Here is a 1,153,433-nt window from a genome sequence, read left to right on the forward strand (position 1 = left end):
AGTAGCAGTGGAATGGAGCCAGCTGGAGCCCGGGAGACAAGCTGTGTGCGCTGCAGAGGACGGAGCTGGAGAGGGCGGAGCTGGAGAGGTGACCCATGCCCTCTGGAGGAGCTCAGAAGACGGTGAGTGGATCCCAGCTATTAGAAGCCCAGCTGTTTGCATTGTTAGAGTTTGGCTTTGCTTTGATCTGCTTGTGCCCTGGTTCTTTCCTCTTGAAACAAGCAAGTACTAAACCTTGAGTTTTTACAAGAGCCCACAATTGAGAGATTGCAAATTTTGAGGGAGATTTTGGATTTTTAAAGAGACTGGATATTTTAAAGGGGCTAAACTTCAATGTGTATGAATTTATAAAGACTGTGGGACGTTTAAAGTTATGTTTTAATGTGAGATTTCGGGGATGAATGAGAAAGGAAAAGTTGTAGCTTGACGGTGATGTGTTTGTGAGTCAAGTTGGCAAGGGAGCAATTGTCCCGTCTAGTTCTGTGTCAACTGGATGCAAGCTAAAGTTATGTGAGAGGAGAGAAGCTTAGTTAAGAAAGTGCTTCCATAAGATTGGGTCATAGGCCGGGCGTTGGTGGCGCACACCTTTAACTCCAGCACTCAGGAGGCAGAGGCAGGTGGAACTCTGTGAGTTCGAGACCAGCCTGGTCTATAAGAGCTAGTTCCAGGACAGCCTCCAAAGCCACAGAGAAACCCTGTCTGGAAACCACCCCCCCCCAAAAAAAAAATTGGGCCATAGGCAATTTTCTTAATTGGTGATTGATGGGGGAGGGCCCAGTTCATTGTGGGTGGTATCCTCCTTGGGCTGGTGGTCCTGGCTTCTATAAGAAGCCCCCCACCATGGCCTCTGCATTAGCTCCTGCTTCCAGGTCCCTGCACTGCTTGAGTTCCTGTCCTGACTCCTTTGATGATGAACAGTGATGTGAAGTATAAGCTGCATAAACCCTCTCCTCCCCAAGTCGCTTTGGTGGTGGTGTTTCATGACAGAGATAGTAACCCTAAGATAATGGCCAATATGGAAATTCCACACATGCTAAAAATATTATACAAAAGTACCTTCAGACTATATTTAGAAGCCGTATATGAGGCATAATGGTCTCACCCTAAGTTATTACACAGTGTATCTTCAAATAGCCCCATATCTGGGAAGCAGAAAAGGCCAAACATTTCTGATAAGGGATTCTTCATTCGACACCATTTATTCTCCTAAGGATAGTGGGGGTTGGGGTGGTGGTGGTGGCGCATGCCTTTAATCCCAGCACTCAGGAGGCAGAAGCAGACAGATCTCTGTGACTTGGAGGCCAGCTTGTTCTACAGAGTGAGTTCCAGGACAGCCAGAGCTACACAGAGAAACTGTCTCGAAGAAGTAAATAAGAGATGCTAATCTGAACGCGTATTGGCTTAGTTAGTAAATGTCTAATGCTATTGGGAAAGAGGCCCAGAAAGCCTGTGGTCACTACTCCAGACCCATGGTGTTTTTGCAGAGGATGTTTGTCTGACAATTAAACCACGCATTCCCAATCAGTGCAATAAGAGTCTTTAGCCTCTAAGACTTAAAGAGACACACAGAATGGGATGTAACATAACAGCATAGGGTGTGTGGAAAGCATGGTGGTTTTTTTTTTTTTTTTTTTTTTTTTTGGTTTTTCGAGACAGGGTTTCTCTGTGGCTTTGGAGGCTGTCCTGGAACTCACTCTGTAGACCAGGTTGGCCTCGAACTCACAGAGATCCGCCTGCCTCTGCCTCCCGAGTGCTGGGATTAAAGGCATGCGCCACCAACGCCCGGCTGCATGGTGTTTTAGAAGTAACTTAACATTATTCTCCTGAACAATGAAAGTAGATAAATTATATAGGTAACACAAACATTTTATTATTCCAATAAGCAGTGTGTATGTGTGCCCAAACGCAAAGGGTGAGTTTTACAAGCTAGACTTGGTGTCTTGTTAAAGACCTTTTCTGTTGTTCTTTAAAAATGTAATACAGTAGCATCAGGGTGCCAGAGGCAGCAAAAGCCTGTGCTAGGGAAGCCGGGGTAGTGTTTGGAGATCCTGCTTTGAATTTGTTTGCTGAGTATTTCATCCCTCTACTGAATTCTAATTAGGCAACTCTCTCCCTACTTTTTTCAGCCTGAGGGATCTTTGCAGGACCCCAAACCAGAAGCTGCTTGAAGTCAGTGCCTCTTCTTCCTCTTCTTCTTCTTCCTCCTCCTCCTCCTCCAGGAGTGGGGGGGGGGCGAAAGGGTACTGAGGTACAGGGGCCTCTCAGAGGCTGGGAAAGAGCAGGTTGGCAGGTTGAGGTATGAACGGGAGGGGCTAAGTCCACGCTCTCCGTGCCTCTGTGACAGCTTAGGGAGTTGGGTCCTCACAGCAGAAGGGTTTGTAGCCTCATCAAAGAAGTGACAATCAGTATGGAAGAATAGGTAGGTCGGGCTTCTGTGGTTCATGAGTCACTCAAGAACTTGGCCCAACCATGGGGTTAGAGTTAGCACCACAAAGCCTCAGTGAGTATTAAGACTGTGTAACAGATCATCAGTACTAGAGTGTTTCACAGGCTTAAAAGAGGATATGGAGTTGCATTTCTCTTCCCCATTGTGGGATGGACTAAGTTATCCTAGCCACAGAAAAAGATTTAGGCCTAAGATGAAGGGTTTGCTATGCTGTTAGCCCCTTGTCGGGGAGGGGGTGTTATTTGGTAAGTGCTAATTATTAAAATGAACTCAATCCTGCTTCAAGATGCTGGAAAATCCCCTCACTTTCCTGGGCCTTGGTTTCTTGTCAGGCCATGAGATGCTCGTGGGCTCCTTTCCATTATATGGAGATCGCCATCAAGAATCAGCAGGTGCAGAAGGGTGGGGGGGGGCAGGAAGAGTGCCAGACTTCCGCACCTGTTCCTAATTATTTCAGAAACAAGACTTACAAAGCTGTTTAACAGGGAATAAAGTCAGCTTGGTCATTAGAGGCGAGCCTGGGGCTCTGTGCAGATGCTTCAGCTGTGAGGATCTGGCTTGTGGATAGTGAGCCTCTCCATGCTGGATCACTCTTGACCCTCTCTGATAGGCAGTTCCCCCGTCGCCTGGGGTCCTCAGGGTTGGGGACAAGTTTCTCTCATCCTGAAAATGGCTATTGTTCTTATTTGAAACTTCCAGTGTGTTTTCCATAACTTAGGGAAGGAAATGGTGGCCAGAACCTGACCTACAGCCCAGTTTGGGTCCAAAGGAGACTGCTGTGTCATGAGTAATCTTGCCTCGCTGCAAAGGGCTCAGTGGGCGGTCAGACCTCTGGAGCTTGGTGCTCGCCGATATTTTTCCCTGTACGTGGTTCTTGTTTATGCGTGGGTGTTCTCCTTGCCTGGGTGTCTGTGACCATATGTATGTTTGGTGCCCTTGGAGGGCAGAAGAGGGCGTCAGATCCCCTGGAACTGGGGTGATGGGTGGTTGTGAGCCACCGTATGGATGTTGAACAAGTGCTCTTAACCACTGAGCCATCTCTCCAGCCCCCATTAAGCCGCTCTTAAGTGGTGGGTTTTTATAATATTTAGGATGCATCTTTATTACTCCTTACTTTTGCAATCCCAGTTTGAAATGCCATCCAAAGAATTACAGTAGACCTAGTTCAGCCTTCAACTTGGGTAAAGTGCAAGGTCACTCTGCAGTGACCATTTATCATTGCAATTGCTCTTCTCGGATATGGACCCTGTTTTGTCTTTTTTCTGTTTTGCTATTAGTCTTAGTGTTTCTATTGCAGTGACGAAACACCATGACCAAAAAGCTAGTAGGGGAGGAAAGGGTTTATCTGACCTACTCTTCTGCGTTGCTGTTCATCACTGAGGGAAGTCAGGACAGGAACTCAAACAGGGCAGGAGGTTTGTCTATTAAGGCCTTCACAAAGATCTGCACGTTGACATTCGCTTGCTTGCCTTGTTGAAGAGAAGATAAGCCCAATATTTCTTAAATATTTATTTTATGTATATGTGTGTCCATGTATGTATGTGCACAGGTGTGTGGATACTCTCAGAGGTCAGAAAAAGCAATCCAGTTCAATCCTCCCCTGTAGATAGCTGGAACCAAATCCTTGTCCTTTTCCCAAACAGCCTTATTTCTTAACTTAATTCTGTTTAAAACATTTTTTTTATGTGTAGGGGTGCTTTGTCTGCAAACATGCAGTCAGTGCCCATGCAGGCCAGAAGTGGGCATCTGATTCCCTAGAAAGACAGTTGTATATGGTTGTGAGCCACCATGTCGGCTCTAGTCATTGAACCCAGGTTCTCTGCAAGAGCAGCAAATGCTCTTAACCACAGAGCTATGGCTCCATCACCTGTATCCAAATAACTAGACTATAAATCTGTGGAGTGGATTTAGGGTGAACCCCTGTGAGGCAGGCTAGCAAGTGGTTTTCGAGGCAAGAGGATATTTTCAAGAGAAAAGGCCAGAGTAGCAGAAGCAGAGGTCTAGGAAGAGGGAAGAGAGGGGGTAGGGTCCTTGGGGTCAGCAGACCCAGATCTTGGAGGGTCTGAGATTCTAGGGTGATGGCGATAACAAGGAATTATAAATCTCAGTAACCCAAGATAACACAGGGGGTAGGGGGAGAGGTTTACACACTTGCTTAATCCAACAAGCCTGGGAAGACAGACTTAGCCACACTTCATAAAGACCAACTGTGAAATCTGAGCCTGGAGTCATCATGCATCTTTTTCAGTGTCGCTAGGATGACTGCACAGTCCCTGGTGCGTGTGCTTGCCTCCCTAGTGACAGCAGCATTCTTTAGTCTAGCCTTATTGTTTAACCCTAGAGCACATGCTTCGCTGGTCTCTTCTGTCGAGTCAGTCAACATTTATAATCAAAATAGCTTTTTCTCACTGGCAACAATATTCTCTTCACTGATCATCCATGTGCTCTCATGTAACATGGGGACAGAGTCTTTTCTTTTAATGTCTGCATTATTTAAACTGGCTCTAAGAGGCCGCACCGCTAAAGGGACTGGGGGTTGGGAGGCTAGGCCAGGCAGGGGTATTCAGGAATCAGAAGGCACAAAGAACTCAGTTGAGCACACAGGAGAGCTGCAGGCAGGCTACAAGCTAGAGGCCAGGCCCTGACCAACCCAACTCCACCACCGGCCTCAGCATGAAAGCTTGCCACACTCTTCTTGAAGTTGCCCTTGGCTGGGACAACCGTGTCAGGATGTAGGCTTGTTTGGTTGTAGTTAGTGACCTCATAGGAGTGATTCCAGATTTCCTCACACTGGGCAGACTGTAGAAGGAAACAAGGGAAAGAATGGCAGGCAGTTCCCGGGTGCAGTGTTTGGATATGACAAGGTCGAGTTCCAGCCCTTGTATCAGCTGCTCTTGACGGTGAAAGACGTGTCACCAGCACTGATAGTCCTTTCTACACAGGGTCCTTTGTCAGTCAATTAAGTGGTTAGATGTAAGCCGGGTGGTGGTGGTGAACTCCTTTAATCCCAGCACTTGAGAGGCAGAGGCAGGCGGATCTCTGTGAGTTCGAGACCAGCCTGGTCTACAAGAGCTAGTTCCAGGACAGCCTCCAAAACCACAGAGAAACCCTGCCTTAACCACCCCCAAAAAAGTGGTTAGATGTAGGGTCTGGAGCTAGCAGAACACTCATAGAAGTTTGTGTCCTGTGTGAGCTATCATTGCTTTCTAATGTCATCTCTCCACAGTGGTCCCTTCGGGTCATCTAGGTAGAAATGTCCTTGCATCCTTCCTGGCTGGTGCTGATGGAGTGGCAGGAATTCTTCCAGAGATGGCACTGTTCATTTGAATTGTCCTCAACCTTTTTCTTGATGCTTGCTTAGCCACAATGCAAACAATGAGATCAGTCCTGGGCCCAAGCTGGCACCCTAGTGGCCACCCACACCAGAAGGAGCAATAGCTATGTTGTCATCAAGTAAGCTATGGCAGATCTCACTAATCTTCAAGTCCAGGATAAGGAAATCAGTCGGACTGGAGCTACAGGTGATCCTTTAGCACCAGTTCTAGGGGACAGAGTCTGCCTGCTGTGTGTGGCCCCAAGGAAAGGGTCCAAGTTGGACACAGATGTGGGAACCGTAAGCCTGTGTGTGTGTGTGTGTGTGTGTGTGTGTGTGTGTGTGTGTGTGTGAGGAAAAGTTTAGAGATAGAAGCCAATACCTAGGTGAATGCCAGACCGAGGGGGAGGGGGATGGGGAGGAAGAGGAGAAAGGGTCTTACTTTGCATTTATCCTTTGAACCTGTGTTCCCTGGTCAAGTTACTGGTTGGCATCATCTTTTGTGTTCCGCAGGGACTTTATCAGGCAGAGATAAAGTCAGGCAGGCCTGAGCCTTTGTTGGCTTATAGAGACTTACAGCCACACTGTTGATCTGGTTCCAGCTTTACTCTTATTCTAGTGTACATTTTTAAGTCTCTTTCATAATTATAGCATAAAGAATTTAGTACTAAGAGTTAAGAAAGCTTGGTTGAATTTTTGCTCAATCACCTACCTGCAGTATGACTTGGGGTGAGCTTTAGAACCTCTCTGTACCCGAGATTAGCTGGATCTTTCAGATCATTATGGATATTAAACGTAACATAAACATGGATTTATGATTTGGGATGTTGTAGGCATCTTGTCTGTGAACCTGTAAGGGTGGCCACACCCATTTGGGTGTGGCTTCAGGCGGATGGAAGCGGGAAAGAGGGAAGCACAAGGCGTTAGGTGTAGTTGGTTGGCTTGCCTGGGTCTTTCTGGTGGGTCAGAGGATCCGTTAGGAAGAGCAGGGAAATGCTCCAATGGTTCTTTGTATCTTTCTGTGTAATTGTTCCCCAATAAACACCCAGCTATCATTTATCTTGGGTCTAGTGAAATAATTACCCCCCACCTTCAGGGCTTCCTTCCAGCTCGCTGCTCCCCCTTCTCCCTCCTAAGTAATACCTGTCTTTCCCTGTCTCCAGTTCATCTTTAGTCCCTCTTGGACTCATCCCGTGCGGGCCTCATCTTTGTGTGGGAAGGATGCTCATCGAGGTGAGGCACCTCTGTAGAGAGAAGCCTTTTCCTAGCCAGCCGCTTGGTTTTTCCCCACCAATTGCCTGGGCTCTGCTGTGTTGTAGTCCCCAAATAACACACAAGACGCTGTATTAATTATGAAGCTGTTGGCCTTGCTTGTTTCTTACTGGCTAGCTCTGACTTAAGTATTTACTCCACAATTGTTAATCTAAGTATTTCTCTTACCGGAGAAAAGCTTCCGGGCTTCTTACCCCTATGGTGGTTACATCTTGACTCCCTGTGTTTCTCCTACCTAGAGTCCTCCTGGACTCCTAGTCCCACATATCTTGCTTCCCTATTGGCCAACAGTGCTTTATTGACATATACACAGGACTTACCCATCACACCTCCATCTCCCGTCCTTCGGGAACCAGGTCCCGCTCTGTCTGCCAGCGCCGGGCTCTTACGCTGTCCTTGGGAGTCTCTGGCTTTCCTCTCTGGGACTTTGTCTCCACTATGGTCTCCTTCCCACTCTGTTCTATACTCTTTTCTTCACAGCACTCATGTGGCTTTCCCAAGGCTGCTATCACAGATGACGAAGACAGCAGCAAGTGAGTCCACGCACAGTTCTGGACGTCAAAAGATGAGATCACTTCCTCCGGGCTGAGTTCTATTTATTTATTTATTTATTTATTTATTTATTTATTTATTTATTTTTGCCTTCTCCAGCTTGCGGTGGCTGCAGACATTCCTTGCTGTCTTGTTTCCCCAGTTTTGCCCTTGTGGTCACAGTGCCAGCTCTGCTGTGTGCCTGTCTCAGACGGTCCACGATCTCCTTTCTACAAGGATACCCAGCATCACGTTCCCGGATTAGTGAAGATAGTATCCCTTCTCACGGTCCTTGATCCCACCTGGAATCTCTTGTTGTAATACACGGTGATATTGGTCAGTTCCAGAGGTGGTGGGGGGATAGTTTGGAGGGGAATATTTTTCAGCTGAATGTCACACATAATTCAACCTTAACATTTATTTACCTTTATATGTGTTTGTGTGTGCCTGTGTGTACACATGTGTGCAGGTGTGCATCCCCATGTGGAGGCCAGAGGCATTTCCCCCTATCGCTGTTTGCCCTATTTTCTTTAGTGGGGTCTCTCACTGGGAGCCTGACAGTTTTAAGCTAGCCTAGTGGCCTTAAGTCTATGATTCTCTTATCTCTGCTCTGCTCGGTGCACAAAGACACATCCGACTTTTACATGGGTGCTGGGGATCCAAACTCAGGTCTTCATGTTTGCACAGCAAGCGCTCCTACTCACTTAGCCATCTAGCCAGGCCTTCCTAGTACATTTCATACTTCTTCACGATGGTAAAGCTCATGTGGGGAGGGTTTTTCTTTCTTACCTTAAAAATGTAAGATAGTTTATCCTCTCTATCTGCGAGAACTGTGAGATGGGGAAGCTCACTGAAAGTCTTTTTGATTTAAGGTGGGATTTAGTACACATGAAGAATATTTTTGCTGCATGTGTGTATGGCTTTTCTGTTCCCTGATTTCCCAGGAGTTATGAAGTGTAATGGCTTGTAAGTCTCTTTAATTGGAAGACTTGTTATACAATTGTGTATGCTACTGTTCATACCTCATACTCCAATAAACTATATTAATCTATCGCCTTCTAAGGAAGCAATGCTACTGAGCCACTTGGCAGTATATGGTTACCATGTAATAGATATTTAATTGTCACAAACCCAGAAGGGAGCAAGCTCATTAACATTTGTGTGAATATTTAACATTTAAACATTCAAGATGGAGGGCCTTGCCAGTTGGTTTGTTTCCTATTATTCTCAATTTGTTCTTTTGATAAGAGGGTCTCAGTATGTTTTCCAGGCTGGTCTTGCACCCCTGGGCTCAAGTGATCCTCTTGCTTCAGCCTCTTGAGCAGCCAGGACTAGAGAGAGTCATGACTGTGCTCTCCATCTGTTTGTTTTGACTTGAGAGCACTGCCCCACGGGCCTTTGTTTACATGTGGCTTTTCAGCACTCATTGCAAAGGTTCATATTTAAAAAGGACTCTCACTTGTGTCTCCCCATGGAGAGGAGAAGAGAGTGGTCCACAGAGATGTGCTTCCAAGCTGGAACAAACATCTCCAGTCTCTTGCAGGCCCTCCATGGTTGATTCACACTTTAATCTAATTGTGGGATGGTATCTCCAAGTCATTTCCCTGTGTGTTAGTCGGCTTTCCAGCACTGTGACAAAATACCTAGCAGACAACCTGAAGTAGGAAAGGCTTATTTTGGATCATATTTCAAGGTTTCATAGCTGGCCTGGTCTATCATGGGAGCAGAGGTATGGAGCAGAGGGGGAAGGGGGAGAGAAGGGGGAAGGGAAGGGGAGGAAGACAGAGAGGGAAGAGAAAGAGTCGCTGAAGTCCCAGCATCCTCTCAATGGCACATCCCAACTGCCCTGCTTCTCCCATTCCCCCCACCCCTCCTCTAAAGATTCCTCTGAAAAGCGCCACAGGCTCTGACCAAGCACACAAGCCTTTGGGAGATATTTGTAACACGCACTGTAACACCCTTCCTGTAGGTTAGATAGTGTTTGAGAAACTTGAACCTCACAGCAGTTTATTCTTCAGAAAGGGACTTCAACTAGAACATCACCCCCTAAGTAGGAACGTTTACTAGAAGCTGTGGTATGTGAGCATGTGTTCTGAGAGTAAGCATCCATTTGAGGGTTGAGATGGGCGGGGCAGTGCCGGGTCTTCTATAAAAGAGAAAGACTTTGTGAATGATAAGATAAGTAAGTTGCAAAGCACCGCTGGCATTTGGATGGTTTTATTAATCACTGTATATCCTTAGGGCAATCTGTCAGTTCATTGTGTCACATGTTTGTATTGAAGGAACTCTATGCAGGGCATTAGATTTGCTATGAAACCCATTTTTTTCCCAGTGACTAAAGAGCCAGTAAGAGAAAAATCAAAACCAAATGATCTTCAAAAATTCTACAACTGATGATTCTATTGGAAGACAATCTTGTCCATCTTCTTCCAGCCAAAACCTCATTGGTGGGAAGAACTTCATAACTTAAAACAGCTGTTTTAAGAGTCCCCAACCCCCACCCCACCTCCACCCCTGGGCTGGGTGGTGGTGGTGCACTGCTTAAATCCCAGTACTCGGGAGACAGAGGCAGGTGGATATCTGTGAATTTGCCGTCAGCCTGGTCTACAAAATGAGTTCTAGGACAGCCAGAGCCGTTACACAGAGAAACCCTGTCTCCTTGAAAAGCCAACCAAACACAAAAAGTCCCGCACCACGCCTGTGTATAAAAACCTTCTCCTCAGTATGGGCATCTGCCAAGTCTTGATTATACACAATGCGGGTATGTTAAAGATGTGGGATCTTGGCGTATGCCATCCCTCTTGTTATTAGCACTGAATAAAGAAGATTCCATGCATCCTGTGGCCATAAGAGCTGCATGTTCCTAGTTCCTGTAAGTGTGGGCGAACGCCCAGATGAGAACCCAGCCTTTAGGAGAACCGAGCCCTGGTGGACATCTTGATTGCTGTCTTGTGGGATTAGGTCCCTAAGTTTTAGAACTAGTGAGGAGGCCGGGGAGATGGCTGAGTGGGTAAAGTGCCCACTGTGCAAACACAAGGATCTGTGTCCCCCACCCCCACATCCTGTTTTTTGTTTGTTTGTTTTTTAATGTAACTATGTTTATGCATGTGTATCTGTGTTGGTTCAGTTGCCTGAGAAGGCCAGAGGCTTTGGATCCCATTGAAGCATGAATTATAAGCTATTGCAAGACACCCAAAGTGAGTGCAGGGAACTGAACTTGGGTCCTCTGCAAGAGCAGTGAGTGCTCTTAATCACTGGGCTGTCTCTCTGGACCGTCTAAGTATTTTTTAATCCAATCAAGATGACAATGGATATTAACTGCCGTGAAGGGGTATTTGTGAGGGCAAAAGTTATGCCTTAAGGTTTAATTACTGTGCTTAAGAGTTCTATTAAAAAATATGCCTCTAGTCTTGTAAGCCCCACTTGCCCAAGGGCAGATAACTTCCTGGGATGCTGGGGACTGTTTATATAACTGGCCATGAGTTTTCACTTATGTAAACAAGGTTGGTTGTCCCAACTGCACAGGATGTGCTCGATCACGCATAGGTGGGAGGCATGTGAATGGGAAGTGTGTCAGGATGCCCTTATTTGGATAAATGTAGGAAGTATGTAGCCTTTATAAACTCCTGTCTCATGGAATTCAGTGCCATTCTCAGGGAATCCCAGGTATGGACCTGGCCAGGGTCCATCGTCCTGGTCAGTATTTAATAAAGCTTGCTTCAAATTTTGGCTCAAAACTTGTGGAAGTGGTCTTATTCTTGCCCAGTGGGATTATCGTATCAATGAAGGGATGATGTGTTTTAGATTTCTTAGCTCCAATTCTCTAGATGAAGGTGAGAAAGGCTTACTTGCCCAGAGACAAAGTAAATGCCTCTATTCACTGCTGCCTCTTCCCAAACCAGGAATTGCTGGCTTGAAACTTCTGATTTTCTCAACCACTTTCCAAGTTGGTGAAGACAAGTGGAATGAATACATTGCTGGCTCTTAGGAAATTGGCTTCAGAGATAATACAAACAAAAACCTGCAGAGTTGCGATCTTCCATTTGAGTCCTTCAGGGAGCCAGCATTTGATAGGCAAATGAAGCTTCCGGGTGGGCAAACGCCTCAGGCGCACATGCAGCTGTTCTGGCCCGGGTAACTGGTCTATTCAAATGATCTATTTCTGTTATTGCCAGTGATCTAGCCTCTATTCTGACAGACACGTTTTCAGTAAATCTGGGAGAGAAATACATTCTTGTTACACCACAGTGTCACTTCAACACTTCACCCATCACGGGGTCCCTTTGTTCCATTCTTTCTTGGTGCTCTAAGTCCTTTAAATGGTTTGTGAGGGGGAGAGTGGAGGGGACCTCATTTCCCAAGCCCAGCGTGCTCGTAGCCATTGTGCTCAGTGTTGTGTTTTTCAGGCTCCTGGCTCTCTCTCTCTACCATTTTCATTCGCTTTCACTGAGGTTCGCTTTCTGTTCCTTATCTTACCCTTCCTTCCCTAGACTCAAGGCTGTATCTATGCGTTCAGCCAGTGGCTGGTGAGCAGCCACTCTGAGGGATACAGTGAGCATCAAAGTGAGTTGAGACACTGTTCCTGTCCCTCGGTGGCTAACAAAGGGACCAAGAGACCGAGTCACCAGTACAGTTAAAACCTTGCTCACCTAGTTCCCACTGAGCTGTTGACAGCTGCTTCATGGCGGCCCCACACCCTGGGCTCACTGAGGACATTTCTGGCCATTGTCCTGCCTCCTAGATTTTCTCTTTTAACAGATAGCCTTGCTGTCCATTCAGTTCTACACCTGAACCCAGGAGCCAAATTCCTCCTTTCCTCTTACCGATGAGTCAACTGGTCTCGTCCATTCTGTGTCCTTATGGTCCTTATCGCCCCCTGTAGGACGACAGAATCCAGGGTTCAGTACCCTGTGCTGCTGGGCAGCCTTGGGAAGTGAATGCTAACCGCTTGGCCTCTCCACTCCTCTTTGTTCGGCTCCCTCTTCACACACCAGAGTCACAGGGTGAGGGTCTACTGTCCTTTCCCAGATTAATCCATGCCTGCTATCCAGCACCCCATGCAGCCTTGAAGATGCAACCACAACGACAAGGAAACAGAGAGCACCCTGTTAGAATGGCTTTTGCCAGATTCCTAGCTTTTCCCTGCGGTGCCAGGCAAGCCAACACCTGCTCCCACAAGCAAGGCTGAATCTTCCTTCCTTCCAGTCCTCCTTTATTTCGTTTTGAAAACAGCGGAAGATTTGGCTCACAAACTGTCTCCCGTTAAGGATATAGATACTGCAAACAAATAAATAATAAAATAAAGTATGGAAAGTCTTCATGGGAACCAGGGCTATAGATACATCATTAAAAGCTTGTGTTCTGGAGGGACAGAGTCTGGATATCAATCCCAGATCTCTCTGTTGGGCGTGTGAACTAGGAAAGTTCTGTAGCTGCCTTTCTGGAGGTGTAATTGTGATAGCCATTGTCTGTGTTGTTGTGTAATTCAGGTTAGAACCATGGTGGGGGAGGGAGACAGTAAAGTTGACGTCTCACTGATTTGTCTTAAGGATGAATTGGGTAACAGCATGGCATATGGCATATAGAAAGTCCTAGGCAATCTTAGTTGTTGTACATCATTAACGTTTTAGTGTTTTGCTGTTTGTCATGTGTGTCTACTGGCATGTGCACCTGTGTATGTATACACGTAGTGGTCAGAGGTCAACCTCACATGTCATTCTTCAGGAGCTATCCACACTGTTTTTGAGGAAGGAGCTCTCTTGGGATCTGGGCTTCCTGATTAGATAAGGCAGGCTGGTATTGATTCCCAGAGATCTTTCTATGTCTTCCCAGGGCTGGGATTATAGGTGCCTGCCTGTAGACAGATATTTCCTGTCCTGCCCATCAGTTCCCAATTAGCCTCTCAGAAACTTGATATTAATTGTACATGCTTGGCTGATAGCTCAGGCTAGCTCTTACACTTTAAATCAGCCCATACTTCTCATCCACCTTGTTTTCTACATGCCCTGTTTCCTCTGCATCTGCCGGCATCTCCTCCAACCCCACCCATTCTTCTTCCCATTGTTCTCTCTACGCCAGGCTGTCTTGCCCAATCCCTTCCTGCCCAGCTATCAGCCAATCAGCTTTTTACTAACAACGAGAGCAATACATATTTACAGTGTACAAAGACTGTTGCACATCACACGCCACCACGCCTGGTTCGTCATGTGGGTGCTGAGGCTTGAACTCAGATCCTCACACTTGGATGGCAGGCACTTTAATGATGAGCCGTCTCTCTCCAGCCCCAGTGTTTGTCTTTTCTTACCTGTAGCTGTGGTTTGATATGAATCTAATACTTGCTTTTATCCGAAGCACTCTTTTGATTTTTGAGACCTGGCCTCTGGTACACATAGTCCTCTATTTATTTGTGGTCCAATTAGTTATTGCTAAGAGGGCATGGTCATGTGACACAAACTTGTAGCTTAGCTTGGGCTACCAAGAGACTGCATTAATTCTTTGGAGAGAGTAAGCAATACTAAATAAAATTTGCCTCTGAATCCTTATTTATTTCCTATGGTCCTTTACAACATTACATAAGAGGTATTTCATTTGCCATGTTATGGAAGAGGTGTCAAATTCTAGCTCAGTAATGAATCGAGTCAGCTTTTCTAACGCTTTTAATTGCTGGGTCTTGTCTGAGTCGATGCAGCCTATATTGAGCACCTACTACATTGTAGCTCCTAGGCGTACATAAAGAGAACCTGTCTCTTGCTGTTTCCAGAGGCAACACCTGGGAGACCAATAGCTTATACAACCATGTTGTGAATGGTGGATGTAGTGGAATCCTCAGCCTAAGAACAGTGAGCACATGGATGAGAAGGAATTGAGCTCCAAGGAGGGCAGTGGAGGGGTCTAGTGGAGACAGCAGTTCCTGGGGGAACACGGAAAATGAGAGCAGGACGCAAAACCTTCAGATCTGTGCCGTGTGCCCTATGCTTGTTGTGTTCAAGTTTATAAAGCAGGAGGGGATACACAACCAGATGAACTTTCTGACAGCAGTGTGGGAGGTTTGGAGGATCACCAGAACCAGGGAACCAAATAGTAAGCTATTGCAGTGATGGGGGATGGTGAGGCCACGGCCTGGGCAGTGGGGGTAGGTGGGTCTGAAGTGGGGAAGCTGGGACCAGTTGGGTGTAAATGTGAGTGGGACCGAGTTGTTACTATGGTGCAAGATTCCTCATTGGCCCAGGCTGACAGTTGATGAAGGGCTCAAAGAGGGCCAGGCTCGGACGAAAGATAATGAGCTCCAGTCGACATGCTAACGGTGATGCAGCTGTGGATGTCCTGTGGGAAGTGTGGACAGATGAGGACCTGGAAGTCAGGAGGTCACTGTCTGTGATTTTGTGGGAAGGGCCCAGGCCTAGAACACCCCCAATAGGTGGGTAGACCATTTGTCCATTGCACCTGAACTCCAAGTCTCATTATGTCTGGAACCCTGGCTTGATATTGCTGGTTACCCACTAGGCCTTGGTCCTCATCCCCCCCCTCCCCCCCACCCCACCCCACTCCCCTGATTGGTGTGGCTGCTGCCCTGCAAACCTTCTCCTGAGGAGTAATTGACCAGGTTTTCTCATTGTAAGGGTACCCTGGTACTCACTGAGGGCTGCCTACATTGAGATAGGCTAGCATATGCAGGGACTTCTTGTTGCTGATAATCATTATGTCTGTGGATCCTTCACTCTGCGACCACAGCCTACCTGTGCTTAGAACTCCCTCTCTGACCTATGGGAGGCTTCCTAGAAACTAGTCTTCATAGCGGACACTCACCTTGCCTGGTTCAGAGGAGAGGGGCAAGTGACTGGATTTTAAATAAATAAACATGTAAAAATGTCCAGGGCTCTCTGTAGCCAGGCAGGTTGGGGGTTCCCTGTAGCAATAGCTTTCAAATTAGCAGCTTCTCCCATCCTTCAGAAAGCAAACAAAGGTGAGAGTCTCAATAAATCAAACAGGAAGGTGTTGCCCCCAAGTGGCACAAAAGAGATTAGAGTCCAACTATCAGTTTCTATTAATGGCTCCTGATGGTTATAGAAGTAGTATTTTATAAAATGACATCAGTGAGTTGCTGAGTCTATCCTTTGGGGAACTCATCTTTACGGTTATTGGTAAGTTAGTGATGGCTCTTATTCCAACCCAGTGTGGCCTCACCTCTGCTCCAGCACCCATATTCAGGCCCTGCCCACCTGCCTCAGTACCATCTTGGGGATTTTCACTGGAGTCAGATCCAGAACACCGGGGAACACTTCTCACTTCCTTGGCCCTGGTTTCCTTATCCACACAGGAAGGGAGATGGCTACACACTGGCAAAGTATTCACCTCTCAACAAGGTATATCATCCTGCTCCCTTCTGCTCATCCTCATATACTCCCTTTTCCACTGTGAGGGGATCCTACGTGCGTTGGACAGTTTCATGCTACCTTAACACAGGCTGGAGCTATCTGGCAGGAGGGAAACTCAATTGAGAAAAGGACTCCATAAAATCTGACTTGTAGGCTACTTTCTTAATTAGTGACCAGTGCGGCAGAGCCTAGCCCATTGTGGGTGGTGCCACCCCTGGGGTGGTAGTCCTGGTTTCTATGAGAAAGAAGGCTGAGCCGGGTGTTGGTGGCGCACGCCTTTAATCCCAGCACTCGGGAGGCAGAGGCAGGCAGATCTCTGTGAGTTCGAGGCCAACCTGGTCTACAAGAGCTAGTTCCAGGACAGCCTCCAAAGCCACAGAGAAACCCTGTTTCAAAAAACAAAAACAAAAGAAAACAAAACAAACAAAAAAAAAAAAAAAGGAAAGAAGGCTGAGCAAGCCATGGGGAACAAACCAGTACACCTCTCCATGGCACCTGCATCAGCTCCTGCCTCCAGGTTCCTGTCCTGTCTGAGTTCCTGTCCTGACTTCCTTCAGTGATGGACTATGATGTGGAAGTGTAAGCCAGGTAACCTGCCCTCATCACAGCAAAAGTAGGATACCAGGCTGGTCCACGTGTCTTACTGTCCCAGCAATCATGTCTCACACCATGCTGAAAGACACTCCCTCTCTTCCCCCTGACTTTACTTTGTTGGCTCAGGGGTGGGGTTGTGATACAAGAGCAGTTCCTTTAGTTTCTATGTTAGCTGGTTCTGCATGGCCACACTTAAAACAAACAAAAAACAAAGAAAGAATCTTATTGAATCTCCCCCGTCCCCAACCCCAAGATAGGAACAAAGATTTGGAAAAAAAAAAAAAAAGACCTGTAAAAGTTCTCAGTTAATGCTAAGGTCAGAATGGAGTGCAGATTGCTTAAGGCTCAGATCAATTTCTCTCCTGCTGTTTATTCAGTGTTCTCTGTCAAGCAATGTTCTATCCATACAGCAACCCCACTGTCACAGAAAATGGATGTTGACTAGGCTGTAGGAGAAACATTTTCTGATTGTGAAAGGAAGAGCTGTAGCATGAGTTCTAATTGTCTTAATAATAAGAACCCAGAGTCAGATACTGGGGTGAAAGCTGTAAGATCAGAGAGATGACGGAATAAGCCACAGCCTTACCTTACCTCCTCAACTTCCCAGCTGAAAAGATACTGAGCTCCTGTCTTCTCCCAACTTACCAGTTCCTCTCTCCATCCAGCCATATCACTTTTTGTCTGTCTGTACAGACCTCCAGACCTCTACTGTTAACTAGTGGCTAGCTCTGCCCTCTGACATTCAGGCAAGCTTTATTTGTTAGTGTACAAATAAGATATCATGACATTTCCTTTTTTATCTAAAATAAAAATTATAAGAAAAGCTATAAACAGTAAGTGCAATAACTGTATACAATAAATACAGGTAATAAATACATCAACAATGTCTAATCCATTAGCAACTGACAAATTCAGAGAAAATACTGCATATCTATCCTATCCTGGCCAGTTCAAAAGATTGTGCTTAACTCACTTTCTATCTTAACTTGCATTACCAACCCCAAAATTATCTTTTTATGTCTCTCAACCTTATGCATTTTATACCTCTTGGGTGAATTTCTTTTTTTGAATTTGGTAACATGAAAAACTCTAACTCTAACTCTAAAGTCTTCAATTCTATCAGAGACCTAAGAAGGTAATAATATTACCTGAGTAAGTAGGACATGCAAGCAACTTCCAAAAACTGTGAGTAATGACAAAAACAGCTGGCTGCCAGGACAGTCACCTGAGGTTCCTCTGCAACATTGGGGCATCCATCTGTGGCCTACAGGCCTAGCATATCTGGCAGCCTTTTCTGTGAAGCAGGATATAATATTCTGAAGGGTTGTCCTACCTTGTCTTGGCAAAGTTAAGCAGTCCTTTCTTTTGTGTCCTGCTGGTACTGTCAACAGTCGAGGCAAGAGCACTTTCTTGCCCAGTGGTTAACTTTTGCCACAAAGTAAACTCCATGCGGAGTTTGTTTAATGCTCATCATCTTCTCTGAAGTAGACTGGTACCACCAGGAGCAGACATGTCTCATAATCATAAAAAAAAGGCATTAGGATGTTATTAAAACATCCTAAATGCCATATTCTGCAGATCTCTGAATTATTTGAATATGACCTGTCTAAAATATATCTCTGTTTGACCTTGAAAACATACCTAAAATGACTACAAGGTCAATTGTAATAGGTGACTAATTGCTAACCTGCAATTCCTTATTATCCTAAATAGTTGGTAATAATAACTTTCAAGGCTAAAAATTTGTATTGCATTGTTAAATGAGTTGCATAGTCCCATAACTTGAACAAGATTAGAAATGTATATACAGTATGTTCTAACAAAAATAAATCCAAGCCAATGTAAAATATTTAAAATTAATAGTTGCTTCTTTTGGTCCAAAAGTAGATTCAATAATATACCTTTTTTATCCTGCTCCTATATCCCTCTTTTTTCATTTCAGAGTAGATTCAATAATCTACCCTTATATCCTATCATATCTATATGCCCCTTTGTGCTTTTCAAAATGAGAGCTCTCAATCTAGTCTCCTTTGCTCAGTTTTCCCCTCACTGTAGCCAATAACAACTTGTAACCAACTTCCTTAAACAATGACAGATATCTATAACCCATTGAGTGATCAAAACCCACCCATCCTACCTCTTGGGAATGTGGGTGCTATATTCTTAAATTTACTTTCTGGGGGCAATGGCGTCTTTAGGGGGATCCTGAAAAGAAAAATTTGAGTTAATTGTTAAGTCTTGGGAAAGGCAGCTGTATCATTTGTTGTCCAGTCTCTGTGCATTGGAAAAGTACAGGGCTTGTCTCAAGTTTTGGCTAGAGTAGTCTGTGTGGCTCAACTAGCCACATCAAAATTGTCCTGAGCAATTTGTAGTTCAAAACTGATCTTTAGGTGGTATTTTTCAGCTTAGTGGTACTGTCATAGTCCTGGTGACCATTATTCTGGGGCCCCATCAACCTTTTGGAGACTTCAAAGGTCCCTGTTTGACATAGTTATGGTTCACTGCAGAAAACTTAAACATTTTAAATTTCATATGTGGCTAACCTCAAAGAGGTTAAAGGATCAATATTTGTTATGTACATCCAGATTATAAAAGCTTAGTTTCTAGTTACTTGATAGAGATTCAAACTCAAAATCATGTACAAGAAGCTAGATGAAGCCTTATTCCAGAATTAGTATGCTATATGACCATTAATATCATGACAAAAGTTTAAAGTACATTTATTAATCTTATACATTTTGAGATAATATTTATACCTTAAAAGAAAAGCTGTTAGAGTAAAAATAAAGCTAAAGGCAATAAAACAGTCCTTAAATATTTGTTTTTCTTCTGTTTCATATCAGGTGTCTCTTCTGACATGCAAAGATTTTGGGTTTTACTTTAACAAGCATGCTTGGGTTTGGAGAAGGAGAGAGCCACACTCCAACTCCAAAGCCAGCATTAATCTTTAATTGGATTAGGAAAGACCATTTGCATTCTATGTCTGTAGAAAAAGACAGAAACAAACATTTGGGAAGATTTATGAAATTTTATCTTGTTGGATATGTGATATATGAATTGGCCAAACTACTTTTTTTTCTTGGGACATTTTTTCTAGATGATTTACCCTTTTTCTTCACATGTCTTTATATGTCCAGTGGTCTTCAGATTCCTTAGCTGGGTGCCTTCGTTCACAAAAACAAAGCTCTTCCCCAACCCTAGTTTTGAGAAGGTTCCCTTATGGCAAGTTATATCTGACCAAATAAAAAGTACTTGTTAGTTTAGTTTGAACATCCATGCTGTTTGATTAGCTAATCAAGAGGTATCTCTTGTTCAAATCTAATCTTTATCAATTTTGATGGTACCCATAGATATTCTTCTATGGAAGCAAAAGTAAAACCCCTTCCCCAATGTAACACATATCCTGGTTTCCATTCTGAGGCCTTCAGGTCAGCACATCTTTAAAGTATACAGGCTGATCTTTTTTTTTTTTTTTTTTTTTTTTTTTTGAGACAGGGTTTCCCTGTGTAGTTTTGGAGCCTATCATGGCACTCACTCTGTAGACCAGGCTGGCCTTGAACTTCACAGAGATCTGCCTGCCTCTGCCTCCTGAGTGCTGGAATTAAAGGCATGCACAACCAACACCAGCCAATATGCAGTCTGATTTAATTCTGTAGTTTTTCTATTATCCAATGTCTCTCTGAAGTTGTTGTTCTTTTCCCATTAGCATTCAGAAAATTCAAAATTAATACAGCACTATGAAATCCTTTCTGTTTATTTAGCATTTCCTTTACAGTTCAATTTGCTCTTTCTCTGTCTGCCCTGTAGGATTGTGTGGTATACCTGTAATATGCTTTATATTAGAATGATCAATAATCTGTTTCATTTTACTAGCGATAGATGCTAGAGCATTGTCAGTCTTAATTTGTACAGGTATTCCCATGATGGCCATAATTTCTAACAAATGTGTGATTACAAAATCAACCTTTTCAGAACTCAAAGCAGTTGCCCATTGACATCCTGAATAGGTATCAATGGTATAGTGTGCATATTTTACTTTTCCAAATTCTATAAAATGGAACATATCCATCTTCCCAATTTCATTCCCTTGAGTACCCTTTGGGTTATTTCCTGATGGTAGTAGAGTTTTGTTGTATAAAGAACAAGTAAGACATTTCCTTATAATTTCTTTGACTTGTTATCAAGTGATGGAAAAATCTTTTTAAATCTTTGCTATTGATGTATCTTTTTTAATGAAATTCTGAGGCCTCCAGTACATTCCCTAACAATAGTTGATCAATTTCTTCATTACCTTGTGCTAGAGAGCCTGGTAGACCCATATGGGATCAGATGTCGGATGTGTGTTTTATATATATAGGATGATTCCTATTCATGATTCTTTCTCTTATTTGGTTTTTTGAGACAGGGTTTCTCTGTATTGTTTTGGAGTCTACCCTGGAACTCGCTTTGCATACCAGGCTGGTCTCAAACTCACAAAGATCCACCTGCTCTGCCTCCCAAGTGCTGGGATTAAAGGTGTACACCACCAATGCCTGTCTATGATTATTTCTTGTAACTGAATAATAAAGTCAATTCCATATCAATCTGGTATAAATTCAGCAGCCTCAATATGCAAAACAACTCTTTCTGCATATCACAAATCAGTATCTATATTGAGAGTTTCCATAAAATCCACTAATACTAGGAGAATTGCATATAATTCTGACTTTTGGACAGAATCATAAGGGCTTTGAGTCACTTTACTTAAATCAGGAAAAGCAAGTTACAAATCAGAAAATTTATTTGTCACAGTGTAGAATGTAGGGGCTCCAGATATTGGTGTTCTTCATACAATGCAAGGAAGTATCTAGTTAGTTCTCTTTATAAACTGAATTCTCTTGCTTTTGGGATATTTGTTGTTAATCTCTCATAAAAGATTACTGCAAGCTCTTTGCCAAGGTTCACTTTCTGCCCATAATTTGTCAATTTCATCATTAGTAAAAGGTGCTACAGTGTCTGCAGGGTCTATTCCTGCTAATTGATGAAGTTTCAACTTTCCTTTTAGAATAAACTCAGAGTCCTTTTTCCATATATGCTTTTAATTTTTTACTCTCTTTATGTGGTAAAAAGATCCATTCTAAGATAATATATTTTCATTAATATTCTTGTAGGAGAATGCTTGCAGGGTTAAAAAACTAAAATGCAATCAAGCTTTAGACCTAAATGATCTTCATGTGCATCCCATAATTTCTTTTCTACCAAAGTCAATTCTCTTTCAGCTTCAGCTGATAATTCTCTTGCACTATTTAAGTCCCTGGCATCATCTAAGGTTTCGAACAAATTACTCAGTTCATTTATGTGTACCCCAATAGTGAGCCACTGATAGGAAATATCTCCTAGCAATCTTCGAAAGTCATTAAGAGTCAACAATTGATGTCTCCTAATTTGTACCTTTTGGGATCTAATTTTCTGTAGACTTATTTTCTATCCTAAGTAATTAATAGAATCTCCTCTTTGTATTTTTTTCTGGAGCAAATTGTAATCCCCAACAAGGCAAATTTTTCTTTACTTCTTCAAACATTCTAAAGTACCTACATTTGAATTAGATAGTAAGATGTCATCCATGTAATGGTAAACTATAGATTGAGGGACTTGCTTCCATATCATTTCCAATGAGTGTTGTATGAAATATTGGCACAGGGTGAGGCTATTTAACTTTCCTTGTGGGAGAATCTTCTATTAATATCTCTGAATAGGCTGAGAATTATTATAAGTAGGCACTGTGAAGGAAAATTTTTCTGTCTTTTTCTTGTAAAGGTATAGTGAAAAAAGAATCTTTTAAATCAATAACTATAAGAGGCCATTCTTTAGGTAATAAATAAGGCAAAGGAATTTTGGACTGTAGCAAGTCCATTGGCTGAATCACCTTATTAACAGCTCTTAGATCTGTTACTATTCTCTATTTTCCAGATTTCTTTTTAATAACAAATGCAGGAGAATTATGAGGACTGGCTGATCTTTAATATGCTGATCATTTAACTACTTCTGTACCAGCTGTTCTAAGGCCTGCAGTGTTAGGAATAAAGAATAACAGGTTGGGACCAAAGGTGGCAGGTCCCGGTCCCATGCTGGAACCTCAAGGAGTTGGGTCTCATGGTGGGTGATGGATGGTGGGTGGATGGGAAAACAGAGACCTGTAGATGTGACTCATATTGGGAGTTTTATTGAGGTGGAGGTAAGAAAATAAAGTAAAGAGACACAGAGACAGAGAGAGGACAGAAGAGAAGGGGAAAGACAGGAAAGATTCTGGTACTTAGGAGAGGAGGATCATTAAGATGAGGGAGGGTCCCAAGATGGTAGAAGGAAGTCCTGGGACCAGAAAGGTTGAATGGTATTTATCTGGAGTGAATCTGACCTGTTTGGGTAAGTCCAGTTCAGCTCCCTGGAACTTACAAGAATTCTTTGTGAGCCGGGCGTTGGTGGCGTACACCTTTAATCCCAGCACTTGGGAGGCAGAGGCAGGCAGATCTCTATGAGTTCGAGGCCAGCCTGGTCTACAAGAGCTAGTTCCAGGACAGCCTCCAAAGCCACAGAGAAACCCTGTCTCAAAAAAACAAAAAAAAAATTCTTTGTGAAGATAAATTTTAAACACATTAGCATTTCACTGTTTGTAATTTGTACTGAAATTTGCATTGTTGAAATGGCAGCATACTCATGTAAGAAATGATCTTGATTGAAAGCATTAACACTCTTTCTTCCATTTGGAAAACTGACAGATATTTTTGCGCAATGAAAAGCACCTTAACCTTGACTTTGAAGTTATCATATAGTGGTATAGTTCTGTGTTTTGTGCTCTGTCAGAGTTGGATTAGAAGCTTATTAAAACTTTATTGATTAATGTTAAAACTATGGATAGTAGCATAATGAAAGAGAAAGAAATCTGACAACTTGCATTTACACCTTAAGTTATTTTGCTATACCTTAAAACATTTTTAGATATGAGCCAAATGTTAGAAACTGTGGTGGATTCTATGGTGGGCAAGGGTGGCCGAGGGGGGGCAAACATGCCAGGCAGACAGAGCTTAAGTGAGAAGTTTTATTAGAAAGGTGAGGGAAGGGGGGAAGGAAAGAGAAAAGAGGTAAAGAGACGCAGAGACACAGAGACAGAGAGAACAGAAGAGGGAGACTTTTGCTGATGGTTTCTTGTCTACCAGCCTGATCCTGCCACCATTCCTAGTCCCAAATAAACACACAGACTCTATGTTAACTATAAAGCTGTTGGCCAAAAGCTAGGGCTTCTTATTGGCTAGCTCTGTCTTAATTATTAACCCATTTCTATTAATCTAAGTATTTCCCCATGGTCTTATCTTACCAGAGAAGGGTCTGGGCCTGTTACTCCTTTGGCAGCCTACATGGCATCCCCTTCTGGCAGGCTTTCTCTACCTATCTTTCCCAGAATCCTCCTCTCTCCTAGTCTCATGTATCTCCCTGCCTCTCTATTGGTCACAGTGTTTTATTCATCAACCAATAAGAGAAACATATATACAGAAGGACATCCCCCATCAGGAGACAGGAAAAGTCCTTCCCCAGGGGAACAGTGAGAAAGAGAGCATAAGTGGGTGGGGGTCTGTCTTTTAAAGGGGTCCTTTGCACCTGTGTGCAGACTATGTGACTATGGTACCCTGGGCTGATCAGGGTACTGTATGACTGCATTCTGCCAGGTAACAGGGGCAGGCCAGTATAATGCCTGAATCCTTACATGCAGTTTCTCTGTTATTAAAGGCCATTACTCAACCCATACAGGTTTATCCATCAACCATTTTAAAGGTAGGGCTGTTAGTGCCTTTGGAAGATTAGTAACTGTTGTGTCCTGTTCTTGTACAGCCTGAATTGTCCCCATAAATTCATTGATATGTTCACCACATATGACTTTATTTTCCTATCTGTCCTTCTGACCCTATGCATATAACCCATCTTGTGCTCTGTTTTACCTTAGATAATGTTCTAGTACCTAAAAGCTGAACACTACTTACCTCCTGCAGAGGTCAATTTGGATGTCAAGATTCTGGTGCAATTATTGTTACATGTGTACCTGTGTCTAAAACTTTCAATGACAAAGACATTTATTTGTATTTTTAATTTTGGTCTTTGGTCATTTATACAAATTTGTCAAAATATTGACTTTATGGTTTCTCCTGAAATTTTTGTTGTCTCTTCTATAGCTTTTCTATCATCCAGAGCAGTACAATTTCTTAAAATAGGCATTATGTTCTTTAATTGCTCTGGGAAGGGATTTCCTCTATGGTTACAGGAAATAACCAAACAAAATTTGAAATGGGGGCCTGAGAGAGGCCCTTCAAGATGTTTCCTGACAGCAAAGGGTTACCTTGACTGTCCCTTGTTGAGCTACATTCATTAATCCATTAGCCTTTGACACACCTTCTGCATAATCCAGAAGGGAAGGGAGTTCCATTTGATTATGCTTAGGAATTGCCTGTTTACAATCCCTTTTTAGGTGACCCTGTTTACCACAATTAAAACACTTGACATTTTGATTTTTCTTCAAACCTCTGGAAATCACATCTGCTATTCAAGTATCAGCATAGTCATAAGATTCAATATTGATTGTATCTCGGATCCATTCCTCCAAGGGTGATAATCTTGCGTTTAATGGCCTAATTACCATTTTGCATTGTGTATTAATATTTTCAAAGGCCAGAGATTTAATTATTATTTGTCTAGTTTCTGAATTTTGTATCATTCTGTTTACTGCTGAAGTCAGTCTTTGTAAGAAATCTGTAAAGGCTTCCTTTGAGTCCTGTATAAATTTAGAAAATGACTCAATTTTTCTTTTCTATTTCTCCAATTCTGTCCCAAGCATTCAAAGCTGCTGTGTAGCATAAAGCCAGGGTGTGATCAACATATAGAGATTTCCTTTGTACATCAGCATAATCTTCTTCTCCTAGAAGGAGAAGGAAATTTCCATACCTCTAGTCCTACTTTATTGTTCAATGGTCTTAGACCCATATTTCCATCAGGTCTTCCATTGTAATTGAGGACCAGGCTCCAAAACTGCTATAACCAAGTCTCTCCAGTTTTGAGGGAAAATTCCGTTACAAGTTGACCACAAGTTTAACATATATTTCACAAAAGGTGAATGCATGCCATATGAGACTATTGCTTCCTTGAATTTCCTTAAATCTGACATTTACATAGAAATCCATTCAACTCTTGCACAGCCTTGGGGATATCTATCATTTGGCAGTTGATCTTGAAAGGTGACTGGGTAAATCAAAGTTGGTTGTTTGAAAACCTTAGGGCATTTCTCTCTAACCTTATAATGCAACATTGAAATTGGTTCTCCATTAAATTCTTCTGTCTGGGTGTGAATATCTCTATGATCTGTTTTATTAAGGTTTTCTAGATCTTGTATCCAGCACTCATATTAACAAACTTTTTTAGTGATAAAACAAAAATGATGTTTATAATTTGTGTTATATAAGTCCCATCTAAATTATTTATCCTCTCATTTAATTGTTCCATTTCAAACTGTCCAGTGTATTATCATATAGAGACCTAAATCCCTCCATTGTAATAGTGTTTCCCACTTTTTAATGTGGGGAAAAAAACTCACTCTCTTAACTAATTCCTCCCTTTAAGAATTCCCAATTGTCTTAGCAAATCTGCCAGCAATGACAATGAACTGGGAGGTGTAGCATGTCTGAGCAGATAACACAGACAGTGAACAGCTGAGGACAGCTACAGCTGCTGGCATGCATTCGTTAGCTGAGAATGGCAGCCTGAGGAGAGTGTGCCTGAGGGAAGCCTGCAACCCACAGTGCACGAGAGAGCTGGATGTCTGAAGCACGCACATGGGATTGTGTGGAAGAAGCTTGTCTAGGGTAGGTAAGTCCTATGGCATTTGGAGCCCATTTGCCTCTGGAACGTGGGGCCTGTCCAGTTTGTTGCAGAGAGACTTAGGGAAGAAAGAAAGAACCTAGCCGGCAGGGTGGTGACTTTGTTTGGAGCCCTATGTGCTACTGCAGCCTGTACTGTACTCCACTCAGGAAGTGGCTTTTCATGAATTCGTGCCTTAAACTTGGGTGCCAAATCTTGCACGAGTTCTAATTGGTTTTAATAATAAAACCCGGAGTAAGATATTAGGGGGTGAAAGCTGAAACATCAGAGAGACAAAGGAGTAAGCCACAGCTACCTGACCTCCTCAGCTTCCCAGCTGAAAAAGAGACTGAGCTCCTGTCTCTTCCCAACTTATCACTTCCTCTCTCTGCCCAGCCACATCCCTTCCTGACTGTCTGTACACACCTCCAGACCTCTATGGTTAACTCGTGGATAGCTCTGCCCTCTGATCTTCAGGCAAGCTTTATTTGCTAAAGTACAAACAAGATAATCATTACAAAGCACAGTTAGAAAACCCATATCCCCTCTCCCTCCTCACCCCTCCACTAGCTGGTGGTGCCTGCTTAGTCTCCACACCAGCTGTCCTCACACAATACTGAAAAGTTGGAGTACTGATTCTACATGTGTCTTTGCTGTGTGACGTTAATCAAGCTACTTCAGCCTCCCTGGGTATCAGGCACAACATCTGCACCAAGGGACAGTTACTGTTATCCTCTATGATGTGTCGGGATTTCCAAGGTGGTCTCATGCTCTGCTGTACAACAGCTTTGAAATGTGAATGCACCCAAGGGAAGGTGGCTCTTCCTCACAGCGCTGTGGTTGCAGTGTGGGGCTTCACAACAGGCAGTTGTATAAGTAGAGAGTGTGGCTGCTCTGGTGTATGGACGAAGGGAAGGTTTTTATTGTGGATGCGAGGGAGAGAATGGCCAGAGGCATCTGGAAAAGTTCAGAGCAGGGAGAGAAAGAAGTAGGCCGAACACGGCCAGTGGACTGGACCAGGCTGGGGTGGGGGTGATGAGAGAGGAAGAGGGTGCAGGCAAAGGAGACTGAGAGAGGGGGACAAGAAAGGGGGGATGGAGAGGGTGAGGGAAAAGAGAGGGAGCACAGCTGAAATACCAGAGTCATAGGAGAACTAAAACCTGGGGAAGGGAAGCCAATGAGCTGGAGAAGTTTAGGGTAGGGGGCGGGGTTGCCTTTGGTCCAGATAGTAGTTACTTGAGTGGTTTGGAATATGATAGAAATCGTTGGAAGAGGAGCCTGCCCACAGCACATCTGCCTGGAGCTTTTGTCTTTTGGTACTTAGCTGTGTGACAATGTATGACCATGTATGTGCATATTTGTTGATTTCAACATCTACAAAATAGCCACCACGAGCTGATAATCCCTCCATAGCATAATGAGTGAGAAACACCCCCCTCCAGAGGAGGAAGGCAAGGCTTCAGGCATAATACATCCCCGGCTCTGACAGCTTTTAGTACTTTCTGCCTGGATGGGGGGAAAAGGTGAATAAATAATAACTAAATAAATAAAATTCACATTAATCCAAGAATTACCTTACAGTTTTTTTTTGAAAGGAAGAAAAAGGGAGAGGTTGAGCTAGCAGAACTATTTCAAGATGATTTAGCAGGTGAAACGGGGGTTAGCTGTGACTGTTTTATGTCTCGTCTATTAGGGACTGTACGCTGCGACAGATCCATTCTAAGTTATACAGTTGTTCAGCAAAACTTTTGTGGGTTTTTAAATTGACTGTAATGTTTAGCAATTGGAATATAAATTTATTCAAGCCTCTTATTTGGCCGCCTCAATGGCGCATTACGAAGTATTTTATGGTGTCTGATCTGCTTAAGTTTTACAGCCAGCTTCCGTTGGGCCGCTCTCTTTATGGCTCGTGCTGAGAGTGGGCTGGGTGCTCTGCTTCCTGTTGGTCCCTAGGCTACTCCTGGGTACTGGGGAAGGGGCTCAGTAGCCAAGGCTAGGGTGTAAACAGGCCTCTTTTCCCATCATGCTTGTTCTTTCCCGGATCTCTGTCAAGTGTCTGTGGTGCGAGGCAACCCGGGGACTGTTTGTGCCCAACCCCAGCTGCTGCACCTGCCTGCCTGGCCCTCCCTGTGGCTGTGAAAGCTGCGTTCTCAAGCCTCTTTACATTTGTCTTTGCTAAGACACAACAATTCTCCCCACTCCTCCTCATCTTCCCTTTCTCTTTCTCCCCTCCTCCTCCTCCTCCTCTCCCTCCTCCTTCTGCAGCAGTGTCTGACTATGTAGCTCAAGCCACCCTGGAACTAGACCAGGCTTGCAGAGACACACCTCCCTCCGTCTCCTGAGTGGAGTGCTGGTGAGCCCCGCTATGGCTGCAGAGAATGCATTCCTTGAAAGGATAATGGTTACAGTCACTCTTCACCTTCCTACAACCCACTTTGTCCCCTCAGCCTCCACCCGTCTATAGATGCTGCTTTCCCGGTGGGCTCTGGCTATCGGATGTAAGTGTGTGTTTTCTGGATGTCTGGATGTTTAGCTGGCACACACTTCTGTGCCTCGATTCCATTTCTCCTGACCCATCCCACAGGCTGTTACACCCCCCGTCCTATCCTCCTCCTGATCCCTGTCTTCCCAAGCAAGAAGGCAACAGCCACACCCTTCCTTTCTGTGTCTGCCCATGGGCCTCTTGGCTCCACTCAATTCTTCCTTCTCGAAGGCCCCCAGGAGCACGTCTTACAGCTGTCAGTGCCATTCGGCTTAACATTGACGATCGTGGTTGTGTCCCCTCCTGTGGCTGCACTCCCCTTCAGAACAGGGAGCTGTGACTGATTCAGCCTTCAAGTCCCCATAGTGAATGTCATACAAAGAGTTTGAGAGGCATATGCACCGAGTCCTGGGCCATAGCAGGTAAAGCACTAACACTAAGCTACATTCCCAAACCCAGATGTATTTTGTGACATGGATTTTGAGATGGAAGGAAAAGGATTAATTTTTAAAAAAGATTTATGTGTGTAGGTGGTGTGTGTGTGTGTGTGTGTGTGTGTGTGTGTGTGTGTGTGTGTATCTCCACAGAGGCTGGAAGAAGGCATCGGATGCCCTGGAGCTGCTTGTCCTAGGTAGTAGTTGTGAACTGCTCATTGCAGGTATTAGGAACTGAACTCTGGTCCTCTGAAAGAGCAGCAGGTGCATGTAAAGAGAAAAGAAAGGCAGTAAGAGTGCTCTAGGAACTTCTGATTTCACTGCACGGCTGCATGGGCACGGATGTCACTTCACTATCAGAGTCTGTGGGAGAAGCAGGCTCATGTGCAGAGAGGGGTGCTGGGAAGAGTAAGCAGCTTTAGCTGGGACACAATGAGCCCAGGTGATGTTCAGGTGTCAAAGTGGGCCATAACGGGCACAGAGAGGGAGACTGGATCCTAAGGAGCAATAACAGGTAGATTAGGGAGGAAGGTCTTGGAGCCTGGAAGTTCCCAGTATCTGGGCAGAGACAGCCACAGACATAAGGATAGTTTGTGCTGTGGCACCCAAGGGACACTCATGCCAAAGCCCCTCACTCAGAAGGTCACCATCACGGAAGGTCACGCAAGAAGGGAAATGGAATGGACCCTACCCGACAGACAGACAGACGGAGTGCCTGCCAGATGTTAGGGTGCTTGACACACTACGGAGAACCTACGCAAAGCAAGGAGAGCTGAAATCGATGTTGAAGGAAAGGGGGCTATTAAGGAGGTTCTTGTCATTGTTTTCCTTCTAAGACAAAACAGGCTCAACCCTATTTATGGGATGTAAGGGGTGGGGCGGTTGGGTAGGTGGAGGGAGAGATGAAGGGGTACCATGGGGTGAGATGAATGGTGATCAACAACATCAGGTTCCCAGAGAAGAGGGGAGGATGTGGACTCTGGGTTGGCCTTTTGTCTGGGGAAGGAAACTTCCTCTTCATTTATAACAGAGGAAAAGGAGGTGATGGCTGGAGTGCGGGACATTTGTGACAACAGGAGGCAAGGCGACCTTTCGTATGTCTTTCACTTCTCAGTGCTATTAATGCACAGCTAAACTTCTATTCTCACAATAACCGTTACGGCAGCACAGGGGCCACTAAGAGTGCTAACCGTAGCTGTCTGTTGTTAACCACTCGCTTGATGCCTACCTCCATCCAGCATCTCTTTACAGGTGAGGAGACTTATGCTCATGATGGTTAAGAGACATGAGCAAAGTCACAGTTGCTGAGTAACAGGCCAGGATTTGCGCCTTTGGCTGAATCCCAGACCCTTGTTATCGTTACAATGGTGACTGAATGACTATTATTGTCACATGGACGTTAGGTTGTAGGTGTTTCCTCTTTTAGACTGCACTGTATAGTTCATGAATGGTTCTAAGATAGATACCAAACAAGGTCTAACCATCACCTCTTTCTTGAACTGTGTGAGGCTTTGCAATTCTGAGAACAGCAGAAGTCAGTCGCAAGGCCTTTCCCCTCACTGTGGTTTGAGATGCAGATTTCAGGTGTCACATTCTGTTCTAAAAGTGTGTGTGGGAACAAGGCGAGTATTTGCTAGCTCTGGGCTGGTTTAAGGAGACCTGCAATTTGCTGCCTCTCACAAAGGTCTAGCCGTATTTTTGTGGCAGTTGCTCAATGCACACCCTGCCCCCTAGTGGCCAAATGCTCCCACAATCCGAGGGGTGTCCACTCCAGACAGTCAGGACAGTGGTGTAGGAGTCGTTTTGCAAGGCAAGCAGGCAGTCTCTGCCCAAGGCATCCCTGTGTCCTATTCGGTCACTCCTCTTTCCCAGGCCCCACAAGAATGTAGGGGACAGCTGAAAACTCCAGCGAACCCAAGCTCTAGTGCCAGATGCTAGGCTTGAAGCTTTGACAGGCAGCAGTGAGTGATGGAGCCTGGGGTAGGAGCATGGCTTTGAAGGCTTAGAAGCTATTGTAGGAACTCACCTGCATAAAATGTTCGCATCTTCCCTTAGGAAGTAGGATAGAAGTAATCACGGGAGGATTGAGTAGGGAAGAGTGTGTGAATGGCTCACTATCTCCAGATCAGTCAGAAAATGCTGGTTATCTTCGTCTCTGGCTTAAGATCATGAGTGAGTGAGAACTGCCTCCGAGAACAGTTTGGTTGAGTGGCAGTTAGTCCTCACTGGACAACTTGCTTTGGGGCAGATAGAGATCTCCCTGGCGTCCTCTTTGTCAGTCATTCAGTAAATCTCCATCAAGTGAATAAAAACCGTGTTAGTCTCAAATGGAAAGATGGCCACTGATTTCTGAGCTGGAGTGGATTTCGAATTTTTGTTTTGTTTTGTTTTTTTGAGACAGAGTTTCTCCATGTAGCTTTGGAGCTTGTTCTGACACTCGCTCTGTAGACCAGGCTGGCCTCTATCTCACAGAGATCCACCTGCCTCTGCCTCCCGAGTGCTGGGATCAAAGGCGTGGGCCACCAATGCCTGGCTTGATTTCAATTGTTTAAAGATAGGGTCTTGCTATGTAGTCCTGGCTGACCTAGAATTCTCTTTAAAGACAAGGTTGGCCTTGAACTCATAGAGATCCACCAGCCTCTGTTTCTTCAGTGCTGAGATTAGAGGCATGTACATCTGGTTTGGATTTTTATCAGTGCTCCAGCAATCACAGTTACAGGGATTCAGTCTTGGATAAGACTTAATTTGAGCCCTATTCTTAGTCTCTATAATTTGCTTCCTCTAGGGAGACTTTCACTCTTAGGTGGAAACCAAATTCATGCTCCGCCATTTGATTCTTGGTGGGAAAGGCTTACATATGTATCTACAGACCAGAGTCTGATTTAATGCGTGGTGCCGCGTCCGCTGCGCAGCCTGTGTCCGAGAATGTGCTGAGGGTGTGTCGGGGATTGACAACATAGAGACTCGTTCAACGATGTAAAGAAAAACTTTTAGCAGGCCCCAAAAAGGCTCAAGAAAACTTCCCAAGAAAGGCCTCCCTCCAGAAAAGCTTCTGCTCTCTCTCTCCCCTGGCTGGTTGTGCCCTGACACCAGAGACTGATTTGGGTGTGTCAGAAGAGGCGGTTAGTCTTTGGACAAGGTCGAGGTCAGGGCGGTTCCTGTGGGCCAGCCCTTTTCAGGAACTTGTTGCCCCAGGCATTGTATTGTTTTTAGTAAACATGTTTTTAGTAAACATTGTCTTACAGCTGCCTACTCCCAGGCCGATGGGGAAGTGGGTCTTTGCTCAAGGTCTGGTGTCCCCACAGCGTGGGATGCTTTTTTCTAAAGATTTAAGTGTGTGTGTGTGTGTGTGTGTGTGTGTGTGTGTGTGTGTGTGTGTGCGCGCCTATGTGTACATGTGTACTAAATGCATGCAGGTACCCATGGAGGCCAGGGGAGGGCACCAAATTTCCTGAAACTGATGTGCGTGTGCTCTGTGAGCTGCAATGTGTGTATTGGGAACTGAACCCAGGTCCTCTGAACCTAGGTCCTCTGCCAGAGTAGCAAGTGCTCTTAACCTCTGATCCATCTCTTCAGTCTGCCTTTCATTTCTTTTTTATTTTAAAGGATTTAAACATAGTTTATGCTTTAACACCTCATCAACTGGCTGTGTGCTATATGCCCAAAGTCTTTCTAAATTGACCTTCTTATATATTGGAATATTTCAGGTTGCTGATCTGTCTCCCTGCCTGTCCTTCACTGAGCCAAGGTCTCATTAAAGGATGACCCTGAACTCGCAGAGAGAGTGCAGGGATGGAAGGTTCGCACTGCCATGCCTGACCCAGAGTTGTTAGTCTTGTCACTGAAAATGGTCCCTTCCGCTTCCTTTGTTCCCCTTGACTCAGTATTCCCAGGGCTTCCAGAAGAGCTCATGAGTTGATCTGGTTTGCAGCGTACACGACTGCTTCCCCTGGCCCCTTCGCACATCCGTTCGTATGAAGGCAGGAATATAGCACAGGCTTTCTCCCGAGGTTGGGTTGCGAGTATGCTTTTTGTAGCACTCTTAACTCCAAAGAGAGCTACCAGTGTGGCCTGCCTCTGGGAGGGTTGCAAACCTTTCACGGATGCCCCTCTTGCAATCCTTTTCCTCTACTTTAGTGACCTCAGTTGGGAAATTGCAAACACTTTGTAATGCAGAACCTGGCGTTGTCACACACATATGCAGTGTGTGAAATGGTCACCGCCGTCACGATGGCTAACATAGTCATCAGATCTGGTAAGAACACGTATGATCTCTGAGCACTTTCCAGGTGTCCCATACACAGTTGCTGACTGAGGCTATCACAGTCGTACGGGGCCGTAGGTCCCCAGGTTGTACTCAATCTGTGAGCAAAGTCCCCGCAAAGTCCTCATGTGACTTTTTGGATATTTAAATTTCTGAAACTCTAGATTCCTCCCTCTATTAAGGTTAAAAAGCAAAGGATTCACTCTGGCTCCAGTATTCCGGTGAGAAAGGGGGAGGAGCCACTGAGCACTGGGCTGGGCTGGCTGCATGGGGGGGGGCGCTGATGACAGCTGTGAGGCACACAGAGAAGCTGTTACACTCTGGGTGCTATACTAATCGCCTTCTGGACCACATATCCACCATGATCTTCACAGCACATGTTCCGTGCTTATTTATCCCCACTAGAAAGGGGAGAAGCAAGTGTATGTCTGAGAAGTGACTTGGTGGTCACCATGCGATCAAACCCAGGCCCTTCCGTGCCGCCTTCTTAGAAACTGGCAATGCCCCAGGACATCCTTGCAAAAGCTACATCCTGGAGAGAAGTTGGGTGGTGGTGGTGGTGGGGAGATTGCTAGATTGGAGCTAACGAGGACTGTTTGCTCTCTCAGAGGACCCAAGTCACCCACAGGATGCTCACAGGTCTGTAACTCCAGTGACAGGGGATCCAATCCCCTATTGTGGCCATCTTAGGCACTAGGCATACACAGTCACATACACAGACAAAACACCTATACATAGGGCTGGAGAGGTGGCTCAGAGGTTAAGAGCATTGACTGCTCTTCCAGAGGTCCTGAGTTCAATTCCCAGCAACCATACAGTGGCTCACAGCCATCCATAATGAGATCTCGTGTACTCTTCTGGCATGCAGACATACATGGAGGCAGGCTGTTGTATTCATAATAAATAAATAAATCTTTAAAAAAAACACCTATACATAAGCTGGGTGGTGGTGGCACATGCCTTTAATCTCAGCACTCAGGAGGCAGAGGCAGGAGGATCTCTGTGAGTTCGAGACCAGCCTGGTTCCAGGACAGCCTCCAAAGCCACAGAGAAACCCTGTCTCGAAAAGCAAAAACAGAAACAAACAAACAAAAAACCCAAAACAAAAAACAAGTATACATATAAAATAAAAAAGTCCTTTTCTTTTTGAAAAGGAAGTTGTTAGTGTAGAAGTAAAACCTTTGCATGATCCCCATTTCCTAACTTTAGAATATAAGAGACAAAATCTGGTATCATACTGATGGTTCAAATGGAGGAGACTTATTTTCAGAAGACTTTCATTTGGGATAGTTTACAAGCCTTAAATGATTCTCAAAGGTACTTAATGGTTATGTCCCTTTTTTTTTTTTTCTAACCTGTAGCTCTCAGTAGCTGACAAGGCCTCATTTGCATCTGAGCTGACAAGGCCTAATTTGCATCTACACAGACACCTTTGGGGGTGGGGCCTGCCAAAGCGGCAGGGCAGTTCCCTGAAAAAAAAAACCCTTCTCTCTCTCTCTCTCTCTCTCTCTCTCTCTCTCTCTCTCTCTCTCTCTCTCTCTCTCTCTCTCTCTTTTAATTGACTGGCTCTGAGGGCTTAACTTGAATTTTTTGTTAAAATATTAACGGACTGACTGGATGTTTCTTTTGGCTATATCTTAATCGATTTAGGTAGTTTTTGACTGTTTGAAGGGATTTAAGTATCCCTTTAATCATATCCAAGGCAGTTAGAACGGTTGCTTTTGTCAACATTCACGCATTTACATTTCACACTTCATACATACTGACGTGGCCACGTCCACACACACAGACCATGCATACATATCTCTCCTTTTGCCTAGGTTATGATTAGTTTGTTGAAATGAAACTTCTTTAACAGAACAATTCCAGTCAATCTTTGAATTAAAACAAAAGGTTGAAAAAGTCCTGTATGTCCCTCATCATTTCTTCATTAGAGAAGTTTTGAGCTCCACTCAGGGCTACAGCCATACCCACTCCTTGTAATTCTGTAGGTGCAAAGTGGAAAGGCCAGGCTTTTGCCAAAAGATTTTAGAGATGACTCACAAAATTGACCTTAAATTTGTATCAATAACCTACCCCATATAAATGTAACCAAACATTTTTATTTTATATACCTTTGCCTTTTTCTTTACTGAATACTAATACCTCATTTATTAACTGTTACCAATTTTTTTTTTAATTTACCCATCTTAATCCATTCTCCCATTGAGAATGGTCCCTTTAGACAAGGGCCTGGAAATTTAATCCAATCCACCTTTCAACTGAGGGCAACTTCTTAGGTTCCCCTTTTCTTTCTTGACCTTGTATTAGGTGAAGGCCTAGACGTTTAATCCAATCCACCCTTCAACTGAGGGTGATCTCTTAGGTTCCCTTTCTTTCCTGACCTTTGTCAGGCAAGGGCCTAGACATTTAATCCAATCCACCCTTCAACTGAGGGTGATCTCTTAGGTTCCCTTTCTTTCCTGACCTTTGCCAGGCAAGGGCCTAGACATTTAATCTGGTACCCCTAGCTCGGTACCCCCTTTTTAATACATACTTATAGCCTTACTTATAGGCTATCCTTTTAGATCTCTGAGTTTTCCTTTACTTTCCTGACCTCAGTGGATCAGGTGAAAGACTGGAGATTTTTTATTTTATTTCTTATTTTACCCTCCTTTTTTTTTTTTGACTGGGTTTCTCTCTATCCTTTTGGAGGCTGTCCTGGAACTCGCTCTATAGACAAGGATGGCCTCCATCCTACCTACCTCTGTCTCTCGAGTGTTGGGATTAAAGGCATATGCCACCAACATCCGACTCTAAAGATCATAGCGAACATCCTTCCAATCTGGGACATTTAAGCCTCCCCCAGTAATGAACCATGGACTGGCTCGTTCGATCGATTTTAGAAAGCCTTCTAAGGTTTTAGACTTTACTGTAGTCCCATGTCCTTCAAGTAACTTTTTAACTTGATACTGTAATTCAAGCTTCCCAGAACTATTCCCCATGGTTTCTTTTCTTTTTTCCCCAATCTGTCCCTGGCCAGAAAAAGAGACGAACCCGCTCACTTACCTCGCTTTCACAATCTCGGTGGGATCCTCCAATTGTCGCACCTGCTGTGCAGCCTGCATCCGAGAATGTAGCGAGGTGGTCGGGATAGATGACACAGAGACCGGTCGGTTGCTTTAAGAAAACTTTATGCTTCCCAAGTTGGCTTAGGAGCACCCCCCAAGAAGAAACACTTCCCTTTTTAAGGACTTCTGCCATCCATCTACATACAATTCTTTCCAGACTTCTCACCCTCCTGGCTGGTGGTTTAATCTCCAGGCCCCAGAATCGGGGAGACACAGCAGGGAGCAGGAAGAGGCATCTAGCCGTAGGGGGGATCAAAGTCATGATATTTCAGTGAGCAAGCCCTTAACGGAGCCCTATCAAGAACTTTACAGCACTGAATTGTTTTCAGTAAACATTATCTCACAGCTGCCTGCTCCCAGGTTGAAGGGGAAGTGGGTTTCTGCTCAAGGTCTGGTGTCCCCACAACTTTCTCCCTAGCAACGGACAAAAAGTCTACAGGCTTGAAATGAACTGTTTTGTACAGTCTGGAAACTTGATTTATAATAGCCATACTTTCAGTTTGAATGAGTGAATTTATTAAATGGATAGCAAGCCAAAGTGAAACAGTTAGCAAGTAGCAGAGAGAAAGAGAAAGAGAATATAGATATAAATAGATGATATGGATAGATGTACATAGATGATAAATATACATAGATAGACATACATGGACATGACATACATGGACATGACATACATAGACATGACATACATAGACATACACAGATAGATATACATAGATATACATACATGGACATGACATACATAGACATGACATACATAGACATACACAGATAAACATACACAGATAGATATACATAGATATACATACATGGACATGACATACATAGACATACACAGATAGACATACACAGATAGATATACATAGATATGCATACATGGACATGGCATACATAGACATGACATACATAGACATACACAGATAGACATACACAGCTAGATATACATAGATGACATACACAGACAGTCATAGATAGACAGAGATAGAGATAGACAGACAGAGATGATAGAGATAGACAGAGATAGAAAGACAGACTGACAGACATAGAGTCAGTCCCAATAGCTAGAGTTCCAGGCAGAACAGTGTCCTCTCAGGTGAGGCTTCCAACTAAAAGAACAAGTAGCAGCAGATAGAGATAAGTTCCTCAAATTGGATGCTCACAATATCCAGTGAAGCTGACTGGGGGGAGCAGGCAGTCAGCTGATGTTCCCAGTTGAGCTTTCTCTCTATGGTTGAGCTCCCTATGACTGACCATTCAACTGCTCTTTCCCTCCGCAGACATTTTTGTCTGGGGTAAGCTACAGTATTGTATGCATGCTTTAGCTTCCAGCCTGGACATCTGTAGTTGCAAATCTGTTGATTTTAACCAAGAGTGTGCTCCACACAGGTGGGGCAGGTCTTGAAATGCAGAATATGTGTTATGGAGATGCCCACACTGCAAGAGAGGAGCCAGGGCTCTCAGTCCATAACCATCTGAACTACTAACTACAGTTGGACTTCCATCCCTCTTGACCCATCTCAGCAAGTGATACTAGTAAGAGATTGGGCACAGAGAGGTGATTCTGGGGCAGCTTGCTTCCCAGTGGTATTTAACTTCTCCAACAATATGCAAATGAGTGCTCAGACCTACAAACCCCTCTTCTTACCTTTCCTGGGCTTGCCTTGGGTGTCGGCTTGCATTCTGTTGATTTTGAGCCAGTTTTTGTTGAGAACATCTTCTAGAGTTTGGGCTCTAGTGTGAGATCCATAAAGAAGACTGGAAATATTGTGCTCTGCTTTGAGATGACTTCAGCTTTCTCTTTGCTGTGCTGGCTGTGCAGTTGCTTGAAGACCCACCCTTCCCAGCAAGCCCATCTGGGTACCATAATTGCCCAGCTATTATGTTGGCTGGTGATAGCTTCTTAGTTCACAGGGAAGAACACGGAGGCAGGAGGCATAGGGTTTCCAATTCCTGTCCAGAGTCTCACAGCTTATTTTAGTGGTACTGCTGGTTCTGAATTTGGACGCTCTACCTCGCCCGAGGAAACTGGAGGTGGGAAGGCAAATGTGTGTTCTCCCCATGCTGTTAACAGACTAGTGGGAGCAGATAGATGCCGCCTGGCTCAGTCATCTCCCGGTCTAGCCTGGCCTCAGCCACACATCCCTAGCTCTTGGAGTTGTACACATGCTTCCTGATGGGTCTCCTTGCCCAGCTCCCGCCATTGCAGTTGGCAGCTTCACACTCTGTAAATTTTATTTGCAATCAATGAATAAGAAAAGCTATTATCACCAGGGCTTTGTATCCTCTTCGTACATCTCAGCTGTCATACACCCAGCATCTCCCCAGCATCTTTGTTTGTGGGTCGGGGACTGAGATACAAACAAAGAGCTCAGTTTTGAGTCAGCAGCAGAATGTCCAAGCATTAAAAATCGCACTTGGACATCATTGTATTTGAGATTAGTGCCAGGGGAGAAAGAAGTCGTTACCTCACCAGGCTCTTTGTACTTATTAGAGGTGACAGAGGGTTTTGTTTCCCAGCCAAATGTGACAGCTCTGATGGGAAGGGAGTTTCCATTGAGGTGTTTTTAGACTGCCGTGGCTTCTGGCCATATCTGCCAGCTTTGTGGGAGGCACCTGATCAGAGTGAGCTTCGAGTTGGCAAAGAAGTTAGGGTCACAGTTCCGCATCATTCTGCAGGGAGAGGCTGCACAGTGCTAGATGGGTAATTAGAAGTCCTGGCTCCTGGCTGTTGCTTCACTCCTTCATAATAACAGACATTTCTGATAGATTATATGGTTGGGAAGCCTAGCACTCCTTTCCTTGGATGCCATATAGTCCAGGAACTTCAATTGTTTGTATGTGTGTGAGTGCAAGCTTGCGGCTATACACGCAAATTTGTGCATGTGGAGCCCAGAGGTCAACTCTGGGGGTTGTTGTTCCTCAAGAGCTGTCTTCCTTGTTGTTGTTTTGTCCCAAGATTTAGTTCACTCATTTTATGTGTATCTATGCGCACTCCTGGAAAACCCCAAAGGTGCCCAGAGTGCAGAAAGGGGGCCTTGAGTTTCCTGGAACATGTTACAAGTGGCTTTTGAGCCTCCTGATATGGGCACTAGAGACTCATCTCGGGTCCTCTGCGAGAGCAGCAATGCTCTGAGCCACTGAGCTGACTCTCCAGCCCCAACCTTGTCTTTTGAGACAGGGTTTCCCACTGGCCTGGAGCTTGCCAAGTAGGCCAGCAAGTCCCAGGGTCTGCCTGTTTCCTCACCCCTGCCCTCGGTACCGGCACTACAAGTATGTCCTGTCACACCCTGCTCTCGAAGTACTGGGGTGGTACACTGTGCCTTCCAGAAGACCTCTAGGCAGCAGCTAATGTACCCATGCAGCTCTGTCTTGGAGGTACCTTCTGTTAAAATCCCAGTCAGACAGAGATGAAGGCGGCGCTGCTCCTGGCTGCCCAGTGCCTCATCATCAGGCAGCTCTATGGGGAGGCAGCTCAGACCCAAAGGTGAGTTCCACAAACTAGTCAGGACCATAGCAGAAGGTCAGGGTGCCGGGGGACATTGGTCATCTTGATACTTGGGGCATATATGATGATAACAGTAGCATTTATAGGTCAGCAACCCTGCGGGTCTCCCTTAATGTTCTAAGACCCAGGTGAGCTAATACTTGTGCCTGTGTCACCCCCACCCTGTCCTCATGCCGCTGTCCCCCCCACCCCCAGTTTACTGTGAAGGAAAATGAGGGTGTGACAAGTTAAATAACTCGGTAGGTGATGCAGCTGGAATAAGACCCAAGTCGGACCAAAAGCATGTATTCACAATGGAGTCTTGAAGTTCCCAGAATGCTAAGTGGGGGGCACTGGTCCTGGCCTTGGGGAGAAGTTTGTTTCCAAAGCATGGATGTGACTTTTGTTTGTTTGGTGATAAGTCTGAAGGGTGGTGTTCTTTTCTCTGCTCTTTACTCTTCCTGACTTGCACAAACTGCTTAACTGAGAAAAAAAAATGTTATTTTTAATGGTGTGTGTGTGTGTGTGTGTGTGTGTGTGTGTACCTATGTGTGAGCACAGATGCCCTCTGAGGGTAGATGTGTCACCTTCCCTAGAACTGGAGTTACACGTGGTTATCAGCTGCCTGATATAGGTGCTGGGAACCAAACTCAGGTCCTCTCCAACAGTCCAGGAGCAGTAAGTGCTCTTAACTTCTGAGCCAACTCTCCAGTCTGAATTTTAGCTTTTTAAATACTAGACTGCAAGACTAAAAACAAATAAGAGAGTTGAACCTAGCTATAATCCAACACCAAGAGAACGTCATGTTACTGGTGTGTATGCGTGGGTAGGAATGTTGGGTCTTGGACTGTCTGCATTATATATGCAAGGTTCTGTCACCGAGCTACAAGGCCCTGAATCTTTCTCAGTCGAGTAAACCACGTACATAGTCATTGGGTAGGCACTCTTTGGGCCATTAGAGTTACTCCGGAATGAATGCCGTGGTGAGAGAAACAGTGTCTCAGTGGTGGATAGAGGAAGTCTAGTAGGATGAGACACGGCAGGAGGTTGGATAAACACAGGGTCAGGAGTAGCAGGCACTGGCTTTCCAGTAAGGAGAAAGGGACCAGAATCACTTCCTGCAGTCAGAGTTTTGAACCAAACTCCAATAGTATCATTTTGGTAATTTCTTGATGCCTCAATTTCTCCATCTGTGAAGTTGGACTACTAAGTGAGGTCAAATCACCAGGATATGACTCGTAGGAGTTGCCAGGAAGCTGATTCTTGCTTGCACGTGCTAAGCAGGAGGGACGGCCACTCCCTGGGTGTGTTGTGAGCAAGAAAGCATCTTTGGAAGATCAGTGTCTAAGGGAGACCATTCAGCTGTGTGGTGTATCTTGCTACTGACTTCTTTCCAAAATAAAGCGCTACTACAGTTAGTGACAGCACTCAGTATAGTACCTGGCCAGGGCAGAACTCAGCAGTACAGTCATTTCCCAGCATGTATGAGGCTCTCTCTCTCTCTCTCTCTCTCTCTCTCTCTCTCTCTCTCTCTCTCTCTCTCTCTCTCTCTCTGTCTCTGTCTCTGTCTCTCTCTCTCTCTCTCTCTCTCTCTCTCTCTCTCTCTCTCTCTCTCTCACACACACACACACACACATTAAGAAAATCACCTTTACTTTCAACACACTAAATCAACTACCATAGTATTTGGGCCAATTTGTCATTATTTTAGAAAGTTAAAATTTTAGGAGGGGAAAAAGGCTAACTCTAGTTTTGAAAGTATTTATTGTATAGAATTCAGTAACATAGAATATATAAGGATAAATACTCTCAAATTCTACTATGCTATTCTCCTCCCCTTCCTGGTTTTGAGATACTTACTGTCTCACTATCCGAGCCTCCCAAGTGCTGGGATTGCAGACAGGTGTCACCGTGCTTAGCAAGGCTTACAGTCTTAGTCACTTTCTATTGCTTCATGGTGGAGAGACATCATGACCAAGGCAAGTCTTATAAAAGGAAGCATCTAATTGGGGACTTGCTTACAGTCAGAGGTTTAGTCCTTCATTATCATGGTGAGGAGCATGGCAGCACATAGACAAGTGTTGGAGCAGTATCTGAGACCTTTACATCCTGATCTACAGGCAGGGGGGGCTTTTGAAACCTCCACTTTCAGTGACACACTTCCTCCAACAAAGCCACACCTGTTCAAACAATGCCACACCCCTAATCCTTCTACTCCTATCAAAGAGTTCCACTCCCTGATGACTAAGCATTCAAATCTATGAGTCTATATGGGCTATTCTTATTCAAATAATAATAACCCCAGAAACCCAACTATTGTATCGTTTTTTCTGTCATGGGTGGGGAGAGGATGTAGACTTAAATTCGTATGTGTATACATATGTAGCACATGAACTAAGAATGGAGATGTTGAAGGGTATGGTGAGGTCTAAGGGAAGCAGTTGGAACATATGCAATTAAAGCAGACGATGGAACTATTAGGGTAGAGACAGACCAGCAGGAGCCTGGAGACGGCTGAAGAGGGAATAAGAGCAAAGATCGAGATGTATGAAGGTGTCACCAAACAGCCTGGTTCTCTGTGTAGAAACCATAAAACTATTTTCAAAAGAGACAAGTTACAGGAATGTATGCGTGGTTGGGGAATAAAACCTGACCAGTGAATGTTAGTGCCCACCAAGTTAGATGGTGGGCTGCTGTAACCCATGTGTTCAAAACATGGCTTCCACACAGCCAGAGGTGGGTGGGAACCTGAGGGAGTGAGTCTAGTGGGCGAGCTTGACCCATTGCATGCCCTTGAAGGAGCTCATGGGAAACGGTCTTTTCCTCTCGGGCCCAGAGCAGGAGCTCTTTCTTCTTTCACACACTCTGAACACACGGGGACCTTTCGGAACCACGAGGCAGAAAAGATCTCTTCCCTTATAATCTAAAGACTCAGGGCTTTTGCAGTTGCGGCAGAAAGCAGGTGACGGTGTGGGTATATGGGGGCTCATTATAGAGGCTGTTTGAAAATTTTCAGATCTTAAGAAATCTTTACAGACATGGAATACTAATAGATTCTTTCCTATAAATACTTATTTCAAGTCTGCTGAGTTTAACAGAGGCAAAATATACAAACAAGACTAAGTGGTGTATCTTGAGCACATTTTTTTTTTCTCCTAGAGATTGGTTTCTAACGGGTCCCTCAAAGGCTCAAAAGTAATCAGAGCATGGTGCACAGGTTATAACTCAAGTTCCACAGTAAATGACACGTAGAGCAGAAATAAGAGGAAGTGGTGCCCCGCCCTCGCCTCTCCCCACCCCACAGCATCTGTCAGCTGTCTTCATTTTATTGTATAGGCTGACAAGCTCAAATTAATGACTGCAAAAGTATTGATTTGCTGTTTCCATGGGTTTACTAATTCAACATCTGATCATCTTAAGGCTGGTGTTTCTAAATTAAAATTTCTTTAATTGTTTAAGGTTTAAAAAATTTAAAATTGCCTTTTTGTGGGCATGTGTATGGTGTGTATGCATGTTTGGGTCTCTTGGGTGTGTATGCATATTTGATCTGTGTGTCTGTGTGTTGTGTATATATGTGCTGTTGTGTTTGTGGTGTATGTGTGGTATGGTATGTGTAATCTGTGTTTGTGGTGTGTAGGCTTTTTGTGTGTGTGGTGTGTGGTCTGTGTGTGTGTATGGTGTGTGTGTATGGTGTGTGTGTATGGTGTGTGTGGTGTACGGTGTGTGTGGTGTATGTGGTATGTGGTCTGTGTGTGTGTGTGGTGTATGGTGTGTGTGGTGTACGGTGTGTGTGTGTGTGTGTGTGTGTGTGTGTGTGTGTGTGTGTGTGTGTGGTGTATGGTGTGTGTGGTGTGTGTGTGGCCTGAAGTTGATGCCAGGTGTCTTTCTAGACTGCTCTCTACTTTTTATTTTTCATCTGGGGCATAGTCTCTTGTTGGTCCTGGGTCTTGGCAGTTTTGACTATTCTGATTAGCCAGTTTGCTCTGGGGATCCCCATGACTGCCTGGCTTTTGTGTGGGTTCTGGGGACCCTCACACCACATAGCAAATGATTTATCCACTGAGCCATCCCAGCACACAAATTACAGTTTCCATAAACATGTAGTAAGCATGCTCAGAATCTTTCAGTCCAGAGCTTTAAAGACGGTCAAATGTTGTCTTTCTCTTCTTAAGGTGATTTTTACTTGACTTTCCAGATGCTGCTGAAGTCTCTATTTTTAAAAATTATTGAATTGTAATAAAATTATTGGGATTTGCCTCCATTTTGATTTCCTGTGTAGCATCACTAGTGAGTAATGTTGCTTATGTTTCTCACCTCAGAAGTGTTCTCATGTTTGATCCTCCAGAATGCATCTGTTCCCTGCTGTGGGCAGGACACACCCCTCAAACCTTGTTGATTCTTAGGTTGATACTCTCCTTAAACTACTCCTGGTGTATAACTAACATATGAATGGGCTGTCACATGCAGTATATATATACTGAGTACATAATGCATTTATGTATATCATTAATTTATTTACCCCTAGCATATAAGCAAGTATCATATATTTAATACCTTAGACTAAGGACACTTTTACAACTGGGGGAATGGGATGGTGACACATCCCATTAATTCTGTTACTCGACATGCAGAGAGGCAGGTGAATCCGCTGGTTCAGGGCAGCCTGATCTACATAGTGAGTTCCAGAACAGCCAGGGCTATATAGAGAAGCACTGTGCACACCCTCTCCCAACCCCCCCATGCCTGTCAGATTCTTTATAATATTCATGTGTATTTAGTGTATTTATCCTGAGTCATTCCCATTTCTGGAATACATTTTCAGAAGTAACTAATCTGTTCTTCGTAGCTCTGATTTTTGCCTTGGTTTTATAAGGTTGCCGTGGGTTTGAGTTCACCTTCTTTGAACTGCATCCCCTTTCAGGCCCATCTGTATTTATTTTATCTCTAAGATTATTCGTGCGATTCAGCACTCGTTTTTTTTTTTTGGTTTATTCTGCTTTGTGTCACAGTTTACGTGTTGGCTTCTATTTTTCACTGTTACCGATTGTCTCTGCTCGGGAGCTGCGTGCAGATGAGTCTGTTTGCTCTAGTAGGACTTGGATGACTTTTAAACTTCCCCACCCTGTAATACCTCGCTCCGTTTTTCCCGTAATCTAGAACGTGAGGGAGGTTGTTGCTGCCTTCCCTAATGTGTCAAAGGGACAGGGTCTTGGGTGTGAGCTTGGAGTAGCGAGAGCTCAAGTGTCTTGGTGGCTGTCTTTGCTTTCTGTTGCTGAGATAAAACACTGACCAAAAGCAACTTGGAGAGGAAGGGGTGGGTTTCATCTTCCGTCCTGGAAGGAGGTCAGGACAGGAGCCTGAAGGCAGGAGCTGCAGCAGAGGCAATGGAGGAGCACGGCTTCTTGGCTTGTTCCCAATGCTTGCTCTGCCTGCTTAAGAAAGAATACCACCCAGGACCACACCCAGGGGCGGCACCACCCACAGTGACCTAGACTCTCCATCATCAATCATCAGTCAAAAAGATGTCCATAAGCCAATTGGGCGTTGGCATTTTCTTACCTGAGGTTCCCTCTTCCCAAATGACTCCAGCTGTGTCAAGGTGATTTAAAACCATTGCACTGCCTGTCCTGAGGAAGGCATGGTGTCTTTCCGATAGGACAAACAAACAGAGTCCTCATTCTGCTCCTGTATTTTTGTCTTGCTGCGACAAACATGTCCCCAAAACAAGGTCCTTGTCAGGAAGGTTTGTTTTGCTCACAGACACCCAGGGGAAGGCATGGCAGTACGTCTTAGTTCAGTGCCATAGATGGTCAGGAAAGGGATGACGCGGGCTCTCACCGACTTCCTCTTTTGTCCTCTTTTACTATCTTCAGGCCTCGGCACATGGACGGTGCTGTCCATACTCGGGGTGGTGGCTTACACGCCCTCCCTCTATCCCTGCCGGTCATTCTGTCCTCTCTGAACACATCCTCACAGACACACTCAAGGGTGTGCACACTCAGGGATGCGCCTCTGGCCACGTTAGAAACGAAGATTAGCTTCCATAACTTTAGTCACCCCTGTTGTTCATTTTCTCACGTTTGTGTGTTTCGTCCAGCTGCAGCTGGCCCGAAGAAAGCTAATGTTAACCATTCAGTCTGCTTCTCTCCAGGCGGGAGTTGCCATGACCCCTTATTGTGTTGTTCTAGCAAAATACCCAAGGCTAGTTTCTTTATAAAGAAAAAGAAAAGCAAAGACCCTCATTTAACTTTGAGTTTGGAGGTCGCAAGTCCAATTATTTTTTTCTTTTGACTCTTTCTTTTTTCCTGGGTAGAGAAACAGACAAGGGTTATAGCTGTGAGGGAAAAAAAATAAAGCAAATACTTGGGGTAGGCTCACTTCATAACAATCTACTCTCTCTCATTCCAAGGACAGTATTGACCCCTGCTGATGGCAGCCCCTGTACAACCTCATTCCCTCACCCCTGAAGGATTGTCCTGTCACCTGAGCCACTGACGCACAGGGAACCTGTTTTCCATCTGGAGTTGAGAGACTCAGTGAATGAGATCCACTTCATAACATGAAATATTTACACTTTGAGTTCTCAGTATTTTATTAAAGTCAGTGTAAACTCTTGGGCGGGGGGTGGTGTTAGGATTCTGTTTGTGCTGTGTCCCCACCCCCTTGCTCCAATATGCTCTGGTATAAAGCTTATGAAGTTAGGCCACTTGTGTGTTTGCTTGTACAGATCCCGCGTCCCCCGCCCCATTCTTTAGGTATCGGGATAAGAATCTGTATAAGACTGCCTTCACTCTTACGTCTTACCATTCCCAAGGAAGTTTATAATAATTCTACATACTTCACTTTACTGTGGCTTGAATAGTTTCATTTTAAGAAGGTTAAAGATGAGATGAGAATAAAAAGATTCAGCTCACATTGCAGTTGTGGAGTTGTAGGCCTACAACGTAAGTTATTAAGAATCATTTTGGCGTATAAATATTGAACATGTCCATTTAAAGTCCTGGAACAAAATGCTTTGGCAAAACAACAAATTGTGATGAATAAGAAAATGGGGAATTTTTGCTGTTGTCATTCTAGAATATTTAGATTTGTTTATCTGGGAATAAACAGGCTCCACCGGAACCGGTTAAGAGGGGATCTTTTCTGAATCTGCATTTCTAGTAGGCCTGCGGTCTCCACCACACTGTCAAATGTGGGTGGTCCTTGGGAAGCTCCCTCTCCTAGAAAGCAAAACAGCCGTGAGGCTGCATCAGACAGTCAAACACAGCAGAGAAAGATGTGTGCAGCTGCCTGGAGGAGACAGGCCAGTGTCTCAGATGGTGGCTGTGTACCTTGCAGGACTGTTAAGACACTTAAAGAGATAACACACCCAAAGGATAGGGCGTGGCTGTCTGTGGGACCGGAGAGACAGGAGGCTCATTGAGGTCAAACCACAGGCACTGGAGAATTCACCAGCAGAAGTCCAATGCATGTGTGTCCCTAGTGTGTCAACTGAGTCCCCTTCCAGTCCCATGAACCCGAAGCAGTTTTCTGGTTCCAGCAAAGGTGCCCTTGTATTGACAGAGACCGCAGAAGACACAGGTTTAGGACTTCTGAGTCTTTCACAGTGATTTCTCATGGTAATGAAAAGCCCTGATTACCATTTGATTTTTCCCTGAACACCATGAGAAAAGGAGATTGTTACGCCAACCTGAATAATTCCAACCCGTGTGACAATTCTATTTCTCACTTTAAATTAACGTATTGCCACCCTGATGCTTCCTCAGGTCCTCTGGACATTTTAGTTAGTGCAACTCAGTGTTTTCTCATCCGATTGCCCCTAGACATTGACAAGCATAAGCCAGCCACCTTCCAAAAAACTCTAATTTCCATCTCACATCCTCTGTTTATTTCTACATCAAACACAGTTAGTGTTTGGTTAATTCATCTGTATGAAAACGTGTTACAGCCAGATAAAATTCAAGTCACCTAAGAAAACTGACAATAAACTTTTTCAGGATCTCCTTTTATCTCTACTTCAGAATTTTCAAGCAGGAAGGGTAGCTTGGGGAAACTGAGGCAGCGTCTTTTAATAATTTTTGCGGGGATCATTTAAAGTTCAGGTACAATGCATCCTCATTTGAGGTGGAATGCCCTTTGTGCTACATTCCCTGACCTGTCTGAAGAGGCAGAGAGCACTAGGAGAGGTAGAAGGAGGATCAATCGGGCAGTGCCTGGAAACTGGAGAGGAGAGCTAGGGTTTGCAGTGCTCTGCCTTGGACGACACAGAGCTTCCTCCCTGCCCTGAAAAGCCAGGTATGTTGACAGGACACTCAGATGCTAGGAAGAAAGAGCATCGGAGTCTGCACCTTTGTTTGTTTGTTTGCTTCCAGAGGTTGGATGTCTCCTATAAAGATCACTCTATTCAGTTCAAATGAGGAGAACCCCAATTGTGAGATTATGGAGGGAGCTTTTGTTAGCTAACAGCATCGGGACTGATAGTTTAATCAAAAAGTTGGATGAAGCATGAAATTTGTTAAAGAAGCGGCCATGAAAGCAGTCCCAACGCATATGTACCTGTAACATTCTGCATTGAATCAAGATGTCCAAACGTGCTCATTTGCATAGAATTGATAGGCCTCCAGGCCTCTATTTTGAGGGCAAGTCTACCAGTTACATACAGCCTTACTACAACCTGCCTGTGCAAATGACCCTCCCTGTGCTGTCTAAATGGAGTCTATTAAAAGAAGGAAAAAAATTAAAGATGACTTTGTGAACCTAACACTCCCCCACCCTGGTTGTTACATCAAGCTTTCCCAGTGAGTCTGAGAAGCCGACTTTAAAGCACATGTGCTTGTCCAGTTAGAAGCAGCAGTGCTCTCCCATCCCCTCTTACGTTTGAATATTCAAATGAGACTGTTACAGCAATGGGCCACCAACGTTGTAAGAAGTGTTCTCCAGAAGCAGGACACTGGGGCAGTGACAGCCACCGAGTGACCCACAGTGAACCCGAGACACGCCATCAGCAAGTGGGGGCAGACTGTGACTCCATCTGCATGCTGGGTGGAGGTCAAAGAGAACTGCAAGGCACAGGCCTTGGAGGTCACCTTGTCCAGACTTAGTGCATTCCAGAGTTAAGACAGCTGAATTCCAGAGAGGTCAGATGAACCACAGCAGGTCACAGCGAAAGCTCTTAATGTGTCTATTTCCCAACTTTTATACTAGGTGTACTTTTGCAGTGATTGCTCCTCAATATCAAGTTTCCCTCCTGTATTTCATCTAAATACATTGGATGTATCAGTTGGTGGGGGTGCATGTGTGTGCATGTGTATGTGTGCACACATGTGTGTTAAGATTTGTAGTTAAGGTAGGTGTGATTTTTTATAATGTTTAGTGACAATGACAAATTAGTTAAATTGGTACCTTCTCTTGTAAGACCCCGAATTTATAGAAATAAAATATAAGCTTAAACAGGGAGGGCACCCCACTAGAGAACTTGGGAAGTGAACAAAGGACCCCATCCCAGGAACCGGCCATACCACAGAATGGAATGTATGGTTTAGAGACCTTAATTGCAGAAGGGCTGTAAATCCACAAAAAGCCAATTATGGGCTGCCACCTGTGAAGAACTGACCAGGGCAAACAAGACTAGTGGGAAACAAGGAGATAACACTATTTACTTAGGGAGAGATAAATTAACTCATGCCAAGGTTTGATGTGAAGGACATCTACTTCCCCGGGACAGGAGTCACGTACCCCCTTCCCCCGTCACGAGATAGGGACCCCTCCCAAAAGCTTGTGGTTTTTGTCTTTAAAAGCTGATTGTAACTGAACCTCGGGGCCAATCGGTCTAAAAGCTGACCGAGAGGCCCATCTGCAGATGCCTAATTAAAGCCTCTTGTGTGTTGCATCAATTGGTGCGTGGACTCTTGATTCTTGGGGTGACGAATCCGGCTTGGGGACCCCTCCTCAATTCGGGGTACCCCAACACTCTAATGAATAGATGTGGGCATTCTTTAATGTGTCCTTGTGTTGGTCAGTCATAGAAACCACTTTCCTTCCTCTATTTTTAGGTGCTTAGCTTCTCTTTGTATTTTAAAACCCGTGAGGTATTATCAGCACCGACTGGAGTTGATGCTTATCTAATACTTTCTGTGTATTTCTTATTTTGCTTTTATTTATAACCAATATTTTTTGTTTGTTTCTATCTGGGTTTAGGTTTCCTCTTGGAGAATATATTTAATGTTTGTTATAGTTGTGCTGGTGATAATTTTTTTAAAACCTTGTATATAGATATCCTTAGCTTTCTTCATTTTTGCAAGGTAAGGAGTTTCAGACCCCTGTGTATGGGGGGGGATGCACACACACATATGTATGTGTGTATGTGTTTGAGTACTTTCTATTTCTCTGACAAGTCTCACTCTCAACCTCTTAAGAGGTCCTGCTGCTTCAACCTCTTGAGTGCTGAGATTACAAGTGTGAGCCATTATATCCAAATTTAATACGGCTTTTTTATTTTTATTATTTTAGTTTATTGAGACAATATTTAGCCTAGAACTTTCTATTTGGACCAGCCTAGCCTGGAACTCACTTGCCTCTGCTTCCTGAGTACAAGAGCTGGGATTAGAGGTCCAGGCGAGGCGTCCAGGCGAGGCGACTGTCCAGGCTAGGTGACTGTTCCTGGATGTTACTAAGTTTCTTTCAAGCCCTCCTGTTGTTCACAAGCTTTCTGCTTTGTTTTGGGACTTTGGAAGTTTTATGACAATGTATCTCTATATTGTAACATGTATGATTAAAGCATTGTTCTTGCGTTTGTATCTGTAACTGGAATCTTACACAGGTTTAGAAACTTCTCAGCCGTTGTGTCTATGTTTCTTTGGCACTTTTCTGCGCCTCTCACCCCGGGGAACCTGGGAAGCTAAGTCCTTTCCTGTTATCTGTGTGTCTTTGTGCTTTTTCTGGTGGTGGCCTTCCCTTCTGTCTCTTCATACTTTGCCACACGCATTGTCTGTTCTCTGAACCACTCCTCAAATATGCCTAATTTCCAAGTAAACCCGTTCTTCGTGTTCTTAATTTAGTTATAAAATCTGGGTCACAAATTTTTCCTTTCAGCTCTTTTAAAGCCTTCAATTCTCAGTACAGCCTCTTTGTTTCTCCAGCAGTCCCCATTGTTATCTGAAGGTCCATGTTTGGTGATTCCCTTCTCTGAAGTTTGCTTGGGCTTATTTTTACTGTATTCTGCCTTTTTATCTTGCTGATATCATATGAATGGTCAGTTTTGACTGAGGCTCCCCAGAGTGTTTAAAATTGCAGAGGTAGCATCAAGTCTTGGTTGATGCTTTCCCCCCAGGGACATTGCATTTGTTTCTAGCTGGTGATGAGGGTGGGTGGAGAAGAGCCTTCAAAAGCATGCACTGACGTGGTTTGAAGCCAGACTTCCAGCGCTGCATGTCTGTCAAACCTTCCACTCCCGTTAGCGGTGTATGCATGTGTACATGCTCATGCGTGTGTGATGCATGTATGTGATGCATGTATGTGTATGTGTTCATGGATGTGGAGCTGGGAGTTCGGACCTCAGGTTTCTTCCTCCATTGCTCTCCACCTTATTTTCTGAGACAGGCTCTCTCACTGAACCTGGATTTGGCTAGACTGCCTGGCCAGCGAGTTTCAGAGATTCATTCTCCGGTCTCTGCCCCTCTAGTGCCAGGATAATGGGAGCACCCCAGCACACCCAGCTCTGGTGCTAGGAGCACCCCAGCACTCTGGTTCAGACACAGACCTCCAGTCTCTCATGACAAGCACTTTACTGACTGAGTCACCTCCTCAGTCCTCAAAGTTCTTCATCAGTTGATTTTGGAATTCTAACAAAAATCATGAATTTCCAGCAGCCTAGCCTCGGCAGTGAGACCTGGAAGCTATGAAGTGTCTCCAAAGCATTTAGCTTCCTCGCCTCTTACTTGCTCCTGGAGTTAACCATGACATCCAACACTGTGGGGACACCAGACCTTGAGCAGAGACCCACTTCCCCTTTGACCTGGGAGTAGGCAGCTATAAGACAATGTTTACTAAAAACATGTTTACTAAAAACAATACAATGCCTGGGGCAATAAGTTCCTGGAAAAGGCCTGCCCACAGAAACCGCCCTGGCCTCGACCTTGTCCAAAGACTAACTGCCTCTTCTGACATGCCCAGATCAGTTTCTGGTGTCAGAGCAGAACCAGCCAGGGTAGAGGAGAGAGCAGAAGCTTCTCTGGTGGGAGCCTTTCTTAGGAAGTTTTCTTGAACCTTTTTTTGGGGCCTGCTTAAAGTTTTCTTTATATCGTTGAACGAGTCCTTGTGTTGTCAATCCCCGACACCCTCCGCAAGTTCTCAGACACAGGCTGCTTGGTGGATGCGACAATTGGAGGTCCCACCGAGATCGTGAAAGCGAGGTAAGTGGACGGGGTTAAGAAACTATGGGGAATAGTTCCGGGAAGCTAGAATCATTACAGTATCAACTAAAAAAGTTACTTAAAGGACATGGGACTGCAGTCAAGTCTAAAACCCTAGAAGGCTTTCTAAAATCGATCGAACGAGCCAGTCCATGGTTCATTACTGGGGGAAGCTTAAATATCCCAGATTGGGAGGAGGTTCGCCGTAATCTTCATAGACTTTTAGGAAAAGAGGGATCTGAGTCCTTGCCCCCTACGACATTCTCCTTATGGAGATTAGTGAGGGGAGCACTTTTGACAGATAAGGTTCGTCACTGCCAGGTAGTTCAGGACACAAAAGAGGCTTTTTTTAGAGTTACAAGAGACTGAGACTCAAGCCTCCTTGAGTTCAGGGGCAGAGAGTGAGGATGAAGAGACCCTGGCTGAAACTAGAAGCTCCATTGTTAGTGAGGATGAGGAGGAGTCTCTTAGGAACAACAAAAAAATGGGTAGAGGCCTCCGGGCAAAACCCAAGAAAAAGGGCTCCAGTCAGAATCGGTTATATCCTTCTCTATCAGACCTAGAAAATGGAAGTAGCTCAGACTCAGACTCATCACAGTCTGAAAAGGAACGGTTACTTGCTGAGATCGCGGCCCTTAAAAAAGAACTAAAAAAGATTCGAATTAAGGAAAGACAGGACAGGGAGAGAAACCCTTCTCCATACTCTGAAAAAAGGGACTCCTCCTATGATATAACCCAGTCCTTCTCGGACCTGGAGGAAAGAAGCCCTTCGCCCCTATCTCAATAAAAGTCTAAATGACTATATCCGGATATGTAGGGACATTGATGGGAACTTCATCCAGGGCCAAGTGTTAGCTGCTGCCATTCGGCCCCAAGTGGGGAAAGAAAGACCTACTCTGGGAGGGAGAAAAACATGTTTCAGCTGTGGTAGGGAGGGACACTTCTATAGAGAGTGCCCTCAAAATAGTACTATGGGTCTCAAGAGACCTGGTTTATGCTCCTGTTGCCGAAGGGGATATCATTGGGCCAATGACTGCTACTCCAAAACTGACCGGGAGGGAAATTTCCTTCCTGCTAATAATAATCAGGGAAACAGGAGGAGGGCCCCGCCCAAGGGCCCGAAAACCAATGTGTACGGGGCAATGACCCCTGCTCCGGGCAGTGGCAGGACTCATTTTCTCCCCCAGAGCAACCCCTTCATATCTCAGACCTCCTTAGAGCCACCTCAGAGAGTGCAGGATTGGACCTCGGTCCTTCTGCCCGGGCAATCCTAACACCGGAAATGGGGATCCAGGCCCTCCCTACTGGGGTGCATGGGCCATTGCCCCCAGGCACGGTTGGACTACTCTTGGGACGGTCCAGTACTATTCTTCGAGGCATCCAGGTACACCCCGGTGTTATAGACCAGGATAGTGAGGGGGAGATTAAAATAATGACATCAGTGGGCAGTGGGGTTGTTGCCATCCCTGCAGGAGAACGGATTGCTCAGTTACTCCTCCTCCCTACAGCTCCTTGTGAGGCCAGAAAAATTAAAGAGAAAAGGGGCAACCAAGGTTGTGGAAGTACCATCCCAGCAGCATTTTTGGAAGCCACTATGGAGAACCGCTCCCAGCTTACATTAAAGATAGAAGGCAAGTCCTTTAGGGGCATCTTAGATTTTGGGGCAGATTTTTCTGTCCTCTCAGATAAATTCTGGCCCCCCGCCTGGCCAAAAGAGGAAGGGACAGTGACCCTCCTGGGAATAGGACAGGCTGTGCCCCAAAAAAGCCTCAGAATCCTAAAGTGGCAAGACTCTGAGGGCCACACAGGGCTTTTCCAGCCATATGTTTTGCCTGGCCTCCCTATTAACCTCTGGGGACGGGACCTCATGCAAGAAATGGGAGTGGTCCTTACCACCCAGGCACCCAAGTCCAAAAGCAGGGGCCCCCAGATGACACAAGGGAGGGGCTGGAGCCCGGGGAGGGAACTAGGTAAACTAGAACAGGGAGAGGTTTGCCCGGTGGCATCCCTCCCTTTGGAGACCAGGGCCCCAGGGGATAGGAAGGGTTTTGGTCATTTTTGATGAGGGTCACTGTTGTGCCGCCAGCCCCCATACCCATCACATGGCTATCAGATGATCCAGTATGGGTGGAACAGTGGCCCTTACCAGTGGAGAAACTAAGGGCGGCTCACCAGCTAGTTCAAGAACAATTGGAGGCAGGTCATTTGGTTCCTTCCACGTCCCCTTGGAATACCCCTATATTTGTAATAAAAAAATCTTCAGGGAAATGGAGGTTACTATAAGACTTGAGGGCCGTGAATGCAACCATGCAGCCTATGGGGGCTCTCCAGCCTGGCTTGCCCGTGCCTGTGGCCATTCCTAAAGACTGGCATTTGATTGTCATTGACTTGAAGGATTGCTTCTTTTCTATTCCCTTGCATTCTCAAGATAGTCCTCGGTTTGCATTTAGCCTTCCTGCGATTAACTTTAGGGAGCCTGCCCTTCGCTTCCAATGGATGGTGCTCCCCCAAGGGATGGCTAATAGTCCAACTATATGCCAGATTTATGTAGCTGCCTGTTTAGATCCCCTCAGACGTAAGTTCCCTGATCTTTACATTATCCACTACATGGATGATATTCTTTTGGCTGCGGCCGAAGTGGCCGAAGAAAGACAATGTTACATAGCCTTTGCAGAGCTACAGGAACTTCTGGAGGCCCGCGGACTTATTTTGGCTCCTGAAAAGATCCAAAAGAGACCCCCTTATACTTATTTGGGTCATCAAATTCAACAAACTGGCCTCCGGCCACAAAGACTCCAGATCAATTGTTCAAATTTAAAAACACTTCATGATTGGCAGAGATTTTTGGGAGAGGTGCAGTGGTTTCGCCCTTCTCTTTCTATTAAAACAGGGGCTCTTAAAGCCCTTTATGATATTCTTCCTGGGGATTCTGCTCCAACTTCCCCTAGACAGATTACCCCAGAGGCCAGGGAAGCCCTACAATTGTTGTTCAGAAGTATAGAGCAATCCCACCTTCGGCATATAGATTATGGACAGCCCCTTGTTCTGGTTGTACTTTCATCTAGCTTTTCGCCCACTGCCGTGTTTTGGCAGACTGGTCCTATTTATTGGATACATTTGTCAGCCTCCCCTAAGAAGGTAGTGACCCCTTACTATGATCTCATTTTACAATTGTTGTGGAAGGCACACAAGTTTAGCATTCAAACCTTTGGAAAGAGTCCTGATAAAATTATCTTTCCTTATGGTAAGGAGGAGGTGGAACATCTACAGGTCTTCCATGATGGGTGGACTCTGTTTAGTACATCTACAGGCACCCAGTTTGATAACCATTATCCCAATAGCCCCTTGATGTCTTTTTTTAAACAACACCCTGTGATCTTTCCCAGATTTTAAAGGAGAACCTTCTAGTTGGAGCTTGCTCAGTCTTTACAGATGGCTCCTCCAAGGGTGTCTCGGTGGTGGTTTCTTCTCAGGTGCAGAAGAGGGTACCCATAGGGCAGATGTCAGCACAAGCTGCCGAGTTGTTTGCTTGCTTGATGGCTTTCCAAATGTTTGAGGGATAGCCCTTTAATTTATATACTGATAGTGTTTATGTTGCCAACATTGTTAGACCTTTAGAAACTTCTCCATATGTTCTTCCAACCTCTCAGGTTCATTCCTTATTAGTTCAGCTCCAACATCTTATTTGGCAGCGCATCCACCCTGCTTATGTGGGATTTATTCGTGCACATACTAACCTTCCAGGACCCCTTGCCCAGGGCAATCAAATTGCTGACTCCACCCTAGGGTCTTATTTACTCAGGAGCAGCTTGCCCACCAGCTCCATGAGCGGTATCATCTAAATGCCTGCTCCATTAAATTTCACACTGGGTGCCCCTTATCCATAGCTACACAGATTACCTCTCAATGCCCTGATTGTGCCCCTTATCATAATTCTCCCAATGAGGGGGTAAATCCCCACGGCCTCAGGGCCAACCATCTCTGGCAAATGGATGTCACTCACCTGCCGCAGGCAGGGAAATTAAAATACATGCATGTCTCGGTGGATACGTATTCTAAACTGATTTTTGCCTCACTCCACTCAGGAGAGATGATTAAAGATGTTATTTCTCATTGCCTGCAGGCCTTTGCCTACATGGGCGTTCCCGATGCCCTAAAGACGGACAATGGCCCTGCCTATGTCAGCAATCGCTTTGCTGCCTTTTGCAGGGAACATCACATTGTCCATTCTTTTGGTATTCCTCACAACCCCACAGGACAGGCTATTGTGGAGCGCACCCATGCCACTCTCAAACAGTATTTTAAGAAAATAAAAAAGGGGGAGTATGTTACCTCCCCCAATATTCAGTTATCCACCATACTTTACATTCTAAATTTTTTGACCATAGACCGTAATAATTTGTCTGCTATGGAGAGACATTGGAACAAACCTTCCCAGTCCTTGGGATGGGTCAGATGGAAGGATTTGATTACAGGAAAATGACAGCCACCCACTCTCCTACTAGCTAGGGTCCGAGGGGCTGTTTGTGTTTTCCCTCCAGGAAGTGAGAAGCCCGTTTGGGTCCCCGAACGGTGCATCAGGCATATTGACCCCAATACTACTCCGGATACTAGGAATGCTCACCATGATAAAGATGATCCAACCATTGCTGAACACTCAGGTAAGGGAAATATGGGCGTTGGTGAGTATCCCCCCCCCCATGTTGATACCAGTTAGTCATTCCAGCTCCCTGTTCATCAATTTTTATAATACCAATAATACATTGGGAGCGGCTGCTGCCAATGAGATTAAAAAGTCAGAAACTAGACATTCTGAGTTTCCCCCTCCTAAGCCTGATACCAGGGTCAGGAAGTAGGGGAACCCAAGAGATTCCCAGTGGCAGACGCCTTTAATCCCAGTGGCATACGCCTTTAATCCCAGCAGCATATGCCTTTAATCCCAACACGCCTTTATGAGGGATCATCCCGGGTTGAAAGTTGGATTGAAAATGGGTGAATAGCCGGGCGTTGGCGGCACACACCTTTAATCCCAGTACTCGGGAGACACAGGCAGGCAGATCTCTTGAGTTCAAGGCCAGCCTGGTCTATAGAGCAAATTCCAGGACAGCCTCCAAATAGTACAGAGAAACCCTGTCTCGGAAAAAAAAAATTGGTAACAAGCTGGGCAGTGGTGGCACACGCCTTTAATCCCAGCACTTGGGAGGCAGAGGCAGGCGGATCTCTGTGAGTTCGAGGCCAGGCTGGACTGACAGCCTCAAACAATACAGAGAAACCCTGACTCAAAAAAATTGGTAACAGTAAAGAGGTACTGGTATTAAGTAAAGAAAAAGAAAAAGACGAAGGTATATGGAATGGAAAATTTTGTTTACATTTAAGTTCTATTTTGTGAGTCATCTCTAAAAACTTTTGGCCAAAAGCCTGGCCTCTCCACCTTGCATCTACAGAGTTACAAGGAGTAGGTACGGCTGTACCCCATGACTGTAGCTCAAATGGAGGAATGATAAAGAACATACAGGACTTTTTAACCCTTTTAGTTCAAGGATTGGCTGGAGTTGTTCTTTTACATAGATTTCAATTAAGGAAGCTTCATTGCAACAGACTAATCATGACCTAGGGAAAAAGGATGACTGAAAGATGCATGTATGTTCTGAATGTATGGTGTGGCCACACCGGTATGTATGAAATGTGATTGTGAATGCGTGAGTGTGAACTGCTTATATGATTAAAAGGATACTTAAATCCCTTCAAAAATAGTTCAGAGGCTACCTAGATTGCTTTAAATATAGCCAAAAGGAACATCCAGCCAGTCTGTTAATGTTTTAACAGAAAAATTTAAGATGCAAATGAGGCCTTGTCAGCTAGTGAGAGCTCTACAGGTTAGATTGGGAAAGACTGCTCACAGACTTCAAATAATTTTCAAAAGTTATTTGGACACAGTATAGTTTACAATCTTTGAGTGATTTTCAGAAGTTTTGGGGAAATATTTAAAGGATATGTCCTTTTTAATGGGCATCTACAAATAATCTAAGTAGGGACCCCAATTTAACTAGATAGCTAACCAAGGAGGGTAGACAAATCCTTCTACTGTTATGGTCCAGCTTCAACAGTTCAAAAAATTTTTTTTAGAAAATAAAAGAGGGAGAATAACGTCCCCAGTCCCCACATGACTCATCAAATAATACACTCCTCATTTAAAAATTTTATAATGTGAATGCCAGTGAGCTTCAGACAGATTCTGGCATGATGGAACTTGAGCAACCATTGCTCAGGTCAAATGGGACATCCATGCACTAGACAGTGGAGAAGACCCTAATTTGGGGTCGAGGGCATGTTTGTGTTTTCTTGCAGGAAAAGAATAAAGCTTCGGCAGCTGTCAGACCAATTAGTGAGATGCATGGAGCAGAGAAATGCTGGACCTGAGACCATGGGAGCCTACCTAAGCCAGTTTGAGTGAGATCTCCTAAATCAGTGTTCCTGACCCTTGATGTCATCGAATCTAGAGCCCAAGAAAGAAAACAGTCGGTTCGAGATTTCCAGTTTCTCAACAGGCCTGCTGCATCAACCTTCCGGACCCATGAGTTTTCATCGTGAAGCCAACAGAGAGAAAAAAGGACCCATTTAAAACATTTGGACATTGGTATGGACTGTGATGAGTGGCAAAAGCCTCTTTTCAGTAATTGAACAGGACATGGTCACTTGAAATATAAGACTTGATGGTTCCTGTTTCTGGAATCGCGCCTATACCAGTGTATTTTTCTAGAGAAATGCAACTTGTCCTAATGCAACAACTATTGTTCATATTTTTCATAATGCTACATGTGTAACATCAATGATTGTACCTAATGTATCTGTGCAAGTGCACTTTCTAAATGCTTTCCTGAGCAGATCTTGGAACGATTGTAAACTTTATCAAATTGTAAATGTAAATCACATGCGGGTTACCCTTGTAACAGAATGTAAATCACGTGCATGTTACCCTTGTAACAGGTGAAGGCTGGTAGAATGTTGTGGCCCAGATCTGGTGATGGGTACGTTCTCGGACACAGGCTGCGTGGCGGATGCGACACAACACCAGCCTCGTTTCCCTCTTAGGATCAAGTCCACATCGCTGATGTAAGGTTGCTAACTGTTCCTTATGTTGTTCTTTTGCCTGTGAGCCCCAGGAATCTGCCTGTCTCTGCCTCTCCAGGATCAAATTATAAACATATGTCACCATGCTTGACTTTTTTTTAAAGATCTGGGCTTTGGGGCTATGACTGAGATCCAAGCATTTCTGTTTATGTCTCTAACCTTTGGACAAGTTTTGCTACAATGAGGTTGGCAGGAGCAACTTATCTGGTGTGTTAGTTACTCTTTTGTTGTTGTGATAAAATACCATTACCAAGATAACATATAGAACCGTTTATTTAGACGTGTGGTTCCAGAGAGTCAGAGTCCATGATAGCGGGGAGAACATGGCAGCAGGTGACCGGCCTGGTGGCAAGAGCAGGAAGCAGAAAGCTTACATCTTGAACTACAGACACAAAGCATACCTCCCTCAGCAAGGCTGCACTTCCCGAACTCTCCCAAACAGCACCATCATCTGGTGACCAAGTATTCAAATGCCTGAGACTAGGGGGAGTGTTTCGTATCAAACCAGTTCTCCAGTATTCCATCAGGGTCTTTATAAATTAGTACCAACTTCATCCCCTTTCTGTGGAATAAATTTCACTCATCCACTTTATTAACTTCCTCTCTTGGAAAGAGTTTCTAAAACAAACAAACAAAAATGATCAGAGAAGAGCCACAATGTATTCACAAATAAGTCTTCCAGCCAAGTTCCTCTCTCAGGCAAAACTGAGAGGACGGAAAGTCCCCAACACTCGCACAGTGTCATGTGTGTTTGGCCTTAAGGCACACACGGTACAATCCCGTGATTGTATTCCTTGTCCAGAGCCCCAGGCTGTGGGTGGATGGAAGTGATGTACATAGATTGAAGGTGCCTAGGGATTCCACAGGGGCAGGACTTTGCCTCGGGCCCTTTAATTCAGATCTATTTAGTGTAAATGACAGGGACACTGTGGTTTCTTAGAGGTTATACCAGTCAGTGCCCAAAAGGAAGCTCTTCAAGGTGGAAGCCTGTCCCTTGTCCTTTCATTGTCACATTTTGGTTTCTGTCTGCTGCATCATTTGATGCATATTTCTCAGTGTTGGGAGTGTTGACTGCTTTTGTCTTCTTAGAGCTTTTTTTTTTTTTTAATGTCAATTCTCTTCTCCCCTGGTCCTTCTGTCTGTGGCTTCTGCTTTGGGCTCTTATTCCTCAGATAACTAACACTCCTTCTTGGCCCTTTTAAAAGTTTTATATCCCTCCATTTGTGTGCATGTATGTGTGCATGTGCATTTGGTGTGCCTGTGTGTGTGTGTGTGAGAGAGAGAGAGACAGAGACAGAGACAGAGAGAGGGAGAGAGAGATATTACTGAGACTATTTACTCCTCCTGTCTAAGTGATGACTTCTCTGATACTAACTTTAAACCAGACTTCTCTCCAGAAATCTAGAACTGTTTTTGTAGCCACTAAGTGGATGGCCTAGATTTTCCATAATCATGTAAAATACACTACTTAGAAGACGGGTTCTCAAAGTTTTGCTTATTTCTATGTATCTTTTTCTGTCTGTATTTTATCTGGATTTCTCGGGGATTGTCACACTCTCAAGGCAGAAATGAGAGTCATTATTTACTCCTCTCCATCATCTCCTTCCATGTCCTATCTGTCACTGAGAACTACTTCTCAAGCCTTCCACCTTCTCCTGCCATCCCTACCACTGGTTTTGCCCTGACCTCAGCCTCAAGCTCAGTAAATAACCCAGACTGGCTTTTGACCTCAGCAACCCTCCTCTCTCAGCATCCAAGATGCTAGAATTATAGATGTGAATCTAAATCAGATCCAGAAGACCATCCTTCCCTGTGTGATATGGCTCTGGATGCTAGTCTCTCCGTGTTGCCTTTCCCATATAAAAGTATGTTATCTTTATGATTAGAATCTCAGTTTGCTGCCATCTGTAGGATACTTAGTTATGTTCTATTGCTATGATGAGGCATTATGGCCATTGCAACTTACAGCAAAAAGCATTTGATGGTGGGGGGGCTTGCTTACACTTCAAAGGGCTGGTCCATTGTCACCACGACAGGCAGGCATGGTGTGAGAGCTTATATCCTAATCCAAAGTTAGCAGGCTGAGAAAGAGAGACACTGGGCCTGGAATGGGCCTTTGAATCCTCAGAGCCCACCTCCAGTGTCTCCTGCCCTCCAACAAGGTCACACCTCCTAATCCTTCCCAAACAGCTCCACTAGCTGCGGACCAAATATTCAAATGTATGAGCTTGTGGGAGCTGTTCTCATCCAGACCTCCACAGAATCCATAACCCTCAACTAACATTTAGCGGGTAGCTTCCTCCCAGGTTCCTTTGCATGACCAACAGAAAAGGTGTCCGTTCAGGCATTTGTCACCCAGAGACTGTAGCGAGTAGGTGTGGTGAGTGGGTTTAGGCTTTGCCTTAGACCATGACATTTCTATTGGGACAGAGAGCCCCATCCAAGGGGGCAGACTTGGACTATCAAAGTGTAGGTTAGGTGCCGTGGACATGGCATCTGGCTGTTCCACAGCTTCTGATGTGGTGGCATCACTTTAGCCTACCAAGTGACCTGCAAACTCTCCTGTCTCTCTAATGCCTCCTCCCCGCTTGACTTCTGTGCTATGTCCCAGTGCACTCTTCCACAGAGGACACAGGTTTGTCATGTCCTGTGTAACACTGCTGTAATGATCAACCTTTACTTTTTTGTTTATGTTTAATTTCGAGGCAGGGTCTGAAGTTGCCTAGGCTGGCCTTGAGCTTGCTTTGTACCTGGGGATGACCTTGAACTCCTGATTGTCACACCTGCACCTTCCACATGCTAGAATTACAGATATATGTGCCTCAGTGCATGGTTAACGTTTAGATTTTGCCTCCCTTTATATTCTGTGAGTGTAAGGGTACAGGATTGTGGGAACAACAGACCTTGAGCAGAGACCCACTTCCCCATCAGCCTGGGGCAGGCAGCTGTAAGACAATGTTTACTAAAAGCATGTTTGCTAAAAACATGTTTACTGAAAACAATCCGGTGTCTATAAGAAATGTTTACCGGAGCAATAAGTTCCTGAAAAGGGCTTTCCCAGGGGAATGCCCTAACCTCGACCTTTCCAAGGACTAACTGCCTCTTTCTGACCCACCCACCACAGTCTCTGGTGTCAGAGCAGAACCAGCCAGGGGTAAGGGAGGGAGCAGAAGCTTTTACAGAGGGAAGCCTTTCTTGGGAAGTTTTCTTGAGACCTGCTTAAAGTTTTCTTTACATCGCTGACTAGTCTCTGTGTCATCAATCCCGACACCCTCCTAACATTCTCAGATACAGGCTACACAGCGGGTGCGGCATTATTCATCTTTATATTCCTGGTCTGGCATAGATGGGTCATCAGCAAATTAACTGTAGCCTACAGTTAGAAATCAACAACCAGGTGGTGGTGATAGTGGATGACTTTAATCCCAGCACTGGGGAGGCAGAGGCAGATGGATCTCGTGAGCTCCAGAACCAGCCTAGCCTGGTCAAAAAGCAAGTGCCCAGACAGAGCTGGAAAAACCAGGAAAAAAAAAGTCAACAAAACTCCAGATTCCAGATTTAGACAGAATTATGGAGCTTTTGTTTATTATATAAAAATATATACGCATAATAGTCCTATTTAGTGATGCAAAACCATTGCAAAAATATGCCGGGAGGAAACCAACATTTCTTATTTACAGGTAAGAACAGGAAGTGAAGACGCTGACTGCGGGGCAGGGAGAAAGGAGTGGTAGTCTTTCAAGGAGCATGCGAAGGGCCTTGAGGCGGAATTTAAAGGCGGCAGCAGCGTGTAGGAGGCAGCTCTGATGTGAATGGGGCAGATGAGCTGAGAACAAACTTGAATTAAGCCTTGGAGCAGATCGGGAGCCTCTTTAAAACCCACGCTAGCAATTGACTGGCCGTTTGACCTCTGGGCAAGCCATTAACCTCTGGGTCTTAGTTTCCACATCTGTAAAGTGGAGATAATAATGTTTCCCTACTTCAAAGAATTATAGATTAATCAATGTCTGAAAATGTCTCTAACTTGGGCAACTCTATGTAAATATCCAGGACAGCGCGAGGGAAGTCAGGTGGAAACTGTAGGGAAACAAAGCAGAGACCCCTTTTAATTTATTAAAAATGCTCGAAATGAACAATAATTGTGAGCGTCCTCATTCTAGAAAACGCTGTTAAGGGAAAAGCAGTTTCATTTGTACTTTGGGAAAATATCTTTCAGATGATTAAGGTTTCTTACTTTCTATGCCTCCAAAGCAGAGGTGTGTGTTGGGGACCTGTGAATTTGGGCAGTGGGGACCAATGCCTCTGGAGGGTGTGGCCAATGATGGCTGTCACTTTCCCTTTGGGGGAGGGTTAATGTGTCGCCTGCTTGCTTCTTCATTTCCTCCTCTCTTCTCCCCACTGCCCAGCCTCCCTCCATCAGAGGAGAGTACCCAGGCAGGAATAAGCAGGGACTTACTCAAGTCCAGCTCGGGACTCTGGGCTCTTGGCTGGGGAATTAGAGATTGGAGAAGGAAGCCTCCTGGTTTATGTGCACTTTAGATGGTTTCATGGGATCCAGCATGAACAGTTGTTCCTCTTTTAAAGGGTAGATTTCCTGGAAGGACTGCTTTATTGGCTGGTTTTAGGGCCGCCTCATGATGAATGGGTGATGGGTGTAGATGATGATGAGGGTAGGGTGGCCAATAGGCCCATGACCCCCAGAAAATAAACTGACATAGAACCCCAAGGAACGCTTCTGGTACAGAAGAGAGGCGAAAGGGAAAGTAGGTGGAGATAACCAGGGGTCAGTAGGGAGAGTACCACTCTTTTTTTTTTCTCTTTTGTAAAATGATGCATTTTACTCATACAACCCCTACTAAAACCCAACCAGTCACAAGCTCCCTGTTTGCTATCCCTTATTAAGAGACCCCACATTTTCATGGGACTCCAGCCAAATCAGACAGGTCCCCCAAATATAGCAGAGGGCCTGGAAGGGGAAGGGAACTGGAATGACTTAGGATCCCGGAGAGTACCACTCTTAAGATGGAGACTTTGTGAACAAGGAAGGATGGAGAAGGGCAGAGACTTGGAGCACTTCTCATGGAGAATGATGCTTCGAGGGAAAGGGAAATTATATATATATATATATATTTGGTTTTTACGAGACAGGGTTTCTCTTTATTGTTTTGGAGGTTATTGGTCCAGCCCAGCCTCGAACTCACAGAGATCCACCTGCCTCTGCCTCCCGAGTGCTGTGCGCCACCACCGCCCGGTGAAATTTAATATTTTTAGTGGGCCGCTGTCTTGGTTTCTCCTCTTCCTTCCCCCTCCTGTCTTCCTCCCTGTGCTCTCCTCTTCCTCTCTCTGCTACTGTTGCTGTGGATGTAACTCAGGGGAGGAGGCTTATTTTGGCTCCAAGTTCCAGGTTACAGTTCAACATGGTGGAGAGGTGGCAGCAGCAGGAGCTTGGGGGCCTGGTCACACTGTGTCTGCAGTCAGGCAGCAGAGGGAACAAATGCTCCCTGGTGCTGGTCCCTCTTTCTCCACTTTAGATGCTCTTGGAGCTCCTGCCAAGAAGAGAGGCACAGTCAAGACTGGTCTTCCCATGCGTGCTGGCTTGTTTTATGTCAGAGTTATCTGAAAGGAGGGAGCTTTGATTGAGAAAATGCCTCTACAAGATCTGACAGTAGGGCATTTTAAAATTAGTGATTGATGGGGGAGGGCCCAACCCACTGTGGGGGGGCACCCTTGGGGTGCTAGTCCTGGCTTCTACAGGACAGCAGGCTGAGTAAGTTGTGTTGGTGAGGCAGTAGGCAGCATCCTCCATGGCCTCTGCATCAGCTCCTGCCCCCAGGGTCCTGCCCTGCTTGAGTTCCTGTCCTGACTTTGTCAGTGACTGACGCGTGGAGGTATAAGCCCAATAAACCCTTTCCTCTCCAAGTTGCCTTCGTTAGTGTTTCATCACAGCAATAGAAACCTTAACTAAGACGCCGCCACATCAATAAATATAACCAATATAATCCCCCACCGGCAGGATGCTTTATAATGTCTAGGCACAGTCAAGAAATCCCATGATTTTAAAACAAAAAGCAATAGGGAGGGAGGAACAATGCTTCAGATGACAGAGAAAAGTGCAGGGAAGGCCTCAAGCTGCCCCTGGGTGGTTGTGATACCGAAGGCTTATGAGGCTGGACTCAATTCCTCTCTGTGAGAGGTGTTCTCCTAGTGCTCTCTAGAGTGTAGCCGCCCACCCTTTTCCTGGTCACGTTTTAATACCAGGGAGGAGATCATCTGACCTAAGCTCAGGACTTCCTATAGGACTGGATTGTGTTGGATTCTTGGATTTCCTGAGACAGGGTGTTATGGTGTAGCTCAGGCTGGCTTTGAACTCACGGTTCTCTTGCCTCAGCCTTCTGGATGCTGAGATTACAGGTGTGTGCCACTGCACCTGGCTCTGCTAAGACTTTTTAATCTTCTCTCTATTGCTTGTTTCAGCGTACAATGCTTCACAGGCGCCGTTTGTCAAGAGGCAGAGACAGGAGAAAGCCCTCCTGCATGTGAGTTGATGGTAAACACTGCCTGTTGCTGATTCGGCCTGGTGGTGTAACCTTGTATCTCAGCAGGGGAGTTTCTCCACATTGCTTTGTTGTCCTCCTCTTTTCTTCGGAATTGTGAGAAGAACGGGTACCCAAAGAAGAGCCCTGTGACCTTAGCGGATGTGAAGCTGCAGTAGCCTGCCTGAGAATGTCCTTGTGCTGCTAATTTGGGATCATTAGCCCATGGTAGCATTGTAGAAATGTGGCTCAGACCAGACCCAAGCTTTTGTCAGCTCCATGGATGATGAGTATGAAGACTTAGTTATGTGTAACCTCCCCAGTGTCTGGTTTTGCTTCCATTTGCCTCTTCTATGCTCAGAATCTGGGCCAAGCTTTTTATACGAGTGTTAAGAAATGCATGCCTAGCGGCACATCGCTCTATTCTCATTTTCCTGGCTTTCGGAGACCAACTCCTTTTGTTTTATTAGTATTGCCTGAAACGGAACAAACCTTCTGTCTACTTTTATCTCCGGAATAAAATCTTTACAGATAGCCTCTTTGGGGGAGGCTGGAATAATTAATTACCCTCCCCCCATCTTTCTCAATACATTTAATTTGAACTTTCTTAATGAAAACTCATTTCTCATAAATGCAGGGCTGGCCCATTTTGTGTGTCTGCTCTGTCCCCCTTTGAGTGATGTGTAAATAAGAGGCAATCTGGTGATGAGTTTTGCTTGTGCCGTGTGGAAGGGTGGAGAGGGAGGAGGGTTTGATGAATAGAGGCAACCAGAAAACGTACTTGGTAATAACATGGCCATGATTGATGTTGCAATTCCTGAAAAATTATCATTGTGATATAATTATTTGTTTATGAACTGTGCCCTGAGACTCCCAAGTTTTAGATTATTCATGGTACAGATAAAACTCCAAAGTCAATAATTCATCAAGGGCATAATGGTTTTGCTTCAGGGAGGTTGGGGGGTCACATGGTTATTACATCCTGTTTCTGACACTTCCACTATAAATCTGAGCACCTTTGCAGTATGGGGAGTGTCACCTCCTTACCTTCTGCCTTCTTTGTTTCCTTAGTTTTAATAGTTTATGCACATTATTTCTAAAGGCCCAAATTTTTTTTCAGAAAAATCCTTCTGAAAAATAGTGATTCCTTCTATTGTTTTGTGACTCCAAATAGGAAAAAATGAATGTCATAAGTGGCTGCAGGTGCCCAGAAAAGTTTAAGACAAAAGCTGGAAACTGGGGTGCTAAAAATTGTAATTCTCTGAGGAACAAGCAGCCTGTGAGTGTATTTTGACTATTATTCTTGATTTGATCAATAAGAAGGATTAAGGAGCCTCCCAAATGTTCCAGAAAATGAGGGGTTAGAGCTCATAATTCTATCTCAATTTTGAGTAGCTTCTATACATATGTGCCAAGAGCACTGGCGTTTCTACCTTGATTCTGGGACATTAATTCTGACACTTTAATTCCTCCAAGTTCCTCCTCAGGGTTGGTTTTCTCTTGCCTCAGTTTACTTACAAGGGAGCCCCCCCACAAGGGTGTGCGTGCAAAGCACAATGAGAGCGGAAAGGTCTTCTCAGAGGGACCCGCCCTTGCTCACCTCTCATTCTTAGTGAACCACTTCCTTTCAGTTAACTTACCACAGCACAGGCCGACACAGGTGAGGGCAAAGCTCCCGCAGGAGGAAGGGAGACCTGCTCTAACAAACTCTGTAAAAGGGCCTCGGTGTTCTGGTGCAGTAGAGATTTGAGCTGAGCCGAGCCAATCAGTTGATATATCAGCTAACAAGGGAAGGCAACCACAAGAGCTAGAGCCCCAAATAAAAAGATGGGACAGGCCCTCTATACCACACAGACATTGTTTACATCTGCAGCTGAGTGACATGACCGATCACACACATGAATATATGGGCTCTTATGAGTGAACTTGCTCCCCCCAGGAAAAAGTTTTCCTATTAAAATTTATCTTATTTATCTGGGGGGAGAGGTTGTAAGGGCAGAGGGCAGATCTGAAGGGACTCAGAAATGAATAGGATCAGGATGCACTATGTGAAAGACACAAAGAATAAATAGAAAGTAAAAAAAAAAGTTGAAGTCACCCAGCATGATTCTTTACACACACACACACACACACACACACACACGAGAGAGAGAGAGAGAGAGAGAGAGAGAGAGAGAGAGAGAGAGAGAGAGAGAGAGAGAGAGAGAGAGAGAGAGAGAGAGAGAGAGAGACTGTAGCTGGGTGTTGTATCATAATGGAGTAGACAAGGTCCTTAACCTAATGAGATTGGTGTCTGTAGAGAGCAGAGGAAATCCTGAGTAAATAAAGTCCTGAGTGAATGTATGCTACTGACATGGCCACAGCCTCAGGCTCAGAGGGATGGCAGAGCCTTCCTTGTGGGGTCTGAATGTGAGTGTTGGCAGTGTCTACAGAAAATGTCTACCCTACCTTTTTCTCCCCAGATACTTATGGCCTGAAGATGGCTTTCCTACAGAGACTGCCCCTGCTGAGATTAGCCAAACCTGTCTCTTTGATGTAGCTCTACACCATAAACCCTGCCTCCTAGTTTATCTGCCATTACCCCACTTCCTTGTTCAGCTGTGTACCATAACCCTGCCCCTCTGCTCAACTGTATATAGTAAATAGGCTACACTTTGAGGATGCTACGATTCTTCGGACAAGAGCCCAGATCACCCCATCGCAGCTTTCTGTGTGTCCATGTGTCTGTCTGTCTGTCTGTGGAGCTGCACTGAGTGTGGCAGTTGTCCTTAGAAAAGAAAGGTGTGTAACAGGAGAGCTCTGTGTGAAGACATGGGGACTCGGATGGGGATTAGCATGATGTGTCTATCAACTAAGGGCTGTTAAGGATTGCTGGTAAAGCCCGAAGCTAGGAGAAAAGAGTGGAGCCCAGTCTATCTCTTTGCTGCCACCTTGGCTTCAGACTTCTAGCTTCTAGGAGCCATGGCAGTCACCCAGGTTGTGGTAATCACGTGGTCCTAGGCACTCTATACAAAGGAGTTGACGAATTCTGATATACTTGGATGCCTGTGACTAGAGTGTCAAAGAACTCAGCCAACAATTCAATGGGGTTGAGGGGCAGACTAACCTTCAGCCTACAGCTTTATTGTAAATTTGACATCCATCTTCAAATCTTTGAAAGCCATGCAGATGGAAGAGTTTAGACTTTGTCAATTTGACAAGAGGAGGAAGATTTCAGCTCTAATCTTTTATTGTAACTCTCCAACAGTGGGATAGAAAGACCCTTAGCGTTAGAATTTCTACAACAGGGATCCCTCTCCATTCCTATTCATCTCTGGAAGACTCTGTTCATCTGGGAAGCTTTTAAAATAAGCTTTTGAGTTAACTATTATGTAGCTGGCCACAGGATATAATGTCACAGTGTACCCAGTCAGGAACTGTTTAGATTCTACCTCTCTCTATTTACATAGATGTTGGATACAGAGAAGACAACATTGTAGACACACACAGCTAACTATCCTACATTTTCAGTGGGCCACTCTGCCAGCCATGACACAGGAATGGGTGAACATGTTGCTGTATCCCTTTTGAACCTCCTCTCTTGATACAAACTCAAACTGTCCTGTCAAACATGAGTATTTTCAGTAGAATATCTGCCCTTTGATGGGCCATGCTATGTATTCTTATCTCCTATGGGCACTGTTTAGCTGGTTTTCACAGGGTAACAATATTTGCAAATCATAGTCCTAGGCACTCTTGGAGGCCATGAAGTTGAACAGACAATGGTTCATATCCATGGGGAGTTTTCCAGGTCAGCATTTTTTCTTTAGGATAGTTTCCTAGGAGACAAAAGAGAGCAGAAGGCAACTGTGGGTGTCCATTAACCTTAGTGTCTCAGAAAAGTTTGCTGTTATTGTTGTTTGCGGTCTTTGGGAATTATGCTGTCTAACACGATCTATGCTTTTCACTGACATAAAGTGCTGGCAAAGGTGTTTTTCCTTGTTTGTCCTTGTCTTCCGAGACCTTTACACTTCCTATGGTTTGGAATCTGGAGAAGAGCGTTGGCTTGAACAGGCCACTTTCTGTGTTCATCACATTATTGCCTGCCCTCATGCAGTACACAGGGTAGCTTGCTTCCTAGTTAGTTGATTAAACATTCACATTGTAAATAGACTCTGCTTAGGAGTAGGGGAAGATGAATAAGAATTACCATCCACGAGGACTAAATACAGCTTCTTCAAGCTCAGCCAAGGGAATTTCTTCCATCTTGGCTTTTCTGTTGACTGTGTGTTAAAAAAAATTGTTTTGTTTATTGCTGACTGAATTTTGTCATTGTCAGCTGGAAGACCTGAGGCAGTACAGAAACTGGCTTCTGCCCCCCATCCCCCCAATCTTCTCATCAACTCTAAATTAGAGCCCTGACAAACTCACATGCTGCCAGCCTGGCAGAGGAGAGCCTCTCCACTCGTGCAGAGCTGGGGACTCTGGGTAGGCTGCCAGCCCTGGGGCTGGGGATGTAGTCCAGCATCTGGATGGGCAGGAGTCTGATCCTAGAGGTCACTCACCTCTGTGGCTGAGAAGGTATTTCAATAGTGACCTATTTTAACATTGATGCTGAGGATAAGAATCTAGAACTGCGACTTCCTGCAGAAGGGCTGAAGACAGGGAGAACCTGGTCTTAGCCACCATGTCTGGCTTTCCCATGTTAACCCTCACTGCTACCACTTCCGGATCACAGGGCTGAATGTCCAGAGGCAGAGTGCTGTGGCTGACCGCCAGCATCGCCCACGGTCACTTACACAATTGTCCCCGTCCCTTGAGGAGACCTTGCCCCATACAGAGAGTCATCCCTAAGAGTCAGCACCAAAGTTTCTGGCCCTGATGTTTGCTTTCTCAGTCTAACTATATAGTACTGCTCTGACTTTCAGAAGCAAAGGGGAAGAAAGCAGTTGGGCAAACCCAGCTGTTTACATCTGAATGTAAACACAGGAATGGCAGAGAAACCTAGAGCAATACGACCCTACCTCCACTGCCCCCATTAACGACAGCTACCTGCAACATGACAAAGGCCATCGAAGACTTAACTTAAAACTGGGAAGGTGACAGTTTCGTCAGTTCAGTCCAGTTGTTCCCACCTTTTTGTAGTGTATAGAGAGTTAACTAGGCATCTGCCTCATCCTTACCTTGTAGATAACAGCCGGCCCTTTAGAAAATACTTCATATAACCCGCTTTAAAACACAACAGGCCACATGTTGACTTCACTGTAACACAGCCCAACCATGACTTCCTCAGCCTGTCCACAAAGTAGGTATTGAGGATAAAGAGAGGACATAAGCAATGAAACAGTTGGCTATACATTATAGATTATAAGAAATGAAAATACGGAGTGCATTTTAAATGATTAATGTATGAAAACTGTCACCACTTACTGTGCATTAATCAAGAAAAAAATGCACTCTTCCACAGAGGTTAATGTTGCAGGCCCATTGTTCAGCTTTAGAAGCCTGTACAATAGATGCTCACTATGACAATGAATTGGGGTAACTGGAAATTCAGGATGGTTGCAAGTTCCGTGTAGTATTTGGATTAGCATTGTAATCTGTGCCTTGTCAGCCTTATCAGGAAACAAGCTACATATATATGTATTTATTTTCTCCAAAACTAGCAAAAATATGGATGCAGTTTTTTTCATTTTTTAAAAAATAATAATGACCAAGGTACCTGCTTAAACAAATACTACCAGCATTCATTAGTTAGGATGATTACATGTGAAAGAAATGATGCCAGATAGTAACAAATCCAAGAGAAGTTTATTATGAAAATGGCACCTGCGGATGAAAAAATTAAGTTACATAAAGACAACCATGTATGTGACATGTATGAGAATCTACAAAAGTATAAAAAGAACCCTGTTGTAAATGAAGTATGTACACTTCCGATTTGCAGCATTATCAATGGTCAATGAAAAAAAATGTTTCAAAATAAGCCAGGCACTCAGGAAGTTAAGTCCGGTTAGCTTCACACAAAACAAATGTGGCATAGCTGTCGCTTTGTAACGTTTTAATTATTTATATATTTATATATATATATTGTAGAGTTGGTAACACTGCTAAGGGCTTGACGAACAGAATATCCCTTTCCCCATTATTCAGCTATGTGGCACCAGTCTCCTCATAAAAGTTTTCATATATTTGTACAAGAAATAGTTAAAAACACAGACACAGTCTTCACAGGTAATGAAGTGGTATTTTTTTTTCATTTTGCAATTTTAAACACTATGGATTTAGACAGCAGCTGTGATTATCTGTTAGTTTAAATCACCAGAAATCATTTTGACACAACACAGAAACATTTATAAAAGAAAAAACCCAGCTGTCTAGCTGTTCTTTGTAGCTGATAGGTGCTTTCCCTTGATTGTTCGATAGCTAGAGTACGGCTTCCAAAACTAATCTTTAAATTTCTCCATTGGCTTTCTTCATCTTCCAAACTGACTTAAGTCCTTCAAGGAAGCTCAGTGCTAAGATTTGTGGCATTTAACTTCCTTCTGTTATCATTCCATCATGGCTTGGGCCCAACTCACGGAATCAAAAGTTCTATAGGAATCCACTCAGCACGGTGATAATTCAAAGGACAGCCGAGTTACTATATTAGCATTGCACGAATAAACAAATATATATGACAATTCTATATTCCATTAACCCCTCCCATTTTGTTTTAAAAAACAGTTGGTTGACCTTTGAAATCATTTTCTGTCTCACTGGTAATTGCTTTATATACTGCTCCATCAGCCAACCTGAAAGAAACCAAAGAAAAGCACCCCACTGCTTTATAGGTAGAGCACAAGGGACCCTGGGAATGTTACCAACTGAGGCTGTATGGCATCAATTTACTTAATACATCTGAGCATTATTCTTCATGGCTCTGTGTAGCACTCCAGGAGAGTCACACCCAGAATTCCATTGTGGGAAAAAATGGCTCCATTAACCTTGAGCTAGTTGAGTCTTTTTTTTTTAAATCTCTGAGAATGCAATAGATTTGGGGTATCAGGGAAGGGAAGCAGAGGAGCGAAAGGGGTAGACCAGGAGGGAAAGACAGGGGAGCCGGGAGAATATCCAACAGCAAAGCAACAGCAGGGATTTGGCAAAGGAAACAGGATTCACAGACAGTAGAAGCAGTATAGGTGACGTCACACAGAAAGGCCACCACGAAAAACCACTAACCCCCAAGAGTCACTGATTCACTAGGACTGCAGGAATGGGACTGTGCCACTCCACTAGAGACAGAGCACAGAGAAGACAGTGGACAAAACGACTACGTTAGCTTAGCATATGCTGCATATAGAAACACACACTGAATCTGCAGCGGGACCCACGGCCAAGGACACTACACGTTGCACACATTACAGTTCTCACATCTGATATTGGATGCCTTAACAAACAGCTGCCAAAAACGAAGTGGGAGAAGAGTCTATACTGGACAGTCACTTGGAGTGTTTGACACCACACTGATTTCTGGCAACAAAGACAACATAGGCTATTTTTTTCTTTTTTTCTTTTTCATTGAATGTGCAGTTTTCAGTTGCAGTTATCTGTCTGAAGCTCATTAACCCATTTTTTTTTAAGTTTTAAAAAACTTGTTGGTTTTAACTCAGAAATAAGAACCGAAGGGAAATAAAATCCATCAAATCAGCCCCCAATACAACCTGTTTTTTTTTCCTTAACAAGAAATGAAAACAAAAAATCTCAAACAAACGAAAACCATGTTAAATAGCTCTCCTTTCCCTTGCTTTCCTCTGAAGTGTTACTGACGTTGTAAAATCAGCCTCAGTTAGACTGAGTAAGGGTAAAAACAAAAGCTCAACAAAAGGCAGTATGTACTTAAACTGCTCCTCAAATCAGTCCGCGTTGTCCAAAAGCCCCCTTTAACAGGGCTTTACTGACCCATTAAATTGAAAGTGGGGCTATGCTTGTTAGTTGGGAGGTAAATTTAAGTCCTGCAGCAAATGTTAATGAGGGCTTTGTCTTAACTAACCAAGGAGACTGTAGCAACGGGGCTCTGGACCAGGACAGGACACAGTTTCTTTTCCAAAACCCAGCCCGTGAGCTGTGTTCTGAATGAAGACATTACAGATTAATAAATGATAGCACCATGGTTTTAGAAATTAAGTTAATGTTTCAGTAATTACCACTTAGTCCAACTTTTTTTTAAACATTCTAGTCACAGGCCAGAAATTAAGTTTAAGAACCCAAATTATTTTTATGTGCAAGTAAGAAAAATCTTAAAATCTTAATCATAAAAAGAATTAAATTCTGCATAAAATTCTAAAATACTATTCCCCTATTTTCAAAGGAATTAGGGACAGGAAAACTAAAAACACCCACCCCATTTCATTTGACTTAGTCAAACAGGGCACAATCATTAATGCTTGTCTCTCTCCATCTTGATCATATCAAGATCTTTAGGAAGAAAAACCCAATGGTTGTCACTTGAGAAATCTCTTGACCAGAAGACTGAGTATTCTATGGCAGAGGCATATACACATTAAAGACATCTTAGTAAAGATGCAAAGGAAAGCCAAACAACCCAACACACATCTTAGAAGACAAAACGGCAGGCAACCGGTCCTCTGACCCTCTGAAGGCAAAAAATAAACATGTCTTTACAAGAAAGAATAAGTCCAATGAAAGAAAGAGAGGGATGGAAGGGGGCCCGCCGTGTTGCGAGAAGACGCTGACCTGCTCGAATTCAAAGTGCTAGAATGAAAGGTCTAAACAAAAAATGCCTACGATGCCTCCGAGTGCCCCCCCCCCCCGCCCCACTCAGTCCTCCTTGCGCTCCAGAGTCTGTGCAGCATGGATGCCATTGCTGTAGACCGGGAAGGGCAGCGTGGAGAAGAGTCCCTCAGCCGTGGTGAACACGTTGCCACCGGGCATCTGTGTGAGGCTGGCTGCGCTCACAGCGCCGCCAAATGGTCCTGACATGTTGAGCCGGTGCACGTGGTGGTACAGCATCTCCATGGGTGTCTTGGGGTCAAGGCCGAAGCCGGGGCTGTTAACGTCCACGAAGTTAACAGCATGCGCGTTGGGTAGCAGGTTGCCCTGCATGGCCAGGGTCACCTCGGCAGGCGCGTAGCGGATGGTGCCCGTGGTGTAGACCCTCTGCGCGGCCGTGCTGGTGGCCGCCAGGGTCCCTGTCACCCGGTGCACAAGCGGAAGCACGACGTTGCCTGCTTGCAACCTCTGCAGGGCCTCCAGGTCCCCAGTGTACAGCAAGGAGTTGGACGCACCAGGGCCACCCCCGCCGCCCCCCGCCCCGCCCCCGGGGTGCTTGTCTCGCGGGGACGCCGAGAGCGGGGGCGACAGCGGGTCGGAGGCCACTGGGGCCGAACCACTGAACTGAGTCTTGCGGCTGGCCGTGCCATCGGCTCCCGGTGGGGTCAGGACCGAGTCGGGGATGGCCACGTGCAGGGCTCCCCCGCTGCCGCCACCACCGCCGCCGCCGCCACCACCGCCACCACCCTGACCCTGCGGGGACGGGAAGTGCTCAGAGTTGGGGGGTTTGGTCATGCTGTACGGGGACTCATTCCTGGAGATCTCCCGGTTGGGCGGGTAGTTCCAGATGCTGCTGTCGTTGTCGAAGTTGATGGGCTCCGCGATCTCCGTCTTGATCTTGAGCACCGAGGCGCTGTGCGGCGACGACAGCAGTCGCGGTGGCTCCACCAGGCCGGCATCCAGGCCCGGGCTGGACGCGCTGGACAGGCGCCGGCGACTGGCGCTGCCACCCTTCTGCCTTTTCCGCCGCCGCTTGCGCTTCTGGTGCTTGCTGGACGCCTGCGCGCCCGCCTCGCCCGCGCTGTCCGAGTCCTTGGCGCTGTCCGACGTGAGCGACTCGCAGGGCTGCAGCCGCAGGTCCGCCTCGCTCTCCACGTAGCGCTCCACTTTGATCTGCATGGGGCCGAGCGCACCGAAGCCATCCTCGGCCGCCTTGGGGTGCTCGAAGTCGGAGTGCTCGAAGCTGTCGTCGCTGTCGCGGCTGTCCGGGTTGCTGGAGCTGTGGCCGTCGTCGTTGCAGTTCATGTCGTTGTCGCACCCGCTGCCTGACTTCTTGCGGTCAGGTTCCGGGTCTTCGCTGTTCTCCGACTGATTGCCCTTCTCGTCGGACTTGGAGTTCTCGTTGTCCTCTGAGGGACGCCCGCAGGTGGCGGGGGTGGGGTGGGCAGGAGGGGGCAGAGAAGACATCGGGTTAGTGGGGCAGCAGCATCAGCATCTAGGATCCAGCATAGCATGAACCACACAGAGCCCACCTAGCAAGAAAGCCCAGGCTTGGCTGAAGCTTAGCGGAAGGGGCGGGCTATGGCCTTCCACAAACAAAACCCCGCACCTGGCACTTAGGGAGACCTCGCCCCCCGACTCTGCACTGACCCTCCAGGTCAGATACTGCTTGTGAACAGGTGACTGTTAGGTACAGTCAAGTGTGGGAAATCCCGTGGACACACCCAGGGAGCGAGATTAACATGGAATGTGGCTTAGGGACACGGGAGACAAGACAGTGGGGTGTCAGGTGACTGCTAGAGAGCTTTGTGCTTTCCATAGACGATCATCTATTCATTATTGGAAACTACACTCTGCATCTGTGGTTTTCCCTCTACCATGCTACCATTCACTATTGGATTCCTCTGTCTTATTTGGGTCTCTCTTCAGCTATAAGACAGTAAAGGGTTTTGTTAACTACTACAGAAACAAGAGACAGAAAATTCTAGAACTTCAGCTGGGGGAGGGTGGGGCGACAACGACAAAACTTTCAACACATTTTAGGGACCTAGAAAGCAAGCTCCACCACAAAGTGCGCCCCCCCACATCCCAAACCGTGCCTGGCATACAGACATTGCTTGTCCACAGCCCTGGAGTTCAGGCGCTCTAAGGGGGCAGGGAGGGGGAGGGGGGGGGCTGATGGAGGGATCTGCTTTCCTCATTGGAGGGAGAACAGTCACAGAGGGGATGTTGATTTCTATGGTTTTGCCCCAGCAGCGTGGGCAGCAGACTGGATTGGAACCTTGGGTGAATCCTGTACCCACTCTGGCCTTCATTTCCCCTTCTTTAGCGTTTGTGCAGCTCTAATGGAGAATACATTCTGGGCTCACTGTTTGTCCATGGAAGGGGACTGTAAATGGGAAGAAGACTAAACGTCCCGTAGCTTCTGGAATCTTTCCTGTATTCATATCACCTAAGAAGTCCACTCCCTCAGATCATCAGAAAAGGGGGAGCACGGACTTGCTATAAATACTGCCAGAAACAGAAAGTTGTTACAGATCAGCACCCCAGAAAGTGTTTTACTGTATTAGTATTGTATTGTGCTGAAAGTTGTTTACTCTGGGGCAAAGAAAGGTTCCAGGAAAACTTCTGCCGCTTGTTTACGGATAGTATGGAGCAGTGAACAAAACAGATGAAAAAGTCGCAAACCCATGGATTTATATCCTATTTTAGAGGCTCCATCCCAGCTTGGTGGGGACTGAACCTTGACCATCCTGGGCCTAGCAGAGCTATTCCTCTTACTTGCTTCTAGCTGTGGAGCTATGGGATGATTAACGATGGGAGGACTAACATTAAGAGATTAATCTGTCCTGTATGTTTATGTAAACTACATATACACACATATGTCATAGCATATCTATGCACATATGTGCACATACATAATCTGGATATACACATTGGTGTGTTTTGAGATGTTCAGTCAGGAACAATTTCCTAGATACAGCTTGTTATACGATTTGGCCAGTTGCTAGGTATCTGACTGTGCCCCCCCCCCACCGCCTCTTGTGTTTGGACCAGCAAGCCTTAGCTATAAAGCATGGAGAAGTAATACCTGTTATACCTGAGGTATCTTTAGAGTCTGATTCAGAGTCGGATGTCTCAGAGGATTCTGACGTTTTCTCTGGCAAATGCGGGAGCTGGGCAATGTCCATGGGTGTGTCCTTGTACTCAGGATTACTGCAGGAAGGAAGACATCGGTCAGGAGGGCAGGCATCCATCATCTCCTGAACTTCCCTGCCCTACACTCCCAGAGTTGAGGAAGTTGAGAGGACTGAATACAAGTTACTTCTCAGCTGCTCATGGGGCTTTTCACAGAAGCTAGGCTTGTTCCCGCCAGGGCACAGGTGCGCCCTGCCACAATGATTGAATACCGAGAATGCTGCACGAAAGCCACTGAAAAGCTTTTAAATAATCAGGTACCACCGGGGGCCGGAGAACCGTGCCGCTTGACGCTCCTCCAGGCATAACACCTGGGGGCTGGGCCAATGAGAGGAAATCTCAGCGATTCATTCCCATACCACCTGGTGTGGCCTGCCTTCCCTCGGGCTTCTAATGCGTTCCTTGCCTCAGTACCCTGGCCTTGGCCCCTGGATGCAACTTCTCAGCTGTTCGGATGGTTCCAAAGCTATCTGGGGGCCGGGGGAGGGGGAGGGGGTTGGCAGGCCCTTGGTGCCTAACGATCTGTCATCCGCACAGGTGCATCTTGGGATGCGCGGCTCCTGAACTGTCAGCACACCCATTACAATCACAGTTTCATCTGCTCATGTGGCGCACACCTGTGGCTTGTTAGCTGGGACTCTGATTGCAGTGGGAGAGGCCCAGTGTGAGAGAGGCCCTAACAGGGTGGAGCTAAACCCCTGTACACAAATGTGCTTACTGTTTGTAAGAACGAGCCTCTTCTGGAAATGAAATGCTTGGTCAGTTTGAGCTAGCCCGCCTCCTGGAAAAGCCGCCCCCAGGCTGCCAAATTTAAGATCAGCTTCTGCATCCTCGAGGCACAAGGGAGGCACCCCGCCTCCAAGTGGGAAACGCCTCTTCTGTCTTGTACACTGCTGGCCAAGGCGGCAACAACGCGCGCGAGTGCGGACCCGTATGCTTCTGCATCCCCCATTTTAAGAAATCACCGCAAACGTCCCCGGGAGGGTTAGTTCACTGAGATGGATTGTCAGGCATTTACTCCTCAGTGTGAATTTAGGGTTAGCAGCCACAGCTCTCTGTAGCTAATCAGAGGAGACTAATGGTAGGAAGGCAGACTTGGCACTCTGCAGTCTCTGAGTGCCAGGGGATGGGCAGAAGACCCAGGGCAGTGCTCTGAACAGTGCTCTGAGCCTGCATAGGGCCCAGCAGGGGAGTATTGCTCGGGAAAGAATAATCCCTTTTGGCTAAGGAGGTGGGAAAGAAAAGCCAATCTAGGAGTTTTTCTTGTGCTGAGGAATGATGTTATCACTAGGTCTCCAGCCTACAGAGGGGCACCTATGAGTGGCTGCCCTGTGAAGTGGCTTTTGTCTCAGCCCGCTGGAATCCTGTAGTCTTGGTGCCATGGAGGCTCCGTGACGATTGGTCTCTAGTTCGATGTCAATTATTAGTGATCTTAAGGCCATCTGTAAAAGGCCTACCACACATGAGACCAAGGCTCTGAAGCCTGAAGGCTGGCCTTCCCTGCCCAAATGGCTTTCTTCCTATCTGTATGGAATTTGATAGAATAACCAAGTGCTTGCGGGCTGGTGCTGTTCGACTCCCGGCTAGATTAATGGAGTTGATCCAATGTCTTCTATTCCTTGCTGCTGCTTCTGCCATTTCAGGCAGTGGGAAGTCATGTGGCTAATGAGGTGGTCTAAAGTCAACAGTAATCAATAAAATAAAGTAAGCAATATTGCCAAGGAAATAGATAATAGCAGGTAAATAAATCCCACAGGCTATGAGTAACACAGATGACCTCAGAGCCCTTCAGTTCATTAACGTGGTAGACAGACACTATCTAGCCTTTAGAAATATTTGCCAGGTTTTATTTCTTCATGGCAACACCACCACTTTTGCCTAGCAAAGGAGCATGCATATGTGGTACTCATTCTATTTTCTGTATGTCACAGGAACTTTCATGGCTTTCTGTGGTAGAAATAATGACTGTTTCATGGAACGACTTAAAAGGATTTCTTGATGTCAGAAACTCCATGGTGATATCACAACCACCGGGGATTGTCCTCACAATTATCAGGCCTTGGAGAAAGCCACACTAAACTCTCTCTCTCTCTCTGTCTCTCTCTCTCTCTGTCTCTCTCTCTCTCTGTCTCTCTCTCTGTCTCTCCTTTAGAGAGAATTAATATTGAGCAGAAGAGGTCAAAAAAGGAAAAAGAAAAGTAGATAAATGAAAACTCTTGTAAGTGGGATCCATTAAGGCCCTCTCCAGAGCAATAATCATTAGTGTCTGATTGATATGCTGTGGGAAGCAAACACATTCATGCCTCCAGTCAAAGGCCAAAGTCTGGGAAACCCTGAAGGGCCAGTGTGCTGATGAGCCACGCTGGTTAACATCTCATCTCCATTTGGCTGTCTCTAAGAAAAATGGGACTCAGGTAGTCTTTGTCAAAATTATCAGCCAAAGGGCACCAACTTCCATTCATTAGCTCTACTGGAAGTTTCCCTACTCCTGCCTGGTGCCTTTAGGACAACAGAGGCCAACGACTAGAAAGATGGTGGTGGGCGGGAGCTTTGTGACAGGACTGGTAGCAAACTTTCCAGAAGGCTTATCCTCAAACTCAAACCATCCAGGCTGTTGGAATCCCAAAGTAGAACAGACACAGGGAAAGAGAAAGAAAAGGTACCTCACACCGCCATTTAGGAAGCACTTGAATTTGGACTTCCATGGACACAAATTTTAAGAGCATAAAACTTATCTAAGAACTTAGAGTGGTAGGCAAAGAGATTGTTTTTGTTATTATTTTTATTTTTATTTTGGTTTTACGAGACAGGGTTTCTCTGTATTGTTTTGGAGGCTATCGGTCCAGCCCGGCCTCGAACTCACAGAGATCCGCCTGCCTCTGCCTCCCGAGTGCTGGGATTAAAGGCATGCGCCACCACCGCCTGGCTATTATTTTTATTATAACTATCATCATCATTATTATTTACAATGAGATTGCTAGTATTCTGGCAAAGTGCTCCATCTTGCTTACCAAAATTTGAGTGCCCAGAGAACAAAACCCTATGCAGAAGGCTGAGGGGATGGCACACTATCTCGCTGGCTCTGTCTGCGTGCTTTGCCAGGGGTAGGAGTGCAGAGGCCGAGGTGTGGAGGAGGAAGGAGATGCTTTCTATCTCCATCCTTCCTGGCTGGTGCATGGACCAGAAAAGTAGGCTGGTTTCTCCAGAACTCCCCAAAGACTGGCAACCCAAGATTTACTGGGCTGTGTGTTCTCCCATAGATTTTTTTTTTAATTTCGGGAGGGAGAAGAGCAGAGTACCCATGTCCCTAGAGCAGACGGCACTCAACGACGCGTCACCTACTGACCGCAGTGTGCAGTTTATAGCAGAGAGAGAAATGAAACAGAAAGGGTACCTAAGGAGATAATTCACCCAGATGATATTCTTCTCATTCGCGTTCTTGGCGTTGATAGCGATGGTGGCACTGGACTGTATCCAGATGTAGCCTCCATTCTTCTGCATCCAGCGGTAGTACTTCGTAACACACTGACCCTTATTCAGCACTGGGGTAGGGTAAAGGGATGGGGGAGAAAACAAAACAGAAGGTATAGTATTAAGATTGTCACAGAATTGATTTTCATCTCCGCCCAACCTCAAACCGAATCCAGCGGGGTCCAGCGTGTGCCCAAGTTAAGATGTCATCAGCAGCAGCTTCCCAGCCAGGGTCACTGGCATTTGTAGTGAGCCTCTCTTCCCTTCTGGGCAGCCATGGAGTAAAAGGACTACTAATCTTTTTGGCTCGGAGCACACCTAGTGTGGTGTGGATATTGTCAGTGGGTTTAACATCAGATGGTAAGAAAGGCAAATCTGTGTATGATTTATGCACAGCTTCAAGTTGCCCTCTTTGAGAGTCTGGATATTTGAATGGTTCTGAAGATGCCTAACCCCCTCTGTCTTTGATCATTTCCCTTCAGCCTGAGCAATATCAACCCGTGTCCTTAGCCATCTGTTCCTTTTGATCTTGTCTTACAGAATTTATAGTCCTTGGGTGAACTAAATTTACATTGGTCAGCCGGGGTAAACTGTGGCGAGACGGCCGAAGGTTGGAACAAAATTAATCCCCTCTAGTCGAGTCAGAGAGAAACTCTGGCTCGGGAGGCACAGCGTTGGCTAACCCTTGAGCCAAACAGAGTGACAACGCCACACAGACACAGAAATATGGCACAAAATGAAGGGACAAGTGGAAACGTTCAGCAATGTGAACCTGTGCCTTTAAATATGCCCTGTAAGAGAGCTTTTAAAAATGCAGATGCTAAAAAACGATAGTTTAACCAGAATCTTGCCAAGTTGAAATAGATTTGATTTGTATCTGGGTTCTCCTGAGCTAGTAAAAGGGGAAACTGCAGTAAATCATCCCCTGAATAAAGTGCTGTGGATGGGAATGTTTGAGAGTATGCAGGGTCTGATGGTAGGACTTGGAGACTGCTGCTCACCCCCCCCCAAAGCTCACCAGCTTGCAGCCACTAGAGGGCAGTGCGCGCTCGCCTACATGACCCACTTTTGGCATGTCCTTGTCTCCGTCTGCTAAAATGAAAAACCTCTAACTGCTGTAATAAATTTGGCTAAATTAGCTGCTAAATGGTTATCTCAAGTAATATGTATTTGCATTAATCATCTTGCTCTAAACCAGAACAAGCCAGAGTCCTAAAGATGCAGTAAATTCATATTGTCCATTTAATTACGGCTAATAAGTGCTTCATATACAATAGTTTCATGAAGTACATTTTGATTTTTTTGGGGGGGTTACGGATGGGGAAATGGAGTCACTTTGGAAAAGAACAAGGTTTTGGGCTACTGAGGCTCTTCCTGAAAGTGGCCACAAATCAAACCGCCACTGACTGTGTCTACAAGCAGACAGGCTTTCATGCTCCCTCCCCAACTCTTCCCCCCCTTTTTTTTCTCACAATATGCTAAATGGATAGCTGTACAATTTAATAATTATGTCTTCACCGTTGCTTGAAGAAGCCGTGATGAGTGTTTCACACCGTGGCAAGTTTTGTCCTAAAGCTGCCGCACCGCACAGGGTCCTGGGAGGTCAGGGACTGTCACCTTCCCTCGGTGGCCAGCCTCCACAGGTAGCATTGTGTGCTCCTTTTGTTGGGGACTGTGAGTTCTGCCACCCTGCATGCATGGATTCCCAGGCTACAAAACTCCTAGCTGAGGCAGAAAGCGGTGACTTGCCAAGCGTACAGCGCGGCTCTCCTGTCACCGTAGCATCGTATACAACACGAAGTGCCTTTATTCAGATGCTCTCAGCCTGGTTAACTATTAATGGAGGACAGTGGCTTCTGCGATTCTTCACAGAGGAAGTCACCATACTCCAGTCTGGTTGGTGATACAATTCTATGTGCTTTGTAACCAGAATAAAGGATACTTCCTAACAGTTTTAGCATTTTTTTTAACAAAGACAAAAAAAAAAAAAGGACTTCTTTTTGCAGAATCACATGAAAAAGAAATGTTGAGTTAGCAGCTAGACTGGCATGGCTTGGGTTAGGATTCTGGACCAGAGTGGAACCCAGAACAGGCAACAAACAAACAAACGAACAGAAAAGCCAAATCCAGAATATAGAGGTCTGAAAGCGGTAAGCGATGCGGTTTCCTTTTAGGATGAGGCAGGACGGCCTGGTCTGCTTAAGGGCCTTTGGTGAGAAGATAAATACAAATTTATCAGGGTCCATGAATACCTTAACCCAGTCTTTCATTAACGCAGGCTCAGAAATGTCAGCCAGGAATGAAGCCCTGAATGAAAAGGAGGCCCACAGGTGAGTTTTGACATAGCAGCTGCCAGGGAGGGGCTGAAAAGCACAGGGTTTCCTCCTCCTGGAGCCAGGGAGTGGTGTGAGCGCCCCTGGATCACTGTGGGAAATACTGAGGAGTGGGTTACAGAGTCCCTGGTGCATATATGCATACAGACATTCTCTGGGCTGTAATTGTTCCCTGGACTATAGTCTTTAACAAGCAGAACTTTTCAAGGGCCATATATTCACATGGTCTTCAACCATGATTTATAGATTGGTGTTTTCTGAATGTGACCTCCATGTGTCCTTGGAATTCACAGAGAAGACAAGATGTTAGCTCTGATGAGGGAACAAAAAGTTGACCAAAATGTTACCCAAGTTGCTTTTGCTTACAAGTTCACATAAAAGAAGTTACCACGACATCGTCTTTGTACTGAATCAGGAATACTTTTTGCTCACATTTTCTCACAGAATATAAATTTATAACTTTGAGATGAAGCTTTTTCTTGAAAAAAAAAAACCATACTGGCAAATCAGTTGGATCATTCCAGCTGTGCCAGAGGCAGGATCTGACAGCTTTTCCTGAGCTCATGTGGTCCTAATCAGCTCAAGAAGAAAAGCCACATTGGTGCCAGTTTGAAAGAGATTTTTAGTGTGTAATAAATTAGAGAACTTGAGAAATACAAAAAAAAAGCCCCTCTTTTGATTCTGTTATCTAGTAGCTGCTGTTGTTATTTTTGAGGTGTAGGTTTGGATAACAGGGAGAAATAAAGGAATACTTAGGTCAGTCCTCTTCACAAAGTCCCATTTGTGGAAAAAAAAAACTGAAATAAGTATGATATAAGATGGTTGATATGGCAATTCTTAAAATAGTTACCTGGGGGCTGGAGAAATGGCTCAGTCAATAAAGGCTAGGCTCACAACTAAAATAAATACATAAATAAAACATAACTGTCCCAGCAGTGGTGGCACACGCCTTTAATTCAGCACTCGGAAGACAGAGGCAGGAGGATCTCTGTGAGCTCGTCGAGGCCAGCCCGGTCCACAGGGAGAGTTCCAGGACAGCCAGGACTGTTACACAGTCTTGAAAAAAAATAGCTGTCTTCAAAACAACTTCTCATCAAGCCAGTGAACCACTAGTGTTCTATGGGAATGCTCCCTGTCACCTCACCCTCCTTCTACACTGAACGCTCCTTGGAGAGAGTTACAGACTGCCTTGAGACACAGCTGGCCCTGCACTTGGGTGAAGAACACTGTGGGAACAGACTTGAGTCCTGGTTGGTGCCTGCCAACCTAGTAATTAAGAAACCACCATTGAGGGGATGTTTGACTTTTAGTCAAAAAACACCACCTGTGCCTAACTGGGAAGGGAGTGGCAAATAACATACCAAAGCCAACTGTGAAGTGCTTAGATTTAAAACATGTGACCTGCGATAGCAAATACCTCCCCTAAATGAAAGACAGGATGATAATCTTTATGGAACACCCTTTTTAAAATGCCACTTGATCTCTTGACGCCACCACAGGCTGAGTACAAGAATGTTCTGTTTGTAAATAGTAGTCGCTTTCCTCCAAACCCCACACACTTGGTTGATGTGGGCTGCGCCTGTGTTCCTGCACACAGTTCCCAACAGAAGAATTTAAGTTTTTCTTCAGGAAAACTTTGTCCCCAGACATAGACAGTAACTGGAAAGATACAGAAGAAGCCAGTGTCTGAGGCAGGGATATCATTCTGTTAGTAAATTCAAATAAATCAGTACAAACTTGCCTTCAGAAATGATATATATATAGAGAGGGGGGGGGATGTAGTTGTCTCTTCCTTTTGCGATGCTCTACAAAACCAAAGCCAGAGTCTAAATACATAGAGTTAGTTGTGTCTCAGGAAGAAGGAAGCGTGGAATGTGGTCTGAGGAGACGAAGAACTGTATCAAAGCCATCATTTAGCCGGGGCCTCACAAAAGGACATTTAGCAGTCTGTATACGCATTAAAAAGCTGCAATGCTTGGTGCATTCAGGTAAGTGTAGAATAACTAGGAAATGGTGAGCTCATTGGAGAGGCCACACTTCACATTCACACAGCTGAACAAAGAGATCCATTGTCATCTTGGTGAGAGGAGGGTGCACACATCTGCAGGACCCTTAGCCCCTCACTGGGCCACCATCATCAACAGCTGTGGAGCAGAGACTGGCGCCTGTGCCAGGAACTCAAAGATGATTTCTGAACGCATTCAAGTGTGTGGGGGGAAGACAGAGACAGAGACAGAGGACAGAGAAAGAGACAAAAGAGGAAGAGACAGAGAGACAAAAAGAGGCAGAGAGAAAGACAGACGGAGAGGCAGAGAGAAAGAGACAGACAGAGAGGCAGAGAGAAAGAGACAGACAGACAGACAGACAGAAAGAGACAGACAGACAGAGAGGCAGAGAGAAAGAGACAGACAGACAGACAGAAAGAGACAGACAGACAGAGAGGCAGAGAGAAAGAGACAGACAGACAGAAAGAGACAGACAGACAGAAAGAGACAGACAGACAGAGAGGCAGAGAGAAAGAGACAGACAGACAGACACAGAGGGAAAGAGACAGACAGACAGACACAGAGGGAAAGAGACAGACACAGAGAGAAAGAGACAGACAGACAGAAAGAGACAGACAGACAGACAGAAAGAGACAGACAGACAGACAGGCAGAGAGAAAGAGACAGACAGACAGACACAGAGAGAAAGAGACAGACAGACAGACAGATACAGACAGACAGACAGACAGGCAGAGAGAAAGAGACAGACAGAGAGGCAGAGAGAAAGAGACAGACAGACACAGAGAGAAAGAGACAGACAGACAGAGAGAAAGAGACACAGACACAGAGAGAGTGTGTGTGTGTTTAAGTAAGGGGGTGTGTGCTAAAATCATGCTTTCTATTTAATGCCACAGTTGGGTGCTTAGCTGTGGCCACTGGTTTTCTTTCTACATTCACAAAACTGGCAGATGAAACATGAAAAAGAATACTGACTCTTTAATCTCTGCATCTTCACCCAAGGCCCAAGGCAGGCTGACAGGGAACTTCATTCTGGAAACAGACTTTTTGAAAAAAAAAGAAAAAAGAAAGAAAAATTCTGGATTACTTTTTCCTCTGCTTTTGAAAACTGTAGGCTACCAGAGAATGAACCCGATACAGGTTTAAAACAAGAACAAATTTCTTTTCCTAAAAAGTTATCGTCCTTGATGCTTATAGGAAGGTCATTGTTGAAATCCATGGGTGATACAGCATTGTAGTTGGAGACTGTGCTAAAAGCTTGATTTACTTGTGTTGGGACAGTCTTTCATTTAGAACTGCTCTGAGGGTCACCTGAGGGTTTGATGCCAGGCACTCTTTCCTATAGATTTTGTAATTAGTGAGCTGGCTAAGTCTTAGATGACAAGCATCTACAAATTGGTTATTTTCTTCCCCTCTTTTCTTTTTGTAAATCTGTGTGCCGAGCAATATTTGGTAACGTTGAATGAGGTTTGATATTTGATGGGGGTTCCCGGCTTAGAGACAAAGGACCTGTGGATGTTCTGTGAAATGAGTATACATCAAATATGGATTCCCTCTAACATACTGAACGACAGACCCTGCTGAGCCACTATCTGTGGCTTAAACCTTAGAAGAGGTTTTTGTCCTCTTGCCCTGCCAATTGATAGATCTTTATTAACTGCTAATATCGAATCAGGCAGAAAACTTTCCATTGATTTAGGACATGTCAATGTGTTCAGTTTAAAAAGTAAATTTCCCTCTTCTTCATGATAATGTACTGAATTGGAGTCCAAAGCTTTTTAGAAACTGACAGCATTGTTATGGTATTCTCAGACAGAATGAATCAAAGGAATGATGGTATGAGTGACCCCTGAGATCTTAGAGTTTAGTTTTTAAATTTTATGTGTATGGAAGTTTTATCTGCATGCATGTGTGTGCATTACATGTATGACTGCTGTCTGTGGATCACCAGCAATTGAAATTACTGATGGCTGATTGTGATCCGTCGGGTGGGTGCTGGTAATCCAGCCCCGGCCCTCTGGAAGAGCAGTAAGTGTTATTAACCTTTGCACCACCTCCATAGCCCTCAGGGCTTTTTAAAGCTTTTTTTTTTTTTTTGTCCAACTAGAGAGCTTCAGTCATTCCTGCCCCTTACAACCTAAAATAGTGAAGGGTAGTGTTTTTCTGGCCTCTAGACCTTCTGTTTTGAAAAGACTCACTGTATAAAGGAGCACCTGCAAACTCTTCAGCATGCCATCAAGAAAGGATTCTGGCCAGGAATGAGGGGAACGGTAGATATCTCCAATCACCCAGGAAGATTGTTTGTCTTTCTCTTTTCAGTGCTTTACTGTGTGTTAGGTGGTAGGACATCATGGTAAACAAACTCTGTCCATGGGCCCGCCCCCAGCCGGGCAGTGGTTCAATCAGTGCTCCTTGATCTCTGCCTCCAACTCTGGGCGACTCAACTGGCAGAGGAATCACTAGCTTGAAGGTGGCTGCGACATTTTCTCCAGTCTTCAACAGGGATTTCTCTCCAGTTGCCTTTAAATGGAACGAGGCTTCTCACTTTCACTATCAGCGTATAACGGTGACAACTATGCAGGAAATGGCATGCCCTATCTGCTATGGTGACATAGGCTGGGTGAAGTCCTCCCCTTAGAAACTTACAAGGAATAGAGGCTTAGAGACTACAGGTAAAAGGGGCTGAAATGGACCTGTCTATCCTCAGTGGATCCTGCATTTTTGGACATAGTCGTTTTTGTTGAACCTTAACCATCTTTATAAGGGAACTTAGGTGTCGGGGGCGCAGATGTTTTGCATTACAAGCCGGTCGTAATTCATTTATCTGATACTTTCCCATGACAACATTGTCCCACGTGGCAGCCGTTGCTAGTTGTCTACTGAATGGACCCTGCCTCTTCTTTCTAGAGAGTAGAACTTCGTGCTTTATGTCTTCACGGCCTTCTCCAAAGGGTAAGGGTAACGATAAGCCTTGGTTGTTTAAGCCATAAATGGTAATTCCATCCTTTGGCCAGTGTGTGGCTTAGTTACAGGCATGCTAGACAAGGAGACCCAAGGGTGCTTTCCTCCACTGGGTGGGAGGCTCTGGGAATGCCCGCCTTCTCAGAAATGAACACAGCCAGTGATTAGCCATTTCCTAAAGTAATGCTTGGTGGGTATGGGAGCTACTTGATCATGAGGACACAATTAAGACAGTTACCATGAAAGTTTGTCATTCTGCTTGTGTTTCTATCACATGCAATGAGGTATGTTTTAGTTGATTATGCCCCACCCCCCAAATCTCCATGAAGCTATGCATTGATTGGGAGGGGTTAGTTAACCTCACAATGGTAGACAAACTGTTGTATATGGTAGCCACATACATGAATTAAGTTCTGTGCTGCTCAACTAGAACTCAAACACATTTGAAAGGACCCTTTCCCCAATATGCAGGCTATTGTTTTAAGGAAGATACAAAGAAAACTCACACAAGACCAAGAATAGGTTGTATGATAAAACGGTGATGGAGTTGATTCTATTTAGGCTAGGTGACTTAGGTGAAATGGATGACTTAGAAAGTATTGATTTTTTTTTTCTGGATCATGTTTTATAAGAGCAATGGGCTATTTTTGTTGTTGAACTAAAAAAAACCCCACACAATAGCAGAAGTAGCTATTTGAACTGGTAATAAAGGACGGGAATCCACTGGAGAAGTGAATTTATCAGTCAAATCAAAACTGTAGCTCACTTTCTGGGGAAGGAGGTTCTATATCCCATGCCTCCCTATAGTTTTCTGCTCTCTCCTGCCATCATCCTCCCAGGGCTGGGGAAGCATGCCCCTGGTGCCTCCTCTTCCATTCGGAAGCCTCTACCTCTGGGGTCTCTATATTTTATTCATACGCCTTACAGTCTTCACTTTGTATCATGGGTGGAATTGGTAGTTTCTTGATGTCTTCCCCACCAGTAGGAGAGCTCTGTGAATACCTTATTTTTAACTTCCTAGTAATACCACAGGTGTTGTATACAGTAAGAAGTCAGGAATGTTACCTGAAGGTGAACAGGGAAAATATCCCCACTCTCACCCTCACATGTAATAAAGTATTCATAGGAAAATAATACCCTGGGGAGAAACACCCAAGATCTCCTCCTTCCCAAGCTAGATATCATTACTTTTAATATAGCATGGATGCTTTGCCTGTACACATGTATGTGCACCGAGAACATGGGATGCCTACAGATGTCAGAAGAGGACACTGGATCCCTTGGAACCGGAATGACAGATGGTTGTGAGTCACCATGCACGTGCTGAGACCAAACCCAGGTCTTCTGCAAGAGCAGCAAGTGCTTTTAACCATGGAGTCATCGCTCCAGTCCCCGTTTATAATGCTTTTTTAAAAGCCAAGCTTATCAAATAATTATATACTCGTTTCATTAGAACACTGATTGAGACACCATCAGAATCACTCCACTGTCACCAACAAATTTGCTGCAAATCTAGAGGGAAGTGAACTTATGACAGCTAGATGTTTGGGATTTATTCCTTATAAAATAGCTCTTTCTAGACGCCAGCATGGCGAGTGACTGTATACTTGCAAACCCTCGATTCTGATTCAGCAAGTCTGGTGTTGGCCTGAAGTCTTGCATGTCTACAAGCTCTTTACACATGTCCACGCCGCTCCTGAACAGGGTGACAAGTGGGACAAGCACTAGGCTCGTGAGCAGGCTTACTTGCTGGTCTTGTTCTCTACGTTTGCCTGCCGTGGACTTGAGAAGCTCAAGGCAGCACTTGTTCCCAAAAGAAAGATACAAGAATCCTTAGCCTATTTCATTCCTTCTATAAATCTGGTTTTCTCTTGCTGCCTGTAACAAGTCTCTGCTGCTAACGCACAGGTGATGGTGTAGGCTGAAGGGGCTTCTGGAAGAAGGGCAGCTGTGACAGCTATTCGATGTATTTTCTTCCATGGGAAATTTCATATTCAGAGGGGAAAAGAGGGGAAAACTCTTCTGCTTTGGGAAAGAGTCTAGCCGAAGACCAGGTTGTAGCAAATCTCCGAAGAAGCCAGCCCGGAAGCAGCACTGAGATCAGAGAACAGCAGAAAGCCCCTGGTGCAATCTGTATTTGGTCCACCCATCAAACTTTCTTTCTTTCCTTCTTCCCTCTCTTGCAGCTTCCTTTAGTGTGAGCCGTGGCTGCATATCCAAATCAACAATTAAATCCCCCCTTTGTTTGTGTGGCAGATGACAAATGCATGGAGGACATCTTGTGTTGCCTAGGCAGGCAGGGCACTTACTTTGATTGATGCTCAGTTGTAGAAAAAAATGAGCTGGGAAGGAATTACAATGGAGGGCCTGCAGACTGGAAGGGGATATACTAATTAGTCCTGCATTAAGCAGTCTGCTTGCATTTGGCGATGAGATGCCTTCAGGAGGGAAGTGTAGGGGTTATTGATGCAAAACAGCACGGAATGCATTATGCCAGGTAGCTGTATATTCATTTTGCTAAAAAATGTGTTAAGAAGCAAATACTTTGGCTACCGTGTATTTTTGAAATGCTCACTCTGAAGTATATTGGGGTCAGTCAATATACTTGGTCCTGTAGGCAACAGGGCAGCCCTTTTGTTTCTCTGGAAATATTTCCAGGGTTTTTTCATCCTGGGTAAGGTACTGGGGAGGTGAAGCTGCAACCTTATCTACAGTTCATATTTCTTTTTGCTGAATCCCCCTGCAGAGTCTTGAGTCTTGGCAGAACACAATGGCACGTGTGAAAGACAGACACACCCCTTTATAGGGGTTTAGAGGGTTGTTGATTTGACCCAGAAAGAACCCGAGGGGCAGGGTGTATTAAGACAAACAGCTCAGACTCTAGGCAAAGTCTTCATTAAATAGGAATAAAAACCATGCAAAGCACATGCCTGCATTTGGCTCAGCAGTCCATGAGTTTAGGTTATAGGTAGATGGAGTGTTTTGTGGTGAAACATCTCATAATTCAAGGGTGACCCAGATACTCTGGGTAGCTGGAACAAGTGATCTAGGGGACATGAATGGTCATCTCTAGGTCGTTGTCGCCTGAGCAATGCAAGACTAGAGGGCAGTGGAGAGAGAAAGGTCCCCAAATAATCACTATCATACGCAGTTTAAAATTCAAACCTTGAAATGCTGATTTAGTCTATTTGACCTGAAGAACCAATGAAACTGGGCATAATGAAAAGAAGTCATAGAGGTCTTTTGTCACAGTGGGAAATAAACAGACTTGAAACTTGCTTGACTTTAAAGCTATGATCACTAGGTAAACTAAACTAGAGCTCCTGGTAATCCTCCTGCCTCAGCCTCTCTGCAGGGATTATAGGTAGGAGCCACCCAAGTCCCGCTAACAATGTGACTCTGTATGCTGAGATCTGTCTAGCTCACACCAGGCACCTTGAACTTGCCCAGTGGGAAGCAGATGGCCCCATATCCTCAGCTCCTTTTCCGAGTCCATTTGATCCTGGTACAGCCGAGATGTGTCTTCACTGTTGTGAATCTAGGGACAAGTTCATTTATGGATTTATAGATACCTACACTGAGAAAAGATGTCAGTGATAAAGATAGGATTTCTAGTCCTCAAAGACGGCTGAGCCCCCTTTTCCTTAAGTTTTATCTATGACTCAGAGCATAAGACAGATATGAGAATATCTGAAGTATGATCAAGAAGTCTAAAACCCGCCTTGTGCAGACAGACCAGGAACTATACCAACAGCTCTAGGAAGAAAAGCTAAATAGTTAATGTGGTTTATTTTTTAACCATCCCTTTGTTTTAGAATTCTATCTCATTCTTGAACTGATTCTATGTCACTGTGACCTTCTCCTCCAGGAAGGCACAGTTGAGGCCTCCTTCAGTAATAGCCTAGGGCTTTGGACGAGCAAGATGCTGTGCTGGCTCCTTGCCTTCTCCAGTGTTTACACAACCAAGACTTATTACATGCTCTGCCATTTGTTACTGGGCTGGCTTTGGTCTGAGAATTAGGTAAACATCAGACATTCCATCACACAATTTTAAACTCAATCTTACTTTATAATGATGTTAATGTTTATTGTACCAAGCGAGATGCATTTGTGTATTTCAGCATCTTATTTCAGACACAGAATGCAAAACCCGACATTGGAATCAGCTTGATTTGTGTGTGTGTGTGTGTGTGTGTGTGTGTGTGTGTGTGTGTGTGTGTGAGTGATTGAAGATATTAAATGCTACAAGAACATTGGAATTTCAATCTGATTAGGATCAAAATTCTGCAGGATCAAAACACTCCTTTCCCTCCCCCTACAGTTTGACTAATTGTGCGCTACTTGACATTGTGGGGTTACTCCACAGCATGATAGCTAAGTATGTGAAGTGTATTTTACTGTGTGGAATTATCAGCTCACTCTATTTGTTTTTCATGTATTTAAGGTTATTAAAAGAACTCAAAATGAGAAGTCATGTGTACGAGTTGAAAGTATGAACTCAATCATTGTTAGTAGGCTAAATCATAAAGCAATAGCCAGTAAGTCAATATCAAGTAATGAAAAAAAATCACGGAATTTGAAAGCATACTTTCTCTGTTTATTAGCTGGCACGATAGCAGGGAAATTAGAACTGCATAATGGTAGTATAGTTTATTTTCCAGCACTTTCAAATTATTCTGGCTACTGAAAATAAGGCAAGAGTAGATGGGAAAGGATGACATCAGGCATATTTGCTGGAGACTTTTGCCTTTTGGGGAGACATGAGCTGCATGGCCTTGCATTCCCTCAGGAATTGTGTTTCCTCAAGCTGTGTATCAATTCTGAGAGAAACAACATGGCATCTTCAAATAAGGTCCAAGGATGACAAAAATCTCTTAAAATTACCATCAGGTTTCTGAATTTAGACCTTAATTAAGGCTGGAAAATGAGAAAGCACTCCTTACCCCAGACATCACCTAACACAAGAGGCTAGTAGTGTCGGGGGCTAGTGTCTTGAAAACAATATAACCATTTCTAAAAGGTCTGTATGCCTGGTCTGTGGCATTCCAGAAATACACCCACTGGTCCCTTCAGTGATCTGTATTTTCTACATTTTTCCTGAATTCCAAGCAACAAAGAACCTGATGTTCCTGCTCAAGAAACAGAATCATTTTCTTCCCCAATTAATTGAAGAGCCATCTGCTTCTGTGATACATAACACCCATTCATTCTTAGCAACAAGTGTGTTCCCGGACTCCCCGGTGAGCAATATCAAGGCACGTGCCCAGCGTTGGGAGTAGACTGTGTTGGATAGCAGCCACCATCAGGTTGTGCCCAGAGACACATAGACAGACTCTGACGTTGACTTTGGTCCCATGTCAGTGTTGCTAACGTAGAGTTAAAAATACAGTACCATGATGCTGACCACGTAGAGACTTGGGCTAGCTTAGTCTCCCTCAGGCTTTGAAGAACATGAAGAACTGATTGCAAAAGGCTGGATTTCTGGGGAATAGCTCTCCCCAACTGCGTGATGAGAAGGGGCAAAGACTACCATGCTGGTCTTTGCGACACAAAGCCTTCGCCTTGCACTGGACTATGTCATGGGTAGCACCTTGTATGTATCGAAAATTAGACTTCTGAAGTGTATAGAATCTCCTGAGAGTGTGGCAGGAAGTCTGTGGAATGGTCGTATACTCAGAGGAGGGAACTTCTACCAGTTCACAGCTTCCTGGACCTTCTCTGTGCATGAAGAGTCTCTGAGAGAAACTTGCATGCTGAGTCTGTATGTGAGTTGTTGACTAGACTCTACCAGAGCGAGGCTGCTCCTGACTCCCATACTACAGAAGAGCCCTGTGAGTTCAGTCTAAGGAGAGAAGCTCAGAAAGACTTGAGGAGTGAACACCAGTTTCTTACTCCCAGGTGTGGAAACGGAAGCAAAGGCTCCTCTGTGTGAGCCTCTCTCTAGAAAGACATCGCTGTTGACAGGTGCTGCCATCTTGCAATGTGTTCTGTCCTCGCCCCCACTGGACTTTGTCCTTACCCAGTTTCTGTGGCTAGGCCAGTAGGCATTTTTACCAGGCCCTGGCCTTTGAACTTGTCTTCACCCATGTATGGTTTGAAACCGAAACCACAAATTTCAAAGTGGAAATTGCTGACGAAAGGGTCAAGGAGGCATTTAAGACAGAGGTTCCTTCTACCTACTTCCTGTGAGAGAAAGCTCAAGGGACCACACAATTCTAGACGAGGGCCCAGAAATCCCAAGGTCCAGCTTTTGATACAATACCAGTGCCAGCTGGAGTTATTTATATCTCTCTTCCTCCCACTGTGTGACAGTCATTTCAGATATAGACAGGAGCCATGAAGAAAAGGTCAGCACTGAGCCCCATGATGTCAGAGAGAGACAGACAAGTGACACAAGCCCAGGCTACCCCCCACAGGGGTACTTACAGCCCAGGCTATCCCCCCACAGGGGTACTTACAGTCCAGGTGACTGTGTCTGATGCCCTCCACATCTTCGGCATGAATGAAGTGGTAACATCTTTTCCCTACGATGTCTACAGGGGTCAGGTCCATGTAGTCACTAATCCTGTGAAGAGGACAACACAGATTAGAAGTAGGAAAATAGAGAGGGAGAGAGACTATCAAATAATACATGACGTTGATGGAGCAACGCTTTCATCATGCTGAGTACCTGAGAGGATGAAGTACTCGGTACGAATGCTCTCAGCAGAGGGAGAAGATTGTTTCTGTAGCAGATAACAACACTTCTCAAAATTTGGATATGTACTAGATCACGCAATTGCATTTAAGTAATTAGGTAGGTTTCTCCTTGGCATCAGAATGCACATTTAGACGACATAATTCCGTGACATTATTGAGGAACTGTAACAATGCAGGATCCTCATTACAGGCCAAGATAATTCAAGGTTACATAATAAAATAAAAACATGTTATGTTTATACCAAATGATTAGAGACACCTTTCATTTAAGCAGATTGGTCTACTGTTGGGTATTTCCATGAAAAAGGGATTCAACTGCTTCTTGGCACAAAGTCCAAATTGGCATTTCAAGGGATATAATTTAAATGCCGAGACATACAGATGCCTGGGGGTATTATCTTTTTTAGTCTCAGTCATTTGGGAGCTCGGCTTTCACTCCTGGCTCTTTTAACTGGTGCTTTGTGGTAGATGCTACACAGAAACTTTTAAACCATTTCAGCAGCTCGCCTGGGCCCCCACTTGACTGTGTGTGTGTGTGTGTGTGTGTGTGTGTGTGTGTGTGTGTGTGTGTGTGTGTGTGTGTGTGTACCAGTGTCTGCCTAGTCTCCTCAGGCAGGGCACAGAAAAACAGAACCCAAACTGTAAGATGCATAGGGGGAATCTGCCTTGTTTATACAGACATGGATAAAATGCTTCTTGACTGCTGCATCTTTCATTTTGGTTGGTAAAATAACGTAGATTTTGTTTTATTTTATTGACCCTTTAAAATTACTGATGACATAGAATCTATTCAAATGTGAAACAAATATCTGGAAATATCACCTTTAAGAGACATGGGATCAGTAATGGGGATTGTGGCTGACCCACAAGACGGGAGCTAAGAAGAAATGCTGACACAAAAATGCTACAGAGTTAGCTGGACATGGTGGCACATGCTGGTAAACCCAGCACTCACTCTGGAGGGAGAGGCAGGAGGTTCTTCGTGAGTTTGAGGACATCCTAATGTACATAGTGAGTCCCAGGACAGCCAGAGCTAAACAGTGAGACCCTGTCTTGAAAAAAAAAACTAACCGAAAAAAACAAAATAAATAAATAAATGCTCTGGGGGGTATAATTAAAATATACTACTCCATGAGGTGAGTAGGTTTCTCAGTGTCTAGTGATTGAAATAACCTTTCTGGCTAAACCAGAATTCATAGTAAGAGAAGATTCTTTGGGGAATGAAAAGATCTTGGAGGCTTTGTGATATAAAACATATCGGTTGTTCTGTTTGTTAGCTTGTTTTCCAAGTACAGTTAACATCCCTTTCTGCAAAAATAAAATAATACAAAACAAAAACAAAAACCAAACAAATGAACAACAAAAACACCAAGGGAGGCAGTGTCATTAAAAGGCCCTCTCTGGTTTCTGTGAAACCCGCCAACTCCTGAAAGCATTAGATGTTAGCTGTGTCCTGGTCCATCCTAAAGACTGCAGAAGACTTGCCAAGGAGCAAGCTAGTTCCTGGTTAATAATTCCCTAATTGAAAAATAAACCCTGGAGGAAGCCAAGCCATTTTTTGGGGGAAGGCATTCTTTGGTTAACTCTTTATTTGAAAGACAACCTTAAAGAAATTCAGGATCAAGCCTCTTCAATAGACCAGAGTCTGTTGAATGCGACCAGTTGAGGAGTAAAGCAGTTATTACTAAATGGTCAGGAGGGCAGGCTGGAAGTGGAGCTATCCTTTCCTAGACCTTGTTCCCTCACCTGTAAATAACTTCAGGACTTAGTGAGAAGGGTCACGAATGGAATGAAATTAGCAATGCCCAGAGCTTGGCCCATGGCAGCGTTTCTGTAAACTTAATTTGCAATTATGCCTCACTAAAGGACTTTTTCAGAATTGCTGTCATCTTCTGTTGGGAAATAATGGTGCATTGCATTGGTCAATGGAATTTTTGTTGTTGTTGTTTTTGTTTTTTAAGGAAAAAAAATCTAAGAGCAGGTCACAGAAAATAACCTCAATTGCTAGAAGAATAGCATATTGGGAGCTTGTTAAAAAATTAGTCACTTGATCACAGCAATGAAAGCTAGTGACATTTTGGGATAGGACAACTGTTGGAAGTCTGGCAAGGGAGGCGGGATTTTGGAGGGTGTGGTGATGGAGCTGAACCAAGCCTGCGGTGTGTTCATCTTCTGGCGACAGGTCTCCTTTTTTTGTTGGTCTCCTCTGTCTGTAGCATCTTAGCTTGGAGACTAACGGCTTTGTAAATGCTAACTGCGCTCATCTACTGTGTGCACATATAAAAAGATTCCCCCCAGGAGTTGTTTTTCACTCTGCCACTAAAGAAGCCTGGGAGAATGGGAGATCTCCCAGTATATTGCTAAGTCAGGGGCTTGGGACTTCTCCCTCTTCCCATCAAAACTGCCCAGGCTGACAGGAGCAGTGGCAGTACTCACCTTAGGGAGTAGAGTATGGGAAATGGAGCTACAGGGTGACTAGCAGACCTGTGGCCACTGTTAGTAGACACCCATTCCTGCTAACCCTTCCCTCTGGCTAACTTGTCCTTCCTGACCTCCCAAGTGTCCTCCAGAACACTCGGGACACGCTCAAGTGGACAGTCACAAGGAAGATATTTTTTAAGTGGCAACAGAACTTGAGCAGATTTAGAATTACTTACCGCCTAACAGTGACAGGGTTGAGGTACTGTCTGTGCTCCTGAGCCACAGAGCTCAGGTAAGTGCTTTAGGAGTCTGTTCCTAAAGTGATCTCAGCTTTCGGCTGTCGGAGCCCTTCCCAGTGGACCCGGTGGACGCACCTGCTTTTGGACTTCCCCTTGGCTAGACTCTGGAGAGGTCAATTACCCAAGCCACTTGACCATTCTGCTCCCCCGTTTCCCCTTCCGAAGGCATTCACAGGGCTCAGGGGACGTGCACTGCCTTCAAACCTGACAAGAGTCTATGGCCCCAAAGCTTCCTCACTCAACCACCTCAGTAACTCTCCCTGCAGCGCCAGGGGATAGGCAGTTTTGTCATGCTGCTGATACACGGGGGGCCCCTGTCCATCCCTCTCCCTGCATCCCTGTTGTCTCTCCACCAGTCAGATGGGCTGGTGACTTCTAGGTGAAAGGCCAGTAAGGTGCACCAGCTTCCATCACTGTCCCTTGCTTTGTGTGTAATGGAAAAAGTGAACCTTCAAAGCAGAGGCTAAAAAGTCCTTTTTGTAAAAGCTCAGTCTTGGGGAAGAACTGCCAACTCATTTCTAGGATGAGTCATCTTCTTTTAACTTATAAAAGAGAAATCCTCAGGATGACAAAGCTTTATTTAATAGTGTTGCAAATTCCTTTTGCAGCAGATTTCCTCTGGGGGCCTCAGATGCTCATTTGTCCTGGGCTATGTGTCTGTGGGGACACTGCCCATCTGATGCAGGGCCCTTGAATTAGTGGGAAGCAGGTCACCCAGGGGCATAGGAGACGCCCTTTACTGCACCAATAACATCTCAGCCCCGCTCTCTACTTGGGTCCTCAGCCAAAATGGGCCTGGGCCTTTTTTTTTTCTCCATGATAGCGGATGGATGTCTGGGTATCCCAATTCATTCAATTGTCCCAAATGTAAATCAGGGAAGCAATGTAAATTTTAAATAAAGAGCATGTTTGGTGTCAGTCCAAGCAGCCATTAAAAACAAGATCAGTATTTATAATGAGCCTCGCTGGGAAAGTAAAATCTTTCAGGCAGCCGAAAACAAACCTTCACCAATGGGCAGTGTGCAATGGACAAATGAAAGTGGAAGAGGTACCTATTTTCACAGTAAATGATATTGAGGTCCATGTTTACTCGAGTGACGAACATATGGCAGTCAATTCTGACTTCATTGATCGTAGGGGGAGGCAAGGCGTGAGCCACCACCACGAGTCCCATGATTTGGCTGGGGACTGTCCTCCCGTGGGACAACGACACTCTGAGGCGAAGCCGGCCTGTTATGTGAATCACCTGAAAAAAAAAAAGTACAGGACACCAGTCAGATGTGTATCTCAGAAATAAAGGTTGATTCTTCTACAGGAGGAAAGCTCTCATTGGGAGAACCAATGCTATGGTATAGTGGCTGTCAGCATGCCCTCATGGTGAAGCACGGAGAATACATACTACTAGACTTTTTCAGGTAGCTTATTATAGGGATGTGCTTTTTTTTTTTTTAAGGGTGCCCCCTTGCACTTATAGAAAATTCATCATCTCATCATACAACTAAGATGGTGCGCGCTGAGCTGGCTACAGAAGGAAGTGTTTAAATTATTCGCCCTTGTTAGTAAAAGATGTCCTTCTCTCTCTCCGATTTTGGGGTGAGAGAGATATTACATGCCCACCTGCTTGCTGGAGTTTGTGGCTCAGAGATTTCTTTCATTCAGAACAAGTCCGTGATTTTCTTTTTTTTCTTTTTTTTCTTTTTTTTTTACAAAAGTCAGATTGAGGGCTATGGCATAAATGGACTCTTTGGATTACGGACATTTCTCACTGGGCAGTCCTGGGTTACCAGGAATTTTGTGATTGGGGCTGGGGGGTGGCAGTTGGTCTGTGATGTGTTCCTTGAGCTCACATGAGCTCAGTAGAGTCAGAATGACGCACACCACGTTTGTGGCATCTCAGATGCACCTGTCTAGGAACTCCAGGAGGACTATCAGGCTGAATTGTTTGGTTTAGGAGCTGAAGTATATACACCACCCAGAACCACAGGGTCCGCTTCTAGAAATGATGCAACAGACAAACAGAGCCATAAACGGCGGTGAAAACCATGCAGGGTTTCTCTGGCTGTGCTTTGAGAAGACAAAAATGGGGTGTGTGTGTCAGGGCTTGGAAGTGCCTGTGCCTGCGCATACGTGAACTCTAGCTGCATTGTGTGTGGGATCATCTAAAACAAGGCCAAACAAGAGACTCCTGGGGTTCTCTCTACAAGGAGCCCTGTTTAGTGGGGGGAGTTTCCACGTCTGCTTTGCTCTCCAAATCCATCATGGAGCATCTTACCACCTATCAAGATTCCGAATCTGCTCCCTCAGCATGAGGAAGCAAAGTGGGGAGTAGGTCCCCCTCTCCTTGCCTTGCCTCTCCAGAACAATACAAAACCATCTGGAGTCTGCTCTCCTTCCCAGGGGCTCAACCAGTGATTCCTTTTCCATTTTTTTTTTTTTTTTTGCTTCTCTTAAGTTATTCTGTTTTCCAAAAGCAATGCACACTCCTGTCAGTCAGGAAGCAGGATCAAAGCTTCCGGGGCTGCCCTTCAGAGTCCTGGCTGTTGTAAATAATACCTCCCCTCTGTCACCCTTCACATGAGCGCCCAGAGCCGAGGAGGAGCGGGAGACACCAGCCAGGAGGATATTTCAGCAGTGGCTTTTCGACCACCCACATTTGAAGTTGAGTAAATTCATACTTAATGCACCTTTGCTTTAAGCTTTGGTCAGATGAGCCATTTTATGAATATTTGAAACCATTCCTGGAGGCAAGGGTGCTAAAACACCATCAGAGACATACACTTTTTTTTTGCAAGACCTCATTAACTAATAAAGAAATAGCTAAAAGAAACAGGATTAACTTCACAGGAGGGGTGTTACAGCCCCATCCTCCTCCCAGCTAGGCTTACATAGATGCTCATTTATCATGATCTGTCTTGTTTTATCAGGAAAACTCAGTTTCTTAGAAACAGAGATCTATAAATGCTCAGAAAAACACACCCAGAAATGATATGCCAAATAATCCCTGCTTGATATTCTACTCTAAAGCAATTTCAGGGCATCTGGGCTGGAGCGCATTTAGGGAAGGCAGATGAAGAGGTGTTTCTGCCCTGCCTTTGCCTGTCCTCTGAGCTCTAAGTCTGACCTGGCCATCCTGCTACTGGAGAGCAGACAAAGCAGGGTCCAGCTGGATCTAGTCTTACAATTTTTTGGTTCTGTTACCAGAGGCAAGCCATGCAATCTCCCTGTGTCTCATTCCCCCCGCCCCCAACCGTGAAATGGGAATAACAGTGACTATTTTACAGTGGAATTCTGAAAAGAAAGGCAGCCATGGACGCAGATGCTCTATAATTGGCAAAGGATTCTCTGACAAAATACTATCTTTGTCTTTAACATCAAGCAAGAAGGACCAAATATCTATTTAGTGTTGAACAAATAGCTTATTTTTTGGATAGTTTGTAACATTTCATATCTGGATAAAAACGTGAATTTTTCCACTCTTTAGGTAAGGGTCTGAGAAATCCACTGTTTTTGCCCGGTTACTTGGCTTAGAAATGGCAAGTTGCCTGGAGGCTGGGTTTCTGGGTTTTGTGCAAGCGTCATTTGAGCATTGTTATGCCTGATGGTTATTGTTAATGCCCATCCTCTTACTGAATGAAGCATTAGAATTATATGCCAGATGGCAGCTTGCTGATGCCCTGAGTAAAGTCCATGGTGAATCTTGAGAACCATTTCACTTAGAACCCAAAACTCAGATGGTTGGGAATTTCTGGGATGCTGTACAAACTATGAAGGGAAAAGAAAAGAGAGAGGCAAGACTGAAAGGGTTCTTTTGGGTCACATGATTAAATTTTAGGGTTAATATATTTTCCCAAACCTGTTTCATAATGCTTTTTTACCTGCACGTGACAGGTTATGTTCAGATTCAGAATGAGTCTGATAGCATTTATACAAACATGTAGAATACTTTTTAAAAATAAGTTAGTTGTTGCCTTTAGGCTTAAGAGGTAAAAGAACGAGAATTGTGAAGAGGGCCTGGGTTCAAATCCTAGCTCTGATATTTAATGATATCAAGAGAACCAAAACAACTCAGTCACTAAGTATTAAAAGCCTGTCATAAAGAGAACAAATGCGTCTATCCCTCCGTATCTGAGGCATTGAGTCTAGGGCCCCCTAAAATACTGAAATCTGTATGTAATTCATAACCCCCCATTTGAAGTGGTACAGGCTGACCTCAAATGCACTATGCCTTGGCCTCCTGAGTGCCAGAGGTTACACATCAATACTTGGCCCTCTTTTCAAGTTCTTTGTAAAATATTTGCACAGACCCTGTGCGCATCCTCCTGCTAAGCTAGGCCTCGATTACTTTTAGTATCTAATATAAAACGACAAGGGGAAAATCTGTACATATTCAGTGCAGATGCAATGCCTTTTCCCCACATAGTTTCCCTCTGTCAATGGTTGAATCTTTGGGCGTGGGATCTACAGATGTAGTGGGACAGCTGTCCTTGGTGAAGATCTCTGTTTTTTTTTTTTTTTGGTGAGGTTGAAGAAAGGTGTGTGTGTGTGTGTGTGTGTGTGTGTGTGTGTGTGTGTGTGTGTGTGTGTGTGCATGCTGGGTGCCAGAGAACAGACCACAGGGATTCCAATATGACCTCATCTTCAAAGAGTTTAGATGGAGGCAAGGCAAAGCACATGTAATTTCTTCAGCATGTTCATAAGCAGGAGATGATGTAGTGACTGACAAAGACAGAGGCCCTCAGTCCTAGTTATGTGACACCGTCACCTGTAGATTCCCAGTCTTTCTCCCTGGGACCTGGCTGAGACCCGGCATTTCTGTGAGAAGCTTCAGAGAAGATGCTAACAGCTAAAGAACACTTGGCAGGTGCAAGTCTCCATCGCTGTACCCAAGGTCAAGTAAACCAGGGCCTCAGGAAGTGGGCACTGGCACCAACATTTGCATATAGGTCTTCCAGACCACTGAAAGGATTGAGTGGAAATGTGTATTAATTTATGTCTGGTCTAGTAAGTATGTTCCTAAGAAAACGATGAAAATTTCTTTGTGAGTGCATGCCAGGAAGAAAAATTTTCAGCTGAATAGAATAGGAAGACTATGTGAAACTGATATTGTATTGTTGACGTAGGTAAGATCATGGGACAGCGAGATAAAGACACCAGCAACAAAGCACAGAAAGAGGGAAGCTGTGGGGAGATCTCAGGGCTCCAGGGATATTTCAGTTGGCATGGCAGAAGGGACAGAGGTGAACCCCAAATTTCAGTAGAAGTTGGGAAAGAGATCATGCCACCATTCATGTTTGTGTGTGTGTGTGTGTGTACATATGAGTGCGCATGCCCACACGTATGTAGTGTGGTGGGTATGGCATGTGTGCATGTAGGCACACATTCATACACATTCATATGTGTGTACGCTATGTTTGGAGACCAGAGGTCAATGCTGAGCATCTTCCTTCACTGAAACTGGGACTCAACCATGCAGTGAGGTAGCTGAACTCCAGGGACCCTCCTGTCTCTACCCACCTAGAGATGGGTTACACACCCGTGCTGCAGTGCTTGACTGGCTGAGCTGTCTGCCATGTGCCACACCATGACATTTGAGCCTGTGTCACAGCACAGTAATGACAATGGCAAGTGGGAATGCAGGAACATTTGACCAGTGTGAGGACACACATGATTTCCCTGGGATCAGTCTGTGTTTAACATCTTGGGGAGATGGAGAAGGTGCCCGGGAGTTGGTGAATGGTAAGAGATGGGTATTTAAGTGGTGGTGACAATTGAATGTATTGTTCTGGAAGGTTCTTTTCCCTTGGACATGACAGTTAAAACCAAGAGACCCAATGAAATTATTAATGGGGAAAACACAGGTAGGAGGAAAAATGCCAAAGGCAGTTTTTGGGGTCCCTTTGAGTACCTGAAGCCTAAGGCAATGCATTTTTTTTTCTAAGCAGAAGCTCCCTTGCTCTGTAGCAGTTGGAGGGTCCTCTCTTCATCTGCAGCCACATTTAACTGTGGTCAGGAGATACAGCATGATGAGAAACTTGGAGAGAAAGAGCAAGAGAATGGGAATGGGTAGAGAAGAAAAAGGAGGGAGAGCATTCATGTAGCTTTTATGGCAGTATATGGGTATACTATATATTTTATAATGAGTTATGCCTCTGTATAACTTATGCTGGTATTCATAGGAAGAGCACAGCACACAATGGTTTGGTGCTATGGAGGTTTCAGGTACCCACTGGTGAGGTTTTGTTTGTGTGTTAGGGATCAGATTGAAGCCAGAATCCTGTGCTTAGCCACTGAGAGTCTTGGACTATATCTTGGACTGTATCTCTTACTGTAGATAAGAGGAGAATATTATACTTTTGGGGGAGGAAGTAAGGGAGGGATGGAGAGAGAGAGAGAGAGAGAGAGAGAGAGAGAGAGAGAGAGAGAGAGAGAGAGAGAGAGAGAGAGAGAATGGACCTGGAAAGACGGCTCAGCAGTTAAGAGCACTGGATTCGATTCCCAGCATCCACATGGTGGCTCCTAACCATCTGTAACTCCCATTCCAAAGGAACCAGCACCTCTTCTGCCAATGGGAACACTGAATGTGCACAGACATACATGCAGGTAGATACCCACACACATAAAAAGTTCCTGAAAGATAGATGCTCTTCTTTTCCATTAATAGTGACATCCTAAAATAATGCAGGCTTGTCAGAGCATCTCCAGTTCTTGATGCAACTTTCCAAAGAATGGCTCTAGTCTCCGTGTAAAGTTGAGGACATGACTAGGAATGATTATGAATATGGATATACCGGCTCCATTTCTAATGTTATGTTGAATATTAGAAAAATAACATGATTCTTTAAAATGGAAGGGATATTACGGGGTAGAAGTATCAAAATTGGAAGCAGGCCTTTAATTTCAGTTCTTATTCTGGTAACCATGGCAAGCCGTCCATCTTGGCTAAAGTGGTATTTCTTCAGACAGAGAATGGTGAAAGAAGCAGTAGATGCAGATGGTCTCTAGGGAGTTCTATAGCAAAACCCCCAATGCAGTGTCCTTGGCTTGCCACCTCTGCCCGCCAAGTACCCCAATGCTATCCCCACTAATGCCTTCTGGGAATTTCCAGAGGACAGCTGTGGATCCATAAATGTAGCTTTAAAAAATGTATTATAAAAATTCGACCCTCACACTTCCTCTCACCATTCTCATCACCAGGAGACTCCCAGTAAGGCCAAAGTCCCTAAAGTTCCTCAGCTCCTTAAGCAGCACTGCCTGGAGGCCAGGGATTTCCGGGCTGAAATCTCCCACCCTCACAATAAAATCAGGCAAATCTGCATGACTTTCTTGTCCCAAAGTAAAGAAAAAGTCAGGGTCTCACTTGTAGTTTTCTCTGAGTGTGTGTCAGATGCTGTGAGTGTGTCTCCAGGACACAGGAGAGTGCCTAATTGTAACAGCCCACACTGCCTGGACACATTGCGACTTCTTTTCCTGCTGCTACCTGCTCCGGTCACTTGCCTGCTAGTGACACACTCTTAGATGTGTTTCTCAGTATTGCCTCATTATAAACAAGCTCGTCACAAGACCTTGATAAAACCTTACTGCTGATACTCAAGGGAAGACGGTCCACAATGGGGACCACATTTGGGAGTTAGCAGTTCATAATGGGGACCACATCTGGAAGTTAGGCTCCTTTCCTTCAGAAAGAAATCTTGGTTCTAGTCTTCGGGAACGTTGACATTATCAAAATGAAATGCTGACATTATTTGCCACATGATTTAAAGCACAGCATAGATTGAGGGTGGGTAGGGGACAGACAGGGCTATAGGCACAAAAAACTACAGATCTCTGAGTTCAGAACATCTTCAGAGATATTTTTCTTGTTCTTTAAGGGTGCCTAAATTTATCATAAAAATTAAGCTTCCTTCTGGCATTCTGGTCTCTTTTCTTTTTTTTTTTCCTTTTTCCCTTGTAGAAGTCTGGTTCAGAATACAGATTATATCAAACTAGTAGCTTAAGAGGGAGAGTCAGCTGGTTATTTAAATGATGAAGGTTTTGAGATGGCCCAACACTTGGGGAAGATAAGGGCTTATCTGGGTTTTTAGAACCAAAATAACTAACCTATAGCACAACCACTTAATTTACATCAGGATAATAACAATTAACCTTGTAGATGTTATTTCAAGCAAATTCTTCTAGAATGCTTTTTTGAGTATTTAGACTATATTCATAGGTTGGAAACTACTTGAGCAGATTTTCTGTATCGCTGGCTTCTACCACAAGATCTTTGCACAAGGCCTGAAAAGCTGTCAACCAACCACCTCCCTTCTGAGCCCTGGGTGAAACCAAGTCCCTTTGTAGAAGCAAATAGCTTGGAGAAGAAAACTCTGAACCTTCAGCCTCTCTGAGAGGCAGGAGATAGCATGCTATTTTTGCTAGCACTCAGGCATTAGGCTGGCCTGCCCTCAGGGTCCTCAACTGCAGCCATTAAGAATTCTCCTTGTGCGCATGTGCTTGTAGTACTCAGACATTTACACTGGCATTTACAGGGTCCTGACAGAGTATGTTATCAGCTGTTATAGCTATGCAGAGTTCTCCCTGTGTGCATGCACTATATCCCCCTATAAAATGTAGGCTCCTTCTGCCTGCCTGCCTGCCTGCCTGCCTGCCTGCCTGCCTCCCTCCCTCCCTCCCTCCCTCCCTCCCTCCCTCCCTCCCTCCCACTCTCTCTCTCTCTCTCTCTCTCTCTCTCTCTCTCTCTCTCTCTCTCTCTCCCCTCCCTCCCTCCCCTCTCTGTCCCCTCTCTCGGCTTTCATCCCAGAGGCTGCCTCTGCACTCCCCCCACTAAACCTCCCATTTGAGTTCTGTTGTATGGTGTTACTTTCTTCCCCGCTGCCAACAAACACCTATTTCCCCTTTCTTTGCAATATCTCAGATTTTAGCTGTAGAAGCAGACTCTAGAGGTAAAGCTATAGGTCTGATGTAAGTTACAGTGGGACTTCAAGTGGGGAAGGCTGACTTCTCAAGGTGGTGGCCGTGTGGGGATGATTCAGGGGAAATGGATGGGGAGGACATGGTAAGGCAGGTCTCTTCCAAGGCCATAGGAAGGTGAGTTAGAGGACAGGTGGTCCTAGACTGTTCAAGGTAGGCATTGGGGGAGGTGTCTGTGAACTTAGGGGAATGACAAAAGTCTGTCCTAAAGAATTAACTTAATAACAGGGGTACCGACATTGGGTAGAGAATGTAGGGAGAGTTTCAGGTGGGCTCAAGCATTTGTGGGGCAGAGAGGAGCAAGTCTGGGTATAGGGAGAGATCTGAGCAGCCATGAGAAAGAACAACTCAGGCAGAGATTGTTCTTTTGGGTGGAAGGGCTATAACTATGTGGCAAGCATTGGTTTCCAGGGACTCTAGAGCATCTCTTGAGACTTGGATGGAAACAAGGTGGAGGCGTGATATCACAGGAACATACAGGCTTTATCTGATTGCTGTGAGCCAGAAGGGAAGCAGATACAGCTGGAAGGCTATAGGACATCTGAGGCTGGACATCTGAGTAAAGGATAACCCACTCAGGCGGAGATGTGGGTGAGTGCGGACACTGGTACTCTTCACAGTTGGAGTTCCCCAGATAGCTCAACACACCTAAAATGATTAAAAGGGCCCCGTGCAGAGGAAAAGCACATTGAGCTCTTCAATTAGAAACCATAAAATATCTGATGTTGATATCGGGATTTTTTTAACCAAACCAGGAAAAACAACTTCTAGGATCGGTGGCTCTTAAAATTGTGTGTGCACAAGAAAGGAAAGCCTGTAAGGAAGGTGGATTCCCAGGTCCCAGCTCTACAACTTTAGATGCTCGGCCTCTCAGGAGGACCTGGGCATTGACCCTCACTACTGCTTGGAATGGCAGCGGTTGGCAGGCCTTACCGCCCACCCAGCGGCAGCCAATCTCCTTAGAGAGATGGATGAGCCCATGGAGCCTGATAAGTGCCACCCAGGGGCACGTCATAGCCTGCCTTCCAAAGGAGAAAAGCATGTATTGACAATGAACTCTGTACTGAAAAACAGTCAGACCTGGTGTCATTTGGTTCCCAGACAATGGAGGATTGGCACCTGATAAGCAGGAGGCCCGGGCTGGAGTGGGCTGGGGACATGCTTCCGTTGCCTGATCTTTTCTTTGTGAAAGGGTCTGCCTTCTCAGTGGCTAGACCACAGTGAGCTGCTCTGTTGTGCTGGGAGCCTCCTGGGGGAGGCTGAGCTCTGCCAATCCCCTCCCCCCTCCCTGGCCTGCCCCTGGCTCAGCTCCTGATTAATTCAGGGGATCCAGGGTGGTTAACCCTTAATTTGATGGCTCCAGAGGGGAGTGGAGATTGCTGGTAATTCATCACCCTTGGTTTATTTTATTTTATTTTATTTTTTAAAAATAGAAACATCTTCTAAGGCAACAAGTAAAAATTCACTTTTAAAACCCACATTTAATATACATTAGACAGAGCATTCTCTCCTTACATGACTGTGTCCTCCCAACATAACAGTTACTACTCATTCATCTCTTTTAACAAAGTTCAAATATATAACATGAAAAATAGGACTACAATTACAGCCAAAGTTCCCAAAAATGGGCCCAGACCTCATATCTGCTTCGTGTTCCCTCTGGAGAAAACAGTCTTTCTTCTACCAAAGATAAGATTTTTTATTGGGATAGTTTAACTAAGCTGCTGAGATCTCCTTAACGAGATTATGTAAATGTATGCCAAGGATATAAACCACATTTTCTCCAAGAGTGGAACACTTCAAATATCATTTAATAAAACAGGACCGTGGTAGGAACACCTCTATAAATGGCAAAGGGAGAAGGCTGAGCTGTACACATCTGATCAAATTTCACCTGATTCAGTTACTTTATTAAAGTCTCCTAGAGAAGGACAGAGGACCATTGTGCCACAGGAGAGGGCAACTTTCTCATTCCCTGTCACTTGATGTGGAGGATGGCATCACCCTTCCTGGCCCCCCAGAACCCCTTGTGGCTTAGCGCCACTGACAGGGCAGAGCGGCAGTTCTCAATATAACAGGCTGCAATTGTGTCTTCTAACGGTGTCAGGAAACAAAGATGACTCGGAACAAGTCTCACGCCAGGCAAGGAATAAACACAGGCTCCTACTTCCTTCTCCTGCTCCACTTCCCAGAAAGAAATGCTGTGGTATGAGATACACTGTCTTTGGAACCCATAGGATCATAACTTATTAGGAAAGTTCTAACACAAATCGACGTTTGGCTAGAAACCAAAATGCACGGGTGTGTTTCCAGACTTTGCTTAATACCCTTGTGCATTTTTACATCAGTTTCCCGAGTTGGACAGCCAGTCAGTCAGGTTCCAAGCCTCCTATTTTTCTCTCAAGTTTGCTAGCAGAATTTTATATGGATGCTCTAAACGATACCAAATCCAACAAATGTTTAAAGCCAGCTGTGAAGCATGAAACCAAGTGCTCCCCTGCACGAAGATGGCAGTCCCAGCCAAGAGGAAACAGGAAGGTGGCCCCACAAAGGGGTGTGCTGATTCACCCTAAAGAACTATGGGGTAATCATCGCTGTGATCACTGTGAAGGGAGGAAAACTTGGAGAAATGTATTAGGAGTCAACCCCTCTCCTCCTCAGCTACAGGGGCTGAAGAATTAAAAGTTGCCCACACACCCGACAGCCACCCTGATCAGCAGTGAAGGGCAGTCTCCTGAGGTGGAGCAGGTTTCAATTCTCTTTTTAAGGGAAAACAAATAATATTATTTCATTAAAACTGTTTTGATGATTAAAATTGTTTAAAGCAAATAGACAGGCCATATACATTTTAGAAAATAATTTTAAACTCCAGTAGTCCATGATCCTTAAAGATCAAACCTAAGAGTGATCACATGTCCGTTGCTTTCCCTGCCATTCAGAATGTTATTGTCAAAGGACATTTTCCCCTCTTTTTCCCCCTAAACGTGTACATCACGTGTGTGTGTGTGTGTGTGTGTGTGTGTGTGTGTGTATATACAAGCACGAACACGTATACACACACATGTCTGCCTGCCTCCGTGTCTGTGTACATACATAAACGAATTGATCAAACTTAGGACTTTTAACTTTCCAGAGAGCCACGCGCTGACAAGGGTCATTATCCATTCAGCAGATGCAATTCCAACACTCGCAGGCCTTCCTTGCATGCCGCCAGCTCATCTGCTGCATTTGGTTTATTCAGCCATGATTAGAGAGAGTCATTTACAGTCACACATTTGGAAACTCCTTAACAAGCTTCTAGCAGTTTCTGAAGCTGTTTAAATAGATGAGGGTGTAGTGTCAGCAGCGCCAGCACTTTCCTCAGGCCTGCTGGTTCCCGTTGCTATTTCTATGTCTTTATCAGGGTTTCCATTTTACAGAAAGGCTTAAAACAAGGCTCGGGGCGCAGAGATGCATGGCCCAGAGCCGAAGGGAGTTATCACTTTGGGAAGATCGATTCTAAAAATTAAAATAGAAGCTACATTCTCTAACCTGAAAGCGCCTGTAAAAAAGAGAACCCCCTCCTTTGATTTTCAAGAACACTTTCTGAAGTAATTGGCGCAAAGATGGCGCTAGTGCAGACTGCTGCAAGTGTGCTCTTGGCAATAACATCATACACACTGGCAAAACCTTAATATGCTCAAGATGCCAAATACAAACTGACACCAGGAACTCAAGTGCGGGGACAAACAGGGAAAATGGAAAGCATCTCAATTTAATATAAGCTTACAAAGAGAGGGGGCAGTTCTTACTGCTCACCGGTTAGCATACAAGGCAACCGCCCTCTGAGTGAATACAGAGCATACATAAGATGGTAGATATCAATGGGGAGTTTCTCGGGAGTCCTTCTTCTGCTATGTAATACCACAACTGTAATGCCTAAGAAAGCAGACATTATTGCAGTCAGGGAGATCAGGGTGAGGCCTATCTAAGAGAGGAGAGCTTGAACTTAAAGAATTTGACCTGTGGGACAGAACTTCTATAGGGCATTATCAGAGGAATGGCTTCCCCCTTCCAGTGACTGGGCTTTCTGCTCTTTAAAAAGTCACTGTGAATCCAGTAACCCAAGGGCAGGGAAAGGGATCATGTGAGATACCTGTCCTGTGTGGAATGAAGAAGGGAGAATTTGTAAACTTGTGGCACACTGAAGATGTGGGGAAAGTGTTCAAATTTCCCTACTGAATCACATATAAAATGAAAACTTGTTTTAAAAAGAATTCCTTCCTCAAGTCATGATCTGCTTTGCTATTTTATGGTGAACATTCAAGGATTTGGAGATTTTCTGCATCTTTCTCCATCCACTTTTCAAATTTATCCCTGATTGTGACCAGCACATTCTTCCCCCCCCTGAAACTGAAAATATGACTCCATTTTCACAGTCTTGCTAAGTGAGATTTCTCTGGCAACCCCCCGGAGTTCAAACGTGCTGTCCTTCTTTTTTTTCTTGGGGAACGTTTGAAGTCCCCTTTAAAAATAATGCCTTGAGGATATTTTTCCCTAATACCATTTAGAGAAACTTGAAAGCATATGGCCCTTGAAGCGCAGAGGGTTCTAATGAAGCAATCAGCAACAGTGCTCATATGCAGGCTTCACCACAAGCGGGCGAGTGTTCACACCCAGCTCAGATCAGCCTTCTGCGTGAAGAGCAGGTCTGCAGAAACCCCGTATCAAGGCATAGTGAGCCTGGGTAGCAAGTGGTGATGGTCAGCCTTTGAAGGATGGAAGTCGATGGAAAGGTTGTGTCAGATCACAACTGTCAGTGGCCAGACAAACCAGTCTTGTAAACTTGTAAGATACAGCAGAGCAAGTATTCCCCTGTAGTGTAGTCCCTACCAATGGTGTGGGAAGGGGAAGAGAAAATTTCTTTGTACGGCTCTATTTGATGTAGTCCCCAGAAGCCCTCCCATTACCTCAGGTGGTTCTCTACACGGCCAGGAAAGACTAAATAAAACAAAAACATGGGATATTAATGCACTTCCCTCAGATCAGGGTGGAATATGCTGCTCTCCTGCAGTTTTTCAATGGCTCTTCCAAATCTATTATAATTAAAAACACAGTTCTTTGGGTACAGTGTCATTACTGTCAAAGTACCACGTCTTTTGCTGTTTCCTTGGAATTTTAGCAAAAAAAAGATTCTTTTGATTATTGGAGCCTATGATGGTGGAGAAAGAAGGCAAGTGGATTCAGCTCCTATTTCCTTAGTTCTGCTTTAGTCTAGGCAGGCGTGGCCCCCAAAGGAGAGGCTCTAAGAGGCGCTGGACCTCACTCTTCTGCAATGTCTTCTTTTCCATTAGCAATTTTTGGAGGGAGATATGAGGTCAGTGGGTGTTTGGCAGGTGTGTGAATTACTTAGATTTAAAGGGGGAATGCCTTACACTTTCCTGGTTTCTATGTGGTCAGATAATGCTTTTCACGTGTTGGATGTTATATTCTCCATTCAAGCCACATACTTTCATTCATTCATTCATTCATTCATTAATTCGAAACTATCACAGAGATTAATCCACTGACTGACACTGCCCTAGGTTCTTGTGATACAGTGTCGTGAAGGGCTGACCATGGGGAGTGATGAAATCTGTTGCATGTTCCTGGCTAGTTTACATGGCTGTTCTGTAGATCTGTTAAACCATGAAGGACAGGTAGAATACTACCGTAGAGGTTCAGGCAAGGGAGAAGATTGTAGCTCAGGAGGAGATGGTGCCTCTTTACTGGGTTTTGGATAAACTCTGAAGGCAGAGTTGACAGCTTGAATACCATTTGAGTTTCTAATGTATTCTATGGTGTCTGAAGCAGGGCAGTACTAAGTAGTAGGCCTGTGTGTTTGTCCGGAGCCTCAGGATGGAGGGTAGTGCCACTTGCAGAGGTAGTAAGGACTGGTGGAGGAAACAAATGTCTTGAGGATGGCTTTTATTTGGGCTATGTTACATTTGAGAAACTGTCAGCATTCAAATGAAGATGATTCAATTGGGCATCCCATTTAAATGTACTTCTTGTATGTCAACATTTTGTTTTGTTCAAAAGCTTCTATAATGCTAAAATGGAGACCTTCTAGAAATTTTATACATAACCATTATGATAAATGCCCCTGGGGAAAAGAGGGGAATTATGCTCTATATATTGCAAGGCCTGATTACTTTTTCAGTCTATGTCTGATATGACAAGGAGGAGGTTTCTGATAATATATACTTGTTAGTCAGACTGAAGACAAGCCCAGCAAGTCAGGCAAGTCTATCAGTGGACCCCAGTAAGGAGGTCCACACAGCCCCAGGACCTTTTGTCACTCAGAAAGAAACATATTTCCTAAGACATTCTCCTTCCCATGTGTGGGAACTGACTTCAATACCTAGAAACTGCATCCCAGGCTCTTGTCAACCCCAGATATAATGACATGGCTGGCACTCTGTTTAAGAAGGTTTGACTTGGATGCTTTAAGAAGGTCAACAGTTTTCTTAATTCCTGCCACTTTTCATTTATGCCCAGGTTCTTAAATTTATCTGAGGAAGACAATAGACTGCTTTCTGGCAGAGGGTGCTGGCTAATATTTGGAGTGCTGGTCTACCTGGCAAAGGTTCCTCTTTAGGAATCTGTGTGCAGAGTGCACCTTCCCAAAGCAGTGACCTTCTCCCAGGATACTGGGGCACTGACACTTGTGTTTAGTTTCCTTAATGCTGCTACAGCAGTGAGGAGCGCTTAGGTGGTAATTTATTTATATGAAAGTATAATAAAGCCTGGGCAACTTGAATGCCGCGCAGAAAAGTGGGAGGTGAACTCTACTAAGGCAGGCAATCTCAACTTAGCAGTGAGCAGTATGACAATCTTATGTTTTATCCACCCTTGGAAGCAATTTTGTCATTTTTAATTGACCGATTTTCCCTTGTTTGCTTAACGTTTATTAATTGATTGTTATGCTCATGCAATTAATTCAAAAGCTGGCAAGTTTAATGCAGGGAAATTAATTTTCTTTTACTAACATGCCACTTAAAATACATTTTTTTTGGAAGCCAGGGTTACCAGGAAATTACCTTCAAATTAATCAACAAGGAAATTAGATGGTAGTGTCCCTTGACATCTGTCAATCCAAAAGATGTTAGTTTCTTTCTTTTGTTTGCATGAGCTTTTCTGCTGAGTAAGGAATAAGAGGAACCCTAGATTTTGAAGTGCAACCACCCTGCATCTTAATAGGTAGAGGAGGGAGGCAGTCATTAAAAATACGCTTAAATGATTCTTATTTTTCACTAAGAGAAACTGAAGGGGTCAATGATACAAAAGAGAACCTGAAGATTAAGCCCATGGCCTTTCCCTAAATAGCTCCTCCGCCACTTTTCTCTATTTGACTCCTTACCAGGGATGACGCTCAGCTGGGCCCCATTGCAGCAGACTTTCCAGGTAGATGGACATGCCAGCCTAATACTGAATGACACCTCTGGTACAGGAGGATGCCAGGCATAGTATAGGGAAGAGGGGAGCCAGCCCAGGAGCACTGCATGGATTTCCATGGGGGAGGCAGCATTAGCATGGAAGTTATATGGTAACTAGGACTCATAGGTATTTAGGCTGGAGAATTACCTATAAGCAAGCACAGAGATAAATGAATTTTGTGCTAAGTACCTGGGAATGCACGGACCAGAGTGGCATAGTTGGGGGATGCTGGGAAGCGCAGTGCTGGCTAGGACACAGAGTGATAAATTCTATACAAAGGCATTGTGACTTTGTTTTGGAGACAAAAGGGAACCACTGAGGAGTGGAAGGAAGGATTACATGAGTTGACCCCAGAAAGAAACCCCTGAAGGCTTGCATGAGTTCCATCAACTAGTGTTTCCCTCTGTCAGGTACTGTGTTAGGTGCTGAAGTCATCATAATTACTAAGGAGTCCACAATCCATCCATCTTTACCTACTTCAAGAACAACGAGGGACAGAATGGAAAAGTGAGTAAAAGGAATGCCCAAGAAAGAGCCTGACCTGGTAAGGGTAAAGAATGAATATGGGTAGGACTACTGTTCAACTATGCAGACTTAAACCTTGGATCACTTAGGCGTTTGTTGTTGTGATAAAATACCCTGACAAAAGCAACTAACAATTCTAGGTTGTGGTCATCATTAAGGGGAAGCCAAGGCAAGAAACTGAAACAGGTAGTTCCATCCACGGTCAAGAATATAGAGAACAAATTCTCTATACTTAGAGTCTAGACCCAAACTCGGAGAATGATACTACTCACTTTCAAGGTGGGTCTTCCCTAGATTAACCCAATTAAGGAAAAATTCCATATAGGCATATCTACAGAACAATCTAGTCTTGGTATCACACCTCCACCCCTTCTTAACCTGACACACAAACCTCTTACCTCTTGTCTCCAAAGTCTCATGTTTATCTCATAATGTAAAATATAGTCCAAACAAGCCCTCCAGTCTTAAAAATTCCAACATTTTAGGTGGTGCTGACACACATCTTTAATCCCAGCACTTGGGAGACAGAGACAGGTGGATCTCTATGAGTTTGAGGCCAGTCTGGTTTACAGAGTAAATTCCAGGATAGTCAGGGATGTTACACAGAGAAACCCTGTCTAAAAGAAAAATCCAACATTTTAAAAGTCAAAATTCTCTTAACTATAAGTTCCTAGAAAATAAAAACAAGTTCCAACATATTGACACAGAGTAAACATTCATATTTCAAAAGAGAAGAAGCAGGAAATCACCAAATCATGCAGCTCCATGCCAGCATCTAGGACTCATAATAATATCATCTGGGCTCCAAAGGACAGAGGCATTGATGTCCCTCCAGCTCTGCCACCTGTGGCACACACAACTTCCTTCATAGACTTAGACTCCCATCCATCACACTTGCAGTTACTGGCAGATGTCCCATGGTTCTGGCATCTCTAACATCATGGGATCTCCAAGGCAAGTGAGGCTTCACCTTCACAGTTTCATACAATGGCCTGGTCAAGGCCTCCCCTGCATGGACTCTGACCCTGGTACATGGCTCCTGGCCTCAGCTGCTCTACAGGGTACCCTCTAACTTTCATCCTTCATGCCTTCAAATCCAATACTATGTGGATGGTGCTTACATTGCCAAGTTCTGCTGCCAGCTTGAGTTGTAGGAGACCCACTTGGACCGTGGCCATGTCTGCTTTTTGTGTGCTGACCCCAGGGAAACATTTTCCTAAACAGTCGCTTCTGAGGAGCAGAAGAACCCTTTTCGCTAGGCATCCCCACAAGATGCAGCCTACAAAGTACGAGTGTGTCTGTTTGGGACACCCTTACGTTAGTTCCAGTGCTGCACACGAGATGTCACTTCCGTGGCACTGATCTCTTTACTAATTAATCTCTGCTTTCTTATCCACAGTCTGAACATGTTTCCATTCTGAAATTTCCTCTGACAAACAAACCGGTCCATCATCTCCCAGTCCAACTTCACTTAGGTTTTCAGGACATGGGCAGAATGAAGCCAGAAAGGGAACTAGGGACAGACAGGTACTGAGGAAGTGCTGCTGTCGTGATAACCACGTAGTGATCACATGTTAGGCTGTAAAGGTTATTTTTTTTGTTGCTGGAAACAGAACTTAATCTTACCTTTGGAGATAAGAATGCTGAGAGACTGCAGAAAGTGGAAGCCAGGTTCATGAGGTTTCAGAGTGGAGTAAGGAGAGGAGCCATTCATTCCCTTTCTGTTGCTGTGATAGAACACCCCTGACAACCACACCTTGGGGAGAAAGAGCTCACTCTGGCAACAGTTCCAGGCCACAGTTCATCACAGTGGAAAAGTCACAGTGGCAGGGGCTAGAGACATCTGCTCATATCACACCCACAGTCAGCGGCAGAAAGAAGTCAATGAAGGCAGGCTTAGCACTAGGCCCGATCTCTCTCCTCTTAGATAGCTGAGGGAACCGAACCAGGACATAGCACCACCCACTTTTGGGCTGGGTTTCCCCACAGCAGTTGGGGCAATGAAGACAATTCCTCATAGACATGTGCACAGGCTAACCTGATCTAGATGGTATCTCATTGAGACTCTTCCCGTAAGTTTATCCTAGGTTGTGTCAAGTTGACCAAACAGGACTATTGCATGGCTGGAAGAAATGAGGAGGACAATATGAAAATTGAATAAAATAAAGAGTTAGAAATAGTAAATAAAATCTAAACTGAAATGAAGCTGGAAGTTAAAAATTCAGTAATTCTAATAAAAAGCCAAGAGGACAGCTCACCAACAGAATGGAGCATGTAGAAGACAGAGTAGAAAGGTTTGAAGATGAAGTAGAGGAATTGGGTTATTCAGTAAAAGAAAGTGGTAAAATTCAAGAAACCTATGTGAATTAAATACAAGAACTTTGAGACACCACAAAAATGTCAAATCTATAAATTGTGGGCATAGCAAGATAAGAATTCCAAGTCAAAGGCATTTAAAACAAACAAAAATGTCTGTTGACATTACGCTCATTTTCAACAACCTCATTTTAATACAGACTGTTGAGATCTCACATACAGACTTCTTGATGGAGGTCTTTTATCTCGGTTTTCATTTTGGTGCTGGGGTTGGACCCAGGGCCTTGCATAGACTGAGTATCTACTCTATACTGAGTTATCCCCATCTTCAGATCCTAATTTCCACCATGATAATCTTGCCTTTTGCTACTAGACTGCTGGAGTTTTAAAGTATCTATTTATCTATTTTATTTATTTATTTATTAATTTTCCTAAGCAAAACAGGACAGGAGTCATAATGATCCACTTCCCTTGTGTAACACTGGGAGCAACCATGTGACCTTGGTAAGCCTCACTTTCCTGTGTGCCACCTTTTCATCCCATCTTTAGAATTGCCGAAAGAACCAAAAGAGGCGATGGCATCTGATAACTCCTTAAGAGCACAGCACCATGCGGTATAAGGTGTTACCGACAATCTCACTGTGAGAAACATCTTGATCACTTTCAGAATGTAATCCAGATCACTGAGCTTGTCATGGGAAGCCTCCAACTTCCCAGCGTGTTCATCTTCCATGCTTCCCTCCCGAGTCTGCCTGTGTCCTCCTCCATCCCATCCCCATTCCCTTGTTTATTCTACCTTTCAGGCCAGGGCACCTTCATTATTCCTTTCCCTTGGCAGAAATAACATGTATTCATTAAGTTCTATCAAATCCCCTTTCCCCTGGGCCACTCAAGCCCAACGCTATCCTCTCCCCATTGCATTCCTCTCTCTCAGTGAATCAGTGCCAGTCACCTTCTCAGGGGCTGCTTTTCCCTTTGTCTTCCCCCTAGGGGCACAAAGTACATCTGGTGTCCCTGTCTGTCTCACCAGCTTAAGACTACAAGCGGGAGGCTGGCTGCTGCTGAGATGCTCTGGTTCTACTGCAGGGGACTTCACAAGTTCTTAATTTTATTTCTTCCCATCCTCACTCCAGCCTCCGAGACAACGAGCCTGGATATCAGTACCTCCATTCCAGAAATAAGAATCTGGAGGCTAAGAGACGGAGCGATGGGTTGTGATTGCACGGTTGAAATATGGGTCAGACATCCCTCCAGTTTAGTGCTCTTCCAGTTTAGTGCTCCAGTTTACTGTCTGCTTTTGCCTCTTGTCATGCAGCTTTCCTATTTTGATCCGTCCATGCAGTTTAAAACTGTTTGGCCACCCCTTGCATTCAGACACTTTTCAAGATAGATTTCTCTTTAAACATTTATATTACTAAGATTCTTCTTGGCAATTAGCTATTCTTTGAACACAGCTGAGTACTCTAAGAAGCCAAGCTATCAGAACTACAGAAAATATCAGGCAATAGATCATATAAAAGGTATATTTGGCTTACTTTGGGCACCGAAGAGAGTACTGTTACCATGTCTACTTCTTGGCACCTAGTGTCTCCACAGTGTTATTTAAATACTCTGGTAAGTGATTACTCCATCTCAAGAACAAAGAGGACTAGATATGGGCTTAGATTTGGGCTTCAATCACTAATCAACAAAATACCAAATTCAGATCTGAATAATATGAACAATAGCTAGGTAATCTCCATGAAGAGCTACTCAATTTCTAACCAAAGTAAGTAGCAATGGGAAGGAACCTTAAGGAGCTCATGGTGGCCTATAGCATAGTCGATTTACATTAACTTTGACTCATTGTCAAATCCTTCACTAATCCTTCATCCTGAGCGCACACAGACTGTACTGTGGCACACAGCCATGGTGGAAACTTCTATCTGTTCATTCTCTTACTTCATCAGCATGCTTTCTACCTTTGCTGTCTTCAGAGATGGACCCTCCAACAGATTTTATTACTGATTTTTTCTTCATATGCAAAAATAAATGATCCAAGGCAAAAAACATCATGAAGAAGAGATAAATTTCTATTGCCAAACATATGTTAATTCATTACCTTCCAAAGCCTCTGAAATCCTAGGACTTTATAGTTAGAATCTAATAAAGACAATATTGGATGGTCACTACACAGTCACTTTGAGTTCACAGAATATTTTCACTCTAATGTTATACATTGTGGAAACTCTGTGATGTTTACAGCAATAGAGTCAGACTAAATGAGTCCCTAAGGCCAAAGACATACCAAGGGAAACTGGGACTCAAATCTAACTTGTTACTAGCAAGACCAGGCTAGCTATCATGACAATGAAAAAAATTTCTTAATTATTCAACATATGCACAAAAGTTACACTACCCACAGGAATTATGTATTGTAATCATTAATTTCAGCTTTTAATTTACAGGGAGTTTGTTAATTTCTTTGGTGGCTCTAGGTGGGGTGAAGCAGTTAATATTCACACTGCCATCAGCTATTGAGTTCAAGTTACAAGGATATGTGTGAATCAACTTTGGTTCAAATATTTTGCTACCCAATTAATGGTCAATTTTTATGCAACTCACCAAGTGACCCTGTGGTCATCTTAATTGGTCATAAATATGCCTACTGAATTGTCTAGTTATTTCCGAAAGACATATGACCATGCTTCTCTTTGTCCATAGACAGAATTTATATCTTTGCCCTGACCCCCAGAAGACAACCCAAAGGGTTCTGGAAGTTCACTAGCATTTCAATTCTCTTAATCATTCTAATTTTCTAAATGGCATGTTCAGATTTCAACTTGGTCACTGGAACTAACAGATTGAGCTGAGTTGGAGATGGCCTGTGTGCCATAGCCTTCTGTGCAGCCTGGGGCTCAGTGTGAAACAAGTTCTCTATGAATGGATCTAATCTTAGAGTCTTTCAAAACTCATCATTTTCCCTTACAAAGCAGGATCCATGGCAGGACCTTGTGGCTGTTTTCATTGTCACCACTTGCTTTCTTCATGCTGTATCCATGGAGCAGGACCTAACGATCTAGGAGGGAGACTGATCTCCAATACTATGGTCAGTGACAAGTGACTCATGGGGAAAGTCTTCTTCAGGGATGGAGAGATGTCCTCTGAATGTGGCACTCTGCCTGTGTTGTCTAGTTCTTCCCCACCAGTGACTATAGCTTCCCCATGTAGCCAACTCTTTGTGCTCGCATGATTTCTTCAGCAAGACACGGCATGGTGATCTCAGTGAGGCAAGTTCATGTTTCAAAGAGGTTCCCAGTGGCTCATTCTGTCAGCTCTACCTCACATTAGTCAGACAACACAACCTCTGTAGACCTCCCATCTCTCCATTTCTATGATGTTATAGGGGAATAGGGAAAAGAATATATGAGATATCAGAAGAAGCTGTGGTATTTGTCTTTCGGGCAAAAAAAGGGGGGGGATGCGGCTGATGCTTAGTAATTTTCTGAAATGGATATTCTATTTGTGTCTCTGTCTTTTATAAATTCAGTGGGATGGGATGGAGGATACGGATTCCAGAACTGACACAAGGTGTTGCTAACCTACACGTCTACTCAGCCATGACTTTCCTCTGCCACTTTCACTTCCATGAAGCCAGCATTTTGGGCTTGGCCCTAGCCCCTATCCAAGCATACCAGAGTTGGGAGGGAGCTGGGCAAGAACGAAATGAACGCTTTTGTGGTTTATCTGATAGGTGGAATATGACTTTAATGCTATCTTTTCCCTATGTTTCCCTCCTTTTTTTCTGCAAAGACCACCCCCCAGTGCACTCTATCTCCACTGGTATTTATGAACACAAATTACACTCTGTGCCATTCCTCTCTACTCTCTGCCCCTTTCCTTAGCACTCACTTTGAAGGAACAGCAGGAGAATTCTTCCAGTATGGGATGGAGATGCTTGCATGAAGTACGTGCTGCCATGGCTTTTCTCTAGTCTAAATGTGTCCTGAGATGCCCTTGAGTCAGTGTCCTCCAATTCCTATAATTTCTACACAGGTTCAGGAACCAGCTTCTCCAGGATAACTGACTTTCCTTTTAACAAATATCTGAATGGAGGGCTGGTTTAGCCCAACCCTTGGGAACCTCCTCTGTCTGAGAGTCCATTTACCCTAGGTATGTGACACTGAGGTCAAGCCTCTCTGAAGTGCTCATCAGCTTTCCCCTACTAGAGCACACATATGAGGTTCAGTTTATACAGCAGCAGGGTTATTCTGGCTCTCAGTTATAGGGTTTCCATTCCAGTCCAATCCAGGAGTGTCTGGCTCTGTTGCTTTGGGACTGTCTTGGCACAATCTGGTGGGATTGCATGACAAGAAATAAAAGAATAAGGGGGGTCCCAAGGTCACACAATGCTCTCCATGGCTATGCCATCAATAACCTAAAGCCACCCACTAGGCTCCACCCTTTAAAAAGTTCAGCTGTGTCTCAGCAGTATTATCCTGAGAACTAAGCCTTTAACATGCCAGCCTTTGGGTCCCATTTAAGATCCAGACAGCAGCACCTAGGAATGGAAATCTTTTTCCTGATTCATGGACATCTGATGGTGGCAGAGTGGAAGATGAGAGGGAACAATTTTGGGAAGGGACAATAAACCATTTCTCCCTCCCCCCAGGAATATTCTCATTGTGTTGCTGTTGTAGTTGACTGAAGCCAGATCAAGGACCCTATTGATGTTGCTGGATATATGCTTCCTTGCTTTGTGGGCATTGGCTGCAGGATCTGACAAAAGAAGTAACTAAATGATCCCTACTGTTTGTATTCTCACAGCCATGAGAGTATTGGCTATCCCTCCATTTCTTCTTCCCACTCTGCTGTTGGCTTTGGAAGGTACATTACTTACAGTTACTGCAGAATCAATCTGAACTGGCCAAAATCAGTGATGGAATTTATAGCATAATAAATTCCCTGCCACACCAATATAGTCACGCATGAAAGGCTTGGGGGGTGCTCTTTCGAACAATCTTTCTACATCATGGAGAAGTACAAGCCTGATAGCAACAGAGCTGATTTTCCCTAAGGCAGATATTATTGCAGAAAAGAAATCAATATTATTGATGAAGAAAAAAATCTTAGCATATTGGAATTCGGAAGGGAAATGATACACATCTTCATTATTGTATCAGTGTGGTTAAGCTCCATTTATAGTCTACTCTCTTTGTAGAGGGTTTTTTTTTGGTAAAAACTATGTTAGTGTGCATTGAGAAGTATTACAAACTTTTTTATATGAAAACCCAGTCCTACCCAAGTTGACTCCTAGATCAGGCAGAATCAGAAGTACACTCAAACGACCAGATATATTGCAGGTTCAATGATGTCCCTTTTAAAAACCCTGTAAGCGGGCTGAAGACATGGCTCAGTGGTTAAGAGCACCTGTTGCTCTTTAGAGGACCTGGGTTCAGTTCCTAGTACACACATCATGACCACTGAAATCCAGTTCCAGGGAATCTGATGCCGTCTTCTGACCTTTATAGGTACTAGGCATGCATATGATATATATATATGCACATATATGCAAAACATACTTATACATAAGTAGCTATAAAAAAGTATCCAACTCTAAGAATTACAAGAGTGTACTGGTGTCAGTTCTTGTGTGCAAACCCTGCTTTACAGCAGTCTCATGCATAACAGAACTTGAGCACAAACTGCTGAAAACAAAATCAGAAAGACAGATGGTAGGCTGTCCTCCCCAAAACTCAATTTCATATTATGCATGTGATTGCTAATAGGCAGGCACTAAAAACCATTTTCCTTGACAGAGAAGGGCTGATAAATTGTAAACACGGAGTTACACTGTGGTCGTGCCAGGGATCCAAAGCTCATCTGTGAGTCTGGTCCCAGCAAAGTCGGCTTCTTACAACCATATCAAGATTTATGAATGCGACTGTCTATAAAGTGAGTGAGTGAAAATAACCCATAATGCTGTTTGCTTATTGTGTATCAGCTCTCTGTTGTTTTAATACATACAAAGAAACCACACACCCCAAACCCATTTGTGTCCTGTTCACTTTTCCAGTCTCTGACTATGGAAATGAGAAGGAGCCAAGAACTACTAGGGATGCAGTCCCCCTGCAGTCCTGGGAGCTGACTTATGATGAAATTTCTACTTGGAGGGGGTTTTTCATGGTTTGAGATTGTACTCTGAGTCAGATTAGCTTTGTGATAGGAGAAGAATCATTTGTGAGCAATTTCGAACACATTATCTGGAGAAGAAAAAAAATGTTTGAAAACGAAAAATAATAAAATCAGTCAGATAAAAGCAACTTAGTTGATGTGTAACATAAAGACAAAGCCTAAGGAGACACTGCAAGAATAGGGACAAACAGATCTCTTTAAGGAAACCCTTGGAAGTTAATTATTATTTTTTTCATGGAACGCCTAGTGTGGTAGTGCATGATGATACCTTGGCACTCAAGAAGTTGAGGCAGGAGGCTCATGGGTTCAACACCAGCTTCGATTACATTGTGAAACCCTATCTGAAAAAAGGTGATTATATATTCAATTCCAGAAAAGAAAATCCTATTTTCTGGGGAGGAGAATGAAAGGATAGCAATTTGCTCATATTGAAAATCTGATAGCCATATGTTATGTTTGCTTTTGAAAGACCCAACAATATTACTATTTGTAGGTATAAAGCTATTTTCTTTCACCAGTTGCTTTTCACCTGAGAGCAGTTTATTTGCCGATGAGTTGTAACTGATATGACATGCACAGATTTTATAGGGACAAGGGACTGGGTGTCAGATGACACAGTTGAAAGCCTGGGACTTTACTAAGCCTAAAGGCATCTCCTAGAGCTAGACCCAGAGCTCTGACTAGGGTCTAGCTATGACTTTATGCTCTGATTCATTTTGTAACCTAAGACTTCAGTGAGTAAGATTTTTCTGTTAATTTGCTTTTGCTTTGACTCTAGGAAGATCAAATTCCTCCTTTCAGAATGTCTAGTTATATGAACAATTTGAGGTTCAGAAAAATTCATGTACATGTATTGGTAGGATGGCAAAAAAGGACCAATGATGTGAGAAATTTCTAAAAGGAATTTCCCAGTGACTTACTTAAATCTACATACTTAGTCTCTTGTCCCATAGGCAAAGAAAAACCTTCATGGTTTCCTTGTTACAGAATTATGTCCGTCTCCCCCCACCTTTTTTATAATGAATCCAAGACACTTTGTTAACATGAGCTATACCTAATTTCCATTCTTGTTACTCTGAACACTGAATATGGAACTGTATGAAACCAAGGCTCCTAGTCCTGTCCACATTTGCTGAGTTCTTTGAGATGTCTGATTCATTTGCCAGAGCACCCCAGTTCTTTCTCCACAATGCCTTTGAATCTCTCAGAGCTTTGCCAGTACTCTCCCTCTGTGTCATGTTTCCTTGTCCAACATCTCTTCCCCGTGACCTTGTCCATGAAGAGCTGGCTAAAACGATGCTCTCTTTGAGATCTATTCTATTCCATTACTCACTTTATCCCGTTGCCCATCACGACACCTCTACAGTGGCGCGTGGCAGTTATATCATAATCCTTTCTTTGTGTATCTGTGTAAGTCTAGCCTCTGTTCTTTGGACCAAGGACTTGGTCTTATTCGTCAGTTGTCTTCCTGATGTCAGCACAGTCTGTACTACACACAAGAACACAATCAGTACTGACCACACGACTGAGCAAAATCAATTGCTAAATACTTTCAAAGTTGAAGGAGGGCAATGAGGCCATTCTTGGTTACACTGGGTTTTCCTTTGTTTTCTCTGGTTCTTAGAAAAGAATAATTTTCACAATGTTTTCAGTACGTACACGTAAAGCTTTGGCGGGCGGGGGCTACATCCTGGAACTAGCTGGAACAATTAAAATTAGTGATTTCATACCACTCTGCAAAGAGCTGAAGTAGATAAGCTCTGGGGTCAGCATATGCCTTGTTCAGCTTTCTTAAAGGCACGGGGAGTAATACAGCTTTCCATTTTATCTTTAGTGAAATGATGTTGCTGAAATATCACCTCATTTTTTATGCCAGGATGGTTTCTTCTTACCTCCATGATGTCAAAAGGGAATTACTCTTATTAGAATGACAGATTACTAATGATGCTATATGAAAGAAAGAAGAACTAGCGGAAATCATTGTAATCCAAACAGCCGGCATACCCCTTCTTGACGGAGCATCCCTGCTTGGTACTTTGAGCAGAGTCTCTGCAATATTGCCGCTGCGTGGAAGTTATTCTAAGCGGGAAGGAAATCAAAAGCAGGTGTCCATGAATTTTCCTTCCAGAGCACCCTGCTTTAAAAGGCTTTAGGACTGGATGGCATGATTAGGAGGTGTGATCACCGAATACAAAAGGGAGAGGAGTTGCTGGGGACTACAGTGTCTCACAGGCTCACTGCCATTAAGATTTTCTCAAATGGAAGGACCACCCCTGTGTGTGGGGAGGTCTCTCCAGACCTATCTGTTCGTTCTCTGGAAGAGTGACAGTGTAGTTGGTGTGTCTGAGTTCCACTCGCCCTTTCTCTTATTGAGTACCATCTGCCTATCCAGGTCTACTTTTGGGCATTGCTTCCAGTATGGTGGAACGACAGTCATCTTTGAATGCCCAAGGATCTGCAAGTGCCTGGCATCACTACTACTTTTGTACCTCAAGGTTCAAATCCACAGAAGTTAACATTCTTCCATTACATCCGGGTGTTTGGGATACAGTCACTAGGTCTTGGGTAAACTGTAATCTCTTCTAGATCTTTCTCTTGTATGAGAGAAAATATACCAGGGAAGATGGTAGTTTATTAATAATATAAGTCAAGGATATCAATGTTAGGCCCAGCATGGTGGTGGATGCCTTTAATTCCAACACTTGGGAGACAGAGGCCGGCTAATCTCTGTGAGTTCAAGGCCAGCCTAGTCTACATAGTGAGTTCCAGGACAGCCAGGGCAACATAGTGAGAGAGACCCTGTCTCAAAAACCAAAAATCAACATTTTCTAGTTCAATGGTGTCTTCCCTCAAGAGCCTTAGCATTTATATTGCTAATTCCACTTACACTAAACATTTCCCCATGACTCAATAACTGTAGCTCCCAGGAAGATTTAAAGTTTCAGGTTCTTTCAACTGGAAACTTAAAATGATCTCAGACAGTGTTGGCATATGTATGCATCAGTCATCTAGTTCCTCAAAATTCAAGGTGGGTGGGGTAGTGATACTATGTGAATGTTGCTTGGTGTAAAGGCAGGGTTGAGTGTGTGTTATGACAGGTTAGTGAAGATATTTGTCATTGCTCTTAGAATTAGACAAGAGGGGATCCCTCCTAAAATCAACATTTTATTTTTTATTTTTACTAAGAGCGACTTCTCTGAGTTTAGTCCACCCATGATCCCTCTGAGGACAAGGTTCACAGTTCACTGAGACATTCTTAATGATGAGAAGCCTCCAAAGACCTTCACCCGCCTTGCAGCATTGATCTGGTTAAAGTTCTGGGATATTTTTTGTTTGTTAACTACCTTTGGATACAAAGCCACACAACAAATTAGATTTCAGCTTCCCTCTTGTCAGACATCAGGGCTACATCTCTGGAGGCAGGTCCTCTTCAATACTATCCAGAATGTCCCAAAGGGGCCACACCTTTAATGTATAGAGGACACTACCCAAGACAGTCTCAACCACCACTGTCTAGTGAGGATCAAAGGGAAGTCCTATCATTTATTTTTTTAAACTAAAGAACTGGAAAGCCAGAATAATTAGGATGCTTGCCTGCCATTTCAGAGGAAGGAACAAAGTGCTGGGGGGTGGGTGGGAGGCGTGTAGAATTTTCTAACTTGCCCCTATTAAGCCACTCTGTGTTCATGACTTCTACAAGGACTCAAGAGTTTGAAGGACATTTGGTAAGGGGATGTTGAGGAGTGTTAATGTATTCAGAACTACCAAGTAACAATCAAGTATCTCTTGATGATGCTTCTAGAGCTCTAGCCATAAGAATTGGGTACAAGTGGGGTTTAAGTTAAATACATATTAATTTTTAACAACCAGATATGACAGCATGAAAAATACCTGTCACAAAGTGTGTCAGCCATTAGCACAGCCATTGAAAAGGAAAAAGAAAATGTCAACTTAAATTCATCAGGGTCTGGAAAGTTAAAAAGTTATATGTCCATGGGAAACATATTCTCAACTCTAAGTCCCTTGTAAAGAGCTGGTATGTGCCTTGAATATGATTCCAGAGAGATGATAACAAATCACAGTGATTATTCTTCTACTTAAATGGGAGTCTTACTACTCAAAGAACTTTGTACTAAAGTTATCCATTTAGGATGATGGTGGAGTTGGGCAGGGCATTTACAAAGACGGGAAAGGTGTGATTGGTATCATGTTCCCCAGGCAGTCAATATATGAAAATATCTGAAGGCCAGGATTCTGGTTACTTTCTTCTACTTGGAATGAGCAAACAGAATCTCCCTGGAGGTGCAGGGGGAGGGGTTAGGTCACAGTAGTGGTTCAATTTATGATATGCAGACGCTCTAATCGAACTTGGAACCCTGTTCTCTGCAGACCCTAGAAGTCCCATTTATTCCAGAGATCAACATCATCAAATTAGCCCTGCCTCTACTACATTTCTTACATTAAAGGGCTGTATTAGTCTTGCCATGACGCTAAATCAATTCCCAAGAAAACCATTTGGTATGTGCTTCTTTTATTAAAGGGACAGATGACGTATTTCAGTCATATTTTGTCCCTTATAATCAAATCAATATTCAGGACACTAAAGCAAAGAGAAATTTCCCAGAAATAAATGCATTTTCTATATTCTGGAGAAATCATTTATTATTCTGGAGCTCATACAACTTCTAGGAGATAATCTGAAGAGGTCTGGGTGCATTGCTGTCTTATCGTTACAGGTGTGCATGCAGAGGTGTAGAAGTTAAGGTTTCAGGTAGTATAGACCACCTCTGTCAAATGCTCAGTGAGGTTCACAGATGGGAAACATCTCCTATGGACTTTTGCCATGTACTTCCCAGGGCCAGGGGCCTTGGTAGGCACTTTGCTTTCACGCAGTTTTGTTTTGCAGTAGCCTCACAAAGGAGGTTCTGTTGCCATTTTCTCCTCAAGTCGCCAAATAGTCTACTTAAAGTCAGAGTCGTGAATGCAGGACAAAGTCAAAATCCTTGCCTACCTGATGTTCAGCCCTGGGCTTAATCACTGTGCATTGGGGGGAGGTTTTGAGGTCCTAAGTGTCAAATGAAGTAATTTATTTTTAAGCCCTTAAAATTAGCAGTTAAGGAAAAAAATCCTATTATTTCAGGCCATTGGATCTTAAGATTATTTTAGGGAAGCAGGGATTGTGGGGTAGTACTGACGTGTTTAAGGCTCTAAGGGTACTTAAGTGTTGGTCTGAAAGAAATGATGAACTGTGAGTGTTTATGTTTTAGTTCTCAAGTCCATTCAAAAACTGATTTCTGTGAACCACCATCTATAAAAGGGACAATTATATAAACCTGTTTGTGAGACTGAGAGTATACCGAGGAAACCGTTGTCATTTTTGAAGAGTATTAAAGACATCTTTTATAGAAAAGACTTTTTTCCCACCCAGGGATGTCACAAAAATCAAAATGACCATCATTTTTGTTATTTGTGTTAGCAAATGCTAGAAGCTAACCAGAGAAGATTCAACACTAGCCAAAGAAGGGCTATAGTTATTTCCTCTACTTTCTTTCTTATATAGTGCAAAATGAAGAACCTGTAGGTGAGTGGCATATTTAGGTTGTAATCACTGACATACTTGGACACACCACAGAATGGCTAGTGGTTAGGTCGTATCTCTGGTTGGTAAAATGGGTTAGCTTTTGAGTACTGGCAAAAATGCCACATGCCAAGCTGGAATGATTGCTATGCGTTGGTAATGGGAAATGCATGCTTTCAGATTAGAAACAATGTCAGCTGTACTTAAAATGATGCTGGAAACCATGCTGTAATGGACAACCGTGCAGAGGTGAGCAGAGACAGAAATGATTTCAAAATCTTGGATTTTATTGGTTCTCTGCTCTTTGCATTTCTCACTAGGGTAACCCCTGCCTCTGGAAAATTTTTCTTCTTCAATTTATTCTGGTGTCAGGGTTGATTGAAAGGCAATAAATGCACAGTCTTAGAGAATCTGAGTAGATTGACAGAATTTTTGGTCTCTCTGAAAATTCATCTATTGATTTGACAAGATTGTCCCATTCCACACAGCGTGGATGCTGTAGTCATCATTTCAAGACAACATGGAACTGAAGCAAAAGATTCAGGAGTAGTATTAGTACATCCAGAGTTCCTCTCTGACCTCAGATTGAGAGAAACTTCTAGATGGTGGCTAGTATTGTCCACACCTGTCAGTGAGAAAGAGCAACTCTCTCTCTCTCTCTCTCTCTCTCTCTCTCTCTCTCTCTCTCTCTCTCTCTCTCTCTCTCTCTCTCTCTCTCCCTCCCTCCCTCCCCCATCTATCTGAGACAGGGTTTCTCTGTGTAACAGCCCTGACTGTCCTGTAACTTGCTTTGTAGATGAGGTTGGCCCCAAACTCATGGAGATCCACCTGCCTCTGCCTCCTGAGTGCTGGGATTAAAGGCGTGCACTACCACCCAGCTGAAAAATCAGCTTTCAACTGATGAATGCTCTGTGAAATCTCTAGTGAAAAACCACAGCCACACTGCACCCTCGACTCAGGGCTGGGCACACCTCCATGCAACACTTCTCTCTGAATGTAGTTAGCTTCTTGGGCAAGGACAGAGCCAGATTCCTGTGATAACACTTTGTATGTTCTTTACAGTTTCTGGGGAGTCATAGAATTGTGCCACAAGGCAGGGTGCAAATATTCTAATAATTAGAAATAAAGCCCTTAAATTGGGGGGGGAGAGACAGACAGAGAGAGAGCGAGCGAGAGAGAGAGAGAGAGAAGAGAGAGAGAGAGAGAGAGAAGAAAGAGAGAGAGAAAGAGAGAGAGAGAACGAACACGAGGTTGGGTTGGTGAGATCCTGGAGGGGTTGGGAGGGAATAAACATGGTCAAAATATAGTGCATGAAAAATAAAAAAATTCAGAAAAGCACCCTTCAAAGATTGTTTAATAGGAAGAAAATGGTGATCACCATAGACTGATATGAAATCACACTGAATGAGAACATGTGTCTATAATTTTATATAATGCTAACATGTGTCTATAATTTTCTGAATAGACTCCTCAACGGGTGTCTAAAGGAATATTGTACACTTTGATTTGAGTAATGCATTGAGAAAGATTCAAAATATCCTCGAGACAAAACAGAGAAATGGGAGCCAGATTGTGGTACAGTTCATTTGGGTTCATAGCTGTTCCAAGAGTTACTCTCAATCAGTGGTTCTCACCTTCCCAATGCTGTGCCACTTTGATATAGTTCCTCCTGCTGTGGTGACCCCCAAACATTAAATTACTTTTGTTGGTACTTCATAGCTGCAATTTTGCTACTGTTGTGAATCATAATATAAATGTCTGTGTCCTCTGATGGTGACCCTTGTGAAAGGGTCATTTAACCTTGAAGGGACCACGACTTACAGGTTGAGAACCATTGCTCTAAATGATGCTTATATCAGATTAGCAAATTGTATGGCTAATCTTGATTGTCAACGTGATTGGACTTAGAATCACCCAGGATGTTGAGGCGGATCTTTCTGTATGCCTGAGAGTGTTTCCAGAGATGACTAACGGGAGCAACCCTGCCCTAAGTGTAGGTGGCATCATCCCATAGGCAGGCAGCACAGATGAAATAAAAGGAGAGAGAGGAGAAAGCCAGGGGACATTGACATTCCCCTTCTCTGCTCTCTGGTCCACTGTGGTGTGACCTCAGCTGCTCTGCCATGCCTTCTCTGCCTGTGCTGGATGGATTTATGTCAACTGGACACAAGCTAAAATCATTTAAGAGGAGGGAACCTCAACCAAGAAAATGCCTCCATAGGATCAGGCTGTAGGCAAGCTTGTAAGGCATTTTCTTAATTAGTGATCAGCATAGGAGGGCCCAGCCCATTGTCGGTGGCCTCACCCCTGGGCTGGTGGTCCTGGGTTCTATAATAAAGCAGGCCAAGCAAGTCATGAGGAGCCAGCCAACAAGCAGCATCCTCCGTGACCTCTGAATCAGCTCCCGTCTCCAGGTTCCAGCCCTGTTTGAGTTCCTGTCCTGATTTCTTACAGTGATGACTACTATGTGGAAGTGTAAGCCTAGGTCTCCTAGGAGCTAATTTGGAAATGTCTCTCAGCTGATCTGGAAAAGAGACACTCAGATTGGTGGAGTGGAACCTGAAGCAGGAAGATCTCTCCAGGTCCAGCAGTGTACTGACAGGAGAGGGGATCAAATGGAAAAGGCAGGTGTCTTAGTCTTATGGACCTCACTGAAGAATTAACCCAAGAACCAACATCCCAAGTGATAGATACAGCCAGTTCTCTGCCAGGATGCAAGCATCCTGAAACCCATCAATAGAAACAGCTGATCAAGACTCAGTTTGTATACAAACATCCTTCAACTTTTAAAATTAGTTGTGATTTTGAGATTGACGTCTCTTGACATCTACTTAAGTAAACAAGGAAGATGGACCAGATGCCATCAAAAGTGATTCTCTTTACATTGCTTTTGACATTTGTATATTTACTCCAGTCATCAGGCTTGTTTGCAAGGGACTTCACCCACTGAACCGTCTTCCTGTACCTGAATGATTTAAGTATAATATTTCTAAAAAAATATTTTGTAATGGTTCTGTACTTCTTCAGGCTAAGAGCCATTGCTTTTTGGTGCCGGGCTTCAGTGTCTTCTAATACTGGGAATTAAATGGGTGAAGCAAAGGGTGATAAAGCATCTTCTGGAAGATGTAAAATCGTTCTTTTTAGTAAGTTCTGAAGGTGGCTTCAGATTAAATGGGATGTTGTAACTTGAGATAAATGGGTAAACCCTGAGACTTTAAGAACCCACAGATGTAAAGTGAATTTACCATGGGGAAACGCTCCATAGGCTTCTCTAAATCTATGACATCCAAATGAAATAAACCACTATGAAAATTATATGAGGTTATTTACACCATGGGACAGATGCTACTAGGGACTTTCAGAAATGAACAAGAGAAATTTGTACTTGAAAAGACACATGCGTGCTTAGGAAAGGCAAGGTTTTCTTTAGCTAAATTCCACACCTCAATTTATTGCCTTTGTCACTCTACACTCAGGACTAGAAATTCATAAAACTGAAGTCGTCTGCAATCCTAATAAACCAATGAGTTCATCAGTTTTCTCTCTGATATTTTTTGTATCTTAAGGAGGCTGGATGGCCTTCCAGTCATTTAGTTCAACACTTGGTACCCAAACCATCCCAGATGAGAGTTGTTGGATTTTAAAAATCCCCTGAGTTCCCCCAGCATCCCTTAATGATTTCTGAGTACATGACATGGCAAGAATTCAGTCACCTGCAGATTTTACCCCAGTGAAGAACTCAAAGACACTGTTAGCATTGCATGAAACAGGACAGGAGCGCGCTCTCTCTGTTTCCCAGAATATAGGCTGCCATTCTCTGCTATTAGATTAAGGACATTAAAATGTGTGGGGATAAATATTCCAGAAACGACAGAGGTGCTGGTGGGCATGCAAGAGCAGATTAGAAAGCTGGAAGTCCCACGCCAAAGGAAGCTATCCTCCAAAGACAGGAGCTAAGGAGGCGACCCAATTAGTGTTCCTTTCCATAATTTCCCTGATTACATATCTCCTTTTGCCCCATGTGCTCTACCTAGTAAGTTCCCCCAGACATAGACCTAATCAAGAAGGCAGAATACTGATGCAAGGCAATTTAAATGAGAGCTGTGCTATGCTAAGATATGTGGCCAACAATGAGGCCTAAACAACAGGGAGGCCCCTAAGGCATAAAAAGTGGCTGGACCAGATAACATGCTACTGTGGATTTCAAAGCAGACGAGGACAGAAAGAACAAAACTTCATTAGAGCAATTCCCTGAGGTCTAGGGTGTGGTAAGCGAGGCCCCCACAATTGATGTTACATTCCATTCCTGAATCAGGGCAGAATGGACACTTCTTGGCTGGAATTCTTAATTATGAGGTCAGGGTTATGAGGTCCAGATAAGGGTCCAGGCCCTTATCTGAAATGCTTGGGGCCAAAAGAATTTTAGATTTCAGAATTCTTCAGATTTTAAAATATTTGCATACATGACCTGATATTTTTGGGCATGGGACCAAATTTTAAACAGAAAACTCATTTATTTTTCATATATACTGTATGCACAAAACCTTAAAGGCAGTTTCATGGATTACTTTTAGTACCATCTCTGCTTTGACTATGACCTGCTTGGCACATGAAGTCAGGTGTGGAATTTTCCACTGTGGTATTATGCCACTGCTCAAATGCTTCAGACTCATTTAATGATATGTACATATTGATCATGTATGTACATGTATATGCATATGATCCTATATATGGTCATGTTTATGTATGTGTATATGTATATGATCCTGTATCTGATCATGTGTATGTATATGTACATGTATATGATCCTTTATGTGATCATGTATATGTATATGTACATAATCCTGTATGAGGTCATGCATATTTATATGTACATGAATATGTATATGATCCTGTATGTGATGAGTATGTACATGTATATGAACCTGTATGAGGTCATGTGTATGTATATGTACATGTATATGTATATGATCCTGTATGTGGGCAGGTGTAGATATATATACATGTATATGACCTGTATGTGATCATATATATGCACATGTATATGTATATAATTATGTGATCATGTGTATGTATATGTACATGTATTTCTGAATCAGGTCATGTGTATGTATATGTATATGTACATATACATATATATGATCCTGTATGTGGTCATGTATATGTATGTGTATGTGTGTATGTATATGTACACGTACATAATCCTGTATGTGAATGTGATGTATAGTATATGATACTGTTTGTGATCAGGAAGAGGATCTGGACTGAACTCACCACACCCTAGTGCATTTCAACAGTGGGGCATTATAAGCTACACCAGGGAGGTCTTAGGCAGGAAGCTCTCCCTTTAAAAATGTAGGTGGTTGTATATTGAGGTCCATCATATCAAACGGTCCCTTCTTTGGACTAGATTACAGAAGGGTTGGAAGGGCAAGTTCTGAAGCTTGATTGCCTGGCTTTCCCTCTGATTCCCCAGCAGCCGTTTAAGAGCTGCAGCAACATGGGGAAGTAGTTCACTCATGCATGAAAGCCTCAGTGTCACCGCCTGCAAACCGGGCATAACAACAATGCAGACTATACACAGATGTTAACACAACGCTCTTCTGTGGACTAATAGGTATAAAGTGTTAGCACACTTCCGTGCACGCAGTCAGTGAATGCTGACCTGACTACAGCAAGAGATGAAGTCTCAGAGAAAGTTAGAAAGGTCAATGAAGACATAGAATGACCCAGACAGAGCTTTGTGGACCTTTATGGGAAAACCAACATGTACGTGACGACAATAAATTACAAGGAATACTGGAAATACAGAGAAATTATCACTGCCGATCCTTTTTATTTCTGTTTATTGTGTGGTGGTGGATGATTACCAGTTTTATTGGAATGTTTTATAAGCTGCTAGATTTACTCACTGAGAACGAACAGATACACAGGGATATGCCATTCAGCTGTGTTGTGTCACAGACTCTCATTGGGTCTTCCTCTAACTTTCAGACAAGGTTAATTAATGAGGAACATTTGTTTCAGAGAGGGGGAAAGGCTGGGCCTGCTGGTGATTCATCTTCCTGGGGGATGGGGGAGCTGTGGGTAGCAGTCCTCAGGAGGGGGACACAGCACTGGATGGAGAAGTTTCTCGAGACAGACTTCCTGACAGGTGTGCCACAGTAATATGGACACTCTAACATTTCATGAGTTGACAGACTCTAGAACCGCTCTTAAACGCTTGACAATTCTTTCTTGTTCAAGGTTGTGCTTTTGGAATTTTCTCTGCCTTCATATAGTAAGGGGTCTTCAATCCCAAGTTCATGTTGTTTCAGGCCCCCATCCCCCCTTTATTTCATGCTAGTGCCTTGTAATCCATGGCTCACAGGTGACATGCCACCTACTTGGGGGGGCCTCCAGTGTCCCATCTAAAGTGGTCTCTGGCTCTCACATTTCCTCACTTCACTCTGCCTTGTGAAGGCATGGGGTATAGGGTCTGACTTAACAAGTCTAAACTCTCTTTCTTCAACACGTGACCCTGGGTAGGCTAACTTATCTTTCCACCCCCAGCCTCTTTGTGTCTAGAAAACGGGAATGGTACAAGCATTCTCTTCTAGGACGGTTCTGAGAGCCAATCATGCCCAGCCTATCACAGGGCTCTGAGAGGATGGCTGCTGGTCCTTGAGTTGGCATTCCTCTTGAAATCACTGCTTTGTTACTCGCCATAGTCCTCTCCCTGATCTGGAGTCCAAACACTTGGAAAGCAGGGACGCTGGGATTTTAGACTCTAAAACAAGTCCCATACTGGGAGCTCAAACATCTCTCCCGAACAGATGATGTTTAAGCCTAATTTCAGTTAGACAGCAAGAACAGCTCTACTGAGGCACCTGAATGGCCAACCACACCCTAATGAGATGATTAGTCTGTTGCATAGACCCACTATTTATCATGGTTGTTATAGCCATAGATCCCACTCTTCTCGGCAGATCAAAAACCCAAAGAGCTTTGTAAGCTGTTTGTAGTAGAAAATAATTTTGCTTTTGAAAAAGTTAAATCATCCAATGATATTGGGTTATACTAACTTTTGCTCTCCACTTGTGATATGCCTCCTGACAACCGGCAGAAAGGAAAGGATGCCGACATACAGAAAAGTGTTAAGAAGGAAGCCCTAGGACTTTCAAATCTGGAATGCAAAGAAGGACCCTTTCTAGTGCTTAAATAATGACTCACATCTTAGTCTACTTAGGGAATCCAAATGTGCTAACCCTCACACTTCATAAGGAGCAAATGCACATGGTTCACTAAGACAGGGAAGCGCCCTAAACACTAGGTCTGTCTTTCCCGTGATACACTGACGTATAATAACTGTCTTTAGGGGGAAGCTACTGCCAGAACTAACCAGTTGCTCCCTCTTTGCTTTACACCCCGCTAAAGGTCAAGGTTGCTTCTCCTGTGCCTTTCAGACTGTAGGACAGCTGAGCTAAAGGTCGTCTTTGGAAGGGTTTTCCACCTCCTTTCTTCTTCTTAAAACATCTTTTCCCCTTAAAGAATTAATGCCAACACAAGTGTGTGCCTCTGACTTTATAGCACCGCTAGCATTTTGATGACTTACATAAAGGTTTTAAGCCCTGTCAGTAACGGTTGTTAGCACCACCAGCCATGCTGTTGTCACCCGAAAGAACAGGGCTAGTGGAGCTCTAAAGTACTCAGCCTGGAACAGGTATGCTGGCACAATTTGTTTGTGTTTGTTTTCCTATGTACAATAAATGCTGTTTAAGAGATTGGTTGGTGTGTCGTTAAATAGTGAGACTCAGGTTTCCAAAGGCATTTCATAAATTTCCCAGGTCTTAATTTTATGTTCTATAGTAACTAGAATGTTGGGATTTCATGTGATTAGAAGGCTTTTATATCCTTAACCTTAAAATGGTGATAATGTAGATTATGGCTCCAGACTTGACCAAGAGGAATATATATAATCTTGTAGTTCTTGTAGTTCTGAATATGAACATTCTCTGGATGTTAAAGTATGATTAATGGTCCAGGAATTGTAATTTCAAAATGAAGGACTCTACGATTCAACCTTAGAATTCAACGATGTGTGTGTGTGTGTGTGTGTGTGTGTGTGTTGACCTGAGGTTGTTGGCTAGTGTCTTCCTTAATTGCTTTTCATCTTAGTTTTTAGACAGCTTCTCACTGAACCTGGAGCTTGTCAAGTCTCCTGATTGTGCTAGTCGGGGCTGGCCAGCAAGCTCCAGGGATCCTCTTGTCTCTGTCTCTTCAGTGTCACTCAGTCTGGCTTTTCAAGTGGGTGCTGGGGATTCAAACTTAGGGTCCTCATGTTTGGAAGCAAGCACTTTACCATCTCCCCAATCCCACAACTTGTTTTTTTTTTAAACTGACATGTATGAATCTAGGTGATAACATTATTGACTGGGATAGTCATTTCAGAGAATGGGCATATTTTAAGGGGAACATGAAAGAAGGGATTCTCTTAGCAGCTATTCTAGAACGCTTGCCTTTAGGCCAGAGAGGAATCTGGCTCACTGTTTGTGCCAGTGTGAATCTCGAGCAGGTGCCGAGGCACTTGGCATATTAATAACTAGTGGCTTTAAGAAAAGACATGAGCTTGGGGCCATTTGGTGCACCAGCAATGTCTGAAGTGGTAAGGAGGAAGCATAAAGATGTCCCCGTTGAGACAGAAAAATGGCCAGGGAGCTTATGCTGTGCAACATTCAAGGTCCCCTGTGTTAATTATATGGACCCAAAGCAGTCGGAAAACTCGGTGCAAATGGCCTCGGACTGGATGTGTTCCCTCCCAGAGTCCAGCTTACCTTATATCCTGACGACTTGATGTGTACTCCGCGTTTGGTCAGGGTGGATTTCATTCGGATGAAAAAGGACCGCTCAAGGGCGTTGTCAGTGCTTAGCAGACTGGGGCTGGCTGTCTCCACTGAGGAACAGAAAAAACATACACACGCATGGGATTTCAGCCTCTACACAACCCCTCACAGCTACTGCTCAGGTGCAACCCTGGAGCTCACTAAAAATAAATGGCTGATGGGTGCTAAGAGTGTAGTAATCAATTTACCTCACTTAGAAAATGTTTACTTTGCAGAAAATAAAAAAAAGAGAGGAATTAAGGTGCCGAAAGACACTCCTTTCCTGTTTCTAGCAAGAGCTTTTCAGTTCTTTTAATTTGCTGCAGTTCCCTAAGTGGGGCCTAATAGTCAGTAATTGCTGCTTCCTTTGGGGGCTGGCTGGTGTGCGCAGACGGCAGTGCTTTGAAAGGGAAGGCCCAAGTGTTGATGGCATGAGCCAGCCATGGGCAGAGATCTGGGGCAGCAGGCACAGAGGTCCCACTCCTTGCTGTCTCTACACCTTTCTCAGTGATTGTTTTCACTGTGAAGAGGAAATATGAAGTCTTCTCAGCCGACTCCAGATGGAGAAATGAGAATGGGATGTACAGGCAGAGGGAAAGAAAAATACCCAGATATCACATTCCTATCACCATGGCTTATTGCCCTAGCCATCAGCCAAACAGCAGTTCTGTTTTTCTATTTCTCTGATTTTATTTATTTTATTTTTACATTGTGTGCCTCTTGTCTGTGTGGGGCTATGTGCATGAGTGCAGTGCCTACAGAGGCCAGAAGAGGGTGCTCAATCTCCTGTGACTGGAGTAACAGGCATTTTTTTTTTTTTTTTTGAGTTGCCAGGTGTGGATGCTGGCCAGTGAACCTGGGTCCTCCGCAAGAGCAATACGAGTTCCTAACTGCTGAGGTATCTATCTCTGCTTCCACACTTTTTTTTTTTTTTTTTGGTTTTTCGAGACAGGGTTTCTCTGTATTGTTTGGAGGTTGTCGGTCCAGCCTGGCCTCGAACTCACAGAGATCCACCTGCCTCTGCCTCCTGAGTGCTGGGATTAAAGGCGTGTGCCACCACCGCCCGGCGCTTCCGCACTTTTTAATACAGGACATTTCCTCTCTTATTCAAAGTAGTCATTCTTTCCTGTTATATGCTTTTAGGCCGAGTAGAATATATTTTTACTTGTGTAACTCAAGTGGTGGTTGGCTGTCCGCTGACCTAAGACCTTTATGCAAGCAGGTCAAAGGGCAATATAAGTCAATTTTCTTTTAAAGCAAATTTTGAAGAAATTTAAGTCTTTTCCTGCAAACAAATAAGATTGGGAATTTTATATTAATAGATAGTCTAATCTTAGTCTTCTTAGATATTAATATTTTCCCACTTGAAAGTTGAAAATATTAAGTCCATCAACAAACTGGATTTCTTTTGACTAGCTTTAGTCTAACATTAAGTTTTCTTTTTTTCTGGAGTGGAGTTTGAAAAAACATACATGTAATAAAGATCTGTAAGAGGCTAGAGAACTCTGGTTCACACCTTGAGTCCTGGGAGGCAGAGGCAGGAAGATCTCAATGCTTTCAAGGCCAGCATAATCACACACTGAGTTCCAGGCTAGCCAAGACTACATAGTGAGACCCTGTCTCAAGAGACAAAGAAAGGAAGGAAGGAAGGAAGAAATGGGGGAGGAGAGAGAGAAAAATAGCTGTAAGAAGTATAGAATAAATCTATTAAAAGATTAGAAATTGGAAAAACTTCAAATTGTGATATGCTATTATATATTTCAAAGAAGTAATCTCTATTTTTTATATTAAATGTGATGCTCATATGACAGAATATACATTATTCTACTCTCAGCAACCATGCTATTTGTAGTTCAGGGATTTTCATATGTCATTCATATCTCAGCAAGTCTCAGTCTCCTACACTGGTAGCATTTCTACTCAGGGGTGATGAGATGGTGGACAACTGCCCCTTTCTTCTCTCTCTCTCTCTCTCTCTCTCTCTCTCTCTCTCTCTCTCTCTCTCTCTTTCAGAGAGCATGGATCTGATGTCATTTTAAATGTACAGCTTTTTATCACTCGAGGGAAAAGCAGAGCCATGTTATATTTAGTACTTTCATTTCTTCTGATTAAATATGAATTACTATGAAATTTTTCTCATCATCTAACACGCCATAATACGCCAACAGCTTTTTAATACACTATATAAGCACAAACTTCTGCTCTAAGAGTTTAATTTGCCCCTCTAATCCAATCACATCAACCTTATTTCTCTTATCAGAGATTCCCATTTTGAATTAAATGAGCTCATTAGTTTTAATCAAAAGCAGAGAGATCAAAACTTAAACGTAAATGCTTCAGATCAGAGCTGTCAGTCAGCCGTGCGGTCCTATTTTACTAAGACACAAGATCAGAGACCCTTAGAACCAATTTTTTTTTCTCGTAAGGGATGCCGAGAGCTTGAAGATGCTGTATCCTTTTTTTTTCCTTCTTCCAAGGACAGATTATACATTTAAGGTTAGACTTAATTTATAGCAGTTTTCTATCCTGCTGGAAATGGGAAAGTATGCCAATCTCTATTGTCCCTTTCATTTTATTGACACTGACTTGAACTAACATGAAGCCATCAGAACCACACCCCAAGCTCAGCCTTTAAAAATTTAGCTCTGTTCAGCAAGATTGTGTTTGCAGTAGCAGAGGGAGAAAGAAGAAACTTCTCAGAGGAGAAATATGTTTTTCAGGGCTTTAGGGATAGGGTTCTGGATATCCTCACCCCGTCAGGAAGGAATCGCCTCACAGTAGAAGTGGAGGTAATTCAGGCATGCTGTGAAATACTTGCTGTTTTCAGGATGGGAACGGCACAATAAAATACCTAGAGTGTATAGGAGAGGGGGCTTCCAGCTGGGTGAAAACACAGCTTCCCATGAGCTGTGGAGTCAAACACCATGTCATGTTCTGACTGAGGCAGGAGTTCAGCATCCTGCCTCATGTTATGGCAGTAATTGCCTAAACATGCAGGGTAATGCTAATTACACTGGGGATAGCCAGTGTGAAAAGAATGCTTAGGTCAGGTTCTGCCCCACTGAAGCCGAGATTTAGAATCTAAATTAACCATCATACTTTATCTCAAGAGCAAGGGGACCGAGGAGTCAATGAGGAGTAGATGCGGCAGTCTTCAGAGCTTGGTTTCTGATGGGGACTTGGACTTTAACTGTCTATAGCTTTGCGGTTGAAGCAGAAGGAACCCCAGTGCACCTTCCAATGGGACAGGTGACAAACTTACTCAAAACACACACAACCACTGCCATGCTTCCTATGGGGCAGCAAATGTGATCAGTTTATCTCAATTGTGACAGTGGAGTCTCGCCTGTGAAAGAGGCTTTATCTGCAATGTGACAGGCAAGGACAGCCACCTCACAAGAGCAGCCTTTTGAGTGCTCAGGTGAGCATCAAAGTGGGGTAGGAGGCAGGCTGTGCTGGGGTAGGAGCAGGCTGTGCTGGGGTAGGAGGCACAGTGATTGGGCTGTGGCTCTGAGTGGGGAGAGGACCTGAGGCATGGATGGAGCAGTAAAAGAAGTCATTGAGACCCGGATTGTCAGACACACTGGCTCCATCTTAGATCCTGGAAGCATTTTGGAGTGCTTTCTAGATGTGGAATGCCTTCCTGCTCATTCCTAGAGACTGGTCACTACTGCCTCATCCTCTGATAAGTTTGGGATTCCAGGAAGTTCTAACCATTGCCTGAAACACAAGGCAGATAGATCTACGGGAAAGCTGAGTTGAGTGGTCAGACCTTACTCATGCCCATCCCAGCCTATGAAATATACACCAGGAGAGGAAAGCACAAAGACAAGACAGGCATGATGAAAGGTTAAATAAAAATATAGAAATACGTGCTTCTTTGTTCTAACTCTTTAAAAATTGTGTGTGTGTGTGTGTGTGTGTGTGTGTGTGTGTGGTGTTCAGGTGTCCATGGAATGTGAGTGTGTATGTGTGTGAGTATTCAGGTGTCCATGAAGTAAGTGTGTGTGTGTGTGTGTGTGTGTGTGTGTGTGTGTGTATGTGTTCAGGTGTCCATGGAGGTCAGAGGCATTGGATCGCTTGAACCTGGAGTTACAGGCAGTTGTGAGCAATTCAAGGTGGGTGTTAGGAACCAAACTTGCATCCTCTATAGGAGATACCTGTTCTTCCTAATCACAGAGCAATCTCTCTATCTCCTCAACTTTTAAATAAGGCTATATTGGTGCAGTTCTTGGAATGTCAGTTTTGATACATTTTATAAAATTTAAAGAAAAACTCATGATAAAAGTCATAATGGTTTTTATGTTGGCAAATGCTATCTCGAAATGAGATCTGCTGTCACCACGCATCTGCTAGTGAGTTCATTAGATGGTGGGGTGGTGCTCTCTTCCCCTCCTTAGTTAGGGACAGGAGGTAGTGGAGAAGGTAGAGGCGGCAGCAGGTGTTGAGATCTACATAGCTTCTCCAGGATGGGAATGAAGGGCAGGCACATTCTGAATACTTTCAGTATCTGCTGTGGGGTCTCTGCAAGTGCATTGGGAAGAGCATCAGGAGGGCCTTATTTCACCACAGCCAGAGGCTTTCAGCACAGTTCTAGCATCTGAATCCTCCAAATACTGTCAAGCCCTGATGTGTGCAGAAAAAAATTAAGTTTTAAGAAGTGTGTCTTCTCAATAGGTATTTTTCTTTGTATAAGAAAAATATAATTTGGCAAGATCTAACACTAATGCACAAACTGACTTAGTGGAGCCCATTCCATATGGAGAGACACCTTGCTCAGCCTAGATACAGGGGTGGAGAGGTGCCTTGGTCCTGCCTCAACAAGATGATGGGACAGACTTAGCAGATTTCCTAGGGGAGGACTTACCCTCTCTGAGGAACAAATGGAAGGTGTTTATGTGTGGGAGAGAATGGAGGGATCTGGAGGAGAGGATGGAGGGGGAACTGGGATTGGAATGTAAAAAATAAATTAATAAAAAATCCTCCAAAAAAAAGAGGAAAATACAATTTGAGTAAGTCTCTATGACATGCAACTAAATATAGCCATTCCTGGATCTCCGTGCAAAATTGGTTCCAGAACCCTCACACGTACCCAAAAACTGCAGATTCTCAAGACCTTTATAGGAAATAGTAGAGTATTCACATGTAAACTATATGTCTTTCTCTGTATCCTTCCAGCCATCTACATCACTGGTAACACTAATACGTGAAATGCCATGCAAATGGCTATTGCATAGTTTTGGGATTGATGATAAGGGGCAGGGGAGATGGCTTAGTAAGCAGAGTGTTTGCTGTGTGGGTCTGGGGGCCTGCGCTCTGATCCCTTGGCCCACGGTTCACTGCTGAGGAAGTGGAGACAGGAGGATGGATCTCTGGCGTCTGTTGACCAGCTAGTCTAGCTGATTCACTAAACCCCAGTGCACAGAGAGATACTGTCAAAAAGTGGAGAAACAACTGAGAAGATCCTAGATGTTGACTCCTGGCCTACACACACACACACACGCACACACACACACACACACACACACACACAGAGCTCTGTGTGTACATGTACATGAGTGCATCTATACACACACCCCTGTGTGTACATATACATGAATGAATACACGTGCACACACACACACACACACACACAGAGAACCAAAAGAGATGATAAGAAAAAAAAGGTTCATGCCAATGCAATTAAAACATATTTCCTTTAGAAGATTGGTTGAATTCTGTTCAGAGCTTATGGATATGGTAAGGTCATGTATGCTTCTCACTTTGGTGCCTACACAGATTTCTCCAAGCTCCTTTGAGGTGTTTAAAGACAAACCGAAGTGCAAACATCCAAAGTCATTTCAAGAAGACAGGGACAATCTCCTATCCTGCAGGTCTTCTGGTGAAGTCAAGATTGTTTCATGGTGCATGCTTTTGGGTGTCTAAGAAGCAGTTACGTCTCTGGCTTTAGGATGTGCATGTTTATACTGAAGCCTGGCAACCTGTGTCTGTTTTTCCAAAAGTTTTTCCTTCAATAAGCAGAGGAGGAGGGCCAGGGAGCCAAGGGGAGGAGAGAGGAGACATTAAGGAGGACCATATGAGATGTCATGTAGAAGTGATATAGAAGCAATTAACAGGCATCAATAATTTAAGGACATTTTGAAAACTTCCACCACTCGAGGGAAAGCTGTGCTTTCGAAGTACGTGGAGTTGATGTTCATGTGTCTGGTTTTAGACAATGAGATGTCACGAAAGTCACACCATTTTCAGGCCCAGTCTCTGTCCTTTTCATGACAGCTATTAGCAGCTCATATGCTGGCTTCTCTCCTAGCCTGAGATTTAGAGGACAATGTGCAGAGCCACCCTTCCACGACTTTCAGTCCTCACAGACTTAAATCGTGGTTGTAACTGGTGAATTTTAAAAACTTTAGAACAACCTCGCCCATACTGACTAATGGAAACAATAAGTATTTGCTATATCAAAACATCAGTATGTTACCCAAGGCCTCCCAGCCAGCTGGAGGCAGAGCATAGATAAGACAACTATGTATCTGACTCCAAAAACCATGATGTTGACAAGATGCTTTTCTTAGTTACTAATGTACTTTTTATCTCTATTTAATCTCATCCTACATAATAGAACGCAGCATGGCTGACACAAGTCTAGACTTGATCCCTTAAGACAGCTAGTGTGATTCATTATATGTGAGTATGTATATACATATATCACTAGCTATATATATCACATACACATATAATCATTGCTTTTATTATGCTACATACTCATTTGTGTGGCTGAAGAAATATATATATATGTGTATATATATATATATGTATTGCAATAACAAATACTCATTACATACTAACTTATAAAATCTTCCCAACCTACTGGATGAATGGCAGGCCAAGCATGAAACTTTTAAAATCATAAAAAGGTCATGGTGGATTTTATATATATATTCCAGAGGATGTTTGTGGCAGTTGTAAACTGCCATAAATTCTTCAAAGCTCCTCTTTTCAAAGGTGCTGCCACTTCCTGTCCCCGTAAGTGAGAGAGGGCTGGACCTTGTGACTTCCTTTTAATAAATGGCATATGGAGGAACAGACAGTTGGTCCTTCCATAACCTCTCTTGGATCACTGTGGTGGAAACCAGCAAGATGTTGTGACAAACTCGGGAAGTGTGGCAAGGATCTGAGGCCTCCTGCTAACAGTCATATTAATGACATTAGAAGTGGCCGTGCAGCCCTGGGGAGCCTGCTCATATTAATGACATTAGAAGTGGCCGTGCAGCCCTGGGGAGCCCGCGGGTGACTGCTCTGGCCATCATTGGATCTGCAGCTTGCGCAGTACCAGGAAAAGGTGTTCCTTGGTCCTCACTGCCAGGAGTCACATGAGGTAGCTTTGCTTACTTAGGGCTATCAATATTCAGGGTGATCTGCATCCATAGTAGCTATAATAGCCGTGGCAGTCCTTTCTGGGAAAATCCTAGCTTTGTTCTGACACAAAACAACCATGGGCATGGGTTTTCCCTTGTGCAACAGTGGGAAGGAATGCTTGCCAGCGAGTCAGTACCTGGCAAACTCATGTGTAGGGGCTACGGACTGCGATATTGATTTGATGAGAATGGGTTCAAGTGCTCAGTTTTTAAAAGCTGGTAATTTTTAAAAGGTTCTAACAATAGGGCTGCGACCATGAGATGTCCCCAAGAGGGACTGGGGCCTCGTTTGTTTTTTGCTGTTCCTCTCTGACCCTCTCCTCCCTAACCCCACTCTTTCCTCCAGGTTGCTGATACTGAGTCAAGGCAGTGTTTAGATGCTTTCTTTCAACAATTGCCCACTTGACTCCTGCAATTCTTTTTGAGGGGAGGGAATCATTGTGTCTTCTCCCATACTCATCTCCAAGGAACTGCTTTCTGTAGAGGGTCATTTTGGTAGTAACAGAGGGCTGGCCACATCCCCAGATGGAGAACACTTTGTTGTCTGTTTCTGAGAGGTGGTTTTCATCCCATGGGCCCGTCTTTGCCATGGCTTGGGGAGATAGCCCTTGGGATACCACGGTGGGATTGGTGATCCTGGTGGCATGGCCAGGCTGTGCCCTCTGTTTTCTGTGCTCTGGAATGTCCTTCCCCTCACTGGAAGTACAGTGTAGATTTCCTCTGGCTCAGCGACCTCAATGTCAGCTGGGGCGCTTGCTCTGGACTGCCTGAAAGCAAGCCCCATTTAATTCACTACCATTAGGGCCGCTCCTACTCTGACTCACCTGAGTCTGCAGCTTTGCTTAGAAACTTGGGAATCATTCATTGAACTCCACAGCAGAGCTGTGAAATAACTGTGGTTCAATACTATGCAATAAACTTTCTAAAGTAACATTAAAAATAACCAGAGAGACACAGAGACAGTAATAACGCGCATAGAGGAAGACAGAGAGATGGAAACACACACACACACACAGTGCGAGGGAGAGATGGAGATAGACAGAGACAGAAGAGAGACTGACTCTAGCCTTCCAACACCAACACCTGCCACCTATCTGGACCCCTGGCACTCTCTGGCCTGTCTGGGATGAGATCCTACTGTCCGGCTGTTTTTTTGTCCCTTGTACCTGTTGGGGCACTGCTTGAGGGTGTCCTCTGAGAGAGCAGGCAATGTATGGCAGCTGCCTGCTGCTACCAGTTGGTGTTTGGATTACACCACTCTGGGAAAATACTCAGTGTCAGAGTCAAGCTGCTAACTGGGCGTTTCTATACATAACTACTAAGCAAGGGAGTTCAAGGAGGGCCCCAGGTGTTATAAAGGTCACCTTGGAGAGTACGTGATGGCCACTGTGACCCTCATGGCAGCAGCTGTACATGCCAAAGGACACATGGTATGAATACTACAAGTCAGTGTTTTAAATCTTCCTGGAAACTTCCTATAAATGTTGCCACTTGAGGGATCTATTCTGGAAGAAAAATAGAGTATGTCCTCATGGGGCATGGCATGGATTCCATTAGGAACGCTGTGTATGGGATCGAGTGTGGCAATGCCTTTATCACCACTATAAAGGGGTTATAAGCCAGTTCTTCATATAAAAGATCCCCAGCAGCACGAGGTTTGCTCTTTCTTTTCTGTTTCATTCATTTATTTCCTTCCTTTTCTTTACATTCTCTTCTCTGTTCTCTTTTGCTTTATGACACATGTGATTCCAGACAAAGGGCATCTGGACTCAAGTCTTTGTAGTACGATACAAAATAATACATAAACACCTTTGTGAAGGCCGCTCAAAACCCCATGTTTTCTATTAAAAAGTCATGTTCAATCTTCACTGTTGATAGAACCGAATAGCTAACGCAGGGAACATTGTATATCAGAAAGGTCAATAGTTATTATGAGCTACAAATATATTTTTTTTCATCCTTCAGGCTGTTTAGTGCATATCACAGCGTGAGCAGCTGTCTCCTTTAATGCTTTTAAAATTAGAATCCCAAAGAAGAAGAAAAAATTAGAGTCGCAGTGATTGCTCTTTGCTTTTGTAAGTTTACTTTAATACACTGTTTTATATACATGAATCTTCCGCGCTGCCTACTCATGGAGTGGTAACTAGTAACTTGTATCCAGTTGAACCACCATGTTTATCTTCTTAGCATTCTGGCCAAGTCTCTGTCTCAGGCACAGATGCCGTTCAGGCTCTGTATTTTAAAATGGAGGTATCTATAGGAGGAGTCTGTACAAAGGCCGTGACAGACACACTCTGCCTTCCCTGGCTTTAAAGCCCTATAAGTAATGCAACAGTGTTGCTGCCAGAGATGGGCACAGCTTCACCCAGCCAGATGCAAAGGCAGGCAGCAGACCAGACCACAGCAGACAGGGTAGCGCTCTCCTGTCCACGCTGGGGAGTAAGAGTGTACCTTTTGGCCAGGTGGTGGTAGTGGAGGTGTACACCTTTAATCTTAGCAGGTACATTTATGAGCACATGAACTACTTTATTATAGATCACTACTTCTTTTTTCAGTGAATGACTCTAATAGTTGGGATATAATATATATCAGTCATTGTATATACATATACACATTTGTCAACATATATATATACACACATGTGTACATACATACATATATATATATATGACTGAGATTTTGGATGTGCTACTTTTTAGTATTTGTTCAAACTTTAAGATGCAGGGTTTGTCTTCAGTGGAGGACTTCCTGGGTCTACCAAGGGAAGAGCTAGTTAGCATGACTATGAAGCACTTGACTCCCTTTCAGGGGTTCCCTTTGGAGATTTTGAGCAAGCAGCTTCCACAGAAGGAGTGGGAAAGGACTCGGTTAAACAATACTCTCTCCTTGGTGATTTTTGGTTGAAAACAAAGGGTCCTGAGCAGACTTATTGAGTGAGCCACCAGAGCTTAGAGTTGTGCGTTCTGGAAACGGCAGCTGGTGAATTTAAAGCCAAAGGGGTATTTAATGATTACAGAGAAGGAAGCAAGCCTCTGAAAAGGGAGGAAGAGGAAAAGGGGGATTGAGAGAGGAAAAAAAGAGAAGGGTCTGGAAGGGAAAGCTAGGAGTGCTTTGGAAATGTTGCAAGTCACACTCTCAGTCAAGTAAAGGCCACTGAGAGCTTGAAGAAGTAGGCTGAGGGGGTTTTGATGGACCACTTGGGAGAACAACTGGTATCCATGGAAAATAAGGATTATCCATTAGCTAAGGTAGAAGGATTGCTACAAGTTGGGGGCTAGCATAGACTTACATAGTGAGACCTTCTCTCGAATAACAGCAAAAATATAGATTATATCTGCATTTGTTCTAGAGCTCTATGTGGTACGGTTTTCATATTAGACATTGTTAAGAGGCATTGGGGCTCTAGGGACCAGATTTAAAACAAACATTCCAAAAGAACATTATAGTACCTTCATTTGCTCCTGTCATCAAATCATTTTCAAATGTACTATTTTTAGTGGTTATATAATATTTCTTCGACACTAAACTTATAGCTTTGCTGTCATTTTCTTAGGGTAGATGCCTTGAAAAAAAAACCCGCTATTGGTCTACAGGGTGGGAACCGATCTGTTAAGGCTCTTCACGAGTCTAGACAAACTGATGTCCTGAGAAGTTGTCCCACCTCCCTTGATATGCTTGCCAGCCGTGTGAGACCCTTTACTGTGACAGTCATCTGAAAGTACAGCAAAAACATCTTACATGTTTAATTTGCATTTCTATTTTTAGTGAGGATGAATTATGTTGCAATACATATTTATTGGCCATTTGAATGTTTTCACTAAGTCATATATTTATGTTCTCTAGTTTCTAATATGTTTGGCTTTCCAGTCTGAATGAGACCCTTAAGTATACTAAAGTTATTAACTTCAATACACTTCCTGACAATATCTCCCTATTTGTTTGGTATGTTCATTGATGCTGACACAGTTTAAGACCTACATGTCTTTTCTTTTCCTTCATAAATTTTCCTCAATTTCCCTTTTAACAGATTTTTTTTTCCATCTTGAAAATGAACCATGGTGAGTATTCAAATTCAAGGCTAGTCAATGATTCTTCAGGTCAAGGAACTAACTGTGTGTTTACTAGTTCCTGCCATGAACTCTGGCTCTGGCATGCTGCCACCTTGTGGCCGGAGGTATGAAGACCAGGAGCTGTATTGACTGATGCAGGTCGGTGAGGGATACGGATGTTGTCAGACAGCTGCCCTGAGACCAGGGAAAGAATGCTTCTTAGGGTTTAAAAGATACTTATTTTATGTGTATGTGTGAATGCCTGCGTGTCTGTGTGTGCACCATGTGGGGTCCTGGTACCCGAATAGGCTGGAAGTGGACTTACAGTGGTTATGAGCGGCCTGATACAGATGCTAGGAATAGAACCCAGGTTCCCTCTTAACATCCAAGCCCTCTCTCCAGCTCCATTACTATTTTTTGTTTTTTTTTTTAATAGGAAGTTTTTAAGCTTTTGGGCCAAATGGTGTGAAAATGGCAGCAGGAAAAAAATAATGATGACCACCCCTGTTTACGCATAGGAGGAACTGCACTGAGCTAGCAAGGAGACTGCTGTGGGGGAATGTGGCCTAGGGAGAAGTGAGCTCAGTGAGCGGTGAGGGGAACAGGGCTTTTGGGGAGGCTGGTGGCAACTACACAGTTTGCTTCTAGTTAGTACTTGCAGAGAAAATTCAGAGAAAATATGGATAAACAATGAATTATTTTTTTTGTATGATCCAAAAATTGCACACATGTTTCGAATTGAACTGAGGATCCTGTATTCGCATGTGCCGTCGGGCTACCCTCTGCCTAGAAGGTGGTTTTGAAGGACTGCAGTCGAGCGCTCAGTAGGGATGCAGATGGGGGGCGGGGTTTAGAAGGCAGGCTGAGCTCCATTGTTTCCACGATGGAGAGAATGCTGAGTGCCGGGAAATTTGTCGCTGAAGAAGAGTGGCAACACTAAGCTACAGTTGTGAACTTAAGCGCAGTTTGGTGTGAGGGGCTTTTTCAGATGTATCCTCTCACGGATGACACCTAGACCAGTGGTTCATTTTCGTTTTCCTGTGTTAAGCATGTACGTTAGGGGTGTCGGACTTCTCATCACTCCTGGAATGGCACCTTCTGCTCATTTACTTACCTGTTTCTGTACAAGGAATCTACAGGATCCCAAGGTGCCTGGATTTTGTTGGTTATACTGTGGTTGTATTCCAGAGCATCTCCAAATGGTTACTTTTGAGATGTTTTTAGTTAGACTACTATATTAAGTCTATCACCAATAAGGAAATGTGAGTTATTTGTTGGGGAAGAGTCTTTGTGACATTATTGGTAATAATCTAGAGAAGCCAGAAGCTGGAGATGACTCAATAATTAACTTTATCTCTTATTTTGTTAATGAATATGTGTTTTTGGACATTTTTAATTAAACAAATTTTCTTGTCCGTGATCCCAGGAAGTTTCAATGACTATGGTTCCATCTTCCAACCTAAAGGAAGTCTTCCAGACTTCAGCAAGATGTTGTTTCCTTTTTTTTCCAATGAGGAAGTTGGGGTCTCACCACTATTGTCCCCAACTGCTAATGGATATGTGGGCAGAGTTTCCATTTCTGAACTCCACATTAGGTCATTTATGTATTTCCTTCAAGGCTATGCATAATCTTCCCAAGTGATAGGGATAAAAAAAAAAGCAGTCATTTTTTAACAAGTCCATTTACATAGCTTGCAGTTAGCCCTGCTACAGAATTGACTTCTCTTCCTCAATTAAAAAAAAAAAGATAAGGCTATAATGGGGGTAAAAACTGCCTTTTCTCAAACTGGGGACAAAGTAGATTTGTTGATATTAGTTACCACTACTTTTTCCTGTTTCATAAGACAGGGTGATCCTTTCAAATAGATCTTTCTAATGATATATATTTAATATATATTATATGCTATATAATATATATTAATGATATATATATAATATATATAAAACCAAAATCTGATATATATTTACCATCAACACTTTGGCATCGTATCAGTAGGTTTCTGAAGCTCAACTGTATATATTATGTTAAATAACTATTTTCAGAGTTGCTTGGAAGATGAATGTTCCCTCTGCACCCTTTCCTTGTTTCGCAGTTAAGTCCCTCAATGGCAGGAGCTCCAGTTACCTACGGCTGCCCTTGTTCCAGGTGTTCAACTGCTTGGCCTTAGTTGAGAATGAGTCCTTGTGCAACAGTGGGCTGTCCTTCACCCACCACCCCATTTCACTCTGTCCTTTCTTGCTAGAAAACCCCATTTGCATGTCATTAGTAAAGTTCTGATACTTTTCCAGTCCTGAATTTTGGAAATGATAGATGGGTTTAGATCACACACATGGGGAAAAAAATGGACCTGCCGTGGTTTTGACCCGTGTGTCTTACTGAAAGCAATGACCTCCATGCTTCAGTTTCCAAGGGAGACACTGCAGTTAGTTAGAGGCACAGCTGAATAAATGTAGAGAAGTCCTCCTAAAAATGACCAGTTATTTACATGCAAAACACTTGAGGCCAAGTGCATGTTTCTGCTGTAGAGAGACTGTAAAAGTGTTTAGAACTGGCTATACAAATAAGCATTATAATGATTAGTGGTGTTCATTATTTACATGCCTCATTTTCACATGGCTTTTTTGTGCATGTTAAAACCATGCATGCCAAATCCATGTTACATTTGAAAATGATGAACATCCAGTGTTCTTGATGAACTCATACCTATCTATAACAGAAGTTAAACTATGCAAACACACTTGTGAGGTTGGCCTAGGAGATCTCTATTTGGGTGCTATGTCTTACCTTATGAAGCTTCCATGTTATTGTTGATACCAAGAACCAGCATCAAAAGTTCATCTTCTAAGAGTAGAGTGTTGCTCCCTGAGCAGGCAAATAGCGATTGCTGTCTCTGAACACACACACACACACACACACACACACACACACACACACACACACACTCAGAGCCAGAGGTGGTTGTAAAAGAAAGAGTGAGGAAGAAATGATCTTTCCATCAAAAGAATTTATTCTAAGAAGCATATTTTTTTTCCTAGACAGTTTGAAGTCTGGTGTTTTAGGTGCATGTAAATCCAAAAACATAAAATTAGCAATACAAATCCTTGCTATTTTGACAATTACTCTCCTTTCTCTTTTAGCTTGTTGAGGAAGAGAGCAAGTATTTAGACACATGCAGAATATGTAATCTCAGCAAGATGATGTTCTTGGGATTTTCCATATTTATGTATATTTTTTCCGTCATTGTATTTTCACTACCCAAGAGCCCAGGCTGCTATTTTTTTTCCTGAAGTCTGAGGATCACCCAATGGATTAACAAATGATTGAGGATTCTCTCTTAAAAGACTCTTTAAAAAAACGGTCAGAACCAGCCTGAGACAAAGATTTATTATGAACTATTTAAAGGGCTTAATATATGTATCCCCAATGAGCCCTTGGAGCAAACTCAAAAGAAGAGTGGAATTCTCAAAGAATAGAACAAATTCTCCAATGCCCCACTTTCTTCACACCATGATTACTGTTTACTCAGAGGATAAAATGCCTAACCTGTCACAGAGTCTTCAGAAGCCATAGTCCTGCTGATGTACAGTAAAGACAAAACAATGAAGACGGACAGCCATGCGCTGGAGAAAGGCAGCTCTCGCTTACCTCCTAACCTGTTCACTAACACACTAATGTGCCTACATCTTGTAGCAGGAGCTGATCCCTGACCCGTGCAGCAATCAAACAACTAGCCGAGTGTTGGCTGTCACTGAAGCTGGAACCATCACCTTAATTATACGTTCCCAGATAACAAGCCTTCCCTTAATGAGCAACTTTTCTCTTGTGTGTGTTCCAGCCCACCCCTTCTGTCCTTGAAAAGGCCCATTGCAGTTCACTGCAGCTGGGATTTGTGAAGCATATTCATAAGCACCCTTCCTAACAGGTAATAAATACTACCTGAGCAGCCTATTTGCTTCATGAAGGTGCCAAGACATAATTAAAATTATAGGCTTACACCCTTGGGAGGCTCCAGAGAAGACCGGGAAAAGGCTGGGAAAACTCAAAGCCAAAGAAAAAGTTTTCAGTGAACTCAGAAGTCAATCTTTATCTATTGCCTGTCTGTCTGTCTGTCTGTCTGTCTACCTACATATCTTTATTATCTTTGTTATTATTAATTGAGATTGCTTTGAAGGGGTTTATATTTGACAACAACAAGGTTTTCCCTTTAATGAAGATGGTTTCTGTATGAACTTTCCTTTATTTTCTTGTCATTGAAACATGTTCAAACTCTGGAGTGACTTGGTGATTACGCCAGATTTTCAGATGTGGTTAAATAGGAAGACAGTACAGGGATGATTTTGCCTGAAGCTTGAGGGAAACTGTACCTTAGTATGGAGAGGAGACAAAAGGCAGAGGGCAAAGAGCAAGACAACCATTATGATATGGAGATTTATTTCTGGAATGGCCCCAGCTCGACACTAGTTTGAGACCAGTTCATCAGAAAGGAAAATGCTATACACCCTGGTGACCAGTTAAGCAGGAGGGAAGGGCTTGGCAATCAGATTTATTGGTTCAATTCCCATTTTATTTCAATCTCTGCAAGGCCTTACTTCTTTTCCTTTCCAATAGGCTAATACATTCTCTGCAAGACAGTCTTGGTGTGTTTGGTAGAGCAGATAGCCAGGTATGTGTCAGAGCTGGGGAATCTGCTCCACTGGCAAAGTGTTTGTCAAGCACACATGCGGGCCTTGGTTCAATTTTGACCCTCAGCACCTCCATAAAAGGTCAGGCACATGCGTATAATCTGTGGATGGAGACAGGAAGATCCCTGGGGCTTGTGGGTTAGGCAGTTTAGATGAATTGGTGAGTTTCAGGTTCAGTTAGAAACCCTGTCTCATGAAATAAGGTTAAGAGCCATAGAGGAAGGCAGTCAACATCAACCTCTGGTATTCATGCACCACCCGCAACACATGAACAAACACACACACACACACACACACACACACACACACACACACACACACATGAATGAACTCTAATATGTACCTATTACAGTAGAATATATGAACCAATGCATGTAAGTCACATGGTAAGACCTACTATATGACAGCTTTAGGGTTGCAGTCTGTGATGCTAACATCCCTGCAGGTTGATTCCTGACATCAGTTTTTAAGATCACTGGGTGGATGAGGTACTGGCAAAAGGTGGTGATGCTTGGCTCCCAGAGCAGCAAATCCTATCCCGGGAAAATAAAGGTGGTACCTTTGAGCAGGACCAAAACAGGGAAAAGTGACAGTGTGTGGTGCGGGGGCTCGGCAGACCCCATGATGTTAGGAACTCTGTGTGTAGACCTATAATCTTAGGTCCATCGTGTTTTTGTTTTTTTCCCCTATCTATCCCCTTCACCAGAAATGTACATAAGGGTGAAGTTCGATAAATCTAAGTTAATTCTGAATAGCACATGTTGTTATGAGGTCATGGGCAGATCTGATTAATACTAGGAACCAGTCAATATGATAAGGCATGATTTATCCTCAAAATTCATTTGTACTTCACTGACACAGTGGTGGTGGTGCCTTCAGAAACATAACCTTAGAGAAAAGATTTCTGGGTTGATACATTTCAGAAGTACATAGCTACATGAACTTGATAAAGACTGTAAGAGAATTTAACTCTCTGGTTTTGCTAGATAGTGGGGAATAATACATGCAACATGAGAAAATACAAATGTAGAAAAAGAGTAGAGAATTTAATAGAATTAAAAGGAAGAGGAGAGAGAGAGAGAGAGAGAGTAGGGAGAGGGAAACCAGAGGAGGCTGAAAAGATAAACATGCAGGGTTAAGGGGGAATGAGAAAAACTACGTTGTACCTGTGCAGGCAATGCAACAATGAATCATACAAAAAAAAATGAGAACTTGCTGGTGCTGAGGAAACAGAAGGAGGAAAAAGAAAAACCAAAACCAAAACCAAAACCGAAGGAGCAGGGATGCTGTTTCCACAGCCACACTGGATGTTTGTGCTAACAAGCTAGCTGGTGGTTCTGGCTGTATATGCTAAAAACCAGTAAACTTCCCCAGGCCCAGACAACTGAAAACACACAAATTAAAATAGATTTGGACACTTACCTCAAAAAACATACAATCACCACAAAAGCAGGTATTTCCAAAATTGGCAACTACTATAATTTAAAACCTAAACAGTGGGGCGATTGGCTAGAATGTTCTCAATAGCCATTTGATTGTGTGAATACCAGCTTTGAGGTACAGGGGATTAGGATTAATGCCAGGTGATTTACATACACATTTAATTTAGTTGTCACAACGCCCTTTGAGATAAGCACTTTTATTTTCCCCCCCGTTTTAAAGAGGACCCATTGTCTATGGCCACACACTCCAAAACCCTGCTATTGCTTGTGTAGCATACCTTCAAACCCGGATCTAATCTATTCATTGATTTACTCACAAATCTTTAACTTTCTGCATCTCTGCCATCATGTATTTCTGAGGCCTGCTCCGTGGAGATGGAAAGGAACACACAAGGATTCTGGCAGGAAGACTTACTGGAATAGACTTAGTGATTCTAGTTTATCTTCTAGGTTTAATGAAATTTGTATTATTCTATGATGGCCACTCTGTCTACCCACCTTTTAAGGACTGGTACTTCTTATGGACAGATCCCTGGAACAGTATGGCCTCCTCTAACAGCTCAGATTTCAGGGAGGAGCCTGCACCGAGCATGGGCAGCTGTGCACAGAGGTAGGCATGGCTTGATTCCATGAGTCCTTACCTTTTTTTTTGGTACCAAGAACTGCTTAATGACTTCTCTCTGTCTCTCTGTTTCTCTCTCTCTCTCTCTCCTCCTTCTCCTCTCCTCTCTCATCTATCTATCTATCTATCTATCTATCTATCTATCTATCTATCTATCTATCTATCTATCTCTATCTCTTTAATTCTATCATGATGAGGAGAAAAATGGCCAGAGACTGTATATGTCACTGATCAGTCCCTACATTTATATAAATCTCAACATGGTTTTTAAACTCAGAAAGTCTTCCCTGGCAAACTGTTCCATTAGCGCCACCCCCCCCCATTTCTCCATGTGCTGCCATTTGTCAGTTAATCCTCTACAGAAACCCAATTTTAAAAATCCCTGAAAGTTCATAGTGCTTTCCTTACATAGTTGGTAACATGTAAATACAACAGGGCTCTGATTAAAAGAGTGAATTAAGAATCTCAGGATTACATATGGATATAAGAGAATGTAAAGGAGGCCTATTCCTAAGTGACAGCCAACAGCACACTGCTGGAGAGTACAGCTATCAGGAAGGGTAGCAGAGAAAAGGAAAGTGAGCCAGCAGGAGGAGCAATGGGAAAATCACCAAACACATGAGGGATCATGACTGCAAGTTCCTATGAGACTCGGTGGAGAGGACAGCAGGAAGTTGTTTATTGAGTACTTGTGCTTCAGTTTAGGGGAAGGAAAAGGTTCTGGGGGGATGGTGGTCCCAGATGTACCACATCACAGATATATCTGATGCTGCTGACCTGTAGCTTGAATTGGCCACACTGGTGCCCTAAGTCAGGTGTATTTTGCCCCAGCAACAAGGACTGGACCCTGGACTAATGAAATTGACAAGGTATCAGATGAGAGTTCAGGAGGTCAAATGCAGAAACATCAAGGATCAAAGAGAAAGCTCCAAAGGAAAGGACAGCTATGGCTTCTATCGAGGCAATGGGGAAGTAGAGGCTGGGGAGCTGCACGCCAATTATTTATTTACTATACAAATACAAATGAGGTTCTTACACTCTGCTGCACACTGGGGTTCAGAAAACGGATTGTACGGCTACTGTCTTCTCAGGCAATATCTGACCAGGGATGGGTTCCAGAGATGGATGGGACACTGTCTTGCCTTCAAGCTGCTCATGGCCAGTGTGTCTGCAGTTCTGTTATTTGGTAGATAAGTCCATTCATTTAATGAGATCTGGCCCAGCCCAGTTCAGTTTTAGGACAGAGGTTGCACTCACTGCCCAGGACAACTGTCCCTCACGGCTGGCCCCACAAAGCCACTGTAGCACAGACTCACAGAGCTTGGTGAGTTAAAGGAGTCTCCTAGAGGTAGGAGGAGGAAAGGGAAAGCATGGGAGGGAAGTGACTTCTCACGTGTAGCTCATTCCCCAGGGTCAGAGTAGGGGCTGCCAACCCACCCTTCACTTGCCTAGTGCAGAGTTGAGAGATACAATCAAAGCTTTATCATTCATCAGAACAATAAAGATGATTCACGTATTCATCGGGTACATGAACTCACTGGGCAAGGACTCATCGAAATAAAATCACAGAGGGTTTACTCTCAAGGACTCAAGGGTTATTGTTTCATAGGACAGCCACAAGTCACATAATGATCAGTATACAGAAGGCACAGAGCCAGGCAACAAACTCAAGCCGGAAACTGTTCCAGAGTGACTAATGCAATAATATTGAGGAATGTCACAGGTCCCTATTATAGTCAAAGTCACTTTAACTAATTGGCTCAGGCCATAAAAACATACAATCTGGGTCAAATGACACCATTGCACAAAGCTGTTCTGCTGAGACATTATCTTAAATCAAAGCTTCCCAATATGAAGGAGAAAGGATGACTGAGATTTCGGAATGGGCTCAAGGGCAGCTAGCTCCTGTCTATGGACAATGGTGACACTGTGCTTTCTCGGTGTCACTTTGTCCTTCAGAAGCACGCTATGCCTTGTTCCAGAGATTCCACGTGGCTTCACTGAGTCAGGGCTATCTCATCTTAAGATGTCTCGCCCTTTGGTAAAGCCTTAGAAAACAAGTGCTGTCACTCACAGACTCTTACAAAGGCACAGATGTTAACATGGTCTCCAAAGTCAGTGATGCTGATAAACAGGAGACTCAGAATCAAGGAAATTGTTGATCATGACTCAGGATAAGTTTGTCGTCACCTCTCTTGTTTTTAAAAACAGAAATAGAATATGTCATTGGCACTGTTGACTGCTTGTCTCTCAAACCCTTTATTCCTTCATTTTTTTCTAAACAAAACAAACAAAATTTCTCTCCAACCCCCCCTCCCTTACCAATATTTATCTCCCTACCAAGCTTCCTCTTTCAGTTCTATTGTTCAGGGAAGCAAGGATTGTGTCTGAAATGGTCAAAGCCATCCTTGTCTGGGGATGAAACATGCTTGGCCAAAGCCATCATGGGTCTAGACTAGGCTCACAGTTGATTTCACAATTTATTGTGAAAATAAATTCAGCAAGTGCTGTCTGAGTTTCTATTGGTGCTAGTCCTGTCATAGGTTGGAAGCCATAATGAGAAGACAAGAATGGAGGAGAAAGAAATCCCCTCCATAATAGAGTCTATATTCAAGTATAAACACACACACACACACACACACACACACACACACCACACACACACACACACACACACACACCCCAGAGGAGGGTGGAAATCAACACACCATACAGAAGTGGGAATGAAATGCCTGTGTGGCTAGAGAAGTCAGGGGGGGGTAACATCTGGTTACAGATTTGAAGCATGCAAGGTCACTCTGTGTTTCTGGTAGAATAGCTGCAGAATGGAGAAACAGCCTGTTGAGAAGTCCACAGGCAGGGCTTGGTGTAATCAGGCAAACCTGGCCCCACCCCTTGGGAACCTGGCACAGTGTGTCACCCCTGGCTCTGTACACAAAGTTCCCTTTAAGAGACAAACTCCACTTACTTCTGCTCTTTTTCTGCCATTTCCCCGAGGAGACAGCCTTCTGTCTCTCTCGGTCTCTTCGCTCTCTCCCTCTTCCCTTCCCCCAGTAAACTTTCCACATAAGTTTTGTCTGCAGGTCTCTGTCTCTCACCCGCCATTTGTCCCTCACCCTCCAGGGGGTTGGCCAAAGGTCATAACTGGGTTACCATGTGTTGAAGAGCTAACCAAGATGACAGCCTGTCTCTGTGTATGGGAGAGTAGCAGAGATGAAGGCAGGGGAGGCCAGGCTGGGAGGTAGGGGACACATGCAATCCTGGACAACTTAAGACTTCATTCTGAGCACAGCTAAAGGGGAAGCTGCCATGACTCAGTATTTTGAAGGAACAGCCGATAAGCAGCACATACTCAGAGTGGGATGTGTCAAGTGCTTTCCAGGGTGAAGGACGGCATTGGTAGTGACACAGCTCGATCGTGAGATTTGCTTGCACTTAAGAGACCTAAAGGGACAAACAGCAATGATCCTTTCTTTGTATCTGACTATTACTGTGAGGCTATGTCTGTTGCTGGGAGCTCCAGGGAAGGCCCAGCAGACCTCACAGCCTCAGGGGCACCAGGAAACTCAGCAGGAGGGACAGCACCAGGCTAGCTTTGGGGTTGTCCATTCTCTAGGAGTCAGTTACAGTTGATAAAACAGGAGCAAGACTCAGGCTTGGATCCCGAAGCTCATTTTTCCTGACCACATCACACCCAGGGAAGAAGGGGCAGGGTTGGCTCTGGGAGGGGAAAAGATGGGGTTAGTTAAGTAGGTATCATGGCCCCAGTATACAGAGAAGCAGGGTTTCAGAAAGAACTCACTGGTTTTCTCTAACCACAAACTCAGCTTTCTGAGCTTCTCATTAACAAACCCCACATGTGGCTGTGTCACGCTTCCTCTTAAGTATGGTGAGCACTGCCCACTGCCTATAGTGGGGAAAAAACTGAAAACTAAAAACAAAACAACTATTTTTCCCCAGGGTGTGATATATGTCATAGATCCACCAAAGAGGCATCCTGCAGCCCACTGCAGGCCATTAAGCAGTGACCCCCCCCTCTACCCTTTAATGATGTTGACTCCATTTAGTACTGAGTGCAGTGTGCTGTGGGATCCGAGAACCTGCAGGTGGGTGTTTGGCATCTAGTTGCAGGCATCGCTGATGGAAAAGTAGTGCGTGGGTTAAGACAGAGTCTTTAGCTTTTGTCCAGGAGGCTTGGGCAGCTGCTCAGAATGCAAGAGCTTGCTTCACAGAGACAGTTGCTTTTGTCCTTGTGAAATATTTGGCTTTTCTTCGTGAGCCTTTGGCTCAACTTGTGATTGCTTTGGTGGGCAGCGAGGATGACTCAGAGACAAGGCCACTCAGATGCATGGGGACTGTCACTGGGTCCCAGATCAGTTCCATTCAGGCCTGGTGTCCTTTTCATTGTTCTGTGGAGGCATGCTTCCTTTAGCTTTACCTGTGCCAGCTCAGGCTGGGATGGGGCACAGAAACAGTCTCTCAAAGGAGGACACCCTGGCTGGTAACCTACCAGGTCCTTCCCCGCTTGGCCCCTTTTCTGATTGGTGTTTCTACGTCTCCCAAAGATGGGGATTTTCAGAACAAAGCAGAGTACTTGGAGTGCTCATTTGCATGTCAATTTCCAGAATGCTTCTCCAACTTTCTCTCATGCCATAGTGATGCTTTTGTATCTCCTCTGCTTGGGGATAAATGGAGAGGAAGGGCTCGAAGTGGGTCAGCTCAGTGTCCTGGCATTTCCTCCGGCTGAGTCTTTGCCCACCAGGGTGGAAGCCAGACTTCCTTCTGCCTCCCCTAAGCAGTCTTCCAGAGCTGGGGGGTGGGAGGCCTGCTTTCTCTATTGCAGCTTTGGGGTGAGCAGGCACCTGACCATGGGAATATTCCTCCGGCCACAGGCCTCGTGTGAGGGCTCCTGGTGGGGTCTAACGGTGGTACTTGCTGTGTTCTCCCCATCCTTCCTTTTAAGCTGTCGCCTACCTGTCCATGTCACTGGCTGGCAATGATAAGTGTGGAGGGCTGGTGGCAGGGGCAAAGCAGGGTTTGTTCCCTGTGAGACAGTATCCAGGTCCTGCCTTACAGTCATCGACTTTAAGTGTCCTGAAGCACTGTCATAAAATCGGGAGAATTAAAGAAAAATTTTCCCCCATCAAAAGATTCTTTGAAGTTATAGTCATGGGCTGAATCTCACAGAAGGGCATACAGGAAAGAGTGTTCTGCACACTTTTATTTGACCCAGTTCCCATCATGTGGGGAGGTCTTCCATATTAGAGTCTCCAAAGCATTTGTCTGGGCACTTCTTAAAAGATCCCAGCTCAAGCCAATAGGATCCTGGGACCTCTGGGACCAATACCACAGGCTGCCCTGTAGCCAGCTATCATGAGGGTGGTGTTTCTAAAAGACACCAAGTGCTCCAGTTTCTCCCATCACCTGATATTCTGCTTATTAAAACAATATTATTAAAATCGCAGCAATTTTATCTTGGTGAATGCTTACTGTGCAGGTATAAGAATCGGAAAGTTTATTATATAGTACAGACACACACACACACATACACACAGCAATACAGCATTATCTTGTAAAAAGAAAAATGATAGTTGGGGGCTTCAGTTGTGGAAGCAGATGTTCTAGAAAGCCTGTGTCTGAGGTTAAAAGTACGGTTATAATCAAGAAATTTGAATGAGCTATAGGATTTGGTAATTTCTGGTTACATGATGAGCTCGGTTATGTGTTTCTTATATATTTATGAAAAAGCAGTTTTGATTATAAGATGTATCCCATTTTCTAGTGTACCACTATGATGCTAAAGTGTTTGCTTTTTAATTAATGAATTTTACTTTAAGTGTATGGGTATTTTGCTTACATGTATGTCTGTGCCTGGTGCCTGCAGAGGCCATCATGCGGACATCAGATCTCCTGGAACTCTAGTCCTCTGGAAAAGCAGCCAGTACTCTTAACTGCTGAGCTATCATCTCTCCAGTCCCTCAGTCTCTCTCTCTCTCTCTCTCTCTCTCTCTCTCTCTCTCTCTCTCTTCTAGAACCTAGAAGTAAATGAAGAATCGTTTTCCCGGGAAACTCGTTGAGGAGCAGTGGGTACCCAGGGCCAGTTCTGCTTATGCAATAGCCTCATTTTGCTTCCAGGGGTGCCTGTGGCCTCACTGGGTCTCCTTGTTGGTGTCCTACATGGCAGAGAGGGGTTAGGGGCAGAGAGCACTTGAGAGGGAGAATGCCACCTAGGCTGGATAATGGAGACCTGACACCTACTGTCATTATTTCAACAGCCATGCTTTCTTGAGGTTCTGGAAATTTAGGAACTAGAAAGCTGCGAGGCCCCATCACTCAGGAAAGTTCTCAAACCAAACTGCTTCTTCAGGCTGTGTCCCCTCATTCACAGATTTCTTAGCTACAAACCATCTGCCCTCTACCTTGGCTCGATTCTAGATCTGAAATATGGGAATTACAGAGCCTCTGTATTCAGATTTATTTTTCAATTAGAGATTGGAATTGGTGCTCACTTGCAAATTCTGCCTTTGCCACCAAAGTCTGAAAGTTGTTAAATCAAATCTCATTGTGTTAATATCTTCCTATCTCATTAGCAGAGATTAAATTTGCTAATGTAATATGAAAATCACTAACATATGATGAGTGCAAACAGAAATCAAACTCTCTGCAGACGTCCTAAAGGTAACGTTGGATGTGTAAACACATCTCTCTAGCGGGTTGCTCTTGCTGACACGTGTGTGAGTGTCACAGCCTGTACTTCATTTGTCTTAAATGCTCCAGGCTGGGGTGAAAGGTGTATGTGATGCGTGGGAGAGTGAGGGCAAAGTCAGATGTGCAGAAACTACAGGCCATATTAATTACGCTATCCCATATGCACGGAAGGGCGGGGCTCTTTTCTTCATTCTTTTATTTGGTCCCATGGAAGAAGAACATGGTTTGCAGTCAGAATATTGAGTTGGAATTCCAGCAGCCCTGTTGCTCACAGGTTAGTGGGGAGCCTGCCAGGGCCTCAGTTTTTTTTCTCTATAAAACAGCGATTCATGTATGATATTCTAGTTTTAGTTTTCTAAGAACCCTTCAGCACGGTCTTACTGATTTATGTTCCCACCAGGGGCATATAAGGGCTCTCTTTTCCTCTAGCACCCTTACTGGCATGCGCTGCTTTCTTTCTTTCTTTTTTTTAAGGTTTATTTTCAGGTGTGTGTGGGAGAGAGGGAGAGAGGGAGAGGGAGGGAGGGAGAGAGGGAGAGGGAGGGTGGAAGAGAGGGAGAGAGGGAGAGGGAGGGTGGGAGGGACAGAGAGAGAGGGAGGGTGGGAGGGACAGAGAGAGAGGGAGGGTGGGAGGGACAGAGAGAGAGGGGGAGAGGGAGAGAGAGAAAGAGCACTAGCAGGTGTCTGAGGGCTCAGAAGAGGGCGTCCAACCCCCCGGAGCTGGAGGCACATGTAGTGTGAACCACCTGATACGGGGGCTGTGAAACAGTCTATGTCCTCTGTAAGAGCATGCGTGCTCTTCAGTGCTGAGCCGGCTCCCCAGCCCTCGTTGCTTATGCTTTGGGTTTTATTTTTTTTATAAGAGCCATTCCTAAAGGGGAAAAGCCGGAACCTCAATATAGTCTTAACTTGTATATCTCTGCTGGCTACAGCTAACACTTCCCGCTTTGAGAACTGCCTGTTGAATGGATTTGTCTAGTCACTGACTGAGTCGGTGGCTCCCACTTGAGCAGCACTGTGAGAAAGAAAACAAAGACAGCATGTGAACGTACTTCCTAGACTAGAAGGAAATCTTGGCAAATGTTACTCATGGCCTCCACCGTATTGCCTCAACCTTTGCTATTAGTCTCCTGTGTCACTCAGTCCTGCCACCCAGGCAACCCCAACTCTTGCCCTCCTGAGCTATTTATTCAGAGGGTGGGTTATGTTCTCTTGAGGACCAGGGATGAGAAGGTGGGGGTGGCAAGGAACGGGGTATGGATTCACTCTGACTCTCCTGGCATCCTGTGATATTATTCACTGGGGTTTGGGGCGGGACAGTATTTCCTTTACATTTGAAATAGCTGGGATGTATCTTCTAGGAAGCTGATTAACTTGCTATTCATGAACACCCACCTTTCTCCAGGGGACAATGGCTGACTTACACACTCGGGGTTTGCTTTGGCGCATCTGTAGAAATAAAGCAGTTCTTTTTGCGAAGAGAAAAGAGCTCCACTCATACGTCAAAGACAGACGGGGAAAGGGATATAGATGTGAGCGCTTTGGAGAACTGTCCACTAATTCAATCAACCAATCTAGAGGGCCACACATTCTCATGTGGAAATTTTAATCCACTTCCTATCAGTAATGGATCTAAGCTCTTAGTAGATCTACAAATGAGGCCAACTGCATTTCCCTAATGTCCTAATAGTAGCAAATGAAACACCATACTGTTCCTTGCTGTCTCATGGTGGCAGATGCCATGTAAGTTTATCTCCATAATGATGACTCCCTAGATTCAACTAACCCCACAGAAGGACATCAGCCTGGGCCACACACTGCAGTGGCATTTCTTCTTCGGGGAAGGGTAGGTTGTCCTCTACCTCTCTGGCTGAATCTTTACTTGCTAGGTGATTTTTAATTTTCTTTCTTTATTTTTTTTCCCTTACCAGGTGTCTGTGTTTTCTAGATCCTCTCAGACCTTTCCATGACTCAAATAGCCTTAAATAATTCCTTTTCATCAACAAGTTTTACCATCTTGCTTTTCATCTTCCTCTTCCAGGTCGTTATTAAGACTGAATAAAGCCAGTATCTGTGTTCTCCCCTGGGCTCCCCACAATTAACCTCTTTCTACAGAAAGAAATGGTCTTTTATTCCTCCTCATTTCTTTCCATCTCTTAACTAGTTTTTAAGATGTAACAGAATTTTAACACTTGCCCTATGGTTACCAATTTTGCATAATAGCCTCTTGGAAGGATTATTTTTTTCTCTCTCTCTCCTACTTAAAGTCCTTTGAAAGTCAAAATGTACCACACCTACCAGCTCTGCTTTCATCCATGATTTGGGGGACCCTGTTCAAAGGACTCGAAAGCTCCCAAGTCCTTCCAGTTGTTCTGGACAGGCCACAGGGCTACAGGCTATGTAGTTCATTCCAGAATGTCACCTCTCTCGATAAGAGGGCAGTCCCGGGCTCTGCCACAAGACTGGGTGTCTCCTGTGGACGGCGGGACCACCCCACAAGAGCCATCTGCCCTGGTTGAGAATGAGGTGTTATTTCTCCTGTGGCATTCTTTGAGGACACCATCCTCAGGCCAAAGCCTCCACACTGTGCATTTCCTAACCACCCTCACTTAGGTATCGACTCATGATGTTCCAAGCATCACACACAGGCAAAGTGACCACGTGCTCTAGGATTCCCTGCATGGCTTCTGACCTCTGACTCCGGACTCTGCTAGCGTTCCTGCAGCCCTTCTCCTCTGGAGGACGGAGGACAGACTGCAGTGTGCCTTGCTGTCTTTGATTATCTGCCTCTCCTGCTCCCTATCTCTCTGCCTGGCGTTATGGTCCTTTCTATTGCTTGCACCTGCAATGGGGATTTTCGCAAAGCCTACTTTTCCACGGGACCCGGTCCCTGCTCTTTGAACCATAAGGCTTTTTATTTCCTGGCTTCTCACTTCCCTTTCTGTTGTTGTTCTGGGCTAGGCGGGGACCCTCACCCTCTCATCAGGCATTCCTTAGCCGCCTTCACGCTGGTTCTGTGGATTTTAATTTGCCGATGTTTCCCTTCAGGCAGTTTCCAACAACCGGTTCCCGGGTCTTGCACAGTGCTGAGTACTCTGTTGGCACTCAACAAATATTAAATAATCATCACTCCCCTTTAAAGAAAAAAAAAGAAGAGGAAGAAGAAAGAAAGCAGCCACTCTTGAATTCTGCTTGTCAAAATAGAGCCATTTGTGTTCGAGCCTTCAATCCACCAGTGTCCAACCTAATTGTGTGGAGGTCAATTTTGTTTTGCGGCTCAACAGCACATACTGTCTAAATCAGAATCACCGTCTCTGCTCCTTAGAAATAAATATATTCTGCCTTATTAATCATCTTGGCTTAGTAGCAGGAGAAAGATTTGAGTACCCACAATCTGCTAGACGGCACCATTGTGTGAAATAAATGTTATCTCTTCTGTGAGCATAACTGTCTGGACAGGAGGATTGAGGATAAATCACATTTTATTTTAGTTGGTGGGATTATTTAATTGCAGCTAGTTCACCGCTGTTCCTAAAACCATTTTCTTAAATACAGCTTTTTTTTTCTTCCTTTTTCAAACAATAAACAAGAGGCTGACATCATATTCTTCTTGTGCCAAGCAAGTCCTTATTCTCTGTCTTTAGGTTTAAGAGGTAGCCGCTGGGAGGGCTGTTCACAGACAACAGCTTACCATCCATTCTTAGCTTTACCAGATGCTGGGTGTAGAACTGTGGGTTAAATTCTTGGTTCTTATGACCCATTGATCCATCATGGAAATGGTATTAATAGCAGCATCCACTCTTAAAAAATGCTAGCAAATTGAACAAGTTAATACAGTCCATGTACTGCTTGGCCCATAGGAAGCACTCTGAATATTCGCTAGTGTTATTTGGATTTTTGTACATGAAACCACTCTCTGGGTTCCTTTTTATTTCATTTCCTCATAGAGGCACCTCTGCCCATTTTCGGGGTTATCTACGTCTTGGACTGTGGGGACCAGCGAGATCTATGAGGAACACATGGGCCCAGACCCTGGCTTTGCTGACAAGTGAATGGTTCTGGTTTCCCGTTTCTGAGAGTGTGGCAATGGGGTTCACTGGACCTTGCAGGTTATTATGAACACCCAGGCAAGGAGGAAGCGCCCACGCCAAGGTCCCTGCATTTCACACATCACTCTGGGCCCTGGCCCTCATCTCTAGGCCTCTGCCTACACATAACAAACAAACCCCTGCAGGCTCACACACACTGTGGCTAAAGAAATGTGGAAAAGGGAGGAGAGGGGAGCTTTTGTGTAGTGAGGGCCCTCCCAACAGCAGCCTTAATGTCATTCCGGGATTTGTTATACTTGAATGAAAAGGATTGTGTGGCCACAGGGCCTCCCCTAGCAGGGATACATGGACAGGGGTGGAGGATTTAGGCTAATAACACATCACTGTATCCTCGGAGAATGCATTTTTCATTGGTCATTCACTTCATTTTTCATTTGCTGTTTTTCATTACGGTATTAAACTGTGTGATAAATGAAAGGTAGAGGAACTTGACGGATGATCTGATTTCCGCCCTTGTCAGATTATTTGGACTTAGTTTCCTTATGAAAATAGAAGGCAAACCCTGTAAAATCATTCCCGTGGATTTGTTTTCCTGCATGCATTTTCTGCCACTGCCATATCTAATCTGTCTGTTCACCTGTGACTCAGTTACTGATCTGTGTCCCTCGGGAGCCTGGGTACATGTTGACAAAGTTTCCCATCTGCTGCAGTGGGTAGTGTCTCAGAAGCGCCCACAGGGACCTGCAATTCCTTTTCCACACAGCATCTCTCTACCCCACACTATTAAAGAGCTTTCAATGACAGCATGCCCGCAAAAGGCACAGACTTTCAACAAAGGGAAGTTTGTCCATTCGTCTGTTTAAATACAGCAGCAGATTTCCTCTCCCTCTTAGTACTGTGGAAAGGAGAAAACAACATTGAGCTTCCTCGGCCATTTATGGGTTTCCAAAGCCAGGGGTAGCAGCCCAGTGACTCATTTCAACACACTTGAAACTTTATCCCAACTTATTACCGTGTGTACTGGGGGAAGGAAGGGAGGCTCTGGAGTAGGGAGGTGTACTGACTGCATAAATGCTAACAGAAGGAAGAGGTGGGCAGGAAGGTGCTCTGAAGGCTCCCTTCTCCCTCCCCAGTATACACTAATACTGCTTGTGTGTATCTGTCGTCTTGTCACAGCTTACAGCAAAACTGATGTGCTATGCCAGCCACAGTCAACATGCAGTGTTTCACTTGGAGAACAAACTAGTAATGAGGGCCTCAGCCCGAACGGACAGCCTTTAAGAAAGAGCCTTAAGCTTACTAGCAGGTTACTTGTGAGTTACTAGAGCACACGAGTGATAGGGGAGATGGTTTCTGAGCCACCTGCTTTCAAGGGCTCCCATATTTTCAAATGTGGATTCGCTATGCACTGTTCTCTTCTTTCTGCACACAGCTTAGAAGTTATGGCAGGCTCTTCTGGAAGCCTTTCCTTCCTTGACTTCCCCCGTTAAGCAGGATTCAAAAATGCATGCTGGAAGTGTCAGTTATTAGTCTCAGTGAGCGTCAAGCCCGCTTGCCCCCTTGTTAATGTGAGCAGTTACTCTGCTCTTGACCTATTAAAACTTTGTTTGCTATTATACTTGCTGGCAAGCTAGTCATGTGGAAAGGTGTTGAGGAAATGAGCCGGTGTGTTCCCCAGGTGATGCAACCACTTATCAAGCCGATCCCTGCCATGTTATGTAAACTGTACCAGGTAGCATTCATTTTAAACAAAGAGATAAACAGATCTAATATGCTTCAGGGCATCATGCTTTATGCATGAACTACTTCTCATTTTTATATTTGAAATTTTCTTTTATCCAACCCATTGTTAATGTAGGGAAGGAAAACTATGTCTTCCACTACAACCACAGCTATACTGCTTTCCAGTTTTATTCCATGGTAAGTTCTCAAGTTCATGCCTAAACAATTAATTACACATTCTCTCTCTCTCTCTCTCTCTCTCTCTCTCTCTCTCTCTCTCTCTCTCTCTCTCTCTCTTTCCCCATTCCCCTCTCCTCTCTCTCTCTTGCCTCTCTTTCTCTCTCTCGCCTCTCTCTCTCTCTCTCTCCCCATTCCCCTCTCCTCTCCCTTTCCATGCCTCTCTCTGTGTGTATACGTGTGTGTGTGTGATTCTTAGGGTTCAAACCCAGGTCCTTACAAAGGCTAAGCAAGCATTCTACAACTGAGGTACACCCTAGCCCCAATAATTGCCTTTAACTAAATTTCCACTAATAGTTATAAGACCATAAAAGTCAAATGAAGTTATCTGGGGAGATAAAAATTATATGTACAAACATTATGTATCCTATGCTTGCACATGCTCACAACTTGTTAGATGTCTACTTTGTCCCTGCAGTCTGTGATCACAGGCCTTTCTCATTTTTTTCCTGATCATTTCCCAGATCATAAAATAGGATTTCACTTTGTGTTTTCCCCAGGGTTTTCTTTCATCCTTGCATAATCCTTTGAAGTGGGTATTAGCACCTCGATTGTGAAGACAAAGCAATTGAGACCCAGTCAGTAAATAGCTGTCCAGTGTTACCAGCTCTGAGACAAGATTCAGAGTGAGGTCCCTGAACTTGTGCGGAGTGACAGAGGGGAGCCCGGGGCCCGGGTGGCTGGATTCAGATCTTGGCCCTATTGCTTACTGCTATGTGATCTTGAGAGAAGTGAACATTCCTGCAATTTCTCATTCACTCATAAATGGGGTTAACAGTGGTTCCTATCTCAAAGTCTGTGTTAAGATTCAATGAATGGTTCGGCCCGTGCACAGTGCTTGTCACATGAACTCTTACTGTTTGCTGCAGGTATTTTTGCTGTTAAAGTTTACCATTATGTGTGGCTATCAGTTATTTGTGATAGCTGTGGATTTTCAGTCATACTTTCTCAGCCTAGAAACGGAGACTCTAATCCTGGAACAATTAAGATCATGTGACTTTTAAAAATGTGACCATACCGTTGATTGCAACTTGACTCTTGACTGTAATTTTTGAAAGTTTTGATATTAAGTATTACAACAATTCTACCCCAATCCTATTTCCTTTCCTCCTATATGTAATGCAATTTTCAAAGAAAATAAGTCGACTCAGGATGGAGTTCATATTTCATTTTCTATTGTATTACACTGAAAATCCTAATTCAGCCAGAAAGTCAGATAAACATAAGATCAGACACTGTATGATCTGTAGGAATTGCTATGTTGATACTTTGTGCCTAGAATTATCAACCAGTAGCCAAAATTTGAAGACAGTGAAGACACTGTGGCTCCCTCAGTCCTGATTTGCAAGAGGGGTTGTAGCAGGGATGGGTTCTGTACAGAGAGAACCAAATCTCTTCTGTTGCCTCCTTACACACACACACACACACATGCAAAAACACATACACCTACAGAGCACACATGTATACAAACACAAATACATACATGCACAAAAACAAACGTATTTTTGAGCACACACACAATCTAGAACAGTTGCTGGGCAATGGACAGTTGCTTCTAAAGATGTAGGATTTTCTATGGACCACAAACTATTAGTGTCTTCTGCGGTTCTGTGTAGGATGGCTACGCTGACCAAGGGAACGAAGCGGATCTCTGGATTCAGAATCAATCTGCTTTTCTCACATGATCCAACTTGTGCTTTTCAGCTTCCTTATTTGATAAGTAAGAGCCATTAACCTCACAAAGTATTGCTATTTGTGGTGTATTTATAGAATAATTTGTTAGGATTATTTGCATCTGCACCGAAATTGGTTTTGAGTTCTTTCCAACTGGACAGATCCATCCCAAGCTCTGAAAATGAGTGAAAATGATAGGAGTATGTTCCAAACGCAATAGAAAAGCACTCTCCCACCAATTGTATTTTTGGCTGAATTCCCTCCTCATACAGCCAAGATAATTCTGTCCAAGGAACGGGGATAAGTTTGAGACTGGGTGGCAGCAATAGTTAGATGACCAACATTGTTGTGCACATTTGAAGAGAATTTGAATGAATATGCAACTAACACAGGAGGATGGCCTCTCTGGAGAGCCACTGCTGACTGGAGTTGAGGTTATGGCTTTCAAGCACTTTTCCAGAAAGTTCTGTGCTTGTTCTGAGTTTCCTCTAGGCAGCTGATCCTTTTGATATTTCCTTCTTTCTGCCACACCTTCATTCAGTCTTCTTCCTATATCCATCCACATATGCACTTCTCTTATGGGGTGGAGAGGTCCTTTGGGGGCAAGTTCCGCTTCTCATCCATCTTCATGCCCTTCAAAACATCAGCGCCTCTGTATGCAGAGTCTGGGTTAAGCACACAGATTGAACTCCCCCTTAGAGAATAACTCAGCAGGAACCTTGTAGGTGCTTGCTCAGACAGTATCTGTGAAGGGAATGAGTGACCCTGGGAACAGAGGAGTGAGCTTTCAAGGGGCTGACCACAGTGCTCTCCCTGTAGAAATTCAGCAAGTGGGACAGTGGCTGGGAGTTATGCTCACGTAAGCATCACCTTCCCTGGAATTCTTGCAACAGTGCCCTCTTCCCTAGGAAAAATCAAAACAAATGACCTGACATCTGATGAAGGATTCTGTCCAAGGAGTATTCCTTACTCTTCTGGAGTCAAAGTCCACTTTGAGAACTTGTACCAGGGACTTAAGCCCATATGCAGTTTGTACATAGTGTGCTCACTTGGGAAGAACAAACGGGCCCAAGGCAATGGGAGCCTTCATAAGGACAGCTTTGGAAGTTCGGGTTGAAGTCATAAGATAAATGGTCAGGTAAAAAGCATTGATTTATCCACTTGAAGTTTTCTCATTTACAGAAGGAAGACATCAAAGGCACCCTTAGCCTCACCGGGCTGTTTCCGAGTTTAGAGAACCAGATAGGAAGCTGTATGGTTGTCTAGTGCCATGTTCATAAAGGTGGTTCAGGGCTCTGCTTCCCTGCCTAATGACAGGGTGATGCAGGGTGATGCAGGAGCCTCCCTCCGGAACTCCTAATACTCTTCTCCATTCTTTGTCCCACAAACACCACCACCCTTGTTGTCTTGCTCTGATGTGAATCTCCCCTACTATCTGTGTGATCCATCCATGTGACTATGTTCATTTCTTTGTCCTCCATCCAATTTAGCACTTTGTATATAACCAGCAATTTAATAGCAGGAGGAAATAAATTTATTGGCACAGAAGTTATTGGTACAGAAGTTAAGTGGTCCCCATCTTTTTTTCAATAAGCAATGGAACGAACAGCAAGTGGGTTGGAGAGACAGACTCAACAACCGCAGCGTTCAGAATACCCGCTTTATCCATCCCAACACAAAAACAGACCAGAGAAAGTTGATTTATAAAGTATCTTAGACACTCTCATGGCTATAGGAGAGCCTTTCAGGCCTCGCCTCCATTTGTGAGGAGTTAAAAATCAAAGAACTAATAAAATCCAACCACCCAGAACTCCTCCTGTAGACAGCCTGAATTATAACTTTTTAATTTAGGCAGGTAAAGAATTATTACAGTAGTACTCTAGGGCAGGAATGTGTTAATAAAACCATCTCCTCTGCCTTTTCATTTAAAATAATCCCCTGAGCTGATTAAATGAAATATCACTTGTTTAATAACTGACGGAACATTATTTTTAAGCACAAATGTTTTGCATATCTCCACTCCCCGCTTTGATTCCAGGCACGGGAGGGTGGCGGCCCTGACATCACAGAGGAGCCGGGTCCCGCGCTCACATGCAGTTTGCCCTGTCATCGTGCCATCTATAATTTAGTGTGAAGCAGCAAGGTAGACAGAGCATTCCCATTAGAAACCATTCTGAACAGGGGTATAAAACACAGTCACAATAACACTTGTCAGAAAGGTGACTCCAGTCAGAACTCATATCCACGAGTTTCAAGATAAATGCTGACATGGCAGCCATCCTGCAAAGACTATTATTGCTTTAAAAAAAACACAAGGCAACCCCCCAAACAAAGCCAACCCATGAACCTTCCCCAGAGTGAGCAAGTTAGTGTGAAGTTTGCATCTGGGGTGGCATAAACTTTGGGTGATTTATAGCAGGCGCATTTCTTCCTCCACTTGGAGAAGGTGTTTTATGGTGCCACAGAGGAAGGGCCCAATAGCATTTTGGGTTTAATGATGTTAAGCTATTTGGAATTCTTTCCCCCCTGTTATTTGGAATATATGAGCTATGCCTCTAAACCAGATCATTAGCTGGGCTGTGGATAGGTTCATCGCTTCACCCACAGGACCGCGGCTGGTGTTCACATTTTCCTTGCCTTCTACATTTAGAAAAACCTCTTTGACTTGGTGGTAGGCTATGATTTAATAACCCTGTCCTGCTGACTTCATAAGCTGCAGAACCTCGGAGGAGGGGAAAGAAAAGCCCCAGATCTGAATTATAGTTCTAATTATTCTGGCTGAGGTGGAGCATTTCAGGGGAATGTTCTAGGCAGGCCCATTTCACGCGAGGTGTGCTTTGTTGCCAGAGACCCTGGGGATGTCCTTATTTCCTCTCCTCTTCCACGAAGGCAGCTGAATTTCTGGTGCCCAGCCTGTGTGCAAAGCTGGGGGATCTAACTGCTTGGTGATCCCGTGAAATTCGTTTCATTTTCTAAGCTCTTCTCATTCTTCTTCCATTAGGGAAACTCAGATGTAGTGTAAATGTGAATTTCAAATTCAGCAGGGATGTTTCCATCACAAAAGGATGCGGTAAAAATGGAAGAATGATTTTACACTGATTTCTTTTTTTATCTGTGCTTGATTTTAATTGATGGTATTTATCTTAAATATATATTACTGGCTTTTAAATGTTCGCATTTTCTAACAATTAACATGTTCAGAAAAGTTAATATACACTTTGAGACTTTAAAGAAATTTCAAAAAGCACCGAGGGTAGTTAGAGAAAACAAATCTCTCTCCTCATTCTAACTCCCAGTCTTCTCCCAGAGGCAAACTCTGCTCCAGTATCTCTGGATGTCCCTGAATATGCATCTTAGATGCTGTGTGTGCACAGGTGACAACAATGTATACACTTTGCCTTTCTTTGACCAGTAGCTTGGGAAATGTTCCATATTTGGACATATACATTTTTACCAGCCTTATTAATGGCAGCATAGTATTTTAGGTTGGTGACATAATTGACTTATTTAGTAACTTCTCACGACTGATTGATTATAGATAAGTTCTATTCAGTTTTACAGCATTAGACAAGTTACAATGGATAGTTTTATAAACCTTGAAGTTTGGATCTATGAGCCATGCCTCTGAACCAGGTCATTAGCTGGGCTGTGGATAGACTCATCACCTCATCCACAGGACTGCACCGTTGGTGCTCACATTTTCATCGCCTTCTACATTTAGCAAAACCTCTTTGAATTGGTGGTAGACTATGACTTAATAACCCACTCCTGCTGACATTCTACTGGAAAACTTATTGTTTCTTTGGGAAACCTGTCTGAGGTAGGGAAGTCATATAGAATCTAAAGCTAGCATTCAGAGGAAGGTGTTGTCACCCAGAATGACCTGACAAGGCAAGGCAGACATGAACACTTAGCATGGAGAAGAGTTTAAAGTCCTAAACATGTACCTCTGACTGCATAACATTATTCTACAAGGCAAGTCACCTGTACTACCCATGAACCTTCTGAGGGTTGGACAGCTCAAATGTGATGTGTCCACTGAAGGAAGGCAAATCATCATGAGTGAGATAATCAAGACTTTACCTTTCCCTCAAAGGAACATACAAATCACCCAGTCGGTGGCCAAAAGCCACAGATTTCTTAGCAATATGATTCCAAAGAGTCTTTTATATTCTAATCTCTGCAACAACATGGGGATGAAAAATGCTGAAATATTTACCTCTCTTTTGGAAAGTGTGGAGCCATCCTATTTTGTCTCTTGGCACCTCGTAGTTGTCGTTTCTAGCCTGGGATTATAAATTGAGTGATAGCATTTACTGCTGGTGCCTCACTAGAGTCCCAGCTCCTTAAGGGCGGGTCTGTGCCCACCTAGCTGTACAGGGGGCTTCGTAAATGGTGAGGCATTCATATCTCAGTCACTGCTCACAGAAGTAGGCATTCTTCTTAAACAGGTAGCATGGAGAGCTCTTCCAGAACGGGGGGGGGGTTCTTTAATCATGAGTCATAATCTACCCATTTAAATGATATATTGAAGATGTAAGAACAAGAGTGCCCAATCACCCTACCACATAAGAACTATACAAGTATTTAACAGATTATTTAGTGAATTTAATCAGTCCTCATTTACTTGCTCTTAGCCAAAAGTCTGAGAAGCAATACTATCTCTCATTCAAGTCATATGTGCTACCATTAATACAGCCTTATGTTAAAGTCCGTATCTTCTTGCATGTGCATATGATATATTTTGATCATGTCTACTTCCATCCCCCAACACTTTTCCTGGACTCTCCTTCACAGACTCCTCCCCCAACTTTCATGTCCTTTTATTTTTAAAATAACCCACTTAGTCTAATTAGTATTTCCTGTATGTTCAAGGGTGTAGGACTCCACTGGAAAACTGTTTTTATTCCTTCTCCCGTCAGCCACCAACTGCCAATAGCTCTTCAGCTAGAGATGGGGCTTGTGAGCCCCTCCCTCATCCACTCTTGGAATATTGATCTTGTGAATTCCTTTTGTAAAAGCTCTGTTTTTGATGTACATTGTTGGAACCATGCACTTTAATAAGTTACTAGCAGTAAATTGCAATTTACAAGCAGACTTTCCCACAAATTTTTTGTGTCTTAGTTTATTTTCCCATCACCATGTGACAAGATTTAGATCCTGATTAAGTTACTTTTGGAGAATGTGGTTGTTTCTTTTTAATTAGCATAGTACAAAGTCTGAAATTTTATTTAAATTGGTACCATAATCATATTGCCTCCCATTTTCCCTTATAATTAATTAACGTATATGTCATAAAAATGAAGGCATGCTGGTCTGATTTGGAGGACAATTGCTTCATCCTATGTGCTGATCACCCTGATCAAGGACAGAGTTCAACTACTTCCCCATATTACCTGAGGTGCCCTCTATTTTTCCGGCTACAAGATCCCAAGTGCTCCAAGGACAAATTTAGCTTAGAATTTTAGCAGAATTGCTGTGTGTCAGACATGGGACTAGGGTTTAGTTAGATGACATAGAAATCTCAGAAAAGCTTCCATGGTGTCTCCAGGTCTGTGGATACTCAGGGGGTAGTGATGAGAATTTTACTTTGGACAAGCCTCCTGCACGCTTAAGTTGGAGGACTTTGGGCCCTACCAGGCAGCAGCTGATATCTGAAACTTGAAATGAAAGAAAGACACGGCATGCTAAAGCCCAGGAAAGACCCGCTTGTGATTGTATCATTAAAAAAGAAACATGGCTGTAAGCTTATACACAGGCAGAGAAAATAGCTCCTGGGAGAGAAGCTTGGTACTTGAAGTTGATTTGGGTAACTCGGAAGTAAGTAATGCTTTTGTAGCACATGTTCCGGAGATTCGAGATGCAAAGGTAACCCCTGAGCTTCTGTCCCCTGAACAAATCACCACGGAGTCATATACATTATATATGAAACAAAAGCAATAAACAAAGCAGACCGAATTTTCTTGCTAGCAACCAGGAGTTTGGGTTTACAGCAAATGCACTTTCCTTCCCCGGCAGCAAACTAAATTATCTACAGATTAAGTTAGGTGGAGGAATGGATTTCATCAGAACTGTGTCGGATAATCTAACTTGGATTCTGAAGTCGACAGCCGCTGCTATGGACATGTTATTGGAATGTACAAATCCAAGCGGCCACTGTTTACCTACAAGAGTCTAAAAATCACAAGATAAGCCACAAAGACTGGTGCTATACGAGTTATGCATTGCATTAGCCTTGTAAGCTGTTTAAAGAGAATACTATTTTTTTTCTTAGCACTTTCATGTTTATTATGTTTTTTGATGGCTCTGGTAACCCGTGAGTAAATACTGGTTCCATTTTGTGGATGGGGAAAGGGATGGAAGTATTTGAGTCCATGCTTAAGGCAAGACACTGGCTGGAGACCCAACCAGGAGCCGAGTGTGAGTTTTAGTCTTCCCGTCTAGTGTTCTTCATGAGATACTCAGCGGACCTGCTGAGGGGTTTCACTTAGCAGTGCTGAAGCAGTGCTGAGAAATTAGCAAAGAACATCCCCTTGTCGGGACATGGGTGAAGCACTGGGGGAATTAAGAGAATAGAGTGATCACTGGAGGGGGATGAAGATCATCTCTGGTTGCAGCAAGCAGTCATGACATGGGAAAAAGGCTTTGAAACTGTTAGAGACTTTCAAACAGGATAGATGGTTCATGTTTTCCAAACCAAAAAAAAACTTTTTTGAGGGGGAAAACATAGGTGATTTCCCAACAATAATATGATGGATGCCACTTTAACAAGCCCAGTCTGCATTAAGTGCCACTAGACTTGTATAGGAAAATCCCAGTCAACAGTGTGTGGTCTGAGTTAATGACTGGCTTGAGTTTGTGGTCATTTGGAAATTATAAGGAGGGACTGTTGTGGCAATCAATTCTTTTATTTGCTCTTTCCTTTGTCTTTGTCACTTATGTAGAAGTAGAAAACAAATTACAGCTACCCTATAGCTCTCACAAGTCAGAATAATTTAGTTTCAATAGACTTGGTGATACTGTTTAAACTTTGAAAGTTAATAAACATGGATTTGTAGAATTAAAAATATTGAACTATTGGAGTGCTACCAACTCACAAAATTAAAGTTTTATAACCCAAAGTCGAAGACTGTATTCTACAGTTTAAATATTTCATATCTGACATTTTCCAACTCGACAATGTGAAGTCTGATTTTTGATTTTTCAATCCAATATGAGTTTGGGAGTTTAATTCAAAATCAAGAGAAAAGCATTCCTGAGACTACTCTCTTTCTGGTTCCCTTCATAAGAGGCATTACATTTTATTTCACTTTAGGAAACAAACCTTCCTAGCTGGTTATAATTTAGGTAAGTTAGGAACTCAACAGCGAGCTTGTATTGCTACAAGTGAACAACCTCAAAAATGGAGTCTTTAATACATTTAGTTTATAATATTTACATATAAGTTACATTAAAAATGTTTTATCAAAAAATGAATTGTGAACCACTACAGAAGTCCCTGGAGATAGCCATCTGCCAGCAGAGATGGGAGCTGGGCGGCCATAAGAAGAGATGTCACGCAGGATGCCTTGCTATCCAAACGCAATAGCAGCCAACATTCTTCTTTGTAAGGAAAATTTCTTTTGGAATGTATTGATGGCATAATGTACACTCCAAAGAGGCTTTGGCTAAAAAGCAGACACAGAGAAAGACATGGCCTGGAAAGGCCACCAAGGCTGACACGGAAAAGGCAATGTAACACTAAAGGGATTTTTCATTTAAGTGGGCTTGCTGTTTGAGAGTATCTGATGGAAGTGTGTGTTTAGGGTTGTCTTGGAACTGGATAAATCAATGCAGCTCAAGGTTCAGGCTGGGTGTGTAGACAGAAATAAGAATTCCATGTCAACCCAGCAGTGCCACTTTGTAAAGGCTTTAGACCTATCCAGGAAATGCAATATTTTTAGCTTCATAGCAGGAAGGTCGGGTCCACTTCTTAGGGTCCCGGGGAAGGTAGGAGGTTACTTCATGTCCCTGTCAACTGTACAAACTCTCACCTTTTGCCCAGAGTTTATATGTGACATCTTTCTTTTGTTAGTAAGGCACACCAGGAGAGGACATATTAAATTCAAGTCCCCCTGCCCCCCGGCAAGTTCCTTCCGCCCAATAGAAAGCTTTGGGGGCTTTGGAGTTGCAGTTTAATTAAGATGGACACAACACTAACTCCCAGTCAGCAAGGATCTCTTTGGATCCATTTTGTTGTCAAATACACTTGCTGGGAAGATGGAAGGACTAACACATATCACTTCTTAGATAATGTTTTAATATCCTGCATTGAATAAAACTTTTTTTAATCAAGTTGCAGCGGTAGCACGGAGCGCCACAAGGGGCGAGGGGGCTGCAGATGGCTGCATTACTCTAAATGTTCAAGCTTGACTGACCCATTTCATCAGCACTGTCAGGGCCTTGCACTGATACATGTTGACAACATTTAATCTTAAAAAATTGAAAGAAATGAATTAATATGCAAATTTCATCAGCTTTGTAATAAAAATGTCCTTGAAAAAAAACAGTGAACATGACCCCCGAGGAATTGTGTGAATTATCCCAGCTCAATTCTTTAAGTTAGTCGGAGGTACGCAGGTCCATAAGGAAATCAGTGCAGATTTGACTTGGAAATAATTATGATGAAGAACAAAACACAAGCAGGTTGAATGAACGTAACAACTTGGGAAAAAGTCTTAGTACTATTTGTTATTCACTTTGAATTAACAGGATTAGGTCTGGTTTCTGAAAATAAAGGAACACCACTGTGTAATTTTAACACCTAAGTAATGTGAAAACAATATTTTTAACTATCAATTTTAGTGCATATTAAAAAAAATCACATCTGATGAAAACAGATTTTTCCTGTATAACAGAATACAGCTCTTTTGGCAAGAGAAATGATTATGAAAAATAATTTTAAACTATGGGAGACAGCAATTTCTCAGTGATGGGGATGTCAAGGTAGCTGATTTGCACCAATAAGCGAGGCCGGAAAAGTTCTGCTGCTTCTGAGGTGGCCAGTTGTCCGGCTGAAGTCTACAGATGAGTGGGGTCTTGGTTCCAGAGAGCAGCCACAGAGGCATACATGTGGCTGCAGCTCTCAGCCCAGACCCAAACAAAGGGTCTGAGACTAATGGGGGCCTGCTGTCACTACTGAAATTTTCTATGTAAAATCCCAGATTTCTCTAAACGGTACCGTCCCCAGAAGGGATGGGGACATTAACGGGGATGTCAACCATTAAACAAAAGCAAAATCAAAACATCATCACCGAGAGCAGCCTTCCAGAGGTCCAAAGCAATGAATGATGGTCTGAAGATGAATATCATTTCTCCTCCCCAAGTAAATCTCATTAATTTAGACAGATGTGCGCACGAGAAGGGAGGCACACCGACTTTGCACCTTTGTCACAAGCTGGCGTTCCTGTCTTTCTCACCTCCATACACAATGAATCAGCCAAGCTCTGGGCCCTAGAAGGAATTCACTTGGCTCCATGTTCATTTACCTCAGGCCTCAGGGTTACCACATGGAGAGCAGCTCCTTTTTCTTGTCTTCCTTTTACTTGATCAAGATATCAGGATATTTACACTTTAAAAAAAAATAAAAATCACACCCCCAAACCGAAGTCTCAAATTAAGATCCCAACCAATGTCACCAATCTGAGGCTCTCCTTAGGGTCTGTTAGAGGCTCGGGAGTTATCCAACTCTAGGGATTCCGTGTACCCACAGAAGATGGAGGCATGCGTACTGATTCTGCCCAACCAAATTAATCTCTTCCGTAAGCTTTTGTGGTTCTCTACAAAAGGCTTTTCAGCTTCTCCTTTCTTTCTTAATCGACCATCAGTAAAATCTTACTTCCATAGTGCCCTTTGCACCTGCTTGCATAAAATGAATAACCCCGCAGTTTAATTATGCACTACTCTAGCAGTTGGGGAGTGATATAAAGTTGCAGGCAGAAAAAAAAAAGAATAAAAACCTCCTTTGGTACCCAAAATTAATATATGTCAAGCTCAGGGTAAATCTTAATCTTTTTGAAACATTTTTTTTCTCTAAAATAGATGTTCTTTTATCACCTGGCGTATCGAGACCCGGGGAGGGAGTGGAAAAAGGCATTTGGCTAACATGCGCACAACTGCACTCTCTTCCCCCCCGCCACTGCAGGCTGCTCTTGAAAGATCTGAACAGTTGTATAATAATGAAAAATGGGCAATACTTGTGGGGCATTGCCTGCACTCACACACCTCCGCCCACGCATTCATCATTCTGCAGGTATTGTCAGTGAAAGTTTAATTGCATAAACACTCTGTAACTGTCCTGTCATATTTCTTGTCAGTCTGGATTCCCTCTCTGGGCTCACTATCTCCCAAAACTATAATTGAATTGCTACCAAATCACAAGAGGTCCCCCCCCCAAAATAAAATCTTTATGAATAGAATTTGCTCCCTATCAGCAGATTTGACAAATTATGGCAGAGGAAGGGCCTCGGTGATAATTTTTGAGTTTATTCTCAATGTAGCTATTTGCTGAACGTTCTTATCTATTAAAAAAAAATTTAAAGCCCCAGTTGGGGGTGGGGGAGGGGAGTATCCTACAACCCCATGGGGCCCTGTGATCATTATTTTGCAGGACCCAAGAAAGCCAGTAAACAAAACAGAACCGGGAAGGTTTTGCTTGCTCCACTGTGGAAGGGTACCCCTGCAAATGAACGGCACAAGAATGAATTTGAAATTAAACTGGCTACTCATCAAAATGAAGATTTCACCCAACTATGAATTCTTAGTTATGAGGTACTGAGTGCTCAATTTAGTCAAGGGTTTGTACTCTTACTCGTTTCTTCTTGCAGTAGACCTCGCGGTACTCATTACTCATGTCTGAGCTCTGGACAGCCAGGCTCTTTGACAGACTTTTAGGACCATGAGCAAATGAAAATTAATCAAAGGCATGACATGCAATTTACTAAATATGTGATCGTGAAATTTTAATGTCAAATTATTAATATTTTCTCGAAACGAGTAAACTCCCAACTGTGTCTGGTATAAGAAAGGAGTTCTCTTTTGTCTGTTCCGTTTTATTTTACATTCTTGTAAACTATATCCCACCCCATCCCACCCCACCCCCACTTTCAAAGTACAGACTCTCAGCAAAGGTACAAGCCTGTTCTGGTTTGTAATTCTGTCGGCCGTGTGGGCATGAAATACGACTGCTGGTGAATAACTCCTAGATAGTCCTGGGTTCCACCCAGATTGACAACTGTCTGGTTGTTTATGTTTTTTAAATGTGCTTATCAAAACCATGTAGGATTGATGGGTGTTTTTAGATGAAGTTATATTTTCGCAACAGACTTAATTTAGGACTAAGGTTAAGGCTTAGGATAAATGAGTGCATTAGATGATTAAAGAACATTTGTCTTGTGGAACATTGGAGTCATTTATTTATGACACTTAAAAACAAGCCAGAAGAGAAGGCATCATGGGCTTAACCAATCAGTTTTATACAAATGCTAAACCCAAACTAATTACTTTTTTTTTAAAGTGGAACTCCAAAATATGCCAGTCTACTAAATGTTCAGAGGAACAATCAAAGTGCAGTGGCATAAATATGATGGGAAATATTGTACTTTATAGCAGAATTCCATACCGTGCATGTGTGTATAACCATGCTCCCCCTTATTCCAAAAGTTTTGTCCTTTCAATTGAAACTGCTCCTTTATTTGAGGAAGTAGGTTTTCTGCTTTAATGTGTTTTTTATAAATTTTAAATGGAAGAAGATTTCCTGATGGTACAGGAATTTGGACTATTGTACTTCACTGGACTCGGCATGATAAAATACCTTGTCAGGGGCAGCTGGATGGCTCAGGGGATTGGTAATGGGATATACAGAGCCTTTCACCCATAGGTCATTGGCTTGAATTTTGTCCAGGTTGGCAGTGACTAAAAGTCATTAACATCTCATGACTGCCTGGTGGCCTATGTGAAATGAGTTTCTTAATTTATTTATTTAAGTCCAGATATAGTTCCTATGGCCAGGGCATCCGGGCATCTCTCTTGCTTTTCAAAGAGGCATTCTACCAGATCAACATTCATTTTGGCTCTCAAGATTAGTGATGAACGGAGGCCCTCCCACACAAAATAAATTGATTTATTTAAAGTTCAAGCCAATCCCAAGTCCCCCATCCCATTCTCCAGCACAGACCAACAGGCTTCATGAAATCTGATTTGACAGTAAAAAGGGCTTTAAGTCTAAATCTGATTCTGGGTCACTTAGTCTTTTGTGAAGCATAATCCATGCTGAGGCTATAGTTCCACAACAATGGTCCAGCCAGAGAAAATGGGAATATGCCAGTACATCATATGCACTCCGTACCAGCCAAATCATCAGGTCATAAGCAGAGTGCACTTTAATCGGCCAGGCTGGAAGCTGCCCACCTGAGGAGACCAGCATCTGGGCAGGTTCCAATATGAGCTAGCCTCAGAAGAGCACCACAGGCAGAGCTGGTGTGTAGAATCCAGAAACAGCGGCATGAAACCACACTCTCAGTTATGCTTTAACCATACTGAGTATGATCTCAGTTATGCTTTAACAAGACTGAGTATGACGGCGGCAGAGGCAGTGCAGCAGTTAAAAGCACTTGTTACTCTTGCACAGGACACAGGTTTGAGCTCTCGTCCACATAGAACTATCTGTAGCTTCAGTCCCAGGGGATTCGATGCCCTCTTCTGACCTTCATGAGCACTAGGAACACATGTAATACACATACATACTCGTGGGCCATATGTTTATGCACATAAAATAGATAAAACAAAAACCCAACACAGAACTGGTGTCGGGATCTGTAGAACCAAGTTGGCACATTGCGAAATCTGGGGAGCAGTGAAATTTCTATTTCCAAAAAAGCATTCCTCTCACACAAAGTTCTAGCAAATGGGCCCCCTATAGGGTGTGTGTGTGTGATCAGTGTTCAGAAGCACCCCCTGGATGTTGTGTGCCTCTTGCAGAATCCAACCCCCTCAAATCAGGTAGCAAGTACATGATGTCAATGAAACCCAAATCCAAGCCATTCATGAACACATTCCAACTTCCTGTCATTAAATCCCTGACCATCCTTTCCCTAAGGAATAAACTAGGTAATAGAATGCCTAATCCAACAGAATTAATGATGCTATTCACTAAAGACTACATACTAAGTATTTTACCTGATTAATTCATTATACCCTCACAAGATGCTAGCAATGCTTGTATGTTAACTCATTTGGAGAGAAAATCAAATGGAAATTATTCTTAGTCCTGCTTCTAATCTAGGACAGAGGGTTAAAATTTTATAATGGGGAAACGGAGGCACATTTAATTTAATTTGCTCAAGCTCACACTACTGGTAAGTGACAGATCCAGGATTAGAAAATAGAAACAGGGCATCGGGTTCCAAGATCCATGCATTTACATGTTTCCGATTGATACAGCCACAGCACAAAGGCAGTCCTAAAACTGGGGTGGAATGAATGTTTTCTAGCCCTGATCCATGATGTGCTTGAGGGAGGTGGTATGCAAGGCACATACCACCTGGGTCATGTCAATGGGTTGGAAGGAATTGTGGAGATGGGGTGATGAGCCCAACTTTCTGTCTGGAGATAGGGTTCTCTCTTTGCCACACACCCTACTTTTGATATCTACCATGAAATGATGCAGCCAAGAGGGGCTCTTGCCAGAACCTAAACCATGCTTCTTGAAATTTCATTTTCTAAACTGTGAATTAAGTAAACTCCTTTCCTTTACAACATTAGCCTCTGTTAGTATTTTGTCACTGCAACGATAGGTTATAGACTATAGATGTATCTATCATAAAGATGTGAAATCTTCATAAAGTTAATGATTGTTAATTTCCAGGGTGAAGACAACCGTGGGGGTGTTTTTCTTTTCTGTTTTAACAGTGAGAACCTTTTCACACTTACAGTTACAAGGAATCTGTTTTTGAGATTCTCAAATAGAATTTGTGAGCTACACATTTCAGAAGCAGAGATGACCAACTGGGTCATTGTAAGCCTGCTGCTCAAAAAGTGGTGGCCTTGACTGTCTTTGGCACGGGCTTGAGCGAGTATGAGTTCTGTGAGGGAAGAGACAGTCCTGGTAAATGCCCTATCAGGGTAAAGCCAATCCTGTGGTCATGCAAAGTAATGATCAAATGAATGCAGAAATGAAGGACAGAAAGAAACATTGAAGGTCTTGTTTATGTGACTGTAGACATACTATTATTGTTAAATTAGCTCTGTGTGTGCATGCACGCACTTACGTATCACGACATGCATGCGGAGATCAGAAAACAACTTCCTGGAGTCAATTCTCTCCTCCTACCACGTGGGCCCTTGGGATGGAACTCGAGTGGCTTCACTTTATTGAACCATCTCACTGGTCTAGGCTTGTGCTACTTCTATATTATGCCTGTGAAATACAAAGCATTTTCCTAAAAACAAGATGACGTTTTAATCCACTTTATGTAATCAATTCCATTTTTAGACTTTTGATCCCCTTGCAATATGCTCTACTCAATAAGAGATGGATAGAAAAAGTTGAGTGGAAGCTTACTGCCTTCTGGTGCCTTCCTTTTATCAATGCTATTACATTCTAGAGCCACAGGATATACTTAGATAAATCACTAAAAGATTCAGCTTTTAATATTCAAGGAATTTATATATTAGTATGCCATGATTGATAGTGCATATAATATTTTAACTTTTCAAATGTTTTAAGATTTTCATACCAACTGATAAGAAAATGGGAGGGGCTGATGGCATTCTTCATCCTGATCACGTATGAAAGCTTAAGACTTGGAAAACGTCTAAAGTAGTTCCCAGAAGCTCCTCGCTAAGTTCTGAGCATGAGGTGGGCCTCTTCCTTTCCCTAAGAGTTCCTTAATTCCAAACCACCCTTGCTTTCTGTTCTAGTCCCCACACTCTGGCATTGCAGCGCTGGCCTCTTAAAGCCTCTGTTTTCAGGTTTCTCTAGTGAACTATCCTGGACATTCCCAGGGGGAATAGAGTATCAAGTGCTGTGAATCCAAGTTATCTATGTTGCAGGCAAGATTACTCAGGTGGGTTGGAGGATGGGTGCTACCAGCTGGTGATCTCCAGTGACAGCTACTGCAGGTAAGCTGTGGAGGTGCACTTTGTTGCTTGGTTAGTAGTGGGTATTCAGATCCAAATCTTAGACTAGTTTTAAGGCTTCTATGTGCCTTTAAAAGAAGGCCTCTTTCTCTCTCTCTCTCTCTTTTATTTTTGAGGGCAGGTTTCTATGTAACTCTGGCTGGCCTTGAACCCTGAGACTCACCTGCCTCCAGAGTGCTGAGATTAAAAAGTATGCACCATCACTGTCCAACAACTCCTTTCTTAATAATCCATTTGTAAAATGGGAATAATAAGGCTACCATCTTCATAGTGTTTTGTGAGGAATTAGGTTGTGCTATACACAGTCTAGGCTTAGCAGAGGGACCGGCACATGTTGAGCACTCTGTGCATATTAGCAGTTACGTGGCACAAGGCATTCAGCAGTCCACAGGGACTTGTAGAATTTGATCCTTGAGGGAGGAGGTTTCTAAATCTGGGACTTTCATAGTTATTATTAAGTGATAAACACATTTAATGGGCCACTGCATTAATGAGTGACACTTAGGACTTACTGCACTGATCTTAGAGGGGTCATGGTAGCACCTTAGGTACTCCATGATCGGACACCATGGTAGATAAAAATGCACCTTTACTTCATCCAGGGTGGCAAGGCTCCACCTTCTGCCCTCATGACGCAACACCCTCATCCCACTGTGCTCTGTGGGGGAGTATCTGGAATACTCTCTCTGTCTCTCTGCTCTCACGCTGGTCTCTTCAGTTGGGTAGAGACATTATCCTGCCGAGTCCAAGCTAATCACCGCCATTGGGCCACTCGTTAACTCTCTTACGACACAACTGGAAAGCAGCAGCATCATCTCTTTTCCAGTGGCTGTCTGTTGTGAATCCATCTCGTGATGGTCGACAGCTTCCTCTTGTATGCTCAGTGACTGCTGAGAAGAGGTTATTTGGAAACCACTTTGAGAAATATAAATGCTACTTAGGAAATGCACCATCTTATAAAACTGGAGTGTCAGGGCAAAGCATATTAATGGCATCAATAAATAGCTTTTATTAGTAGTATACTATTTGCGAAGCTCTGCCTCGGGTGGAGAAACCCCAGCGTCAGCACAGCTTTCCAAGCCATGATTCCCCGAATTTCAGTTTGTAAAAGAGAGCCACACAAGGTGAAAGGAAGGCTGTTTGAGGATACCTCCCTTTTAGGATGTCTCTCTGCAGTCTAAAAGTGGCAATCAGAGGGACTCACATTCTCTCAGGCAGTATTAGGTCAAGTTCAGGCCACCTAATGGAAGAAAGGAACAGAAACAAACACAGGCTTTGGCAATAGTCAGCAAAGCCTCTGCTCATCAGGGTCTGTGATGTCATGCTAACGCTGTTATTGAGGTGGATCTGCCAAGCCGTCCGTGCTCCAGTGCTGCCATTCTTGGAACTCTGTCAAGCCTGCTTGTCATCTCCTTTGCACGCCCGTGTAACGATTTCACATGTCCCCCTCACTAAAGGGTCAGCTATTGCGATACAGGGGACTTTACATGAAACATGAAAAGATAATGTCTGAAACATGGTACTCAGTCAGTGGTGGTTGAATAATCTATACTATCTCTATTACCAAGTGGGCATAGATCTTGAAAGAAATTCCGCTCTGGTTAGTAATAGTTAGAGAAAAGACCTAGGCTACCTGCCTCAGATCCTGTCTACCTGCCTCAGATCCTGTCAACCAACAGAAATTGGGTGTTGTTTCTAGAGGGTCCTTAGAAACCATGGTTGTGCCTTGTTAGCAGAAGATACCTCCAGGCCATGTCTACTCCACCATGGACACTCTTGCTCTTTGTCTATCTCAAGCCTGCCGTGGTGACTTGTCCTGGAAGGAAGGGGCTGAGGAAGTTGCAGAGTCAATGTCCAGGGCTGGCTGCGGCAGAATCAAGGCTGCACACATAGTTGTGAGAGCACACAATTTGGGCTTCACTTTGTGGCAGGGGTCACACACTGAACGTGCAACACAGGATTCAGGGTTGAATCTTGACTGTGTTTTAGTCATATGTTACTGTTCACTGTGGCATAAAGATTTTCATTGCAGAGATGAAAGCAAAAAAAAAAAAGGCTAGATGGATTTTGTCCCCAATAAGTAGCTATTATTAAAAAGTACTTTAGCTCAATGAAATATATGTAGAGAGAGATAATTAGGTTTCTGTTTGGACTTCAGAAACCCTTTGGAGAAAACTCCTCTAGTCTGATTCTTAGCATGTTGCCATCTCATTTTTCCCCCCACCTATTTCCTGGCTCCCCACTTACTCCAACATTAATATTGTACCCTTTCTTTAATCTTTGCTGCTACGCCTAACCTGCGAGGCTTGGGGCAAGCCACTTAGAATTTCTATCGCTTCCCCCCAGCTGCAGAACAAGGGTAACACACTGACCTGCCTCAGAGGGATGCGGTGTGAATTAGCTCCTGTAATTAGCAGCTGTTGCGCTCTGCACACACCAAGCAGGGTAGGAATGCCACCATGATCACAGTGGCCAGAGTGGATTGGGCACTAAAGCTATACTCGGGAATAACTGCTTGGCAAAGAGCTGACAATTGGAAGTTGCAAACTTTACACAGAAGCAATATTTCCAGTATTTTCCGCAAGCAATCATGAGTAAATTGCTCACTAGGGGTGGAAATGGTTTCCAGCCAGTTCTGCCTCTTCTGATGTGTGCTCCTGCGAAGCTCAGTCAATGCCAGGTAACTGATCCTTTGTGTGGCTGCTGTTTAGTGCAGATGAAGAATTCAGAACGGTGTAATTTGGACAGGGATGGAATTTCTGTGCAGTGATATGTATTAAAAGCAAATAACTTGTGCTTTTTCAAAGCAACAACTGTAGAATCTGTAATTTTTAATTATGCAGTGACAAAGACATCCACATTTTTTAATGGGCAGAACATGTCATCATTAACAACTTGTGTTGGGTTCCATTTTAGAAGCTTGAAAAGTGTGCCCCTTATCATCATATGTAAATGGAAGTAAAAATTACAACCTGGAAAGCTACTTAAGGGAACTTATGAAAAATGGGTTTAAGAATTGATTTCCTAAACCTTTTTTTTTTTTTTTTACCAGATTGTGTTAGGAGAAAATATACACGCATTCATACATACATACATGCAAATATACAGAGGCATACACTGAGTAAATCTATTTCATATTTTGATAAGATGTCTTTGTTTCTGATAGTGAATAAAATTGGCCCCGAAAATACCGTTGTACTAATTTGCATAAAAGCCATATACACACACAATCACACTATTCTCTTTTTGAACTAGAACTACTGTGATCTGAACATTGGAAGGGAAAGTTAGTTCCAGAATGGTATTTAGAGTTACTATGGGACTGGAAGGGAGGCTGCCTTCTGTGGGGAAGAGTCACCGTGCTGACTTCAAAGTGCTGTTTCGCAAAGGATGCCTGGGGCTGCAGGTGTGCATCCCATGAGCCGGCCCGGAAGGACAACACTCACATACTCACTGAGCCAGAAGCGCCTGGTGGGAAGAATATTTTGATTTATCTTTTGGTCCCCCTTGGCAAGCTTGGCAAGATTCCGGAAGTATAAGCCTATACCATATGCTGACAAGCACCATAGTGTGGGCAAACACAAATTAAGGTGGTAAGTGGGCTGGCGTTTACCTGCTGGGAAAGGGCGGAGGTGGGGGAGGTAGGTTCCCTTTGGAGGTAGTTCCAGGTGATCTTGTTGAGCTTAGCTGGAGACAAAGGTGACATTTAAAAATAGACTATCTTCTGTAGGGGGAAAGATGGTACTCCATCAAGGTAGCTTTTTTTTTTGAGGCCAAGGGATTACTCTAAATTTGGCAAGGCTGAATGAAAGTGTAGGCTGTTTGCCTGCCTTTTCTTTTGAGATGGGAAGCTATATAACCTAGACCAGCCTTGGTCTCACCAAACATGCCTCCCTGGCTTCAGACTTTGAAAAGTCTGTTCCTTTTGAGTACTGAATTTATGAATGGCTTCTTTTTACAGTGTGTATTACCTTCGGGACTACCATGAAGATACTTTGGATTTGATTTCTAAAATAACAAGGTTAAAAATAAGAAATCATATTGGAGATAAAACTTTATATAAAAAGTTCAACTTACCCCTACATGTTAATCACTTTGTATTATTAACAGATTAGTTTGGTTGGGGTGGTTCTATGATACTTATCATGTGCATAGACACCTGGGAATTAACAAGTGACACGTGAAGTTAAGGGACGGTGAACATGTTTAAAAAAATGCTGGAACGCCATTGGCAACACACTTCACATTCAGTCCAACAGAGAGGACTGTACCGCACTATCTGATGGATTTATCTCTGTTTACGTTGAGTGAAACTGGAAAGGAATTAAATGTGTATTTACAGTTTGACAAACATTCAATATAAATTATAAATTTTAATTTCACTTATTAGTTTGGGACCATGGAAAGCAGGGGTTTTATTGCATACAAACTTCCATTAAGATGGAAGGATTAACTTCCTGAAAAGGTCCCTAACTGCAGGAACAAAATCCATTTCCATCTTAACTTAGTCATGCCAGGTTTATCTTTAGAGTTTTCAAAAGCCAAAAGAAGAGTGACATAGAGTTTTTTTTCTGCATACTTCCAGTGGCTCCAACATTGTCACTGTGCTAAGAACCTTTTATGTGACAACTTGTTTGACTGCTGCAGCCACCATGCAAAACTTGAAGTTTATTTATGTTTACAAGGACTTGTTCTCGTCATTAGCATTCAGAACAGTTTCCACGATATTATCTTGCCATACAATGACTCCAGAATTATCTCACATAGATTAATGACAATAACATAATTCCAGAGAGTCACCACTCTATATGTAGAAATATATTGGCAATAAAACCCAGCCAGTGTATGCCTTTCCCCAGTAGAGGATCTCTCACTTTTCTCTGATTTTTAAAGGCTTCAGATCAATAACTGGAGTGACATTATTAACAGCTCCCTCAACACCTGGGCCAGCGCTAATATTAAATCCATTACACCTTCTGTTTGACATTTGCAGTACAGCAGACAGAGCTGTGGATACAGTCACATTGTCTGGGGACTGGGGCTGGATGTGAGGTTACTGAGATGGTCTCTCTTGTCCAACTTCTAAATTCAGTTCATTGATAGGAAATTGGAACCAATCTAGAAACCAAACTGAAAAGGCAACAACCCTACCACAAACCAGATGGTCAACAATTCCCACATTAAGTCACATGTATATCTTATATCCAAGCAGTAAAATATAGACCTGATCTTTAGATAATATATTCATTATTGTTATTGCTTGTCATTGGTTTCCCTAATTTTACCACCTTTTGGAAAATCATCCTGTCATGTCAGGACTTGAATCCCTGTTCTATAAACTGAGGACTTGATCAAATTTACCATGGCACTGAGATATGCACAGAAAATGCAAGTTACTTCCATTCTGACAAAAACTCCCAGGCTCCCATTTTTCCATCCTGTACAGCCTACAGAACATAGAGCAGGCATTGCAGGCATAGAGATTATACCAATGGGTATCTTTGCCTACAAAACATACTGGATTCTACCTGAAATTTGAGACAAAACATGATAGCCTCTGTTTTAGACAACCAGTGGTTAACCATGCTGCTATAGTTATTCTTCACTCCAAATACTGTCTCATATGTTTCAGTAAATTGTCTAAATCCTAGTGTAGTATTGATTTCTCCTCCTACGAAGTCACACCCATCAAATAAGCTACAAGAAGCTCTTGTCCTCACTGAATTCTTCCCAAGCAGGACCTGGGCCTGTTGCTCCTGATAGAAGTCCTAGGCAGGTGCAGATTGCTGTCTCATAGGAGGCAAACTGCTGGAGACAGAGGAAATCTCATTTTGGAGAGAGAAATGTGACACAGAAAGGTGCCTATGAGGGTATAGGAAAAAGCAGGTTACCAGAAATATGGATGTCAGGATCTTAGGAAAATATATAAAACTCAAGCCAAGAAGCACGCTTTGTTGAGTTCCTTCCTATGCATATATGCCTACAGGACCAGATCCTGTGCATACATGCTTACAGGAAGAGATCCTGTGTATACACGCCTACAGGAAGAGATCCTGTGTATACACGCCTACAGGAAGAGATCCTGTGTATACACGCCTACAGGAAGAGATCCTGTGTATATATGCCTACAGGAAGAGATCCTGTGTATTCACACCTACAGGAAGTGATCCTGTGTATACATGCCTACAGGAAGAGATCCTATGCATACATGCCTACAGGAAGAGATCCTGTGTATACACGCCTACAGGAAGAGATCCTGTGTATACATGCCTACAGGAAGAGATCCTGTGTATTCACACCTACAGGAAGTGATCCTGTGTATACATGCCTACAGGAAGAGATCCTATGCATACATGCCTACAGGAAGAGATCCTGTGTATACACGCCTACAGGAAGAGATCCTGTGTATACATGCCTACAGGAAGAGATCCTGTGTATACACACCTACAGGAAGAGATCCTGTATATATATATGCCTCCAGGAAAAGAGAAGAAATCTAGAAGGCTGTATAGTGTCCATTTATGAATAATGGTTATTTCTACTGGTTGGCCTTCTTTCCCCTCTTCTGTATATTTTGAAGTTTTCATAATGATTACAAATTAATTTTATAATTATAAAAGCTGTTATAGTAACAAGGAAGGATGAGTAGAAATACCATTTCATGACAACTCAAGGAAAAGTAGTGTGTCTTCAAAATAGGAGATTTTTGAAGTTCCTCCAGGATTTCTGGGAGAAGCTGCCTTTCTGTTTACTAAGCACTCAGAAGGCACAGCATTGGGATTTATGAAAAGAAGATAGGACTTGTAATCCCAAGATGCAGAATCATTAGGAGCACTGAAAGAGCACAGGCAGACCTACACAGCAAAGACACAGCATCCAAACAGTGTGCAGGGAGGGTCTGTGCCCCCACGTTGTCACAGCTTGCAAGAGAAGAGAAAGGACTGTTTGGCGGATGGAGAAGGGCAGTCTCTTCCAGAATATCCTGATTCATGTCCCCAAAAGGCACTCAGGAAAACCAGGGCTTTTAAAAGCCAGAGTACCCATTTATTTTCTGATGCTTGACTAAAGATTTCTCTAAAGGAAATAATATATTTACTAAACTATCTGTAAAGGTGCACACATCTAAAATATTTATTTGGGTTTGCTGTCAAGTCAACAGATTCCTGCCACCCCACCCCCCATTATCTTGAGACTGATTCAAGACAAGACAGTCAGAGGGTTGGCAGCTCAGGAAAAACAGAATTCCTATCATGACACAGTGTCACTGCCTTGAAATGGTTTTACTACTTACTTCCTTTTATTATAATGCCAAGTGTTATTTATATTTTAGTCATTTAGTAATGCTACACTGCACACATCAGGGCATCAGAAAAATTCCTTATCCACAACTCCTTTCATTTCCATGATAACCATATATCGATACCCATTTTCCAGCCAAATTTCACCAGTATGTAGGAAGGAATCTGTGCTTCATCAGAATTTAGAAGATTACCAGGCAGTGAACAAAAGCCTCCAAGAACATTCCCTCATGTTATTAAGAATAAAGAAATCTTGTTAAAATTCTTTCAGCTTTTGAGAAACGTAAGCAGCTTTGGGATGTAGTACTTGACATGTACTTTGGGATGTAGTACTTGACATGTACTTTTAAAGTAACTCCCGTCCAGCTATCGTCTGCATTGGTGAAAATATTTCATTCCAGGTAGCACTCTATGCTGCTGGTCAGGATTTGAGAAGTCAATCTAAATGTGTTTTCAAGGCAAAATGGAAAATAACCAAATTCTGTAGACCTGTAGGTCTAAGATGGAGTGGCATTCCCTAATGGTGGGAGTCACACTTGCCACCTAGGAAAGGAACCCTTACTTGGGGGAGCACAGCTGATGGGCACTAATTCATAAGTGCTGGAAAAAGCAGTTTCACGTGTGCTAGTGAGAGTGGTTTCAGGAAGGCCAAGTCGATGTCTTTCAATCAGTTGTTGATACACACAAAAGAGTAGGTCAGAAGCAGAGAGTCATGGGGACAGGTACAGAAGTGAACCCCTTTTTAGAAGGCCAGCTGTGTCCTCTAGTTGTCTAGAATGAATAACAAGCAAGAACAGAGCTCTAGTGTGCCAAGAGCTGTTCCAGTTATCTTAGTGCTCTACAGAAGGCATGGGAGATAGCAAATTTCCTTAGGATATTTATCTGGGTTTGCTGTGTGCCCTAGCAGAACCAGTTTAAAGGCTGTCCTTTTCTTTATTTCCCAAAATTCCTTCCAGGAAACATCACCCTAAACAGCTGTTTGAGGTCATCTGGCTTCCATTGGTTTATAATTTAACTTAACCTTAGGTTGCATTAACAGTTCATTATCTGAGCCTAAAAAAGGTGACAATTCTCCTTGAAATGATCATCTAAGGATGCATGTATGTTGTCAGAGGGTCATTAACAAGCTACAGTTTGGTCAAGCTAGGATGGTGTGAGCCATGGGGTTCTTAGGAACACACCAGTAGATGAGTAAGTGGCTGTTGAATATGAGACCTTGATGTATCTCATATGACATAGTTGAGTGTCTACAACAAGGAGAAGGGCATGATCTGAACCATGGTCGAAGAGCGTGTGGAGTTGTGGTGAAGGAGACGTGGGCATCAAACCAGGACTAACTTATCCATGGAAATGCTCAGCGACAGAGGTGAACAGCTTGACTAGCTCACCAGCTCGATACCAGGAGATGACAAAGACACCTGCTGCACATGCTGCGGATGCTGGAATTTGTACTGAAGGACCAAGAAGAACCTGAAGTCATCTTTGAGACTCACAGAGGCAGAATCCTCTTTCCCAAGACCTTCCTTTAAACAACAGCTTTTACATTTAAATTGGTTCACACAGAGTCACGAGGAATCAAGGTTTCCTGATCTATCTTTAGCAACCAGTGAACACAAAGCCCTTCTAATATACCCATAGATAGGAATGTTCTAACAATGGAAAAACAGTGTCAACTATCTAACGGACATTTCCATTCAGTGAAGCCAGTGAGCTATGGTATAAAAAAATATATGGCTTCCCCCAGAAAGTTGCTTTCATTTTGAAGGGTAAAGAATGGTCTTAAACATTTTTTTTCTCATGTGTGAAGCTAAGTGGAAGATGTCCATCAACACTCAAAGTAATGAACACCCTTCCCTTGGTGGGGGGGGGAGGGATTGCGTTAACTTCCATGGGAAAACATGAATTTGGTTCTATATGGAGTCAAAATATTTCCAAAAGTAGTGATTTTCACCCCTGTGAATACACATATTGTGATTAGTTCTAGGCAGCAGAAATTATTTTCTTGAAAAACGTAGTTATTTTAATATTAATATTAATCTCAAGGCAGGGTTTTCCATTTTCCTCTCTAATACAATGCTTTTGTGTTGCCAATTCTGTTTTAAAACCACAGATCAAGTAGTTTTAAACACAGGCATCTTTTGAAGAGTGCAAAATAACTTCTCAAGTAAGCAAATAAAACTTTGCACTTGAAATCAGGCCTTGATTCATTAAAAATCTTAAACTTCTCATGAGAAAAATTAACATTTAAACCACTGCTGCTTGGCCAAGCACTCCACCACACAAGAATATGAAATATCTCCTCTAAAAAAGTACAAAAAGGACAAAACCACAAATGTGGAACTTCAATTAATTTAAAGCCCCAATCAGCAAAGAATAAATCCTTCGCAGATCTAATTACCAGCGCTCTCGGAAGACCCGGGCCGACCAGCCAATCTTCCCCGTGTTTGAACAGTTTGATGAACTAGGGGACTGATGGATATCAAGTCATTTTGTTTAATTTATAAATGGATTTTCCCCTAATACTTAAATTATCATCAGTACAACACAATGAAAATGGGAACAGTCTGAATGCAAAGTCTATAAGAATCCTGGAAGGAATCCCAATGAGGAATGTCACCTCTGTTCATTCCTCTATACAATTGATCTAATTAAATACCGAGGGTGGAAAGGCGCTTGAAAATGTAGCCATTTCTGTTTTCTTTTTAGCCTTAATTTATCTGTCCACATCTTTCAAGTACCTTCTGATGCTTAAAAAAAATAAAAGAAACCAAGATTTCTGCATATCACTAACACTTTTAATTCTCTACAAGCTAATATTCAAGATGCAACTGCAAGAGGGTAGATTTGGCTGAATAATAAATAAATGTGTAAGAATAAAGGGGCGAGGGTGTTTCAAACCAGCAGATCCTTCTAATAATTCGAAAGAGAAACTAGAGGCGCTCGGACCTTCTAGAGGTATTGTTCAACTGAAATGAGATCTCTGGATTACACTTATTAAAATGTCTCCTTATTTTCACATCTCTTCCTTATTTAATTACTGCATGGGGCTGAAGGCTGCATGGAATTGTTAAATACCCCTCACCACACGGGCACCCTGAGCACACTCATTCAGAGAAGGTCCTGCCCACCAACCACCAACTGCAAACACATTGGGTTTGCAATTCCCACCTGGTTCAGGGGTCTCCGACTGAGAGGAGGAAGACGCTGAGCTAGCTGCATCCTCCGCAGCGCCCTGGGAGAGGAGGCCCCGCCCAGGCGGGAGTTTCATGCCCAGTTGCTCTGCCATCTCCACGTGGTCCCCGGGGTGGACGTAGTCAAAGACGCTGCTTCCTGTCAGCTCCACCTAGACAGGGAGAGAAGTGGAGAGACAGGTGTCACGGGCTTTTCCATGTTCGACGCAGCAGCCCAGACACACAGATTCTGAGACGAAAGGAAACACACACTCGGGCCCCAGAAGCAATTTTGACTCCAAATCTCCATCTTCAGTTACTTCAGGATTCTTAGAAGGGAAAGAGTGTTGTCTTTTTTTTTTCTTCACATGTATTTATTTAGCAATTGTTTAGCCCAGTTTTTCCCTCATACAGAGTTGTTTGCATAGAACCAAAACGTTCTGTGAAATGTGGACAAGTCTGCCTTGCGTTCAGCTGTTTTATCCACGCATCATCAAATACTTGTATGTTTGGTGTCAACTGGATGATTGACCGAGTCCTACAGTTTTCATGCTGAGAAGTTTGTGCTTTGTATAAAAAGCATTTCAGTAACAGCTAGAGATAGCAGGCGAGTCTTCCTTTTAAATACACAGATTTCTAAGATTTAAAAAAAATATCCTCTTATTTCTATGTAAATTTAAATGTGCAAAGTGCCACTTCCAAATATATGCAAAGGCATAATGTTTTCATTAAATATCACTCATTAGCTCTGTAATCATATGGAGAATTTTCCATGCAAAAGGGGTCAGCTGGGGTCTGAAGCAGACATTTTTTTTCTGCTGGTATCAGCTTGTTTTGCCTTCAATCTAATAAAATACACGGTACAAAGCTCCTTGAGGGCTTTAAAAAGTGTTTTTATTTTGTGTACTCTTTGAACGAGGCTGCCTCCAAGTACAGCAGATGAATATGAAGTATCAGAAGAGAGAGGCCTGAATATTTCAGTACTGTCAGACATGGCCTGTGAGTCTCCGTCACCCGCTTGGGGTGTGGGTAGAAGGGGCTGCCAAGGACTGGACTTACCTCTCAGCCCTGAGTACCCACGCTTTTATCTCTTCCTGAGGCCAGCTGTAATGCGCCTACCAGGATGCCCTTGCATTGTAGGTATTATGGTGGGGGCATGGGTAGACATGTCAGCAGCAGGACAAGAGAAAGCTCTCCTTGGGTCACTAATGGGTTTCTCTGTCCTTTGCAGTGACATGGGCTCAGGCCAGCTCTATATGCCATGGGAGTTTGCAAAGCATCCAGTTTCTTGACATATACTCACAGAAACCGCTTCCTACCTCATTTTTCTTTCCTGTGTGATACACAGCATCTCTCTGTAATCTACCAAATTTCCCCTGCCAGGAAGGAAGGGAGGATAAACTGTCACAGAGGGTGGGATATGCAGATCTATTATCCGCAGTTCTCCAAGCCCCTGTAAGATGATCACATCTTACACCATTTGATTAAAGTCTTAACAGGCTACACATCTTCAACATCTATCAATTAGCAGAGACATAATCAGAAAAAGAGAAGGCAAAATTCAGTTTGGGTAATAGCTCTTCCCGAAAAAGGCTTGCCCAACTTTTCCCGAAAATGAGATACTTTCTGCAGCTATTAAATTATCCCCTCCTTCTGTATTACTCCGTTACTGACTATCTCGTCTTACAGTACCTATTTCTTCCACTTGGTATTGTGACAGAGCACATTGGGATTCACAGTGATCAGCTCCTACCCTCTGGGAGGGGGGGATTACATGGAAATAATCCCTTTAATGTGCTCCTGCCTCTAAGCACTCCCCACAGCAATAAATGGGTAAACTGACTTTGAGCAATTAAGATATTAAATGAAACTAATAAAATGTGTGTTTTAATATTTCTTGATGGTTATTTTGTTTGGGGATTAGTGGATAGGAGGAAGTCATCCACTACACACGGAGTCCAATCACAGCACTCGAGTCTTCTCACATTCCAGTGTTTTCTTCAGACACACACCACACATTGTGAAAAATGAAAGTATTTCATCTTTTCAGGGTGCTGGCTATTGAATGTTCCTGTATAAACCAGCTCTACAGAGAAGCTGCCAAGGTTTCTACAACTTGCTTTGCCTAGAGAATCCTTCCTTCCCAGGAATCTGTGCTCTGAAATATTGAGCAAGGTTAAGTCATAGCATGCCACGTTGCACCCAGGAAACTGTGTCCTGATATATAGAGCAAGGTTAGGCCACAGTATTCCATATTGTGTATCGCAGCAAGGATGGCCTTCAGTGCCCTCTTGGAGGCTTACGCTGAAAACCCAATACTGGTGCTGGAGAGATAGCTCAGCAATAAAGGGCACAAACTACTCTTGGAGAAGGCTTGAGTTCAAGACCCGTCACCTCCATAGGGCAACTCATAATGACTTATGACTCTACTTCCAGGGGGATCTGATGGTCTTTTGTGGCCTCTGTGGTTATTGCACCCACACGCATAGATTCATATTCCCATATTATAAATAATAATACATATATGATTAAAAATTAAATCCCAGACAACAAACCTAAAATTGATGGGGGAATTAGCACTGAAGATTTGCCACTGCCATAGCCTGCAGGTATCTACTGCAGTTTAGGCCATAAGTACAGGCTATTTGGAAGTATAGCCTGAATGTGAAACCAGAATGTTCCCCTGCCCAGCTGTGTGGCTTTGGGCAATTCCTGGAACCTTCCCAGACTCTTCTGTTGCAAAGCTGGTAGCTAGTTGCTATGAGGGACAATGGGGCACCTCTCACAGTGCATTCCATGTGGATGGCATCCCTGCAACCCTGGTTCGTGGGAGAGGAGACAAGTCTTGGCTTACTTCCCCACAGCTCTGTTTTGAAAACTCAGTGAAGCCATGCAGGAGGATCACTATGTAAGAAAAATAAAACCCTCCAAATGCCTACTCTTGGGTAGCAAGATGGCTGGGTGGGTGGAGGCACTTGCTGCCAAGCCTGACAATCTGAGTCTAAGTCCTAGAAATCACACGGTGGAAGAAAATCATGGTATGGGAGTGCACAGACAGAATGCATGTACACACAAACACACACAGAGTAAATGTATGATTTGCTGGGTAAGAACAAATGAACATCAGAATACATATTCCTATATAGCTTGGGTTTGTGTTGTCACACTGGGACATCCTTTCAATCAGCCTGGGGCATAACAGTGGTGATATGTCTTGTGAGACATAACTATAAATACTAGAATAGTAGTATTATTAGCCATCTATTATGTGAATGCTCCTCCCACCCCCAACACATGATCTTACTATATATCCTTGGGCTATTCTGGAACTCCCATATGCCAATCAGGCTAGTCTAGAAACTGTGGTGACTTTCCACCAACCAGTGCCTCTCCAGTGTTAGGATTTACTGGTGTGTGTTACCGTGTCCATACACTTTGCTTTATCTCATCGAATCTTCCAAACTGCTATACTTGCTCCCATTTCATAGAAGAGCCTGAACGGTGGAAAAGGCTAGTGGTCGACACGGAATTTAGCTGAGCCCCCACTTCCCAATTCCTGCGTAGCATCTGTAGCCTAACAGGCTGAGCAAGGAACTCTGAAACTCTCTGTCCTTCATCCTCGCGGTGTGCAGAAGAGCACACTGCGTTCTCAGGAAGGAAGGGGACTCTACAGGCAGGCAGCCTGCCAGTCTCCTGGGAATGTTTTGTGTTTGGACCCGTGGACCTAAGGAAAGCGCAGAAGCAGGCTGTCTACACCAAAACAGACATGGGAGTAGACAGAGCCCCCCCCCCCCCCAGTCTTCAACAGGGTTACCCATCCCAATCACCACATCTTATCTGGCTGGTCTATCACAGATGTTTGTTGAATACAAAGGGCCAAGAGTTAGATCTAAAACAAAATCATTTGGATTTATGATTAACTTGATCAAGCTTAAATTGTTCCCCCCCTCCCCAACTGTTATTTCTGGTATTATGATTGTAGCACGTTAGTATGTAAAATGTGTTACACTATAGCACTATAATTATATCTTTCCTAGTATAAACCCTTGACAGGTACATTAATAACTGCATCCTCTTTTATAGCCCAACTGAATTTGACTGAGGATGGAATTGTACAAGTGCTGGGAAACTCAGGTTTGAGGAGTCTCTTAAGTCATCCTCCTTGACCCGTTTTGTTTCCAGTCTACAGCAAAAAGTGCTCAGTTTTTAACTTTCACACACAGGTTCTCGTTTTGTTTTTTCTTTTTCTTTTCTTTTCTTTTATTTAGGTTAGAAACAATCTGTTTCACATGTCAATCCCAACTCCCTCTTCCTCCCCTCCTCCCCATCTAATCTCCACTCCGATCACCAAGGAGGGTGAGGCCCTCCATGGTGGATCTCCAGTAACTGTCATTTCATCCAGGGCAGAGCCTAGGCCCTCCCCCAAGAGTCCTGGCTGAGAGAGCCTCCCATTTCTGAATCAAAATTATTAACAATTCTTGCAGATCACAGAGTGGAACCCTGGAGTGGTTTGATCCACCATGACTTAGTGTTCTCAGAGCTTTATTACGGTCTCCACGATGGGAAATAGTAACCGTTTTCCTTAGTGGTGTATTCCGATAGGCTCAAATGTCATTTTAGGCAAATGGAGGAATCTTTTCATTTTAGAGTAAGTTCAAGTACCACATATGGTGGCTCTACTTGCCCAACTCTGGAAGGAGACCCAGTCTTTGGATGGTTTCTAAGCTGGAGAAGGAGAAAGAGTTATGGCGTTTCTACCTTCAACCACCAGGTAACTCTATGTTGCTGGCCTTGTTGTTTTGTTATTGTTGGTTTGAGACAGGACCTCGCTAGTTCAGACAGGTGCTGAACTCATGATCCTTCTGCCTTAGCCTATGCAGTGACATTTCAGGCATGTGTCACTACGCCTGGGGTGAGAGACGCCAAAAGGGAACCGGCTCCCTTGAATTGCTTAGAGTACGTGAAAAACAAAACAGCAATGACAACAAAAAGCGAAGGAGTATTGGCAGCAACAGATAGATGACGGGTAACAATCATACCTGGAGATGTGATTTTGTTCCAACTCTTTCTGCCTGGACATCCCTATTTAGTGTTCCAGGATGAACAACAGCCCTCAGTCAAACTCAATTACACAGCATTCCCTCATATGTATTTCATGATCTATTAGCTTGCAAGTAATTTTCACACTAGACACAGTTGCTCTTGTAACTGAAGTTTTGTGGAAAAATGGAAATATATTTATAGAATGGGTTGCGTTGACTTTTCCATGTGGGGGTCACGTGCCCTGCTGATAGCTAGGATGTGGGATTACTTTGTCATTTCAAATATCAAGCAAGCATTTTGATAGCCATGATTTGATCCCCTGGATTAAGCAATGCACTTGTCAACTATAGCAATGTCCTGACAAAGCTCCTCATAGGTCTAGGGCCCCTTTGACTGAGAAGGTTTGGTACATGTAAGGGACCAGCAGTGACAGTAAATCATCTCCACTGTGGAACACTTAGAGCATTCTGCTTTAAGGTAAGATCACAAAGCCCATTTTGGGGGTATTTCTTTCTTTAAAAGACTTTCATCTTGGAAATGATGCAGGGGTGATTTTTATTATATAAGAAACATCTTTCTAGGCCTACCATTTAAGGTGGAAATGCCGTAACCCTTTTGGAGACACTTAAGAATTTTCTTGAGGGCCATGTAGTACTGATGACTGGTGTTCTCCACTGGGTCATTTTGTAGCTCTGCCCATAAGGGATGCCTGATGCCTGAAAGTCCCTCCTCAGAGAGAATGTATTGGTAGTATATGACTTAGAAGCTGACTCCTAGGTGAAGCTATCAGATCTACCAAGAGACCTTGACATCTTGGTTAAAAAATTCTGACCCAGATGAGGAAGAAATTCTATCTCACCACAGCAGGTTAGGATTTGCAGTTTTTTGGGGGGGTCACATTTGTGTTATTGAAGGATAATAAAGTGATAAGGGAATAAAATATAATAAGATATGATAGCTTGATTAGCATAGGTTTTCTTTGGATTTACTGGTATCTTAATGCCATCTTCATAACTTCCTACATAGTGCAGAACTCTACTGAATATTTATGAACTGTTTTGACAGAAAGTTGATGTTCTTTACTGCTCTGTCTCCTTCTATGTATTTGCTGACTTATCTGACGAAAAAAGCACATAAAAGCCTTGGGTCTGTTACAGAAATACGTGTATAAATTAGTAGAACAAGAAGAAAGAAAGGTTCTGTATCAGAACGATGAGGTGGAATGAAAAACCTTTCAGTGCCATCAAATACGAAAATGAACCCACTCTGTTCAGAGATACATTACCAGAGTTTCCCCTCAGAAGAATGTGAGCTGCAAGATATCACATCGTGTGTTTATTTTATCTCCAGAAATAAACATTTCGCTTCCTGCGGGAATCGGTAAGGCCAACTACATTTTATTTTTGTTTTTTATTCACTTTTCTATAACCCCTGGAGTGCCTGACTTGAGACTGCAACAGCACCATGCAAAGCCTTACTGTACATCCTGTTCTGAACCTGATAAGAAGGGCCAGGGGAATGCCAGGATGCCCCCTCATCTTCAGAGTGATCAAGGGTCCCACAGATTGTCACAGAAGTGGAATGAACGAGTGTAAGCAAGTTTCACATGTGCATTCAGACTTGGCACAGTGACTCCGGACAGTCATATCTCTACTCCTGTGACTCCGACTCTCCCTCCTGATGGGTAAATCCATCAGTCCATAACTGAGAGGGATTGCTAAATGCTCAGAAGAGCTCTGTGAGGAATTCGTTAGATCCTGGATTCCAACTGAAAATGCTTAAATCCTTATATAAATGGTCTCAGTATAAAAATAGGCAGGGTCTTTGAGAGCCTTCTACTTTCCCCCTAAGAAATAACACGCAACATCCTAAGTCTTCATCATCATGGCGCAGATAGCCCATCACGTTCTGGAAGCAGTGGCTTAGGACAGGTTTGGTGTGTCAATATTCTCTTCCTTTCACTAAGAGGCACCAGCTAAAGGAAGAGGGCAGAGAGCTCCTGTCAGAGTGGCCACTCCATCAGAGATTTGTGACTAAATCAGGAAAGTTTAAAACCCGTTTTACAAGGTTCTCAGGGTTGTGAAGTTTTAAAGCGTCTGCAGGGCAGGGAAGGCCAACTTTTCAGTATTTATCACTGCACTGGGAGAGAAGGGCTACCAGGGGAGGTTGCATCACAGAGAAAAGTGAAATGTTGCCAAGAAAGGAGCATTAGCAGCAAAGCAGCTGAAGTCAATCCCTCCTTTCTGAAGATCAAACAGGTAGTAAGATGTCACTTTGAAAGCATCTTCATTACCTTGGTGGTAAGGAGACCAATCAACATAAAATACTAGATATTGGCATAGTTAATCCATTATCCTCAAATTTTACACGCTCCACTATTTGCCATTTAAATCAGGATTCACTTTGCAAAGCCAGACTTTCCTATGGGTGCATCTCAATTTTCCTTCAACCATTTTTCATTATTCTCATAGTTAATTTTTTACCCTCCCCCCTTTTTGATCATGGGCACAACAGCAAGAACAACAATAAAGACAAAAATTTTAACGAGATTGAAATTTAACAGTGTTTTCAGTTCCAGAGACCAGTAACTGGATTAGGAGGACTATAATAATTCTGGGCTTGAGTTTTCTATATAATTAAAGAATTCATACAGAGTGATTTTTATTTTATTCTAGTCACAGTAAAACAGCATGACTTATATGACTAAAATCTTGAATATGGTTAATGCACACAGATAATAATCACATAAACCATAATAAATAATAAAACACACACAAACAATCTAATTAATCATTCTTGAGTTTTAAAGGGACCACTGTGAAGGATTGCCAATGGCACTCCTTACTAAGAGCTCAGGAACAATGTTTAAAAGATATTGAAGAAAAAGAGAGAGAAAGAAACAAATGAGGATACAATTAACAAAAGAAACCTAGCCAGAAGAACTGGACAGAATAGTTTATCCTTACACCTAGAGAAAGCAGCCCAATGATGGCCCCTGCTCAGCCAACACCTTGGTTTTCCAGACTGGATTAATATGCACATGTCACAGGCTCTGTGCTTAAAACAACTGAGCACTCATCCATTCCATACCTTTCTGAAGAGTTTTCAAAAACTCCTCTTTCCAGAAAATGCAAGCAGACTTAAGTAATTTAGTTGCTGGAGAAAGTGAATGGTGAGGTCATATCAAGAAAAGAAAAGAACAAGGAAGAACAAAAATCCTCTGAGCTGTCAACAGTCACTGACCCTTCTAGAGCCTTTTTTTAAAAAAGACATCTGTTTATTTTATGTACATGAGTGCTCTATCTGCATGTATAACTTTATACCAGAAGAGGGCATCACATCCTATTATAGATGGTTGGGAGCCAACATGTGGTTGCTGGGAATTGAACTCAGTCAGTGCTCTTAGCCTCTGAGCCATCTCTCCAGCACCTAGAGTCTTGTTTGTTGACATATTCAGGCAAATCTTAGGAAGCTCCTGGATGTTCTGTGGGAACTGTGGCCCTGGCACATTATTCCTATGACTATTAACAACAGGCCGCAAGTGAGTCTGGTTACGATACAGAACAGAACTAGAACTGGTAAGTGAAGAACACTGGCCAGAAGAAATGAGTCTTCCCAGAAGCCAGGGGTCGTGGATGTTCCTAAAATATCTGGGAGGGCAGTATGGCACATGTGGGGGATAGCATGTCCTTTGCAGAACTCAATGTGCTATCTTATCAGAAGAGCAAGCTACTCACATATGATTAAAACATGAGAGAACTGGGATTGACATGTAAAACAAGCTTGTTTCTAATTTAAATTAAAAAAGGGAAAAACAAAACAAAAAAAGGAATAAAACAGAGCACAGACAGAGGAATGCTGTTCGAATAAAAGAACAGAACTTGTAGATTTAATCAATCAGTCAAACTGTATTGATCACTTCTTTGTAAGACCCTGTGTGGTTATGGAGAGAAAGAGGTATTAAAATTAAGAACCAATCCCCAAGGGGTTTATGATGTTCTGTGAAGAGGTAAGACAGACATATGCAGAATAAAAGAATATGGCAAAGGCGTGAGCTGGTGTACTATATGATTAATTTGTGATGTGAGCATTTTAAGTCAGTGCTACTTAAACTTCTCCAGGATCCCACCCTAGATATTCTAGCTCTTTGGGTCTGGGTAGGATCTAAGATTCTACATTGTAAGAAGCTCCTGTCCTTCATCCATAGTTGTATGGATGTATCCCAAGATGGCTGTGAAGGAAAAAATCCTCTGGGACAGCGACCCCTTTCTCTGGTCCTGCAAAGAAGCAGAGTTGTCTCAGATGGCAAAGCTGAGAGCAGTGGATGACAAAATCAGGAGCTGGCTATATGGTGTTTCCAAAGAAGAGGGTGGCATACACCACTGGGGGATAAGTCGAGGGTACTGGGAAAATATTAGAGAGGGCTTCGATGAACACCGAGTGACTGATCTTGGCACTAAGGAGAAGATATATGACATTGTTCATTACCTTTCCCATCTTTTAAAACATTGAACAGTGTTGTGTCATCACTTATTAAAATATTACATTTTTCTTCTCAAATCTGCTCTTCAATGACAATTGTCCTATTGTAGACAGAGATTGAAATACTAGCTCAAGGCCTCGATCCCATATTTGTTCCCATATCTGATATGCTTAGAAACAGCTTATGACAGATGGTTTCTCCTCTCATGGGTGAGCATACAATCCATGGCATGTTTCGCCATGTTTTAAATTAGTTTCTTTCATTTCCAGAGAGACTTCAGTGGGCTGGATGTCATTTTGCCTGCATGAGTCTAGCTACAGTCGTGCGATTCAAGCTACGCTGTTAGGACAAACAGCGGGATCACATTATGAGGAGCACCCTCATCAAGCACCAAACTCAAAGGTGGTGAGTGATCCATGGTCCCACTTAACACCTCAAATATTCATGATCTATAGATAGTGGCACAGCCTAGTGACTAAATAGATCTTTCAGGTTTTACTCCACACTGAAACAACAGCCAGTGGCCATGGACATGGGTTCCACAAGCCACGCACTGGCATGCTGGGAATTAACAAGATAAATCACCCATACTATGTTGCTTTACAGATTTCAATTTAATTTATGGATTCTTTTTGACAAGTTTTATACACAGTCATCAGAACCTTTAAGTTTTACCATGCCCTACCAGCTTTGCTTGAAAAACCAATAGAAGAGCAAAAAGCTACATTGGTTGAGAAAGGTTGGGGGTGGGTATGAAGGGAAGGGTAAAAACTTATCAAAAGTAAAATTGGATTAAGAGTCAATCAAAATCCAACTGTGAATTTATCATTTCAATGAATTTCAATGAATGGTTTAAAATCTGTTTGAAATCTATTTGAAAATGAATATGTAATAATATAGACATATCTCCTATTCAAAGCCAGTATTGTCAGATGTATTCTAGGCATTATAATTCATGAACAGAGTAGGTGACTATTTGAAAAGTATTAAAATGAGCTGACTTTTCAATACAAGTGTCTTCACAATAAGTTTTTCTATTCTGGGCAATTCAGAAATGTAGACAATCATGGTAGAAAAATAATATGCATTGTAATATTCATTGTACAGTAGTAGTGTAGTAAGTGGCAATTCTGGACATTACAAGAGACACAAGGATTATTTTCTGTGATTGCACAGAGAATACTTGGATTTCTTGTGAAGCTTTTGCATTGGAAATGAGATTCATCAGTCTGAACGGGGCAGGGTTAGAGCCCTTAGCAACATGCTTATTTTGTAGAAGGTCACTCAATAATAACTTCCTCTGCCCTCCAAGCTTATTAAGACTGACTGGCATATATTAATGAAAACACCTGATTCTCCAACCATAAAACCCAGACAAAGACTTTATTTTAATATTAAGGAAGGAACCCTTAATTAGCAGGGTTTCAAAAATGTCAGCTTCTTCTATTAGCTGTTCTGGTCCATCAAAGCCATAATCCCTACTGTCAAATTTCATCACATGATAGACAGTTTGCCTGGCTGCCTTTTTTTCCCCCTTTACTGATCATACTGACTGAAGCTTTTACTTTTTTTTTATTTTGCCATCACATTTAACAACTCATTGTGCATTTGCCTGTTACACTCTTGATTTTACTCTTTGCTTTCAAAGAGTCTTACATGGCAGATAAAAAGGGTGGGGTGGGGGAGACATTTCAGAAACACAAGTATTACATGTGAATACATTCTTGGACGTATAATTAAGGGCTCTTGGAAGACCTGGGCTTGCTTATATTGATTGCTTTCAAGAGTATGTAAATGTGCTGCTTTGAAAATACAGACAGATAAAACAGCCTCACAGATGATTTCCTTTATTCCCCCCCCCCTTTTTTATTTTTTTATGTGTCAAGTGAAGGGGGAAAATGCTGTTCAGGATCTTTTAAGGTAAATGTTCATCATTCTTGACCATCAGCACACCTGCTCATTGCAAGGGATCCATTAGCGTACAGATGGCTTTGCACTGTCCTTCACAAGATAAAATGAGTACATCTAGCAGGACTGAACAAATACACAGCTCTTAAAGTATTTGTGGTTTTAATCTGACTCAAAGTACTGACTGTTGATTAAATCCTTTTTGCAAATGGAAAAGTTCATGCTGTCCATACTAAGAGGAATACAAAAACACAAAACAAAATGAAGACAAGGATGAATCAAGGGTTCATGGGCAATGTTTGTGAAGACACCAACACAGCTTTTTCAACCATAAATGAATGCGGAGGCCTCAAAGTTAACAGGTATTGTATTTTGTATTTAGAAGCTGGAGGTGGCTTGGTGCTGGTACATTTAGCTACTAGGAACCCCTTCCTCCTCCTCCTCCTCCTCCTCCTCCTCCTCCTCCTCCTCCTCCTCCTCCTCCTCTTTTGAGGCAGGGTTTCTCTGTGTAGCTTTGGAGCCTGTCCTGGAACTCACTCTGTAGACCAGGCTGGCCTTGAACTCAGCAGAGATCCGCCTGCTTCTGCCTCCTGAGTTCTGGGATTAAAAGTGTGCACTACTACCACCAGGCTAGAAAACCATTCTTAATGAAGACTGGGGACTTCAGCAGAGAACATAGCGTGGTTTCTTAGCTTACCCATTCTTCACTGGATAAATGGACAAACCAATGGGTAATCTAGTTTATTATTTCCATTGACTTTTCTTTTTTTGCATAGGGCATTGTAGTCCTTTTCTTTAGCTTTACATGTAATACCATGTTTCTCTAGCCTCCTAGCACCCTTTAGCTGACATGTATTAAGACTCTTTGAAAGTGTTATCTCCTACAGCTTATCTGACCCATTCCTCCCAAGTGGAAAACCAATTCCTCTCCCAGTTTCAGACCTGGGAGGAGCCAGACTGGTTTCTTCCTATGTAAAACATTCAGGGTTTTCAAGTTAATGATGTTCACTGTGGGCCCTTCATATCTTGGAGTTCTTTTTGCTCCTATCAATAAGTACTCTTTGATTTTTCTTGGCATCCATCCTATTGTCTCAACATCCCCTATTGAGTAAGCAACAATAGAAACAAACTCACAAAATCTCAATTTCAATTCATTAATGAGTCATTATCATGGCAGGGCATCTGTTTTTCTTTCTTTTTTGTTTCATTGGATGAACTAGAAATTGCTGAAAACAAACTTCTGGTAACATCCTATTTGAACTTACTACTAGCCCCTCCACACTATGTAATGGTTTGAGAGGTCCTATGTTGGAGACTTATGAGTTCCAGTCTTTTGCACTTACTGTGTGAAAAGGCACCTTTTAGAATGACTACCCAGACAGGGCATGTTGCTTGGATTAGAATACCGAGTTGGGCAAGTGGGGGTAGCCAGACCTAGTTTTAGGGCTAACTGTAGATAAAGTGAGCTGTGCTGTGGGAGACTTTCTGATACCTTTATATGGAAGTGGCTTTGGATTAAAATCATTGCCCCGTCCCCGTCCTTGGGCAAGTTACACACATTTCTTCAATTATAAAGACAACAATGGTATTCCTATCTTCCTGCTGTCAATATTCAATAAAAGTAGTGTCCCACACAAAGCAAATCCTGCATACACTAAGTCTTCATTGAAGTTATGTGTGTTCACATAGGTTTCCTGAGGGCAGAGGCTGTATCTGTTTAATTCATTGCTACAACCCCAGTGGTCAGTCAATGTCCTGTATAGATATTGATCAAATGAATAAATTCAAGTGAATAAATGATGCTAAACATTTTTTGTTTTGGAGAGACAAACTGGCTCAGAAGAGTTTACTAAGTTCTCAGAGTCATATCTGCTAGCTTATCCTTGATGCATATCCACTCATTACATTAGCAGACGCCCATTCATGGGCAATCAATTCTGGCCTTCTAGGACTGGGAATGAGAAAATAATAAATAGTCATAATGCCCCCAGAAAAACACCTGAGCTTCAAAAGACACACATTGATAAACTATGGTAAATGGAGGTTGGTAGGCATGTTTCATATTGAAATACAATTGTCCCAGATCCAAAGGGATCATAGAACCCTTGAATTTCCCATGGAAAGCATGATTTCTTTCCCTGATTTCTTGGCATTGAAGGTAATTGGAAGTTTCCCTGAGGTTATGTATGTCCCTCAGGGTCAGGGGTCCTGAGATACCTCTGAGGCCCATGTTTATCACTTTTCAGCTGTAGTCGTTTTAACTGGTTCTGGCCATTCAAATGCTTAGTCTGAAAAAAGCATATTTTACAGCATTCCACATAGTCCAAGGAAACTAATTCTGATTTATGGGCATACTCTAGAACCTGGGGGTATGTGGAACTGAGGTTTCAAAACAGGAAAATGCACATATAGAGGAGGCTGCCGCTGTTAAGGTAGATATGATGTGAGCCACTGGCTGGGCCTTTGCTTCGGGAAGGAAAAGCCTGTGTTTGTTACTTCTCCTCTTGTTCCCATCACTGACTGTTAAAGTAAGGCCGGATGACTCATGGTACCTTTCTAGCCTTTCCAGTCTTTCACATGTTGCCTTGAATAGATCCCTACTTCTTATGAGGGAGAATTTGTAAGAAAACACCCACAAAATGTCCTAAGTACATATCCAATCCTCTCCATTGACAGTGTACTTAAGAGTAAACACTGCAAGGGTGAGAGGGAGCTCACACAAGTCTAGCTGCCCTTTCCGGCTAAGACATGGGAAAAAAGCATGGTTGGCATTCCAGAGAATCAATACCCAGGATTTGCAGGAGCCCCGAAGAGTGAGAAGTATGTACTTGGAGGAAGGGGCAATGTCTGCTTGAAAAAGTCAGTGTTTTGGTCACCTTGGAATGCTGTGCAGTAAGGTACATGCCCCTATCCCCACCACAAAGTAACGCTGATGTCATTTTTTCCATAATGTACATAACTAGCGTCTGTATGTTTGGAGAACGTTATGTTATGTGAGAACAGTGTGGAATATAGGAAACTGTCCATGGAGAGGCAGGGATGTGCATACAGATGAACTTGACGCTGACTTTCTCTTTTCTCCTTCAGCTCTCTCTTACCCTCTTTAAGTGTGTGCTGTGGGAACACTTTTTCTAACCACTTTTCATCTCCTTGTGTGGGGAAGCAATGGGAACGGCTTGTTCTATAAGCTTAAGCAACTTGACAAGACCAACTTAGCCAACTATACACTTACATTGAACCTTTTCTTACAATTCTGGCTTCTTGATGTCTCAGATGATGTCTTACTCTCACAATTACTAAGACAAAATACATATTTGTTGGTTTGATTAAACTAGTGGTCTCAAAAGGCTTTCTTGTATGCCACCCCTGGCAGCTTCCATTCTGGTCATTGCCTTTTAGACTAAGGACCTGAGATCCAGAACTTTAGGGGTCTGCCATTATCTCACACCTGTGTCTGCTGTCCAATCAGGGTTAGAGAGCAGTCAGTTTCTACAGCATACACACATGTATACATACATTTACATTTCACACATAAGTGGCATTATACAGTGTTTTTCTTATCTGTATTTGGTTATTTCACTTAGCATAATGTCCTCTAGGTTTATTCATGTTGTTGCAAATGGAAAACTAAATCCTATCCATTCATCTACTGACAGGCACTTAGGGTTGATTCCATATCATAGCTATTATGACTAATACTGCGGTGAGCGTGGGCATTGGGAGTGACATTATTCCTTTCTGATACTGATTTCATTTCCTTTGAAAAGGAGAGAGGAAATGAGATGGCTGTTGGAAAGGACACAAGCTTCATTTCTATAGAATAAACAAGTTTTAGAAATCAAATGTATAGCATGGGACTAGAGTTGGCAACAGTACATTATATGAAATTTTCTATGTGTCGATCCAAAGTGTCCTCACGACACATGAACTGTGAAGAGTTGGGTATGTTAATTAGATTGACTGAAGTAATCAGCTCAATATGAATATGCACATCAAAACAGCAGCTGCCTACCTTAAATATACAATTTTAATAAAAGAATTTAAGAAACCAGTTTGCCTCACAGGGAGGACCTTTGTTTTAGGTGCTGCCTGGGCTTGGAGGTAAGGTTGCATTCTGGTTTGGAAGAGGGAAAGGCCTGAGTTTTCCTTCTGACCTTGAAGAGGTCAGGTAACCTTTATAAGCTTCCACTGTAAAATGGGATCTTGTCACTGGATCTTCAGGCGGTTCATGGACTTAGGAGAGATGAGAACGCCGGGAGCAGATAAGCCACTAGTGAATGGCAGCCACAGCACTTCCTTGTCATCGGCATGCATCCTCTTGCTTTGGGTTGTGCTCAGAACTGATTGCACAAACCCATGCAGGTCACATGGTACAATACTTCAGTTTTAAGAAACCCCCTGATGTTCCCATCTTTAATTTTGAGTGCATTTTAACTGAAACCCTCTTTCAGCGAGTCTTCCTGTGAACAGTGTGACTAGCAGGGAACTTGACAGTAAGCTTATTTTTTGCTTCTTTGGCACAACACCATGGATATAGAAAGGAGGGCACCTGGAAGTCAGCTAGGACGGAGCAATCAGGTACCAAAACTGGTAGTCTCAGAATGCACTCTGCCTATACTCCTGGGAGCAAGCAGTGCCTACAGTTACTCTTACATGGAGTTAAGAGAATGTGCTGCTTCTTTTCAAACTGGTGGAGAATTAGACATACATGGCATGGCTTTTACCCAGGAGGATGGGATGGAACAGTGTGACTCACTATCCTGCAGAGATGAGATTTATACAGGAAGTCCTGGTAGCTCTGTTCTCTTCAAAATGGCCACCATGGGGAAAGGCGTTTGCAACGAACAAGGCAGAGAAATGTCCTGGTTCTAGTCATTAGTATTTTTTGTTGTTGTTGTTTTGTTTTTGAGGCTGTGTTAATGCTCTTAGTGCTCTGTTCAGCTGTAAAGTGTCTATAATAGAGTCAATCTCATTCTCTCCCCCCTCCCATTCTCTTTTGGTCAGTTATTTTGGGTTTCATATATTCAGACACGTATATTGGAAATGATGTTAAGTGTTTACATGGTTCCGCCCGTCCTTCCTTCCATCCATCTGTCCTTCCTTCATTCTTTTTTCTGTCATTGCTTTTAGAGACAGGTCTCACCATATAGTTTAGACTGGTCTTGAACTCGTCATAAGCATGCACATGATTTTAGGGAATGTGTCTGTCTGTCTATCATCTATCTATCTATCTATCTATCTATCTATCTACCTACCTACCTACCTACCTATCTCTCTCCTATTGGATAGAAGATATCACAAAGACACATGCATGCTCAAATCTGGGGAAAGTGAAAAGTGTTAAGTTGACTTGCTTAAAAGTGAAGGCAAAATGAACCAACAGGAGCTTAGGGAGATCGAGGTGCTGTTTTAGGTTAATGTGCTTTAGCCTGAACTGTTCTGAGAGTACATCTGGAGAAAGTTTGGACATCTACCTAAAGATGTGCTGTTTCTTTTCAAATGAATGGAGAGCTAGATGTAAATGTTGTACTTTTACCCAAGTGTATGGAATAAAATACTGAGATTTGCTACCTTGGAGGATATGAAGAAGTTAAATAGGAAGTCCTTGCAGCTTTATGTTCTTCAAAAAGGGCTCCTAGTTGGGAAGCCCAGGTCATATAGCAGGAAATGCTGGGTTCTGTGCTTAGTTCTAAGCCTCACTGGCCTTGGGGGTGTGAGGGAGGTGCTTATTCTAAACACCTTGGTAAAGAGAAGCTCACATGAAAAGCAGTAGGGATGAGCATCCATTTGAACATTCTCCTTACCTATGAGATGGGGATAATTCTATCTGTATCACAGGGCATTGGAAAATGAAATGGGAAAGATCTCACACTGTGAGTCCAACACTGTCTAGCAAAACGTGAGTAGTCCGGAATCTACAGTCTCCCACCGCCCCCTCCAGCCATGCTTATGACTCTTCCACTTTGGGATAATCTCAGACATGTGGTGATCTTCATTATCCTTGTCATCAAACAAGGCTGAGACTGCGGTGGATATTCCAGGCATCCATTTTCCAAGAGGGAATGGACTCACAATTTTGTCAAGTGAGGGTCAAACTGACACTCATCTTCCAGTGCTGGAAGAAGCCCCATGTAAACCACTTGAGTCTAAATATTAATCACCAACATTCGGCAAGTCTGCAGCATGGTATGGGCTAAAAACACTATGAAGTCAGACAGTTGACAGGTCTCCAAATTGAACAACAAAGACAGAGGTAACGCCTAAGGAGCTTAAAAGTGCCTATTTATTACTTAGAATATGTTTGCTTAGAAGGGTGAAGTCTCAATGTTTGTAAAGAATCCACTTTCAAGAAACCATTATTACTATTTCTATTAAAAAGAAGGTTATAACCTAAAAGGACCATCTCTCTGTCCCGTTGGGTGAAATGAAATTTGTCTAAAATGCAAAGACTTGGTTAACACTGGCAAAGCAGGGGCAGTGTAGCAGAATTAATACAATTTCAATTTTTCTTTGTAATGGTTTTCTATTATCCTGATAAGTGGGCAGCCATTTCGCTTCTTTTATTGATATAGCTGTGAAAAAGAATTAGATTTCAACACTTATGTAACTGAGATTAATTGATTGATTAGATTATTAATTAAATATTCCATTAAATTTCTTTTGAAATAAATGACCCAGGACTGTGGATTCCCTAAGGTTTCCCTAACTCGAGGAAGAATAAACAAGGACATACATAGCTAAGCACTGTATATTATCTTGCGAAGAATAATTAAGCGAGCAGATGCGATACTATGAAGAAAATGCTGGCCATCTTGCAGACGTCTATCTGCAACTAGCATCTCCACACAAGGCAAAGGCCTGCTCTCCTTTGTGAACTGAAGGAAATCAGTGAAGGGTCGGAAAACCACAGGGGACTATGAACCTCAGTACACGGCTTTCTATGTGTTAGCTGGCCGGATGTAGTTGGGAACAAAATGATTTACTTAAAACTTCCAGCCATGCAGTATTTCAAGGACCTATAGAAAAATAAAAACAGCAAGTGGCCTTTCAGGTAACCCGTAATTAAAAGCAATTTTGAGCTGTCTTTTCAGGGAACCTACCCAGGGGAAGTATTTGCTACCTGTTTGACCTTCACCATTGTGAGTCCTTGGCAGTGTCAACGACCCTCTGAACTGAATTCAAAACTAATCTGTGACAGAAAAAGAGAAACAGAATTCATGCAAATCATATTAATTCCAACATTTCCCCAGTGAGCTGGGTATAAACTACAGCCTAATTAAATATTTTTTAACGATGTGAGTAATTTTTGCCAAGGGGCGGATTCAGGGGAAAATTTAATATGAGATCACAAAAGCTGTTCCCAGCGTTGATTCTGTAAATTAATGACTATCTGCCTTATGATAAAAACATGCTGCCAAGAATGAAAATGAAGTCGGCAAAGCTCGCTCTATTTGTCTAACAACCAGATATACAGAATACAAAACTTTAAAGGCAGTGGGAAATTTTCCATTGTGTCTGTGATATATCCAGGATAGAGACACACCATGCTGACAAGTGAATGACTAGCTTTAAGGCACTGTCAACCCCGTGGGGTCCTCTTTAGGTAGCTGTTCTCAAGGTCCAGAAATACATTTTAAAGTAGCCAGTGTGTTCCCAAATCATATGTATCTTGTTTCCAAAAAAGATTCAAGGTGGCTTACAGTAAGAAACACAGGCACACAGGCAACAGTGTTAAAGGCAGAATGGGAGGCCAAAGGCAGGTACTTAATTATGTGCTATGAATGTTACTAGCATTATGGGTCTTTGGGTTTCATCTCAGACTGACCATTAAACAGCTTTCCACACCCATTTTGATCCTCAGGGCAGTCTATTCTAGAAACTTGAATTGGATTGCTATCTAAGGTCATGGGGGTAAACTGGGGTGCATATAGCAGGTGAACAGCTGATGTAAACACAGCCCCACACAGCTTATTGCATCCAAGTCTATAAATGGCCGTGGACAAAAGGTGGCCTGGTAAACAAGGCTTTTTCTTGTCTGCTTAAGTCCAATTTAAGGACAGAACTTCCTCCTTGGGCTCGGATTCTAGTTTTAGGAAGCATTTTAACAGAAAGAGGGATGTGTTACGAAAAAGCCGGGGATGGCACTTGAATCGAAGCCAGGCAGAAGTCCCTCATTTCACGTTGCTTTGTAAGGGTAACCTGCTTCTAATGACTCCTCTACTTAATACCCCTGGTTGCCAGCAGTCCCCTGTGACTTATGAGGGGCAGTGCTAGCCCCAGGTCATTAGGCCAGGCCATCACAAGGACTTTAAGGGCCCTATTTATTTAAATTCCTCTCGGTGCCCAGCGACGGAGATTGAATTTACAGTCTTTCAATTAGAAGGTCATCTGTGCTAACTAGTGTGCCACTGCCTCATTAGAATCATAAAATTAGTGAGGGATGGCCAGGGTGAGGAATACAGAGATGCTGCTTTCAGAGGTGACAAGGTGCTATTTCCTTGGGTGACAGCAGATGCCATCAGAGCCGCAAACTCTTCATCAGACAGAATGCCCCTGGTAAGCAAAGACGGTCCTCGAGACTAGTCACAGCAAGAAGGATGCCAGGGTAATTTTATAACAAGACACACAAATACTCAAAGTAACTATATTTGTCAAGGGAGGCATTCTTTATTTATTTGTAAATTTCCTTTGCAAATTAAGTACAAACAAAAGTAGCAAGAACACCTCCAAAACACGGCTTTGGATTTTTCGCCATATTGTTCAAAGTCTGAGTTGATTATTGGTAAACAATTCCAAATGAAGGGTGCTGTGGGCAGGACTGAAGTTTTGTCCCTCCAGAGACGGGGCAGGATGCCATGATAAAACTTTTTTTTTTTCAATTTTACAATTGGTGTTGCTAATGGGATCAGTGGGTACTATTAAGTAATATCAATGTTGTTTAAAGTAAAATAAACTACTGGAAGCACTTTAATCCAGAAATAAAAGGAAAGAACACAGAGCAACCACCCATTCCCCATACCCTCCCATCTGTGGGGTCTGCCCCCATCCTAGGGTGACCTTATGTGGGGGTAACACTGCCCTCCCTGTCCCAGCAAGGCCACTGGCCACAACTCTCCTTCCTTGGAACTGTGGAGTAAGTGACAGACACAGAGCTGACATCACAGGCTATATTTCTTTCTCGGCAATTTTTATTTTTGTGGCATTAATTGAGGTAGTGCTTACTTAAAAAAACATTTCAACTTTCCTAACCTAAGAAGAGGGTCTTCAGGGATGTCCATGTTATTGAGGGAAGTGGATGTAGAGAGGAAAAAAAAAGATTTCACCTTGAACACAGAAAGGACATAGCATCTGTCCTGTCTGCGCATGTGTGGTCCCGAGTGTGGGGCATCAAGATGACATGAAGACTTCTATCCTCTCACTGGGGAGCATTTCTATAGTACTAATGGCTCTGAGGAGGAGCATGCCGTCTTGGCCTTTTCATGATGTTTCTGTTTTTGCTATACGACCTTGGCATATGTACTTCCTTTGGTTGTATATCCGATGTGAGATTCTAGCCTGCATTAGGTTGGGCCAGGGAATGACCTACCCCATTGGAGCTGGGTCCACGAGTGTGCAGTTCACAGATGAGGCCCAGAGGAACGCAGTAGGCAGAGGCACTGCACTAGCTAGGCACCCTGAGTATACAGACTTCCACTCTTGGCCTGAGAAATCACCGCCCACTGGCTGATTCAGGCCAAAGGCAACACACTTTTCCCCAGAAGTGAGCACGGAAGAGGTGTAGGGAAGGGAGACGGCACCGGAGAGGGGCTCCGGCTTAGAGCTGCGGAGCAGTGAAGGTTTCTGTAAGCAAAACTCACACAGGCAGAGAAAACGGTGACAGGCTGGTCTCCTGTGGAGAAAAGGGGCAGATGTGGTCTCTTCCATGTGTGTGTCACCTGGCTTGTACCTGGTTTCTTTCCCTCACTCCATTGTTTGCCGGCTCCTTGTTTCACATGGCTGGGATCTTCTGAGTATATAACAGGCTCAGAAAACACTGAAAGCCTGCTCTGGGTTCTCTCCAGCACCTGCAAAGCCCTGAGTCCTCTGGCAGACTGCAGGAGGAACAGGTTGGCACTCCTGGCATGAACATAGGCCTGACACCAAGGAGCCAGCACAGCAAGAATAAAAGGCAGGAAAAGATTGTCTTCATCTTGAATCCCCCATGGAAGGGACATGTCATCTACCAGTGGCAGCGGGAGCAGCGAGAGGGGATTTCTTTCATTTCGTAGCCTAAGTGTGGGGGTCTTGCAGAGGGCTGTGCTCAGAGGAGGGGAGATCAGGGGTGAAGTGATGAATAATGCGCACGTGAAACAGTGACAGATCACTTGCAACAAATGTACGCTGACCCTCCAGAGCTCACAGCTCACCAGAGCTTTCTGCTAATTAAGGATAATCCAGAATTATCATGCTTAATTATTTTCATAGGCTTCTTTTGAGTTGGCTCTTCTCTCTCTCTCTCTCTCCCTCCCTCTCTCTCTTTCTCTCTCTCTCTCTCTCTCTCTCTCTCTCTCTCTCTTCCTCCTCCTCTTCCTCTTTTATTTTTTGTATGTGTCTCAATTGGGTGAGCCATATCTCTATCCACAAAGGGCGAAGGGCAAAGGTTGATTTAAATCTAAGTATACACTCTCTTGTCCCACCACCCGGCTGCTGTTCTCTCTGCATAGTCCCAATTCCTAGTCCCTCTCCCATGCTTGCTGTTGAGTTTTAAACAGCACATGCCTCCCCTGCAAACAACCTCTCTTCTTTTGTAAGAAGTTGATGCTGTCTTACAATTTCCTCAAGTGATATCCGTACAAAGTGCACCAGCACTTTGGACACACACTTAAGGACACACGCTGGGATCTTATCTACAAGGCGGTGGCATCAGGTCATCTTACCTGGTGCCCCGGGAATCTGCATTTTTAAACAAGAACTCCAGGGTAATCTCACCCAAGTGTCTCAAGGTCATTGGGTGGGTGTGACTTTAGCTTTACCAGAAAACATATACTTCAAAATCATCTTCCCCAGCTCTCCCTGTCCTCCCTACGGTACCAGCCCACCCCACACTGGTTCCTCCCTCTGCAGCTACTGTACCCATCTCGCTTCATGGTTCTGTTCCTGCCCCCACTTGCCCATGTGTCATTTGCTACCTTGCACACAGTGTATCTTAGACTCTTCCGATCCAGCCAGCTCTTTCCCACTCTAGCCTCCCTCCCAGATCCCTGTGCGCCCTGGTCTTCCTTTTGACCACATAACCGCGGGCCTAGGTTACGTCTGCCTTTATTGCGTATCACGTAATGATGGAAGTTCCAACACATGAAGCTTTCCACACACCAGGACTTAAAAATAGCTTCAAATTATGTGCCTGATACAATGCCCTTTGGCTCCGAGTATAAAGGAACCCTTCCGCCATGGACTGCGATAAAAGTAACAATGTTTCCATGTTTGCTTCTCTGTGGAAGCAGCCAGGAGTCCTTTACACATCCGCTGGGACACCATGCTGCTGATCGTCCTGGTCACATTAAATCAGATCAGGAGTGGTGTGTAGCCCAATGCAACCCTTGGTGGCATGTCTCTGCTGGGTTTTCAGTGCCATTTGCTCTCGGGCTGGTTCTATCAGCTGGCAGGGAAAAGCATCTTTGCACCTTGTGTGGGTTAAACAAGCTTCTACCCGGGGTAACTGGGAACGTGGTTGGCTGTGTATTGCTTGTAGGAGAGCAGGGTCATAGCAGGGGGTGGAGGGAGTAGGGGGAATGGGGGAGGCATCTTCATGAGATCTTCCATCCAGGAAAGCTGCAAGGCAAGGGCACATATTCCTTCTGTTCCCCTGGAGTGTGAGACGGCTCTAGAGGACACGGGGATTTGAACATTAACGTTCACAACCAGAGTAAACCTAATGCAGCATCAATAGTGACTGAACTTTGAAGGGCTCCAGTCTGATGATGACCTGGGATGGATTCACAGTGACCTCTGGGAGGAAAGCAGGCTGACCTCCTCCCCACATACAGGAGAGTATCTGAGGGCTTCACGCCCTTCTGAGCCTGGTATGCTATGAACACTGGGAACACGTTCCCTTGTGCCAAATGTGCCGTCCCTATAAGTCAGATTATGGCACCTAATTAGCAAGCACAAATTATGACTTTTTACTCACTCGGAGTTCTATCAAATGGACTCTCAAGATGACTTTTAGTCACTTTTTATTAAATTTGCATAAGTCTTTCCCTTTCTAGGAATTTAATATTAAACAAGTAGATGATCTAAAATATTAAATAGGTGAGAGATATAAAATGATACAGGCAAAATTTTTTATTCCCTGGTGCTGAGTATCAAACTCAGGGCTTTGGACATGCTAGGCAAGTGTTCTACCACTGAGGTACATCCTATTCTTCACATAGTGACACATTCAGTCCTGATCACTAGTGGACAAGGCAATGGCCTCCCACAGCAACACTACTGAAAAGCACATACCTCTTCCTGCAGGCAGGAAGTCATCTCTGGACCTATGTCTTCAGTGCACTGAAACTCTGCTGCTAGTCTTTGTAACTCAATGAACATTCACATCACAGAGTCACACCTATAAAACCAGCCCAGTTCCTGCAGCTGGTGGACAGCCCTCACTCAGATCAGAGATCCTCAGCCTTCCTAACACTGTGGCCCTTTAAGACAGTTCCTCATGTTGCGGTGACCCCACCCCCAACCATAAAGTTATTTCATTGCTACCTCATAATTGTAATTTTGCTACTGCTATGAATCACAATGTAAACATGTGATTTGCAGGATATGTGATATGTGACCTCCACAGGGATCAAGACCCACAGGCTGAAAATCAGTGCCTTAGATAAATGTATATCAGTTTGTTTCCAGATGTGTGTGTAAGGGTGTGACAAGGCCTTGCTCATCTGTTCCTTTCTCTACTTGGTTGAGCCCTAAGTCTTCCAAAAAATCAGCCCGAGCAGGTTGAAGGAGCAAGAGAAGTCGTAAGGGGGGTTGGATAGGTCATCACTGAGGAATGTGTTCAATGACTACACATCAGTGGTTCCATCTTTCCCTTGACGATGGAAAATTCTGTTTGAAAACAAGCCCAAGAGGAGCCAGCACAGAGTTTTATACAAAGTGTTTGCCAATTGAATGGCTATGTCCCTGTGGCTTCATACAGCTTTATCTGATGACAATGGCTCCATACAGTTTAAAGAACTGTTTTAAAGCTGCTGTTCCAAAAAAGTAGCTGAAGAAAATTACATAAATACTGGCCCATGCAAACATGTGATTCAGGACTGAGCTGTCCTCTGCATACTTCTTGATCGGCTGCTACTTGAGTGGCAACTCAGAGGGCATCCTTGACACGGCGAGATAACAATACTGCACTGAGTCACATGGTACAATTTTCAGGGTAAATAGTTGTTTTGTGCATTTAAAATTAAACTGGCTTAGGGTGAAACAATTGATGTTTATGAGATAGTAGTTCAGAAAAGAATAAAGACTCAGGAGTTCTCAATGCAACAGAATAGCCAACAACTAAACCTGAGCTGCTTTTGTTTCTTAAACTGTTTAGGGAAAAAAACATAAGGCAGCATACATGCTCTAAAGGGATCAAGTGACCCTAATGAACTTCTAAGATGCTGGACATAAAGAGATTACCAAGGAAAGCAATTCATGTCCACTGTCCTGATGTGGTGTCTCTTTACTGTTTTATCAGAAAACTATAATACAGGTAGAAGATGCTATAAATGGAATGAATGCAGGGATGTGCTTGCTGAGTTGTTCTGCGTGGTACATTTAAGACGGTGTATGCCCCACAGCTGCTTAGACTGTTGCCTAATTTAGGGTTTCTATTGCTATGATGAAACACCATGACCAAAAGCAACTTGGGGAGGAAAGCGTTTATTTAAGTGTGCATTTTGTAGTACATCATCTAAGGATGTCAAGGCAGGGATTGTGGCAGAGGCCATGAAGGAGTGCTGCTTAGTCCACATGGCTTGCACGGCCTGTTGTCTTATAACACCCAGGATCACAGTGTGCCAGGCCCTCAAGGTCACATCAATCATCAGTCAAGAAAACTTCCCACAGGGCAGTCTGTTTGCGGCATTTTCTCAACTGAGGTTTCCTCTTCCAAAATGACTCTTGCTTGAGTCAAAGTTGACATAAAACTGCCCAGTACAACTTTTTAGCTCATTAAAGAGATTTGTATATGGTCACTTACAGCACACAGTGGGGTATGTGGAGGTTTGAAAGAAAATGCCCCCTCACAGGGAGTGGCACTATTAGGAGGTATGGCTTTGTTAGAGTAGGTATGACCTTATTGGAGGAGTTGTGTCACTATGGGTGTGGGCTTTGAGGTCTGCTATGCTCAAGCTACACCTAGTGACATAGTCCACTTCTTCTTGTCTGCAGATCAAGATGTAGGACTCTTAGTTCCTTTTCCAACACCGTGTCTGCCTGCATGCTGCCATGATGATAATGGACTGAACCTCTGGAACTATAAGCCACCCAATGAAATGTTTTCTTTTATAAGAGTTGCCATGGTCATAGTGGCTCGTCACAGCAATAGAAACCCTAAGACAGGACATAAGTTTCCATGAGAAACTGATAGAAGCTTTAGAAACTACTAAAGACCATTACCAGAAGGACAGCTCATACTGTAAAACTCTCCTGCTACTCTCACATCTTATGCACATAAGCAAAAGTCCCTTCTACCCTGAACGTGTGAGCAAATGGTAGTGATTGCACATACTCTCTGATTAACATATAGGCAATGAAAGCCATAACAGATACATTTTCTGCATTGGTCTAGGAGACATTTAAAAAGAAGATAAAATCAGAATGGAATCTTCAAATGTTGAGAGCTGTGTGGTGGATTCAAGTAAGATAGCCTTCATTGTAGGATGTCTATGTTTTGTCCATGCTAAGTTATGAGACCACGTAAATGCATGAACATCTCAATTTCCACAATTTCATGACTACTGAAACGTGTTCTAGGATAGATACTCAAAGGCAGAGCTATTTTTCTCACTTGGATAGCTGCCTTTAGATCACCCAACCACCTATATAGATATCTACTTACTAGGTAGAATGATGACAAGTACATAAAAAAGTCTTGTGTTGAGTGGTGTGACTCAGTTACAGATGGACTGAGTCTTGAGCTAGTTTAAGGAATTTAAGAAAAGGCATTTGATGAGCTATTCTTAAGGATGGCTTGTATGAAGTACCCAATGGAGCACAGATTCTCTGTTTTCTCTTTTCTTTCCTCTGTAGCAAGTGTGGCAGCAGGGTGGCTCTCCACTCCCCGTTCTGAAGTTCCACCTGCCCTACAGGACTCAGCTGACAGCCCATTTTCTCACTTTCCATGTAATGTGCTTCAGTATTCTACCCATTTCTTCTGCAAGGAACTAAGTAGATACACTTATTTCCCACCTAGCTCCCCTGCAGAGATGTCCATTTCATGAGGGCAGATGGCCTTGATTTCTGTTTAACTGCCATGATCCCAGGGCTCTGGTCCACTTGACCAGTGGATAAAGCCCTGGAATGGCTGCCTCAGTGGCAGCTCCCTTTTGCCAGGCTGAGAGCGGAGGAAGCAGGCAGCTCTGCTTTCCCTAAGCAGAGGCTGTGTGCTAGCTGGCACCTGGTGAGACAGGGCTTCAGAAAATCTTCCATGCATACCCTTGATCCTGCTGCTTAAGGAGAATTTAACTATTGCTTTAAGTAAACCACTGCAAACCCAACGATTTATCTAGCATGCTTACTACGGCCTAACGTGCCATTAGGCACTATTTCATTAGCTACAGCTTGCCACAGAGAGCCTGTGGACTTTAAAGTGCCCAAGAATAATCTGCTGTGCTTGCTAATGTATGATTCTTGTATCCTACCATTTTTGGCCAAGAATGGAACCACCAATCTCTAGCATCTCAGAGTTTTAGGCAGTTGTGAGCAACTAAGTATTATGTACTTTATAAAAGTGCTTTCACAGAATAGATAATTGATATTTCTCAACTCTTAGATCATTGTGGGTTTTGTTTTCCTTGTCTCTGGGCATTTGATTTTAAGAAAAGAAAATTGCCGACAACAACTAAGTTTGGTTATTTATAACCGTGATGTGGAACAATAGTGCTTGTCAGATAGGAGTCGGGTGTGGGCCGCAGGAAGCCTGGCTTCTCCTTGCAGGTGAGAATCCAGCTCTGAGGCCTCAGGGTCACACACTTGACCCTCCCATGTGCCAGTGTCCCCCTGTGTGAAATGAAGGTGGCATTGCTTCTACAGTTGTGTAGAACTTCTATCTCACTGCTGCATGGTGAAGATGACGAAAGCTGACACGTAGCTTCTGCCGAGGTGAAGAGAAAGACACGGAGAAGCCTAAACCACAGAGCTGACCCATGCCACCACCCCCAGGGGCTGCCCATGATGCAAGGGAAGCTGAGTTCTGTGTCCCCAGTGGCTAGGCTCATGGCAGCTCTTTTACTTAGGCTCCAAATGTGTGTCATAGTGCTGCCAAAAATGGGCACTGAAATAAATATATTTCATGCCGTTACCTTTCCTAGTGCACCATACTTTTGAGAATGTGTGCTTCATGGCTCATTTGCCAAAAATTATGAGATCTTAGTCCATGGCCAAGGAATACATTCACATTTTCAGTGGCAAAAGGCACATTCTGATGAGTACATTGAAAAATGATGCGGATATTATGAAGTCATGCACACTTTTTAATGGAACCGTTACAGCAGGCCCTCAATGCCATTAAAAACAACAACAACAAAAAACCAAACACCATGTAGGGCCAGAAAAGCACAGCTTTTTCTTTTACCTTTTAGTCTTCTGAAACATTTGCATATAACAGAAAATACACCCTAAAGATCAAGTATCTGGAGTGGAAATTAAATAAAGCTTTGTCAAACTTGACAGAACCAATCATATGTGAGAGAAATGACAAGACAAGCAGTCTTTAGGTTAAAAAGGAAAAAAAACCTCCCTCTCAATTTGCATGTTTTCAAAAATTTACATACATTATTTAAAAACAATGGACTTGAGCTTGGCAAATTCTACAGACAGCAGAGAGAAAACTTCAACAATTAACTTGGAAGGACAAAAAGGGTAGAATTTCTCCCGGCGCACACTCTCCTGCCTGATTTTTATCGAGCTCACAAAGCCCTTTTAGATCATCTTAATCCACTGTGGCAAAGTAGCTGAATCTGTGATTCAGATTGTCTCAGAGAATTCCGTGCTACCAATCAGCTTCCTGACAGAGCTCTTCTCTTCAACCTTCAGAACCAGTGACAGCCAAGACCAAAAAGCCAGCTCACAAAGGAGCTGTAAAATGGCAAACTCCAAGAGCTCGCTGCTTAACCCGCAGAACAAAGATTCTCTTTGACACATTCGAATAACTTCTAATCCTAATATTTTAGCAGTGCCGCTAACTTTACAGTCTCTTGCCCTCTTGTGCTCCTGCTGTCTCTCCGCACCCCACCCCTTTGGTGGTGTTATTTCCCCCCATCACTTTCTTTTCTGGAATGCATCAGAACTAGGGTGTTGGTGTTTTGCAGCAAAGGGTGTCTGCCTGACAATTACTTTCCCTCGACATGCATAAATATTTAAGTTGACAATTCTTCCTGATTTACAGTGTGACTTTATAGCAGATAATACTATCGCTGGTTATGAATAACATCATGGTATGCTGCTAGAAACTGACAAGACTAATGTGACCACTAAATCAAAACCTCAAATTACAAAGAAAATAGTTCCTAGTCACAAGGGCTGCATTGAGAAGTGAGAGCCGAGATCAGAGCATTAACAAGGCTGATTGATCTATATATGATGAGATGATTACTTATATGAAGATTATTGCGACAGGAGATGACAAGGCTTGGAGATAAAAGCCATTTCTCTGATCCATGGACACTTTTTGGGTTTAAGAGCCTTTTGTAAAGTTACTCAAGACACCTCTGCATCACAGTAAATTTGGCAGCCACAATATTGGCAAACAAAGAAGAGATGAGTGAGGCAGCCATCTGGGAATTCATTTTCTCTGTCCACCCAGGCCATTTGGAGGGAAGACCCAACCACCGGAAGAGGGATTCGGTGAGGCCTCCCTGAGATCATAAACAATATGCTGCACCATGACCTTGTAAAGTTTTCTTGCTAATTAAAAAAATAGGTGTCCCTTGCTGTCCCCACTGGCAAGCATGAACAATGCAGTTTTTCTTTAAAAAGACAGGGCAGGTCTAAGATTGCATTTCTTTTCCTGGAGTAGCATTAAACAGAGCCTCACTCTGTTCTTGCAGGTATCTAAGTGTCTAGATTGAGATTTTTCAATCTTGTACCCGGACTTAAAAGAAATGATCTATAAACAATCACAAATTGCAAAAGTAACGATTAGTGCCATAAGAAAGATTAAACATTCCTGGGCCATTGTTCTCCCCTCTTCTCATCCCCAGCCCGCATTCCTCTCTGTCTTATTATTGAAATCACTTATCTATTGCTGCTCGCTGCATCTGAATAACGGCTGGCTGCTGGAACATGCCTGGCTTAAAACAATCAATAAACTCTCATTTTCTTTTAACAGTTTAATATTAATCTGGGGGATGGTGGGGAATGGTAAATGTGCTGTTACAGCGGTCTGACCTCCTCTCCAAAGCTGGGGCTCTAAGCAAAAGGATGATGTGGCCCGAAAATGAAGACAGGACACAGCAGGAGATCCGAGATGATCTGTTAATGAAACTTCTGTGCTGCCCTCTGTTTTGATGAGTTCCCATGGTGATCAAATAGAATTATAAATAGGCTTTTGTAGTTGTGGTCAATTTTCTATCTATCGACATGATAAAACAAGACATGACACAATCATACACCATAAATCTCTCACTCTTCCCTGCTGTTGGGAATCAATGAATTATTGAACACAAACTCTAAAAAACAAATGAGAAATTTACTTGGGCAAAAAACTTTCTGCCAGACAATGTGGTCAGTAAACTCTTAGCATGCCAGCTTGTTCTCCCCCCCCCCCAATCAGTTCAGATGGAGAAATAAAGACCATAGAGGCCACTGTGTACAATTAGCACAAAGAACTGTGACTGCGTACAAGAGAAATGCATCAAGCCCCCATTCGGAGAGACTCCCAGCCAGGGTGAAAAATGCATTTGGAATAGTCTCACCTTGTCAGGTTAATAACCTGAGACACCTTTCAGAAAAGCCACCCCTCCCCTCCCCAGTGGTAAATGCAATAATAATCGTGGGGCTACTGGTGTTAATTGACAAAGTCCAGAGGTAAAAATGTGAATTTGCCCTGCCTATTAAGCTAAGTTCTGAAAGCCCTTTGGTGAACTGTGAGGAATCTGGTTCATCTCGAAACAGTTGCAGGTTGGCGATTAAATTAGCAACTACATCTCTTTTCTTTTTTTCCCTCTCACATCCAACTAGAAATAAAGCTATAGAGTCAGAGTCACAAACAACACAACAACAACAATGGTGTCTTTATCCTTGAGGATAAACGACCGTGTTTAACTACTTCCAGGAGGGCCAGTATTAGTGGCTGAAATTGACTTCCTTGCTCAGTGGAAGTAGACTAGATGAAAAAAATGAAAACAGAAGAAAAAGTGTATAGCAACTCTCTCTATCTCTGTCTCTCTTTATCAGAATATGTGGTCGTCACTTTAAAAGGACTGTCAAAGTCCTTTCCTTTTCCTTTTTAATTAAATAAGTAAATATCACTTTGGAAAATTTATAAACTATAATAAATTATAAAGAAGATACTAAAATAAAACTGCATTTTATCTCACTACCCATACAGAAACATTACCATTTTGGTACATTCCTTTCTGGGATTTTCTGTGTTACAAAGTTTAAAACATATAGTAGCTATGGTTCATATGTGTGCCAGGAAAGGTCAACAAACATTATTTTTGCATTAACATCACTTGGTGATGTGTTGGGCTGTCTCTTGTTTGAATATTTGTATGGATTTTCAATGTTTTGGAGAGCTGGAATTATATACGTGTTCTGTATTATTTCTATAGCAATACATCCATCTCTCCACTAATCCTCTAGTTTTTCTTGGTGCTGGTTTTGCACTTTGTAGATATTTACAACTGCTCATTGAATAAATGAATCAATTATAGTCTTTGATTAGAAGATTAATTTTTAGTTATACACAAAAAACAGTCTTAGCATATTTTATATGCTCCCCTGGGAACTAATAAATTTAAGAATTTAGAATTTTAATTGTAGAAAAATGGCCATTTAAAAATATTCTTCAAATTATAACAGATAGACCAAAACTGTCTCAGGAATATGAACTGTACAGGTTTTGACTAGCTTTTTCAGCATAATGTGATAGGCCTCTTGCCCAATGGGAATGATGTGTCCTGAGAGATAGAGTCAATTGACAAATATATTCCCTGGGGGCAAGAACAGGGAATAAAGATACATGTTTATAAGCATTACAATTGATAGAGAATATAATAAGCAGTAAGTTAATATGGTTGAATGAACACATGGTCAGAGATGGAAGGATGAGCACCTCACTTTGCATTTTACCCCCAAGGGAGCATGGTCAAGGCAGAAAGCAGTTACACTTTCCTCTTAGAAATTCTGACTTTGCAGTAAAAAGTTGGATCCTGTTTGATTTCAGGCTGGCAAAAGCTAATTTCACTATGGTGAAAAACTTCCTATTGTTCCAGCACCAACACTGATCTGGTATCTGGTAGAAGATTATGGAATGAGTAGGCAGCTGAATTTGGGATTGGCAGAACCTGGACTCCTGTGTGGTTGAGCGTAGAGTCACATTCCTGGAGAATGTATAATTTTTGTCCTTTAAGTTTTCCATCATCCTTTCCATCTGAGAAGCCATAATAGGCAAAGTACAAGCAAGTCATTGGAGTTCCAAGAAAAGCTAAGTAAATCCAGATAATCTTTTTGGAGTGCCTCAAGTTCTGTCATAGCCATGATCATGAGTAAAAGAGTGAATTGTTTTTAGAGCAGCTTAACCCTTCCTATTTTAAATTTGTCTCCAGATTTTATCTCTTTGGAGTATCCCAGGGTTTGCCTTGCACCCGTATACCCATCCTTAGTGACTACTTGGCACACAGAGTTTATGTCCTCCTATTGTTTGTTCCATAGTCTGGGTACCAACATATCAAAACACCTCACTCTAAGATGGTTTTCCCTAAATTGTGGTCCTAGGAAATCACAGCATTGTATAGCTTTGGTGTATTAACTTCTGTGATGTATTACATTAGCTGGGCCTTGGACACAAGTCTGAGCAGAACAAAGCCAAGGTTAAATTGTACAGGGCCTTTTCTAAGTCACATAACTTTGAGGGAATTTATCAACTATAACTTCTAGAGTGTCATTGGAGAAGTGAAAAATAATACTAGAAGTCATTGTATTCCCTGCTTGAGATTTAGGACAGTTACATTACTTTAAAATATATCTGTGTTCATGGCTGTCAGAAGAAATCCTAACAAAATCCACACATTTGCCACATCCATTCCGACTGGAAAGAATTGCTTTGAAATGCTTGCTCTAACAGTTACATAGCTTCAGCTTCCCCATTTGAGGTTGGACATTGCTAGTTCTGGGCTCAGAGTTTTTGTCCACGTGATTGTGGTGCATCTACCAGCTACTAAAGTCTCAAAGTAATAAAAAGTCCTAACGACCAACGTCTATGGCCAGTGCTTGTCATGCATTATAGGTGTCAAAGGTACACTGCATAGCCAAAGTTTATGTTTTATCTAACTGAGCAGTACGACATGACTGGTATTACTGTCCTCTTAAAGGTACAGATAGGAAAAGAGGTTAAGAACTTCACCTACTGCTGGGTGTCGTATCTCATTGAAGGCAGGAGGACCACTGTGAGTGTGAGGCCAGACTGGCCCTACAGAGATCCATTTCATCAAAACTGGTTTATTTACTGTCACATATGGATTTCACAGAAGGACTGGGTTCAAAAGCCAGCTAGGTGCTGACTCAAGGGTGTCCTACCCATTCTCACTGTCTGCATAGCTTTGTCCACACGCAGCAGTGACCAGACATTCCATTCCACCCATTTAACTTAGAGTACCAAGTAATTCTATTTGAATTATCTCTACTACTAGCTTAACAATGAAGAGAAAACTCCCCAGACATATAAAAGACATGGTAAGCCACTCAACACGTTTTACTATAGTTTCTATGACAGATCATGCCATCCAAATAGAAACAGCTATGGGGAGTACATCCCCCAAGCCTCTGGCACTTTCCTTTGCATATTCTGAATTATGTAGCTTTAAAATAAGTCATTGACCCTACAGAGAGACCCAAGATTCCCCAGATTCAACCTAGATTTCCTGAGAACCAGCTGGGGGGGGTCAGTTCACAGAATGTCCAACACGAGGGGAGCAGTAGTTATCTGGAGTGGGGTCCCTCACCAGGGTGGAGTAGACTGCATCTTAGGCAGGGAGAAGGCGGTGTTTTATAACCATCATGCTTTAACACAACTTCTGGATCCTGTGTGTTCATCATGCTGTGCAAGAGCTTTCCTAAAAATATGTGCTGATAATGATATTATCATCTTGTTTTGTGCTTAATAACGAGACGGATAAAAACTGTAGCTACTCATGAGTACAAAAGCGAAAAAGAAAAATGGCAAACGAAAAAGGTAAGTCATTTGTTGTAAGAACCTACAAATAAATTAAACCTTGCCTAAGATGTATTGATTTTCTGTGGCCTTGCCTGTAGAATAATGTCAAGGGTTCCTGACAATCCATTATATTCAATAGGCGAAATCTCCTTATAATTTTTTTCTCTTTCCTGAACGATGTATAATCTATTTTTCCCTTGATGAAAAAGCAGTGCTTTATAAGCTTGAGAATTCTTTCAGGCTGTGAACAAAGCCAAAACATGCTGCATAGAGAGAAGTGTCTGGTGAGCATTCCTCCGGCATCACACACAGAGAGAAAGAATTTACAACTGACCCTGTGAATGATTCGGCAAATGTGAGCGTGCACAGACTTTCTCACACAGTGGCAGAGTCCTGAAATCTGGAGGTAACCATTGGGCTACCTTTAACATGAAGTGAGCAGTGGCTCACTGTGGGCTGGGGACGGCTCAGAGGCTAAGAGCACGTGTTGCTCTTGCAGTCTTTAATTTCATTGCCCACATGGTAAGGCTTAGAACTGCTTTTTAACCTTAGCAAAGGCTATCTGACACTTTCTCCAGGCCTCTATGGGCATCCACATACACATAATTAAAAAAAAAGAATAGATATTCCAAAAATGGCATGCTGAAGTGTTTGGTTTATAGGTTGCATAAGCATTTTTAAATATTTCTGACTAATGTTCAATGTAAAATATCCAACATCTTCCAGTCATTATTGGAAACGCATTCCTAACTGCCAGAACCAAAAGTGATTCTATAGAAAGCATTCTAAAACAGTTCACTTCTCCACAGTTTAAAGAGATGCTTCTCTCGAGTATCCAATAAGCTGACTGGTTTTGCCATGAAAAATTAAAATGCGTCCCCTACGGTGATGCTGAAGGAAAGATGGATACAATGTTTCTATATAACAGTGACACTGGGCCTCATAATCTTTAGCCCTGTGATTATTCTTCGCAAGAACACGTGTGTGTGTGTGTGTGTGTGTGTGTGTGCTTACACCCTGTGATTATTCTTCGTAAGAACACGTGTGTGCGTGTGAGTGCGTGAGTGTGCTTACACCCTGTGATTATTCGTAAGAACACGTATGTGCATGTGCTTATACCTCTCTTGCTGACAGCCTAGTTGCAGAGGAGAAATGAAATGACTGAAGGTGTCCTGACTGACTAGAAAAAGATTTTCATTTTTAGGGTTTGACAGTGACTGGTTTTGAAATTGACCATTGAGAGAAATGGTGTGCCAGGCAACAGGACTCAGGAATCTCCCAATCCTATGGCCTGACTATGGGAGCTTAGGGGCCTGGTGATCAATAGCTAGGCTGTTTTAGCGCATGTTCAAGTTATCTATGCTTTCTGGAGTCTGGCAGTGACTTAATAACCCAGATTTCCAAAGAAACTCTCCCTGACCACCAAATACCATTACAAGACAGTGAACCCATAGGCGAGCAACTCCAGCCTGGGAAAGAAACTAATGCACCCTGGAGAGTAACGTGGGGAAGAGGAAATCCCAGGTGATGTAACAAAGCCTACACTCCAGGGCACCTTTTATTCTAGAAAGAAAACTGCTACAGCTGTGCAAAACCTCTTATCTACATTCAGACAGAGAGATTTGAAGCAGGCAAATAATGCAGAAGCCAAAGTGAACCTGCATTGCTGACGCTGAGCAAATGGTCCTTGTGGACATGTTCATTCATCTATTCCATGAGCTACCAGTGAGTGCCTCTGATGGGCAGGCACTATGTGGGCAGCAGAATAAGAACTAAGCTGTACCCAGACCTGGTTACAGCCCATGGGTTACCGTCCAGAAGCTGCAGATGTATGAAAACCTAGCTGCATGTAGACAAGCCTCAGGGGGACGTATGTACCAAGTGCTCAGGGCTGGAAAAGCCATCCAAAGCTGCCCTTGGAGGGAGGGGCTAGTTTCACAGAGAGGGTGGCCCCTAGGGGTTCAGAAGAAATTCTCTGTGTTAACTGGAGGTGGCATACGGAAGACCGCATGGACAGAGGCCAAAGACCCAGACAAGGCCAGGGAGAGTGGACCCCTGGGGTCACATTGACTGATTGCTGCAAACGGGATATCGAATGGGAGCTGTAGGCTGACCGCTGAGCAATGAGGGGGCGGGGTACGATGATCTGTCTAAATTGGGGCCAAGAAGGAGCAGTGCAGTGAATGCTTTCTCCTGCCTCATGAAGATACCTCTCTCCTCGTTTCCCCTTTCCTTCCAAGACAAGCTTCTGCAGGAGGCAGCCTAGGTCTCCTCTCCCCACTTCTTGCTATCCATTGCCATCTGCACAGCAGTCCCCCGAAGTCTGCTCCCCATAGCACAACCCCTAAGAAACTGCTTTGGCCAAAGTCTCCAGCAACCTGTTAACAGTCAGATGCAAAAGGCACGTGCCAAGTCTTTGTCTGTCTGTCTCTTCATACGTGATAGAACCGTCACACCAAAACCTTCCCCTGGCTGTAAGTGGTGTGTCGTGTCAACCCTCTTACCTCTATGCACACATGCTATAAAATCCTCTATGGGTTGTTCCCTTCTCCACCACCTCTGCAAGCCTTCTCACGCCACACCTTTCCTTAACGCAGTGCTGGAGCCTACACCAGAACCACAGGAGCTCTGGCATCTGGGTCTCTTCTCCACAAATCATGACTCTGTGGGTCTCTAGTTGGGCTCAAGAATTTGCACACAAGAAAACAAGTTCTACAGGACGATGCTGCTGGCTGCTTGGGTCCACACTTGGAGGTCCCTGCCTGAGACAATCTTTTCTGTGCCTATGACTTTAGCTACCAGCAATGCTGAGCAGTCAATACCAGCGTTGACGTGTAACACAGACAGTGTTCTGTGGACATCTACCCCTTGGCCTATATTATTAAATCTCCCTTGGCCTGCCTTGTCACACTCCCAAGCTTATTACTCCTGCACTCACTGTCTTAGAGAAAGGCCCCACCCACCTCACCACTACCATAAGTCTTACAGTTCAAAATTCCCAGGGACGGGATTGCTGCTTCTACTTCCCTGGGTGGTTATCACTGCTGAGGTACCCCATTCCCACCCCCAAACAGGGATTATAGTGGTGGCTTAATTGTCCTTACTGTTTCTAGCCTCACCCTCTTTAAAGTCATCCTCTGTTACTCTCAGAGATGGTCTTTGTAAGTGTCACTCTCAACAGCTGACATGCGCAACCTTATCTTCCATCATATCCTTACAGAATTTCTTATCTCTAGACATACTTACTGGTCAACCCACAACAAACTTGTGTCTTTTGTCTGTAAGCCTTTGTTGAGTTTAATGGCTCCCCAAATAGCCACAGATAGTGTGTCCATTGTGTGCACCTACTATGGATGCTGTTACAGTCTAAAACACCAGATATTTTAACTACAATAGCACCAATGCCTAGCAAAGTATAAGATACCCAGGTAAAGTTTAACACATCTTGTTCTGACTTAAGGGAAGAAATCAGCCAGTTTCAAACCTCAGGCACTGTTACACACTTTTAGATTTCCCTGGCAACTAGCTCTGAAAAGCCCGCAGATTGTGTTATCTCTTGCTAACAAATAATTCTGGATGGTATCCCCCCCCCCTTAGCAACAGAGACAGTTGGCCCTGTATTTCTTTCAAATAAATTCATGTTTAAGACAATAAGGCATATCCTCTTTCACTTTCCTACACTTACTTGTTCTTGAGCTATAGGGATTGAATGATGGAGAACTGGGCTTCAGTTCTGGCCTGGCAACAAACCTTCCAGTCTCTGGTAGCCAGGTTCTTTTCCTACAGAGTGGCGGTACCTGGTTCAGTAAAATCATTTCTTAGGGGTAGCTTCATGTACTATCAGTGATTTCAACCAAGCATAATAAAATATCCTCAAGTTGAGTTGATGAGAGTTTCCCCCTCCACGCATGACAAGGGGGCAATTGGGAAGCGTGGCAGAACAGGGCCGGGCAGCATGAGAAGAGACTTTGGTGCATAAGGAACTGGATTTGGATTCTTAAGGAATCATAGTCTCTGTGGACATAGTGGCAGGTGGAGCCCTGCTCCAGGAATGACAGTCCCCACTCACCTAGACAAAAGTGAAGGAGGTACTATAGATAGTGGGATCTTCCATCCATATGTTTTGGCTAACTCGGTTAGCTGAACTCATTGTCCCCTGACTGTCATTGAATTCCTTTGTTTCTAATAACTAGAAAAACAATTATGTGTATATATGTGTGCATGTGTGTGGACATGTGAGTGCAGGTACCCATCAAATCTAGAAGAAGATACTGGATCCCTGGGACTGGAGTTATGGGCTGTTGTAAGCCTCTGGTCCTCTGCAAGTAGAGTATGTGCTCTTAACCACCCAGCTATCGCCCCAGCCTCTGCTGGTACTGTCTTATTTCCACACACTAAAACGTTTAGAGCTTGATAACTACCTTCATCAAAACTATATTTTTGAGTATTAATATTTATAATTTAATCCCAGCCAATACCTCCTGAAACATAAACTCCTTGGGAGACTCTGTTGAATACTGAACTTGGGAACAACTTTGTCTTTGTAATTGAAAAGGGTTTGCTCACTTTGAGCAACAATGGCATACTTCAACTCATATGGACTTGGCCCAAACCTCTGGAGTACCTCCATCTACTTCTTCAAGCAGGGGTTGCTTTTACTTGCTTCTGCTAGTCATCACTAACATACATAGCATCTTTCGGAGGTTGCAAGACTAGCCAGCCTTTTAAAACCTAATTTCATTGTGATAATGCCATGAGAGGTACTGACTGTGCCAAGGTCTAAATTCCCATTTGACAGATCCACTATTGCTAGCTGGGCCGGCAAGGAAGAGGAGTTAGTGTGCCCAGGAAGTCCTCTTTGGTACCACACATGCAAATGAAGAAAGCAACTAATTAAATACTTCATTGACAGGGCTCAGACCCAAACGCATGCTATGCTGCTGATCTCGCCATTAGCTTGTTTACCATGACCACCAAAGACAAGGTGGAGTGGGGAAGGGTCACTGTAATATACAATACAATAAATATATCAATTGAAGACCAACATTAAAAGAGTTATTTGCTAATGGGCACCATGCCAGGGTTACTCAAGCAATGCTGCTCGCAGAATTCCTAAGCTGAGTTCACAAGATACAGATCGATGCACCTCCAAAGAGAGTCTATATCAATCTCCATTTCATTCATTAGCTCCCACTTCGAGCTGGTTGGCTGCTAGTTAACTCTTTAATGTGGGAGAAACTGTCAGTGTAAAGGCCACTGGGACATGTGCTCTTCCCAGCTGTACTTGACCTGTCAATATTTCTTGCAGCAGACTGTTTAAACTGGTGCGGCTAATGGCAAAATGGAGACCTATGGGGTTTTGAAGGCTTTCATAGCTTTAGAATGGCTTACCATCCAATAGCAAACATTAGTAAATTCATCCCATTGCTGTATTTCTGCCTGTGTTTTACCATCCAGGTGCACAGAAATTATTTTCCATAGCTCTATCCTTGAACTCAAAGGTATTTTAGACTACACATTATGTAAATGTGGGCTCCTCTACAATGAGATACCATCACACCAAGGACTTGGCTGCAGAGGAGATCATTAGTTTGTGATTCAGCTCCAAACAATGAGGGAAGCCAGGCAGCAGCATCTATAAAGTTAGGATTCATTTTCAATTTGTATTGGTCCAGGGACAACTTTATTGTTGCACAGCGGAAGAACCTGGATGCTCAGGGGGATGCTTGGTGCATGAACTATTTCAAGCCCTTCTGAAAATGTAAATAAGAGCCCTAAAACATAAAGGCATAATTACCAAAACAAAGAATAGTCTCAGACCCCCAGGAAGAGCTGGCTTCGCTTATTTTCTTTCTACAAATATTGAATTTACTAATTTCCCTTGCCTTACTGTTGAATAAAATCAATTTTCTCAGTAGAGCTGATCTCTGCTTTGTTTGAGGTTAGATGTGAAGTTGATATGCACGCTTGGATATACTGTTGTCGAAAAAGCCTTGAATATTTAACCTACGTCACAATGAGACCTTCCTTCATCATCCTGTGGGGTGTATATTGATTCATTATTTGACAATCAGGATTCTCCATTGGTTAATTGACATGTTTGGAATTCATGGCAAGGAAGTCTCTGCATTATTTTAAAACTCCTGTCAAATTGTTTGTAGATACAGTTTGATAACAACACCTGTTTTTGCCTCTCTTGGCCAATACAATCCATTGAGATTCCTGGCTTAAAAAATTTCCCTGCAGAATTGTCAAACATATGTATTTGTATTTCATTACGTGGGTAATAGCTGATTTGCCAAGTTCATTTACTACCAGTTGCTTCTCAAACATCTCAGTGGGATAATTAAGGATACTAAGAACTGAAACTGTACCGAGTTGGGGGAGGGGTTGGAACCACTGCCCAAATCCCAGTCCTGATTAAACTGCTGTCCAGAATTAAATATTCAATAACTGGAAGTCTCTTTCCCTCCTTTACTCTGAGCAACTTATCATCAAGGAGATGGAGCTGCTCCCCAAGTTATAAAACGAGACCCCGCCTCGAATTAACCACACCAATCAAACAAATCAAAATCCTATAGACTTTCAAGTGAAATGTATTTAAACGAAAACATTGACTTGGTAATGTTCTAAACGGTGCCTCTCAGTGGACAGATACCTGGGGAGAAAAATAAATAGTAACTGTGGGAGTAGGTCATGGAAGAGAGTGAAGGAAGGCCAGGCATGGTTCACCCATGGCTGAAAGAGAGCCTGGGAGGACCCGGGCATCTAGTGTTCTCTCTGGAGAAGGTGCAGCTGTGAAGGAGTCTGGAGAGTGCTGAAGCAGGGTAACATTAGACTTTAAATGCTCGCAAAAGCAAAGAGTCTTGCTGGCTCATTGCACAAAGAAAAGAGATATTTTAATCATGAGCTATCTATCATCACTTGCATTTGAATGCTTGTTGTTGGAAGCCACAAGCTACCAAGTCCTGTGATGTAGGTTTTCAGGTCTAGTGCCGGAACAAAAAGGTATGAAAACCAGAAAAAAAAACTTTAAAAACCCTAACAGAGAGAAATAAATTGGTATGGACTTGACAGAAGATAAATATATTTGAAGTGATGTCTCTTTTAAATTTTGGACAAGGAGAAGTCAGTGATGAGTTTCTGAAGATTTCTCCTCTGAAGAAATGAAAACATATGAGAGATGGATAGAAAGTGTGTGAAGTAAACTGTTGAGGTCTGTGAGTGTCACTTCGTCATAGGGTCACTCCGTCATAGGATTGTGAGTTCCTTCATAGGCTTTCCAAGTTCAGACAAACAGTGCAGAAAGAACACCTATTGGCTCAGACACAGGCCTGTTTCAAATGCAGATGATGTCTGAGTTCTTTACTCCTGGCCCATCCTGTTTCAATGTGCATTCCTTTGTGATACACCACACCAGCTGACTCAGGAGACCTCTAACAAACCCTTGGAGAGACACATGTGGTTTTCTATTTACTAGGCATTTCGTGTTCATGGGGAGGCATTATTTCCTGCAAGGTGAAGAAGTCACCCAACAGTGCTGGCATGATCTTGTTTCATTCACTTTCATTACCTGAGAAAATTGTGTAGTTTTGAGTCTCAATGCCCAGGAGCTCTGGCTTAAGGAAAGGCAACAGTTCACACTCTTCAAAGAAAGAAAAGTAACAGGAAAGCTAGACAGCCTCTCTCGGCACATTTCCACAATTTCCGACTTTCAGGGCGCCACTTACAAGCCATTTCTGGACATAATCTTTAGGCTTAAGCATGTGGAACAGTGGACCAACTAGCTTAATAAAAAGACAATGATAATATGCACCTAATGGACAGAGCATCTCAATGAGGTGTTAACACGTCATTCATTGAACTAAATGCTCTTTCAAACTCTGCGGTAGAAACAATTAAAGAACTGACTGAAGTCTTAAGTTGCTTTGGACTGTCTGGTGCAATTGATCCACAATTATCTTTGTTCTCCCTGAAGCCCCTGAATGCTACCTCCTTCTTCATTGACTTTAAATTTCTTCATCGTTCTACAACCTGTGTCTGGCATGCTGAGTATCTGGCAATGACCCACTGGAGAAAGCTATTTTGATAGTCTCAGAATTCTAAGTATCCTAGTAAAAATGTGTAAAACCAGCTCCTCAACACAAATAAGAAATCTTAGTGGAAATGTAAAGATGATGCCAAGTGTTGATAGCACAGGCTTTTACAGCACTTGGGAAGAAGAGGTAGGTAGATCTCTGTGAGACTACCTTGGCCTATAACACATGCATTCCAGGACAACCAGGGCTACACAGAGAAACTTTGTCTCAGAAAAAAAGGGTTACATAAAATAAAATGCTAAGAGGAGAGGAAAACTTTAACACAAAAGAGACAGCATATTATTTTCCCAGGAAACTTGATGAGAGGCTTTATAGCAATGAGATAAGTTTGACTCCAAAGTTGGAACCCTATGTCACTTGTGAGTAGTGTGACCTCTTTAGTTGGAAGACTATGTCATTCATGGGTAGTGTGGTCAAGGAATTGTATCCACTATTTTGATATTCCCTGGTAAAGTCTCTGATGGCCTGGAAAAACATTGCTGATCACTTTCCCACATGTCCACCTACACCATTGTTTGGCCATCTCTTTGTTGAAAAGACAACAGCCGCTTTGTGACAATCTCTGTAAGCATGCAGTGGAGTACAACCAGGTGTACATGGTTCCTAAAGCACCGTGAAAACCCTGGTGTGGACACAGGCACGGGGTAGCCATTAACATCACCTATATAAGGAGTGTCTTTCTAATAACCTTTATCCTCCCGTGTGGGGGAGAGTGTGCAAAGTTATAGGAGTGAAAAACACCGAGGGTGAAGGGACTTGGCAGCTTTATTTGAAGAGGTTTCTCTGTCCTAAGATGGGATCAATCATCATATGATATTTGAGCCAAACTAAAGAGTCATTCTGAGTTGTTCTGTAATGACCTGCACTTGTGTCTGTGAAGTGACTCAGGGTTGCTGTCATCCAGATATGCGAATAAAACGACCATGGGATGTCATTTTCATACAGTCTATTCATTTGTTTTTATAAGTTGATTAGGTACATCGTGACAGAGAAATTATGAAGACTATTTTAACTGTGAGCCCAAGTTGCTCAGGTTCCTAGACCTCCTCAGAGGTGAGATGTGAGCTGCATCCAGAGAGAGTGCTACAGTGTGTCGTTACTCAGAGTAAAAAGAAAAATAACTTATTTGTGCATGAAGAATATTTATCAAGATCTCAGTTTATCATAGTGTGGTTTCCTTGGGAATGCTGGGCAGGGTCCAGCACACACTCCAGGGGAGATCACTGTAAATGTTCATTCAAACTGCTACTTAGTGGAAACTTTGTAATTTTAGGTCTCTATGTATCTTCTGTGAATAATAATTCATATGGTCTACTGAATTTTCATTTGACACACTCCAACTCTTTGATGCTTTGCTGTGGCTTCAATTAAGTGTTAACATTAGAAAAGACGTAGTTACAGAAAATGTAGACTAATCTATTAATATTAAACACCATGAGCTCCACTCCTACCCTAGTACCCCCATTTCCTTTCTCTTTTTTTCCTTTTGTAGCTGCCACTTGATACACACTGTAACTGACTTACTGGTTCCATTCTCTACTTATCAGCTCTCTTTCTCTCTGAACTATCAGTTCCATGAAGGAAGAAGCTTTACTTTGTTCACAGAACAAACATTAAAGTATAAGATCCCATATAAGAAGCATGTTTTCCATACACTTTCGACACTTGAAGGGGAAGTCCCAGATCATATGTAGTTCCAATTCTACTATCACTCAGATAGTAGTTATAGTTGATTTTTCTTTGAGCATCCTGTTATCATCAATTATCATTTAAGATCCTTATTTCCTCTAAAAATGTATAAGCTTATAAATAGAAGAGACTAGCAGTAAGAAAACAAATTCTATCTGTGTAAAGATCCCCATAACCTTTACATTTCTGATGGGATAGTCACCCATTCCATACTGCTTTATTGCCTTCCGTTCTTTAGACTTTGAATGTTGTCATTATTTGGAGACCCTAAGGTTCCTGTCTCTAACTTAAAACACTGCCTTTGGTGAAAACCTGTGTTGCCTATATAATTAATCATAGGCAACGTCAAAATAGTTTATGTCATCAATCTCTTTGACAACATGCCCAACCGCTGAGTCCATCTTGCCTTTGGAACCTTGCCAGGGAGCCACATCTAGATCGAGTTGGGCAAAGCCTGTCTTAGCACCTGTTTTGTTATTTCCTGTGCAGAGTGTGTGCTGGTCACCCAATGTCGAGGATGTCACTAAGGCACCTCTGTGCAGTCTGAACTTCCTCAAGGTGCTTCAAAGGGATTCATCCCTTTTGTCACAGGCAGACCTGCTGTTAAAGCAGAAGGTAAACTTCACCTCCTCATGTTATATCTTCTATGGTGGTTACTCTCTAAATTTGTCTCTATAGGTATGACTTTACACTCAGAATTAAAACAGTGATAATTGGGGCAATTTATGCCAATTGAAATGATTTATTTACTTATTCACTTACAGTAATGGGGTTTTTGAGCTAACAGCCTCTTGCATGCTAGGCAAGTACCCTTCCACTGAATTAGATTCCCCAGGCCAGGTTTTATATTGTTCCATCAGTCAAAAGAAGCAAGGTAATCATATCATTCCTATTTAAGTTATCAAGGAAGAGCAGGTACCAAAGCCACCAGTGAGCACCCAAGGAAGATCCTGTACAGCAGAAACATTGTACATTGGTTTGTTTCCAGGTCCTAAGAGGTCATCTCACAGCACGACAGACCCTGCACCATCTAACAGAAAATGTACTGGGCTGGGATAAAACAATAAGATTTTTTTTACTAACTTAATATATACTAACTAGGTAGTTATTCAAAATGAGACTAATACACATTCAATAGAACTTTAACATATATCCATTATATACATATATACTTAGAGCAAACAGAAAGAAGTTTCCAGGCAACAGACTGACAGAAATGTATATAAATTCCATGTACAGAGGTATGTATGTATATGGGGGGACTTCAAAATGATTGATCTGGGGTTTTGCTAGCCTGATAGGCTTAGACTTAATTGATGTCCGGTTCATTCATTCAAACTAGGGCTAGCACAATTTTCCAACTTAGAATAAGAATATTTAGATGTGGGATGACATAACTTCTTCAACTTTTCGTGGTTATGATGTTAAGATTTGTGCCCAGATATAATTAATAAAATAGAAAATTATATACTCCTTTTTGAGGGATGTAAGGCATTTTAAACTAGAGATTTACCTTATTTTTCATGTCAAAGACCTTTGAGATGCTCAAAAGAGCTATAAAACTTCACCCCTACTATAAGAAAGATGAATACAAAATTTTATATCGATTTCAAGGATATGAAATCCTAGCCATACTCTCAGATTTGAGACCTGTGGTCCTAACCCAAAAGACACACCTACTTCAGGAAGACATCCTTCCTCATTTGGTGTGATCAGCTAGGATTAAGCATGGTGGGGGCTCAGCATAGTAGCCCAAAGCACTGCCCTGCGGTGGCTGGAATGTTGGCAGTGAAGGAGCCAAGCAGGCCCTCAGCAGCAGAGTCCCTCATTCTCCCCAGTCCTGATTCCTGTCCTAGAAACCAGCCTACTTCTCCCCATAGTTGAGTCACAGAGGCTTTCCTTCATCTCCTCTTCCCAAAGCAAGTGACAAATCCTAGAGCAGCCATCCTTTGCCTTCTTTGAAGCTCTGCCCTTCCTCCCTCCCACAATTGGGAGGAAGGGATGCTATGTAGGGACACCAAGAGGGTTCCCTCTTAGTCTGCCCTCACAACAGACTGTATAGTCATGTTTCCACAGGGCTGTGTATGCTTCAGCAAACTAAAGACATAAACACTCTCCTTGAATCTCTGACTCTTTGTTTCCGGAGTCTCTTGCATCATTTGAGACTAAGATGAAATGAAGTCTGTCGTGCTTTTCTCTTACGATTTCATCTTTTGTTATAGGGAGGTTGGCCACAACCCAGGAAGTGGGTGAGGAAAGATCATACCTTCCACTCTTACAGTTTCTAATATTTGTCACATGCTGTTTGAGGTAATGGAACGCCTCAGAGAACAAAATACAGTTCTCCCACCCCAGGGGGCAGCAGACAGACACCAAAGGCCAAATTAGGTAGTTGTATGCCAGTAGACGAAAACTGCTATGGGAAAACTGGGAAGTTATTTAGGAGTGTCAGGGACCTTGGCGAGAGAAGTTAGCAGTTGGCAACTTAAAATATAGGAGGCAAGAAGAAGTGTGTGTGGTGCTTAACATCTTGATGGAGGGGAAAAAAACATACTATATAGGAAGGTACCAAGGAAGAATGTTTAGAAGAAGACAGCAGGGCGGAGGTCTGGAGAAGCAAGGCTTCAGCAAGCAGGCAGGATGGCTAGAGTGGAGGGAGAGATGAGGAACTGCTTAGAGATGAAATTCCAGAAAGAACGTGGGAAGTCTTGTGATGACAGCCTTTTCCTCCAGTCATCATAGAATGGCTTGGCAAGTTTGAAACAAAGTGACATGACCTTATGTATGTGTGGTTAGGCCTTCCGTGGTCCTTGGGTCTGGGGGAGAGAGAGACAGAAGAGGCACCCACCGATCAGGTGCTTGCCATAGTGTTGGCTGGGCTGAGAAGAAACAAACTGATTGTGGATGCATGACAACCTGCATACAAATGCTGGTTAGAGCCGAATGGCTGTCCATGGACCCAGGGTTTCTCTGGAAGAGTTGCAGTTAACTTGATCTTAGAGGGAACATGTGTGGAGTGGTCACCATGACAATATAGTGTTAACTGTTCAAGGCTGACTGGGGCAATAGCATTCACCATCCATTATGATTTGGGGGTGATCTAAATTTCCATATCTTTCTGTGTTGGTCAGTACCCTGAGCAGATTAGTGGGTTTACTATTTTCCTTCTGAGTAGTTTATAGTCGAATGGGTCAGCCTGTCTCGTGAAGGCTTTGAGCCTGTCTTGTGAAGGGAAGGCCCTCTTTCATGGATTTATAACACTTGTCAGGCCATGCATTTGTTCATAGAATTGTTTTCTAAGCTTACAGACATGGTGGTTTTAGCCCTTTCTCAGAGCTTATGGTTCCCTAATGTCATAGGCACACCCATCCTCTTATGTCTTGCTAACCGTACCCAGCTGTCTTACTGAGGTTTCCATGGTTGTGATTACATACCATGACCAAAAGCAACTTGGGAGAAGGGTCCATTCAGCTTACATGCCCTAATCACAGTCCATCATTAAGGGAAGCTGAGGCAGGAACTCAAGCAGGGCTGGGACCTGAAGCAGATGCCACAGAGGAGCACTGCCTACTAGCTTGAATCCCATGGTCTGCACAGCCTTCTTTCTTGTACCACCAGAACTACCTGCCCAGGGATGGCAACACGCACAGTGGGTTGGCCCCTTCCACATTTGAGGGGGACATTTTCTCACTTGAGGGTCCCTTTTCCCAGATGACTCTAGCTTGTGTCAAATTGACAATATCTAACCAACACACTAGTACAGTGTTACCAGGAGAGTGGAATCAATACGTTCTTGGATGATTGAAAAAACAAACATAATAACAACAACATCAAACCCTGTCTAAAGAAGTCTTCATGGAGTTCTTCCTTGCAGCCACTGCTCTGGATCAGTTCTTTTGGAGCAGAGTCTGTGAAAATTTGACCACGCTAGTATAACAAGTGAAAGACACCACATTTGAGTTGGGGTCTGGATGTAAACAGCCCAGGCTAGAATCTGGGCAAGCATGATGGGTTTTGAGTTTTTGATTAAAGGTTACATCCACATGTGTGTTACTGGGGTCTTTGAGGGATGGTCCATGTTTAAAGACCCATCAAGTCTGTTCTGCAGAATCTGACTGATCCTCTTAGTGTTTCTTTGGAATTCCCTCACAAATGAATCATAGAGCTCATTATCAATGGATTAAATTGGCAGGCAGTCAATGAAGGAACAAACACACATATTGCCTGAATTATTCAAATGCAAGTAACTTCATGATGTCAGCACGGTCAAGGGCTATTAAGGATATCAGTAGATGTTTCTGGTGTTTCAATAAATGGCTTTTCCTCATGAGAGTGCATCTTCTGTGTTAATTACAAAGAGAGTTTTCTTGTGGATCCATTTCCTTGGTACATCTTAATCTTGAACCTACTAGGCTTCCCTTAGTCTGCCATAGCTAGCGAAGGTTTACTTCACTGCCCCTAGGCTCACTGGTAGTGAGAAGAGTTCTGACTCAAGAATAGTGGCCTAGATCATCAATCGGGGCACTCGAGCAGGGAGGTAGGGGAACAAAATTTCCAGTTCCCATTGCTTGTGTGAATCCACCCAGTCAGCTGGCGTTCATTATCCTGCCCTTCCCAGCCATTAACATGTACCTATTTTAAATTGTAATGCTGACCCTTCTGGTTCTTTCTCTCTCCCTCATTATGGGCTCTGAGGAGGAATTTATTTCAAATCACCCTCCATTGTAGACACGGCATTTTGCACTGTTGTCTCTTTCTAAGAGACCTTTCCCCTGTCAGAGCTTCTCATTTCTAAACTTGACATCATCAAGTAGAGGGTGTGTACGTCTTCCTGCTTTTCACCATCTGGATTTTGCTTATTTAGCTTTCAGTGGGCAGAAATATTTTTTTATTGATGTGAACTGTCCAGGTCCTTATTTTTTTATTTCATTGATGAATCATTGCTCACTTTTAGGGAGTCTACAGTATGTTACCACATCCATCGGAGGAGAAAGATAATGAGGAAAGTGCACATCAACCAATTTAGAACTTAGTAGCTACTAATATATGAAATTTTATGAAAGGGGTATGGAGATAATTAAATAAAATTAGATTCATCCATTATAAGATTTAAATGGATTTGTGCTCTGCCTTTTACTATCTAGAATAATCCATTTTAAAAAGTACACAGAATGATTCAAGATATGGATTAGTAGACTATTGTCACTAGGAAGGAGGAGAAATCCTATGTGACAGACTCAGCTAATGTGGACTCTAAATAAAGGCTGTGATAGGTCTGTCTCTTAACCAGAAAAGTATTCTCTTCTACATCACGTGTAACATTTCCTGAAAGCATACATTTAGGCTCCATTTCCCCCACAATGCTTCTCCCTAAACATCTTTCACGGTCTCTGTATTATGTCTGCTCCAAGTTCAACACATTCCTCCCTATGATCGCCAGCACCTCCCTCACTATGTGTTTCAGATCCACTTGATATTGTTAGGAAGTTCTTGAAGGGAGCAACCAAATTACAGATAACCTGAATGTTAGTCACAGTTATCAGTCTGGGATTACAGTAACATAAATTAATGTATTTGTGTGATTTTTTTTTGCTGATAGAACATTCTCATATCAGATCAAATTTACCTGCTGGAAGATTACCTTGATAACAAATTATTCATATCAGAAAACTTCACTCAGCTAAAACTGTATGTACCATGGACCTTCTTTGATTAGATATTTGACACTGGGACAAATCATTGCTTGTTTATGTATCAATCAAGCTGAACCACAGGAAATCAGTGAGGCCAATCTGTAGCACACATAAATAAGTAAATTTATAGCTCAAGTACATATGAGAAAGAACGCAGAACAACAAAAGAATGTTTTGGACCACAGAAATAATCAAATTTTGTCTAAAACAATGCTGATTCTTTAAAATTAAAATTTAAAAGTTAAACTGAGCATGACTAGGTCTTTACATATTTCATGTTTTACCTGAAGTCTATTGTAGGGAAAGAGTTAACATCCCTGTTTGGGGTCTGACAACTCTGTTACCGCAGATTTCTGTGCACACTTGCTCTCAACATACATCTCTCCACTTGCCTGCTCTCTCAGATCCACACCTTGACTTTCAAAGAGTTTTATATTTTAAGCACTATGAGAACAAAAGTCAAAGAATGAGGGACCTCTATGGTTCCATTTGCATAATAGAATTCTGTTGTTCTAGAATGATTTATTTTTGAATAAGGAGAAATGTAAGGAACCTGGAACACAGACAGAAGTAGCTTCTCATCAAAGGTTGTCTATCGTTTTATGAATCACATGTGATGGATGAGATTTATGAATTAGAATCCGTGTCAAAAGATTTACAACGTGCTAAATTAGTTATGACACCTTCTCGTCGGTGAGCATAAACTTTCAAGAAAACATCTATATCTTCACCACAGGAGCATGGCCAGCCCAATTCCTTCATTCCACAGCAGCACACCCAGACCCTGTCACTGAAGTTGATGAATTCTTGAAGGAATGGGCCTCAGATCAATTAAAATAAACACCACAAGCTGATTTATCAAATCTTCTCTGAATGCTCTCAGAAAATGTCAAAAATCTGATCCATTGACAGAGAAAAGTCAGAGAATCGTGGCAGCCTATGGGATCACAAGACCTTTTCAAAACCATCATAAATCACCACAGAAAACAAATGGGGCACCATGTGATAAGATTTCTTCTGACAGCTTTGCCTCAACAAGACATATATGAGATAAATGGATACCTTCGTCTATACCCAATTGCCAGTTTACAAAGTTCCAAGTTGTCAAACTACAAAATACACCACTATTAAAGTCCTTCCAAATAACATACCTTTTTTGGGGGTATGCAGGGGTGGCTTTAAAAGAATATCCCTCTGGCTCCAGATCAGTGCTGCAAGCTGTTTACACATCTCTGTTGTTATGTATACATGTGTGCTACATACACAAACACACAGCAGCTTCCAAACTTCAAATTTACATACAGGCAACATACATGTATACTCCCACCCTTGTCTGGATTAACTAAACCTTTACTATTTTCTATTATTAAAAGAAACCTGCTTTAGAATGCTGAAGTCCATCTAATCAAGGTACCTTCTGTTTCTTCTTGAACCATCTCAGTCTTGTCTCATTTCATATATGTAAAGCACACATTGCATGACAAGCAAAAGCAGGCTGAGCCTCCAAACATGTCAGGACTACAGAAATGCTTCTCCTAAGGAGTTTTTATAAATATGACAAAAATCCAAAGGTACCATCAATGTAGTAGGCATTGAATTCCATGATACATTTTCATTGTAACTGATCTTCTACAGGTGGCAGATTAAAAATTCAGTAAATATTGGAAGTTTCATCTAATCTATTGTGCCAGTTTCCTGATCGACAAAAAAAGCAGAGCTTCCTTATCAATGGAGTCTGAAGGCCGAGTGTAAGGGGAGCACTATAAGTTAGCTGATCCTGAACATTTAGAAGCAGTTAAAAACCTGAGCCTAAAGGTTTCAGGCAAGGGCAAGATGTCCAGTGAAAACAGAGAACCCTCCAAATCTTTCCTTCCAGATCAGTGGCTCTCGGCCTTCCTAATGCTGCAACCCTTTCATAAGTGCATGTCGTGGTGACCCCCAACCATAAAATCATTTGCATTGCTACTTCATAACTGTAACATAGTAAATGTATTTGGAGGCTGCCAACGGGGTCATGACCCATAGGTTGAGAACCGCTGTCCTACAGCTTTGTGAGCTTCCTTCCATTGTGAAAGGTCTGATTTGTTTGGCTGCTGGTGCAAGTTGCGCTCACTGAAAGGCAACCTCATCCCTCGAGAACTTGCCATGCTTAACTAGTTTCTAGACACTGTGGCAAAGCCACTGATTGTAGCTCCAGGGAAACCTTCCAGTGGTGTAAAATTGGCTCGTGGGGATAGAGACGCCAGCGAGAGGAAAGGGTGGCAAACACGTGCAGATCAGGATTCAACAGCTCTCCGCTCAGAACTGCTTGTTTAGGTTTTGTTTTGCTTTCTCTTTGGCCGCTGCTCCAAGGAGTTTACTCATTCTACAGACACCTATTGAGGGCCCACTATGCTCACGTGCAGGATGGACCTCAAGAGTTGTCACACTGGACCGCTCAGTAATGTTACACAGTTACTAGAGGAGAGAGGGCATCGTGCCCAGTTTACCTTTAACTTCTTAGTAATTTTGAAGATGCTGCAGGGAAACAAAACAGCAAAGACTTCTAGATACCTCCACCTTCGCCCATAAAGGCACAAAAGAACTGCCTTTGCCTTGAAAGCAATAGACAACAGGGTAGAGAGATCTGTACGATCACCTTCCCAGGATATCTAATTTGACACAAGCCTTGAGTCTATGATTTAACACACACTTAGGTCACTGTAATATGAACTCCCACTCACTCACTCAGGGTAAATCTTGGGGCATCAGTAGTCATATAAAATCTCTATTAATTCAGCAAGACAAGAAGACTTCTCATGGGCCCCAAACAAGTGTGCCATGTTTATTTTCCAGAGAGATAAGGGAAGAAGTAGGAGATGAAGCATACACAGAATGCCAGCAAACCCTTTCAGCTGTGGACAGTGTGGTGGGGATGTGAGTACGGGGCTCGATCCTGTTTCTTCCTGTCTGGGATCTTCTTTCTGGAGAGGCAGGCGGTGACTTCATTCCATGGCCTCTGATCGCTTTTGTGCCTTCCTCACTTCAAAATTCCAACTTAAATAAAAAGAGTCCTTTGCTATGAGTCAGTAAATGGAATACATTAATAACGCTTGAGTGTCTGGCCCTTTTCCAGGCTTGCTAACTTGATCGTCCGAGCTGCAATGGAGGCTTCGATTTCTTTTTGTTGTTTAGTGTAAAGGAAAATTACCCTATATGGCTTTTAACTCCCCAAGGCTATCCCTAAAAGCCTTGCTCAAACTTCTAAGGTGCCTGGACTAGCGTTTGAGCTTAGAAAAGCTGTTGGCAAATCCCAGAGAAATTTTTTGACAGATTCATCTTTTAGCCTTTGGGAAAGTGAAGGTGCTGCAGGCAAGATATTTGATTAATGCCATAAAAAATAGTGTTGCGGGCACAGCTGGCATGTTGGGAGGAAAATTCATCACTAACTCTAAACCTGCCATGTAATTTTCTACCCACGGTTCTTTTCCTCACTTGACAGAAGATCTGCACAGGACAAACTCAGCTGACAGAGGACAAGTCAGCCAGATGTTGAGGCATCTCGAAACATGACAGATCACTATGTTTTAGCTCAGATTAATTCACTTATTAGAGGTAGGCCTAAATCACTGGTCATTGTCAAATCAGTTGTCACCACCAGCAAATCATGTCACGTTCCTGAACAAAAATAGTGACGGTTTTAAAGGGTTGCTTTAGCCTCAGCCCTCGGTGCTGAGTGAGACTTCGGCAAAAAGCCTGGGTTCTCTCTCCTCAGTAGCGCAATTTACTTTCAACGAACCAAGCATCTGCCCCACGACTCTCTGGGAGGCTCTGCAGAACCAGGAACAGTGATTTCAGAGCACGACAAGCGCTAAGCTCAGAATGACTCTGCTTTGGTCTTTTGAAGTCACCTTCTCTCTTCCCCAGGCCCGTTTCCACTTCCAGAATACTCTGCAAGGCATTCCAGAATACTCTGCAAGGCATTCCAGAATACTCTGCAAGGCATTGCCATGATTTGGACCTTCACCGGTGGCCAAAAGTAAACACAAATTTGTTCAAAAATGAAAAAGAAAGTCAAGAACATCTTCCAGAAGGACGAGGTGGCAGAGCTCTGCTCCCTCAGTTCATATGAAGTGCATCCCAGTTCACCCCACCAGGGGCTGGTGGCTGCAACAAAACGTATCGACAAACATATCGACTTTCCAGTTCATCTCCCAATGGACCAGTGTCTACTTTACAAAGTCAAGACCACACCTGGCCTCGGAGTTGGCAGGCTCAAGTAAAGTGTCATGGAGCAAATAAGCTATAGAAAGCAGCTAATATCTTCATCCCTGGAGGTTGAGTTAGGAGATAGAAAACACTGATGGAGTGAACAGTCGGAAAATTGGTACCCACTGTGCTTCTTCTGGGGCCTCTTTGTAAGATGAAGATGCGGTCTCTCTTGGGCTCACTGGAAACTGCTGCTCCCGGAAACAGAATCCCCATTAAAACTGCAGAAGTCAGGGGAAAGTGCCACTATAAAAATGTAGCATTTCTCTCACTGTTTTTCTTCTTCTTTTTAAGGACCGTAACTTAGCAAGTCAGATAGGTTAGTGTGCAGGTCAGAGCAGACACTAACTACAGAGAGAATGCATGTTTACTGGAACACTCAGCATGTCCCCTAGACTCCCCTAGACTCTCAGGCCTCATTTCGTTTGTTCAGAATCTGAATATGTTTATGGGGAGATGGCTCAACATGTGAAGGTGTTTGCTTTAAGCCTGACCAACCTAACTCCAGACCCTGGGACCCACATGGTGGCAGAAGAGAACTAGGGTCGGCAAGTTGTCCTCTGACCTCCACACGTGTGCTGTGGCAGACCCCGGTACACACACAGAGGCATACGAATAGATAAATGTCCATTTTACAAAGATCTGAATATGGTACCCAGCCCTTACCCACCAGGCGAGTGGGTTTGCTGGCAGAGACACCTTACTAGAAAGTTCAGTAATGGAATGGTTGACTGCCAAAGCTGGAATGGACACCATATCTTTTGAATGATTGGATTTAATAGAATTTTGGTTATTACCAAAGCCTCTGTTCCAGAAACGTGTGGGCTTCAGGAGCCAAGTGACTGGATACTCTGGGTTCTGCTCTGACCTTTGCCTAGCCCACAGAGTGCTGCTAACGGTGCTCTGAACCGCTGACATCTGTGACTCCAGGTGACTAAAAATATGGCTTTGTGCTCAAAATGCATAGTGTAGCTGTGAGGCCAGCAGCATCCTAAGCGTTTGCCCTGGCATCCTTAACTTCCTTTGGCCCCACTTTCCCCATCCTAATACCAAGGGCATAACTGAGATGCAATGTCTGCCCACCAACATATTACACAACATTATTGCTGAATTCTGTTTGAAATTCTCTGTAGAAAGCTCTAGGTACCTTTCCCTGCCATTGATAATCATTACTTCCACAAATATTACGGTATCTCTCTGAGGTGTCAGAGCCTATAAACCAGAAGGGGCTCAAGCCCATGCCAGAGATATTCAACGATTTACAAGCAGGTTTTCATTGGTAGGAACATTCCCATTGCAAGCATGGGATGGTTGTAAAACATGCTTACACATGATGTGTCTAGAGCAGAGGTTCTCAACCCTCCTAATGCAGCATTACCAGTGACTTGAGTCTACTAGTAATCCACCAAAATACATATAGAATTAAATTTTTCATTACTCTCCATTACTGTCTGATCACTACAGGAGCTATAAAATATGAAACAAATGAAAACAGAAAACTTGAAGAAACCTGCTTCTGTCGGTTCAGGGGATTTATATCCTTTCTTGGTCTCCCAAGTAATTAAAGGATACAGAAGAGCAAGGGGAAAATTAAGAGCACTTGGCACTCTCTTTCCTGCGACTCTACTGTGCTAAAAATTATGGGCAAAGAAGCCTCAGATTTCACATCCTGGAAAAGGTGTTTACATGGCACAGAGGGAGTCATTTGGGGAGGGCTGCGGCTGTTGGCAGATATGTTTTAACTTTTAAAGACTCCCCCCAAACTGTAAAGGTTATCTTAAATAAGATATCACATTCTTAAAGTTCCCATACTTCCATACTCCAAACTTATAGTTAGCATGCTAAGCCAATTCATAAGAGAATATGCAGGGGTCAAATAGCTCAGAAGTCAGTATGTTTTGGGGATCAGGATGGAGCTCAGTGGTAGAGTACTTGCCTAGCAGCCATTAATGCTCCGGAGTCTAAGAGAAACACAAAAGAGGAAGATGTGTACACACACACACACACACACACACACACACACACACACACACACACACACACACACACAATCTTTTAAGGCCAGATGAGTTAAAAAGAACCTCCCCAAGGGAGTATTTGACTGGTTAAACCATGTGAGGTTAAACCATGTAATGTTGTCACAGGACATCTATTGGGAGGCCACTATACTGGGAGAAAGGAGTATCTGTGCCAGGGAAGGGTAGACAGAACAATGGGAAGCAGGGAGTAGGAGGTGCTGTGGATGGTAGTGTAGCAGCATCCCTACTAGACATGGAGTCACTTTGAGCACAAAGGTGCATGGAAGGAATGTCAGCTGCACAATGGGGAATTTCTCTTCTCCAGACTGGGCAAGTCATGGTCTTTCCTCGTTTTAATCTCCAGTGGGCGGCTTTCTGCCATCCTCTACTGCCTCCCCACCAGCACCCTGGCTCTCTAGAGATGCAGCTGAGGAGCAGCCGCTCTGGTCCAGTGACTGGCCTTGTAGGTGTCCCAAGGCCCCACCTGTTCTGGGGGCAGACCCTAGTCTAGTGTGTCACCCCCCATGCTTGGGGCCACTAACCCCAGAGCCTGCAAAGGTGGGCCACTCTCTTTTACGTTTTTCTCAATGTAATTAAATCCATTCCACTCAAGTGGTCAAATTTACTTTTGGAAAGATTATTTCATTTATTTTAATTCCTAGATTATGTAGAAGTATGTGGTTTTCCCTTATATTGAGATACATGTACTAATTTTAACTAAGTTTTTCCCCAAACTTAAAGCATTTAGTTTACCATTAAAAAAGCAGTACAATCTGACTAATTTTGGGTGAGCACTAGGCCACGGTTGATGAGGTGATTTTTATAAGAAAAAAAAATAAACCTAACCATTATTCACCTTGAATAGGATTTATTTTAACAGATAACCACTTTTGTTAGAAAACACACTCTCAAGGCAAATGAGTCATTGCAGCAAGCCACTGGTCTTTCCTGGGAGTACTCCAGTGTCAGCATTTCTGTGGTGTTGATTTCTACAGGACAGGTTGCTCTCCTGCATCTAACTCCTTGGATCTAGGACTGTCCTGAGCTGCATCCTGCCTCACCTGCCCTCTTCGTGAAGTACATGGAATTCAACTCTTATCATCGGGCATATTTTCAATAACAACGAATAAGCGGAGGCAAGAACCACAGGCAGGGGGCATCCTGTTCGACTGGAGGTCCTAGCATCAGAAACCACCACAAAGTGTCTGCTGCTGCCGCCCCACCATTCTGTTGCTAGTTTGCAGAAATACTCAACACACGCTATTTCATAACGCTTTAATTGTGGTGGGCCAGCCCTATCTCTGATTCCACTGGGAGGTCTGTTGATAGATTGGGACTTTTAGGGAACCCACCCACTCAGATGCCTTGCTGCACTGGAGGGGAAGGGGTTCGCATCTGTGAATTTAGACAGTACACTTCAGCATTTAGGAATGAGCAGCAAGACAATCATGATTTCTCCATGTGCGGATTTCGTATACATCTCACTCCTGATTTGATGAAGATAAAAAACCAGTGAAATTTTAAGTTGCTTCTTCATTGACTTCTGGAATGAAAAACCTTAGCAGAAGTCAGGATTGATTTCAACGTAGCTTTCCTAGTGCACTGAATTTCTGGGGACTCACTTGTCACTGTTTCCTAGCCTCTTGTCTTGGTCATGTAAAAGGGCTGGGATTACAGACATGAGCCACAGTATCTGTCTTTACGTGTGTCCCAGTGATTCAACCTTAGGGTTCTTAACACTTGCATGGCAAACATTTTACCCACTGAGCCATCTCCAAGATCTGTTTGTTATTGTTTTGTGTGTTTGCTTTTGGGTTTTTGTTTCTGTTTTTCTTTGTCACATATGAACAGTTCTATGGGTCTTTTAAAACTTTACCCCCTTTTCAGAAGATTGTGAAAAAAAAGAGAGAGAAAAAGAATTTGGTGATCTTGGGAAAAGAAGTTTGCCAGTAAAACCTAGCGTGAGGAGATGGGAGAGAGGAATGTCATTAGAACTGATTTACAATATGACTAGGAAAATGGAATTATTTAGTGACTATATTCACAGAAGAAAAGCACGACTTCTAATCAGGCATAAGCTATTCTGGGAAGGCAACCTCAGTCATGCAGATGTAAGTAGCCTTCTTCTTAATGCATTTCTATTCTTCAGTGTTAGGGTCTAGACTTGTTTCTGTCCTCTTCATTGGGTTTTCAGGCTTATTTCAAACATTGAGTTGGAAGGGACCATTCCAAGAGTCACCAGTAGAAGAAGTGAAGAGAAAAGGGTATGTCAAAATTAGGCAGGCAGAAAGTGATTTCAAGGGTAGACCCTTGTCACCAACTGAACTGAGATCCCGGTGCGTTCTTCGTCTAGAAACACTGCACTCGGTTAAGAGGATAATGGCTTACACAAACAGGTGAGCAGTCAGAAGCCCCGGCTCCACAGCATGTTTTCCCTGCCAGCATCTGAAGGAGGATGCTCTCGAGCTCATGATGCCAGACAGAGGCAGGGCCTCGGTGCTGCAGAATGGGAGGAACAGTGTGTAATGAGGCATCAGCGCCCAGTGAAGAAAGGGGAAAAGATGAAAAAGAATAAGAATTAGCCCCTGGTGCTGTGGAACACAGGAGGCCCACAAAGGCTAATTTCAAATGGCTGGAGCTCTTACATCTTAGGGATGAACTTGCTTCTGGATGCACTTGTAACTCCCATTAATGTTAATGCAGTCAAGCCCACTGAGAAGAGAATATAGACCCTGCCTTGCTTTCATCAATTCACTTTCTTTCTTTTTTTTTCTTCCAGTGGGGGGTGTATGGCTACCTTTATGAATTAGGACAGGAACCTATGATAATGTACAAATACATTTGGGTTAAAAAAGAAAAAGAGAATAGCCTATGAGCAAAGGGGAGAAATCTTATCTAAAGTACACAGAGCAGATGGCAGTTCACAGAGCACTGCATTACGAGGGCAAAGTCAAGTCCTAGCCATGATCTCTCACAAGGACTAACGCCGACAGTCAACGACACTGTAGTATTTGGACCCTTCACATATTTCCTGCTCCCCAGACATCCATGCCAGAAAACTTTTACCAACTTTTGGTAAATAAATTATTAGCATTTGTTACAGAGAGTGAAGAACTAGGGTGAAAAGACACATTTTTTTTAAACTTAAAAAAAATCTTATCCGAACAGTTCATGAAGAGAATGAGGGGTAGCGGGTTGGCTCGGTGACTAAATGAATTGGCAAGATGCCAGCCCATGGTCTCTGCAAACTGGAGTAACATGTTCACTGGTATCAGAACAGGTTGCCACTAATTCAGGTGCGCCTGTGGGGTCCTCAGCACATTTCCCTGTGTTCCATATATGCACAATATCTAGGAGACTCCCACTGAAGCCGCCATGACAGTACATGGATGACTATAAGCATGCTCAGGACACGACTGACAAGGTAGTGTGCAATTTTATACATTGAGCAAGCTTCTCACTCACTGCCTGGCCTCACTGACTCTTCCTCTGAACACAGGTGGGGACTATCAGGACACAACTCTGTGGCCATTTCCATACCTTTGGACTGAGGTCTCTGAAGCTGAAACTCCTTGTTTTATAATCACGAGCAGTACATCTTTTGCTCACTATGTTCTTTGTTTAATTTATTTATCCTTATTTTATATGCATTGGTGTTTTGACATGGGTGTCATGTTCCCTGGAACTGGAATTACAGGCAGCTGTGAGCTGCCGTGTGGGTTCTGGGAATTGAACCCGGATCCTTTAGGAGAGCAGTCAGTGCTCTTAACCACTGAGCCATCTCATCAGCCCTGCTCACAATGTTTTTAAGAAATGGTGCAAGTGAGATAATTAACCACGTATGCATATACAAGTCACATTTAAAAACTATTCTCACAGCTGTAGTCTTTCAAGCTGTGATCTTAACTCAGTTTTTCAATGTTTTTAAACTTGACGTTGCCTAGTACTAAAATGGACATACATATGCACGCACAAGTGGGCACACATACATGTGTGTCTGTGTGTGTGTGTGTACATGAACACACGCACACACACACACAAATAAATGCATTTATCAATCTGATAAAACAGTATCCATGCTGACCTACATGAAAGAGAAAAGAAACAAAGCCTAGACAGTAGTGTGCATTCAAATGTCCACAAATGAAACAAACCCCACAGTAAGACCTCCTGTAGAATTCAGACAACAGCCTATTCTGTGCTTCTGAGAATAGCATCTGTCCTGGCCAGCCTTAACTGTCAACGTGACTCAGACTAGAGACGTCTGAGAGAAGCCTCAATTGAGGAATGCCTCCATCAGGCTGGTCTGTGGGCATGCCTGTAAAGAACTGTCTTGATGACTAATCGATTACTAACTCTTAATCTTGACTATTGGGAAGGTCTGTTCCACTGTGGATGGCACTATTCCTCAGGAAGGTGGCCATGGATGTTAAAATTGAACAACACTAGCTAAAGAGTAGAGAAATGGCTTAGCTTTAGGAGCACTTGTTCTTGCACAGATTACCCCCTAATCCCCACCCCATGATGGGTCACAGCCCCTTGTACCTCCAATTCCAGGGACCTGATGCCTTCTTCTGGCCTCCTCAGGCACCAGACATACACACACAGCACATACATACATACAGCACTCGCATACATAAAATAAAACTATAAACAATGAATTTTAAAATCTAGCTCAGCACAGATCAGAGAGTATTCAGTTGCAGAATTCCTCCACGGTTTCTGCTTAGAGTTCCTTCACTGGCTTGCTGCAATGTTGGACTGTAAGATTTAAGCTCAAATAAACACTTTCCTCCCTTGAATAGCTTTGCCCAGGGTGTTTTATCACAGCAACAGAAAGGAAACTGGAACACCAGAAAAAATGCTAAAAATATGTAACTGTCTTCATGTGGGAGTGTGCGTTTCACTGAGTTACCATTACTTATTCCTGTTTGGGGGGTTGATTTTTGTTTTTTGAGACAGGGTTTTCTGTGTGGCTTTGGAGGCTGTCCTGGAACTAGCTCTGCAGACCAGGATGATCTTGAACTCACTGAGATCTGCCTGCCTCTGCCTCCCAAGTGCTGGGATTAAAAGCATGCACCATCACTGCCGCGCTCCATTACTTATTCTTAAACATAGTGTTAGAGGCATAGCTTGTACTCAATAAGTTGCATATGTTTAGAATATACAATTTGATCAGTTATGACATATTAACACATCAGCGAAGCCTTTTCACAGTCAAGATAATGAAAAATGCATATAGCACGCCTGTGTCTTCCCCTTGTAAAATACCCCTAACCACTCTCAACTACTCAACCACTGCATCCCAGACAACTACTGAGCTACTCTCTGTCACTGCACATTTATGTGTATTTGTAGAACTTGACACAGTGCACATGTATACACCAAACCATTCATACACATAGCTTTATTATATAAACACACATATATGTATAATTTTGCCCTAAATTGTTTATGCAAGCACAATTGTTTTGTTCATTTACACTGCAACCTATAGCAAACTTTATTCCTTTCTATGGATGAGTATTAATGCAGCAATATTTTTGTGAATATGCCATATTTATCTAATGATGAACATTGAGATTATTTCCAGTCTTGATACTAAAAATACAGAACAAATGTACAAACTGTTTGCACACACGCTCTTGTTTTTCAGACAAACACCCAGGAGTGAATGCACTAAGGATGATACATGTTATGTTTAATTTGTAAACAACAGTTATTTTTTCCAAAGCAGGGGCATCATGCTAGGTTCCTACAAGAGCTTCATTCCCGATGCTCAGCCATTCCAATGACATTAATGTGGCTCACCACATTTGGGATTTGTATTTCCTCAGTGAAGAACGGTGTTCTACAACTTCAAGGAGCTTCTCTCATAGTTGGAGAGCCTCACTGGTGAAATGGCTGCTCACATATTTTGCTTGGTTTCTAACTGGGTCATTTTCCTATTAGTGAGTTTTTAGCCCCCGCTCCCCCTACACATTTTGCACAAGCCTTTTGTCAGATATGACATACATGTTCTCTTCTAGTCTGTGGCTTTCAGTCAGTGGATGTGCTTGGTTGCAGTGTACACCAACCCATCAACCGTTAAAAACTGACAGCCGGGCGGTGGTGGCGCACGCCTTTAATCCCAGCACTCGGGAGGCAGAGGCAGGTGGATCTCTGTGGGCTGGACCGACAGCCTCGAAAACAATACAGAGAAACCCTGTCTCGTAAAAACAAAACAAACAAACAAAAAAAAAAACCAAAAAAAACCGACAAAGCTTTTTTTTTTTGGTCATATTTAAGGCATCTTGGCCAAACTCAAGCTCAGCAACACTTTCTCAAGTTTTCCTCTGTAAGCTTTATAGTTTGGGGCTGATGTCTATGACCCCATGTAAGTTTTTAATGTATAATATCAGAAGTTTCTGGATCAAAAAACTTCTTACATGTGACTATCTGTGTGTTCCAGTACTATTTAGTTATTGAAAAGACTTCTTTACAGTGTGTTTATACCTTCATTGAAAATCAGTAATGTTTAAATGTGGGTCTTCTTCACTGATGTTCTTGTCTAGTATTGTTAAAAGGTTGTAGTGTTTTCATCATTGTACAAACATACTTGCATGCACATGTGCACGCGTGCGCGCACACGCGCGCACACACACACACACCTCTTGAAGTTAGGTGGCATCAGTCTTCAAAATTTGTTTTTCCTTCTCAATGTTATCTTGGGCATGCTAGGAACTTGCATGCCCCTACAAATGGTAGCATTAACTTTTTATTTTGTGCAGAAATGCTTACTGGAATTTTTGATTGGGGTTATATTGAATTTGTAGAGCAGTTTGGGAAAATGGAGTATCTTAATTGTAATGAGGCTCTTGATACATAAACCTGGTGTATCTAGTCATTCAAATTCCAATTTCTCTCACAAATGTTTTATAGTTTCTTGTTTCACTTAATTTATTTTTGAGACAGGGTCCATGTAGCTCAGGATGACTTTGAACTCCCAGTCTTCCTACCCCCACTTCCGTAGTGCTGGGGTTGCAGGTGTGGATCATGTATGATATCTGGTTTATTTAATGATTTGTGTGGGTGTGTGTATATTTGAGACACAGTCTCATTATGTAGCACTAGCTGGAAGGAAACTTGTTATATAGACCAAGTTGGCTCCAGACTCTGCTCCTAGAGTGCTGGGCTTAAAGGTGTATGTCACCGCACCTGCTGTTTGGTGATTTTTGAATATACAGGTCTCCATATGTCTTGCTAGATTTATTTCTACATAAGTATTTAAGAATGATCCTGACTTACTTACTTTGATTTCTGATCTTTTGTGACATGTATAGGAACACAGGCATATAATTAATTTTTGCGTACTTGTCTTATATCCCAAAAATTTACTAAATGCACCTGTTATTTTTGATGATCTTTGATGACTTTAAACCAATTTTCTATGTAGATGACAATGTCACCAACAGAAAGAATTTTACTTCTTGTCTGGTATGGGTACCTTTTGTTTGTTTATTTTTCATGCTTTATTGCAGTGGTTGAATTTTTTTCAGGAAAATGCTACGTTAAAATTGTAATGGCAGGCATCACCATTTTTTTTATATGAGCGTGTTTCAAGTTTTTCACCTGTATGGTGTTAACTGCATTGTTGTTTTCAGATGTCTCCTGTCAATAGGAGGAAGTCATATTTCATTCCTACTTAGTTCTAAGTTTTTGCTCTGGCTCTTATATAGAAGGTTTTTCATTTCATTCATTACTTTTCTCTATTAGTTTCTATTCCATTAATTTCCACTTTGGTCTTCATTAATTCAATTCTTCTGAATATTTTGGATTTAATTTTCTATCCTTTTCCTAGCTCTCAAGGTAAGCACAGATAAATGTAAATTTAAAATATTTTTATTACCTAATATCGTGCTATAAAATTTCCTCTTGCATTGGTGATATATTGCAAATCCTGCAAGTTTTTTCTTTCATAATACATTTTAATTCCCATTTAATGTCTTAGTTGAAATATAAGTAATTCTGAATGCTGTTTCTAAATACTTGAGATTTTTCTAGAATGAGCCTTTTCAGTGACTCTACCTCAATCCCAAATGGTTAGCGAACATACTTCATATGACAAATACTTTTAAAATTTATCAAGACTGACTTTACATTCCTAATATAGTTTATTTTAAAAGAATGTATACTTTTTTGTTGATGGGTGGGGTTTTGTTATTGTAAAACATAAACATTAATGAGGCTGATTATTGTTTAAATCTTTTATACTTTTGTTGCCTTTATGTCTATGAGAAAGAGGTATCAAAACTTTGCTATAATTAGAAATTTGCTTCATATATTTTAAATCTGTGGCTAAATACATAAATATTTGTGGTTGTTGTGTTTTCTTATGAAGTATTTTTTTATTATGAGGTGAGTTTTGCATCCAAGGCCTTATTCTCCATTCTAAAACTTGCCTTGCTTCACATTAACACAAACATTTTATTTCTCAATTTGAATTGACATTAAGGTCTTTTCCCATGTTTTTAATATAGTTTATATTGGAGGTATCTTTTAAAGGCAACATCATATAGTTAGGTTTGGTTTTTTTTCACACAATCTGACAGGCTCTGCCTTTTAATTTGAGTATTTAGACTATATCCATTAAACAGGATGAGTTCTATGTTTGAGATTGAATCTGCCACCTTGTCATTTATTTTCTATTTGTTGCATCTGTTTTTCTCCCTTCCTCATTGTCTGCCTATTTGGGGACAGAATACTTTGATGATCCCACTTTATATACACTGTCATCTTATTAGCTGTAACTCATTGCTATTTCTGTAGTTGTCTTAAGGTTTACAGTACACATCACTAATGCAGTACAGTCTGTCTTCAGATGATAGTATCACATAAAAAGCCTGACAATACCAAGCTTCTCCCTTTCTGAACTTGGTGCTAGCATTACCAGTATTTTCCTTTTGCATGTGCAATAAATCTCACACTAGCCCATTATCTTTTAAAGATGTTTAAATATTAAGAAAACTGGAATCTATTCCCTCATGCTGCCACCACCGGCATTACTCATTCTTCTGTAAATATTTACATCCACGGCCATTTCACTAGGTGCAGAGTTCTGTGTTGACAACTTCTTTCAGTATTTTTGAGACGTCTTCTCACTGCTGCTGCAACCCTTATCTTTGTTCCTTTGGTGTTCACAATCTTTTTTTTTTTTTTACTTAAACAGAGTTTTTCTTTCTAACTTTGTCTCTTGTTTTTGAGCACCTTAATTGTGACATTCCTTAGAGTGTTTTTTTCATGTCAGAGACTCTTTCAGCTTCTTGGATCTATAGATTTATCATTTCCACCAATTTGGAAAACTGTCAAGGTTAGTAAAGTTGTCCTTCAGTTCACCGAGAGAATCTGTGTCACTGGAAGAGCCCACATTTCTCTCAGGACTTCTATAGGGTAGCTTCTATAGACATGCTTGTACATTATTGATATTTTCTTCTGTGGTACCTAATAGACTGTCAATAATATTCACACTGTAATCTTCATCATCTTCATATTTGTTTAAAATTTGCTATTGTTTAAGTTTTTATTCCTGTAACTTTTTGTACAGATAGAATACAGTAATAACAACAGTTTGGTGTCCTTGACCCCTAATTCTACCACCTATCTTGGTTTTTAGGTAAGTCTTCATAAATTGATTTCTTTCTTCACCATAGACCACATTTTCCGGCTTCATATTGTATCTGGTACTTTTGCATAGATATGACATTGGGGATTTCAGGGGGTCTTGCTTTCATCATATGTTAGGTAGGACTGCAACAATGTTCATACCAGAACAAACTATGTTTAATGCTGAATTGAAATTCATCTACTAATGAGCATTCCTCATCCTGTAACAAGAGTAGAAAGACCAACAGTTGCCCACTGTATCCTGGTGCCTGTGTAAGAGAAAGGAAGTATGGCTGAACACTCAGTGGAGTAAGGCCTTCCTCACACAGCGAAGAGAAAGAACCAGCCAGTGTCTGCAGAAGAGGGGTGATTGATGTGGAATGACTCTCCTGCCTCATTGCCAGTATGGAACAACTAGTACTTGAACACGCTGCATTTTCAATGGAAACTCTGATATCAGGAAGAAAGAGGCAGAAGTGCAGAGACCTGTACTGACGATACATGGCAGATTCCATCTGTAAAGAGACCTTCGTGCATACTGAACGCGCATACTTAAAATCCCAATGCTGTGTGGACCTTACTGTTTCCAGCCTGGTAATGGAAACAGGCACTGTTTGGGACTCTGTTGGAGTGCTTGGCACTCTTACCTCAGATGGAGCTCCTTCAGGACTTGCCTGTTTTCTTTACGTGCATACACTAATTAATACTCTGCAAATTAGTTAAGGACAACCCACTGCACATTTCTAGAGCTCTCTCTCTCTGTCTCTCCGTGTCTCTGTCTCTGTCTCTGTCTCTCTCTCTCTCTCTCTCTCTCTCTCTGTGTGTGTGTGTGTGTGTGTGTGTGTGCAGCTCATCTGCAGTTCTTGCCTCCTGGAGTTCTAGCCAGCTAAACCTCAAACATTTGTGTTCATCACAGATCCTCCTCCCACCCGCTAGCTGTTGCTCTGGGAAGGCTGCGGTACCGGGAGACCTCACTTTTGCTCCGTTAACTTCACTGAGTGAGTAAAGCATTAGTCTCTCTGGTGTTCAATTGTGTGGTAACATGGATAATGCTGTGTAGCAGCTGCTGCTAACTTCCCAAGTCCTAGTTCAGTACTGGGACTAGCTTATCCTAGTGAGACTACTACTGTTCACACAATCTCTCAGGACCATTCTTCTGCAGTACCTGATTCCCAGTAAGTCTGAAAGTATTCTAAAAATGATGTTCTCTCTTTCTGCTTTTCTAGGCAGGAAGGCCAATGCAGTGTGAGAGAATCACATCTCTCTCTTTTTTTTTCAGGCATATACTTATAAATATCATATATGATGACTAAAATATGTTGACTATTTTGGAAACCAGACTGTTACTTCATAGGAAAAGTTGTAGTATTTTAGCACACATTCATGGCTAGTCCTAGAGGAGAATTCTTTGGCTTTATATAGGGCTGTGATTTAAGTCTTGGGAAAATTAACCAGTGTGATGACCGTCATTAGGAGCGTGAGGTATCTTTATTTGCTCATTCACATTTGGAAAATCAAATTAAAAGTGATTTCTATCTTCAATCTGCTTTTGCAGGCTGAGAAATTCCGGGACCACCTCTGCCCTCTTTAGGTTTTCAGGCTGAAGGAAGAAACAGTTCACCAAAAATTCATGGCAATTCACTCTGCAAAGCAGAATCCCGAGACACGGAAAGTGACCCTGAATCAAGGGCTATGCTCAGAATTGCATTCATCAAACTAAGGTTGAATTTGCCAACCTGGGGCACTGCCCGATTGTCATTTCCAGGAAAATGATGTGAGAAAATACTTTGAAGAGGGAAAATAATTATCCTCCTTCAACAACTTCAAAGGTAGTCCTAGAAGATGAAAATGAATCCATTTCTCCTGACTTCAGGATCACATTATCAACTGTGAACTCGCTTCACCACATAAATTCTGAGTGGATAGAATGTTCTCTGAACCATTCTACACAGGAAGATGACACTTACTTCCCCTTTGGCTGCTAGCCAATGGTTACAAAGTGTGCTCAATGGGGTACATGCCCAGAATTCTTGTGTTCTCTTTGCTCCTCTGTCAGGTACAAGTTTTCCAGAAGGTTCTATCTCAGAATGTAATGCTGACAGTCTCACTTCTCCTATGCTTTGGGGTCTCGTTAAAACCTGTTATTCCCATGAAACCCTTCTCAGATCTGTTAACGGCCATGTACATGTCTCCTACCAGGCTCAATAGCATGGATAGTCTAACTCGAATGTATATTTTTGATCTTACTTTTGTTCTAGTTGGAATTATTCTTGCACTGATTTTATGATTATATCATTGTCAATCAATGTGAGTTACGTTGAGTAAAAAGAGTAGGAACTGTTTGGCTCATATGTTTTCATGTGCCTGATAAGGCAGTCAATACTTCCTGTGTTATTTGCCTGTAATTATTTGTATAGACACGGGCAAATCATTTAAATTCTCTTTAGTTCAGCTTTTAAAATCTATGTAGTTTTAGATTAAAAGTAGCTCCTTGACATGTTTTCTTATACTATAAAATTTTACCATGTCATTTATTCTACACAAACATGGTTACTCATGTAGTTTATTACTTGTTGCTCTCAATTCTGTATCCAGCCCTGATGATAGGTGCTATGTAACCAGGCTGAGGAAGACTAAGAACTCAGTTAAGATGGAGAAAACTGGTGAAGGGGCAGAAAACTGCACTTACACAGATCCACCACAGGTGGGGAAAATGCATTAAGGGGCTATTTAACCCAATTTTAGTCGGACTTGCTGATTGACTTACAAGTTGGCAATTTGATTCGAGTTATTCCCTTGGGATGGGGTGAAGTTATTTTCTTTTTAAAACAGGATTTTCATGGAGTAAGTTAATGGTACTAGTCAAATATTTCTTTTAAAGACTTAAGATGGGTTATTTTATAGTGACTAGGACTCTTTATAGAGGAAATTGTCCCATGAAAATATGTTAGGTAGAGCCTTTAAGCTCCCCAACATAAATATTCATATTCTCTCTGTATAAACATCTAGAGGGAGATATTACAGTTGTGGAGAAATCTAAGTCCCTAGGCTGGGGGTTCACAGAAGAACAAAACATTACATGATACTAGATCATATTCAGCCTTCTAGAAGCTATCCGTATTCAGAAATACTGTCTACCCCAATGTCGTCAAACCATTCTGTGATAGGCTCTGAAATATATTTTCCAATAACTGTCACTCTTCAATGGCTGACAAAGGGCCTTCTCGTGCTGACCCTGTGTTTCACAAATAACGAATGAACCTCCTATCAAAAAGGCAGCATGAAGACAGGAGGAAGCTTCCATGAAACCAGCCTTGCAAATCTCAGGCCTGCTCTCCTGAGTGAACACCACAAAGCTTCCCTTCTCCTCAGAGTTCTCCCTAGAATGAGATGCTTATTGACTTCGCACTAATATCCATTTAGTCAGCTGCCGTTTTTTGTTTGTTTTAATATAGCGCTCAGTTTTACAGTAGAGGGGAATTATGCAGTTTAGAAGTATGAATATTAAAAAAGGATTTAATTAAATCTGTTGCCTGAAACCTCTGTCTAAAGCTATAATGACAAATTTAGTCCATATTTATTATGGTGCACAGGGGACCTTAACCAGATCATTAGTTTATATGCCTTACTCAGTAGTGAAGTTCTAAAACTTTACATTTTGCATATTATTACATTATTCATTTTTCCAACTAGGCATAAAATACGACTTCCCATGAGTACAATACCTAATTCTTCAAAATATACAAAGATAGCAATAAAATGATTAAATTACAACTCTTACATCTGTTCTTCTTGTCTGATTATAAATTAAAATGTTTTAAAACAGGAGAAAACAATTCAGGTGGCAAATGGCTTTCAACTGTTCAACCTCCCACAGGTTGGAGAGCAAATGGAAACAGACCCATCCACCCAACAGACATATGCACAGACATGTATATACATCAAAAAGTGCCCACCGGCGAGAGGGTTGATTCTCACCCATCACTGCTGCTAGTGCCCGCTAAAATGATGCCCACAGTCAGAGCCTGCAGAAAGAGAAATGCTCCTCTGATGACGGCATAAAGTGTACACTAGTCAATGGAGGTGCCAAAGTCTGAGGAAGAAGTGAATGAAATTACAGTGTATATAAAATACCCTTTATTTTAGAGCCAAACTATAAAATGTTATGTCTGCCAGGAGGAAAATATTTAATGTCATTCTAATCCATTAGCTATCACCACAGAATGCTGCCTTGTGTTTTCTTTAACAGTCACACATTAACTCATGGTTAATTTAATGATGGAAATAGGCACTGGCAGCAGGCACCCTGAAAGCACTTCTGATGTGAAGTCATCACCCAGCTAAGCAACACAGCCATCAGCCATTAAACACAGACCTGAACATGCCCATGCCCTGAACACAGGTATCCTTCAATTGAAGACTTTAAGACAAAATCACAGTGTGAAATGAGTCATAGACTAACACATACAAGCTTATAACCTTGGAATTCATACCGGAGAGGCTAGTTTGAATATGGTCATCTTGATTTCAAGGCATCTTCTTCAAAGCCAATTGCTTACTTGAGATGCCACCAGGCTTATGAAACACTGGAGGTGTTTGGAACACTTGAGGTGAAAATAGGATGCTGCTCAGTTAACACTATTTATCCATGCCTGTAAGCACTCATGCATGCACACACTTACTATGGGAATCTAAAACTATAGCTATACATTCAAAGGCCCAGACTTTCATTTTGTAGGCCCGAGGACCCAGGTGTTCGAAGGGTGAAGCTGGAGGACAAGGTGGAGAGCTCTGGGCAGGATGGGAAAGGAGTGTTAGCATTAGTTCTCTGGATGGAACAGGCAACGAGGACTATAAACTAGCTTCCAAACAAGCAGGCCTTGTAGGGAGACTCCAGTAGACGTGACTTGTCTTGTGAACTTGTCTCTCACCAAGTTCAACAGCTACAACCATTTCAAGAGAAAGGATTTCTGCTCCTCTCAGTGAATCTGAGTGTTGGGGATGAATATACCCTCCAGCTTGTTTTCATTCCGAGACTGAAACACTGCTCTATTGTTTTAAATGAACAGCTCTAGTTGATTTTGGGGAGATTTTAAAGAAAAGAAGTTGAAGACGAATAAAAAGAAATTACTTTCTTCCTTTTGCAAGTTGACACAAAGGATCCTTATTTCAGACAGCCGTGTGTTCATCCTTACGACAAACAGGGACTTCTGCATATTCCCCATGCTCATTGCAGGAAAAACAACCATGGCTGGTAACTCAGCTCAGCCGAGCTCCTGGCTAGTGTTCCCACCATGCTCCTCCTGGAATAACTGTGGCAGAATAGGCTTAGTGTTTTTTTAAATATTACCCACCCCCACATGTGCATGAAGAAAGTTTAGAGAACAATTCAGAGGTCTTGTACATAACTCAGCCAAGGTTTCTTCCACACAAGATACCAGAAAACACTAGTTTTCCTCTCTCACAAATAAATGACTTAACTTTTAATAAAATTGCCACTTATGTTCCTGTGGCATATTCTCCCAGGCATATTTTAGGGGCTACCACAAAGAGCACCCTCACCCTCATGACTGACTGCATTTAAACATAAGAAACTCAGGCATGAACAGGCTTAATGGATGCAAACCTCTGCCAGTGAGTCAGTTGACTACAGGGAAGTACTGTGTCCCCCAAACTGAACTCCCTGCTGTAGAAACATCTCACAGCTGAAAACATGAATAAGACAAATTTGAATAATCCCAAATAGGAGGGAAATGAAGTCAGGGACAAAGGGGATGGGAGGGGCACATGAGACAGAGAAATATCCCTTCTCAGAGCAAGGAAAATCTTTCAGCTTTCAGAAGGAATATTCTTTGGTTTGGTCAAATAGCCCTATTTACAAGACTGCCTTTGATTTCTATAATAATCTGCAGAAATCCATCCCCATGCCCCAATCTGCAGGGAGCAATGCTGGCTTCATCTCAGGATGTCCCTGGATAAATAAAATCTAGATCTGGCCTGTGTCCACTACTGTTCTAAATGAGCCCAGTCAGCCCAGCCCATGTTTTTCCATTTCATTTTCTGGAGCCAAATGACTACCATCTGCTGTCACGAAGCTGTCACACTATCCACAATAGAAGATTTCTAAGAACTCTAATGGCTGGAGAATGAATATATGACAGCCCAGCTTGTGCTGAGAAGCAAGGGAACCGCTACTGTTGGAAAAGCAGCAGCCTCGGTACTCTCCCACTTCTCAGCAAGTGCATTGTAATACAAATCTTTATTTGAACTCAGGACGTTGACAGGTCAATTGAACAGAATAAGTCTAGTTTATGATGCTCTTGTCAGAACTGGTTAAAGCAGGAGTCTGTTTACCGACGTCCTCAGATATTCCAACATTTTTTCTTGCAAACCAGCACCTTGAGGTTAATTACTTTACCAATTTGAGTAAATGGCAAGCCATATTCCCATCTGTCTCCATTAGTTCCCCACTATTTCTCAATTTATGATGACTGGGGTCAAGGCCGTGGTACAAAAGAAGAAGTAATAAAGCATGAATGGTGTAATTTTCTGTTTATACAAATGTGGTGGCCACAGAATAAATAAGGCAAAGGCATTTTGAACGTGCATATTCTTAGCTTTGAAACCTCTGGATGCTAACTATATTTACAGTAAATGTGTGTCCTAATTTGTAAATGTAAAACAAATACAAATGAAAAACTGCACTTTCCATATTTATGGGCTGCAAGCTGAACTCTGATGTCATAGGCAGCCAGGCTGTGGGTTGAGCTCCCAACGTAAGCCAAGCTTTAAAACAATTTGAAAAGCCCTGAAGAGTGAAGGGCTCTTAGGCTCCCTTGTCCATATAAAGCAAGGTCTTTGGAAAAGAGTGAGGTGTTACACATCAACATGGTTCTAATACCATGTGCTTATGTCTCATCTGCATTTGGAATACACTTGCTATCCATATAGAATTTAATCTTAAAAACTGAGCTCTACCCATTTAAATTTTAAGAATTAACATATTCCTTTCCATTTTCCTCCCTCCTGCCCTTCCCCATCTCATCCTTATCCTGATAGTGAAAAATTTTATTTGCATCCATTCTGATCTAAATCGTAAATATAAGCACACTTTAATCTAAATATCACAGCATTTTCATCATTTAAAGCAAACATCTTAAGAGCTCTTATTATATAATTTAAGAAGGAATATCACCTACCTTCTCCACTTTGTTTATGGATGTGATAGATTGTTAAGTTTGGGCCTGATCTTCTTTTCTCAAACACTGACTTTGAAAGGGCCAAGAAGGTACATTTCTGGCCCCTTGCCCCAAATGGCTAATAAAATGATTGATTAAGTACAACAATAAAATAGATTTTATAGCGAATAATGCTTAAGGCATATTTTTACATTCAAAGTTTTAAAATAGAACAGAGGCAAAATCACTACACCTGAGTATTCTCACATTTTGCCTTTAACACTGTCACTATGAAGGCACCGGCCCTGAGAAAATCAGCTTTTAGGACAAAACTGGAGTCAAATACATATTTTAACATCTAACAAGGCCTATGGAATAACAAAATTTCTTCTTGCCTTTCAGATAGAGTCCTGGGGAAATGGAATGATTTTCTTCTTTCAGTCTTGACCTCTGGAGTTTCAAAGCATGTCAGATAAAAAAATGTGCTCATCTGCCAACTCTATTAGTCAACGGGGTGAATTGGCTATGGCTTGTTTTTAAATTAAATAATAAGGGCTTCTAAAAACCGCCGTTGGTTTCAAATACTAAAATCAGTTCTTTCTGTGCTGCCTCAGAGTATCCTGTTGTGTTTTTCCCTAGTCCTCCTCCTGCTGCTCCTCTTTCTCTTGGTCCTCTTCACCCTGAAATCCCTGAGACTGTTTACCTATGGAACAGCTGGGAATGGCATGTACCTGATAAGGAGATATCCAAATTGGTATAATACAAGGATACTTGGGTCCCAGTGGGGCTGACTGTCCTCTAACTCCCCACACAGCTGAGGTACATGGGTTCATCTGTGAAGGTTAGGCTTGTGTTCAATGGATCTTTCGTAGGGTTGAATCCTGAAGGAACTTGTATTTTCTCCATAGCTGCAGGAGAGTGGGGAGGCAGATGTCTGGATCCGCCACCTCTCACCTTTCATGAGAAGAAGAGCAGAGCTGAGGCTAAGCAGATGGGGAGAGGAGAGATACAATGCTGTGGAGAGGAAGGAATCCTACATCATTTGTGGGATAACATTAGGGTGATTGGTGATTGGGGTGTGGAAGGAGCTGATCCCAAGGCCTTCTCTTGAAAAGATTTACTTATGAGAATGCAAACCAATTCATGTATTGAACCTAAGTGTTATTTGAGTCTAGTCATGAGTGTGGTATTCAGAGAGAAAAGCTTTCTGCCTTTAAAGTTACCCCAATCTAAAGGATAAAACATAAGAAGGTAAGTGATTATTACCCTGTGTGATGTGCACACAGGAGACCCACGGTTGGGGCACTTACACTGTCTATGTGAGCCCTGTGCAGCTAGAACAACCTGCTGGAGTGAGTCTGCCATCGATGCCCAACAAGTCTTTAAAGTACAAACACCCCTGTACCATCTACTCAAGGAGCACTGCTACCATCAAGCCTCCCTGTAAATTTCACACCCCCCCAACAGTAAAGGACTTACTGTCATTTTTCATGTGAATGAACTTAAATATGCTACTTTCTAAACTTTAAAGAAAAAAAATGAAAGTTAGAAGCAATCCTAGCCATCTTCCAGGAAGGAGAAGAAGGTATGAGGTTCGTCTGGACTTCTCCTGTTCGTCTTATCTCCTGGGGAAGAATAAATATAGAGCTAGCTGACAGGTGCATGTCCAACCAAAATGTTTACCGTGTTGGTGGAGGAAGCAAGGCTCTCTCAGATGAAGATATTTGGGCCTCATGTTTCCTACTCAGAAAGTATTCTCTAGAGCTCCTTCCTATTTCACTTTAATGTATCTACCGAGAAACTCACAGCTGGTCAAGGCACATAGAATGGAGCCTTTAGCTGCAAATAGGGCATCTACACTATCAAGGCTTAGGAACCATTGCTGAAGATCAGATGGAAAGATTTTAAAATCTAGCCGTAGGGGAGCACAGGAACAAAGAAATGTGTTCTAGGCCCCACAGGAAAGCTGTACTCATGAACTCACACAGCAGTGTGGCTGCCCGCACAGGACCTGCACAAGATCAAGCCAGCCAGCATTCCAGCACATAGAGGAAGGGACTCTTGAGTCCCCACACTCTTAAGTAAGGAGCTATAGAGAGCTGATGACTTCTGGAAGAGGGAGAGTCAGTTTTCTTTCAGGGAATGACTCATACCCCCGTGAATTGCCTTGCACCCATAAATGGATAGCACAAATTGGACTTCATTGGCTATTAAAGAGCAACAACGACAACAACAAAAGAGGACATCGAGTTGGGGGGGTAGAGAGTAGATCTAGGAGGAGTTAGAAGAAGGAGTTGGGGCACATATTATAAAGCATATTGTATGGAATTTACTATAATACAATATCATATTAAGATTGTCTGAGTATTTTCATGTATTATAAACTATACTAGGCACTCTAGGCACATAAAAGATGGAAAGGATCCAAGAGAAATTAAACAAAGGGATTTGGGTGCCAACTATCACTGCTACTTCAAATGAATGAGGCTCTGGAGAAGCATCAGTAGTGTTCATCCTAATCTCACCGAATGGTTTTGAGGACTAGAGATGGCATGTTAATAGTGTAAAACATCCTGTACCAGGATTGACACAGATCAAGCATTCAGTAGATTATGGGAGGTGCAGTTTCATATACTTCCAATGGAGCAGGCAGCCTGGTGACATCAGTGGTCTATGTCTCATGCCATGCTCACTGCTGTTAAGTAGACAATGAAAGCAGAGGTCATCCCAAGCTTTATCACATCTGACCCACTGTGATAACTTAGAAGAACTGGGGACAAACGCTCCCTAGGCAGGTCTGTAATACTGAGGCCATGCTAGATAATGAAGAATACATAGTGATTTGCCAGAAGCAGTGAGAGATGAGTTTTGAGGCAGAGGTTGCGAGATATGGAGGATTCAGAGAGTCTGTCTTATTCTGTCACTTGAATCGCCCTTAAGAGATTAGCCTCATGCTCCCATCTAAAAAGGCCAGTTGGTGTTTCGGAGTCCCGAGTCTACCAGTTTGAAAAAGAGTTTCCACCTCATCTCTATGTAAATTCTGATTTGTGTTTCAGCAATTTGCTTTGCATCGAAATGCTTTGCCCATTTCTGTCACTAGCATTTGCTCACCTAGTTTTCTCCACATGGGTACCCTTCTCCCAGCAGATCCATTTTTCTCATTAGTCATAGTCTGGTCCACTCCCATTTTATACCCCCTGTTCAGCCACATCTTTTCTTCCCTCTGTCCTTCTGAGACACCGAGTCACCCAGCGCTTCATCACAGGAGACTATGCATCACCTCTTAAATTTTAATGTCTGCATCCTATTTCCCCAATTTAGCTTTAAGCTTCTCAGTAACAGAGACCATACATCTTAAATGCCTTCATATTCCTCTTGGTAACTTCCAAGGGCTTTTTAAAATACCTATTTCATTGATGAGAGTACTTATGTCAATCAAGGTGCTGAAGTTGGTTTTCCTTTGTGTGGGGATGAAAACACACTAGAAGGAATACAAAGGTTAAGTTTCCTAGGAGTCATTTAGGCTACCTATTCCAAGACAGTGCCACTCCCCCAGCACATACAGAATATGAGGTGGACTCAACACACATTTCTGATCTCCCAGAGGTCAGCCAGAAAGCTATAATTTCCCACTCCTTGTGAAAACTAGTAAGACATCTCCCCCATCTCCACACAGCAATGCTGTGAACATAAAACGAGAGGTGGTGCCTGGGTAGCAGCCTTAGGGACATTAAAGACCCTCAGGAGGCACGTGGAGGCCTCTTCATGCACACACAAACTCTGAGTGTCAGGGCCAGCCACAGATTGTTCTTTTTCTGTGTGTGGATTTTCTCCCTCTGGGCAGCCACATCATTTCCAGGTTAAAGGGCATGCTATACACTTCCCCTGGGGAAGAAGCTATGAGGATAATGAGCTAAGACAGAGAGCTTTTACTGTGCTTAGGTAAACTGCAGTGACCCCAGGTTCAAGTTTTGGGGGACATATCTAATTAGATGTGGTAGGTGGAAAATTTCCTACATAAGGTTTCTCCCAGTGTAATTAAGCCCTGAGAATCAAATCAGATTAGGAGGGTAAGACCACAGAGAGGGAGAGGCTTGGATCACAGAGCCCAAAAATGCCTCTCAGCAGTTCTGCTTTGCCTTAAGTACTTTCAAGGGTTGGTCTGTAGCAAATTGCCTTTCTTGGATGTCGAGTTTTGACCACCTGCCGGAATCTGGTGCTTCTCAAGCCCATGTCCGAATAGCTGAGAAACAAGCCTTTTATTTTCTGTTCAGATAGAGGGGATGGGCATTAGTCTAAATGTTTATATGGAGACAGATAGGCCAGCATGCTAAGAAAGCAAGGGAAAAGGAAGAAGCCATCTACACTGATAGAACTGGTAGTGTGATTGGGGAAGAAGTAAAGAATAAAACTGGTCCTGCAGTCCTGCAGAGACAAGGGCAACTGGCAAGAGCTGGTGAGTTCCTATTAAAATAAAGGGTAGGGTAAAGGATAGAGGCTCACTGGAGTGCTACCCTATGCTTAGAAGCCATGAGAAAGAAAACTATGTCCTTGTGATCCTGATGGACACCTTCATTCTCACAGACAGCTTCCTTCCCAACAAAGATGTCATTGTCACCAAAGGTTCCTGGATCATGTAGTCTGGGTCAGAATGTTATGCATATCCCAGTATGCCCAATGGCCAAAAGATGTGTAAAGAATGAATGTGAGTGAATGGGTACGAACAATGAGTGAATGCAAGAGACTATTACTGAGTGTGGCTTGAGTTGTATGGGTCCAAGGCCCGAGAGGCTTTGAATGGCAGGGCCCAGAGTTGTGACTCTTCAGGATCCTTTTGTTGTGTTACTCACATTAACACAAGATGGGTTGGTGTGGAGCGGGTGGAAGCTTTGCTCCCCCAGTCTTCCAATAACCTCACTGTTTCATGACTGTTGCAAAACTACTGATCTTGGAATACTAAAAAGATGGTTCTCTTGGATTGCTATATCCCCTTGATTCCTTTGATAATGTTCTCTGAAAGCAACTGGTGGTCCTTCATTCCTATGTATTTCATCCTCTTTGACCATCAGAGATGAAGAACAAATGGTTTACATATCAAAACTCCAGTGTCCAGAGTCTCTAAGAGTAAGTGATGTGTGCACATACCTAAACCCTGGAGGACATTCAAGACAAAACAGACCTCTTGGTAGGTCAATGGGTGGAAATATTCTGCAAGGCTAAATGCTGCAATTGGAAAAGCTGCTCCACCAAAGGCTCTCTAAAAAACTTCCTGGGGTGATTTTGTTTTCTGCTCTACAAGAAAAGGTTTATCTAGTTATACTTATGTGTAGGTGTGTGAAACTGCATGAGTTTATGTGCACCGTGTGTGTTCAGGAGTCCAGGGAGGCCAGAAGAGGGTACTGGATCCATGGGACTGGAATCATAGACAATTGCAAGTTGCCATGTATCTGTTGAGAATTGAACCTGGATTGCCTGCAAGAACAGGTAGTGACATTAATAGCTCAACCATCTCTCCAAAAACTATTGTTCATGGTTTTCTTACGAGCCTTTGAAGCTACACACATATATCCACCTGCATTATTTTTTCCTGGGGAGATCTTAAAACCTGATGATGGAGTCACCAGGATGCTCATGTGTCCCCTTGGATCTGCTCTGAGTTCTAACACACTCTGTTTTTGTCACTACTCTACAGCCACCTCGTTTGGCCCATGGTCTTCAGAACCATCTCCCTCTCAAAGACTCTCTCTTGCTCTGAAACATCTTCCTTCAACAAATCCAGCGATACATTTTTATCTTTATCCCAACAAACCATTGCACACCAAATGAGTGAAAGTGCTGACTCCTGCAATTAGTTTATAAAATCCAAACACGTTTCTGCCTGTGGAAAGCAGCACTTTCAAAGTGGGTTTCAGTAATTTGCATCCGTACCATGTGCAAGAGGGTAGGGTCTTGGAATTTTAGCTAAACTAAAAAACTTCATCTTTATAGTAGAGACTGGCAATGAGGTCTGGAACTGTGTGCCTATGGGCTGCAATGCTTTCACAGAGGGTGCTGGCCTGCAGAGTGGACACTTAATTGTAATCAAGGTCATCACAAACTAAGAGCAATTTTTGGCAAGTTTCCAGGGTGTGCGCTGACGTAACCACAGACCCTCATCCTGCTTGGCCAGCATGGAAATCGGCAGTTATGCTTTGAAGGTTGAGTTTGAAGGGAGTTGTTTTCCCACCATTTTCTGTTCACACTCATTTCTTATACTGATTGCCTTTCTTCATTTTCACAAGCAGCATTCAGTTACGAGTAGAATTTCATTTCTCTCTGTCTTTCATGATCAGGGAGATGGTTCACATCCAAGTGACCGCTTCACAGAAGATGGGCATTATTCTCCCACCAGAAAAAGACGTTAAATCACTTCTAGTTAAAGCAAAAGAGAAGCAGAAGGAAAATTCCTCCAGATAAATCTGACACTGAATCCAAAAGAGAAGCTGAGAGACATTTCAATATATTTTCTTTTAAGTATATATTATTTGAGGTGTGTGTGAAGACAAAAGCAGAGTATATATCTGGGCAAGAGACTAAGAATCCAGAGAGATCTATCTATCAGTAGTCCTTATTAATAAGGTATCCAGTCTGAATATATAGGACATGAGGCAGTGTTCCCTCAACCTCCGTGATTCACATTGTGTGTTTAATCGCACAAAATCTAGTTATGATAACACTGAATTAGGGAGAGTCATTCATCGCTTTCAGAAAACCTATAAGCTGTTATCAGAAGAAGGAATTAAGTGGCAAAAAAGCAAAGCCAGGGAAGCTCCCCAAATGAACCATCTGACAGGCTGGGAAATTAAAAGTAAGTCGCTGTGACAAGGGAACTTGGGTCTATGGGACCCTTGAAAGATCAAACCTCCATAGCTCAATGTCTGCAAATTCTGTGCTAGCAGGTGGTGCCAACATGAAACCCAACTGCCGAAGGATATTTGGATCTGCCCTGCATCTGGGAAGATTACAGACAGAACTCTGGTATTGGAGACAGTATATTCACCTCACACCTGCTTTCAGTGCCAGAGGCGACAGCCGTGGCCGGAGAAGGAGCCGTCTTTGAGCCACGGGTACCTTGTATTCAACCTCTAATTTGCAAAGTGCATCTGCTTTATAGACCTCCTTGACAGCAGCTTCATAATTAGAAAAACATGCTTTATATATCCGCATTCCCAAACCACATGAAAACCCGGCTTTATTTTTAAAACAGTAATTACATGGTAGGGGAAGACCTCTCACCATTCTCAACTAAGACGATCTGTAAGCAGAATATCAAATGCCCTGCAGCAGGGAAATTGAGTTATAAAACACCTGTGCCCAAAGTGTTGCGTCCCTTAGCCACCGAATTCATCTGAAGCTCTACAGACTGTGCGCCATAAAGTGTCCCTCACATCTTCAGCTCCTGCTGCTGTGGCCCTCATGCTCTTACGTTGGTAAATTATCATTTATAGAACTTTTAGCTGGCTAACATTAAAGAGATCTAATCCAAATAAGAACAACAGAATTAGGAACTGGGGACTGAACTGAGGCCCTGGTGCCTGCAGCTAATTGTTAAGCACTCTACCGACAAGTTTCTTTCCTAGCATTCTGCCTATTCTAGTCTACTTTAGGTCATCTTTTCGTGGTCTGAAGAGATGACTCAACAGTTAAGAGCACTTGTTATTCTTGTAGATGATCTAGGTGTGATTCACAAAACCCACACAGAGGCTCACAACTGTCCACATGTCTAGTTCCGGGGGGGGGGTCAGATGCCCTCTTCTGACCTCTGAAGGCACTGGGTAGGCACATGGTGCAAAGATATACATGCAAGCAAAATACTCATATGCATAATGTAAGTAAGTCTAAAAAGACCTTTTCAGATGAAGAAATAACCAATAGATACACAATGAAAGAAGAATACGCTTAATGGTACATTTCCAAAAAACCGAAGCATTTTTTTTTAATGGATGACATTGCTACCCGAGTTTTCTTCTTCATTTCAGACATAAAATCATTCTGTGCCTTACTTATAAGAATTAAATTTGTAAGCCGGGCGGTGGTGGCACACGCCTTTAATCCCAGTACTCGGGAGGCAGAGGCAGGCGGATCTCTGTGAGTTCGAGGCCAGGCTGGACCGACAGCCTCCAAAACAATACAAAGAAACTATGTCTCATAAAAAAAAAGAATTAAATTTGTAGACAAAACTAACTATGGACGCACAGGAATTGTGGTAAGTTGAAAACAGAGGAAAGTTCTGGCAAGTGTACACAGGCTATAAAAATGATTTGCTTAGGTGAGATGGACAAGGGGGAAGGGGGCAAAAGAATGGAGACTAAGAGTGACGGGAGGAGAACCGGACAGTCAGTGATTAACCATGGCTTCCTGTCTGAGGGACTAACCATGGACTCAGAACTGGGTGCTTCCTCTCCTTCTCCTGAACGTCAGAGCTGCTGAAATCCCACATTCTCCCTGTGTTGCCTGAGGGTACTGACCACTCCTCCTAGTTGCAGGACACTGTGTGAGTGTAGGTTCATAAACCCCATAGTGGAGACACCATAAAAGCTTCAAGTCAAGGCACACTGGTGCCAAATACAGTCCAAATGTTTGTGTTTGTTAACTTAGTTCCTGCCATGTCTGACTTAAAGACAGGGATGTATTTTGACTTATAAACTAAAAAAGGAAACATTAGAAAATACAGTGTCATTAGAAGATACTTCTTAATTTCCCCAAAGCATTCATTCTACATTCTATCGATGGGCACATATCTGAGTGTATTTAAAAATACAAATTGTTTTTATAAAAGCTAAGCTGCATGTAGCCAGTCAGTCATTTCTATTATCATGTGTAAAAGAGTGTCCTATCTGTCTTTCCTCAGCATCTTTTTTAGCTACTGCATTACAACTTTCCCCTTCTTTATCACTTTACATAGAAAATTTAGCCAACTGTATAATTTATTTCCACATAAATTGTACAAATCAAACCACCTTTTAAAAGCAGCACAGACCTCACTGTTCAGAGGGGAGACTTCCGAGAAATTTCCTTGGCGGTGGGGTTATTAATCTGTGATAGCCATTGGTAGAACTTACTCTTTTGAAAGGGAAAGCTGCTGTTAATTGATTTTCTTAAGTGAAATGTATTTGGTGTATGTGAGAGAGGGAACGGGTGAGTGGGTGTGACGTGTGTGTGTGATGAGTGTGTGTACACACCCATGTGTGGCAACACACTTTCCAGAATAGGATGTCAGCCATCCTGCTTAGCCACTCCCAGACGCCTGTCCCTTGAGACAAGATAGTTAACTAAATGTGAAGCTATGCTGATGGCCAGTCAGCCCAGCAGCCTTCCTGTCTCCAAATGCTCACAGTATTGGGGTCACAGACATATGCTTGGCTACACCTAGCTTTTTCCCTTCCTTCCTTCTCCTTTGTCTTCTCCTTCCTCCTCCCTCTGTGGGTGCTGGAATTTGAACTAAGGTCTGCATTCTTGCTCAGCAAGCTTTCTTATCCAGCCAGCCAACTCTTCAGTCAAGGAAAAACAGGCTTATTTTTAAGAGAGTAAGACAAAATGCTTTATTTTCCTTTCAGAAACTAAAACACTCAAGGACTTGAATCTAAGGTGTTCATGGCAGTCTCTTAGCAAATATTCCTGAGGTTCCTTCATTGAGTGACCCTGACCTAGTCACTCTTCAATTCCAAATGACAAAAGGGTATTTTATCAATGTTTGAAAACTCCAATAATCAGTTTTCAGATTGGGATTCCTTCCTACTTCTTAATATTCGCAATATGAAGAGAAAATAAAATTTATAATGTTATCATTAAAAAAAAACAAGTTCAGGGACTAAAAAGAAGCCCTCAGATTTTTTTTGAAGGCACAGAATGCAACGTGCTATAGTAGCCCTTTGAGACCCTCAGGTTCTAAGCCTGTATTTGAAATGTTCACATTGTAGCTAAAAGGCATTAAGTGCCAACATGATTCTCCATGGAAAAGTAGAACTCCGGGATAAGTGAACTCTTCGGAGCAATGGCAGCAGTCCCAGTAATGGGCTGGCATCACACAGGTTAAGATTCCTTGTAGAACATTTGTGATTTAGTTTCTTTTTGTTTTTCACTTGCAAGCCAGGTTTGTTGTCAGGCTATAGAGAAATATTTGTTTCTGTTGGCCATAAGTTGGTGGGAGTCGAAACTGTCATCCCTCCAGTCTTTCTTCAGAAATTAGAATTAAGATATTAATATTAGTTTTTGAAAAAAAACTTTTTGGAAATGGTGTCTTCCTCAGACTGGCCTCAAACTCACAGTCTTCTTGCCGTTATCTCACTGGTGCTAGAATTACAAGTGTGTGACACCATACTAGGTTTACAAGTGCTTTCTTTGAAAAAACATCTTTACATGTACAGAATATTAGGATCACAAAAGACATCATTAGTCATGCATGGAGCACTTGTCTTTAATCCAAGCACTCAGGAGTCACAGAACTCTGTGAGTTCGAGGCCAGCCAGGACTACATAGAGAATTCTTGTCTCAAAAATACATCATTAATGTTGATAGCTCATTAATAAATGACCAAGCCCCCAACATGTGATACAATGTACTTTTCTTACTGTCTTATACATCCTTTTTACTTAAGTGTGTGAGCACACATGCACACAGCCTACAGTGCACATGTGGCGGTCAGAGGACAACTTTCAGGGGTCAGTGCTCCTCTCCTGTTACATGGATCTGAGAATACAACTCAGGCTGTCCGACTATTTCTACTTCTTTATTAAAGTGTTAAATAACAGCATCTGGTACCTGATCTAATATCTGTTAAAATCTTAAAGTAGCAATATTCTAAGATATTTACAGGAACAATACTGTGACATGAAAATAAGAATGAATGATTTCTGTTAATGGCAAACACAGGCGCTATTAACATTTCTATTGTTTGTAGTCAATATTTGTAAGAGAAATAAGTGTAAAATTTCATGTAGTATTAGTGAAACTGAAGTTGCCCTTCCCTCATTCACAGGCTCATTGACCCTATATATCCTGTAGATTTCATCTTGGCCACAGATCCAAAGTTAAGTACTTGTAGACCATGGGCAAGGTCAACTTCCCATATTTTTCACTATTCTCAACTACGGCACAACTACCTGGGATGAGTATAAAGTAATTTCTTCAACCCACTATTATTCTTAAGTTGCTGTAGTTAGGTTTTCAAAATCCTATTTGACATCCGCTTCCATCCTTACTAGCTACATATGTATATATAGTTTCTTAAAAAATCTTTAAGTTTCTCACAAAACAGGTGCTGTTCTCTTTTCCAATAAACCTTGACACACAGTGTGAAGGGAGAAAAGATTGTCTTCTGCACTGTGGAAGAACAGGCTTCTAGTATATCCAGATAATATTTGTAGATGAAGCATTAATAATTGATGTTGCTGTTAGCTCATCTTTTACCTTCATAGGTCAAATCTTGGGGGATTATTTTCCAAACTGCTGAAATATAGTTCATCTCTTTCTTTAAGAAGTTGCTGAGCAAGAACACTACTAAGCATGAACAGTTTTTCAGGTATCTCTACTTATTTCCCTGAATTGAAGCATGATGCTCCCAGCCCAACACTGGTGAGTGTGTACAGCCCTCCACCCCAGTGCTGGACAAGCCGTGATGGGAATGCTAGCAGAGCTCACCAACGTTTCAATTCCATCCCACCAATTCATGTAAGTTAGAGTGATGTTAGGAGCCGGGCGTGGACTTTTAATCCCAACAAATCGGAAGTAGAGGCCAATGGATTTCTGCAAGCTTGAGGCCAGCCTGGTCTACACAGTGAGTTCCAGGACAGCCAGGACTGTGTAGAAAGACTCAAAAAAAAAAAAAAAAAAAAAAGAGGTGGTGTCAGACCATGGCAGTTTCTTTATTGTGTAGCTCACATGTAGAGGGGTTCAGAATTTATTTTCCTTGGGGTTCAATACTGCACATTCCCTAGTACTAAAAACCTAACAAAAAACTTTAATAAATATCTAGCTTCAAGAAAAGCTGTAAGGTTAAAAATGATGTATACTTTAACTAAAAATTTCCATTGTTCAACTGTTATGTGTGCCTGGTACTCATGGAGTCCAGAAGTGGGCATAGGAGTTCCTAGAACTGGAGTGACAGACAGTTGTGACCTTCCCCGTGGGTCCTGATCTGAACTGTGTTCCTTGGACAGTGCTTTAAACACTGAGCCCATGGAACATGATTTTAACATCCAGTGTAAGAGTTGTGTTTTCTCTTAGCAGGAACTTGAATATGCAAAAAGTAGATAGTAAGTGGTAAGGGAAAACCACTTGTTAAGCAAAGTCTGTCGTTGCTGTTGTTTCCAGGATTATTTCAATACTAAACCAGATGAACTGACAAAGACTACAGATGGGATGGATGGGCATGGGCTCTCAATCTACGTTACATGAACTCCGCAGTGAAGCCCAGCGGAATTACTGCTACACGATCAGTGACATCACCTGCTTGCATACCAGTCACTCACACAAGCCCTTCGGTGCTATGCAACCCTGTAGGCTCCAACTCACTTGGATTCTCATTGGAGAAACCTCTTAGACACAAAAGTGTGACATTTCACCTTTCATTAAGAAGTACAGTTCTTTTCTGTGAAGGGTGACTCAATACACTACCCTAAGAAAGTCAATTTGCATCATCTTTCTCAAGAATAATTAGGTTAAATATATGTCAACTCTTGTACTGCCCATTTGATCCAGTTACTAGAACTCCATCCTTGGAATAAAGAGCACATACATAAAATTTATGCTATAAGGATATTTAACAAAATCAATAGTTTGCAGAGGTAAAACTCAGAAAAGATTAAGTGTTCATTCAGAGGTTATATTATGAGACACTAACAGGAAAAAATGCCACATAATAGTATACAAGTTATTTCATATACTGAACAATGTACATGATATTTTAATTTAAAAAATGTTGACAAAACAGCAACTATAAAATAAACATGTAAATATAAATCCTTATCTAAGTATCCGAGAAGCTAGACATAAAATTGTTCAACATATTTTTCTAAGTACACATAGTATATTTTCTTTTCTTAACCTATGGCTGATTACATTTTTTGTTGTGTGATACTTTTATAATTTAAAACATATTTTTAATTAGAAGAGGTGTCAGGGCATAAATTAATTAGCACACATGTAAACTACAACTAATTTTTACTTCACTAAAATGAGCACAAGTCCCCCTTTCACCTCTAGAATATCAGCTGCATTTAGCACCTTCGGCTAAGGACTCAGAAACACAGGGTGAGCACACTTTTCTTCATTCTGACATGTATTTCTGCTAATTACGTGTTTTCGCTTGTGTTCATCAGCAGTAAACTTCAGGGTAAGTGTTTCCTCCCAATTTTAAACAGTTCCGCATGGCCAGTTTTCAGGTCTGTCAAGAAAAGCCAAGACTAATATCCTAGTGTCATGTTCATAGCCATCTGTGTAGAAACAAAATCAGGTTTAGACAGCTTTTATGTAGCTAAGCCTCACATATTTTGATGCTTGGGATAAGCACTTGGGGTTAGAAGAATAAATTGATTAGTATGTTTGGGAGGTTATCTCTTTGGAAATACCTCTTCCAACTATTGATGGAAAATAATTAAAGGAATGTGAACTATCTTGGGGTGTTTACAGAGTGGGAGGACAACAAAGTAACAAAAGTCAGAACTGGAGCATCTCCAAAATAGCAATAAAAACGAGATTTTTTTTTTTTTTGGTCAAGAAAGAGAGCTCAGCGAGCTGAATGATTTGATTTTATGACCATAAAGATGGTTCTGGTGGTTGTAAAAAAATCAGGCAGCAGGCAGCCACACAGGCTCTGCACTGTCCTAGGGACTGAGGGTAACTGCCATGGCAGTAAGTGTGTAAGCCAGAGGGGCTGGAGTGGGGGACAGTTGCAAAAGGCTCTCGTCTGTGTTTAAATCCCAACACAAACACACCTGCCATCTGGCATCTCACTGTTTCCCCAGAATTAACGTCCTTTGCTCTTCCTGCCCTGGGGTCATCTTAGGAAGAAATTAGTAACCACGGAATTAAAACCCTAGGAGAAAATGAGTTTTTATCTAATGTATACAAGACATCTTTGATAACACATCTTGACCACTATCTCCCACTTGCTCAAGTCATAGACAGCATGTGTTGTTGTGAATTCTGTACCTAGGAAGCTGACTTTTCCTGAGCTCTAGTTGCCTTGTGTAAAAGTTCTACAGTCTTTACCCAGTTTGTGCAATGATCAAATTGTATCTTAAGAAATCATTAGTAACCATGAGTTGGTAAATACTGTGATCACTGCTTCAAAGATTATCAACTCCAAAGCGTTACCATTCCAATTTTGGTTTATGTCCTGCACAGGCTTAGGATTTTATGGTTAGCAAAGGATATAGTTAACTAGTTGGTTTACAAAGCACGGAACTATAGCTTCAAATTAATTTTGAAAGCCTGAAATAAAATGGAAGAACTTTGCAGGAGACCCATATGGTGAATCTACAGGGCAGCAAACACACAGATGTTTTGAAACACCTGCATTATTGCCTAAATTTTTCCATGTTTCCTTCATGTTTGGCTCCATGTAAATTTGATAAAGCTTTACTTTTCATTTTGGAAATTTGAAAGAAAACTCAACCATTTCATGATATTGTTTATTTTTAATACTTTTAGTTTAAGGCTAACTTCATCATCTTTTGATTGCCTTTGTATTACTGAGTGGCTGCCTAGTGCATTTTTGGTTCAATGAGGAGAAAAAGATCACTTGTAATTAAATGCACAACTGAATAAGGAAAGTATTTCTGAGTAGGACAATTCTATTATTAGTAATAGCATATCTATGAGCTCAGGAGCACATTTATTCTGAACCCTTCATTCTATGCATCCATATTTCATCAGTCTTTATCATCTCTCATTATAATATATAGAGAACATGAATAATTATTCTTGTTTTACAGGTGAAAATACCAAGGAGCTGAAATATGAAATCTGTCAAGTCACATACTACGTACTTGTAGATCATTCAGCTGTCCATTCCAAGCCATCCAATGAAACATAGTGTTACTTTAGTTGTACAGGTTTATTGTCTGAACCTAGGAGAGAGTTCTTTCTGTATTTATGTTGTATTTATGTGTAGGTAGGATGTGTGAGTAAGAGAATGTCCATCTGAGACACATCCTTGAATGCATCATCCCCAGGAAGCCTTCCCAACAATACCCTCCATTTTCATGATGACACTCTATCTAGTAGGCACTGATTTCTGTGGATAAAACAGAGATGGTGAGAACAAGCTTCCATCACACACTCTCACCATTAGCCTGCAAGTCTGCCATGTCTTCCCCGACATAACGGGTTGACATTTACTGAAATCATGACAAGCAAATCTACCAGCAGACATTCAGGGCAACCCTGATGGAAGCCTGGAAGACAAGAACACTGACAGAAAGATGGACTATGCCCATGAGGTTTTAGTTGGAAACAAAGACTTTACTGAAAATTAGGCTACAGCAGGAGTTCTCAATCTTGCTAATGTTGTGACTCCAATCCAGTTCCTCATATTGTAGTGACCCCCAATCTTAAAATGATTTCATTGCTACTTCATAACTGTAATTTTGCTACTCTTGTGATTCATAGAGTAAATCTCTGATATGCAGGATATCTGATATGGGACCCCTTTGGGAGTCACGACCCACAGGTTGAGAATCACTGGGCTAGAGTCATTCATACTCCCTTTTATCTAAGATTTTGGCAATATTTTGTCTGTGTTCTGGAGAGCTGAGTGAGGCTAGATTCAAAAGTAATAGGCTAATTTATTTGGTGGAGAAATTTTCAAGACAGTACCACACCTTAGCATTGGCAGGGTTATAGCTCACCCATGGTTGGGTGTTTAGCTCCATTTTGAGCTGATATTAGAATTTTTGTCATCATCCATGTGGTGCCAGTCTCACAGGCATGCAGAATGCAAAGATTACTTGGTCATGGGAACTTCACTAAAGTTCTAGGGAAAAAAATCCCATCAGATAGGAAAGTTTAGAAGCATTAGATTCTGCATGGAGTACCCAAAAAAGCCAAATGTGAAATTAAGTTTCAATGGAGAAACTAGAATATCCACATAGAAAAACTGTGGATATGAAAGGGTGTTGGCTCAAGGCAGACACCATATAGGCTATAAGCAAGAGGGTCATGGGATCCTGGAAGCTCCGATGATGGTACCACAGGCTTGAGAGCTGCTCTGCTGGTATTTGGTCTTACTTGAGTTTAATCTTCCTTTACTGCTCTCCCATTCCTCACCTTTGGAATGGGGGTGTTTGTTTTATGCAACTGCATCATAGAAGGATGCAACTTCTGGTTTAAGAGGGGCTCACAGCTATGGGTGTGGTCTTCCTTCAGAAGAGACTTTGACCTTTGTGGACAGTAATAGGGCTGTTAAATGCCAGGAGCTGGGCATTCTGACTTGTACCTGAAATCCTAACAGGAGGCTAGACATGAATTTCCGGCCAGCCTGAGTTAGAGAGTGATTCCAGGCTAGTGGAGCAAGACCACTCTACCCCTCAAAAGACAAAAACAAACAAACAAGATAACAGTAACAACCAACAAAACTAAACAAAAAAGCCACCATGTAAAACAAAACCAAGCCAAACCTAATAAACCAACAAAACAACCCCAATTCCTAAACAGTTAAAAGGACTCCTGAGCTGGACTAAATGCAGTTTGTATTACTAGGTACCATGAATCTAAGACGACAAAGGACAAGGTACTATGGTTTGAATGTAAATGTCTCCACTAGCCTCATGCGCTTGAATACTTGGCTCTAGTTGGTTGTGACACTTTTGTGGCTGTGGAACACTTTGGACATGTCATCTCTGGTGAGATACTAGGGCTCACTGAGAGTGGGTCTTGAATGTTACAGTACCTCTGTTTTGGGTCTAGCTCTTGGCATCCTTGTTGGCCACCATGATACGACCAGCTGCCCTGAGTTCCTGCCAACACAGACGGAGCTGCTATGGTTGCCAAGCCTTCCTCATAATGACTTATTGGAATCTCCAGCAACCATCCTGCTTTAAGTTGCTTCTGCCAGGTGATTTTTGGTCATGATGGCACGAAAAGTAATAATTTCAACTGTTCCTATGAGTAAAATACTCTATGACGGTTAAAGGACACTCAATCAACAAATATACATTTAGTGCCAATTAATCTGGCCTCTATGGACATATTTTAAAATGTAGGACAGGAGGTGACTAGCTCCACTGGTCAATGATGGCTATCAGGAATTCATCTGACCTATGGAATGAGGAGACGTTTGTTCATAGTTCTCTGAATTCCAAAGAGAACTGACATCAGTAATCTCCTTAGAAAGAACCAGCCAGGAAGAACAGCCTGATGGGTGTCCGTGGCCCAGATGTCAATTTTGAACATCATGGAGTGTGAGCACCTTGCCACAATGGGAAGTAGGCCCAGAAGCAATGGGATCAGCTGATCAGTTGTTGGTCTAGAGCAGTTTGTGGCAACAACAGCCAGCAGATTAGCTCAGCGATACGGTAAATCATGGCAAGGTGCTCACACTCATGATGGCTAAGAATGAAAGACTGAGCAAGGGGCTGGTGTCCCACAGTCACCTTCCAAGGCATGCCCCCAACAACCTAAAGTTTCCCACTAGGCCTCCCTTATAAAAGAGTCTTACCAACAGCATCAAAATAAGGGTTGATTCTTGAACACAAGGAGGGAATTGGGGTTGAGGGTTCCCAGATATAAACTCTAGCGCGTTCTTTTATTTGCCTTTGGAACAAAGGGTTCTATGGGCCCTTGCATCTACAGGTTCTGAATTTTGAGCAGTTACTATTGCTCAGGCTTTCCCCCAATCACTCTCGTTCAATATAATTTCAATTTCCTTTATCCCGAAGGGCCAGGGTAGAGGGTGGTAGTGTCGGGCAGGCAGAGAGGGTTCACCATGCCATGATGCAGTGAGAGCTCCAGGCATGTGCTCTGAGGCAGGTTCTATGGGTTGTACCTCACACTATTAAGGAAACAATGAAATTCACACTTAGGCTCAAAACCCTAGAGCAGTGTGGCAATATGAGAGAGAGGGAGGGAGGGAGGGAGGGTGAGACAGAGAGAGATTAAATACTGGCAATCTAAGGAGTTACAAGTCATGCTCAGGACAACTGGACATAAGAGCAGCATGAATCAAAGGCCCCTGGGAAGAAAATAAACCCTGTTTCTCATCAGGGAACTGCTTTGCTCTTTCCACCACATAGCTTGGTACCAGCTACATCATCACTTAGATTGGATGGACCAAACCAAAGTCCCAATAGCTTGGTATCTTTCCTCAATGACACAGGCAAATTGTGTGTAGGAGGAGGTTGCTAAAATCATGCTACTTTGCTTGGCTTTTTATGTTAACGCTGGGGATTGAACTCAGGTCTTCATACATGATGAACTCTTTGCTGATGGAGCTACCTCCTAGCCCGAGAGAAGTAAATTCTTTTATCTCATGGCTTTGGCCTTGCAAAGGTATACTTTGGGTTCCACGGACACATTCTTTTTTAAAAGAGAGATTCATCTGGAACCTCCTTTCCTCAAACCCATTCACCCATCTATTCTCATACCTCTTTCAAAGAGAAGGACGTGAGGGGCAACAATCCAAGGCTAATTACCTTTCTTGTTGCAATTCCTCAAGTGCCTGCTTTCTGCTCTTTATTTGTATAAACATGTCACAGTAATGTCCATGACTTCAAGCGAAGCACACCCAGGATCCAGTAAGAATGCCGAGTGCTGGGTGTCACTCCAGATGTGTATCAGATGAGAACACTATTAAAAGTGGGCTTTTCTGATCATGCTCAGACAAGGGCGGTGAGTCAGTGTGAGGCCGTGGAGCTGGGCCTCATGCCCACAGGCAGGGATATCTCAATGTTTTGTTTTATTTATTGAGACTTCCCCTCCTTTACTTAATGTAGAGAGCTGGGTTATTTCACACTGCCACCAAGCCATAGCTTTTTAAATGATTCAGGGAAGTATAGCTTTCATTTAGGTTTGTGCCCTCCAGTCTGTTTATACTGGTCGATACACTTGTCTGAAAAATATAATGGATTAGCACATCATTCAACAAGCTAGTCAGAAGGCAAGCTTAAGGCGACAGACACCAAAAAGTAAATTACAGTCAGTAGTAGGGGTAGGCCATGCCTAGAGCTAGGAAACATCGTATCAGCACAAAACCTGTATTCTCTGAGAATGGCGGTGGAACTGAAAGGGATGAAAAATTTACACTCAAATATAATAAAACAATCAGCCCCACAAATTCATACGGTACTATAAACCGTGTGGTTTATGATGCTGAATGCAGAGCGAAGCTGGCACTATACTAGCCCACACATTACAACCTCAGCTGGAAGCAGACACACATGGCATTTGTTTCATTTAATAGGCCCACTTTTGCAAGCAGGCATAGATCATGGCTTACTTCACACATTCCATTTAAATATTTGTAGAACGGTAGTTGGCCACAGGTTTGTATGAGGCAGTGCAAGGGACAGGGAGGGCTATGGGGGTGGGCGCTAAAAGGAACAGTTATTGGTACGATCTGCCTCTTCCTTCCTCTCCGTCTTCTCTCCTTGTTCCCTTTCTTCTCCAAGCAACAAAAGCCAGTATTGAGATACATTCTCAAAGTTGAATACAATCTATTTTGACATGAACCAAATCATCACTGAGGCAGGTGGAGTAGAATTATTAAACAGCTCTCCATCTTATCACTGGCAGCTAAAGGTAAGACTTAGAAATGAATCTTCAACCCCTGGAGGTGTTTTTAAAACTTTCCCATAAAATAAATGCCAAACGATGATGCAAGCCACCTCCTTCGCAGAGAGCTTCCCTTGCGTGAGACACCGCGCCATTGCCTCAGAATATCAGTGCACTGATCTACCAAGAAACACTGTGATCACCTCCAAAGTTTCCCACACCATACCTCTATAAGGTTTGACATAAAGGGGACGGCATCACCCTTCCATCAATGGTTGGCTTCCTACTCTGACGTTCCCATGTGTTTGCCATCATGGCTGCAATCCTCCATGATTGGACTGAGGCTGGCCAGTCTTGGCAAACGTTTTGTTATTGTCACAGTGGTGAGGGCCGGTGTGAACTCCTTTCTGGCTCACCTCCCTTTCCCCATTCCCATCTATGCAATGTGGTCCTCAGCTTGGCTCTACCAGACAGGCAAGAGGCTGCCTCACTTATGCTCCAATGCACCTTCTCTCAAATCTTTTTCCTTCTTTCTTTCTTTTTCCATTTTTCAAGACAGGGTTTCTCTGTGTAAAAGTCTTGGTTGCCCTGGAACTCGCTTTGTAGACCAGGCTGGCAAACTTACAGTGATCCACCTGCCTCTGCCTCCCAAGTAATGGGATTAAAGGCATGTGCCACCACCGCCCAGCCCCTTCTCTCAAATCTTTAAAGACTTTTTGCTCTGTCCCAGCATTACAACCTAGTATTGAAGTTACCTCAACTTAAAACATGTTAGCTATCAGCCTTTTGTCTCCTCCAGGCAATCCCCAACCCGCCCCTTGCTCCCTTACTCCATGCCCCCTTACTCCTCTCTTTACCATCAAACTGTGTGAAGTATAGCAACACTACCTGAATATACTTGTTCTTTTTGCTCTTTAACCCATGGCATCAGGGGTCAGCCTGCCCCAGTGATCCAGAACACTGGTCATCTTCTCACTGAAGGGTGGAAGGATTTTTTTTTCTATTCTAGTTCAGACACCCAAGTCCATCCTTTCTGTAAGTCTTTTTGTTTGATTTTCCCAATGACAACTTCTTACCCTTCTTAGAGAAAGATACTCCATAAATATGTTCTTACTGTCCTCCCTGTCATCTATGCCTATGAGCATGTGGAAATGTCTCAGGGCTACCTTCTCAGCAGCTCCTCACTCCCCCCTCTCCCCTTCAAAAATGTTTTTGAAGTGTTTTGTGTGTTTCTGTGCTACAGAGGCTGAAGAGGGTGTCAGATCCCCTGGAGCTGGAGTTATGGGAGTAGAAGAGCTGTCTGATGTGGGTGCTGGGAACTGAACTCTGGTCCTCTGCAAGAACAGCAAACTTTCTTCTCCACAGATCCATCTCTCCAGGCCGGAATCTCACCCCCTGAACTGCAAGTTCCTCTTGCAAATGTCTAGTTGGTGTGGTCACAGGTCCCATTTAATCACCAATCACTGTCACACCTGGAGCGGTGAACTCTTTCTTTAAACTTCTCTCCAGTTCTTGTCCTTCCTCTCAGCAGGTGTCCCACAGGCTTCTCATGGGTCACACTCTGTAACCAAACTGAGCTGTAAAACACTTCCCTCCTGGAGATGCACGGAACCCACCACCTCGCCTGCAAATGGTCTGTTAAACCATCACGTCCTCCTAATTTCCATCGACCAGCCCCATTGTAACCTTTCTCATTTTTCAGTCTTAACTGGAAGGTGCTCTCTACCATCTATTTTCCTCTTTGACCAAATTTGTTTTTCCTAAAGCATGGATTTAATACTGCGAATTTCCTTGTGAAACATTTTATGGCTCCTCAGGTCCTAAGGGAGAAAGTCTACCTTCCATTTGTCTCAGTCTGTCACTCTCCAGACTCCCTCTAACCACAGCACATCATGTGCTTCCCCTTTGCTTGGAACACCATCTCCCTCCCTTCCTCATGGAAAATGACCATAAAGCCTGCCCTGACATGGCAGCCCTCTGGTAGATTAAGCTTCTCCAGGCAGAGATAGCCATTGACATCTTCTGTTTCTATGACTCTGGGACAATACACAACACTTAACACTAATTGAATCAGTGGAGGCTACTTCTCTTGGCTGCTATGTGTACAGTACCTGTCATAGACACCTGGGTTCACATGCTTATTGATTACTGAGCCCACCCTTGAATCTTGGCATATTTCTAAAATCATCAAGTATCAGGATTTTGAGATACATCTATGGAACTTTCCTAAGATCTCACAACATGTTGACACCAAGAGACTGTATTTTACACCTCTAAGTTGGAAGCTCAGTTGCTCCAAGTCTCAGGTTCTTTTAACTCATAAAACTTGAATGACTTACAAATGTAAGCTAACTACTTGAAACTGCCCAGAAGCTGCTGGCAACAATGGCTCAAAGTGGAGTCAGCTCCAATGCTGGTCCTGTTATTTTCTGGTTGTACAAACTTGTGTAAGCTGTTTAATCTCTCTCCCTCAGTTTTCTTATCTATAAAGTGGGGACAATAATTGTACCCAACAATATTTAGTATTATAGGTTCCCCAATGAAGATATTTTGAACAGTATATGCACATAGCAAATGCCTAATAGTTATTATTGATCATAAAGTCATCCTCATGAACAGAGGGCCACAGGGTGGAAGGAAAACAACCCCAAGGAAGCCGCAAGGGACAAGTCAATGGGCAGGGAGCACTGCCTCAGAATTGTTTAGACTTTTATGAGTTTTTAATGTATTTCCCATTTTCCACATCCTCAGACACCCTATGAAGGGTTTGGGAAATGTAATAAATATGAATTGACTACGTTTAAATGCCTGGAGTCAGTAAAATCAGTATGTATTCTCGAAATGAAATACCCTCTACCCTCGTTAGAAAGAACGTCAGCCTGTCCTTTGCATTAGCAGGGAAGGAAAGGGTAGCGACGAGGAATCTGTAAGAACTCCAGTTATTGACATCACTGACCTATAAACATATCCCCTTCAGCGTGATATACAGCACTTCAGTACCCTTGTTTTTGTATAATTGCTATTACCAAAAGCCTTTCAATTTCGAGTGCTCAAACGAGAGCAATTCATATTTCAGATAATCTGCCAACGAGGAAAACTAATTTCAAAATATTTGATCATAAAAGTTGTCCTCGGCTTCTACGGAGATAATTTAGTCAAATAATATCAGATAATCTGAAAGCAGTCTTAGCAGGAAATTGCTGGGGATGCCATCTGAGAGCCTCCATTTGCACTTATATAAATGTACGGAAAGTGTAGGAGACTTTGACAGCCTGCCATATGTGATCTCACTGCAGAGCCTACCTACTTTGCCATCCAAAGTTATACCCTTTGAAGCATTGCCAGAATTACTTTACCCCAGCAGATATGCGAGATGTGCCCTTTAAAAGCCGTATCATTTCTTTTCTACTCTGACGAGCTCATGGTAGCATCTGCTCAACTAAATTCCTTTGAAGGTTAAAAATAAAATTGCCTACTTCTTCCAGGCTCCCTCTCCTGACACTGCCCCAGTACCTAGTGGGGGTGGGAGACGACACACACCCACTGTGAAGTGAGAGAGCTTGTAAAGAAGGAGCCTGTGAAACTTGAAAAACCACAGGGTGGGCTACTCGAGGTTAGGAGCCTGTTAGGAGCCCCACAAGACCAAACTGGGTTTTCTAGATCCTGATCCAGGCTTATTTTCTTGCTTCCCCACCGACTAGATGTCTAACACATACAAAAGAACCCAGCCAGAAACTGACAATAGGAAATGCCACCGACAGAGTGTCTTAATTTTATAAACAGAAAATGAATGCTTGGATCGCATCTCCAGGAAACATTTGCTTTTTAGAAATAGTCAGACTTGGCACTCTGTCTTCTCAGCACCGTTGACAGTTGTAGTCAGTTATTACACTGTTGTGACTTGGAAACGGATGCCCCCAAACAGTTCAAAATTAGTAGCATCGCAATTCGGGATTGTCTGCTTGCTCATCCAGGCTTCTTTTATAATTATTTTAAAAAGCACTATCTGATTTCCTGAGCGCCGCCCCAGGTGTTCTGTGGGATAATGAATGGATAAACACATCACCCAGTGTCACAGAGCAGTTGTGACATTTTCGAAATATCTTCAGTTCAACTCCTGTAATTTCAATGTACACCACACCCAAGGCTGCAAGCCCATGCTTTTACTAAAGAGCTGAATGATTCTTGGTAATTGCCTGATTTGCTTGGGATTGAAAAGATTCTGGCATGTAGGGAAGCAGCAGTGTGGCCCTTTCTTGGTACTTATGTACTCATAATGGCCACTGAAGAAGTGGGAAGTCCATGGTTGTAGGGCTTGCTCTCAACTCTACTCTTCTTGAACTTGTGTCATCCGGCTCAGCAAGGCGCAGACTACAGTAAGTGACAAAGGGCATTCTCATGACACTTGGCAAGCCAGTCTAGGGAGGTGTGGATGGTCACAGGGAGGGGTGAAGCCTATCAACATGGCACCCCATTTTCCAAGTGATCTTAGCATGCAATGCCTTTGAATACCTCATTCCGTCCTCTCTCCCGTGCCTTCACATCAGGCCAGTGGTTCTCAGCATAGTCAGAAGCCAGAAGAGAGGACCCAGCACTCACAGAAACATTTTGTAGCACCAACCATCATTTGTGGAGTCATTTGGCAGTTTCGTTCGCTTTAACATTCTTTAAACAAGGCAAACCTCACGTTCCTTGGGAAAGAGCAACCTTAGGGCTGGTGTTTTCTAGAAGCATTTCTCTGTAACTGCCCTATGTAGGACCAAGCACTTCTTGTGAGGATGCTTTTAGCTCTTAATAAATACCAAGTTTCATACTTAGGATAGTTGATTTGCTAGACACAGCATTACAGTAGGAGCAAACACCTGGAAGTCAAGATGGCTGAATAATGAAAACCAGATGTTTGCGCCACCATCTCCAGTGTCTGTTCCTTCAAACCTTAGACCTTTCCCAACTGGTGGCCAGTGCCGGTTGCTTGCACGACAAAGCAAGGCTGAAAGAAACCACCTGTTTTCCAGAACAGTTCTTCTCTTGGTCAAGAAAGCCAAAGGGGACGGAGGTTCTTAATATAAAGTTTTCTTTTGCTCAAACTTAGACAAAAACAAAACAAAAGAGCAACAATAAAAACCCCAATCTATGCATAACTGATGGTTCTTTACCCAATAACCAAATGATCTGACCACATCCTCCTGAGATTTAACAAAGCACATACTGGGGTCCACTGGTAGACCGTGTTAATTGTGCCAAGGCCTTCAACTGCCCTGAAAAAACGTTCAATCTCAGACTACCTCCCTCCTTCCCAGGAAACACTTCTCTCTGCATACATTCCCTTTCTCTAAAAAGTTTCTGTGGCTATTGAAAGCAATAGATTTAATTTGCCAGCACATTAAAAATTAACAGCATAGGAGGAAGTTTTCATCTTGTTATTGAATGTGGTAAATCTGTAGTTCTAGGAGCCTGGAAGGAGGAGGAGACCCCAAAGGAAAATCAGGTTTGCTGTTTAGTGAATTGGAAATTATTTGTATCTGTAGAGAAAAACACAGTAGGAACAAAACCCAAGCCAGAATATAGTGAATCGTGTCCACTCATTAACACAGATCTGTATGTGAATACACATACACATGAAAATAGCTTAAATAATTGAACGGACTGACACCATTCTTTTTAAAGGTGATGGTTTGGGGAAAACAAGATTTTTTCCAAATGAGGGAGCAAGGATAAGAAAAACAGCAAGCTCTGGGATATCTGGTGTTTAAAACCAGCATCACTTCTCAGGTCATCAGTCTAGTTCTAGAATTTATGAAAAAACCTGTAGTCAATTTCTTAATATTTTTCAACTGAAGTTGCTGCCATGTTACCTCTGTCTAGGACTTCTCATGTTAGTCCTAAACCCTAACACAGATTGAACGTGTGTCTCTAGAAATGAAATTTGGATTTTGCGTGAATTTAGCGATTTTTTGACCTCCTTCTCTGCAGGTCAAGTTATTTCTTATTCCTCCTCTGAGCAGTTTGCATTCACTCATGGCTCTCCCAGGGCCCAGGCTAACTGAGAGAGGAAGCTGGCTCAGGTGGAGAGTATTATTTTGCATATATTGTCTACATAAGCACCACATTATGGACAGAAATTATCTTTACTTTCCAACTTTGCATAATAAAATAAGCCATAAAATTAATACCATATAGAAAATAGTGCTTGCCAGGCAAAGAAATGTACATTGCTTTCTAAAAAATCCAGGGACATTACACTGCCTGTGCCTGCATGAATAATACATGGCTTAATTCAGAAAAACACCGTTTCATTATTTAAAAATGAATAAATTACGGACTTAGAACGATGGCTAAATTTCCTGAATCTTACTTTTGTCCCACGCTCTAATTCAAAAAATGAACTGGAAAATAGCATTTTGTTCACACAAATAAAGCAAGGGTGCTTCTTAGGAAGTATTCTCACTTTATATTTCTTTCTCTACAAAATGAAGAACACCGTGTCTCAGTTTTTTCTTCTGCTCACTTTAGTGCTAGAATTAAGACATCTAAGATCTTCAGTTTGTATACTTGACAATGGTGAGCCTATCTTGAGCAGTCCTGAGACTGTGATTCAGTCTAACAAGAAAGGTGCCCAGAGGTCCCGCATTTTATTTGGCCTTACTGCTTGGGAATAAATAAAAATAACATGATTGTCATATAGGGTGCCACAGTAAATTTCTTCGAAGTGACACTGGCCTCCTTTGAAGACCTGTTTAAAAAAAACTCAGTCCCAGTATGGAAGAGAAAGAGAATTGCACCAGTAATAAGAAATTAATTTGGAATTGAAATAAGTAAAACATGCCCACGCATTACATGGAGGCTAAGAACAATGTGACGGGTAGCAGATTATTCTACCGATTTCTAATGCTGGAAATTCGGATGGCATTTACTAGCATAACCTTTCAACTCTGAGCACATCAATAGAGGCCGACAGTGGCTTGAAATATGATTCCTTGCAGATAGCATATCCTCATTCATCTGACTGGGCTGCCTGCTCTGTGCTCCACTGCACAAACAGCGTCTCCCCCACTTCTGAGAGGACACTAATAAAAAAGGCATCAATTTCCAGCTCTAGTACTACTGTGATCTCTTTATATGTTCGACATCCAACATTAAATTAAAATGCTGTTATAAATCCTACTTTCTGAATCTGGAATGAGTGTTGGGTTTTTGTCGCATGAGACTGCAGCAAATCTTGTCAGAAGCAAGGAAGCACGTCTTGTTCACTCAGAATTAATGTTGCGGATGAAAGAAGGAGGTAAAAGGGGTTGAGGATGGTGAACTGAGGGTGTCAGAGGCAGTGGGGACTGGAGCTTGGGGGGCCAAGCCAGGCAGGGGAGTTGACGCTTTCAAGAAATGGCTAATCAGGAATTGCAATTATCAACGACAAGCTGTGTGGCAGGAAGATCGTTGATAAACACACATACGCATGCGTCCATGTATGTCAACAGAAGAAATGAAGGCTAGGGAATTGTCAACTGCTCATTTCAGGGATGAAAAATGTTTTCCAGATATGAGTGGTACTGCCGAAAACCACTTGCTAAAATCTCTGCCCAGAGACTGCCACTTGGAGTCAAAGGCAAAGGCTAATGTTACCTGGCATGTACGTCACTGCTACAGACTTTTAAGGCTATAAGACCAACGCCCCCAATCACTGAATAACATTGCCAGTTAGCATAGGTTCATGTTTCTGAGTCACAATTGCAGAAGAGAGGGAATAAAAAAGCCCTGTACATAAAGGGTTAACCTCTTCCATTCTGCCTCAGGTGGTCTGTGTTCCATAACATTAGGGAATCTTTAGAAGGTGCCTGATAAAAAAGATCTTGGCCATGATCACCAAAGAACCACCAGAGCAAGAGTCAGTCACGGAGTCTACAAAGACGCGTAGCCCTGGCTGGCTGCAGGCTCTGCCAGCTGTTCAGAATTACAGAGGAAATAAAGAGGTGTGCTTGCCTATTTGGGAGGGTGGGGTGGAGAGGAAAGGGGAGAGCCAGCAGTTCAATATCTGGATCGAACAGAGGAACTTTTTCCCCCCAAGGATCCTGCCGGGAGGAACCTTGACATACACAAAGTCAGAACGTAGACAAAGTTGCCCTGGTGAGAACGATAAGGTCACCCGTGGGATTGGCGAGATTATCTCTGTCAAGCACTCGGACAGCATGCGGTCAAATGATGCATCATGCAGTCATTTTCGGGGGGGAAAATCAATTTCTTCTCCAGGTCGCTCTTTGCTTTTCAAAGTGCCCTTGTAGGCCGTCATCACCAGCATTTATCAATTTAAATGCTGTAAATTGATAATGTGCCACTGCGCGTTGTACTGTTTCTGAATTATTTTGATACTTATATTTGCTCAATAGTCTCCAAACCCTCAGAGCTCCCACATTCAAAGGGGCATTTTTCTTTGTTACATGAAGAAGTGATGAACTTTTTATGATTCATACAGGAGAATGCAGACATCTTGGTGGTGGGAAGGGAGGCATGGAGCTGAAAAAATGGTACCTTTTACTACTTTTTTTTTCTTTTTAAACTAGGGTATTCCTGCTTTGAAGACTTTTAAAGGGAAGAAATAAAGCTACATTTGTACACGTTTAGTTAAGGAGGACCAGTTATGGGATACTGCATGGGTTTAGGACACCAATTGTAAAACTGCAAGCACTTGTCCCCCACCCTTGTGAGCCCTGGGCTGGGTTGAAATCAGCCTACTTTTCCAGTCTTTACATTCCACTCTCTAGGATACGCTGATGCCAAACAAAAGTGATAAATTCTAAGGAAAGCTTACACCACACACACACGCAGAGAGAGAGAGAGAGAGAGAGAGAGAGAGAGAGAGAGAGAGAGAGAGAGAGAGAGAGAGAGAGAGAGAGATTAAGCTTAGAAGCCTGGGAGCCCAAGGAGAGTGTCAACCACACACTAACACCAACTTGATTTGCACTGAGAATCAAAGCATGGGGAGAGTTTGGGCTGGAGCCTTGGAAAAGCATGGCAGTTGCAGCCTCTTTAACCTCCAGTGATTTATTGGCCCTCAGCCAAGTTATCAGGGGAATCTAATTCTTCTTTATTATTCAAATAAACCACACTTGGCACCATGGTTCCCTTTCAGAATAGCTGCACAAATAGACTGAGCTCTGTCATTTATTTGACCTTGTACTTGTGTGCTGTAGCTATAATTTTATTTGCCATTCTATACAACAAACGCAGAGGAATCTAAAATAAGATGAACGGCAGGATGGGGAAAGGAATTTATGGTAAACATATATCTGCATGGGTTAAAAAATCATTGATGTGTTTTCACCTTCACCTCTTTAAGGTTTTATTCCCATGGCCACTCTACCCTAAGCTGTCTTAGGCTCAGCCAATCTGTAGCTGTCTGGAGCTTCCTTCTGGCCATGGCCAGAAACTGACTTGTAGGAGCGTGGGGCATGGGAAGAAAAAGGGAGTGGCCAGAGTCTATTGCAGGGGAGCCTTCAGCTTGTGGGTGAGATGTCCTAGTCCTTAAGAACCACCCATTTTCAGATTTCTAGTTTGCTCTATACCCCCTTTCTGGTACACAGGATTTGGTGGTACATGGGATTTGGTGATACACGGGATTTGGTGGTACACGGGATTTGGTGGTACACGGGATTTGGTGAATGGGAAAACACTTCGTTTGCCCACGCTAACACCTGCATCTCCCACCTCATTTATAAGAAGGTGTGTTTAGAAGCTGTGAGTCCACTTTTATCCCCTGGTCCACTGAGACCTATGTTCTCTGCCTATTGTGTCTGTGTTGGCCATGGATAGCTCTGCTGCAGATACGAGCTCTATCGGAAGTGAACTGGTTTGCCATAATCTTATACGAGCCTACAAAGAGTCCTATGTGGCATTCACTTTCAGATATTAGTCTTGAAAAAAAACTTTACTTTCTTTGAGAAACATAATTTTCTTATTGGTGATGGCTGACTGTATTTCCCTTTTTTGCTTTGGGTGCCAGGAAGCACATAGCTAAAACTAAAACTTTATTAACCACTTCCATGGGACATTTAAAACATAAATTTGTGGTTTTCCACACTTGTGGTAACAGACTATCCAGTTCTATTTCCCTTTTTTCCTTATTCTATTTTGCCATTATTTTTATTGTATATATTTATCTTAAACCTTCTTTTTGATAGAAGATATATAGCCAACACATAAATATTTCTGCAAGCTTTAAGTCTGGTATCAACTAGAAGTGATTTCTGTTTATCGTGTGATGGCTGTTTTGGATTCTTTGGTGAGAATATTCCTTCTGTTTTGGAAGCAACTTCATAAAATCTGACTCCACAGCATTGCTGTATGTTCTGCATTGGGGAAGCTATTCTGTTTTCTTTCTTCATTTTCAGCCCTGCCAATTCCATTAGGGCAGGGGGCAGAGCTGTCTCCACCAGCTCGAGATGCATTGCCAGGCACACAGCACTCAATCTCTATGCAAACCAAAATGAGCATTGCTAGGTGGGGCCCCGCCTTCAGGGGGCGATCTCATAACTGGCAGTCATTGTTACATGAAAGCAAGTCACACCTTGGGTGCTAAGCACTATCTATCTCCTATCTGTCTACCTATCTGTCTATCTATCTATCTATCTATCTATCTATCTCCTATCTATTGATCATCTATCTATCATCATCTATCTATTGTCATGTATTAATCATGTCATCTTTCAATCAATCATCTATCAATCTATCATCTATCTCTATCTATCTATCTATCTATCTATAATCTTCCACTCAATCTATCATCTATCTATCTACCTACCTACCTACCTACCTGGCAAGGCCACCCCACTACTGCCAAGGCCAGTCCCATCATCACAAAGTTACAAGAATACTTTGTATAGATTAGCCAACATGCCGAAGGCTCAGAACTAGATAACTGACAAGGAAGCCTGCTTCACTTTCTGTACCCAGGCTGTCCCACAGTGCTCACTAGAAGTCCCTGCCTTTGCCTTTCTCATGTGAAGAAAAAAAGACACCCGTAATTCTCTTGTAAACACAAGCCATTGTAAAGAGGAGGCAGGGATATCGTGATTAAAAATGCAGATGCAGCCATGTTGTTCTCACCACCATGCTCAACTGCCCACCACCATTTCCCTGAGGAACACACTGTAACAAATCTATATGGAAAGGGAAGGATGCCTTCCCCTTGTCTAGATTTTCAGACGTTAACTACCCTGGCTTCAAAAACTTGGTTGCTTCTAATGTTTCTGTATAGGTGTGTGGGTATCTTTGGGGTATGTAAGCTGAAAGAACAAATGCTTAGAGCATATTTTCTTTGGGTGCCACCCTTGAGTACCCTGCACCTCAATTCTGCAAGAGGGACCTAAAGACACCTGGGAAGGGTTAGGGCTTAGGGACCTTTATGACTCTGTTTCAATGCAGAACTGGCTGCTTTGAAAACTTTCCCATAGTTCAGCAGAGGCCTCCCTGTTGTGGGTTATGCACTTAAAACATGTGCAGTGTTATTTTAATGTCAATCAGGAATTTTTCTTTAGACTTCTGTTCTAAACCCAGCTAAGTTGATATGGCAAAATTCACTTTTCCCCATTTGACCCTCATCTAGTTGTGATGTATTGCTTCAAAATTCATCAGTCTAGCAGCCTTTTCCTGCCCATGCCTGTTGCTGCCCACACTGCAGCACCCAGAGGAGATGGCCAGGCGTGTCACGGCTTGGGTCTACCTCCGGAAGTCAGCCTGCTGCCTCCTGGTGCCCACTGAAACCAACGTACAGGAAGAGGAGTGGCCGGCCTCGGGGCAGGTGTCAGACACGGGTCAGTTTTACAGGGCGGGTTTAGAAAACACCATGATTTGCTTCTGATTTTAGGGAAACAGTGCCTTTGGAGCTGCAGCCGAGATGCGGAGAAAGAAAGGGGAGCTCAGCACAGGGTTAAAGCCAGATTTTCCTTGAACAGATGATATTTCAGATGGCCACACTATTCCAGACGCATCAATTTCCTTGAAAATCCAATCCATATATGTGCATATGCTGTGCTGGCAGGAGGACTGCCTGAAATGGCCAAAACCCAAGAGCTAATATTCTTTTGGCCAGAATAATGCAATTATTATTTTCCTAGCTATCAGTCGACGCATACAGAGCCATCTGTTATGCAAAGCAAACATACACATCTCAATTACAGAAAATGCAGTTGCCTTGACAGAATTTGGACTACACCACTAACCAGGACTGTAAAATGTGTTTGCAGCTAGTATATAATGGATGCTTTTCAGAGGTTCCCTAATTAGCATTTACCTGCTTAAACTAATTATTCACCCTTCTTCTTTACTGGCTTATTAAACTCTGCTGGATACCCACATAAAACAAGAGTACGGCATCAAAAAATCACAACAGTAGATTCCCAACCCTACCTTGTGTCAACAATACAGGGCAACACCCTGTTTTGAATTGGAGATTTCTGTACAGATTAATATGAGGCTTAAAACCTATCAGAGGCTATAACAAAAGAGAGATCTCAGGGACATATAAGAGAATGCACACTGAGTTAACACCAGTCCTTCCTGACCCCTGATTTCATGAGAGTCCACAAGAAATTGGTGGGCACACTACAGTCAAGAGCACACATGTTCTCCAAGGAAGGGCTCATGATTGCATTCCCCATTTGGAATCTCAACAGCAAATAATCAAATTTGGCAGGGCTTCTGCTCCTTCCCCAGCCCTCCTCCAACAGCAAATCTCTCTATTATTTCCCAATGTCTTCCTTGATTTAGCTGTCTCCCAGTAAGCCTGCTAACAGCCAGAAGGTTCCGGCCAAGCTGGATGTGTCCTTTGAGCTGTGCCAACCTTCAGAAGCTCTGAGTCTGGGTGGGGCCTGCTTATGAGAAGACCAGAGACGCTTATCTCCATCATTAGCCTGGAGTCAGTTGAAGGAAAGGTAGCTTATCCAGCCTGGCAGAACATCACACACAGACAAAACCTTCCTGTGGAGGCTGCATGTCCCTTTCCCAGTCACCACACGAAAAGGGTCAAACTCAGCCAATCACCTGTACCAGAACAGATACCCAGATGTTGGGTGCTTTCATGGCAAAAAAAATCTGGATAATTAGCAGAATGGAAGACCTTATTTCAGGATAGGCTGGTAAGCTGTAGATGCAACCTGAGCCTCAGAATGTAATAGAACTGAAGTGTTTGTGTTTCTGGAGAAAATCAAGGACTCTGTCCCTCATCCTCCAAGCCTCTGCAATTTCTTCTTTTACCCCCCGACTAACACATGTGAACAATTAAATGGCAAACCATGAAAGGCATCTTTATTTTATAAAATTGTCTTCCAGTATCAGGCAGATTTTTGCCAAGGCAGAGTACCCTTTCCTGGCAGGAACCCTCCCTGCAACACATTTTAATGGTGTCTCTCAGCATTTCTTGACTCCAAATGACTCCTGCCATTGTGTCAGCTCCCAGGATAGCACGGGGCACTCCATAAACATCCAGTAATAGGACACAAGGGAAGCACTATTAGTGTGTCCCTCTCCTACCGGGCACTGGGGTTTCAAAGTTCAAAACAACCACGGGAGAAACTTCATTTGTTCTCAATAAATTAATAATGATCCTGGGGGTGGGATGGGGAGGGAACTCAAGTTTATTCTGAAAGCCCAACACAGACAGGCTTCTCTGACTTAGAAGATTCCGGTAGAGGCCTGTAAAGAATAAATTAGATGATGCACACTAAACAGAATATCTCTTTTAGAAGGAAAAACAATAGAGTGAAGGAGCCTTTGCATTCAGTGCCAAGAATTTAAATTGTTCAACTTACTTGTGAAAGACCAAGGTAGATAGAGACGGTTTCAGAAATGTACAAAAATTTTCCTTCTTGATTTAGTGCAAATACGAAGCCATCCAGGGACTGTAAGAAAAAAAAACACATAAATATGTTAATACATTTACACAGAGACAGTAATAAAACTACAAAGTGAATTGAAGCCATTTTTTTCTTCTTGTGTAATAAAAGTCCTAAGTTCATTTCCATTGCCTTGTATGAATGTATGAATGGGCTAAAGACCTCAAGATCTTTTCTATTTCACAGAGTCCTTTATGCCTTTGTCATTTTGGCCAAGATGCATTCTGTGTGTGTATAACATAAGGTCATGTTGATTTGATGAGATATTGCCTTTATTTGGGGGGATTCAGTGGTAACTGATAGTAAATTAGCAAGCTCCTCTGCTAAGGGATGAAAACTAATGAAATGAAAGGGGAAGGCTTCTACATCATTACTTGATTGATATGGATGTTGATAATGTATTAATTAATAAAGGATGCTTTCTATATACTGGGCACCAATCATGGTAAGGAAAATAGGAAAAATTGGTGTACCGTGGGTAAGCGTGTAAGGGCTGAACCTCATGCACCACAAACTGCCTTGCACTGGGACAGACTGAGTTTCTACTGTAGCCCTTGGGAACCAAAACAGAACTAACAAAAGCTGGAAAGAATGAAAGTTGTCAACAGTGTCATCAGGCACTTAGAAGCCCCAGTCTAACTGTCCTTGATGAGGGCTGCATTTCTTGTTTGGTTTGACCATCCATGGACGCCATCATGGGATCCAGCTAAACACTCAACGGGAATAGTCTGTTTCAAGTTCTTGTCATCAAATGCATTTCATCCCTTTCACTGTTCTCACCGCTTTTGCTTTGCGTTATTCACCTTTACCAAGGTGAGCTGCGGAAGTCCGCACACAGAAGGAAGGTTTAAATGTTAGTGATCTTAACAAAGGCTGCGATTTCCAAATTCAGGAAACTTCATCTGGAACAACGTATGTGGAAACACTAATGACATACTTTTATGAATACAGAAAGTTGGAACGAAGTCATAAAAGTAGAAATATGCACTCTTGCAAATCTCAACAATAAAGTTAGATCTACTTGAATACTGGGGAAAACGTTATCTATGTCTTCAGATTCTGTGGTTGAAAATGTGTCCCAAGGATCACCAGACAGAAACTTACTTTCCAGTGCAACCATCAGGGGGTGGTTAGGGCGAGAGAGCTGACCTGATGAATGCACTGCTCTTGCTGGTGTGGGCCAGTCATCTTAGGAGCAGCTTCCCCTGAGGATGAGCTTAGCCTTCTTTCCCTGTCCTCTCTCTCCAATGCTCTCTTGCTTTCTGTCTTCTGTGATGCGCTGATGCCTCATGAAGGCCCTGACTAGATACAATCCCCTTGACCCCGGGGTTTCTCGCCTTCAACAATGTGAGAAATATCTAGTCTCTGATATTTTGTCCAAGCAGCACAGGTTAGGGGCTATCTGGCTGGAGAAGGTCAGACAGGCTATTAGCTGTTGCGTTAGGATGAAGTCTTTTGCTGCCATGACTTTAGAGGGGCTACAGTGGTTGGCTTATGGCCAGACTGAATTTCTCAACAGGTGACAGTGTCTCATGTAACTTCCTCCAGACATGAGTAAGTGCTCTATGAAGGCTTACTGAGCCCAGCTCTACCCCTGGCTCAATGCTCCTCCCTTGATGTCACACATTTCATATGGCTAAGAGGGATGGGAATTATTCTCCCCAAGAGTCCTGTTTAGGGGTTTGTTAGAGTATTTGAACATTCGGATGCCTCAGATTCGTATCATCTGTGCATGTCCCAAGTAGATCCCCCACCCCTTCTCTCTTGCTCCTCCTGTTTCTTCATGACTTGTTTTTGAGTTTTGTTAAAGACAAAAATATACTCGAGTTCCCAGCCTTACTCTGTAGCCTAGACTGGCTTCACTATCAGAGACCCTTCTGCCTCTGCCTTTTCAGTGCTTGGATTTTAGCAATGTTGTTACAACATCCAGCTCTGAGTGTTTTTTTTGGAGGGGTCTTCCTTGTGTACCTAGTGTCTGTCCTGAAGAGATGTCAATGACACATTGACCCCCTTTCCTGTTAAAGAAGTATGTCTTTCAACACTAGTACCTGTGTACTTACTACATTGCAATAGGAGGAGAGGGTACCACAGGGTGGCTGAACGATGAAATAGTACCCATCCAATAATTGGCCAGCTCTCTATGGCAAAAAAAAAAGCTTTGGCACATCTCTTGACCTGATAAGGTTAAAGTGAGTTAATGTGTACATGGCACAAAGACAGACACTCAGCTCAGTTAAAAATAACATTGGGCACCAGAGATGGCTCATCTGGTGAAATGCTAGCCATAGGAACATAGAGACTGCATTTCAGATCCCCAAAACCTGTGTAAGCATCAGGTAGGCGTGGGTGCCCATCTATAATCTCAGCACAGGAAGCAGAAATAGAAATAGATTGCTAGTGTAAGTTGGCTGACTAGATTATCTAGAACTGTCAAGTCCTGGGCTTACACAAGCGAACCTACTTCCACCTGTAAGGTGGAGAGCTACTGAGGAAAATACCAAAGTCAACTTCAAGGCTCCACCTGCATTCACACACATGACCCATGCACAGATCAGGTGAACACACATACCCAATACATATATATATCACACACATGCAGATGACAAAAAGTAACATCTCACTTAGGAGCAGGGGAAAGTTTTGAAAATCTGATTAATTAACCACATTTCTACATTATGCTTAATCATTCTGGTCAACTCTACCTATAGTCTGAGATAGACCGCCATAACTCAGGCTTGACTACCTTTTGGTACTGAACAGGAAATTAACTGGGATGGGAAGCAGACTGCCAAAGAGCTAGCTCCTTCTGCCTCAAGGCTGCCCCCTCATCAGAAATGCCCCACTATTTAAATGTTTGAAGAAGAGCATGGAATTTGTTTAATTTCAATGTCCCAATTTACAAAAGTCGGGAGGAGGAAGGAAACACAGAATCAGTTGTTTTGGAAACCAAATATGATTAATCTGAAAGTTCTGTTTTTTTTTTAAAGATTTTGAGTTGAGGCAGCCATTATATACCATGCTGCTAAATCACCACAGGCCACTTTCTAAAATAAAAAATTTTAACTGCCCACTGTTTTCAACAGGCGCCAATTAAGATTCCAGGGTCAAAGGGTTAATTACATCTTCTTACCCACTCTGTAGAATTTTCTGATTATTAACTAAGGTTGGATTAAGATGAAAAAGAACCTACACAAATGTTAACACTCATCCCTCCTCAGAAGATCTGCTGCAAAGCCAGGCTGAAATCTAGCTGCTTTCCTTAAGGCAGACCAGAGAACACCACCTTAGGAGCAACAGTAAAAACGGCATCCTAAAGATATGCAAGTACCTGATTTATCAGGACAGTTTTCTTATTACTGAAAACAGTTCCTGGCCATGCAGACGGGGCCGATAGGAGATTCCTTTGTCACATCCCAGTGAGTCTGTGAGGCAGACAACCAGGAGTGAGGCACAGAAGCAGAAGTCAGAGGCGACACTGTCTTGGAATAATAGTGCCTGTAATTATAATTTATATCCCGACATCGCATAATGCAGACGGTGTATGGCTCTGTTTCTTAACCCCCAAAGCTGGATGTGCCTCGCAGTGTTTATCAAGTGATGAGGTTAGTTCCTTACAGTGTAGGGAACTAACTGCAGCTTCACAATGGAGGGCTACTAATGTTTAATGCATTGTGCTAAATGGATTTATATTTGTCAGAGTTTTGTCTCTGCTTTGCTTTGAAGGCACATTCCACCACAGCCACATTTCTCAGAGTGAAATCTTACTAGGATACCATCACAGGGGCAATTCACATGTCTATTACCACCGTGAAATTAGTGCCTCCTTTTCCACATGCTGGTGCTGAAGGGGAAAAATTCACCCTTCACTCCTTCTCTATGACCTGACTCCAGTTAGAGAAGACTTCCCAGTAAGCCAGGATATTTTAATGACAGATTATTTTAAAGTAAACCTTCACCATCTGTTCTGCCCCCTCATTACGAATGCAAAAATAACATATTTCACAATTACATCAGTAAAAAAGTGAGCTCCCCATGATTTAAATGCACACACGTGTTCTCTGTCCCATGTGCCAGGCATCTGTGATGCTGTACTGATCCGACTCAGATTTGAAACAAAGTACCCATGTGCAGCATGATCCCCGCCTGCTGAAATGTCCCCTCCAAACCCAGCTTCTCCTCTGACATGACTCAGGTTAGACTAGAGCGCACGTGACTTCGACTCCCATGCCTTCTAGACGCTAGAGCATTTTCATGAATGAGACCAGGGACTTTGCTGGTGACAGGATGGTCTCCATGGCAGATGGACTAGGAACTGAACAATGGGATGGTATCAGGGATTCGCAGATCTGTTCTTAACACTGCAGGGGAAGCTTGACTTGTAGAGAGAGGACTGTCCTCTAATATCTATCTTTTTCTCTGTTTTGACAACATTTAAAAGAGTCAGAGAGAAAAAAAAAATTTAAGGGTTTGGTTGCTTTTGGATACAATTGCACTTTGATAAAAATGCCTGAAAATGCTGCAAGGCCCGTGGTTGTTTGGGGGGTGATGCTAAAGGCTCCCACACACACATAGGCTCCCAACTCCAGAGAGCCTGGACAGGGCCCAAAGGCCCCAATTGTAACTGTTTACAGGGACGAAGGAAACCCCCTAGTTAGACCCTATAGTCTGACCTTCAACCACAGAGTTCTGTGCACAAATAAAAGCTGTATTTTCAGAAGTGGGAATCTCAGGCAAGAGTATCTTCTCAAAACAAAGGAGAAAGCACACACAAAAGCGCCAGGTTTCTCCTGAGCGCCTCCTCTCCCCTGCATCACTGAGGCAACAGCATGCGTATTGCCCTGTGCCCAAAGGCCACGTCTCCCCATCACGGCATGAAACTGAGTTTAGTTAGGTCAGATTTGACTTGTCACTGCAAATGGATTCAAAAATGACAAACCACGACACCTTGAAATACCTCTCTTGCACCCATTTGAATCTAAACTCTTCAGATGAGAAAATACAGAGACTCTTTAGTTTCTAGAGGGCATGGGTTAGCATACAAGGGGAAGATGGGCTGGAGCAAGGCTATGACACAAAAAGAACACAGATCTAGCCTCTGAGCAAGGGGACTGGGCTTTGGCTGAGCTCATTCAAACTTTATGGGAGCTGTGTATCGAAGAGCTGTTTCTGGGATGTGAGTTCAAGCCTGACATCCAGGCCTGGAAGGGGTGGACATCTTCATCAACGTATAACTAAATGGACCACAGGCCTGGGCATGCTGTCAGTGTATGGCATTTTGAGGGAGCTGAACCTATCTCTTAGACCCCAGGAATGGTGTGTGAACCCCACACTGTGGCTTGTCCTCAGGAACTAGGGATCCCGCATTGCTCAACAATGTGCATCACGAGGAGGGTTACTGCTTGTTACTTGGTACCTCACCAAGTCTCCTTGTTGCTCTTGTGAAGTGTTAATTAATGCAAAGATACCCCCTCAGAGTGCAGGGCCTGAATCCCCCTCTTGCATCACTCCCTGGGAATTCAGAGCTCTCTTTCAAGTTAGGGGAGGAATCCTGCTTTCGCAGAAATAACACAAAGTACATTACTCTGGTCCGCAAAGACGTCACTGCTCTGCTTTGGCGAAACACATGGCACTTGGTCACAAATAGAGCGCCAGGTGTCTTTTAAGTTGTTGGCACTGAAACGCAACAGAAACACAAATACCAAATGTTATTTGGCATCCTGTATATTCCTATAAAGGATTTTCGATGTGGGTTATTGATATTATATACACATACAATAAACGATTACTAACACCTATGCGTTACATTTGTTACTAGAGGACACGGTGCAGTGAGCAACACGCAGTTCACTCAGTGTTGGCTATGGAAAAAATGTTAGGCCAATTACATAGACCTGTTGACGGCTTGTCTTACAGCAGGCCCACACAGCATAGGTTTCCCAAAGGCTCAACTCAATCTTAAAAGTCATCTTTGGAACCTGTGACTGAGAAGGTGAGTAAAACTTAAGAAATTAACTCTGCAAAACAAAAGCCCCAAGGCCAAGGGGAGCTTCTAGTTTAAAATACCCCGAATCCACAGGGGGACCCAAGTGCTGTCACTCACGTTCCCATCTCTACATGGCTTCCGCTGGGAAAAGGCAGGACTGATTACAAATCTTTTAAACGTACAGTCAAAACACACGAGAGTTGGGGGAATATCAGCACCTTGCAAAAATAGGCCAGAGGTGAGGTATGGTTAGGAAAGTCCAGTTAATAAAGACTCATGGGGTGACAGCACCTCCCAACAGAAAGCTGCAACAAGACGTGGTCACACATAGCTTGGCTCAAACAGGGACCCGGGTTCCCTGTCCCAGGGTTTTGCGCTCCAACTTAGGAGTTTGCTTTAATTCTCCTCTCCGGGAATACCTATGTCATTTTATATGGAAGTCAACGTGTACATAAGATACACTTCACAGAAATTTAGTTTATAGTGATGTACACCTGGAAGTGTCAGGTAGGCCACATAGATGTCCCTGCTATGGCCCACCATGAGCCGAATCTATACAATGGGAAGAGGGTGACTTTATAAGTCAGGCTTTGAAGAGAAAATAATAAATGCTTGTACATGTATTCCTTGAGGTAAGAAGTTTGTGTCAGGAGTAGTAACAATGATTAAAGAACCCTGTAAGGAATTTAGCATCTTAAAGACCATTTAGAAACCTCGGATATTAATCTGCTGCATTCACACGAGTTTCATTTCTAGGAACATTGTATTTGTATCTCTAGGGAAAAGGCATTAAAAAATTTGCACCGAAAGAAACTTGATTGTTACAAATGTAGTTTCGAAACTCGTTGGGGCTAATGCCTCTGCCATGGAAACCTCCAAGGCTCATTTCAGTAAACCATTACAACTGAGCTCTCTGCTATCTGTTTTACAAATCACCCAACTAATTAATAATTAATTTTTAGTAGACCCACATAAGGCCATAAATATGATGGACCAATAATAGAAACTAGCGTTTCGTTCCTGAAATCCACAAAGCTCCGAATTGTGGCTGAAATCTCCCATGAGTACTTGCAGCTCTTCTGGGCCCCACATTCTATAACACTGAAATCTTTCTATTTTCTTTCTGTGCATTCCGAATGTTCAGAGGCTGAGTTGCTTCACTGCACTAGCTCCAGATTTTAGCTCCATATGAAACAGAGACTCACATTTATGGGAAAATCAATTATTCTGATGGAATTGGGGCCTGGCCCTGAATGAGCTCAGGCTAAACAACTCGGTTTCCCACTCGCTTTGGCTCTCTGCTGCCTGGCTGACCCCTGCTTTCATTTCACAGCTAGTGGCTGAGCCTAGGTTGACAGCACCGCCTCTGCTGCTTGTTCCTAGATTGCTGTCCCTGCCAGGGCTCTGAGGCAGCGCTTCTTGTTTTATCTTGCATACCTAATCATTTAACATACAGAGGGTACAAAGCTGTTAGGGGGATCATCTACTTCACCATTCTCAAACCATGCCAACTAATGCCACACGCATTCTTCATTAGGGTCTCTCTAGATGTCATCCTTTGAAGATGCACAATTTGGCCGGTGACATTTGCTAGTATGAAGTCGGTTAGGTGTGCATCAAAGAACTGGTATGTTTATAGCTCTCAGAACAGTGGCGAGCCACTGTGTGGACCCTTCCTGCTTCTGTGGTCCCCTCGGGGTCAGAGTGGGAGCATTGAGCCTGGATATGGGGTGAGTGAAGGGATTGGTACAGTAGAAGAATAAACTCTAGCACTTTTCACCAACTTCATAAAGGGGGCCTCTTGTTTGTTTGCTTATTTTATAACACACACACACACACACACACACAGAAAAAGATTATCTCCTCTCCCAATTCCCCTGAGGAATTCAATGCCACTGCTGAAAGAGGTCTGGCCATTTAATTCGTGAATTTCAAGGTTCAAACAATGCTTTAAGCGAAAACCTTGATGGAATTTAAAATTCTGATTTAAGTTTTTAGTTAATATATAAAATCATAAGACTTTGTTCTAGATCCTTATCACCCTGTGATGTTTCATTATATCTATACATTGGGTGATACCTAAATCAAAGTAAACATGTATGTTTTCCAAACTTTTTCTTTTTTCTATCGTGTGAAGAGTAAAAGTACATGCTTCTAGATTTAAAGATTACATATCTGCAGTCATCACATGTACTGGTCCTCCCCGCCACCATGCCCTTCTGCCTCGATGTATCAGGCAGTGAAAATGACAGCCACACTGTCATTTTGAGTACTTGGCAGGCATATTAAATAATCATCAAGATCGTTATTTTTCCCTTAAGAATGATAGTCTAATTCTCTTTAAAATTTCAAAACACATTCCATATTGTCTTGAAGATATTCGTAGAGTAACAGATCCTTGGTGTCAAAGGACCCATTATCAAGTGGTCAAAACTTTCAGAAATGGGTTTGTTTTCTAAAATTTGAGATACTTTAATACTAACCACAGATGGTCACTTCTAAGAGCTGGTAACATCCCCAGAACATCTTCCCAGGGTGGAGGGATCAAGGGCAGCTGTGGGAAGGCAGTTCTTCCCACACATCCTGATGCGCTGAAGTGAGATCTATCTGTTATTACTCCCCTCGCCTAAATTCTTCAACACGGTCACTGGTAGGTAACACGCGCAGGATTGCATTCCTTGTCTCTGCTGCTGACAAACACAGAAGTGCTGGGCAGGAATGTGTCACCGTGCCTTTGTCCCAGGCTATTTGGCTGAGCAGAGTCATATAGCTAATTTTGCTACAGAGCCTTTGGCACTGAACGCATTTGAGTAATTGGTAACATGTTTTCAGTACTCAGGACCATGTGATTTCCTCAAGACACATGATGGCCCTAACATTGTAGAAGGGGTTCAGTATATTGATATCTTCCATCCATTCAAGTATAATGATCTAAAGTCATTCCAAAAGAAATCTTCAGTTGGCTTTAGAAACTTCAAATCAATAGGATTAGCCCTATTCTAATGGCACAGAGGTCCATTTACACTGTCTTTTGTCTTAATTAGCTAGATCTTTAGAACAAAAGTAATTTGAAAATGGACACAGTCTACAATTCAACAAATCTGACGAATGGCACTCAACCTCTCAATGACTTTTAAATTTACCACAAGTGTGTTTAATCTAAAGAATTTGTTGTGGCCTTAGCCATATTTACCAAGAATTCCTTCAGCCATGACAGTTGCCTCACCAACAATAGTGAGAGGGAGGGACAGAGCATATTGATTAATCCAAAGTCTGATTTTTCACTTGGCCCTCAGCCTAGTTTTTTAAGTGCTGGGCTCAGGAACTACTACTTATTTTCATTAATAGAATAGTATTTATCTTAGCTGTCTAGAGTCATAAGGTGTCAAGATGATCACATTACTCACAATGAAGAAAATATCCTCCTCCCCAGTCTCTCACACAAGACTGCAGAGCATTTTTAAGGAAGTCTTAGTCATCAAAAAAGGGGATATTCCCATGATAATTGCTCGTTACCCATCACACAGACCCTAGATAAACCCCAGTTTCTCCCTCAAGACATGTTTGAAAGCAGGGAGAAAAGTACAATGTTGGGGGAGCCATCTCTAGCAATCCAGGCAAGGCTTGGGAATCAGTGGCATTAGTATTACCTTATGCCCTCATTTCAGACCCCTCTCTTTATTTCCTTTCTTTTTCCCCTCTTTTCATTATTCTATCTGCAATTTTCATTAATCCATTCAGTGACATTGGGGCTGATGTTGCAAGAATGCCTGAACTTCACAGACAATGGTATGGACCACATTTCACAGCTGATGTTATTAGATGTCCTGCTCAGGTTGAGTTTGCCCATGAACCCTAGCCAGGGATTCAAGTCTGACTATGTTCTTAGCCTGACTCTTGGGTGTGTGATGTTTCTGAACACTAAGAAAAACTTTGGCTCTGCATAATGCTCCTGTGATTGGAGATGGCTGCATCTTGGGGATGGAGTCTGAGCCTCCAATGAAATTTTCTCATTCTAGCATTGACCTATTCCAACATGTGGGATTTGTTTTATTGTCTTGCTTGGGGGCTTCTCCTTAGTATTAGGATGACCTACTCTAATTTCTATTTAAATGCTTCACGGGCTTCAGGGTGACTGCTCCTAAAGGATTGAGCCCCTAAAGAATTAAATTGGCCTCTGAGCCTTAATGGAAGACTTTTATTCTGAAACAAATAAAAAATATATTAAGGGTTTTACAAATACAACCTTATGATTTATCATTTTCTGCATGCTCCTTCCACTCACTGTACTTGCCTGAGATATTTGCTCTCCCTCTCCATCAGATTTTTATCGTTCTCCTAGTTCTTTCTGGTCACGAAAGGCCCTTGTCATCAGTGCCGGTCAAGATTATTTTGCCTTTAACTAAACTAGCAGGCACAATGCATTGTGTTTACAACCATCTTCTATTGCATTTGAGCTGGTGAAGCAGGGAACTGATGACCATCACTGCTCTGTACTCAGTTGTGCAATGGGTTCAGATGGTCGCACAGGCTCAGCAAGTCATAATGAACCCCTCTCCATAGCCAAGGAGCAATGTCTTCCCAAAGGGTCTTCCTCCTGTCTTGGGCTCCTCAACAGATGGAACAAAGCAGTCATAATGTGCATATGCTGAGAGATGACAGGAAGTCACTGTGCTAAGCATTCCTGTCCCAGTCAGGTCGTCTGAAAGGCTTTTTTCTTTGGGAACTCAGTTCTTAGCTTTGCTTAGCGGGACCTGCAGTAGAGAATTATGGGTACAAAGCTAAGCAGCCAATATCAGGGTTAGTGCTGAGATTTTGTTTCCCTCCTTTAACTGACTGTTTAGCTAGGCTGAGCAGCACTTTTGACAGTAAGCTACTGAGCTGTGTCAAACACAACCGGTGCTTCACGTATATACTTAGTGCTGCCAGGGTTCCTGTGAGGGGCAGGAAGGCAGACCAAGTGAGTCACTAGGAAAGAGAGGGTTAGGGACAGACTCCTGGCTGAGTAAGTGGTTATGAGAAGGACACTACTTCCAGAATCAGCCTTCTAGGAACCCCCCAAAAGAGAGGCACAAAGAATGGAGAGATACATTCGAAAGACAAGCTCCTCCTGGTGACAGGGTCCTTGACTGTGAGCTCTGAGAGGAGCCCACTGTAGTTCACCAGGGAGGGACTTGCTTTCTTTCCTCACAAGTCCCCAGCACATCTTGTCAGGGGTTGGGGTTTGTGAATCACAGATCTGCACTACCGGGTGGCCTCCCTCAACTCCACCCTCTAGTCCTCAACATGGACGTTGCAACTCTGACAAAGTACCCCCAGTCAGATTCTGGAATGGGGGAGGGGTGCTCCTAGATCTGGGATAACAGAGAGATGTCTGCTTAGTTCCTTGGGGGAAGCTGGGGAACCTGTGGGGCCAAAGGTGAACAAGGTTCACACTCAAGTTTGAAATGAGAATATGCTTTTTCCAAGAGACAGTGATTCATGGTAATTAAATTTAGTGGTAATTAAAAAGAAACTATGACCTTCAGACTCACATATAAGCCTGAGCTGGAATTCTAACAATCGAGACTCAGTCTGTACTTCCTATTTCCCTGCCTGCACTTTCACCTAAACCAAGTACAGAGTAGGTGACAGTGCAGGGCCTCCACCTAGGGCCACTAGCTTGGACTGCCCCCCCTGCCCCATCAAAGAGATACAGGTTATGTGTTTGTATATCTATGTTACGGAGTGCACAGGGCAGACACCCAGACTCAGGGTGATGCCCACAGCAGGTCGGGGACAAGCAGAGGGTTACCAGCCTGCTGTACTGGGACTTCAGCTGACCTAGACAAAGTAGCAGGATTGCTATATGTGACGTGTGATTCGAGGCATTCTGTGATAGAACATAACCTGCTGACTGTGTTTTTATCCTCGGGTACAACTATTTACAAAGGTCAATTCCTAGGCAACTTTCCTCCCTTCAATCTACATGACGTGTATGCAAGGAACAATATTAGAAGAAACACAGAAAACCATTGACTATGTCACAAAGATCTTAGAAGCGGACATCTAATCATCTCAGAATAGTTAGTTGCATTGGAATAGTTATTGAGACTAAGGTGTAACAGTCTATTTTTAAAAAATCCTGAAAGACTTTTGAGAAAAGGCAAAAACTTCCTGGATATTAAGACAGTAAAGATAGTATTGGAAATGCCTTTAATCAGTAATGTAATCGCTTTATGCTAATTCTGTGGTGTTGTCTCTCCCCCATCTGCAAGTCAAATTGAAAGTAGGTGGGCTGGAGAGGTGACTGTGGCCAAGCCTTGAGGACAGAGGGAGGCAACTAGCACTTGAGGAGGTTATTTTGAGTCAGCAAGCTTCACCTTGGCAACCCTGACCCCTTGTGTGGCTCTGGCTGTGTGTACATCATTGCGGGGACAGGAGGGCAGGTCTGCAAAGGTGAGCAGACAGAGCAGAAAATGTCAGGTGTGCAAGCCTTTCATCCTGTGACAAGTCTGCCTGAGTCCTGAAGTCTCTCTCAGGCCTCATCTCTGCTGACCTTGAGAAGAGACACTCATGCTGAAGGGGGCATGCCTTGCGCTCTGTGGCTCTGAAGAAGGCTGATGCTTCTTTCCCTCAATGCACACACCCACACGCCTGCATGTTCATGTATGTATACACCACACCCTTCTCTGTATACATGGGCCAGCTGATCAACACAACCCTTTGCACTTAGTGTCCCCAAGTGGGAGCATTGGGTTTTAGACTCAAGTTAATCTTTCTGTTTTCTTCTGCATGGTTTGAAATCTTAAATAAATTCAGTTCTGGGGGAGAAGAACTTAGAAAGGTTCAGAAAAGAGCTTGAAAAAAAGCAATTTAGGCACCCGAATAATAAATGTTTTAGGGAACAGTTAAGTGGGCTGGATTATTTACCCTAGGAGCCTGGGCTGAGTTGAGTCCTCACAGATTGTTTCTAACAGGCAAATATGGTGGAGTGGTGGGAGGACAGGCCACTCCATGCAGGACAGTGAGGACTGGTGACAGCAGAGACAGGATGCTGGGTCACTTTCCTCTAGATTATACATTTAAGGTGAAGTGCACATCGATGGCAAAGATGGCTGATGGATGACCCTCATTGACTTGTGTGTGTCCACGTGCATGTGCTTGTGTGTGCGTGCACACACACACACACACACACACACACATAAAAGAGATAAACAGAGACAGAAAGGGACACACACCACACAACAACATACTGGATGGCACTATGTGTTCTGGAGTGGTCAGGAAAAGAATCCCGGGTTCTGGCTAAGGTCCAGCTTAGGCAGGTACACTTCTGTACAGATGACTCCTGACTTCATCACAGCACCAAGCTGACTCTTGAGGTGAGCTCAAGTTAGGATGAAAGTCAAGTTGACATGGCTCCGGAGCACTGCCTGGGCGGGGCTCTACACCCCTGCATAGGGTGCTCACCCTACAATTACGAAGGGAAAGAAGTGAACCCACAGAGGAAGAACATGACCATCTGCTCCAGGGAGTGGGCAGACACACATGGACCATGCACAGGCTTCCTCTGCTGCACGTGGGAACATACCACAGACACAGCTAGAATCTAGGAAGGTCAGTTACAGAGATTTTTGGTACTTCCAATGGGAACCCAGTGAGATAAAGCTTCTGGAAGCGGTACAGATGGCTCCTTTCTCCATAAATCCACCAGGAATCACCATACAAATTTGCAAATTTTGAGAGGATGCTCTGTTTCCTCCACTGCAGAGACAGGGGTGTGGCTCCTCTGAAGGTCCCCTGCAACATGGCAGGGGCTGAGCTGGCTTACATGTGTGTTGCATTCTGTGTGCGAAGCTAGGAAGTTTAAGTTGTGGGCAGTGATCAGTGATGGTTCAGATATCTTAATTATCCAACTATTTAAGAACCAGGTCTCTAGCCAACCCCCGCCTGTCACAGCATCAGGGGCTCTTGCCAGTATTACAGCTTTAAGCAGCGTTTACTCTGTGGGTGAACACAGCATGTGGTAAAATGATTTAACATCATGAATAAACACATATGCTTGCTTGGGTCCAAATTTTAGAAAGTGACAAACCCATTCTCTGGCCCATGATTTAATGGACCAGAAACAAAACTAAAAAGGTATGTTGTTTACTATGCATGAACAAAAATAGCTTCCTTTGCAGTCAGTGGGCTTTGAAAATCATGACTGTACTTAGAAGTGGCAGGTAAGACTGTGTATACCTATTGCTTATGTGCAGAGAGAGAGAGTCTCACACAGAGAGGGGGGGGAGAGACAGAGACAGAGACAGAGACAGAGACAGAGAGAAGCAGAGAGAGACACATGGACATAAGAGAGAGCAAGCTAACCACACCTCAACAGGTTTCTTTCTATGCCTTGAAACAATGAGTCTAGAACTACTTGACAAGTGACACCAGGAGATAGAGGGGAAAAAATCTTACTGGGAAAATAAACACATGAAACAAGAGGTTAATAACAAGATGTCACACGAGGCAGCAGCAGAGAGCAGTACCCGGCCGGCATCAGCCCTCTTCAAACACGGGGTTCTTCGAGTCCGGTTTCCTTAGCCTGAGAGTGGCATCCCCCAGTAGACCTGAATGCCATTTTACTTTTAGTCCTGTTCCTATTTTATGTTTACATTTTATTTTCTCATTCCCTGTCCCGAATCCCCCTGCCTCTAGTTTCCAGGGCAGTGTTTACAGAGATCTTTACTAGAATGGGGGAGGTTGAGGAGACCCTGTTTTTCCCCTTCTCTGGTAATGTTCTTCCGTTTTTTTTCCTTCTTCCCAGAGAATAGATAAGTTTACCCAGAAAATAAAAAGCTAATACAACCTTTAGCTCATCAACAAAAGTATGTCTTGTTGTAGCTAGGAATAAGTTAATAAAACAGGGAAAAGGCTTAGTGGCTTAAAAATAGGCTCCTTGGGGTTATGAAGGGACAATGTTGTTTTTTCTTCCCAGCGTGCAAGGATTTAATTAAGTGATAACAGTCACCTTGGGGTGGCTGCACAAGGCAATAATATCTAGGTGGAGAAAAATGCTGAAGAGAGTTGAGTACAGTCAATTTATCTTCAGAGAAGGCAATAAATGAACAAAGCATAGGTATTGGGCTGATTGTTTGCAACGTTTCCACTACCGATAAGCATCAAAAAAAAAAAAAAGGACAGAGATTTGGTATTTTCAGCTTCTGAAATGTATTAAACACAGAGAAAGGAAATGAAAAAAAATGCTGTGAGGTCACATCCTCACATTCTAATTACAAACAGTTTGGTAATTATTCAAGCTAAACATGGAACCAGGGGATTTTCATGTTGACACAAAGGACGGAAATGCAGCTGAGTTGTTTATTTATAAGTAAACACACAGAACTTGGAAAATTTTGTTTTGAAGAAAAAAATAAACGAACAAACAAAAAGGGAGAAACTGTTAAGAAGTGAGTGTAAGGGTAGGTTGTGTTGATGGTCTGCCTCAGCCAATGGCTGCCCCTCTCTGGTCCAAGGTCAAATGTCGGAAGTTTGGGAGACTTAGTATGGCAGTGTTACAATAAGGCATGAACAGAAGCCACCAGAAGCAAACCCTCAGAAGTGACATCAGCAGCCCTGCACAATTACACAACACCTGTAAGGGAGGCCGCAGATAGCAGAACAATAGGCACAGGCAGCCCATGGTGGGTGATAACATACGTGCACTATTTTCTCTTTCTCTACTCACGTATTGTGGGTTTTAAAAGACTGGTTTAAAAAACAGGTTCTCCCTTCTTTCTTTTCAAAAACAAGAATGACGAGAGAACACAAACCGCATTCCACACTACTTTTCCTCCATGGATCTCAAGGCACTGTGCAAAGCTAACCAGTTCTAACACAGCTTCTAGAAAAATGAGGAACAGAGGTCAAAGTAACTTGTCTGAGACCATGCAATGTGTTTGCCTCAGAGCTGTATCCCAATCCCCTTTCTGGATATTTAACTGCCTTCATAGTTCCCTGTTCTCTCAAGAATGCAAGGTGCTTCTCTACAGTTTCAGTGGCGAGGCAAACCTGCTGCTTTCAGCCTTTCCCTCAAGTCTCCAGAAACCTCTCCAAGTCGACTTTCTCTTCAGTGAAAACCCCAGAGCAGCTAGGCTGGGACCCTGGACTTCAGTCAAGCCCAGGCCCTCCAAGAGCTGTGCTGAGAGTCCCACGAGGATGTCAGCAATGGCTAGGAGGCTCAAGCATGTATGGAGACTTTTCCTTCCTTCCAGGATCTTTTCCCTTGTCCATCTTCTCATTTGAGAGCAAAGGAGGTGCCCTGACTACCTCCCCTCTGCAGAGGACAGCTGGAAGAGTACACAACTGAAGACCAGATTTAAAAAGATCAAATCACAAATAGCTCATCAGAGAAAGCCTATAGTCCTCCATGGATCTTGTAAATGTTTGTTGCTGATGGGTAAGGCTCCATGAGAGTTAACAATACATAAGTATATCTTTTTCCCCTTTTTAATTATTTAAATTAGAAACAAGCTTGTTTTAAATGTTAATCACAGTTCCCTCCCTTCATCTCCTCCCCTGCCCCCCACCAACCTCCTATCCCATCCCCATTCTGCTCCCCAGGGAGGGTGAGGTCCTCCATGGGGGAATCTTCAAAGTCTGTCATATAATATGGAGCAGGGCCTAAATTTGCAGGCAAATGGATAGAACTAGAAGAAACCATCCTGAGTGAGGTAACCCAGTCACAAAAAGACAAACATGGTATGTACTCACTCATATATGGATTTTTAGACATAGAGCAAAGGATTGCCAGCCTACAATTCACACCATCAGAGAAGGTAGGAAACAAGGAGAACCCTAAGAGAGACATACATGGTCCCCCGGAGAAGGGTAAAGGGACAAGATCTCCTGAGCACATATATACGCAAACACACATATACATATATCATGTGTAACACATGTGTATATATACAAACAAAAAATGTGTCACCATTATCACAGACAGTAGTATTGAGTTGCCTTAAGACCAGTCACAAGGGACAGTCTACAACTGGTATTTCTCAAGCTAATAAAAGAACCATTTCATTCCGACTTTGCCTCAAGTAAACAAGCAAAGATCATATTCAATAGAAATGGGTTCTTTTCTCAGAGGTCTCCCCATCTTTTCCAAACACTTGTCAGTGTTCTCTGGCAATAATAACAAAAATTCTCACAGGTCCTTTGTAGAAGTTTAGGTGACAGGTCCCTTTGTGACAACAGATTTTAATACTTGATGACTTGGGGCTTCCTGTTGACAGCTGTCCAAGACTGACTAGCATAAGAGGCAAATTGTTAAAGGAATTCACTTACTCCCCTGTTGCAAAGAGACTTTGTAGTCCTCTGAAGGAGGGAATGCTGGGAGCTCACAGTATGTGGTGTGACACTGGGCAGCATGACAGCAGGTCAGAAGGCCCTGCCTCTAGCCCTGTAGTCTGGTCCAGGTTGGTTCCAGAACCTTCTGGTTAAACATTGACAGTCTTCTGTAGCTACTGTGTGTGACTTGCTATTTTCTATCACTGAACCTTTAAGCCTCCCTTGGGCCTAATATCTGAGAGTACCTTAAATCAGTGGTTCTCAACCTTCCTAATAATGTAACCCTTTAATACAGTTCTTCATGCTGCAGTGACCCCAGCCATACAATTAATTTTGTTGCTACTTCATAACTGTAGTTTTTCTACTGTTATGAAATAGAATGTAAATATCTGTATTTTCTGATGGTCTTAGGTGACCCCTGTGAAAGGGTTGTGACCTACAGGCTAAGAACCAAGCCTTAAAGGAGGATTCAGTGGGTTGTGACCTACAGGCTGAGAACCAAGCCTTAAAGGAGGATTCAGTGGGACAAGGACATCCAGTCCGTATATCAAGATATTTACCTTTTTTATTCTCTAAAACATCACAAAAGAGACCCATTCTTGCCTTGGCTGGTGAGTCACTGTAAGATGACCTGCACAGGCTTCTGGCCCTACAGGATTGTAGCTTCATGACGAAGCACAGAAGTCTACAATTCTTTGGATAAGCCTAGTTGCCATTATAATCTGCCTGGGGTGGGCTGGTCCTGGAGACTGTAGCCATCAGCTCAGATCTTCATGCCAGCTATGTTCTGTGCCATAGACCTCTGTGCTCTCGTGCCCATTTCTCTCTGCAGTGAGTTCTCTCAAAACGGTGCTCCCCTAGCATGGTACCCAGGGCTACTCATGAGGTCACTGTTCTTCCTGCCAATGTCACATGGGTCCTTACTCTCCTGGCAGCAGTGACTCCATGGTGGAGTGATTAAGAAGTGGATGAGTGAATGAACTCCTTCTGAATAAGAGGTGAGATACTCGTGACCTGTGATGACACACTGTGTATAATCCATTATACTGAATTTTCTCAATGGCATTGCTCATTTAACATCATTATCATCACAAGGGTGATGGCTAGCTCTAGCAATGGGAGATGAGAAAAAATAAGGTTGAGGAACTTCTTGGCACACAGATATAAAGGCTTTGGTTTGACTATAAAGTAAGTACAATTCCAATTAATGTTCATTAATCTATGTATGAGCCAGATTCTCAAACAACTGGCCAATTAAAAGTGTATGCCTGAGTTAAAACTCCTGCCTACTGCTTTATACTAATAATAACACACCCTGGAAGATTCTTCCTGTTTGAACAAGCCACAGTGAGACACTGAGTTGTTTAATTTTAATCCTTAAAGTATGACTTGACTAGTACATTTTAACACGCCATAAATTAGGCTGGCTGCCCCTGTTAAACACACAACAATTCAATAATAAAAATTAAAGCAAGTAGCACCTCCTTGCTTATTGTTCTTAATGAGGCAGGAGACAAAAATGTTCATTTCTTTAAGCCATAGAAGACTATACTTTTCTTCTTGGGGTAGATACATTATTTATGGGAACAGACAGACAAACACCATCCTATCTATTCACTATTGCTACATACAGTAATCTCCAATCCATGCTCATTATGGCAGTGTGAAATAGTTCCAGAGCTTTCATTGTTTTTCATAATATAACTGTACTGCTGATATATGAAAATATCTCAGGGAAAGAATAGCCTGGTAATTGGATAGGCAGTCAGGAAAATGTACACCAATTTCCTTTCCAAATGGACGAGTAGCTGAATTTCTAGGTGTTGTTTGAGCCACAAGTGTGTAGCAACTTAGTCCTATCTTTGACCTATCTTTTACTTAGAATTCAAATCCATTATCTCATTGGTTAGCTAACAGAGAAAACCTGGCTACCTCTTCTATATATTGAGGAGCATTAACTTAGCCATACGTGAAAATAGAATTTTAACAGGACAACAGCAAGGACCTCCAAAAGCATAGAATGGCACACAAAGTAACAACAAAAACCAGTTTCTAGGCAAAAACAAAAAACCCACCCAGCATCTTCAAACCCGGCACTGCAGTCTGGGTTTCTCCTTGGCGCTTTAGCCTTGAAGCGCCCATTAACGCTGATGGGAGCTGTGCGGCCACGGCCCATGCATCAAGCTGAGAAAACACTCCTCAGGATTAGTTCTGACTCCAGTGTTATAACACAAATCATGATAATACTTCTCCATCTCTGCATTTCATTGGGAAAAATACAATCTAGCACTCCATATGCCCATAAATTACAGCTGTTCATTCCCTGCCTATGATTATGACCCCATTCCAGACAGAAGATAAAGATCTTCTTAAATAATATTTTAAACAAAAAGTTTTAAAGTAAGTAATAATTGTAACTTTGTTGAGCTTATCATTGGACACTTTATTTTAAAAAAGTTACTATAATTCTAACAGAGATGCATCCGCTGCTCCGTGCATTTTACATATTTATGAACCAAATCTCTCTGCATCTTCAGGTTCAAATCCTGCCTCACACAAGAGAAGACAGTGGAGGTATATCTGTTAATGTCAGGTCTAAGTGTACACTGTATTAACATTGGTGGAGTTTGTCTGCTTGGAGGACTCATATAATTAGGCCAAATTCATGAGCACAAGGATTCACTCCTGGTTTTACTCTGTCCAACAGCCAAAAATAGCACCCCTGATTCTCATCTACTGTTCTCTAAATGTAGTCTCCCATCTGTAGGGTACAGGAATTATGTGTGGCTGGATCCTTGAAACTTCCCATTAATGATAGAAGAGAGAAGAAGAATGCAAGCTCAATGTAAAAAAAAAAATGAGGCAGATCTTTGCGAATAGAAAACACTGGATTTTTCACTAATAAAACATAAAAGTTTAAATGGGTTCCAAAGACGCTTAAATGTACTTTTTCAGAACCATTGAGTAATTTATTTCCATCACAGAAAATCCGCAAAATGCAGACTAGTAAAAAATAGGCAAATCTGTAACCCAGAGACCGTTCCAATAGACATCTTTTAGTTAGTTAACTCAGAGTATTTGTTAAACAGCTACTCAGATCCTATGCTAGAGCTAAACGCAGTGAATGACTAAAGAGGAGTCAATGTTCTCTTAAAGGAGTCCAGTGCATTGAGAACACCGTGCAGAGGCATGGACAAGGATTCACGGACTAGGTTTAAGGACAGGTTAAATATAAGTTATTTCAGGGAGAAGTCACTTACACGAGAATCAGATGGCTGCAGTTCTAAGGATCTACACAACCAGACAGAAGAGAGAGCCACCTTGCCAGGACCCCAGACCTAAACTCACTCCCTGTCATGTCCTCACCTGTGACCACGCCCAAACGGGCGTGGTCAGCACTACAGGTGGAGGCAGGATGGATATCTCACTACAGAAGTTACTTAGCCAAATGGTCTGCCATCTCTGCATCTCCTCTGGGTTGCTGACATGAGTTCTACTCGCATATCCAAATTACTTTGTAACAGTGACTTCATACTAATCTTTATTAGTGTCAAATACTACTGTTTTTATTTGATATCTTTATTACCAGTCAAACACATTTTGAGTCCATCCAACAAGGGGGTCACTCAGGGTTCCACACTGGTATGACGGGGAAAACAAGTCTTCAAAATCATTCCAGGTACTTTCTCCTAAGAGCTTAAGTGTTAATTTTTGTGAGTGACTATGTACTTCACAATATGGAGTTCATGCAAATGCTACACTTAGCCACGTTAGACCACAAAGGATCAAACAGCAAAGGACATTTTGCTCTGACTTTATTCCAGTCCTTTCCAACATCTTTGATGGGCTCTTCTTAGAATAACAGCGGGTTCGGTTGCTCCTGAACTTTGCTAACACGCTCAGCTCATGATGAGTACTGTGTCCTGTGGCTTTAAAATAGCCACAGAATAAGTCCTGGAAAGGGGAATTTCCTAGAGCCAAGGGGAGCTATTCCCACATGCTGGGCCATAGCAGGGGCTCGCCCCCCTGCTGTGCTGGGCAAGAGCTGCTGCTTAGCCTCTGTTAGAGTTTACACACCTGCAGGCCTCATCAGAGACACACCATGTGGTCATGGTGCAAACTCCAGAGACCTTTTATTTATTTATATACTTTCAGGAATAAATAAAAATGCACTAGGCTTTGTAGGAAAGATGAGATTAAATGCCCACACAGAGGTTGCAATACAAAGAAACCTACAAAAGATTTCAACCTCATGTAACCAGAAAGCAGCCATGCTATCCTGTTTTACAGCACAGTGGACTTTTTACTTGGAAAACAACACATTGGGAAGCCATTGCCAGGGCTGGTATGTGTGTGTCCACTTGAAACAGTATTCCACTCACATTCTCCTTTCCTTCCTATGTTTCTACAATGCCCAGCTCCTAGTGATTGTGTTATTAAGGGATTTGGCCACAAAAGCCTGACTACCCATACAAAGAGGTACACTGTTTATCATTTTCAGGATGGGTTAGGGGACAATGTAAGGCAGGCCCATTGTGAGTGAGTGTTCAGGGCATCTAGCTGTCTTGCCTGATGCTTTTGCCTGGCCATGTCTCATAAGCAGTGCTGGTAGAAGGGGTATTGCCTGTGGCTTTGTGAGACAGTAAGCAACTCGCAGCTAGTGTTCTTACCAATTTGGTTATATTGGCCAATAACAGTTAGCAAGCAGGCCATAAATCCTCCCTGTAGTCTTTATATTGGATTAAGACACTGGACAAGATAAAATAAACAAGTATTCTTGTCACGGTGTCTAGCTGATTGAATAAATGTCAAAAAGATTTGGTAACATTTTGAAAATTAAAGACTACTCTTTTGTAAGTCACACCACACATTATTATAGAGGATACAACATCACAGAAATACTGTCTACCCTTTTCATTTGCATTGGCATATACACACATATATATTCTATAACTTGCCTTTTTGGATTTAACATGTTCCTAATACTTTTTTATTTACACATATAGAATCATGACATGTTTTCTTAAATAGTATAGCTTATCATGACATATTAAACCATTTCTTAATTGAAAGTTATCTCAAAATTTGGGACAATTATAGGCAATACAAAAACAGGCTCATTTTAATATTTCTGTGACTTAATATTCTTCAAATTGGGATTACTTAGTCAATTCTAACAGATGCTGATGCCTTGGCCTCTTTTTGCCAATTATCTTCTAGAAGATGTTAGAAACTACAGTATGGATACTATGCTTTTTGTATTCTCCACAGTATTTGGTGTTACCGGTCTTTTCACAAAGCCCCTTCCTTGTTAATCTTCAGCTTTTCCACGTCTCCACCGACCGTCTCTGTTTCTGTAGTGATAATTCCATTTATACACATTTTTTTAGAAAAAAGTTGTATGTGTGTGTCCTTGTGTATGTGTGTGTGTACACATGTGTGTATACCATGTGTACAAATGCCTGTGGAGGCCAGAAGTGGATGCTGGATACCTGGAGCTAGAGTTCCAGGAGGTTGTGAGCCACCCACCATGGCCCTGGGTTCCTTGGGAAGAGCAGCAGTTACTCTTAACCATCGAGCCAGCTCTCCAGCCCACCCCCTCTCCACATGTTTTTCCTGTGTTCTAATAAGATACTCCTTTTCTTTGTGAATTTATGTATAGATCTATATAGTTCAGATATTGATCCTTGATGTGTGTTGGCCCTGTAAAAGAGAATTTCAGGAAAGAGCTGTCTACGTAGGATGACAGCCTTAAAAAAAATCTTCAAAGACTATGTGGAGATAGGAAAATGGGTGATTTGATAACCCAATTACAATTTCCTTGGGGGGTCATCCTTAGCATTCCAAAGAGGCATTCCTTGCCCCACCTCTGTATGGGGGCTAGCATACTGATATGCAGATAAAAACTTTTGGAATGTATTAACAAAACTCTATTCCCCACCAACAGAAAGGCCACGAATGCTATCAGAAATCATCTGAGGCCCATCTGCCTGGCTGTAACCTCCCCTGTAATGTTTCTACCTATGTATTTTAAAATTGCCTTGATTGACGGCATTCTCTGTTACTGTATAACTCCATGAAATTGCTTCCGGGTCAGAACACTGAGCCCAGGCTTACCTAGCTCCATGTCCCTGGGCCATGGTCACTCAACTGAGCTGAACTCAAGAAAGCCAGTAACAGAGAAGGAGGACTGGTGATCAAAGGGATTAAGACTGGGCTGGTTTAACCCCCAGAAACAGCTGACCAGACAAAGGTTAACTCTTGAATCCCAGGCATCAGCCTGGGAATCCAGCATGGGACTGATCAAGACCCCCCTGAATCTGGGTGTCAGTGAGGAGGCCTAGGGAATCTATTGAGCCTTGGGCAGCAGATCAGTACCCATCCCAAGTATACACACGGACTTTGGACTCCCATAGAACAATGTGAGGTGCACTCTCACCCTGAACTCTTGGGGAAGGGTCTAGGCCCTGCCCTATATGAAACGACAGACTATGGACACCCCCATGGAGGGCCTCACCCTCCCTGGGGGAATGAGGGGATAACGGGGGGGGGTTGGGGGGCGGGCACGGGAGGAGGGGAGGGAATGGGAGAGGGACCTGGAACTGACTTGTGAAGCAACCTCGTTTCTTATCTAAATTTAAACTGGAAAATAAAATAAAAAATAAAAATAAATAAATAAAAATCTTAAGAACAAAAAAAAAAGAATAAACTTATTCCCTTTGAGGTGAGAGCTGGGTTTTTTTTTTTTTTGCCATCACAGCTCTGTGATACTTAGGTGTGGTGTTTAACTTCATTTGTGGTGTCTTTTATGATTCTGCCATGTGAAAATCAAATCATTCTCTCTGTCAGGTCTAATGTTTGCAGTTACTTTTCTCAGTCACAGTTCTTTACTCTTGAATTAATGGTACAGTTTTGGTGTTTTCACAAAAACCACACCCGTTGTGAAATCTTTTTCCATCAACTCAAGATCATCTTAAACCTGGCTATTCTATGACCGTGGGCCAACACAATTAGAAAGCCATCTTAGACAACAAAAGATTACCGATTCCTTTCCTAAGGCAGAACATTCTCACTCTCCGGTTCTGCTTTCAGGAGCAGACAATTTGCAACCCTAGAGCAGTAGAATTCTGCTGGCGAGAGGATGACAACGTTTCTTTATGCCTAATGAAGGGACACTGGGAACAGAGACCTCAGGTTCATCCCCCATCGCTTTACTTCCTTCCTCCACTTCTGCTCAGGAAGGAGCCAAATAATGACAGTGGCCTGGATTCAGTCTTCAGTCACTGGAGAACCCTGTGAGCTTGGGATGCTGTAAGGCATCCAGGCTCAGTCCTGACTCCCGTCCACTGGTGCCCTCTGACCCCACAGCAGCCCTAGATGGCTAACAAAGGCCCCCAGCCTCAGAAAGCAGAGGCTGCTCACCCTTCAGCTAGTAGTGGAGGCTAACTTCAGCAGCACCAGAAGCTCATAGGAGATCAAAGAATGAAGAAACCGAGGCGGGGCTGAAGAGCAAAACAAAGAAAAATGAAAACCTAGGTTCTGAAAAGGACTGGAAATCACGGAATCATTAAAGGGTTGGATGGCTGTACAGCACGTGCCCCTTTTCTCAGTTTTTGTCCTAGAGTCCATGATAAGCTTTAATCCCAACTTGTCTTGACCACGGCTGAGTCTCAGGAAGGACCTGCTTCAGCCATGACAACTGAGGACTGCTGTGATTTTTCTAAACTCAGCAAATATAAACCAAGACTGTGAAGGTGGCAAACAGCCCAGTTACAAGAGACAGAAGATTTAAGACTTGAGCTGACATTTCTAGAGGACAACCATTACCTGTCAACCATTACCAAATAGTAAAGAAAAGTCATAGTGAGAACAGCTGAAACAAAGCAGCAAAATTCTGACAATTCCAAGGGTTGACAAGGGATGGCAAAGCAACATTGTTGGTGGGAAGGAAAATGGTCCAGCCACTCCAACACAGTTTGGTAATACCTTAGAGTGCTAAATATATGCCATGCTGAGCCAAGGAGCCTGAATCCCACTCCCAAGAATCTGCCCTAAGAAGAGATAAACCTGTACATGGATGCTTATGGAAACTCTGTTCATCAGTGTCAACACATTGGACCATTCAGATGTCCCTTGGCACTTTCCTAGAATAGAAAAACTGCTGTACCTATGGCTCTATACTGAAATATGTATAACTGAGCACTGAAAATGTGAATCACTGATAGGAATCTCAGCGTATTATGCTGAATGAAAGAAGCCATTATCAAAAAGGTGCACATGGTAGGACTCGGTTTATACAACAGTCTCACTCAGACAAAGCTGGAGAACAGGAGACAAGCAGTGACTGCTGGGTAATACAAACACAGCATGAGGGAGGCACTGGGGGCAATGTCTCTTTTTAAAAATCCACATGTTAGTGGTGGTTCCATGAACTTCTTTAAGTGTATGTAAACTGATAGGACACCTTACGGGAGAGTTCATTTTCCTACAGCTTTATTTATAAAGATTTAAAGATGAAAGGAAGTAGAGCCTATTTTGATACCAAAATCTTTTCAGCAGGGCTGAATAAGTGCAATTATGTACAAAGTAGTTCAAGACCAGTCAATGCTCCCCAACCTAACAGCTACCTCTCAAGACACTATCTCATAGTAAAAAAATAGTTAAAAAATTAAAATGGCAACGAGCAAATGAACCTGTTTGTATTTTTAACTAGACCAATTTTGTGCTTGTCTATGAAATTGTTAGCGTCGCCATTCCTCACACAGAAGAGATTCTTGAACTTGCAGGCCACTGGCAATAACTCCACCTGTGAATCCCCCACCTCCTTTCCACCGAGAGCCTGCGTCCACTGAGCACCCCCATCACCAGCAGCAAGCCAGCTATCCGTCTCCAGTGTCTAGCAATGGGTTAGCCAACACTGTGATACACCCCCACCAGCAAGTCTCTGTTTTTATTTATTTATTTGGGGAGGAACAAGTTGTCTTTAACCCTTGGACCCAATCTGAAGGCAATGGAAATAATTAAGACTGACATTTCTAGGGTTAAACGTCAAGTAGGAGAAAGAGCTGAGAAAGGAAATCCCCCAGCTCCCTGGTAATGAAAAGCTGAGGGTGTACCTTCTGTGGCCGTCTGTGCCATGCTTTCTCGTCCGTGTGTCAAGGGTTTTTCAAACTGACAACTTGCAAATTTGAAATACAAAAATGCCCAGAGCGATATTTTAGTGGCTCAGGGAAACTCTTGTGTGGGAAAAAGAATTCTAAAGTGAAACGTCTCTTGAAATCACACAGGGCCTGACCACGATACTCTAATTATGCTAATTGCTTCAATGCCCTTGCTTTATTTATGCTGAGCAGCTAAGATAAATAAAGGGAAATTGCTTTGGATCTAACTGTATTCATATCAGAATGCAAACTAGCCTGTGTTTGTTATGTGATTGCGGATCTGTTTACACTAAATTCTGCAGGTAATTGCAGTTTTGATTGCACATTTATTTCTAGCTGCACAGGTCCCAGGACTAGGTCTGTCTGTTTTTATAATTAAACCGTTTTGTAATATCTAAACTCACTAAAGAGCAAAATGATGCTTTAAGAATTTACATATTTTATGCATTAAATATAATACTTTGGTGAACAGTGACAAAAAGGAAAAAGTATGTTTACCACTAAAAAAAAAAATTGAACAGCATGTTCTGGATTTGAAGAAATTTGAGACATCTGTTCCAAGGCCTGTTCACCGATTGGGACAGATGCCTGGTGCATCCCTGGAATCTGTTCTTCAACACATAGTTTCTGAACTTTCAGCGGCAACTTTCCTATTAGTAAAATACATTCATAGAACATGCTGCCACTTGGTGAGACTAAGACAATGGGAAAAGTGCTTGGGTCCCAATGAAAAGGGACCCTTTCTTTAGAAGGGAAACTTTTAAGAGAGGGGCATGAAGGGCCTTTATTTGTGGTCCCAGGTAAGGCTTCTGGGGTGTGTTCACTGTTGGTCAGTGGTCTCAGCTTAGAATTGTTTTGACTGCAGATTCTTTTGAATTCATACACAGCAGCAGAAAGGAGAAAGATGTATATGTGCGGGGGAAAAGGAAAACAAAAGACAGCTCACTCTGTAGGACACTCATTACTTTCATATCACAAAGGAAAAGAATTTGATAATGTCACCACCACAAATGTAGGATAGTGTCACTTTGGGATTGCTTCTTCATCCATCATCAAATTCAGAACCAGCTATTCAGTTTGCTCTACCTAATGGAAAAGTTAACATCGGTCTATACCAGACTAGCCTACAAAGCTCCTTACTCTAGATTCTGGCCATGGGAAATCCACTGCTCTCAGCTTATTTTGTCTAAAATACCCCGAGGCATGCTTTCAATAAACAGGGTTTAGCAACCTGATGGCATCTTTAGCTCTCTTCTTTCCACTGGGAAGATAAAAGGAGTTAGGAAATCATTAAGACACTCAAAGTGTCTTTAATAATCTAAGATAATCTAAGTTATCTTAAATGGGGACTTTCCTTGCTGGCCATAGAAGACTACAATGTGACCGCAGTGACCAGAGCAACCAAGGACTAACAGGAATTCCTCTGTCAATCAAAAGGAGGCAGTCCAAATCCTCAAGTAGTCACACTATACCCTTGATACCTATGGAGTTCTATGTCAAAGTTTCTCCCCAAGAGTGGACAGAGCAACAAAGCTGAAATCAGATGAATACAGACCTCTTCAATTCCGTACACCAATTGGGAAAGGGAAAAAACAGACATCTTATACAATGCTGCTGATTCCCTAGGACCTTTTGTGAGGTTGCTGTGGGGATCCAAGGTGTGGGGTGTGGTCACTGTTCAACAGGGCACATAACACTCAATAACTGCCAGGTAGCAGTGGTGATGCTGTTGCTATCTTTGAAGACAAAAATCCTCTGAAATTTTCCAGTGGCATTAGTCTGTGGAAGCTGTTCGCTGTATTGTTACAGACTGCACGGACCCTCTAACCTTCCATTTCCTATGCTGATCTACCGAGTAACCCAATCTTCTCACAGCCTGGTGGAATCCACACAGGAAGGGGCTTGGGGAATATGCGTACTTGCTGACAAGTGTAAGGCCTTTTTAGAAAGCTTACTTGGTAAAAGAGCCCTGTCCCAGTGACACCTACCAGCTCTCTTGACACATCAGGGAAAAGAATGCTCCTCTCTTCCTGCTCTATCAGGATGTGATATGCACTCAGCACGCTGGGTGAAATTGTTTATTATTTCTTTCTGCATTTCCCACAGACTGTGGGCTCTCCTGTGCCAGGGTTGGTGTCCTCTTTTCTAATAGCAGGGTACTTCTCACGTGGAAGCAGCTCACCAAGTGAGTAAAAACTGAGTGAACACAGAACCTGATCACGAAGCTTGGGCTCCTAAGTCAGGTGGTCCTGGCTCTACTCCTAGCTAGGTGGGTATGTTAAGCAAGCACCCTCAGTCATGATACATAGTTGGCCAAGAATAAAACACTCAAGATATATGAAGACCAAATGCCTCATTTATAATTGAGAATTGTATTCTTTAAGGCAGAGAAATAAAATAAAATTCTTATTATTGAAAACTGAAAGAACAAAGAAAGCAAGGCATTATTTGCAGGTGGTCAGGATGTTAGCATTTCTATGTTCAGAACAATATGTAGATCTTTGGGTCCCGCTGGTGTTTGACAAAACCATCACACTCCATATGTTGTTACCTCTCTGCAGGCAGGCCAGAGTGCAGAATCTAAAAGTCCCTGAAAACCTAAAATTGCTAAAAAGGAAGCCTCAAATGCTGGCTTCAGTAGAAAATGGAGTTCTCACACGTTTCAAACACAAGTTCCCTTTGGTTTCCTTCCTGTATCTCTTGGAAACCAATTAACAAATGGACGTGAAAGCAGAATTCCATGAGGTTCCTTCTTCCCCCTTTCTACATAAATCCTGGCTTTTACATGAGGTATGACCATGCATTTATTATCTCATCACACTTATGCAACTCTTCCCACACTGCAGGGGTGGGGTTGGAGGTTGTATATGTGCACATGAACTCAGAAGGAGACAATACTTTCTTCAGAGGAACCCACAGATCATGTTTCTGAGAAAGAAGAACACCTCGACTACTCCACTCTCAGGATCTCTTGGACAGGGCCTAGGTATCTATCTACATGCAAACTCTATGGCTGTGCTATGTGGTAAATTCTTCGCATCAGAATAAGTGAGGGTGCTCTCCCTTGCTCTGAAAACATGTTACAGGACAGGGATGGAAAGGAAGTTTGTTCTATGCTTTGACCCTTCAGAGAGTACCTGTAATTCAGTTCACCCAAATGGGTCATGCTCTCAATACAGAGGAAAGTCCTGAGCGAGGAAGATGTGCTATCCCGTAACAATTTATAGAGAGTACTGGTGAGTGTCCTCCCTCAGCTCTAGGACCAGAAAGGTTCACCTCACGGAAAATTAATATTTAGGATTGTGCAATTTCCTATAGACAAAGATGACTTGGTTTCTTCTTTGACAAGATTGACATGGCAGGTACTGAGCTCTTTATTTCGTCAACAAAAGCTATGGATAGACTTGGTCCTTATAATGAAAATGAACGGGCAGTACGTGTTCTTAATGTAGTAACTTCAGCCAAACAATGAGGTTTGAAGTCTGGGTTACTCCTCATTCACTGGCCTTAAAGATACAGTCTTGGGTCTTCCCTTAAACCTTAACAATTTGCTTATCTCTTCAGTGACTGAATTCTGACCCATGTTCCTTCAACAAGAGACACTAAGCTATTTGTGATTCCACATCAGCCAGACACTCTAATGTATCTTCAGTAAGTACCATTTTGATGCTGTCCCCCAATATGGCTTTCTATTTGAATCTTAAGAGAATCTTGCCCTCTGATCCACCACTTTAGAGGGTCAGACTAGCAGAGCTGAGCATGCACACTGACGCTCCTTGTACATGGGGTACTCACTGCAATTTGAGCCTCGCCCTGCTGCAGCCTTCTTAAAAATGTATACAATGGACTCTCCTTCATCAATAGCAACAGAACAACACACATCTTCATAGTCTGCATAGCATACAAGATACTTTGCAGGGAAACAGAAAAATTCAGTTATGTTTTGTACCATTTAAATGGCTTCCGTACATTGTGAATGGTGGTGCCTTCCCAGGATTGTCAGTAGCGTCAAGTCCAGTTGAATGGTTAATGAAAGAAAATCATTTACATCTGAAAGTTATGAAAGGTCATGAGTACAGAAAACATGCCAGCCCCACTGCCAACCCAGCTAAGTTTTCTGCTGGAATATTGGTAGGGAAATAACATGGAAAATCAAGTGAAACTGTCTGCCATTTATCAAAGATTATTTCGATTATTTTCAATCTTTTCTGATTTTTAAAATTGAAAATTTCATCTTGCCTTCCTCCTTCCCTCTCTACTTCCTTTCCTTTTCTAGTTTTGCTAGCTTACCTTTCTTTCTATTTTTGTCTATTACTGTTTCTTTTGATCAAATTTCTTTTCCATTTCCTGTTTTATAAACTCTTTCCTCTTGAGAGTTCTTACTACTCCTTCTCTTGGTGTTTCTGGACTGCTGACACTTTTTCTGCTTTTATTGCCACACTGAAAACTTGGGCATATCAATGTGTTAGTGGTAAAAGGTTTGATTACACATGTTAGAAACAACCCCTTCTTCTTACTAGGCTTTCTGTGTCTTCCTAACTTCTAGAGGTGTCTCCCTTTTTGGTAAAGGTGAACAGGTCCTAGGCTTCACTGAAGGATGTGGAGTAACTTCAGAAACTCACAAGCGTACAGGGCATATTAGTCTCTGGGTGCCATGAGTATGCACTAACTATGAAAAGAATGGGTAGAGAAATCCATCTGAAATCAAAGTTGCTCTCTACAGCCTAAACCTGTGCTCTGACACCATAAGTGGCCAGAACTGTGCTGACACAAACTGAACTCTATCTTCAGACAACTTGGGCATTATTACTGAGGTGTCTTAAGGCATTTCAGAAATTACTCTTCACCTAAGGCAAAATTCTCAAGATTTTAGAGTGAAGTCTGTTCTAGGAAAGACAGTCTGGCATTAATCAATTCTAAATATCATAACTTTATGTTTGTTCCCATGTAAAGAGATAAGATTATTAAACACCTATACTCCCCCTGATGAAATCACCATTGAGATTCTTGTTTCTCAGGAAAATCATGACCAAAAACAACTCTTTCATATCAACACAAGCTAGAATATTGGTCTTTTTCCCCACAACATTTGTCTGTATTATGGAGTATACTTGGTATATCTGCATGTATTTCTGAGATCAACCAGTTAAACAACTAATATTAAATATATTAGACACTAGGATATGGGAATAGTACACACCACCCCCCACTAAATTCTGTTGATATGCTAACCCTCACTGTCTTGAAATGCAGCCTCATTTGGAAATAATGGATGAAATGTAGATGGGTTTATGAAGTTTGACATCAATTTACTGTGACTAGAACTTCTCTAAAAAGGATACTTGGACACAGACAAATAGACATGGAAATAACGGTATGTTGGAATGAAGGCTCAGATTGGAATAATTCATAGATTTCCAGCAAACTTCCAGGGATTAGGAGGCATGGAAGGATTGTCCCCCAGATCCTCCAGAATGACTCAGTCCTGCCAAAGTGAGACCTCAGAATTCTTGCCTCTTGTACAAAAGGTAACAGGCTTATTGTGTTGACCATGGAGCCCATCTCTGGCACTTAGTCACAGACTCTGTAGGAAAAAGTAGGAGTGTAGCCCAGCAAGGATAAGGCTATAGGCTTTAGAGCTAGCCAGACTGGGCTTGAATGAAGGCTCAAACTGATCATGAACTAACCAAGGCGAGTCCACACTGGAGTGTCAGCTTCTCCTTTCTGTAAGACCAAAGATAATGATGTTTACATTATTAGATGCCTGTGAAATTATCACATGACCAATCTTGGAATGCCTCCTATGTATGGTACTTTTTGTAGTGTTGAGATGGGGTAGTGAACAGAACACATATAGCCCCTGTCTTCATGGCATGATGGAGGTGACAATAATATGCGGTGCAAGCTTGTGTTAAATATTATAAAGGGAAAATATAAGGTACAGCCATAGAGGATGAAGAGGCCTTACAGTGCATGCTCACACCAGTCTTCCCGAGGGACCATCATGCAAGCTCTCATACAATGAGTGGGATGGAGCAGGACTTCAGACAATACTCTATGTAAAGTCCTCCATGGAGAAGAGTAGGCATTAGACTGAAGATAGTTATGGTCATTGCTACTCTGTCCTAATTATAGGATCTACTTTGCACATGTTCCCCACAATGTTTCTTTCCCTTGCATCAGCATATCAGACAAAGACTCTGTGTCCCTAACCCTTTAGGGCCAGCTCTATCATATATCCATACAGATGCTAACTTGCCTTTCTGAAGCACTGGACTCTCCTTGTCCAGTGTCTTTGCAACTTCTAAGGCTTCCTTTTCTTCCCTTTGATGGACTGGTTTCCATTTCCTTTAAGCATCCCTGAGACATTTAATTCCATACCTTGAGTCCTACTGTTTCTCTTTCAGTCTTCCTCCCTAACCGTGCCTGCTGTACTTACACCCGAATATCTAGACTTATTAATGGATCGCTGCTGAACTGGACTGGGACTTTCTTCCTCCAAATTCCAGTGCACATCCCAAGCATACCTAAGTTTGCCTTATCAATTGTTATCCCCCCTTCTTTTCCTTCCTTCTGCAGTGATGGGGATTGAATCCAGGGTCTCAAGCATTCTACCATCGAGATTATATCCCTTGTGGCCTTTAGTTGCATGAGACAGAGTCTCTCTGTATGACCCAGGCTGGTCTGGAACTTGTGATTCTTTTGCCTTAGCCTCTCTGGTGCTGGACTTACAGGCATGCTTCAACACACATAGCTCCATTGTCTTCTGTTTTGCCATAGAACTCCCTGGGGGCAGGGGCTTTGTCTAGCCACTATACAGTGCAGAGGAGAATGTACAGCCCCAAATATGAGTGGAACTAAATTGTTGAACAGGGCATGTGTACAAGGACATTTCAGCACAGTGGCAAACTTAAGAAACACATCTTCTGACACAATTAGTAAACACAAATAGCACATACTTCCACTTACATGTGGGTATAAAACATTTAGATAAGTAATGAAAGAAATATGTACCAATTAACTGTCTTTCAATTTCCCCACCCAGCAGGCACCATTCATTCTTTGTTTATCTCAGCAAGCACAGAACACATGTGTGAGAAAATCATTTCCCATAGAGGGCAGGTGATAGGTGTAAGCAGAGGGGCGGGGTAGGAGCTGTGTACTGTAAAACTGCCTAATGCTCTTTTTCCTCTCCATTTTGCTATAAGAGACAATTAACACATTTTTGGAAGAATAATCTGCTTTCCTGGGCCCAAATGTCTTTGTCTGGAAAATGGAGGTAGTGTTTTCCAGTGCCGTCTTATTGCCCAGATCAGACGATGAATGTGCTCTGCCCTCCCCGGTACACGGCAGTAGTTAAGAGGAGAGGCATTTTTATTATCTTGCTATAACACGGAGAAGCTTTCTCAAAACATTCCTGCTATGCTGCCACAGTTGTTTGGGAGAGGACCATTTCTCACCCACAGGGATGAGGCTACGTCAGTACATCAAATTGAAGGTGAACTCTGTAATGGGGCTATGGAAACTCAACACCAACCATCAGCAGAAAAGAAATTCTTATGAAATGACACGAAATAAAGATTCTAATCCAGAGTGTATAATTACATTTGCTGGTCATCTGAAATATGATGATATTTCATCCCCTGAAACAGACCACGTGTCACATCAATTTCTGAAGTCTAAACAGTTTTGTCTGCCCATACGTTTATGGATTTTAACCACAAGGCTATGTCAGATATGAGCACTTAATTCAGGGCAAACACTGTGTGCGTGTGTGTTTTTAAAGGCTTCTAAACCATATTAAATTTTCATTCATATAGGTACACAGAGACACATATTAAATAAACCCTCTACAAGAGTAACCCGTCTAGAAATGCAGCAAGAGACTTCCAAAGGGCCGAATTTATTACAAATTAATCAAATAGGTAAGATGGATCGTAATGGATATTCCAGCCAATGTAAACTGGGAGTTAAAAAAAACAAGCACCGGCAGCAAGTCAAGAGCCAAATGTTTCTGTTTTGATTTATTTAGCATTTCCAAGATGCTTCTTCTGTGGGGAACAATATGCGAGGCATTGGAAATTCAGAAGGCACATCTTTTGTGTACCATAAAAATGTGCTGCTAACCTACAATACCCTTATAGAAATACAATTCAATAAGAAACTCAGTTGGGAAGATGTCTCAATAGAACAACATGAAAAAAAATGGTCAATACAAGAATGATTTACTTTACTTTTACAAGAGATTTCAGTGCTGTGGATAGAACTGCCTTTGGAACTTACAAAAAAATATCCAGATAAACAGAGAATCACAGAGTCACATTTTTAATTTGTACACTTCTGTGATGTGTCTTTTTTTTTTTCCTTTAAGCAGATCATCACTCCAAATCATCACTTCTATCAAGCCTATCGCCCGAGCAGTGTCACAGCACTCAGCCCTCAGGGCACAGATAAGTCCTCAGCATTGTCACACGGAGCACACATGAATCCAGTGTATCACGCTGAATGGGAATACAGTACTCTGTAGCGACAACTGATTCCTGCAGAATATCGTGAGATACTCATCACGCTGTTAAAGGAGACGTCAGCCTTTTGTCTGGATTGCCCTTGACACATTCTCAAGGAAAAGTATCTAGACATTCTTTGTCTTGTGAAGAACCCTCAGACCTCTTAGGGCTATTGTAGGTTAAGTGCCCCACAGATCTCCCCAGAATAGAAAAGGGCCTTGAAAACGGTAGCCTCGCTTACTGGAAACAAATATAAATGAAAGCACAGATTCCTAACGGTCTGTTATTGGGAGAAGGTGGCAGCAAAAGGCGGAAGCTTTGGACAACATTGGTTCTGCGCAGAGACATGTGGCAATTCTACCCTAAAACTTATCAAGATACAGCAATAACCTCTACGAGCCCAACAAGGGTAAAATGTATAAAGGTAAATTACCGCATTATCATCCAATTATCATTGCTTGTTTTGTCAAGGGTGAATGACTATCCAGCAGCACTCATCGCTTGCTTATTGATTAGTGTGGACAGCACGGGTGCATCCCCCAAGCCCTCATGTGCAGTGGTCCTGCTTTGCCTCCCACTCATCGTTGAACTGATGCTGACCATTTCACTACACTCTGCATGCTGTCTGTGACTCCTGCCCATTTCTCAGCCACTAAGTGGAGACGGGTGAATTATTTTAAAAAATTATTACGGATTCCTGGGCACCGTTTTCTCCTTGCATATGATATAGGAGCGTCACGCTATTGCCACACTTCTGATGTGACTCAAGTCTAAAACCCAAAATGGTGGTTATCACATCCCCTTTTCTTCTGTGCATTTTGTTTTCAGCGGCATCACCTGACAGAACTTCAGAACTCTCCCGGGGATACACATTTTTCTTCCCACCATTAAAGCGCAGTAAACATAGTACTCTCATTTCATCACGGAATTGTATAAACAAGGCAAGCCTCTCCTCAACAGATTAAACAAAGCCACCAAACTCCAACAGGGAACAACACACACCAGTTGAGATTAAGATCACATTTTGCCTCCAAAGAGCTTCGTTGGCATGAGCAATCCCTAAGGGTCCTCCGTCCACTGACAATGGGCCTCCTCGAAGGCACAGGAATGGAAGTCACAGAGATACCTGCATCTTCCTCGCAGCAAGAGGAACCCACTTTCCTGCGGCGGTGACACTTCATAGCGCCAACCCTGACGTCCCTCAAATCTAAGATCTGAAGATGGCCCTAGACAGCACACTGGAGGTGCCTGGATTTACACATTAACCCAGGAACCATCCAACAGAAACTTGGGGCAAAGGGCTGCGAAGAGAGGCGGCAGGCAGTAGCCAGGGCCTCCGAGTTGAATGGTGCTCCACCATTGCTAGCATCCATCCCAACAGTGAGGTCTGGGGGGATTTGTCAAGTTCAGAGATTACTTCCAAGACCCCTGGCAGGCGGGCGGACAACACTGAAGCCCTAAGTGGATGAGCATGGCAGGTGCCCAGGAGAGTGAGGGAAGCAGACCGGAGGTGGGCACACCAGTAGAGAACAAAAAAGAGAAATAAAGCTGAAAGTTCCCAGACGGCGGGCTGGGGAATGAGGCGAGAAGTCTGAAGAGACGGATCAAACAGAAAACTAACACAAAAGGAGAGTAAAATCAAAGCATGCCAGGGACACTGCGGAAGGCTGATAAATCTGAGCTAAGAGAGGGAGTGACTGGAAACTAACTGGTGTGACACTTCAACTCTGTCCCTTAAATTGCTTATGCAGGGAACAAGAGGCTGGGAGAGTAGCATGGGTAGGGGGTTAGGAAGTACCAAATCGAGACCAAGAAGGTGTACAGGGCTTTATTCGCGTACTCACCAATTCGTACCTCTCTACACACATCTGTATCATATTCAAATATATGTTCGAGAGTCCACCGTTGGTTTAACCCTCAAAACAGTAAGCAAGACAGACTCAGCACCTCCTCTCCCATTTATCCCGCCATGGTTGAGTAGGTGGAGACGACGGTGGAATCTGTAACTGGTTGTTCTACAGGGGCTGGGGGTTGGAACTCTAATAATGGACGCAACCCTGTTGACAGACACTAGAGATTTGAACCCTAAACATTTTTGAGCTTCTAATTCATGTGCAGCTGATAAGCACAACCAATCTTCGAGGGACTCAGCACCACTATGGCACTGTACAGATAAGGAAACTGAGGCTCCGGAGGTTCTAGAACTTGTCCCAGGGCACACATCTATTTGCTGATAGAACTGAGTCAAAATCTAGATGCTTGAACTACTGAACTCTATTTTCACCAGAGGACTGAGAGACTCTCATCTCATCCACATCACTTTCCAGTGGAAGGCTGGGAGGAGTCAGGAAACCATGGGCTTAGCCAGGGGAAGAAAAATAAAGACAGACCAAGCAAAAGCACCTCTCTCCTTTTTGAATCCAGAAGGTTCTTTTGAACTCCTCTCTGAGAACAAAGCGGAGGAACGTAACTGGAAGGGTGTCTGGCTCTCTCTTTACAGCCAGTTCACATGCTCATTTAAGATCAGAGGGAGGTTAAACACGGAGCTCTGAGGATGAGAGACAAGTTAAGTCACAATGTTGCCACCGACTGCTGTGAATAGCTACTTAACTGTATAGATATGGGTACTTGACTTCTATGTCCTCATCTGTGGAATGGGCTTGAGAAGTTACTACGGAGCCAAGCAAAGATGCCCGAGAGATAAGAGTGTAAGTACCTGTGCTGTGACTCCCTGCTTCACATTAAATGGCAAACAGAAGGTAGGCACAAACATCACTCAGTGTTTTGAACTTAGCATATCATCATGTATTATGACCACCCCTAAGCAGTGACATTCTTTCTGGGCTGTAAGAGTGAACAGATGACAAGTATGGGACCCACGAAGAACAACACACCATTGGAAGGTTTCTAGAAGATGCCTGACACGCAAACTAAATGGTCAAGTCATGAGAATGGGACTTTAAAAACTTGGCAATGTGATATGAGTTGGAGGAATGGTCTAATGCGGGGATGGAAGTTGTCTCTGACGGCCCAAATGGTAAATATTGTACACTATTGTGATACATATGATTTGCTCAGATACTCATCTCTGCTGTTATAGTGGGAAAGCAGCCTTGACGATGCTTTAAGAAATGGGTACAGCTGATAAATTTTATTCAGGAGAATAGTAGGCCCCTAGTCTGACAGGAGCTCTTCAATTCAATACTAGGGTCTGGGAATAATTTACATCTAATGTTACATACACACATATAATACACATACTCACATATACGTGTATGTATATTGTGTGATAAAGACTTTTCTTGGGGGAGATGCTACACACATGTCTACTCACCACAAACAGGGAGCTTACAACAGAATGAAGTATGGAAACCACAATGAATTGTATTGGGGTTATTTACAAGACTATGGGTGAGGGGTCACTTACAGGAGCAGAAATGACTTAAAGACAGCTGCATCACCAGAGTCCTGTGACAGTAAATAAAAGCTGGGAATCTAGAACCCTCTGCACAGCCTGCAGGCAGCCCCTCAAGAGTGTCCCTTTCAGATGCCTTCCTCAGGTAGTCTAAAGCATTTCCAGGTAGCTCCCCTGGTCTCTGCTTCTTCTAGGCAGTGAATCTGGTCTCAGAATCTTCTTTACAGCTTGGTTTATCCAAGAGCGACTCTCATAAGCTTCATTGTTTACTCCTGGGAGGGAGGGGCTTAGTGAATCTGGTCAGTTTCAGGGACTGCCTGAAGCTACTTGGAGTTGTTTATATTCTACAGGATGTTTCAATCTCTAGGAACCTGCCACATGAGAGTTTATTACATAAACATGTCTAATGCCACCATGATCCCATTTCACTCTGTTTTCCTGAGTAGAAGGGGGTAGGAAGAAATTATAAGCAGGAAGTGAGATATCCTGTATAGCTTTTACTCATAATTTAGGAGTATGAACTGAGCACAGCAGCAATTACCAGGTGTGTTGGTATGATCTCACACATGTTACTGTGGGGAAAAAACAACCTGTAAGAATTGTCCTGATAAGACCAGAATGAAGCTAACAATGATGGGAACCCTCCTTGTGAAGGATTAGCTATGTGACCTTTGGTAACTCATGATCTCTGAACCCCAATTTCTTCAGAAATCAGAAATGGAACTAGACTAAATGGAAAATCTGCCTCACACATATATATAATTCTAGAACACCAGACTAAGGGATGCCAACTCTTGGGCACTCCCTGTTTCACACAGGATTTCCTGTAGATGTAATTCCTATTACCAATGGTTGGTCTGCAAGCCCCCAGAATATGCCCATCTCTGTTCCCCTAGTGCTGGGTGACTTTTTTTGTGGGGTCTAGGGACTCAAACTCATGTCCTCATTCTTGGAAAGCAAGCATCCTTAGTCACTGAGCCATCTCCCAAGCCCCTGACCCTATAACATCTTAAGTGGTGTTGGAAGCTGAATGGAGTCAACTGGAACTGTCACAATTTTAATTGGATTTAAAATGACTTTAATGGGTCATTTATCTGGGGGTTTACAATAATCACATAATCACAGGTATGTCAGTCCAATCTTAAAGGTTCTCATGGTAGAGTGGCAACTATGTAGAACAAGATACAAGAGGACCTTTCAGTCATTCAACAAAGCTTCATTTCATGATACAATTTGTTATTTCATGTCATAATTTGAAATTTAATTTATTAAATCTTGTGGAACTTCCATCAGGAGATTAGGGAAGACAAATTATTATCAACTCCTAGGAGACTTCTCCTGCTGATCAGTTTACTTAGGCCTTTTAAGGGAAACATTCACAGAGAGAGAGGCAAGGTATGTTGTCTGAGCTACCAAAATATTCTCAGAAAATAAGAGTTGGGCAGGGACGCCTGGCAACACCGTTACTTATGAACCAGACCACCTCACTTGGCTGAGTGTGGAAACTCGGCATCCTTCACACCAATGAATTAGTTTCAAGCTGTCCCAAGGTGAGGGGCTACAGAGGTGTCTCAGAGCCTAAGAATACACTCTCACTCTATTAGAGAGGTGCAGGGGTTGGAGTCAGGACAGAGGGGAAGGACAGGAAGCCCTAAGCATGTGACCATCCTTGACCAGATATGGTTGCCCGTGGCATTGGTTGCCTCTACATACCTTCAAGCTGGCTTGACCCCCTTGCCAATTCAATCATGAGCACTTCTCAGTGAGTCTGGGAAGAATGCAGACATGGACACAAATGTACTGCATTCATGTGTGCGAGCTCATGTGCAACAGCAAAATCCCACCAAACTCTTTTCGCTTGTGACCTAATCATCTCTGAAACCAGCCCCCTTGGAGATATGATTTTATTAGGATGAAGAATTCTTAAACTATTACTCTTGAGCCTGGGATACAAGCTTTGCATCAAGCCTGGGCATGCCAGATTCTTTTCCTTCAACCCATTTTCACAACCTCACACCTCCTGATCCTTCTCCCCCCACCCCCAGGAAAGAACACATTATTCACTATAGCTAGTAAGAAGAGAGATTTTTCATAATAAAGCCCCTAAAAGTGCAAATCGTGAATTGTTTCTTTGTCAGAAAACTCTGTAGCAAATTGGAAGGGCCCAGAGGGAAGGACACACTTGTCCATCAGCTTCTGTCTTTACACTAAACACTCTACTCATATGAACACAACCCCTTCCTCCTCCATCAGAAGGCAGAGGACTTTAGTGGGAACAGGACAGACTAGAATGATAGTCTAATCCTGGCTGTCCTAACTTAGCTATGTAAGCATGAGCAAGTTCCTTGACCACTTCAGCCCTCCTCACCCTACAACCCATTTGTGAGACTTGGGTGGAAAGTCAGTTATGTGACTATGAGAGTAGCCCCTCCTGCCATAATAAGGTAGTTGTGCAAAAAGAAGCCATGCCAATGCCTGGCACGGTGCTCACATAAAACCATTTAGTGAGCAGTAGCATTTATTATTCTATTATTATTATCATTTGATTTATTACTGGTGCCGCCAGTTTGATCATCTTGTAACACATATTTAAGAAAAACTGTTTGGTAGTCTGTGTTGTCTATTGGTATGGTGTACAGATGTGTGTGTTATCCTGCCTGTACATTAAGTAGACAGAGTTGATACTGGTGTGTTCTATTGCTTGTCACCTTATTTACTTGAGATAGAATCTCCCATTGAACCTGAAGCTCAGTATCTTAACCAGCCTGGTTGACCAGCAAGCTCCCAGAATCTACTTGGAGAGTGGAGGTTCCCCTAGTGCTGGGTGACAGGCATGTGTGTATATATGTCTAGCTTTTTATGTGGGTTCTGGGATTCAAACTCCAGTCCTCATTCTTACACAGCAAGCATCTGTACTCACTGAGCCATCTCCCTAACCCCTTGACTTATAATATCTTAAAACTAATTAATCAGCAGGAAGTATATAGGAGATGGTATATATAGTGTCTAGTGCTCATTAGAATCCAAACAACCCAATGTCTCACAACCTTGACTCACAAAGAGTAGAATACAAAATATTTCTCAATTTAATCTTAAGTCCAAGGTCAAGAATACTTAATCTAGCCTCTGGCTGAGTGTCTGATGGACCTTCTACAAATGGTGAATGTTTCTTCTTCTGAAAGCTCTACTGCCATCCAAATGGAAAAACAAAACAAACAGCAAGCAAACAAACAAATGCACTTTTGTTAGGGAGGCTGCGTTTTCATCTATTGAATTCAAGCTAAAATCTTTCTGTGCTAGAGGAAGAACTTCAAAGCTACAAACAAACATACAGATCTAACGACCTCCTTGCCAGGGAAACTGGCCCTGAAACTCATTTTCAAAAGGTTGTGGACGCACAACCTAAAATATCAATATCACAGAAGTGAATTTTCTCTTATAAATAAAAGAAGAGATCTGGATTAGATGTCACTGAAGATCTTCCCATCTTTATAACTCTCTAATAATACATGTGAACACAGGTAGTTCCTATGTGACAAATACACTGCTTTTTTTGGCACAGAGCCACACTAAAACACAACCATGTTGTGTCTGCCCTTACCACAGAGAAAACTAGAAGATCTTTAGAGAGAGGAGTGCTTAGTACACAGAGAGGCACGCCAGGATGCAAACCCCACATCAAAATGCTGCTAGAGTTCATAACTCAAATTTCTTTATCCTGTAGCTGCTTGGGGACCCCATTAAATTGTTTTCCACGAATGCCAAGAGGTTTAAACCATTTGTTATAACATTTGAGTCATTTATAAGATATTTTGATCCAGCAAATCTGGAAGTAGCTGTCTAACGTAAAACACATGACTGATGTCAGTTTCATCTTGCTTAGGCTCAAAGCAGAGAACACCATGGAGTAATACAGACCTTTCCTAGGAGGTGAAAGGATTTCCTTATTTACAGGTGTTGTCAGGAGAATATGCCATATCACGGGTCACACTGACCTCCCTGGGAAAGAGCTGTTCTATGCATATGATGTGTAGAAGTATTTTCAAACTCAGGAAGCCAACTTGAATCCCAGATTAAGAACCCACAAAGAAACACAAGTTAGCACAGAAAAGAAATCTGAAGCATTCTTCCACTTGGAACTGTCCATCATGGTGGAGCAACCTCTCCGTCACTGTGGTAATGGGACAAAATAATGAAAAAGACTGTTTCTAAATGAACTGCATCGAGTGGTGTCACTCAGGTTGCTGGTGGGAAGCAGAAGCAGGGCCTGCCATATCCGGACCCCTGAAATCTGAGCTTCTCAAATCAGAACCGGCCCCAGCAACTGGGCTTTACCAAGTCCTGCAGGTGATTTTGCAGTTGAGGGTGAAGTGTGGAAATCATTGAAGTAGAATCCTACACAGCACTGTGTTTGCCTTCTCAAAACAAACCAAGACAAAATGGAACAAAACATCTCTCATTTCTCTTAACACTTCCTTTTTGAAAGTAAGAGAAAGTAGGCTTGCTGCACGTGCACGCTCAGGGTCCTTATCCCTTCTTAAGTGCTAAAGTGTTTTCCCTTATTTTCCTCTAATCATGGGTAACAGTGAGCTGGACTCTTTACTCACTAGTCTTTATCTGTCTTTGTGTGTGTGTGTGTGTGTGTGTGTGTGTGTGTGTGTGTGTGTGTGTGTGTACAAGACTGGGTGGTCTCTTTCTGGCTGATGACACAGCAGCACACTGAGAATTCTGACAAAAATGTCACCAAATGCACCCTTTAAAAGAGATCTTCACGGGGGGCATGTCCTTTGATCTTGCTCAAATTTGGCCTTTTCCTTATTGATTAAATTGTAATTTCTCTAAAACAGCCTGTAATTGAATTATCCAGGGAAACCTGCCGAAAGGGATGAAAAGGAAAGGAAATAAAAATAGGAAGTTGTATAATTTACAATAGAAATGATTTGGTTCCCGAGGTTTTAATCAAATCAAATGGCATCGTAAAAGAACAGGTGATTGAATTACATGGAAGGACAGTGCATTGGGTCTGTAGCATGGCACACGTTTGTATGAAGTCTGTTGAATTCACAACTCTGCGGGCCACTTCTCTCAGAACAAAAGCTCTCAGGGGAATCTCCCCCACGCAGGAGACCCAAATCCTGTGCAAAACAAACATACACCTTCTTGAAGAAATGCAATGGCTTAAAGCAGAACAACACACACGCTTGTGTCTTGCCAGAGGTGCCACCTAAGCACGAGCCTACAGGGAGGTCATTAGCTCCCCCCATCCACGACCCAAGTGACCACTGAAAGACACAGAAGTAAAAATGCACATAATTATTTAATATACCGGGAAAGAATGATGCACAAGCCATCAATCAATCTCCCGTGGGCGCTCCTTCTGACTCACAATGCTTGCTCTAAATACTCAGCTGCTCCTCTAACCATGCGTACATGGGGTGGTTTTCCAGTACGTGCAGATTCTCAAGTACAATTGAGAATTTGTAATCTGTTCGAAACCTGAAAATCCCTAACTCTTCCACCATGCTGAAAGTCCACCTCCTCTCTCTTTGCTCATGGCCTTCAAAAACAAGCTAAGCCCTCTCGGTGCTGCACTCTGGTGTTATTTTGAGAAAATGAGTTCTTTATGACATAATGTTATTAGTCATGGCTCTGAGAAATTGGACGTCCTTTTCCAAGTTATTGTTGGTACCTGGGCAAAGCCAGTGCTCCCCCCCCCCCCGCCCCCGCCCCCCCGGGGAGCTGGAAGTGATTTAATCTATCGCTCTAGGGAGAAAGACAGAACTTTTGGCCACTGAACTTTGCAGACAACCTCTGAATCATAGTGGCGATTGTGAAGGCTGTGGTGAGAAATAGAAGCCTTGAATTCCTTTCCTGGGGTCTGGTTTTGATGGATGCGGAGGCCCCTAAAGGTTGGTGCAGACGAGGTTTAAGCAAACATGTTTTAGGGCACAGATTTTGAAAATTGAGTACCACTGTCCCACCTGCTGTGCCTCATTTCAGATCCGCAGCTGTCATTAGCAGAGAACAAACTGCTTTTCCAACTGCACACCGCAGCGCTCTGCTCCGGCTCGTGCTGGAAATTGCAGAACTCTTATGGAGGAGCATGTCCTCAGAGCTTGCTCCTTGTCAGAGTTTCTGATGTGTATTATCCCGGGGTGTGCTGGGAGAGGAGAGAAGTGTGTGCACACATAGGTGCAGGACATCAAAGCTTGCACAGGGGCTTCCAGGAATATGCTACACTCCCCATTAAAAAAAAAAAAACAGCCACAGGTTAACCCAGGGCTCACCATGACTCAGTCTTAGAGTTGAATTTGACTCACAATAGGCTCTGATGATGACTGGTTACAGTCACAGATGGATAGGGTCCTTTTATACACACCTCACGGACGTAGAGAGTCATAGGCCCTGTGAGAGGTCAGACCCAGTGGCAATGTCATAGTTCCCATATTCTAGTTCAGTGATCTTAGTAAGTGTCCACTTAGCAAGTGGATTAATTGCTTCTCCCTTCCAAGAGTTCGTCAAGGACGCCCAGATAATGGCTCTACCCTACACATGGCAACTGAGACTCATCTATACTCATACACTTCCCAGCAAGATGTCTATGCAGAATCCCACACAACTGTAAGCAGCTGTTTAGCACAGCAAGGAATGGCAGAGCACTGTAGGCATTGGTGAGCTGGAAATCCACAGCTTGCCCATGGTACTGTCCAATACAGGCTAACTGTCAAATCAGTGCAAGTCACCCAAGGGCTTTGTGTACTCCGCTTTCTCATTTGTAAGATTGAATGAGGGAGGAGAAGAAAAGGAGACCAACATTTGCCAGTGTCCATTATAGCTAACACTCTTCTTCTCACCCTTAGTATAAGGTGTAACGGGTCAAACAGAACAAAGGAATTGCCAGTGTAAGATGATTTGCTATGAGATAACAATAGAACAAATACTGTAAGTAATTAATAATAACCAAACCCATAATACCAGTTGTACCACCTCCTTAGAGCTTCTTAGTGTCTTCACTTAGGCATAGGATATAGTCTTGGTGTAAACAGTCTGAACCTGTTAAGGATAAACTGAGCTAAATCACACTTCTGAAGGCAGGCTGGCCATCACGATCTCAGTCAGTAACCAAACAGGGCCTATGCTCCCATTCCAGGGCAGCGAAGAGCCCCTTCTGGCCTGAAGAGATGTGTGCCTAAGGACACATGTGACATTCAAGTCCATTTAGAGAAATGACAGCTATTCTGGTTTCCTACGCATGCTTAGAAGCTTGGTTCCATCTGGAAGGGAACATTCTCTCTGCTGTGGCACAGTTCAGGGAAGGCCAGGAAATGGTGTTGGTCATGAAAACAGTCCACTTTCCCTTTCAAAGACCTTACATTCTTACAGCGGTCAGGAAAGTATGCGTCTGTTAGTGGCTTTGAGCAGCTTATGCATTTAGGAGCCCCTCTAAGGGGGATGGAGGACCCCAGCCGTTCTGTCCATGATTTAGTAGATGCCATTGACTCCCTGGACACTAAGGATTCACCTCAGAGTTATCAGCACTTTTCGTTGAAAAGAGAAGATACTCTCTGGAGACTTCTGGTTCCTGATGACCTAAAGCAGCAGGTTGGTGAGACATGGCCTCGGTAGCTTCTCCCTGCTGAACTGCATGCCTTCTTGTTCAATGTAACCTTACACTAGCCTCTGGCATCACTTTCCAAAACACAACTCTGGGCGGGGATCCAAGCCTCACCTCTCCGGCCATTTGGTAATATATCTGAGAGTGATGATCTGCCGCACAATTACAAAGAGCAGGCATGATTCTGTTGTGAATTAAGTGATGAGCACCATGTGCAGCTGGATCCTTTACCTGAGCAAATGGCTTATAAATTTCATTCCACTCCTTTGGCTGGAAGGTTTCCCTGTTGGCTTTTCCATGACATGGGAGGCAGGGAACCTGACATAAGCTGTTCCTTCCCTAAGGGACGATGGGGATACTATTTGTTATGGAGACAAGGAGGTTGAATGGAACTACAGCCGACTTTTCCCTGGCAATGTGAGTGCTCCCACGGATGTCTCCTGGCAGCATCTTCAGCCTCTTAGAGTCTTAAGGAAAGGGGAGAAAAGGCTTCTTGGCTTTCCAAAACAATACAGTCTCCCTGACCCATCTCATCGACCCCCCAAACCAGGAAAAAGGGCATGCTTACGTCATGAGCAAGAACAGCCAACACACACTGCATGCTCTCTATATGACATGAGACACCAAAGAGAACCATGGTCACTGAGAAATCTGTTTTCTTGGACTAAATGTTGCTGTTTACTAGTCAAGAAAATTACTAAGAAAATGTTAAAAAATGGAACTGGATCAGTGGAACCTTGTAAAGTTGGAATTATCATCTTCCACTGTAGAGATACTCTAGAATGAAAGAGACTATGCTAAAACTAAACTGGAATTCCATGTGAAAGAGTCTCTATTGGTAAGATGAAAGAATAACCTGCTCATACTTAGAAAGACCAGCAATAGGACTCAAGGGACAGGAAGGGAAGGGGAGGTAGGCGTCTTGAGGATCAAAATAACTAAAAATATTTATCTGGTTTTATTGGCCACAATGAGCAGAAATAAAATTCTCAATACTTGACTTCAATGACAGATTCTCTGAATTTCCACACAAGATGGCAGTCTAAGGTACTGCTTTCTGGTTCTAAGTGATCATAAAGAGAGAAACCTTGAGAAACCCTATGAATTAAATGATTGTTTTAGTAAAATAAAAAGAGAGAGAGCACTAAAATATAAAGAAGACAGCTGCATAATTTGTAGTAATTTCCTCCGGTAGTCATGAGATGCATAATGACCTTGTACTCAAGGTCAGACCACAGGTACAGTGGTGGATCCAGAGGGAATAACTAAGGTGAAAAGTCTCTACTGCCTAGTATCTTTCACTGTATCTTTTCCATGTTTAGACATATTTAGATGCATATATATTTACCACTGTATTACTGTTCAGAAGGGTAACTTGCTGTCCAGGTGTGCTGTCTAGAAACAGTAGCTCTACCATAAAGCCACATAGCTATACAATATAGCCTGCAGCCTACCCAATAAGGTTATACCACTCAGTTCCTAAAACTAAATACTCTGATGATTGAACCATGCCAAAACTTGCCAGTAACACATTTCTCAGGACGTTTCCTCATTGGTAAATGGCACATGACTGATAATTTCTGTCTCAGAACCAAAACTTGATCTGTAGTTACATCCCACTTGGGCTGACACCCTGCCCCCCAATACACTAGAAACAGCCTTTCCTCTTTGGGTGGCAGAGGGAAGACCCAACACAGTTGTTCATCTTGGACAAAGGGTATTGCACAGATGCATGGCATTTCATGTGATAAGGAAAGACGGCATTTGATTTTTCAAAAAATTATAATTACATTATTTTCCCCTGCTCTTTTCTCTCTCACTTCTCCCATGGTCTCTCTTCTGTCCAATTTAAGTTGACTGTCAGCTTTAAGAGTTACCAGCCAAATAAAAAATGATGATTTGCAAAATGATTAATGGTGATTTGAAGAATGTGGACAATTGTACAGGAATAACTGCTCAAAGCAACAAGGGGGTAAAATGAGAGCTGGGGTAGGAAGGAAAGGAATGCAGAGAAGTTATGCTTCCTGCTCAAGCATGGGAACCAAGCATTGGCTTTCTACCGAGTGAGTTACAGGCACCTGAACTCCCCCTGTGACATGCACAACAGGATAGATGGCAAAGATTTGATGAGCATAGAATCACCAAGACTAAGTGAAGCATAGCCTGAGGCATCTGGCCACGTACCACACACTGATATTGTTCCATAAAGCCAGCCTTTAATCATATCAACACAAAAATCTGCAGGCTTGCTTAGTGGAGGAGAGTTGGTATGGAATGATGTCAGATTGTGATGTTGTAACCAACATATGCTTGTTAACTTTTAGTGGAGACTGTGTGATATCATAAAAACAAACAAGCATGGAAGCAAAAGGCACCAGACATTGAATTTCAAACACAAAGATCCGGCTTCGTTTTAATCCTTTTATGTGATCGCTTAGCATCTTTCATGGATATATGTGTGGCATCATCACAGACTGTAGAAAGTCGTGGGGAGTTATACACCTACATGTATGTATTTCTCTACCTTCTGTTCATTGTCTCAAGTATTTACTAAGCACCTTCCATGTGTCAGGTTCTATGCTAGTTTGGGGGAATGGAGCAAGAAATACAGGGAAAACATCAGTAAGCCCTTACACATCTACCTGCTGCAGAGAAATAGACAATGAACAAATAGGGGGCAGAAAATGTAATGGCAAAAATAAAGGGAATAATGAGGAGGAGCAGGCAGGGAAGGCCAGGGGAGAAGCATATGAGATATTAGTTCTGTAAGATGCCATTTGGTTAGAGGGCTTGAGGGAAATGGGATGTGGGAGTCACACAGGGAGAGAGAATGTAAGAGCTTGGTATATTCCAATAGCCAGGAGGACAGGTTAGAGATTCGCAAGGGGATGGACATGGGATAAAGTGTTTGGAAGTGAAGTCAAACAGGTAACAGGAAAGAGAGGAGACAGAGAGCAGTCAGGAGAAACCCTGGAAGCCAGTGGACCTCAGGGCAGATAACTACTTTGTTTAACTGGGCACCCTTGACATTCAGGTGGTTTGAAATAAATCTCTACTTTAAGAGAATATCCTCTTTGTTTTGAATAAATAAACACACAGATAAGACAAATATATTGTTCTGCATTGAGTATGGGTCGGATATTTTTAAATTGAATTTTTGGAAACTAATTTTTAACCCATGCAACCAAAATTTCATTTGTGTGATAAGGGAGTGCAGATGGGCTCCTGGGGGATTTGGAAATTAATCTCAGTGCTGCTGAAGACCTTTAAGTACTCATATGGTCTTCTGCCTCAGGAGAATTTCTAGCAAGAGGGCTGCCTCAAAAAGTTTTTTGGGACTTGTCTATAAGGTATCAAAATGCAAATGGCTGAAGTTGAAATAAAAGGTAACTTGAGTTTTTCTCTAGCGAGTGTGGGATCATCATCTACCTGCTTCCATTAACGGTAGACATACTATGTGGCTAAATAGTCACACCAAGCTGCCCATTTTACTGTGTTACACTTCTCAGATGTTAATGAGCACGGGGCATGTGCTATTAGTATTTGCTGGCTGGTGTGCATTCCAACCACTAGTGAACTTATCCCGAGTTCCAAGGATGCCCCACGCAGATACCCGAACAGCTAGTTGGTGCCCTTGCCCAAACACTGAACTTAAATATTTTTCTGAAACATTCATTTAATTTATTTCACAAACAGGAATCATTTTATTTTTTGTTTCTGGTTTTTGCATGCATTCTCCCCTTCATTTGAGACATAGTCCCTCCCCAGTTCTTTTTCCTATCTGCCCCTGTGGTTTTCAGCTTCGTTCCATGTCTGGGTCACTGGTTGTCCCTCCCGTGCACTCCCCAGCACTCTGCACATTTGAAGTGTTATTGTCTGGTTTCTTGTTTATAACTCCCCAAATGACAACAAACACCACTGTTGCCGGGACTGCTCATTCTGATGCAGTACATCTGATAACTACTAACACACAGTAGGTGTGCTAACACACAGGAGGTGTTGGCTACTATTTGTTTAACTTATCATCTAAAGAGGCAGCTTGGATTAGAGAACTGAGAACAATGCATGAACTTAGAAAGCGCTTTCCTTAAGTATAACAATTTAATTCATTTAATTCCACTGCAAAAAGGGCTGAAACCTTTAAAACGGCCAAACGGTTTAAAATGTCACAGAGGGACTAAGAGAGAATTTCCATCCCATATGCCAAGGAGGCTAGGTAAACCAGTTTGTTCTGCATATGATTAGAAATACAAAAGTCTTGAGAATCACATTTCTTAAGGCTTGTGCCAGGTTTTATTGTTGGTAGTTTTGTAAACGCATTACATATTCTATGGTATTTGCGAAGTCTGCAAAGTACATGCAATATAAAACCTTCTGCCAAGTCGAGTAACAGAAAACACAAGATGTGGGTGGGAAAGGCCCAGGAATGTAAAGTCATTTCACAGAAGAACTTGAGACAGGGCCTGCCCAGGCCATGCATATACTTGAGTTCACATTTATGGTCAGCATGGAACTCACTGATAGCCATCCTCCTCCCCCATGGAAATTATGGTCTCGGGGCTACCTACAGCTTCCATATTTTCTACACGGAGAAATCTGCAAACAAAAGTTGCCATCCAAAGTGACGCAGATGGACTGAGATTTACTTTTGTAATAACACCTAGGTAATGTAATTCATGTATGCAAACTTTGTGTGTGGGACCATGTGTGAAAAGTGTGCAGTCGTCCTTCCTGTCATCCAGCTGTTAGCAGAGCAACTAACCTTTTACTCCTGAGCAATAGATGCCCCATTGTATGCTAGCACAAATTCCATTTCCAAAGGAAGAAAAGGAAAGGCAGAATAAGATCCATCTGGGAATAATTTCTCTCTTTCAACTCTCCCTTCAATTCGAGATTTCTGGTAAGGGACACATTTCCCATGTGTCAAGTTGTATTTCTCTTCTGGCTCTCTAGAACATACATGCTTTTTTCAAAAGCCTTATTTTCAACAAGGCTCAGTAATCTATATATGAGCTGCAGGGTTCTGTCCCCTTGCCCTGTCTTTTTTACCCAGAAGTAAGAAATATCACAACATGGCTTGTCTACACCAGTGGATTATCAGAAACAAGGGAGAACCATTGACTCTGAAGGTGCCATTTATCTCACCAATTATGGCTTGCTACTTTCTTTATTGATAATTTACTAATCAACTACCACCTGTGCAATCTCTTCTTCATATACTATCTCTAATCATTGAGACAGTTCTAAGGTCTGAACATTATTATCACCATTAGTATGAATACTTTTGTTGGGCATGGTGGTACATACCTCTAGTTATAGCATCCAGAAGGATGGCACTGGAGAATCCTAAATTCTAGGCTATCCTAGGCTAATTTGTAAGACCTTGTCAACAAACAAACAAAATGCAACAACAGTAACAAAAAACAAAATAAAAACAACAAAAAAGAAACAACAAAAATCCCCAAACAAAAAAATGAAACAAAACAACAAAAACCACTAATTGAAAACAACTACCTTTTGTCATGGAGTCCTGATTTAGTAGTCATCCACCGGTGTAGAAGCACAGATCATTTAAATACATTGCCAAGTTTACTACCTTTGAACCTGTATTCTAACAGGAATCATATTTGTTATACTTTTATAAGACTGAGCCAATAATTATCTCTTAAAAAACCCCAACTTTTTCTCGTTAAGATTGTTTCTGACATAATTTCATGTGTATAAATTGCTGGTTATTTTGTGATAACTGGAAAGTTTAAGACAACAATTCACCTCAGAGCATTTAATGCAAGGGTGGTTGTGTGGGTGGCAGCTTGGGAAGAAGGCAGGATGAAGGCGGTAGAGATGGTGTAGCTGTGGTGTGTGGTTGAGTTAGGAGTATGTTAGGCACTCTAAGCCTCATGTCTGGATGATGCAATTTTCGTTATTCAGTCAAGACTCAAACATGGTACCGCACCCATAAGACAGAACAGTAGAAGCTGTTTCTGTTGGAAGAGCTCACATCACAATACCAGGACAGGAATGAAGGACGAGGAGGAACCAGGACACGAAGGTCACAGCACATAATGTCCTCAGATTTGAGGAGAGCAGTTTGAGAATAGGATAGCCAGTGTGAGCAGTTGCAGATGACCATGCTGAGGAGGCGAAACCACTCTTGGGATAATTGAAGATGCAAACAGTAGTAAATGTTTTCTCTGGAAAACAAGGCAGCACTCAGCTTTTCACTTATCATATGTCAGTGATGGAGAACACCACACGGCGTGGTCTCATTTCCGTGTGGACTAGGAGGAAATGGCTCTTACAGACCTTAGAAGCAGAATTACCAGAGTCTTGGGAAAGAAGTGAGCTGGGATGGGCGGGGCAAGGTTGATGGATGCAAGTCACACTTAGACAAGATTAAGATGTGTTGGTGTGGGACTGCAGAGCAGGGTGACCACAGATAAGTATAATCTACTGAGTATTTCAGAAGTCACAGGAATGGATATTAAACATTTTCCCAAGAAAAATGACTAATGACTGGGGAGGTAGATATTTTTCCTGATTTATGCAGAACACAGGGTTAACATGTATATAAACATTACATGGTATCTGACAGTCATGTATATATATATATGTATATATATACAATTATATTACATATACATCATATTATATATATACATATATATGTTCAAAAAATAAAGCCAACTTAAGAAATACAAAGCTGAAACTATGACTTCTTTTTGTTGTGGTTGTTTTTTGTTTTTCTCAAGACAGGGTTTCTCTGTGTAGTCCTGGCTGTCCTGAAACTCACTTTATAGACCAGGCTGGCCCTCAACTCACTGAGATCCTCCGGCCTCTGCCTCCTGAGTGCTGGGATTAAAGGCGTGTGCCACCACCACTGCCAGCAATTTCGTTAAAAGTAAACAAAGTGCAGCGATCAGGATCAGGTTAGAGCAGTTATCTCCATGTAGGGAAAGCAGGCTTCTGGTAGCAGATGTTGAACTGATGACTAAGGGGTTGGGGAACACAGCTCAGGACGAACGGTTTTCTGTTGTGCATAGGAATGTGAGAAGAGGCTGCAGTGCTGCCCAAACTGGATTGATTGACTGATTACTGATAGACTGGAGAAAAGGTCTTGCTGTGGAGCCCAGGTTGGCTTCAAGCCTGTGATTCACCGCTTCAGTCTGCTGTGTGTTAGGGTTCAAGTTTGCACCAATGTGCCTTACAATTAACAGTTAATGGCGGACAGCAAGATCCTTTCACACCGCAAGGAGATAAGGAAGAATGGGAAGAGAGAGAAAACATGCTAGAAATGTGAAGGAAGATGGGAAGTACATGTATAGAAGACACAAAGACAAGAAACTCAGCCCAAAAACAAATGCTTAGGGGCGTGGCCCGACAAGTCACTACCCCTAGACGTCAGGTACTAAGCAGTCTTTTAGTCTACTTTATGTGTGATGTCAGTTGGTGCAAAGATTATTTCTAATGCTACTGTGGATTTCAGGACCTATACATCATCTTTTATTTTTCCTTATATCACCCTTATGGTTTGAGATTAATGTTTGGATGGGGAGCAGTTGTGTGAATTTGATGAAACATCAGCTCGTTAGAGGATTTACTCTCAGCCCTCTCCCAATAGTGACTTCCTTCTTACTTAAACACGGAAATGCACTCCACAGATTCCTGAGACTGACTCCCAGCTGAGGAGAGCACAAGCTGAGTTAGAAGTCAGCACACCCAGCCCTTGAAGGAGGCTCCGGAGAGCATACTTCTTTTGGCAGAGTTGTGGCAGACCCTACATGAGGAGTAGAAACTGCTGGAGACAGTTAATACCCAGTCCTGAACTTGAAATCCCCACAGATGGGCTGTTTTCCCAGGCCAAAAAATAAATAAATAAAACCACGCATGCCAGGAGGGAGACCAAAACCAAAACAGGAGCAGAAACCCCAAGGATCCTGGTTAGAGGGAGAGAGGGGCTTTAAGCTGAACCATGCAACCTATTATTTTATTGTTCTTGTTGTAAAAAAGAATGATCAGTATCCGGTGGGATATATTATTACAGGAAAATACCTTTTAAGAAAACATTAAAATTTAAGGAGAGTAAGAGATTTGGATTCCAAAACCACTTTCAAATACTATTGTTTCTCAGATATGAAAGTATATGTTGCAAATAAGCCATACTACCAAGCTGGTGAGCTTCCTGGTGGCCATTGTACAGAGTGGGTATTGTTGCTACTATAGTTACCTGTAGTCTTCAGATTCCTTGGATTTCCTTTTGCTTTGTTACACAGAGAAAACCTTCCTGGTCCTGATAGAAGCTGGGTGTGTGAGATCATTCAGCAAACACCCTCTAACTCATTTTATTTCTATAAGAATGTATTTTTAAGGATATATAAAAGTACATATTGATATATTTTCTAAAAGCTAAGATATCAGAATGACAAAAGTCATTTCTCTTGATGTAAATTCAAGTATCAAGATGCACCAAATGTACATTTCAAGGGTTAAAAGTGCATCTTAAAATTCCTGTGTTTTAGGCCTGGCGGTGGTGGCTCACGCCTTTAATCCTAGCATTCAGGAAGCAGAAGCACTCACTGGTCTGTGAGTTCCAGACCAGCCTGGTCTACAAGAGGTAGTTCCAGGACAGCCTCCAAAGCCACAGAGAAACCCTGTCTCGAAAAACAAAACAAAAGAAATAACAACAAAAAAGAAAAAAGAAATAAAGAAAAAAATCCCTATCTTTTGAAAATGCTTGTTTTAATCAACTAATTTCTAAAGACAGGGTTTCATATAGCCCAGACTGGCCTTGAGTTTGCTGTGCAGTGAGGAAGACCTTTTGCTTCTCCTCCTCCTGGCGCCACATCCTGATGCTAGGTTCACAGGCAATATCACACCTGGTTCTATGCAGTGCTGGGCATTGAACTCACAGCTTTGTGCCTGCAATGGAGCAAACCAATGGAGTTCCATCCCCAGCCTTGAAAAATTTTTTCAGCTCTCCCTAATTACCAAAGAAATCTTTGCTAGTCCTATTTTTAACCCAGACAATTCTCATTGACTTCTTCCAATGATAGGCAGGCATCTTCTTCATGGTTTACACTGAAAGGCAGTTTAAGTTATAACTGAGACATGTTCAGAGACCACATCCTACTTTAAACAGCAAACTCTACTTGTGTTTACACTGCCTCCCATGGATTTGCCTCAGACATTTCTAGCCAGTAACTACTGCTGAAACAAATACACACATATGTAGCCAGGCCAACAAGACCACCCGCTAAGAAAGTATGCTTACTTACTGCTTCCGGGAATGAGGCTGTATTTCCCCTGGCAACTCTTTTTTTTTTTTTGGACAGAGAAAAAAACAACTTGGTCTCAGAAAATGCATCTTTCTCTGGCCATGTTAGGTCATGTGCCTGTTATTTAGAAAACATGGCCGATGTGCACACAGGCAGTTCGTGGTGACTCTCAGCACTGATCAGATGTGGGAAACCAAGCCTGTGGACATATATAAATTTTTTTTTCAGAGCAGGCAAACCTCCTTTGAAAGACATCCAGTTGGAAATGCCTGTAGCTTTACATCCAGCTATGCAAACTTCACGCTGAAAATGCCAGCGCTTGCAAAGCCTTTGTTTTCCTCCCCACTTCCTAGATTTTAAAAATAACTTCTCTTATGCGATATTGGATTTCTTAAAGAACATTCCCATCCCTGATTCTATGGGTTTGATTGGTTATGCACGGCTCACTGATTGCTGGGTACCACATTGTTAGATGCTGCCTTAAAGCTGCTTCTGTTCTTGTCTGTGGATGGTGCTGCCACCCCGGAGCAGAGCTTCGGTTTCCTAAGCAATCAGTGAGGAGGGCCTGTCACAAGGGGGCGGATGTAAGAGAAATGCAAGGAACCCTTGGTTTCCTTTATTTTCTCCTGTTCAGACCCACAGGACTGGGGCAAAACAGACTCTGGATTGGGCAGGAGCGCAAGAAACGGAGCAGGCACTCTTCTTTTGATGCCTCTCTGGAAAGGCTGCCCAAAGCAAACAGCTGGAGATAATGAGAAACCAAGAAAAATGTGGAAGGAAATATCCAGACAGCTGGAGCCCCAGCAAGTTGAGGACAGTGGCCCGTGAGGACTGTTAACGTTTGGAGGGACCTGTGCCACTAACTGATTTAGAGTTCTCCACTAACCCAGGTCAGACCCTGCTCCGTGGGTGAATGCGGGATTTCAGAAGCCCCAGAAGCACACACACTCACTTTAAAACATGGTGACAGAGCTTGCTCGGCACCTGGGCTCACGGTTCTGAGGGATTTCCCAGAGCTGCGGGTGAGCTGTTGTTTCTGGCACTCATAGACCATTTCATCTGTTGATTGTGGTGAATAACGAAGCCGTGTGCATAGCACTGTGGAAAGCAGGGAGCTACACTGGCGTCCTCCTCCTCTTTGTTCCTTTTCTTACGAAGTTGACTAAACCTTGTAATGGACCCTGTAGCTTTTGAAGGAGAGAAAGGGATGGGGTCTTACAGCATTTAAATTTCATCTTCTATTTTTTTGTGAAATCTCATTAAATAATCAAATTAAATGGATCCTAAGAGTTTCTGAGGCCCCACTCTGAAGAAAAACAATGCTTGATCATGGTACTCTTTTTGATATTTCAAGTACCTTCCTCCCTTCTGTGCATGCATACGTGTGTGTGTGTGTGTGTGTGTGTGTGTATGTGTGTGTGTGTGTGTGTGTGGGTGTGAATGCACATGTGTATACTTTGAGACAGGCTTTCTATATAGTACAGGCTGGCCCCAAACTTTCAAACTTGGGTCCTGGATTACAGATATACATTACCACATCAGACCAAACAAGCTGAATTTGTAACACACATTTTCACTTCTTTCAGGGCTTTCCTACCACAATAATGACACCTGTTCTACAACTTGGAAGGCTTCTCCTGCAGAGAGTGGGTCTGTGGGAGTCATATCTGCCCCCTTTGCCATTCCTAACCTGCACAGAACTTGCCAGCTGAAATACCATTGGTCTGGCTTCACAGTGTGCCTTCCAAGGAAAACTTACACTGAGACTCCAAGCACAAGACTCAAAACAGAACCTCACAGTCAACAAACCCTTCCACTCCCAGGGTGTCACTGTGGAAGGTATGGCCTCATTCTTGTGCCTTCCCCAAACATCTCCAGTACATGTGTGTGTCCAGGCCATCATGTACTTGGCCAGGTTTGTAGCACACACAGAAACCAAAACATGAAGGGAAACATCGGATCAATGAGAGGTGTTTCTTTATGGCCATTTGGAAGCACTTGGCGCTCTGCCAGTCAAGCCCTGCTCTAAGCCTACACCAGGCTGCACAGGAGACAGAGGAACAGGTTGCTCCTTGGACACAATGTAATTTGGAGCCATTACATTGTATTGTATGTGGGACACTACTGTTCAGCTCTTAATATGCAGAATTTTGCATAGTATGAATGCTAATCATTTTCACGATGATGCTATTCATATAATATGTAATACTTGCTAAACAAAATTATGAAACATAATTACTGCTCAGACACAGTTGCTGCTTTCAGTCCTCCAAAACCCAGTCATTTAAAATTGTGTTTTCTTTAAATAAACGGCAACAATCCCCGCTAAAGACTATGTGCCTAGATAATTTCCTTTTCAAAAAAGGAGCCTTTTTATCTTTACTGAGTGACAAAACATCCTCTATGAAAGGTTTATAACTCAGCCATTTAAATTCGCTTCAGGCTGAAATTTGGCATGCAACTTCTCATCCTGGGAGCACAGTTTTGATTTTACTAAATTTTAGCAAAATTGGTTTGGCTGGATTTTTGTTCCTCCCTCTGTTTTTAGCTAGGTCACCACCAAGTCTTAATTTATGTATGGTCCCCCTGCTAGACTCTCACTCCAGCTGAGGTGACACAGAGTGCCTGGATCAACTGTGTGTGTGTGTCCTCCTCAAATACACATCATGTGGGCTACACAAACACAGTCAGAGGGACCAGGAGAAAGTTCCCTTTGATTTGTCCATAGTGGAGCTGAAAAGCAAGCCTACGGTTTTGGAGGCATAAAGCAACGCCCTTGTATCGCTCCCCAAGGAGCAGTGCACAGACAAGACAATTTCTTCCCTCTGGCAAGAGTATAAATTAGGAGGGTGAAAAGAGAAAAAGGGAAAAGAATAGCAAAAAGAAGAAGCAGGAGAGCAGACAGCACTTTACCATAACACTTCCCCTGGTTTTGTCGGGGGCTTTTAAAAGGGGTCTTACCAGTTTCATCAATCTGTGGATGAGGGAGTGGAAGGAATCAAAGTCCCCAGATACCAGGGAAGTTGGCTTAGCATTTCAACTTGCTACTGAAATGATGATGAGGAGCAGAAAAACAAAGCAGTTGATGACTTTTGAGCGCAGAGCCCATGCAGTGAGAGTGTAACTTTCGCAGGCAGGCTGCCGGCTGGATTGGCACAGCACTGGAAGTCTTTTGAAAACAAACAAAACACGCATCCCCAGTGCCGAAACACCATAAATCAAGGTTAAGGGACAGTGTGGTTCTAACAAATACAGTGACAGGTTAAGATCAAGGGATGCCTTGACATTCTCCTCAAAAAGGTCAATCTAACTGGCCTGCGATGTGAAAATGAAGAGTCTGCCATCATTGCCATGGCGAAAGGTCAGACACCATACGATTGGTGATAGAATTATCAAATTAACCAATCGATGTGTGTGAGTAATAGATGTAAGCAATCCTCTGGGAGGGCCACAGGGCAAATGCCAGCTCATCAATAACACATCGCCGTGGACAGGGAGCGCCTTGCTTCAATCCATGTCCCTTCTGCTACCAAGAGGAGCCAAGCCCTCTCCATGAGGCCCCTGTCTGCATATCACACTGTAAAGGGATGAAAGGCTACTCTTTTAAATATTAGTGCTACACTGGAAACTACAAATCTGTGCAGACAACGGCCATTCTCTGCAGAACAGGGGACGAGCGCTTTCTCTCTTTGCCTGAGTGAAATATTCATGCCCCTCAAGGAAGTGAAGAGGAAAACCTTTTCGTAGTGGATTCAGGCCTAGACTCCACTGGTTAAAGCACAGTATAGGGAATATCACAGGTACAGAAACTACATGCTTGAATGTGTGACAACTTCACTGTTTAAACAAAAATTTTAAGGATATACCTATTATCACTGGGACATTGAAATCTTTCGGAGGAATTATCACGGTGGGGGGCATTAACAGTTCTTGCTGCTAATTAGGGATTTACTCTCCATCAATATGTGAGTGTAAGTCCTATTAATGTTAATGGGGTTACATGTCTGTATTGAAGGCAGCATAGATCCCTAAGTGGGTGTGATTATCAGCCTGCCTGTGAACATCTCTCGATGTTTGCATAGCACTTTGATTATAGGACTTTCTTGACATAAACCCAAGAAAAACTCAAATCTTGGCATAGCTAGCCCAATTCCAATAGTTTTGGCAAAAAAAAAGAAGAAGAGCAAATAACTTACATAATTTCAATAAATCTGAGTGGGAAAATGATCAACACTTTAGATGTCCATTCTATATCCATACGTTTAGATATGTGCACAGCTCTGCACCCACAGCCCTTGGTCATCAGCACTTTCAGATGCAAATGATAATATGGAAATTCCATCTCACAAATTAATATGCTTAGCCATCCACTCCCAGAAGCAATGCTTAGGGGCTTAAGAATAAAGTATCACAATAAAGAATAACATACTACTGTCGTGACTACTAAAGATATTTTTATTGTGGTTGTCCTTTGAAGGTGAAGAAGAATTTAGGATGTTTCCCTGAAGGTTAAACATTTTGCCTTTATGACACCAGAGATATCAGTTAGCCACTACCTGCATTTAGGTACCGTTAGTTTGGGTAAAGATCCTTTTAAACGCTGTTCCTAGCCTGGGCTGGTCACCATGCTAGTGCTTGGTGGCAGCCTGTGCCTAGCGTCTACCCTGAGACATGAGCACCATGGAATGCTGCTCCTAGCACCTTGAGTTTCCAAGTTTCTCAGGACAGTGCCATCTGAGAGCCTGTGAACCCGGGCCTTTAAATCCCAGTACAGTGCTGGGTTAGATATTTCTCTTCTCTGTATCCTTTTCTGAGCATGGAGAAAAGGTCTCAGTGTTCTTCCCTTACAGTAAATGAGGCAAAGGGACTGACACAGATATTGCAGATGGTACCTCTATTTGTTGTCATTTTCTTTTTAGTTTTAGAAGAGTCTTCTTCCTCTTCTTTTATTCCCCCCCTAAAAAAATAATCCACTACTGAACAACATCCTATGGTTCAAATCGTGTTAGGGTCGAGGAACCTGCACTGAGGTTATAAGAGAGAAACGCAGAGTGACTAAAGCCACGGCTGCCACCTCAGGCCCAGAGAAGGGCTATCTATGTACCTGCCCTCTGGACCACAGGCTAGTGCTCTGGGCCAGCTCTGCTGGTTTCCTTTACCAAGCACCACGCGGCAGGGCTGCTAGGCCGGCTGGCAGCAGCTCTTGTCTAAGAGCTGGTTCTCCACAGGTACAGAGAAGCAGACAAGGAGGTAAGCGGGCACAAAAGGACTCGCTCGCTCCAGCGCCGTGCTGGGCATGAGACGGCCGCACAGGCTGTGTCTGACCGCCACTGCACCCCTTCTTGCCTTAAAGGTTCCACCAGCATGCGCACGCCCTTTCATTTCAGCAGCCTTAAAAACGATACAACAACCCAGGGGGTCAGCGCACGTGGAAGCTTGTAAGACCGCTGTCACCCTTTTCCCAGAGACTGTGGAAATACGCACTAGCTAAACACCCAGAGGGAGCTCAGCGTTCTAGATTAGCACATGACATCAAGGAGAGGAGACACACTCCTCTGACAATGCTACTGTGGACTGTTCGATCGATTCTGAAGAAAAACCATTAGAGGCAAGGGTGGGGAAAAAATACGTATAAGAGGAGTTTTAGATGATGATTTCAAATGGCATAAAAGTGCATTTCTCTCCAACTGTTGCATGGTAATTACTAAGTAGCCTATAGCTGAAAAGCAGCTATGGAAATTGATACGTAAATAATGGGTCTGAAATGTATAGGTTCCATGTCTCCCTACTTAATATAGAATAATTTCCCTATCCATGAAACAAACATATACGGGATAAGGCACCGTTCAGTTATGCTCAGTCACGAAACCTATGACCCTCAGTGCTCTAATAATTCCTGCAGAGACAACGTTTGTTTGTTCTTGAGAGACTTTTGTTTTTGTTTTCCACTGATGAAAAAGAACTGTGTGAATACAGTAAAGCAATGCCAAACAGCAACAAAATGTCTCACAGAATTTCAAGGAAACAATGCCTCTCTAATTAACAGTCCTTCCACCCCAACCTTTGACCACAACATTCCTGAAGCCTACCAAGAATTCTAGATTTGAGTAGATGAAAAATCAATAAAAAGCAGATCAACTGGGCTGAGGTATTGAATTGGACCTACATGTTCTGTGTGAGTCTCTGGCTCATAAAACAGTATTACAAAACAAGCATGTAGCACTCAGCAGGAAACTCAGCAATCTAATCATCTTCCCCTATTCTGAGACCGGCCAATTTATGATACATTCTGGGGGTCACTCATCCTGTACTTGAAACAGAAGCACCTGCACCTGCCAAAGTATAGGACAAGATTCTGTGTTCCAACTAAAAAAAAGCCAATAAAGCGCAAAAATAACAAGAAAGGGTTTTATTAATAAAGTCGATTTCAGTATCAACTATCTTACTTTAAGAATTAAAATACGTTTGCTTTTATTTCAGAGCAGAGGAATGGATACTACATTATATTAGCCTGGCATTTGCTGATGTATATGCTTTCTCCACTATGGGACTGGTTGGCTTTTATTGAATAACTTTCACACTGTGTTTTGTAAAATCTAAAATAGGTAACATTTTCTATATCAACACAGCCTCTGATTTCAGTGAATGCAATCACAATCACAAGATTCTATCAGAACCCCTTCTGACGCAGACATAAGCCGCTACTTAGTTCTGTAGTTACTGCTTGCCATGTGTGACTCTGAAGTTTGATGCCATGGAAACAAAAGGGCCGGAAGAACCAATCCAAAAGAGTGGAAGTCACACACTGTTTATGCCCAGCCTGCCAATTTACATGCACGTTTACTAAAAATGAAATAAACAAAATTTAATTCTAGCTCACTTCTTTAATCATATCGGCTATGTACAAAAGAAGCCAAACAAAACCCTCTTTGGCACTGGATGTTGTGAGTGTTCAAAGATAGATTTAGCAGTTTTATTGTCACTTTCAGAGCAGGTTAAAGGTTTACTGCTACAGCAATCCGGCGGAATGGTGCTGGTTTTAGCCTGCCTGCTTTGTGGTGTGAGCATCTTTCAGGAGGACAGCCAAATCTCTGCCTGGGCTCACGCTCCCTGTACACGCTGGTGTTTCACAGTGTCACACAGCCTCTCACTGTGGAACCTACTCCTTCCACACACAGTGCTGCTGGGTGAGAATGTAAACTAAAGACCTGCTTCTCCAGTTCTGCCAGCTCTGGGCAGAGGCATAACAAGGGGAGCTTTGCACTCAGCTTCCCGCCCCAGGGGGACATCCGATTTCAGGCATAAAACGGACTATCCATTCCCATATGCAAGACAAGCATTTCTGTTCAATAAGAACCCCAAAAAACGACTTTAACCACATCTAGTAGCACAATGTATCCTATCACAACTTGCAACTTGTTTTGATGTTTACCTTTAGTTTTGTTTTTAACTGATGTGTTATGCTTGGGACATGATTTTGGATCATGGAATGCTGTTTCAATACATGCTTACACTGTATCGTGGTCAAGTGAGGTTAGTTAGCCACCTTAAACATTTATCATTTCTTTCTCATAGGAACATTCTTAATGTGCTACTTAGTTTGAAATATACAAATAGAACACATTCTTAAAGTAGTCTAAGGGAAGACATCCCTTCTTCCTAATATTGTGAGTACATTCTGCGTAAGGTCCCTAAAGTCAGATATGGTGGGTGGATTTCCTGGGACTAAACAGTCGCCTTAGATTAACATGGCTGCTCTGTGGGATGTAACGAATTCGAGCAGTGTTTCTCAACCTTCCTAATGCAGTTCCTCATGTTGTGGTGACCCCAACCGTAAAATTATTTCATTGCTATGTCACAGCTATAGTTTTGCTACTGCTATGAATCATAATGTAAATGTCTGGTATGCAGGGTATTTGATGTGACCCAAAGGGGTCGTGCCCCGCAGGCTGATAACTGCTATATTAGAGACTCAGAGTCTACATGTAGGTGGGTGGTGGGTGAGAGTTCAATGAGAGGGTTGGGGGTGGGGGGAGGATCCACGTGCATCCATCACAAAACTGAGGGCTTTCAACACACTGTGAGCAAATGATGGACCCGTTACACAACACCTCGCCATTGTCATGGTGACATCTCAAAGACAGCATCAGGGAGAACTCCCCTCCCAGTACAAGATACCATCATCCAAGGTGGTTGATGAGTACATTTGAATAATGAAGCAAGCTGTCGGGAGGACTGGGTGAGGAACCCTCAATGGGCTGATGAGAGATCTGCCCATCATCTTGAGCTGGCTCTCCTCCTGATAGAGCTGGTCTCTCCCTGGTCCTGCCTAGATCTCGTTCTCTCCAGGACCTTGAAGGCCCAGCCCAGCTTGCTCAGATATTCTCGCTTTCTGAAATATTTTCCAGGAATTTAAATATCCTCTCCTCTCAGTTAGAATGGAACAAAAACTTGCATGTGTGCAGTCCCTGTGTGTGTGTGTGTATAAGTTCACATGTGTGCAGGTACACACATACATGTGAATGCATGTGTGTAGAGGCTCCTAGATGATGATGCTATTCATTTTCCTCTATTGCTCTCCACTGTACTTACTGAAGCAGGCTTTCTGGTTGAGCAGGAGTTTTCTGGTTTTTTGTTTTTGTTTTTGTTTTTTTTTTTGTTTTTTTGTTTTTTTTTTTTTTGGCTAGTCCCACTAGCCAGCTTTCCCTGTAGATCTCCTGCCTCTACTGCAGAGTGTCTAATGCCACTCAGGGTGCTGGTATTCCCAGGGGCCAGCACACCTGCCTGGCTTTTACATGGATTCTGGGTGTCCAGACCCCAGTCCCTACAAGGCAAGTGTTTTATTCACTAAGTCATCTCCTCAGCCCTAAGATCCTGTCTAAAATGCGCCTCTTCAGGGTAGATTGCTTCTCTGACCTCCAGATTCAAAGTCCTACCCGCACCTTGCTGCGTCTCTACTCGGGTGTTTCTGGTTACTTTTCACATATCCCAACAGGCTGGTTCTGAAGTAAGGTTTGTACCATTTATCAATTTTATTTCAAGTCAATTTGAGCTGGAAGGACAAAGCTTAGTTCTCCTGTCCCCTGTCCTTAGCTTCCTGGGCTGTCACTATCCTCCACTAGAAATTACAAGGGATGAATCTCTACCGGTAACACCACACACAAGTTCATAATTCACATTCCACGTTCACCCCTGGTCCTGTACTATGCTCTGTAATTGCATGTATACTCTCAAGAGTATTTTCCTGCCCTAAAAGTCCTCTGTTAGCCACCTATACACTTCTTTATCCCCAAACAACCAGCCATCTTTTCGGATCCATTGTCTTTTTACAATTCAAGGAGATGGAATCTTACATTATGGTTTTCCTCCCCACGTTTGAAGGTACAATCTACTGTGGTAGGGAGTCCTGGAAGGAGCCCTAGGCAGCAGGTCACAGTAAGTCTATATCATCCACGTTAGCAGGCAGGGACCAAGGAATCCTTGTGGCTCCATCTTGCTTCCCCTTTGCATTCAGTCTGGGACCCAAGGCCATGGAAATGTGCTGCCTCCACCTCCCATTTAGGTTGAGTCCTCTGCCTCATTTAACCTAACCAGTAAAAGTCTCTCTCTCTCTCTCTCTCTCTCTCTCTCTCTCTCTCTCTCTCTCTCTCTCTCTCTCTCTCTCTCTCTCTCTCTCTCTCTCTCTCTCTCTCTCTCTCTGTGTGTGTGTGTCTCTCTCTCTGTCTTTCTGTCTCTGTCTGTCTCTCTCAAAGGTCTTACTTTATAGCCCTAGATGGCCTGGCACTAGTGACATGGACAGGGTTAACCTTGAACTTTCTGTAATCCCCCTGCCTCAGCATCCACTCTGATAGCTTTTGAAAGAACTCTGCCTCTTTGGATTGTATGAATCACTTACCTTTTACAAATAGCCCCTTTAGCCCCAGGCCCGAAGGTTATTTTCTTTCCTTTCTTCTCTTTACAGGCAATGGACCCTCCATTCACCAAGTAATTCCACCCATAGGTCAGGCCCAAGGATTTCCCTCACTAGTCCATTTCACTCACGTCCCTGCCCTGTCTTAGCACCCCCTCTGAGGATACCCATGGGCAATCCGAACTATTTTCTATTTCTGTTTGCGTCTTTCTTCCCCTTCTACAATTTGTTATTTACACAGCAAAAGAAATCTTAAAACCCAACCGTTGTCACTACTCTGCTTAAAAACACTTTCATGATTTTTCCATTGTACATAAAATTCAAAGACTAGTTCTGAACAGCACCGTGTGACCTGCTTCTTTCAAAGATATCTCATGCCACCTTCTTGAAAGTTCACTAAATTATCCTCACACTTATTTTCCTTCAGTTCCCACAAACTCTAAGCCTGTCTTCACTCTTAGACTATTATTGATGCTGTTTTCTCTCTTGTGATTCAATTTCTCTGCCCAGTGCCTTCTTTTTCCTGGAGGGCTGTATGTAAACTGCCTCTTCACCAGGAAAGTGAGGCTATCTTCTCTATAGACGTTTCTCCTTTTAATGCCCCATTCCAGACTCTTAATAAATCCACAGCACTGATATATTTTATTAATATGCTGCATGCATGCATGTGTACACATGGGCATGTATTATCTCCTAAATGCAAGCCTATTTGGGGGCAGAGAGAAGAGTGCTGCATGCCTATAAACCCAGAATTTGAGAGGCTGAAGCAGCAGGATCACAAGTCTGGGCTACATAGTAAGATGTTATTACAGGAGACAAAAGAAACCAAACAAAAACAGAAGTAAGTTTGGAATAGATTTAACAATTACTTCTTGTTCATCTACTAACAGACACTGTTTTATTTTCTATTGATAAACTATATGTATTCTTATAATGTTTTAAAAAGATTTTATTTCAGTTTCAATTACATGTATATGTTGTACCCGTGTGTACGTTTACATGAATGTGACAGCAGAGTCCAGACTAGGATGCTGGATTCCCTGGAGCTGGAGCTATAGCTGGGTTTGAGCTGCCTTATGTAGGTGTTTGCAACCCAGCTTGGTCCTCTGCAAGATCAGGGCAATCTCTTAATGGCTGAGCCATCTTGGCAGGCCCAGTACAGCATCTAATTTATTCTCTTGAGTAAGTGAAAGTGAGCCAAAAGGTGATAAGTACTTAGACATCTATTTGCTTTAATTCATTTCACTCTTTAATTGTCTCCTCATCCTAGACAACTACATTCTGATTTGGGAGCCAGCACAGCTAAAAGGGCAGCAACAGGAACACATGTCCCTGCCACCCTCCACTCTGTCTTGGTTGTAATGAGTCCTTTGATGCTCGCTTTCTCCATACTTGCATCTTCCTGCTTTCTACCGTCTCCAGGAGCTATGCTGCCCCCTTACCGCACATTTCTCCTTCTGGTGAGGCATCATCTATCTCACTGGCTACCTCACCACCCTGGGCATCATCTTGCTTTTGGTCCTGTGTAGGGGCAGGCGCCTGCACACCCCCTGGTCCCTGATCAGTGTCTCCGCACAGGTTGATCATCTCTTCTGACCAATCAAGTTGTCCTTTTCCTTTCAATTTTCCTGTTTGGTTAAGGGTGACATGTTTTTTCCTCAATTGTTCTCACTTAGAGTCATCAGTTTCTCAGTTCCAGGCCAGGCTAGCTCTCACTCCCTCCACTGCTTCTCTGCTCTAGAGAGTAATACCAGACTCCCTGCTGGGACACACATCTCCTCCTCTGACTGACACCCCTGAAGACACAAAAGGTGTGACAGAGATGCTGCTTGGTCCCTGATTGTACTTCCATTTGTCACTAGCTCAGAATGGCCGTTATTCACTTAAGTTCTGTTTAATTAAGTTCATTCATTTAACAAACACAGACTTGTGGCCCTGAAAGATACAGGACTGGTAAATCTCAGCTCTCACTGGAGAGACAGGGAAAGATAGACGATAACATCAAAAACTACATAATTACATAATATGCCACCTGCGAATAAGTACCGGAAATGGGTGATGCAGAATGTAGGACTCAGGGGAGGCTTCCCTGTCAGCAAGGTGGCTAAGAAAGGCCTTGGATGGCGTGACATTTGGACAGAGATCTGCATATGATTATACGTTGAGGGTGAGGCATGTCGTATTCCAGGAGAAGGAAGCCCAAGGGTTCAGGAGGTAGAGGGAGCATTCACGGAGACCTGAGCAAGGAGCATGTGTGCCAGTCTGTGGGCCCAGCTCAGGCTTATGAGAGAAACACTATCAGAGTAGCGGTGAGGCCTACCTTGTGCAGACCCTCAAATCTGAAAGACAGATAGCCACGCCCAGAGTTATCATTCAACAACTCAATGGTTGACTCATGAGCACTATATTGGAGCCCAAAATACTTAAAAATAACACATTTTGTGGCTTAGCAAAATGAATGGGAGAAAGGGCGCATTAATTCTCATCTTAGATTTTAGGTGAAATTTCCCATTTGTTTTCCACCAAGCCTGGCTCTCCTAGCTGTGGGATATAAAATAGATGCTCCTCGCTCACAGGCAAGCTGTTTTCCAAATGGTTGAAGAGGTGACTTAAAAAAAAAGCCTAATTCAATAATAAGATATCTCAGAGGAAATTCTCAGCATACTCATATTTTAAATCTTTTAAAAAATGACTATAATTTGCTCTAGCAAAGATATTTAAATATTTCCCTCTAGCCAATTGTAAATCTCATTTCTAATCTCCAAGCTACTGTAATCAAGACCTCAGTAGTTTAAATAAAGCCTCCATTTGGGATTAAACTGCTATTGATATACACACTTACTTCTGATTTTATGTGATATATGGGTGAGTGTGTCTGAAATGCTTATCAAATAATTATAATTAAAATGTATAATTTCAGAAAGATGATCCACTAATTTTAATGATTATGTCTGGGACTTGGTTAAGGGAACGGAGAAATATGAAACAAAAATTTAAATGCGCAATTACATTATGAAATGCTATCTGGTGTGGATGTGAAGGAAAAAACATTATTACATTCACTTTTGGAGAAAAATCAAGTTTGTTTCTTAGGTCTGACTTTTGGGAAAACTACTGTTGGTAATAATTGGAATCTTCTCTTCATTTCTCAGCATTAAAAAGTTTCCAATGTGTACCAATTATTTTAGGCTCCTTCTAGGCAATATGGGAGAGTGTCTGACTTTCCTTCACCTCTTCAAATTTAACCACTGGAATAAACACCTCAAAACAGATTCATCTGAGAGCATAAACAAACCAAGCATGAAGGCTCCCCACAGGAGGCCAGAACGGCCTGAAAACTGTTCACCATTGGCAGGAAAGTGATAATGTCTGTCTCTATCCTTTCCAGTGAAATGTTTCTGAGTTTGGTCTGGATTGATGAAGTAACTAATACCTGGAAAGTTTTAGGGTTAGCTGGGGATGTTTTATACTGTGAAAGAGGGTGGCTCCAGGCTTGTTTGAGGAGGGTCTTTGACTCTCAGACATCTGCCGAGCGCCTTGGCCAGCTAAGAGGCAGATGCTGGGGTGCCAGGGCATTCTCTGACAGCATTCACCTGTCAGCTTCAGCATCTAGTCAACCAAGACCACCAGAGAGCTTCAGAGCAGGAAACACAGGGGATGGGGTTTTTCTCTTGGTATACCTGAACAGTAACTGTAGCTGAGGTCAGTGCATCCTGGGGTAGCCATACAGCCAGATTTCAAGCTCTGTCTCCTCACTGTCAAGCCAGGGGTTCCACTTAAAGAAGTCATTTGGCTAGCAGAGTACATATCGCCTGCTTTCAGGGGAACTTAAGAACAGAGTCTGTTTTCTGTTCTCAGAGGTCACAGAAGATGAAGGCGCTCTCTGGGCTGAGAGGAGGCGGGAAGGACAAGCCTGAAGTAGGAGTTATGGGAAAATGCTATTCTGCACTTTTTTGAGTTTGTACTGATATCTAACAAGCATGCATCTGACTGTTTCTCTCTGACTGTGCCTGCACCCATCAGTCCATAAACACTTTCGTAAGGTAGAAAAACACAACCCTTCTTCAAGCAAAAATACTTCCAAGCTGAATGGGGACCACCAGTTAGCCAACCCTGATTGCCTTGCCTAAGGTTGGTTTTTATAGGGTCCTTGAGGTTTTACACACCCACATGAGGCTTTACACACCCAGAAAGCTTCCTCACATCCTTTCCTGGTCATATACACAACCAGAGCACAGACTACAAGTGGCAATCACACGCCAGTTATTCCTCCTCAGATGTGACACTCTTACTGTAACCTGAATACCCCCAAATAGAAATGCTCCTTGGGGTAGGCAGAACAGAGTTCAGTAGTTATAAGGATCCAGACACTTCACTGGATTTGGATAAATTCTAACACAGAAAGAGAGAAGATTATGATATCTTATGAAAATTCAAATTTAATGATCTTCATTGACATTTGATAGGTCTTAGTTTCTACGATGCAAACGTACTTGGGAAAGCGAGCCTGTTTGGTATAATAGAGCCTATGCATTAGCATTTGTTCATGAGGATGAAAGTCTATCTTCTGACTAGTTAATGTGGTTAGAAGCCATTCTGCGTGGAGACTGGAGGTGGGGAGGACCCCTAATCCCAGAACTCTGGATTTTGCTGAGGTTGTGAAGATCCTGAGAGCTCAGAAGTTTACTTTAGGCCATGCGAATACTGGTGGCTGTGTTTGTGATGGGTTCTGAGCAATCTTCCTGGTGATTACTCAAGTGCGGAGCTTAAATTATTACCCCAGGCAAGCACCGACTTAAATGAAGTAGTTTCTGAAAGTAGAATGTGATTAAACTATGCATTTCATTCAAAACACCTCCTGTTTCCACAATCTCCTTTGCTCCTGGTGCCTCATCTTCAGGGAGATGGATTCTTGGTGATAATTTGGAATGCTGACGAAGTTGAGGCTGAGATGAGGCTAAGCACATGAGGAATCCAAAAGAGATTCTTGTCACAGAGCCAGAAGGAAATCACTGTACGTGTGAGAGTTGGGATGAGTCTTTGGATTTTATTGTCTAGCCTTGTGTTTACACCTGCTTACCTCACTTAGGGACTGTTGGCTACCCGAGAAAATAAATCAGCACTGTCAGTCAAAAAGCAGGGCTTCCATCTGTGTGCTGAGGGAACCTTCGTGTTTCCCAATGAGGATTTGAAGCAATCCCCAAACTGTGGGTCGCGGCCCCTCTGTGGGCAAACAACCTTTCACAGTGGTCACCTAAGACCATCAGGAAACACAGATATCTACATTATTATTCATAACAGTAGCAAAATTACAATTATGAAATGGAACAGTTTTACAGTTGGGGGTCACCACAACATGAGGAACTGTATTGAAGATTGAAGGGTCACAGCGTGAGGAAGGTTGAAAACCACCACTCCCAATGGACTGGGCAACACAGAAGCAAGTCCTGGGCGGGCCTGGGAATCAGCACAGCTCTTTCACCTTGTGTGTATCTCATGCTTTAGTGTGAAATCCCCACTGTACTTATTTCTCCCAAGTATCCACACATGCACTAGGCTGGCAGCTCCAAGAGTGCCTTCCACCAGACCACACTGTTCAAGAACAACGTGCCCTTTTGTCGCTGACAGCTTACTGGCTGAGTGTTTAACTCAGTGAGACTGGAGAGATCTGCTCTGACTTCCAAATCCTTCTCTGCATTATCTGTCTTCTCATACACACCCTCAGAGGTGAGAAATGGGCACAATCACATTTTTGTGAGGCACCACACTGCATGTACAATTAGCCTTCAGCCTAGGGCTTAGGGTGGATGGATGGATGGATGGATGGATGGATGGATGGATGGATGGACAGAGCACATCAAAGTTGCTCAGGAAGAAAGTTAGGGGTGGGTAGAGATAAGGGGCACCGGCCGCCCCATCTACTCCCCCAGAGAGGCAGGGCTTCAAGTAATGAAGCCCAGAGCACCAGTGGTCAGTGTCTGGGAAGAGATGGACAGATCCCCACCCCACAGTGCTCACTGATCACTGATTCAATCTTTCCAGCCCACCTGCAACCAAATGGCCACTTTTCACATAGTTTTGCCTAACCATAACTGTAACTTTGTCACTACCATGATCTTAACATCCCTCTGTGGCTCTGTTCTCTCCCATAGACTTTACTGGCTTCAGACACACTATGCAGGGTTTTACTAACCTTCTCATCACTCACATGTCTTATCCAATCATAACTTCCATGGAGGCTGAACTTTTTCTCTGCTGTGTTTACTACGGCTAGACCCACCAACTGGAATACAGTAGGTACCTAATATGTGTTGGCGGAACACATACAATGGAATTTCTTAATGGAACTTGAAAAATGTAGGACTCTACAGAAACATGAAGCCTCACTGAAGACCTCAGTGTGACTGGGTATTACAGGAGGGAACAGTTGGACTGCAGACACTGCTCAGCAAGGGGGCAGGAGTCGATTTTGGAGGAAAGAAAGTCCTATCCAACAAATGGACGGAGCTATTTAAGGAAGGTGTGTGGTTCATACAGTCACCTGGTGATGAACGAACTTCTCTCACTCTCTGTTTTATAATCACTCTCCTAATGGGAAAGCTATGGTTTATGTGATACCATGGCCCCAGTGTTTTCCATCAGTCCAGCTGCCTTTGCTGGGGATGTTTTGTGTGCTAGATGTGAAATGTGCAGACTAGGCTTTTAGAGCTCACTGGAATCCATGCTAAGTGCATTTGCCTAGGTTTTTCATGGTGGTGTGGCAGAGGTCCACTGCACAGCTAGATTCTAAAAATATTAACTCTGTAAATGCGCTATCCTACTAAAATACCATCCTTTTTTCTCTTCAGACAGGACATAACAAAGCTCACAGGTGACAGCAGGCGCATCAACCCTGTTTAGGAGAGTATGACCTATTTGAGGTCTACACTGTCCCTCAGAAATGACAAAACACTGTCCTGAGTCATTCAGAGATGGGGACATTTCTAGATCATGCCACAGACATATAATAATAATAATAATAATAATATGAAAATTAAAAACATACAGACAAACAACAACAAAAAGCACAGATGGGGCTGCAGAGATGGCTCAGAGGTTAAGAGAGCTTGCTGTTTTTTCTGGAGGACTAAAGTTCAGTTGACAGAACCTACAACCACCTGTAACTCCAGCTTCAGGGAATCTGATCTCTCCTCCTGGATTCTACTAGTATCCTCATACGTGGCACGCACCCACAAGTGCAGAGAAATGAAAATAATATTAGAAGTACCACAAAGATAGACTAGAGCTAACATGTACCTGAGATAGTTTTTCTGCTTTGGTCCCTCTCTGCCTTCTTTCTCCAGATCTGGATCTTGGCACAAGCATCTTAGTCCAGCATTCTACATTTCCTTAAGTGGCATTTGCTTGCCATCTTTTAAAATGATTTGTATATTTTTAAAAATATTCTTGTTACATACTGGTAGACTTTCAGTTTTTAGAGTAATACCCAAAACAGTTTTTAGTCCCAACAGAGGGGAAGAGAAACAAGAGGGGGAGAGAGAAAGGATGGCGGAAGAGAGAGAACGGGGAAGTGCCTCTTCCTTCCCATCAATGGAGGAGATGAGCGAGGAGCAGCCGACATAAGAGAGGAAGAAAGACGAGGGCGGAAGGGGAGCCAGCACCGGCGTGGGCAGTGGATGATGTGCACTGCTCTCAGCTCCGTTAAAATGACTCTGGAGGACTGTGTCATCTCTTACTTCCCCTTGAAATGACAGCTCCATGCCCCCCTAGTTCTTCAACTGCCCTGGTCTTTAAACTCTATGGGATAGCAGTATTGAGGAGAGATACTTCTGTGTTCTAGAGTTCCAGAGGCCAGGGTATCTTAACCCCTCCAGGAATAAGTCCGAGTTGTAAATGACGGTCAAGTTTGGATTTCCTTAAATCCCACCGACTGAAAATATTTAAAGAGTTACAGGAGCACTTAGGGACCACTCCCTTACCTTGAGGTATCCAATGTGCCCATCTACCCTTATGCCTCACTTTCCAAAAGGATCACCTGAAATCTAGAGGAGACACAGGACTCTCCTTCTGGGAACTAATTTCCTACTTTTATTTCCAGTCTTTGAAAGGACACTTGGAGAGTCTTTCATTTTGGGGACGACCTTATAACTTTTAGTCTCTGTGAGGCTGGACAGTTACTTGCTTTTAATTGCTTCTGAGTTCTGTGAGTTTCCCACCGCCAGTATTCAAAAAGCCATCTCCATCTTTGTGGCGGTCTGTATACTCATCGGAACTCTCCTACCTGGTCATCCCCCTTACTCCAAATTTCCTGGCCCACCTTTCCACATGGCACCTTATCAATGAACCAATTAGGTATGTGTGTTAGGATATGCCCATGGGAACAGGAAGCAGACAGTCATTTCCTCCCCTCACTCCCCAAGGCAACCCACCCTGGATTCTTCTAAAGGCTGTAACATGCATCCTGGCGAAGTTTCTTTAATGCCTCTCTCAGCTAGGCTCTTTGATCACTGCTTCTTTGTTTATTTCCTTTGCTGTGATATTTTTTTTTCCAGAGCTTCTTGCTAAGTGCAAATGAGAACAGAAGTTTCAACCTCTTGCATAACGCTGTAAAATAAATAAATAACAGAATTGTATTTAAATAAACTATTCAAATCCATGTCAGGAAATGATCTAATTAATTACTCCGTTGGGGCTGTGCTGTATGTTTGCTTTCTTCTCAGAGAGGTGAAGAAAGTGGAGATAAATGTTCAGCTGTTAATGGGGTAAATTCTGTAAATGGAGAAGGGTCAGAGGAAGCAACTTTAATTCCTATCACATTTGTTTTCAGGCACTTAATTTACTCTGTCCCTTTAACCCTGTTTGGATGTTTCTTCTTGGTTCTGGGCGAGCAGCATGGATAGACCTGGGTTAACCTGGTAGATCCTTTCTGATGCGAGCAGTGAAAAAGTCGAATTAGGCAGAAGACAGACAGACGTATGCTGCCCTTTATAAATCAGTGTAGGATACAAGATTTTTAACCAAGTCTGCAGCGATTGGACAAGATCCAATTTGTCATTATTTATTCCTAAGCATTGTGCTTATACTCTGTACTTTTTCATTCTTATTCGCCATTTACCCAATTATATCTATCCTTATTAGACCCCTGCTGAAGACAGCATTAGCCAGAGAAGTCCCATAGCTTAGCTTAATCCTATTATCTCTTGATAAACGGGACACATGAGGCACTAGAGGACCAAATTCAGCATCACTGGTCCCTCTCTTCTCTTACCCTTCTCTTTCACCCCCACCCTCCCAAAGGGAAAAAAAAAACGAGGTTGCTCACCCTTCCGCCTGATGCAATTATGATCTGGAAGTGTGCCCGTTCTAATCCTTACTCACTAGGAGCATCACTGTCAGCCTGAGAAATGAACTGCTGTTATGATGTAAAGGGCTGACGCCCCGGTGACATGCACTGATGTGCTGGGCCTCACTGCCACAGTGACAGAGCGAGCTTTATGTCTCCAGGGCTTTTAATGCCTGCCAAAATCGGAGCATGGAACCTGGGGAAAGGGTCACAGTGGCGAAGAGACCAGCCAGAAGTGAGGCTTCTAGGGTGTGTATTCGAATGGACATAGGGGTGGGGGGAGGCAGGGTAGAGACAGGAAGGGAAGAGGGCAGGAAGTGGCGGGGAGGGGGTGTGAATGGAATCTCCCTTGGAGTTCTCCAGGAATTCCATGGAAGGCAGGATCTTTCTCTTTTCCAGAACTTATCTCAGCCTGTAATTTGCCTGCCCCGAGGCCCATGATAGCAGCAGATGACTGAATCATCATTAAATGCCTGCTAGCTGTAGTCACAGATGTGCACCTACATGTACACCTACAGATCAGTGAACATGGCCAGACTAATGGCAAAAAGGCAGACAAACAAACAAAACCCCAAGCCCCCCAAAACAAAAAAAAAAACCTCAAGGCTTAATAAAATGCTTATTAAAATGTATCTTCAAATGGAAGCTACTAAGTGTCGAGTGGAAAATAAGGCCCACTTCCCCCACAGACACGGTGCAGTGTTTGTGCGGCAATTACAGGACCCATTCCCTCCCACTATATATGATATTTATAACATCAAAAGGGCTCTGCGCTTCTTTTCAAAAAGAATTTATTACCCAAAAGGTTGTGTTTGGGAAAAAGCCAACTCAAGTCTCAGGGAAAGGAAAAGAATTCCGTTTGTTTAGAAATAAATATAATTTTGACAATGCTAGAAATGCCTTCCCCATACATCTGCCTTCTCCGATTCATCCAAGGAGCTGTAGAAACCCTTAAGCCCTAACCGATTCTTCACGAATTGAAGAAAATAAATGTGTTCAGAAGTTCCGTCCCATTCAAAGAAAGAACACATTCCTTTCGTTTTGCTGGCAAAGAAGGAGACTGCCAGCAGGGCTCAGCACAAACAGAGGTTTGCACAAAATTGGAGATCAAGAACTATTGATTGGCTCTTGCGAAGGCGGAGGGCTGTGTGGGAAAAGTGCCCGTAGAGTCACACTGCTCTTTTGATGGTGCCAGCTCCCATAAGAACTTGGCTGTAAACCCAAGGGACTGCCAGCTACACTTTGCAAACATGACTTTGGAGCTTTGTGGAACCGCACAGGACTGGGACTTCCTTCAGGGGTGACTAGTTTTATTTTATTGCCATCCTTAACATTAGCATTACTGATGCCACAGTGGCAGGAGCTAAAGCAGTGGCCTGGCTAAGCATCCCAGTGAGAGGAATCTTCCCTTCTAGCTGGCTACAGAACAGTTTGGAATCAGGTTTACTCTACATCCTACAGTAGGGACTAAGGAGAGAGGATGCTTCACAGCAGACAAAGAGAAGGGGAAATAAGATGAACATTTATTGTGTTTATCTGAGCAAGCTACTGCACAGGCAATGTCTATGCATTTAGCAAAGAAAAGGAAAAGCATATTCCCTGTAAACATGTATTTGTGGACCCCAGCTGGTATAATAAAACAACTGAATAGTATTAAGGAGCATTGGCTTACAGTAACAGCTTAATTATGCATTTACTTTACATCGGTTTCTATTGCCACAATGACAATGGTTAAGAGAAATAGAAGTTAGTATTATCTGGCCAGAATTAGCACTAGTAAGGGATTTTTGCCTGGTTATGATGTTGTTGCCTTCCCTGACCACTATGATCATTGATAAACTTATGGTGCTCTAGGAACTTCTGGAAGGGGGTATTTGGCCCTATCTGGGGACCATGGAGTTAGAAATTATCCTACTATACAATGCCAGTTCAAAAAAGAAGAAGAAACAAAGAAAAGGAATGTCAAGATTATGTTATGTCTTTTAGAGTTGTTGATCAGTGAGGCAGGGAGGTCTCATAATCCTCCTGAACATTACAGGGCATTGCCAATATTCTTTGTTACCTTCCAGAACTTGAGAACAGGAACGTGCTGCTAAATACCATACACTTGAATGACAGAATATGGGAGTAACAAATCACTTTATGATGGGATTTAAGTCCTATTCCACAAGGTAAAATTCATATATGGTACATTTGGGGGGACAAGAACCTGTGATAAGACATGGCACAAGCCCTAGGGGAAAACCTAGTACTGTTCTGCTAACTGGACATAGTACTAAACTGACTCATTGCTATGCTGGTATATTAACTATCTCTTGACCCACCTTAGAGGAGCATCTGTTTCTAGTAGATGGTGACCATCACAGAGACCCACAACTAGCCAGGGTATAGAGAACAAAAGATTCTGGGATGCCCAGCCATAAACAGGACCTCTATCTTATACTCTGTCCTCACAAGACCTAAGAATCATTGAGGAAGAGGGCTGAAAGCGTGACACAGTAGATGGCTACAAGAAAATGTGGTCTTCTGGATACGGCAGGGCAGCTACATACAGGAACTCACAGATGCTGTAACAGCCTGCACAAGAACTGTGTAGGCTCAAGTCAATCCAAATTCCAGTATGAAGAGGGGACTTGGGCATGAAGTTCCACTCCCAGATGAGCAACAACTGGCAGTGGTTGGCTGCTGGGAGAGAAAAGGTTAGTTTTAAGAGTGTTGTTCCAGTGGAAGGCCACACCTCCACAAATGGACAGCACAGACTGGGCTTGATGGGTGTGGAAACAGAGGACACAGAACTGGATGGATAGGGAAGGAGAGATGGACCTATCACATGCTGGGGGAAGGGATGAACAGGATCAAACTGCACTGTACAAACTTCTCAAAGAACAAAACATCAGATCAAATCAAATGAAAGACCACGAGATCTGTGTTCCCATTGCAGCCCAACCTCGTTGCAGAATGCAGGGCGTGGAGAAAAAGAAAGGCCCAAGAAGAGGTTTCCATCTGCCAGAACTCCATTGCCAAACATCTGGCTACTTTGTCTCTTATTCCAGGAGATTGCAGACCACTAACAGTCGTCACTGTTTTCCCCCCAAAGCATCCCAGTAAATGCAAAATTCATCAGATCTTACTGATCCTGCAAAAGAGTGAACCCAGCACAATAGGTTTCCAGGTATGATATAAATCAAATTTTACTTCATCTGTCTCTAGGGGAGGGAGGCTGGCAGAGTTCTAATCATATACATATTTAAATTTGTAATCAGACTCCTTGGGAGGACAGGCTGCTGTGTTTACTGTGAGCTTACAGCCAGGGTTTCTGGGGACCGAGGATGCTTGGTTGTAAATCCTGTCATTTTGGTGACTTAATATTTTATATTATCATTGTATTAGCATAATTGTGACCTCTGCATTGTAGCATTTTATGTGTTTCCAGTGTAACTTTTGGTACTTTACTAAAGTCAACAAAAATTCCCATTATTCCCTCTTTTAGAACACATTTGGCATGAAGTATTAAGGTTGATTTAATGTTATTAGTGCTTAAAGTGGTGTGAAATCCATGAATATCCACATTCATCTCCCAGTTCACCAGCACACCGCCGTAAAACACAAGGAGATGGGTGATAAACATTTCCTCTCCTTTTTTTTTCCCTTTCCTTAATTCTTCCTGCTGGAGGCTCTGCCTCTACCCAGAGGGCATGTGAGTGTTGCCAGTTCTCCCACACAGATCAATCACCAGGGCTTCTACATGCCCAAATAATAACACAACAGGAGAGCTTGGCTCAGCTGCCAGCCTCATTAAAACTATTCTCCAAGTAACAGCAAGGTTTGGGGAGCACTCTGCTTGGACCAGACTCTGCATATTTTCCAAGATAATGACCAGGGGAGAAGCATTAGAGGACATAGTTCCTTTCATTTGCGATTTTGGCAAGTCACAAAAAACGGCGAGGCAAAGCTAACTGTTTCAAAGGCTGTTCAATGGCAAAGTCTTGTTTAAAATTCTTAGGGAAAAATTATTACTATGGTAAAACTACTGAGGCTTGAAGGGCTGCAAGGGGGAAGTAAAGTCAGAGGGACTAAGATGCTCTGGTTTGCTGGCTTGGAGATGCAAAGTGAGTGGGGGCAAGGAAGCCTAGTGTTAGCCTCCCTCAGGGTCTTCCAGTGTCTCCCAAGCTACTCCTTCCTGTGACCGTGCCTGTGGGTGGCATGTGTGTCACTGGGTGGCACAGAGGTACACAGCCCCTCTTCAGTGCTACGGACAAACGGTGAGGAGAGTTAAGATGGAGACGCAGGGATCCTGAGCTACTGGTTTATGATCTCTGGATTATGTCTTCTTCTGGGACACTGTCTGGGGCAGTCTGGAAGACGTTCCTTGTGCCTGTAATTGAGAGGGAAGATGCTTTGAGAAGAGCCGTTTCTTCCACACACCACCAAAGTACCAGAAAGGACAAAAGCTTGTGACTGGGACCTAAGAAAACAAGCTGATTTTATTCCATTTGTATGTTAAACTCATAGACAAACAAAGGTTTTTCACTGAATTAATGCATGGAATATTTGTATATAGTGCTAACACACCTCTCTTCTATTTCCAGGAGACTCAGAGCATGGCTCACGTTAATAAGAAGAGCTGTTTGTGTGAGGGCCTCTCTCTTTAAAAGGAGATACACTCAAACAGGCTACCTCTGAAAACATTATTTCCTGCCTGGCATTGACATCTCTAGGATCCCCAAAGTTTTCAAGTGGCAAAATGACTAAAGCAATACTCAGAAATGTGTTTCAGGCAAAGTTCTCTAGTAACTGTGACAGTGCCCAAGCCTTAGTGTAGATGTCCCACAGGCAAGGACATGGAGATAGTAAGCAAAGTACCCCACCAGAGTCCTTAAAACGGAAACTTGGGGTGTTTGTATAGTTGCTACATTTTACATTGATAAAACAGAAAACACAACTGCCCCAAACTAGGGGTGCAGTTTTGGATGGAAAATACCCCAAGATGCCTAACCTGGGGAATGCTAAGTTGATAGTGGTTGGAGGTGTTACTTTTTTCTCCCCCACCCGTTGAGAGCATTCAAGTTGTGTTAGAACATTGACATTCAGACTGACTGGAGGATTAATATTTATTTGCTTCTTGTTGTTTGTTTGTTTGTTATTTTGAGACAGACAGGGCTTCTCTGTGTAGCTTTGGGGCCTATCCTGGCACTTGCTCTGTAGATCAGGCTGGCCTCGAACTCACAGAGATCCACCTGCCTCTGCCTCTCAAGGGCTGGGACTAACTAAAGGCGTGTGCCACCAATGCCTGGTTTGCTTCCATTTCTTATTCTAATGATACCTCTCTACTTAATTGGCCTAGTTAATTTATGAAATCAAATCTAGATCAGTGGAACTGACAAGAAGTCATTGCTGAAAGAATATAGCTTAAAAGCATGAAGGATAACTGTATAAATGATATATGTTATTCTATTAAGTGAGTCACCATAAAGTGAATTACCATGAGCAGAAAAGGAATATATTTTATTGTGTCAAAAACACACTTTTATGTGATGTACAAACTTTATGTTGAACGGTCAATCTTGAAAAGCTGACTTCTTTTTCTAAAAGCCCATATCTAGATGGATAGAAATCAATAGTGTATTAGGAAGGAAGCAAAGAGTACCTGGGACACTCTCTCAGAGACACTGTCATTATGCCTTCATGTCACTTTAAGCAGTGTCTTTGCCAACCTCGAGGTCTTCACTAGAAATTGTCTCTTGTGTGGCAACTAAGGCTGGTAATGGTGTTGGGAAACCATCATCTAGGCAGGGGAGCCATCTAGGCATCTGGCAAAATTTATTTCCCTCTGGTCCATGCCCCCTCTGGTGGCTGAATGCCAGGGCAAAGTGACACAGTGAAGAATTGCCTGCTTCCCTGTGAGACGCGCATGCATGTGTCGTTTCTTTTTTTCCTTTCCCAGGACCAACTGAATCCCCTTAGGTTAGATCACTTCACCTAAGGCTCTGGCATTCCTAACCAGAGCAGGGAACATTCTTTCCCACAAGAAGGACTTTCTCAGGCGAACAGATAGTGGCAGTCAGAAGGGGGACTGAGGAGCATAATGACGTCGCAAGTCATTTTGAACTAAAGTCATCCCTAAGGAAACTACCCATCATTGGGCCTGAATTCCCCCTAGTCCCACTGACACTTTAGACTCAAAAAAGTTAAAGAAGGAAGACTGCAGCATCAGTATGCTTTGTACATAGTGAGCATCCCACAGATGTTCACTGATTTACACACAATATTCAGACCTTTGTTCTACTGCAATGAAAGGTCTTAAATTTATTTTATTAATAAATTCTTCACATGTGTGTGTATGAGCAGGCACATATGTGTGTCTACATGTGCACATAGTCATGTGTATCTGTGCCTGTGGAGATCAGAGGGCAACCTCAGGTGTTGGCCATCCTGTTTCTTTTGAGACAGGGTCACTTACTGGCTTGGAGCTTGCCAAGTAGACTAGGCTGTCAGGCCAGTGAGTCCCAGGGGTCTGCCTTTTCTGTTTCCTTACTGTTGGGCTTGTAAGCATGATCACCATGCTTGCGTTTTAACATGAGTTTGGGAATGGGACTCACGTCCTCATGCCTGCATAGTAAGTACTTTATCAAGTTATGTTACTTTCCCATCCCTCTAATTCTTTCCAAATATGCCTGATTTCCAGCTGTCAATCACAACCAAGGGGGAAGTTAGCTGTCTATTTCATGTCATTATTTGTAAAAATTTGGTGATCGTGGGGCAGAGAGATGACTCAGTTGTTGAGACCACTGACTGCTCTTCCCAAAGACCCAGGTTCACTTCTTAGAATCCACATGGTGGCTCACAAGCATCTGTAACATCAGGTACCATCTGCTAGGCTCTGTGGGCACCAGGCACTTATGTGGTACATAATCATTCAAGCAGGCAAAAGAGCCATACACATAAAGTAAAAATAAATCTAAAATAAATAAAAGCCTTGCTGATCATAAGGATCTATTAACTGTGAATGTTCTCCAAAGTTTGAGCTGACTTCTCTTTTCATTACATTTATTCAGAGTTTATCATGTTAGATTACAACTTTTCCACTGGTTACTCAGTATACTCCCAGCTAGATTTATCTGTCCTTCTACATAACTCTCTAAAGAATCCATTGAAAGGATTGTGTTGGAATTTTGATGGAGATTGCATTGAATCTGTAGATTGCTTTTGGCAAAACAGTCATTTTTACTATGTTAATCCTACTGATCCATGAGCATGGGAGGAGATCTTTCCATCTGTTATCTTCTTCTGAGACTTAGCTATTGACACACAGGTCTTTCTCTTGCTTGGGTAGAGTTACCCCAAGATGTTTTATATTGTTTGTGGCTATTGTGAAGGGTGTTGTTTTCCTGACTTCTCAGCCCGTTTATCATCTGCATATAGGAGGGCTACTGATCTTTTTGAGTGAATCCTGCCAGTTCGTTGTAGCACAGGACTTTGGGATCACGCAGACCTGTGCTCATGTCTATGTTGACTCACTCACAGGACACATCACCTGCTTCCTCTCTGGGATGCTGCTTCCTCTCTGAGGCTGTTTCTTCCGCAAACACTAGGAATGAGAATTCTTCCTTTACCTGTCCACAGTTAAAATGCACTCAAAGTGAGTGAGCTGAAGCTGGCAGAAACCTTGCTTATCCTAAGTGGCTAGGGAAAGACCACATTCACCACAGCTAGTCAAGCCAGGAACCCGGAAGCAGTGCTTTTCCTTTCTCATCATTTCCCCACTGTACCAGCTAAACTTCCTAAATCAGTCTCAAAATGCCTCTCTTTTGTCGCCCTTCCTTGTCTGGGGTGGTGGTATAGGTTCTTATGTTCTTATTGTCTTTCTCTTTACAAATAACTTAGAAAAGTTAATGTTTGGTCCGACTGAAATCAATGTGCCTTTATCCTAAGAAAAATAACAAACAGAGGATATAAAAATGTATACGATTACAGAAAACTGCCTCCTAAACTTTCTGGAATACAGGGTTGGCAAACTTTTTACCTTGAGTCAGGCAGTGAATAGGGATTTACTGGTCATATGGCCTCTGTGGTGATTACGTCACTCAGCAGCTGTAGCACTAATGTAGTCATAGACATGTCAATGAAGAAACAAGGCTATGGTCCCAATGAAAATTTATCTGCAAGTTAAATTTTCAAAAAAGGGCCATCATTTGCTTACTCATTTAACATTTCTTCAGTTAAGGTGACGCTCTTTCCAGAAACCCTTACCTAATTCTTACACTTCTGCCTCCCATAACACTCAGTGAATGAATACACTGGATCCTAAAACTGCTGATGTACAGGCTGACCTCTTACAACAGTTAACTACCCAAGGACTGTTGCGTGTTGAGAATGTACACAGGGCCAATGCACACACTCTTGAAGACAGTGAGTATCTGCAAAGGTACTTTTCAGTGACTGCTTCTTTTGAATGGAAGCCCTCTGACCCGCCTCCACATTTTACGTTGACCACTACCACTTGGCAAAAATCTAGGAAACATGTTTCCTGTGGGACTTTTGCTGAGGTCGACCACGGCCTGACTGGCTTCAAGCCTTCACTCTTTTTAAATGGTTTTCCTCTTTATTTTAGCTGTACATTTTATTATAGGCCTCTTCAAATCCTCTGAGAAAGGTAAGTAATATAAGCATATTAATAATACATGGATCTCTCTCCCTCCCTCCCTCTTTCCCTCCCTCCCTCCCTCCCTCTCCCCCACCTCTCTCTCTGTTGCTTTGCCCAAAACCCATGACTTGGGTTGATTCTTTTCTCCAATATGATGTGTACACAGCCAGTCCTGCCTCTTCACAGGTTCCTGGGACAAAACAGCAGGTCTAGTCTAGTCATCTCGTCATCCATTTGTTCAGCAAATCCTAGGAACATGACCCTGGTTCTTGCCACCTCTACTGCTGGAAAACTGAAAATTCCTCATATTCTCACTTATAGTCTCGTCTCCACAGCTTGTTAGCAAGATGACAACTGGAAGTGGTTTTTTATTGTTGTTTGATGTTTTAATATTTAGGGGTATTTGATATATAATGCATATTAAAAGTTTCTTTTGCAACCATGCAATACCTTAGTTCAAATCCACTGCTGTAGGTCCTCCACTTACTCATTCATAATAAAAGCAAACTCCTCACAAAGCTTTCAAGGACCTCAGCACCAAGCAAAACCTTCTTCTACTCACTCTGCTTCCCCACCCCATGCTGCTGCACAGGTGACTCATGGTACTAAGCAGACTGGCTCTCTCTATTCCTCAATCTTTGTTCAAATACCTCTTTCCAAGTGAGACTAACTGGACCAATGGTGTAGGATTACAATTACCTCCAGCCCCAGCACTTCTACTCTTCCTTTTCTCCATAGTACTTTTAATCGTTGGACACACATGTACTTTCATTTGTTCCCATGCCCCATTATATTATATGTCCAGTGAGAATCTTATAGGCTCATCTATAAAAACAGTAACTAGAACTATATTACATTCTCAGTAAATAACTTCTAGCTAAGCAAGAAAAGGAATTGTTTTTGAAGTTCCCCCCTCATAATTCTATCTTAAAACTACAATCTTTCCCTTTTAAATCTATTAGATTAAAATTTTATTTTACAACGTTATTCCTGCCAACCCGTTTGATTTCTATAAGGATGGTGGTATCTATTACCCAGCTCTTTCAACAAGATAACATGACATCACAGACAGCATGAAAGTTAATCTTGGGACCTATTAGTTCATTTCTCATATTTCATAACAAGATATGATGATGATGATGATGATGATAATGAATCTTAAGGCTAGGGCAAGAATCTCCATGTTTCCCACCTTCCCTCTGCCATCTCCACACTTTCTCCCTTAGATTACATTGGTCCAGCCACATACAACCTTATCAGAAACATATTCATGTGCTGCTTGCTGTGGCTTCGTGCTTTCAGCCAGCACAGCGTATGGGGACAGACAGGAACACATGATGTATGGTCATAGGATCACTGCCCAGTTCTTCCTCTAACATCACTTGGATCTCAAGACCCCATGTGAAAAATTTCATGCCAGAACTGCTATGGCTTATGAAGAGACAGGAAGACATCCTTAGCTACCTTATGCCACCATGGGAGAAGTTGCCCTTGTCCCCCTCACAGATGCAGAGGAACACAGTCCACAGACACTGCACTGTCTTCTGAGTATTTTTCAGTTAGAACCCATCTTATTCTCAGACGGGCACGCAGGAAAAGCTGCATCTCAAAAACAAATGCCATATTTCCTCCAATGCGCCTGGTTATCTTTAACTAGTGTCCATGGGGAAGAAACTTGTTGAAAGTTTTCTTCTCTTGTTCTCCTATTAAATAAAGAGAAAAGTACAACATAGCTCTTTGATGGAAGCTAGAATGGTAACATCTGGCATAGGATCCTCAGGCAACTGCTGAGGATGTGATCAGCTTGCATGAACCACCTTACATATGTTTGGGGAATTTCTACCTCTGAAGATTTTTACTATAAAGTAGGCATAAGGCTAAAATTAAATTTAAAAAGCTTTCTCTCCCTTTCTTGGTTATCTCTACCTAATATGGGAGTTGGTTTCCTTGAAATATGTGATTCCTTGAACACTGATTTCCATAGACTTATGATTAAAGACCCCTTTTCTTACAGCAAAAGATGTTCAAGCAAAACACTTATTTGTATAGATATTCCTGAATGCTTAGTAAACTAAAAAGTATGGAAAACTGTGTTCCCAAAGATGGATAGACTGACATACCCATCCCAGGCATTTATCGTTAATGTGGTGCTGAGGTTCCTTAGGATCCATGTACTTCCCCCGAATCTAGGAAGAACTCTATGACAACTACAACCCTAGGGATATGTGGAAAGTGATGCCATATGACTTCTAAAGGTTTCTCCACTCAGTTCTCTTTTTTCTTGGACTCTGATTCTTGGAAACTAGTCTTGGGGCTTCAAGGAAACAAGCAGCTGCCTGTGAAGACCACAGGTAAATGTTACAGTTATGGTGCTTGAGGAAGCTCAGGCAGACCACCAGCTCTGTGTAACAGGAACAATAAAAACCCAGAGACAGATATTGGGGTTCAAGCTGAAGATCAGAGAGGCAAAGCAGCCAAGCCAGAAGCTCTTTCTTCTACCTCAGACTGAAAGAGCAATCCTGTCTCCACAAATCCTCAGAGACAATGCTCTCCACGAATCCTCAAAGGCAAATACTCCAAGTTCTTATCTCCTCCCCCCTTATGGTCCTTTCTCAGCCCAGCACTATCACTCCAGTCTCTGCCTTCCCAGTGCTGGGATGAGAGGTGTGTGATGGCGAGTGATAGGATTAAAGGCATGAGCTCTGTTACTCCTTTGGACTGATTTTCTCTTTTGTAGTTGAGGGTGGTCTTGAACTCACATAGATCCACATGCCTCTGTCTCCTGAGTCTGGGATTAAAGGTGTATATCACTACTGCCCGGATCTATGGCTTTGGCTAGCTTTGCATTTTTTATCCTTAGTGACTTTATTAGATCATAAACAACATATCACCACAGCTCTGGCACTGGCATTGTGTGGGAATGGTTATAGCTACCTGTAAACCCATGTGTTTGAGCTGCCTGGTTGATGGCAAGAGAGAAAGCCATTTGTGCTAAAGTCTTCCTAAACTTCCAAACTCTGAGCAAAATAAATGGTGTTGCTATTTTACATCACTGAATTTTGGAGCAACATTTTAAAATTCAGAATAATCTATTTCTCACTGATGCATCTCATTGGTATTTTGTCACTTTGGTAAAGTCAGCTGACCAGAAACGTGTGAAGTTTATGGGAAGAGAGGCCTTAATTCATTTTTAAGATTTATTTTATTTATGCACATGAGTGTGTACATGTGTGTGTGTGTGTGTGTGTGTGTGTGTGTGTGTGTGTGTCTGTCTGTCTGTCTGTCTGTCTTTGGGGGTATGGAAATGAGTACAGGTAACCACAAAGTCTAGAACAGGGCATTGGATCTGGAGCTGGAAATACAAGTAGTTGTGACCTGCCAAATGTAGGTGCTGGAGACAAACCTGGCTTCTCTACAAGAGCACTGTAGGTGCTCTCCGGTTACATGTGACTATAAAAAGCAAGAAGAAAAAATACTGTGCCGAAGGTTAACAACAGCTCTTCTAAATTTTCTCAGTCTACAGAACCTATGTAGGATAACTACATTCCAGGAACACATTTAAAAAACTAAGCTCAAACAGCCATGCACATTGGCATCTGATTTAAATACCTGTCTGTAATATCAGGACTGACTTGCAACCTTTTGTTCTGAGATCTTGTCTAGGTTATGAATCCCTTGGCATCTCATTTTGCTCACCTATAAAATGGGTGCAGATGTACCTAAACATCACAGAGTTGGCACAAGAATTGAGTACATTTGTTTTATGAAGTACCCTATGATCAGCACCCCAATTCATGTGTAGCTGCTTTTAAATAAAAGTTTACCTTTATTGATCATTAAAGTAGCTACGTGCAAGCACCTGATGACTTGAGTTTGTCTTGTATGCATTATAATTATCAATTAAGATTAATTTTGAAGGGTTTATATGTTTATTTTGGGTCCCATTCCTTGATTATGGGTAAAGTCTACAATAGACTAATACTTTCTAGTTTCAGTTGGGTTCTTATTTACATAAAGGCTGTCAGCAATGAACACAGAAGTACTAGGTTCCCTTAGCATATTCAGAGAAATAGATAAGAACTGTAGGAATGGCAAGTTTGCTTGCTTTTTACCCAAACTGCTAGATAATGCCTGAGGACATAGGGTTTCAGATTCTTAACAAGGTGTCCCTTGTGGTCAGGAGATTCTGAATTCAGCAAGAAAGATAGCTTCATGGGGACAAAGCCCAGCGGAGGACAAGGTAGCCTTTGTAAGGACTGTGCATTTTGCTCCTCTACGCTTGTTGAATCAGTGCTTGATGGGGCTTCTGGTGTGGGAACAGTGTTGATATCACGGGGAGTCTATAGAGGAGAGGAAAATTGAGGGCTACTCTTAGAATAAGGTGAGGTCTCATACCTAGGACTACAGTTGGCAAGAAAGCTCTCAGAACTGAGTCCAGATAGAGGGTGTGAGTTAAACCTGCTGAGAAGCAGTGTCTGGAGTCTCTGGGATCAGTGCTTTCATGAATATTTAAAAAAATAATTCTCCGGGATTGATTCTCACAGAACACCATCCACAAAGCAGGGCTGTACTTTTGGAGGGGAAAAAAAGACCATCTAAAAAAATAAATACACTTCTTACCTTATTATTTATTTCATATTAGCTTTCAAAACAGAAGACAGAGCTGTTGGCAAGGAAAGGGCCAAGTGACCACACCTTGAGGGGTTTTACTCACAAAGCTGGGCTCTCATTTTTTCCTACACGTCTTTATGCAGTTATAAGTTTACATACTCATGTATTTATTAATTCGGCTTTTCTGCCTTTCATGAATAAATTATGCTGAGCTAATTTCCATACGAGCCTGGTGGCCTTTCTCTAGGGTTTTAAATCAGAGAGTAGGTGAAATTTTATGTACATTCAACAGCAGTTTATAGATACATTCAAAACATTTGACGTCATCCATTGCAAATGCTTAGAATTCTAGTGGTGGGGGGGCAGGGGGACACAAGCTACCCTCCAATTCCTGGGTGGGTCATGGCATTTTCTTGGGGTGGAATGACCAGCTCGGATGGCATTTTTGCTGTTGTTACCATCACTATTACTTCAATCCTATGTGTGTGGGGGGTGCTCAATTCAAGGCTGAAATAATTAAGATGTTTAGGGCTCACATGATCCATCTCCACCCAGTTCAAGTGTCTTGTGACATGCATTTTATTTGCCTTGCAAGCATGGTGATTTATCGTCTTCTCTCCCTCTCTGGGGAAGAATCAGAGCCGGCAATGGCAACTTTGAGAGATTTTGACTTTTGCTGAACACAGAAAATCATTAGTTTTAAATCTAAAGGCCCCTTATTGATTCTGAGGCCTCAGTGCCACATGCTTCTTGCTACTTATATTAACGAAGTCACTGCTGTTGCATACAAAGGGCAAGGGGCTCTGCCTAGACAATACTAAAGTAGCCTTGGGAGGGAGGCTTCCAGGAAGGCTTGCAGGTATTCGGCTCCCCTGAGAACAAAGCAGGACAGACTGGAGACATCCTGCTTTCAATTGCTCCAAGCCAAGTAGCTGGAATCTCATGTCTAAAGTGAGTTCCATAATGGCTGGAGTAAAATATGAGTCAGCGGATTGTCTCCTCCAGCATGCGGTGCGTTAACCTTTAAATGACTCTCAACAGGAACTCAGCATTAATTAAAACTAGATTGTTTCCTATCTACTTTCTCCCATAAGGAGAGAAGACTAGCTCTTTCACCAATTCACACACTGTTACTACCAGGCATTGCCTATACACACATAAGCAGTGAAAGACATTTCTGAACTGGCATATGTGGAGTCCAAATGTGAAATCTGCATATTTCAATCCATCCACTCTTCCCCCTCAATGCCTAGAGCAACTGGGGTGCTGAGCACATGGCAGCAACGATGAGCCCATCCTCAAGACCACCCCAGTTATACCAGCCTGCTCTTGGCTTGGAAGGTTCATTCAAACCATGAAGGATTTTATGAGCACTAAGATGACTTCAACACACAGAGACAGTCAATAAAGGAGAAGAAACAAAATGGCACTCCAGTTAGCAGAGTTCAAGAAACTTCTACCTGGAGGTTCTCTCTGTAACCACTACCTTCTCAGAATACCTGTAACTGTTACAGAACAACAGGCATTTAGTGGAGGCAACATTTTCTTGATAACTGAACTGGAGGTGATTTCTACAGAATATTTGGTAAGAGGTTAGAAAAAAAATGCCAATCATCGTATTTTTTTTCTTCTTCTCCGGTGGTATCTCTCTCTCTCTCTCTCTCTGTCTCTGTCTCTGTCTCTCTCTCTATGTCTCTCTCTGTCTCTCTCTCTGTGTCTCTGTCTGTCTGTCTCTCTCTCTCTGTCTCTCCATCTCTCTCTCCCCACCCCCCTCTGTGTGTGTGTGTGTGTGTGTGTGTGTATGAATTGATGATAAAACTAGAATTTGAAGCCCTAGCTAAAACAATGATTCCACAATAAAATGATCCTGATTTGGAGCCATGACTCATATCATGGTTTTGTAAACTGCTCTGTCCTACACATAGTCTGAAGTGCTGGGCGTTCAGTTTCTTCCCTTCTTTGGAATGTTCTAGAAACTACTAGAGAATATTCATTATATTTGAGTTTTTATATATCTTCTTTCTGAAACCATTCGTTGACTTAGTGGAGATACAACACATTAACAATACGCTTTTACATTTTATTCAAAGGTTGAGTGTATTATATCCTGTACCATTCATAAGCAATGGAATAGTGGACAATTAGGCCACTTCCTCAGCCTCTGTTTCTTCATTCAGAAAACAATGGGATGGACACAATAGATATTTTTGTGTGAGAAACTTAAATAAGATAATAATATAGAGGATTTTTTATAAGTGCTGGTACGCACTAATTGATCAATAAAGTACCTGCTAGCATGAAGAACTGTAAAAATCATGAGTGAATACCATATCATCTCATTTAAAGTTAGTTACATGTATGCAAGTGATGTCCTATAACCTGCTTACATACAATAGTCATGTTTAAAACTCTTTCACTCTAAGAAACACACAACAGACATGTAGTAACTTATTAAGTTTAACCACACAGGAAAAGTTTAATTTTATAGAATTAAACATTTCATGTATTTACATTTATTGAACATCTATTGAGTATAAAGCAAATGTGTCAGACAAATCGAAGCAGAAACCATCACCATGGATTGTTTATAAAACAGTAAGTATGATGGAGACCTCCTACATATCTCCTGATTATTGACCATTCAAACAACTTATGGTCAGTTTAATAGTGTCTTAAGGAAGACATCACATGCTGAGTGCATCAAAGCCAAATCCCTACAAACAGACAATGGAAAGGCAAAAGTAACATGATGGTAATGATGGCCATGAGGGCAGTCACAATAGCAGACAATAAGAACTGAGTGTTGTCTGTGGGCCATGACCTAGGGTTGTAAGTATGGAATTCCAGGTTCAGGTATCAGGTAAGTGCTGACTCTGCCATGTTGGACCAAGTAGTGATCTGAACAAAGGCTTTGTACCAGACAATATACAGCAAGGTTCAAACAGCCCTTGGACTCTCTCAATAAAGCCCCTGATGTAAATCACAGAATCACCCCCCCCCAATGACTAGCAATAAAGCCATATACTCTGCATTCCTTTAAGTCACAGTTGCAACCAAGAATAAGAAATGCTTGTGGAATAAGTGGCTGGCAGCTTCATCATTACCCTGATACAAGATCTTGGCCCAAACAGTTGCCATGTAGGCTACCAAAGGAGTAACAGGTTCAGAGCTTTCTCTGGTAAGATGATAAGACCACATGGAAATACTTAGATTAGTAGTTATGGGTTAATAATTAAGACAGAGCTAGCCAATAAGGAACCCTAGATATGGGCCAACAGTTTTATAATTCATATGTCTCTGTGTGCTTATTTGGGGTTGATGTGGTTGCAGGACCGGGCTGGCAGGAAAGAATCTCTGCCTACCAAACCTTGGTACCAGAGGCATCAATCTCCAACTGAACTCAGAAAACGAGGGTGGGATGGATATCTTACAAAACTCTCCAGGGGAGCATTGACTCAGGCTCTTTGCTGAAGGCTGGCTCTGTCACCGATGTGATGGTATTAATTCAGAAGGCAGAGCCTGAACACTCACCATGTGGCCGGGAGCAAGCTATTTCAACAATAGATTACTGTAATGTACTTGGCCAGTGAAGCCCTTACTGTTACCATGAGTTAAGGCCAATTCACTTGAGCTATAAAAATAAAAAAATTAACAACAATAGTAATGAACCTTTGATACACATGCTGGCTTCACAAGAGAGACCCACACAGGCTATGGAACTGGGGGCCAACATGTAGATTTGTGGCACTGCCCAGGGGACTCTGGAGTCCAAGAAGCAATGAATGCATTAAGCGAATCCATAACTGCAGTTCCCTCATGTGTGACAGATATAATATCCCTCATTTTACTTCACAGTTTTGGGATATCATGTGTGAATGAGCACAATGGAATAGAAAAAAAGGCCTTACACAAACCAAGCAGGGACTGCAGCTTTTTATGGGCTCTGGTTTCACTTGTGGAGAGGAAGAAGACATATACAGTGGTGACCGCCTGGGTATGTCATGCCAAGAATACAGCATGAAGCTTCTGGAACGTCTACTTAACTGAGGACGTGTCACATGCCACAAAAACCTCTCACCATTACTGCCACCGTTTTCACATATCCATCAAGTCTCTAATCAGTGAGCGCAACACAATTTAATGCCTTGACAGACTGAGAAAGGAAATATCAATTATTTCATTGTAGTGTACTAATTGGTTTGATTTGGAGTACAGGTATTTGAGACGAGAATCTATTGCCAAGGGTTTACTTTGCCTTGGCTTATCCCACTGTAAAATGAGATCAGTAACACTGATGACGCTAAGACTGTTCCAGGAACCATGTAACATATTCAGATTACTTAATATTTATAAACCTCAGAAACCTCTTTATGTGTAGAGCTGTTTAAGTATAAATTATTATTAAAATTATTAGCCTTGAGAATTATAATTACTGCTTCATTATTTTTCTCATTATGCTCATTCTATGGGGGGTTTCTTGTAAATACTCCAAATGAGCTATTGCCTTTATTGTATCATCAATTTAATATTTGCTCAAAAGCTTTAAAGACACAAAGCATGACATAAATTTGCAAGATCTAAGGTGGGACAACAAAAAAGCATAATTTCCTTTCCCATGTTAGAAGAAGTAGGAAAATATCCCCCAAGGGTGATGGTGTCTTGGAAAGGATCACCATGACTGTGAGAAGGATTTAACTCTTTTGGGTAGGGGCTGACTGAGATGCCAAGCCTCCCACTGAGACATGGTTGGATCGCAGAAGGAATCACAGCTCCAACTCATGAGTTGCTTCCTTTATTCTTTGCTGTCCTCCTTCAGACTTCCTCAGTGTGGCTCAGTGGCCATACTAAGAACAGAAAGATGATGGAATCTTTAACTCACATTGATAGTAAAACTAGAATAACGGGTTTATCACTGATTACACATATGCTGTCTGCCAGGCGTTTCCTAAACTAGGTTACATGCAGGATCTCATTTTCACTTTATACTGACTCAAGGAAATAATCAATGGTAGTAGGTCCTATCAATGAAAATTGAGAGATACAGCAAAGAACATAAGGTCAGGCTGCCAGGAGTATGTTAGGCTAGGTTTCAAATGTAGAGCATAAGCCATGGTCATTATGGCTTTCATCACTCCCTCTTCCTACAGTCTTCCCTTGGGGCTTAGGTTGGAAGATCTATAGCAACAAACAACTCTGCTTTGTACATGGCTTGAAAAATTGGCAGCTCATTGCTCCTTCATACACAAGTCCCACACGTGTCACTGGATCCTCTGCTCCCTGCTATTCTGGGGATCAGGCTGCAGGGAAGCTACCCTATGTTAAAAATAAGGAAAGGAGAGCTGCAGAGTGACTTATCACAAATGTGTCAACATCCGGTGACTTCAGAGTATAAGTCATCAGACAGAGATAGTTATGTGCTGCCACCAGCCTCAGAAAAGGAGGCCAGCTGAGTCCTCTGTGTGCCCAGGAGATGACAGCCATCAGTGAGCCAGGGCCAGCAGTGCCTATCATGATGCATGACTTATCTCTGGCCCTAGTCTTCAGGCTAAAGGCAATGAAATACTCTAGAAAGGTCACATGACACACTCAATGTTATGAAGGAAGCCATCAGGAGACAGAGAAGGGCACAAGAACTCAGATTTCCACTGTGCATTAACCTTTCCCAACAGTAGAGCCCACAACAGGAGCTTACCTGATACTCAGACATGAAAAGCTAGGTTGGCCCCACTGTTACTTGACTGGAGAGCAGGAGGAGAGCCTTCCTAGGTGCAGTCTCACTTAGAAAGCACTGAGACACATTCACACCCATTGGCTTCCACTAAAATTATTATCATCTCAACTCCCATAGGAGCCTAGAAGTAGTTTGTCCCCATCTCACACAGCTGCTGAAGCGAAGGGACAGATGAGTCATTGTATCTGTGTCCAGCTGTAATGTCTGAGCAGGCTGCACTGAGCTGTGCTGGATCCCAGAGTTACTTCAGAACCACTGTGAATCCATACCTCACCACTGGACAAGGAAAACAGATTCTGATCTCAAACTGACACCTGGTATTGTCAGTTAGGATAGACACAGCAATGGTTCTGCTTCAGGCAAAAAGCCACACAGGGAGCACACATCCTAACCAAATGTCACAATTTCCACGAACTCCTCCCTAATGCCCATCAGGGTGTGATTTGTCCCTCAGAATGTGAAATATCTTTTATAAAAACCTTTCATGACCATACCAGACAGACAACCAAACCACTGCCCCCGTTATTTTTACTGTCAATGTCACTAATAAGAAAATACAAAACAATATGCTTACCAGCTGTGTGCACATAAGTACAGCTGTCATAAAACTCTAATCATTTTGTAGAATAGCACATCTCTGATACTATTATGAAATCTCTGCAAGGGGGGCTAGTAGTGACCCTATGTGAAATAATTATTGTACCAGTAGTGTGTGCCAGGTACTATAATGGGTACTAGGCAGGAAAAAATCTCCATCCTTAAAACATCTACAGTTCTAACAACTACAACGGAGAGTGAAGTGGTCATTAAAATGAAACACTGTATGATAAGGAAACAGGCATCTTGGACACTCATAGAAAAGGAAGGGGCTTGACTCACGAAAAGGGAAGGTTTATGGAGTCAGTGATATTTAAGGTGAGAGATGTTCAGAGTTTGACTTCAGGATACAGTGACATGAGGCTGCTGGAGGGGTGGGTCACATTTACAAAGCAGAGAATGATTACATTTTATGTGCTATCCTCACAAAGATTCCCCTGATTGTTCCAGCAGCACAATGAAATGAAAATAATTATTCATGTTTACAAATAAGTCAGAGATAAGCTGATTTTCTCGATTGCTCCATGACATAACTTTGAGGTGACACTGACTGAGTCCAAGATTATGATATTCAATTAATTAAGTTTGCAGACTTTCTTAGAGATTCAATACTAAATAAGAAGACCTTACATTTATAAAATCTACAGTTTTCTCATCTCTCTGTTGTACAGGAAACTGTCATGTCACAAATCAATTGGCTAGGTTATCCCCTACTGTGGTCTCTGTCTCTCTCTTTCTCATTCCTTTTGCTGTTTTCCTAATTAGTACTGCATTGAGTGAAATGACAGGTAGAAAATTTCTTTCACATCTCAGAGAGTATCCAGGTGATGTCTGCACTGGGAAGGCAGACCACACAACCTTGTGACTGCTTTTAAAAATGAAACCTCAGTCAAAGATGCTAAATTTATGTTTCAGAAATGTGAGTTAACATGTAAATGTCATTTCCCTCTTCAAGGATTTGATCCTAGGGGCTGGGAAGATGGCTCAGCCATGTAGTACTAGCTGCTAAATCACAAGGATCCAGTTCCCAATGAAATGGCCCCACCCATTGGGACATCTCTTTAACACTAGTGCTGGGGGATGGTGAGAGATCAGTGAATCCCTGTAGTTCATTGTTCAGCCAATCTAGATAATCTAGATGGAATTGGTGAGCTCTGGGTAACAATGAGAGACCCTAATTGAAAAACTAAGGCAGGGAATAATAGGAAAGATGCTTGCCATTGGCCTCATACCTTTTACTCTCATGCATATGTGCACCACTCATACAGATACATCCATACAACACACACACATAGCATTTAACTGCAATTGATATTTTTGTTGGATTTCGTGAAATTGATATTGGTTCACAGAACTTTCCTTATAGAACTTCATAGTATTCTTTTTGTGTGTGTTCCCTATAAAAGAAGTCTGAGCCATAGAACTATTGGTAATAAATCTGTGCCAATATACTAACTACCATCAAAGCAGGACATTGAAAACAATTCAGAAATGTCAAAACAACATAGAGAGTGGCATGACAGAAAATGGATTATCTTTCTATAAAATAAGTTTGGAATTTGCTTTTGTGAACTCAAGTCTATATTAACCAATTAATTTTTGAATATTTTCAAAATTTGTTATTTGAATCAAAAGATTTCCTTGAGAAAATATGAACATTACCTCAGGATTTTATTTGCTTTAAAGTAAACACACAATAAATGGAGACAAAGCAGATGTTGAAAGCTGAGTTCACACATGTGTTATCAATGAACACTTGCATTTCCTGATTTCTCTTCACTGTGAAAGATGTAAAACAAGGCTCAGAGTTTCAGAGGGTTCAGTTCAATGTGGCAAGAAAGACATGAGAGGGTGGCTTTGTGGTGACAGGCGTGTGTGACATTTCTCCTGACACTGGGGAAAGCCAGGAAGCAGAGAGTTTGACAGGAACTAGATGTAGATATAACAGGTCAGCTCCTAGTGCTAGCTAGGACCCACTTCCCAAAACAATTGCATTGGCTGGGGAAGAAGCACTCAGAATGTGAGCCTACAGGAAACACTGCAGATTCAGCCCATAGCAGTATCGAGTAATTTATATAACCGATAGACCAAAGGTAGTCTTCCTGCAATGTTCAGACTTCTTGGATTAACAACTTTGGGATTAGACATGCCCTAGTATTTTCAAGAGACAGTTCAGCAAACATGTCTTTGGGACCTTATCGTGGCTTTGGTACTCTTTTACTTACTTTGTGCTGAACCATGTCCAAAGACTCAGGACTGAGGGAGAGCTTCATAAACACCAGGTTGCTGTAAACAATAGGTGTGAAAGCATTGATGGCTTTTCCTCAATAATGGTGTCCTCTGATAGGAGACCTGGTACCACCCTTGGTCCTTACAGAGGCAAGGTGTACTCACATGCAATGAGATCAAGGCTGCAATGAGGGATATGGAGAGTGTATCTCTGGGATACAGGTGTGTGTAGACATTCCCCATCCCGAACACTTTGCCATATGGTGAAGTGGCAGAAGGGAATACCTTCCAATGCAATGCACTGAACAAAATCTGCCTACCAGTGGGTTTCTGGGACTGTGCCCTCTGTAGCTGGAGGGTGTGCTCCAGCTAGGCCATTCTTATCATACATCACACAGTGGATGCAGAACATACGTAAGCGTCAGGCTTAGGGCTCTCTCGATGCTCACCCAGAAAGTGAAAAGCCAAACTGTCTTTGGGGCCTCGTGGTAAAACTTTGAACTTCTAACACACACTTGTGGCTGGCGCTCCTCTCTCAAACCTCTTGGCTTGGCACAGATTGCCTGATGGTACCAAAGTCCAACCAGAGGGTACAAGAAAACTGCTGATCCCCAGCATTTCTCTGTAATCCGTGGAGAACAATTCAGTACTGAATTTGTATCCAGGATACAGAACACTTTTTCTTACATTGAGAGGGAACAGCACAATCAGGCATTGTAATATGACCTAAATCCACAGATAAGTATTTGGATCGTAGCTGTCCTCCTGCCTAGCATTAATCCTTTGTCCCTCAGTTTCAGGAAGATATGATGGGGCAGGGAAGGCACCTTATACCGTTGTTCCATTCTGATGGTACAAAGAGCTTTGGCAGGACATATTTGCCTTCATTATGTCACCTTAATGTTGTCAAATGACAAGTCAGGCAAAAAGCATGTGGGCTGATGCTCTCTGCTCCCGAATGCCACAGCTTAACTCAGCCTCACCTGTTTTGCTCTGTTCTCCCTCCACACAGGAATGAACAGAGCTGACAGTCTAACAGCATCGAATTTCTATTTTATATCAGTCACATTATAACCCAGAGAACCAAATAATCTCAGGCTGTCTAATTCAAGACATTATGAAGATCTCCCTGTCTTGCTTAGTAATCAACAACAGAGACTCTTAAAAGTAATTTCCACAAGAAGGGGGGGTGCACCTCTTCACATAGTTGAACCTTGGTATCACTTTTCATCAACACTATCCTATGCAGAGAAGGGGTAAATGAAAACAATAAATGCTCATAATTTTCCTAGTAGTCTTTTCTGCTGAAAGGGGCTATCCTGTATCACAATTTCATGCATGTTGCTATTCCTACAGTTTTATCATTTGCCAACAAATCAACTACCTGTTTAGCAGCCCTCATGAGGGATTTAAAATAGCCGCCATGAAAATTCTGGGCATCTACTATTTTTATAACAAACTTGATTGTCACCTATGGTATTTCAACGATCACTCCTCATATAGACATCACACTGGAAATGAGATGCGGGGGCCTGCTTTCCATGGAACATTATGCAGAGGCACTACGACTAATAAATCTTTGTAGCTAATGCATTCCAGATGGAAGCCGTGTCTCACAGATTTAACCTTCCTAAACCCTTCCAAAAATTCCTCCCATCAAAACCTCTCTGGATGAGATATGTTTGATTGAAATGGGATCATCAGTACACGACATTTACGTAATAGTTCAAATGATTGCTACCTGCAGGAAATTGCCATCTTCCTTCCCACAAAGACCAAGTTTTGGACAACTGTCAAGAGAAGATGGGGGCCTCTGCAATTTACCAGGTATTTTCCATGCTTTTTCCTTGAGTTTCCATCCACATGAATAGATGCTACACCAAAAACAGCCATCTTCTTTGCACATACATGACAAAGAATGAAGGATCTAGACTCTTCTAGGAGTCACTAATTAGCATCCTGTTTAATCATGTCACCATGTTTAGCAGTCTACATCATTAGTTTATGTCAGACAGACACGGGCAAAGATCGGAACACCTACATGCCAGTACTTTGGGAGCCAATCATGTGCAGCGGCGAGGGCAAGGCCAGACAAGAGGGGGCTGCACCTGTAACTTCCAGAAACACTGCAAATCACCCTGTAGTTGGTGAAGCCTTTAAGCAGTTGTCTTGTTCTTCTGAGGATTTCTCAAAGATAGCTTAACTTACGGTTTTAAAAATACATTGATGAGAGGACTGACCTTCCAGGAATGGAATGAATTATTGTCTTCTGCCTGCTCTTGGACTGAATTGTCTCAAGTATTACGTGCAGCTGAAGGCCAAGAGAATCACAACGAAATATTTTAATTAAGCCAAATAGACTTCTACATATCCTTAAAATCTTCTAAACTTAGAAGATGGCTGGAAGTAAAATTTAATTAATTCAGACTAGCGAGCAAAAATTAGAATGAATTAATGAAATGAATGTTTTGCAACATAAAAAAGACTTATTCTCTTCTTATTGTGTGGTGGTTTTGTTTTTACTTTCAGTGACTGCAGGTTTGATCACTGGAATTCATGTCTAGCAAATGTGATGGTATCCCTTAACAGAGGACACTGTTTGTGGCAGCCTTCTGGATGAAGCAGATTTATATGTGGCTACACACATGGGAAAGACTTGTGTTCTTAAATGCCAGGGCTCTGTGCCTACAGGGAGCAGAGCAAGGTCTTAGGCAGAGTCTCACCCTACTCCATCTCTTGTTAAACATTGACGAGGCCAAGAGCCTCCAGGTCACTTTCCTTCCCTACCTGCAGAGGGTAAGTGGACTTCAGTTCAGTGGGCCCAGTCAGAGACAACAACATTTCAGCCCTTACCAAACCAAGCTATACGTTTAGTCTGTGATTTCTTTCTCAGTTGTTGGCAGAGAGGGGCTATGACTAGTTAGTTAATAACTGAGCAGTATCCTCCAACTTCTTAGCTGGCTTCCTAAACCTCCCATAGAGAACAGACTGGCTAGACTTTCCAACAGCACGAGTCTACTGAATACTTGCCCACTGTGACCTCCAGACATGCCCTGACATCCATGCCTGGGAAAGTCCGTAGCAAAAGACCCAACATTAGCAGAAAGAGCTAACCTTTTCCTTACCCAAATCATAAGTTACCCCAGTGCATTTCCAGGTACAGCTGACTGGTACATCCCATGCTCACAGCAGCCAGTGCTATGGGTGGAGTCCCTCATTAATCTCAAGCTACAGTTAATTATCCACTAATTATTGAGGGTACATGTTTCAAAGTTCCACTTTTGCATTATAAATATTTTAGCTAAACTTTTTATTCCTACTGCAATGATTTTAAAAGCAAATTTCATAACGATAATTTGATATATGACATATTTACTGGATGTACGTGGAGGGGGGGATGTAGAAGAATGTGCTTGTTATTATATGGGCTAGAATGCCAATTACTTACAAAAGAAAAAGAACGAACTGTCCAGAAACCCAGGCTAAGGGAATCACCTGTAAGAGTGTGGACATTGTTGCCCGGTAGCCACGGCAAAAAGGGCAAGTATGTCAGATCACTGAAGAGCTACAGTTCTCCTGAAGCTCTGAAATCTGAAGAGCAACTTTCATGTCAGGAACATGATTTGGTTACCCTAACATGTTTTCAAAAGTAGGTCAACACAGAAAGGCAAAGGTCCCCCTAGCTGGGGTCAAATTATGTTCAGTTTTACCTCATGAAAGAGCTTTGGCACCACTGGATTGCTGGACCCATTTTTCCTTCTTTGTTCCTAAGTCCATGGATGACAAGCCTAGAATATGGTCTCCAGAGAAAAGGTAAATCATAACCAGGAAAAGCCATTGATTCTAGTTTCTTTAGTTATACCAGTTTTAAAGGTCTTCTGGGTTGTACTTAGTAGGGAATACTGGAAAGATGGAAAACCCCCTCGGAGCCCTTTCTAAACTAGAGGACAAGCCTTGTTCCTGAGTGACACATGGAAAAACAACCCGAAATCATAGAGTGTAATTATCTCCTTTATGCTCTGGCGCTAAAATTCTTAAGAGCCCCTGCTCAAATGTCCTCATCGCTTTGATCTACAGTTATAAGCTTACATTAAAACTCAATCACACCAGGGAATGTCATTTGCCAGCTTTCAGGCAGGTCTTAACAATAGAGTCCTCTCTGAGAACAGCATGGCCCAGATCAAGCCCTCTTCACCTCCCTCAGCAGCAGGGGCTTGCTGAGGCCAGCACACCTGCCTGAGGTACCCTCATGGGGGAGCCTGCTTTGCTTGCTCCAAATGAACTCGGGTTACAGGCATGCACAGTCTGAGTCACGGATATGCCCAGGACCAGTTCAGTTAGTTGGTAACTGCCGGAAAGCTAGAAAATCACTCTAGGAGCCTATTATCTTTCTTTATTAAGCAATCAAAACCCAAATACTGGAAGCGGATAGAGGAAAAGGTCGGAGTACATACATACTTATGACCAGTTGAAAGAGTCATCAGGCTGCATTTTTTCTAAACTATTTTCTCAAAAAAGTTTAGAGATAGGAAGTATTTGTCTATTCTTCTTTGGGGGATTACATAATACATTTTGGACCTTTTAGAAATATCTACTCCTATTATGCTCATTAATGAATCCACTTGCCTCTGCAATTACAACAAAAGGGACTGGCAGTGTTTTTCATTGCCTAAAAATCCAACCAATGCCTGTCATGGAAATGTGAAGGGAGCAGTTTCAAGCTGCCCCACTGCCAGCCCATGTGAGTCCACTTGGGGAGCAGGGTACCCCACGGACTTCCGAGATCCAGTCTGAATGCACTTGCTCACAAGACAGTTTAAAATTAAACCAACACAGATCCTGGCTGCAGCTGTGGTCAAGTCTTGGCCTAAGAGAGCGTCAGTGTTAATTTGGAGAGATGAAAAGGCTTTTATTGAAACTTTTAACAACAGAAGATTTTAATCTCATTATGAAATTAATGCAGATACTACCACTGTTAACAGACTGCAGCCAAATACAACAGCTGACATGGAAGTCTAGGTTGGCCTGTGGCCATGAATAGAACTTGTGTAGATTTGTGCTTAACAATACTTTAAACGGGAGTCAACAGAGAGCTTCAACGGAGGATGTCTTTTGTTCCTACTCTTTTCTTCTCTTTCTCTCCCTCCCTCTATCCCTCCCTCCATCCCTCCCTCATTCCCTCCCTTGCTTTCTCCCTCCCTCCTTTCCATCCATCCTTTTTGATTTTTGTGCTGGCCATCAAACCCAGACCTACATGCAAACAGTCTATGTAACTCTTCGTTTCATCTATCTATCTATCTATCTATCTATCTATCTATCTATCTATCTAAAATCTATCTATCCATCTATCTATCTTCATTGTTATTATCTATCATCATCATTATCTATCTATTTCCATAATTATCATTGTCTATCTTCTTCATTATCATTATCTATCTCTCTATCTATTTCCATAATTATCATTATCTATCTATCACTATCATCTATCTATCTATCTACCTATCTATCTATCATCTGTCCATTTGTCTATCTGGAGACAGGCTCTAACTAAGCTGCCCAGCCTGTCCTTGAATTTACTCTGTAGCTCAGGCAGGCCTTGAACTTGAGATCCCCTTGCCTCAACACCCCAATTCACCCCCAAATTTGTGATCCTCCTGCTCCAAAACCTCATGCCCCAACACACATCTATACACATCTAAGATTTTAATTCATTGCCCAACTTTTCCTTCATGTTCAACTTCTCTTTCTAGACAGGCATTCAGATAATTTACAGGAACAGAGGACTAGCCTGGGTGAGTATCCTATGCAAGTGTTACAGTGCTTCTGAGTCAGCAATGAAGAAATGAAGAGATAGCACATGGTTACCCTCATTACTTGATTTAAGGCCCACTCCACAGTAAAGAATAATATTTAATATTTGAATTCTGGTAAAAGATATTGTGGCTTTGGAATGTCTTAGGACCTAGTAGGAAAATTACTGCTATTGTTTTGTTAGATGGGAGGATATGCCAATCAGATTGTTGCCTACATAATTATGCTTATGCTTATAGATTAGTGCTATATCAGCGTTGCCAGAGAAGCTCTTATTTGCAAATGGCAGCAGTAATTGCAGAGACCTATAATTGGTCAAAATATGGAGAATAAGGAATTTTGAATGCTCAGCTACACTTCTTCTAAGTCTCAGGGGACATTGTAGAAGACAGTAAAGGGGATATAAGAACAATGAGGGAGACAGCCAAACACCGCCCAGCCTCTGGGAATGGAGTGGAAGCCAGGATGAAGATATGGGGGGAATGGAAGTAGGAATGGAGTGAGGTAGAGTGTGCCCCTGTCTCTTGATCACACAGCTACTGAGCATACCAGTGCAAGAGCCTTTCATGGAGGAGAGAGCCCTTGAGCCCACTCTCCAGGACCTATAGGCAGATAACAGTAGCTGGTAAAGATATTTAAGCCACAGGTAAGGTACCCAAGCTCCCATAAATAATTACTTACTCAGGACTCTGTAAGGAGCCATAATGAAACTCACTGGGTCATTAAAATTAAATACAGGAAGGAAGGAGCGAGGGAGGGAGGGAAGACAGATGGACAAGATACATGAAACTAGAAGAGGGACTGGATGGGAAGAGGAAGGGAGTCAGTGGAGAATATTAGAGGTAACAGGGATGGATACAATCAAAACCCACTATATTCACATATGAAAACACCATAATGAAATCCATTATTATATGTAGCCAACACATGTATATTAAAAATAAGTGAAAAGAGCTGACTGTGGTAGTACACACCTGTAATCCCAGCACTAGGGAGACTGAGGCAAGAGGCTCTCAAGTTTAAGGGCATGGGCTACATATCTGACCTTGTATAAAAACAATACAAGAATACAAATCAATAATAGCAAATTCAGGCAACAAACGGGCAAGCTAATGTTGCAATGTGTAGCAATGGCCTGGAAAGGGGATACAAGCTATCATTGGATGAGTCCTAAGAATGGGTGAGACACTTTAAGATGTAATATTATTTCATATGCAGTACTGCAGTGTAATAGTTCTACAAGAGCCAGCAGACATCACTCCATGGTCAGTAAAGGATGCACAATACAGGAATACACACCCACACACCCATGCACAGAATTTGGGAGACAGCACTCTCAGGAGCTTTTCTTTCCAGATGTTAGGGTCGCCTTTGCATTGTGTTTTCTCTAGCCCAACTTTTGCTTGACGACCACAGACTGCTGCGATCATGCAAGTGTTTTGTCTTGTTCAACAGCGCGCTTGTAGGATGACCACAGATGCATTAGCGGCTACACAATGAGTCCCGATCCTGCTGCAAAACCAAGGGATGTCGCGTGAGATGCTCTAGCATCAGCAATGGACATGCCCCACAAAGAACAGTGCTCCTGAAGGAAGGGACAGCCAGCTGTCCTTCCTATGGAGCCACAGCACTGCCTTTTGGAAGGGTACGCGATGAGAACCCCACACTTCACATTCTGCAGAGTAAGTTTCCCAGAACTTTTCTCATTGTACACGGCGCTGTCTGTGCAGTTAATTTAGGCATCAGAAGACTCAGTTGTTAATTTTCTGACTTGCCTCTGGGCTCCTAAATGCTATTGCTCCAATCATAACACGTCGGAACACTCACACAGATTTCAACAATAATATCCACAGCTGGGAATAAATCAAAGCAATTTTATCACTGATTAAGTGCTATTGAAATATAGTGACAAGACAACATGAAGCAAAGGACAGATTTCACTTGGGAAGATTAAGACAGAGCCTGGGGGAGGGAAGAGGGAAATCCAAAGTTTATGTGACATTTAAGAAATATAATTCAGAGTCAGGACGCAGATTGCATGTTTTAGAAATGTAAATTCTGTTTCCTCTGTGTGTATGTGCCTATGTATTTATGCTACGGAGGAGTCCAGCTACTGAGATGAATGTAGGCACAGCTGTTTTTCCAGCTAAAATGCTTTCATCCTTAGATAGCGGTCAGAAAATGTTTTCTGTCAAGACCCAGAGTGTAAATATTTTAGGCTTTGCAGACCATACATTTCCTGTTTCAGCCACTCACTGTGCTGTTCCTACACGAAAGCAACCATGACAATACATGAATTAGTGGGTGTGGCTCTATGCCAATAAAAATGAACTTATAAAGACATGCAGAGGGCTGGATTTAGCACCTGGGAGAGAGTTTGCTGATGTCAGCAGTAAGAGCTAGAAAAACTTCCTAAGCATGAGCAAAATCCTGTAGATGTAACACAGTCATCCAAAGACTCAGTCTTTACCCCAGGATAAGCCTGGACCTTGTCAGTTCTCCACAGCTTCTCTCCCATGCCCGAGAGTCACCTCCCGCTCACATGTCCATGCCAGGGAATGATTGGAGTGGCTAGCTCTCCCTGGGTATCTGAGAATTACTTCCCTTTTCAATATCTTTTCCTTTGCTCTGACAGTTTTTCACACGTCCTTTCATTTCTATTGCTAATTATTTGGGCCACAAATAAGTCAGGCTTTCCTGTCCCAGATCCGATCATCTCAGGCTGCTCTGGGGCTGCTGGCATCTGGTACTGGCAGATTTTGGCCTGCTCACTCGGAGACTGTGCAGACCAAGCCAGGCCAGCTGCTTCAATGCTGCTAGCTTTTCCAGCCACATCTGTGCAAAGGTTTGAAGGTGGGAAAGCCACCCAACTCTGTTTGATCCTTGTCTCAGGGCATCTTTGACATTTTCATTGTGGATCGGAAATGGCGGAGGGACAGTGCTCATTAAGACTGCAGATCACCAGTCTGGGTGCGGATGGATTTCCTCCTTGCACTGTATTCTCAGCATTTTAAACAATCTAATCACACAGGAGCATTAGCTGTTAGAAACTTTATTCAGTTCACAGAGACAGTGGCAACACTGCACACCCAGAATAATTTGTTGCAGACTGTGATATGAGCTCAAAACTCAATGGCTGTCTCAACCCTCACTCTTGTCTATCCTTCCACACGGGCCCTGTGAGTGTGCAAGCTGCCACTCCACATCCAATTGCTCTCTTCTAGATTCCATTTATTCTATCCTTCTCTGGGATGATTGGAAGGTTTCTTTTTAAATCGTAGAATTCCACAGGATTTGAGGATTTTCGGCTCTATTCTCTTAAAACTTTGTGTCCTTGGATGATGTTTGCTGGACAGAGCACATGAAGACACAGCCATAAAGATAGCTCTGAGTCAGGTAGCAGATTGGCAGAAAAAGGGGATACTTAGAAAACTTAGCTGGGGAGACAGAAAGAACTTGAAGCATTGCTAAACCTAGGTCAGAAGGAGTTAGCTAGGGCTGAGACCCGGCAGTGCAGAGAGTCAAGTGTGAACCTGAATGAGTGTGTATTTCCACCTTAAACAATGAGCTTTGGCAAACATCAGACTGCTCTTTCCATCACTGGTGTAACTACTCAGTCCCCACAGACTGCTCCTCCATCACTGCTGTAACCACTCAGTCCCCACAGACTGCTCCTCCATCACTGGTGTAACTACTCAGTTCCCACAGACTGCTCCTCCATCACTGGTGTAACTACTCAGTTCCCACAGACTTCTCCTCCATCACTGGTGTAAACACTCAGTCCCCACAGACTGCTCCTCCATCACTGGTGTAAACACTCAGTCCCCACAGACTGCTCCTCCATCACTGGTGTAACCACTCAGTCCCCACAGACTGCTCCTCCATCACTGGTGTAACCACTCAGTCCCCACAGACTGCTCCTCCCATCACTGGTGTAAACACTCAGTCCCCACAGACTGCTCCTCCCATCACTGGTGTAACCATTCCGTTCCCAGCTCTGTCTCTCTGCTCTCTAATGTGCCAGAGAAACCCATCCTTTCTCTGGTGCCACTCAAGCTTCAAGCCCTCACTAATTTCTCTTTCCTACAAAGTGTCCATTCTGTTTCTCCTCTCTGAAGTCCTCCTCCTTTATATGCAGTCATGTTTCCAGTCTGAGAGAAATTACCTCTTAAAATACAATTTTCAAATATCTTAACATGCTAGGTGAGGTTCAATAAGCCTTTTCTATGCTAACAATTTTCTCAATACCTCCTTACACACACACACACACACACACACACACACACACACACATACATACTCATTGCCACCACCACAAGTCTCAACTCTACCCAGCTTATACATCGGCTCTCAGCATGCTGAATCCTTTTATGTCTATCTTTATTCCTTTCTTACATTTAGAAATCATGTGACATTTTATCTGCCCATCAAAATTTGGCTTAAAATTCCCCTTCTCTACAGGCTCTCTCAGTCTCTACCATCTTATTTTGGGTCCCCGTTGTCCTCTGTATTTGCCACTGTGGTAGCCCTGAGAGACTTTGTGTAGGTCTATGCATCTTGCAGCTGACCACCTGTTCCTTTAAAAAGCATTCTGATTTGTGTTTCTCTACCTTATACTTCAGAATAGCATTGGTGTAAACTGCTATTTAGTAAACATTTATAAGATGCACTGGCCAGTGAAGGGCTACTTACAAATGCAGTGGTATCAGCTAGTGCGCTTACTATATGCCTCTGACACAGTATTTTACTTTGTTAACATACTAATACAGATGATCAGGTAACATGGAAAATGTTAGCATCTGAGTTGTTTAAGTTGTTTTTCCTGATTAGACAAAAAATAAGTCTATGAGTTTTGTTCTCAGCAGTTAAAATTATATGAAACTTGAAGAGAATCTATGGAAAATCATGAAGATTTTATAAAATTAATCCTATAAAAATGAGCAAAAGAATTAAGATTACAGACTAAAAACACATAAGGTCAAGTGTGATTTAGTCGGAGCTACCAAGCCCAATCAAGAGTTTTCTGTTCAAACTGGTAACAACCCCCCTACCACTCCAGGCAAGAATAAGAGAAAACTATCAAGGGAAGAAAGTGAAAGAGTTTGAGGAATATCTCTGTCCTCTGGCTTATTAGAAAGGATGAAGAAGCACTCCTTGAGAAGATGGAAAAAATAATCCAAGATGAAAGCTGGAGGAAAAAGATTTCAGAGGAGTTGATGCTCAATGAAATGGAATGCCAGAAGATTAGAGAGTTGACGCTCTCATCACGGAAACAGAGACGGGAGAATCTGACTCCTCTACAGCCATAAAATGTATAAAAGGCACTGTCCGCTGCGGTGGAATTCAGATCTTTCAAAGAAAGTGCATACTCCTTGCCCAGGATGAGAGGGGGTCCCTGTGCAGCCCAGGGCTGCTAAGCCAGTGTGTGGCGCTCCAGAGGCTGCTGTGTGGTGGTTCAACATGACTAATCAAGATCATTGTTTCTGAAAAGGATCTCCATCGAATCTGCAAACTCCCATCCACTACTGTTGATTGAAGTGAGAATAAATGGTAGTTACATAAAGTGCTTCAAATTGCCTCTAGAAGCTCTAAGGCTTTGGCATGAAAACTGGAGGTCTTGGGGGAAATATTTTCATCTTTGAGGTTATGACTTAGCGTGAGAAAAGTAATTGGGAGAGTTGTGTCAACAGATTTTCTTGAATTAAAATTATTTTTATTGTGTAACAGAATTATAACCTCCCCACTGGTCAAGATGGAGGTTTTTTTAAAAGACCAGGAAGCATGTGTTTGGTAGGTCAAGGTCACTTACAGAGAGGGTGGAGGGCCAAGTAACACTTCAGGAGATAATAGACATTAATTAATTAAAAAAATCAGGACAGAAGTTTTGCTGCCAATATCTACATCTTTAGGGATTTAATTACTAATTTGTAAAGACTTTTTGTTAATAAAAGTAAGATTAATTAACATGGATCACAGAACACACAGAAATGAGCATCACCTTAGAGTTAGCATGACAGAGGGTACACACTGACTAGCAAATTGGGAGGCAGAATGATCGGCTTAGGACCAAAACAGATCTATGCAGCCCAGGAAGTAGAAGCCTGAAAGGTTCATAGAATGCAGGATGCTTGGCTTAAGTAAGAAGTGACTGAGATGGAAGATGGCTGCCAAGAGGTAAGGAGGGGATCCTGGAAGGCATACTGTCTGACTGACTAAAGGAATGGCGACAATACACGGATAAGGAAACTCAAGGATCAGAGACACCATGCGCGCATCATTCAGCTTTATAGACACTTCAACCTTCAGAATGAAAGGAAGAAAATTTGAGTAGTGGTGCACTTATTTCCATAGAGTTGCTCTTCTTTGAACCATATATAAAACTGGAAAGAATAAAACCATGTGATCTCAGAGTTGGATGGTCACAGGTATCACCGAGGGTTATAGATGAGTCTCACTGATGCAGACCCCTCCTTGTGAAGGCTCCGCAGTCCTCCAACACTCCAGACATGTCATTATCAAAGGACTCCCATTCCATGTTCAGCCAATTAAGATGGAGATATCTCCACATCAGCACTGGAATCTGCTTAGCCACTAATGTCATTACAAGTCATATGTAAACACAGATGGAAAAAATGCCTGTTCTTTCCCAAGTCAGTCCTTCAGGTTTTTGGAGTTTCTTGCTTTTTCTCGTCAAGTTCACCCTCTTGCCCTATGCTAACAGCCTGATAACAGTCTGCCACTGTCCACATGCCTCATTTTGCAAGCACCTGTGCTTTTCTTCTAGAAAAAGATGAGGATTACAGATGAGATAGAGGCAAGAACTTAGAGAAAAAGTCATACCATAGTGAGGAATGAAGGGGAATGAAAATATGTGTCCTGAGTTCTGGGTTTTAGGGATATAAATTCAAAACCTGTAGTAAGTGGATAGAATCAGCCCCTGACTAGAGATTCTACAATGGAATGTTTCTCAAGGCAAAAGGGAGATAATAAAAGAGGATGCACTGTTGTAATGATCCACATGGGAAAACACAGAAGTGAGAGACATCAGAATAAATGAAAACAGCCAGGTTGGAAGTTATTAATATAGCTACTAAAGGGCCAAGTAAAGTGTGGAAGGAGACACAGTAAGTAGGATGATTCCAAAAATGCCATGAGACTAAAGCAGAGGTGTCTGAATGGCTAGAATCTAGGGTGACCCTGGTCATGAAAAGACTTCCAGAGATGTACGTAGGAACATAGACACATTCAGACAACTGACATAAGATCAGGAAGGCCAGGGTCATTTTACAGGAAAGACTACTAACCATCTGACTGGCCATAGTGGATAAAGGGTAAATAAGTTTTTCTTCATTCATTTTCTTTTTATATCTGGGTATTTAAGAACACAGAAGTAATTTGAAATATTGTTAGAGTATAGTAGCAGCAACACTGAATAGAAATAAAATAACTGACTCTCTCTTTGTCTCTGTCTCTCTCTGTCTCTGTGTCTCTCTGTCTCTGTCTCTCTTTCTTTCTCTCTGGAAGTGTGAATGTGTATCCATATCTACCTACCTACAATACACACATGTATGTTCTACTTGAATAGAAAAAGCTTTCTGATAGAGTTGCTAGATTTGTAGCCAAACAATTCCTCTCACTTATAATATTGTTTTAGCATCATATTTGATTGACTTGAAAATTCACATGACATAGTAGATGAAATATAGTCAGGTACTAAGTAGAAAGCTGTATTTGCTGTTGATAGAAGTCTACCATGCTTAAAGTGTTTCTTCTGCTAGACTGTCCTGCAATATCTAGAATCATTCTGTAATTGTATCCATGCCCTCATAAAGGCATTGTAATATACAAATAAAAAGTATTTCAGAGGGATAACTCAGTTGAAGCTTAAAACAGTGAGATTCAAAATTATCTCTATAAGTTAGAAGCTTGAGAAAATACTCAATTGAAAGGATAAAAGTCCTAACCAAATCATTTTATTTTTTCCTTTCTTTTTTTTTTAATTAAAAAAATTCTTTTGGTTATTCGAGACAGGGAACTCACTCTGTAGACCAGCCTGACCTCGCCTGCCTCTGCCTACTGAATGCTGGGATTAAAGGTGTACATCACCACCACCTGGCTGCCCTAAATCATTTTTTAATGGGTCAAGTGGGACACTCTGACCTCATAACATTTGTATGACAGATCTTGGGCTATAGTGGACTAAATGTTGGGAACAGTGAAAAGGCTGATATATAGCTTGCATGTCTGCTGGACCCTGTGAGAAGGAAGATAATAAGACAGAGAACAGGATGCACCTCTTTCCTGTCTCATCCTTTTGGGATGCGTGAGAATACTGGCTAACTTTCAGAGCATGAGGTGGAGAAATCTACAGACTACGTAAATGGAGATCCACAAAAGAACTGAATAAATGGACAAGTCAATGAAGACAGCTCCTTGGGGAAAAGACGGGGTCAGGAAGGAACACTGGCATTAAAAAGAGATGATACAATGACGGTTCTTACAGTGAGGATACTACAACGACAGGAGGCAGAGGGAAGCTGGCTATCCTTGGGTTATCTGAACATTGGTTAGGTGACTTCTAATAAGAATATTCCCAGTGAGGTTCTGACATTGAAGGGTACAGATAACGGGACAATTGGATGCATTTCTCAAGTGTTAAGTTTCAATTTCTTTTTTTTTTTCTACTTTAGGATACCTCATTGCTACCAGAATGCATGCTCGGTACTGATCATAAAAATGTTTCAGAAATCTCTATAAAGTTTTGTACTGGAATATGTAACATAATTAACAATGTTAATTTGTATCTGCATTAAAAATCATAGAAAATGTCCACATAATTGCATCTTGGAGATAAGATGAACTGAACTTTGTGTGGCTTCAGTGGTGTAGCTGCACTGATAAGAAATCTGAAGAGACTGAGGACTTGCTAGTGTAATCCTAGGATAGTATAAAATATCCTTGAGAACTGCAATCGACATGCTTCTATGAAATCAGCTCTTTGTGAATATTTATTGGCTGTCTATATTTCCTATATCTTAGGGGAAACAAAGATCATGCTTTCAGATTACAGTTGTAGAAAGTTGAGATTATCATGTATATGGAACTAATTATTAAGTTAAGGAAGAATTGGTTAAAGTTAGGTATCAGTATTATCCTAATCACATATAGTCAATATTTCCGGTGCAGTCTCAAGAGCATGTAGAGTGAACCACACATTACAACCTACTATGGCATGTCTCTCAGTAAGGCTAAAAGTCTGGACTGGTCCAGAGGAGTCCCCTCATCTCAATGTCTTCTGTCTATCAACAAAGGGACAGTGCTGGCCTCCCAGCTGTAGGTCTGGGGTCCAAGAGCTCTCCCCTGTTCGGATCAGCTGCCTCTGCCCAGCATGGGACTGATCCAGACCCCCTGAATGTGAGAGTCAGTGAGGAGGCTGGGGCAACCTAGGGGGTCCTGAGCAGTGGATTAGTGTTTATCCCTGGAATGCAAACAGACATCGTGTGCCCATAGCACAAAGAGGGATGCTCTCTCAGCCTGGACTCTTAGGGAAGTGCCTGGACCCTACCCTGAGTGAAATGATAGACTCTAGATATCCCCTATGTGGAAGGAATTGGCAATAGGGTGGGAGGATAGGGGGGATGGCAGGGGGGGTACGGAAGGAGGGGAGGGAGAGGGAACTGGGATTGACATGTAAAACAAGCTATTTAAAATTAAAAGAAAAAAAAAACAAAGGGACAGTGACACGGGCCTGGGCTAGGGCTAGGTGTCTTAGTATTCTCATCTGTCACATGAGATGCTGGGTCTCACCTAGCTTCTTCAATCCTCAACTCACCAGTAGAATTTTTAGTTAGCTGTCATCTTTAGACCACATCAGTTTCACCATTCCTGGGTGAGAGGTCATACACATCTGTTTAACTATTCCTGGATGAGATTTAGGACTTATGCAAATGACCACAGGAGCCTGGGTAAGGAGTGTAAATGTGAATCCTTTAGCACAGGAATTCTTAATTGCACCAATAAATCAACATCTCATTTTTATTTTTAATTCCAACCAGTGACAAATAGAGGAAATTTTACAGTTGGGTTAATTTGTGAACTCTTTTAACCAACTAGCAAACTTAACTCATGTTAGAGTAGGCCTGCTCTTGCATTTATCAAGGAATACTTAGAAACTGTATACTTTCTCTGGGAAGGGTCTAATTTATAATTCTAAGATCTATTAAATTTCTCCTCCCGAGATTTCTTACTTTTAATTGCTCAGAGTCTTAATTGTGCATGAGAATGACCACAAGTCAAATAGAAAATGCTCTCTGAGGACCATGGTCAGCTTCGTTTTCACAACACAGTTAGAGTAAAGCCAGTGAATCAGAACTTGTGCCCCTTTCTCTGTGCTCACCACAATGAATCCTAAGGCACAACCACGCATGCCCGAGTCTATTGTATTTATCTCTCTGCAGCTTAGGTACAGCCATGGTCTCCTAATAGTAGCTTTCTTATCCACCATCTCAAACAAACCCTGCCTACAAAGTGCCCTATTTATTTCCTAAAAACTGGAATGGAACATGCCAGGTAAACCAGTTTTTAAAAATTCCTAGGACTTAAAAAAGTAGTATTATTTTTGCCGAGAGGATATTATCCATTGTTTTATGAATATGGATGAGTCTGGAAATTTATCAATAGTGAAAATTAGGTTCCTGTACACATTTTATTTATCGAACTTTAGTGCCACAGATCTACATGGTGATGCCAGATTTCATATCGCTGGCCATGTTACCGACAATCCACAGCAGGTCAAGTAAGGGGCCACTACCAAAACCAAAGCATTTCTCCTAGACCTGACCATATCTTTCATCTTGTCTTCGTCACCTACTAACCAGTGTGGAAAATTTGCACCTCAGGTAAATACAATGCTGAAATATTATTTCGTAAGAGGTGGGGCAGAGGCAGCATGGCTTAGTGAGTCTCAGCATGGATTCAGTGCTCCTATCCTGAGCTGGTGGAGTCATCATGCACTATTCCAGCTGAGCTACTAATAGCACAAGAGCACACAGAAAGCACAGGTGTGTCCGTTACCCAGGGCAGGCCCTTTCCCCTGTGAGCAACTTCCCATAGCTCTCCGTTGCCTGGATCAGTCTTGCATACAGCTTCCATTTCACACACCATACTGTAAACACGGTGAATTCTGCTAGGACACATTCCTGGCGTGATTTCCCCTCTACTGGAAAAAGTATGTCTCAGCAGTAGTTCCTCCCTTAGCCCCACCTCCCTGCCATTTGGATGCTCTTCCTCCTCTTGTGGAAGCATTGCTTACATGTGTTACTTAATGACACTAAAGGGAACATTATCAACTCCTTGCTGCATGTGCCATCTCCTTACGCTCAGTGACCATCAGGGATTCTATGTGGAACCACATTATCAGTTATGTTTCCTTACATACCAAGGCAATTTCTGATGTCGTTTGACTGATGTACATGTGTGATGGCCCCAATGCACCACAGGGTATTTTCAGTATTTCATTGTCTTCTGTCTTAATCTCCCCCATTTCTATCTTAATTCTAAGAGTTCCAGCAAACTTAAGCACCACATATGCTTTGACATGTTTATCACTATAAAGAGAGAGTGATAAACATTTCCTGAGGAAAAGGTGGGGACAATTGGGCCTCCTTGAAGCCCTATCCATCTTGGTTATGGTCTGACGCCTTCTCCTGGTCCCTGAGTCTCTCTGCCACAGCTGTAGTAGTAACAGGGAAGACCCTGGCCATAGACCTCATTTTAGCAGGACTGTGTGAATGTACTGAGGCTTACAGTCAATTTGACTTTGTGTGGGTTATAATAAAATATTTGGATTATTGCATAGGTTTCAAGTCAAATTATGGACTTCCATTACTTAATCCAGCTCAGTCCCAAAGTGGTTGTCCTCTCAAAAGGAAAACCTATTTGTTCCAGTACAGTAAGGGGCTCGTGTTCTCTTTATCAATCTTGTGGGAAGATTAAAGGCCACTCTATTTGGGACAGTCAATTGGATTCATTGAATACTCTACTGGAGAATACAGATAGGAGAAAACTATCAAGAGGATAAAAGCTTAGGGTCTCAGGGTTTCAATTATAAGTCATGTCCTTCGTAACCTGACTTTTTCTGTGGCCACAGATATATCAGGTAACGTCTTTGCACTGCTTTTTTCTTCCCTAAGTAGGTAAGTCTTGAAAGATGGGTTCTATAGTGCCGTAAGAAAGCTACAGGAACCACAGTATCTGGCGGCATTAAAAAATTCTCTTATTAGACCAATGATAAGATAGGCTAATTAGAGGACATTACACAAAACAAAATACAAACCATCTTATCATCTGATATATCTCTGGACAACACAAACAAATGTCGATGACATCAGTCATCTCACTCTGGGGTCCCTTTTGTGGTGGGATCACTTCTAGAAACTTAGACTGGAAGGAAACACATTCGTGTTCTTACCAGATAACTTTAAAGATGCCTTTGAGAATCCTACTAGGAAGCCAAGTAGGTAGGAGCAACAGGGGCCATGATGACCCTCCAAATGAAAACAATGCAGCCAAAAAGAAAGCTACAGCAGCTAGAATTTCAATAATGAAGAATTACATTTTCCTAACTAAAAGAGTCAATGTCCTGAGTTTCTGGAGTTTCTAACTAGGTGTGAGTTAGTTGAACAATTTCCAAGTATGCATCTGAATTGTGCCCTTAGAGACTCAAGGGTACCACAACCAAATATACATATTCATTCAGGAAATCTAATTGTTTATGCTGATGAAAGATGCTGTAAATTGAATGGAAATATTTGGCAATCTTTGGGTATTCAGGGAAAAAATAAATATATGCAGTGACCTTTCGGGACATGACTATGGTGTAGCCGGAAATATGTGAAACATGGTCTCACTAAAACAGTTTCTTTTTGAGAATGCTAAACACCATGGGAAAAGATGAAGAGATCTGGGATAGAACTTCAGGAAGCTTCTTGTGGTTTTGGCATGTGTTCCTGTGACCCAACACCTGGATGCACAGGTAGCCATCACTCCAGTCTATTGCTCAGGATGTTAAGTTTAAAAGGTTATATCACATAATACCACATCGAAATATACTACATTCATCCCGTTGATCTTAAGTAGTTAATAAGAACTGTCCTTTAGTAAGGTAATATACCCACTGAAGCTGCCCCTAAAACTCCTATTGCAATTATTTTGTCTTATTTTTCTGGCAGCAGCTTCCTACATACACAGGTCAGCCTATAGTCGGTTGGCATAACGGACAACACTGCATACAGAGGGGGCCATCTCTCACACCTGCTACATTTTTCTCCTCCACTTCTCTGACCTAGGAGAGTCAACTCCAGACATTTGGACATTTGGGGTTTCATAGAAACAATCAAACGACATTTGTTTCTGACAATGTATCTTCTTCTCTGAGGTCCAAGGACTCTACTGTGAAGATGCTGTGTGCAGGATCACTGGTTTCTCTAAAACAAAGTAGCCCATCGTCAGGCCTCGGAACATGCCTGAGTCTCAGGGGTGCTGTTCTGCTTGAAGGGAGAGAAGGTGGAACAATGCTCGCTCTCTACAAACTGCTTGTGGAAGAGGATCAAGGTGAGGAAGACGGCCATGGCAGCTATGACTACAGTACTCGAAGCTTGGTGTGGCAGCATACTCCTGCACTCTCAACACATGGGAGGCTGAGGCAGGAGGATCTTGAGTTTATGGCCAGTTGAAAGTACATACAGAGATCTTGAGTTCAAGGCCAGTTCAAAGTACACATAGAGATCTTGTCTCAAGATAAATTTTAAAAAACTTAGAAAAAACTCAATAAAACAAAAAATTACAGTATTTTCTACATCCCTAGTTATAGAAAGGCCAAGATGTACTGGGGCAGGTAAATTTAATCATGTTAATTAAAAAATTACTCAGACATGCTGGGTGTGGTGGTGCATGCCTTTAATCTCAGCCCTTGTGAGACAGAGGCAGGTGGATCTCTGAGTTCAAGGCTAGCCGGGGCTACAGAGCTAGTTCCATCCTGGGCTACACAAAGAAACTCTGTTTCATAAAATTACTCATACACGGTAAATTTAAAATTCATCATTGTTATTGTATATGTGTGTACACATGCATGCATATGCTGTGACATGCATGTGGAGGTCAGAGTACACCTTTGTGGTACCTTTTCTTTGTCTCCATTTTGCATGGCTTTCTGGGATTGAATTTTAGCTGACATGGTTGTAGGGCAAACCCACTAAGCCACCCGGCCTGCCTTCTCACTAATTCTTAATCCCATTCACTTAGGTATGTTCACTCTTAGAATTCCCACACATATCTCTCTGGGCTTGAGTCACTGAGTAGAAGTTGGAAGCATAAATTTTCAACATTAGCCAGCCCTGACCACCATTCACACAAATGCTGGGTGGTGGTGGCGCATGCCTTTAATCCCAGTACTCGGGAGGCAGAGGCAGGCGGATCTCTGTGAGTTTGAGGCCAGGCTGGACCGACAGCCTCCAAAACAATACAGAGAAACCTTGTCTCGTAAAACCAAAAAAAAAAAAAAAAAAAAGAATTCATATATCCTATGTGATATAACTCAGAATTTTGAGAAATCTTTAACCTATTTCAGTGGGGAAATTATTAAAATTAAGTTATTAAATTACTTTAAGTGAATGTATGTTCCTAAAGAAAATCCCCCTTCTTTAGTACTGGGGAATTTAACTCCGATCTTGCAAGCATGCTGCCACTAAGCTACTTCTAATGCCCTTTCAATGGTTTTATTTGTAGTCAACTGTGCTTGCACATGCTAACAGGCGAAGGATGAAGAGGCAGAGTCAGGAGTATCACCACTTTGAGGCTACCCTGGGCTATCCCATTTTAAAAATTTAAAATCGTGAGACAGACTCTCACTAAGTTTTCCTAGCTGGCTTCAAACTTGCCACCCATTGCCTCAGACTCTGAAGTAACTGAGATTATTGGCATTTGTTCTGGCTAAAATCCCAAATTCTTAAATCAGATTTTAAATATAGGATGATCACATAACATTCTGAGAGGCAGAAAAATACACAATGACTCTGTTTAATTTGTACATGACAATTTAAATAAAACTATTTTATAAAACATTTCAAACTAATATGACTAATTATATATAACCCTGAAGCTTTTTCACCCAATCATGGACCACCAGGATTTGCTACTTGATTTCAGTTTGCACTTGTGTTCCCTAAGCCCTAGTGCAAGCTGGGGACTTAATGGCTAGTAAACTTTATAGCGAGCGTGTATTCTATAAATCCCATAAGCATCCAGGCTTGTGACTATATACTGAAATTCCTAATGATAAGATCTCTAGGTCCACTTAAAGATGTGCAACTTCCATGAAGCCTCCTTGGCCGGCACTATCCTGCAGTGCTCTCTTCCACAGCTCTTAGATGCTAATAGATGCTGTTTTCTTTGTGTCAACCTTTGGCGTGGGGCAGAACACAGGCTACCAAACTGGATATCCAACAAATACTTTTCAATAAATTATAACGTCTTTACTCACATTGAACTCGTAATTTTTGCAGAAGTCTTAGAATTAAATGTTTGCAACTTGCAGGTGAAAAAATTTGGTGGGTTTCTGTCTCTGTCCTACCCACCTCAGCGGTCCCACCACTGACCACACACTGGAGTTAATGGCTGTGCACAGACAGTTTTCCTACTTATGGGAGTCGGGCTGCCTTCATTGACTGAAGAATATTTAAAGTATGTCACTAGAATGAATGATCTGTTTGTTCTTCTGTCTGTTTAAAAAAATCATTATACTAATACTATATGCTGAGTAACTGATTACATTTCTATACAAAAGTACATTTGTGTGTATATGCTTCTGCTCAAAAGAATCAATTTGAAGAATTGCGAATTTTGATGGGTGAATACTCTAACTGATTGGGAGTAGCTTACTCATGTCTTTTCATCATTAATTATTGCATCTTTTTGTTAATCATGGGAATATTTGAAAACAATAATTATTAAATGATTTGATACAATTTCTTTTCTTTATACTTTTGAACATATTTTTAAAATCTATGCCTGCATGTGCAGGCATAGATTTAGATCATTTCAGAGAAGGCTCTGTTTTCAGGCTTTTGATATTCTGACTGAAGTCTAACTTCAAGTCAGCAAGATGAGATAGTGCCTAACACTCCCTGTGTTTAAGTCATTACACGTAAATGAAACCCCAAAATACAGGCTACTAGCTCACCAGCTACTTGGTAAGCAAAGCAACAGGAAGCTGTTCTAAGAAATGCAATTGTCCCTCATGTGTGGAGAAATCTTAGCATTTCCTGCCAGTTATCTGGCTGCCTGCTGGGCACCTGGCATGACCCTTACCACAGTTCTCAGATCATGGCACCGCTCCCTCTGAGAAGATGAGGTTAAACAGTTCTGAGTGACAAAGTCAGGATTTGAACTTAGCCGCTCTGACTTCAAGGATGGTGTTGCTCTATGTGGCTTCCCTGTGCTCTCTCACAGCCAAGGCTAAGTGAAGTTTTATCCACAACTGTTAAATTGTTTATCCTGTTTTTCCATAATAGCAACTTTCAAAATACAATCATGCAAATATATGCCTGCTGATGAACTACCAAAATCCTCACTAAAATGTGCCATTTCTAGAATTCCACAGTCCAGGGTGTTTATTTATTTATGCATGGTGGGGGTGGGTGTTCATTTTCCATCATTTCATAACAATTTTCTGACATCTGTAAGTTTCTTGAAATGTAGTTAATATTAACATATACTCTAACAACCTGAAGACACTGAATAAATGAACATCAAAACCCCTTCTACTCAAAAGTATGGTGATGTAAAGATTTCTTACATTTACATATGCAGTACAGACAAGTAAAAAATCAATGACATGGAATACCTATGTAATAAAGTAATTGCTCTAGAAATGTGTGTGATAATTGCAAATCAGCTGAATAATTCATTACTAAAATCATTGGTAATGAATGTTAATTTAGCACGATTATCTCATGTGTGGGAATATGCTGATGTACAGTGATTTACAGTAAACTTTAAGGATGAACATTTTATTTTTAGACAATTGCATGTTCATTAAATATGAGAAAGTGATGACAAAACAGGTTTCAGCGATGCATCCAGTCTGCAGCAGTAGAGTTTCAATCACAAACGGCTTTTGGGCTGTGTTGGATGTGGCCTATAAATCATATATAAGTATGTGTGTGCGTGTGAGAGCACGCAGAGCTGTCCAGCAGAGGGCTCCTTTGTAAACGAACATGAAAAATGAGCCCATGATTCAAAGTGGAAACAACATGGTACTGTGAATAAACTCCACCGAGGGTTAGCAAAGGTAGATTCCAAAGTACTCAATGGCTCCACTATCCACCTACAGAATGAAACTATACACTTACCAGTGGATAGGTATGAGACTTTTGTGATACTTGCCCCACGAAAATGCAAAACGCATTAAAGCCAGATTTCCCTTAAAGAAGTGCAAGCAAACCTAGTGCCTACATGCTGTATAACTAGACGTCACACTTAGTCAGATTTGTATAGCAACACAACGCAAATTTACAGAAATATTAAAAGGAAACTGTTTTCTCTCAAAGGAATGTAATGCACTATGTTTTTAAAAAGTCATATACATTTCCCCTTTTATTAGAAACTACAGTTGACACTGAAAGATGGGTCCCCTTCTGTCCAACTGAGGGTGTTGGGGAGTTCCTTGGCTTTTTTCCTTTATAAATTATCTGGATGTATTAAATAAGAATGCTTAAAGTAATTGTATGTATGTATGTATGTATGTATGTATGTATGGCGTGTATGCTTACGTATATTTGCATGTGTGTATGTGGGTAGACATTTGTTCTGGCTAGTCTATATCAACTTAACACAAGCTGAAGCTATCTGGAGGCAGGGAAACTCAATTGAGAAAATGCATCCCTAAGATCCAGCTGTGAGGCATTTTCTTCATTAGTGATTGATGGAGGAGGACCCAGCCCATTGTGGGTGGTGCCATCCCTGGGATGGTGGTCCTGGGTTCTATAAGAAAGCAGGAGGAACATTCCATGAGGAGCAAGTCAGTAATTAGCACCCCTCCATGGCCTATGCATTAGCTCCTGCCTCTAGTTTTCTACCCTGTTTGAGTTACTGTACTGTGTTAAGAGAAGCTTTTTCCTTGAGAGAATGCCTTCCCGCCCCCTGGTTCTAGATCGGCATCAGTCCCAAATAACACACAGGAGGCTATATTAATTATGAAGCTGTTGGCCTTGCTTGTTTCTTACTAGCTAGCTCTGACTTAAGTAATTACCCCATAATTGTTAATCTAAGTATGTCTCTTACCGGAGAATAGTTCCGGGATCCTACCCCATGGCGTTACAACTCGAACTCTCTGTGTTTCTTCTTCCCAGAGTTCTCCTGAACTCCTAGTCCCTCCTATCTTGGTTCCCTATAGGCTCAACAGTACTTTATTGACAAATGCACAGGACTTCCCCCAACAGTACTGACTTTCTTCCATGATGAAAATGTAAGCCAAATAAGTCCTTTCCTCCCCAACTTGTTTTTTGATCATGGTGTATCATCACAGCAATAGAAACCCAAAGTATGGCAGCATTTATGTGTAGTTGCGTATATGTGAAGGCTAGAAATTGGTGTCTGATATCTTCCTCAGCTACTCTCTATCTTATTTTATGAGGCAGGGTCTCTCACTGAATCTGGAGCTCACTGATTTGGTTAGCCATTAATCTCCAGGGCTCTACCTGTCTCTGCCTCACCCAGCACTGGAGCTAGAGACATTAGAGACACCCACTATTTCTTTCACATGGGTGATGTGGACATAAGTTCAGCATCTCGTGGTTGTTTGGAAAGCACATTGCCAACTGAGCCATCTCTCCAGCCCCAGTTCTCTTAATTTTTAAAGACAGAACTTTATGTGTTCTTAAAATAAAATGTTATAGTAAGTACCTCCACATTCTATAATGGGAGACATCAAAAATGCTACATCTCACATCAACTGAATGACATCATTTTTACAAAGGAAGGGTAAACTGTGTGACAAGTCAAAGAACTAGTTCTCCCCACTGGAATGACTAACAAGTAGTAGAATTAATAACTGGTAGGGTTGTCGGAGTCAGTCAAGCTGATTCCTTTCAGTTTCATCTTAAAGTTTACATTTAACTTTAATAAATGGATACATCATTTCCACTTATTGAGGAAAGGTGAACTTCAGATCCCCAAAGAAGATACTGACATTTATAAAACAAAGGCAAGCACTAACAAATCTTTAAAATAACAGTCTGAAATCCTCTATAATCACTAAGGTGACATACGCTCATGTCACGCAGTCATAAATCAAACACTCTAGAATTAAGACATAGGGATTACACTGCTCCCAGGTTGGCAGGATTTCCAATACCCGAATAGCATGAAACAAAACAAACAAGTATTTGTTGGCCTTAAGTAAAAACTAGTACACACTGTCTCCCTGTTGAATGCGCATGGAGCATCATGTTAGAGGGGGTGGAGAGAATGTAGGAGCTGGGCGATGGGGACCACTGTTGTAAAACCACTGACTTCTAGACATGCCAAGGCTTTTGCACTCGTGAACACTGAACTGTGCTTCCATCGGGAGTTGACTGAGAGACCCCATCCTCTATGAGGGTCCATTGGTAGTAAAAAGCTATAGGGGAGATGTAGCCAGTTACTCATACTCTAGTAAATATGTCTATGCTCAAGTAAGCAAACCTAATTAAACTCAGTGATTAATTTTTAAAAAAAACCCTCTTCAAAGGACATGAAGGGTGTTAAGTCAAAGCATGAGAAGACAAAGGTGAGAAACAGAGGTGAATATGATTGGGATATCTGATATACACTATGATATCAATGAATGAGTAAATAAGGTTTCCTGTTTAATAATAGGAAATTCTGCTAAACTGCCTACTTGGATATACATGTCCCTTTATGAAATTATAACTAGAGATCTACTAAGATTCTGCTGTGAGAAACTGCAAAGGCCAGATATTACAGAATTCATACAGAAAAAAATCCATAATCAAGTTGATATGGGTATTTCCTACCTCAAACATGGAAAATAATAAACCAATGTTGGTCTCAGAAAACAGTAGCACTCTAATGGAACCTAGAAAAACAATCACATAATAATATTGCATTTCACATGTGCATTTTAAATGCCATTATTTTTCCCTCTTTTGATCTTTTCTTTGTACTCATAAAAGGAGCTTTCATCTTTGGCTATGTGTGTGGGGAGGTATATTGAAGCCCGTGTCCTCCTATGTCTATGATGCCAGCAGGCAGCAAGACTTCTACAAATGATACACACTGTACCAAGACAGTCACATGTGTCTGCTTAGGCCCTCCGCTCATCTGGGCAGTTCAGGAGTTTGTGCTGTGATGTTCTGTTTGCACACATGCACAGATAAAGGCCATCACTCTTCTCATTAAACAAGAAGGCATGTGGGAAAATTAATAATTTAATTTACAGGGAGAAGATGGATGTGGAAATCAAATGTAAGTCTACAACCTTCCTTGAGTGCTCATTTTGGTGCCGGATTATATCTCAGGCCAATTCTATTGCCCAATTCATACATCTAGGAAAATATCAAAGCACCAGCAAATCACTGCTTGAGACCCATTGTGTTTGGAAAGATTGTCTTGTCACAGTGCAGCATGCTCAGGAGTGGAAACATGGTTGGAAAAGAGAGAGAGACAGAATTTATTGGAATCATGCCACACAGTGAGCTCTGCTAGGGTCTTCAATATTCTGATGAATATAATAAAACTCTAGACAGTGGCTTTCTGAATACCATTCAAGGTGTGTTCTGTTGTCTCATTAGCAAATCACAAACAAGAGCAATTCACAGGTTAATGCTGAACTTCTAGGGAACATCTAATCTTTCTTTACTGAAAATGGGGAAGGAGTGAACAGAAACAAGAAACTGATTGGGACCTTATCCTACTCCACTGACTTATAACTCTTACAACTCTGACTTGGTCTGCAAGAAGACAAAAGCAATGATACCCCCTTCTGTTCTTTCATGAACCTCATGATGTGCCATTTTTGACAAATTTATTGGAACTTTCAGGGTACCCACTCAGATTCTACTGCAAATTTCTAGAGCATTCCTTCTATGTATGCATAGATGCTGGCAGTAGCCACCTGTACCTAACTGAAGGGGGAATATTCTCACCAGAGCTGACCATGTGAGACAGATTTTAGGAATAAATGCTGAGCTTCCCCTTTGCCCCCACACTCTTGCTCCAGTGCACAAGGGCATCTGCTAAATGGGACAGGTTTTATCTTCTCAACTTTTTGAACAGGAATATGGATGAAGTAGTGCAGTGATGTCTTGTTTGTACTCTAACAAATAAAGCTTGCCTGGAGCTAGCCACTAGTTAACCACAGAGGTCTAGGGATCTGTGTAGACAGACAGGAAGTGAGATGGCTGGGCAGAGAGAGGAGTATACGGCAGGAGGAGAACAGGAGCTTGACCTCTTTTTGGGCTGAAGAGTTTGTAGAGGTAAGAACTCTTGTGTCTGGCTGCTCTGCTTCACCCCTAATATCTGATTGTGGGTGTTTATTATTAAGACTAGTTAGAATTCATGCTACAAAGAAGTAGTATCATTTAGAGCTGACTGCTTAAGGTAAAGAAAAGTCATGTCATGAAATCATCATTACTATGAGGTTATGAAAATAAAAATGTCATCACTTGCTAAACCTAAAATAATAACTAAAGAAATCTAGGAGGTCATGAAGGCATTTCATCCATATCCATGAATGCTTTATAGGTACTTTGACAAGAGGCTGTCACAACCACAGCAACCGTGTTTGAAGGCCCTGAAAAATACTTCTGTGAGGCAAGGATACCTGCCTAGCAACTACCTATACCACCAGGGACCAACACCCTGATTCTGCTTGACAATAGAAAGTATTGCCATACAACTTACATAACCTCGTCATTTAATTTTACAAACCCTGTGTGATCTTAATCTTCACTGTCAGTCTAACTGGACTTGGAACCCCCTAGGAAACACAGCTGTGGGAATATCTGTGAGGGTATTTCCAAAGTCCTTTAACTGAAGAAGGAAGACCCACCTTGAATGTGAGTGAAACCACATTTTATCCAGTCTGGGAATAATAAAAAGGAAAATAAGATGAATCCATCTGACTTGGCAATCATCTTTATGATTTATGAACTGTCCTGATCTGAGCAAGTAGCCTCCTGCCATCATGATACTGTTAGCTTAAACAAACCTTCCTCCCGTTAGCTGTTTTATCAGATAGTTTGTCCCAACAACCAGGATTATAATTAACATACCCCATACCCCTTTGCCTCCTTGAGTATACTCAGAGTTTCCTATAGCTGTCTGTAGTTTACCCAGAGTTTCCTATGGCTGTAGTTAGTTTGGCAGGTACCACAGGACTTGTACAGAGCATCTTTTCATTTCCATTTTCTTTATTGGTTTGAACTCAAGTTCACATGTAGAGATAAAATCAAATTGGTGCTTATGGCAATACTGAGAAACTTTACAACTTATTCTAAAATCACAATATAATCCTTTGTTTTCCTCTGTGTCTGTTTGTGTACAACCATGTGTGAATGTGTGGATGCCAGAGACTGAAGTCAGGTGTCTTCCTCTATAGCTCAATGATTGGCAGACTTGCTAGCCAGCCAGCTCTGGGATTCTCTACCTCTTGGTGCTACCATTACAAATATATGCCATGATGCCCAGTGATGCTACCACTATTTTTTGGTTAAAGAAAATAAATATCCTTTAAATTCTTTTAAATTAATGATGACAGTTCCATCTAGGCTTTCTCTTATTTGAATCAAACAGCATCAACAGGAAGAGTAAGGGTCAAGGATACATTTTATAGAATTGAATACAACAATTTTGTCCATGGAAAACTTGATCTTGGACCTGAACTTGTTCTGAGCAGTACAAGTCTCTAAACAGATGTGGTAAAAGTCATGTAGATCCAAGAAATAGCACAGGATGGAACCGCAGCACCCTAGATATGAGTCAGAATACCTGGTGTGGACAAGATCCCACACCATCCATGGTCCCCATTTTAGGAAGGAGACTCAGCAACCAAAAGCCTTGGAGCATCGTTATGCATGTCACAGACACTGGTTCATTTAATTAACACCAACTTGGTACATCCGTTATACACCTGGTAGGTTTTTAGTTTTTCTTTTGTAAGTGCAAAGTGTCATGTCTGTCCTCTTCTATAGAACATAACCACAAGCATTTGAAAGTCTGTTTTTCTTTTCTAACACCAACAGCAAAAATGTGATTTCTAAGCTCCCTACCATCTTAGCTTCTTTCTCACTGTCTCTAGCTTTAATTAAATGTATGTAAAAATATATGGGGAAAGCACCCACAAGCTGGTTGGCTTCCTAAGTATGCGCCACAGTATTACAATAGTAGAACATGTGAGTCTATATTGCACAGAAGCCAATGGGATGACTCAGGAAAGAAAACTGTTCTTCTCATATTGAATCAGTGACAATCACGGTCAGCAGGTGATTCAGAGACAGAGCATTGTCTTTCCCATGCTGATTACACAGTTTATGCTTACAAACGGCCCCAAGTCCACTGTTAGTTTAAGGGTTGGCCTTGAACTCGATAAACCTAAACACCTGGAAACACCCATGAACATGCGGGTGTGCCATTTCATAAGGGAATTTTTCTTAATCAGTCAGATTAAATGGGATGCTGAAGGAGGTAAAATTTTCATGTTTTAATCTATAATGAACATTAACGTTCAACATTAGCAACCTTATAATTTACACTACTTTACTTGAACTTAGTACCAGCAAACACAGGTAGGGATTTAGACACATCTGTAAACAAATCTGTATGCAGATCTTAGAAACTAATTATACTCAATAATAACAGCTAACAGAAATCATCCACTCTTTGTGCCAGGCACTGTGCTAAGTGATTAGTAACTGATATTTCATTCAATATCAGCAGCTAGGAAATAGGTATATGACTCAGTAGTATCTTTATTTTCTAGATAGTGAACAGTAAAGGCTAGAGGAGGAAAAAGAATAATGTGTCCAGTCTCACAGCAAGCAGCAATGTATGGGACCCAAAACCTGGTGTATCTCATACACATGAGTGATCCACTATCCTATGGTAAGAGAATATTCCTGTGACTACACACTTGCTGAAGAGCTTTGGTCAAATTGTAAGCTAGTGTGTATTGAATTTGAGTCTTCAGATTCTTCATCTTAATCCTCAATGAAACCTTCCCCACGGTTGTGACAAGACACCCAATCACCCCTTGTAGGGGTTCTAATAGTTATGTGAGTATTAATCTTCACAGCAACATTCAGGCACAAGTCACACTGGCAAAGAGTTTAACTAATAGTCAACATTGAATAATTGCAGTTTTGTGTTAATAACATAAGGTTATCATAAGGGAACCCATAGAAACAACTAACCTGAGCTTACAGGAACTCAGAGACTTTAGACAGACAGCTAGGAAGCCTGCATGGGACTGACTGAGGCCTTCTACATATGTGTGACAGTGTGTAGTTTGGTATATTTTATGGGACTCCTACCAGTGGGGTGGGATCAGGGCTATCCCTAACACTTGAGATTCCCCATACTGGGTTGCCTCACTCAGCTTTAATGCAAAGGGAAGAGCTTATTCCTACCTTAACTAGATATGCCATGCTTTGTTGACAGCCATGGGAATCCTGCCCCTTTCTGAACAGAAACAGAGGAGGAATAGATGGGGGGACAAAGAAGGGGAGAAGAGAGGAGAGGAGAGCAGAGGAGAGGAGAGGAGAAGAAAGGAGGGGAAGGGAGAGGAGGGGAGGGGAGGGGTGGAGAAACTGCAGTTGGGATGTAAAATAAATGAAACATTTAACAAAAAATTAGGTGTTGCATTTGTAGCTGCTCTAACTTAGTATAAGAACTCTTATCTCGGTGTATTTTAGTACTCACATTCCCATCATTTATATGCCACAGATCTCCAACTTATATTGTGCCCTAGGGACCTTTGCTACCCTGAATGTCTGTGAGAACGCATTAGATTTCAGAAGGGAGAGAAATCGCTGTTCATAAGACTGCTCTTTGCTGTGTTTTTGTCCTACAGTAATTTATATTACTAAAACTTACTCAATACTCCACTCTTAACACCTATTAATCACATCTGTAATTATTTGTTTGAGGTCAGACTGAATCTCTATGCCTGGAATACAGCAAGTTTTCAAACTATGTTGGCTGAATTAAAGTACACGTACCTTCTATCAATTTTGTCTTAAAAATACCGTGTATGCATTATGTTTCTGGGTATAAACAATTAACAGTGTGGCTATTTATATGTGTACTTCCATTTATGACACAGATTGATGAACAATCTTAACTAAAAATGCATTTTGTGATATAGATTCTACTTTGGGTGACTCAGCACAATATTTTAGGAGGAAACAGTTGCACTGGAAGACAATGTCAAATGCAACCAATTAGGCCTCACAACTCCCTGGAGTGAAGCTAATGACAGTGCATAAATTAACAAAATTAAATTAAATAATTTGAATGCCATTCAGCAGGAATAACCAATTCAATAGACTTTGACCATCTACATGCTCCTCGGGCCCTTCTTGGACTCTGGTTACTTAGGTCTGAAACTGTAGCTCCTGATTTCTCCAGGCAACCCACCATGCTCATCAAACTGTTACTGCAGAATTCTGTCCCTACGTAAAAGTTCCGGGAATTCTGTTCTGCACACTACCCACCCTTAGGAGAGAGGGGTGGCATGAAGGACTTTCAGCTACTTCAGAGCAGCACGAAGCATGCCTCTTTCAAATATGTTTATTGCTGGTGTACCCACCCCAAACATATTCTATACTACAGTGATATATTGTTTATAATCTAATAAAGTTACTGAAGATCAGAATGCAATGCCAGCCACAGCCACAGAAGCTGTTGGGTGATGGCACACACCTTTAATCCCACGACTCAGGAGACAGAGTCCGGTGGATTTCTCTGAGTTCAAGGCCACCTAGGGCTATATGAGAGTGAATCAGTCTGAAAGAGTAACAGAGCTCACGCCTTTAATCCCAGCACTAGAGAGGTATATAAGGAAGAAACAAAGGTTCTCATGGGAGATTCAGTTTCCAGTCACTGGGAAGACAGGATCTCCATTTCAGCCTTGGAAGAGGTAAGAGATACTGGCTGGCTGCTTTCTTTTTCCTGATCTCCAGTGGATTTATTAGATTATGCATCATATATCACCACAGTATACCATATAAACCAAGGGTTCCCACCACTATGGAGTACTCCTACAGAAAAAGAAAGAAGATGAATTTTTGACTGTATTTGAAAGTACTCTATCCCATTTCTCTTCACCCTTATAGGTATGTCTTTGCTAAAATATGTTCCTTGCAACTATCTTTGTAGATAAGTATTAACCAGGCAACACCTTTAAAGAGACCAAAGGAACTAAGACTTTCTTAGACACTAGGAAAGTGGATAAAAACTTATTCAATGAATACATATTGTCTATTTTAGCAGGTACTGATGTTGGTACTAGAGATAGTTAAAGCAGTGAAGACACGTACATGCATGTGTGCACACATGTTTTCCTGCATGCCCTTCTTAGAGATGCCATGCTTACCAGAGGTATAGTTAGTAAGGATGAAGGATAAAGAATTTTTTGTTTATACATGAAACTTTTTTCTTATTTTTCTGTCTCCCTGAGTCCTTTATATTGCTTATAGTCTTCCTTAAATCTCTATTAAATTTTGGAAGTAAACTTACTTTTTTTCTCCAAAGGAGACAAAACACTGTCATCTTTACTGTCTTCTACAACATAGTCTTGAATTGGACTCAAGTTAGTTGGCAAACCTTGTAGATGCTATTTGATATTTCCCCATCAACTCTCAGATGAGGATCTCAAAATGTTATCACATAACACTTACTGAGAACTGACAATGTGTGAAATGGCATACAGAGCTGAGAAATAGTCTTGGCCCGGCTGCTCAGTGAGCTCAGTAATGCAAACTTGAATTCACTAAGGACACCCCAAACTGTTTGAGAGAACCATTAGGACAACCATGAGGAAGTTCAAGGTCCTAACAGCAGTGTCAGCATCAAAAGGAACAAGTTCACTACAAAAGCCCAGCCACATTTTGTATTGTCTATAGGGGGAAGAAAACTAAAATATTTAAAACTCCCACCCCATGAAAGTGACCATCTCCAATCTCACCACCTTCCCCTTAATGCCAAATAATTTTCTGGCTGCTTAAATACCGTGCTAGTGTCTTTTCAAGGAATGTAAAGTTCTTCGCCAACAGTCTCATTAATTATAAAAGAAAATTAAATTAAACACAACCTGTCTGCCTGACGTCTATGATTTTATAGTTTCTAGCAGATCATCACAATTATGATATAAACATGTGCACCGAGAAAAGTGTGCTCTGTTTCATCTTTCTGACAGAATAAAGCATCTGAACTCCACATGGCATCATGTTCAACTTGACACCAAAAACTTCTTAGCAGAAATGCTGCTGTTTAGAATTAATGGTTTTGTTAATGGTGGTCTCAGTTTACAAGATACATGCAAGATAATTAGAACCTAAGACACAGAACAGTCGCTTTGCCTTTCTGTTTCCTTGCCCGCCTCACTCCACTGGAAACCAAATTATTCCACAAAGGCAAAATTCCTTTGTTCAGAAATGGCTCCTAAGGAAATTTTCTGAAAGAGATTGGTTATAGTGTGGATAGAAAGCACGTGTTTATTGCATTGCTATTAGATAACTGGAATATAATGGTTTTTCCTGGGACCACAATGATGAGCTGCAGTGACACACGTCCTGAGTGCTGCACATAGGAATCCAACGTCTTCTTGAGGCTTCAGGTTTGGTTAAAACAACCAAATGTAAAAGAGGGGGAGGATGGCTTGCCAATTTGCTGCTTAGAACTCAATTTTAACAACAAAGTAATACACAGGAAAACCTGGTTATTCGACAGCACTCGGCTACACAGAGGACGGCTCAGTGAGCTCCTTGTGCCTGACTTGTCACAATGACTGACACTTTCTAATATTGAGCTGGAAATAATATAGATATTTAATACTGCAGCGTTTACATCAAATATAAGCAAAGCACTATTGTTTATCAGCAATCTTCTTCTGATGGCATGAATCTATATAGACATAATTATTGTTGAATGATGAGCTCTGATTTTCACATTATGGCATAAACAAATCTGTGGAATATTCACAATGTTTCATCTTGTGTGATTTGAAAAACCTCATAAAGCCAAATTCTTAAGTATTTGCTATGATTTCCTCTTGAATTTTGACTAAAATTTACCTTTTAGATCTGTTATGCCACTCATGAATTTTTTACAGTATCCATCTGTGCTTCCAATCTCTATTCTCCGTGGTTCCTCATTGTTTTGGCTAACTAACAGGCCCATATGTTGCCTTAATGTATTTCTACACAATGTTTGTGCTTTAAAAAAAAACCACAGGGAGAAACCTCAGGTCTAAATAAGCTATAAAGAGCATCCACATACAGTTAGACTGTCTTTACTGAGTCCGAGGACATTATGATTCTGCTGCGACAAGCGGCATTTGTCTTCATTTTGTCTGACTGTCCTCATGTGTTATTATTAGTGGCTGTCAGGCCGAGGCAGAAAAAAATAGCATCACTTGAGGAAGAAGTTGAATGCATAAATGTAATACCACACATGGTAGCTGAGGACAAGGAGGTTTGGGATACTCGCATGCAGGTACAGGATGAGGAAATCTGAAAGTGAAAATCCACTCTTGGCAAACGTGAGAAAAAGAAAAAAGCATGACTGCCTGTCTTTAAAGCAGTGAAGGCTAATTATTGACAAAAGTTTAACAGCCTCTAAATATCTTTGAAGACCATCTTTTCAACATGTCAGCTTTACTTTAATGCAAGAAAACACATTTGCTGAAGCATTTGCCTGTTGTCCGGTCCTTCAGATAATGTTGACAAATACCTTGCTTTTCAAAGTCAACATTTCAGTGTTCAGAAAAAGAACTTGGAATTCCATCTTTTAACCCCCGCCCCCAGCACCTTCTCCCGAAGCCGGATGTCAGTGGCTCCTGCAGACTAACTCACCACCCGCTCAGGAGTCTTACCTCTGAAGGCTTACCACCTGATCAAGGAGTTCACTTCATTTCTCCTTTTCATGGTTAAAATAAGACAAGTCACATCATCAGGAGACTTGGGGATTGTTACACTCAGCTCCCTACCAGACAGTATCATTTTAATTACTCTGAAAGTAGATTCCCTCCCTGAAAAGATATTATCTTTATCTTTTTCTTTTCCTATCTGTAGAGATTATCTTCTCTTCAAGTTTCAGTTCTGGTCACTAAACAAATGACTTTTTTACAGCACAAGCTTTAAAAAAAAACAGAACAAAACAAAACAAAAACTGCCTTTAGAGAACAGCTTGCAGAGATACAGGGAAAGAAGGGATCACAGGTTTTTCTTTGCAGCCTTTGTTATTCTTGGCCTTGGTCCCTTCTGTTGTGCTGTTCTAAGCCACTCTATCTCTTTAGTCAAACTAGCCTTAGTCTACTACCTTCAGCCCTCACCTACATGAGTCAGTCACATGGACTTTATTCTTGACGTCTTTCCATTTCCTGTCATCATCAGACAACTGGAGTCCCATCTCATCTTCACATAATATGTGCCACAGTGCCTTCCAAGGTCAACCTAAGACGCTGCTTAATAGAACACTGCATTACTAATTATTTTGGGTGTATGTGGTCTGCCTTCCCACCAGACTGTCAGTATCTGTGGTTGGTGAGTTTGTCTGTCTTTCTTATAATCCATAACAGTGGTCCAGAGTAGATGGTGATAAAATAACCAATAACATGTGAGCAAGGAGAGTTTATGCTAAAATAGCGGATTTGCATACAGTAGGACAAGCCTCTGGTAACACATTAAGAAACAGAACCAAGAGCAGGGCTGTCTAAAGTGATAAATGGGGTCCTGCATAGAAGATCAATGATCGAGGAAATATTCAAATGTGTTTCAACTCCAAAAGGATTCTCTATAAGCGTTTCACCCATCTGCATCCCCTAAAAATGAGAAATTTAAAAATGTGGAGAGACCAAATAGGAAAACAAATGTCAACCACATTAACATATTCCGTTAAAACATATCAATAGAGAAATACAAACATTTTCACAGAAAGGAATGTAGAGGCAGGGAAGCAGAGTCTCTGGAAATGATTGCAAGGGAATATTTGACTGCCCCTTGAAAACAAACATTGGTTTATTTTCAGTGCCTTGGGAAGTACCTCTGTGGTATAAAGATACAAAGACTTCCTCCTACCAGGTGCGACCAGCCCATGAGGCTTCCATGTTGTCTGTTTCCATTCTTTAGTGACCACTGTAGATTCCTTCAGAATGGGGTATCCTGGGGAGATCTGATCTGCTTCTGCTCCTTTGTCCTTTTGTTTGCTTATAAACTCACTGCTTTCCAGCATTTTCCCTGGGAGATTCATTCAGGTTTTACTATACAGGTTATGCAAGAAAGTGAGGTGAGCCATTGATGGGGTGAGCTCTTGATTGCCATAAACTTGTGGTGGGCAAATATTGAGTCTCCTTGAATTGTGTGGATTTCTGGAAAAAATGCTTCTGTTCATTGAACTTTTAATATTCAATAAAATACATCCTTGAAAAATTTAAGCATTAACAAGATATGCTTATACCCAGAGAACTAAAGCCTATTGGAAGGCAACTATTCCATAGAAGACACCTGGGAGTCCTCTGTCAATAGAAATTAGAAGTAGTTTTGATTTTTTAAGTGGAAATGTGTTTTTTAAATCAAATACAAATAATTATTCATTGATACTTCTTTGTCTCTTCTTCTTCATTTCAGCCAAATCTCCATATCTCCACACCACTTCCTCTTCTCTTTTCAGAAACACACACATACTGTTTTGCAATGAACATATATTGGCCTGAATAATGTAGATAGTGTTTTAGATGGTGACCACATCAGCTGTCTGGTGGCACTTGAAAGGACAGAGATCATGTCAAATGAGGTAACACCATTCAGAACAAGAGGCTCCTTATATTCATTCCTTGAAATAACTGGAAATATTAAAGAACACCTATCTAAGAATGCATCTTACTTTGAACAATTCAACAGGATATTTCATTTTAGAACTGAGAACTGATTTTCCCTCACAGATAGTAATGTCACAGGGAAAAACAGCAAATTCACCCTAGAAACACCCTGTGTCATGCTAAATCAATACCACATGTTAAGGGAACCAGGTGAGCACCCAGGTTAGATCAGACTTAGCACACTGCAGTCATATTTAGAGGACATTTTTGCTTTTGTTACTTCTTTATCATGAAAGGGAAAATTCCTGTCACCAAAGAATTAGTAATGGTCATTGACTCAAAACTATAATTCACAATTAAGTTAGTTTTGAAGATTATCTATAAATGTGTATTTCATATTTCTAGTTATCAGGGTCAAAAATTCTATAGTATGAAGTAAAGTAAAAGAAACTTATATACTAATGTATTATTTATAAAAATCTGTATATATCAGTAGGACTGAACAGAATTCTTAATTATATCATCTTGTTGTATACTTTATAGAACTCTGAAGTACCAACTTTTAGCATCATTTCCCTAATATGAATCATTGAAAAATAACAGCTACCCAGGAAAGCAAAGCCACTGAGTCTCATCTCATTGGCAGTTAAAAACATTTTTTCTCCCTAGAAATTCCATTTCTGTAATTGGAAACAATATTAAAACAACCAGAAATAAATGAAGTAGAAAGGAAAAAATTAAACTCACAGGAAATATGCAAGTATGCACAAATACAGAGGTCTACAAAGAAGGCAGCGGTTGTGGAAAGAGACACTTGCATTCACTCTTTGGCTTTTCTCATACCCATAAAATGAGAAAGCTAATTCTTGTGGTGGAGCAGGAACAGAAAGCTTCATCTCTGGTAGAATTACTGTCATTTGTGAGGCAGGACAGGGATATTTTAGAGTTTACTTTTCCTCAGATATTTGAAGACAGAGAGTAAATAGAACACATTCTATGAAATAGAACTACAGACCTACACTCCAACAGATACGTGAAGTTTCTCCTTTAATTATGCAGTCTGTACTTCATCATAAAAATAATTTGGATTTTCCTTATAGCATTTTGAGTTTGCTATCTTTAATAGAAGTAAATATATAGAGAGTAGAAAGTCCCTATTAGAAACATGTTATGAAAGCAGTGTTATCATTGAGGATTTTAATAAAATCCCATAGCCAGATAAAATCTCAGTACATCTTCTAGTTCCCTAGACTAGACTAGAATTATTTTTCCCTTTAGCAATCTCTGGGGAATACAGTCCCTGTTCTTTAATATTTTATTCTCACCTTCAAACAATTTTATTATCTGGGAATTTACGTCTACGTTTAAACTAAATTGCACATGCTGAAAGCTTAAGCTACCTCCTGAAGCTTCCTACCAGGGAAGGTTGGGTTGGTTCATAAGCATTTACTCTATGCCTGGCATATGCAGAGCTTGCTTTAAAAACATAAGAGTCCTTTGTAGTGCTCTCACATAGCTGAGAACAAATACATACTAAAAATCTTTATGGAAGTTGAGAGGTAAGAAGCAAAGCAAAACCCTGGGTATTGTGTAATCCCTAAAGAGCAATTGCACGTGCCATTTCAATTCATGCAAGTCTCATATGATAGGCAGCAACAATAAGTGTTGAAGGAAACCAAGTAAAAATTTTGAAAGATAGTGCTGATTAGATAAATAGTCTTCAAAGGGTAAATTCAGGACAAGCATCCCATAGGATGCAAAGAATATAAAATCTTAAGGAGAGAAACTGATTGTCAAATAGGAAAAAAGCAGAATCAAATAAACTCAACTGGCAAGGTTTCCACAGCAAGAACCATGACTACCGTGGATGGAAAACATGAAGATCTAGGCTACTGCACAAGCATAGTGGATGACTGGAACAATATTTAGAGAGACAGACAGAGACAGAGAGGGAAGGAGCAGAAACCAAGAGAGACAGAGTGGGGAGGGGGGAGAGCGAGGTTTTTAATACAAGGATTACAATCTAACTAATATGCTCTAGTCTATGCCTTTAAATATATCATGGCATTATATGGTACATGCTATTAACATACAGGACAATTTACATACGGAATACTACTGGAAGAAGTTTAAAGAATATGCCTAATGGAGAGTAGTATTTTAACAATATGAGAAAAATCCCCAGGAAGGCAAAGTAAACTTTGATGTTTACTTAGAAGAAAGTAAGACTTGGTCTTAAAGAAAATTAGAGAAGGCAAGATATAAATAAAAAGTTTGCTCAGCCCCAGCATGTGGATAAGCCAAAAGGCTACAGAATGTCTAATCCAAGAGCAATAGGAAGAAAATGAAGTTCTGTTCTTACTATATACCAAGAGGAAATGACTCTAGGAATATTCTTCCCTCTTTCTTTGGCTGTGCTGGCTCATGTTCTAGAATGGATACATGGAAAAATGTAAAGAGGTCCATACAGTGAGGTAGAATGTACTCACACAGAACATATTGAGAATGAGAATACTTCAAGTAACAGAGAGAAATGACAGGTAAGCCCTCTTTGGCGGGTCACAGGGAGCAATGTGGATGTCTTTTAGTGGTCCTGCATAGAGTATGAACCATATGTGTACTGCCATAAGTATGGCCTTGTACATGCATCTTGACTACAAAATAGTTATGCTCCTGAGATTTGGGTATTTCACATCTCTATGGAGAATCCAGGGAACTGAACTGATAGGTTGCAAGTAAACCAGCTTTTCTGGGATGTGGCTGGAGAATGAGAAAGAGGAGAAAGGAATCCTGCCATTCAAAACTTCTTATCTATGTTTGCCCTAGAATCCTATAGCTTTCATGTCCTACTTGCAAGAGTACACTGACTTCATTCCTTACAGTTTATTGCTGGTTTTTAACCAATAATTTATAAGGAGGAGACAGCTAGAACCAAAACTTCCTTCTACCCATCACCAGATCTAACCTACTGCCCTCAGATCCTTCCTTCATGCTTTGCAGCTTTTCCTGAGGAAGAAGCTTGCCGAGTGAGTATCTGTTTTTTGGTGACACTTTTCAAAACCAATAATTAAATTTCTGTTAAAAAATTAAAGAGATGTTCAGTAAGAATTCACATGCCCTAAGATTATTTCTTAGATTTGAAGAAAGGGGAGTCAGCCATACCTAAAGATCAAAGTGTTGCAGTAGGAATGCTGGGGAAAGAGCTTAAAAGCTTGCAATTTTCCCTCTTGTTGCTATTAATCCATTCATTGTGTAACTGAAGGATCTACTATTTGATGTTTCCTCACTATACCTCATAGGACTCCTAACCTTTAATGTTATACAAAAATGCAAATTAAATTAGGGGGAAAATCAAGAGTAAAAAGGCCTTATACTTTTACTAAAGTAACTTTTATTTCTTTTTGTTCTTGCTGACTCAGAATTGAGGGAGAATGAAAGTTCAATGCTTAATTTAAGAGACAGTAGGTGTGGCTGCTGGTGGGTGGGGCATGTATGTAATTGCAGCATGTATGTAATTGCACATCCATGTGCAGTGGATTCAGCTGCTCTGTCTCTGTAGTGTCTAAAGTACCGCAAAAGTCACATGGTATGGTTCCTAACTAAGGAGTCACTGTTTCCCTTGAAAATGAAGGCGGAACAACAACCTCCCAAAGAGAAAGTCTGATTCTCACTCATGGGCTAATCACAATAAAGGAAGTAGCTATTGCCAAGTACATTTTAACCGTTATTATGGGGAATCAGCTGAGATGTGGTGAACTTTATTCCAGAACTCTACCTGGGAAGAAAGGAATTGTTCTCCAAAATCCCCCCAAAAATCTTCGCTTTGATTAGGTCAGTCAAGTAGCTAAAGGCAGAAATTGGATCATGTAGAAAGGCTATCCTGTGTTCAGTGTGAAGTCTTTTCAGGAGAAAATACAAAGGGGTGACTTTAAAAAGAAACCAAGCCTATACACACAAATCATCCCCACCCGTGGTCCAGTCCATACACAGAAACCCTGCTGCTGCACGGCCTGCTCACACCAGCAGCACTGGTTTGATGGATTTTCCTGTAGTTACTTCTGTACCTTCAGCGTCTGATGCCCAGCACGCATAGAGACGAGGGGCGAAAGGGCTCACTCTGGGCCTTTACATTCAAAGGCAAGAAAATCAATATCTATCTCCAAAAGATAGATCTGAGGATGCTGGAGTTCCCAAACACTCCCAGTCACTCTGAGGCACAGCTGCCAGGACAGGAGTCACACAAGGAAGACACAAGCAGGGCCATGGCCTCATGTGGATTCCAGAGGCCTGTGACTCAGAGAAGGATAAAGGAGTGACATCTGCAGAAGATGGAATTGAAAGTAAAAATGGCTTTGAGTTGTCTCAGAAAAGGGGGTGAAAAGAAAAAGTAACAAAAACTCACATGTGAGTGCAACAGCAATAAGGAAAACCAAATCTCAAAGCATGAGAGAGAGAGAGACAGAGAAATTTAAAGAAACAGTAAGGGGATCCTTCCAGGGAGGAGATGTGATTCGTAAGGGAGGTGCCAGATAAAGTGACTATGCCGTGTCATCAAAGAAATCTAACAAGATCTTTCATTTTTAGTGAGTGTCCTATTCTAAGGACAACCTTTGTTTTTAATCCCCTGTAATTAAAAGGAAAGTCCCTCTGCTTATGACTGAAATGTTGTAATTATAAGACAGTAGATTGTCATCTCCTTGTAGTCCTAGCTCTCAGCACCAGTTCTAACATCAGATAGCTGCATATTGAACACTGACAATTTGATGGTTCATAAGTAACTCTCAAAGATACTGATTTAATGCCCATAATTCTTTGATATAGGTTTGCTATTCATACCCCACAGGTAGAAACACATAATCAGATGGGCAAAGGCCATTTAGCCGATGCGGAGCAGACATGCCATGTGGACCTGTGTCTATGACTCTTTCATGTTCAGCATAATGGCTTCTCAAGATACAGGTCACTGAAACAGACAAATAGCATAGAGATAATTTGATACTAGATATAATTAGCAATTAAAACATCAACCATTTGGCTTATTTCTGAGAAGTGACTTAAAAAGAAATACTGTAGATAAAAACAAAAATTTGCATAACAAAATTATGCCATTTGATAACGCTTTTTGCAAAAAAAAAAAAAAAAGAAAGAAAAAAATCAAGATAACTTTAAAAGGAGAGGAGACCCAGGTAAGTAACCACCAGAATGTATCAGTTTGACTGAATATTTATGTCTAATAAAAGAATTCCAAAGACTTTGTCAAATTATTTTTTAAATACATTACATTATTTGGTGAAAGGGATTCTAGGATCCATTTCTACAATTACAAACTGCAAAGCATCACAGAATAAAGGTCTCCAGGTGCCTTGCTGTTTAGTTTTATACTGTTAACCAGTTAGTGCCATCTACACATCTAGAATTATCTAAAATTGAAAAGCAAAATGGCACAGATATAACTGTCCCACAAGAAGGCTTACTATGTACATACCAGGAAAAAAAATGGCCCAAGGGAAAGCTAAACAATGCAGGAATGCCCAGCAGTGAATGCTTTGGGTTCCAGTAGAATGAGCTGGGAAGGCTATGTTTGGAATCCACAGCATTGAGACTGAGTTTGAAAGAATGTTACAATTTCAGGGGTTGAAACTAAGTGCTTGTAGATGTTTGGGAAAACATTTCAGGAAATAAAAGGAACTAAGCCAAAGCCAAAGAGAAAACAAGGGACTTAAGGCTTTGTTGAGTGAGTGTCCTAAAAAAGATACAGTGTCCTGAGCCACTGGGCTCTATAGTTTCTCCACCTTGGTGTCATTGATGTTTGGCCCCAAATGGCAAGATTCCTTGTGCAATGCAGTGTGTTTCTAGCATACCCAGCTTCTACCCACCAAATTCTAGGAGCATCTCACCTGTAATGACAAGCAGGATGTCTCTGGATATTGCCAAGTTGTCCTATAAGGCAAAACTTCTCAGATGAGAAATCCTGAGTTAGCACCTCAACTGGAATTTGGCTCTCCCATCAGAGTGAGCACTCTGTGTGTCAGGGAGTGATAACAGAGCACTACTTCTAAGTTTGCATCACTAACATCTACACAGGACTCGGGAATACTGACCAGAGCAGACCAAAGCAAAAATGAAATGCAAATACTATTCTAAGACCAAAAGGCAGGTATAGTAGTTTTTGTTATGACTTGAAATCTGTAAAAGGGAGCCTGGACTGCAATGAGAACTAATACACTTTCTGCTTTCTAAACAAAGGGATGGATTAAAAATAAACAGCAGAATGTTGGTTATTCATCCAAGAAGTATGGGTTAAACTAGCAGCATCAGAAGGAAGGACATGGACAGCTTAGGAGTATAACAGTTATTATGTGAGGACTAATACCCCAAGAGACTGGTAGGTATGCAAAAGATGGATGGTGACAGACGGGAAGAGTAGCATCAATAACTTAAATACATTAAAGGCAGCACATTCGATGTGTGAAACCTTAACAGTACAGTCTAAGTACCGGCAGAGAATCAGCAGAGCATGGTCACACTCGGTAAGTTTTAGTACCACAGACAGACTCTCTCAAGAGTTTCCTTTATTTATTATTTTTAATTCCTTAGACTTATGCAGCTTCATGACACCAAACCAGAAAGGATTAATGAAATAAGTTTATAAATATTTATAAATTGATTTTATTTATGCAGCAATTTGAAAAATACCAACTCAACCTGGAACTGCCAATGTTAGAGTTACAAAGAGGGCAATAAAATAACCCAATCAATTACAATTTGACGATTCAGTTAACACATCTGCTTCTCGAAAAACATCAAATATATCTGATGTTTTAGCAGTGGTATTCTCTCTCTCTCTTTCTAGATGTTACCTTTTAGTGTCTTAGTCTGCTAGATTTGGGGAAAACAAGTCACATAAGAAAAGGAAACAATCATGTCTTAGACTTTATACTGCTGTGCTAATAATGCCATGGCCAAGGCGACTTGGGCATAAAAGGGTTTAGTTCATCTTAGAACTCTCAGGTCACACCCCATCACTGAGGAAGTCTAGGCAGGAGCTGAAGCAGAGGCCATGGAGGAACTGTTTACTGGCTTGCCCCTCATGGTTAGCTTGGTCTGCGTTCTCATATAATACAGGAGCACCTGTTCACATGTGGCACTGTCCTCCATGGACTGAACCTGCCCAAATCAATCATTAGTCAAGAAAATGTCCCACAGGCTTGCTTACAGGCATTCTGGATAGAAACATTTTCTAGATTGAGGTTTTTATTCCCAGATAATTCTGATTTGTGTTACATGGACCGAAGAAAAATAATATCAAGAAAAAATGAAATTCCAAAATTGAATAGGCTCTAGATGTCAGATTTCTTAGTTCTTTTGGACAGTACTTAGTTTAAATGAAGCACAATGGCCAATTACACCATGCATCTTTTTATTTTTATTAAACTGGTGATTGACTTAAAGCTAAGAAGTCATGGAGGAAAACTGGAAATCCATATTTCTTTAAAATGATAAAAAATATATCAATGGCTATTAAATTTCCAAGTTAAGATGAAACAAATCCCACAATCTTCCTCTCTCTCTCCTGTGGATGTATTTTAAAAATTGATATCATATTTCTCCTTTGTTGGTTTTGGGCGCTATTTCATTAACAATGCCACTGGAGTAGGAAAACAATTATGCTTTTGTGAGGACCGTCATTAGAAGCAGTGCTATCTCAATTATACTGCCCACTCCTATCTGCGACCACATCCCACACACCCCAGAGTCACTACATGAAGCCACAAACCTGTGAGTCCCCTGATTCGATTTTTGAAGATTCATCTGTAATTTATACCATGGGCCCTACTCTTAAAATGACTCCAAAACTGACCAAATATTAACTAAAACACAGGCAGCATCAGAGAGACTTTTTTGCAGCAGGAAAATTTAGCTTTCTCAGTTTCCTGTTGTGACACAGCTTTAAGCAACTGTGTCCAGATATAAAGCCGTGTATCAGCAAAATAATTGCTATTTTCCCTCAAGATATTACACAAGTTCTACTTGTCTCCTGCTGAGTCCATCACAAAAGTCTACGAGTTTTATCAGATTATTCTGATACCATGCTATCAGAAATAAGCACCACATTGGTCCCTGTTCCTGCTCCTCCAGATTAGACTTACATTCCCACCTCTTTGTTCCTTGTGCCTTCCCTCATGAAGGGCACAGGATGGCATTTCATATGAGACAGAGCCCAGAAAACTGGCACCCACAGCACTGTTATTATCAGCAGTAAGAACACGAGTTACATTTATAATCAAAGGAAACAGGACCGGATCCCCAACCCAGTTTAATAAGATAATTGAAAATTACCTCATGCAAGGTGTTCAATGACCAATAAGTGTTTGGCTGGTGGCCAGGGGTCTCTGGGTACACAGACATTGATTATGAAAGGATGTTTGGCTTTTTACCAGGAAGACTAGATGGGAAAGGGCAGAACTTTCCCATGTGCATGGCGTGAGGGACAGTGAGCACGGATTAGGACAAGGTTGAATCAGGGACACTGTGGCCATTTGGCCAATGATGACAACAATCTGACTAGGATGTTTTACTGCCATGCTTTACTTAATCCAGGGCAAACTGATTGGAAATGACCCAACTCCTTCAGGGAGAATTAAATATAGGTCTAAAAGGACCCAGACAGTGAACTCCTGATAGTCACCCAAGTTTGAGTAGCTTGACTTAAAAGGGAGTTGTGAATCAGGGGTCTCGTGGGAAAGGACACCCCTTTGCAGTTGCCCATCTGAAAGGAGCCGTGTACACGTACAACATCATCTCTTTTCCTTGTAGTCCAGGAGACATTATAAATGAATTTCATTTCCCAAAGGTCTACCTAAATATTGTGAACCAGAATTCTTTCTTAAATATTTTAATCTTTGAGACTTTCATACATATACACAATGTCTTTTGACCATGTTTACTCCCTATTCCTCAGCATAATTTCTCCCAGACACTTCATCCATAGCTTCATGGCATTTTTTTAAATAAGCCATGGTGTCTAATCTATGCTTCCCATGTGTTGATGGGTAATGGGCCATCCACTCGAGTATATCTGATCTAGCTGAGCTCACACTCTTAGAAAACCGACCCCCTCTCCTCCAAAAGCATCAGCTGTCAACATTTCCTCAGCAAGGGGAGAGGCCTCCTGAGCCCCTCCCACTCCATGCTAAAATGTTTATTGATGCGGTCTTGTATTACACAACCACAACGTCTGTGAACTCATGAGTACAGTGGCCCTGTTATGTCTAGAAGACACTGTTTCCCTCCTGTCCTCCCTGGTGTCTAGCTCTTACAGTCTGTTACCTCAATTATTCTCAACCTGTGGACTGTGACCCCTTTGGGGCGTCAAACAACGCTTTGACAAGGGTCATATATCAGATATCCTGCATATCAGATATTTACATTATGATTCATAACAGTAGTAAAATTAATGGTAATGAGGTGGCAGCAAAATAATTTTATGGTTTGGGGTCATCACATCATGAGGAACTGTATTAAAGGGTCATAGCAATAAGAAGGTTGAGAACCACTAATCTACTTCTTATTCTGAGATGGTCCTGGAATTTTGGGGGTAGGAAGTTAAGATATAATTGTCAGATTTGTGACTGTTTCCTCTACAGATACTTACTCTCTGCACTCTGACAAGTTGTGTGTTAAATGCCATTCACTGCCCAAAAATGCTTCTCTGATGGCATTTGAGGGTGCATTCATTTCTTTCTTTCAAACTCTTTTAAGAGCTGTGCTTTCCAGTGATTAATAAAGAATGATATAGGTGTGCAGTAACTGTCACACTTGGAATTTAATATTTTCTGTCTGCATACATGCCTAGCCTTAATCAAGGAAACACCATTTTAGAATTTATTTACTTTGCTGAGTCACAACTTTTTCCAATGTCCTTATTTTGTTTTTCTTTTTCATTTTAGCCACCCCTAGGGGAGAATCACTGGAGGCCATAAGGTATCCTATTGATCTGTCATGCTGTATCTGTTTTCTCTTTTTTTCCTTTACTATATCCTCACCCCCAAAAGGGGCAGAGAAAAGCCAGGGTCCTTTGAGATAGCTGTTTGTAATACCTCCTTTTCAAGCTGAAGTTGGAGGAGAGGGAAAATAAAATGGAAAAATACGGGAGAAATGGAAAGCCGGGTGAAGCAAAGACTCTTGGATTCAAAGGGAGCTAAGTGGCAACATATCAGCTTACCCTCACAAAAGAGGCTGGAACAAGCCAGTCTCTGCTCCTGCTATGCGAAATAATATACCACTGCTGGTATATTAATGTTTTATTTTCATTTAAAAAGGACAAATCATATGAATTAACATAATACCAAGAATTCAAAGAAGACCTAAATAGTTACCTAAGACTGTAGTAGGAAAAAAGGAAATGCCACACCATCTCAGCAGTTCTAACATTTTTTTCTTCTAGGAAGCACTGTAAGAATTACCCTCAAACTCTAGAGGCCAAGGCGTGGGCAATTCCCTGGAACTGGATGGGATGGCTGTCTTCGTTCTCTGTCAAGGACAGCACTCTTGAAGGAGTCTTTGTCACTGCCTCTAATGTCTGTAGAGAACTGCTAGTCTTCTAGGCTGGGACGTGGGTATCCACTGGCAGGGAGGATAGGAAGCCATTTGAATACAGCATCTACCAGAGAGGGAGAGGTTTGATGACAGCAAGTGAAGAATTCAGTTAGTGACCACAGACACTGCTTAAGATCTGATCCCAGCTCATAGGGAGTAAGGCAGTGTTCCTTCATATTGTTTGTCTTCCGAGTCTCAGCAGGGGTTGAAACAGTTCCATAGGAAAGAACAGGGCAATTATTAGGCCTTTTGAACTGTATGGTGTAGGGCAATTCCAGTGGGATCGTGTGTTTATAGGCAAATTAGTAGCTTCAATGGTTTATTGTTAAGCTAACAAGTGATTAGAAAGGTCTGCTCTCCCAAGCACATCGTCTGAAAGGATTCATCAATTTTGAATCTGGGATAGGAAAACACAGCCCTTGGTTAAAAGCAGTATTTTTCTACCCCAAATGTAAGCATAAGGATTATTGGGAAGAGCTCTCTATGAGCCTCATGTCTAGTGTGATCAGCTGTCTTTTTTCTTTTAGTTTGCTTTTTGATTGACACAAAATGAGTGTGCATGTTCAGAGAACAAAGTGATTTCCTGATACATGCATACATTACAGAATGATCAAATCAGGGTAACTGTCATATCTATCACTTAAACATTTATATTTTTTGCAAGAACATTCAAAATCCCCTTTCAGCTATTGGAAGTACAATGCATACCATCATTTCTAGTAACACTACTATGCAGACCAGAACCTCTTGCTCTTATCTGTTGACAGACCTCACCCCATCCCTTGCCTCCTGTAGTTCTGGCAACCATGGTTACATTCTCAGCATCTGTGATTAATATTTGTAGATCCCATGTGACTAATGAATGGCATCTGTGTTTTTGTATGTGGCTTATTACACTTGACATAACAAACATTCTTTAGGTTCGTTTCTGCTGCTGCCAGCTGTGGAATTTCATATTTTCATGACTGAATACTATTCCATTGTTGCAATGCAATTTCAAGAGAACAACTTGGCTGACTAGTAGATGTGAACACATGAAAGGACATACTCTTTAGAAAAGGCACCAGCAGTTAAGGGCTAGGGGAAGCCAGCTGGCATAGGATTATTCATTTTTCTTTCTTTGAGTTTTTCTGTCAGATGCTTTGAAGTTTAATCAATAGTAATAATGATACTAATAGTAATAATAATAACAATGCAAGATTTGACCACAAACACTGATGTTAGGATTCTCCATGGCCACAGCTTCCTGGCTCTCTCAGGGTTCATTAGCACAGCAATAGAATTCTTCCCTTGTCCAGACAACCCTCCTTGCTCTGCTGCTTGCTTCACTCTTATTCCCTTCCCATCTTCACAGTCCACCCTTTCCTCTGTGCACACACTCACACTGTTGCTGAGGGGGAGGCGTGGGTGGAGCTAAGTATGCTCTTAGTGCTGTGGGGGTGTGGGCGGGGCTAACCATTCATTCTCTTACTGATGAGGGGGCTAACTCAATCACAGAAGCAGTAGTTCCTAATTCCGAGGTGTTTGAGACTCTGGATGCTTGACATGGTTTGCTTTGAGAGCCGTTCTTTCTCTTTTCCTTGCTTCTCTCTCTGTATGAAAGTTGACTGAAATGCAATGAGCAGAGTACTGGGTCTGTTGTTCTTTATCCCTCCCTGGCAGGTGTGGACTAATACAGAAAGAACCATGGAAGTGCTCCTCACTGGTTTACATCAGCACACTGAGTGAGCATGCACAGCCCTGAAAACAAACAAAAGTAACGGTGCAAAAATTCCCCTGATTACTGAAGTTAAATGTTATCTGACTGAAGGAGGCTAAACAGTGTAGGGGTAGGGGTGCTTTTCAACACTTCTATTGAAATCACCTGTTATGATCATCTAATGATTCCTTAGCATGTTCCTATAGGTGCTATGAGTGGTTTTTAAATGGATTTACTAGAAGCTCTTACATTTTTTCCCTAAGAATTAAAACTTGTTTGGAGGTTGAAGTTGCAATAGCAGGTTTGGAACTATCTTGTGCAGCCCTCTGTAAAACAGACCTGATCTGCCCCAACCCACAAGAGTACAAAGAAGCTGTCGGCCTCATGGTTTCACCCCTGTTCATTTCCTTTGCATTTACTATTTGCATTGATCAACATACAGAAAGAACAAATGCTTTTCAGTTACCACCTGTGCAATACTTCTGAGGCGAGAAGGCTCAGTCTTGTGGAGAGTTCCATTTCAGCTCCTTTTCTGTTCAGAAGGACCTCTTCCCACCTAAAAGGATTCAATGAAGCTGCAGAGGGCAAGGGAAAGCAGGCAGAGGGCGCAGAAAAGATGCAGCAGCAGAGACAGACAGAGAACACAAGTCCAGATCATCCAGGTTACTGAGACAATGGGCTGCAGCAACATGCAACCATTCCCATCCAAGGTGAAGCAGGCAGCCAACACTAGGCAAAGCACACCAGAAGCCAGGCTCGCTGTGCAAACCAATGAGTCAAGACCAAGGATTTGAGCTGATACAAAAGAAAAGCACACTAATTCCCTGTGCTTGGTAAGCAAGGCCTAAGAAAAGATATTGCAACACACACAGAGAATAGGAGCACCTGGACAGACAAGAGGACCAGGCCAGGAAGAGACCCTGACCCACATCACCACTCCCCCAGGGAGGACTAGGAACTAGGAACATAGAATATATCGTAGGTCTCATTTGTCAGTTGACACATAGTAAACTACATACAGCCCTCATTTCAGAAGATAGGGTCATCAGTCCCCATAAACTCCCATGCCAATGCCAAGTGCCCAGCACACATCTCAGTCATTTCTAATGATACCCCAGAGTGAAGAACTCAGAGGCAGCCTCAGAAACAAAGTTTCTTTCTGACCTTCTTCTTTCCCTGTTTCCTTCCCAGACGCAGCCATAAAAACTAGAATCCTTCCTCTCCAAACTTGGTAAGGAAATCCAGAACCACTTTTCCCCAAAACCTTGGTGGGTTCCCCTGCCTCAGTCTATTGCCATTAGGTGCTATCATTTTGTCTAATTCTATTTATATAGTTGCTCATCCTTTATTGAACCTAAGCATATGAGTTAGTAGCTCACTATGCAGTCTGAGTCTTCAATCTTAAGGTTCTCCTTTCTTGCAAACTAGGATCAAAGACATTTGTCCCCCTTTATCTTGCTAAGCTATCTGGTGTGACATGCCATGGCCATGACTCTTGACCATAAGATAAGCTCTGTTTTCTGCCCCTATAATATTTAGGATAACTGCCTTCAATGACTATTAAAGATTCTGATAGCTAATGGAGTAAAATTCTGATTCAGATCATCAGGTTTTGTTTTAAAGCTACACTTGTATGAGCAGGTAAATATTTATTATGAGTTAATTTAATAGCAGATGAGAAGAACAGGTGAGTAATATTAGAGATGATGAAACAGACACTAATTATAAGAGCTAATGAGAAAAGAAAAAGAAAAGAATGAATGGGTAATGTCTCCCTGAGTGTGTTAGACACCTCTTCAATGAGTCCAACTCTGTTCAGTGCCCTGTGTGTCACTGTGACACCAGAGCCCCTTGCATAAGCCAAGAAAGTAGAGGACAATGCCTTAACATACTGTCCCTTCTTATCTTCTAGAAAAAAGTAGAGATCCTACCACCTGAGTGTTTAAGAAAGCCTGGACAGTGCTGCCCTACAGACCAGAGACTATGAAAGGCTGCCTGCTGTTTGTCACTCAGACACAGCCTCTGCCAGCTCTTTCAGTCAGACTAGGATATATCCTTGGTGGGAAGGGGTAGCACATCTTACCATCCACCTTGGTCCCTGAGCCTCCTCTCTCTGGGTCAGTAGAGGGACACTGTGCAACATGATACCTGCTGCTTTATAGCAATACCTTTATGTCATATGAGCATGGCTGCACTATTTCTTCATAAATATTGGTGGTTACTGCTTAATTAAATTGGTGAGTGGGAGGACATGGGACCATCAGAGGTTAAGCTGAAGGTCTTACTGCAGACTTTGAGAGAAATCAAACTGCTTGGGTTTAAAAAGAAATGCTGTCAGTGTGGCTATCTGAATGCCCACCATCATCACCCATGGGCCACAATAACAGTTTATCCCTGAAGGTCTGTCTCCCATCAGCTGGAGGAGGGGAGGTGCAATTGAGAGAAAGAGAAAGTGGGCGGAGAAGATAAACTGCATAGAGATGAAAAGGGTGCCTGTGTCCATTTATGACCCCATAATTTTAGCAAGTCATTTAATGAAGAAATTGAATGCAAACCCCATATAATTCCATCCAAATGATGTCAGCCGTGCAGCTTTATGTAAGCTGCAGGACTTACATCAGCTATTTACCATTTTATCAGTGATGGAATAATGGAGGCCGGTGTTCCTGCTGCTCTAAGTGGGAAACACTCACTGAACATTTTATAAACCTATCAGGCTGTTGTATCGGTAATGTATTTGTACCACTGCAAGTTTTCTTAGGCCTAAGCTATGACAAAAAAAATCACAAGCCTCTGAGAGTGAGGTCCACATCACTTAGGCTCCTCTTTTTAAAATGTCTATTTACAAAAACAAACAAACAAGCTCTCCTTTGTACTTGCAGAACTACCTTTACACTAATTTGAAATGAAAAGAAATCCCACAGTTCTTCTGTGAGCAAACCAACTGTTCATATTCTAGTGCACTTACTTCTTAATGTTTGAAACCTTTATGGCTTTGGGAACTTTTTGATAAGGCCCTGCTGGATTGTGGGGGAAAGCAATGGCCAGCAATGAACATGGAGACTGGGGTCTAACCTGGTGGCTCTCACTTATTAACGGATCTCTTCTGGGGCTCTTCTCTGATGTAGCAATTGTTAAGCCCTGGCAGGTACAAACTCTTAGCATGGACTATAAATGTGCTCTCTTACAGAGTCACGGGAGCCACTATCCTCAGCTCCTTCCCACATACATATAGCTGGGGATTCCTTCCTTGTTATTCGCTGACACTGGACCAGTCACTGAGCAGGCACGGATTCCTCAGAACCACCTTGTCAAAAATGATGCATGCTCATGATGCTAGGCTTGAGGGGCTCTGAGCCAGGTCCTGAGACCTCTGCAGCCAGCACATTGGCACTCAGAGGCACAAGATAAAGGCCCACTGAGCGTATGCCTGAATAGGTGAGTCTAACAGGAGGAGAGCTGCCGCTCGGGCAGGATGGAGCTGGGCGAGGAGTGGCAGAGTCATTTTATAGATTCCGAAGCATGTACTCCATCGTGATGAAGACTGAGAGAACAACTCTGAGAACCTCTGAGAGAGACTGAGAGGTGTCCCCAGCCCCACTGCAGAGCTCAGTGGCCTGCTTGCTCACCTCAGCACAAGCTTACTGGACATAAAAGTCTTAGGTGAGCTCTCATGCCCCCTCAGCTCAACCAAGCTAGAAAGGCACCTCCCCAAGGAGAGAGCTAGAGACACAAAGAGTGCTTCTTACCACATTTCTTGATGACCACAGTATTTCAAGTGTAAGTTTGATAATAAACTAGATGCAAAATATTTACCCTTGAAAATTTAAATGGGATTTTCAGATTAATAAAAAAATAATGTCTATGAAGAGCTTATTATACATAGTACGCCATTGGTCCTGAAGGTAGTTTAAGCATCAGGAAAGTAGAGGCAGACAGAATTCCTGAGATTCACTCAAAAAAACCCTCCCTGACTGACGATAACATCTACCAGACAATGGAATGCATGGTGATCAGTGATCTAAGACTGAATACAGCTTTTCTAAATGGATCTCTCTTTGCATGGATACACCTTGGTCTTTTGTGGTATTTCCAAAGTTATAGGAAATGGCATACCTTGTACTTCCAACTTGAAAAAGAAGAAAGCAGCATATGACTTTTTACTGACAGTAATCCATTTTCATTTCAGAGACACGCCTGGAGTTTCTGCTGCAGCTAGGGAGAGGTCTTCCACCTGGTGTCTTCATGCCCCCAGGAATGAAGGCCTTAGACAGGCACTAGGTAGAGTTCTTCAATTGACTGATTAGTACTTCTAGAAACTGTAGACTGGATCACTCTGTGTGATATTGTCACTACACTGAAACATGCAATGGTAATATAGATCAATCCACCGAGTACTCCTGATACTTCCAACTTATCATCTCATTGCTTTGAAACAGCCCTTCCTTTTACATTGACTTCTATTATTATCCTCCCTTTACAGGGAGGAAAGGGACCTTCTCACTGGTATGTAGCAGAGTGGGCACTGAGCCCACAATGACAGCATGGTGACACTGCTCACTAAACAGCATGATGACACAGCTCCCCCAACAGCAATCTCAGAAAGAAAGGATGGCCCAATTTAACACTTCCTTATTTACTAATACCAAGTAAAGCAAAAAAATAAAAATAAAAACAAAAAAAGATAGTCGTATTCAGCTTCCTGGAAATACTATTTGGAGTTTGAAATATAGGGATGGACTGTCCATCTATTCGGATCACAGTCTACACACGACAAGTAAGTACATTTTTCATCCTGTTCTATGATTGTTAGTCTTTTGACCAATTTTCAGACTTGCCAACTTCCACAATTAAATGAACCAATGCTACAAGGTATTCCTAAGTTGTAACATAGACTTGCTTTCATAAGTCTCTGAAGGGAAAAATGATTTCTGAAAGGCAATTTTCTAATGTTTTGAAAACAGCCTCAGCCTGTTAACTCCAAAGCAAACCACAGAAGACACATGATAACTGTACCCCAACATACCTCCTGTATATAAGATCTAACAAGGCTACTTGGGCACAGAAGAGTACCAGGAGACAAAGGTCAGAATACAGGCTTCAATCTCAGGTCAACTTTGAAAGGACTGACATCCTAGGCAGGTTATGCATCCAGTTATGTCATGACAGTCAGACAGAAAAACAGACAGACACACAAACATACAGACAGACAGACAGACAGACAGACAGACCGCTGACAGATGGACAGGCAGACAGATAAACAGACACAGACAGAGAGATATACAGACAGACAGACAGACAGACAGACAGACAGACACACACACACACACACACACACACGCATGCACACAACAGCAGTTATCTCATCTAACTGAAATGTTGCCAAATGGATGGGAGTCCCTGGATGTGACTTGCCCAGAGCAGGTGAAAGGCTTGTGGTGTGTGAGCCGCCCTCCAAATGAACTAAGAGAACCTCTGGCTATGGTGTTTATCTGCATTCTGGTCTATGTTCCTCCTAGAGCCATTTGTATTTTTGTTAATTAGATCCATTAATTTATCTGGCAGAACAATTTCACAGCAAGACTATACCTCTAATTTTCTACCCAATCACTAGTCTTAGCCTTCAGTGAATGCTGGGAGAATTTAGATTTCAAATAGGCACAGATAGTGGCAGAATGTCTTTTGCTCTTTCTCTCTGTGGCCCTAACAAGTCACAACATGACATGGGGATAAGGTGCAAGCAGGATTTCTACACTTGTACATAAACACTTTCTTTTTGCCCTCAAGCTATCTTCTTTGCTAAGAATTGGAATGCTATTTCTAGGGCTTGTATTTGTGCATTTTTGTAGTTCCTTTTAATTAAAAGCATATATGATATTTTTTACAAGCATTTGTTCTACAATGACTTATTTTTTACATCAAATTTCCATTGACACATAATAATCATACATGTTTATAGGGCGCAGTATGGCATTTTAATCCACATACATAATGTGCAATGATCAGATCACGGTGAATGGCATCCATCATTTTAACATTGATCTGTGCTGAGAACCTTCAAAATCCTCTTTACTAGGTATTCTGAGGCATGCAATTTTCAAATGCCCTCCTGAACATGTGAGCCATCTCCTCTCCATCCTTCTAAGCCTCTGGCAGCTATGATTCTACTCTAGTAGCATGAAATAATTTTTAGCTTCTACATATAAATGGGAGTATGTGGTATTTGTCATTTTATATCTGGCTCATTTTCTTTAATAGGATATTCCTGAAAACTATCTTTAAAGCTATAAAGAAACTTCTTATAGTTGTAAAAGATGGATGAAATTATAAGCACAAGATTTGCCAGAAATACTAAATATGTTTTTGTTCACAAGCCAAAATTTTCTTTAGCAAAATCTGTGACTGGGGGAAAACTTAAACACTGGTGAGAGTATACAGTGCACCGACATTTCATCCTCTGTTCCCCTTTGAGACTTTAAGAATGAGTCTCCTCCTGACTTGGTAGTTGAGGAAACTGAGCTACCGATATTTGAAGCAACTTGCTCAGGATCACCCAGGCAACAAGCAGTCAAGTCCAGAGTTAAATGTGTGGTATCAGAGCACCAGACACTGACTTTCATATAAATTTAGACCAAATACTACGAAATCATCTTTACATAAAGACGGTGAGTTACAAATCAACATCAGTAACCATAATGACACTCCAGGAAAAAGAACTAACTCATTACTGTAGGGTAAATAACCCAACCCCCAACTTTGAACTCCATGGTCAATATTTCTGGACAGTACTTTATAAACGGCTCAGTGGGCTGAGGTCTCCTTGCTGGTGTCTGCTTCCTCCTGGCTTTGAGGAGCTAGCCCAAGTGTGGGAAGAGACTTCTCCAGGGCTTTTGTGCTGTCAGAGGCAGTAAGCGCTGAGCCAGTCTGCTTGAAACACGTGTCTTTGAAAGTTTAATGGAGGCTTTTCCTCATTCTCCTTGTTGCCTTTTAGGAAACAGCTGGCATTCTTTCAGGGTGCCTGCCTCACCTTGTTCTTTTGCAAAAAGGCAAGCACTCTATACTCTCCAGGAAGAAAAAAGAGAAAGACCTCTTTGATCCTGCTGCTGGCAATGTTCCACTCTCCCTGAAACAATAAACTTATTTGCAAAGTTCATCATACTGAAATCCAAGAGCCTGGGACACAGCTTGGAGGACAGTCACCTGTTAGACTTCAATGCTGCTAAAGTCTCAGAGGTGACCCAGGAGGGCCATCTTTAAGTGTACCATTTTCCTCAACGAATAAAGAAGTGATGGTGTGTTCTTTGGGTTAACAACCAGGCTCAATAACAGTTCATTCCCAGTACAAGTCAAGACAGTGCTGACACTTAATGTCCTGGTAAATAAATGGTCTAACAATTGAGAGCTAATTGGCACAGTGGGACAGCATGGAAGACTTGTAATCATGGCCTTTATCATCACAATTAATTTTCATATTGTTGTAAAATATAACCTCAGGAGCACCTCAGAATAAAAAAATACACTTTGTGCCCAAATGTAGAACTTATATGCTTTAAATAAATCTGCGTAATTGAAAACAGTTTCAACTCTTAAAGAAAAACAGTGGCATAAATAAAAGATCTATTCCTTCTCAGAGAACAAGTGTGTCCTATGCATGTACAACAGACTTACAAAGCCTCACAGGGTTACACTGGCAGACCTGCAACACACAGCTTAAAAGTACCTGTACTTATAAAAGGCTAGAATACATACACCCAGAGACAAACAGAACACTGGTACTAAACCGGAAGACGACTGGTCAAATAAGCATCCTCGTCCTTCTTGGGTACCCATCTCACAAAAGCATCCTGAGAAATCTGTCTTAACTGTATAGTAGGCACACCACTAAGAGCAAGCAAACTCGTGTGGAAAGCTGAGGAAATAACACTCAGAATGTATCAATGGGGGGTTAGATACACTTTTTTTTTAAAGAAAATAACAAAAGTTCAGGCTTGGATAATTAAATATATAAAGGATCCAAAAATCATTTACTTCCCAGGACCAAAGCTTCAGTAATTATCTCCCCCATAGCCGAGGGGAATTGGACAGTGCGATTTTGACTGAGGCTTTGCGGAGAGTGGCATGTTGATTACTTCATTTAACTATTTTTAAGATTACTAATCTTCTAGAAATTAGACTTGCCTCTGAACAGTGGGAGCTGACACCTTCAAAACAACTGGATAATCAGGTGGGAGAAAGCATGCTCTCAGAGGCTCTCGGCTGCCACTGTAGGTTGATTTTTTTTCTTAATCTTCCTTCCCCTAGAAAAGAACATTTTCCCCAACAATTTTTTTTGGCAATGGTGTACCGAGAAGATAATTGGAAGGCTTTATATAAATCAATTGGGCTGAACTTGGTAAGATGAAGCCAAACACAAATTACACCCCACCCCGGCACCCCAGATAGACTGAATTCCGAGAAGGAAGCATCCGAGCTGTATGTCTACACAGAAGTGATGCTCAGAGCTGACTGCAAAGGAGGCTGATCCAGTTACTGATTCGCTCTATGCGCCTGGCTGCTTCCCAGTGCCCTGGGCAAAGCCTGAGCTTTGGATGGAGGCTTGCAGGGCTGGAACTCTGCCTCCAAAACTTTGAAGGTAACGTTAACAATCCAGGGTTTGGTCAAATTTTACTTAGGAATGTAAAGCCAGAATTTCAACTCTGTGGTCTTTGAACTGTAAGATTTGGGACAAACTCCACAAGGCCTTTATGTTTCAGTTTCTCCATGATAATGATGAATGTGAACACATGGCAAGTGAGAAAATGTCCTCAGGAAGCCATGGAGCACTGAAGCACTGAGTAAATCCTGAGCACATTGTGGAAACCCAATTTTTCTGCAGTTACAATTCTAAGCCATTCCCCCAAGAAAGCCGTAGACACTGGGGTCGGGATCTGAGCTGGCAAGCATTTGGCCATATTTGGCTCTTAGGTATCATTATTACCATTTGCAAAGGCAAGAGGAAGCATTCTTAGCTCAATGCTAACCTCATCATTCCCTGTATATTTGGCAGAAACTGCACTCACACTGTGAAAAATCTGTTTTAATCCCAACCACCATCAATGAATAGTTGTGTCCACATGTAACCAAGGGGAAGTTTTAAGCATATAAACATGGTCGCCCATGGAATAACTAACAACAGTATATATTGGTCTGTCATAAAATGCTCATAAATAAAACAGCTGTGAATCAGATTCAAAACATTTCATGGCTATCTTAATATACATACATGTTCAGTCTATACTGAATTTATGGTAATATAGTCAATTGAAATCTTTCACCTGTGCCTTAAGAATGATAGGAAGTCCCAAAAGAAATAAAAAAATGTGTACAAAATTTCTCTATCAAGAAATTGTAGTCTTTAGGAGATGTGCATGATTTGTGAATATGACGTCACAGGGAATAGAGGGAAATAATGCTCAGCAACAGAGTTTTCAGCAGGAAAGTGATAATCTCTGGGGAAACTGATTTGAATATTAACATAAATGGGATGAACCCTGAAATCAACAACAGTTATTCAATATAGGATTTTATGACTCTATAAGCCAATAGAGAATTTTGCAGTCCAAGAGTTCAAAGTAAGATATTTCTGTTATGCTGAGATCATCCACTTTTACCCTCAAAGTAGAAAGAAGCAGGCAGCCCACTCACTGTGCAGTCAAAGGGTGCCATGTCTAACACACGAGGTATATGTGTGGAGGGGTGGGGTGAGGAGCCAAACCAAGAGAGGATTGAATCTGTGTTTATACAGCAGTGGTTCTAATGAGTGGCACTCATCTTCAATTAGATGCTTCCCAACAATGGAGCTGAGGTACAGGAAGGTAAAAGCCACTTCAGAGTCATGGACAGGCAGCCAGAGCCAGCATGCTGGTGCCCAGTCTATGAGGAAGATGCTGGTTCTTGAAGAACATTTGCTCATCATTTAGCTGGGAGGTAGGATGAAAACACAAGAGTAGCTAGTGTCATACAAAGTTCCTACTATCTAAAAACCTTTCTAAAAATCATGAATTAATGAATATGAAATTGAATGACTCTGTGAACAAATTGATGAATGTACCAGTAAGGTAATATCTAATGCCAAAACACCAGATCAGGTATCCCAGGGAACTTAAAAGAACAAGGAAAGAGTTCTGAAAAGGGGAAGATGAACTAAGGTATTAATGGAAGATAAATTAGTATTTTTATATATTACTATATACATGTTTATATTTCAACAGAAGCTCAGAGACCAGCTATCTCCTGGCACTGAATGTCTTTATGTCTTTGCTTTTATTGATATATATATATATATGTATATATATATGTGTGTGTATTAATTCCTTCATATCAAGCAGCAATAGATTTCTCTGAAGTAGTAATCTTACAACTGTTTTCCAAAATTAAAAAAACAAAAATAAAAAATATATTAACTATGAAAGAGCATCACTTTGATCTAGTGAATGCCTCATTCTGGATAAACACCTTCAGAAATGAAATGAGAGTTATGCTCCTGATACCTCCATCAACTGCCAAATATAAATGACAATGTTTATTTTCCATTGTGACTGAGGCGCTGACAGAACTAATATTATCTTAAAGTATCTGCTGATTACAAAATGCAAAACAATGCTAATAACTCTTCACATGACTCTTCGAAAATTCATTAAACTCTCTGCAGAAGTTTCTCTAGTAGAAAAACCAATGCTACTTCAATTACCTTTCAAGAGATCTTTGCTATTTACAATTCTTACTGCATAGCCCCTGCTGTTACAGGCTTCTGCTACAACCAGTGTACTGAAAATTGTCAACACCTAATTGTTATAATTTTCTAGCCTGTAGAATTTGCTCGGGAATTTTTTTTTGCTGTTAGGGAGTATAAGGATTATGATATTGATAAATGTGGCTGTTCCTTTCTCGGCTCCATCACTGCTTACCTGCATGCATATTTCAAGTAGCAGTGGGGCTTCTGAATATATTTTAAGCATCTGGGCAATGTTGAAAAATGATTTGCAAGGCAAATGCATTTATCAATCTGATCTCTTGACCTAAGATTTTGATGATGTTTGCTGAGAACTTTAGATATACATAAACAATGGCCTTTGGATTTCAAGTAAATTCAAAACTCTAGTTATTGGTTTGGTTTTTTGAGGGGCTGGTGAGTGGGTAGAGAATAGTTTGAAAATGCATAGGATAAATAGGAAAAATACTAAAATATGAAGATCATGATACATGAATGGCATAAACATATTCCTACAATAGAATTCCTAAAAATTAGCAAAAAGTAATTCTAATCATACATCAATAAATGAACAAAAGCTTAAGTTTTAATAAATGTGTCAAGTCTGAGGACAAGTGTCCTAATTAGAAAACTGGAATCATATAATAAATAAGACATTTGCTCTGATTTGCTATATTAAGCTTTGCTAAACACTGTATTTTACTTTAAATTTTCAATATCGTAGAGGTGTTCTAGAGGAAAAGAAATATATAGTGTGCCCCTTTAGTAAAACTGTTTTTAAATTCTAATAGAATTTCAAGGTTATTATCTATTTCAGATCAACAGTGGGGGTCAGAGTTCACAGCAGCCAGAATTTACAAACCTCCAATGGGTTTTGATTGACAGCAATCAGCATCTCTTCAGCATCACTGAGGGAACAAAGTACAGGTCAAGACAGCGGGCGATTTCATCTGTCATTTTTAATTATCTAAATGATATTCACAGACAAAACCTTTCCCATCCATCAGGGCATCACATTACCATAGACAATGTTTGTTTAAAGAAGAGGCCATAAAATCAAACAATTATGAATGCAGACAAGCCTTGCTATTGACTGCATAAATAATCAAGCCAGAGTTCCAAAACTCTCTGCTAATGAATTGGTAGATTGCTGGCAGGAAGTAGCAAGTCATAATATGGACAGCAACCTAATGTTCTTATTGACTTTTACTAAAGCTTGGCTACAGTCACAAGGATTCGAAGATGACGTCAAGTGAGGTTTCCATAGAGGCAGTATTGATAGCAGTACACAGCTAAAATACAAGTAGTTAACTCTTGACCTTATGGTGGGACCAGAGCTCCCCAGAGAACACTGAAATGCTAGCAGTATAATACATCATGAACTGAGCCAACAGCCACAGGGTCCCTGACAGCATTACCACACAGGCAAGGGGCCCTTCTTTCGCCATTTATAACATAGTAATCTCTAATAATTCAGCTGCAGCCCTGAAAATTAACTCTATTTCAGTTTGTTACATGAGTAAATAAAGTTTTCCCTCTGCCTACCTTCTTTGGGAATAGGAAGAGAAAAGCATAGATTTAAAATGCAGGTAACTGGTAGCCCATAGCTAAAACAGAAGACCTGGAAACAGCTGACCTCAGAGATGGATCAGACTTTCCAAGGGAACACGCAGGAAGTCTGCAGAGGTGTGGGCTTGGCTCTTCTATGGCTAACACCTGCTACCCACAGGATGCTAATTAGTGGTATCCATTTTGGTGGCATATCCTTTCCTCTTTATCCAGTTTGCTTCACAATGACACGCCCACTCCCTTTAAACTATAAAGTTGACCTTAACAGCATTTTGACAGGTTAAGAAAGTCATCAATTAATATCTCAGATTAGATGGAACATCTTGATATTGGCATGTGTTATGAACAATCAGTAATTAGTCATAACTTTCTTATTCTTCATCTCCCCTCCATATACAGAATGTTTTTGTGTCATTTCGTACAAAAACATTTAGAAGATAAACACATTCATTTTGAATAATTATGAAAAAATGTTTTAGAGAAGAGAATTTTTTTCATCAGGGAGATTGATTTAGAGAGTTTCACCAGAAAATATTATTTCTTACAGTCACCCAATAAATCAAACTCCTGACAATGGTCATGAGAAGATCACTGTGTATGTTCAGTCCCTTGGCTCAAGTTCACATTTTATGAATTGAGAAGGTATGGGGTAGGAGAGAAAGGAAAAGCTCTGAGCTAAAGATGTCAAGATTCAACTGGAAGAGGACTAGAAGTGAGATGAATAGGAAAATTCTTTGAACAGGAAAATTAACGTATGCATTTGTCCTGATCAACACACAAAGAACAGCACTCCAATACCGCAGCTTCTATCTGGTAACTTCTGAGACTTTCCAAGTCTCCTTTGGAAACAAGGAAGTGGTCAACATGCAGCAAAAAGGAATGTTCTACTAGTTTAAAAAATAGTAGCATTTTAATTAAAAATTATGTATGGTGCGTGTGTGTGTGTGTGTGTGTGTGTGTGTAGTATTTGCATGCTGTAATATAATGATGGAGGTCAGAAGGCAGCCAGTTGGAGTCTGTTCTCTCCTTCTCTGTGGGTTCCTGAACTGAGACTCAGGCTGTCAGTTCTCATAGCATGCACTTACATCCCTAAGTCCACCACTGCCCACCTATAAAGACAGTTAGTACAGGCTTTACACTGGCACACGTGGAGTTCAACTCAGCACTTCAGTGCTTTTGTTTTCCCTGATGTCATGATTGCATTATTTTAATTATATTAAAATTTATGTGTTAAGTTTTAAAAGTGCAGTCACTGTCATCTGAAAGACCCAGAAGCAGATCCTATCTCTGTTATTTGCCAGCTAGGTGACCTTGACCTTTTTCCTCTTATCTATAAAATGGGAATGCTAATAACTAATTTATTGGGAGGTTGTGAATATAAAAGAGCTAGCTGTATATCATCTTATAAATTCTCAGTAAATATTCCTTCCTTTTACTACAGGATTAAATTTATTTAATAAAAATATAGTATAATCTTAATACTATATATTTCACAAACAGAAAAATGAGCTATCAACAATTTTGTCTTCTATACAGAATAAAGTAAAATATGTCTTCAAATTATTGACGTAATGCCTCTATTAGTCAAGCTAATACAGCACACAGATGCCTTTTAAATGAATTTTACCTATTTCAAATGGCTTTCATTAGATGGAAATGTCAACCAAAGTCTACAAACTTGGCTATGGACACATTTCTGTGGTTGATTTTTTTTTAGGAAAATTTTTGCGCAATGCAGAGGTCATCTTCATCAATTACACTCATATTTGAAATTCAATGCATCTTTGCTACACTCTGACATACTTAGGATAAAGCATATCTGGGAATCTGATTCAAGACCTTCTAGTGCCATCAATATACCAGAGAACATTCCTTTGAAATTCCGGAAGTGCTTAGAGGAGGAACATGGCAAGCAGCTCACAGGATTAACTACGAGGTCATTACCACCAGCCTCATTTTGCACCTTTTCTATTTCTGACCATAAAAATTTCAACACAATGCCTTCTCAATCCTAGAAAATATATCACCCTCCCCTTCTTTCACCCTTCTTAATCAAGAATGGGAAGAGCTTTCAAGTCAGACTGAATCTGAATGAAACACCATTAATAATGCTGGATGTGAATTAAGAAATTGGTCAAAAAGCCAGGCGGTGGTGGCACACAACTTTAATGCCAGAGCTTGGAAGGCAGAGGCAGATGATTTCTATTTCAAGGCCAGCGTGGTCTACAGAGGGAGTTCCTGGACAACCAGGACTACACAGAGAAACCTTGTTTTGAAAAACAAAACAAAACTAACAAAGAACGTAAAAAAATGAAATGGGCCAAAGAATGTGAACTTCACTTTTCCTCTGCTAAATGCCTACTCTAGTCTCTTAAACTTGGATGCCTTCTTTGGAAGCACACTGTTTTCAGATCTCTTCTGGAGAACTACCCTTACGATTAGGTTAGTGGATGGATATTAAGTAGTTCACAGGGATAATACATGGTAGAAATGCCCAAGAGAGCTGAAGTATCTAATCCACAAATATTCCAAGGTGCACATTTATAAAAGAAAGTAAAAGATACAGAGTGATGCACACCTTTAATTCCAGCACTTGGGATGCAGAGGCAGGCAGATCTCTGTGAGTTCAAGGCTAGCCTGGTCTACAGAGCAAGTTCCAGCACAGAATCCAAAGCTACACAGATTAACCCTGTCTCAAAAAAAAACAAAACAAAATAAACAAACAAAAAACAAGAACAACAAAAAAGCAAGCAAACAAAAAACCCAAAATGCAGAGTGGCTTGATTGTTTATTAAGAGAGAACAAAACTGATGCTCTTAATTAATTTGCAAAAGAAAGTAAATTACTTTAATTTCCAGAAAGTTCATGAATCAAATACTGTGACAAAACAAACAAACAAAAACAACAACAACAACAACAACAACAAACAGGGTCAAGGGGTCAATCTTCTTAATGTAGCATGAGGTTTATATTCTAAAAATGCAATGAAACCTATTACCATGGCAGACTTTCCCCATGTATTCAATATGGCAACACACCAGCATTAAAAAATAGCTGTAAGTATGTCCCAAGCAAAGATTAATAAGAAGGAAGACATGTCGAAAGGGGAACCATCCATGTCCACATGCTCAGTGCACTGCACCTACAAACTGGCCAGACTCATCTATTCTACAGAGCAGCCACAGCCTGGCCCAGCTCTATAATGTCACAGGGGGTGGTGTGTCTTTGGATAAGGGCCAGCATGTTAATTCCTGATGAAAGGCATGCTGCTGACGGAAATATCGACTGCTAAATTATTCTTTGCTATCTCACTCTTTTCCTGATACACTAAATCAACCTCCACTACAGACTTAGATAGGGAGCAAATGCCATTCTACCTTATTACTAACAGGACTCCGTTTTCATGTCCACATAAAAAGGATGAAGAGATATTACTACAGAAGTCCTGAAAGGAAACATTCTCATTTCTGCTATGAAACACGATCATATCAAATTGAAACTATTCAGAAATATAGCAAGTCTCACCTACATTACACAGCAACTATATTCTTAGCAGACAATCCTCCCTTGCTACCACAGTTCAAACCTGCCTGCATCCAATTTCTCTATATTCAGATTATGTGAAAATGGTTCTATTTCCTTAAAAAAAATGAAGCATTCTAGACGACACGTGAAGAGTAAAATACTTTTCGTGGAACAACATTCGGCTGACAGATGACCATATGACACCCTTCAAACAGTACAATATGTCACATCAGAACGTGGCTGCTGGGAAGTGTATATTGAAGGTAATATTTAATGTTAAAGTCAAAACATAATGGAATTTTACCAGCACTTAGTATGAACACACGTGAAGAAAGGAAACAACGGGCTCTAACTGGAAAAGTGTGTGTGTTTCATTTACAAAACAACTTGGAAGATGGTTACAGATTTTGTGAGACATCATATTTTAACTGCAAAACTAAAGGAAAAACAAATATAAACTCTGCTTCCTCCCCCCAGGATGAGTAATCAAGACGAGCTTTGAACTTCATTTCATATTGATATTCTTCTAAGATTAGCTCCTTAAGATTAAGGTGGTGATTTTAAGCCAGGAGAAACAGCCCCTTCTAGATTCACTCAAGCCACTGAGGAGGGAAAGACCTCTGGATTTCCATTTTGTTCAAGACTGCTGACACAATGAATGGAGGTATTTGGTCCTTTAACTTAGACTTGGCATGGAAGTGGTGTTATTTTTAGTGTCCTTTAACAAATAAAGCTTGCCTGACAATCAGAGTGGGGAGGTAGCCACTAGTTAGCCAAAGAGTCAGGCAGTGGTAACACACACCTTTAATCCCACTCTGTGGGAGGCAGAAGCAGGCATATCTCTGTGAGTTCAAGGCCACCCTGAGCTGTGAGATACAGATACAGTTTAAAGGAAAAACAGAATCAGGCAGTGGCAGCTCACACCTTTAATCCCAGTATTTGCGAGTCACGTGCCTTTATTTCCAGCACTAGGGAGGTGGAGACAGATGATACGGCTGGGCAGAGAGAGGAATATAAGGTGGGAGGAGACAGATGCTCATCGCATTCAGTCTGAGGATTCCTGGGATAGGATTGCCCCTTTGGTCGAAGATTCAGGTAAGTATAATCAGGTAAGAATTAGTGGTTGGCTGCTCTGCTTCTCTGATCTTATATCTGATTCTGGATTTTTATTATTAAGAGCAATTAAAATCTGAGATACACATGGTACACAAGATGTTGTCTTTATTCCTAATGACATACATGTTTGGGATGTGATTAGGAAGGTCAGTGTGCATTGTCCCAGTTGTATTTTCATGACAATTTCTGGTTTCCCCACAGGGAAGCTGACTTTAAAGAGATCCTAAGATACATGATATTGTCAACTACTAAAAATACCTTGAGGAAATATACATGTAGAATTCCTTAAACAAGCTAGTTGTGATAGAAGATGTTTGCCCTAACTGTTCCAAATGACCAACACCTGCACGTCATGAATGATTTAATGATGACCGCTTGCTGGCTTTAAAACAATGTCATGTGTTAGTTTCTTACATGTCTAAGAGGGACATGTCTGTCTTTTTAGTATACCCACAGTGCCTTTGCAGCAACTCTGCCTGTCATTCAGTTTGTAAGGTGTGGGGCGCTACAGGGCAGTCTATTTTCTAAGATGAGGCACAGGACAAAATGTTGCAATGATGATGGTTATGAAAACAGCTGTAAGAGCATGAGGTCTGAAGTTCTTATGTTTTGTCAGACAGTGCAGACGGATTTATATGGATTATTTAATTCCCACACCACATCTATAAAACAGGCCAATGACAAAACTGGAAATTCCATTCATAACTCCAGCTCCTTACATCTCTCTAAAACTTGCTATCTTTCATGTATTGGGATAAGATCTTTATTTTCCTGAAGACTCAATTTCCCAGTCTGTAAGGAAGAATAATAGAATTTTCTTCTGAAACTCTTTCAGCCCCTCCTCATTGCAGCCTCACTATTTCTTCCCTAAGGGCAGCTTCACCCCCTCTCCTCACAGCTATCCCAAACACTACTTGGCCGTCTCTCTGTCAGTCCTTCCCTGTTTTGTCTTCCAATCCAAACTCTGAACACAACATTGTCCACAGGTAGGTTTCTGGGACCTCAGAAGTGAAGTCTAAACCCCAGACTTGGGATTGGTTTTAATTTGAAATTCTTTCTAAACTCATCTGCCCCTATTCACGCTGCTGAAATCCAGTGGGAATTTCTGTGTCTATGAGAGGATGGATTTCTTCAATGCAGGGGAGGTGTAGCTCATTCATATCCCCTAAGCCCATCTCCATACTGGGACATGAAACAAATGCTGAGTTTAAATGAATAGACTGCTAGTACCAAATTTCCTATAGCCACCATGCTGTGCTCAACTTCCTACGTTTTTTCAAACTCCTGAGCATCAGACCATGCCAAGCTTCCTGCCTGAAGTACCTTTCCAATCTTCTCTACCTGTTAAAAACATCCTCATCCACAAAGACCCCTTGAAAGGTCATACCACCTCTGGTACTCTCTCTGATTGTACAGTCACTTTCTAGACTTTTTCCTTATTGCTTTCTTCAGTCCTTGAGCCTACATAGCCATAATGTACATCTGACTAATTTAGTCACAATTACTTGTTTCTGTATTTTTCTTCTTTGCCTAAAATGCCCCCATCACCAAATCCCCAACTGTAAGGATAAAAAGTTGTTATTTACATTTGTAACAACACATTTCAGTGTGTCAGACTAGGTGAACAATTACATAAATCCATATTTGACAGGTAGTGTTCAATTCAGGAAGCAATGAACAAAGCATCAAGGTACCAGAGGGACTTGGGAAGGGTACCTGATACCACCTTGATTGCTCACTCTGAGAAGTAGGATAGAGTAGAGATCCCCCTGGCATTGTCCCCTTTTCCACAGCTCTCCCATCCTTATCCTGTTTTCTCAGTAGGACTCAGAGAAATGAACGGTCATCCCATAGATTGTTAAATGGCATCTGGAGGCCAAACCTGAGGAGGACAAACAGGCAGAAGGCTTCCTGTTTGCCCTATTACTATGTCAACACTAACATAAAGGTGTCAAATTTTATCAATCAATCCTGACACACAAGGTAAGATCAATAGGGATACTATGGTCTTGCTTATACCCAATACTGTTAGAACACATTTAGGGATGACCTTAAAAGCTCACTGATGCTAAGAGTGCAAATTTCCTCTGCTAGATTATCTAGTTGCAAAAGAGAAACTGTAATATGTAGTTATGGAACAGCATGTATATATGGATGCCCACTTCAATCTCATGAATGACAGTCACTAATACACAGTATCTTTAAAATGTGTATGCTCCTATAACAATGTGTAAAGCATAATAACTATTTATTATCACTGTATATGTGTGTATATGATGTATGTGAGCAAGTGTGGGCAAGCCTTTGTTGTGGCACAAGTGTATAGAGGTCAGAGACAAGTTGTGGGAGTTGGTTCTTTTCACCTGCACATGGGTGCTGTGAATCAAACTCAGGTTGTCAGGTTTGAGTGACAAGTAACTTCACCTGCTAACACATCTTGTAGGACCTTAATAGATATTTTTCTAACTTAAATATTAAGTCAATATAATACAAAAATAGAAGAAATATAACATTCTAACAAAAGTCTCCCAACCTGTTGGTAAACGGTACCCAAACACAGAGAAAAACAAATATAACAAATTATTCTGTTTTTCTTCACCTAGCCTGGTATCTATCAGGAATTTGTGATTTTAATAAAGATAGAGGATTACACAAACACGCTGTTGAAATTGAAAGAGGCACATAAACTAGATGCCAATACATACATTTGTCCATTGGTCAGGGTGGTTCAAGATATTAACTTGAGATAATACCAATATATAAACTTACTCTTGTCTCCTTTTAAGGATTCTTGGGAAAGAAAGAGATAAAAATATGAATCATTTATTTGGGATCACTCAGCTTGTTCCTGGAGCCATTATGACGAGATAAGAAAACTCCTGTCAGAATGGCAAACACTAGTTTAATGTACTTGAGTCACGTCCCTTTTTTATGTGTGAAAGAAGAGTCATTATATTAAATCTGGCAGACAACTTATGATGCCAGCACAGTGTATCAAGGATTTTTCACTGTGCAGCTGTAGATCATTTTCCATTACCACTTGATCCTAAATATCCTGGAACACTATTGTGCTGTTCAAAAATAATCTCAACTACACATGCGTACATATATGCATACACTCATAGTCCACACACACACACACACACACACACACATACACACACACACACACCCTCTCCTTCATAAGTGGACATTTAGAAATAAGTCATTGTGGGTCCTTGAAGTGTCTAGATTGTTCTTCTGGAAAATTAGCTTTCATAAGGCTAACATCCCTGCTTTTGACAGCTGTCTTAGCAAGAAAAGCCCCAGACATATAGAATCTCTGGTGTCTATTCATGCCATTTGAACATTGACTGAGCCGATTTGAACATTGACTGGTGGCATAACCCGAGCAGATGTAGTACCCATATGTGCAAGTCTATATACAAGATCTCTGAAGTACTGGCATCTGGATGTCAACTTCTCCTTCCTGGCCCCACAGCTGAGTGTTCTGCTAGACTTGATTGCTTCTCTGCTGGATCAGCCTGCTGCCACGCATTGTGCTCATTGGCACTGCCAACACAGTGAGTTGGAAAACAGTCAACCAGATAGTTGCCTTATAACACAGCACTCTGGGAACTCACCTAACTTGCCAGTTGCAGGCACTAAAGTCCATCAAGAAAGAGATCATTCATTTCACTCATAATTACTGGGGCATACTTTAAAATCCACTGGACACTAACTTAGGGTAGTGGGTCTGAAAGTGTTATGGGAAATCTGGTTTTATATGTTTCAAGTCTCCAACTGGGAAATGAGCTTGAAAAGAAGATACATCAGAGCAGATTATTTGGTTATGAGTTTCTCTGGTTCTAGGCATCTGCACTATAGTCTTTAAAAAGTGTCTGTAACAGCACTTATACCCCAAAAGGCAAGGGAAGGTCACCCTCCATGCACCGCTCTCTTCACTTGCTCCTTTGCAAACGAGTCCCTGGATGAATTTTTCCTTCCAACTGGGAGAAACAAAATGAGGGGGAAAAAGATGCTTGGCAAGTGTGAATCATCAAAGATTAAAAATGCCAAAGCCTTCCTCAAGGGAGGAAAGCTAACTTGATAATAAATTAACAATGACGTGTCCTCCTGCCTCCCGCCCGCCTGTACCAGCTTTCCCAAAGCAAGAATCCTCTCTCCCCAGATCATGCTGACTCCACACCAACAGACAGAAATCTCTCCACTCAGATTCCCAGTGTGGGCCTCATGCCTTGAGGGGAGGAAGGAGTGAGGAAATGAGTTTTGTTTGATTGATATGAACTCTATCAATTAGATTCCTGGGTGAAAAATGTCACTGTGATACAGAAACTGGTATCTCTGAGAACACAAAACGGAGATGAGATTTAAATAAGGACAGCACAATGACATCGCTTCAAAAGCAACCACAAAGAAATGCTAAAATAACACTGTGTGCTTGCTTTAAATAAAAAAAATCATCTCAAAAATAAAATCTCACAACCTATCCAGGTTATAGACAGGGAATTAAAATGCAAAATTCTCTGACCTATGCTTCTTTTATGTCTTACACATTTAAAAATTGAACATAACCAGCTTCCCCAATAGGTATTACTTCTCAAATGCTGTGTATAGTGGCCATGCTGCCAAGATACTTAGTAAGAAATCCTGTATAGCTGGCACTCTAAACTTTGCCATTTAGGAAACGTGACAATTTCAATCACTGCTATTTTACACACATAAGTAAAAAACAAGGAAGACAAACCCACCCATGCTCCCCTTCAGGAACACCACGTTGATCTGAAAGTGTATTTAAGATTTTTTATACATTAGAGAACAGCTGGAAGGTACTTATTTCAAACAGTCTCTTTTGGCAGAATGATTAATATAAATAATGCAGTAAATTATAATGTGTTAGAAGACAAACAGAGTGATAGCTCTGGGTCTGTGAAAGCCTGTGCCTTTGAACGCTAACACCATTCACTAGACTTGGAGGATGCTGCCATTCTCCTGTAAGCTCCAAACCTCTAGTCCTCTGTTTAATTCTTTCCTTCTGTGTGATCATGTGAAGTCCTCTGAAGGAGCTACTGTCTCTTTCAAAGAGGTTTGACTTGGGCACAGTTAATCACTAACTGTGATAAAGCAATTAAAGGTATTCATAATTAGAACCGGACCAAATGTAAGTAAGTAATCAGAAAATTAAAGGGGAAATGACATTGTGAATGGATTGGCTTTTAAAAAGTGACCTCCAGACAGAGAAGGACACCCTCACTTTGGCACATGGGGACTCAGGGGCATAATACACTAACCCTACCTGGAACACAGCAGTATGTAAATATCTTCCTCACCTGGACAGGATATATCCTGAAATCATTCAGCAGTATTTCTAACTTCTTATCACAAGTACTCAAGACAAAATCATTGATCCATATGAAGGTCCATACTGTGGGAAAACTAAGCCTCAGTGGGCCCGGCAGCTGGCTTAGAGCATGCGCAGTTGATATCCACTGACAGCCAGCCTGCGTCTGCCAGAGGGCCTTGACTACAGCAGACTAGAGATGACGTGGACCTATGCACAGTGACCACATCACCTCAGCAGATGCCACCTCAGTGGATCTCCTCCCCTGGGGCAGGGTTGGGGAGCATATAAGGCTAACCCCGTCCTGGAATAAACTGAGCTTGCTGTTTCAGCTTGTTCCCGGTACCCATGTTGTTGGTGTCGTGCCTACTTTCCCCCACCCCCAAGGGACACCCATCAGGATCCTGCAACACCATACAGTGTCCAGACAAATTCAAAAGAATCCTACAAATATGAATGGCTACTAAGAGCACAATATAAGACACAAATATGATCAACACATGATTCCTGTCTTCAAAATTATTATAATGCAGCAAGGGGCCTAAGACGTCTTATTCATGGAGCCATGGATTTTTCCTCCTGCAATGCACATGGAGATAGCCATGCATAACTAAACAAAGGAGCCTTTCAGCACAGGAGTGGAAAATGGCAGTCTGTTGACCTAATTTCACACAGTTGAAATTCAACCCTTACAGTTTTAGGTCCTGTCTCCACCTCTGCACTTCAGCTTCAGTTTAGAACATATCAATTTATTACAAGCTGGATGAAGAGCAGCATATGAATATTGTGCACTACTTCATTTGGTCAGCCTCATACCGTAAGGTGTCTGGGTGTGCTTATATAACATCAGTAAACAGAATCTATACTTCTCCTGACCAATTAAACTGGTCTACATTTACAAGGAGAGGGAGAGGGAGAGGGAGAGGGAGAGGGAGAGGGAGAGAGAGAGAGAGAGAGAGAGAGAGAGAGAGAGAGAGAGAGAGAGAGAGAGAGAGAGAGAGAGAGAGAGAGAATTTATGAATGCCAAACATAATGGGCTCTCAGTGACTGAACATGTCCTTTCAACACTACCTCTCCATTACAATAATCTGGAAGAACCCGAAGATCCAAGGCCAACAATCATGGAAACACAATCTAAAATTTCAGATAGTGACTGAAATAAATAATATAATTTTCTGATCTGGATTAGTACTATGTGTATTGAGATCTAAGGTTAATTGAGATATAAGGAGGAAAATAAAATAAATATTTTAAAAACTAAATGGACTTTAAACAGTTGTTTTCAATACAAGAAAAAGCCTACAGAAATGAATATAAGTCTTACTTGTATTTTCATGTCAGTCATGAGTTCTGGGTATTTGGTGGGGGAGGCATTATTTTGTGGTTTTTGAACCCCCCCTAAGCTTCTCTGAAAATCAGGCTAACCCCCAAACATAGTGGCTTGAGATTCTATTAGATGTGGTTTGGTTGATGTGGCCCCAGATGACTTTCCTGCGCTTTCTCTCTGCAGGCTGCCCCAAGTATCCATTTCTGTTAATGATCTATTGCTTCTGTCTGATTCAGTGCAGCCCACTGGCTATGGAAATGGCAAGTCTCAGCAGGAGACAACAAAATGGTCAGCAAACAGGACTGAGCCATGTCATTTTCCTCAAATACTTTCCTAGGAACGAAATGACAAGATCTGAAATGTTGTTGTCGGCTCAGGGCAAATATTTCTTTATTAAACAAAAGTGGATGTCCTCCAGCTTCCATTCGACCCACAGCTTAAAGTATGTCACCGGAAAAGCTTCTACTGTAAAATAATTCGATGCCTGAGATTTCCCCCATAATTCCATTCTCTCTTACTCTTCCACTTTTCCATCAAGGTTCAAATCCCAACTGTGCCAGTTACTAACAGCTGTAGGACCTTAATATCACTCTACCACATCTGCCACCCAATACCATAACTATAGTCTCAGGGTGACGCCCAACTAAATGATTAGCAATTAATTACCAATAAGTAGCTGGTTAGTGAGCTATCAATATTGACAATCGTTAGAGCTAAGACAACCCAATTCCCAGTTTTAAAAAAAATATTAAGACACTGTAGCTGGGACTGTGGTGTAACTAAATCATTCTGTAGAGATAATAGGCACTGATTAAAGGGCCAGAGTGGGTGCTTAATATTTAGGGAGACCCAACAATGACTTGTGAAGATTAAATACTGTCTAAATCATGGACTGAGCTTATATATTCAGTTCACCTAAATGGGATCTCAAGAGAGGACACAGTTGATCTCACTATGCATTATTAAATAGTTACTGAGTTTTATCTCCTATGTGACTACAATTCTAAAAGTATAATTTAAAATGTCATTGAACTATCCTTATGGATTAAAGATGCAATTAAAATAGTCATTGATATTATCATTTGCTTTCATATTTATGTAGAACTCACAGACTTCCCACTTACAAAAAATTTTAAAGAAAGAATTTTCTGTTTCTTTAGGTCAATTCTACTGTTGGTTTAATCTCTACACCAGATGACTTCTACAAAACTGTCATGTCATTGTATCACTCTAGAGCAAAGCATGAGAGCAGGTTATTTCTAAGGCATTTTCCTCAGGGCCTAAAGGATCACTTGCATTTTTCTATGTCTTCAGCAGTGAGGGAAAGAGTTTCTGAAACCCAACAATCCCTGCTGCAGCTGGCTAGCCTCCTGGGACTCACACAGGGTCTACTGGGATGGGGACCTGACCACTATTTATACAGTTCAGTCATCTAAAACAACTGCTTATAACTTTCCTAAAGCCCCAAATATATTTTCTCAGAAGAGGTAGATGGAATAGTGTGACATTTCTTAGACAAGATTTCATTGCATTGCTGCAAAAATAGGATCATCCCTTGGATTCCTTAACTGGCAAACATATATCATCCGATCCTGAGTTAGCAAGCATCTAATAGGTGATATTCACAAGGAGCCAACAGACAATAATATGAAGAGCTGGGGCTGGGTGAGACTAGCTTCTGGGCCAGCCCACAGGTTCATACCTGCTGCTTGGGGTATGTCAGGGGCTCTCCAGCACCATCCCCCACCGTGCCTTTGGCCTGCTTGTGCCTAAAGGGTCTGATTTTCTGTGCTTGCTGGTGGGTAGAGTCTAACCCAGGTCAGAATTAGATGACCATCTGTAAACGTGTCAGGTGTGAGGCTCCACTGGAAATCTGGGTCATGAAATCAGAATGCCTCCCACTATTGAAAGAGGCAAGGATGACAATTGCATGTTGGTACTTACAGGAAGTCAAATACTTGGTTTAAATTTTCTTCTTTTTTCTCACCTTGAAGGATTTTGGCATTCTCCTCTTGTCACTTACACAGTTAGAAAGACATCTGAACATAAATGCACACACAAACACACACACACACACTTTTGAAAATCCTCCTATAGTAATCTTTCCGTCTTTAAAATTCTATTAATGTAAACTACAGATGTGAAATTATAGTGTAATTGTTCAATTATATGTTCCACTTAGTTCTTATTGTATTTACAGATTTTAATATCTTAAAATAATTCTGATGGGATTCTTCTAGGCCACTTATTCTGAGTGTCTTTTGCTGAATAAATTGTTCCAGATTGTTCGCAGGTGTCTCCTTTTCAACTTAGTTTGAGGCATAATGCCCACAACTGTTCCCTTGCCCCAACTCCCAATCCTTTCTCAAACTTAAGTGAGTCCGAAAAGGTATTTGAAGTTTGGGAAATGATGATGGGAAAACAGTCCAGTTACAGTGGCTGGCTGTGAGTTCCTGGTTAATGAAAGTGAGCTGGGTCACTCTGCTTTAGAACATTCCAAGTTAATACAGATAATCAGAATATATTATGTAAATGGAGGGATTTTATAAAGAGAGAATATATATATATATTTATATTTATAAGTGAACGAGAGGCTGGCAAGATGGTTCGGTGGGTAAAAGCACTTGTCACAAAGTCTAATGACTTGAGTTGCTTCCTTGCCCATGTGACATCTGGAGAAAATCAACTCTCACAAGCTGTCCTTTGACCTTCACATGAGTGCTATGACATGCTTGTATACATGCACACACATACAATAAATAAATACATAAATAAATAATTACATGTCAAAGAAACCAGATATGATGTCTATGCTAATCCAAGCAGAACATTGTCCTGTGACACAGATTGGCTGGACTACATACTATTCATCATAGATGTATAAGAAATGACAAATAAAACTATTAATATTTGCATAACAGACCAATATCACCTTTTCCTATGGCATCTGTTCATTTTTAAGCTGATCATATATTTGCCTATTTTACTTTAATGTCCATATAATTCAATCATGCTCAGTGTCTTGATAAGAGTGAAGGATATTCCCATATCTTGCAGACAGCAGCCTCCCTAGAGTGTGCCATCAGGACCTGCCCATCACAGTGTCAAAGTGGTCCCTTTTCCCTCTTTTCTAATCTCTATCATGTGTGACTGTGCTAAGAGAATACACATGTCAAAGTGAAGCTGAGACTTTCAGCTACTCCTGGTGGATGGATTCACATCAACACCGAATGTTAAAAGGTGTGTGTGCGCAGGGCATGGACTGTGTGAATCTGTGGCCATGGTAAGGGGCTGCTGGCCCCAGGATGGCTGATCAGATTCTCCATCATCCTGTTGTCTCTAAGAACTACCCTCGGTTATGGCCAACTTTTTCTGATCAGATCTTGTGTGTTCATACTATATACTGCATCTCACCTAAGGCAGGCAGCCCATGCAGCCATTCCATGTAGATCTTGTAGCATTCTGCAAAGTAAGAGGTATTGTCATCTCTATTTGGGATTCAAGAAAGTGACATGTGAGGGGTTGGTGTTACTTGTCAAGTTCATATAATAGAAAGCAGAAACACTATTCAGGTACATCCCCAAAATGAACTGTGTTAGTTGGTTTTCTTACTGTGATTCTACACTCAAAGTGGGGCACTAAGAAGCAAAACTATGACTCAGTTTTGTATTACCATATTTTCTTCCACCAGATACTTATTAGGTGCTCAGAAAATATTTGCTGAACTGAACTGAACTTCCTGCTTTCTAATCTGTTGTCTCATTTCCGTAGATCTGGGGCACCTGACACAATTAGATTTGTGACTACAGAGACCCATTTTCTAGTTTCAGTCAACTGGACAAATAACTATAACTTCCCTCTACAGCAAGTTGACTCCAACACTATCATCTACCCACGTTGTTACAGTATTTCTCAGTAAATTATGGCAAATGTTTATTCTGCAAATCAAAGTCAGCCAGGTACATAAAGCCCAAATTATGTGTTTATACCCCAAGATTCCTGAAGGATTCTCCATCGACTGCTGGCATAGATGGATACTTTCTGACATGACAGATGATGAATGCTGTGCAGTACTCATGGGGAACATCACATGAAGACTTAATGTCATGCTAATGTAACTTACAACAAGGGGTGATGACTAGATCTGCCTTCCATTTCTTCTGGAATTCTCATTGGTGGGTTGTTCTCATTATTCTAAGCAATTGAAATATTAGAATCTAGAAGCAGCAAGAAATCACATTTATTCCCAAGGGCAATTTGATTCTGGAATCTTTTTACAGGCTCTGTTTCTATCACTTGTCTATAAATAGACAGGCTGTCCTGACAGTTTGCTTGGTTGAGGCAAAATTTTCCATGTTTTTCTCTGAAGTGGCATATACTACCTAATGCCAATACTAATAATGTAAACAATATTGTTGTATTCAATGAAAAAGTATCCTTTCACCAAAGAGGATATTATTGATAATGTTCTCATACTTTTATATTAAAAATATTCTTAATAGCAATTACTATATTTCCTTAAAACATAGTCATTATTCTAGATTGTCCAACACAGAGACAAAAATACCAACAGATGTTTATCAAATTTTACAACACAGGTAGAAGACAACGCCTACTACTGCTTCCTTCATTTTCACAGTGAAGGAATGGAGGCACACTGAGGCTAAGAATGCACTTCAGATCCATCCAGGTCAAAAGGAGCAAGTTGGGATGTGAATTCAAGTTGGCTGGGTGTGGAAATCCACACTTCCTGAGTCTGTCTACTGTCTCCGTGCCTAGCCCTGGGTGCTGGCTCTATGCTGGGCAAGATGTATGCATTCATTGTCCTATTAGCCATTTGCTCTCTGAGAACCACATAGAAAGGACTCAGGCTTTGCTCTTCACATACACTAACAAAAGTACTTAACTCCAGCCTGTTTCTTACTCCCACACACTCTGTGCTTACTCTGACCTGTAGCATGGGAGAGCTATCAGAACAAAGCTGTACGAGCTACCTTTTTCCAGGTTCTACAGAATGAACAGCTTTAATGTCATCTTTTGCTTTAATACATAATGAATTTAAACAGGAATGTTAAAATAGTAACAGGGTTTCAACTTTTGTAACTATATATCCTCTCTAAATCACAAATAGCACTTTCATTTGGCCTGTTGGTTTTGAATAAGAAGTTATTTTTCTAAGCCTAAAACAACATTTTAAAGCATTGCATTAAGGAGGAAACAATGGTTTGTTATCATCTTTAAATGCTTCAGTTTTTCAATTTTGAGAGTAGAGATTCAGGTAAAATATACTTGTTTTCCAGACAATGGGAAGGCTTGATGAGTCATCCCAAGATCCCTCTTTGAGTAGCCAGAAGGCACAAAGGCCAGGTGCTGGGTGGCCCACTGCTCTCAGGCTGGCTGGGAGAACAGGTGAGCTGCCCCCTGCAGGAGGGAGAGCCAATTCACCCCCTTGTGATTTGCCAGTTAGGTTAACACCCCTCTTTCCCAAGCCCTATTTCAAAATTTTTTCACTCACCTAAATCCAGCAACCCAGGCCAGTCAGTAAGAGAAGTTGCAAATTAACTTTTACTATAAAAGCATTTTCTAAATGCCAAACTGACATCTTACTTGAGGTAAAGATGGGAGAGAGGTAAACAGCAGAGGTAGGAAATTTCTGCCTTCTCTTGGTCTTCTTTTAAAATAAAAGTACTGCAACCCTTACTTTCGATTGTTTTACAGCTCAATTGATAAGGTGTGTTCTTTTTATTTTTTGTTCAAGAAAATTTAAAAGCAACTAATTTAAATATGCAAAATTATCTTGAGTTGTTCATACGTGAACTTAAAAGCCGTGCAACACAGGAAAATTAAGTAATTATGCCTCCAAGTTATTTACTGCAATTAAGCTCATTTATCATATGCAAATTAGTGCAAACTGGTCTCATTAGTTACTAAATTACTCAATATGAGCTGAACAATGTAGCACTCCAGTTTGTAATGAAAAATCCCTGTAGAGGCAAGCAGTATCAATTAAGCTAATTTGCATATGCAAATATATTCACTAACTTTCTCTTTTTCTATATTTAGTTTTACATTTTCTTACCATTCCAGATCATTCCAAGACTGTGGGGTCATTCACCTCTCTCAACTTACTCTAATGCAACTAAAGACATTAGTCCAGAATGCCTCTATTATTAGAAATAATTTTATTTTAGCACTTATGTCCAGCAAGATACCACCTCACTAGCAACAATCAGAAAGGAGCGAGGATGCAGTTTCCTGCAGATCTTTGTTTTATACTTAGCAGTTCCAGTAAAACAAAGATGACATTCTACCTCATCAATAAAACAGTATATTCAATATCACTCTCATCAAGTCCCTTTGCAAACACTACTACCAGAGGAAGCAGGAATGCTGACTAAGCGAGCCAGCATCTGAATGCAATCATAATTTGTATATTTGTATTAGCTTTTGATACATTTTAGGTTTAATCACTTTCTTTGCTTAGCTCTTCGATCAGATGCTTTATGCAGATCCATTTGTTTCGTTGTTTGAAATGCTGGGTATGCACTGGTTTGTGGAGGCCAGTAGCCCACATTGGGTGTTTACTTCAATCAATCACTTATGGTTTGAGGCAAAGTCTCTCCTTGAACCTGGAGCTGACCATTATGCTAGGCTGGTTAGCCATCCAAGTCCCAGAGATTCTCTTGTCTGCCTTCCCATGCACTGGAATTAGAGTTGTGTGCCACCACACCCTGTTAATTATGAGGTCTAGGGAATCACACTCCAGTGTAAATGCTTGTGTTGTAATATTTATTGACTCAGCCATTTAGCAGCTTCTTGCTCAGATTTTTGAGTTATACTAATAGATCTTTTAATTCTCTTTGCTGAAATGAATGAGATTGAAGGAGAGTTCAAGTGCAGCAACATGGTCACCCTCTGTCCATCCCCAACACTGCTATACGAAAGAGTCTTGTCTGCCGGGCGGTGGTGGCGCACGCTTTTAATCCCAGCACTCGGGAGGCAGAGGCAGGCAGATCTCTGTGAGTTCGAGGCCAGGCTGGACCGATAGCCTCTGAAACAATACAGAGAAACCCTGTCTCGTAAAAACCAAAAAAAAAAAAAAGAGTCTTGTCTGTATTTCCAAGATACTTTTCCATCAGAATCTCTAGTCTTTCCTCTGTGATTATGTGATCTCTGAGAGTAAAATAGTACTGTGACTGAAAGTACTTAGATTATAACAAGTGTGAGTGTGTGTGTGTGTGTGTGTGTGTAGATAGATAGATAGATAGATAGATAGACAGACAGACAGACAGACAGACAGACAGACAGACAGACAGAAGACACACAGATAATTTTCCTTACTACAACTGCCACTTTAAGGACTGGCAGAAAACCATATGTTCTCATTTCTTAAAGATGGACCAACTAAGTTGGGCGGTGGTGATGCATGCCTTTAATTCCAGCACTCGGGATGCAGAGGCAGGCAGATCTCTGTGAGTCTGAGACCAGTCTGGTCTACAAGAACTAGTTCCAGGACAGCTTCCAAAGCCACAGAGAAACCCTGTCTCAAAATCCCACCTTCCAAAAAAGAAAAACGATGGACCAACTAATCATGATTGTAGTGTATTGTATTATCTAAACTTCAAAGCATGACAAACAATAGGAATATAAATTCTGAATTAGTTTATTCTAGACCTGTTTCATGACATCCTCTGCCAAAAGCCTATGTTCTTCATTTACTTGAAGCATGAGTTACCTACTTTTCCAAGTGCTAGGTTTGATTTCATTGTCTTAATATTAATATGGAACATGAAAAAGCAATATTACAACAACTTTATGTAACAATGCCATAAAGATTATTTACAGAATAAAAAAAGCAAAGCCTCTGCTAAGGGTATACAGATAATTAAAGCATTCCACTCATAATTCTGGAACCTGAGGGAACTATTCCAGTGGTTAATTTTATGACTTGCAAATATGATATTTGGTATCTTGTATTAATTTTGATGAAGTGAAATATAAATATCCAGCCTGGTCCCTATATTGGGAGAGGAAAAAGAAATAGCACTTGTAATTAATAAAAAGATCTTACTCATTATTAGGGAGTGCGCACACGTGTGTGTGTGTGTGTGTGTGTGTGTGTGTGTGTACGCGCGCGTGAGCATGTGTGGGCACCAAGGCACATGTGTGGAGGTCAGAGAATGTTCTGCAAGGATCCTTCTCTCCTCCCACCTCTCCATGGGATCTGGGGATTGAAGTCAGGTTACCAGGCATGAGCAGTAAGCACCTTTATCTGATGAGCCACCTCAACAGATGCCACTTGTACTTCCCTATGGAAAGGAAAGCATGAAGTAAGAACAATATGCCCAAAGAGAATCTGCGAAGCAGGAACTGAATTCACACTTACTCATATGAATGTGTTTAGTAAAGGTCCCTGTGATGACCTTCCAAAGTTCTGGGATTCTCACTTGACCTGCCATAAAAAGTCCAGTCTTCAGCTTACACCATGTGCTTTCCCATTCTTCATGTACCTCATAAAAGTCAAAGAAACTACAAGTCTTGACTTGGGCTCCCTAGGCTGACTTCATAGACTCACACTTGCAGAGCCGATATCCTGTGGATCTGCAACTCTCCTGTGGGTGATGTTTGTCCTAAAGATGCTTCGAAACTGTAGGTTCCCTGGGTCTATTCTAGTGGTGGCAATCAGTGGTAAGGCTGCTCTGTGCACAGTGGCCCTTGAGGTACATATCACATAACATTTGCCCTCAATCTTGCCTGCATATGCCAGTATTAAACCTTCAGACAGAACAGTCAGACATACTAAGAGAGAAAGAAAGACAGAGAACTTTACAACACACACAACATTTGTGCCCACAACAGTTGGTATTTGCACTAGAAATTTTTAGTTACAATCAAAATATCCAATACCAGGAAATTGGTTAAATAAACTGTGAAAAATTCATATGATGTTTGGCTGATATATGGATAATAATAAAAATGATTCAGGACAGGTACAGGATAAGAATTTGGGATAGTTACTACATAAAGAATAACAGCAATAGAGTTAGTTTCCAATACTCAAAAAGTGTTTGATCCTTGAACCTTAACATATAAACATATTTTCACCATATGAAACACTATTTTACCTTGACACCACTTTCTTGGTTACCATTCTACTCTCCTATAACTAAAAAGGCTCTCGTCCATCCCTCTCTGGAACTTGTTAGACTTTTCTTCTGTGCCTCATCCATCTATGCAATGAATTCCGTGGACAAAACCACTAGTGTTTATCTTACCGAAGGACTCATCCTCATCTACCTAGGGGTGATTAGAATTCCTTTCTTTATCAAAATCAAATCCTGTGTTTTCTTTCTTCTCCTTTGTCATCTTTCCCTTGCCTAGTAGCTGACGGACCACATGTACCAGGGATGCTTTTCCTAATCCTCTTTTTCCTCTGGATCACTTCTAAAGGTCTTCAGTCATTCTTTGATTGTAATGATCAGCTAATATGCTCTACTGATTGGAATTCCAAGTCCCCTTTTTCAACCCTAGGCTCCATAGTGCTTTGAAAACCCTAATCATGCCTAGGTTTTCAACTGTTTACCTGGTATCAACTCTGCTCTTTGAGAGAATAGGTCTTTCAAAAATGCTAAGAAAAGGGATCATTGGATAAGCTTACCTTAACCTAGAGGGTCTATGTGTTATTAACCATGTTATATTCATCTGTCCTTAATATCCATGTGCTAATGACTGTCTCAGTTCTCTGATTCCCTGTCCTACCACAGGGCTCTACCTCAGAGACATCTTCATTTTTTGTCTTGGGCTATTTTATATAATGTTCTGGAAACTCCCAAACTCCTAGATACTGTATTTTGATAGACCTAAACTTTTCCTTGTTCCTTCTTCCACATAACCCTTCTCCACAGGATCATAACTATTTAGAGAATGGAACTTGCACCTCCTAAGGTAGCTCAGTGGGCCTGTAACATGTGGTTTGTAGGATTTCTCCACTTCCCCACCCATGTGCTTCCTGTTCATGTGAACTGAGCATCGTATCACATCACAACAGTTCTTCACGTAAGGCCTGTGGTTGTTTTCCTGCATCTCTTTCACATAAGGCCTGTGGTTGTTTTCCTGCATCTCTTTCACTTAAGACCTATGGTTGTTTTCCTGCATCTCTTTGCATCTCATGTTGCTTTTGATTGGAATATTATTTCATTGTCTCTTCCTAATAAACTACTCATTATCAACAACTTTGTGAGCCCATCTTTGATGTCTTATGGGTAAATTAGAGCTTGGCTAGTTCAGATTCCTACTATACTCAACCACTATAACATCTCTCATTTTATGAAGCTTATTTCCTTCCTTTAAATGAATGTAAGGTGATTCAAAACAGCAGTCTCATGTAGTGAATTTTGTGTTTCTATTCAATGCTTGAAACCTTGGTAGCATGGTAAATTACTATAATAATTAGGTCAGAGATCAGACCTATCATCTGAATGACAGAGGTTTTGTCAATTATTTGCAAGGAATGGATGGATAAGAAAGGAAAGAGATTCTCTCCGGACTCATCAATCCATGAGTCTACCAGAGATATTTAAAAACAAAATGTATGAAATCATTTTACCCATGCGCAACACTGACACTTTCTTGACTGTGATACTGATACCAGTCTGTGGATGAAAGGATTTCCTTGCTAGTTGGGCAGATAACTAAAGAGAGCTTGACAAGGGCTCTTCTTGCTATCACTACCCTATGACTAGTACTCTAAGGTTCTACACAGAGCACTGTGCTGTTCTTCCGCTTCTGCCGTGTCAAAATCAAGTGATATGAGAGTTCAAATTTCTAAGACAATTTCTAGATGCGATAATTTACCTATGCTTGAGTATCTTGCTTTTGTGAAAGCATATTTACCAAGCCACTGATACATTCCCTTAAAGTCAATAGCTTCAAATAATCCACATGTGGTTGGGTGTATCTAGGACCTTTATGGTAAGAAAGTAATTTTTTTTTAATCTGCACTCATTCCTCTTTTTCCCCCACTATACTCCAAGGATAGTATTAGGATAGTGCTGCTTTAATGAGTTTTTCCAATGTATAGAAAGGACAGTACTCTCCATTTTATGTCTTCTCCAAACAATTTCTCTGGGTGCTTCACTGTTCTTTGTGTAACATGATTTCTAGGTCATGGTCATGGCAGTGTGCTCAGCCTCCTCCAAGTGATACCCAGCTATATGAGCTTCTCTTACTATGTGGTGTCTAAGGACAATGTAAATAAACCAAAAATACCAAGAACCCAACAGTCTCCTTGTAAAGCCCCTGTTCTTAAACAAAGCATGGCATTGAGCAGATATTTGGGATAGCCACCCTATGTGATATATTTATAGTCAGTTGAAACTCTTACAATTTCTATGAGTTTTAAGTTATTTCAACTTCTAAACTACACCCCCTCAAAGGACTTTGAACTCAGAAAACAATAATCTAGGCCTACTGTCTGAACTCCTCTCTCATTGACTGTGTAGGACCGAACATATCAGAATCTAATTAGCAACAGTCTTGCATCACAAAAGAATGCAATAACATATTTGCCCCAGTCTATAGAGAACATGTAGTAGAGATCCCGACCTGAAAAAAGTGTGTGGGGAAAGACAAGAATAAAATCAGAATGTCTAAAGAGAAAGGTGATCTTCTGTATCCTTAAAATGAACCTGGACTTACTGTAAAGGCAGCATCCTTCAAGGTGGATCAAGAAACACCACTTCTGAGATAATAACAGATATTAAGGAAAAATCAGAAACAGAATAAACAAAATTAAGGCAAGATATTGCAGTGCCTTAAATTTTCAGTTGTGAGCTATGATTTTTCACACAACAAAATTCTTGCAGGAGGCCCATAACTTGATCCTGTCAGTAGAGTCAGTAGATCTCCGTAGGCTTAGGGGGAGATGGAGAGTACTTCCTTTGAACACATGTGGGGAGATTCCCAAGCTTTCAGAAAATGGACTGGAGAAGTAACAACTGTAACTGCACCTGATTTTTCTCAATAAGACATTCAGAATGGATTCCTAGTGTAAAAACCTTAGGGGATAACCTTCTAGATGCAACACTACTTAGGGGTATTTTCTGGATATTTCTTTGCTTAGCTCTGAATGGATCAAAATCTAGGAAAGCATCAACACATCTTCTTAACATTACCCTGGACCATGAAGACCAGTGATCCATAGGCGAAGGTGGATGCATTAAGCAGATGGTATAAGCTTAAGGTTATAGTAAGAGAGTTATGCGCAATGCTGAGCTGGGAATGAACTTTCTCCATGCCAGAGAACTACAGCTTCAAGCTAGCACCTTTCCCATTTATTGCCATGAAATGTGCTGGCAAAATCAATTATTATTAGAGTCCTTTACTTAAATAGAGGCTTAAAAATTCACACTAAGCAATTTTCTAATCTGAGGAGGCAAACATTAGGACTGGAAGCATTTAACAAACACAGACTCAAGCAAAGAACTAAAGTTTGGCGACACACACCACACACACAAAATGCCACAGTACTTTCCCAACAGAACTCTGCTCTTTGGAAAGCAATAGGGAGCTCGGAGGACACGCACATAATTCACTCACAAGTGCAGCACACACATGATCACTTCGGAACAGCCCGTCACCAGACACTGTGCATTGACTAAGTGCGATCATCTAAATTGTTACAGCACAGATAATACTTGCCCGCCCTATTCTCATTAATTGTCTCTCAAGGAATGGCTTTCTAAAAGGGAAGAAAAAAAAAACAGATTCATAAGCATTCGTGAAGTCCAAGATAAAATGACAGTAATCAAATGCATATCTGAGATTGAAAACATGTATAAGAAGATTTCGGAAATGAGACTTTCTTGATAGGCTGGAAGGAGGGCTTTCTAGAGGTACCTGCAAAATGTGGCTTCCCAAGTGCGCTTCAAACACTTCGATGGCCAGTGCGCTGGGGCTCCGCCTTCGCTGTGCACCTACAACTTGAAGGAAGAGAAAGAGAGAGAGAGAGAGAGAAGAAGAAAAATAATTAAGTTGGAGCTCTGATTGCAGACTTTCAGCTTAATATCCCTCTATTTGCATTACCACTCAGCCACAGCACCAATGAGTTCCGGAAGGACACTGCCCATCGTCATTTTGGGTTCTTAGTTGTTTGAACCTAAGTATAAGCTTGGGCTGAATATCAGTATCTATGAACCAAAATAACCAAAAACAAAAACAAAAACAAAAAAAGCAAAACAAAACAAACAAAAAACAAAAACAAACAACAAAAAACCCAAAACTCCAAACTTAAAATTTTACCTTTTAGATATTTTTTTTCATACCGAGGTAAAAACACACAAAGGTTCACATTCTCAGAACAAATGAGTAAAGTTATTTTTTAAAATAAATTATGACACTGCTATTTTTAAGTACCAACAGCAATAGCCTCTGTCCCTGCTACAGCGAGATAAACTCTTACAAACTAAATAATTCCTAACGTGTAAGTTCATCACAATTTAGAAAGAGTCGTGTGTCAGATGAGAGTCTCCATAAGGAGCATGTACACTGGTGTGACATGTCTAGAAGAGGAGCTTTCCCATCTCTGAGCACTCATGTGACAATGCCACAAAGCCAGCAAGCAGCTCAGATGGACCTTGGTTAGCATGGACTCCATCCATGGCCATCTCCTGTCTGGAGATGACAATCAATGTTCCTGAGCATCAGCTCGCTGGCACCAGCCACTAAAGGCGACCTCATAACAAAAGCGCACTCCAGACACACCGTGGATGGGACCCCGGAATCGAGGGTCCTTTCTTTCCAGGATTTTAAGTGTGCAGTGCCAGATTGCTGTTCCATGGGGTATTTATTCTTTTCTTCTAGGATCGCAAGCATCATAAACACCTGTTTGCTTTGCAGAGACTTGACAAAGGACATGTTCAGAGCTTTTCTACATACGTGACAAGAAAGATTCTCCTCGTCCTCCCGCCTCTCCACACCCAGGTACTAAATGAAAACAAGATCAAAAGTCCTTGCTTTCTTACAGCTAAAACCTCTTCTAGCCAGTAGACAAGACAGTTCTGTAAAATGGTACTGGAGGAACACCACTTTGTTTTGGTTATCACATCAATCGCTCCTACCAAGAGCAGAGTAGGGCTGCGACACAAACGCCCATGATTACTGTGCAGTGTAGACACAGGAAGCCTACTCTAATTATCAAGAGTAAGTATTTGAAAGACACACCGAAAATAACATGAGCGCCAACTGCCACTATTGCTGCAGGAGAACAAGGAAAGAGACGCTTTCCCAATGGAAAAATTTATTAAATATAATTGAAGAGTGATGATTATTAAAGATATTCCATCTGGAAACTCTACTCCTATATCCCTGTTTCCTTCAGAAGTAAAACATAACTAATAATTTGCAAATGGGAAAAGGTGTATTTCTATGCTGACATTAATTTTTATCATAGGTGCAGACATAGGATTTTACTTTTTCATATTTAAATATATTTAAGTAGCACTGCTGTGTATGTGTGTGCATGCGCTTCTGATTAATTTTCTATTCTAGCATGCACATTACTCCCTTCAAAACTCCTTTGGCATTTTTGATAATGCAGCTGTCTTGCTGAATACTGTTTTCAGTTTCTAGAGTGTTAATTGCACATTATGGTAGCTTGGTGTGAATGATCCCACATGAATAAAATCTGCAGCCTTTTTTTTTTAAGATTATGGGGATGGGTGGTTTTTAGGAGGGAGAAGAGGAGAGCTGAAAAACTTCTAAAATGTCCACTCCCTTTTTGAGGCAGTAATTATGATTCAGAGTTTATTAATAGTTCAGAATTTGGGGGAGATTTTCGATTACAAGGCTGGAAATAAATAACTGCATGCCATTTAAAGAAGGATTAATGTTGGACTCTATATAACATGCACTATTCTATGAGTAACTCAGTAAGGCGAGACTGAAAGTGTTTCAGCCACTGACTTTAGAGAGCCCTCCGGCTACCCAGGGAATGTAAGGAAGCCTTTATTTACTAGAAGGCCCACAAGGCAAGCTCTAGCAACAACAGAAGGCTTCTAGAAGCCCAGGAACAGTTGTCTTGAGTAACATGCAGGGATTATGCAAGGCTGGCTTCTGCTGGCCTTTCCTTTCCTGCTCTTCCTTCACCAGTGTTCAGGTTGTTCTACAAATGGATGTCTTCATCAGGTCTCGCATCCTCGACTCTGACCCAAGCAGTTACTCTTTGTTCTCCACATCCTTGGAAGCCTCAGCGTGCATCCCAGCACACGCTAGCATAGCATAATATGCCAGTATCCTGTAAGTGGTTTCATGCTATTCTACTCAATGGCGTTTTTATGACACTGGAACTTCTCTTGATTTATCTGTTTTGCACTTATGCAGGTGATGTGGGGCTGTAATGACAGCTCCTAATTTTACAACCAACATAAATATGTTAAACAGGAGCCCATTATGCCCCTGGTAGGAGCCCTGCTTTAACTCCGGCATTATTGGTAACTGAATAGATGTTAAGTATGGACTTCTCCTGCACTTTTCCTTCGGCACTCAGCATTTTGAGAATTGGTGGGCTTATAACACTGGGACAATGGAAACAGTTATTTTGGTTTTTTTTCCTGCATTAATGTCATCGAGTTTGCAGAGTATCATTAATGCCAAGATGAACTAAAAGGCATGACCTCAGTGAGTTCTACTGTCTTCAGTATAGTAACCTGCTTTACGAATATGTCCCTGTCCATTCTCCTCTAAAAGGTTATACTTTCCAAGTCCATTTGGTAGGTCCCACACAACAGCATCACCGTACTAGGTTTGTTTGGTTTTTTGTTTTGTTTTTTCATTCCACATGCTGATACACTTCATCTATCAGTTTATTTAATTAAATAATAAAAACACTCATAAGCAGGGCATTACTAAATAAATGGAGACTATGTTCCATTGTGAAGACTGCCACTAAGTCACAGAAAGGAGGGATGGACACTTTGAACAGCACACACAAACTGTTCAAAGGAAGCAAGCACACCATATAATTCAACTTAAACCTCTACTCAACCTCTGCTAAATGCCCATCAGATGCTGAAAATCACCAGCTAGGACGTGGGAGCTAGTGTCGGGACTCAGCAAACAAACACAAGACAATCTTCTGTTGCTTACGACCAGGCCTAGAACAAAATTACCCTTAAATAGCACCACTATCTCATATTCTATGGAGGCTAAAAAGGCAGCACCCAGAGTTTTAGAGATCTTTAGAAGGAAGAAATGTACAAGGGAAAGAATTATTTATTTATTCTTTCAAAGAAATCAGCTTAGGAAATCCAGGTCTTGGCCTTGAGAAATCCACAGTGGTGTGAGAAGCTGTGAGGATGAGGCATTTGGCCCAGCTCTCATCAGAAGGTAGAAAGCACCAGGGAAAACACAGTTTAAAGCACAGACTAAAAAAATTAGTTTTGCCCTCAAGAATGTCAGCCAAAATATTCTACTATGGACCCACATGGTGGTCTCTAAAAATTAATCCTGTGGGGGAAAATTTTTCTTTCAAAGCTATACCCCACCTGCCCAGTCATGTTCTGAACTGGTGCTCTGAGCCTCTGGGGATTACCACTCAGAGGGAGTTTGACCTATTCAGCCAAAAGGTCAACTTGCCATGGAAGAATCCATTAGCCGTAGAAACAGGACAGCTCAGTAGACATATATAATGAAAGGAGAGGAGTCTTGGGCTCTGGTTACCTTGAAGCCTGTTTTGCCCTTTTCCGTCCTAGTCCTCTGCATGCAGGGCCCTTACCAACATAGTTCATAATGCAAGGGGCAAACCATGGGCAGAGAGATGCAGAGAGCCTGCTGCCAATGGAAGGGTTCGCTCAAGAGAGGAGAAAGATCTTTCTCAGTGAAGAGTGTGACACAGGGAAAACTAGGCACTGGTTGACAAGAAGTTCATGCAAAGTTCATCTCACCCCATTTCCTAATTCCGTGATCCAGTGCCCAAGGCCAATGCTGATGGCCAATGCTGTCCTACTAGCGACATCATAAGATTGTAAGAGTGGACTCCTCCACCTGGAGAAAACAAAGCTTTGTGCCTGGCCGCTTCCCATGGTTGCCCTCCGAATCCTTTATGCAGGGAGTAATGTCTGTTCCCACACCAACCGAGTTTAGAGGAAGGGAGGCCCAAAGGGTAAGCATAAAGGCATCTCCTGACCTCACTTCCTGCATTGTAGCACTTGGGCTCAGCAAAGCCAGGGTCTTTGAGAGAATGGAGGACAGAATGCTTAATGAGTCTTCCCACCATGATTATCAGGGGCAGAAAAGAAATTTCCCATGAAGAATCTCAATTAGTGGCCCTCACTGGAGGGCCAGGGGAGCCAGAAAATGTTTTCTCTGGTACTATAGTAATTTATAAGGTACAGATGTGTGTGTGTGTGTGTGTGTGTGTGTGTGTGCGCGCGTGTGCCTGTGTGTGTGTGTGTGTGTGTCTGTCTGGCTGTCTGTCTATCTCACTGTGTGACTATTGAGAAATTCAGCTATCTTCATGTAACATTAGACCAAATCTTAAACCTGAATCTAGACCACACAGTTTTGCCAAGTGTCTACAACCTCCTCTTTTAACTAACGTATTGTGTGTTTTGGGTATGCCTCACTCGCAGGCCATTACTAGTTTGGAGAAAAGGCACAGGAACACGGCTCAATACCAGCTCACAGCACTGCTATAACTAAAACTGCAATTGAAAGGCCAGGCACGCCGTGGAGAACATGTGGAGTTCTCAAGCTATGCGTCTGGCAAATACTGAAAACAAATGCTCTCAAGGTTCTCTCAAAGTGTTCTCACCAAGATTAGTTGCTGCCATTTAAAGTTTAGGCCAGAATAGAAAAATAGTTATCACATTGTTAATCAGGTATTTGAAGGCCCAATTAAAAATAATTATGAGACCTGGCATGGGGTTACAAACCTTTAATCCAAGCACTCTGGAGATAGAAGCAGGAAGATCTCTATGAGGCTGAGGCCAGCCTGATCTACATAATGAGTGTCAGGACAGCCAGGGCTACATAGAGAGACTTTGTCTCAAAAAGTAGTAATAAAATGAAATTTTAAAAATGAGGATCTAGAAAGATGGCTTAGTAGTTTAGAACACTTGTCCTTGCAGAGGACACAGGTTTGATTCCCAGCATCTATATGGCGACTCAAAACCATCTGTAACTTCAGATCCAGAGGATCAGATACTCTCTTCAGCCTTCAATGGCACCAGGCATGCATGGGGTGCACCTATGTGCATACAGGACAAACACTCATGCATATGAAATAAAATAAATCAATCAAAAATTTAAACAATTAAAAGAAGAAACCTTCCCCATAAGCTGGAACTTATTTCTAAATTCACATTTTGATAAACTTATTTTAACGTTCATCATCCAAATCCCAGAATCTATCACACATTACAGAGTACTATCAATCCACGAAAAAGAGGCCTTTAATCCAAGGAAAGGACTAAAACTTTAAGCTTTCTTATACTAATTGGAAAGTTTGTTGGTGCATCACATTTAAATTTCTCCCCCAATTCTAAGTCTGGCACTGGGGAAGGTATGGGTTAAGGAGTACATTGAAAGAATTAGGGAGGAAGTGACTGAAGTTTCAGTGCTTGACCTGGGGGGAAAGAAACCATGCTGGATCTTCTCAAGAAACCATGCTTCAAACCACCACAGCACTAGAGAAATATACGTGTTCTATAGGCCTGGTTAGGGAGGAGAATGTTTCCACTTCTCCCGTTAAGAACTGACTGGATTCTTGCGACGTCTGAAAAACCGTTAGCAATTTTCTGTTTGCAAATGGCACAGCATGAAGTGTGAAACAGCATCCATATGCTCTATCTGTCTTTACGAGGCTTCAGTGGACCTTGATCATCAACAAAGTACAGCTTCGTTGCCGTGGAAATAATTCACTTTCCACACCTCACTATTCATTTCCACTGGAGGAAATAAAGAGTTTCTAGGTAGGTATTACATCATCTGTAGCTCACAAATATGATAAAATGGCCTTTGCCTAACATTCTGGGTACTCCTATGAGAACCACTCATTGTAGGGTCTTCATACCATCCCTTATAGGGTGGTTAGCATTTGATAGGGGAACCTATAGTTTCCCTTGACAATGGAATTCTTAAGAAAATGGCTAAAGCAGTATTTGGAGTGACAACACTGAGGGTACCCTTCACCATCAGTGTCTCTGAGGACATATCCTCAGGAAAACATGGCTGTGGTCCAAATCTGGGCTGAACCTCAGGGAGTGAGGTACATGATAGCTTCCTCTAGAGATGCCAAGGAATATGAGAGAGGTGCAACCCTTCAAGATCATGGTTTTTGTTTGTTTGGTTTTTGATATTTTTGAAACAGAGCTTTTCTATGTAGCCCTAGCTGTTCTGGAACTCTCTCTGGAGACCAGGTTGGCCTCAAATTCAGCGATCTGCCTGCCTCTGCCTCCCAAGTGCTGGGATTAAAAGTGTGCACCACCATAGCCCAGCTTTATCGTCCTAAGACTCCCAAAGTAATTGCTACACATTCTAAGAGGAGTTTTTTTTTTGATAAATTGTTATTTTCATTCAATCACTCCAATTTTACTTTCTAAATTATTTTAAAACAACTGTATATGTAACTAAAATAAACACCATACACACATGGTACTATTTATTTAGGACTTGAGTTCGGAACTACTTAAAAGAAATTGAAGTATTTCTGGGTATATTTATTGGCTTTATAGACTTGTTAAACAATTAAATTCCTTCATAAAATTAGAGGACACTAAAATTTCTTAATTTTCATTACAAGATAAATACAAGGTTTAAAATAAATCAGTGTAACCAACAATAATATCTCTCAGTAGATCCCCAGAGATGCAGCAAATGTTGGGGTGTACCCCTCTTAACATGGGGGAAGGTATAAAGGAACAATAGGGTGAAGAACTGGGAGACGGAAGTCTTGAGTTATACAGCATATGAGCTTAACAGGACGAGAACAACTCATTTATTCTGGCTCAGGGATACGGTGGCAAGCACCCCTCGAGCCTCTCTGGAAGACAGGCACGCTACTGCTGCAGGACCTGACAGTGACCCAGAGTTCCCTGAGGGATGCAGACACATGTATTGGAAGAGCACATGGATCATGTGGAAGGCTACAGGCCTACATGCCATCCTGACAGAATGCTCTCAGCTTTCATGTACAATCATCAGGCTGTAGCTTAGAGAGGTCCTTCATCTCACGCGAACGCCTCACAAGCCCATCATGCTACAGACCACCTGTTCCAGATGTGTGTGTGTGACAGGGCTAGCGAGCATCTCTCACATGAAGGTACCACATCTTTCCCGCTCTCCAAAGAACAACAAAGAAGATGCCCAATTCTGGGATTTGAATACAGCATTAGCTTGCCCTATTGTTCGAAGAAAGCACCTTCCATGAACACACTGAAATTTTTCCGACTACAAATTCTTCATGGGAGTCAGGTTTGGTGCTGCAGTCCCTTGAGGTGGGAGATGAGATTCTTGCTCTCTCATTTTGCAAACTGTTTTTCTAAGAGTGCTGCTTCCAGAGGCAGCACCTCCTAACTTCAGGGACAGCAGACAGATGCAGGCCCCGCCTCCCAGTAGGAGGGGCAGCCATTACCATTCAGCCTGTGCTAGTTGCTTGACCAGTGAAACAAAGAGGCCCCACCAGTTACCTTCTTTCTCTCAATCTGATCTCAAAGCTTTATGTAATGACTTTTGTGCCATCTGCTCCAAGTACTGAGGTAAGTCAGCCAAACCCTCAGGACTCCTATCTAGTAGTCATCGGACTCTGGGTTCCCCAGGTCACAGATACAAAGGGGTATGAAGATACCTCAGCTCTGTAGGAAGCAGCTTGTTTTCTTCTGTGGGAAGAAGAAGGCAATGTCTCCTACCCTCTCTGCTTTCTCTTTTCTGGTCATTCATTCATGCATTCACTCATCCTTTCACTCTCTTCTCCTTTCTCTCTCTTGTCCCTTTTCCTCTCTGGTTCTTGGACCACACAAATGCCTGGCAGCATGCTGAGTAATTTTTTTCTTTGCTAAAGGAACCATTAGTTCACAAAGCAGTGGGGCTAGGGCAGGCTGGGTTAAAAGACACCAGACTCTGCTTGTAATGGTACCTGCACCTGCTCTTGTTATCACTCTGATCCATTTCCAAAGTCTAACCATTCTCAGATGATGACTCAATGAAGGCATATGGTATGAAAGACACTAACCTCACTGACCTAATTGCAAGCTTCCATTTCCATTTCCAGAAGAAAGGTAAAGGCATCCATGCAAAGTATTTGTTGAGCTTCTCTTCTGAGCACAGGCATTGTGTCAATAGACTTACTATTAAGAAGATACCATGTTGCCTCTCCAAATAAACAGAACACTTTGTGGAGACAGACAAACAAATGAAGCAAATGCAGCAAATGGGCAAATGAAGCCAGGATAGAGGAGCGGGAGAATGTAAGGTCTGCAGTGAAGTCACATGACTGATGAACTACAGTGATCAGGCCTCTGAGGTCCACTGCCACACACAAAGGCAACAGTTACACATGCCAGGTTGAGGTCTCGTCACCTTGTCTGCTCCATGTTGTTTTCTTTAAGCTACATTGCCAATGAACTGTCACACCATCAGACATTCACAGTGTTGGACCTCCACTGCACCCCAGTCTTCTTGGGGCTCATCACTGTAGGTGAACAGTCACTACACCTCACCCAGAAGGATCGATATGCACTCAGTACCAGGACACAACCCTAACTTTACACTTTTACTTTCTCCTTGAGCTCCACACCATCACTTCCATCATAGTCTCTGGAACTGTCATTCCTCTTGTGGCATTCCACTCAGTACTGTGTGAGGCAACTGAGTCACTTACCAGACTGCCACAGCATCTGCAAGTAGTACTCAGATAGTGTGTAGTACTATCTGAATCTGAGTAGTACAGTGTTGACTCGGGTACCTTGTATGGGATGTCTGAGTCATTTTCAGAGGCTGCCCATCCCCTTTACCTGGAGAGGGTGCTCACTGGGAAGGTTCATCTTACTGAAGTCAATCATATTCAATATTAAATTCTGTTTATCCCAAATTAACTGGGTCTCATGGAGAAATGGACCTCCATTTCTTCTTTTGTCAATTGTGAGGAGTTACTATGTTCCCCACCCAACTATAATTGTTCTGGAACTTATTTGCATAGTATCTGTCCCTTCACTAACTCTTACCTTCACAAGTCAGAGGATATGGGTTGTATTATTAAATCTCTAGCAGTTAGAATGGGGCCCAGAGCACAGAAGGAAGAAAATAAATAGTGAGTAAATGAATACTTCCCAGCATGGTGCCCACCCCATGGAGGTGCTCAACACACAGCATTCTCCTGAAAGCAGAGGCCAAAGCTGAGGACGATCTGCTGCTGACTGTATTTACCCAGAATTTAACGGGAAGAGAAGGAATTTTTCTGTGTATGTTGTCACCAGCTTCCCCCTTTCCTAAAGCATGTCATATCGCCAGCGTCACTACACACCCTGTGGAGCCAACTGCAATCAGGGCCTCAACCAGCACAAACATTTCCCACACACTTGGACAAAGAGCCAGCAGCAATTCTTCAAGTGTCAACAACTGCCCACTGAGTCTTCCTTTGAAAGAGTCACTCATTCCCGCTTCCAGTAGTATCTGGCATCCGCTTTATGAGGCTAAATGCCTCAGATATAATGTGATTAGGCAAACACATATAGCCACCACCGCTAGAAACCCCAAACAGTTCTTCCATCCGCCTTCCCTCGGATCCCACATGAACCAAGACTGCAGGGTTGTCAGTGGAAACCAGGTGAGGGTTTGCTTGGCAAAAGATTCACGGATTTCCAGAAGCTCCAAATATGTCGGGTAAAGTTGAAAAGGAAATGAGAGAGACGAATACCATTTGACCATACGTGGATTGGTCAACGGGCTCATAAGACAGCCAGGCTTGGAACCAGGGCAGCAAAGCAGATACATTAGGGGTATTCATCACTCCCATGAACTATACTAAAAATTTTTTTGACCTGTTGCTTAGATTCAAGGCTGACCTCAAGCCTTTAGAGAAAGGTTTCTGAGGTGCCCGAGGCTCCTTTCTCTGAATAAGAAAGCTATTTAAGACAACCCTCTTCCAAATACAATATGAAAACATAAAGCGTTGTACATGTAATTGCAGAAATTTCCAGAGAAAGGCAGTCATGAATCACAGGTCAAGAACCGTTGCTTTAGACAAGAACCAGATATTCACATAGACCATGCACCATCAGCAGGGCTGAATAACTGATTCCCTGGATGAATGAGTAAGTAACCAAATGAATGAATGCAAGGAGGTTCGGAGACAGCATCTCCAACGAAAGCAGACACTTGTATTCTGCGCGGAGACTGGCACACTGAAAGAAGCAGCCAGTTAGTGGGTTTATTCACAAAAATTGCCTTGTGGAATTATACGCAGCTCCGCCCCTTCTAAATGCAGACAGAGGGAGGAAAGGAAAAAGAGATAATGAAGGTTTGCAAATGAAGTGGGGACAACTGTGCAATCAATCAGCATTTTCTGAAAAAGAATCTGCATCACTTGCCAAAAATCCCAACTGAGCAACTGAGCTAGAATTCTGATGAGAATGGACTTTGCCACTAGCCAGTCATTTTTATTCATCCTCCAGCTGTCTTGCTTCCCTTTCCAGAAGTCACAGGTCTCCTCGGTGTGGTAGGTTCAAACACGGGGACTTATGCCACCATGTTGATTCATTTCATATACCTTTATTTTTTTATTTTTTATTTTCGGTTTTTACGAGACAGGGTTTCTCTGTATTGTTTTGGAGGCTGTCGGTCCAGCCCAGCCTCGAACTCTCAGAGATCTGCCTGCCTCTGCCTCCCGAGTGCTAGGATTAAAGGCGTGCGTTACCACCGCCCAGCTCATATACCTTTATTAAGGATTTACTCTCTACCGGGCATCGTGCAAGCTGGAAGAACATGAGTCAATCATTCATGAGTGCATACTGAAGGCCTACTAAGTACCAGGCAAAGGGCCATAAGGACTGAATGAATGGAAGGACTGGCTCTGCATTCCTATGGGGAAGCCAAACCACAATGACAATCAAAACACATGAGCACCTGTATAAGCGACAGAGGAGGAAGGACTGTGAAACAAGGTGGCAGAGGAATGTCTGAACAGGTAGGGAGGTCAGAGAAAGCCCCTACAGGAATGTAGTGAAGTAGTGACATGGTACTACTACTGTCCAGGTAAAGGAGGAACAAATCTTGAAGGTCCCAACATTCGAGAAGCTTGTCAGGTTCCAAAATATGACAAGGAAGCAGCTCTCTCGAGGAAGATAAAGCCTAGGAGAGAGGAGGTGAGGAGAGGGTGACTTGGTAGAGTTCAGGAGAAGGACCATCCACCTTCAGGGAGATTAAAGATATAAACAGGTAAGAGAGAGTTGGGTTACAAATGATCACAAATATTTCCAGGCAAACTATGGGGGTGGGGCAGGCAGAGGGAGGGTTGGATGCAAAGAAAGGAATAAAATGACTATGATATGGGAGGTGTATGCATAGGGGGAGAAACGGCAGATGCCATCTGTCTGCCCAGCCCAGTCACAGATTGCCTTACAAATATTGCAAAGGACATCACGGCCTTCATACACTCATGAGCGGGACTGGGTGGTGGGGGAAGACCTGGACTGTATTACATTAGCAAGGGAGCGAGGGAGCAGAGTCGTGGGTGGGGAAGAAGGCTGGAAACACTGCTATTTCAAAGTCTAGGCAGGACAAGGAGAGGTGTTGCCCCTGGTAAGTTAGCAAGACTGTAAAGAGGGGTTAAGTTCTGTGGTGTGTGATAGGTTTGTGATCAATAAGGTTAAAGCAGGCATGAGTATGAGATCTAGGGGTCTAGAGTAGCAAACATTGTAGCCTGTGGTATGTCATTTCAGAAGGGACAAGGTGCTATGGAGAACATGGGTGACCAAATGGGAGGGGTCTTCAAGATTTTCTCAGCATCACACTTGATGGGCCTGAGGCTCAGGACTGAGGTTTTACCAAGAGGTGATTATTTGACTGCAAGTCACTAGCATCCCCACAGAAAGAAAAAAATTGATAGAGCACTTGCACATGCACACACCCACCACCCACCACCATAGGAATACAAGTGACAGAACAGGGTCTTGGGGCACAGCTTAGTCAGTAAAGTACCTGTTGCATAAGCATGGAGACAGGGTGGAGCTCGTGTCCCTAACACCCACTTTATAAAAAGGCAGGCAGAACATCACGTATCTGTAGTCTTAACACGGAAGGGGTCCTTAGGAGCCTGTCTGTCCAATCAGTGAGCTTCAGGTTCAGCGAGTGACCTTGTCTCCAAAGGCGAGGGAGGGAGGAATAGAAGGAGACACACCTGTGCCCACACACCCACCAAACCTGTGCATACACCAAACCAACAAATAAATAAGAAATTAAAGTAACTAAAATGTTTACATCCTGAGAGATGGGAAAAAATAGCCAAAACCATGAGATCCAGGAGTGGAACTGTCTACGGAAATGGCAACATCCCTCGGAGTTTATGGAAAATTGACAAGTTAACATCACACCGTTAGTCTTTAAGTTCAAATATATGCATTGTTATTTTGTAAGCAGAGTATGAGGAAGCAATGTTCCATGGTGCAGGTGACCCAGCTATCTCAAAAGAGAGCTCAGCCTCAGATGTTCACTCTGAGGCTTTTTGAATCCAGGGAACTTAGTCACCATCTTTCTCAGGCTAACTTTGATTTTCTTCATTTGTATCTTCTCCCGACTTCCAACCACAGTTGGGAAGAAATTAGCTCATGCCATATCTTAAGTTTGTCTAACTTGTGTACCGATTTCATTTTCTGTAGGACAGAGCTTGTATAGTGCCAACCGAGGTTTAGTTTCAACCTCTGCAGTATCCTTCATAGGACCTTAAAATTTTTATTAATCCATACTTAACACTATTTTAGGAGTACTGGAAAAGTTGAGGAGATGGCTGTAGTTTATAGGAAGCCCAGTTCTTCAAGTCATGAACCTTGGCTTTAGTTCTCCTAACAGCTCTACTGTTTATGAGTTAGTGAGCCCAGATAAGACACTTGATACCCCAGTCTTAGCTTCTCTACTCTGTATACGGAGACACTAATACCCTGTCAAAAATGTTATAGCAAGGTCAAATGCCAGGGTTTGTGACAGTTTTCTAGCACATATCTAACAAAGAAATGTCAGTTCTATCAGCCTGTTTAATCTCCCTATAGCAAATAATATTGCGTGTTGATAAAGGCGTTTGATATGAAGAATTAAAGAAAGCTACCGATGTGTATAAACAGCACTTTTCTGGTATTTACTATGTTGTGTGTGATACTGGACCAGTTAGAGAAAAATCTCAGAGAAATGTGGTATCCAGAAAGATAAACTTATTATTTTCCATTTTAGCACTCTGTTAAATAATTAAATGAGCTACGATATGCAAAGTGCCTACTATATCTGATTCAGTGCTTAAGAGGCATCTACTAGTTGAATTCCTTTCTTCTACAAAGGTATATATCCATTTATCACTTAAAAAATAACCCTCTAGATATTACAGCATCAACCACATGTCATACCCTTTGTCACAAATAGTGAAATGGTTATTAGAGATAGAGTATCTTTTATATTCTATTGCATATCTTTAGTAAAATAGTCTTTCTTGAAAGTAAAGGTATGGCTGGTATCTGTGGTTGTCTGGGGGGGTGTACACATGTTTATATATACATATGTTCATGCATTGTATTTACACACATACTTACATTGTCTACTAACAGTCCCATTTCCAAAAATTAAAGATGGTGGATACTACATTTTCAAAAAGTAAAGATGGTGGGGTAACTAAATCACCCCATAGTGTGTGTGTGTGTGTGTGTGTGTGTGTGTGTGTGTGTGTGTGTGTGTAATACTCCTACTGCACAAACATGGTTGCTGCCCAAAGTCTGGCTTCCACTTTCTATTTAGAGAAATACACAGTAGAATAAACCAAGTAGACCAAGCATTCTGTGCCCTGCAGGTGGGAAGTGACTGTTCATCTCTCCTTAGTAGCCAGGTCCATCTGGAGAGTAGTGTGGCATTGCTTGCCTGTGGCCTTTTGATCACTGACTACCAAATACTTCTAAAGGAGTAACGGGGCTAGGGCAAAAGCAGGTAGAAAACTCCATTTACACAGGTTAAGAGGTAAAAATAAAAAAAATTAAAGAGATTGTGAATTACATTTTTATTATTATATTTTATGTAAAAGGGTGATTTTTTTAAAACTACATTTTGACCAGAGGCTTTTTAACCAAGTCTCCATATATGTCAGTCAAACAGAGCTTGGCAAGCTCGCATGGAGTCTATTAAAGAGGGAATAAGGTTCATGAATTTCAAGCGTGGAGGGCTCTAATTACCTCATGCTCAAACTTTAACTACAAAACTCAGATAAATTGCTGCACTAAACCCATCGAGGATCCTCTACCTGATTGGTGCCGGAGCTTCAGAACCCATCTGAAGCTCAGCGAAGCTGATCCCAGGGAATGTTTGCAAATCAGTCCTGAGGGACAGTGTTCCGGACCTGTCCCTAATGAGTATGGAGGCATTACTTGGATGTTTTGGTAAAGCTACCCGGTAAATGAGGCCATCTGAAATTTTATTAGCCACAAAGCATTACAGCAGTCAGTCACCTAGGCCAGGAATGCTGGGGGAATCGGAATCTCTGCTGTTTAAGTGTCTTCTAACCAGGTCCCAAGAATCTGCTTCAGACCCTGGCTGGCAGTGGAAACATTAAACTAATTGGCTAATAGTTACAGCTGTCTCTTCAGTGCTTTTGTGCTTAGAGGTGTGACCCTGTCTCGAACCAATTTATGTACACCCAGAGGGTGGTCCTATATTTATTCTAGTTCTACGTATGAATTAAATTCAAAAGGAAAGGAAACAGCTGCATCTCTGTATATAGCTAGGGTGTGAAGTACTGAACCTGAGTTCTCGTACTGGCAGCCTAAATGTTGGAAGGCAGCAAATACTTTAGGCACAGAAGATTGGAGAAAACAAACACTATTCTCGAATATTCAAGGCATCCATATTTCATCGAAAGAGGCACGGAGGAGAAGCATGGCTTTCTTTCTGTATGCTCTGACACCCACCATGGCTATTTATCTAGTAACAAACTTTTATAGATGTGAAATATTTGAAGAAGTCCTTTAGAAATGGCCTGAGGTGATTTCAAACTTAACAGACCCTGTCCCACCAGAGCTCATTACAGTGAATTTTATAACAAAGTACCTTCTACTTAATTTTCAGAGCCTAGCCAAGCGTATGAGAAACGTAGCTGCATTAAGTGCAATTAATGGCACAATAAAAAGCAGTAGAGGGCTGTTTAACACCCAAGAACCAGCAGTAAACACTGGCTTCATGCTCTCCTACAGGCAGTCATGTGTCAAAGGACCTGGGGTGTGAGATATCCCTAGCAAAAGGGTAAATGCCTCTCTCCTGCTGCAGCAAAGCCCCTCTTTTGCCCACTCTGATCAAACCTGTACAAAGGGCTAGAAAGTTGTCCCCTCCAGTTATGCCGCCAGCACCCCCACTCCCTTTGTGCAGGAGCCCAACACAGCAAGCTCATATTCCCATCAGTGAGGGAGAAGGACAAATTCAATTCCACTGAAAAGGCGTCTAATAGCAAGTGACTCACACCATAGAAAACGGTTTGGCTTCACAACTAACAAAGTTGACTGGCCAATGACAGAGAAGGGAAACATCTTCAATCAGAACAGTTTTCAAACAAACCCAAAAAATTATTTTATGGGCAAAAATAATTATAATGATGTTTGCAAACCTCTTTAATGATGAAAAATCACCACTTAGAATTTGAATATGAGAGACATCCAAAAATAAACAAAAGCCCCAGTGGCTGGTATGGCTGTCACTGCTGGAGGATGTGCCAGTCAGTAGGTTTGTCAGTGACAGTGTGCAGTCATTGGGTCTGACTACAGACACAGGAGGAGCTGGGCACCCAAGGAAGAACATCAGACTCAAGCGACTCACACTTGGCAAAATGCTCACCTATAACATGGACAGAACTGATGCCCAGTTTTCACACAGACTCTTGCATGCTTTAAGCCCTGTCTAAGTTATCTACAATAACTAAAATGTAAATGCTGTACAAACAATTGCTGTACCTGTGTTATTTAGAGGATGAAAAGAAATGAGCTTACGTGTTTATGTCTGACATAAATGGTTTTCCAATATTTTCGTTCTGCGTTTGAGTGAATTCATGGACAAAGAGTTTGAGGGTATGGAGAAGCAGGTATATTTAAGTTACTTCCCTTACATAAGTGAACAAAATCATTTTGCCATGGGAATCAACTGATAACAACTGTGTCTTAGTAGACCAGTCTGAATTTAGGTTCCCATCTTCCTATTTCCATGTCTGATTAAATCTTTTGTTTGAGCATCTTGAATAAGGGAGGAAGTAAAGTTGTACTTTTGGCTAAAATCTTTACCAATGGTCTGGGAACATGGCTAGGTGTTTGAGTACATGACTAATGTTCACAAGGCCCTGGATTTGAGCCCAACACTAAAAACATGCTCCCATGTGCTTCAGCAAAAGTTTCCCAAGAACATTTACACATGCATGTTTGGATTTCTTCATTTTTAGTAGCCACTCTGTGTTAAAAGGGATCATGGGAGTTGGGTGGTGATAGTGCACACCTTTAATCCCAGCCCTTGGGAGGCAGAGGCTGCTGGCTCTCTGTGAGTTCGAGGATAGCCTGGTCTATAGAGTGACTTCCAGGAAAGCAAGACTATTACACAGAGAAATTCTGCCTTGAGCACCCCCCCAAAAACAAAACAAAACAAAACAAAAAACGTGCTCATGGTTAATACGAGGAGAAGAAAAGCATCATTAGCTACAGGGTTCACCGGTGGGAACTCAGGCCCGTAGGCACCAGGGTCTAAGTCTAGGCTGTGTGTCTCTTTAGAGACACCCAATTCTATCTCTCTCCAAAATCCAAACCAGAATTCTGGGGCCAGTGAGGCAGCCCAGCTGGTGAATGCACCTACTACCAAGAGTGAAGACCTGAGTCTTATCCTCCGAATCCACACAGTAGAAAGGCAGTACCTGCCCCTGCTTTCTCCTGACCTCTGCGTGCAATCCACAGCACGCACAAACATACACACATGCCTGAAATACCCAATATGGGAAATAACAATTCCTAAACATTTAAAGTGGAACTCTGAATAGCTCCTGTGTGAGCAAACAGCATGTGCCTCGAGACAGAGAAAGCATTACAAAATGGTATGACGGACACTTGTTATGCAACTGCAGAGACACAAAGAGTCACTGCAGCCTGGGCATGGCCCCGGGGCCCAGGAATGAGTGGAAATAGTGAGCCACCATCCGAACACGGGGGTGTGTACAAAAGGACTCAGCTACATCTTACTCTCCAGAAAACATATAAAACAAGATCCATCTATCAAAAATACAACTCACTCTGTTTCTCAGTGACCTAAATTTGGCTAAAAATAAGTCATTTGTACTAATAGTTTCCAAATGAGGTATTCCATTACTAGCCCTCTCTCCTCTGAAGGTCTGCTGAATCATGCTGTTATTTTCATGAAAACTGGCATTAATAGCCTCTCTATCAATGTGGGGTTTAAAGAACTGTATCCATCTGCACAGAATGCCCAACTTAGAACTGACCCAGGCCTATGGTGTCCACTGGTCCCTTCATCATCACCCTTACCTCTGCCCAGGCTGAGTGGCCCACACTGCAGGGGAGAGCTCAGGTTCTAGAAGAAGCAGGCAGATAGAAATTGCAGCTACAGATTTTGCTATTTCCTGACAGAGGCTTTAGGTAACTTGCTTTGTCCAGCCAATTCTTGCTTTTCTCCTCTCCAAAGTGCTTTCATACAGGACTGTTATGGGAATTCAAGGATGCAAAGCAGGACCATGGTACACTTAGGGGTTGATTTCCCATCCATCCCTCTCCTGCTACTGAAGAATTCTTGAGAGTCAGGGATCTCTCAAGAGGACAGGCTACTCCTGACTAGCCTTCCAGGGTCGTTGTCATGCTATTCTCTTGGCTCAGACTACCTGTCAATCTGAATTTAGTTCATGCAGACCCTGTCATTCCAGCATCATCAAGTGATTCCCCCTCCACCCGAGAAGCATGGATAGTTGGAAGACATATTGCCCTACTCTGAGCTCTTCAAATATATTCCAGATGGTTCCATCCAGACTATGCTCTCGACCTTGTTTGAAATTTCCTCTATTGTGACTGCCCATACTTACAACCCAAAATGCCATTAGGTATCTTTAACTACTTTCCCCAAATACATGTGGTTTTTCTTCTTTGCCTTTTGCTACAGTGTCTGAATAACGCATTTTTAATGTGTCTGATTTAGCAAGCATAACTTGTTAGAAAATACTTTTTCTGTGTAGGGAAAAAAAAGACTTCATACCTCACACAGCAGCATGAATTGATGTCACCAGTTTGCTTTTCCTTTAATCCCCAAGGGAACGGAGCTATGCCAACAGGATTGGAATTCTGATAATGTAGAGGCAAAGATCATTTTTGAACATGGAATTCTTTCAGGGTAATGAGGGGATCTCATCTCCCTTATCCTCCATAGGATGAGGACACGGAATAACCTCAGGACAACTGTGTTCTGGTGAGCCCTATGAGGCATCACTGGCAGGTGAAGAAGGTACCACACCGGTGAGAAAATATTCTAATCATTTCAGCCTGTTTCCCATTTCCCAGCACTATACTTGTGCTAAGGTGATAATATTCCCTCCCCTGCCTGGGGAGCATCAGGCACTTCCCTCCCAGGAAATATGAAATATGAAATCACAGTCAGTTCTATCACTGGTTCCATGATGAGTATACAGAGTTTGTGAAAATCCTGAGAACTAGAGCTTCATTTATGTTTTCCCCCAAGAATGCACTGGCTTTCCACACAGCACACAGCAATCTACACAGTCTTGTTTTTAATGCTTTCCAGTAGACGCCAGTCTTCAGGGGGGGCAAAGATCATGGTTGAAACTATCCTGACCCTGAATCAACATTTCTATATGTTTTTTAGTTTTTCTATAAATAAATGATGGTCATAATGATTAATTTCAAGCAACTAAGAGGGGCTAGCAAAGAATGAAGTGAGATCCCACAAGGAAGCATCACACAAAATTCTGTTACTGAGTGGAGATGTAAACAGCAGCGGGAAACTCATGGCCTCAGCAGAGGGTGGGTTGTGCCTTAACCATCTATTCCTTAGGCTAGTTATAGGGGCTCGCGTATTTCAGGAGGAATAATATGAGCTTCCTTAATTCCCTATTTTCCCATTGGCTAACCTGGACTCTGTGAATACAAGAGAAGGAAACTGCCGGGCAGTGGTGGCGCATGCCTTTAATCCCAGCACTCGGGAGGCAGAGGCAGGCAGATCTCCGTGAGTTTGAGGCGAGGCTGGACCGACAGCCTCCAAAACAATACTGAGAAACCCTGTCTCGTAAAAACCAAGAGAGAGAGAGAGAGAGAGAGAGAGAGAGAGAGAGAGAGAGAGAGAGAGAGAGAGAGAGAGAGAGAAGGAAACTAACTTCAAGGGTGTCTATTTCTATTCTTTTGTAGCACAGTCAAAACTAAAAGATACACATAAGGGGCTCTTGACCTCATATGCCTTTTAGCTTTAGGTGGAAACCACCCTTATTTTCCTATAAGCCACAATTTTTATTAAATGCACCTGGCTCCTTTCTGGCATAATAAAGTTTTGCCTAGGATCACAATAAAAAGCTTTCATAACATCCCTGACTGGACTCTGTTGGATTATATTTTAAATCACATGAGGGCCACTAGCTTTGGATCTGATGCTTATGTTTTGGAAGTAAGGTCCTCCCATACCCCAGCTGTTCTCGATTGGCTCACATCTTCTGGGAAAGCTCCACCTCGTAAGGTCTAAGTTGAGAAGAGAGTCTATGACTGTGCTAAGTTTATGTTTATATTAGTTTGCTGTGTCTCACAGTAAAAAAATATTAGTCATCCCTGATGTTACCTTCAGAGAAATATGGGTGCACTGGACATGATCCATTGCTGCACCCCTCTCTCATACCCCTCCCCCACATTCCTCTACCTCATCCCCATAACATTTTCCTTAACTCCTTGCACATATAAGAGTGGGAGGAAGGAAGGAATTGCATTAGAGCCTGTACATGATTTCTTCTAGCCATTTCTCTGCTTTCCTTGTCCTTCACTGTTCTGGGCACTCTCCCTTTCCATGTGCACAACTGGGAGGCAGGAGATTGATGCCTGACTGCACAGAGTCACAGAGGAGTAGCACTAAATCTGAGCCTCTTCCTTCTGGGGACTTCATAATGACATTAAATGAAGTAGACTGGGCCCACAGCCTGCCTGCCCAGGGAGGTGAGAGTAAACTGGTCATTGACATATGGAAAGTGCTATGAAAACATAGTTGTATTCTTTCAGTTACGAAACGAACTACCGGATGGAAATTTTGTTTTATTACTGCAATGGACTACATAGGTGAGTTGAAACTAGGGTGTAAGATATCAGCCCATATTCCTAAGGCCATTTATTTATGGTGAAAATGCCCTAATCATCCACTATAGCCGTTAGACTCAGTAGGCACTGAAGAGATGATTAGTAATAAAGAGAGAAAAAAAAATAGAGACATGACCCTGTTTTCCTGGAAAGCAAAGGCTTCTGGACTGAAGCTGATGGCAATGGAATTTAAGAAAATGCTACAGAATTAGCTACACCAACACTCTTGTGTATTCATAAATCAGCAAAATGCTGTGCTGAAAGAGATATGCCTACAAATGAAGTCACCGGTTCCTATATTTTATAGGAACCATTGCTAAACAGAGATGCTGACAATTCTAAGATGAAATAAACTCTACATTTACCATTTAGATTAGCACTGGTAACGAGAGGACAACTGTGCACAAACCTAACCTTTCCTGTTTTTTACGGACATTTTCTGGCTGATTATGTGAATTTGTATCTCCACACAAAAGGAATCAGGCTTGTTTTGTCTTACCTGCCACTGATAAAAGCTACTACCAGTGCAACAAAAATCTTGATTTTATTTTATGAATGATACGCTCATCTCTAAGAAATTAATAAGAAATGAAATAATTCCATTTCCACATACTTGGGTTCATTCTAAGTATGGGAGCATGGTCATGCTGTACCAACAAAATATACGACATTTCCAGTAAATATTTCTGTGTATTAAGTGACAAATCTTAAGTGGAAAAGGCATATGCAGTGAACTCAATAAACAGAAAAGCAGAGTCCTGGTAACTGGAACTGCCTACCCAGGGTCTTCACTTAAAGACTTAGGTTGCATGTTCTGTCATTTGCAACCAGAAGTAACTGAGCTGACACAGCTGGTAATTTCCTAAACCATGAACAAGGCTTTGAGTAACATTTGCCAAAATGCCCTCACACTGTTTAGGCATTTCAAAGTTTCATCGAGTTGACTCAGTGAAAAGTATTTCAGAAGCTTCTTAAACTTGAGATCTCCCTTGAATCCATTAATTCAAGCTTCACTCTGGAGTGGCATGGTATGTGGAGAGAGGAAGGTGTGAGGAATCCCTTTCAGAGATGACATCTGGAGTGAAATTAGCTCAACTGGGTTCCACTGCAGGGTTGACAACAATGCAAAGAAATTAAGGCAGTAGTGAATGAAAGAGCCCACAAAAGCAAACCCCAATTCATACTCACATCCCTTCAAACAAGCCTGAGTTTGATAAAAAAAAAACTAAAGTTGTCTGATCACCCCCAAAACGCATCCTAGGAAGATGTGGATTCACTGACCGAACAGAACACCAGCAGCCAAGTTGATGTTTGTGTAGTTTCAATGCACAGCAAATGTGCAGGTGTTGGCATGAAAGCCGGACTGTCTGAAGTGGAATGGAGGACAGAGACCTGGAGCAAAGATTAGGAGAGGTAGAGGATTAAACATGCAAGGGTTCAGACAGCCAGTTCCTGTGACATTCAGGCAACAATGACACGTGGGCTAACAAATGGGCAAGGGTATAGACTACAGCAAATACTGTATTGAAATAACCATCTCTGTGGGCAGGCTGTAAAAATCATATCATTCTCATTGAAAAATAATCCATTAAACTGCACCCCGGCAGGAGGCGAAGAACTCCACACAGCATACAAAGATATTGAGCGGCAGGGGGCAATAAACTTTATAAAAACTATTAAAGCATGAGCCAAAGCAAGATAATACAAGGAGGAAACAATGGCATTGCCAAGCCAATTTATAAAATAACCACGATAATATGAAGTGCAAACACGGGTGAAAAATGCACACGCTTGTCACACTAAGCATTCACACTCTAGAACAGCAGCCTTGCATGGTCTATGCTGGCATTCTGCAGAGCAGTGAAATAAAAGAAAGGATGTTGCAAACCGGAAAGGCTGATCCAGAGCTTCGTTCTGGGTCATCTACCCCAGGTCATCACGGTTGGCAGGTATCCCAGACACTGCTCTCTTTACGTTTTGGGATGCAGCGGTGAACTGAACGTAGGACATTGGCAGTCTGTAGTAGGCGGTGCACAAGGGCCTTAAGAGCTCTGAGCTGGTAGCAGTCAAACCCTTGGCTAAGTCTCGGGGCAGCTCAGCAAGCATGGCATTATGAAGACCTGCTTATGAGTCAATGGATCTGAAGACAGACAAGGCTTCTGTGATCCCCATCTTCTCCAGAAGAAGCCCTTTGTTTCTCCATATTGGCAAAAACTTCCCTCCTCTAACAGTAACTACAGTGGGATGTGTTAGATGCATCATCCCTGTGAAGTTGCCAGAAAGATGCTCAAGCTATCTGTTACCAATTTTATCAAATATTTACTGATCTGATTTTTTCCTACCACCTTGTAACACTTAGGGACTGGGAAAGAACTGAGAATTAGTCCAGGGAAGAGTAAGAATGAAGGATTTTGCATCCAAGACATCACAGGGTGGCAAGAAATAGTCAATAAAATAGCAATGAGCCAGCAAACAGAATGGAAACTAAAACAGGGACCTGAAGATTGAATGCACTTGTGAGAACTTTATGGAAGAATAAGTAAGAACCAGCACTCTCCAGCAGAATATTCCAGATGCCCTCACCTACCTGCCTTTCACTAGACTTCTTTTTCTCTAATTTATGGGACACTAGCTCATAACATGAGACTCATGAACCAAGGGCCTGCCTATATTTGTCTTAAGGTTTTCCATAAAATCATGTCCCATGCCTTCTATTTCTGTTCCTCTTGGATTACATAATAAAAATAAAATCCTATCAGGCAAATTTTGTTTTCAAAGCCTTGCTATTCTTGATTTTAGGTTGGGGAGTATTTTTATGGCTGTGTTATAAACATCTGAAATAGGTACCATCAAAATTCAGTTTTTAGATTGCAGGTAACTGGCCTTAACTTTCAAAGTTGATCTACTTGAAGATATTTGGTTATTAAAACTGCTTTGCCTTTCACTTGCTTATAAAGACTGACTGAAGTCACACACACTGACACAGTTTGTGGGTCTATGAACTTTTTGTCTTCACCAATGGAAATTACACAATCTCTGGGTAAAACACAAAGCAGAACCATGAAATACCATTCAAGAGATGCTTGCTTGTTTCTTACAGTACTGAGACTCAAGGGGCAGTTTTATGGCCCACTCACTAGAAGACTAGTCATTTTCACTAGTGATTACAAGAACAAAACTGCATTTCCCTATAGCAAGTTTTAGATCCTTTGTAAATGCCACTTTGAACTACTAGTTTCAACTTCATGAGTATCCCGAGGAAGTCTGCCTGGCAAAGCTGGATTTACAGAGTAACCTGTCAGAATGCAAATGCAGAATTTTACAGATGTGGAAAAGTTGGTGTGTTAAGATTCAAAGTTTAGGGAACCTTTGACCAAAAGTCTTTCTCTTGCTGAACCCATTATCCATAGTTGTGGTATTTTCTTAGAATTTCAGGTTTCCTGGATGTTTTGTACCTTGATTTTTATTCGTAGACTTAATATTTACTTTGAGTTATCCAGGCCTGTTATTTTGCCTTCAAGACCTGCTATTCTCTCTTCCACATGACCCAATGTTTTGGTAAGACTTTCCTCTGAAACTTTTGTTTGACTTCTTGAGTTTTGTGAGTTTCATTTAAGTTTTGAGTTTTCTTCAGAGGTTTTCATATCTTAAGTGTTTTATTGTTTCTTTCAACTGTTTATGTTTTTTTGGTCTTCATCCAGATATTTATTCATATTTTCTTTGAAGTCCTTGACCATATTAATAATTGTTATTTTGAAGTCATTGTCTTGTGTATCAGCTAAGTTGTCTTTCTCAGTGAATATTATGATGGGGTGCTGATTTCTGGAGGACATTTATCTTAGTTATCCATTCTGTTATGTTGAGCTATCTGGAGTTAGATCTGGGTGCTACTTCTTGGTATGGGTATCTGCTTGTGCTTTTGTTAAATGGATGTTTATGTCCTTGTTTGCTGTTACCCCAACTTAAGGACTCTGACCTATCACTTTCTCCAGAATATACTGACATAGTTTAACATTTTATCTTTTAACCTATAAATGATACTCAAGTAGTAGGTGGTATTAGTAACTGGCTATTACTACGTGATTAACCTGGTGAGTATAAAATAGGATGTCCAAGACGGAACTGAACAAATCTTACATGTGCAAACATTATTGTATGGTATGTTATGAAGAAACAACTACATGCTTTCTTACCCAAGAAATCAAGATAACAGTAATTACCAGTAGTTGGAAGATCTACTAAAATGTCAAACAAACCAGTGCAGCTGCGAGACTGAAAGGAAACAGGTGAGTTAGTCTGCACGTGCATGGCTCACCATGTTTTATGACTGCTCATTTTTCACCCTGGCATCATAGAATACTACCTCATACTTCACTTGAACATATCAGGATATTAGGCTTATCCTTTGTCATTTTTTCCAATCTTAAATTTCCATTATCAAATTTCTAAGCATACACACAGAACTCCATCAGATGTTCTTAAAACATGAATTCAGAGACATGTTTACTGGACGTATTCAAACGCTAGCTACTTGGGAATCCTTCCTGTTAGGATTTTCTAAAGACAAACTTCACTTGACTTCTTTCCCTCCAAATTAGATGAAAACCATCATGCTGATTATTTATTTGTGCCATTTGACAGGACTAAAATCAGCCTGTCTCCAAATTTTGCAACCATTCATATTTTTTCTAATAAGAACTAATTTTACAAGGTCCTTTCTGGCCAAGAAACTTTCAGGCACCATAAACTAGTCAGACACAATACAGGGTGATTAGCTCAAAGTATATAGACTCTGTAGCATAAACTGCCAGTTAAACATTATAGCGTGCTTCATTTTAATCATGTAGCTTTCATCTTTTTTGAACACCCTTTTAGCATCTCATGGGGAAAAAAAGAGGCTTTTGAAAAAGCTGAGCTACTGCTGAGCACTCTGAGCTGCAGTTGCTGTCCTGTACTTTCCTCTACTGCTTCCCTGCCCCTGGGGAAACAAAACAGGTTCTCCACTTAAAGCCTGGGGTCCATGGTCTTGATGTAGTACAGCATCTTCATCCAAAAGACCAGTTTCAACCAGGATTGAAACGTGATCACGAATCACAGTCATAATTAGATTTATTCTTGTTAGGTTAATATATTTAGTATAGTGATAATAAAATAAATGGGAGAGAAGCAGAAAACTACACCACATGTATGACATGTGCAATTTAAAGGGTTATTTTTGTGTTGGGCCAAATACCCACCAAAGCACAATTATACATTTTTGAAAGAATAATTCTCAAAAAACACAATGTTCCACAAAAATCTTAGGAAGTGAAATAACCTGGGTGAGATCCTCAAGGTTTAGTAGATCAGTAAAAACTCGCATTGACCATTCACAGAAGCAAGAGAAGTACACAGCCTTCAGAAGTCAGATGGGATTTTTCAGAAATGTGAATTATTTCACTTTATTTACAGAATGACCATGCTGTTTGTGAACTACTTTTGCAATCATAAAAACACTATGACAAATATATGACAGGCATGCTCGAAAGCGTTCTAACGAAACCCTTTGTTCTGTGCAATTAACGTATACTAATATGAAGAAAAAGAAAACAAACTTCAAAGCTAAATCTTTTAAGATTAAGTTATTTTACTTAAAAGCTGTATAACAGCATATGCCCTCATAACCATCAAATAAGCAAACAGAGTGTGGTGTCTAGTACAAACTCTGAGGACTGAGGAGTCTTTCTGTAAAGATGACAAAATGTTCCAGAGCAGACAAGAGGCTTCCTAAAAGCTGAGCAATGAGCAACTAAATCCTACATTTCCAGAGCAACGCAGCTTCCATTTCTTTCTCAGGAGAAAAGGAAATGTTTTGAAAGAAAAAGAAAGCATAACTCAAGTATAAGCTATGATATGATACTACAAACAGCCTTTAAAGGCTGCTAACATGTGGACAAAAGATAGTACAGATTTCCAAGAATTTGGAATCAGTGTGTTCTTGGCAAAGACTTAAAAGCAACTGTCCACCATTTCCCTAGGCAGACACATATACTAACTGTTTACACAGAATTCAGGTTCCTGGAAATTCTTAGAAGCAACCAGACCACTCAGTGGGTCTTAGACAAATCATGACTTTTAGAATAAGTATTTAGAAATAACACTGTATCTAAGAAACAATATGTATTACACCAAAGACTGGATGTAGCTCAATGGGTGAACATTTGCTAGTATCCCTGAGGTTCTAGGTTTAGTTCCCAACACTAAACAAAATATTACAATAGTAACTATTTCCAAGTTCTCAGCATTTTTTCTCAAAGGATCTGGAACACCTTGGGGTATCTAAGATGCACTTGCTTGTAACACCTTTGGGGAAGGTAGTTAAATTAACTAAGAGAACCATATATGTTACAACTGGATTTAAAGACATGTGAGAAGGAGCAGGAGGATTAAGTAATCAGTGAAAGCCTAGAGTTAGAGCTAGAAGCAGGGATTGGCCTTAGGGGCAAGGAGGAACTTGAGGTGAGGACCTTCAAACTTTAAATTTGCCCAAACTCTTCCAACTGCCCATTCACAAGCAGTGACTTGCCTTGCAAGCAACATGCAGTTCAGTAAGACTCACCAAGAGTCTTTCCAAGTGAAGCCCCAAGATGAGTAAAGCAGTGAGGCATTCAAATTATTCTATAATAAGATAAGTGAACTCACAATACCATTTCCAAAAGAAATCAGACATTGACTCAATGGCACGTCAGCTTTTCAACTTTCCCCTATTTGTACTCAATATCAATCATTCATTTTATAATTTACCTGGTTACAGAATTTGTCTTTTCTGTATTTGCCTATTTCTGAATCAAAACTTTGCAAGGGGTCATTCTCTTGAGAACAAAACACCTCTTGGGTATATAATTGCCTTGTAATAAAACATCCCCTTAATTCTTTAATTTGCCTCATCTCTGGATTCAAACTCTGGTGGGCAAATACACATGCATGTACTACACACTCTACATACACAAAAGAAATTCTCATGAAGCTGTTATGAAGCAGAACAAAAGATAAGTTAAAAGAAATGAATTATAATGTCACATATCAAAAGTTTTTCTACTAAAATCATTTTAATGAGACATTTTTCAAGCAGTCACAATGTTTATAGCATTTAGCTAATAATTAAATAAAACCAAACCTTCCAAATGAATATATTCTTTCAAATATGTCTTTCGTATCAGACACAAAGAATGCCCAAGTTAGTGGTGGCAGGGGTTGGGGATGGGTCTGATTCAAGTATTGATTCTATCACTTAAACTCATTGAACAGTATTGGCATAAGTCATTATATTGCTTCCCAGTTTAGTCTCCATATATGTAGAGTGAAACTGATAATAATAAAACTTGACCCACCCAATTTACAAAGTTCTCATGTGATGAAAAACAGCATAGGCAAACAGACTTCAGAAACTCAAGTGGTACAGAAACATTATTTAGAGAGATCAAAGGGAATTCCAGGTGAAAATATGAAGCACTTGTTAGATGAGTCTAGGGCAAGCAGCAGGCTCAGAAACCTAAGAGTTTAGGGTTAGTTCAAGGAATGCTATTTATCTCTGATTAATTACTGTGTTGCTTACCCTCATCCTATGCCTGGTGAGGCAACTACTGCATCTGTTCTGATAGTGAGACCAGTTAAAAGGAAAAGTTAAAGAACCTGCCTAGGTTCTGGAAGTCCCCCGTACTCGAGCATACCCTAGTACCTGACACAAGTGCTGACTGAGGGGAGGGTCATACTATAGCTACCCAAGACAGTCCAAATTTGTGAAGTGGCAGGTTTCTGCACTATATCCACAATAATTCTACTAGATACCTTTTTCTTAGTCTACAGAAAGAGAAAAATGTCACAATGTCAAGGAAAGTTGAAAAATGCCAGCAAGTATCTTGCCCATGACCTTGGAGGTCATGATGAAGGAAAAGTTTCCTGGCATCTTAGACAGAGTCTATACAGCTCCTGAGGCCGTTAGAGCTTGCCTGGCACCCAGGCTGGAGTGAAACCAGTCCACTGACTTGTGTGCAGGCGCAATGCCATAGAGCCATATGGGTGCCTGTAGATTCTGCCAAGTGGCCATGTAGGAGAATCGGGAGCATTTGCTAAGGGCAGCAGTCCGAGTACGGGACATCCAAACAGCTGTCTACTCTGAGATTCATGGGCCTGTGGTTAAGGGGACGAGACATGGCTAATCTAGGGTGGATTAATTTTGAAACATAAAACATCAGCTTCCTTGGCCCCATTTGATCCGTTGGGAGCATGGGTGAATCATCTTACACACCATTCCTATGTGCTGCTCTTTCCTGCACAAAGGCACAGGGTGCATCTCTACTTAATGGCTTTCAAAGGTGTCACCCACAGTCCATGATATTGATCAGATATTGGAAAAGAAAAATAGAGTCTTCATAAATTCCAGTACCCTATAGTCATAATCTGAATTTTGAAAAATGTGTCTGTGTTTCTTTTTGTAATGGTAAGTATCATCATGGTGTCACTCTGGTAAACTTATTCTATTAAACAGGTCAAACCTAGCAACAGAACCACACTAAGGGAATGCGTACAGGAAAGAAAGAAACTTAGAAGGGGATTTTATAGCTGGAGCTTTATTTGTGTGCTATAGTTAGAACACACACAATCTTTCATTACTCAAAACTGGAGGCTTACTTTGTTGGAGTTTTTTTTTTTTTGGTTTTTTGAGACAGGGTTTCTCTGTGGTTTTGGAGGCTGTCCTGGAACTCACTTTGTAGACCAGGCTGGCCTCGAACTCACAGAGATCCGCCTGCCTCTGCCTCCCGAGTGCTGGGATTAAAGGCATGCGCCACCAACGCCCAGCTACTTTGTTGGAGTTTTTATGTCATGAAAGTTTTAATTTCTATCTTCAGTCTGTACAAATGTATGGTTAGACAGGTTAAGCAACAAGAGTTATAGGGAGAGATGGAGAGATGAGATAATTTCCCAGACACAGTCTGCAAAAACATCATTAAGGAGGGTATTTGGACTGGGGGTGTGGTTACACAGCAGAGAACTAGACACACATGCATTTGGGGCCATGCACTGTCTGATGACATGATGGCTTGTTTCAAATGCTCTCTGGGCCCCACGATGGGTTCTTCACTCCTTCAAATTCTGTGAGATCAAACAATGAGATGTGTCACTGAAGAGTCTGATAATCCCAGTGTTCACCCATGTTAATCTCATTGCAGCCCTCTCATTCTCGGAGGGTCTGCTGACACCTAGTTTGTTCACAATGAATCATAGGTGTCCAATCTCAAGGCATATCTGAAGCAGAAAACTGAAGGGAAGCTTAAGTGGGGTGAGCAGCAGTTAGAGGATACGACAGACAGGGAGCAGGAAGCGAAAAATAAGGGTTGATGGGGGAGCATAAACAACAGGAGAGACAAGAACCCTAAAACACTTAATCTAGGCCAACTTTGTTCTTAGTCAAAGCAGATCTCACAGTTCAAATGTCCCTAAGGATGTCACACCATATTATTTTTATGTAAATAGGATGCATACCTAATGGTGCTGATAAGTCATAAAGAAAAGGCCCATTATCATCCAAAGGGGGAAAAATTCTTCTCAGGTGATTTAAATAAAATAAATTTGGTGATTAAAACTCCTTTTATTTCAAATTTCCTTTAAGTTCCAGGTAGTTGAAGTTTTCTTATCCATGTACTATATTCATATGTGTAAATTATGAAAAACTTTTTAGCTTTAAAAATGTCTGGATACTGATGAGATCTTACTCCAATAAAGATGATTCCTGATTTACAAGCTTGAGTTTCAAGAGTTATGACACAACATATAAAACATTATTATAAACTGCAACTCACTGCTCTCCCTAGTACTATACCAGTTTTGAGGAATGTTTTATCTCCTTTCTCCTAAATCATCTCAATGTAAATAGTTTAGATTTTGGCAACTTTTGTTTCCTCTCCCCTCCTCAACCTTTAAGACGTATGCCTTCATTAGAATGCTTTGCTCCTTCACACAGGCAAATAATTAATTATTCTTCATAAATAAGTAAGATACTTCTTTGCAGCTAGGTCACTGCTCAATTGAAATTATGAGCTGCAAGCTTCTCTCTTTGTCCTTACAAACAAATAAATCCAGGAAAAAGCAGACTCTTTGAATAACCTTTTTCAGAGAACTCTAATCCCTGACCCTCCAAGCTGAATGTTAAGTGACTATCAATTTAGTTGTCTGCCTTTGGGAAGGCCTTCAGAATATGAGATATCTAATCACTATCTAAATGCATCTATGAAGTCAGAAATGTAGTGGTTTTCAGTCTAGAGATTCAGATATTTAGTATACAGTGAAGAGAGTAATCTGTCCAAATAATTAGTTGGCAAATTGAAAGAATTATTAATCTAAACGGAGTGTACTGAACTATAATCAGATCATTAATATAGCCACCATGGAGGGGCTATTATGCGCCTGTCATTAAGCCTGCTGTTTGACATCTTCCGTAATCCTCAGGATAGCTCTCTAAGAGTGACTTGCCCAAAGTCACACAGTAAGTAACTGACATGAAGCTAGAGATCATCAATTCAGAGAACACACGTTCAAGAGCCAACCAATTTAAAAGAGAGGAGAAGCATATCCATGTACTGTGCTTCTCATTCAATCAACAAAACATGGATATGCCTGAGTATGCACTGTAGCATTTATAAGATGATGAAAGAACATCTGTTGCCACAGAAAAGCCACACACTCTGTGTTAACACTATGTTCCAGGCAACATGCTGAGTGTTCCACAATACACACAGTCATTTAATCCTCAAAACAAATTTCCAAAAGGCTTGTATTATTACTAACTGTCCAGAACTTTCCATTGGCTTCCCATCATAGCAGAATGATGATGGGTCACACACAGAATGATGGGGATATCATACACTGTGCTCTAGAAGGCTGCAAGACACATCTGCAGAAACCTTGCCTCTCATCTGAGGCCCTCTTCTTACTTCCTCCCAAATCACACACAGTGGTGGTGCTCCCTGGCCCCTTCCCCTCCCTGTGCCCCTTCCCCTTTTATTCCCACCCCACGTTTTCATTTTGGGTCTTAATATTCTGCCCCAGGAAGGCATCAATTCCATTCCCACCCGAGAATTTCTGTTTGTTTTCTGAATTGCTTTTTACCTATGGCTGCATCCTGTGGTCCCAAGTCACAACCACATTGCTGATTCAAAGATGCCTTCATCACTCATTCAAAACTTGGTCCCTGCCACATCATGTAGCCTCGTCTCCCGTGAGCTGCTCTATTCTAAGGCACACTATTGAGTGCTTGCTTATTTACTGTCACATGCCCCTCTGCTCTGGAGTAAAAGGAAAATAGGGCTGGGTGGGGAGGGGGTAATCCTGGTCAATCTTGTTTATCCAGAACTGGGGGTTCACAAGCTTGGGTTCAGCAAGTATCTTCTGATTACACAAGCACACCCACTTTTAGGACAAACAGCAGTTTCATACACTAGCTCTGAGCTCACATATAAAAAATGTTCAAACACGGAGAACAAAAGTCCCCCAAATATGAAGAAAAATCCTCATACTTTTGGAAAAATGTGACTAAGAATACATACTTATTATAAAATTACAAGGCATTTCAGGAGATTTGGGGTAAAGTAATATTGGAAATACATCAAAACATGTGAGAAACTACTATGACATTTCATAGAGAGTAGATCTGTATTAAAGAAAAATATAAATTTTAGGACACCCAAAAGTTAAATATCAAGGTTGAAATATTCATCTTAGGAACTTAAGAAAGCCACATTAAGTCAAAGGACCGAAGAAAGCAGGGCAAAGGGCTACAGCACCAATCAGTGAGGTAGATGAATTAATTCGAAAGGCAGAGCAATGAGGTTGCATTTGTAAAGACCATGATAGGCAAATAATACACAGACACTTATGCAAATCCTCTATAGAAAATGCAGACATAAATCTAAAAGACATAGGTAGTATCCCAGATAGCCAGAGGAGGGACAGCAGCAGGTGCAGATGCTTTCAACACAGCAAGGACCCAGGAGCCCTGGGTGGACAACTTCAACCTAAATTTCATATCATAAAGTGGTAGCTCAGCAGCAGCAGTAAACACGAGTTTATTCCACTAACTGTTTAAATAAATGTTTATTAATCTTTGACAGTAGCAGCATCCATTCTGATTTTCTAAAGTAACAGAGGAATTCTACATTTGAAGAAAAAAAAATACAAGCAGCTAAGAAAATTAAAATGTACCTTAATCTCAAATTGTTTTGCTATGTGGCCAGAGACATGTTTCCAAAATCAACAACAGGAATGGTTTGCTGACGACCCCACAGTGACGGTGACGGCTAGGACTACTACTACTACGACTACTACTACGACTATGACTACGACTATGACGACTACGACTGCTACTACTGCTACTACTTAACAGTAGCTTTCAGAAGAATTCAGTTATTCCGCTTTGATTTTTCACAATTTTCCTTATGTACTCTCCAGGCCAGCCAACCTCAGCCAAACTGGTTATCTCTTTAACATGCGCTGGCTCTGGGTTTGTGTTGTTTTGTTTTTCTTTGCATTAAAGCCCAGACAAGCTGGTCTTGAAGGCCTAGGCTCAGGCAATCTCTCTTCTTCAGCCTCCCACACAATCGGGAGCAGGGGGGGGGCATCTGACAGTTCGTATGCAAAGCACACTAACACTTCCTTTTCTTTTTAATGTCTCTGCTCTCATACTTGCATTATCCTTCTCATCTCTGCTTCTCTAAAATTTTACCTGTCAGCGAAGGGAACGCCCTCTTATGTCTATTTAGTTAGGAATGATGTCCCCCTCTTTGGAATCTACCTAGACTACTTTTGCTTCAGTTGTGGGTTTTGCAACCCTGCAATGCAGTGTGCTTTTCTGTCCACATTTGTTTGGTAATGCATGCTTTAACTTTCTAGACGCTATGCCATACCCCAAAGGGACAGATCAGCTCTTGCATACCAATGTCTTCTCTATAACATCTACCCTAGCTCCATGCCAGGAGTTTAAGGACAGTAATCTCCAAGCTCAGCTTTCTTATATGCAATATAAAAGCTTAACCAATTCTTGTCTCAAAGTCTTATTCTGAGGCTCAAGAATTCTGAGGCTCTGAGATTATATACACACAGCTCTCAGAATTGCATCTAGTACATCGTAAGCACCCGGTATGAAATAAATCCTATTATGATGAAGAAAATGATATCTCACCCCGGCCAGGAGAGGTACAGAAGCCTTCCAATATTTTTGGTAATTAAATAAGCAAATTGGGCTATTAGCAAGCCATATCCATATTAATATTTTGCCAAACTTGTGACAATCTTAGACTGCTATCATTTTAAAATATGTCATTGATTTGCTAGCAGGTCTCTTGAAACAACAAAAGAAAGAAAAGATATCATACTAAGTATGTTCATCAAGTTCAAGGCACTCTCTCAATATCAGAGATGTTTCAAATGGCAGAACTCTAACGATTTTCAACACAAGTACTTTCCTGTTCTGCAACACCACTCTTTTGTGAACTTATCTTCATTTCTCCGAGGAAAGAGAGCAGTGCCCACCACCTCCCTGCGATATCCACCTGTCACCAACATACCAACATCTCTTGACACATGTCCCTCTGTGTATCTGGCACTTTGAGCAGACAGTCGGCACTCAGGCCACAGTGAATAGCAGCTCATTGTGGCAGGAAGGGGGCAATCATCCTTCCTCTGTAGTTTCTTCTTTATCTCTTCCTTTCTTTCTTTCTTTCTTCCTTCCTTCCTTCCTTTCTCTCTTTCTTTCTTTCTTTTTCCTTTTTTTCGAGACAGGGTTTCTCTGTATTGATTTGGAGTCTGTCCTGGACCTCGCTCTGTACACCAGGCTGGCCTCGAACTCTGCCTGGCTTCCTCTGTAGTTTCTTTCATGGTTTCACAGCATCTCACAGGTTGAATTAGCTTTCTTTAGAATATACTTTTATCATAGTAATACTTAAATAGCTTACATTTTCACATATTGCTTCATAATTTTCAAACTTTTCAGATATTGTAACCTAAGTTTTACAACCCTCATCAACTCTTCTGGCTTATTTAAAAATAAAAAGAAACCACAGAATCAAATACCCATCCCATTTCTCAGATGGGGAGATAAAGGTAGAGATAAAATGGCCCAGGATTTTAGTTTACAGAGCTAAGGAGTAAAATTCACCCTATCATTATGCTTTCCCATAGATGCACTTCATGTTAATATACAGCTCATGTTATCTATTCTTTGCTGCCTTCTGCTTCCTTGGCCAAATTCAAAGCTATCTATGGACACTCACAGCATTTATGTCTCTGGTCTTCCACTGGTAGCCACCACAGTTGAGTGCCTGGCTTTGAACATAACCTCTATGGGGTGAGCCATGTCCTCCATCCTGTCGTACAGTCCCTCACTTATAACCACCTGGAAGATTTCCCAGAAAAAAGTAGGGAAATGGGAATTTTCATTATCACATTAAATCCTTGACCTCTACAAAATTCGCTCATCAAATCTAATTAGTGGAAGTTGTCATAGGGGGAACTAAAGAAATCTTGAAAACAAGACAAAAATCATCTTACTCTCTAGCTAAAATAAAGAGTAACACCAAGTGTACTATTTTACTTTTGAATATCCAAATTTTCTAAGAAAACTGCTTGCTTCTTTGTTAAAATTTTCAGTGACTGAGACAGAACTACACTTGGAAAGTAGAAGTTAGTAATAAGAAAACGTTAGAATTCAGAAAACATTTGCTATCAAGCTGATAATATTCCCCTCTGGGCTACTGTCCATGAACAACAATATAGCCAAACATGGTAGTCAGAATTTTTCACCACAGATGTTGACTGTACCCAATGGGTATGGCCCTCTAGAATGTTCTACGTGAATACATCACTGCCCATGTCAATCTAACTAGCTCAGTACAGCCCCAAAGGGAGAACTTCAGAACTGAACAAACAATAACAGTAATGAAATGCAACACCCATTGCTTGTAAGGCTAGGCGAAGTTGACATATTTTGAATTTTAAGATAGTCCATTCCAATGACCTGCACTATTCTAAATGTCATTCCAAACAGGATGGCAGTGGATACAAATAATCCCAAGTGGTCAGGAGTCTTCAAAACTCTGAGCAGAGACAAACTTACACAATGTACCCCTGCTTAGCTGTACTTTAGCATTCTGATCCAACTATAATTGAATAACTATCAAGAAAAGGAAACGGGGATCTTTGTTATTATATTAGCTTCTCTAACTCTATGAAATTTTATATCACAAAACAAAATTCTAATGGCCAACTCAATCCCTGTAGCTAATCAGGAGATTTCCACAGTAATAAAACATTTTAACTTGCAAAGCGTCCTGTGTTTGGTTCATCATATGATACTATTTAGGGCATATAACCCTGAAAGGGGCAATCCGATAATCACACTAGAAGCAATTTTGTGCGATACTAGTGCTCAAAAGTCAATTTAACTTTCCAGCTTTATAAGACTTTGTTATTGCTATTGTTAATTATTTCTCATTTAATGGGAAATTGGCAACAAGGTCCCCGACTGTCATTTTAAATCTGCAGTAATATCATGTGAAGCTTTTCGTCCTTATTCCCAAGTCCTGGATTATCAGAGTTAAATGGCAGATCCGGCGTTACAAAAGCTCAGGGGCAGGCACTGTTACACAAATTGCCAATTCAATTAACAGTGTGCAAATGCTCCTCTGGCAGACTGCAGGAAGGACAGCCATTTTGGCAAGTGTCATTCCTAATTTATCAAACTGTCAAACCTTCCACTCAGGTGCCTGCGGTCACTGTCTGCTTCTTAATGTTGCATTGTAAAAGCTGCAGGAGCCTCTCTTGTTGCTTGACAAGGCACAATACTCAAAACTGATTTTAAAATCAAATGTACAGTTGTCTTAATTATTCTCAGTATAAATGATGTTTTAATTACAAAAACAGAGAGGGAATATTAAATCAGGGGTAGATACTGGGTTTCCTTGGAAAGAGGAGAGCCTGTTCTGGTTCTGTCTTGAGATGAAGAAGGACACAGAATACTTGACATGGGAACCAACTACCTTCACGCTCATTTAAGTGCTTTCATTTACATAATCCCGTGTGTACTGATGCCCAGTTACAATCTGTAAGGGTAAGACATATGTCCTGCCATGCGTTCATTAGGTCAACAACTATTTGCCACACAGAGTGTTTCAGTCAATGCCAAACAGTACAGAGGTAAGATCTGGGGTAGATCAAGTGTTTCAGCAACAACCTCCTTCTGCTTTATAAAAAAAATTCCCTTTGCTACTCCTTGCCTCTCCCAGCATTTGTCAAGTAGTCACTTTTTCTAGGATCTCAAGGAGATACCCAACATGGGCGCAAGATGACATCTTCATTATGAAATTACTTCTTTCTCTGGAAACATTCCTGTATATGGTATAAGATTGGAAGAGGTGGTATAAGGAGGGTTGGTGGGACTACACAATGAATGAGACACTCGTTTAAAGTTCATTGGACTCTTTTGTTCCACGTGGAGCATCAAGGGAATGGTCTTAGAAATCTTGATGCATGCTCCTTCCTGGCTTAGCAGACGAGGAAAGCATTACATGCCAGGTGCTTTTGTTAAGTTGTTCCAGTTTAGATGAGTAAGGTGTGATCCTGCCTTTGAAGAACTGTCTTGATAGAAAAAAATGAGAGGATGACCCCTGAAAGAGAAGACTGGAACCCTCCAGTCCATAGGCAGAATCTGCAATACAAGTATAATCAAAGAAATCTTTCAGGGTTTCACCAAAGTGAGTGTTACAGGCATCAATATGACCTTAGTTAGGACGGAAAAACACTTCAAAAGTATGTCCTATCACAAAACATCCCCTACAACCTGAAATGTTACCACGTCACTCCATTAGATCTAACAGCTGGTTCCTATGCAGTATCAAGTATCAAGAGCTAATAGGAACATTGAGAGACGGGACGAAAAATCCAGAAATTATTTTCCTGTGATAATGGGCTTTAAAATTGATGTTTAACAAAGGGGCATGGATAGAACATTCTTTAAAATTCTGCTTAAAATATTATTTACTTCATATGTGTGGCAACATAAATATGGATAGATAATAGTATATACACACATAGAATAACCACTCAATACAATTAGCAAGAACAGAATTGTTTTAGAAGAAAAAAACTACAACCAAATCCTAGTTTTATAAGTGAGAAATCAGTTTATAGACTACAAGACGAAGCCAACCATTCCATTACCACAAACACAGCAGCCCAGAAAATACCAGAAACAGGCAACAGGAGTCAGAGCACCCCATGGCATCAAACTCACATGAATTAGAAGTCACCAAAAGACAGCTTGATTTTTAGTCACTGCCTGTAGTTTCCATCAGTCTTGTGCAATTTAATTCAACCAACCTTTAGCCCAGAGGCTGCTATACCCATGGTCCTATCCCAAGGATCCACTGTAGAAATATGAGTGTGCCTAGACACAGAGGGCTTCCATTTTTCTACCCCACTTCTGGTAAGGTGGGACTACCTGTCTTCCCAAACCCTACTCACTCATTCCTCACTCTTGTTGGTAGAATAATGGCTGATGGGATACCTGCTTTTTCTTACATGTCTATGGCAGTGGTTCTCAACCTTCTTAACTCCACAACTCTTTAATTCAACCTTCTCAATGCTGCAACCCTTTTAACAGTCCCTCGTTTCGTGGTGACCCTCAACCATACATTATTTTTCATTGCTACTCCATTAATGCAATTTTGCTACCGTTATGAATAATACCAATATCTATGTTTGCTGATGGTCTGAGGTGACTCCTATGAAAGGGTCGTTCAACCCCCAGAGAGGCTGTGACCCATATGTTGAGAATTGCTGAAACCCTTTTAGTTTCTCCAGGACATGAAACAGATTTTCTTTGTGATACTAGTAAGAGTGCATTGACTTGAATCTCAAGAATATTCTAGTTATTGGGTAAATCATTTCTGTGATGCTTTCTGCATCATGTACACACCAAAATAAATTATAAATTAAAAACAGCAATAGTGATGAGTACTGGGTACTGTGAGGCCTTATTCTCGTTAAAGACCTTTCTGTATGTTAACATAGGACCTTCATGCAGAGGTTGGGGTAATCACTAACTCCATTTGCAGCTGGGGAACAGATACCCAGAACTGTCAAGTCATTTGCTCAAGGTCACACAGTTAGGAAGTGACAAAGTCCAGGGCTACTCACGGTACCTAGGCTCTAAAGTCCAGGCTCTCTTCCTGCTGTTATGTCTGTGTATACAAATGACATTAAACCTAGCATTTGTACCCAAGAAGAGTTTAAGAGTCAGGCAGTTCTGATATTACCCATAATAAGTCTGGAGAATGTAAACAGAGGTATGTCCTACGGTCTCACTATGATTGGTTTAAGGGTTGTAGAAAAAGCAAAGACACTCAATTTCTCATTGTTTCCCATACCACAATACCTTTTGGGATAGACTGAATTCTATTTAGAGTCCCATCATGTATTGGGTCAACTTTAAAGTATCCACAAATCTCCCCAATCTTGCCTTAAAGTTATTTTGAACTAATTAAGCAGAACAAGGCCTAATCATTGGTTGATATTCCTTACTATCTATTATTTACTTTTATTCCCCCATGAATCCTGATGTCTGGGAGGAAGTCTTTTATATAAAATTTAATTACCTCTTCCACCCTAGGGGAGGTGTGCAAAACCCTGATAACAAAATAAATACATGAAGGTTAAGGAAATGCATCCTGGTGCACTGCTTTCCAAACACACTGAGAGGTGATGCCCTTCTCAGTCTGCAGGGCCAAAAAAGCATGCGGCATGGAGGACTAGCTAGAAGCATGAGGCAGCCTGCCTCTCCTTGATGTATGCCTTCAAACTTGTCTGCCTCATTTGAATTTATATATCTGGTCATCTAGCTGACCAAATATTGGTCTATCAACAGGTATATGCTATTTTCACCAGAAAGAAATAAAATCATCTCTGCAATTATGTATGGAAATTAGTGTTTCCCAATTGATGTATATATTGAGCATGACTGTGCGTGTGTGTGTGTGTATATGTGCGTATGTGTGTGTGTGTGAGTGTGTATGTGTCACTCTGCTCTATAAAGTGCTATGGGGATGAGGTACAAACATTATGTCCTCTGTCCTTAGCTAGCCTGTGTCCCGTCCTGGGAGCCAGAGCACATCTGGAGGCATATACTACATCAATTAAGGTCACAACTGCATTTCTCATCACTTTGGCAAGTTGTTGCTTTCCCAAGCACCATCAAGATCTTTCTCCCAGTTATAAGCCACACTGGTCATGGAATCCAAGTGTATCCTCTCAAATCTAGCTCTCAAGTTAGGCTTTACTTTCTATTGCTCTGTCTTCCTTTCCATGGCCATGCTCAAGCCCCTTGGCTAAGCACAGCACCCTTCCTTTTCATCTCTGAACATGTTTGTTTTCCTTTCCCTAAATCATTCTTGTACCACTCAGCTTCCTTTGATGGCTTCTCCAATATTAATTCCTCTATAGAGTCCTTCCCGATTAACCAGTAAACCCTGGGAAAGAAGCTTACTTTCCACAAATGACATTCTGGTTTAGATCTACCTCTTATAAGGCATTGGGCATATCCTGTCTTTTATTTATTCAGTCAAAAGCAATTTATTAAGTACCTTCCATGTGTTACACACTGGCCATAGAAGATGAAAAATAAAACACATTCACCAAAAGATCACAATACCCTTGAACAGTCAGATATGTGAACAACTGGCCCCAAGTTCACATGACCAGCATTTTGTAGAGGGTCTTCTCAAATATGGATAGATTTTTGTGTATCTGTTCTTTCATTTTACATCGGATACAGACTTGGGGTTGAGTTGCTCCATGGTATACTATGGTATAGAATTAAACTAATTTTTGTTAAGGGAATATAACTAGCAGAGTACCTCATACAGGTACTCAATTCTTGCTTCTGCCCTTCCCACAGAGACTGAACTGTGAAGGCAGGAGCTTCTTCATATCATGCATCAAAACACTTGACAGACTGTACTGAGTTTTAAATATTGTGGGTTAAAGAGGGCCATAAATTTTAGCTGCTACTCTCATCCAGAGGTTGAATCCATTTTATCTTCTCTTGGGACTAGGCTTCCTTGAGAATTGCTCAAAACCAACAAAAAGGGGTGAGAGCATGTTGTGCTGGCTTCTGTCATTGGTCATGTTCCTTGTGGAAACTGGCTTCCATATGTGAAGGCTTGCCATCCAAGGATAGTAAAGTGAAAGAGAATGGCGGATAGCGGTTTGTAAACACAGGTGGATAAAGGATGGGGAAATTTCATTTAATTTTTATAGAGTTGTATTTTGCTACATGAAAAGTTCACTGGAGACTGGTTGCATGGTACTAACCATGAGTGAATTATTTACTTCAAATAGTCAAGATGATGTATTATATCTTTACTGAAGTTTAAAAGATGTCTGAAAATAACCTTCAAGTCTCTTCCAAAAAGGTATCCCTGTGTTTACATTTATAGACTGAACAACTATTGCCAAATAGCAGTAGTTTTCAAAACCTGTAGACAGTTACTGATTAATTACAAGTATTTACGTTTTGTATAGATCTGGCTGTTTTAGCAGTAAAAACTGAGATTCAAAGATAGCAGACAAAATGTTTCTACGTTTCTAGATATCACCTAAATGGCATTCTTCATTATTTATGCAGGATAGTTTCTAAACTTGTTACTCACTCTAATGTCTCCTCTTTCTCCATTCCTTCTCCTGCCTCCCCTTTCTCTCTTTACCTCTTCTTTCTCTTCTTCTCACCCTTCACTCTTTCTCTCAAGGTGTTGCTATATCACACTTCTTCTGTCTCTATTGGCCACACAGTAGTGGGATCACAGGCATATACCATCATGCTTGAGTCCTTATTCCAATGGCTACCAATTTCTCTTATCTGCAGAATTAACAACCTTTAGATCTCGTAGATAATAATTTTACTGTGCACACTTGTTTTAGTTATCTGTGGATGCGTTAAAAGGACCTTGAGATAAGTAACTCAAATAATTATTTAATATTGATCATGATTCTCCTGATTTATGGGAGGATTGTTCTGCTGTTCCTACCTGAGTCTGTGTGGAAACTTTGGCTCAGAACATGGACTACAGTTACCAGCTAAGTGTATAGATTTCAGCATGCAATCTCTCTCTGTGTAGTTTGGATTTTTTTTCACAATAGATTCATATCTTCTTTCTTTACCCTCCACACTTATTTTTCCTTTCCTATCCTGTTCTATCCTTTCCCTTTCCCTTCTCTTATCTCCTGCTTCTCTCCTTTCCTTTCTTCATTCTTTCTTTGTGCTAAGGCTGGCACTAGGGACACGTGCGTTCTTGGGAGTTTCTATATTATCAAACTACATCACTGATCCATCAAACTTCTCAATAACCACTCTAGGTTCCTGATTGGAGTAGAATCGTATAGTATTTGTTATTTTTCTATGACAGGCTGATTTCATTTAGCATCATGCCCTCAAGGTTTATCCATGTTGGAACATGTGCAGAACCTCTTTCCTTTTTAAAGGCTGAGTAATACCACCTTGCAGGGACATCATATTTTTCTTATTCATTCATCTTCCACTGACTACTTAGACTGACTTCTCCCACTTGGCTATTGTGAATATGTGCTAGGAACATGGGTACCAAGTGATAGTCTTGATTCTTTGGGGTAGATCTTCAAGAACAGTCATGAAGCCTTAAGCTCTTGTACTTTAAACTTCAATGTGCATGGCATACAAATAGTCTTTTTTTTACTTTCAAACTATAATGATATGATGTAATATGATATTATAGCAATGCTGTGGTGTGCAATCTAATCCTTCCACTTACTAGTCAGATGACTTAGACAGGCTACCTAACATTGTTAGGACTTGGCCTCTTCAGCTACCAAATGGAATGACAAAAATGTCTAATCCCATAACACTTTATGGAACCCCAAAGCACATAGCATAGTGCCCAGCAGGGAGCATGGATGCTCAATCTTTAGGCTTATTTGCTATGTTCTTCATTTGTCTTTGCAGATGCTCTTAACAAAGAAAGATGGGCTCCCACACTTACGTTTTCTTTCTCAGTGAAACCTATACTGATCCCTTAAATCCTTCAGCACCATTAATCTCTTCTTTTTGTTCCCTCCCTTTACTACAAAGTTCAGTCAAGTTTAAAGGGCATACCTTATGGAGTTAATAGAATTTTAGAGGAGATATTAGAGGTAATCAGGTAAATCTTTCCCTCTCACTAGTTTTCCAGCCTTTTCTTAAATAAGCACAGCACAGATCAGTCCCTTGCATTTCTGAGGGCTTGGTGAGACTGCTCTTCCTTCTGGTTCCCCCCTTAAGGCATTGTAAAGGGCTCTGCTGCTTTACATTGGAGAGTAAGCTACCAGCCTCAGCATACCACCAGCTCAAAGAGAATACTACATGCTGTCTGCACATGGACACATGCACGAGAAACCCTGTAATTCTTTTCCAGTGATACTTCAAGATTAAACGTGTCTCTCTTCATGATACTCAAAAGTTAAAATGAGAAGCAATGTACCAAGACTTGTCTGATGGGAAATGAATTAAATTTGTTTTATTAGTCAACATCAAGATTAGGAGAATCATTTAAATTAGTGTAGGCTCTCATGCCCATAGTGAAAAAAAATATTTAACACTTAGAAGTACCATCTAGAGAGGTATGTGAGCTCATAGTGTTTTGCGGGGCTTGGGCCTCCCTGAGTCCTCTGGATACTGTATAAGATCCGAGCCCTCACAAGATTTTTCACAGCTATAGCTAGGTAGCACTAGAAGAGAATATACATCTGTTATTGCTCAATATATTTCTCATTGTTAAGGCGCTGTATATTTCATCACATAATCTGACACATTTGAGGTGGGGAGAGGTTTTACTGCATATTAAGCCTGGAATGCAAACTCTGAATTTCTGGGTTAAGATTTGTGGTGCAGTTTTACAATTAAAATAGCTGGTATCTATTAAGAAATGTTCACCAAGACCCATTTTCTCTCAGATGATTCTGGGAACCATTAATTCTACTTAAAAGGCAGAGAAAAAAATTAAGCTTTATTACATAAATGACCATGTTTTCTTTACATCTGCAAAAGGAAGTCCCAAATTTAACTTATGCAAGATATTGTGGCTGCATAAGCCTTACGTTTATAAACAAATATACCAGGTAATATTAGCAAATGAGATCTCTGTAGGTTCTGGTAGAAAACCTACTCTCTGTCATAGCTGGGAAACCTGAGGCTAATCCATCACACATACAGGTTTCCCAGTCTGAATTTTCAGCAAGGTTTAAATTACAATCCCTCTAGTCTCCTCTAAGAGTTGTTCATTTATGAATCTTCACTCCTCCTGCTGCCCAAACTACCTCTATGGCGTTTCCCATTGGTGAGGTTTTCTCTGACATCTGCACTCCTTCCCTGAAACCACTCCCTCCATCTGTGATCTCCACATTCAACCTTTCAATCTTACTGAAGCTTGTTTTACCCCATGCTCATATCAGGACTCTGCTTCTCGTTCTGCTAAGTGGACATGACTCTTCTGTCTCCATCTTTCAAACACACACACACACACACACACACACAGGATGTATGCACATACCATATATACCCATATGCATACATACACACATACACACATGCACACACATTACACACACACCATACATATACACCCACACCCACATACATACATGCACACGCAACATACACATGCCCCCCCACACTGCCAAAACATAACTATACTTCACCAGAGGTCTTTTTACTCTCAGCCACTTCAAGCAGACACCCTTACTGCTCACTCTGTTCTTGGTCTTGGTATACACACAATGCAAGAATCTGCTCATTTCTGAAAAGCCTCAAGCAAATGTTCACTTCATCAAAGCAGAATCTTGACATTAACTTATTGTTCACTCTAATCTCTCTTTCCCACAATGCTCCTTTGCACTGATAATATAGTATAATCCAGCCTTCTTGTCCCTTGACATAGTGAACTTGGTATCCATCACTTCCATTGAACATTGTCACAAACGTCATGAAAGAATGACTTGTTTCCGGGCACTGATGGTGCACGTCTTTAATCCCAGCACTTGGGAGGCAGAGGCAGGCGGATCTCTGTGAGTTAGAAGCCAGCCTGGTCTACAGAGCGAGTTCCAGGACAGCCTCCAAAACAATACAGAGAAATCCTGTCTCGAAAAACAAAAACAAAAAAAAACCCATAAGCCTAAAAACATAATTACTGTCCTGACTGTGTGAAAAAAATTATTTCCATTATACCCAGGTGGGATTAATTTATAATTAGCATACCATAAATACATATTATTTTAAACTTTAGAACATCTATCAATCTACCTACCTATCTCTATTTATCTATCTGTATCTCTCTATATATGACATAGATTATGTCTTTCACTGAATTTGTACTTGATATTTGGACTTATTCTGTGGATTTGCCTAGAGTTTTTTACCTATTGTCACATAGCAACTGCTGACCAAATGCTTATTTACACGATGATCTACTAGGTTCAAATAACCCATACATAATATTGTGAAATCCAAAGGGGAAAAAGAAAAGAAAAAGGAAGAAACAATCAAATAACATAAATCAACAACAAGAAAAATGTTATCCCTCTGGCTATAGATATTGGAAACACTGCTCTGCAGACTTTGAATAGAGCTCAGCAAATTATGGGGCCTGTTGGAAATGGAAGAAAGAAGCAATGCTAAAAGAAATAGCAACATAACCTGAAGGGACATTAAAGAAAAATAAATCACAATGACAGAGATTCTTATTTTGAAGTCCCAGAGTGTGCCTGATTCCCTGGTGTGATGCTGGCAGTGAATGGCCAGTGCACTTACAGGATAATCAAGTTGGACACAGTGCACAGATTCGAGTTTAAAAGTTCTGATGCCTTAAAAGTGAACACAAGAATAATATCAAGTAATTGAAATTGACCCCTTTCAAATTCAATCCTTATTAATGTCACTGCTCCTGGTAGTATGTGCAGAGGTTTATTTTTATAACACCTCCTCATCATTTTAAATTTGCAGGACCTTAATGGTAAGCATGCCTACAGCAAGGACATTTCTACCTCAGCAACCAGTGCTTTGTGGATGAGGTACAAGACAGACACTTCATTTACAAAGTCCACCGCTGGGGATTGCACTCCAGCGAGGAGCTCTGCAAGTTGGTATCTAAATACTTATTCTGACTGGTTTCCCTCTTAGCAGATCACTTTAGATGGCACTGTGATTCAATAAACCAACTGGGAAACAGCATTAACTCTCGGTGTGTCAGAGCTTGAATAGCCATTCATATTACAATCGGGGAATTCAAATGATAGATTGTTTCTGGATCAGAGTTTCTGCAGTCACGAATATTTTTATCTGATGAGAATGACTATTTTGACTTTGAGATATAAAACCCATAGAGATACTAATTCAAATACATTTAATCTGATCTCCATGCATTCCGGCACTTCGCTGCTACATCCTAGCTATTCTTTATAGGGAAAAACTTATTGTACCGCCAAAACACCCCCTGCCACCTCGAATGACAAGAGCATTCATGCATTTTCATGAGCTCATTTGAGGACAGGGAAAAGCAAGTCCCACAACCCTCCACAAACACTTTAAGATCTTATGATATTTGAAAAGGAATTGTAATTAAAGAAACAACCATCCTCATCCTAAAATATAATGACCAATGATAGGAGCACATAATCTCAAACACACTAAGGAGATTATAAATGCCTTTCCTAGTCTCTCCTCAAAGTTGTGTACATATATATAGTATATATGTATTGATTATGTGGTTTTTGCTTTCCATTTGGTTTTGTTTCAATCATCCTACAACATCTACGAAAAATGCTAACTCTCCCATTTGCATTTGAGTAAAGTGTTTCACTTCAAAGACTAAAAGAATCAAGAAAAATATACTTGTCAACCTGTTTTGTAATGTGTAATACCTATTGAAAATAAATGGAAGACATGATCAAGTAATTTGAAGCAACAAGAAATATTTCTATGGCCAAGATCTTTAACAAGTAAAAATACCAACCCAATGTTGCAATTTTGGAATCCAAACAGTAATTGAAACATAGAGACTTAGAAAAAGGAAAGCATATTACTCCTGTTGTTACAGGAACCCACAGGTGTGATTATCTGCCTGACTATTCCCACTCGCAAGCAAGAGAATTGTGATTTTTATCAACCAAGCTGTAAGGAAGTGTGAAGAAAACTGCAAGCCTCATTACAGATGCAACCTGGGGAAGAACATCTAGATATTCATCCGTGGAAGTCTAGAGATGACTAAGGAAAAGGATCCACATACTCACTGAAAGCATAAATGAGAAATAATACAGAACAATTAGCAAGAATAACAATAAAATCTATTGTTTTTATGCTGCTAGCATTAAAAAGGCTTTTAACCGAGTTGGTCCAAAATTTTCTGGAATTATAGCCACTGTAAAATATGACTACTGTTTTGAGAACTATATTTCAATACACCCAAATGAGCTAGCATTGCTAGGAGATAGCAGCCAATTGTGACTATTGCATGAACTTGCTAGGAGTGGTAAATAAATGGCTGCTTCTGCTGTACAGGGCACCATCACCACCCATCCAAAGTAACTATCCCACCCTAACATACTTAGTTGAGTCAGTGGGATTTATTACAGAATCATGAGTGAGGGTTACTTAGAACACTGTTCACCCCCAAACTGCCTAATCAATGAAAATTCTCATTCCAGCAAGTGTAATAACCTTCTTAGGGGTATGTAGATGGAATCTTCCCCTGCAGTTAACCTCTTACCGCCTCCAGGGACCATGTGCAGTTGGGACAGACTTGTGTACAGCTAGCAGAAAGGTACAGAAGGGAGCTACTGAAATCTCAGGTCAAAGTCTACAAAACCTCCTTACCTTCTCCTATGATGTAACATCAACACACCCAAATCTTAAGAGCAAGTAGTCCTAGCTGCTTCTGATAAAGATGGTAATGGCTCTTATGCCCATAGGACTGTGTTCCACAACATCTGCCCAGTGAAACATGAAGCTTCAGTTGGACATAGTCCAGCTGAAACCAACATTTTCCATTGCACATCCTGCCTATTAAGTCTCCATGCCTTCCCCTGTGAACCCTCCTTTTATTACCTAGCTGGTGAACTCCTACTCTTCTTCAATATCCATCTCAAATGCTGACTTGGGTGCAAAGTCTATTTGTTTCTCTCAGGTCAAGTTACACTATAACCAAAAAAAGACTGTAATAGTACAATAACTAGTCCTAAGAATTGACAAATTGGAGTATATGAAATGGAAAGGCTTCTGCATAGCCAAGGGCACTATCAGCAGAGTGAAGAGAAAACCTGCAAAATGGGAGGGTATCTTTGACAACTATATATCAGAAAAGGGCATTGATAGCAAGATTAATATTAAATAATATAAATATTTGAACATTTAAATATCTAAAATCATTCATTCAGTCAAAAATAAATGGGCTGGGGGAATTGATCAGATAATTTCCAAAGGAAAAATACAAATATAAAAGAAATACATCCTACTTCCTTAGCCGTTAGAAAAACATGAATCAAAGCTGTCTTGAGATCCCATTTCACCCATTAAGATGTCTATCATCAAGAAAACTAAGGACAACAAATGGCAGTAAGGATATAGGGAGAGAGGAAGCTTTACTCAATGCTGGTGAGGGTATAAACTCAAAAATCTAAGACTAGAACCACCATATCATTCTTGGGCATGTACCCAAGGGTTCTAAGTCATCATATCTGAGATTCTTGTATATCTGTATTATTGTTGCATTATTCACGAAACATGGAACCACTCAAGGGTCCATCAGCAGATGATGGATAAAGAAAGTGTAGTCCAGAGACAATGGGATTTTACTCAGTCACAAAGGACATTGGCCAAGAAGTCAATGGGGAAAAAATCAGATTTAAAAGACAAATATTGCATGTTTTCCTTCATATGTGTCACACACACACACACACATATATACATATATATATATATATATATATATATATATATATATAGAGAGAGAGAGAGAGAGAGAGAGGGGAGGGGGACAGAAAAGTGATGGCAGATGTATGACATGGAAGCCAAAGGGAGACCATGTGGGGAAAGGAAGGGGCTCAGGAAGAGAGAGTGGGATTGCAGAAACCAGTAATGAATAGACCAGAACAAAGTATAATGATACATACATGGAAATGTCACTGAAATCCTTTGTATGCTAACTAAAAACTAAAAACTAAATAAATGTTTAAAAAGAAGCCTTCCTATTTAGTTCCACACTCTGGAAAATGTGAGTTCACAACAGGATGTTCTACCAGCTGTATGAAATAACCCAGTTGGTTTCCCCATGGCAGTAAAGGAACCAACCACATTGTGGCATGTGCAACTCTAGTCAGAAGGCATGGGCCACACAGGTTTGGTTCCAGTACTGACTTCATGCAAAGAGAAACTAATCCTTATGTCCACTCACACACCAGATCAAACTTGTACATAAAATGGGTCTTAATGGTTCTTGCTGAATAAAGACCACAGTCGAGCAACAGAGAAACTTAGATGTGGCTGCTTACTGTACTGACAGACAGCTTTCCGTGTGTGCAAGGCTTACATATAGATGTATGATCTCTCCCTTTCTTCCTTATCATTTTCAAACATGAAAGACATCTTGGGATAAGGTAACAATATAATTCCAGAGTGTACTTGGAAATCTGGTAAGGGAGTAAATAAAATCACTCTCCTATGTTCTCTACAGGTCAATAAATAACAAGGAAAGTAACTGAGGTCTAAAAAGTCCAAGTCTGCTTTGTAGTCTCATCAGGAGATGCCTATGCAGGATGGTACAAACTGAAGCCACCCAGGTCTCAAATATCTGATTTAACTCTTCGGAAGACTAGAATTAAATGAAGAACGGGAAGTGTCTAGTGACCCTCAGAGCACAAGCAAAGTGAGATGGTACACTTTCCCATGATCAAGCGTGCTCTTTTTGATGTATTTCTTCATGGGTCGCACATTTCTCTCTACTGAATTTCAGCCAACGCCATGGTACACAGCACCATCCATCTTATTTCATCTTTTTAACAGGGACTGGATGAGGTGACACAGGACTGATTCTTAAAAACACATTACCTGCTATGTGAGGCATTGTGTGACAGGAAGAACTACCTTCCTGACAGGCACCTGACAGCAGATTTGTTGATTTCATGGTCACTTCATTTAAAGTAACAACAGGGTGAAGTATGCCATCTGATAATCTGCTTGAATGTTGACTGTGAAAAGCACTTAGCATTTCTGCCAGCTCGCACAACTACTGAATCTGTTCTCCAATATGTGAGGGTCTGTCTTCCTTGGATTTTTAGAATCAATTTTTCTGCCCCACCCCTTCCCATAGAGGAAATTCCTCAATCATTTTCTGAAAATGAGATTATGTAGACACATTTGGTGTCAGGGATAAATGGTCCATTATGCCACACTTCTTAAGGTGCTAATTTGAAGCTATTGACTGAGGAAGAGACCCAGGCCATAGTCCCAGATATACAGATACCACATGTTAGAAAACATAACCCTTCTTAAACATCCTTTGACATCTCTAAATTCCACAGGCAGTGTGACAGATATCCACATGACATCACACCTTCCTCCCTACCTGTTTGCTAAATGATCTGTGCAACTCACCCAAAGCCCATATTTCAGTATATCTTTATGACTCCATTTATTTATTTTCTCATATAGGTAGACTATATATTCCAAAAAGCCTGTGACTGAAAGTACTTGTAGTTTACGGTTTGTTATTTTTATAAATTAAACTTTAGACTATTTATATAGTTTACAGGACCCTTAATCAGAAAAATTGACATCTTAAGTGCTCTGGAGTCCAAAGCTATTGAGTGGCAAGGCATTCTCCATTCTGGAATCTGGAGTCTTTCAGATTTTGGATTTTCAGATTAGGGGTACTCAGCATGTATTTGTGAAAGTAAAACCAACCAGAACCATAGTTGCAGTATGGGGGCAAGGTCTCTGCATGTATCAGCCACCTATAAGACTCGCACTAGAGCCTGTGTGCTGAAGAGTCTGCCTCCCCGCTGCAAGGAAAGAATCCTTCCCTGCTCCACAGAAAACTGAGTTTTAGCCTTTAATGTGCCAAGAGATGGTAGGCCCACAGAAAATAATTATCACTGTGTTAATCACAGTAATAACTTTTTCTCGTAAAGCATTTCGCAGTCCATTTACAAAAATTAGCAATAAACAGGGAGTCTGCTAAAGGAACTCAATGGTTAAACTCACCAGAATGGCTGTTTCTTTTCAAGTGGATGCTATGCCCATCAGGGCTAAATAAATAAACAAATAAACAAACAAACAAAATGTACTTCTCTAAGTCAATATAGCCAAGAGAAGAAAGGGTTAATTTCAGGCCATTTTACAAAATACTCTAACCCTCTTAGGCACCTAGGAATTACCCAGCGTGAATGTATCTTATCATCTCACACAACTCAGTCTAACCACACACCCACCCCCCTCTGCTCTTGGTCACCAACACGCCTGAAGCTTTTTAAACAACATTAGATATGAACCTGAAACAGTCCAGTTAAAATTTACGCTTTCCCTGAAATACTTCTGACATATTCAATGCTCGTGAAAGCTGAGGGGCTGACGGCTTAGTCGCACGTACAGTTGAGTGAGCAGACTGCCAGGGTTCCCACTCCACCACCAGGGCAGATGAACCGTGGCAGGGAGGGACCAGCCTCGCCTGCCTCCTCAATTCTTTCTCAAGAATATATAAAAAAGGGAAAGAAAAAAAAACCCAACAACCTTCCTTCTAACTATTGTTTGATGGTTTCTTTGTTTAAATAAACATCTCAATAGAAGTCGGCATTCCTAGGGATGTCGGCTCCATGGCTCTATCTGACTCTCTGGTAGACAGTTAATTTCTTACCAAATTTCCCCCAGAGAGAAAGCTGGCTCATCCAACTTGGAGGGTGTTTTCCTTGCAGTGTGTTTTCCTTCTTATAATTGATCCTTCTCCATCTAAGGAACCACTTCACCATTCTTAGCACTGTTTACCAAGGATATAAAAGAAAAAACAATGCCAGGTAGACAGCGACGAGAACTTTTTCATTAAGTGTGAGCCTGCAAATCACAGCTTGAGCAACTACCACGGAGCTATGCCACCACACTTCTTTATTCTTACTTAAAAACCTGTGTCTATTAAGAACTTGCCAGCATGTTGTGGTAAAGAGCTATTTGTGGGTTTGTTCTTTTCAAATGCACCAAGATGAAAGGAACGGCTAGAAGGTATTTAAGAAAGATGTCATTAAATCAAAAGTGACAAACTTTCAATTTCCTCTGAGATGCTGTACTTCCCTAAAGGGAGGTGTGTGTGTGTGTGTGTGTGTGTGTGTGTGTGTGTGTGTGTGTGTGGTGTGCCTATGTGTGTATGGGTGTGCCTATACTTTATGTTACTCTCCGTAGTTATATAACAGCCCCCATTTCCAAACTCCATCAGTGCTCTTCCGACTCTGCACCTGTGAAGTTTCCTAATATCTGGCATTTGGTAGAAGCTATTGTGTGAACCCCAGCTTCATCACTTCCATTCTCTGCCATCTGGAGGATAATGAAAATGAAATAAAGACCCCAAAGTATTCGGTTTTCTTGTGGTGGTAGTTTGGGGGGGGGCAGAGCACACCAAGGTATTAAGTTATTCAAACGCCAGTAATGTATGACATTGCACATTCTCACTGTCACAGCCTTTGTTGAAAAGGATTTCCCTGACCTTTCCTGCAACCAGCAAACAAATCAGCCCTCTCTCCCAGCAGGAGAGAGGCACTGGTCCATTAGACATTAAGCAGTTGTATTCAGGCACCACCACCCCCCTCCCCATTCTCCTGTCCTTGGCCACGAAGAGGGAGCTGGCAGTGGTCCAATCAGTCAGAGAAAAGGCAGGCAAGTGTGATTGTGTGGGGGCTAGCTTGAAATGTCACAGCAGGGCCAAAGTCGCACAGCAGACAGCACTGAGGGAAGGATGTGGTGCTACATAAGGGTAGTGTTCCAACAAGGGAAGGCTGGTGTCTCAGTCTGCCAAACAACATAATGACTCGCCCAGGCAGGGAAATATTACCACCATGGGGATATGTGGAGCATCTCAGTCTGAGAGTAATTAGGGACTAAAGTACAACAGCAGGCTTCAGTGATGAAATGGGAAAATAAGCAACACCTCTGTCAAGTTCTGATTGGCGGCTATTAAATGAATCAAGGCTTCTATCATCTCTGACCAGAAACATAACTTGTGGCAGGTTTTCAGAATGGAGAACTGGCCCCATGTTTTCAAGAGGTTCATGAGGCAAGATAGCAGGCAAGCACGTACACACACATACACATGAACATGCATACACATGAACACACATGTACATGAACACACATACACATGAACACACATGTACACGAACACACATACACATGATCACACATGTACACGAACACAACTTGCGGATCCTACATCTTCTCCCACTTCTTATTATGCTGCCCGTAAATGCAGGAAATGAGCCCAGGATGGCAAATACTAAAATATCATTTTATTAATAAGAATGATAAACAATTTCCAAAATAAAAAGCACATGTGCTTAATGGATTTAGGTAATGGAATTATTCTACTTATTACTATCAGTTGCACAAGTGTAAATTCTCTGGCAAAGAGGACAAATGTTAACTTTTATTTCTTTATATCTCCAAATTGCAGACAATTTGTACTCATTAGACAATGCAAAAATCTCTTTTCCTTCTTAATTGGGAAGTGGCATTATAATTAAATTGAATAACCACAGAATAATCTGTAAGTTAGGGAGTCACTCCCAGGCTGGCTGGACAAGACTAGGGCAGCATTTACCCAACAAATAGAGTCACACATCAATGAGCTTTCACTGCACTGACCAGATCAGAACCTCAGTCACACAAGGGGGAAGGTTAGTGAGTCTGGAAGGCCCAGCGTGGCAGGGAGAGCACCTTCTCCAAGGGAAAATAAAATGGCTTTTCTATGGAGCTATACCCCATGGGTACAGACTCTGAAACCTAGACAGACTTGTCTCATTTCTTCCAGCATGGCTCTGTTTCCTCATTTCCTTCCTCCCAAAATGCACTGTACAGTATCACTCTCACCAATTTTGAATAAGGGACAAACACAAATTATCTATGTTCTCAATACGAACAACCTCTATTAGGCCAGGTTAATAAACTCTAATGGATGTAAGGGCTAATACAATATTCAGCTATTGACATAAACATAAATATAAATTTCAAAGAAAATAACCTACTTTAGTAAAACTACCTGTGCAATAAAAATTAATGAACTCCAAATGATTCTGCACATCTCCACCAAATTGCATTTTCAGGCTCACATCTTCAGGACATGCTGGGTGGTTTGATGCATTCCCACAATTCATCTTCCTGCTAAGCCAATTTTAATTTAAATGCAATTAAAGGCTCAAAATGAACATTATGTATTAGATAAAGCCTTGAATCTGCAGACTATCATAAATATGATTTTCAGAAAAATTAATTACAAGCCATTAGGGTACAAGACTTCAAACTGCAAATGTTGAGTTAAATTGCAGAATGAGTTTGTTCGTTCCATTAAATGTTAAATACTGATTTTGAGCTTTGTACCAATTTAATATCACTAGGTCAGTTTATGAGAAAAATGTTATATATAGCTGCAAGTTCTAAAATATCTTAGCATTTCTTACTAATTAAATATTATTTGGAAAGACATAAAAATAACCTGAAGTTCGATTTGCTCAGACACTAAGAAGGCCATTCCAGTGTGAGGCTGTTTTGTGTCATCATGTCACAGGTTTGGCATTCTTTCTTTAAGCATTGGTTTAAATATTCTGCTTTCATTCTGACTTACCTTAAGAATACAGGAAAAAACTACGGGTGGTGTGCTGATGTGAGGGTCAAAGCTTTAATTTTCCAACCATTTCTGACTGCAAACTTTGAGGTTACTGTACTCAACTAAGCTGATGCATGCACTACAACATGAGGTAGATGTCTGAGCTCTGAAACACTTAGGCTGTGTCCCTTAGCATTTCAGGTCAAGGCAAAAGTCAGCCATGTGTAACAGGGTTTAAACAAAACACGTAAGACTGTACAGTACTGGTCTAATAAAGCACAAATGGGGGCCCACTCCATACCCACTCCAAGGTCAGTGTAATGTAAGTAAACCAAGCATTAAATCCTCACTGGTTCGTTTTTCTGAGCTTACAAACTCATAGAATCCCAGGAATGAATAAATAAGTGCCCAGTAGAAAGATCTTTCTAAACATCAGGTCAACTGTGGCAGACATTTCACTAAATAGGTAATGTTTGTTCTATTATGTCACTGGTGGAAAGGGGTGTTGAACCCAGTGGCACACTGTAGCTAGTGTTTGCTTAGAAGTCACTCAACTAAACTATGGTATTCATATTTTTAAAGGTTATAAAACCTGGGTCCAGTTGAAACAAATCTCACTTACAATTACCAATTTTAAGATGTCTTCAATGTGCTCTTTAATCAAAATGAAAGTATACATTTGTTTTAAAAATCAAGCGTGACTTTTGATTTTCAAATAATCACCAAGTTGCTAAAATTCAGACTAAAAATGAAACCAGTTTCAGGTGGAAAATGACCCTGTCCCCTTCTTTTAGTCCACAAAGGATGAAAGCGCCCTGTGTAGATCAGTCAGCAGTTCCACACAGATCTTCACAGTAGCAACGCATTAAAAACAAAACTATTTAACGCGACTTAGGAAAATTTGCAGATAATTTATTTTAATTGCTTTCTTCTCTGGCAGTTATAGCTAACAGGTAAAATAACTCTAAAATAATAACTTAATGGAAAATAAGTATCATATTCATTCAGAGTACTATGATAATTCCATTCTCCTACTTCTTCAGTTAAACTGTTCCCAATTCCACACTAAAGCCAAACAGAAAACAAGCAAACAAAAACCTACCTTCTTATCATATTTCAGTCTAAGTTCTTTCCTTTTCCTGGGGCACATGTGCCTAGATATTACCATCTCTTGGCCACCATTTTCTAGCAGTTTTCTCAAAACCTTAAGATAAGGCATTAATAAAAGCTTGACTTAAAGCTTCAACTGTGGGTTCTTTGTTCTATGCCACAAACCTCCTAACAGCAAAGCACAATTTCCATGGAAGTTGTTTTAGCAAAACTATCTACCTGCTAAGTCCTAGCCAAGCGTCTATTTTGCCAATTACCTTAATTGCCATCCATCATTTCACCAATTTACTCAACACAAACTATTAGAACACCAAGTCTTTCCTCATTCACTCTGAGTTACCACTGTCCTTTGATAGCCCATGCGATCCAACTTACTTTGAGGTTTTTATTTGGATTTCTCTTATTTAAAATTTAGATTATTGATTTATTTTGCTAATATTTTTTTAAATGGGCATTTTTCCATTTTCCCCTCAAAGTTTTAGAAAATCTAGGAAAGAGCCCATAAACAACAGGACAACTTAGAGTAACTTATTAAACAGGTGTAGCAATGGTTCTTTAGAAACATAGATTTTGTAAGCCAAACTCTCATCAGTTTGAGAGAAGAGTTAGGAATTCATCTGAGAAATTCCTGATAAAATTGATACTCAAACTTTGAAAGTATTATGTAGATTTTTTAAGGAGGTTAAGCTTTGAGTAACTTCTGATTTTCCTATGGAAAGTATAAATCTATAATTGGCTGTCCTTCTACATAATTATCCTGACAATTACCTCAGCACCCTTTCCGTTGGAGCACAACAGTGCTGCTGTTATTAGAAACTGCAAGGAACATCCAGAAGGAATATCATCACACTACTTTGAGGATTAAATAAAGGTAATTATCATGGTACAAAATTCCAAAGTGCTTCCTGTTGAGTTGAGTACAAGTCTGGAGGCCTAAAGTCATCAAACATGAACCCCATTTCCAGAAGCAGGGTCTTGAGAAGTTGAGTTTAAACATGAGAATGCTGTCATTCAGTTTGAGCAAGGGCTGACAGCACATTTGGTTCTGAAGGAGAATGAATAATACAAAGCTGAGGATGCTTACAGCTTCTTCCAAACATCCTGTGATGACAAAATATGGACCGTAACGAAATATGTAACGATATGGACACCAGGGTGAAGGCATCCCCCATTGAGCTTTCGGCTGGAAGAACTCACATCTCCCTGGTTAGTTACCAAAGGAGACTCTAATGACGTCACTGCAGGGGAAGCCGAACTAACTACAGGGGCGTCCTCTCACAGTTTACATTCCTTCAAGGTCATTTTCACTTATCCTCTTTCAAAACCCCAAAGTATTGCTTCTTTCATGTTTTTCCCCCTGCACTTTGATACATAGACTCAAATGACGGTGAATTCACCATTCCTCCAGTCTCCTACTTTACAATTCATTTCCACTTTCTTCTAGCCACCACTGACCCCTGCTAATTTCTGAAATGTCATCCACCATCTTCTGAGTTTCATTTAGATGCCAGCTTCAGGACTATGTGTGTCATCTGTCTTTCAGGCCTTAGCTTATGGTCCTTTCACCACAGCTCCGCTGTGGGCTTCCATATTCTCTATTCTCCAGGCTCCTTATCAATGCCATTTTTCCCCAGGAGAAGCAAATTCCCTTCTCTCATCCACTCACACATGGAAGTGTTTTATAAAATCACTTCTCCCTCCTAAGTTCTAGTCAAGAATCTATTTTGTCTATTACCTTAGTCATCATTCATTAACTCATCTATTTACTCAAAATGTATAATGAGAATCTAGTTGGGTCCTGAGAACACATTGGTGAAGCAAACAAACATGGGACCTGCTTTTACAAATTCAACACTCTGAAAAGGACAATAGAACACATTAACTCACACATGGCTTCAGAAACTGGCCCACAGCCGCTTGGTGCAACTGTTGCCTTCATTCTTATTTGAAATTAAATTCATGTGATTATAAAAAAGCTAGAAAGTATTGATATGTTATTGGGAAACAAGGATAAAAATGTTAAAATACTAAAAATCAATATCCTAACAATACATGACAAAAATAAAATTGTTTCCATATATTCCCAATACTGCCTTGCTTGTAAAATTAAGGATTTATACTGTTGATTGGTTTTATGCCTGGTACTTAATGTTTGAGTGTGTGTGTGTACGTGCATATGTGTATGGTGCTCATGATCAGTGTCTTAATAATGTTACAAATGCACTATCATGTACTTAAATCTATTCAGTGATGATATTTTAACCTTCAAGCTCTTCAAGCACCTATACCAGCAGAGAGCATCCCGGAAGACCACCCATTACATCCCACAAGTTTGTCAGTATGATGATAAAACGTTCAAGTTTTTCAAACTTTAAAATGGAATACATCTTGCATGCTTCAAGTAGCACACTGCAGAGCTCAAACTGTGCTAATTTACGGGTGGCTCCTGTGTTACAGTGGCTTTCTAAGTCTCCAGAGTTCAGTCAGTATCAGGAGTTCATTACATTAGCATGGCTGGTATAATGTGGCAAGTGCTAAAAGAACTTATAAACCTCAGCCTGAAAGATCCAAACTTAAAAAGATGAGTTTAACTCAAACACACACATATATATACACATAAACACTTATCTATCTATCTATCTATCTATCTACCTACCTACCTACTTACCTATGGAAACAAGATTTTTCTAATAACTACCCAATCAAGAACACTTTTTACTTATAGAACTCTATCTTAATATTCTTATATTTTAATCAATAAAAACTGAAATTTCTGAGTAGTTTTAACCACAAAGAATGGTGTCCAAAGTTCATTTTAATTAAGATTTGGAGAGTGGCCTTGCTTGGATCCCAGGAATATAGACAAAGCTTTTCATTCATCAAATGTACAAGTTAACCTCTCTGCCATGGTTTTGAATTACTGTAAGGATGACCCTCATGCATAATTAAATTACATCTTTTGCATGATCTATAACACCTGTGCATGGTGATTATCAAAATCACTTTCTACTGAAGTCACTGTAGATTTACTGTTTCAATAATCCATTATGTGTACCCAAGAACTGTTCTAAATATTTTTCTATATATTCTGGTAAAAAGAATGAGAAAATGAGTTCTATGTTTGTTTTTTGTTTGTTTGTTTTTCATTGACTTGACTTCATTTTATAAAGTTGAGCTCAGGGCCATAAGCAGAATATGGTTTTTCTTCAATGGACTTCAAGCTTTCACTCTGAGTTGGTCAAAGGTTGCCTACTCTGCCAAAGGCAGGTTTTCTAAGGCTCCAATCCAGCAGGAAAGGGTGTGATTTTCTTCTACTGGTCCTGGTGAAGACCTCATATGTGCATCACTATGCCAGTGACTCGGGCATAGGGAGTAGCCAACTAAGTTCTTTTTAGAAGAACCAAATAATAAACCTGATCCCATAATCACAGGCAGAAGGACTCTTCCCTACTTAGGGGCTGAGCTATGAGGCAAAGGTGGTGTCATAAAGGAAACAAAACTGCTAACACCAGGACAAGGGTGAATGAATTCCAGGTATCCAAAGCAATCTGACCATCATTGCCCTCCAGCTTAGATTTGGTCCATGGACATACAGAAGTACAGTTCTAGAACTTTCCATTTGAGGCCTTAATGATGGAAATCTGTTGGAAAGAGTGCAAAAGGGCCTGCCTAAGGACCTCACCTACATATGAGTTCCAATGCTTTTATTTAAATTACATATTATTTGATATAACTGGGCAATATTATATAATACATAGGCCACACATGGCCATGTCTTGAAGCAATCACCATTATAGGATACATATAGGATTGTCAAATAGGAGAAGAAGGGAGGATTATTTTTGTCCCTATTTTCCCATTGATCAAATACCAAGCATGTTTATTCAAAGTATGATCAGATTATAAATAGTATGTTACCTTTGTTCATTTACACAGGAGAGGACTTCAAAGGTTAAACAACTGACTACAACGTTACATTTTATTTTATAAGTTATTCTCCCAGAACTCTCTGCAACAAAGACTGAGCTACACGGTGATTCTCCTACTGTTATGTCTGCTTCTCATCTTGCAGTGCAGAAAGGTTGGATTTTTCTCTTAAACAAATGAGACCTTGTTGTAACTCTGTACCTGAGTATTATATATACCAAAGTCGGTCGGAAAAGAAGAACACACGGGATTGGACAGTCTCAATAGGAGTCCAGAGGCCAACAAAACTACGATTCCCGAACCCAGAAGAACACTGTCCAATCTTCACAGACATATGTCTCAGAAGGGCAGCCTCTGTGAACCTGCATGAAGCTCTCTTTGTCCTGTCACAGCATTAAAGGGCTGAATAGTGTGGGTGGTTTAGTGGAAATCATAGCCAACCTCTCACTTCCGCGAAGGCCTTGTGGATATATGAATTCTCAGATGTTCCTGACTGCACAGCGTGTGTGACTAAAGCTCTTGTATATGCACCTTTTCAAGGCCTGTGGGGTAGGGACACCCATCTTCAACACACTGAACCCAGAGCAGTTGAAGTGACACTTGCTGTGATGATAAATAATGCCTTACACAGCATTGTGACAGTACGAGGTCCCTGTACCAGCAGATGGGGGAGCCCAGAAAGGTTCTCTGCAAATAGCTGAAAATGTCAGTGCTTCCAGTCTTCCTAATGGAAAGATAAGATTCTTACTTTATGCAAGCAGCAGAGCTCCTGGCAGCAGTACCTAAGTATTTATTTCAGTGTATCTGGTTTGGTGCTATACACATTTTTTATCTTACATTTGCCTGCACTGTTCTTGAATCAAATTACTGATGATCACAGGTAGAATCTGGCTATTGAGCAACATTTTTTTTTAGCAAAACACACACTCAGCATTTCTAAGCAGAAAAAAAAATAATGACAAATGAGAATAAAAGGAGAATCAGGGAAGAAATAAAGAGAACTGAACACTGTTACTCTGTATTTATAAATGCTTCCAGGTAATTATGATAAATGGCATTTATTGAGAGCCTATGATACACAGCATAAATTTCAATGCTTTGTGTATATTAACTCGGTTGGTACAAGCACCCAGAGCTAGAATCCTTCCTTTTGCAGGAGAGGAAGCTGAACATTTGAGATAAGCCATCACTAACTATACAAAAGGAAATAAGGGAAATGGGGAACGCAATTCCCTGGAAACAGTACGTATGGCTGCCTCCTGGTGCACACAGAAACCTGGCCATGGACCTTTGTGGACTGCAGAATGTTTAGTGTGCCTGGATCACCAGCTTGAGTAGACATGGGTTAGACCACAGGTGGTTCCCAGTTTTCCAAGTGGAAAAATCAGCATAATCTTGCCCAGTCTGATGCAATCTTAAGCAGAGCACCCACATTTGCATAACCCCAAGTGAACCCCAATTGAGTGTTTCTATTTACATGTGAACCAAAAGCAAACAAACAACAAACAAACCAATAACCATTTTCTGCTAGGAATTCTGTGGTCATCACAGGGCATCAAACTTTTATGCAGGTTTTGTACATCTGGATGCAGATCTCTGTGATATCGGCAATCACAACCACATCCACGCATAATGGTGATACAGGGGTGTTAGCAGCTGCACCCCAGTTGCCCTCATCTGTTAGGACTACATTATCTAAGACATACAGAACTCCACTGGGCTTAATAGATTTAAATCAATACACTGAATTAACCTCGGGGAAGAAATGTTGCTAAAGCAATGATGGGTAGGCAGGGAGCGATCCACATTTATAAGAGAAAATGCCAACATTTCCAGAGGTTTCATTATGGAGCTAAGTGGGTGTGCACACGTATTGGGAGAGGTGTGCATCCCTGTCTACACACTAAACATTTATGGAACTACATGAGAGGAGACAATGTCTCCATGGCAATTGCCTCCTGAAGAAAAAAAGTGCCATCTCTTAGAGGACTTAAATTACAATTTTGTGAACACTCTTTACCTGGGAGATTTCAGGTTTGAGTCATTCTGTTAGTGGTAGCTTATGGAAATGAAGCCTATTCCGGGGTTCTTAACCAAAGCTTGTATGTTTTCTCTGTTTAGTTCTGGGAAACATGAGAAAAAAATGGCAATTCTCCATCTATCGGTGACAGGACAGAATGTTACATCTTTCAGTGCTTTTAGATTTTAGAATCTGCAGCAAGTGAGCTAAGGTCCTCCTCATTTGTACAGGCTATCATACTGAACTCTGAGCTGCCAGCAACAGCCAGGACTTCACATTCCACCCGTGTCATTGTGTCCTGTCTGCTCTGCACCGCTGACCATCATGGTCCTTCATCAGGACAGCATCTAGAACTCTTAGCCAGCAAATGAAGCCTTCCCTCCTCTGAGGATAAATGTCTTAGACGATATTTCTTACTGTGTACCCAATGGCTATATCTGTTCTATTAAAACAAAAGAGGTTGCTAAGTACCATATATTAATTTTCCTGATTCTGTGACAAATTACCTGCAGACACACCTTAAGGCAGAAAGGATTTATCATGGTTCCTGAGAGTTCCTTGTATCTGCTGAATCTGGGACCCACACTGGAGAGGCAGAACGTAATAGCGGAAATCAGAGGCAGAAGTCACCTACTACATACAGTAAAGAAGTTATAGGAAGGAAAGGGAGAGGAGAAGAGGGGCAAAGAGGGGGACAGAGAGACAGAGAGAGAGGGGAAAGAGTAGGCGACAGAGACAAAGACAGAGTCTATGGAAAAAGCATTCTCAAGGATTCTGGCATAGTGTCCTACTTTCTCCAGCCAGACTCCATCTACCAGACTTCCAAGAGTCACCATAAGGGGACAGAGAGATCCTAGCAAATGAGCTTTCTTTTTGGTTTTCGAGACAGGGTTTCTCTGTGGCTTTGGAGGCTGTCCTGAAACTCACTCTTGTAGACCAGGCTGGTCTCTAACTGACAGAGATCTGCCTGCCTCTGCCTCCTGAGTGCTGGGATTAAAGGCGTGTGCCACCACCGCCCAGATGCAAGTGAGCTTTTTAAAAGGACACTTTATATCAGAGCACACCCTAACTAAAATTTAATAACAAGAACCAGTTATCTATAGCTAGTCATATTTACATAGATATTGTTTCTAGGTGATGGCGATGGCAAGAAGTGGCTCTTGTTTGTATTGAACAACCCTTCTGGCAGATCCTTTACTTCTAAGAGAATGATCTGTCTAATTTTTGGAACCTTCCAAATTCTGCCTGGAGGGTCATAAGATAAACAGAGTAAGTAGTCACTGTCAAGCCCAACTACATATATACTGGCAGACTTCCACATCAGGGAAGAAATCTTATAATGAAGTATTGCAACAATGTTTTCTTTTGAATGGAGGGAGGTAGAGTCATATGAGATAGAGATGGAAGAGATATTTACTCTATTTGGCTCACTAAAAATTGGGGCTATCAAGACTTTGCTACTCAGTGTAATTAGCCTTTGTGACCATATTTTCACCCACTTTGAAGAAGAGGACAACAGTCATATTTCATTCATTTCTACATGGTGGTTGGAATAGTATTGTACACATAGCAGATTTTATTCTGCTCTCAGATATTACTTTTTATATAACTATATTTTGGGATCCCAAAGTGTAATTAATTGATGTTCTTTTCTAAATATTAGCTTGTAATGAATAAAATTCATCTATTTTTCTATAAAATGTCCAAACTATTCCAAAATCCTAAACATGATGGCTGCTTTTATTACCTGTCTCTCTACTGTGACAAACACCTAACAAGAAGAAGAAGCAGACATAAAGCAGGGTAGATTTACTTCTGCTCAGAGATGAAGGGTGCAAACCTGATGGAATAGAAGTCACCTTGCTGAAACTTGTGAAGCCCCATCAATCTGCATATAGAGGCCTCCAAGGGCGTCTACCCAGGTACTCCAACCTTGCCACAATCAGGTCTGGCCTTACTGGCTGTTAGACCTACATTGCTCTCAGTCTGCTGGAATGGCCCATTTAAGTTCTTCTGACAGCATTTGAGGACTTTTCTAGCTCACAGTTCCAAAATCTTCTACATTCTCCCCCAAAATGAGGTCAAGTGCCTCAGAGACTCAGAAGGACAAATATAGTATATACTCACTCATAAGTGGATACCAGACATAAAGCAAAAGATAGGCAGCCTACAATCCACAACCCCAGAGAAGCTTGAACCCTCTTCCAGAAACAGATGGAAGCAGATGTAGAAATCCACAACCAACCAATGGGCCAAGCTCCTGGAGTACAACTCAAGTGAGAAGGAGCGATAACATGAACAAAGGAGTTAAGACCATGATGGGAAAACCCACAGAATCAGCTGACCCGAGCTAGTGAGAGATCACTGACTCTGGTCTTCAAATGGGGAGCCTGCATAAGACCAAACTAGACTCCCTTAATATAGGTGACAATGGTCTGGCTGGGACAATACATGAAGCCACTGGCAGTGGATCCAAGACCTAACATTAATGCACAAACTGACTTAGTGGAGCCCATTCTATATGGAGAGACACCTTGATCAGCCTAGACACAGGGATGTGGGGGTTGGAGAGGTGCCTTGGCCCTGCCTCAACAAGATGATGGGGCAGACTTAGTAGACTTCCTAAGGGAGGCCTTACCTTCTCTTAGGAGTAGATGGGAGGTAGGGTTTGGGGGAATTAGGTGGAGAGGAAGGAGGAGGAACTGGGATTGGAATGTAAAAAATAAATTAATAAAAATGTATAAAAAGAGAGGAATAATGTAATAGTGGCATAGATAGCTCTAGTGCACAGTTTTAGCGATTTCAGTTCATTGTGATTGGGAGGGTGTGACTGAAGGGTGGGGCTCATCTCCTGGGTGGTGGTGAGGAGTGAAAGAGGGGGCCAGACAAGAGAAGGAGAGGGTGTGGGGAAGAAAGGAGGGCCTCCTGTCTGTAGGTGGCCTCACCAACATCTAGGGAATGCCTCCTTCCTTTTTTAATCCTTGCTGGAGATAGTCTCACAGATGCAGCCAGGAATGTGCTTTACCTATCTACGTGATACAGCTGATTGTCAGGCTGAACTAAGAAATGGGTTACATGCTTGCCTAACAAGCGGCTTCTTGGTTTTCCTGATAATGCTCTGCAGCTTTACATTTTCTGATTCATCGAGATAGCCTGAAAAGTTCTTAGGCTCCTGTGCCTCCAGTGCCACTAATACACTTCCTCCACACGAGGAACCGCCAGGCATCAGAGCAAACTATTGCACTACAGGATACACGAGGGTGGTGGGACTGGGACACCAGAGAGCATGCAGTTCCGTCATTTGCAAAAGGTGTCCCACAAAGGGAAGGGTCCGAGGGGCCTGAGCAAGGATGCCTCCTCCAACCCTGACAACAGAAGCTCTACTTTGTTTATGCTTCCTGGTGAAGTATCTTTACAGGAGTACTGTGAAGCTGCTGAGGGGCCTGTTGCTTCTTCACACAGAAAGTTTTTTTCCTGTAAGGTATATTTCAGGGCATACTGAATTCCAGAAGAAAATAATGGACGACCTCTTGTTCTCTCTCTATGAGATACACACATACATGTATCTCGTGTGTGTGTGTGTGTGTGTGTGTGTGTGTGTGTAATGTGTGGTTGAGTTGGTTTCTTATTTTATCAGAGACCTGAACAATTAAAAATAAACCTCTAACAATACTGACCATGATGTAACTCTCCGATGAGAGGGAATCTAGATACCTAAGCAAGGACTTCCAGGAAAGGTGAAGGACAAGTAGACCCCAAATCTGAAAGCTCCCTGAGTTGGGAGTTTATTATCCTTCCTAATTCAATGTGGGGCCATGGTATCCCTTGGTTACAAAGGGAAACCAAATTTGCAGAGGGAGCTGGGCTTTATTGCTCTATATAATAGGTAGCCTGTGTTTTATTGTTAAGTGAAGAATCTTCAAAAGGATACTCTTGGATACCCAAGAATGCAATCTCATAGAAAGAGAGGAATATGTGTAGTAAGCATGCTGGTGGAATAAATGAGAATATTCAAGTGTGTGCATACCGAGCCAAGAGATGTGGATGTTGTGGAGTACTGGCTCTGTTCTAAAACATGTTCTTTGTAGCCCATCAGAGATAACATACTGGAGAGTCTGTGGGCAGCCTCCCCACTCAGCGGCCTCACTTCAAGTCTCAAGAGTAAGGAGAAAGAATGGCTCTGTCCACCTGACCATCCGTCAGCAGCAGGTCCTAGCGGCCTCTGGTAGAAGCCAGGCACAGAGTTGCAGGAGACAATGCTTACATTATTCTAGAACACCTCTGGAGTGTTTTTACAAAATGACAATATTGTTTTTCACCCATTTTTCCCTTAACCAGATTGACAGAATTACAGGTTGACATTATTGTGAAATTTTATGATGTATCATGTTAACGGTGCCAGTTTGATTAGCCTTGATTGATGGCTTGTACCTGAACAGAAAGCAAAATGCTTCAAAAGTATAAAACCAGTAGATCTTGCATGACTTTCACAATAAACAAAAATCCCTGGCTAATTTAATGTTTAACTAACTAAGAATTTCATCCTAACCATCTTCTATTAAGATTTCATTTTGTTAAGTCTTACCTTGAGGCTCAAGCTGGAGGAGACTAAATCCAGGCTAGAGGTATAAAACCAAACCTCACTTCCTGAGGCTTGAAATGGATTGAGCACAGATTATATGCATAACATCACCTGCTATGCAATACTGTCAGAGGAAACAGAATAACCTCTGATCTGGTATTCCTATAAGAAGTCTAGGCTGAGAGAGGAGGCCTTTATAAACAGTACAGGAGGCAAGGCACACCTCTATCTGCACCGTGGTGATGTACCCTCATCTGTTACCCCAACAGCACTAGCACTGGAAGCCATCTGGCCTAGTAAATTACATATAAGGGTTATGCTTTCCCCTCTGGCTCTCCAGGGTGAACTAGACCTAATATTCAAACTGGAATGAGATCCGTAGTTTCCATTCATAGTGAAGATCGAAGCCATTCATATTACAAAATCCAGACAGTGGTGCAATTAGACACCGCTGTAGATTGCTCTTGCTGTCTGACTCCAAAGCATAGTCATACAATGTGGGACAAAAATTCTAATATTCCCTTCCAGTCAAGAAGCTACTATTTAACTTCTCTGTATTTTTTTAACTCTATACTATGTTACCCCATTTAAAAGTCTCAGTTGCAAAGGGATTACTCACATGTTTCTGAATTCTGGTTGCAGCAGAATGGACATAACCATTTCCACAAAATAAGTCCCTGAGCTGGGAAGCCAACAACATTCTGAGGACCACATGGCTAGCTGAGGAAGAAAGCAAATCCTTTTAAAATTCAAAATGAGGGCTGAGGAGATGGCTCAGCAGTGAAGAGCTCTGACTTCTCTTCCATAGGACCTGGGTTCAATCCCCGGAACCTCCCATCTGTCTAACTCCAGTCCCAGGGGATCTAAACCCGTCTTTTAAACCAAGAGCACTGCATTCACATGGTTCATAGACATACATACAGGCAAAATACCCATATACATAAAAAGATAACAAAAATCTAAAGTTAAAAATGAATACTTGTTTCTTACTAGTATAGATGGTAGAACAAGAAGGCTATTATTATCACTACCAGTTCTGGAATAGTCTTGAGAGGATCATCTGGTCGGAATGGGAGAAACACAGCTGTAGAGAATCACTGGGACATATTTGACTCACCCACATCAAACACTTGTATTCATGTACTCATACATGTATTTGAACCAAATAAATCTGCTAGTAACCCCATGTGCTGTGGGCTGTCCTCTCCCAACATATGCTGTCTGTCTTAAGTGTAGTAACTACTGGCTGGATTTTTTTCTATCCACTTCTATTCCAGAGATAAACAGGTAAAATATAATCCTGGGATGGAGAGCAGATCTTTGGGGTGTGTTTCCTAGGGTTTTGGCTTGTATGAGCAGCCTGAGCTGTGAATATTACATAGACCCTTGGGCTAACAGTGCCACAAATGCACACAATTTAAGAAACTGTGACAGGTATATTCAAGGTTGTTAGAATGGACCATCTACACACATTACATATGTCCTCATTCTGATGTGACTGAACATGGGGGGGTACACACATAGTCTCTAGAAGGCTGTAAATGATGCCTAGCATTGTGGTGTGATGGTATGGTAGAAAAGTCTCTGGGTTGCTTAATTCTAGAGTTTAAAATAATTACTTAAAATGTAGTGTGGGTTTTTCCAAGAGATAATATTTGGTTATTATTTGTAGGGGTGTTTACTTGAAGTATGGTATACATGCAGAGGAATTGATCATGTTACCAGAGGAACAACCTGGTGCATGATGTAAGGAATATATACACAGCAACTCTCAGTTCCTCAAATTCTTCCTCAGTTTCTAACAATATAGTTTAACCTTATCTTCATATGAAAAGGGTTACACAGCATTATTCCTAACTGTCTGCTTGCTTTTGTTGAACATCATGTTTGAGACTCATCCATAATATCTCATGGAGTTGTGTAGAAGGCTTCTAGAAGTAGTATTTCCATTGTAATGATTCCTGTACAACTATGGCTCAATTTGAGTAAATCTTGAGGTAAAAGAAGTCACTTGCTCATCTCAAAGCTTCAAATCTAGATGAAGGGAAGTGGACAGTTTGTGGTCAGTCTGTCTGTCTGTCTCTACAGGGTATCACTGTGTAGCTCAAGCTGACCTCAACTTAACAAAACTCAACCTCACCCTCCCAATGCTAGGAATGCAAATATGGTGAATCCCCACATCCAGCTGGGTAGGTTTCTCTTGAATCTTAAGTGAAAGTGTTGGGAAAGGGAGAAGGTCAAAGGAAGGCTGGCTTAAGCTAACACATAATGGGGGTTGGGGTGCACAGAAGACATGTCAAAATGTACAGGGGACAAGGTTAAAGAGCTGAGACTCTGGAGTGATCGTTAAGATCTGGGACTCCTAGACTAGGCAGACATAGTCAAACGCATGTCATTTTCTAGGCTAGCATAGACTTCAGAGGGCAGTGGGGATGTCTACAGAGTCAATTTCATATAATAATCAACAACTGGGAAGATTTGTTAGGTAAGTGACATATGGTCAGTGTATTCACAATACTTTTTTTGGAGAGAAGAAAAGACACATACATACACAAAAGTACTTGAAAACATATGCTAATATATTGATAAGCATAAAATGGTAGAATAAAAATTACACAAATTTGGTGGAACATAGATGCTAAATTTCAGGAAACATGTTATGTATCATGTCATTAATTTTTCTCAATTCACATTAATTGTTATTTTCTCATAGGATCCCTTACTAGTGAGGGGGGGTGAGAAGGGGTGGGGGGAGAGAACTGTGGATGGAATGTAAAATGATGTCAAAAATAGAAAAAAATGTATTTCCTCTCAGCTTCTCTTTTTCTCGCCTGGAAAGTCAAATTCGTTTTGATTCTAAATTCTAAACATTTCTTCAAAGTGCTACAAGAAGCCAGATTACAGACACCCTGATGTCCCCCTGGCTGGCAGCATTACTCTAGACATGCACAAGTAGAGGCAGAGGCATTCAGGTGGAGGGGATGGGGTTAGTAAGGATGGAACCACATTAGAAGTGCCTGCATGACTGGCCAGGCAGACTGTGTATCTCTGTGTATTCCTCAGTCTCTTTCATTCTTCCTTTGTGCTCAGTTGCTCACATCTTCACCCTCCCAGGACCTGAATGCTTCACCTCTTCCAAATGTGGGATTTGTAATCACAGACAAGTACAGTGAGTAATCCCTGGGAATTCCAGAGCGCTCTGCAGCTGCTCTAAATTGCTCCATTAAAAAATTCTTAGTGCAATCTACATTGTAAAACTTCATGTTTAGCAACAAAATGAGCTTGCAGCAAGATGCCCATGCAATGAAAAGCAAGGGCAGCATTTCCAAGAGACGGGGTTATTTCAGGAGTATTTCCACATAGCCTTTTCCCTCTACAAATAACTCCAAAATGGCAAAGTTCATTTCTCTTAACCTATATCCATACACCAGCTATCTTTAAAATTACAAATTGCATTTCCAGGCTTTTGTAATCTCAAGATAAATATCCTATCTACAAATTAGATTTTTTCCTCCTAGCATTGCTAACCATGCATCTTCTGGATGGCTCCAGGGATAACCACCATTCTCTGCCCAGGAAGTAGCTTTGTGCCACTTAGTAGTTGATTTTAAAGAAACCAGGGCTGCTATTTCACTATGGAGAAATAGCATCTTCCCAGTGCATCAAAGAGATATGCCTTTGTTTCTTTTTCGATCTTCTTCACAGTGGGAAAAGCAGTGATTTCAGAAGTCTCATTGTCAGAGCAAGGCAGTCCTCTGGCTGTAGTAGAGAAGGTTTTAAAGAAAATACTGCACTTAGAAGCCACCTAATAATAAAGAAAAACCTAAGAACAAAGCTATTTCTGAGGCCACAAATCTCTGACATCGCTAGTCATAAAATATGAAATGCACAAGTGAGGAGATACAGAGTCAGTTTCTCATGACAGTTTTTGGCGGTCCCATATGAAGATGACGATCTCTGTTCAATAAGTGCTAAGTATTTAGGGTCTAAGATTTCTTTAGCTATAAAGCTGCAAGGTTCCTAACAGTACATCTATCATTTGCCTCATGAAATTTAAAAAAATGAAATTATGGTTAACATCTCCCTAAACCTGATAACAGGTAGAATGAATGAATGAGCAAAGATACTGTGGACACTAAGCTATATCCATTTCCATAAAGGGTTTGATTAGGCTACGTATCTCCTGTCACACATGAGATTTATACATCATTGTCCTAATGGAACACCCTGGTAAAAAAAATCTTAATGTCAGTAGAATCTGTGGAAGAAGTAGGAAAAACAATGGAGTCTGGAGAGTAATCATCTAGTTGGCTACCTGCTTGCTGGAACTGATAACACTGGGTGCGTTTGGCACATCATCAGGCGCTAAAGACCTGGCATGAAAGAAAGGAACTACGACTCCTGACATGTGGCCCTTCAGCATCCTGCAAAGCCAAGACATAAAATAGTGCAGTGGATGCTATGCCAGAATCAGGGGTAGCTGGTGATATGATGGAATGGATGGGGTACAGGGTACCGGTGGAGGTTATAGCAGAATGTTCACATTTCAGTAATAACTACTGGGGGTAGCTAGGAAGGGTTGAAGGAATTACATACCAGAAGCTTTTAAATTCTACCTTGAGTCATAAATGAACCAAATTTAGGTTTTGATACAGGAAAGGGAAACCAGCGTAGAAGGTGAGCTACCCAGTTGGTGTAGCCGAAGCTAAAAAACAAAATGTCTAAAGTTAGGAGTGTCTGGAAAGGAGGTTGTCACATGGCTGGGACAGGTTAGGTGGCAGAAAGAGGCAGTGTCTTAGTTTCTTTCCCTGTTGCTGTGGAAAAAATCAACTTAAAAGAGTCAAGATTGTTTTAGTTCATGGTTCAAAATCACAGTTCATCACAGCTGATAAATCTAGGCAGTAGGTGTGTGAAGCAACTCATCACATTATGTTCACAGTCAGAAGACAGGAGCAATGAATGCATGCATGCTGGTACTTAGCTAGCATCCATTCCTCCTCTTAGGGAATGGTACCACCCAAAATGAGTATTTCCCTACTCCAATGTGATAATCAAGATAACCCATCACAGACATGCCCAGAGGCCCATCTCCCCACATGATCCTAACTTTTGCCAAGTTGGCAACTAATCCTAAACATCATAGGCAGCATCTTAAAGCAAAACAAACAAGAACAAAACTCTAGCAGTTGTTACCGTGGTAATGATGATTAATAAGAGATGTACCATATTTACAAATGTGTAAGGGTACCATATGTGTTTGAGACAAATAAAAGGCAATCGTAAATGTTTTAAAATTGATTCTGCCTCCTCCTACCAGTTCAGACATGGGTTATTGACTTTGCATAGTCAGGATGGGTCAGCATGAGAAAATATTTTACTCATTAACTGGAGGATATCTCACATGCTATCTAGTCATCTTAAATTCACAATAAATCATTACTTAATTCATGGTCCGAATGATGGCTACTGGCCTTCTAATTTGATTAGCTAGTAGACATATCATTTTCTCATCTGTGTCTAAAGAGGTGAGAAATCAAACCAGAAGGCCTGGTGATAGCATTTGTTTTCATTCCTCATGCCACTTGAGTTCAGCTTCTGATACCCGGCTCCTTAAGTTGCTCAGTTGGTAATGCACATCTTATTTAAAGTATGTTCTCATTTTTCATGTGCTGATGCTAGGAATGGAAACACAAGTGCCCTAGAAACCCTTTAATTAATCCTGGAGAAGAAACATGCATGAAAGACACTTAGGAAGTTACACATTTTCCATCTCCTTGGACCTTCTGAAGTGTACGCTGGCACCGTGGTGACAGCCAGGTTCTGCAACTAGATCTGACCTGTTAGCTACAAGATTGTGGTGATGGTTACTTCCCGATGCACCTGTAATGTCAGGGAGTCTGCCAATACAGGAGTAGGATGCTGAGACGATGAAGTGTTTGGATCAGTCATAGGCACATGGGGCATAGGCATAAAGACTGAATACTACTCAACCTGAACTGCTCTTTCTGCACATTCATCTTTATCATTATGCTTTTGGGAAAGGAAACATTTTTAACTAATGCCATCAGTTTGGGCCCAGAAATATGATCACTGTGTCATAATAAACATTATAAACAACACGAAAATTTAGTTGCTCTAAATCTAAGAGCTATGACAGAGTATCTTCACCCCCAGGGCCATTAGATGTAATCCACATCTGATTTCTTACCCAACCTGGCATCTAGATTTGTCTAGTGACTTCCTGGAATTGTGTTTATTTACAAATGTTTTGAATTTATAATTTCACAGAAATTACAGTTAAAAGCATTTTAACACACAGAGTACCAGTTATATGATGAAACAACAGCTCTTAAGCTTTTAAAAATACAACATAAATCACCTCTATACAGGACAGAAGAACTATCGAGTGGATGGCATGAGTATCTTTCCTCTAACATGGCTCTTGGTTTCCTCTTACATGTGCTGAATTCGCTTTAAGATGAGAACAACATGAATGATAACTATTTTACCTTTAAACCACACCTCAGTCTACGAATGATGTAAAAATAATTATAAAGACATAACCAACGCAGCATGATACAGCATATACACAGAAGATAATATAGATGAAGAAAGGACAGGGACTGGGGAATTAACAGGAAGGCAATGGGGATATTTACTAGAAAAGCGCACACCAAGAAGTCCTCTGAGCTTGACAGAGTGCCATCACAATTCTGATCTCCCCACTGTGTACAGAAGCCACAGCACATTATCACACTAGACAATCATGAGAAACCTAGCCATTATTTTATAAACCCATAGGAAATCCTTTCTATTGGTTTCTACATAAAGGGAAATCTGATGTATGATGCCCACTTTTTTTTGCAGAAAGCATGATGATTAGTTAAAATTCTATCTTTATTCTGTCTGATATTCTGAATACTAAGACCGATTCCATAACACAATGAAACCCAAGAAACTCTCTAGAAAACCAAGCTGATATAATATAGGGATAAGGTTTTCCAATATATTGTTAAGAGTCATCTTTAGAATAATAGCTGAGTGATAATTAAAACCTCTGCTCTGAAGGTGAGAACATGCACTTTGATGATTCCTAACCTTCTTTGAGAACTCTTGAAATATAGTTTATGCTTGTGTGTAGAATTTGGTTTCTACCAGTACTTTGGGAGTACCAGAGGACATTTCTGTTAGATTGAGGGAGCTCAGTAGGATTGACAGAAGATTACCCTAGCACTCTGTAACTGTTTATAACACCTGCACCATACATATCCCACTTCTATTCATATATACATCAAAAAGTAAAACCAAAGCCAAATAATACTGCCTATGGAGAGCTATAAAACTTACCATCACAGAGAACAGGATTAATGACCCTGAGCCCCAGTGACCTTACTCTCTGACCAACACCATGATATGTAACTCTCTGGGTATTTCACATGTAAATTCTGAATGTTGGACCAATCATAACATACCGTGATTATGGAATAAGAATCTGTCTGACATAGGGTGTCAGGAATTAGCACTGATATTCCTTATCTGTGCAATGTACCCCTAGTCAGAATAGAGCATTGGACAGAGGCCAATGCTGATAGCCAATGAGTGACTCAGAAGGCTCTATATCCTTTTACCTTTTTCCCAGAAAGGAGCCACAATTATAAATAAATGTAACATAGCTTGACCTCTACAATCTTCAAAGCAAAACATCTACTTTCAAGTGGATTTTAAAATATTTAGAAAGGGGTCCTTGCAACAGGACAGTGCAAATCAGAGCTGTCACATATGTAATGATGCTATCCATTCTGATGGGCTGAATAATCCTGCCCAATTCAGTTCCCCACCCCCCAGCTGCAGGCCTACCAGCCGATGATACCCCACTCAGCTCTGCTCCAGGCTAGCAGTCGAGCAGACTAGTTAAAAGACAATTAGTCCAATTTCACATTCTCTAGCAGCCGAAAAATTTCATGTTATTTCAGTCACAGTGGATGGATGCCAAGTTCACTGGAAGCAGCCTGGCTGATTTATCCAGTCCATTTTAATACTTTAGAAATACTGTTAAAACATGGCTGTCCTAATTACACAGGGATCAACGCACAGTGTCCCTCTCACCCAGGATTCTCCCAGAAGGGCTGCAATCAGCTGCATTCCCCTTAATTTCACCATGCAATTCCAACTAATTTCATCCCAGTACAGTGCTGTCAGACAACTCCCATGCCTCTGCGGTTTTAATCGATTAGCTCAATGTCTCTATAATGCATCACCAGCTGCCAGGCACAGAACTGGACGCTCTGCAAGCGTTTCAGCTAAAAGACAGTTTAATTACTATACCAGCTTCTCAAAGGCATAGGCACAAAGCCTTGGAATCAAATTATTAAAATATTTGGTGTCAACAAGCCACTTTATAACTGAGCAAACAGTGACAATCCAAAAGATGGAAATAAGGAGAAAGTCGGTCTTTAATTGTGAGCAAGCTTTTTATGGGCTGTAATATATTCAAGTAAATGGATTGCTTTAGCATCTCTGTTTCTCAGAGGCACTTGCATTTGGGAGCCTCCTTATGTGACATATAAGGACAGGACTGTTATATTTCACATTGGGAAAAAGAGTAAATGAGTCTAAGTCTACCTTGTACTTTGAAATCGTGTTTTAATATAATTAACTCTGGCCTCTTATACATCCCTTAACTGTCAAAGCTCATACAAGTAGAACAGACGTATCTATGGTCACAATATACTAGCAGATAAGGATATTTAACACTCAAGCCGGACAACTTCCAAATAGATTCTACTTACTCTTCTTATTATGACATAGTGTCATAACCCATGTGACAAAAGAACAAGGAAAGTTGTCACAAAGGAAAGCCACATTAGTAGCACAGCTTCACTGTTTATCTCGGATTGTGCAAAAAATAAGCAACAGAAAGAAAAAAATTAAAAATATATGTGTCCCAGAATTTTATAGTAATTGATGAGGGAGGGCCCAGCCCATTGTGAGTGGTGTCATCCTTGAGCTGGTGGTCCTGGGTTCTATAAGAAAGCAGGCTGAGAAAGCCATGGGAACAATCCAAGAAAGCAGCTCTCCTCCGTGGCCTCTGCATCATCTCCTGCCTCTGTGTTACTGCCCTGCTTGAGTTCTGTCCTGACTGCTTTGATAATGAACTGTTATATGGAACTACAAGTAAAATGAACCTTTCTCCCCATGTTGCTTTGGTTTCATCACAACAATACTAATCTTACTAAGACAATATGTTTCAAAAGAGTCAAATACAAAAGACTATGAAGATGCCAATCAGTATATTTAAGGCCAGCAAGGAAACCAAGAATCCTACCACCACAGACTCCACTAAAAGGACTGAAGGAAGGTCTTTGCTTGTTCATTATCTTGCACAAAAGAGTTATGTTTATTAGTCTAGAAACAGAATAAGTCACTGATTGTAAAACAAATGGTTTTTAAGAAATTTCTCTGACAAACCCAAATAGAAAAATATACCTAGCACAGTTATCCCAAGGAGAGCTGTGTGGAATGGCCTCTTACTTGTTTAATACCAGAGGCACAAACCTAGTAATAGACAAACATCATTAATTCATTTTCTTAAAAAATTTTGCTATGTCTAAGTAGAAACTGTGGACATTTAGTGTTGGCATTTTCTGTTACTTCTTTAAAGTTCTTTTTGATTATAATTACTAACTGCAAACACACTTAGCAATGATGGCCAGAGTACCTGCTGATAGCATTCATTAAAATTAAGTGGACACACACCCTAACCCCTGTTTCAAGGAGGGGCTAATTAAGTAGTTGTCAACTATATTTTATAGTTTCATTAAAGCATTAGACTCTCCATTTTGAATTTCCTTACAATTTCCCTTTTTTCATACATTTTTTTTCATTAGCTATATGATTTGGGGCTCAATAAAGCATGCTTTATTCCCTTAAATTATAAAAAATGCTTCCAATTGTATTATGTAGTAAGACCCACACATCATGGAAAAGGTAAACAGAATAGAGACATAGACCATCATTAGCTTTTCCAGATTCTTCTAGCTGGTAAGTAAACCATGGTCAAATCCCAGGCCACTGACTGCATTGGTCTGTGTTGCCTGGCTGTGGGAGACATGAAGACCAATTGTAACCACAAACTTGTCTTTCATCATTAGTCAGAATTTTTGGCCAGTTACTTTGTAACACTGATTGCTAGCTCTTAAATATCCCATTATAACCATCTCTTAGAGTGTGTTGTTTTGTAAGCACTGCTTTCTTCTTCTAAAGTCTCATGCAAGGTGAATGACTATAAAATTATCACTCCCAGTGAAACATTTTTGAATAAGAAATAGGTTAATAATTGCATTGGAATAAATGTGTTAAGGCATTGACTGTTTCTAGCACATATCATCATAATACTACTGAGTACTGAGTAGCAAAGCTACTCTATAAGAACTCTGAGGCCTCAGATTTCTAGCACACTCACTGGTCTACACAGTGGTTAACTTCAGGACTTGGAATTTCAACGCTAGCAGGCAAGCGGGTGTGCTGGAAATTGACTGTAAGCACATCAGCTGCCACCACTCATTTGCAATCTATATCTAGGTCACAGCCATTTCAATATTGGTCTCTTCAACAACCAGCTTGCTGTATGACAGATTAAGAAGAATTAAGAACTGCCAACATTACTTTGAAGATCACTTGTTTTTTTTCTTATATCATATGAGATCCCAACTACCACTTCTTTCTGAAATTTTCCTTCCATCCAGTTTTTTTTTGTCTATCTGCTCAGAATAACACTAAAAATCTCTCTACGTCTATGGCTCTCAAACTTCAAAGTGAAGAGGTCACATGAGTCATGTCAATATATTGTTAAATCGCATAACTGGCTGTCTAGGATGGAGCCTGAGATTTTGTTTTCTAATAAGTGTCCAGTGGCCTACTTGGCCCATCTGTAGACAACACCCTTAGGGCTGTCTGATTCAGGTTGCATTGGGAGCTTTATTTCTCATCAGCCAATGACTCTAGCCAAGTTAGCGCTTTTGAATGTAAGGTTCTGCATTTAGCAAATGGTAAGTGCATCACAGGGTGCTCCAGGATTATCTGTGATGAAGACTCCATAACGATGGGCACATTACCTGGCACCTTATTATTCTCAATGCACAGCATGAAACAGCAATATCATTTTTAATAACACAAAATAAAGCTGAACTCTATCTTAGGAGCTGGAGTTTATGCAGTGTGAGGCTGACACTACCAAAGTCAGAGTGACATTTTAGAAATGCAAATTCTTGGGGGGATGGGGGAAGCAGTAGTTTGAGTAACCCAGAGATCTGTGCTTACTAAACTCTCCAGATGTTCCTACCTAGTTTGAGATTTTGGAAAACACTGGTGGTTCTTCTTAGCAATAAGTTCACTAACTTAGTAATATAATAGCCTGGTTATTTCACTGGTTTGACCTCATTTAACCATAACATTTGCAGTCCTCTTCATGTCTATTATTAAGTTTTGCTATTATGGGAATCCATAACTGTTCAAAATGCAGACAACAACTGACAGTTGGATTTCCAACCCCAGTTAATATAACTACAACTCAACTTCTACACCTAAGGTTCAGCAAATGTTGTAGAAAGGAGCAGGAGTGGGGAATGACAGTAGAGCCAGAGGACCAGCTAAGTGTCATCTGTATTCGACAGGGAAGCTGCACCTAGGAAACCCCAACAAGGTGGTAACCTAAATAAAACCTGTACAATGACATGACCACTGGACATCACAACATGAATGGGGGAAAAATCTCACGGAGTCATAAACCTAGTTAAAAAGTCCCAGGCGATGAATGGCTGATGAGAGTGGAAGAATTTGTATTCTCCAGAATTTTAATTCATTAATTCATATTTTCCCTCTCATATATATGTATAGTTAGGTATACGAAATTATGAATAATTATCACACACACACACACGAAGTTGAAGAACACACATTAACTATGGTAGCATAAGAGGAGCCTGAGGGGAAGGTGAAAATTTTGAAAATACAGTACTTACATATGAAATTCTTGAAAATGTTTTTAAATTAAAATGGAGGAAAAATAGTAAGACTTTGTGTCCTTCCTACTCATTAAGTACATCTGAAATGAAATTTTACGAAGAGCTTACATTTTTTTTAAATAAAAGCACTTATTGGAAAATGTGTAACATGTCAGAGTATTTCCATTTGTTTGTTCTTCTATGGCCACTCACTCTTTTGAGATTCTGTTTACTCTTCAAGTAATTAGAAAGAGTCCAGTTATTCATACTTGACTATAAAAGTTCACCATCAGACACAGGAGTCATTTTCATAGTTAACATGATTTTCTCAGGTTTGGAGGTACATTTCCTATCCCTCCCCTTTAAAGATCATACCTGAGACCTTTTTTTTGTTGTTGTTGTTGTTGTTAAAACTTGGGTGTCCAGTATTATCTATTATCTGATTTCCTCCTAAGTTGTGTCTTCATAAGGCCATCATCTTCAAATCTTCAAATGCTGGAGGGTCCTAGAATTTTGCTCCAAACCCCTTTTTTCTCTGTCTTCATATATTCCTTGATCACTTTACCTAACCCTGTAGCAACAGATATCAGACAAATGATAACTCCCCACTGGGAAAGTCTAGCATTTATTTTGACATGAATTTTTATTTGTCTACTCTTTCTTCTACTGGATGTAAACTGTGGCAGGAGCTGGCTTTGTCATGCTCACAAATATGGCACTCGCTACTTCCTAAGTTCTCAGAGCAAGAGTATAGATGAAAGCATCTTACATGGAAAGTAAGAATTCACACCCCAAATAAGCATGTATTGGGGTGATAAGGATACATTATGCTCTTACTACCATTCATCCTAAGGATAAGAAATTAATCATCATAATTCTTGCTCGTAACAATTTACAGTGCTTTTTATATGTCAAGTATGTTGTGTTCATTATCTTGGATCTTCACAATAATCCTGTGAAATAATTACTATTGTTATATTCATTTTAGAGATGGAGGAACTAAATTAGCCCAGGAAAAATAATAAAAGAAGTAACTATATAGGAGTAATTGTCTCAGAGTTTGGAAGGAGTAGACATAAGATTCATCTCAACACCAATGTCTTCTTTTAAAACTTTCAAATCCATGTTGAGCCCAATAAATCATACTGCTTTCTTCAAATTGGGAAGTGTGTGTGGGTGGGGGGATAAGTGGTTGGTATAACATTTCCTGTGGCCTGGCAGAGGGTCATCAATTCAGATAATATCTATGAGATATGACATAAATCTTGCAGATAGTCAAAAAGTAATGGAAAAAATTATTTTCTTCTAATTATTTTGATAACTACATTCATTTCTAGCCTCACTATCTCTGCCTTCTGATGCTGGATACTTAACCCTTCTTTTAAAGTAACAGAAATATAACATTCTAGGCTTTTTATCAATTTGCATGGGACAAATTTATCTGTCAACCAATGAAGAAATGATGGAACATAAATGAATCTTAAGATTTAGTGATGATGCCGTCAGGACCACCCAGCACCAAAGTGCAGGATCTGGGAATCAAAAGCCTTCAAATCTTCATGGGCACTGAATCCCCTCAGGGCTACAAAAACCAGGGTAAAACACAGCAGATGCTTCTAGATGCACCCGAGTCTAGGATAGGGGAGAATGACTTCATAGCTCCCTTGATACTGTTCTAGTTTTCTCTGTCTTGCTGTGATAAACACCATAGCCAGATTATATCAGACCACAGTCAGAGCAGGGACTGTAGCAGAGCACTACAGCAAGCTTACTGGCTTGCTCACTAGCTCATGCTTGCCTGGCTTTCTTACATAACCTAGGTACATATATCCATGGATGGTATCATCTACAGTGAACAGGACCCTCATATATCAATCCTCACCTAAGGCTGTCTCTTACAGATAAGGCCATTCTGATCAAGACAATTCTTCAATTGTGATTCCCTACTCCCAAGTGACTCTGGTTTGTGTTAAGTTGACAATAAAAATGAAGCAGGACATATATTTCAAAGTAGCATAGGATCATAACTTTTATACTTAAAGAGTCATACATAGTTCTTAAGTTTTGAGTTCTTAAAAATTAGAATCAGAAAGTTATGTTTTGAAAGGGTTTTGGCCTTACTGAAACAAAGCAAGTTGATCAAACAGTCAAATCATACTAATTTATTGTGTCTATCCACCACCATCAGAGCAGGAGAAAGAGAGAGAGAGAGAGAGAGAGAGAGAGAGAGAGAGAGAGAGAGAGAGAGAGAGAGAGAGACAAAGACAAAGAAGTAGAGGCTAGTGGGAACACTGTCAATTGGGTGAGAGCTGTGTGGAGATAGGTCCTTTAAACATGAATTCCATCCTGGATGTGTCTGTTATGGATTTGACTTCACAAGGAAGCAAAATTACTTAATTCATTATCAACCCGCCCTGATTTAGATCTATGCATGTGAAAATCTCTGTTACTAATTTTAATTGCACTATTCCCTCTCTACAGGATACTGTTAAATTGGTTTGGTGAAATAGTAGTGAATCACATCAAAGTGGTGGGCTACATTTTATAATATATCTAAATAACGATCCCATTTTCCCAGCGTGTTGCCATGCATTTTAAGTATTAATATTATGACTCTGGTTTAGAAGAATGTAGCCTTTTTCTTTAAAATAAATTTTCTTGCTCTTTTAGCACTGTTAAAATTGGGCTGGATTTTAAGTGGCTAACGAGTAATAAAAGAGCAATATCTGCTACAGGGAACCACAAAAAACATGCCGGCAGGCACATAAAATATGTCCATGTAAGTCACTTGCAGATACATCATTCTGATACAGTAATGGTTTTTCCAAACTAAGTGGGCTCCCTTTTGTAGCTGTACTTTATTATCTGGATTCTTATTTTCACTCTTACTCCTGGATCTTTAGAGAAGTGTTTTTTTTTCCCTCACATGCACATTTGTAAATTCAGAGGAGGGTCAAGAAAAAAGAAGTGAAGTCATGATTCAGATCTAAGAAAGTGCCAGGCTCTGCCACCAGTGGGAGGCTGTAGCTTCAATTTTGTTCACTGCTTCTGCTTTTCCAAGTAGTAAGATGGAAAGAAGCCACAGACTTTTCTCATATTTAAATTCAGCCTTTTAAGCACAGCTGCCGATTCCTGCCATGTGTTTCCTAATGGGGAGGCATCGTGTTCAAATAGTAGGTGCTTAGGTGATGAAGCGGAAAGCCTAAAGTCTAGACTCTGCCTAGCCACTAAATTACTAAATTAAGTCTTGAGTTACTAAGGGCTTTCTCTCAGTGTACAGGCTTTGCGTTGTTTTCCTTATGAACAAGTTGGTTTAATTTTGAGTTTTATAAAGCTCAGTCACAGAATAGTTTAGATACTATTTTAAGACAAATCTACAAAAGAAGGTGAAAGTGATGGTACACTCGGAAAAAGGATAAATCTGAACACAGAAGGGAAGAAAGAGGGGAATTACAAAGCTAATTAGGACTTGGCTAGATTTGGAAGGCCAGGGAGTAGGTGAGATCAGGATGCCATAGAGTTAATGAATGGCACTATTAACAGAAGCAGAAAGTATGGTTGGCAAAAAGAGTATGTTCATGAACACCTTTACCTAAAGATCACCAGAGAAATACAGAGGAGGAGGGAGGAAACTGAGGGGTACAATTCATAACCCAGGAGAGCCAGTTCTGTTTAGAGATTTCTGTTTTATGGAAAGTTGTTTTGTTCCGTTGGGTAGTCACCCAATCAGCACTCCATAAGTCCTCTTGTGTAGAGCATTTACTCCAGTGTTGGATATACAATGAGACACGTGCCTCCTATTCCTACTTTCACAATCTAAGGACCCCACATGCTCATCTAAAAAGCTAAGCAAATGCTAGCATTTTCCAAATTATTATACATACCAGGACTACACAAATTAGCTTAACGCTTGCACAGGTGGTTGACCAGGATGCAATCGATAGTATAGCTCCAAATTTATAGATAAGAAAGTGCAGCCTCTGAAAGTTTAAGCTCCTCTATAAATCACTGTATAATGAGCTCAGCCCCACCCCTGATTTTACAGCTATCCTGCACAGGGTGGGAACAGATGACAGCTGGAGAAGACATATGGGGGAGGGCCCTATTAAGAGAAGCAGCTGGAGACGGGGGCACGAAGGGAGAAGAGCAGATCCCGAAGAATGGTACCAGAAACCAAGGAAGGAGTCTCAAGAGAAGCGTGGAAGGTGGGAGCAACACTGAGCTCAGGAGCAGCCGAGGAGTCCAGCGACCCTCCATGCTGACCCCACAGAGGAGCCAATCGACCCTTCGTGCTGACCCCACACAGACAGCCCCTGTCACAAGTCAACAGCACCTCACAGAGATGTCTGGAGCCCTGCACTGTGCCAGATGAACACATGACCATAGTGACTCAAGAGGGTACCAAATCATGGAACGGAAGAGAGACCAAAACACAAATGCTGGTCAAAAGTATCAGGAGGCAGGTGAGTCAGGATGATAGTTCAGACATCAAAAGCCAATTTCCTTTTGGAAGTGACACTATTTTTTTTTGGTATCCTAAAGGCAATTGTACTGTATTATATTCACATTGTACAATGTTGAATATGCCAGAATTATCGTGATGTCCCCAGAAAAAACAAAACAAAACAACACTAACTTCTCCTCTGACCCTGCTATATGCTATTTAAGATTATGATTCTGATTTAAAACACAAAGTTCTAGTCAAAGCAAGCTGTTGAAAGGAAGGTCAGAAAACCCTATGCTATGACTGTGTGGATCATGATCAATAAGATGCTGTCGTTGTGGAAGAAAGACACAGCTAGGAGTATGTAAGAAAGACCTCTTGAATAACACTGTCAGAGAGTCGCGTGTGTGCCAGAAGTCGGCTCAGCAGTTGTGAGCATGTAACTGCTCACATGTAAACTCCATCCCCAGAACCCATCTTGGGCAGCTCACAACCGCCTGTGTAATTCCACCTCCAGGGGGAGCTAACATTTTAGGTTCTCTCTGGCGCCTTCACATGTGCGAACACACACACACACACACACACACACACACACACACACACACACACACACACACACAAACGCACATGCACAAGCACACGCACACGCACGCACGCACACACACACGCACGCATACACGCACACGCACAGTCAACCAGGAGTAAATAGGTTACAAGCGCTATGCAGCAGGGCTGGGCCAAGGCCTGGAACTACTTCAAGGCATCACCTCTATCTTCATCAGCTTATTCATTGGTTTGGAAATTTATAGTCACTTAATTTAGCCATGCGTTAAGGGGGGAAAACAGACTAACATCACAGTAATAAAAATCAGCTTGATTTCTTTTTATTTCCTGCTTCCCTTTGAAGGAGTCACGAAGGATCAAGAGCTAGTCCTTCATTCTAGACTAACTGTAATTAAGAGGGTGACATGTTTAGTTTTACCTTGCCAAAAACTATCCCCTGCCCCCTGGGGAAAAAAAAGGAAAGAAAAAAGGAAAAGAGGAATGAATATACTATTTATGGTCCATACGAAGAGTAGAAAGTGACAGAGGAATGTGCTGATTTAATTATGCTAATGCTGTGGGGCCAGATGGCAGAACAGGCAAACAGGGAGACATTTTTAAGATGAGATTTTTTAAAAAAATAAATATTTGTGTTCCATACCTCTACAGTACAAACACGGATACAGTAATATTCCATTTCTCAGCATGCTTATTATCGTTAACAGTGGTAGGAAGTTTCCTGGGTCACATGTTCAATCTTCCTTTGTCACTTCCCACCCCTCCAGGAAGGCATCTGACCCAATTTGCTGACCTGAGGTGCTTCAAGACAGGAGAGTCATCATGGGACAGGTTTTCACATGATAATATGTGCTTGAGATACACGAGGGTGAGTATAAAACTAAAGTACTCACCATGTCAGTGAGCCATGCTCTTTGCTTGTACCTGGGTGACTGATTTAAAAAAATCTACATAACTGTGCCTTTTCGACACCAGTGACATTTTCAGGATAGGTGTATATTGTATCTCTCTTTTCTCCTCATAAATGCCCCCCTCCATATACTTTTTGATTTAGCTCTTGAATCCCTTATTTATATGCTGTTAAATAAACAAAGCACCCACCTCCAACATGTAGAGGTTAGCTTTTCCTTGCTTGTTCTCATAGAACTTCTTACACACATCCTTGGCTAGTGGTGTTGAAATACTTCCCACGACCTCTTCCATTAATGGTCTCAATCTCTTCACTCCCCTACTTCTAGAAGTGTGTTTGCCAAGTGTTCACAAGTGTAAAGTTCTTTGAAGACTTACCCTCAGCCATTGAGGAGCAAGTCTTTCTGAAAATGGCTAGGAGGCTATACAGGGAGGAAAAGTGAGCTAAATTATGTGGGGGTAAAAAAGGCTGGCTCCTTTCTTCGACTTGATGGAAATTTCTTGATACAGTATCCCCCATAGACTCAATCTCCCCAGTTCTGGTCCCAGTGTCCCTCAAGCTCTAGCAAGTTCCATGTGATAAAACTGCCCACTGAGTCACCTGTATAAGCATCTCATTCAGGGCCCTCTTCCAGGGCGTGAGTCCCAGACACCTCCACTAAAACACCTGTGACATTCTAACTTGTAGAATTCTCTACATTGCTAATAGAATGAATACCTCAACCTATTTTCCCCAGTGAGGGCCCTTTGCATTTTGACGGGTATTAATGCCTTCAGATAAAATAATGAACATTAGAAAAAAAGCTTTCTGGCATTAAAGGCAAATATTTCACACCTCAGAGGCATTCTGAAGTCACACCTTTGAGAAAGCTATCCCTTGACTTAAGACATTAGAACACCCTGTACGATATGCACACATCTTCGGTGTTTCCCCAAATAGCTGTCTGAACCAAGAATTTAAAACTACTGGATGGCACAGTCCACATCAGTAAACCCTCAAAGTCTAGCCAACTACTTGGATTTTTATATCTAAATGGTTAATGCTCAAAGATAGGATAATTCAGGGGCTTCATGACTAATCCTGAACTGGGTTCTGCCACTTACTACATCGGAGTCATTGGATTAGAAAAGATGGAAAGACTCCTAAATGGATAGACAGACAGATGGAGATCATCTTTATTGCTTCCTTCCCTTGTCTATAAAGTTAGTAAAGCTATAATCAGCATCTTAAAATGGGTTTGTGTCTATTAGGCCCCAGTAGAGATAAAGAGCATGGCACACAGTAGGCACTTACTAGAATTTGACATTTTGTTCTTATAACTTTCTCAGTATGCTCACCACTTCTCAAAATCTTCACTGTTTCTTAGGGGTTTTCATATCAGGGTTCTCCAAAGCAATTCCAGACCTGGCTTGAATATCAGGGGGGCAGTTACAAGAGTGAATGCATTAGACCTGAGTTCAGCAGTCAAGTTGACAGCTCTATCATGACTGTATTTCAATGACATGAATAATGACACAAAGCACAGGCAAAGCCCTTTCCAAGACCTCTTTCTCTCTCTCTCTCTCTTCCCCCTTCCTCTCTGTTTTTCATTCCATCCTCACCACTACTCTTTCTTGTGCTCTCTTTACTTGCTCGTCCCTGTCTAAGAGAGGCCAGGAAATCACAAATTCCAAAAAAATATTCCAGGCAGCATAAACCTTTGGCTTCAATATGTGTGAAAGAGTTTTCAACTGCCCAATTGCCATGACCTACAGTGACAGGGAAGAAAACAAAACAAAACAAAACAAAAAAAAACTGGATGCTTAAATACCAAGCATCAAGATCTATAACATAACAGATATTGGAAGTCCTTTTGATAGTGTCCCATCCATAGTTGACTTATTAATCTCCTGGTGAACTTAGCTTAGGGAAAAGTCACAGCAGTAAGGGAGACATTACATTCAGGAAGAAAGGAAGGATGCAAATGAGGGAGGTAGAAAGGATGGAAAAGAGAGAAAGAAAGAAGATCTACTGGAGCTACCAAAACACATTGCAAGGAATTCTCAAAGAACTAATAAAAATGAGAAAATATTTTTAAAAGACAAAAAAGCACTAAAAGAAACAGCAATGGGAATGTAAATTAAGGCAGCAGGATTATTGCAAGATATGCCAGTAATTTACCTCCATTGAAGGTAAATCTTGAAACCACAAGAAACAAGATTTCTCTCCACTTCAAAGCCTTTCTTAATTTTGTTTAAATCTTACTACATTATTAGTTTTATTGATAAAATAGCATATATTGAGGCATCTCATAAATTCACAATGAATATCTGAGCTGAGAAGAAACCTAAACTTTTGTAGTAAGACATCTCTAAGAAAATATATCATTAAATTCCATTTTTTCTCCATGAAGAATGCTGGATTATATGAAGGGTCATAAGGAAAAGAGAGCTTAATTTCATGGGTGAGCTTTCCTATGTATTGACAGTAGCTACAAACTCTTTCAGTTCATGCAAACATAGTTCCTCCATATTCTTAATTTTCTTCTCTCCAATTTGATGAGATGACAGAAGGGAGAGTGGGTGTCTATAGACCTCCTCTAAGTCAAGACCCTTAAATGCCACTGATGCTACTTCAGCAACATTCAATTTGAGAAGACTTCTGTCTGTATGTATTCATTTAATATATTCTCATTTGTACGTTTATATAGGAAAATTGACACCATAAAAGATATAGCAAGTACAATGAGCTAGGAGCACTATCTTCTAACATCTTAATACGCCAGGAATAGCCCGACCTTGATATGCCCAGCTTCCCTAAAGTCTTAAAATTATACAATGTGAATTGTGGCATTTAATTTATTTTATTCTATATGCTTTAAAATGCAACCATTGATTTTTTAAAGCCTCTGGGCAATATACAATAGCAGATTTCATAAACCACGGGGTAAAAATGACAAAGCCATAATAACAAATGTCAAGCTGGCAATTATCCCATCCCAAATAATTCTTTGCATTGCTAAGTTAGATATTCCAAATGTGTCTCTTTTGGACAGGAAAAAAGAAAGAATTTGTACATGTATCAACTATTCAAACAACCCTCTGCATTGAGACATTTGATATTTATCTCTAAAGATGATCAATAAGAGTTGTTGACAATACGTGGAATTTGAATGCAAATATCTGTAATGGCTGAGGTGTGGAAAGTCTTTTATATGCAAGAGTTCATTCACAGAGCTCTGGAGAACTGCCTGGAGTCTCTTCTGGGAGTGTTACAAAAGCAGATCTGATGGCTATGATCTAGTCCCCTTCCCTCTGTGAGCCTTAGTTTATCTCACCTGTGAAATGAGGTGATTGGGCCAGACACACATATGACCAGGAAAGCAGCAGCTACAGAGGCAGTAGCTCACACTTGGACTGTCTTGGTGGTCTGTTTGCAGCAAAGGTAAGCACATCTAAGAGGGTATCATGCCGCTGGTTTGGGTATTGAGGCTTTCCTGGATAGGTTCTGGTGTTGTGGGATTCAGATCCCACAACTGCAGTCTTCCCTCATTATAAATCATCCCATTTCAAATTCCTTTATAAAAGGGAAGTCTGGACCTGGGAAATAAGGTGTCGCTCAGTTATCCAAAGCCGACCATATGATGTTGGGGGCTCACAAAGTACTACCTATCCTGTCACTGTCCTCTCTCAGATACATGTAGACGGGACCTGCTCCTCTCACCCCTTGAGTCATTTCTTCACACAGACCTCTTTAATGTCACACTGATTTTTCAAAAGTGAATTTCAAGAAAAGCACATTCAATAAGCTCCCAGGAGACGCCACAGCTTTGTAACAGTTGAAACACAAAACCTGCTTTAAGGTAGAGGCCAAAGAAGTATACATGTGTTTACTTATATGTTCTTAATTTACATAGGATACCTATCATAAATGTGTATTGATATCACACATTTGTGACATATTCATTTGCTTACTTATCTTCTTAAGTGTTTTACTGTGTATAACTCAAATAAAGGAAATCACTGAGAGTATCAGATAACATAATCTGAGGGCTCACTGCCAGGAACCCAATACAGATTTTCTACTTTTAAAACAGTAATTAAAATATTTCCAGTCAGTACACCTGAAGAGAGTACAGAAGCCAGTGTTTGTAAACATGGGCTGCATGCAGGGACACAGTGCTCAGGCTTGCATTCTGTCTCCACAGGTTATGTCAGATGATACTTCAGATGAGTTACTGGTCTCTCTACATTACTGTTGTAAATTTAGAAAAACAGTACTTCTCTACTAGGACTGTGGTGAGAATGAAGTTAAGTGCCCACACATGGAGAGCTCATTAAATGTTAGCTTTTACCTTATTTGCTATTATAACATAAAAAAGTTCATGCCTCCCTCTTATCAAATATCACAGAAAAGGTGAAATTTATCACCACATAATAAGAGATTATAACATTCACAAGAAGAAAAGTGTATGTTGTTTTCAAAAATGAGGAAAATGGGCATCCTTAAGAAATGTCAACAATGTATTTCATCTTATTTCTCAACTGGGAAGCATTCTTAGGTCTCAAGTCTTAAGGTGAAAGCCTACTATACAAGTTGTATCCTTTTTAAATGAGACTGCTTTATAAATCTTTGCTATAATGCCAGGCCAGAGTTCAGTAATAGAGTTTCAAGGTTAGGGTTAACAAATGCAAGTGAGTTAGGGTAATCTTGGCATCGCATAGCAGATGGTCTTTGTTGTCCCTTTCCCAGTGGAATCTATTTACTGCTGAGGTCTGGTCAAACATCTCCCCACCAGAGAATCCAGAGATGTTAGCAGCAAGAAAGGGTTCTTTTTGTGAAGACACCCAAGAACCAAAGAATATTCCAAAGAAGTGAGAGTGGTAGCAGAAACTAGAACCGATATCCTACTCCTTCTGTGTCTGGCCATCCTCTTAGGCTCAGCCTCAACAACTTAGGGAATGTGGCCAGGTACTGAGAACAATTCATGGAGACAAATCTCAGAACAAGAAGCAGAGGTTGAGCCCCCGGCAGACAGTAGAGTTGGAAACCTTAAGGAGTACTGGATTAGGAGAGACCCAAGAAAGAAAGGCTAGAAAGCAGCGAGAACATAGAGACAAGAGCGGACTTCCAGTGGCACTGATGGTTGAAAGAAGAAGGGAACAGATGCTGAGCATCTTCCCGTATCCATGCTCCAGCAGAAGAGGCACTGGCTAGAAGACAGGAGGAAAAGTCAGCCTCTCTGCACAGGGACCCCATCCATTCCTCACATATCCCCCGCAAGGCACTCAGGCTCCTGATCAAACCTGATTAGTCTGAGGTATCCAGGCAAGTGCTAGGCACACAGGGTCTTAATGGAATCACACTACAAAAATACTCAGGTTTACATTCTTTAATAATTATGTTTTATTTGGATTTGATAACTTTCGTATCAATTACCCTTTCATATAAGCTTTTAATAAATTGCTCTGAACATCTTCACTAAGAAAATAACAATCTTCATTTTATATTTTCAAACCTTTCTTTTATTAATTAAGCTATCTTTTTATTCAGTTAATCAAGCCCAGTTTGATATATGTAATAAAATGACATGAATGACTGTGGGGAAATCAAAACAGGTAATATCTTACTATTATCATAATATGATTAATATTATAATAGCTTCTTGTTGCTAGCATATATGTTCAAGTCACAGCTCTAACGTTTTACTGTGGCATGAGAGAAGTCACTTAAATTGTGTGCCTGCCTAATTTCAAATGACTCAAGGTGGAAATATGACCAACCAACCAACTCTGTTATGCTCTCATCGAATCCACAAGCTGTCCAAGGAACTTGAAGGAACTGTAAAACAGGGTGGCAAAGAATGGAACTCTGATCACCACACTTTGAGATAATCAACACCAAACTACATGAGAGGTTCCTGTTGGGACTTGAGTCTCTATGGACCGCATCTAAGACAATGGATGGAGAGGCCAAAGCAGAGCGGTACCAGTGCCACCTGCAGAGTTGCTTTCTAAAAGAAAGGCTACCTCCCGACAGACAGCTTGTTAAAAATTGTCCTCTCTACTTTTATCTTCGGAATACATCAGGCTTAAAACAAAGCCGAGGACAGAGTCATTTTTAAAGTCAACACTTTCTCCTTCTGCCCGGCTCCTAGCTGGTAGTTAATTTTAGACTCTAGATGAGCCGTGCTTTCTGCTTCATTACCTTTCCCCAAATACTGCACGTCTCCCCAACTTCTACCCTGCTCTCAAGGCAAGCGCCAGCTCCTCCCGATTGGTGCTGAGCCCAAGAGCCAAGAATTCCTATAATAAGATAGATACCACCTCTATTTCCTCACATTGCTTCAGGATAAAATGATGTCTGAATTTCAAACTCTATTATGTTAGAAGAGGAATAAAACTACCGAAGTTCTTATATGGAAAGAGTATACTGGAGGAAAATGACTTTGACACATAAAACTGTTATGTCAAACTTTGTATTACGATGATCTGAAATGTTAACTTGCCAGCTACTTAACAAGTTTTGGTTCTGAATACCCAGAAGTATCTTGATTTAATATGGACCTGAGGAAAACTGAGTGTACAGATTGTGAATAGTGTGTGTATAAAGCAAACATTTTTTATTGGTAAGATTGCTTCTCAGAATAGCTATTAATATTAACACAGGGGGAGGGTGAGAGGGGAAAGACCTTACCAAGAGCCACTAAAATACACTTGTGTCTAGTAGAGTCTAACACAAGCTTTACTTTAATTCCCAGCATCAATATGGCAATGGGAATGCCCTACGGGGATACCAGAAAGCTGTAGCCAGAGAGGAAGGAGATATATTTCCAAAATGAGTAGCTTAAAAAGCTAGGGACTTTTTCCTTTAAAAAAATATACTTGGATGCCCCATTTTCTTAGCAGAAGGAGAGCATTCATCCTGCGAGGACAAGAATAAGCGAGAACTTTCCAAATACTTCAGGAAGTCCAACGGGCACATAAGCACAGGTATCATGAGCCAGCTTCACATAACAGGGAAATGGAGACACTGTGGGTTTTAAATGACCAACAAGGGAAATAGGTTTGATTCTGTATTAAAAATCATTACTTAGACAGACTGGATAAAGGTATGAGAGGGAGGTTATGAGGTGTATATGTGTACCATTTATGAGATAGGAAGCAAGGAAAACCAAGACTGTGAGAAACAAAGCAAGACTGAGATTTAACACATCTGAACTGTCAATGCAAAGCTTAAATGGTACACAGAATTCTGCAACCGTGGTTGTCTAGCTCCAAACAGGGCCTTGAGGCAGAAGCCTGAGCGACAATTTAAGCCAGCATGAGAGCTAAGTTTAACTTGGGTTCTGAAGCCTAATATGCAAGCTGCTGTTAGCATTTTCAGAACTTCAGTGCATGACTTGGATGCTCAATGATAACAGGCAGGTTATCAAGTGGAACCAGGTTGATCTAAAAAAAAACTCGAACGAGCAATTCACGCAAAGGGGTTATTTTCAAACATTTAAATTACCTAAGTGTATGCCCCCAAATCACAACATGCTCAAAGATCCAAGTCCAAACTCTCCAAGCGGCAGCAACATGGCTGGAGACTCTAATCGCATGCAAAGGAAGCAAGGAAACTCCTGGGGAAGACAAGGCTCGGAAACAAACTGTGCAAGACAGCGCTGTCCTGTGGAAACAATCATTTGCATGAGAGACAGCCTTATAGGGAGGTCTCTGGAGCCAACACAGTGGGCTCTTGCTAAGCTCAAGCCTAGCTGGTCCTTTTCATTAGTCTCAGACTTCCTGCCCAGTCTCTGTTCATTCCCTTTGCTTCCATACTCCACTGACAAGGTAGTTACATCCATTATATGAGCTCCTGGCTATCTAGGACACTACTGTTTCTCATGACTTATTTTCATAGTTTAATACTGAATATAAAGTCATGATCAGACTGGTTTTTATCTTGTCCTTCACAAATATGGATCTGTGGACCCTACACATAAGCTTTCATGTAATGACCTAATACATCTTTCCCATTGCTTGATTCTTCTTTGCAAAAACAAAAAATTTTAAAGTAAAGTTCTTAGCTAATATGAATGATATTTACAGTATTTTTACATCAAAAATTGTGTCTTGAGTATTACCCATTATATATGTCCTTCAACATGAGTCAAGGGTTACTGAATTTGACTGTGTCTTAGTTAGGGTTACTATTGCTGTCATGAAACACTGACCAAATGCAACTTGGGGAGGAAAGGGTTTATTTTGCTTACACTTCCATGTAACAGTTCATCCTCAAAGGGAGTAAGAGCAGGAACCTGGAGGCAGGAGCTGATGCAGAGGCCACGGAGGGGTGCTGCTTACCAGACTGCTCCTCATGGCTTGCTCAGCCTGCTTTCTTACAGAACCCAGGACCACCAGCTCAAGGGTGGCACTAATGACAATCGGTTGGGCCCTCTCCTATTAGTTACTAATTAAGAAAATGCCCCTAGGCTTGCCTACAGCCTGATGGTATGGAGGCATTCTCTTAATTGAGGCTTCCTCCTCTCTGATGACTGGAGCATGTGTCAAGTTGACATAAGACTAGCCAGGACAGACTGTAATTAATGATGATTGACTGTTTCATCTCTTAAAAACGTAACTGCCAGGAGCTGGGCATACTCCCACAATTCCAGTCTTCCATCCAGAGGCTGAGACAGGGACATTGTTAGCACTAGGGTCATTCTCAAAGACACAGCGCATTCCAGGCCAATCTGGGCCACAAAGTGACACTTTTTCAAAGAGGACTGGGGTGGGGGGTGGGGTGGGGGGTAAGTAGAAGAGGAGGAAGGGGGAAGGAGAAAGGCAGAAGGGGAAGAGACGGAGAAGGACAGGAAAAGGACAGAAAGACAGTAGGTGCTGCTTTTGTTACTTAAAACTCAAATTGGGTAAGGGATGAATTTCTGTTCCATATATTTGGTGGGAAGTTTAATTTTGGAACCATTTTATGAATTAAACATCTAGAGCTGGGCATGGTGGCACACTCCTGTAATCCCAGCACTGGGGAAGCTGAGAACAAGGGCTGACACAATTTCAAGGTCACTTGGGCTACACTGAGTGACCTTGTCTCAGAAACAAACAAGAACAATAAACTACGGGTGAGAGGCAGACAGGGTATATCAGTGGTGGAGGAGGATAAAAAAGAACAATTGTGCCAGATATGTAAAGAATGTCACGAGGAAAAATAATCACTATTAAGTGACAAATCTTGGGAATATGTGATCAAGGACATTTTTTAGTGTAGGCTTCTGTAGAGGAAAAATATAAAATGAAAACGAATGGGCTCCCATCAGAAGTTGTGTCTAGAAGACGCTGGCTCTGGAACCATGAAGCTCCAGTGCAAGGCTGAGACAAAGAAAGTCAGCATCGCGGGCAGAAAGCCAAGCCTGGTGAGCTCTGAAGGCAGTGTGAGCCTCAGCAGAGCAGAGCCTCATATGTGTAGGGCAGTGTAGGCATTCTCCCCCATTGGAGAGCTATGACAGACAGACAGGAAACGCGTGAGGATGAACTGCGTACGACAGACGTGAGGTGAAGGCAGTGTAGCCTTTTCCCATCAGGCCAGCTCCAGAGCTCAGACTCAAAACCTCAAACTCTGACTGCAGTTTCGCAACAATGCACATGGCAATTCCGTTCAGTCATAGAAGACGTTTCCCACATTCAGGCTTCCCGAGTCCCACCCAAATTACCTTTACCCACTCGGAAGAGGCAGAGAAGCCCATATGAAGACTGGTTCTTCTACAGGACACCAGGTCTCCTTTAACTTGCCACACTTTGTATCCTACAACGTCGACAGGCTTTTAATTCATGCCCAGACTATCTTAACAATAGAACATTGAGCTGAGCTCAGTTGCCTTTGCCTTGCAATTTTCCAGAAGTCCCCACTGAAATATGACAAAATTCTGCAAAATTTAGGAAATCATACAAAACGTGGCTGAAGTACTCCAGATTTAGTCTTCCCTGCAAAAATGAAATCAAACCAAGTACAATCCAAAGTGATTTCTTTATGATTACTAGAATAAAAGCCAGCTTGCAAATGAGATTGTAACATTCTGAGATGTAATGGATAAGAATGTTTAGAGTTGAAATGGGGCTTTTATTCTTGCAAGTAAATAAATGACAGCTTGCTTAATTGTCATTGGGCTACCCGTCAAAATGACCAGTTAGTGGGGAATTATGGAAAAGAGCCATACTGAGTGGTAATAAGAGGTAGACATTTTGGAGGGCTCATGTGTCCTTTACACCATTTAATATTTTTTAAAACTCATCTAATTCCATGGTATATTTTATTCTTCATTTGAACAAAAAGAAACCCCATCGGCATACTTATATGTAGTCATAGACTTCATTGAATCTTAAGAATGAGAGCAAGTCCTGGGACTTACTGAATGCCAATATATCAGACTTTTGGTTTGCTGGGTCACCCTGAAAGCTAAGTATTATATGGCAATGTAATGATGCATGAGGGGGAGTATTAAAATTGTTAAAGAGGGACAGCCTGTTATAGCACAGGCCCAGGCCTGGGGGCACACAGGTGTTGTTATGGGGAATACACTGAAAAACCTTAGGTCAGTGATGAGAGTGGTGCCCCCAATTCCAAGGGAAGAGCTGGAGGATGGAGATGGCAGATAAAGATATAGCCACTGATGGGAGACCAGAAAGCTGGTGCAGTACATACTAGTGCTGTCAGCTTCCAGAGATTATGAAGAGGACCACAGTCCTTCAGGAATATAGCGAAAGACAGAATGGAAGACAGGAACAGAAAGCTTACTTAGCTCACTTGGGGGTTCTGCCCAGGTGGCCAGGAACTTATGAAATGATCTATAATTGAATCAAATCTCAATATTTGAAACTCAACTGAAGAGGGATCGCCCTAAGAAATGGTCTGCCTCCAATCCTTCCAGTCACCGTATCTTTAAGGGAATTTTTCCTGTTTGGAAAATAACTAAATGATCCAAGGGAGCTGCCCAGCTCTAGATTTTTCCATGATTTTGATTGACATTATATGTATTTATTCAAAGTATGACCTAGAGAATGTCAGACATTAAAATAATATTGAGATGAAAATTCTACAATCGTAGAGCAATACAAGCCCTGGTAATGAAGACATACTGTGCTTGAGAAAACCACGGACACAGTGGATGGCAAGTGACTAACAGCAACTAGGTCAAGTAAAACACTGTTAACTGAGGAGACCGCTCCCTGACGTATATGCGCCTCAAAATCCCATGCTATGCATGATAAAAACATACAGTGCTACATGTCAACTTTCAATAAATAAAAGTGAATAAGATGGAAAATACAGCATTGGGGAAGGGTGAGATAAATATCTTTGGCATTGTCAATACTTTCACAACAACTTTTGAATTATTAGTTTTGTAGTCCTAATTTCTGGGGAGGTTGAGGTAGAGACATTGGAAGTTTAAAGGCTGCTAAGGCTAAGGACTGAGTTCAAAGCTAACCAGCACAACTTGATTCAACTCTGTCTTGAATTGAATCATCCAGGGAGAGAAGGCTGGCCGCATGGCTTAGTAGCACAGTACTTGAGTGGCCTGTGAAAAGTATGTAATGGACTGATACATAAACCTAAGTGTATATCCCAACTATCTGTGGTACTTGATAATAAGCCATATGTAGCTAAGACCTATAGTTGGGTCGAGGGGAAGAAAATGGGAGCATATTGGGCTCCAGATTATTGTCATTGTTTTTTTCCCTTAAATTACAATAGCCAGTCTGAGTTAAAAGCAGAATAAATCCAATGTAAGGAGTCTCTGTAGATTATATTCCAATTTACCACAAAATAAAGACTAAACTGAAATTGATAATACTTGCAGCTAGATTTCAAGTTCTAATTAGAAGAATTACTAGTAATTTTCTATTTCCTATATTTAAATTGAGTCCTGTTACTATTTATAATTTATAAAAACAAAATCAATAAAAAATAATTACAATCCAATCCAAATGAGTGGAATTATTTATTTATACTCTCACCCCAGAAGACATAAAAACTTTTTCTATAATTAGACATATTGCTTGTTAAATCAATTTCTATGGTCAGATGGTCTTTGGCATTGCTAAGTTTTAGTCTATGAAAAGTATATGGTTCCTAGATGTTATGATATTTGAAACTAGATATCTGACCTAAACTACAAGTATGGTAGCCAGGCTTTACCCAAATCCAAATACTCATTCAAATGTAAAACTTACCTACAGTATAGAAAGTAGTTCTTGTACTAATACTGTGACTTTTGTTTAAAAGATACAAAAATGTTTTATTACTATTATTTTTATTTTCAAAACAATCTTATTTTACATATCAATCCCAGTTCCCTCTCCTCCCACCTTCTCTCCACCCCACCCCCATCCACTCCTCAGAGAGGGTGAGACCTCCCACAGGGAATCAACAAAGTCTGTTACATCATTTGGGGCAGGGCTAAGGCTGCCCTCTCCTGTATCTAGGCTGAGCAAGGTGATCCTCTATAGGAAATGGGCTCCAAAAAGCAAGTTCACGCACTAGGGATAAATACTGATTCCCCTGCTACTGGTGCCACAAACTGTCACCCACATTCAGAGGGTCTGGTTCAGTCTTATGCAGATTTCACAGCTGTTAGTCTCCATTCAATGAGCTCCCACTTACTTGGGTCAGCTGTTTCTGTGGGTTTCCTCATCATGGTCTTGACACATTTATTTGAATGTTTATGAATAGTTTTAAATTTAAAAAATCTGCTCTTCCTCATAATGTAGATTTACCCAAATAAACTTTTCTTGGATACATTTTTCATCCCTAAAACATTCTCTTTCAAGGCAATTATTTCTTCCTCCTCCTTCGTCCTCCTCCCTTCTTTCTAGTTCTACATTTTAAAAACAATTGATTTTATTTTTGTGCCTGCATAGATAAGTGCAGGTGCTATGAAGGCCAGAAGAGGGCGTTATATCCCCTGGATCCGGATTTACCAGCCATTAGGTGCTGCAAACCAAACTTAGATTCTCTGCAAGTGTAGTATGTCTTGTTATCCACAAGCCATCTCTCTAGTTCCACCCTTACATTTTATTTACAACATAAAATTACTCGATTCACTTGACTTTGTGACTCCAAGTGTAAAACCCTCTCCTGCAGTGCTAATTACTGATGAGCTGGCCTTCTGAGACAAGGCAGCATCTTCAGGAACCTGCTCTAGAAGCAGGAACAGGTTACCAGAGGGCTAAATGACTGTCTCTCCAACATGGAATGATACAGCCACATCAAACACACACACACACACACACACACACACACACACACACACACGCACACACACTGAGTAGGTGGTGGTACACTTTACATGCGGTCTTTATTTGAGGTCTTTCTAGATCCAATACTCCACAGGTATAGAAACTTGTGTTAGGAACATGTGTTTTCTATTGTGATTATTATGATTTCCTTGGAAATGTGGTTATTGAGCACTAACTAACCTTCCTGTGTTCCATTGGACAAGAAGAGTTGTAGATGAGAAGGGAGTAAGGGCCACATAATAGCTACCATGTTTCCAAAGTCTCTCTGTGATCAGAAGCAGCTCCAAGGAGCTCGCCAGGCAGGAACATGTGACCAGCAGCTCCTTTAGGCATTCTGCTCACATGCTACCCGAATTGCTTTCAAAGTAAAGGCAAGCATTAAGCAATTTCAAAACAGTCATTTTCAAAGTTCCATGCTAACCATGGTTTGCTGCCGTTGGAAAGGAACATATCTATTACTGGACAAGGTCGGAAGCAAACTTCCTATTCATGCAGGCTTTGGCCTGTGCCAAGTCCCCAAATTTTCTGGCCAACACAGCCTTAATACTTTTCCAGAAATAATTTTAAAAATAAAAAAGACCAGGTTAGTCTGCAGCTAGTTTCCTGCACAAATTCCTCTGAAGTTGCCAGAAAGATTATATCATCTCATATGAGTTCATGAATACATATTTCCATTGGTTTTTACAATGTCCTATACCAAAGATGAAGTTTTCTTATGCATTTCACATTTAGGAATTATAATAGAGTTTGAAGGCATTCCTTATTTAGGGGATCCTCTAGAATTTGGTCAATAAAAAACATGTCACTAATTAAGAAGCCTGTTCACTAACTGACCACCCATTCTGTTTCCTTAGTGATCCCCATTATTATATTATGTAACCGTATAGTTTTTCCAACTAATTGTCCCAAAGAATGATTCTGCTAATTCATCAATTCGTTCTTCCTTATGTAATTAACTTCATGAGTGGCAGCTCTAAACTATATACTGCAGTTGGCTTTGAGGACACAGAGATGAAAAGCTTGAGGAGGATGACAAAGTAGGAATGTACACACCAAAAAAGGAACCTGAGATGTGAGAATTGATAGTATATTAAAAGATACCCTTTTAAAAGATTGAAAGGATATTAAGTGAGGACAGCAATTTAGAAGACCTCCCTGGGAATGTGGTGAGAGGATGTAATATGATGCTATCCTGGCCAGAGATGAGGGAGATGGTAGGAGAAGTGTACCATCACTGAACATGAGGGAGTTAAGGACAAAAAAATAAGATATGTGTCAAGGACAGAAAAATCAAGGGATAGGCATATTTTAGATATAAAGTACTATGGATTCCCATGCATTCAGAAAGCAAAAGAATAAGAACAGAACTCAAAGTTTTTTTATATATGAAAATGACATACATGTGCTTTATTTATAGAAAGAATACTATGGAAGTAACTACATGGAACATTGGAATGTAAGAAAGAAGGACAGAAGGCAGGCTGCATAGTAGAACTCAGTTGGGTTTGAGAGTTGTCCAGATGAGGATACAATGGCAGGTTCAAGAGAGACAGAGGGCATGGGGACAGAAAAAGGCAGACCTCATCAGTGAGAGTGGGAGGTAAACCTCAAATTTGACGTCGCAATCCATGCTGCAGCTCCTGGTTTGGTGTGATTTATTTTACCTACCTAGCAGACACAGGAAAAGAAATAGGTTTCAGAAGATAACTGGTATCAACATTTCACATGTGAAGAGCCCCTGGCAAATTAAAGTGCATAGCAAACAGGCGAACACATGAACTAAGAACTCTGGTAAGAAACTGTGGATAGGGGAACAGAATGGCCACAATCTATAGGTAGGTAAAATTACAGAATCTAGTAAGATCAGTCCATCTAAGTATTCAGAAACAGCAACCCCGGGAATGCTGGCATCTAAGGGGACGTGGAAGCCTATAAAATCCACTAGCGAACATAATGAAAGACTCAAGGTGGAGAGGACATGCAGTTTACAGGGAAATGTTCACAGAAGGAGGATGGCAGCAATATGAGACAGGATGGGCAACAAAATCAGGACCAACAAATGACTGACTCTTGAAAATGCAACCAGAAGTTTGATGCTATTGGGCAATCAGCAGTACCTAGGTCCTTCTCTTAATGGAAATGCCGTCCATTCCCTGAAGCCTGGCATGTGGAAAACGAAGCCCTCATGCTTAGGGATCTGCTGGACTAGCATTAGAGTTATGACTCTTCTGGTTACCAGGTATGCTCAGGAAAAGTCATTCGGTTACCTCAGCTCAAAATTAAGGGGTGCGGAGAAGAATCACCACTCTATAGGATAATTCTGTTTATTGACTAAAGTGAGAGGCCACACACAAGAACACCTCCCTGCATGGCCTCAGCTCAGACGCATCATGTGATACAGAGGTACCTTCTCAAAACACACATGTAGACGTGTATAATACAGGTATCTAGAGAAATGTCTACTCATTTAATTCTTAGTTCCTTTGCCTGATTTGCATATAATCCTCTACCATGCCCCAAACTGAATTTAAATAACCATGAACTCACAGGAAGTAAAATTAGGGTTTTAGAAATGTAGTCTTAGCCGGGTGGTGGTGGCGCACGCCTTTAATCCCAGCACTCAGGAGGCAGAGGCAGGCGGATCTCTGTGATTTCGAGGCCGGGCTGGACCGACAGCCTCCAAAACAATACAGAGAAAACCCTGTGTCGTAAAACCAAAAAAAAAAAAAAAGAAAGAAAGAAAGAAAAAAGAAAAAGAAATGTAGTCCTATGTATGTATCACCTTGGGAATGGAAAATAAGAGAGATCTCCTGGGTAAACTGGGGGCGGGGTAGAGGAGAGGGAATAGGGGAATGGAAACATGAACATGGGGGATCAGGATGGTTGAGCTTGGTGGGGAACAGAGAGGGAGAGCAATGAAAGGGATGTCTTGATAGAGGGAGACATTATGGGGTTAGGGAGAAACCTGGTGCTAGGGAAATTCACAGGAATCCACAAGGATGACCCCAGAAAGACTCCTAGAAATAGTGGAGAGGGTACCTGTACTGCTGGCCTTCTCCTGTAATCAGATTGATGACTACTCAAATTGCCATCATAGAATCTACATCCAGTAACTGATGGAAACAGATGCAGAGATCCACAGTCAAGCACTGCGCTGAGCTCTGAGAGTCCAGTCAAAGAGGAGGAGGATATGAGCAGGGCAGGGAGGTCAAAATCGCAACAGGGTAACCCACAGAGACAGGCCCAAGCTTTCTGGAATTCTAGAGTAACAGCTAGGGTGGCCCTCTGCATGTGGGTGACAGCTATGTAGCTTTGTCTGTTTGTGGGGCCTCTAGCAATGGGACCAGGATCTGTCCCAGGCTCATGAGCAGGCTTTTTGGAACCCATTCCCTATGGGGGGATGCCTTGCTCTGCCTTGATGCAGTGGGGAGGAACTTGGTTCTGCCTCAACTTGATGTGCCAGGCTTTGGTGAGTCCTGATGGGAGGCCTTACCCTTTCTGAAGAGTGGATTGGAGGTGGGGTAGAAAGGAGGTGGGGGAGGGAACAAGAGGAGAAGAGAAAGGGGAAAGTGTGGTTCGTTTGTAAAATAAATTTAGAAAATTAAAATAAAAAATGTAGTGCTATAGGGTATACCTGCTTTTAAAACGTTTTCATATACCCCACAAGAAACGATCAAGCTACTCACAGACACACAAATTACAGTAGCTTGTTATGACACACAATTGATACTGAACACAATAGATACTAACCTAAAGGCTTTACTACTTAACACAAAAATATAGAAATATATGAAAAGCACTCGAATGATATTTTCCAGCACAGAATAAAGCAGTGACAACTAGTCAAACAACCTATAATGTGCTTCAGTCCCTAGGGCTGAAAGGAATTGGGCTGAACCCCAGACTAAAATCAAAAGGAGAGTACAGAAAAGCTTTTAATTTAGGTTGCAACTAGGAGCCACATTATGCACTGGCACTGACTACCTTCATAAGTGAGTTGTTTATGTGATCAAAGAAAACACTGTGAAAATACTAAATAGGATGAGGACATATTTTTTATGATTTAATACATCTCACTTTTAAAGTATTTTCCTAGTTGTTCTAGGCTGCCACTTTAGTTACATAAAATTAACTCACCTCCAGCAGAAGAAAGACATAATGGATATGTATCTACAAAAAGTAGAGGCAAGGTCCAAGGACACAGACAAACCATAGCTCAAAGGTTGACATACTGGGGATAGGGATAGAAATCCTGCTAGCCACCTGGCCACCCATGGTTATCACTACATTGTATGCATATATCAGCAGGAAACTCCAGTTTATTCAGCTAATATCAATTTGGTCCCAGTTGACTTCCATATATGGAGGCACATCCACCACACAGCCAGCAACACACAACTCTGCAAATGTGTAGCATTAATTCTGTTTTAACCATCATGACCCTCAATGCATTCACAGCCATATCAAAAGGACACTGAGAAAAATGAAGTTCTGTATAAGAAAAGGAGAAGGGAAATGGCTGGGAAAAGAATCACACTGAACAGTATTGATAAGCAAGATGGATGGCTTCAGATTTCTCTTTGTGTTTACTGACAAAAGCCAGTGTGCAATAGCAGGCTGGGTTTGTTCCAGTGAAAAATGAGCAGGGTTATATTGTCTACCCCCAAATATCGCTTGTTTTCTAGAATGCCACCCATCTTTCTCCAGTCTAATGCCATTTATGTTAAATAGACTATATTCTTTCCTTGATGATACAATTAACACATGTATCCACTTTAGAGTGAATGTGTGTGTGTGTGTGTGTGTGTGTGTGTGTGTGTGTGTGTGTGTGTGTGTGAAGTAAAATAATGAGTAGTGTAGAGAAGGTATTTACGGGAGATATCTATCCACAGAATTTTTGTAACCAAGTATGCCTATGAATTTTTACAGAGGCCAAAACATCCACATTTAAGTAGTTAGTCACATTATACAGTTACATCCTTCAAATACCAAAGGCTGAAAAATGAGCAGACACAAAACACAAAACTAAACAGGGGGTGGTTTATTTAAAAAAAAAATAAAGAGGCCCATTCATAGCCACCATCAAGCATGAATAATTATCAATTCTGAATGCAAAGATCATTCAAATAAATATAACTGATGACTGATGGATCATCCACGTAGTGTGCAAGTCACAGTAAACAGACAGTCCACTTTAGAAAGTGTCTGGTGAATTGATTTAACAAGTTTAATGTGAGCATCAGTGTGGGGCTATTACTGATCGTAAGCTTTACTGATGTTATTTGTTCACTTGGAAAAATACCGCTCTTTGGAATGAGCACATTAAGGCTAAAATTGCAGAGAAAACCCTATTACAACTTTATTGCTGGCAAATTGGAACCAAACCTTGTCTGTATATCAATTACTTAGAGTTACCACAGAGATAAATCCTTTTTTTTTCTTTTCTCTCTCTTTCTCTCTTTTTTTTCTTGTATAAGCTCGATGTTGAAGACAGTGATGAGAAAGTCCTTATTACACCCTACCAGCATCACTAGGTTTTCTTAGCAATTTCAAGAAATTGTCAATTAAGTTCTTTTTATTAGGTTCCAAAAGCTGTTAAGTCAAACACAAATCTATCATAAGGCTTGTAACAGCATGTTATTTAGGCACATTTCAATGCTCCAGCCTTTCATTATCTACCTACCTCACTGCAACTATGAAACTCAAGCCAAGTAGAGGAGTTTCTTGGGGATTTTCCTGGGTTCACAGAAATTGGAAGTAAGTGGTCACTCATTTGTAACAAAAGATTGACCAAACTCCCATTCTTATGAAGTTGGAGGCAGGAAAATGAAGATTCCCTCTCTTTCACTCTCCCTCCCTCCCTCCCTCCCTCCCTCCCTCCCTCCCTCCCTCCCTCCCTCCCTCCCTCCCTCCCTCTCTCCCTCTCTATACACACACACACACACATGATGGATTTGCATCAAAACTCAAATTAGATTAAGAATAAGTTTGATGCAGGAGCCCCCACCCCCAAAGCATAAACTCAGGACTTTTACTCAGCAGTACACATTTCTATTAGTTGCAGCTCTCACTCATGACCCAGGAATCATTATGAGACAGTGTTGAATCATCCAGATGGCAACGGACATCTAAAGTGCCCCAGTGAGCAGTGGAGACCACAGCAGCATGCCAGTGGTTGTCCTTGCTCCCTGACCTAAGAAGACATAATGCTGGGAAAAGACAATGCTGTGGGGCCCCAGGAGGAAGGAAGGAGGTAGTACCCTTGGAAGAACAAGACAATAGAGGTGCATGGAGGTCAGCCCCAGAGGCAGCTGATCCTTTGACCTTCCAGACAGACAAACTGGGCTTAATAGCAAAGGGACACAGAACGGCACATAATTCTGATGAATAAATATGGCCCAATGCTAGTTAGGAGTCGTGCATGGGAGGCATTCATGACATCCACATTTCAGATGAGACTGTTAAAAAAAGAATTAAAATGGATTAAGAGTGATGAGTACTGGCTGAATGAAGAATGCTACGCTTCACAACTTTGACTCTTGAAGAAGTTCTCACTCTTGGCTTCCTTCACAGAAAAAAGAGAAAAGAATTGAGAAGAATCGTTGTTACTTACTCTTAAATCCTCTGACATACTGACTTGATAAGCACGGGTATTGTTCCAATCTATGAGAATTTTAATGGTTTCTAGGTAAAGATTCAAGTTTGTATTTAACTTATTTCCTGAAACATGTGCAGGAGCAGTCTGAACCTGACTGCTTAGATGACAAGCTAGGATGTTAGAAGAGAAGGAAGACAGTACCCTCAATTCTACAACTCACACCCAAAACAGGAGGCCAAGAAAATGATGGAGAAAGTGTGCTAACATCCCAAGAAGGGAGCCTGCTTGCAGAATTCTGCAAGGCAGCAACTGTGTACTCAGACTGCGGTGGCTGTGGTTTTACAGGAATTGTTTTTCTTGAAATCTGACTTTGTATTTATGTTTCCACAACATTCTGCTATAGCCTGACTACTTGGTCACAGGCTAACGACATTTGAAGAGGAAGAAGGTCAAAGCTATCATTATGGTGGTGACAGCCAATCGCAGCAGGAAAAAATAAGCTTTATTTATTACTCTTAATACAAGAAACCTTTACTGTGGAATATAATTGCACTGTCACTACACACCAGAGATTTTTAATCCCCAATCATTTCAACATATTTTACAGTTCATTACCTCTCCAGCTAGATATAGCAGGAAGGACTCTCCTGAGCCTATACAAAAAAGCATAAAAAAATCTACTATTTTTACACTCATATTTTCAATGCACATACACACACACACACACACACAGTGACAGGAATTGAGAAGTGACTAAAATCTTATATATTTTAAATGAGCACTGGAACAAAAATATACATGTCACAATAGACATTAAATCCCTCCACTAAGGGCTGGACCACCTATCATTATGAATCATTTACAGCAATGGAGGTTAACAAATAAGTTATGAAAACCAGCATGGCAGTGTCCAGACCAAGTAAGACTGACTGCACACCTTCCTAGCAACACACAGTCCTGCAGGCCATACACAGCTACGCTGCCTTTCAAAGGAGACTACATGTGATGGTTCTCACAAATCCCAATAAGTGTCGCCATGAAAAGAAAGCATTTGTAGCACTGTGAATTTTGTTCAGTAAAAGTCTATCACTCACAGTCATTTTTCACACACCATAGCTCATGCATCTTGTCCTACATGGATTGAATTTAGACTTCATCACGATTTTGCTATGATAGAGTTGTCTAGTTAGCTAAACCATATCATGAAAACAGGAATCACTTTTTCAACAATTCTGGATTCTGCAAATCCTGCTGTTTTGGACTTAAGAGTATTCATCGTTGTGAGTCTCTAATGAACTTGAGAACAGTAATGAGGGAGAATTTACATTCCTTCCAGTTCTCACCTATTAACCTGTACTTCCCTACTGAAGAGGCTTTCCCAAGCCTATGAAGATGTCACCTATTATAAAGTAGGTTTTAGTCGAAAACAACTATAGTAGGTAGATGGCATCTGCAGAATGACACCTGAAGTTGTCCTCTGTTCCACACACACACACACCCCCCACAAACATGTGCACGCCAACATCACTATACAAGTATGCACACACACATAAAAATAATACTTGCAGTTTTCTACATGGATCCATCTAAAAACAAATTATATAAATATTGTGTCTCTCTTCTTATCAGTAAAATTCATTTTAAGTGAAATGCCTTAACTTTAAGTTTCACGTTTCATTTGGAAATCATCAGAAGTATATAATAATACATGGATATTTACCAAGTTCCAGTGACTTTTCTTTGAAAAAGAGGAAGACTTTAGAGAAAGTCTGTTTTCAACACACTGTTAAGTCCTGTACTACGAAGGTCATCATACATTTCTGCTGCCACCTTGTGATAAGGAACCCAGGTCTCTATTTCAAAATCAATCAGTCTAAATATTCCTTGCTTTTGAGTGGGAGGAGAAAGCAACTCTGAGTTGTTTCTTAAAATCTCTTCAGAAGAAAAACAACACAGAGACAGTACTGCACTGCCAGCTACTGCAACCAGAAACACTCATGGGCTTTCCCTAGTGCTGAAACAGGAGATATTGCCATCTCTGCATGGGTATTTACAAAGCTATCAGGAAAACTGAAATTAAAAGTGAATGACTGCATTCAGTTAACACAGGTGATAATGAGCAGGGTGAAGAATGGACACTAAAATAATATACTCAACATTTCTAAAGAAAAGTGACCAAATATGACCCTGGACTCTGCCTTTACCTCCTATTTCGTTAGCAAATCTTGACTTAATGGACATGTTATTCTGGGGACAATGCATTCCCTTCCAAGGACCAGAACTTCAGTAGACTAATATAAGTACTTAGTGGTCAGAGCAAAGTTTGGATGGCAGATTTGAAAAAGTTCTGAGTTCCCAGCCAGAGTGAGGCACTGGGAGTGAGGCACAAGTTTACCTCAGGTTTTCACTAAGGAGCCTGAGACTCAGTGTATACCACACCCTTGCCCAGGGTCTCGGAGTCAAACAGTAGCAGACGGCCTTTACTTCCAAATTGTCATCCTTCCATCCATAAACACATGGATGGAACAAAATACTAGTAGTTAAAAGGCAAGGCTTTGTTTGAGCATGTTCAAAGATAATTTTTTTTTCTGTTCCCATGACAAAATACCTAACCAAGGTAGGAAGTATTTATTTTGTTTGTGGATTCAGAGGGTTTGGCCCATGTTCTATGAAGGCAGAAGTAAATGAGAGGGGTAGCTTTTTCAAGAGAAGGGGAACAGAGCAGTGAGGGTCATGCCCCCAAATATCTACTTCAGTCAAGAAGCTCCACTTTCTACTTTGATACTTCCAATGATGCCATCCTAACATCAACTGGTCAAGGGATTAATCACTTCATTACATTAGAGCCCTCATGATTAGATCATCTTTGGATGTATCCTCACAGTGACAGGAGTCCTTCCTACTCATCTATCAATCCCATCAAGCTGGCCAATTCATCTACACACGAAAACCAAACATAGTTTAGTGCTGACTTTATATAGTCTCTAACACTTAAGTAATCACTTATCCAAGGAGGTTCTTCTTGTTTTGTTTTGATTTTGTTTTTGTTTTTAGTCATTGATACACACCATAGCTTTGGACACTGTTGCTAACATAGTCAGGAAAGAGTTGGGAGACCAGCTGACAATACTTTAAAGAAACTCTACTGGGTCCACAAAACAGCTTGGTTCACTATGCAAAATTTAAGTTTCACTTTTAGCTTCATTTGGAAACTCTACTTATTATTGTACATTTCCTGTACATGATTAAATGATGGAGGGTAGACACAGCCTATTGTTTTAGCTAGTAACTAGTTACTTCTATGGTATTAAGGATGGAACCTAGGACCTTCCACACTTCAAGTACTCTACCACTAAACTATATCACAACTCTCCTTTTGCTTTCTATTTACAGACAGGTTTTCATTAAGATGCCCAGGCTGGCCCTAAATTCATTTGGTTGGCCACAGAGATGTTAAGTTTGTGATTAGTCTCAGCCTCCCTAAACTGACATTACAGGTTTTCACCTCCAGGCCTGGCTCATCTCCCTTTTTTGGTATAAATATACATATACCATCAATTATTTTTAAGTAATCAAATGTTTAACAAGGTCATTCAGAAAACTAGCTTAGCAAATGATATCCCTCCATAGAATCAACAAAAAAGAGCTAAGTTTCTGATTCGGGAAAGTAGGAGCCATGTAGTATATGAGTTAAGGTTGCTGTGCAACATCATTTGTAGCATCTGAGCGAGCACTAATTGTTTATTAACAATTTCAGCGAATGGTTCTCAAGGAACATTTCCTCTGGAGGACCTAGGTCTAGCCAAAAAGGCAAAGGGTTGGGCCTCTCACAGAAGACTAAACTATGCATTCTGAAGACATGCCCAGCAATCAGCCATCCCCATGATTCTAACCCATGTCAAACTGTGGGAATCACTCAAGTAGACACATGAAAAAAAGGAAAAAAACAACCTAGTCTTCATCAGCATTATTTAGGATTAGTGACAAATAAAGCTCTCCAACTCAGTGTTTATAGATAATAGGTATCTTTAGATATAAATACATCATCCCATTTGCATTTATCTTGCCAGAAATTTTATCTCTGATGAGGTATTTCTGCTTCCGTTATAGAGTTGTGTGTGTCTGTGTGTGTGTGTGTGTGTGTGTGTGTACATGTGTGTATGTGTGTGTGTACATGTGTGTATGTTTTATATCCTTTAAGGTCACAGTATTACAGAAAGCAATTTGTCATTAATAATTTCTGCTAGCTGTGTAGTTAAAAAAAGACGACATAAAACAATGAAAACAGGTATTTATAACTTGAATATATACAAAATTTACTTGGTCAGCACTGGAAAATGATTTTTAAAATCTCCTTAATTTGTCCCTCTGTCAACATTTTAATTAAAACATGCTTGAGAACTAAAAGTCTCCCATTGGAGAGGAATGTAGACTTTGAGAGAGAAATTGTAAGGAATACTCACTTGATCACCTTTTTCCTCCACTCAAGGAAAGGCTTTAAATACTTTCATGTCATCTAGAGCTACAGCTTTACATAAGAAACTTTAATCTTAGAAATATATTTGTACCATATTATCTTAGATGACCTTAGATTTAGCCATGTATGATCTCTAAATTAGCTGGTTGCAGATGGGTTTCACCACCAAGTCAGACTGGCTGGTTACGAACGTCTCTCACTTTGCAGTTATCGAGAGATTAGGAACAAGAACTCTGTCAGGTTCTAGGCTCTGACCCTGTTAGGCTGAGTAAAGGTGACACTTGCTCCATCCACAGCCTTCTCCAACTGGACTTGATTCTGACTAAGGCATGTGAAAAGGCTGTGAAAGAAAAATGATTCACTAGGCTCATTTCTGTTTTTATAAGCAGTCTCTAGACTCAAGACACCACTATGTATCTCCCAGCTAAGTTGAGGAAAGTACCATCATTAGGAATTTTATTGCAAATACAGACTTAGCTATGCACAATTTTCAGGGAAGAAAAAAAAGTCATACAAAAAAAAGTTCTCACAGTTTCCTTTTCTGGTGAAATCACTTGGTATCCCTGCTGGTAAATTTAGACAATATAATTGGTCTTGAATTTGGGAAGGGAACAGAATTCCAAAGTGTACCTTCTATTGCTCTTTTAGTCTCAAAAGTATTATTTTTCAAATGCAGGTGCATCACAGTGACTTGAGAGATTAGTTTCCTTCACCAAAAGGTTGAATACTAGCATACCGTAAGAGGACCTCAGCAAAATTCTAACTCTGGAGTTATTAATATATTAATCTGAAAATGAAGTCCCATAAAGGAGACTTTTAAGTCTGTTAGCACAAATGCCTGTTGCAATGGTTTACAAATGAAGAGGTAAGTTTAGCACTTATTATTTTAAAAACATGAGGCTATTTTCATGTTACATCAATATGCATGTCTAGAAGCTAGTTTAAGGAAACTATTCACCATGGAAAGTTTTAAATGTACAGTATCAAAGAATAATTTTTGACATTTTGATTCATACACGCTTATAAAGCTCCAAGACAACATGGTTTAATTATAAAACATATTTCTACTGCCTTAGTCATGGCAATTAAATTTGATTGGATACTTTCTTTATTCAACAAGCCCCTTTCATGTCATTTTAATTTACTGTCAAAGCAGCCTGAATATTGGAAACTAAATTATTTACTACAGCCCATAAGCCAATAATGTTCCATTTGTCTCGTACAGAGGGAGACTAGACTAACAAGATTATTAAGGACATTACTTGTAATAGCGAATGTCCTTCACTTTATTTGAGCTCCATGCTGTGCTTTCAGAGATCATACTTCAAAAGAGGCCCATTTCATTCCGTCACAGAACCTCTGATATAAATTATTCTCCACTCCCTTTGTAATATTTTGATCATAGAGAAAGTGCACCCAATATTGTTGGGTTGAAATGGAAGCACTCTTTTCTCAGATAGCTACATAGTTTGCTTGTGTTAAACACCTTTGATGCCCTCCTCCGTGCCAGTATTGCCAAACATGGAAATATCAGGTGAATTTATCTCACAGTGATACTATTTCATACATAAAATTCAAAAAAGCTTTTGTTTTCACTGCCTTGAATGCAAACAATGCTTCTAAGATTCTGGGATATATAAGTAAATCAATAGTCTCAGTTTTCAGAAAATCACAGTTTGTTAGGCATTATATATCTAGGCAGACATTTCACACAGATCTCCATTACTGTGAAATCCTAGAAATGAATTAACACGTCTCATCCAGAAGCACTCTCAAAGTCATAAAAAATAAATAGGGCTATGGTAAACTCTAATGTGCCCATGGTCCAGGGGAATTCTACCGAGGTTAGCCTCATGCTAAGACTTATTTAACATCTTCATTAGTGGTTTGGAGAGAAAGGAAACACACCAATTATATTCACAAATGGCAATTAATTGGGAAGTATGGTAATTATTAATATAAAAATGAAAAAGAACACAAAGAGGGCTACAGAGGCCAGACCCACATAAAAAACTTCTAAAACGGCAACTGATCAGTAAATTAAAAGGCAAAAGCAGAATAAAAACATCAAGTCTCCAAGGGGCACTTGGAAATTATACTTTAAAAAGATCAGGAGATGATGTCACATCAGCAATGAGTTACAGGACAATTCAGCTTGGCAGCTAAAAGGGAAAGAAGTGATTAGCAGAAACAGCCAAGCACTTGAAGCTCATAGACATCTTGGCATGATGGACATTTGGTTGGCTTTTCAGCAGTGAATCAGAGATAGTTGAAGGTCAGTGTGAGACAGAAAACGGTGAAAGATAATGTCTGCTACAATACATGATCATTTAGAGTGGCTCAGTGGTGACTAAGGCTTACAGGTTGAGATCATCAACATGAAAGAGCGCTGCACTGGGCATCCATAGTCTTTAGACACCCCACCGTGTTCTAAACATTCTTCAATAAGGTGGAGAAAGTGGTAAGAAATAGAACACTAGAAGAGGGTCAAAAATAACAACAAGAACAACAAAATGTGACTACTGGCTTTGATCTTATGCACATAATTGAAGTTTAAGTTAGAAAGCCCCATAAAAGGGTGATCACAGTGAAGAAAAGGCTCCTGTTTCCCAGGGAACTGATACAACGACTTATGTAGCAGATCGGAGATACCCTGAATATCTAAAATACTATCAAGCCAGTCTCTCTTGCTTCTTGCCACTAAAACAACAGAAAGAATTACACCGTGAGATTGACTGGAAGCCCATCCTCTCCAGCAACGTGAAGGGAGCTATTTAATAGTGCTTTGACCAGTGAGCAATCAACCATCGTTTGCTATGGGAAAATACAGAGGCTCCTTAGCTATGCTGGAAGGGTTCTATATGCTATGGTTGAAAGCAAGGTGTGTTCTCACACTTTTCCTGGGGAGCTCCACTGTTTAACTCAGGAAAAAGAAATCTATCTCTAAGTTGGGGGAAGTGAATGCATATGAAGTTGTAGCTTGCACTTTCTAGGTGACAGGTCTCAATTTTGATGCCAGGGAGCGCAAGGTGACACTTCCGTACGTGCCTCAGATTCATGCAATAATGGGCCAATATTTCAAAGCAAATGCAGCCATGATGTTTATGTTAAAAACAATAGGTTGTGACAGCGTCAGATGGTCTATATCCCTCAAGTGTTGAAAATAAATTGTTTCTTTTCGCACACAAGAGATGGAGATTACCAAGGTGAAACATGACAGAAAATTTGTAGAAAACGATCTTGTCTCTGAGTAAAGCCTGCTTCCTGGTACAGGCTGATAAAAACAGTACCCCACAGGCCACTGTGTATCACCTTAATGAGTCAAATGACAGTGAATTTTCAACAAAGAGCCTCAGGGAAAAAAACCCGACTATTTTATTATCTGTTTTCTGCTAAATTTCTATTCACACATACAAAAACAAAAATCATAAAAGAGAAGGTTCGAGTTTAAACAGCAGTAGTAGCTAAGTCTCCATTTTATTTCAAGATGGACGCAAGCCTGGTACACATTAAATTCACAGTTAACTCCTTGTTAATAACCCAATGCATTGGTCTTCTTCAAGCGCCCACCCCGTCCCAGCTGGCTGTCTTTTCCCCTGTAACTTCCACTTCTCAATGAACTAAAAGAAAACCAGCATTTCTCAGTGCCAACACAACGAGAATCCTTCCCTCACCCAAGGAAGAGCAAACTGGAAGACGGGCTTGAGTCTACATATGCTAATAAATAAAGAGCAAAATGGAGCAAAAGCAGGACACTCGCTGGGTTCACCCGAGATCACTGATCTCGGCGTCTTTGCACGTACACCAATGTTCACCGGTGGTGTAACTTCACCAGTGGTGTAGCTTCCTGTGCAAACATTATCTTACTATCAGAAGAGCTTTGTCCAAATTCTCAGCGCCCTGGGTAACTTGGAGAAGTGGAGATTTTTTTTTCTACAACCTGTATACATATTAGTTACAGCTGACTAAACTGCCAGATATTGTGGGAGCTGGCCTTCCCATGTTCATTTTCTATGCCACTGTGTGATTCATTCCTTCATTACTGGACCATTTGCCTTGGTAAAATAACTAATTACTAACCTCACTAACGCAAATGAGAAGGCCTAACTCATTGTGCTGCCCCACTAGGTAAAAGAAGGCGACTTTCATTATGACCTCGATTCAATTATTACTTGAGTTTTCGTTCTGTCATATGTGTTCATAGACAGTACCATCTTTTGTCATTTTAGTCTAAGACTTTTAAAATAGCATGCAGTAGAAAATGATATAAAATGTTACACTGGGTCATTTAAATTGCTTGAAATTTTAATGCAGCACTAGTTTTTCTGTCAACAATGAATCATTCTGCTTCATCTGAAACATGTACATAACCAGTAAGGATTTATTTGGAGGCATGTGTGCTGTGTTCACACTGGTCTGCAGCAGAGAAGGACTAATTGGGAGAAACAAGGAAATGACTTTATTTTAAATTTACTAGATCATTTCTATTCATATGTATCTCAATGTAAATCATTTTTTTCTGTGATACATGTGAATATTATCAATATCAGTTCTGAACTTTATAATCTCTGAATTGTCTCAGCTCTGGAGGCAGTATGTTCACAATCTCAATAATGTCTCTGGATTTAACATGATTCCAAATCAACTCCAAATGGAACAAAACAAAGATATGCCTTAAGACACTGGATGCAGCAATCCTTTGCCCTCCCCAAATATAATACTTCATTTTTTATGAGCTGATCAATGCCTGAATTCTTTGGATATTTCATTTTGAAAAATGTACTGTGAATTAGGCTGTCTATGCAAGGGTTGAAATGTACATATTCTGCTTACAAAAATGTACATGAAAAAACCCAAATATACAAAATATATTATAAATACATGCACTTGAATGTTATAATTATAGACTATGCCAAAATGCATTGCAAATATATGCTGCACTCAAGTATTTTAATATTTACCTTCTTTATGTGCATACCTATGCATAAAATTCTATACATAAAATATTAAGGTAGAGCAAAAAACATTTCAACGTGGAAAACGTACATATGCAAATCTATAGATACACGTATATGCAAATTTATAGATGTATGCATGCGTGTATATTTTTCTGATTGACATTTGTATCTTATCCTCCATTTTGACTGAAACAGTGAAATAACTAGCATGTTGCCTCTCTGAAGCCGAAAGCAATTTCCTTTTCTAATTTTAGTTATGCAAAGCCTATGGGCATCATCAGCATTTAGTAATTAGTTTTATAATTACTGCTGTTTTGCTCACTGTCATTCAATTTTTCTTACAACATGGTCTGGGATTGAAACATCCCACATCCACAGCTGTGTAAATTGCTACCCATTTATAAGGCAAAAAAAGTAACATTCCATATACATTATTATTCAGTCAAGAATGTGTTATGGGTACTTAGGTGACGCCTTGAGTGCATAAGCTGCCCACTGAAATGCCGAGAAAACTGGTATTGCAAGGTTCTACAAAGGCTGTCTAACAAATAGCCTGAGGCCAGGAGAGTCCCGGAACAGGAGGATTACACCAATGAGCACAATGGAGTATCAGAAACCTAAAGATCATGATGTCAAGACAAGTGTTTAGTCTGTTAGGGGATGCTGTTCCTGGTTCATAGGAAAGAAAAAACACACACACACACACACACCCAGATATCCACCTGTTCTGCTGCATTAAGAATACTGTTTCTTCAAAAGGGAGGCCAAAGCAATGCAGAGGTTGCAATCTTGGTAGATTAAAGTTTTCTACATCCAGTGAAAATCCAGCCCCAGGGTCTGATACTTCACTTCGATTGCAACTGTGAAATCAAAGCACTGACCTTTCATAAAGACCCGAAGTGCTAGGGTAAGAAAGGGCCAGTGTAGTGTTGTAACCGTAACTGTTAACTTAAACAGCAGCTTCAGGGAAACTAGGAGCATTCTTTGAATAGATACCTTGTAGCTACATTCCCAGAAGATTTGTGAAAATTAAAGCAAAATGACCATGAGTCACTTACTAAAATCTGAAATGTTCAGGTCAAATCAGGGATTGTGCATTAACCCCTACATCATGGAGTTGGCTTCAAAGTAGCCATATGGCTTAGGGTTGGCTTCCTTGAGAACATGCACTAACGTGGTACTGAAATGAGAATCCACCTGACGATGAACTTGGTCTCTCTGCACCTCTTTCTCTTCATCTACACATATAGATGTGTACCTACGCTATACATCACTGAGTGGCTGAGGAGGAGAGCACTGAAGGCATGGAAAATGATGAAAGCTTTCCCACGTGGCTCCTGTGATCCTAAAGCATCCTGTTCAGACCTCTGGCAACACACACTGGTTAGTTTCCTTCAGGTTCATAGTGCATTTTCTCACAAATAATTTTTAAAACTGTATGTCCCAAGTCTTATTTCTACAGTGTATAAACTATACATATTTTAAGAGCAGAAATGCATCTTCAATTTCCTTTCTGTTATTGAAATCTAGGCACATGTGGCAAGTGGTTAATACAAGCTTTCTATTCTAAATGAGTAAAAAGTGTTGCAATGGGATAGGAGAAAGAAAAGAAAATTCTAAATGCGCTAACAGTGAGACCTTGAACTAGATAGCGACTGTGTAACTGAAATGCAGAGGCAAGTCAGAGTTCCAGGTGACACACAATGACAGAAGCCGACAGCCAGGCTGGAAGCCATAACTTGACCACCATTTCTGCACCAACCACAGTCATCAACCAGTACTTCCAGGGCCAGGGAAGCTGGAAGCATGAGGATGTGGATTTGAACTCACAGCATCCACATCAAAGCCAAGAATGGCAGCACACAGCTCTAACTCCAGCAGTTGGAGGCAAGGGAAGACAGGCGGATCCCTGGAGCTCACAGTCAGGCTGAATCAATGAACTCCAGGTTCAATGAGAAAACCTGTTCCAAAAAATGTACATACGAACACACAGATGTGTGTGTGTGTAGGACACCAATTGTGAAAGACATCTGATATTGACTTATGGCTTCCATGTGACATGAATACATGCTTACGTGTTTCTGTACATGCACACACACACACACACACACACACACACACACACACACACATACACACATACACACACACATTAGTTTTCTACTTTGTTTCTTTTCCAGTGGGGACAGGAAGAAATCCAGAGAGGAGAGAAGGCAAACCCAAGCAGCTCTGCCATCCTTCTGGCTCCAAGCCCTGGAGCTGGAGACAGAATCACTGCTTAAGATGGGAAGATAAGCCAGACAGGTGCTAAGAATTTCCTAGAAGTATATCCACAGAACATTCACTATCTTGATATACATACAGCCAAAAGGCTCATTTGATCTAGTGTGTCTGAGAGTGATAAGAAACTCAAAAGCTACTATTTATTTGTGAACTGAATGGCAATGTATTTGAATAAAATATTTTAATACTAATATTCAAAGTACTTTCCCAAACTGTTTGTATTTGAGACTAGATATGCATGCCCATAGGTTCCATGTACTTAGGGATTCTTTGGAAGTCTCTCACTGGTTTTTCCATCTTTCTCAAATGTAAGTCATAAAAGGGCACTAAAGGGTTCTCGTGAGTTGTTGACTTTAGTGTTACGACAATGACTATAATCTGAGTTAGGCTTAACTAGCTAGCTGCAGATATCTACGTAAGTAAAAATTAAAGCCATATTTTGAATAAAAAAATGATAAAAGCCTTTATTTCAGTGAAAACAAAAAGACTACCAATTCCCATTCTTGATTCATATTGTTTAATTAATACTTGTAGGACAAACAAGATCCATTAAGAAAGATGTTGTACGCCGGGCGTTGGTGGCGCACGCCTTTAATCCCAGCACTCGGGAGGCAGAGGCAGACGGATCTCTGTGAGTTCGAGGCCATGCTGGTCTACAAAGCGAGTTCCAGGAGAGCCTCCAAAACAATACAGAGAAATCCTGTCTCGAAAAGCCAAAAAAAAAAAAAAAAAAAAAGAAAGATGTTGTACAATCCAGCTCTGGGGCATGTGACACCTAAGGCCTCTGGCATCTGACACAGGAGGCCCCAGCACTCCTGTGAAGTTCCTGCACACCAACACATATAAGTCACAAATCCTTATGGCTAAGAAGAGACTCAGCAGTTAAGAGAGCATGACGCTCCTGCAGAGGACCCGAGTTCAGTTCCCAGCACCCACACGGTAGCTCATACATCTATAACTCCAGCTCCAGGCAATCAGGACCCTCTCTGACCTCTGCAGGCACCAGGCTCACACATACAAGCAGGTAAAACATTCATGCCCACAAAATATGTTTTATAAAAACCGTGAAACGATTTTTCATTTGACTTGTTTGTTTACTCATAAATTCGTGAAGCTTAAAGACATAGCTGGCAGAAGAGGGACAGGAAGTTGAGGAGGACACACTGAGGAGATGATGATGATTTGAAACGGAAGGAAAGGACCATCCTATTTATCGTCATAGCTGTTCTTCACCATCAATGCAAGCTCTTCATTTTCACACCAACTTCTTGAAGCTCATCTTATTTAGTTTGTAACCTACAAACCTTATCTAACCCATTCATCAAGAAACACCCTGATGGAAACCAGCCACCACTGCCAAAGGCTCGCAGAGAGTGAACAGCAACAGAAGCATCAAAATCAAATACGGGACTTTGTGAACAGTGGTATGCCTACACGATCACCACAAAGACTCCACGTCTGCCAGCTCTCCCCAGTCTGGGTTTAGTGCCTTAGAATTGTACTAGTTTGAGTATTTGGAAGTGACCTCAGACTACTGAGTGGTTAGAATCCGGCTCTACTGAATGAACAAACTAATACAAAGCTACTTAATAAAGTGTATCCAGAAGAAACATGTATCTAACTAAGGGTACCCACAGTCTCTTATGTATCTAAATCATAACTCTCATCGAAAACTGGACTACTGTTTGCATTCCTGATCCTTTAAGTCTGTCTCTCACTTCCCTATTTCTCAGCTACTTCTGATAAGATTGATACAATTCCGAAGATGCCTAATGCAATGTTAACTAAAAAATATCCTTCTGTTTATAAAGTGACATCAACATTGGTATCTCTAGATAATAGGTAAAAGGCTAGAAAACCCCCAAAATACATTTGTAGAACTTTGAAGACCACTTTTAATTTGAAGCTATGTTCTGGATTTTGTTGTGAGATTTCTCTTCCATTACCACATAATCTAATACATATTTGAATTAGCAGCATAGTTATGTTACAAATCATTTTTCACATTAAGAATGCACACTTCAAAAAAATAAGTCTTCATTAAGGGATCTAAATAGGAATACTAAGGAGAAAACCTCGGTGTTTTTCACAGGAGAGTAAGCATGCTGGATGCAGCTAACTTTCCTCAAGATCTCCATTGAGTATCCTTGAGTGTAACAATCAAGTTCCTTCAACTGTTAGAGCCTATTAACTCCAACAGCACAAGACACGAATGGGTTAAAGAGGCATAAATTAACTTTATTGTCAATCATTGCATGCTGAAGAATAATTAACTCAGTATGTTTATTTATCTACTTTCCCTACTTGATTAAATGAATGATTGATGACAGGTTCCTTGTTTTCTTTTCTTCCTTTTTGTCAGTATAAATGATCAGTATGAAACTAAACGGTGACATTAAAATGAAATCATTAGCAACCAAAAATGCAGACCGACCTACACATAGGATCCCTTCTCTTTCCATATTGAGAAATCTAATCAGATCATTCACAGCCCAAACAGACCCTGAACATCATCAGATGCACTCCTTCATTGGGGCCTTCCCCTCTATTTCCACTTTGGGCCATCTCAAGTTATGTTACAGGCTATTTGTTTCCTTTAAACTCATCTTAATGAAACTAATTTATTGCTTTTTTGATTCACTTGTTGGTAGCATTTAGGAACTACAGAGCTAGCTAGCATTTGTGGTCTTTACTGAGGGAACCATAAAGATGCCTCTGAGCTGGAGTTATTCAAAATCAGCATATCAAATCATTGATGAATGACCATTTTAAGTAACTTGGCTGCTGTGGGATTTGTCCATATTTGATAACCTTTGAAAGGTTATTGGTTTTAGTTTTGCAAGTCAAGTGACTAACAGCAGCCACAGAGACCCATCATAAACATTCCATAAGGATAGGCTTCCTACACGAGCAGGGCAGAAATGGCCCATAATGAAACAGGGGGTTTTCCTCCATGTCCCCCTGGCCAGTGCTACATGCTCAAGAAACTGGAAAGAAACACTCAGATCTCAGAGAAACTTGTACTTAAGCATCTGGTTCATATGGGCTCTCTTCTAAGCATTTCTTAGTCATTGTTTAAAATGTTATCACTATTGGACAATCTTGCATGGCAAATCCTTGAACAATACTATCAGCCTCAAAGGAATAGCTCATGCATAGAACAGAAAGAGAAGCAGAAAAGCAGGCTGGGAGGTAGAAGGATGTTTTCACGAAAACAAGTTTTACCAAATATCTGTTGCCATAGACATGTTTAACATAGGGGAGCTCTCCAATATATAAGAAACTTGATCTATAAATATTTCTAAAACATTCTATCAATCACCTTCACTTGCAGACAAGCACAGATGACAAAATTTATAGTCACTGTATACCCCTGCTAAACTCAAGGAAATTTTGAAAACTACGTGAGCAACAATTTGAAAAATGGAGTAGATTTCTTGCACAACTACTTTGTGACGCATTCCTGAATGTGAGAGCAAAATGAATAAGTTGTGGTGACTTTACCATCAAAATTTGTGCCTCTTCGTTAGCATATGTGAAATGCTGCCACTCCAGGAGCATACAGCTTATTGCAGGGGAGTGCATTTGGAGTAGAATACAAGTGCCCCTGGTTCAATAGCATCTATAGTTTGATTTCACTGAGCAATGAACTCTTACGCCTATGTAGAATGCAGCAAAAGGTGGATGACAGGACTCTGAGGGTTCAGAGAAGTCTGTGATGACAATGGTGACCAGTCTCATAGTGAATAAGTCTGTAGTAAACTGCACATCATTTTTCAGAATATAATTTCATTCTAGGGTAGAAGGTGGAATTCCCTCACACACACATCAAGTATACTACCGAATAAAGATTAAAGATGATGAGTCAATCAAATTTTCTCTGACTGTAGAAGTTTGAAAGATTCTCTTCCAGGGGACATTAATTTATAAAGCTCACTTTGTTTTTTTAACTCCATCAATGGAGTGAAACTATCTATTGCTGTAGCTTTAGACAACCAGAGGATAGACAATGTATCTGAGTTTAGACCCCACTGGTTACTAGAAGAACGGCATGGTGCCTCTGATGTTAAATTACAGAGAATTAACACATATTAATTTGGTGCTGGTTGTGCAAATGCTTCTGGCATTTCCTTCAGCACTTAAACTCATTTTCAGAGAATGGACTGCTGTAAAGAATGCAGGCTCATTAAGAGTTGATTTCCTCAAAATGCTGAAGGATGGCAACTTTCAATTGTTGGGAGCCCAGCAAGTAGCATTTCTCTCCTTAGATGGGGTGAGGGAAGACTCCACCACACTTTGTTTTGAGCAGGCGTTGTGGGTTAGAAAACGAAAATTTTCATCTTGTTGTCACAGCCTGGCTTACCTCGTTTCAAGGCTGGCTGTGTTTTCTTTACACGGAATAAAATTTTAGCAGGAGCAGAAGCCAAATGCATAAAATGAATGATCAACTTACAAAATTCGTATGAATCTATTCTTTCATGCGGCTCTGCTTTAAAATAGCATCATAAATGCACATCTGCAACGACTGCACCCCTTCCTCAATTGTACAAATTATTAGAGTCGTTGACAAAAGGTTTTTTTTGTTTGTTTAGGGGTTGGTCTGGGCACTCTCTTGGCAGACTGCCACTTTTCTAGCAGTGGAAATACTGCATGCAGAAAGCCACATTGTACAGAACAGCTGTTCTGTTAAAACACCAAGCTAGCAGCCCAAGAAATGACTGACTTCACATGTGAAGTAAAATCGTCCCCCTGCCTTTGTACTAATTTAAATGAAATGAGACTACAAAACATTCACTTGCATGCCGTCTAGTCTTCCCTCTCAATTACAGCCTGTAGGGACTTGTGTGCAAATCCTGAGCGGGGCGGGCAGCCTGATTCTCCCTCCATGCCCAGGGCTGCCCTTGAACATCAGTCATTTGACTTCCTAGGTTCCCAGGATTGGGGTGGTGGTGGCTCCTTCTCTGGAAAGAGGAAACTATATTAGGGCTTCAAATTTTTAAAAGATAGTTTAATCCAGCCTTTTCTATATCGACTAAAAGCAGGAGCATCAGAGAGCAGACACTAGATTATATTTCATTAGGTTGTTGGTTTATCTTTATAAACCACAGTGTGTGATTTATGCTGTTTGTTGTTTGAGAAGATATTCACATAAAAGAAATATATGGCATTCTGCTCAAAATAGTCTTTTGTGAGGGGAAGTCTTCATAATTTCACCTCAAATCTCATGGCCCCAATTCTCATTAAATGTTACCAGGTTTACACCATTCTCTGTGATACATAATAAATTGAACAGTACCAGTGAGTACCAGAAGTTAAGACTGAATATTTTCATCTGAGAATGGAACTTCTGGCAAGACTTTCTTAGAAAATGATTACATTTTTGTTGAAATAGTACCATATGTATCTTTTTTATAATATGCCCACCTATATGCAATTGAAAACGCTGTCCATCTTACAGATCCAGTTTAAAAGCTACCGTCTGTCTGTTAGACTTCTTTTGACATGACGAATATCTTTTCGTATACCCTAAAACCCAAGTTAAGATTATGTCTATTTAGCTACACTCATGAGGAAGTATCAAATATATTTTATTATTTTACTAAATTGGCCTTTGTATTTCAGTCATCAACTATTTGAAAGATCTCTTCTTATCAATTCAATGAAATATCTACATAGTAGCAATTTGTAAATAAGCTTCATAAACTTTGATTTTGCATATTAAAATATTTTAATATTCTCAAGTCACCTGTGGCATTTAAGAATTACCAAATTTCCTCCATTCTATTACATTGTGAGTTGTGATTTTTTTTCCACATTAGGATCTGAATCACTTTTTAAATATTGCAGGTTAAATTCAACCATCATCCTGATTTACTTAGTCTTGAATATCTTAATAATTATACAAAAATAAAAACCACACAGAAACCTTAATGTGTGGTACAGATCATGAAAAGGAGCCCTAATATGCTCTTGAACATTCCCATACAAATTGAAGCCTTCCAGTAAGTGCCCACCTCAGGAGAAGGCATATTCAAACAGTCAAGTCCCAGATGCAAATTTTACAACAAGACGGCTGAAGCAAAAAAACAAAACAAAACAAAACAAAACAAAAAAACTATTCACATTACAGAGATTCGAAGTCAGGAGTGCTGGACTCCATCAACCAACACTATTACTGAGCCGTTCTGAAGACACGCTGAGACAGCTGGGATGCTGTGTCTCCAACCTTGGATGTAGGATGTGCCTTCAGTATAGGCAGTTGAACCTCTCTGCATTGTGAACTGAACAGCTACATCCTCGAAATAATGTATGCTGAAAGCCCAGTTCCTCAGTGTGATGGTATGTGGAGGTTGTAGCTATGGGAAGCAACTGTCAAGAGGGTGGTTCTCTCGGGAATAGGGTTACTGCTCAGGATGAGACAGAGTCATCAACCTTCTTTCTTTACTTCCCTGTCTTCCCATCACACCCCACATCAGCCGCTTGGCCTTCCCTGAGAACTAGACCGTGACACACCCCAATCTTAGGTCTCTAGATTCCCAGAATGGTAAGTCTATTGTATGAGCTAGCAAAACTATGATGTCATAGCCTAATAGTCCAAACTAACAAAGACAGCCTACAAAGGGCCCTGTTCCTGATTTCAGTTTCCAATGGAAGAAGCTCCCATAGCAACAAGGGCAATGACTGACCACTAACAGGAAGGCTGTGGCCGGTGGCTGTGCCTGATAGCCTACCCAAATGAAAGCAACACCGGGTGTGCACCGAACAACGTGGTAACAGATGTCCCTGTGCCTTCGTGGCTCCACACCTACAGTAGATACAATGAGAAGCACTCTGGGTCAGGGGTCAGCTAAGTCGATATCACTGTGCCACTTTCTACCTCGCCCCCCAAAATGCCCCAAATGAGGTTTGTCTGAATCCCAGTCTCAGTGCTACCCTGCCCAGGACATGCTGCACGTTCCTGCTTTGTTATGCTCTCTTCATGCCTCCTTTCAACATGGAAAATGAGAGCAATTTTGCTTTTATGCTAAAATTCTTGTAAAAACCTGGATACTATTCATCTATTTTTACAGAAGAAAGCCAATATTTTAAAGTATTTATATAAAACCCAAACTGTGTACACAGTCTGTTTTCATCATGCGTGCTGATATTCAACACAGCCTTATTTTTCAAACTGTAAAATTATATATGAGTGATGTGCTCTAATTACCAAACACCACCAAATTTTTGTTTTGTGTCTAGAACGCATTGGGAAGCTCTGATGAGGAACACACTGAAAGCCGGTGTCTTCTAAGCATTTACACAGTGACATTCACACATGGAGAACTTGTCTGGTACCTGGTGAAAGGCAGACCCCAGCGGACATGAGGAAAAGACGTTTGATTTCTTGAATATAATAAGTAGCTAAAGTTAAATCCTGCTATCCAATTCAATCCCGATTCTTCATTTTGGCATGGTTTTAGAAATATGTGAAATTCTATCAGCAAAAGATCAGGTTATCTTTGCCAATCTGTCATGTGATGATGACAGCATTAGATTCTGGGGCCAGCGATGCAGCTCATTGGCTAGTGTCTACCTAGTACATGCAAGGCAGGAGTAATAAGAATGGCAATGACTACTGTTATTATAAGTGCAACTTTAGTTAAAAATAACAACTATTGTCACATTAATAAGTGTCATTGCTGTTATTATGGCAGTGCTGACGATGGAACCCTAGGCTTTTTCATGCTGATCCGGCACTATAGCACCCAGCTCTAACACAGGGTTACTGACAAATTTCAGATGTCTTATTCCTAATAATTGTTTTATGATAGCTACAGTCACATGCAGATTTAAACCACTGGTTAATTTAAAAGCTAATACATTATGTGGAAAAGTAAATCAAAACTATTTAACCCAACCAACCAGTTGTTTGACAGAGAATTTAAGTAAACAAATCAATACAACAACAAAATCAAACCCACAAATATCTGTTTTCATCCTTTTTCTAAAATAATATACAGAGAATATTATCTCAGTAAGTTCTTGTTTTAATCATTTGCTACATTAAGTTATAAAAGCAGTCAAAAGAAGTGAAGCCACCTCAAATGCACAAAATTTTATAGACCCATGGTTAATACCTCACATTATATGCCAATGCCACACTTCTGGCTGGTGCACAAGTTATTTATGGTTATCACAATATACAGGTATATTAGCATATATAATGCTAAATATTGTCTTAAAATACATTCCAGGACATGATGTTACACATTTAAACATGAGTCAACCTTGTATAATTATCACTAAGATCTTACAAGAATGGATTTTTAAAAAAACTACCACTGTCCTCACCAATTCTGATGTCACAGACAGAATTGGCATGTCTGTGTGCACACATGTGCAAAAGCATGCATATATGTCTGTTTGTGAATGTTTGCTGGCCCACCTTTGAGTCCATAACCCAAAAGAGACACAAGAGCCTCATGCTGAGGGGAATAAAGCAAAAATTAAAGAAATATGAACCACATACACAGAGGGAAAGCACAGGGATTGTGATACTATTAATAATCAGCTACGAGAAACCTGAGCCATCTTAGAAGAGTCTCAATCAAGCTACTAATTGCTCAATCCTGTCTACAGTATTTGGGTTCAGGATTAGAAATTAAGGAATCATCCAGGCCAAGATCACTAACCCCAAAAAAAAAAGGTAGAAACCTGAGCTCTAGAAGGTTTTACAGCACAAGCACAGGTCACAGGGCTTGTTAAGTTTTGTGAAAAGCTGTCAAGTCACTATTTACTGATTTCCTACTACTTTTTTAAGGAAATATGAATCCTACATGATAGCTCACATAACTGAGACAAGACAGTTAGAAATCTGTTGCTCAGACTTCAGGTTACACACCCGTTACATACTCACGGGCATTGTGAGACTGGCATTTTCAACTCCTTCCTCTGCATCTGAGAGCGAGCCTATGGGACAGGAGCCTCTACTCTTTCTCCCCACTTACTTCCCCTTTGATTTCACCCTATCCTCACTCTTCTCCTCCCCAGTTTTCCTATTCTTCCTTCTTCTTCCAGTTTTATGACCTGCACCTGCCCAAACAGAGTGTTTCACTGGTGGTATTTAGATTTGCAAACATATATCTTTATTACAATTCAGCTCTAAAACAAGATTCACTACTCCTCCAGGTACAAACCAGTATTCTTAGATGATAAAATGAGTACAAGGAGTCAGATCACGCTTTCAGTGAGCTCATGTTCCAGTGCGCAGGCAGCTAAAGGAGCAAATTATGGACTGACAGCAGAGCAACGGAAGAATATAAGTGTGCCTCACAGAAACGGCTGCTGGTCCAGGGAGAAGGGAAGTTTACACCGTAGTGGAACATCTGAACTAGGTTTCAAACACTGAACGGGAACACGCCAAACTCACCAGGGGTAGGGAGCCCAAGGAACCACCCCCCAAACCCAGAACTTGGATGTGAAGGAGACTAGAAGAGCCTGAGAAGCCAGATGTTCTCTCCGACTGTTAGTCCCCATTTTGACCCAAAAAGACTCTTGGTGGAAGGTGTCTTTCACTATGCCCTTTGTTCAAGAGATGGGCTGAGAATACAAAAGTATCTAAAAGTTAAGGCATACTCCCCTAGCCCCCCATTCTATGACAGACTCTCTCATCTAATCACATCCGTACATACTGTCTGGCCTTCATGGAGCCTGGGCATGAGGTTTTCAGGAGTTCTTTACTGAAGGCTTCCAGGGTCACAAAATTTGATTAAATTAACGTGTTCTAATGTTATCTTGCTAGATTGCCTTTTGTTATAGGGATGCCAGCCATGGCACTTGTCTTGGATGGGTGTGTGTGTGTGTGTGTGTGTGTGTGTGTGTGTGTGTGTGTGTGTCCCTACAAAGAGGGCATTCAAGTCTAATGGTGGACTATATGAAACACACATACGTGGCTTGTAGCATTGGACATTGCCAGAGGAAAATGAGATGATGTTGGAGATAAGGATAGAACAATCTAGTAAGTCCCATGCTTTTATCATGTACCTATGTCTTCGTTATGCTTCTTTGTGGCATCTTCTAAAAGCAGTCCAGTGAGTGTCACTGGCCATGAACTTACTTTACTCTGACTCAAGTCACGTGGGCATAAATAGTGCCACCCCAATTCTGAACCACTGCACTCTGAAGAGATCAGTTCTTTCCCGGGAATAACCGATTGATCGAGTCTTGATAGTCACTCACTTTCAGTGACAACTCTTAAAAATAAGCTTTCTGTCAGAATTTCGGGTTGAAAGGAACTCTGGATGCCCAGGCCCACCAGCTACACCAGCAAATGGGGCCAACAAGTCCAACTCTCACGGTGGCATACAGCAAAAAGAACACAACAAACAACAAAGGAACCCAGCAATTCCACAGGATATTTCCATGCTAGATTATAACCCCACACATCACAGCACGCACATGGAGAGGTATTAAAACTTTTCATGATAGTGAGAAGCTATCATTAAATCCCCATTTGTTAAAAAGCCGGATCTTCCTACTATGAGAGGATGGGCCTGGAGAAACGGGGCAATGTACACATTGCCTGTCCAATTGTGAATCAAATCAAATCAAGGATTAACCTTTAAGTGATCTCCTCTCAGAAACAGTACCTTCACATTCATATAAAAAAAGGACAGGATCATGTCACTAAAAAGGCTTCCTGGAGGTATACCTGATAACAAGAATTATATAACGTTACATTTCCATGGGCTACTAAGACCTGGCATATACGTTGCTCAAATAAAGAGCAAAATGCACTAGCAGGTGGACTCTGGATGGGTTTTCAATGGTGCCACAAGCGACTCTGGATTGAGGCAGATGGAATTAGGTATGAGCCTAAGTCCCCCAAGATCCTAAGGATGAAGTGGCAAGGACAAGAGCCAAGTAAGTGCCAAGTTTCCATTTTTAAACTTATTTGCCTAGCTCTAAAGAAGCTTCTACTCAGAATGTAACAGGAATTCACTCTTGTTCCTGAACCCCTTGCCTATGTGAAAAGAAAAGCAAAGACGTCATAGGCTAAGTGTAGAGTAGCAAACAGTGTTCGCCTTGTAAGGTTTCTGAGGAAGTGGATTGAGCACCTTGCCTTCAAGCATGAATGTCACCTGCTTGAAGCAAACATATGTCAACAACCACCAAAATGCTAAGGCAGGAACTGGAAAGACTCCCCAGCTGTGCAAACCACGAAGACCTATCATTCAGATCATCTTAGAAGCCCCCTTCCTCTCCCCAAAACAAAATATAAAATTCTCCATGAGTTAGTGGAACCACCATCATAGCAGCAATTTAGTGCCCTTCAGGATGTTAGCCTGCACCCAATACCTTCCACGATTACTTTAAATGTGTATGCTAAGCACCACTGTTTACATATGAGTATAGCAATTGAATAATGACAGGCACCATGCTTAAACAGAGCCCTGCCACTTATTCCTCCCAGAAATAGCTACAACTTAATTTCTAATTGATCCCTGAAACCATGGAGGGTTTATTTTTTATTTTACACATTGAGTATTTTGTTTCTATGCATATCTGTACAACACATGCATGTCTGGCTTACAATGGAGGCCAGAGGGGGTGCTGGCCCTCCCTGGGACTGGAGTTACAGATGGTTGCAAGCTGCTATGTGGGTGCTGGGAACCAAACTGGGTCTTTTGCAAGAGCAAGCAAGTTGCTCCTCACTGATGAAGCATCTCTTCAGTCTCCAGTGAAGTAAAATTATATAAAGACAGAAAATCTCTTTCCCCAGGGGTCTCTCTTGATTTTAATCAGCAGTTGTCTTGTGTGTTTTTTGATTGCTCCTCTGCAGAGACTAAGGTTGTCATATATATTACATATTCAGCATCACTGTCCACTATCCACGCAGGCAAATTATCATTTAAAACTGTAATGTTTCAACTGAAATAGAACTTAGGTGCACAATGGCAAATATTCCCAGATTAGTTGAGTTGCAGGAGACATACTCCAAAAATTGACTGAAGTCCATGATATTAGAAAGACAGAAAATTTATCTAGTTTTAGTAAATGTCAAATCAGCAGCTATTGCTTTTAAGATTAATAAAAGACGTAATGGTTTCTAGATAGCCTCTAAATAGAGATTACTATGAATGGAGAAGTGATTTACCAACAGTCACCACAATGAGATTTCTTTAAAGGTTACAATCATCAGTTATTTAGCTGAAACACTGCTGAGAACGCCTGGTCATTTCGTGAATAATGCATAATGTTCATTGTAGATTTGATCTGTACTATAACAATACAGATATTTCTAAAATAATAGAAAAAACTATCTGGTTGCGTTCCAATTGCTTAACATATCATTTCCATGAAGTAATTGACTCAGGACATATTCCACACTGTCACCTGAGTGTTCTCCCCGCAAGCGTAACTTGTAATAATCTGTATACAATGGGCATCACACACAACAAACTCATCAACCTTTATAGACTGCTAAAAAAAGATGTGATGAATGTAGGGCAGAGTGAAAGACCTTTCAGAAGCAGCAAATTAAAATGATTAAAATTCTACATAGTTGTGTGGGACAAATTTAAATTTCAGCTTTGAAATTTAATTATTAGCATGATCAACTCATCACATTAAAAAACTGTTGCCTACACAGTGTGAGTACTTTTCATATAAATTTCAAAATGCCTTTAGGTTTATTCAAGAGGCTGTTTGGGGAGGCTCAAAGTATAATGTCTGCCCGTTTTATTGTTGGATTATGAACTGCACTTCACAGAATGCTGCAGGCTATTTATACAAGCTTGTTTACCCATATGAACTTCTTCAAGGGCACAACACAGAAGACCTTAATGAATTAAAATGAATTTCTTTTGATGTTGTTGTTTCATGACTGTTTGATCAAAATGAGTAGCAGTTTTGCATTAAAGAACTAGAATAAAGCAATAAGCTGTGCACATAGTCTACAACAGAGCTAGCTTGTAGAAAGTGCTCCTGCATCCTCTTAAACACTCGAGAGCCTGGCTTGACAGGGGAGACTCACTGAGATTCTATCTTTAGTGCTAGCCTGTTGCAAGTTTACTAGCAATGAACATATATCAATTTCCATGCTCTAACTTCGTCATTAGCTAAGAAGATCTGTTATCTCCTTGCAGGCTCTTCAGCAACTATCCTAGTCTCCCTGCTTTCCTCAGTGGTACCACACAGCCTTGCGTAGACTATGACACCCATGGGATACGTGACCATGCTATATCTTCTTATTAAGTGTGAACATAACAGGTAATTACAGAGCTGGGCTGACTGAAAGTCACACAGTGAGAAAAAATCAATTAGTAGCTATAGTCTAAGCCTGTCAAAATTCTCACCTGGAATTTTTGATGTGGATGACACAAAAAAATGAATATCGTTTATAGCAATGATATGGAAGACAAAAACACTGGGTTCTGTGTCTTAGATTTGTTAACAATTCACTCATCTCTCATCTAAGTAAAGTAAGTCAATATATGTCTATATGATCCAAAGATTTGTATCTGAAAAAGACAATTCCAAACACAAGTTGTTTTATCACACCAGAACTGAATGGACAGACTATACAGCCATCATTCTTTTTCTATATTGGTTTCCATCTCTACCAAGAAAGCCTTTTAACTTTAAAATCTTTCAAAATGGAAGTAAATTTTTGTTAGGCTAAACAAATAAATATGAGTGCAGTCCACCAACTTACATCAAACTAAATAATGTATTTTCACACTGCATGGTTTATGACTCACTGAGCATATCAGTTCCTTTTACATGGTCCGAAGGAAACATGAAGATAGCCATGCCTGAACTAGAGTAAACAATGTATATAACATGCACATATTTTGTGAAATTGCAGGGCTATTTTGGTATCTAGAACATGTATTAGTGTGTTACCAAGTTGATATCTACATTCTCAAAGGCAAAACAGTCAACAGAAATGCACTTCCATATTTTTTTTATATTTTGTCATGTTGATATCCTACCTGTGAGTGGTACCTTGGGTATGTGTTCTTCAGACTTTGAATGTCATGGACAATACTATGGCTTGGTCTATAAACTATGGCTTGTAAGCCCCACTGAGTAGTAGCTTTCATGTGGTCTTAAATACAATTTTACTGGAACACAGCCACATCTATGTCTTTACATACTGTTTGTGTCTGATCTTGTAGTATATAAGCCTCATGGCATACAAGCAGGACTAAGTAGATTACAAAGCCAATGATATTTACTCTAAGGTGTTAGCCCTGCTTTAGAGGAAAATAACATGAAGACATCCAAATTTTAATCTTCCTCTCACAACAAGAACACAATTCTTATTATTTAAATTTTTTATATATTTTGATCACATTTTTCCTTCCCTCAAACTCCTCCCAGATTCTCACCACCTCCCTACTGTCTATCCAACTTCAAAACAAAACAAAAAAGAGAATAAAAACAGACAAACAAAAACAAGAAACACACATATAAAGAGTCTGTTATGTGTTAGGCAATTATTCCTGGGCATGGGTTTGATAGACTCAGTATTACTCCATTGGAGAAAACTAATTTTCCCTTTCCTAGTAGGTATCAAAATGCAAACAACTTCTTGTTTAGGAGTGGGACTTTGTGTCAATGTCCCCTCTCCTTAGAGCACAATTCTTAAGGAAAGATGGGTCTGTTTCCCTTATCCATAATGTTGGCAGCTAGAAATGTCACAAATTCAGATTTTGAAATGCTTGCATATATATGAAATATCTTAAAGAAATGAGATATGTCTATATACAAAATTCATTTGCTTTTCATCTATCCCTATGCACGCCATCTTGATATAGGTTTACATATTATTCTTAATAAGTTTATACAGGTACACAACACAGTTTTCTCATTGTGGTATGGTGTTGGTACTCTGAGCATTAAAGAGCTTCTAAGTTTATAGTTTGTGACTATGGATTTTCAAACTAAGTGACTCACATATTTGTGATCACAAGTCTCATAATGCCATGACAAACAGTCACAGATTCTGACCCTTTAGTTTGATCAGAATCCACCAGCCAATACTCTTTCTAAACACAGTTAAGGTTACAAGGACTTCTCCAGAAGTAGCTGGCAGTATGGACTCACCTGAGAATTATTTTGGATGGGCATGGTGGCATATGCCTTTATTCCTAGCACTTGGTAGGCAGAAGCAAGCAGATCCCCCCTGAGTCTGAAGCTAGCCTGGTCTACACAGTGAGTTATAGACCAGCCAGAGCTACATAGTAAGACTTTGTCTTCTCCTGACCCGCCTCCCAGCCCCAATGTCGCTAAAGAAGACTCACCAGTTAAAAGACTTGGGTTTGGTTTCCAGGACATTAGGCAACTTACAATCACCTGCAACACCAGCTCCAGGGAAAGCCAATGCCTCTAGCCTCCAAGGACACTCACACTCATGTACATAGCCCCACACAGATATATACACATACACATAAATAAAATAATAAAAATAAATCTCAAGGAAAAGGGCGTAATTTGCAGATCTCCCTCAGAAGAGGCTATCTGTATCTCTCTAAGTAGCCTGCTTTTATACCATGCTTACAAAGATCCTATATACAAGGTTAGAACACGAGGACATCAGAATCTCAAAATTTAAGGTCATCTGCTATGAAAGACTTGCCCTTAGGAAAATAAAAATCAATAGCCAATACCACATATACATCAGTTAATTCATGCATAATTGAATGCTAAAAATGCCTTCAACTTTTAGGGGTTTGGGGAACAAACAAGAAATTCTAGTATCAGAGGGACAGAACTAACATTTACAAATAATTTTAAAAGTAACTATGTCAAAGATTTGAAGAAAAAATATATGTTTATGTTCATAACTTTCAATGTTTCCATAGAGAAACATGAAAAATTAATACATGGATTGATTTTCAGGGTCAATAAAGTCATTAATTCAAAAACACCTGCTCTGGTTGGGTCCTGCTGCTTTCCTGTCTTTGTTTATTTAACACAGAGCACATTAGCTCCAACTATTAGCTAACATCCCTACATGCCATTGTCAAGAAGGTGTATGTTTTCGTGTAGCATAAATTAGAACACATATGTAAATTATTTCATCCAAACTCCTATGCAATCTTACAACATGTCACAGAACGTTTAGGCGGACAGACTTTTTGAAAATCAAATAGAAATAGAAGAGATTTATTTCACCTTCGCATGGTGTCTTTCTCATGCAGAGTTCAGATTTCCACATTTGAATCCCTTTAAAGGATTTGATATGCAGGAAAAGAAGAAAGGATGTTGGTGAACATTTCATTCCAGAGGCACCGACAGACTACCATAATGCAGAAAAGGCAGCGGCCTACAACTTACCTTTGACTGAGGTGTTGGGTGGAGGGCCTTCCATCCGCAAGTTCCATGGAGGGTCCCCTTGGTTGGCAAAGTCCCTCATTTTGAGATAGCTAATTGTGAGTCGTATGATGGACGCCTTGTCGAGTTGGCTGGTGATGGCTGCTGGAAGGGGCAACAATTTGGCCAATTCATAGAACTCAAAGTTTTCTTTCCCACGACGGGAACGAGCCGCATCTCTGGACTTCTCCTTTCTCAGTGCTTGTAAACTGAAAGCAAAGAGAAGGGAAAGGGGTGTTTAGAACATGGCATTATGCTCTTTAGCTTCTACCACCTTGCCACCCAGAATATACCGAAATTAAATTCAGAATTCGAGATCCAGAGTTAGATGAAGTTCAAGTAATGTTGATGGTGGCTCTTGCCGCAAACCTGGTATGACTAATAAAATTGCGTTTTGCTTGTGACAGTGTTTCCCTCTTCCAACTGCCCATTCACTCTGACACAGGCATTTTTTGTAAGACATAAGACTTACCAGTGAGGCATGCTGTTATAACCATAAACAATTTAAAACTCAGCGTGTATGGCCTGAGTTCCTATACCAATTCTCAAATTGAAGATTTGCTTAACAACTACAGAAAACACTTTGAAACTTTTGTTTCAGTTGTCATCTTGTAGAGCAAAGGTAAACAGGGACATAAGTCACCTTGGAAGAATCAACAAAGATGATGCCCCAGTGTTCATAGCCTTTTGCAAGGATATTCTCACTCTTAGTCACATGAAGAAAATATCACACTGAAAATAGGGATTTCAAAATGTGTTGATGTCCACTTGATAAGAGAACACTATAATTTTGTATAAATTGGTCTGCATTGGCATAGGCATAGAGTCTCTCAGATACTAGAGAATATATTGCCCCCAAAAGCCAAACTTTATGATAGCATGAGCTTTATGTTGAAAGATAAGCTCTGTCTGGGTTATTAAAATTTATAGACATTATAGACATATTGCTTCACAGAAGAGGCAACAGGTTGGATCCTGAATTTTCCTTTAACTATTCATGTGCATTTCTGTTTGAAGTGTGCTCACATTGCTGAGGGCAGGATCTGGTACAACTGAGAAGCCGTGTGTGAGTCTGATGGGAGAGTCATCTCCTCTGAGTCACTCTCACTGCTTTGCATAGGTTGAGCAATGTATTCAAATTCAGACCCCTGTGATCACTAACTGGCTTATATGTACGGCACCAGGGAACTCATAAAATAACTGGTGACTATCTGCATTACGGATCAGAGACATTTTAAATGTTTAAATCCATATTGTGGATTCCAGTTAAATAAAAAGAGCAACAAGGAAGGAACGAAGTCCAGAGAAATAATCAGAATGGTTTTGGCTGTATGACTCAACTTTCCGTAAATACACAGTGGACAATAATCAGCCAAAACACATTGTAGCAGCCATGGATTGCTTACAGTGGAAAAATCCATGCTCCTCACACAGCTGAAAGACCTTACAGAAAATCTACATAACTTAAGAAATGCCATCAGACCAGCATGCATGCTCACTTAGTTAATATATAATATAGCATATATAATAATGAATATATATTACACAAACAATGCTATAATTTTAAGTCATTTAAGTAAAAAAAATCTGTCCTCCAATATGATTCAGGTGGTAACTTCAGACAGAAACATGATGCCACATATATCCCAATAACCTGGTCATATATTAGAATCCATAGATGTTTAATATTGGCTTTTTGAAAACTATGTAAGGTATAGATGTCTTACCATCTGACACAGTGTAAGTATAACAAGGATTCAGGCTAAGATCTTAGTCCAGAGGACCTCCTTTTACAGTGTCACACCTGAGGACAGCTACACAGGCTATTCCAAAAGCATCATGGCTTTCACCAGGTTTTGCTTCATCATGAGCAGGAAGCAGGGCAGTGGTTAGAGTTTAGGGCTTTGCTTTCCTTGTGTACTTATTACTAAATACTACTCCAGTAGGTGGGTTAAGCTGACATTCCCTTGGTATAGTAAGAGCCTATGGTAGAATCTAGGGCAGGGGTGTTAGACCTTTTAAGGTTAAGGAAGGGACTTTCAGTGAATGAAGAGGACAGATGAGAAGGGGGGACGGGGAATGGAAGCCAACAACCCTAGCTATGAGATAACAAATGATTTCAGCTGCCCACTGGTAATGCCAGACTTCCAATACTGCCATTTCTAGATTTAAAAAATAATATACATTTTCATAAGAAAATTTCAAAAATTTAATATGATAATTATAGACTCATTGTTTAACTGTGCATGCCAATAATGCATGTTATGGTCAATTTTGGATCAGTGACTCGTTTTACAATCAGGCAATAACTGGGGAGGACAATTTTGAAGGTAGTTTTACATGGATGTTATGTGTAATTTTCCTTGTCACCCAAATGATCATAAATGAATTCATTCATTATCTAATTAATATTCCTAATATTTACACTAGAAATTTTTCCATGTAACTAAAGCAAAGTGGATGATTAAGCAATTATTCTGAAATTGATATTAATGAATAGGCTTGTCAATAAACCAAGGGAAAAAATTAATCCTCATGAGGGCTGGGGATGCCAGGAGAGGGGGAAACGAATAGGGAAAGGTTGATGGATGGGCACTAAGTTAGAGTTGGCTAGAAACAAAGAACACGTGGCAGGGATGCACACACTCAGTGTGGGAAGCATACACAACAACAGAATACTGTTCCGTAAAAAACCAGAAGACAGAACTTGGAAAGATTCCACCACAAAGAAAGCATGAGGTTTTAAAGAGATAAATGTTTAATCTTGTTTAAATGTCACACAATGCCTATATAAGTTGAATATTATACATGCTACCAATAAATACACATGGTCTTAATATTTTATCTATGCTAAAATAAAAATAAGTAAAACATTAAGACGTGGCTTGATTAAAGCAGTAAAAAAAATATCAGGAGAGACAAACTGCAAGACTATGAAGACCAAGTAGTAGCATCCAAAGGGCTAATAGGAAATAACCCTGCCCCACTCAGGGAAGAGAAGCAAACAGGCACTGACAGCTCTGAACCCTCTGCTTAAATATTGCATTTTCAGTTTTCCATGCTAGCTAATAGAGGATTCTCTCTCTCTCTCTCTCTCTCTCTCTCTCTCTCTCTCTCTCTCTCTCTCTCTCTCTCTCTCTCTCTCTCTGTCTCTGTCTCTGTCTCTCTCTCTCTCTCTCTCTCTCTCACACACACACACACACACACACACACACACACAAGCACCTACCCTACCTCCTTGCTCTCTTTGCCACATTCTCACCTCTACCTCCCAAACTCTAACACACAATATATCCCCCTACTGAAGTCATGTTCTTGGCCATTATCTTAATAAAGGGTTTCCATGACTCCCACATCACATCATTATTCAGGCACCATAGTTCAGAAGACTTTCGGAATGACAGCACTGTGTCTATAATAAGTAGTAATTGGTTTTGAGGGCAACAGCAATAAAATACAGTCAAAGGATTATAAAGGCTGTTGAGACTCTGTTATAATAGATGAAACTAAAGATCTTAAGACAATAACACAGCTTGCAGATTAATCTTCTGCTCGGTTTTATGAAGTAGAGCCTAGCTATAATCAGTTCTCAAATTGAATTAAGGACCATGTTAAAACCTAAAATAAACTATGTTTCTGTATATTATGTTCTAGACAAAAGATTTTGACTGCATTCCTCAACTACAAAACAACATAGATTGTGTGTGTGTGTGTGTGTGTGTGTGTGTGTGTGTGATAAAAAAAGACAGAACTTCAGATTCACAATTATTTGCTTTGCTTCCTGGATATAAACTTCCCAGTGCTCAACCATGCTCAGTTGGATTCTGGGTAGAAGAAATGTAGTGCCCACTAATCCTCAGCAAAGACTGTGACAATATTAAAGCTCTTTGGTGACTGCTGCATAATCTGCATCAAGGATTATCATCATCAACAAATAACATGATCAACAAATAAGTTCAAACAACCTTAGCACAATATACATATAACTTTTCATCAAACACCATATGCAAAGTTATATTTATAAGTCAATTTTTCAAGAGATAAATTATTTTTAGATTTTTCAAATGGGTTTAATCACCCCAACCAAAAGGATAATGCTAAAGGCAAAATATACAACTCCTGTTAAGATATGGGATGCTCAGCCAGAATATTTGAAGGTAATTCTTGTTCAATGACTTATTAACTATGTAAAGCTCACTTCTAATGCCTAAGTTTCTCATCTGTGAAATGGGATGACACTGCTGAAAGAAAGCAAAATTTTAGTAAAATGTTTATAATTACAAGAGAAGACCTGTGTGATGACAGTCTAATCTAATTTCACATGGACAGTTTTTAATTCTTTGAATGTCCACAGTGCTCATTTATAATGAAGACACTCTTTTCACTAACATGAGTAAAATAATATTTTATTGCTGATACTGAATTTCTATTCTGTGTAATATTTATTATTCTTAGGGCCTACCCATCATGTGCCACAGGTATACTTAATGAGGTATTCAAATAAATATGTACACATGTATAATTAATATAGTAAGCTTGAATGTTTATAAAAAGTTTCTGAATAGAATAATGAGTAGCCATTTTCAGTGCACCAAAACGTGGTATTCAGATGCAGGAGGAGTAATTTTGTCCGTTTATAAAAAAAAATGAACATGCAAAGAACTATGAAGAGAATAGATTACTCAGGGAGAGAAAAATATGTATGGAAAAATCTTAAATTATGATAGCAATTTAAATTAAAAAATGCACATAGGTTCTCTTAGAAGGAAGACAGTTTCAAAATATCTCCCGAATCTCACACTCCAAATATTCCCAGAGAGTCAAATCCAGGACCATGGAGAGTTCATGCAAACAGGAAGTGTGGTTTGACAGACTTTGCCACTCAGCATCCTCAAGGGGGGTCATGCCCAACTGAGAGATTGTATTTAATACAGAAGTTGAGGAAATAGAAGAACCAAAACACAATTAAAGAAAGGGCACTGTCGGTATCCAAATGCCAATGCTATAAAATTGATCAGAACCCATGGAAGTGGCTTTGAATACCTACTGCTTATGGGTTGCTCCTCCATTGCAAAGGAAGATAACACTTTGAATTGACTATTCATTAAATTAGAAAGAAATGGCATCTTTTGAGGCTGATCAACATTAACCTCACAAAATTGATTCCCTTTGGTTTCCAAGTCATTAAAACAGTTAAAATTATTACTGAACTGATACAATAGGGTACCCATAGAGGCCAGACAACAAAAGTGATTCAATAGGGAAACACAGGAGGCCAACGCTGTCTTCCTTGCAGTGATCTCTTCAGAAGCAAGCTTTTACAAATTGTGTTGTAATGTAGATGTGTTGATCACCTATGCTACTGACATTCCCCATATGATGATACCCCTCTACATGGAGACCTTCCCACTGAGCCTCAGTCTGAACATCTTCTGAAAAGTTTTACACCCTAACATCCAATCTTTACAAAAGAACATGACAGGGTTCAGATCTCCCACTGAAGGGGAGTACAGGTGGGGTGGAAACAGCTTTAAATTTTGCCTTTAAAAGGTACTTCTAAGGAGCCAGACAGGCAAGATATTATGGATTTTCCTACCTGTTTTCCTTAGGAGAACCTAGCACTACAGACTCCTACTATTTATCAATTAATCTGGCATGCAGCCTCAAAGGAAGAAGACAGACCTGTATTAAAAATGCAGCCATCAAAAATTCATCAAAGGCTTCAGCATTTTAACTCATGAACCTTTGAACACCAGCACACCTGTCAGATCTCTGGTCAGAGTTAATGGTGAAGTCTACAGTTACCCCAGTACCTACAATTGCCCTGACATGAGTTGAATGAGGAGGCTTCTTGGGGGAAAAATAGACAACAGTTTCATAAGCATGCTGGCCCTTTCTTCATTACTGTTAGTAAAACAGCCCTCCCCACACTGACGTTGCATAGAATTCAAAATCAATCAAATCAGTTTGCCACAGAATAAAAACTCTTTCCGGTGTGTTTTTAGAACACATGTAAAAACAAGGTAGTATAATTGAGGAGTGGGTACACAGCTATGACTTGGCAGGAATATGAACAACAAAGCTCACAAATTGGATTATTTTAAAGTTCTTCAAGAGAAGGCAATCATTTCAGAGATCTTTAGCACATGCAGCAAGCTGGGTAGTAGTTTAACTAGATGTTAAGACTGGAACTTGGAGTTCAAGGTAAGAACTCAGCTGCCTAACTAGTACACTGCTCATAGCTGTCATCATTAATTTATGTTAGCCTCTGTAAACATCAGGAGTATAATAGGCCAATTTCACAACTAAATATAGATGTACATTTTGCCCTTATATAAATGGCAGATTGCCACTGTAGATCATCGCCACAGCAACCCGTCAGTAAAGATGCACTGTTTGATGGTCTGATGCGCACACAATATATAAAACCAGTTGTAATGGTTGTTTGGAAGCAAAGTGTAACAGCAGCAAAATTTCATTTGTTCCACAAACTCAGGATATATTAAGCTTGGCTGACAAAGACTGTCTGATGTGCTAAATCAGTTTGACCTTCATTCTTGTTTTATTTTTCTCATTTAACATATGAAATGACCATTATTTTTCCACATGCAAGAAAATATGAAACTGATTGCTTTTAAACAGTGTCAAAAAAGACAGTCTGTGGCCACTAACATTTGATAAAGTATCAAAACCAAAAGGCATGCTTATGGTTTTTAAGCTAAGATATATTCTGATGGAATAATCGAGACCCTTTTGACTTGTGGTAAAGAAGATCAAAAGAGTAATTAAAGGCATTCATCTAAATGCCTTTCCCCATATCCAGAAAATGTCTTGTGTATGTTTGAACTTAATAATTAAATTAATTGGTTTTAGCCAATGAGTGCTTTTCATTCTTAATACGTTAAATAAGAGGATTTTATTTCAGAATGAGTCATTAGAACAGTAATAACGAAAGCTAAGTACTCTGTCCAGCCCTTTCCAACTAGTGTTCACTGTGCTTCAAGTAACCCTTGAATGAACCACAGCAAGATCAAGCTATTCAATGTGTGCTTCCTTGTGTGCCCAAAACCTTGTGAAGCAAAGTGTTTTGTTCTTCAGTTTTTTTTCTCCTACAACTTCAATGTACACAACTGGCAGTTCCAAAATAATGAAAGACCCACAGCTTTATCGAGTCATTCCTCCCTACCCAATAAATAGCACTTTACCTTGGGGCAGCTTGTATATTTCACACCTTAAATTTCTATTTACCAAATCAGCTAATCACTTCACAATTGAACTCAGAACAACAACAAAAAAATTATCAATTAAAGTGGTTGAAACTCCTGCAAATTATCATTTAGGGATGAAGTAATTGCTTTCATCAGGGCAGAAAAGCCCGCCAGAACAGAAATGTCACTTTAGATTAGTGTTCTCACTCCTGAAGCTATGGATGACACAGCTGATATAAGACTAAATGCCAAGACCAATCAATTGCTTTTGTGGCTCTGCTCTGAGCTGCTGTAAAAGGGGCCATTTTCTAGGATCTACTCTTCATTATAGTAAATGCTATCTCCTTGGTAACATAATTCCATTTCTCATAAATTCTGTCTGAGAGCATTGTCCTAACAATGGATGTTTGTGGAAAAGAATGCTGTTGGTTTAATGCACAGAATCAAGTGTGAATGGCTGTCAAACTGCTAGAGTTTACTAGTTCTTAAACATAAATTGAAGTCCTACATTAAAAAGAATTCTTGGGAGAAATGAATGTCCTGAATGAGGGGAAGGTACTAAATTTGAAGGTTCTGTGCACTGTTTTAGGATTCTGGCCATTCAAGTATTTATCTGCCCTGCACATTAAGCCTGTCAGCTCACAGGAGTGGTTAGGAGTGGTTGAGAAAAACTGCACATGCTTTCTCAGCAGTGTGGTTTGCAAATGGGAACCCTCAGAAGCAAATATGAACTCATTAGGCCACTGCGACTGCTTTGTGAATAACCACACTGAGTTTAAAGAAGAAAAGAAAGGTATTCTTTGAACAGGGCACTTCCTAGAAAGCACCCAGAGATCTTAATTGATATTGTGCACCCCCTGAAGTTACGAGGGTCTGGATTGCAGGCTTCAATTAAAAGGAAATTGGAGGAGCTAACACAGTGAGAAGGCAGCAATTCCCCGCACTGCTCTCCTCCGCTCTGAAGTTTAGAAAGAGATTCAGGATCACGGGTCTTTGCCCGACATGGGATAAAGGCTTTCTCCTCCTGGTGAGCACACATGTGTAACTTCCATTAACCGTAACAGGAGGCGTGAGCACACATTGAGAGGATGCTGTAGCTAAACATTTGGAAGAGGTGGAGGACCTCTGCTGCAAGGCAGAGGAGAGCAGAAGTGGGCACCCTTTGCCTGAACAGCCTTTCATGCCCCTGCAAATGGTGCTGCTAGAATTTCTAGTGTTCTGATAATGCCAGTGGTAGACCATGGCGCATGTTATTTCTGCTTCTTAAAAGTACCCGTTACTATCAGAGAAGAGCATGGAACATAATGTAGTAATAAACACAAACAGGTTTGAATAGTTACTATTTTCTAATCAGTTTCAAAGTGCTTGAAAAAAAAACCTGTCTTTGTGGTGGCAGGTATCAGTAGGGAGACAGGAGCCAGTGTCAGTGACTAAGTACGGGAGATAAAGCAGAGGGATCCCTCCAACACCGAATCGGGGCTATTTCAATCACGCAACTTTTGTTGCAGGTGAGATGGGGTAGGAGTTTGGCTTTTCCTCCAACTTTTCACACCTATCGCTAAAAGCAGGGAGTATTTTTGGCTCAGATAGGGCATTCCCTGGATGCTGGACTTCCTGTGCTACACGTGGGACAATCCTAGATAAACCAGGATAGTTGATGCCTACTCTACATCGGGATTCAAAGTGGAATGGGGAAGTGGCTGGTTCCTTGGCAAGGAGCACCGCCTGTCATTTTCACCAGAGCACCATTGTGCCTCTTCAGGGATAAAGATGTCATGACCCATCTTCCCTACTGAACATATATGACACCAATAAAGCTGGATTTAATATATAATCATCTGTGTAAATTCCATGAAATTGTTATAAAAACTTAATTCTTTGATGAAATATCCAACAAAATCCCTATTTTCCAGGCTTTTGGTTACATTATTCATTGCTTCAAATCACAAACTCAGTTGCTTTGGAATTCAAATTGAAAAACGATATTTTTATAAAAGGAAAACTCACTTTCCTTCAAGTGTGTTTCAAACCCCTTGGGAAGCACAACTAAGTGACAGAGGCTCTGAAAACCTTCGAGCTTCATGTGACACCTCTGGAAGTCAGGAAGCATGCTCTGACAAGTCTGAGGACCTTTAAAAGCTATGATCACATGACTGCCACACACAGGCCATGCTTTTCTAACATCAGGAAACCCATCTGTAGAGTGGAACTTTCTGCATTTCTTCGGGAAAGGAACGCTGCTGAGTAAAAAGGGCCACCCTTTCATTAAGCACTACACTCAAATATGAAGTCCGACAGCCTGGAGGTAAAAACCTACATGTTTTTACCCACTAAGGTACCACTTAAGAATTGATTTGAAGAGACATGGGTACTTTACAAAGGAAGATATGATATGAGAAATGCCCACTTGCTCCTGAACATTCCGCTTGAGAACCGTATCCTTCACAGAATTCCCATTCTTGGATATTTTAAAAAATGTCTAGTCATCTCATGAAAGTCTGACTACGTAACAACTATTTAGAGCCAAATGTGGTTATATGGCAGGGCAACAATCACCAATTATAATGTAGAAGTGTATAAATTAAGGATACAGTAACCCAGTAGGTTTTCGGATTTTATGGACTTACGAGTTGCTTATGGGAAATACAAAGGTTCTACCATGACACAAGCATATATAAAACAGAAATGTTCTGTTTTCTTATCAATTGAGAGACAAAAAAAGTTTTACTTTCAATGAGTAATTACCGTAACTTTCATAGTAGCACATACCCAAACTGTGATCAAGTTTTCAGCTGTAGGAGAACAGATAGTGGATTATCAGACCTTATCAACAGCCTGCATAACTGAATGGAGCAATGGCAGGTGCTAATTTTGTCTGTGTGTGCTGCTGTGGTAGGAAGGTAACCCCCCCCACGCCACTCCCTAGAGTGAACACGTAATCTCCATCTTGTGGTGTTGTATGTGGAGACTTTCAGAGGTACGGCCTTGTGGGAGGTTAAGTCACTAAGGGCTGAATTCCAGGTCTCCTAGGACAGATCAGCATGGCTTCCTGTTTACTCCCTGCTTCTTGACCAGGGATGTAATGTGACTGAGTCATCCAACTTCTGACCTTACCACCATGCCGGTTCCCACACTGATGATGGAAGGTATCCCCACCTCCAAACAATCACACTGGAAGTCCAAATAAGCCCAGCCTCCTTGAGTTCTTCTTATAGGGTCTTTTGTCACTAAAAGGAAAGCAATAACTAACATGGGGCCTTGTCATAACGCCTCCATAAAAAGCACGGCTGGGACTGGAGTTCAGAGGGAAAATAGTTCCCTTGCATATGTAAGGTCATAGGTTCAGCCTTCAGCGCTCTAACAACTGTAGCAACTGAATTTGTTAGACACCAAATAATTAGCTGAAATACATAAAATGTAAACAGTGTGCTTGAGCAGTTGCCTCCTGGGAAAGCAGTGCCACACATCCTTGACAACCTTGGACCCAGATGCCTTACAGGTACTTTACAGGAACCTTTTCTACCATATCTCCATGCTCTCTTCTCTGCATTTTCCCTGGACTTGTTTGAAATGGGATAAAACAGGTGAAAAGCTTTCCACTCAAGGTCTCCTTTTGATTTATGACACAACAAAGGATCCTATAGTCCTCATTCTTCTGAAAGACAGAAGTGCTACTGAAAAACATCTGGTTCCTAAGATGGGCTAAAGATCAGTTGGCAATGGGCACCCATGCCTAGACATGCTTTCAAACACTCCTGGATCATCCCTGGGAGAAGGTTAGATTTCTTATATGGCTACTTCTAAAACCAGTCTTTTCCTAAATACTCAATATGCTCAAATCTCTCAGAGATGTGATTTCAGCCTCAAGTGGGTGTTTACTAGGTATGCCGTGATGGTGCTTAGCCATTTTCTTCTATTCAGTGTCCCTTTTAGAGAATCACTCATTTGGATTAGCCATGTCTCCTCTAAACTCATGTGTAAGAGGAGCAGTAAAGTTGGTTTGTTTTGTGTTTGTTTTTAAATATTTAATGATTCTTTAAAAATGTCTTTGTGGGTGGCAGTACACAAACATTCATGGAGAGGTCAGAAAACACCTTGTAGGAATCAGTTTTCTCCTTCCACCATGTGGGGCTCAGGAATCAAACTCAGGTCATTAGGCTCGGCAGCAAGTGCCTTTACCAGAGGAGACATCTCATTGGACTGTGTTTATTTTTAATTTTATGGTTTGCTATTAGCCTATTATAAGTGAATTTTTTTAAAAAATAGGCTTATAAATTCTAAACCTAATGAGTAAAAGGAAAGTATGTAAGAGTTTAAAGATGAGTGAAAGAAAGAAGGGCAAGCCTAATAATAAACATCTCTGAACCTCACTTATCAGTAGAAACAGGGAACGGTGGAAACTAAGGAAAACTGAAAACTACTGAACAATGCCATCTGTTACTCAGGAAAACATACCATTTTTACCTGGGAATGCCAATCCAAAGTAATTGAGTGTTTTTTAAAAAAATTTAAGAGACTTATTTAAGTTATGAATCCAGGTATGTAGTGCGTGTACATATGTACAGGACAGGTGCTTCGGGTCCCCTGGAGCTGGGTTTATCTGGTGGTTGTGAGCTGACTGACCACTGCTGAGCCATTCCCCCAGCCCCTCCAGTCTTTCTTTTAAAGAAATTCCAAAACAAAGTTGTTTTTTTTAAATGACTATCTTTTTGTTTACTATAAAAAATGAAACTCTTGTCAGGGCAGGGTAGCACACCCCTTTGATCCCATAACATGGAAGACAAAGGAAGGCAGGTCTCCGTGAACTCAGGGAATGCCTTGTCTACATGAAGAGTTCTGGGCCAACCAGGATTACACAGTAAGACTCTTGTCTTAAAAAAGAAAAAGGAAAAGAAAAAGAAAAAAGAAACTCTTAGTATATCTATGGGTTTCATTGGCTTGCTGCATTTTGAATGTTTGGTTAAATGCCATTAATGACCTTTCTAGAAGCCAGAATGTAATTATGGACATTGAAATAGAGCATGAACATTTTTTCAAAGTCAGGTAAAAAAAATCAAATGGGTGCTGGGTGGTGGCACATATTCAGGGCAGAGGCAGATGGATCTCTGAGTCTGAGGCCAGTCTGGTCTACTGAGCGAATTCCAGGACAGGCAGGGCTACACAAAAGTCCCTGTCTCAAAACAACAACAAAAATTGATCAAATGGGAAAAGAGTATAAGAATGAAGGACACTGAAGAAAATCGAAGTTGGCCTGGGAGAACAAAAACCACGACTTAGTGATCTTTTTAGTAATAGGCAAAATTTCTGTTTATATTTTCCTCAGTGTTAGATGTTGAATATACATGTTCATTAAAGACTTGGTCCCCAAAGCAGTGGAATTATTTTAGGTGATGGTGGCAACTTTAGTCTAGCTGGAAGGAACTGGTCACTGGAGACATGCCATTGAAAGTTATCTTATTCCCGGCCCCTCCCTGTTTCCCTCTCTGCTTCCTGAATATTCTGAGATGAGCTGCTCTGTCAAGATGTGTCCTTGTCATGACTCTCTGCTTCATCACAGGCACAGAGACCATGGAACCAGCAGGCCATGACCTGATACCTCTGAAATCATGAACCAAGACAGATCTTTTCTCAGCTAGTGTTTCATGAAAAGACAGACTAACACAAATAATTAGCACCTTGGGAGTGTGGGGGGGCGGTGGGGGTGTCTAAAACTATTCCTAAAAATGTGGTTCGGAAGATTTGGACCTAATGTGTGAGAGGAATTTGGCAACATTTGGAGATGTGAGTTAGTGAACCTGAAAAATGCTATCAGTAGAACTTGGTGGGCAATTTTGGCAAGGATCTGGAAACCAGAATGCTGATACAATTATAGACAGTAAAGACTTTGGTCATGGTATTTCATAGGAAATAAGCAGTCTCTGAAAGTGGACTACACTTCACTCATGCTACTTAATAGTGAAGAATTTGTCTACATCTTTTAACCGGCTCTATAACTGCAAAAAGCTAAGATTAAAGATGAAGGGCAAATTAATAGAGTGGTATTATTTCCATACAGCCCAGCACTCAGGTTACAGCACATTCCTTCTGGCTGGTTTTATCCAAGTTCTTAGTGAAAACTGAGGGCAAAACTCAAATCAGAAATATTTAATAAACAAACAAACAAATTATAGTTTGGCTAAAATGGAGGCAAGTTGAAGAGCTGGGGTTAGAGGGGTGGTAATTATGGTACTTCAGTGCTGTGAAAGACAAAAGAAAGGATGTGCAAGGATAGATCAAGCACCACCCATCACAGGTTTAAGACTACAAAGTCTAGAAACATTTGAAAATCCTTATTTTGTCAGAGAAGTGGTGACAGGGTGCTACTCACGTATCACAGCACAGAGAGATGTTTGTCCATAGTTCATTTTACATTCTCAGTTTCTCAGGCACTCTAAGCTTCCAGTTGGTCTGGCTATTGGCCCAGCTGTTGGCAGAACCTGGCACCATCCATATTGGTGCTGATCTTACCAGCATGCAGAATGCAGGGTTTAGGAATCCTAGAAGCTTCCACACAGATTTCAGAGTCAAACATTACTAAGAGCTGATTGGACGAGGAATGTCAGAACCATTAGATTTCTGATCCTTGGCTAGGACTAAAGCACTTCTTTGCATTGCAACATGGGTACGAGCTTTTTGTTACAGTGTGAATGTGAGCTGTTTCCTACAGCGTAAAATGCTGAGATCTTGGTCCACAGCTGGAGAAACTACGACTGGAGATTTTAGGATGTGGGCTCTTCCATTGAAGAGTATCCCATGCCTTACTCCATCCTGCTCCTCTTTCTGCTTCCTAGATGCCATTAGATGATTGTCTGCTTCCTTTCAGGCCCAATCTCAGACTAAAACCTCTGAAACAGTGAGCCAATGTGCCTCATTCCTCCTTTAAAGTGCTTCTCTCAGTCACAGTGATAAAAAGACTACTTTTGGAAATTTACTATAAAGACTCAGAAAGAAGAACAAATAAAGTATTCTGTGAGATTTAACTTATATTTAAAAGTAGTTCTAAAAGTTGATAATATTCTCACACACACACACACACACACACACACACACACACACACACAATTGTTCCAAATATTTAATCAGCATACCATGAAGACATTGCATTAAAATCTGAAATACCTCTAATTTGTAATAAGAGGGCAGTGTCCCCCATACAAAGAACTAGTACTTAAAGTCAGAAAAGCACATGCTAAACAAGACTTTGTTTTTATTAGTGTAATAACGATGTTGAGACAGTGTCATGTGCACACAGTCAACTTCCTTAAGTATTTGTTGAATGATGATTATGCTGCTGATGATCTGAATGTCCTTAAAAGTCATGATTATAAATAGTAAACAACACATCCAGTAATGGTGCTATGGAAATTAAACCTACCCGCAAATCAGTCCATTAAATGACAGTAATAGAACAGAAGGGATGGGAGATGCAATGGGAAGCAAAGATACACACTACAAACTTTCATCTCCACAAATGCTAACCTGACAGAAATGTGTGCATTCTCAAAGCATAGCTCCCTGACCTCCATACATTTCAGAGGTGGTGGGAGCTAATGTCATACCAGCTTAGCCCAACTGAATGTGAGTAATAAGGAAGAGAAATCAAGAAACTGCCTAGCCTCTATCAGTAATTATATATGGTCATATTCAGAATTCCAACTCAAAATCCATCCTTTCACATGTCAAACAGAGCCTCTACAGGAGACTTCTCGATGTTCATGGTTGCACATGTATCATCAGTGTGCCAAAAAAATGGACAGAGGCAGTACTCAAAGGGAAAATGGCAAAGAAATTACAGAGAAAAGGTTTGGAGATGGTAGGGAGCCTCAGATGGCTTGATGTGAAATGTTAACTGCTTGAGTTGCAGTGAGGACATTAGGCAGACACACTGTCTGCCAGGGAAAGTGAGCTGTGGAACTGCTGTCTGCCCATAACTAAACTCCTGCTTCTGCTATGTGCTCCGGCAGTCTGTGATTCACCTCTATTCTCGTGTGAGCTTCCTTCCTGTTAAGTTCCCCTGTAGGGACACCTGCAGCATTTTCATTTCCTCCTGGCCAAACATGCCTATTCTCTTTCCCCTGTGATGGAGGCTAACAGCTCAGTGGAGAGAGGCCCGTGATGTCTGTGGTCCTCTACTTTATGGCTTGATCATAATGGTGCACTCCTACTCAATTTCCCCCACAGGCGGCAAGAGTAGGAGAGACATGCTTATGGAGGGTCTGCACAACATCTCATCTGTGCTTTCAACTAGGTCTCAGTTTGGAAAGAAAACACAAAGAGATGGACAGACAGACAGACACACACAGAGAAAGAGAGAGAGAGAGAGACTGAGACAAAGTTATAATTTGTTGCCCTCCACTTGCCCTACAAGTCATGAAATGGTGTATGCCCAACTATAGTCTATAATTTTATTGATAGACTCTGACGACATTATAAAATCAATAAGAGCAAAGAGCAAGTGGTTTGCTCATTTCACTACAAATCCCATGCATGATTACAAGCTTCATTTAGAAGATTTTTGGAATTAAAAAATCACTTATTATGTATTGGTATCAATATACATATATATATATACACACATATATACATACATATATGAACTATACATATATGCGAACTGTGATTATGATGAGAAGAAAAAAAATCAAGCTGATCCTACACAGAAAACAGTGTCATATTCCTGCATAAGGACAACTAATTTGGAAAATCCCTGTAACATTTGGGAGAGATATGATAGGCAGGAAAGGGGCACTCCTGAAACAAAAGGCAAGGGCAGAAAGACTTCCTCTTTTCACATTCCCCATGAACTTACCAGGGGCTACATCATTGGAATAGCACAAATCTGAGTGTAGGGAATGTGGTCCCCAGAGAGCCAGTACTCTAACCACTTGCAAGTCATCAGTCTGAAGACGCTTCTGCCATGTGTGGACCACAGAGCATACAGAAAGGGGGCAATATTAGAAAGTCTACTATTCATACACGGGAAGACTTTTCTCCATCCTTGTGGACAGGGAACTTGTTGTCTTAGGCAAGAGAAGGCTAACTGAGTCATCATGGACAATCCTATCTCAGTAGTCTGTGCTGTATATGGGAGATCCTGGGTGGAACCAATATTCACATTAAAATGGTTATTCACCAAATGTACACTAAAACAACTGGAAGAACCTCTGGAGAGGTCATTAGATATGTATACATAAGGAGGTTATTCGATGTCAGAAAAATAAATATAACTAATAATCACAACTATTCACTCTAATCTAATTCTGTTCTATATAATCAGATGGTTGATGACATTCTGGCACCAGTAGGTATTTAATTCCCCCAATCTGTTTACTGACCTTAAAACAGATTGTTTGCTGGGATACCTTTCAATCTGAGGAGTCACTTTTCACTCGAGTTCTTGTTGTATAATGTTAGTGGAGTGCTGAGGACTGCCTTCCGCGAACGGCATCACCAATTAATCTAGTTTTAGTGGTGCAAACCCTCGCTAGCCAGCATGGTACTATCTCCTACAGCTCTAACATGCAGCCTGGGGATCACCAGGGGGAGGCTGGATGATTGCTAAACTCAAGCATGGAATGTGAAAGAAAACTGCCTCCACTGAAACTCCTGCTTAGGGGTGCCCGTGTCTTGCCCCCCATCTACCAAACAGAACACCAAGCAGTTACACTTAGCTGATAGCAAGTAGCAAATGCCAGAGCTGAAAGAAACACCACCTACCGGTAAGGTACAGCTTGGTTTTAAATATCCGTTTTGTAGTGATGGGAAGGAGAGGTTCAGATGGTGGCTTTGCTTGCATTTTCAAAGAATGTCTATTTACTATCTATGTGTCTATGATGGGAGGTTTCCATAGAAGCTAAACATCTGGGTCACGCAATCAAGAGGCACATGCTTGTTGTTCTCTGGTCCCAGGCTAGGTCTAGATCATCACTCTTCTGTCTCATGAGGTACAAATGCACCTCTCCTACCTGTCCCCAAGTGAAGCAATGTTCATACTGCCTTCCAGTTCATTTCCTTTAGCTACCAGCACAGCTCTCCCCAAACACAGGCTTAAATCCCATGGGACAGTGTGATCCATAAGGGACTGCAAGCTACCACCCCACCACCTCTCCAACATGTGCTGGGCCTTGGAAACAATCACAGGTCAACACAGCATCTGAATGCAAGTGACTCACTCCTGTGGGTATTACTTAGAAGCAAGTGGCTACTGGAATCATAAGCAACTGAATTTGATTCTCTCTTAATCATACTCACTAGACCTACAAACAATATAAGCTGGGCTGGTAAGTGATGTCTGAAATCACTTTCAGTAGCAGGGAAAAGGCACCAAGCCTTGTGAACCACATATGCTAAATAAAAATGAAATCTCTCTAAATGGAAATGTATGGAGAATTTTTAATACTGTAAGCAATGCTTACATTAATTTCACTCAGCCTTTTGCTGGCTTGGGAACCAATGGCTTAGGGTTTTTTATTTGCTAGCAGATACTATTTAGCTCAAAGTTCGGAAAAGCCACAAACTCCAAATCTTCTGTGTTTGGGGTGACAGGAGGTGTAGTCTTAGATAGAAAGAGACTACAAAAGGAAGGGAAGCACCTTCCTAGAGAGCTATTATACCTGATAGGCTCCATGCAAGACAGTTGAAATGTGAGCCTCAGTATTCAAAATAGAAAGGATACAATCATATGTCTGGTTAACTTACAGGAAATAGTTCCAGAGACAATTTTACACTAACTACAGTGATTTGGGCAATTTTTTAAAATAATACCAGCCAATTTCTCTCCATTATACTCTGCTGGCAGAAAATAAAACATTTTTCTTTGAAATGATTGCCTTTGGTTTTGTTAAATCATGCATTCTGTCAACATGTGGTCACCATTTTTACATGATCTTTCTGCTTCCCCAGAAAAGAATGAATTCACAGTCTGAACCCTGATATAAATATGTAATCTTGCAACTGTTAAGGCTTCTTCGATTACTGCAAAATGAAGAGATATAAAATGGACTCGGTATAAAAAGAAATGAAATGAAGAAAAAAATATGATGATGACCAAATAAGTATAAGACTCAAACTCCTGATTCTTCTCCAAAGCCAGGGAAAGAAAATGCGTGGGGTGATCTTTATTTTTTAGTGTGACACAATGGGACTGTATAAAGTTCATCATTTGGCAAGCACTAATATTTGAAAACACTTTTGGGGACCTCCATTTATGCCCAGAGACACATGCATGTACTTAGCTGCAGCCAGGAAAAGGTTAGACCTGAGTCTTCAGTGTGGTCTTAAGACAGACATTATCTTGTCATTAAATAAGGACTTTTCAGATATAATTGCAAAATGCCTAGGCTGTAATTGCTTCCACTCAGTATGTCATCCCAAGGATGGAGATCCTTATCTCCATCCTTCAGTCTGTCTACTTTTTTAAGGGTAAATTATTTTCTTAAAAAAAACTGTAGATGTTTGTCTAGTTGCTCCCCTTTGAGCCTTTCCTAGTGGCACAGCCAGGAAATTCCTTCTGAGATAAGTGCAGCATTCTGGACTCCCTTTGCAGCTGGAATTTTGTGTGGGTACATAGAAAAGTTTAGTTTTACTTTACACAATAGTTTAAGCATATAGACTGTCTGAAAGTAATTTATAGGTTTAAAACCCCAGTGTTAAGCCTAATAAAAACAACTGAGATACTTCCCAACAGATACAAGAAAAAAATTTCAGTTTAACATTGAAATGGATAAATATATGAGCAAAATCAGAGTGAGAACTTTTAAGTTGTCATTTCTATTACATTTATATTTATTTTGTGTTTGCATACGCATATTCCCTAGTACGTGTGCAAAGTCAGAGGCAACTCTCAGGAGGTGGTTATCTCCTTCGAACATGTGAGTTCCAGGAACTAAATTCACATCATCAGGCTTAGTGGCAAATGTTTTACCAGCTGAGTCATCTCTACAGCTCCAAAGTAATGAACTTGTAAGAAATAAATGGGAAAGCAATGCTCACTCATCATCCTCTGCAATGTAGATCCTGTAGACAGCCAGAAAGAAAGCTGCAGCAGTATAACCACACTCAAACCCAGCCAGATTGTGTAGCTTTAGGGGGTGTCCATTTGCTATCCTACCTTGGACAGAAAAGAAATAACCTAAGTTAAAATGTAAATTCTGGAAAACGCTACTTCAAAGAGGTTCTGCCATTCACTAGTAAATGGAATATTTAAGGAATATCCCTTTAAGGAATATTTCAACTCTGCTTGTGAATCATCTAAGCCTGATATTGTGATCACTTTGTCAAAACACTAACAATCTCTCTCTCTCTCTCTCTCTCTCTCTCTCTCTCTCTCTCTCTCTCTCTCTCTGTCTCCCCATCTCTTTCTCCCTCTTTTTCCTCTCCTTCAAATCACACACACACAACATACATAAACAGCAATTATAACTCCTTGGGTGTCTCATGAAGAGGCTACACGCTCATCTTATTATTTGTACTTTCTGTATTTCCATTCTATATTGTGTGTGATGGCATGCAGTGTGTGTGTGTGTGTGTGTGTGTGTGTGTGTGTGTGTGTGTAAGACATGACTTATGTTGTGGCTAAACCTTTAATTATGGCATAGAGACCCAGTGTCCATCAGAATCCCACCATCATCAAAGTTGGGGGAGTCCTGGTTTCTAGGAAGCAGCAGCATGGAGCAGGGAAGGCACTAAAGAACTGACCTTAGGCGCATGTTCCTTCTGGACCTCATGCTTCTAATAAGATAGATGCATGGTAGGGGTATTTGTTGGATGTGTCTGAATCTTTCCCTAAGCTCTAAAATACCTTATTTTCCCTAAGAACTTTCCTAAGAATGATAAAAGCTAAAAGAAGGTATTTTGCTTGACTCAGGAGGAACTAAAATATTGTTAGGTAAGTTGTGCTACTTTCCAATGACAATTCAGACAGCACCGCCCACTCTGCAAGAAGAGCTATCAAAGGCTAGACAGGGCTCACTCAGTATACAGTGCTCGGTATTCATGGATCAGTGTTCAGGCCACTCCAGCTGTCTGAGCTCAAGCACACACCTAGAGACTATTGATTTCACTTACTAAATAAACAAACAACAACAACCAAAACAGTCTCCTTTTCATTTCTTATTAGCCAAAGATTTAATGAAATATCTAATAACTGAGCACTTAGTATTTTCTTCATAGTGTATTAATTAATTGGCTCATATGGTTTCTCACTAATCCTTAAACAACCATATGGTTATTCATTGATGAGACCAAAGGGGCAGACAGTGGTGACATAACTTGGCTAAAGTTTCCTGGAAAGTCGCTTGCAGAGGCAAGGTTCAAATCCAAATGTTTTGACCTATAAAGTGCTGGTGTTCAACCCCAGCAAACATGGGTAGGTGAGTGACAGAGTAGAAAGAAGAAATGCAAACACTTTTTTTAAATCACTGGAAGTATGGCAAGGTGACTTTGAAACCATGGGAATATTTTTAAAAATCAGAGAATTTAAAGAATATTTTAAGATCCCAGGATTTGATTTTAGGAATTGGATTGTTGTAGCCGATTTGCATAGTCTTATTTTTTAAAAAAAATAAACGTGTTCAAGATAAACATAAAATAGCATGATTGTTTTGTTTGGCCTCTTGCCACTCTCATGAGAATGGCTAGCAACACAGCTGAGAATACTGCTAGTTGTGTGGTGGAAATAATTGGAGCCTTCCTAAGAATAATTTTAATTTGGTGTTTCAGGTCGAGTTCTGCTTGATAAACTCTACTTTGTATGGTATTTCTGAAAAGTAGAGCAAGTCAGGGGTCTGACTAGCATTTTTAAATCTTTCAGATTGAAGTCAGACCTAGTGATTCTGTTGATGTTTGTCAGGATATGATCCGAAAAACCTAAGTGTTATTGTTTCCTAAGTGTTGCTGTTTCCTCAGTGTGGTACAGAGATAATCCATGGCACCCACAAATGACTGGCGCGAGGGAATCTGTGTGTGTGCGCGCATGTGCCCATGTGCGTAAGTGTGGGGGTGTGTCTGTGTATACATGTGTGAGTACAAATGTACAAATGCAAACGGAGGTTGGTCCTTTTGTAACCTTGCTTGAGACAGGACCCCCTGGTGCTTGCACTGCCCATGTCAGGTTAGCTAACAGGAAAGTTTCTGAAGTCTCCTGTTCCTACCTCCCATCTGGTCATGGGGTGTCAGAATTTCAGGCTTCAGATGGGTTCTGGGGATCCAAACTCAGATCCTCGTGATTGCAAGGCAAGTACTTTATCCACTGAGCTACATCTTTCCAGGCCCAGAATTCAGACCTGTCATCTTTACTGTTTCTTTGTCATCCAATTGCAATTCCCCACTCCCTTTCACCTTTATTTACACAAAAATGGCTAGTTTCTCTTGAGCCAATTTATAAGGTCTTACAAGCATTATATTACAAAGTACATTATGTTATTGACTATAGCTTTTACTTTATGTTTTTTCTACCAGCATATATTTTCTATCCATAGATACTACCAATTTGTGATTTCAGATGATAAATGTACTTTCTAAAGCAGTCCCTTATATAGGCATCATAGCCTTTGGGGTTAAAGGTAGGTACTCTCTCGGTGAACCCATGAAGGAGCACTGGCTTTGAGAAACTATCTGTGGCCCTTCTTCAAACATCTTAAGTCTGCCATTGTGGTTGCAAAGTCAACTGTTCTCTCTACAACTCATTTTGACCCTTATTCAACCAAATAGGGATAAAAGCCTCACTGATGTTCTGAACAAATAATGTGACTTGTGGAAAAGTAACAATGAATTTAGGGGTGTCCCTAAGCATCAATTATTATCATAACAAAAATAACATAGCTATATTAGAAAGCAAAGAAAGAGAAGTGAATACAGGTAACTATCTAAGCTATTCAGTCTAAGGGTCCATAAAGATCCAGAGGAACAGGACAGATACCAGGGTTATTATGAGGAGTGTAGTGGAGGTCCCTGTAACAGCATCTCAAGACTGTGAGGGCTCTAGCTCCCCAAAATTCAATAAAAAGCCCACAGATATATACAGGACTCTGTTAGGCCACTCAGAGCTTCTGTCTTCTACAACCAAAACCAAGATACATGGACTCCATTATCTATACATTCTCTTCCCCTCACTGTTTAATCAAATGGAATCCTATAAGAGAAACAGTCAGTCATAAGCTTAATTCAGTGAGTTTCACTTCTAAATTAACCCAAACTATTTTATATTTTATATTTTAGATGGTTCAGAGAAACATAATTGTCTCTTATCACCATGCCACTCTATTCACAGAGGCATAATGATGAATTTTTGTCTTGTATATAATACCTAAAGGATAAATACACTCAAAGGAGATACAACTTTAGCCCACTTAATAGGAATAAAATCATTCACTTGATACCATGATGCAACTTGAAAATGCATGTCTTGAAATTGGAGGCCACATCGACATAGTTAGATCACCTCATTCTACCTAGCCATGAGCCAGCATTTCACTGAAGACTACAGCAATTTGTTTTCACAGTTGCCTATAAAAACTTATGTTAAGCCATTTCCAAATTTTTATATTAAAATAACTGAATTACCGCTACACATTTTTATGTTATATTCCAGGAATTTGTGGGTAGAGATAGACCTTCAGGCTATGAATAGGAACATGTCTTAGCTAAAAGAAAGCCAATCTCTACTTAGGAAAAGAAAATCTTTTGATTTTGCTCTGACAATGACCAAACTAAGCCAGTCTCATGAGCTTACCTCTATGTATTGATAACAAAATGAAGTGCACTTGCATTGCCAATTTGTTTATCCTGGAATTACATTAGAATCCATATAATCTAGTACTTCTAGCCTGATACAGATCTATAACTCTTCAAACATTAGGATTTATAAAGTAGTATTAACTTTGTAAAGGAGCAACATATCTTAAAAATATATTAAGTAAATATACATTATAGGGTTGATCCTACTAAACATCTCACTGCGTGTTCATATGATAAGAGCCTATAAGCTCTTAAAATGTAAACACACAAGCATACAATACAGAGATTACTAGCTTTATACATGTTAAGGCTTGGGCTTTTGTTTTATTTTGGACTGGTTGGGTTCTTTTGTTTGTTTGTGCCTGAAAGCAGCAACCTGTAGACCAGATATCTGTGATAAAGAAGTCATGTCAGTGGTCATGGAGAGCACAGTCCTTAGAAAATGCCCTACCTTTTGAATTCCAAAGTATTGAAATTCAGTAGCTATAGGCCAATAGTTAATTTTCCTACCTCTAGATGCTCATTCATGGGCCTTACTCTGTACCTAGTCCCAGGCAACCAAAGCCAGTGTAGAATCTTCCAAACAGTCACCCAGGGTGAAATGCATGCTATGTCCCCAGTGCTTAGAGCACAATGCATGGTTTTGTGAGCTTTTCACCTACAGTGTACAAACACATTTTTGAAAATAAAGTGTGAAATTTAAACACCTTTGTTCTAAACCAAACAGATTCCGCCAAAAATGCTGTATTCTGCGAACTCTTGGCACTGACAGGGCAGCATGAAATGTCCTTTGCATTTGGCTGCCAAAGACACGAGTCTGGACCCAATAGGAAGAAGCCAGGTAAATTGTTCAGGCTTATGACCTAACATTCTCCTTGGCATAAAAAGATTCATTCTTCAGCCCTCCAATAAGAGCTGCCAATTGGAAAGGCAGTGAAATCATTATTCTGTAACTCAGCGAGTGTTTCAGATAAACAGTCTCCAGTGTTTGAAGCCTGTTTTCTCATTCTTTGATTTTTTAAGGACTGAAAATACAAACTATTCAGGCTGTAGTCCTCAGAAATGGTTTCTAAAAAATAACCACTAACTCTTACTTCAAGGTTAGACCAGAATAAAGAAGGAAAATGATCCTTATACATCTATCTCTATTTTTCAATTAATTACGATGAATACACTGCCTGTAACCCTGTAAAGACATGCAGGAATACTCATTTGGTATCTCGTTGAAGATAATTTGGAAATTATAGCCATCTCGATGTCAAAAGTTTTATTATGGTGTTCAAAAAATAACCAGAGATAATCTCTCTCTGCATCAGCACGGTGTCCTGAGCAGGGCATGGAGGAGACAATGATTCAAGAGTCAATTGAGAGGAGCATGCACCAAGTGTCCCTGTAGTGAAACTGTGGTGTGCCAGGGACACAGTCCCACATGTGTGAGGAGTGTATAATCTGCTTGGAAATAGAAGACAGTTACACGCATAAATGTTACAATATTGAACTTGGTAAGCACTGTCAAAGGTACAAACCAATCAGCCCAGCTGAACATTTGTGTCTTCAAATGATAGGACTCCCAATTCTCCTTAACTGTGGACTGCTTGGGTCTGTGCTAGGACATCTTCAGTTGCTAAGTTGGCACAGCACTTAACACCTCTCAGAATCTCAGCACTGCATTATAAAACAGAATCAGTGGCAAGTTCTCTAAGGTCAAGATACCTATATAGATATCAGTAAGATATCCTCTAAAGGTAATAAGAAAAACGCATTGTAAAGGTAACAACAAAACAACTCGCAGTAACAACATCCATCTCCTATCTTGGTTGCTGTGATTAAAGAGCAACACTTTAGAAATGTTTTAAAAGGATTAAATATCTCCATTTTAAAAAGCAAAGAAACTTAAAACAAACTGAAATGATTTTTACATGGCCAAAGGTGTGGAATTTGTATTTTAAAAGACTAAAATAGAACTAAAATATATATATATTTTACCTCAAGTCTAATGATTGTCAAGTTGCAAACTGAAGAATGCAGATGAAGCAGAATTGCATAGATCAAGATGGAGAGAATGATGTTTCCATAGAGAAAAATATCTAAAAGCCTGATGACCTGGAATTTTGGGTAAGAAGGAAGGTGATGAGGTAGCCAGTGCAGCTTCAGAACAGGGTGTGGTCTGGAGGGTTGGGATGGATGCTGGAGAGGCAGAAATCAAGACCCTACAGGATCCTGCAGACTGCCTTGGAAAATTCCACCTTTATTCAAACAGCAGATAAGAAGCCCTAAAGAACAGAGAGAAGGCGATTGCTTCCTCAAAGCCTAATGGAAGTAGGTGCATTTCCAGGCTGTGTTGATCACCCAAGAGTGGTCATTCACAATGCTGGTTTACACTAGAGCAGAGTTGCCAAGGTTGGTTCAACTGACATGGTACATAATTTTGCACTGCAGCATAGTTTCTATACGGTGTACCAGGGATGTTTGTTTGTTTGCTTGTTTGTTTTTAATCCTCTCTAGCTTCTCTCCACTCAGTACCAGTAGCAACACCTCACTTTTAACAACCAAGCACGACTAAAGAGAAGATACACTATCACATGTAGGATAAAAATCTGTCCTTAGCTAAAAAGAATGAACTAGCATTGACGTTGTGGAGTGGATAGAGAAGTCAGATTCTGGAAACAATTACTGTAAAACTCAGCAGAACTTTCTGGACATTGGGAAATAGGCTGCAGTAGAGAACCATGCTGGGATTCCACTCTCCGTGGCTCTCCAACTGTGCACCTGAGGCTGTAGTGAGCCTATGTAATGAGAAAGGAGATGTGGGAGCCAGAGTCGACGTGGGTGCTGGTCACATGCTCAGATTTAAGCCTGCAGAATTGGAACCATCACTTCAACACCCCAGTAGCCCTGTATCAGGAGCCTATGCTGATATATTCAGGAAGGAAGACAAGTGACCAGCTTAGAGATGGTACCCATCAGTACCTATGCAAAGCAGATTCACTTAAAAATAAAATCACTTTAATCATATTATTTCATTGTTGGAGACCAGAACATTTCTGCAATAAAAGTTTTCATAGCCATTTCATGCTGTAAGACAATGTCTTTCAAAATTATTTTAGTATTTTAAAGCAAACAGATTGCCAACTGCATAGGCAGAGTGTACTTAACACTGGAGAGTCAGAGCTACGTGAAGTGTAACTTAAAAGTATATGAGGCTCACCACAATCAAGGGTGCTTTTTAAAGGCTTAATTTGCAAAGCAAAGTTAAAAACGAAGATCAAGGGTGACTTTTGGGGAGGGGGTGTTCCCACTTGTCTTTGTTCAGAAATCAGTGGTCTCCCATCCTAGCTTCTTGAATTATATTCTGATTGCAACTACCTTGCCTGAGACCCAAGCATTTCTCATCAGAACTCAGATTCACTTGATTTTTTCCCTAGTAGTGTATGATAAACATAAGAAAGTTCAATTCTTAATCACTTCAGATCTCTAGAATTTTTGAAGATAGAGTCCATGACCTTGGGGATTGCCTGCTGGAAGGAAAAAGAAAGAAAGTAAAAGAACCCCAGTTCAGTTCTATTATTTAGCGACTAAAGTCATAACCTTGACTCATAGTGTGCCTCCGAGCCAGAGAAGCCAAAAGAACATGTGGTTCCCAAGTGGCTGTCCTCCAAAGATTTTCCATGGTCAGTACTCAACAAGTCCCAGCCAGACAGGGAGAAAGGGGGAGAGATAAAACAAAATAGGAAATATTTGTGTGTGCCTATGATTCTCCCAGAATCGTCTACTCAAGAACATATTCACTGTACTTTAAGCACAATTATTTCTCACAAGAATCCTTACCACTTTTCTGATGTAATACTTAAAGATAATGCCAGATTAACTCCCAACTGAATGTAAATATATGAGGAAAATGATATCCAATAAGATTGAAAGCATGATTCATTTTCTCATTGTGTCAGTAAGTGTACTTTCCAGAAACCTGAACTACTTAGATTTTAAAACTATAGACATTTTTCATTATCTGAATATTAGCCTGGATAACACAAAACACTACCAAAGTGAGAGCTGTACTAACAATCAGAATCTTGGGGGGAATAAAGCAGATAGCACCACCAACATGTATTAGAAAAGATGTGTTTGTACCAAGGAAGAAAAGAGTTCTTACATTTATTTCTTATTCTTGAGAATGTACTTGACTTTCAGGCCTCCATGAAGCACACTGAAGAGTTTTGCAAAGGCTTACATGTTAATCTTAACTGGTTATAGTATCCTATTATAGACATCCCTTGACAGAAAAGAGTGGACTGAGTCCCCAAAAGAGTATTCTCTTTCATTCACCTAGATGACTCTTGAAAGCAAACTACGTTGACAGTCACATGATATACACAGGAAAACTAGAATGTGCTATTGTTACTGACCTGCCAGAGAATAGCAGGTGGGCCTGACTTCTAGGCTTCAGCTGCTAACCAGTTTCTTTTTATTTCCATGTCCCATAGGTACCTCCAATGCACACCTGAGATCTTTATCTTCCCATGAAAACTTGACTGGCCCCAGCGTGCTTATTCATGTTAAATGGGATGCCGCATATACTACATTCCTTCTTGCCCTAACATCCTTGGTTATCTACCTAGAAATTCTCTTTGCTTAACTATATTTCTTTCTTATCTGTGTTGCTGCCCCTTTAAGAACTGTGCATAACTCCTTAACCACTCTGTATGTGCCCATTCCTACCTTCTTCATCACTACACTCAGATTGTCCTTTGAATTAGTCTCCTTCCTACTCAGAAACTTACATGGATACCCACTTTAATACAGCTTCAAACCCTTCAGTATGCTCTAAAGTCTTTGTTTGAGTTGGAAGTCACCATCTTTTCAATTTTATATCGTGATGTGAAAGTCAACCCCATCACCATTTATCTATCTCGCCTCACAAAAGAAACGTACTCCTCCTTCGAAACCTTCCATCAGCAGTCACACTTCCTTGTCTGTGTGAATCAGTCATTGTATACTGTGTCATCCTGCCTCTCCCTATGGAACGCCAGTCACATTAGATTCAAGACACCCAGCTGATTTCCTTCTTGACTGTGGCATAAACCTCAAGAAGACAAGAGAAACAGCCCAGAAAGCTGTGGTGTTGCAAGGTAAAGAAGTGAGCAGCTCTACTTCCAGTCACCTCCAAGGTTTCAGCAGGGAGGGGTCTTTCAGACAAGCCGATGAAATAAGAGTTTCCAGGGAGATTGGAGATAAGTTGAGTATGATGGATCAAGTGAGCATCCATTAAATAAAAATGGCAACTTGCAGGTTCACAGAAACAGCTTAAAGGAGGAAGAGGAGGAAGAAAGCAAACTAGAAGAAAGGACATTTTACTTGGACAACATAGTTTTTAAAGGAATCAGAAATGGTGGAGTGAGACCAGTGCTTGTTAGGGAATTCATTCCGCTTTATTGAGGAGTGTGGTTCTAGGATTGCCAGGGAAGTAGATCCAAGGTGTGCCCTTATGCAGGATAGCCTTCCATGTAAGTCCTGAGTCTAGATAAACCAGGATAGACAGTACACAGGACAAAGAACAAAGAAGATTTCTCTCTCAAAGAAGAGAGTTGCTCACGAGTTAGAGCTCGACAGGGATCATTAACCACTGATTGTGGTTGAAGTATTTCCTTGAAGGCACATGGTGGGGGGCTGTGGACATAAAGACCCACATTCCTATAGAGAAGTGAAAACTTGAAGAATACACACTTGCTTTGAAAAACTGGGCTCTGGAAGAAAAGGGTGGAGGAGATAGCTAAGGTAAAGAGAGCTTTTTGGAGTGATGGGAAGATCTGAGCACACTCAAATGCTAGTGTGAAAGAATAGAGAGTTAAGGGCAAATAGCCAAAGGGGGTTACCAGGTACCCACATAGACATTTGCTGGTATTGCATGAAGGAGTTAGTTACAATCTAAAACAAAAAAGGATGCATTCAGCATGTTTACATGTCCCTAAAGTCAAATTTAATGGAAAGAAAAATTTTAATGGTGAGAATAATAATAATTTTTTAAATTTTCATTTTATGTGTAAGGGTATTTATCTACATGTATGTATATGCAGTGACCATGCAGGCAAGAGGAGAGTATTGGATCCGCTGAAACTGAAGTTACTGACAACTTTGAGCCACCATGTTGATACCAGAAACAGAATCTGGGTCCTCTGCAGAAGCAGAAAGTACTGTTAACCACAGAGCCATCTCTCCAAACCAATAATAATAACATTTTTAAATCTAGTGATACAGTTGTACAGCTGCTGTTTATTTTATTTGACATCTTCAAGCTAGTGTCCTGGGAATTTAATAATACACCTTATTTAAACCACCTCTAAATTATAATGCTGTGAATCACACTCCATTTGATAACACTCCAAAAAATGTGATGGAAAAACGTAGGCAACAGTGAGCTGCCCTAGAGAAAGTGTTGAAAATTCCAAACCACAAACACAGCAATGCACATGTGGTCAAGTACAGAGTGTGTTTGGCAGATGCTTTACTGCAAATGCATCACCTCTGTCTGTCTCTCACCCAGGCTCAAAGACCATCTTGAAATAGGGGATAGAGAGGGAACTAAAAGTAACATGTCTAAGCCGGGCGGTGGTGGCGCACGCCTTTAATCCCAGCACTCGGGAGGCAGAGGCAGGCGGATCTTTGTGCGTTCGAGGCCAGGCTGGACCGATAGCCTCCGAAACAATACAGAGAAACCCTGTCTCGTAAAAACCAAAAAAAAAAAAAAAAAAAAAAGTAACATGTCTAAAAAGTTAAATAAAAAATTATTACAAAACAAAAGAAATAGGGGATGGAAAGACTGTAAGAGCCAGAGGTCAAGAAAGACCAAGCAAATCAGCGAATCCCAGATGTTACAAGACTGCTACACTCATGAATTAACAGCAGATACAGTTGTCTGGACAGGACTTGGACAAGATCCTGCTAGCATGGAGGAAGAGGACATCCATGAGCCTCCACCCCTAACTAAGGAGCTATGGACTGCTAATTACTTCTGGGTTAGGGAGAATCAGCATTCTTTAAGGTCAACCCCCTTTCAGTAGATGGCTCCTCAACCAGGAGTATAAGGGCAGCACAAACTGGTCTTGTTGGGTTGTTTTAAAAGTTAAACAGAGGAAAAGGACATGAAGTTGGGAGGGCTATAGGGAAGAATGGGATGGTTCTAAGAAGAGTTGGGGAGAGAAGAGGGGGCAAATATGACCAAACACATAATATAAAATTCCCAAAGAATTAATTTTCAAAAATAAAGGAAGCTTAAGACAACTCACTTACTGCTATGGAAAACACTTCAGGGGAGAATGTACTTTTTACAAATTCAACAATAACACTTAAATTTGAAATCTAAACCTCAAACAAATAGGCTATATCCGGTCTTTCGTCATTACTTTCTCATTGACTACATCTGAAATGCTCTGCCTAAAACCATGTACCAGGGACAGGAGTAGCAGTTCAACCAGCCAAGTGCCTGCTGTACAAGCATGAGACAAGAGTTTGAATCCCCACAAAAATGTAAAGAAGTCCAAGCGTGGCTGTGGGCAACTGTATTACTAGTCCTGTGAGAATGGGTGCAGATAGGACAATCCCAGCCAGTCCAGCTAATTGTGAGCACAGGGTTCAGAGACCCTGTTTCAAAAGATAAGGTAAAGAGTAGTCACACTATCCTCCAGCCTCCAGATACACAAGCACATGTAAGCACAAATTATTCCATGTTACTAGCAGAAAATCATACATACATCACAGGTCACAGGAAAATAATAGATGGGAAATTAAAGATATGTATTTTAGCATTCACAGAAAATGTAGTTTCTAAGAGAAAATGATTGCTACAGGATTACTGTTTGCAACATGCACTCAGTAGAAAGTGGCAGACAGAAGCTAAGGAGGGGTACATTGGCACGGTGGCAGCCTGGAGTGAGACACTAAAGTCCAGACCAGAGACATCCCATTTTTGTCATTTGAATTACTAATCACATTTTATAGCAGTCATTTAATTTTATTTTTTCTTCACTCATATTAAATAAAAATGTTAACAAGTTACCAATTAGGTAACATAAAGCATTATTGGGCACAACATCCTCAACTATTCAATGTTTAAAAGATACAAATTAAAATTACATTAACAAATTTTTGAGTCATACTGCAGAAATATGAAATAATAATAAAATTCTCCTTAAGTCAAATGGCAGTGTATTTTAGCAGGAGAAGGACACTTTCCTCATTACTTTACTAAGGAAGATGTAGACATTGTTGTATTTAGACTTATACCATCTAACTGCCTGGCATCACTTTCTTCCTTTAGTGACCTAAGTTTATTATGGATGACTTCCATACTCGTGTGAATATCTAAAAGCACCTCCCTCAAAAACCTCCCATCTTCCCCATGTTTCTATAAACATCTACAGCTACTGATAATATATGTGTGTGTGTGTGTATTGTGTGTGCTCATTTGTGCTAATGACCTTGTCATCTTTTAGTGTGGCTTCAAATGACTGACTATATTATCTAACAGCCCGATTTCAAGTTCCCACATCCTACCAGGGAACCTCATAAGAAAAGAGATGCTATAGGTCACTCCAAAGAGTGACACTGGGCATCAAGTAAGCTTTTACTGGAGAGAGTGCTAATGACTCTTTAGGACACAGAAACGATGGCAAGAGATGACACCAAAACAAAGATATCCTCTGATCCACAACAGAACTGCTCACCAGCACATGAAGCCTCTTTACCTTCCCCCTCCATCCACGGGCTCCAATCTCCAACTTGTCTGTCCTCCCCATCACACACTATAAATCTCCCCCACCCCTTAATCAGAGGACTAAAATCTGGAAGGCCTCTTGCTACTTTAAGACTTTGAACATTTGTAACAAAAAGTAACTACTATACTAATGAAGATAAGGAAAATCCCCAGTAAAATAGTTTTAAATGTTATAAGTGTTTATAAATAACACTTTACTTATGGTCACCTAATACTCTCACAAGGTTCCCATCTTAGGTCTTTATTCTCATGAATTGTTTCAATAATTTTTAAATACCATCCAAAGGTAGAAATAATCCAGTGAATTTTGAAATTCCTACCTACTTTTCACCTCCTTTGTTTCATCTGTTTTCTCCTCAATGTTCTTCCATGCTTTGGTGTTGTTCATAAAAAGTAAATTCCCTCAGCTGACTTAACAGGTTTTCACCAACCAACATAAACGCACATCCCAAATAGTCCCACCAACACATCTTCTAACATCATTTCTGGCTCAGCTGTATTTAGTCATGTGATTATACATGCCCACTTCCTTGTTTCAAGAACAAAGACATCATCCAAAACCTGCACAAGGTTGGAGTACAAATGATGTAAGCAAAGAGAAGGATTAGCAATGTCTACTTTTGACTAAGCATGCATCTAACTCACGTTTTCTAGTCACCAAAGTGCCATAAAGTGAGGTCTCACTGCAAGTATAGCACAGTAAGGATGTGTTTGCATACAGACTTGCTAATTTGACAACCTGGTCGTCATCATAATTTGATTGTTCCAGAAGAAAGGGAATTGTTCCAAAGACTATCCTGTGATATTGGCCTTACTCTAAAAGTTGTAAATATCCCTGTGCACCTCCATCTGATAGACAGTCATTAGTACATTTTTAGGGAAGTATCTCTTGAACCTCAAAAGACTAAACTTAAGCAGACCTCACAGCAAAGCTTCAATTCCCACTGAGATCTTTAATACTAAGCATTCAGCTCACTATTCTGCTGTGCACTCAGCTGATCTAAGAGAACAGTGAGAACAAGTAACTGACCTTGCTTGCCTTGGATCTCCCATAAAATAAGCTGTTACTACCTAAGCCAGTGCATAGCTTGAATCTTAAATCACGTACTCTTCCATGCCCCTGACTCAGATTAACGTACGTACGTGTGTGTGTGTGTGTGTGTGTGTGTGTGTGTGTGTGTGTGTGATGATCACTTGCTGAAAGCGGTAAACAGGGTGTAAGCAATGTCAGAAGCCACCATAAATACTGCAAGCAACATGGATATACCCTGATAACACCTGTTTGCAGTCTTTCCCCACGTGATGTTTGCTGTGCTGTTCAATAAATACAGAGCAAGTCCTGTTGTGACACACAGGAGGACACAGAAACAGTACGGCAGGACAGTAGACAGACATACAACAGACAGGAGAAAGAAGTTGTGAATTCAAATTTGGGCTCATTCCTGGTCAAATTATTCCAAGGGAAAGTTGTTTTCATTCCTTAATGCGACATAGACACACTTTGGTGCTGCTAAGATTATCTATAAGGCATTATTTGACACAAGAAGGCCTTCTCCAAGCCACTGATGTTATTGTAGGATCAGTGAAAGAGAAGGTGAACATACTTCTCATCAGCTGGGTCAATCATAAAGCCTAGATAAGCCATGTCACCTAGTCACTGCCCAAATTCCTACATATCCCTCATCCTATTCCAGTGGCTCTCAAGCTTCCTAATGCCGTGACCCTTTAATACATTCCTCATGCTGTGGTGACCCCAACCATAAAATTATCTTTGTTGCTACTTCTTAACTGCAATTTTGCAACAGTTATGAATCATAATGTAAGTATCTGTGTTTTCCAAATGTCATAGGTCTCCCTTGTGAAAGGATCATTCAGACCCTCAAAGGAGTTAGGACTATAGTTTGGAACCATGGTTCCATTCTTTTAGAATAGGTTAGTAACATGGCAAAACCACACATTTCATTTTTACTCTTGAAAATATCTATAATACAGAAATGGCATCTTAAAAACCCTCTAGGACCAGTACAGTTTATTACAGAATCATCATCCCCCCCAATTTATAACCAAAATTTGAGAGGGTAGGGGCAGGCTCTGCTTTAAAAGATGATTAAACCACTAGAAAATAAAATGGAACAAGATTTGCCTAATTTTAAGAAGAAAGTAAGTGTATCATGTCAGTCACTCAAGAATCCCATGTTATACTGACCAGCAAAACTCATCCACTGTATTTACAGGACACACAGCTCTAGAGCCAATCAAGAAATGATAGTATAAAGGGAATTATAATCAAGGCGAGTGCAACAGAGTGCTGAGTGTGAACTGCTGCCAAAGAATTCTGGAGTGCCTCATCAAGGCTTACGGAACCTCGAAATATGTGTTTCACATATATAAAGTTGGAATTATTCTCCAAATTGCAAATGTGCATGGAGTGGTATTTCAAGACCAGTATCTATTTGCCTGAGTCAGGGTCTCATTATGTGGCCCAGATTAACCTTGAACTCCTGATTCTGTCACCTCAGCTTCCCGTGTGGTGGGAACAAGATTTCTTAATAGAGACATGACCACCCCCCAAATTTTTAAAAAGACATTATCCAGGTAATGGAGTTGGACAGGGGATTGGAAGTAAATGCAAGATATCTTTTACAATGACAATTTAGAACATTAAAAATAAAATATATTGGGTTAAAATGGTGTTAACCTTACAATTCAAAATAGGGGCATGCAGCGATTTCCAGTGCTAAGAAAAATTAGAATGCAAATTTCAAATCACATGCAAATATACCCCAGGGCAAACATCTTCCTGGGATTCATGTACAATTATTTATTTGTTGCTTGGCAGAGTATCTTATCACTAGCCAACACACCTGTTTTGCCACAATATTTACATAGAAAATTCACGTTGTTTGACTGAGAAATCTTGCTGCCCTCTAAAATGCCTAAGATGCTTAGAAGTGTTGAAAGATGACTCCTGGGCATTTAGATTTAGAGAGATGTTGCTGGCCTCCATCCTAGCATCTCCTTCACACATAACCATTCCATTTCTCTGCTCTTCACAGCAGCATCACCATTTTCCCTAGCCTCGTGGGTTTGTGTCATACGGTGCTTTCCACCATATTTCAAGAGCTTTTAGTTGTAGAAAATATAAATATGAGACTTGTTCTATCATCTACTAATTGTAGTCACCATTTTTTTTCAGTGTTGTCATTGGATATACATGTCGGGTTACATATAGTAATGTAGGGCTAGGAGGCAGGTGTTGAAGACAAGGAGATGGGGAACATACTTTTCCACTTATCATCAACATTGTAGAATGGACACAACAATGGTGATAACAAGAGTTATTATTTAAAAAATAATATAACAGTGAAACACATAGTTTGTTACTTAATGCCAAGAATATGTACAGATGTCTCTAAAATAAAGACATTTTGTTTCACTTAAATGAAACTTATAGTCATAAGGATTTTGGTTTAAAAACATCTTCTGATACACTAATATATCAGGAATCAGATATCCTTTCATTTTACAGCAATGCCTTGACCTGGAGGGCACCAAAGAAAATCTTGAATGGCAATCTGTTGATGAATAAATACATACAATTAATCCTCAGCAAAATACTAGTAAATGCTATTAATATTAAAGGATTGTATATAGAGGGAAACTCAATTCACATTATAAGGATCATGCCCTTGAACCAAGTAGGTTTTATTTCAGGTATGCAAAGGTGGCTCAATATCATAATATACCACATTAGGAGAACAAAGAAATGCACAATCATGTTAATTGATATAAAATACATATTCGAGAAAATTCAAAATCATTTCATGATAAAACCACCCAGAATAATAGTAATAATTAAGGACGTTTACCAATAAACCCATACAGCTAATATCATACTTAATGATGGAAGGCAGGATGCTTTTCCCTGAAAATGAGGAACAAGGAAGTGTGCTTTCTTCTCTGTGTTTCACACTGCACTAGAAGTTTGACATAATAATTAGACAAGAAATCAAAAGACATCAAATTAGGAGGAAAAGTGAAATGATTTATCCTCATAGATGACACAGTCCCACACAAATGAATCCATGATCAGACCACTAAATATTTACAAACCAAGAAATGTTTTCGGTTCCTAGAATAGTAGAGAGTAGAAGTTACATTTACATAGACCAGGAAAAAAATAAAGGAATTTTGTTCATAGTCACATAATAATGTCTAAAATATTTAGGCATTGAATGTAACCAAGAAAGGCAAATATTTGTAGACTTAAAATTATAATTTATTGCAAAAGAACAATTAAAATTATGAAATGTTTAAACTATCATTTAAAAATGTTTAAGCAAAAATAAATGAAAAGAGATTCCAAGTTCAAGGATCAGAAGACCGAATTCTGTAGTGATGTCCCTACCAGCCAAAGGTACCAGAGGATTCCTAATAAAAGCTTTGGAGAAATGGAGAAGGGAAAACTGAAGTTTATGAAAATCCCAGATATAGTAAAAATAGTCTTGAGGAGAAGAACCAAGTAGAATGGCACAAGCTGACTAGTTTTTAATTTTAAAGTAATATTACAGTAACCAAGATGTGGTAGTGTTTGCATACAAGTGGATATGGGTCAACAAGACAGAGTTCAGCATCCTGACAGAAGTCATACATATCTGTGGCCAACGGATTTTCAGTAAGGGTACAATCCACACAGTGACGAAAGCACATGCAACTGGATTCCACAAGCAACAAATGAAATTGGATGGCTATGTCACACCATGTATAAGAACAGACTCCAAGTAGATCATAGACTTAAATATGAAAGCTTTTACCACAGAATTCCTAGAAATCACAAAGAAAATCTTTCTGTTCTGCATGTGTGAATAAATTATTATGTGTGAAATCAAAACCATAAATTATAAAGAAAAAGAAAACTAGACTTCAAAACTGAGATAAAATTGTGCATTATAGAGCTGCCATGAAAAGACAAGCTACACAAAAGAGGAAATATTTGCAAATCATACCAGCACTAAGAGCATAATATGAAAAATATATAAAAAACTAAAACTCTGCTACTAACAGATAACCCATCTTAAACAGTAGACAAAAGACATTAGCCTAGACATTTCCAAAAACTAAATAAATGACAAAAATAGCTAGAGATCCCATAAAACATCTTTAAAACATTATTCCTTATGCAAATGTAAATCAAAATGACAAGATTTCACATCACACCTGTTAGCATAGCTATAATAAAAAGATGTAAAGCCATGGTTCCTAGGATGTGAAGAAATCTTAACCTCATGTACTTCTGGTCAGACTATATAATGATGCCCCTCTTTAGGCAAGAGTTTTGTAATTCTCGAACATAGGACTGTCACATGACTGGTAATTCCACTAAATATATACACAATCCATTTAAAAATGGGATCTGAAATAGATACTTGGGAGTCAATGTCCAATGCAGCATTATTTATAGTATTCAATTCACAAATCCATCAAGAGGGAAACAGATGAAAAATGTGGTCTACACATACAAGAGAATGCTAGTCAACAAAAAAGTGAATAAAATTCTGCTAAATATGACCACCTAAGTAATATCACCCAAGATGAGTAAAATGAGGCAGACACAGCATGATAAATACCGGTTCATCTTTTCAGTGGTCACGTCTACAAACAGGCAATTACATAGAGGCAAAAAGTAAATTCGCAATCACAAGACAGAAGGAGGTAGGAGACAAGATTGAGAATTTATTGCTTAATTGGCACATGGTTTCTACTGGGAACCATAAAATTTTAAGGAAATAAATAGGGGTGATGATTGTACAGAATGGTGAGCGGAGTGAATGACTGACTTAATTGCAGACTTAAATGGCCAAAGTGGTAATTTTCATGCTGCATACATTTTGCCACAATAAGAATATTTTAAGTGTATATAGCTAAAATGTTGTGCTGTTGCTTGGCATTATTTGCTAAGCAGCCAACATGTGTCTTCTTTAATAGCATAAAACACACAACCATGTCTGAGTTTCCAGCTGGATAATATTAAGGCCTTTCAGAAGAAACAGCAAGAAGACCAACCATTGACTCCACAGAAGCCACAGCATCCTTGCATTCAGCATCTATGTCCTCCCACCCTGCGGGTACCATGGCCAAAGACTGAAGAAGATGCTAAAAGAAATAAAGCCAAGGTGAAGGATGAGCCACAGGGAAAATCTGCAATGTTGTCTGCTAAGCCTGCTTCTCCACAGCCAGAGCACAAGCCTGAAAAAGTTCCTGCAAAAAGGAACAGAAGGTACCCAAAGAGAAAGGGGGAAAATGGATACTGGAAGGATGCAGATGATCCTGCAGAAAATGTAGCCACCAAATCAGACCCAGCACACAAAGCATGGGGTGCTGGGGATGCCAAGTGAACATATACATTTCTAGAAACCTCTTTTGAGGACTCTACAGTTTGAAATACTGTATCTTGTCAATTGTTATAAAAATGCAGAATTTTGTTGTACTTTTTTTAAAAAGCTATATTGCTAGCACACAAATTATGTCATTATTTTATGGGGAAGAAAAATGTGTCACTAATGAAATGCCTATCAAGCTGGATTGATGAGGTGAAAATACCTTTCCTGTTAATTTTGAATGATACATCTTATCTCCCAGGAATGTGTTCCTGGTGGGAAAATCATGAATTCTTTTTTATATCCTCTTCCTCCCCCTTCCATCATCAACATAGATGTAATTCCATTAAAAGCAGAGCCCTATGGGACTGGACCTCTAAAATTGTTTTTATGCCCATCTATTGGCTGATCTGGACTTTGCAGTAAGTCATTAAGTGGTCCTCAAAAGAGTAGTGGTTCCTTCTGTAAGATGGTGGGTCATGACATTGGTAATTCTATCATTTTCTTTCATTTCTGAAAAGCAAAACCAGATTGTGACAACCTGTTAAACAATTTACTTAATGCAAAATGTCAACACTCACTCTCTACTTCTTCCTGCTTTTGTCAAAGCATCTAATAAGGACTTCACTGGATGTTACAGTGGCTTTCTAGTTTGGGAATTCTATTCAAGAAGAGACCATGGAAGTTCGTGAATATTGTTAATGACTGTCTGCCTATATTCTTCCTGAGATACCATGATTGTTTATGAGATGTATTTTTAATAAAGCTAGATAGAGTTGGGCTTGGAAAAATATTAATGCCTATCTAAGTCAGTGACAAAGTAGAATGATGAACAAATAAGCAAGTTCATGAATACACTAATAAGTAAACCAAACAACACTTCTTGGTGACTAGTTAACTAATCACCAATTGTTGTTAATGATGTTATTTTATAATTACTCTGCTCTACATTACTGATTTACCATTACTAGTAATCTCTGATTTTATTTTAGGTGATTGAAAAAATATAAACACTGGGTCAGAATAGGGTATTTTGCCAAGAATCATTTAAAGTAATACTCCATTGAGTGTGATGCCATCCCATTGGGATAGTGTACAGAAAATCTCAATTAGCCCAAGGCAATACCTTATAAATTAAACTTACAGGTTTTTTTCATTTAACTATTCAATAAAAATGAATATACTACCATGTATTGCCAGTTATTAAAACACAAAACACCTTCTTAGAGAATCAGATTTATCATTATGCCAAAAGTTAATTGCTTGTTACACTGTATTAAGGGAAAATGTGAAGGAAAAAATTCTTCTCTTAGCATTTTAGCACTATGAATAAAAAGCATTTTAAAACCTCTTTCATTTATTTTGTTTCCTTTTGAAATGACTAGATATGCCTCATACAAAGAAAAGATGACTGAGCAATTAAATTTTAGTTTTTACTTGTTTAATATAACATCAAAGAAATAGAGAGTGTTTATGTACAAGCAACAATTTAATGACATTTCAGACAGGGATTAAACAAAGAGTCTATATACCATAAAATCTAGACCGTAGCTAGTTCATCAGACAAAACTCCTTGAATTTTCAGAAAAGGACAATATGGATTTTGTCAGCAATTCTTTCACCCAAATCTCATATTCTGCCTAGGTTTGTGCCTTTACCACAAGCATTTCAAGCTGCATCAGCATTTGTTAACCACTTCAGCTCAGTTACAGCTTTCTTGATGGTGTCTAGGTATAAAAAGTCTTTGCATAGCTACCAAAGAAAGAAAAAAATCAGTCATGTTAAAATATAGCTATTATCACTGAAAGTCTGCAAAACAGCATGTATTCCCCCAAATGATTACTGTCATCTTTTGCATATCATCTCCAATAAACCATATGACATGGACTAGTGAAGAGACTGGTGAGGTTGAATAGCTGTAGTGATGGTTCAAGTTCTCCTCTGTATCTTCTCTCCACAGAAACCTTAACATAAACCCTCATATGCATCCCCTATGACTTCAGCCCCATCCTTCCACACAACTCTGTCTTCATCTGTCTCAAAATTTCTTCCTTGCTCCTGTTCTCTTTCTCATCATCATTTCTTAACTCACTTAGAGAATCTTCATTTTTGCCTCTGATTCCTCTGTAAAGATTATGAATGATTAACGAAGTCCTAGACCAGGTAAGAGAAATTGAGTTGAGCAGACCCACTAGACAGGGCTGTGAGCAGACTGTAGGAGCCCACAGAATTGACTCCATTTCACTTTGACTTAAGGTCAGAGAGATTCTACCTGCCCTTGCTCTTTTAAAGAGAAAGATGTCTGGCCTAGGATGTGGATGCAATAGGATGTTTGACCCTTAGGTATGGTCACTGCATGTTCTGCCTAAACAACAGAATACGTAACTCAGGATACAGTCACTTGATGTCTGAGGTATTGAAAAGGTAATTACTCTGTTCCTTATATTACTGGAAAGGAAGTCTTTCATCCTCCCCTCCCCCCTTTTTTGATGGGGGTATAAACTAAAAACTCTGAACAATAAATTTGGGTGATTCAGTATTCACCAGATGCCCTCTCTTGTTTCTTGTCTCTTTCTTCCCTCATTTGAACCTCCCTTCACAGGTAAGAACCCGGATTAGCTGGTGGGTCCAGACAGTGGACCTGGCAGGGGATCAAAAGAAGCAGGGGCCCAATTCTACCCACATTAGATGCGGGAAGACAGAACACAGACCTCTGCTTCCCTTTCTCCAGCTCTTTGAGCATTATCTTGCAAGTTGTTCATTGAATAAATACATACGTGAGCAATCTATGGTATTACCCTAGAAATCATTCCAGAAATAAATTACGTGCTATGTATACATTTATGGGGGAAACAATCACTTCATGATAACCACACCAGGACTCTTTCCCATCATGTGAGACCCTGTAGTTTTGGGGGTTTTACTCTGTAATAGAATCCTTTCATTCTTTTGACTACGAACAAACCAGCATTGTGGTGTGTAAGACATGCTATGGGCAAACAGCATTTGAACCAAAATGGCAGATGGTTTGAGATTGCAGACCACTGACCAAAACAAAGGCACAATCATTCTAGGGCTGTTTATTGAACACTTGATTAGATCTACTAATTATAAACTCCTTCATAAAAAAAAAACCACACAGTATTTTTGTAGTAAATTATGTCACACACACACACACACACACACACACACACAAAAGACACAAGCCACTTGAATGTAGTCATATTCTTAGACTCTTAAAGCACTGGGGATCTCATCATTTTTTTTCTAAATACTAGTAAATTCCATAGGCAATTTCTTTCTGTACATCAAATAACATTCCCTGATGCTTGTAATGGTGTAAGAACAATTGTATTTTAATATAAGAGATTTACTGAGAAGGAACATTTGCTGTTAATTATCACCTTTGTATTATCTTATGTACACAACCTAATGACATTGCTGGTACAGCCTGTGAAAGGAAGGTGAAAACACCTGACTTTCAGAAACCAAGAAGAGACAAAGAAGACAAATGGATATGAGAATAAAAGCAATTCAAATATTAAAAAGTCAATGCTTCCCTAAAATTGTTCATGGTAAAACATACATTGTAATTATTTTTCTACTTTGAGTAAGACACCATTGGGTGCTAAATATTTATTCATAGTGTAATCCTGAATCTCAAACTATTCATCTTTTTTTTTCAAGCATCTGACATGCTGCATAAACAGAAAGTTTCTATAGTTTTAAAAATAATAAACAATATAGCACATGAACTTTGATTTATTATGCAATTAATCTCTTTCTATCTCTCTGCTATACATAATTCAGAACCACACAGGATAGTTCTTATAGCATTAATATTTTGCAGTTCTTTTAGTTTTAAGGCTATGATCATTTTAAATGTTTCAGATGTGTGTCATTTATCACTAATGTTATAGTGGCACTGCCATTTTAAACTCTAATATTTAGTGGTTCTGCTTTGATACATAAACTTTCCCCAATGCTGATGATGACAATTCCCTTGATTTTTAAAGTAATTTTTCAAGAGAAAAAATTAAGTGAAATCTAATATTTTCTAAGTCTAAGATATATGAAATATTTTAATTTCATATGACATACAAGGACATAAACTATGAGTCATTATTAGGCTACTCACTTGTTGGTCCAACTTATAGAAAAATCAAAACAATTAGTTTCTATAAGGATCTGTTTATTTTTAATTTCTCTGAATGAGTATTTTATCTGTATGTCTGTCTAGGTACCACATGTATGCCTGATGTCACCAGAGGCCACAAGAAGGTGTCAAATCTCCAGGAACTAGAGTTACAGATGGTTGTTAACATTCATATACACGTTAGGAACCAAACCTGAGTTCTCTGCAAGGGTATCCAGGGCTCTTAACCAAGGAGCAATCTCTCTGTCCTCGGGATATGTAATTTGAAAGTATTGAAGATTGTCTTATTATTTAGGAAAATACAGTTCTCCCTTGTTAATAAAACAAGTTTTTCTTATTCTAACATTGCAGGATGAAGAATAAAATCATAACAAAAATTGGGTATATGGGCAAATATTTGAAAATGCTGTATACTTTATGTATTTCCTCAGTTTGGAAAAAAACTATTTATGACAATGGAAGACTCAAGTATTAAATATAAATGTTTATAGTAAGCAAAATGGCTGCCTCCAAAAAATTTAGAAAAAATACAAAAGTATTTATTTAGCCACACTAAAAATTATTTAAATCCAGATAACTAAATATATTGCTGTTATGAATTATCCTGACATTTCATCACAGGCCTACAAAATCCCCAAGATATTTTCTTATTTACTTTTCAACTGTAGATTATAAATATTATGTTTTGCTCTTTTTGAAAGCATGATTTTGAAAAAGAATACATCTTTTAGGAAAATCTAATTTCATAATGTATCTTCAATTCATAGAGCAATGAAAAAAAGTCAAGAATTTACAATACTGCTCCTTGATGGGGGATCCAATTTTCATTTTACTAGAGCTGGAATTAAAGATTAGTATAAGAAAGCAACCATCAGGAGGCAGCAGGAGGAAGGCAAAGTTGCTGCTGTGAAGAAAGTAGGAAGCATGACCGAGTTGTGGAACTCTAGTAAGGACAAGACAGATCCAGAGAAAAGGGCCACTGAGACAAACGCAGTCAAAATGCATACTATGGACCATTGTGTTTCACTGAGAAATCCACACAACTCCAGAGGAGAAAGGAGGGAGGAACTCAGGGCTACCATGGAAGATCTTAACAGTGATTCCTAACTGGCACGTGCAACTCCATCTTGGAAAATGACTCAGGCCAAACTCAGAGGTCTTCTTAAAACTTACAGATGGCTTCTCCTCTGACACATAACTGAGTCTTTGTTGTTGTTTTGTTTTTGTTTTTCAAGACAGGGTTTCTCTGTGTAACATCCTTGGCTGTCCTGGAACTTGTTTTGTAGACCAGGCTGGTCTCAAACTCACAGATACTCACTTGCCTCTGCCTCCAAAATGCTGGGATTAAAGGAATGTGCCACCATGCCCGGATAAAACTAAGTCTTAGAGACTTTAGGTGGTTTCCAAATGTGTGTGACTGGAAGAGTTGGATGATATCTGCTCTCTGTTACCAATGACGACCTGCTTCTCGGGGCAGAGACTAGTCTTGTTTGCCAATGAAGGCCTTTTTTAGTTCTTAAAGCTATATTGGGAACACAGTAAGGAGTCTTTACATGAAAGAGTATTATAACTTCACAGTGTTCCTGACTTTTGAATTCACCCAATTTTAACATTAACAAGTTACAGGAAACAGTGCTACAAATGAATTTCTTGGGTTGAACCAAACTGAGTTTCTGAACAACCCTAGGCTAAGCTGCTTCTAAATGTTCAGGCTGACCAAACCACTGCAGAAAAAGTTAAGCTCCTAAGGGCAAGATCCTGTATGGTAAAGGCAAGCAAAGTCTAAGTGAGTCAGTCATTGTTCTCCACAGGCTTCCAACAGATACAGGAAAATGTCAGAGGTTGGGGTGAACCCTGCTCAGGCTATTTGCTGCTCCTGAGCTGTGAGGAATGGAATCTCCCCAAAGCTGCTTCACTGTCTACGCAAAGATTTTCATTGCTGAGAGCTGATCAGTCCCTGCACAGGTAGACTCTAAATGTTGTCTTAAACATCCTACATTCAAAAATTAACCCAAGCTGAAATGAGTGATTTCCTCCCAACAGAGCAATTAACAATATTCTGTTATCACATGACACCACAAAGAATGTTTTCCTCTAGTTCTTCTGCCCTTAATGTCATACTGCTTACAACTGTGTATCCCTAAGACTCCAATTTATGCATAAATATTTACAAAATTAGCACTGTCTCTTGCTTTCACAAATTAGTGTAATGCTCAATGGATGCAACATTTTAGAGCCCAAGAATTGCATACCTCAACAGTGCAAACCCAAGTTTAACAAGATCCGATCCTCAATAGGCTGGCTCTTAAACGTATCTGCATAATCTAGCGGTATGTGAGAGAATACTCATTCCATTTTCCTTCCCCACTAGCTCACTAGCTCCGAACTTGACTTGAATTCTTTACAAAGCTGCTTTGGGAACCTTCTCTCCAGGAGGTTAGAATGCTTTGAAAATAAAATATAGCTGACAGGGTTTTGAGAACTGCCCAAGCGGTTTGTGACAGTCTCATTTGGTACAGATAACTGACTCCTCTCTTTTGTGGCTAATAAACATGGGGTGTAATTTATAGAAGGCTTCTGAACTGTTAGGGTCCCACTTCCTGTGTAGACATCAAGCTTTGGAAATTTTATTCTAAGATATCCAGAGAACTATATTATGAAATGTTCATGGTATGAAAAGCACAGAATTAAGATGGTTTCGACTATTAGTGTCCTACTTACGTTATGTTGGAAGGACAGTGTGGGGAAGTTTAGTGAGGAGCAGGTCCGGCCTTTAAACCTCCTTTAGTGATACACTAAGTGAAGAGGAAAGCATTTGCCTTGCTAGCCTTTCCCTCCTAAGCTCAATTTGCACACTCTTTGTGTCTTTAAATTAGTCAAATGATTTCATTCATATTTTTTCACCCCAAATTTGTAAGTGAGGCAGAATCAAGTGTGCACCATTCCACCTCACATGCCGTCCCATGGAAGCCAGCACCACGACTCTACCCTAGAAGAGGGCTAAAATGAAGATAAAAGGGCAGATTGTTTAATTCACCTCAAACTTAACAACCATTTATAGACTAGTGGCAGGCACTGGCCAGGAAAAGGAACAGGAAAGAATACAGAACGTATGGCCCTTTCTTGATCTCCCTCTATGAGCCAGGCACTGAGGGGGACAGGCAGACCCACCATGAGTTCAGGACAGGGCAGAACTCAGGCTACCACAGAAGCATACACAAAGGGGAGGGGTGCTTATTGATGTCTGTCCAGGGGAGCTGAGGAGCTTTCAAAGCCCAGGCAAGGTGACATTAGAGCTGGCTAAAGGATGAGATGTGTGGTGTGGTATGCAGCGGAGAAGAAGCCCATAGGAAAGACAGTAGCAGCCATGTGACTTGTAGATGCTGGCACAACATGAAGAGACCGGGCCTCAGCTCAGAACTATTAAGAATGGCAAGAGGAGATAGCCAAGTAAGCCTGGTCTCCAAGGAGCCTCACGGGTTGCCAACCAAGGAAGCCAAATGATGTGTCAATGACCACAACTGGAGGACTAGAGTCCTGGTTCTGTGACACCTAGTAACCTTGACTATCAATTGTATCAGGGGAGGGGGCAGGGCAGATAAGGGGGAACTTTTTCCACAAACAGAAAAGAGCCATTGCCAACCACAGGAATATGGGAGATTCTAAGTATTTTGCACAGGGTTGATGAAGCTAAACATTACATAAGCGCATCCCAGTACATGGGTTCCTTTCTCTACCTCAGGCAGAGCCTGGCTACATTTGATACAAAAAGTAATGCTCTTTGAGTGAGTTGAAGTGTTCTGGGGATGGTGGATGTTGAAGGGTCTACTGTCTCCAATTTGCCTCTAACTGAACAGGCAAAACACACAGACACACACAAAGTCAGAGAGGAAGTTATAATGCAAATAAAGAAATATTTTGGATTTTCAGTGTGGAATGATATTTCCAATTTCCTGCTGGCTTCCCTCTTTCAAAAAAAACAAAATGTAAGTATTGCCCTGATAAGGCCTCCAGATGAGCAAGGAGGCTACAGACACGGTTTTGTTTACATTTTGCATGCTTTAGTTTTCCAGTTCAGTAGCGAGGGGGGCTATGCAGCTCCCACATTCGCCTGAAGCTACTTTAAGCTTCAGACCACTGCTCTAGGCATTGGAACAGTCTCTGTAGTCCCCATAGAAATCCTCTGGAATGCAGTTTCCTGCTGGTTTTGTTACCCTGCTTCAGAGTCTACTCCTTTTTGCAGGGAAACCAAACTCCGCCCCACAGTCCAACCAGAAAGACTTTAACCCTTCTCTTCTGTAATTAAAGTTCCTATTTACATGGAAAGGTTGTTTGTGAATAATCCCTGCAGGGAGTCAACCCAACAAAAAATCAATTGCCCAGCACTCTCACAAGGCCAGGCCGAAAGCTTGGCACCTAGCACAATACCTATTTGTTGAACAAGTGATGAATGCTGACCCATTTATCTGGATTGATTTTCCTCTGCACTAAACCTAACTTATACGCTTCTAAATTTGACTCTCTTATCCTTTTATAGAATACTTCAATATATTTTTTTCTCTACATCTTAAAACCATTCCCTGAAGAATTCTCATGGCTCTATATCAAAAGTCCTATTAAATTCTTAATGGGATAACCATGAAAAAGGAAATGATTGTATTAATTCTCTGTCACAAGGAAAGAAGGAATCAGCCAGCTGACTGCTGGGGAAGCATTCAGTTCTGAGTCAGGAGCCTGTGCACCCCACATGTTCATTCTCACACGATGAACACATATTAAAACTAAAGGTGAGGCTTTTCATGGGGGAGAGAACGCATGGCGTTTGTCCATCGGAACCTGGGGCACCTCACATAAAGCTCTGGCCACTCGGTCAAAGTTGTTCAACTTCACTGCACCTGGAGGCCTGGCCTTCACTGACTGGAGGAGTGAGGGCAATCCCTGGGATCACTCAGCACCTGACAAGCGACATGTGACACATACTCGGTAAGCACTAGTTTCCACCACCATTCTACTAGAAGTATACCTGAGATTTTTACTTTAATAATAATTGTCAATATTTTTAAATAGAATGTGCTTGATACACATTCAGCATGAATTTCAAAGCTGACATCCTTGGCTGGTAAAGAATTTGTTCTTAGAAGGAAGCTTTGTTTAAGAACATGACATGAGAGAGTTACATAAAACAAAACATTCTGTTGTGTGATATTTTGATTGCACTCTGACAATAAAGTTTGTTAATAAAGAGGTTCTGGATGATGCAGGAAGTAGTAGGGCGGGGCTTAGAGAGGAGCCTGGCCTTTTGGAGGAAGAGGAGGAAGAGGTAGGAAGTCACCAGTGGCTGCTCTGATCTTTCAGGTTCTTACCCCAATATCTGACTCCCAAGTTTTTTACCGATAAAGAATAATTAGTTAAATGCTTCAGTGTTCATCTTTACCTCTTGCTAAGTTCTCTTTTTCCCATTGCCAGTACCTAAAACTCCTTGACAAAATTAAAATTTCTACAAAACTTCCTTGTCAACGTTAAATATTTTCTTTGACAGAGGAATCTGAACAGAATGTCTCAGTGCTTTCTGGGGAGAGACAATGATGACAAAAAAAGCCTTCCCTGATTGACCACTTCAAAAAGACAAATCACAGAACACAGGAATTCTCACAAGTCCGAAATTAAAACCTCACATCAAACCTTATTATCACACTGAAACATTTGGCCATGAAAACACCAGTAGACAAGCTCTTTCTAAAGAGAATTCCATCATTTCTTTAGTGCCCACGGCCCTGCCGGCTTCCCAGTGCTCCTATGACAGTACAATCAGTCAATTCAATCAGAAGAATTTTAAAGTGCAACGGTAATTCTCTCCCACATTTTTTCTTCACACTGTCAGTTCAAGTCACCTGCTGAAAGCACTCATGTGGAACAGCTCGGTATTAGCTCGAAGTTAGCACCCGTCCACAGTTAAAACCTGCATATTCAGTGTAGGACAGGGACTGAACAGCACGTGAGCCCAGCCATAGCCCGGCACGTTGCCTAAGCTCCGCTTCTTCACGTTCAGACACACCAACCCTAGGATCACATGACTGACACCAGCCAGGCAAGGAACATGTGTTCCCAGACACAGGTACAAATGCGGCATGAAGTTAAATACAGCCTACTGTAAAAACAAAACAAAAACAAAATCTCAACTCCACATCCAGTCTATTACAGTAGCTAACATGTCTGTCTAACGAGGGCACTACCAAAAGACACAGTACATTTTAAATGAAAGCTTCTATCCCTTTGAGCTTCAGCTTGGGATTTGCAATGGCCGGTACATTTTTCCCGTGGTTCCTTACACAGAAAGGAAAGTGCGGTTACTTCTAGTGTCTTACATGCCCTAGCACCTCGCCTGCCCAGCCAGGCCAAGCTCAGCAGATAAGGTCTGTGAGCCAGAGTGAAAGGCATTTACTACATCTATTCAGAGGGTTGTCAATGGACAACCTGTACAAGATTTATGCTTTAAATAATAGATGAACTAAACACCTTCAGGTAATTGGCTGTGTGAAGCTTCACAATAGGCTAGAGAGCTTGTCTGACAAAGTCAAAGAAGATTAAATAATGAATGAGGAGTGGGGAGGGTTTGTGCCAAACCAACACGGCACAGCTCCCTTTTTAGAGCTAGAGTGGTCGGGAAGTCCAGTTTCCAGGATGCTAAGAAGTGGCGCCAAGGCTGTCCACAGAAATGGCTTCAAATGTCCTTATTTTTCAAGATTTCCAGTGGGTGTTGGCTCATGGGAGTCAGTTCTTTGAGTTTAAGACAGGCTGAGTGATGCATGCCTGTCCAAAGGCTACACCATGCTCAATTCTGCCTGCAATTTATAAAGATAAAACCAACATGTGAGGCAGTCTGGTGGTGGGGAGTATCAGAGAAAACTTTTGAAAAATAATACCTCTGACACAAGTCCAAATTTAATGGCATCTGCCACAATGAGACCAATACAGCATGACAAATCCAGCACCCTTCCAAGATATGTGCAATGCAGTCAGTCTTTCCTAGTAGCATGTTTTTTTCCCAAAAGTGGCAGTTTGCTTGTTAGCTTTGGCAAAAAGGAAGAAGCTGTAGCCATTAAAAGGATAAGAAAACGAAAAGCAAATAGATATAGAAACTAGATCTAAGCACAATGTGCTCAGGGAAATTCTTAATGAGTTGTACTTAATTTTCTTTATCAAGGGTTCTAACAAGTTAACATTACACACTCATTGTTGATCCTATGTGGGACAAAGGCCTCAGCCTCTGTAAGCCAAAAGGAGCTTTGAGAAAAGCACATTTGGGTGTTCATATAAGCAAATTATGCCACCTTTGTGGAAAATTCAGAAGGGGGAAAACTGAAGTCCAGTTAGGGAAAATTAGAAAGCAGCCAATAATTGTTGAGAGCAGATATAAGTGCATGTGGGATAATTACTCTAGACTAGTGGTTCTCACCCTTCCTAATGCCACAACCCTTTAATATATGTGGCAACCCCCAAGGGTAAGGTTATTTTTGTTGGTACGCCATAACTGTAGTGCTATGAATTGTAATGTAATCTCAATTTATTTCTGGAGATAGAGGTTGTGACCCACAGGTTAAGAAGCGCTGGTCTAGACCCTAGCTGCTGCATGTTTGAACATTTCTGTAATAAGTTTACTTTTCAAAGATTATAAACAAGTATGAGATAGCACTAACTAAACCTATTCAAAGCAACTGAGACCAAAGGTTACTTTCAAGAATTAGGGCAAACAGGCCTCCAGAGCCACCACTTGGAGCCAGTTTCCACAGGTATCCAGGGAGTCTGGGGTACTGTGGGCTATCTCTGCAGGAGCGAGGCCACACTGCTCCCCTGGTCACAGCAGTAACTGGCTTGAGACCCGTCTTTGGGGCTCAGGATGTCTGTCACCTCACTATCACCACTCCTGCTCCCCACATCTTGTGTGCCTAATGTCCTTCCAGTGCCCAGTTCTTCCTTAACCATGCTGTGTCTCTCACAGCAGTCACAGGTTCGTGACTCTTCTCTGCTTCTGTTCACTTATCACCTGCCTCCTGTACTACAGAGCAAGCAGGAGCTCTTTCCAGATCCCTGCAGGCCTTCGCTGGCGGCTTAGAGCGACTGACCCCTCTCTAACACCCCCTATACCCTCTTAATCATTTCTAGAGTCCATCATGAGCTTGCTGCTCGCAAATGCAAGGTGATGGACTCCCGTTAGACTGTAGAGGAAGCACTGGAAATGCCAGTCTATACAGTGAGTACCTGACAGAGAGACTGTAGGAAGAGCCTTCAAACTCCAGGCAACCTTCTACCCACACACCTCCTGACATCTATAAAAGTGCTCTGCCTACTTTTTAAGAGCTGAGTAAACGGAACTGGGTGTGATACTTAACATCCCTGGTCGTTGCTATCTACAGCTCTATGGATGAGACGTCAAAAATTAATCACAACGACAACACAAGAAATTGCCTGGCACCTGGCACACAGCAGACGTCCACATGTGTGCTCCTTGTCTCCATGATTCCCTTCTTCTAAAACTTTCAGGAAATTTGATGAAGGAAATATTAGAAGTGTCTAGGGAGATAGTGTTAGTCTTTAGATCTGGAGAATAAACGTAATTATTTTCACATCCTCCAATGTAATCAGGAAAAGCTAAAATCATTGGCAGTTTCCCATGACCACATGGCTCAACCAGGACATTAGCAGATACTGCAGTGATCACCATTTTCCAGTGCCCTGTTCCTTTTTGGAATTCTATGTATTTCATCCCATTCTACATTTGTCAGATGTGTTCAAGATCACAGACTTTCAGTACTCCTTATAGTAAACACTAGGGAGGTAGTGAACAAAGTATGTCTGCCACAGAAACAAAGAATATTGCAGCTGGAAAAGAAATGCCCAGAAAGTGACCTTGGTAGGATTGTGGCTACGAGTTCCAGGAGTTGTGCAACATTTTGGAAACAGAAAGATAAAAATCTAGATTCATAACCCTCAGGAGTAAGACAGAGTCTATGGGCTCAGGGTGGAAATAGACACACACTTTTCATTGGTTCGCAATTAAACTATTAATTCAGAGTTTGCACCAAATCTCTGGGAATGAAACAGTTGTCACTTGTTGACAATCTAACTATAATATATTCAGAAGTAAGTGATCTTAATGTTTCAAAATTGGATTAACTACCCAGAAAGGCACATTTTATATTCTCACTTCTAGAGAACGAAATAAAAGCTCTGAGAATATAGTAGTGTGGCTATTATATATCATTCATCAATAAACACAGAGGCCTGTTAGGAATCCAGGTCTTGGGTTTCAAGTATGTTCTCTCCCTCATGCCACATATTTGGTCTTATCATGTAAAGATTTTTTAAAAGTTTTATATTTAAAACACATGGCCTAAGTTTTCTCTTAGCGTGTTAAATTAAGCTATAATTATTTTTCAATATGTACACAGTAGTGAAACATAATTTTATTTTTTAAAGGCTGCTCTTGTTGAGGTTTTTAATTTGAAAGGTTGTCTCTTGCATTTAAAATTATACTGTTTAACACATACAAAGACATCACATCTAACAAAATTAAGAGAGCTACTAGTTATTTATTATCATTATTATATATTCTGTACACATACCCATATATGGCAGTCAATTGGCATACAGGGTTGAGTTCTAAGAAAAACCCATGATTCCACTAAAATATTTTATTAAGCTCATATGTGAATGCATTCCTAAATTACAAGATGTCCCACCACTTATAAACGGAAAGGGGCAATTAACAGAAAGAATATGACAAAAGTTTTCTGGTCTATCTACAAATTTAGTAACCCTTATCTGAAATGCTTGAGAGCCAGACATATTTTTGATTTGGGACTTAGGGATATTTACCTATACATACATTACCTTAGGAGATGAAATTCATTTACGCTCCTTGTATACCCTTATACAGAGTCTGAAGTAGTTTTAACTAAGCCTTGATCCGAACTGTGGCCCATCACATGAGGTCATATATAGAATTTCATATCAGTGTTCAACAAGTTCTAGATTTTAGAACATTCCAGGCATCAGCTGTTTTAATTAAGAATGTACAACCTATAAAAAACCAGTGTCTCCATCATATGGCCTCAGCAGGACCAGCTCCCTCTTCCAGATTATTCTCTTACTGGATTTCAATGTATTGCTTCTAGGTATTGTTTTTATATATTGTTTTAACGTCAGTCATCCTGTTTCAGATCCCCCCACTGCGGCTGCCTTAAATACCTGTATCTCTGGAGTACCTTGAATTCCTGGTCATTTGCCTGAAGCATTTCTCTATTTCTCTCTCCTCACTTAACTCATTATGTTAGATCCTGGTTTAAGTTTCTGGTCCCATGGCCTGAAGACACAGGCCACATGCTCTTGTGGTTCCCTCTCTGGGACAGAGTGTTAAAAAGTCATCAGTGTGGTTTTTTTTTTTTTTACAGCCTCTACCCAGTACCAGGCTTTTTGTCACATAGGCTATCCTGGACTAAATTATAAAGTGTGAACATTTCCACCACTCCCCAAAGGCTATAATATATAATGGTGAGACATTCCCCTTGTCTGGTGAATTCTCAGAGCCCTCCTCTAACCCTGTCCACAAATGTTCTCTCCCTTACTCTTACCTTAAGCATTCTTCTAAGGAAACTCCTCCTCAGGTTCCAAGGGGCAGTCCCCCTTTCCCTCGAAGACCTTGTTCATACAATCTCTGATATAGCATATTCCCCCTTTTCCTTTTCCTGTTCTTTCATGTCCAGGCCTGGTCATGGCTCTTGTGGTCTCCAGGACCTGGTTCCTATTAAAGCTCATTCTATCATTCTAAGAGTTTAATGATGTTTCATCTCCTCTTCCAAAACAGCTTACCTGCAGTCTGTTTTCTACTCTATTACCTCATCATCTATAACCTGGAATTCTTTAGGGGTGGGTGTGTGTGTGCGCGCACACACACACACACACACACACACACGCGCGCGCTGTCTACCACTGGAACTGCTATTAGCAAGAGAGTTCTCTACGAAGTACCTAGAAAAAATATAACAGTCACCCAGCAAATGTATGAGCCAGCAGTTTTGACATATCAGCATGTATCCAGATTATCTGGAGGGTTTGATATGACACAGCTTCCCATGTCCCACCAAAAGCTTCTGATACAGTTCTCAGACTAGGTCTACTGATTCAACCTTCTAGCCTGCTCCCAAGTAACGACACTGTAAGGAATTACTAATCCACTTCAGCTCACAGCACAGGTCTCTGGCACGTTCTAACATACTTTCTGAGCTTCATGATTTGTCTCCAACAAACATCATTTCTTAAGAAATGAAAGTCACTGTGACACTTTTCTGTGGTGATATCTCATTTGTACATACAAAGCCTGTCTGAAGATCAGAGGATGGAGCTTGCCACTAGCTAACCATAGAGGTCTGGAGGTCTATATAGACAGACAGGAAGTGAGATGACTGTGCAGAGACAGGAAGTGAGATGGCTGGGTCGAGATAGGATATAAGCAGGAAGAAATAGGAACTCTCTAGTTCCACTGGGAAGCTAATGAGGTAAAGGTGGCTTTGGCTTTCTCCATCTTCTCTCTGATCTCTCAGCATTTGCCTCTGACTCTGGGTTTTTATTATTTAGACCAGTTAAGAACTCCATTTACACTCTTTTCCCAATGATTCCCACAATTATGAGACTACCCTTCTTTTGATTTTTAATATGTCAATTAGTATGTACTTAAAATCTTTGTTGTTGTTTTTTCAAAATGTCCCCCAAGGACCTCTGTGTTGCAGACTGGTTGGCCCAGTCCACAGTGCTATGAGAAGGTCATGATTTAGGAGGTGAGGCCCACTAGACAGAAAAATATATTCACTAGGGGTGTGCACTTGAAGGAACTATTGTAGCTCCATCCACTACTCCTTCACTCTTATTGCTCCCCCATCACCATGATGTAAGCAGAGTTCTTCCATGTACTACCGTGCAACAGGCCCTAAAAAAGAGCCAACCATGCACCACACAGCCTCTGACATACAGACCAAAAGAAACATGTCATCCTTATGAGATGGACTTCTCAAGTATTTTGTCACAATGAAAGCTGATGAAAGCAATACATTTTCATTAATCAGTGTTTACTGAGTACAAACTCTCAATTCCTTGCAGTATCCTAAGCACTTTGCTTGTGTCTCTATTTTCACACAATCTTCACACTCCTCCTCCTAACAGGCAAGACAAGGAAGGCACAGGAAAACTGACCAGTTAACCCACCAAGGTAACTTCTAATCTTGGAGATGACACCCAAGCGTATTCAACACAATTCTGCACTTTGACTTCTAAAACAGTAGGTGCATGGTCTTATATAAGGTACATAGTCCATATTCAGGATTTATAAAAGTGACTATAAAACCAACCTTAAATGCTGATTCATGGATCATCTGAACAACAGGTTTCCACAAGTTGTGATTTTGCTTTTTTACCAGCATAGGACAGAACATAAAGATGTATTCTGAATTTGCTCAATAAGGATACCTCCTACCATAAGCCTGAATGCTAGACAAATTCAAGGGATACAATGATATACTGGCTAGCCCTTCCTGTGAGTGGCCTTAAATCTAAGAATTTCTTTATCCAAGGACAAGTTATTTCACCTTCCCATCTGTCCTGTGAATTTTTAAATGTCTGAGACAGGTGGCCTGTTAGAAATGTAAAACCCTGTGGATACAAAATATGATTAAAACCTGATGCTATGCTCTCTATTAAGAAGAATCTTAAGTTGAGGGTGATTTTGTAGATATCCTATGAATTGTGTCAAAGATGATTTGAAACTTATATAACTAAAACCTCCTTAAACTCTACATCAGCATATGCTGTAACCAACGTTTCCTTGCTCAAGATTCCTGTAGAAAATGTACTAATGCCTGCGGAACAGTATCATGAGCCATAAAATGTGATCAAATCATCCATTTTTTAAAGGTTTGAGGGTCACAGCTCTCTTCTTTCTGAAGTCACTGGTGCTTTTAGTGGCTTATCACAGAGTTTTAGTGAACTAGCTTACCAGCTTTTGCTTTGATTCCATCTTTGGGAAATGTAACCACAGTTCTGCACCAATATTTATAAATACTGCATTGCTAATAACTAATGGGATCAGTTAATAATGAAGACAGAGCTGGAGCTTATTGCAAATGCTTCTATTTCATATAAACGTCAAGTCAGTGAGACCTCTCTGGAAACCAAAACTCACAAAAGAAGAGTTAAACAGCTACTTGTCAGTCTCTATGCCCCATTTTCTATGTGTAATAAAAAGCTGAGCATGATTATTTTAAACATATCCATTTCTTTCTTAGAGAAGATGGAAGGAGTTTAAATGAAATCCATTTACTGAGAACTGAAATCTATGCTGTGTTTCAAGTTTGGCACAGAATACTAAGCAATGATCATGCAGATAATTAAAATTTTAAATGTTAAATGATTTATATTCTTGTAAATAATTAAGGGAATTTTAAAAACCCAAGTAAGGAAGTGTGCAGAGAGAGTATATACTACCCATCTATTTTCTAGAACAGTGATATATGAGAATATGTTACTTACATTTTGTTACTGGTAATATCAGCTGTGGTTTTAATTTAAAAAGCTTTAGCAAACTTAATGAAATTAGCCAAATTGATTGGCATTCTGATCCAGAAAGTATTAAACACATCAAGGTAAAAACAAGGCCACTGTGACAAATTCAATAGATCAATCTGCAGTGATGCAAAAATCCAATAAATTGAAATTTAACTAAAGAATATTGCACAAACGCTAATCCCATCTACAAAATAAAGGAGTATTCATCTGAGACTCTATTACTTACTATTACTGCCATGAAATCTATAATTGTGTTACTCTTTGATTCTAGAGCCTTGGACTATTTTGCATCTTTTTGAATGTTCTTACTTTTGTTTACTGTCTGTGCACGTGCACAGACTTCATGAGCTGGCCTCCCCCTGGCTTTGCTCAGTCAGTCCTCAGTCTTTACTAAGCATTGTTCTATCTTTGCAAAAGAAATACAGATTTCAAGGAAGTTTCTAAAGAAATTTAAACTGAAGAATAAAGACCCAGAGCGTCTCTTAGTGAAAATAGTGTAACATGGCCCAAACAGATCCCTATGAATCACAGGGGGAATAGCACCTCTAGTTCTAGAAACATATAGAAGGTTGAAAAGTAGAACCAAAACTATCTTAAAATTCAAAAATACAATAGTAAAAGTACAAAAACATAGGAGTTAAAGAAAACACTCCCAGAGGGATGAGAAGTAAAGAGTAGGAGGAGGAGACACAAAAGATCTTCCTTATAAAAGACAAATTAAAATACCCAACAATACACACCATGCAAGCTAACAGGTGCTTGCTTTCTGTAAGAGTACAAAATGGGTATAAGCAGTGGTTGTCTCTCTTGAAGACAGAGAGAAAGAATTAATTTTATGGTTATTTTAAAATAATACTGTTATAAACATACGTTTTGCTACTAACGTATAAAACTAAATTTCAAATAAGAATATCTTCTTCAATCTCTACTTTCAGAATTATGAGCTTCTAATATGTTCCCACACATATAAAGCTATATATTGTTATTATTTATGATATTATTTGTAATGGTAAAGACTCTCACCTAGAGCTAGAATGCCAGACAATAAATTATGTAACCCCATAAAATGGAAAAGTATACATCCATAAAAAATAGATTTATCATATACTAACATGGAGACATTTCCCGAATAAACCATGATGCTGAAAATGCATGGAGTAAAACAGTATGTGCATTTTATGAATATACAAGCTGTGAATCTTTACCACCTTTTTTTCTTTTATATTAACACATGGATGTGACAAGAGGCCATGGGGGGAGGCAGATGCTATGGTCCTTTGTACCTTTTGAATTTCAATCATATGAATATCTTACTTATACATTTTAAAGTAAAATGGGATTTTCCCCCTGTGAAGTTTTGTGCTGCAGTAGTCCTCTTGGCTTACTTCCTCAACCACCATGGAGGATTCAGAAGGTGCTGGAGGAGCAGCCACAGCCCCCTGGCCACCATGGACAAACTGTAAGGTTGAGCTCCAAGGATGCTCAACAGAGAAGCCTGCTCTGCGTCTGACAGCCATTGTCCCTGACCAGAACAAGAGTTAGCCTCCTTCCTTCTGCCCCCAAGAGGGTGTTGGGCTGTGAAGTCTGGAGGGGAGCATAATTAGTGTTAAGAGAACCATGGTCCCTCTCAAGGATGCTCACACAGAAGGCAGACTTAGAAAACATGAAGGCTGCACTTCACCCAGCCAGGACGATGCGGACGTTATAATAGCTCTATTTCATCTGCTTCTGTAAGGCCTGGCTGGAGAGACACAGCCAGAGGGAGGCAGTGAGTGGCTTCACAGTCAAAACTCAGCATCCCACTTACCACTCTTGGGTTAAACTAGAGAAAAGAAGATCAGAGACAAAGACAGGACTCAGCTGCTCCAACAGTGTCGTTTGGGTGAAATCACTGTGGCAGTTGTCAAGCGGGAATAACTTCTGGTCACAGAGGATGGAGGGTTGAGGAAGGACTCTCATGGGGCTCATCTAATTCAGTAAATATTTCTTAGGGTACCACTGTTTGTTAGACACTCTACTGATCAGACATAATGTAAGTAAAAGCAAGACTGTCACACAGTTTCCAAAGAGTTAGACCAAAGGAAAAGTAACGGGGAAAGTTGAAATAATATACTGCATGAAACCAGCGCCTCACAGCTGAAGGCGCCTAGGACAGGAGCCAAGGCAAGGTGTGACCAAACAGAGCTTTGGCTGGCACATGTTCAATATTAGTTTAAATATTTTAACTACTTAAATCCTGAAATATTTAAATTCGTTTTGATATTTCAATATTTAAATGTAAATTTTAAAATAGTTAAACATTGCTACAGAAACAGAGCTTGGATAAGAAATTTTAAAGGCACAAATCTCGGTCCACACTATTCTTAAGCAGTCTGAACACATTCCAATGCCTCAAAAATAAGAAGGAAAAACTGCTTGGTTCGGTGGCACGTGCCTGTATTCCCAGGATTTGGGAGAGGGGGCAGGTGGATCTCTTTGAGTTCAAGGCCAATCTGGTCTACATAGGGAGTCTCGGGCTAGCTGGAGCTACAGAATGAGACATGATCCGCAAAAAATAAAAATAAAAAGACCCAAAGTGGATGACTTTTTCAAAGTCATTTTAAAACGCAAACATATCCTTTCTTCTTTCATATGTTCATCTCACACTGGGTAATAAACAGAAAGGAATGCAGGTGTTATGTCAGGATTATCACATGCCTTGTTGGTAAGAGACACTGGACATTAGCGCATTCTCCTGCTGGGAGAAAGTTTCCACTCTCTTCAGATGACTGGACTGTGTAACACTAAATAAAGTGCAGTGCTGCTCAGCAGAAACTTGACACAAACTACACACAGCACTAAAAGTTTTCTTGTTGCCACATCACAACTTAGAAAGAAAGAAATAGGCTGAACTTAATTGTTCTATATGGCTGGAGATTGCTTGCTTGCTACATGAGGACTCTATCAAAAATACAGCATTTCACCTTGAAATATGAAAATAATATATGGATCCTACCTATCCAAGGGCATGGGAGATCCTTCCATTTTCTGGTGTCTTCCTTAATTTCTTTCTTTAAAGACTCAAAGTTCTTGCAATACAGGTCTTTCACTTGTTTTGTTAGCATTTCCCCAAGGTATTTTATGTTGTTTTTGGCTATTGTAAAGGGCAATGTTTCTCTGATTTCTTTCTCAGCCCTTTTATCTGTACTGATTTTCTTGACTTGATCTTGTATCCTGCCACATTGCTGAAGGTATTTATCAGCTGTAAGAGTTCCCTGGTAGAGTTTTTTGGGTCATTTAAGTAAACTATCATATCATCTGCAAATAATGAAAGTTTGACCTCTTCATTTCCAATTTGTATACCCTTGATCTCCTCTTGCTGTCTTATTGATCTAGCTAGAACTTCAAGGACAATATTGAAAAGGTATGGAGAGAGTGGACAGCCTTGTCTTTCTTGTTCCTGATTTTAGAGGAATTGCATTGAGTTTCTGTCCATTTAGTTTGATGTTGGCTGTGGGTTTGCTGTATATAGCTTTGATTATATTAAGGTAAGTTCCTGTTATCCGGATCTCTCACAGACATTTATCATGAATGTGTGTTGGATTTTGTCAAAGGCTTTTTTAGCATCTAGTGAGATGATCATGTGATTTTTGTTTCTCAGCTTGTTTATATGGTGGATTACATTGATGGATTTTCATATGTTGAACCAACCCTGCATGCCTGGGATGAAGCCTACTTGATCATGGTGGATGAGTTTTCTGATGTGTTCTTGGATTTGATTTGCCAGTATTTTGTTGAGTATTTTTGCATCAATGTTCATGAGGGATATTGGTCTGAAGTTCTCTTTCTTAGTTGTGTTTTTGTGTGGTTTGGATATCAATGTTATTGAAGCCTCATAGAGTTTGGTAAAGACCCTTCTAGAAGAAACCATCTTGAGTGAGGTAACCCAGTCACAAAAGAGAAACATGGTATGTACTCACTCATTTATGGATTTTAAATATGAATCAGGGAAGTGCCAGCATACAATCCCACTGCCAGAGAGTCTGGGAAACAGAACCTTCATCCAGAGACTGACAGAAGCAGAAGCAGACACCCACAGCTAAACACTGAACTGAACTCCAGGAATCCAGTGATAGAAAGGCAAAAATGATGAGCAAAGGATTTAAGACTGGGCTGGTTTAACCCTCAGAAACAGTTGACCTGAACAAGGGGGAGCTCTTGGTCCCCAGACTGATTACTGTGTGGAAAGCATTGGACTGACTCAGACCCCCTAAATGTGGGTGTCAGTGAGGAGGCCTAGGTAATCTATGGGGCCTTGGGTAGTATTTATCCCTGGTGTACAAATAGACCTTTGAGTGCCCATCCCAAAATGATGGGTGCTCTCTCAGCCTGAACTCTTGGGGGAGGGCCTAGGCCCTGCCCTGGATGAAATGACAGTCACTGGAGATCCACCATGGATGGCCTCACCCTCCGGGGGGATCTGACTGGAGATTGTGTGGGGGACTGGGGGACCTGGTGGAGGAGGGAGAGGGAGCTGGGATTGACATGTGAAACAAGCTTGTTTCTAACTTAAATAAAGAAAAAAGATAAAAAATAAAATAATATATGAAGGTGTTTCTTCATTCTGTACTTAAACCTCTGTAACCTATGACGTATGTCTCAGCATCCTTCAGCCCTGAATTAGACAACACTGAGTTGTCACTGGGTCCATGGTGCAACTATAAAGACGCATGGTCAAGGCACTTGCACTTATCGTACCTCACAACAAACAAAGTCCCCACATGAATGGCAACGGAAGAAGATATTTATGGGTTCACTGTTTCTTACACCAACTTATTCTATGGAATTTTTAAGCAACAAAAAATGAGATGATAAGCAAATATCTAATGCCCTAAATTAAAAGAAAATAACCTTGTATCTAGTGAAATTATATCTTGTATAAAAGTAATTAATGTTGAAACGAAAGTTAGCCACTTCCTTCAGAAAGGACTGCATGCCATGGTCACGTGTATTATTATAAAAACCTTTCAGAGAAGCCAAGCCCAACACCAGCAGTATATAAGAGCTTGGCATTCAATCACTCACTTACCTTTTGCTTGTGTCCTGAGCACTCTCCCATGACCAGCTGGTGTAACCGCACATTTGAATAAGTAAAGCATGAATTAGAATCTATTTATGTGAATGCCCAGACCCTTGCTCTGAGTCATTAAGTCAAATCAACACAGAAATGTTGAAATCAAGTATATGCTTGACACTCACTTCTTATTGGCTATATAAACCTCTCAATGACCGCCTGGACTTTGTAAATGGCAAAAGTGTGAATGGTTGCGTGTGAATTGTCTTTTGAATCCAAGCTTTTATTTTACATTAAGTTTCTTGCATGTGAATGAGTGCTTTGCTGGCATGCATGTCTCTATGAACCACAAACATGCCTGTTGTCTGTGGAGGTCAGAAGGGATTGCATTCCTGGGAACTGGAGTTACAGATGGTTGTGATCTGTCACGTGGGTGCTAGGGAATTTAACCTGGGTCCTCTGAGAGAACAAGTGCTCTTAAACTCTGAGCCATCTCTCCAGCCCAAATCCACACATCTTGATCATAAGCTAAACATAAAAGGGTCACTTGATGTCCATCTCCAAGTATACATGGAGTGTTTGAAATCTGCTATCTTACTATATGTCTGAATGCTTTCTTTTCCTTTGAGATAATTGCAGGTTAGCCGTGGTTTAAGAAACATTCCAGTCCAGATTCCACATTTTGAATATGGAGAAACTGAGTGCTGTAGAAAGGACCTACAAAGTCATGCTGATTACCAACTGAGAAAGGCAAGACTTCGCTTCCAGTCCAGGCTACAAAAACATGCTTTTACCACTCACTTCAGGGAGGGCATTTCTACAAGTAAACCAGCATCTTTATTCCTTAGACAGCATGGAAAGAAGAATGCAGATGAATTTCAATCAATAATTTCTTATTCAATTGCTGTAAGAATGTTTTCACGTATTGCACAGATAGACCATTGTGCCCACCTTTAAAAAGCAAAGAAAAGAAAACCTGACACACAAAAATTTTTACTTGCTCCACATATAAATTAGGAAGTGATTATTTGCATTACAAAAGATTACACCTTTCAAAAAATGATAAGTAACAAGGTTCCTTGAAATACCAAGTCCCTTGGTAGAAAAAAATTTATCCAATTTGCAAAAGGAAATAGGGAGGCACAAACTTCAGCTAAGCCAAACTCCTGCTTAGAAATCTTCCCGGCCTGTAGCCTTCCCTTTTGCTTTTTCCTGCAGGATGTCTATCCTGGACATTACCCATCCCTTATCCCAGTATTCATGCAATAAGGCATCTGCGTGGCCACAGTTATGGGGTATGGAAGTTCCAGAGACTGTCTGGGATACTGGAGTACAAGGGAGAATGAGAAGAAGCCATTTAGAGTCTCCAGCATGGTTTTACCAAGTCTCACTCCTGCTGGCTTCATGTTCTGCTGCCTTCCTACATTCTGAGCTCTTCAACATCAGGATGGTTTCTTGTTAATAACTAAGCCCCTGGGGCCTGGCCTGGCATCTCATTCACAGAACTCAGCAGACCAACAAGGGATGGAACGTGACTTTTGTGTGCCGCCATGTTCCCACTGTGGTTCTGGGCTCATGGAGTACCATCATCTTATTCAGTTTTGAGTGCAGAGTGATGGAATATGACTGCGTGGTCCCTTGTCAGACTTGGGAGTTGGGTAAGTTGCAGGAGCTCACACAGCTGGACAGTGGTAGGGATTGTGAGTCCACATCCATGTGACACTCTGAAGCTCAGGCAATCTCTTTGCATGGGGCAAAGATATAATGTAACACGAGTAAGAGGCCACAGGACAGATGCAGGTAAGAAGGCAAGCCCCTCTCTTAATGATTTTCTCTTATCCTAGAGACACATTCTGTATTTCTACCTGCCACATATGGGGCATCAATAGCTTTTCCTTAGGATTCATTCCCAGAGCAAAGCCCTTGGTGGGAAAGGGTATGTTTTCAAGCAAGCAAATTCTAGTACCTTTTTCATTTTAGTGTTTTCAATACTTTTTTTACAACAGTTTAAAAACAGTAAGCATTCAGTATTCCAGTCTCCTGAGTTCAGGGTTGTACTCTGGCTCTGTCACTTCTCGGTCATGTGGTCTCAGAGAGGGACATGGAGCTGACAGAAAAGTTGAGCATGGTGAAGAAAAGCGCTCACTGCAGTAGAGAAGAGAAAACCTGTACAGCATGCAGGAAGTACTCAGTGCGATAGGAAAGGGAAAACCTTTGCAGTACAGCATGCAGGAAGTGCTCACTGCAATAGGGAAGGGGAAACCTGTACAGCATGCAGGAAGCATTCACAAGCGCTGCAGATTTTCAAAGTCCTACATGGGATGCAGTGGTGAGCAGTTATTCCAGAACATGCCAGAAAAGGACAAAGGACTGCGTATAGTTAGAAGACTGTCACGAAGAACAGAAAACAGATCTGCCTTTGGATTGACACCTCCTACAAAGGAAAGGGAAAACAGGAAATCTACAACAAATACAGGAATTATTCTAGAGAAACTACGGAAATTTTAAAGCAACACTTCTAAAAGGAATATGAAGTTTGCACATCAAAGGAGTATATCATGATACAAACCAAGAAAACCTTTTTAAATTTTGTTGTGAAACCCTGAGTTCTTCATTTTTCTTAGATAAGATGGGATGTTTCTTTATGAATATTCATTGGGCTTTTTCCTAAGGACTGGAAAAGATTCATGTTCCTCATAGCATTAAGAATGATTCTCTCATACATTCACATTCACACATATCTAGGAAGGCTTTCAACCCAAGCCCATAGAGTTCTGGTTAAACCACAGTCCTTCATAGAACAAACCAAGGTGTATCTTCAACCACAGATAGTCCTGGTTGGCATCCCTACAACTTTAAACTTAAAGGAGAGACACCAACACTAGCTTCTACAATGGTTTAATTGAAGGAAAATTTTGTGAGCTAGGAATTTTATAACAAGCCAAGTTATAATTCAAGTATGATAATAATAATAAAAATAAAATATTCAAGGGCTCAGAAAAATCTAACACGTAAATCACTTAAAACCACTTCGAGATGTACTCCAGTTAACTGAGAAATGAATCAACGTGGAGATGCTGTGATGTGACAGAATTCAGATTGAAAGTTAGACATAAGTGACTCGGGAGCTGATGAAAACGTTACAGAAGTGCATCTAAATTTTAATATCATAAAATAATTTGGTAGTAATAAACTAAGTTCAGCACAATAGGTTTTGCCCAGAAGGTTCACTTTTATCTAATGCCACAAGTTTTATTTAAGAACCAGACAAAAACAAAAATTTCCAAACAAATATCATGATGCCTCCTTTCGTGTATTACCTTGATTAGGTCATAAAGTACACAGATACTTGGTCAAACAGTATACTGAGTGTTTCTGTGACATTCTTATAGGATAAGGTTAAATTCAAAACAATGAGAAAAGATATATACATATATACATATATATACACACATTAAGATATATATATATATATATATATATATATATATATATATATATATACCTACTCCTACCTAATCCTTAATGTGGTCAGCACTTAAAGAATCGCTGGAAGAACTGAAAATGGCAACAAGTGGGGTGTACTCAACATCCACAAAACAACAAGCCTCTGACTGGACATCACTCCTCACTCCGTCTCTCTCTCTCTCTCTCTCTCTCTCTCTCTCTCTCTCTCTCTCTCTCTCGCTCTCGCTCTCTCTCTCTCTGCTCTCTCTCTCTCTCTCACACACACACATATGTATACACACATGTATGCATGCATGCACACACACACACATACACACACACACAAGAACACACACGCACACGCACGCACCAGCATGCAACCACTGGACAACTCAGCCTCCCACAGAAATGTCTTAAAAGATGTTCATTCTTGAACTTTGGGAGCCTGTTCCACATGGAGGGATGCTCTCTCAGCCTGGACACGTGGGGGAGGGCCTAGGTCCTGCCCTGGATGAAATGACAGACTCTGGAGATTCCCCCCCCACAAGAAGGGCCTCACCCTCCCTGGGGAATGATGTGGGGATTGGGAGGGGGGCTGGGAGAGGGTAGGTGGAGGGACAAGGGAGGAGAGGTGGGAGAGGGAGCTGGGACTGACATATGAAGCATGCATGCACGTTTCTAAGACAAAATTTATTTTAATAAAAATTTAAAAATGAATGAATAAATAATATATATATATATAAAGATGTTCATTCTTTATTAGGGAAATACAAATCAAATTACAATTAGGTAATGTTTTCCTCACAACAGAATGGTGGCTATTATTAAGACATTTCTTCTATAAAGAAAACATGGAAAATAAGTGTTGTCGAGAATGTAAGGAAAATACGACTTTCTTGATGTAAAAAGATTTTTAGTATATTCATTGATTCACTAAGATGTTAGGGTACTCATGATATTCTGAAATTGATAGTAATGAAGAAATTCCAAAAGGAAACTTTGACAGGTATAAGCCTGCATAAAAGGAAAAACTTATCTATAGCAAAATAACAACCCAAAAAAGGAAATGGTAAGACTTTAATGGTTCAACACAAGTAGTTCAGAGATCAGCTGAAGTAACTGAATTTCTAGGAGGAAATCAGGGGAAGTCTATTAAATGACATAAGAAATGAAAATACAAAACTATGTATTCAACACAATGTAATTTTATGATTTCCAAAGAAACACTGGTTTCACTATCAAATGAAGAAATGTCTTTAAAAACGCCTTTAAAAGATGGGGTGAAGCCCTTATATTCAAATGAGGCTTGGTAGGTGATTCTTCTTGCTGGGAAGTAATCTATTCATACATGTGAGAAGCCTCTGGATGCCCACACACACCACAATTCCATTCCTGTGGAATAACCTTAACAGTGACATTCATACAAAATTTACCTAAATTCTTACATGTTAATTTATAATAGTAAATATATAGTAGCAAATGCACAGGAAAAATCTAAATTACTGATTACTAATTAAATCACAGTATATCTTTGTTACATATCTTTGAAATGATACTTTGAAACAATTCTTAATGATGTGAGATATGCCAAAGAAGTACTTTGAAATCACTCTAACAAATCAAACACAGGTAATTTTAGATGAATGGAAAGAAATCTTTCTAGATGTTACAAAGTAACTAGTGTGCTGGGGAGGATTGTCTACTGTTATCTTTGTGCCTAAATGTTAACAAACTTCTATTATATGTTCACTTTGCCATGGAGAAAAATACTAAATAAATTCCCTCTTGCTAATTGACCTTTGTGTCTATTCTACAAGTGTTTCTCTAAAATGCTCTTTGCAGTTACTTCTTATATCACTCTGCACCTAGTGACAAACAGAAGCATCAGTGGAGTAGTGTATGACTTGCGTTAGGGTAAGGACAACATGCTTAACGTGAGGCTTCGGGATCAATTTCGGGCAAGCACACACTGCTCATGCAATTGATTGGCATGTTAACTTCTTGACAAAATAATAAGTGACTGCAGGTGTCAATCATTGTCTCAATGTATTCCATTGTACACTTTTGGTATCAACATGATTAAATTATGATTGTGTCCCAAATACAACAAACTATTGTGAAATTACTTCTCCTCTTGGGAAGATGCTGCCCCTGGTGCTCAGCCATTGTCTGACCAAAAGAAAAGAGAAGCCAAACTCACTGATTGCCTTCTGAATTGGAGATCCGATATCTGAAGCTTTCGGGATGTCTGCTTATGGCTGGGTTTAGTCAATGGACTTTCTTAATTGTATCACTTGCTTCTAAATTCAGCCAGTCCTGACTGCCTCCCTCATCTCACTCCCCACTGTCATGACACTTTCCATTCCTCCTGCACCTTTTGCTGTTTTCATCCCAAAGGAAGAGAGAGAGAGACATGGCTGCTCCTTTTTTTCACAGATTTTTGTTTGTTTGTCTTTTTAACAATTTCCAATGCACTTGCCTTCTAAGAATTAGAATCCTGATGGGAACCGCAAACAAAATCGAAGTATGAAAGGGAAATGACACAGTGGAGGATGCATGAATTCAATAAATAAATGCAATGCAAATGAGAGCATTCAAGAGACAGAGGTGCATGCTGCCCACCCCAGCATTTCAGGAAAGACCAAAGATGCACCAGCCTGGCATTAAAAGGAAGGGGTCACACACAGAAGCAACGTTCACCAGCCTACCAGATACCTTCTCTTCCCTATAAATAAATGACCTAAAACGCCTTTTTGTTTGCTGTTTTGTTTCTCCCTTCACACATTGCTGAAATCATCTTCTGTCCCTGTACTTCCTGTCAACAGGAGCACAATCCATTTCCTAATACCGGAGTAATGTACTAGCCACCTGAGCATCAGACTTGCTTTTCCTCATTTTCAGGGAATATTTATGGCACAAAATGCCACACTTATTTCAGTATAATTTACTGTGCAGAAGTGGTGTTTCCATGAATTAAAACCACGGCACTGAACCACACCACCAAAGAGGAATGGTGGGAGTGTATTTCATCACAGCCCGACTGAGGAATACTTTAATATATATTCAGAACGGGAGCACTACCGTAATAATTAGGAAGGAACACTGACAGCAGACACCATGCAAAATGCCCTGGAAAATTGAAAATCACTTAAACTCGGATATACATCTTTCTGAAGAGAAAGGAAATCATGCAGGCTGAGTATTCCAAGGCTGGAAGGCCAAATGCAGGGAACACACAGCAAGTATGTGGCATCCAGACAATCTCAATCAATGCTGTCCAGTAGATCCCCCGTAATGTGGGAAGTGCTTCTTCTAGGATGTGCACCTTTGGTTATAGCAGTCACCGGCACCGAGCAATTCAAAAGTGATCAGTGCAGCTGATGGAATCTAACAAGAACGTTATTTCATTCTGCTAACTTAAATGTACACAGTTACATGATGCTAGTGGGTGCCATGTTGGATTGAACAGCACTACAAATAGTTCCCTATCAGAACAAAATCACAAAGTCAGACAAACAATGAAGAAACAGTCTAGGTATTCAACTCCTCAATGATGGACCACACAGATGCAGTGTTTAAAATAATTCAAGCATCCACTTCTCCATATCAGTCCACAACACCAGTCATTCAACTAATATACTCTAACAATATAGTATTCCCATCCCTGTGTTGTCAAAAAAATGATCAAAGGTATAAAAGAAAACCACCTAATTCTCACAAGAGAATTGGACTATGCTGAATGTACAGACATCCCAGGACAAACCTTCTGAATGGTACAGGTGCAATGTAACAAACAGCAGTAAGCAAACATGTGTGTGTGTGTGTGTGTGTGTGTGTGTGTGTGTGTGTGTGCAGAGGTGAACAGAGGAAAGCAAGTGTTGTTACAAGCAAGCTGTGGCAGGTTTTCATACAGACAGGCAGACTGACACACTTGCTAACTAGACAGGCTAGTCTACTGAGAAAGTGAAAGACCCTACTCAAAACAGGTGGATAACACCCAAGGAACACACCCAAGCTTGTCCTCTGACCTCCACATGCTTGAGCACTCATACACACTCATGCATACCTGACACCTGCATACACGCACGCGTGCACACACACACACACACACACACACACCTTCAACATCCTATGGCTGTATGTCCAACCATATTTTACTGTTATATATGCTTGACAAGCCATGTATAACTATTTTGTATTATTCCTTAAGGGAATCGTAAGACTACCCTCATGTACTCAACTCAGAGTATTACTCATTCGGATATCTGGTTTCAAGTATCTGTCAAAATACCTGGGGGAAATAAACAGTAAGTCTAGGCGAATCTAAGGGACAGAAAACTTGTTACTCACATAAACTTTTGGAACTAAACTTAAATATTCTCCACCCACCATTTGAGTGTACTAGTCAAAAACTTTCATCTTAAACAACAAAGCTCCTTTAAGGAGTAAATGCAGTTCTTTCTTCTATTTCTTCTTTTGTCTAATGCCAGGACAGATTTTTCTAGAAAACACTGTCTAGTAACTGTAAAGCTAGGGTCTAAGGAACATACAGACCTGTAGCTCAGAAGCCCCCTCATTTAACTTTTGGCTGAACTATAACATTTCAGGTGAGTTTACACATACATCAGCATCCTGACTTTAAGTAGAAGCAAACCATGTGTAATCATTACAGCATAGCTTCACTCCCCCTTTCCATGGCCACCATTAAATCTCCTTGAGTTTTGAAATGGTGGGAAAATTTATAGAAAATGGCATTTTACACAGGTGCAAAGATATCTTGTGTCTTCTTAAACAGAACAGAAAACAAAACCGAATCACAATTGGCTGCACACACAGCTCCTACATGGATGCACTTCCTTCCCATTCTTAATTTTTCATATGAAGCACTCTTTTTAACTGCGCTTCCTAACCCCAGAGACGAATAAAACCAATTCCATGCTTAAACTTTCTCTATGTCTTTGCCTGTATTCAAGAAGTAGTTGTATGAATACTGTTTTTGTGTTCATAGAGTAGGCACTGATAAGTAAAAATGATTACAATGGGTCAGCCTTGTTCATAATTTGAAAGCCTGTACATATGACAAACTCCAGGAAAATGAATGGTATATGTCCAGCTGTTAAAGAAATGGGCAAGATGTTGTGCTGTCTCTGATCTTTTTAGAAAAAGAAAAGAAAAACCAGCAGACAGCAGATTAAAATCTCCTTTGTACCTACCCAATAATTCAGTTCAGAGAGTTGGACCTCCCTATTTTCTGACTGTAAAACAAAGGATAACCAGGCTACAATCTGCAGCCCCAGAGAGTCTAGGTAACAGGGAGAGCCCAAAGAGGGACAAAACGGACTTTCCTGGGAAAGAAGAAATAGACGAGATCTCTTGGGCAAAAGGGGGTGGAGGTGGCGGTGTGGTGGGGATGGGACATGAAGGATCTGGTCAGTGGGTTGGGAGGGGCAGTAATGAAAGATGTCTTGTTGGGGATAGGGGTGCATTTTTGGTCAGGAAGAATCCTGGTGCCAGGGAAAACTCCCAGGAATTCAAAAGGATGACTCCAGGAGAAAAAGAAAGAAAAACAGAGAGAAAGAAGAAATACTGGCTCACCAACAGTAGTCTTCCATACTTAGAGCTAGATCCAGATATTCTGGCCAGTGATGGGGCGCCAGAGAAGCCTCCACAGTGAAGTAATTTGTCAACAGTTTGTTGCATTTAGAACAACAAAACACCTTAGTTATATTGGTTCATAAAGCATACAATGGAGTTGGGAGTCACAGTGAAAATCTTGGTCAAAAGTAGCTGGAAACTGCATTTTCATGTCCATCAGAAACAGATCTATTAAGCCATCACTGGTATGAAAATTTAAATTAACTATTAAATATAGCTACGTTGTAAGTCCTTGGTTAGTTATATGTAATATGAATGAGGCTTTCTTCATTAGTGTCATAATTTCTCACTAATCTTGATAATAGCTAAAGATTTAAACAGCAAAAACTGGTTGATATACATAAGAAGCCATTTTTACCCATACCTACTTACACTGAATCTGAAAATCATACTTCATTTAAAATAGTGCAAACCAGAGTGCCCTTTTACAATCCAACTGATACATAAATACTCGTGCATCAATTTTCTTGCTTAAAAAATAGTAATCTGAGCCAGGTAGTGGTGGCACATGCCTTTAATCCCAGCACATTCACAGGTGGCAGAGGCAGGTGAATTTCTGTGAGTTCCAGCCCAACTGGGTCTACTGAGTGAGTTCCAGGACAGCCTTCAAAGCTACAGAGAAACCCTGTTTCAAAAAAATTTTAAAAAGTAATCTGGGTTGATGGAAACTCTAGCAAAAGTTTTCAGTGATAAGCTGTCAAATAAATGGTTCTGCTTGCCTTGGAACTCCTCAGATGATACCGGAGGCTATATCAGTCATATTGGAGCCTTAAATATCTGAGATGCCTTGATTGAGATTCTCATGCTAATAGTCCAACCATTCACCCTTAGTCAATAAAAACATTCATTTTACTGCTTAATGTCTTCATGCCAATTCAATTATGTTTCTTATTTCTGCCCGTGTTATATATATAAACTGTTACTTTAACATCTAGACAGTTGAATTTTCTCTTGAGTTCTCTAGCAAATGACTCTTTTTTTGTCATGTTTTTTTTATTTATTTTTCAGTTTAGCTGGTTGTGGTGGCAAATGACTCTTCTTAAGAGTGTCAATTTATACTTGATCACACTGAACTCAGATTATTTTTTTAAATTTTAAAGAGAACAAATAGTCAAGAAGCTTTGGCATACTCATTCATCTTCTACCAATGCCCTTGAAGAAAAATAAGGTGTGTGTGTGTGTGTGTGTGTATGTGTGTATAGTGATTATACATAATCAGTCTGATTTTGGGGGGAGGAAATTATAGCAAGATCTTAGAAACTAGAAAAAATGGCTCCTTTCATAGAGCAGGCAAACCAACGTTTGCACATTGTTCCCATCAACATTGTAGCAGGAACACAGTATACACTACCCAAAATGCCAAGGCCAGGGCTACAGTATTTACTGGAGCAGTGGTTGCTAAGACAGAGGCCTAGCATGTCCATGCATGTCCAGAAGCAAAAACAAAAAAAAAAAAAAAAGAAAAGCAAGCAAGCAAGCTTGAAAGAGTTGGCGAAAGCAAACCATATAACACTGATTTGAAGATTTGAAGTAAGGCTGACTTATGTGCCAATCTCCAATCTCAGGTCTATAATTGACTGTCTACTATTATGATAGAGGCTCAGTCACCATTTTGAGGCCTCAGTTTTCTTGTGTAAAATGGAGACCCTGACACTTACATCATTAAAGTAGCTGGTGTCTCTATAAGAGGTTGGCCTTTTGTAATAACATCAATAAATTTCTTTTAGGAAAATGCAATGAATGTGTATTTTTTTAAATCATACCATTTCTTGAACATAGCTCTCTAACCGACACCTGGTATAACAAGCTCCAAAAATCACGAGAGGCAAGAAGAAAGTCCTTTCAATATTAAATTAAGAAATCTGCTAAAAACGTGCGACTCCCCAGATGTCACCACCATCAGCTCATGGTTTACTGAGAGCCACAGTGGGATGCCACAGCTCAGGATGGAAGCAAGCTTGCCTTGCTTGTGCCTGTCTCTGCAACATGAGAGCTTGAGGTGGTTAAAAGGACTGCTAGGCCACATAGGTAACTCTGTGGAATACCTGTCTAGCAAAGGCATGACTAAGAGCCAAGTCTAAACTGTCATGTCAAGCAGGGATACAGGAGGGGCAAATGTTGTGACAGCTTTCAGGTGACATTTAATAATGTTGATAAAATGTAATTTAATCTGTAAAGGAAGGACTATCAAAGGACAAAAGCTGCCATCAATCTGGTAGCCAATAATCCAGGACCAATAGCTCCATCAGAGATATCTAGCATTTTGACAGTGAGACACAAAAAAAGTTGGAATGGCATTCACAGCTGTCTTTGGACGCTGCAGGTTGGACACCCCTATTGAGTGCACATCGTCACACTGCAGTCGATGGCTGGGGTGATCTAGAGCTAAAAACTTGTATTCGCACATGATAACATCCCTTTGATCAACATACAATAAAGGAAAGGTGTATTTTAGCAGTAGAAAGTTGTAATCAGTCAGACATGACCTTATCCTTATTGAGATCTGACAGATAAATACAGTACCAGGATCCTGGGTAGAGAGGTGACTGCACTATCACACCACAGCTAAACAGAAATTTGCTAACTTCTGATGAGAGCGAAGTTCCACTGACTGTATTCCAGTCCACCTCTCATCCAAAGCACTACCTGGACCTACTAAAAGCATCTTCAGAGCACATCCTGAGGGGCAGAGAGGACAACTCAGTGGTAAACTGTCTGCCTGGATTGATGAGGCCCTGAGCCCCTACCTCAGCAAAGGACAACATGAAAAACAAAATCAAAATAATAACAAACAGAAAACAGTTCCTAGGAATTGCCTAAAGTAGAAGTCATCTTCAAACCAAAATTAAAAACAAAAACAAAAAACAGGCCCCCCTGTGCTGTGATTTTAACTAAATAAAATTTCTGCTTTCTTTAAAAAACATTTAGACAAAACCTTTGCCTGTAACGCTGTGCTTTTCGAGTGTTGTTTTGATGTAAAATTGGGTGTTTAAGGATGGAAACTCCCTCAAGCGCTCTGAAATGATAGTGCGGTTGACAGTGTCAAAAGTCATGCTGAGATCAAGGCAAATGAGAGCAGAAGCAGGGCCACCGCAGTCATAAAGAGGTCGTTTAAAACCTCTTTGCTGCGATGCAAACTAAAACATGACTAGAATCTCATCAAAGCCAAGAGTGGGAGAGAAAGAAGTTCAAGTGTCCATCTTCAACCGGAAGGAAAAAGCACCAGCCCACACTGCTGAGACCCCACGCCTCAGGACAAATGCATTTGTCTGAGCCCAAGCACAATTTGCATTTCAGGAGCAGAAAACTGTAACTCAACATAACCGGTGGATCTCCAAAAGAAGGGAGACTCATGTGCACACAGAAGTCAGCCACACTGGATGTTAGGCAACTTCTTACCAAGTTTCATTTGTAATTACTCCTGGGTCTTTCTACACTCATCTCTCTTGCTAAGGCTGTTTGGCCCTTCAACCTCGGTTCTGGGAACAACCCTCAATTGTCTTAGGGGAAGATGGAAATTCTGCAGCTTCCGCCTTGCCCTGCTCAGTAGCCACTAAAACAGAAACCTCTGAGAGATAGCCATGCAGAGTGGGGACCACATTCCTGCTACAATTTCTCATTTCATATAATGTGCACTGTCTGATTAAAAGGCTCAAACCTGTCTCCTTTCTGTAAAGCCACAGATAGCTTTACAGTAGGCACAGTACCGTTTTAGTTTTTACTGTTTACTATTTACTATTTTGGGCATGTTGCCCAGTGACTCTTCACCATTAATTATTTTAATCAGTCATAGACTGGTGCTGAGACTTCACCACATTGGTTCTCATCGGTGAATTGCTAAGCTTGATAGCTGGCTTGACCAATGCCTTTTTACACTAGTAACTACAATCAAAACATTGCCAAATTCCAACATGTCCTCAGAGACTCAGAGACACAAAATTACCAAAGAAAGACTGCTAATCTTCCCCAAAGCAAACATTTCATCATGTTTTATATAGGACCTGAGTCCTTCATAGCTGTCATGTTTACTTTGGAGACATTTCTGCCTGTTTATGTGGGGTGTGGTGTATGTGTGCATATGTATGTATGTATGTATGTATGTATGTATGAACGAATGTATGTGTGTGTATGTATGTATGTATGTATGTATGTATATGTGTGTGTCTCCCCATCCTCACCACTACAGATTCTTACTCCTAAAGCTATATGTACATATATATGATAAATATACTATAGTATATTTCATTATACAGTTTTTGGTTTATTATATTGTTATGATTTATTTCATTGTAATATCCATAACACTAGTGTGGAAACTCCATCCATTACATAGACTAAGAGTTGAAGAAGTGAAGCTCTGTTTCATGATCTATCCACACCTTATTTACCTATTGAGGAAATATGAATCCCACCAATAAGAGTACTATATTAATGTATTCACCCACCAGACCAGCTAAGAAACATGACAAATTAGAAATTTCCTTTTAGCTCTAGGATTGTGCAATTTGGACAAATACTTATCACCAAGTTCTTATCTAAAGTACACTTCCCAGGATTCATACAAGGACAAACAGAAAAAACGAAGACGTACCCAATAAAACTGCTCCCAGCATGACAAACATGAGTTGCTTCCTTGTCTCCGTTTGCTCCTACAGCCACCTGTCATCATCCGGCTTTTGTCACCGATGCTCCCGTCCTAAGTAAAGCCTCAAGCATTCTGTCACTTTCAGTTTTCTGAACACTAGTTGTTTATCACAAACTGCATTTCCCTTCATGGCCAGGTTTCCTTGTCCCCGGGTTCCTATCGCTCCCCTCTTACTGCTCCTCTTCAGCTTCTCGGCCTGGCTTCCCTTCTCACCATACTTAGTCTGGTGGTGTTCCTGTCTTCCAGTGCACCTGGTCACTTCCCATCCCCCTGGCTACCCTTCCCAGACCCAGGCAGCCAGTCTCTTCTGACAGGTGCACAGGAATACACATCCAAGATCACCTGAACACTGCCCTCCTCTGTCCTTACCACTTTTGCTTCCTTGAACTCACTTCTGGACTCAGAAGCCCAAGCTAGAAGGAAACCAGGCAGTCATGCACCAGCCGGGCATTGTCCTTTTCAAATGGTTTCCCAGCCTGAGAGCTGGCAGCCATCACCCATCACCTGAGCCTAGGTCTTCAGTCAAGCTTACCTGGATTATCAGTTTCCCGCACTATTCCTTTCCTAGATTCCAATCCAATTCTTTGCAGCCTAAGCCAAGAATCAAGGACCTTCCAGATCCCTCATGGTACCTTCTTTCCAGGGTTATATCTGCCTGTTCAGCCCTATGTTTGGGCATACATTAAACCCAACATTTGAATCCACTCACAATCTTCCTGAAGAGCTAACTCTCCACACAGTTTCCCCTATTTTCTCTGTGAGAGAAGAAGAAACTGCTCCTGCAAACTTCATTTCAGATGCCACATTCCCAGGTCCCAGGCCATTCCCCAAGTAGTGTGTCGAACAGCTCATTGAGAGCTTCTTTTAAATAACTCTGTCCAAAGACTTTTGTCTGACACCCATAAGAGACACTTTACAAATATTGACATGAACACACACATATACATATACACAGATAGACAGACAGACAGACAGAAAGACACACACACACACACACACACACACACACACACATGCAAAGGCCAAAGCAAGATGACCAAATTTTCTATCACTAATAAGATTAGTAAATGATAAAACAAGATGACAATTTATAACTAAGATTGTGCCTACTTATAGGAAACAGATATGTAGAATCCTAAATTTATCATTTAGATCTAACACAAGCAGACTAATAAAGGTACCACCTTCAGTGTTGTTCAGCATGAAAGAAATCATAAAAATCCTGTTTAACCTTTAGAAGACTAATAACTCGACCTTACAGAAGCCAGTTGAACATAGGGCTGTGTGTGGTTGGCAGCTCAATATCAGAGAACATGGAGAGTGCGAGGAGGGGTTATGCAAGGCAAGAGTTTAAAAGATTATCAATACACCTACATTAAAGCTAACACTGTGTTTATTTAGTCTAGAAGACAAAGTAGCCTCATTATGAGTAGATGACCTAGTTACCATCTTCAGCCTAAGAATATGATTACACAAAAGATTTAAAACTAGTTTCCCCTTGAGGGAAAAATGGTTCTTTTACTTTCATCTCCACAGAAGACAGCCTTGGGGGCCTGTTCTGCAGACACACTGGAAAGCAACAAGGACAAGAGCTAAGCAGGAGATCAGGTCTGGAGCAAAGAACTCTCTTAACCGGGGCTCACAATGACCCTGCTGAGGTTGCAAACCCCTCTGAACATCCCTGAGAGTAGGATAAATTCCTAGACTCCTAGGAAGGGACTGTGTCCTCTCTGAAGGTGAACTCTGAATTCCATGAAGTGCATGAGGTGCCCTAGAGCGCAAGCTTCTACTTGCCACGCCTGCTTCCCGTAAGAACCTCAGAAAGAGAGACAAAGCTGTGCAAAGATGGCCATTACCAACACCAAGGATTTAACTTCTTCAACACTAAGATCTGGTAGCAGTCAGCCAAACTCAGGAACATTTTAGAATTCATTCATAAAAGCATCTGCTCCTACATCTTCCAAGAAGCCAACTGGCCCTAAAGTGTCTGCCAATAACTGCATCCTTGCTTCTACTTACGAGAGTCCCTTTGTATCTTTTTGTACAACAGCATAATGATTTCAAACAAACGAGAGAGCAGAAGACGGAGCGCTTCCAGGAAGTGCGATTGCTCCCCAGTAGTCTCTGTGGCAGTGGAAACACCAAGAGTTTTCGCAGTGACATCCCTCTGGTTGCACCTTACGTTCCTTTGTGAAGTGGCACACTCACTTTACGGCAAGGCAAAGGAAACACAGTATTGGGGTTCACGTGTTACTCTCTGCCTTTCATTTGATTCATCAGTATCTCTGGCCTGGCAAGCTAGCTCTAACGATCACTGCACGACTGTGCCTATCTCTAAGCTACAAACCAGCCTAAGCCAGGAAGAATATTAACTTCTCCTAAGGGGCTACCAGAGGACAGTCAGCTGAAAAAGAAATTATCTCATTGAAAGAAAAAAATAAAACAAGCCTTCCTCTGACTTGCCAAAGTCTTGAGAAAAAATTTTAATTGACGATTCAAGAAACTTCATGAAATGAATTATTCTGTTAATGTTTTATCAGTTATAATTGCTCTGTGAGAAAATGTAACATACAGTAGCACTTATATGTCATGTGTGGAAAAATAACATCCTAAATTAAAAGTGACAAACGTGCACATTACACACCGTTAAGGAGCCACGCTGAAGGCAGATGGTGCTATCTGCTGCCTAGTCATGGAGTTGTGAAAACAATATATTGATCCTAGCCAAAGGAAGCTTTTAAAAAGCCAATTTTATCTTTAAAATATCTTTGAAAAGTACGATTGCATATCCTCTTATTGCCCACATTAACAGTTGCTACATTTTATATTAAATAATGCAACTGATATTTTTGTTTTCTGAGACAATTTTTTCTTTCTCTGGGCATGCAAACATATGTATGTATGTATAAATACTCGTTTCTACGTCTGCAACTATGAATGTGCCTGATATTTCTCACAATTTCCTAGTTACATCATACTGCCATACCTGTGGTGCATTCTGAAAATACCACAATTGGGAATGAGCAAATGGATATAACCATTCGGGTATAATTTGATTGGAAGATCAAAATATTAATGAGCCTGGCAAGTAACATAGCTTTCTTCAATAGCAGAAATTTCTTTTCAAGCTCATAAACCTATTAGCACCCTTTAATGTCTCAGAGAATATAAAACTGATGCAGAAAATCTACTTATGGTTATATACTGAACGGGCGCCTTCAAGCTAGGGATGAAAATGAAACTCTAATTCAGGCAATCACTGTGATACTTTCTGGATAAACTATCAAGTAACACATTGTTGGGCTAAGACGTCCCTGGACATCAATTCCATAATGATTTCTCCATTTCTGTGATTCCTACACTTACATCATTAGCTCAAAAAGAGATAAATTAATGTTGTGGGGTTTTTTTTGGTTGGGTCTTTCATTGAATTCTGAAATGAGAAGTACTATAAAGATGATCTGGTTCAATCAATGAGTTTACCTCGTGGCATCAGTGGAGCCCAGAGCTTGTAGTAACTTTTCAGTTACTTCACAGAGAGACTCATCCATGGAAACAAAGCCTGGAAAACCTAGCCCCATTTTCTGTTCTGGGGATTAGTTTCTGGACACAAAGAACTGGAGAAAATCTTATGCAAAATTCTTAAAACAAATTGGATTATTTGGCATGAGGTTGAAGGTGATTTAAAAGGAGATTGTAGAGATAGGCATGACTCAGAATGTAAGAGTACCTGATGATTAAGCCTGTGGACCTGAGTTTACATCACTATGTGCAAGTAAAAAGCCAGTCAAGGCTGCACATGCCTATTAGCTCAGAACTGTGGGAAGCAGAAACTACAGGCTCATGGAGCTTGCTGGCTACCAGGCTAGCCCCAGGTTCAGTGAGAAACTCTATTTAAAAGACACAAGGCAGAGAGATGAAGAAGGACACCCAGCATCCCCCTATTGTTGCCTCACAAACACACATGAGCAACATGAACCATGTTACATATACCATGAACATACAGAACAAAGGAGGAAGAATATTGTCAGTATATGCAAAGGCATATGCAGGGCAAATGTGCAGCCATTTTCCCACATTAATGAAAACATATTAAAAAAGCTTTTCTGAGACAGTATTTTATATAAAATAACAAGTCATTCTGGCTGAGAAGACTACATGTATAAGGGTTAACACCATATGCATGAATAGCATTGCTTCACTGACACATCTTTTAAAGTCTGTACCAATTCATTTCTTTGTCCAAATACTTATTGAGGATGCCATACATAGTACATAAACTAGGTGCTAGTTTAGCTTAGGAAATACAATGATCGTAAACTACTATTCTACTCATTGGGTATGGAATGCAATTTAGCATGTGCAACCTGCAAATGTTAATCTAGCTTCCCCATTAATCTAATGAAACACAGCACAAAGCGATTATTCCAAATAATTTTATTTGAATTGTTTTTCCTTCTCAAATAATTTCAATCGTAATGTGTTTCATATGATAAAGTTATGATACTCGTGATACATCATCTCAGGCAATATTTAAGACGACAAGGGCTGAGTCTATAAGAAGTATTTCCATTCTTCTGGGAGTTTCCTCAAATGGGGTTTAACCTGGGTTTTTAATTGAGGATCTATAATACTTTTTCACAGAGATGCCGCATGTCTATCTCACCTCTTTCTCTAATAGATGTGACCTACATTTTGCTGAAAACAGCTGGGTGCTCTGTCTTTGTTTGGGTGCACTCACGTCCATTTATTCTTCGATTATTTTAGAAATTGTTCCCAACCAAAATAACCTGACAGTGTGAGTGAGGTTTTTCAGTTGAATAACTTTTATGGGTTTTTTTTCCTATCCTAATCACTCCAAAACTTTACTACTGACATAAAACCATGACAGTTATCTCTATTTCTTATGGATGTGATTTTAAAAAATGAAACCATACCTCTCAATGATGGATAGCATTTAAATTTCTGAAAATAAGCTCAGTCAAGGGCTAGACTGTCCCTGGTCTGGGGAGAAGTTTGTATATATGATATACCCAACAATACAACTTAAGGAAACCGCCAGCTTATGCACTGCTGTGAGAATCTGCTTGTCATAAAGAGAAAGCTCTTATTGGATTCAGAGGGTGTGTGCTGAAGTGGGGAGACTGAGCCACACCCTCCATCACAAAGCCACTGGGTTACACATGTTCATTTCTGAAAAACAGCCAAGAACTAGAGACCGGCAAACTGAGAGATCCACAAACTCCCTAATTCCCACACTGCCAAATTTTTAAAGCAGTTGGCATCGAAATATGCGAGAATGTAAGGTGCCTTCATTATCATGTTAGCCTGTTCCTGCAGTACTTAGGAGTAACCTCAGGTTATGCAACTAATGGTGGTCTTCAGAAAAGGAAGGGAACAGAGGGATTCTGCAGACAAGGAATTATGTCCATGGCTGCTGATGGCATCAGAGAAAGCAGTGGGCATGTGCTAAATAAATAGAAGCCTGTGGGAAAGAGAATCCCTTGCCCAAAGAGCAAAATTATTCCTATCTCCAAAGTGATCACTCATTTTACAAAATGCATTTTTAGCAATAACAAAAAAATATACCTACCTTTAAATCACTGTATATTTAGTACTCAGCACATTTATCAAGGACACGAGTTGATTGATCATTAGTGCAAAATGCTTAGAAGCTACACATTTTTAAAAACTAAGCATTTTTAAATAAAACTTGACCTGTATCACCCACACAGATTGACAAAATTATTGAATTCATACATTCAATATATCTAGACCACAACAGACTCAAACACATGTGTAAAAATAACTTATAAAGTATAGACAAGGATGCTGCCTTGTAAAAATCTTAATTGGTAAAATAGCAACATAATTTTAAGAAACTGAATCTTTATTATAGCATCATGGAACCATTGACTGTATGCTATAAGTGCAATTCTAGGAAATATTTTGATTCTGTTGAAGACAAATTCATAATTTAAAACTAAAACCAACTTTAGCATAATCAAAACAAAAAAGGGAATCATTACTACATAATTGATTACTAGAACCAAAAAAAATAAAGATAAAAAATAAATCACAGCAAATGTTGGTTTTGGCTAAATCTGAGGTAGCATACTTAAATACAAGCTGAGGAAAATAAAATACTAACTGTCATCACAGTCAACATGATGTTTGTAGAAGAATTGTAAATAATCTGTCTAAAATTATGTCAAGTTTATTGCAAATAAAGGAACGATTTAGAAATTCAGGTTAACTCTGTAGAAGGAGCAGGGCAATAGAGGGGGAACTCACGTAGATTCACTAGTACTACTAGGGCTCTACTCCTATAAATTAATGATGAAGTTCTATGCATATTTTGTTCATTTTTTGTAGTCACCAGACATTTCACAGATCTGAATCATTTAAATTGAATACCTATGTCCTTACCACCAACCACGAGGCTCTGGGGTTGGGAGCAATCTCAACTCTATTGGTCAGTGCTTCCTGGCCTTTAGGAGTATTCTACTGGTGCTTACTTATCTGTCACAGGAGCAACAGGACACCCTGCCACAGCCTGACCCCTGCTGTTTCCTTCATCAGCCACCTCTCCTCCCCTCACCACCACCTGAACCAACCTATGCTGTTCTAACTGTTCCCATCCACTATTCTTCATGCTAATGATTCCTACCTTCTTGCTCACCCATCTAGTCACCTTCCTTTCCTCCAATTGTCTTGCTGACATGCACATCTAACAGAAATCATCTCCACATCTCTGCAGATCTGTCTTTTCAACATGCCGAGGAAAGCTATCACACAATGACTAGACTAATCTCGGAAATGTGAGCAGCCTCTCTGTTTTTCAATGGCAGCCTATTTGACAATGCAACAGAAACTCAAGTGTATCAAAAGAATGAAAGTATCTATATACTTCTCCATTCATGATTACATTTTCATTTCTTTTATTTGCAAACACATAAGATGGCTAATACCAGAGACTTAGGGGAAAACAACAACAAAAATCACATTGAAAAAGTCTTCTGTTCTAGTTTTATCTCTGTTGCTGTGATGAAACATGCTAACAAAAAAACAACATTGGAAGGAGGGGCTTATTTAGTTTATACATCAGACCATAACCCATCACTGGGTGAATTCAGTACAATGGTGTCTTTCTCTTGTCTAAATCATCTGTTTGAAAATTGCATAGTATCTATTTTCTAGGCAAACCTTTCTCTCGACCCAAGTTCCTAAAGTAGCAACCTGAAGGTAGAAACCATGCTTCTACCTTCATTGCTCATTGGTTAGCTCTAAAGCTCATGCTTAGCATTGCTTTCTTATGGAGAACAACCTGCCCATGGAATGGTGCCACCCACCATGGGCTGAACCCTCTTAACTCAATTAACAATCAAGACAATTCCTCACAACAAACCTGATAGAGACTTTGTTGAAAGTCTTTTCAGGATATTCTTGTCTCTATCAAGTTGACTGCTATCTTGGGCAACTTCTAATAGTTTTTACATTTCAGCAGCAATCTGAAAACCAGAATGCTGAAGGACTTTTAACCGTTCCAGTTAATGTCTGTGAATGTACCACTGGTCAATGCACAGAGCTGAAGGCAAAGAGGCAACTTTTCATGACACAAGCAATGCCAGTAGACCTGTACATTCAACGTCTTTCCTTGATAAAAACCATGTAACTAAGCTAATTAAACCTCATGATTTTAAGAAAATAAGCAGTACTTTCCTAATAGTTGAGGTTTAAGGATGGGTGTTTCTCCTAACATGTAACTCTTAGTTGTCATACAAGCCCCACATGTATTTTATACCCTTATTTAAACATGTTTGGGTTGTTTTTATATAATCCAGATGCAACTGAACTGTTTCATAGTCATTTTCCTCTCCTTAGAAACTTATCTGACTTTTCTTTCTACCATTTTTTTGCCTCAAATCTTCAATATCACAAAATGACTAGAACTATTAGAAGCTTTATTATTGCTTAATTTTAACAGACTAAAAATGGAGGAACAACTCCTCCATGATTTCCTTGACTCTTGATTTCTTAAATCTGCCTACTGAAGATCAATTTCTCTCACCATAAACATTCCCTTCAGACTTAGGGGTGAGCTAATATTTCACATATGACCTACTTCCTTCTCGTGCTCATAATTATTTGTTAATAAACTTAATTTCTTAGTTCATTAAATTAATTAATCCATTAATTAAATCCCTTCATCCATGAGACATTAAAGACTCACTAAGTATCCACGATGTACAGAGACCAGGGATGGCACTGGGCAGTCACAGGAAAACATACAGCATGGCTCTCAAGCTTTCCACACAAAAATAGATGTGTATTTTTGTTTCTCCAACCTCCAAGTACTACGTCTTTCTTTCCTCTTCATTCTTCAGCATTTTCCTACAGCCTCATGACCCAATTCTGTTCCACGTGTGTATTTACTCCTGGGGCTCTTTCTGCCATGAGGTCCAAGCTTGGGCAGCTATAATGCTACTTCTTGGTCTTCTTCTACTCACCATAGTTAGCTATGTCTAATCTTTGTTCTAGCTCTACAGTGCACCAAAAATGTGCTTCAAAGATAATGTCTAGGGAGGGAAGGAGGAGGGAGGGAGGGAGGCACAGTGGTGTCTTGCTCTTCTCTAAGTCGCCCACTTGGAATTTTAACACCACATCAACTTTATCTACTAGGCAACTTTCTCCAGACACTAGGGAGGACATGGCTTTCATTTCTGCTGAGGGTCCTGACTTGAGTTTCTTGACTTTTATCCAGTAATTAATATCTTTTAGTTCTTGTTTCTTAGGCATAATAGAGTCCATGAGTGCTTGCTGTATGGTGCTAAAGCTCACCTGTAGTGCCCTCCTCAGGCCTAGACAGCATTGCCAAACCCACTACACCAATGAGGAAACTAAGGCACTATGTGACCATGTGGCTTGCTGAGCTGTGAATGGGTCTCAAGTGTCCTGGCTTCCATGTCCATGCCTTCCTTTACCTATCATACTACTTGGCCTACCATGTCAGAGGAAAGACATGCGTTTCCTTTTACCAAAGGCATAAAAGTCTTTTAGTGCCACATCTACCTTGTGCTAAAAGGGTAAATGGTTTTAGTAAACAGCCCACTTTCAGCCAGCCCTTCCCTATGAAGTCAGTATACATTTCAGTGCATTAGGACTTAGCTGATCTCCTCAGGGCTGGCAAGAGAAAAATCCCAGGCAAAATGCTTCAGATTTACCTGTGGTATTTGTCTTCTTGGTTCTCAGTCATCAACTATCTAAGAGGTGACTGACAGATCTCCCACGGCTCATCAGACTGACCCAGTTTATCATTACTCCTCCAGCATCAGTTCTTAGGTACCCATCAGTTACCTGAAAACTGAATGCAAACCCTGCCCTCCCTTGGATTATCTTCTGGAGGAGACCAGAAAGACCTGTTTACTGGGGTCTCTCTCTCTCTCTTTCTTGTTGCTGTTTCTTCATTCTTGCTGTGACCTCTTTCAAATGCTTGCTGATCACCATGCCTGGGCAAGGTGCCTGTACAACACTGACTGAGTAGGCAGGAAAGTGACAATCGATATTCTGTCTTACCACCCAGCCCACATCCAATCATATAATGTAAAAAGCTCGTGAACCCTCAAGACTGCGTTCCCATGAAAGCCGCATGTCTCCATGTCAACAGCAGGGCCCAGTTATCCACTTGGTTTCTAGTTGATCCCCAACTCCTTTCATTGCTCCCATTTATATCTGAGAAGAATCCAGGGTACCTCAAGTAATTGCTAAGCTCTCCATTAATACACCCTTTCGGTCCTCTTTCTGATAGACCTCCAACTCACATTCTAACTGAAACAAGCAATATTTAAGGACAGGACAGTCAGGACTTCTTAGGGCTGTCTTTAAAAACAAAACAAAACAAAGCAAAACAAAACAAAACAGGGGCTTCTTAAAAATAAATATGTGCCTCAAGTGTTAACACATTGTCTTGTTTCCTTTAGCTTCTATGTGACTAAAATCATGGACTTCATTCTAGGGATTTTGACAACCATAATAAAAGTCATAGTGATCTTTTATGAAGTTCTTCAGAAGTCTTTCAGTGATGAATGGCTCAATAAGTTATTTTAGTCAATGTCTCCTGCTTTGCTGTCTCCTGCTAGCCTTTAGCCATCTTCAGCTTGAGAAACTATAACTATTGTAAGTAAGGGGACCTACCAAACACCATGGTAAAAAGAAACTTAATAGCAACTGGATGTTGGAAGTTTGAACCCACAGCATAATGTCAGACTGACAACTGCAAGTCCCATAAACCCCTTCAGTCATGTGCCCAGCATTCCTGTTAGTATCATTGTTAGAAAGAAAACTCTAAACCCACTTTCATGGTTTCAAAAACAAGAAAAATCTATGAAAAACAAATTCATTTTTAATAAAGAATTAGAATTGTTACGACTTCCTCAGGGATGTTTCAAGTCCGGCACCGATAGTCTTAATTGTGTGATTCAAGCTGAGCTCACAGAAGTCCTTCTCATGGACCCCTGTTCTAGGGAAAAGTGGATAGCATGTCATTCAAATTTCCCACTTTTGCTGAAGAAATATTGAAACTTTTCCATTTTGCACTCCATGGTGCAACTTAGAGACCCCATCATGAATTCACACGGCGGTTCTAGGTGTGAGGAGGACAAGGTGAAAGCAAACACGCCGTTCCCTGTGTGGTCTGGAAGCATAAAAGCATTCCTTCACAGCCTGCTGCTGTTGCCATGGGGCCATTCATACACACAGAAAATAATCAGAGCTGGAAGCAAGCTACCACCCTGCCTAGGTGGGAAAAACAGATGCACTGTGCTGTAGCTCTTATTATATTACTACTAGTACATTAATATAGCCACATTGTTTGTGAAAAGGAAAATCTAACCTCTAAATAAAACACAGTGTTTCATGGTATACAGGGAGAGTCATGGGTTGTTCCAAAGAAGAATTCCTTACCCCCCACCATCCAGCCCTGAGATGACTGACAGATCTCCCGCCTCTAATAAGACTGACACATTTTCACGTTAACTATAATCAAATCCTTGGGGTTCTATTTCTACTTCACCCTGGTTTTCCTGAGTATACTGGCTTCTCCACCTCTGCATTCAAGCTCCAGTAATTTCCCAGTTTAAACACTTTTCTTTCTCATACCCTACTTCATATGTGCCCTTCCATTACACTCCTAGGTCCAGAATATCTAACATATCTCTCTCAGGATGCTGACAGCAGGGAGGTGACTGATGGACTCCGAAGTCTCCCCAGATTAGCAGCTTGTGTTGCTGAAACGGTGTCCTTTCTACGTGCAGCGATGGTCTGGATGCTAGAACTACACAGTTGACCAGGCACACACACACAGCACTTTCAATGAACAATGAAGTGGCTGTTCACACTTATAGCCACATTCATAAACATGTTGTCATAGCCATATGGGAGGTGTGCAGAAAGGCTAGGCCTTCCAAGCAGGGCAACCAATTTTGTGTGATTACTAATAGATAACCTGAAGACAGAGGAATAAACAAAACTTTAACAGATGAAAAGTAAAAAGACAGAAGAGGAAATATATTCCAGTGCAAATACTGTGATAAATGGTTTATCTGGGGCATGGCAAGCCAATTGGGGTAATGTCAGGCTAGGGCATATATGACAAATGACAAAGAGATATGGAAAAAACAGCTGAGCATTATGAATAGTGTAGGACAGAATTGAGCTCTATTCATAATAGTAATAATAACAATAATAATAAATTTTGGCAGTAATCACTACTGAGCCAGGATGAGGAGACATGAAGACAGGGAGGCCCATTAGGAACACAGGTATATGTGAAGCTTTGAAATTCAAAAGAATGGAAGGGAGGCTAAGGTTCAGTTACTAGCGAGTCCTGAAAGAGATCCTGGCCACCCTTTCACAGTGGTCTCATATGAAGTTTTGCCTCCAATTTTAAGACACAGAGACAGTACTTAAAGTTACTGTGTGTATTATCAGCTGGGGAGTCTGTTTAAAATGCAGATTCTTATGCCTCATGTCTTTAAAGAATAGAACTTGATGATCCCCCATGGGAGGTCTCACCCTCCCTGAGGAGTGGATGGGGGCTGGAATGGGGGGGTTGGTGGGGGGGATGGGAGGGCAGGAGAGAGAGGGAACTGGGACTGGTATATAAAATAACATAGTTTGTAATTTAAATAGAAATTAGTTTTAGAAAAGACTAGAACTGATGTTTCACAACTTTTAACAAACTCTCAAGAGCAGTCACTACCTACTGATCAGATCCACATTTTGAGTAGCAATGTCATGTGAGTCATTAAGATTCCTGACTCCTTCCCCCAAAAAGATATGGCAGCATTGTGAATACTAAGCACTTGGGACCTCACTGTCAGTTACACAGGGTGGGATAATGCATGTGTGTTTGTCCTATGCTGATGTTTAAGCATTTGCAGTGATTACCAAGACTATCCAGTCATTTCTCATATGAGGTGGGACTCCTCCATTGCTAACAGCACGCAACTTATAAAAAAAAAAAAAACAACTGACAAGCAAAATCTCTAATTCAATCTGGTAATCACATCAAAGCTCATTAGCACAACTATATGGCCATTTGGTAGAGAAATAAAAAATATTCGAAAGGTACATATTCTAGCAAAAACTGGCTTTGAAGTCTGCTATGGTAGTAATGCAGTTTCGATGTTAAATGATTAGGTTATGGCAAAGAATAAATGGCGTCACACAGAAGGAAGGCCTTCATTTAGCTTATCATTTCAAGTTTTCTATGTTGACCCTCTGACTAGAGAACTGTCTATACAGATGATATCTGTTAGAGTTCTCGGAAGCAGTCAACATCACTAGCCAGGAAAGTAATGTCGGAAGAGGACATGAACAGAACAATGTATCTTGATTCTGAATTCTTTTCTTTCCTTGTAAGGCAGCAACTTCACCTAGATTGCAAGTCTTCTTTTCATCATTTTCCTGGTACACTGTGACACAGATGGTGTGAGGTAATTTTATGCACTCCATCTAAAAGCATCAGTTCCCCTTTTCATTGACCAATCCATGCTGCTTCACACAAAGGAGACATATTGGTGATTTATCTGGTATAGTACAAATCAAGGCTAAACAAAAGCAATTCATTCCAAATCAGGACCCAGCCCTGAGCTGGAGAAACTTAGATGTCCCTTGATTGTTGCAAAAGCAATCACCATTTTTCTATCTTGTTTTCTTTCCTCTTCCACTAAAAATAGAAGGAAAAAAACATCCAAAGAACATGGAAGTGGGAAGTTGAGGAGGAGCCTGCATTCCAGCCTGACTCTGATATAAATTCCTTTAAAAGAAAGAAGGGGGTGTGAAAATTATATCACCTCACAGAGGGAAAAATGAATTGGCCATTTAACTTGTGAAATATTGTCCTATCCTCCCCCCAAAAAACATTTACTACATTTCATATGACTTATTTTCAATTGAATAATTTAAGGAACATTAAATGATGCCACTGCTTGCCTGAAATTTGTGAAGTTTTCCTTGCACAAAGCAATAACCTTACTAAGATGTTTCAGGACATAAAAAAGCAAAATCAATGCTAGGAAAAAAATGTTCTTTTTGTTCTAGGGTCTATGTTTGGAAAATATTGCCATGTAGCATTTATAGTAACAGCTGTACGGTTAAACTTTAGGCGCAAACTGAACTGCAGAGGATCTGCTGCATAAATAAAATCCCCATGGCAACTAAATGTGCTACTAGATAACAGAGAAAAAAGGATTTATGTGTTTGCTGAGCAGTCTTGCCCTAAAGGAATTCTCCAGGCAAACGCAGGCCACCTGCCACATGTTATATTAAGCTCAGCCTTCTGGACTGATTTTCAAACCCACAGCAAAAAGGTCTAACTACTTTTATTTGGAACTTCCATTGTTCTTCATTCCCAGCCCCTCCAAAAATCAACAATTCATTTTTCAACTTGCCTGCTATGTTTTGCCCCGGATGCAAAAGATAATTAATGAATTTGTTTGTGCTCCTAAGCGTTTTGTTGATCTTAGTGAAATAACAAGCATATGTATAACCAAAGTGGGTTTTTTTTAATTTTCAGATGCAACTCGCTATTTGCAATGTAAGGTAGACTCTGCAGAAGCACAGCACGGTGTTATGGGAGTATTCTGAAGATGAGAAAAACAACAACACAGCAGGGAGATTAACATCATCTGTAAATGTAACACATGAGGGATTTATAGTCACTTTCCTCCTAGAGGAAATGGGTGCTAGGAACATTCTAGGAGTTGGTTAGAGATGGTGTTATGAAGTCGAACAACTGTAAATAACTCCTTGGGAACCTTCCTTTTTCTTTTAGGTATACCTCTCCACCTCCAACCCTTACCACATCTAAACATGGCGATGCCATATATTTATGCTTATGGTATCGCAATGCTGTTTAATGTTAAGATAATTTGAATGGAAATTTGAATAAGTTGCATATTTGACATTAGAGGGCACCGAAGACAAAGAAGCATTCTATGGGAGCCACTCAACATAATTCTTGGCGAGAAAAAGGGTGAGTAGACCAGAAATATGTTCCCACACATCCAAAGAGTTCCACCTTGGTATTGATACCCGTGTCAGCCTCTATGAGATGGCCACAGAGTTTCCACCTGGAAACAGCCTTAGCTACTGCCTGTCTCCCAATCCGCCTAAACTCTCGCACTGTCGGGTGAATTTGTTGGGGCTATTTTTGCCTCTGATAATATGAAAGTGAAGGGGAAAAATGAAGCACTGACATAAAAATATCAGGTAGATCTTTCTGGAACACATCAATCTGTGGTCTCCTTTCACTGGTGGTGACATGATTGACTATGGCAGGAATTATTTTCAGGCACTAAATAAAACCAATGGACATATTAATTATAACCTTATGAAGTAAAAGACACAAATTTCTATCAAATGAGGTTACAATTTCAGTAGAGTTTATTCATTCTCAGATATTTATGGCCTTTGACAGCTGGGTTCCACATTAGTATCTAAGGAATGAACAAATCTTTGCAAGCCTTTTTTTCCATATCACAAATAAGGCTACTCTGTGATACACAAAAATCATAAAAGAACGTCATAGAGAAAACACATTTAGCTTTGAATTCTCTGGCTCACATAGCACAGCCCCAGCCTTCATGGCTAAAGTAAGCTGTCTTGGAATTTCCCTACCCTGGGAGTAGGTACTTTTTGGAAACAGCAGGTGACCACTTCAGTTGAGATCAAGGACTTGGGTGTGATTTAGGTAATGCACAGTCACATCTGTCACACAGATTTTGACTGTGACCCTCTTCGAATGGCTAAGCCTTCTTCAGCCTTTTTGGTGCAACGCAGAAGTAATGCTGGTATGAAGAAGAATGTATTTCATTATAGACAAATGTGGCTATATATGTAGATTAATGTTACAAAGCAATGATTCTAAAAAAACAAATCAACATTTGCTAATACTTTGGATCTAAGCAGCATTCTAAATGCTACCTTTTTTTTTTCTCCCTAGGAGCTTGGTTGCACTACACATTCTAGTTTCCCTTGCAAGTGAACGTGGCCAGACTTCTGTCTTGTAGCACGTAGACTATGGACAGAGGACGCTGTGTGCTGCTGCTAGGACTAGCCAACTCTAAGTGCCCTCCGGAACTTGTCCCTCCTCTCTTCTAGCTGACTGGATGGGAAACAATGCTCGGGTGATTCTGAAAGTCTGGCACAACGTCTTTGTGTTCATGAATGACTGGGAGAAGCAGCGACTTCCTGTCTACCAGCAACAGGCATGCGGGAAACTCCTGAAAAAAGAAAGTGGTACATTATGCTATTGAGAGCTTTGAGCTTTTTCAACCAGTTATCACTGCCTAGCTGCTGGACAGCCGATCTCAGTCATTTAGTCAAAAGGAAGAAATTCAGAAGGACCCTTCTGAACACATACCATATGATACATATATGTGTATATACACACACAGATTTGAAAAGTTACTTAAATGTGATTCCAATTTGCACCACAGCACATGTTCATCTTACAGTTCTTGGGAAATTATGGAAATTACTACGCATATGTGATTCCTAACAAGGATAAATCCTGTTACAAAATGAACCAAGAGTAGCATTGTGGGGCACAGAAGGGTGTGTGTGTGTGTGTGTGTGTGTGTGTGTGTGTGTGTGTGTTGTTTAACTTCTAAATTACCAGGTGACTGACAAGGAAAGTTCAGCAAAATGCTGACTCTCGCCAACTAGGAAAGCTTCCTGAGCCAAGCAGTGTTTTCTACAACTTCCTCCAAATTTCCATGAAATGGCACCAAACTAGCTCACAACAATGTTTCAAGCGGCCTTCTTGCCCATGGGAATGGATACTTGAGGTTTCCAATTAAATGCTACAAAGACTTTAAGGGACTATTGTTGTCAGTCACTGTGTGACTGGAAGCAAGTGACAGACATCAATGGAGAGCAGGAAAGGTATATGGGGACTGGGTCCACAGCCCCATGGTCCGCTGCTGTGGGCTAGCAGTCAGGCAGGAGAGAAGAGTGGGCAGCATTAGAGGAACATAGAACATATCTGTTCACCTTGCAAGAGAGATCCATTGACCTTCCAAGGTCCATTGCCAATTCCTTCAGCCAGGTCCACCTCCTGAAAGCCCATGATCTGTGAACTTACCAATGGCCCAACTGATGGATTCAGGACATCCATAACCCAGTCACCTCTCAATTGCACCATCAGTTGACAATTGAACCTTCAGCACATGTGTCTTAAGGGGACATTTCAGATTCAAAGCAGAACAGGTAGAATTAGATCTTGGAGTCAGTTTTACAGAAAGAACCTAATCAAGTCTATGAAACAGACTTCAGACTTCAACTTGCAGACTGAGGAGCTGGACTTAGGACAAATATTTAGGTCAGCTGCATGACATGTATCTTAATGAAAGCTACTAGGTATGGGTCCCAGCCATGCTATCATTTGTATACATGAAATATGACAAAGGCAGATTTCAGAAAAATGTCAAAACAAACTCTAAGTTACTATTTTTATGCTCAGGTAGCACAAGTGAGTAGGCTTTAAATGGTGTGCATTTCTAGTGTGATTTCTTTACCAGGTAGGACACATACCCTATAGGACACAACAGTACTTCAAATGCCCATTGCTTTATCCCACAGAACTGTGATCCATCTTGACCTCAGACTCAGAGTGCTGTCATATCACTGAATTATGTTCGCACCTGCTCAACGTTTACACCAACCTATCTTCACATTCATTGAGCAAAAGCGGACAACATCATACACACGATCCTTCTCCACCTGCAAACATCTGGGGAAAGGTAGCCTGTATTTACTATATCTACTTCTGGGTTAGTCCTTCTCTCTAAACCTAGAAAACCAGGTTTCTAATGTTCTTACTGTTTCTTTCCAGTTTTCTAATGTTCTTACTGTTTCTTTCAAATGTCTAAAGTACCTCTAACTGCCAAGCAGACGGCCCTGTTTCAGGTCACAGCCTCCACCTTTCTTTAATCCTTTCCCAGCCTTAAACTTTTCCTTAATGCTCCTACCAGTAAGGAGACTGACTCGTGGAAATCAGTGACACCCTGTAACACTGGTTTTTAACACTCAGTCTAGCATGTCCCCTCAGAACAGAACCCTGACTGGCTTATAGGGGTCATGATCTTCTATTCAGGCACCTTCTAATGTCAACTTCTCCCCATTCAACTTCTTCAGTCTGCTTTTCATTTTCTTACATATTTTTGTGTCTTCTAATTGCAGTACTGTTATTAACACTAATAGACCTACTCTCTTCAGTAGCCACTCTAGACAGATGAGACCTCTTTTATATGGGAAGCTACTTAATTTCTTGATTCGCAGTCCTGCTCAGTTTTCTCTTAGGACGTTACGTGCCCAACTTGATTCTTTTCAGTGAGTAGATCTTAATATGAACACCACATAGAGAGGAACACAAAATAAGCCTGCTTCATACTCTTCATGCTGCTGCATCAAGTGAATAATTCCGAGACAGAGAAGGGGGTTCTCATCTGCTGATTGCATTTGTGTGATTGCATTTCTCAGTCATTACTTATGACTCTTGTAAGAAGTACTCTTTCTGCAACCAATGACATTCTTCACAGTCCCACATCTCGCAGGAGGGCGTGAGCTTACTGTGTATCAGTGTCCCACAGACTCAGCAGCACAGCACCACGTGCATTTGGGTTCGGTCTGTCCTCTCGAATATGAATCTCACTGAGCAGCAGCAGAAATGTTCTGCACAGTATTATAAAGCCAGGCAATATATAGACCTCTAATAATGTGCTTTTAGAGTTGTCAGAAATAAATTTAAAACTAATCCTGTTCTTTTGTTTTCAAAGACCAGCACATTAATAATGGAATATTAGTATAATAAAGAAAAATAGCTCATGGGGATATAAATTATAAAGTGAGTTGGTTTGCTGTGTGAATTATGATAGCACATTTAATCCAAAATGACAATGGAACATTTTAAAAAATAATTTCAAGTTATTTCTTTATGAGAGCCTGGATTCTCATAAAGCAATGGTGTCAGTCATTATGCTTTCCTATCTCCCTCAAAACTTCCCTTCTGTGCTCTGTCTCTATGGTGCTGCCGTTGAGACATTTCTGCTGGGCCAGCTGCTCCCTGTTAGGCTCTGCCATGGGGCCTACCAAAGGGAGATGAAGAGGCTGACAGAAGAGGGAGGCTCTGTAGACTCCCTGCACGGTCAGGTAACACCACCTGCCAATGGTACTTCCTTCTAATTAAAGGCAGTGGCCAAAGTTGGTGCATCATTTCTGTATGCTCACAAATTCAGCGTCCTCATGCACCTCTTCAGTGACAAGCCACCCTGCATCTCTTCAGAAGTCTGACTTAAAGCTTCACAAGCTCTCTTATCTCTAATTTCTTCAACTTTGCACTTGCCTCCTACAATTGCTCTCTGCATAATATTCCTAGAGTTTCATTTTGTCTTGAGTTGCTGAGTTTCCTTCGCAGTTCATTGAAGCCCTTTGTCCAAACAGCCAATAGGGTCTTTGTCTCCAACCTAGACCTTATGTAGAAACATATGTAGCAGTATTTAATCTTGCATTTTCCAATATGTGTTCTAATGGCTGCTTATATCTAAAGAGTCACTACAAATTCAAAAGGGTTTGGGGTCTCAAAATGGTTAAGAAAGCAATATATCATCCTACCATAGGCTAGTAGAGAGTAATTTAATAATTACCAAAAAAAGCCTTATGGAGTCCATCCACAACTAGATGCTGTGATAGCCACCTTTCCTCATAGCACTGGGGAGGCTCAAGGAGGATTGTGGGTTTAAGGCCTATGTAGGCTACAGAGGGAGAATAAGAAGAAAGAAACAAAGGGAGGTAGAGAAAAAGAAAAGTATTCAACCCACTGTTTTCCAAACTTCAGTCTGAAAACTTTGCAGTAATTATTAATACTGTGGAACTCAAATTCAGTTGTACACACTTCCAGAAATGTTGATCCTAACTACTCATTAAGTATTCAGTCTTCAACTCTTTCAAATTATTTAAGTATAAAGCATCAATCATACATAAATCATGTAGGTTAAGTTTAAAGAACACTATCTCCAAGTTTTCAAATGAATGATTTAAGTCTATCAATCAGTTTGTAGCCAGCAGATACTATTTGCTAAATACACTGCTAGTGAAATACCCAGGACCTGGAAATCATGTTAAATCTGACTCCTCAACATAATATACAAAATTTTAATTCCTCTTGCAAAAATGCTAATACTTGGAACTTTTCTCCAAACATGGAAACTGTATCATAAACAACCGATATGAGAGTCACAGGCATGTGTTCATGTCCTCATAGCTATTAAACTTGAAATCCAAACTTCAGATAAGAAGGAATACGAATGTGGCTGTCTACACGAGTGAAAGAGCTGTACTTGTTTACATTGACAGCATTACTGGACATAGCTAACTTACATTCCAGCTGAAATCTGTGCTCAATAAGATACCTGACACAGAACCAACCGTATCATTATGTTCTATACAGAGAAGCCCTAAATTGCTGAAAGATACAAACATTCAAGTCAAGACGGAAAGCTCCATCAGTTTCCCTGTCAAACACAGTACCTTACCAAAGCAATGAACCCCACTGAAGTCTCATCTCAGTGTTCTGCAGTGCACCAACACCCAGATACACTACAAGTCTCAGTCTATGTAACCATTTCCAAATGCTGAAGAACACAGCAAAAGATTTAGAGAAATATGCTGGGTGGCAGACTTTTTTTTCTTATGTTTGTGTGATATCTCTGGGGAGGGAAGGCCATGACAGTGAAAGGGTGGCTTTTGGGTGCATGGAAGAGGTAAGACAGAGGGTAAATAGCATCAACGTATTTTATATGCATATATAGAAACATCAAAATGAAACCTTCCATTTTACGTCAACCCATGCTACTACAGAATTTTTTCTTTTTTGAGATCATAATCTAATTGCCCCTTGCCTTTCCTCCCTTCCAGTGCTCCCAAATACTACCTCCTTGCTCTTTTGTCATTAATTGCTACTACTTGTATGTATATACACATATATTCCTAAACATAACCTGTTCAGTTTCTATAGCATTCCTGGTATGTATGTTTTCAGCATTGACCATTCGGTATTGGATAATCAATTGGTGTGCTCGCTCTTCCTTGGGGAAGACTATTCTCCCACTCACAGAATTCCTCAACTGACCGTAGTTCTTTGGGTAATGCTGAGGTCTCACAGGCTTTCCCCTATCCACTCTGGCAAATATGTTGTTGTCCATGTTTAGTTCATGTTTGGGCAGCCATGTTGGTAAGACCCTATGAGTGCATCTTCTGTCATTATTAGGGGACATGGTCTTGCAGCAAACTCCCTGATCTTCTGGCTCTAACAAATTTTCTGCCTCCTCTTCCACAACATTCCATGAGCCTGAGATGCAGGAGTTGTTTTGGGGAATGAACCCATCGGGTCTGGGCTTGACAACTCTGCATTTTGATTGGTTGATTATTTTAAAGATCATATACTAAGTAACATGCATTGAGGTAGGCTTATACATATATCAGTTTAAATCTTTGCTTCATCCCTGTTTGGCAGATGAGAAAACTGACATTTATAGGTTTAAAAAACGCACCTCTGATTGTACAACTTCTTCTACTTGTGGAATCGGGATCTTATACTTACATTCAGTTTTGGATGCCCCCACACACACACCCTGGCAAAATGTCAGATCCACACTGATTTTCACAACAGCAAATGAATGCAGTCATATAGAGATGCTCCATCACATTTCAAAAGTGGTTCAGGCAATGCGTTTCTTTATTATTATGAGGAATAGTTTATTGGACTTTGCAATAAATCAAATCAGGACTGTAAAGAAAACAAGATAAAACAAAACCTTCTTCACAAACACATAAAAAAACAGTATAAGTTTTACTATAACTTGATCTTTGTTAGATGCGATCACATAAAATACTCCACCAATAGATATGACAAGTGCACTTTATATTTCAATGTGTCAAACCAATTCAGTGCTCTGAAACTATGTTGGAGCTGGCAGGCAAGCAGGCTATATTAAATTTTTCTCTGGAATCGACTTCAATTCTAGACTGAATTATTGGAATTTTAGTGACCCTAAAAAAGGCTGTCAGAAATGATATTCAGTGCAGAGATTTCAAATCTAATGCTCTATTACACATACTTCACATAAAATAATATAGTTTCAATATAAACAAACCAGTCAAAAAACACATTCTATTTGTTCTTGTAATTTGTACGCATTCTGATATTGATTTGTCACAGCAGAATCCTAAATGTGTTTTGCTTCTCATGACAAAGCTCACAGGCCATACTTCATAATTCAAGAGTTCATTTGGATATGATGCCACTCTATGTTTGATTATTAAGACTTTATTTTATGCTTCATTTTTAAAAAATATGCATCAGCACAAAAAAATAGGTGGTTAATAACTCCAGCAACCTGCAGCTCCTCTTTGTTGGGTTTAACGTCTCTGCACATAGGAGAGAATTCTCTCAAGTAATGTATTTCCCAGTATAATACCAGTTGCACTCGGTGAAGATCAAGTCACTGAGTGGGGCTATGGCTCCTCTCTCTTCTCTAGGTCCGGATGGGAATTCACATCCCTCACTGCACGTAGGCCCCAGTTAAGACTGGAGAAAACAGTTCAACTTTGAATATACTCTACATTTTAAAGAAGAAAAAGTACATTGTGGTGGTTGCATCTATACTGCCATCATTGTTCCTGAAGCTCCTTGTTTAAGGCAATGCTGGTGTCATGAATCTGCCAAAGGACATTGAATCTCAAGTGGTGTCAATGTGAGAAAACCAGAAGTCATGTTTAGGTAGCCATGTTGGTGAGATTTCCTGGATGTAGCTTCTCTGATATCTCTAGGAGACACAATCAAACACCATTCTCCCTGATCTTCCGGCTTTTACAAGCCACACTCACCCTTGTCTTCCACAATGATTCCTGACCCCTGAACCTGAAATGTAGGAGTTGTGCTGTAGATAAACCATCTGGGGCCTGGAATCCACAACTCTGCATTTTGATGAGCTATGGATTTCTGTAATGGTCTCCTATAAAATGAGAAGTGAATTTCCTGAGTTATAAATTTTCTCTTTAAATGTTCTCTCTTTTGTAGAAAATGTATCTTTGTTGTTGTTGTTGTTTGAAACAGGCTTTCTCTGTACCTTTGGAGCATGTCTTGGCACTCCCTCTGTAGACCACCTGTCTCTGCCTCCCAGGTGCTGGGATTAAAGGCGGGCACCACCACTGCCTGGCTAGAAAATACATCTTTTCACAAGGCACAAAGCCAAAGAGAGTATACATAATGTTTGTGCAGTCCTGTGTCATCAGGGAAAGAGTGAAACAGGACTCCCAAGAAGGGTAGCGTTACGAATGAGCTCAGACCAAGTTCACAGCTGTGTCCTCCTTAGGATCTATTTAGTCTGCCCTGAGACCAGGAAGAGTGATGGCCAAGGGAAAAAGTAAACAAAGGCTCCTGACCTGACTCTCAGAAGATAAATACATACACATGAGGACAACACCCACATTTAAGATATTCACTATATGCTTGGTGTTATGGGAGACAGCTTCCATCTGGTGTAGGAGAATTTGGAGCTGAAATATTGGGAAATTAGATGGCACTCCAGATTTTATAATAATTTACAGTATAACTAAAGCAAGGTGCTTAGATTTCCTGTGTGCCTGTTCTGAAGCAAGCAGGTCATGGACATCCACTGGTTTCTAGTATTTTTAAAGTAGAGGTTATTATCACCACCTGTCATTAAAGATAGTAGTTTTATGAGCAGGTCTCCAGGGCCAGTCTAAAAAAGCATGTTCTTATTAACTCTTCCCAAAGGTTCCCTGACTGGTCAGTCACTTTGGGGGGGGGGAATATAATTTGCTTCCCTATTTATTCATTCATTTAGATTGACTAACCATCTTCAACACATAGAAGTCCTGGAATTTCTGCTCTGGTCAGGTTTAGCTTGCTCACAAATCTGGGATGAAAACAAGCTGAGCAGAGACTTGGATTTGAACTGACATCCACCAGCTGCTTTATGTGGAAACAAATACCTCTTACACTTCTGCTGATATCCATGGGGCACCCTTGCCGTCACTTAGTGGGAGGTAAAGATGTGCTGTGTTCAACAATGATGTCCACTTGCTTGCAATGGGGAAAGGATGCTGACTGCATTTGCTGAGTTCTTGGCTGGGAATTAGAGGCCCTGATCTTTGCAAGGTCTTCAGGAGCTTCCCATTTCTACAGGTACTGCCCTTATACTCTCCCTGGGTGCCTTTCATAGAACTATTCCAAAAGCACAGTCTAAAGAACCAATGACTCTCTGACAGCCAGGCTTCCAGAGAGAAACAACAGTTATCTCACCATCTAACTTTAATGTCTTAAATAACTCCCCATGGAAATGACCTTGATTAGTATCCATGTAGACCCTATATAGTCTGACCCATGTCATTTATTACTTTTTTCAATCTAAGGTTTTGATTTCATGGTTTTGGGGGCATAGTCTTGATCATTTTTTCTCTAAGTAGCAATACATGTTTACCACATGTACCCCAATTACTAACAGAGCACTGAAACATACAACCAAATCTCACCTTGTGAGTCGGGTCTTGTTTGGTTTTGTATTTTGTCAGCATGTGATTCCCCAAGTCATTGTAACAAGGAGAAACTGCTGCTGTGTCCAAGTAGCCCAGGCAACACAAATTGAAGGGGTAAAACTAGGTTGAAGAAACAACTAAGTGTCTGGACAGACAGACTGGGACACCGAGGTAAATCTGAAGCTGACTCCTGCTTTGTGAGTCATGGGTGTAGGGAGGAGAAAAACCACACTGTGTGAATGGCCGCCATCACAGCTACTCCTTATTCAACTTCTTACTAGATTCTTCTAAGTTTTCTTTATCTCTAAAATGGAGTAAAAGTATCATACTCTAGGCTTTTTGAAGAAAATTTAATGTTCCTTAGAAAAATATATACTAAATGACAGATTGGAAGTGTCACTTGGTTATAAGTTTAATGTGTTTGTTTACAAAAAATAACATAATTCTTATCCCAATATCTAGTAATCATGGTTGTAATCCAATTTACATGATATTGGTGATTTTAACCTTGATATTTCCTATGTAAATATAAATATTATTCAAGTAGATACCATCTATCCCATCTCCAACATACAGTAAAGGGTTTCACAAATCAGAAAGCCTCTACTGGAAATATTTCTACAGATCAAAGTTGCCTAGAAAATCTATTCTCAGACAATAACATCAGCCCCAATTCCCATTATCCCTGCTGAGGTACTTAGCAAAGAGGTAGCTATTCATTCCTTCATAAACTGAACTACATCAGAAACACAAACAAACTAAACACAAAAATGGGTACCCTGTTTTTTTCCAGATCTATTTGTTGTGCAGAACATACTCAATTGTCTGATAAATTGGTTAAAATTGGTGCCACTAGAATTGAGTCACTGAAGGGTATATTTCTGTCCCCATATTAACTGTCATGTAGCAATTGTACCTAATGAACTTAATATGGCTTATGGCCATGAACAGCTTCCTCTCAGAAACAAAATCTAAATGTTCCTGTGTTTGACCAACTGGCAGTCAACACTATCGTCCAGAGGCACATGAGGTACTCAGGCTCCACTCCAGCCTCTGGCTGTTTCACTTGTGTTCCGTGTGTTCTTTAAACATAAGCATTTACACTGAAACACTGGGTAGCTTGGAAAAATAAAAGAGTCACAGAAGAAATCTGTCATTTCCTTCTAACAATTTCAGTGCACATAAAATTTCTACAACTCAGTAAAGCATGGCTAAAGAGGAGCCTTCATAAGGCTAACCATGAATGCAGTCACTTACAGATGTTTACACATGTGAATTGAAATGGAGTATCCTTTAAAATAGAATAAACATGGCAGAACTCAAGAACAAGACAAAACAAGGATAGCATTTCAATAAACTAGGGGGTTGATACTAAAGCCAGCCCTTTGGTGCTCGGCTCTTCTTGAAGCTCAACCAAGTCACCATCCTTTTGTAACCCACACAGATGGTTGTGCTCACCATACCTGGAAGTGCAATAGGCTTCACACCTTCAGCGGGCACACATCTTACACCTCTCTGGAGTTCCCTTGTGCCCATCCAGACCCTGACTACAGAACACTTTCAGACGTACAGAAATAGACACATTCTCTTTTTGTCCACAGTTAACTTTGGATGCTGGCTCTCCTTCCTCTCACTGACTTCACCAGTTCCTTTCTACAACACAATAGCCACCTACTGGGCTCTGTTATTGTCTTCTAGAAGGAACCTTTCCAGTGTAGTCATGTACCTTCCTCACCAAGAAGCACAACAGTGTCCTAGACGAAAACATTGTTGCCCCTGCCTCTGGTCTGAAGCTCTCCTGTGAAACTTCCCCACTCCCAGTCTCTGTCACACAGCTCAAGGCTGCTCCTCCATGACTTAGAAGCACTAACCTCAAAATAAGACTGGAAAGTCTAATGCTAAAGCAATTAAAATTTCATGGCGCCAATAAATCTTCCCAATGGCTATCTGGCAATCTCTTCAAGGATGCTATTTCTCCACAACTGGTCCTTGCTATAAAGGTATTTAGCACCTTTTAACCCCGAGGACACCAAAGCTTGTGAAAACCCAAACACATGGAATAAATCTACCCCAATAGTAGGTCAATAAAGAACACAGAGTGTTAGGGATTCAGTGGAAGTGAGTGATGTATAGACAGATTCTGCACCCACTGGCTCTTGGATAAGACCCCAACATCAGCAATAAGGGACAGCAAAAGCTCCTAGGAAAGCTAAGAGCCAGGAGCTCTAGCTGACCTATAGCTAGACATTAGATAAGCAATTCTCAGTATGTGGATCATGACTGACCTCTTTTTGGGTCAAACAACCCTTTATAACAGGGTCACCTAAGACCATCAGAAAACACAGATATTTATGTTACAATTCATAGTGGTAGCAAAATTATAGTTATGAAGTAGCAATGAAAATAATCTTATGGTTGGGGCTCACCACAGCATGAGAAATTGTATTAAGGGGTCACGGTATTAGGAAGGTGGAGAACCACTGCTCTAAATGGAAACATCCACTTCTGGCTAGGTATTGGTACCTAGGACTGACTTCCTCCCTCCCTCTCTCCCTCCCTCCCTTAACTTCTGTAAGAAACTAGAAAGGGTAGCGTTGCCCAGGCTAGCTCCACTGTGCTTAAGTAACCCTACTGCTCCAGGCTCCTCAGTACCTGGACTACGAGGTGTCTTCTGACATGCCTGGCTCATTTTCTTCTACTGCACATTATTAACTTGTCTCTAACTACCATTATCTTTTTTAGAAGGAAGGCATGCTTATTTGAAAACAATTAAATGAAGTAGACACTTAAATGCTTGAAAATTACTAAAGATATAGATACAAATTAAAAGGTGGAGAAGTTAAACAGTTACCTTAGGAAATACCATTTTCAAGCCCAACCAGAAACACCCACATCATTGAGATAAGTTTTCTTGATTTAGCCTTAAGTTAAAGCCTTAGAAAAAGATAAAGTCAAACTTCCTTCTGTTTTGAGGCATCAAACTCTTCCTCAGTCAGTAATTTCTCTCACCTACCTCATCCTCCCAAGGTCATTAACATGCCAACACACAGCAGCTCCACTGCATGGTATTGCCCATCCTGTGTGACTCCTAGGGTTCTTATGGTACTGGCTCAGTAATCGTCTTCCTAATTTGCACTGTAAAGTAGACACCATTTCCATCTATCTTACAGATGCCAAAGCCAGGGTTCCAAAGCTGACACCATGATCTGCCAGTTACAGAAGTAACAACACACCTAACTGCTAAAGCTAGCTCCTAGTTCTTCTCCCCTCTTCTTCCACTTTCTGCTCAAAGCTAACCCTGAAATGTTCTGCAGGATAGTTATCACTTAGTTTTTATTTTGTATAACATTACAATGGGAATTTCCATAAACATATCCATAGTGACATCCAGGAGCAGAAGGCTACATGAAGAATGAACTGGTGGACGAAAGCAAGAGTAGAGAGTGCCAAACCGCCAAGACATGACTTAGGAAATGATGACGGTGGCCTGCAGAGAGTGTGATGGTGATGCAAGGAACAGATAGACGTGACAACCACCGAGGGGACAAATCACCAGGATGACGGGACTGACTGGGTAAGGGTGAGAGAGAAAATGAGGACAGAGGGTGAGTGGCTTTCAGTTTATGGCTCATAAAATTGAGTGAATGGTGACCCCATGTATTTCAATAAAGAATAAGGAAAAAAGAACTAATTATTTCAGGGTAAGAGTAGAGATCATGGTGACTGTGGGATATTCAACAATGAAGAAACAAGATGGAGTATAGCTAAGCTCAGGGGAGAGTATTGGGACAGCAACATATATTAGGGAATATTTAGCAAAATGGCATGCAATGTAACTTGGACTCTAATTTTCAATACATATTCTAAGATGGTGAACAACTTCAGAGGCAATATGCTTTCTGCCTCAGATCAATGTAGCAGCCATCATCTGCTAATGAAGCAATCACATTAAGAATATAATTTCCAACAGTATTCACGGCTTAAGGATAATTTTAGACAACTTTCTCTATTCCTTTTGAACATGCATATGCACTATCAGATTCTAATGTTTTAGGATATCGGTGTTACTACACAAGCCCCTGAACACAGTCTTTGTTTAAACATGCCATCATTCCCTTTTTCTAGATTTGAGACAGGGAGACAGGGTTTCTCTGTAGCTTTTGAGGCTGTCCTAGAACTAGCTCTTGTAGACCAGGCTGGTCTTGAACTCACAGAGATCTGCCTGCTTTTGCTTCCTTTGTATATTTTTAAAGATATGGACTTGTAACCACTCATTTTCTTCTAACTATGTTAGTTTAGAAACATTATTTTGATTTAACTCCTGGCATCCTGCATAGTATTTCCATCTCCAAATTCTGTAACAATGAATCTACTAACAGTGTTGGTAACAAGAAGACGGGTACTTTCTTATTAAAGGGTGTTGTAAATGACAGAAGACACCAATAGAGTAAAGGCTTGGATCTGTAAGCATGCAGAAATGCTCAAGAATGAGACACACATGTGTGTATGCACACATGTGTACAGGCAAGTGTGTGTGCCTGCAGGCTGTGTTGGTGGCATATGTTTGGGAATCCATCTAAAGTCTAGATTTTCCAGAAAGACCTAGTCATGTGATTATGAATATTTCCGTAACCAGAAACACTGCGTTACAATTTATTACCTTACTGATGGCCCTTCAAAAGCTATAAAGAATCCAGTAAATCAGAATAATTGATAATTCAGGGTTATGTGGAGTTCAGGCTTATATTATGCAACAATGTGAAAATATATGCCCAGGTAAACATTTACCTTCATCTAGAACAAACCTATTTCAGTGCTTTGGAAGCACTTATTGAGGATGAACCAAAAAGAAAAAATATGACCAGAGACCAGGATTTTAGGCTGGCATTTTACTGCAATTAAAATAATTTTCACATTTATTAAGACTGGCCCTAATTGCTTACATTGTAAAACTTAAATGAGGGAAAATATGCACTAAATTTAATTTATGATCCAGGACTTTCATTAATTCAGATTGATAAATCTCCCTAATAATTCGTTAGTCATTTTCTTAAGTGAAACACACAAATGGCTTTTTCGCCTAAATTTTCAGTGAGAAAAGGAGGTAACAGACACTGAGAGTTAGGTTTTTCCTCTTGAACATAAATATATCTACAAAATGCCTGGGTAGGTTCTTTTATGAATGAATCAGCAAACACCTATAGATATAAATTTCACACAGTTCAGAATGCTTATTTTCTGGGTAAAATTATAGTAGCTGAAGCTTTTTATTTGAAAAAAGTGGTTCAATTTAGTAATTTCTCTTTATTACAGCTCTATATCTCAAAGTTCAGCACAGGAAAAAAACCCTGGCAGGTTCATTTGCCACAATTCCCAATGTCCAAATTCACATGATCACAAAGGCTCCGGATGGAGGTTACCTATGAACAACATTTTCAGTCCTTAAGGTAGAGAAAAAAAACAAGACAAAACAAAAAACCCAAACAACTAGACCTAACACAATTGCACCAGCTATAGACATTTTGTGGGGAAAAAGTGACTTAGGCTAATTTTTTATATATGGTGTGAAGTTGCACATACTTGTTCTGAAGTACACTGCTCAGAAAATTCCAGGTTTAGTGAGAGATCCTGTCTCAAAAAGTAAGACAGACAGCAATTGAAGACATCATTCAACACTGATTTGCACATACTCCATATGCATGCTCCCATCTGCACACACACCTACACGGACACATGCACACATGCATGTGCGTGCACACACACACAAAAAAAGAAGAAATAAGCAAGCACTATGCAAATGCACAGCTCCATCTCACAAACATAATGTTTACCAAATGATATCAAATATCAGGGCTGGAGAGAGGGTGCAGCCGTTAAGATCACTGGCTGCTCTTTCAGAGGACCCAAGATCAATTCTCAGCACTCATAAGGCTGCTCAGAATCATTTGTAACTCCGGTTTCAGAGGCTCTCATGCCCTCTTCTTGCCTCTACAGACACCAGACATACACACTGTGCACAGACATGCATGTAGGCAAAATAGCCATACACATAAAATAGTTTTAAAGATGTCAAACATCAAAGAACTCACGTTCTAAGACATCATTTCACTAAGTACTGATAGAAGGAAACCAGTACGTGATTTTAGAAGGCACACTCACTCTGGGAATAGAAAGGAAAACAGCAAGGAGGAGTCATGAGGGTACCTTGTACGATATCTACACTTCCTCATGGAGGTGCTGGATAGACACTTTCCACTTTTTTGTTCCAGACATTCAGAAAAGGGGCTAGCTTAAATGTTAGGACATTTGAAAAGCGACACCAGAACCAGAATGGTCAAACAACATCCAAAAGGCAGTGAAGCAGACATGATGGTAAGAAGAGTGAGAACCCAGAAGTCCTGTCGAGACTTCCACAGTCATGAACAACATCACAGAGGCAACAAAAAAACATTCTCCTTCTTAACACACTGCAGAGAGTTCTTAATTTCATAAAATTCAGACCATGGATATGCACACACAATGCCCAAGCAATTGGAAGGAAAATATTTTCAACAATGAAACACAGATTATGCACTTAGCATAATACTCAATACTCAACACTGGCATTGTCCCGATGAGGAACCCGAGGCCCAGCGGGAGTGAGCATTAGTATAGTCATATATAGCTTTGGTTAATGACCTGTCAAACGATGTACTGTCTTATATTAGACTCCCAAAATTAGCTTGAGTCTTTTTAAAATTCTGATTTAAACACTACATAAGTTGAGTTTGAACATGAAGGGAGGTCGAGGTGGACACAAGTGACCGTAAAGTGTCAAAAGCCACAACAACTGGAATCCGAGAATCGGCTAAACAGAGCATCTACTTTCTATTCATAATCAAGTTGATCAAGTAATTGTAGTTTCCTCGGCCATGAGAAACTATGTCACGGAGTTACGTGGTTGTTGCTGTTCTAAGATAATGTCAGAATTTCCACAGAAAACTCTTTCTCTCCTAAAAATAATCTGTTTGGGCCAGGGATGTATGAAACTCCCCAAAATGCAACATTATTGCATGAAGGATGGAAAGAAGCTTTCCCGTCACTTGACATCCATAGCAAACCACAGAGCTGACCTCTGTGCTGCTTATGTAATCTAAACCACGCCCCTTTGAGCACACTAGATACGTGAAGTTAAGTTAGAAGCATTTTCACCGCAAGAAACAAGGGCCATGGCTCCATGCAGGGCTTTCCTCGTGCCAGGCCTCGGTATCCCAGCCTCATCCTGACTTTCTGTTTCTATTCATCTGGACGAGACAGCCCTTCACCAAGGATACCATGAAGCACTGGATTTATAGCCATAATGAAGTTCCTTTGGATCTCTGCTTTCTCCGCAGAGGACAGGAGGAGAGTGTTCGTCTCACCAGGCAGCTTATTAGGATTAGCACTGAATGAGACACCACAGAATGTCAGGCCTATCAGTTACTAAACATGCATCATACAAACTTTGTCTTTGCGAGAACCTCTGCTCGGCATTTGTCATCCACCTGAATAATTAACAAGTACATGCTGCCTGCCAGCAGCTTAGGGAATTAATTTCCCCTGATTACATTCATATCACATCCACAAAGACTCAGACCACACGCATGCCATACTCCTGCCTCTCCATGCTACAGGTAAGGACCACACTGGGTTGCCTCTGGCTCTAAGATGATTTCGAACTCAGGACTGTCAAGTTACCAAGGGTTTCGTTTACACATTTTGATGGCTGCTTAGAATTCTGCCCTCACTTATTCAAAGCCCCAGAATTTATATTAACTACTTTTCTGCCATTTTAAAATAAAAATGATTCTAGTTATATATATCCACTATTTTTTAAATTGGTGTGAATAACCACATGTTATAAGAACCTCACATATTAAAATCATCAGCAAAGTATACATTTCAGGACAGGAAAAAACACTGCTGATAAACTTAGCAGAATTAAAATTTGAAGCAAGTATCATCCTGACAGGGATTTACACACATAACTATGACAAGAAATTTGGACTCATAATTTCACATGAAGTCAACAAGATAAAAATGTGTGGCCAGAAATGCAGAAGGGAGATCAGATATTTTAGGCTAGATTCTTCCCAAGTGATGTATAGGTTTTCTATGTCTACATAGAAACGGTTTGAGGAAATCATCACTGACTGATGGGACTTTGACAGCATACCCTTAAATACTTGCCTTCTAATAGTTAATTCTTGTCTGCACGGTCAGCTCTGTAACATCAGAGAATAATTTTAGACCTTAGTTGCAAGTTACGAGTGTTACAAAGGAGAATAAGCTGATGAGCTTTCTTCTGATTTTAAAAGGTGTAATTTGAAAGGCGCCTGTCCATTCTTGCAATCTGAGAGGCAGTTGTTCATTCACGCTGAGCATGTGCATCCTTCCTTAGATAGAGCCACACTATGGATCATATACAACCACAGACACCCACTGTTAAAGGGCTCCAGAGGAAGGACACTCTTACGGAGGTCATTGCAAGCTTCAGAGACTCACGAAGGACACTACGAATAGCAGTGCATTCCTTGCTCTGGTTGGTGAGAACACTGGGCACTTAGTATAATATCCTCTTCCTGTTGTGACAGCTCATTTATGTTGGTAGGCAATGCTGACATTAAAATGACTGACTTTAGACAGAATTGCTGGAACTTTACTCTTCATTCAATGAGCTGCTCCAACCCTTTGCCTGAAGATCTACTCAAGTACGTACAATATATTTATATGTAAAAGTATATTTCCCCTCAATTAGTGCCAGCATCAATGTTTAGAATTATGGTCTTCTATAATTACCATATTTGTAAAAATTATGACTTGTAAGCTTTGTTTTAAAAGTCAACCAAATTGAATGCAGCATTTGGATCAACATACATCATTTTTAAAGAATGTACCATAATGAGGTGCTGTATTTAGTACCTCCTTACACTAAAGTCATTATCTGTGCAGAAGTTATTAATAATGACATTGTCAGAAAGCAGATATTCTATATCAAGTTAATTTATCAGATTTGACTTGATTTAATTTTGGGAAATATGTGAGACTTGGAATTTCTAATTTTAAAATATATCTAAATGGAAAGGAACCATGTATACCATTTTATCTGTGTTCTCATAGCATGTTTAGTATTGTTGCCACTCTTATTGAAATTTAAATTGAAAACACTTGGCTTCATCCCTAGCCTGGAGACCTAGACCTAACTGCAGTCCTACTATCATGAGGCAACTAAAATTGAGGCCTTGGCCCCATCCTCTGTGCTACATTTTCACATTATGCTAGAATCTGTGCAATTCATAGAAGATTAACAAATGAAAAGGAATGACAACCCTCTTCTATGACTTTTCTACCTCTTATAGTAACGCAGGACAGACCCTGAACTCACCACACCAGACTCACATGGGGGTTCTGTGGTAGGATAGGAGAAGAGAAGAGGAGGCTGTATTTCATTAAAGGAGGTTGAAGAAAAATGCCAAGAAATCACCAAATGTCAAACATTGGAATTCATTTCAAATCAGAAGAGAGGTGTGCTTTCTAAAGAGTTAGGAGGAAACTGATATACCACATCTCATTGATTTGCTTTCTTCCTTTGCCCTGGATTACATATACAAGTCTGATTTTAGATGTTCAATTGCCCCTTCTTTCTCTACACCTGAGATGGAAACGCAGGGAAACCCCAATTGGTAGCAGGCATCCTAAGTTTACTGTGGCCATTTCTGAAACAAGAGGTTCCCATAAAAATTGCCAAACCCTAAAGCAATTAACTGTAATATGACAATGAGATGTTACCACAGCAACAAACAGGATCTGTTGGTAACCTGGTCCTGTGTTAACTTCACCGGCTTCTGTGTCCCTGGCTATGCATCTCAGGCCATCCTGCCCCCGTGAAGACCCAGCAGCCTAGGACTCTCCATATTCTGTGGAAGATATTCTGCTCCACAGCAATGTCCTTAGCTTATAGGGACACAAAATTGAGGTGACCAGTCATACTATAATTGACATAGTCATAACCAATAAACAAATCATAGATTGAGTTGACAAACAAAAGAAAAGTACCTATGCTAAACCCAAAGAAATAAAACCTACCTCTCCCAAAGTCATTTATATTAGCAAAATAAAGGAAATATGTAGATCACATAGAAAAGTAAATTTAAGACATAACAGGATATAATTCATAATCAAAACCAGAAGTGTTTAAAAGCTAGGACCCCCAGGTAAAGGCACTTACTAACAAGCCTGACAACTTGAGTTCAATTCCTGGGATTCACATGGTGTAAGGAAAGCAGACTCTTTGCTATATGTGTTCTCTCCAAAGGCACAACATGGCACACATGCATAAACACATACACACAAGCACACACATGCACACGCACATTAATAAGTTAATGTAAAAACAATTTAAGTTAGGAATCAACAAGAAAAACAAATCATATCAACTGACTATAACAAAGCAACAATTAAAGCAACAACAAAACCACCAGAATCAGCCAATATGATCATTTTAAAACACCATGAGGATAATTTTAAAATTAAGAAATGACACCTATGTTGAGGTTATTGTGTAAGACATAACAATCCAAAGAAAATGAAGAAGTCTGGAATTACTGCAGAGTCTTGACAAGTACAATAAGACAGTTTTAGAGAGATTCTCTGAACAGTTGGTAAAGAGCAGAAAACAATGAATGTAAAAACTCTGTCTCCCAAGGAGAGAAATGGATGCCACAATGCACTTGGTAAGGACTGATTTTAAAACTCATGGCTTGGTCTCTGCCATGAGCACAGACATTACTATGGCAGGACTACTGATCAACAGCTTCACTTGAGTCCTGGACCCCACATGGGGATCAGAAGTCCCAAACAACATCTGGAATACTAGATTAGAAGTAAAAATATTTCTCCCTATGATACTTGCTATAATATAATGCTATATAAATAAGAAAAAATTAACCTTTTGAGTCTTCAATGAGAACATAAAGGAAATGGTCATCCAATCAAAACATAGTCTATATGCACTATACAGTCAGTCAAAAACACCCTCAGTAATTGCTTAATCAAGATGTTCTATAACCCACACAATCAACTAAATGAGGCCTCCAATGCCCATTACATTGAAGAAAAGTACACATCATTTTTAACATATGGTGGCATGTCCAATCCAGGATGAGTATCTATAGCCTTCTGGGTGTCACAGAAGAAAAAGCATAATGACCTTGCTCTGAGAGTGTGGGTAGAATATGCTTATAAAATATGCCAAGAGACAATATGCTTTCCACTCCTAGGAGACTGTTGGTAAATCTTTTTTACGAGTGCACTATGAGGTGAATAATTAACACTTCCAAGTGAAAGTTGACTACCATCATAATATTTAGTCAATGAATTGTTACAGCTGAGTTTTAACTCACACAAAAGTAACTATAATACTTTCAGTCATAATAATACTTCAACATAAATCTAAAATAAAAGATAATGAATTCAGTTCAAAATGTCTTTTCACAGACCAAGGTTGGTGGTGGTATTTTAACATTATTAAAAATGAAACAATATCAACATAAAATGTCTTTTCACAAAAAATTATATGCTTAATATTTCAAGAGTGCAGATTCTGTGGTACAAATCTACTCTGCAGAAAGAGGACTCTGCCTAGTGTAAGTATCTGCAAGCCTTTTGGTTTACTCACAAGATTCGCCCACAGGGCCTCTGGAACTGTCCACTGCATAGGAACATAAAGCACACTTGCCATGCAATAGGCGATTCCAGAATTCCAGGGAGTTTCACAGCATGGCCAATGAACCCTTCCCGTCTAGAAGGGACTCTCACGATAAGTGCCAGATCCATCATCATCTTTCAGATAACTGCTGTGAGTTCCTCACACTGTATACATGGCTCACTGTGCTTCACAGTGACACCTGTTGCTCATATGTTACCTCATATGAAGAACAATGGCCTTCCCTCAGCTCTTGTCAGTCTTTTTTGCTTTCATCATCAATTTTATCACCACAGGGTGGGCTAGTCACTCTACAGTCAAAGTGATTCACAGGGATCCCCCTCTTTTCTGTTGGCCATTTTCTTGTATATATCATTTTTAAGAGGTTGAGCACATGATTCCCTTGCCTAGAATGACTCTAAAGGTATGGAATGCCAAGAAATATTTATTTTCATGAGTTATCCTATGCTCCGTCTATGATACAGTTTTGTGGGGTAGTATTAACTCATAGGCTGCAACCTATAACTACTAACATCCTAATTTATAGAATATAATCCATTCCAAAATGAAGGTCTTCTTGAGCTGTGCTTGAGAAGTTGTGGGGAAAATCATACCATCATTCTCATTCCCACTCACACATTCCTTAGGACTGATCTCTCTCTCTCTCTCTCTCTCTCTCTCTCTCTCTCTCTCTCTCTCTCTCTCTCTCTCTCTCTCTCTCTCTCTCTGCTCTCTCTCTGTTTGCTTTGTCCTTCAAGATAGGATTTTTGTACATAGCCCTAGCTACCCTGGAATTCACTCTGTGGACCAGGCTGGCCTGCCTATGCCACACACCTCTCTCTTAAAGCACTGAGTAGTGTAGTGTGTTAGCAGTCTATCCTCCTTCACTGAGCTACAATCATACTCATCTCTTAAAAATAGGATAAGCTTATCCTTCCTTTAGTTACCATAAAATACACACATTCAATTGTACTCTGCTAGTGTCCAGATACAAGAGAAAGAAGGTAAATCCACCTTGCACTGGTTTCTAGTGAACACATAAAAAGGTACACTGTGTCCTCAAAGTGAACTTTTAGAGAAAAATCCTCTATTTAGAATTTTATGCCTATGTGTAATTGGACATGCATATGTTTAAAGTCATTTTGGTGGAAAGAGACACACAAAGTAGAGAAATGGTTGTATAATTCAACATGTCAAAATCAAAATAGAGGACCACCCAAAATATGCCCCAAGTAACCAAAATACTCCTTCTCTTTAACTCCATAAAAGAAATCCCCAGACAATAATTGGAGATTGAGTAGTTTCTCATTCATGTGGCATTCTGTCAGTCTTGACATTGCAGATCTTTCTAATCTGTACTGTTTTATTTTGACTAACATTCCTTTGCAGTCTGTGTGACTTTATTTCATTTCTGAATAAGATGCCACGAATCTAGAGACACCTTGTCTAACCATCACAAACAGATGATGTAAACACACTGAAGATCTCACATTTTGGGATTTATTTTTTACTAAAACCTCTAGTGTCTGAGAAAGCTTCTGTTTTCTACTGACTGAACCATATAACGCCCACACATACCTGCTCATTCAGGAGCACTCTTGGCACAGCCTTCATTCCCAAGTTAGTAAGGGTTGAGACAACTAAGAAATTGATAGCAGGGACTCCAGCTCTAAGACCTTTCAGTGGTCTTCTAGGAAAAAGGAGGGTGTGAATTCCATGCCTAACTGCTGTGGGCAGAGTTCAGAAAGACTGACCATCAGCCTTCCCCTCAGCTCCTAGGGTACTGCTGTGCCTTCCCACACCAGGGAGCCCACATGACTTTGTACTTAGGCATATACTGAGGAGTAAATATCAGAGTCCTTCATACCTTGTAGAGGGAACTAATTTTCAGACATTGCAACTTTCTCCAACAAAAAGATGACTGACAGATAGAGGTGTGTTTTTAAAAGAATATATAGTATAAAGTTTGTTTATTGCACCCTAATTCCCTTTGTCCTATATAGGGTCTTTTAAGAGTAAGGAGAACTGTATGACATCCCCTTCAATCTGAAGAACCATCTATAAATGAAACCATTACTCTAATAGCCCATCCAAACCTACAAATTCTCATTCAGGAGCACCTTCAGAATATGCTTTCATCTCAGGTTTCTTCAGGTTAACATGACATGGCCAATGGAATATCAGCACTACCACTGGTCCTTAAATGTTCACGGGTCTTCTATGGAAAAGAGTATAGACTCCACACACAACTAACTGCCTTGTTTGAAGCCCAGTACAAAGTCCTATGTAATCCCATTACAACCCAAACAGGTCTTGCCTGATTTCTAGACTTGACAATATAGTATATAAGGAGTGTCAAAGTCAACACACTTTGTTAAAACAAGAGGCAAAAAAAGGAGTTGTACTCAAATTGGACAAGGTCTAAAAAATCTTTTACATCAAATTTCCAAAAAAAATCTTTAGAAAATTTCAGAGACAAAGTGAATGTCCTTCAAAGTCAGGCTGACTTTATCAATCCCAGCTGTATGTGCCATCCACCTGCCAGGGCTCTTCTTTACCACTAGACCTTCTGTGGCAAACAGATCAAAATACTCTCATAAATGTCATTAATAAAGGAACACAAATGAGAATCCATTTTCAACTTTTCCATTAGCTCCTGTCTCAGTTCTCATTGGGGAAGGCGGGCAACACTAGTCACCGAATGCCAACTGTGTTGATAACACAATTCTCCTTTTCCATGGATGCTTTAACAGTGCTTATTTCTCACTGGCATGACCAATCGCTGGGGACAATTGATCTTTTAATAAATCTTTAAAGAGAAATCATTGCAAGTTCGGTTGTCCAGGAAAAAGTCCTATAAATCAGTCTATGGTAACAACGTTAGTCTGCCCTCCAGAGTATTCCATTTTGCTCACACCAAAATAACCCAAAATACACAAGTGTGCCCCGAGGACTGACACAAAGTGGTTCAATACAAATTGATTCGTGCACACCCAGAACTGTAAAGAAGTGGTTCCCCTTATGAGACTAGACAGCAAGTGCTGAGTGCCCTGGTAAATGAGGAGAGGAAAATGGATCTATCAGGTCACTAAGCCTGGACAGTGGCAATCTTTGGTCCAGCTAAAATCTTGAACACAAAAGAGTTAAAAATGTTTTCGACCATAGCATCTGAATCTTCAGTAGACAGTTGTGAGTCCAGAAGAGTCCAACAGTGGTTCTTCCTTACTTAGGAAAGAGGGCAGTGTCCACCTGCACAAGCCAACCTCTTTACAGAAGCCAAAGGCACTTCCATGGGGACACAAGGCAGCAGCAGCAATGTGAAGCAGCAAACAAACCTTGGGGCTGGAGCAGGGGTCCCTGTATGCAGCAGGCAGCCTCACGTGCCAGTAATGTTCTCCACAATAAGCTGGGGAAAGTTGGCCTCTTTTCCTCTCTTAAACTGGGGAGATGGTTCAACTCTTACATCCTTACTAACCTCTTTGTGACTGTATTTACAAGCTCTGAGTGGAGGGTATGATGTATCTTAGGACCTCGATCCCCTTGGTGTCAATGCTTAAAGATCTGAATTTACCCACCAGGTAGAATGGGGACATGTCCATGGCACAGTTCCCTTCTCCCATGTTCACAGTACACCTCAGCTCTTTATTGGTAAAGAAGACCACTGGGACCTGATTCATCTTCCAAATGGCACTCATTAATAGCCAAGAAGAATTGTCTGGGAGAGTAATCCTGGGACAGGGAGAACAGGTGAGGAGAACATTCCCTTGTTAAGCAGGAACCAAAGTAAAGGCAGAGAAAGTGCTGGACTGCAGCTGGCCCAGGGCTGCAGCTCTGTGGCAGGAGAGCATTCCCAGCATGCTTGAGTTCCTGGCTTTGATCCCCAGTCAAAGAGCAGTTGAACAGATTCTTGCTGGGCTCCCTGTTTGTAATCTCCTTGCCCAGGGATTAGCAACTCACATCAGAGGGTAGCTATGCCCAGTTTTGCCTCAAGGTTTTTGCTCATCTCATGTGGCTTTTTCATCTTGAACATTTGGCCAAAGCACCAAAGCTTCTGAGTAAACTCAAAACTCACTTTCTTTCAGGAAGTTTCCTCAGCTTCTGCTGATCCCATCTTCCTCTGCTGGGTACTGTCCTCAGTGTGAGAACATTCACTGTGACATCTGTACCCTATCTGCTGGTTAATTCTCAACCATCTCATATACTGGGTAGGCGTCTTGCTTCATTCTTGTAAAAGTAACATTAGGAAAGAACTATTGCTCTAAGTTCTATGCCATGGGTGTCAGGCTCCTGGAACTGGAATTACAGTTGTGAGCTGCTATGTGGGTGCTGGGAATTGAACCCAGATACTCTGGAAGATCAGTGTTCTTAACCACTGAGCTATCTCTCCAGCCACCATTCTGTCACTTCCTGAGTTATATCTACCCTACTATGTAAGAAATGTAAGGTCCATGTAGTCGTTAGTTAGTTAGGTTACTGGTACTCACAATACCAAATGATCTAAGTCAGTTACAGGATAGGTACCATTCCAAGAGGAATGAAGATGCCCCCTCAAGCCTAGGACCCTCCAAGTTTGGAATGATTGGGAGAATCAGGGCTTCTTCCATTTTATTTCTAGGCTCAAAGTCAAGACTACTTGCATTTTATTAAATAAGTGTTAATTTGTCCATCCTGGAGACTGACCCGGGGTGCAGCTGACACACCCCTGAACACCCAGAGTTCCAGCTACAAGGACAGAGAACTTCAGGTAATTTCAACAAAGAGTCTGGAAGTGAAAACAAATTATCTATCTCACACAAAATGAAGCCAAAAGGGGCAAAAAAAATGTTACTGCAATGTTTCAGCAAAGCAGCCCTGATTCCCTTTAAAACACACTTTACGGTGCTAGAAACTGTGATTAAATCAGGTCCTGGAAAGTGCTAAGCAGAGAAGAAGTGTTAATTAGTAAATTAGTAAGGATACCATTTTTAGAGTGAAAAGGCTTTCTTTTACACTTTTAAACATTTACAAAACACGGTTTCTCGTTAAGGTGCAATTTGGAATATTTATGGAAACCTGATTTTTATGTTTTCTTCTAAATAATTCATATCACTTTTCATCCAGTGAGTTCAAAATATATTCCTCCCCAACACACCACCCCAAGTTAAAAAAAGAATGTGGAACAATGTAAAATGAGCCATACATCACAAAGAAGACACGGATCCGGAAAGAGGAAGAGCACTGCCAGACACGATGCCACGGATGACACAGAAACTGGTAGTGCTGAGGGCCCGCTGACTTCACACCGTCCAGTCGCCAACCCACAGGGCACACGCAAGCATCCCATCTTTGCTCTTTAGCATCCTGGCAGGCAGGACATTCTGGCTACTCATAGCATTTCCCATACCTGTGAATTTCTACCACTGGTCCAGGGACCATTGTGACTGAACCTGACAGTAACACAGACAGATCTTTACATGTTTGGCCATATCCCTCGTGCCTAACAGTGCTGCATACCTAGTAGGCACTTGAAATGGTTGTTGCATGGATATGTATTATGCCAGACACCTAAAATCCTGGATATTTTTTCACAAAGCCTTTGCAGGACTAAAAATCTCCACTCCAAAAATAGCTCCTGTAAGCTACAGATATTTAAAAGAATATTCTGTCATATGTATTCAGTTGGAAATGCATTCTTGTAAGTAACACATTGCTTTGGATTAATCAGATAAAGATGAAAGTCAAGAATTTTGCCAACAGTGTTTCTTTCTGGCATTACCCAGTTATGCCTTTCAGCTTAGCATATTGTATACGAAGGATATCTTGTTGAAACAACTGTTGAAAGCAAGTCATGTCATATCAGCTACTCTCAGTACCCTATGGGAACGCAAATGGCCCAAAGTCTATGCTAATATACTCTTCCTGCTCCTCTGCTAAGCTACAACAAAATGGGTTTTTCAGTGGCATGAAAACCATCATAGGAGCAACACATTATCTATATGTGTTCCAGAAAGGAGAGGCAGTGCTCTATAAGGATTATGTAGAATCAATTTACAAAGGTAACAATTGTTAATAAACACCATGAAATAACCTGGTAAATAATTCCAATCTTCATCTATCAACTCCTAGGTAGCCTTGACTCCTGTCGATGGAGTTAGTAAACTGGCACCTATGGGATGATACAAGCCTTTGTTCCCAACACAGTCTCCCACACTAGCCTCCCAGTTTCCCAAGTCTCCTGTACCTTTTCCCCTTGAGGTTTAAGCCTTACCTCTTATTAACTTCTGAGCATTAGAAATTGTCCCATCGCAAGAACATAACCATACCTTGGTTTTCAGTTTTGTTCTGGCTTTTTTTGTTGTTTGCTTTGTTTTGTTTCAGTTCAGGTGATGATTACAAAATATGTGTTATTTACAAACTTTGTGTGATACTTTCATTGGTCAAATACATTAAAGCTTGACAGTGACTGCCATAGAAATAAATAATCACAGAACTCCTTTTTAATAGAATAATTTTAAAACTAATTCAAATCTTTAATGCATTTCCAACTCTGATTGAAACAATTAATAAAATACCAATGTATCCAGGTTTTCTAAGGCCAGAACTTCTTAAACTATGCAAAATATATGTCTGTGGGCTTGCAAACAGTTTGGTAAGGACTTACTAAATTATTGAGTTAACTGTAGCATTCATATACCACCACCTCCCTTATCTAACATCACTACTTAAATTAATGTCTAAATAAGCACCCTCCACCCTTTCACCAGCAAAGCAGCCTGATATTTAGTGAAACTGATGCCATTTTCTAAGTGTTTTTATCGATTAAAAAAAGTGGCTACCAAATGTGTTCCTTCATCTAGAAGCTGCCTGCCAGGTGATCACAGACATCGTGGCAAGCCATGCAGGAGGACTAGGTATTAATAACCATTTGGTGGTATCAGTTTTATGAGCTGAGATTCGAGATGAGGAAGGCATGTGGAGACACTCCTTAGAAACAGAACTCACAAGGAACTTTATAGTAATAGATATGAAATGGGAAACTGAAATGCCAACTACTAAAGGACATGTTTTGAAATGACACAAGCTAAGATACTAAATCTGCTAATAATAGAATGATTCCTTCAGAACATGCACATTCCTGTTCTTTGACTAAAAATTTAGAACACCACAAAGATCCCCATAGTCTAGGTAACTTTTAAGAACTAGAACAGTAAATATAATAATATGAGCCTTAGTTACAAAACCATAGCATAGTTTTGCTACAAGTCCTACCAAAAAATGGGTTATCTCCAGTGCCCCAATAATCAAAGTACTCATGGTATAAAAGATAAAATTAGTTTCCTATGTAATGGAAAAACTCTCAAGTGGGGCTTGTATTTTGAAGAAGAAAATAAGATGCAATACTTTAATTACAAGTTCTAAGGAAATGATTAAATTGAGATTTGTTTCCTTCACCTAGATGGAAGAAATGAGATAAGGAGAGTGAATCCTGGAGCTCATAAACACCATTATAGAAGCATTTTATGATATACACTCTGCAATGCGGTGCTTCTCAAGTAACGCATCCTAACTGCACACATTCATTCCATCATTAGCAAACCCTGATACAGAGTTTGCATACTCAGATAACATTGAAAAACAGTTTTTCCTGCACAGGAAGCAACTTATCTCAAGGACGAACTGAATCACCAGCTTCCACCTTTTCTTTATATTAATGTGTATTTGTTTCTTTCGTGTGACAGGAATTAAATGTTTATCATGCCTTACAATGATTAATCCATCTGTGGAACCATTTTAGTTGCCCAGCAGTGTCCCCTGAGCTATTTCTGGTGCTCTATCAATACATTTAAGATTTGTTTTCTGAATGAATCCTGCTGAAGAGGTTGTCAACCTATTAAACACTGCTACCACACAGGACCTAGAAGAGCAGCCCACAAGCTCTCCAGTTTGCCAATCATTTTCATGGTATGCAATGATCCCTCTACCCAACCCTGTCCATCAGTAAGTCTTGAAGTAGTCCATCCTTGCAGGCAGAAATCTATCCAGTCATCTAGCTTCACAATTATCATCTGGCCTTTCAGCTGTCCTCCTTACACATTCCAAACACAGAAACTAGAATACCCCACATAATCAATTTTCTTTGATGCCATTATGTTTGTATACCAAAAATGCATTCAAAGGGTGCAGGGTCTTAGACCAACCACAGAAGGCTGAGCTGGGTCCAAGGAAGGGTAAGTGAGCTGCTTGCCTCTTTCCCAGTCTCCCAGGATCCTGGAGACACTCAGAAACAGCAGGGAGTCTAGTCAAGCAGGAACTCCTTTATTGACCCACAGCAAACATCTTTTAAAGCAAAAAAAACACAGGGCAGGAAAACAGCCAGCCAATGGTTTTAAAGGTTAGCCTATCATGCACCTAGGCACCCTATGTTTTACCTAGTGAACACAAGCTGTTCATGCAGTGGCCTCATCTGGTTCAATCTAGGCAACCAATCACCTTTTTTTTGTAAACAACTCATGACTCGACCATCTGACTCCCCCTTAGTGCCATCTTTGACTGGCTCATGTGACCTATAAAAGGCTAAGTCCAAATTCCTTACTTCTTCATCAAGGTTGCATTAACCTTGCTCCATAGTCAAACCTAAATAGAAGGTGTCTTTTCCAACCTCCATTTGTCACACACAAACATAACTCATTCATTCCCATCCTTCAAGGTCAGCTTCAAGTCTTATCTTCTTTAAGAATACTTCCCAATTTCCCCATAATGACAGACTTGTCTTTCTAGACATGTACAAAATTGTGAGAATTAGATCACTCTTAAGATACTCCCCATGTCCTGTTTTGTGTCAAAACCATTTATCACCGCTCTGTCCCAATTATGTTACTTTTTCAGATCATAATAGGTCCACATATTGTGTATCATCCCCAGGCTATAGAAATCCAGGGGCCCTGTCCCCCACCAAACACTGAGAAACTAGACTAATACCTAGTTATTCACTAAATAATCGCTGATTAATAACTGCTGTGTGTCATTTTCCCCAGTTGCCTTGCAGATTGAGACCTGAGCTACCTACAGCTTCCCTAGAGGTAAGTATTTCCTTCATAAATGAATAATCACGTTTGAAGGGAGACTACAAAACAGCTACAAATTAACTCCATTTTACCCCAAAAGCATTACTATACAGTTCAGTGACTAAAATGAGATGTTAAAAACCAGTAATGGTATCACATTATTTAATTCTTACCTAACTCATTTTTTTTCCTGCTAGAATATAAGGGCTACTTTGTGTTTGTTTAAATTGTAGAAATTGGAGAGCTTTAAATTTTAATTCATAACTTCTACAATAATTAAAATACAGATTACAATAAGTCTATACAAAAGAAAATTGATGATAAATGCTTGTCTGACAGAGAGACATTACATATACTGTCTAGAGAACTAAAAGCACTAGGTCTCTACTCCCTACCAGGCCATGTGAACATATCTTTGCACACCTGCAAATCCATCCTGATCCATAGCATCCTCTGCCGGTCAGTACCAAACACAGATTTGCAACAAATGGTACTCATGTTTTGCGATGTGGTAAAATACTATTCAGGGTTAGGATGAGTCTACCCAACATAAATCCATGTTCACTTGGAACTTAATCCAAAGTGAACCCTGTACCCCCTGTGGAAAGAAAATGAGCACAACACTATAGCAGATCATGGCTCCCTAGGCAACACAGGTCATTGGAGTATTTCCAATGCAAGGAGAATTTCATCTTTGATAACTAACATGTTTTAATGTTCACATTTTAGGTTTACCTAGATTTTGAAATAGAATACAATGATTACCATATTTATTCTGTTCCTTACTGGGGGATGAACCTAGGGATTCACACATGCTAAGAAACCTCTCTCTGGGTAAACTGTGGGCTGAGCTTTATAGATTGACTTTGAACACTGAGCTTTGTAGTTAACTTGTATTGAGATAAAGAAGTAGTGGTTTTCTAACTAACTACTCCAGAATGCCATAATTGAAAAATATTAACATTTGGCACTGTTCATTAAAAGCAAAACTTAGGCATTTTAAAGGATCCAAACAGAACATACAAATTTCATAGAAACATGAATTTACAAGCCCAGTTAATATAACTACTTTGTAATTTGGGTTTTATTCAAATATTTTTATAATGAAATCATTTTAAATTTACATATACATTGACTAAGTTATCTATGCCTAATACTTAAAACACACTTAAAATTAAGACATCATTCAACAGACTATAAAGATATTTTGTACCTTTATCATTTATATCTGCTAAACAACAACAATGGCATTTATCCACCTAATTAAATAAACTAAAAATCACTACAATTATATATTGAAAGGGTCATAAAACCCCTATCCTTATCCATTATCTGAAAATGTATTAAGAGGTGGATTCCCACTGTTGGTTGTTTTATCTTAATCATTACACATCATTTTCTGACTGTTCCTGTAGCTCATCATAATTTAACGTCACAACTAAAAATTTTATTCTGAAATGCTTAGCTTATGAAAATATCTTAGAATGGTCTTTTGGAGCAGTGACTACAATCTAATAAACATGCTCATAGTTCCTATCTTTGCTTTATCACCATTTAAGTGTAGGTCTGGAAATGCTTTCTATTCAACACTCCCTTGACTTTCAGCAAGTTTTATTACTAGTATTTTATGGATATTCAAAATATTAATTACTATTGATGATGATAACATTGTTCCTAATGATAATAAACCATTAATTTATCATTTGGTTCAACGGTTGGGTCAGAATCACTTGACAGCAAGTCAACTATGGGCCACTCTTCTGGGTACATGTCTCACATTGGTAAGTTGTACCAATAGGTAGCAGAGAAGAAAGCTAGAAAAATATACAGAGGCTGAAATTACTTATTTCAAACACACACTAGGACCAAAAGTTTACTCTCTGATGACATAACTATATTACATATTAGAGAATGATATTTGAACCTGGGTAAAAAGATCTCATCCATACTTTTACAGACTTCACAATTTTATCATAAATCTGCATTAATACACAACACCAGGTATATCATACTTGGTAAAGTGCTTTCCCAGTAAATATGTTGCCTTCATGTTATTATGCTAAGGAAAAAAAAACCCAACAAGCTTCAGTTTTCCCCCCTGGCCTATTGTGTAACTAGTTAAACACCGCATACAACCTGGATATTAGAAAAAACATATATAACCCCAACTTTCCAACTCAGTCTGGTAATCTGACCTTCACATCACTTACTATGTCCATGAGTGATGGAGTTGTTCAGACTTTACACTAGTTTCAAATAAAGATCTACAAAGTTAATCCATCAGCACCATTGTCCTGTTTGCCTGCTTCTAACAGTCATTGCTTGCATGCACAGTCATGTAGGATGTATGAAATGGGTTCAGGAATTCTGAGTCAGACAGAATTTGAGTGCTTCCCTCAAGTGCCAGGAACAAGGAAAGCAGAATTTACTGCTCTTCAAAGCCTTCTGATGCTAAGAGCCTTCCCAGAGCAGGAATGCATGGGTCTTCCTTCATTGGGAGCCAAATAAGTTGCTGATGATAAGAGGCATAAAAGCAACAGCAACCATGTTCAAATAAAAGGGAAAAAAAACAACAAGAAGAAGAGCGATATTAGGTATCGAAGTATAAACATGGAGGGGAAAAATAGTAATTTCCTGTGTTGGGGCAAAAAAATATTATTCCCTCTCTGATGTGATCTCATTGCTTTTATGTACTAGGAAAGTCATATCTCACCTGAAAATTATTTTTCTCATTTTAATACACATTCAACATTTTAAACTAAAAATAAGAAAACACTAATATTTTTATGTATTAGATATTTAAAGGTTCTTTGCCAGTCTGTCAATCAAATGCCATCAGAAATACAATTGACCAGCATCTACTGCCATCGCCATAAGGAGGCAGGTAACAAGACTGATCACAATGCAATCTGTTATTTCTCTACTATGGACAAGAGAGCAGCGTTCACTGCAGGAGCCTCCTCATACAATGTCTCTGCATCTCAACAGGTTTAGAATATGGATGGCTAAGTGTGGGAAGTCACTCTGAATGTAAACTTATCTTTCAACTAATTTTTTCCTAAGTACCTACTTAGGAATGAAAAGCAGTTCTTGAGTACCTAGTTCGGGCCAGTTACTGTTCTAATGAATTTGTCTCTAGTAGTTGATGAGATCCTTGAAGACTACAAGAAAACAGATAAAATGACGGAGGTGTAATGTGTTTAAGATGGATCAGAAAATATGGAATAAAACTAGGGCATGCTATGCCAGTGCCCCCAACAGAACCTGGACACTCTCCTACACACTGTGGTACCCTAAATGCATTCAGGCCCACAGAGAAACAGGGCCCTTACAAGGGAGCTTTCAAAGAGTGAGGGGTGACTGAATGATTTAACCATATTACTCATATATACCCTATTAACATCCAACTCTTCAAAGTTGTGCTATACCTCATCTCTAAGTTTGTGAGCTTCTGGAAGAATAAATGACTGAATGCTATATGTATGCAAGTGAATAAATTCTGGGATATAAACTTGGATTTAATTTTGACGTAATTCTTCTTCCATTTTTCATCTCATCTATCAGAAAATCAACTCTGCCTTCAAAATATCTTTCCCAGACACTGTTTCACACGACTTTAATCCTTCTTGGGAGGTAGATGCAGGCAGATCTCTGTGTTCAAGGCTAACCTGGGCTACATAATGACTTCTAGGCCAGTCAAGTCTGTATAGTGAAACCATGTCTCAAAGAACAAAAAAAAAGAAAGAGAAAGGAATGAAGAAAGGAAGGAAGGAAGGAAGGAAGGAAGGAAGAAAGAAAGAAAGAAAGAAAGAAAGAAAGAAAGAAAGAAAGAAAGAAAGAAAGAAAATCAGTTTCAGGCCAGCCAAGGCTATATAGTAACATTTTATCTCAAAAAAAAATCACAACCAAGTTCTTCTCATCAGTTCTACTATACTTGGAATGTGACCACTGAAGCTATAACTGGAGCCTCCATCCAGATCCCCGTCCTCATCTTTGTCCTCTGAGACGTATTCAGCTAGCAGCCAGGCTTGAGTAAATTACAAGGCCTTCTGAGGCCTTCCAGCCTTGTGTCCTGGCTATTATTGCCCTTGTTCATTTACCCATTGTACACCAGCTCCTCAGTGATGAGCACACCGACAGGCTTGTCATCTACCGATGTGTACGCACTACAGTGGACGGCCTTATAGGTGTTCAGCATTAGCAGAACTGCAGTTCCTAGGCATGTGTGTATAGCTTCACACACAAGGGACACTGGCCACATGATCTTTAAATGACTCACATTCAACAGGACACACCTCTGTAGGGGCAACTTAGGGTCTTATCTTTTGCAGATAGTTTTCAATAGACCAGCCTTGAATAGAGATTGATGTGCTCGGAGGGCCAAGGTGAAAGGAAGCAGAAGGGATTCTCATTCTCCTCCCTTTCCTTCCATTCATCTGTCTCTCTTTCTTCCCCACCCCTCTCTCTGTGATGTATATGTGAATTAATCAGGTTGTACCTCATTAGCTGTGTGAACTAGCAAATGGACTTCTTTGAGCTTTCAGGTCCCCCATGTACAAATCAGAATGTTGCCTGCTCCGAAGTAGCACGAGGGGATCAATTCAGAAATGCCTGGAGACCACGGAATGCTCAGTTTGCATCATGCTACTGTGTCCTTCCCCTTCAGTCTCGTCTATCACCGCATATGGAAAACCAGCTGACACAGGCACGAAGGTGGTGAAATCATCACATCACTTGACTGCTCAGAGTTAACATTCCTATCACCTTCAGAAAGATCACCCTGACCTCACTAAACAGATACAGCCTTAGTGAGTGCCGCCTTCAGATGAGATGAACTCAGCCAGAGTCACCCCCTCTCTAGGTCCAGGAGCTATGTGAGTACACATAGGTAGATGGGTCCCAGATTTTTAGCTGCCTCTTACCAGACTCTAGTTTTATCTTTGGACTCTATTCCTACATGTATTTGACCCTCTGAGGGCTACATGGATCAAGCATGTGTCAATGTTCTACAGAACTGCCCTGAACAGACCCCAACCAAAATGTTCTTGGTGCAAGTGAACCAGACTTGACTATTACTTAAAAAACTCATGGCCATAATTTTAGTTTTCTAGTCCTCTTTGCTAAGGCTTTTCACAAGTGACTTGACGAATTTTAAAAAATCAGAATCCTTCATTCCTTCCAAACTCTCATAAATTGTTACTAGCTCTGGACAAGTAGAATTCAAGGAAAAGGAGCAAGAAATCTCTCTCTCTCTCTCTCTCTCTCTCTCTCTCTCTCTCTCTCTCTCTCTCTCTCTCTCTCTCTCTCTCTCTGTGTGTGTGTGTGTGTGTGTGTGTGTGTGTGTGTGTGTGTGTGTGTATGTGGGGGGGTGTGGGTGTCATTGCTGATGAATTTACTAACTGAATTTTCCAAGAGCTCAAGAACACCTGTCCACTCATCACTGGATGCCACTCCAACACTCCCTTTACAAAAGTGCAGGGGAACTACCACTGAAAACTACAATGTCCACAGACATAGATTCCAGACTGGAGATACCTGGAAGTTTCTCCAGGGGATGAGAATCTGAGATACTGCAGCCTTCTCCTATGTTACCCATCAGGAAGTCCCTGGAAGGGCATGCTGTTTCTCCAGAGCAAACAACCTGTTACTGTTCTAAATGCTTTCTTCACCAGGACATCCAAATGTCCCCAACACACACTTGACAGGAGGCGTTGTGCCCCATGGAGCCATGCTAACTCAATTCTACCCTTAAAATTGTTCTCTTAATGGAGCTGAGAGAGGAAGTAAAGAGAGAAATCATCAAAAAAGGTTTGTGTGCATCCCAGTGTCAAGGCAGGGAGGCATTGGGCTGTGATTCACCAGAAGCATCCGTGACAGGCAATCTCCAGAGGAGTGATGCTGTGATGAGAGGTTACATCAGTGGAAATGGTCAGGGAAAGTAACAATTGCTGACTAGAGAAGCAGGCCTCTCCTCATTGGCAACATGTGCCGGCAAGCCAGACGACTGAGGCCTCGGGGACTTGTGAAACTGTGCTGAGGGAGGGAGAGGGGAAATTAGTTCTTACAATGCTGCAGAGAGGGACCATTTGGTGACATAACCCTCAAGCATCCAAAGAATTCTCCAAGCCATGTGCCTCACAGAGATCTCGGATTTGCCCATGGAAAATCACCAAAGCAACCTCCTTTACTTGCTGGTTTGAGCCGGGGTCCTCAGCACCCAGCCCTCTCCTCGATTTGAGAACTAAAGGTAAATATCTCAATGCATGATGCAGATTTCTCTTTTTCAGTTACCTAGACAATAGTGACACAGAGCTGGCAGGTGAGAGACCCGGTTCATGCAGGAGGCCAAACCCGTCTACTAATTCAACAGCTGCTCCTCTTGCACATGCATATCTGGATCTTAAAAGGATGGGTGTTCCTATAACCTGCCACACCATTCTGATACAAATGCAACCTCTTCCTTGCAGGATTTCCACGTTTCAATACTGTACCACCTCTAGATGAAAATAACAGTGAGCTGGTAAAGAAAGACACTGCTTTCCTGCTGCAAGTCTCACTAACCAGTTTATCTCTGGCTCTTGCGAGAGGAATTTAAAGTTCCCCCTCAAAACACCAAGTGGTAGAAGTCCACAACCTAGACAGAAGCTACACCAGAAAAAGCAGAAAGGAAATCTCTGCTGAAGACAGTTTCCATGTAGAAGTTCACTGCCTAGCCTCTAGCTTCCCCTGCAAACTTGGCTCCAGAAACTTCCCGGCTAACCCATTTGTGGGTCCATGCACAAGAACGTGCCAACAGACATTTGTAAATGCCTACAAAGAGGACATGCGGACAAACGCAATGATACTAAATACAGCAGGGGCAAACTCCAGCTTGTTAGCAGTTGCTGTCTTTGAGTAACACAGATACAAATGCAGTGATGGCATTTTTCTCTTACCTGCTGCAGGACTAAAATACATTGCATCTCTATTTATAAAGAACTATTCCAAGAGAGAAGGAAAAATACGGGGACAAAAAGAAACATTCACTAGATGATCATGGGGCTAGAATCAAGCCAGATCCATTTCAGCCACCTGCAGTAATGACTAAATACTAGCACGTGTACTTGTGATCACACAATGAGTCGCTCCTAATCACGGAATGAACATAACTCTCTTCACTCTGATACATGAATTAAGTCCAAAGAGTCACTAAAATATGTGCTTACGACACAGAAAAGGCTGCCATTATGGTGAACACAGCTACAGTTCAGACATGACCACAAACTCCCAGCTATTGTTAAAGTCTGAACGCAGGCACACTGGTATAGCTAGCTGCCTGTATCTGAAACCGCCTATTGGTGACTTGGAACAGTCAACAGGGTCTGTAAGAGACACACTCTACTCCATCCCTCCCTTCATGCTATGGTCTCCACTTATTGTTGGAATGTTTGTAGGGTCCCACATCCTGCAGGCGTGTCCCTAATGAACTGTTTTTGTTTTTCATGGAAGTAGTCAGCTCTCTTGTGATGAAAATATACACTCCAGTGAAGGCAATTAATATACCTTCATTCTAAATCATACTCTGCACCTTCAATTTTTTATTCTTTAGTATCCAAACACCTTATATTTTAAGTGGTTCAGACAGAAAGGTACTCATGGGACTCCTCAAGCAGGAGAATGAAGGAGTTGGTTCAGGAGAGGTTCTGGACTGATTTCATGCTGGGAGAATTCTCCGTGATGTTTGCAAGTTGAAACCACTTGAGACCAACAGCAGCACAATCTCACCATCTTCCTTTCAAAGCATGCTAACAAGCCTCACCGCCAAAGGAGACGGAGCTGGGAACCCCTCTTCTGCGTCCTTCCAACCTACCTCATGTGTAATTTCCCACGCTGTGCCACACTTCTGGCCCCGCCCTCCTCCAGGTTCCACAGGGTGACTGACTGTCCTTCAGCCTGAGGCCCGTGCTCTCTCTTCTCGGCCAGCCTCATCCATTTCTGCCCTTCCTCAGCTCTCCCGTACCTGTTTTGTGAAATCTGTAATGTGCTACACCTGGAATGCCTGCCGCTCAACCCAAATCACCACCGAGGTACCTCTCCCCAGGCTGAGAGGTCGCTACAAAGGTCGGTGTCTAACACGGGGCCTCTGAACAAAGTTCATTCTCTGTTTCTAACTCCTTTTGATCCTTTGTTATGCTCTGCTTCAAGCACAACTGGCATATGTTATTCTAATGTAAGGGGAAAGATCATATAATAGCAATCAATCAATCAAGCTAAAGAATTTGCCACCCCTTCAGCACCAAGCACCCCCTACCCGCCCCCCCCCAGCTGCCAGATGAGACACGTACACTTTGTACTTCTTCCTGTGGTTGGCACATGACAGGGATTAGCACCCAGACACAAGACGGCCATATCACTGTGGGTCTTTTATTCTGTTCATGGACCCTGTCAATGTCTCCCCATTTCCAGACACAATACTTCTGGGTCCAAACCAGGCATAACACTATACTGGTTAGAACACCCACATTTTAGTTTTGCTATTTTGGAGGAGAAAAATTCACTCCTTTAGATTTGTTCATTGTGAAATACAGTATCCTGGGTAGACCACTTGGCCAGTAAAGGAATTTATCACCCAAGCCTGGAGACCTGAGTTGGATTCTGACAGATCCACACTTGAGAGGGGAGGACTGTCCTCTGACCTCCTCAAGTACACCACAGCACATGCACCCCCCCCAACACACTAAATAGATAAAATGTAGTTGGGTTTTGGTTTTGTTTTTGGGGGGGCGGGGATTTGAGACAGGGTTTCTCTGTGTAACTTTGTAGACCAGGCTGGCCTGGAACTCACAGAGATCCACCTGCCTTTGCCTCCCAAGTGCTGGGATTAAAGGCGTGCGCCACCACTGCCCAGCTAAATGTAGTTGTTTTTAATGCAGAGTTCTGAGGACCGGCATATTACAGTTAACGCTGGGTCTGCAGTGCGGAGAGTAACTCATCCTGGAGAAGGCCATCTTTGAAGCCCTAAGCAGGTAGACAAGTGGAACGAACTCCATAAAGAGGGAGAGAGGTTTGCGACAGAGTAGAAAGTTAGAAAACAAACCAATAACGCTTTTGCTCTAGGCAACAGAAGTTTAAGGCAAATGCAAACACATTCCCAGTCAGGGTTACTCACTATTAGCTGCACTTCTCAGTCAAGGTCCCCTGAATGGGACCTTCAGATGTAACAGTGCCCGCCAAATACACCACACGCCTTCAGGCCATGTTGGTGATGAATGGCAGTCCCTTCAGACTCAGGCTTTTCTAAGTGCTGGGAGATGACTTTTCGTGATCACTGTCTACATGATATCCTACTTTATAGCAAGTCCCTCAACCACAGGGCCCATCTCTAAGGTGAATGACAACTTAACCTCTGGAGTGCAAATGCCTCATTCCAACTTAGTTAAACGACTGTTAACTACTCCTTTTTCTCAGTGCTAGAGATCAGGTCAGGGGTTTGCATGTGCTAGGTAATCAATCTGCCATTGAACAACCCCCACCCCGCACACTTTTGAGTATGTGTCTTTTATGTATGTGTAGCATATGTGGATGCATGTTTGCATGTGTGCACATGAGAGTGCACAAGCACAAGCGTGCACACTCATATGAAAGCCAGAGGTTGACATCTGGTATTTTCTTCTACTGCTCTCCACCATGTTTCCGAAGACATGGTTTCTCCCTTGACCTAGAGATCATTGGTTGGCTAGGCAGACCCACCAGTGAGTTGCAGGGATGCATCTGTCTTCACCTCGCCCTACCCTAAGGTGAGGTCACACACAAGCCGCCACAGGACGCCCTGCTCTTTACATGGGTGCTGGATGGGCTCTCATGCCTGAGTAGCAGATACATTACTGACTGATCCATCTCCTCATCCCCACTCTTCCATTTTCCGTAACAAGCTGTATAGCTCAAGCTAACCTGCAAGGCATGATCTTCCTGCCTTAGTTTCCCTTGTGATGGAAATGCAGGTGTGTGCAGCCATGCCTGGAGCCTATAGGCTTATTACTATAATGCCATCTCCCGTGAATGATTGTTTCATGCGTCCAACATTTTCCTGGTTTCATTTAAAAATAAAACTTGCCCTGTGAGATGGCTCCACAGGTAGAGGCAGTTGCCACCATGCCTGATGACCTGAATTTGATCCTTGAGACTCACACCATAGGAAATGAGATTCAGCTGCCATAAAGTGCCAACCTCTGACTTTCACACGTGTGCTGTGGCATGCTCCCCCAACACATGAAATAAATAAATAAATTTGAAATAATACAAATTTTTATATATCTTTTTCAATTTTTATTTCATTTTACTTTAAATTTTTTTTAATTTACTGACTGTTTAATAAAAATTCATACAATATATTTCATCATGTTCTTTCTCTCCCAACTCTGCCCAGATAAATAAACTTTTATTTTCCATTTTCTGATTTTCTATATTGCTTTTATTTTTACATTTTAAAGATGGAAAAACCCCATAATTATCTGAATTTTGAAAGAACACTGACACATCTCAATCAAATCCAGTAATTCATAAATGAGTTTGCTAAAATTGAGTTATATTGTTGTACTAAAAATAGCATTTTCAATAACAAATAGAGCTATTGAAGCAGTTAATCACCGGCTTTATGTCTATATTTGCTTAATATTTTAATATCACTGAAATGGTCTAGCCATTTGAAATATCCCCCAGTAAAATCTAGATGCAATAGAAGTCCACCATCATTACAAAAGCACAGACTAACACTGGAAGGGTTCTGAGTAATACCATTTTGGTAAAACCCGGAAACATTTTCCAGTTTGTGTGGTGCAAATACTTTCCCCAATTCCACCTGTCCAATATCAGGTCATCTATCACATGGAAAGGGGTGGACATATGTGGACCCATCTGATTGGTTGCTGCACACCCCGCCGAATGTGATAGACAGATGGGGAAGCCTCTTCCTGCCTGAGGCCTTTCCAATCTACTGTACTCTGGATGTATAATGATGCAGTCCCATACGTTCTATTCACAGTTACCTACCTGGTCCTGTATCACAGTATTTCTTGTTCTTTGGGGGATGCAATAGGAAAAGCATTGTCCCTTGTGACCCACTCAGCATTTACATGTACAGTTGACTCAACTCACACAGTGGACAGAAGTAACACAGAAGCCTTAACAAATAAACACTTGCTAACTTGCAACACATGAAAATATTCTGTGCTTTCTCACCTTAGCACTAAATTAGACCATGCCTCTGATTTGGGTTGTGACCCAGGGTTCAAAAAAAAAATTTCAGCAGTACAGACAAGCTCACTGAAAATGGGATCATATGTCTGTTGTCTGAGCTGTTACTATGCCTGGCAGTGATTATGAAGATCCAAGGAAGCAAAGGAATTTTTCCCAGATATCCAAGAACTACAGTTGCTAAATGATGCCTTGAAGTAAGTGGATAATTCATGCCATCAAAGCAGGATGGTTAACACTTGACACTGGAAGCTAGACAATCATTCAAGACAGCTACTCCTTCACTAGAGCTGACAATGGGCTCTTCAAAAGCCTGTTTTTCTTCACCACTAAGGAAGTTTAGCTCATTTCTCATTAAGGCTTTGTGTACTTGTTTTCCTACGAAACAGATCTGAGTGATCACTATTTCCCTATTCCTGGTAACCTTCCCTAACTGCACCGATGGATGCCATGGTTCCTACAAAACTTCTAAAGAGCAGAGCTATGTAAATACTGTTAGTAAATAGATCGAATAGACTATTCTCTGTAACATAGATTAATGCTAGCTCCCTAAAATCCAGGAATGCTAAAGAGGTGATGTAAACACTCCTGAATCCGGTCCCTTTCCCCATCAGCACACTTGCATGCTGCAGGGTCTCTACAGGTGCTGTGGAATGTACACTACAGTCACCAGACAATGCAGTTAAGCATCCTCACTAAGACCCACCCCCATTAATCATCTCAGTGACAGAGCTCCAGTTGAACATCATGGGGATTTCCTCCCCTTCTTCATCATTTATTTGCCAATATTTCCTTGTTATGAATATCCCCCAAGTGACTATCCCAGCCATCACAGCTGTGCTGCCTACTGTGTCTACCTAGACTGCAAATAACACTGACTCTTAAAACAACAACAACAACAACAACAAAATCCCTTGAGATGATTCCTACGGCTAAAGATAGGCCTTACTATAAACTAAATCACTCATGGCCCATGGTGCTCCTGTTAACTGACCAGCCTCGGCCTTTAAGCAGATGGTAATTTCAGACAAGTGAAGGTGGCTTAATTACAAATGAACAATAGCTGACTGCTGGTAGCTATTATTTGAAGGGTCAACAATCAATTGCTGCTGTAGTAATGTCCTTGAAGGACCGCTTCTACACAACAAAAGGCTTCTTCAAAATATCCACACACCACAAGAAAACTAAGCATCCCCAGAAACCTAGTCACCAGGAACCACATAAAAAAAAAAATAATAATTTGGGGAAAAAATGTAAAATAATATTTCATTGTGGTTACACAGATTCAGGTGACAAAAAGAACAGGCCATCGCTCAATAAATACAGCCAGAGATGAACCGGGGTAAATATGCATCCATGCAGTCATTATCAAACACTGACCAAAGCTGCAAAGGCAGGGGACGGTCTGGGCTTCTTCTAGGCCCCACTCTTTGTCTGTTCCCAGCCTTCCCAGCCACCAGCATGTCCTAATTGTCTTAAAAATGGACACCGTGAAAGTAGATGCTCTGCTGTCAGGTAGAGGGGTGGCTTAGAGCAGGGTCACCAGCTTGTACTCAGAAAGAAATTTTAGGGAGCAGGCTTTATTCTTTCCAAAAATGTCATTCTACTCCAAAAAAGTACAAAGACAAAATCACACCACTGTGTATTTGCAACGCGTATCGGGACTAATGCCTTTCGAGCAATCATGTTAACATTACATTTTCTACAGGGAAATTTGATGATAATCTCTCTTCAACCAACATTCTATAATTGTTTTGAAAAGCATATATTTTTATTCTTTTTCTGGCGACTCCAACTGCACCTTTTGGGGGGGGTCAAGCAAAACAAACTTCCTTCTTAGCAAGAGCCACAGGAATCAAACTCTGATGTATTCTATTAAGATGCCACTCCCTCCCCATAACAGCATGTTGACTTCAGCCACAGCGACAAAGTGTGGATGCTGTTAAGTAATGGACAGAGCAAAAGGCAGCAAAGACAGAGGACTCAACTTCAATTTAACTGTCCTGTAAGGTACATAGTAATTAGCTGCAAAGCTCTGAAATCTTAGCTAGCATGTTAAGTCTGCTACATGACAGTATAATTTGACTTCTTAAAGGATTATGCAAATTACAACTCATCATTCCATTACAGGATTGAAAAAAAGTGACAGCTAATTTATACATAACACACCTTTCAAATCCCTAAGATGCGTAGCACCTGTGCGATGTATTTTGCCGAGATTTTCTTGCACATAAGTACTTGTTTATTGCAATATAAAAAGGCTTACCTAAGAGCTCTAATACAACTACTTTAAAAAAATAACCTTTTAGACCACAATTTCAAAATAATAGACTTTTTTTTTTTTTCCTTTTTCCCCCTCTTGATTTCAGAGGTAAATTTTTTTTGGTTTCATTTTGATCTGTTTGATTTGGCTTCCCCCCACCCCCACCAAATCAATTCAATAAAAATAAGGTTCAACACAAATATATTATTTGAATAGCTGGCAACCACAAGCACTGATGCACGAGCCAGAAGGCAGACTCACAAAGATTTCAACATACTTCTGGTAGGTAGATTCACAGTAGATTCCGTCATATCTGTAGATTTTCCTACATTCTGACTGGTTGGGCAGGGGATGCTGCGCAGTTACTCTGTAGAGGCATCAAAAACAGATAGACATGACTAGAGATTCTCTACAGTCAGGCGGAATGCAGGATAACAAGTGTGCTGAAATGGAACCGTTTTGCTCTTTACCCGCGGGCTCTACTCACAACTGCAATGTGCACATATTCTGTAGCATATGAACTCCCACTTCAGAGAGCTGCAGCCAGAGGAAGGCTACTTTTAAGAGTCACAAAAGTAGAAGAAAAGCAGGACCTAGGTCTAAAGCTAAACTCACTCTACAGCCCCCATGATTATATTCTAAAGGAAATGTTTTTTAAAAAATGTCATTAGTGTTTTCGTTACAGGATTGTCATTAATCCAATCATGCATTACGAGAGGAAGCAACTGTAAATTAGCTATAAAACCATAGTTGGGTTAATATGTTTTTCTACTTTATTCGATTTATATGGCGTTTGTACACTACTGGCTTCTAAAGGGATGTAATGCAGCTTACAGAACTGAACCCAATTAGGGATGAAAACACAAGCGAGGCCGTCGGGAGTGAGGGTTAGACTTTAACAGGCACCTGAGATGAGCTGATTACAGCAGCTCCAGGCTTCCTGGCAGTTAAGGCAAAGGGGGGCGCTTACACAGTTTTTCTTTGTATCACTTAAGCATATAAAGTCATTGGAGACTCCCTGCATTACACCGACATAAAAATGCTGAAAGGCATTTTCTGACCATTTCCTTCTACTGAAAATCTCTTCAATCAGGGAGAAAAGTACATAAGAAACCTATCTTGTTTTATTTTAGTGGAAGTCATGGAATTTAATCAATACAAAGTATCAGTAAGAGTACCAATTGGTTTGCTCTAATAACTCTAACAGAAAGTAAGAGAATATCTAATCTCCAAGAATATAACACACACACACATACACACACATGCAATCCCCTCCAGTAGCAATTAAATTATGCAGGGCGTCAGTATTTTATAAAAACGCAGGTGAGTCTTTTCTAATTTTTGTGTGCTTCTGATGTCATTAAGTTTACTTAATATTTCATAAGGTCCAAAATACCTAGGGACAGCACTTTATAAAAACTTAAGGTCTATTTTGGAGCTGTATTTATTTGCTTTCCTCAGATATTATTTAATGCATTCTCTGTGTTATAATCAGGCTGGCCCCAAATCTCTTATTAAATCTAGTCGGCCAACAGTTCTATTTATAATTAATCATTTGCCCCTTGTTTAAAGTGATTTTTAAGCCCCATTTGATTATTGCACTCAACTTCTAGCATAAATGTACTCATTAACTATCACCGGAATTCCAAAGGTTTTCATTAACCTATGTGGTATTTCATTGTAAAGCTGAACCAGGAAAGCAGGAAACATAAACAGCTTGAAATGAAGAGGGAGCAGGGTTTGAAAGATGCAATTACAGGGTCATCCTGACAAATTTGTTTTAGCCTCTAAGTTTATGAAAACACATTCTGAGAAGAGTTTTTAAGCAATGACATCAGATGATATAAATTACAATTTTAAAAAACGTATTTGCTGTGATATCACACTGAAATACTCCACATTTCTATTTTGGATCTTTTCATGTGTTAAAGTTGGTCCCTTGTAGTTTGTTCTGAACTAAAGGACTAAGGAGTATTTACATAAGAACAGTTGTAAGCTGATTCTCAAGGAGTCTATAAAACATCTTGGAAAGGTATTGGGTAAAGAGACAGAAAGGCAAAATAAATAAGATGGACCATCACCTTAGCCAACCCCCTTTAATGAAGCCAACCCCCTTTAATGACAGCCAAGGTTATAATGAAGTTCTGATTTACATGCTGCATACTACTGAGAAAACTATCAGGTGTTTAAAAAAATCAACAGACAAAATACTTCCAGGAAACAGAGCCTCAAAGCATCATTTACTGAACCCTCCATGTTTTCCCATTCTCAATACAATAGATTATTAACCAAAGGCTTTTTGAGTACATTTTCTTCACTCGGTTTTTGTTTTTTAAGGTTAAACACTACCAGTAAAAAGTTCAAATACGCCCTCCAATTGTGAAACTATTATGAATCACACTGTCTGCCTATCAAACAGTCCATGGTCCTTCCCTTCATGTCACTCCTGTCTAGATGGACTCATCATGCAGCTTGGGGTAGGACTTAAGTGCATTTACATACATGAAAAACGTGTAGCTATGACTAATTTTAACTCACAGGGCAGAATTTAAATAATTAGTTACAAGAAGTCAAACTAAGGGAAAAAGGAGGGAAGAGATGGTTAGAGGCAGAGTAGTAAATTGTTCCATTTTTGCAGGTAATCTAAATGCAAACTAGAAGCAACTTATCATGAGAATGGATTTTCCACCATCTGGTCAAATAACAGGGGATTTGTCTAGTGGCGAGCAAAGAATGGAATGATGTGAGAAAGATTAGCGGGCAAGTCCTACAGTTAGCTAAAATGTATTTTGTGCAAACAAGAACAGATGACGCCTTAACAATTACACCTGTCAAAAACTCCAGAAAGCAATCCATCTCTGAACAGCCCAGTTGAAAACAGGCTAGTTCATAACAAAATGAATTTTTTTAAACAATTGCCAGCCATAACAGTTTGATGCATGACAAGCTCAGGAAGTCGAATTTCACGTTCAACTGAAACCTTAACTAACTGGCCCCTGGTTTCTAGTGATAAGTAAGATATTAGACCCTCAAAAAAATGTTGAAACCATATAAATGGCAGGTTTAAAACCCAAAAAAGCATGGAAACTTGAAATTAAAGGCAGAAAAACCAGAAATAAGAAACCACCACGGACATATTATCCTTAGGGGCCCGTCTACTGTCGCTGTCCGACCATGGTGGACTCCTCCCTGATACAAAGGAACGTTAGAAATGGAGGCAAAGACCAAACAGCTCCTCTGGATGAGGTTCCTCCAGTCCTTAGGAGTGATGGGAAAGCATCCGATTCTGCAGCTGTTCTGAGGGATTTTATTCCCTGACTGTTCTTCATGAATGCTGGCAATTCTCTGGAGTTAAGAAGATATAGGAGTGTGCATGTGCTTATTTTCTCCTTGTTATTTTAAGTTGATGCTGTGAACCCTATAGTAGCCATCATCTCATACTAATGTTCACACTCAGGCTGCTCTGTCACATGCTAGAGAGATCCCATTCCAATCCACACAGCTGAGATCTGGACGGGTAGTGCACTTGGGTGGCAGTGGTGGTCCTTATTTAAAGTGTGTCAGGCAATTCGATCTCCCACAGCTCCCCACAGTCTAAAGACATGTGGTGTTCTAAAATACAAGGAGAAATGACTAGAATTCACTACCATCCTTTATTTTTGAATGTACAGTGACTCCTGGCCATTCTCCTGGGGGACATTTTCTCATTAGACATCTGACCTGCAGGAGTTATGATTATTACATGAGATGCTCCTTTAAAAGCTACCTATGTTTTTTTTTACTTGTTCTACTGAGTTACTATTCTAAATAGCAATGCTGTTCATAATTTTCTCTGTTTAACTCCAAGCAATTTGGGAGGGGAAAAAAACGAACAGTCATTCTACCTTGGGAATTTGCTCCCTTTGATTCCTCTATGCCCTGTAAACAAAAATGACTAGTATTTCATGTTTTCCATGCTGGAGCTGGGAAGCTGTGTCAATCACACTAAACAAAACATTTTACCCATTAAGTTCTGATAGCACCATCTATAGCTTCATGTGTAAAGGCACAGGTTGTGTGTTTCTCTAAGACAGAGAAGAGGTATTTCAGGAGAGGTTCACTAACACACTACACCAGGCAATGTGGTTAGTTAGTTCAGTTAATATGTGGCATTTGCTAAGTAACCTCTGAGAGGCTCAGCTTCCCACATAAAAATGGGAATAACAGAAAGTATCTACTCAACAACATGAAAATTAAAAGAAGTATTTGTGGAAATTGCTTATGAATTCATTTTGCATATGAATAACATGGTGAATGTTACCTTATAATAACCAACTATTCTAGATGCCAAAGTTACTGGAGGGTCACTTACTTTGCTAAACTCTAGGTATAAACTGAGAAACTTTTATTCATAGTGAGTCTTCTAAGGTGATCTTTAAGACTCTGCACTGCTTTGGAGCTTCTTACAGACAAGTTGATAAAGTTTCATTTCATGTTAATCCATCACCTCTAACCCTGAGTTAATTAATATAACTTTTATCAAAATAATTTGTTTACATGGTAAACTTCTTGTTCTTAGTAGTAATGTGCCAAGTTCTAATGCAACACTTTAGGGAATATGCAGGTAAGATGGAACAGAGGTTGGAGAAGCAATGTTACAGTAACTCCAGAAGCCAGAACGGAGAGGAACTAGACCCCATTTGATAAGACCAACTTAAGGGTATCCAGCTTCAGACCTTTGAAACACTTGCCAAAGAGACTCATCTGGTATGAGACCAGAGTCCTTAGATCCAAAGTGTTAAAGACAAAAACAGACAGATTCTAGTCATCGGGAATGAAAGGCAGACTCAGGACAGGCCAGCTCCTTGTTGTCATTAGTGTTTTGAGACAGTCCAAACTCTCACCTAGCATGTTCTAGAACAGGGTTCTTAAGCACCAAACTTGGAAATAGGGATTCTACTGGGATAAAGGAATTCTACTGGGAAAGGGGACTATTTATCATGAATGGAGCATCTGTTTCTAACTAGACCTTCCTCCAGGTGGTACCAGAAGAAAATCCTCAGCACCACTGGGACTATTTCTGCCTTCCCCACTGACTCCTGACTGCCAACAAGCTTTACATGATAATAAATTAAGGGCAAAACAAACAAACAAAAGCATCTAACAGATACTCCCGAGTCAGACTGAAGGGAAGATGGAGATGAAACCCTCTCTCTGCTCCCTGCTCTTCTCCCCTCCCTGATCTCTGAGGCTGCCCATTTTCTGGGAGACGTGGCTACATAATGTTTAGCATCCAAAGCTTTAATACTTAACAGACATCTATACAAATTTGAGCTTTGCCAAATGTGACATTGAAAAGAAGACAATGCCTCTCTGAATCTACAATGACAATAATAACATTTTGTGCTCATTATGGTAATGTAAGCCTATATCATAGCATCTGGAATAAAAAAAAGGACTGTAATCATAATAACTACTAATTATTTTAGCATTTTTATTGTGTTTTGATGTGCATTAGTGTTTTATCTGCCTATATATCTGTGTGGGGGTGTTGGATCACCTTGAGCTGGAGTTACAGACAGTTGTGAACTGCCATGTGGGTGCTAGGATTGAGCCGGGGTCCTCTGGAAGAGAAGCCAGTGCTCTTAACCACTGAGCCATCTCTCCAGCCCTATAATAATAACCAATTCACCTATTCAACAAACTTCACAGCTGTCTTTGTTGATCATTGTGTAGATAAAGCATGCTACCTAAAACTTGCAGACATCTGTTCACATGACCCACATATGTGGAAGCAGAAATCACAACTTCAGTGAAACTGAGATGGGACTACTCACAGAAGGGTAAGGTCAGCCAGGTTCGAGCTGTTTTATACGTTTGAATAAAAAGAACAGAGCCATGCAAAAGCAGAAATTCTGTATCCAAGCCCTTTCTTCCCACATATGGATACACATGCCATCTTCCTTCACCAGGGTGCTGTGTGCCGCTTAGACAAAGAAAGCAACAGTGCCAGTCTGTTTATGCAATTTCTATCTCCTAAGTGTTAGAACCCTGTACTTCAGCCTTGTTGGGTGTGCTCATGGGGAATGTTGCTCTGAGTCCTAGGAAACAATTCTGAAGTACATTGACTGACAAAACCAGGTCAGAGCCATACCCAGACATAGATTTTTTAAAGCAGAATAAATTAAAAATGAAAGTACAGCATGGCATGAGTCACCATTTCAGCAACAATAGTAAAAGATGCATGGGGAACAGCAGGGAGAGATTGGTTTGAGTCTTCCCAAAGTCAGGGCAGCTCAGAAGGCTACACCAACTACAGGAACCAAGTTTGAAAAGGCTATACCTAGAAGCACAATCTGACTTCAGGTACATAAAGTGAGAAGAAAACTCTCCAGTGGGAAGCCCATACCATTTATCTTTCTGGGCTGCATTATGGTGAACAATCTCTAGAATTCCTCTCTCATAAGGAGTCTGTTCCAGGAGTGAGAAGACAGCTCAACAGTGACTACATATGAATATGAATATATTAGGTTACCAAGAGTAGTGAACCAAATATTTGTGGACATCTGATGGCCCTGAGCTCTATTTACACAACAGGCATGAGTTATTATTAAAATGTTAACTCTAAAAATTAATAAACTACAACATTTATTTCATACAGCTGATGGGTAAGCAGACTCTGATTTCTACGTTATTCTTTTCTAGGACCTCCAGTCCATACTTTCCCTTCAAACAGCTGCCAACTCACAAAGTGATATTCCCAAAGCAAATTGTACTGAAAGGTCAATTCTACAGGCAATCCCAAACAAGCATCCCTAAATCATTCAGATGGCATCAACTTTGTCTTTCATTAATGTATCATATTCTATACAGTGATCCCTGGATGGACAGCTTTCAAAGTAGTAAAAACATCTCACACAACCCATGCTTTCAATAAGGAAAGTGGGACTAAGACAGTCCAGACACAGCAGAAAGCCAGAGACAAAACAACACAGCCAGATGCAGGCTGATGTTCTTCACACTTCAGGACACTACTGACCTTTTTCCAGTACTTAAGAAGCCTCTCTGGGCAGCGGTGGCTCCGCTTCTAACCCCAGAGCTCGAGAAGTAGAGGCAGGCTTATCTCTGAGAGTTTGAGGTCAGCCTTGTCTACAGGGTGAGTTCCACGACAGCCAGGGCTACACAGAGAAACCCTGTCTCAAAAAACCATAAACAAAAAAAAAAGGAAGGAAGGAAGGAAGGAAAGAAAGAAACTTCAGCTTTATGTGTCGGGAGGGTTCCTTGACCAATTGGATCTCTCTATTGAATTCTGTTTCAACTGGTTGGGGATTGCCATGTTTCTATCGATGTTTTCCTTTATTAGAACACTGTGTGTCCAAGGCTCATTAGAAATAACTGTAAATCATTAAACAGCTTCAAATGCTTAAATGAAGATTTGTTCAAACTCCAGTCTCTGATATCACATAGTCTTTGTTTACCAGCTACTTCCTTTCTAACTCTATTACTGAATAGGAAATGATATTAGGGGTGGAGTGGGGCTGAAATTTGGAAATAAAATTCTAAGTTTAGCTCATATTGATGATAAACCAATTCCATCAATATTGATTGGCTTTGGATAGGATTGAAGAAGTACTATAGGCACTGAAGTTGATTATTTAAACTATTAAAGTATCAATGGAAAAATAAAGTGCGTAGGAATGATTGTATTCAGTAACCACTATATACCTCTTCAGACCAGTTTTAACTCTTGGCTTTCAATTTTACCTGTTTCCTAATGGCTTCCAGTTCTCCATCTTTAGCTCTCATCTAGACCCCAGTACCAAACTCTGTAGTTCATCCATCTCTACTTAGGACTTCCTCCTGATCTTTGGAATGCTGAGTAGCTAGCTCTTCTACCCACACTGAGGTAACCTCATCTCAACTCCACAACTGTCCCCAGGTTTCAGACCCACAACTGGCTCCTAAATTTCTTCCTTCCCTCATGTTTTACTTCCCAGGAGTCACAAAGCCCCTTCGTATTGTGTTCTACATTATCTTTATAAGGAAAGTCTTCCTTACACCATGTTCTAGTCATAGGCTACATGGATTGTCATACCCAACCACTACAGCGTCCTCCTCTTAGTCATCCTGGTTTAGGTTCACCTTTGTCACTCCATCAGTCACACTTCTGTCAAAAGGTAAGCTTTTTGAAGTCAACATGATGACGTCATGCTGTGGTCTGATATGGAATGTCCCCCAAGTACCTGTGCCTTGGGGGACACTAAAGGCTTAGTCTTCAGGTCACATTACTCTTCAGAGGGAGTAGAAACTTTTAAACATTTTACATACTGTGGCATGGCTGAAGAGGTCTGTGAGACCATGGCATCCTCTTCTCTCAGTTTTAGCTTCTAGCCATGAAGTAGGAGGCTTGTCCTGGGTCTTAATTTCCTGTAATCATGTAATATCTTGCTACTGAATGAAAAGCCACAGGCTAGAAATTGTGGACTAGATCCTCCAAAATGGTTCCCAATTAAACCTTTGCCCTTAAGAAGCTGTCTAAAGTTCACCACAGAAATGCACATGTGACTAACTTAAAGCGCTACCCTAAGACTCTCCCCAGAGCCATGGCACGCCACTAAAGTTTATCTTATCTTGGCTCACCTCCACCTGTGCAACTTCCACACCTTTTAGCCATTTTATCTCCATCTGACTCTTCCGTGGCTGCCTTGCTTGTGACTCTCAAAACTAACTCTGCATTTAACATCAGAAAGAAGAGCATGTGCTTCATTCATATGCTACACAAAAAAGCTCTAGTTAAGCTTTGCCTTTAATTGTTGTTAACGTGTCAACTCTATGTGACACCATGCTATACGTTTTAGACTCGATTCTAAAGACTGTTGACGAGATAAGAAGGACAGTGAATATATACAGAGATGTGGATCGATGCTGCTGACTTTGTGGTCCAGATCTTAACATCCAAAAAAAACACCCCAGGAAAAGCTCAGGAAAGATAAGGCATATCATCAGTCCTTCCTCCTTAGTCCAAAGGCTCTAAAAATAAATGCATCTTCCATTAGGGCAGTGGTTCTTAACCTTCCTAATGCTCTGACCCTTTTATACAGTTCCTTATGTTGTCATGACCCCAAACCATAAAGTTATTTCCATTGCATAACTGTAATTTTGCTACTGTTATGAAATATAATGTGTTTTTGATGCTCTTAGGTGACCCCTATGAAAGGGTTATCCAACCCCCAAAGGGGCTGTGACCCACAGGTTGAAAACTGGTATATTAGACAATTAACCACTTTCTACATAGCCTTAAGCCCTAACTAGAGTCTTCATGTTGTACCTTATCTCAAACTATTTTAGGTACAAAAAACAATCAACTCAAAGAAATGACCCCTAGATCCTACTCATTCTTGCCCAATTGAACTATATTTAGTAACTCCTGGCAAGAACAAAAACGAGGCCTTAAAAGTAGATTCTATAAGGTTCATCTCTACAAGATGCTAATAAAAACCAAGGTAAAGACTACATCCTACCGTTAACCAGGGTGCTGCTTTGTTAACTAGCATGCTAAGGAAGCACTTTAACATTCAGGCTTTGGAACTCTTTCTAGGCAAATTAGAATTAAAACAGTTTTGTGACTGTGGCCAAAAATAAATTGAGAAATGGAAATTCCTCCAACAAGATTATGACAGAGGAAAACACTTCATGAAACACAACTCTTCTAATTACTGGAAGTCCAAACACAGGGCCTCACAGATAACAGGCAAGTACCCTACCACTAAGAACATCCCAGCTCATACCTTAAGATTGAAGAAGTGGAATAAGATTAAGATATATTGAAAATTTATGAATAAAATGTGATAAATTCACATACAGAGAGATAAAAAGCAACATTTGAAACATTTTTTAAGTCCTGGATAACACAAGGGATCCTAGGAATCTGGCCTTTGGTAGCCATGGTAACAAAGCCACTTAGCCTCTTTTGCAGCTAGGCATGGCCATGTGACAATGCTCTTCCTAATACAGGAAGAGTAGGAATAAGCAAAGTTCTTCATGGGCCCAGATTTTTGGGCACTGGTTATGCTCCACCCTAACCATTCTTCCCCAGGAGTTGTTCAGAAGTAACCAAAACATCAGCTTTGATTAGGTAGACAAGAAAAATGGGAATGGCAGACCCACCTTCAACTGGGGCTGTTAAATGATGCTAAATGGACTTCAGTGTTCTTATAGTTCCTACATTGTCTGTATTAAAACCTTTTGGATTTCATCTGATTATACATCCAGTCAACCCACTGAAAAAGCTAGCCCTTCTGCAGACTGAGATTTCTTTGCTACACCTACTCCTCTTCTGAGCTACCAGCATCCTCCATACCTAGCTCTATTGCAATGTCCCTCGTAGTCCAATTAATAATTGGTTTACCCTGCAAGTTCTCAAGGCAGGAATTCATCCCATGTTACATAAGTCGCAAGTTTATAGCTTGATAAGTTCTGAATGAGTAAGTCAAATTGAAAAATGCCCAGTCTTCCCCAAACTGGCTGAAAGTAAGATTTGTTATTACAAACATCCATCTGGTCACACTCAACAGCAATTGTGCTAAGTACACAACAGAAGAAACATCCAGACACTCCATGAATTGTGACCTTCTCTCCATCAGAAATATGAACAAAATATCATGGTTGTTATGGTCTAAATGCACAAGGGTAGTGGAGACTGAAAACATAACCATAATTAAGTAGAGAAATAAAATGGCAGAAAATGGCCTTTGATAAATCACTTTAATTTATCAATAGTTGTTATTTAATGTTAATCATTGTTATCAAAACGAATTCTGTTACTAAATTAATGGTGAGAGGTTATGGGAGTTTGGTCTCCATTTTTTCAGTTTTTTAAAAGAAATGCCCCCCACCCCCGAAATAATTTTGCACATTACCTCTGTTTAACCTCTGACCTGGATGTGATACTGGATTCCATCATCTATGGAAAAATACTGTATTAAAGTCAATTAAGAAATATGCTATGTAGGAAGATATGTGAAGGAAAGAAAGTAATAGTTAAGACAGTGTGAAGGAGATTAGAGCACATTCCTTTGGATGTGACTCTTTTGTTTTTATGCAAAAATCTTGTATCTTACAACAAATACTTGCAGTTTTTTAATTTCCCACCCACCATTTTGCTGTAGCATAACAGCACCTTTTTTCATTTGAAGTGCTGTGAGATTATTGACTAGAACTGAGACTTTAAAAACAGTGAATGTTCAGCCCTCATGCACTATACTCAGTGCCTCTTTCCTTTTCCCAAGTTCCACTAAGAGTTAACAGTCTTTGTCGTGTTGCTCTCTCTGTTTAGGAGGCGAAGTGAACAGCTAAAAGCACAAGTAGTCTTGACACATGTATTCTATTCATTATAACAATTAAATTTACAGAGTTAGACAAATGCTCGGGAGAATCTGCTTCCTCAAGTTTGATTTGGGCTGAAGCCAAAACATTTCAGCTTTGGTACTCAGGAGTATTATTCAGAAGATAAATTGCCTGATATCAGATTTTGGGAAAGGTAGAATTACCATCAAGTCTTGTTATACAACAATTCATTGGAGGCAACATACCCTGTATTATTCAGTTTTGCTTATCATAAAAAAGGATTACTACTAAGGAGAACTTAATTGGAATAAAATATCACTGAATTATAGTTTAGTGTAGCATTACAATAATAAACAGACCCCCTCCTTCTCCACGAAAAAAAATGTTTTATATTGGGGTTTTACTCCACTGATGCTGTGTAATATATTTAGAAATGTGTTCTTATCATAAATCTTTTAACACCAAAGTTGAGTGTACCAACTAGCAGGAGAGCTTCCGTATTGATCCTCTGCTTCTTTTGAATGACAAAAATGGTTTCCGCTTTCAGGGTGGCAATTTCTCAAAAATAAATTTGAGTGGAGGAGATTACATTCAACTAAAACTCCATTACGAAGCCGCAGCCGCAGCAGGATAATATAAAGTACTTTTCTGGGGTATATTTGAGATCTGTACATATTTTCAGTTTCTTTCAAGGTCTTGATGCAGCAAGATTTATTAGCACTGTCTTCTTTAAAGGAAAAAAAAATGGCCCCGTGTAAGTTTGTATTTTTCTGTATCAAGAGTCCAAACTTCTGTGCTAACCTGTCTCAAAATAACTACCGTGAATGGAAGACTTCTCTAAATTCGGTAAAGCTGAATAGCCATCAAATTGTAACTACAGTTTGCTCTGTTTTTTTCTAGAAAAATTCAATAGAGATAGCAGACTTTCAAACCGGGACTACAAACTCAATGTTAAAAGCGTGATCACGGACCACGTGAATGTCAGTAACAAGCTGACTCACAGCGGCTGACTCAGGTGCCATGTAGAAGAGGAAAGACACGATGATTTGTGCCACTAACTAGGATTGGGAAGGGAACAAGAAACAGGTCTCAACGGCACTAACTGTTTTGGCACAGCTTTTATTTTGACAGTCTTCTGTGTCAACTTGGATAGTTCCATCAATAAAATTTTCACATAATGACCTGACAGTTCCTTCCTTATACATTGGGATGGACAGATGTGTTCTCATGGCGTGTGATTATCCTTCTCATTGTGAGCACATGTGTTCACTTACATGTGCTCCCACACAGAGGGCTGCACACCCCAAATGGAAGTGTCCATTTGCTTCTTTCCTCGACATATCTGATATCTACTGACAGTGCTTACACAAACCATCTAGTCAGAACATCCCCACAGGTGCAATGAAGACCTGCTTTGTCAAGGACTGTCCTGCCTGGAGGGGTAACAGCAGCTTCAATAGCCAAGTTTCCCAAAGACCCAGCACCCAAACACTAACACCCATGACACACAACACCCCATGCTACTATATTGCAGCAGGTGTTTTAGAAATTGTCACAAACCTTTAAACATTACTTTTAATGTAGCCCCAAAAAGAAAGTGTAACAGGTTTGGGAAATTAATATGATGGGTATTTAACTGTCTTTATGCTTTTATTAGTATATATTCATTGTACAAAGTGATGAATTTTATGACATTTTCATCCAACAATGTCATGTACTTGGAGCATATTTACCTCTCTTCATTATCCTTACCTGTTCTTCCTCTCTCTCAATTGCTAGTCTTTCTATCCACCAAATCACCATTCTGTTTTTCATGTGTGCGTGCGTGCGTGCGTGCGTGTGTGTGTGTGTGTGTGTGTGTCTGTAACATGTGCATGTGTAAAATCTAGGTTTCACATACGAGAGGAAACATTGAATCGTATTTCTGCAAATGACATGATTTTGCTCTTTTCTACTGAATATAACTCTACTGTGTATATACACTATTTTCCTTCTCCATTTATTTACCTGTTCCCACATGCTTCAACTGAATCCATACTGTGACTGTTGTGAACAGATCGGCCATTAAGAGGGCTGTGCTCTGAAGGATGCTGACTTTGGTTCCTTCCAGTATGTTCTCAGGAGTTATATGACTGGGCCCTATGGCAGTTCTATCCCTGTTCTATCTCCCTACGTTGAGGAAGGATGGCTTTCAGTTGTTAGACTTTCAATTTTCTAATTCACATTATGCATGTTATTCCATGTTGTGAAGGAGTCAGCATCATTTCCCAAATCACAGGGTATCATGGTTTGACTTCATGTTCTTCATTCATGGATGTGCATCAGAATATACCCATGTTCATGCCTTATTACATTGCTTTCTATTGGGACTGACCAGAAACCAACCTCCGAAGTAACATGATCTTTATTAAATGGAACAATAGACAAATAACTAAATGCACTAAACTAGACACTTTTTTGTCAAAAGCCTGGCAGGGCTGGAGAGATGACTCAGCAGTTAAAACATAGAGGACCTGAGCTCAGTTGCCAGCACCCCCACGTTGGGCAGCTCACATCTACTGGTAACTACAGTTCATATCCACTGGTAACTACAGCTCACATCTACTGGTAACTACAGCTCATATCCACTGGTAACTACAGCTCCGGGGATTTCTAGCCTCCATGGGCATCTGCGTTCATATGCATTCCCCTATACAGGCATACAGAACACATAATTTAAAATAAAAATCAAGTAAAACTCTTTAAAAGAATGATCTATGATGGTAAACTCCTTGCTCTGGAGACCTTCACATTCACCCAGAAAGCCCTGAACTGGCAGGCAGCTAACCCCAGGCCACTTAAAAAGTTCTGTCACAGACTTGCAGAGCAGTCATGCTAAACTCACTTATGTACTCTTTGTCAAGCCCTACTTGCTTGACAGGGTCCTTAAGCAAGTCAGATGCTTGGAGGAAAAAAATTTAAATTGGGAAAATGTACCTTATTTATAATGTGAAGGGTTATTATTAGCATTATGGACATACAAGTATGTAATTAAAAAGTGTGTTAGTGATAAGCACACTCACTAACCTCATCAAGTGAGAGAAAAAGATTGATAAGAGGTTAAGAGACTGAGGTGAAGTTCACAGCTACAGAGGCAGGGTGGACAGGAATACAACTCAGAACACTAATGTCCTTCCTTCTGATATTATATCCACTCACAGAATGGAGAACTGTGGCTGAGATGTCTGGACCACTCCTGGGATGCAGATGCTTGCATATAATAAAGTATCTCCAACGATAAAACTTGCATTTCTTTGAGTGCAAGTGCCTTTCACTATTGTATTACTTTTTTGTTGTTGTGATAAAATATCAAACAACTGAAGGAAGAGTTCATTGGGGTATACACACAGCATCAGGAACAGCAAGCTGAGAAATCCTAAGTGAAACAACCACAAGCATAAAACAGAGAACAAATTGGAAATAGGGTGGGGCTATATGAGCTCAAAGCCTGTGCCCTGTGATATACTTCCTCCAAGAAGGCCACACTTCCTAGCCTTCCCCAAACAGGGGAAGCAAATGATTCACAGTGGGGATCAAGTGTTAAAATCATGAGTCTCTGGGGGACATTTCTCACTAAAATCACTTCAACCATTAAGCTGATTTAATAACGTTAAGAAAGACACAAAATGACTAATTTTAAAGATCTAGTTTTATTTTTTAATTGAGTGTATTTGTGAGGGAGGGCTATGTGGATGAGTGAAAGTGCCCACAGAGACCAGAGACCCCTGGAGCTAGAGTTACAGGAAGTTCTGAGCCACTGAACATGGGTGCTAGGAACTGAGTTCAAATCTTCTGCAGGAGCAGTAAGCACTCTTCATCGCTGAGCCATGTCTCCAGCTCTGGTTTGACTCATTTTATACATGGTTGTTTTATGCACCATCTGAAAGTCTGCTCTGGTCTTCACTTCATTCAAAGATGTTTGACAAACTCTACCCCAACACATGGAACCTCTGTCATCCTTTTCATTTCTAGTCTGGCAAAGTAAAGATACCCAGCTAGTTGAACAGATACTTTCTCAACATACACAACATGTCTATTATTCCCTAGATAAAATAAATTTCTCAAGAATATGAGGGACTGACAAATAGCTGAGGTGACAGAAGAGAGGGCCATTTGTGAAAGGACCGTGGTGTAATCAATGCACAGGGGGTGTACGCACAGAAATATTATGCCGGACCTCACTAATCTGTACAACCAATGCGTGCTTAGAATGATTATTATAATAAAATAGAAAACTCATGCCTTTCAGCAGCCTCATAAAATGTATCAAATGCCATGGAAAGATGTTCCTACTCCCCCTATTCCATTACACAGAGATCAAAAGAAGAAAAATCTCCACTTGCTATTGCCACTTCTAGAAAGTCAAAATTCCAACAGTCAAATTATGGAATTTCATTCACTAAAAACAGTTTAATAAAAATATTGTCAAATGTCCCCTTCTTATGCAAGGCCTTAAAACTTCATATTAAAATATTTCCTCAAGAAAAAAGTATATAGAGCTTCCCACAGGGGGGAAAAATGCAGGAGCTCACCAAACAGAATTCCCTAAGGAAATGACGAAGACTGTAAAAAAAAATCTTGCTCCCCTTCTCTATCCAGCCAAACTCAGGCAGAGAGATGGCAATGCCTGTTCCAGGGCCCCAGCGTGCAGCCTGGACATGCACCACGCCTGCTATTGAAAGTGTTTAATAATAGAGGAGCTTGCACTTTCGTGTAATTCATAATTAGAGGACGACGAAGACGGCATTCTTTAAAATCAAGCTTTTGTTATCTGCACCAGTTTTAGACAGGGGCTGAGAATCATTTGTGAGCAGTGGCAGACCCAGGCTGTTCAAAGCAATTGCCGTGCAGCATGAGAGCTGCGACGGGGTCACAAAGCAGGTCAGGAGGAAAGATAGTGTATCGATTTCACACCAGGGATAGAGGCAAAGCGAGGGCCCACTGTTGCTGCCTGTGATGTATTTCACTTCAGTTTAAGGCACATTTCATTCCCGTCCAAGAGGGGGTGGGGAGCAAAGGGCAGTGGATTTCACACTGAATCATGATGAATTCTGGACTTGTGGATTCCAGTAAATATCTTCTTCCTGGCATTAAGTATTTCTGGAGCGGAGTGAATATAATGGAAATTAAGTCTCCAGCCATAGAGAGAATGTACCTTAAAAAAAAGGTAAGCATGCTATGGGAAGTCATATTATTTCCTTCACTTATTAAGGTGAACAGATAGGAATAAAGGAAGACAGGGATATAAAAGCATGAAATCTATTTAAGTGACTATCTCTCATAATTACCTCCCAACTGGCACCGTTTGTATAGCCAGAATCAGGCTGTAGACCTCTCAACAAGAAAAGTCCATTACCATAAATAAGCCAATCAAAACAGAATTCTTGGGTTTGGCCTCATATAAACCTGTGATGTCACAGATGGGATACTGATGGCATCAAAATGTGTCATTTGTGTTCCCACATCCTGCATGGTCTTCTCTCCTTCCTCAGCTCTAGAACACAATTCATTCTCAAAAAGGCCAAAGAATTGATGTTTACCAAAGCTCACCCTAGTGCATGCTGTCCATCGACTCCAGGAGCTAACATTTCTGCTCAATACATGATGTTAGTTTACACCAGTCACGTTGGACTGTGGCTTGACTGTAACCATGTGCATGTTTCCTTCAAATTTCACACCAGAGGACATGGTTCAGAAAGGAACCCGGCTGATGGGGTGGTTATAATTCTGGACCACCAGCAAGTGGGACATCCTTGCTCTGCCTTCCCACTGCACATACCCAATTGATAGGAAAGTCAACCCAAATGCTGTCATGGAAGTAAACTACTTTCTGATGACAACAGCATTGTCCTTTTAAAACCTATTCATTTTACTACATGCATTGTTTGTGCACATACGTGCATAGACATATATAATTATTTCTAAAACATTTTGTCTCCCCGTTTAGAAACAAGCATTTTTCTCATTTCTGGAAAACAAGATTCTATTAGAAAAAGCATTGTGAGATCTCTGAAATCATTCGCATCATTTCTCAGCTTAGCATATCCTGGGCATCTGTTCAGGCCTCACTGCACTGTTGTCCTGCTTTTCTCTGGATGTCTGTCCTTCAGGACACAGAGATGCCACAAACATGGGAATGATAGAAAAAGCATACAACTCGATAGGTTTTTAAACATCAGTTCATTCACTCCCAAGCTTCCTTCACTCAGGGGGAAGATGGAGATTAACATACTGTCTCTCTATACTGCACTGAGATGCTAAAAACAGGAATATATATGTTCAAACAGAGGAGAAGAGATGAACTTTCATTCCCCCCAAAGTGAAGCTTAGTTAACAAAACTAACTGCACAGGGTGGAGAAATTGGATGGAAATCAAAAGGCATGAGGCTTTTCTATTCCAGATGTCTTTGACACTGAATCCAAACTCTAAGGATTAGATATGCATAGTGGTAGACATACAAGGGCCTGGGCTTGAACTCCAGCATTGCAAAACTAGAGAATCAAAACACACTGACACCTATAAGAAGAATCAATTCAGTCAGCCATTTAGCATGACTATCAATTTAATCCAGTTTAAAAAAAAGGTAAAATGAATTTTTATGTTAAACTACCTATGAAACTTGCCTTATATTTTGCTATTTCTTTGAGTGGTTCTGAGGCATAATTTCGTCTTCCACAAGTGTTTGATGGTACCTTTCTTCGGTATAAATATACACAAGAGTTTCAATACACACAGTAAAACTCACCTCTCCAACAAATATCTTGGCTAGAGTTGTAGTTTGGGGGAATTTGGTGTTTCAGTATGTATAAGAACTCAGTAATGTTAAAATGCTTAAACCTAATTAAAATAGTTCTCATATTCATTCCAGAGATAATGATGGGATTCTGTTTGGATCTTCTCACTCTAAACAAGTGATGATATATGCTTGGCTTGGAAGAAGTATGGGATCTAAATGCATCAGATGCAAAAAAAAAAAAAAAAAAGGAGCTGTTCAGGCTCCACTCAAACAACAAAGCTAAGGACACCATGTTACACCAGAAGTACTGCTTTAAGTTCCATTTCCAGTCAGTAACATGGCTCTGGTGTTTCTGTAACATAACAATTACAGTGCCTTGAAGATGCCTAGATCTGTGCATGGCAGCCCTTGAATGGGTCTGAAACAAAAGAGATAAGTAGCATATTCCTTAGGCAAATTGTTTCACTCAGGTACCAGAAAACATGCCATTTTCATCCATTAAAGAGTTTCTTCTAGTTTATCAGAAATGGCCAATCTTTTCCTGTCCTCATCACCCTCCCATGTCAACCTGGAAATAGAAAAATAACATCTTTCCATCCTATGTGACTCTTAATCATAGTGGTAATATCGCCATACAGAAAATTATTTTGCATGTTTAGAATCCCCAAGTTACCTTTTAGAAGACCTGTGCTTTAGAGTGACTTACCACTATAAAAAAAAGCCACACTGTGCTTCATTTTGGGAAAACTATGATAACCAGGAACTTGGCTTCTGCATTCTCCTCATCATGCCCTTTAGGTGTTCATGGCCCTCCTTGGGACCACAGGTCTTTGGAATGTGTGTGCACATGACCACACCAGGCATCTTCCTGTTGTTCTTTATCTCATTTAACTAAACCTGAAGAGTACCATTCCAGCTGGACTGACTGGCCAACAAAGTCCTGAGATCCTCCTGTCTCTGCTGTCCCTCCCCTGTCTCACTGCTAGAGTAACAGGCTCATGTAGCCACACCCCATTTCTTACAAAGGAATTAGAGACTTGAACTCCGGTCATTCTACTTGTAATTTACCCAATGAGACAACTCTCTAGGTATCAAATGTCTTTACAGGTTTGTGGTGCCCCAACCCTTAATGAATCCATTGCCAGAAATATGTAATCATCACAATACCCGGCTATACCCTGATCCCAAATTCTGACATCTTTGCTTTCCGGATCCCTTCCATTTTGAATCAGAAAGAGGAGAAAATGAAGACAATTGCTACGGCACAATACAAGGATCCTTCTGTCCAAATGTAAGCATCATGCTGCCAAAGTGCTGAAAGTTTTGTTCAGATTTTGCCAGGGTGAGGACAGCGGCTTCTAATATTCTTTCAAAATAAACTAGGAAAGCACAAAGTGGTTCGCTCTCATCATCTTATCTGGCCTTCATTCAGAGTTGTGGTTCTCAACTGTGGGTCGCAATCATGATCCTTTTCACAGGTCATCTAATAGCATTGGAAAACACACATGTTTACATTATGATTCATAATAGTAGCAAAAGTACAGTTACAAGGCAGCAATGAAAATAATGTTATGGCTTGGGGTCACCACAGCATGAGGAACTGTATTAAAGGGTCTCGGCATTAGGAAGGTTGCAAACCATGGCTGTAAGGCAAGAAGCTGACTTTCCTCCCACATGGCAAGTCTAAGGAAACCTGGCATTGGCAGGAAATGCCTAATGGATGCTAGGAAATTCCCTTCACTGAAAGAAAGTGTTCCTCCCCATATACCAAACCTGAGAGGGTCAAGACGCTGCTGAGGGAGGCCAAAGCAAAAAGGGAAGAGCCAGAATCTCTGAAAAGTCTGCTCAGCTGCAAACCCCAGGAGCAGTCCAGGCAATTCCAAAATGTCCTTCGGGAATGAGTTCTGTACCATATCATGATACAAAAGCCTTTTAAGTTTCTCCTAAGTCACTTACATATTTTCAGATCTCTTAATGACAAGAAGAGGAGGAGGAGGTGGTGGTGGTGGAAGAGGAAGAGGATGAGGAGGAAGAGGAGAAGGAGGATGGAGAGGAGGGGAAAGAGGAGGAGGGGAGGAAGAGGAGGAGGGGAGGAAGAGTAGGATGAGGAGGAGGAGAAGGAGGAGGAGGAGGAGGAAGAGAAAACTAGTTGTGAAACAAATGACTAGTATGTATTGAGCAGCAACTCTAAGGCACTCTTGGGACTATGAAGTGTACATGATATTTAAGACTGACTTCTGATTCACTTGGGGAGATCAGGCTGTGTGCACAGTAAAGGTTAGGCTCTAAGACACAGCACAAAAATACACAAGGGCTCAGAGAATACCAGAGAGCGTTTCCCTCTCAGGATGTGAGGCTGCTTGCTATGCTTCGAAGGCAGGACAGCACTGACAACATAGGATGTGTCCTCTAAACGTCACTTGGTTTTTGCTTGGCCATCTAATGAATAATATATGTGCTTTAAATGGATCTTTTATCAGGTTTAATTTATATGCAAAATCCCCTAAATACATTCAGAAAATAAGACTAACATGAATGAGGCCCTTTCATTAGGTGTCTCCAAAATATCAAAATAACTGATTGGCAAAAGAAATGCATCAGATTAATGTGATAGGCATTAAATGTAGCAACCACACTAACAGATCTCTTCCTACAAAACTGGTTTCTTATAAACTAACATATGAGGACTATTTCTAGACAAAATTTTGCTAATGAACCAGAACTGTTGATCTGGGTTCAGAGACAGTAAATAAAATGTCCCAAGGTGGCTTGTCACTAGTCCTAAGGCCTCCTTGGTCAAGGTATTGCCTGCTCCTCGCCTCAGTTTCTCCCTTCATGAGATGATACCATTAGGAAGATGTTCGCTGTGAGGCCTGTAATCTGAGGCTGCACCAGGAAAGGAGCACCCCTTTACCACATCAGGTAGTTATCCAAAGAAGCTCTTTTGAAGTAGACAAGCTAAGCTCGACAGTACTTCTTCTTTAGTAAAACATATCCATATCTATATTAATATATTTTGTGGAAAGTATAAAGGAAAATGAACTGATAGCTTTATCAGTAAAATCAAACTTTAAGTTAAATAAAAATACTAAAATTCTAAATTTAATATTTAAGTTAAAATAAAGTTTTTAAATTCTAATTTTTAAGAATATCTCCTTGTATAAATGAGCCCAATAATTTAGCTTTTTTACCGGTTGAGTATAGACCAAGCACACAAAAAGTACAGAGGAAGACAATCAAATTTTTTGCAGTATAAACATAGGACTCAAAGCTTCCTTCATAGTGTTACATAAATCTTGTTTGCAGTACTTTAAGATTATATACAATATAATATAAACAATATAAATGATACATAATATATAAATAGTATATATTATATACAGTAAATATATTTTATATATAATTCTAAGCTGCTAACTCTACTTAAGGACAAATTACAACTGATTCCTGATTTCATACAGTAGTGTATAATTTATTATCTAAATTCCTTAAGAATCTCCTTAAAATGAAAATGAGCATAAGAAATAAACACTTGGCTCATAAATGTTAGTCATTCATTCAATGTTTGGAGAAAAAATTCCTACAAGTTTAGAACAAAAAGTACAGTGGTGGAAAATCATGTTTACAAATATATTCTGAGTAACTGACTACCTAATTTATATAGATGTCACTGTGCTGACATTTAAGCAATCTTGGCTATGTTGTCTTTTGAAAATTTGTAAACATCATTAAATATTGTTATATTGTTATATAGCATGTGTGAAGTTCAAAGGGTAATAACAAGTCAACAATTGTGCTATTACAGCAATAGTAATGCTGTTCTTAATAATCTGTTATAGTTTATTAACATACTTGAGGAATGTCAATATGCCCATTATAAGAACAGATGAGTACCTAAAGGCAAAGTCTGATTCTTGACCAATGTAAGAATACAACTGAGAGGTAAGTGGTATAGCTGTGGGCTGTCAATATGGAAGATGCCATTAATATAACATGTGTGAGAGCTCTGGATGGGAAAGAATGGTCATCAGTTAAGCAAATGAATTACTGGGTAGAGAATAGCTATGTCATTGTGCACATGATCTACTAATTTTCTGGTAGGCAAATGACATTAACATTAACTGGCTCGCAGAATTAATGAAGGCATGCACAGTATGTAGGGCATTTACATATGCAAGAAGGTCGATGTATGCACCTGGGTATAGCGAAGATATTATTATCTTAATTTTCCTACATTAGACAAAAAGAAGATCTGAAGAGGTTGGACGAAATCACTTTCTGGAGTTGCTATTTGATTGGACAATCTGCCTTGGATAGCTACCAAAGGCCATAAACAAACTTAAGCTTCTTTTAACTTCTAGTCTGAACCAAAATGTGAACCTGGTACCTGTAAAATTTCTGACTCAGGTGCTTGCATGTATACTGCAATCCCATATAACTTTATAAGTCAGGATGCCTGCATGGGTACCATGATCTCACTTGATGACATAGGATTTCAGGGGTTAATATCTTTTGATTGCTGTTGCAGTTCTTAAGGATCCACATGGGGTAAAGATTTTAGTGCAAGTAATTTATTAGGAATGAAAGTAGTGTCAGAGAAATGACATCGATAAGCGTGTGCAATCGGTGCAACAACTGTGGTCTACTGGAGGATAATCCCAGGAAGGAAATTAGACATAGAAGTCAACTAACTGCATCGCTGAAGAATCCCACCCAAGAGGAAAGAATCTTGGCCACTTACAAATGGTCAGAACTGAACACAGTCAATACCAACTGCATTAATGCCCTTGCCAGGGCTTCAGCACCCAGAGAAAGGCCCTGAGCTAGCAGCTAGCAGCTGTTCTGTGGGATTCCAGCACACTCGAAGCCCCACGCAGACCCCAGGTGTGCCTCTTCATAGTGGCATTCCTTTACTTTTGCCTTGAGTCTTGCAGCACCTTCCTACTGGTCTTCTCTTCGGTTACTCCACTGCCTCTCCTATATAGCTGTGCCAAATTAATCTTCCTAAGCCATGGTTCCAGTCTGTTGTTGCCCGGCTCAGAACCTCCTAATGGTTCCCCTTTATCAGGAGCATTAAATCAAAATGCTACAATCTGGGCTCTCTTTAAACACAACATGTACTTTCCTGTGGCATTTATCTTGCTGTCTGTTTGCTGTTAAGTGTCACCATTCACCTAGACATATTTTTGTCCTTGATCACATCTTAGTCTGGGGGAATGCAGACTCTGTCCTCATCTGTTTTAAAGGATACCCACATAGTCTGCAGAAATGAGTCTTCCTCTGGTGGGATTTTCTTCCACATGCTCCTTCAGTGGCTTCACCAGCTGACTTCCTTCCCCACTGTGGATTGACTGGAGCCTGGGGTGGGTCTGTACACATGAAATAGATTCCCTTCCCTCTTATATTATCAGATCTGAATTGCACTCCTTATTTCAATCTCTTCTTGTCACATAACAGATCGAGGGTGGTTGGGGCACATAGTACGCATTCAAAAACACATGGTGTCTCAGAGTATGATTGTAGACAGTGTCCTTGTTACATAGAACAAGAACTGAACTTGTAGTTTGACATCTAAGCTGCAGTCATAGCTAGGCATATGACACTGGTGTTTCCTAACTACCCAGTTCTCAGTTGGCTTATCCATAAAACTGCCTTTTGCTGCACATTTCACATAACTAACTTGAGAATTAAGTAATTTGCCATTCGTGAGGTTGCTTTGAGATTTTCAGTGACAGCACATCAAATGTATTCATTTTACCATAGTGAGGTACTGTGTCATTCAGGTGACAATGCAGATGAGTCCAATTCACTGCAAAAAAAATGCTATGAGTAGTGTCATCAGGAATTGTCCCAAACATGCTTTCTGTGTTGGGCTCTCCTTAGCACAATGCCTGTTGACTGAATTAGGAAACAGATTAAAACATGCAGGTTTAGTTCAGAACTCAAGTTAACCAGCCTTGTATGGACACTGAATGAAGGATCTTCACCCTATCACACCGAGTTTTCACCGACACAGTCAAATACACACCACACACACACACACACACACACACACCACATGTACATACACATGTGCAACATGATCTCAATAAACAAAAAGATCTATTAAAACAAAGAAGTGTACAAGGCTCTATTTTTTATATGGTACACATATGCATTACTTTAATAGGAAATGCTTCTTTTAAGTATGGAGTTAAATCCATGCATGCCCTTCTCCTATTTCTCCAGTGGCATGCCATAACTCTACAGTATGATCAGACACTGGCATTGACACACCTTTTAAATATTACTAAGGCTGCCTTTCTGCAGTGTATTAGGCAGCTGCTTGCATATGAGTATCTTGTTGTCCGGAGTGACAGCTGTATTTTCGCCTGTTTTGACATTGAGTCTGATCTGGGTGAATAGCTCATATCCATTAAAGCGCTATTACAACACTGAATGACTGCCAGAATACTTCCTGATCAATTTTAAAAGCCAGCTAGCTGTCATCATCTAATCGCAACAGCAAAAAACAAATCTTTGGGGAATAAAATGAGATTTTAAACATTTTTAAAGCAGTGTATTAAATATAATCCCTAAAAAAGTATTTGAAGAATTATAAGTCACAGGAGTGGGAAGGGAGAAGTAATGTTGTCTGCCCTCTGAAACCCCTCACACTTGCATATTGGCAGGCAATCTGAAACACTTCTGAAATTCCCCATCTCGGCAACCACTGAGTTTGAACTCCTGCCATTACGTAACTTAATAAGCAGCACTGAAAACAATCACCACCAAGTGCGAGTGTGCCCGCCATTAGATTTAGTTCTATAAAATTTAAGGCTGCATTCAATCATCTTTCTGTCTTTTTGCTTCATTGGGTGAAATCCAACTACTCTGCTTTACTTTTGGCTTTTCTCGACAGGCAGACATATGCACATTTTTTTAAAGCTACACTGCCAGCATTTTACATTCCTGTCTGTTGAGCATCACACAACAGAAGGCAAAGCTCACCAAGACAGATAAGACCATCTGAATCAACAGTTTACTGAGGGGAGTTAGATTCAAGGGCGCAATGTACCCCTATTTTATATTATTTACTATTTTATGTATTCATTGTGGTTTTAAAGGTGAAATCCTCACTACACAGGAAAGGCTATCCTGGAAATTTGTGAGCCTCAAACCTCAGCCTCCTGAGTGCTATGACTAAGACATCTACCAACTCTCTATCACCATTAAATTCAAAAGTATCAATGAGTATATAATGTATATGCTAACATAACCAAGTATGGAGGGTAATTATCTGAAGAAGGCAATTTGTTGACACAACCACTAGGGATAGCTTTCTTCATGGATACCATTGTGTTCTTTTTATTTTGGTTTTGGTATACAACATTTTCATACCAGTATTATGCCAGCACACACAATTCAGAATGGTATGCCTCAAAAAAGGAAAAAGACTAAGTTTTATGATATCAGGATGGTCACTTAGACTGAATTCCTTCTAGGGTCATTTAACAAAATGTCAGAATGTGTGAACAAAAAGGCTAAAAATACTAACTTGCTAACTGATGTTTTATAGAATATGAAAAATAGTGACTAATACATTATGTTTTAACACCCTCCAGAATATATGCTTCCTTAATCAAATAGAACCATTAATGGGAATGCTGAGCTGATAAAAAGAAATCATTTTTCATTTTTGGAGTTTTGAGAATATCCCTAAGAGACTGGAATCTGCACTACAAACAGTCTTCTGTACATTGCCAAACGCCCCCTTCACTCCTGACACAAGCCTCCCTTCAGAGTTTTGCTTTGAAAAGCATTTTTTCTTTCTGATCTACCTTTAAATATTAAAAATCCATGTTATTCTAAGTTCATCGTGCTTCTCCACTGGAAGGGTTTGCACTCCTTACTGCAACTAGGGTAGAGCCCCAGTTACAACCTGGCACAGGAGTCGAGCTTCCTCAGGGAGCACAGGACAGCAGCCTCCTCAGGGACACAGGACAGGACAGCAGCCTCCTTCACAGAGATACAGGACAGCAGCCTCCCCAGGGTGACAGGACAGCAGCCTCCTCAGGGACACAGGACAGGACAGCAGCCTCCTCCCCAGAGATACAGGACAGCAGCCTACCCAGGGTGACAGGACAGCAGCCTCACCAGGGTGACAGGACAGTAGCCTCCCCAGGGCTGTAGAACCAGGGATTCCAGCCTCGATTTAGCCCAAATGGCTCCCTTCATTCCTCCTATCCCATGTCCTCTAGAAGCTCTGTCTATATTTCCTATTATGCTCTCCCTGCCACTTGGACCACAAAGCAGAATCTTCATCTTTCTTCAAAATACTTCCCACCTCTCCCTCTGAAAACCTTCCTTGCAGCTCCCAGATTAATGTTCTGATATTCCTTATTCTGTGTTTCCGGTGTACATGCACAGCTACCCCGTGCCAGAAGTGCATACAACGATTACTTATTTCACTACCTGCCAATCTTCACTGCCGTAGCTATAGCATTCTGATGGGAGCAAAATTAATCCAACCAAGTTCAAGTAAATCCAAATGGCAAGCATTATCTCACACTGTGATTCATGATGGCCTCTTACTGTAGGTTCATCTTGGTGTCTATCTTGGGGTGACCTTCACTCACTTATTCCTTGTTAAGGAGTATTATCAAAATCCGTCACACATTTAAAATAGGGGACTATCTGAGGTTCAGTTGCCAAGCAGCACGGCAATGACAAAGCAAAAATACCAATGAATCTGTGGCTGGCTGAACAGCAGAAACCGTACTAATTCTCATCTATATGTTAGTCTTAAATGTAAAGCTTATGTTTATAAGTTATAAATGTACTTTGCTGCTTGGATACAAAGACCAAGTGTTCAAAAGGCAGAGCAACGACTTTCTGCTGCAGAGACTGAGGAGTGGGCATAAGGCATGGGCTCTGTTTGCTCCTGTGAACTTCTGAATCCAAACAAGACAAGGCGACACGATGAGCATCTATATAGCATGAAAGTTGACCTGCGTGTATAAGACGGCTGAAAACTCACTGCCACTTGCATGGGTTCATTGTTTTTCTTTATAATTTAGCCTTTTGTTATATGGTACAACCAAGATAGAGGAAAAGTTGTCCCTGAGGTCAACTATTGAGTTGTATTGAGGTCAACTATTTGTGTCAATTCACATTTTCCTTCTATCAGTCCAGTGCTCTTGGCACAAGTTAGTTCATCCTCCCAACATACTACTAACAACATGTATTTTGCATCTAGGAGATCCACTTCCCCTTGTAAATTCACATATGAAAGGATAGCATGGGAAGGGAAGGAATCTGTAATAGAGCCATTTACAGCCCACCACTAAATCAGATAACACAGAAAACAAATGTGGATGTCTGGAAGGGTGGGGGCAAATACATTACCTCTCCTCAATGGACATTCCTAACATAAAATGCAATCTCCTGGCTGCCACAATTAGGTGAACGCTAGGCCACAAGTATATCAGAGACAAGGGAGGGAAGTGCCACAGAGAGGGGACAGGGAAGGGAAAGGGAGAGGGAAAAGATGGGGGAGGGAGGGGATTCGGGGAGGGAGGGGAACAGGATCTGAGTAAGTAGTTAGCCAGGTGTGAAGCAAAGGAGTACTCAGATGAAATTCTTTTGTAACAGTTTCTTAATCGCTTTTTATCGCAATAGGGGTATGAGAGGAAGGGAGAGGAAGGGAGGAGGCGAGGGAGAGGGAGGAAGAAAAGCTTTCAGCAGGAAGCTGGGAATGCAGGGTTCATGGCGAATAGGCTACAGCTTTCCAGTGAGTCTGCCCGATCTCTCCTGACTCGATGCCCAACACATCTTTCTCTGAACGGCCTTGCTATTCTGCCAGAAAGAGAAACTTATTTTCCATCTATGTAAACTCCTAGAAGAGGAGGGAACAGGAAGACTACTCAATTCAGCCCAAGAAAAATATAGTCCTTGTTCATATCTCCCAGGATCTGGCAGTGACCCAAGCCCTGCCAACGTTGGTGGTCCAGGCTTGAAGCTCTGATCTGACCCAGGAATTAGACAGGGTTTTGCTAACCTTCCTTCACCCGGTCAACTGCAAAAAATGATACACTTACTGAGCAGGAAGGAAGGGCAGGGAAGCACACCACAGTTAACAACCCCCTGTTCCCTAAGCTGGCAGGGCTTAGAGAGTCCCTGGAATTTAAGGCTTGCTAAACTCTGTAATGAGAGGAGCAGCCTCCAAGACCCAAAAGGAAGAGCTAAGGCAGCTACGGCAGCCATCGGCAGGAAAGCACAAGCTGTCTCTAGTTCTGAATTGAAGGAGCCAGAATCTGTCTGCATTTACATAGCATAATGTCAATTAGCAAAACTTCATCAAAGGGGCATGAGAGTGACCAAAAGTGATGTGCAATGTGTTTAAGCTGTAGAATTAGTCAGCAAGGAGGGGGTTGTAGAAGAGCAAGGAAACCCCGAAGCGAGCCTAGCCGCATCCTGAACGGAGTAACTGGAATGAGCACAGGGAAGCATATAGACTTTCAGTCCTCCCAGCAAGAAAAAGGAATGGATGGAAGGGACCAGAACAGAGGGAGCCATTTGGTGAACGGGCTCTCCTGACCCTGACGTCTGATGTTAACCACAACTGTGGGTCAGAAACTGTGGTAAAGGCTGAGGCTAGGATGAAGGGCTGCAAGCTCCTGCCCTCAGAAAGCTGAGGGAAGGGATGAACACACTGTTACACGGCCAAGAACCAAAGGTGAAATATCTGAGATGTCCCAGAAAACAGCAAACAAACATAGACCTGAAACAAACAAATGTGTAAATTTGACCCATACGTGCCGCTCAACCCAATGTTGACATGGGGTCCAGAGTCCCGTTTCTTATGGGTAAGCAAGACAACTCTCCCAGGTGACAAGATCACAGAAAGTCTTCCATGAGGGAAGGACAGAGGCTTAAGACATTTCAAGTAATCAAATTAGAATTTCCTGTCTGTCAGTGCTTTGTCAGTTGCCTGTAGCACTGCTTGAGAGCTCTTGTTGACTCTAAAAGAGCTCATTATGGGCCTATGAAGATGTTGCAGTTCTGTGTGTGAAGGCGTCTACCACCATAGCTGAGGACCTGAGCTTGGGCCCCATCTACATGCTAGAAGGAGAGAACTGATGCGTGTACATGTGTGTGCCTATGCGCGCGTGCACGTACACACACACACACACACACACACACACACACACACACACACTTCTTTTATAATGTAATAAAGAGCTCACCATGATTTTAGCCTAGTGCCACCCCCCCCCGTTTTCCATATAAGGGCTAAAAACAAATTTAATGCCTGCACTGTATCTGCAATTCTAACATTAGGTGTTGAGACTTGTAATTATTAAACACCTACTATGTGCTTCATGCATGACATATTTCGTGCATTGCTATGCAGACTATTCTTACAACAATTCCACGGGGGCATGATCACAGTCCCCTTATGCAGAGAACATGAGCCTTAGAAACGAGAGCTTGCCCCAAGGTTCTGCAGCCAGTCAGTGACAACTTATAGACCCTGAGTCACATTTCTCTGATCCCCAAATCCCTTTCAAAACTATTTTACAGTCATTTGTTCTCTACCTTCTTCCCTGCCTACCCTGCACTCTGAGGTCTATAAAAGTACAAACAGTATTTTTATTAGTGGGGATGAAGACCCACTTCAAGAGCACCCCAAAAGCTAATTCAAGTGTACGAACTAAGAATAAAATCATTCCAAGAACATAGGAGGACTTTAAAAAGGCAGAACTATTTTTTATTTACAATTTATATTATGAAACCTTATCAAAGATTATTGTATTCTACAGTGTTGAAAGAATTAACTTTCTCCATGATTAGTGTTTTTTGTTTTTGTTTTTTTGGTTTTATGAAACAGGGTTTCTCTGTATTGTTTTGGAGGCTGTCGGTCCAGCCCAGCCTCGAACTCACAGAGATCCGCCTGCCTCTGCCTCCCAAGTGCTGGGATTAAAGCTGTACGCCACCACCACCCAGCGATGATTAGTGTTTTATGGTTATGAAAGTATCATGTTCATAATAGTTTGAAAAGTACAGACAAAAAGAATCAAATAAATATTATCCATAATCCAAATAGCACAGCTGGTGTGCATGAACATTTTTAGTGAATTCCATATTCTCAACCAAGACCAGACTTGGAATGGTCCAGTAAGTAACTAGATTTTTCTCATTGAAAATTATATGCTAAGCATGTATATAAACACCCATAGCAATAAAGAATATGATCCGGAGGCTGGGGGTACAGCTTGGTGACAGAAGCTAACATGTATTAAGCCTTGTGTTCAATTCTCAGAACTAGAAACAAAAACTAAGATTTTCAATAAATAAATGGTGTTCTTATCCTACAGGCCTATTGGATATAGTAGTCACTAGCCACATGTTGTTTTTTTAAACATAAGAAACCAACCAAGTTAATCACCAAACAAAATAGAGTGTCTGTTTCTCCTCTGATTACTTCACATTGTGAACATCTGAGGACAAAGCTGGTGTGCTTCTCTTCCATGTTGGCACCCCCAATTTAATGATGGATACAAACTTAATGTTCAATAAATATCACTGGACTGCTTTGCAAAAGCCATGAGAGACCAATTGGATAACAGGCCAATGTCACAGTGGTTGTTTGCACAGTACAAGAGAATAAAAACTAAGCTCTTGGTTTTAATATGATAAGGTAAGTGAGAACAGAATAATATTCAAGGTAGAAACTCCATTTATCACTACTGTATAATCAAGCTCAGGGAGGAAGGGGGCATTTCTCTAAAATGCTAAATATACTGAAAGATTTAAATGCTCCACATGCAAAGGACATAGTCAGAGCCCTGTTCCCGTGTGCCTCACCATTCCAACATTCAAGTTATCAAGCCACTACAGAACCATTCCACCTTCAGGATGCATTTTTAGAATGTATTGCGAATGACAATAATTGTTAACAGCCTTCAGATCTATTTCCAGCAGCAGAAAGAATCAATATATGTATGAAAAAGGGTGATTCTGACTCACAGTCAAATTAGGAAATAAGATACAGAGAAGCAATATGGAGATTAGGTCACGCCTTCCAGTGAAAAGAAATATTCATTCCAAAAGTGATGCCAGGGGTCAGCTTTGAATCCAAGTGTAAGGTTAACATTTTGTCTCACTAGAAAAAAATGAATTTGACCTTGTAATATTTATATCACACAAAACCTACCAGATACAGATTTCTTTCTGAATGCCTTCAGATTGCTTCTTGTCAAACCGTCTGTGTCAGAGATGTGAGATGTGATCTTAAACGGTGGCTATATTTGATGGTGACAACCCAAAGACAGTGCTAAGAAAGATTTTAGTGTGCCCTTTAAAGAGAGGGAAAGAAAAAACCTGGGGTTTAGCAGCATTTCCGTTATGTCTGCCTAGAAGAGTACAGATGTTGTTGAGGGTAGAAATTGGGAAGAATGGCTTCTTTTACAAAACTGTTAAGAGTCTCAGATGAAAACTCAAAGCAGTGGATGCTGTCAACAAATGTACATGTACAAATTTTTGGCCAAAACATGGTAACACATTGTAAAGAACACAGAACCAACACAGTTCTGCATGTGACAAAACATGGTAAGTCTATCTTGGTGAGTATTAGTAAAAACACAAGCATTCACTATCGCTTTAAATTTTTACAACTTTCCAGGGGAAGAAAAAGGTGGTGAAACACACACACATGAACACGCTAGGAAATAAAGTTTTTGTGTGTAAAGCTAACATCTTTTTAAATATGCAAGTACATATAATCCTAGCAGAGATGGTGTTTATATGATGGTGTTTCCCAGATGTGTGTATAACTCACTCTCACCTTCCAAAGTGTATGTTCTAATTTATTCTTTGAGCTGTTTTGTGTAAAGTTCTGATCTACCATCATTATTTGCCCCTAGCCATCAGAAGATTTGTTAACTAAGAGAAACTTAGTTATCATTAACTAACAGAAATATACCTAGTAAAAGCCAAATACATGATACCTTTGACATGATATAACATGTGCTAGGTGAAAAGAGGGCTACAGATGAAGAATCTGATGATTCAGGAGTAGTGTGCTTGGGGCAAGCCAGAGGTGGCTGGAAAGCCCAGCGTTTGTGACTCTTGGCATGTGATGTTACCTAATACCTGGTCATTTCTACACCTGATGTCTGCACTAGGGATGATATGTCTACCTTCAGTGCACTTGGGATGATGGTGTCTACCTTCAGAGCACTAGGGATGATGGTGTCTACCTTCAAAGCAGCAGGGATGATGGGGTCTACCTTCAGAGCACCAGAGATGATGGGGTCTACCTTCAGAGCACTAGGGATGATGGTGTCTACCTTCAGAGCACTAGGGATGATGGTGTCTACCTTCAGAGCACTAGGGATGATGGTGTCTACCTTCAGAGCACTAGGGATGATGGTGTCTACCTTTAGAGCACCAGGGATGATGGTGTCTACCTTCAGAGCACTAGGGATGATGGTGTCTACCTTCACACCCCAAGAACTACTAGACAGTCTTTATGTGTGTGAAATGTGAGTTCTTAACAAGTGGTAATAATTATCGCTGCATTGCTACCCTATTATAATGTTTATACTATCCCATAGAACGTGAGTTACTGTCAACAACACAAAAAAATACATACCACATGTTTTTCATAACAATGTTGTGTGAAGATCATAGTGCTGAAGTAGGTTGGAAAAGAAGATATGATGTCACAGTGCCAAAAGTTAGGAATGATTTCAGTGAGAAAATATTTGATATTTGCTTTGAGAAACAAGAAGGATTTAGAAGAGCTCAGGTAAGAGTGACGGCACACAGGCAAGATGATTATGTGAACGCCCCTGTTGTAGAACCCTATCCAGACTACACCAAATGCAAGTAGGCTGGTTTTAACCCTTAGGCAGTGATGTGTGACTCTTGACATGTAGGAAACATATACTTGGATGCAGCAAAGAAAATTCTCGGGTACATACAAATAATTACCACTTACTATTCACCAATTCCTATGTGCCTTCATTTTTCTTCTTTCTAAAATGAAAGCAGCCAATCCTTTTTAATTTAAGGAATTCCTTCGTAAGAAGTCATCCATTGGCTATGATACTCAGGTTCTGCCGCTGTGCCAATCTCTGTGCCACACAGCTTCACTGTAGGGCACCATTTACCCTCCCAGTAACTGCATCCACAGAGAAACTATTTGACGAGAGAGGGTCAACTAGAAAAGTCTCTGCCTTGATAAGGTAAAGCGTCATCACTGCGAAGTGTTTTAGACAAACTTGGTAGTTCAAAGGGACTGGTCTGGTGAATGAAATACAGTCCCTCAGATCTTTGTCTCCGGCAATGAGGAAATGAAAGATATTTGCAAGATAGTAGAAATGGAGTAAAAGAGGTTAAAAAAAAAAAAACAAGCTATGGAACTCCTCACAAAATGTCATTGTAGTTCACCACCCTTTACTGGATGTTTAAAACAGATCCAGCAGCATGTTGTTTTTATATAATTGTGTCATTTACTGACCCCAGCATCTCTCTGATTATTCGCCTTTAGCAGATGAGTGGCAGGAGCTGAAGTCTAGATCACATGCTCAAATACAGCTAGCTAGCAAGTAGACGGTCAGATCCAAATCCAACTCCATCTGTTCTCAAAACCAGCCATCTTGGTCTCTAAACTGCTGTCCCATAGCAGCCCTTACAATGATAAACATGCTGTCTGGCAGTAAGAATTAATTGATATTGATTTCTCTATTCATCAGAATGCATCTCCTTGGTATCTGAAGTGCAAGTCATACCCATTTTCTGAACACAAGATGCAAATTCCAATTGCCAATCATCAATATTTTCAAAGGCATAACAATACAAATGGGACATTCTTAAAAATCTATCAAGGACTATAAATAGCATCTGCACTACTTTGCATGAAAATGACCCTGTTCGTGACCATTATTGCCAATCTTATCACCGACTCCAGGTCTATAGTAGACCGAAGGGAGAGTCCTACAAAGGCAAAATAAAGGAAGTTTCTAAGCAGCAGAATCAAAAAGTTCATTTCTTGAAATCAGATGCTTTTAATGGGTTGTTTCGAAGACACTGTTCATATCTATTCAAATAGGCCCCAGTCTGGCCTAATGTTAATCTGTCACTCCTAACTGATCCTTTACAAAGCCTTAGACCACTGCTTACAAAAGGAATGTAGTTTATTACAGTTGTTGCACTCCAAATGAATATTGATTTCAATCTCAGGATGCTATGAAAGGACTTGCATCAATTACACAGTACATCAGAGTCATAATGCGAGTTACCTAGTTCCAATGATGCACACAGCAAATCAATCATTCACTTTCACACACCTTCGAAGAGGCACCAGCCGCCATGAGCTTCCTTTATCTGAGCCTTGAAATGAGCCGAGCAGTGCAAAGCACTGAGAGAAAAGGAAACCATCCCCGGGTTTTGTAAACCATGGGCTACTGTCAGAAAGCCATTATAATTACTCCCTTTCAAGTGGGCTGTGTGTTAATACAAATACAAATGAGGGGGTAAAAAAATGAAGCCTTAATGGCAGCATTATGAGGGGAGGTTTCTCCTTTACATTATTTATTTATTCAATGGAAAATTATTTGGCAATTATGATAAAGCAACTAGAGGACAATGACTTTCCTTTGAATCACTAATTAAAATGCTGATTGCCTGTGGAGTGAGATGTGTGGTTATGGTCAAACAAGAATGTTCATTGTACTAAACAGCTTGGGCTGGCCTGACACCTGGGTGGCAAGGGGACAGCATGAACCAAGCTAGCTTCACTACTAAATTCAAACTCATTTAATAATTCAGCAAAATTTGTGGATAACGTTATGAATTTGAGAAAGATAATGCTGAGGCCAGAAATCTCATGGGAAGAAAGGAAGGGATAGAGAAAAAGAGAGAGAGAGAGAGAGAGAGAGAGAGAGAGAGAGAGAGAGAGAGAGAGAGAGAGAGAGTGCATCCATCCAGGTTCTAAGTGTGTATTTGACACTCTTGTGTAGGTATCTGGGAAAGCAATTTCTAACGTAAGCCTTTACGTCCTGTGTCCTTCCACTTCTCTTGAAGCCACCTTTATGTCTACGCAAGTTACAAAGAAATGTCACTGTCTTTACATGAACACGCTTTGAACAAATGATTCCCTCTGATAACGAAGGCACATCTCCCTATTAACTGTGAAGAGGAAATTGCCTATCTTATAATGAATCTAGCGCTTTGAATTTCACTAACTAAAATGATAACTTTGCTAATAACAGTAAAATAGTCTTTTTTGAAAATGAAAGATATGGCCGGGCGTTGGTGGCGCATGCCTTTAATCCCAGCACTCAGGAGGCAGAGACGGGTGAATCTCTGTGAGTTCGAGGCCAGCCTGGTCTACAAAGCGAGTTCCAGGACAGCTTCCAAAACAATACAGAGTAACCCTGTCTCGAAAAAAAAAAAAAGAAAAGAAAATGAAAGATATGTTTTATAGCCACTTGTTTATGGTCTCTAAGAAGATTCAGCCAAATTCATAAAGTAGAAGGAAGGTGCACATCATTCACCTATCATGCTCTTCATCTGAAAATGTGTTCTTTGGAAAGACCTATTCTCTCCCTGAATGACAAGCTCTTAGATTTGGAAGAGTTTGCCTCCAATTTGGACATTCCCTCCACAGGATCTCTCAAGAAGTATAGCTTTTGCACAGCCTAGAGAAGATGATGCTGACCACTCCCACCCCCTAGAAATGCAGAGGTTATCCCACTTGCAAATGGCCTGGAGGTCAGCCACAGTGTCAGGGCCACACTGGCCCTTCCCCACTTCTACTCCAGCCTCCATTCTACATCACAAGACAAACTAGTGCCTCTCCCAAATGATCTCCCTAATGATTAGTCATTGTCCGCTTGACTGGATTTTGAATCACCTAAGAGACACACATCAGGGTGTGTTCTGAGGAAAATGAGAGACTTACCTGAGGAGGGAAGACACAATCCCATGGTGGAATGGATGGCACCATTCCAAATGCTGGGACCTCAGACTGAATAAAGAAGGGGAAAAGCCCAGTGAGCACTGCGATTCCCCTTTCTCAGATTCCTGACCTCTCTGCTGTGTGTGAGCTCTTGCTGCATGCCCCACCCTGAGATAGACTGTAGCTTCAAACCACGAAGCTGTATAAACCCTTTCTCCTTAGGGTGCTCCTGTTAGGTATTTGGTCCAAGAAGCAAGAAAAGGAACTAAAGCAGCCCACTTCACATGCTTGGTGACAACTGTCACACTTCCCTCCAAGTTCTGTTTTTCCAAACGTGTCAACTGTCATTCTTCCCGATGGCCTTAGTGCACCTTTGTGTCCATTCACCACAGTGTGTCCCTCCTAACGAGTGGCGGGAGAGAGATAGACATTCTAGACATTGCCAAGTGCAGAGGGAACTAAGACAAGCAAAAGAGATCCAGGGTGGCAGCTGGGAGCCTGAGAGTTCTCTCACTCATGAGGGCTGCTCTCAACCTTGATGGGATAGCCATCTTTTATCTGTGGCGTCACTTTTCTCCTAGTAAGTTACCTAGCTTCTTTCGAAAATCTGTGTAGCCTTTAGTTTTGATTCATTGGCTAAGAGACCAGGAAACTGGAAATACCTGGCCCATACCCCAATTACAGGTAAAAGGAACCAATTTCTTTTTCTGTTTGTTTTCTGATTCTGCTTTTTATTTTTCTTTCAAATGATGATATAAGAAAGTACTTTATATATTTCACTAAATACACAAATTTTATACTAATTGTTGTTAATAAAAGTTTTTATGAAGTTTACATTTGCTGCCCACAGACTTCATTGTCTTAGTCCATTGCTAACCATGATTAAATTCATTCCTTTCATTTGATGCTACACAAGCTCTCAAAAACTTAAGTTTCTTCATAGATACTGCATTTAACTCAGCAAGCACTGAACATACACTAGGTACACTTCCAGCACTACCATCAGGAGCTAGGTACAAAGCAAGGGCTCTATGGCACCAACCCCCACACACAGTTAGGCATCATCATTTACACTTATAAAACAGAAATGCTATGACACATATCGTCTCAGTAATTTGCTTAACTGGCTTAAGTGGTGACAGGGCCAGGATTGAGGTTCATGTCACCTATAACCACTGCACTATCAAAGAACATTCCTCTTCATTTCCCGACTTGTAAAACATTAATAAATGGGACAATGATAAACTATTAATCAGAATCAGATTAAAGCAGCATTTCTTTAAAGACTGGCCTTCAGTTTGATTAATTTATCTTTGGGGGGCTCATTTACTCATTGCCTGTGACTCCCTTCCTACATAATGTATCTGCTCATGAAGCAGTCACAGTCACACCCACAAAGCAAGACACTTCTAAGGTGGTCTGTGCGCTGGAGGTCCACTCACCTCAAGTGTTTATCCTCCAGATTCAGCCCTTGAAATTCTTAAGGAAATAAATGAACATATGACTGACAGCAGTGACTACTGTCTTTCCCAAATGCTATCAATCTGCCTTTTTTGCAACCCTTCCTTTACTGGAACAAGTCTCAATTTAGGTGTTATCAATTGTGGTGATATATATTGTTGATGATCTAATAAAGCTTACCTAAAGTTCAGAATGCAAAGCTTGCCACTCCCATAGAGGCCTGGCAGTGGTGGCACACACCTTTAATCCCAGGATTCAGGAGACAGAGACAGATGGATCTCTGTGAGTTCTTGAACTCAGGGCTACAGAGAGTGAATCAGTCTAAAAGAGAAACAGAGCTTACACCTTTAATCCCAGCTCTAGAGAGGTATATAAGACAGGAGTAGGGTATTCAGGATTCAGTCTCTGGAAAATAGCCTCCAGGCATTTTGAGGACAGGAGGCAATTAAGTCTCCAGTCATGATTTGGATTTGTGGAGATAGGATCACCTTTTCAGTCAGAGGTAGAGGTAAGAGGTAGTAGCTCGCTGTTTTGCTCTTCTGATCTTCAACTTGAACCCTAGTATCTGTATCTGGATTTTTATTATTCGTGTTACGATAAATTTCTTAATTTCCAAAATCTCAGGGAACTAGCTCATTCCTCCTGTTTATTCTGAAGATCAGTCCCATGGTCCCTTCTGAACATTTCTAACCTGGGCCACGTAGACCAGGGAGCAGATCACCTGAGACCTCTCTACCCACTGTCAGATTCTTTTAGCAACTGACATGTTCACCTTTCTGATTTGGAAAACCATTACCCTTTACAGAGAGAACAGAAGCCAAGTAGAATTTACTGCCATTTCTCTCTGTGCAGTCAGCTTTAAACACTCTGCCATCTGCCCCAAAACAATGCAAATCGGCAAATATTTATGGAACGCCTACAACGTGCAAATATTATTATGAGAACAAAGAAAATACAAAGATGACACAGTGTGTTTCAGAAATGGGGAAGAGGCATGGCCCAATCTGGGAAGGAGAGCAGGAGACAGAAGCAAGGAATGAGCACCGAGGAACAAACTGCTGCAGGAGCCCGAAGAGGAGGGTCCAGTTACGCAATGAACTAGACTTCATTCTTGTTTTTGTCTACTTATATGACTTTAAATCTTTTTAAACTATGTATCTTAGATAAACATATTCAAACCTTGTGTGCCCCCTGCCTTTCGTTGTGTGATATCTGCTCTTTTCTTTGTTGGGCTCATTTATTCCTCGTTGTTATTGTCTGCGTATTATTACTGAAACCTCACACACTATTGGCCAGTTTCACTCAGTCACTATTTCACTCGCTTCTTCATGGATTCATTTATTACACAGCTATTACTGTCAGCTGAAAATGGGGCCATGTTTTAAAGTCTTAAGTCACAGCATCTCCTCATCCTAGTTTTAGACTATCTCCTGTGGACCAGAGCTATAGGTCTGTTGGTTCTGACTGAAGAACCTAAAACATTTTGTCACTTGGACTTAAGGATCTATTTCTTATGGGAACAGTGAGATGGCTCAGCAGGTAAAGGCACTTGTCACCAGGCCTGACAACCTGAGCTTGACCCCCCAAGTCCACATAGTGGAAGGAGAGATTCAACACACGCACGCATGCACACACACACACACACACACACACATCTCACACACACACACACTCACACACATGCTCTCTCTAAATACATAAAAATAAATTAATACAATTTAAGATAATAAAATATTCTAATAAATATTTTAAAATATGCCTCTAACCTCAAGTAGCCATTATTCTAGCTGTACACAACTTTCACCTGACCAACAAATTCTGCCTTAGTTTAGAAGTATGCTGAGGACAGCCAAGTGTCCCACTGTTTCCTCAATCATCTGAGAGATCATTCTGAGGACAAGAGATACATTCTTCTGATTCTTGGCAGGCTGTCTCCAGAGGAAAATCTGCAGGGTTCCGAGGTCTCCCCAGTCACAGATGCAAGCATAACAGCTAAGCCTCCCCCATTCTACACTGTGGCCCAATAACGTCTGCTGAATTATTCCATCCACAGCAAAATGCTTTCTACATACATACTTACTCTTGTATTTACAAATATTTCTTAACTACCATTCCCGTATTCCAAAGAACAATGTTTACAATTGAAATATATGAAAGTGCAGAAGAAAAGAAAGGCAAAAAAAGATTCCAAATTTATCAGGAAGAAATTCTTTAACATTCTTAATACATTTATGTAGATGTGAATTTGAACATACAAATACGTGTCTGTGTACATGCTTATACCCTATGTGTAAGGGTGTGGGTTGGGTGTGTGTACACTACATGTTGACCTATGAACTATGTGGTGAGTGCTCACAATGTTTTTGAATCGTTCCTTCCTGAGAGAAAAGCCAATCCTTCACCGTAAGTCCTTCCAGTCCTTGAGCCAAGAATTGCACATAACCCTTCTGCTAAAGTCCTGTTTTCTGGTAAAAATCCTGTACTTTACAGTCTGATTTCCAAAGAACCACTGTGAAAACCTGCATCCATTTCTCCTCTGATTGGTCAAATATTACTTGATGTTTGCTTATTTTTATTATATGTTCTTCTCTCTACTGGACATAATTCCCAATGTTAAGCCATCTTGGCCTTAACATTGAGTCTTCAGTCAAGCTCTTTCCCAGTACCCAAAACTAGAAAACCAGATGAAGACATTATGTGCAGTGTTTTACCTTGAATGTGTCTAAAATTTCAGAGATACAATCTAAGGCTTTCTTACCATCTTCCTCCTGAATACATCAATAAGCAGACCAGCCTCAGAAGTGTCTGCCTCAGGAATGTGTTGGAGCTCTCAAAACTGTCTCAGATCAACTCACAGCTTCCCTTCATCTGCTTCAGACCACTGCAGGTCTGGAGTAGACGTTCCCTTAAGACACCCAGACCCTGTGATCATTCTCTACTGTTCAGCACAGCACACTTCCGGGAGGGCCTGCCAATGCTACAGGGGAGCAGCTGAGGTGGCTGGGCCACTCTGCTGGGGCAGAGGTGTCCCTTCCTACATAGAATCACCATCCTACATCCACCAGCATCTAAAGGTTCATTGATAATTGCCTGCTGATGCTCTAGTCTCTGATACTGATTTAATAATTTTCTCTGTTCAAAAATAATCTATGGTTGGTATATTTTATTGGCACACTCATACTGATCATAGACAATGTGAAGTTTTACTTCATTCATATATATATGTATATGTGTATATATATATCATAATGACCAACTTAGAAAAAACAGACAAAATAATTTTGAATGAAAATAAAGTGCAATAGCTTCTCAGGGCAAATATGAACCAAATGTAGGATATGCAAAATTATCTGCTGGGTGGTGGTGGTGGAGCACGCCTTTAATTCCAACATTTAGGAGGCAGAAACAGGAAGATCTCTGTGAGTTTGAGGCCAACCTGGTCTATAGAGTGAGTTCCAGGATAACCAGGACTATTTCACAGAGACCTTGTCTTTAAAAACCAAACCCCCAGCTGGGCATTGGTGGCACATGCCTTTCATCCCAGCACTAGGGAGGCAAAGGCAGGCAGATCTCTGCAAGTTCGATACCAGCCTGGTCTACAGAGAGAGTTCCAGGATAGCCTCCAAAACAATACAGAGAAACCCTGTCTCGAAAAACAAAAACACAAAAAAGCAAAAAACAAACAAGCAGAAACAAAATCCAACCCCCCTAAAAAAAACCAAAAAAATCCCACAAAATTATCCAAATAATAAAGAAATAGAAATGATTTTTAAATAATAAAATCTAGGAATGAGTTTTATAACCCAGGAACCTATAACATGTACTACAGTTCAACAGGATTAGTTTATTTACAAAGAACAAATATGGCTTATTATGCTTATACACTAGATTTCGGGATATATTATTGAATCATTTGATGAGTGGCCTCTGTCACATCATAGAGGTAATAATGATGACTTTCTTACCAGTATGTCATCATCACTTTAATATTAGGTCCCAAGAAGATTAGGTCCAATGAATGTTATCTAAAGAGTTGATATTTTTAAATTGACAACAATAATTACAAATGCATATCTATAATTTTATCAGGAACAAAAGGCAAAGGAGTATTTACCTATAGCTATATTTTTATTTTACTTTTGTACAAAACCACAATATTATGGGAAACAAATAATATGGTCAGGAGATAAATACCATTCCCTTGTTCATTACCTGTGTTTTTATCATAATGTATATCTCATCATCTTACCCTAAATGACCTGACAGTGCACATTTTAATATTAACTCAAAGATATTTTCATATGGGCTTTTTCTAAACTAAATTGTGGGATTTGTTTAATACTTGCTTTTTAACTGGCATCTGCCTCACAGTGAACAGTAAGATAACATTACTAGTCCCTTAATAAAGATGTTTTAAGTTATGTTTCCTGTTGATCTTCAATCTGATGTATGCAACAAAAGTGAAAGTACTTGTAGTTTTAACTTATTTTGACACTTCCACGCCATTGTTGTGTTGACAATAAGATAAAGACAATTCTGAAGGACAGTTGAATAATTCAAACTTTCAATGCATAGTCCATCCCTCTTAATTTGCCTTAGGCAAATATAGTAAATGGGAAAAATCTTCTTAGAAATGCTGGAAGACGGTATTTTTTAATTAAAAACAAAAATATCAAAGTCAGTTCAAAGATCCATTAATAATGAACTGTTTCCATGATGTAATACACAATTACATACCATGTATCTCTATCTTGATGAAAAAATCACACCCAGGTCAATTGTTTTAAAGCATATTAAGATCAATAAGTATAGTTAAATAAATTTTTAAAACATAAATGAATTTTTAAAACTAGGAAATTATCACCAATTTTTAAGTGGTCATATTTCTTGAGGTGGGATCATAGGTATTTTAAACCTTTATATTTCTTCAGCCTATAGGATAGGTATGTTTGATATTTATAATCAAAATGATAGCAGACTATTAAATTCTAAAATTTGACATTAAACCCATTATCATAAAACAAAAGGAATTAAGTGAATCAATAGTCATGGTTCTGGATTCCATGTGAGGCATTTTCATAGGTGTTCATTGGGTCTAGTTAACTCTCAAACACATACAAAGAACTATTACGTACATTCACCAACTACAGAAACACAATGATCTCCAGGGTTGAGAGGATGCCTGTGTGTTCATGACTTAACATCAAGTAGTTCCATTTACTTTATGAGGAGACCAATGCACATGTATGCTTCGGGTATGGGGAATAGGACTGAGGAATACCTTGCATCTCTGACATCGCCTGCTCACTGAATTGTATTTTAGCAGCAAGAGGAAAGTCATCCAACTGAGTAGACATCAGCATCTGTGCTGATACAAGGTAATAGGCATTGCAATCAGAAAAACCACCTGTCCTTACCTCTAGTCTCCAAAAATACTTCCACTAAGAACCATCACTTTTGATACTAATGGGTTTGGTTTGGGTTTTGTTTCATTCATTGCCACTGATTACATAAATATATACCTTATACACTGACAAAAGATGTGGCCTTGTGGCCAAATATACTCCACATTTTTCCCTGACAGCTTAATTTTAAGACTCTAGTGAACTCTAAACCAAGAAAGTCAAGTCCCCAGGTAAGAGGAAAATGTACCTCATCTTCCAGGAAGCACAGTTCATGGTGTTGAATGAGTTGCTACTCCATTTTAAACTTCTTACCTTCAAGCAATCCAATATTGAAGGTTTGTCATTTAAAGTACATATCAACCAGAACTTTGCTTCATGCAAGAACGTGTCTTAATTCTCTTTTATGCTACATCCCTGCCAAAGTTAGTACATAGAAGAGTGAGCCATTGACACGTAAACCATATGTTCATACAACTCAGTGCTTTCATTTCATGTCATTCATAAAGTTTCATGTGATTATTCCACGTAGAGAAGTCAGACAGAGGCCTGGGTGGGATGGAAGGATGAGATAAAAGCCAAGAGCAAGCTGCCCATCATTTGAGCAGGCCAACCTGCAGCCAGGACTAGGTTCCTGCAGACAGTTTAACCTGGAGACTTGGACTTACTGCTTGGAGATAATAATGGAGAAAAAAGAAAGAAAAGATAAACTTCTAAAGAAAAAAGGGGAGCATAAGACCCTTCTAACACAGAAACTGAAATCTCTATCCATCTTTTCAACAAACAAAAAGTACACCTCAGACAGCTGCCTCAATTCTCATAGCCTGCTATGCACTGCAGGTCATGCTGAAGTAGGCAACAGACATAAACGAAAAGGAAAACAAGAGCACATAGCTGAGTCGATCCCTCAGCAGCAGCAGGACAGAAAGAGTCCAGCCTACAGAAAGAACAGGCAGGAGAAACCAACTCTGCTTCAGCAATGACTCGCTTCCTGACATTTACAGACATATACATGAACAGGGACAAAGCTGGTCTAACAGAAAAGCTTTTGTTCACGTCTCAGTCTAACTAGTAAGACTTCAAGTTGCCGTTACTTTCTGGGAGCTACGACCATTTACTGCCCAGGACGATATCCACACAGTTAAAAGTTCAAGGACAGCAAGAGGGCCAGCTTCAGCCTTACCTCCTATACACGATCTACATCGTCTTCTCCACGATGAATGTAAACAGAGGCTTGTGTTAAATTGGCAACATGTCCCTCAGCCACTGCAGTGTAGCATGGATGCAGAACAAATGCCCAGGCCATTAAATAGACTGGCTTTTAATGATAAGATGATTAGAACATTTTATTGATTGGGCTCTAAAAATTTATTGAATGTCTTCTATTTGCCTGACATTGTTCCCTGTCTCACCTAATCTGCATAGGACAACTGTTAGCTCCATTTGCTGATGAGATACTTGAACCACAGGATGAATCCAGCAGCGACCCCCATGGGCTGTAGCAATGGTCACCATCAGAAGGTAGCTGGCGTGTGACCAGCAGGCCTTGGAAGACTTTGTCCTTTGGAGAGAGATAATAACAAGCATTTCTGCCCTGGCTTTGAACTCACCCGCTATGTGTTCTTCAGCAAATCACATTCTCTCTCTAAACATAGTTTCTACACCTCTACATGAAGGAAAAGAGAACTCTTCTATGTCCCCAGGGTTCAGGACTTAACGGGGATGGAATGATAAGGATGTGAAATAGTACCTGGTCCAGCTCAAAGCCCATTTGCTTAAAGGACGCTGGTATTATGCTAGCATCACACTAGAATTGTGCCCTGCCAATGCCTCCATGACCACCAAACCCCAGCATCATCACTGTTGCTGCCAGGGAATCTTACACTAGCCCACATTCCTCTTCCAAAGACATGCTGGAGCTGGTCTGGCTCTCTCTAGTTGTTCACAAGCCCCCTCCCTTTTGAAATTCCACCCCTCACACTAATCCAGACTGGACATTCAGACACAAATCAAGATTCAGCTCTCTGAAGAACCTGACCCTCAACGTGGAGTCCCAAGTCACTTGTGTCCCATTGCTTTCATACTGCTGGATTCTTACACGGGCATTTTAAAATGGGATGGTTTGGGCTGCTCATTTCTTCTTACATGATCTATTCTTTCAGGAAAGGAGTTCTCACCCATACTTCTTTTGTTATCACTTTTTTAATATGTGAGGGGTTCATAGCATATTTCCAATAAATGCTTGGTACCATGAAAGCCCAGTCTCTCCTCAGGTACAAGTCAGAGTCTTCTTGCCTCACTATCCATCCTAGGTCTGGATTCACATGGTCTATGAGTTTACGACAGTCACATTTTAAAACTAGCTAAGGCATGCTAGTGCCTGATCCTTACAGATTTCTCTTGAGAAGGTAGCATGTTGCAAAACAACTTTCCCCAGCACAATATGACAGCCGCACAGGTGATAACTCCTGAGACCAGACCAACCATAACATTGACCTGTAGCTCATAAATCACCAAGCAATGTGGCCACTGTGCTACTCCTGCTAAGTTATTGAGTTTCTAAAATTTCATAATGTTTGAAGATTTTCTGTTGATTCACGACCTATGCAATAAATAAATCACACGCCCATTCTACTGGAAGTAGAAATCTCACCTACAATTAGTGAATTCTATGAAACCCTCAAAATTAAAAGTGACTATAAATTTTATGTGCTATAATTATAAATTTAGAAACTTGAAATCCTCATTCTTTATATTCCTTGAGAACAAAAGAAGGTCTAACTTGATTTTCTGTGTGTCAGCATCTAATGTCTTGTTAAAATTTGTGGTTTTGTATCCTTTAGACATGTAGCTAACATCCCCGTATCTGTCAGAGATAATTGCTTAATCCATCCTGGTTTCCCTACAACTTTTTCTGGAAATGTATACACGCATATTTGTGTGCATAGAGATAATCCATCACTGTTTTGTGACTTGTGTGTGCTTAGCATAAATGGTGTCATGCTATATAGCCCATTCTACAATATAGCCATTGCTTGTTTTTAAAGTTTATTTTTAATTATGTGAAGATGCATTTGTCTATATGTGGGTATGTGCACATCAGAACAGGTGCCCGCAAAGGCCAGAGGAATCTGGTACTCTGGATCTGGAAACAGACAATGGTGAACCCTCTGAAGTGGGTGCTGGGAATTGATCTCTAGGCTTTTCAGATGAGCAGCCAGGTGCTCTTAACCACAGAGCCATCTCTCCAACCCCCATACATTACTTTTTAGTTTCACAAGAAACCTCCTTCTCAATTAAAAAAGTCAGTAGCTCACTCCTCGTAACTGCAGATTCCCACACTAGCTTTCACTCCTGTCCTTTTCTGGCTTTGCGAGTGCTATCCTATGCTCGCCCTTGCCCCTGATTGTTTTTGTTCTCCATGGTACTCTGTTAGGAAATCCTTTAATTATGCATGCCTCTTGATTTATAATTCTTCAATACATGATATAATACGTTTTCTGGCTTGCTAAACTATAATAAATTTTGAAGATGTCTTCCATCTATGTTGTGCTAGAGGTCTTTTCTCGGGGTACAACAGGGGTCAACACATGAAGACCCACAGGCCAATTCTTTCTTTCTTCTTCTTCTTCTTCTTTTCCCCTCAGTATATGTTTTCATTTAAATTAGAAACATGAATGCTTCACATGTCAATCCCAGCTCCCTCAACCCTCCACCAGCCCCCCTCACCCAATCCCCATATCATTCCCCAGGGAGGGTGAGGCCCTCCTTGGGGGGATCTCCAGAGTCTGTCATTTCATCCAGGGCAGGACCTAGGCCCTTCCCCCATGTGTCCAGGCTGAGAGAGCGTCCCTCCACGTGGAATGGACTCCCAAAGATCATTTGTACGTCATGGTGAACCCAAGGCCCCAGAGATTTCTGATGCCAACAGGCCAATTCTACTCATTTCTTTAGTTTTATGTGAGCATAACCACACCTGCTCTTACACAGTGTCAAGGCTGCTCTTGCACTACAGCAGAAGAGCTGAACAGCTGCAACAGAATCATGCAGTCCACAAAGCAGGAAAGGCCACCAATCCCATTACCAAGAAAGTCCACTCGCCTCTACCCTAGAATGTGAAATAGTCATCCTTAGGACACTTCTGTCTCTACAAAATGCTAGTTAAAGTATCAATGGTTTTCATTTTTAACTCACAGTTGCTTCTAAAAGGCAAACCAAAGATGTTTGCCATTTGAAAAGCATACCATTTCTTTTAAATTCTACAATCAAATCGATGTGACTTAAGGCCCTATCTGCTCTAGATTCTTTATAGTTTGGGACGATACTGAATGAATTCATTAGGGAATCTCCTTAAATAGCAGTGTGTCCTTCAGCCTGATTAGTAATTTAGTCTATGGTTTTTCAAAAAAATTTTAGATGTGAAACAAGAATATAGACTCAGACAATGGAGAGATAAGAGAGTGGCAGAATTGTGGGTTTCCCTGTACCTATCTACATCTGGGAGGTTTGCCATGGATATTCGGAGAATCCTTGTTAGTCCCCAGATGTTAAGATAACTACAATTCCTGTTGTCCATTCATTTAAAATTAGTGCAAGAATCACAATAAATTCTATTGCTTTATTTGTCCTGACTATAAAATTCATTTTAGAGTTGGAGAATAGGTGTTAGTATCAATAAAAAAATTGTTTCACCTTATTTCTCCATAAACTGGCATTCACACATTAATTATTAGTACATTCTACCACCCATTTAAACAATCTGAGGAGACTCGGTGTGGCCCTACATAATTATCAGAATTCTAAATATTTTCATTATTTTTTATTGGACTTGCCAGTTTGCACTAGACATTTGTTATAGGGAACAGCCATTGTCTCATGTAAATGCTGAGGTTTTTCACCAGTCCTCATTATTTAACATTATACAAACTTTAGAGAACATCCTGGCCACTGGACAAAGCATGGACTTGCCATTTTATTCTCCCTAAAAAGACAAATAATGGAGAAATGAATTTTGTTTGATCAAGAATAATAGCAATGATAATTATTTTCCAATCATCTATAGATTGCCTGCCAGCAGAGTTCTCAGAGACCTCTTTGGTGACCTGGTAGCTTATCTCTCAGGTGACAGGCTGTAGGAAGCCACAGTTGCCCTTCTCCTGTCAACTGCTTTTAATGAAACTAATATATTAAGTTTGCTAGTGGTGCTATTATGTTGAAATAACAAAGAGGAGGGGTAAATTAAGAAATGATTTTTCTAACTAAGCTTTAGATGAAAAAACACTAATGTACTTGTCCTAATGCTGTATAAAATGTTCTACAAAGCATAGTCACAGATTCTGTGCTCTCTTACTGCATCCTGCCCTCCTCCTCCTCCTCCAAGATCTGCTTTCAGAGTTCTGTTTGAAAAGTTGTGAAGGAAAGAGGCAGGGAGGACTGACTGCATTGGAAAAAGTGATCAACAGAGTCAGATACAATACAAAGGAGATGAGAAATGATACAGGGTCACGTAAGAAGTTGAGGTCGACATCATTGGTTCCATGCCTTCTGTTCAGTCAACCAGTCAGAGAGAAGTTTCACGCTTCCAAGTACAGCTATAAGGAGTGAGGGCTGAGGGTAAGTGTCAGAGTTTCTGTGCAAAGACTACTTTGATAACCATAAGGACACCAGTCAGTACCATGAGGACAGAGTATAAGAAAAATGAATAGAAGAGGGACTATCTTGTTGAAACAACTAAATTGTAGACAGATACTCTGGAGAGCTATTCTAGCAAATGTTTTCTGGACCCTGGAGACCATAAAGCCAAAGGACATCCGGGCAGCTGCTTTAACAACTTGGAGGAGACTCCTTCACTCTAGAAAGTTCCAACTCTGACACTCTCCTGTCTGACACTAGCCTGTCTTCGGGTCCAGAGTTTCTTCTGGTGAAATAACCTGTTTTTTGGGGTTCCACGTTCCTCAGTGGCTGAAGACCCTATTCCCTAACCAACTTCTCACTCTGTCATCAGCTACTTCCTGCTGTATTGTGTGACGTATGCTCCCCAGTAACCACACAAGCTGTAGCAAGTGAATAACGAAAACATGTACTACCACAACTGCTGCCCAGCTAACACCTGACTGTTGCCTAAGCGCCAGGCTATTTCAAACACTTCACACTTGCTCACTCTTTCCATCCTCATACAACCCGAAGAACGTTATGAACATAATAGACAGGAAACATGTTACTTTTCCTAAGTAGTGTGTTAACAGGCAGGATGACATGACCAGGATTAAAAACAGGGTAGTTAGACATTATCCACCTACCCACTTCACCACCCCACATCTCGTAAGCCTCCTTGCCTGTAATTTCAGGGTGGGTTAGGTCTTAAAACTGCCTTTCATGGTCAACTTTAGCCAATCACATCTGCCTGAACTTTAACTCCAGTAAAGCATCCACACCATCCACTATTCTTGACATTTCCCCCTTGGAAATTGAAATGCAAGAGACAATGCTTGGGACTTTCCCATACACTGCTGAAGCAAATAATAATCTTAAGTCTTTCAACTGCTATGCTGCTTACACTATGAAAATCTTACTTGGGTTTCTTCGAAATCAAAATAACCTGCACGCATTCAAGGAAGAGAGCTCATGATGGCGTTATATTCCTTCCCGAAAGCTTCATTTAGACACCTTTCAGAGATCCCTTCATGGACACAGAAAATCTTAAACTGTCTCTATTTGATTGTGCTTGCCTAGGGCATTAAGTCCAATCCAGCAGGTCTCACCTCAGTAACTCCACACAGACTAGACAATTCCTGCAGTCGGCTTCCCCGAGGGGTTTGTTAAGTTTCACATGCATTTAGTATTGCAGCTGCCCTGCTCAACTTGATAAACTTGTAGCTAAATTCTTTCTGCAGCAATACGCTGCTGGGCTTATGTTTTTTTTATCACCATGAGAATAAATACTGCAAAAGAAGCTGTTACTATGTGTTAGTGTTATCCATTAGTTTTCAGCATAATTGAGCTTACATTGCAATTTCTCAGTAACTGATAAGTATGTTTTGTGGATGTGGTTAAAAGGTAACAAGAATTAAAAGGGGCTAATACTTAAATATATTTTATAGCAAGAAAGGGAAAGAATTTTGATACCTTACAGTGAGCCACAAAATGAAGCAGAAATTATGGATGGAATTTTCATTTTTATTAAAATTCTGAAGTTGCTGTGATACACACCTATACAAAATTCTTTAAAAGGAGCCACTATACAAAAGTTCTCTACTCTAATCCTATTCCTTACAGACTGTTTTGAATGACTTGCCAAGGTTACTAACACCAATGACAATGGTTAGGGCTAGATCATTGATCCCCTAATTTATAATCAAAGCTCTGTGACACATGGTCTGGCCAATAACAATAAAACATCTGTGTCTAAAAGTTCTGTTGACACCTGAAATTCAACACATATTAAATCAAAATGCTGTAGTCATCTAAACCATCACTCATCTCCAGTTTGTTACCAACAATAGCATACTGCTATCAGAATTGGTGGGACCTACCTCAACCTGCAGTCTCCATGTAATGTAAATCCTGTTTACTTTTTTGTTTGTTTGTTTTATTTTTGGTTTTCAAGATAGGGTTTTTCTATATAACAGTCCTGGATGTCCTGGAACTTTCTCTGTAGACCAGAATGAACTTGAATTTAGAGACCTGCCTGCTTCTGCCTTCTGAGTGCTGGGATTAAAGGCACTCAGAAGTATCTTGATCAACACACCCTGAACTCCCCATTCCTGCCTCACTCAGAAACCCCCAAACTATCCCCATTTGCCTTTTGTTTTCTCTCTGGTTTTGCTGTTGTTTTGCTTTCATTCACAACCCACTGAGTCCAGTTAGTGCTCCTCGTTAGGATATTTACTGATCTCGTTTCCTTGATCTGATGTGGGTCTTGTGCAGGTAACCATAACTGCAGTGAGTTCACAGGTGCAATGGCCATGTCACTCCCAAGGACGGCACTTCCCAGCACCTCGATTCTCTGGCTCTCACATTCTTTCTGTCCTCTCTTCTGTGATAGTCCCTGAGCCTGGGGGAAGGGGACACCGATGTCCCAGCCATCATTTATTTTGTACCCTGCTTCTGCGCTAGCACACCCTTCAGGTGTGTTCTCTTGCTTCAGACTTCCACCATCCCCAAGTCTGCAGGGCACAATGCCACTGACCGGTCCTGAACAAAGCGTGCCCGCTGCTTTAACTCAGTCCCTGACATCTTAGACCTGTCTATTTACAACCTGTCAGGAGCCTACGCATAACCCAAACATTCTTCCCAGGGTAATTCTTGCTTCCTCTTCTCAGAAACCATCGATGGCTCCCAACTGCCTCTTGAATCAAATGAAAACTGCAATCCAAATGAGTATCTTCACTCCTAAGTGCCTTCATCTTCATTCAATGCATTTTTTTCAGCCAGTATTTGTTGAGTAATCACTTTGTGCCTAGTTACATGCTGCACCCTATGGGAAATCATAAGATATGTGTCACACTCCCCTCGCTTATGGATCCTTGCAATCAATGTGCAAAAACAAAACATGAACACATCAAACATTTTTACAGCAAGAAGTGATCCATCTGACTATGTACTGGAGAATGTATGAAACATACATTATAGCTTATGGTGCTTGTATGAGCCAATGTGGCTCTTGGAAAGAAATGAAAAACCCATGCTCCAGAAGATGTAGGAACTGGCTTGTTCTATGCTCAGAAACTGAAGCATGAAGTCTCCCTGGCCTAGAGCTTTATTGGGGCTGGTACTCAGAACTGAGGCTGGAAAGGGGGAATTGGAATAACAGTGGTTCTCCAGCTGACAACAGTCACCATCATCATTTTCCTGTTCTCAAAGCACTTGTGCAAACATCTCTATCCATCTGTAACTGGTTATGACTATGTTTTATGTTTATTTTATCTCTTCTCATGTATCTCCATTTATATTTGTTCCATTAGATTATAAACTCAATATGAACAAAGACTGGGTTCCTTATTTCCTTTGTAATTTCCTACATGCCTCATATACTGCCCTACGTTGTCAGTGGTTCATAAATGCAACTAATTGAAGTTCAAACTTCTACCCAGATACTTGCATGAGATGTGGAAGCGTTCAGAGTCAGAATCTAAGACATAAATATACACACAGTCGTGCAGAGACATGCTGCTCTATGCAGCACCATTGGGGAATGAGCTGGCCCACAGAGTTAATCTTGCAGTAAGATATACCGCAGCCAGAAGAAACAGAGAGGTAAACAAAAATTGCACATTTGGTGTGCATCTGAGCCTGAAATATTCTACAGTAAATGTAATTCTGGTGATAGTTATTAAAATAGGTTTCAACTAGACTTTCATCTGCAAACAGAATTCAATTAAATCTAGCTTACAGTTGTTTAACACAACTGGCAAAAATACTTCTCTTGAGGTACTACAGACATTCTTCAGATATCATTAAATCTAGTTGCTCCCAACTTTCTTAAAGTCCAACTCTATCCCATGGCACCCCTGTATCACCTCTGTTCCCCTCCCCCAGTACTGGGAGGGAGTCTCGTCTTTGTATGGTAGTACAAGCATGTGTGTCAGTTACACCATCCATCTTACCAGATGGTAACTATGAGCCTTTCTGTGTGCTTCACCCACCCTACCACAGACACCTTGGGATCGATCACTGTACTACACACTCTCCTCTGCAAACCCAGAGGCATCGCTATCATGCTGAACACTGTTTGTTGTTGTTGTTTTATGTCTTTTTTTTAATTTAAATTAGAAGCAAGGTTGCTTCACATGTTAAACCCAGGTCCCTCTCCCTCCTCTCTTCCCATGCCCTCCCACAAACCCTCCCATCCTACCTCCCCCAATTCCCACTCCTTTCCCCAAGGAGGGTGAGGCCCTCCATGGAGGGTATCCATAGTCTGTCATTTCATCCAAGAGTCCAGGTTAAGAGAGCATCTCTCATTATGGAATGAGCATCCAAAGTCCAATGTGCCACGGATAAATACTGATCTACTACCCAAGGCCCCATAGATTGCCTAGGCCTCCTCTTATCACTAGCATCTAAAGAAGCTTAAAGAACAGAGAGGAAGGGAAAGAAGGAAGAATAAGAAGAGGAAGAAAAAGAAGGATGAGGAGAAGGAGGACGAGGAGGTGGTGGAGGAGAAGGAGGTGGAGGAGGATGAGGTGGAGGAGGAGGAGGAGGAGCAGCAGCAGCAGCTAAGTAACTCTGAAAGATAAGTAGTGATAGGACAATATTACATTGATTAATGGAGTTGCCTACACAATAACTTTTTAAACGTGTGTATGTGGTGTATACATGCATGTGTCCGTGTGTATGCACTGGTGTGTGCTCATGTGCATGGGCATGTGGAGGCTGAGGTCAATGTTAATTGTCTTCATCTGCTGTGTGCCACCTTGCTGTGTGAGATGAAGTATCTCTATGAACCTAGAGTCTCCAATTTGGGCTTACCAGAAAACCACAAGGATCTACATGTCTCTGCCTCCTAGTGTTGGGATTACAGGAGTGTGGCATCACGCCTGGCTTTCTGTGTGGGTGCTGGGGGCTGAACTCTCTTTCTTACAAAGCATGTGCCTTCCTGACTGAGCCATTTCTTCACCCTCCCAGATATGTAACTTTTATACAAGATAAAAGTCTTCCATTATTTCTCCTGAGAAAAATATCAAAGGAAATATTAGAACAATAGTATGTGCCCTCTTCCCTATGAACCCTTTTCCATGTTCATGTCTTTTCCTTTTGTGTGTGTGTATGACCCAAGGAGTTTAACCAGGGCCATCTGAGTGACCATGGGTATTGAACAATCCATGTGCTTACCACTGGGTACACTTCTGAAGATAATGACTCCCCAATCTCCAGAGCCCATCATCACCTAGTATCTGAGCAGGGAGGGATACAGTTCCATGGGTCACTTCCCCACCCATGCCTGGCAACTGACAGGTAACCACGGCTGCTGTGAGTTCATGGTTGCGATGGCCAAGCCATGACCAGACAATAGCATTTCACAGCCGCTCTTTCTGTCTTCTCCCGCTTCCATTCTTTCCACCCCCTCTCCCACAGTGTCCCCGAGCCTTAGAGAGAGTGGCACGAACGGACTGCCTAGGACTAAGCACTCTTCCTGGAGCAAACAGGGATTGGAGGGAGATAAGAGAAGGTATGGGGTGAGAGTAACCAGAATATAGCATGTACATGTGTGAAACTGTCCAGGAAGAAGTTTAAACTAATTTGTATAAGTAAGTTTCTAGAAGGAGAGGATGTACGGATCCAGCTCAGTGGCAAGCACTCACCTAGCACATAACACACCAAGCCCTCAGTTCTATCCTTAGTACTGGGTAAAACATAAACAGAACTCCTCCCTCCACATTACTCAACCTCAATTTGCTTTTTCTTATTTATAAAATGGATACAGTTTGTGTTTTTCTCAGCAATCATTTGTCTATTGAAAAACCAAACAGAAATACTCCAGAAACATCTATTTTGATAGCACACACACACACACACACACACACACAAACACACACACATATGTGTATCTATATGCAACTATAATCAACTGACTAGTTCTTACACTTCTCTAAAAAATTGGAAATTCGCACTGGCTAACTATTTACAACCCAACTATGTGAGATAAGAAACACACACTGGTTCTAATTCCAATCTAATTCCTCATAGGACACACACTGAAAGTCAAGATACAGCAAGGTTCAACTGGACTTTTTTTTTTTACACCATAGTCAATTTACAACTGAAGAAGTAAAAATCACTGTTGAAGAAGGAAAATTATTACGAGCTATGAGCAGGCATTTGCCACATTCATTACATGGCACGGGGCACGCAGAATACAAACTTGAACTAGGTACTGCTGCTCAGAGAAGGAAAGGGACCAGGTGCCACTCCCCGAGAGGAGCATGGCCCAGGTTGTGATGGGACAGGGGATGAAACACCAGAAAGACTGTTCCCACTGGCACAGGAATGGCATGTACAGTGTCTGCCTTCCAGGAGCTGGCACTCAGGGCATTTCTGACTGTTGCTAGACTTTACCAAGAAAGACAGACAGGACAGCTAAGGACAGAGCTGAGTATGGTAAAGGCCATAAGTGATCTCAGAGTAGCAGCCCTCCCCCTAGGTAGAAAAGGCAAAGGAGAAAGAAGAGCAGCCGGAAAATGGGGACTTGGGTGGAACTGCAGAGGACTTCATGAGAGGCTGGAGACCTGGAGTTCCATCTGTACACAAGGGGGAGCCAGTGAAGGTTTGCTTGGCTTGTCTAAACTCAGTCAGACTTCACACAACAGGGAATCTTTCCTTCTACAGTAAACAGATCAGTGTGCGGCATCTCTAACTGAGGTATGAACCCTGGAGCAAAACAGTATCATCATCCCAAATGGAACCACTGCCCTCATGCAAACCCTTCCTCCCCTATTGCCTAGCAACCAGAAACCCAAGTTATAAAGTTCCAACGAGTATGTGTGAATGTATGTATATCCTGAATATTTCATATAACATGCAACCATTGTGTTTGCTTTCCCCACTAAAAAAAATGGTGTTTGTATCAGTACTTTATTTTTAATGACTGAATAATATTCTATTATATGCATATAACATACTCTATTCATCTGGTGGTAGTAGCCTTTGTGCATTCCTTGCCTTTGGGCTATTGTAAACAGTTCTGCTATATACACACATGTATTTCTCTGAGTCTAAAGTTTTTACCTACCAGCAAAAGTGCTGAGTAACATAGAAATTCTACGTTCTGCTTTTCACAAACCACTAAGCTGCCTGCTACACTGGCCAAATCCTTTTGCATTCCCCACAGTGTAAGTTCCTAAGCAGGCTGTGACAGGGAAAGAATGGGGCAGTTAAGTGGCCATTCAAGATGTCTAGATGAACGATGGCCACATTGAGCCAGGACCAGGTGGTAGGACACAGGGACGTGCAGAGTGAGGAACACGCAGAGTCAGGAATGGCCTGAGGCTTCCAACTGGAGTAACTGAGTCAGCGGTTCAACCTCCCAGGAAGTTACAGCACAAGGTAAGAGGCTAAGGGGGCTGACTGGGAAAAACAGGGCATCCCTCAAAGATCATCGCTGGGCAGTGAGGAACTGTGGGGCTTGGATGAGGTGGAGTGTCAGGTTTAGCAGCCATTAAGAAAGAGAGGGGAGCTGAAGGCAGTTCAGGGAGGAGCAGCTGGGTAGGCAGGGGAGACTTAGAACAAGAGACCGGGCCAGGAGAGCAGCTGAGAAAATCCCAGACACTGCCAGGTAAACTAAGATGATGAGCGCGCTTGCAGGGGGCTGTGGCTGAGTTTGCAAGGCCCAAAGGTTAAGATTTATAGGTTGTTTACTGGAACCTCCTCTAGACAGGCTGAGTGCCGTCATGGTTAGTTTCTCCATGAGCAAAGCATCCAGAAGAACTCTGCTGGTTTAGACCGCCACAAACTGAAGCCTCTCTGTGTATGCCATGTTTACATGTATCGGTTTTACCCTATGGGAGCTGTATACGGCATTACTTCTCACTTGCCAATGATATCCTGAGACTTAGGAAGGCCCACTTGCTGAATACTCAAAGCTAGTTCTTCTTTCTGAAACAGCCCTTGTAGTTTGTTTAAGGCATTTCCTGTGGGTAGGGGGAGTCTACCAAAGGAAAAAAAAATGTGTCATAGATAGGAACCCAATCTAAGAAAGTCAACATATTTAAATATTTAAAGTATAACTACTAGCAAGACCATACCTTTTCTTTTAAACACATAAGGTTCCAATAGTTGTCTTGTAGATTTCACCCACAATTCATTTTTCTTTTCATAGAAACATTTCATTCCTTTACATTAACATTTTAATGAAGAAAAATATTTTGCTCTCTAATCGCTAATTTACAAGGGTTTAGTACATTTAATTATTACAGTTCTGTGCCTGTTTGGCTTTTTGTCTTTCGCTGGAAGATAAGCATGAGCAGTATTAGCCACTCTTGATGTTGGTTAACAGCGTATTAGTTTAATAGGCCGGAAGTCAGTCTGCCAGTTTCTGTTCTATTAGATAGAATAGCAGGTACCTTGGAATGCCACAGGCATCTGTCTTGTTTTCTCAATAGCGTACATTAAATACCCATACAGGCACATGTATGTGACAATATTTGGGGATTCACAATACAATATTTCAATCAGAATGACAAATCACTCCCTCTCCTGGTCCTCCATCCACACTTGCCTCCCCTTCCTCCTCCAGTAATCACCAGACTGACTCTCAATACCTTTGAACTTGAAAAATCCCGAGGAGGGTTTCTCTGCAAATTTGCTGCTACCTTTCCCCTGGGGCAGAAGGCAATTAATTCGACTTAAAATCTGCCTCTTCAAATTCCTTCTGGATTCTGATAAGCTAAAACCCTGTTTATGTAAACAAAGGTGCTTAATTCATCAGAGCATGTGATAATGCCAAAAAGAACTGGAAAGATTTCCTGCTACCATTTCAGACATCACAATCAGACGGCACGTGACGGGGGCGTCCCTGAAGACACCAGGTTCTTCCAAAAAGCAACAGCGTTAACTTTTCTAATGCTTTTATTTCGTTTCAAACTATCTCGCTGCAGATTAAAAATGAAATCCTGTACAAATTAATTAGAGAATGGCTCGTCTACAGCGGGAAACTAAAAGCACAATCACGGAAACATGGAACTTCTTCCCTTTCAATGGGAAGGTAAGCTTTAGTTAGACGGGCAGAGAACACAGAGTGATTGTAAAAAGGTTCTTTTGTTACATGTGGCAGTTGTGGAATGAAGTGGTCATTTCTGGGACAAAAAAAAACTTCACACTCTACCCACTTGGCTGTAATACCTCTTAAGTTCTCACCAGCTTAGGTCTCCCCTCTTCCACCCCTACTCCCCTCACCCCCCCCCACCCCTGCACAGAGCTGGGGTTTTACAGCATTTGGCTCCAGTCCTTCTAGAATGCCTCACTTCCTCAGGTCTCCCCACCCTGCTGGCAGTTTCCTTATGTCCTTCACCCTTCTTGGAGCCTGTTCTTGCTGCTCTCAAGCCTCTAGGACGGTCAGTCACTACAACCTACATTAACTTTCTTGTCTCTCACACAAGCTCCAAGCTCTGTTAGGGCCTATGGGCATTTCCACCTTGTAGCGAGACATCCGCATAAATGCAACATGGCCTTCAGAGAGCTGTACTTTTCCACAGCAAACCAGCCCTTATCTCAACATCACCATCACTCTGGTTACATGAAGCTTTGGATTCCTGCTTCATCCTGAACTTGGTCTTTGTTTCGAGTGCTTCCGTCTGTGTTTTCAGTATCTGTTGCATTTGTTTATCTTTGTGTGAAGTTTTAACTAGTTTGTGCCTTGATATGGCTCAGCGAACACGGCTGCTCTATTTCCCAGGTTCCCTGCTCTCTCTGCACAGTACTTCTACAGCAGCCATTCCTATAACCATTTGTCTGCCACAAGCTTTATGGCTAGCTCCATGCCAAGGGTGATTCTGAGGCCAGGGACATGCAGGGAGCCAGCCATCACCAGTTATCCCTATGACTTCAGCTCTAGACACTGCTGGTACCTGATAAACAGTGGCATCTGGAGATTAAACCGGCTTTGCCATTTCTACCATGACAATAACATGTCAGAGCAGAAATGTGTATCTGATAGAAACAGCTTGGTGTCTAAGCCATCAAGATTTAAGAACTTCTTGATAACCCGAAGAAAGTATATGGCACAAAGAGGTCCCTTAACTATAAGAATGATTCTGAACGTGAAAGCCACAAAGATAAAGGCTGTGCTGCCCCTCTATGCATGACTCAGGGAGGATCAGCCTTAAGTATCAACCGTTGAGGCCCATGCCTACTGCACAGTCCATCTGCATGCAGCTGGGCAGACCAGGCTATCTCCAGTTAACCAGCTGCCCTATTCTGACTTCACACTCCCTAGACGCTTCCAGGGTGCAATCCCAAAGCTCCACGTTGGAAGAGAATGCCTAGGAATGGCTGAGACAGACATTCCATCTGTGTGACTACTTCTCACCACAAACAAACAAGGCAGTATTCTGATTTTACCAAGCCTCCTGCGAGCACCAATATCACACTTCAGAGACGGCTAGGCTAAGTGGCCGACTTAGATACAGTCATATCACTAAGGCAGCAAGCACCCTCCTGTGAAGCCTGGTATATTTTTAACTAACCCTGAACAATATATTGTAACACTGAATGTGTGGGATGGCATTTATAATCCGAATTGCTTTGAGTGAACCGAATAGCACAAATGAAGGAGTGGAAGGTAAATGTCAGTGAGTGAGGTGAGGGATGTGTGTTATCTTTAGTATCTGAGGAGTCAGGGGGGAAGCGCTCTACCTGCATTTGAGCTCTGCTGCAATTACAAGGATATACACAAGGGCCAGAAACCGGTACTTCAACTAAATGCTTTGTATTTTAAACCCAGAGATCAATCCTCCAGTGAGGTTTAAAAATTATATTCCTAGTTGTGGCTATTTCCCTACTAGAATAGACTCTTGCACTGAAGCCTTGTACTGCACTGTGACATTCCAGCATCAGGGCAGGGAGGGTAGCGAGGACAGCTACCACTAATCAAATCTAAGAGTCCAGTAGAGCCACATTAACTTATTTGGAAATTTTTAAGCAGCAAAATGAATTACTTCTGCTACTTCTAAATAATTACAATGCTTCCTATTGTGCCTTATGGCTTTAAAATAATTACAGCAAGTCAATAATAGTCATTTAAAATGTAATGAATTGATGGCTAATCTACACATCCATTCAATCATTCAACGAGCATTTGCTTATCACATACACTCAATTATTTTCATATTCTGGATTAGTCTGCAAATATTTGGGTTTCTGCCATTTCAGTTTTTAATGGGAGGCCTCAGTCTCAAGATATACAATGTGAGACTAATCATCTTCTGGTGTAAACCTGCTCCTTTTCCAACATTCCCCATTCCAGGGAAAGCACAGTCCACAGAATCGGACTCGCCTACCACGGCTCCTGTCTTCACCCCCACCCCTCACCATCCAACGTTTGATTGCTGCCGGTTTGTCTCCCGTTGTCTGGGAAGCCCATTCCTTTGCTCACTGCTCTGGACGAGGCACACGTCCTCCCCAGAGAGCCGTAGTGGTCATGCACTGATGTCTCCTGCTTCTGATCACCCCTCCTTCCTGACTCTTCCACGTTATCAATGGAGTTATCTTGTTAAAGTCCCTATCTAGGTATCTCACACCCAGCACAATGATCCTTTTAGTTCCTTCAGTGAAATTCAACACAACAGCAGAAAGTATAAAATGAAGACCAAAATCCACTATGTGAAATGCAAGATTTGAAGATATCTCAAGATACAGCTTTCCATCTCACATCCTGGAATTAGTCATAGCACCCTGAATGCGTTTCTCTATAGCCTTTCCCACTCTGCAACCATACTTCATTCACCTAGCTAGAACTTGCTCTTCCTTCAAGACTCAAAGGGTATCCTAGCCCCAGACATCCAATCCTGGGTCTGGACAGCAAGTCCAGGTATATATCACCAGGCTAGCCCAGGATAGGCACCACTTCAGTCACTACTCTTCCTCTAGACACGTGTCTCCACTGTGCACGCCCACATTTAGACAGGGAGATCCCACAAGCGTGCTGTTTTGTCTAGTTCATCTGCCACCGCTAGCCACCAGCTCGGTGTTTACTATTACAGCAGGTGCTCAATCAGGACATGCAAATGACTAGGTGACTGGGAGCCAGGGACTAACTAACTACAGAGAACATATAAGCTGAAAGGCCTTTTTGAGGAGTGCAAACGTGGTTTCTGAGAGATTGAGATCCAGAGAGCCTTTACGTAACAGCAGCCCAGTGGCAACAGTGGTATCACAATAAGGACAGCAGAAGAGCACACGTCCACGCCGTGTGGTAGTCATTGTGCTTCCACTCTGGTGGATGACATCCCCAGGTGACTACACACCACTGGCTGTAACCTCCGGAGCCCTCATAATGGAAGCTTCGCACGAATACAAGCTGACACAATCGTCAGAGGAGCAGACCCGTCGAAAGCCTGCACTCTCAACACGCTTGTGGGTTGATGCAGTCCCTCCACATTACCGCAGTATAATCCTTGTTTCTAAACTATTCTCGTGTACCACAATGGATCAGAGTCCCTAATTTAACATTAAAGAAAAGCGAGTCTTCTTTGAGAAGTGGAAAAACCAATCTTGCCGAATGATGGAAATCGTCTTCGTAGTTACATGCCCACCATGTTATGCGGAACACTCAACGAGGAAGGTGCCATTCTGAAAACTAACGTCTTCTGTGTGCTGGGAACAACTGTGCAATGCCCAAGTGCTCTAAAATATATCTATAAAAAGTGCAAATACTTGTAGAGGAAAAGAAAACGTGAAAAGGCAACGATCTCTAAGGATCTGCAACCTGTAGGTCAGCTGGAAAATGTACTCAGAAACAGCTCTAAGTTATCCACCTTACCCTCTATATCAACAAATGGCTTCCATTTGGTTCCTATATTAGAGCAGCTATGTCCACGCCCCCAAGACAAAGCATCAGTGGGCACACCCCCCAGTCCACTGCCCAGCCCTCTATCTTCAATGTTGCTTCTAAATAGCTCCAGTTCCTGAAAGCGTATCTAAGCATCACATGGAAGCTGACTTCAGGCAGCATTCATCAATTTCAAGGCTTCCAGGTCTCATAAAGTGAGCAAAGTCTCCCTTCTCCCCAGCTCCCCTCTCCAACTCAGGAGCTGCAGCCTTGTGAGCTGCCACATGGCAGAGTCAAGGCACTTGCTCGCCTTGCCCAAACTCAGCCTATGAGGTCCCCATCACTCCTGTTTTCTCGTCCTTGGTGTTTAATGTTATTCCTTCCCGTGGAGAGGAAATCCTTTGATCCATTCAGACTGTTCTTAGTGCACACAGCTTTACCAAAATGATTAGTTTTTCAGGTCGTACTTTAACAGAAAATAGCAGTACACAGATACTATAATTCTCAAATATATTGGCAGTAAATCACCAAAGCAATGATTTCTTACATCTGATTTCTGATTTGAATTGTTTACATATTGACATTTTGATGTATTTTGTGTATTTTATTGAACCTATACTTGTTGAAATTTTTTTTCAAGAATTCCCATTTTCTCCTGCTGATGTATAATTAAGTTTGGAGATTAATAATGATAACTGACTTTATCCAGATATTCATAGGCTAAAAAATAAAAATAAGCATTTTTAAATTTATGATGAACCATGGACAAATTGTTTATGTGTTATCCAAATACAGAAAATGCTATGGGCTGCTCCAAATTAAGTCCTGGCAAGACCTAATAAGAACAAAACAGAACTAAAAGTATTTTATGTATACTCCCAGAATATGAATTATATAAGTGCACAAAATTTAACTGTCTAAACATCCAAGATTTAGTACTTAAATTTACAATTGTAACATCTATAATTTTTCCAAAATTTCAAATTCTATGCTACCCTACTGTGGTTATTGCCTTCAATTATTACCACATGTTTTATCCAGACCACAGCACACTTTTGTACTCCAGAAAACAAACAAAAAAAAATGCTGTAATACTAATATTCAAAACCTGACTCTCATTTTGACATGCCTCTAATCGCCTGTAAAGGTCTATCTGAACTTAGCTCCTACGCTCAGGGATCACCCATAGATTTTAAATCCACCCTGGAAAATGTAACGTTTTTGTCAAGCAGCTGACGCTTTGCACACGCTGGACCAGGCAGAGCATTCCTTCGTCCTGATGTCATGGGCCAGCATTTGTCTCAGAAGACATCTTTTGTAATTTCAACCAAAAGGCAAAAGAAATCAGAGCTGTGAACAGGCAGAGGGGGAGAGGAGGAAAGCCTCTTAGAACAATTCATTCAGACACAAACCTGTACGTTTTTAGTCACTCAACTCGCACACTTTTACATAAAGCCTTCCGACTTTCGTGAAGTATCGTGTGTATTTTCAGACTGTTGGTTTCTAAAATGCCCTTGCTCTATGGTAATGTGCCACAGGGAAGTTGGCTATAGTTTCATGAAAGACGTTTTCATCCCTGACTGGCATCTTCTCAATAGCTGGGGCCCAGGCACACCGCTCTCTTCCCGGCAAGGCCCTCTGCCTACAGAACAGTGCTGCATTCATAACCTACTCTCAGCACCGCGGGCCGGCGCACAGAAAGGCCTCTCTGGCCTAATGGGTTACATCACTGAAAAGTCTTCCATTTGGCCTAGGTGAAAAACATGAATGCATGCCCCATTCATTTCTCCAACCTTAAAAAAAAATCAAGCAAAATCATATCCTCTCTGTAGTGAAAGACCTGCATTCCCACAGACAGGCTTGGGGGAAAAAAAAACATTCTGACCCTGCTCTTGATTCCTGGCCGTGCCACCACAAACTTGCGTAGCCCACTACTCGGTCCCTTCAGAACAACTGTTACAACCTGGGGTTCCACTGCACATGCTCAATAATACATCCAAAGGAACTTTAATTTTTTGTGAATTGATTGGTGCTATTATCACTCTCAGACTTAGGCCACACTTTTTAAAACTAGACTTAACGTGCGGTCATGGAATCACAACTCTCATCCTCTCCACTGGCCTCAGCACCATAAACCAGTGCAAACAGATGGCGGCTCCCCCTGGCCCTGGATCCAACACTTCCTGGTGGTCAGAGCGAGCGAGTCAGCCCCATCCAACACTTCCCTGTGTGTGCCAAATATCTGCGATTCCTCGCAAGGTAGGCACCCGGTAGTCTAGCCAAAATATTTTATATTGAAAAAGACACAGACCCCTTTCTCCTTATTAGCATATGCCTTGCTTGGACGAATCAGAGTTAATGGCTTCAGGACATTTCTACCTTTTTCCTAAAACATAAGTTCACGTGTGGACACAAGTTACATTCAGAGGAAAAAAGCCCACTGCTCATATGCTCTCTCTAAATCACACAAATCAAAGTAGCCAGTGTAATGCCAGAGCCCTGGCTGTGCTTTTGAATGGCCCCAAACTACAGCTGCTCGGAGGCACCCTGAAAGGGGGCACAGCGTTCCACAGAGTTCAGCATCCTCAGGGAAGTCCACATTGACTCAGGGCGCTGTGACAATATCCATTCTATGCCCTCTCTCTACGGTCTGTCTGAATGACAAGGGAAACCCACGTCAGTTATGAAGCATCTCGGACTTTTACGACTAGTGGTTCACTCAAAGCCATGCACATCCTTGGTCACGTCTGTCCATCCACACTCACCAGCCAGACGTGGCATAACTATATAGTTTCTCCAGGCCTTCTCATGCATTGTGGAGCCCCAGCTGCTGACAACCAGGCCCCCATTCTGAGGCCTGAGCACCCTCGAGAAATGCACATAGACACTGCCTGCTGGTTCTCCTGGGAGCCCTCGAGGCTAAGGGCTGCTTCTGCTTCCTTTCGTCTTCCATGGAGGGTCTTCTCTTGGGAGTTTAGTTCCATTTCATTTGTTTAATAAACGTAACCCTTAATGGATACACATGAAAACAAACAAACAAACAAACAAATGAAAACAACTTCTGCAGAAAGCCTACAGGGAAAATTCTGAAAGAAGCTGATCTAAAAGGAGTCAAATGCCTTTTCTAAACAAAACATCAATTCTGGCATTAGAGAAATGCTGCAGAAAATAAGTATAAATACTAACTCCCCAAACACTGAAAGTTATGATTTGCATAGGAACACCTACAGTGGACAATACCAACTCCCTAAGCAGAGTCCCCTCACTGTGGTATTTGTGTAATGAGAATGCCTGTGTCCTTCAGATTACTGACTAAAAAGAAAAACTCAATAGATTCTAGACTGCTTTGCTGTACTTCCTTGAACCTTACCTAAACTACATGAAAATAAGACACTGAGATCATGAAGGCCTCTGGTGCAAGCCCACCAATAAGATTTTGCTTCCCTTTCCATTTTCTTCATCAATACATAGTCGTTTATCTGACTATGAGGGAATCTTGCTAAGGAAGCGTCTCCTGACATGTCATGCCATATGGCCTCCATAAATACCTAGTCATAATCATTATAATTTAAAGGACTCCCATTAAGAGGATATTGATATAAACTGATCCTCAAATTATTTATATTCTTATGCACATTATACCCTGGATTTAACTGGTCTGCAAGGTTTACATCAAATCAGAAACCCCCCACCATGAAATCAACTTTAGCACTGAGATCCTGAGGTTTGGAGCTTCTCAATAACTAGATTGGAGCCACAAACTCAGAGGTCATTCCTCCACAATCTCTTGTGGAAGACAGGGCAAAATTCACAGTAGGTTCACATGACTACGGATAATTAATGACAGCCATTTCCACCCTAGAAAAGAAAATGGGTCTTGTGTTAAGAATCAACAATAAGGACATTATTTTGGTTCCATTGTGTTTTTTGAGGGAGTTCCCATCTCTAAAATGTTCATGCAAATGCAACAGTATTTCAGCTAACCCACTGCTATCAATTTGCTGATAGTGTGGCTAGAGAAAACTCTGTGAATGCCTCAGGACCAAAGCTGCTTTCAATATCATCTTCCTTCTCAACACAACCTAAGGATGGCTCATGGAATGCTGAGGACAAGTACTCAGGAAGCTATTCTTCTGTGATGGTCATCTCTAAAGACAGATGAAGCAAAAATACTGATAAAAGAATGCCAGCTCTCTGCTGTAGTTGATCATTCCTGTTTATACAACTAACACTATGTAAATGGCTTCTCATTACATAAACATTAAAAGGCCAACACGATTTCCACACGTTCATCACTCAGATCTATGGGGAAGACACATGAGGAGCAGGATGTGAGGAACCCTCACGCCATTTTTTTTTCATATCAAATTCTAAGGTATAGCAAGGTTAAAATCAAGGAAAATCCAGCCATGGTGACTCAAGCTTATAATCTCAGCATTCAGGAAGCTGAGACAGGAGGATCACAAGCTTGAGGCCAGCCTGGGCTCCACGAACTCCCTGTCTCATACAATAACATCACATACGAAAAGAAAAAACAATGAAACAAACCTAACATTAAGCTATCAGGGTAAGCAAGAAGACGCAGCAGGTGGGGGCACTTACCACCATGCCTGATGGCATCGGTTTGATCCCAGGTCCCACATGGTGGGAAGAGAGAGCCAATTGCTGCAAAGTGCACTCTGACCTCACAAGTACCTACCACCAATATGCACGCCTCCTTCGACTCACAACCCTTTGTGCAATACACACACACATACACACACACATACACACACATACACACACATACATACACACACATACACACACATACACACATACACACACATACACACATACATACACACACATACACACACATACACACACATACACACACATACATACATACACACACACACATACATACATACACACATACACACACACATACATACATACACACACATACACACACATACATACATACACATACACACACATACACACACGTACACACATACATACACACATACACACACATACACACACATACATACATACACACACCACACACACACACATACATACATACACACACATACACACACACATACATACACACACATATACACACGTACACATACATACACACACACATACATACACACATACACATACATACACACACATGCACACACATGCACACACACATATATATATACTAAATAAATAAGTAAAATTTTTAAAAGAAGGAGCTATGAGAATAAACAGGGTTACATTTAAAAAGTATGAAGCTTGCTTGCAGAACGAGAAGATAATTGTACATAATATATTATGTACACATCTATTCAGGCTTCATTTAAAAACCAGGTGGTATTAAATAACTTTTCTTCTGAACTTTTCTGTATAATACTTCATGACTCTAATTCACTCCCTAAGCATTTATAAATATCTAGATACAGCATGACTCTATTAACTTTCAACCATTACTAGACAAGGTAGCTTGACATATACCACATAGCTTCAACCCAAAGGACAAATTTTATAGCATTTAGCAAAAGCTTTAGCAGTGAACACTGGCATATATTTTTCTTTTTTTAAGAGAAATTTTGTACATAATGTTATTGGACATATAAAAAGTAAAGGCAGGCCTGTGAAATTGTATTCATTATGAGAAAATATTCATTTCAAATTGAATGATTTCATATAAGTCAGTGACCTGCTCCTAAAAGTTAGAAACATAAGCAGTGGACTATAATAAAGCACTCAATCAAAATATAGCACCCATATGTAAATTCACAATTTGGTGAAATAATAAATAAAGCAATTTCTAGAGCTTAAAGAAAATACAAAAATAATTCTGTCGTATTTTTATTCACTTATCATATACTTAATGGTAAAACGCCCACTGCCCAGTTCACACGCTGTGCTGGACGGATGCAAGTATTTATGCAAAATACAACTGCACAAAGCTAACTGGTTCTGGATGCTAGCTTAAATACTGCCAAGCTAAGTACACATAACACCTAAAGACAGTGGAGCTGATGGGTGTTTGGTGGAGTGCGGCTAGAGATTGTTTTAAGGGACATCTTCGTTTGGGACATGAGGACCTCGTGATTTATACTGAGAAGGATAAAGCAGAACGTTATGAAGAATCCCCACTCCACTTGTAACGTCACAAGTACCAAGGCGAGAGATGGGAGGAAGATAGGAAACAGAATGGGGCCTCAGCAGAGCAGAGCGCAGCTGTTTGACACCTGAGAAATGGATGAGGTCATACGGGAAGAGAGTGGGAAGGCAGGAGGAAATGGCTTGGGACTGTCTGTAGTGGTGCAGTGCAGAGCTGAATGCACAGGACCGCCTCACCCCAAGGCTGTGAAGGAGGAGGCGTGCTGTCCTTTAAACGCAGGGGCTACAGGTTATCTTAAAAGAATCTACTGGGCTTGATTGAAAAGCTCAACAGAGACTTTTTCTCTGTTTAACCAATTCGTTTCTGAGGATTTTTCCAATCAATTATTTTTCAGTAGGAATAAATTTTGAGTGTGATTTTAATGTAAAATACAATTTACGAAGTACCTGAGTGAACTTATAATGCACAGAGACATGTGTCATTAATATGTATCCTTTTAAAAACTATTAAGTGGCTTCTTCCACATTTCATTCCAGAGGTGGATTTATGTCATTTCCATATTAGATTCTTATATAACTTTTCAGAAAGTAGCCCCAAGATGCATGCTCCCCTTACAAAGTCCTTCAGACGAAAGGTGGTTTTTGCAAATGCAAAATATAAATTATTGTCATCATCATCATTTTGTTTTCTTAGGCATATGAATGGATTTTGCATCTGGTGGCTCTAAGATTTTACCACAGCAGGGTGGCTGGGTTAAAATTCTAAATGACTAAAGTAGTATTTCAGAATCACACTTTGAACCACATTGACATCCAAGAAGGATAATGGCTTTCTGGTGCAGTGAGCAAACCGGAAGCTGCTACAGGCCCACTGCTAACTCCTTGTAGACAGTGGGCATAGGCATTTCCTACTTCTTCCCTGGGAGCACATGACAGCAAGAGCCACTACAGACAGGTCACAGTGCTGAAGAGCCTAACCATCTGGAAGCTCACGTTTGTGTGTGTGTGTGTGTGTGTGTGTGTGTGTGTGTGTGTGTGTGTGTGTATGCACGCGCCAGCGTGAGCGGCTAAGAAAAAATTAAATTGAAATATTGTTTTCTAAATACCTTCCACAACATAAGTGGTCTGTATCGTCTTTCAAATTTAGAGATCCTGGCCTCGATTCAAATTCATGGCAGTTATAGAAACCAATGTTCCGTGCCTTGGTTCAGGTGGCAAGCATTAAATCTTTTTCCGGCTGTCATGCAACAACAACTTTAATACAAATTAGCACTGCCAAACTCAGTTTCCTGGGCTCACAGGTCCTTGATGCTAGTCCGTGAATTTTATTCAGACTATGAACTGTGTGCTCTTTTGAAAGCATAGCATTTGAGAAGAAAATCCATAAACAAAATACAATTTAATTACTCCCAATTCAGTAGTCTAATTTACAATTCACCACACACAAAAAATGAATAGCCCCCTTTTTGTTATTTTGATTAATGTGAAACTTAATCATTATATCATATGGGAGAATATTCTTACATGCAAATTCCAATTCTAAAGCTGAAATCCTCCCTTCAAGCTCTTTACATTGAATAGAAACCTGTCAATCAATACTAACTCCAAATGTAGTGACTGTGTTGGGAGCTTGGAGTCTCTGAGTCAAATCTTTGCAAAGCTCACAAGCCTGGGAACAATAGACAGAACTACCTCTTGTCACTGGTTGGGAAACCTCAATGAGCACGGAATCTGATGTTCCCAACAACTCTGGGATGGCTTCCAGCAAGGGGGAGACCTGTCAGGGAAACATGATTTCAAACCAAGAGTGTATTCCTCCTGTATCTTCTATTGGCTTTGAATTAAGACACCTCAGTGGAAGGCACAGTGACATAATAATTTTAGCCAGATATGAAATATACTAAAAATTGTGACCCTCTGGCAAAATTCTAATGGTCACAGAAACTCTACCCAGCTGCCTTCAAACTGGCATAATAGATTTCTTCTTTTATTTTAAAAACACAAAGTTTTGACAAGTCAATTGGCTGATCTTAAGCCTAACCTAAGCCTAGTAGCTGCTTTTTCTAAATAAAACCCTACAAATTGGATGCTGTAACATAAAATTCGCATTCTGTGCTGATCAAGTAGGTTTACTTTTTCTTGGTCTTTAGATCACAGATTTCATATTTTTGGATTAAAAAATATAAGAAAAAAGCATGAAAATTTTTAAAGTAAAGATAGACTTGGGAAGATGCCATCCCTTTAACTGTCTATTCTAACATAAGGCAGAGCAAATTAGGTCTGTACTGTATTGTAGACTCTGGCCCAAAGAAAAATGTCATAATAACAGCCTTCGTACATGCATGGTCTTTTGAAATGGCCTTAGATATGTCAAGTGCAGACATGGTTATGAGACAGACATGGCTGGAGAGACTTCTACTGTTCTGAAATATACGATGGAGACAATGGTACCCACCTTAGAGATGTTTGGAAAACATGAAATAGCATGTCTGACTCACACATACACACAGATAATTGTTTCTGAATCTTACTGAATTGTCACATGCATTAGCTGTGGCATTAGTGACATCAGCCAAGGCATTAGGGTCTCTATTTTGAAGAGAACTCAAAAGGTCAAAGCTTGCTTGAGGGTACACAGTCTTTAAGTGACAGAGCCTGGCATTTTTAAGAAGAAAACAGCAATGCACAGAATAATAGCAATAGCAATAGTGAGTTTATTGAATGGCATCAATTTGGCAGACACAACACTACGTTCTTTAAGATACTGACCAATTTAATCCTTCTAAATACCCTAGGAGATCTGCACTGTCTCCATTGTATAGACAGGAAAACTGAGTCTCTGGATGCTTGGGCACCTTTAAATGATTCAACAATTCGTTCTTAAGTTCTTGAGATGTCTCAGACATAGGAAATACAGAAGGATTCCTGACCTCACAATTTATGAAAGAATCATAAGTAAAGATCACCTCCAAGCCCAGGAAATCAGTCTGGAACAGAATCTATCCATCCCTGACACATTGTCTTAAAATAAAAAGAATAGTGAGCCACTAGAAGGCCACTCTCAGCAGTGTAACATGGGACAGCCAGCAATTCCCTTGGATAGAACAGTAACATGAGATACAGCCTTGTGTCTACAAGCCACCAGAAAAAGAACAAGTCTAAGGGAGTGGAAACAAGACACTTGGTGAACACTTCAAATGCCCGAGACCCAGCTCCCTCCTAAGAGAGCCCTGGGCCTCACTCCACCCAACTCACCACCCAACACAGAAGCCTCCTCCCTTCTGACCTGCCCTTGAGACAAAGCTCCCAGACATAAGCACTGTTTATGTAGAGTAAATTAGACAATCAGGTGCCCAACACAGTGCCTGGCACATTCAGGTTCAGTAAAGATTACTAGTGGATTGTTACTTCATTCTCCTTTTGTTAGTGCTCTCCAATTTACCAAGACACAAAGGATGCAATGTAATGCTGAGCATGCTGGGGAAGGGCTATCACTGAAATAAGAAGATGGAGGCTTGGCTTGCTTTTATGGTGTACATAACTGTGTCCAGGGTGTGTATGTGTGTGCACATATGTGTGTGTGTGCATATGTGTGTGTGCGTGTGTGTATGTGTGTGTGCATATGTGTGTGTGTGCCTGTGTGTCTGTGTGTGCACATACAAACACTTGTTCACTTACTCGTATGCTTGGGACTAAACAAGAGTCTTGCTGAGCTATGTCCCTCCAGACCCTAGAAATAAACTCTTTAAGTTATTTAAGAAACCAAAGTGACTCTCAGTGCTTCAAACACACTTTCCAAACTACACAGCTATTAAAAGATTGACAATGGTGACAGGAAAAGTCCAAGTCTTGTTTTTTGGTTGTTTCGTCGTTTTGTTTTTGAGACAGGGTTTCTTTATGTGACAGCTCTAACAGTCTTAGAACTCTCTTTGTAGAGCAGGCTGACCTCAAACTCACAGAGATCTGCCTGACTCTGCCTCCCTAGTCCTGGGATTACAGGGATTAAAGGCATGCACTACCATGACCATGTAGCCCAAGTTTTTAAACCAGTAATTTTATGTGTGTTTTTTTCTAATTACAATTCAACTGAATAAATAGGGATGTGTGTGTGTGTGTGTGTGTGTGTGTGTGTGTGTGTGTGTTTTGTATGGTATGTGAGTGGCATGGCTTTCTGTGGAATATGTTGTATGTTTTGTGTATATGTGGCATGATATGTGTGTATGTGTGTGTGTGTGTGTGTGTGTGTATGTGTGTGTACTGGAAACAACACTTCTAATTATTAATGGTCCCATGCCTAGAAACAATAAAAAACAAATGAACAAACAAAAAAAGGGGATTTAAAAAAAGAAGAAAGAAGATATTTCTGGGTCATATTAGTCTGCTTTAAAGAATTTAAAATGGAAGGAGGCAAAAATCTTGATGTCAGCTCCAATTAAGCAAAATGGACTCCATTCAAATTTGGGGTAGATGGATTAATTTCATTGCTGTCACCTAAAAGTATCTTTTGGAATAAGAAACTTTGTATGAAAACACACTGAATTTTTATTTTACTTTGAATGGAAAACTCAACAGGGAAGGGTCACAAGGAGGAGGAGGTTAAATCCAGGCTGAAAGCCAAAACACTAACAGTGCCTGGGAAATCCAAGTCTCTCCATGACCAACTGTGCTGAGTGGCCCCAAGTCATCAAATCCTGCCAACAGCTGGACTGAGATCTGGACTCGGATGGGACAATGCAACCTTGACTCTTTTCTGCTGATCTCTTAGTAGGGAATTGTTCAAATAAAGATGTCAGGCCTAATGCCCAGCTTAGCATGGCATTGTCATCAGCCATTCACTACACACACACACACACACACACACACACACACACACACACACACACACACTCCTCTTCCTCTTGGGCTCCACTCTGTATACGTATACTAAGGAAAGTGGCATTGAGTACTGTTGATCTCTAAATGAAAAACAATTAAGAAAGAGTAAACTCTTGCACACTTGCTAGAAAGAAGTATGGATTTGGGCCATGTCGATCATTTAAAGCAGTGATCTCCAAGCCTCTTTGATCATGCAGCACCCTCTGTAAAACAGTTTCTCAAGCAGACCTCTCATAGACATACCCAGCTCTATGTTCCCATTATAAATAGGCACAATAGCACTAGTGGATGTGTGCTATAAGACACAATCAAGAAGCATAAGTTATGAACCCAAAAAGATCTATACTTCATTTCTGAACCAAAATTAGTTTTGCTAAAAATCTCCTGGAGAGCACACATCCAAACTGGAGTCCTGGAATTTTAATCCAGAGAACATAAGAAGCCCTAGTCTGCCTTATTTCCCCTTACACCTCACTTCCTGTCTGCAGAGGCTTATCAGAGTGGCTTCTGGGACCCTTGTCTGTCAAAAATCATACAGATTCCAGGATTTTCAGATTACTACCAAATAATGAGCCAGTAAGTCCACAGGTTTTTTGTTTATCAAACACCCTGAAGGATATTTTAGTGTGTTACTGTTGGGAACTGTTGATGTAAACCAATCATCAAGACCCATCACTAAAGAAGATGGAACTACATCCTACATATGGTGTCAGCATGTGGGGTTGAATTTCCACGTAGAAAGACAAGAACTTAAAAGAAATTTTAGAAACAAAAGAACAGAGAGAAGCACAGCTTCTTAGTAGCAGCATTTTTCTCAGGTGGGCTCTGTTTTGCTAGCAACAAGCAGAGACTCACGTGGCTCGCTTAAGGGAGTCTTCTTGACTCAGCATAAAAAAAAACAGCAAGGTTCTTTTAAGAAGCTCTTCTAATGATTGAAAGATGTGTATGTACAGCTGGAAGTGGCAATGACCACATCTCCAAGCCGGCAGCTTTTGTTGGATGTCAGCATAGACTGAGGCGATGGGCTGGAGTCAAACTTAAGCCCGCCATCTTGGAAAAACTGCAGTTTAAACAGGTATGGTTTTTAGCAGATAAGACAAGTGTCCAGAAAAACATAAAGATTTACAGTAAAGTCAGATTCAGATGAAGAAAAACCTCTAAAGGTTTACAGTGTGTTTAAAAATATACATAGGATTGAGAAAGAAAAAGAAACATCATAGCGGTAAATAAATAGAGAAGCCAGCTGTGGTGGCCCACGCCAGTAGGATTAGCTCCAGAGGCAGAGGCAGGAAGATTTCCAGAGAAACCCTGTCTCAGTTAAATAAATAAATAAATGTAAAAGAAATAGAGTAATAATAGATAAATAAATAAGCCACGTAAAGATGGAAAATACACATAGAATCTGGATACTGTATGCTATTGTGTTTTTCAGTGTTTTGATTGCTAAGGAAGGAACAACTGCTAAAGTACACTTGATTAGAAATGTTGCTAAATGAATTAAACTTATATCTTTTGAAAATGCCTTGACTTCAAAATTTAAGTATAAGGATATGTTACTTTGGAAAAGATATTTTATTTGTGTTTCCACAAAAAATAGAAAGCTGTGGATTGCTTCCAGGCTACCGTGGTTTGATGAACCAAGAACCCGAGAAGCAGTGGGCCAGGTGTTGCAACAATTAAGACAGCTAAGATGATGCAGCCTAACAGACCACGAAAATAAGGACTTCTACAGGTTTCTGTGTTTTGTCATGATCCCCATGGTATGAACAGCGTGGTATGAACAGCAACCCCTTCCCCCCCGTCCAGAACGAAGCAGTTTGGAATGAGCGACATCCAAATTCCCATATTGTTTATAAATCTTTGTTTTCATTTTAATGGGGTTGCTTATAATTGGTTAATGATTATAACCAATCTCTTTTTAATGGTTAAAGGGAAATATGGTATGGCAATGAATACTTGGTATGGGTATGGTATTTCATTTATTGATACAAATTCAAGGTCAATTTTGTGATATGTATATTTCTCCTCTTGATTAAGTATTGTGTTTACACTGATCTTTTAAAATGTAACGCATAATTAAATACAGATTATAGTTACTTATAATAGTCAGAACTTATAGTTAGATAAGTTATGTTTTCTAGATATACAGAGATATATTTGAGATAGATAGACAGTCTTCAAACATTTCAAAGACCTTCAGAAAATGGAATTTAAAATGGTTTAGGGTTTTTCTTGATAATGAGAAATGTCTGCTCCTGGCAGCACCAATTATATCTGAGAGGAAGATGGGCATTGAAGAAACTCGTTATGGAGTTTGCTTTCAACATGGCAAGATGAGTCATTTGGGCAAGAAACTGCTCTTGCCTGGACTGCTTGACTATTGCTGTATAAACTGGACATGCAGGACCCACAGAAAAGTGACTGCTGAACTCAAACAGTCCTTCAGGGTTCCTGCTTCATGGAAGAGTCTACAAGACTTTCTGCAGGTCACAGAAAAATGAATGACCGACTGCCAATGCAGATGGACAGTTTGAAATTTCCTGCTTCCCTGAGAAGTCTTCTGGACACACTGGCCTATGGGCTGAAGATGGATGGCCCAACATTACAGAGGAACTTCAGGTGACTGTTCAGGCAGCAAGATGTCTCTGTCAATCCTAGTATTTATATATTATCCTTCTGTGGTCTTTGATGGAGTTGAAGACAGATAGTTGAGTTTTCCTTAGTTATGATAAAAGATAAGCTACATATTGAACTTTGGACTCACAGGATGGGATGCATGCTATTTTCTTTAAATCTTGCTGAATGTTGATGGACAAAATATTGTAACTGTGTTCTTGCTTGATAGCTGTTCTGTTATATATAATTTGACTATGTTAAAGTTAAAACCTTTCTTTTTATTTAGACAGAAAAGAAGAGATGATGGGAAATGTCATTCTGAAATCTGTCTCTTATTGGTTGTTGAATAAAGCACTATTGGCCAATAAGGAAGCAAGATAGGTGGGACTAGGGATCGAGGAGGATTCTGGGAAAGAGAAAAAATTATGGGGTAAATACTTAAGTCAGAGATAGCCAGTAAGAAACCAAGCAAACGGCCAACAGCTTCATAATTAATATAGTGTCCTGTGAGTTATTTGGGGACTGCAACTGTGGCACTGCACTCTTCACATCTCTTTGGTCCTCCTCAGTCACAGTCCCAGAGAAGACCACCAAAAAAAAAAAAGTAAATGTAAGGTTACAGGAGTTCTACCAAAACACATATGCATTCATGCTCTCGACCATGCACACACAAAAATATGAACATACAGCATCAACAATGAAACACGAAGAAGAAAATCACCTGTAAGAGACAGATAAGCTGTATGTATAAAAACAATACTTTTAAAGGCAGAGCTACTTGTCGGTTCCCATTAACTATAACAGCTGTCGAAACTCTAACATCTGTTGTTGTCTTCTTCTAGACAAAGAATTTTTACATTCTTCTTTTTAATTAAAAAAATGATATAGGGACTGGAGAGTTGGCTCTGTGGTCAAGAGTAACTGGATACGCTTGCCAAGGATCCTGGTTCCATTCCCAGCACCCACATGGCAGCTCACAACCATCTCCATCTCCTGATGCACAGGATCCAACTTCGTCTGACCTCCATGGGCACCAGGCATACATGGAGCACACAGACCTACACACAAGCGAAACACTCATGCATGTAAAACAAAAAGTCTTTCAAAAATGTAATAAAAATGTTTAACTATGTAACAGTAGTTCAATAGAAAAACTCCCTTTGGCTCCAGCAGAATAGCGTAATGATTTTAAAAAAGCAATGAGGCTTCCTATAAATCTGCTGGCAACATCAACAAAAATGACCGTGACAGAAGAAATAACAAAAATAGCAATTCTAGAATTGAAGAATAAAAAGCAATGCATACTTCCTCCAATGGAGGCCAGGTGCCATGTAACTGCTACTTACAGTTCTCTTGGATGGTGACCAGGAGAGAGTCCTATATCCTGATTCCTTCATCCACCCAGACCTTAATCAACCAAGTTGTTGCAGTTTTACACTATACTCTTCTGTTAATGTTTAATGGAAAACTTTTCTACCAACAGTGTCTTCCAGTAGACAAATCTAAAGATCACGATTGATCACCTCCCAAATTTTGACAGATCACTTTATAGATCACATCCTTTATCAAGATTTAGTCTCATAAATAACACCAAGGAAAACAGTATTTAGTGTGTTCTTTGTTCATATTTTGGTCATGTATCTGCCTCTGAGTTTCTTTCCCACCTTGCTATGGTCTAGATGATCTTATGATAATGAAAGATTGGCATTGACACTGTCCTGACCATTGAGATATAAGCAAAGTTCGTTTACAGTTTCTGAAAGGGCCTTTCCTTACTGATTAAAAATGAAATAGCTTTACAGTGGCTGTCCAGCCCTAGCTTCACACGTTATGCTTTGAGAATAGACATGATAGACACTGAGTAACCATGGGGAAAAAGGTAAGAAAACCATGGCTTTTGGGTTGAAAATCAAGTCACCTGCCTTTGCACTGCTAAGTATTTGAAAAGATTAATATCTTCTTAAGCTATTCTGGGCTTATTTCCTTTACTGAAGTATAAACTTTTCTTTGGATTTTTAGGGCACTGGATCAGGAATACATTAGAGATGTCAAAATCCACAGGTACTGAAATTCCTTACAGAAAACAGCATATGAACAATGCATATCCCCCTGAATACTTAAAAATATGTCTATTTAACCAATTGCTTATTATATTTAATCCTGTTTAAATGTCCTGTAAATTATTGTTATGCCATCCTGTTCAGAGAATAACAAGGAAATGGGTCTATTAATGTTCTTCACATATACATGTGTAGTACATTTAAAAACATGCATTGTTTTAACATTCCCAGTCTCCAGTGAGTCCCTGTAGAACCACAGATGCCTCCCCCCCAAAGACATGGAGGGGACTGTGTCATCTTCTAGGTCACAGTTCTAAACTCAGATTTACATGTCACCCTGCACCTAAATTCCTCCTCTTTGCTGCTGCCCGGAAGCACTTCCTCTGCACCTTGGAGCCCTTTATCACAGACTCACGTTATCAGTGCCCTGGTTGCCAGTGAAAAACTAACCCCCAGGTGTCCCCTTCTGTTCATTTTGGGTTCTTTGCCCCACTGACTGGCAAACACAGGTGCTTAATTACAAACTCCCCAAGTCAGTTAAGAATGTGAGAGATTGTTCTTTGCCACATAGGTGACAACAAATTGCATTCAGCCCAGTGGAGATCCTTTCTGCACATTCCATACGAAGAGCCCCTCTTTCACTCCTCTCTGCACTAACTAATCACTTACTATGTGCAAGACAACTGCTGTGTACCACAGAACATACATATATTCGTTAGAGGTCTTGACTTCAAATAAAGTGAATTATGGAAAACAAGATTTCATATAGAAAATGAAAATTCATTCCCTTAATGTATGCCCTTGCAGTTCGGGATGTCAGCACTTGAAGTGGTTTTTGAGTGTAGGTATCCTCGTTGTAGAAATGACATTCAAAATATACTAGTAGAATTACAGACAAATTTTCACTTACAAGCAAACCCAAACTAAAACAAATGAAACTCAAAATATGAATCTCATATGAAACTCAAATAGATGTTCAGATGGTGAGTTGGTATCTGATCAGGCTTGATACCTATTTGCTCTTCTTTCTCCATCCTGGGATGTTGACTGGACACCTATGTTCTACCCATGGGGAACAGCTTCAACCCACCAGGAGCCTCCAACAGCCCCAGAAATGACTCCACCTGTTTGCTCTTAAGGAGGCAAAATTATGAACTGAGTAACCCCAGCAGGGATACTAAGTCAGTGAAAAGGGCAGTTGGTTTGAGGCTGTTTTCTGGTACTGGAATAACTCAAGGCAAAAGCTTCAAGCAGATGACGTGTCCTTAGAATGCATACTTCAGTCTGCTCTTTCCCAGACACTCTCACACCTCTTCCCCATATCCCATAAGGGTTCCCCACCATCAATCTAAAATCATGCTTCTTATAGCCCAGGACACCACACAAAACCCACTTACCTGGGATAAGCAAGAGGGCAGTGTTTGATCAAACTAATCTACAAGAATGCCTCCAATCCTGTGTACCTTCAAGGAGAAAATGCACTTTACCTAGCAAGATGGGGTGCGTATTTTAGGAACAGGCAACGAGTGGGTTTCGGGTGAGCAGGGTGGGTGCTTTGTGGGCAGATTTCCTCTTGTGTTGCCTGCCACCCTGTGCTAATACTGCTGTCACTCTAACTGCTCCCCCATCCCCCATTCACAGTTCTCAATGACCTTTCTTAAAACATCTTGTTCAATGAAACAATATTTCATTGTGGCATGTCAGAGTATTTCCCCCTGTACCTGCAGACACAGCCTGGATTTGAATAAGGGGAAGGGCAAGGGTGAGTGGGGCAAATGGTTGAATTTCTATGGGTCACTTGAATTTTGGCAACCATCTATACTTACAGGGTTGAATATTTTGATTAAGACAGAAAAAAATGTGATTTTAAGGAATTTCATTTAACTGTTCTTTTATGCTTCAGACAGATTTTGGCAAGGACCGTGGGGAGGGGTGGGAGGGCTCAAAATTGATCTTTAAGAATCCTCAAAGATAACAGTAGAAATAATTCTCTCTCTCTCTTTTTTAACCAAGAAAAGCTTTTCATTTGAAAATAGAGCTTAAGAGAGTAACTAAAACATGAAGTTGCTTTGTTTTGGGACAATTTCACAAAGGTAGTTGTTTGTATTTTCTTTGTTTGTTTTTACTACAAGGGCTACTATCTCAGACTTACCATGAGTCCTGCTGATGCTGTCTGACAAGAATTCACGAATACAGGAGTGACTTCCCCATATGGAAAATTAAAGTATGTGAAAATGGGCTGAGAAGAGTGATGAGGTCTTCACAGTGAGAAGTAAGGAACTATGGTCGAAGACTTCATCACAATGCAAACAAGCAGAAGCAGTAAAACACATCCCAGAAAAATACACATCGATGCTGGTCATCCACTGAGGGGGTAATGGGTATAAAGAAGTAAAATAGGACTCAAAATAGAACCCACAAAATATCCCTTTTTCCATTTTGCCAGCTAGAGTCTTACGTTTTAAGTTATTTCCCTTTCTCTGCAATAAATAGATATTGCTAATAAATATTACCCTGGGAAAACTGAAAAGAGCATTGTACATTTCATTTCCAGTCCTGCTTCTGAGAGTAGATTCATTTCATTAAAAGAATACTTTAGCAAATGCGATCTTCATGATAGACCTGAGGCATAGTTAGTAGGGTTAGAAATAAAGCTAGAGTCATTGCCACAGTATCCGATCATAGTTAGCAAAAAAAGGACACACTCGCAAGCACTCACTCTGGGACAGTATATCTGTCTTACTCTGGGGAGGTGTTATCCCTTGATTTCTATCCCTCATGCCTCCCTTCCTCCCCCCGCCCCCTCCATCCCAGAAATAAGCTGAAGTATTGACTTCCAGGACCTTGGAATGTGATTGCCTTAGGAAATAACATTTCCAGAAGCAGTTTAGAGGAAGCTATTAATTTGGGTCCTAAACAATACAAAGGAGAAATTTGTGCATAAAAATGACAGACAGATGGATTCTCATACACACATGCACAGACACAGAATTCTATGTGAACATGGAGGTAGTCATTTTGGGTACCTCAAGAAACCAAAGGATCCCAGAACTATCAGCGTCCCACTAGACAGGGAGAAGGATGAAATTGCTTCTCCCACACAGCCTTTAAAAGAGCTAATCCTGCTGGCTCCTGCATCCTGAACCACCTAAAAGCTACACTGCTTAAGCTACCCAATGTGTGATGCTTGCTTGCCAACAGTCCTGGGAAATGAGCACAGTGGAGTCGTTAGTGTAGCATGAAGTTGTCCGAATGTATGTTTTCACTAGCACTGAAAAGAAACAGGAAAAACAACTATTTGAGAGGTAAAGGAAAACTATGAGACTCTGTACAAAATGGACATGGTTTGTCAGGTCTCTGGGTTGGGAAATCAATCAAGCTACTGAGTCTTTGGCTACCAGAAGGAATGGAGCCAGCAAGAACAAAACGGCAATGACACTACACCTTCCTCCAAAAGCTGACATCATACAGATATGTAAATTTAACCAAACTCTAGTGCGGAGGTGGGGGAGAAACTCTGAAAGAAGAATCCAAGTTCAGTGGCTTGGCCATGAACAGCTTTTGATTCTTGTTTATAATTTCCTGGACTTTAAAAGCTTTTTATTAATATTCCACTATCTAAACAGGCTTTGAAAATTCTGTCCCTGTTATTCCAAACACTCTCTGTGTTATACCCATGATGTGCATAATCTGTGTGATATCATGAGTCAGTGTCTTCAGTCCTCAGTCTCACTGCACTGTCTCCAACTCCTAACTACAAGGTCTGCATTCAGCTTGATTTAGCTACATGAGGTCACTGTACCTGGCATCCTTTCCTGAATCACAGCGGAACATTAATATTTTAAAGTTTCTTCCTAAAAACTTTCCTATGGGCAAATATTTGTGTGCTCATCTAGAAACCAGACGTTCTTGTGCTTAAAATCACCACCAGGCTAAACTTTTCACACCACCATTAAAGCTGCATCAGTCACATAGATAGAAAGGAACAGGAGCTTCAGGGACAGCAGACATTTGAATTCAGAACCCTGAGTTTTTCCTCCATTAACAATTGCTTTGTCAGCCTGATGCAACAAATTCCATCTGAACCTGCCAACTCAACTTTTAAGAATCACTAGTATACACTTACAAGGTAAAATAATTAAACTTTCTCGTGTGTGTGTGTGTGTGTGTGTGTGTGTGTTGTGGTGTGTATACACGTATGAGTTCATGGGATGCACACATGTGTGCATGTGCAAATGTGTGCTCCTATATCTGGAAGCCTGGGTTTGGCACAGGGAGTCTGTCTCAATTGCTCTCCACCCTCTACTTTGAGGCAGGGTCTTTCCATTGAATCAAAAATTCTCTGGTTCAGTTAATCTAGTCAGCTTGCTTCTGAGATCCTGTGTCTGCCCTCTACATAAAACCTGGCACGAGGGAAATTTCTAGGGAACCACAAGGATGACCCCAACTATGAATCTTAGCAATAGTGGAGAGGCTACTCTAAATGGCTTTCCCCTATAATGAGATTGATGACTACCTTAAATGTCGTACAGAGTCTTCATCCAATAGTTGATGGAAACAGAAGCAGAGATTCACAGCTAAGCACTGAGCAGAACTCTTGGCATCCAGTTGTAGAGAGGGAGGACTGATGAGCAAAGGGGTGAAGACCATAATGAGGAAACCCACAGAAACAGCTGACCTGAGCAAATGGGAGCTCAAGGACCCCAGTCTGACAGCTGGGGAACCTGCATAAGACCGAACCAGACCCACCAAATGTGGGTGTCAGTTGGGGGGCCTGGGCAGTCTATGGGACTTCTGGCAATGGAACCAGTATTTATCCCTAGTGCAAAATGGACTTTGAGAGCCCATTCTCTATGGAGGGATACTCTCTCAACCTAGATACATGGGGGAGGTACCTAGGTCCTGTTCCAAATAATGTGACATAGTTTGATGATCCCCCATGTAAGGCCTCATCCTCCCTGAGGAGCAGATGGGGGCTGGGAAGGGCATGTGTACCAGCTCTGGAGTTCCAAACCCCTCACACTTACACAGTCGGCACTTTATCCTCAGCCACCTCCTACCCCAGACATCTTTAAAAAGGAATATCTCTGAGTATGACAGTTCAGATCAGTTTCTTCAGAAACCTTTGGGATTTATCAACAGGATTTTCTTCGAAGGACACACTTGTGGTAATCGGTCTCTAAGACAGTCCCCAATGATTTCTAACTAGTATTTCACAGTTATGTGCTTTGTTATCTTCCACCCATACTAGGCCAGGCTTGGAATATGACTATAACATACAGTATGTAATATGACTAGGGAATATGCTATAACATTTCCAAATGTTTCACAGCTTCTATTTGGATCTCTGTCACTCAGTCTCTCTCTCTCTCTCTCTCTCTCTCTCTCTCTCTCTCTCTCTCTCTCTCTCTCTCTCTCTCTCTCTCTCTCTCTCTCTCCCTCCCTCTCTCCCTCCCCATGTCCCCTCCCTGCTCCTTCCTTCCTGCTCTTCCTTGTCATTCACTCAGATGTCAATCTACCTCCATTTTGAGGACACTCAGAAGCCTGTGGAGAGGCCTAGAAGGTGAGGAATGAAGGCTACCAGGGAACAACCACAGGCAGGCAAGGCTCTCAACAGTCATCCCCACTGAACCATCCTAAAGGAGAGCACTCCAGCCTCAGTATTTGAATTCAGCCTCCTGAGAGGCCATGAGGCAGAACCACCCAGGTAGGTGCTGCCAGGGTCCTACCCTTCAGAAAGTCTGTAAGCCAGAAAAGGTGGTTTGAAGGACAGACTTAGGAAATACATAATCTATAATTATGTTCTAAGTACAAGACTGATTAATGCAATAGAGTTAAGTGCATATACAAGACATTTGATCTCCTCTATAATTTTAATACCAATAGTCAAATCAAAACATTTGTATACATTTGCATTTTATAGTAGGTACATTAAATTTTGTTAAATAGTCTATTTTGTTAGACTTTGGAAACTACCATTTCTTTATGTTTCTCTAATTATACCTTTTAAAATACATGAGCCACCTCTGGCAGAATAAATAGGCTACCTACTTACAATAGAAACGTCCATTAAATCTTTAAGGTTTCCTCTATTCATACTGAATCTTAAATACATTCATTGAAATAGAAATAGTTCAAGTTTTATTTAGGGTCTACGTAACAAATGGATTTTCATTTTAAAAATTGTAAAAGTACTAGGGATAAGGCTCAGTCATAGTGTCACATATCTGTGGTCACAGAATTCAAGAAGCTGAGACAGGACTGGGTGAGTCCAGGCATTCAAGGACAATGAAAGGACATAGGGAGAGTCCAACTCAATGAAAATATTCCTTTAAGGATTGGGTGCTCACACCTACCCCAGTGGATAGTTATCCCTGTCTGCAGTCGATTTAAATAAATACATAAATGTAAGGAGGAGGACATGAGATTTGGGGGGAAATGTGACAGTGGGGTACTGGATAAGGAGAAGAAAGTATGACCAAGACACATTGTACGCATGTATAAGATATTTGAAGAACAAAAATTTTCTTCCTTAAAAAAAGGGGAAGAGGAAAAATCCAGCACTTTTTCCATAAAGACAATGACACTAGTTTCAGACAAGAAGCAAGGACAGAGAGTCCAGGACATCTGAGTCACTATCATGGCTAGAAGGCTCCCTAGCTGTGGAATTTTAGCCAGTATACTTCCTGGACCTCAGTATCTACACTTAAACATGGCCACAGTAGCCTCTGACTTGGAAGACTAGTTAGAGTTAAGGAATGAAAGCAGGGCTGGAGAGATGGCTCAGAGGTTAAGAGCACTGACTGTTCTTCCAGAGGTCCTGAGTTCAATTCCCAGCAACCACATAGTGGCTCACAACCATCTACAATTCAGTCTGGTGCATGCTCTCTTCTGGCATGTAGACAAACTGTATCTGTAATAAATAAATAAATCTTTTTTAAAAAAAAGGAATGAAAGCATTGTTATTTTCAGCACAGTCTAGCACACAGCAAACACTAAATCAATAAATGTGCATCAATTTTCATGTAGCACAAAGTGAAATAAAAACTGGGGAGTTGTCCTCTGTTGGAGAAGATAACATTTTAAATATTATGAGTCATTTTGTCCATATTCTAATCATCATTTTCTGTTAATGCCATCACTTCAGAATTTTCATTGTACCACCTAGTTCTGGTGGACAAACAAGAAGATAGTAAGAGCCTACAACTGTTTTGGGAGCCTCTTCACCCTCCTAGGCCAACAACTACTAAGGAGGCACCCTACACTTAGCAGTGGAATTGTTAAAGATTTATTTATTTTTATGTGTATTTGTGTTTTGGCTTCATGTACATCTGTGCAGCATTGCCAATGGAGGCATGAAGAGGGTATCAGATTCCCTGGAACTGGACATACAGACAGTTGTAGTTATCTTTCAGGTGCTGGGAACTGAACCAAAGTCTTCTGCAAGATCAGCCAGCGCTCTTATCCACTGAGCTATCTCTCCAGCAGCATCCAGCCATGCAAGATATCTCTCTTCTAAACCAGATTATTAATTGATTTACAAAGTAGGAGGTGTCCATACGACTTTTTCATACGTCTTTTACCTGGGTTAATCCTCTCCTCCCTGCCCTCTAACCTCCTCCACTTTGTTCCTGGCCCAACCTTTCCACCTCCAGTATTCTACCTCTCTACTTTCATACCTCTCCAAATGTCCCCTTTCTACTTTGCTTGCTCTGATATTGGGATATACAAATGAGCCTGGGCCACCTCCATGTATATTTTTCCAATTCCATTCCATTTACCCACAAATTTAATAATTTCCTTTTGTAGCTAAATATTCCATTGTGCATTTGTAACACATGTCATTGCCCATCCACTACCTTACAGATATATCTAGGCTGACTGTATTTCCTGACTATTGCGAATGAAGCCAAGCGAACATGGATGAGCAAGTTTCTCTGTAGTGTGATACAGAGGCTGTTGGGGTAAATGCTCAGGAGTGATGCAGCGGAGCCATTCAATGGTCCTATTTCTAGCTTTTTGAGGACCCTTCACAATGAGTTCCATAGTGGATACACCAACCTACATCCCTACCAATAGTGAAAAAGAGTGCCCTTTCCCCACAACCTTGCCAGCACCTGCTGCCATTCAATTTTTTTTATATTGGTTATCTGACTGGGGATGGCACCATACACATTGTTGGAAGATATAGAGAATCCGAGTGGGAACTGAGCTAGATGTGTGCTTCCTACTAGCTGGCTTCCAAAGTACTGAAAGGCTCCATACAGACCTCTGGAGGAAAAGGGACACCAATGATATTACCAAGGTGTGAACTCTGTGCACTAAAATGCGAACCTTCCAGGTAGTGGCATAGTTGTTATGAGGGTAGTCAACCCTCTCGGAGTGGATGTGAGGCCCACGTATGAGGTATACGTGTGCTACTGTAAACCTAGTCAAAAGCCATGGCTGGGGAGATCATGGCTCTAGAAGGGAACTTACTCTTGTTGCTTGGCCAAACTGGCCTGGCACCAAACTCTCTTCTAAATATCCATGTTTATGTTCATAAACAAATGCTACTCTAAGTCTTAATCAAAGAAGCTCCTCTTTGCAGGGAAGAGTGATGAACGCAGAGACTCATGGCTGTTCAAGGTGCTAAGTGATGATTGACTTCTCAGTCCTAAACAGGACACTTTTACTACACTAAGGCTAAAGGAGGAGAAGGAGGGGGAGGGGGAGGGGAAGGAGGAGGAGGAGGAGCATAAGAGCTGGGAAATAAGTATATAAAGACTGCAGTATGCTACCTTCAGGGCATGACAAAGCCATTTCCACCATGATGCCACAGCAGCTACAGTGACTCACATCAGCCCAGTGTAAGACTGAACCTATCAATAGTCAACCATAGACCAAAGAGATGTCCTGAGGCCCTGTCACTCCCTCCTGAAATGCTGGCTACTGAGGAATTGTGGTTGAAAGACAGTCATTGTCTCAAGTTGCATACCCACTGAGGAGCCCACCAGGCTCCAACGGATAGTACCAAACCCATGGCCACACAGACATTCCTGGTCAAAACCAATGACTCACAAAACATCACCAAAAAGACATTAATCTGGAAAGGTGGCCTATAGAGAGGCAATGATGGAAGAAAGACGATAGAAGATACAAAGACAGTGATCAGAATACATCGCATACACACACACACACACACACACACACACACGAAATGGTCAATGATTTTAATCGACTGAAACCAGTAGATTTTAGGAAAGGATTTGCATTTTAGTGAAGGCAACATAATTTTGAATATTATTTTAAGTGGTATTAAGAAGAAGCAATGAAAAACTGAGTCTTATATTAATTAGCACACGCCCTCTCCAGCTCGATTTTTTTTTTCCTGAAACACTAACAAACGTCTAAAGACTAAGGTCAGGGTTGTTTATGCCATGCAATTAGCACTTCGTAGTTTCATGAACTTTGGGACCCACAAAGCAATTCCCCAATGCATTGCTTTACTGATCATCTATTAAGTTCACAAACTATGCAGAATGGACTATGAATTTCAAGCACAAAGTAGACATAAACACTAAAGTGCAGAGCCTAACTCTAACTTCAAAGTGGATCTAGGCACTAATGGCTGCTCACTCCCCTGGATTAGCCCTCCTGGGTAACACAGCAATGGAATGTCTGTAGGCTGTACACCCAAGGTCAAGGCCACTCCATCTGCTCCCTTCCCAGCCAGCACTTGGTGCAGTAAAAGGAGACCTGCTCTTTGAAACCGCTCAGGACCTGGCTTCAAATTTTCTCTCCTATTTTTGCCTATGTGTTGTCTCCTAACCCCCCCAACACATTCCTTTTTAGCAGCTTATTATCTCAATTTAATGTTTGTATTTGCTATCTTCTTCCTATTGTGTCACTCTGCGTTTAATCCGAAAATCTAACGAGATCAATTACAACAGCCACAGAAGGGGCCCCTTTTATGCCATTGTTTATTTGTATTCCAAACTGCTTGTATTTTTTGAGGCAACTTCTTTAGGCTTGAAAAGTATGCTTTTATCATTAGCTTCTACATCTGCCTAGACTTTCAAGATCGGCTTGATGACAAATGCCACAGCAAAGCACACCTTTAAACAATAAGCAGTTCCAGCAGGAGATGAAGGGTCTCAGCCAGGAAGGAAACATTTCCCTACATCTGCTGTGAGTCCCCCGGTGTCCTTCTTGTCACGTGGCATGCATACCCTCCCTCTGAGTACTTCTATAATAGAGCACGATTATAAAAGTGCCCCCCCTTTTTAAGGTCTGCTATTCACCGTTTCTGGATGATACTGATCTGGCTGGCTGGCTTATACACGTACACTGTTGTGAGTGCGGGTAAAAATCAGTCAACTGTGTGTGTGCATTTCAAACACCATGTTTAATAACAAATAGTGAAAAATCCAGTCTTCACGTCTTTCTGTTCAAACCAACCTTAAGCAACTCCACTACAGTACCCTCCTCTCCGGGACAGATAAAACTCTTCCAAAATTTCCTCTCCCGTGTCCTCTGCCTGCCTCCAATGCAAGAGTTTCTCACCAATGTCAACAAGCAATAGCCCATGCAATGAAATATCCGTTAAGTCAGCTTCCCTATTTAATTGCCTCTTTGGACTTCAGGCACAAAAATGATTGGCGCTTGATATTTGTATTTAATTATTTGCTTAGAAGGACTTTGGCTTGTATTTTACTTAGGAAACAGACGCCATCTGCTAGTCTGCACTTGAACTTCTGAAACCCTGTCTTTGCTGTCTGCCCTTTTCTATACCACCAGAGCAGAGCTTTCCAAAGGAATTCCAATAAGGCTGTGACTGAGTAACAGTCCATGGCCCCCAAAACTATGCAGTTCCTCACCCATGAACCAGGGATATGGGGTGTTTCTCAGAAAGTTACTGCAGAAATCATACAAGACAATATGTGTAAAACTCTGGGGACAGCACCTAAGAAATCACACTGCATGTTGCATTGAAGACAGCAATGACGGAGAGGAAGGGTGTGGGGCGGGAAGTCACAGAGTGTCCACAAGATCAGGGCCAGCAGCACTCTCGGTGGAGAATGGGGGACAGCTAATGCAGATGACGTGAGGCGGGCAGAACCCATGGCAGCCCTGCAACCAGATATACATTCACTTTTTATTTACTTTTTTTTAACACAACTGTTAGCAGGTTTTAGAATAGGCTCAGATTTTACTTTCTGGGTTTTCAGCATTTATTTCTGTAATAGAAATTGTCACAAAAAATATTTTCAAATTTAAAGATGTTTATTTCAAGAACTGCCATGAAATTCCCATTTACGTGGGGAATTAGGCAGAACAAACAGTCCTCTAAATACTTCCAGAGGTTGCTGAGCATGCTGGAAGGCACAAGCTGGGGAGGGGACGCACACCCAAACATGACACTGCTTGTGTCTCCTAATTAGATGTCTCCGTCCTCTGTGTGTCTTCACCTCCGGCCTGTCCCAAGGGGGTCACTATGGGGCTCACAGCCCTTTCTTGCACTTAACCACACATTAAGCATAGTATATATGAAATAGGACTTCTATATCTGAGAGGGCATGATTCCGATCTATGGTACGACTCCAAAACAATACTTAACACCCCTCCCCTCCAAACCATGGCTGTGTTGGACTAATTGGTAAAGTAATGAGGGAAATCCGTTTTTCTTATTTCTGAGTTAGTGACAGCTATAATCTCATATAGAATAAATGCCTTCTCCTTAAAAGAAAACCCTATAATTTCCCTTTGCATGGGGGCGCTCTTGGTGACCAGCTCCCTCGGGGCACAGGAAGAAATGTGTGTCTCTAGTTTCCATCTGTATTTGAACTACTTACTTCTTCTTATAGTAAAGGCTGGTTTCCTACCTTCTACTCTTCAGCTGTTCTCACAAGTATTCAAGGGCATAAAGACGCATGAGCTCCTCCCTGGCCATTATCATACACGTTACCTCTTTCTTCTCTCTTAACCCCTGCCCATGAGTTTGTGAATAACTGTCATGCTTATATAACTGAGAAAAAAACTACATGAATGCAATGGGTGGTATAAGGAAGGCCGACCTTCCTTCTCTCAGCATATTCTACACATGTGATTATGGTCTTTATGATAATCCATAGACTATCCTTCCTTTTCTTAGCCTCTGAGCTATCTCTTCGGCCCCTTTGTCCTTCCTTTTCTAAAGCTCTCTCATCCAAACTTAGAAGGGTAGGACAAGCTATAGGTTCTGCCTAATTTTTCTCAAAACAATAAAGAATGAAACTAGAAATGTAAACTTCTATAAATCCTGCATGCCAGTGTGTGTGTGTGTGTGTGTGTGTGTGTGTGTGTGTGTGTGTGTGTGTTCGTACCTAGTGTCTACAAAAGCATACATAAGCTCCCTGGTTTCCCCTAGCACATCTTTCCAGAGTATACTTGAAGGAATGCACAAACTACCACTGTCTCCATCCTACATGAACACTAATCATAAGTTTAGCTGGTCAGTTTTTCTCCTCAGGTAGCCTGAACACACTCAGAATCTCAGCACAAAACATGGATGGATACTATTTTGGAGGAAATTAAAGATGGACAAGGTTTTCAAAACTAGCATCACATGGTTGCTTATGGGGCTCACACTGAAAGGTCTATCCCCTTACTCTCACAGACATGACTGACACTGCCCTCTGGAACCTTAGACACAATCCACACAGCTGCAGAAGATTACAGTTCAAATGTAAATAGTTCTCCAGGGGGTTAGTTCTTTCAATTTTCCCATGTCCCTGTAGCTAGACATAAGGAAACACTAGAATTTCCAGAAGTCTCCATGGGGTAAAGGAAACTATTAACACTTCTGGAGACATTCTGGGAGAAGAGCACTTTCTTAGGAGTTTACAGAATAAGAAAATAAGAATCAAAGTAGAGAAGAAGAATTGGGCTTTCAAAAAAGAAGAAAAGGAAAAAGAAAAGATGGTTAGAAACGGAATAGCACAATTTTAAAGGGAATTGATGATGTACACTTAAGAAAAGGGTGAATGGCTCTGAGATAAGGGAGTTGGCAAATAAGTTAGAAATAAGTCAAAATGTTAAGAAAGAAACTGGAGCTTTTCTGGATTGTACTAGAACAGGGAGATTATGTCCATGACTACAATGCAAAGCCACAGTTTCTACCCTCATGTTACCCAATGTTTTATGCATTGCTAAGGGAAAAAAAGTGTTCCTATTAGCCAAGAATGTTCACCATGACCTACTCCTAAACTCAAGACTGTGATATATACAGTCCTTAAAATGGAGTCACAGTAGTCAGTCTATGGGTAAGAGAGTGATTCAATTCAACAAAACTCTGAAATTTTTCAGTTTTTAAAATGTCTAAGAGAATGGGGAAATAAAAATAAATATCTGGAATGGGAAAACTGTTTACAATAAATACTCAAAGATATCAAGGATAAGTTGCAAATGAAGTTCACATGAAGAATCTACGACAGTGTGATAAAGGGCTCACTTCACAAAATACAACAATAAATGATAACTATTCAGATGCTATTAGTACAACTAGAAAACAGGTACCTGCCTAAGTTTTTCAGGAAGAAAGGCACAATATAGAGATGGTGCATTTTTTCAGAGCAGGAGCATCTCACGGATACTATGAGAAGACTAGAGTTGGGAAGCCAGAGTAAGAATGGACAAACTAACCAAAGTGTCATCATGCAATCCTCCTGAACAAGGAGCCACCCGTTCCATGTGTTTCTGAAACACAAACTTCTGTCCATCAAGTGCTAACAACAAAGTTTCTAACTAGGTTACGGCATAGAGTCCAGCTTATAAGTGCATGTAGATGTAGGAGAACATGTTTTAGGTGTGTGTTCCAAAGACTTGAGTCTATTCCTTCACATGCCAGCTATAATTTTTGTTTTAGAAAAGTCTGGATCCTCACATGCAGATTAATAAACCAACAGTAAAACTTTATTGCTAAAATTTCTCAAAACATTTGTTGAAGTGTCTATATAATGCTAATTCAGATGATCAAATTTAGTGTCTACTGCCTCAGACCTGTAATCCAGCACTCAGTAGGATGAAGCAGAAGTTTGGGGCCAGCCTGGGAAGCACAGCAAGCTGCAAGCCAGTCCCGGCTACAGAGCAATGTCTTGTCAATAAAAATAAATGTCTACAGATTATATAGAAATTTTAAAAAGCAAGTGACGGTCAGAATACAGAGAGAAAGCAGTGAGAATCTTTGTATTCCTGACCTATTCATTCACCAGAGTTATGCATTATATTGTTTCTTTTTAAATATTAAGTTCAAACATGCTTGTTAAGATTTAGCCTGCAACCAACTGGCCCCAAAGTAATTATTCTCCCCATGTTAGTCAACAATGATGAGGAGCTAAATCTTTCACACTCACCAAACCCTTACATGAGATCTTTCAGTGGGAAGATTTTTTATCATACATGCTATATATAGAAGGCCAAGTGATGTCTGAACTATGCCACCACAGCCCTGAAAAAAATGCCAGCCCTCTTTGCAACCTGTTCTATTTTACATGATTGGATTTTTCAATTTTGGTCTAATCAACTTAAATTATTATAGGCACAATTTTGTGAAATAAAAAATTAATGGAATTCAAATTTTATGGAATTATAATTGACTATAAAATAGGTTTAATATGATCCTAATTGGAAACATGGTAGTTCACTGTTCCAGAATTCATCTTTTGGAAGTTAAAGAAAAAACTATCAATGATCTACTTGATTCTAATTGATTTTCTTGACTTCTTGAATAATAGAGAGGCATCTTGGATCTAAAATTCATCTTTTGGAAGTTAAAGAAAAAACTATCAATGATATACTTGATTCTGATTGATTTTCTTGACTTCTTGAATAATAGAGAGGCATCTTGGATCTAAAAGTGTTGTCTGTGGTACAGGGCAGAATTTTCCAAGAGTTCACCACAAGCAGTGTTAATAACTCAGGTTATGCTTAGTTTTCTATATGAATTCACTTTTCGCATCAAAGATCATGGTATATGCCAATGGAAGTAGTAAACTTTTGACAGATGTGGGGGGTTGGGGACTAAAGTACAGCGATGGGCAGAATTAAAACTAGAGTTAACTCATTCACGCATTCAATATGTGCCAAGAACAAAGTCTGTAAGTCCTCGGGAGATACTAGAAAGTCACAAGACAAAGGGACTATGACATCTGCTGGCCCTGTACGGGAGGAAGGAGCAGGATATGAGGAGGAAAAACTAGTATGATACAAAAAGGCAATGTGGGTAAATCAGTGGATAAAGCCCTGAAGAATAAGTAAAGGAAAAACTAACACTGAAAGTCAGAAGGAAACTAGTGTAGCAAAGGAACGCCATCTTCATCAGACAGAGGCTTCAGCTTACTTCCAACTCTTACTCTGTGACTTCATCTGCAAGTGATAATAACAGAGCTCATCTGGTTGAACTATGGAGAAACTTGAAACAATCCAGCGCAAAGACACAGGACGAACTTCAATCAGGGTAAGTTTGTACATAAGCAGAGAAAACAGGACTAGGGCATGCTTACCAAACAGAAAGCTTCCATTAAGTCTTGAGTGTGTGGGTGTGTTCAATCTTAAACAGCAGTCAGCTGTGGAATCAGTATTAGAGCACACACCCTGGAGCAACCTGGGAAAAGTACGTATCTGGGATGTTGGTCATGTTCTTTCTAGTGGTGGGCTTCATGCATCATTAGTCTGACAGGAGCTACAAACAATAGGCCTTCCGTACCATCAGGTCCTCTCAATCCGCCATAGCTATCTCCATAATAGTTCACAACAGCTCCTGACAGTCCAGCCTATCAAGACACGAGACTCCGGGTTTCTCAACTTCCTGCACACCTGTCAGGCAACACTGTCTACTCTTTGCTAGACTCCCGACGTAAGGTTGATTGACCAGAGAGGAACGTTGGACAATAGAGCTAATATCTCCCCCCACTCACTGCCCATTCTAAAATTCATGTGCCCTGAGCTCAGAGAATTTCTGTCAGTAAGCTACTTCCTGCACAGGTGCCATGCCACCCTCTTCACATCAGACTGTGGGGACGGGCTAAGAGGGCTGACCAGAAAGAAATGCTGACATGCCGGATAGCACTAATTCTATAGTAACCTGTGCAGCCTCTCTGGCCCAGCATCCTTTAAACTGTGGCTGGGAGATTCCTTAGCTCACAAGTGGGATAAAAATCTTAGGCCCTTCACAGTTCTGAACACCAAATTTTAGCAGGAAAAAAATAGTATCAATATGCCATTTGGATGGATTTTCAGAACCCTTGAAGCCCATTACTCGCTACCCACTGAAACCCTGGTGAACTAAAGGCAGAGGCCCACCTCATGTGGGTCTCGTGAATGTTTTTCTCAAACATGCTGCTGCAAAGTGGTACTAGGCCGCAAGGCATAGCGAGATGCATGCCCCTGCGATAGCATTTGGTAAGTAAAAGAAACTGTGGAAAGAGGAGCAGTCCAGAGCATGCAGAGCTTGACCTTGTGAGGTGTACCCCACATCTAAGCACACGCAGTGCATTCTTTTCCATGAAGAGTGCCACAGGAATAAGTCCTGTTCCAGATGTGAACAGATACTTCCGTTCTGATGTCTCCATGGGTCACTCAGTTTTCAGTTTCTTGACAACGTTAATTTTTTTTAACTATTTTTGAACTACCTGGGACAGACAAATCGTCACCAGTGAAAACAGATACATGTATTTAACCCAGCTCATAGTACTCACTCACTTTTATACTCAATAATATCATAAAAATCAAAACCTAATGTATTATGAGATTTATTTTACACATTAAAGAGCAGAATAACAGGTGCATTTAGAACAGATATGAACATGTGACATCAGGACAGAAGTGGAGGCACATTTAATCATCTGCGTGTCCCAGTAACGTAAAAGTACATTCGTTATCACAAGCTCTTCTTAAAAAGTGAAATCAAGGTTCACTCCTCACTACAAACTGTTCTAATCAGTTCAGCCCCCAGCAAATGTCAAACCTTAGCTTTAAATACAGGGTTTTGATGAGTGAAGATGGAAGTAAAGTCCGGAGTTAGGGAAGTGTGGTCTTCCCTGTTGCTTTTTGAAAAATCTAAATGTTTCTGTAAAGGCAAATGCTTCACACATTCACACATGATTCCATCAGCAACAGAGTAACAACGAAGCATGCTCTCATTCTACATATGATACACAGAGTACATACATAGGTGATCTACATATAGAGAGTTCAAGCAACCGTGTTGATTGCCTCACAGAAATACGCATGCACTTCCTGTTCACTATAATTAGAAATTTTCAAGAAAATAACAGTATGAGATTGTGATGAATTGAGTGAGAATGGCCCTCTAGGCTCATATGTTTAAATTCTTGGTCCCCAATTGGTGGAACTGTTTAAGAGGGATTAAGGGGTGCAGCCTTGTTGAAAGAGATGTGCCACTGAGGACAGGCTTTGAAGTTTCATAAAGACTCTCACCATCCTGAGTCTGTCTGTCTCTGTCTATCTGTCTTTCTCCCTCTCTCCCTCTCTCTTTCTGCCTCATAGCTGTGTTTCAAGATGTGAGCTCCTAGCTACGACTCCACTGCCAAAGTCCCACCATGGAGGTCATGAACTCTAACCCTCTGAAACCATAAGCTCCAAATAAACTCTTCCTTCTGTAAGTTGCCTTGATCATGGTATCTTATCATGGCAATAAAAAAAGTACATAATAGGCCTCTCAAGAAGTCATTAATCCGCTCTAAGTAAAAAGAACGTAGCAATCATAAGTCTGTAAGTCTGTCTACACTATACTGAATCAATCTACCTTTACAAGTCAGAAAACATATAGAATGAGGTCCTTTTTAAAGACAAAGTTTAAGAGTATAAATAGCAGAGTCTGGGTTAGTTCATTTCTGCATCTATGCTCTAGAAATACAGAAAGTTTTCAGGGATAATTCATCCCTAAGCACTCACTTGTTGGCCATATCATGCATGAAAGCATGTTGAACGCCCTCAGTAACATGACACTGAGACTTGAGCCAAACAGGTCACTTTAAAATACATCTACCCCTTCCCATTCACTTCCCTGGATGTTCTCCAGTAAGTTTCTTTTCAAATCTGCCATGCATCTTATAGCCTAAATCTTCCATGGCAAGCATCATATTAGTCCCAAATTGTGTAATTTGGTTTAATCCAAGTTGTATGAATGAGGAGCGTGTTTGTAGGCCTTCATGCCATTTGCAAAAGAATCTACCATGGAGTTCAACTCATTATTTGTTCTGTATGTCCAAGCACATATTCACTGACTTTATCATCAGGACTGCTAGCATCTCAATGCACAAATGGAAAAGCTGAGGAGGCATTAAGAGATTGACGGGCCTGTGTGGGACTACTTCCTAGAAGGATAAAGGAGACCTGCTGCCTCGTGTCTAAAGATTCTGCCGAAGTTTCCAAGGGTCACCGACCAGAGGAAGTCCTCGTGTTACCCTGACCATCTCAGCACCTATGGCTTCTCTCTCGATGATGAGCTCATCACTAGGCAAGAGCACTCTGGCTTCTTCCCTGCTCCCTCCCACACAAAGACGGGCATCCTTCGGCTCATCCTGACCTTGGGTGCTCTCTGCCGCTTCTGACATGGTGTATTTTCACAGGCAACTGAAATCTCCTGACTCAGCAGTGTGATGCACGATCACAATCATTGCCCCCGCTTAGCATACAGACGCCACAGCCTCTAGAGGATGGTGCCACTTGGCCACAAAGGGGGCAGAGCACCGTCCTCTCAGCCACTGTATAGGCACATGAACACGACAGCCTCAGGGAACACTAACATTCTGAAGAGAAAGGCAAAGGCATAGTAAAAGTCTTCCTTTTAGTTAAGAACAGCCAACCTTGCTAGCAGTTTTATTAAATTTGAAATTAAAGCTAAAACACGGAGGCACCTAACTTTTACAACTAGAATCTTCCTAATATTAAGGGGAAGGCACTTGTTTTATTTCTTAAATGTTCTAAATTTCCTTGCCCTAAAACTAGAATTAAGAAAATGGGGCAGCTGCCGAGCAGTACAGGTTAAGGGAAGATGCATCCGCAAGGTCCGCAGCTCTCTGTACCGCTCACTAGAATTCTTGCATATATAATTCCATTATACTTTTATAATTCAGCATTTTCAAAATGCTTTTGAGCCATTAATCTATTTTCCTGGTTAAAATTCTTTGAGATGTTCTTAACAAGAGTCTTAGATAATGAATTTGCGCAAACTCTGGAACAATCTTTACAGTATTATCATTCTCATTAATTTTCGGAACTACCCACTGTGTTGAGATGATTGTCATGGGCCTAAGACTTCAATTTGGCTAAATATTTTTGCATATATTTCAACATATAAGTAACCAACAGATGTTTAGATGTTAAGTTCGTATGGAAGCTACATTAAAACGTGCTTACTTTAATCTCATGATTACCTTGCCACACTAATTCTTATTTTACTGTCTCTTTCCCACTTATGCAGTTTCATCTATATTTTGGTCATCAGTGGATCACACATTCCAAAAACCCTTCACACGTAACAATTCTTTGAAACTGTGGCATCCAAGCCATTTGTGCAAAGGCAATATCCAACATTCTGGCATCCGTGGCTTTTAAGAGGGATAATGTAGAAACTCCAACACTGTTTTTTATAAAACACACACACAGTCCTTCGCAAGCACAGCAGTAAATGTTCCTCCTTTCTCTTTCCATGGCCATTTTCTTCCTTTTAAGAAGGAGTGGTCTCTTTCCATTTGTACATTATTTGTCTTTAGCAGCCTGATCTATGGCACTGCCCCAAGCTGCCAGCAAAAGATGGGTGGGAAGCTCAAAACAGCATTCCTTTATAAGAGTTAGCGCGGTTGTGCTCCATGCTTCCAGGCAGCCTGTTTGCCCGTTGCCTCTTGGTTATCTCCCAAGCCTGCTCCCGCTGCCTTTGTTTCATGCCTTAGCATTCACATATCAGAGCACTAAGTATTTCATTACTGGTTTATCTGTCCAGAGGCTTGAGGAGCCGTAACAATTAACCCTCCCTTCACAGTGATTGATACAGGCTTTGCTTTCAATTTGTTCCACTACACAGATCATGAAATTCTGAATGCAATCATCCTCATTGACCTACACTTTCAAACGCACAGCTACAATGAGACGAAAGTAATTATGAAGAGGAGGAACACGGGAGCACGGAGATCTGAGACCAAGTCTTTGAAGAATCTGTGAGATGACCTTCTGGCAAAATTGGCAAATTCTTAAATGCTCAGGAAAATGACAGTTGTGTGCCTCTGTCTTAACAACATTTAGAGCAGGCTGATCGATGTACAGTGTGGAGATAGTACTGGGGTGGTATGCACTGGAGAAACTGTATAAGGCCACTATGAACCTGTCACAGGCAGAGTTAAACACCTAACATCATAGCTTCATTGGTTCAAATGTTCTCAAGCAAACTAAACTCCCTCATTTGTGTTAAAAAGAAAAAAAAAGCCTAGCCCCCAGTAGAGAATCCAGAGCGGATCTTCTAGAAAGAGTCGTAGACCTGAACTACCTCCTTCCCTCTCCCCTCCCTTTAGATGAAGATTCGCCTTAAGAAATGAATACATTTTTCACAAAGTCTGAAAAATAGCTTCAAATAAATATTAATCTACTGCAATCGATATATATGAGGAATGGAGAGGGGCTGGTAGGAGAGTAGTGAGTATAGGACTATATTAAAACAAGGGTTGCAGTTAAAGAAAATCAGGGTGGAAAGGGAGGCAATGGGCCTGAGGCTCTAATCACAGAGCAGAGTGATGGAGATGAAGCAATACTGCATGGATTAGCAATGAATTATTTTGAACCATAATCATATGCCTGCACAGAAGACAGGCAAAAACTAACCATTACTCACAAACTGATCTGCTGATTGAGGGAGTGAGAGAGAGAGAAAGAGAAAGAGTGAGGTTTATATGCTAAACCAATTCAGAATAATGAAAACCTAAAAAATGTGGTTATACCTCAAGCAACATTTTATTTTTAATGTCTGCCACTTACTACCTAATATGTAGAGTTTAAATATAAACTGCAAAGTGCTTGGATTCAAACAGGATTAAACCAATCATTTGCTTGAAGATTAGGATGTGATAGATCTCCTCCAGTCTTCTTTCCTTTTTTTGTGCAATCAAGCCATTTACAGATAATGCGCCACTCCCCAAATAAAAAGGAATGTAAGTATTTAGATCTAAAGAGGTAACAGCACTCACAGAATCAACTTCAACGGGAGAATCTGAAAAATTCATATCAAATGAAGATTCGATTGTTAGAACTAATTTTGTTGGGAATGGAAAAAAAAATCAGAACCGCTGGTGGCATGAAATTCTTAGGAACAGACTGCTTAAATGAAGAGCACTTTAATCAGTAGAGGAATCCTCACATTCCTAATGTCTTGCTGTGCATTCTGCAGGTTATAGTAGCAGCTGGTTGAGGTCATATATCTTTTGTGAGCATCCCAAAAAGGCTCACTGCCAGACTGTTAAATTATGAATAAGCAATGAACAAAAGAATGCAGATACGGTGGTGACAAGATAATCCAAGCAAATTTATCTATGACAAATTTCACAGGATTAACAAATTACATTTACACAGAACAATAAAAATTCGCAAAAAAAAATGATGAGCCTACTTTTCCTCACAGCACTAAGAAAACAAAAAGTCACCAATGCAATGCATATATTTAAATTTAACTCAATCTAAAGTAAGACATTTATAATTCATTCAAGGTATCTTTGTAACTTCATTGCATTTTAGGTAGGAATACACAGTCTATCTGCTATGTATTTTGTGCCTATTTAATATTGTCAACAGTATTAATATATAAGCTGTACATAGCATGTGTGAAATCCTGCAAAATAAATATTCCATTCACATGTGAATAGAATTCATATATTTTCAGAAGCAGATTGTAAGAGTAAATTATTTTTATAGAAAAAGATGCACCTTCATTCAACATAATACACATCAACTATGAAAATATCCTTATTCATTGATGTCTATGTTTTCTAGGTCCAAAGACAGAAAGGTTCTGCAAACACTTTCATTTATTCCAGTTGCCCACACTACTGTAGTCCCTCTGAACAGGGTGCTTCTAAATGAAGTTATGAACCTATCCTTTTCTGTAGTGCCATAGCAGAAAGAAAACACATAGATTTTGGGGGGAAGTGCACTAGTTCCCACTGGTATCACCTACAGTTGACTCAATCCAACATTCATTTATTTTTACAATAAAATCATCTTATAAAACCTTTTATAAATCTTACAGTAGATGCGATGCAATATTGCTTTATTCTGAGATCCCATGAAGACACATTGAAATGCCATGAAACTATACTTGGAAGCACGTGACACAGAGAGCTGTTACATTTCCACACTGTTTGTTAGATACCCAAGGCAGGGCCCTTTAATTGTTTTAGTATTGGAGCTGATAATAAGATACTGGAATCAAACATGATTTCCCATAAGATGGTCTGACTGCTACTTTGAATCGTGCAGCCTGTATTCTACTTAAACTTGTCATTGATGTCTGCTTTTGATCTTTGATGTTTTTGTGTATCTCTCTAAATGAGTTCCTACCAATATTTTATCGGGCAACGGTTTTGCGTAAACAAATCGCTGATTGTAAAAAGGAGTATCTAATTAAAACCTACAAACAAAATACTTGCCGTCATCAACCACAAATACTCAAGCACAGTTTACCTAATCTGCTCAAGTCTTGATATTTCTACTACCCATGTTTAACCCTCTTAAGAGCACTTATTCAAAAAAAGATAAAAATATCATGCTTGTTGTCACTGCCCTCAACCTAGCATGCTCTCTGTAGAAAGCAGACCTGACGCCTGACACTACACAGTTTCCTAAATCACAGTTTTATTCAACAACTGGTACAAGCCTGGACAGCCACATAGATCCCTGGCATGGAAAAATTAAAGTGTCAGGGAAAACAACCCTTCATGAGGTTGCTTCCGTGTGTCTGTGTGCCCGTGTGTCTCCGTGTGGATAAAGTGCTTACAGTACAAGTGTGTGGTCCTGAGTTCAGATCCCCAGAATCCACATAAAAGCCAGTAATCCTCATACGACAATATAGGAGGAAGGGCAGGAGAATCTCCTGAACCATGAATGTCAGCTTGCCCAGGGTCAGTAGTAACAAACAAGAGACCCTGCTTTCATACAAGATGGGATGTCAGGGCGAACACCTTGGGTTGTCCTCTGTCTGACCCTCATATTACATGCCCACCATTGGATACAGTAGCACATACGTGTGCGTGCTCACACACACACACACACACACACACACACACACACCATTCACAATTCAAAAGATAAAATCACCGAGTGGTGATGGTACATGCCTTTAATCCCAGAACTCAGTAGGCAGAGGCAGAGGCAGAGTTGTAGAACAGCCTGGTCTACAGGGCTACACAGAGAAACTCTGTCTTGAAAAAAAAATTTAAGATAAAATAATAACCTACCAATTATAAACAGATGGTAGTTTATTTTAATTAAATGAGTAAGTATGTGAGAAGTCCTCAGAACAATACCTGTTTGTTAGCAGTTTCCTTAAATGCTTTATATTGCCTAGTATCTTTGCAGAGGCCAGTTCAAACAGAAGATCCTTCTATATTTCCAATGATAATGCCCCCAGACACAGTTAGACAGTGAACCATGCTAATCAAATATCTCTGTGTTCCTACCAAAGTAAACCTGTGTCCATTTAACTCTTGAGACAAACTAAGACACATGGTGAAGTCTGGCATCATGGGTAGAAGGGGATGATGGGGTGCATATCTGCCAGAAGCAGATCCCTGTAAAACGAGTCAGCTAAAAGGGTGAGGAGAGTATGTACCGCTGTGGAGTTGGCCTACAAAACAACCAGAATGATAAAAGGCAGGCAAGGTACACATGAAATACTCCTCCTACTACCTCTATATACGCTGCATTTTTGCTACTCTCCAAACACTCAGTGAAGGTTCAGGGTACAGCAATGGCCAGCCTTTCTGTCACAGGGGCCTTTCCCATTGGCTCAGAAATCCCTGGCTTTAGAAGATCCAAAGCCAAAGGCTCTTCACAGTGGTGTGACCGTACATTTCTACAGCACACTGCCCAAGTCTGCATCACAGACAAACCTGAATTCAATCTCCATTTCTGTCACCTTCCATGGGAACAGGAAGCTGCGATTTCCTACACAGAGATAGCAATACTCCCTTAAAGAAAAAGGTATTGTGACATGTGTAGACCAGTGTCCAGGGATGGTCATTACTGTCCTATGGAACCTATCTCTAAATCCATCAAAACATCATTATTTTTCTAAAAATTGCTATAACCACACTTATATTTATGTATCTTCGTCCTTCCTCCAAGAACATTTCTTAGTCACTAATTATTATATTTTACAAAGTGAATGCCTACTGTCCCAGAAAACTCAACTAATACGAGGGGGAAACATGAAGTTAAAAAATACAGAAGCCCTGTCTCCCTGAATTCTGCCCTACTTACTGGTAGAAAGGGCTGTCTTCTGACTAATATTTCAGGGGAACTCTAACCAAAGGGACTGCTCTTGTAGGGTGTGTTATTCAGCTCCAGTCACCAAGGCCATGGTGGAGGCTCCGTAAGCAAAGATGTGAAAAAAGCAGCCAATTCTTATAGTCTGGGGTCAGGAGCACCCAGGTCCATAGAAACATGGAATTTTCTTCTTGTTCCTTGTGACTCTGTATGCAAGAGTACATGGTATTCCATTTAATTTACCAAGACACTGTGCCTTACAAATGTACACAGACAACAAGCCCAAGTGTTCTTCAATGATGTCACTGCCCCTGGCACTTCAGAGACAGCAGCAGTCATTCCAGTCTTGGTAAACAGTGCATGCCCTGTTTGTGCACTACACTATTACTAATATTACTACAGATTATTCTAACTATGTAAGGCTCTATCAAACTTGATGGCGCAAACATCCTCTTCATGCTAATGAGGCCCAGCGCAGTAAAAATACCATTCAGTTACAGTTGGTTTATTACACTGCCCAATGAGAAGAAAGAAAAAGGCTACTCTTCACTGTGACGATGCTAACATCACTAATGCAAACAACTGAATCTTCTCATGAATGTGGAAGTTCTTACCTAATTGTAGATTTAAAATTCCAGTACATGCAACCGCGGGAGCATTTAAAAACTAGACAATAATATCCACTTAACCAATCTATTAAAATTTCAGCATATATTTGTATAAACATAAGCATGCATATAAAACACCAGGAGTTACATTCTAAGCCAAGTATGATTTAGAACTTTCAAAAAATCAATCAAAATAATTAAATGGCACAATGTAGAAAAAAGTGGCCATGCAAACAAGGGGTAGGGAACCAGTCACTATATCCTGTGTGCTTAGTGTCCCTTAAATTTAGCAGCATTCTGCACAAGAAGGGGTAGCAGTAATTTCAGAAAAGCAAGAATATAGTAAGCTTTACATTGGGGTCACTATTAGTATTAAAGCACTTGATGGTTTTTATAAGAGAAAACATTCTGATAGTCCCACACATGAAGTTCCACAATGTTCTAAATGAGCACTTCACAGACACGCCTTTATATCTCCCTCAATGCTGCTTTATAGCACACCATATACACATATGTACATATATATACCTGGTCATAGGAAACCTCACAACAGAGCGGGGGCCCTGGACAGCAGACCCTGATTTAAGTAAATGAAATGGCAGCATGCCCCTGAGTCTCAGTCTAAGATCTTGTGCAGGGAACCAAAGGGTCGCTGAAATCTCTGCACTCCCATAAAACCTCTTTGCTATGAGACAGTTGCTATGAAGAAGGATTGCAAGGGAAGATCAAAACGCCTATCACTAAATCTATCAAACTGTCCTAATTTGTGGGCTATATTTAAAGGGCAATGCAATGCTGATTTATTGCCAAGAAAGGTGTTAATTATGCATAACTTCTAGTCAAAAACAATAAGTCACACTACATATAGTGTGGGAACAATCAGCCCCACCCACACCCAAAGAATGGACTCGAGGACTTGTAGGGCAGTGGGGTTAAACTTTCAACAGTGGTCTTGCAAGATCAGCTATCTGGTGAGCAGACACAGCCAAGGGTACTACTCAAGTGTCTTATCCCTTAGTGTGAAGGCCCTTCCCCTGGCTCCCCATTGGTTGACTATTATAGGGTATATGATATTTCTGAACATCATCTAACCTGCATTATTTTATTATGAGATGCTCCTTCTGCTCACTTCCCCACTTATGTCTACATTTCTCAACAAAGACTTCTCTGCTAGTTCATCCTTTCCCCAGTATCCTGTTTGCTTAGGGACCTTCCAGATGCATGAACTTTGTCACATCAGCAAGCCATTCGGCAAGTTTGGCTGCTAGTAATTTTCCACTCTGAGCTCAATTTCTAGTTTGAATGAGGTAGTTAGGAGGCTTCTACAAGCAAGTACCTCTGTTAGGCCAAGGACTCCAGGATGCCTGCCTATCTGTAACATGTAAGTCTAAACCCACCAAATGCATTTTTTTTGTCTTAAAAATGGACCATCAGGTGTTTTTATTCCCAAACACATGTGATTACATATTATAATGTACATTCACATGCACACTTTAACTTTACTCACAAAATATTACAAGCTGGGAAAAAGCATTAAATGATGTTGAATTCTACTTAACTCGTCATATAAAATCAGATCTAGTTAATGGCACATTTGCAGTGTCTTTGTATCGCTCAATTCTTAAACCAGAAATTGGGAGTCAGAAAAGATTCTGTATGTGGGGGGTTCCTATGTAACACAGGTCACTGTAACACCTGACTCTGGAGCCCCACCATCTAATATCCTCTCTGGTGGATCTATGATATGCCCATGCATTACAGTTCTTGTTGACAGCCTGTTGCCTTGGAAATATTTCATTATTTCAGTTTTTCCATTTGTAGACCCTTGGCCTTGTAATATGAAGGCCATCCTATTTCATATTTTCGATTATCATTTAAGCAATCTTGTGGAGCTATTTATATATATAAGCAAGTGTTAGACAACGCCTATCATCATTTATCACTGTTTAAGCTAGGGCTGTAGGAATACCTTAGTAAAAGTGCCCGCCACTACCTCTACCTTTTAATGCCTTGCAAACCAGCATGGGCACAGCACATGTTTGACACTTCTCTCTAATTTTCTTGGTTATAGGTCCATAGAGCGGAACAACTCTGCGGCAGTGCCATATAATTTGCAGCCTATTAGAGTTTAAAGAAAATCAAACAAGTGTATATACACAAGGTTTTCAACGTATTCTTTCAAGCTCCAGAGCCACACTCTTTCTATGTATGTATGGCTCAGGGACCTTAAGGAGTGCTAAACTGTCACTGAAGACATTGTCAAGCGCAAGCTTCTCTGCACTCGACTGTACAGAAAGAATCCCTGCACACTAGTAAGTACATGCGGACACTTGCTACACTAGTCAAACAATACAAATGATACCTTTCCCTTAGTTTTGATGGTGGGTATAGCTGAAGAGCATGCATGTGCCAATAAACAGCTGTGTGGGATCAGTAAGTTGGGAGCCACTCTTTAAATAAATTGACCCAAAAAAAAAAACTTAAAACAGATCCATAGAAAAACCATCATTCACCCACATATTTGTGTTCGGCTGTTACTGCAGAGAAATACCAGTTACCAGCCAATTCCGGGCGCAAAGTACAAACCACAGTGGAATGACCGACATAGTTGAAAGAAGGTTCTGTGAAAAACAACTTCCTTTTAAACAAACCATCTGACTTTCTCATTTCTCATTACAAAATGAAAACAACTTAACACTTGAAAGTGTTAAGAGCATTTAAAATCCTGGTAACCCATTGAATCCTTGAGGTATAAAACAACTGTTTGGATAATGGGCCAAGTTCCTGGTTATTACTGTTTCAAACAGTTTATAACTCCCTCCTTCTCTCTTCCATAAAGTAGCCTCCATCTCCAACCCACTTATTACTCCTCCCTCTCCCTAGAGGTTACAGTTTCTTAGAGCAACCTTTAAGATGACAGCATCCAAGCTGAACAAGATGCTATTAAAGGACATTAAATTAAATACAGTATATCCTCCTACAACTTCAATCAGAATTTCAGACCAAGTGTTATTTAGTTCAGCTCTCAAGTGAAGCAGAATAACAAATCGCACACTTTGATTTACCTTCCTCGAATGCCAAATGGAGACAGGTGATAAAGAACGCACTCATGCACAGGCTATGAAGTTTCCCCAAGAAATTAATTCTATCTTCAAGATTCCTATCTCAGAGAAATTCCCAAAATGGCACACAAATAGGCCTCTGCTAGAGAGATTACTGGGGCCATTCCAGTAAATGCATTCCCTACCAGCAGAAAAGGGAAGGAAGTAGCTAGGAGGAAAGGAAGGGAGAGAGAGAGGAAGGAAGGGAGGGGAGAAGGAGAGGGGGGAAGCTATGTGGAGGCAAGGGGTGGGGTCAATTGTAAACTGATTTCAAAGTATTTATCACCTTGCTAAATGAAAGTCACCATTCAAAGCTTAGAACAATGCTCTGGGAATAGATTTATCCACAAGAATAAAATATTTAAGGTGTGAATTCTTCATGAGACACAAATATTAAGAACTAGATGTTCATTTTCATCTATCTTCAGATGTCTCATTTTCTAGTTTGAAAGTAACCATTACTGTGCATAGTATTCAACATCTCTTAAAGCTAGATATTCTCCAGTACATGCTTTTCAATGGAATTTTCCAAGATGTTAGAATTAGTCGCCTATGCATCTACTTTGAAAAGCTGTTTCCTTAATCCTGTTCATTGTGATTTATGTGGAGGTGATGCATACCAAAAACAAATAAAAAAAGAACTACCAAGACCGTAAGTTTTTAAATGAACAGTTGTCTGCGTGTCTCCCCATCTTTGCTTAATGCATTACAGCTATGCTGTATCAAAAATAAAACTACCCATGTGATAACCAAGTCTTGCGTCTAAGCACTTCTCTCGGCTTCTTTTCAAGTTCTCCTAAGCGTGCAAGGAAAGTAACCGCTTGCTTGCTGGGGGGTGGGGGGGGAGGGGGGCGTGTGGAACACTGACTGTATTTGTTTTCTTTTTGAATCAACGGGTAACATTTCATACTTCCTACTGAGTCTTTCCTCTTGGAGACAGAAAGAGATATTCACTTTGCTCAAACCGATATGCTATACGCAATTAATGTCATTAACGCTGTCAATTAATAGCAAATAGGCTTCTAAACAAAGTAGGCTGGATGGGCAGCGGGAGGGAAGCACATTGGAGCTGGGGGGGCGGGGCTCAGCCACTCCGAAGTCTAACAATGCTGTTCACGTAGGATGCTTAGGGATGTTTTGAACACAAACTCCCTTTCCCGTTGGCTCTAGTAGTTTAACTAACTTCAGACAGACATGCTCCACTGAGTCCCTTGCATGGATATGCAATTCTCACCAGGAACTTTTTCAAACACACATCCCCAAACAGTAACTAACCCGGTAGAGATGCTCAGACCACTGACACATTTTGGATCTTGCTGTTTGTTTGCTCATTTAGACTTAAGGGGTTTTCGTCTTTCTTTTTCTTTCTCTCTTATTATTTTTTTTTCCTGGAGAGGGAGTGGAGAGAAGGGGAGGGCAGAGTCGGGGACCCACAAGTTGCCCGGCCCAGGGCAGCAGCAGCGGGAGGCGGCGCGCCTGGCTGAGCCCGCCCGGCCTAGCAGCTCTGGGAGACTGCCCCTCCAGCCCAGCGCTCCGCTCCCGCCCCGGCCTCCTCCCTCCCCCCCTTCCCTCCCCCACCCCAGCTCATTCCCTTCCTAGAGAGCAGCTGCGGCGGGACCTGCGGCGGCCGGGGGGATCCCCGGCCCCCACCCTCCCTCCCGGCGGCTCCGGGCGGCAAACACAGCGCCTTCTCTTTGGGGTTTGTTTGTCTTTTTTTTTTTTAATCTTTTTTTCTTTTTCCTCTCTTTCTTTTGCTTTTTTTTTTTCCTCCTTTTTTTTTCCATCAGCGAGTCACTCCATTCGCCGAGCTTAGGAGGTGCGACTGCTCGCTGCCCGCCGCCGCCAGAGCCCGCTCGCTGCAGCAGCCGCCGCGGGCGGACAATGCGCGGGGACCCGGCAACGCAGCCCCCCGCCCCAGGGACCGCGGGCCGGGCCCCGAGGAGGGCTGCGGAGGGAGCGAGCCCGCCACCCCAGCCTGCCCGGCGGCGGGAGCTGGGCGCGGGCGGCAGGTTCAATAAACAGAAAAGTGTTACCGTTCTCGCCTGGAAGGATCCTGCTGAAAGCTGGGCTTGGTGGGCGCCATCTTCCTGCAATTTTTTTTTTCCTCTCTTACTTTTTGCCTCGCTCCCCCCCTTCCCGGGGCGGGGGGCGTGGGGAGGGCGGGGGTGTGCGTGTGCGTGGGCTGGCGGGAGAGAGTGCGGGCGCGCGCGGCGCTCGGGGGGCCAGGCGGGCGGCGGCCGTGGCCGTGGTCGTGGCCGTGGCCGTGGCGGCAGTGGCCGCGCAGCTGAGGCTGGGAGGCTACGGGAAAGTAGTGGGGCCCGAGCGTCGCCGGCCGCCGGACGTCCCCTCGCGCCCGGAGTGCTCCCTGCCGCAGGTCGCCGCCTCCTCGGCCGCCCGAGCCTGGTCCTCCCCTTGCTCGCCCACCGCCGCCGCCGCCGCCGTCCATGCGCTGCACAGCGCCCGCGGCCCGGGCCGCCCCGGCTCCCGAGACATGCCGGGCGCGGAGACAGGCGGCCGGCGCGGGCGGCGGCGGAGGAGGGGCGGGCGGCGGGGGAGGCGGCCGCGCGGTCCCGCGGGCAACCCGGCCAGGGCCTCCGGGTGCTCGGGCCGGCGCGCGCCGCAAGCGCCCTCGCCGCAGTCACCGGGGGGTCGGCCCGCGGGCAGGTGGGGAGCACACCCTCCTGGCAGGCAGGGGCGGGGGGTGGTGGGGGGGCTAAGAGTGGAGGGGGAGAACACGCAGGGGGTTCCCAGCTTGACCACTGGGAAAGTATTTCTGGGCATTTTCCAGCGGCTTTGCTCCAGAGCTGTTTCTCTGCCTGCAAGCAGATACACACCCCCTTCCCCTTCCCCCTCCTTTCTCTCTCTCTCTCTCTCTCTCTCTCTCTCTCTCTCTCTCTCTCTCTCTCTCTCTCTCTCTCTCTCTCTCTCTCTCTCTCTCTCTCTCTCTCTCTCTCTCTCTCTCTCTCTCTCTCTCTCTCCATTCCTCCCTCTCTCCCCCTCTTTCTGTGTCTTGTCTCTCAGTGTCTCTTTATGTCTCTGTTTTCTCTTTCTCTCTCCTCCCTAGCCCCCTCTTACCCTCTCTTCCCCCATCCCTCACCCGCCCCCGTGCGTCCCTCTCTCTCTCTCCCTCCCTCTCTCTCATTTGGGGACTGGGAAGCTTGGCTGCTGGCGCAACAACGCCACTCAGTTGCAGTTGCAAACACTTCCCTTCTCTAGAGTATTTCAGCCTGCAGAAAAGAGAGAGTGGGGATTAGAATGCCGAGAGTGGGCTGGACCGTCCTCGGGGGATAGGGGGCAGTGGAAGGAAATTAAAGCGTGAGGTGATGTGTCTTGAGCTAGCCAAGGCCAGCAGGCCCAACAGTCAGCCCTGTGCCTCTGAGCAAGGATGCTGGACCTGCACCTTGTGACTCTGGCGCCCTCAGCCAGGAGCCAGAGCTGGAACAGCTACATTTTTTTCCCCACATGCTTACAGATAACGCTGACCCCAGGGTTCACAGGCCAGTCCCCATACCTTGAAATGCTGTTACATACAAATGTCATCGCAGAGCCAGGTCCTGGTACCTAGGAATGGATTGCTGACCTCTGGAATCTAGTCCGGTCACCTCACCATTAAACTGTCCAGCCAGGCCTGGAGAAATGACGACTCAATGCAGACCAAGCAGGAATCTTATTACCTGAAGGGACCCTGGGCAGAGAGAGCATTTGTCCACTCTGCCTCAGCCTAAGTAGGGCAACTCTTTTTTGCAGGCTACAGCCAGTCCTGCAATACATTACCCAGGCAAGAAAGACACCCAAGACAGCTCCACATTGAACAAATGAGAGTCTGATGGGAAACATTCTTAAGGGGAGCCGTGCCATCTGCTGTAAAGTTGGGGCCCGGTAGGTACTCAATAGGTGTCCCCTTCCTGCAAAGTAGGGAAGGGCTTCTGAACCTCCACTGAACACACAAGTGGATGGCGGTAAAGGTGCAGGCATCTTCATCATGTTGAACACTTTGGAGTAGCCGTGAGTACACTCCACAGGTAGAAGAAATAGAGAATGGTTAGGAAATGAATTGGATCAGTGATGAGTGTTGCCTACGAGACAAATGGGGGCTAGCAAAGAGGAGGGAGAGTTAGCCTGTTGGAAGGTCTCCTTCCGGGAGAGACAGTCTAGGACAATTCAGCCCAAAGGTGACAAATAAGAGAAGTCTGTGTTCTCTCAGCAGGCAGACCACTGCTTGAAAACCCACCCCTGTCACCCATCAAACTCCTCAAATATATATATATATATATATGTATATATATATATTAATTTTAATGGTGCGTCCAGGTCTCCGGGTGGAAATTAAGTCTAGTCTACCTCGGAACCCTGAAGCCTGTGCTGGTGAACTGTGAAAAGAGACTCCTGGCTTAAACCTTACCTCCAACACCTGCCAATAATTTTCTTGCCCAACTCTTCTGCCCCCAAATTAACTAAAATTAAAGACAGTAACAGGTGTCATGAGAGCTGAGTAACAAAGCCAAAGGAAACTTCCCTGTCGCTACTGTCATCTCACTCCTGTCAGTATAAGAGAACCTTTAAATCGAAGGCAGGAATAAAGCACACCAAAGGAAAAAGTCGAGAATTCCTTTTTAGAGCCCTTGTCTTTAGAAGAGTGCTGAGATTGAGGTTTAACAAGTGGTCTGAGTCCCAATAGGAAGTGTTGAGGCAGACACTGGGGGGCTGCCCCTGATGCTCCTGACTTGAGGGGCGATGAACCCCAAGATCATCTTTTTCTAAAAGACAATGCCAATATTGAGAAAAAAATCCTAAAAGCCTAGATTCTTGACAGCCCCTTCTGCCCAATTTACATCTTATAGGTCAGTTCTAGTTCCTGGAGGTCCCTGGAATTGTCCAAAGGCCATGTGACATTTCTGACCCTTGAATCTCTTCTTCACAAACCACACTATTGTCACTATTGCCTACACTTCCTAGTTAAAGTGACCGCTGGTTCCTATTGTCATTTAAATGTTTTATAAACGACAAAAACACATACCTGAACCATAAAAAGGAAAAATGAATTCTCTACTGGTGTTCTTGGAAGATGCCCAGATCTTTTTTATTAAAGGTTCTTGTAACCGCTGGAGTAAAACAGTCTAAAATAACTTAAGCAAAAAAAAAATCTCTTTGACAAAGATTAGTCCCCTTTTGAGTTATTTTCAATGACTTCTTTTTAAACTTTTGACAATAACCAAGGCATGTAATGAAGTCCTCTACAGAATATTTGCAATTACATGAACTGAACTTGGAATATACTGTGTTAGACAAAATCTGGTCACTGGGCCATGGTTACAAGGCACAAAATATAGCAATGACAGATTGCTGTAACCTTTGCAGTTTAAATACTGTTGTTTCAAACCAAGGGTTCTCAAATCAATGAAGTTTCAAATATGAGGTAAAATGATCATTTGAATTATGCATTGTGTATATTTTAAGCTAACTGCCATTGGCAAACCTCTTGGATGTTTAATCGTGTACAATCTGGGAAACACAAATATTTAATTTCACACTCTCGTGTGCTCTTTCTTCCCCCTTCCATCTACCATAAAATTGAGCCCCATGAATGAAGAGTTTACCTCTTTTTGATAACACTGTTGGTTTTTCTCATAGCGTTTTTGTAGATCACATTTCCAATAAAATCTTGGAAAATCAAAAGTTATCCTTAAGGAAAAACTTTAGGGTTAAACAGCTGTTGGTAGTAAATTAATTTCTCTTTTATTTCCTAACCGAATCAAAGGGTGTTTCCGTGGCAATCAGTTTTGAATCTAGAAAATGTCTTTAGGAAAAAGTGCAAGCAAATTCTACCTTAAAACTTCCTCTTCATCACCAAGCCTAACTTTTGTAAAATTTGCCTCTTGTATCTTGGAATCTCATCCATTTGCATTATAATGCGTTTAAGATGAATACTAACAGAGCCTAAGATTTTCGGATTTCACATTGTATTTCCTTGTAGTAACAGGTGACATGATCACACTTTTAGGTAGAATTACAAGTCTATCGCTGCACATGAAAATCGTTTCTATCCTATTTGGAAACAAATGATCAATCAGCCTCCGATGATCAATTGCTCCCCTGGCTGTCCATCAGCGCGGATTCGCACTGGCAGAGACATTGAGAACATTTTGCTGGAAGGGGAGAAGAAGCCCAAACTTTGCAAAAGCATCCAGTGCGCCGTCTCAGACTTCACCGGAACTCTCTGGCTACTCGGGGCTGAGGCTCTGCGTTCAGGGCCTGGCAGAGGGCAAAGGATGACTTCACTTCGCCTGTGCACTGGAGTGCTTTTCAGTTCGGATTGTGTAATCCCCCCTTTCCATCTTCTGTAGCACAGGGGCAGGCAAAGTGAGCTCTAACGGTATGCATGCGTGTTCTCAGGCACAAAACAAGAGCAAAGTGAGTCCCACCCCAGGGCCCGGGGCGAGGGCACTATCCCAGCTCGGGCGGGACTACTCACCGCTGCTGGTAGGAGGTGATGCCCTGGACGTTCTGCGGGGTGCCGTTGGCCGCGGCTCCGGCCCTCCCCATGCCCGCACCGGCCGGTACCCCAGCGGTCGCCCCGCCGGCCGCTGCGGCCGTCACCTGCACGCTGAAATCCGGAAAGATTCGGATCATTGCCGCGGCTTGGAGCTCCAGGCACGGTTGCTCTGGGCTCAGACTGGCGGGGGCTCGGGCTCGGGTTCGGGAGGCAGAGGCAGCAGCAGCGGCGTGAGCGGCGGCGGCGGCAGCAGCGGAGCCAGGCACCAGCCTGCAATCCCATTAGTGAGCCGCGGCCACTGTGCGCGGCGGAGAGGCGCTTTGATGTGCGCGCAGCGGGCTGAGGCGGAGGGGGGGGGTGGCGTGGAGGAGGTGCGGGGGGTGTGCGAGGGACTTGCAAACAGCAAAACGTGTCAGGGTGGGGCCTTTTCTCCCTTTTGGGGGGCACTGTTGCTCCCCCCTCTTTCCAGGATGTTGCTCTCACTGGCTGCTCCAGCAGCGCCGCGCGAGCCCAGCTGAGGGAAGAAGGGGAGGGGGTGGAGGAGGAAGGATGCACCGGGAGGCTTGGCGAGGACTTGGCCGGTGCAAGGGAATAACGGGCAGTGGAGGGTGCGTTTCTTTCCCTCCCTCTTCTACACACACACACACACACACACACACACACACACACACACACACACACGGAGCGCACTTCCGACCCAAAGTGCAAGACTGTAGTGCGCTCTCTCCCCTCCTTTCTCTGGAGAAATAACCACCATCTAGGCAAGCTCCAGCCTTCTGTGGCTGACAGAAACCGGGATCCCAGCCCGCGGGTGTAGGAATGGGGCACAGAGCCTCCCGTTTCAGCCCGGACCCCTCTTTGACCCTATTCTCCACACTAAGCGATGCAAGTGCGGCCAAGAGCAAGTTGGGTTCCTGGAGAACTTGATACTTATCTCGGAGAGGTAGTTTGCAAAGGCGGAGGGAGTGGGGGGCGCTTTTGTACAATAGAGAGTTTGGACCGCTTAAAAGAAAGGGCTCTTCCCGCTCCTCGTGAGCGGAAGAGTTGGTCCTGGGAAACTTGTGAGGTGGGGTCTGTGGGTCCAGCTAGAGCCCAGCTTGCACTAGTGATCCACCTCTGGACGTCCCCTTTGACCGTGGAAACGAATAAATTGGTAGCCACAATTGAAACGAACTCTGCGAATTCCAACCATCAAGGAAACAAAAAGAGAAAACACGTGCATTTATTTCCTCGCGCCTTCCAGTTACTTCACATTGTTACATCCGCCTTTCATTAGGGGGTGAGGAGGGATACTCGTGGTTTGGGTGCATCTTTTTAGTGAGACTTGCTGGGGTTTCACTGAGCTGCGGGGGGCGGAGGGGGGACGGGCGTGGGATTTGATGGTTTCTCCCACCCCTGCTCAGGACCTGGGTTACACACTTTCTTCCCAGTCTTCTGGCTGGTAAACGGGATTCCAGTTATGAGACGCGGGCGGGCACAGCCCTTGAGAGACGCTGGGCTCCGGCTCCCCTAGCTAGTGTCCAGCACTCAAACCCCTTGCCCAGCTTCGCTGCTGCTGCTGCTGCTGTGGCTGCTGCTGCTGGTGGCGGTGATGATGGTGGTTATTTCCTCTTCTGGTACTCTCCTTCCCATTCCGCACACAGCTGGACACTGCAGCTGAGGGACTAGCAGCCCCTGCACCCTCCACACAAACCCAAGTAACTGTGACGGCGGTGTTGCCCTGACCCAGGGCCAATCGCGCTTCTCCGGGCCAGGCACCTGCTTAATCCTTTGAGCTTGGGACATAGCGGGCCGCCGCGGGACCCAGCGAGACAGGACACATTGGCTTGAAGTTGCCAAGGCAGAGTGTGACAGAGGCTTCCCAGCAGGGCATCCTGGCAGTCTAGGAGCCAAATGCTACAGCAGATCCATGCTGTCCCTCCCACCCTGATGGTTCTGGAAACCAGAGGAACTGGACAAAGGCGAGTCTTCGCTCAGGCCCCATCCCACTCCTGCCAGGGCAACCTCTGGGCATCCCCAACCGAAGTGGCTTTTGGGAGAAGCCTCCGCGCCCAGCAGTCACAGGGAGACGGAGGGGGAGCCTTGGCTCTCACTGGCCGAGCCCACGGCGCAGCTGCGTTTCCATTTTCCTCTCAAAGAAAATGCTTTGGACGGCAGATAATACCAGGAGATATGAAACTGCTTCGCCCCCCACATGTTGCACGTAAAAAGAATCGTAATGAGCATCTGTGGCTTGTGTGAGAGAGTCCATGAGTTAGTTGAAGACCGAAGCAAGGTCCTGACTTCCAGCTTCCGGGTCATTTTCTAACAGAAGGACTAGCAACCAAACGCATTACCCAACTGCTGGCTGAGACCTGGGCTGAAGGTGCCCTGGAGTTGTGGGGGCACTGCAAAAAGCTGCCTCTTCAGGACCCCCACAGTGGGACCTCCGCCCATACTCAGCCCAAGGCTCACACCTCCTTCCCCTGTCCTCTGCACCAAATCTGAAAGGATCTCACATCCTGGGCTCTGTGCAGGCTTTCTGCTGAGAGAGAGCCTTCATGCCCATTCTGGAGAGGCCAGAATGCTTTGGGGCATGCCTTCCTGGGTTAAGGCCAGCAGTGCTGTAACCAAAGGAAACCCAGTGAAGGACTAAGAACTGAAGTTAAAACTCAGTCCCTTAGCAGGCAGTGACTTTCTCTAAATCAGTCTGCATAGTTGGCCCACTGAGGCGCTGATGCTGTCATAGCATGCTGTCATAGCCACCTGTAGGTAAGCAAACCAGGTAAGGGAGGTTTTCAGTGGGGATAAGGGACAACCAGTAGTGTCATGCTGAAGCAGTCCCTATGTACCAAGAAAAACAAGGGAGATGTTCTTTGGCCAATAAATAAATAAATAGGCTTGTTTTTAATATTAGTTTTTCTTTTAATTTCTTTCTGCACAATTAGCAATGAGCTTTACATTTGTGGCCAAAGAATATCCCTTCTTTAATTGTTTCAATACCAAGCCCATGACTAGATGAGGTTAGTGGTACCTTGCTAGTCATTAGCTGTTTTGCAGGAGAGTTGGTCTGCGAATGTGTAACCCCACTTTCCTTTCCTTTCTGGTAGCATCATTTTCTTGAAAGCCCATGAAAGCCAAACTATCCCAAGAGAAAGGGTGGGTAACATCCATTGTCTGATGCTTAAAACTGCCCACTCTGAGGCCTCTGCAATTAAATGCTATATTGTCAAAGTAGTTAAGTGAGCATTTCAACTTCAAATTGCCAAATTTCAGTTGCTCATATTTATAATTAATATTGTTCCTGCCCTTAAGAAACTGCTAAAGCAGAAAGGCACAAGAATCCTCAAAGATGATCTATGCAAAAGCTTACCTTGGGATATATTTAAGTCTCTTTCTGTATTTTATCTTTACATATAGGAAGGCAGGTTTGCATGCACAAGAAATAAAGTCCTTATTGGATCTGCTTATCTCCACGTTCACTAAAGACCTTGAGCAAACTATAAGTTTATTCTCTCATTAGTGATTCAGATTCATTACTCTTTTCTGTCAGTTAAAATCTTTACATGCTGGCAGCTGTTTAGAAATATTTTGAAAGTTGTCCTGGCATCTACCCAAGCAGTAAACACAAAACCACAGGCTTTCTCATTTTATGCTCTCCACCCAAATGTACATATTAGTACATATAAAGATTCAGAAAAAAAGGATCTTACAGTGTTGTAGCTCTGGATATATACATGCAATATATACATCCACAGATTTGCATCTTCATTTCTGTTGTCATTGTACAACTGAGTCTTTCGCTTCTATGTTAAAAATATCCATTCTTTGGACATTTGTTTCCATTTACTTAAATGGTTTGACTTTGGGTTTTTTTTTTTTACCATTTGCCATTGGAAGCTGCCAGTGACAGGTAGGAGAGTGAAGCCTACACAGCTTGACTGTATCTAATTTTTGCTTCATTTTGGTCAGACATTTAGAAGGAAAATGAACTAGGAGACAGGGATCAGTATACTATAAGTAAAACAGGAAATACACAGGATAGAATTCTGTGCACAAATGAAAGGAATGGTTTACTTTGAAATGGGTGATTTGTAGAAATGATGATGCTGTCACAGGAGACATTCTTTCTGTAGAGAAAGTGAAATGCTAATACACAACAGTTTGGTAGGACTCATTGTAGAGCAGCCGTGAACCAATACTGTGGCCCTGCCCCACCATGTGAGGAAGATTTTACATAGTGTAGAGGGGTTAAATATTTGATTCAATTTTCTATCTTTGCTCCTCAATCCAAATTGAATTCGGGCTCTTATTGCTAAATTTTCCATGCTATTAATGTGTTCTCTAGTCCATTGAAAAGCAAAACAATAATGTCAGAGGAAGAAAAAATAACAAACTGAGTGATATGGTAATTCTTGATTTTCTAGGAGGACAACTAAAGAATTAAGAGACCATATTTAATAAATCACTGTTTGTAATATACAGGTGTCTCTGCATAAGATAGATGAAGATTTCTGAGGATTTTCATCTTAATACTAGATAGGTCACACATTGAAATCGCTTCCATTAATATATTAAATTCTCAGAGAACCTTGTAAATATGTAACTGAAAATACGCACGATTTAGTTACAAGTTAGAGCTTTAACAGGCAGTGGGGAGGGCAGTACTTAGAAAAATAGTGTGAGTGGGGAAATAATTCAGAAATCTACATATTTTGCTAAATTTGGGGGCCAGTAAATATTGAGAAGCACTGCAGACAGATGCTGAAAAGTGAAGTTATTCTTAAACCCAAAATAACAGAGTTCTCTGGGTGTGTTACATTAATTTGTCCAGAAACAACAAGATGTTTTTCAACTTCTCATGTCAGGGGGTTGGATTGGAGTTGAAATCATGCTAACTCTCGGGAAGTGACTTCGAATCCATCCATGATTAAAAGGAGGCCTGAGTCACTGGTTCTATTTTCTTGCTGTTAGCCCAACTCAGGAAAGAAGTTAGTTCTCAAGCCACATAGCTCAGTCCATGTTTGCTCCCACGAAAACCTGAGATCTTGTTAATTGCAATTTTTGTTTCTGGTTCCTCTGGGTGAATATACTCATGTAGCCAATGGACTCTTCTTCACAGATTCCTCTTATTGATGCAAAAGTATTCATCTAAGGTCAGACTGATTGTAAGGATACTTAATTGCTTCAAATTTCTTTTTCAAAATGGAATCTACTGCTCTAGAAGATTTTGACATGAATTTTTCATTCTGGGAAGCATAGGGTATTATATAAACCTATTCACACAGCAAATCAAACAAATAGTTTTATTAAGCTCCATGCTGATTCAACTCTTCTCTTTTTATTAAAAATTAACCTGTTATATACTGTCACCAACAGGGATGGCTCTCAGACATTAGTGTGCATCAGAGTTAGAAGAAGGACTTATTAACACACAGATTTCTGGGTGTCAGTTGTATTGGATCTTATTCTGTAAATCCACTCCAGGATGGGAACCATAGTCTGCATCTCTAAAAAGGCGCTTGGTGGTGATGGTGTGTTTGGTCTAAGCATCTTAACTGGGAGCCGTCTTGTATTCATGACAGTAGATCTTGACTTTGCTACACTCTGACTGAGTGATGAAGGGCAAGTGCACTAAGCTCTTTGTCCCCAGCAACCTGATATGTTAGCAGAAGTACATATGTTAAGAAACAAACCAAAGAACGCATCCAAAGCGATGCAAGAGACTTGTGTGTAGTATAAGTGTGGTATTGGGGATGAGGGTAGGGATTAAAGCAGATGAGACAATGACAAAGCATGGACAGGATGAGTTAAATTTATGTATTCTAAGTCTCAGTTCCTTTATCTGTAAAAGCAGTCACACTGTTTTCAAAGGATTGTTGCCACACAGTCCCCAGTGCTGGATCCATGTTAATTACTGAGGAAAGGTGGTCACACCCAGGAAAACAATCGCAGTGCTGTCTTTCAAGATTTCTGTCATAGAGATGGAGAATGTCCTGGTGATTACCCAGACAAGTTATGAAATATTCAAACATTCTATTTATGAATGTTGACACATCTAAACAATTATTTATCCTAAACACTATAAGATGCTTGAAATCAAAGTCAAGGAAAATACCAGATTAAAAACACTTCAAAGTGTTTCTTAAAGTCAGGAGCTCTTTTCAAGAAACCTGAAGTTTTGTTTTTATTCAAAAGACAGTGAGTTTCAGGCATTGGCCATATGTAGAAAGTCTACAGGCACAAAATAAATAAATTCACAAATTGGAAATACAAATCAGTTAACAGACATTCTACTGGCTACTCCTGGAAACAAGGCTGTCTGAGTTTTATTCTAAATCTGCTTAATCGATACATAGGAGTAGAGATAACTGTTGTCACTAAGATCTTGGTCAGGACTCCCTTCATTTCCCGGGTCCTTGCCATCTCTACTGCAACAATCCAAAGGAGCCAAACAAGATGCAATGTAGAAGAAAGGCAGGGATTATGACAGCAGAGTATGGAGCCAGAGAGGAGAGTGGCCAGAAAGGCTATTGTCCTGATCTACTTGTAAGCAAGCATTCTAGTCATGGTTCTAAAATCTCTAGCAGGAGCAGCTGTTGCTTCACCTATCCAGCTGGTGAAGAGGCCTATTTGGACCCAGTCTCCTGACACTTATCGCACCATGGTAGGTCTCTGGTCTTTAGAGGAAGCCTCCTGGTAACACAATAATCTCAGGCTTTTCAGAGCTGCTGGGGCAGGGTCACATGATTTTCATTTAATGGCCTCCTAGGCAGACCAGGAAGCCCATGTTTCCTTCCAGAGCTGGAAATAGACCTCAATCTCCATTCCGACCACCATGGAAATCCTGACTGTGAAACAGCTTCCAATCCCAATGTCTACCAGACTACTAATATGTAGCCATCCACCTAAAATGATGACATTCATTGGAGCACTCCTGAGCACTCATATACATTTATATCTCTAATCTCCATTAACTCTAAAATACCAGCCTAAGAATTTGGATTATTTTCATCATATTTATCAGTATTTTGTTGTATTCAAAGCTAAAACATATGCCTAGGAATTTATTAGTTCACCTAAAATATCAATGGCAAACTTGTCTAGTAACAAATAACATTTTAAAGAGAAATTAATTTTACATTAAACAACAAATAGAAGAGTGCTATTTTGGGGGGTTTCCTTAAAGTCTAACTTAATAGAAAACTTCTAGATGCTTCTATCCCTTCAGTACTCATTCAGCTATAAAATGTTGTTGGGGTCATAGAAATTTTAGATCACACAGTTATATAATTGGGTAGCTGTTAAATTTTATAGTCTTGTCAGATAAGTGTGCATTCCTCTTAACAACTACACCAAAATTCAAGATTTCTTTTTTTTAAGACTAACTTGTTTTTATTTTATGTGTATGTGTAGGGTCTGCACAGGTGTGTGCAGATTGGGTGACTAGTACTTGAAGAAGCCAAAACAGGACACTGGGCCCACTGGAACTTATATTATAGTTCCACAGCAACCACATGGATGCTAGGAACCAAAGTTGGGTCCGCTGCAGGCACAGCAAGTGCTCTTAACTGCTGAGTCATCTCTCCAGCACTAACAAAGCAATTTCTTTCAAAGTTAGTCATGACCTGAAATCTTGCATCATATTAAGAAACTTTATATTATGTCATTAAAATTCATGAATATGTTCATATTTTCATTAATGTATACTTTTGTACATTTATACAATTATTTTTTTAAAAATTCGACTAATTGGGTTATGTAGCCTTCTAAATATTGCCATATTTTGTTGCTCAATGTGAAAAAAATAATAGTCACATTTAAAACATCTTCCCTGGTAAGCATGCACTGAGAAGCTGCCACACTCACACTGATGGAAGTTTCCTAAAATTCTAATTGTCATTGAAAGCTTGAATATTGCTTTTAACAAATTAATATGGTCATTTTTGATCTCTGAATGTAAGAGACATGTTTCCCTCATTTTAAAGAAAAATTGGTAGAGTCAAATACTAAAAGCCGAATATCCACAGTTTCTTTAGCATAGTGAATGGTATTACTTTTCACTGTAAAGCAGGGAATCATGAAAAGACAAGACGTATAGCTAATGCAACTACCCTGACTCCCGCTAATCCCCCAGCATGTTTATTCACAATTGCTTTGATATAATGAGTGCAATTATCCACAAGTGAAAATGGTAAATACTTTTATATTATAAAAGTTGTTTTCCTCGACCCACACTTGAAGAACTGCAGCCTCAAGTAGTTATTGCTATAATAATTAAATAAGATGTTTAAAATTCCTCTTTGCCATTTCCCAAAGAGCTATTACCAACCATAGTTATATATTGTTTTATTATCAAGCCATGAATATGTTGTTTTCAGTGTTATACTTAGGATTTCCATTTTATGTAAAGCTCAGAAATGGGTGCTTTGCTCAGGGCTTGTGAGGCCTCAGGCTTGATCTTAGCACCTAATAAGAAAGAAAGGAGATAGCATGGCAAGGCAGGGATGTGGGGAATCCTTTGTTCTTTTTATATCATTTGAGTGGGGGACACAGTTTTGACCATAGTAATTGCAATACTTACTGTTGACTATCTGGTGAGAAGAACTGATTTTAACTCTGTTCTCTGAGGAAAGGGTGGTTTTTCAGAATCAAATCGTTCCCCAGAAAGACTGACATAGGCGCTAGATTAAGTTCCATGTCAGAAAGCATGGTCATCACCTGAAGGTGGGTATTTCTGAGAGGTAGAGCCTGTCTGATTTGAGGTGGATTTTATCTAAGTAGAAGAGCACCTTCTAAGAATGCAGATTTGAAGACACTTTGCACTGGGTATGTGTTTGAGCTCATAATGTTTTGCCATGTCATCTCTATACCATGAGCAAAACATCATAGTACACTTCTCAAAGTGTTGTGCAATCTTTGTAACATGGCCTTCACAGGAAAACACAAATAAGTCTCCTTATTGCTTACCACACAGGGTTTCAGAGTCTTGTTCAAAATGAAAGACGAACTGAATTATCATGTAAGCTATTTTCAGTTTGCCTAAAAGAGAGTGAGGAAACCCTATGACTTTAGTATTTAGAATTTCATTTAAGTACCCTGGACAGCTGCTCAAACTACAGAGCTGGTAGGAGAGTAACTGGTTTTTCTAGGGATAGAGCTCTGTGCTTGAGTGACTGGGAATCAAAGACCATACCAAAGACAGGGCCATTCATGGACACTTGCTCACTTGCTATAGGTAGTATAATCCCGTCAAAGAACTCTACCTCCTCTGTCTGTTATACATTAGGTGGAAGTTATAGAAGAATCAGTGTCTAAGATACTGATCTCTAGTAACAGATGTTCAGTGTTCTTAGAGGAATGAAGAAAAAAATTGTATCATAGAAATGTTATCCCTGCACATTTTCACAGTGCTAAGTTACCACTATAACTCTGTTTTAATTCTTAATTTGTCTGAGAGTGATCTCTTCTAAAAATGATTTAGGTGGTTATCACCAATGATCATTATGCGCTCAATGAGGATTCTTGGAGTATAATAATTTTTAAGGGAAGGCATCTAAACCAACTGTTCAAATTTGAAAGTTTTCCAGTCTTATTTTGTTTGATTTGAATGAGTGATACATGCTATTTTCTCTTGTAAATTTCCTCACAGCTAGAGATCTTGGCATATTGTGAGTTTTCTCAATTCAAAGTTTTCAGGGAAAGATGCAACATTCAGCTCTAAAGAAAACTGAAACTGTGAAACTTACGAATGGATCTGAAGAGTCTAACATTAACTGATGTAACCCAAACTCAGAAAGAGAAACACCTTATGTCCTCCCTCAGATGCACAACCTAGCCAAAAGCGCCCATGGGCGTGTATGTAAGAAGCTTTAGACCTGCTCAAAGTCCACACATTTAGAAAGGAGATGAAGAGGGGTTCAGTAGGTGAAGAGGAAACCTAGAGTTCAGGTAGAGGCATGTAACTGTCATGAAAGAGGATGCGGTAAGCTTCTCTACTTGTTTGTTTGTTTCAACTCCATCATACCTTTCTCTATTGTTTTCCTGATGGATCTATGAATTCAGCTTCCTGTTTATTGACATGGCAAGACCCGTTTTGCATTACAAAGTAATCCACCATGATTTATTCCACTGAGGCAGTGGCTGTGAAAATAGCGCTTACTCTTGACTTTCAGTGGCCGTCAGTGCAGTAGGAGCTAGACACATTAGTCACCAAGCACATTTGTCTCTTGACTGACCCACTTATAAAAGGTGATTTTTAAAAAATCCTCTTTAGAGGGAGAGGTTCTGTGATGTGGTATGTTTCTCTTTCTGCTGTTAAAAATAATACCAGATCATTCTATTACAGTGTTATCTACTATGCAAATTGTATTACTACACTACAATAAAATATGGTTTTAAAATTAACAAAAGGAAGGCTAAATAGTATAGAAGATGCACAGTGTGTCAAATCATTTTAGCTTTGTATAATGGAAGCATGAGTTAAATAGTTCTGAAGTTTATTTCTTTCTTATGGTAAGTGCACAGGGCAGGTTACTCTGTACCAAAGAACCTGTTCTCCTCCTGTCCTGTTCTATCATATCAAAAGCACATCAAGTACTCTATCCAGACTGCAAAATGGCAGCTACCACACCCCACATGGAAGCAGCAGGGCAGAGGAGCTATGAATGGGGGAAAAAGTCATGCACATTCCCCCAATGAGCCTATTTGGAAGTGGCATGTTCTTCAGATATCTTTGGGTAAGATGTAGTGGTGTGACACCATTGGCGGTAAGACATGCTGAGGTATAAATACAGAGTTTCACTACTGTAGAAGAAAAACTACCATTGGTTTTAAAAATTCATTAGACATGAACAGACAAACAGATCCACTTAATCCAAGGCTAAGATATTAGAAGCAATCTATCTGCAAGTTAACAAAGAGGCATCCAGGTAGCGATATATTTTGTTTACGATCTAACAAATAAAGCTTGTCTGAAGATCAGAGTACAAAGCTAGCCATACTAGTTAGCCATAGAGGCCAGGCAGTGGTGGTATATACCTTGAATCCCAGCACTCCAGGAGACAAAGGCAGACTGATCTCTGTTAGTTCAAGGCCACCTTGGGCTACACAAGATTGAGCCAGTCTAAAAGAGAAACAGAGCTCACACAAGGTTAACCTAGCACTTGGAATGATACACCTTTAATCCCAGCACTAAGGAGATGGAGACAGCAGTGATATAGTTGGGCAGAGAGAAATATAAGTCTGGAGGGGACAGGAGCTCAAGGCAGTCTGAGGATCACTGCAATCTGAGGATGCAGTTTGAGGACAGGATTGACCCTTTGGTTTGAGCATTGGTAGAGGTAAGAACTAGATTTCTTGTGGCTGGTTACTTTGCATCTCTGATCTTCAACATTAACTCCAATATCTGGCTCTGGGTTTTTATTATTAAGAGCAATTAGAATTCATGCTACACATTCACAACATTGATTATACATCTGGTAATCTCAAAATCAAAAGGCCTCTCCTAAAAAACAGGTAGAGATGGTTCATGATTGTTCATGAAGCCAAGGAGAAGAGACACAGGAGTAGCTCTGATAAAGGAAAGATGATCCATTTCTATGAACTCTGGCATAAGAAATTTTGTGTCGGAGATACTTTCATCTAATGAATGACATGGAACTTAAATCAGGTGACACAGGAAGTGTTTGTGTAACAATGTGGCTTCCTATTGCTGTTTTCATTACATGTCAGACCATGAAGGAGGAGTATTAAGGATCAGGATTTCTCTATCACCATAGCCTTGTTGGTAGAGGAAGGCTGGAGTCAGACAAGCTCCGAATGCACTCTAAGTCTTTGGTGGGGTTGCCACTGTGCCTTCTGCATGAAGATCAGACACAGTTACACAGAGTACCTGGCTCCAGTCTGGAATCTTCCGCTTGATCTGTTTCTAAAATCTAAATTACAAGTTTACCTTTAAAATGCATTTATTTATTACTCCCCCACCCCGTGTGTGTGTGTGTGTGTGTGTATGTGTGTGTGTGTGTGTGCGCGCATGCGTGCTCACGTGTGAGTGTGCTCAAATGACACAGAGCATATGTGAAAATCAGAGAACAACTTGCAGGAATCAGTCTTCTCCTTCTGCCATGGGTATGTTTTGGGAATTGAACTCATGGCATCAGACTAGTATACAAGAACCTTTATTCACCGAGTTATCTCATGAGCATACAGTTCCCCCTTCAACCACACAATCAGCTTTTGACCAAGTCCTCTTTTGATATCATACCACTGTTCTTACCATTTGACAGTTAACAAAGATTATAACCAACTGAACATGGATATCAGTTTGGAGGTCTGGTTAATCTATGGGGCCTCTGGTAGTGGATCAGTATTTATCCCTAGTACATGAATAGACTCTGGGAGCCCACTCCACATAGAGGGATACTCTCTCAGTCTAGACACATGGGGAGGGGTCTAGGCCCTGTTCCAAATGATATGACACACTTTGAAGATCTCCCATGGAAGGCCTCACCCTCCCTGGGGAGCAGAAAGGGGATGGGATATGAGGTCAGTGGGGGGCAGAGAAGGAGGGGAGGGAGAGGGTGCTGGGATTGACATGTAAAACAAGCTTGTTTCTAATTTACATTTAAAAAGGAAAAATATTACCAATTTTGGAGTAGCATTGACTCTAAAACTAGAGCAACTCTTTCTTAGACAACTGACACCCACTTTTGCCCTCCAGTTCTACTTTCAAAATGGGCAGGGAATATATTACAAAGAACTAAGATTCTTCGAGTGCAGGAAGGAAGTGCAAACTCAGGGCAAATAGAGGGTTGGAGGTGGCTGCCTTGGAGGCCTAGCTTCCTACCCTCCCTACAGCCTACAGAGAAGGGTCCTGTGTCACACGTAGACAGCCAGGGAGCAGGGTTGGTTTGTTAAACTGTCACCAAGATAGGAGCTTCTCAAAGCTTCTGTCTGAACATCAAGTCAATTTCTTACTAAACTCTTTCTCATTTTAAATGGGAAAAAGATTAGACTGTCGAGTGCTCAGGGAAAAAAATATAAAACTGGCTGGTAGGCAAGCTTTTAAAAGAAACATTCTCTTAGCCTTCTGAACTTGAATATAGCTTTAACGAAAGCGACAGGAAAAGACTAATTTGACTGGGGTAGGGGCAAGAGAGGAGAATAAAAAGGAAACCAAATCTCTCTTTGAATCTGTGTTCACTGAGTATCAGGGAAAGAAAATGCTTTCAAAGTTCTTGCAGAGGTACCACTGGGGCAGAGGAAACCCTAACAGACACTTCCAGGTAAAAGGTGGAGTCTTTCTTTCACTTCAAACCAACCTGGGAAGCCCTGCCTAAGGAGGCAAAGCTGCCTCTTCCTGGAGCAGCCACGTGGCCTATTGCCTGTCTTAGCTGCTCTAGTAAGTCCTCTAGGGCATCTGGAGGAGGGGGCCTGGAAGATGCCTAAGAAGACCTTTTCCTTCCCTGTAGACAGAACAGATGCTGTGGAGAGGGCTGATGCGGGAGGGCTTTCTAAGTAATCTATTTACGGTAAAGCTCTGACTGGTGTTGCGGTTTTAAGAAATGAGGCAAGTGAACGATTCTGAGGTTACTGATCTACTTGACCAGGGCACTTGCTTGGTGAACAATTTCCAAGAATCTGTGTGAAGGAAAGTTCAACTGCTCTTGGGGCAAGGGAGCTACAAAGGCTTTTGGCCCCAAATCAGAATTATACTGTTGTTTTATTGTCCACCACAACTGGGAATTGAGTGCTCACTTGAAGGCTGGAAGGTGGGAGTTTCTGGTGGGGGAAGAGGCTGGGGATGTCCAGAAAAGAGAGAGAAAGGACAGCCATTAGGGCCAAGACATAGGTCTGAGATTGGCGAAAGACAAGTGGGCAGGAAGCAGACCTGGGAGTCAGACTGCAACCATTGGGTAGTCACTCTGTGTGTGTGTGTGTGTGTGTGTGTGTGTGTGTGTGTCTGTGTGTCTGTGTGTCTGTGTGTCTGTGTGTGTGTGTGTGTGTGTGTGTGTGTGTGTGTGTGTGTGTGTGTGTGTTTGATTCCATGCCGGGCAGAAGTGGTCACCCAGGTTCCATCATTCTCTGTCCCTGCTGGAGGGCCACTGGGGAAGAATGTAGTTCTGGGTCAAAGACTTAACAACTGAGAAGGAACTGGTCTTGGGACGCTGTCAACTGTACACACTCCCCAGAGCTGAATAAGAAGGGCAGATTCTTTCCTGGAGACCCATGTTTGGAAGTTCTTGGCAGCCACAGGCCACCCTATGCCCTGAAACCCACTGCTGTTTCAGGAGCAGCCAGCCACCCAGAATCTCAGGACTCTCCTTGGGAAGCACACAGTTCTGGCAACTGGTTTTATCACTCTCCTCTGTCTTCAATCCTTTCCTCCACTTGTCTTCTCCATAGGTCAGAATGGTTTGTGTGATTCTGTCTGTCGGTTTTTGAAAGACAGGATCTCACTGTGTAAAACAGACTGCATAGAACTTACAAGAGTTCTACCTGCCTCTACCTTCTGGGTGTTAAATATCTGCACCACCACACCCAGCAAGATTTGGAATTTCATTACGCAGGCATGGGTGCCCAAGGAGGCCAGAAGAGGTGTCTCCTGGAGATGGAGTTAACATGTGGTTGTGAGCTGCTGGGTGTGGGTGCTGAGGAAGCAAACTCTCGAAGAGCCCTTACCTGCTGAACCATCTCTCCAGCCTTTCTGCTTTTCCTCTACTGTAGAAGCTTAGACATTTTTCAAAATCTCAGGAGCCTGCATTGAGATTCAACCAGGGTTCACCATAAAGTTCATTATTCCATTGTGTACTGCAGGCCTCCCAGAACAAACTCATAGGTTCTTCCCCAGAGGGTCCAGGCAGTTTGACACATGCAAACTGGCCCTGGCCCTGATATTAGGACTTAAGCAGTATCTCTGAGTGTGGGAAGTCTGGTCTTTATACAGCTCAAAGAAACTTATGGGTCCATTGCTCAAAGCCCAGACCTCTTAGGATTACAGTAGAAATTAAAGAGCCTGAGTAAAAATTGCCAATGTATATAATTGTTTATATCACATGGATACAGATTTTTACTGTTCCTCTTTCTTGATTAGAATAGGAAGGAACATATCTGTTAAATAAAGAGGCTACATATTGTGTACTGAGGTCCTTGCCCAGGAATCCCGAGTCCATAACCTTCCCCTTACTATATGTGGGTCTCTTTGACAAAATATGAAAGTCCAACTCCAGTCGTACTTTGCAAGCTTCTGGTGGTAGGTCCTGACTCACTGAAAACTTCTGGATGTGTCTGCTTTCTCTGTTAGGGGAGCAAGCAAGGATAAGGGTCGTATTGGTTATCAACATGGCAGCCAGATGGTAGAAGCAGAGGCCCCTGTTGCCGTGCTGGGCAGAGCCCCTGTAAGGTCTTCCCTATGGGGCAGGTTCTAGTTCTCAGGACAGCCGGGTAAATTCCGTTCCCTACATAAGCTCCCGAGGCTCAGGGGAGTCTGGGCAGCCAGTATCATCAGACATACCCCCTGTGCCAGGCTTCCTGATTTCCCAGCTCCATCTGAGTCCACTGGGCATTCTATCATCCCTGAAGCTCAGCAAATAAATGCATTCCCTTGGAGTAGTTTCCAGTCTTTTCCTCCTTCCCCACTGAGAAGGTAAAGGCTGCTTTCTGTATGGATAAAGAGGCTCACCACGCTTGCCACTTAGCTTGCAGTTTGTTACATCCTCTTAGTTTTTCATTGCCCTTCAGCAGGTTTTAAGTCAATCTATTACCAGCAAGCCTAATTCACTGTCCTCATAGGCATTATCCCCTCCCCCCATGTCTGACATCAAATCCCGAATCATAGCAACGGAGCTACCCCCCTCTCCCTTAAAAGTTTACCAGTGCAGTCACCACCTCATGCTATCAAGTCTGTGTGCTCTGTTTGCCAACCACAGTGGGCTCTCGATGCCGGATGAGTATCCCACGGACTGAGGCCATTGTTATGTCGGTGTACATACACTCCAGGATACGGAGGCTAAGACATAGAGTGTACTGCATTCTGGGAGGGGTAGAACCTGCACAAGATGAAGGGAAAGGAAGCAAGCCTGGGGAAAAAATAGAAATGCTTTTCAGTCTGGGAAGCAGATGCCAAAGTACAAAGAGGAAGGGAGGAGCCAGCACTTTAGGAGACCGTGATTACTGTGGGGCCACCAACGAAACCTGGGCCAACCCTATGGGAAGCTCACAATCAGGACTGACTTTGTGGAGTCCAATGTGGCTGGAAGCAGCTAGATCCTGGAACCCCTGACCTGGGAGTGGCATGGCCTTGGCCTAAGTGTGGTGGTAGGTCTCAAATCACTGCAGCTGGAACTTGGTCATTGGAGGGTCACACCTCTACAGCTGCCGTTCCTCATTATTTCCTTCTCATGTCAAAGGACGGTGATGGGTTTAACATAAGAATGAGAGGTGAACAAACCTGACTCTTGCTCTTCAAGAAGCTGGCACTGGGGGAGAACAAACAAACAAACAAACAAACAAACAAACAAGCAAACCATGTATAACCCAAAGAAGGGCCAAATTGAAGGTGGATTTTTCTTTAGGCCACTAGGTCATAAAACAACAACACAGAGACTTATTATTAATTATGAAAGCTCAGCCTATAGCTTAGGCTCATTCCACTAGCTCTTACTACTTAAATTAACCCATATCTGTTCATCTATGTGCTGCCATGTAAGTCATGGCTTTTACCTCTCCTCTTACATGCCTTTCCCCCCATATCCCCCCTGCATCCAGCCAGTGACTCCTTTCTTCTTCCCAGAAATCTCTCTGGTCCTACCTAACCTCTTCCTGCCTAGCTATCTATTGGCCATTGAGCTCTTTATTAAACTAATCACAGTGACACATCTCCATACAGTGTAAAGGAGTGTTCCCCAGCATCCAGTGGCTGGGCTGCTAGACCCCTGTGTTGCTTTGGTCATAACAGCAGCAATAATTCAGCCTTTCCTTGTGCTTAGGTGGTAACGCCCACCTCCACCATGTCCACTCACCCCATCAACTCAAAAAAAAAAAAATACGACTCAGACCTGATGCTTTTGCTTTGGTTGGAAGTACCATGTGCCCTCTTTCTTCACTGCTACTGTTTGGTGTATAGAGGATGTGAGCCTCGAGTTCTCAGAGAGAGTCCAACTGAAAACAAAGCCAAGACACTGCACACTGGGACTTAGAGAACAACCAAAACCCCAATAAGCTATATTTTGAAGTCACATTTTAGAGTTCTGGGATCCTTTACTGAATTCAAAATCTAAGTCTGTGAATTTACCTATGTAAGCCAATACAGTGGTATTTTGGCTTCAGATTGTTAGAGCTGGGTTTAAGTGGAGTTTTATGTGTATGTGTGTACCTGTGAATGTCATCCTCAGCAATTCCACCAACCTCCTTTGAAACACAATCCCTTATTGGTCTAAAACTCACCAATTTGCCTAAACTGGCTGGCCAGTCAACTCCAAGGAGTCATCTGTGTCCACTTCCCCAGCACTGGAGCTAAAAGCATGCACCACCACTATGCCCAGGGCTTTTATGTAAGTTCTGGGGATCATACTTAGGTTTGCATGCTTGCAAACCAAGGTGTTTACTGACTGGGCACTCCCTAGCTCTTGAATGGAAGACTTGTAACATGAAGTTGGTAGAGGACCCGCAAGCTCTGCAGCAGTGGCAGGGTGCAGAGAGTCTCAGTACGACCCAGAGAAGAGCCTTAATACTGGAATTAGAAAGGACTTTAGATAGCCTCTGGCCCAACCCCTTCCTTTTAAAAGAGGGTCAGCTTGCAAAATGGCTGCCTAAATGTGAGTTAAACAAGGATGACACCCTCGAACATGCCATGATGGGGGAAAGCCCGTGAGGCCTCAACCCTGCACAAAGAACTACAGGCAACTGAGGACTGCTGGGAGTGGGAAGACGCGGTTTTCACCAGATAAGAGCAAACCAATTGATTGTTTAGTGCCAAATTGAGAGTATATAAGTTACACGCAGGGATATATTTGGGTTTTTTAAAGTTTGTATTTTTATTTTCATTATGCACTCCAATCACAGCTCTGCCCCCCAACCCTGCACTCATCCCCTCCCCTCTGCCCAACCTCCATCCACTCCTCCCTCAGGACAAGGGCTCCCTGGCCCATTAAGTTGAGGCAGAACCAAGCTCTTATTCAGGAATATATTTGTATACATGAATACATATATGCATATAATAACAATTAATGAAAGAAGAGTCTGTGAGTTTGAAGGAGAATGGGAATGGGTATATGGTAAGATTTGGAGGGAGGAAAGGTAAGGGGCAAATATAATTGACACAAAGGGGGGAAAAGAGAGTCAATGAAGGTTGAGAGTGACTGTTCTAAGGTCACATGGCCACCTGAGCACAAATCCCATTTTGCTAAGTCTGCAGTTTAAGCCAGAGTCTCACTGTAACAATGTGTACCCCTTGAGAGCAAGAGGGAGATTACACAACGTTTAAATTCACAGAACTCACAGAAACTGGAAAAATTGATTTATAAACAATAGGAGTCATCTAATGCTAATTCAGCATCTAATACCAGTAATCCTGGATAATGGGGCTAGTGTAGAAGACGGACTCACGTGGGCTTCACCCTCTAATTTAGCATTAGTTAAGGACAAAATAAAAAATACAGTTTTGAACCAAGTACAGAAAATGTCTAATCCTTATTAATTTTTCTTCATGTGGCTTGCTCCTTCCTTTGTTCAGCTCATTTCTAGTCTTTCAAATGTATTTATAAGATCTGGGATGTTGTAAGAGGAAAGCTGCATTGGAAAATTGAATTAACTTTTTCCATTGCTATTTACTTAATTGTTGCAAGGAATTCAAGAGGACTTTTCTACCTTGATACAACTACTTCCTTGGGTTTATTTTATAGTGGTCTTTTAGAAAATCAGTCTCTTTAGATTCAATAGTTAAATTAGCAGCTACATTTTTGAGAGATGTCTGTGTTCCTAAGAATGCCCTCAGAAGAGATGGATCTTTACACAAATGAGTAATAGACTCTCTATAATTTTTACTTTCTAGAAAAGAAAAAGCCTTATGAACTATTGAAAATTTGCATTTCAAGAATAACATGTTGATAAGTTTCATTTGTTTTTACATAGACATTATATTTTAATATGGATTTTTAAATGCACTGGATACAGATTTTATCATAAAGTTCTGTGACATTTTCAAGATTTTTCAAAAAGCGATGTAATTGTCAGTCACGTGCTCTGCACCACACAGCCCAGTGTGCCAGTTATATACAATGCAAAACACCAAAAAGCCAAGGAAGGACCCTGCTTAAACAAGAGCAGCAAGGATAATGTATCCCTTTATCCACACCATGTTTGGCAGCTCTCAGGGCTTCTGCTTTATAAAATAAATTTGATTTCCTCCAACTTGTATGTAATCCAGCTTAACTGTTAATTTTCGAGGTAGCCTTTATATTTGTGATAGTATAGTTGCAAGTAAATCACAATGTGTTTTAAGGACTACTATTGCAAACATTTGTAGTTACAAATGCTAAAGGCAAGGAAAACAAAGAAAGGAAACTTATTCAGTGAATAAAGCCTGAGAAAATATTACCCTGTCATTCCATTATGAAGATGTGATGAATTATTTTAAATTGCAGGCGATAAATCATTTTAAAATTTCCAGAAATACTGAGGCCAGCTACCGTGGCATACACCTGTCACTCTTGCACTTGGAAGGCTGAGGTCCATGAGTTCAAGTACAGTCTGGTTATGTATGGAGACTGTTTAAGAAGGAAGGATAAAAGAATGGAAAGAGTAGAAAGAAGAAACAAAGAGGGGGAGAGAGAGTGTGGGGATGGGAGAGGGAAGGTGGAAGGAAGGAATGGCAGAAGAGAGGAGAGCGAGAGAGAGGGAGGGAGGGAGGGCAGGATGGAGGGAGGGAATTAGTCCTTATGTTTTAAAGACCTGGAACGTCAAGTCACAGAATTTGGACTGGCTTATCTCCCATAGAGAATCATCAAAGGTCTTTCATTTTGATTAGCAAGACTGTGGTGTGATCAGATCCTAATGCAGGGGTGCAAGGTGTGGACAGATTGGTGAAAAAGAGAATAGGGCTGTGAGTCCTTTAGAAAACAGCTCCAGTAGAAGGCAGAGTGACATCCACGTGACTGGTGGGAGGGTGTAGCCAGCAGTAAATGGTGATGGGAGTGGAGGTTGGGTAGAGCCTGGAGGTAACTAGGAAACAGGATTGTGGCTGAGGGGTGAAGTGGATGTGGGCAGGTTGAACGTGAAATTGATGTGCCTGTGGGTGTCCCAGTGGGACAGGGCAGGACACGGGTCAAAAGCTGCTGAGTCTGTCCATTGACCAGCATTCAAGCACCAAGTCAGAACAGGCCATGGAAGGGCTACTCAAGTCTGTGTCACTTGATGATAAACCCCAAAATACAGCCATTCTTAGCAACTCAAGTCTGTGTCACTTGATGATAAACCCCAAAATACAGCCATTCTTAGCAACTCAAGTCTGTGTCACTTGATGATAAACCCAAAAAACAGCCATTCTTGTTGTGATAATATTCCCGGTGGCTTTGTGGGAAAGAGTTGAGATCTCTGGAATCTCTCACTTCACAGGTAAAGAACAGAGATCTCGGAAGGTAAGTAACTGGGGTCAGCCCAGAGCTGGTCTGCAGAAATATCTAGAAAGGCACGCAGTTGCCACATCAGCACACTCCACCAGAAACAATTCTTTTCAGATAAAATTGAATTTAATGCCTGATTCAGTTAATACCTCGGGATCACTGATGAGAAACAGTGGCACAGGCAACCTCAACATTGTCTTCTGAGTCTTAAGTTCGGTCACGATGTGCCTGATCACAAGTGAAATCCAGCAGGCTGGGGCTGTCTTTCTGTGGCCACTCAGTAAGTCTGGATAAAATACAAATAATAAGTTTGCATTGTTTAAGTTCGATTTCCACATCAGTTTGAACCATTATGAGGCCCTGATGACTGTGGCAATAAGTGCTCTTCTTCACCATCATGATCATTGGGAAAACGCAAGTGAAAACAGTATATTTCTACATATTTTAGAATAATTAAAATGAAAAGGACCGAGGAGATCAAGTATCACCAGCTGTGTGGAGCAAGTCTCAGCCTCTGCTGGCAGGACTGCTATTGGTGCAGCTAGGCTGGGAAGCTGGCACCGTCTCATAAGTCTAAACATATGTATGTCCTGTGGCCCAGCCATTCCTCCACCCCGAAACACTGACAGAACACAGCTCCCCTAACTGACGAGCATGCAGGAGAATGTTCATGGAATATTCATATGAGTCTCACAGTGCTGAGTCCCCCAAAACTATGCGCAGTAGAATAAATCAAATAAAGGCACATTCACAATATAATTAGAGGGATGGAGCATGAAAATGTCATGGCTAAACCTCACCTACTGAACACTCTGCAAAGGAAGTCAGACCCGAAAGGGATGTATAAATATGTCAATTCATAGAAATAGTTTCAAAAGAGACAAAACCGCACCATGGTGGAAGATAGGAGGTGACTGATTTTGAGATGGGAGAAAGAATAGCTCAGGGGATGAGTTAGGGAATGGAGGCAAAGTTCTGGTCCTTGAGTTGGTGCTGGTTATACAATGCAGTTTGTAAAACTTTAGATACACACAGTATCACTGGGGGAAAAATCTGAAACCTCTTTACTGTCTGCCACAGCATGCTCTGAGTAAGTATTTCTTTTTATTTTTTATTTTTATTTTTTTCCTCAATATATGTTTTTATTTAAATTAGAAACATGAATGCTTCACATGTCAATCCCAGCTCCCTCTCCCACCCGTCCTCCATTGTCCCTCCAACAGCCCCCCGCCCCAGTCCCCACATCATTTCCCAAGGAGGGTGAGGCCCTCCTTGGGGGATCTCCACATTCTGTCATTTCATCCAGGGCAGGACCAAGGCCCTTCCCCATGTGTCCAGGCTGAGAGAGCATCTCTCTATTTGGATTGAGCTCCCAAAGTTCATTCATATGCCATGGTAAACACTGATCTGCTACCCAAGGCTCCAGTGATTTCTGAGGCCTTCTCACTAACACTACATTCATAGAGTCTGGATCAGTCCCCTGTTGGCCTCTCAGCCATCAGTCTGGGGTTCAAGAGCTCCCCCTTGTCTGGTCAGCTGTCTTTTTGGGTTTGACCAACCTTTGCTCATCACTCCTTCATCTCTGTCACTGGGTTCCAGGAGTTCAGTTCAATGTTTAGCCCTCAATTTAATTATTTCTTGGTGTCTGCTTCTCTGGGGTGAGTTTGCTTCCTTTTGTTCTAGAGCTTTCAGTTGTGCTGTTAATTCTCTAGTGTGACTGTTCTCCAGTTTCTTCATGTGGGCACTTAGTGCTATGAACTTCCCTCGTAGCACTGTTTTCAAAGTGTGCCTTACGTTTGGGTATGTTGTGTCTTTATTCTCATTGAATTCTAGGAAGTCTTTAATTGCTTTTTTATTTCTTCTTTGACCCAGGAATGGTGCAATTGTATGTTATTCAATTTCCATGAGTTTGCAGGGTTTCTGCGATTTTTGTATTATTGAATTCTAACTTTAAGGCATGATGGTCTGATAAGATACTTGGAGTTATTCCAATTTTTTTGTACCTGTTGAGGTTTGCTATGTTGCCAAGTATGTGGACCATTTTTGAGAATGTTCCATGTGGAGCTGAGAAGAAGGTACATTCTTTTGTGCTTGGATAGAGTGTTCTATAGATGTCTGTTAAAACCAATTGGGTCATAACTTCTATTAGGTCCTTCATATCCTTGTTAAGTTTCTGTCTTGTGGTCCTGTCTAGTGATGAGAGTTGGGTGCTGAAGTCTCCCACTACAAGTGTGTGAGGTTTTATATGTTCTTTGAGCTTTGGTAATGTTTCTTTTACGAACGTGGATGGCTTTGTATTTTGAGGCATAGATGTTCAGAATTGAGACTTCAACTTGGTTGATTTCTCCTGTGATGAGTATGAAGTGACCTCCTTTATCTCTTTTGATTGATTTTAGTTTAAAGTCTAATTTGTTAGATATTAGGATTGCTACCCCGCTTGTTTCTTGGGTCCACTTGATTGGTAAATCTTTTCCCAACCCTTAACACTGAAATAACGTCTCCCTTTGAAGCTGAGGTGTGTTTCTTGTATGCAGCAGAAGGATGGATTCTGTCTTCGAATCCATTCTGTTAACCTGTGTCTTTTTAAGGGTGAGATAGCACCATTAATATCGAGGGAAATTAATGACCATTGGTAGCTCATTCTTGTTTGTTTTGGAATGTTTGTTGTTGGTGGAATCGTATGTGGATTTCCACCACTTTTTCTTTTGCCTGTTGGTAAAGTGGGATTATCTATTGCTTATGTTTTTCTGGTTGTAGTTAACTTCCTTGGGTTGGAGTTTTCCTTCAAGAATTTCTGTGCTGCTGGGTTAGTGGATATGTATTGTTTAAATCTGGTTTTGTCACGAAATATCTTGTTTTCTCCATCTATATTGATTGAAAGCTTGGCTGGGTATAGCAGTCTTGGGTGGCATCCGTGGTCTCTTAATGTTGGTAGAATATCTGTCCAGGACCTTCTGGCTTTCATAGTTTCCATGGAGAAGTCAGGTATAATTCTGATAGGTTTGCCTTTATATGTTACTTGGCAATTTTCCTTAGCTGCTCTTAATATTCTTTCTTTTTTCTGTATGTTTGGGGTCTTGATTATTATGTGTCGAGGGGATTTTTTGGGGGATCCACTCTATTTGGTGTTCTGTAAGCTTCTTGCACCTTCATTGGCATGTCTTTATTTAGGTTGGGAAAGTTTTCTTCTATTATTTTGTTGAATATGTTTTCTGGCCCTTTGAGGTGGGTTTCTTCACCTTCTATACCTATTCTTAAGTTTGGTCTTTTCACGGTGTCCAATATATCCTGGATATTTTGTGTTTAGGATTTGTGTTGGACTTAAAATTTTCTTTGGTCGATGAATCTAATTCTCCTAGTGTATCTTCAACACCTGAGATTCTGTCTTCCGTCTGTTGTATTCTGTTGGTTATGCTTGCATCTGTAGTACCTAACCATTTTCCAAGCTTTTCTATTTCCAGCATTCCTTCAGACTGTGTTTTTTATTGTTTCTATTTCAGATTTCAGCCCTTGCACTGTTTTGAATTGCTTCTTGCAATTTTTGCTTTGTCTTTTGATCCATTTCTTGAATTTTTTGGATTATTTTTTCTTCTTTCTCTTTAAGGGATTTTCTCATATCCTCTTTGAGAGCCTCTGTCATTTTCATGAAGTTGTTTTTTATGTCATTCTCTTCTGGTTCATTTGTGTTGGGGCATTCCAGTCTTGTTGGTGTAGGGTCTCTTGACTCTGGTGGTGTCATATTGGTTTCTCTATTGCTCCTTGTGTTTTTATATTGTCTCCTTCCCATCCATTCTTGCAGTGAGTTCCAGAAGGTGCCTCTTCCTCTCCTGGTGGGTGTGGGACCCGGGTTCCCTTCTGGTGGGTGTAGGCAAGTCCAATGTTCTGGTAGCTCTCCACTTCCTGGTCTCGTGGGTGGAGAAATGGACTAGGATGCTGGGGTGCTTTGGATTCCACTGGGATGGATTGAAGTCCCAGTGGTATACCCCAGGCACAGGAGTGTGGCCTGGAGACAGGCCCTGATAGTCTTAGTCACGTGGGTGGAGCAGGAATCTAGGATGCTGGGGTGCGTTGGCTCCTGCCTCTGGGATGGAAGCCACAGTGGCAGCCCCGAAGTACCAGCAGGCAGCCTGGAAATGGGCCCTGGTTTACCTGGCTCCATGGGTGGAGCAGGAAACTAGGGAGCGTTGCCTCCTGCCGCTGGGATGGAAGATGTAGTGGTAGACCCCAAGCACAGACAACCGGTCTCCTGAGTCAGTATTTCTAAACTCACCTATGTAGTTTCCTTCCAAGCATCTGTCTACTCTTTATAGGAATGAAACTTTTGGATGAGATCAGTCCTTTCTGGATAAATAGTGGTTCGTTGTTATACGGAAAACACCTGGGGTGCCCTCACTGGTCCTGACTGACAGGTTCTCCCCATGAAGCAGTCTACAGAATGGGGCACTCCGCAGCATTCCCAGCGAACTAACAATGCTCTGAGCTCCTGGGGCTTGCTCGCTAGATACCAACGAAGAGGCAGTTTTATCCTGAACACATGAAAAATGAAAACCACAGACGCCTAGCTCCTTGACTGTGTTGGCAGCACGTCCCTTTTTAAAAAGTTGGTCTAAAAGCATCCTATGGAAGCCCCGGTGCATACCAGACCCTACTGCACACTGCATTCTGTTTTCATCAGAACTTAACTGCTGATGAAAGTGATGCTTATTGTACCGTAAATGATGCTCTTCCTTCTATTTAAACTTTATAGAAGTGTATCCTATTCCTTAGACTATCATGCTAAGGACAACACAGCTTTGATATTTAAAACACCAAGGCAGGAAAAATCAATACTTAAAATTAGAGGTTTGTTTTTTTAATTTAAAGGAGGCTTAAAACTGGGGGGGGGGGAGGTCAAATTGATTAAAATACTGTATCTTCATGATGAGATTTAGAACTCTAAGTTTTTAAGTCATTTTATGGAATATTTAACAAACATTCACATTTGGTTTGTGTAAAAATGAAAGAACTAAACTGAAAAAACATAGGTTTTAAATAATACTTAAAATTTATTAAGCAAATTATAGTTTGTGAGTTTCATATAATACTACCTAAATACAATTATCACACATTTTCATTGTTCAATTTGAAATAGAATTCTGGGTCTGAAATCCCATAATTTATTTTCTTATACTACTTTATAGCTACAAATTATTTTGAAAAAAATCTTTGAGTTATTATTGGTGTTGGTTTATTTTTCTTTTATGTTTGAGACAGAATCTTGTTCTTGGCCAGGTTGGTCTCTAACTAAATGGTGATCCTTTCTCAGCCTCTGGAGTAGAACAAACATAAGTGCAGTATAGGTGTGTGTCAGCACATTGGCTACAAACCACTTCTAGGTGAGGGGGAGCTGTGTCAGAGCAGCCTGTCAAATATTTAACACTCACCCAGCTAAAACTAAAGTACCTGGTGACAGAAGCAGTTGCACAAAGCCCACTGAGGAGAAACCAATGGAAGAAAGACAGAGACATTCATATACTTGATTCGAAGGACTCTTGGTACAGTCACATCATCTTAGTTCTGGGCCTTCCTCCCTCAGCATGCAACACACAGAGAAGGAAGGAGATGTGCTTCTATGCAGCTTTGCTCATTTTCTGGCTGGTGGAATGCAACTTAGCAAGCTGGATTTACAGATACCACAGTTTACTTTACATTTAAGTCTGAAGGGCCCCTCTGCTGTACTCTTAAGTGACCTCTAGTTTCTGACTTGGTGAGAACATTCTGGAATCACGACTCTGCTCATCTTTCTCTTTCTTCTTTCTCACCTCACTGTCAAAGGCCCTAAGAGAAGTGCTTTTCAAGCCTTATTTGATAAAAGCATCATTGAAATCTGAATTGCCAAGCAAACCACCACTAGACCACAAACATTACATGACAGTAAAAACTCCAGTTAAAAGGAAAATACACGTTAATGAAAATGTATAGGTTTTACAAAAACAACCACTAATTTTTCAGTTTAAATATGGAAGAAAATGGAAGACTTAGTAAAATGGACAAGAGCTTAAAGTCTCCAGTGAAATCACCATCAGCACCAGAGAGTAAGGGCAAAATAAAGGGAATGGGTGTGCTGCTTGAAAAAACTACCTTAAAAATGACCCTTGCTGGAACACAGAGTGGAAAAGGCTGGAGCTGAGTCTGGCAAACATTTACAAAGAAAATTTTGTGCAGAACTACGTGACTGAAAGAGTAACATCTTGGACTTTGTCCATTTTGTGCGCGAGAAGACATTTTTGGCATGCTATTTAAAATACCTTCACATCATCTTATCATTCCAAAACACAGCAAGGGTTCACTTCTGCAGCTGTACTCTGTAACACAAAAGGAAGCCCGGGGCAGAAGTTCTGTTACCGTCCAAGGAGGCAAATGGTCCCTGTGTGTAGGTGATGTTCAAGTCCCTGCTCCGTGGCGTATGAGACAAAGGTCTAAGAAAGTCTTTGTAAGAGCAAAATTATCCTGCAGACTTGGGCAAGTGACTTCCTTCTGTAGTTTTCCAGTCTGAAGCAGGGGAGCCTTCTAGTACTTGTTCCCTTCCATTATTTGAAGATTCTTCGGATGCCTAAAAACAACTATAGCGCCCAGTGTTAAAAATTGAAAATTGAAAAGCCACACACACAAAAGAGAGAGGGGGCTCTGTCTACCTGCTCATAAAATTATTAGCTTTTAAAACAGTTGCAGCTGCTGGAGGATGGGGTGGGTGAAGTGTATGTGCCACAGAGCCTATGAAGCTGGCAAGTTTCAAGTATTTATAATCTGGTCCTTTATGAAGCCTGTCCAAGGTCTGCCCTAAGTCTCCACTACAGTAGAGAGGGTTATCCAGGGTAACTGAATAATAGAAATGAAATGTTGGTAGTGTTTAGATTTTTCTCTGGGGCTACCCACCATTTCTAAGATTAAAAATTGACTTTATAACCGAATTATAATTTCCTATACAAGTTCAAATGTTACCAAAATATTTATTTAAAAAATGCATTCTGACATCACTAGCCAGGGCTTTTCTGTTGTTCTGAAGCCCAGCCTGTGCCTACCGGGAGCTTGTAGAGTGGCAGAGATGTTTTGGGGTCTCACTGTCAATTAACCTCCCTCAGGGCTGGAGCAAAGCAACACTCCAGGGTTGTTGGCCACACCATGCTCCCTGACTAGGGGTGATGCTCAGAGGCTGCTTTTGCGAAAGACAATATGAAGGAAGCCACCAGAGCTATGCAAGTTATGTGAAACAGGGGTAGCAACCTTGACTGGGTTTTAGTTGGAATTAAGTTAGCAAGTAGGGAGAACTACTTGGACAATGTGCTTTCATTTCAACAACTAGTTGTCGACCTTTGATCCATTCTCATCAAGAGAGAAAAATGGAGCATGGAAGATGACACGGTAATCTAAGCAGACTGGATAATACTTTCCAAAGATTGAAAGACCATTAACAAGTGACTGATGGGGACCAACTGGAAGTCCAGGTGGTGCAATACTGCCTTACCATGAAATAGGCATTTGGTTACAGGAAAATTCAACTTATTTTTTTATTCTTTATTTAATGAGGGCATGGAAGTTACACATGTGAAATTTGCTGTTGACAAAACTGGCAGGCTAGAGGCTCTAAGGTAGATTTTTTCAAATGAAAATTACCACAATAGACTAGAACTAAGTAAACAACAGAATAGAAACAGATTCTTTGCATCAGTGGTTCTTAACCTGTGGGTCTCGACCCCTTTGAGGGTCAAAGAACCTTTTCACAGGTGTCCCTAAGACCATCAGAAAACAGAGATATTTGAGGCATAACAGTAGCAAATTACAGTTATGAATGAAAATAATTGTATGGTTGGGGGTCACTACAACGTTAGGAAATGTATTAAAGGGTGGCAGCTCTAGGAAAGTTGAGAACCACTGGTTTATCTCAAGGAACCCCAAGTCATTTCTCTCTTAGTTCAGTTTGTGTTATTTTGAACTTAGCTATGGTTAAGTTTAAACTTCAAAAGACAAGGGATTTAGAAAAGACCATGGTGAGCATTCAGAACAGTAGATAGCCTTCTAACACTTTACTATAGAGGATTAATTTTTTAAATAAAGGTGAAATTTTGAGGCAGCAATTAAGTTAAAAAGTGGAGCTTGGCTCATAGGTTGGTCCTTCCTTCCTTTCTTCCTTCCTTCCTTTCTTTCTTTCTTTCTTTCTTTCTTTCTTTCTTTCTTTCTTTCTTTCTTGTTTGTTATTTGCTTTGCTTTGCTTTGTTTGTCAAGACAGGGTTTCTCTGTGCAGGTCTTATTTACTTACCATCATGTTTTAGCTATATTTTGAATTAATTGCTCATTTAAGAAGTCCCAAAAGGACAGGTATTGGTGGCACACGCCTTTAATCCCAGCACTTGGGAGGCAGAGGCAGGCAGATCTCTACGAGTTTGAGGTGAGCTTGGTCTACAGAGCGAGTTCCAGGACAATCTCTAAAGCAATACAGAGAAACCTTGTCTCGGAAAACAAAACAAGACAAAACAAAACAGAACAAAACAAAAAGTCCCAAAAAACGTCCTAATCCTATCCGGACTTTTGGCCTCCCTGTAGCACAGTGAGATTCAACATCGTATGCTCTTTCACTCATGGCAGCAGGAGACATCTATTTTCTGCTCTAGGAAGCCAAGGCTCCCACGACCACAGCCTTCACCATTCCCTGTTGTCTGTACACACACCCTGCTTACTCATCTGCATGCCCTGGCCCCAACATTTGAATGGTTACATAACTCAGGTAGGGTAAAGCAATGAAGACTGTCAAACATAGAATGTGGTTCCAAATGAAGCAGGCTACCTCAGGGAATGTGGTACTCCAAGTCATGCAGGAAGCATTGTTGAAAGCACAGGCCGTGGCTGTTTGGGAGGAGTCTTGCATAGGGATGGTGAACAGGACAAGTTAATGTTTTTCAAAAAAATTTTTTTAAAGAAGAGATGTGTGTTATCACTTGCTTATGTTATTTTGCCACTAATGTGTCTTAACTCTCCATAAAGACAAAACCAAAGTTATGATCTTATGTTTTAGTTATGATTCATGCAAATTTCAAATAAAGGTTGGATTTTAAGTTAAATTTCAAAAGCGTTGCTGCCTAACAACTCTCTAAAAATCTAAGTTACAATTCCACATACTGAGTGTTTATGATGTGTGGACACAGGCTGCATCTGTGCCCTTTCATCTTCAACATAGCTTGGATGAGCGTTTTGGCACAGTGCTCAGCTGGCCCTGCGCAGTCAGGGATGGTTCTCATCCTCCAAGATTCCTGGGAGGCTAGGTCAGCACAACAGGGCTGAGAGAGGAATGAGTTATGTTGCCTCATTCCATTCTGAAGAACTGGTCCGGATTTGAGATGCAGACATGCACGTGTGCATTCCGTTTTCAAACACAAAGGTCTGACTCTTTGCAACCAAGTTAGAAGATGTCTGTGGCAGTGAATGAGCGGCTACTATCCTTGGAACTAAGAAGAACCTGTGATAAAATGAGGTGCTGTTCTTAGGACAAGTCACAAACACAAGAACTACGTCAATAACAGCGGAAATAGTGCAGAGTGAAATGTGGTACCGGCCGTGTAGCTATGTGGAGAAGGAGAGATGGTAAGCTGATGCAACGTGTGGGGAGCGAGCAAAGAGCAAGGGCGATCCACAGGGAGGAGAAAGATGTGCCAGGCAAAGCTACAGTATGACGAGAAGCATGCACCTCTCATGTGGGAGACACGCGTAGCTATGGGAGAAGCTTGGTCATCACTGAAATCCTGCTCAAGGATCAATCCCTTAGTGACCAAGCAGTCAGTGAGAAAAGAGGGGGACAGCCTGCTGAAGGCAGGGAGGAAGCTGAAGCTCTTATTCAGGGGAGGTTGTGGGGGTGAACTCTCTAGGAGTCACCAGGACAATAACTACACTTTTCTGGAGGCAGCGGCATTGCAATTAACCACTGGCTGGCCTCGTGTGATGGTGAGAAACTAAAGGAAAATGCCAGGAAAAGAGTGGGGGCACTGAGCATACTGCACTTTGACAGAGAGTTGAATAGGGAATTTTGCTTAGGAACTGGTGCATTTCATCTAAAATTATTACCTTAAGGATGGGATTAGGCCCATAAGTCAATGCTTATTTTTCCTCAGAAATGAAAAAAAAGTTTTGATAAAGGTATATTTTATTTAGGTGGAAATAAGAGAATTTAAGGGAACTTAGGTTGCCATTTTTTTCAGTAATGTAGATGGTGGAGGCATCTCTGAGAATAAACACAAGAGATTAGAGATGGATTATGGGGAACAGAAACAATGTGGGCAGGGAATGGACTTGCCCAGAGACTCTAGAACCTAAAACTAAGGTTGATATTTAAGCAGAGATAAGGGGGCATAAATGTGTGCTTGAATTTGGTATGGATTTTGAGAGCTTTGCTCCTGAACCTTTGGCGATAAAAACAAGGAAAGGAGACAGTAGGTAGAGGAGGCATGGGGGTTTGAGACCATGCTGTGTGTGTCACTGGTGTGGTTGACCACACTGAGTTGTCCAGTTGTCCATTACAGTGGGTGGGAATTCAGGGCAGCAGATGGATGTGTCAGGATGAAGAATAAAGGAATGAAGGTATTGGAGGGCACAGCAGACATGGAAACTGAAGGAAATTAAGAAGGAGAAAGGTTATTTCAAAAATAATAATAACAACAACAGTTCATGTTTAGACATAGGGTGATCCTATGTCTCCATAGCTGAACAGTTGTGGGGACAGTGACCTTGAATGATGAATGAGATGATGAGGTACAAGGTGAGGTAGTTGCACAGTCACCAAATATACTGAAGCCGTGAAGGTGGCAGTAGAGCATAGGCTGTAGAATAAGATGGAGACTCTAATGCCACCGTCATGAGGGGGTTGGAACAGTGTCTCAGAGGCTGGAATGTTGGTGAGATAGAATTGCTTCCATAGGTACTGGAAGAGGATTGTTGACTGCGAGTCAGTGAGAAAGATGAGTTAGAGCCCACATGATTAAGGAGTAGGGTCCTTTACCCATTTACTCCAGGATTGCTGCCCAAGCCATCCATGCACAAGGAAAACCTAAGAGGATCCCAACTGAGCTAGACAACAAGGCTCTTGCTTCCTGACCCAAAGCCATCCTGACAATGCAAATGACTCATGGTCAGGACAGTTGTGATCCCAGCTTGTTTGGGGAAACAGGACTCCTCCTCTCTTGATTTCCAGGTTGGAGCAAAATTGGGACTGACAGAGATGAGAGCTTGTGATGGAAGAGAAGAAGGTTAAATAGGGATCCTATTTAAATAGGAGTGGAGGGGGCTGGGATGGGGTAAAGTGGGGTGAGCAGGAGGAGGGGAGGGAGTGAGAAAAACTGTTTTAAAGTAAAAATGATAAAAAGAGTAAATAAAGAAAGAAAAAGAAGAGAACAATAGGAATCCTGCACATACAATAAACACCAACCGTAAACCAGAAGCCTATGAGAACACCGCAGCTCGTCGGGTGTGGTGGGACGCTGTGGCCTTGCATTTGTCTCCACCTCCGTTTGCTTGACCTGAGACTGAGCATCAGACAGTCTAGCCTTGCGGGTCTCCACTTCTTGCCAACATACTGATGTCATCCTCTGTCTATCTCCTGAAGTCACTTTCAGGCACATTCATGCCTTTTTCTTGGTGTCTAATCCACCACAGTTTCATTGGGCTTGCCTCCCTTGAGTAGAGCATATTGCCAGAACAGTCCGATTCTGTTTGTTTCTCCAGTCCGGGATTCTCTGTAGCTCTGGCTGTCCTGGAGAACTTGCCTTTGGAGGCCAGGCTGGCCTCAAACTCACTGAGATTCCCCCTACCTTTGCCTCCTGAGTGCTGGGATTAAAGGCGTGTGCCACCACTGCCCGGCTGGTCAACTCATTCTTAAAAGTGTGTAGAAACATACCACCATGTAGAGTCCTTTAGAGGAGCAATTTAGAATGTGTAAATATATATCATGTAACTTAAATACTTGTGTTAAAAAAAACCACACTATTCAGATAGAACATTTGATTACTGGGGAATTTTGTTAATAATATCACCTTGGCATTTTGCTGGTTTTGAAATCTTAAAATTCAGATGAATAAATGATAAAAGATTATTTAGAATTTCAGGAGGCTAATGTTCATTATTTTTAGACATTTTAGTTTAAACTTTTGGTCATAAAGGCACTGATGATAAGTTATTCCAAACAACAACAAAAAAGGATGACTGCCTGGGTTCTTTCCTGTTGTCCTGAGCCATGGATGCTGGAATGGCAGGGGTGGCGGGGGTGGGGGGGTGAGGATAGGTGGGAGGGTGAGTGGGAGTGGGAGGGGATGCAGGGGGGGTGTTCCCTCCAAACCAGATCAGACATCAGGCCTGGAAGAGGAGCCTATAAAGTTCACATTCAACTGAGCCTCAGATTGTGACTGCTTAGAAAGAATCTTCAGAAGATGCACATTTGGTTGGGAATCACAGAAAACTAGGATCAAATGAGACCTTTGGAGTGGGCAGCTCTCCAAGACAGGCCCCTCGCTGACACTGGCTTTTCCTTCACATCCTGCTCAGCCTCGCCTTCAGATGGGACACAGAGCCTTCTCCTGTAATTATTCCACAGCACATCCTGACTGATACAAACCAGTGGTTATTTGTAAGCCTCCCACCCGCAGCAGCATCACGTGGGGGTGTCTAAAGCACCACAGAGTTTCAGGCCTCTCTGCCCTCACCCTGTCTCTCCCCTGCCCAGGTTCGTGCACAGGGCGTTCCTCTCACAGCACTGTCTTGAGCAGTACAGGCAGCTCTTAGAATGCCTCTTCCCCACCTGACTATTTCAATTATTTCTGTGATTTGGTTTTAATTCCACCTCTTTTATCCTTCTCCTCGCATTGGTGAGGTCTTAGCAGATTTTTTTCTCCTTAATCAGTTTATTGCCTCGTCTTCATAGCTAGTGGTTTTGGTTCAATCCAACGTAATGGAATACTAACCATCTAATGGACTTGAATTCATAGAAACCATTTGTGTGGTGGCACCCCTTCTCCTCTCCTAAACAGCTAAGCTAACAATCAACACTAAATGCATTTACTAAGCAGATACTCCATAGACACAAACAGTATCAGTACCCTGCTGCCGGGAAGCTGAAATGTAAGATTATCTGTGTGTCCAAGTAGTTAAGGAGATTTTGACTCTAAGAGCATCTACTCACAGCAAATGTCTAAGGAAGCACACTGAGGCCTACGATGTATATGCCGGTTTTGCTGAAAGGGTGAACTCATTGCTGCTCCATCATCAGTTCTCAGGGGCTTAGATCTGACCCGTGCCACGTCCCAGCCTCCTCCACACGTCACAGTATTCCCTCTTGCACTCTCTCATTTGGGGAGGGGAGATGACACACTGAGCCTGGATGACACACTGAGGACTGGCATTCTCCCACTAGCTGTGGAAATCGACTTGGGGATGGTGGGAATGTGCCATGGCTGTCGTGGTAGCTCTATCCAGTAGCCTCTTGCCAGCTCTTGAAGGAAGCAGAGTACTGGAACAAGAAGACGCTTCCAAAGGATGGAGCTAAATCAAACTTTATGACATCCTTCGAAAGTAGCAGATGGTTCTATGATGCGGAAGCCAGGTCTGTCCCTGCGCTTTCCAGGTCCATGACTCTGACATCTACACTGGCTTTGCTTAAATGAATTTGATTGGGAGTGTGGCACTGATAATTGAAATGTTCCCTGTAACGTATGTAATTTGTCTAATTACAAGTTTTACTAATCCTGTATATGGGATCTTTTACATTCTAGCGCTTCCCAAAGGGAGAGCTAGAAAGTTCTCCCTTCTGGGTGTTGATACAATGCAGGTTCTGCTTCAGCACTCCGAACTTCTGAATCACAATCTGTGAAGATCAGACTCAGGAAGCTCCTGTTTGACAAGCAACCACTGGTGATTTTATGCAAATTAAATTAGGAAAAACACAACTGCAGTCATGACTTTTGATTTTATCAACTCAGATGAAGCTGGCTTTTTCTTTTTTTTTTTTAAAGAAATCAAATCGGCCTGTGGGTTGTCAAACAGCAATTCTTTTCAAATAATTGATCACTACATTTTAAATGTCAGCCCCAATGCAGCCAGAAAATGAAGTGAGTACTTAAGGACATACGAGAGGGGTGGGAGGGAGAGTTGCTCCTCCTAAACAACTGCAGGGGTCCCTCCCCTCCCCGTCGGTACAGATACTCCAAAGGTCATAAGAACACACAGCTTCTCACTAGGTTCAAGATTAAGGGACATGGGCAAGCAGGGTGAAAGGGGGAAGAACTAGGTTTGCCTGGAAAGATGCACGCAGCAAGCACAGCAGAGGCACACCACTATGCGACTCTTGCCAATCTTTGTCCTTCCAGTGGTTGGACTTTCACACCAATTCATTTCCCACACTTAGATAGTCCCTTGCTTTCCAAGGAGCACAAGGACAAGGACCTTCATCCATAAGGTGCCTATGGACTCTTCTACTTCCCTGGATGTTTTCTATTACATTTAAATACAGATGTGTTTAATTAGCCATATTTTGGGACCAGATATCTTGCAACTAAATGCATTCACTTCCAAACAACTTTACAGGAGACAGACTACCTGGGGCAAATGTAGCTTGAGTGAGCTACTTGTTAATGGATGGCTATGGAATATATTCAACTAAGCAGAGAGAGGTATTGATGCTCAGGCTGGTCTCAAACTCATGGTTTACTTCCCTTGTTATCTCTCAAGTACTGGGGTTGTAAGCCAGAGCCACCTGGTCCAGAGAATTAGACATAAATTAAATGATAATGCTGTTATTAAACCAAGAGGTTTAGATGAGGTAGGAGCAAATCTTACCAGACTAGGAATTGAAGGAATCAAAACAACCATTTCTGGAGAGGCTTGGGCAGTCTGGGATCTGGAGGGTCAAGGTTGATCTTGGAGTACAGCGGGCATGAGGACATCTATATGCAAGGGTGACACTCTGCACTGTCTTTGTGGTTTGTTGGCTTCTATTTAAGGGTAAGCAGAGCTAGAAGAGGCTTGGAGCTCTACCTGAGAGGCAGGAAAGAGACTTAGAATCAGTAATAAGAGCATTATGAAATAGCAGGGGTGAACCAGAAAGGACTTGAAAGCAGCACACACAGCAGCATTCCAGGGTGGGAATCTGTTCCCTGCAGCTGAGACATGCTGGGAGAAAGGGAACAATTTCTAGTCTGTGCTGGCTAGTTTTGAGTCTACTTGTCACGAGCTAGTGTCATATGGGAAGAGGTATCATCAACCGAGAAAATAGACCCCAACACTCATCAGATAGGCCTATAGGAAAGCCTTGATACATTTTCTTGATTGATGACTGATGTGGAAGGACTTGGCCCATTTTAGGTAGTGCCACCCTGGGCATGTGGTCCTGGGTTCTGTAAGAAAGCAGGCTGAGCAAGACACGGGGAGCAAGCCAAAAAGCAGCATCCTCCATGGCCTCTGCATCAGCTGCTACCTCCAGCATCCTGCCCTGCTTGAGTTCCTATCCTGACTTCCCTCCATGATGGACTGTGCTAAAGAACTCTATACTGAAATAAACCCTTCCCTTCACAAGCTGTTTTTGGTAATGGTGTTTTATCACAGAAATAGTAACCCTGACTAAGACAGTCTAAAGGGTGTTTATCTAGAAGCTAATACCCTTTTGTTGGCTCTAAGTAACCTTGGAGTTAGTCCAAAGATTTCAATGGATTACTTGATCTAGAAACAAGCTCTAAATTCAAGGATACTAAATGCTCATTGAGTGGATTGAAAAAGAAGTTTTGTAAAACAAAAAATTGCTCCCCCCAAATAGGATATTTGGCAAAAAAACCCTTAATTACAGTTTTTTCACCCCAGAACTTTCTAACCAGAATGGGAATTTAAAAAAGTTTTTAAAAGTGCTTTCTGAAGAGTATTCTGCCTACCAGCCTAGATAACAAATAAGAACAGATTAATTCTGTCCATTCCATGAACCCCTTGAAAATAATAGTGTACCCCTGCAGTGTTGCTTTAGAGTACGAGGATGTCTCTGAAGCCAAGTGGAGTAAGTTTTTTTTAAACCTCATTTTCTCTTTCATTCGTTTGCTATAATAAAGCAAATGAAATCGGGCTTTTGAAAAAAATAGTAACTCATGTAAAGAAACAATTAGAGAAATTATCAAAAATCCATAAATCATATTAAACTTATAAAAAGCTCTGAGTGACAATAAATAAGTCAAGTCCTTATCTAGACACATTCAAATTAGGCATCCATTAAAAAGAAAAAAAATAAAAGCACAAAGGAAATGGAAAGTCCAAGTGGAATGAGGAATCAGTAGATGAATTACTTCATCCTAAATGTTGCAATTGACTCCCCTTATAGGAACAATTTCTCCCCAGTGGTGATAAACGTGGAGCGCCCTCATCCAGCCTTTTACCCTCTGTGGTGGATACTTGTCTTTCTACATGCATATTTCTTTCTCTTTGGCTCCAGACACAAAACAGAGTATGATTGTGATACAGGATTCGTTTGAAGAGAATTCATCTGGAAGGAAGTCAAGCCAGGCACTAGCAGGAGAGCTTTTATAGATTATGACCTGTAATCTGGTTAATACTCTCAAACACAAAGATCTGAATGTTGGGATAAGGTTACTTCATAGGTGGTCCTGTGTCTGCCCCTCTTCTACCCCTCAGAACTCACTATAGAGTCTGAGAAGAGCCTTGCTCATACATGCTGGAGGGATGAACTGGGGGACGACACTAAGACAAGGGTACCTATTTCAAACGCAGCACAAGACAAATGTCCCAACAGGACTCAAGCATTCCTTTTTGTTTTGAGACCAGTAAATTATAATCCTTATTTTGAAACTAACTCTTGTGACTACATCTTCATAACAGAATTAATTTGTGACTGTGATTTCTTTTATGTAAAAAATTTCTAGAAGAGGTTAAATGATTTTTTTCTATTCAAAATGAAGAGATTGATTTCATTTCCCAAATAAATTTGAATTTTTAGGACATTTGGAACTCTGATTCGAACTTCTGGAGCAGATTCAGAGGGGAGTTGCTACTTCAAAACTCAGGTGGATGGAACTTTTCCAGGTCCAGTGTCTTCTTGCTAATGTCTCTGTGTTTGTTTGTTTGTTTGGTTTTTCTAGACAGGGTTTCTCTGTGGCTTTGGAGGCTGTCCTGGAACTAGCTCTTGTAGACCAGGCTGGTCTTAAAACCACAGAGATCCATCTGCCTCTGCCTCCCAACTGCTGAGATTAAAGGCATATTTCAACTATGTTTGTAAAATGAAGTAAATGAGTTGCTGTGGGAGTATGCCTTTGCTTCCATTAGTCACTGAATGAAGGTTCTGTCTCCCAGACACTATGGCCATAGGATTGTAGGCTGGCACTCCCCTGATCTATGTCTAAGATCCATATATGAGAGAGTACATACCATGTTTCTCTTTTTGTGACTGGGTTACCTCCTCACTCAGGATAGTTTCTTCTAGTACCATCCATTTGCCTGCAAATTTCAGGATTCCATTGTTTTTTTTTCTGCTGAATAGTACTCCATTGTGTAAATGTAGCATGTTTTCTCTATCCACTATTCAGCTGAGGGGCATCTAGGTTGCTATGAACATAGTGGAAAAGATGTCCTTGTTGTATGAATGTGCATCTTTTGGATATATGCCTAAGAGTGGAATTGCTGGGTCTTGTGGTAGGCTGATTCCCATTTTTCTGAGGAATCTCCATACTGATTTCCAAAGTGGCTATACAAGTTGGCACTCCAACCAGCAGAGGAGGGGTGTTCCTCTTTCTCCACATCCTCTCCAGCATAAACTGTCCTTGGTGTTTTTGATTTTAGCCATTCTGACAGGAGTAAGATGGTATCTCAGAGTTGTTTTGATTTGCATTTCCCTGATGGCTAGGGATGTTGAGCAATTTCTCAAGTGCCTCTCAGCCATTTTATACTCCTCTATTGAGAATTCTCTATTTAGTTCTGTACCCCACTTTTTAATTGGATCCTTTGGTGTTTTGGAGACTTGCTTCTTGAGTTCTTTGTAAATTTTGGAGATCAGTCCTCTGTCAGATGTGGGGTTTGTGAATATCTTTTCCCATTCTGTGGGGTGATTTTTTGTCTTGTTGTCTGTGTCCTTTGCCTTACAGAAGCTTCTCAGTTTCAGGAGGTCCCATGTATTAATTGTTGACCTCAGTGTTTGTGCTACTGGTGTTATGTTCACGAAGAAGTCTCCTGTACCAATTTCTTCAAGGGTACCACCCACTTTCTCTACTAAGAGGTTCAGTGTGGCTGGATTTATCTTGAGGTCTTTGATCTATTTGGACTTAAGTTTTATGCATGGTGATAGATATGGATCTATCCACATTCTTCTACATGCCAGCATCCAGTTATGCCAGCACCATTTGTTGAAGATGCTTTCTTTTTTCCACTGTATATTTTTAGCTTCTTTGTCAAAGATCAGATGTTCATACATGTTTGGGTTAATATCAGGGTGTTCAATTCAATTCCATTGGTTTACCTGTCTATTTTTGTGCCCATACCAAGCTGTGTTCAGGACTACAGCTCTATAATAGAGCTTGAAGTTGGGGATGGTGATGCCTCCAGATGTTGCTTTGTTGAATAAGGTTGTTTTGGCTATCTTGGGTCTTTTATTTTTCCATACAAAGTTGATTATTGTTCTTTCAAGGTCTGTGAAGAATTGTGTTGGTATTTTAATGGGGATTGCATTGAATCTGTAGATTGCTTTTGGCAGGATTGCCATTTTTACTACATTGATCCCACCTATCCAAGAGCATGGGAGATCTTTCCATTTTCTGATGTCTTCTTTAATTTCTTTCTTTAAAGACTCAAAGTTCTTGTGATACAGGTCTTTCACTTATTTGATTAGCCTTACCCCAAGGTAATTTATGTTGCTTGTGGCAATTGTAAAGGGTGATGGTTCTCTGATTTCTTTCTCAGCCCTTTTATCATCTGTATATAGTAGGGCTACTGATTTTCCTGAGTTGATTTTGTAGCCTGCCACTTCGCTGAAAGTATTCATCAGTTGTAGGAGTTCCCTGGTGGAGTTTTTTTTTTTTGATCACTTATGTAAACTATCATATCATCTGCAAATAGTGGAAGTTTGAACTCTTCCTTTCCAATTTGTATCCCCTTGATCTCCTTTTGTTGTCGTATTGCTCTGGCTAGAACTTCAACTACAATATTGAAAAGGTATGGAGAGAGTGAACAGCCTTGTCTTATTCCAGATTTTAGCAGATTTGCATTGAGTTTCTGTCCATTTAGTTTGATCTTGGCTGTTGGTTTGCTGTATATAGCATTTATTATGCTTAGGTATGTTCCTGTTATCCCTGAACTCTCCAAGACCTTTATCATGAAGGGGTGCTGGAGTTTTATCAAAGGCTTTTTCAGCATCTAGTGAGATGATCATGGGATTTTTGTTTCTCAGCTTGTTTATCTGGTGGACTACATTGATGGATTTTCATATGTTGAACCATCCCTGCATCCCTGGGATGAAACTTACTTGATCATGGTGAATGATTGTGTTCTTGGATTCAATTGGCCAGTATTTTATTGAGTATTTTTGCATCAATTTTCATGAGGGATACTGGTCTGAAGTTCTCTTTCTTAGTTGTGTCTTTGTGTGGATTGGCTAACAAGGTTATTGAAGCCTTGTAGAAAGAGTTTGGCAAAGACCCTTCTGCTTCTATTGCATGAAATACCTGGAGAAGAAGTGGTATAAGCTTTTCTTTGAATTTCTGGTACAATTCTGCACTGAGGCCATCTGGACCTGGGCTTATTTTGGTTGGGAGACTTTTGATGAGCGCATCTATTTCCATAGGCGTTATAGGAATATTTAAATTGCTTATCTCTTCTTTATTAAATTTTGGCAAGTGATAGCTATCCAGAAAATTGTCCATTTCCTTTAATTTTCAAATTTTTTGGAGTACAGGTTTTCAAAGCATGACCTGATGATTCTCTGGATTTCCTCGGAATCCGTTGTTATGTCCCCTTTTTCATTTCTGATTTTGTTAATTTGAATGTTCACACTCTGCCCTTTGGTAAATTTGGACAAAGGTTTGTCTATCTTGTTGATTTTCTCAAAGAACCAACTCTTTGTTGCCTTGATTCCTTGTATTGTTTTCCTAGTTTCTACTTTATTGATTTCAGCCCTTAATTTGATTATTTCCTGACATCTACTCCTCCTGGGTTAGTTTGCTTCTTTGTGTTCTAGAGCTTTCAGATGTGCTGTTAATTCTCTAGTATAACTATTCTCCAGTTTCTTCATGTGGGCACTTATTGCTAAGAACTTCCCTCGTAGCACTGCTTTCAAAGTGTCCCATAGGTTTGGGTATGTTGTGTGTTCATTCTCATTGAATTCTAGGAAGTCTTTAATTTCTTCTTTGACCCAGGAATGGTGTAATTATGCATTATTCCATTTCCATGGGTTTGTAGGGTTTCTGCAATTTGTTTTGTTGTTGAATTCTAATTTTAATGCATGATGTTCTGATAAGACGCATGGAGTGATCCCAATTTTTTTGTATGTGTTGAGGTTTGATATATTGCCAAGTATTTGGTTGATTTTTGAGAAGGTTCCATGTGGTGATGAGAAGAAGGTATATTCTTTTTTATTTGGATGGAATGTTCTATAGATGTCTGTTAATCCCAGTTGGGTCATAACTTCTATTAGTTCCTTTGCTTCTTTGTTAAGTTTCAGTCTGGTGGTGAGAGTGGGGTGTTCAGATCTCCTAATATAAGTGTGTGGGGCCTTATATGTGATTTGAGTTTTAGTAATGTTTCTTTTACAAACGTGGATGCCTTTGTATTTGGGGCATAGATGTTCAGAATTGAAACTTCATCTTGGTGGATTTCTCCTGTGATGAATTTGAAATGACCTTCTCTATCTCTTCTATTGATTTTATTTTAAAGTCCAATTTGTTAGATATTAGGATTGCTACCCCTGCTTGTTTCTTGGATCCAGTTGATTGGAAAATGTTTTCCCAACCTTTAACTCTGAGGTAATGTCTGTCTTTGAGGCTGAGATGTATTTCTTGTATTCAGCAGAAGGATGGATTCTGTCTTCGAATCCATTCTGTTAACCTGTGTCTTTTTATGGGTGAGTTAAGACCATTAATGTTGAGGGATATTAATGACCATTGATTGCTCATTCTTCTGTGATTTGGAATGGTTGTTGTTGGTTGAATTATATGTGGAATTCCACCCCATTTTTCTTTTGGCTGTTGGTAAGGTGGGATTATCTAATGCCTATGTTTTTCTGCTTGTAATTAACTTCCTTGGGTTGGAGTTTTCCTTCCAGAACTTTCTGTACTGCTTGGTTAGTGGATATGTATTGTTGAATTTGTTTTTTTCATGGAATATCTTGTTTTCTCCATCTATATTGATTGAAAGCTTTGCTGGGTATAGTAATCTGGACTGGCATCCATGGTCTCTGTTGGTAGAATATGTATCCAGGCTTTTGTAGTTTCCATGGAGAAGTCAGGTGTAATTCTGATAGGTTTGCCTTTATATGTTGACTTTTTCCTTAGCTGCTCTTAATATTCTTTCTTTATTCTGTATATTTGGGGTCTTGATTATTATATGGCAAGGGGACATTTTTGTTGTCCACTCTATTTGGTGTTCTGTAAGCTTCTTGTACCTTCATTGGCATGTTTTCTTTAGGTTGGGAAATTTTTCTTCTATTATTTTGTTGAATATATTTTATGCCCCTTTGAGGTGGTTTTCTTCACCTTTTTCTATACCTATTATTCCTAGGTTTGGTCTTTTCACGGTGTCCCATATTTCCTGGATATTTTGTGTTAGGGATTTGTTTGACTTAAGATTTTCTTTTGTTGATGAATCAATTTCTCTTAGCGAATCTTCAACATGGGAGATTCTGTTGATTATGCTTGCATCTGTAGTACCTGACCATTTGCCCAGCTTTTCTATTTCCAGCCTTCCTTCATATTGTGTTTTTTTAATTGTCTCTATTTAAATTTTCAATCCTTGCACTGTTTGAATTTTTTCTTGCAATTTTTGCTTTGCCTTTTCATCCATGTGTTGCATCTTTTGGTTTGTTTTTTTCTTCCATTTCTTTGAGGGCCTCTATCATTTTCATGAAGTTTTTTAACTCTTCTGCTTTATTTGCATTGGAATGTTGGAGTCTTGCTGGTGTGGAGTCTCTAGAATCTGGTGGTGTCATATTTGTTTTTTCTGTTGCTGAGTGTGTTTTTGTATTATCTCCTTACCATCCATTCTTCTAGTGGATGCATAAAGAACCTCTTCCTGGCCTGGTGTTTAGGGGACCAGAGTTCCCTTTTGGTGTGTGCAAGCAAGTCCAATACTCTGGTAGTTCTCCTCTTCCTGGTCCTAGTCCTGGTCCCGTGGGTGAAGAAGACCATGAATCTAGGGTGCGTAGGCTCCCACCAAAGGGGTGACTCAGTGTCAGTCTCCAGGCACTGGAACACGGGTCCAGAAACATACCCCGAGTTGCCTGGTCCTGTGGGTGGAGAAAAAGACCAGGAACCTGGGGTTAGTAGGGTCCTTCTGGGAGGGAAGGCTCACTGGTGGACCCTAGGCACTGTTCCATTGGGTGGAGAGGAAGACCAGGAAACTGGGGTGCTTATGCTCCCACTGGGAGGGCAGGCTCGGTGGCAGTCCCAGGCAGTCCCCAGGCAATGGAGGGCAGGCCCGGTTTACCTGGTCCCATTGGTGGAAAAGAAGGTCATGAAATGATATTTTTAAAAGATTATTTTATTTTAAATTATTGCATGTGAGTGCAGGTGCCCAGAAGAGGCCATTTGTAGGTGCTGGGAACTGAACTCAGGATCTCTGCAAGACCTGTGCAAACTCTTGAACTGCTGAGTCATGTCTCCAGCCCCTCAAGTAAAAACGGAAATAGGCACATTAAGTGGATCAATGGGAACGCCTTCAGTGACCAGTCATGCTTACCTTCCATTGCACTAGCCATCAGTGATGTTTTTATTTAAATTTTCTTTTGGGGCAGGGGTTTTCCGTTATGTCTTCTGTTTAAAACGATGCATCCATAAGTAACATTAGATCTACTGAGCGGGCTGAACTTACATATTTGCAGGAATAAATAAATAAGCACATGTGTGTAACAACATTAAAGAGAAGTCACAAATTTGAAAGAGAATACAGGTGGAGCACACGGGAGGGCTTGGGGCGAGAAAAGGGAAAAAATAAATCATACGATTTATTGAAAGAGTTAAGGAGGCTGGATAACTCACTGGGCATGATGCACAGGTGGGCAGATCTCTGTCAGTTCAAGACCATTATAGTTACACAGTGAGTTCCAGGCCACCCAGGGCTGCACAGTGAGACCCTTTCTTGGAACAAACCAAACCAAACTCAGAATCCACCCTAGATAAATTCACTCTATCATTCTATTATAGTGTTGTTTAGAATGTAAACTACATTGCTATACATGCAATACAAAATACAGTTTTCAAATTTAAAAATAAATAAATACAAACATTAGAAAGAAGGCCTTGGGTAGATAAAGCTAGTAGATGTTGAGTCACGATCATTTGAAGAATCAATAGAAAGTTCTGATTTTGCTTACATCATCCCACACCAGTGTCCAATAAACATAGTTTTAAAAACTGATTTGCATATTTTAAACATACAGAGGAGAAAAAAAATGCTTCCCCATGAAGACGATTGTGACCCTAGCACACAGGAATCTTTGTGTCCTGTATTTCCCTCTGAATGTTGCTTCTCAATGTGGTTTTATACTGGAAAGTTAAAAGAAACATTTCTTTTTAAAAGAGACAACAGAACAAAATGTAAGATTCTGTTAACTAGTTCTGGGACAGGGCAGTGTGGTAATGCAAGGGGAACATGCATTGAAGAACGTATGCCCTGTCCAGGCACTATCTTCTCTGCCTCCTCCGGACAGTGGCGCACCCTCCTCAGCCCCTAAATCAGAGAGCTTTGATGTGGACCTAGAGCAAGTGACACACTTCTTAAACTTTTCTCATTGGTAAAATGAGAAAAACGCTTCTTTTTTTTCTTATGAAAACTAAAATAAATAATAAATACAAGTGAAAAAATTTATAGAGACACAGTCTAAGAGATCAGGGTGTGTGTTAGTGTGTGGTGAGTGTGTATATGTGTGTGAGTGAATGTGTGTATGTGTGTATGTGAGTGTGTGTGTGTGTTTAAATTCAAAGACCTCTAAGGCTATGATGTTTGTACCAACTCCAAACATTCAACTCCTTCTTTCTTTTACAAGTTTCTTCATTTGAATGCTTTGTGCTGATGTGCTCAAAGCCCGTTTCTTTTTATCCCATTTACTGTTTGCAGCAGCTCCGAGAGTCCATGCGGCTTTCGCTAAGAGGAAACAGGAGGAATGAAAAGCTGAAGTCTAGCAGAGCCTCAGGACTCTGGAGCCACAGAGGTCAGCTTGACTCTGGGTCAACTGACTCATGGAGCTGTTGCTGCTCAGGCCTGGACACAGCCAGTTCCTCGTCAGGGAGGAGATGATCATGATTTGTTTATTCCTCTTGTTTTCAGTGTTGCATTAAATCTACCTGGTTAACAGGCTGAGTTCTTGGGCTATAGGTACAGATATGAATACATATGCAAATATGGATACAGAGCAAGTACAGATACACATGGATAGGTAGGTAGATAGATATAGATATAGATGATATAATAGATAGATAGCTAGATAGATAGATAGACAGGTAGATAGGTAGATATGTATGTACGTACATACGTACATACATACATAGGTGGGCAACAACAGGAAGGCTACAGATAGGATATACAGACAGCCATAGAATGATATTTTAGATTGAGTTAAGAATCGCTAATCTTAGTCCTTTAATTTCTTCAAACATGGGATGGGAGGAGAGAATGGCCAAGAAAAAGATGCCAGTGATCATGGTAAGTAATGAGTGATGGCGGCAGGCGTGAAGCCGTGGCTCAGGCTTTATTGTTGTCGTAAAGTAGCCCAGTTTTAGAGCTTTAGGATGAGCAGGTCTCTGGGGTCTGTGTCCACTGTGGCTCTAATAGCATTAGAAAGCGTGAGTTGGTGTAAGCAATAACAAGATTTACGTTAGTGCAAACTGCTGACCATTGACTCTGCTTCTGAAGAGAGAAGAGAGGGGAAAGTTAAATTAGGCCAGATTCCTGCTATGCACAATTTATGGAAAAGAGAGAAACTTGGTTGATTCTAGTGAACACGGGGACAGCAGCAGATTCTGAGTCCTGAGGGTTGTCAGCAATGGAAATAAGATGGAAAAGAGACAGCAAAGGCCAAATGATCTGTGCTGTGGGTGTTTGGATTAAGGGTTCTAACCATGGAGAGGGGCTAGCTGAGACTAGAGGCACCAGGGTAACTGCACCCACAAGAACACAGATTCTTAATCCTGCCTGGTGGGACAGCACATCTGGCCTATGGTGGCTACAACAGGAAGGCATGTACTTGCCCAGACCCTTTCAGAGCATGACTTCTAGGGAAGCGGAAGTCCCGCTGAAACTAGTGAATTTGAGGGTTTACCCCCACCTTCTTTCCCCCTTTGTAAATAAAGCCCCCAAGCCAGGCTCTTCTCTTCCCAGTTATTTTATCAGTTAGAAGAGAGACTTTTCTACTCATAGGAAACTCCCCATTGGCTTTTACAATTATTACCAAACTCCCACGAACATTGCGGCCTCATGAATTTATATTAACAATCTCATTAATTCGGCTATATATTTTTCAGCAGCAGCAACAACAAAATGGTCCTTGTTATAGTCTTATATATGGGAATTCCATCTCCTTAAAAAATCGCCACATGATCATAAAAACAAATATGTAAGGGAAGGGAATCTTTGGCCACCAGAGGGAATGTAGCCAAAGCACACTGGTGGACCTTAATAAAAGAAAATCCAAGCTCACAATAGAGAGATGCATACCTGAGCTTAGGATTTGCACCTATAGCCTATGAATTTTATGGCCTCCCTAAAGGGATATGTATGTGGTCTGTTAAATATGATCATAAAAAAACCCCTCGAGGCCCTAAAATGTGAGTGTTGGATGCTCAATCCATGCAGTGTGGGCCACTTGTAAAGCCCAGACACTAGTTCCCAAATCCAGGACAATTCTCTGAGTCTACAAACCTCAGTGGAAGGAAATCAACTATAAAATGAGCAAACAATATTTACTTGAGTATTGTATGTGCACATTTCTACATGAACTCTATCCAAGAGAACACAGAATTCCCATCTAACTTCCATGAAAGTGACCTCAGTTAGAAGTGCTGTATTGAAGTTTAGTTTCTATGCATTATATGATATTTTTACAATGGCAACGTATTAACATAATAAATAAAAACAAAGTCAACACTATTTTTTTTTCTTTTTAAAGAATATATGGGATGACAGATTTTTAAAAATCCTGGTCATTTCAGATAATTTAAGTGAATATTTGAAAACAGTGACTGAGGCATGATCTTCTAGCTAAAACAAAAAAAATGTAATATTGAAGGGTCATTTTATAATTACTACAAGATCCCTGTGAATTCCTTACTTGATCTCCATTTTTACTTGTCTTTGGCACATATTTAGAAACAAAATGTTAGCAGCTACTTCTGCCTCAGAAATAAAAATTATTGTCCCAGGTAAGCTACGACTCATTACTAAGAGCTGCTCAAAACCAAAGACGGCACTGGAGTCCCAAAGGTGGAGGGCTCACTCGAGAAAACATCTACTCCACTGGCTTGGGAGTGGGAACTCGAGTTCTAGATACAACAGAGAGACAGGATGGCAGTGAGCAAACCTGTGATGCTTAGAATGCTGTGAACATTCGCCTTCTGCGTCCGGACATGTGCTGTCTTCCCCAAACAGCCACAGTTTAGATACTTCACATCTCCGAGATCAGACACGGATAGCCAGAGCTAGCTGGGCTTATCTGCAAATCTGTGTGTTTAAAATATGCAGTAGAAACATAAGCCCTGAGGTCCCCGATAGAGGGAAGGCTTTGGGGGGTAGGAAGGAGGTTGGAGGGCCCAGAGTTCTTCAGGCAGTCTCCTTAATCCAGTCGCTTACAAAGTGTATGAAGTAAAGACTGAGCTCACGGAAGTCTCCAAAAGAGAGGATTTACAGAAGAGACCCTAGAGCGACTGAACAAGGAGAAAAGGACAAGAAAACGATATTTCATAACGCCGGGCCTAAACTAATGCTTTCTGCCCTCCACCTTCACACTTACACTTAACCTGGAAGATTAAAACACCATAATAATTCTGAGCTTTCTGGCTTTCAAGATTTCCATTATGACACATCAGTAAAGCAAGGCAAGGTGACTGAGGAAGAGCAGCTGCCTTTCATTTCCTGCTCCTCTGAAGGTCACTTTTGGAGATAAAGATTATATTTTTGCAGAACCAGAGGATAGGCGATCATTTCTAGAAACTTGTAGCATCAGATGTTCTGAACGAGCCAAGGAAAATGAATGATCCTATTAAGATACTTCTGACCATAAATCAGAGGTGTTAAGCTCTGACTGGCTAACTTCTGCTTCCCATTTGACTCATTTGAAAATGGAACTGATGTGAATATAGATTGAGGAAAGATGCCTGCTACCATTAGAAGCCGTTCTGAAGCTACCACTCACGGCTCTCCGAATGAAATACAATGTGCCTACCACTCAGGGACAAATATTTGCATCCTCTCTTTGGTAAGTGACTCTACATGTAGCAGAAAAAGATGGGTGTCACGCTTGTAATGCAAAAGAGGGGCTGGCATCGAAAGTCACCGTCTCTTGATGAAGAGTGTGGGCAATTTATTAATGACTGACTGCAAAAGTGTACAAGACACATGGAAACAAACAACTGCTGAGAATCACTGTCTTCCCGTTACCAATCGCTGTTGGGGAAGTAAAGATAAATTATTTGGCAACGGCATAGTCAACGTCTAACGATGTGAACATTGTTTTTTTTTTGTGTTTTTCCAACTTGCTTTTGAAAAATGTTGTTTGTTTTTACTGTGGAAACCCTTGAATACACTTGTGATCTTTTATTCCAAACTTTACACAGTGTATGAAACTGGGGGTTAATGATATTTGCCTTATAGCTAGGGCATTAAATGCCCTCTGTCAATGCCCATAAACCAGCTGTTTCACTGACAAACTGGAAACAAAAGAACAAGAACAGTTAAAGAATTGTGAACCAGCACCTGTGTGACTGAGCATGCTCAGAGGTGTTTGCTAAGCACTCCTGAACAAGGGGGGACCCCAGCCTCACTGCCAGGACAGAACCTTAGAAAAGGCTGTCTACAGACTGTCAGTATCTCTTCTCTTCACTGAAAACTGGAAGCAAAATATACTCAGCTTACACACTGAACAAAGCTAAGTCATCAGCCCTGGTCGTTAAGAGACACAAAGTGAACATTGTGTACACTCAAGAAGGAGTACTTAGCATTGAAATTGGGAGGGTCATGGTGAAAGCAGTTCTGTACCTAATTATGTAAGAAAACCTATGAACTAAGTAATCACTCCATGTATAAATTATGATTTCTATCATCCAGGCAGTGTCTTAATGGCAAGTTATTGAACAGTAGAGCTTAATATTTGAGACACTCCAAGTTTAGATTAAAAACTATGGTCCTTTAGTAAGAACACATCTTAAAGAAAAGAGGGAAGAAGATATTAAAGCAAAAATTCTCTAGTTTTGTTTTAATTATAAGATTTCCTGCAACCTATGAACATCTAGAGGAAATGCTTTGACATAATAAGCACCAACCTGAACACCCGCAAAGCTATTGCAGTCAACTGCAATTTTGGTAAATAAGTGATCAAAACACCATGCTACCAAATTCAAAGCCCGTTTCCACCTCCCCAGGAGTTCCTTGAGAGGATGCCCCAGTTGTGTTCCGTTGTATTCTCCAGGTGTAGAGATAGATGGCTTTTGTACCTTGGCAAGCACTGCACTTTGTTTGTTTCTTTATTCAGTGTATGCCAACACTTTCTTTTTCTCTCTTCACTTGAATGGATAAATCAAATTAAGTAATTGAAATTCCTATAACTAAAAATGTTTAAATTATTCATGAACGTAGCTTGGTATAGGCGTCAAAAACAGTAAATTTGAAAACTGGCCTACTGGTTTGTTATGAATGCATTCGCTAAGGTTTTCCAAACTTCATCAAAAAAGAAGTGAACATCATTTCATCTTTTTATCCCATGTTATAACTGATTTCATCACCCATGATACTGTTCACTGTTTCCCACATCCATCCATTCATTTTTTCACTTAAGTGTCTATTCTATATATTTTTGTTGTTTTTTCATTTACTCTAAGTTCTGTATATAATTATAAACAAATTCCCAAATTCCACAGTGTTCTCTGCTCACACTTGTTTTAGGATTTGATATGAATGAGGTACATTAAGAGAAAAGCCGTATGTACTGAAATGTTACATACCATCTTCTTTAAAAATGTATTGGAGAGAGCATATTAATTGGTTGTGCAGTGCCAAGTGCTCAGCTCTGAAAACATACATACAAGTTGCATGTTATATTTGGGAATATATATGTATATACAAACAAATAGATGCATACAATAACAATTTATGATAAAAGAGGCCATAAATTTGAAAGACACTAGGGGTGGGTATATAGGAGGGTTTGGAGGGAAAAGAGGGAGGGAGAAATTGTGCAATTAAATTACAGTTTAAAAATAAAAAAATATTGGATGCAGTAGAAGCATAAAATGGGAGCCTGGACCTAGTTTGGCAGTTTAAGAAGATGTCTCTGAGAAAGAGTTGGACCAACTTGAAGGGTGCATGGCTGGAGGTGGAAAAGGATAGAATGCTGGTTTACCACTCTATAGCTTTGCAGAGTTGGGAGAATTCTTCTAGTTTGAAGAAAGTAGGAAAAGTCCATTGTGACTGGAGACTTAGAAGCAATGGTCCCCAACCCTGATGGTAATTAGGAAGCTTTGGAAAAATCCAGGGTCTTGAAGTCCATCCCACTGTTTTAATGATCATTAGAAGATAAGATAAAATTATGAATTTTTTCACTTTCCCTAGATAATTGTAATCTGCAACCAAAATGTGAAATCATTGCCATAAAGGAAATGTATAGCTAGAAAGAAAGGTTACATCATGTGGGGCTTTGTCATTGTCTTGATGTTTTGTCTTTTCATTCTGTGATTGCCTTTGAACTTGTCAAGTATCTGAGGCTGGTTTTGAACTTATGATCCTCCTGCCTGCAATGCTGGGATTACAGATGTGAGCAAGTAGACCCAATGAGGTTTGGTCTTTATGCTAAAGACAGTGGGAACCTTTGACAAATAGGTATATAAACTGTCTCCCAGGCATGAAAGCTCTTATCATCTTGAAATCAGAGTAGCAGAGATTACTCACAAGGGACTCCCATGAGACCAGGCCATTACCATTCCCTTGTTTAGGGATAGGAGGTCACAGGATGATCAAGGGGTGGCTCCCACTCTCCGGGATATATAAGTGGTTATTGACTACTAGTGGGGAGAAGAGAATCTTTGATGGCATAGATGCTTAAAACTTATCTGTGGTTTTGAAAGTAACCCACACCCATGTTCCTATCAGTAACTCCAACTCAAGCTGGAGGTGAATAAAATAATTCTTTGACATGACATGGCCCTCAGTATCAGGAGTGAATAGAAATGCAAAGCCACATAAAATTCATTCCAGTCCATGGTACTAATGGAAGGTGCCAGAACCTTTAAGTGACAGACACTACTAGAAGGTCATGTCTCTGGAGGAAATGTCATTACTTCAAGCCCTCCTCTCTTGCATGTCATAGCCAGCCACATAAGATGAATGGTTCTGCCACACGCTGCTATCATGATGTGTTTCCTTCATCCCCATGTCTCATGTATTTTTAACTCATATGGTATCATGATTAAATTCCTTATGTTTAATTGGTAAGTCATTGTATTTAAGTCGACTTCATCAATGTTAAGGAATATTGTGGATTTCTTTTAGTCTTTCCATGTTATTTTAAAATTTTCTTTTCCTTTTAGTCCTTTTTAAATATATAAGGTACGTTTCTTTTAGGTATCAAATAATATAGTTACGCTTTAGTATCCAATCTGAAAAACTGCATGTTATCAAATATGTAGACATTTATAAATAATCTGATTCTTGATAGACTATTAGTTTGTTTTATGTCACCGTGATAAACACCATGACAAGGTCATGGCTTTCAAGTCACAGTACACCATCAAGTGAGACCAAGGCAAGTGCTCAAGGCAGGAACCTGGAGGCAAGAACCGAAGAAGAGGTCATGAATGGACACGGTCTACTGCCTCCCTGACTTGCTGGGCTACTTTTCTCTAGGGCCCAGGCCCATCTGTCCAGAATGGTACCACCCAAAGTGGACTGGATCCTCCCACTTCATCCATTAATCAAGAAAATGCCCTACTAAACTTACCCACAGACCAATTGGATGGAGTTAACTCCTCAGGTGAGTTTCTCTCTTTGATGTTAGTTAGCATGAAGTTGACATAAACTAACACAGATAGTATTGGTTTTAAATTTATCCCCTTGCTATTAGTTTTCCCTTACCTCCTGATAATCTTTCCACCCACTTACAGGTCTTTAGGCATCTGGGAGCTCATAACTATACTTTTTCTGGTGGCTTTCACTTTTGTTGATGTTATCACTTTTAGTCCATAAAACATTGACATGGCCATATCCGTATTTTGCCATATTTTATCATTTAGTATTTAATCTTTGTTCATACTTCAGGCTGATGAGACAATAAACTGGAGAGCTATAGTGGAAGACTATCTGAGCAGGAAGGACTCCATAAGTGTAGAGAATTCAAAGGGAAGACTCAGCAGAAGTCAGAAGAGCAGAGAGAGGTCATTGCCACAGTCCAACCAGCTGTGGTCATAAGGTGAGGTTCCAATTATTTATTACAATATAAAAAACTTCGCCAAACCTAGTGGCAAAAACAACCACTTGATTTTGTTCACAGTCTCATTGCTTTGAACATGGCACAATAAAGAAGCCTTAGTTTTGGCCCCGTGATGTCTAGGATCCTGTGTAGCAAGGCTTAGGGAGAAGGGAGTGGCTGAGTCCTGAAGTCATGTGGCACCATCCTCTTCCACAGGCATTATGCTCAATTTGAGATTACTCAAAGATTGCCTTGACTGGATCTGGACAGTGCAGTGCCAGAACTACCTCCCCAAGCTGTTTGAGATCCTCCCAGAATGATGGCCTCAGTAGCATTAAATTACAGGAATACCCTAGCTTCCAACAATAAGTGTTTCAGAGGAGTTGCCTGCTCTCCAATGTCCTGGCCTTAGAAGCCACATAGCAAAATTTCCCCTGGTTTTTATGAGACATGGATAAGCCCATTCAGGTTCAAACGGGAAGGGTGGAAGGCATCTCTCTGACAGTGATTCTACCTTGTGTATATAAACCTACATGGCAAAGCTGTGTCCCAGGTAAGAAAAATGTAATGTCTATTTCTTACCTAAAAGGTTTTAAGTTGATTAATTACATCTATGCTTGCTTTTTTATTTTTTTTAAGAATTTGAAACCTTGGTAGGAAAGCAGATTAGAATACCCAAATTTGCAAAGAGGACAATTTCCCATTGGATTTATACAATTTTTCAAGGTCCCCAAAATAGGATCTTTTATCTTAGCTGTTGAGATGGCTCAGCGGGTAAAAGCACTTGATACCAAACCTGACAACCTAAGTTTGCTCCCCAGGTCCCAAGTGGTAAAAGGAGAAAACTGACTTTCCCAAACTTTCCTCTGACCTTCACAGGGATGCCTTTCCCCTCCACAAAATAACTGTAGTAGTTTAGCTGGGCAGAAAGCAACCTTGGGGGGTTTGAATCCCAGGAGCACTACAAAGTCACACCATACAACAGCACTCACATGGGAGGTTTGCAGGGAGTGCAGAGGTGGCCTCTGAGAGGAAGGGAAAAGGGGAAAGGTGTGAGGTATTTACAAGGGAATATAGCGCATGTGCATAGAGCAATCTTCTTGTTCTTGTTCTTCTTGTTCTTGTTTTTCTTGTTCTTGTTCTTCTTCATTTTTCGAGACAGGGCTTCTCTGTATTGGTTTGGAGGCTGTCCTGGAACTTGCTCTGTAGACCAGGCTGGCCTCAAACTCACAGAGATCTGTCTGCCTCTGCCTCCCGTGTGCTGGGATTAAAGGTGTGCACCACCAACTCCCTGCTCATTTCTTTTTTTTTAAAGATCTTCTATCTAAAATAGAAGCAGCATAGTGAAGGATATAGATCACACAGTGAGGATACATGATATGTCTACTCATTGCTCACTAAGTAAAACTTGAGCACATACTATGTGCCCTGTCCTGTGCTGATTTTGAATACTTGCTCACTGGTGATAATTACTTCCCTCAAAGCTCTTACAACTTGCTGGTGGAGGCCACCTTGTCAACACCTTCCCTAAAGATAACTGTGATGGAGACAGCCGCCTCTGGTCCTCAGCCCTGCAGGTGTGAGATTGCAGACTCAGGATGAGCTTTGCTTTCCCTAGAAACCAGCCCAGGCCCCATCACCCCAGGTGAGGAACAGAAGGATCATGTGAAGGGAGGAGAGGCGTCTGTGGAAAAGCACAGGTACCGCCAAGCCAAGTGTGATTTAGAGTCTTTTCTAGTCCTACACCGAAGATGTAAGAGGCAATCTGTTTCCAACCAGGCCTGATCTTAACCCTTGTTTTTCACCTCAAACCATCCTGGGACTATTCTCATCCCATTGTCCTGGCATCCTGCAGTTATTCTGGGATGTACAATTATTTCAGAAAAGTTGTAAAAAAAAAAAAGCCCATCTTATAGAATGTTCATGATTAAATGTTGGAGTTGAATAAAAAACGAAAAAAAAAACCTTAAGTGAGATATCAAAACCATATTTAGTTGTTTACCATGACATTTTCCATATGAAACTGCTGAAGTCGTTCCATAGCACTGAAACACCTCAGTCAGTGGCCTTTATGTCTTACCACTTGTTATAGGTCAGGCTGCATACAAGTCAAATTCAGACATATTAGCAATACATAAACAATGCCAGGAAAATTTCCAGAAATATGCATTCAAATTACCTTCATTTACTAATGGCCCACAATGAGAACCAAGCCAAAAATAAGCATTAGATAACAGAAGAATGTGAATTTTTCAGGAATCATTATTTTTATACACCAAGGAACATCTATGGAACCATTATTCTCAGAAAATGTTTCTGAATTTAAAGGGGAAAAGCCTTAGAGTATGTTTTTTAAAATACAATTTGATCTTCTATGACAAAATATGATAAACTCAACAGCTTCAAAACAATGGGAACTAGAAACGTGGCTTATACTTCTGAAGTCTGGGAGTCCATGGCTGAGAAGTGAGCAATGTCTGGGAGGGCTGCTCCCTAGCTCTCACTGCTGCCCTGGAGTGGGGGGTGGGGTGGGGGGAGGGGACTGACGGCACTCCCCTCCACTGGTGGCTTAAAAGGCACTCATTTCCATCCCTTGCCCTGGAGCTCCAATCACCTCTCAATGCCCCACATGCTGACAACACTACCCCCTTAGAGAAGAGAATCAAAAGTACCACAGCTCTCAGCGTTTTCTGTGAAGACAAGCGGATACCAATTTGATCCAGATTTGAACACCTTTCCTCTCATCAGAGCAGTAGGAGGAACGGAGGAGGAGGATTTGAGTTTCTCTTCCAGTCAGGTTTCCTTTTCTGAATTCCAGCTGCACAGTCCCAGAGAGCAAACACCTTCTCCATACCGAGCATTCGTCTCTGTCCTGTTGTGTGACCCTCACTTTCCGGTGTCACTGAGATGACTCCATAGGTGAAGGTTAACAGCCTGACTTGGAGCCCCAGAACCATGTGGTGGAAAGAGAGATTTGAGTCCTGAAATATTGTCCTCTCCCGTCTATAGGCATTCTGTAATGTGAGCTGCCCCCTCTTCTTTCTGCAAATAAATAAATGACAAATAAATCTAAAAGCCTTTTTTGAAGTGGAAAAGAATCTGAGTAGACCTTTCTTCAAAAAAAGAAAAGACAGATGAATATCAAATTTTAAAAAGAGTTAATATTATGAATAACCAGGAAAATGAGAATCAGAGACACTGTGAGATTTTGTCTACCTGAGGGAATAATTTATTTTAAAAGATGAAAAATAAAATGCTAGCCAGGATTTGAGAAGAGAGCTTTTGTATTCTGTGGATGGGAGAGTGAACTATTACAACCATGGAAAACAAAAGGGGAGATTCCAAAGACAAACAAACAAAAACAACCAGAGTGACCTTATGATTCATCCAGACACTGAATGACCTTCCTTAGAGGTGGAACCTAAAAGTATCAAATCACAGCAGAGAGCAGAGTGGGGTGACCCGGGGCAGGGTGTGGGGAGGGAGACTGGGCAGAGGCTGGTCAAAGACTATTTCAGTTAGTCGAGAAGGTACCTTCTGAAGACCTTTTGCCTAACTGTGTGGGTGAGGGAAGTTAATAAAGGAGCATTGCTGCTAAAACAATAAATCTAAAATCTCCTTGACACAGAATGATGATAAGTATATGGATAAGTGTGTGAGGTTGCAGCTATGCTAATCAACTCAATTTAATCATTTCATTGTGTTTACCTAGATCAAAAAGTCACATTGTACTGTACACCGTATATAAATATAACTTGCTTATCAATTATATTTTAATAAATTGGGAACACAAAGGTGATGTTATATATAGTACTAATTACATTAAATTATTAATGTTGTTAACAGTTCATATCCTGATGCGTGGTGATGGCACACGCCTTTAATCCCAGCACTTGGGAGGCAGAGGCAGGCAGATCTTTGTGAGTTCCAGGACAGCCAGGACTGTTTCACAGAGAAACCCTGTCTTGAAAAAACCAAAACCAAAACAAAAGTTCATATGCCTCCATCTCAACAGTTTCATTGTTTTGCACCAAATCTTCACAACATCCTAAAAAAATAATAAAAAATAATGTTGGGATATATGTTAACAGAAAAATGAAAGATTTCATTAATTTCTACTTGGGAAATAAAGACACGAATGAAATGGTAGAAGACGCTTTCTCAGGAAGATACTGTTAAGAACTGAAGGATGGCTTCACAGGGCTGTGCATGCCTGTGAGATCAGCATTTGGAGGTTGTGGCAAAAGAATTATAGTTGAGTCAGCCTGGCTGCATAGTGAATCCCCATCCCCAAAAGGGTCAGGGGTAAAGGAAACAGAGAGAGAGAGACAGAGAGAAAGAGACAGAGAGACAGACAGAGATGGGGGTAGGGGAAAAAGAATTTTTATTTTCAGAACCATAAAAAAAGCCAGGTATAGTGTTGCACATTTGAAATCTTAGTGTTTAAGAGGCAGAGACAGGAGGATCTCTGGACTTGCTGGCCAGCAGTCAAGCCTAATCAGTGAGCCCAAGTCCCAATGAGAAATTCTGTCTTAAAAGAGCAGGGTGGACAGCTCCTCGTTAAGAGCAGATGAGACAGGCCCTCTGGTTTCCACATGCAAGTGCATGCACGTGTATGTATGTTGTATGCATCTGCACACCTGAACATGAACACACGCTGTATGTATGTTGTATGCATCTGCACACCTGAATATGAACATATACCAGACTGAATGAGACACTTCACCAAAATTATACACAGATGATAAAAGCAAATGATCATTAGAGAAATGCGAATGAAAGCTGTAGTGAGAACAAGCCCCTCAGTAAAGCTACTATTTCAGAGGTTGGCAAAGAGTTAAACAGTGTGGTGCCCACCAATAATCCCAACACTTCAGAGGCTGAGGCAGGAGAGTTTAGTCAGAGAACAGCCTGAGTTGCATTAAGAGACACTACTGCATAAAAAGCAAAACCCAAAGTAAATAAAAAGCTCGTCCACATTTAGGCTGGGCAAGGACTTATGTTCATACGAGTGGTGATAAAGTTGGGTGGTTTCTTACAACTCTAAGTATCTATTTAATGTATCATTCAGAAGTCCTGCTTCTGGGTATCTGTCTTCGAGAAACAATTGCACCTCAAATTAAAACCATAAACAAATGTTCAGAACAGCCTTATTTAACCATTTACCCAAGATAGCCAATAAGGATAGATGGCAAAGACAAACCGGGAGGGGTTGGGTAGACCCAGATCCTACATGCTGTGTGACTCCAGATTTGAGCTTCAGAGGAGATAGCACTAGCTGTGACAGCTCAAAGGTTACTTATCTGGACCAGGGAAGGCGTGGACACAAAGACCTCCTTGACTGAATCACTACACCTCAGTTTGCAATCATGTTTAAGTAGCCATCCATATAAAGCTAAAACGGGCTTATCATACTGCACACGGGCTATAACTACATAAAACTGATGCACGCCCAGGCCATCACTTACAGTGAATGTGCCCTGTTTTTCCTGAAAAGAAAACACCCATGCATTTTTGTGCAGTCCACTTTATGGCCAAAAGTAACCACAGATCCTCAGAAGAAATTATGTTCAACTTTATTTCACATTTAATCTAAGATTTTCTACTTTTAACTGTCCCTGTGATTGACTGCGTGCCAAGCACACATTTTACATTTGAAAAGAATCCTAAATTTCTTTGTGGGAATAGAGTCAAAAATGGAGTCCTTGGGCAACGCTGAGATGAAAAATTAAGATCAGTTTCTCCTGGGGTCCCCACACAGAGAAGCACAAAGCTCTATTGCAGTCCAGGAAGTGTGATTTCTACCAAGAAAATAATCAAAGAATTATTTCACATGGTCAAAACAACTTCCTAGATATTAAGGACGTCTTCATCCCGAGTATGGAATTCCAAGACTTCTACAACCACTGGCTCCGCTGCTTACTCATGGCAGCGTTTCTGTCTGAACGTCCAGTTTCCAAGCTGCTTTGGAAACCTTGTAGGGAACACAGTACCTCACTTATAGGCCTTGGACAGCAAGGCAGTGATCAGTGGCATGTTCAGCCCTTACTGACTAGTCAGCAGCTGGGAAACACTTACTGCATGTGTTACTAGTATTATTTATGCTATTTTTCAACTGTGTTGTAAGTTAAAGGACTATTATTGTTAATGTACTATTTTCTCTCTTGTCTATTCACATGCGGTGAATACAATTGAATGTCGAGTCAGCAACGGTAAAGAAAATCCACAGGATGCCAGCTTTCAATACAGCAAGGAAAAGTCAGTGCACAAGGAAAGAGAACCGAGGAGATGGATTGCTGAGGCAAGATATCAGCGTGAGGGCGCAGTCTCGTAGTCCTTGGCAGAATGTGCCTCCAAACGTGAGAGATGTACCAGAGAGGTGAGGAACTTGACATCGCCAAGCAGCAAAGGGAGGCGCACCCCAGTTTAAGGACGTGCCATGCAGAACCCAAAAGCGTGATTATGTCAGAAGATAGCGAAAGGTCTGAAAGCCAGTGGCCGGCCAGGAGACAGTCCCGAGACCCGCACAGGGAAGTCTTCAGGGCCAGGGCGTCACGGTCTTGGAGGCTGCAGAGGACTTTGGGTGTTTTCTGGGTGGTGTGGGAAGCCCTGACTGCGTGGCAGACAAAGGATTGCTAATGTGCCATTTGTGAAGGGATAAGTCATTGGGATTCAGGAGTGAATCGTGGGTCTGGGAGGCAGGACGGTGGCAAAGAGGGACAGGAGTGCAAGTTAAGCATGTCTCTGTCCACAGCCAGTGTCCTTTCCCCTGTCACTTCTTCCTCCTCGCTTCCCACAAGGATAGGCTTGTGGTCCCGGTGGCAATGTGCCCTCGCTCTTACCCGAGGTCGCCTTGCCCAGATCCCTGTCCGAATGACTCCTGTTACAGATCTGACCTCAACCCGTGTCACCTTAGTAAGATTTCACATACCAGAACTTACGCTAAACGCCAAAATACATGTCTGATTAAAAATAGATATAAGATATGGCCGGGCAGTGGTGGCGCACACCTTTAATCCCAGCATTCGGGAGGCAGAGGCAGGCGGATCTCCGACAGCCTCCAAAACAATACAGAGAAACCCTGTCTCGTAAAACCAAAAAAAAATAGATATAATATATGAATAAATCCACTTTATTTCTAATTTAAAACAATTTGTGTAGGTGTGTGTGCCCGTGTGTGGGTATGTGCACATGAATGTAGCGACTCACACAATCCTGAAGAGTTGGTTCTGGAAAACAAAACCTGGTCCTTTGCAAGAGAAGCTCATGCTTTCAGCTACTGAGCCATCTCTCCAGCCCGTTTTTACAGTTTCATCATGAAAGATTTTAGTAGTGGAATTTGGACATTTCGACTCACGGCGCCAATGCAGCAATTTCTCACCTTTTCAGGCACGAAGTTCCTCCTAGTCATCTCCACACCTCACTTCCCGCAACCCTCAGTAAAGGAAGAGCAAGCCTGCCTCTGCCTCTGCTCCATCTTTCTGTCTCTTCTTGCTTTCCTGTCCTCGACAGTGGACATTAGGATTGGCCTGAGGTGGCTTGTCGTGGGTCAGTAACATAGGTAGTCACACTTTTGAAACTTTTTAAATTTGTAGTTAATAAAATTGACTTTCTGCTTTTAATTAATCTCAGTAAGACTTGAAAATTTCCAGATGAAGATTTTTTTGAATGGTAATAATATTAACAGGATTTAATAATGGAAACTGGCATATACCCTTTTTTGCTGTTTGTTTTTAAGCATTACATGTATTTTTAAAAGGATTTTTGCTGTTGATTTGTTAATATATGTCTCAATTGGTTGGAAGTTCTTAACAATTACATTTGTGTGTAAGTAAAATGAACAGTTTTAATAATCATGTTACATTATTAATGATGCAATTACACACATGCACATACATACAATATATACAAACATGCACACACAGGCACACACTCACACACACACACACACACACACCTATACACACTGGTGCTGGGGACTGAACCCAAGGTTTTACATTTTCATAGCACATGCGTTACCACTAATCCAGATCCTAGTTTTGATAATTATAAATTGCTATTTGAACTGAGTCAATGTGAATTTAAAGCACAAAATATATTTGGATCTCAAGATATATCTAAGATGCTTATCTAGAGTTTAGAAGTGAGTATTCAAGTATTAATAAGACTTACTGACTTGCCTCATCTTGTTGCTGATATTGCTACTGACTAGTTACTCTGGAAATCCTTATGATCACCAATCAATAATTATCGGCAATTTGTAGGACACAAGAATGACTTTGAGACTGAACCAAAGACAAATGGATATTTTTTCTAATGTGTATCCCATACTAAAATTAATGTACTTTTCCTTACAGTGGATCAAGCAACAGAACTCAGCTAATTTACTGTCAATCAGAGGTGCACTCTTCCCTGGCTGGCTTTCCTTCTTTTGTATTTAAAGTTTTCCACATGCTTCCTTCAGGATGCTGCTCCCTGGGAATAAGGGCCATGCCTTCTTCCACGCAGCTCTTCCTCAAGGGAGCCCACTCTGAATGCTTGTTGTAGGGGTCAGCATGTTTCCTGAGTGGCTGTGTGGATGAATGTGGAGACAGGCAACTGTAGGACAGGGAGAAACCCTGTCAGCCTAAACTTTTGCAAATTAACTGGGTAAACTTAATAGATTGGGTTTTTCATTTTAATTTCAATTTTTCTTTTTACAAATAGGATCAACAGTATCATCTGAAGGATTGAACATAAGAGGGGTAGAATATCCTTAATCAGAACTGATTTCCAGTGTTCTGGCTGGAGGAGTGTGTGTCTTCAGTGATCAGCAGTTTCCCTAATGTAGAGTAAGTGCCTTCGAATGCTTATTAAATTGGTGGTTGACCTGAGCTTGGACTCAGATAGATTAAATTAGTAGCATTGAAAACGAGAAGTACCTTTGAGTATTCTGGAGATGGTTTTCCTAAATCTGCCCCCACCACTGATGTGCAGTGTGCATGTTTTCTTCTCAGTACATGATCACAAGGACAGAAGACACATTGCCCTCACTGGGCTGGTGAGAGACACAAAAAAGGTGTGGCTACCACTGCTGTTTTTTAACTCTGAGCTCTAACCAGGCTGTGCTAAAAGTGAGTGGGCTGCAGGCCCTCCGCTCCTTCCCTGGAGAACGGTGCAGAGCAGTAACTCAGAAAAATACAGCAAATATTCAGATTAATTATTGGAACAATATCTGAACCATGAAAAGTTCCATCTCTAAAAGAAGATTTAAGAAGGGCTCACACCACTAATTGTCATAGAACTCTTGTTACGTTTATGGATTTTTCATTTTGTAAGGCAGTGATTCATTTACAAGAAAAATTTGAACAGCAATTCCAGCAAAAAACTAAATTAATACAGACATTAGTGCCCAGGCTCTACATGTGTGATGTTGGCAGGCTGTGTACGGCTTTTGTTCCTGTGGACAGTGCCAATGGAAAGACAACCTCTCCATTTTCTTCTCCTCGAGCCATTTACCAGAATGTGAACCCTGATGTGTCCTTGCCCCCGAAATTCATTATACAGGCTTCAAAGGCCTGCTGGCCCTCTAATTAGCCAAGTTTTCTTGCCTGATTTCTTAAGAAAGGGACAAAGCAATTTTGAATGCAGCAGTATCTTTTCACAATATAGAGTCTTCATCATTTTCCTTTCTCAATGATTTTACAAATAATGATGTGTAGAGTAGAGGGAAGAAAGCCACTTCAGCGTGCAGTCACCAATCATCCCATATTGTTTTCAAAGAATGGACAAGTGTTATTCCACACTTTGGGTCAAAGGAAAATGTTTTAAACTTTGCTAAAGCTATAGGCACGTCCACATAGAAAAGTTTCATTTTTAGAGTCAACACAATCATGGTATCTTCTCCCAACTGGTTTGTTACATCGAATTGCCATAGCCAAAAATGCTTTGAAAATCCCATATCTTGCCATCCTTCTCCAATTCCTGCATGCACCATGCTTGCTGGTTCTATTGACTTCAAGTGACTGGTGAGGCAGCGTAGATTATGTCAGGGAGGGAAATGCTAGGCTTTGAAGAGATGTACTTGACTTCGAATGTTGGCTCAGCCTCATCACTCAGGAAAGCAGCCTGTCTTCCTCTGTGATATAGATTTACTTACAGCATCTTGCAAGTGAGCATGAGCTCACTATATTAGGGACTGTGCCTGTGTTAGAGACAGCTGCTGTGAAATCCCTTTCATGTGATGAACAATCGTAGCTTTCACTGTTGGCTGCCTATGCTGCAGCCTAAAGCCCTGTAATGGACCAATCCCCTTCTGCTTCTTGAAACTGCCTCATAGTCCATATATCAAGCACTTTCCTTGTTTTCTCATTTCATAAATAAGAACTGTGGATTTATGTCTAGGTCATTCTGATCTGAAACCCTCCCTGTGTTTTGGAAAACTACACTAAACTGCCTTTTGGTGTTAAAAAGTATGCAGTATCCTTTACTTAATGTGTAAACATTTTATGCATTACATACTTGTGAAAACATTTTTATAATAATAGCAATTTGAGTGTCACTATGTTTAGAGCAGTGTTAGCATTGGTAGGCCAAGATACAGACCGCTAGACCTCAATACTCTATAATTGATGTAGCTGTGGGCAACCTCTCCCAAGAGATTGACTTAAGGAATACATTCCTAGCTTAGATCTGCAGCAATTTGGTTTATTTTTCTGCTGTGAGAGGCCATCAATGAGCTGAGGAGTCACAGAAAAATAAAATGTATGCACATGGAATGTCCTCTACTTTGTTTAAGATTGAAATCTTCAAACAGTACAAAATATACAAATTTTGTGCTCAGTGGAGGACTTAGAAGAGTCAAACTCTCAGGTATAGCTAGATGATAAGTCCCAATTTTGCATGGGAGTCATTTTATGTTCTCTTAGTCTTGGAAATTTTGGGACACTAGTAGATTTTTGTAATCACTACAGTTCTGCGAAGCAATTGGAGCCTTGCTTTATCTTCTGAGGGAGTTTGAAGAAAGGGTGAACCTTGATATCAGGGCCCTATCAACAGTATCTACAAGCTCATTTTAATACTAAATTTTAACACTTTCCCCTAAAGGGCTTTCTTCAAGGGCTACTGGCAAATAGAAAAGTGGAAGAGGAACGGTGTTGAGCAGGAACCCACTGGCCTTTGAGTAACTGTGGTAGCAGTGAGACCACAGGGACATAGAAGATAATTGATGTCATGGCCACCTCAGGGGAGTGAGGTTGTTGCTCTGAGGTCAGTTCTTCATGAAGGCTTAGAAGCTACAGGGAGAGCCAGGGATGTCTGCAAGGCCCAGGAACTCACACCAGGACTAATCGCAGCATGCTTTGTGAGACTGAAGCTCACCCCAGACAGAGTAACCCTGCCTTCTGAATGCTCACATTGTGCGAAAATCCCCACAGATGATTACTGTGAAGTGCCTACTATGTTCAAAAGCCCCAGCCCTTTGCATGCCCTTGGTTCTATTTTCATTCTCCTTGAGCATCCACAGCCAAATCTTCATGTTCAGGAGAGAAAAAAATGTTCTGTTTGTCATTTCAGATAGGAATTGTGTCCGTCAACCTTGAATCCCTGGAAGGGTCTCTCATCCTCAGTGATTGCTCGTATCCCCATCCTCGTCATTATTCCAGTCTCCTGGAAGGGAGCGGAGAGCGATTCTTTTAATGCCAACTGTGATTTGCATGTTCATAGAAGGTTTGAAGTTTCAGAAATTAAATGTCGGGGTGTAAAATTTTCTTGAAGGAAGCAAGTATGATTGCATCGAACTTTCAGAGTACAATCAAAGTCTAAAGGAAATATAATTATTATTGTCGGTTTATCACCTCAAACATGTTGTTGTAAATGTCATTATATCAGACGAGTTTGGTAACAGGTTTTCCATTCTGCACTTTATCTGACAAGGTGATTCATTGTTTAGTGCAGTTTAAGATGTCAGTCCTTCTGGAAGGAATTGAGCTGAGCTGATGTGCATAAGAACATCCTTCCGTCAAAGTATATGATTAAAGAAGGGTTAGACTTCTAAATATTGTTTCCAAACTTACTTTGAATAAGGGTGGTTCCTCTGAGATGCAATTTGCCACAGCTTTCTACATCTGGGAGAATATGCTAAGACTGCATGATAGTTATGGTGCTCTATACAGCTCTAAGCCTTCCTTAAGTGAATTTGTTTCTATCATGGGAACCTATCCAGTTCCTGTAGTTGTGTTTTGCTTTTTTTTCGGTAGAGTATTTAGCAGTGTGCTGGGGTGATAGAGTGAGCTACTTGGCCTAGCATTATTCCATGCAGTATATAAGATTACTACATATCAGTCAACCAATACTGAATACTTTACAAGGCGCTAGAAGGGAACCAGACCTTCTTTTGACATTATCAAAGCTAGTTTATTATGTCAAAAGCATAAAGAAGAATGTATGTTTGCACTAAGTAGGAAAACAAGTACATCTTACTAAGGACCAGAGCCAACTGGTGTATCCAAAGAAATCTTGTAAATTATATACATCCCCATTGCACAACTAAGGGATATAAGGCCAAGGAAAATGAGTAATTTGCCTAAGGATATGTAACAGCAAATAGTAGAGCTGGGTTTCCAAATGTAGCTCTGACACACATATCCAGATGTTTCCTGGGTTTGGTCTGTATGTCAAAAATGTATCAATACTGAATACCACAGTCTAAAAAAAAAAAAAGAAGCTCTGAGGCAGGAATAGGTTATTTCTTTTGGAGTTGTTGGCCATTGAGATCATGTAGACTTTCCAAATACCACAGGCTATTGCCAATGCTCTTGGTTTCCCTCTTGAACTCAGTAATATTGTACTGAGGAAGACACTGAGTACTTGAGTCACAGAACATGAAGAAATCAAGCAGGTACTGACCTGGAGGCTTCATCCCTGCTGGTGAGCTTTCACATTGCAAGGAAATGATATATATGCTACTAGAGAAGAAAAGTAACCATGAATCCTACTCAGCTGTGAGCCCTGTGACTACAACAATGACTAACCTGACATGACATGTCCACTTGTGCAATAGAGGCATGATAACATGGGAATAACCAATCACTTTCTGATTTAATTTAAGGACTTTTCCACAACATGAAACCTATATCAGGCCAAGAACCTGATAATGGATAGATAGGCCTAGGGGTGAGCCTACTATGATTATCCTGTGTGGTGGTTTAAATGAGATCTTAGGCATTTAAATGCTTGGTGTCCAATTGGTAGAACAGTTTGTGGAGAGTAGTGGTTCAAATGACAATGGTCCCTCTAGTCATATATTTGAATAATTTTTTCTCACTGGGTGAGATTGTTTAGGAAGGATTAGGAGGTGCGACCTTATTGGAGATGTGTTGGTGGGAGTGGGCTTTGAGGTTTCAAAAGCCCATGCTTCATAGTTAGCTCTGTCGGCCCTGGGGCTGTTGTCTCAGTATGTAAGCTCTCAGCTTCTGCTCCAGTGCCAGGCCACACATGCTTATCTACTGTCATGCTCTCCACCAGGATGGTCATGGGCTCACTATCTGAAACTGTGAGCACTACAGCTCTTTCTTTTCTAAGTTGCCATGGTCATAATGTCTTGGCACAGCAAATATATGACTCAGAAAGGAAACTAGGACATGGAACATAGGAGGTGTGGCCTAAATGGAGGAAGTATGGCATTGGGGGCAGGCTTTGAGAGTTTAATAGAATCAGGCCATTTCTTGTTCGCTCTCTCTGCATTGTGCTTGTGGTTCAAGATGTGAGCCCTCAGCTCTCATGTCTTCACTTTCATTTCAATCATGGACTCTAGCTCTCTGTTACCATAAGCCTACATTAGCTCTCATGGTGTTTGATTGCATAAAAGAAAAGCAGCTAGTACATTCTACTAAATGGATGTAAACTAATTCCTAATGACTTGTTATACCCACCTCTCAAGTGTCACCAGAGATTTCTATTTGCAGTGTATGGATTAACACAGAGACCTAGAATTGGCAGAAGTATAGTGAAGTACTGAATATCCAGCCCTAAATGGGACATCTATGTCACAGACCCCCCTCCCAAAGCTCAGGGGTGAGAGATGTGAATAGAGCAAGTGCCTAAGGCTATTGATGACTACAAGGAGACAGTGTCTTGTAGACACATTTGATCCATTCCACATATGAACTCACAGCAGTCGCGATGGCATGCATAAGACCTGTAAAAGCTCAAGGTAGATCAAGCCCCAACATATAAAAGAGTGGGCATGGAGTCTCTCCTAGCTGAGGAACTATTATATATCCAGTGATAGCCGTTGAGGAGGGAAAGTGAGTTTTCTCTAAGAGTGTAGCTCCTAATAAGTTGACCACCCTTCAATGGAAGACCACACCTCCAGGAATATACGAGCAACACAAATTGAACTTAATTTTTTTGGACACTGTCTTAGTTAGGGTCTCTGTTGTTATGGTGAAACACCAAGACCAAATGCAACTTGGGAAGGAAAGGGTTTACGTTACTCTCACTTTCATATAACAGTTTATCATCAAAAAGAATTAGGAAGGAACTTGGAGGCAGGAGCTGATGCAGAGACCATGGCATAGCACTGAGGACTAGCTTGCCTCATGGTTTGTTCAGCCAGCTTTCTTATAGAATTCAGCTCAGGGTATCCTCAACCACATGGAGTGTGCAGTCTCCCAGTAATTGTTAATAGAGAAAATGCCCAGCAGGTTTTTCTGTTCATAGGCTGATCTTGTGGAGGCATTTTTCACAACTGGATTTCCTCAGCTCAGATGACTCTAGCTTGTGTCAAGTTGACACAAGACTAGGTATCACAGATGCAAAGTTAGATGGATAGAGAATCAGGAATGGATCTAGGAGGAGTTGGGTAAGGAGAATGGATAGTATAAAAACACAAAATTCTAAAAGAACTAATAATATATTTTAAGCATAAAAAAAACTTCAAACTTACCCCCCTTTCTCATTTGTAAAGCAATGTCATCTATAAGTTTTCCTGTTTGTATGCATATATCTGTGTGAAGTGTTTTTGAACAATCTATTTGTCATATTAACTGTTAGCTTCTGATTTTTGATGCAATAGCACAAAAATATAAGCTGCACGAAAGATATTCTTTTCTTCCTTTCCTCCTACTGAAACATATGCTGATTTCAACAGAGGTCACAAAGTTCCAGGCCTCTTGTAGGGAAGTTAGATGTCGATGAATTTTAAATAACTTTCAAATTACACTATTTAAAATTAATCAAGGAGAGGGTGTCATGCGCCTAAAATTCCTTCTTTAAGCTGAGTTTGAGAGGCTTTTTTACTAGAGATGCAATGAACAATATTTGAGGATATAAAACAATGGTGAACTATTTATGTGATTGCCATTAAAAACTGACAGCTATGTGTAGCTGGATGATCCCGTTTCAGTGGAGAAGCAGAAGGGGACTTTTCCCTAACAAAGATTCAAGGCTGAAGAACTGTCAGGGCCACAGTTCTCCTTGAAGGTAGGAAGTTCTGGGTAATTTGGAAGGATCTCAGGCCCATCTAGACCTAGTGCCTTACAGTTTAGGTCAAGACACCATATTTGGGATTCATTTGAATCTTCAAATACAGAACACTAGGTAAAGGACTGTTGAAATTTTTCTGTTCATGTTAGTGACTTTACTAGAAGCTGTGATACTTGAAGTCTTTGTGTGCCTGAACATGGGGTTGGGGCTCATAAGTCACTGAATGTAGCATCTCTTGATAAGTGAGATGGATTTCCTTCTGAGACTTAAAAGGAGTAAATTTGCATGTGGGTATTATATTTCCACACATATTTACTAACATATGCATATATGGTTTTAGATTTATAGACCATTAAAATTGTCATCATATGTGATGGTTTAAAAGAAAATGGCCCCCAAAGGGAGTGGCACTATTAGGAGGTGTGGTTTTGTTGGATTACCAATGACCTTGCTGGAGGAGTAACTCAGAACACTTCCTGTTATCTGTGGATCAAAGTTATGCAATTCAGCTGACCTTTTCCAGCACCATGTCTGCCTACATACCACTATGTTCCACCATGATAACGGACTGAACCTTAGAACCTAAGAGTTGTCATGTTCATGATGTCTCTTCACAGCAATTGTAACACTAAGGCAGAAGTTGGTACCAGGAACTGGAGTATTGTTGTTATAGGCTGGACCATGTTTTTGTTTGGAGTAATACAGAATTTGGAGTTTACGTTAGGAAAGCAATGGAATGCTTTAAGTGATGCTTAATGGGCTATACTAGTAGGGACATGGAAGACAGAGGTGCTAAGAGTTATTTGAACTGTGAGAACTTGGTGATGATGGGAGAAGTCTTTTTGTGTATATGTTGTCTTATTGGTTTATTAAATAAAGCACTTTTGGCCAATAGGGAAGCAAGATAGGTGGGACTAGGAGTCGAGGATGATTCTGGAAAATATATTCAAGCGTGGAGAGTCACCATGTGATCTCCTAGAAGAAAAGGATGCAAAAAAAGGGCGTCCTCATAAAGAAAAGTCCTTATAGAAATAGATATGAGCAGTTATGGGTTAATAATTAAGTCAGAGCTAGCCGACAAGAAACCAAACAAACGGCCAACAGCTTCATAATTAATATAGTGTCCTGTGTATTATTTGGGTGCTGAGACAGCTGCGGGACCCAGGCAGCTGTCGGGAAGACTACATATTACATGGCTCAAGAGGTTTCAGAAGACAGACACATTAATATGTGGCTGACAAACTGTTCTTGTGATATTTTGGTGAAGAATGTGACTGCTTTTTGTCCTTGACCAAAGTGTCTGCCTGAGGCTAAAATGAAGTGATTTGGATTAATTCCACTGGCATAGGAAATCTCAAAACAGCCTATTACGAACTGTGTCATGTGGTTCCTAATGTTTATGCTTATAAAGACTCTTAATGAAAAGGATCAGGCTGAGAAAGGAAAAGTACAAACTGTACAATTTGAGGAGAAATGGAATGTGAGGAAGTGGAGAGGAGCTAGTGTTCAAGGAGATAAACAGATTAAGAAATGGAATATAGGGAGAGGTGACCTCAGAGTAAGATCCCACCCAGCTAAGTTTGAAACTTATGAGAAGGAAATTAAAGGAAAGGTTAGAAGTGAGTCTGTTGGTGCACCCCTTTAATTACAGCATTCAGAAGGCAGAGGCTGTCAGTATCTGAGTTCAAGGCCAGCCCAGTCTACAGATCCAGTTTCAGGACAGCCAAGCTAAGGCATTGAAGGAAACCGTATAATAAATGAGGGACCCATGTTCCAGCCCCAGTAAGCTGCAGAACTTGGCATTAACTGGAGTTAAGGATAGAAGAAAGGGCTATGGAATTTGCCTCTATGACTAAGTAAAGCCACTGCGACCAGCTGTGTGTAAAGGTTGTCCCTGAATGGAGCCCTAGAGAGGCCATTGAGGGAAGCTATGAAGTTAAAGCCTGGATTACCTTGGAGACTATGAGATGTTGGAGACACCAAAGCCATGGGATACATTCCAAGGGAAGCTGCTAACAGGTAATGGAACCAGCCCAAGAGAAGGAAGTATGTTGCAGCCAACAAAGCTGAAAGGACTTGGAGACCTGAAGAGCATTTCAACATCAGATACAGAGATACAGAGTTTGGAGTTCACCCAGCTGGTTTTAGGTTTGCTTTGGTCCAGTATTTCCTCACCATGTTCCCTTTCTTATGTTTCTGGAATGATAATGTATATTAAGTGTCATTATATTTTGGAAGTATGTGATATGTTTTCTGATTTTGATTTCACAGTGGATTACAGTTAAGAGATTTCATGAATCTCAGCAGAGACTTCGAATTGTAGACTTTTAAATAAATTTGAGACTGTTATAGACTATGGGGACTTTTGAAATTTCACCGAATGCATTTTTGCCTTTTGATATGGCTACAAGCCTTTGGAGGCCAGGAACTGGAATGTGGTGGTTCAAAAGAAGGTGCCCCCCCAAAAGGAGTGGCACTATCAGGAGGTGTAGCATTGTTGGAGCAAGTGTGACCTTGTTGGGGGAATTATGGGCTTTGAGGTCTTATGTATTCTCTAGCCACTCACAGTGTCTCAACCCACTGTTGCCTGTGGATCAAAGGTGTAGAACTCTCAGCTCCTTCTCCAGCACCATCTCTGCTGCCTGCCATCATGTCAGAACACGATGATATTAACTGAACGATGATAACGAACTGAACCTCTGAACTGTAAGCCACCCAGTTAAATATTTTCCTTGTAAGTGTTGCCTTGGTCATGGCGTCTCTTTACAGCAATTGAAACTCTAAGGACACCATACATTTCTTAAGTAACTCATCATTCAACAAGCAACAGATTATATGTTTGGTCTTTGGTGCCCAAGTTTAGACTCAACTTTTAGCCCTACATTGTTTCCAGTGCCTTGGCCTCATTATATAGTTTCTTTGTTACCCAGTCTGTCCGTGTTTTAAGTAGTACCTAATTCATGGGCTCAGGTGTGGAAAGCACCTAGCCTAGAAGAATAATTATACAAATATTAAGTGCTATATATTTGCTTAGTAACATTTTTCTAAAAGGAATGTGATTACAATAAATAATAGAAAACACCTATAAAAGCATTTATTGCTATTTTGAGAAATGGTCTCACTATGTACTCCAGACTGGCCTGGGACTCTCTATTTAGAACTCAAATTCACAATCTTCCTCCTTCACCCAAGGACAGAGGTTACAGATCTGCACTGCCCTACCTGGCTCTAGAAGCATATCTTGAGGTACTTGTGTGTTAATTACTGATAAAATTTTAAAATAAAAGTCCCCTTTATATTGATATTCTAGATTTTATTGTTTTTAAATGTATAAGTTCTAGTTATTAATTTTTGTTATAAGTACAAACCATATTTTATAGGTAACAATCTTAAAATATCCACTTTAAAGCAAAGTAAGAGCTGGATTGTAGCTTACACTGTAGAATCCTGTCCTTAGGAGGCTGAGGCAGGAGGATTGCCAGAAATTCAAGGCCAGCCCAGACGACAGAGTGAGACATGCTACCAACAAACCAGCAACAAAATAAAATAAAGCAAACAGGCATCTATACTAAAGTAAGTAGAGGAGAGAATAGAATCTTGTCCACAGTGTAAGGCAGTGTGACCATCATCGTTGTTATGGTCTATTGTCTTAATCTAGCAGTGACAACACTCAGAAAATTAACATACTTGAACCCAAGAATGACCTGGGACAGATAATCAATTACCCCAATACCTCAGTTCCTTCTCTATAAAGTGAAAATGGTAATATATTTCTGTTACATGGTTGTAAGAGCTAAATAACTCATATTATAAACACTCTTAGTAACAATTACGGCCATTATTAATCTTGTGGACTTTGTCATTGAATACCTAATTCACATTATTTTCAGAGCTTTCCATCAAACATATGTAACTGATATCAGCTGACTCCAAGTATAAGGAAATTTCTAGGAATCAGTGACAGACTCTGGTCAGAACTGTGGAGACCCAGATCATACATAGAGTGAGGCCAGATTTCATAGCACTAATCATCAAATTGTGAGTTCTGTGTTAAAAAAACATGTGGATTGCTGGGTTAAACATAATCTGTATTAAAAAATATGTGGATGCATGTCAACAATAGGGATCAGTGGATAAAAGTGCCTACTGCCAAGCCTGAGGACCTGAGTTCAATCCCGGGGTTCTATGTGGTGGAGAGAACCAATACCCCAAAGGACACACACACACACACACACACACACACACAGAGAGAGAGAGAGAGAGAGAGACAGACAGACAGACAGACAGACAGAGAGATACAAGACAGAGAGAGTGAGTAAATAAATGTAATAAAAGTGTATGTTGATGGGCTAGCATGTGTGACTTGGATAGAGTGCTTGCCTAGCATCTGTTAAACCTTGGGTTACTTCCCCAGTACCAAAGCTTATGTTTTTAATTTAAATTAGAAACAAGCTTGCTTCACATGTCAATCTCAGCTCCCTCTCCCTCCCCGCCTCCCCCTTCCCTGACCCTCAGCAACCACCCAATTCCCCAATCCCAACCCCCCTCCCCTCCCCAGGGAGGGTGAGGCTCTCCATGGGGGAGCTCCAAGGTCTGTCATATCATCTGGGGCAAAGCCTACATTTTTTAAAGGGAGAAATTATTGTGAGTTTAGAGAACTCAAATAAGTAAAATACAATAGTGAAGAGAAAAGAAAATTCCTAAGGGGGGGAAAAAGATAGAAAAGGTTTGCCTTAATTACATGAAAAAAAGTCAACCAAACCAACAGTATTATTTATGCCTCGGGAAGACAGTTATGAGCTTTGGTTTTCATGGGTAAGAATGTGTAATTGTCTTAGTTAGGGTTTCTATGCTGTAAAGAGACTCTATGACCATTGTAGGGAGAGATTTTATGAATCCGTAGCACTAACCACTCCCGTATGGGTGTGTTCATGGGTACATAGGATGTATGGGGGTAAATATATTGAGGGGTAGGAGACTCGTTCTCTTTGGGTTTCAGTTTCTACCTGGAGAGCAGCGTGTGGACCTTTGGTTCTTGGCTTTCTTGGCTTTTCATGTAAGTGATTTCTCTTTCAATAAAATATCACGGGACATCCATATTTTGTGTAGTTTAATATTTCTGCATCAGACCTTGGCAACTATCATAAAGGAAAACATTTAATTGGGGCTGGCTTACAGTTTCAGAGGTTTAATCCATTATCATCATGGTGTTACATGGTCGCGTGCAGGCAGACATGGTGCTGAAGGAGCTGAGAGCTCTACATTGATCTGCAGGCAACGGGAAGTGGACTGTCCCACACTGGGCATAGCCCACACAGATATGAGACATCAAAGCCATGCCCACAGTGACTCACTTCCTCCACCCAGGTCACACTTACTCAAAAAGAGCAATGCCTCATAATAGTGCCAGTCCCTATGGGCCAAGCATGCAGACACGAGTCCATGGGGGCCATTTCTACTCAAGCCCCACCTAAAGGGACTGCAGCGTGGAGAGTGAGAAGGATGGTATGAGGGTTTGGGTACGAAAACCACCTTCCCACCACAGGATGGTCTCTCAATAGAGATAATATATGCATTACTTCTAGAAATACTTAAACAAGTCATCAGGGTCTACTCTCCTGGATGTTTAAAATGATTAAAACTAATTCTGAGGCGTGAGTGGGTGATGTGAAAGCTGCTTTGCACTGTTTAGTTTCGTGCACCGCTGAGCTGAGCTTCTAAAGGACACAAGAGCACAGGGCTGAAACTGGCGTGTCATCCTCACGGGCTCTTAAAAGGGACTGTGCACAGAAGTGGTAATGAGCTGCTTCTCCCAGGTCCTTCACGGTATGATGTCATTCCTTTGCACGTGCCAGGATGTGAGCAAAAGCTATGCCGTCATGGACTTCGGTGTGTAATATACGAGGGAAGGTTGGCAAAGAAGTATTAAGATCAGCGATTCATCACGAGTCTTTTAGAGACCCAATCCCATGTCTGGCGGCTCGTGGAAGCCAGACAAAAACGGAAAACGGAAGGAGCAACAACTCTCACTTTTCAGTCTAGTGAGATGATTTTATTTTATTTTCCAGTTTAAATTTAGATAAGAAACGAGATTGCTTCACAAGTCAGTTCCAGGTCCCTCTCCCATTCCCTCCCCTCCTCCCGTGCCCTCCCCCCAATCCCCCCCCCCGTTATCCCCTCATTCCCCCAGGGAGGGTGAGGCCCTCCATGGGGGTGTCCATAGTCTGTCATTTCATATAGGGCAGGGCCTAGACCCTTCCCCAAGAGTTCAGGGTGAGAGTGCACCTCACATTGTTCTATGGGAGTCCAAAGTCCGTGTGTATACTTGGGATGGGTACTGATCTGCTGCCCAAGGCTCAATAGATTCCCTAGGCCTCCTCACTGACTAGTGAGATGATTTTTTGCTGTTGTTTTATTCTCCTAAAAAAGAATCTGAGAATTCCAAACAGAGCATTGCACTGTCTTGTCTGTGTCTCCATGACAAGTGCTGATGGAGCCTGCCCATTTTCGACAATCCCTCTCTCGGAATCCCCAAGGGCATGATTCCAAATTCCCTTGATTGAAGTTCAGAACAGGCTTTCGAGATAATGGGCACAGACCATACCCATCTCTATTTGACTGATCAGCTCAGTTTTCTGCGTTCAATTTGAGTTGAAACTTTGTATCTTTAAGTTAGGAAAAACAAAGATTCATTATTCACTCACTCCCTAGTCGTTCATTCTTTCATTTAGTAAATACATAGAAGATGCATATATTTATAGACTTATTGTCTGAAGCTTTGGAGGCCTCGATAGAACAGAAAGTTAGGAGATTCTAAAAGACATTTGCAAAATAAGCCATGCGTGTATCCAAGGAGAAATATGGAGGCTAGACTAAGAAAATAAATCTTTGACATCATATTAGGATGCAGCTTGCATATAGTTTGAGGAGAAAAGGTGGCCTTTTAACCAAGAGCACTTTAAGACTTTTCATGACACTTACTGATTTATTGTTGGTCGTTGAATGCAAAGAACCATTAGTGCATGATCTTAACATAAGTTTGGAGTTTATAATTCTCTCTGTAAGTCCTGACTACTGGCCAGTGTGGCACAAATTTCACATGTTAGGAAAGATCTCTTTGGCAGTTGAAATGCCAAGGTCAAATAACATAAAGCAGACATGGATCCCCAGATTAAACGCCCCCCCCCGCACTTACACACACTTTTAATTTTACAACTGAATAAGCTGTCTTTTGATGACCTGACCACAGAAAGACAAGTAACTTTCATGTGTCAATGGCATGCTTTCCTGTATGCTGGTGGAAGATGCTTGACAAACACATCAACTGGTTAGCTAACTTAGGTCAAGAGAAGTTACACATGTCATTTCTCCATAAACCAAATGATCAGCTTCGGCGGCTGCATTTTGATATCCAGATAGATAACGGGAAACTAGCCTGTTTGTGTTTCTTTCCCAAGCTTGGCCTACTTATTCCCTGAGGGGTCATAATTTGTGATTCTTGGTTATGGGGAGGGAGGCAGTTGACCCTGGAGGTAAACATTATATAGGGCTAGTGTTAAAGATCATCTGTGGTCAGGGTAGACCTTTAATATTTCTTGTCCATGAGACCATTTAAAGCAGCCCATCATTTCATCCCTCACATTACAGGGCTCTGTTGCTCCCATCAACAAGCAGTCCAGGTACTGACTTTTGCCTTTGATCTCTTTAAAAGTACTATTTTGGCTCCCTGTTACAGAAGTGAAGAAATGCTGAATTAAAACAAAAAATACCGGACAGGGGATGAAAAAAATTGCTTAGTAGTTTAAAGCATGTGAAGCTCTTGGAGAGGATCCAGGTTTGATTCCCAGTACTCCAGTGGTGGCTACTAACCATCTGTATCTCCTGATCCAGGGGATCTGTGGGTCTCTTCTGACCTCCACAAGACCACACACACACACACACACACACACACACACACACACACACACACACACACACACGCATGTTCCACATACATGCATGCAGGCAAAGCACCTATAAAGATAAAATTAAATTTAAGATGCCAGACAGTACTTTTTATTTTCACAAGGAAACAGCATCCTTGTCATCTACATATTGTATCTTTTTTTCAGTCAGCCGATGGTGTGGACTATCTGTGAGTGCCACTGGATAGTAATCTCATTTTTAAATTGTTTATTACTCACCTTTTGTCACTAAGGTGGCCCCCATTCCTTCATCTTCAAGATTCTCCAAGAAGCAAACAAATATGTTTACCCTTAGTTCTCGGGTAAGATGACTTGAAGAAGTGAGTGTGTCGACCTCATTTTTTTGTCTAAAAGTTTAAATGATATTATCGGCTTGGCCATGAATGGCTCTTAAATAAAGGACAATAAGACAGATGCCCTTGATGTTCAGGTGCGGCAGGAAGTCGCTCCTTTTATTAATGAATGCTCTTGTGATCATACTTCATACTTTCCTCTCAATGGCAATTTCTGAGAAGCTCAGAAAGACTTTTTATATTTATAATATTTTGCCTTGGTCTTTATTTACATATATAATTATCTCTTCACCTTTATGTCTTGCCTCACATGTTTGTTTTTTTATTGTATTAACAGTTTTCTACTTACGTGGGATTTTTTAAAAATCTTAATTGTGTGTGTGTGTGTGTGTGTGTGTGTGTGTGTGTGTGTTTACATTGCACATGTGGAGGTCAGATCCCCTGAATCAGGAGTTATAGCCACTTGTGAGATGCCTGATGTTGGTGCCGGGAATCAAAGTTGGGTCCGCTGTAAGAACAGCATCCGCTCCTAACTACTGAGTAGTCTCTCCAGTCCCTCGCTTGAGAGGTTTTTTTTAATTGATGCTGAATTACACGACACCACACATCATTTGCAAGTTATGAATATACAAATATACAGATGAAAAAAGAGCTCCTGACTGGGCATGGTGAGACACGTGTTTGATCCCAGCATTCAGGAGATAGAGGCAGGAGGATCTCAAATTGAGGACAGCCTAGAGGCATCACAATGCCGTAGTGCAATCCTATATTCCCATCACAATCCAGAAAGCGGGGTCAGTGTAACCCTGGCACGGGTGATAACCTGGGGTGTTTATAATTTAGACTCTATTTTGAATCATGGTAGAGAGCAGACACCCTTATTGTTCACAAGGTTCCCCTGCGAGTCTTTAAAAACTACCGAGTGAAAGCCGCCGAGCTGGGCCATCCTCCATTTGGTCAGTGTGTGTACCTGGAAAGTTGGCAAACTTCCTGGGAGGAGGACCAGCTTCATGTCTCATCAGTGTGTCTTTAGGTCTACAGAGCATGTCCTTAGATATTCCTAAGAGACTTGGTTAATTGAAATGTTTGGGCCAGTAAATGGTAAACATCATGAATGATTCACAAATACCATGGAATCAGAACATTTTTGCCACTGAACAGAAATCTTAGCATCAAGTGGCAATGAGAACGGATGATATTTAAACAGCTTCACACTTGATAAAAATGCCACCAGGACTTTCCTGGTCACATTTATGCGATTAAAGAGGTACAGATATCAGAGATAGTCCAAGTTTGATTCTTAAACAAAGGGAAAATGGTATTATTTTACAAGATAAGAATTGAAAAATAGTGAAAAGCACTTTTGATGTTAAAGCACGAGGGTCTAAGGAAATCATCAGGCCTATACCTGATGATAGTATATCATCCTGAGGATAGTCAAGCTTAGCGATGAAAACGTTGACATTAGATGGCTGGAAGGGAGCAGGATTTATGGAAATAAAGAGAAATCTAGAATGCACAGTGAAAAGAGAGGAAGGTATGCACGAGACCCCACTGTGGAGAATGACAGTGTGACCGGTGGGGGGGGGGACACACACACCTGTCACAGAGACACCAATCTCCAGAAATCAAAAGAGAAATAGCTCTGAGAACATTTCCAACATCAGAAGCTTGTTTGCTGCTGAATGGATTGTAGTTTCAAGATGAGGTTTGCTTGAACAGTTTCTATGGTGTGGAGGGAGCAGAGGAAGAACAGAGGAGTCACAACTTGTCTAAAACTCGAAAGGATTCTGGCAGTGAAGGATGGGGACAGTGAAGCAGGGCTGTGAGCAGCACAATCCAGCCTCTGAAATGCCTCTTGGAAAATGCCCCCTGGTCCCACATTATCTACTGGCCTCAGTAATGCTTTTGGCAAATTAGGACAATGCCTCTTTTTTAGGCACATCTATTCCCATGTGTGTGCTGGTGCTGCCTGACCAGCAGGTAATGGGATACATTTGTACCTTAAATGGCTTGTCTTTCTGGGATGTTTTGTGCAATTTCTAGTCCTTGGGAAATGTATCAGCCATTGGTGGGGTGCATGGGATGTGTTTAAGGAAAGGAGGTGGAAAATAAAAGTGAAGCATGAAAAGGTAGGCTCAAAAAAACAGCTGTTAGACAATGAACAGAGAGGAAGCTCTCTTGCCATCTTTAAAGACTCTAGAAAAGTTATGTCTGTAAGTATTCCATTAGAACATCAAGAAAGGTCTGTGACATACAGACAGTGCTTTGCAAAGAATAGCAAGTTTAAAAAATAAACAGCAATATACAGATGATAAATGGGCTGAGAAAGAAATCAGAGAAACAGCACCCTTTACAGTAGCCACAAACAACATAAAATATCTTGGGGTAATGCTAATCAAACAAGTGAAAGATCTCTATAACAAGAACTTTGAATCTTTAAAGAAAGAAATTAAAGAAGATACCAGAAAATGGAAAGATCTACCATGCTCTTGGATAGGTAGGATCAGCATAGTAAAAATGACAATCTAGAAAAAGCAATTTACAGATTCAATGCAATCCCCATCAAAATACCAGCACAATTCTTCACAGACATTGAAATAATAATACTCAACTTTATGTGGAAAATCAAAAGACCTACAATAGCCAAAACAACTCTGTACAATGAAGGAACTTCTGGAGGCATCACTATCCCGGACTTCAAGCTCTATTATAGAGCTATAGTCCTGAAAACAGCTTGGTATTGGCACAAAAATAGACAGGTAGACCAATGGAATCAAATTGAAAACACTGATATTAATCCACACATGTATGAATACCTGATTTTTTACAAAGAAGCAAAAATTATACAATGGAAAAAAGAAAGCATCTTCAACAAATGATGCAGGTATAAACAGACAATGGTGCAGATAGATCTATATCTATTGCCATGCACAAAACTTAAATGGATCAAAGACCTCAACATAAATCCAGTCACACTGAACCTCTTAGAAAAGAAAGTGTAAAGTACCCTTGAACGAATTGGTACAGGAGACTGCTTCCTGAACATAACACCAGTAGCACAGATATTGAGATCAACAATAAATGGGACCTCCTGAAACTGAGAAGCTTCTGTAAGGCAAAGGACACAGTCAACAAGACAAAATGGCAGCCCACAGAACGGGAAAAGATATTCACCAATCCCACTTCTGACAGAAGGCTGATTTACAAAGAACTCAAGAAGTTAGTCACCAAAACACCAAATAATCCAAGTAAAAAGTGGGGTACAGAACTAAATAGAGAATTCTCAATAGTGGAATCTAAAATGGCTAAAAGACACTTAAGAAAGTGCTCAACATCCTTAGCCATCAGGGAAATGCAAATCAAAACAAATCTGAGATACCATCTTACTCTTGTCAGAATAACTAAAACCAAAAACACTAAGGACAGTTTATGCTGGAGAGGATGTGGAGAAAGGGGGACACTCCTTCACTGCTGGTGTGAATGAAAATTTGTACAGCCACTTTGGAAATTGGTATGGAGAATCCTCAGTAAAATGGGAATCAGTCTACCACAAGATCCAGCAATTCTACTCTAAGGCGTATACTCAAAAGGTGAGCATTACACAACAAGGACATCTGTTCATCTATGTTCATAGCAGCATTATTTTAATAACCAGAACCTGGAAGCAACCTAGATGCTCCTCAACTGAAGAATGGTTAAAGAAGATGTGGTACATTTACACACGTACTACTCAGCAGAAAAAAAAAAAACAATGAAATCTTGAAATTCAGAGGCAAATGGATGGAACAAGAAGAAACCATCCTGAGTGAGGTAACCCAGTCACAAAAAGACAAACATGGTGTGTACTCACTCATATATGGATTTTAGATATAGAGCAAAGGATCACCAGCTTACAATCCACACCGCTAAGAAGCTATGAAACAAGGAGGACCCTAAGAGAGACATACATGGTCCCCTGGAGAAAGGGAAAGGGATAAGATCTCCTGAGCTAATTGGGAACATGGGGGAGGGGAGAGGGAATTAGGAGAAATGAAGGGGAGAATAGGAGGGGAGAGGAGAACAGGAGGGAACAGAAAGATTGAATTGGGAAAAGAATAGAGGAGAGCAAGAAAAGAGATACAATAATAGATGGAGTCATTATAGGTTTACAGAGAAATCTGGCACTATGGAAATGTCCAGAGATCTACAAGATTGACCCCAACTAATAATCCAAGCAATAATGGAGATGCTACTTTAAATGCACTTCCCTGATGATATTGATGACTACCTTATATACTATCCTACAGCCTTCATGCAGTGACTGATGGAAGCAGAAGCAGACACCCACAGCTAAACACTGAACTGAACTCCTAGAATCCAGTTGCAGAAAGGGAGGAGTTATGAGCAAAGGACTCAAGACCATGCTGGGGAAGCCCACAGAAACAGTTGACCTGAACAAGGGGGGAGTTCATGAACCCCAGGCTGATAGCTGGGAAACCAGCATAGGACTGATGCAGACCTTCTGAACATGGGTGTCAATGAGGAGGCCTGGGCAATCTATGGGGACTCTAGTAGTGAATTAGTATTTATCCCTAGTATACGAATGGACTTTGGGAGCCCATTCCACATAGAGGGATACTCTCTCAGCCTAGACATGAGGGGGAGGGCCTAGGCCCTGCTGCAAATGATATGACAGACTTTGAAGAACCCCCATGGAAGGCCTTACACCCCTGGAGAGCAAAAAGTTGATGGGATAGGGAGTTAGTGGGGGGCAGGGGATGAGCAGAGCATGAGGGAACTGAGATTGACATTTAAAACAAGTTTGTTTCTAATTTAAATAAATAAAAGCAGCAAAATACACACAGAACATGATAATTTTTGGACTACATAGAATGGAAAATATGAAATTACACAAATATATGCTTATTACAGAAAGAAAGAGAAGAAAATACACCAGAGGATAGTGAATTTGTGTACAGACAAATCCTTTGAGGACATGAGATGGAAGAGCTAAAGTAGGTAATGATAACATTTTGAGTATACATTTTTGCAGAGTTTCCACTTGAAAATCATGTGAGTTATTTTACATATTCAAAAATTAAAATCAGGTTGCTAATGATGAGAAAGAAGAAAATGTCTGTGCTGAAGGTCAAAATAAGTTGACTTAGTTTAATTTTTTTCAAAAGAATGGCATAGCCCTGTTAAAGGGAGGAAATAGATGAGGATGTTATGGCAACAACCCAAGTAAGTTGTGGACTTTGTATACCAGTGCTTAACCAGGCACTGTCAGTGTGAAGCATGACGGGGGTACATGGGAAAGAAGGACTTATGAGGACGATAAAATGAATTCTGCTTTTTAAATAGGTTTCCTTGTTGTAATGGTCCTAAAGCAATTATTATACTGTTTTGGACATTATTCTATTTATTTCAGCAAATGAATAAATGTGTTGATGTGTAGTTGGTTCTGTGACTTTCAGCATAGGAGGGAAATGGACATATAGAATTAGAAATCCCAAAGCAGAATGGATTGAAACTGGAGATAGTAATGTGAACTTCTAATCTAAGTGTGTGTATCATATATGAATACTTATGTGTTTGGTAATGCCTTTGTGAGTATTTGCCTGTATGTATGCATGCATGCATGTATGTATGTACATATACATGTCTCTTAGTTTTGTTAGTTTAAAGCATCAAAAGGAACAATATGCCTGTGGTAGTAAATGCACCTAGCATTGTGTTATCCACTGCCATTCTGTTACAAAGAGTGTATGTGATTTACTTCCAAATAAAAACCAAATGTGGGTGTGCCTACTGCTGGCTCTCCCATGCATATGTGGAGAGGGGAACGATGCCGGACAAAATATTAATAAAGTTGCACTGCTTTTATTTATGAGATTCTCTACTCTATAAGATCGAAACTCTTCAAATGAAAAGTTATGAAAATTATTTGTCTCCTCTGTTGAGTGGCTGCGACTGCATTGCTGCCACAGGTGAGGGTCAGCCTACCTAACCCATGGGCTTAGAAAATGTCTCTCAAAGATGGTGAGGACATTTAAGTTTTTCAGGAAGCGTAGTTCTCAGCCTTTCTCTTCAAGCTGCACTGCCATTGGGAAAAACACCCCTGTGTGAAGGAAAACCTCACATAAAGGATGCTAGGAACCACAACAAAGCCGACATTCTAATTTCATCACATTAAATTTAATTGATATTTTTACTTTATAAATTTGTTTCTCTCTACTGCTTGTTTCAGATATGAAGTGCAGTCCATGGGTGGGCAATGACAAGTTGTAAAGTATTTCTCCAGCAAAATATAATGATAAAAACGTATGTTCCTACTCAAACACTAATCTCGTCCATAATTAACCATTGCTTTTTTCTGTCATCAGACTCTGACCTTTAAGGTGTTCCTGTTGTGTGTGTTTTTAATGCCTAACTTTTCTGGAAAATGTGCAGAGGTCATAATGAGGCATAATTATGTATAGTATATAATTTTCTTTGGCCTTTTTCAAGTGCTAATTTAGCTATCATTTCTTCCTAAAGAATTTTTATAAGAAATGTATTTTAAAATGAAAGCCCTTTCTTCCAGTTTGACCTAGATTGCTATTCAGCATGTATTTAATAGAGACAGGAAATTTAGCCACACTTATATAGATGTTAAGTGAACACTATAACATATCATCAATTAAACAGCAAATAAATTTTAAAAAATAGGTTTTTTTTGTTCCTCAATACCCTGTATTTTATGAAATATAATTACAATACATATAATAACTCACCTACCTCTTTAGTCCTCAAATTGCATGTTTTAAATATGTATATTATAAATATGTATATCATCCCTATCATGGAAAAATTTTTTACACCTACTAACTAAATGTGTGGATATCATTAATCACAAAGTATCGGGAGGGCTAAGTCAAAAGTGCTCAGCGTGGGGCAGGTCACATAGAGGCAGGAGGTGGTCGTGATTTATGTCACTATTGTTCTAAATGAAGCAGCAGTGTCCAGTGCGCTCATTCCGCTTCCTTCCCTGTAACTTGCCAACCCATGGCACTACGCTTCAACTGGCAATTATGACAACGCTGAATGAGCAAAAACGTTCTGAAGTGGCTACATGACTTAAATAGTGAGGCTTGAGGATTGGAAGGGACTGAGGGCTTCCCACCATCCAGGATCAGTCAGAACTTGTCATTACTTAAAAAAAACATCAACAACAACAACAAATCCAAGGCATGATTTCCCATTGCTTTCTATAACGAATGTATAGTGTTTGCACGGAAAGGCACCAGGGTTAGTTAGAAAAGACTATGCAGACTCTAGAACACATTGAGAAACACTTGGGAAAGTAGCAAATGGTGAGCATGTGGAAACAGAATTGCTTTCCTGGCAATCTACAAAGCCTTGCCACCAGTCATCTGAGATGGGTCTGGATGAGAACACAAGTATGGAGACTTGGTTTGCTTTTCACTCTATTTTAATGGCAAGATACATTCCAGCAATTTGGTTTTTCATTAAAGGTTATTTGACATAAATGATATATATTTGCCAGGAAATGCACACAAAAGGAAAGAATTACTTTGGATTTCTGACTTAGTTTAAGTAACTTGATCAACTAATAGAAGCAGACTAATTCTATAAACCTGATTTTTTTTTTACAAACCAGTGGTTAGGGAATATTGGGGTTTAAAGAGGATTTTGAGCATTTTTATGCTCTTAATGCTTGCAATCATTTAAGACCTTGAATAAATTTTGCTAAATAATACTTTACATCCATAATACCTCATTTGTTCACAGAGTTGGTATTTTGTTTTAAATGGTAGATTAAATGCAAAGAAAATCTCTAATAAGTTTTCCATGGTTTATATTAACATATATACCTGTAGTCATTTGCACTAAATTAATAAGCTGTATTGTTGTATGCCCTTATGATACGGAAAATTTTTCAAATTTATTCCTGAGGCTTCCAGTCAAACTTGCCCACATGAATAAAGGGAAACAGCACAGAGGGGAGCTGATGAGCAGGCAGAGTGGGAGGCGGCTCTGCACACCTGGGGCATCTTTGTCATCTTCTGACTCCACAGTTCCCACTGAGCAGGGTTCCCAGGCCTGGACAGACTATTCCCCACAGCGATGGGGTCCAAGCTCCACAATGCTTCACACCTCCGTTCTGAGTACTGCTTTTTGTTCGTTCGTTCGTTTGTTTGTTTTTTCTGAAGATCCTACTCCCCATAGCGTAAATTCTTCTTGCTGTGGGTTAACCGTTCTGACAGGTTTGCATAGGGCTGACTCTCTGGTGTTTTGACAACCTTCCCAGATTTGGAGACACCTCCAATTTAGTGTGTCTTAGACGTGACGCGCCAAGGTTGCTAATCAATAATAGCAAGCAAACCTTAGGAGTAAGGTTTTTTTATTTTTATTTTTTTATTTTATCTTTTTTTTATTTTAAATAGCTTGTTTTACATGTCAATCCCAGTTCCCTCTCCCTCCCCTCCTCCCGCACTCCCCTTCCCTCCCACCCTCCCACCCTATTGCCAAATCCTTCCACATAGGGGATATCTAGAGTCTGTCATTTTACTCTGGGAAGGGTCCAGGCACTCCCCTAAGAGTCCAGGCTGAGAGAGCATCCCTCTTTGTGCTATAGGCACACGAAGACTGTTTGTATACCAGGGATAGACACTGATCCACAGCTCAGGGCCCCATAGGTTGCCCAGGCCTCCTCACTGACACTCACATTCGGGGGGTCTGGATCAGTCCCATGCTGGCCTCCCCACTGTCAGTCTGGGGTCCAAGAGCTCTCCCCTGTTCAGATCAGCTGTCTCTGCTGGTTTTGCCAGCCCATTCTTTGCCAATTTGCTCATCACTCCTCTCTCTCTGTCACTGGGTTCCTTGGGTTCAGTTCAGTGATTAATTGTGTGTTTGCCTCTGCTTCCATCAGTCACAGGATGAAGGCTCCCGGATGGTTATAGACATCAAGTTCACTATCAGGAATGGGCATTCGAGGTGGTCTCTCCACTATTGCTTAGCTTGCCAATTGGTGTTATCCCTTTAGATCACTCGAGGAGTAAGTTTTTAAAGAATGAATTGGGCAGTTTTTAAACTGCCCTTAGAACAATGTCGCTCCACTCGAAAGTGTCGTCACCTCTCTTGAGTCGGTGATAAGATAGCAGAATAGCCTCTCCATGGGAAACTTTCTACTGACAATTGCCAAAATGCCTGCGGATGCCTGTGCTGTGTTCCAATCATCTGCATCCCTAAACGCCCATGTTCGAACCTAATCTCCAGTGCAACAGTATGAAGCTATGAGTCTTTGGAGGGTGATTAAGTCGTGAATGAGGTAACTACCCTTAGAAAAGACAAGGACACTTGCTCGTTACCCCTCCTTGTGAGGAAGCAACAAAGAGGCCCATCAATGAAAGAGTGAGCATGCTCTCACCAGACACTGAATCTTCAGTTGTCCTGATTTTGGGCTTCTTAGCTTCTAGATTGTCTAACCTATACATTCCCTCGTTTGCAAATTTCCCAGAATAAAATACTGTGTTATAACAGCCACAGTGGACCAAACAACCTCACATATGTGAACACCATCCTAGTCTTGCATGCGAGCTGCCTTGGAAAGAACCCAAGGAAAGCTGTCTTATGTAGGCCCTGATTGACTTCAGAGCCCAAGGGTAAACAAACTGCATGACTTCTGCTTTGGTGGGAGCCCTGAACGGAGAGTTGGATGGTCTCAAGGCACTTGTCACCATGCCTTTGCTAAGGAAACCTTACTCCCATGGACCCCATCTACACATATCAGATCATTTTCCTTTGGACCTTCAATCCAGTGGCAAGTCCGCAATGCAAAGGCAATGGCTGTGTGGAAAGCATGTGGCTGTTCTTAGACAGGCATCCACATGCCTTGCTTGGGTGTTCCCTTGCTATGCCTGTGACAGTGCTGCCTGCCTGCAGCATATCAGAAGAGAAACTACAGGCCTGATCTCATTGAACTCTTCTACTCATTGAGAGTGTCTACCCACAACCATAGCACGGCCTCATTTGAATACCTATTTTCTTGGCACATAAAGCCTTTTACAGATGGGAATGAAAGTGATATGTATGATCTGGGAATGAATGTGATACGTTAGTGTGTATGCATGTATGTATGTATGTATGTATGTATGTATGTTCGTGTTTGGCTGAAAATTAAATATGAAAAAGATTGAAATGACCTGGCTTAAGAGTGCTTTAGGAAACTACTTAGAGAAAAGATTTCAATTTATTGGTACACTGAGTTTAGGTTACACCATTTTTTTCTGGTGGTTTTGATTGCACTAAATATCCAATCTATAGCTGACAAAATTTCAAATCAATTGGCCATAGTGAACTAAATTCAAATTCTTAAATAACTGATGTGGAGCAATCTCTTAGTTCATGAAATAAGGTACGTCTTATTCTTCTAAAATTACAAGTCAAATGAAAACATGTATTTAGTCCCTGGACTATATATAGTTGGATTAACCTTTGCCTTAGAAAATAATAGAATATTGTGGCTTAGTGATACCAATGGATCAGTCACTCTTGACAGAACTGAAATTGACAGAACTGAAATTGACAATGGAATAAAATCTAGAAAGAAAAACTTGCATCTTCTGTGTCCCATTGACTTTATAAGTTGCAGTCTATCTGCCTCTAAGAAAATGGTATCAAAGTTTAGAATTCCACAGCCCAGGGATGTAAAGAGAGTTTTCAATAGGTCACAGAGGAAATATCTGAGGCACCCTGACCACAGAGCTTCTGCTTCATCTAAGTCACTCTGCAGTTGTAGTGCAAGTGTAACTGTATGAAAAAAACGTGTGTGGCTGTGTTCCAATAAAAACTTTATTCACAGACACAAAACTTTGTATTTCATATAATTTACACATACCACAAAACACTCTATTTTTCAGTCACATAAAAAGGCAGAAGCCATCCCTCACTCCCAGGCCAAACATAAACAGTCACTGGGTAGAATTAGGCCCATGGGCCACAGTTTGCTGACCTCTGCCTTAGAAAATAAAAGAAAAATGTGAATCAACAAAGTTAGCGATCCCCTCACACTCCATCAAAGATCTGAACAGTGTCACCTGTAAGCTATAGCCATAAAAGCCAGTTCATCCTGAGCTACAGTGAGAAGATAACTGGGCCATCCAAGTAGTGAATCATTCTATAAAACTGATCTGAGCTCTTCAGAAATGTCAAAATGGTCAGGACCCCCCCCCCAAAAAAAGAGTAAGAAAAACTACTCGGGATCAAGAGGATGCAGAGATAAAAGGCCTGTGTGGTCATTGTTTGGGCACCAGACTAACAATAAAGGTACCAAAAAGAGCACATCTTGAAAGTGTAGAATTTTAACAAGGATTATTGTATGGTATTATAGATTTGTAGAAAATACCTTGGTTCTTGGTCATATTAGCTCAAGTCTTTACAAATGAAGTATTGGACTCAACAAATAAATTTCAAATGGTACAATCATACAAGAAGGTAGTGTGTGTGCGTGTGTGTAGTGTGCTTGCATGCTGTGTGGTGTGGAGAGGGAGAGAAGGAAATATAAAATATTAACAGGAAATGTTTCTGAGTGGTAAGTACACAGACATTGTTCTCCTACCAGTTGGCTTTTCCGTGGGTCTGAAATTGCCAAGCTAAAAACTGGAAAGACTTTGTGTATATGCAAAGAGATATAGCCATAAATTTTGGTGGTCCAAGCTCTGCTTCAAATGCAAAAGTTATGATATGTGAAGGCAGGTTACTCTACAAAACTCCCACCCATTTCAGTTAAATTCGGAAGCAAGTGAGCTTGACCAGTTGGTTCCCTCCATCTACTTTCTTCCCAGCTACTACAGAACAGCTGAATCCTGAGCTGAGTAAATCAGGCAACAAAATAATCCACACTGGGCTGCCACAGGCCCTACATCCAGACTCCTGTTTGCTGAATACTTGCCCCCCCCAAATCTAAAAACTACTCTTTCCCTCTGAGATTAAAACTACCTCACTTCTTCTCACAGTTCAACCCAGACCATATGACATATCAGTTTGCTCATCTATGAGAGGCAAACTGAGTGAGTCTGGGGAAAAACCTAACTTGGGGGAAAGTGGTAATTGTTCTATCCAAGAGTCTGATCAGAGAGAAACCTGTAAATTGGTTGGAGACACAGACTATGTTCAGTTGCCTTTGTATGTCTGAGGTCATGCAAGTGGCTACTCAAGGAATGCTTGGATGCCGCAATGAGTAAGTAAATAAACAAATGGAAAGGTAAATCTGTTTTACATGGAAGTGTCAGGTTTGGATTCCAATGTAAAGAAAAGATTTTTGATGACCCCAGTACCAGACTGGACCACTGAAGGAAGTCATGGAGTCTTATTTTACTCACTTGTTTATTTATTTATTTATTGAAATTTACAATAATAGAATAAACATATATCTTGAATATATTTTAGAGAAAATTTAGCACTTAAACATCCAGACGCTCCTCTACATGTATGATGAAGACTGTCCCTTGACTTCAAGGGTTCTGTCTGTTAACATTCAGTCGGGTTGAAATGGATCTGAAATCATGACGTAGGAAGGGCAGTTGGAGGAACAGTGCTTAGGAGAGAGTAACTGTCCTCAATTGCCTGCAGGGTGACCATGGCTCTGCAGCAGATATAGGACCAATGAACAAAACTAAGTGGGGGAGGGGCGCCCTGTGGACTTCAGCAGCTTAAGAAAGCACACTCTGATGGAAACACCTGCCCAGCAGAGGGACACTTTGCTTTACCAAATTACAAACCATTGTCGTGGGACCTGTATAGATAGAGGTGCTTGAGTTAATACAAACCAAATGGACTGTTGTCAAGGGTAACCGGGAAGGTAGCATCTACACAGGGTGTGAGAATAAGGCTCTTCCATCTGACTGGAAAAGGCATTAATAAACCCAAAACTCAACCTAAAATTTTGATGTTAATGCTAAAAAGATAATTAATAAATATTTTCAAATCCTAAGTCTTCATGAGTACATAAGAGGCAAACATTACACCTTGACCATTAATTCTTTGAATGTTTCCCCAATGAATACAGACTTGATAGTAATTACTGACCAAGAGAAATTCAGGTTGTCTCAATATATAAGATAATGCCCTATCCTAAAAGATGTCCAAAATGTCCAAATATTCCCAAGTCCCTAGGGTTCGTCTTTCTCTGTATCTCAGGCTACTATCCTTGTGCACTCTATTACTGCCTCGAGCCTAGCTAATTCTCCCTCACTTCCCCCTACCACAAGCTTATGTCTAACATTTCCCCCTTGCAATCCTCATCAACACTATAACTAGATGTCTCCCTAAGACTCCTTTGGAAGAAGTCACTACATATTCAAAAGCCTAGAATGAGCCATCCATTTAAAAATACGTGCAGCAATAGTTAGAAGGGGCAAAATCCACACAAGATTATTAAGGCCCTGTGAAATTACAGACAAGTGGTATTTAGGTGTTCTTGGGATGGTGCTAGTAGAGTTCCAGTCTTAAACCAGATAAAGCCCCAAACAAACTACAAGTACACCTAATACACTGCACACCAAAGCTCCAACTCCACGCCATACACACCTCTCATTTCTCTCCACTTGGCCTTTTGTCCTGTCATACCTGTAATGAGCCCCCACTGGTATCCCATCCTGTTCTTTGCTAACCTTTCTCTTTACCGCTGTCCTCGCTGCTATCTCTCTTGCCGCAACTCTTTCCCTACACTTGCATTCTCCCGGTAGGACACTACTATGGCCTGTTGTCTGTGTGGTAGGTCAGTTTGTCTCTAACAAAGATAAGCCTCCAAAGGCAGCACACGGTTCATAGCTGCATTCCCTGAATCTAGAATAGTGACTTGCAGACAAAAGATGCTAATGAATGATCTGGCGAATGAATGATTGTCATTTCTGTGGCTACATACTTCTGTCATGTTCTCTTTCCTCTTTTAAAGATCTAATTATATGCAGTGTATGGTTTCACTTTGCACATTTTTATCTAGTCATTTGTTTTAACACAGGAGTCTCAGAATAAAGATTCTCTCTACATCTTCCATGTTGCCCCACTCAATACTCTGATTCAGCAGATTCTGTGGATACCTACTGTGTGTCAGGCACTTTAGTAGGAGTGACGATATAAATTAAAGGCTGTGTTTTTCAAGTTAAAAAAAACAACCAAATGGAATATTTCTCTGCTGATTTTCTTAATAAAATAAATACACCTGAAATCTATACTTTAAATAAAGTAATATTCAATTTTTCTACACTTTTTACCATCCACCAAACCCATTCAAATAATTATTTAAAACAAATTAGGACATATAAGAGATCTCCAGATACACTTTAAATCATTAACAAGTATAAATAAAAACATTTACTATAAAGGTTTTTTTTTATGTAGGGGAAACGACCTTGAAACACTTGCTTTTTCAGGATGTTTACTCACAGCAAAACAGAAAGATTTCTGAATATTATGAAGACTTTAGGCCTACTCTGGAATTTAAGTAACTTAACCATTTTGTGCAATATGGGTATTTTGGAAGCTGATAAATATTATTTTTTCAGAACCAGAGGCAAGAATTTGGCAAAGAACACAGGGAGGAGAGATCATTAATTTTCCTTTCCCCCAATAGGCTATTTTTATTATGCCAATTTTAATCACCATGCAATTGAATGGGCTTAAGGCGTATATTCTCCACACCACTGGACATCACAAACATGAAAGCATTTTATACTGTCATACATCACTGTTTGTACTAGCTTATACATATATACAGAAATTATTCACACATCTTAACCTTGCTATTTCCTCCTCTCAAACCAACATACTATCACCACGGAAGCAGCTTTTAAATAAATGGTATAAGAAATACAGCAAGGCACACTGTTTTTAAAAACGTTTTTCTCATCACCACCTCAAGAAGCATAGAAACCAAAAACAAACTTAATAGTAGAATGTAACAGTTTACAATATACAACACTGTTATAGCTCTTTCTTGAAGTGCTGCATAGATAATTATTAAAAAGAAGGAAATAAAATGGTGCTTTTAATTGTTGCTTAATTTTGTAATTAGGACCAATATATCTCCTCTATACTACAATCAAATCAAGGGTGAGCTTTTTAGGTAAATCACTTTCAATAATACCATGAGCATTTTCAGAGTAAAACATAAAATTGGTCAAGTCCTGGCGGGGAAGGGTGTCATTCCAGACAGTGGGTTTAATGGACCATCAATTTAGTGTACTGCAGAGCTTTAAGGGGGAGGCAGGAGAGGAGGGGGTAAACAGAAGTCTTGCTGGAGAGAGGGTTGGCAGAGGTAGCTTGGGACAGGAATCCATGGGAGAGCAAGCAGCTTTGTGGAAATAAGATCACCTAAAGAGAAGCAATGCACACATCCAGATCACAAGGCCCACGTGGACAGACTGGTTCAGAGGTGATGGGTGGCAGTGACGACAGGATGGAACCCAATATCAGCCCAGGGTAGGTCAGGCCGGCCCTGAGCTGCAGCCAGGCTGTCTACGGGAAACAAAAAAAAGTGACAGGAAAAGGTTTCAGAAACATCTCTATCGTTTGCAGATTGAAGCCCTTTCGGGAAGCTGCCAGTGGGGGATCAGCTGCTAACGATCTAAAATGAGAGTGTGTGAGATGTGACTAGTTCACTAGCTCAAGGCTCAAACTACATACAAATAAAACAACAACAAAAACAAAAACAAAAAAATTTCAGTTCAGTGAGATACACAGATACTTCAATACATAATTTCAAAAAATAAGTGGAATCAAATACGATCAGCTTTTCTCTGGGTAATCAACTCATTAATTCTTCTGTGGGTGATTTCAGTTTTAACATGGTAGTTCCAAATCTGTATGAAAATGTCAGGCAGCTGATACCAAGGGATGTGACGACGTGCGAATGATAATCTTCAGACTGGGGCCTGGCTCTCAGTTTAGCACTCCCTTCAGTAATTTGTGTGTGATGTTGAACAATTCTATTCTGTAGTGATGAAATGTGATAATCCTGAATGCTAGAGATCCTTGCCTATAAATGGCTATAATTAGAATTTACAGCTCAAATATTACTGCGTTTCATTTTTAGGTACAGGAAACATTGTGGAAACCAAATTTATTCAATTCTCTTTTTACGTGGGATGATTGATACAAATTTGTTCCAATCTCATTGTGTCCTACTTATTTCTAAATGGCTATAACACCTGGTCAAATCTGAGAAACATCTAAATTCCAGGATACAATTACCTTAGGTTCACAGACCAGCTCTCAATAAAGCAGGCCTCTGCCTGCCCGGTTTAATCTAAATTCTGAAGTGCTATATCAGGTTTTGTCCTGACCTCTTAGAAGCAAATATTCTTCTGTATCTTTCTGTCTCTTTCTATACACTTACAACTTTGTGTAGGAGTCAGAAAAAAAGTTTTCCATCTGTAGTTCCACTAGAGCCAAACAGGATATTTGGAGGATAGGGAGAGTTAGCAGGAATGGGGAGACAGACAGAGGCAGATGGGACAAAATTTGGTACAGTAAATTAATTCAGTAATTTAGGAAAGCACAGTGTGGCATTGCTCAAATGCTGAGGATGTGACTCATCAGAAATCTGCCACTGAGCAGGGACTCCTCGGGTGAATCGGATCCTGTCTCAGGAAAGAGCTGGCAACTGAATTCCCTGTGGGTAATCAATTCTTTCAACTTGGCACACTTGGAAGCAGGCAGGCCAAATGGGCTCAAGCCCAAATCGTTGTGTGTGTGTGTGTGTGTGTGAGAGAGAGAGAGAGAGAGAGAGAGAGAGAGAGAGAGAGAGAGAGAGAGAGAGAGAGAGAGAGAGAGATGGAGGGAGTGAGAATGTTGACTTTATACAATAAAATCTTTTTTATTTAGCATGGCGAGTTATTCAGATGCACCAGATAATTCAAATCACATCATGAAGAGCCTTGGTTTGGTAAGGTGATTTAAAGGTAAATTCACAAGACTATACATGTAGTGTCTAGTGGAAGAATAATATGTATGCCCCCCAACATAGTTTCCTAAAGCTTCTTGGCTTGGCCAAACAGTGCCAGTCCAGTAGGAGAATGAGACACTGTGTATGGTGAGAAGTGTTTGCTCCTACCACTTTCTGAGCTTATAAAAGCAGAACCTCACTCTAAACTGTATGTGCAAACCTGAATATGGATCAACATAGATGGTCATCTAAAATCAAAAACTCTGTGGTCTCCACTACACCTGCAGTCTGATAAAGTAGGCAAGACAATGAAACCAAGACCAGAGGAAGTAATAAAAAAAACCCGTCCCCAACACACACACACACACACACACACACACACACACACACACACCAACCAAACCACCAGAAAACCTGAAAGAGAAGACATAAAAGTACACATTGGCTGCACACGAGGAGTTAACTTTTTACACGGCAGGATTTATCCAGCCTGAAGTTTAGGGTTAAACCATTCATCAGAGATCACAGGCTTAGGATGGGGATTATGAAGAAATAACTGTCAGAATACAGCAAAAAGATTAGTGCAAAGTACATCTCTTAGGCAAGTCCTAGGAGGCATTCCAGACATATACTGTGCGCTTCCTCCAAATTAGGCAGAAAGAACTGGATCTATCCAGTTACCTTGCCTTTGATGTGATTTGCTATAACTGACCTCTCTATTTTTACGGAAATGCAACACACAAATGGTCCCAGTGAAAAGCCCAGCAGTGTGCCTGGAAATAAGTGCAAATGCACACACCGGTGGGCCACACTAAATCTTCTCAAATGACTTCAGAGGTTTTTTTTATTTGAACATAGGAAATAAAAATAAATTTCAAAACACTTCGAAAAGAATTTGTTCTAGTTGCAGACTACATGCATGGCTCTAAGTCATAGGAATTGTAATCATTTCATCATCTGAGAATTTATTTCTGGGAAAAGAACTCCAGCAAATTGACTTTGGTGAATTGTGTTGTCCTCATACAAAGAAGATCTCATCTAATGGTCCTCAAATGGCTTTTAGAAAGAAGAGCTTTTGCTATTTTGGACTCTGTATGAAGGACAATGACAATAAACATGCTTACTCCAATGCAACGTGTCATATTTACCAGTGCCTTTCCTACCCATCCTGACACTAAGTGCTGAAAACAGCAGCGTTTTCAGACTGGGTAACTTTTCAGGTGACAGCATTTCGACTCTATGTGAAAGTTCAAGCCCAAGGCTGGTAACTAGCCCTGAAACGAGGCTCCAAGGTGTTTAGTTAACATAATACTGCAACACACACACACACACACACACACACACACACACATTTGCACACATATAAACACATACATACACTCAAATGTGCGCACACCCCTTCAAAAGTGAATAGGAGCAACATATAACTGTTGCCATCGCTCTAGGCAATAAGTCACTTGGGGGCGATGTCAGTTCTGCAGAAGTAAAACTCGCTGCTTCTCCCTTTGCCCACAATAGAGGCCTGCATGGGGTGTAACAGAGCCCCGCTGATGGGCAGGCAAGCCTTTGGGAGTCTTACACTGTCTATGCTTGTAAAATGTGACAATTACATAGATCCATCAGCACCTTCACTTCCCTCCAGTCAAAAAATGGAATTGCTCATCATTTACGTTTCATTTCAATTCCATTTCTCTATGTGAGGGAGAGAAGAGTCTCCCAGAGGATCAAACAGGGAGAATACATTCCAGAGGCTTCTCCAAGGCCAGAGCTTTCTCTGCTGCTGATCTCAGCACGGCTGGTGACTCGAGGGTCACAGTCACAGGGTGGCACACTCAGAGTGCTGTGGCTTTCCAGCCTTTATCCTTTTTTCAGAAAACAAAATCAGCTGGGCTCTCCAGGGCCTTCAGTGGAGGCGGACGGAGCCCGCATCCAATCAGTTCTAATAGAACTTGCTCTGAAACAGCTTATCGAATCCCAGTTACTCTCCCTTAATGGTCAGTTTTACTGCATACTGATGGAGAATGTGATTATAGGGTGGGCACAACTCACAGAAAACACATTTCTCTCTCTCCCACTTTTGTTCTCACTCACAGCCAATTGTAAATAGAGTCTGAAATGGGAAATTAGTGAAGCTACATTAGTAAGTAGGATGGCTTTTTTCAGTTTTGCATACTGAGTTTATTTTTAGGGTATATATATGGTATAGATTGCCCCCCTCGCTCCCCATTCTAGCAGCTCTACACAGAATCACACATTTTAATGAGCTTAGGGCACAGGTGTTGCAGGGAAAAAAATAATGATGTTTGCCATTCATCTTTCAAATTAAATAATGTGTTTTTAAATAGTAACTTTTTTCATAATACATTATGGGAACAACATTTATCTGTCACATTTTAAAAGATGTATTTGTAATAAATGTAAATTACTTTTAGAAAATCAGTAATTAGGCTCATCAAAAAATAAACAATCTGCCACAAAAAAGATAATCTTTAGCATAGTTAAGTATAATAACTGTTATTTGAATAAGTTAACAAATTAGGGTAGATTGCTTCTGTAATTCATTTCCTATAGCACGAGTTTAGGTTACGCATTAGGCTTCTGCAGTGGGGGTGGAGGGGGCACTATGCACCTCACACTTTAGTGAAATGCAACTCTCACATCTGAAATCTAAATTTCTCTTTAAACTTGATAGAGGAGGTACATTCATCATCGGTGCTTAGAAATGGGAAACAACAAAATCTTTGTGTCACTTTTAAAGCTATATCACCACCTCAGAATTATCAGCCAAAGCAGTCTTATTAAATATGAAAAGTAGAATGACTTTCTTTTAAAAAATGATGGCAATCAGCCTGTCACCTTCAGGCAAAATTCAAAAATTCTGTTTTTATCAGGACATCATTAAGTTGTCACATATTCTTCCATTATTTGTGTTCTAGACCAGTCCTCAATCTGTGTGTGTTCTAGACCAGTCCTCAATCTGTGTGTGTTCTAGACCAGTCATCAATCTGTGTGTGTTCTAGACCAGTCTTCAATCTGTGTGTGTTCTAGACCAGTCCTCAATCTGTGTGTGTATAAATAAGGGGATCTTCTTTTATATCAACTTCCCCTCCTGTTAGAATTCTCAGGCATGGATTAGGAGCTGTGACAGCACAGCCTTCCTCAAGAAAATGAGTGTGACAGTACCTATGTCGGGTAGAAGCATAAAGGGAAAACTCGAGTCCAGAGACACAGTCTTCAGCCCAATCCTTGTTCATCAGCAGGCAGGTCCAAGTAGGAGCACAAGTAAGGAATCTTAAAATGATCAGGCATGACTGCAACTTGGATAGTATTTTTCTCCCCCAGTGGAAGAATTTGATCAGCTGTTTGCTCAGATATTGAATTGCTCTTGTCAAAATGATGAAATAAATATGTCACCAGTTTTCCTCTTTTGCTTTTCACAGTTACTTTCGCTGTTGTAAGCGTAAGCATTTCTATTTAATGTCTTATTCTGATATGTATGTGTCATGACTGGTCATTCTGACTACTCTTCTATAATGACAGCTCATACACCACACACACATATGCACACACACTCACACCAAGTACTCATACATACCTTTCAATGAGATGATTTCCATGCTTGGGGGCATTACTTTCTACCTATGCATGTTTCTATGTTGATCTTCGTGAAAGCTTACAAGCTTTTCTTTACAGGTTAAAGTTTGCAGCCTGGGATACATCATAGCCTTGGCTTTTGGCTGTTTTGCATTCAATGGGCGAGCTTGAATTTTTGATTTGGCTGAAGCAGCGTTATTTTCTTCTGGTTCACCTTGGTTTCTTGAAAGTCCATCTTTATTGGCCTGTTTTGAAGGAGTAGTAAGCTCTGAGCTTTCTGAACAGCCCTGGGATGTTCGCGATTCATTACCTGTTTCCTTTCTATTGTCAGCCTCTCTCTGAGGGGAAGGTTCTGAAAGAGCTACCATGTCTGTCTGATCCAGTGAGGAAGCAGCATCATTGAACACAGGAGAGCTTGCTGTCACTTGTGTTGGCATAGCAGCTTCATCCGGAACTGCTGGTTCATTTGGAAGGGCACTAGAGAAACAGGCTTTCTCATCCACAAGGTCATCTTCAACACAAGCTTCAAAGAAGCATTCGATGTCTTCCTTGTCATCCAAGCTAAAGTCCACAGATTCAGGTGGCAATGGGGTGCTGCTCTTCTCATCTATGTAATTGGTGACCTCCCCACAATCACTGTCATGGGATGAAAGAGATAGGTAGGAATAAAAGTCCCCCTTTCTTAGGTGCATGGGCCGATGAGAATGTTCTAACACTTTCTCCTTAATTTGAGTTAATGAAGTGGGAGGGGCTACCTCACTTTCGGGTTGTGATTTACTTTTTAGGGCTGTTGATGCCATGTCAATGATTTCCTTAACAAAGTCGTGTACCGAACAATCTTCAGCATCTTTTTGATGGGAAACATCTGGCTGGCAGTTGCAACAGGAAGTGCTGTTGCTGATAGAAGCACTTTCCTCTGTCTCGTTTTGTTCGAGTAGGCAGCAACCCGCAGATTTGCTAGCCCCGCTTGGTACATCATTAGACAAAGATTTTAGTCCATCACTGTCTTGTCTGCTTCCAACTCTGGTTTCCAACAGCAGTTCTGGGCAAGAGTTCTCAACAGATGTGCAGTGGGCACTTTGATTTTCAGAATGGTGGCGATTTGGACCAATCTGAGGAAGATGTCTATCATTTGGGGGACAAAATTCCTTTACAGCAACATCTGAATTATCTGAAGCATCCGTTAATGCTTTACACTCACTATGTTTGGATTCAGAACTTTTTTTCACATTTAAACCAAGGGTCTCTGATGTTTCTGAAATTCCATTCAGCTTCTCCTTTTGTCTTTCTGGAGTACTTTCAATATTGCCATTTTCCATGTCAGCCACATGTGGATCTTGACTAACTTCATAAGGATTTTTCTTGTTTTCACCTCCTGTCCCTAAGTCGTGAGTTCTGGGTGAATCCTTGCCATTTCCATTGTTTTCAGAGAGACATTTTATGGGGCCATTAAGAAGGGCCTCAATGTTCATTGTATCTGAGGGGTTGATCTTCTCACTTCGACCTCCATCTTTATTGCCCTTTATTTCATCAGTGGCACTGCACCGTTTCTTTTCCCTTGTCAGGGAAAATTTGGGTCTTATCCAAGTCTGCAGCTCATTCTTTATGTAGTCCAGCCCAGACATCAGGTGGCTTTCTTCATAAATCTCATCATCTGTCGCAATACTGGAGTCGTCCTCCTCGTCTTTGAGGCACAGCTCTTCTTCAGTCAGGGTGAGAGTGGAGCTGGACAGGAGGTCGCTGTCGTCTTCGTCATCAGTGCAAGCAGAGGTGCAAGAGACATTAACAATCATACTAACGTTGACATCACTTTCGTCAGCCACCGAGTGATTCAGGCGCTTCCTGAATGATGCATTGGATTCTGGGACCTTGTTTTTGTGTAACACGATATCCTCTGAACAGAGGGAGAGCTCATCACTGCTACTCAGTTCTGTAAGAGATGCTGCTGAGTCTTCATTGATAGAAGACGCAACATCCAATGACATCTGGCCAGTAAAGGACATCTTTTGGGAACTGCTTTGGAGAGTGACATCAGAAACACTCCGCTTTATCTTTTGCTCCGAGGGGCTCTGGATATTCTCCAGGCGATTCAGGAGGTCTAATGTCCTCTTGCTCAGCTCACCAACTGAGCCACTGCTCACACTTAAGTCCCCAGAGCTGTGACAGCTAAAAAGATCTTCATTGCTCTTATAGGATGTCAACCAACTTTCTAAAGAAGTGCTTCGCTGGAGGCTGTCACTGCCATTTTTAAAGATACCTAACCCAAACAAATCACCCCCTGGAGAAAGGGACTCTATAGATGAGCTACGAGATAAGAGGGAGAGCTGTCTGGCATTCTGAACGCCTGTGAGTGTCTTCTCTTTGTCACTACTTTTATAGGAGCTTTGACCCATTTCATGGGGTGCACTTGCTAAAACCCTTTCATGGGGCAGCGCATCAGTTTGTAACTCCGAAGCCTGATGTTTAGATTTGCAGGATTTTTTATCAAAATAAAAACCACAAAGAAGGGGATCATCCACATGCGCCTTGTCACTTTGTGACTGTTTCATTATCATTGGTAACTTGAGTTTTGAGCCTTGGAGGTATGAGTAATCATAAAATGTAAACACATCATGTTTTCCTTGTAATTCTTCTCCTGCACAATCAGTGACATGTTTGGGAACACTGTTTAAATCTCCAGCTTTTCCATTTACACAACCCACTGGTGAGATGGGTGACTGAGAGGTATTTGGAAGCTTAATGCATTCCTCCTCATCTTTAAATTTTTGCTTTAACACGTTGACTGTATCTCCTCCCATTTGTGGGTCCAGATGTTCAGTTTCAGGGTTACTTGGGGATCCATCTACCACACTGAACACACACAGTTCAGAGTTGGTAGGCATTTCATTGTCTCCTTCGCTGACAATTCCACTCTCACTGCTTGAATTCTGGCTCACGTCTCCACTGTGACATGGGCAGGGTCTCACCAAACTGGAACCCCCTAAAAGATCTGGCAACGATTTTGTGGATGAAAACGAAGAATCCTTACTGAGACTCTTAGTTAAGACACCGGGCTGGGCTGTGCCTGTAAGCTTTAGACTACTTTCCAGAAACGCAGTGGGGCTGTCCTTGTGGAGGGCAACGTTGTGAAGACTATACACTTGGTAAATCTGCGGGCTGGAAGGTACTGTGATGTTTGAGGTATACTGGGACCCTCCAAAGTCACCTGCCTCCTCCTCATAACCAGGATCCTGGTGGTGTGTCTCTTCAAGTTTCACTGAGGGTATGGTAGACTCTGGGTCTTGATCAAGGTCATTTGATTCTTCATGCAAACTAATTAGCTTGTTACTTATATCTGTTTCATCCCACTCTAAGGCATCTTCACTCATTCCATTCAGGTCCATCAAGCCGGGATCGATCACATTCAAAGTCTCCTGTGTAAAAGGGAGGGGAAGAAGAGAGGGAAAGAGAGAGAGAATTAGAGAACTTAAGTGGGGGAATTTCTATCTGTTATAAATGTCTTGGAAGTCAGAAACTGGAACTGAAACACAGTCTGGGAGATAGCAGCAGCAGTGGCTCTGTTCCTCCTTGAAACAATATCCAAACACCGTAGGGACAGCTTTTCTATCAACAACTGTCACTGAGGCATTAACATACATTCAAATGTAAGATCAGTATACTGCTATCGCATTATCATTTATGGGGTTAGCCATTTCCTGTCGATTGTAATACATTTGAAATCTTAGTTTGGGTTGATTATTGCAGCTTGAATATGATATGTGTCACACAGGCTCGTGTTTCAAAAGCGTGGTTCCCATCTGATGCCACTATTTTGGGAGTTTCTGCAGGTCTTTGTGGATAATATTTAACTGGAAGAAATATGTCACTTGAAGTGGGTCCTTGGGAGGATCTTGTCCCTGCACCTTTCTCTGCTACTGCTTCACAGTGGAGCAAACAATGATCCTATACCACATGCCTAAGGACATGATGGAGACAAGTGACCATGAATGGGATCCTCAGAAACCATGCACCAAAAGAAATCTCCCTTTCTCAAAATTATTTAAGTATTTTAGTAGTGATATTTGAAAGTAGCTAAAGCAGCTAGAAATTGTCTGCTACAAAGACACCCAGCCTACAATCTACAACCCCAGAGAAGCTAGAACCCTCTTCTAGAAACAGATGGAAGCAGATGAATAAATTCACAACTAACCGTTGAACCAAGCTCCTGGAGTACAATCAAAGTGAGGGAGGAGCGATAATATGAACAAAGGAATCAAGACCATGACGGGGAAACCCACAGAATCAGCGGACCTGAGCTAGTGAGAGATCACTGACTCAGGTCTGACAAACGGGGAACCTGCATAAGACCGGACTAGACTCCCATAATATAGGTGACAATGGTGCGGCTAGGACAACATTTGAGGCCACTAACAGTGTGTCCAAGATCTAACACTAATGCACAAACTGACTTAGTGGAGCCCATTCTATATGGAGAGACACCTTGCTCAGCGTAGACACAGGGGGGTTGAGGGGGTGGGGAGGTGCTTTGGTCCTGCCTCAAGGAGATGATGGGACAGACTTAGTAGACTTCCTAGGGGAGACCTTACCCTCTCTGAGGAGCAGATGGGAGGTGGGGCGGGGGAGGGGGAGGGGGGAACAGGAGGAGAAGAGGGAGGGAGAACAGGGACTGGAATTTTAAAAGTAAATTAATTAAAAAAAAAGAAGTAGGCTGAATAAGCCAGTAAGCAAGACTGCTGCATGACCTTGGCCTCAACTCCTGCCTTGAGTTCCTATATCAGCTTCCCTCAATGATAAACTGTAATTGGGACATGCAACCCAAATAAACCTTTTTTTTCCGCCCCACCCCCCCAAACCAAATGTCTGCTACATGAAGGTTAAAGAGAAGAGCCCATATATTTCCTTAGGGAACATTTACGCTTATACTCACTTACTTCCCGGGCTTGTAGTAATACTGTCTGAAGCTATGCATCATAACCTTCTTGCCTCAATTTCTGGGTTCTCCGCTTTAAGTCCCATTTACCTGGGAACGTAGAGCAGAGTATACACCTTCCCTTTCTTTCTTTTCTGGTCTCTGCCATAAGAACTCCTCTCAGCCTCCTGTTAGACCCAAGATGAGCAACACCCACATCTTCCTGAGGTTTCCTTAGACATTGTGTCCTGGGTCCCTTTCTTACTCGTTCTTCCTTTGTGAGAGAGATTTCACTTTGTCTTTTGTTAACCATCACTATTGGTCCCACCTACACTTCTCACACGTAACATCTCCCAGTGCCACATGAAAACTATCTAAACACTTTCCAGACCCCCAGGGATACCATAGCCCAGATGCCCTTATGCTGCTCTCTGCCTGCCTTCATGAGAACTCAGAATTCTCTTGGATGATTTACCATTATTTACATAAAACTTACTGCGCCTTAGGGTGTAGCAGTGGAATGGGCTCTTTCAGCACACTCACTTGTCTTGTTATCCAGTTATCTGGTAACACTATGGAGGCAAGCTGGGTGACGGAAGCACTGTGGGCCCTGACAACTTCCGCTTCCATAAAAAAAGAGAGCATCCTCAGTTCCGACTGTGCATGCTGAGGAGACAGGTGACTGGATACGACTCGAGAGACAGCAGACCAGTTGATGGCCTCACTCTTCTCGCCAGCTTCAACCCCTTGTACAAGTTAGTTAGACTTCCTGAACATCAATATCGTCATGTATGAAACAGATACAGCTCCATGCATCTTTCAGAATCATTCATCGGCTGAAACGTGAAGTAATTATATGTTCCCAGGGAAGCAGTCAATATTTGGTGTCTAACTCTTACCATGTGTAGAATTGCTCATAAGCTCCTTGCCTCAGTCTTGGCTATCTCCTTCTCACTGTTCCTTCCAATTTTCTCTCAAAAACAATTCATGATCTGATAGGGAAGGAGGGGACAGCTGCTTTAACAAGCCAGGGTTTTCTCATTGCAAGTCCGACTGTCTCAACTGTCTGACTGAGAAACGGACCATGGTGCTTTTATTCCTCGATGGTGGGAAGAAAACCTCACCTGGAGCATACTCAAGCATATTCTGAAAGCCTCAGTCCTTCCTGAAACTAACGGATGAAAGACGCCACACAAACACAGTGAGTTTTGTAAACCAGCCATTAGCGTTTTGTTATACTGGATATGGAAGAGATTCTCTGTATAACTCGATTTAGTTTAAAGTAGTCCAGCTACAAGATAAACATTAATTAGAAGATATTTAAATCTTTTCTAAAAGAGATCTTTCCTGCTGCCGATGTTCTCGCAGCTAATCTAGTACAAGGTCAGTTATCACAGCCGCTTAGATACCCATTCACTGTGATGAATTTCTATTACAATTTCTGTTTATTCTTTGCTTGCTGATAAAGGAAAGGACTAACGACCAGTCTGCATAGCTAGTGAATGTTAAACTCTTCAGCGGTAGGAGCGATCAATCAGTCTACTCAAATAGTATATTAATTTCAAACACTATCTTACCCGACACAGTACTGACAGTGCTGATAAATAATTAAAGTAGGCTTTCAGAGGAGCTCTTTGTTACTCTGTTCAACTCTTACATGTGACAGCGGAGGCTTTTCCTACAGGGTCTCAAACCTAGGGACTCAACTGGAGATGCAAGCATTGTGCCATCTTGTGCCAGGAGCTGAAGCTGAGTGATGCTTGCAGCTCAGCCTGTCTGGGGACACAGTTATGGGCAGATACCGCTTTATGGCTTTACAGACTCACGGCTGTGAAAGGACAGAACTCCACAGTACCTGGAGGAGAGGATCAAAAGCCAATGAGATAAAACATTTCCATGGGAAAGGATTAAATTTGGTCTATGATTTTTGCATTAGCTCTTGTCCTTTAAAACTTCCTAAAGTGTCTATGTGATACTTCCAGGGAAGAGCCAACTGGATCTGCTTGGAAATCACTCACTTTTTAACTAAACATCTTCCATCTGAAAGAAGCCTTCAATCAGCCTCACCCATTTCCTTTGAAGCTAACCTTGACAGCTACTTTTACTTCTTCCCTTTCCACTCTGTCCTTAATTCTTCTGTAAGTTTGAGATCTCCTCCCTCTTGCGCAGCATTTCATACTCTAAAGAAATGGTTTACCTTCATGGCTATGATATTACCTGCTAAACCCTTTCCATAGACTACAGGACCCACGCATCTCACAATCATTGTAACACTCCTCACTCCCTAGGCTTTGGTTCTATGAATATCCATTAGAATGTTCTGAAGGCAAAAAAAAAGACATACTGAAGATGACAAAGACTCCCCTCTCAGTATATGGCTTCCCTGGTCCTTTTCTTTCCCTCTCTAGACAAGCCCCCTGCTAGGCTAAAACCCTGAAAACTGAGCTTTGATGAGCTAAGGCCTACATCTTCCTCATGGCCAACTTTGCATAAGCCAGTGTCTTTTCCAGAAACTCTGGACTCTATATCACCCTTCATGAGGAGTGCAGCCTGGAACTCAATTCCAGCAACACCTTCCAGTTTTATCTTAAATTCTGTAGTGTCTTTAAATAAAAATCTTCATTTCTTTGGGTTTTAGCCTAAACCATAAAATATACCCCACAGGGCAAGAAGAAAGTGAAAATATCCAAGAGGAAGTATTTCACAACTAATGTTGTCTTTTGCGCAACTGCTGGGGGCTGGGGAAGCAAGGCATACACATGGACACAACTCATCTTCTCGGTGACAGTTCAACATAGTCAATAATTCTCAAGCTAATTATATATTTGACTTTTTTATTATTGCAATTTGTAAAGAAATTGCTCAGCACTTAAAAAGAGATGCCCATATTCCCATACTCAATAAACTGGGAAGTCCGAATAGATCCCACCCAAAATCTAAGCGCTTTTGAATAGAGCCAATGGATGGTGAATAGTAAATGAGGGACCAATGGAAAGCATGCCACTGTGGGAATAACAGATACACATTAATTCAGGTAGGGCTCTTTCATTCACAAGCTTCTTCTGTTAGGTTTTAGGGAGGAGGAACCAGAGAGGTGAGGTACTAAGGAGAATTGCCCTCCAGGCAAGAGACTTAGCAGAATCAGCAGCAACACAGGTGCTTTCTTTTAGGTTCATCAAGGGAAGGGGAGGGCTTGCATAGGTGAGAAAGCAGGCTGCCTTAATCCATGATTTAAGTTCGTTACTCTTCCTCTACACGGTTAAGTTGGTCCCAGTTAAGGTGTGACCCACACTACCTGGAAGAAGTAGAGGAACAAGGCATTCTGGAGGACTTACGCTGTGTGGCAGGAAGCACACTTTCTTTGGGCAGAGAAGAGGACTAGGTTAGCATTTAACAGTGAGACATAACAGCAAAGGCTGCCTGCAATCCTTGAATGCAGGGAAACAGCTTTGTATGTTCTTGCCATGTTTGTATGTTCTTGACAGGCCTCCATGTTTAGGGCCTAATTACCTGCGAGGTTTGTTTCCCTGTCAGTGTGACATGACATTTTCAGGTCAATAGAATTTTGTCCTAAATAAATGCTACATAAATAACGTGCATGTGCACGTGCGCACACACACACGTGCACGCGTGTGCACACACGTACACACACATTTCTATGTATCTTCTCAAGAAACAAATGGAATTAATTGGTGATAGCTTATGTTATTATTTGTATTCTCTAAATAAGGATATTTACATTAGCATAATATATAAAAAGAAAGTAAAAGAGCGTGGAGTAGTGAAAACAAAAAATCACGATTCCAATCAAGTAGGCAATGCCTATCTGTATCAACCTATCAATGCTTGTGTCAATATCTTTGCCTGCATTAATACCTCTGCATCATATGGTTTTAATTGAGTTAGTTCTTACAGAATTGTTCTTCTAGGATTTTCTTTAAAATTTCATGTTTATAAATCCAGTCATACTGAACCTCTTTGAAGAGAAAGCAGGAGGTACCCTTTCTGAACATAACACCAGTAACACAGACACTGAGATCCACAATTAATAAATGGGACCTCCTGAAACTGAGAAGCTTCTGTAAGGCAAAGGAAACATTCAACAAGACAAAATGGTAGCCCACAGAATGGGAAAAGATATTCACCAACCCCACATCTGACAGGGGGCTGATTTCCAAAATATACAAAGAACTCAAGAAGTTAGTCACCAAAACACCAAATGATCCAAGTAAAAAGTGAGGTACAGAACTAAATAGAGAATTCACAATAGCGGAATCTGAAATGGCTGAAAGACACTTAAGAAAGTGCTCAGCATCCTTAGCCATCAGGGAAATGCAAAAGCAAAACAACTGTGAGATATCATCTTGCTCCTTTAAGAATGGCTAAAATCAAAAACACCAATGACAGTTGATAAAGGAGGATCCTAAGAGAGACATACATGGTCCCCTGGAGAAGTGGAAAGGGACAAGATCTCCTGAGCAAATTGGGAGCATGGGGGGAGGGGGAGGGAATTAGGAGAAAAAGAAGGGAGAAGGGGAGGGGAGAGGAGGACAGGAGGGAGGAGGAAGATTGAGTCAGGGGAAGAATAGAGGAGAGCAAGAAAAGAGACACCATAATAGAGATACCATTATAAGTTTAACAAGAAATCTGACACTAGGGAAATGTCCAGAGATCTACAAGGATGACCCCAACTAACAATCTAAGCAATAGCGGAGAAGCTACCTTAAATACCCATCCCCAATAATGAGACTGATGACTACCTTATATGCTATCCTAGAGCCTTAATCCAGTAGCCAATGGAAGCAGAAGCAGACACCCACAGCTAAACACTGAGCTGAACTCTTGGAATTCAGTTGCAGAGAGGGAGGGGTGATGAACAAAGGGGTCACGACCATGCTGGGGAAACCCACAGAAACAGCTGACCTGAACAAGGAGGAGCTCTTGGACCCCAGACTGATAGCTGAGAAACCAGCATAGGACCTACCCAGACTCCATGAACGTGGGTGCCATTTAGGAGGCCTGGGCAGTCTATGGGACCTCTGGAAGTGGATCAGTATTTATCCCTAGCATAAAATGGACTTTGGGAACCCATTCCACATCGAGGGATACTCTCTCAGCCTAGACACAAGGGGGAGGGCGTAGGCCCTGCTCCAAATGATATGGCAGACTTTGGAGATCCCTTATGGAAGGCCTCACCCTCCCTAGGGAGCAGAAAGGGAATGGGATAGGGCATCAGTGGAGGGCATGGGAGGAGGGGAGGGAGAGGGAACTGGGATTGACGTGTAAAACAAGCTTGTTTTGTAATTTAAATCAATCAATCAAACAATTTCATGTTTAAAGATTCAATATTTTAGGTGTTGTTCACAAGAAATGAGAAACACATTACTACGAAAGAATAGAAATGGGGGAAAACAGCAAACTCCCCCCCAACACACACACACACACACTCTCTCTCTCTCTCTCTCTCACTCACACACACACATACACACACACACACACACACACACACACACACACACCAAAAAAACATAAACCCAGCAACTTGGTAAAGATCTGATGCAGTAGCATCCAGATTTCTTTAGTTTCCTTTAAAAGACCCCTCATCAAGGAAATTTCTTTTTGCAACAGAGACCATCACAGAAAATCACAATCAATTAAAAGGCAGAGTTCTACACCCAGTGCCAAGTGATACATAATGATATAACAACTGGACCTGCAGAGGGACAGGAAGTTCGCTGTGAGCTTGTGTCTCCTAGGAATGTCAGAGAACCTATACCCACGAAGAAGGCTCACAAACATGGTCACTGAAACATTACCTGAAAAGGCTTGCTGTCAACAGACATGCTAATGTGGGCAGAAGGATCTGCACACGGAACTGCAGACAACTGAGGAATGCTAAGAGTGGACTGAGACAGACAGCAATGGCTCCCCCAGGGAGAGCACAACAATTGTTCATCCCATAAATGATCGTCCCTCAAATTATAGACATACAAGTGACTTTTTACAGAATAAGCAGGCTGTATTTATGCATTTAGAAACACACAAATGGGCGTGCACGCACGCGCACACACACACACATACACACTATGTAACAACAATTAATGCAGACAATTAATGCAGAGAGAGGCCATGAATTTGAAAGAGAGCAAAATACGTATTTCCGAGGGTTTGAAGGGAGAGAAGTAAGGGGTGAAATGATGTAAGTATATTATAATCTCAAAAAGATTTAATCTTCCTTGAGGGATGTTATTGAAAGATGTGTTCCTTAGAAGGGTTCTCAAAAATACTAGGATGACTGATATGAAACAAGAATACAAAAACAGGCTGAATGCTTCTGTCTATTGGAAGATCTTGCAGTTTTCATTCAGACTGTTTATTCTAGACCTAGCCCAATGAGCAGAACTGCATGGAGAAAATCTAGGAAGGGAGATTTTTATGTAGAAAAACAGAGACTACAGAAAAGTCTATTAGATACTGTTCATGTTAGTACAATGAAATATCTGTGGTAAACAAATCAAGTGAAGAAGGGTGTTTTGACTCATTCTTTCCAAGACTTCCAGTCTTTCGCAGAGAAGGCATGGTACGGAAAGCATGACAGCAAGAATGCATGACAGCAAGAATAAATGACAGCAAGAATGCATGACACACGTGGTACACATCACAGCAAACCAGAAGCAAGAGCATAGCAGGAACCAAGGGGCCCAGGAGAGCTTTCAGATGCTCAACTCTAATGACCCACTTTCTTCATCCAGGCCATACTTCCTAAATGACCCACAGCCTCACCTCATAAGCAGGATCACCAGCTAAACAAGAAGGACCCAGGACACGAGCCTTTGAGGGCCGTCAGAAGATAGGCACATTAGTGCACGAGAAAGAACATGAGCATGGAGGGAATGATGTAGAGGAGAAAAGGGAGAGAATGCAGGGATAAGTCGGGGAAATCTGAGAAGAAATGCAGTAAGTATACTTATTTGTACAATACTTTTCTTAACCACTACCAAGCAACTAAAATGTATTAGAAATATAATTATTTTTAGATTAAATGTAGGTAGAAACTAAATAAAAAAACCACCAACAGATCCTTGTAAGGCAAAGAGATAATTGTAAAATAATTTTGAGTTTGCATTACTCTCTCTTGCCGAGCAGAGAATAGATTCCAAGAAAAATATAGAAAATAAGACAAAAAGAAAGCTGCTTACTGTTTATCAGATACATTAAATTTGGGGTAGAACCTCACATAGACACTGGTTTGAGTTCCCCTACAATTGCATGTGCTGCGCTCTTTTATAAATTATCTGCTGTCTGTAAATATCGGTGTTATATGTATATATCAGCATATTGTGCCTCCGCCATAGACAGTTGTGAGCACTTATGGAATGCCTATAGCCAGACTTGTAAGGGGGCAATGACTGGGCAGCTCTCAGCGTATCTTCATTGTGATACAGTGGGAAAAAGATAATATGGCTTAATGTCAAATAACTACAACTACGTTTACATTACCACAGCTGATTAGTGGACACATGTGGGATTCAATTAAATCAATACTGGTTAGGTGCCTTACTTCATTCCTGTTGTAAGTGCAGTGATGCCTTCGTTTTGCATGCTATAACTGGGTTCATTCCAAGGGGCGTGGGACACATGAGGAAGATTCCTGCCCATCCACCAGGCCCGTAGTTCAAGAACTTTCTATTTATTGAAAATGATTTTTTCTTGAAAAGTTGGATCTACTTTTTGTAAAATTTTATCCCTGCTGACACAGTACAGCAATCCAGTCCTCACTATTGGATTGACAGTAATGTTCAGGTAACTTGTTTAAAAATAAACACTTTGAAAGTCCATCTCACACTAATGATCAAAAATCATTCTTGTGAATGCTCTTTTTAATTAATGAATCTAATCAGAAGCTCAAAACAGACAAACAAATATAGCCTCTCAGAGACCTCAGTAAAATGCGTTGAGATGGATGTATTTCCTACTCTTGTGGTGGTGGTTTGCATGAGAAATACGCTCTGTAGGTGCATGTATTAGAACACTTGGCTCACGGTTGGTCCACAGTGGTTGGAGAAGCTACAGGCCTTCAGGAGGGGAGCCTTGATGGAGGAAGCATGTCAATGGGGGCAGACTTGGAAGGTTTATAGCCTTGCCCTGTTCCCTGCTCCTCTCTGTGCTTCCTGTGTGTGGATGACAGCATGACCGACCAGTTTCCTGATTGTGCCACCAAGCTTTCCCTGGAAGCTTCCTTGTCTTCCCCACCATGATCAGTTCTATCCTCCTCGAACCTTGAGTCAAAATAAATCCTTCCTTCCATATGTCACCTTCTGTCAGGATATTTTAGCACAGCAACAGAAAAATTAACCAAAACAGACATAATCCAAAGTTGTCAGAAATCAAAAACACTTATTAGATGTGGCTCCAATGAACCCAGCAGTGGAAAATAGGGGTGTTCCTTCCAAAAATAAACTTCACGAGGACAGGAACTTCACCTATCCTGTCTCTGTTATAGACCAGAATACAAAATAGTTTGTGACATAAAACAGGCTGTCCAAATAAAATTGTCAAGTGAATTGAAGGAAGAAGGGCTTACTTGCAGTCCCTCAGATTGTTGTGGGGAGACAGACAAAGGTCATGGGGTTAAACTGCACTGTGAAAAAGCAGCGATAGAATCTCTGCCTTTTAAAGGTGTGACACTGCTCAGTTATAAAAGCTAATAGCCTCAAGAATGCATGCAGTATCAGGCAGCTGACGCAAAAAGCCGCGTTCAGTTGTCATTTGTTACCCAAGGAGGATACGTGTCAAGAAATGCCCCAGAGACCAAAATTTGAGAATGCTTGGTTCCTTGTGGTGCTGAGGATCCAAATGGTCTTTCATAGACTAGACAAGTATAATACCCTCAGAGTTGTGTTTCCCATCCAAAGTTTCTTGTATAAAATGATGTCTTTTCATAACACATCATTTGGAATACTTTAAATCATCTTCCCATGCCTGTTCAGTGTGAACACACTGTAAGGGGCTACACTGTTTAGGGGAGACTGACAGGCTTCTTCTGCACATAGTTCGCCCAGACGGTATTTTCCCCAAATATTTTAAGTCTACGTCTGGTTGGATCTATGCATGTCGTTGGAAGGCAAGCTATGATACATTATTTCATTTATTACCAGATTAGGTAAATATTCTCAACTAGGCAATTTCAGAAATATTTGGAATACATGAATTCAGAGACAGAATGAAGACTGATTTCCAGGAGCTCTTAGCAGGGAAGAAAAGAAGTTGTGGCTTAATAGGTCTGAAATTTCCTGTGAGTTTTGAAACTGTAATAAAAGTAGAGATAGCAACCATCCAATGTTGTCAGTGAACCAAAGGCCATGAAGTGGTTCACCTTAAAATGACCACTTTTGTGTGAATTCAGAAAAAGTCAATGAATTACAACAAACAAAACACCAGTTACCTTAGAAATACCAGTTTCCACAGACTGGCATGTGGGGATACAAGCATAGGACATACTGGAGAGTCACCCGAAGGAGTTACTCTCCTCACACTGGGCACGTAGGCCCGCCAGGCTGGTTACCACCCTTCTTGTCCTCTCACACCTGTCTTGGAAGAACAGAACTGGGAAACCACAGCAGTCTCAGAATCCATGGCCAATTCTGACTGTCCTAACATTTCCCTCACCCCTCCAGATACAGGAGCACATCCCAACAGTGTATTTATTTAACAACTAAAAAGCAGAGCAAAACAAACAGCCCATTGAACGCTTCAGTTTTGTCTTTTTGTGAGAGATAGGCTACCAAGAAAGAACTTTTATGTTCTATAAGCAAAGTGGCCCAGGGGTTGTAGGAAGGAATTTCACAAAAGAAAATAGAGTTCACTGCACACCTACAATGCATATACATACCCGTGCTCATGTGCATGCACACACACACACACACACACACACACAAGAAAAAAGAAAAAAAGAAAACACTCCCCAAAACAAAGCAAAACAAACAAACCCTGAACATTTTCTTCCATCTCTTCTTTCGGTATCTTCAGTTTTGACTGATGGGCTGCCCCAGAAAAGTACTGCTGTGATTACAAAGCCAAGAATAGCACAAATCATATTCTGCTTCTGTTTTAGGTTCTGGCCAGAGAGAACCTAAAACATGAGAATTTCCCAAGTGACAGCAATGGTTTTCCAGTTTTCATGAAGAGTTCTTTTGAATGTATTCTGATAAGGCAGTTGGAGAAGGGATCCTAGATGGCCTCAGGGTGGGGCTGGTCATCTGAAACCCGAAGGGATAATTAGGAGGGCTCAAACTTCCTTCTCTCTAAGGACCACTTGGAAAGGACAGTGGTCCTGAAGAGTCAAACTCTAAAACTACTAAAGAATGAGCTTCTAGGTACTGGACATCGCAGGGTACTAGAAGAACGGTGTACCCAGACAGGCGTGGAAGCTTTGGGCTACCTTCCACATCTCCTACATAGAGTGTTCCATTTGGGTATTCAGAATTGACATCTTTTTTATAATAAACTGGAAGATATGTTTCTCCAAGCTCTGGAAGCCATTCTAGAAAACTATTGAACCTGAGGAGACAGTTGAAGAGCTCAGAAGCCCTTTGTTTCATGAGAGAGAGTTGGCATCTGCAGTTGGACAGTTCTCTGAGACTATGCCCTTTCCCTCATGGGATGTGGTATCAACTCCATGTAGAAAGTGTTAGAACTGTGTTAAAGGACACCAAGTTGATATCCTGAGGTAAAAACTGTATGGGAGAAAAAATAAATAGCTATAAACATGCTATCAGAAGGCTTGTGTATAAAGTAAGGGTGTTTTTATAGAGAAGCAATGTCTTTGTGCCAATAAATTAAGGACATTTAAATTATTTCATAATTTATATATAAATCTTAAGTGTCTAACTTCCAGGTTGGTAATATTAAAGCTAGGTGGAAATAAGTCAATGCCTATAGCAATCTTGTTTTTCTTAATTCGTATAAATAACTTCTCATATTTTGTCCTTGTTTTCTTTGTACATGACCATAGGGTGATACTGTTTTGGCCACACTGTTTTCAAGCTCAAGGGATCCTCTCAACCAAGCCTTCTGAGTGGCTAAACCACAGACAACACCGCATTGTACACGGCTCCCATGTCCCTTACTGAGAACCTCCATTGCAGCACAGAATTTCTTTCTCATCCAACTTTGAATATTATACTAGAAGAAACTATAAAATAACCTATTTCTCCCAGTAAACAAACTATTCTATCTTGGCCATTGCTTTGTGTGCAAACAACTGAACCTTTTCATTCCCACATCTTAAGAGACTCAATAAGAAAAGAGTTTATTTTTCTCCCCTTAGTCACTATCCCATGCATCCTTGAACTCTCCTTCAGAATTTCGAGACAGTACCAAAGTTACAATTATTTAAAAATTAATATAAATAAACTGGGAAGTTTTTTTAGTTAAAGAAATTTCTTTCTTACTTACCTCTTCAGGATTATATAGACCTGAGACAGGTAAAAGGAAGTTCAAGAGAAAAATAACCTCAGTAAGTCAGTAGAAATTCCAAATGGACTAGAAGATTAGTGACAACTTTACCTACTACAAGGAAAAAAGTCTAAGGACAACAAACCCACATGCCATCTGGATAAAGGAGCTCCCCCAAGATAACATCTCACCGTAATTTTTAGGCTCATTCCAGTTGTTTGGTATCTTCATTTTTAGTATCAGAACTTAACACTCTTAGAGTGATAACATAAAATTCTTAGAATGATCTAGAAGAAGCATAAACTACAAGGAAAGCGTTGCCTATACACAGATGCCTGCCTGAAAAGCCACTCATCAGATAACAGATTCAGAGTTCACTTTTGTTCCGACTCTGCCCTTTACGAAATACACATGGGTGTTTGTCCCTCTGCAGTTTTGTCATCTATGGTTTCAGTAATTCAAGGTCAACGGAGGCCAAAGATATCGAATGGGAGGTTCTAGATAAAACTAGTTTATAAAATTTAAATTGAACATCTTTTTGAGTATTTAATGAATCTCACCCTACCCTGTCCCATTCTACCTTGATACAAACCATGAGCTACCCATCTATGTGTAACTTAGTAGACACTGTCATTATCTTAGCTTTTTATGCTCAAGTAACTAACTCTTGTCTCACTAGTTTATAAGAGCCTTATGTCACTAGAGTATTGATGCTGCCTTTTTGAATTTGCCAAGGAAAACCCATATAGTGCTTTGTTCGATTAAAAGGTGAAAGTTCTCAGTGAGGAAAGGAAAGCAAGGAGCTGAACATGAAGGTTGCCAAGACGTAACTGTAAGAATAAATCCTCAAACTCTGACATTGCAAAGGAAAGGCAATTTGTGCTAATTTTGCTCTCAAAACTCTAATAGCAAACGCTATAGCTACAGTGTGTGATCAATGTTTGGTTAAAAAGGAAAAGGCATTTAACATATGCATGTATAGGAAAAAAGCATGGTACTTAAACACACAGGGCTTAGAATCCATGGTTTCAGGAATCTGTGAGGGGTCTCAGAAACATATTCACAGGAAACAAGAGGGGAAGGACTACTGTGTTCATGGGGAGAGCTTTGTGTCTGTTCATTTCCATGCAGGTGCTCAGTCGGAGCCAACATTGTGACATCACTGTTCCTAATTACTCATTTTCCTTGGATGAGCAGGGTGTGGCTGTGTTTCTTCTAGAATTCTAAGTTAATGATTAAAATGCATCATTCAGAGAGAAAAAGAAGAATATAATGTTGGCAGTGTGTGTGAGTAAATTAACTACGACTCAGATTAGCATATGCTATTTTGTCTCAACGCTATCTCACCTGGACTAGTCAACTAAAATTGTTTTCCCTACATTCATAGTCTGCTTGACTCAAGGTTGAAGGTTAATTAATATACAGGTCAGCTGGTGACTCATTTTCTTGACCTAGAAGGTTTAACCCTTGTGTCTCCATCCTGTTGTACCTCACTTGAATTATACCATTGCTTTCTTACTTAGAGGGGACTAAAATGTCTCAGAGTTGCAAGGGTACCTCCCCTGAACTGTTACTATTCCCTCCATAAAAACAACTAGAGAGTCTATAAACTATCATGCGTGTTGGGGCAGTTGCTCAAAAGTTCAGAATGAATGTTCCTACCAGGTAATAAATGTTTTGAAAAAGGTTTCCAAGAGATGTTATACTTCTGATTCACAGTATAGAATCCTTAGGTGGATTAAAGATGTAGAATTGCGTTTCAAATTTTAAGGGAAAACCACTAAAGTTTCTGAAATCCCAATGTATTTTAAAACTCATCTTGTTTGGAATAAAAACACCGTGGTCCAGGGTCTTGTATTTTGGATACAAGAAAGTCCAAGTGCTGAAGGCTTCGTTCCCAGCTGCTAGTAGGAAAAGTGGATATGTCATGGGGATGCTAACTTCATTAATCGGTTCCCACTTGGAATGGCTGTAGGAGGTAGCGCCTCATTGGCGGGATTAAGTCACTGGGGGCATGTTTCTGAAGAGTGTATCTTGTCCCTGACTTCATAATGTTTTTTTTTTCTCTTCACTTCTTGCCTTCCATGAAGTTGGCCACTTTGTTCTGCCAGAGGTCCCCAGTCCTGATGCTAAATCTCACTTGGGTCCAGAAGGAATGGAACTGATTACACCTGATGTAAAACCTCTGAAACTGTAGGCCATCACAAATCCTTTCTCCCTTAAGTTTTTTTTTCCAGTGTTGTCATGGAAAGGAAAGACTGACTGATGCAACTTTCCTGAGGGTTCACAGGGAGCTTTTACATGACAGCACATTAAATTGTAGCACAAAGCACAGATATCTACAGCAAAGAAATATCCATTTAAATCCAGAGAAAATTATCTTACATATAGATTTATTTTGTTAATGCATCTAAAACAAACACAATCCTTAGGAGTTAGGGTGCATTTAATCCCTCTTTTTAGCTAAATATATCCAGGTGCTCTTAAACCCGTTGAATGTGGATACTTAAGAGGGCCACTTGCACTTGGAGAATACACTGAGTTTATAGTACAGATAAGCAAGACCCTAAGCAGCCAGCAGTGTGAATTACCTTCACCAAACCCGATGGATTCACTCACTGAAAGCCCTTACAAAGCAGCCCTTTTGACTGGTATATCTGCTGAGCTTGCATTCAGTGTGATGGAGAGCATTTTCTATCAGACAAATCCTGAAGGTTGTTATTTTTTTCTACTAATAAATTGGAAGTAATCAAGAAGACACAATTCCAGATGATCTCTACCTCTTACCAGACCCACCATATTTTTCAGAGGACTTCTCTGTAAGATATTCTCTATGTAGATGTTGCTGCTAGTAGGGACCACCAGGGGCATCAAGATCAATGCAGGTTCCTTGTGTTTACCTGCAGATAGCTTGCATGTTAGAGTGACAAATCCTTTTTCCTGCAAACCCAAAGTCCCCACCCCCCCTTCACCAAATTAATCATTTGCTTCGTTATTTAGCAAAGTGGTAGATGAGCTGTGACTCCATAAACTTTAGGAACTCATTTATTATGTTGCCTGATCAGAACTTACATTTATTTACACAGCATACCCATAAAACCTAGCTTTCATTAGTACTTGGAGGAACTGTCCTGCTCTCCTAGCTGGGGAAGGTGAAGTTGGAGGAGATAATTAGCCATGAAACAATAAGGAGGCTTGCTGGGCAAGCAGTAGTGTGAAAACAGTTACTCCTCACAAAAGAGGGGAAATTAGCTTGCTGGATAAAAAAGGAGGTGTCAGATTGAAGACTGAAAGGCCTGCCAAGAGAAGTAGATAGCTCTATGCATCATTAATGAAATTTTTTAACACTTAAACGCCACAGCTGTCCACATTTAAATGCATGTATATGCCATGTGTTTCCAAAGATTAATATGCATGCTAAAATATTTCTTTCCTCCTTAAACTTCTAGATGTTGTCTCTGTCTATTGCATTTCACCTACTTTCTTTCCAAGAATCAAAATGCATCGGCTTTCTCAGCATCATGCCCTCATTTCCAAAGCCCACATACGCCACACATCCTGGAGATGGGCAGCGTGCTCATTATATTTTAACAAACACATTATTTTACATTCATAATACCGATATTTTAGTAAACAGAAAGTTTGTTTTGATTTTTCTGCTTCACAGAGTGAAGACTTATGATGTGCGTTTCCTTTCAAAACTTCCTCCTGGAGCATCAATGCTCCCTGAAGCAGCCCCATTTTGGCAGAAATTCAGTTCTGTGCAGTGCCAAAAGAAACAGAATAAACAAACACCGCTCCATGCAGCTGGCGAGATAATTTACATATTACTGCACACCAAACATGAAGACCTGAATATGGATTAGAGCTACGGTGATGACACAAATGTCATATAGATAAAGGGAAACAAAATCCAACACATCGTTGTTTATTTTGCCACTGCTACTGTATGAGTGCTGCTAAGAAAAAAAAAAGAATGGGGGAATTGCATTTGAAAATTGGCCTCTTTTCTGTATTTGAAGTGGGCTCTTCCTAACTGTAATGCAAGAAAGGAAGCAAGCGAAAAGGCATCAGTTGGACCTCTTGTAGTATCTGGGTTTGCTTTATCAGTTAAAAATGGTTTTAATGTCTGCAGCTTGGATTAGGTGGATTAGTGATTTTACAAAAAATGTCTTTTAAAATGCAAAGCTACCTGAATTCCCATCTAGCCCTTTCTCCCGCCTTGATGATTTCAGCCCAGCACTGAGCTCTTTAATTGGGTGGAGGTCCCTGGCAGGGGGTGATGCACTAAGTAAAGACCCTGCAGGAAGCACCATGCAGTGGGTGGGATTTGCCTAGCTCCTTGGCTGATGTGCTTTGGTCCTCGTTTCTGCACGTGAAGCTTGTTGCTTCCAGTTGTCTTGTCTTGATCTCAGCAAGATGGATGTTCTAGGGAGGAGGAAATTGCTCTCTGGATATGCATTGCTGCAAGTCCTTCGCCCCCCCCCCATTCCCATCCTTGAGAAAGACAAAAGCTGTAGAAGAGCCAACAAAGGTAAAACAGGTGAGGATGATGGAGAGAGGATGAGGCAGAAAAACCATACAGGATAGTTTGCTCTCTATCACGTTAAAATGTCTTCATCCTGAATGAACCAGATAGGCTTACATGCAAAAATGCTCTCAAAATGGAATTTAGTAGCTTGTAGACCTTTAACATCCAGGAGTAATTGTCACAGCTAGTCTTGCTCAGGGCTACAAGAAAAGGGAGAAATGGGGGCTCATGGATTCCTCTAATCAGATAAATACCATTAAGGTTTATTATAAAATTGTGTTTAAAATTTAGGACAAAGAAGTTGGAAAATATTTCTCCAAGTGAAGAAAAAAAGTACTTCCTTTCAATAACGATTGGAAAATTACTTTGACTAGGCCAACAAAAAACCCTATATCCCCATAATTCCAAACTCAAGAAATGGAACTACTTAGCGGTAAGGCAAACCAAGGGAAACCCTGTCATTACTGTACTTTGAAGGACTGATCCTTAATTCGGAGGTGAATTCAAAGGTGGGACTCCAGGAAGCCAGTTAGTCACACGTGGACTCGGGTCTCTGACACTGAAAGCTTCAGAGCCCAGTGGTTCTTGGGAGGAGATATAACCTTGAGGTTGGGGTTCCTTGGTGATGTACCCTGGTGGGCTATGTCCCTGGCCCTCCCCTGTTCTCTCGGTAGCCTGGTTAGCACGAAGCAATCAGTTTTGCTTTGTCGCACTCTTCTGTCATTAGGTTTTTTGGCTTCACTGCAGGCCTAGAAACAACGGAGTTGGCTAACCATGAGCTAAACCTCTGAAACCATAAGCCAAATGAAATCTTTCCTTTTTGGAGTTTTTCAGAGTTTCCTCAGAGACACAAAACAAAACCCAACTAACACAAATGCACAAGAAAGGTTTTTTACTTGAATGGCCATTAGATGTTCTTGTGGAAAGTTATGAAAAACCTGCCATAAGCGTTTAAGTGTAAGTGGAGACAATAATGTGTTTACTATAATCCTAGATATCACTTCCAAACCCAGCTTCCTAAAATAGATCTTTGTATTGTGTTGCTTCACTCATAAAATCAAACCACCCTTATTCACACCCATGAAAACATGCCCACACACAACTTTCAATGGATATTTTTTATTCTAAATTATTGTGGTTTTTAAGGTCTTATAATCTGGTTTCTCAATTTGTAACATTCCTGTGAAGCTATCATTTACTGCAACAATTGCCTCATTCATGGTCCCTGGTCCTTGTGGCAATGCATCTTTGCTCTAAGTAGATACTCATGAATATTTTTAAGTGAATGAATGAATGGATGCATGTGAGTTGTATTTTCTTCATTTAAAGTTTTCAAAATTCAGTCATAAATTGTTCCAAAGCATAATTTCAAAGTCCCTTAGCCCTCAGAGGTGTCTCTCTCATTTGATTCTCACATTAGAGGTAGAGTTATATAATCTACCACAGTCATTTATTCATTTAAACAAATATACATTGACTAACAACTTGCTGCCCAGACACTGAACACATAGGAAGCATCTCAGAATTTTATAGTTATTTTTGTAACAGATGCTGTCATTTCCATCCCAATCTCAGTCTAGAATAATTATTGTCTCATCCATGTCAATGTTGTCTTACTGTCAGTGTATATGGCTTGGAAGTTCACTGAGAGTGAAGGTATTCTGCTTTTCTGCCGGCAAAAATCCCAGAGTGACAACCATACAACATGCACTCACAGGATATTTCTAGATTATTGGTCGTTTTATTCCCTTCTAACCCATAACCCAATGGAATCAGCAAAAAACATGCATGCAAATAGATTAGACTTTCAGAATACAATGCACACTTGCAAGTCAACAGTAATAAACTGGCAGTATTATGGCTAAGGGAAGAATATTTTTATGTGTGTTAAAATAGCTTTAGTTTTGATATCTTGAGCCTGTGGGCTTGTATCTATAATGTTTTATATACTTTCTTTTACACACACACAAAAATTGCTTTTTCAATTTTGATATTTTAATTTCAATCTCCCATGACTTAACATAATATCTTTATTTGATATTCAGTAAACTCACTCATAATGTGTTTTAAAAATTGTAAACATAATTCAGGAGAAACATCATACCTAAGTTTTAGACCTAAATGAAAAAGAAAGTCAGAGTGAGTTTGGTCTTCCTGTAGCAAGATGAGACAATTATGTTATACCCATGGCCTTTCCACTTAAGTCTTTTCTCTCAGATCAGAGTGTATATGCGACTTTAGGATCAACAGATTGGTACTAATGCTCGATTCGTACCTGTATTTCTTGTCCCCTTTCAAGTCACAACATAGAGAAAATGCTAACCCAGACTTGCATACTGGAAGGAAGCAAGGAAGTGATTGACCACTATAAAAGTCTATGTTCTTTCCAGGACACTTACCTTATAAAGACTTTAATATCTCAGCTCATGGCTAACCAGTTCAAAACATAAGAAAGAGTTCTGCACAAGGAAAAAGAGGTTTCTTTGGTTGGTTTACACATGAATATGGTGGAAAGTGAGGCAGACCACTAAGATCTAAGTGGCAAATTGGAATAAAAATGAAAATAAGTAGTAGCCAAAGACAAGTTATTACTAAGTTTTTAGACATTTGTACCATAAACATATATTGATAATAATATATGTTTATGTAATCAGCAAATTTATTGAACACCAGGTACAAAGTAAAAATATATGGCTTGCTTTAGATTATTATCAGTTATGTGATAGCAAGAAGAGATTCAGTTTGTTCTAGGAGGTAAGGAAAAGCTTTCCAAAAAACAAATGGGGTTGTAGTTAATTTTGAGAGAGTAACAAGAATTTTCTAGGAGGGAACCAAGGGCTGGATGGACCCTGAAGGCAGAATGAACAAGACTTCATGTTAAGAGGGAGCAGTCTGCACTTGAACACCTGACAGCAAGTCGAGGGTTGGACCTCCAGGGAAAGCAGAGACTGGACTAGGAACAAACCTCGACAAGCAGAAAAAGGGCAATCAGATTAGCACTTTTAAAAGATTCCACAGGCTTCAGAGTGGAGAGAAGACGAGATACGAAAAACAAACAAACAAACAAACTGCTAAGAACAAACTCAAGTCATTTGTGCCAAAGGCTGGCTTCATGGATCAGCAAGAGCTCATGGACTCTATGCAAACTAATCATTGGCCAGCGACTCTGTCAGCCTGGATTGAGGTGGCAGTAGTGCACTCAGAGGAAAGAACTCTTTACACAGTGAACCCCACCCACTAGCCGAGATGATGAGCTGGATGCAGAGGACAGACAGACGGAAGACTGAGGGAAGGCTCCGCTCTGTGCCTTTACACTACTGGAGAGCTCAACAGTGTTTTCCTTGCAATCTACACTACTGGAGAAGGATCAGTTGTCAGGAAAGGTTAAGAGTTTTCTTTTGAATAGAGTTTGAAATGCCTTGGGGAGATCTCTGGAGAGCCATAGTCCTGACTTTGTGTGTTTGGAGTTCCTGGAGCTATGGGTGGAGTGTGCTTGCCTAGAGAGAAGAATGAGATAAAAAGAGCAACTGGACTTGAAAGCCTTGGAGAGCAGGATGAATAAAGAAAGTGGGGAAGACCACTGGGCACTGTGGACCAGAGTATTCAGAGGGAAACTGGAGGTTGGGAGGTTTTCAGATGACCTCCAAGAGCTAGGCGGGAAAATTTTAGCAAACTTTTCTTCTGTTAAACAGTGTATTATAATATGAGAATTCCTCTAAGTCTAGAAAAATATAAGGAAGAAAATAAAATATGAAATATTTGACATAAGACCAGTAAACATTTTACTTAATCCTTGACACTAAAGAATGTCACTAAAAAATCAGAACTATAACACGCAAGCATGGTATGATCAGCATTGTATGCACATCTTGCTCTGCATTGTATCATACTTTCAAGGCCATAAATATTTATGAAAAATGTTAGATATTTGTAAAAGTCTACTGGAAGCATATGCTTTTGGAATATCATATTACTTCCACATTGAGGACAGATTTGTAGATAACATAAGGATATCTTCACATGAATAGCTCAGATTATCTGAGGATAAATTTTTTTCAAAGATAAATACTTTTGAGGATACTGACAGTGTTACTCCCCACATTTTTTTCAGACTAGTTAGGTTGGATGCTCAATTATGATTGACTAGCTATTTTATTTACTGATTTGCAACTTGTTTGGTCATATCCTTTGCCAAATTAAATCTGTATATATGCATATTTATACACACACACACACACACACACACACACACACACGTAAGAAGAAGATAGCCAGGCTGGTCCAAAATATTTCTGTAGTTACAATGGGATCCATCAGTGGAGGCTTGGGAAGTTATGGGCTTTGATTTGTAAAAGCAATGGAATTACAGCATATTTTTGATGAGGGGGATGTCATAATTACAACAGCATTTCAGTCATTTAAGTGAGACACACTTATGCCGAGTAGACTGGAAGAGGTGCTTGGAGGTAAGCATACCAGCATGGGATGGAATTTAAGTGACCATTGGTGACTCTAATCAGAGGGTGAGTGGTAGGGTGTACACATGTATTAAATCATTGTGAAGTACATCCAGAAGAGTCTTTATTTCAGGGGGAAATACATATATACGTGTGTGTGTGTGTGTGTGTGTGTGTGTGTAATATATCTGGAGAAGGGCATTTCCTGGTATGAACCCGTCTAGTCTTCCTGTCTTAACTAAACAAGTGGACAAACTAAGAGACAATAGGGAAGCTGACAGTACAAAGACACGGCACACCTAGAAACTGCAGTCAGTATTAGAGACTGCATCTTCTCCCTCATCTGTTATCACTACAGCAACAGGGCTCCAGGATAACAGTGGATTAGAGCTGGAAGTGATAAAAGATGCTTGAGGAAGAATCTTATGAAATCTTGAAGATAGGAGGAGAGACAAAAGCAAGAGAAGTGAGGAATTTAAAGCTTAGCACAAAAAAATTCCAGCTGTAGCTATATGAGATTCAGCTCAACTCCTAGCTAGATTAATATAAAATTGACACGGAGAGCTCATTTAACTCAGTTTCTATTACCTGATACACCATGTCCATCTTTCAATGAGTACAAAAAAAATATATACAGTATGCTAAAGGGCCAGGGGGACATCCTGAAGAGATAAGCATCAGAAATAATCTCGATATGACACAGATTTTAGATTTGCCAGAAAGTTTTAAATAACTATGTATTAAATGCTACATGTTGCACATAATGTATTAAAAACTATGTTTTAATGTATTAAAGCCTCCAATGGAGAAGTCATAACATGCATTCATGGGCAATTTAAGAAGAGACAGAGCCATCAATAAACCAAAATTAAATGCTAGAAATAAAAATTTTAAACTACAGAGAGAAGAAATTCCTTAATGGGTTCATAAATAGACTGGAGATAGCAAAAGTAACAGTGACATTAGATGATAATAATTTTGAAATCCCTAACTGAAGTGCCAAGAGATCAAGTGGATAAAGAAAATGTGTGATACAATCACAATGGGAAGTATCCATTCATAAAGAATGAAATAATATCACTTGAAGAAAAATGGCACGATCTAGAGATCATCATGTTCAGGGGAAATGAGCCACACTCAAAGACGCACGTCACACAATCATTCTCATATATGGAATCTAGACCCGAAAAGGCCCAGCTTCAAATAGAAGGGAGAGCATTTGGGCGGAGCAAAGGGGAAAGACCAGGTTTCCTTCTTTGTTCACTGTCGCTTGTTGGCATGCTTATTAAGCACAAATATATTAAGTCTGCTGCTCCAGGAAGTTCAGCAAAGGCAGACTTGTGAATAAGGTTTGTGAATGTGTTCACTGGCTTTCTCCTTTCTGTCCATTGATGTGGCCGGGGAAGCCTTGTTGGATGCTCTCATGCCTAAGGCAGTCTCCTCAGCAGCTCCAACAGCTGCTCGCGCTCTTCAGGGGAGGGCTGAGTTTCAACACTACAGACCCCGTTTCGGGAGTCATTTTGAGCATTGGGGGCCCCTCTGTGTGGTGATGTGACATCCAAACACCAATGCTCCAGGGATTTTGGATGTGTTACTTGCACCACTGGGGAAGAGTTGCCGGATGAAGCAACTACGCAAGATCACACAAGGTGCCCGGAAGAGTTGCAGGACCAAAGGGATCTGTGTCAGGAGAAGATTCTCAAACAACCGGTGCCCACTTCACTGGAAAAGATCGGTGTCGCTGGTGGTAAGGAGGATGCTGAAAACCATCCGTGAGGTCATTTCAACAGTATGGAGAAACTGATGTGGTTTAAGTGACGACTGACAGAGACACCACAAAGAGGAGAAGCTGTTTTATGACCCTTTGTGACCATGACTCCATGGGTAAGGCTGTCACCCAGAAATACCGTCTTCCAGGGAGGTGTACAAAGATGCGTAGTTTGCCACAGTGACGCAACTAATGGCCAAGCTCTAGTCATGACATTTGTATGTAATCTCATGGAAACCACTCGTTTGCCTTGAGAAATTCACTCTTCCTACTGAAAATGCCTCGATTAACATTGTGTCTTATGTTTAACATTCGATTATAATTTAAAATAATTTCTTTCTTTCTGTCTCCTACTCTTGGTCCTCTTCTTCCATCCTGGTCCTCCCACCCCTTCCTCCCTTCCTCTCACCACCTCTCTCTGACCATAAGTAGAAGCAGGAGAGAGGACATATAGACATCTAAATGCTACACTTTCATACCTTTGGAGAGAACAGTGAAAGAACCACCATTGAAAGAACTTTTTGATATTGGAAGCCTGGCTACAAATATTCTAAAGAAGGAAGCTGTTTTTGACATGTATAAGGATTTTTTTAAACAACCATCTCTCTTGTAAGTAATTAAGAACAAGTAATTACATAATTACTTGATTATGTAGCAGCAGCAAAATTTTACAGGAGGTTTCTCACTTAAACTCTAGCCTTATAAAAATAATTGCTACAAGTCAAATTTATTTTCTAAATGCAGCGATTCTTTCTGCATTTAATTTTTGTTCATGGGGAGGGGGAATCTAAGTCTATTTTTGTATAATGACCAGAGCCAGAAAAGTGCACACTTTATTAATATACCACTATGTTCAGATACCAACTTAAATACTTAGGATGACTCTTCAGGTCACAGTGTGAGAAGCATCTAGATAGGAGATAAAATTATAAGATTGCGTTCTAAAGAATGTCTTCAGTCATAAAATTGCAAAATCCTTATAGATCAGAGTGAGGATATTTTTACTTAAGTCAAAAAAGTAGCATTTAAAATTTCTTAAGTTTCAAAATGTATCCACCAATAATAATACACGGAAAGTGAGAAGGTATTCCTGAGAAACAGAGAGAGAGAGAGAGAGAGAGAGAGAGAGAGAGAGAGAGAGAGAGATTAGCATAGCTTTTAGAACCTCCTCTTGTAAGGAGCCTGAGCAGTGTAATATGTCAGGTCTTCCCTTTTATTTCATTCTTTCTCTTCTTTTTAAAATGTGAGCTAGCTCATCATTGCAGTTTTTCTTGAGTTCTTAGAACTCTAATTAAAATGTGGTAATTGGTTATGTTACCTCAATTACCATGATGCATGGACATTGATGCAAAGTGACACCAATTGAATCCCTTGGGTGTTTTACCCTGGGGCCATCCCATTTATTGTGGCCTTATTATTTTCAATTATGTGGCTAGATGTGTTGTATACTTTTCAAGGCCATTAAATGTGTATGGCTTTTCTGGACACAAAGTTCTATTCTCAGTAGAGCTCTGCAGGATCAGAGCAGAAGGACAGAAAAAAAAAAATGTGTGCGTGAAGATAAAACCCCAAACCCTCAATTCACTAAGAATTCAAAGGTACACATGCTTGAAACAAGGCATTTCAAAGGAACCTAGTTTATTTCTGTTTAGATGTGTGCTTCAAAAGCAAGAATGACTTATATGAGTAGACAACTACTGTACCTAATAAAACAGTCGTCGCATAAGAGATAAAAACTGGTGGGAAAACAGATACCAAAGACAAATTTCTTCCGTTTCAAATACTTTTACTTTTTTGCTTCCTTCTTTGTTTGTTTCCTTTCTTTCAGACAGTCTCACTGACTAGCACAGGCTGGCCTTGAAGGTACTATATAGCTCAGGCTATAATTCTCCAATCTTGGCCTCTGGAGCATAATAGTGCTATGTCACCATGCCTGACAAGATAAGATCGCTCGTGCTCTCTCTCTCTCTCTCTCTCTCTCTCTCTCTCTCTCTCTCTCTCTCTCTCTCTCTCTCTGTCTCTCTGTCTCTCTCTCTCTCTCTCTCTCTCTCTCTGTCTCTCTCTGTCTCTCTCTGTCTCTCTCTCTCTCTCTCTCTCTCTCTCCCTTCCCCTCCCCCTCCTCCCTCAAGTATTTAATTGATTTTAGTTTCTGAGAATTCATTACACAAATACATTGTATTTACATCATTTCCTTCCCTTCCTCTCCCCCCTCCCACTTCTCCTGTACCTCCAGTCCCTCCTGAATTCATAACCTCTTCTATAGACAAAAGTATTTTTGCACTGTAGATAAAGCTTTGGGCCTCTTACCAAGGCTAAGGCTAAACGAAACCATACTGAATGTCTTTCAGATGCATATTTTAAGAGATCTGTCCTCAGAATGAACATGAAAATAAGAGTAGTCTGAATCTTGACAGAATGAAGTGTTTCCCAGCAGGAACACAACTGCATTTGTGGGAATATCTGTGTATGGGGTTGTTAATTCATTCTTTGTTGTTTTATCCAAGGCCAGTCATATCCTCAGTGGTCACAAACAACTCCCAAACATTCTCCTCAAAAATCTCAGAACAAATCAGGAAATGAGCAGTGACCACAATAATACAGCATTCTGTCAGGCGTTTCTGAAATGATACCTGGATCTTCTCCAGCTTTTCTTTCTGGAAATTACATCCTCAGATAGCTCAAATTTATAGAAAAATTCTGACTTTGTTTCTATTCTTGTTTAGCCCACTGTCTCCAAGTAGTTATAACATCGGCTTGGGAAACTGAGAAGGAGGTTGCTCCCAAAGATCTTCTAAGCAATAAGCAAGGATGTGGTAGAAACTTTAAATATGTTACTTTCTATTCATTTGAAGAATGTTCAAGTACATTTTTATGATGTATTTCTAAACTAAAATCCCACGATAGACACTTTTGGTTAAGTGAACTTGATTACATCATGTAGAATGTCCTTCTGTATGCGGCAAATATGTGTTGCTTTTATTGGTTGATGAATTAAGATGTTTTGGCCAATAGCCAGGCAGAATAGAGCCAGACAGGAAATCCGTACAGGAGAGAAAGAAGGTTGCGTCAGAGAGGCAGCACATAACCTCTGGAGAAGCATGATGTGAGGTAACAAACCACCAGCATGGTGGTAAAACAAACTTAATGGGTTAATTTAATTGTGAGAACTAGTCAGTAATATGCCTGAGCCATTGGCCTAACAATTATAATTAACATCAAGCTTCTGAGTGTTTATTTGGAAACTGGCAGGCAGGAGAGAAACCTCCATTCACAATTACACTATTCTAGCGTACCTTGGCCATGCTTTGTATAATATAAATTCTTTAAAAAAAACTGTTTGTGATTCAAAAGAGAATTTTGATATATATTCTGTATACACTTAAAAATAATGCCATCTTTGTTGCTATTGCAACGTATGCTTACCCATTTTGCTGTGTATATAAGACTATCACCAGGCTTTGATATGCAAATAGTACACTGAATACTATAGTCAATTAGCATATCCATAATCTCAGAGTTTCTTTTGTGTATACATGTGTTAAGAATGCCTAAAACTTAATTTCTTAATACATTTCTTTTATGAAAGGCAATATTATTAACTACATTCCTTCATATGTTATATGTCTAGATTATTCATTCTACCATAATTAAAACTTTGCCTTCTTTGATAGACCTATCTCCATTGTCCTGTCTCCTAGCCCTGTAATCACATTCTGCTCTGTTTCTGTATACTTGCTCGTTTTCTCTGTTGCTACTTTAAGATTTCACATATGAATAAGATTGTCCAGTATTTTTCTTTTGATGTCCACTTATTTAATGTCATCAGATGTCCTCTAGGTTTCCCTACCTTGCTATAAATGTCTAGATCTCCACATAAAGGATGAATATACACATTGCAACTTCCTGTTTACTCATTCACCAGGGATAATCTAAGTTTCCATATATTGGCTATGGTGGGTAATGTTGTGAAGGACTTGAATATACAGGTACCTTAATGAGAGCATGATATATAGCCAGACAGAGATTGTGGGGTCATAAATAATTCTATTTTCAAACACTTCAAGAACTTCTGTATCACTTTCCCACATTTGCGAAAATTAACTTTCTACAGTGGCGGATTGAGTAGCTTTTGTCTGTATCCTCTTGCCTTTTTGATAAGACTTGGTTGAAATATTTTAGATATCAGTTAAGTCATGTTGCTCCTCAGTAACACTCATGTCTTCTTATGTTCATACTGATTTTCCGGTTGAGTCAGGGTGATGGAATTTCTGTCCCATTTTCTGTTTTTCTTGTCTCTTCACAGTAATGTAGGTTTTCTGTGTGGTGTATTTGTAAGCTGTCCTAGACATTTAGAAATGTCTTCTTCTCATGGTAAATTGGAACTCCTATTATGAAGAAATGTCCTTCTTTATACCTTGTGATGCTGTTTTTTCTATGAAATGTACTTTGTTTAATGTTAATTTATATAGTCTTCCACTATTTGGTAGGCAATGTATGGTGGAATTTACCCAATTTAACAATTATGTTCTTTTAAGTAGTTTTCAGTCCATTTCATTTACTGGGACTATTGATGCAGCCACGTTCAATCTTCATGTTGTCTTTAAAGCCTTATTACATCTGCCTCTTACTTTCTTTTTTTTCTTTAAATGGGGATATAAAAGATGACCCTACTTCATTTCCTTTTGTGTCTTACTCTAGCTTTTTGTTTTGCTGTATCTTTAAGGTTTTACAGGTACATATACACAATTGATCTTATCACAGCCTCCCTTTAAAGGATGCTCTAGTACCTCACATAAAATAAAAATGGTACAAAGCGCCATGGCATGTCTGCTTCCTGGCCTTTGTGATACTGTTGTTGTACATTTTATCCTCTGTGCTATAAATCCTACCATGCACTGCTATTATCTTGATTTAAACAGTCTATTAACACTTAAAGAGATTGAGATAATAGGAAAAGTGCGTCTCATTTACTCACAGTTATCATTCCCATGTCCTTTATTCCTTTGCATGTCTAGGTTTCTATTGGATGCAAGTTTTGTTTGGTTGATGTCATTCCCTTAACATTTCTAGTAGTACAGGGCAATGAATACCTTCACTATAGATATTAGGAAACTATATTTCTTTTCTTATTGGAATGCAATTTGCTCTGTGAAGGAAACTCTAGGTTATTTTCTTACACTGCTGCTTCATCTGCAGCTCTACGTTTCCCATCTCCACCATCCCTTGTTCCTGATAAAAATCAGGCAATCACTCTTCTTCTTGAAATAATCTCATTCCTCCTCTGGCTACTTTGAAGATACTGTTCCCTCACTGACTTATCAATTTGATCTTGTCTGCATTAGGTAGTTTTTTTGTTGTTACCTCAGAACACCTGATAAAGGCAACTTAAGGGGGAAAGAGTATATTTTGGCTGACAGTTTGTGAGTACTGCCCATGATCACAGGGAAGTCATGGCAGCAGGAACTTGTGATGGATGATCCCATTGTGCCCAAAGTCAAGAAGCAGAGAGCAACACTAGTGTTCAGCTTACTTCATCCTTTTTTATAAGGTCCAAGATCCCAGCCTAGAGAATGGGGCCACCCACAGTGGGTAGGTCGTTCTACCTCCGTTAACCTAATCAGGATAACTTCCTCTAAGTATGCCTAGAGGCCTGGCAATGGTAGGATATGCCTTTAATCCCAGTGCATGGGAGGCAGATCTTGGAGTACGAGGCCAGCGTGGTCTACAGAGTGAGTTCCAGAACAGCCAGGACTACACGCAGAAACCCTTCCTTTGGGAGAAATAAATTACATGCAGAGGCCCATGTCCCACATAATATTAAGATCCCATCCAGTTAATATAAACTGTCATACTGTTGTTAGTGACATTTTCTAATGTGACTGAATAGGAAGGGGACATTTTTAGTTTCTTAGAAGCTCCACGAATGGTTTTCTTCTGTTTTTTTCAGTATGTTCCTCCTGCTGGAGACCTCAGAAGATAACTTTGTTTAGCTCTGGAGCTTCCGGACTGTGGAGCCCTCTGCTTCCAGGCACCCTGAAGACTTACAACCTCCCCAAATCTCATGCTGAGCCTGGAAATGTCCTTAGTCTGAGAAAATGGACCGAGGAACCTAAGAAAGCCTCACTAGATAAGAAAAGAAGTGTTCTTACAAAGGTATTCTTATAGGATATAATGACTCTCAGAAGTATGATGACATCTTTCATAAAAAGATGAACACTTAAAATTAGTTTAGTTATAGTATATAGTTATACCAATGTCTGAATGAAAGAAATTTACTAAAAATCATGTACTCAATTATTCAGGACGTATTCAGCAATAGCTTATATATGCAAAATATATTGCAAGTCTTGGAAATACAATAGTAGAAATCCTTATGCATAATCGGGAGATGGGGGGCACATGATTAACAAGTAAATAGACCACTTGTAGACCTATGACTCCTGGCAAAGGTCACCTTCTACCTTATTAAAATACTCCATGATAAAAGCAGCCTCTACTCCTCACTCAACAGCAGGGCCAGAAGCAGGGAAACACCCCCAACATAGCAACCCCCTGCATTCACCCCATTGTTAGCCTCAGTGCACTTTCCATTTCTCCACTTCTTTCCTAAGAGTACCTTTCAGTCTGTTTTTATCACAAGCATCCTTATTTGCCACCCTCATCATCCCAAGTCCCCTGATTAGGAGAGACTTTTTCCTCTGCAATTTATATAACCTCTCTTGAGTAGTTCAAGCTTCCAACAAGCAACTTGCCTTTACTATAGACATGAGTAAAACAAACCAGAGGATTGGGAAATGGCTCAGCAGATAAGAGGGTGCTTGCTGTGCAAGCAAGAGGACCAGAGTTCAGATCCCCAGTACACATGTAGCAGTGGGTCCTGCCTATAACCCCAGTGCTGGGAGGGATGGAAACATGGGAACAGAAGGCTCACTGGGGCTTGCTGATTGCCGGCGTAGCTCTAGATTCTGTGAGACCCTGTATCAAGGGAACAAGAGAGTCATCCTCTTCTGGCTTTCCTACAGCACTCTTACCTCATACACACATGCACAAACCCTCATATATCATGTTAGTAGACACTTGTGACCACACACACATACACACTCTCTCTCTCTCTCTCCATCTCCCTCACACACTCCTTTCTCTCTTCCTGTCTCTCTCTCTCTCTCTCACACTCCCCATCTCTCTCACACACTCCTCTCTCTCTCTCTCTCTCACACACACACACTCTCTCTCCATCTCTCTCACACACTCCTCTCTCTTCCTCTCTCTCTCTCACACACACACACTCCCCATCTCTCTCTTCCTCTCTCTCTCTCTCTCTCTCTCTCTCTCTCTCTCTCTCTCTCTCTCTCACACACACTCCCCATCTCTCTCACACACTCCTCTCTCTCTCTCTCTCACACACACACACACACACAAACACTCCCCATCCTTCTCCTCCCCTTTCTCTCGCTGTCACACACACTCCTCTCTCTCTCTCTCTCTCTCTCTCTCTCTCTCTCTCTCTCTCTCTCACATACACACACACACTTGTCCTCCCTCTCCCCCACACATATACACACTCCCACAAGCAAACATCCTTTCCCTACATCTACTTTGTAGAGCCCAAGCCAGCATTCCTGATCATATGATTCATGAAAGAGAGTCAGTCTTGTATTTGCCAAACCAGTTGAATGCTCTAAAAATGCCATAATTTTTCCTACTGCCCATGGCGCTCAGTCTATCATCACCACAAAGTAGAGAAAGGTTAACAACCTTTACTGCCTTTGCAAACATTGTCAAAAAGAAGAGGAGAGAGGGAGAGAGAGAAGGAGGGAGGAATGGACAAAGGGAGGGAGAAGAAAAGATATTAAACAGTTTCACAACCTACAAATTATTTCAAGAAAAAACACCCTGCCAGGCAGTGGTGGTGCATACCTTTAATCCCAGCCCTCGGGGGATATAGGCAGGCAGATCTGTGAAGCCAGCCTGGTCTACAGAGTGAGTTCCAGGACAACAGGACTACACAGTGAAACCCTGTCTCAAAAAAAAACAACAACAACAACAAAAAAACAAAACAAAACAAAACAAAAAACAAAAAGAAAGAAGGAAAGGAAGGAAGGAAGGAAGACAAAAGAAAGAAAATTCTGTCCAATTATGTTGACTCTCTGGTTACTGATGTAATTTGGAAGTCTTAAGAAATCAGTTGAACAGAACTGGAGAGAAATCACCTCCTAGACTCCAGCACAGCTACAAAGGCAAAAGAGGTAGGTAAGCTTAGTGATTCAATGCCTTCCTGCCCAGAGTCCCTATAATAAAACATACCAGAAATGTAAATCCTAAGGCTTTGTTAAGAATAGAATTTGTAGCCTGGCGGTGGTGGCGCACGCCTTTAATCCCAGCACTCAGGAGGCAGAGGCAGGCAGATCTCTGTGAGTTCGAGGCTGGGCTGGACCGACAGCCTCCAAAACAATACAGAGAAACCCTGTCTCGTAAAAAACAAAAACAAAAACAAAAAAGAATAGAATTTGTATATGGAAACTATTTTCAATGACAAGAATTTTTACATTTGGATCCTTTGCATTCTGAACTTTCCAAATATGTAGTGTGTGTGTGTGTGTGTGTGTGTGTGTGTGTGTGTAACTTCCACTCTATACATGTGTTTCACTTATGTAAGTCAAATTTGAAAAATCGCCCTATAACTAATAGACACTGTTGTCAAGGTCACTTCAGGAATATACTTTTTTCAGTGACAGTTTCTTTCTCCTAAGAATGTGAAGGCTTCCAGAACAAATGTGTATTCTATATTATAAGAAAACAACTTTTACTCTTACATATTTCTTTCTCCTAGTAGCTGCTGAAACCTGCGCTCTCAGATCTGCAAAATTGTTAATGGGAATCACTACCCCCTACTATGAACACTACATTAAACTCTAGGAGGAAACTTGACAGTTCTCAGTAATCTGTCAGAAGACGCTGGAAGCAGTACTGATGAGGACAGGTGTACAGATGGCATTAACCCCTCATTAAACGGAAAGATAAACAGTAGATATTCAAGCAATGAAACTGTACACAGAGCGCACACACTGCTCCATGCACTCAGGGTATTAATCTATCTCCTAGCAAAATAGTTGTGTGCTTGGTGAATAGGTATGGTGAAGGAATAAATGAAAGAATTAATATCCTCAGTGATAAGAGCAACCAAAACATATTTGTAACTTTAAAAAAAAGACAATGAGGTGCACTAAAATGCATACCACTAAAGAGAGCAACTTTCTGTTATGATGAATGGAGTTTTGGTTAGTGAATGGTTATGGCTTTAGTTTGCAAGGAAATTTACACAATGAACGTACTGCCCAAGCCTGGGGGTGTGTGTTTGAAAAAAAAATCCAATTCTTCTGGGGAATGATACTCACAGATTCTTTTCCCATCTTCTTTTGTAGCCGTGTTTGCCACTGGACAGCTTGCATAACGATGGCTTCCCACCTTCTTTCAAGGTTTACAATGATCAGCTGCATGGGCTGGTGGTCCGCGTTCAGATTGCAGGTGTCCCGGTCATCCAGAAGGTGCTGGCACAGCCGCAGAATGGAGGCCACCCCTCTACGGCGCTGCTTGATCTCATGACAGAGGGACTGCGATACAGAAAAAGACCAGTTTGCATGTGTTTGTAAGACTGACTTCTGAAAGCATGAGATAATCACTTCCACCATCATTTCACAATGTAGGGATGTGCTGAGCTTCAAAAACTAGGGCAAGAAGAAGGGACCTACAATTTCCTTGAGATTGGTAGCCTCTGATACATAGATAATGAATGCTAGGGAAATAGGAGCCTGTTTCCTATTTCCCTTTCTACTGATTTGGTTTCCAAAATGGAAGATCTTGCCTTGACACCCGGGTATTAACAATGTCTCACATGATAAAAAAAATCACTTAGGTCATATGAATTGTGGATAAACAGACTGAGGGTGTTGGTTCAAGGTCAAAGGAAACACAACAACAAATAAACAAGCCTCCCCCAAATGTAATTAGTCTTATAAATGTATCCCTAGATTCTTTGGAAGGAAAAAGTTCAGTATTTTATTGGCAAAAATAAATAATACTGCAAAGAATTTTCATGTGTAAACTCTATTATCTAAAAAACAGTGGGCAATATTTCTCTTCCAATGCTTGATTAACAAAGCAATAATGTTCCTCAAACAGAAATCAAGATACTGGGTTTTTACTGCACAATTTGCTGGTTGCTCTGTTTATTTTAATGGCACTCACACCATTTAAAAAGGATATGCATGCATCAAAATTGCATTTTGCCTCTCAGAAGCATTTGTATTGCTGTGCTGACCCTAAGCTGAACGATTGAAACAAAATAGTGGGTACACATGTCTAAAAATATTATGTCCTTTCTTTGCCTACGGATAGTGTGTAAGTGATATTCTAATTCAAAGCCTTCAGGAGAAATGATGGTTATGCCCACAAACATCACTGAATTACTAATCTCATTCTACTGCCACAATTGGACTGTTCCAACAGTTAGCAGATTGCTTATTAATCAACAAGGGTAAACAAGACAATGCAATTTCATTTAGTGTGAGGGTTTTAATGCCTGAAAGTATTTGTGCTTAAAATGTTAATCTAGATAAGGCTTCATTAGAAGAAGTCTTAAGATGATTAAGTGCTGTTCACTGAATTGTGCACGGAGTAGGAGTAGTTGATCAGCAGGTGGACATTCCATACAGATGTTCCACTTACTGATATAATGCATGTTGTATCCATTTAAACGACCCTAACTCGGTAATAGCTGGAATTCTATTATTTCTATAATGAGAGAACCTGTACCTTTAATATTTCTGAATTTTAAAAGAGGTGAATACCAAATTTCCAAACCTCAATTTATGGCAAAATATGACTAGGAATTTTATTATTCACATCTTGCCAGAGCAGCTGTTTCAACTAGGTTTCCTGAACCAATCCTTATTTACTTTCCTAGGGTATGTGACTATATTCCTATATAACCCCTGATACCACCCTGGTTCTGACAAATTCCTTTACTGATGCTATTCTCCAGTTCTGTGCTGAGGACAGAAAACCCCTAGACAAGCAATGATAAACTTGAAGTCTAGTAAAGCAATTATAATGTTATCATTTCCTCTAGCAGTTCTCCCAGCTACCTCTTCAACCCACTACCCTCACTTCCACCATGAGACACATGCACACATACACACACATGCACACACACCCATGGTCATCCATGCACATACCCCCACGCACACACATGCGAACACACAAACACATACATGGAAACACACATACACATACAAACACATTCACACATGTTCTTACTTCAAGTTGTTCTCTTAATCTACAAGTGTCAAGTCATCCAAATGATGAAGTCCACTTAATACCTACCAAATTTTGACCCAATATTGATACTCAAGAAAGTGTTATGATTATGGCCAATTGAAATTGGTTCAAATAATATCTACAGATGTGAATATTGATGATTTGGGATTTTGAACTGTGGTTAACTTGTCAAAAGAAAAGGGCTAAAAATATCAGATGTTTTGATGGAACTGGATTTTGCAAACCTCTTTGTAGTAGAATAATAACTGTATATCTATATGTCAACGAAGAGTCTCAAAGTTCTTTGCTGAGGGAAAAATCATAATGAATTGCACTAAAAATATGTGTGGAGTTAGCTCAGGCCACATTTGCAAAGCAGCTCAGATAGGCTTCATTCCCCTCACAAAGTCCTCAAATAGGTTATTTGGGATGTAATAAACTTTTATGAAGATTATTGGCCACGATTTTTTGAAAGATAAATCAGCACTGTAAAAACTACAAAAGCAAGGATGAGGAGATGGGTTATGCCTCCTGCGTCGCAAAAATAAAAAGCTGAGTTCAAATCCCTACCACCTGGTTAAAAGTTAGGCATAGCTACGTGCACCTGTAACTCCCCAGTTGGAAGGTAGAAACAGGTAGCTCCTGAGAGCTCACTTACCAGGCAGCCTAGCTGAAGCTACACTAGGGTTCAGAGACATCCTGTCTCAAGGCATTAAAACAGAACAATACAGACATCTGATGTCCTCTTCTGGCCTCGTAGGTAAACACATAGGTGCATATACTCCTATGCTGATGTGACCTCACTATATACATACACCATAGCCCCCCCCACAAATACATTTCTAGAAATTTAAACTACAAAAGCAGGTACTGTTAACATCTAGTATCTGATGTTATCCTCACAATTCTGCAGTTTTCACTTGAAATATCTTAAGGGTTTAGTCTACATTCTGGATTAAATTTTTTCCATGTGAACTGTTCAAAGGAAACTAGAGAATTTTTTATACCTAACATTGTTTCAATATCTCTTTATACCTAGAGACAGTTGATAACATTCTCTTACATAAATGTGTTTCCCTGACAACCATCAAAATGCATTTATTTATAATCACACATACTAAATAAAATCAGTGGTTTCTTGGCAGCATTCCTTAGAATCAGTATTCTACATTATTTTTATAATAAACTGAGATACACATTCTCCATATGTACTGAGAAATGTTAAATATAACTAACGAGAGCAAATGATTATTATTATCTTTTGCCTTAGACTTTAGAGAAATATATTTTAAAAGACAGAAACTATGGCTAAGTAAGTAAGGTGTAGAATAAGACAAACATCCTTCCATGAGTTCCTCAAATCTGTAAATATCTTCTAATTGCTGGGCCTTCTTTCTATAATGGAGGGTTACACAGTGAGTAATTGTTCCTTCCCTTAAGGAGATGAGAATCTTTTAGAGATGAACTACATAAATAAGTAGTAGTACAGTACTGTGTGTGTGTGTGTGTGTGAGAGAGAGAGAGAGAGAGAGAGAGAGTAAGAGAGAGACAAAAAGAGAGATAGAGACAGAGAGACCAACTAATGTGTGTACAAGCAATTGCTGCTGGAAGTTCACCCATCTTTAAGGAAATGACAGGAGCGAGGAGGCCTAATATGAGTGATGGCAAGTATGGGGTAGAGCCCAGAGTCAAGTTAACTTAGAACGTGAACAAGTTGCCTTAGATGGTAAGGTGTTCTTACTGTGTTTGGGAAAAACTAAAGTACGAAGTAGCTGAAAAAGGTGAGGAGGCATAGAAATATCCAGAGCACTTGTCATTATGGCCAATTCTGAAGCATGCTCTACTGGAATCCTGTTGGTTCTGATGCATAATCACAGTCCCTTCTTAAAATATAATAAGAGGCAGAGAAAACAATTTTAAAAGGAATTTTGATATGTCTAAGAAAGGGATTCTGCTCGGGAGGCAGAGGAAGGCGGATCTCTGTGAGTTCGAGGCCAGGCTGGACCGACAGCCTCCAAAACAATACAGAGAAACCCTGTCTCATAAAACAACAAAAAAAAAAAAAAAGAAAGGGATTCTGAACGCTTTAGCATTGTACCAGCCCATCTTTGTCAGAGTCTAGTGTCGCCTCCCAGTAGAACTATACTGGTAGCTACTCTAAATCCCTAACTCTTTTGTTTATTTTTATAAAGTTCCCACCAAGTTTTGTCGTGATTCTAAAAATTAAGATTTGTACTAAACATGGAAAACCTAAAACAAATAATCAAACTTCCACAATACAAGGCTGAGAAGTCACCCCCTTTCCCTTTAAATTAGTCGGATGTCAACGCACTGAATGCACTTGTTTGGAGGTCACATTGTATGACAGCTGCTAACAGGGTAACAGCTTTTCTCCTGCAGTCGTACACTGCTAATCTGACTTTTAATTCAGCAATGGCAGTACACATGGTTTTGGGAGGGAAATGCTTTGTTGTGTATGTCTCCTGACTTAGTCCATTTTTTATGCATTAAAAAAACTTTTGTTTTTCTTTTGTGGTGCTGGGATTTGAACCCAGAGCCTCACAGATGGTAACCATGTGTTCCCCCATTCTCCACCAAGCCTAAACAGACATTCTTCATTGGCTTCAGACTTAGCAGCACCAAAGGGAAGACTATCAATGCCAGTGCTTCATTCATCACTATGTTAAACATTTGCTTAAATGAAAACATATACAAAGAAGTCACATTTAGTTGTATGCGTACATTCTTAACATCAAACAAGTGTTATCTACCTCACAAAATGCAAATGAATGCAAATAAACATACAATAAAAGAAGGAGTACAATTATTACAGGAACTACTATATTAAAAACATATGCTAAATAAAGAGAAGTGAGAAGAAAAAAAAAATCATTCAAAAGTCCCCCAAACTAAGTATATGTTGAACACAAAGAAGCAAATCTAACTGGAGAAACTCCAAAGCATGTTATCTTCTATATCTCTCATATAATTTTTATTCAGCATGTTAACCCTATTGGGTAGGGCAATATGAACTAAATGTTGGAATGCTAGATCATCTGATAAATGAAAAGAGCTATGAAGTAATTAATGCAGCTTACAAAAGTGAATATTACTTCACCTTCTGTATTGATCGACTATTTAACAAAATATACTGAGTATGTTATGTATGTGACAAGAACAATAATGAGGGAACAAGCTGCATATATGACACTTGACTGCCTTCAACCTAGTGTGAGGGAAACAACAGGATGAAAAAAGAATAGCAACATACAGTTGTGTTCGCGTTTAAATAGCATTAAATACCATCAAGAGAGTAGACCTCATTTTGACAATTTCCTAAACTCCTGCTTGTGTTATTTTGTTTTAATTTTGGACTCTTCGCATTTTGCCATCTTGATTCCATAGGGTGGCAATTTTCTTCCTATTTGCTATATGTAGTAATGTTTCTAGGAACAGAAATATTCAGGGTGTGATCTCCAGGTCAAAGAGTATTTGCATCACCCAGGAACTTAGAACTGCAACTTCTTCCCAATCATCTGCAATATGCTTGCCATTCCAGATAGTCAGGAGGCAAGGGGATAGTAATTTAGGGTCAGCCTGAGATAAATAGCAAATTCCAGGCCAGCTGGGGCTACAGGGTGAGGTAGTATCTCAAAGAAAGAGACAAAGCCAAGCTAGTTTGCAAATTCTCTAGTGTCACTCATATATATATATATATGAATCAGGGATTCTAGGGCCATAGCTTAACAGAGACCTACAAGTGACCACAGTCTAAAGTTTGAGAACTCTATCATACACATGGCAGATTAAACTGTACAAATTAGAGATTCAACTTGAGCAGACTGATTTTAGAAACATAAAAATACAAGCTCTAAATTCTGATTCTAATTGAAACCCTGAGGCGGAAGCAGATCTTGACTGCTTGATTCCAGGTCATTGTCAAGGAGATAAGTTTGGCAAGGTCTGTGTGATTATAGCAGTATACACTTGATGGGTCTCAGCTATGTGCCAAACATTGAACTTTCCATTACAAGATTAACATGGGTGGATGACAGGCATCTAACAAGATGTGGTTCCTCTTAGGAGCTTGTAAAACGACTGATTCTTCCGAAGGAGAGCCAGAAACACAAGGCAAAGGTTTCTGATAACACCTAATTCATCAAGACACTGTAAGTTTAAGCGAGGCAAGGGAAGGGAGTGCACCTTTTGAATGGTGAGGCCAGTGACTCGCATGCTCTGTATTCCCACTCAGTGCTGGAGAGTAAAAAGGTCATTGCTAGGTGGAAGAAACCAGTTAGGACTCGCAGGACTATAAGGAAACATCTGAAGACAGGAAGGTGGGGGAGAGGATAGGCATTGTAGAAGAAAGTTGAAAACCTCAAGTTTCATCACAGTTTTCAAAAACCTAGAAGTTAATGGCGGGTATGATGATAATACTAAATTACTATCCATCAGCCTACCCACCAGCCAAACTCACTTCCGGACTGCCTCCTGTGTGCCAAGCACTTTTCTCAGTGATAAACACAGCAGTACACAAGGTACACATCTTTGCTTTCAAAGAATTTACATTCTAATTTGCCTGTGTGTAGGTAAGAGGCTGGAAATAAATGTAAAGACACACAAAATCATCATGTCATAAGAACTGTTCAATAAAACCAGTGGCACTTTAGATTGGGTCATCAATAAACTTCTTTGAGAAGACATCCTATGATATGTGCAGATACAAAGACAATGTACTTTAATGTTCTGATGGTAAGTCTTGACATAATGTTCAAATCAAGAATAATTTTATGTCATAAAAGACATTTTTGTGGCTGGCAAGATGGCTTAGCAGATAAAAACACTTCCTATACAAGCCTGATGATTTGGGTTAAATTCTGGAACCCTTAGTGACAGTAGAGAATTTCCTCCCAAAGGCACCCTCTGATATTCACATCCAGGCCTTAGCACCCACACTCCCCCAATGCTGCCACATACACACCCACTCACATATCACAAGCAGACATGCTCACATTCACTAATAATAAAAATTAAAAAAATTAAAAAGCCTGTTTCATGATTAAGCAAAGAGTACATAAGAATTGGGAGATTATTATTCTGGACCAGTGAAAGGACCAATACAATTATAAATGCAAAGTTGGAACAGTTTGTTTTTCTAAGGTAAGAGCTAAAATGTCTACTCAGGTAGAGTTATTGATACAGACCTAAATACTTCATTCAATAGACCAGACATTTTCTCTAGTATAAAAATAATACAGTCCAACTTTAATATAGGCCTTTTACTTTTAGAAATATAAAATATAAACAGAAAAGTGTATAGAGAAACATTGATCTTAAAAAAGAGTTGAGGCAAATATAGAAAATGAAGACTATTAATCCTATATAATTATTGCAGTGATGTTCTTATATGACTTATGAAATTGTCACATACAACACTGATAGCATTGGGCCAAAAATGGATGGCCTGACATACAGATGACAACCATGTACTGCACCAAAGATAATCCTGTTGATCACATGTAAAATAAAAACAATGTCTTATACTCTTCAGCTAGTTTACCCAAATTCACTTGCACATAAAATATAATCATTAGGATTGCTTATCAATTGTCCAAGCACTATTCTGCACAGTATTTTATGGGCTACTTTCACTAATTCCATATATCAGTGACCAATATTTCGTATGTATTTTTAACATGCCCCCTCTGTGTGTGTCTGTGTATGTGCACATGCATGCATGTGTGTGTGTGCACACGTGCACTGTATGTGTATGGAAGTCAAAGGACAACTAGCAGGCATAGATTTTTCCTTCCACAATGTCAGGTCACGGGACTGGACTCAGATCAGCAGGCTTGACATAAGCACTTTTATTCACCTAGCCATCTTCTGGCCTCTTTATGTAATTTTGTGTGGTTAACACATTCAGTGATCACAAAAGCATGGAAATTGGTAGATGGGCAAGTAGATGATAGACAGACAGACAGATGATAGACTGATTTAGGAGTGAGAAAATGGTGACATTTAGAGTTTTGTAAACAGCAATCCAACTTACAAGCATCAAGGGCAGAATTTTAACCCAGGGAGGGGGAATTGAAAATTGACTCAGGAAAAATGCTGGCATTTAAGAAGAATGCTAGAGAGGCTTGTAAGATCTCTACGTTCTCAAACACTCCTGGTTTTAACCAGAAGTGACTACAAGCATAAAGCTACTGTTAAGAGCCAATAACTTCAACCCTTTAGAAGTCCGATCTTCTACCTATTTGGAGGTCTTCAAATACATAAGCATTCTATACTTGAATCTAACATGGTTTTGATAATGTAGGTCAAAAAATACACATCATCGACTGAACAAAATGTATGAAACATCTATTATAATGGACACTGTATTAAGTGTCTGCAATTTGCCAGTAAGCCAAGCGGACAATGCCTTCTTATCTCTTGGACTAGATAGACCATTTCATAGTGGAAGTGCTTCCTTTTATGAGAAAGATGTATCTTACGCAAATAATAGAGAGACTAAATGAAGATAGAAAAGTCCTTTAGATAAATGATTATCAGTATTCACAGACAGTCAATAATTCTTTCAGGTCTAATAGCTCAATCCTGGACAAATGTGTGCACAACCATATATATCAGAAACATTGCAAACAAGAATTTACATCTTAAAGTATAATTATTCAAAACAGACAAAATTTAGAGCATTGCAAAAAGCATATGACTAATGGCTTACATATTTTCAATAAAATAAATGGTTCTAGGTACTTTAACTGATTCCAAATTTCTAAAACAATGTTAGCTAATATAGAGACCCAAGCTCAGTCACAAACTCTGGGATTTAATCTATATTGAAGCTAAATATTCTATAAGCATGCAGTGGAGTGCAAAAATAGCAATTGAAAAATGACATGATTATATGGCATGACATGCAATCATTTGCTCTCAATTATATCAATGTATCTTCTTCACTTCTAGGAGGCAGGCAGAAATATTGTTTTTTAAATGCCTCTATTAAATTGGTCACCAATAATAAAATAGATGAGAGTCCTAATAAGCTCATTTACATAGCATACATCACACACCACAAAACTCTTCTCGCCAAACAGTTCTGCTCCTAGATTTGTCTCCTGCTTGTCACAAGTCTTTGCTATATTAGCAGACTTTAAAAGCATAATATTGCCTTCAGGACCATTTGTAGAAAAATGTTTATGAAACTTTTCTAGTTAACCCTTGGCAGGATCCTTATTGCTAATTATGGAAAAGGTATTGATATAATATCTTGGCTGTCACATTCAATTATGGTGATGGTAGAAGCAGAGTCTTGGTATGACATTTTGGAAATATCATCTAATTGCAAGTCAGAAACAGAGAATGACAGTTTTAAGTAGATTATAACTCTTTTCAAAATAGTGAAGTGGTTTGTTTGATATAAAAGCTAGATTTTAAAATAGTACTAAAGCCTCCTGAATTAGTTCACCAAGCACATCTCTACAGTTCCTTGGAGAGGAGCTGGGTGGCATGCCAAGAGTGTCGAAATTATACATTGTAATTTAAATCTAGATTCAGACACTGAGCTGTTTCTAAAAACCATATAAAATAAAAATATTTCCAATAATGATTTTTATTTTTAAAAAATCATCTCCTCTCTGTTCTTTTACCTGCCCAGTAGAAAAGCTAGTGGTTGCCTTGTTTTCAGGGCCTGTATTTTGAACCTAGAAATGATCTCAAACGATCTTGCTATCTAATATGCTTACTGAACAATCTAAATCACTAAGGATCGCCAGGAGTATTTGTTAAGAGAAGCTTTCCTTGAGAGGAGCCTTCTTGCCCGCCTGGTTCCAGATCCGCATCAGTCCCAAATAAACACACAGGAGGCTATATTAATTATGAAGCTGTTGGCCTTGCTTGTTTCTTACTAGCTAGCTCTGACTTAAGTAATTACCCCATAATTGTTAATCTGAGTATGTTTCTTACCGGAGAATAGTTCCAGGCTTCCTACCCCCATGGTGTTACATGTTGACTCTCTTGTGTTTCTCCTTCCCAGAATCCTCCTCGACTCCAATCCCTCCTATCTAGGTTTTCTATTGGCTCAACAGTACTTTATTGACAAATGCACAGGACTTCCCCCAACAAGTATTATAACCACTGTGATTTCATGTAGACTCATGGATAGATGGTATTACTAAGTCTTAAACAAATATATGCATAATGATGTTTAATAAATTATGTCTTCATCTGTTAAAATATATTAATTTTAGGTAGAAGTAACCACTTCTATTGCCTGTACTGCTTTGGTTGTAGATCAAACTATGACAAGCATCCCAAAAATGCTAACCGTCAAAGTGATACCCCATGAAAGCCACTGTGGAAATCCTTTAATTTCTTTGTTACTTTCTCTATGCTAGGTTAAGTACTTTTTAAACATGTTTGTTTTCAGAATAAAATTCAGTAGTTGTGTATTTAGTTCATATTCACATGTAATTAGTAATACGTTATAAACCTCCTTTTCTAAATTAAAAACACTATTAAAATTCTAGACATACAAAACAATATGAAGATTAAGTTACTCTACATGAAACTGTAATAGCTTACAGATTGCCTGTATCATTACTAAAATGCCAGTATCTATTACTGAGTCTCCCTGGAATAAAGAATGCACTTTTGGCAATAATCTTTTAAAAACATGTCCATTATTGTTAAGATGCTAAACTATTCTGCAATTATAGAAAGGAAACTTTTAACAATTGGAGGAAGAGTGCAGGGTGATGAAACTTAGCCATTAGAACGCCAAACACAGTTCCTTAAACTCCCACAGTCACTCTTTCATAAGCAGAGAGGAGTAATTATAATAGATTTTTACATAATTGTATTTTGAAACCTATTTACAATGCCCACTGAGGCTTCCTGTCTTATTGATTCCATAGCAAACATTTTAAAGCAGTGCTGGATGGATGCAGGTGGTTTTCTTCTCTCATTTTCTGTTGGTCCCAGCTACCTAAAATCATCTCTTCTTTGTAAAAGATCTTTAGATAGAAGGGTACCTAATACTTCCATGTAGCAAATCCATGGCAGAGGGTCATCATAAACGCCATATCTAAAGAATGGCACAGTGTCAAGTGTTGGGGAAGTCCTGTGTATATGTCAATAAATTACTGCTGGCCAATAGGAATCTAGATAGGTGGGGCTAGGAGTCCAGGAGGATTCTGGGAAGGAGAAACACAAGAGAGTCGAGATGTAACGCCATTGGGGTAGGAAGCCCGGAAACCTCTCCGGTAAGAGACATACTTAGATTAACAATTATGGGGTAATTACTTAAGTCAGAGCTAGCCAGTAAGAAACAAGCAAGGCCAACAGCTTCATAATTAATACAACGTCTTGTGTGTTTATTTGGGGACTACAAAGCGGCAGAGCCCAGGCGACTGGCGGGGGATAAACCAAAGCGGTTAGCAAAGAAATAGCTTCTCTTTACAGTCAAGGAGAAAGGTGGAGAACATGTGAGCCAAGAGAAGTTCCTGGGGATAACATGGAACACGCTGGCCACGGGAATCAAGAGACCACATTTACTTCATGTCTTGCTTAGCCCTGAGCCACCGTATGTTCCTTCCTCTTCCATCCAGAGGAGAGTCAACTCTTATCCATTCTTTGGGTTGAGCCCTATTTTTCCAGACTTAACTGTGGCTTCTTATGAAGACACTCCTGGATTCACCAGACTTAGTGTTACTTGAAGTGAAACATCAGGGATGAATATCTTAGGTAAACAGCCCTATTATTACAGAATCCTACGGATGGAAAATAAAAGGATTTAAAAACTCTAGTGGCAAAACAACAAAGAAGGAAGAGACAAGCTAGGGGGAAACATCTCTGAGAAAGAGGGGAAAGATGCTAGGGAGGAAAATTCCAAAACAGAAAAGCTGCTTCTTCACTCATTTAACCCTCCTTGACCGGAAGAGGTAGAGGTATAGTCAGCGTTAGTAAACTTCAAACCCCCCACTTTATTTATAGCATATCTAAAGTAAACAGAACGTTTCCCAAGTGAGTTTGGATCACTTCTAATTTGCTTCTTAGCTTTTCACTTTGCATCAGATATGGAAACGCAGTTCATATGCTTTTTAATGTTTAATATTTTAAATCAGTTTTCAGTATGCTCAGATACTCAATAATTCTAACTGCACTCTTGGGATCATTTGTAAATTTAACTTATAAGTAGTACTAAGATTCCATTATTCTATAAGATGGTAGAGAGATGCTAAGTTTTTAGCTAACTTGTAAATTAACTATGATGATTTCTTAGTTCAAAACAATAGCCCAGTACCTATAACAGCTAAAAAAAAGTGGAGTCCAGAAGTCTAGAAACCTCTGCTAAATAAAGCTAGGCACCTCATATTTTTCTGCATTCTCCTCCGGGGAAAACTGAATATATAGGTACTCTTGTCCGGGAGGAGTGCAAGATGCTATTCTATTTGACAGTTTGGCATAAACTGTCCAGCCACAAAAGGGGTTTAGCTTAACATTTGAGAAGCCCTTTGGAATGAGGAAGAAACCATATCTGTGACTGTCTCCTAGTTCAACAAAACCCAGCTTTGTCACCTTAAATAAATCACAAACTACTCCCACTCAGTAGTCTTCCTCTGAGAAGTAACTATCCGCTAGCTGCTAACATCTTCTAGCTACAGATATTATATAACCTTCCACTCTAGAAAAACATAACATGGTGGCCTACAATGGGCTTGAAAATATAGTAAACTTTTGAATACCTGTCAAATAAGTTACAAGGCAGTCAGCATCTTTCATCACAAATCATAGGGGTCTTCTAGTATTAATTTATTACTGTGCCCTTATCATTTTCACTGATACTGGCTATAACTATACATAGCTACTTTATCTGGATAAATGTTCTATGCTGGTCAGTTTTATGTCAACTTGACACAAGCTAGAGTCATTTAGAAGAGAGAATCTCAGTTGAGAAAATACCGCCATTAGACTGACCCCATGGGCAAACCTGGGGGGGGGGAGCTAGCGTTTTCTTGACTAATGGTTGACATGGGAGAATCCAGGTCCACTATAAGCTATGTCACCTCTGGATGGTGATTCTGAGTACTGTAAGAAAACCGGCTGATGAGGCTGTGAGGAGCAGCCCAGTAAGCAGCACCCCTCCAAGGCTTCTGCATCAGCTCCTGCCTCTAGCCTTCTCTGCCCTGTTTGAGTTCCTGTCCTGATTTCCCTCAGCAAAGGACTGCTACTAGGAAGTGCAAGGTGAAATAAACCTTTTCCTTATATCTTAGTAACTTTTCTATTGCTGCAATAAAACACCGTGGCCAATGAAAAATATAAAAGAAAGCATAGGCTTACAGTTTCAGATGGTTAGAGTCTATGACCGGCATGCCTGGGAGCTTGGCCGCAGACTAGAACAATCGCTCACAGAGATAATTGAGAATGGCTAGGATTTTGAAACCTCAAAGCCCATCCCCAGGGTCACAACTCCTAATGTTTCTCAAACAACTGGGGAACAAACGTTCAAGCACGTGAACTTATGGAGACCATTCTCATTCATACCACCACATTTGACTCCCTGTCCCACATAAGTTTATAGCCATATAATAATGAAAGCTGCATTTAGGGCAAGTAAAAAGTCCCCATAGGCTTTCACAGTCTCAACAGAGTTTCAAAATCCAAAGTCTGTTTTGAGAATAGAAGAAATCTCTTAACTGTACACCCCTGTAAAATAAAAATAAAACAAGAAAATTACACAACTTCCAACCTACAATGGCACAGAATATATATTGCCAGTCCAAAGGGAGAAAAGCGGCATCATGACGAAAAGCTGGGCCAATGCAAAACCAAAACTCAGCAGGGAAAATTGTAAATCCTATAGATCCACGTCAGATGTCAAGGGGCTTAGATGGCCCTGCCCGTCCAGCTTTGCTGACTGAAACACAAGTCTCTCTCGGGATGGCTTCGCTCCCTCCTGCAGCTCTGCTTGGCAGATCGCTCATAGTTCTCCAATCTCCACATCTTGGGGGGCTCCGATGCATTATAGGGTTCACTCCCACAGCTTCAACAATAAGCCACTGCAGGCCTCCATGCAGGGACTCCCTTGCCACACACCTGGCCGGAGAGGGAGATTTTACAGCCCTCTACACCTGAGTCATTCGTGACTCTAAAGCCAGAACCCGGTTCTGATACTTCCAAGTTGGGCTGACAGCTTGGAGTGGAATCTGGCCTCTTCCTGAAGTTACATTTGCATGTGCTTTCCTTTGCTACTTTAGCTTTCCCTTAGTCAGGAAAGCTTAGTCAGATAGGGTCTTACACTGAGGGCACCACTCCCTCATTCCGCACAATCTTTGGTACCATTAGCAAATCTCCACAGACTCCTTTTCTCCTCACACTGTACATTTTGTATTTCTTTCTTCCTCGCTTGTTCTTTTTCACTGGAGTGCTGCATAAGAGTGATTGCTACCATGACAGGACAGAATCAACATAAGGATGTCCTAGACTCTCCTCTTTCAATGAAACTAGTCCAAACAAGAGCAGAAAGCAGCCACATCACAAGAATGCTCTCTAACACAGTTGCGAATATTGCTCCTCTCTGAAACTTCTTACCCTGGGCCTCCATAGTCCACGTTACCCTCTGGACTACTGTCTTCCATGATCCCACTAGGATGGCTTATTAAGACCTACTTACAGCATTCAATAGTTTTTCTATTCCAAAGTCCCAAAGTCTTCTACATTCCTCTAAAGAAACAGCATGGTGGGGCCATCACAGCAATAGCCTATTCTCTGGTACAAATTCCTATCTCAGTTACTTTTCTATCATCATGATGACATGCCAGGGCCAAGGCATCTAGAGAAGAAAGAGTTTGCTGGGGGAATCACAGGTTGAGAGAGTTGGAGTCCATAGTCATCATGGTGGGGAGCATGGCGGCAGGCAGGCAGGCATGGAGCTAGAGCAGTAGATGAGAACTTTCATTTTGATCCACAAGCGTGAAGCAGAGAGAGCTAAGTGGGAATGGTGAAACTTTTGATACTGCCCAGTGACATGCCTTCTCCAACAATGCCTCACTTGCTAATCCTTCCCAAACAGCTCCACCAATGAGGGGCTAAGTATTCAAACACATGAGCCTATGTGTGCCATCCTCACTCAAACTACCGAAGTTGTTTTTGGTCAAGGTGTTATATCACAACAATGGAAACCCCAACTAAGACATGCATACTGTAGCCATGCCTATGAAACCACCCTGATGGCTTCAGGTTCTATACATTATGATCATATCCTAACATCTACAAAGCCTAATGCTAAATAATTTCAAAGTGAAAGTCATTTACCTAAACAAAGCACATAGGATTGAAAAGTTTTAACTTCCATTGTTGTATTGGAAAAGTTTTGAAGTCTGTTGAAATGGTGTTTTATTGGGACTTGGGATGGCATTGCTGAAGTAATACTCATTGGCTTTCTTGGTGCTCCTAGCTGATAAACACTGAATGGATCATGAACTAGCCATCCAATTCAAAAGTCACATTTCCCAGTCATGGTTGAGGGACAATACAGGATGTATTAGCAAAGAAGGACAAACAGATGCCAAGCCACTTCCTAATCTATGATTCTCAGAGGCGATTTCAACACAAGACCTATGTTCTTACACTAGCCTCATGAAATCAAATTCCAAAAAGTAAGAAAGATCTTATCAGGGGAAAGAGAATGTGGTATTCTAAATTTACAGTGTACAATTTAGGATTAGTCAACAATTTAGAGTATCAGTAAAATTAAGAGAAAAATGTTAAGCTTTTTTTTTCCCCAGATAGGAATAATGATTTATGCCTTAGCTCTGTCTTAGAGAGGTTTGGGGAGGATTAATGAGCTGGTATCTGTAAAACTCTTTAAGCACCTCATATGGAGCCGCAACACAAATGCAAGGTGAAAAATGATAGCGCACTATACACTGACGTGGGCTCCCGAGAGTACCACCCCCTGAAAAGGAGAGCTGGTGAGGGTCATGATGGTAAATCTCCGAGTTCCGATGTCAGTAGCCTCAGTGTGTTGCCATGTGTTTACTTCTGTTGAAAGTAGCACTCAGTAGCTGTAATAAGCATTTCTAAATTCTCCATTAATCATTATGTCCCTTGTGAAGATAATTTTTATTTTTATTTGTCAAATCAGATAGGCTTAGTGTGCATATTTTACAAAAAAGTAAAGCAATTTGAGTATTGCAGAAACACAGGGAATGGCCCACAAAACACCACTGGTTTGGATTTATTGGATTGGAGCCCGTTGGAATTGAAGAGATGCCGGCTTTGGAGTGGCTTTGGTTGTTGGGTTCTGAGTGAGTCACTGACTACCTCAAATGCTTGGTTTCCTTTTTGGTAATAAGGTAGAAAAAGAGATGATCTCAGGTCTCATCGAAGGGTGAAACACAGTAGCTCATTCTGCCCTTGGTGAAGATTTACTTGCTGTCTATTAAATCATATGACAGATCTAAGTCCACCTGCCTGTTTACTCATTTGTATCCCACTGCAGACCATGATCGTAGAGAACTAATTGTTTGCTACACTTTGCCCAGTGTCCAAGATAGCACTTGACACATGCATTTACTTAAGAAAGAGGCGTCTGATAATTTTTTTAAATCTCCACTCACACTTTCAGAATGATCTTGAACTAATTCCTACTACCAAATATCAGAATTCATTCATTCTAAAACACATCTGTCATTTTTAGAAAGTGCATTTTTTTAAAGAATATATTTATCATTTAAAGAGGAATGTGAACCACAAGGCTAAGAAAAACAGGTGAGAAATTATAACACTTGTATTCAGATACCACACACACACACACACACACACACACACAAAGGGAGTGAGGACAGCTTCTCATTGCCAGTATCATTCTTGCTCTTTGCCTAATCAACATATCACAGACAAACGCTGTGTGTTAGTGGAAAGAGTGAACTAGGCTTCCAGCTTTATTGAGACTCCAGGTCCACAGCCCCTAACCACAGGCAGGCACTTGCAGATCAACCTCTAGGATCCCTCCAGTGTCAGGATGCCACATGTACACTCAAGCTCCAGGTCAGTACCAGAGGCTCTAGGGAGGTACCAAAGACATAGATTTCAGGTCTACCTAGACACAGACAAGCTCTTTTAGCATAGGCTATATGTTAGCACCATAGCCTCACATGTGTTGACCTAGAATCCAGACAAGTACTTGTGGACATAGGTCCTAGGCTGATATCCAAGGCTTTAAGTTCCAGTAGACTCAGGATCCAGACCTACTCAGGCAGACTCAGGGTCTGGTATACTCGAATGAAGTTCTAGATCTAGTTTTACCTCTGTGAACCCAAGTTACAGGATAGCTCTGGGATTAGGTGAACCCAATGAACTCTGGCTCCAGGATGTTTCCATGGTCCTGGGTTTATCACAGCACAGATTAAGGTCCACATAGTCACAAGACACCCAAGCAGCAGAACTCACCCCTAGGTCTGACCTGAACTTAAAGACTCAGACTTTAGAAACACAAGCCTAGGAGTTTAATACCACTACAATTACCTTACTTGAAATGATACAGGGAGTTCTTCAAGTAAAAATTAAAAGATGGCAACAACACAAATACATATGAAAGCATAAAATATGGTTTAAAATTTAGAATATACTCAAATTAGGAATATCTAACTTCTTTGGTAACTCATAATGCACTTCTAATTCTAACATAAAAATTATAAGACCAAAGTTAGATTACTATAGCTACAATGATTTGGGAATTGATAAGTGATTATGTAGAAGATATAAACTGTGACATTGTAAGAACATTGAATAGCAGTCTTTTCTGTCACTGTAAAATTTTTGTTTAGGACAAGGAATGGAGATCTTTTTAATTACGTCTCATCTTGTAAAATTTTTATGTAAATAATTTAATGCCACACCCTGCAAAACTGTTTCACCCTGCTGTATTCTTTGATGACTGATCTGGTCAACCCCTTCCCCCTTTCCTTCATTTCCTTTGGACTGTTTCTTTCAAGACTAGCCAATCACAAAAGACTGTGAGACTGGACCCCAGCCAATGAAGAAAAAGATACAGTCACCATCTGCCTTAGAATAAAACCCAAATCCCTGCCCCCCATGCGCTTGCTCTTCCCCCCTGTGAGCAGGGCACCCTTTTGATCAGAGATAGTTTCGTCCTGTTGAGACACTTTAATTGGAATGGTCATCTCTTTCTTTGTGACCCTGAACTTACTTCTAACAACATCAATGAAACAAAAGGTGGGGAAAGTTAAAATGTGTAAATATTTGTATGGAGACAAAGTTATCATTGTAAAGTAGACTACTGCAACTGAGATGTTTAGTTTGAGCCTTATGCCAAATTCAAGAAATCTTATAGCAGATATAAAAGATAAAGAAAAGGGAATCCATGCAAACCATTACAAAACTATCACACCACAGAGGAAGACAGCAAGAAAAACAGAGTCAAAGGAACTGCAAAACAAACCACCAGACAGACAGAAAAGAGGGGCAGTTGGCCTTTACCTAGAAATAATTAGTTTAAATGTAAATAGGTAAGATTATTTAAACAAAGGACAGAGTGACCAAACAGATTAACAAAAACAAAGGTCCAACAATTTAAAGACACAAAAGGATGAAGTGAAGGGTTAGAAGGGACAAACCTTGTAAACACTAACAGAAGAGGAACAAGGATGCCTATACTTCACTTCATACAAATCAGAGCGTAAGTCAAACGCTGTGACAAGAGACAGCACAACATATCTTATAACAACAACAAATCCCCCAAAGGGACATGACAATTATAAATCGCTAAATAAATACATGGGCAAATTTAACAGAAACGAAGTGTGAAATACTAAAGCAACAACTGTGGGCTTAAATACCCCCATTTTCAACAATGGAAAGATCCAGACAGAAAATCAGTAGAACACTGAACTTGAGCAACAGGAAAAGCCCACACGATGTGCAACAGAGCATGAACTAAAGTCCACAGAAACACTGTTCAGTTAGAGCATTCATTAGGCCAGAAGACAAGGCTCAGTCATTTGAAGGAACCTGAAATTAGACAAATGTCTGTATTAACTACTATGCTATGTCATGAGAAATTAGAAATAGGAAGAAAATTTAAAAGTTCACAAACACATAGCAATTAAGCAGCATACTCTCGAACAACAAATTAGTCAAAAAGAAATCAAAAGAGCAAACAGTGTATGTTTATTAAAAGTCCTGTATCAGTGTGGGGTGAGGCAGAGACAGACTTGCTCGGGATTGTTGGCCACTAGAGTAGCTTCAGGTTCAGTTAAAGACCCAGTTTCAAGGGAATAATATGAGAGTGACAGAGCAGGAAATCAGACCCTCTCAATATGAATAATTGATACTTTGTTATTCAATAAATTTTTCTTTGTATTTATTTGTGTGTGTGTGTGTGTGTGTGTGAGAGAGAGAGAGAGAGAGAGAGAGAGAGAGAAAGAGAGAGAGAGAGAGAGATGCACACATGCCATAGAACTTGTATGTAGGTAAAAGGACAATACACAAGAGTCGGTTTTCTCCTCATACCACGTACATCCCAAGAACACAAACCAAGTAATCGGGCATGGCAGCAAGTGTTTTGACAGACTGAGCCAGCTTGTTGGCCCCTACTTTTAAAATCCTTATAAATTATAAAAGAAATTCTTGAACATATAAAAAAATCTAATGGTGTTACTATAATAAAAACAATAGCTGAATATCAAATCTTAGATATGTCAGCGAAAGTGGAGATACAGAGGCATACAGGAAGCAAGCTCATTTTTCTCACTTTAATACTGGTATCTTTAAGAAGTTAGCTCATTCAAAATCCTAAAAGTTAAGGAAAAACTTTAACAAGACTTCCAGTTCACTAAAGTGACTATTACAAAACAACAAGCCGATGTGGGATATCCTCCTGTATGCTGCGAATATGTGTTGCTTTTATTGCTTGATGAATTAAGCTGTTTTGGCCAATAGCCAAGCAGAATATAGTTGGATGGGAAATCCAAACAAAGTTACAGAGTGAAATAAGGCAGAATTGGGGAGATGCCACCTAATGGCCAGGGAAGCAAGATGTGAGGTAGCAAGCTATGAGCCTCATAGTAAAATAGAATAATAGAAATGGGTTAATTGTGAGAGCTAGTCAGTAATATGCCTGAGCCATTGGCCAAAGAATTATAATTAATATTAAGCCTATGGGTGATTATTTGGGAACCAGCAGATAGGAGAAAAACCTCTATTTACAACACTCTACACTCTAAAACATTGAACACAACAACACTGTAAGCATCATGCCTTGCTAACACCCTGTCCAGTCCTTGCTACAAGGTAGGTGTCCAATCAATGTTTGTTGAATGAACACATAAATAAATAGGGGGCATAATTGACAACCTTAATCAACAAAGTAAATGGGAATGGACTGAGCTCATACAAGGATATGCACTCTTAGATTTGTTAGGAATGCAATGTATAAGAAACTTCCGAAACAAAATGGGGAACAAGGACAAATGTGGATATCCTGAGGCATATGTGTGCTTGTGCATATGTATGTGTGTATACTTGCACATATGCATGTGAGTGTATTCATGTGTATGTGTGTGCACTGCACAAGCAAGGCACATGTGTGTGTATTCATATGTGTGTGCGTGTGCATAAGAGCAGCATGTGTGTATTTATATGTGTACAGTGACTTGAACTCACTTAAATGCAGAAATAGTAGCCTGAGTTTATTTATCTTTGCACTATTTCTAGTTAGTTTTGTTAGATTCAAGCCCTCCGTCTCTTCAGCCTGGTCATTAATTTTAACCCAGAGATTTTCACCTTTGGTTTTTTTCATAGGCTTATTCATTTGGCACTGCACTAGTAGTTTATTTGTGGGAGCCTTTGTATTTGTAGAAATGACTCAAACAAGTTCTTACTGATGTATTAAGCCAATAAAATATATTCATGTTATCTGTATTGTCATTCAGACTATAGTTCATGACGCAAGAGATTACTTCTCCCTCTACTTTAGCCCAGAATTGGTATTCAAATTATAGTTTTGGGAAGAAAGTAGGTTCAAAAAGGAACATTGCCACTATGATGACATCAATAGCATGACATCAATGATGCAAACTTTCCCTCATGATGTTTAATTTTAAGGGGGGATTCAATAGTACCCTCTATACAGAACTGACAACATCAAACAAAAGACTGCCAAGCAAGCTAGGAGTGATGCTTAGAGAACTTCCATGGCATCATCTATAATTGAATAAATTACTAGTGGAAAAATATGGCTGTTACAGAAATACAGAATGCAAAAATTGGAGAGAATCCTTTCAAGCTAGAAATCAAAAGTATAAACAAAGACTATCAGATGAAGAAAAATTACACACTGGAGATTAGACAATCAAAAGCCCAAGACTGTGATATGAACAATGACGAGAACCTATTGGTGGTACTTGATCAATACTATAGGCTGGTCAATTATGAAGGAATGCTGTAAGAGTGAAGTAATGGTAGATGGCTGACAATTCAATATGAATGTTCAAAATTAAATTCAAATAAAGTAACTAGAACTCCAAAGGACTTGCTTTATTTATCATATCTCCACTGTGTTGGACATAAATTAATTCTTAAGTACAGTCTAAATATCTGCCCTCACACCCACAGATAAGTGAAGTCCTGATCCCTCATCAAGAAAATTTCTCTTTGAAACAGATGGAAACCACTGTAGAAAACCATGACCACTCCAAATGCAGAGCTGTGGAGCCCCACCCCGCTGGATACATCTACAAAACGGCTCTCTGAGCTAGGGCTCAGAGAACATTCCAAAAGAGAGTGCAGAAAGATTGTAAGAGTCAGAGAGGTGAAGGAACTTCCTGTGAGTCTGTGTCTCCTAGAAATGTCAGAAGCTATACCCATAGTTTCACCAACTTCGCTATCTAAACGTGAGCTGAACCAAGGCAACAACCACAGACATGTCAAAGTTGAGAGGGGAAAGACCACAAGGCCTCAGCACTAAACAAAGAACTGTGGCAACTAAGGGAGGCTGACAGCTGGAGAAAGTCTTCACCCAGAGAAAAGCATACCAATTGCCTGTCCAAGCCCTGAAAACATACATGCAAAAAATAATATACAAACTGATCAGGATGCATTTATATATCTAGGAATATATATATTTATATACATATACATATATGTAATGAACAACAATTAATGAAAAAAGAGGCCATGAATTTGGAAGGTAGCAGGGAGTACAGTATAGGATTGTTAGAAGGGAAGAAAAGGAAGGGGGAATGTTGTAATTACATTATCTCAAAAATGGAAAGAAATGATTAAGAAATAAAAAATAAAAAGCAAAAAAATTGTACAGGTTCTTTCTCAATAGTTATAATGCAGATATTTAAAACATGTTGAGGTCTTACCAAGCAGATTTTTAAAAATTGTTTATTTACTTATTCATTTACTTTTATGTGTCTGAATGATTTGCATATCTATGTATCACATGAATGCCTACTGCCCAAAGCAGCCAGAAGAGACATCCAGTTCCTTGTGAGTGGAGTTACAGACAACTAACTGTAAGCTGCCATGTGGGTGGTTAGGAATCAAACCCAGGTCTTCAGAAAGAGCAGCCAGTGCTCTTAACCACTGAACTGTTTTAAACACAGATGTGCTGTCTCAATTTACTCATTAACCTCATTTATCTTAGAAAAATCACTGGACTCTTATAGATCATTGCCTAGAAATAAGGCACGTGACGGTCAATGCCACTACCCGGGCAGGCTCTAGAATCATCTAGTGACAAGCTGACACTTGTGCAGGATAGTCTTGGTTAAGTTCGTTGAGGTGGGAATACCAAACCCTTAAAAATGTGTAGCACCATTCTCTGGGTTTGGTTCTTGGGCTACACAAAAAGAGAAGTTAATCATTGTTTACTACTTTCTTGCTGTGGGTGTAACATGACCAGATACCTCAAGTTCCTGCTTCTAGGATGTCTTGGCATGAACTGACCCTCTCATCATAAACCCTTTCTCTCTTAAGTTAGTTGCTATTGTAATGCTGTTTTATCACAGCAACAGGTAAAATAGCATACATCATGTGCTTATATTTTTGTACTATGAAGGCTTTACTCAGGTACTGTACAGTGAATGACAATGGCCCCACAGATTCAGATGTTGGAATATGTGATCCCCAGTTTGATGGAACTTTTTGGGAAGGATTAGGGGGGTGTAGTAATTGGAGAAAGTGTGTCACTGGGAAGTGGACTTTGAGAATTCAAAAGTCCTGCTCTCTGTCTTTGAATACCTGTGTCTGTGTTTGTGTCAGTGTCCGTGTCTGCGTTTCTGTCTCTTTCTGTCTCCCTCCATCTCTCTTCCTGGTGGTTGTTGTCTCTGCTACTGCTCCAGCACCATTCTTGCCAGCCTGCTGCCATGATCCCCATCACGGTGCTGATGAACTCTAACCCTCTGGGACTGTAAGTCCCCAATAAACCCTTCCTTTTATAAATCACTGAACATGGTGTTGTGTCATAGCAGTAGAAAAGTAACCAAGATAGAGAGGACAGAATCATCTTAGATCTTTCTTTCCTTCTTTTTACTTCCTTCCTTCCTTTATCCCTCCCTTATCTCCCCCTTTCTTTTTTCTTTCTTTATTCCTTTCTTTTTTATTTTTTTTTGAAACAGGGTTTCTCTGTGTAGCCCTGGGTGTCCTAGAACCTACTCTGTAGACCAGGCTGGTCTCAAACTCAGAGGTCCACCTGCCTCTGCCTCCCAAATGCCGGCATTAAAGGTGTGTGCTACCACTTCCAGGAGACTTTGAGGTTTCTTTTTAAAAATTATTGGCACATACTCATTGTACATAGTGATTTTAAAGACATTCTAATTCTAGTATATCATGTGCTTTGACCATATCCATCCCCATACCCTTTTTTTCTTCTCGATTCTTGCACCTGCCCCCCAACCACCCCCACACTATTCTCTGTAATGATATAAAATCTACGGTCCACCAACATAGAAACTATATTTTTCACTTTCTGAATCTGGTTTATCATATTCAATATTATGAGCCCCACTATATCCATTTTCCTGCAACTGATAAATACTTCAGAAAAATATACTAGGACTACCTGTAATCATTTTCTTTGACTGACCTAAGCATGGTGGAACATGTGTAATGCTAACAGTCCACAGATGTAAGCATGAAGATCAGAAGTTTAAGGTCATTCTTGGTTACAGAGCAAGCAAGGCTAGCTTGGGCCATCTATGACTGTGCCTCAAAAGACAACCAAAAATACCAGTAGCAAGACACTGAGATCGGCAGTTAATAAATGGGACCTTCTGAAACTGAGAAGCTTCTGTAAGGCAAAGGACACAGTCAACAAGACAAAATGGCAGTCCATAGAATGGGAAGAGATATTCACTAATTCCACATCTGACAGAGGGCTGATCTCTAAAATTTACAAAGAACTCAATAAACAAGTCTCCAAAACACCAAAGGATCCACTTTATAAGTGGGGTATAGAACTAAATAGAGAATTATCAATAGAGGAGAATGACTGATAGACACTTAAGAAAGTGTTCAACATCCTTAGCCATCAGGGAAATGCAAATCAAAACAACTCTGAGATACCATGTCACTCCTGTCAGAATAGCTAAAATCAAAGACACCAACAACAGTATCTGACTAATTTACAGTGAGTTTTGTTGGGATTAAAAAGCAGAGAGTGTTCTTCCAGGTAGCTCAATTTGCATGAGCCTCTTTAGGTAGCTCCACTGGTCTCTGCTTCTTCCAGGAAGCTTGGTTTCTCTAATAGGATCTCTTAGTAATTCTTACCAGTTGTATAAAATGCTTGGGGAGCGAGGAGCCCTGCGAATCTGGTCAATTTCCAAGACTTCTTGAAGCCTTTGGATGTGTACCTCTTGGGCTTAGTAAGCTTCCCTGAAGAATGAAATGTCCCATCTTCCTTTAGCACATCCTGCACCTTAGTGAGCTTCACTCCAAAGTGGAGGGTTTTATCTAGGAGGCAATTGCTACCCAACAGTAGTATTTCTCAGTTTGGTCTGTCTTTCCATTTGTTTGCTTCTTTGGTGGTGGTGTTTTGTTTGTAGTTTTTTTGAGCCAGGGTCTCACTGTGTTGCCCAGGTTGGCCTCAAATTTGTGAACTTCCATTGTCTCTTGAGTACTAACATTATAAGGTGTGTGCTGCCACACCCAGAACAAACAACATTTATTTCCAGAGTGACTGTTCATTACTGCTTCACAGTCCATAGTTAGCATTCAATCCTTTTAGAAGCCCTACTCCATAAATTTTCATTCCCATGATTTAAAACATTGGCACTGATTTCCATTAGCTATGTGTATTCCCTACTTTTCTCCTTACTACGTTTAAATATTGGGCAGGAAGAAACATAAAGGAAGAGGTCTATTGCAGTAAATGAGGTTACAGTCTATCTTGACAGGGAAAGCATGCTGGTAGGAGCTGCTTGAGGCTATGGCTATAGGATCATGAGTGTGTTTGCTCACATGTGAAGGATGGAGAAGCAGAGACTGAACATCCAGCTAGGCTAGGCTATAACCTCATGGCTTCCCCTTGATGACTCACTTTGGACAGCTAGAGCCCATTTTCTGAAGATTTGGCAGCTTCTAAAAACATCACCACCAGCTGTTGTTGGACCACTCCCATTCAAAACGAAATAGTCGATCACTAAGTAGTCAGAGACAGGATATGGAATAGTAAGCAATGTATCCCATCTCAATGTTCTCTTCTATAAGTAGCGGGTAGCAAACCCTGGTACCTGCCTCAGAAGGGAGACGCGAATTAAACAGTTGTAGACACAACACTTAGAAACAGTCACATACCTTACAAACATTCAAAAAGTATTAGCTATAGTTATAATATGATGCTATGGTGGTATGGTTCCCCTTTCTTCGTGTGTGTGTGTGTGTGTGTGTGTGTGTGTGTGTGTATACAGTGTGTGTATATGTGTATATGGTGGTGTATGTGTGGTGCACGTGGGATATGTGTGCATATGTGTGTGTGGTGTGAGTATGTGTGTGGTGTGAGTGTGTGTGTGTGTATGTGCACATGTGGGGGGGCTGTGTGGTGTGTATGTGTGTGGTATATACGTATGTGTTATATGATGTATGTATATGTGGTTGGTGTGTGTGTGTGTGTGTGTGTGTGTGTGTGTGTGTGTGTGTGTGGTGGGGTTTAGCTGGCACATATGCATGCATGTGTGGAGGCCAGAGGAGGACATCTGCTATGCTGCTCTATTGTTTCTGCTTTAGTCCCTTGAGGAAGGGTTTTTCACGGAAACCGGAGTTTGCCCTTTCAGTGACATTGGTGGCCAGCACGCCCCAGCAAGTTTCCTGGTCTCTCTTCCCATCCCTAGCTCTGGAATTGCAATGTAAAGTCACACCCTACCTTTTATGGAGATGTTGGGGATTTGAACTTAGGCAGTAGGCTACCTCTCCATCCTGGTTTCTATTTCTCAAAGAGGTGCAGATGCAGACATTTCCACATTGGTGATTTAAAAGTCTGTACAGGGTCAGATAAACATGGCCTTTGGGTCGAATCTAGCTTACCACTTGCTTTTATAAATGCTTTTAAAATGAATTTGATCAACTCAAGCTATATTTATTGTTAAACATATCATCTGTGGCTGCTTTGGCACCATAGCAACAGTGGTGTAACTGACAAATATTGTATTATTTAGCCTTTTATGAAAAAGTGTTTTAAGGAAAAACAAAGTTTCCACAGTTCTCTGAAAGAGCAGTGAGTGACACAGTGGGCAGTTACTGGAGTTTGCATCCAAAGAGCACTGCTTTTGCTCCCTCTGTTGTCCCCATGGACATTTAAACAAGTCACATTTACTTTCTACAACACAAGTTCTTCATTCCTAAAAGTAAATGAGTGCACACATAAGAAGGGAATTAGTAACAAACATGAAAGTGATCGGCTAAACTTAAGCTGCTACACAAATCTTCAGCATCAAATGCTGAGGTTATTGTGTCTACTATGTTCTTGTCCTGTCTGGGTGACAGCCCTGTGGCAGTCTACTCTCACTCCCCTTCCCAGGCTGGTTCTGGGCCTAGGCCAATGCTGTGGGTTTCTTTAGCTGGTAATAGACAATTTGTTCCTAATTTAGAGTCTTTAGAACAATTAATTCGGTTTTGGGATACAAGGAACATACGATTAAGTAATTATATTCCTTTCTCTCTGAAGGGTCATGGTTAAAAGGCAGTGCCTTCTAGCCAATGGCATTGAAGCTCCACTCTTAGGCAATAAAGGCCCTTTGCCAGTTGGCCTCATTAAGTCCTTGACATGAGCTCCCACAGTTTGTTATTAAACCATGTTCAGTCCTCAACAATCTCACATTTCTATCCCAGGGCTTTGGAGTCATACCTTCATGGCACCCCTCTGCTGTGTTTTGACTCTTTATTGTACAGAATTTTCTCATGTCTAATCCCTCATCTACCACAATTACTGCCTTACAGAAAAACTAATTCTATAATAGCCTTTTTCTTTTTCCCTGAAACATTAAAATCCTGATCTCTTTCCTTATCACATACCATGCTGAATAGGAAATGCAGCTCTGTCCACAAAAGGATGGACTTTCCCTTTTATATACAGCACCTCTTTTCTGTCTTCTGGGTCCTGCACTGGGGGCTCTAGCATTAAAGCCTTGTGGTTTCAGAGAACAACAAGCAGTAGAGCTAAGGCCTGGAGGTAACGCTCTCTATGCAGCCAGTGATGGCGGAAGATGCGTGGGAACCCACAGGAGATGCAGAGCACGCAGCCTTCCCAAGCTCCACACACAGAGTGTCTTCATGCTTCCCTGACCTGAGTTATTTCAAGCTTTGTTTTCTTTAGACTCTAGCAAGCAAAAAGTTTTATTCTACGTGTGATAATTACAAGTTATGATTGAGACATCGTAAAGACTATATTACATTTTATACTAAATGGCAAACATTTGGTTCTGTTATACCAACGACTCTGGTAAGGCATAGAACACTTGATTAGTTACACAAGAAGTACTGAGGGTAACTTGCAAATGGCTTATAAATATTAACATTTTGGCTATGAAAGATATGTATTCCAACAGACATGTATTAATTTTTCTTAAGAAAACAACAACAAAAAAGTGTTCTACCAAATCTCCTAAACTTGTCTACTCAAACTCACAAAGGCTGACTCCGGGCATGGGAACACACTTAGTGGGAAAGCAGCTAGTTGTCTAGCATGCACACGGTCTGTGTTTGAGCCTAGCATCATAAAGAGAAGAAAAAAGTTGACTTCTGTGTCTTTTTTTTGTTTGTTTGTTTTTATGAGACAGGGTTTCTCTGTATTGTTTTGGAGGCTGTTGGTCCAGCCTGGCCTCGAACTCACAGAAATCCACCTGCCTCTGCCTCCCGAGTGCTGGGATTAAAGGCGTGCACCACCACCGCCCGGCTGACTTTTGTGTCTTAAAGGAAGCATGTCAGGGCTCCACATGTTTGAGGAGCTTTGCCTTAGAAGATGGCATGTAGCAAAGTGCCCTGATACTGTGAAAAAATGGAGACCTAACCTTGACATATGCACACCCCATCTATTATAGCTAAAGCCGTGGCTTTTGGCTAAAAAACTGAAGAGTGTAACTAATAAATCTACATGAAAGAAACAATGAAATGCACTTCTGTGCTGTCTTTCCTTTGGAGTCACCTGATATGGAAGGATACTTAGGAAATATCAGTTAATATCGATTTTACATAGCAATTCATCCAAAGATCATTAGAGCCACAGAGTCCTGGATCTCAATATAATGCTACTATTCATTAAAGATAACCTTGAACATACAAAACTTGACTTCCCTGTGCCTCTGATTCATATAACCCAAATCAAGGTCCTCATAGCTAATTCATAGCGATGCTATTCAGATTAAATGAGATATATTTACATATTCAAAATGGAGAAGTAGAGTTTTCAAAGGAAGTACATTATTACCACAGCTAATACCATGAATGATCTTTGTATTATAATCGTGAATGAAAAAGGAAGTCCTAAAGTGTAGCTTACAGCATGGATATCTCTGTAATGAAATAAAAAGCAACTAACATTAAGGAATTCAATTTAACTGTATGAAGCATTGTGTAATGAATGTTGGACTTGAGATCCTGATTGCCTTAGTGGAGCAAGGCAGAGGACAGGGCAAGGATAGGAACCAAATGATTAGGTTTGTGTTACTGGTTAATCTTCTTACCTTTTCTTTAGGACAGGAGGTTCTCTGTTGTAAGTACAGAATTTAAAAATTGCTAACGAGGGAACTGATCAAGACTCCCTGAATGTGGGTGTCAGTGAGGAGGCCTAGATAATCTATTGAGCCTTGGGCAGCAGATCAGTATTCATCTAGAGTATACACATGGACTTTGGACTCCCATTCAACAATGTGAGATCTACTCTCACCCTGAACTCTTGGGGTAGTGTCTAGGCCCTGCCCTGGATGAAAATGACAGACTGTGGACACCCCCATGGAGGGCCTCACCCTCCCTGGGGAAATGAGGGGATATTGGGGGGGTTGGGGGAGAGTGTGGGAGGAGGGGAGGGAAACGGAGAGGGACCTGGAACTGACTTGTGAAGCAACCTTGTTTCTAATCTAAATTTGAACTTAAAAATAAATAATAAAAAATAAAAAAAAGAAAGCGAGGAAAACAAAACCCTAACCCCCCTCCAAAAAACCACAACAACAACCAAAAAAAAAAAAAAAAACCTCAAAGAGGTGAAGGAAAACAATTTTAAAAAATTGCTAATGAGGCGGGGGTATAAACACAGATGACTCTGGATAGTGACATTTTGAAGTAGAGACAGTGGAACAAAGTATGCTCTCTGCTATACTGAAATAACCGTTCAAACACTGAGCTAGGTTACTAGATGTAGTAATGCCTTCCTGGAGACAGCATGGCAGCATAACTTCTGTGAAAGACTAGAATTCTCGGTACTACTCAGTGACCCGAAGTCCTAAGTCCTCCTCCTTGTATTGATCCCACTTCCTCTCTCCCCTCCTTTCCTACCTCCTTCTTTCTCCTTCTCCCTCAACTTCTTCTTCCACCCATTTCTGTCTTTCATACTTTAAAATCTGTTACTTAGGCCTGGCTGAAAATGATATTTACAGGACATAAAGCTAGAGATCAAAGCTACTGTCCCTTGAAAGCAACAACAAAAGTGACGCGCTTATGCTTCCATCTATAATAATAGCATATGCTTTCTTTCTTTCTTTCTTCCTTTCTTCCTTTCTTTCTTTCTTTCTTTCTTTCTTTCTTTCTTTCTTTCTTTCTTTCTTTCTTTCTTTGAGACAGGGTTTCTCTGTATTGTTTTGGAGGCTGTGCTGGAACTAGAGCTGTAGGCCAGGTTGGTCTTGAACTCACAGACATCCGCCTGCCTCTGCCTCCCGAGTGCTGGGATTAAAGGCATGTGCCACCAACGCCTGGCTAGCATATGCTTTCTTAACAGCACTTTATTCCAAATGCATATACACATAACACATATATTTGTGTATATATATATATATGTATACACACATGTATATGGATGTATATTAATGTAAAAGACCTGGAAATAAGTAGGTAGTCCGACACTATTTGTGATGGTAACTTACTATTATCTCCACATTAGGGCTTACAATGTCAAGAGATTTCTATTCTATATGAATGCACTCACTACATAAAGCAAAATAATAACTTACATATGTAACTACAAAATAAATAGTATTAGAAGCCCATTTTACATATACAGAGAGAGGTCAAGGAATCATGGAATCATGTAAGAAACATGACCACCTGTCAAACAATTAATGGGACTGAAATGTGACCTAATTCCAAAGCTGGGGACACTAGTCAGTTCACTAAAGCTGCAATAAAGATACAATGGAAGTTAAAAATTTTTTACAGTACCTACCCCTGTAGTTGTCCAAATGCTACATAAGATGCATGCTATGCTCCAATGATACAGAGACACATTCCTGAGTGCTCCTTCTCCCTGTAGTGTGCCTTGAGTGGGACAAGTTGGTCATCTGGACTTCTCAATGCAGTAGCAGAAGATGAATTATTTGATTAAAATAATTTATATGAGTGTGATATAGGTAGTTTACTGGGAAATGCCTTTGAGGGTGCCCTGTTTTATGTTACAGCAGAGAGCAAGATGAGAAAAAAATGTGTGATGACTATATAGATTGCTAGATGGCATCAGGTCAATAAAGCCTGGTCCTATTAGAAGAAATATTTGCTTGTTCTAGAAAGTTCTTTCCTTCATAGTTGGTCTTTTCTTCCTTTTTAAGATCTTCCATGCTATAACGTATCTTGCCACTAATTCATTCCATAGCCACAAAATCTCAAACTGACCAGCCCAAAAGCAAAAATCACTGTTTTACTGGCATGTTCATGCGGTATGGGATCTTCTGGGCAACGAGGTAAAACATTTAAATGTTAAATTGCATTCCATGGGCCAACAAGATACTTCAGAGAGTAAAGCACTCGCCACAAGCCTGATGACCAAGTTCAATCCCCGAAACATACATGGTAGAAAGAAAGAACCAACTGTAGGATGCCATCCTCTGACTTCAACATGCATGCTATGGCACATGAGGGTTCATACAAGTGCATGCGCGCGCACACACACACACACACACACACACACACGTGCGTAAGTGCATGCAAACGCACACAGACTCATATGCACACACGCACACACATGCACGCATATACACGCACACACAGACACACACGCACACACGCACGCATGCATATACACGCACACACAGACTCACACGCACACAAGCACACACAAGTAAATGTTTAAAAAATCTCCTTAAACCTTGATCCAATTGATACCATATAAAGAACAAAAAATGTGGAGAATGTTTTTCTGTGGGACATAAACGCAAAAACAATATCAATCTTATTGCCTAGAGTAAGCAACATTTTACAGTGGAATACACCTATAATATGGGATCTCTCTTATTTCTTTCCTTTGTGAATAGCTGACTTTTTCATATGTAAAAATTATATTTTCTTTTGTTAGCATTAATGGATATCAATTAAATCATGCACTTTTACCATATCAATTTACGGTAGTACATTTTGTTAAGCTATTTATGGAACACTTAGATCTTTTAGAGTCCTCAGTAATCTCCATGTTTGCTGGTCTGCTTTTAATTTATCTAAGTCCTCTTCTAACAGACATTGCACAAACACACCGCCAGCAGACTTCCTCTATACAGTGTGTGTTTGATATGTTTGATGTTCCTCTTTGACACATACAGAGGTTAACATAAGAAGTGTGTAAATTTCAGGAAGCATTTAAGGGTCCAGCCATACACAGATGCATGAGCACAATACTTTATGTACTTGATAAATATTTCATCTCTCTCATAAAGAAACCTTTTTTATCAACTTTGATTGTTCTTTTTATTACCTTAAAGTACTGGAGCTGTTTCTCAGCACTCGTTCCTTCCTTCTCTTGTCTCAGACAGGAATTGAAGATGAGAAGCTCCGTATCTCTTAACCACCTTTTCAATTCTTTGATCCTGACCTCCAGCTGCCTTACCAGGCTTCCGCTTTCAGGAGACAGCAGGTCATGTGGGCCCGACCCGCTGTGCCCTGCCATTGTGTCCTGTATCTTCTCTCTTAGGGCTTTCTAATGCATCAGATTAAAAAGGAAGAAAAACACAACAACAACAACAAAAAAAACAGATTAACTGGCATGTCAAAAACACATAGCAGAAGATAAGGTAAGCATGCATAGTGATCCCTTCCTTCTCAATACTGATATTCGCCTGCCTCTGGTTAGCTTGATGGTACCTCTAGGGCTTGCTTACATAGCCAACATCATCCCCACTACCAGTGGATGCACAAGCAAACCTCATTCTTTGGACTTGCCTTTCACAGAAAAGAGACTTGGTCCAAGTTACCATGATCATGGACAAAAATTCATCTCAGTTCTCATGGCAAAAATGTTACAGTGAAGAGTTGTCTACATAAAGTGTTCAAGAGAGATAGAGACCTGAATTTCATCAGTGTACAGAGGCCAAGAGTACAGAGAATAAAATTCCCTTTTTTTTCTTCTGTGAAGTATAATTCCCCAAATAATGTGAAGGAGCACTCTTAAGGAGATAGCCCGTGCTTTGACTGTCCTCAGTTTCATATGACGTAGGGTTCTTTAGCCCCAAGTTTCTTCCTGGTTTTCCTTTTGGATTCAGATAATTTAATAGGTATGTTAAAACAATCCTCAGTTTGCTGTGCGATGAGCCTACGTATACTAAGCGCTATGGCACAGAGGAATTTTCGAGCTGGTTTTCTTTTCTTTCTCTTTGGCAGAAGCATTCTCTTTCCAGAATCAATAGGATTTAATCTAAAATGATAAAGTAAACCTAGAAAAATATGCTCTAAAACACAAATAAAATTAAGTCAACAAACATTCATCTGCTCCATGGTATTCTGTAAACAGTATCTTTAGGAGATCATGACAGAAAAATAGCCTTTTGTGGTAACACCCTTACACTTTCATGGTGCAAATATTGATAATTTGAAGACCCTCAGTGGAATCCAGATTTAGCTATTGTTTTTATGCTGTAACAAAAGTAACAGCAGGAGGTGAAATCAATGCCCTTGGAGGCTAGGGTCACAAAAAGGAATTTATTGCCACTTTTTTTGTTCTGGAACAGTTTGCAATCATAAATTCTTTATAAACAGAATACTTCAGAGAATGGTCCGTCTTCATAAATATACGACAGAGGACATCAATTTCATTTAATTCACAATTTGTGTCAGCGCAGCAGATGCCAATGCCTGCCTTGATAGGGTTGTTTAATATGCAATTGAGACAGAGTAATATGCAGCACAGGGGACAAAATTTCACAGATTAAACTGTACGCACCACTGACATTTCATTCTAATGTATTTTCATTCCACACTGTTCACCTTAGATGAAAGAAATATTAAAAACCATATCCCTCTATTTTACTATTGTTAGAAGTGAAAATCCTTGTCTTTAATTTTTTCATGCCAATTAAAATGTAATCATGCCAATTAAAGCAGTATGCCTACAGTGTCAGTGCGGCTTCAGCTTTATTAAACTCAGCTCTCCATCCTACTCTCCCCAAATTACTGCAAAACTGTATGGTATTTGAGTGATATATTGTCAAAATGGCAACTATTTGAATGACATCTGACTCATAGAGACTAATTAAATGCCGTGTCTTCAATGCAATAACAATCTAAAAATTTTTTTGGTGAGGAATTGATATTCATGACATACTTTAAACAGTTTTCTAAGGGAATACTGTTATTTATCAAATTAGGAAAGATACATTTAAATGCACTGTCAACTGTTTATCACTTTATCTATGAGCCCAGTAAAGTTGCTATTCTTCTCTATTTTGTAAACAACCTTCGAAAATATCATACAGTAATCACATTTCTCCTGAGAGCAATGAATGCTGTAGAATTTAGTAGGTCCTGATTTAAGCCTCCATATTTTAAAGCAATTACATTAATTATCATTAAAAGGCACGGCCATAATAAGTAAGAGTATGAATTTTTAAGATTTTTTAAGTTACTTTGAACAACTGCAGAGTGTAGAGAATTTAGATGAGAAACGAGGGCTTACATGTGCAGGCTTTTAATCACTTAGATTAAGCATGGCATAAACGGAACACTGGCATGTCTCCAAGTCATCACAGAACATGGAGAGCTCCTAATTCAAAATATTTCTAGAGTATTATTTCTTTTAAAAAATTTAAAGAGGCAGAAAAATAGAGGGCTTGAAAAATTATGTTCTGTAACTGACACCACCCATAGTAGCTATTATAACTAATCATTTAGGTAATTGGCAAATTTAGCTTACCCTTGATGTGAAGTGAAGGCAATTTAGGAGAGGAGCTGATAAGCAACTACAGGCTAACTTCTCTCTCAGCTGTCATCCAACAATAAGACAGTGTTGCCTCCTGCACAAAGCCATCCAGGCCTCTGCGTAGTAGAATGTCTATATTGCCTTTGGGCCAGCTTCTTGTGTTTCTTTGACTGGGAACTACATGAAACTTTTGGGCTTTTTTTTTTTTTTTTTTTGGCTTTTGTTAAAAGTGCCCTAAAAGTTGAGGCACTAGAAGGAGACTGATTTAATTCTGCCATTGAGATTTGGGTCAAATTTGCATATTTGATTTGGTAGCTTTAGTATGACCTGAAAGCCACAGTGGCAACCCCACTCTTCATTTTAAGGATACACTGAATAGTTAAACAGTGGATGTCTCTAACGTGTACCTTCAGAACAAATTCTATTAACATTCATCCAAGCATGACAGTCAGTGTATCTCAGATATACTGTATTAGAGTTGACTTGGTGCATACCCTTAATACATGGCATATTTTACTTACTTTTTTATGTATTAAAGAACCCAAATTATTGAAATCTGAGAGGAGACAGCTCAGAATAAATTTAAAAGAGAAAACAGAAGAGGAAAAGCAATGTTTTCCCCATAATAACATGAGTAGCTTGTTTGAAATGTAAGGAGTGAATTGAAAGAGAGAGATATTTGTGCCTCAAATTAGAAATCAGACAGATAGAGTACTTCACCACATAAAAAAATGTACACATAACCTACAAACAGTAATAAAAATGCAAATACCCCAAGCAGTTCCCATTTTTCATTAATTGAATCCACTTTTTCCAGGAGATCGCTTGGTAGTGAGACGCCACCTTTCCTCAGTGCCTCCACAGTGCTAAGCAGTTCTGTCTTCTTCAAGTGCCTGATGGACATTTCCACACTGTACCGCTGAAATGACAAGGCAAGGCTGAGTCATTAGGGGACAGAGGGCTTCTTAGGAACACCTTTGAGCAGCGTTTGCCCTACTTACTGGGATATAAGGTCTTGTTTTCCAGTAAAATCTACTGGGAGGCTAAACCTCATCTCCTTGGGTGCCACACTGATGCTGAAAACACTCCGGACAGTTGCCACACGTGCCACACAAACAATTCCTGTACTGTGCCCTTCAAGGATTTTAGTCTTTTATTTTCTTTTTTTTGGGGGGGGGTTTGAGACAGGAATTTTTCTGTGTTGCCCTAGCTATCCTGGAACTAGCTTTTGTAGAACAGGCTGGCCTCGAACTCACAGAGATCCACCTGCCTTTGCCTCCCAAGTGCTGGGATTGAAGATTTTTGCCTTTTAAAACTAATTTTGTACATATTTTGTGTTTTTAATCTAAACTGTAGTAAATAAGAAGTGTCTGGCCTGGAAGGGCTTACTGTTCCAGTTCATTTGGGTCACCATTTTTGGCTCTAGAGCTGCCCCTCCTGTCTGTTCCCTCAGCAGATATCTCTTGGAGAAGTTCAATGGGTTTTTTTCTTCTGTGAAACAAGTATCAGCCACTTGCATGGGAGGCGACTTTTTTAAGGAGAGGCACTTTTCAAATGAAGGTGATTGACAGAGGGAAATGTTTGTGTCACAAATAATACATAAATTTGGCTGTGAGTTATGAAAGTTAAGAACCTGTGGTTAGTCTCTAGTACATATAGACTAGAGACTATGGACAAAAAAACTAATAACATTATCTCTGAAAGAAAATCATTATCCATAAGAATTATGTGGCTTCTTTCTTAGAAGTTCCTTAAAAATCTCAATTACTATTTTGTTTTTATTTTTTCTTTTACCTAAAAACTCTGTGAGAGCTAAAGAGAAAAAACACATATAAAGAGGAAGAAAGCACACTTGTTCGTTGGGATAGATAGATCTACAAGTGCCTATCGATTACCATGAGCTGCCCTGAATTTCTCAGCTGATTACTGAAGCTTCCTGGCCCCACTGATATGCTCTATATTCTAACAAGAGTCTTAGTGAGACTCTTAAGAGACGTTTCCTGGAGACAATGGAAGAGTTACCTGGTAAAACATTTTTATGGTGGTATTCTTCAAATACCTGTATTTGGAAACATTCATAAGATAGTCTTGTGAACAGCTGAAATACCTATCATATGTATGTGTGCATCAAAATATACTTGCATATAAAATTAGGTCATGGAGAAAGTATTAAATGTATTTATAATCTAATGCACATTTCCAAAGATGTCTTAGTTTAAAGCAACAAAATCAGGTGAGTGAGCCCACGGTGGCATTGCTCCTTTGCCCTAGTGAGCATGACTGCCCCAAGGTAAACGCTATCATTAGATCTAAGAAGGACAATTCTTGTGTGTGGGCAAACTATTCCCAGTCTTCTGGTTCCTAATATTCCCAAATGCTTGGATGATTTTTAGTCCCCTTGAAAAACATCTTATATAAAACTCTAAAGTAGAATTGGGGTTAGCTTGAAAGAAAAGATGGTATGAAAGTTGTTTCAGGTACCAGATCTTCAGCATGTCTGTGCATGTGTTTGCACACTTTCACTTTCATATTTTCATCTTCCATTTACACTAAGCATGCACATCATTGGTATTGTGTAAACTTCTCCAAATGTTAGGCATTTGTGGATCACAGAACAAAATGTTTTAAATGAGGTGATTTAAAGCATTTTATATTATTAATGAATGTTGATCAGGATGTCAGAGTATCCAAAATTGCATGAATATGCATATTGAAGAAAATCAAGGGTTGCTTTAGAGCTCTTTCAGAATTTGGACTGTGAAACATGGGAAATTCTGATTACATGTCTAACTGCAGACAATTGCCACGATCATGTTATGCCATTACAGAAAACACACTGTCCACTTCAGTTTTCTCAACTCAATACTCAACAAGTATTGTAGAAACCCAGATAGTATATTATTTGTCAGAGTGATGACTAGAGGAGAGGCAAGCTGCTTTATGCAATCAGATTCCCATGTAAGATTTACATAACTAATTAGGTAAGACTGACATAATGTGGGGGGGGTGCGTATTTCAGCCACGAAGAGGACTATTATTCAAATCTTTCCTTATGTCATGTGTATTAATCAACAGAGAGAGTCCTACAGTTGTGCCTTCTGGGAATGGCTTCTACTAGCTATTGGCTTTTCTTGTGGAAACTCAGCCTCTCTTTTTCCCAACTTTAAAAGTCTCCTCCATCAAGTGTTAGCAAGAAAGGAGGATAGTTTAGATTCTCTCATGAAAATGATAGCCTTGCAATAATGAAACTACAAAAAGCAATTAATTTGATTTTAGACAGTGAAATAATTTTTCCTATGTAATGTTGTATAAGTAGTTATGGCAATAGCTATTAAGATGGTTACTAGATTTAAAAATCCTTGTTATTATATATGCTGTCTGTATTATTACATAAACAGCCTGATGAAAGACACAATTGATAGGCAATGCCTTCAAACAATAGAAGCTAAGAGGACCTAGTTAATTGTTAGATAGATTGATATGTGAATAGAGAGTACCAGAATGTCCTGTAATTTAAGGTGAAAGCATTTGAGTTCTGAGACACTGTGAAGGTTGAATCTAACATGACTTCGGGCCCCAAGGCTGTGTGTAATGATGCCAGAAGGGTTGCATTTTTGTTGACTCTGCTATGCATTTGTTCTTCTCTAACTAGCAACATTTTAGAAGAATTAGATTGGGAGAATCAGCCATTAGATCTATGTACTCTTGGTCACCTATCAAGTGAGCTATTCTACCCTGTGCTGAGAAGATAATTTAATCTTCATATTCATTTCACTCAGAGCAGTAAATGAGCAGAAGCTGCCCCATTATGTCCCATAGTCTGGGGATGTTATCATACAGACCAGTTTTCAATAGCCAAAAATGAGATTAGCAAAGTTAAAGTCAGCTGGCTTTTCTTGAGTGCTAAGGTAAATAAGCATCCAGTGTTTAACTTCCCACAGCACCTGCTGTGGGCCTCTCTGTATAGTCAAAAATAAAATATACTCCATTCAAAGAGCATATTTACATTATTAAGTGTATTTGCTTGGCCAATTCAATTTGGCCTAATGAATCCTCTTAATAGATTTGTGAATGATCTAAATTAAAGACACAGGCTACTAGTGTCCAAAAAGCTATTTCTTTGGGTATAAAGAAAAGTTAAAGAAAATAGAATTAATAGTAGTCCATTGTCTTAACCAAGAATTAAAATTGAAAGTCTGATTCATAGTTTATATTTTAAAAGCACAAATACTAAAACTGAACTATAAGACAAAGCCAGTTAAACCAGGGATTTATGAAATAAATGCATTTAGTAACAAATGCAGACTTGATTGAGATAACTTTTTTTGACACTCACACCAGGCTTTTCTCACTCCCCTGAAACTTTCCCCCTTTCCTTTCTTCTTACTCTTTTTCTCTTTCTTTTCTTTTCTTCCTTTCTTTCTTTCTTCTTCTTCATCTTCTTCTTTTTTTTTTTTTTGTTAAAAATTCTACCCAAATGGAGAGTGGAACAATGCCTTGAAACAGTGTTAATTGTCACCATGGAAACCAGAAGAATAAGCCATTTTGAAACTGGTATAGAAGGCACACATTGAGAAACTCAAGCATTTTTCTGCCTCCCTCAGTGTTAAAGAACAAGATGCCTTGTCACGGTGAGGTCAGAGAAAGAAAGCATCATGAAAGGGTTGTAGATACTCAATGTCCAGTAAATAAAATAAAATAAAATAAAAATAAACCATATACAGCTAATGCTGTAAAAGACTCTACCCAGTGAATCTTTTTGAAATAGAAAGAGCGCCAAAAGATGGGAGGACTGGGGGATGGCTCCCACCTAGCAAAACTTCTGGGCTACATTATGTGACCCTTGCCCCCAAAGCTCCCTGGGAATTCTGCTGTTGTAATAAAACTTCAGACGAGGGGAGAAAAAAGGCAGCGTGATGGGGCTCAAAATAACGCTCCAAAAGCACACAGAGAGATTAAGACGCCCATTGTGAGACTTTTGTGCCGGGCTTCTGGTGGCCATGCTGGAAAGAGACCAGACATTGCTAAATGGAGAGTAAAGCTTTGGCTCCAAGAAACACAAGAATTAAAGCAAACAATTTTCCGATTAAAGAAGATGGCTGCCCAATTCTGAGTCAGCAGGGTTTGAGTATTCATATCATGCAATATGTTGTTTTTAACCAGGCATCAGGCGACTTTATGTTAAGAAGAGTTAAGACAAGGACAGCTCTCCAGTTATGAGAATGACACACTTGAATTTTTGCCCATGCAAATTAGTATCTCAAACACCTGTATTATTTGTCACGATTATCTCCCCTGCCCCACAACGAGCAGAAAGTGAAAACACAAGGTGAAGACAAAATATATCTTAGTCTATCAATAAAAAAAATGTATGCAAGGAACAAGGAACAACCCAACCCAAACAACCACAAAATAATATGTAAAAATATGTATTTTGCACACAAATGTAAAGACATGTCTGCGACTCTCTGTGACACTGTATTCTCTAGCTGGTGTTTGCCCTCCTCATTTGAGACTTCATGGTGGCCCCTCAGCTAGCCCATGCCTAATGCTATTCATTGGTGAACAAAGAATCTTTTTAGAGGAAAGTCCAGGTCCATAGCTCAGCTGTACTGGTAGAGGCCAATGCTGCCACTGCAGCGGCTCTTGCGCTGCCCTCTTTAAGACGGCTAGCATCCAGCATCTCACAGAGCCTGTGATGCTTCCCAGGAGCCAGTATCACCAACACTTAAAGAGGATGCTCAGGACTCAAGAAGAGGGCTCAAGCGCAAGACAAGTAATAGTGGCTATTTCTTGCAAACTATTTGTGTCTTACCATTAGAATTGATGGCGAATAATTGCACAAGGAAATTATAAAGACTCCTACAATTGTCCTTGTAAATTAATAATAGGCTCTCTTGATTGGGATAAATTTGCTGCTGAGCCTTTGGAAAAATTAAAAAGTGCAATGTCATTTAAAATTGCCAGAACTCGCACAGCAAATTACATCTGAGGTTAAGAATTGAGTTTCCCCCCTCTTCTAGCTTATTCCATTTGCATGATCTGGAAATCACATTACATTGGCCATGTATTGTTAATTGAACATAGATTGCATTATCTTTAATATAAATCAAACTACAAATATTAAAATGAATTGCAAATTCCCTAATAGAAGATCATAAAACAATCTTTTTAAAAGTATCTCCCATTAATAATTTAATTCCAATTATATCACTCAGGAAACTTAAGTAGGAGGCCAGGCAACTTATTTCTCCAATCATTTTTTCTTCTACATTAGGAATATCTATGTGTTTTAAAACAAATATAGCCAGGACAGAATTTATTGTTACTGAGTAAAGATAGAAGCACTGTTAAATGGAAACTTTTCATGTTAAGCTTATGTAAAATCCTGAGTAAGAGTATAAGGTCTCCCAGTTTCCCCTCTTTCTAACCCATGTCAAGGGTGAAAAAAAACCATAGGAAAGAGTCACTAAGCCTAAGAAATATTGTGATTACATCTTCTGAAATTATAAAACTGATAATTACCATTCTATTTATTTTTCTAAAGGGTTTTCTGGCCCCTTTGATATTTCTGTAAATGTGGTATCTTTCTCAAGCCTTTGCATGCCCTTTAATGAGTTTATATGAAATATTTAACACTGTTTAGGGCATATCCACTACTACCAAAAACAGTTATATTCCCAGCAGTCCTACTGTTTCAGGCAGGGACTGTGATTGATCCTCCTAGCCTGAATTGAGTAGAATGAAAAGAAGCGGTTGGAAAATAGCTGCAATCATTTAATGCAGATGACCTCTGACAGCCTCGCAGCGCTTCTATCTGCACAGAAATTTGCATGGGGTCTCTGTGCAGAGGAACAATGTAACCTAAATGGTAGACAATCTTTATTCTAATGAAGTGGGTGTCAAGGTCAATGTAAAACCGCGATGATAAATGGCGCACCACTAGGCAAGAGAGTTGCATAGGCATTGTAGTGCTTTCGCGTTAATTGAAGGCTGAAACGCACCGCGTGAAAAGCACAAGCCCCTCTTTTCACCATAATGTGTTAATGCGCCGGTGCTGAGATGATTTCTGCAAGACGTTTGCCTGTTGACTTGTAGCTACTGCAGAAATAACAGCACTATGACAGAAGCGGGCATTCTCAGAATTTGGTGTTTTCCTAGAACAGAATTATAAAAATTAAAAAAAAAATGCCCCCAAATAGCATAGTGTCACCTAATGTGGTCCCTTTGATCCTTTTTTTCTTTTCTTTTCTTAGTTAGACCTGTCTTTAATTAGTTTCCTTCTATAGGACCTTCACTGGCTACTTTCCTGCTGAGCATCATTTAAATATTGTTTCCCCCTGCTCTGTACAGTGTCCGGCTTAGTTTACAGCTAAAAACCTTTTGGTGGTGTTTGTCTGTCCTAAATGGAAATGTTAATAAAATACGGATATGGCTTATTTTTAAAAAAATGAAACAAAACAAACAAGCAAGCAGGAAAAAAAAAATCCCAACAACCAACAACAACTGTGTTCTGCCGTGGGAACGGGGAAGCCCCCTAACCTGCTCGCTTGGCATTGCCCCCATGACGGCAGCTATAATCACAACATTTCTTCAGCTGATTTGGCAATATTTTTCAGATCATAAAAATATGGACAGTATGCTGATTTTCAAAATGTGTGCCCTACTTCAGTGGCAATGGAGACACTGTTTGCTAATACACTTATTGTCAGGTAAGCACTTTAAGTTCGTCAATTAAACAGGAAAGAGAGCTGAACCATTAGTTTCATAATCTGCTGAAAACAATGATGAGAGCACATTAGGGGCGGGCTGAGAGACATCTCTTGGCACAACTTCTAACCGGTTATAAACTGGATATATTTTTATTTTCTGATCCCCCAAGAAATCTGTGATATCCCACCTTCCACTCCAACTACAGTCTTGCTAGCCAAGAGCTATGCCTGCAGTCTTGACCAGAAGACTATGAGTACATTTCACTGTAAGAAGTGACATTACTAATTTGACAACTCTCATGCAAAAGCAAACTGCCTCAAACAGAAATCCTCAGTTCCCGAAATGGTAATTCAAAGGGAGAAAGAATCTTACTACGAAGGAAAGTGAAAAAGAAAAAAAAAGTTACTGATCAAACTGTTTTTAAAAAAAAAAACAGTACAGCTTCATCTGTGTGTGATTTGTCAGGTCTGAAGCTTTGACGTGCCCAAGGGGCAGACCCCAGCGGGGAGTAGGCTGCCGAGCTAAATAGCTGTGAAAGAAGTCTTAATGTAGGATGGAATTCAAACTAACCTTGACATGACCTCCGGAAAAATATGCAAAAAGTAAAATGAATGCTCTCTGCAAGATACATCCTAATTTTGTGGTGGAGCTGGTTAGTTTTACAAACATAACTGAGACATTAAAAGAAAAACAGAAAGCTAGTAAGAGGGGCAAACTTTAGAATTCAGGCAAAGGGGGGGAGTCGTAAGCAGCATGATGTGTTGCTGTGAAGGCATGTGAACCATTTGGAAAGAGTCCAAATGAAAACCCACACTGAACAATATTGTTGTCAGCCTGTCTATTCAGGAAAAAAATTTTAGGTTGAATATAAATGACACAAAGCCAAGATTACATCATTGCATTACAAAGTCTGTTGTGGCTTTTAGCTAAACAAGCTCCGTGGATCTATTGGTTTAGGACAGTAATTCAGCCAGGAGGTTTTAATGTGTGTGTTTTTTTTCTCCAGTGCCAATAAAAAAAAATGGAGGAATTTAAGGAAGAAATATCCAACATGCTTTCTATTTCATGCTTTTGATCTGGATTTGATAAGTCAAACTCCAGTTTCAGCTGATGCATTTAGTTCTGATTTGACTGCATTATAATCTTGTCTGTTTGAAGTGCTCAGAAAGGCTCTGGCTCTGGGCTGGCTAACTCACTGTGTCTATGGGACTTTTAATTGCCAACCTGTGTAGAAATCTGGTCCTTTTGCTTTCTCGGTGCAATTTTGTAGCAATACCAGTCAGTTCTTCACTACACTGCCAGTCAGATTTTAAACATGATTCAATTTCTAACAACAAACACCCAGAATCTAATGACTTACATCCCTGCAGCAAGGAGGTGAACCCATGGATTGGACAGATGTGCTTCTGCTAGGTTTTCATTAGTGTCGGGAGGGCAGATGGGTACGGGCGCTTAGAGGCACCAAGCTCAGTGGGCTTTGCAAAGAACCTATGGAACACTGTCTGCGAAGGGCAAAGGGGTATTCATCACCTTCTTGCTCTGTCCAAGTCTTCAACGTTTTAACAATATAAACAAGGAAAGCATAAAGAAGGACATATAGATCAGATTGCCAGATTATACTGATCTTATTAATTGATAAAATAATAAACAATTTAGCTCAGAGATCATGAAGTCAAACACCTACAGGTATTGCAGGCTAATTAACTAGCTCACAAAGAAAACAACAAAGTATGGATTTATAGTGTTTGTTGACTTCTCTGGTACAAATACTGTCATCGGGATAGATTCTGATCTGCCAATGGTTGTTAATGTTGGCAAAATTCATGAGTTTCTATCCGGCTCTCATAAACTAGCAATAGCTGACTCTCATATCCTGCTGCCTGGAAGGTAATGTCAAGAGTAAGGTCAGAATAAGTCCCGTTCCCTCATTCACATTCCAATAACTATTAGTATTGAGGTAAAAGAGAGCCACTTTCTCTACTGAAAGAAAAATGATCCACGAGTATTATTATTACTAGAATCTGATCCCAGTGACAGAAGTCGGGAGAGGGTGGTGTGGTCTGTGGTGGACACACCAGCATCTGCCCTATCCTAAAGCTATGCCAAATATCTCCACATGGAAATGTGGTTTCAATATGGCTTCAGTACCACTAAGTATGTTGCTTTAAGTGAGGCCAGGAATACATATGTTTATGTAAAATCTCATAATTTTTATGTTACATTGAAACTTTTAATTTACAAACGAAGCAATGTCTGTGTCTTGGATCTGAATCCACTGGGGCCCACTTCCTGCTGTCTGTTTCAGACGAGAATATTAGACTCTAAAAGGAATAAAGATGCTAGTGTAATGAATTAAATCTGAGGAGGAATGACAAATGTAAGCACAGCAGAGTTATTAGCCACCCTCCATTCCACCTCAGCCTCGACAAAAGATAGAGACTAAAGTTCTAGAAAGAACAGAAGTAACAAGGCTTTCACTTGACCCTTACTTTTACTTCGAGTCAACAAACACTAAAAGGAAGACGCTAAAAACAAACAAATAACCATTTGGGGCTGGACTAGAACAGAGAAGACTGAGCCACTGTATTGAATATCCAAAGGAGACTTCTAAAGCAGTTGAGAAGATTTGAGCCTCCCCAGGGGAAAGCCTCTGAAAGAGCAATGGGTCATGGGATGGGGGGATGAGAGCTCAGGGCAGAAAAGACAGACTTGCTGAAGACTGAGCACAGACTACAGAGAGCCTTCTGGGTCACCAGAAGTCTAGGCCAAGGGCAGCAGAAGTCTAGCTGGCTGAGAATTTTGTGGGACTGAGTGAAGGTTGGCTTGCAAATTGAAGCTAAACTTCCTCTGTCTTAGAAATTTGCGTTTATCTGCACCAGCATTCATGAGATTTGCCCATGACTATCACATTATTCTGTGCAGAAGAAAAGCCAAGACCCAAACTACCAACTAAGAAACTGTCACTTGTTGGAATCAGATTAAAATACCAGACGGCAATGGGTGCAAACCGGAGCGCAGTGGAGAAGATGCACGGCCACATAAGAAGGGACCTTTGCAATCTAAGCTGGGTCAAATGCCGAGACACAAAAGAAAGAGGAAAAAAATCACAACTTCTACGGCCATCTTCAATTCGCCCTATTGTAGGAAGGCAGCTCACTCGTAAACTACCGATGAAGGCTTGCAGGTCCTTCTTTTGATAAATACATATCAGAGAGATTTTCACTTACAGAATTTGTATAGCTAGCCCGTATTTCAGCAAGGCTCTTTATGTTGCTCACACTTGTACAAATTCGGGTGTATATACATGCAACACGTGCGTGTGTGAACTCACACACACACACACACACATGCACACACACACACACACACTGCTCTCAAAATGCTGCTTTCAAAATTTTCGTTTCATCTATTTTCTCCAATAAATATCTAATACATGTAATCCCTGTACCCAGCAGCATGGTGCAATGGCAATCTATATTAAACTATGAAACTATGGTTATGCTATGCTGTACTAGGCTGCAAATCTACACACCTCAATTGGATTTCTCTGCCTTCACATGCACTTCAGTGAGGATGTGGGTCATTGCCACAACTTGTCTCAACTGCTCTAATTGAGGTTTCATTTTGATGTGTCATATAGGAGCTGATGGGATACCATGTCAGCACATAGTAAGAATAGCTATGCAAGTGTGTAGTGTCTTTTAGTGGGCAGTGTAGTGTCAGGGCCCAAAAAGGTGGCTCTGCTTCATCTTGATTCAAGGTCAGAGAGTTAAAAACTGTCCTTAATAAGTCATAAGACCTAAAGGTCTAAGGTGTGGCTACAGTAGGATGTTTGAGCTTGACCTTGGGTGTCTTATCTAAATAACAGACTTGGTCTGAGGTGTAGTTACTCTTGACCCTCAAGGCCAGATATCGAGAAATTAGGTCTAACTTGTGGTTACCAAATGCTTGGAGAATTAAGAAAGAAAGTCTGTTTGTTCTGTGTATATGATTCCTTGTTCCATTTTTGGATGGGTTATTTAAGAATGGTGAAAACTAAACTTGGGGCATTCCACATTCACTGGATTGCCCTCCTGACTCTATCCTGTGTCTCTGTCTAAGACTTCTTAAGTGTCTTTACCTGCTGTTTCTCAATCCACACTCACCCTCTCAGGTATGAACAGGTCAAGATGGCTGACTCCGTGTGAAGCCTCACAAAGACGTATTACAGCAGTGTAGGATGGGAAGACTTGAGGAGCAGAAATTAGTACAACAAACCCAGCTTTTTTCTTTTAGAAGTCCCTATTTTTTTAAATTTTATTTTCCAGTTTAAATTTAGATAAGAAACAAGGTTGCTTCTCAAGTCAGTTCCAGGTCCCTCTCCCATTCCCTCCCTTCCTCCCAAGCCCTCCCCCCCCATTATCCCCTCATTTCCCCAGGGAGGGTGAGGCCCTCCATGGGGGTGTCCATAGTCTGTCATTTCATATAGGGCAGGTCCTAGACCCTTCCCCAAGAGTTCGGGGTGAGAGTGCACCTCACATTGTTCTATGGGAGTCCAAAGTCCGTGTGTATACTTGGGATGGGTACTGATCTGCTGCCCAAGGCTCAATAGATTCCCTAGGCCTCCTCACTGCCACCCAAATTCAGGGGGTCTTGATCAGTCCCATGCTGGCTTAGCAGGCTGATGCCTGGGATTCAAGAGTTAACCTTTGTCTGGTCAGCTGTTTCTGGGTCCCTATTTTAAAGTACAGTTTCTTTTGTTTTCTATCCCCTTACCAACAAACACCTCAAACACTTTTATTTTTATGGAATTAACAACAATGTTATTGCATTTTCTGAAGCCGAACAAATGAGGAATTTGAAAGGAAATTTACAGACTATAGCTGTCTTCTATATATAGTAAAAGAACAAATTTACTTTTTTCTGCAACAAATACATCAAAATTTCAAGTGTATAAATTAAACCCCACTTAAGACTTAACTATTGCCAAACTTCAAACACAGGACATTCCAACATGGTCTGCACTGACCTCTTGTGTAGAAACCCTGTCTCCTAAAACTTGATTTACCTGTCTGATTCTACTACATATGCCATGACAGTAAAGTAAATACAACCATTATATTTCCAGTTACTTCCCTGAATTCTCACCACTTGCATTGTCAAAATAGCCTCAACTGTCTACAAAAGCAGAAGCTAGTCATTGATTATTGGTTATTGATGGTGTCAATTTGAAGAAAAAGTCCCCAAAGGATGATGGCTATCATGTTTTCTTTGGGTAATGATGAAATATTTTCAATAGTTGGGGCTTTTGGAAAACATTAAGTCAATGAGTAGTTTTTGAAGCTAAGTGATGGATGAAATGCTGTTTGTTGTCTTAATGTTCAACAACAGGAGAATTTATATGTCAAAGCTTACCCTGTATCTTTATACCAGAATTACAGGCCTGCTCAGTTTATAATGGAAATGCTGATGAAGCCTAAACTATGGATGTGCATGGCTGTGCAGCAGCAGTCAGTTGAAATATAGATATATTTTTAGCATTTGGAGGCACCAAGTTTCTTTAAATCTAGAATTTTTTTCTACAATTGCAAGTAATGTTAATAGCACACTGTAAACGTTAAGGCTAAGTGTGCAATGTCAAAATAGATTGGCTCTCTCTGAAAATTGGAAATTCAGGCCTTTTAAACATAATCCAGATGTTTGGCTTTTATTCAGATTTTAAGAAAGAGGGAACTAATATGATATAAAATTCATACATGCATATTTCATTAGTGCTTTTGTATCGCTGAATTAAACATTCTGAAACGTGCTCTTTCTAAAATCACATGGTTTCAAATGAAAGCAGTTGCCAAGATGTTGTACACCTCAAAAATAATGCCAAAAGAACCAAATTAATTTCATAAGGAAAAAATATGTACTTCTTAGGTTAAGTTGATTGATAAAGTTTCCCCAAAAGGGAATACCTTGCTTCCTCTTTGTAAAAAAGAAAAATGAGATGACTGTGGCCTATATTCGTCAGAAAGGTATTGGTATGGAACTTGGTGACTTTCCAATTTTCTAAGAATCATTGACCCTATTTTTATCACCACTTTTTTTCCAAGCTTGGTATGATGCTGCATACCTATAATCTCCAAACTCAGAGAGGAGGATTATAAGCTCTAGGTCAGCTGAGCTACACAGTAAATACACATAAATACACACATGATGACAATAATAACCATAAAATCCACAAAACCTTCACCTTCTCAGGTTTAGTGCACTTGGCATTCCTTAGGGACTAGAGACTCCTGGACAGAGCAGCCACATATAAAATTTATCATGTGTTGATAGACTTAACATATGATAAACCTTTTCCAGAGCCACTTCTCCCCAAAACAAAATGGACATGCCATCATATTGGTATGTATTCACATTGTGACTTTTCATGTTGATTAAAAAATTCATATCTAATGCCTATTGGTCCAATAGTGGCATGAATATTACAGAAGTAACCAACAAGTTTCTGGTTCAATTTAAAGACTGCTCCAAAGGAAGGCATTGGTACCTGGTACTGTAAACTTGGCCAATAACTCATGGCTATGGAGGTCATATACCCTAGAGGAGACCCAAACATGGTTATTTTGCTAAATGGACATATTGCCTTCAAAAATGTTTGTCCTTCTAACCATAGACTAGTACAGTTTTCACCTCCATTGGAGTTACTTCTTCTTACAGTGGACAGCAGCTAACACGGATACTCACTGCTAGCTAAAGTGCAGGGATGAAGTAACAACAGGTTCAATCTCAGATAGGACTTCTATATCAATCCTTTACTCAAGTCTCAAGGAACAACAGGGAAGAGGAGGCAGAGAGGTTATGAGAACCAGAGCATAGAGAGGACTTCCATGAAATAATGCCTTCTGAACATGACAAGGTCATTCCCTCATGAACCCACAGTAGCTGTGGTTGCCTACATAAGAGTTATACACGCCTTTCAGTGTTCCAGTTTAGTTGGTGAAGGCACTCTGGCCTTAACTGAGAACTACTGGAATTTGTTGGCTGATGGAGTGGGGTTAGGTTTCTTCAGTGGTGTGGTCTCTCTTTGATTGCCCATATTCCAGAGATGATCTCACACCCAAGTACATATTTACAGCTCTAAATGGACTTAGTGAGCAGTAAAGAAAAAATTACAGAAGAGAATATGAAATTAAGAGGGGGGAAGTAAAGTGGGGTCTGGGAGAAGTTGAGGTAGATTAGATATGCTCAAAATTATGCTGCAAACATTCACTAGATACATGGGTCAAGTTTCCAAAGTATATATACATAAAATAAATTTTTGACAGACTGTCACTATGAAGCCCTGGCTGATCCTCTTTGTAGACCATGTTAGCCTTGAACTTACAGTGATCTGCCTGCCTCTGCCTCCAGAGTGCTGGATTAACAGTATGCACCACTACACCTAGCTAAAATAAACAAAATTATTGAAGGTAAAAAGGACTGGAGAGATGACTCAGAGTTTAAGAGTACATGCTGTTCTTTTAAAGGTCTAGAGTTCAGTTCCCAGCACCCATGTTAAGCTGTTCACAGCTGCATGTAACGCCAGCTGGAGGGGATCCAATACCCTTTATATGTAACAAAATATATGTGGCATACACACACACACAGACACACACACACAGAGAGAGAGAGAGAGAGAGAGAGAGAGAGAGAGAGAGAGAGAGAGAGAGAAACCTTTTTTGAAAGACAAAAGACTTTAATTCTATAATCTTTATGTGTGTTCATATATGTGCATAGGTGTAGATGAATGTGTAGATACCTCTCTCTCTGTGTGTGTGTGTGTGTGTGTGTGTGTGTGTATAAATCTGAAAGTCACAGAAAACTTGGAATGCCATTCCTTAGGGACCAACCAGTTTTCTTTTTCATCTCTTTGATTTGTCTTTGTCTATTTGTTGTTGTTGTAGAGAAAGGTTCTCTTGTTGGCCTGAAACTTGCTACGGCTTGACTGAGTGGCCAGTGAGTCTTGGAGATGGGCCTATTTCTGCAGCCTCAATTCTGGGATTACAATCACATGCCACCACTCCTGGCTTTTGTCTTTTTAATGTGGGTTTTGTGACTTGCATGGTAAGTACTTCATCAACTAAGCTGTATCCTCAGCCCATACCTATAGTCTCAATAAATCTATAATGGGATAAGAGTGCTCTTGGTTGTGGCTCAATCCTTGTGTGGTAAAATATTTGATGCCTTAGGAACACTTTTTTGAAAGTACTTCTGATGCCTTCTTCAGATGAGGATAAATGTGATTCAAGAATTAGATCATAGACTCTGCAATGAACGGACAAGAACCATTTATTATTTACCCTTTATCCACTGTAAGTATTGACATTATGGTTTAGTTGTAGGAGGTTGGAAAATATTTATTCATTTGAATTTCTCCCTAAAGAGAGATCAGACAGACTTAAATCAGTTGTGGAAATACATGTTAGGCAAAGAGTTAGTACACAGAAATGAAAAGACCATGATTGCCTTGTTTATCTTTGAACTTCCCTCTGTGGGAATTTTACTTGGTAAAACATCCAATATAGAAATATTTTCAACTTTCTGATAGATGTCAAGTTAATTGCTTCCCATGGCTAGGAATGGTTAGTGTCTATGAAATGTGTCAGAAAGAGGAGGGCCATGGCAGCTCTTTAAACACTTCAGGGCACCTCTTATAAGGTGTGCTTTCTTGGGAGAACATTTATCAGCGTGCAAGAGGTTAGCTTTAATACCCAGTCCCCAAATCTTTCTCTTTCAAATCCTTCTGTGTTTCTACTCTTGCTTATTTTGGACTGGGGAAGGAGATACTTTCCTGTGTTTACCAAAGAATACATTTTAAGATTTCCAGACTAAAGCTGCCCTTTATTCCAGCCTCAGGAAGTTATTGTCACTTTTCAGTACATTGTTCTGTTATTATTACTACTGTTCTCCTAAGGAAAGTCCAGGAGAAAAGTTAGGGGTATTACCCTGTTTTAAAAATGAAAATCAAAGCTTAGCTACCTGCCAGATCTCTGCAAGGTAGTGCTGATGCCCAGAAACAGAACAGGGGCCATTGCAACTTAGCTAGCTGGACTGTGTTATTGCTGCTCTCCAAAAATGTTTCTTTACATTCAGCCCAAATTCTGAGGACAATGGTGGAACCTAGGAGTTGAATGTAAACAAGGACAAGAATGTCATTCAAAGTGACTTTGGAGTAGGTAAAATACACTGAGGAACCTATCCTGTAGCCCTCTATGGTTATACTCATTTCCATGTTGCGCATCTTCTAAAAATGATATATTTTAAATACTGCAAGGTGGAGGCTAAAAGGTCAGATAGGAGAGCTCTGAGTGATAGTCATGCCTGTCACTCCAAAGAATGACAGCTCACAGCTTCAAGACATGCTGGGGTACCGGCATAAACTAAGCCCCCACAGAGCAAATCTTCCTTATAAAAACTGATAACGGCTGTGAAGCACCCCTCCACACACACATACTACTGCTATATCAGAAGAATCTGCCACAAGCTCCCACAAAGGTTTATTAAAAATTATATCGAAGAGAAAATTGGATGAGTGGGGGGACGTGTGTACAAGCAGATATATGTATGTATCTCAACTACAAGAGGCAGAATGACAAAATTATGGAGGAGCAGGTGTTAAGTTTCAGAGAACAAAATAAAGAAAATAGAGGGAGGAAAAGTAACAAGTCAGAAAGGTTATAAGGAAAATGAGAGCTGGAGAGGTCTTCCATGAATAACTTCCCTGAAATTATCACACGACAGAATACAGCATGGTGGCTTTAAAAAAGGCAAAATGTTCATTGAGAGGAGACTGAAAAAGAGAGTTATGAGATGTGGACATTTAAAACAGGATGTTGAAACAACAACGACAATCTTTTTATAAAAGAAATAGGTACTAAAACTTGTGGTGTAGAGGATTTTTTTCCCATGTAACACAGACAGGTAGAATTCCTCACTGGGTGCCATCTGACTGTAACTGTTTTCCTGCCTTCATTCTATGGATGGCATGTTGTATAATCCAACGGAAGTCATTTCATTTTTCATGGCCTCACCACCAGCAAAACAAAGATGGAGACACACTCGTCCTTTCTCAACCACTTGCATTTGAAGATATAATCAAACCATATCGTAAGAATTCCACATTTCTATGTAGAACACATCTTCAAAGAGTCTCTTTAATTTTAACACATGTGACTTTTCTAATAAGATTTCCTTTTGGTCTGTTATACATTTGCATGCAAGACTGCAAATACACCCTCCTTTTTCTGTCTGAGAAATGATATATTATAATTGCTCTCTGGCCACAATAGACAGTAAAGTAAGTCACATCAAAGAAGAATCGTTGAAAAGGTAAACACTACATACACATTCAATCCCCATCTTGTGGAATATACAAGGAAAAGTTGTAACTATTTTCCCTCCTCTTAGGAAGGAAGGAGAGAACATGTTGATATTAGCCTGTAGGAGTAACTTCACAAATCCTGTAAGCAAATAGTCATTTCAGTACTTCCTGGGGTCTTCATTCCTTGCCTAAGAATAATGTTAATACTCCATAAAGTTGCTTTGAGGACTACATGAACTAACATAGGCAAGGTGTAAGGCCTGCTATATGATGAGTACTATGCAAGTGTTTGCTCAACTTTGATCTAAATGTTGCCAAGGCAGCAGAAGTCTGTTCCCTGCTGTCCTCATCTGTTTATATATTCATAGCAATAGTTTATATATTTGTGTATATTACTTCTTTTCCTTAAATAGAACACTGAATTATCAGTAGAAATAAAAAAGACATTGCCTGTTAATAAATTGAATACATTACTGTGAGTCATCACAGGCTTGCTACTCCTCTCTAGTATGACTTCCTGGTCTGGGTGATGTTCTAGAAGCATGGCAAGTGAATTGTCAGATCTAAGGGTTTTTATTTTGTTTTTCTCGCATTGCATTTTTCTGCAAAGCATCTGGCTTTGTTCCCTTATTTAATTTTCTTCCCAGCAAATGCCATCTCAGCTATCATTTCTTACATAAACTGTGAGGAAAAGTTAACATGCATTCTGAATGCATACACATTTGTGGTCTTTGCTCTTACTTCATGTTGTTTGTTTTTACTTTTCTCAATGAAGTATATTATAAATTAATCAAAGAAAATGATGGCCTTTGCATTTTTAAAAATTGCATTTATTTATTTGTGAGCACATACGCACCAAGGTTTGCATTTGGAAGTCAGAGGACAGCTTGGAGGAGTCACTTTTCTCCTTCCATCACAAAGATCTCAGGCTTGGCAGCAAGTGACTTTACCCACTGAGCCAACCACTAGCCCAAAATAGCCTCTAAAAATATTTGGTATTCTACAGCCTATCACAATAACAGTATTTAACATGTTTTCTGCCTATCTTCATGTAGTTAGTAATATGAGATGACATTATTTCTTATGCTTTAGAAAAAGGTGAAAATATTAGACCATTATTTCTCTCTCTCTCTGTTTCTTTCTCTCTCTCTCTCTCTCTCTGTGTATGTAAAATGTCTGTGTCCATCTTTGTATGTGTGAATGTAGGTGTGTGCATAGTCTACGTGTTAGAGATCTGAGGACAGCCTCAAATGTTAATTTTTACTTTCCATCTTCTTTGAGGCAAGGCCTCTTTTGTTGTTTGTCACGGAATATGTCAGACTAGCTGGTCCCCAGATTCAGGGACTCTCCTCTTCCCAGATCCCATCTACCAATAGGAGTCCTGGGTTTACAGATTAGTATTGAGTTTGCTTCGCATTGGTTCAGGATATTCGAACCGCAGGCCCTTACTGAGCCAGCTCCCTACTCCCAATTAATTCTTAATCTATGTATTAGGGCCTAAAGATAACTTTCAAAATATATGAGCTAAAATTAAGAACTAAGGTAGGACCTGTCTTTGTGCTTTGGCATACAGAAAGTGGTGCAAATTTCATAAAATATTAACCAACTTTAACATTAATTAAAGCAGTTTGCAAATTACAGAACTTGTGAACAGTTTCTCTTCAAGCAAACAAGCACATGCCTCCATCCACTAAGCCCTTACCCTATCCACCTTCAGCAGCACAGCCTCAAGGGAAGACATTCCAGCCGGAAATTTGGGGATACAAAGATTGCCTGTCACTAGGTCACCCAAAGCACTTTTATTCCATTGCAACCTGATTTTTTAAAAAATTTTATTGAAATAAAATTAATATATAATACAATTTAACTACTTAAGGTGCATAACAGGACAGGCTTCACTTTGTTCCCAGAGTAGTACAAGCATCACTATAATTAATTCAGAACTGTCTATAACCACTAGCAATTATTGCCCAGTTCTCTCCCTTCCTGTGCCCAGCCGCAACCACTTTGCTGTTTCTGTCTCTATACATTAACATACTCTGAACACTTAAAAAGTACGCCTTCCAAGTGAAGCTCCACGTCTCTTCCCACTTTATCCCATTACTCTTCCCCTGTAACTCCCCAAACCTCCACTAATCACTGTTGGATGAAGTCAACATTTTTGATTCCACATCTGAGCAAGATCATGAGCAGTTTTCCCTTTTGTGTTTGACTTACTTCAAGTAGTACAATGTTCTCCAGATTCAACCACGTAGTTACAAATGACAAAGTTTCATTACTATCTGTGGTATACATGTGCCACATTTTCTTTATCCATTAACCTGCTAATGTGTAGCTTAATTAGGCAAGAGGAAGAAATACAAATTATCTAAATTAGAAAACAAGTTGCCAAAATTTCATTTCAATTTGATATGATCTTATGTACAGGAAGCTCTAAGTACTCTCCCAAAATATTATTAGATATAATAAATGAATTCAGTAAAGTTGCAGAACAATAAACACAAAACTCAGTAAAAGAGATAAGCATCAGAGTGCAGACAACTAACAAAAGAAATTATTTGCAAACTATATTTTTAACAAGTGGTCCAGATAAAAATATATAATATATTTAAACTACTCAACAGTAAAATAATAACAAAATTCTTGATTTAGAAATGGGAATTTCTTAAAAGAATACATACAAGCAGCCAAAAGCATACAAAAAAAATGCCCAACATTGTTAATCATTAGGGAAGTGCACACTGAAACCATACTGAGATATAACTTCACTCCATCTAGAATGACTGTAACTGAAAAGGCAAAAGTTAGCTCTTGGTAAAGACAAGTGAACGGGGAATACCCCCATACTGTTTGTAAGAAAGTAAGAGGAGTCATCTTCGAAAACATTATGGAGCTCTCTCTCTCTCTCTCTCTCTCTCTCTCTCTCTCTCACACACACACACACACACACACACACACACACACACACACACCAGTAAAGCTAGCCCTATCTGTGGCCCACCCTCCTCCCATCAGGCATATCCAAAAGGGGACAAATCAATATAAATCAATGTGCTGCCCACCTGTCGCGATTACAGCACTTTTCACAGCAGCAATGAAACAGAAACAACCTCAGCAAGCTTGTTCTTTACCAAACTTCCCTCACACTGGCATATGGGCATGTTTGTGGGGCGTTTTCTTCATTGCTGATTAATGGAGGATGGCCCAGCCCACTGTGGGTGGTGCTATCCCTAGGAAGGTGGGCCTGGGCTGTATAAGAAAGTTTACCCAGGGATCCAGTAATCACAGTTCCTCTGTGGTTTCTGCTTCTAGCTCCTGCATTGACTACCCTCAGAGAGTGACAACCTGTAAGCTGGAATTAAGCCTTTCCTCCTTCAAGTTGCTTTTGGCCACAGCAACAGAGGAGCAAACAGGACATTCATAGACAGCAAAATGCTTTTAGCTGTCCTGCCACGACGCCCAAGGCTATTACCAAATATAAACCATATATATGTATATATATAACCAATTTATATTTTTCAGATATAAACCAATAATGTGAGGCAAACAGAAGGGAAAGTTTCTCAAATGATATGACTGTTTTCCATGGTTTAGTGACTATTCTTATATGCTGTAAAAACCAGGGTTAGCATCATTAGATAATCATAATGAAAATAGAGAGAAGACGGAGGTGTGTGGAAAGGAGGATGTTAAAGAGCTAACGTTCTGTGACACCACAGAAGGAAACACGGCCAGCGATGGGCTAAGACAGCCCACAAACCCACCTTTGACACTGCCTGAAGTGAATGAAAACGGTGCAGCATTTAGAAATTACACTTCCATGACAGCTTAAAAACACTACATTTAGCCTTTAAAATTTTGTTACAGAATTCTGATTTTTTGCCAGATTCCCCATAGGCAAAGTCAACTGTTGACACAATCATTCATATTTCTACACCAGAGGGAGTGATGAAGCTGGGATCCCACATTAGTACAACTCAACCTACCTCCTCATCACTTCACAAGGAGGAAAATGAAGCCGGAGAAGGGCGAGCCTGCAGAGAAGGGAGGAGCTCAGTGTGTCAAAGCTCTGTGGCTGATCCTGATAGCCTGTCACACAAGGTGGCCTCTGACCTCCACGTGAGCCACATGGCATGTGTGTGCCTACACACACACACACACACACACACACAACAATAATGATGATAACGATAATAATAGCAATGATAAACTTATATAGGAGTTGGTGCCCAAGGAATCTCTGGCTTACGTCTCCAGGACTTCATCATACAATCTCTTTACAGTGTCCTTGGTGGTGCTTATCAAAAGCCCAAAAGATGTCTACAGGATAAAATACAATCTAGGGCCTGAGGATGAGGTGTGTCCGTTCTCTTCAGAAGGGAGTTACACATGGAGACCTGGGTCTGAGTGACCTTATCTCTTCCTGAGGAAGCTTCTAAACCAGCCTCTTCTGTATACAGAATGACTGGAGCTGAGACATGGTAAGGTGATTGGAGGGAAAGCCAGTCCTGTTAAGCTCCACTGTGGAGGGGGGGGGGGCACACACTCATGCTTGTACTCTCAAGCATCCCAGTCTCTACTTCTAGCTCTGAGCTGGGATTAGTTTCTCAAGGCGGACAGTATGACATAACTTATGTTATTGGGCCAAACATGAAATGTAGGCCTCACAGAGCAGCCAGGCCACCTGTGAAGTGCCAGAGACAATGACCAGTTCAAAGACCCTGAAAGAGCCACTTTCTCAATTTCTTTGGGTCCTACAAGCACAATAGAGTATAGGAGGCCACCTGGTGGTGAAATGAACCAATTAACTGTTTAGCACTGCACTGAAAGCAAGAAAGTGGAAATTTGGGGTTGTTTGTAAAGTGGTGATTAGAACCTTAAACAGACTAATGAGCAACAGGTGTTATTGCAGAATACCACACAGAAAATTGAGTTGGGAGATGATTCAAACCCAAAGAAAACTATATATTCCTAAAGTTTAGTCACAGTAATTATTATTTATCATAGGTACTGACACATTTTTCCATGTTGTTAAATATAAATGGTTTAGGATCAGCTGTGTGATCACTGGCCAACTTATCTCTTCTATTGTACATTTAAACACAGGAATAGCTACATAAATGATGTATGAGGTTGGGTTCCAATAAAGTTTTATTTAAAAATGAGATTTGATCTCCATGACCAACCTGGTCTCTCTAGCGAGTTCCAGGACAGGCTCCAAAACAATACAGAGAAACCCTGTCTTGAAAAAAAATGAGATTTGACCTTCAAGGCAGTTTGCAGCTTCCTGCTCCAGAAGAGTCCCTTACATACAGTACTTGACTGAGTTTTAATAAGAACCATTCAAGGTGAGTGTCCTTCTTACTCCCTATACCTAAAGTCTGCGGAAATTGTGATTAGCTGGCTCTAATTTAGAAATGCTCCATGTAGTGCCATGACCACCTTTTCCATGGAGACTGAACACATTGCTTTGACCCCTGCCCCATTTGTATTGCAGCGTCTGCTTTTGTTTTCTTGCTAGGATTCTTTGCTCTTGTTTTCCTACCTCATATCTCCTGGAAATGCTGCCTCCTACCACTTCTTCTCCCATCACTTCTTTTAGGTTTAAAACTTGACATCAGTAGTTTCCATAACACTAGATGTAACAACCAAGCTTAAGAATGAGACAAGAACAATGCATTAAAAATAGATAGCAACATATATGATAATAAGCCAGGGAAACTGACACACTGTTTGCTCTAGGTGGAAACTGGGCCTAAACCAGCACGCTCCTTCCTTCATCAACAGTTAGTTGCAAGAAGATGTGACTCTGTCCCCATGTGGAGGGAGAGATACTCGGAGTCCATTTTTATGTTGCTTTCATTTTCTTTCTAAATACATTTTTTTAGGAGCACACTGTATGTAAAACCATCCCAGACAAGCTACATCTCTCTTCTAAACCATCCACAAAGTTCTTAGCTGCCAACAAGAAAGAGCTGAAAAATGTGATTGAGAATCCATGGAGCTGGTTATATTCCTCACATATATGGATTTACCAAGAGTCTCTTATTGTTGGCATGTTTTCTCCTACAAGGGAGCATGGAAATAGTTTTAGTTGGATGGAGTGCAGACAAAACCGAAATAAATGATCTAAAAATATGGTTCTGTTAGCTTGAAAAGAAAACTGCAAAACTTGAAAAAATGTGGCTACATAAAAGGAGAGAAAATATTTAATTATAGAGCATGGGCTCTGGTTGATTTGACAATTAAACCTAACAACAGAAGGCGTTTACACTGGGTATAAGAAGGCTTCCAGGATAGTGAAAGTTGTTAAATATATTAATGGGAGTTTATGGAATTCCTTCTGGAAAGATCTTTAGCAGAGAATATATTCTCTCCTATCTGAAATGGATTTAAAGAATCCTTGAGAGGAGAAAATGAAATGAAGGTGCCTTTGAGGTCCCTTTTAGTCCAAAAAGTTCTACTGAAATCACCACTTTCCAAGGAACTAAATAATTGTACAAAACCTCTAGGAGTTAACTTTGGAATATTTGGGAGAAAGCACCCATTGCACAGTGTGTGAGAGTATTACTGACTGCAAGCCTTACTCAGTCCTGGGAATTCCACCCTCACAGGGCACAGATCTGAGCAGCAGTGTGGACAGTGGCAATGAACAAAATGATTTGCTGCAGTTAAAGTGTTTTAAAAATTAAACTCAGTGCCCTGGTTGGCCAACACCTGACATTTCTGGCATTGATCCTGGCAGTCCTGTTTTGTTGTTTTTACACAGAAAAGGCTCCCAACAGTGTTTTCATATTTTAATTCTTTTTCTAACACAAACTTGGAAGAATGGAGTCTTGTGAAACTATCTTCAAAACATGGACTATGAAATGCTAGCTAAATTTGAGTTCTGCTATATTTACAGTTGTAGAAAGAGACTCCAATTAGCTCAACCCTAGATGTTCGTTTGTGCTGCCGGTTCAATGAATATGGAGATGTTCCCCAGTGGTTTGTAGGACAACTAACATTTAATGGAATGGGTTTTCTGCCCACCAGTCAGGGAAAAGTGACGACGGAGAAAGCGAACCATATGGTTGGCAATGTCCTTTATGAGTGTTTTTCAAGTCTCAGTGGTCCCAGCTCAAGAGAGCCAAGGAAGAAGCAAGAACTCAGTGAGAATATAGTAAACCCTAATCAATCTCAAGGTGGACACAAATAAGACCAAGACACAAATACATTACAAATATCAACCAAATTCAAATTCTAGATAGTGTGTATTTTAGGCTTTTCACAATTGCATAATACAACTACTAACAATTATCTACTCTACCTTGGCAACAATTCTTAATCTTTGATAACAATATTATATGCAATGTATTCAAATTAGGTAAATAAAAAATTAAAATACTCAATCACAAGATTTTCAAGTAGCCTTCCATACCTGTTAATAAAAAAGAAAATCCTGAATTTTGAAAGGAAACTGTTTTAACACTAATATTTCTGTCTTGCTTTGGAATTAAATATTTTCATTTTATATGAATCTCCATATACTAAATATTTAATCTATAAATAAATATCATTAATATGAATAAAGAAAAGAAATAGGCACTTGCGAAGAAAGCAAGATGTCCTTGAGAACATAAGCACTGACTAATCTAAAGAATCCTACTTTAGTGTTTCTACAAGACCCATAGATAGGATTTCGTTGGGTTTTAAAGCTATTATCTTTTAAAGGTGCCAAGGAACATAAATGAGGTCACAGTGTGGTTCTTGAGGGCACTTCAATAAAATTAAATACTTTAATTCTTCAAAGAAGTTGACAATTTCTAGGTAAAATATATAAAACGGCCATATATGACTGTTATTTTAAATTATGAATAGCATACAATGAAAATAGAAGAGAAGTGTAATTGTTAAGTTTATCTAGGTACAGTTTTTTTATCATTTTTTAAAAATTTAAATAGCTTGTTTTACATGTCAATCCCAGTTCCCTCTCCCTCCCCTCCTCCCGCACTCCCCTTCCCCCCCTCCCTCCCACCCTATTGCCAAATCCTTCCACATAGGGGATATCAGAGTCTGTCCTAGGTACAGTTTTTTAAGAGAGGCATCTCTCTCCCTCCCTTTCTCTCTCTCTCTCTCTCTCTCTCTCTCTCTCTCTCTCTCTCTCTCTCTCTCTCTCTCTCTCTCTCCTTTATACCCACAACAACCCAGAATTCAAGAGCAGACCAAATCCAAGTTCTTCATTTTTTGTCTTACATGTTTAATGACCACAACCTTTGAAAATACACATTTATGTCAATTCAAGCCCAATTCCCTTTTTCTTTTTAATTTTTCTATATGTATTAGTTTATAGGTGGGAATGTGTATGTGATCGTGAGCAGGCGGAGCACAGAGGACAACCTACAGGAGTTGGTTCTCTTCCTTCCACAATGTTGCTTCTGGGCCTCAAACTCAAGACATCAAGCACGTTTATTCATGGAGCCAATCGCTAGCCTTCAAATTCATTTTCTACAATGACCATGTCAATAGCTCTCCTATATAATACAAGAGTGACAAGAGAGGGTAATAGAGAGGGAGTTTATATGAGCAAAGTACAATGATTTATGTGTTTGTAAATGTTATAATGAAATCCATTAATTTATAAACTAAAAAATAATGAAGAGAATGAAAGTAAATCATATGTTACCATAGGTCCAAGAGCATTGTATTGATATATGCTAGCCATCTCCAATTACTAACCATGTTCTCATCTGCAGATACTGTTTGGTCTTTACTCTCAGATCTGCACAGGACGTATCATCTTTATATCCTCATAGAATAATCAGGTTCAGCACCAAGCACCTCTCTACCCACTAAGCCACCTCTCTAACCCCTAACTGCTCATTCTTAAATTTGGTCTATCAAGACTAAATCTATTGTCATCATTTACAAACATTCATTTAATTAAAATAAATGCACAAGACTATATCAGAGAACACTTCTGATTGAAAGATTAGAGATTCCCTATACAGTTACAGTGATCAGTTACACACTATTGTGCTGTTTGTGCCTGTCATGCTTACATCTTTTCTTTCTTTCCTTTCTCTTTCTCTGTCTCTCTGTCTCTCTGTCTCTCCTTCCCTTTCTTTTCCTCTGATATCAACTTGGTCAAACATCAGCACTGTGATTATTAAGGACTGTCCTTCCTGTTTTTTACTTTTTCAGAGATAGGGATTTTTGGTTTTATATCTAATATAACAACCATAAACCTTTACACTCAGTGACTTTTTTGAAAAAGTCATGGAATGATAGCATACTTCTAATAAACAGAGTTGAATGATTGAATAATCTTTCTGGAAATATTTTTGAAATATAATTATTAAGTTTCTACAATGCCCCAGAAGTAATGCTGTGTACTGGAGATAGATGCTAAACCTCACAGACATGATATCTTCCCACTTAGCACATAAAATTTTAACAAATTTGTAATCATTGATTCTTTGAACTTCTGTATTATAATTACTTATTGTTTATATGCACAAACATGCTAAGGCTTTTGTGAGTGATGGTCAGTTCTCTACTTCTACCATATAGGTCGTAGGGGGCAAACTCAGCTTTAGGCTTGGCAAACAGTTATCTTTACTCCCAACCCCTGGCTATCCCACCTGCCACTGATTGCTCATTCTTAGTCTACCAAGTCTAAATCTGCCACCATTGCTTAAAGTATGCATTTAATTCATATTAAAGAGTTCAGTGTAATATCTGGAAGGGAGCTTTCTTGGGAGACAGTTATGAGTATTAAAAGGAATTGTGCTGTTGTAAGGAAGGCAGTAAAATCCAATATGCCAAGATTTGTAACAAAAGAAATGTACTCCTGACTAAAAACTTGGCATATATGAAGGAATTTTGTGTACTTATTTATATATGCATGCTTTAAATGCCTTGAGTCCAAGGACTCTGGTTTCATCTAGATTCAATTCTAATGAAAGACGTTTTTAATTAAACAAATTAATACCTCATACACGTGTGTGCCCATATGCAAATGTGTGTGCATAAATGCATTTCTGTGCATACTTCCTCCACAAGCATCTCCGTTTTTAATGGATAACATGACAAGAGGAATATCACAATCATAAATTTTTTATGCAAATGTCTACAGACATATGGAATCAACTAGGGAAAGCAGCTGAATAGTATGTTTAGATGAGTCTTGGGATGTATAGATGCTTTTCTAGAGAAATGCCCTAGCTTGTGCAACAAGGTTAGTTGTAAGACCAAAATAAACCCAAAATCACTAGGGTATTAACTTGGTGGCTTTTTTCCTTCAGAAGAAATATATGTATATACACACATATGTAGATGTGAGTGTATGTGTGTATTGTGTCTTATACTAATGAACTAAGGTCAGCAGAAATGGCACTCCTCTCGCGTCTTACCCCTGAGTACCTCATTAGGGATACAGTGTCACAGAGATGCCTAGTTTAAGCATGTATGAGCTTTCAAAATACCCACATTATTAAAAATATGCTAAAGAATTCTCCCATTTCTGAGAACTGAAATTGCTTCCTTGGCAGCACTGGCAAATGGTCTTTTCACAATTGGCATCCTGTGGGATATTATTCCATATTAGGGACACATCCTTGGGAACTTTCTTTAGTGATAACAGGGTTCAAGGTTGAATCTTCCTGCCTTTAGTGTGTCTCCCCCTAAAATAAAGATTTTCAGTTTTAGCTTTTCTGAATCTGACAGATATAGGACTTCCCTGGAGTGCTAAGGTGCCGTGAAAGCCATAAGGTTTCCATGTAACCTTTCCATGTCAAATCCATCATGTTCTCTTTGAAGATTGCTGTGGTTTGGCTAGGATGGGCCCCTCATAGTTTCCTATGACTCAACATTGAATTCCCAGCTGGTACTCCCATCCCATGACCCATGACATACTCAAACACACATGCACGCCCATAAACACGTCTCCCTCTTTATCAAGTGATAAAGTGGAAAATTGCACTTGACACGTTTTCTGGATATCTTCTGTTTACCCCCCCCCCCATAGTTCCTTCCAGTTTCTAGTGTCCTTCCATCCAAACTACATTTTATTTTTGAGACAGAGCTTCATGCAGCCCAGGTGCCAGACCTTAATCTCACTATTTATCCTAGGATGACCTTGAACCTTTGATCCTCTTGTCTCTTTTTGTAAATATTGGGATTAGCATGCCTGATTACTTAGTGCCTAAGAACAAACCCAGGGCTTCACTCTATCAACACAACTATCTCTATGTAGCCTTCCTCTAAACTAGATTTTAAGATTGGCATTCATTTCAAATAACAGCATCTAGAAGAGGTCATTCATTATTTTCAAAGAAATGAATCTTAGGGCTAAGATGCAAGGAACATAAGCACTTGAGAATGGAGACAGTAGAGCTAAGACACTTCTAGTCTTCCAAAGATGCACAACACACCTCACAAATCATCTTCCTTGGACAGCGAGACATGGTTGTAAGACAAAGGCAAATGGAAACAGGATAATAAATTCACAAGAGAAAGCACTGGGATTAGATAATTCCCCTGGGGCTGACCACCTATTCTGAACAAACTCTAGAATGTCTTCTGAAGTAACAAAATTACTGCCTCTGTAGCTTTGGTCTCTACTTTACACTTCAGAAACACATACGTTAAACTCTACTAAGCCATAAAAACACAGAATCATCAGAATGACAAAGTGTTGGGATTCAATTGCATTATATCTAATATAGTATTTTTGATTAAGGTTATCATAACCAATACCTTCCTGATATAATTACATGGAACATTAAACCTAATTCTTATATTTCTCACATCACTATCCCTTTGTAAATGAGAACACTTGTTTTCATCTTTAAGCTTTGATATTGTACTATTTTTTAACAAAATAACAAGCCCAAATTCATATCATAGTAGTCTATCAAGTTTAATCACATAACATTTAATTTTTCTAGCTCCAAACCAGATTAGTGAAACTATGAATATAAGCTATAAATAGAAGTAATTTAGAACTACCTAAAAAAATCAGGTCGATGACATTTCCATTAAATCATTTATCTGAAATACATATGCTTCACTGGGCATTGGGAGCCAAAGACGACAGTGAGACAAACGGCCTTTCTTGTTAGGACTTTTATAGAAATCTACAAACTCTCAGCTTAACATAGAAATAGATACTATATTTCCATTCAATTAAGTAAAAGTTCTCAAAAAGTTAAAGATTGAAATTTTGTTTTGTTCTCTTTCTTTTTAGCAATTAAATCAAACTTTTATTAGCAAACCCTACTTGTTATCCTGATTGCAATTAATGCCACCTCCCTAACAGGTCAGCTCATTTAGGTGCAATCTGGAATCATTTGGATTTAACATGATGGTTATTACTTATTACCCTGAAACCAAGCAGCACAATGAGATATTGATTACTTTTAACCTTTACATCCAAGGATTCAAGAAAGGTCGGAGGAGGGGAACATTCCACTCTCGGCTGGCAAGCAGTCTTTAAGAGAATTCAAATGATTCCCTTTGGCCAAGTAGACCCAAGATGAGGCCAAGATGAGGATGCTTTGAAAAATAACACTCAGTTCATTGTTAGCATTACATTTATAAGTAATGTATATATCACTGTATACATTATGTTTATATAGTAATGTATATATCACTATATACATTATGTTTATATAGTAATGTATATATCACTGTATACATTATGTTTATATAGTAATGTATATATCACTATATGCATTACATTTATAAGTAATGTATATATCACTATATACATTACGTTTATATAGTAATGTATATATCACTATATGCATTGCTCAGATATGCTGTTAACACTTTCAAGTCAGGTTCTAGGAAGATCTCTATTGGAAAGAATAATTTAAGTGGGTGTTTAAAGTGTGTGATTTCCTGTAGCAGCTCTCATTCGAATAAACTTGTCTCCCCAAACTAGGATCTCTTGGTAGGTTCCCAAAGGCTGAACACAATTGTTGGCCAGTGATGTTGGATCCTCAGATTTCTTTTGGTTTCCTTTTTCCATGACAGCATTTAGAAACACTTTTTCACTTTCGTGCTACTGAAAAGCAGTGATCTTTAGGCAGGGTCCGGCAAAACCACAGACAAGAGAAATATAAACTCTGTGTGTGAGATTAATTTGCTGAACACTTGGCGTTCCTATTGCCAAGTCGTCAAATTGTTCCAAGTTGTTCCGGAAGGTTGTTATTAATAGTATGTTTTCTGAGGAAAGTTCTGTCTACTTTTGGAACTGCATTTCTGTTGCCAAGGAAACTCCTTTAAGCACCGTTTCTAGGAACACACTGCTGCTTTTGTTTGCCAGTGTCCTATTCATATCATCTAAGTAGTGTTTTACATGCTCCAGCCTCCGGCCCCAAATGCTGAAGGGTTAGCCCAGTTAAGTTGCTTTTTCAAACACAGCTAACGCCTGCAGTGAGTCCCTCTCCTTTTCTCTGCACTCTTCTCTCGTCCTCACATCTAAATCTCCCTTCTCCCCACAGTCTTTCCCTTCTCCCTCCAATGCGCCCAGCTCTCACTGTTCAAGACTGAAACAAAACCAAACTGACACCCCCCCCAAAAAAAAAGTTGTGTCAAAGCGATAGTTTTCACAAGTTTGGGATAAAATAACTTTGATTTGAATAATTCTATAGGTTCTCAAAGAGCATCAGGCCTTCAAGTGTTAATTATCTTTTCACTCTAAAATTAATGTAGTCATTTCCTACTGACTCCTCCATCCCATTTATTGAATTGCAGAGGAAAACATGTCAGAGTCTCCAGCCAGCCCTGTTGTTGTGATTAAGCGTGGTCACATGGCCCATCTCTGCCAAAAGGAGGGCCCTGAGAAAAGGTGACAAAGACAGTGATTTCCTGTCAGCAAAGAGTACGACAGGGCTGTCTAGAAGTGATGCAAATGAGGGAAATTTTCCCCCACAGCTTGTTTGATCCGCTCTGGCCTAGAGAGAGAAGTGCAATTCCACCAGGCCAGCCCCAGAGCCAACGCACCTTCCGGACAGCGGCTCACCACTGGAGACAGAGCCTGCTGGCCAGGCTTCCCTTCCTCGCCCTCCACACAGAGCCAACTGTTTCTTGGCACACTAGTCGCTCCTAACATCCCTCTTCCCCGACCCCTCTTAGAAAAAGTGGATCAAATAGGAATTTCAGGATCCCGGAGAAACTGTTTCCTGCAGGTTGTTTGGGAACCACATTCGTCTATTTTTTCCCGAAACATTCCAGGAAGAGTTTTACCCTCTCTCAAATTAAAAAGAGAAAAATATAAATTTGAGTATCCATATCAAACAGTGATTTATCAATGCTCAAATTAATGTGACAGTCAATGTAAGGACTTTGAACTTTAATAAAAATGGAACAACAAACTCATTCCTGGATCAGTTCTGGCCACTTTAAAAGTGACTAGACAATGTTATTTGAAAAATTATAATGATTTTAAGCATATTTTTCTTATCTTAATGGAGTTTTAATGTAACATACAATTAGGCTATGCAATTAATCAACTAGGAACGAGATAAAAAATTATCATGAAGCTGGTGTGCCTCTTCTCTCTGGTATATTCTATTCTGACTGCTTCAATGACTAGTGGTTTGTTTCATTTGGTACAATCAAAATTGAAATGTAAAATCCAGTACTGAAACCCCATATGAAGCCTAACCAGCAGAATTCAATTTTTGATTCACATTCCTATTCTATAAGGCAACATATAAAAAATAAATGTGGTGGATATCTTTAACCCCTAAGCCTGATAGCCACAGGCTGAACCATGAAGCAGATATGCACTACAGTTTGGGGAACGCAGCTTCAGCCATGAGAGCATCAAGCAACATCTGAAATTATTTAGACCAGCTCAGTCTAGAGCAAAAAGAAAGGAATCTATCCCAGAGGGTTGATATCCGTGAGTTTATAAAATATAGGCATAGCGTGATTAATGTGTTTTCTATGATCAGTTCATAGCAATGACAACATCATTTTGGCATCAATCGTTGTAAAATAACAAGCCAAGTATGTCCCATTTATCTTCTTTTACTCTATATTTCTTATTCTTCTGAATATCTAATCATACTTCATACACATTTCTTTTAAAGTCGCAATGCCTCTTAAACACACCCCCACATTCCCTCCATTCACATCTCACTGCACTCCTCCATACTGTACTGTTTCCTCTAAATAATTACTTCCAAGTCAGTTCTCTCATTGTTACATCTCAAATGCTGCTTGGGTTTTTATTTAGCGTTTTCTTCCCGGTTCATTTGTCTATTACTTTAATTCACCCCTGTTGCCTTTCTTTGGCTCTGTTAACTTTCACCAGTGCGAATCTCTTGGTGAGATCCGTGCTCTGAAATGTACTTGACAACTAAGGCACTGAACCGTGAATTAATTAGTTCAGGGGTTGCAGATATTACATTTGCAGTTTTACCTGTAATAAATACTTGATAAATATTCTTAAGAAGTGACGTATACGTGTCCATTGAGCCTAGCTTCTTTAAAGGAACTACTATGACTTTTCTCATGGACAATGCGTAGTGTGCAGTGAGCTCATCTCCTATGCTTTTGTCACCAAGCAACTTCCCTTTACAGCTGTGGAGGATGCTACAGGCTATACAGCTGTGTCACAAATACCAACTCCTCCCATAGAAGCAGCCTCTGGTCTATGCAGGTTCTCCCCAGTTCTGATCCGTATTTTCACTTTAAAATGTTCTTTTGAAATGAGGTCTTGCTATGTTGCTTAGTCCTACTAACAGGATTGAAGTGATTCCCCTCCCCCCACTCAGGATCCTCTTGTAACGGAGACCACGGGAATATGCTTCTGCATTTGCTATATCTTTTAAACATTTTTTATTTTCATGAAGATTATTAACAATCTGAATTTCATAGACATAAAATATTAGTCAATATGTTCAGTAGCTATTAAGTGAAGCGAATAGATCTTTTCCTTTTACAAACAGGACATTTAGAAAATACACTAATGAAGAAAGATAAAGAAAACTTGTATTGTTTCCATAAAATGTGCAACTATACAATAAATATATAAATAATAATAATAATATATAAACATAAATAAATAAAATAACAAGGTTTCTAAATTAAGTATAAAGAAATTTGCTGTAAATTTCCTGGTAGTAAAGTCTTGGTGCTTATTTGTTTTAGACTATATCTAGAAGGGTTCCTTTTAGTGCCCTGGAAATCATATGATAGGACTGATGAGGAACAGCTAAGGGACTCATTCAAGGCTCACATCTATCTCTGCATCTGAAAATAACTCTTGCTCCATTATAATAATTGCCAGGCTCCAACTTGGATGTTGAGATTAAGCTTGCCTTTGGCATCACACATCAACACAGGATTAGGACAAGTTCTGCCCCCTGTGCTGTATAGGTAGCATAGAACTGGTGGGGGTCAGGCGGTCCAGAGAGGGAGACCCTGAGAGCTTTCTGAAGTGAGTGGTGGGTGACTGCTCGGAGAACAGCACAGCAGCAGCTCAGCTCTCCCATCGATGACCTATTTCCAGGTCACTCAGTCTATAAAATGTGTAGGATGGGAGGTGGTGATTAGGTTTCCCTGAGCCCTAGAATAATGCCACCTCTGATCTGCAGAAATGAAAAAAAAAGGAGCTTTTCCTTTGCAAGTGGATTTTTAAATATTTCTCCATTAATAGTTAATGCACAAGCAGACCATCAGAGTGACAGCTCCCTGTGATTATGAATTCTGGCTTCGTAACTCTAGTCCAAATAGGAGCTGAACTTTCAAAATCACGGTGGTTACTTTTGACAAATTAAATTGTCCTACTTAGGAAGGTAGAAAGAACGAAGAGCAAGACTGCGAGAGAGAGGGAGCAATTTCTCCTTGACTCGGGGAAAAAAAAAACAAGAAGGGATGATGTTTGTATTTTCTGGGCTGAGGGTACTGCCAGTGTTTATTAGAAAATATACACAGAAGACTCTTATTCAGAGGTAGGGCAAGAGAGAAGGGGGCAGGAATATGCTGCTGCTTCAGCTTACCGTCTCAAAACTGGAAAGAAAATGGAATTGAGAGAATAGTTAATTTTTAATAAGAATCGAGTTTTTCTCAAAATGATATAGTTTAAAATTAATTAGAAAGAAAGAGGTCTTAAATGTCTAACAGTCTGGAAACAAGAAATGGATTAAGCGTACTTTATACTTTATGACTGTATTGAGGCTTCTAAACTACGTCATCGGTATCAAATGCCATTGATAAATCAAATGCCTACCAAATGCCATTCTTGCCCTGTACACGTTCTTTTGTGTTTGGCTGGCTTTGGTGAAACAACATATAACAAGAGAATCCTACTCAGAAAGTGTGCTGAGTGAGTGGTTCTACATCTAGCACTTAAGAGTAGGTGGTTTTCTAGCAGACACCAAAATATAAAAGCAAATCGGGACAACCAGGAAATCAGTAGCTAGTATGAAAAATGCTAAGTGAACTTCTCTTTCTGAGACTAGAAAACGGAGGTTTTCCTCTAACCTAACATTTCCAAATGTGGACCTTGGGGCTCACTTACGACTGACTATACAAATACATAAATCTGGAAGCAAACATCTGTGCCTGGGCAAGAGTTGGGTAACGGAACACCAAGCTACCTAGGGACAGAGGAACAGAGACTGCAGTGATAGGAGGAATGACGGCTGTCCTTGCCCATGCTCTCTTTAGTTTTTACCTTCACTCAACTCAAGAGTTTCTTTAGAAATCCCACAGTCATCCCTTTCAGTTATGTCACCCATTAAGAGCTTCATTTCTAGTTTTCATTGTTGTCTATGGTTTGAACCCAGGGGCCATGCAAGCACTCTCTCACAAAGCCATTCTCCAGCTGGGATGATAGTGTGTGCATTAGCACACACTATCAGACTTGGCGCGCGCGCGCGCGTGTGTGTGTGTGTGTGTGTGTGTAATAAGTGCAAGGCACTTTCCCTGATTTTGACACTTTCTATAAATGAAAAGAACCAGCAAGATAACTCAGCAGGTAGAGATACTTGGTGCCAAGCCTGAGGTCATGAGTTTGATCCTTGGCTCCCAGATGGTAGAAGGTAAGAACCACCTCCCTTAAATTGTTCTCTGACCTCCACATGTGCAATGTAAACATACACACAAACACACACACACACAAACATACACGTACGCACATACGCACGCACACATGCACGCACGCACACACACACACACACACACACACACTGTAAAAAAAGGAATGAAGATGGGTTAAGCAAGATAGGTTAGGAAATCTCTGAAGTGGGTTCAGATCTTCAGCAAAAGAATAGTAACTGTCTCCTCTGGTGGGAGATGTGGTCCCACAAACTCTAAATGTCCCCAAACACCAGTGGTACTTTTAGTAAGACTTTTGATAATGCATTGATAAACAGGGGTGGTGGGAGCCAGTGTGGAAATTAAAGATGATCAAGTGGTTTCCTGGCATTTGAAAGCCCAAGAAGACCTGCCTGCAGAGCAATTAAAGAGCTCCAATCCTCCAGGACTCTCTTTGATCGATAGGTTACAAGTTCCTCTCTAATAAGTCATCAGTTTAGTGGATTCCTGAAAAAGCAGATTAAAACAGAGGAATAGAGTATTGGAAATGTTGACCTGACCCAGGAGGCCCCAGGGATTCTTGGGCAAGACCTCAAACTAATCCTCAGTCAGTTTTCCTAATCTAAAAGCCATACTTCTACAGGATTCCTAACACCATATCCTCAGGACTGCTTTGGAAGTTTCCAGACCTCTGCAATTTTTGGGACTCATGCCAAGACCCTTGCACACCTGTAGCCTTTTCCCTCGGTTTCTTGGTAATGCTTTCTTTAGAAACCAAATGCAAAGAGACTATTGGCCTATGTTGAACACCTAAAAGCAGAAGCATAACGACAGATGAAAACAACACAGTATGGAAAATGTTTGGAAAAATACTTCAACCCAGAAGGCCTGAGTGGGTGGAATAATCACCCTCAGTGTGCCAGAGTGGGCATTCTCAGGCAAAGCACTTACAAGGAAACCACCAGAAAAAGACAACTGCTTTTTTCATTCAGTGACTTCCTATTAATTGTGATGTAAATTATATGGCTGTGATTTTGACAAAGAATAGCAGTGTTTCAGAAAAATAGTGGCTTATATGCAAAATACAAAATGCATCAAGAAGACAAGAAATGTTACTTGGCAATGTAACGACAATAAATTCTGAGATACTGGCTTAGAAATACAATATTTTTCTAGCACTAGATTAATATACATTTGTAAGCATTTTTCAGATGTAATTTTTGATCCTGACAGGAGATGTGAAATAGCCTAGCTTTAGTTATATGAGTTGGAAACTGTTACAATGTTATGTCAGAAAAGATTTTGGGTGGTGCCGACAGCTACTCTTACAGGAAAACAGAAAAGTCACTGAACAACATCAGGGCTGGACAGAATTCTTCAGAGAGTAAAATGTCCCCATTTACTGAGTCCCTTGGGTGCCCATATCTCTTCTTAACTAAGATGGCTCCCAAAGGACAATAATTAATGTCAATCAGACACTATCAAAGTATATGTCTCTCCTTAGAGGAGGCAAAAGTTAAAATACTTTATTAAAGAAAGTTTACCGAAAATGGTAAAATTGAAGAAGATAACTTTCATTTGACCTTGAATGTACTTCCTATTCTCTAAGAATTTTTAAGAAGCTAGAGGGTAGTTGTTTCTTGTCATTATACTGTTGCTGATTCTGTGGTTAGTTATTAATTTTATTTTTTATGATTCACAATCTGCTCTTTGAAATATGCCATATGCTCAAAGCAATTCAAGGATGACAACTGTCAGAATTACTCCAATAAAAATTGCTTAAATGAGGAAGATTTACTGCAGCTGATATTTCAGCAGAGAGTCCCTCTTTCTTCCCCCACAGCTTTTCCAGGGACTGTGAATCTTACAGCCATTTTATTTTTTCCCCAGTAAAAATCACATGATTGTTTTGTAAGGACTTCTTAAGACTATTGAAATAGAATTGGTAAAACACTCTAGGTTAAGGAGGAAACCAGCAGACATGGAAGTAATATAGATAGTTATCAGCTGGGTTTCCTGAAATCAACATGAATTCCAAGCAAGAATTCTTAAGCCACCTGAAACTGCACAGACTTGATGACAAGGTTTGCTGTATGAATCACTCGCTTACCTTAGATTGTAAAAGCCTGTACTTTGGTAACAAGAAGTCAAAATGAAGGCAAATTTCTTTCTTCTGGGAAGGTATAAAGGGGTGGATCGAATCCACCTGAGTGCTCCAATCAAAACACACATTGTTAAATGTTATCCTGGTTCTGTTACAGTCTTTTTTTTTATTAATGCAGTTTCATTTATTGCTATTCATCTTGAAGATAAAGCTCTGTCCTTCTTTGGAATTACATAAAACGGAATGTGATAAAGGGAACTTTCTTGCAATTATGATGTCGGTGCAGCCTGTCAGTACACTAGGGATGGAAATGAGTTTGGGACGGGGGAGGGAATTCTAATAGACACCATGATACGTACAATGAACACAAAGGTATCCTGAGAGAGAGGAGACTTGTCAGGCTAATCAGATCTTCCACAGCAAAGGAAAAGCAGGGAAGGGTAGCTCTAACCTTGTAAAGATGCTGCTGCTGCTCCTCTGACATCATCAGGTCATGGCTGTCCATCACCAGGGACTCCATGTCAATCAGCCAATCCCAGAGCTCCTGATATTCTGAATCAAAGTCCAGAAGCCTGTAGATAAGGCACAAAAATGTATTATGCATACATACAGTGTAGTTGTTAAAATCTCATATTAGAATAATATATTCTTCGAAACCCATGATGTTCCTAGGTGAATACCTGTAAAAAGAGAAGGGAAAAAATCCCCTGTATGGTTACACAGAGGGCAAAGTAGGAACTTAAAGCTGTGACACAGCTACTTCCTAGATTTTGAAAGCATTACATGTAATTCCTATACTCACTTCTGAGCCACACCATGCCGATTCCCATTTGCTAACCCTTTCTAAACAAAGAGACCACCATGACTATGTCCTTGAAGAGAAGCAGTATCACTTCACAGACAGAAATGGAGGATCGGTGACTTGCTGAAGTCTTCATAGTCACAGATTTAGGGTAAAGACAGCAGCATTTTCAAAATCTGAATTGCTTTCTCATTTAAATTTCCTATGTGTTGCACCTCAATAAGTCTACTCCTAAAAATATTATCTAAATTTTCAACAATGATAACATATGCTAACAAATCAAAAATATTATTTTCCCTGAAAAAAATGACTCAATCATTCACCTGTCCCCCTGCTGTCTATCTGCCTATCTCTGCAAACGCGTATCCTACATTTATTGTCATGGATGAGTAGCTAGCATTTCAGTTTAACACTGAGAGATAGGCTTGAGTGACTCTGGTAAGCCAGTGAGAACCAGTGGCAGATCCAGTATTAGACAGGTGTTCCCCACAGACATGCAGGAAACAAAGGTAAGGACAGAAAGTCAAAACAATGAATCTTTGAATAGGCAGCAATCATTAAAATTCAAAGGAGGATCACTATGGTTTTCAACAAAATAAATCATTAGAATAAGGAGCTTAACAGGATTAATGTGATTCTCTATTGAAAGCCTGGTGAATAAGTAAAGCCCAGATTCTTCTAAAACACTGTGATCAGAAAATGAAAGTACAGGATGAAAACTGTGACTTTGTCCTCCCACCCCCAAACAACCCTTAAGAGAAATGCTACAATTTTACCTAACTCAATGGAGGCAAATTCTCATGAAGTAGTGACCTCAGCTATGATGTGGATGGGTCAATGGAGTGTGTATTACTTCTCTGTTCTTGTCTCTCTAAGTCACATTGCTTTTCAAGAAAATGCATGCCATATACTTCATAGACATGTCAAACAAGTTTATGGTGGGTCTGGGAGTGGGAAGACTTAATCTGGAACTGCCTATTTTGCTTTAATTGTTTTCGCATTATTACCAAGATTCTTGATTGTGGAACTGATTAGTAAGGGTTCAGATGCCAGTGGTATGTCTAGCTGCTGCAGGGACAAACTTCAGCTGGTGTATGGTGGTCTACAACAATGCTTTTCACATTCAATGAAGATGTGGGCACAACTTTTAATTCTAGAAAAATGGAGGCACTAACTCATACTTGGGGAGGAAGATGAAATTCTGCATTTCTAACCAGTGTGGTCAATGCTTTGGATCCACGGACCACACTCTGAGTAGCAAGGGGTTTCCAGGACACTTGGGAAATCTGAATTAGTATTCCTACTCAGCAACAAACCAACACTATAGGAAGGTAAATAAACCATCAAGATTTCAAAGTTAGTCTGTGAATAACAAAGAGAAAAATACATGTGAAATTATGGCTACCATTTCCTTCACGTCTGCCTTCTATATTTTAGCAATAAAAATTGGGGAAAAGTGAAATGCGACCCACAAAAATTGGGGAGTAGGATATGGAGGGATATTGAAACCAAAGGGAGAAAGAAAGAAATGACCAGTTCTTCATTTAAGTGGGCTTGGAGGACATGAACCAAGTAAAGACAGGAAGAGCAGATACTCTAATGCATCTCCCCTTCTCTATTTGCTCAGGTCCTAGAGAGAAATCATGTGAGAAAGGCTGATTGTGAGGTAAAACGTCCATAAGCCTCAGTTCCCTCTCCTGCTCGGAACTGTAGAAGAGATTGTCTTCTGCGGCACACTTGGAACAAGCAGAACCCAGTGAGGATGAAAGGGTGAGAGGAAGGTGTGGGGGGCTAGTTTTGATTAAGGCTCCTGTTGACACTGTGTTACCTAACCTTCTCCAAGAAATGACTCCAAGGTTACTGGAAGTTCAATGGCTAAGCTGGGCAGAAGTGTTACCATGGCAACACAGGTACAGTGAACCTATGGGTGTGCGGGTGGGGATCCGGCATGGGACACCAGGCCTCTTTGGAATTTGGTAGGGCCCATGAGGGTTGAGATGGGGCTTAGTCAGCTAGAATTCCACCAGGGCCTGACCAAGCTTAGAGACAGCAGGAAGTAAAACAACCACAGCTGTCCTCAAGGTGACACTGGCCTGGGACAATCAAGTTAGCCTGTTCCAAAACCCTCTACTTAGCCATTGCATTCAACAAAGCACAAGGTCATGTAAACTTCCATTTGCTCAGCTATCATACTGAAGAAAAGAATGGAGAAAGGGAGATCTGAAAACCTGAGCATCAACCAAGACATCACTCCCTAAAGAGGATGAATAAATTAAGGAGGCAATCATATGGTTAAAGCTTCAGTGCCGATCTTAAAATGTGTCCTTCCCTTATTCTCTGAGGTCTTCTAGTTTGGTTTTGGTTCTGTGATTGTGGTGGTTTGAAATAAAATGGCCACCAAAGGGAGTGGCGCTATTAAGAGGTGTGTTGGGGGCTGGAGAGATGGCTCAGCGGTTAAGAGCACTGACTGTTCTTCCAGAGGTCCTGAGTTCAATTCCCAGCAACCACATGGTGGCTCACAACCACCTTGAATGAGATCTGGTGCCCTCTACTGGCATGCTGAAGATTGTATACATAATAAATAAATAAATAAATAAATAAATAAATAAATAAGAGGTGTGTTGGAGGAAGTCTGTCACTCTGAGGGCAGGCTTTGAGGTCTCTTTTCTCAAGCTTCCCTCAGTGTGACAGTTAATTGACTTCCTGTTGCCTGTAAAATATAGCACTCTCAGCTCCAGCAGCAAATCTGCCTGCACACTGCCATGCTCTCCACCATGATGATAAAGGACTGAACCTCAGAAACTGTAAGTGAGCCCCCTCAATTAAATGTTTTCATTTATATGACTTGCAGTGGTCATGGTGCCTTTTCGTAGCAGTACAAACTCAAACTTAGACAGTGATAAACACCATGACCAAGAGCAACTTTCCAGGGTGGAGGGTGTTTATTTTGTACAAATTACAATCCATCATGAAGGGAAGCCAGGATAGGAACACAAGGCAGAAACATTTAAGCAGGAACTGAAAGCAGAGGCCATGGGGGGAGTTTTCTTTTTCTTTTTCTTTTTTTTTTTTTTTTTTTTGATTTTACGAGACAGGGTTTCTCTGTATTGTTTTGGAGGCTGTCGGTCCAGCCTGGCCTCGAACTCACAGAGATCCGCCTGCCTCTGCCTCCCGAGTGTTGGGATTAAAGGCGTGCACCACCACTGCTCGGCAAGGGGGGGGGAGTTTTCTTAATCATGGCCATTCTGATTGAGGCAAAATGGAATCTCAAAGTAGTTTCAGTTTGCACTTTGCAGGGAGTTGGTAGGCTAGTCTTTTTTTTTAAAGGATATTTTTGTTTCTTTAAACCGATCATATATATTAGTGCTCAATTGATTAGTCACCTTCTTATTCCTTTCATCCACTTTTCTATGGGAAAGCTAAAGAAAATTTATGAACAAGAGAATGATTAATGAATAGACTTGAAATAAATGAAGAATAAATACAGGATCATAAAAGGCTTTGAACCATGGAAATTTCTCCACTGGCTTTCACTAGGCCTTTCAAACTCTTCCTATTTATTATTGCTTACCAACCAAGGGACTCAGAACAAGCTGTCTGTTGCTGTTGAATGTAGCTTGGGCTCTTAGTTCACACTGGAGACCTGAGCATATGGGAGGAGTCTCACAAGGATGCTCTGTGCATCTCCAAGACACTCTTCTCCTTTACAGCTATGGACAGTTAGATTCGACGTTGAATTTGTAAAAATGAGTATTATGCCTCCAGGCAGTGGTGGCTCACACCTTTAACCCCAGCACTCTCCAGAGGCAGCGGCAGGAGGATCTCTGTGAGTTCAAGCCTGGTCTACAGAGTGAGTTCCAGGACAGGCTCCAAAGCTACACAGAGAAACCTGTCTCGAAAAATAAACTGTGGTGATCAATTGTTTGTGATCTACGAAAGCTTGCCTGGAGATCAGAATGCAAAGGTAGCCACAGCCATAAAGGCCAGGCAGTGGTGGCACACACCTTTAATACTTGCAGCCATACTAGTTAGCCATAGAACCAGGCAGTAGTGGCACATGCCTTTAATCCCAGGACAAAAGAGGTACATAAGACAAGAGTAGGGTCTCAAACAAGCATTCAGTCTTAGGCATTCAGTTTTAGGCAATTACTCTCCAGCCACGTTGAGGACAGGATTTCCCCAGCCTTGGTAGAGGTAAGAGCTCTCTGGTGACTTGGCTGCTTTGCTTTTCTGACCTGCACCTTGAGTCCCAATATCTGTCTCTGGGTTTTTGTTATTCATGTTCCAACAAACAAAGAAACAAATCCCAAACCAGAAAACAAACAAAAGAAAGAAAGATCTATTTCACAAGTCATGCTTTGCTCATATGTTTTGGTCCTTTGATATAGAGTTAGCACTGGTGTCCCCAAAAAATTACCACCAAGTTGTGATATAGAAAACAAGAAATGTTTTTGAACAGGCATCTGTGCTTGATAATGCTGGTCATGTGTTAATTTATAAGTTTATAGGAAAACCTTAGATTTTTTTCAAATTTAGTGAAACCAAGTAAATAATTTTGTAGCAAATTAGAAATTGATTACTGAACTTCTTGTTTGATTTTTGTGAAACATTCTGAAATGTCTACAATTTTATGTGCATACCATTGCAGGAAATTTTGTATGCTTGGAAGTCATTAAAACTTCCTTATATTTATGTTATTTTAAAAGGTATGTGCTTTTCAAAGGATTTGATGCAGAGGCAGTATCATCCATGTATAGTGTCAGCTACAGTGTAGTGAACAGAAAAGTCTCATTTTATAACTCTGTCACAACAGCACCACAGGAATGTTAGGAGCACTTCAGCCCCTGGAAGCGTTTCAATCAGCTGCATTCACAACCAGGTTCTTTTGGCGACTTTCCAGAGAAAAATATCCAGGTCTTTCCTTTAAAAGAGAAGACGTAATTGATATTGTGATTAAATGGCAGGAAATTTCATAAGACATTACATTCCTTGAGTACATGAATATTCTTTTGGAGACACTTTTAATCACAAAATTTTATTTATAATTATTGAGGTTATAATGTCAATTCATTATATAGTCTCCTTTATTATATATTGTATGATGGGTGCAATGCACCTGATGCGAGGACACATGCATGGAATGCAATTGGTCAATCTTAAGTATTGTTCCTCAGGAATCATTCTTTATTTTCCTTCTTATTAAGTTTGTTTAGTTTTGAGGAAATATTTATGATGACATGAAATACAGTTTTTAACAACTAACAAATACATTTTAAATGTCTCTACTTTTGTGTCTAAAGTGGTGATGCGGGATGTCCTTCTAAATGCTGTTAACATATGTTTCTCTTATTGGTTGATGAATAAAACACTGGTTGTCCAGTAGCCAGGAAGAAAGTATAGGTGGGCCTACCAGATGAGGAAAATCCTGGGGGAAGGATGCAGAGGGAAGCCTCCAGGGATACCATGTAGCTACCTGAAGATAGGACTTAGACATTCTCTAGTAAGCCAAGACTACGTGGAAATACTTAGATTAATAGAAATGGGTTAATAATTAACAGAGTGCTATCCAATAAGAAGCCTGAGCCATCAGCCAAATAGTTTATAACTGATATAAGCCTCTGTATGCTTATTTGGGACTGAACGGCTGTGGAACCATGTGGGACAGAACCTCCATCTACAAAGTGGTAAATATCAATATATGGGATCTATAAGAATAAATGCTCTTTTAGAGTCTCTTTTACATTTTAATTATTTATTTTAATTTTTAAGACTATAATTAGACATTTCCTCCTCTCTTTCCACTCTCCACTCCCTCATTGACCTGGGGTTCACAAATTCAATTAGGTTATCTGGCCAGTAAGTCCCAAGGGGCCCTCTATCTCTGCCTCCATTGTGCTGGTGTTACAAGTGTGTGCTAGCCACACTTGCCCTTTTATTGGTATCTGGGGTGCTTTTATCGGTATTTGGATGCTAATCATTGCACAGCAAGCATCTCCTTTCCTGAACCACTAAACAATCTTAAAGTACATCTTCTTTCTATTCTAAGAATATGTTACATTCTCTGCAAAAATGTTATAAAAACAAACTCAAATATGTTCTCTGAAAGTACAACAAAGCAAACATAATACCTAAGTATTCCTTTACATACTCTTTCTTTAAATTATAGATCCATGTTAAATTGGTTCACAATAAAAGAGAAAATAGTTGTGTTTGTTTTGCAGTGCTGGGAACCCAACTAGGGGTGTGGTCATGTGTACTAGGGAAGAGTGTCATCATGGTCTCATCCCCAGGACTTAAGAGTTGAACCTTCTATGTATAATATTTCCATTTTAAGAGGTTAAAGTTTAATCATTGGAATAAAATGTCTTCTAACTCAAAGTCAAATTTTACTAGAAAAATGTAGATAGTAAATATGGTGGTTTGACAGAGAATAGCCTCATAACTCACATTTGAATGTTTAGTGACCAGGGAGTGTCACTGTTTGAAAAGATTAGGGGATGTGGCCTTGTTAGAGAATGTATGTCACTGGGTGTGGGCTTTGAAGTTTCAAAAGCCCATGCCAAGCCCAGGGTCTGTCTGTCTGTCTGTCTGTCTGTCTGTCTGTCTGTCTGCAGATCAGAATGGATCTCTCAATTACTTCTCCAGCACCATGCTTGCAGTGCCTGCTGCCATACTTCCTGCCATGATGACAATGGACTGAACCTCTGAACTGTAAGCCAGCACCAATTACATGCTTTCTTTGATAGGAGTTGACTTGGTCATGATGTCTCTTCACAGCAATAGAACAGTGACTGAGACAGTCACAGAGCCTAACATACAGAGAGATGAACAGAGAGAAGAGGCAAGCCTATTGAGAAGCACACAAATGTTTCTTCAGTGTTTATTCCTGAGTTTGGGTTTTAATAGCTACATCTGATCGCCAGAATGACTTCCCAGCATCTTGCTCACCATTCTACTCTGTACATTTTAATGTTAAAAAAGATTCCAAGACCTTTCTTTTAAATCAGAAAATTAAATGCTATCAAGCTGATTTGGATTTTTTTCTTTTTCCCCTGCAGATAGAGTGGAAATATATATATTTGTGAGGCTAACATGGTTTCAGAAATGACTCTTCTCTTTAATCCTGATGGGAATTCTGTTTGACTAGCTAAGTGTTTAATACACAAATGCATTCAGCCTTTGGTATTTAAAGTGGGTATCATTAACTCAACATTTCAACTTAAACTTTGCTTAAACGATAAAGTTTCACCCAAGTGAAATCAATGGGAGGTGTGTGTGAATATATGAGGTCTCATTTTGACCCACTGAGGAATCTTGATTAAAATAGCCAACCAAATTAAGAAATCATCAAATTATAGTAATTATTGAAGAGAAGAAAATGCTAAAGTGTCCATTGCTTTTCTACCTTATCCTGAGTGTTAAAAAAATATTTATATATGTATTTTATCCATATCCATACACATACCTTTTTAAATAGTTAATTTCACACTAACATATTAAAAAATCCACCTGTCTATACTAAAAGTTTTATTAAATCACCCAAGTTTCCTAGCTTCTGCAGCATATTGATTCTTTTACCAAATATTCACTAAGTATTCACTGGTCACATTATTTGAGGAGGGAAGTTTGCTCCTGGTTTTTTATTTAAAAAGGAAGTGGTAAGAAAATTTTACACTTTAAGTGATCTATTGAAGAAAAATATTAATAATAGCTTGGAATCTCAAACTAGTATCTACTCCACGCAGAATGTAATCATGGAATAGGGATAAACAGTAGCATCTAGCCCAATCACAATATCATTAAAGAATAAAATTTAGCTTTCCAAGCGTGGAACCTGTTAGGTACAGTTACATATAGAATCCCTTTTCACTCTAAACATATTAAAAGATAGACATTAATTTACTATCGGATGATATTTCATGAGCCACTGCCTTAGGAGACAAGAAGCCTGACTTTTCATTAGTAAATAAAAAGAATATGGAGTTCTTTCCAGAAATAATTCTCTATCTATATGTGTGTATACTATATATACATACATATATGTGTATATATGTCTATACATTTTATATATAACACAAATATATAAACATACACATACACAGACATTAGAATATCTAAGAAAAGTAAATCTAGACTAGAAACTTTTAGCAAACGGTCTTTGTTTATCATAGACCACCTGTCCACAAACACCTACCACTGAAAAACAGCCATAATCCATATATTTAGAAATATCCACATAGTTTTCTGAGTGTCCTTCACGTCCCTTACAGAATTCTGTAGGCCTGTGAGGAAGTCAAACTCTTGGACACCTTTTTAGATAAATCATTGAACTCAAAAGCTTTCTGAAGAATTCTAGAATAAAATTTTGGAGAACAAAGGAAGACATTACACTTCTGAAGCCAAAGCAAGGGGTACTGTTTGTTCTTCAAAATGAGCCTTCCATTATCATGTACACAATGAAGCTCAGGATCCAGGCCAGCTACTCGAGTGCTGGTGTGGCTTTAGGAGCTCACCCCTTAGTAAAAAAACATCCACCCTACTTCAGGTACCATTAGTTTTCAAGTGTTTAATAGGAAATATTTGCCTTTGTGTTATGATACGAGTTAACCTGAAAATAATTCTCTGTTGTTGTTGCCTGATCTGTAACAGAAGTGTTATAGAAAACTCTGTCTCCATGGAGGCTGACCCTGTTCAGAGTGTTGTCCTAAGACTTTTAGTTACTTATCAACCATCTTTACTGAATTATCCTTAGGTACTATTGTGCAGCTTACATCCAAAAACTGAGAGTATGGTAACACCAATACTGTTCTTTCAGTTAAGGAGCTTTAGGAGAGAAATGGGGGTTTTCAATGATAGAACACTTCTGTATCATGCACAAGGACTTGGATTTGGTACTTGCACAGTAAGCAAACAACATAACAACTTATAGGAAAGAGAGTTAGGCACTTTCTCATTGCCGTGACTTAAGAGAGAAAGGATTTGTTTTCACCCAATGGTTCAGAGATTTTACTCTGTCATACCAAGAGAAAGCTTGGTGGATTGACTCCATGGCAGTGATGTCACAGAGTGAAATTTCTCACATAGACACTGGCTCAGGAACCAAACAATCAGTACAGAATCATAGCTGAGGCCCATCTTCAGTGACCTTCCTTGCCTTGGCTCAGGAACCAAACAATCAGTACAGAATCATAGCTGAGGCCCATCTTCAGTGACCTTCCTTGCCTTAACATGTCTCTAGGTCCCAAACTTTTTCTCAACTTCCAAAAACAGTGCCATCAGCTGAATCCCAAGTGTTCAAAAAACATGTCAAACACATTTCACATTCAAATAATCAGGAGAAATTTTGGTCTAGTCTTAGTTGCTAAGAGATTGACTCAAAGATTTTTTATAAGACTATGGAGGGATAAGTGAAATTTTTTCCCCTTTGGAGAACTGAATTCCTAGGGCCAAATCACAACCATTCTTGAGATATATAAAAATCCAACTCTAAATTTACTTACTATTATTTTACTTTGCCTCAGTTATTTTAATGAAGCTTTTTTCCTCTTATTATCAATCATTTTGTAATATGACTCACACCTTTGGGGAAGAAGACGGGAGAATGATAAAGACAGTAACTCTGAAATAGTTCTGCTCTGTATATTACAATGTGTTTGATGAGGGCTATCCTAGGGGCCATCTCAAGATGTTAGATTTTTACCATCTCCAGCACCATCAATACCCCTGAACTGTAGACAGAAACAATATACATAAATCTTTATTAGTTGACTGTGCTGTTAACTTTGAAGTCATACCTGCCTGCAAAGTAGGCTTCCAACCTTCTCTGATTTGCTGTTTTTTGGCTTCTGGTATGAACAGAGTTGGAATATTACTAGAAAATTGTCTAAGACTAAATTTAATAAATTTCCATATTTCTAGAATATAGTCTCATGGCAACAAGTGAGTACATTTCTCTTGGCTTTTTTTTTCTGAAGGTTTTAGCCCCCAAAGTCCTATGTTAGTAATCTCCTAGGCTCCAATGATCTTACTGCTTTATTCTCCTAGGTAGTTGGAAATACAGGTACACAACACTGAGCCTGGCTATTTTTGCTTTTTTGACCTAATGTTGCACTTTGATAATATTTTTACTCATCCTAGAAGGAGCCAAAGTGATGTGAATCAAACAATGATCAGATACTTACTACACTGGGACAGAGTAACACTCAGAAGGAGTAGGAATACAGGAAAGATTGATGGCTTCTTGAGGATGTCTACTTGTTTAGCTTATTTGTAAAGATAATTTCAATACCAAAACATTTAAGACACAGTACTTCCTTTGTTATGACTAGTGGGAAACCCATAGAAAATATTTTATGTAAGCAGGTTCCAAAAATACTCATTGAGCAGAAAAATTCAAAATGTTCTTTGTGTGCATGGGGCGCGGGGGGGTTGGTAAATGAGCACAACTGCATTCATTTGGATAGAAATGTGTGGCCTATTGCTCAATAGAAAGCCAGGAAATCACCTGCGGCAGTGAAATCCAGGGTGATTATGTCTCTTCTCAGGTGTTTAAAGTCACTCAGCGTATCTTATTGCTTAATTAACTTAGAGAAACAGACCTGGTCTTTAATCAAGCAATATTTTAAATAGTGATTCATTTCTTTCACCTGTCAATATCAGTTGTCTTCCGGGATGTTGTTTGTGCATTTTGTATGTGTTTTCACACTAATCAGGAGATGTGTCTTTTCCTCATCTTTCCTGTCACACTTTCAGCCTTGTGTCATTTAATTCAAGCCATTGTGCAGGAATAACATATACAGTTGGGAAGAAATTTTACACTAAAACCTTGTATGAGAAGGAAATGACATTTCTATTTTCCTCAGTATAAAACACAACCCTTAGGTTCATCCCCAGTTTCCAACAAGCATTGTTCAATTTCTTCTGAGGCAGGGGAAAGCTTGCCCACTGATAATGAGGTATCTTCTAAAAGCTCCCTTGGGAATCCCTCCTACCCCAAGCAAGCAGAGTTGGGAACATCTCTTTGCACTTCTTCAACATCAAATGATTTACACAATCTTTAACATACATCCTCTGCACACTTCCTGTCTAATAGCTACAGACCTCCCAGTCCCCCTCCTCACCATTCTCCCATTTGCTACATTGTACACATCTTTCCAAGTAACTCAAGTGTTCCTGTCTCCTAGGTCTCTCTTACCCTTCAAGTCAGACTGCATTATTCAGCCTCAATACTGGAATTCTGCCCAGTGATTTACAATGTTATATCTATGTCAGTGTTCTCTTTGGGGGAAGTCCTTCTGTGAATAGGTTTGTCTGGATGGTTGATAAATAAAGCACTGTTAGCCAATAGGAAAACAAGATAGGTAGGGCTAGGAGTCGAGGAGGATTCTGGGAAATGTAGTGACGAGTGGAGAGTTGCCATGTGATCCCGGGAAGAAAGGAAACATGAGACTGCATCCTCGGTAAGATAAGACCTTATAAAAATATATATTAATAATTATGGATTAATAATTAAGTCAAAGCTAGCCATTAAGAAACCATAGCAAGCCGGGCGGTGGTGGCGCATGCCTTTAATCCCAGCACTGGGGAGGCAGAGGCAAGCAGATCTCTGTGAGTTCGAGGCCAGGCTGGACCGACAGCCTCCAAAACAATACAGAGAAACCCTGTCTCATAAAACCAAAAAAAAAAAAAAAAGAAAGAAAAAGAAAAAAAAAGAAACCATAGCAAACAGCCAACAGCTTTATAATTAATATAGTGTCTCCTGTGCTATTTGGGGGCTGAGACAGTGGCAGGACCCAGGCAGCTGGCGGGAAGAATCTCATTACAGTCTCCAAGTCTCTCCCTCCAGACTATAGAGATGAAATCATGTATACATTTTTGCATTCCTAGTATCTCACACTACTCTTAGAAATACAGTATTAACATAATATTTCATTTACTGATTTTTTCACTTACATTTTTGTGTTATAAATTGTCACATTTTCTTCCAGCAGAAATCTGCATGAGTGGACTAGGGTAATGATTCCCATTTCATACACCCATGTTGAATCTTGGAGAGGTTGAACATCTTAAGGTTGTATATCCACAAAGAAGCATAGTGCCCCTGAAATTTGAGTCTTAGTTTGTAACCTGGTTCTCATTGACAAACTTATTTGTGCAGTTAGATGTATTCTAAGTATATCTGATATCATGAATAAGAACCTACAGATTTAAAAATATTCTTTATTCTTTAAAAAATCCAGGTATACAATGTATCTTGATTATATCTGCCCCTCACCCCTTCCTTCCAATTCAAGCTCACCACCTCAATACATCTCCCTCCTAACTTCATGTTGTCTTTTTCACTTATTTAAAAAATTATTGTATCTATTTATTTATTTTATATCTTAACTGCATATTCCCCTCCCTTCTCTCCTCCCATTCCCTTCTCTTACCTCACATTTACCCCCTTAATCCACTCCTCTTCTGCTTCTGTTTAGAAAGGGCAGACCTCCCATGGGTGTCAAAAAGCTTGGCACATAAAGTTGCAGTAAGACTAAGCACCTCCCCTTGTATTAATGCTGGGCACAGCAACCCAGTATGCGGAATAGGTTCCCTAGAGCCAGCCAAAGCATGAGGGACAACCCCTGCTCCCATTGTTAGGAGTCCCACAAGTATACCAAGCTACACAACTGTCACATGTATGTAGAGAGCCTAGGTGAGTCCCCTGCAGGCTCTCTGGTTGTTGGTTCAGACTCTGTGAGTTCCTGTAAGTCAGCTTAGTTGTTTCTGTCAGTTTTCTTATGATGTCCTTGAGCTCTCTGGCTCCTACAGTCTTTCTTCCCTCTTCAATAGGATTCCCCAAGTTCAGACTAATGTTGGCTATGGGTCTCTGCATCTATTTCCATCAGTTGCTGGGTAAAGGCTCTTTGATGACAACTTTTTAAAATAACACATTGAGTCCAGTTAGTAATGCCCATATGAGCATGGGAATGGGGTTATCCATGTAGCCATGGACAGCTTATTAGTGGCCACACCCGGAAAGAAAAGTGATTCTCCTCCAACAGCATGAGCCGGCAATCTTTTCCAGTTGTGGGGTCTCAGTAACCCTTCTCCTCAATAGCCATCTCACCTCTGCATTGGTGTGCATAGGCATGAGCATGCTAGAGTGTTAACTAGCTTGCTCTTATATGTCTTGTGCAGACAGGAACATTAGCTTAACCTTGGGAAATAATGGTGAACTACAGTCCTCCATTACTCTCAGCTAAGATACTACTTGGAATTCTCAATTTTGTAGTCTTTATTTTAGAAGTTTTGTGTAACATATCAGGAAAAGTTCTGATTGACATAAGAAACATTATAATTATCCTCAACTTTCCAAAATACTCAAGATTACAGGCAACAGGCATGTGTTATTACTCTTAGCCTCTTAACTAACTTATGTGTAATTTTTTTCATGCTAATGTAGTCTCCATACTTTGATCAGGATACTGGTTTTATGGTGTGTGTGCATTATTGTATGTGCATGCATGCATATGGGTGTGTGCATGCATGTTTTTGCATGTTCGTGTATGTGTGTGTGCACAGGTGTGGTGCATGGACATGAGTGTGCATGTCTGTGTGCATGCATATAGAAGCCAAAGTATGATCTCAGGTGCTGTCCTCTGTATACCCTACCATATTGCGTTGGGCAGGGTTATCTCACTGAACAGGAAGTTCACTGTTTGACTAGTCTGGCAAGCCTGTGAGTTCTCAGAGATCCACCTATCTTTGACATCACTCTCCTACCCCAGTGCCCATGTGGAGTGCCCAGTTTTTATGTGAGGGCTATAGATTCAAACTCTCATCCTTGTGCTCGCTGATTAGGTCCTCTACCCCACTGAGTCACCTTTCTAGTCTCTAGAAGACTGTCACTTGTTACGCTATATCTGTCCTAGCTCATTTCACAGGTTGCTTCCTTGGGGAGACATGCTTTTTGTCACTTCTAAGCCTGTATCATCCTCCATCGAGTTACGTTTGCCTGTTAAAATTCTTTGTATCTCATTGACTTCGTATACCCAATGCTTTACATGACCTCTGTTGAAGAGATACTCAATAAATATTGTCTGTAGTGGCAACAAAGTCGTTTGAGCAACTGGAGCATCAGTGTCTTCCCCTCCATTGTTTCATTTGTCCCACAGTCCCCTGTGGGTTGTCTGTTCATTATGTCTTCAATCTTTTTACCATACTTTACATTAATTCCTAGCCTGAAAATGTCCATTGTTCAAAATAGTGCTTCCCAAACCTCTAGAAATCACTCTTGGAAGTTTGTTAACTTAGGATGATATACTCTCTACTCCCAAATTCTCCAAATTCATAGATCTGAACTGAAACCCAGATATTCTATTTTAGCAAATCGATAGGAGGTGCCTATGTTACTGGCTCAGGGAGCACACTCTAAAAACCACTGAAATAGCCTCTCAGTAAGTGATGAGCTTTTAGGCCTAGTCATCCCCACCCCACCACCCGTCATCCCAACCCCCCTACCACCCTTACCCCTCCCCATGGAATGAGAATTTTAGGCTGGTAGGGCAAGCAAGTAGGGGAAGGGGATGATTTTTGGCTTCAAGGTTCCACTGGTGATCATAGCTGAGACCTTATACTCAATGATTAACTCAGGATCTAGAGTTAACCTCCTTCTCAAACTTTTGCCCCTCCATCCCTTCAACACTCTACCCCTCTTTCCAGAGTGGAAAACAGTAGGCAATCTTCTAGACATTTGCTCTGTCTAGCAGGCTCCACATCTGTTTTAGTTACTTATACATTTGAGCACCTAGCACATGCCAGACAGCATACCAGATTCAAGGAAAAAACATACTGAATCCAGGAACACTGCTGTGCCTCACACATCCACCTCATCAGCTCTGGGGACTCCGATTTGTTGTGGAATACTAGTTGAAGATGAGTTACCTTAGCTGATTCAGGGGAATGTTTGTGTAATGATGCAAAGATGTGATTTGTTCTTTTATGCTGCATTTGTTAAACTCTGTAAATCTGTGTTATTTTGCCTGCCTAAAACACCTGATTGGTCTAACAAAGAGCCGAGGCACAAGAGGGATAGACAGGGGTCCCAGGTAGAGAGAATAAATAGAAGAAGAGAAGAGGGAGAAACAAGAGAAAAAGGAGGAGAGGAGGACACCAGGGGCCAGCCACCCAGTCATACAACCAGCCACGAAATAAAAAGGAAAGAAAGGCGTATAGAGTAGAGAAATGTAAGGGCCCAGAGACAAAAGGTAGATGGATAATTTAAGAAAATCTGGCTAGAAATAAGCTAAGGCCGGGCATTTATAAGTAAGAATAAGTCTCTATGTAATCATATGGGAGCTGGGTGGCAGTCCTCTAAGAGTAAAAGAAAAAGAAAAAAGAAAAACCAACTGCACAGTTTCCCCTCTGTAACGTGCAGTTCTCCTCCGCCAGCCCCTTTGGTTTTTCCCCCACCAGCCGCTTGGGTTCAGCCACAGTTGCAGTCCCCAAATAAACACACAGGAGGCTATATTAATTATGAAGCTGTTGGCCGTTTGCTTGTGTCTTACTGGCTAGCTCTGACTTAAGTATTTACCCCATCTAAGTATTTCTGGACTTCCCCATCACCCCTCTTTTACTGCACAACTAAATACTGACTTAATGTCAAACTAGAGAGTTATGGTCTGACTTGGTAGGTGTTCGGTAGGCACTTTTTAGATAAAAATAAGAAATTCTGTCACCTCCAGGGTCCTCTCTTTTGTCTTCTCTGGCCTGTTCTAGTTCTGGACACAGTTAGACTTGAGTTCAGCTGTCCAGGAACCCATCTCTAAACCTCACATGTTTCTAACCCAACACTTAGAAGACTTCATACCATTTCAGTTATAGACCTGCCTGTTCCTAAAACTAAACTATGCATTTGAAGTGTAAATATCATCCCACTTTCTCCCTCCAATCTCCACTTTATGCAGAGTGTGTCTGTAGAAAACATCTAAAATTGTAGGTCTAATTAATGATTGAATTTGGGCTTTCTGAGGGTTTTGTTCTGCTTTTTGGATACAGGGTCTCACTACTCTTGAAGTCTTTGGTTTCAGTGAGCTTCTTGTCACAGTGACCTCAAGTGACTGAGCTCACAGGCATGCCCTGTCATACACCACTTTGAAGTTTCTTGCCAAAAACATCCTTGTGGAATAAAATCTCCTTAGGACTACTGAATTTTTCTATATTAGTTTTATACAGTATGGCATTTTCACAATGCAGGATTTATGATAAAATTCTGTCAAGGGTACAGTTCAAATCCTCAGAGAAGAGGTAGTATGGCTGTTTCAATTATCTGCCTTTTTGTTTTGTTTTTGCTGTTTGTGGTGGGAGTTTTGAGACAGGATCACACTGTTCACAGAATACACTCAAACAATCGGCCTGGCTCATTCTCCTGAATGCTGAGATGACACGTATGTAGCCACACCTGGAAACTATTATATTCTTGACCTAGGGTTCTGAGTTGTTGTTTTTTGTTTCATTAAGCTGTTGGGTATTTTAATTCCCTAATTTATATGTTGTACAAAAGACATGACTAATAATCTAAACTAAGTTATCTCAGCAAGTACAGAGCTCCTTAACACATTGAACCATACATTTGAATTTTAATTGAAAAGTGAAATCAGAAATCAGATAACATCTTTCTAGAAGAAATGTCTAAAAAATGAAATGGTTACTGTTTATGAAGCATACAGAATACAAGTGGACCTGCTAAGCTGCACTTAGAGCATCAGACCATACACATAGTAGGACATTGTGAAGACTTACTTGATGAAAGAAACAAAACAATCAACACTGCTCTCACTTAAAGAAAAAGTAGGTGTTTATTCTCCTGAAGACTCACAAAGACTCATATATCTCAGGCCACCTAGGAGCCATGGTTCCACCGATGGTGTACATAAGCCAGATATCTCCCATAGATGAAAATGCTTTATCGCCAGAGCAAGTTCCTTTGTGTTCCATAAAACCCTCCTACCACATCCACCCAGGACTGCAAACCACAAGACTGATAACTGAGTATAAACTTGATATACTACCCTAATAAACATCTCACCAAGACAGAGAGGTTATAAATTCATTTCAAAAGGAATATTTTTGTTACATAAAACTTGCACAAATTTCAGAGCACCATTCATTATAGTAGTTGTGTCTTCGCTAGAGAATTCCTATGCAACTACATTAGCACACACGCAATCTGAGCATGAGTGTGAGAATGAGTGTGAGACAGTTAATAGTATATGAACTGGACTGCCGACTTCATTTTCTCTTTAGTCTATTGGATATCTGCATTTGAAATACAGACCCTGGAAAGCCCACGCTATTCCCACATTCGCTTTTTGGAAACTACTCATCCTATGTAACAAAAGGAATGGTTAATGATGCTTATCTATCACAGGAATAAATAATTTTACAAGACTGTGTTTTTAAGGCTTCAGAATTACACATTTGACTGTGGGAGCAGAGTCCTGGGGGCAAGACACCTCAGATAACCTCACCCACAGGAATTTCTCAGACAGTGTTTTTCTGTGTGTCAACAGGGGCTAGAACTCAGTGTAAGTCTCTGTTCATACTATTAAAGGGCTGGCTTTCCTTCAGTGCACTCTTAAATTCCTGCACAATGCACAGCCCTCAGCACCCTAAGGAGCCCAAACAAAGGACAGCAGGAAAGTTCACCCACTCCCACATCATAGAACAATGCTCGTTGCTAACTAAGCAATTCCCAGGGCAGATTTATGATGAGTGAGTGTTCAGGTTGGGCCCTTGGAATCCGAGGTCACAAACACGTGGTGCTGCTCGATCCCAAGGCTTTTAGAAAACATGAAAATGTGACTGGAAGTCTGTGCCTGTATGCACTCCAGAGAGTACTTAGTCATTTGGAGAAATTAAAGCACATTAAGGCCCCCAAACAGCTTATTGTTCATGCTCTAAGACTTAACCTTTTCCTTCTCACTTGCTGCTGCCCATTCCCTGCTCTGGTTAATAGAAAAATGTCTACTGAATCAAGAAAAACAAGTCAATTGAATATATACCAGGTCTCCTGATTAGAAAACAACCTGATAGAATGACAAATACAAATTATTTGTTCTCATTTTTTGTTTCTGAGACAAGGTTTCTCTGTGTAGCTCTGTAGACCAGGCTGGCCTCCAACTCACAGAGATCTGCCTGACTCTGCCTCCTAAGTGCTAGGATTAAAGGCATGTGCCACCAATGCCCAGCATGTTTGTTCTTATTTCTAAACAAAATTATGACTCTGGTATTTTCTTGTATTCTTACACCCGGAGTTATTATAACAGGACTGAATTTCTTTTTTTTTTTTTTGGTTTTTACGAGACAGGGTTTCTCTGTATTGTTTCGGAGGTTATCGGTCCAGCCCGGCCTTGAACTCACAGAGATCCGCCTGCCTCTGCCTCCCGAGTGCTGGGATTAAAGGCGTGTGCCACCACCGCCCGGCTGAATTTCTAATCTATGAACTAATTTAATCCACAACATTGTATGAGGGTTGTAAATCCATTGTAAATCTAAGTACTTCAAAAGATAAATGCAAGCCAGGTGTGGTGGTACACACCTTTAATTCCAGTACTGGGGAAGCAGATAGGCAGGCAGATTTCTAAGTTTGAGATCAGTCTGATCCACATAGGGAGTTACAAGACAGTCAGAGGTCACAGTGAGACCCTGTTCCCAAAAAGCCCCCCCAAAATATAGATACACCCAAGTGCAAGAAAAGGGTTCTTTTGTGCTGCCTTTTAGAGAATATTCTGGATAGAGTTATTTCCACAGGCTTATGTGATACTATAATTATGCAATATAACTTTGGAGAACAGTGTCTATCTCTTGTTACCTTGCCTAAGCACAAAAATGAAAAGGGTGACTACTTATATTTTATTATGATTATTACCAAGCTTTTAAAACGATGAAATAATTTAACTTCATCTCTTTTACTCTTTAATGATCATCTATAAAATATTAGAATTGAGTTAGAAAACAAATATATAAACACACTGGGCAATATTTTCATAGCTTTATGGACATTGAGAAATATCTAAATACATAACAATTATTGAAGATTATGGACAGTGAGTCCTGTCTATGTGGAGTCAGACATCTCAGACTAAATGAAATAGCTCATGGGCCAGTGATTCTATTGCTGCCTTCTCACATACTGCAAACAGCTCAGGTGTTAGTTTATTCAGACATGGTAGCACACATTTGTCATGTGAGCACTCAGGGTGTAGAGGCAGGAGAATTAGGAGCTCAAGGTCAACCATGACGACAAGGGGAGCTCAGGGCCAGCCTGGATTACGTGAGACCTTGTCTTAAATTATCAAAAAAATAAGAAGTCAAGAAATAATCTATAATTCCAGCTGGCTTCATGTGAATGTAAGTGAGTAATCCATGGTCTCTGAACAATGACTAGATCTCTATACTATGTTCTTCCAAGTTTCCAATGAAATATTGGTGTTTAGAAATTCCATAAACAAACCTTATCATAGACAGTGATGTCAAAGGGCGGATATAAGTTTTGAAAACAATCTATGAGGAAGAAAGACCAATATTATCCATAAAATTCAGTCTCAAAAACACTCCTAAGAAACACAAGGCTGTTTTTTACAAGCTAGTAACAAAGTCCAGAAGTTTTGGCTTCAATGCCAGAGTCTGGTAAGAGTCACAGTCCTCAACTGTTGAGCCCTTCCTTGTCTGCCTGCCTAACACCCAACGCAGGACATCCCTGAAAAAGTGGATGAATGAGAATAAAACAAGAAGAAGAAGAATCCCTTACCCATTGCTTCCCACTGAATGCGCTTTGGACATATCAGCAAACTCTTCTTTTCTCTTGCTGCCACTGGTATACTGCTCGCTGTACAGCTTGAGGGACATCTGCTCAACAGCATCTCTTTGTGCTTCGAGGTAGCATAGCTGGACCTCAGCCTGGAGAGAGAAGAAAACAAGAGCCACTCTCTTAACCTGGAAGGAAGGCATTTCAAGTGAGGTGCAACAACCCAAAGGAATGAAATTGTTCACATCACCGTACTACCTGCGTAGGCTTGGATTTAATGGGATCAGCTGGGCATGTTACAGAATTACATTATAGATCTGAATCTTGTAAGTTCTTTCTTAAAATATGACCTGAATAAATGAACTCTCAGAAGACTCAGTAAATATTACAAAGTACTCTTGAGATCATAACATGGAGTGATGAGACTTTACATAAAAATTCTGTGAAATTCCTTAATAATACTCTTCCTCATGTTGTCACACTTGTAGCATTTTAAAAGAAGTCTCCTTTCAAGTTATACACTGGGATATTTCATATATATACATATATAAATACACACACATACATATATATATATATAATTTCTCTTTTCAATGCTTTTTTATTTTCTTCACTGGGGAGAAGTAAAATGCCTTCTATTAATTCTAGTACATGTTTAATAATGGATATACACTTCATTTATTGCATTTTTTACTCTTTGTACTATTATCTAAATAATTTTAAATCATGTATATAGTACAGTGGTTCTCAGCCTTCCTAATGCTGCTACCTCATACAGTTCTTCATGTTATCATGACCCCCACCATAAAATTATTTTCATGCTACTTCATAATTGTAATTTTGCTGCAGTTGTAAATTGTAATTTAAAGATCTGTTTTCTTATGATCATAGGTGACCCCTGTGGAAAGATCATTCAACCCTCTAGGGGGTCACAACACACAGGTCGAGAACCACCAGTATAGTGACTCTTTTACACATAGGCTTGAATTGTTGACTCATAAACACTTGAGATTTGCTGCAAAGGAAAAGTAGTAATTTCACCATGCTGGGTTTTTCTTTCTTTTTTTAATTTAATTTTATTTTTGTCAATCAGGGTCCACAGAATACTGAACTACCTTTGCATGGAAATGCATTAGATGTTTTATTTATTGCCTCTTCACAATCCCTGTGGCTTTGGGTTCTCTGGAGCACCAGCTGAGACTGAGAATGAAGTCCCCTCAAGGTTGTGCTTCTCTGTGATGGAGGCGAGGAAGCAATGTTGCATTTCCTTGTATGGTGGACCAAGGGACCCTTACTTCCCTTTTAGTATGCTTCACAAAATCAAACAGCTCCATTAACATTTCTGACCAATCTTAGAACTGCTATTTCGTGATCTCATTGTGTCTTTCCTTAGGAACAATAGTTATGATCAGCTGTTAGTTAGGTAGTCACCAGAACTCTTTAAAATGCAAGCCATGACCTTCTACTCAGCTTTCAGAGCCAATGAAGGCCTCTCTTCTGGTCCCTCTTTGTTCAACTCAGCTATGGAGAAAAGAGGAGTGTCACAAAGTGGCAATCTCTCAAAGGGCCTGAACTATTAGAAATCCTATATTTTGCTTTTCATACACAGTTATGAATGCTCTAAATTTCCACAGAGAAGTTAGAGACAATATTTAGATTACTAGAGTTATGTATTATAGTTTCAGCAAGTTCAAAACCAGTATTTGTTCACCCATCTAGACTTTTCTTGCTTAAACCAACTGACTTGAATAAGAAGAGACTCAATTAGATTAAGAATTATATATACATATACATCCTGTATGTATATGTATATACATACATATTCTTAAATATAACCTGCTCAGTCTGTTACAGTGTTACTTGCATGTATGTTTTCAGGGATGACCAATGGTATTGGATGACCAGTTGGTATGCCCTTCCCTGGGGAAGACTATCTCTCCTGCTCTCAGCATACTTTAGTTGCCTATAGTTCTTTGTGTAGGGTTGAGGTCTCCTGGGTTTTCCCCACCCTCTTTGGCATGCCTATTGTTGTCCTTATTCAGCTCATAGTTAAGCAGTCCTGCTGCTGAGACTTTATGGGTGTAATTTATGGGAGTATGGAGAAGGGAAGGGAATGGAGAAATGTTGTAATTATTATATAACCTCAAAATTAAAGGAAAAAATGTATTAGGGACTGTCGCCCAGTGTTAGAGCCCTTACACAGCATGGATAAAACCTTGGATTTGATTCCAAGCACCACAAATTTAAAAAAAAGTAAAAGAAACTACATGTAGTATGTGTAATTGCAAGAAGAGGCACGGCTGGTGGGAAGTCACACAAGGAATGTCAAATGTAGTATCACTCTGCAATTTTATTAAAGATGTGGAAGAAGAAGTGTGCAGAATGTCAGTGGTGTATCGGAAGACTGCTAAGAGTCGTACAACGTAGTGAGAACACTCACAGGTCTAAGAGTAGATTTTAAAGAATAAAACTAATCAATAATTAGAAAAAATTAAGAGTATTTGCTTCACAACTGTCAGGGTGAGAGTTTGGATCCAAGGCCCATAGAACAAGCCCAGAATCCCACAAGCCTGTAACTCCAGTTTGAGAAATCTAATACCCTCTTCTGGCCTTTGTACACACAGGATTATGCACCCCCCCACACACACACACCTTCTTTATTCCTGGCATATAAATGGACTCTGAGAGCCCATTCTACATGGAGGGATGCTCTCTCAGCCTGGACACATTGGGGAGGACCTAGGCCCTGCCTGGGATTATGTGACAGACTCTGAAAATCCCACATGGAAGGCCTTACCCTCCCTGGGGAGCAGAAGGGAGATGGATTGGGATGGGGGTTGGGAGGAATTACGGGCCAGGAGAGGAGGGGAGGGAAAGGGTACTGAGAGTAATATGTGTAAAAAGTTAATATATATATATATATATATATATATATATATGTATGTGTATATATATATGTCCATGTCAAATTCTTATGTGACAAATAAGATAACAGACATATTAAACAATCATAGAATTTAAGAACAGTTCTCCCAAATGCTACAACCTCTCCTCCACCAGAAATCTAGCGGCACAATGAGAAACTTGCTCTGGGTTAGGTACTCTGTGGAAAACTCCATTATAATAGCGCATCTGGGTCAATGGGGTCATTCTTGTAGAGGCTTCTGTCCATTTTAACTATAACTAAGTAATGTGCTAAACCATGGTTCACTTTGGGCAGTGATCTCACAAATGTGTGCCTCTGTTCACAAAAGACTCCTAAAGAAGGCAGACTAGGGACTTGTAACCACTCAGAAAAATAGTCAGCATTCATCGCCATGTGGGGATGTGTACAAATGAAACATCTCTAACAGGGGTGTGTTTAAAAAAGAGCCCAGAGAACAACTCAAAATATAACTAGCCACATAAGTTCCATCTTGCATAGAAAGTTCTCGTCATTAATGAGCAGGTAAATAGACAGCTCAGGGCCCTCCTGTCAATCTCCATTTCTACTTCTGTTTGTAGTAATTCATTCCTAAATTTCCTTATGAAAGAACTAAACAATTGCCCTTGCTGAGATTGAGGGGCTTTGTCATTAAAAATCTCTTTGTAGACTCTCTTAAATTTTATCTGGTGCTATATTTTAGTCCAAACACAAACTAGAAGGAGAGAGATTGGAAGAAAATATCATTCTTAAAAACAGTGCAGTGCCACAATTTCTCTGAATGAAAGAGTTTCAGTAGTCATTTATGATAACTGTGGATACTTCAAATGCCACTATATCTTACATAGGGAAACTTAGCCTGATGAATATTAAAAGGCAATATTAAAGATAAGTAAAAAAGCAGAATTTGAAATTTTCTATTAAGTAGAAGAATGAGACTTTAGTGGTGGGTGTGTCTGTTCATTTCTAGGTTGCAGTGATACCGAGCAGACGGTTAAAAGTGAACTGAGCAGGGCAAGGTCTGCAATCCTGTAGGAATACTGGAGTTGAAACACTCATTGAGATGCATCAGTTGACATTAGAATGAAAGAGAATGCCCGGGGATAGCCACCATGATGAGGAGAGGAAGAGGAACCCTGCTCCCTCCAGTCCACGCGTTAGCACCGGTTAGCCGGCCTGGTGCAATAGATCTCCAGTTGTCCCACCTCTTTTCTTCTCCATCATTCCAAATGCAGTTTCCGTGTTGTTCACCGGCTGATCTTGCATCACGGCTAAGCTCACCTGTGTGTCAGAGCCCGGGTGGGGCTGTTTTCTTTGTACCCTTTATCATCGCCTTAAGTGTCATCTACATAGTGATGCCTTCAACCACTCTCCTCTGAGCTTTACACCTTACACCAACCACCTGACTTAGATTAGGTCCTGATGTTTAAGAAGTGACTGCATTCTCACACTCCCCAGATCCTCCAATTCTTCCCATACTTGTCCCTCCTTGTTAAACAAATGGCCAGAAGCTGAAGAGCATCCTGACTTCTTTTCTTCCTTTCCCATAAGCCCCTCCTACACAGTGTGCCTCTAGTTCCTCCCAGCTGGTGTTGCTATGGCCTCATTCAAGCTTCCATTGCTTCTCACTTGCATTACAGTTGGTGTCTAGCGTGTATCTCCTTTCAGGACTTTGGGCCTGAGTCACTCAGTCACTCTTATTGCTCTCGTTATTTTCACTTACATTGGTAAGAGTAGTCATTATAAACATGAGCTGGCTTATCTACACTCAGACCCGAAAAACAAGCTTCTCCCATGGGCTAAGCAATCTCTCGCCTAGGCTAGACCTCTGATAGTCTCCCTCTTAATTGCCATGCTTTGCCTTCTTTATCTTTGCCTTCTCTAATTCTTTAGGCATTCTAAATTTTTAAGCAATTATTTCTTGTCCATGGACTTTTCCCCTATATTATTCCCTTTTTCTGGAACATTGTTTTGATAATGTGCTTCTCAAAGAGTCCTTTCTCAGTGATGTTGCTGAAACAGATCCCCTATGTTTTGTTTATTCCAGGACCAGGTTATTGTCCTACGCAGCACATGCAAATATAAAAGTCTTATGTTTGGTGTTTAACATGGTTTCTGTTTGGTTTTGGATTCCAAATATTAGGAGTAGCCATGCCTGTGACCTTAGACATTTTGCATTCAGAGTACCTTGCCAGTCTGGACCAAGGCAAACATTAAACAAGAAATTGCTTAATAAACATATTGTCCATCCATTCATTTATCACTCATACATCTTCTGAGACTTTATTATATCTCAGGAACTACCAGATGCTATGGGTCTAAGGAAGATAAACCACATTCTTTTCTTCTAAGTGTAAATGAGGCATGACAACCACTACAAACGGGACAAGTGGCATTGTTATTGGAAATAAAACAACCACTTGAAGGTAGGGAGTAGTCAGCAAGGCTTGACAAAAGGTGTCTGAATCAGAACTGAGGTGGTAAGTATGACCAAGTTAGGTGACGCTGTCTCTAGAGGCAGGACAATTGATTTGTTTAAGGGCCCAAAGTCTTGAAAGGACATGGCACATGCAAAGAGTGGTGATCGGAGCTTTAGGGCATTTGAGTGGAGAGGTTAAACTAAGGGTATGTAACATTGCATAAAGCAGAGAACCCAGGTTAGGGAATCCAAACACTGTTTTGAGCATAGCAAAGAGTCAACAAAGCCGTTATTGTTACATAATGGCCATGATCTTCTACTATCTCTCTGTCCAACAGGATGAGACTGTCACCTTACGGATGACCTAAATATGCTTGTATCACTCCTGCCACTTGGTACACCTCGAGAGGAGATCAGTGTAGTGCTATTCTTGGTTGTCAACTTCACTAATCTGGAACTAAGACCCCCAAACAGAGGGCGCACCTTCAAGTGTTTTTTTTTGTTTTGTTTTGTTTTGTTTTTGTTTTTTTTTTGCTTGCTTAATTTGAAGTAGGAAGATCCACTTCTAATCCTGATCTTGAGGTAGAAAGATATAGGCCTTTAATCTGGGTTTTGAAGTGGGAAGTCACACCTCTAATCTGGGCCACATCTTTTGTTGGCAGCCTATATAATGAAATGGAATAAAGAGGCTTTTTGCTCTTTGCCTGCTTGCCCTTATCTTGCTAGCAAGTCCATTCCTTCACTGGCGTTAGAGTCTACTTCTTTGGGATTCCAGCACACACTCAGGACTAGTTGAACAAGTACTGGGTTCTTTGGCTTTTCATTCACAGCCAGTCATTTTGGAATTAGCTGAACCACAGCCCTCAATGAGGAGGGGGGGATAGATACTATAAATTCTGTTATTCTAGAGAACCCTGACAAATAACCCAGTGAGAAGGAAATCAACAGCTTTCACTAGGTTGGAGGCACAGCATTCCAATCCATGGGGACCTACGAGATTCTAGTAACTAGTTCCTCTAGTAAACCATAACATGTGTGTACACCTTTAATCTCAGCACTTGGGAGGGAGAGGCATGCAGATCTCTGGGATCAAGGAAAGCTTGGTCTACAGAGTGAGTTCCAGGACAGCCAGGGCTACATAATAAGACCCTGTCTCAAAACAACAACAACAAACAACCCCCTCAAAAAATAGTTTCTAGGTGCCTAATAAAATAGGATTCGATTTTATACAAATTTGGTTAATTTAAGTTTATTGATTTAAAAAATGCCCCCAAACTGTTAATGTATGTGACATGTTTTGCTGAAATATATTGTCTAATTAAAGATAAAGTGGTTTCCATTTTGAGGGCATTAAACCAGTTAAGAACCATGAAAAAGAAAAAAATAGTTTTAGAATATATATTTGGTTAAAAAAGTTTTCTCATCTAAAGAACAGGGAAAATAATATGGAGATTTTTTCCCTAAGGATAATGATTATCCAAAAATAAAAAGAGATTAGGACAAAAACCAAAAAGTTAAAAATGTCTCAACTTACTCATGGAAGTTAAAACTTAAAGATAGTATAGGTATACAGAAGCTTGCTTAACACAAAAGACTATGTGCTATCAAAGTAATTACTTATGGCTCCTACTCAGTTTCTCATCAGAGAACTAAAAATTAAAGGAGTTGGTGATTATTAAAAGTCCTTCTCAGGTTTCAAGTGTTATATTCAATAGCTAAATTTGAAACTACAATTCATCCTTCAGTCTATAAAGAAATGTGCAAGCACAGAGAAAATTGTTCTCAAGGTTTGAAAGGAAGATGCCACAAGTAGTGACGGAAAACTAAAGGAACTGCAGGGATTCTCTTTAAAGAGCCTTGCCTGAATTTAAGTAATGGCCAAAAGAAGAAATGGTTAAATTTTGGCTACATGCATGGCCTCCAACACCCGGCAGGAAAGTATAGCCAAGTGATGATGATGATGATGTTGACGATAATGATGACAATGGTGATGATGGCAACTGGTAATAATACAAAAGAGGTGATTAGAATAGAATTTTATAAAGGAAATCCATGATTCCTGTGTTAGAGGCCTCTCCATTAAACTCTAAGTACGGGCCACTGTCATGGGAGGTAGGAGAAATCACAGTCACTCCAACAACAATACAAAGATACTTTTGGCTTGTTAGGGGCTATCACCTTACTTGCGTTCAGACTTGCTTCACTGTTTTCCTTCAGACACCATTGGAATAACACATGCTCAGTGATCATAACTTCATACTCTTTTTCTTTAAATTTATTCCCTTCTTCTAATTATTTTTATGTTTTGCCATCGTATTAGTATGTAACTATAAATAAACTATCCTTTTTTATAGTACATGGGATCTTATTCCAAAACACAAAAAGCAATTTAATAAAAAAAAAATACCTGCTGTACTATAAGACCTGACAGCCTTGAATATTCACACTAAAGGAACGTGTACCATTATTAACAGGATACTGTATATATACTGGAACAATATATCCTGACCATCTAAAATTTACATACCCAAATTAAATTTCTTTGAGATTCTGCCTTAAGTTTTAACGGTTTATTATCATGTTTATTAGGCACCTCATGTTAGAAAGGATCTATAATTTGGGGTCTAATCTTGGTCAGAACAATCTATTACATGCTTCATTCCTTGCACACGGCTTGATGTCTTGAGTTATGACATCATCTCTTCCAGGTTCCTTCTAAAAGTTGACCCTCCCATCACCAAGGTCAGAGTCTCTCATATTCCCCAAGAACAGAGAGGCTGAGGTTTTTGATCCATTGTTAAGCAGTGTCCATGCTCTTATACAGCATGGAAGAAGTTACAGATGATTTTCAGCCTTCTGCAACCCTCAAGATTAAGGGATCAAAGTCTCAGGGGGAAACTGAGGCATGCTATGAAAGGCAAAGAAGTTCATGGACACGAGAAGCAGAAGGGGCTCCCCCCAAAGTCTGTTTAAAGCTCCAGGGAAAATGAGAGGCAAGAATTCTGCCACAATTAGCATCTGCGATCAGAAATGACATTCTTTCCATATATAGTTATTTTATATTAAAGTAATGATGAATCAAACTTAAAGATTGAGACAGTTAGCTTTGTGAACAATAAAGATAGCTTCATGTATGCCTGTGATCTAGAGTTTCACCTTATCAACTATAATACTATCAGGTGCTTGGTGCTGGCTGGATTTAAACTAACTTGACACAGGCTAGAGATATTTGCAAAGAAGGAACCTCAGTTGAGAAAATGACCCCATCTGATTGGCCTGTGGCAAAGCCTGTGGTACATTTTCTTGGTTGGTGATTGATGTGGGAGGGCCCAGATCACTGTGGATGGTGCCACCCCTGGGCTGGTGGCCCTGAATGCCAAAAGAAGGCAGGCTGAACAAACTATGAAAAACAAACCAGTAAGCAGCGTACCTATATGGCTTCTTCTTCAGTTTCTTCATGATTGGGTTCCTGCCCTGATTTCCCACAGAGATTGACTGTTAACTGGAAGTATAAGATGAAATAGACTCTTTCCTCCCAGAGTTGCTTTATTTATGGTATCTTAGCTCACCAACAAAAACTCAAAAGACAGCCTCACGGGAGCCACTCTATGATCTCATCTATATTCTTTAGAAACCCTTCGATGAAATATGACTATTGTAAGAAAAACACTAAACTGTGACTGTCTTAAAGAAACCCACTCCTCACATGCAAACTTTTGGGTGGGTCCTACTTTCTTCTGATTGCCTCTTTCTCTTAATTCTTGTGCTTAAGCCTATATTTAAAAAATCTTTATTAACCTCCCCCATATAAAATAAAGTTTATTCTTTCAGAACTCACAGCATACTAGATTTTGTAGGTTCCCACCATATCCCTCCTCCTGCTTTCAGCTCGGTCCATGCTCTCTGTTGCCCCTCCTCTTTCTGTACTCTCCCTGTTTCCATCTGAAGCCAATCCTTCCATTTGTATACTAGAATTCTCTTAACTAACCATACATGATTGTCCATGAAAACCACCCTTTTGTCTACACATTTTTCAATTCTATTTATTTAAATTTGCACATTACCTCTCCTAATGTTGCTGCTTTACTCATGGAGAAAGAAGTAAAAAGGAAGGAAGGAAGGAAGAAAGGAAGGAAGAAAGGAAGGAAGGAAGGAAGGAAGGAAGGAAGGAAGGAAAAAAGGCAAAAAGACAGACAGACAGAAAGAAAAAATAATGCCAAGATCTAGCTCCATTTTGTCTCTCTTCATGATGGAGACCCATGTTTATATTATTATCTAGATTCTCTCTCCTCTCTTGTCTTGAATGTCCTGGTCAAGCATTTGTCCACCTCAACCCTCTCCTACTCCAGCATGGTGGAGAAAGGGCATACTCTCAGGACATGTGCCCTTGACAGTGGAAAAGCTCAGTCCTCTCCTCATCTCTGGTCTTTGTCTGCTGTCCAGGGCTTCCCATCAAAACCTTTGTGTGGCCGAGTTTCCCATCCTCATTCTGAGTCAGAGTTCTTCCTTTTCTATTCACAAATATAGTTCTCTTATTTTTCATTTTTGTTTTTATCGATATGGTTAGTGGTTCAAAATTTCTTATCATAATTCGCTTTTGGAATTCAAAGTATGTTTTGTGTCCAGAATAGGCTCTGTCCAGACAGTAATCTACATTCCCACGATTAGGTACATTCTTGATAGAAATAGCGAGATGATGATGATTATTATTATCATCATACATGAGAGCCTACCAATGACACCCTTGCAGACAACATGAACACCTGGGTAGGACCACAAATTTTCTTCTCAGAGTAAGAGAAGTATCTCAGGAAGAAATATTTATTTGGGACAATGTTTATTGAAATTCTTCAACAACTGTATTTCTTCAACAACTGTTATCTTCAATGTCTTTTATGTATAAGACATTGAACAAAATACAAATGTATGTTTGACATTGTATATGTCCTCAGGGAATATATAATCTACAATCAGAAAAGTTATGATTCATAAGAAACATTCAACATTCATTCATTGATAAAACTAATAAAATTGTTCCAAAATTTGCCAAGGAAACAATCAGTACATTTTTATAATGTTCTTTTTTACCACTGTATAAAAATTATTATGTATATATTTAACAAGAGGGCCAGAAGGGTGGCTCATGGGCACTTGCCCAAGCTTGACGCCTGGAATTCAATCCTGGGACACACTTAATGGAAAGAGAGAATGAAGCCCTGAAAGCTGTTATCCAACTACTGTACACATAACATATAGGAACATAGAATAAATAAAATGGTGAAAAAAATTAAGTAAAAATTAAGAATGTTCAGCTATTTGAATACTATTTCTCAGTAAATACTATTGCACATAGTAATCTTTTGTATTAAGTGCATAACAATATGTTACATTGTCATTCCAGAATGCCTAGCATTAGGGAGGGTTAGTGATAGTGCTTATATCATTATTTAAGTGACATAGCAGTAATGTTGTAGATTTTTAGGTGATCATTTCTATTTTTATTGACTTGTTTGCAAATCATTAAAAACATTCACTTTGATACTTAGGAAATTTAATCTTGAAGATATACTTCTAATGAGACTTGTTAAATGGTAACAGTCAAACAAAGTCAGGAAATTAACATTAACACTATTTTCATTTCCTTTGCATCTATATGTAAAGAAAATTGTCTTCCTTCTCTGGTTTAATGACATATGTGATGTTTACTAATGCAACAAATAACACCTCTACCTAACAGACAAAAACAATTGTGACACACAATCGCAGTTGTAGAACCTTCATCCACGTTTCTTCCTTTCCTTTTTGTAATGCAAGTGGTTAACCTCATTAAAAATTCAGCATTTTATGTCATGAGCTGCGGTGGGGGAAGTGTGATTACAAGGTGTGGACTGGAGGGGATGATTAGAATTTTCGATGTCTCTCCATTACTGTTCCCTTAGCAAATCTCTGTGTAGTGGCAGATGCGTCAAGTCTGTGTTTACATTCTGCAACAGTCGCCTAATTTCTACCCTCCACACTAACCTACAGAAAACTCACATTTATTCCCCGCCAGAAACGAAAAGTTAAAAATGTATATCGTGAAGCTACAATTAGAGCGCTCTCAGGCTGCAGGTCTAGCAGCTTCTCCTTCAGAACGACTATGCTGACAAATAAGCTACAAGAAGCCTGTGGCTACTGCAAGGACGACTCGAGTTCCCTCTGAGTTTCTATAGAATCATTGTCTTTAAATGGAGATGGGATTGGGGGGGAGAATGAAACAGGAACAAGAATTACTTTACATACTAATAATAACAATTTAGTTATCAAAACAGAACCAAACAAGTGTGGCTTTATGCTTTCCTCTGAAAATGCAGCCTCCTAGGGCTCTAATAAGCAGGGTCTATAGTTCAGGAATGCATGCTAGCACTCAGTCCAGAGCCTACATCCTCATTTCAAAGAGAATCATTCAAGCCGACATCCACCCTGTCAAGGCTCTCCACTTTGAGCTGCTAATGTAGAATAAAAATCAATATAAATTTTGATCATTTGATGAATATTTACTTCTTTCTTTAGTGTTTGGGGATTTAGAATGGAAAAGTGCTGAATCAAGTCATTTTATTTTTTTGTGTTTGTGCCAACACCAATTTACTACCCTCCAGAAAGTTTCTGAACAAGATGTCTCAGGTGGCAGGCATGTTGGTTTTTCCTGTCAATCATAACAGTGTGTCACTAGGGGACCATAACCATTTCCCTTTCATACTCTTAGTGTTCCAAAAAAGGAATCTTTTGATTATTTCCCTGGAAAAGCTTAGTTTTCTCCTTATGCACATATTGTAAGCCTAGGTGTCTGTTGTTTCTGCAGTCAGCTAAATCAAAATTGATACAATCTAATAAAAGTAAAATGCTTAATGAGACTTCTAGGGTCATATGCAATAAATAGAACTTACAAATGTGTTTCTCTATATAAAACTCAGCACCCTCCCAGGACAAAGAGCTTTTATAGACGCTCCACTATTCTGTATACATTTTTCTAAGTGGTAACAAAATATCAATTGACTGCTGTAATCAGCAGAAAGACATTACATTTTTATTGTAAGTGAAAACATACATTTAGAAGACTAGCAGTTAAAATTAGCTACACAAGTATAAGATTAGCTACACAAGTAGAACAGCATGTCACCATTTTATTATGATGTGTTGCTAGATATGTACACACATATGTGTATATATATTATACACTGCAATTATATACATATATATTGCACACATATACACATACATAACAAAACCTTACTGTTCTATAGAATATTTCCACAGAGGCTTTAAAACTGTGGACAATGGCCTTTCCCAATTTGAAAGAGACTAAATTAATTGCCAGCACCCAAAAGGTAAGCTATTCTTTTACGAAAATGCCTTACATGTAATAAAACAGCAGAAGACACAATATTAAAGAGACATTTTTGTTGGTTCCCTATAAATTAAATAAAAATAGCAGCATCTGTGTTTCCCATGGATGATGTAGCTTCAGACAATTGCTAGACATTATGTAGACAGATGTTTTAAATAAAATAAGGTATTCAGATTGCTAGATACCTTGCTAGATATGAAGGCAATTATAGGATATCTTTGTTAAATTACATTTTTCATTTTTGTGAGGAGAAAAAGAGAATTGTCCTGGAAACAGTACCAACAGGAAATGATCCCTATATCTAAAACAGCTGGATACTGTAACTAATATGAATTTACTTGAAAATAAAAAGGCTGTGTGCCTCTGGAGACATGCAGTAACATGCCGTAAAAACAGATGAGGATATCAAAGTATTTAAAAAGGAGAAAATACATTTTATGTAGAAATTATGTTGAGATACAGTCCACTGATTAATGAGAATATACGGAGATGAAGAAAAAGAACTTATGAAAAGCTACTTTTAAACTTATAATATTTTACTTAAAGCTATATTTGTAGAAAATACCAATGTATTTTAGAAAACACCATTGTTTTTCATTATATTGACTATTAATCATAATACTGCAAAGGCATATACTTGTGTTTAATTGGGAGATTCTAAAGGAAGCAAAGAATGCTTAGTGAGTGAATTGAGCCCTAAATGTTAGATAATAATATTGTAGCAATTCACAAGGCCATTTGTAGTGACCTATACATGGAAATGCCCCCTATCATGTTTACTCCCTTATCCCAATTCTTGTTAGCTATTTCCCTGGGGAAAAACCATTTCATATGCTGACTCACACTACAAAGGTACAGGGATTAACATATTAACATGGGGTATCTCCAACCTCATACATTTGAATTCTCTTCAGTTGAAGATAAAACACACTGGCCCACGAGAACATTTCCAGAAAATGTATGGGTAGAAATCTATTTTTAGAATCACCAAGATGACTCTTAAATGGTGGTTCACATCTTACTTCTTATGCTGGCAGCCACTATGAGGTAGCCACGCCTCTCCAGAGTCCCCAGGGACCTACAGTGTTCAGCCTTGTCTGTCACTCCAACCTGCTGAGCTGCTTGTCTGCATGGTGGCTAGACACATCTTTCAGTCTGTCTCCTTGGATGAACCTACTTCCTTTCCACTGTGGCATGCTTCGCTCTGCCTGGAATTTCTCTCTCCTCCTTTTCACTTGGTTAGCACAGCTATATCTTCTAAATCTGTTTACGTTGTGTTTCCTCTCCCAATTTTTCCCACTTTCTCCCTCACACCCCTCCATCTTTGATTTTTTCCCCTAATATCTGTGACTATATTTGACTCGTTTTTGTTTTATCTTGATAGTCTGCATAAAATACATTTTGGGACTCTGAGTTTTTAATTCATATTCCACTGGAAGACAAATTTCACAATGGCAGGGACCATGCATGTCCTTTTTAATTTTTTTTTTCATTTTGGAGAATTTTGTACATGACTCCACATCTTTCTTATTCACAATTGCATCCCCAATGCCTAGAAAATTGTGTGCTGAATGAATGAGTGAGTTGTGTGGAAATTCATGAGACACCTTGGTGATATATTTATGCTAGAAGAAGCTGTGTACTTTTAGCAAGTAGATTCCTGGCTGGTTCTAATCAAGAGCTGAGGCTGCTGATCTAACTGTAAGATGTGAATCATATCATTAGAATGAAAGGCTCATTCTCACCAAAATCACCTGAAATTCTTCTCAAATATATGGCCATTCTCATTCAAACCACCACAATTAAGATGAGAAATCAGGTAACTGAAGTTCCAACAAGTGTATAACAACACAGCAAGTGACCTCACAAAAAGAGTCCAAGGTGTTTCATTTCTGAGTGCCTTTCCAGTCTTTCTGTCTTCAGCAGCACTTTGGTTGTTGGGGTCGTTTTGTGTTTCTGCTATAACTTACATGGCTAAAAATCAGCATACAAATAGTACTCCAAGGCATAAATATAACTATATTAATATTTGAGATATGACCCAGGAAGTGAGTTTCGTGCTTGGGAAACAGTTATCTTGGATGCAGTTGAGTCCCTCATGACTGGGACAGCTGAAGTGACCCTGATTATGAAGTGGCATTGAAAGTTTTCTTGTGATCTGCTGGTGTGTTGAACGCCAGCCACAGGACCACCTAGTATCCTTGCATTTGAGTTGTCACACAAACCACTGCTAGCTTAGTCAGCATCCAGCATCTGACCCACCAGCTGCATGGTTAAATGTCCCCTCACAATGGCCCACAAGAGAAAAAGGCCTTCATAAGAGTCTTTCCATAATCATGTGATCAGTAAATCATATGACTGCTTTGATTTAAAAACCAAGAAACAAAGCACAAGTCTCTCAATGGTCATCATTTGCTTCAGAATAAAGATAAATGTCTTGGCATACCTCTTAGGACTGGGTCCTGGTTCACCTCCCCATGTCCTGAGGATGGGGACATGAAATACCTCACACAATATTTCACCTGGATCCTTCTAACTGGTAAAGAAGACTCAAGGGACCTAAGTGTGAATGGAATATTGAGTCAGAACCAAAAAGGACCAGGGTCAGAATCAAGGCAGTTGTGAGGAGAGACTTCCTTTCCCACTGGCATTAAATACACTGTACTTTTATCTTTATTTTATTTTATCTAAGCTGGCATCTTGTAGCTTTAGAATCAGATCTGAAAGAATGATGCTCTCAAAAGACGATGTTAGGCATAACTTCACACTCAAGAAGAAGCTACAGCTCTCTGCCATTTCCTAGAACATTTAGGGGGAACATAATTTTTATATCTTACATAATTAGATATTTATATTTTATAGTTCTACCTCAAATAATCTATTATCCTATGAAATAATTATTGATTTTACCCTATTATTTGACACAGTATGCAAATTACAAATTAATTGGCTATCTAATCATGAGTTCACCATCTATCACCTAAACTGGGCATATTCATTGGGCATCTGGATTAATACTTACATGATGGATAGTAAAATTTTGCTTAATAGAGTTAGATATTCTGGTAATAGACTACATATACTTTTGTGGCTTTAGGTTCCATGTGTAACATCTTCCTTAATAATCACAACAACTTATGTTGAACACCAATATATCAGATATTAGTCTTTCCAGTGGAAAGAGATGATCAACTTGTCACATAGCTAATGGAAAGAAATATCCCAGAGCTTCTGACTCCAAGTCACATGCTTCATTTTTTGAATTCTTTGTGGGTATTTTTCCTAAGCAATAGTCCTGAAACCATGATTTCCATTCCCTACCCAGTCCCTGACTGGTACTTCCAGCAGTTAAAACAACTAGCATCTGGAGTACAATGTCAAGTATTCTATGGAAGGTATGTCCTTTGGCCAATATCCCATATCCTACAAATGTTAGATTCATCCAAACTTTTTGCTCCGTTGCTTGAAATGAAACTCCCTTGTATACACTCTGATTACTTTGTCTTCTTTCAGCTCGCCACTCCACCATGACCCACAGTCTCTTCAGAGTCCAGAGGCAAAAAGAAATGTGGCCTCACTGTGAGGGCGTTTTCTTGCAAATTTGATTATTTTCCTTGGTCAGTAACATGGTTTATCATTGTCATGATATATTGATATGCAGTTTTCACATTGGGGTCCTGTGGCAACCTAGAAATTTGGGGCTGGACTTGGAACATATGTAAAGCCCTTGGCTTTTCTCATGCTGCCTTCTTATCATTCTTTCTGGTCTCTCTCTGTCTCTCTGTCTCTGTCTCTCTCTCCCCTCTCTTTTGCCCGTTGTCCGTCAGCTCTTAAACATGTGCTGTCTGTCACTGACTATGTGTTCACTCCACCTTTTCTAACCTCTGGCTTGTCACTTGTGTGCTCCTCTGCAGGTGAATTCCACTTGGCCTTCTGCTCAAAATAACTTGCTTTTTTCTGAAGAGGCCATCTGGACTCTAAATGTTTAGGAACCGAGATCAGACCCTGCTTATCTTCAACTGCTTTTTGTTTGTTTTCTTTTTATTTATTTCTTTGAGTCTTGAGGAAAAAATACTAAGCCCCCCCAAAAAAGTTATCAGCAGCAAGGAATGGGCTACTTTTGTTTCAGTGGTTAAGAAGGGAGTTGGATGAAGGGAGATGGGAGCCTAATAATTTATTGAAAGACCCGCTTTGACTAGTCTGTCTTCTCAATGACAAGCAGGTCAGGAGAGCACTGGGAAGTATCTGGCTCCCTGTTGTGTAACAGTTTCCTCCAAGATTGAAATGTAAATAACTCAAAAAACAAAACAAAAAACAAAACCCAACTCCCTAGCTTCAGGAAGTCCTTGAGACTGAACAGATACATTAGCCGAACACCCCCACCCCCAGTTCCACCCCCAGAGTAAGCAATGAACTCTGAGGGGGAATCTCAGACTGAGCTAGACTGCCAAGGAGACTCTAAGACCACACCAGCTGCCAGAAAATGGCAGAAACTAGCTGAGCTGCCTGGAACAGGTTTAGACCAACTGAGTCACTTAGAAGGAACACTCTCTAACCAATTGTTGTGAGCTGTCACACAGGCTGGCTTGGGCTTTGGTGATGAGGTTATCTTTGTGTCATTCCTGTTCCTGTAAGTGACACCTCACCCACATTCCTATAGAGAACCCCAATAAATGCATGGTTCATCAAGTTGGACTCTTCAGAAGAACTTTGTCGCAGGGCATTCCCCTAGAACCTGTTCACATTTATCTTTTCCTCCATGGCATGTCTAGATTTGCACATTCCTCTACAGACTGAAGGGGGAGTGGTATCTTGGCAATCTTCAAGGGAATCTCTTTTATTTGTATAACAGGCATCAGTGAACTCAGTCTCCAAACTCTACCCATCAGCCTCTTAGGGAATTTACTCCTTACTGCATCTTTGTTCTATTAGCAACCATTAGCTCCAGAAAGGAAACATTGCTGTTTGAATTGAGCCTGACAGACAGAAAGGTTATATAAAGATAGGTGATCCTCTTGACCAAGGAGATAGTTCACAATGACGTATGAACAGACAAGGACAAACAAACGGTAATGGAGGAAAACGTAAAAAGAAATCCAAAGCCACAGTCTGGAGAGAGAGCTCTATGTGCCAAGTGATTGCTACACATATCTGAGAACCTGAGTTTGGATCCCAGTATCTACATAAGGAGCCACTGCACAAAGACAGGTAGACTCCTGGACCTCACTGGCCAACCAGTCTACGCAATCAGTGAGCTCCAGGGTCAATGGGTGAACGTGTTTCAAAAATAAGGTCTGAGGCAATGAAAGAAGATCCAGGTCAAGGTAGATTTACAGATACCCTTGAAAGTTGTGTTCTTACTTTGAACTTGGGGAGAGAGCAAATTATTGTTCTGTAGTCTATTCACAAGGTTCTAACATTTCAGAATTCCCAAATCTCTAAACTAGAATTTATTGTTCTAGCCAACTACTTCCTCCCATGAACCATACATAGAAGTTTCTTTCCAGGATTCCCAGTAATTGCCTTTCAATTTGGCACAGCCAAGTATACCCATTAGGTTGTGTCTTCCCACCAGATGTTTTCCAGCTGTTCTCAATGTCTTTCTGCTAATGCCTTGCCATCTGCCACCTTAATGGTGATACGACTGGGACTGGATGCTTTGGTGACTTTGCTCTCCTAGTTGTGAAGACCTGGCCCACCGCCTCATCCTAGGAACGTCTGCTATGCATATCCATCACATTATCTAACTAGTTACTACATTGATTCCAGCTTCTAACTGACCAGTTGGCTAACCGGCCAGTTGTGTTATGAAGGTTGAGATCTCTCATTGTCTCATCTATCCCTGCACTGTTCTTCGTTAGTGAGCACATAGCATCCCGTCTGACAGCCACAAGTTCTGCCATCAGGATAACAGCTAACATCTTTTGGCCTAAACAACACTATTTGCTGTTACCTTAGCTATTTTTTATCATCATACCAAAAGCACATCAGAAGCAGCTATATGCCTTTTGTGTCACCTTGATAGTCATACCTTACGCATGGCAATCTTTTGCTTGTTTGATATTGTCTACGGCTGAATGGAGACAAATCTTGGCCCTCTGAGATCAACAGTGAGTTATCAGAGTCAAAGTCTGCTAAGGCACAATAATAGTTAATGATGCTGATTTCCAGGGACCATAAATCAGTTTGTAATCTATTTGTATATACCTATTGAGACGATTACTTCTCTTTCAATTATTCACAGTAATGGAAACTATTTTTCTGAAACCGTGATTATACTAGATGTCAAAAAGGTTATCACTGTTAGCTCATAATCCCTTCCAAAGACCCAGTGGGAATGGTTGTTATTGGGACTTTAGCAAATACAGCAGTAGGTTCAGAAGAGCTAACGATGTGCATACTAATCACAATGTACCTGTCTTCAGCTATCTGTTTATATTTTAATTAATTGTTTTAAGATTTGGTCCCCATAATATGATAATCTCATGCATTGTCCTCTAAAAAATCATGCTTTTGGTCATGAGCCAGGTTTTCTTATAGGACATCCAGGTTGTAAGTTTGGAACTAAAAGATAGTGTTAATACAATTGTCACCAGAATAAACGCATGTTCACTGGCGTTTAACAATGGCTTATCTTCAATGAGCACTCTTTTCTCCATTCCAGGCCATGTTTAACTTGATAACAAAAATATCAGTCTTTTATTGGACATTGTTCTGAGATGTCAAACAGCAACTTGATGCCTTACGTAAGGCATCCACGTGAACAGGAAAGAAGCCATGACTGTGTGCGCAGCAACAATGAACCAGTCCGGTGGTAATAGTTCACTCACTTCTGCTTTAGCCAAGAAATATAGTCAGCTGTTTTACAAACACACAAGGGGCATGGACTAAAGTTAATGGTCATCCATGGCAGAAGGCTGTAAGGGTAAGGAGGGGGTGAATTCAGGTGCTACATCAGTGAGATATTTCAAGAACTGATGTTCGTACTGCTGTTTTCTTTTAGTTTAGACAATGTATTGCTATAACACCAGGACTGGTTTTGGATATACCATCTTCCTGCCTCAGCCTCCCTTGGATGGGATTATGGGGAGTCACACACATCTGGCTGCTTCACACATTGTTAAATGAATAGAATCTTGGCCAGTAAAACAGAAATAGAGTTAAAACGAATGAAAGAAGTCTTTGTAAATGAACTTAACAAACTCCACTGTACTTCATATAATCACTGCTGTTTTGCACCCCTAAGAGTGTTTTTGAAGTTTTCAGTGCAGTTAATTGAAACCCTACTAGATGCAAATCAAAAGTTTCAGCCTTAATTGAGATATTTTGAAAATTGAACCCATTGCTTCAGGCAGGTGCTACATGAGATTCCATTAATATAGGTAATTAACATTAGCCTCTGCTTTAATTAACATGCACACTTTAATTAGCAAAGCATTAACCAACATTAAAAAATCTGATCTTCATGCATCACAAAAAACTGCAAAGTTATGACTAGTATGTTATTTTTCTCCAAGGTTGTAAATCACAAAATAGCAACTCCTTTTAGGGAACACACGAAATTCAAAATATTAAACAGGATGACATACAGGACTAAAATCTATCACTGTGAAACGGGATGTTCTTTAGAAAATATAGACCCAATAATTTTTATATTTTAAACACAAATAGCATCATGATCTTTCTGTGGTCTTTTGGACTGTAGAGGACACTGATATAAAAAAATGTTCCCGCAGACTGTCACCTTCTTCATATGTCATGAATATGCTATGCTACATAACATAGCAGAACCATCTAATTCTTCAGCTATTCTGATCCTTCCCAGGCACAAAACAGAGCAGCAGCTGGGAATGATATGTAACAAGAAAAGCTTCAAACTAACAGAGATTTTATTTTTAAAACGATCAATGCTGCCTGTTTTAAAATGGCCATTTACAGTCGCCCTACTTATCATATCTCATACCAGATAACACATAGTCACTAAGTACTTAATTTTTATTAATACAAAATTAACTTTCATGTTATTTCCTTACAATGATCACTTGGGTGTGCTAAATTTTAAGTTGTGTTCATTGACCATCAGTATCATTTTATCATTGCCTTAAAGAACACTGTTTCCTCATTGTATAAACTATTGTAGCAATCACACCCGAATGGCACACCGTTACATTCCTCTGTCTCAAGTTATGTTAACGTTGTAGCAAAAAGAATAGCAGCCCTTTAAAGCAGGAAAAACAATACTGTCCTGGTTAGTCTCTGAAAAAAAGTTCAGGGTGTTGAGAACACAGCTCAGCAGACATGTATGTACTTTGCCTAACATGTGGGGGGGGTCTTTGGAGAGAGAGAGAATATTACCCAAAATTAAGATAACTAAGTCTCTGGAAGTCTTGTCTGCCTATAAGGCATTTGAGGCACAAAGAAACCTGAGTGACTAGGCGAGGAAAGTAAGTGAATCCCTGAATGTTGAGAGCAGACGTTCAAGTCTAAACAGGAGTACCAGAAAGCAAGGCTTGCCTTGATGGGATTACGCTGTAGTGGCGAGTGGAGAGAGAGCTGCGGGTGCACTCAGATGCGCAGGCTCCTTTGATCTTTTAAGTTTTTGCCAACGTGCAATTGTGCAATTGCTTGTTTCCAGGGACACCAGGGATGGCTGGCTGCTCTCCTCTTCCTAACACTGGCCACTTTGCTACAGCCACCTTTATCCTTGATAAATGTCACACAGTGTGGTCCCATTGACTTACCTAGACAGTAAAGAAAGGCTGGGCGGCTTTCCTGGGCTGACCACAATCTCTTCTTTTCTTCTCTTTTTCTCTTCTTTCCTTTATTCCATTTATTTATTTATTATTTACATAGCACACCAGGCAAGCACTGTGCTAATGAACTATATTCTAGGCTTTCTTTAAAATCTTATCTTCTATTACTTTTCATACAGTTCCTTCTCCCATCAATTTGTCTGTGCTCCCTTGCTTCCAGATACAAGAATTTCTTACCATGAAGTCTTTGTAAGCAACATTTCTATATGAGATATCTTCCCTCCTGTGTTCTCATACTTAGTTCCCATGCTGTCTGTATTTCTGACTGTATCACTGACTACCTTCCATTGGCAGAGATACACCTCCTCCAACATATAAATTATAGCCTCCTAATTAATCCTGAGTTCCTAAGGTCAAGGCATCTTCCAAAGTGTTTGGGCTCCCACTTCAATTTTCCATAGTTACTTGAAACCTTAATGTTGACATTTAAAAATATTTAATTGACACTTGTAGATCAGAGGCTAACCAAGGCAAGATGACAATAATGGTGTTGATGAATATGGGTATATAGTCTTTATAACTTAGTCCAAATAGAACTCATTTTTGATTATTCTGATGATACCACTTCTATAGTCAACTGTTCTTAATCTGCTACATTTTGAATCTATCCCTGATTGCTAGTATGTTAGTTTAATAAAAAATAATTTTCTCATTAAAATATTTTGCCAAGGAAAATTATATGTTAGACTATACTGAAGTTGCAAATCTCATATTATTCTGTAAGTATGTATGAATCTTTCTGGGTAGTATATTGTTTTTAAATAATTACTTTGTAAAAATTAGAATTACATGTAAGATATCTTTATAAAAACTCATATTTTTCTAATCCATAGTCTTGTGCATTTTGTTTCTTGTAACTTGTTTATTACATCTGTGGTTGGGGTCTCAATTCACTTCCTCACAGAGGAGAACAATCTCATTTTAACCAATGTCATCACATTCCATGACAGAACATCCTTCAGATATGAGAAAAATGCCATGAAACAGTGTCAGAAAAATAGTCTAAGAATGTCAGGGATACAGGCTTCAGAGGCCAGCTTTTGTGAAACTAGAGTATGTAATAGCTTCAAAAAGCTCCCGTAGCCAGTTGCAAATGACATACCAATATTAAATTGAGCATGACATTTTTTGAGAGAGGAAATTACACAGCAGATATATAGCTGCTAAAAATTATGGGCATTTTATAGGGCAAAGGCTCATTTTTAATAAAGAACTGAAATAATGACTTTAAGTTTGAGCAATTAGTAAGAGTTTAAGGTACAATGGTTTCAAATTAGACTTATGCACATGGCGAAAAGCTCAAATGGGTCTCTGGTTTGCCACTGTGAGTCTGCACCAGTTTTAATAGGAAGAGACCTAAAATTTCCACTCATACATAAGTGTGAAATGACAGAATTCAATTGGTATGTTTTTTCATTGACTGTGTCAATTCAAGGCCATAAATAAAAATGAGGCAGTATTTTGTTTCCTTTATGTTGGCTAACATATAAGCCATTCAAAGCAAAAGAACAGATACAAACCTGTCACTATCAACTTCATTGTCTTCTTCAAGGAAAACATCATTATCCTTATAGATGATAGATGAGGAAACTGGCACATAACCCTTACTTATTGATCAATAAAAAGAAGTAGGAAAAATAGTAATCAAATATGATGACTACTGTCAATGGTAGAACACTTGTACTGAGGCCTAACATGAACCAGTTAACAGTGCAACTCTTTCACGTATTAGTGATACACAAAGCTGCATGAGAGTAAATCAATATTGAGTTAAAAAGTTTTAGTGACGGACATTCAGAGAGAGGAACATGAAGAAAAGTAAGGAAAGAAGGAAAGGGTGGAAAGTTGAGAGGACCAGGTGAACTGTGCTTTAAGCAGAGAGTAGCCTTCTGCACTGCAAACAGCTTCATTCGGCAGCAAGGCTGCCAGGGTCTTTTAGGGAACTGCAAATATTGCTGAGTTTACACAATAGTGCTGAATATAATGCAAAGACTTTCCTCTTAAGGTATTTTGTGTGCATTTGTAAAGACTAGAAGACAAAAGAGTGCTTTACAAAATAACCCAGTTCCTTAATAGTGTGAGTTTCCAAGGGAAGGAAAGAAAACCAGGAGAGAGGCAGGAGAGAAACAGAAGAGGCCTGGGCTGGGAAACATAAAGCTTGCTTCCAAAGGGCCTGACCCAGGGAGACCCAGCAGCACTTGGTGGCCACCGGTTCCCATTGGGAAGTGAAGGGGGGAATAGTGAAAATTATCTGGGCCTCTGTTGCTCAGGAACATGGCACCTTCAGGCAGGACAATGATAGAGGAAGAGGAAAAGGAAAACTGTAAACTTAATTGTGTTATATGCTTACCCAGCAAGTAAAGTTAGGTGTCAGTGGCATAAAAAACCGGCAATCTTCTATATAGAGTCAATGGAGACTGAACTAAAAATATAGAAAAGACTTCTAAAGGAACATGCATGTATACAAAGATCAGAACAACTAGGTCCTGGGCCAAAGGGAGACAAAAAAAAGTACTCAATTTAAAAAAAAGAGTCTGTAAAGTAAAAGAAAATTACAGTCATTTGCTGTGTATAACCTCCTTGGGAAGTGTGTCTTCTACAGCCCACAGTGATATAGGTGGTGTCCACCCCAATCAGTGTAGAAATTTAATCCCAGTGTGACAGAAGTGTAGCCTTTGGTAGGCTGTTAGTCTTGAGTGCAGAGCATCCCCCTAGGAGGACTCAAGGTTGAATGCACTCTCTAAATCACTGTCTCGGGTTCTCTGATATGCTGGTATGAATGAACTAAAGCAGGTCCACATGGCATGGAGCAGACTATCTGTACCAATAAGAAGACCCCTCAACTACCATGATGACAGTGCCATTCCAAAACATTTAGATGTGTGTAGAAATTAAACCATAGATGCTTGTGACACCTACAATAAGCAGGAAGCCTTGTTTTAGAAGGAAAGAGGTTAGGGCTGTGGAGAGATAGGTAAGATAGACACTAAATAGCATTTAAGTACAGGGGATGAGACACTCAAAGTAGGCACAATTAAAATATATGATAAAAGGCAAAGAGGGACTCTTGGACCAATACCTCATGACAAATCAGTACCAAGAGCACCTATTACCTCTACAAGTACCAAGGCCAACTCCATCTGCCTCTGTTGCCCAAGAGAAGTTTGAGATGTAGGTAACACTGATAATTTTCTTCCTTTATATGTCTCATTTTATAACTTAAAATTTGAAGAGCCACAGGATTGCATTTATGAAAACATAAAAAGAGGATTCTTAATACTATCTAATCCATTTTCTTGATAAGATTTGATGTTTTTCAAGGTATTAGAGACCTATTCACACTCCTGGGTATATATAAACAAGAATGAAGCCTTACTCTGCTTTCATGGGGAGCCTGGCTCAATGAAAACACATCTTGAGCTGGTAATTGATCCACTTTTATTTTGGAACCAACTTAAGTTTGTAAACGAATTGTGTCTAGAATTTCAGAGTCGTGATGAGTTACTTGGATGTCTTTAAAAGCTATGCAGACCAGGGAAGCACAGAGTATACTGGATGCACACATGTGCACTGCATATGACCCTATACATAGTAAGTACTGTGTAAGAAAGAGAGAACAAGAGCCCAAGGAGGTTATCTGTTTAAATTGCAATAAATCTGTAATCTCTAGATAATTAATCCAACATCTATGTTAAGAAGAAAGAAGAGCCCTCACAAGGCTCTGTTTGCAAAAGTGAGCTACAGAAAGTATGAACAACACATTTTTAGTGGTAGGTTTTCATTTGTTAAATCAACTTAAAGCCATCTATAAAACTAGCCCATGACCAAAAGTTTTTAATTCTTTATATGATTCTAATGAAATTTGGGTCACCTTAAAAAGGGAACTACATATCATTAACCGTAACTCATGTAAAGTAATTTACCTACTGTTGCATATTTGTTCTATGATTGCATGCTAAAATTTACAACTTATTGATCCATATTTATAAAAATGAAGAAATTATTTATAAGATTTGTAGCAAGGAAAGCATCACTATAGATTTGTAAATGGAAGACACAAAATAAAAATACATCAAAATATATTGCAATCCTTCAGTTCAGGCCTTAGAAACATAAAAGAAATTTCTAGAAATTTAATGAAATCTTAGCAACACAATTAAATGTAAAATAAGTTTTAGCATGCATTTCTCTTGCCAACTGGCATACATAATGGAATAGTGGTAGGGAATAGGTTAAGAGTCTAAAAGGATTTTAACCTTAAATTTGACAGAAGTTAAATGCCTGTGACATCGGGCTCCCCTGCTTTATTCCAACTAGTAATCCACCCTCAAAAGTTCCTGTCAGGTAAATGACCTTGTATTTCATTAACTGATAATTAAATGGATTTATTCCACTAACGGTTTTAATTAAAATGCTAGAAATATTGATTACCCCTCTCATCCTTATTCCCCCAGATGAAAAAAAGGTTTTAGGAATGTTTATTTAGAGAAGACAGAGAATTAAATTAGATTGAATCTCTATGAGACCCGAAGACTGCCTCTTTCATTTCTGCTGCTCAAGCAGAAAAAGGTTTCAATTTTTTGATGTTTGATTAATTATTTTGAAATCCATTTATGCTTACCTTGGTGTTTAATTAAAAATGTCATTTTTAGCATAATTAAATTGGCTATCTGTGGAAGACTAACTTCAAACTTATATTTTAAAAATTTGATGCTTTTTTTGGTGAAAGAAACTTTTTAGTTATTTGCTTTCTCAGTGACGGTGCCACCTCATGAATGGAAAAGCAGGCGAGCTGGAGCCTATGAGGATTTCCTACATTTGAACATTAAGCCACATTTGTTCACAACTTCTAAGTGTATCTGCCTGGCTCTTAAGCCATTCGTGATTCATCCATTCTATGAAACACAGGGTCTGTCCGTCTGAGTGTGTAGCGCTTCACGGTGTTTATACAGAAAAAGTGTAGCTCAGAACTGCCCTTGGCACACCTGGGTGGTTTCTACAGCACCGATCAAAGGGGGTTAAAATACAGTTTGTACTGCCAGATCTGTCCCATCCAGACTTTGGAAACCATCCTCACTGAATATCATCCCTGATAATGGCAGGCGGGAGACAGGTAAACAGGAAGGAAGATGCTAGATGCCTTGCTGCTGGCTAAGGATGCTCCAGAAGGAGGAGAGCACTTCCAAGGGGCTCACCAAAGAGGCAGTTCCGAAAATGATCACTCTTTAATGGTGTTACTAACTTCCCCGCCAGTGAGAGGTGCAACTGGAGAGACAAGGAACTGAAATCAAATCTTACTCATGAGGTATTTTGTTGCCATTTTAAAACTCAAACCACCCAGACTTCAACATATTTTCCCCCTAAAATGTCCATTTTGAAGTTAATTCTTCCTGAATCCGCCTCCAGCAAAGTCTGGCATGGACTTGCTGAAGTTCCAGAAACAGGAATGTGTGCAATTCTCATGATTGTGAGCCTTGCTACCCCACAGCAGCCATTCACATTATTTTAAATAGAAGAGTGGGAAATGCTAATCTGAGGATTAGCCTAAATGTCTTGTAGGGTACACTTGCATACTTTTTCTTGTGATAGAGAAAGGTATAATGACACTAACAATCTAACTTTGAATTACTCAGTTAATTTCAGCAAGGGTTCTAAAGATGTTTTTGCTTAAAAAAAAAACAAGGCATATTTTGCACACCAGTATTGCCATGGCACAATGCTCCACCAATATTGACATCTCATTTTTGATTACTAAAGATAGTTGAGCTTTTGGTATCTATACCATGTAAGGCCAGCGTTCATTAATTAACATTTGTAGGCCTAGTCTCAATATTGTGAATTTATTCAAAGACTACTTTGAATCATTGGTGCAACCCTATCCTGTGTTTGTTATGGGTAAAAAAAAAAAATCCCGGCCAAAGGTTGTGTCAGGAAGCTGAATTTAAAAATCTGAGAATACTACTTGAAAACCATTTAGTCATCCTTTAAAAGTTAAGGGACAAGAACTGGATGTTTTTGCTGTTTGAAAAAAAAAAGACTACAAAAAGAAATTGAGCAAACAGCATTCTAGGTCTGCAATTTTCTTACCACTAAAAGGCTATGTATACACAATGACATACCTTAGTTTTCTCATCTACCAAATGGGAACAAAACCTAGGAAGAGAAGGGTGGCGCTGTTCTAAGGAGACTGGTGTCTAGGGCCATGAAGACCATTTGTAAAATGATAATTATGTCAGAGGTTCAAATTTGCATAGAACAAATATTCATAGATAAAGAAGGTGAGCCCAGACCATCATACTTGGAAATTATTATTTTCATAATAATTCGAACAGAGTTTGTCACATGTCTACCGCTTCTGGCATTTAAGCAACAACTACTTGTCAAAACTACCGATAGTTAATTCACGTTCGCGTGCACTTATTTCCCTGACTATTGTTTTGAGGGAGAGTGGCATGGTGTGCTCTCGGACAGAGATTGGAAACATTTCCAAGTCCACGGTCCAGTGTTAGTGCTTCTCCTATGAACTTTAAGAAACTAGCTAAGATGAATAACTCCATTTCTAACCCTGATGTGTGACATATTTTAACCTGTCTCCATACAATCGTGTTCTGGAGCAGTTGCAACTTTCCTCAAGCGTGCTATGAATCACTGTGTGCGTCCCCTTCCCCCTCCTCATGCACCATTGCCACTATCTTACCTTCAGCGCTTTCGCTAGATTTCAATGAAGATGGAACTAGAGGGCACACATTAGAATTTTATATCAGTTCAAGAAGGGGAGAAAAGAAAGACATATGAAGCCAGAATGACATTCACTGAAGGTTCCCTAGGGAAGATAACACATGTTTTTGTCTCTCACCTGCTAGGCATGCTAAATCAGTGCAATGATAAGCTAATTTATGAAATATATTTCATTGAAACCTGGACATCTTTACTGTTGCTAGTTCAGCCATTAGAATTTCAGAAATAGCAGCAGCCTAATTTTTAAAACATAGGAGACATGGGTTTTCTAATATAAGGCTTGTGATAGATTGTGTATGCAGCTTCGGGTTTTTAAGTAAAATAATTGCTACATGTAGTTACTTAGCCTAGACTCAGAATCTATCTGCCTTCCTGAAAGTTCTCACAACAATTGTTGAATACCATTATTTTTCATTCCAGTGTTAAAGTGTTTGGGTTTTAGCAAATCCAAACACATATAAATATATCTCATTTTTTTGTCATCAATGTACAACTGCCATTACATCTTTAACTGACTATTTACAGCTCTATGTCCAAACTTGCTCTAATGACCTGTTTTGTCAATGTGCAGGCTTTACCCACTTTTCTTCAGAACTGTGATTTCAGCAAAGCTACCAGGCGATTACAACCAAAACAGTGGACCCAGAGGTGACAGAAATGACTCCAGAGATATGTGGTCCAACGTTTCCAGGTGGGCACCATTAAAATACAGCGCCCTCATGGTGGCCTCTGAAGCCAGCCCTGTTCATTAGCTGCGGAGCAGATAGTTTTTCATATAATCAATGCCTTCTCCAAGGAATGACAAATTAAATGTGGATCAAATTAAAAGCATCTAAGCATAAAATTAGAGTCAAAATAAGCATTTTTTCCATTAAAAAGTATTATTCAGCCTGGTGTGGTATTTTTCCAGGCTCCTCCTTGCTTTACTATGCTTTTCTGCCAGGTTCCCAGGAATTGTATACAGACAGGATTCCCTACTATCTACAGACATACTGAAATCAGTGCTGCCCTGTCTGAGGCAGGGACGCTTATCACCACAGTAGAGGGTTCCCTGTCACCTATGATAGACACTGTCATCAAGAAACATGCAGGGTAAGAGGGGGCCAGCTATAAAAGAGACTGTCTGTTTACCCACAAATATATTGGCAATCAGTAACGACGGGGAAGGAAATGCAGCAAACATTACTGATAGCTTAATGGCATTTAAATAAAATATTCAAGGTATAAAGTTTCCTCAGAACTCCTTGTTCTTTTAAGTGTGCTCTTTTCAGAATGAAATACCTTACTCTGATAAGTAAATAATTTGTACAGATAATTGTCCATTTAATAATTTCCAATATCTACTGCCCAATTTCCCCATGCATAGAGTCAAATTTTAAGTAGAATCTAAGCTTTACTGAGCTGAACTCAAGAAAGCCAGTAACAGAGAGGGAGGACTGATGATCAAAGGGATTAAGACTGGGCTGGTTTAACCCCCAGAAACAGCTGACCAGACAAAGGTTAACTCTTGAATCCCAGGCATCAGCCTGCTAAGCCAGCATGGGACTGATCAAGACCCCCTGAATCTGGGTGTCAGTGAGGAGGCCTAGGTAATCTATTGAGCCTTGGACAGCAGATCAGTACCCATCCCAAGTATACACACGGACTTTGGACTCCCATAGAACAATGTGAGGTGCACTCTCACCCTGAACTCTTGGGGAAGGGTCTAGGCCCTGCCCTATATGAAATGACAGACTATGGACACCCCCATGGAGGGCCTCACCCTCCCTGGGGGAATGAGGGGATAATGGGGGGGAGTTGGGGGAAGGGCACGGGAGGATGGGAGGGAATGGGAGAGGGACCTGGAACTGACTTGTGAAGCAACCTCGTTTCTTATCTAAATTTAAACTGGAAAATAAAATATAAAAAAAAGATTAGCTCACTGTCAAAACTAAGTACTTTTTTTATTTACTAGGTAGTAGCAACACCCTAAGCTATGAACAGGTAACACAAGACTTAGATTTGTTGCAAAAATAAATCCATAACTTGGCGTGTCTGATTTGTAAATCTGTGTTGGAATGATTTATTGATTTAAGTAAACATACCTGCCACTCTGTCACAGGCTAAAGCATCCTGTCTGAAATCTTTTCAGCCCAAAGGAGACCACGCAACAAAAGCAGAAGGGACTTTTATTGCATGATCATGTGGAGAACTATTAGGGGTATTAAGTGAGGTACACGAGCTAGAAATGAATGAGAGGAGGTGAAAAATAATTCCGGGTGTCGTCAAACACAGACATTTTAGTATGTGATGGTAACGAGTGAAAATAAAGAAAAGGAAACAGTAGCAGGAAAAAGTCAGGAAGCTAAGGAATTCTTTTTCAATGTTGATCCCCCAAATCAAGAGAACTAAGGCAAGCCAAAGTCTTGTTACAGAGACTTTGTTCCATTTTATAGAAACCTAAGAGAAAATTCAAGTACTTAAAACCTTTGTACTTCCTAGCCTAGCAGAACTCTCCAGAGCAGCCTAGAAACAAAGCCCCCTGGGCAGTATTCACAGGGAGATCAAATGGATGCCTCAAGAAACCATCAGCATGTGAGAGTTTCTTTGCTCCAAGGTCACAGATATAACCTAGCCAGATTAGAAATTACTGGCAGCACTTTTCTCTGATGTTGCCCTGAAAACACTTGATAGGAAGGACAATTGACCTTCACAGAGTCACTTGTCTGGATGTTAGTAGACCATTGAAGAGTAGGAACTTCCCATCTCTAACACTCCTTCAAATTTTAAAGATCACCCCTAATTCCTTCTGGACATGAATGCGTGTGGACACGAGACTTTTGATGCCTTTGTGTCACTGGAGCAAATAAAAGATCCCCAAACTAAACAGACCATTTAAGACCAAATGATCTGTGGGAAATGGTCTAAACCAGCAGCCATTTCGTCCCCAGGGGTGTGCAGAGCAGTTTCCATAAGTCAAGATGGTGTGCTTTATATGTGTGTGTGTACACACATGAGCTTTGCAGGATCCATCAATATTTCCGTGTCACAGGTCACTATGTCCATGAGAAAGGGGGGGGGGTATGCCAAATAACTGCAGCCATCATTATCAGTGCCATAAACCTATGTATGAAGTCATAACTAAAGATGAAGAACTATGCGTTCTTAATTCCTATTTCGGATGGCTCTGCTCTAGGTAGAGAATCAAGACTAAGAACCAAGTATAGTACCATTTAAATTTGCTCATTGTTCCATGATGACATATAACTTACACAAGGAAAACCCATGGTCCTTCTTGAATATCTCAACGCCTTAGCGCATAGTTAAGAATCATAGAATAAAAGCAGAAACTTAAAAATATGACATAAACAAGTGCCTGAATAAAATAAAGAAGAAATGCAAAAAAGGGAGAAAGAGGAAAGACAAGAAGAAGGGGAAGAGGTCGAGGAGGTCAGGGTTATCACTCAATGGCGTAACATTTATGTAGCTCAAAGCCCTGGCCTCCCAATGAACAATTCCAGAAAAGAATGGCATCCATTTTGGTGAATTCCTCCATGAGGGACTGTAAGACTTCTAGTATCCACTACAATAATGCAATGTCAGAAATCCATGGCACTAATCTTCCATATTCCACTTATTTCCTAAGCATTATATTGAAATGTACAGTAATTCTTCATTCGTCCTCTTAGACTGTCATGAAAACTTTTTTTCATCCTAATGAAAAAATTCTAATACTGTATAGCACTTTAACTGTATTGCCAATTTTCTCATCATGTTGTATTCCCTTGGCACAGTCTTACCAATGATGTTCTTTAGCTGTCCCTCGTGTAGAAACTGCACAGGGCATGTGCACTTTTTAATGGGATTTACCCGAGTAATGCTAGTGGGGAGACATACATGTAAATCCTTGTGAATCAAAATGAAATACATATCTACATATTTAAAACAAGGTTTACTGGAAGTCATTTAATGTTTGCAAAGAATTCACTAATATCTGAAGCCATTCTAACCATCTGAAGGTCATAGTGTGGAATGCTTTTCAAATGCTCCCACTGTGGTAAGAGACTGGAATAGACTATGTTCACATTTGTTGCTACCCCCAAGTCCACTTAAAAATGAAATGCTTGATTTTATGGGTATTTACCCCCACTTAAAAAATTCAACCTTGTGAAAGAAAAAAATATGTACAGCTGCCAAGTATGTGTAAGTTCAAAAGTTTTTCTATTGCCTGAAATAGAGATGCAAGAAATTACATTAAAGTTTTAAACAGAAACAGAAGTTTTCAGACAATGTAGATCAAAATCTATTAGAGATAAAATTGTTTTGACAAAAACTGTGTAAATACAATGCCACTGGCTGCAAGCCTATTATTGAGTGCAAGTGGAAAATGAGAATAGCACTCCTGAAGGGGCATTGCTAAAGTGACACAAAATAAACACAAGCATTTCGGAATAATTTTTCACATTAATTATGTTCTCTTATCGTAGATGTATAACTAGCCAAGTATAACAGCAATAACAGGATAGCAGTGGAGCTATTTTACAAACAGGAAGAAGCAAATAAAATAATACTGATATGCTAGTTATTAGATTACTAGCCTTTTATCTTGTGAAATAGCTTCCCCGAACAAAAAGACTATATTAATCATTTCTGTTCCTCCAAGTAAATGATATCGCATTTCTGGAAAAATAATGTTAACAGGCTCTTCCCTTAAAGATACCTTCATTTATTTGCTGATTTGCCATCTTTGAATCTCCAGATATAAGAACATTTTCAAAGAAAATACTTAGAGCATATGAGCACTGTCTCGTTTATTCTGTTTGTTTCTTTCTCTGGGTTAAATGCAATCTCTGAAGAGCACAATCTTCATTCTTCTTGCGTGGAAACCTTATGCTCTTCAGTCCTTCCAATAATTTTAACCCTTACCCTATCAATTATAATTTTATCAAGGGAGGAAACATCCACAAATTTGATCATCTGTGCTCTAATAATCTGCCCTTTTCTCTACCTCCAAATGAAGCTCTCTGTTGCATCTTGCTATATGGAATTACAGATGCCTTATTGCAGGCAGCCACCCTCTGCTATGCTCTTCCATAGATGTCCTTTAGAAGCCTTCCTTTGCTCTTAGCCAAGCCCATAGCTGGAGTCCATTAGATTTAGCACAGCTCCTTCAATTTCCACTTAAAAGACACCAGCATGCCCTCCTTCTCTGCACCTGGAATCCTAGCTTTCGGATTTTCTTTTTCATTATATATGATTGCACATTCCACTTTGTCCATGTATGTCATTTGTTTTCTTATGTTGCAGTCCACTCTACCTTCTTACACTAAGTATAGCAAATGTGTAACTGATTACTCGGGGCCAGAATAGATAGGGATTGGAATGGTCTTTCTTTATTAGCTCCAAAATCTTTTCAACAAATAAGAACACAAGGACTTTCCAAGCAGTAGAGATGATTATCTGTTTCTTTCACATAAAACATAGCATGCACTGTGCATTCTGTGACAAAAATCTGGCGAGTCATGGAGTAGTCAACCCAGTAGCAGTGTTTCTGGTAACATGGAACCAAAGGCCATCACAGGAAAACTCCAGCAGCTAGTCCTTACTACTTTACACCCCCAGGTTTTGGGTCTACAGTTTTGTTTGATGGGCACCTTTTGTTTGCACACGTATGTTACAGAATCCCAGAATCTACTACACAATCCTTGGAAGTAGAAATTCTAGGCCATATTTGTTGAAATTTCCTAAGGTTTAGAATATTGGCTTCCTTAAGGGATGGTAAGATATTAAAATATGCTACCAAAGGAAGCATCAGCCAATCGAGTGTTACCCATTAGGAATAAGAACAGGGGCAAGAACAGGATGGTAAATTCACTGTGTAAGATGTATTGAACAATTGACTTATTACATCATTAGAGTAAGATTGCAGAAAATGAAAATAATAAAATATAGAAAGCAAGTTTTATGTAAATGTTATGAATTGTTACAAAAGACTTCATTTTCTTCTCAATGCTGATATTTGCTATGAGGAGAATAAGGAAACAGGTGAAGAAGAAAATCGGAAGGCCATGGATCCCAAAAAGGGACAAGAGAACTCAGTCCTCTCTAGGGCCTAAATCAAAGCTCTGGAGTGATTTGAAAATGTCTTTAAAATGATTTAATATAGTGAGTTGAGATACATTACATTAGATATAATTAGACCTAGACAGGAAAGGTGGTTCTGGGAAGCTAATGAAATATCATTAAGGTTGAATACAAGATTGTTGATTAGGATAAAACTAATCCTGATTAGGATAAACAAGATAGGAGCTAGAGATCTTATTTTTCTTATTTATTTATTTTATGACTGAAGAAGATGTATGCTGCCTTACCTTTAGAGGAAAAATGTGCATATCCTGTTAGAATATTCTATCACCATGATGTTTTTTACCATAGTTTTGAAAGGCATTTGCCTTGAGAAATGTATCTATTAGGGCAAAAGCTATGAACAGAAATTGGATTGGCTTGCTTTTGCCTTCATAGTCATGTAGAATTGTAATGTCCCAGCTGTCTGGTTGCTCCCTCCACTCATGTTGCCCCACACTGATGCCCTTCTTGCCCTCTACTTCCTAACAAAGGGCTTTCTCTGGCTTTAAACTCACCAGTGCTGTCCTCCATGAAAATATTCTTAGTCCCCTGTCAAGCCCCACTTTATCTATGGAAAGCCCAGATCTTTCCTGGTATTCTATATTGCTACTGTGGGCAACTCCTGCCATTTTCCCTGAGAGGATCAATTCAACCACAGCTTTTATACCCTGGACTTCTCCCCTGAATCTTCCAAAGGCACGATTTTATTTTACTTTTGAAATTTGTGATTATACGCTCTCTGTTTTGGGCTTTTGTGTGGACAAGTTATATCTGGCTTTGCTTACAATTACTTCCCCCTAAAAGCATGGTATATGATCTGCAACCTATGGAAGGCACTCAATAAACATTCGACAAGTTAAGGAATGAATGAACAAATAAATACTGCAATGATTTTCACCATATGATTAAAATGTTTGGTGCTGTACAGACGCACCAAGATTAGTTCTAGTCTTGAGTGATGGGGGATGTCCTTCTGAATGGTGTGAATATGTGTTCTTATTGGTTGGTGAATAAATGCTGATTGGCCATTAGCCAGGCAGGAAGTGTAGGCAGGGCTACCAAACTAGGAGAATGCTGGGAAGAGGAAGACAGAGAGGAGCTGCCAGGGAGACACCATGTAGCTGCCAAAGAAGTAACATGCTGGAACTTTACAGATAAGCCACAGCCTTGTGGCAATAAATAGTTTAGTAGAAATGGGTTAATAATTAAGATAGAACTAGCCAGTAAGAAGCCTAAACCATCAGCCAAATAGTTTATAATTAATATAAGCCTCTGTGTGTGTGTATTTGGGACTGCACCGCTGAGGGACCAGGCGGGACAGAATCGCTGCCTACACTTGAGAGATATGGAGACAGAGACAACATCCTCTCCATAAATAAATAGATACATACATGAAAACTCCAATAGTAAGTCTGTCTACTCCTTAATATCAGTGATAAACTACAAATTGTAGTTCAGATATGCTCATAAAGGAAGAGCTCAATTTATTTCTGGATTACCTTTAACTATCATCAAGGCCTATTTGTAAGTAATAAGTAATCATATCTTTAAAATTAATCATTGGCCAGCAATGGTGCACATTGATGAAACAAGATAAGTAAATCCTCGTGTACAAAGTCAACTAGATTTTGAAACTTTGGACGTGTTACTGAATGCTGCAATCAGAATCCTCATGAAGACACATAAGTTCATAAAGCATTTCATATCACTTCATTGCTTTTTCCTGTGTACTTCCATATGGTAACGTTTCTTCTCCAATTTTAGCCCATGTTTCTCTCTGGCATTGTAGCTATGGCTACACATATTTCCATCTATTAATTTATCTATAACAATACCAGGAATACAAAACAGGTTCTGTTCCTTATATACCCCACCAATGACCAAACAAAATGCTTTATTAGTTCAAAACATGGTGTGTTTTAGAGGAAAAAGAAGAGGGAAATTAAGAAAGAGAGAAATAGAAATAAAAACCAGAAACAGGTACAAAACGAGGTCTCCTTATTTATGATCCACTTTGTCTAGAGCAGGCCATTCTATGATTTACAATGCTCACTTCTCAAAAACAATTCTTGAAGGCTTCATCTCCACCTCTCCCTCTCCATCTCTCTCTGACTCCCCTCTTTCTCTGTCCCCTTTCTTCCTCTCTCTTCTCCCCTTCTCTAAATATTCCAACTGAATGATAGATGCAAGAAATAAGAAAGTGTTGCCAATAGTGCCTATTAGATCTGACAGTTGATGCACTCCAGTGTCCTAACCTGTGCCAGGCTGGATGACTGGGGTCAGCTTTACCACACTGTTCATCCCTGTCCTTATTGCTCTTCTGTAGAAAGAGCCCTGGCCTAGCACTGTACTCTCAATGTAATACCTCTTCAGAAATCCTCCTATCAACATCCCCAGCAGTCATTCTTGAGAAGAAGCTGTTCATTTGCACATGTGAGTGCATAAACACACACACACACACACACACACACACACAGTCCAACAGAATCCATCATGTACTAAGGAGAGTCACTATGATCTGATTACCTTTTCTGACTAATCTGACCTTTGTGGCTTGTTGCTCCTGGAGTTTCCCACTCGTTGGTTGAGGGCTAAGACACTAGGTTCATGACCTTTGTCTCTCCTGCTCTGCACCCATTCCTACTCTGCTTTAGATAATTTCATTGTTCAGGAGGTTGGCTCTCCGCACTCCAACTTAACTTCTTCAATTTTAGTAGGCTCTACCATTTTGTAACCCAGATTGTATTTAGTCTTGCCATATCTAGGATGTGAATACAAACTCCCATGACCACAAATTGATACCGACTTTCCAAGTGTTGTGTTCTCTCTTTCCTCCCTCCCCTTATCCTTCTCTTTCTCCACCCACAGTCTGTTCTAATTTTTAGTATATTTATTCTTTCTAGATATATTGTCAGTAATTCCAGTTCCCTCCCACTGATTTTTTTCCAACTGAGATGCCAGGGTTCAGTACACCAATGAACTCCTTGCTACTACTTCTCAACTTTGGACTCTACTAGATAGTGATAAATGGAAGCAAATCAACAAAAGGGCACTTTAACCAAATATCTCCCTGAGTCTGTGGTCTTATTCTTTTATTTCCTTCAAAGTCAGGTAGCTTGCCAAAGTAGTCTACGTTTTCTATAGTGTTTCACCTAAATTTTACTCTTGAATTCTCCATATAATATGGCTCTGTTCTTAAGAATCCATCCATAATTGCCACATTTGACCCATTTCCTGTTTGAGCCTGCAGTTGCCTATGTATTACCCTTCTTCCCATCAGTCATCAACTACTACTGATGCATTGTGACACATATCCAGTGATTACCTACCTTATGTAAGAGTCAGATCCTAAGTGTTTTACATTTAATCCCCACAATTCCTTGGAGCATACCCTATTATTATCCCCACTTATCAAGCCACTCTCTCCTCTATTTCCATTACCAGAGAATGGGGTTCCACGTTTTAGTTTTCTATGGCTGTGTTTTGAGCTGTCCATAAATCTCTCTTCTGTTGCCAGAGACGTTCTAACTAACACAGGTGGCCATGTTCTCCTTAATTCCTATAGAAGTGCCCGTTAGTCATCATACTAAAGCTTGATATCACTTATCACCAACCTGTTCATAGTCTGTTCCATTCTTGCCTCCCGACCTCCTCTTAAGCAGCTTTCTCCTTTCTCTAGACCTCAGCCCAATCACTTGTTGCTATTGACAGTTTCACTCTGTGGGCAACACCTGAAGTAAACTTTCAAAGGACTATTTTAATTCATTCTTCAAAATTCAGTTGCATCCCAGGCAGGCCAGGAAACCAACAAGATCCCACACCCTCTTCCACCCCCGAAATTCCTGAACTTCCAGCACTGAAGCCCGTGCCTCTGCTCTACATTCAATGGTGCATGGAGGAAGGGCTAACAGGACTGTCACTTTCTTCACCCTGACTGACCAGCGCCACTCATGACACTTGTCAATGTATTGGAATGCAAAACGTTACTTCTCAGTCTTTTTCTAGGTCTGCACTGATCTGAACTCACACAGCAAAGGAATGTTTTCAAAATCTTCCCTATGCCTAAGGAAACTTTACGACATCATCTTCCAAATATAGCAACTCATGTTCTGTTAAGCTAACATTCCTAATGAATGTTATGCCCATGAATGTAGAATAATATAGATACCACTTGTTTGCTTTGATGGACGAGTTATCTGACTCCCAGGAACTATGCTAAGTGTGTTCGATATTCTTGCCTACTTGCTGCTTTCCAAAGTCTGTCAATTTCAAGGATACAAAGACTTTTGTCTAATAAACATTGGCATTCTCTTATTTCAAATAACTTACAACGTAAGTGCTAAACATTGCTGGGCAAAACATGAAGTCCTTACAAAAATCAGGCTCTGTACAGTTCTGAAGGAAAAGCACTATTTGTATGATTTATATGTAACTCAATAAGCTTAATGCGGATTCCAGGTCTTTAGAGGACTATCTAATATAAAGCAATGAATGAACTGTATGGTGCTGCATTGCTTTCACAAAAACTAATAATCATGGCTTCATAACAATCCATTCTTTAACATAATCCTTCCACTATTGTTTGGCTTAGCATATGTATTCCTACAATCATTCACATGTAGCACAAACCTTCTAAAATTAGCCATTATACTTAATACATATTTTTTTACATTCTTCAATTGTGTTTAGAGAAATATGCTCATTGAACATTGCAATCTTTCAATAAAAATATTTGACATTCTTTTCCACTGCTTATAATAGCAATACCAAGAGTATATACCTTTTCTATTTTTACTAGTGCTTTCCAATATGATTTTGTTCTAATTCATTCATCTAATCTAGCTCCAACCTAGCTCCCAGCTCCAAGAAGGCTTCCCAGGCCAGAGATAAATTAATAATACTCTGTTCAGAGTACTACTTTATAAAATTACTTCCAATTTAATAATTACAGGTGGACTGGTGATGTGTTTGTGTCATGTGAAGTTTTTTATTTTTAGTGAATGATAAAAATTCAAATAGACAATATGACAACCATATAGGACCCTAGTTATTTATTTTGTACAAAATTCATATATATACATATATATCTTAATACCTGAAGCAAGCATTTTTACTTGGACTATGACTTATGCAGCAAGTTTCCCATAATTCCTTGCTATTCACAGTTGCATAGAATTGGCAAGCTGCTCTTTCATGCCCCCATCCTCACTAAAATAAATTGACTCCCAGAGTTTCCCAGAAAGGCTATAACTTCATTTTCCAGTCTGAAAACAATTAATAAAGTACTCAGCAGCAAGTCTCAAATAATACAAGGCAACTTGACCTTGGCAGAATGCACACTTCATTTAACTAGGAATGATATTCCCTTTTGAGTTTCTCCTGATTAAAGTCAGCAATACTGTGATCATTCGAGCCTAATGCTGAAAACTAAACCCACTACCTGGGCCTCACTTCTTCAGCTTCTAAGTGATTCAAGATTTGAGTACATTTACAAAGAAAACCAGGGGCCTCAGAGCTGGCTTAGTCATTACAAGTGCATAAGGACATGCTGGTTAGAGTACAGACTACATTGAAAACAGGAAATTTTCAAAAATGAAATAAGGGGCCATAGAAGATTTATAGGGGAGCCATGCTGGAGGAAGATTTAGATTTGGGGAGAAATGTGGACATCAAGAGGGACTTGATGGAACTGACTTGTGAAGCAACCTTGTTTCTAATTTAAATTTAAATTTAAAAATAAATAATAAAAATATCTAAAAAAAAAAAAGAGGGACTTGCTAAATTTAGCAAACACTTCTTAAGCTTTTGGCAAGTCTACTTGGTGAGTTTTACTACGGTAACAAAGAAAACCAACTTTTTGCCTTTTGGTTGTGCTACATGTCCAATCAGGGATGGTTTCGAGGGAGCCATAGGCTACCTCTGCCTGTTGTCTTCGTCTTGGACTTAGGATGAAGGAAAGGGCCAGTGTCTGTTTGCACATGCTATTCTTATGGCAGAAAGAAAAGTTTCAGAAGACAAACAATGCTACTTAAGGCCTCTGCTCACCTGTCGTTATCCAAAGAAAATCGCCAACTGTGCTGACAGTGCAGGGGGCATCCTCCTCCCCAGGAAGCCTTCAAACCACACAGTTAGAGGTGGAAAATATAATCCTTTTACAGGAAAGGGGAATGAATCATGTGCACAGTCATGTAATCCACCAGAGAAAGCCTGTGCTCTTTGCAGATACTGTCTTTACCCATTAAAGCAACAGAGTACACATCTTAGGGGAAGTCATTCTCTTGTTCTTCCCAGACAGAGAACTCTGTCCTAATGAGAGCATCACTGTTCTGTTTCTACATTTTTTGTGTAATATATATGCACGTACAATTTTATTGCCTTGTGCTTAAAATTTGTCAAAGACTGAAATGTTAATCAAAGACAGCCTACATGAATTTGAGAAAGTACAAATGCTTTACACACAGTTTCTCACAATTAAGATGAAATTGAATTAGGAAAACTCAAACTCAGAAAGAAATCAGTGAACACAAGTTCACACTTTGCTTCTTTCTGTCCAAAGAGACATTATGTTTAGGATAATTTGACCTGCTGCCTCTTTGGGGTGGTTGATCTAGTAATTCTGGTCTCATGTGAAATACTTGTGATACAAATGACTGAGAACTAATGTAACTACATCTTACTGCTAACACATCACCCCCAAAATACAAATGGTCAAATCGAATGACTAGTGTGATGATTTCACTAGAACGTCACTTCCAAGCCTTATGCTAAATTTTGTTCTCAATGAGGCAAACATCTAAATATTCTTTCTGCTGTCTGCCTGTTTTCTTTCTCCAGGCTCCGGCCCCCACTGGTCACTTATGACTCCCAAGACCTTTCCAAAAGGTTCTTTGTCTCTTTCCAAAGCCTGGCTCCTCATCAAGCTCCCTGCTTGGATTCCTAGGTATGTTGTAGATGAGTATCTGAAATTTTACAGTTTTATCTGGGCATAAGGTTCACTGATACCAGAACATTGCCATAAAAGATCCACTTTTACCTGGTATTCTGTTTGAAAATTATGTCTTCACCATTTAAAGAGTAAACCTGAGTTTTCTCAGAACATACCTTGGAAGTCTAGGGAGGACAACATGTTGGGACATGTGACAAATACAAGATATGTGGCATGTATGGACAGAATAAATGAATAAAGAGATGCATAAATGAGCTCCCTGATCACTCCATCAGGTAAGTTCAATTTGTGTTGTACACTTGCTAAGCATTTTTGTTTTGTTTCATTTTATTTAAAAAATCCAATAAACATGATTTGTTGTTTTTCAGGGCAAGTTAGAAAAAGTGTGGTTGGTTCATAGAGAAACAGATTAATATTACTTCCTGTGTTTCCTTACTATTTTTGTCCGTTTAATGCATATATGTGGTGCATTATAATCATATTCAACCATTGCCTTCTCTCATCCCCCTCCTACTTCACTGATCCCTGATTTTTCCTCATTATTTTAAAAACACATGTTTATTACCCAAGGGTAGGGGAGTAAACTTAATACTAAAAAATCTACATCAGAAGAGAATTTGTCTATCATCTTCTAAATACTGAAGAACATTATTAAACTGTCATCAAGAGCTACAAAAACTTCTTTAGTGATATAATGACCTACAACATGTAATAATGCTCAGAGAAGAACATTGGTGGCTCCTGGAAGAACTGTATCCACAGCATATTGTATTAACTTCCAAAAATCTCAGGTAATCTATGAGGCCTTGGGTAGTATTTATCCCTGGCGTACAAACAGACTTTGAGTGCCCTACCCAATCTCCAGTCTGATCCCCAAGGAGGGTGAGGCCACTATGGTGGGTCTCCATAGTCTGTCATTTCATCCAGGGATCAGACTGGAGATTGGGTAGGGGACTGGGGAACCTGGTAGGGAGGGAGAGGAAGGAGGGGAGGGAGAAGGAGCTGAGATTGACATGTGAAACAAGATTGTCTCTAACCTAAATAAATTTTAAAAAAACATTTCACTTATATGGCAATTTCAATAGCTTATCCTACCGTTGTTTTTGGCAGAAGAACTCAAATGTTTTTGCAACCTGGATGTTATAAGGAAATGATAGGGTGCAATGTACTCAAAAGAATGCACGTAGAGCTCCTCCTTAGGTTCCCAATGTTGCACTCAGATCAACAAACCTGTTTATCTTGGGTTTGTATAACTGTGTCACAGTAATACAGTGTTTACTATTATGCTGTATTTGAAAAAAATCTATTTGTAATCTAACAAATCTTAATCTTTAAAAGCATACATTTTATTATGAAATTCAATCATAAAGTCATTAAACTATCCAAGAAGGCATTCTGAAAAGGAGCAAATTGGTAAATATAAGACCTGTCATTATAATATGGTTAGTTTGTTTGCATAACCAAAAGACTGGTGGTGATCTCAATCATGTAGCAAATGCAAGGTACTCAAGGGAAATCTTTCTAAAAATAAGAAATAGCAGATTGAGTATGCCAAGCACAATGTGAGACTTTAGCAAAAGAAACATAAGAATAAACCTCTCAACACAGAGAAATATTGGAAAATGAGAAGGAGAAGGCATGTATCATTTAAAAATGTTTATCTTTAATTAATATGTATGGGTGTTTTAATGCCTGCTCATAAGTGCACACATGTGTGCAGTGCCTGCAGAGGAGAAAAGAGAGCATTGGATCCCCTATAACTGAAGTTATAGACAGCTGTCTTTTGCCATGTTTATGCTGGGAACAAAACCCTGGTCTTCTATAAGAGCAGAAGTGCTCTTAACTGCTGATCCATCTCTCCATACCAGAAGGCATACTTCTTAATAGAAAATATTATGTATAAATAAATTGTCTTGATGCAGTTCACATCTTTCTATGTAATCTCTGAATTTTAAATATATGCATAAACTATTATCAGGAAGAATAAGATTAGAAGGGAGTTTTACACATCAGAATGTCAGCCACTTTTGTTATTCAATGGTAAGACCATTCTACTTTGCTTATTTCATTACTGGGGACTGAACACAGGGTCTCCCACATGCTAGGCTAGCACTCTGCCTTAGCCCACTTTCTAAAATTATTTCACAGACTTTTCATATTTTTCTTCCATGAACATCTATTATTTTTGATATCACAAAGAAATATAAATCATTTTACAACCTGAAAAGAATTAACTGACCCCTCTCTATCAGAAAAAAGGTTTCATTGTTAAGTAGATCTAAATGTGCTGTATGGAAGGACTCCTCTTCCATGTCAGACTGCAATGAATACTAAAGACTCAAATATCAGGTAATAATTTCACATCTGTGGGAGTTATTGCTTGTTTCTTGGTCCTAGCCAGTGACAGCTTTGATAGGAGTCTTCTCTCTCTGGTGTGAAAGTACCTTGCCCTTCCCCCATACATTGCAGCAAAAAATATTACAAAAATGTCTTGGAAAACAAAATCAATGGTGATGCCCAACTCCATTGCATTAACAGGTTTTTCATCAAATTCTACAAGTAATGTATTATATTGCCTTTTCCACAATAGAAACATGAGGTGATTTCCATTATGCGGCGCTTATATTTGAAAGAAGACCATTCATTTTCTAAATATGAACAATACAGTAAGCTACACACACTCTCATCTGGAACTTTATTTCTACTTTCAATTTAAAGATGGTTTGGAGTAAATTTGATGGGCTTATGAAACAAAATCTCTTCCAAGCCTACATTTAAATGAGATTACATCTTCATTTAAAAATTTTGCACATAACGTTGTGAGATCTTTATATAATAGTGACAGAAAGAGGTAGCTGATGGTTGCAGCCTCAGCTTACATACAGGAGTAGAGACGTCCAAAATATAAAATAATGTATTTTCAGGTACCACACAAAAATAGTCATGTGAACTTGGCTATTAGGAAACACTTGTTTTCCTCTAATGCCATGTAATTACTTAATGGCTCGTGGCAAAGAATTTACCACTCTATTTTAAAGAGATAATTCCAAGCCACGTTGAAGCACTGATTGTGATTAGAAATCTGTGTTGTTCTCCTGCTTCACCACTACATGGAGACTTACAAGCAGCTGATGAAGACATGACAGATGCATCCAAACTTTGTCATTTACACAGGATCTTCCGTCTTAACACAGTAGAGCCTCCTTTTTAAACCCTTTTCCCCCTTCTTGTCCATGGCCCAGGTTAAAAGGATTTCCTGGAACCGTTCACCCAGCCCTAATCTAACAGGAGACTTCAGAGCAGCTCGTGTCTGATAACAGCTCTGTGGAGACCCTTGAAATTTTAATAAAGACCCATCAACCTATGAAAAGAACATGTAATTTTATGTTCATTACTTCCTAGTGCTGGACTGGAGAATTTGCATGGTTACACCTCAATTAAAAGTCGAATTGAAGTTAATGTCATTTAAATAAAGAATTCAATAAAAAGTTTAGGTTCTTTTCTTAATAGCATATCTCCCCTTTAGTGACCGCTATGGTCATTACCTCCAGATAACTGACCGACACAACCCTTTCGTCACTGAGCTACCTGGCAGCACTGTCAGTTATTGGGAGATTATTGTGTAACCCGATACCTTTGACACTCTGGTACCTCCGTTATTTGACAAATGTTGAATTCTGCCATTGTAGTTTTTTATATTTCTATAAAGACAATACAGGTAGATTCTATACTCACCACCCTTCTTTGTTCTGCCAAATCCATCATATAATCAGCAAAATCTCTAGATTAAAATGGCATAAATTAGCTAAATCTACTATTTTAAGCAGTGACTGTCTACTGCATAGCTTTATCTCCATCACTTGTGATTAAAGGAGGCGGGAAAGCCAGAGCACAGGAACATAAACATGGCTTTCACTTTTTAACTGGGCTTTGCAGAGAGTCTTGCACAGGAAAGGTGAGAAACAAAAGAAGACTGTGATATTGATCCACATTCTTTAAGAACCTCAACTCCCCTTTCCCTTCCTGGAGAACGCCTTTGACTGGGTAGGCCAATGAGGAAAGGGGAGGCTCACTAACCCAGTTTTCTGATAAAATGTACAGATAGGCTCTTCTCTGAGGACCCTGAGAAATTCTAGCTCCATGCTGTAAGTTACCTTAGGAGCTCTGATTAAAGGGAGGGAATAATTTCTTCGTCATGGTTGTATACGGGTGAGTGGAGTCAAGCTGATAAAACAATAATTCAAAGTTTGGTGGAAACTCATGTCCAGTGACTACAGGAAGGAGGGGGCCAGAAACAACAAGTATCTGCCAAATGATGCTGCTTCCATTGCTACGTAAATAAAGCCACCTGAGCTGGGAAGCAAACCAAGCTGGAGTGAGAGCTTGGGTTTCCCACTACGTCCCTACAGGTCTCTGTGTGCTTTAGAATAAGGCCAAGTGGAGTCATTGAGACAGTTTCCTGGAAAGCTGCCTGACTGCAATGGTGCCTGTCTCATGCATTTCCTAGAGACGCTGGGCAAGAAGAGCAATGTCGTACGTTTCACCAGATGTGACCTCTTGTCTGACCACACATGAGGTTTCCATGAACCAAAAAAGAAAAGTTGTCAACCAAACATTTTTGTCACACTGAGAGAATGCAGAAGGAAGGGTTTTTTTTTATTTGTATAAAATATATTGTTCTTCCAGGGCTGCAGTGAAATAGTTTCTATTTAATTGCACAGAAATCCTAAGAAGGTTACAGCAGTGAAACATTAAAATTCTAAGGGCAACTAATAACATTAAAACTTTATAGCCCCAGATAGAATAATTTAGACAAAAACAACATGAACATATGTTTTGTGTAATAATAACAAACATTTATAGCTGTCAAGAGAGAAAAACACAGGTTTATGCACACCTTAATGGTGTGCATGGGTGAGCATGAGTATATTTAAAACATAATATATTACAAAAATGACAGCAGGCATGGCTCTTCTGGGTACTATGTTAAATCAATGAATAAATTACCAAAAGTGAGCTGTGGCTGTTTGGATGTGTAATTGAGCTTAACGTATGTAGTGTTATTTCAAAAGAAACTGTTCAAGGAGTTCCAAGCCCAATCCACTCTGCATCTATCCTAGGCAGTTTACAAATAGCAATAAATGAAACCGTTTCACAGTGGGAAGGAAGTTTAGTTATACACATTACTTAAATTGAGGAAAAGTTAATTTTAATATGCTTTGCAGGAATTGAAAACAAACATAATAATTTGCTTATGTTCACCAAACTGGAAATTGAAATGATAATATTTGAATTTATTTTAATTATTCACTGTATGACTCACAAAATCACTAGGAATTATCTGTCTTACTTTAAGAAAATACATATACAAACCCTTCATAAATATATAGGTTTATTATAATACTTTTTAATTACACCATTTGAATGTCACACTTTTTCAAAAAATTATTAGGACTACAGAATATGAAATAAATTTCAAGCTGGTTTGTGCCAACAAGTTAATAGCAATTGGTAATAACTGCTGTAGATGAAGCCATTAATGTGAATTTGGGGATAAAAATAACTTCTTATAACTTTCTTTATAATTATAAGGTAGTTTGTCTTACTCAGCGCCCTACCACAGTTTTATAGAGCAGGAGAAGAGGTACAATTTTTTATTGTTCTTAGACCTATTTTTTTCCTAGCCTTAATTGTCTCATATTTTTCCGTATTATGAAAAACCACAATTATTTTACATGGGAACTCTGAATCAAATCGTCAGAATTAAGCCCCACATCTTTTAAATTACAGATCTTTCCTGCCAGCCAAAAGGCTCAACCAACAAGTGTAACTTCTAAGAGGCTGCAACTTTAGGCAATTTGCAATGTTACAGTGGGCTTAGGTAGGAACTGTGCCAGCCCCTTCTCTTCCGTTTCTTTTCTGCTAATGGGGTCATTATATCACGGCAGATGCAGGAGTGTCGTGTGCTCCGTAAAACAGGGCTGTTTTTCTGAACAGCATATGTCTACCTATCTTATCAACCCTGTCCTTTGCCCTCATTCATGGCCACCCAATGCTGGTATCTTCCAGTGCTGTATGTAATTGTGCAGGGCCCTGGACTCACAAACCCAGGGGCTTGCTTTTTCTTCCTGTACTTGCAGAATGGCTTCTTACTGGCATTGCAAGTAACAAAATTAAGTTTGTATTTACCAAGATCTTTTTATTCAGAATAACAATACGGTTAAGTGGGAAGTCATTCCTCAGCGTTTTTAGCACGGCTCTAACTCATTTTGTCACCGTTAACTCACTTTTCCACTCCACTCTCTTCGCCCCAACTTACTTGCATGCTTTCATGAGCATGATGATGAGCACAGTCAGATGCAGACAGACCACTTACTACTCAGTGTTTCCTAGGAGATCAAGGTATAGAACTGTGCTTTACCCAGACTATGTGGCACTAGCCATAGATGCTGACATAGATACACCTACTTAGAACAAAAACTGTCTTTTTCATTCTCTCGTGAGCCTGCTATGTCTGCAACACAGGTCACGCCTCTCTGTCTCTAGAGATTGACCCCACAGAGGCATCGCTGGTTGTTAAGCAGAAAGTGTCAGATACAGGAAGAAAGAATTTACTGAGGCATCTACAGACAAGGCCATAAGAGTCTGAGCCATTTGCTGACAACACTTATTTTAAGCGAACCATTTTCCTCTCCTGTTTTGAACCAGGCCCTGTGGAATTAGAAGCAAGGAGTTGGAGATGTAGACAGTAGGAAGAGGTCAGCAACTGAGCCAATGATAAATCAGCTAGCCACGCACCTATTTCAGATGTTACAATATGAATAATACGCCCAGCAAGAATAAACGACTCACAGAAAGTTTATTGTGGCTCTCCAAATTCGTGCTAATAAAATCATAACATCAACAACCCTTAATAAGGTGCTATCATTATAAATTTCCAATAACTACATGAACAATAAGCCTTCAAATAACATTCCAAGAGCTCGGGTCCGTTATCCCTTAATCTCTAGAACTAGTAAAATAATGATGCCATACACTGAAGCTATGGGGTCTCCATGGCCAGTATTTTTGCACTGACGAAGGAACCCCCAAAGTCACAGATTGGGAAGTAAAAGGCACTACCTGTTCTGGAAGTGGTATTCTCATACACACAACCGTCACCCCCATTACCACCACTGGTACCGTTGAGGTATTTGGCTCTAAGTATGATCCTGTAATGCATATTTCCAGGATCCATTTCTCTCCTTCTTCGTACTCTTCCCTTCTGTGTCCTGTTTTGCATCTGTCTTTACTTCAGGATGTCCAGCTTTTCCCTGCATCCTATGATTTTCCTTCATCTCACGACCCATCCAAAGCCCCTCATTAGCGCCCAGAACATTGCCCCAGCTCCCCACAGAGCACGGCATGAGAATGGGGAATCAGACTCCCAGGTTGGCAGTAACTACAGGAATGTATTAACAGAATTTCTTTGGTCTTCTGGCAACCAGTTATGAATTCGTCAGTCAGCTCTTACATGATTACCTCAGAGATGAGAAGTGGTAAAGATTCTCTGACATCCCTAGGTCACCAATTCCATTTGATTTGTGGTCTGAGGATATATAAACTTGCTCTACAACCCCAATGGCTAGCACTGGTAGTTTTGTTTTTGTTTTGTTTTGTTTTGTTTGTCCTATTACTTTTAGTCCCCAAGTTGGTTCTTCCTCAATGAAAATAACTGAAATTTAATCTTGTAGGAAAAATGAATTAAATTTGAGGGCTTTTAACCTACAAAACAAGTCAATTATTACCATATATTTTATTGCAGTTCTATAGAATATTAGCTTACAAAACCACCTTTTTCTTCTCATCACAGCTATCAAAACAGACTAATGGCCTCTTATGTTCATTAGTTTTTCGTGGCTATGACATTACTGACGTAGACAACTCAAGGAAAGACTTATTCTGCCTCGTGATTACAGAGGTCCAAGGTCATCTGGTCCCGTCATCTGAGGCCTATGTTGAATAAGAACATTATGGTGGTAGGAAACCATCACCTAGGAATCTGCTCAGCTCACGGCAGCCAGAATGAAGAGAGAGATGAATGAGCAGGAAATGGTAATGCAAATGTCCTGGAGGTGTGCGCAGTTAGCTACCTCCTCAAAGTAGGACCCACCTTCTACCCCCACTGTCTTCCTGTCATGGATCCACCAAGGGATTAGTTAATCCATCGGTTAGGCCAAATCTCTTCAGGGTCTAGTCATTTCCCCAGAGACCATCAGCTAGAATCAGGTCCCCTATACATGAACCAATGAGAGACACTTCCAATACAGTATATTAAGCTTACAAGGTGAGAAAAACTATAATGAAATAGTAGAAACTGATAGCTACACAATGCTGCATTCTTTCTTTTGCCAACTTCCAGCATTTTTATTAAACTTAATGTAATTTTCAGTCACAGTCTGTTGAGGAATGATAATCGTACAAAGGTTCAGAAAGCAAATGATAAATACTAAACAAGATACACTTTATTGAAATTATATCATTTACAATTTGCAATTCAATAATAATTATTTAAATAAAAATAACATGTAAAAGTATAATCATAGAACTTATTATCCAGACTAACTATGAACCGATAATTGGTTAGTCCAGAATCTCAGTGAGCTAACTCATAAATAACTCCATTTTAAAATGCTTTTTTCCAAAAAAAAAAAAAAACAGATTTCCAAGTATATGCATTGTAGGTTTTTCTTCTTTGCTTTTCCCATTTGAAATGGGAAATTTAGTGTTATGGAATGCCTGGCATTTAATATCAGGTGACTGGACAATGTTCCATCAAGTTAATCAAATGTACCAGTTAAACCATTTTAATTCAACATAACCTCAGAGAGGTTGCAAGAATTTATACAAATATTTAAATAGCTAAAATATAAATTTAAAGGACATTAATGTAACTTAGGGTTTTGTTTTCTGTTGTGATTTTTTTTGTTTATTCAAACAAGCCTTTTCAAAAATATTCCCCAAGAGATATATTATGCTGAGCATTGCAGTGTACAATGAACATGAAATGGTCCCCAACTTCAGATGTTATGCAGGTCACGGGATATCCTTAATATAACATTTAGAAAGCAGACATGATATGTGCAACTAAGGTGTAAACGCTATGGGGACACTGAAAACGATTTGGATTACGCTGCTACAGTGCTAGGCAGGAACCCGGCACTGGCGCATGCCGTACTGAGAAAAAGACTCGGCAGTGCAGTTGAACAAAGAAGCAAGGAGCCGAACAGGCGCAAAAGAAAACCTGGGTGGTTTGCAGACTAAGAAGTAACCTTAGACAGCTATAGTGAAGGAGACTGGAGACCCAAAGGACCTTTGCACCGAAGCAGTGAGTCACAGAAAAGGCTGCTGAGTGAGGGAGTCATGTGCCAACAGGACAGAGGCAGGGAAGGACCAACAGGGAGGTTACCCTCGGAGCTCCATCCCACCGAAGCAGTGTGCTTTGTAGAGAAGCCCAGGTGGAAGGGAATAGGAGTGCAATCCTCCACCGGCTGTGAGGCACCTAAGAAACCCAGCGTTCCATATACTGGACTCGGGAGTAAAGTTCCTCTTAAAATAGTGGCAACTAAATTTGCACTGGAAAGGCACCTATCAGGATCAAATGTCTTATTTAGAGATTAGTACACCGAGGCTCAGGGGCTATTTGATGAAAACTCCAATTCCAACGAGTAGAAGGCTCAAGAAGAAGGAAGTTAGGAAACTGCCCAGGGTAAAGCGCCTGGTCAACTCAGCTGTAGGATGATAGTAACACCACCTGTCCCCACTGCACCGTTGGCTTGGGACCACGCAGTTCCACTCAAAGTCACAGAGAGCGGTGTCATGGCCTTGTGCGAAAGCACTGAAGTTGGGAGGAAAACCCTCCTTCTTATCTGTCTCCTATGAGAAAGGAAATCTTTTCCATAGGGACCTCCCTCCACTGGCCCAGCCTGTGTGTGTCAGGTGCCTCAAGCAGATGGCAAAGGAATGATTTTGGTTGCCTGATAGAATGACCATGATATACTGCCCGGCTGAGGGACGTGATCAACATCCCCTGAATCACCCCACGTGAAAGAAGATGTCTAGGAAGGCAAAGTAAGTGATTCTGTCAGGAAAACGCTGTCTGTCAAGCAGTCTACAGTGCCTGCTGTATTAAGTTTAATAAGGATTATCTACTGTTGCTGATTAAATCATTAGTGCGACAACCTCAACCCATTTCCCTTTTACGAGGACAAGTGTGCCTACACTTTCTAATATCCAATTTTACTATTTATGGGAGGAAAGAACTATTGATTGCCTTGGAAAAGTACATAAAACAAGAGCTTCTATTTCAAGGTATTCATTGACAGGAGGCTGTAAGAGGACATCTGCTTCAAATGCAGGATTTCCGAAGAGTTTTCATCTCCAAACCCGTTCACCTCATTTCCATCTTGGGCATGAGCCAATGGAGAATTGTCATTAAGCTTTTTTTGCACAACTAACACTAAAATAATCTGCTTATGACAACTGAATATGCCATTTCTCAAAGGTCTGATTTCAGGGATACAGCTGGTAACTACACTTGGATAAAATACAAAAGTGACCCTAAAGGAAGACAAACACTTAGATATTAGAGTTACCGTTAGTTGGTAAAACTTTTGTTCAGCTCATTGTTCTCTTTGCTCTAAATAAACAGTTAATAATTCTTAGCCTTCAATCAAAAAAAGAAAGGCAATTTCCAATGGCTGGATTACAACAATAGTCATAAAGTATATTTATTAAGAAATGAAATAATATTTCTCTAAAATACATAAAACATAACAATGCTATACAATGATGACTTTGAAAACTACATTTATTTTCTGTTCCTATTAGTGTCATTAACTTCAGTGAAAAAAGAAAACACAGTGATATAAGATCATTATGGAGAGTGAGCAATGAGAGCCAGAAAGTCTCCTTTTAAAGCATAGATAGTTCTTAGAGTAGTTTGCCAAGAAAAGGAATTGTTGGGGAAGTCTTATGCTAATAAAGCACTGTCTGGCCAATAGGAATCTAGATAGGTGGGGCTAGGAATCCAGGAGGATTCTGGGAAGGAGAAACACAGAGAGTTCGAGATGTAACGCCATTGGGATAGGAAGCCCGGAAACCTCTCCGGTAAGAGACATACTTAGATTAACAATTATGGGGTAATTACTTAAGTCAGAGCTAGCCAGTAAGAGACAAGCAAGGCCAACAGCTTCATAATTAATATAGCCTCCTGTGTGTTTATTTGGGACTGTTGTGGATCTAGAACCAGGCGGGCGGAACGGTTTCTCACAAGGAAAAGCATCTCGTAACAAGGAATAAAGTGTGGTTTTAAAAAATCAGATAAAATCACTTGCTAAGTGTACAGTAGGTCAAGTTATAGAATGCCCTAAGTCTTGGATAATGGGGATATTGAAATATTCTTAGCAGCTGGCATTGTCCTGCAACAGTCATGATCAGTGATATCACAGAATACTCTCAATACAAGAGCCACTGTATAGCACTCTATGATCAGTTATTTCCATGTTCCTCCAGGGAAGGAGGGAAGGAGGGAGCAAGGGAGGGAGGGAGCGAGGGAGGGAGCGAGGGAAAGATAGTCATTGGGACTGAGACTGAAAATGAGAAAAGAATGAAAACAAACAAGTGTTTCAAAACTCCTCATAATTCAAACTGCACAACACTTCTATTTGGATGACTCAAATAAACACTACAGGTTCAAATATGTTGAAGAAACTTAACTTTCTCTTCTGACCTCTTAATTGGATCAGAAATCCTTGCTGGAAATGAACAGTTTTACGGTCTTTGTTCACATGGTACTATCAGGTGAAATTCAGAATTCCTTGCCCTGAGTCCTATCGGTAGGTCGGAGTATATACAAAGAGGTATCAAATGGAGGACAGCAGGGAGGTAAATCCAACAAAACTGGCTTGAAAAATGATGTATGAGTGCTTACAACCCTGCACACTACACAGAGTGTGTTACAGTCACTTTACAGAGCAGAACTTGCCTGCTCTGTGTGTTCGATAAAGGTCTCAAAGAACATAAACCTTATTGTATTAGCTAAACCTTACATTTGTCATTTACTAGAAAGATGTACATGAACACAGACTATAGTGAACCAAATATAACATGTCAGAGATTTGACTTTGTTAGACATTCAAATAGTGGTATGATCTAGTTGTGCCCTTTGAATTTACGTCAATTTAGAGACCTCTGCCTTTTCAGGTTCAATCTCACGCAATCTTGTTAGATAGCTTTAAAGCAAAGACCACAAATTTCATCAACTAGCATGCTGTCCAGTTACTAATTCCTATTAGATGCTTTTAGGCTCTTACTTCAAAGAAGCTGCCCAGAATGGACCCTCTGAGCAAGCATTTTAAAACAAAGACAAAAATAAAGTAAAACATAAAATCTGAGTAACTGACTACAATAATTAACCAAAGGGACTTGCCTTAAGAAAGCTTAATAGTAATAATAGAATTGTGGTATGTTTCTTTTTATAGCATAAATTGACACTTATTGGGGAAAACAGGTGAACTGACCACTTAAAGCTTCATTTATGATTGTTTTGTTCACAGTGAAAGGAAAAGGAAATAGGGGAGAAGTGTAGAAAAGGCAAATAGTGAAATGGGATTGAGCCATTATTTACACAGATAAGGTAAACATTGCGTCATGAAAGACAGAGAAGATAGAGTTACTGCCTCAGCATTAAAAACAAATACATATTAACCAGATACATTTAAATAAACTATACTATAAGCTGAAGCATTACGTAAACTGAGTCAAACAAAGAAGTTTAGGATGGCCCCACTTTTCCAAGGAGTTTTCTCTCTCAGGGGAGTTACCTTCAGAGTTAACTGTAAAATAATAAATGGAGTTCCAGGCTGAGAGGAGAAAGTATATCACAAGGCTGTGTGTAATCACCATCAAGTGTGCAGCATAAACGGTGCATGCAGTTCAGCTAACACAAGACAGACATGGCAAGAAGTCACTCTTGAGTGAATGGGATTTGAATCCCACAGATGTGACTTTCCCCAGAGACCAGTCACTGAGTTTGACTTCATTCTAAATCCGTTCATTTCTACCACTTTAACTCTGTTTATCATCAACATATGTCCCTTCTTCATCTGCCATTGGAGGAGACACACATTTTCTTGAACTCCACATAAATCTCTCTCCTCCATTTGAATTACCATACAGAAGTTTCCTTTAAACATGGTGGATACATTTCAAGACACCTCCCTGCCCAGTGGCTTTCTGAAATCACAGATCACCAAACTCTACGTTCTACATTTTCTCCTCTACACATATACCAGTAATCAAGCTTAATTTAAAAACTAAAGGCAGTAAGAGATTATCAGCAGCCAATAATATATTATGGCATTTATAATAATATGCTATCATAAAAGTTATTGAATATGGTTTGAAAATATTATCGAGCTGTGTTTGGTTCTCTTCTTGAGATGATGTGTGGTGATAAAGACAGCACTTTAAGTGTGTTCTTTTGCATGTCTGAACACATAATAGCCTGATAAGCAATAAGACAGGATCTTGCCATGTAGCCCAGGCTAGCGTTGAAATCCTCCTGGCTTAGCATCCCAAAGGATTAAAAGTGTGTGCCATTAAGCCTCTCTTATGACTTGTAATCTTGGTCTCTTGTCTGACCTTGGCCATCTGTTTTCTGTGGACACACGGAATCATTAGAAGCACTCATGTGAATGTAACAGCTCTTCTGTCTACCATTTAAAGCTCTTCACAACACAGCTCAGTTTTAACCCCAATAAGGCCCCTATCCCTCCACATAAATACAAGGGCTTTTCACTTTCAAAGAAGCCAAACTCTCCTTGCTCATCATTTTCTAGATATCTCTTTATTTTCCCCTTTTCATATTTTGGTTATTCTATTTTTCTCTACCTAGGATGTCTGTCCTCCAATATCATTTGACTTCCAACTTAGCTGAGTATTAGAGACTACTACAAAACCAAAATTCTGTTAGTGGTGTAAATGTCTTCTAATAATCATTGTGAAGTCAGTTTCCCCATTTCCCTTTGGCCCTTGTACCTTAGTAAAGTATTTATGACAGTGCATATCTTCACTTAGAATTATGTACATGAAATTTAAGACTCCAGTCAACATTTATTTTAAGGATGAATAAGAGAAGTTTATGCAGAGATGCTGGAAAAGCCATGAGCAAAAGCAGAGAAAAGGGAAGGGAACATATTTTAAGTAAGGAAAACCTAGAAGGTATATGGAATGTTAGCATGACTCCTGACTATGCCACAAGAAAGGTAACGGGGCTGAACATGAACCTAGAGTGTAGTAACCCTGCTGTAAATGCTAACCCCACTAATAACACATGCTATACAAACACACAGTGACCCTACAATGGTATCTGTGACGTCAATTGTAAAGACGTTCCCTGACTTTGGTTTCCAGGGGTAGACAGTGAAAGTAAGAGGCTACACCCAAGAGAGACATGCAAACAGAGTGCCCAGACCCACCTGGGCAGCTCACGGAAGGATGCCTCCATGTGGTGTCTCAGGTGATCTTCACTGAGGCTCTGCCACATTTCTCAGGACCCTTCTCTGGCTCCTTCTTTAACCCTTCTGTCTCTTGTTTCATTTATCTTAGTCTATTCTTTGGGGTGTTTTTCCCCTCTTCTGCTCTTTCTCCCTTTGTGAGGTCCACAATTTTACTTAGTCCAGGAGATAATGCTCATCCAGCTAAGTATAAATATGAGAAACTGTTGCCCATGTTTCAGGAAAAAAATAGCCTGAAAGCGATGGAAAACTGGGTCTTGAGCTCTGGCCTGTAATGCCCCCAATCTACTTAACATTTCATTGTACAGTCTGTGCCCCTGCCCCAATCTCTGTATGTGTGATATGGTAATACACATCTACGCATTATAACAATTTTTAAAAAAATATCACCCTTCATGTTTGGTAGGAAATAAGACTGGGAATGTTCTGGGGACATCACAACTCTCTAAGTAGCCATCTTTCAAGAATATCTGAAAGGGAAGAGTAACGTGGGGAACATCTTAAACGCCCCTTGATATCACTGGCGAGAAGAGCTATCCATTCTGGGTGTGAGAACAGCTGAACATGCTGCAAGCGTTAAGGGTGTTGGCTACGGGGCCTTGTAAAGCTGCTGTTTCATATGAAGCCCTGTGTGACTCAATGAACACAAGAGCCAGCCGGCCCGGGGAGAGCATTCCCTTAGCAATCAGGACTCTCACTGGCCAAGTACTCCCCTGCCAGAAACAACACATTCCAGGAAAGAAAAAAAAGTGTAAATGACACACTGAGGTCATTGTTTCACACTTTCAAAGAATCTACTCATTAATTTAAAAGCATTTTCAGAAGCAATTTTGCATCTTGCCTTTTGTGTATGTGTTTATATACTACAGAGTTTCAAAAAATGGTGACTTCAACTCTGCATTAGAAATCTCTCTAGTGTGCTTGGTATATATATCATCTTTATAAGGAACAGGAAGGTGAAGTGTGAATCTGATACAGTAGAAGGCTGCTTTCTGTAGACTCTAAGTTTGCAGCCAACAGCATATATCTTTTAAACGTCTGGGTACTACTAAATGAATACGGAAATGTCAAACGCCTACCAATGCCAGTGACGTTTCCATGTGTAGATCAGAGGCACTTAAGGATGTCACTCAGATTCTTGATGAGTCAAACATGTCTACAGACAAGGCCACCAGCCATGGAAGTACAGTGGGAAGACGGAGGATAAGCTACGGTCTTATATACCTACAGTCCAGCATGGAGATGACCACTAGCTGGCCTTGGACCTACCATTAGGTATGATCATTTTCTTAACCCTTTTCATCAATCACCTTATGAGAGCCTCGGGCTCATAATATGCAAATTAAGTGCCACAAGGAAACTAGACAGACATTTTGTAAAACTGCATTTCATCACAAATTAAGTAACCACACTCGTCTTCCAAGAAGTAACTCAGCTTTGCCTCTGACTTTCAAAAAAGCATTTTGGAAGAGAAGTTGCTCTAACGATAACAGAAGAGGGGTGACTGACAAATCCACCATAGAAGAAAGCTCTCCCCAGGTTCTCAAGGCAGGATTATGGCTGCACACTTGAGCAGGGAGGCCCGAGTCAGCGCTGTCTGCGGGAAGGATTCTGCACGGACGCCGTGGAAGTGGCAATGCATTTCCACTCATTTGCTTTCATCAAGAACACCATTCCATTTCAGTCTGCCAACACCCTAATTAAGATGATCTGAATCTTAGGTGATCTATTATTCTAGATCCAAGATAGCCCAAAGCACGTTAGACAAGGCATTACACTGTGTGCTTACATGAATGATAAGACCACTGAGCAGGAAAGCGTGTCTCCTCTCGTGTACAGCTCAGCAGTGGGCAGAGGTTCCTGCCAGCTTCGATAAATAAACAACCAGGCCTTTGGCTGTTGTCTTTCTCCCCATATTAGGTACAGTTTAATCTTACTGTCTCATTTCTAGCTCCTTTTGACATTAGGTACCTATGTTTTTCTTTGCTTTAGGTAAAAGGGGGTCTTCAGTAGTCTTTAATGTGAGTGTGTATCTGTACAGGACCTGATAATATACGAATGTGATTCCCACTTATTACCTTAATGGTCTTTGTGAAAAACTTAAAGAACATACTGAGCACATGTGTCCCTTAGCTAGAACAGAGCTGAATGCAGAAACAATGCTCAGTCTCAGGGGTGTTTGAAAGACTTGGGGCCAGACTATATTCTAGAACAATTGCATCAGGTTATGGCATTACTGCAAAGGGATCATCTAATACAGAGAGTATCTTCTTAATGTGGTCCCCAAATTACTCCTTTATACTTCTTTAGCTAAACAGAGTTACCCATAATTCATTTGCCTAAGCACTGGTTAAGACTTGGACATCCGTAAACAAACACTGCAGAGTGTATGTTAATACTAGACCTCCTCCATGTGACATCTGAAGACAGGTCAGGCAGCCACTGACTCTCCAAATCAAAAGCTACAAAATCCCAATCTCAGCTAAAACTGTTATCAGTAGGCCTAAGCAAACATATTTAAAGGTATCTGTGAGCTTTCTCTCCAGCTATTGTTGAGTGGATGTCCTTCATGACCTCCGGGGTCTGGTACCCATTTTCAAAGGAGGATGACTTGAACCTAAGATCCTCAAAGAAGCAAAATAACACAAGCATCCCCGGAGTCCAGAGTAGACAGACACCTGCATCCTTTCACAGAAGAAATGAAGATGCTGCTTGGGACCAGGCCAGGTCACCCTGTTGTAGCTGCAAGGTTTTTGGATGTACAAAAAAGTCTGCAGGTGTTCTGAGTTTTCTCCCTTTAGAGACTCATCTGTTTGCTTTCCAAGGATGAAGAAGCTGTTGTTACATCCTTTCAGTGATGCAAAGCTGGGTGAATCACATGGGGAGACCCTGGCCCTGTTTCTAAGTTCTGATGGATGCCAGCTTCAAAAGAGAGAACAGGACAGGTACGAAAATTTTAAAGGAGACGGTGTAAATTAATTTTTTTCTTAGGATGGTCTGGCTTTTACCTTGAAAGGTCAAAAAAAGAAAGAAATATATCATTTGTTAGGCCTTGGACAGTCACTATATTTTGAAGTCCTTCCTAGTTGCACATCACTGAAATATTTAAAATATGAAGCCTCTAATTTAAAGTGATAAACTTTTATTAGTTTTTCTTAAAATATATAATTACAAGCATATTTTCAGTTCTTGGGTGTGCATGCTAAAGCTGTATTTCCAGAACCAATGGATTCTGCTTTCTATTTCCATGTATAAAAGATCTCGCAGTGCTGGGAAAACACTTTTTTAAAAAAATGAAATACAACAAATAAGGTATGCTGCCAAGTCCTAGGGGAGACGTTTCCCAGAGTCTTTGAATTTCCTCCTCTCCTCCTCCTTTACAAGATTTCTAAGACCAAGCCCTTTTCTGCAGTCTCTCAACAAGGTAAAAAAGAAAAATACCCCCTAGATATATTCCTTAGATTTTCTATTATGCTTCTCAAGCTCCCAGTAGCTTCTGAAGTAAACCTAAGATACGTTCTGGAGTTATTTTTATTATGTTTTAATTTTAGTCCCTCTTTTAGGTTTAAGATGAAACAGATGATCCTAACTGCTTCACTTGGGGACGCATTTCATGGTGCAACTTGTGAGTGACCTGAGCAAGGTCGCGTCTCAGGAAGAAGACTCGGGAAGGATGGGGAGCGGAGGCTCTCAGTCGGGAGGAACTCCAGTGTGTCCTACTTCAGCCTTCACAATGTGATACCACATGACAAAATCCTTAAGCCATATGTATGTGTGTCCTTCTGCCTTGGATCCCACCAATCATTGTTCAAATCACTAAGTGGTAAAGATCACCTTTGCTGTACCGGGAACCTCAGTGCAGAGCACAACAGGTAAGCATGATCATCTATGGCCGTGGTCCTGGGTTCTAGTCTTACCAACCTTCTCACACTGAGCCTTTAAACATACTAGTTCATCCCCCTACCTGTTATTTTCACAATGGCAAACACCCTTCTACCCTTATTTCAAAGGATCATCTCCTTCTAGATCTTTCCTTGAGGCCTCTCTCCACATACTTGTAGCATCTCATGCCAGTTTCTATTGGAATTTTATCAAATCCATTATAATTATTTGTCTATGGTGTCATTGGAATATGGAGGCTTCTACACTACATTTTGTCTTCTCCAGGGATTATTCTCCGCAAAGCTCTGGCCTAGGCACTGTTGTCATGTCATTGGCTGTCTTGAAACTCACTTAATGGACAGGCTGGCCTCAGTCTTCAGCGATTCCAATACCTCTGCCTACTGAATACTAGGATTGCGTGTGTTCCACCAACACCTGCTAATTCTAACTCTTCAAAATAATCAGTGTCACAGGAATTATCATTACCCTTTTGAAAGCTAAAAACAAAACAAAACAAAATCCATGTCCTATGAGAGGGAGAAGGGAGAGACAGACAGACAGACAGAGAAGGGGGTGGTTTATGCATGTCATAGTACCCATGTTTGACAGGTTTTTTTCCTCCCACTATGTGGGTCTCCCAGAGACTGAAGCCAGGCCAAAGTGCTGGATGGTGAGTGCGTTTATTCTTTGAGTGTCTTGTTGGCCCATTACCTCTGTTTCACACAGAGGAACTAGGCAATTGTTTCAAGGATACCTAGTAGTAAACATCATTTCATTCAGGCCGTGTAACTCGGTCTCAGTGCGAAGTCTAAGAGAAACAATTCACAAATGTAAACAAATAATCATCTGATCTTTCCCCCTAGTATTCTTAATCTTAAATTTATTTTACATTCATCCTTGAGCAAGGGTGTGTTCGTTTGTTCAGGAAAAATGCAGCCCCAACTAGGGAAAGAGAACTAACAGGGGCCCCAGTGGAAGGCCTGGGGTTTTGCCTGGCTCTGCAGCTCCCAGGTTTCCACGTGTCGATCTCTTCTTGTCATTGTTTTCAGAGGTGATATTTGCTTGTATGGTGACACCAGAGTGCTATGGGACAGACGTGCATTAATATGAAAAATAAGCCTTTTATTCTCTATAAGCTGATGAAACTCAAGACAGTGTCCCTGCTGGAATGATTTTAAAAGCAAATTGTGTTGTTTCTATTTTATTTTATTTTCTAGAAATTGGGAACACAGATCACTAGGGATCAGATTTATTCTCTTTTCCTGTAGTTAAATCCAGATACCACATCCCCATGTCACTTATTTTGCCTTTTAAATAACTTTTAACCCTTTACTTTTACACTTTTACCCCCTTTTCTCTCCTTATAATAGCTTTTGCTCAAGGTAAATATTTGGAAAATTCAAAGTTATTTAAAAACATATAGCTGCATATAGATATCATCTCCTGCTTACAAAGTCTTCTAAAACACTGCTTTTTAATGGCTATCTAACATTTCATTAGAATAAGATGTATTTATACACTTGGCTTATACAGTCCTAGTACAACACTTTACTGGTACTGTCTGTTATTTAAGTAATAGTATTTCAGACAGCCTCTCCTGTGTGTGTGTGTGTGTGTGTGTGTGTGTGTGTGTGTGTGTGTGTGTGTGTGGAGGGGGGTGATACGGGGCCTATTACAGGGGTTCCTGTTAGAATACGTGTTTCTGAGAAGGGGCCATCACCACTGTGGTCTACAGAAACTTCCTAAAAATGTTGACGTGTCTGGCCTTCTCTGGCTTGAGTAAGCAGCTGCGTTCTACCTCATAAAAACAAGCTGACTGAAAACTGTCCTATTGGACAGCTTTCCTTAACCCCAGGTCAGTCTGGGTGACGGGCAGTTTCTGGAGGTCCCTGTGGTCCATCCCGCCCACCCTCACTCTCTCAAGCCACCCACCCTTGCTTGCCCCATGCCTGATACACAGCCGGGGATGCATCTTTACACAGACATCCAGGGTTGATATCCCACTTACTGAGAACCTCCTCTTACCTCTTCCTCCCAGCCCTCCTCCAACCACGCCACTCCTTCCGGGGACTATCACCCCCTCAGAGCAGCCTTCCCTCTTCTTGCCTGCGTCTCCTCCTTTCTGCCTCTCTGCTGTCCCCCTGGTTGTTTTCGTACCACAGTGTCAAAAGCATCCCCACCGTTCCCAAAAGCTTGCCTCTGTAAAGGTCCACACACACACACACACACACACACACACACACACACACACACACACACACACACACACACACACACTGCCCAAGTCCCGCCAGCAGGGAGCAGAGGGTACAAGTGAGAGCCTGCATCTAAGCCCGAAAGGGCAGAGATTCAAACTCCAGCTCTGAGACCTGTGGCTGTGCGCCCTTAGGCAATGTGGTTAACCTCTCAGGGGCCTCTTTTCTGCATGAAGAGACACAGGTAGAAGTCTTCAGTGTTTGTTGTGATGTTCATCGAGGAACACAACACAAATGCAGAACAGCTGTGAGAGGAGACTGAATGAGGTCGAGGGCTTTGCTCTTGTGCTCTTGTCCTGCCGCGGTGTTGGCCACGGTAACCTAGGGTCCTCACGCATCCTGGGCAAGTACTCTACTCGTAGGCTATATACCTCGGCCCCTCTTTTTGTTAAACAAAAGAAGCACAACTCCGGTTTTAGTTGTGCCCTTTCTCATCGTTCTTGCCCTGCTTCCACAGTGAAAGCCCTGACCAACGAACTCGCCCCACCCACCCCCGAGGTCTCCTTCCTCTGCCTGGCCAAGTCTGCTGGCAACACTCCGGTCCTTGGTATTGGCTGCAGCTTGAACAGCTCATCACGTCACTTCCTAAAACATGTGCTCACGTGCCAAGCTGCTTCTCTCCCCTTCTTCTAGTATTTCCTGAAATGTGACCTCCTCCCTGGAGGTCCTGTTTCCACTCAGTCCTGTTTCCAACAGATAAAGGGTGCCCTCTGAGCTTCTCGGGGGGCTGCAGAGCCTCAGCGTCGTGGGGCTGCTTTGGGTCCCCAGCTCTGCCTGTGTTGAAGAGGCTTGGTCTCAAAGGGCAAAAGGGTTGCTAGAGCTTGCTCTGAGCACAATGCTCATGCCAGGAATAGAAACTACGAGCTTTTCTGTTTCCCTCCATGCTACAATATGTTCTGATCCTGAGTCTACTATGTGATGGATTTCTGGACACCCTTTCACAGCATGGGAAACTATAAGAAGACAACAAATTAATAAAGTTGCTTTTAACATTGTAAGTCCAAAGGATACCTTTACGACAGTAGTATTTTGTATTAAAGGGCGCTTCATTTGGCGTTTGGTGGCATATGTCTCACACTCTATTTTGTAAATCTAAAACGGATAGTCAAAACATGCCAATACTCATTTTTAAAATATTGCTGTATTCTGTGAGTGCACCATTATGGAAAACTTACACTCAGAGCAAAAAGATTTGTAGCAAAGCATATGACCTTCTTCGCACTACAATGACCATCCCCTAATTAGGCAATGCATCTGATAGTCATTAACAGGAATGAGATAATGAATCACTTTCTCTCTTCTTTGTTAATTTGCTGTAACCAAGCGGCTAATGGATGTCAGAGCTGAGTGATTGCACTGATTATAGTGATTTATAGTTGCAACAAAACAATTTAAAACCATTCTGATTATTCATGTTAAAGATGCTTTATGTTTTGTTTACTAAATGTTTTATGCCTCCCCCTTTCTCCCACCCCTAGGATCCTGTCCCTCCCTTCTGCTCTGCTACTTTGCACAAAAAGACCTCTTCCCAGAAAACTTGAAAGTTGTCGTCTTTTGTTTTGTTTCCAGATATATATATGGAGAGAGAGGGAGATACAAAGTTTACCCACTAGAAACGAAGAGCCTTAGGGGTGGAAGGGAAACTTCAGTGGTGCCTAGTTCAAAAGAAGGCAGGAATGAGAGGAAATAAGGCAAACTTCAAGCCACTTACCTTGGGGCTGCCCGTCCCCTCCTCGTCCTCCACAGACACATCAGTAGCCAGTATCTCTGCTTTGATGGTGTCCAGAGCTCTGAGAATCCAGCTGTGTTGCCGTTTGATTTGCCTCTGCAGCTCCTTCCATTGACTTGCAATCATCTTCAGCATGTCCTTCAGTCCTTCTCCAAAGGAAAGCACAAGCTGTGGGCCCGACTGCATATCTACCTGCTACCGTCTGCTACACAGAAAGCTAGGTGGCTGCTTCAAACCACATGCGCGCTTTTCAACGACCTTACCATTACCCGGCCATTTGTCACTCAGGACTGAGACTGACAACTCTAAGATAGGACAACACAGAAAAATGGGACAGGCACATGCAGAAAGGGAGGCAGACTCTGGTTTGGTGAGAACAATGCATGTGGGACAGATTATGATGTATAGATGTCACTAACACTATAGCTTCACACCTCCAAACATAAGGCCCCCGGGTTTATCTGTGTGGAGACTTTATAATGATCAACAAAGACATTTGGAAATAGATACTGGTAATTCAATGGGAAATACGGTATATGGGCCAGAATCAAGACAGCAGTCTTTGACATTAACACATCTGCTTAACGCTGTTTTTCTGTTTACAGAATAAGGGGAAAAGCAAACCCAACCAAGCAAGCTTTTATCCACACTCCTTGTGGTCTTTGGCTATCAGGATAAGTGGTACCACACAACAAAACAGTTCTTTTTAATTATAGTACATTCTTCATAAGTGCATCGATGTTGGGCTAAGAACTGGTTGAAAGCCTAAGTTTCTGCTAATGCAAAAACCTACAGAGAATATGCCAAACGCCCACATGTGTGAACCGGCATAGAAGTAATCAGATGTCTATGGACAGCCTGCCTGGTATCCATAATGATGTCTATGTACACCCTTGTGCATATGCATTGTGTCTATAAGAACAGCTCTCATTCATTATCTTAATGTTACTTCCAGAGCTCCTACATCAAAAAGCATGTCAACGTGAAGTTTTCGGGAATATGATTTCGATCGGTACTCAGGCGAATGGCAAGCCCCAAATAAAATGAACAGACCGTTGGAGGCACTATTTCATCTTATACGTATCACAGCATTGT

The 1,153,433-nt window shown here is 41.1% G+C and overlaps 2 protein-coding genes and 1 long non-coding RNA gene across 15 annotated transcripts in view; 1 reads left to right on the top strand and 2 right to left on the bottom strand.

The window, feature by feature from the left end:
- Positions 1-8,613, top strand: part of LOC110342826 — a 10,002-nt gene extending 1,389 nt beyond the window's left edge. For both annotated transcript variants that reach the window (XR_002384988.2, XR_002384987.2), the window contains 2 exons: positions 1-122; positions 7,683-8,613. The exon at positions 1-122 is cut by the window's left edge. This is a non-coding gene — a long non-coding RNA (uncharacterized LOC110342826). The remainder of the gene's footprint in view (positions 123-7,682) is intronic.
- A 63,413-nt stretch (positions 8,614-72,026) lies between these two features.
- Positions 72,027-862,275, bottom strand: Npas3 (neuronal PAS domain protein 3). 9 transcript variants are annotated; one of them, XM_040743087.1, is made up of 13 exons: positions 861,769-862,275; positions 750,298-750,387; positions 616,902-617,146; positions 616,740-616,790; positions 484,835-484,911; positions 302,684-302,773; positions 196,515-196,689; positions 138,223-138,341; positions 99,444-99,637; positions 95,431-95,537; positions 81,599-81,746; positions 78,098-78,222; positions 72,027-76,415 (listed from the first exon to the last, which is right to left on the bottom strand). In XM_040743087.1, the coding sequence occupies exons 1-13, from the start codon at positions 861,924-861,926 to the stop codon at positions 75,055-75,057; spliced, it is 2,940 nt and encodes a 979-aa protein (XP_040599021.1). In that variant the 5' UTR covers positions 861,927-862,275; the 3' UTR covers positions 72,027-75,054. The 9 variants fall into 9 exon arrangements, with proteins under 9 accessions (XP_040599021.1, XP_040599025.1, XP_040599023.1 ...); XM_040743091.1 differs by lacking the exon at positions 616,740-616,790 and having other exon boundaries at positions 78,107-78,222; XM_040743089.1 differs by lacking the exon at positions 616,740-616,790.
- An 88,064-nt stretch (positions 862,276-950,339) lies between these two features.
- The window catches only part of Akap6 (A-kinase anchoring protein 6), a 441,052-nt gene continuing 237,958 nt past the window's right edge, over positions 950,340-1,153,433 (bottom strand). For 3 of the 4 annotated variants that reach the window (XM_040743097.1, XM_040743098.1, XM_040743099.1), the window contains 8 exons: positions 1,152,321-1,152,487; positions 1,088,587-1,088,735; positions 1,068,444-1,068,564; positions 1,030,573-1,030,719; positions 1,027,365-1,027,586; positions 995,026-995,241; positions 958,510-961,921; positions 950,340-953,485 (listed from right to left, as the gene is read on the bottom strand). In XM_040743097.1, the coding sequence (XP_040599031.1) occupies positions 958,550-961,921; positions 995,026-995,241; positions 1,027,365-1,027,586; positions 1,030,573-1,030,719; positions 1,068,444-1,068,564; positions 1,088,587-1,088,735; positions 1,152,321-1,152,487 (4,394 nt within the window). In that variant the 3' untranslated portion in view covers positions 950,340-953,485; positions 958,510-958,549. The remainder of the gene's footprint in view (positions 953,486-958,509; positions 961,922-995,025; positions 995,242-1,027,364; positions 1,027,587-1,030,572; positions 1,030,720-1,068,443; positions 1,068,565-1,088,586; positions 1,088,736-1,152,320; positions 1,152,488-1,153,433) is intronic. The other variant, XM_040743100.1, reaches the window with a different exon arrangement.

This window comes from Mesocricetus auratus, unplaced genomic scaffold (genome assembly GCF_017639785.1).
Source record: "Mesocricetus auratus isolate SY011 unplaced genomic scaffold, BCM_Maur_2.0 Super-Scaffold_15014, whole genome shotgun sequence".
NCBI classification, from domain to species: Eukaryota; Metazoa; Chordata; class Mammalia; order Rodentia; family Cricetidae; genus Mesocricetus; species Mesocricetus auratus.

Bases quoted from the DNA above. Each gene is read 5' to 3' on its own strand.
- Npas3 (XM_040743087.1), bottom strand. From the start codon at position 861,926: ATGATCCGAATCTTTCCGGATTTCAGCGTGCAGGTGACGGCCGCAGCG. The intron at 302,774-484,834 runs GTACCTCTAGAA...TTTTTCTTACAG, and splicing joins TGGGAAGCCACATTTTGCAG to TCCCTGGATGGCTTCGTATT. The intron at 95,538-99,443 runs GTACCTCTTCCA...TCCTCTTCACAG, and splicing joins ATCATTTACTGTGAAAATAG to GATTAGTGACTACATGGACC.